General features: G+C 34.8%; 65 protein-coding genes, 5 long non-coding RNA genes and 2 pseudogenes across 131 annotated transcripts; 35 read left to right on the forward strand and 37 right to left on the reverse strand.

Moving 5' to 3' along the window:
* Positions 1 to 12,443: 12,443 nt before the first annotated feature.
* LOC135127548 (glutamate receptor ionotropic, kainate 2-like) lies at positions 12,444 to 205,775 on the forward strand. 5 transcript variants are annotated; one of them, XM_064053999.1, is made up of 16 exons: positions 12,444 to 12,514; positions 76,688 to 76,838; positions 102,633 to 102,794; positions 121,806 to 122,057; positions 123,176 to 123,351; positions 123,402 to 123,623; positions 143,308 to 143,460; positions 153,323 to 153,526; positions 170,327 to 170,530; positions 170,628 to 170,831; positions 187,320 to 187,424; positions 194,852 to 195,109; positions 200,118 to 200,315; positions 200,499 to 200,990; positions 205,068 to 205,310; positions 205,431 to 205,775. In XM_064053999.1, the coding sequence occupies exons 2-16, from the start codon at positions 76,754 to 76,756 to the stop codon at positions 205,521 to 205,523; spliced, it is 3,051 nt and encodes a 1,016-aa protein (XP_063910069.1). In that variant the 5' UTR covers positions 12,444 to 12,514; positions 76,688 to 76,753; the 3' UTR covers positions 205,524 to 205,775. The 5 variants fall into 5 exon arrangements, with proteins under 5 accessions (XP_063910069.1, XP_063910071.1, XP_063910072.1 ...); XM_064054001.1 differs by lacking the exon at positions 170,628 to 170,831; XM_064054002.1 differs by lacking the exons at positions 170,327 to 170,530; positions 194,852 to 195,109 and adding an exon at positions 194,513 to 194,767.
* LOC135127542 (inactive serine protease PAMR1-like) lies at positions 21,426 to 39,268 on the reverse strand. 5 transcript variants are annotated; one of them, XM_064053982.1, is made up of 17 exons: positions 38,850 to 39,268; positions 29,737 to 29,803; positions 29,477 to 29,676; positions 29,220 to 29,426; positions 24,108 to 24,260; positions 23,933 to 24,054; positions 23,698 to 23,880; positions 23,483 to 23,645; positions 23,231 to 23,432; positions 23,099 to 23,185; positions 22,845 to 23,041; positions 22,595 to 22,789; positions 22,391 to 22,546; positions 22,218 to 22,339; positions 22,010 to 22,171; positions 21,793 to 21,949; positions 21,426 to 21,737 (listed from the first exon to the last, which is right to left on the reverse strand). In XM_064053982.1, exons 1-17 carry the CDS (start codon positions 38,887 to 38,889, stop codon positions 21,562 to 21,564), a joined length of 2,589 nt encoding a protein of 862 aa, XP_063910052.1. In that variant the 5' UTR covers positions 38,890 to 39,268; the 3' UTR covers positions 21,426 to 21,561. The 5 variants fall into 5 exon arrangements, with proteins under 5 accessions (XP_063910052.1, XP_063910051.1, XP_063910054.1 ...); XM_064053981.1 differs by lacking the exon at positions 38,850 to 39,268 and adding an exon at positions 29,877 to 30,146; XM_064053984.1 differs by lacking the exons at positions 21,426 to 21,737; positions 21,793 to 21,949; positions 22,010 to 22,171; ... (11 more) ...; positions 29,477 to 29,676; positions 29,737 to 29,803 and adding exons at positions 34,907 to 35,255; positions 35,311 to 35,464; positions 35,523 to 35,684; ... (11 more) ...; positions 38,453 to 38,652; positions 38,713 to 38,779 and having other exon boundaries at positions 38,850 to 39,253.
* Positions 41,108 to 49,993, reverse strand: LOC135127543 (uncharacterized). Of its 4 annotated transcripts, XM_064053988.1 has the most exons (19): positions 49,865 to 49,993; positions 49,722 to 49,797; positions 49,468 to 49,667; positions 49,211 to 49,417; positions 48,994 to 49,146; positions 48,824 to 48,945; positions 48,592 to 48,774; positions 48,381 to 48,543; positions 48,131 to 48,332; positions 47,776 to 48,083; positions 47,517 to 47,726; positions 47,313 to 47,468; positions 47,147 to 47,268; positions 46,932 to 47,099; positions 46,718 to 46,874; positions 45,495 to 46,658; positions 45,224 to 45,448; positions 41,606 to 41,731; positions 41,109 to 41,550 (listed from the first exon to the last, which is right to left on the reverse strand). In XM_064053988.1, the coding sequence occupies exons 1-16, from the start codon at positions 49,950 to 49,952 to the stop codon at positions 46,477 to 46,479; spliced, it is 2,697 nt and encodes an 898-aa protein (XP_063910058.1). In that variant the 5' UTR covers positions 49,953 to 49,993; the 3' UTR covers positions 41,109 to 41,550; positions 41,606 to 41,731; positions 45,224 to 45,448; positions 45,495 to 46,476. The 4 variants fall into 4 exon arrangements, with proteins under 4 accessions (XP_063910057.1, XP_063910058.1, XP_063910059.1 ...); XM_064053987.1 differs by having other exon boundaries at positions 41,108 to 41,550; positions 45,224 to 46,658; XM_064053989.1 differs by having other exon boundaries at positions 45,287 to 46,658.
* On the reverse strand, positions 51,363 to 56,794 carry LOC135127904 (clotting factor C-like). Its single transcript, XM_064054586.1, has 12 exons — positions 56,725 to 56,794; positions 56,580 to 56,655; positions 56,324 to 56,520; positions 55,978 to 56,277; positions 55,796 to 55,927; positions 55,615 to 55,736; positions 55,381 to 55,563; positions 55,166 to 55,328; positions 54,915 to 55,116; positions 54,788 to 54,850; positions 54,486 to 54,733; positions 51,363 to 51,577 (listed from the first exon to the last, which is right to left on the reverse strand). Exons 1-11 carry the CDS (start codon positions 56,762 to 56,764, stop codon positions 54,571 to 54,573), a joined length of 1,641 nt encoding a protein of 546 aa, XP_063910656.1. The 5' UTR covers positions 56,765 to 56,794; the 3' UTR covers positions 51,363 to 51,577; positions 54,486 to 54,570.
* Positions 56,892 to 60,401, reverse strand: LOC135127544 (limulus clotting factor C-like). 4 transcript variants are annotated; one of them, XM_064053992.1, is made up of 14 exons: positions 60,320 to 60,401; positions 60,066 to 60,265; positions 59,810 to 60,016; positions 59,602 to 59,754; positions 59,430 to 59,551; positions 59,032 to 59,377; positions 58,781 to 58,982; positions 58,429 to 58,730; positions 58,166 to 58,375; positions 57,961 to 58,116; positions 57,798 to 57,916; positions 57,595 to 57,747; positions 57,388 to 57,544; positions 56,892 to 57,339 (listed from the first exon to the last, which is right to left on the reverse strand). In XM_064053992.1, exons 1-14 carry the CDS (start codon positions 60,376 to 60,378, stop codon positions 57,146 to 57,148), a joined length of 2,580 nt encoding a protein of 859 aa, XP_063910062.1. In that variant the 5' UTR covers positions 60,379 to 60,401; the 3' UTR covers positions 56,892 to 57,145. The 4 variants fall into 4 exon arrangements, with proteins under 4 accessions (XP_063910062.1, XP_063910061.1, XP_063910063.1 ...); XM_064053991.1 differs by having other exon boundaries at positions 58,429 to 58,733; XM_064053993.1 differs by lacking the exon at positions 60,320 to 60,401 and having other exon boundaries at positions 58,429 to 58,733; positions 60,072 to 60,147.
* On the forward strand, positions 100,540 to 101,021 carry LOC135128431 (uncharacterized). The gene is made up of 2 exons (XR_010280401.1): positions 100,540 to 100,762; positions 100,821 to 101,021. It is a non-coding gene; the product is annotated as an uncharacterized LOC135128431 (long non-coding RNA).
* On the forward strand, positions 160,362 to 161,501 carry LOC135127554 (cysteine-rich venom protein-like). Its single transcript, XM_064054021.1, has 3 exons — positions 160,362 to 160,904; positions 160,948 to 161,017; positions 161,068 to 161,501. The coding sequence occupies exons 1-3, from the start codon at positions 160,423 to 160,425 to the stop codon at positions 161,455 to 161,457; spliced, it is 942 nt and encodes a 313-aa protein (XP_063910091.1). The 5' UTR covers positions 160,362 to 160,422; the 3' UTR covers positions 161,458 to 161,501.
* Positions 205,776 to 206,009: 234 nt separating the features above from the next.
* Positions 206,010 to 213,611, forward strand: LOC135127552 (heparan-alpha-glucosaminide N-acetyltransferase). Of its 3 annotated transcripts, none has more exons than XM_064054018.1 (8): positions 206,010 to 206,257; positions 211,447 to 211,867; positions 211,914 to 212,064; positions 212,119 to 212,482; positions 212,530 to 212,651; positions 212,706 to 212,875; positions 212,928 to 213,114; positions 213,281 to 213,611. In XM_064054018.1, the coding sequence occupies exons 2-8, from the start codon at positions 211,459 to 211,461 to the stop codon at positions 213,582 to 213,584; spliced, it is 1,707 nt and encodes a 568-aa protein (XP_063910088.1). In that variant the 5' UTR covers positions 206,010 to 206,257; positions 211,447 to 211,458; the 3' UTR covers positions 213,585 to 213,611. The 3 variants fall into 3 exon arrangements, with proteins under 3 accessions (XP_063910088.1, XP_063910085.1, XP_063910087.1); XM_064054015.1 differs by lacking the exon at positions 206,010 to 206,257 and adding an exon at positions 206,267 to 206,378; XM_064054017.1 differs by lacking the exon at positions 206,010 to 206,257 and adding an exon at positions 206,283 to 206,382.
* LOC135127547 (E3 SUMO-protein ligase RanBP2-like) lies at positions 213,606 to 236,206 on the reverse strand. Of its 2 annotated transcripts, none has more exons than XM_064053998.1 (9): positions 236,021 to 236,206; positions 228,624 to 228,849; positions 222,950 to 228,575; positions 222,672 to 222,901; positions 215,281 to 216,402; positions 214,928 to 215,230; positions 214,465 to 214,879; positions 214,047 to 214,230; positions 213,606 to 213,992 (listed from the first exon to the last, which is right to left on the reverse strand). In XM_064053998.1, exons 1-9 carry the CDS (start codon positions 236,093 to 236,095, stop codon positions 213,786 to 213,788), a joined length of 8,388 nt encoding a protein of 2,795 aa, XP_063910068.1. In that variant the 5' UTR covers positions 236,096 to 236,206; the 3' UTR covers positions 213,606 to 213,785. The 2 variants fall into 2 exon arrangements, with proteins under 2 accessions (XP_063910068.1, XP_063910066.1); XM_064053996.1 differs by having other exon boundaries at positions 215,281 to 216,435.
* LOC135127553 (zinc finger protein 879-like) lies at positions 232,733 to 237,829 on the forward strand. Of its 2 annotated transcripts, none has more exons than XM_064054020.1 (3): positions 232,733 to 232,805; positions 236,421 to 236,678; positions 236,724 to 237,829. In XM_064054020.1, exons 2-3 carry the CDS (start codon positions 236,508 to 236,510, stop codon positions 237,807 to 237,809), a joined length of 1,257 nt encoding a protein of 418 aa, XP_063910090.1. In that variant the 5' UTR covers positions 232,733 to 232,805; positions 236,421 to 236,507; the 3' UTR covers positions 237,810 to 237,829. The 2 variants fall into 2 exon arrangements, with proteins under 2 accessions (XP_063910090.1, XP_063910089.1); XM_064054019.1 differs by lacking the exon at positions 232,733 to 232,805 and adding an exon at positions 236,263 to 236,332.
* Positions 237,830 to 237,892: 63 nt separating this feature from the next.
* LOC135127549 (serrate RNA effector molecule homolog) lies at positions 237,893 to 252,222 on the forward strand. Of its 8 annotated transcripts, XM_064054005.1 has the most exons (11): positions 237,893 to 237,991; positions 238,086 to 238,210; positions 238,260 to 238,418; positions 238,915 to 239,118; positions 239,924 to 239,990; positions 243,215 to 243,377; positions 243,433 to 244,313; positions 251,067 to 251,432; positions 251,488 to 251,963; positions 252,014 to 252,134; positions 252,192 to 252,222. In XM_064054005.1, exons 2-10 carry the CDS (start codon positions 238,089 to 238,091, stop codon positions 252,090 to 252,092), a joined length of 2,517 nt encoding a protein of 838 aa, XP_063910075.1. In that variant the 5' UTR covers positions 237,893 to 237,991; positions 238,086 to 238,088; the 3' UTR covers positions 252,093 to 252,134; positions 252,192 to 252,222. The 8 variants fall into 8 exon arrangements, with proteins under 8 accessions (XP_063910075.1, XP_063910074.1, XP_063910079.1 ...); XM_064054004.1 differs by having other exon boundaries at positions 252,014 to 252,195; XM_064054009.1 differs by having other exon boundaries at positions 238,281 to 238,418; positions 252,014 to 252,195.
* Positions 252,126 to 255,322, reverse strand: LOC135127551 (uncharacterized). Its single transcript, XM_064054014.1, has 6 exons — positions 254,344 to 255,322; positions 254,101 to 254,295; positions 253,860 to 254,050; positions 253,403 to 253,807; positions 253,172 to 253,335; positions 252,126 to 252,363 (listed from the first exon to the last, which is right to left on the reverse strand). The coding sequence occupies exons 1-6, from the start codon at positions 255,091 to 255,093 to the stop codon at positions 252,263 to 252,265; spliced, it is 1,806 nt and encodes a 601-aa protein (XP_063910084.1). The 5' UTR covers positions 255,094 to 255,322; the 3' UTR covers positions 252,126 to 252,262.
* Positions 255,323 to 255,785: 463 nt separating this feature from the next.
* Positions 255,786 to 258,707, reverse strand: LOC135127546 (uncharacterized). The gene is made up of 6 exons (XM_064053995.1): positions 257,428 to 258,707; positions 257,187 to 257,378; positions 256,941 to 257,131; positions 256,392 to 256,796; positions 256,171 to 256,334; positions 255,786 to 256,122 (listed from the first exon to the last, which is right to left on the reverse strand). Exons 1-6 carry the CDS (start codon positions 258,643 to 258,645, stop codon positions 256,034 to 256,036), a joined length of 2,259 nt encoding a protein of 752 aa, XP_063910065.1. The 5' UTR covers positions 258,646 to 258,707; the 3' UTR covers positions 255,786 to 256,033.
* Positions 258,708 to 258,931: 224 nt separating this feature from the next.
* Positions 258,932 to 261,682, forward strand: LOC135127550 (anaphase-promoting complex subunit 2). The gene is made up of 8 exons (XM_064054013.1): positions 258,932 to 259,620; positions 259,666 to 259,804; positions 259,854 to 260,016; positions 260,068 to 260,326; positions 260,379 to 260,533; positions 260,583 to 261,122; positions 261,178 to 261,416; positions 261,468 to 261,682. Exons 1-8 carry the CDS (start codon positions 259,028 to 259,030, stop codon positions 261,666 to 261,668), a joined length of 2,289 nt encoding a protein of 762 aa, XP_063910083.1. The 5' UTR covers positions 258,932 to 259,027; the 3' UTR covers positions 261,669 to 261,682.
* Positions 260,132 to 262,076, reverse strand: LOC135127555 (uncharacterized). The gene is made up of 2 exons (XR_010280243.1): positions 261,943 to 262,076; positions 260,132 to 261,734 (listed from the first exon to the last, which is right to left on the reverse strand). It is a non-coding gene; the product is annotated as an uncharacterized LOC135127555 (long non-coding RNA).
* Positions 262,077 to 262,346: 270 nt separating this feature from the next.
* On the reverse strand, positions 262,347 to 262,852 carry LOC135128264 (uncharacterized). Its single transcript, XR_010280356.1, has 2 exons — positions 262,703 to 262,852; positions 262,347 to 262,634 (listed from the first exon to the last, which is right to left on the reverse strand). It is a non-coding gene; the product is annotated as an uncharacterized LOC135128264 (long non-coding RNA).
* A 3,859-nt stretch (positions 262,853 to 266,711) lies between these two features.
* On the reverse strand, positions 266,712 to 267,773 carry LOC135127561 (natterin-3-like). Its single transcript, XM_064054027.1, has 4 exons — positions 267,682 to 267,773; positions 267,463 to 267,633; positions 266,965 to 267,308; positions 266,712 to 266,918 (listed from the first exon to the last, which is right to left on the reverse strand). The coding sequence occupies exons 1-4, from the start codon at positions 267,686 to 267,688 to the stop codon at positions 266,829 to 266,831; spliced, it is 612 nt and encodes a 203-aa protein (XP_063910097.1). The 5' UTR covers positions 267,689 to 267,773; the 3' UTR covers positions 266,712 to 266,828.
* Positions 267,774 to 267,818: 45 nt separating this feature from the next.
* Positions 267,819 to 271,057, reverse strand: LOC135127557 (vacuolar protein sorting-associated protein 16 homolog). The gene is made up of 11 exons (XM_064054024.1): positions 270,836 to 271,057; positions 270,601 to 270,790; positions 270,278 to 270,554; positions 270,104 to 270,225; positions 269,874 to 270,052; positions 269,565 to 269,817; positions 269,383 to 269,508; positions 269,202 to 269,329; positions 268,559 to 269,150; positions 268,062 to 268,513; positions 267,819 to 267,999 (listed from the first exon to the last, which is right to left on the reverse strand). Exons 1-11 carry the CDS (start codon positions 270,892 to 270,894, stop codon positions 267,858 to 267,860), a joined length of 2,520 nt encoding a protein of 839 aa, XP_063910094.1. The 5' UTR covers positions 270,895 to 271,057; the 3' UTR covers positions 267,819 to 267,857.
* Positions 271,058 to 271,309: 252 nt separating this feature from the next.
* On the forward strand, positions 271,310 to 272,802 carry LOC135127559 (zinc finger protein 142-like). Its single transcript, XM_064054025.1, has 2 exons — positions 271,310 to 271,396; positions 271,442 to 272,802. The coding sequence occupies exon 2, from the start codon at positions 271,504 to 271,506 to the stop codon at positions 272,680 to 272,682; it is 1,179 nt and encodes a 392-aa protein (XP_063910095.1). The 5' UTR covers positions 271,310 to 271,396; positions 271,442 to 271,503; the 3' UTR covers positions 272,683 to 272,802.
* A 529-nt stretch (positions 272,803 to 273,331) lies between these two features.
* Positions 273,332 to 275,475, forward strand: LOC135127560 (hypoxia-inducible factor 1-alpha inhibitor-like). The gene is made up of 5 exons (XM_064054026.1): positions 273,332 to 273,637; positions 273,723 to 273,988; positions 274,156 to 274,450; positions 274,500 to 274,670; positions 274,723 to 275,475. Exons 1-5 carry the CDS (start codon positions 273,512 to 273,514, stop codon positions 274,873 to 274,875), a joined length of 1,011 nt encoding a protein of 336 aa, XP_063910096.1. The 5' UTR covers positions 273,332 to 273,511; the 3' UTR covers positions 274,876 to 275,475.
* A 106-nt stretch (positions 275,476 to 275,581) lies between these two features.
* On the reverse strand, positions 275,582 to 287,148 carry LOC135127556 (intraflagellar transport protein 88 homolog). Of its 2 annotated transcripts, none has more exons than XM_064054023.1 (11): positions 287,078 to 287,148; positions 282,905 to 283,313; positions 282,581 to 282,855; positions 282,119 to 282,532; positions 281,689 to 282,068; positions 281,444 to 281,637; positions 281,209 to 281,395; positions 280,901 to 281,160; positions 280,494 to 280,854; positions 275,805 to 275,990; positions 275,582 to 275,756 (listed from the first exon to the last, which is right to left on the reverse strand). In XM_064054023.1, exons 2-11 carry the CDS (start codon positions 283,058 to 283,060, stop codon positions 275,635 to 275,637), a joined length of 2,535 nt encoding a protein of 844 aa, XP_063910093.1. In that variant the 5' UTR covers positions 283,061 to 283,313; positions 287,078 to 287,148; the 3' UTR covers positions 275,582 to 275,634. The 2 variants fall into 2 exon arrangements, with proteins under 2 accessions (XP_063910093.1, XP_063910092.1); XM_064054022.1 differs by having other exon boundaries at positions 275,805 to 276,005.
* Positions 284,565 to 285,497, forward strand: LOC135127905 (uncharacterized). Its single transcript, XM_064054587.1, has 3 exons — positions 284,565 to 284,774; positions 284,835 to 285,015; positions 285,068 to 285,497. Exons 1-3 carry the CDS (start codon positions 284,565 to 284,567, stop codon positions 285,439 to 285,441), a joined length of 765 nt encoding a protein of 254 aa, XP_063910657.1. The 3' UTR covers positions 285,442 to 285,497.
* LOC135127906 (putative nuclease HARBI1) lies at positions 285,534 to 287,562 on the reverse strand. The gene is made up of 2 exons (XM_064054588.1): positions 287,472 to 287,562; positions 285,534 to 286,384 (listed from the first exon to the last, which is right to left on the reverse strand). The coding sequence occupies exons 1-2, from the start codon at positions 287,560 to 287,562 to the stop codon at positions 285,534 to 285,536; spliced, it is 942 nt and encodes a 313-aa protein (XP_063910658.1).
* Positions 287,391 to 290,108, forward strand: LOC135127563 (zinc finger protein 260-like). Its single transcript, XM_064054032.1, has 6 exons — positions 287,391 to 287,766; positions 287,815 to 288,396; positions 288,444 to 289,161; positions 289,217 to 289,435; positions 289,486 to 289,631; positions 289,681 to 290,108. Exons 1-6 carry the CDS (start codon positions 287,620 to 287,622, stop codon positions 289,993 to 289,995), a joined length of 2,127 nt encoding a protein of 708 aa, XP_063910102.1. The 5' UTR covers positions 287,391 to 287,619; the 3' UTR covers positions 289,996 to 290,108.
* A 79-nt stretch (positions 290,109 to 290,187) lies between these two features.
* On the reverse strand, positions 290,188 to 670,795 carry LOC135127564 (sestrin homolog). Of its 2 annotated transcripts, none has more exons than XM_064054033.1 (10): positions 670,672 to 670,795; positions 637,113 to 637,674; positions 581,559 to 581,624; positions 505,160 to 505,189; positions 295,018 to 295,188; positions 294,049 to 294,231; positions 293,764 to 293,995; positions 293,341 to 293,677; positions 291,865 to 292,159; positions 290,188 to 291,801 (listed from the first exon to the last, which is right to left on the reverse strand). In XM_064054033.1, exons 2-10 carry the CDS (start codon positions 637,530 to 637,532, stop codon positions 291,712 to 291,714), a joined length of 1,824 nt encoding a protein of 607 aa, XP_063910103.1. In that variant the 5' UTR covers positions 637,533 to 637,674; positions 670,672 to 670,795; the 3' UTR covers positions 290,188 to 291,711. The 2 variants fall into 2 exon arrangements, with proteins under 2 accessions (XP_063910103.1, XP_063910104.1); XM_064054034.1 differs by lacking the exon at positions 670,672 to 670,795 and adding an exon at positions 670,399 to 670,536.
* Positions 303,776 to 312,572, reverse strand: LOC135127565 (uncharacterized). Its single transcript, XM_064054035.1, has 4 exons — positions 312,224 to 312,572; positions 308,041 to 308,448; positions 304,114 to 304,270; positions 303,776 to 304,047 (listed from the first exon to the last, which is right to left on the reverse strand). The coding sequence occupies exons 2-3, from the start codon at positions 308,387 to 308,389 to the stop codon at positions 304,260 to 304,262; spliced, it is 360 nt and encodes a 119-aa protein (XP_063910105.1). The 5' UTR covers positions 308,390 to 308,448; positions 312,224 to 312,572; the 3' UTR covers positions 303,776 to 304,047; positions 304,114 to 304,259.
* Positions 415,335 to 416,176, forward strand: LOC135128266 (uncharacterized). The gene is made up of 3 exons (XR_010280357.1): positions 415,335 to 415,585; positions 415,635 to 415,816; positions 415,866 to 416,176. It is a non-coding gene; the product is annotated as an uncharacterized LOC135128266 (long non-coding RNA).
* On the forward strand, positions 521,689 to 530,108 carry LOC135127562 (uncharacterized). Of its 3 annotated transcripts, none has more exons than XM_064054031.1 (3): positions 521,689 to 521,757; positions 527,275 to 527,751; positions 529,359 to 530,108. In XM_064054031.1, the coding sequence occupies exons 2-3, from the start codon at positions 527,642 to 527,644 to the stop codon at positions 529,540 to 529,542; spliced, it is 294 nt and encodes a 97-aa protein (XP_063910101.1). In that variant the 5' UTR covers positions 521,689 to 521,757; positions 527,275 to 527,641; the 3' UTR covers positions 529,543 to 530,108. The 3 variants fall into 3 exon arrangements, with proteins under 3 accessions (XP_063910101.1, XP_063910099.1, XP_063910100.1); XM_064054029.1 differs by lacking the exon at positions 521,689 to 521,757 and adding an exon at positions 522,338 to 522,536; XM_064054030.1 differs by lacking the exon at positions 521,689 to 521,757 and adding an exon at positions 524,356 to 524,458.
* Positions 583,975 to 584,983, forward strand: LOC135128267 (trypsin-1-like). Its single transcript, XM_064055167.1, has 3 exons — positions 583,975 to 584,085; positions 584,156 to 584,336; positions 584,384 to 584,983. Exons 1-3 carry the CDS (start codon positions 584,040 to 584,042, stop codon positions 584,931 to 584,933), a joined length of 777 nt encoding a protein of 258 aa, XP_063911237.1. The 5' UTR covers positions 583,975 to 584,039; the 3' UTR covers positions 584,934 to 584,983.
* On the forward strand, positions 586,151 to 587,025 carry LOC135127744 (trypsin-1-like; annotated as a pseudogene).
* On the forward strand, positions 589,955 to 590,829 carry LOC135127745 (trypsin-7-like; annotated as a pseudogene).
* On the forward strand, positions 624,899 to 625,638 carry LOC135128268 (uncharacterized). The gene is made up of 3 exons (XM_064055168.1): positions 624,899 to 625,090; positions 625,141 to 625,297; positions 625,347 to 625,638. Exons 1-3 carry the CDS (start codon positions 624,953 to 624,955, stop codon positions 625,586 to 625,588), a joined length of 537 nt encoding a protein of 178 aa, XP_063911238.1. The 5' UTR covers positions 624,899 to 624,952; the 3' UTR covers positions 625,589 to 625,638.
* On the forward strand, positions 629,297 to 631,040 carry LOC135128269 (uncharacterized integrin beta-like protein C05D9.3). Its single transcript, XM_064055170.1, has 4 exons — positions 629,297 to 630,114; positions 630,168 to 630,330; positions 630,382 to 630,554; positions 630,600 to 631,040. The coding sequence occupies exons 1-4, from the start codon at positions 629,977 to 629,979 to the stop codon at positions 630,897 to 630,899; spliced, it is 774 nt and encodes a 257-aa protein (XP_063911240.1). The 5' UTR covers positions 629,297 to 629,976; the 3' UTR covers positions 630,900 to 631,040.
* A 1,716-nt stretch (positions 670,796 to 672,511) lies between the features above and the next one.
* On the reverse strand, positions 672,512 to 673,802 carry LOC135127567 (uncharacterized). The gene is made up of 6 exons (XM_064054044.1): positions 673,642 to 673,802; positions 673,514 to 673,584; positions 673,240 to 673,422; positions 672,974 to 673,186; positions 672,716 to 672,920; positions 672,512 to 672,657 (listed from the first exon to the last, which is right to left on the reverse strand). The coding sequence occupies exons 1-6, from the start codon at positions 673,721 to 673,723 to the stop codon at positions 672,575 to 672,577; spliced, it is 837 nt and encodes a 278-aa protein (XP_063910114.1). The 5' UTR covers positions 673,724 to 673,802; the 3' UTR covers positions 672,512 to 672,574.
* Positions 673,803 to 674,048: 246 nt separating this feature from the next.
* On the reverse strand, positions 674,049 to 739,994 carry LOC135127566 (transmembrane and coiled-coil domains protein 2). Of its 7 annotated transcripts, none has more exons than XM_064054042.1 (11): positions 739,740 to 739,994; positions 739,060 to 739,231; positions 722,268 to 722,421; positions 697,174 to 697,489; positions 683,958 to 684,186; positions 683,751 to 683,878; positions 682,572 to 682,791; positions 677,504 to 677,660; positions 677,265 to 677,441; positions 677,029 to 677,210; positions 674,049 to 676,176 (listed from the first exon to the last, which is right to left on the reverse strand). In XM_064054042.1, the coding sequence occupies exons 3-11, from the start codon at positions 722,409 to 722,411 to the stop codon at positions 676,047 to 676,049; spliced, it is 1,683 nt and encodes a 560-aa protein (XP_063910112.1). In that variant the 5' UTR covers positions 722,412 to 722,421; positions 739,060 to 739,231; positions 739,740 to 739,994; the 3' UTR covers positions 674,049 to 676,046. The 7 variants fall into 7 exon arrangements, with proteins under 7 accessions (XP_063910112.1, XP_063910110.1, XP_063910108.1 ...); XM_064054039.1 differs by lacking the exons at positions 739,060 to 739,231; positions 739,740 to 739,994 and adding exons at positions 676,795 to 676,913; positions 729,988 to 730,219 and having other exon boundaries at positions 676,087 to 676,176; XM_064054040.1 differs by lacking the exon at positions 739,060 to 739,231 and having other exon boundaries at positions 739,740 to 739,993.
* Positions 739,995 to 740,395: 401 nt separating this feature from the next.
* On the forward strand, positions 740,396 to 741,654 carry LOC135127569 (probable serine hydrolase). The gene has a single exon (XM_064054050.1). It carries the CDS (start codon positions 740,609 to 740,611, stop codon positions 741,593 to 741,595), a length of 987 nt encoding a protein of 328 aa, XP_063910120.1. The 5' UTR covers positions 740,396 to 740,608; the 3' UTR covers positions 741,596 to 741,654.
* Positions 741,585 to 751,845, reverse strand: LOC135127570 (GSK3B-interacting protein). 9 transcript variants are annotated; one of them, XR_010280246.1, is made up of 4 exons: positions 751,736 to 751,845; positions 745,534 to 745,714; positions 744,002 to 744,864; positions 741,969 to 742,051 (listed from the first exon to the last, which is right to left on the reverse strand). XR_010280246.1 is itself a non-coding variant. In XM_064054051.1 (3 exons), the coding sequence occupies exons 2-3, from the start codon at positions 751,622 to 751,624 to the stop codon at positions 741,633 to 741,635; spliced, it is 495 nt and encodes a 164-aa protein (XP_063910121.1). In that variant the 5' UTR covers positions 751,625 to 751,669; positions 751,736 to 751,819; the 3' UTR covers positions 741,585 to 741,632. The 9 variants fall into 9 exon arrangements, 1 of the variants encoding a protein (XP_063910121.1); XR_010280244.1 differs by having other exon boundaries at positions 745,401 to 745,714; XR_010280247.1 differs by having other exon boundaries at positions 744,002 to 744,774; positions 745,401 to 745,714; positions 751,736 to 751,826.
* LOC135127568 (transmembrane protein 135-like) lies at positions 744,617 to 761,847 on the forward strand. Of its 4 annotated transcripts, none has more exons than XM_064054045.1 (7): positions 744,617 to 744,781; positions 760,130 to 760,260; positions 760,307 to 760,603; positions 760,651 to 760,918; positions 760,968 to 761,135; positions 761,185 to 761,492; positions 761,544 to 761,847. In XM_064054045.1, exons 1-7 carry the CDS (start codon positions 744,617 to 744,619, stop codon positions 761,647 to 761,649), a joined length of 1,443 nt encoding a protein of 480 aa, XP_063910115.1. In that variant the 3' UTR covers positions 761,650 to 761,847. The 4 variants fall into 4 exon arrangements, with proteins under 4 accessions (XP_063910115.1, XP_063910117.1, XP_063910119.1 ...); XM_064054047.1 differs by lacking the exon at positions 744,617 to 744,781 and adding an exon at positions 745,509 to 745,673; XM_064054049.1 differs by lacking the exon at positions 744,617 to 744,781 and adding an exon at positions 751,925 to 752,010.
* A 10,550-nt stretch (positions 761,848 to 772,397) lies between these two features.
* LOC135127573 (uncharacterized) lies at positions 772,398 to 774,101 on the reverse strand. The gene is made up of 5 exons (XM_064054053.1): positions 773,939 to 774,101; positions 773,183 to 773,892; positions 772,827 to 773,130; positions 772,571 to 772,773; positions 772,398 to 772,522 (listed from the first exon to the last, which is right to left on the reverse strand). Exons 1-5 carry the CDS (start codon positions 773,989 to 773,991, stop codon positions 772,443 to 772,445), a joined length of 1,350 nt encoding a protein of 449 aa, XP_063910123.1. The 5' UTR covers positions 773,992 to 774,101; the 3' UTR covers positions 772,398 to 772,442.
* A 19,001-nt stretch (positions 774,102 to 793,102) lies between these two features.
* On the forward strand, positions 793,103 to 819,837 carry LOC135127572 (uncharacterized protein). The gene is made up of 9 exons (XM_064054052.1): positions 793,103 to 793,567; positions 805,888 to 806,071; positions 810,641 to 810,899; positions 811,712 to 811,904; positions 812,293 to 812,398; positions 812,447 to 812,774; positions 818,900 to 819,075; positions 819,123 to 819,298; positions 819,345 to 819,837. Exons 1-9 carry the CDS (start codon positions 793,221 to 793,223, stop codon positions 819,502 to 819,504), a joined length of 1,929 nt encoding a protein of 642 aa, XP_063910122.1. The 5' UTR covers positions 793,103 to 793,220; the 3' UTR covers positions 819,505 to 819,837.
* A 3,295-nt stretch (positions 819,838 to 823,132) lies between these two features.
* Positions 823,133 to 826,600, forward strand: LOC135127919 (trypsin 3A1-like). The gene is made up of 6 exons (XM_064054614.1): positions 823,133 to 823,187; positions 823,250 to 823,320; positions 825,768 to 825,992; positions 826,041 to 826,154; positions 826,204 to 826,347; positions 826,397 to 826,600. The coding sequence occupies exons 1-6, from the start codon at positions 823,133 to 823,135 to the stop codon at positions 826,598 to 826,600; spliced, it is 813 nt and encodes a 270-aa protein (XP_063910684.1).
* Positions 826,601 to 830,541: 3,941 nt separating this feature from the next.
* LOC135127920 (trypsin 3A1-like) lies at positions 830,542 to 832,404 on the reverse strand. The gene is made up of 7 exons (XM_064054615.1): positions 832,353 to 832,404; positions 832,214 to 832,272; positions 831,861 to 832,160; positions 831,669 to 831,782; positions 831,473 to 831,616; positions 831,233 to 831,421; positions 830,542 to 830,601 (listed from the first exon to the last, which is right to left on the reverse strand). The coding sequence occupies exons 1-7, from the start codon at positions 832,402 to 832,404 to the stop codon at positions 830,542 to 830,544; spliced, it is 918 nt and encodes a 305-aa protein (XP_063910685.1).
* A 1,364-nt stretch (positions 832,405 to 833,768) lies between these two features.
* On the reverse strand, positions 833,769 to 835,632 carry LOC135127574 (pyrimidodiazepine synthase-like). The gene is made up of 4 exons (XM_064054054.1): positions 835,373 to 835,632; positions 835,153 to 835,323; positions 834,211 to 834,515; positions 833,769 to 834,161 (listed from the first exon to the last, which is right to left on the reverse strand). Exons 1-4 carry the CDS (start codon positions 835,395 to 835,397, stop codon positions 833,937 to 833,939), a joined length of 726 nt encoding a protein of 241 aa, XP_063910124.1. The 5' UTR covers positions 835,398 to 835,632; the 3' UTR covers positions 833,769 to 833,936.
* A 108-nt stretch (positions 835,633 to 835,740) lies between these two features.
* LOC135127575 (uncharacterized) lies at positions 835,741 to 836,890 on the reverse strand. Its single transcript, XM_064054056.1, has 4 exons — positions 836,624 to 836,890; positions 836,336 to 836,539; positions 836,050 to 836,249; positions 835,741 to 835,995 (listed from the first exon to the last, which is right to left on the reverse strand). The coding sequence occupies exons 2-4, from the start codon at positions 836,521 to 836,523 to the stop codon at positions 835,805 to 835,807; spliced, it is 579 nt and encodes a 192-aa protein (XP_063910126.1). The 5' UTR covers positions 836,524 to 836,539; positions 836,624 to 836,890; the 3' UTR covers positions 835,741 to 835,804.
* A 3,316-nt stretch (positions 836,891 to 840,206) lies between these two features.
* LOC135127576 (putative ATP-dependent RNA helicase TDRD12) lies at positions 840,207 to 844,710 on the reverse strand. Its single transcript, XM_064054057.1, has 11 exons — positions 844,310 to 844,710; positions 843,874 to 844,258; positions 843,454 to 843,823; positions 843,216 to 843,404; positions 843,014 to 843,168; positions 842,740 to 842,865; positions 842,203 to 842,692; positions 841,674 to 842,139; positions 840,957 to 841,626; positions 840,658 to 840,905; positions 840,207 to 840,607 (listed from the first exon to the last, which is right to left on the reverse strand). Exons 1-11 carry the CDS (start codon positions 844,618 to 844,620, stop codon positions 840,271 to 840,273), a joined length of 3,747 nt encoding a protein of 1,248 aa, XP_063910127.1. The 5' UTR covers positions 844,621 to 844,710; the 3' UTR covers positions 840,207 to 840,270.
* A 219-nt stretch (positions 844,711 to 844,929) lies between these two features.
* On the forward strand, positions 844,930 to 875,872 carry LOC135127587 (DNA-directed RNA polymerase III subunit RPC8). Of its 2 annotated transcripts, XM_064054074.1 has the most exons (5): positions 844,930 to 845,111; positions 845,158 to 845,341; positions 845,390 to 845,643; positions 845,695 to 845,752; positions 875,782 to 875,872. In XM_064054074.1, the coding sequence occupies exons 1-4, from the start codon at positions 845,001 to 845,003 to the stop codon at positions 845,743 to 845,745; spliced, it is 600 nt and encodes a 199-aa protein (XP_063910144.1). In that variant the 5' UTR covers positions 844,930 to 845,000; the 3' UTR covers positions 845,746 to 845,752; positions 875,782 to 875,872. The 2 variants fall into 2 exon arrangements, with proteins under 2 accessions (XP_063910144.1, XP_063910143.1); XM_064054073.1 differs by lacking the exon at positions 875,782 to 875,872 and having other exon boundaries at positions 845,695 to 845,822.
* Positions 845,812 to 865,862, reverse strand: LOC135127579 (F-box/LRR-repeat protein 16). Its single transcript, XM_064054060.1, has 6 exons — positions 864,963 to 865,862; positions 864,408 to 864,660; positions 851,522 to 851,813; positions 846,485 to 846,680; positions 846,271 to 846,419; positions 845,812 to 846,181 (listed from the first exon to the last, which is right to left on the reverse strand). Exons 1-6 carry the CDS (start codon positions 865,340 to 865,342, stop codon positions 846,033 to 846,035), a joined length of 1,419 nt encoding a protein of 472 aa, XP_063910130.1. The 5' UTR covers positions 865,343 to 865,862; the 3' UTR covers positions 845,812 to 846,032.
* Positions 865,944 to 867,375, reverse strand: LOC135127580 (2-(3-amino-3-carboxypropyl)histidine synthase subunit 1). The gene is made up of 2 exons (XM_064054061.1): positions 867,234 to 867,375; positions 865,944 to 867,180 (listed from the first exon to the last, which is right to left on the reverse strand). The coding sequence occupies exon 2, from the start codon at positions 867,178 to 867,180 to the stop codon at positions 865,969 to 865,971; it is 1,212 nt and encodes a 403-aa protein (XP_063910131.1). The 5' UTR covers positions 867,234 to 867,375; the 3' UTR covers positions 865,944 to 865,968.
* On the reverse strand, positions 867,459 to 868,880 carry LOC135127581 (actin-related protein 2/3 complex subunit 1A-B). The gene is made up of 3 exons (XM_064054062.1): positions 868,751 to 868,880; positions 868,629 to 868,701; positions 867,459 to 868,581 (listed from the first exon to the last, which is right to left on the reverse strand). Exons 2-3 carry the CDS (start codon positions 868,699 to 868,701, stop codon positions 867,527 to 867,529), a joined length of 1,128 nt encoding a protein of 375 aa, XP_063910132.1. The 5' UTR covers positions 868,751 to 868,880; the 3' UTR covers positions 867,459 to 867,526.
* Positions 868,936 to 870,410, reverse strand: LOC135127585 (pyrimidodiazepine synthase-like). Of its 7 annotated transcripts, none has more exons than XM_064054068.1 (5): positions 870,384 to 870,410; positions 869,951 to 869,997; positions 869,738 to 869,908; positions 869,353 to 869,657; positions 868,936 to 869,243 (listed from the first exon to the last, which is right to left on the reverse strand). In XM_064054068.1, exons 2-5 carry the CDS (start codon positions 869,973 to 869,975, stop codon positions 869,028 to 869,030), a joined length of 717 nt encoding a protein of 238 aa, XP_063910138.1. In that variant the 5' UTR covers positions 869,976 to 869,997; positions 870,384 to 870,410; the 3' UTR covers positions 868,936 to 869,027. The 7 variants fall into 7 exon arrangements, with proteins under 7 accessions (XP_063910138.1, XP_063910135.1, XP_063910139.1 ...); XM_064054065.1 differs by having other exon boundaries at positions 869,951 to 870,012; positions 870,384 to 870,402; XM_064054069.1 differs by having other exon boundaries at positions 870,373 to 870,392.
* Positions 870,425 to 871,417, reverse strand: LOC135127591 (pyrimidodiazepine synthase-like). Its single transcript, XM_064054077.1, has 4 exons — positions 871,307 to 871,417; positions 871,086 to 871,256; positions 870,732 to 871,036; positions 870,425 to 870,683 (listed from the first exon to the last, which is right to left on the reverse strand). Exons 1-4 carry the CDS (start codon positions 871,329 to 871,331, stop codon positions 870,459 to 870,461), a joined length of 726 nt encoding a protein of 241 aa, XP_063910147.1. The 5' UTR covers positions 871,332 to 871,417; the 3' UTR covers positions 870,425 to 870,458.
* On the reverse strand, positions 871,551 to 875,593 carry LOC135127577 (uncharacterized). The gene is made up of 16 exons (XM_064054058.1): positions 875,246 to 875,593; positions 875,059 to 875,189; positions 874,819 to 875,010; positions 874,564 to 874,771; positions 874,222 to 874,517; positions 873,993 to 874,174; positions 873,702 to 873,879; positions 873,437 to 873,638; positions 873,226 to 873,392; positions 872,991 to 873,176; positions 872,802 to 872,942; positions 872,569 to 872,751; positions 872,367 to 872,520; positions 872,209 to 872,315; positions 871,823 to 872,160; positions 871,551 to 871,772 (listed from the first exon to the last, which is right to left on the reverse strand). Exons 1-16 carry the CDS (start codon positions 875,460 to 875,462, stop codon positions 871,682 to 871,684), a joined length of 2,973 nt encoding a protein of 990 aa, XP_063910128.1. The 5' UTR covers positions 875,463 to 875,593; the 3' UTR covers positions 871,551 to 871,681.
* A 12-nt stretch (positions 875,873 to 875,884) lies between the features above and the next one.
* LOC135127586 (proteasome subunit beta type-1) lies at positions 875,885 to 876,738 on the forward strand. The gene is made up of 2 exons (XM_064054072.1): positions 875,885 to 875,991; positions 876,043 to 876,738. The coding sequence occupies exons 1-2, from the start codon at positions 875,897 to 875,899 to the stop codon at positions 876,653 to 876,655; spliced, it is 708 nt and encodes a 235-aa protein (XP_063910142.1). The 5' UTR covers positions 875,885 to 875,896; the 3' UTR covers positions 876,656 to 876,738.
* Positions 876,739 to 876,807: 69 nt separating this feature from the next.
* On the reverse strand, positions 876,808 to 878,300 carry Mbf1 (multiprotein bridging factor 1). Its single transcript, XM_064054076.1, has 3 exons — positions 877,908 to 878,300; positions 877,548 to 877,860; positions 876,808 to 877,326 (listed from the first exon to the last, which is right to left on the reverse strand). Exons 1-3 carry the CDS (start codon positions 878,029 to 878,031, stop codon positions 877,317 to 877,319), a joined length of 447 nt encoding a protein of 148 aa, XP_063910146.1. The 5' UTR covers positions 878,032 to 878,300; the 3' UTR covers positions 876,808 to 877,316.
* Positions 878,301 to 878,899: 599 nt separating this feature from the next.
* Positions 878,900 to 879,775, forward strand: LOC135127588 (N-acetyltransferase 9-like protein). Its single transcript, XM_064054075.1, has 4 exons — positions 878,900 to 879,049; positions 879,098 to 879,207; positions 879,256 to 879,312; positions 879,360 to 879,775. The coding sequence occupies exons 1-4, from the start codon at positions 878,973 to 878,975 to the stop codon at positions 879,710 to 879,712; spliced, it is 597 nt and encodes a 198-aa protein (XP_063910145.1). The 5' UTR covers positions 878,900 to 878,972; the 3' UTR covers positions 879,713 to 879,775.
* A 264-nt stretch (positions 879,776 to 880,039) lies between these two features.
* On the reverse strand, positions 880,040 to 898,902 carry LOC135127584 (activating transcription factor of chaperone). The gene is made up of 3 exons (XM_064054063.1): positions 898,757 to 898,902; positions 893,041 to 893,373; positions 880,040 to 881,174 (listed from the first exon to the last, which is right to left on the reverse strand). Exons 2-3 carry the CDS (start codon positions 893,267 to 893,269, stop codon positions 880,345 to 880,347), a joined length of 1,059 nt encoding a protein of 352 aa, XP_063910133.1. The 5' UTR covers positions 893,270 to 893,373; positions 898,757 to 898,902; the 3' UTR covers positions 880,040 to 880,344.
* A 267-nt stretch (positions 898,903 to 899,169) lies between these two features.
* Positions 899,170 to 901,620, forward strand: LOC135127578 (dynein intermediate chain 3, ciliary). The gene is made up of 6 exons (XM_064054059.1): positions 899,170 to 899,600; positions 899,649 to 899,862; positions 899,911 to 900,172; positions 900,221 to 900,869; positions 900,918 to 901,155; positions 901,203 to 901,620. Exons 1-6 carry the CDS (start codon positions 899,467 to 899,469, stop codon positions 901,584 to 901,586), a joined length of 1,881 nt encoding a protein of 626 aa, XP_063910129.1. The 5' UTR covers positions 899,170 to 899,466; the 3' UTR covers positions 901,587 to 901,620.
* A 2,636-nt stretch (positions 901,621 to 904,256) lies between these two features.
* LOC135127595 (membrane protein BRI3-like) lies at positions 904,257 to 905,030 on the forward strand. Its single transcript, XM_064054083.1, has 2 exons — positions 904,257 to 904,451; positions 904,498 to 905,030. The coding sequence occupies exons 1-2, from the start codon at positions 904,403 to 904,405 to the stop codon at positions 904,788 to 904,790; spliced, it is 342 nt and encodes a 113-aa protein (XP_063910153.1). The 5' UTR covers positions 904,257 to 904,402; the 3' UTR covers positions 904,791 to 905,030.
* A 44-nt stretch (positions 905,031 to 905,074) lies between these two features.
* LOC135127593 (ecto-NOX disulfide-thiol exchanger 2) lies at positions 905,075 to 913,655 on the reverse strand. Of its 2 annotated transcripts, none has more exons than XM_064054081.1 (8): positions 913,540 to 913,655; positions 913,147 to 913,485; positions 912,339 to 912,808; positions 912,022 to 912,213; positions 911,788 to 911,971; positions 906,906 to 907,012; positions 905,753 to 905,935; positions 905,075 to 905,705 (listed from the first exon to the last, which is right to left on the reverse strand). In XM_064054081.1, the coding sequence occupies exons 1-8, from the start codon at positions 913,568 to 913,570 to the stop codon at positions 905,172 to 905,174; spliced, it is 2,040 nt and encodes a 679-aa protein (XP_063910151.1). In that variant the 5' UTR covers positions 913,571 to 913,655; the 3' UTR covers positions 905,075 to 905,171. The 2 variants fall into 2 exon arrangements, with proteins under 2 accessions (XP_063910151.1, XP_063910149.1); XM_064054079.1 differs by having other exon boundaries at positions 912,333 to 912,808.
* Positions 913,656 to 913,857: 202 nt separating this feature from the next.
* On the forward strand, positions 913,858 to 925,527 carry LOC135127592 (AP2-associated protein kinase 1). Its single transcript, XM_064054078.1, has 10 exons — positions 913,858 to 914,218; positions 914,283 to 914,401; positions 914,451 to 914,696; positions 915,215 to 915,418; positions 915,472 to 915,604; positions 915,658 to 915,761; positions 916,122 to 916,822; positions 920,547 to 920,833; positions 920,918 to 921,046; positions 923,569 to 925,527. Exons 1-10 carry the CDS (start codon positions 914,092 to 914,094, stop codon positions 925,053 to 925,055), a joined length of 3,537 nt encoding a protein of 1,178 aa, XP_063910148.1. The 5' UTR covers positions 913,858 to 914,091; the 3' UTR covers positions 925,056 to 925,527.
* Positions 925,501 to 927,052, reverse strand: LOC135127594 (uncharacterized). Its single transcript, XM_064054082.1, has 4 exons — positions 926,942 to 927,052; positions 926,383 to 926,572; positions 926,191 to 926,335; positions 925,501 to 926,131 (listed from the first exon to the last, which is right to left on the reverse strand). The coding sequence occupies exons 2-4, from the start codon at positions 926,567 to 926,569 to the stop codon at positions 925,717 to 925,719; spliced, it is 747 nt and encodes a 248-aa protein (XP_063910152.1). The 5' UTR covers positions 926,570 to 926,572; positions 926,942 to 927,052; the 3' UTR covers positions 925,501 to 925,716.
* Positions 927,053 to 932,068: 5,016 nt separating this feature from the next.
* LOC135127599 (centrosomal protein 43-like) lies at positions 932,069 to 934,547 on the forward strand. Its single transcript, XM_064054091.1, has 4 exons — positions 932,069 to 932,404; positions 932,627 to 933,264; positions 933,316 to 933,363; positions 933,411 to 934,547. The coding sequence occupies exons 2-4, from the start codon at positions 933,184 to 933,186 to the stop codon at positions 934,386 to 934,388; spliced, it is 1,107 nt and encodes a 368-aa protein (XP_063910161.1). The 5' UTR covers positions 932,069 to 932,404; positions 932,627 to 933,183; the 3' UTR covers positions 934,389 to 934,547.
* Positions 934,548 to 934,550: 3 nt separating this feature from the next.
* LOC135127600 (mitochondrial import inner membrane translocase subunit Tim13-like) lies at positions 934,551 to 935,169 on the reverse strand. Its single transcript, XM_064054092.1, has 3 exons — positions 934,957 to 935,169; positions 934,837 to 934,905; positions 934,551 to 934,789 (listed from the first exon to the last, which is right to left on the reverse strand). Exons 1-3 carry the CDS (start codon positions 935,059 to 935,061, stop codon positions 934,691 to 934,693), a joined length of 273 nt encoding a protein of 90 aa, XP_063910162.1. The 5' UTR covers positions 935,062 to 935,169; the 3' UTR covers positions 934,551 to 934,690.
* A 251-nt stretch (positions 935,170 to 935,420) lies between these two features.
* Positions 935,421 to 939,938, forward strand: LOC135127596 (zinc finger protein on ecdysone puffs-like). 2 transcript variants are annotated; one of them, XM_064054084.1, is made up of 8 exons: positions 935,421 to 935,573; positions 935,686 to 936,053; positions 937,476 to 937,911; positions 938,191 to 938,413; positions 938,469 to 938,626; positions 938,680 to 938,915; positions 939,004 to 939,184; positions 939,233 to 939,938. In XM_064054084.1, exons 2-8 carry the CDS (start codon positions 935,697 to 935,699, stop codon positions 939,556 to 939,558), a joined length of 1,917 nt encoding a protein of 638 aa, XP_063910154.1. In that variant the 5' UTR covers positions 935,421 to 935,573; positions 935,686 to 935,696; the 3' UTR covers positions 939,559 to 939,938. The 2 variants fall into 2 exon arrangements, with proteins under 2 accessions (XP_063910154.1, XP_063910155.1); XM_064054085.1 differs by having other exon boundaries at positions 939,004 to 939,178.
* A 1,731-nt stretch (positions 939,939 to 941,669) lies between these two features.
* Positions 941,670 to 1,072,351, reverse strand: LOC135127597 (serine/threonine-protein phosphatase 2B catalytic subunit 2-like). 5 transcript variants are annotated; one of them, XM_064054087.1, is made up of 14 exons: positions 1,072,166 to 1,072,351; positions 1,012,907 to 1,013,110; positions 985,505 to 985,629; positions 979,986 to 980,097; positions 969,778 to 969,923; positions 961,988 to 962,127; positions 961,573 to 961,650; positions 952,860 to 952,953; positions 951,785 to 951,992; positions 949,066 to 949,098; positions 944,110 to 944,185; positions 943,942 to 944,039; positions 943,686 to 943,887; positions 941,670 to 943,476 (listed from the first exon to the last, which is right to left on the reverse strand). In XM_064054087.1, the coding sequence occupies exons 1-13, from the start codon at positions 1,072,212 to 1,072,214 to the stop codon at positions 943,724 to 943,726; spliced, it is 1,527 nt and encodes a 508-aa protein (XP_063910157.1). In that variant the 5' UTR covers positions 1,072,215 to 1,072,351; the 3' UTR covers positions 941,670 to 943,476; positions 943,686 to 943,723. The 5 variants fall into 5 exon arrangements, with proteins under 5 accessions (XP_063910157.1, XP_063910156.1, XP_063910159.1 ...); XM_064054086.1 differs by having other exon boundaries at positions 944,110 to 944,188; XM_064054089.1 differs by lacking the exon at positions 949,066 to 949,098 and having other exon boundaries at positions 944,110 to 944,188.
* A 15,882-nt stretch (positions 1,072,352 to 1,088,233) lies between these two features.
* LOC135127929 (uncharacterized) lies at positions 1,088,234 to 1,089,579 on the forward strand (the record flags this gene model as incomplete). Its single annotated transcript, XM_064054633.1, has 4 exons — positions 1,088,234 to 1,088,474; positions 1,088,529 to 1,088,719; positions 1,088,768 to 1,088,894; positions 1,088,940 to 1,089,579. Coding segments are annotated over 4 exons (1,092 nt in total), but the record flags the coding sequence as incomplete, so codon positions are not given.
* A 9-nt stretch (positions 1,089,580 to 1,089,588) lies between these two features.
* Positions 1,089,589 to 1,091,091, reverse strand: LOC135127602 (caspase-6-like). The gene is made up of 5 exons (XM_064054097.1): positions 1,090,867 to 1,091,091; positions 1,090,553 to 1,090,819; positions 1,090,333 to 1,090,505; positions 1,090,156 to 1,090,285; positions 1,089,589 to 1,090,053 (listed from the first exon to the last, which is right to left on the reverse strand). Exons 1-5 carry the CDS (start codon positions 1,090,991 to 1,090,993, stop codon positions 1,089,713 to 1,089,715), a joined length of 1,038 nt encoding a protein of 345 aa, XP_063910167.1. The 5' UTR covers positions 1,090,994 to 1,091,091; the 3' UTR covers positions 1,089,589 to 1,089,712.
* Positions 1,091,092 to 1,091,149: 58 nt separating this feature from the next.
* On the forward strand, positions 1,091,150 to 1,096,210 carry LOC135127601 (WW domain-binding protein 11). Of its 3 annotated transcripts, none has more exons than XM_064054094.1 (6): positions 1,091,150 to 1,091,311; positions 1,094,350 to 1,094,603; positions 1,094,656 to 1,094,781; positions 1,094,836 to 1,094,933; positions 1,094,986 to 1,095,234; positions 1,095,283 to 1,096,210. In XM_064054094.1, exons 2-6 carry the CDS (start codon positions 1,094,540 to 1,094,542, stop codon positions 1,096,117 to 1,096,119), a joined length of 1,374 nt encoding a protein of 457 aa, XP_063910164.1. In that variant the 5' UTR covers positions 1,091,150 to 1,091,311; positions 1,094,350 to 1,094,539; the 3' UTR covers positions 1,096,120 to 1,096,210. The 3 variants fall into 3 exon arrangements, with proteins under 3 accessions (XP_063910164.1, XP_063910166.1, XP_063910165.1); XM_064054096.1 differs by having other exon boundaries at positions 1,094,522 to 1,094,603; XM_064054095.1 differs by lacking the exon at positions 1,091,150 to 1,091,311 and having other exon boundaries at positions 1,094,172 to 1,094,466; positions 1,094,522 to 1,094,603.
* A 902-nt stretch (positions 1,096,211 to 1,097,112) lies between these two features.
* Positions 1,097,113 to 1,098,975, forward strand: LOC135128389 (uncharacterized). The gene is made up of 3 exons (XR_010280385.1): positions 1,097,113 to 1,097,176; positions 1,098,510 to 1,098,648; positions 1,098,807 to 1,098,975. It is a non-coding gene; the product is annotated as an uncharacterized LOC135128389 (long non-coding RNA).
* Positions 1,098,976 to 1,104,645: 5,670 nt separating this feature from the next.
* On the reverse strand, positions 1,104,646 to 1,118,680 carry LOC135127613 (arf-GAP with dual PH domain-containing protein 1-like). Its single transcript, XM_064054121.1, has 5 exons — positions 1,118,503 to 1,118,680; positions 1,106,698 to 1,106,923; positions 1,105,834 to 1,106,420; positions 1,105,594 to 1,105,785; positions 1,104,646 to 1,105,508 (listed from the first exon to the last, which is right to left on the reverse strand). The coding sequence occupies exons 1-5, from the start codon at positions 1,118,582 to 1,118,584 to the stop codon at positions 1,105,444 to 1,105,446; spliced, it is 1,152 nt and encodes a 383-aa protein (XP_063910191.1). The 5' UTR covers positions 1,118,585 to 1,118,680; the 3' UTR covers positions 1,104,646 to 1,105,443.
* A 66-nt stretch (positions 1,118,681 to 1,118,746) lies between these two features.
* LOC135127615 (thioredoxin, mitochondrial-like) lies at positions 1,118,747 to 1,119,741 on the forward strand. Its single transcript, XM_064054123.1, has 3 exons — positions 1,118,747 to 1,119,168; positions 1,119,239 to 1,119,362; positions 1,119,412 to 1,119,741. Exons 1-3 carry the CDS (start codon positions 1,118,987 to 1,118,989, stop codon positions 1,119,529 to 1,119,531), a joined length of 426 nt encoding a protein of 141 aa, XP_063910193.1. The 5' UTR covers positions 1,118,747 to 1,118,986; the 3' UTR covers positions 1,119,532 to 1,119,741.
* A 4,608-nt stretch (positions 1,119,742 to 1,124,349) lies between these two features.
* On the forward strand, positions 1,124,350 to 1,126,809 carry LOC135127606 (G patch domain-containing protein 1 homolog). Its single transcript, XM_064054105.1, has 3 exons — positions 1,124,350 to 1,124,505; positions 1,124,552 to 1,124,853; positions 1,124,900 to 1,126,809. The coding sequence occupies exons 1-3, from the start codon at positions 1,124,442 to 1,124,444 to the stop codon at positions 1,126,643 to 1,126,645; spliced, it is 2,112 nt and encodes a 703-aa protein (XP_063910175.1). The 5' UTR covers positions 1,124,350 to 1,124,441; the 3' UTR covers positions 1,126,646 to 1,126,809.
* Positions 1,126,810 to 1,153,433: the final 26,624 nt, after the last annotated feature.

Here is a 1,153,433-nt window from a genome sequence, read left to right on the forward strand (position 1 = left end):
TTCTATCGAGAAATTGAAAAGAATCTCGAAAACCCCTGCTGCTTTTTTCCGAAGCATTTGAAATTAAAAAAAATTTCGACGGCTTTTGTGTTTATTTTTTGCAGAATTCAGAGAGATCTGTGATTTTTTTGCAAGAGTTTGAAAAATCTCGAGTACGGGGTAAGATTTTAAAACAAGTTCCGGGCCTAAAGCGTTTCTTTTTTTTTTTTTGGAAGATTGAAAGAATCCCGGGATCCAATGATATTTTATTGTTGAAAGAATGTGAAAGAGTCTCGGGGGTCCTTGGTTGCTTTTTTTAGAAGAATTTGAAGGAATATTAGGAAATCCGATGTTTTTTTTTCAAGAATTTAGGGGCCCCTACGGTTTTTCTGTCTCGTAGAATTTGAGGGAATGTCGGGGGCCTTGGTGTTTTTATTTCTAAAAATTTTGAGGGAATTCTAGGGGATCCTGGGTATTTTTTTGCTAAAATTTGAAAAAAATTTGATGAATCCCTAATGTTTTTTTTTTAAAGAATTTGAAAGCATCTCCGGGGTCCTGAATGTTTTCTTTTTGGTAGAACCTGAAAGAATGTCGTGGCCTTGGTGTTTTTTTTTGTAGAATTTGAAAGAATTTAGGTGGCCTTAGTGTTTATTTTTTGAAGAATTTCGAAGAATCTAAGGGAATCTATGGTTCTTTGGAAGAAGTCGAAAGAGTCATAAGAGCCTCTAAGATTGTTGCTTGTCTGCAAGAATTTAAAAAAATCTCTCGAGCACTTAGTGTTTTTTGGAAGAATTTGAAAGAAAGTCGGGGACCTATGATGCTTAATTTTTAAAAAATTTGAAAGAATCTCGGAACATCTGTTTTTTTTTACAAAGAATTGGAAAGAATATTGGAATGCCCTGGTATTTTTCTATTCGTGGAATTTGAAAGATTGCCAGAGGCCTTGGTCTTTATTATTTGAAGAACTTGAAAGAAGCTCTGGAACCCCTGGTGTTTTTTTTTAAGAATTTCAAAGAATCTCGTAGACGTCTAGTGTTTTTCTTATAGTAACAGTTTGCGAGAATGTCAAGAGCCTTGGTATTTTGATTTCTAAAGAATTTGCGAGAATTCTTGAAGATCTCTGGTGTTTTTTTTAGCAGAATTTGAGAAAAAGTTATGAATCGCTCTTTTTTGAAGAAGTTGAAAGAATTTTGGAGGCATCTGATGTTTTTTTTTTTTTTTGTATAATTTGAAAGAATCTAAAGGGCCAATGACATTTTATTATTGACAAAATTTGGAGCCCCTGGTGTTTTTCTTTTGGTAGAATTTGGAAGAACGTCGAAGGTCTTAATGTTTATTTTTTGAAGAAGTTGAAAAAAGAAGAACATCTAATGTTTTTTGTTGACAAGAATTTGAAAGAATCTAGGTATTTTTTTTAAGAATTTGAAATAATCTCTTCGACTCTGGTATTTTTCAACAAATTTAAAATAATTTTCTGGACCTGTGGTGTTTAATTTTGGAAGAATTTTAAAGAATTTTATGACCCTTGAAGAATTTGATACAAACTCGGCAGCCAATGATTTTTTATTGTTGAACAAATTTGAAAGAATCTCAGGATCAGGAACTCCAGATTTCTTCTTTTTTTTGAAGAATTTGAAAGAAACTCGGGGATGAATAATGTTTTTTTTTAATTTGCAAGAATCTCAGAAGCATCTGGTGTTTTTTTTTGTTTTGAAGAATTGCTGGAAATTGAAAGAATGCCGGAGACTTCGGTGATCATTATTTGAAGAATTTGATAGAATTTCATTGACCCCTGATGTTTTCCCTTTGGCAGAATTTGAGAGAATGTCCAGAACTTTGGTATTTTGATTTATGAAGAATTTGAGAGAATTCTCGGAGATCCCTGGTGTTTTATGTAGTAAAATTTGAAAAAAAACTTATGAACATCTAGTGTCCATTCTTTGAAGAATTTGAAAGAATCTTAGGGTTCCTGGTGTTTTTCTTTTGATAAAATTTGGAAGAATGTCGAAGGCCTTGATGTTTATTTTATGAAGAATTTGGAAAAATCTTGGGGATCTGCGTTTTCTTTTTTTGAAGAAGAAGTTGAAAGAACTTCTAATATTTTTGTTAGCAAAAATTTGAAAGAATCTCGGGATTTTTTTTTTTTTTTGAAAGAATTTGAAATAGTTTCGTCGACTCTGGTATTTTTCAAAAAATTTAGAAGAATTTCTGGGGGATATGGTGTTTAATTTTGGTAGGATTTAAAAGAATTTTAGGAACTCTTGATGTTCTTTCTCGAAGAATTTGAAAGAAACTCGGGGCCAGTGATGTATTATTGTTGAAAAAATCTTCACCTTCACCTAGTGTTTTTTTTTTGAATAATTGAAAGAATTTCGGGGGCCCCAGGTGTTTCATTAGTGCAACTGAAAGAATCCAAATCTAAGAAGATTTTTTATAGTTGAAAGAATTTGGATCTCCTGGTGTTTTACTTTTGACAGAATTTCGAAGAATTTCGAAAGCCTTGATGTATATTTTTTTGAAAAATTTGATAGATTTTCGGTGGCCAATGATGTTTTCTTGTTAAAAGAATTAAAATTTGAAAGAATTGCGATGGTGCCTGGAATTTTTCTTTTGAAAGAATTTGAAAAATCTCGGGGGCCGTAGGTGTTCTTTCAAAAATTTTTAATAAGGTCGGGGTGACTGGTGTTTTTCTTTTGAACGAATTTCAAGAGGCCCTGATAGTTTTTTTTTTTTTTAGAAGAATTTGAAAGGACCTCGAAGTTCCCTGGTGTTTATTTCTAGAAAAATTTGAAAGAACTCTGGAGCCCCTGTTTTCTGTTCGAAAAATCTCGGGGAGCTCTAGTCCTTTTCATTTTGGAGAATTTAAGAATTTGAAGAATCTCGGGGCTCTTAGCGTTTATTTTTTAAAGAAGTTAAAAAATCTCTGAAGACACTGGTATTTGCAAGTATTTGAAAGATCCTTTTAGAAACCTGGTGTTTTTTTGTAAGAATAAATTCTTTGCATACTTTAAATAAACGTCTTTACTGTAGAAATGATGTAAAGAAATAATTAATATTCAGACGAGAATAATAAAATATAACACAAAAAATCACTGCAAACTAATTTAAATAACGGACTCATGGATTCGTGTTTCTGGAAAAATCTGTTACCTAACAGTTGCTCATAATGTAATTTCTGCGCCACTAACAACGTTTAAGATACCAGAGAACAACACATTCAAACAGACCACTAAAATTCGATAACCTGTTGTTTGTCTGCACAAATTTAACTTCAAATAGTATCTATTAACTTTGAACAAATCCCGCAGAAAACACTGCCTTATCCCGTTTAAAGTTCAGCAAACAATAATCATCGTACCGCAATTTTCTTAATTTCAAGGAGCAAAAATAACTTTGCGTCCTCCCCGCCCCAAGCAGAGTTAGCGCTCAAATACTTCCAAACTCTCCCCCCTTCCACGAAACATCAAAATTTATGTAAACAGAAAATAATTTCGAGCAAACACCCGACTCATCGCGCTCGTCTGCCGAAACCGCCCCCTCCCCCGCCCCAATAATACGAGCTAATTTGCACCTTGAACTTGAACGAATGCGAAACTTTCTCCCAACTTAATTAATTTCGGCTTTAAAGTCCAAAACAGATTCTATTAGCTGCCGATGATTTGTTAATTGAAATTTAATAAACCGTATTGTTTCAAACGGCTGCCGCCCTCAACCCCAAATATAATTACATAAATAAAGGAATCCGTAAGTTTAATTTGACTTCGATCGGGCGCTTTCATGTGGTTAACTAAATCGAGCTTAATTTAATAAGCCGTCCGCGAAAAACTTAATTGGAAGCGAAATTATGAAGCTCGGATAAGACGGAGGCTGTCGGAAAAACGCGGCCGGGGTTTGATCAAAGACATCTGCGCCATCACGTATGAGAGCATCAGGTGGTTCGCCGCCCCCGGGGCGAGCGCCGAACGGGGCGGTGGCGCCATCTGCCGGAAAAGACGCGCACTGCAGAAGAGCTTCGCCCGGAAAGCAGAGGGAGCTTTGGGAGGAATTTTGCGCGTATCGATAAGAATTACCTGAAGCGGTGCGAAAAAACTAGAGCTGCGGAAGCTCTTCGACGAACGAGATCGTATTAGAGCGAATAGAATAATTTCTTTAATTCGACGGAAACTAGTTTCGTCTTGGCGGATTTTTATTTAGTTCGGGCAACTCAAGGGAAACTTAATAAAACGCGCTTCTCTTATTTTTACTCGAATTTAAATGCGGAGCTATCTGGCGTTTTCAGGCATGAAGGATTTGTCACATATTTTTATTACTTTAGAATACTTTTATATGAATTCTTATCCAAAAGCAAAAATTTCCATATACCACTTCCGTAATAGGAGCTCGAATTTACATTTTTCTCGATTCCGGGGTTTTTACTGCTTTCACGTCAACGTCACTTTTTATTTAAATTTGAAAGAGCATCTTCGCAGTCTTCGGACGCACATTGTATCGGATAATTTCTCATCATCTCTCTTAATTTTCCTGCATTACTCTTCATCATCATTATCTCCGAGCGATAAAAATTTAATAGGGTATCAGTTTGCGAGATTAACATTAATTAAACTATGATTAAAGGAGAGGAATTCGGGCTTCGTTAACGCCGAAGTGGAAACCCGGACTCGCATTTGAAGAGTTCGATCCTAAAGTTTTTCGGCGAAGCTTTAAGTGTGTCACATATTTCTCCCCTACTCGTGCTATCATCGCCCATATATTTAATTAATGCCTCCCATTAAACGAAGATTGACGCAATCGTGTGTCCTGAAAGCGCTGCGAAAGCTCAGTACAGAGAGGCGGCAAACCCCCAAATTAATCAATCAATAATAATTAGAGCTCGAAGGTTACCACCCTTGACTCTAAAGCCCGCTCTTCCACTCTTAAATTAATGTGATAATAACCACCTTTCAGCTTTCATTTTCGGAGCAGGCTTTGACGACCTATTTGCAAAATAAATCGCTCGAAAGTTCGTCGGGCCTACGTTTTTGCGAAATTCGACCCTAATTGGCAGTGGCGGGGAGACAAAGGATGTGTAATGTTTCATTCCACTACTGGGAGAAATTTTTGATCAAAGACGAGTTTTGATTATAAAGCAATGGAATCTGCAAGGATCAGCGGAAATAACAGAGTGAATGTATTTAGAAAACGTGAAATTGTTACGAGAAAAGCAAAAATCGATAGAGAAAGAGTGATAAAAGTGACACAGAAAATAGTATTTGTGGAAGAACCTGAAAAATACTTAGAAACTTCTTGTGTTTTATTATCCTAAATATTTTGAAAGATTCTCAGAGTACCTAGTGTTTCATTTTTGGAATGCAATGATAGAATCTCATAGGTTGCTAGCGTTTGGTTTTGAAAGAATTTGTAAGAATCTCGACAACTCCACGTTTTTTTTATGAGGAATTTGAAAGAATCTTGGTGGAGTCCTGTTTCATATTTGAAGAATCTCCAGAGTCCTTTCTTTTGGTGTCTTATTTTGGAAATAATTTCAAATAATGTCAAGGTATTTGTTGCTTCACTTTAGAAATATATTGAAAGAATTTCAGGAGTCCCAGTGTTTTTTTTCTTTGAAAGAATTTGTAACAATCCCACAAAATCCGGTTGTTTTATTTTAGGAACAATTTGAAAAAAACTTGGGTGCCCTTGCTGTTTTATTTTTGAAATAATTTGATAGAATCTCAAGGGCTGTTGGTGTTAGGTTTTGAAAGAATCTCGGGAACTTCTTGTTTTATTTTAAGAGGAATTTGAAATTTTTTTTAATGAGATCCTATGTTTTATATTTAAAAAGTCCATGATGCCCTTTTTGGAACAATTTGCAAAAACTTGAGACTCTTGGTGTTTTATTTTTTAAATAATTTTAAAGAGTCTCAGATCCGTAGTGCTTCACTTTTGAAATATATTGAAGGAATCTCAGGGGTCCTAATGTTTTTTTAAAAGAATTTCAAGGACTAGTGCTTCACTTTGAACTATATTTTAAGAATCTCAGGGGTCCTGGAATTTGAAAAAATTCTCAAAATCTAGTTTTTTGGTTTAAGAAGAACTTGAAACTCCGTAGGCCCTTAATGTGTTGTATTTGAAGAATTTGAAAGAATATCAACAGTCAGATTTTACTTTTTTTAGAACAATTTGAAAGAAATTTGCAGGGTCCTGATGTTTTATTTTTGAAATAATTTGATAGAAACTCAGGTGTCCTCAGCGTTTGTTTTCGAAAGAATTTGATAGAATTTCGGGACCACTTTGTTGCTTTGTTTTAGGAATAATTTAAAAGAAACTCGGAAACCCCTTTTGGAAATAATTTGAAATACTCTCAGAGGCACCTAGCATTTTCAAATAATTTGAAAGAATCTCATAGTGTTTTATATTAACAATCCCCCGGTCCATGGTGGTTTTTTTTTGATCAATTTGAAAGAAACTCAGAAACCCTTGGTGTTTTATGAAAGACTTTGAAAGAAATTTGGGGGCCTCTGGTGTTTTATTGTTGAAATAATTTGGTAGAACCTCTGGACTTCTTGGCGTTTAATTTTGAAAACATTTGAAAGAATTTCGAAACTCCTTGTTTTATTATATGAGGAATTTGAAAGAATTTCGGTAGAATCCTAAGTTTGATGTTTGAAGAATCTCGAGAGTCCTTGGTGTTTTTATCTGGAACAATTTGAAAAAAACTCGGGCACCTTTGGTGTTTTATGAAACACTTTGAAAGAAATTTATTTGGAGACCACTGGTGTTTCATTTTTGAAATAATTTGATAAAATCTCAGGAGTTGGCGTTTGGTTTTGAAAAAATTTGAAAGAATCTCAGAACTCCTTATTGTTTTTTCTATGAAGAATTTAAAAAAAATTCGGTAGAGTCCTAAGTTTGATGTTTAAAGAATCTCGAGGGTTCTTAGTGTATTTTTTTTTTTTTGAGATAATTTGAAATAAACTTGAGGGCCTTTGGTGTTCTATTTTTGAATTAGCTCAGAGTGTCTAGTGTTTCATTTTTGAAATAATTTGGTTGAATCTCACAGGTCTCTGGCGTTTGGGTTTAAAATTATTTGAAAGATTCTCGGGAACTCTTTGTTATTTTATTTTGGGACGAATTTGGAAAGATTTTGATGGGATCCTGTGTTTTATATTTGAAGAATCTTGAGAATACAGTATTAACCTAGGAATAAAATCTCCTAGAACCCTGTTTTCTGTATTTGTAGAAATTGAAAGAATCTCAGAAATCCCTAGTGTTTTGTATGTGAAGAAACTGGAAGAATTTTGAAAATCCATGGTTTTTTTGACACCTTTGTTTTCAAAATAATTTGAAATATTGTCGAAGGGTCTTAACTTATTTTTTGTTTTGAAATAATTTGAAACCCCCGGTGTTTTGTTTTTGAAAGAATTTGGAATAACCTGGCGAACCTCCTGTTTTTTTTTACGAAGAATTGAAAAAAATCTCTAGAATCCAAGGTGTCTTTGTTTTTGGAACAATTTGAAAGAAACTCGGAAATTTTTGGTGTTTTATTTTTTAAATAATTTGAAAGAATCTCAGGGGGCTGTGGTGTTTTGTTTTTAAAATAATTTTAAACAATTTCTGAAACTTTTGATATTTTCTTTTTTGAAATAATTTGAGAAAACCTCGCGAGTTCCTGGTGTTTTGTTTTTGAAAAAATTTGATAGAATCTCGTCAGCTCTTGTTTTATTTTCCGAATAATTTGAAAGAATCTCGGAGAGCCCTGATGTTTTATGTTTGAAGAATTTGAAAGAATCTCGGTCCCTATGTGACCAAATTAAAAAAAATTTGGGAATCCATGGTCTTTTTTTGGAAGAATTTGAAATACTCGCATATTTTATTTTGAAATTCCGTGATGTCTTTGTTTTCGGAATAATTTGAACTCGGTAGCCCTTGGTGTTTTAATTTGAAGTAATTTGAAAGAATCTCAGAGGGCATTGGTGTTTTATTTTTTTAAAAATTTGAAAAAAATTCGGGAATTTCCACTGTTTTCTTTTAGCAAGAATTTGAAAATATCTCGGTGGTTCTCTTGTGTTTTATGTTTGATCTCGAGAGTACACGATGTTTTTTTTAAGGAACAATTTGAAAGAAACTCGGGGGTTCTCCATCTTTAATTTTTGAAATAATTTGAAAGAATTTCACGGGCCTTTGGTGTTTTTTTCTTGAAATAATTTGATATAGTTTGGGGACCTTGGTATTTTGTTTTTGGAAAAATTTGAACGAATTTGAAGCACCCTAATGTTTTATCTGTCGAAGAATTTGAAGGAATCTTAAGGGTCTATGATATTTTGCTCTTGGGTGGATTTGAAAGAAACTTGGAGGCCCCGTGTTGGCGGATATGTTGAAGAAATTTGAGAAAAAAAACAACGAATAAAGTGATCAATAATTAAAAATTCATGTGTCTTTGTTAGTTAATCCGCTGTACATCAGGACAACATCTCGAAAAGCATTCTGTTTTTACTGAAATTTCATAAAGACATCTGAGTTTGTCACTAATTCCCACAATCACCAAATATCCACCACTGAAATTAAACAAACTTCAACTCCTAAAAACCAACCACAAATAAAACGTTTAAATTACAACGACTTCACGTTTTTGCTTTCCGACAAGATCCACCGAAATCCCGCATCAAAACCCCACAACGCCCTCAACAACCCGCCAACTAGTCGTCGCCCCCCGCGCCGCCACTGCTAATCGCTATAAAATAAAACCCGGTCTAAACCCGCCGTCCCCAGCGCCGCAAACGGCCGAAATCGGAACCGATGGCGCGACAAAACATCAGCGAAATAACGCGACCCCGACGTCGAAGAGTCTGCAAGCTGAAGATCTCGACTTTACTGCATGTCGTAAAGCTTTTCTTTTAATTTGGGTGGATTTTCGGATTTTTTCGGCGCGTGTAAATCATTGCTGATGTATTTATTTCTTGTTCGTTTTGATTTATCGGCGCAGTGAGTAGATTGCGGCTACTTTATTTATTTTGTTGCAATTAGAGTGCGCGGCAGCTATATATTTCGGTCCGGAGCGAGGCCGTTTGTTTCCGGGGACGTGGACATAAGCGGGGCACTCTAAATTCAATTAGGGGTCGGCGGATCGAGATTTAAATTTATAATATATACAAAAAGGGGAGGAAAGTAAATATGTTCAAGTCGCCGCGGGCGCGTATCAAAATAACATTATTTCGGCGTAAACACGATTGGTTTCGCGGGAAGAAGTCACGGGACTTTATTGTAATTGAGGGCTGTGTCGGGATAAATTAGGGTTAAAAAAGGGCAACCAATTGGTTCAGATGATCGCGCGATGCGTTTAATTTCCTCTGGACAGAGTCGATCAGAGGATACTTAAACAAACTTGACAGGATGGGACGGTTGTTAATGACTTCTAATTAAAAAACTAATTTTGCTGTTAATAAAGGGCGTTATCAAAGGCTTAAATTGATTTTTCTGGCAATTTGAAAAAATCTAGAGGGTACAGTGTTTTTTGTTTTTGAATGATTTGAAAGATTCACGGGGGCTAAGGTTTAGTTTGTAAAGAAATTTGAAAAATATCACGGGTTCCTAATATTTTTTTTTTGGAAAAATTTGACCAAAACTCGGTGGCCCTAATATTTTCTTTTTTGGGAAGAAACTGAAAGAATCTCGGGAGCCGCTAGTGTTTTTTCGAAAAATATATAGAATCTAAGGGACCTTGGTGTTTTTTCACGGATCAAAAGGACTTCTAACATGTGTTTTTTGAACAATTTGAAAAAATCTTGGAAACCTCTCGTGTTTTATTGGGTTTGTAGAAAAATTTGAAAAAATGTCGGGGGCGCCTAGTGTTTTCGAATTTTCGAGAAGTTATAGAATTTCTGGGATCCATAGTGCTTTTTTTTAACAATTGTGTTTGTGTAAGAATTTGAAAAAAAATCTCGGGCACCCTAGTGTTTTATTTTTTTAAGATTTGGAAAGATTCTCAAGGGCCCCTGGTGTTTTTTTTAATTTATAAAATCTCTGGAATCCGTAGTGTTTCTTTGCACGGTTTAAAAAGATCTTTAGTTTAAAAGAATTATCTAATATTTGGTTTTTGGAAAAATTTAGAAAAACTTGGACGCTTCTCGTGTTTTATTTTTGGAAAAATTTGAAAGAATCTCAAGGAACTTTGGTTTTTTCTTTCGAAAAATTTATAGAATCTCTGGGATCCCTAGTGTTCTCTTTTTCGAAGAAATTGAAGGAATCTCTGGCACTGCTGGTGTTTTTTTTTTTCGAAAAATTCATTGAATCTTTGGGATACCTAGTGTTCTTGTTTATACAATTTGAAAAAATCTAGGGGACCCTGGTGTTTTTTCAAGAGTTTGAAAAGATCATGAGGGCTTCTATTTGATTTACAGAAGAATTTAAAAAAATCTAAGTGGTCCCTAGTGTTTTCTTTTTGGAAAATTTTGAAAGGATCCTGGGGCCCCTGCTGTTTTTTCTCCAAAAATTTTCCAAATCTCCAAGGTTCCAAAGTTTGGTTTGCGAAAAAAATGTAAGAATATCTCGGAGCCCCTAGTGTTTTATTTTTGGAAACTTAGAAAGAACCTCAAGAGTATGTGGTGTTTTTTTTTTTCAAAAATTTTATAGACTCTGGGATCCCTAGTGTTTTGTATAATAGAAAATAATCTAGAAGATCCTGATGTTTTTTCATGGATTTGAAAGAAACATAAGGGCTTCTTACGTTTGGTTTGGGGAAGAATTAAAAAAAATTGGGGGCTTTTCTTGTTTTATTTTTGGAAGAATAAAAAAGAATCTGAAGGGCCCCTGGTGGTTTTTTTTTTCTAAAATCTCTGGGATCGCTAGTATTTTTTGTAGAATAGAAAAGAATCTAGAAGACTCTGGTGCTTTTTCGGGATTTGAAAGATTCATGGGAGCTCCTAATACATGGTTTGCAGAAAATTTTGAAAAAATCTCTGGGGTCCCTAGTCTTTTCTTTTTAAAAGAATTTTATATAATTTGGAAGAATCTAAAGGACCTTGGTGTTTTTTCAAAGGTTTGTATGAAACACGAAGGCTCCTGATGTTCGGTTTGTGGAAAATTTGAGAAAATCTCGGGGGTTCCCGATGTTTTTCCAAGGATTGGAAAGAATCAAGGGGGCTCCTAATGGTTGGATGGTAGTTTCCGAAGAATTTGAAAAAATCTTGATAGTCCTAGTGTTTCTGTTTTTTTTTTTTAAGAATATAAGACAACTCTTGGTGTTTTTTTTTTTCGAAAAATTTTTTGTTTTATATAACTATGATTATTTCACTTAGATTTAACCGAACCTACCAAAAAATATTCAATGAAAATCAAAATTCATAAATTTTTGAAATAAACTAAAGTGAAATTACTATTTTCAGCTTCAAATTATTAAAAAAAAAAACACAAAAATTATTGTAAATCAAATTAAATAATTTTTTCATGGATTCTGATTTCTGCAAAAAGCCTGTCAATAACAGTTGCACATCATGTTATTTCTACGCTAAAAACAATTACAAAAATAGTGAATAACATATTCAAGCAGACCAATAGAAACTACCCCCAATTATTCAAAATTTATGTAATATTAATTAAAATTAATAATTTAGGGTTATGGGGATACAAAGCAACCCCGAAACAAGTTGTTAACAATAACAAATTTAATTAATAACTCTATTCACGGTCCGCAGAATTTTGAATTTATTAATTTTCAATAATCGATTTACGTCAGTTCAAATATTTCCATCGGTTTTACTGTTATAGCTTTTGGCATTTATTTCATAAAATAATTATTATTGTTACACAGCGTTGTTATTATCAGTATTTAGATGAAAAATTTTTTTGTCAAACGAATGCTTGCTCAAAGGAATTTAATTCCGAATTTGTCTCTTGTTTTAGATGTTAATTTTTTGTTGATTTTGACTGGAAATATTTCATCCTGCTGTGTATACAAAACTACCGAGTTTTAATAAACACAGCTCCTGCGTGCCGGGTGCTCGAGATCCTGCTTATTACTAATTTATTTGTTAACGCGCTATAGACTCGTTTGACATTTTTTTTTTAATACTTCAGGCAGGTTAAAACCTTCCCGCAATTTTTTAAACGAAAGACTCAACAGTTTCGCCCCTCAAAAAACGCCATTCCCGAATTTCCCTACACAAATCGGTTCCCGCCCCCGGGCCACAATCCAGCCCCACCGCCGGCGGCGGCTCGTCGCTATTAATTTCCTCCGAACGTTTGTTTTATTATCAGATAAAAACGCGATTTTCTCCAGCTTTCTAGGTGAAATTGTTCCGTCTCCTCCTTTTTGTATCAGATCGTATCTGGAGGAAGTTCCGGCCCGCTCCCGTCTCCCGGCTTCGAGGGGGTTTGTTTGTTTCCTTAACCTCAATCCGACGCACGTGGCCCGACGCCGACGCACTGTGGGGTGCATTCGATGCGCGTCGCGACGCCGTGTTTGTCGCGAAAACGCGCCAGTAACTTTTCGGCGGGGCGTCGCGACGCATCGGGCCGACGGCGGACGGAGCGAGGCGAGGACGACGACTACAGAATAAAGGTAAAATCTGAATACATATTAAAACGCAACATTTTTTTTTGGTAGTGTAGCAGAATTTTTTATGTCGGTTTAATTTTCGTAAAAACTGTGCTTAAAAGGAAATAAAAAGTACAATGAAAATGTACAGAAAGACTGTAAAAGCGTCGTAAAAGCTTGCTTTAGCGGAAATTAAACCACTTTGGGGTCGTCTCCTCGGAAAAATCGTTGACCTCGTCTTATTTTTTCTGTTATTTTATTCATTTTTAATTGATGACTTTTTGTTTTAATTTATTTGTCGTGTAATTTTTTTCGACCCCTCCTTGGCCTTCATTACGTAACCCCATAATCACAATACCGCATGGCCATCACGTTCTCACCCTCATCGACCTGATCGATACATCGACTCCGGAATGTAAAAGACACCCGATAAAGGGCTATCAAATGTGATGCGAAAAATTATTCAATCATAATCTTCGGCGGAACGAACATTCGGGCGGAATTCCTCCTCTCAGGACACAAAGGGACTTTTATGCGCTTTTCCATTCACATACAAATGCCCAAGTGAAATCTCCACTAATAAAACGTCTGCAAATATGTTTTCAACTCAATTTACATAATACGGGGAAAAATCCTAATAAATTCCAACATTGTTTGGAAGTGTAGTTAAAATCGATCACCGGCACTGTGCGACTTCTGCCAGACTTTTATTATAAAAGTTCCGACGAGAAAACTGTCGATGGGAAATTGGCATTTTTAGGAGACAAAAGTACTCAGCAAAAAGTGAATTACTGTATGATAATTTTAAAAAGGGGCGAAAATGTGGCGAGAGTTGGCGAGTTTGCGACTAGAGTTGGCGAAACGACTCGGACGAAGTTCTGAGATAACTTTTTTTATAAATAATGTTTTTTTATTTTATTTTAATCAGTGTTCTATATTATCTGAATTCATGTTAACGTCTCACTAAAATTTGTACAAAGTTCAGTATACACAACTCTCTTGCAAAAATTAAAAGGTAAAATAACCCCCAAGATCCCGACAAGGAGTTTTCGAAACGGTTCACAATAAAATCTAGTTTCATTTCTGTAGGGAGAATGGCCCCGTTTGCGGTCCTTTTCGGAAAAATATCCATTTTCTTTTGTATTCACAGCACTAACACAACACATTTTCATTGATATTTATTAATAATAAATTACAAATTCGCGAAAAGAACCCTAATTTTAAGCCAAACCGGAGCTCCCATGTTGCTGCCACCAGATCGGAATCTAAATTGATCACAAAGGACCGAAAAGCGTGACCTTTGGATAGGTAGCTCACGTGACAGTGACGTCATTGTATGACACAGTGAAATTGCAAAAATTATTTTTCATATTTTGACACCGGGAAATTGCACATTTTCGGGGTTAATTTAATAATGTTTAAACAAAATTATTTGTTTTTAATAATTTCGGGCTTGTAGGAAAACGCGTTTCGGTTTAGTTATGATATATTAATGTTTATCATATTTAAACATTATGAATGATTTTAACTATGTTTAAATATTGTTTAATTATGTGATGGTAATTTATAAGCAGCGTTTGTATGATTTGATTTCACTAATTAAATTAAAAGGGGACCAATGATTTTCACTTCATTTTCTTTCAGAAACGTTCTAAAACGATTCTGTGTTCTTCCAACTACCACTTATGAATTTAAAAATTAACGAAAAGTTACAACACGAGTGCATTTTATTCATATATCACTAGCAATAAATTAAAAAGATTGGCAATAAATTGTAACTTTTACACGACAGAAACAAATAAGAAGGCGGAAAAGCGAAAATTTTTCAAAAATTTAAACATTGTCGAGTAAACTAATCACGGAATCCGATAAATTAAAACTGAAATCGTTTTCGGTCCTCTTTGGAAAAATATCCACTTTCATTCGTGTTCACAGCACTAACACGACATATTTTCCCTAATATTTATTAATAATAAATTAGAAATTCGCGAAAACCCTCTACTTTTACGCCAACAGGATGCGACGATCTTGCTGCCATCAAACACAAATTAAAACTGAACACAAAGGATCGAAAAGCGTGACCTTTGGACAGGTAGCTCACGTGACAGCGACGTCATCGTACGTCACAATGACATTGCAAAAATTATTTTTCATATTTTGGCCGGGAAATTAGACATTTTTATGGATAATTTAACAATATTTAAACAAATTTATTTAATACCATCGTATTTTTAGTAAAATGGTTTCCGGTTTAATTACCATATATTCATACTTACCATATTTGGACATTATAAATAATATTAATTATGTCTAAACTTTATTTAATTGTATCGTGAAAATTTATAGCTTTGATCGATCAACTTCAATCGTTTCGCAAATTTACGCAAAATTTAAACATTATCTAGTAAACGAAACACGGAACAGGATAAATTAAAACTTTTCGGAAAAATATGTATTTTCATTCGTATTCGCAGCACTAACACAGCACATTTTCGTTAATATTTATTAATAATAAATTAGAAATTCGCGAAAAGGACGCTACGATCTTGCCGCCATCAAACCGAAATCAAAACTAAACACAGAGGACCGAAAAATGTGACCTTTGCTCAGGTAGCTCACGTGAAAGTGACGTCATCGTACGTCAGGATGAGATTGCAAAAATTATTCTTATTTAAATAGCAAGAAATTACTGTGCGAAAGTTGTTTTTAAATAAGATGTTGTTGAAAGGAAACTGTATATTAAGGAAAAAAAATCAAAGAATATAAGCCCCACCCACCCGCCCTAATCACAGTTGTGATGAATTTTTCATTCGTTGTCAGACCGAGGGGCGGAGCTTAATTGTAAAAACGATGTTTCCCAACCAAAAATTACCATTTTAAAGGTTTTATATACCGTAAACATAGGATAATTAATGTTAAGTTGGTTGCATACCTGCTTGTAATGGATTGACTTTTACTTTTAAAAACTGAACATAAAATCTAATCGAGATTTAGGATATGTCAAAGATATGGCCATTGACATTTGGCAATACTGTCTTCATGTTAAGGTATTGTAATAAGTATAAGTTTTTTAAAGAACAGAAAATTTACGTTATTGAGCTTTTTTAGACAATTTCGTCAAAAATTTTACTGTAAATGTCATCGTTGACATGGCCTACTCCTCAATTATTACGAATCTTATGTGATCTTATGTTCAGTTTTTAAAAGTCCAAATCAATCCATTGGAGGATGAATATGCAACCCAACATACATTAATTATCCTATGTCCAGAGAAAAAAAAACCTCATTGTAATGATGTTATTTGTTGTGAATATTGAAATTCTAAAAAATTGTTATATTTCATATTGTAAATTGTGGAGATGCGAGGAAGTTCTGTCGAAACAATTTTTTTGTAGGTGATCCAATTTAAAAAATAATTAACAGTAGAATTTTTTGTATTTGGAATTTAAATATTCTATGTTTTGTGTCCAGATTAGAACTTGAACAGCCATTTTTTTATTATTAATTTTTCTCCATTTTTTTTTCTCAGGAATTGAACATATTTGTATTCTTTGGACGAATTTGAGATTTTTCAACAAATAAGACATTCTTTTCAATGTCTAGTTTTTTCTAAATAATTTTATTTTATAAAGATTCCTTTTTATCATAAATTTTCTCAAGATCAGAGAAAAACTAGCGTGTGCACAAAAAATGAAGTGGTCAAATGAATCAATTTAAAACCAGATTTCGAATCTTGGGACAAGTATTTTGGGTTCTGGAATTTTCTCTAGATTGCAAGATTCTTTAACGAATAGCTAACTCTAAAATATGTTATTTTATGCAGAAGTTTCTTAACAACCTTGAAAATGTTTTTTAATTAATTGTTATCCCGGCGCATCCACCATTTTTACACTAAATTTAAAATTGATTTGATTTACTTAAAATAAATCTATCTTGTCTGAAATTTTCTCACAATTACTAATCATGGTTTATCTTCGACTTGTGTGTGTGTGCAGAGAAAAATGAAGATGTGGTATTGTAAAAAAAAACAATTATAACTATGTACATAATTGTTTTTAGTTAATGTGGCATTCAGAAATGTAAAACCGTTCTAAAATATCACGTTTATTATTACTATTACTATTGAGTCGCTTCGTCCATGCATACATACACCCCCGTTCGCCGTCCCACAGCCCCTAATTCATTTTAACAATTAGCGCCATATTACAAACAAACAATACCACAACAGGAAATTGCCAGAGTTTTGAGCCCGAATTATGCTCCACTTTGATTAAACACTGCACACTCCCCCGCGTTCAATATTTGAATAAAACGCCGGTGCTGATTAATTTTGGCACGGAATGAATACCGCGTACACTGCAAAAGGTCGCCGCCGCCGGCAAACGTCAACCCACTGACCGGAACGATATTCTTTGAGGAGGAATTTATACAAATCGTTTATTGTTTACTTGCTCCCGATAAAACGAATCGCATGATTTATTGCCGGCCAGATAAAAATGTTCATTTATTATTCATTACTCTGGCAAGGGATGTATTTTCGGGTCGGGGGCAGATCGTTGCGGATATCTAGTAAGTCGGACGAATTTTAGTTGTCGATCGATTTACGAGTTTGCAAATTTTGCAAGCTGGAGGTAATGAAACGTCGGTAACGTTGTTATGATAGGTATTAATGCAGCGGTTTAGAACCATTAGCTGGATTTTACTGGGGGCTTTAAATCCGCAGACGTGGGCTATCATGGCAAGCGTTTGAGTGGCGCTTCATGTTTTCTTGATGAAAAAAAAAAAACACAGATGCAGTGAAAAACGTGAAAAAAAAATCCGTAACTCACTTTCATCCAAAAACATCATGTTTGTGCAAGTTCGGGTCCATTTTCTGGATTCTTAACGCATACTTGCATGTTTTACAACTTCTTGAGTACACATCTTCCGAGCTCCAATAAAACCGCCGTAACCATAAAACAGAGCGCAAAACTGCAGCCAAAAACTAAAGAAGACGTATATTAGTTCGTTTCCAAACGCTCGCGAAAATATTGTAGGAAACACCGAACCGGCACTAATAAATGCCCCGTTTTCGCTGCGTTTTTTCCCTCCCCCAATTAGCGCATTATTTCGAACCCTAACGCATGACTTTTTCCTCAGCAGCTTAAAACTCGCGTACATTGTTACAAAAACAGATTGTAACACTGCCTCCGACATAATTACTCGACTACTCTCCTCTAAAGCGCTGTAAAGTGGTTTTACGGCGCTATTGTGGTTACAGCTCCGAAATGAAGTGTGTTCCTCGATGCAATTTATCTGTATTAAAACGAAAGCCTATTGTCGCTTACGGATTGAATGCTAAAAAACGCGGGATTTGTTTAGCACCTGCTGCGGGTTGAAAAATTCGCGCCGAGAAAATACGGCTTTGTTTTCCGGCAGGTGCGGACTGCGCGCTTTTCGTTATTATGTAGATGGAGAGGCGCCGAAGAGCGGCGGAGGGTGGAGGTTGTTGTCGTTGCGAAAGTTTCGGTGTCGTTTAGATATCTCGGTAAATATTGTCGATATGTTGTTGCTAAGTTGAGAAGTTGATAATAAGATTTATTGCCTGCTGTGCTCGGAGGAATCAAGTTGCGGAGTTTGCGTTCGAATAATAAGATACGGGATTTGCGTACAAATATTTATCTAGGGGGGAAAGCGACGACTGGTAGAAATCAAAAAACGGGTGAAAGTACAATCGAACAAGACTAGAATCAAAAATTATTTTTTTTTTCGATTTTCGACGGGATGTTGCGTTGTGTAGTTACGGCGTATCCAATAGTGGAAGCAATGTTGGTTTACCGGTTGTAGTGACCCGGCGGTAAATCGTTGACCTTAATTACAGTTGCAATTTTGGGGTGGTTAAATACAACCCTAATAATCTAAATTGAGCGGGCAGCAGTGTTATGTGTACATTTGCATGCGTAATTTTGACAAGAGTATTTCACGATAACGGTTATGTAATAGCGCTTTACGTTTGTGGCTTCAGGAAACTACCACTTTTTGCAGGATAATATTTTTTTTTAAGAAAAACGGGGATGAGGGTGGAGAGCAAAACAAATCGGATTTATTTATTTATCTATACTTATATAATAAAGCTGAAGCTGTTGTTTATTTGAACACGCTAATCTCAGAAACTACTGGTTCAAATTCAAAAAATCTTTTTGTGTTGGATAGTTCATGTATCATATCTACATATAGGCTATATAAAATCACGCTACGATCATTAGGAGCGAAGTAGCAATGAAAAATTCGGAAAAACGGGAAAATTATTCCTCCTTTGACAGCTTCCGTTGCTTACGCTGCTTAAACGGTTAAAGTTACGTAAAAATCATGTATGACGAAATTGTTCCCCTCTAAAAGTTCTAAAGAAAAGTCCGCGACAGCATATGCTTATCTTTTAAGGTCGATTCAGTATAACCTAAATTTGTTCTAAAATAATAATGCATTATGTATAAAATTCTCGCGTCACAGTGTTTGTAACCGAACTTCTCCGAAATGGGTAAACCGATTTGTATGAAATTTTTTGTGTCTATTCGGTAGGTCTGACAATAGGTTGTAAACTATTTTTTAAACCCCTGAGTGATAAGGGTGGCCCACCCTAAAAAATTTTTGTCTATTTTTTGGACAAAATTTTTTATTTTTATTTTTTTAAGAATTGGCATCAAAAAATACACATAACCCTAAATTTTCACCTTTCTACCACCAACCCCCATTTTTTAATCGTCTATATAATAAAAAACAATTGCTGTTCCTGTTAGTCTCGCTAAGACTCAAAAACGGCTTGACCGATTTGAAGAATTTTTTATATTACGGAGATGGTTTATAAATTAAAAAAATAAGGAAAACTTAAAAGAACAGTTAAAAAATAAAAAAATTCTAAAAATTTTGTATGGGAATCGCCACTTCGAATTAATTTCAATAGTTGGCGTTTCTGACGGACTGTCGTCTAACTGACGTGTCATACAAAACTAATTCTTCCGTGCAATTGTGAAAAGTATATTGCATTTCAAATCGTTGTTTGTTTTTCGTAAAAAAAAACGTCGTTTATTTTAAGAAAAGTCTTGGTTAAAGTGAATTTAATTACACATTGCGAAAGTTTCTTATTAATTTTGATCTGCCATTCTATTTACCTATATTCACTTTGTTGGTTTCGACAAAACCTCAAACTTTACCGTTATTCGAGGATTTAATTTGAAGTTTTCAATATTTTAAAATTCTCAAGACAAAATTTACAGATTTGATTGACTGTGAAAATAATTCTGTGTCGTTTTATGAAGTTCATTAAAATGCCGAGAAGACGACAAGCTGACATAGGTCCACGAAGTCAATCAAATGTGCGACGAACTACCTCAGGTGCAAACCGCAATGATTTATTTCATGGGTAATTCGGATATGGAAGTTGATCAGCGTTGTGCTCATAATCAACATAATCAAACATTGAAGCGAGACATTGAGTGGTATGAATAAAACTGAGTAGATACTCATATTCGAAGTACGAAGTACCTACTTCATTATTTATTACCCTTATATACCTGAGCATCTACTCTATGTACTGAGTACCTACTGGGAAACATTGTATCTCCCCGGACACAAACTGAACATCTACGCGTTTTGCGAGCACTTAATCTAGATGTGAGCATCGGCGTGGCAAATAACTGAGCTGTCTGTAAAGTAGCTTAGAAAACCAGTAGGATCGTTGTAAGAGTGAATTTTAACTAAACATGGTGACTTTCATGAATGTGAAACGTCGTCAAAAGGTGCATTCAGTTTGAAAAACACATTAGGAGCAGGAATATCGAAAACTTTTCATGTAATTAACTTTTATTTATACATAAATTGTGCAGTGCATTTTTTCTAACACTGGCCATAGAGATTCCCATCTCAAGGTGTCTACCCCATACTAACTTATATTTTGGTGACTCGATTTTTGCCTTGATGGTTGAACACTGTCACTGTTGTCCTTTTTTGTTGTATCGAGATGCTACTTGAGCATCAACTGTTACTTACTGAAGTATTAGTATCATCTAGAAAAACCAGAAATATTTTGATTTGATATTCGAGTAGATACCTCGTATTTCGAGTATGAGCATCTACTGAGTTTTATTTATATCAACCATTGTCAAAAAATTGATCGAACGTTGTTTCGACAGAACTTCCTTCGCACCAAAAGTATAATGAAACATATTCAGCATTTTCGAGTTGAGTCTTTTCTTCACACAATTTTGTGATGACCTAATCAACATTTACTATCAACACGTAGATATACCACCTTGGATTGGTGCAGTGTAATACTAAAAATAACTGTATTGTATTCCCAAAATTATCTGCGAAAATCGAGTGAGTCATTCCATCAATTTTTTGGGGGGAATAAATAAATATTCTTAACAATTTACCATGCTTACAATAACTTTAAAACGTCTGCAAGATCTCAAAGTATTCATTTTTGCAACTCTTGAGTTATTCACTAAAATAAATTGACTGATCCATATATTTTTTGAGTCACTGTAAAAGCAAATCTAAAAAATATGAATGCAGTGATAAATTACGAAAATATACTGATGATATTTTCCACATTTTAGATAGGATTTATTCGGCAAAATCTTGAGATGACGTCTTCAAGTTTTTGGGCTTGATAAACAGATATATTTTGATTGAAAACCTACCATGTCAAACAGTAACTTCAAAACGTCTGCAATATTTCAAAATTCAGTTTTGCAATTCTTGATTCAATCAATAAAATAAATTGACTCAGTGATTAATTTTTTTGAGACACCCCCTATAAGCAAAACTAAAAAATATGAATGGAATGATAAATCACAAGTATAGTCTCATCCTATTTTGGACATTTTAGATAGGATTCATTTGGCAAAATTTTGGGCTGACGTCATCAATTTTTTGGAGGGGATAAGTAAATATATTTTGAATAAAAATTTATTATGCTTATCATATGTTTAAAACATCTGCAAGATTTCAAAGCATTCGATTTTGCAGATTCAAAATTAAATTGTAGGTGAAACGGAGTTCACGGGGTCAGCTAGTTTTAAATATATCTGCTATACTCTATATGCATTTATTTTTTCTACAATAAAGTCCATGTGCTTTGAAATATCCGTGTAAACTACGACTGAGAAATTTTTGAATTGATTGTCCAATATCCAAGAAATAACGCCCACAAGATAATACGTATCGTTGTGCTCGTGCATTACACCAATTCCTTTGTATTCGTCTCCTGAAAAAAATATGGTTGATTTGCATGTTCAGGACGAACCGAATTAATTTAGAACCTTGTTGAAAATGGCGACCACACAATTTGTCTGCCGTAAAGATGTGTCCATAACGTCGTATTGAATTATCTCGGCAAGTTGACCGGGACACTGAAGAAAGTTTCTTGTCCCTTGCTTTATTCGAAAGAGTTGTGTCCTCTCTAGCCCAGAATTCGTACTATCAACATACCGCAAAAATTAGAATGTACTTATTATGTAGAAAAACTGTCGATCTCACATAAAGCTCTTGATTCTCGGAGAACTTGTAGTTATGTTCGACATCTAGACAAACAGGCCGCACATGCGACGAAAAAACAAAAGTTTTCTTTACAACTAAAATTGCAATATCAGAGTGGAACTCATTTGCTTTAAACTGTTCAGGTAGATAAGCAGCCCCCACCTAAAATTATATTTCGTTGTTGTTGTTCTTCAACAGTGAACAGTACCTTAGAATATTGAGCGTAAGTTTCACTGGTGTCATTTAATAACTTGTACATCATACCGGCACCCACAATAAAATTTTCTGCTGGACGCAGTTGTCCACTGCCATCCGTAACAAAATGCGCAACTGCAAAAATAAGTTTTTTAAGTCTTAGTGGCAATGAAAATTTAAACTTACTGGTAATCACAATTTTTTCACTTAAAAGTGATCCAGTGAATAAGAATCGATAATCAGTACGTTCAGTGAATATACCCACTTGCCAAGGATAATTTCTTGGTATCGATGCCTCATCGACAGGCGAGTTCATGCTTGAAACTGATAATTTACCGCAAACTGAAAACACCATTTCTTAAATTTCTTCTTTGTAGGTGCAACGTTTACCTGGTTGACAATGAGGCTGTTCTTTACTCCACGTACTATTACTACAAGTTCGGAAGGGTTTGGTTTCTAGTTGCAGGTCTTCATAAAATGGAGCACATCGGAACTTGGTAACGGTACCTTCGACACTTCGTCTGCACTCTTCGATTATCGTGTTATTAGTAGAGCAAGTTTTCGTATCAAACGAGGGACAGATTTCTGCAAAAATAAAACAAGAATTTCAAGGTGCAGTGTAAGTTCGCGTGGTACCTACGCGAACATTGACCAATGTCGTCTGACCATTCTCCATCGTCACAAGTTAGTTGACTGTTGCCAACTACTTTAAAATTGCTGCCACATGATATTCTTAAAATAACACCTGATGGTACTGATTGTCCTGGTTTAAATTCGTAGAACCCGTAGTAAACGCTCCAATTTCCAAACTCTGGATGTTGAGGCAAAACGCAGTGACTGTTTAGAATACAACAGTAAAGAATTTTTTCTGTGATATTTATTAGATTTGCTTACCCGGGCGGTACAATCTGAAATGTTGCTATCAATGATTCGTTTAAAGCCGGAATGGCACAACTGGCATCTATCTTGTAGGTGGCATTTCTAAAAGAGAAATTGTATGACGAGTTTCCGAGTTTGAGAACTCACGGTCTAAATCGTGCTTCTGGTTGCTGGATGAAATTGTCTAAATATTCCGAGACTTTGGTGTACAGGCTGTAGTGTTGACTGTCACAACCGCCATGTTCGGTGGTTCCTCTCGGAGAAATACTTACAATTCCGATGAGGTGATAACGATTTTCGTGCAAAGTAACTAATCCGCCACCACTGTCACCTTTGCACACCGAACGACCTACAAATAGTCACTCTTGTCATGGATTCATCACTTACAAAAATATCTACTAGAATTTATATAGCCGGCACATAGCTTATCGTCGGTGTAAAATTGTGCAACTTCTGGAGTTAATCTCTTGGTGCACTCTTCTTCGCTAACAATTGGTACTTTTAATTGTTTAAGAACCGCCGAAACGTCTTTATATTCCACAGTATAACCCCATCCACTGACCTACAGAAAACACAATAAAAGTCTCGCAAATACAGCAAACCTACGAACGTACATAAGCATCTTTGGTTCTCTCAGGGTCCGTCAGCAATTCGTGGATGCTCGTTTTCCATGCCATGCACACAGGCTGTACGTATATGGAAAGAGTGAAAGCGTTGTTTGTTACTATCAGGGCGATATCAGACCGGTAATTCTGAACAGATGCTTTGTACTGTCTCGGAACAAGTATCTTATGCACCTGAAAACAAAAATTCAACTAATATGATGCTCTTTCATAAATTAAGTAGTACCGAACAAAACTGTGCGTTTTCGTCTTCGGTGTGATTATACTCTCGATAATATTTTCCCACGCCCACTATGTACAGTTGTTCTGGGAATTGCTTGGCTTCATCGTCTGCTACACAGTGTGCCGCTGAAATTTTATCATTTCAGGGAGTTGTGTCGGTTGTGAGTATTTAATGGTACCCGTTAAGATAACTCTTTCGTTTAGTAAACTTCCTCCACAGATCAATTCTTTATCGATTACTCTGTACAGAGCTGCTTGCCAGGGATAATCTCCGACTTTTGTTTGAGAACCCGCCACGATTAAAGTGCGGTCAATGTAAGGCTTACCACACACTAGAAATACACTCAAGAAAATCAATTTTTTCTTAAACAGTAGGCGAAAAGTCAGCTATGATGAGCTACATTGCATTGTGACAAACTCGGTGCAAAGTATCAATTTTGACGTCCGTCTGTCTGTCTGTCTATCCAGCGTGCGTCTGTGTCAGTTTTTATTATAGAGATAATCTCCGAAACAATGACCGTGAAAATGATTTTTTTTTTATTAATAAATTTTCTCGTACTCTTTGAGCTTAGCGCTAGTAAGAAAGAACAGCACTAATTATTATTATTATTATTATTATTATTTAGCCATCCTAACAGATAAACCATTTATAAGGATGGGAAAGAATTAAGAAAAAAAAAAAAGAGAGAAAATCTAATTCAAAATTATAAACGCAAACTTTTAATTTGGTTGATACTGCTGTTGAATAGGTCAAAATGATTTCTGTATAAATTATAGTTACGACACATAGTGACAATAGGTGAAAACATATGTACGTTTATTCTTGAAAATTCAACGTAAAAACATTCTGGATTTCTGGTATTAAGTCTAGGTACCAAGAAAGACAATTTTCCCAATAGTACGTCTGAATCAATTTTACCATTTACAAGCTTAAAGAGAAAACATAAAGACAAAATAACACGTCTCATTTCTAACCTCTGAACTGAGAAAATGGATAGCAGTGTATCATGAGGAAAACCTCTATCCGGATAAAAACCGAATGCTCTAAAGTGGAGAAATTTTAAAAATTTGCGTTGTAAATTCTCTATTTTGAGGCAGTGCGTATTATAACCGGGAGACCAAATAGTGCAACCGTATTCTAATTTTGATCTCACAAATGCAAAATATAAACAGAGGAGAGTCTTGTTGTTCTGAAAATGCTTGCTGCTTCGAATTATGAATCCTAAAGCTCTTAGCGCTGATGCTACTATTGAATCATAATGTTCTGAAAATGATAACTTTGTATCAAAAATGATTCCCAAATCTTTAATTGTGACAAACCGTTGAAGCGCCGGGTCACTTACATGGTACATATAAATGCTATTGTTATGTTTCAATGAGAACGTCATTACACCACACTTCGAAATATTTAGAGGAAGCCCTTCTTGGAGGCACATTACTTCAATTTTTCTTAAATCAGATTGAAGTTTAAGGTGGTCTGAAAAAGATGATATATTTCTAAATACTTTCAGGTCATCAGCATATAAAAGACATTGAGAATCCAGATTAGATACTATATCATTAATGAACATAATGAAAAACAAAGGCCCAAGAATTGACCCTTGTGGAACCCCCGAGGTGACATGTATTTGATCCGAGTGGAAACCACTAAGAGTGACAGTTTGCGTTCTACCAATTAAATAGGATTTGAATAATTTGATAAATGCATTTGATATACCGAAAGAGCTTAATTTATTTAGTAGCTTAAAGTGGTCTAATCTGTCAAATGCCTTTGAGAAATCGGTATAAATACAATCAACCTGGGCTTCAGTATCAAATGATTCTGCAACAAATTGAGTGAAACAACAAAGATTAGTCTCAATAGATCTACCTCTGAAGAAGCCATGCTGTAATGGGGTAATATATGTTCTAATATGATGAACAATAGCATTATGTAATAATGTTTCAAATGCTTTAGAAAAGTTACACAGCAACGTTATGGGCCGATAATTTTCTATTTCGCTTTTGTTTCCTTTTTTGAAGACAGGAAAAACGTATGACTCTTTCCAAAGGGTAGGATATATTCCAGAACTAATCGAAAGATTAAAGATAATCATTAATGGAAAAGCGAGGACGCTTGCACAATCCTTTAATAGAAAAGACGGGATGCCGTCAGGTCCAGATGTCATTTTGTTTTTCATCTTTTGCAGAATGTGGAGAACCTCTTCTTCACTGAAAAATTTTCTAAAAACTGAGGTACAGTGATAGGAGAAAATTGCACCAGAGGGATCAGATGGGATAAAAGATTGCTGAAAAAAGTCAGCAAATGAATTAACGATGTTTATAGGACCGTTTATAATTTTATTGTTGTACGTCATCGAATTCGGTATGAGATTTTCTTGTTTAAAGCTCTTAATATACTGCCAGAAAAGGTTCGGATCAGAAGGAATATTGCTTTCGATGTTTTGCATGTATGCGATATGGGACAGTTTGATCTCATTTTTAATCTCAGCTCTTAAATTTTTGAATTTATTATAGGATTCAACATCATTACTAAGTTTATAAATAGCCCAAAGTTTCCATTTTAGCTTAAGTTTTTGAATAATGTGGCGATTAAACCATGGTGGGTACTGACGTTTTTTGAATCGTCTGCTTTTAGGAACTGACAACTCAAATATGTTGTTTAATTTGGAGTAAAAAAAGGAGCACGCAATGTCTACATCAGTAGGTACAGCTAGTAATAAAGGACCAGTCTGTGTTCAGGAGTAAGCTGTACAACTGATAAAAATCAGCTTTTCTGAAATTATAGGTTTTAAAATTGCCATTATACAAATATTTACCATGACACAACTTGAGGCAGTTTGTTTCAATTTCTAAACTCGGGTGATGGGCGTCTTCGTTAAGTAATACGTCACTAGCTTTCACAATTACACACTGCTTATCTGATAAAACTAGATCTAATAATCTATCGTAATTATTTGTAATATAATTATATTGATGATAATTAGTTAAATTTAAGAAGTAAAGAAGTGAATTAGTTTTTGAATCTTTTAATTGAGAATTTACTAAATAAGCAGAGTAACTTGGTATATTGAAGTCCCCAAGAATGATTATGTTATTACCTAGTAATGAACATAATGAGGAAAGAAGTTCAAAAAACAGTTCTACATCACCGGCACTAACTCTTGGGGCTGGAGGAACATAAACTACAATAACATTAAGAGTACCATGAGCCATGCAAATTTTTACAACCAATACATCAATTACTGGTAACGCACTAAAGTTTAAACTGTCAAGTTTATATTTGTGAGATCTTAAATTTGAATCTACAGCAAGAAGAACACCTCCTCCTCTTTCACAATCAAGAGAAGAATATTTGCGGTCACTTCTATAAATAACATAATTAGGACCGGAGATTTCAGAATTTTGAACAGTCTCACTCAAGAATGTCTCAGTAAAAGCAACTACATCATAGTGACAACTAGCAAGTGAATTGTATACATCAGTTAATTTGGTGTTAAGGCCTCTAACATTTTGATAGTAAATAAAGAGTACTTTGGAATTTTTTATGCAGATATTGCCAGAATTGTCTGACAAAAATTGATTAGAAGAACTTGAACGAGGCAAGGAAGTTACCCTGGAATCATCACGTGATTGCTATATTGGCAGTCCAAATAAATCTTGTTTTATTTTTTGGAGGACTTGCTGGTGTGCCCCGCATTTGCGATAATCCCAGGCCGCGTGGTTAACGTTAATTTCACTGTTTTTATTTTTAATGTTTAGATTATTACAATTTACACAAGTAAATGAATCTGTATCTGAATTGCAATCCTTAAGACCGTGATTACCACCACAACGAGGACAAGAAACCGTATTTTTACAATATTTCTGAGAGTGGCCAAAGGTATTACAATTATAACATCTTGTGATATCTATGGCGTCATAAATAGAACAACCGTCTAAAACAATAAGGCAATGACCTAAACTTAACGCTTTTTTATATGTTATTAAGTCAACTTCAAAAACTGCTTGAAAGACCGTATTATTTTTTTTTATTGGACTGAATTTAAGTAAATTACAGGTGGAGCTCTCATCAAATATGGATTCGTTTTGTTTTTTCATATAGGAAGATACATCTTTTGATTCTATATAATCAGGCATACCGGCGATTCGAATCCTAGGTCCTACTGATTTGACCTCACGAATTTCATAAGATGCAGATAGTTTATCTTGGGCAATTTGTTTAAAATTGCAGGAATTATCACATTTTAATAACAAACGGCCATCTTTCAATTTCTTAACTTTTCCAATGTTGACGTCTTTAAGAGGATCAACACTTTTCATAACATCAAATTTTGTTTTATTAGTAGACTGTTTATCGTCTTTTGGCTTTACTATTATCGTCTTCTGGGAATTCTTCGTAACTACATTCCGGTAAGAAGTTTTTGCATTCTGTGCATCTATATCAGCAAAATTGGTTTGTTCACAAGGTAAGATGTTATTTAATTTACCGATTTCATTGCGTAGGTTCAAGTTTTCAGTAGATAAGTCCTGAATTGTTATTTTTAGTTCATAAATGGCGTCTATTAATGGCTTTATATGTTTGGCTACAATGGTATCAATCATTTTCATAGTCTCAGGTGTTAATTTAGGATCACTGGTATTAGTTTCTGGATTGACCACATTAGGACTATCGGCAGAAACCAGAGAAATTGAACAAAATGCACAGAACCAATTATTAAGTTTACCTAGTTCTTTCAACCTATTGTTAAGAATCCTCATCAATCGTCACACAGTCGCAATGAAAATGTAATTTGCATGCTTTACATGATAAATGATTTTCAGCCCGAGTGATAGTACGGTTGCACTTAGTACATTTGATTGCCATCGCTCAAATTCAATAAACTAACAAACGTAGTGCTGATAAATCACACTATCCCCCCTACGGGGTCAGATAGCGATAGGAGTGTATTCGAAAAAACTGTTAATAAAAATTAAAGGTAATATGAAGAAAATTAGTAAAATAAAGATTTTCGAGTATAGGTCACTCACCGACCCCACCTAAGGGGGTGTCGACGTACTATGCTAAGTATCACTCAGTTCACCAATTTCCTTAAAAAACTTTAGCAAAAATCTCAGGAAATAAAGGAATTAAATGTAGCACCGTCACCGCACAAGTTAACGACACACCGCTTATCATAATCTTATGAAAACAATGGTAAACGAAATAAAACAAAAAATGAACTGATCAAGTGAAAAAGTAGGTGAGACGAAAAACCAAAAAAATACCTAACCGAGGCATACCTACATACCAGGAACACACGTCGGCAAACCGCCAACCCAACTCCCGTTGGAACACAACCTGAATGGATCTTTTTCCCCAACGACTTCATAATACGAGGCACACTGAAACTCAGCGACTGTTCCGTGGGCCGCATTTGCGCAAGAATCTAACGAAATCCTATTAATGCTGCAAGTTACTGTCATAAGCCAAGTACTGGTTAGGGTCCTGCATGTTTCTAAAAAATTTTGTCTAAAAAAACAACACTAAATTAATCGTCAATGTTACTGAAACATCTCGCGATTCTGGGTTTCCATTGTCCACGAATGCATGTTGAAGACGCTTCAGAAATATCTGGGCTGTAATCGTGTTGACAGGTCACTTCCAATACTGTTCGCGATGGTACCGTTTGTTCCGGAGTAAACTCAGAGGAATCGTGATCGTAAATCTGCCATCGGCCAAACTCGGGATGCGGGGGGAGTGTGCAGCTAGGGAAGTCGTCGATTTCGTTAGTCTGAATCCAAATCTATTACGATCAACTAACTTACGTATTGTTCTGATTTGTTGCCCTTTTGTTTCTCTTGCGTGAATACTGGGTGAGGTCAAAAGCTTTTACTAATAAAAACGTAAAAATCAAATTATTATGTCGTTGAGAAAGTATAATTTATTTTCGTCATAAGTCACTCACCCGTCGCACATAAAAGAACAATTTTTATTATAAACTCCATTCTGATGAGTCGACGTGTTTTATTTAGGTTTTCGTTCACAACTTATCTCGAGCGATAATGGGAATAGGAAGGTCAAGTTGGTTTTACCGTTTGTGTGGTGGGTTTTTCCAAATCCTTTCTTACGTATCTTCTCTTCTAGTACTATTAGCACACCAGTGGAGTTTCCACCTTGGCGCGTCCCGACAGCAAGGACGACCAGGTGGTGCTGCCACTGACCGCAGAACGGCTCAACGTAGTACCAATTTCGATACTATGTATTTACGCCGCGCCGGTTGGCGGTCAGTGGGAGTAATATGACGTAGAGTGGGGAATTTTACTCAAAAGCTAGCACCTCGTTGTTCTAACCTAGCACCAGCTAGCACCACCAATCAAAAAGCTAGCACCACCTAATTATTGAAATAAAAGCCTTTTACTTTCGGGGGGGGGGCAAGTTAACGCTAGCCCCCCGACATTATTTAATTCTCATGAAAAGTTGGTCCGAGGTAGTTTAGACCTAGCACCAGCTAGCACCATTAGTCTCATAGCTAACACCACTCTGCAAGTATTAAAAAAAAATTAAAAATAAAAAAAAAGTAGCTCCCACTTTTTTTTCTTTAATGGTAAAAATCAGGAGGTTAATAGTCTAGAGCTAGCACTCGCTGGATCCATTAAAAAAAGTGCGTTTTTATTCAATAAAGCCATGTAATAAAGGGTTATTTTCGGGGGGGGCTAAGTTAACGCTACCCCCGCAATATAATTTAAAGACAATGAAAAGCTAGCACCTAATAGTTTAGAACTAGCACCAACTAGCACCATTAGTCTTATAGCTAGCACCATTAAACAAACTAAATAAAATAATTGAAAAACCCTGAAAAAATAACTCGCATCTATAATTCCCAATCGTGGCGGGAAATAAACTATCTTTGAAAATTAATACATTACAATCATCCATTATTTATAAAAAGTCATGTTTTCTGCATTGAACAGAACTTAATATCTACATTATCTACATATTTAATTAAATTATATCACTTGCATTCAAATCGTTCTTCATTTATTTCAACACACTAAAAATTAGGCCATGATAAATGCGATCATTTAATTTTTTTCCACAGTCATACATTTGACGGACATTACGTAAATAACAAATTTGAAATAACAAGCGAGACTATAAAATTTGAGTCATTCGTAATTTATAAATCCGAGGTTAATGACGAAAACCTTTGTAAACGCTAAATTCCTAAAAAGATTTTTAAAATAATTTAAAATCCTAGAAAGTTATCAAAAATTGTGTCTAGAAGTCAAGTACAAACTATGAATTTTTACTATCCGTAATAATAATCCCTATTTTGGGGCAAGCGTCTATTCTTTAGTTTCGAAATAGACGAAATATAGTGTCTATTGGTTAAAATGCAAATTATTTTCTAACATATATCATAGTTAATATATATTAACTAACAAATTATGTGGACCAACATATTGTACAACAATGATGTGGTTCATGTAAAACCAGAAATTTATAAGGAATTATAGATTTAAAAGTCCATATTTATTAATCTAACCATTAAGTGTACATACTCACACAAATGAACTGACGTCACGTTTACCGGATATTCTTAAACAAATTTTCCACAAAAATCAAAATTATAATTAATGCGGTGTTACTGGATTTCTTCACAACGAAAACTGGAAGATGTTTGACATTTATTATGTTGCATGTTGCTTTTTTTATACATTATAGTTTTATAAAGGAATCACGAATGTTGTTTTTATAAGTGCATTTTTTTTTGTTATGCTGTACCCAGTATTTTCCTGTTTTCTTTCTATCTCTTTTTTAAATCACAAGTATTATTCAAGTGGTAACCTCTATTACATTACATGAGCAAGTTGGAACTAGTTATAATAGTATATTACATATCGAGGGTGGTAAGAAGCTAATTACGAACGAAGTTTACACACGAGCGAGCGTAGCGAGCGAGTGATGTAATATGAGTTCGTAATTAGCTTACCACCAGAGTTGTGTCATATACTTTTTCTACGATCTATAATGAAGAATCACTTTCAGAAGAATTTTTTTTGGGAAAGCAAATATTTATAGTTGCTATGGAAACTACCCAAACAGGCACGTAATATATATATATTACGTGCCTGTTCATTCATTACATGCCAGTGGGTGTAACTATGGTTTTACTATGAGGCTAGACAGTTCGTAATTCATGGATTACTATGTGGGAGTAGAAAAATTTGTATTACTTTATAACTGCCGTAAAACAAATCTAAGTTAAAGTGTGATTATTTTATCTGTTCACACCTGGATAAGTCTGAATAGGCAACACATTTTACTTTCCATAAATAACTTCCTCTTAAATTCCCTGTAGCGGTCAAATTATTTTCAACTTTTGCTAATAACGTTTTTGAATTCCGAAAAAAACCAATATGCTTTTAACTTTGGCAAAATGTGATGGAAATTTTGAGGCTGTCGTTCATCTATATGCCAGGCGATACAATTCCTTCTAACCAAACATTTATTAAACTCGAAAAAAGCTTAAGAGAAGTTGATCAATTTAAGAAAATTAAAGTTAGGCATCTTACAGTAACAATGCCAGAAAATGAAGCTGCCTTGTTTGAAATTATAGAGAAAATTCTCACGTGAGTCAAAAGCAGATCGGAAGACAAATGCAGATTACTCAGAGTTCGGTTTTTAACGTCCTGAGGGCAAACTGATTTCATCCATACCACTTCAGCCCTTCCAATTCAAAATGAAGATCATTTGCGCAAAAGGATCGTGTGGTGTCGTACAGATCTTAATTTAACATCCGAGATTCTAAATAGACTACGTAGAAATTTTGAACACAGGATAGCGCTGTGTGAAGATAGAAAAGGCGGGCAGTTTTAACCATACCACCCTATTATTAAGAAACATATTATTTATTTTCTTTTCTTTATATTCGTCAAAGGATTGAATAAATTATGTTCTATTTTGTTTGAATTTTCCATTATTAGTTGTCCGACATCTTTGTTGTCATTTATGACATAGTATGATTTTTGTGTTGTTGTTTTGTGCTGTAATTATTATTAGTTTAAAAAGATTAACAAATTGATCAAAGATGCTTCTGATGTGTATTACATGTTGCCTACATCAAAGTATTCAGGCACAGTATAGATATCTATACTGTGATTCAGGCGTGAACAGATAAAATAATGACCCTATATTTACTTAAAAGAAAAAAATGGAGTTACAGTTAAGTCGAACTTATTTTTAAATATTTACCTACAATATATGTTTTCTGGAAATTATTTATTTTATTTACTGTCCCATAGTCATAGTAGAAAAGTACCGACAGTATGCAGTGTCTGATATCCGACCCGGCATTGAGGGAGTAGATGTCTGATTACGCTCTGAAAGAAGCATGTCTTCACAATCCCTTTCTGAAAACTAATACGAACTTTAATGTTAATTAGAACCATCCATAGTTATGACTACTAGAAATAAAAAGCCGGTTTTTAAATTCACAGCTCGTTGGCTGTATCATTTTCCAATTCCGAATCACTAAACGCGCGCTGCTCACTATCTCATTAATTATATTATTATTATTAGTGATTGAAAAAAAAATCAAACACTAAGGTTGTACAGTTATTTGAGATATCGAGGAGCACCCGTTTAGAGACTCACCGTGTATATCGGCACGGAGTAGAACTAATGGAAGAATTACAGTTTCCTTGATTAAGGAGAGTCTGTTTTGACGACGACAGTTTGCACTACAAGACTACTACAGGACAATATGATGCTAATTTTACGATCTTATAAAAATATTACCGTCGCAACAACAAAGTTAGAGCTTCTTTATTACCTTACAAACTTGTAATAAAACTTGCAATAAAGGAACTATGGTTAAAGTGCTAACTCCAATAAACCACTATCGATACAAAAAACTAAATTAGTTCTTATTAAAATGAATAATGTGTTTGTTAGTAATAAGTAATGAATTTGCATTAACTTGAAAATAAGCTGCTTCTAAAGCGTGTTATTCAAACAAATATTCATTGTATAAGTGTAGTAGGGATCTACAAGGCCCACCAAACTGTTCACAAATGGTATTTTGTCCGTATACCTGAAGTATTACTAAGCGCGAAACTAAAGAATAGACGCTTGCCCCAAAATAGGGATTATTACTACGGATAGTGAAACTTCATAATTTGTACTTGACTTCTAGACACATTGTCTGTTAAGTTTCTAGGATTTTAAGTTGTTTTAATAATATTTTTAGGAATTTAGAGTTTACAAAGGTTTTCGTCATTAACCTCGGATTTATAAATTACAAATGACTTCAATTTTATAGTCTCGCTTGTTATTTCAAATTTGTTATTTACGTAATGTCAGTCAAATGTATGACTGTGGAAAAAAATTAAATGATCGCATTTATCATGGCCTAATTTTTAGTGTATTGAAATAAATGAAGAACGATTTGAACGCAAGTGATGTAATTTAATTAAATATGTAGATAATGTAGATATTAAGTTCTGTTCAATGCAGAAAACATGACTTTTTATAAGTAATGGATGATTGTAATGTATTAATTTTCAAAGATAGTTTATTTCCGGCCACGATTGGGAATTATAGATGCGAGTTATTTTTTCAGGGCTTTTCAATTATTTTATTTAGTTTGTTTAATGGTGCTAGCTATAAGACTAATGGTGCTAGTTGGTGCTAGCTCTAAACTATTAGGTGCTAGCTTTTCATTGTCTTTAAATTATATTGCAGGGCTAGCGTTAACTTGCCCCCCCCCCCGAAAGTAAAAGGCTTTTATTTCAATAATTAGGTGGTGCTAGCTTTTTGATTGGTGGTGCTAGCTGGTGCTAGGTTAGAACAACGAGGTGCTAGCTTTTGAGTAAAATTCATTAACTTGGTGGTGCCAAGTTAACGGACCCCGTAGAGTGCCTTGACGTGTTATGTCACTTTTTAAAGTGGGATCACAAAAGTTGAAAATATTTTTTTTACATATACAAGATGTTAAAGAAAAAGCTTTATTTATTTATTTTCACTCCAGACGAAACAATTACTGAAAAAGTACAGGTTTACCTCGTAATAAAGTAATAAAATGGAAAATATCCTGTCTCCAAATTCATGCAATATTTCAAAAATGAAAGGAAATAATCAACATCATAAAATACTGAATCTATCTCCTATACTCTAAATAAATTTAATTTTTTTACAATAAAGTCCATGTGCTTTGAAATATCCGTGTAAACTACGACTGAGAAATTTTTGTATTGATTGTCCAATAGCCAGGAAATAACGCCCACAAGATAATATGTATCGTTGTGTTTGTGCATTACACCAATTCCTTTGTATTCGGCATCTGAAAAAAATATGGTTGATTTTCATATTCAGGACGAACCGAGTTAATTTAGAACCTGCAAAATGGCGACCACACAATTTGTCTGCTGCAAAAATGTGTCCATATCGTTGTATTGAATTAGCTTGACAAGTTGACCGAGACACTGAAGAAATCTTCTTGTCCCTTGCTTTATTCACAAGAGTCGTGTCCTCTGTAGCCCAGAATTCATACTATCAACATACAGTAAACATTAGAATATTCGCAATGTACAAGAACTATAGATCTCACATAAAGCTCTTGATTCTCGGCGAACTTGTAGTTCTGTTCGACATCTAGACAAATAGGCCGCACATGCGACGAAAAAACAAATGTTTTCCTTAGAACCAAAATTGCAATATCGGAGTGGTACTCAAATGGTTTAAACTGGTCAGGTAGATACGCGGCCTCCACCTAAAATACTGCTTCGTTGTTATTATTCTTCAACACTAAACAGTACCTTGGAATATTGAGCGTAAGTTTCGTTGATATCATTTAATAACATGTACATCATACCAGCACCCACAATAAAATTTTCTGCTGGACCTAGCCGTCCGTTGCCATCCGTAACAAAATGTGCAACTGCAAAAACAAGTTTTTTATATCTTAGTTACAATGAAAATTTAAACTTACCAGTTATCACAATTTTTTCACTTAAAAGTGATCCGGTGAATACGAATCGACGGTTTGATTCTTCAGTGAATATACCCACTTGCCAAGGATAATTTCTTGGCATCAGTGCCTCATCGACAGTCGAGTTAATGCTTGAAATTGATAATTTTCCGCAAACTGAAACCACCATTTCTTAAATTTCTTCTTTGTAGGTGCAACGTTTACCTGGTTGACAATGAGGCTGTTCTTTACTCCACGTACTGTTACTACAAGTTCGGAAGGGTTTCGTTTCTAGTTGCGTGTCTTCATAAAATGGAGCACATCGGAACTTGGTAACGGTACCTTCGACACTTCGTCTGCACTCTTCGATTATCGTGTTATTGGTAGAGCAAATTCGCGTATCAAACGAAGGACAGATTTCTGCAAAAATAAACCAAGAAATTCAAGGTGCAGTGTAAGTTCGCGATGTACCTACTCGAACATTGACCAATGTCGTCTGACCATTCTCCATCGTCACAAGTTAGTTGACTGTTGCCAACTACTTTAAAATTGCTGGCACATGATATTCTTAAGATAACACCTGATGGTACTGATTGTCCTGGTTTAAATTCATCTAATCCGTAATAAACGTTCCAGTTTCCAAACTCTGGATGTTGAGGCAAAACGCAGTGACTGTTTAGAATAAAAGAGCAAAGAATTTTTTCTGTGATATTTATTAGATTTGCTTACCCGGGCGGTACAATCTGAAATGTTGCTATGAATGATTCGTTTAAAACTGGAATGGCACAACTGGCATCTATCTTGTAGGTGGCATTTCTAAAAGAGAAATTGTACGACGAGTTTCCGAGTTTGAGAACTCACGGTCTAAATCGTTCCTCTGGTTGGTGAATGAAATTGTCTAAATATTCCGAAACTTTGGTGTACAGGCTGTAGTGTTGACTGTCACAGCCGCCATGTTCGGTGGTTCCTCTCGGAGAAATACTTACAGTTCCGATGAGGTGATAACGATCTTCGTGCAAAGTAACTAAGCCGCCACCACTGTCACCTTTGCACACCGAACGACCTACAAATAGTCACTCTTGTCATGGATTCATTACTTACAAAATATCTACTAGAATTTATGTAGCCGGCACATATCTTATCGTCGGTGTAAAATTGTGCATCTTCTGGAGTTAATCTCTTGGTGCACTCTTCTTCGCTAACAATTGGTACTTTCAATTGTTTAAGAACCGCGGAAACGTCTTTATATTCCACAGTATAACCCCAGCCACTGACCTACAGAAAACACAAAAAAGATCTCGCAACTAAATCAAATCTACTAAGGTACATAAGCCTCTTTCGTTCTGTCAGGGTCCGTCAGCATTTCGTGGATGCTCGTTTTCCATGCCATACACACTGGCTGCACGTAAATGGAAAGAGTGAAAGCGTTGTTTGTTACTAGGAGGGCGATATCAGCCCGGAAATTCTGAACAGATGCTTTGTACTGTCTCGGAACAAATATCTTATGCACCTAAAAACAAAAATTCAACTAACTTGACGCTCTTTCATAAAGTTAAATAGTACCGAACAAAACTGGGCGTTTTTGTCTTCGGTGTGATTATATTCTCGGTAATATTTTCCCACGGCCACCATGTACAGTTGTTCTGGGTATTCCTTGCCTTCGTCGTCAGCTACACAGTGTGCCGCTGAAATTTTATCATTTTAGGGAGTTGTGTCGGTTGTGAGTATTTAATGGTACCAGTTAAGAGAACTCTTTCGTTTATTAAACTTCCTCCACAGATCAATTCTTTATCGATTACTCTGTACAGAGCTGCTTGCCAGGGATAATCTCCGACTTTTGTTTTAGAACCCGCCACGATTAAAGTGCGGTCAATGTAAGGTTTACCACACACTAGAAATACACTCAGCAAAATCAGTTTTTTATTAAACATTAGGCGAAAAGTCAGCTATGATGAGTTACACCGCATTGTGACAAACCCGCTTATTCGGTGTAAAGTTTCAATTTTGATCTTTCATGACGCCTACGCCGCGAAAACTAGGCCTTCCGTTTCCATCCGGCTGTCTGTCCGTCTGTCTGTCTGTCTGTCCAGCGTCTGTGTCAATTTTTATTAGACAGAGAATCTCCTAAACCACGATCGTGAAAACGAATTTCTTTGATGAATAAATTTTCTCGCACTCTTTGAGCTTCGCGCTAATAAGACCAGCATTAAAGAAACCACTGGTAAACGAAATAAAACAAAAAATGAGCTGATCAGGTGAAAAAGTGGTGATACGAAAAAACAAAAAAATACCTAACCGAGGCATACCTACATACCAGGAACACACGTCGGCAAACTGCCACCCCAACTCCCGTTAGAACACAACCTGAATGGATCTTTTTCCCCAACGACTTCATAATACGGAGCGCACTGAAACTCAGCGACTGTTCCGTGGACCGCATTAGCGCAAGAATCTAACGGAATCCTATTAATGCTGCAAGTTGTTGTCATAAGCCAAGTACTGGTTAGGGTCTTGCATGATTCTAAAAATTTTTGTCTAAAAAAAAACATTAAATTAATCGTCAAAGTTACTGAAACATCTCGCGATTCTGGGTTTCCATTGTCCACGAATGCATGTTGAAGACGCCTCAGAAATATCTGGACTGTAATCGTGTTGACAGGTCACTTCCAATACTGTTCGCGATGGTACCGTTTGTCCCGGAGTAAACTCAGAGGAATCGCGATCGTAAACCTGCCATCGGCCAAACTCGGGATGCGGTGGGAGTGTGCAACTGGAGAAGTCGTCGATTTTGTTAGTCTGCATTCAAACCTATTACGATCAACTAACTTACGTATTGTTCTGATCTGTTGCCCTTTTGTTTCTCTTGCGTGAATACTCGGTGAAGTCAAAAGCTTTTACTAATAAAAAGGTAAAAATCAAATTTTGTCGTTAAGAAAGTATAATTTATTTTCGTCACAAGTCACTCACCCGTCGCACAAAAAAGAACAATTTTTACTATAAACTGCATTCTGATGACGAGTTTTATTTACGTTGTCGTTCACAAGTTGTTTCAAGCGGTAATGACGATAGGAAGGTCAAGTTGGTTTCACCGTTGGGGTCGTGGGTTTTTTTGTTTATACGTATCTTCTTTTCTGGTACTAACGATTAGCACGCCAGTGGAGTTTCCACTGTGGCGCGTCCCGACAGCAAGGACGACCAGGTGGTGCTGCCACTGACCGCAGAACGGCTCAACGTAGTACCAATTTCGATACTATGTATTTACGTCGGTTGGCGGTCAGTGGGAGTAATATGACGTAGAGTGCCTTGACGTGTTATGTCATTTTTACTTCCCGAGCGTAAGCAAAGAAAGTATTGTAATCGAGTCCGTCGGCCGACTCTCTACTTTTACGTTTTCTCGATCTTTCATGACCCCTAGAAGACGAAGAAATAGGTCTCCCATTTCCGTCTGTCTGTCCGTCTGTCCGTCCGTCTGTCCGTCCGTCTGTCCGTCTGCCCCCGGATTTTATTAGACAGATAATCTCCGAAAGTACTCGACCGATTGTTGTGAAATTTTGTACTTATATTAAGAATATCATGTAGATGGTAAAACGCTAACCAAAATTTGTCTAATCATCCCCACCACTAATGCGATGACGTCACTTCAAAATTGTACATAGTAAATGGGTTTTCAATTGTATAAAATAACATAGTCCTACACATGTAGTTTACAACTTTTCACCCGAAACGTCCAGATTTTTGGAAAAAAAATCAAAATTATAAAACAACATTTTGAAATTTAATTTTTAATCTGCTAACCAGAATGCTTTGAAATGTTGCAGATGTTTTAAGGCTATAAAGAGCATCATAAATCTTTAGTCAAAAAATATTTGCTTATCCCCTCCAAAAACTTGATGACGTCAGCTCAAAAGTTTGTGGAATAAATCATATCTAAAATGTACAAAATATGATGAGTCTGTACTTGTGATCTATCACTCCATTCATATTTTTTGGATTTGCATATACAGGGTGACTCAAAAAAATTAATGAATGCGTAAATTTATTTTATTGATTTAATCAGGAACTACAAAACCGAATGCTTTGAAATCTTGCAGATGTTTTAAGGTTATAAAGAGCATAATAAATTTTTAGTCAAAATATATTTGGTTATCTTCTACAAAAAACTGATGACGTCAGCTCAAAAGTTTGCCGAATAAATCGTATCTAAAATGTACAAAATATGATGAGTCTGTACTTGTGATTTATCATTCCATTCATATTTTTGGATTTGCATATGCAGGGTGACTCAAAAAAATTAATGAAGGCGTCAATTTATTTTATCGATTTAATCAGGAATTACAAAACCTAATGCTTTGAAATCTTGGGAATATTTTAAAGTTATTATAAGCATGGTAAACTTTTGTTCAAAATGTATTTGTTCATCCCTCCTAAAAAAATTGATGACGTCACCCTTAAATTTTGCTGAATAAATCCTATCTAAAATGCAAAAAATATGATGAGTTTGTACTTGTGATTTATCATTCCATTCATATTTTTTAGATTTTCTTAAGAGGTGGTTCAAAAAAATTAATGAAGTCAATTTATTTTATTGATTAAATTAAAGGCAACACTTATTATTAGTATTACACCCCAACCAACCCAATTTGGTAGACACAAAATTTGTTAAAGGAAAAACTCGGTTGAAACATAAGGGTAGCACGCTTATTTACATCGACTTTAACATTACAGACCTGCATTTGTTTTATGCGTTCACTTGGTTCCGCGAATGTGAAATAGACATGTTTATAATCAACCAATTGTGAATTTCACCGTCAAGAATTAAAATAAAACCCAATGTTTTATATAATAAGCGGAAGTCGAAGCAATAAAACCGATGGTCGTTTTGTTTACAGTTTCTCTGTTTGACTCTCACGTATGCTGTTACGCCTGTCATCTTAAATTAAGAATGTTTATACATACACGATTTTCAGTTGCCTCTGATACGTATACGTGAGTAAATTGTTTCGTTATTTTATTGATTATTACAAATCAATATTCAAAACGACCCAATTCATTTTCCCGAAAATTTGAGAATATAATAATTTTATTCTTAGTATTACACTACATCTATCCCAACTGATATACGTGTCCTTGCAAAAATGTTGATGACGTCATCGCAATTTTTTTTTAAATTCCCACTACAAAAATGTAATGAGAAAAAAAACACAATAGGCATGCAGTCGTCAAGTTTCCGACAGCGAGGGAAGTACTGTCTAAACTCTTTAGACCAATTTTTTTTAAATGCACTGCGGTTTAATTAATTGTAATATCACAAGTGATGGATATCGCCTATATGTATATATACAAAATTTTAAAGAAAAAGCTTTATATATTTATTTTCACTCCAGACGAAACAATTACTGAAAAAGTACGGGTTTACCTCGTAATAAAGTAATAAAGTGGAAAATATCCTCAGTCTCCAAATTCATGTAATATTTCAAAAATGAAAGCAAATAATCAACATCATAAAATACTCCTATACTCTAAATGAATTTAATTTTTTTTACAATAAAGTCCATGTGCTTTGAAATATCCGTGTAAACTGCGACTGAGAAATTTTTGTATTGATTGTCCAACGTCGAGGAAATAACGCCCACAAGATAATATGTACCAATTCCTTTGTATTCGTCTCCTGAAAAAAATATGGTTGATTTGCATATTCAGGACGAACCGAGTTAATTGAGAACCTTCTTCAAAATGACGGCCATATAATGTATTGAATTAGCTCGGCAAGTTGATATAGACACTACAGATATTTTCTTGTCCCTTGCTTTATTCAAAAGAGTCGTGTTGTCTGCAGCCCAGAATTTGTACTATTATATATATATATATATGTTACAGCTAATATCCGAAATACGTTATTATGCATAATAACTAGACATTTTAGGAATTATGCGTAATAACTAAACTTGTCAGTTATTATGCGTAATAACTGAAACTTTCAGTTATTATGCATAATATCGGGAACGTTTAGGTAATATTGATAGTAACTAACAGAGGAACAGGAATTATGCATAATACCTGAAATATTAGTCATCAAGCATATTGCCTAACATGTCCAGGTGATTTCACAAAAAACGGGACAAAATGAGCAAATCAGGTTCTCATAGATCAATGAAAAGCAATGGGAATATGACGTTTATGTTACTGTAATTTGTCCCGTTTTTACTTCCCGAGCGTAAGCAAAGGAAGTATTGTAATCGAGTCCGTCGGCCGACTCTCTACTTTTACGTTTTCTCGATCTTTCATGACCCCTAGAGGACGAAGAAATAGGTCTCCCGATTCCGTCTGTCTGTCCGTCTGTTGGTCTATCCGTCTGTCTGCCGCCCCGGATTTTTATTAGACAGATAATCTCCGAAAGTACTGGACTGATTGTTGTGAAATTTTGTACTTATATTAGGAATATGATGTAGATGGTAAAACGCTAACCAAATTTTGTCTAATCAGGCCCACCACTAATGCGATGAGTCCTACACATGTAGTTTTCAGAATTGAGTTTTTACCCGAAACGTCCAGATTTTTGGAAAAAAGATCAAAATTACAAAGCAACATTTTGCAATTAAATTTTGAATCTGCAAGACCGAATGCTTTGAAATCTTGCAGACGGTTTACAGTTTAAGCATGGTAAATTTTTAGTCAAAATATATTTACTTGTCCCCTCCAAAAAATTGATGACGTCAGCTCAAAAGTTTGCCAAATAAATCCTATATAAAATGTACAAACTATGAAGAGTCTGTACTTGTGATTTATCATTCCATTCATATTTTTTTGATTTGCATATACAGGGTGACTCAAAAAATTAATGAATGTGTGAAATTATTTTATTGATTTAATCAGGAACTACAATACCGACTGCTTTCAAATCTTGAATATGTTTTACAGTTTCCATAGGCATGGTAAATTTTTAGTCAAAATGTATTTGCTCCTCCCTCCTAAAAAATGTATGACGTCTCCTGAAAATTTTGCTGAATAAATCATATTTCAAATGTACAAAATATGATGAGTCTGTATTGGATTTGCATATACAGGGTGAATCTAAAAAATTAATGAGTGCGTGAATTTATTGTATTAATTAAACCGATTATTTTGAAATCTTGGAGATGTTTTAAATTTATCATAAGTATGGTAAGATTTTTAATCAAAATATATTTGCTTTCTAAAATTGATGACGTCACCTTAAAATTTTACCGAACAAATTCTATCCTAAATGTGTAAAGAATGATAACTCTATACTTGTGATTTATCACTGCATTAATATTTTGTAGATTTGCTTATACGGGGTGTCTGAAAAAAATTAATGACTAAGTCAATTAATTTTATGGATTAAATCAAGAATTACAAAACTGAATACTTTGAAATACTATATATACTTGGCAAATTATTAATCAAAATAAATCTGTTTATTTCCCCCACAAAATTGATGACGTTATCTCAAAATTTTGCCGAATAAATTCTACCCAAAATTATGTCGATTGTAACTTACTAGTTAATTGTTTTAATCCTCTGTTTTCAGGGGACGAACTCATTCAAATCAAACTATTTCTAGGTGACATTTTTTCGATGCATAAACATAAACACTTTCAAGTTGTTTTTCTTATCGAGGATAACCTAAGGACGTTCAGTAATATAATAGAGTCCATTGGGCAATTTGTTACTTTCAAATTTTCTCGACATTTCATAACCCCTAGACAAGGCCGTAGCTAGGGGGAGGTTAGGGGATGCTCCCCTAGATTTAGACAAGTTATAATTAACCAAATGTGAATTACAGCATCCAAAAACCGAATAAAATGTAGGTAGTGTTTTATTCAATAAACGGAAATCAGAGCAATAAAAATGTCTGGTCCGTCGGCATTGTCATCCGGTTATTCCAATTCGTGGAAAACATGTTTTAGTTTAGTTTATGCTTCACCGTCACGCCTACATGTTGATAAGTGTTATGGCTATTTGTCTTAAATTACAAGTACTATACAAGATGTTCCTTTTATCTGTTCACGCCTGACAATTTTTGCATAGGCGACATATTATACACCCCAGAGACGACTTCGTTTTTAATAAGCAATCATAGGAATCACAAAAAAAATGACAAAGATGTCAATGCCAAATAATGATAAAATTTAAAAAATTAATACTTACTCAATTTTTATTTTAAAATGTCCCGCTACCAAAATGTAATACGAAAAAAACATAATAGGCGTGCAGTCGTTACGTTTCCGACAGCGAGGGAAGTACTGTCTAAACTCTTTGGACCAATTTTTTTTTTTAAATCAACTGTACATGTGATATGTAGCGGAAAGTGAGGCAGGGTGGGTAGCTTTTTTGAAAATATTATGCATAATTCCTGTTCCTCTGTTAGTTATTATCAGTATTACCTAAACGTTTCCGTTATTATGCATAATAACTGAAAATTTCAGTTATTACGCATAATTCCTAATCTTTCCGGTTATTATGCATAATAACTGACAAGTTTAGTTATTACGCATAATTCCTAAAATGTCTAGTTATTATGCATAATAACGGATTTCGGATATTAGCTGTAACATACAGGGTTAGTCACGAGAGAATTACTTCTGAAAATTATTTTTACGCAACCCAAAATACTAAAACCCTGTACCACTTGATATTATCTAAATTTAAAATGAAATGCCTAATCCATGATTGCTTTGACTTTGGCAGTGTCACTTTGACGTTAATTAGTTTTTAACATTTGTTTTCATCGTTGACTCGCCTCTAGAGCCCCATTCGATCGACGACATACAGTCAGATCAATCTGGGCTATACTGAAGCCGTAAGTGCTCTACTAATGTTGTTCGCCGCTAATGTGCATGTGTTAATTCGCCATCTCTGCGTCACCTAGAGCCTCTTCGAAGTGGAAATCTGCAACCTCTGGACTTCTTCGGCCATCCATTTACAAAAAAGTCGTAGCATCCCCCCAAAATGCCCAACATTTTCAACAGATTAGTAGTTAAATTATTTACTTACTTGTTTGAGTTTGTGTTGTAACCTTTGAATAAAATGTCGTAAAAGGAATTTTTAGAAATAATTTTCTCGTGATTAATCGGTTGCAAAAGATCAAGAGGCACACTGACAAATTTATTAGCGGCACCGGAGGAGATTTCCGACTGACTGCGGTACCACCATGGACACTCGCGTAACCTCTTTTTCCACAATTGTCAAAATGAGACTGCCAAACTCAAAGCAATCATGGATTAAGCATTTTATTTTAAATTCAGTTAGTATCAAATGGTACATGGTATTCGTATTTTGGGTTGCGTAAAAATAATTTTCAGAAGTAATTCTCTCGTGACTAACCCTGTATATACGGCAAAAATTAGAATTTATTCGGAATGTACAGGAACTATAGATTTCACATAAAGCTCTTGATTCTCGGAGAACTTGTATTTCTGTTCGACATCTAGACAAATAGGCCGCACATGCGACGAAAAAACAAACGTTTTCTTTACAACCAAAATTGCAATATCAGAGTGGTACTCATTTCCTTGATACTGTTCAGGTAGATACACGGCCTGCACCTAAAATAATACTTCGTTGTTGTTGTTCGTCAACAGTGAGCAGTACCTTAGAATATTGAGCGTAAATTTCACTAATGTCATTTAATATAACATGCTGTACATGATACCAGCACCCACCATGAAATTTTCTGCAGGAAGTGGTTGTTTTATTTAGGTTTTCGTTCACAACTTATCTCGAGCGATAATGGCAATAGAAAGGTCAAGTTGGTTTTACCGTTTGGCTCGTGGGTTTTTCCAAATTATTTCTTACGTATCTTCTCTTCTAGTACTATTACCACACCAGTGGAGTTTCCACCTTGGCGCGTGCCCGACAGCAAGGACGTGAGAAAGACGGACAATAAACTCGTGAATCCAGTATTTCCAGTTGAGACAAAATGTAGGGTCGTACCAGGTGGTGCTGCCACTGACCATAAACCGGTTGGGAATAGTACCAATTTCGATACTATTCACCAATCGGCGGTCAGTGGGAGTGGTATGGTATAAGATATGAAACTTAGAAAAATTTTCTGCAATGACCACTCTCTGGTTATCGCAACAGGTGTAATATCGGCGGCGGTGGAAACGGATTTAAATATTCTAAATATCACAATATGGCAGCTGATGAATCAAAGAATATATATTTCATGGCAGATCCTTCTCACATTTACAAAAAATTTTAGGTATGTCTTAGTAAATAACAAAATTATTATAATTCCGGACGAATTCGTTAATAAATGTGCATTATCAAGCAATGAGATTAACATAAATACATTGAGGCTTTTGTGAAATTTCAAGATAATTTCGAATAAGAATGACACCAAAATTAAGTGATCTGAACAATCTCAATCATTTTAACAAAATGAAAGTTTCTTTGGCCTGTAATGTAATAAATAAGTTTTGATGTGATATTAATACTAAAGTTTTTTAAGAAATTATTGAAATAATGATCACTAGCACGTCGGATTTCTAATCACGCTCCAACTTCAGAGGAGTCTTTACTTTTTGTATAAATTTTCAAAATGTAATATTTCCATCATTCGCAGACTATTTTACGTGTATTTGGCTATATATTTCACAATAAAATCTATATACTGTGAAACATCCGTGTAAACTATAACTGAATAATTGTAGGATTTATCATCAACGTTCCAGGACGTAACGCCCACAACATAATATCTGTCGCTTTGTTTCTGCATTACACCGCTTCCGACGTGTATGTGATATCTGTTATCTGAAAAAAAAAAAATATTTCTCGCATATTCTGCAATAATTAAAGACCTAATGTGGAACCTTCGTTCAAAAGGCGTCCGCACAATTTGTCTGACGTTAAAATGCTTTTATAACGTTCAGCCGTTTTATCTCGGCAAGCTGACAAGGACAATGAAGAAAGTTTCTTGCCCCATGCTGCATTTGAAAGAGTCGTGTTCTCGGTAGCCCAAAGTGCGTACTATTAACATAGGGCAAAAATTACAACTTATCCACAATGTAAAACTACCGATCTCACATAAAGCTCTTGATTCTCGGAATACTTGTAATTCTGTCCAACATCTAGACACACAGGGAGGACTTGCGACGAAAGAACGAAAGCTTCCTTTGCAACTAAAATTGCAATATCGTGCTGGTGGACATTTTCAATTCCTCTGTACTGTCCGAATATAAACACGGCCCGAACCTAAAATAACACTCACTTGGTTGTTATTCGTCGATAGTGACCACTACCTTTGAATATTGGGCATAAGTTTCTCTGCTGTCATTTAATAACGTGTACATCATGCCAGCAGCCAGAGTTAAATCTCTCGCAGGATATGGTTGGCCATCGGCGTCCGTAATAACATGTGCAGCTACAAGTACAAGTTTTTAAAATACAACGAAAATTTAATCTTACCAGTTAAAACAATATTTCGACTTAAAAGTGTTCCACTGGCAAAAAAATGATCTGCTGTATATTTAGCGAATAAAGCCACCTGCCAAGGATAATTTCTTGGCATTAGTACCTCATCGAGAGTCGAATTCGTGCTTGAAATTGGCAGTTTACCGCAAACTGTAACCATCATTACTAAAATGTGTCAGTTGTAGTTGCAACGTTTACCCGCTTGACAATAAGGCTGTTCTTCATCCCAAGTACCACTAGTACAAATTCGGAAAGGTCTGTTTTCTAGTTGCGGGTTTTCATAGAATGGAGAACATCGGAATTTGGCAATGGTACCTTCGACGGCTTGTGTACAGTCTTCAATTACGGCGTTGTTGTAAGAACAAGTTACTTTGGTAGTCGGTGTATCAAACAAGGAGGGACAGATTTCTGCAAAAATAAAACAAGAATTTGTAAGATAAGTTCGGGTGGTACCTACTCGTGCATTGAGTCACGTCGTCGGACCAAGTACCATTTTCACAAGTTAGTTCGTTTGGGCCAATTAGCGTAAAATTGCTGTCACATTCTATTTCCAAAGTAGTACCCGACGGTACTGATGATCTGGTTTGATGTTCATCGAATCCAAAGGGGATGATCCATTTTCCAAACCGTGGGTGCAGCGGCAAAACGCAGTGACTACTTTTAGGATAGAAGGGTGAAATCTGAATTTTTTCAGGTGTTATCGTTGGAGGTGTACCATTTGTCACTGTAATGGAACAACTATCATCTACCTTGTAGTCCGCGTTTCTAAAACAGAAATTGTATGACGAGTTTCCAAACTTTTGGGAACTCACGGTCTAAATCGTGCCTCTTGTTCGTATATAAACTTATCAATATATTCGGAAAATTTTGTGTAGAGAGTGAAATGTTGACTGTCGCAACCACCATGTGCGGTACTCCCTCTCGGAGAAATACTTACTATTCCGATAATATGGTAACGATTCTCGTACAAAGTAACCAGACCACCTCCACTGTCACCTTTACATGCCGAACTACCTACAAACTTCACTTTAGTCACGAATTCGGAACGACAAAAATATCTACTCGAATTTATATAGCCAGCACATATCTTGTCGTCGGTGAAAAACTCTAAATCTTCTGGAGATAATCTCTTGGTGCACTCTTCTTCACTAACAAGAGGTACTTTCAAGTGTTTAAGAACCGGAGAAACTTTTTTAAATTCCACAGTATAACCCCAGCCGCTGACCTACCAAAAACACAATAAAAATCTCGCAACCAAAGCAAATTTACCAACGTAAGCGTCTTTCGTTCTGTCAGGGTCTGTCAACGTTTCGTGGATGCTCTCTTGCCATACAACACACACAGGTTGCACGTTTTCGGAGAGAGTGAACGGGTTTTTTGTTACTATTAGGGCGATATCGGCGCGGTAATTCTGAAGAGATGCTTTGTACTGTCTGGGAATAAACATCTTGTGCACCTAAAAGTACAAATTTTACCCACATGTTGTTTCGAAAGTAAAATTGTACAGAACAAAATTGTGCGTCTTTGTCTTTAGAGTGATTATATTTCCGATGATATTTTCCCGCTGCCACTATGTACTTTTGTTCTGGTTGCAGATTGCCTTCATCGTCTGTTATACAATGTGCCGCTGAAAATCATACTTGAAGCCAACCACCTGGGTTGAGTATTTACTAACCCGTTACGATAACTCTTTGATTTAGTAAACTTCCTCCACACAGCAGTTCTTTATCGGTTGCTCTGTACAGAGCTACTTGCCAGGGATAATCCCCTTTTTTCGTTTCGGAGCCCCCCACGATTAAAGTGCGATCGTTGTAAGGTTTACCACACACTACAGACACAAGCAAAATTACAATTATTTAAACTGGTTGTCAGAACCAGTGACTACTACATACCTGGCACACACGTCGGCAAATTGCCAACCCAACTCCCGTTCGAACACAACCGGTATGGTTCCCTCTCCCTCGGGACCTCATAGAAGGGAGCGCACTGAAATTGTGCGACCGTTCCGTCGACCACACTACCACACGAATCTAGCGTATTGCCTCCAAGTTTGCAATTTACTCTCATAAGCGCAGTACTGTGTAATGTACTACATGTTCCTAGAATTTTCGCATAAAAAGAAACACTAAATTGATAAAATCAAAGTTACTTAAACATTTCCCGATTCTGGGTGTCCATTTTCCTCGAATGCATGTGTAAAACTCGTCGGAGCTATCTAGCGTGTAATTTTCTTGACAAGTTATTTCCAGAACTGTTCGTGGTGGTACTCTTTGTCCAGGAGACAACTCAGAAGAATCGTCGTCATAAATGTTCCATCGACCAAATTCAGGATGCGATGGAAGGATACACCTGGTCGAAAAGTCGTTAATTCAATGTAAACATAGATTTTTAGCGTGAATTTACTTGCTGTGGCGATTCTGACTTGTCGCTCGTTTGTACTTCCTGTTGCCTGAATCCTGAATGCACTCAAATGCGTCTACTACAAACGTAAGAATGCAATTTTGGTGTTACGAACGTATGGTTTATTTCTTCACAAAATAACTCACCCAACACGTAAAAAATTATAATTTTTGTAATAAACTGCATTGCGCTACAAAGATAATGGTACATAATTTGCATAGAAGCGACAGTCATTATCTACACAAAATAGTTATCGGAAAGGTCCCTCTTATCTGTTTTTTGTTACTATGACGTCTATAGAAAATATCTAAATAGAATTTCTCATTGGTAACAGGAGTGTGTAATATTTTAAAACTTGAGAAAGTTCAAAACAAATTACTTACATATTTGCGTCGCATAAATGTAAGGTAAAAAACAATTATAATTTCTCGATTTGTGTACCATACGATGCTTACTGAATGAAATATTTCGAAAGAACAAGTGCATTGCATTATTCGAGACGAAGCCTCCAATATGAAAAGAGCTATGCGATTAGCAGTATTCAAAGATTTGGATTGTGCAGTTCACAAGATGCAACTCGGTATTTTAACCATTCCACGCTTGCCCAAAAACAACTACAAAAAAATTCAGGACAGACGGAATCAACCAATCTGAGTGTTCCAAGATTGTGTAACGCGATGGAACAGTACGTTTTACATGTTTGGGCGTTTTTTAAAGGTAAAAGATGCATTAAGTCTTTACATCAATGACAGTGAAATTGACCCTATTTTACCAGAAGAGTGGAAAATTATTGTAAAATGTTGTATAGAGCTATTGACACCTTTTGAAGAACCCACACGGGAACCAAGTATCTCTCATACACTTATATCAGCTGTGATTCCATTAATTAAAATGTTTGCAAAAAAACTTGATGACTATTTAACAAGATCACAGGATTCTGATCCAGTTCGGATGGCTGTCACGACTCTGCAAACTGAGGTTTCAGCAAAATTTTCTTTGTTGGAAGAGAACAATTTATATATCATAGCCACCTACCTTACTTAGACCCTCGCTATAAACACAAGTTTTTTACACACCAGTGACCGAGGAAAAGATTAAAGACGATATTTTGAAGATCAGGACAAACATTGAGAATGACGTCTCGAACTCTCAAATATCTCCAAATTTCAAAGCAGCAAAAAAATGAGAATGGGAGATTCCCTCGTGAAAGAGGAACACCCTGGAACGTCCGGTAAAGCCAGAAAGCCATGCTTAAAAAGCGATCTTGCCATGATGTCAAGTGAAGATGAGAGTCAAGAAATATCAGAAAATGGTTGCCCTGATGCTATCCTCAAGAAGGAATTGCTCTCGTATAGCAATAAAACAAGGCTGATTATAAGTGAAAATCCACTTAAATAGTGGAGCGTTAATCGTAGCGAGTTAAAAATTTTATCTGGAATAGCACGCAGATTTTTATCGCCTCCACCAGCTAGTGTTCCTAGTGAACAGTTATTTAGTAGCGCAGGATTAATTTATTAACCTCTGCGAAATAGGCTTGAACCTAAAAATGCGGTAATATTATTTTTATTAAATACATATAATTCAACAATTTTTAAATTTTCGTACTAAAAATTTGTTTATTAAATAAAAATTAAAAAACTCGCATTGTTTTAACTGATTTCTGTACCCATACGAAGTTTCTTAAAAAAAATGTGGGATCTATATCCGCATCCGCGGATGTGAGCCTCTAAAAATGTGCATCCGCTTCCCCAGATGTCCTCCAAAAACCCGTATCCGCTTCCGCGAATGTGCTCTTCCAAAAACCCGCATCCGCATCCGCATCCACAATTGTTGAAAAATCTGTCTCCGCAATATCCATGCTGTAAACATTGAACACGACTTTAAAACCCTCAAATTGACAATGTATCTTATGAGATACATAAAACTGATTTTTTTTTGTTCTTAATTTGTAACATTTCGTTTTTAAAATCATTCATACCAATGTTTTATGTAGGTTTCATTTAAAACATATTTTTTTATTAATTTTACTTAAATGTTTAGAGTATTGTTCAACTTTCCGAAAATGTCAGTACATGCTTTTATAAAATTAACTCATTGTTTATTTCCTTGAATGTTAAGTTTAAAAAATTTTAGGATAATAGTGTTATCTAAAAGTGCTGGATAGATGGTAACCCAAGCGATTCTCAGAATCCCAACATCTGGCTGTTATCTTTTAAAAGTGTCTCAGTTAATGTGTTGCGTCACAGTTATCGCTCGAGTTTAAAAATTTTCAGCTCAAAGACAGAGACAGTTATCAAATACTTCTTCATCACAAAAATTATTTCAAAATTATACATCTTTGCCACTGATTGCCTTAAAATCTTCAGTAATAAAAAAATCGCATTTTAAAAATTTCAATACACCGTTTGTGCAAGTAGCAAAAGGTTACACTGTAAGAATCAGTAGTGTTCGGTTACATTACGTTTTTTCCTAGTGCTTGCTTCGTTTTTGTGTGTGCGATACACAGAAGTGTGCGATGTGCAGGTGCATTGTGTGAGCACTCCTACTATTTTGGTAATTAATTAATTATACACATTACTGCGACACAATATATAAATAAATAAATAAAAACAATTTCACAACCGGATGCCTATAGGGGACAGATGTACCTGATAGCATGTGCCCACCTACACATGTGAAAAACCTGAATACATTTTTATTAATCGGATTCTTTTGTCAGTAACTGATAAAACCTCGAAATGAGTATTTCAAAGGCAGACCTTCTCAACGAAATTCGTAAATTACGTGAGGATCTAAATCACAAAATTGATCAGGCTGAAATCTAGTATATTGTCCAACGTAAGTCAGCTGTTATTAAGAGAAAACGAGTACTGAAAAAATAAAATTTAGTATCTAGAAAAAGCAAACAAAAAAAAACAATGTTATCATCTCTGGATTGGAAGTAACAAATAAACGCTTACCCTCACCGGAACTAGCATCCTCTGTATGTGAGAAATTAAAGGAGTTTCTACACATTCAAAGTGGCATTTCTGATATAAATAATGATTACTTAATAGGAAAAAACCAAACCAAAAGACCGGTAATTATTGAATTTATCTCGCGTATTAAAAGATATGAAGTACTCCAAGCTCGCAAAAATTTGAAAAGCTCGAGGATTTATATAAATAACGATTTAACCACGAATGAAATTAAAGAATACAAAATTTTAAGAGCCCATCTTAGTTTGGCTAAACAAGAGAAACTGAATGCTTATATTAAAGGAAATAAGTTATATGTTAATGATAATATGTATACTGCAAATAATTTAGAAGAAACTGAACAACGAACAATTTTTGTAAAGTCAAAAAGTACTCCGCCAACACCAACAGCAGATAGAATGGTAAATATTGATGAAGTATTTGCGACTAAAAATACTTTAATTATTAAAAACAATGTCACTAACTTTTCACCTAATATAGTTACAGTTCCCACAAGCCTGATTAAGACAGATTCAAAACAAATTCAAAAAAAGATACTACGTAGTAATTCAAATAAAGGATCAAAAATGTAGTAACAGTCAAACTTATTGGTAACCTCTTAAATTGGACTCGAATATTAGGCATTTCACTTTGATTATGATTTACATTTTAAGTCACATATTTCTTGCTTACTTAAATCGGTCTACTTAAGGGTAAAATATTATATGCTTCCAGGTTTCTCCTAAACTTCAAAATTTAAAAAAAAAATTGACGGAATCATTAATTTTTCTCGGTTTTATTTTACGTCATTACTGTTTATCACCCTTGTTTGTATTCCATACATAAAAGTAAACTGCAGAAGATCCAAAATTTATGTTCTCGCTTTATATAAAAAATTTAAACGCTGTTTTAATTATTTACAATGCTGTTATATATATATATATATATAATGATATATAATGCTGTAGACCGTAACATTAACAATCTTTCAATTGCCCGATTAAAGAAATATATATTTTCCAACTTATTTAAAAAGAAAAAAAAAACAGAATTCGTAAACTATTAGGTTACTTATTAGATTATCTTATACTCTTATTAATGAATTTTGTGGTTGTTTTTCATGTAAGCTTCTTTAAATTTATAGTTGTTTTTATCTCATCATTTTCCTTTTCTCTTATAATAATTGTCTCATTTCTTAGAATTACTCTTATATTTGTGTAGTGTAAATTGTAGGTTATTTTTGTCAGAGGGTAAGTGTAAGAATAGCTATAAGCTAAACTTCGCCTCCGAGAGGTACTGTATATGTATCTGAAATAAAGACGTTTATTATTATTATTATTGTTACAGTTAAAAAACTAAGACAAAATTTTGAATAGTTTTCGAAATCTGATGTGATAAAAACCAAAAATCTCAATTTTAATGTTATGAAAACTTTATAAATAATTCGATTTACTATGAAATTTTAATGTAAGGTATAAACAGCAAATTTTAACACGAATAGAACCTAGATGACCAAGATGTACAAATTTAGTGCGATTTTAATACATACAATTTTAATGTATTTAGATCAGGTCAACATAAAAATCTAGGAGAAACTTTAATAATAATAATAGTTATCAAGATTACTTAAAATTGTGGTTGTAGCCGCGAATAATTTAAGCTGTGTTTTTAGAATCTGACAATGTATCTATCTTCTGAGATACATAGTTAAAAACAAAAAACGATTGTGTTTAAAATTAGTCTGAACGATTTTTTTACTTTGTGGCTTCCATACATGTGCAAAAATGCAGAAAGAAAAATTTTTTAATACCTCTTCTGGTTTTGCCAAGTTAAGGGTTAAAGGCATATTGTAAGAGCGCCGGATACCTACTCAAACATAGACCCATGTTGTGTGACTAAGTTCCATTTACACAAGTTATTTTGCTTTCTCTAGTTAGTTTAAATCTGTTGCCACATATTACTTTTATGGTAGTACCCGACGCTACAGATTGTCCAGGCTGGTGTTCAAAGGATGTGTTCCATTTTCCCGACCGTGAATGCTGTGGCAAAACGCATTTGCTGCGTAGAATACAAGAGTAAAGGCTTTTTTTTGTTATGTTTGAATTACTTTACCGAGGACGTCTGATGTTTGCAACTGTAGCGGAACAATTGCCGTCTATCTTGGTGTCCGCACTTCTAAAAGAGAAATGTATATGGCGATTTTCGGAATTTTAGAAATAAATGTCTTTTATGAACTCACGATCTAAATTTTGCCTCTCGTTTGTATATGAAGTTTTCCATGTATTCAGAAAATTTGGTATACAGGGTGTACTGTTGGCTGTCGCAACCGCCATGTTCGGTGGTTCCTCTCGGAGAAATACTTACAACTCCAATGACGTGATAACGATTTTCGTATAAAGTAACCAATCCGCCGCCACTGTCACCGTTGCACACCGAACTGCCTACAAATAGTACTTTTACCACGAATTCATCATAGACAAAAATATCTACTAGAATTTATATAGCCAGCACATATCTTATCGTGGGTCAAATATTCTACTTCTTCTGAAGTTAATGTCTGTGAACATTCTTCACCGGCAACAAGAGGAACTTTTAAATGTTTAAGAACTGAGGAAAGATTTTTATATTCCGTAGTATAACCCCAACCGCTCACCTACAAAAACACGAATGAAAATCTCGAAACTAAATCAAATCTACTAAGGTACATAAGCCTCTTTCGTTCTGTTAGGGTCGGTCAATATTTGGTGGATGTTCTCTTGCCATACAGTACACACAGGCTGTACGTTTACAGAAACACTGAAAGCGTTGTTTGTTACTATAAGGGCGATATCGGCGAGATACTTCAGACTAAATCCTTTGTACTCCCTCGGAATAAACATCTTATGTACCTAAAAACAAAAATTTTACTAACAACGTCCTATCGAAATGCAAAATTTTACAGAACAAAACTGTGCGTTCTTGTCATCAGGGTGATCATATTCTCGATAATATTTTCCAACGGCTACGATGTAGTTTTTTGCGGGTTTTAGTTTGCCTTGATTATTTGTTATACAATGTGCAGCTGAAATTTTATCATTTTAGCCAACGATCTTATGACTACTTATGAGTGTTTAGCGTTACCTGTTAAGATAACTCTCTCGTTTAGTAAACTTCCTCCACAGAGAAATGTTTTATCGACTTTTCTGTATAGAGCTGCTTGCCAGGGATAAGCCCCTTTCTTCGTTTCGGACCCTCTCACAATTAAAGTGCGATCTTTGTAAGGTTTACCACACACTTAACACAGAGCAAAATCAATTAGTGAAAATTTTCTCTAGACAAGAGGCAATAATGAATCCTAAAATATTGTTCCCCCACGAAACAAAAAACCAAGTAATACACTACCAATTCATACATACTGGAAACACAGGTCGGCACGTTGCCAACCCAATGCCCCTTAGAGCACAGCCTGTAGGGTTTTTTTTCCCTAGGGACTTCATAAAAAGGAGCGCACTGAAAGTGTGCCACTGTTCCGTCAATCGCATTAGCGCAAGAACTAGGCGTACTAGACCCAAACGTGCAAGTAGCCGTCATAAGAGAAGTACTTTGTATTGTGCTGCAAGTTTCTAATACGCTTTTAAGTAAAAAACCTAGTTTAACCACAAACGATACTTAGGCATTTCCCGATTCTGGGTACCCATCTTCCATGAATACATGTAGAAAACGGCTCAGAATTTTTATATACGTAACTTTTTTTACAAGTCAATTCCAAAACCGTTCGTGATGATACTTTTCCTCCAGGAGACAATTTAGAAGCATTGTCATAAATCCTCCACTTTCCAAATGTCGGATGTCGTGGAAGAATACACCTATATAGTTAAGAATTTAGTCATTGAAGGTGAACACAGATCTTTTGCAATAAACTTACAAAGGGCTACGACTACGCTTTGATGCTCTTTTGTAGCTACTGTTACCCGAATAATGGATACAGTCAAAGACGTTTACTAAAAAAAGAGAAAAAGTTTAGTTCTGATGTTGAAAAATGTGGTTTATTTCTGCCCAAAATCACTTACCCGAAATATATAAAATAAGAATTTTTATTATAAGCTGCATTCTCACCAAGTATTTTTTACCATTAACCGTGCGAGAGTATAATATCTTTTATCTCCAGATATTATAATTTTAGAAAAGGTCAAGGGTAATTGTGACATATATACAACGATTATTTATAGCATAGATAATAAATTGTATTATTACATCCAAAATAAACTACAAAGCGTTAGTTTAATCATTAAATTAGAGTGATCCGAGGCCTCCTTGAAACTTTGCTCAATAAATCTCCTCTGAAAAATGCAAAATATTTTAACCGTATGCTTGCATTTTATCGATGCACTCATAGTTTTTAGAATTACTTATACAGGGTGTCACAAAAAAAAGAATGAGGAAAGTTCTATCGAAATGGCTTTCGACCATTGTTTTTAATTTGCAACTGTATTACTCCTGTGTACGTAAAATTAACAAGTCTAACTGCTTTGAAATATCCTTGTAAACTGAAACTAAATAATCTTCTATAATTTCTGTAGCAACTTTAGGTCCTAACGCTGGCCCAGTTATCACACCCACGAGATAGTACTTGTCGTCATGTTTTCGTACTACACCCTTTCCGACGTCTAAGAAAGATTTTGTTCCTGAGAAAAAAATGTACTTATTCAGTCAATAGAAAGCTAATTAAGAACCTTTAGTCAAAGAACGAGCACACAATTGGCCTGACTCTAGATCGCTTGCATAAGACCCTGATGTATTACCTCGACAGTTTGACAGAGGGATTAAAGAAATTTGATTGCCCTCTGCCACCTCAGAAAACACGTACTCTTTAGTCGTCCAGTTCCTGTACTGTCAGAAATAATTACAATTTATTCACAGGATTAAACCCTCGGTCTTACATAGACTTCTTCATTATCCGACAATTTGTAACTCGTTCCAAAATTTAAACAAACAGGTAGTACGTGAGAAGAAAGCACGAAAGCCTTCTTTGCAATTAAAATCGCAGTGTTGTTCTGTCCTCTAAAGTGTGATGGCAAAAATATCGCTCCCGCCTAAAATGGTACCCTTTTTTATTATTAGTTAGGCGAAGCGTACCTCAGACCTCAGAAAATTGGGCATGCATTTCTCTGGGGTCATCAAAACTGTTGTACATCTTCGCAACCGCCAGAATGAAACTTTCGTTCAAATATGGACTTCCACCCAAACTCACACAATTTCTAGCTAGAAGTACTCTTTTGTGACTTTTTAAGAACATTTTCTCTTACCTGTTAACACAATCCTTTCGCTTAGAAGCGACCCACTACAAATAAATCGCTTCAGGTTGGAACTGCGATATATAGCGACGTGCCATGGATATCCTCTTGGTATCGTGGTTCCGTTATCAGACGAGTTGGTACTTGGAGCTAACACTTGCCCGCACTCTGAAACCACATTTTTGGTAACATTTGCCGTTACAGTGGCAACGTTTACCCGGTCGACACTGCGGCAGTTCTTGATTCCAGGTACCATTAGTGCAAATTCGCAACGCTCCTTTTTCTAGTCGCGGGTCTTTATAAAACGGAGCGCACTGGAATCTGGCAATAGTACCTTCGACGGCCTGTGTACAATTTTCGACTATATTGTCACTATCAGAGCAAATTACTTTCATTGCCGGAGTGCTAAACAAAGAGGGACAGAGTCCTGCAAAAATAAAACTAGTGAGGGTTTCGGAAACGTTAGCCCGAAATTGTTACTCAAGCATCGCCCGATGTTTTTTGACCATGCACCATTTTCACAAGTTAGTTGATTGTAACCCTCTACTGTGAAGTTCCTGTTACATTTAATTCTCACGGTGGTACCCGATGGTACTGATAGTCCGGGTTGTAGTTCGGAAAACCCAAAAAGGTCGGTCCATTTACCGAACTGGGGGTGGTGCGGCAATATGCAACGGTTGTTGGAAAATCTAGTGGCCGAAACGACGAACGGTACTTTTGTTGATGAAGACGTATCGTTTGAAACAGTAATGGCACAACTGTTGTGTATCTTGCGGTCCGCACTTCTAAAATAGAAATTGTCTCACGAGTCTTTTCAAATTTGGGTACTCACGGTCTAAACTGTGCTTCTAGTTCGTGTATGAACTTGTCAATATAGTCGGAAAATTTTGTGTACAGAGTGTAGTGTTGACTGTCGCAACCTCCATGTTGGGTGTCTCCTTTGGGAGAAATACTTGCGATTCCAATGACGTGGTACCGATTTTCGTACAAAGCAACCAGTCCGCCGCCACTATCACCTTTGCACACCGAACTACCTACAAATAGTACTTTCGTCACGAATTCATGACGGATAAAAATATCTACTAGAATTTATAAATCCTGCACACATCTTATCGTCTGTCAAATATTCTAAATCTCCTCCAGATAGTCTCTTGGAACAATCTTCCTCTGCAATAAGCGGCACCTTTAAATGTCTAAGAACCGACGAAAGAGTTTTATATTCCTCGGTGAAACCCCAACCACTGATGTAAGCCTCTTTCGTTCTATTGGGGTCTGTTAGCACTTCGTGGACCCTCGTTTTCCATGCAACACACACAGGCTGAACGTTCATCGAAAGAGTGAAAGCATTACTTGTTACAATAAGAGCGATATCGGCTCGATAATTTTGGAGAGACGCTTTGTACTGTCTCGGAACAAACATCTTATGCACCTGAAAACAAAAATTTAACCAACGCCACGCTCTACCACAAAGTAAGTAGTACCGAACAAAACTGGGCTTTTTTGTCGTCAGGATTATCATATTGTCGATAATATTTTCCCACTGCCACCACATAGGCTCGTTCTGGGTGCAACTTACCCTGACTGTCGGTTACACAATGTGCGGCTGAAATTTTATCAGTTCGTTTAGTGACTAGTCTGAGTGTTCAAACTTACCTGTTAAGATAACTCGTTCGTTTAGAAGAGTTCCTCCACAGAGGAATTTTTTAGTGGTTGCTCTGTATAAAGCAACTTGCCAGGGATAATCCCCTTTCTTCGTTCTGTTGCCTCTCACGATTAGAGTGCGGTCATTGTAGGGTTTACCGCATACTAAACACACAACAAAAAAAGTGAAAAAGTTAGTTATGTTAAGAAAAACGTATACCGGGGACGCAGGTGGGCATTGTACCAGACCAACTCCCGTTAGAACACACTCTGAACTGTTCTTTTTCCACTCTGATTTCATAAAAATGAGAGCACTGAAACTGTGCCAGTGTCCCGTCGACTGCGTTAGCGCAAAAATCTAGTGTGGTACCACCAAAGGTACAAGTAACTGTCATACGAGAAGTACCATGTAGAGTACTACAAGTTCCTAAAACGTTTCTAAGTAAAAGAAAATAGGGGTTAATTTCAAATGGTACTTAAACATTTCCCGATTTTGGGTGTCCAGTTTCCACGAATGCATGTGGAAGATACATCAGGGGTATCCAGCCTGTAATTTTCCTCACAAGTTACATTTAGGGTTGTCCGTGGCGGCACCTGTTGTCCAGGAGATAATTTAGAAGAACCGTCGTCGTGAATGGTCCATCGACCAAACTCAGGATACGGTGGAAGGGTACAACTGGTAAAGAAATCGTTAATTGAATGAAAATACAAAATTTTAAAATCCTATTACTTTTTCGTAAGTGGCTTACCCAACATATACAAAAAAATAATTTTTATGACGGAGCGCATTTTGACGAAGTACGTCGTCCGTATTCGGCTACAAATATATATATACTTGACAATTATCCATAATTTGCGTAAATGTGACATTTGTTATCTCTTAAATATAATTATCGAAAAGGTCAAGCTTGTTTAGGTCATTGGTTTTTCCGTATGTTTCCTTATCTGTTTTTTTCCCACGTCTACATAAATATATACATAGAAATTCCTATTACTAATCACTGCCTTCTTCTTCGGCACTTGAAAGTTCATCAGAACTTACATTTCAATAATCCAACGTCGTGGTGTGAATTTTTGACACACATGTTACCCTTTTTTTTTTTTCTTAAATTACCTAGTCTCTTATTTTTTGTCCTTTTTTTTTCTTAATATACGTAGGCTTCTTTTTACAACCAGAAACTTATAACATGCTCAAAATGGTAAATTGTTCTAGGGAAATATGGATTTTGCAATTACGCCCCGCCCCCAGTCTGACAACAAATGACAAATTCATCATAATTTCTTTGAACCACACGACCGTTAAACATATTTTCATTTTCTTGTTGCGAAAAGAAGGTTACGTATATTAAGAAAAATGGACAAAATATAGGCCCCACCCACCCGCCCTGTCTCAGACGTGATGATTCGTTTATTTGTCGTCAGTCGGAGGGCGGGGCTTAATTGCAAAGCTTGTATTTTTCTACAACAAATTATAATATAGATTTTGCAATTACACCCCTGACAATGAATGAAAAATTCATCATAACTGAGATCGAGCCGGATGGATCATGCTTAACCTTCGTTTTTTGTACTTTTTTTTTTTTGCTTAATATATAGTCGTTTTTCAATAACACGATAGTTAAACATGTTTTCAGCTTCTTGTTGGGAAAAGAAAACTGTGTATATTAAGAAAAAATGGACAAAATATAAGCCCCGCCCACCCACCCACTCTCAATTGTGATGAATTTTGTATTCATCGTGAGTCGAGAGGGGGAGCTCAGTTGCAAAATTCTAATGTCTCTACAGGAAATTACCTTGTGAAATATGTTGTTAAAAGGGTAAATTTTACTCTTTTAAAAACTTATTTCACAGAATTTTGGACCTAAGCTCCGCCCCTCGACTCATGATGAATAAAAAAATCATCACAATTGAGAAAGGGTGGGTGGGCGAGGCTTATATTTTACCCCTTATTTCTCAATATACGTAGTCTTCTTCTCACAACAAAAAACTTAAAACATATTCAAAATTATAAATTTCGGTGGGGAAATATGAATTTTTCATAACCTCCACCCCTCGGCCTAACAACGAATGAAAAATTCGTTACAATTGAGATCGGGTGGGTGGGCGGGGCTTATATTTTGCTTCTTTTTTAACATAAGTAGCTTTCTTTTCACAAGAAGAAACTTAAAACATGTTCAAAATAGCAAATTTTTGTAGGGAAATATGGATTTTGTAATTACGCTTCGTCCCTTGGTCTAACAATGAATGAATCACAATTGAGGAACGTTAACACGGTAACTAAACATGTTTTTGGTTTCTTGTAAGGAAAAGAAAACTATGTATATTAAGAAAAAAATGGACAAAATTTAAGCCCCACCCACCCACCCTCTCTCAATTGTGATGGATTTCTTATGCACCGTGAGCCGAGGGGCGGAGCTTAGTTGAAAAATCCTCATTTCTCTACAAGAAATTACCAATTTGAAATATTTTTTAAAAAGGGTCAAATTTTCTAGAGGAATATGGATTTTGCAATAAACTCCGCCCCTCTGTCTGATTACGAATGAAAAATTCAACACAACTGAGATGGTGGCGGGTGTTTTTTCTTAGTATATATAGTTTTTTTTCACATATCAATTTTATGTAGAGAAATGAGGACTTTGAAATTAAGCTCCGCCTCCCGGCTCACAACGAATAAAAAAAATCATCACGACTGAGATAGGGTGGGTGGGCGGGGCATATATTTTGCTTATTTTTCTTATGAGTAATTTCCAGACAAATCGAGATACGTTTAATCGAGATAGTTTGACATGGCCTAATTTCGAAAATTTCGACAGGAATATCCCCGTAAAAATTTTCCAAAAAATAAACATGTTTCAATCTGCCTGAAACTAAGTTTCTAGACTAATGTAGTCGAGCTGACTGCGTTTCGGATATCGATTATTAAACATTTTCACTATTTGAAAGAAAATCTTTCTTTAATCAAAATTCAAAAAACGAAATTGTGAGTTGACGGTTCATAACTTTTGAACGGACGATGAGAGTAGATCCCAGTTTGTACCATTCAATTTATTGGAGTTTTATAGTCCCATTGGTTAGTTTTCAGGTCGAAATATGTACCTGTTTAGAATCTACCATTTTCGAAAGACTTCAACATTAAAAAATTTTAAAAATATTTATATCAAAGGTTTTTCTACAATTTGATTTGACAAATCGAGGTGAGGAATCAATTATTCCACTTTGTCAAATAATCTCTGTCAGAACGTTCTAAACAAGTTGCACTTCATCACAAGAACTTTGGATTTTTACATAGTTAAGATATCAAAATTTGGAAGTGAGAAGAAAAGTGGATTTTGGATAATTGTAAAATTGTGAAACTGTTAAAATTATTCGCTGCGCAATGTGTTTCAGTATTTCGAAACAAATAAAACCCATTCTTTAGTTATTCACTACCTCCCGATTCCATTATTCCCTCTAACTAAGTCTCCGTTCGCCTTCGTTCTAAAGCAATTTTGCAACACAAGTTCGCGTACTTGGAAAACGTAATTTCGATGTATCAGCCCAGAAACCGCATCCACAATGTTATTGTCCTCACTAACAACGCATCTTCTTATTTCCCACAGGTAGGAACAGATCCACGACCGCGATCAAACAACAACAATATTAAACTTTTCCATTACCCTTTTTGCCATCGACTCGAATAAATTTTAAAAACCCTCTGCAGACAAAATAAAACCTTCAACCGTCAACATCTCCTTCCACCTGCGAAAATCCTCACCAACAACTAAGCAATCCGAGTTCAATTACAGCGGTTACAAAGCAGCAGTAAATTATTCCCAACGAAACCGCCGCTGACCCAGCACAACCTAATGTAATTCCACTCGAAATCGGCGCAAAAATTGTCTTGACAACGTCTCGGAGCGAAATTTTCATGCTTCAATTTGGCGCTTTTCACTAAGAGATAAATAATTGCGGTCGGGCTTCCGAGACATTTTCTAGTTTTACGGTTCGTTAGACGAATCAATCATTTCGTTGCACTTCGGAGTGAGTGGAACTTCTCTACTTTAGTTTCCATTAGGGGAGAATGCAGCGTAATAAAATTTTATTGAGGTGGGAAACGAAATTCATAGCTGTGTCAACAACGTCTACGCAAATGCAATTCAATTTTTTGTGTGAAACGCTAAAGTTTGTGATTTACGTTTAACGAAAGAAAACTTAATTCACACAGCGTTTCTGTGTGTGTGTTCGGAATACAAAAACTACAAAGTTTGCTTCGTTCCGGATTATTTTCAGAAATAGTGTTAACTGGAGCCGTTTCAGGTTTAATTACGGGATATATTTTAGGCGAAGAATCTCCAGCTGCACGATCTTGAGGCAAATATGCGCCAGGGTCGTTTAATAAACTTCGATTAGGGTCAGTCCATAAATTTCATTATCTTTATTTCGGCACTAAAGTTTTTATTGTCAAGTTTCAGTTCGTCTTGTTTTATGGAAAATATACAGCACGTAAATTTCAGTTTTCAACAGCCGTTACGATTTTATTGCAGATAGAAAATACTAAACATTTATTTGTGCCGTGCTGCATACAAACGTGGCACTCTGATTTAACGAAGTTTTATTGAAACGAATACGACTTGTGGATTTAAAATTCGACTGTGTAGTTTTCAGTTTAGTGTATTTTGCTTACAAATTTTCAAACAGTACTTAAGGTTACTATATTTAAAGAACACCATGAATTTTAATTGAGTTTGGTGTTTACTAAATTATTTGAAACAATTTTAAATGTTTGTGTAAAAATGGTGGATGCGCCGGGACAATTATTACTTTTAAATCAATTATTTGAATAATGAGCAATTTCTACATAAAATCGGTGGACTCTCACCGGCAATTTTCAGGCCGAAATTCTTACCACTTTAGCATCTACCGCACATATTTATCGGACGGTGTCATTTTCGAGAAACTCGAATGTTAAAAATTCAAAAAAATCAAGAGCTCTTTTTTGGGGCTGAGATTCTGATTCAGGATGTTCGAATTACACAAAGGAGTCATTTTCAGACAAATCGGAATACGTTTAATCGAGAAAGCTTAATACTTTGACCAGAATATCGCGAAAAAAAAAAGCAAAAAATGAACGTGTTTCAATCTGCCTTAAATTAAATTTGTAGATAAATTTTGCCCAATTTAGTGCGTTTTTGGCATCAGTTGTTGTAAATTTTCACCATTTTAAGCGAAATCGTTCTTTAAACAAAATTCAAAAACCAAATTCTGAGTTTCACGGTCTATAACTTTTGAATGGACAAAGAGAACATATTTCGGTTTTTGCCATTCGATTTCCTGAAGTTTTGTAGTCGCAGTCGTATATTTTGCTTTTCTTCCTTAATATACGTCGCTTTATTTTCACAAAAAAAAAAACTTCAAAATGGTATATTTTTATAGGGAAATGCGAATTTTGCAATTAAGCTCCGCCTCTGGATCTGACAACGAATAAAAAATTAATCACAATTGAAACTTGGGCGGATATAGGTGGGATATAATCTTTGGCTTTTTTCTTAAAATATAATAACTACAATTTTATTAACCACAGTTATGTTAAATATGTTAAAAACATATTTCACATGGTAATTTTTTACAGAGAAATAAGAATTTTGCAATTAAGCTCCGCCCCCCGATTCACTATGAATAAAAAATGCATTACAATTGAGATAGAGCGGGTGGGTGGGGCTTATATTTTGCCCTCTTTTCTTAATATACACAGTTTTCTCTTCGCAACCAGAATCTTAAAACATATTCAAAATGGTAAATTTTTGTAGGGAAAAAAGATTTTGCAATTACGCTCCGCCTCTTGTTCTAACAACGAATGAAAATATGTTTTCAGTTTCTTGTTGGGAAAAAAAGACTTCGTATGCTAAGAAAAAATGGACAAAATATAAGCCCCGCCCACCCACCCGTTCTCAGTTGTGATGGTTTTATTATTCATCGTCAGCCGAGGGGCGGAGCTTAATTGCCACATCCTGTGAAATAGGTTTTTAAAAGAGTAAAATTTTGTAGAGAAATGTGGATTTTGCAGTTAAACTCCACCACTCGGTCTGATTACGAATAAAAAAAATCGTCGCAATTGAACTAGGGTGGGTGGGCGGGGCTTACATTTTGTCTACTTTTTCTTAATATACTTAGTCTTCTTGTCCCTATAAGAATGAGTAAAATATAAAAGAATAAAACTTGATAGAGAAATATGGATTTTGCAATTAAACTCCCCCTTCAGTTTAACAGAGAATTAAAAATTCATCATAACTGAGATCGGGACGGATAAGTCGTGCTTAATATATAAAGTTTATAGTGTTTTCTTTCAATAACATTAAACATGTTTTCACTTTCTTGTTAGGAAAAAAAAACTTTTTATATTAAAAAAGGTTGGACAAAATTTAAGCCCCGCCCACCCACCCTCTCCTAATTGTGAAGAATTTTTTATTCATCGTGAGCCGAGAGGCGGAGCTTAGTTGCAAAATCCTGTGAAATAAGTTTTTAAAAGAGTAAAATTTTGTAGAGAAATGTGAATTTTGCAGTTAAACTCCACCACTCGGTCTAATTACGAATAAAAAGAATCATCACAATTGAACTAGGGCGGGTGGGCGGGGCTTACATTTTGCCTACTTTTTCTTAATATTCTTAGTCTTCTTGTCCCAATAAGAATGAGTAAAATATAAAACGATAAAATTTAATAGAGAAATATGGATTTTGCATTTAAACTCCCCTTTCAGTCTAACAGAGAATGCAAAATTCATCATAATTGAGATCGAGACGGATAAGTCGTGCTTAATGTATAAAGTTTATAGAGTTTTCTTTCAATAACATTAAACATATTTTCAGTTTCTTGTTGGGAAAACAAAACTTTGTATATTAAGAAAAGATGTACAAAATATAAGCCCCGCCCATCCACCCGCTCTCAATTGTCATGGTTTTTTTATTCATCGTCAGCCGAGGGGCGGAGCTTAATTGTCACATCCTGTGAAATAGGCTTTTAAAAGAGTAAAATCTTGTAGAGAAATGTGGATTTTGCAGTTAAACTCCACCACTCGGTCTGATTACGAATAAAAAAAATCATCACAATTGGGATAGGGTGGGTGGGCGGGGAATATATTTTGCCCATTTTTCTTAATATACTTAGTCTTCTTGTCCCAATAAGAATGAGTAAAATATAAAACGATAAAATTTTATAGAGAAATATGGATTTTGCAATTAAACTCCCCCTTCAGTTTAACAGAGAATTAAAAATTCATCATAACTGAGATCGGGACGGATAAGTCGTGCTTAATATATAAAGTTTATAGTGTTTTCTTTCAATAACATTAAACATGTTTTCACTTTCTTGTTAGGAAAAAAAAACTTTTTATATTAAAAAAGGTTGGACAAAATTTAAGCCCCGCCCACCCACCCTCTCCTAATTGTGATGAATTTTTTATTCATCGTGAGCCGAGAGGCGGAGCTTAGTTGCAAAATCCTGCGAAATAAGTTTTTAAAAGAGTAAAATTTTGTAGAGAAATGTGAATTTTGCAGTTAAACTCCACCACTCGGTCTAATTACGAATAAAAAGAATCATCACAATTGAACTAGGGCGGGTGGGCGGGGCTTACATTTTGCCTACTTTTTCTTAATATTCTTAGTCTTCTTGTCCCAATAAGAATGAGTAAAATATAAAACGATAAAATTTAATAGAGAAATATGGATTTTGCATTTAAACTCCCCCTTCAGTTTAACAGAGAATTAAAAATTCATCATAACTGAGATCGGGACGGATAAGTCGTGCTTAATATATAAAGTTTATAGTGTTTTCTTTCAATAACATTAAACATGTTTTCACTTTCTTGTTAGGAAAAAAAAATTTTTATATTAAAAAAGGTTGGACAAAATTTAAGCCCCGCCCACCCACCCTCTCTCAATTGTGATGAATTTTTTATTCATCGTGAGCCGAGAGGCGGAGCTTAGTTGCAAAATCTTGCGAAATAAGTTTTTAAAAGAGTAAAATTTTGTAGAGAAATGTGAATTTTGCAGTTAAACTCCACCACTCGGTCTAATTACGAATAAAAAGAATCATCACAATTGAACTAGGGTGGGTGGGCGGGGCTTACATTTTGCCTACTTTTTCTTAATATTCTTAGTCTTCTTGTCCCAATAAGAATGAGTAAAATATAAAACGATAAAATTTAATAGAGAAATATGGATTTTGCATTTAAACTCCCCTTTCAGTCTAACAGAGAATGCAAAATTCATCATAATTGAGATCGAGACGGATAAGTCGTGCTTAATGTATAAAGTTTATAGAGTTTTCTTTCAATAACATTAAACATATTTTCAGTTTCTTGTTGGGAAAACAAAACTTTGTATATTAAGAAAAGATGTACAAAATATAAGCCCCGCCCATCCACCCGCTCTCAATTGTCATGGTTTTTTTATTCATCGTCAGCCGAGGGGCGGAGCTTAATTGTCACATCCTGTGAAATAGGCTTTTAAAAGAGTAAAATCTTGTAGAGAAATGTGGATTTTGCAGTTAAACTCCACCACTCGGTCTGATTACGAATAAAAAAAATCATCACAATTGGGATAGGGTGGGTGGGCGGGGAATATATTTTGCCCATTTTTCTTAATATACTTAGTCTTCTTGTCCCAATAAGAATGAGTAAAATATAAAACGATAAAATTTTATAGAGAAATATGGATTTTGCAATTAAACTCCCCCTTCAGTTTAACAGAGAATTAAAAATTCATCATAACTGAGATCGGGACGGATAAGTCGTGCTTAATATATAAAGTTTATAGTGTTTTCTTTCAATAACATTAAACATGTTTTCACTTTCTTGTTAGGAAAAAAAAACTTTTTATATTAAAAAAGGTTGGACAAAATTTAAGCCCCGCCCACCCACCCTCTCCTAATTGTGATGAATTTTTTATTCATCGTGAGCCGAGAGGCGGAGCTTAGTTGCAAAATCCTGCGAAATAAGTTTTTAAAAGAGTAAAATTTTGTAGAGAAATGTGAATTTTGCAGTTAAACTCCACCACTCGGTCTAATTACGAAAAAAAAGAATCATCACAATTGAACTAGGGTGGGTGGGCGGGGCTTACATTTTGCCTACTTTTTCTTAATATTCTTAGTCTTCTTGTCCCAATAAGAATGAGTAAAATATAAAACGATAAAATTTAATAGAGAAATATGGATTTTGCATTTAAACTCCCCCTTCAGTTTAACAGAGAATTAAAAATTCATCATAACTGAGATCGGGACGGATAAGTCGTGCTTAATGTATAAAGTTTATAGAGTTTTCTTTCAATAACATTAAACATGTTTTCAGTTTCTTGTTGGGAAAACAAAACTTTGTATATTAAGAAAAGATGTACAAAATTTAAGCCCCGCCCACCCACCCTCTCTCAATTGTGATGAATTTTTTATTCATCGTGAGCCGAGGGGCGGAGGTTAGTTCCAAAATTCTGTGAAATAAGTTTTTAAAAGAGTAAAATTTTGTAGAGAAATATGGATTTTGAAAATAAACTCACCACTCGGTCTGCTTATGAACGAAAATCCCATCACAATTGAGATCGGGGCGTTTTTTTTTTTTCCTAAATAAGTAATTTTCTTTCAGCAACCGGATACTTAAAAACGTATTTGAGATAGCAATTTTTTGTAGAGAAATGAGGATTTTGAAATTAACATTCGCCCTCCGGCTCACGACGAATAAAAAAAATCATCACAATTAGGACAGGGTGGGTGGGCGGGGCATATATTTTGCCTTTTTTTCTTAATATACGTAGTCTTCTTTTAACAACAAGAAACTTAAGGCTTAGGGCATGTTAAAAATGCTAAATTTCTGTGGGGAAATATGGATTTAGCAATTACGCTCCGCCTCTCGGTCTAACAACGAAAAGAAAACTTTGTATATTAAGAAAAAATGCACAAAATATAAGCCCCGCCCACCCATCCTCTCTCAATTGTAATAAATTTTTTCTGCATCGTGAGCCGAGAGGCGGAGCTTAGTTGAAAAATCCTCATTTCTCTACAAAAACTACCATGTGAAATATGTTTTAAAACGAGTAAAATTTTCTAGAGGAATATGGGTTTTTGCAATAAACTCCGCCCCTCGGTCTGATTACGAATGAAAATTTCAACACAACTGAGACGGGGGCGGGTGTTTTTTCTTAGTATATATAATTTTCTTTCACATAGCAATTTTATGTATTGAAATGAGGATTTTGAAATTAAGCTACGTCCTCCGACTCGCAACGAATAAAAAAAATCATCACAATTGAGATAGGGTGGGTGGGCGGGGCATATATTTTGCTTATTTTCCTTATGAGTAATTTTCAAACAAATCGAGATACTTTTATTCGAGATAGCTTGATACGGCCTAATTCCGAAAATTTTGCCCGGAATATCTCCGGAAAATTTTCCCAAAAAATAAACATGTTTCAATCTGCCTGAAATTAACTTTCTAGGCTAATGTTGTCCAGCTGACTGCGGTTCGGGCATCGATTATTAAATATTTTCACTATTTGAAAGAAAATCTTTCTTTAATCAAAATTCAAAAAACGAAATTGGGAGTTGACGGTTCATAACTTTTGAACGGGCAATGAGAGCATATTCCGGCTTGTACCATTCGATTTATAGGAGTTTTATAGTCCCATTGGTTAGTTTTCAGGTCGAAATATGTAACTGTTTAGAAACTACGCACCCATTTATCGGACGCTGCCATTTTCGAAAGACTTCGACATTAAAAAATTTTAACAATATTTATATTAAAAGCTACAATTTTTTTGACAAATCGAGGTACGTTTAAACTCAGTTTTGTCCGTAATATTTTCAGTGTACTTAGATCATGAGATATTTGACATTTAAAGGGTAAGTAATTTCAGAGTTCCTTTCTGTTTGCTCTAAAATAGCACATTTGAAGCTTAAGATTTAGTGCATATAAAACAATTGTCAAATTTCTTTTTTGTATATTAGGCAAAACGTGATCCTATTTGAATAAAGACCAACAACAATATAAAATCGTTTGAGTCTCATCTAAAAATCTCTTTGTGTTCTTCGTGGCCTTGTAAACGACGAAATTGAGAGTGCTTTTTTATTAGCGAAGTTATCGTTTTTAGTACCTTCTGTTGACAGTGGAATTACACTAGCAGGTCAATCTTCAGACTCCCATTATTCACAACCAATAGCTCACAAAATCACCCCACCAAACCCTGAACGGAAACAGCCAACCGCTTTGCAGAAAAACACATTTTTAATAATCGGTTCTTGCAAAGATCATGATAATGGATTTCCGCCCGTTGTAATTTTTCTCATTTCTCCTTTTCATAATTGTTACAACGGAATGGAATTAAGCAGCAACGCTTCGAGCAACAACAGTATGTTTTATTTTGCGATCTGTATTATATTAGTAAACAATAAAACCCAAACATCGTCCCCGAAACCAAAGCCACACCGTAAAAACACCTCGGATAATCCCCACCGCGACACGTTTCCTCTCCAGCGAAAAAATTAGCCTCCTTCTGGTAATCCGTTTTACTGCCGGCAGTTAAACTTTATCGGGAGGTTTGTCTCCGTAAAAATTTAAGCTCCCGTCGAGCAGACAGCGACAGAATCAACATAATTCCCCCCATAAACCCGATCAGTTTCAACTTATCATTTTCGAAAGTAGTAGTTTCGGTTTCGAGACCGTGCTGATCCTTGCCAGGATTCGCTTTTTACTCGTTGCATCCTAACAAATGGCCGAAGAGAATGCGACGTGTCTTGGACGGTATCGACTTTGCGAATAAAGCGATGTTATGGCTTCTGACCCACATTTGCCTGTATGGATTGTTTTGTGGGGGTTCGACGGTTAAAGTTTTATTTTGGTGTTTGGCGGCTGTCAGCGATTGGATAATTGGAGAGTGAGGGCTCAAATGTTGCCCCATAAATGTGAAAAGCCGGACTGAAACTAATTAATCCGAAAACTGCGAGAATTATTACGATTTAACGAAACCTGTTTCAACATTTAAATTAACCAACTAAAAATAATAATCGTTTTCGAAAGTTTCAAATTCTCGGGCGTTATTTTAAGTGCAGCAAAATTCGGCTTCGCTCTCGTTAAAAGTGGCGGCTCGCTTGTTCGTTATAAAAAACTTCCAACTTCAATTTGTAGTCACTTAAAATTCTTAATTCCTATTTCACAACTTCTTCGTTAACAAGTTTAGAATACTTGATTGCGCCTCAGGAAATCTGCTTTCAAAATAAATTGCAAGTGTAATATACAACTAACGCGGAATTTTTCACGAGTAGATGGCTTGGAGACAGCGAGCCTAATTTGAAGTGAAAATGATGCATTCATCTCTGTTGAGTGAAAAGTTAAAATTGTCCTAGCAATTACACTAAAATTTACTTGTCACCAAAGTTGTTCTTTAACAAAGCATTTATTACCTGTCACAAACACGCAAAAAAGGGTTGAATATGCAGATTCCGTGCATTTGCTAATCCCTGTTTTAGCTTCATTCGCGTTTTATCTGACACTGATGCAGAGGAAACTTGCATGAGAGACGACGAACGATTTAACTTCCGATATAAATGTGTTGTATTCGGTGAAAACGTTTAATTTAGGAGTCGGAAAGAGGATGCAGAAGCTGAGGAGTAATGCACTGTGCATAAAAGAACAAATTGTGGATGAAAGTCTGGTCGGTGCATTGAGGATTTTCACCAGAAATATCTGATATTTTCTGCTTACTTTATGTCATGCGAGCGAAATGGATTGAGTCTACTTTAGGAATAAGTTTGTCGTTGAGATGTAGTTCTCAAATGAAACTGTTATTGCAGAACAAAATGTTGACTCGTGCTTGGGTTTATTAAATGGGTGATTCAGTTCTGTAATAGTTGAATGAATAATAATTTTCAAATTGTTAAAAGCAAACACGAACGCAAATCCAGTGATTGCATGTTCATCATTACTAAAATGAATTTGAAACTTCAATATTTAAATAATTATTGGTTGGTTGATAAGAGAGAAAGTAAATTGAGTTTTGTTTGAAAAGTGCTTCGTAAAATTTATTATTTTATCATCATGTTTATTACATGAGGATAATTGACGACGCAATTTATTGAAATTATAATTATAAATTTACAATAAATGTATATTTAAATAACATTGTTTTGGAATCCTCGAAATAAGTTCAGGAACCTTCAACGAAAAACATGCACATTGGTTGTAATATTTATACTATGAGGATCAATGTGCAAATTTTTCAAATTTTTGAGTGGACTACAAAAAATTCTAATGAATGAAGTTTCATTTAAACTATAATATCAAGTTTTACATGTCAAGCATCAAAGAAATGGAGTAAAACTAAAGAAAATTTTTATTCTGCATCGAATTACCATAATTTGTCGACGTTTTCAGAGAGGACCTTAGATTTTAGATTTTTTTTTTAACATACCGGGACTACTTTACTGAAAATTCGTTGAAATACAATCAAACAAATCCAGTTTTTTAGAAAGAAATTTTCGATAGAGATTATAGTCACAGTGTAAGAAAAAAGTGGCAAACTGTGGATGTGCCTAGAGTGGAAACTCAAGACGGCTTCATAAACCATAAATACAGAAGTACGTTATTCAATAAAATTCGAATAGCACTGATCACACAAAACTTTGCGGTGACGTTATCAAAAACGAAAACGTCTAGGAAACATGTTACCATAAGGTAACGGTTACTTTCATGTTCATAAGATCCGGATGTAAAAAAAAAATGAAATTCCTATTTTAAAACTTTAGAAATTTGAAAAAATTAAAAATCGCAGTGTTGGTTATTATTATTATGTGAGGATTCTGAAAATGTTTAAAGCAAAAGAAATCCAAAGTATCTTAAATTTGGAATCTTGCAGATTTAGATAAAGCTAGAAAATTTAACAATATCAAAATTTCTAAAAAATTTTCGATGGTAATTTACAAAGATCTCAGCACACTTTAAAATCGCAAAAATTCAAAAAATTTCAAATACCTAAAATTTCTGCATTTGCGAAAATTTCAAAAATAACGAATAAAAATCGACACATACTAACAATATCAAAAATTCAAAGAAGATTAACAAAAGTTGGAAAATGGCAACAAAAAAAATATCACATCAAAAAATCCTTAAATCCAAAAAACAACCAAAATCGCAATGATCTCAGAAACCAAAAACTTTATTTAAAAGCACAAAAGTTCAAAAATACAATGTCTTAAAAGTACTTATTTGGAAATCTGAAAAATTGCAAAAGATAAAAAAAATTAAAAAACCCTGAGTGAAAATTTTCAAAAAGCTTATAAAGACTCCGAAAGCCGCAAAATCACTCAAATTTTGAAAAACTATAAAAAAAAATGAAAAATTCTAAAATTAAAAAAATCTTTAAGTAATTTATAAACAGAAAAATGTCATAATCTCAAACAACAGAAAACATTAAATTGCTGTTAAAATTTTAGCAATTCGAAAAATTAAAAATCTCAATATTGTTGTTCTAAACTTTCTGAATATCTTTAAATCAACAGAAAACTAAAATACGGATATCTTGGGTTTAGAAACCCAGTAGGTTCACATAAAACTAGGAGATTTAAAAATTTCAAAGGTTCTGAAAGTTCTAACAACCCAAACAATTTTAGAAGATTTAGACTCTAAATTTTGCAAAAATTCATTCCTAAATGTTATGAAAATTAAAAAAAAACGAACGGTGCAGATGATCTAAAATTTTGACACTCACTAACATTATCAGAAATTCAAGAAGCTTAAAAAAAATCATAAAGACTTAAATTCAAAAAAATGCAAAACTCCCAAAGATCTCAAAATGTGAAAAATGTCATATAAAAAGCACAAAAAGTGCAAAAATCTAGAATATTTTCAAAATGTCTACAAAGTCCGAAAATATGGAAAATGTCACTTGGAAATTAAAAACCTGAATGTTCTAAACGAAACTTTTCAAAAAGATTGTAAAAACCTCAGGAGTTCGATTTCTCGATTAATTGGTTTTTCGACTTTTCGATTGTTTAATTTTACCAATAATCTATTTTTCGATGTTTCGATTTCTCAATTTTTTTTCAAGTTTTTGATTTTTTTAAATTTTTGATTTTTAGACTTTTCAGTTTTCCGATATTTCAGTTTTAAGATTTTTCAGTTCTTTCGTTCTACAATATTTCAATTTTTCCATTTTCCAATTTCTCAATTTTTCTATTATAATTAATTATAATATTCGGAATTTTTAATTTTTAGATTTTTCGGTTTTTCAATTTTTCAATTTTTCGATCATTCAATTCTCGAATTTGGAAATTTTCGACTTTTCGATTCTTTATGGTAATTTTTTTTAAATTTTGCGATCCGGAGCTATCCGATTTCTCAATTTTTCGACTTATTCACTTTTCGATTTTTCGATCTTTTCATATTTCGATTTCTCGATTTTTTTATTTTTCAATTTTTCGATTGTTGAATTCTCTGATTTGGAAATTTTCGACTTTCAGATTTTTTTTATGGTAACTTTCTTTAATTTTTCGACCTGGAGCTATTCGGATTCCTCAATTTTTCGAATTCTCCACTTTTCGATTTCTCGATGTTTCAATTTATCAACTTTCCGATTTTTCGATTTCTCAGTTTGACGATTTTTCAATTTTTTAAAATTTACGTATTTATATTTTTCATTTTTTCGTGTTGTCTTGTTAAAAATCCAAAAATCTAGAATGTTTTCAAAATATCTGAAAAGCCAAAAATTGTGAAAGTCCGAAAATCCCGAAAGTATGGAAAATGTCACTTGGAAATTAAAAATGTGAAAATTTTCAAAAACCCCAGACGTTCGATTTCTCGATTAATCGGTTTTTCGACTTTTCGATTGTTTGATTTTTCATTTTTCAATTTTTCGACTTTTCGATGTTTCGATTTCACGAATTTTTTCAAGTTTTTGTTTTTTTAAATTTTTTATATTTCAAATTTAAAATTTATCAGTTCTGTGGTTCTACAATATTTTAATTTTTCGATATCCCGTTTTCTCAATTTTTCCATTGCTCAGTTCTCCAATTTTGAAATTTTCGACTTTTCGATTTTTTTAATGGTGTTTCTTTTTATTTTTCAATCAATTCAAAATCGTAACATACCAAAAATATGAAAAATTAAAAGAAGTTTAAAAAAATTAAAAAAAACAACACAAAAGGATGACAAAAAATTCCCAAAAACAAAAAACCTAAAACCCACAAAAACGCAAAACTACAAATCGTCAACTATAGCAAAAAGTACAAAAAGTTGAAATAGCTAATAGGTATGATGCCTTAAAAAGATCCAGAAACTGCAGAACTACCTAAAAATCTGCATGTTCTAAACCAACATTTTCAGAAGCCTTGTAGAGAAGTCAGTATTCTCAAAAATTACAAAATTCCAAAAATCCGAAAATCTTGAATAACCATTCAAGATGTCTCCTTGTGAAAATGGAAAAGCTCCGCACTACAACACATACGATTTTTTTATTAAAGAAGAATTGACAGCATGGCACCCTGGAAATGAAAATTTTACCACAAAACATCTAAACAAATGGGAATTTATTTCTATCGGAAAAATCATAAAACTCTTGGCAACTTTTTCAATCAAAAATTGCTGGTGCAAAAAAAATATTAGAAACCTGTACGAAAACCACTATTTCTACTATTATTTTACTAAACTGATAAAAGTGCCACCGTCCAGTACATCTTCTTAGTTCCCCACATCATAATCGCAGCAACCCCTAAAAAACCAGTTGATATTTTTTCCGTTATTTTGTTTGGTTTTATCAGATCTCCCCATCGACGCGAAGAATTAACTATGGCACATTTTTCCGGAGCTCGGGCCCCCAAAACCCGTTATGTATGTTCAATGACTCTGTTGTGACGTTTTAATGAGCTAAGCGATAATTTCCGCAAATTTATAGTACCCCAGAACACGAATCTGCTGCCAAGAGATATTTATTTTTGATTTGGGGATTCTTTTCAATCGCTGCCCCGCCGCACTTCCACACGACTTCGGATGTTTTCGTCCGCCGACCGTCGCCTTTGTCGCCGGACCATTTCCATACCCCGAACCCACCAAGAAAGCTACAACAACCTCTGAAAGTGTGTCTTTTTCAGCCCTTCCCCGCCGCCACCGGTGCAATGGACGTTGACGCAGTCGGCAGAGGGTTGGCGCCATGAGCCATGCGTTGGGGCAGCTGGGGGGCCGCTCTGGGGCTCGCCGGACTGCTCGCGGTCGCTGTCGCGCTGCCCCCTGTCGTTAAAATAGGTGAGTAGAGAGATGTGCGTTAGAGCGTTGTTAAGCCTGCCGTAAAAAATCTGCAAGCTGGCGCTAGGTGGTTGCGTGTAAATTATGTGCGACGAGGAAGCCGAATTAACGGGGAATTAACGGCGAATTAACGGCAGTTGGAGAGGGAAAGCGCGCTCGTAAAAATCGCGACGGGCGAAGATTTTTATCGCTGCGACGGATAGGTGTATTAGCAAGTGTACTTTGGAGATTGTTCTGACTGATTTTGGGGGAAAAGGGGCCGTTTGCTGGCTCAGGATGATTTGGTTTAACGTTGCGCGTTTACGAGCATGTCGCAGTTGACACTGATATACAGCGACTTCCGGCTGAATTTGTTATCATCAGTATTATTATTATCAATATTAACATAAATGAGCACAGGCGGGAGCGTGTTTTGTTCACCTGAAGGTACACGCAAGAGCAACTGGTGCTGTTTATTGTTGCTTCCGTGGAGGAAGTGCTTTTGTTGTCATAAACTGAATTAGAAAATAAGGTGGAGAGTGTCCTAATTTTTTAATAGGTCAAGCCATTCGCGTGCGACCTTGATTGTGCTAGTCTTCTCATCCGAACACTCTTCATTATTAATCTAGGTAGACGTTAAAGGAATATTCTTGCAGGTACTTGATGTTTAGTTCAAGGCAGACAGAGCTGAACAATTTGATGTCTGTGCTCACTCCTGGAATAATTGTCACTCATTCTAATTAAAGCTTTTTTTATCCCATTTATTACATTACTGCGCTCGACGACAGTGGATTCAACTTTATAATCATAATTTTTATTGTTAACAATTGTTGCAAATTCTCTTGTCCTTGACTCTGATGGACGTTTCATCAACTACACTATTCCAGGGCGATAAAGTCTGTTATGTGAAAGCAACTGAAATTTCCGTTTCCCGAGTGTAAATTATTGTCAATTTTTTTATGTATGTTAGGAGTATCTTGTAGAAGCTAATATTCTAAAAAAAATAACGTCATCTCCAAATTTTACAATAGTAAATGATACTTAAGTTTTTAAAATAACGTACTGATTTCTACGCTTCAAAATTTTCGATTATTCGATTTCCCAATTTCTGGATTAATCCTTGAATTTTTGGACTTTTCAGTTACTCCATTTTTTTATTTTTCGATTTGCTTTTCCCGTTTATCGATTTCTTTTTCTATTTCCCGATTTCTGTATTTTTCAGTTTTTCAATTATTCAGTTTTTTGACTTCTCAGGTTTTTCGTTTTCCAGTGTTTCAAATTTTTTAATTTCCTGATTTTTGTATTTTCAGATGTTTCTGTTTTGGGATTTTTCAATTTATGATTTCTTAATGTTTCATTTTTTCGATTTTCAAAATCTTAGGTTTTTCGATTCCCCGATTTTTCAATTTTTAGAGTTTTCCTTTTTTGGATTTTTCGATTTCATAATTTATTGGGATTTAGAACTTTCGATTTTTCGATTGTTCAGATTCTCATTATCGACATTTTATGTTTTAGATTTTCAGTTCTTTCATTTTAATCTTTAAAATTTTTCGATTTTGGGCTATTTCGATTTCTCAATTTTTTAATTTTTCGATTTTCCAATATTTTGTCATTTCTGTTTTGGAATTGTTCAATTTCTTGATTTTTCAGTTTTTAGATTCGTCTGTTTTCCAGATTTTTCAATTTTTGATTTTTTAAATTTTGGATTTTTCGAGATCTCGATTTCGCAGCCTTCAGCTATTCGATTTTTGAATTTCAAATTTTTCAATTTTCAATATTGTAATTTTTCAATTACTTAAGGTTTTCCGATTTCTCCACTTTTCGGTCAATCAGTCCTTGGATATATCTAGTTTTCAATTTCCCGAATTTTTAAATTTTAAGGTTTTCAGTTTCGATTTCCCGATTTTTTAGTTATTCGATTTTTCAGTTTTCCGCTATTTCAGTTTTACGATTTTTCAATTTTTCGTTCGTTTAATTTTTGATTCCTCAATTATTCGATGTTTTAACTTTTGGCGTTTCTAAATTTTCTAGTTCTAGATTTTTTGATTCTTTGAGTTTGCTTTTCTCAACTTCTCGATTTTTCAGTTCTTCGGTTTTTCAAGCTTTTGATTTTTAAGTCTTTTTTTGACTTTTCGATTTCTCGATTTTTGGTTTGTCTTTTTTTCAATTTTTCGATGTTTCATTTTATGGATTTTGCAATTTACGAATTCTTCAATTTTTTCTTTGATTTTTCAATTTTTCGATGCTTCAGTTTTTGGATTTTTCAATTCCTCAATTTTTCGAGTTTTAATTTTTCGATTTCTCCATTTTTTCCTGTGTCAATTATTCGATTTTTGAGTTTTGGATTTTCCAATTTTTTGATTTTTTTCCATTTCTCGATTTTTCAATCGATATTTAAATTTTTCAATTTTTGAAATTTTTGATTTTACGGTTTCCCGATTTTCTAATTTTTCGTGGATATTTCCATTTTTCGATTTTTATAATTTTTAAATTTGAGATTTTCAGATTTTTGAGGCTTCGCTTTTTCAATTTTTCGACTTCTAAAATTTTTAATTTTTTGGTTTTTCAAATTTTCATTACTCGAATCATCAAGATTTAAAGGTTTCGATCTTTCGATTATTCAATTGTTCAATTCTTCGATTTTTCATTTTTTTTTTAATTTTATATTTTTCGATTCTACAAATTTTGCATTTTTCGACGTTTCTGCTATTCAATTCGATTCCGCGATTTTTCAATTTTTCCATTCTTTGTTTAAAAAAAAATAATTTTCAGTCTTTAAAGCTCAATTTTTTAATTCTTCGATATTTCCCTTTTATCAATTTTTCTAATTTGCGCATTTTTGAATTTTCAGTTTGTCTTTTCAATTTTTCGATTTTAGGTTTTCGATTTTAAAACTGGATGTTCCGATTTTTTGACTTCTCGACTTTTCGAGTTTTAAAATTTTTCGGCCTCTCGATTTTCACATTTCTCAATTTTTTCAAGTTTTCGATTTCTCACTTGTTCATTTTTGTTTTGGAATTTTTCAGTTTCTTGATTTTTCAGTTTTTCGATTCTTACATCTTTTGATTTTCCAATTTTTCGATGTTTCGATTTTCTAATTTTTCGGTTGCCCAATCTTTAGCCATTTCTGTGATAAAAATTTTCACTTTCTTCATTTTTCAGTTTTTTGGTTTTGGGCTTTTCGATTTTTGAATTTTAGATTATTCAATTTCTGTAGTTTTCGATTTTTCGCGTTTTCGATGTCTCGGTTTTTCGATTTTTCGACTTTTCTGGTATTCGATTCTTCAATTTTTCGATTTTTTGATGTTTCCATTCCCCGATTTGTCAATTTTTCGATTCTTTGTTTTTAAAAATATTTTTTAATTTTCAGTTTTTATTAAAGATGATTTTTTTAATTCTTCGATATCTCTCTTTTAGTAATTTTTCTAATTTTCAAATTTTTGAATTTTCACTTTTAGGTTTTCGATTTTAAGACTAAGTTTCTCGATTATCACATTTCTCAATTTTTTCAAGTTTCGATTTCTCACTTTTTCATTTTTGTTTTGGAATTTTTCAATTTGTTGATTTTTCAATTTTTCGATTCATACATCTTTTGATTTTCCAAATTTTGGATTTTTTAATTTAGCGCTGTTTCGACTTTTCGGTTTTCCGATTTTCCAATTTTTCGATGTTTCGATTTTCTAATTTTTCGGTTGCCCAATCTTTCGCCATTTCTGTTTTAAAAATTTGCACTTTCTTCATTTTTGATTTTTTCGATTCTTCAATTTTAGATTTTTCAAATTTTGAATTTTACGATTTCTCGATTTTTCAATTTTTGCGGTTTTGGGCTTTTCAATTTTTGAATTTTAGATTTTTCAATTTTTCAATATCTTAATTTTGCGATTTTTTAAAATTTTTCGATTTCCCGATCTTTCGACTATTCAGTTTCGAATTCTCGATCTTTCGATTATTATTGTATTTATGAATTTTTTCACTTTCCGATTTTTCTATTTTTCGATTAATTAATTTTTTATGCTTCAATTATTATTCGATGTTTTAATTTTTTTTAATTTTTGGTATTTCGAAATTTTCGATTTTTCGATTTCTCTATCATTTGATTTTTCGATTCTTTGATTTTACTTTTTATCGACTGTTCGATGTTTGGATTTCTGGACTTCCTGATTACTCGACTTTTGATTTTCCAATATTTCAATTCTTCAAGTTTCCAACTTTTCAAGTGTTTGATTTTTCAATTTTTGGATTATTAAATGTTCGATTTTTCGTTTTTCAAATTTTTCAGTTTTTCAATGTTTTAATTTTGAGATTTTTCAATTTTTCCGTTCGACTATATTACAAGTTTTCGAATTTTCGACTTTTAAATTTTAGTTTTCTTGATTTTTCGAATTTTTAAATGTTAGATTTTTCGACTTTGATTTTTTCGATTATTTAATGCTTGGATTTGTCGTTTTTCCATTTTTTCGATTTCTCGATTTTTTAGTTCTTCGACTTTTCTGTTATCCAATATTTCGAATTTTTTTATTTTTAGATTTTTCAGTTTCGACTTTTTGATTTTTTTTAATATAAAATTTTATCTTTTTTCAATTTGGAGCTACTCGTATTAGATTTCTTAAAATTTCGGTTTCTCCCTTTTCGATTTTTCATATTTCGATTTCTCGGTGTTTCAATTTTTTAATTTTTCGAATTTTTACATATTTCGATTTTTAATTTTTTCGTGTTGTCAATCTTCGATCGAATTATATATGTATTTTGAAATATTGTGTAGATAGTAAACCCTTAACTAAAATTTTGTCGTCACCAACAATTTGACGACATTACCTCAAAAAATTGCCTGGCAAATGCTATTTAAAATCTATAAAATAACATATTCCTGTACTTGCGGTTTATGAATCCGTTTTAAGTTTTTACCCTTCTCATCTAAAAATCAAAATTTTATTACAACTTACAGCCAAGGTCGCAGATTCGATCCTCTACCTCTTTTTTTCTTACACTGACTGGTAACAATTCTTTTTCGAAAAGACTAAAATTGTTGAAATAGTAGTTGTAACATTACGATTACATCAGATATCTTAAAATTTAAATGAACAAGAAAAGAAAACCTACCTTAAACTAATTTATTTAACTTCGGAATGCACTTCTTAGCTCTTTATTACACCATAACAATACTTTCAAAACTAATCAAAAAATAACTAAAAAATTAATAGTTTTGTGTGCCGGAATGAAATCTCATTTGTCCCTGGAGACTTGCATCCCTCTTTAAGCGTAACTCCGTCTGGTGTTGACACATCAAGTAATATTCCATTCATGAGGTGTAATGAAATTCTGGCTTTAACTTAAATGAAACTAATCTCGTGAACTTGATATTGACAGGTCATCCTTAACTATAACTGTAGCTTGTCAACAATTTATTCTCAGGTCGCAAAAAACCCCTATTTGACAGGAAAAACCTCGACGTGGTAAAAATACCGGATCTTTAAATTTAACATTAACCTGGTAACCAAAATTTTAATAAACAAAGAAATAAAAAAATTTACGCGAAGCAGTTGTTGAAAGGCAACTTTTGTTAAATTTTAAAAGCGTGCATTAATTCCAAATCCACTCTTTTTACCGAGAAGTTAACAAAGCTCCCCGCAATAAAAAACTTAAATACTTAATAAACACAAAAGCGAAATTTCGGACAAAAACTTAATGCCGGCAAAAAATTAAAAGTTCAGGCCGGTCGCCACTCGTTTAAATATACATTTAGGCTGTTATCTGCTCACATTTAAACCCTCCAGGAAATATTTCGTCGTTTAATCACTCGGTATTTGATTTTTACAAACGTGTGCCAACAATTTAACTCGAATAACGCGAACACGTTGATCTTCCAGGTTGGAGCCCGTTAGAAATTCCATCTATTTTGTAAGTCGCTTGTGGATTTCAATTCCCAATTCGATAAAAAACCCCACACACTATCAAAAGTGATGTCGATATAATTTCCGCTCAAAGTTATTTTATTTGTTGCCCGCAACCCCACTCCGACTTTTAATTTTCGGTATTACGATTTTTTCACAAAACAATCCTGCGAGCTCCTTGCTTTATTTAAATCCCCATTCCTACTTACGGAATGGCGTGTTTTTTATTTTTTATTGTCGTTGCCAGGCGAACGCGTCGAATATCAAGCGACTTTTTATACACCACTGGGCAAATTTTTATTAAAAAACATAAAAAGTCCGATATGAAAAAGTTGCCAACATCTATAAAGGGCTCTGTATGCTGATGCCGCCTAATTTGCATTTATGGATTGGGTAATTTACTAAAGGATGCAAATTTTTCGAGTCGGCAATTTTAAACCGTTAAGACGAGCCGACTTGTCATGAATTAAATCAATATTATAGCCGGGTCAGCGACTTCGGAACTTCGGAATGGAATTAGAGAAAGCGAAACAAAAATTACGAACTGAAAAGTCGCCATTGTGTATCGGGAGGAATGCGCCTCATAAATGCGAAAGTCTGCCGAATTAACGCCTCAACGGTTTTTCACGTTTGTTTGCCAAACTTTCAATTTACGATTATTATAACAAGCAATTTGGACGGAGGCACTTTTGCAACTTATAATAGAATTTTCCTACATATTCAGAATGTGTGCCGGTGGCGCTCCGATGATAATTTTCATCTACTGCTACAGAATTTAAATTATAACTTCCGGACCCTAATGAGTTGTAAATCCTAGAAACGTCACCTATTCCAGACATTAACGAAACTATTTTATGCGTGAAATATGGCTGCACTCACCTCTATAAATTATAAGTCCCTACGCTTTTAGCCAGATAAGATGATAACTAATTATTTAGCAGTGACCAGTAGTACGTTCGAGCGACATGAAGCGTAATTCGGCAAATTACAATTTGAAAGCCAAGTGCTTTGCAGAGCCATTATTAACTAATTAAACTCGCATTGGGTCGGATCTTTGTAATCTGCTAAATTAAACCAGCTTTAAAGAAAGAAAAATCACGCTGGCCCGGCGCATCCACCATTTTGTTGGATGCTTTTCAGAGCGGATTAGGTTCGCTGCTGGTAAGTAATTTATTAGAAAAACAAGATACACATCCTTAAGGGTTTATTAAATCGAATAACGTTAGGCGTAGCTTGTTGCATAGAAAATGTTATCGTTACAAGGTTAATGGCGACGTTTGTCATAAATTTAAAATTTCCATCCATTTTCATACGAGATAAGAGTTCAGTTAAATGTTATCTAAATGCATTTGAAAAACTGCGTAAAATTTTTATTACAATTGCGTAAAAACAAATAAATATTTCTTATGGAATGTAGATTTTTTTTAACTACTAATTTTTCCAAAGTTGGTACTTGCACTCTAAAAATATCGCATTTCAATGAAAAGGACGAAACAGATAGCCAAATTAATTGGAAAAGATAGGGAACTACCAACTTATGATACGATCAGGTACGGTTCACAAATTCGGACCCTTGTTATAAAATTAACGATGGTGTTCAGAATTGAAAACGTTCTATTTATAGCCTGATGTATAATTCATTTGAAACTTCTCCATCACTATGCGAAATTTTATCAATTGTAAAGTTTATAGTGGCTCAACAAAATATATTGCTATTTTTATCATGCAATTTAAACTTTAGTGCGTTCTAAGGTATTCGTTTTTTCGATAAAAATCCCCGACTTAAACAAAACATTAAAAAATTCTCGTACTTTTACAATTTTTGGACATTTCGGTTGTTGATCGCTTTTTGTGTCCTTTTTGTATTCCTTTTCATAGTTTTTCCTTTATTTCACTTTTTGTCATTTTTTATTGCTTTTTTTTGGACTCCCTTGTCACCTTTTTGTTGCTTTATTATTGCTTTTTGGTCGTTTTTTGATCAGGTCAGGTCCTTTCTTATACCCTTTTTGACTTTTTGCAGCCTTTTTTGAGTTTTTTTTTCATCTTTTTGGACCATTTTTTTATGACCTTTTTTTGTGGAGGGTTTTTTATCGATTTTTCTATCACGTTTTTCTATTGCCTTTTTTTCAATTTTTCTGTGGTTTTTTTGTTCACTTTTTCTGGGTTATTTAGTTCTCTTTTTGCCGTTTTTTTTGTATCGATTTTTCAATTTTTGTTGTTTTATTGTCCATTTTTGTCAGTTTTTGTCAGATCGAGTCAGGTCAGGTCAGATCACTCTCTTTCTCTTTTTTCTGAATTTTTTCAGGTTTTTTCTTTTTTTTTTAGACGATTTTGTCACATTTTTTTGGCTTATCTTGTGATGTTTTTTTATATCTTTTTTTGTCGACTTTTGTTTTTCTACCGCCCTTTTTGTTGTTTTTCCTGTATTTTTTTACTATTTGCTTTTCGCACTTTTTTATGGGTTAATTAGTGACCTTTTTTATTGCTTTTTGTACTTGATATTTTTTGTCCTTTCTGGACATTTTTGTATCCATTTTTGTCATTATTTAGACTCTTTTCTCTGTCCTCTTTTTTCTTTTGTCCTATTTCTTTTGGTCGTGTTTTGTCCTGTTTTAGGTCGCCTTCTTTTTTAAATTTATATCACTTCCTATGGACCTTTCCTATCCTCTACTTTTTTGTTGTCTTTTTGTATCCCTTTTTATAATTTTTTCCATTTTTTTTGTCTCTTTTTTGGCTTCATTTTATCTTTTTGTTAAGTCTTTTTTCGCCTTATCCAATGGTTTTGATTTGTAGTGTTTATTGCAAACTGTTGTATCACGTTTTCCTATCATATATTTTTTTCTTTTCCTGTGCTTTTTTATCACATTTTTTCATTTTTTTCAGTTTTTGAGTTTTTTTAAAAATTAGTTTATGGCCTTTTTTGTATCGGTTTTTTTTTGTTGGCTTCTGTGTCACGTTTTTCTGTCCCCCTTTTATTCACTTTTACTCTGTTTTCTTTTCACTTTTTATTTTTCACTGTTTCGTCGAATTTTTTTCTCGGTTATTTATTTGTCCTTTTGTCGTTTTTTTTGTACCCGTTTGCCACTTTTTGTTGTTTTATTGTCATTTTTTTGTCGTTTTTTGCTCAGATTAGGTCTTTGTTTATGATCTTTTTTTCAAATTATTTCAGGTTTTCTTGCTTTTATTTGAAATACTTTTTATCACTTTCTTGAATTTATTTCGTGATCTTTTTTGTATCTTTTTTTGTGGATTTTTGTCACGTTTTTCTACCGCCAGTTTTTGTAACATTTTTAACTTTTAATTTTTCAAATTTTTTCTGGGTTGGTCCCTCTTTCTGGACATTTTTTTTGTCATTTTTTGTGCTTTTTTCTCCATCCTCTTTTTTTCTTTTGTCCTATTTCTTTTCGTCGTGTATTGCCTCTTTTTTTGATCGCCTTTTTTAAAATTCAGATCACTTTTTATGGACCTTTTTGTTTAATTTTTTGTCGCGTTATTTTGTCGCCTGATTTTTTTTTTACCCTTTTTTGTCTCATTTTCGCTCTTTCTTCTCTTTTTTTGTGGAGCTTTGGTTTTCCTTTTTCGTTGCCTTTTTTGACTTTTTTCGCCTTATTTTATAACTTTATATTTCGCGGTTTTTTGTTGACTTTTGTGCCACATTTTTTTCCCCCATTAGGTCATCTTTTCTGTTTTAATCACTTTTTTTGTTGCTTTTTTGTTTCATTTTCTATTCCTTTGTCTTTTTTGTACCCGATTGTCACTTTTTTGGTTTCTTGTCACCTTTTTTTGGCGTTTTTTGGTCATTTTTTCGTTACATTTTTTAATGCTCTTTTTGGTTTTTCCACCAGTTCCAGTTTTTGGGGCCTATTTTTTTGCGCGTCTTTTGCCAATTTTTGTGTCCCATTTTTCTATAACCCTTTCTTCAGCACTTCTTTTCTTTTTTTTTTGTTTGCTTCCTGGTACAATTTTTTTTGTAATTTTTTCTCGTTCTTTTTTTGTCCATTTTTCTGCATATTTTTGGTGGCCTTTTTTAGCATTCCTGTCGATTTTTCATTGCCTTAGTTTTTTATGATTATTTGTAGTCTTTTTTATCATTCCTTTTTAGTATTTTTGCCGGTTTTTTTTTTGGTCGTGTTTTTTAGTTTTTTTTTGGCTTTATTTTATGATTATTTATGGCTTTTTTTTAGCCATTTTTATCGGTTTTTTGTGTATTTTTTCTGCAGCCACTTTTTTGTCGGATTTTCCCCATTTTTCTTTTTGGCACATTATTTTATCACTTTGTGCTTTTTACCTTACATCGTTTTTTAATTTGTTTCCCCCTTCTTTTCCTCTTTTTGGTCGCATTTTTTTCCTACACGTTTTCCCATCGCCTGTTCTTTATTCGTTCTTCACTCTTTCGATCCCTTTTCAATCGAATTTTTCTGTAATCTTTTTTTGTCCACATATTTTGTTGCGTTGTTTGTAATATTGTTTTCTTGCTTTTTTATTCGTTCTCTTTGGTCCCTCTTTCTGGCTTTATTAATCGTTCTTTGTCTCACTTTTTTCGAGGCATTTTTAGAGTCTCTTTCTGTCTTTATGCGCCTTATTTGTCGTTTTTTTGCTCTCTTTTGGTCTAATTTTATAATTTTTAGAAAAAAAATTGATATGTTGTTCTAGACTTGAGGGGTGAAGAAAGTTCGACCTACATAATTTTGGCAGTTTTTTAGTGTTTTTTGTCAATTTTTTTGTAGTCTTTTTATACTCTGTTTTTTGTGGAATATTTATCCTCTTTTTTTGTTTGTCCTTTTTTTGCCTTATTTCGCCTATTTTAAGTAGCGCTTTTTTGTTGTGTCGACTTGTGTATCACGATTTTCTGTAGTCCTTCCATAATCGCATTTTCTGTGTTTTTGTAGCTTTTTATGTCATTTCTTTGTTTTTGGTACCTTTTATTTCAAAATTTGACCTCTTACTTACTTTTTTCCTCTCTATTTTTCTTATTAAATTTAACTATACCTCACAAATATGTTTTTAAGGGACACTCATTTAAAACGTATACACGGGAAATTTTCTTACCTGTAGTTTAACAATTCTCAAATATCCTTAATTTAATTCATGAGAATTATCATTAAAAAAATCGCCAATTCAAATTTTATCATTTAATCTAAGAAATTCTGTTTATTTGTCTGTACCTCAGAGGCATGGGAAGTTCTGTCGAAATAACCTTGGACCGATTTCTTAATTTCGGATTTGAAAAAACTCTCTACATTTTGAAAAATATGCGTAATAATTTGGGTTGTCTAAATTGTGATTACACATTTCATGAAAAAATCCATGTTATTTTTCATTACGCGTAATTGGTCATTTAGCCAAATTATTTAATGTGTTATTTTTAAAAGGAAATGGATAGGAGAACTAATAAAAATTTAGGTGACACAAAAATAGATTATGAACATAAAAACATAAGTTTAAGGCTAATTTATTTGTACATATTTTGAGCAACACCGTGCTACGCAGACAATAAATCACCAATTATGATACAATCAAACCCACATTCATCCACACTTTTTTAGCTGAAAGTTATTAACCAGCGCATCAAAAAAAAAACTATCCCGGCGCAACGACCCCTGCTGTCGGCTATCAAACCATCTATTATTTCATCTCGCCGAAAACAAATGTTAAAATGCAAAAATTGTTGATCCAGCACGTCCGCGCTTGTTACGGCCGACACAGGCATTTTAACGTGGAAAATTTTATCTCGCAAAAACTTTTCAGCGATATGCCTAAAAAGAATCCGGCACAATAATGTCTAACGAAGCTTGAAGAGCCAGCCACCAGCCTAACCCTCGTAATGGCTAATCCACCGCCTATACCTACAAAGTCTAAATTACATTTCTGGTGTGAGCGAAACTTGCCACATTTACAATAAAAAAATTCATTTTCCGGGCCGTAACGCGCTGACAATGGAGTTAAAATGAATGCCGTGATATTTGGTTCCGGGGTTAAAGAAAGTTGTAATATCGGGGACGGAGGTGTGGACTGGAATTAAAACGGTGTATTGCGAAAAATAAAGCGGTTATAACGTGGGTTAAAGGAGAAGTTTGAGCAAAAATGCCATTACTCACCTGAGTTACGAACTCCTCTTCGTTGATGAATATTCATAGTCATTAGCGGTTTCAATAGAACTGTGTAAGTTAAACATCGCTATAATAACTTCTACTTACTCGAGAGGGCAAAATAGCCGCGAGGAGGTTGCGTTCTAGAGGGTGGTCTTTTGTGGTGGATATTGCCGGAGGTATCATGACGCGATTTTTCGCTATTCAACGACATTTATTTCTATAATTGCTCAGACTCTCGAAACACTTTATGCAAATTTTGCTCTGTGGTTAAATTGTCAAATTTCAGAGGGATGTAAAATGTTGCTTAACAAGTTTGATTCTGTTTTCCAAAAATGTAGATGTCTAAGAGTCGTCACAAAGTTAATGGCACTGATTATAATAAATTTGCAATTTTCGCTCTTTATCATATCAGATCATAAATGTTGTTATGGACGCAGTACAGAAAAACTATTAAAACTTTTACTGCAAGTGCGTTAAAACGAGCACACCCAGCGATAAAAAATACTATATAAAGCCGGTTTTGGATCGAAAATACAGTCTCGACGCCCCAAAAAAATGAGGTGAGTACCACAAACATCATCTAAGTACAACTGTTTGGAGCACTTTTAAGACTACTGATTTTTCCAGCTGAAGTTTGTGCCTTCACCGTCAATATAACGTATGTTAATGGAAATGGCGAAACCGAAAATCACCAGATTACTGATGTGGACCAGAATACAAAGGTTAAACTCGTGAGAGACAAAGCTGCCAATTTAATTGGATCAGATACGGCAAGTACGAGTTCGGAGTACGATGATAAACAGTTAAAAGATTCGAATACTCTTGGATACTATGAAATTGAAGATGGTGCCACAATCAAAGCCAAAGTAGAAAATTAGTTCAGAATTGAAAACATTCTAATTATATAACATTATAACCTCTATTATCTAAGTATATTATTAGGAAAGTAATGTTGAAGCAATAAAAAAGAATTATAGAAACCGCGGGAAAAAAGGGTCCGTTAACTTGGCACCACCAAGTTAATGAATTTTACTCAAAAGCTAGCACCTCGTTGTTCTAACCTAGCACCAGCTAGCACCACCAATCAAAAAGCTAGCACCACCTAATTATTGAAATAAAAGCCTTTTACTTTCGGGGGGGGCCAAGTTAACGCTAGCCCCCCGACATTATTTAATTCTCATGAACAGTTGGTCCGAGGTAGTTTAGACCTAGCACCAGCTAGCACCACTAGTCTCATAGCTAGCACCACTCTGCAAGTATTAAAAAAAAATTAAAAACCAAAAAAAAAGTAGCCCCCACTTTTTTTTCTTTAATGGCAAAAATCAGTAGGTTAATAGTCTAGAGCTAGCACTCGCTGGATCCATTAAAAAAAAGTGTATTTTTATTCAATAAAGCCATGTAATAAAGGTTTATTTTCGGGGGGGGGCTAAGTTAACGCTAGCCCCGCAATATAATTTAAAGACAATGAAAAGCTAGCACCTAATAGTTTAGAGCTAGCACCAACTAGCACCATTAGTCTTATAGCTAGCACCATTAAACAAACTAAATAAAATAATTGAAAAGCCCTGAAAAAATAACTCGCATCTATAATTCCCAATCGTGGCCGGAAATAAACTATCTTTGAAAATTAATACATCACAATCATCCATTACTTATAAAAAGTCATGTTTTCTGCCTTGAACAGAACTTAATATCTACATTATCTACATATTTAATTAAATTACATCACTTGCGTTCAAATCGTTCTTCATTTATTTCAACACACTAAAAATTAGGCCATGATAAATGCGATCATTTAATTTTTTCCACAGTCATACATTTGACTGACATTACGTAAATAACAAATTTGAAATAACAAGCGAGACTATAAAATTGAAGTCATTTGTAATTTATAAATCCGAGGTTAATGACCAAAACCTTTGTAAACTCTAAATTCCTAAAAATATTATTAAAATAATTTAAAATCCTAGAAACTTAACAGACAATGTGTCTAGAAGTCAAGTACAAATTATGAAGTTTTACTATCCGTAATAATAATCCGTATTTTGGGGCAAGCGTCTATTCTTTAGTTTCGCGCTTAGTAATACTTCAGGTATACGGACAAAATAGCATTTGTGAACAGTTTGGTGGGCCTTGTAGATCCCTACTACACTTATACAATGAATATTTGTTTGAATAACACGCTTTAGAAGCAGCTTATTTTCAAGTTAATGCAAATTCATTACTTATTACTAACAAACACATTATTCATTTTAATAAGAACTAATTTAGTTTTTTATATCGATAGTGGTTTATTGGAGTTAACACTTTAACCATGGTTCCTTTATTACAAATTTTATTACAAATTTGTAATAAAGAAGCTCTAACTTTGTTGTTGCGACGGTAATATTCTTATAAGATCGTAAAATTAGCATCATATTGTCCTGTAGTAATCTTGTAGTGCAAACTGTCGTCGTCAAAACGGACTCTTCTTAATCAGGGAAACTGTAATTCTTCCATTAGTTTTACTCCGTGCCGATATACACGGTGAGTCACTAAACGGGTGCTCCTCGATATCTCAAATAACTGTACAACCTTAGTGTTTGATTTTTTTCCAATCACTAATAATAACAATAATATAATTAATGAGATAGTGAGGACCGCGCGTTTAGTGATTCGGAATTGGAAAATGGTACAGCCAACGAGCTGTGAATTTAAAAACCGGCTTTTTTTTCTAGTAGTGATAACTATGGATGGTTCTAATTATCATTAAAGTTCGTATTAGTTTTCAGAAAGGGATTGTGAAGACACGCTTCTTTCAGAGCGTAGTCAGACATCTACTCCCCTCAATGCCGGGTCGGATATCCCTAATAATTACAGACACTGCATACTGTCGGTACTTTTCTACTATGACTATGGGACAGTAAATAAAATAAATAATTTCCAGAAAACATATATTGTAGCTAAATATTTAAAAATAAGTTCGACTTAACTGTAACTCCATTTTTTTCTTTTAAGTAAATATAGATATCTATACTGTGCCTGAATACTTTGATGTAGGCAACATGTAATACACATCAGAAGCATCTTTGATCAATCTGTTAATCTTTTTAAACTAATAATTACAGCACAAAACAACAACACAAAAATCATACTATGTCATAAATGAGAACAAAGATGTCGGACAACTAATAATGGAAAATTCAAACAAAATAGAACGTAATTTATTCAATCCTTTGACGAATATAGAGAAAAGAAAATAAATAATATGTTTCTTAATAATAGGGTGGTATGGTTAAAACTGCTCGCCTTTTCTATCTTCACACAGCGCTATCCTGTGTTCAAAATTTCTACGTAGTCTATTTAGAATCTCGGGTGTTAAATTAAGATCTGTACGACACCACACGATCCTTTTGCGCAAATGATCTTCATTTTGAATTGGAAGGGCTGAATGGTATGGATGAAATCAGTTTGCCCTCAGGACGTTAAAAACCGAACTCTGAGTAATCTGCATTTGTCTTCCGATCTGCTTTTGACTCACGTGAGGATTTTCTCTATAATTTCAAACAAGGCAGCTTCATTTTCTGGCATTGTTACTGTAAGATGCTTAACTTTAGTTTTCTTAAATTGATCAACTTCTCTTAAGCTTTTTTCGAGTTTAATAAATGTTTGGTTAGAAGGAATTGTATCGCCTGGCATATAGATGAACGACAGCCTCAAAATTTCCATAACATTTTGCCAAAGTTAAAAGCATATTGGTTTTTTTCGGAATTCAAAAACGTTATTAGCAAAAGTTGAAAATAATTTGACTGCTACAAGAAATTTAAGAGGAAGTTATTTATGAAAAGTAAAATGTGTTGCCTATTCAGACTTATCCAGGTGTGAACAGATAAAATAATCACACTTTAACTTAAATTTGTTTTACGGCAGCTATAAAGTAATACAAATTTACAACTAGTTCCAACTTACTCATCTAATGTAATAGAGGTTACCACTTTAATAATACTTGTGATTTAAAAAAGAGAGAGAAAGAAAATAGGAAAATACTGGGTACAGCTTAACAAAAAAAAAATGCACTTATAAAAACAACATTCGTGATTCCTTTACAAAACTATAATGTATAAAAAAAGCAACATGCAACATATTAAATGTCAAACATCTTCAAGTTTTCGTTGTGAAGAAATGCATATCCTACAAAAGGTCCAAAATAGCTGGGTTTCGACTCCCTCGGTATCCAGTAACACCGCATTAATTATAATTTTGATTTTTGTGGAAAATTTGTTTAAGAATATCCGGTAAACGTGACGTCAGTTCATTTGTGTGAGTATGTACACTTAATGGTTAGACTAATAAATATGGACTTTTTAAATCTATAATTCTTTATAAATTTCTGGTTTTACATGAACCACATCATTGTTGTACAATATGTTGGTCCACACAATTTGTTAGTTAATATATATTAACTATGAGATATGTTAGAAAATAATTTGCATTTTAACCAATAGACACTATATTTCGTCTATTTCGAAACTAAAGAATAGACGCTTGCCCCAAAATAGGGATTATTACTACGGATAGTAAAACTTCATAATTTGTACTTGACTTCTAGATACATTGTCTGTTAAGTTTCTAGGATTTTAAATTATTTTAATAATATTTTTAGGAATTTAGAGTTTACAAAGGTTTTGGTCATTAACCTCGGATTTATAAATTACAAATGACTTCAATTTTATAGTCTCGCTTGTTATTTCAAATTTGTTATTTAAGTAATGTCAGTCAAATGTATGACTGTGGAAAAAAATTAAATGATCGCATTTATCATGGCCTAATTTTTAGTGTGTTGAAATAAATGAAGAACGATTTGAACGCAAGTGATGTAATTTAATTAAATATGTAGATAATGTAGATATTAAGTTCTGTTCAATGCAGAAAACATGACTTTTTATAAGTAATGGATGATTGTAATGTATTAATTTTCAAAGATAGTTTATTTCCGGCCACGATTGGGAATTATAGATGCGAGTTATTTTTTCAGGGCTTTTCAATTATTTTATTTAGTTTGTTTAATGGTGCTAGCTATAAGACTAATGGTGCTAGCTCTAAACTATTAGGTGCTAGCTTTTCATTGTCTTTAAATTATATTGCGGGGCTAGCGTTAACTTAGCCCCCCCCGAAAATAACCCTTTATTACATGGCTTTATTGAATAAAAATACACTTTTTTTTAATGGATCCAGCGAGTGCTAGCTCTAGACTATTAACCTACTGATTTTTACCATTAAAGAAAAAAACGTGGGGGCTACTTTTTTTTTGGTTTTTAATTTTTTTTTAATACTTGCAGAGTGGTGCTAGCTATGAGACTAGTGGTGCTAGCTGGTGCTAGGTCTAAACTACCTCGGACCAACTTTTCATGAGAATTAAATAATGTCGGGGGGCTAGCGTTAACTTGCCCCCCCCCCGAAAGTAAAAGGCTTTTATTTCAATAATTAGGTGGTGCTAGCTTTTTGATTGGTGGTGCTAGCTGGTGCTAGGTTAGAACAACGAGGTGCTAGCTTTTGAGTAAAATTCATTAACTTGGTGGTGCCAAGTTAACGGACCCGGAAAAAAAACCGGTTTATTTAAAAACAAATCGTCGAGCTTCAAAACAACTAGTGAATGCCGAAACTCAGCTCGCTCGACTCGAATTAGTGCGTGTCCGAGTACACTATTCCCCCGCTAATGACAAGCTTCCGAAACACGGAAAATGGAGCCATGTCTCAAATAAATTTGTTAGAGGCGGAGGCGGCGTTTCTAACGCAATCTGCATCACAAATTCGCTTCTTTCAGTCGCAGAAACGGATACTGGGAATATGACAGCGCCGTTCCGCCACTATACGGCTCCTAAATTGGAAAAGGAGATTTGAAAAATTACGACGAGTAATTTCGTCGAGAGGAAGGACATTAATGCTGGAAGTTGGGAGGCAAGAACTAGTCGGAGACGAAATAGCGACTACCCGTGTAGACCGTATACTTAACAAGGTTTTTCTGCGAGATGACGGGCGGCCGGGGAAAAAGCGCATCTTGAACAACTTATTAAAAAACCTAGGAGATTTTTTAAAACTTGGACTTGTACCGGTGTAGTTTTATTTGAACAACGCGACTACTGAAAAACACGTTTTAGAAAAAGAAGAGTTTTGTTATTACGTTTCGCTTTCCCGCTCGCGATGTATAAAAAAAATCATGACAGTTGAAACAGGGTGGGTGGGTGGGGCTTATATTTGCTCTTTTTTCTTAATACACACAAGCAGTCATCTTTTGACAACGAGAAACTTGAAAACATGTTGAAAATGATAAACTTTTTTAAGGAAATATGGAATGGAGCCTAATTGCAAAATCCAAATTTCCTTACAAAGATTTACCAATTCCAACATATTTTTTGGTGTGGAAAAAAGACCACGTATATCAAGAAAAGAAGGGTAAAATAAGCCCCACCCGCCCACCCTATCTCAATTGTGATGATTGTTTTTATTCGTCATGGGCCGGGGCCGGGTTTAATTGCAAAATCCTTATATTTTTACAATAAATTACCATGTGAAACAAGTTCTTAAGTAGTTGAAGCTATACCGGGTGTCTGGAAAATGGAGGATTAACTCTTCAGTACGTTATGTACGAGTGTTTTGGGAGTCCAAAAAAAATAATAAAAAAATTGACAACACTGCACGCACCTAACGCGTACTTTTTGATTTCTTAGTAACGATGGTGACTGAAATCCACCTTTCGTTTCTTTCAGGACAATAACAATAACAACCAGTAGCCATTAATTGTGAATTATTATTAATAACACAAGCTGTTATTTTTCATTAACAAATTAATAAAAAATACACTTAATAAGACATTTATAAATTATAAACAAAAACAAAACCAACAAAAGAAAAATCCATTAAAGTATAACCAACTAAACACTAGAGAAGATGTTCAAAATTCCTGCCTTGTGTATATAAATAAAGGACGAAAAAGGACGAAAGGGACGAACAAAGGCGAAAAGGACGAACAAATACGAAAAAGGACGAATAGGACGAAAAACTACGAAAAAGACGCAAAAAGATGAAAAGGACGAATACGACGAAAAACTACGAAAAGGACGAAAAAGGACGAAACGGACGAATAAGACGAAAAACTACGAAAAAGTCGAAAAAGAACGAAAAGGACGAAGAAGAACGAAAAAGGACGACAAGAACGAAAAGGACGAAGAGGACGAAGACGACGAAAAGAACGAAATGGACGAGAAAGGACGAAAAGCTCAAAATTTTTCTTATTATGAATTGTTGAATTTTAATAGTTTATTGGTGTAATTTAGTGTTTGACTGGTGTAAAACTATATTTGTACTTTTTAACACCAATAAAGTATTGATTGAAAAGGACTAGAAAGGATGAAAAGGACTAAAAGGACGAAACAGGACGAAAAGAACGACAAAGACGAATAAGGACGAAACGGACTAAAAGGACTAAAAGGACTAAAAGGACGAAAAAGACGAATAAGGAAGAAAAGGACGAGAAAGGACGAAAAGGACTAAAAGGACGAGAAGGACGAAAAAGGATGAAAAGAGCGAAAAAGGGTGAAAAGGTCGAAGAAGGACGAAAAGGATGAATAAGACGAATAAGGAAGAAAAGGACGAGAAAGGACGAAAAGGACTAAAAGGACGAGAAGGACGAAAAAGGATGAAAAGAGCGAAAAAGGGTGAAAAGGTCGAAGAAGGACGAAAAGGATGAATAAGGACTAGAAGGACGAAAAAGGACTAAAAGGACGAAAAGGACGAATAAGGAAGAAAAGGACGAAAAAGGACGAAATGAGGAGAAATGACGAAAAAGGACGAACAAGCCGAAAAAGAACGAAAAAGACGAAAAAGGACGAGAAGGAGGAGAAAGGACGAAAAGGACGGAAAGGGCGCAAAGAAGTAACAGAACGCAAAATTAAGAGAAAGGACGAAAAGGACGAGAAAGGACGGAAAAGACAAAAAAGGCGAAAATGACGAAAAAGGAACTAAAAGGACGAAAAACTACGCAAAGGACGAAAAAGGACTAAAACGATGAAAAAGAACGAAAAAGACGAAAAAGGACTAAAACGATGAAAAAGAACGAAAAAGACGAAAAACTACGAAAAGGACGAAGAAGGGCGAAAATGACGAAAAAGGAACTAAAAGGACGAAAAACTACGCAAAGGACAAAAAAGGACGAAACGGACGACAAAGGACGAATAAGGAAGAAAAGGACGAAAAAGGACGAAATGAAGAGAAATGACGAAAAAGGACGAACAAGCCGAAAAAGAACGAAAAAGGCGAAAAAGGACGAGAAGGACGAGAAAGGACGAAAAGGACGGAAAGGGCGAAAAGAAGTAACAGAACGCAAAATTAAGAGAAAGGACGAAAAGGACGAGAAAGGACGGAAAAGACAAAAAAGGCGAAAATGACGAAAAAGGAACTAAAAGGACGAAAAACTACGCAAAGGACGAAAAAGGACTAAAACGATGAAAAAGAACGAAAAAGATGAAAAAGGTCTAAAACGATGAAAAAGAACGAAAAAGACGAAAAACTACGAAAAGGACGAAGAAGGGCGAAAATGACGAAAAAGGAACTAAAAGGACGAAAAACTACGCAAAGGACAAAAAAGGACGAAACGGACGACAAAGGACGAATAAGGAAGAAAAGGACGAAAAAGGACGAAATGAAGAGAAATGACGAAAAAGGACGAACAAGCCGAAAAAGAACGAAAAAGACGAAAAAGGACGAGAAGGAGGAGAAAGGACGAAAAGGACGGAAAGGGCGAAAAGAAGTAACAGAACGCAAAATTAAGAGAAAGGACGAAAAGGACGAGAAAGGACGGAAAAGACAAAAAAGGCGAAAATGACGAAAAAGGAACTAAAAGGACGAAAAACTACGCAAAGGACGAAAAAGGACTAAAACGATGAAAAAGAACGAAAAAGACGAAAAAGGACTAAAACGATGAAAAAGAACGAAAAAGACGAAAAACTACGAAAAGGACGAAGAAGGGCGAAAATGACGAAAAAGGAACTAAAAGGACGAAAAACTACGCAAAGGACAAAAAAGGACGAAACGGACGACAAAGGACGAATAAGGAAGAAAAGGACGAAAAAGGACGAAATGAAGAGAAATGACGAAAAAGGACGAACAAGCCGAAAAAGAACGAAAAAGACGAAAAAGGACGAGAAGGACGAGAAAGGACGAAAAGGACGGAAAGGGCGAAAAGAAGTAACAGAACGCAAAATTAAGAGAAAGGACGAAAAGGACGAGAAAGGACGGAAAAGACAAAAAAGGCGAAAATGACGAAAAAGGAACTAAAAGGACGAAAAACTACGCAAAGGACGAAAAAGGACTAAAACGATGAAAAAGAACGAAAAAGATGAAAAAGGTCTAAAACGATGAAAAAGAACGAAAAAGACGAAAAACTACGAAAAGGACGAAGAAGGGCGAAAATGACGAAAAAGGAACTAAAAGGACGAAAAACTACGCAAAGGACAAAAAAGGACGAAACGGACGACAAAGGACGAATAAGGAAGAAAAGGACGAAAAAGGACGAAATGAAGAGAAATGACGAAAAAGGACGAACAAGCCGAAAAAGAACGAAAAAGACGAAAAAGGACGAGAAGGAGGAGAAAGGACGAAAAGGACGGAAAGGGCGAAAAGAAGTAACAGAACGCAAAATTAAGAGAAAGGACGAAAAGGACGAGAAAGGACGGAAAAGACAAAAAAGGCGAAAATGACGAAAAAGGAACTAAAAGGACGAAAAACTACGCAAAGGACGAAAAAGGACTAAAACGATGAAAAAGAACGAAAAAGACGAAAAAGGACTAAAACGATGAAAAAGAACGAAAAAGACGAAAAACTACGAAAAGGACGAAGAAGGGCGAAAATGACGAAAAAGGAACTAAAAGGACGAAAAACTACGCAAAGGACGAAAAAGGACGAAACGGACGACAAAGGACGAAAAACTACGAAAAGGACAAAATAGGGTTAAAACGACGAAAAACTACGAAAAGGACGAAAAAGGACTAAAACGACGAAAAAGAACGAAAAGGACTTTGTTTCCAAATTTTGATCAATTTTTGTAAGTTAGTCATCAGTACTTGTTAAGATAAGATTCATTTTGGTAAATGACACACCCTCTAAAAAAAGAGAGGGTGGGTGGGCGGGGCTAGTACCTACTAAGGTAAGACTGATTTTGGCAAATGAGATACCTTCTAAAAAAAGAATGGGCGGGTGGGTGGGGCTAGTGGTTGTTAAGATAAAACTGATTTTGGCAAATGACATATGCTCTAAGAAAAGAGAGGGTGGGCGGGAGTTGCTAGTACCTGCTAAGATAAGGCTGATTTTGTGAAATGACGTATTCTCTTATTTAATTAAATGAGTTCACACACTAGAGGCTCCAAAACACTTTCAAATTCTTTTCAAACAGGAATACTTAGAACCTCAAGATTGTTTTAAAATTTTCAAAAAAAAACATGGTCCCAAAATTATCTCAAAAACAGATTAGGTCATAATTTCCCAAAAATTGAACACCAAGTCCCCCAAGATTGTTTTAAATAATTTACAAAAAAAAAATCCATCCAGATTCCTGTAAATTTATCCGAAAATAAAACACCAGGGGACCTGAATTAACTGCGAACAAAAGTAGGGTTTTGAAAATTTTTACAATTTTTAACTGCTTACTCGATTTTTGCTGATTTGTAGTTTCGCTTTATATCAGGTATACATTGTTGCCAAATGGAATTTTATCAAATTGTCACAAATGTGTTGTTTAATTGTTAAACATAGCAAAAGAACGAAATTTAAAATCATTGTAACTCCGCCAAAATGTGAGAAGGATTTTTTTACTATTTTTCCTAGACTCACCAGTTGATTGTTAACAACGTAGCGGAGAGTTAATCCGCCATTGTCCAGACACCCGGAATATATGTTAAGTAAAAAAGATAGCCAAAGATTAAACCCATACCAGCTCCGATCTTAATTGTGATGAATTTTTCATTCTTTGTCAGACCAGGAGGAGAAGCGTAACTGCAAAATTCATATTTCCTTATAAAATTTACTATTTTTAACGTGTTTTAAGTTGCTTGTTGTAGCTATGTATATTTAAGAAAAAAGAAAATATAAACCCCGCCCACCCACCCCTTGTGACGATTTTCTTTATTCGTCGTGAACAGGAGGGCGAAACTTAATTGCAAAATTCCTATTTTCCTACAAGCAATTACCATGTGAAACACATTCTTAAGTAATCGTGTTGTGTAAAGAAAACTATTTGTACTAAGTAAAAAAAGAAAACAAAAATTTTAACCCACTCCGATCTCAATTGTGATAAATTCTTGATTCGTTATCAGGCGGAGGGAACGTAACTGTAAAATCCACATTTCCTTACAAACGTTTACCAATTTGATCATGTGTTAGCTTCTTGTTGTGCAAAGAAGATTACGTATAATAAGAAAAAAGAGGTAAAATATAATAAAATATGGATTTTGCAATTAAGCTTCGTCCCTCGGTATAATTACTAATGAAAAATTCATCACAACTGAGATCGGGGTGGGTGGGTGGGGCCTAATCTTTGGATCGTTTTTTATTAATATATATAGTTGAATTATATCAAGAAATTCAATCTTACTCTTTCCTTGTATAATAAATCTTTATGAATGACTTGTTTACATACTCGTATCAAGAGGGCAAAAAACATCTGCAGTATCTAGAAAGCTTATTTATTTATAAATTTGTCAAGATATATTGACATTCGAAAAAAATTAGTAACGTATCGTTCCAAATTTCCTCTAAATTTTAAATAAATATTACAACGTCTGCTGGGAATTAAATGGAATTGTATGTCTCGACAATGAATCTAGTTCTGATCCTCTGCGATTTAGTTTTGGTTGCGATTCTTTTCTTAGCTCAAAAGAAGGAACGGTTCTTGTCTAGAGAAATGTAACGATCAAACTTCAAAAAAAAAAAAGTAAATAACTTGGAATAATTTTACCCTTACTGTGTTGGTAAATATGAACTACTTGCAGTTGTTAGTGGGATAATCAAATCAAGAGTATGCGCTGGCCTCAGGAGTTTCCACCACTTGGACGAAGTGTTACATGTGTTATACAAGTTGTGCAATCCGGTGGGATTAATTTTCGAAGAAGAAAGTTCGACCCAAATGAATTCGTTGTTTATTATTATTTCAATAAAATTCCAATAGTAGAAATAGAAATGACTCCTAAGCATACAGACTGTCCCCTTTCCCCCAATTAGTCTCCTAATGCACCCGACTGCAAAAAGCCAAGTCTAGGCGATTTGTCATCGCACCGACTGCTGCCGCTTCTACAAAATGGAAACTAATGCGAAACGTCTATCCATAAATTGAGTTTCTGGCGTGAGAATCTCGACTTGTACGTAAAACGATGACTTCTTATCGATCACGGAGCGCCACTTACCGTATTCATGCTACACTCCGCCACCTGAAAGAATATATCGCTACGTCAATTAACCCTCGATGATTCAATTAGGGAGGAAACTCTGCCGGGACCTTATAAACCGGTAATAACCAGTCACATGTCAATTAGATTGCTTGCGCGTACCGCTAAATCTGCGCATTTCTTGGCCGGGAAGATTTAATAAAGTTTACCTGAAAAGGGTCGTCCATCAAAATAATAATCTCTCGGCGAAAGGACGCATTTTTCCTAACCCTTTGGAAGGGGTGGCTTGTCGACGCGGCATCGGGGCGGCGCGCCAAGAAGATATTTATAGTCGATTATGGCTTAAAGTAGGTTTTTCGGGTTTGTTTTGTCTTTAGACAAATTATGGAGCGCTTTGGAGAGTTTATTTTGAGAATGGTTGTTTGCTGAAGTTATTTTGTATTTTTTTTTTAATTTAGTAAAAAATGACGCATTAGATTCGGGACAAGTGCGTCGAAACGTTGTGAAACCGTGAAGTCAATATTCCTCCCTCGGGAACTATTGTAAAGAAAGTGCCCTCCTAGGACTACTCTCCAGACTAATTCCAGGCAGATTACCTTATTTTAACGCGTAAACCTACAACCAATACGTTCGCCCAATTCCTAGTCTCTCTTTGTCGCATTGAAATCAATATCGCGTCTAAATTAATTTGCGGATTTCTTTACACCAAAAAAACAATAACATTAAATTTTTTTCTTCAAGCAGCAACCCAATTTATTGATCCCCCGTCCCCTATACAAACGCTAAATCCCATCAAATCGTCCCATTTTCCAAAATAAGTTTTTGTTGTGCGATTCCAGAGCGTATTAATATCGCCTCTCCGCCCATATTTTATCAAAGCGAGCGCTCACAAAACAGAGGAATCCGCGTGAATTACTGCCTCTCTGAATAAATGTTGAACGAATAGTTACATTCATTCCGACATTAAATTAGCGGGGCTCTCGCAAAGCCCGGATTAGAGGTGTCACTTAGCGAACGACCATTCGCTGAAGAAATGCGTGACGTATCGAACGCTGCCGGAAAGAAGATATACAGTCGGACATAATTGCCTTCTGTCTCAGTTACGCGGGTTTTTGGATGACAGCAGGGCGCATTTGCGAACTTAACTGCCTTTGATGGCCGTCAATCTGGTTTATCGGAGAGGGGCGATTGGGTAATTTCTTTTATTTCGAGGACGAAGAATTTTGTTAAAATATGCGGATATATATTGTCGTTTGAGGCTCGCGGAGCGGATTGATTGCAATTTTTAGATAAAATGAAATTCTGAAACGATAAAAATCCAAAGTTTCGCAGAAATTACCGCGCGTCATAGATCACACCACTTGTAACGAATAATGCCTTTCGACAGCACTCGCACTAATTGAAGGGTCGTAATTTCAGGGGCGATATTTACCGAGGACCAGAGAGACAGCGCTACAGAATTAGCTTTCAAATATGCCGTCTACAAAATCAACAAGGATAAAACCCTGCTGCCGTACACATCCCTCGTGTATGATATCCAATACGTGCCACGTGATGACAGCTTCCATGCCAGCAAGAAGGGTGAGTGGACGTAGAACAAAGTGGCGGGTTAAGTGCCGCATTTGTGAGGCACATTTACGCGATTTAGGGGATTCACTCACACCGTATGAATGTTAAGTGGTATCCGATAAGACCGACGTTTTAAAACGAGGCTGGAAATTAATTCACCTGGGCGTGGTACTTTCTGTTGTTGGCAAAAAATCGGCTTTATAAGAACGTGTCAAGCAAGTCCGGGTGATTTAAACCAGTAATTTCCCTAAGCGTTCCTCCGAATCCCCGAAAAAATTTCCAATTCTTTTACTTCAATTTAACCCGATGTTATCCTATCCGTCTTGCGTATGGCTTAATTTTTTCCAGCGTTCGGTCGGTCGGGCCACAATTGCTATCCGTTCGACTGCGCCAAAAGAAGACCATATTTTCGGCGTATTTATGCGATATTTTATCTACGAATAATAAATAAAAACCCTGACCTTCGTCGCCGGTTAGAATATTCCGGGATGCGACGCACATTCTTAAGATTAAACCTGCTCAAACAGGATTAGCCGGGAATGTTTGCGTTTAACTTTAAAGGCGAACGGTTGACGCGTGACGGTTATGGATTGACCGGGTACTATTTTACTGGTTTTCAAATGGATGCACAAACACGATTCATCTTTATGTATGTTATTCGCGAGTTTGCTTTGGGATTAGCAGTCGGTCGCTTATCCAAGGTAAATATTGATCGGCGGTTTGGATTAAGTTGTCATGAGGTTGGAAGTTGGGGAAGATTTTTTCGCCGGCTTCGAGGACTTTATTTAAGGCGATTTCGGGCTATTCGCAAATAAATTTCACACAGTGTCTAAGACAGGGGTTATCGAAGTGTCGCGAACAGTTAACGAACTTCACAAATTTGTTGCATATCTACGAACTTTGCGGAATATAGGCGAACAGCTTTAAATACAAAATAAATTTCAAAGCACAAGTTTGAGCTTTTTTTTCAGAAACTAGAACGATTTCTCACTCTTGTTTTACTGCCAGCCGTAGACGAAAACCTCAAGACCAATAATATAGTTTCAAGATTCTGTGACTTCATTTTTCAAAAAATTGTTTCAAACTCTGGAAACTACTATCATTGTTTAAGTATATTATAGTTGGACAACCTAATACAAATTTTACTTCGCCTAAATAGTGAGCTTTAGGACAAGGAATCCAGGGGGCGTGGGACAAATTTTTCGTCAACGCGCATTTTCACTACAGTGAGCCAACGTATTAGGTTTATTTTACTCTAAATCAGATGGCGCCATCAAACATTAGCAAAGGCAAACACCCTTCACTCTGCTCTTATACGAGGAGTTATCCATAAATCCATAATTAACATTGTTCCGTAAACAGTAATGTGTATAAACATATATGTACAAAATATGAAAATATACTTGACATAAAAAATATGAAGCAACGCATTGTAACGTGATAAGAAAGAATTGAATTTAAATGAATTTGACGCATATTTTTATTTGACTATATCTGAAGACTGACAGAAACTTTCCACGGGTTTTTAAACTGGTATAATTGTTTAGTTTTACAAGATTAAAGTAAAACAAGATTTTAAGTAAAATTTAGATTCGTGGTGTTACAAAAATATTAACACAAAATGAAAATATATGTTCAAAGTAAATAACAGAATGACATAAACTTTCGGCAAATAATTACAAGAGAGAAAAAAACGCATAAAGAATTTAAGAGGCATGTTTGTAATATCGAGTTGTTAAAGGCTGCTTTGAAGACTGTTTGTTTCTATGAAAAACAATTGCTGTTATCGGACATTTTGGTAGATTTTGTTCCAAAAATCCGAGATAACTAATTGTTTCTTGAACTAGTTTCCGTAACTTCTAAAATTTAAAAAGGATACGCCGTTCTGCTGTAATAAAATCTAGAATAAGGTCAAAATCACAGTAATATTACATCTGATTTTGTTAACCACATGAATGTAATTTACATTAAAATAAGTTACAGACATTGTTTGAAATGTTTATTATAGTTCGAAAACAAGATAAAATAAATAAATAAATAAATAAAATGTGCAGTTTATAAACTTCAGAATTTTAGTATAAAAATAATCATGTTTGAAGCTTTATTTTGTCTGTTCCATTTTATTGGGTGTATTGGGCACCTCTCAGGACATAATACCGACATCAGTGCACCGACCCAACGTTCTTCAACCGATGGGATGATTTATTACTTCCGTTATGCTGGCCCTACACACAGCGATTTGGTTTTCGGATTTTCGGCTAGATCTGCACAGTTAACTCTTTGCGCACTGCACACTGACAGAGTATTTTGTTCACGCGAGCATCAAAAACATTACGCCGAAAGCACTTCTTCAAGTGTTTTTTTTTTTAAGATGTCATATTTGTTAGCGTTTCCAAAATTTTCTTCTTTGCACAGGTCAACTAATTTTTCGTAAACCGCATTTTAAAATTTTTGTTATTGTATTTTTTACTTTTTAATTTTCTAAGGCATGAAAAAATCCCTTATAGGTTCACATGCAATTTTTCGTCGCCTGAGAACTTGTTTGATCTACAGACCAAAGCTCACTCAGGCCAATATCGGCTTTAAGCGATTTATCTATAAACCGATATTCGTTAGAGTTGATGTGATACAATACATCCACTACGAAGAACTAACCCATTTCGACCATTGGACTTTACAACGAATAAGTGAACAAAGTTCTTGAACATCTTAACGATTTAATACATAATGTTCCCGAATGACAAAATTTACATTTCAAATTGTATTATCAAATTACACTCTCCAAAATTTGTCACGAACAATGAAATGACGCAATCTCCAAATTTTACAAGAGTAAAATGGTAGTTTGGCCCCGTTTACGGTTTATGCATCCGTGTCGAGTTTTCACCTTAGACGTCAAGATTTTTGGAAAAAAAAAATCAACATTTTCCAATTTATAATGTTATGTATTTAAATTTTAAAAAGTAGAATAGTCCTGATCTTGTGATTTATACCTAAATACGCTATTGGGATTTTTCGACTTGTCGATTTCTCGACTTTTCAACTTTACATGTCTCAATTTTTCAATATTTCAATTTTGGGCTTTTCCGATTCCTCCATTCCTTAAATTTTCTATTTCTCGATTTTTTTATTTTTCGATTTCTCAATCTTACGATGTTTCAATGATACGATTTCTCAATTTTTGTCCTCTTCAATTTTACGGTTTTTAAATATTTCGATTTTTCAATTTTTCAAATTTTCACGTTTCTAAATTTTCAGTTTGCCGATTTCTAAAGTATTTTTTTTATTTGTCCATTTCTGGATTTCCTAAAGTTTCGATTTTTCACATCTTCAATTCCTCAATTTTTCGATTTTTTAAGATTACGATTTTTCAATTTTGCTTTTTTAGATTTTCGATTTCTCAATTTTCGAATTTTTTAATTTCTCAATTTTTTGAATATTTCTTTTAGTTATGAAATTTTTCAATATTTCAATTTTTCGACTTTTCGATTTTTGAATTGATGGATTTTTTTTTGATTTCTCGCTTTTTTCCTTTTTGGATTTTCATTTATTGTAAACTTTAGATTTTTCAATTCTGGGACTGTTTAATGCTTCGATTTCTCAATTTTTAAACTTTTCGATGTTTTAATATTTCATTTTTTAAAATTCTAGGTTTTTCGATATCTCGAGTTTTCAGTTCTTCTATATTTCAATTTTTCATTTTTCGATTTTTTGAATTTTAATTTTTGATTTTCCAGTTTTTCTTTTTTAAAATTTTTCGATTATTCAATTTTTTGATTTCTCAATTTATCGAATTCAAATGTTTCGTTGTTTTGATTGTTCGATTTCTCAATTTTTCAATTTTTAACTTTCCTTTTCGGCTTCCGACTCCTCAATTTCTCGATCCTCCGATTTTTCGATTTCTCGAAGTCTCAAGTTTTTGAATTTTTCGATGTTTCGATTTTTGGATTTCTCGGTTTTTCAATTTTTTTCTTTTGAGCTTTTCAATTTCTGGGTTTTCCAATTTTTCAATGCCTCGATTTTTCAATTTTTCAAATTGAATTGGATCTCTCGATTCTTCAATTTTGCGATATTTTAATTATTCATTGTTTTAAATTTTAGTTTTTTCGATTTCTCGATTTTTTGACTTTTCAGTTCTTCAGTATTTAAATTTTTGAATTTTTCAAATATTTGAGTTAAATTTTCAGTTTTCTGATTTCTCAATTAATCTATTTTTGATTTTCCCACTTCTCAAAGTTTCGATTTTTCAGTTCTTCAATTCTTCGATTTTTCGACTTCGCTTTATTGGTTTGTCGATTTCTCAATTTTTGGATATTTCTTTCAGTTTTGATATTTTTCAATACCTCGATTCTTTCATTTTTCGACTTCTAGATTTTTCTATTTTTTATTTTTGGATTTTCAGTTTTTTGTTTTTTATTTTAATTTCTCAATTTTTCAACTTTTTCATATTTTAATTTTTAAATTTCTAGATTTTTCAGTTTCTCGAGTTTCAAGTTCTATATTTTAATTTTTTAAATTTACGAATGTTTAAATTTTTTGAGATCTCAATTCATTGAGATTCGGATGTTTCGATGTTTTGATTATTCAATCTCGCTTTATCAATTTTTTCCATATTTAAGTTTTCGATTTTGGCCTACTTCGGTTTCTCAATTTTTTGATTTTTCGACTTCTCGATTTTTCGACTCCTCGATTTTTTTTGTCTTTTGATTTTTCGATTTCTCGATGTCTCAATTTTTGAATTTTACAATGTTTCGATTTTTCGATTTGTTGGTTTTTCGATTTTTTGCTTTTCGGTTTCTCGATTTTTCGATGTTTCGATTTTGGATTTATCCGATTTTTCAATTGTCCAATTTTTTAAATTCTCGACTTCTCGATTCGTTGGTTTTTCAGTTTTTCGATTATTAAATTTTAGATTTTTATTTTTATTTTTATTTTTGATTTTGTGATGTTTGGATTTCTCCATTTTTCAGTTTTAGGATATTTTAACTTTTCAGTGTTTTAAATTTTAGATTTTTCGATTTTTTAGTTCTTCAATATTTTTTTATTTTTCGAATTTTGACGTTTCTGAATTTTTAGTTTTTGGATTTCTCAATTAATCTATTTTTTTATATTCCCATTTTTCCACTTCCTAAAGTTTCGATTTTTAAGTTCTTCAGTTCTTCAATTTTTCGATTATTCAGGTTTTTGATTTTTCAATTTTTCGATTTTTTAAGGTTGCGATTTTTAGACTCTGATTTTTTTACTTTTTTGTTTCTCAATTTTTTAATTTCCTAATTTTTTGATATTTCGTTCAATTTTGTGATTTTTCAGTTTTTCGATTTCTCAATTTTAACTTTTCAATTTTTGAAATTATTAATTTTTTTCGATTTTTTGAGTTTTCAGTTCTCTATATTTCAATTTTTCAATTTTAGGAATTTTTAAATTTTCGATTGTCCAATTTTTTTTTATTTTTCGATTTTCCAATTTTTCGATCTTTCGATTTTTGAATTAACCGATTGTTCAATTTCTCGATTTTTAAATTTTAGATTTTCCAATTTTTATTTTTTTGATTTTTTTATGTTTCGATTTCTCGATTTTACAATTTTCCCATATTTGAATTTTTCAGTGTTTTAAATTTTCGATTTCGAGGATTTACTGTGTTACAGTAGTCATCAGTCATTACTCATCAAGAACGATTATTGCTGTGCGTTAAAATGCCTACATACTGATAAGCACGTCCATACAAGACACATTTAAGGCTGTTTTAGTATAATTTTTGCAATTCTAAATTTATTTCTTGATGTCTAAATCGTATATATTTAAATGGTGATGAATATTTTGTGATACAATCTTAGGATAAAATGCATTTTAGTTTCAAAAATAATATGTATTTAATGATTTGACTACTGTTAATAAAAAAAAATACGTAAGAAGATGTTCATATTGAATTAATTTGGTGTTCATAGTTTGATGATAATCCATGTTATTCTGGAGGCAAATTAGATGACTTGTTACTTATTAATTAAAGTAGTGGTCGTTTAATTTCGTATACCTTTAAAGTGGACGAAGGGACGCATATTTGTTAGCCATGCAATTCATGGATAATAGGTATACCGCAATAATATTAAATTTTTGTTACCTTAACCTTGAAACAGGTATGCACTACATATACATATATTACAGTAAAGTCTTCAACACGTACGTTTACTTATTTTGTGACTGCTCCCCGTACAACGTACTGATTAATACGTCCGTTTACTACCTTATCGACATCACGTGCTTACGGACTATTTTTGCCCCCTTTCGTAAGGTACCGCCACTTCATAGTGAAGCGAGTGAGATGTAAAATATATATTCATTCTTTTGTACATGGGAAAGTGATTGTCCGTATAGGTTGTCCAACTATAATATACTTAAACAATGCTACTATACTTGACTAAAACTTTTTTGAGTTTGTGAACGTACTGGAACTGAAGTCGACCATAACTAGTTCTCTTTTGATAAATCCGTTAATTTCATCCGTGGCTACGAATCTTGCACACTTACATTTAAAATATTTCTTGGTTTGAAAATATCAGCGTCTTGTAAGTACATCAAAGCTCTGCATTTAACTGGAAAACTCTTTTCAACACGATATCTTATTCCTGCGTAATAAAGAAGATTTACATATAATCAAGTCAACATAATACAAGCCTGTGACGCTGTTCCTTTGATGGAATTTATAACTTTTCAAGACAAAATCCACTTCATTTAACTAATATATTTTCTCTGCTGTTGAAAGAAATATGACAAAAATAAGACAAGATTGATAATCCTGGGAACATTTCCCATAAAAATTATCCCATTTCAAACCAGCTGGTGTTGTAAAGTAAAGTAGGTTATTGTTGCATTATTGTTGCATTATAATTTCATTTCGACATAGTTTTGTTAGCTATATTAAATTAGGTTGCTTGTCCAAATGTTTTGTAATCGCTGACTCCTCTGTATTTTGTAAGAATATGGTCAGTTGCCCTCGTTACGAGGAAGTGATAAATAGAGGAGTCAACGAAGAGACAGGGGGGAGAATGTGTGTAAGGTAGAGAAGAAGTTGCCATGTGTGATCATGGCCATGTATAAAGTTGTCATGTAAGTTTTGTTATGTGGGTAGTGAAATAAACGGGAAATCGAAATATATGTGTCTAAGTCACAACCCCTTCACAACACTGGGACAATTTTTGTTTTGATTAAAGTGGTGGAGGCGCCGGGATAAATATAAAATTTGTTAAAATACTCTAGAACAAGGTTTTACCTGCGATCGAATTTCCGCCACTTCTGATATGTTGTATCTGCTGACTACGCCTTTCCGTGCCGATTTCTCTCATAACGGTAGCAAAGACAGCAAAAGTCTCAAAATAAACCCGCGCCGTGTTAAGAAAATTGTATAGAGATGGAAGAAAACGATACCGCGACATCGTTTGATGATTTGACAGGTTAGCACACTCGCTGCGAAACATCAAAGAAACCAAAGTACGCATCCGGTAATGAATGAGGAGAAAGGAATAAGTCTGGGTGGATATTAAGTGGAGTGAAAGTCGTAATTATTTGAAAGGTGCGCTTTGAAACGAATAAGAGTCTTAATTAGATCACGATTCAATTAGCAAATGAAACAAAAGTCGAAAAGGAGCGACACTTTTTAATCAAAGTTGTATAAATAATAGAGATTTAGTGGAGGCGTTAAAGTGTGTAAAGTGTTAAGTCCTGCATGAAATTTTCATGCCTTGTAAAACTCCTCGTGAAGCTTTTACCGCGTCATAATCATAAAGAATATCGCGAACACGACTTGTGTGCACCGGAAATAATGTGCATTGGCATAAAGAGGTGAAGAAGGCGTCTAGACGGGTTTATGGAGTAGTAATTTTATCAAGCTGTTACCGCAAACACTGTGACGTATAGTGTGCATTACGCGTATTTATAACGCATTCGCAGAAGAATGTCGGCGGTAAATTTTAATAACTTTTCATAAGGTTGACGTTTTATTTGCGGTTATAAAATTCTTCACATATTTTTATAGCAAGAGCCGGCGTCTTAAGTTATCGGCTTTAAACATTTTCGTATTATGTTTTTATGGCAGTGGAGGTCGACGCAATTTATTTTTATTCTAAATAATGCGTTTCGAAATTTAATAAATCAACAGAGTCTATTAAAGGTTGTAGGATGGGTTGCAAAAGGGCCATCGCAAATTTGGGTCTATTTTCGCCGTTTGTTTTCAAGTAGTAGCAGAAAACTAATGAAAAATTGAAGCTAAAAAATTATTTCCGAAAAGGTCTAGTTTTTTCCGAAAAGTGTTATTTCATGCAAAAATGTTTTCAAAATTCTTGAACTATTTTTCTAATTAATTATTGAAAAATTAAATTGTACCAAATCGACACAAAATATGGTTATAATTCTGGAGAATTTGCTGGATTAATTTTGACATATCTCTTCATATAACAAAAATAACTGAGTTATAAAAAAAATAAGTTTGTCAAATCCGTCAGAAATCTGATTTTCAATGTTGCGCCAAATTTGGATGTTGTGTTATGCTGTTCAAACATCGAAAGATTACTCTAAGAAATGCATAATCACTTCTAAAGATGGTATGGAAAATCAGTTAACAGTCTGAATTTATTTTTATATAATTATAATCCCGGCACCTCCACCATTTTTAGGCAAGAATAAAATTGACATAATTAATTAAGAACATGTTCACTCCAGGCGGAAATTTTCTCAGGAACACTATTTTTTTGTTACGTTTTTGAGAGATCTTTTCAAACAACATGGAAGAATAAGCCATTATAAAAAAAAAATCTATTTTGTCGATTCGTTTAGAAACCAGATTTTAGTTTTGGGACAAACCTCCAAGTGTTCAAAAGTCGAGAAATTACTTCGAAAAGTGTTTAGTTTTTCTAAAATATGTTATTTAATACAGAGGTTTCTTCACAATTTTTTTAACTTTTTTCTTAATTATTTTCCCGGCGCCTCCACCATTTTTATAAAAAGTAAAATTGACTCGATCGGTTAAAAATAAGATCACTCCGATCACAAATTTTCTCAGATATTGAAAAATTCCCAAAATTGAAATGTAGAAAAACCGAGAGGTCGAAAAATTGAAAAACAAAAAAGCGGGAAATCGAAAATTCGAAATAACGCAAAATTCTAAAACTGAAACATTGAAAAAAATGGAAACATCAAAAGATCGAGAATCGAGAAATCTAAAAGTTGAGAACCCAAAAAATCGAAAAATTGGCAGTTCAAAATAGACTAAAATCGAAAAATCAAGAAATTAAACAATCAAAACATCGAAATATCGACAAATTGAAAATTTTAACAATCCAGAAATTGAATAATTTTAAAATCGAAAATCAAGAAGTCGATCAAAACATCAAACAATCGCAAAATCGAAAGATTGGGAAAAAATGCGAAATTTTAAAAAACCGAAAATTTGAATAGTCGAGGAATGAAAACATCAAATAAATGAAAAATTGAAAAATTCACAAATCCAAGATTTAACAATCCAAAAACCGGAAAATTGAAAATACACAATTTTTTAGAATAGGAAAATTGATGAATCGAGAAACCGAAAAATCGAGAAATTGGAAAATTCCAAAACTGAAATGACCAAAAATTGGGAAATACAAAAATCTAAAAATTGAAACATCTAAAAATCTAGTTGTAAAATCGAAAAACCTAAAAACCAAGAAATTAAAAAATTCAAAATTAGAAACATCCAGAAGTCAAGAAGTTGAAACATCTAAAATTGAAACATCGAAATGTTAAAAATTGAATAATTAAAAACCGAAAAATCTAAAACCGAAGAAGTCGAACATTGAAACATCGAGAGATCGAAACTTCAAAAAAACGAGAAGTCTAAAATTTCAAAATTCGAAAAATTGAAAAATAGAAATATCGGAGAAATGAAAAATCGCGAAAAATCAAGATATCGAAAAATCTGGAATTTTAAACATTGAGAAATTAAAATATCGAAAAATCGAAAGACCTACAAATTTAAAAAACAAAAAATTAATGATCCAAAGTTTAAAAGATCGAAAACATGAAAAATTGAGAAATCCAAAAATTGAAGAACCGAAAAACTGAAAAATGAAACTTTAAAAAACATTGAAAAGTCGAGGAATCAAGAAATGGGAAAATTAAAAAATTATTTATAATTAATTATTATTAATTAATCGACAAATCGGAAAACTGTTTTTTAAAAGCCCCAAAAATTTAAAAATCGAAAAATTGAAGAGTCCAAAAATTGAAAAATCGTAAAATTGGAACATCGGAAAACTGAGAAACCTAAAAATCAAGAAATCTAAAATTTGAAGAATCGATAAAACGAGTAATCGGAAAGTCTAGAAATTTAAAAAAAAACACGAACAATTGAACAAAAAACCGCAAAAACTCTAAACTAAAATATCGAAAAATTGGTAGATCGCAAGTTGAAAAATCGAGAAATCGAAAGGCCGTTAAATCGAAAATTCGAAAAATTCAGAAAAATTTAGATTTTTTGGATTTTTTTTAGGAATACGACTTTTTGTATGTTTTTGAAAAATCGCTTCATACAACAGGGAAAAACGAGCGATTCCCAAAAAAATTAAGTTAAGCAATTCGATCAGAAATCACAGTTTAATTTCGGAACAAAATTCTAAGTAACTCAAACGTCGAAAATTTGTTTAAAAAAATGTCTATATTTTCAGAATTCCGAAAGTTTGTTATTTCATCCACAAGTTTCTTCACAATTCTTGAACATTTTTTTTTATTAATTTATAAATTTTACCTAATAAGTGGGTCGAGGTATTATAAAAAAAAAAATAGTTTGTCAAATCAATCAGAAACCAGATTTTTATTTTGAGACAAATTTGCAAATGTCTTCATATTTTCTTCAAAAACCAAGACATAGGTCTATAAAATGTATAATCCCTTTTAAAAAAAACAAATTTTTTATTCGATTTTTATCCCGGCGCCTCCACCATTTTTATGCAAGAGTTAAAATTGTCCTGATCTATCAATAATAAAGTCACACATAAAACTTTTTATATGTTTTTGAGAAATCTCTTCGAACAACAAGAAAAATGAGTCATTATTAAAAATAAATCAAGTGAGTCAAATTAGTCCGAAGTCAGGTTTCAATTTTGGGAAAAATCTCTGATTGTTCAGATGTCAAAAAATTACTTCCAAAAAAGTATGTTTTTTCCAAAATATCTTATCTCATTTAAAAGTTTTTCAAACTTCTGGAACTAGTTTTTTAATTAATTATTTTTCCCACTCGTAATAAAATAATAATTTTCCAAGTTTCCTGGATTTATTTTAGACATTGCTCTTCAAACAAGCAATCAGTGATTTATTATAGAAAAAAAATAAAATTTGTCAAATCCGTCACAAACCAGATTTTGAAACCTACAACAAATTTGTTAATGTAGTATTTTTACGTTCAAATATAGAGAGATTACTCTAAGAAATGTTTAATTTCTCGTAAAATACGTTCGTTTTTACATAAGTTTCTTAACAGTGTTTGAACTAATGTTTTTATTTAATTATCCCGGCGCCTCCACCATTTTTGTAAAACTAAAATTGAATTAATTGATTAAAACTAAGGCTATTACGATCGGAAATTTTCTCAGGATTACGGATTTTTATACGTTTTTCAGAGATTTTTTCGTGCAGCAAGGAAAACAAATATGTTTAGTTTCTTTTCCAAATACGTTATTTACTTATTACATAAGTTAAATGAGAGTGTTTAAACTATTTTTTTTTTATCTAATTAATTAATATCCCGGCGCCTCCATAAATTTTATGAAAAATTAAAATTGACCTAGTCGGTTCGAAATGAGACAATTTTAATGTGATATTTTTCAGTATTACGACTTTTTACATGTTTTTGAAAAATCCCTTCGTACAGCAGAAAAACGAACCATTCCCAAAAAAAAAATAAGTTAATCAATTCGTCAAAAAGAGTTCAGTTTTGGGACAAACTTCTGAGTATTCAAACGTCGAAAAGTTATTCAAAAAAATCTAAATTTTTTTCTTAATTATGATAATCTGTTATTTCATGCGGAAATTTCTTCGCAATTCTTGAACTATTTTTTTTAATGAATTATTTTCCCGGTGCCCACCTCTTTTATACAGAAATCAAACTTCAACTAATCGACACGTAATAAAATTATAATTATCGAAAATTTCTAAAATTGGTCAGAAACCAGATTTTGATTATTGCAACAAATTTATGGGTATTGTACTTAATATTACGTTCAAATGTCGGGAGAATAGTTTAAGAAATGTATAATCTCTAATAAAATAAATACATTATGTCATGTAGAAGTTTCTTAACAGTATTTGAACAAACTTTATTTAATTATCCCGGCCCCTCCACAATTTTTATGGAAAAAATAAAATTAACCTAATCGGTTAAAAAAATAAAGCTCACTCCTATCGAAAAATGTTGGGATTGCGACACGTTGTATGTTTTTCAGAGAGCTTTTTGAACAATAAGAAACAATGACTCATTATCCAAAAAAATTAAGTTGGACAAATTTGTTACAAGCCAGATTTCAATTTCAACGCCAAAGATGTCTATTTTTTCCGCAATATGTTAATGAGTAATTAAAGAATAAGCACTTAAGAATCATCCTGTATATTTCGTCAAGATTCCTAATACGTTCTGACATTAATTTAAGTATGTAGAGCGCAAGTGTGAGTTTATTTATCTAATTACGTCAGAACGTGAGGATTTAGCCGGAATATTTTAGCAGCGCAATAAAATTAGCACCGCTAGAATTACAAGTACGTCTGCCGCTATAACCTTGATAACTTCAGCAACACCCCCCATCTAATATCGCATCCACTTAACCCCTCTCATGCATCCAGACGCACTAAAGAGATTAGCTCTTAACCAAACATGCAATAACAGGAGCAAACACATAACTGACACTAGTGCAAACAACATTCCATCCAACTTTCCCGCCTCGGCGCAAAAACGCCACCTTTCTCCCCGAACTTCGTCCATCCACAATGCGCAACCACTACATCACCATAAAAGTTAATAAAAATGCGCGCAACTAGTGTTATTCCATAAAAGTGCTAAACAGGAGAGCCGTAAAGCCGCCTCTCCGGCAGGCTTCACCTCAGTTTTATAGTTGGCCATCGGAATGGATTCCTCCAACTTTTCGCTTCATAAAAACAAACTGCATACACTCCCGAGCCCGAGATTCGCTCATCCCACGTGTAATTCTTGACTTCATAAAAACGCCGATGCTGCGCCCCCGAGGAGCCCTACGTCCCGAAACGCACCCTTGGTATTACTGTTTACAACGTAATTACGGCGAAAAAATGCCGCCACTTTTATTCCTCGCTCAAAAGCTGCTCCACTTGGAACTTTAATTGGATTTTTCGCTTGTTATATTAACGACGGGGCCGTAATTATTATTCCCGCGGACGGTCTTAGCTGGGAGACGTTCTTTGACGTTGACCAGAAAGTTTTAATTACGCACATTGTGGCGACTTGTTCGATATCCAATCGGGTTCTCAACGAGCGGGATTTACCTACCTTAATTATGGGGCAATCACGTGCCACTTCATTAAAACTTAATTAGTTTAATCTGGAGGACGGAAACGCCTTTTTGCTGTTGGCAAAAAGTGAGGAGAAAACGTAAATTGATTACGGGTTGACCGCGCTCGACGATATAAATATGGCGGGATCGAGGATTCGAAAACGCGGATCGGGGCTGAAACGATTTTCGGAGGAGCTTAGACAATTTGGAGGAAATTAGAGGCAAGCAAAGCCGGCCCTGGGATGGAATGCTTACCGGTTCATGCTTTATACACGATTTTCTTGTTAAAGAGTGAGGCTGGAATTTCATGGATAATGCGGAGATGATGCTTCAAATTTTATGTAGTTCAAAGCGTTTATACTTAATATGAATACAAAAAATTGGTTGGAGGTTGTTCCCTAACTCCTGAGTGCAACCCAACAACTCCAGCTTCTTTAAAAAATTATAAAATGTGTTTTCTGATTTTTTAATTTTACATTTTTTGAATTTTCGTTTTCCCGACATACCGTTTTTTGATTTTTTTCGTTTTCATTTTTTGACTTCTGTTTTTCAATTTTTCGATTTTTAAAATTTTTGTTTCTTCATTGTTTCGGTTGTTCGGTTTCAAAATACTTGGATTTTTTGAAAAATATTTGGTTATTTGCTTTAAATATACATATTTCATATTGTCCCCACTTGTACCGAAAAATTGAAAATTGAAAAACTGGAAAATCAAAAAAACGAGAAATCGAGAAATCAAAAATTCTAAAATTTAAAAAATCGAAAAACTGAAAAATCGAGACATCGAAAAATAGCAAAACTGAAATGGTGAGAAATTAAGAAAACGAAAAATTGAAATTTCAAAACTATCGAAAAATTTAAACATCGTGTTCCAGAAACATGAAACGATCGAGAAATCGAAAAACCGAAAAATCAATAATAGGAATTTAAAAAAAATCGATATATACAAAATTTAGAAATCTGAAAAACCAAAAATACGAAAAATCGAAAAATCTATCGGTGTAGAAATTTTAATAGTTTATTAGTTTAATTTAATGTGTTTGACTTGTGTATTTGACTTGTGTAAAACTGTATTTGTAGTTTTTAACACCAATAAAGTATTGATTGATTGATCTAAAAATCGAAGAATCGAAAACTTGAAAAATCGAGAAAATGAAAAATTCCACAAATCTCAAAAATTCGAGAAATCAAACGAAGCCGAAAATAAAAATTAAAGTGAAAAACTGAAAAATTTTAAATCTAAAAATATTGATATCTATATCGGAATAAGGAAAAACTAGAAAATTGAAAAATCGAGCAATCAGAAAAACTAAAAAAAAATTTAAAATCGAAAAATTGAGGAATCGGAAAATTGAAAAATGGAAAAATTGAAATATTCCAAAACTTGTATACCGAAAAATTGGGAAATCGAAAAATTTAAATCTTGAAACATCGAAAAATTGAAAAATTGAGAAACCGATAAATCGAAAAATAGAAACATCGAAAAATCGAAATAGTCCAAAAGCGAAAAATTGAAATTTAAAAAATTGACAAATTTTAAAGTCAAAAAAATCTATATATCAAAAAATTCAAAAACTGGAAAATCAAAAAGACAAACCGAGAAATCGAAAAATTTAAAGTTTAAAAAGTCGAAAAATTGAAAAATCTGGAGATTTTCAAAAGTGGAATGGCGAAAAATTAGGAAAACGAACAATTGAAACCTCGAAACACTGAAAAATAGAGAAATCGAAAAACCGGAAAGTCGAAAAATCAAAAATCGATATAACCTGGAATACCAAAAAAACGAATAATCGAAAATTTAAAAAACCTAAAAATCGAAAAACCGAATTGAAATTTTGAAACGCCCGAAAATCTGAAAATAGAAAAGTTGAAAAATCGAAAAACCGAAAAATCAAAAAATCGAAAACCGAGGAATCAAAAAATCGAAGCAATAACAAATCGAAACATGAAACGATCAAGAAATCGAAAAATCGAAAAATCGAGAATGCCCAAAAGCGAAAAATTAAAGTTTGAAAATTGAAAAATGTTAAGTCTAAAAGAATCGATATATCAGAAAATAGAAAAACTGGAAAATCAAAAAAAAAACGAGAAACCAAAAAAGTAAAAAAATAAATAAAAATCGGAAAATTGAAGAATCGAAAAATTGACAAATTCCAAAACTGAAAAGCCGAAAAATTGGCAAAAATTGAAATATCAAAACATCGAAAATTTGAAAAATCGAAAAACAGGGAAGTCGAAAAATTGAAACATCAAGAAATAAAAACATGAAACGATCGAGAAGTCGAAAAATCCAGAAGTCGAAAAATCAATAAATCTAAATTGCCTAAAAGTGAAAAATTTAAGTTTAAAAAATTTAAAAATTTTAAATCTAAAAAAATTGACACATCGAAAAATACAAAAACTGGAAAATCAAAAAGACGAAAAGTTGAAAAAAATACAATTTACAAAATCGTAAAATCGAAAAATATAAAATCTCAAAGTTGAAAAATCGAAAAACTGGTAAATCAATAAAAGGAAAAACCGAGAAATAGAAAAATACTAAGTTCGAATCGAAAAATTGAAAAATCGAAAAAATGAAAATCAGGAAAATCGAGAAATGGAAATATGAAACGATCGAGAAACCAAGAAGTCGAAAAGTCTAAAAATCAGAAAATCGAAATAGGCCAAAAACGAAAAATTAAAATTTGAAAAATTGAAAAGTCAAAAAATTGAAAATCGAATAATATTCTAAAACTTGAAATCTCGACAAATCGAGAAATAGAAAAATTAAAAAATAGGAAAACTGAAAAATCAATAAATTTAAAATCCGAAACATTTAAAAACAGAAAAATTGAAAACCGAAAAATAAAAAATTCTAAAATCGATACATTCCAAAACCGAAAAATTGAATACCCAAAAAATCTAAGACCGAGAAGTCTAAAAATCGGAAGATCGAGTAATCTAAACATTCAAGAATTGGAAAATTTATAATTTAAAAAGTCCAAAAATTTCGAAGGACTGTAAAACGAAAAATTGAGAAATAAAAGAATTAAAATATCGGAAGGAACCAAAAAATCTTAAGACGAAAAGTCGAACATTTGAAAAATCGGAAAACCGAAACAAAAAAATTGAAATCTCTGAAAGTTAAAAACTCGAAAAATTGAAACATTCCAAAAGTGAAATATCGGAAAATTGATAAATTGAAAGTTAAAAAAATGTAAAATCGATGAAAAATGTCAAAATCTAAAAATTGAACAATTCCAAAACTGAAACACTGAACAATTGGACAACCGAAAAGCTGAAAAATCGAGATATCAAAAAGTCCAAACATTGAAAATTTAAAAAATCTAAAAACTAACAAACAAAACCTGAAAAACAGGACAATTGAAAAATTAAAAATTGGAACAATTGAGGAAATGAAAGACTAAAAAATTGATAAATTGGGAAATAGAGACGTCAAGAATAGAAACAGAAAAGTCCAGAAATCCAGAAATATAAATATCACAAAATCCAAAAATCGAAAAGTTATGAAATCGAAAAATCGACTTATCGAGAAATCCAAAAATGGAATTAAAAATCGAAAATCTGAAAAACCATTAAATTCAAGAATCAAAAAATTGAAAAATTTCAAAACTGAAATATCGGAAAATTGAGTAATCGTGAAATTGAAAAATTTTAAAATCCTAACACTAAAATATATATCAAAAATTAAGGCATCGAAATTATACTTTTTTTGTAAAAATCTCGATTGTATTTAGGATAAAAAAAAATTGTTTCAAAAAACCAAAGAAAAATAATCTTGAAAAATTTAAACTTCCAAAAACTGAAATATCGGAAAATTGATAAATCGATGAATCAAAAATAAAAAAAATTGAAAAATTCAAGAAAAATCGAAAAGCGGCAAACTCGAGAAATCAAAAATTAAAACTTGGAAAAATTGTAGAATTGAAAGACTGAAAAATCGAAAAAGTGGGAAATAGAGACCTTAAAAATCGTAACATCGAAGAGCCGAGAAATCGAGAAGTAGTAACATCAAAAAATTCAAAAATCGAAGTCAGGAAATTGAACTGAAAAATTGAAAAATCCCAAAAGTCTAAAATCGAAAAATTGAGAAATCGAAAACTGAAAAGTCGAAAATTCGAAAATTAGAAAACGAAAAAATCAAAAATCTCTATCTAGGATAAAAAAAATAATTTAATAAAACAATAAACAAGCTTTTATAGCAATGTGAACTAACAAATAAAAATAATCTTGAAAAAATAACTTTAATGTAAAAAAAACGTGGGTGCTTGATATCAGTTGTCCCCACGCTTTTTTTTTAGTATTAAAGTTAATTTTTGAAAATTATTTTGTATTTTTTAGTTCATATTACTACAGAAGCGTGTTTAGTTTTTTTAAACAACACATTTTTTATTTAATGAAATAGTCCTCGCGTATCATTGGTTGCATACTTCCAATACATTGTTTTTCGTTAAATCTATCAAGAATACCAGATTATAATTATGAAATAATTGTATTGTGAACGGTTCTTAATACTTGTGCAATATTTTCAATCATTCCGACGTCTGGAAGTGGGTTAAAATTTAATTGAGAAGATTCCGTTACATTCATACATACATATAGGTATACAAGTAAATCGTGTAAAAATTCAACGCGGGTTCATAAACCACAAGTGGAGGAGTAAAATTTAAATAACATTTTGTTTAGCGTTTTGCAATCCACATGATATTCCTAACATACATGCAAAATTTGACAAAAATCGTTCTAGTAATTTCGGAAATTATCTGTCTTATACAAATCGACACAGACGGCGTAAACAAGATCTATATTTTTCGATATTCTAGGGATCATTAGCTTATACGTTCCGGAAGTAAAACTGATAAGAAACTTCCTCGAACTCACGTTTAAACCATTCCTTGAAATATACCCCGACATTCTACTTTATCTCGAGTGCATCAGTCAGTTTTTTAATATATGTAGTATTTTATAAAAGACAAACGCGACGTCTCGGCATTCCGACAAGTGCACATTTTTCCAACCGCCGACAAGAACCCGAAGCATCTGCATTCCCAGACAAAAAATCCTTGGCCGAACTGCCTGTGACAGCGCAGCGAAAAATTCAGAACATTACCAACAAAACCCCCGCAACTTCCTCCCTTACTTATTTATTGCCCCCAAAATCACTCCCAGCTCCTAGACCACAGGAACGCAGATTTCGCCCCGAAAAACGCGCCACCCCACCCCCTGTCGCGCTCCGCCCAGGTACACCCTAAACAGAATTAATTACGAGCAGAGGTTGGCAATCAACAGGTGTGGTTCTTTTAAGTGCGACATCGCGCTGAAATAATTTTAAATTAATAGCACCTCGGCGGACATAAATTCCGTTCCATGCCGACTCGCAAATTTAATTTAACAAGTCAGACGCGGAGGAATAAATTGGGGTGCTTATCTGTGTAGAGTACAAATTGTGGGTCGGTTTTGACGGTTCGCTTTGTTCTAGCGTGTAACCAGGTCCAGTTCGGGGTCCATGCCGTTTTCGGGCCGTCGGATCCCCTGCTGGGGGCGCACATACACTCTATTTGCGACGCCCTGGATATTCCGCACCTGGAGGCGAGGTTGGACCTCGACACGGATGTGCGGGAGTTCTCCATTAACTTACATCCGGCGCAACATCTGCTCAACACGGCCTTCCAGGATGTTATGGCGTTTCTGAATTGGACGAAAGTGGCCATCATCTACGAGGAGGACTATGGTGAGTGGGGTGGGACAAGAAATCTTTCTTTTTCTATTATTCTATTATTTTTCAACGTGAAATTTTACCTTTAAAATCCTTTATTTTCTTTTCCACTGAAAACAATTCTAAGAAAACTCCAACTGTATTTACCTGAATTGTGCCCACTTTGTGGCAACAATATTTATGAATAGCTGTTAATTTCAGCGTGAGCGTGCATACAACTGGCCTGATTTATCCCCTGTAACAAATTGCACTATCTCGGCGCCTCCGCCATCTTATACAAAAACGACTTGGCAGACTCAACCAATAGAATTAATTAGATAAGCAGAATAGACCATTAATATTTAGTCTAACCATAAAAAAACAAACTACTAGAACACACCACCAATCCCGCTGTGGCAGTTCAAAATGACTTTTTGCACTCGAAAGTCACACCGCTATAAACAACGGACCGACTTGTAAAAACTCGAACCGACTCCGGATCCTTTTGACATTTTATCTGCATACTTTAATTACTTACTTCAAGTGTAAACACGATCGTAGTTGTTTGTTTTGTTAAAGTTAGATCCCACTTTCTCGAAATTAATATTCGAAAAATTTTTGTAGCGGAGTAACTAATTTCATTAAAGAGCGTAACAAGTTTGTTATCAGGGTAAATCACCGGAGTAAATATCCTATTAAGCAGAGAAACATCCCTAATTACATGGCGGAATTAAATACTTCAACCCTTTCAACAAAATCGATGGTGGGAGGGTTGCGAGCTAACGCCGAATTTTACGCCTGCTGAGTCTCCATCAGGCAAGAAAAGACACGCCGAGAGTCAAGCCGACGAAAAAAATACTAGTTCCTATCGCACGGTGGCCCGATTCACTCCAAATTCAAAAACTCGTGTTTTTCCATAGCTGCGATTTTCCCGCTCCAACTACCCTGACCTACTTCCACCCATAAATCAACACTTCCCTTTCCATAAGGATAAAGCCCGGAAACTGTATTAGTTTCCACCGATAAGCGCTAGCCAAGAAAACTCCCTCTCGAAACACCCATTCCTCACTTTCCGATTTCTCCTCTCCATCCTGTATAATAAGTAACGAATCGAAAAAATCGCCAATTACCGTTCCGAATTCCCCAAATTCCAGGGCTCATAAAGCTGCGGGAACTCGTCCGGTCTCCGCACAACCACGACCTGGAAATCCACCTGCGTCAGGCGGATCCGGAGTCCTATCGAGCGGTCCTCAAGGAGATCAAGAGCAAGGAGATCCACAACATCGTCATCGACACGAAGCCCTCGAACATGCAGCACTTCCTCAAAGGGGTGAGTAGCGGCTAATTGGACGGTGGCGAAGTGGTTTATTGTGTGGGCAGATCCTGCAGCTGCAGATGAACGACTACAAGTACCACTATCTTTTCACCACGTTCGACATGGAGACGTTCGACCTGGAGGACTTCAAGTACAACTTCGTCAACATGACGGCGTTCCGGGTGGTGGACGTGGCGGACTTGGCGGTCCAGGAGGTGCTGAGGGACATGGCGAGGTTCCAGGCCAGCTTGGGTTCGGGGGTGCAGGCCAACGCGAGCTACATCCAGGTGAGTAAATCTTTAAGAGTTTCACTCTATTCACGATATTGAGGCATGAGGTAAAACAAAGTTCAAAAATAAAATTTATCAGATTTGCATGGAATTGAGTTTCTGGACTAACTCTGTACCGCAAAAGCCATTTCTGTCCTCAGTTTTCAAAAATTCCTTGTATTTTGGACCATATAGCATTTTTTTCGAATTCCTAAAGAGTTTCTCAAATTTGACGGGACATAACTCCAAATCGGTTTAAGATACAGCCTTCGAGTGTCGACAGTTCGATTCGTTGAAGCTTTCTGCTCTTGTCAGTAAATTTTCAAGACGTTTACTCTACCCGTTTTGTCTAGAGAGAAGGCTGGGTACGAAGGTGTCATTTTCCGAAAGAACATAAATATAGAGTTGAAGATTCAAAAATTAAAAAAAAAATCAGGATCTTTCGGAGACGTTTTTGAATCAGGATTCTTGTCCTGGAGGCCGAATTAGCGATCCAACTCATTAAAATAAAACAAAATAATTTAATCTGGTCGATTGGCTAAACTTGTCACGATATTGAAGCATGGCGTAAAATAAAATTCAAAAATGAAACTTATCAAATGTGCATGAAAGTTACTGGACTAATTCTGCACCGCAAAACTAATTTTTTTGTGTCCGCAGTTTTCGAATATTCTTTCGATTTCAAGCAATATCGCATATTTTTTTTTATTCAAAAAGTGTTTTTCAAATTTGACGGGATATAACTCCAAAACGGTTTAAGACACGGCCTTGCAGCTTAGACTATTCGATTTGCTGAAGCTTTTTATTGGTAGTGGTAAATCCTTAAGACGTTTGCTCGATCCGTTTGGTCTAGAAAAACAGATATCTGGGAAGGTGTCATTTTCCGAAAGAGTCGACCACTGAAAAATTAAGTAAAAATTCACGAATTTTCCGAAACATTTTTCGAGCCCCAATTTTTGTTGCAGAGATCCGAATTAGTAATGAAACTTATTTTTAGAAAAAACCCATTAAAGCAAAATAGTTTGATGTAATCCAAAAACTGAAATTGTCACGATATTGAGGCATGGTGTAAAATACGGTTCAAAAATGAAATTTATCAGATCTGCATGAAATTAAATTTCTAGCCTAATTCTGTACCGCAGAAACCATTTCTGTCCTCAATTCTCGAAAATTCCTTCGATTTCGAGCGAGGTGGGATTTTTTTCGAATTCAAAAAGCGTTTTTTAAATTTAAAAAAGCATAATTCCAAAACAGTTTAAGGCACGACCTTGCGATTCATACCGTTTGATTATTTGAGGTTTGTTAGTCACACTAGCAAATATTCAAAACGTTTCCTCTATCCATTTCGTCTACAGAGACCAGTTTGTAGGAAAGTGTCATTTACCGACAGGGTCCACCACTCAAAAATTCAGAAAAAAATCATTAGCTTTGGAAGACATTTTGTGAACACGGATTCTTGTTGCCGAGGTCATAATTAATGACAAAACCCATTTTCAGAAACGTAAAAGCTCAATAAAGCAAGAAGTCTATCGGTTGAAATTGTCACCATATTCAGGCATGGCGTAAATTAAAGTTAAAAAATTAAATTTATCAGATCTGCACGAAATTAAGTTTCTACACTAATTCTGCACCGCAGAAGCCATTTCTGTCCTCAGTGCTCAAAAATGTCTTCGAGTTCGAGCGATATCGCATTTTTTTCGAATTCAAAAAACGTTTTTTTAAATTTGACGGGACATAACTCCAAATCGGTTTAAGACACAGCCTTAGGGTTTAGACCATTCGATTCGCTGGAGCTTTTTAATGCCACTAGTAAATCTTCAAGACGTTCATTCTATCCGCTTTGTCTAGAGAGACAGATATATACGAAGGTGTCATTTTCCGAAAGAGCTGAACATTCAAAATTAAAAAAAAAAATCAGGAGCTCTCTGAGACGTTTTTTGAACTCGAATTCTTGTTGCGGAGGTTCGAATTAGTGCTACAATCCATTTTCAGCAATATTGTTCGGCTAAAATTGTCATGATATTGAGGCATGATGTTAAATAAGATTCAAAAATAAAATTTATCAGATCTATATGAAATTTAGTTTGTAGATTAATTCTGCCCTGTACAAAGCATTGGTGGCCTTAGTTCGTGAAAATTCATTCGATTGCGGGCAATATCACATTTTTTTCCTGATTCAAAAAGCGTTTTCCAAATTTGACGCTACATAACTTGAAAACGATTTAAAACACAACTTTACGATTCTAATCATTCGATTCGCTGAGATTTTGTAATTCTACTGGTAAATCGTCAAGACGTTTTCTCTATCCGTTTCGTCGAGAGAGATGGCTATGTAGTAACAAGTCATTTTCCGAAAAAGTCGACCACACAAAAATTAACAAAAAATTCAGGAGCCTTAGGAGACATTTTTTAAGCTCGGATTCTTATTGGCGAGGTCAGGATTAATCTTGACACAAGTTTTTAGAATCATAGAAGCCCAAAAAAGCAAGGTAATTTAATATAGTCAATCGGCTGAAATTGTCACGATATTGAGGCATGATGTAAAATAACATTCAAATTTCAATTTATCAGATCTGCATGAAATTAATTTCCTACCTCTAAACATTTCTTCGATTTCAGGCGATATCGCATTTTTTTTAACCAAATAGTGTTTTTCAAATCTGACGGAACATAACTCCAAAACGGCTTAAAACACAGCGTTGAGGTATTACTGAGAAATTTCTAAGACATTCATTATATCTGTTTCGTCTAGAGAGTCAGATATTTAGGAATGTGTCATTTTCCAAAAGAATCGACCACTCAAAAATTAAGAAAAAATTCAGGTGTCTTCAAAGACATTTTTTGAGCCCCGATTCCTGTTACGCAGGTCCAAATTAGTAATGAGACCCATTTTCCGAAACATGAAACCGCAATAAAGCAAGACAATTTAATATGATCGATTGACTAAAATTGTCACGATATTGAGGCGAAAATTCAACAATGAAATATATCAGATTTGCATGAAATTAGGTTTCTAGCTTAATTCTTGACACCAAAAACCAATTTTGTCGTCAGTTCTCGAAAATTCCTTCGATTTCGAGCGATATGTCGGGTTTTTTTTTCCAAAAAGCGTTTCTCAATTTTGACGAGATACGAGATATAACTCCAAAACAATTTAAAACACGTTCATGTGGTTTAGACCGCTCGATTCTTGAAGATTTTTACTCTTACTGGTAAATTTTCAAAACGTTCACTCTATCCCTTTCGTCTAACGAGAATGATATGTAGGAAAGTGTCATTTTCCGAAAAAGTCGGCCAGTCAAAAATTTAGAAAAAATTCAGAAGTTCGGAGACATTTTTTGAACCCGGATTCTTGTTACATAAGTCCGAATTAGTTAGGAAACTTGTTTTTAGGAACATGGAAACCCACTAAAATGAAATAATTTGATAAGGTCCAAAAGTTAAAATTTTCACGAGATTGAGGCATGGCGTAAAAAAAATTATATTCAACAATGAAACATCAGATTTCCATGAAATTAAGTTTCTAAACTAATTCCACATCACACAAATTTTCAAAATTTGACAGAACATAATTCCAAAACAGTTAAAGACACGCTGTGCGATTTAGACCGTTCGATTCGTTGGAGCTTTTGACTGGTAAATTTTAAAGACGTTTACTCTATCCGTTTCATCTAGAAAGACGGATATATAGAAATGTGTCATTTACCGAAAGAGTCGGCCACTTAAAAATTAGAAAAAAAAATCAGAAGCCTTCAGAGGCATTTTTTGAACTCGGATTCTCGACGCCGGGGTCCGAATTAGTAATGAAACCCATTTTCAGAAACATATAACCCGAACAAAACAAGATAATTTAATATGGTTAATCGGCTGAAATTGTCACGATATTGAAGCATGGTGTGAAATATGGTTCAAAAATCAAGTTTATAAACTAATTCTGCACCGCAGAAAGCATTTCTGTCCTAAATTTTCAAAAATTCCTTCGATTTTGAGCGATATCGCTGTTTTTCCGAATTCAAAAATCCCTTTCCAAATTTGGCGGGACATAACTTCAAAATGGTTTAAGACACAGCCTTGTGGTTTAGACCATTCGATTTGCTGAAGCTTTTTACTGTTAGTGGTAAATTCTTAAGACGCTTACTCTAGCCGTTGGGTCTAGAGACAAAGATATTTAGGAAGGTGCCATTTTTCGAAAGCGTCGACCACTCAAAAATTAAGTAAAAATTCAAGAGCTTTCTGAGATATTTTTTGAACCCGGATTCTTATTACGGAAATCCGAATTAGTAAGACAACCCATTTAAAGAATCAGTAAAGCTTCTCTTTTAGTTTTTTTTTTGTTAATTAATACATTTATTAGTTTTCTTTGTATAACACGATTACTTAAGAACGTATTTCACATGGTAATTTCTCGTAGAACAATAAGGATTTTTCAATTAAGCTCCGCCCCTCAGCTTAGGACGAATAAAAAAAATCATCAGAATTGAGATTGGGCGGGTGGGAGGGGCTTATATTTTGTCTTTTTGTTTTAATGTATGCAGACTTCTTTTCACAACAAGAAATTAAAAACATGTTTTTGAGGGTCGTGTTGTTCAAAGAATACCAGGTATATTAAGAAAAAAAGGCAAAATATAAACCTCGCCCACCCACCCTATCTCAATTGTGGTGATTTTTTTTTATTCTTAGAAACTTAAATATGGTTAAAATGGTAAATTTTTGTAAAGAAATATGGATTTTGCAATTAGCCTCCGCCCCTAGGTCTGGGGGTAACGAATGAAAAGTTCATTACTGTTCAGATCAGGGCAGGTATGGGTGGGGCTTATATCTTTTTCTTTAAGTTTTTTTAATGATAATCTGCATTGTATTCTTTGAAGAACACGATACTCAAAAACATGCTTTTTAATTTCTCGTCGAGAAATAAGGATTTTGCAGTTCAGCTCCGCCCCCTTGGTTCACGACGAATAAAAAATCATTACAATTCAGATGGGGCTGGTGGGCGGGGCTTATATTTTGTCTTTTTTTCTTAAGAGGTGTAGGGCTTATTTCGACAACAACAAACCTAAAACATGCCTAAAATGGTAAATTTTTCAGCGTGGATTTTGCAATTATGGAGCGGAGCCTAATTGCAAAATCGATATTTCCTTATACAAATTTTCCATTTTAAACATGTTTTAAGTTTCATGTTGTGAAAAAGAGTCTACACATATTAAAACAAAAAGGCAAAATGTAAGCCCGCCCACCCGCCCTGTCTCAAATGTGATGATTTTTTTTATTCGCCGTGAACCAAGAGGGCGGAGCTTAACTGCAAAATACTTATTTCTTCACAAGGAATTAAAAACAAGTTTTGCAGTATCGGGATGTGCAAAGAATACTGTGTATATTAAGAGAAAAAGCGAAAAATAAGACCCGCCCACCCACCCCATCTCAATTGTGATGATTTTTTTTTTATTCTTAGAAACTTAAAACGCATTTAAATTGGTAAATATTTTTGTACGGAAATATGGATTTTGCAATTAGGCTCCGCCCCTTGGTCTACCAACGAATGACAACTTCACTACTACTTAGATCAGGGCAGGTATGGGCGGGGCTTAATCTTTGGCTTTAATTTTTTCTTAATATACGATAGTCAAAAACACGTCATACATGGTAATATCTTGCAGAGAAATAATAAGGATATTGCAATTAAATTCCGCTCCTTTGGTTCTCGACGATTAAAAAAAATCATCACAATTGAGAAAGGGTGGGTGGGCGGGGCTTCTATTTTGCCTTTTTTCTTAATATACATAGTCATCTTTTCAGAACAAGAAAGTTAAACACGTTTAAAATGGTAAATGGTAGACAAATATGGAACTTGCAGCTAAGCCCCGCCGTTCGATCTGACAACGAATGAAAAATTCATCACTATTGAGAATTGAGGTCGGGGCGGATATAGGTGGGGCCTAATCTCTGGCTTTATTTTTTTCTTAATATACATAGTTTTCTTAGAATAACACGTTACTCAAAAACATGTTTTTAATTTCTCGCTCCGCCTTCTTGGCTCACGACGAATAAAAAAAAAATATCACAACTGAGATAGCGCTGGTGGGCGGGGCTACATTTTGCCTTTTTTTTTCTTAATAACTGTAGACTTATTTCGACAACAAGAAACTTAAAATATGTCTAAAATGGTAAATTTTTTTAGTAATCAATTTAAATCTTTCACTTTTCTTCTACAACCCCTTTAAATATGGCAAAACTTGAACATCAAAGTTACTATGAACGACAACTTGGCAATGGAGTTTATAAATGACAATTTTCATCTCTAAAAGCATCTTTTTTTTATTTTGTTTAAATTTTACAATTTGTTCAAACCTGTCCGAAGCAGATTTTAAAAACTGTAAAAACGAATGCAGAAAGTAATTTATCTCAATTTTCAGCAATCGATAATAATAACTTGGCCATTCACCGGATGGACCCTAGTTTAACCTCCGGAAGTAAAAATTGAAACGGCGCCATCAAATTTTGATGGGTTATAAACCAATCGACATTTTCGTACTCTACGAGCTGCGAAGCGACAAGATAGCACGAATTCCACGGTCACCAAAGCGACTTAATCCCGAAAAAAATAATAACACGTAATGGAACGTTTTTGGCGCAGTCGTTAAGATTAAATTAGCTTTAATGATATTAACGAAATATCTTCGCCACACGTGTTTTGAATTATTTAGCCTCGGCGGCCGCTTTTGTGGCACCTAGTGCGTGAGGACGCAGTCAATGAGGGCCGAACTCCTCTGATTTATGACTCCGTTCAATTTAGCCCCGGAAACGAACGTTCTTCGAGAGAAACGCTCAAGTCGCTGCCACCTTTCGCTCCACCATCATAAAACAAACGGCCCTTAGTTGGCTGTCACGGGCCATATTCGCGTTTTGCGTAGCGACTTCGGATCGCCGCTGAGGTGGCGATAAACCGTCAACATTACCCAGCCGCCTGTCGCCTATTTGTCTTCTTCTCAATTACTTTATGTCCTTTTATCTTTGTAGTTTATAACTTGACAAAACTATTTACGATGACAAGAATAAAAGTTTGGTGGTCGTGATGATCTTATTGTTCAATTGCGAGAGGACCTGGATTTAAGCCAATGCTGCCATTTAGCCGGGGCCGGCGGGCGCTGCTTACCGACGAACTTTACTGTGGGATGAGATATGAGATTCGATGCTCAGTTCTGAGAGAAAGATTGGGAAAAATATACGATTGGAGCGAATTCGGAACGGATGGAAATTACAGGGAATTGTTATGGGTGTGGGCGGGGAGACGTATCGAGAGCTGGAGGATCGGACGACGACAAGAACATTTTATTGGTTTGCAGGTTCATATTTTTAATGCGAGATATAGAAAGGGGTTTGGAGGAGCAAGAACTATGAATAACAATGGAGGCTACGGACGACTTTGGGAGAAATAACTCGTAATATACGTCGAAAAAGATGTTTTGACTAAATGGAGTTATGGGCAACAAACCCACTTCATAGAAACTACCTATTTGGTACGAGTGGTACTTATTATTATTATTAAGACCCACCACTGACCCGGAAATGACCGGCATTCAGGCAAGACTTCTATCATTACGGGTACTAAGACCAAGTAATGATATGCATTGATTAGATTAACAGAACAACTTTCGAGATTCTAGAATTACAGCATACAAATTAGTCTGCTATTATTCTCTAATCTCACCCCATCCCCAAAAGTCCAGCGTAACTACCGACCATTTATCCGCGCATCACATGAAAAGTGACCTACACTACTCTGACCTACTGGTGCTAATCTAATCTGACTGACATGATCAGACTGTTCAAGAAACTTACGAACAATATGACATGTTCCTAACAAAACAGCTTTTTGAATTTTGACAATTATTGAATCATTCAAATGCAAAGACTTTAAATTCTCAACTAAGCTATTTGGAACTACACCTACATTAGAGATAACTAGGGGTAGAATTGAAATTTTTTTAAGATTCAACATGGATTTCATTTCTATCGATAATTGTAGATATTTTGAAATCTTGGTGTCGTATGTTTGAATAATGTTGTTTGTGTTAGGAATAGCAATGTCAATGAGAATGGCTTCGTTCGTGTGTTTTTTGATAAGTATGATGTCTGGTCTGTTAGCTGTAATGTTTAAGTCTGTAAGTATTGTGCGATCCCAGTATAATTTGTATTTGTTATTTTCAAGGAATGGAGACGGAATGTAAGTGTAATAGGGTGTCGTATCTTCGATTAAGTTCATAAGTGTTGCTAATTCTTTGTGAATGATTTTGGCTGCGTTGTCGTGTCTAGCTTTGTAATCAGTTTGTGCTAGGATGCTGCAAGAAGAGATTATATGCTGGATCGTTTCAGGTTTTGCTTTGCATAGGCGACAGCAGTCGTTTTTTATGTTCGGATCTTTGATGATGTATTTTCTATAATTCTTGGTATTGATTACTTGGTCTTGAATAGCAAACACAAATCCTTCTGTTTCGGCATACAAACTTGATTTTTTTAACCAAATCAATGACATCTTCTTATTGACATGGTTTTCTTCTAAGTCTTTGTAGAATTTTCCATGTAGTTGTTTTTGTTTTAGCCCACTTATTATTTTATCTATTGTGTGGGGGGTGTGGATTTCTTCGGTGTTCGACAGATTTAAGGGTGTGTGGTTCAAATCTGCTCTTGTGATGGTGCGAAACATTTCATTTCTTTCCGCTCGTTTCAAGAAATACTTCTTCAAATCTGAGATTTGTCTCTGATATAAGTTTTCTAAGTTCTGGAAACCCCTTCCTCCATTCTGTCTTGGTAATGAGAATCTTTCAATCGACGACTTTGGGTGATGCCTTCTATACTGTGTGAAGATTTTCCTTGTTGCGATGTTTAAATTTTCAAGATCAGTTTTGGACCATTTAATGACTCCAAAAGAATATGTTAGCAGTGGAACGCAGAATGTATTTACTGCTTTCATTAAATTTTTTCCATTTAACTGTGTCTTCAATATTAATTTTAATCTCGCTACGTATTGATCTTTCAACTGTGTTTTCGTTTTGGTATTATTATTATTATTATAAGACCCACCACTGACCCGGAAATGACCGGCATTCAGGCAAGACTTCTATCATTACGGGTACTAAGACCAAGTAATGATATGCATTGATTAGATTTACAGAACAACTTTCGAGATTCTAGAATTACAGCATACAAATTAGTCTGCTATTATTCTCTAATCTCACCCCATCCCCAAAAGTCCAACGTAACTACCGACCATTTATCCGCGCATCACATGAAAAGTGACCTACACTACTCTGACCTACTGGTGCTAATCTAATCTGACTGACATGATCAGACTGTTCAAGAAACTTACGAACAATATGACATGTTCCTAACAAAACAGCTTTTTGAATTTTGACAATTATTGAATCATTCAAATGCAAAGACTTTAAATTCTCAACTAAGCTATTTGGAACTACACCTACATTAGAGATAACTAGGGGTAGAATTGAAATTTTTTTAAGATTCAACATGGATTTCATTTCTATCGATAATTGTAGATATTTTGAAATCTTGGTGTCGTATGTTTGAATAATGTTGTTTGTGTTAGGAATAGCAATGTCAATGAGAATGGCTTCGTTTGTGTGTTTTTTGATAAGTATGATGTCTGGTCTGTTAGCTGTAATGTTTAAGTCTGTAAGTATTGTACGATCCCAGTATAATTTGTATTTGTTATTTTCAAAGAACGGAGATGGAATGTAAGTGTAATAGGGTGTCGTATCTTCGATTAAATTCATAAGTGTTGCTAATTCTTTGTGAATGATTTTGGCTGCGTTGTCGTGTCTAGCTTTGTAATCAGTTTGTGCTAGGATGCTGCAAGAAGAGATTATGTGCTGGATCGTTTCAGGTTTTGCTTTGCAGAGGCGACAGCAGTCGTTTTTTATGTTCGGATCTTTGATGATGTATTTTCTATAATTCTTGGTATTGATTACTTGGTCTTGAATAGCAAACACAAATCCTTCTGTTTCGGCATACAAACTTGATTTTTTTAACCAAATCAATGACATCTTCTTATTGACATGATTTTCTTCTAAGTCTTTGTAGAATTTTCCATGTAGTTGTTTTTGTTTTAGCCCACTTATTATTTTATCTATTGTGTGGGGGGTGTGGATTTCTTCGGTGTTCGACAGATTTAAGGGTGTGTGGTTCAAATCTGCTCTTGTGATGGTGCGAAACATTTCATTTCTTTCCGCTCGTTTCAAGAAATACTTCTTCAAATCTGAGATTTGTCTCTGATATAAGTTTTCTAAGTTCTGGAAACCCCTTCCTCCATTCTGTCTTGGTAATGAGAATCTTTCAATCGACGATTTTGGGTGATGCCTTCTATACTGTGTGAAGATTTTCCTTGTTGCGATGTTTAAATTTTCAAGATCAGTTTTGGACCATTTAATGACTCCAAAAGAATATGTTAGCAGTGGAACGCAGAATGTATTTACTGCTTTCATTAAATTTTTTCCATTTAACTGTGTCTTCAATATTAATTTTAATCTCGCTACGTATTGATCTTTCAACTGTGTTTTCGTTTTGGTATGATTGATGTGGGAGGATTGACAGAAACCCAGATATTTGTATGTATCGTTTCGTTCTTGGGCTTCAATTATTTCCTTATTCTGTGTTATATGTGGTAGTTGGTGAAACACGCCTTTTCTGATTGCTTGGGTCTTACATTTCTCAATACCAAAGGACATACCGATATCACCGGAAAATTGTTCAGTCAGATTTAATAGGTTTGTTAACTGATTTTGTGTACTTGCATATATTTTTATGTCATCCATATACAGCAAGTGACTTATTCTGTTTTCTCTTTGTTTGTTAATTCTTATATTGAACCCATAATTGCAGCTGTTCAGGATATCGGAGAGGGGATTTATTGCTAAGCAGAACCATAACGGGCTAAGAGAATCGCCTTGAAAAATTCCTCTTCGGATCATTATTGGGTCTGACTGAATTGTTTGTTCATTTAAGGTTATTTGGAGGGTGGTCTTCCAAAATTCCATGGAACATTTGAGAAAAGTGCAGATTTTAGTATCAATCTTGTATAATTCCAGAATTTTGCATAGCCAGGAATGAGGGACAGAATCGTAAGCTTTCTTATAATCAATAAAAGCAGTATATATGTTTCGGTTTTCTTTTCTAGCTTGTTCACAGATGATGGAATCTATGATTAATTGCTCTTTGCAGCCAAAGGATCCTTTAATACATCCTTTCTGTTCTTCATTAATGATGTCAGAGTTAAAACAGTGTTGATATATTTTTTGTGTAATGCATGAGGTTAATATTTTATAGATTGTCGGTAAACATGTGATAGGTCTGTATTTTGATGGATTTTTTGTGTCGTTATCTTTAGGTTTTAAGTATGTTACACCATGACATAAGAATGTTGGAAAAGAGGATGGGTCAAGAAGGAACTGATTTAAGTGATGTAGTAAATGAATATGTACACAATTTAATTTTTTTATCCAAAAATTATGGATTTTGTCTGGTCCTGGTGATTTCCAGTTGTGTGTCTTATTGATGGTATTTATTAATTCGGCAAGTGTTATCTGATGATCATTCATTGGTGTAACTGTGGATAGTTTATTATATATATGATTATATATTATTATTATTATTATTATTATTATTATTAATGCATAGTGTCCACGGGTGGGGAACCCAATTACAGGACACAGAAACGTTGTACAAATATTTTAAGCATAACTTCAACTTGGCTCTGTTTGGTAGTATCTTTTAATCTGACCTAAAGTGCAGTTAAATAGATCGACTTGATTCTCGATGTCCATATAATTAACAACCATTTGAACAAGTGGAGAATTTGCTCTACTGATAGTCCGTACAGTGGGCAAATAGAAAGAATTTTTACTACGCATGTTCCCTCTGTTGATCTTAAGTGATAAATTGCAAAGTATATCAGGACACTCTTGCAGTCCTTTGACAATTTTAAATAAAGTTATTACCGAGTGCTCTCTACGTCTATTTAGCAAAGATGGAATTTTGAATCTACCCAGAAGTAGATCCTGAGGATAACTTCTCAGGGGATAAACGCCATCGACTATGTAGGACACCGTCTTAAGAAAACGTCTTTGTATTCTTTCAAGGGAAGAAATGTGGATATTATATACAGGACTCCATATGACAGAGGCGTATTCAAGACAAGATCTACAGTAAGTGAAATAGAGTAATTTCAGTGTTTCAATATCACCAAACTCCCGACCATTCCGGATGACAAAGCCTAAGGATTTGAAAGCAGACTCAGTTATTGCCTGAATATGTTGACTGAATGAAAGTTTTGAGTCGAAGACTACCCCAAGATCGCGTATAACTTCAGGCCTAGTAAGAACGGTGTTATCAATGCTGTATCTGTAAATAATGGGTTTTTCTTTTTTGGTGAATGACATGGCATAGCATTTAGTTTTATTAATCATTAAATTGTTATTCAAACACCATCTGTAAACTCTGTCAAGACATTTTTGAAGCCGAAGAGAATCATGAAATGAATTGACTACAGTATAAATCTTCAAATCATCCGCAAAGAGAAGGGAATGCACATCTATGGCATCAACAATGTCATTAATATACATATTGAAAAGCAAGGGACCCAATACGGAGCCTTGTGGAACACCTGTCTCTTGTTTGAACAGTTCTGATTTAAATCCATTGATTTTAACAAATAAATATCGACTGTCTAAATAAGAATTTAACAATGAAATTAATGAGTCTGAAAACCCAAAACATTCCAACTTTTGCATTAGGAGGCGATGGTCAATTTTATCAAATGCCTTTGATAAATCAGTATAAATGACGTCCACTTGGCATTGGTTGTCTAATGAATCACTTAAAAATTGTGTTATGGAAAGAAGATTTGACATAGTGGAGCGTCCTTTGGTAAAACCATGCTGAGTTGAGGAAATCATTTGTGATATATGATGGGACAAAATATTATGTAATACTGTTTCAAACACCTTGGCAAAATTAGAAATAATAGATATGGGCCTATAATTTTCAACATTTGATTTTTCTCCTTTTTTGTAAACAGGGCAAATTCTAGAGTACTTCCATTTATTAGGAAAAGTACATGTCTTTAAAATAAGGTTGAATATAATAGTTAATGGTATCGTGAACACATTTGCACAATCTTTCACTACAAAAGCTGGTATTTGATCAGGTCCGTTAGTCATTTTGGGTTTTAAGTTCTTAATGGCGTTATATACATTCTCTTCACTGATGTGTTTTACGCTAAGAATATTTTTATTTAGACTTGTACACTTAAGATTAACAGGTGGATTTTTGTTAGTAAAAGATTGGGCAAAGTGATTAGCAAATGCGTCAACAATATCCTTGGGATTGGAGAGGTTTGAATCTTTGTACGTCATATTCTGTGGAAAAAGGTCTGATTTTTTTTTTGGAGTTTATAAATGCCCAAAACCTCTTAGGGTCTAACTTAACACAGTAATTCATTCGTTGCAAATACAATTTATAGGCATCTTTTATTTTAGATTTCAACTGGGTTCTCAAAGTTTTAAATGTCAGATAGTCATCCGGAGATTTAGTTTTACTATACTTTTTCCAAGCAGATTTCTTTTGCTTCACTATTTTGATAATAGAACCATTGAACCAATTGGGATAATTACCTACATGAGTTACTTTCCTTGGAACATGCATTTGGAAAATCTCATCTAAGATTTGATAGAACTTAGAAACGGCTTCCTCAACAGTGTTAAAAATATTAAGAACTGACCAGTCCACTAACAAAAGTTTCTCATAGAGAATATTAAAATTACATTTACTAAAATTATAATCAGAGGCCACCGAAATTGGAAATTTCTTACGGTAATACCTTGGCATTTTGATTTCAACTGCAAGAGCAGGATGGTGGCGGTCCTCAGGTAGAAGTGGATCAAGTGCATGAGAAACAATACAGTGATTATCTTTACTAATAAGAAGAAGATCAAGAAGCCGATTGTTACTATTTAAAATATTATTGCATTGTTTCAGATCGTAAAAAGAAATAAAATTTATTATACACTGATGAGGTATAGTAGGTAACGTTATGCTTGATGTATCTCGAATAAATTCTGGACAATTAAAGTCACCAAATATAATTAGTTGAGACTCATACAAAAAAGACATAGACAACAGAAAATCAAAAAATATCACATAATCATTATTATCACATTGAGGTGGTATGTATATTACTAGAACATAGATAGTACGGGAATTAAAGTTGATTTTTATTAACAATAGATCAATAGTAGGCAGAATATCGCAGATGTTGTTGCACATAGGATTATCAATGATACTGGAAGATATAGTACGATCCACCGCTAAAAGTACTCCCCCACCCCTTACACATTTACACGCTTTGAAGTTGCGATCTTTGCGATAAACGTTGAATTTAGCTACATCTATTAATTCCTCATCCTTTATACCATTATGCAACCAAGTTTCAGATAGTGCAATTAGTTTTAAATGCGTTTCAGACATTAAGGATAAGTATAATTCCCTTGTTTTGGTGCATAAACCTCTAACATTCTGATAATAACAACACAAAAATGACGAACTGGCTGAGCAACTGGGTAAAGAATTATTCGTAAGAGATAGTTTGGTGGCAGAACTATTAATCATCTGCGAATTCTGTGATTGCTACTTAGTATCCAGTATTAAAGCCTTAAGCTTTTGAAGTTGATTTTGGTACACTGAGCAGTTGTCAATATCCCAGGCCGCATGGTTATCGGAAATATCCGGATTTTTGTCTTTGTGAGAACTACAGTGAGTACATTTTAGAGATTCAGACTGACAGTCTTTTAGCACATGAGCCCCGGCACACCTTGGACAAATAGGAGATTTTGCTGTACATTGACCTGACATATGATTAAAACCAGAGCATTTGAAGCATCGACGAACTTCAATCGCGTCCCAAACTTTACAGTAGTCATACCCGACAAGTAATTTCCCAGCATTGGTTATATTACTGTAGGAGCCTAGATCTACTTCAACGATTGCTTGCATGCGCTTATTATTATTCCGCAAAGGAAGATATTTTTTTAATACGCAGATATATTCAGTACTAAATAAAGACCTATTCTCACCCACAATGTAGTCTACCACTTCTTCATCTGGAATGCCTTTGTCTATTCCGGAAATCCTAATCCGCGGCTTTAAACTTGGCAAATTTTTCACGTTGTAGTCCGTTAATTTTTCACCAACTAAATTCTTAATTTTATTAGAGTCGGCAGTATCATTACAACTTATGATGATGCTTCCATTACGACCAGGTTTAACACAGGCCACATCAAGGTTCAATTTAACCGGATCAACTTGACTCAATAAATCTTTTTTTGTAGTAGAAATCGACTGTTTAGTATCTCCTGGTTGCAAAATAACAGTAGATTTAGATTTGCTAACAACGTTTGAATAAGAATCATTTTTTGTTGAACTTTCAGAAGGTAGAGTTTCCTTAACTTGATTTAGAATTTGATTATTATGTTCAATTTTATTTTCGATATGATTTAGACTGTAATGGAATGAGTAAGTGTCAATTCGTTAGTCAGCAAATGCTTGTCCATTGCAAGGAACTAGGTCATCAATAGTGTATAAAAGTGTAAGTGATAGCTAAAACAGGAGAGTGTTAAGTCTGGGTTTGTAGTGGTAATATGGGTAAATAAATTGATAATAAATATGTATTGGTGTTATTAACCTACCACCGTCGGGACTATTAGAGAGGACATCACATGGCGACCCTGCCAATCGGAAGAAAGAGAAAAAAAAAAGTGTGTTAATACGGCAGTACTACTGCTATTGTTAAAATGGCTAGAATAGAAGATCATCTAAGACGTTGTGAGAGCCAAAGTCAAGAGGTCGTATAGGAGAAGGAGAAACAGCGATACCATCGGAGAAGAAGATGTCTGCGTCGGAATCCCGTTCCAATGGACTCCACCAGTGTGTGATTGTGAAGTGCGGGAGTGAGAAAAAAAAAAGGCCTGTAAATAGTTTTTCTCCTAAGTGTAGTAGTGTAAATGACCAGTTTAGACGAACTCAAAAGTCTACAGATAGAAGTAAGCTTATTCAGAAGAAACTTGAAGAAGGACAATATCACAAGACGTCGGGATGTGCAGGTACTTCAATGTAAAAGTGAGAAACTCCAAGAATTGCGGCAGAAATTTATCGTTGCTAAGAATAATTTTAACAGTCAAGTGCATGTTTTAGATGTGTTAAATAAGGCAAAACGCATTGTCTCAGATATAGAAGTAAGGTTAGAAGAAGGTGAATTAATTTTAAGTAGTAGGGTAGCACGATTAGGGCAAACTGAAGCAGCTTCTGACTCGGCTGAGAGTTCTGATAGCTCCGATAGTGTTAATTCTGCGGGCGTAAATTTTAAAATGACAGAAAAATTCGATTTAAAAACAGCGGCTAGTTTGCTGCCTGTTATGGACGGTTCGGAGAGAGTTACAAAGCAATTAATCGACGGCATTGAGATGTATGATAGTATGCTGGACGATAACGGGAAAAAACTTTTAACTACTTACATTCTAAAGACGCGTTTATCGGAAAGTGCGAAAATTCGGTTGAAATCCAGCTACGCGACAAATTGTCTTTTAATCGCAGATATAAGAAATTATTTACTAACAAAAAAGTCTCCAGCGTCATTATCTGTTCAGTTGAGTAGAGCAAAACAGTACTCCAAATCTGTGGAGGAATTTGGAAGATCGATCGAGGAACTATTGGTGGACCTGACGATAACTCAGGCCGATGGCAACCGACAGGCATTAGAAATTTTAAGACAATCCAATGAAAAAATTGCTATAAACGCTTTCGCAAACGGATTAGGAAATTTTGAGTTAAGAACAGTAATAAAAGCTAGGAACTATGAAAAATTAAGTGACGCGATAAGAGGCGCGACGGATGAAGAAACACCAAAATCGGAAACATCATGTCAAATACACCGTTTACATAAACAAAATTATAATTGGAATTACAATCGCGGTAATCATACCTTCAGAGGTACAACAAATAATTTCAGAGGTAAAGCCAATAATTTTAGAGGTACAACAAGAAATTTCAGAGGTTCAACAAGTAATTTTAGAGGATCAGCAAATAACTTCAGAGGTCATGATAGAAGGTACACTAGAGATAATAGTAGGCGGAATCAATCAGCGTTTCGTATGAATGCATCAGCTGAACGAGAAGTTGAAAGAGAAAATTCGGAAAGTCAGTTTTTTCGAGTCTAAAATTGTTGACAGTGAAGCTAATGATACCATAGTGTTAAGTATGAATGCAGTGAACTTTGTGCGAGTAAATTATCGCGGGAAAGAATTAAAATTTTTGCTAGATACAGGTGCAACAGTTAGTGTAATTTTTCAAAATTCAATTGCGCAAGATGAGGTTATTGATCAAACACGGAAAATTAAAATACACGGTATTGCTGGTTCGACAGTTTCGCAAGGTTCGGTACAATTATTGCTTAGTTTTAATAATGTTGAAATGCAACAGGAATTTTTGTTGATGAGGGAGTTTGAATGTGGAATGAATGGTGTAATCGGTGCTGACTTTTTCATAAAACATGATGCAATTATCAATTACGAAAAGAATGAATTTTCCTTTTGGAGTAATGACCGGAAAATTTTTATTCCAATTGAATCGCAATGCGAATTTTATACAGAAATTCCAAGCAGATGCGAAATTATCAAATATTGTTATGTCGAGAATAATGACGACTATGTGGTCCTTCCTGATGAAATATGCGAAGGAGTTTACATAGCCGGAAGTATAGTCTGCGCTAGAGATAACTTGATACCTGTGAAAATATTAAACGTTAGAGACAGTAATGTTAAACTGAAAAATTTTCGACCGAAATTAGAGAAAGCAACCAATTATCACATTTGTGAAGCAAAAGAAACTATGCAATCGGTTTCGCGAGTTGACAAATTATTGAAGTTGTTAAAAACTGACGACTTAAATAATGAAGAAAAAATCTCTATTCAAAAAATTTGTGCCAAATATTCCGATGTATTTTTGTTAGAAGGTGATGAACTGACAGTTACTAATATTTATAAACAAAGCATAAGGTTACAAAGTAATGCGACTCCAGTTTACACTAAGCCGTATCGGTTACCACATGCACAAAAAGACGAAATACATCAACAGGTCGGTAAAATGTTAAAAGACGGAATTATCGAAGAAGCTAGGTCAGAATGGTCCGCCCCTTTGCTAATCGTACCTAAAAAATCCGCAGATAATTGTATCAAGAAATGGAGAATAGTCATTGATTATCGGAAATTAAATAAACAAATTCAAGATGAGAAATTCCCATTACTTTACAACAGATTCCTTTAAGACATCAATTTTGGAGGTTCCCTCCAAAATAAGACATTCATTACACAGATAGCGAAAATTTCCGTATTTGCACAAGATTTTAAGGTCACTCTCTTCAATTTTCAAACATTTTGCATGATCTTTATTACCACAGGCAAAGCACTTTTGAGCCTTCTCGAAGCCCTTAATGTTAATATCACATATCCTGCACGCCGGCATTTTGCAAAGTTGCAAAAACTTATCAACAGATAAGTAGCCGCTACGGTATAGAAGAAATACCGAGCGGCTAGATTAGGCAACTGGTAAAAAAATGCCAGATGCAAACAGAACTAGATTATAAGTACTGTAACCATACCATAACTCACGTGTGAGAAGTTTTGTTTACAACAATAATATAATTATTGGTAATCAACCAGGGACACAATTCACTGCACGTCCGTCCGCCAGTACACTCAACACACTCTCTATTCTCTCTACTTATGATTCTCTATCTCAAAATCCATTACAACTTCAAATTTTTTCTAACAATAGAACACTTGAGTTAAGAGTTTTAACCAGAGTTAATCAAACGAAAAACCTATCAGCTTACTTTATTTATTTTCGTAAATAAACGGAACCTTTTCATTCATAAATGCGTTTTCGCGATCTCTATTTGCTACTTGACCAAATCCCCCAAAACCCAACTCGTGGGTCACAATAGGCATGAAATCGCGAAATTAAATTTTGCGGATAGCCCTGACTCCAGAAACTCATCTTCCGAAGCGGCTTAGTAAATCCCGGCCTCAAGTCGATTTTGAATAAATAAAAAGTAGCCTCAACAAGATCACAATGATTGATTTCGGGGACGCCAAAGGAGGTGAAGCACTTTAATTTTAAATACAACCAATTAAATTAGGGTTCTCGTTCCAAAGTAAATTTACCTTAGCTTAATGGAGCATAATATTATGGTGCTCCCTGTAGCACAACCCTCCCTTCCAACCCACCCCCGCTTCAATTACCCCAAAAAATTTAATGAATCTCTAAACTCTTAATCCAAATTTTCATAACCACCCTCCTTCCGCAATCGCAAAAACCCCTCGCAATTCGTTCCAAGTGCAGCTTCGTTCTGTTACACAGACTCGCATTAATCCGACACAATGAAACCCAAATTGCGCATTACATAAATCAAATCGTTCGAAAATCGCATCTCCACTTCCCTCCATTTCTAGTTCTCCTTTTATTTAAATTTATGTCAGCACTTACGATTCTATCCGAATTTATTTTCGGTTATTCGAAACATCGGCCCGAAGATCAGAAGGACGCAATTTGCGCAAAAATAACTGAATATGTTTTATTGCAGGCGGAAGCCGCCCTGATATACGACTCTGTTTTCGTCTTCGCCATCGGCCTGCAGACCCTGGAGCAATCGCACACCCTGAGGCTGTCGAACGTCTCCTGTGACAAGGAGCAGCCCTGGGATGGGGGACTGAGCCTCATCAACTACATTAATTCGGTAGGTTATGGTTAGTAGCAAGCACGTGCGCGAAGCGCACGTAAATTTCACGCCAGCTACGCATGAAATTTTTCTAACAAAGTGCTCGCTGTTTGGACATCCTGCTTTGCGGTGATTTACATTTCCCTGAATGAATTTACGCACACTGCGTCTGGGGCGAATTGATATTAACGACATCTAGAATTACATTTGTTGTTGACATATTCACTCTGAATCCATATCAAGAAGATGAAATCAAACTCATCACGGATTCATTAACTGTTATTTTATGTAATTTAAAAACTATTTACTATGTACAATCTTGAGTGACATCATCATATTATTGGTGGGGATGATTAGACATAGGTTGGTTAGCTCGTTTTACAATCGGTCCCGTAGTTTACGAGATTATCTGTTTAACAAAAATCGGCATAGATCGCGACAGACAGACAGACAGACGGAAACGGGAAAACTATTTTTTCGTGCTCTAGGGGAATGATTTATCGAGAAAATATGAAATTAGCCAGTCACCCGACGGACTCGATTACAATACTTCCTTAGCTTACGCTCGGAAAGTAAAAAAGGCATTGACAAAACCAGATTCAAAAAACGCCAAAAAAACCGACCAAAAAAATGACTACAAAAACACAACAACAAAAGCTACAAACAATTCGAAGAAGAAAACGACATAAAAAGTAAAAAAATGGGGAAAAAAAAGGAAACGACAAAATAAGAGGAGAAAGACAGACGACAAAAATGCGACAAACAAATGGCGATAAAAAAGGATGAAAACATGGACGACAAAAGAAAGGTGATAAAGGAAAAGCCGAAAAAAATATCCAAAAAAATGGATAGGATTCGTAGACTTGAGAAAATTTTGAAGAGGGATATTGTTATTGTTGAACCAATTAAAGGCGCTTTAATTTGGAGAACAAAAATGCGATTTTCTCACTTCTTCAAAGATATAATCTGAAAAGCACAGATTCGTAATCCTGGGAGAATTTTCGATAAAACTGATCCACTTTAAACAGCCACATCGGTTTTAAATCGTTTCCCAAAATTATATATCCTCTAAGAAAATAGAGGGTGGGTGGGCGGGGCTAGTTTTCTCTAAGATATGACTGATTTGGAAAATAACATACCTTCCAAGAAAATAAATGGCGGGGGCTAGTATTTGCTAACATAAGACTGATTTTGGCAAATGATATACTCTTTAAGAAAATAGAGGGCGGTGGGCGGGGTTAGTACTTCGTAAGGTAGCACTAATTTTGGCAAATTATATACCCCTTAAGAAAATAGAAAGCGAGCTGTAGGGCTAGTATTTGCTAAGATAAAACTGATTGAATAATTCTAAATCCAAAGAGTTAAAAATCCAAGTATTCATAAAATTGAAAAGTTCAAAAGTTGATAAATAGAAAATTCGAAAAATTGGAAAATTGGACAACTAAAGAATTAAAAAAAAAATAAAAAATGGGTGTTATTATTAAAAAAAGATTGGTCAGCACAATATAAAACACGGAGAAAGCAATTAAAAATTACTTAGTTAAGAAAAATTGAAATATAAAAATGTAAAATCGTGAAAATTTCGGTTTTAATAAGCTTGTTCTTTGTGTTTAAAATTTAAAAATAAGAATCTTTGAATGGAGGATTAAAAAATTGAGAAATTGGAAAAATTTAAGAGCTAAAAATTGAAAGAAAAACCTACAAGTAGAAAAAATGAAGACATGAAAAATTGAAAAATCGATTACTTAAAATTAGGAAAAATTTAAATATCTAAAAATTGATGAAGACATGAAAAATTGGTTACCTGAAATAAGGAAAAATTTAAATATCTAAAAATTGAAAAATTGAGGAAGTGCAAAATTGAAATATCGAAAAATTGCAAATCAAAAATCTGAAAGACCGAAAAATAAAAAAATTGAAAAATAAAAAATTCCAGAAATTGTAAAATTGAAAAATTAATTATTTAAAACAGAGACCTGAAATCTGAAAACTGTAAAATCGAGAACTTAAAGAAATAAAAATTCACAATTTAAATTAATGATTACCTTGGCGCCTCCAACATTTTCATCAAAAATTGACGGAAATTTTTTCAAGATAACAAATATGTGTGCTAATTCTCACCACATTATTTGAAATAACTGAGAAAAAGCAAATATTTGCAATTAACCTAATTGGTCTAATCAAATAATCTTGTTTCCAATCTGTGCCTGACTTGTTATTTTGATCAAATATAATTCAAAGAAAGAATACAATTTCTTCCAACACATTTAATTTCAAGTATAGGCTCATTTTCCAAATCAGACATATCTTACGAAGTACTAACCCCGCCCACCCGCCCTCTATTTTCTTAAAAACTATGTCATTTGCCAAGATCAGTCTTATCTGAGAAAATACTAGCCCCGCCCACCCACCCTCTATTTACTTAGAAGGTATGTTATTTTCCAAATCAGTCATATCTTAAGTACAAGACGCTGCAAAAAAAAGAACGACGAAAAAACGGACAGAAAAAAATGCCCATATAGAAAGGGACCAAAAACAAAAAAGGGACAAACAAATGGCTTTAAAAGGCGGCAAAAAAGGCAAGAGAAAATTAGGCAAAAAAGGGCATTAAAAAAAAGACTAACTAAAGGTCCACAGAAACTACAAGAATAAACTGGAAAAAAACACGATAAAAAAAGGAACCGCAAAAAAGGGAGATAAGAAGGAGCCTAAAAAACCACCCTAATAAGCACGAATAAAAAAGTGGCATAAAAGGACGGCAACAAAAACAATTTTTTAGCTCGAAAAGCGTCAAAAAGAAGAAGAAAAGCGCCACAACAAAAGCGACAAACATAGAGGACCAAAGACGCACCAAAAAACGCCAAAAATGGCGATAGAGAAAAGAGGAGAGCAAAAAACGTGTACAAAAAATGGTTACAAAATATCCAAAGAATGAAAAGGCAACAAAAGCAGACAAGAAAAGGCAACAAAGAAAGACGACAAAAAAGTGACAAACAAATGGCATTATAAAAAGAGATCAAAAAATGCCCCAAAAACAAGAAAAAATACCAATGCAAAAAAGAGGGGACAAAAATGGTTAGAAAAAAATTTGAAAAAAAAATGGGAAAAAATTAAAAAAAATGTAATAAAGAAAGGAAATCGAGAAATACGCGACGAAAAAAGACGACATATAAAATGGGACAAATAATCAAAGAAATAGGCGATAAAAAGGGGAACTCAAAAAATGAGCTATAAAAATAAGATTAATAAAATCGGCAAAAGAATCTCATAAAAAAGCAGCAAAAAGGAGGACGATATAAAAAAGGCCAAATAAACGCATTAAAAAAAAATAGAAAAAAATGCAAAAGGAAAAAAAATTTCAAAAAAACGAACGATAAAAAAGAGAGGCCAAAAAAATTCGATAAATGAATAAGCAAAAAATGCTATTAAAAAACCGACAGTAAAAGGACAATAAACTAATGGCTACAAAGGACGACAAAAACGCCTCCAAAAAATGGTTCCAAAAAAGAGGCAAAAAAAAGAAACGGCAAAAAGGACCACAGATAAACACAACAAAGAAAAGCAACAAGAGAATGACGATGAAAAAGGGAGACCAAAAAATGCAACAAAAATAGGACCATAAAAAAACCTAAAATCGGGGGTAAATAGGAACGATCAAAAGCATAAACAAAAGACGAAAAAAAATAACTCGTAAAAAGAAGACAAAAATTACTACAGAAAACTCCACAAAAGGGCAAAAACAACGGTACAAAGTACGACAACTCAGAAAGACCACAAAAGAAGTGGCAATTAAAGGTACACAAATATGACAAAAAAGCAATAATGAACCAGAAAAAAAGGTAAAAAATGTGATAAAAAGACGAAACGTTAAAAAACAAAACAAAACAGCTGATGACGGAATAAGCCAAAAAAATCTGAATGTATTTAGAGGTATCATTACGTGATTTATTTATACGACAATTTCTTTTCTAGGCTTTGCGTCCTCTCTCATAGCTTTTCACTTTTTTTATTATCGTTTCTTGAAAAGCCAGACAACAATGAAACATAATAAAAAAAGGCGACAAAAAGGGGAAACAAAAAAATTACATTTGTTAACAACTATATTATTTTTAAGCTAGATGTTTTATATTAATTTACAAATTATTTAAATCTGGTAGAAAAATTTACAAGAGATTTTGGCTCCCAATGGAACATAAAATCGCAAAACTGGTCAAAAACACCCAAGTGCATCAAAAAAATTCACAATTTCGGGATACCTGATATTTCGTTGTTTCATAATCAAAGATCCACCATTATTTTGCAATTATTGAAAAATTCGAGAACGATATCACTCAGACCTTAATATTTGTTGTTGGTTTTTATGAGACCCCTTCTATAAGATCCGTGAAACTAATTACCTCCGTCAGCGACACCCCTAAGAAGTTTGTTTCGAGGCGCCAAGTTCGCAACCGAATACACGTTGTGGCAAGTACTCGCAACTAAATGCTAATGAGTCTAATGAATCAACAAATTTGAATGTTATGTGGTAACTCTGCGCGTAACTTGATCCTTCTGCGAATATCGCTGCGAGTTACAGCCGCTTACGAAGGTAAATCAGTTAAGAAAGCAGTTAAAGTCAATTTAACAATAGACGAAGACATGAGTAACACTTGCGACGCAGCAGCTGTGATTGATGTTCGAGGAGGCGCTGTTCCACCCAGTAATAACAACAAAGCGGCGTCGCCTCAAATCCGTGCCCTGAATCGCCAACCCCCGATCTTTAAACTTCGTCAAAGTCGAACTAATTAAGTCGACAAGTTTTTTGCCGCCGCCCCCGAATCGATCCCCGTCCCAGCCGCTTAACATAACATTTAACGCGTTCATTTTTTCACGGATTAAGTTATTAGAACGCTCCGACCCAAAAATCACTTCGACCATGCTAAACGCCGCAGAAAAAAAGAATATTGCGAGTTTTATTGCCGGCAATTAATCTTCACATCATGAAAACTTGGCCCGGGCTCTTACAGATCGCATTATACTTAGGTGTTTTATGAAGCAGAATCGACCCAAAAACATGTTTTTTCTAGCACACGTTTCGGCTTTTATTGAATTCGGGTCCTTGATTCGGAATACATTCTCTGGGTATGACACGTCTAATCAATAGTGGGACTTGGAGTTGACCCAAAAGTTCCGAGGGGAATTTTAATCGGCATAAACATGCGAATAAATTCGGCCTGAAAGGTGGTTTTTCGGAACAAATTGAGTTGTGAACAGTTACTAGTTTGGGGTCGCAAAAGTGCTCGTTGAATTAAAATTAGACACAAAAGCTGCAAAAACCCGGAGAGGAACAACCGAGACGTTGTTCAAGCGAACGCTTCGTCGTCCTTAACTTCTCTTGAATATGGTTTATGGTTAGTCCAGTTAGTCTCGGGCACCAATTTTTCACGGGGTGCGCTCAACTGGTCAGAAATTAATTCCAGGGGTCAAGAAAATTTCAACGGTGAAATAAATTTTATTTTACGTCAAAAAGTTACAAAATTTGAATCAAAAACCCTCCCTATTTTTAATAAAACACTTTTCAAATTCAAGCAAACCTTCTCTGCCCACGTCCGTGTAATTCCATTGTTTATGGCAAACTAAAATAAACACTATAACTATTATTTTCCTGTGAAGAACACCGTCGTAATAAGACCCCATTAACACAGGGTCTACGTTGTTACAAACTACTTAAGTACAGGGCAAGTTCGTACATTAATACACACTCAACCACACGTAATTCAACTCCGCAACTCCACCGAGCGTGTAATAAAATTGCTACAAGGTACTGTCTGCGATAATTCGGTCTAGTTTCAGGTGTGAAAATTCCGCCCGCTCCGGCAAATTCTTAATAAATTCCAAAGTCATTAACTGTTCGATAAGCTCGACTAATTCACCACTAACAGCAATAACTTCATCAAAACTTATTTGTACTCCGGTCGCGAACAATTTATGCCATAGTCTCCCAGTTCGCAAACACTTCAGATATTCATTGTACTTCCAGTTCGATCGCTCCGGCTAATGGTTTTGTGAGTTTAACGTCTGCAAGTCGAATTCGCAGGAAGCCCTCGCATCTTGAGGAGAGCTCGCTCCGACAGCACTTAATTTATTAACATATTAGGCGCACTACACACGCCACCAAGTAGCTCGCTCCGGCTTAATTAAGCGAAGAACAAAAAATCGGCAAAAGTATGACGCGTTTTTCGCCGAGTTAATTAACTGTCACATAACTTTCCCGACGACGTTTGTATGCTCGTCAAGAGCGTGTACGTCCGACGCATAAACAGCGCTCGAGCAACTAAATACAAATTATCATAATAACGGCTGTCAGCTAGGCAATTTAAAGGATTTAAGAGGAAGTTTGCAGCGAAATGTACGTTTTCGTGTACTATTTATCCGCTTGTTCGTCGAGATAAACTGCGGGATTTGGGGAGTGCGTGACATTTTTTGCCAACTTGGCTTAGCAGTTTTCGGGATTAAGCAACTTTTTTCACTCGGGTAGTGGAAATGGCGCGATTATCAATCTTTTCTTTATGTTTAAGCGGCAAGCGAAGCGAATTCGATTGTCTGGTACAGGGCAGAGATGATAGAGGGGAGTGTTTAAACTAAATTTCGAACAAGACGTATTAAATTGAAATTATAAAGAAAATTAAAATTTTCTCAATGTACACAGTTTTTTACTCAATTCAATTTTAAATTTTCAAACACGTAATTTAAAACAAATTTCACATTGTTTTTACAAGGATTATTTTCTTTACTTTAAGAAAAAAAAAACCAGTAGAGATTCTGAAACTTCCAAGTTCTAATTTTACTTTACAAAATACCTGAAAATCCAACTTAAAACGATTTATGAAAAAATCTGAATGTCTGATTTTTTTTAAATTTTAAAGTTTCTTTCTGGGGTTTACTTTTGAAAATTGATTATTCCATAAGATCGAAGTTTGTTACCTAAATTAGTATTTATTTAAAAATTACAACAAAATCCTGAGTTTCGGATTTGTTTTCAGTAAACCAAAGCTTGAAGCTCATAAAAACAGAAAAATAAATCTCATTTGGTGAGTTGCTTTCTTTATTTTCTACTTCTCCTGAAAAAAATGAAAAGTTTAGTGGCTGCGCCGGGAAAGCTGGAATTATTTCACCAAACTTTGGTAAAACTATAAAAACCTCTCCACACATTTCCACACATTTCCCTCCAAAAAATATTGTTGTTAATTATTATTGATTCACAATAATTGAGATATACTACTTTCCGTATTCCTGTCTCTAACATTTTTTTAATAAACAATCGTAAATGGATTCTACCAGACTATTCAGTAATAAGTTCAGCAAGACCTGATTAAAAACACAGCAACTTTTTTTATTATTTTACAAGACCACTAGTAATTTGAAAATGTGGCCTTAAAATAAACATAAAACTGTGATTCTGACAAATTTTCCAATAGAATAGACATATTTTCGGATCTATTCCAAAAATTTTAATTTTTCGTAGAAAAATGGTGGAGGCGCCGGGATAATTAATTTTAAACAATTTTATTCTGAGAGCTTCTCTGTTTGAAACCTTATTTTTTTGTAAAAAATAATATATTTCTATATGTCTGAGCAAAATAAAACAATAAACAATTACTTGAACTAAGAGAAAATAGCTGCGACTGTATCAGTTTCGTTGTTCAAATTTTTTTCCACAGAAATGATTTTTCCAGATTATTTAATAAGGTGCCCTTAAAATAAACATAGAGCTGAGAAAATTTCCGACAGAGTAAATACATTTTCGAATCGATTTAATTTTTTTTCTTTTATGGAATGTAATTGGTGGAGGCGCCGGGATAACTAAATTTAAAAATTTGTAATCGTTACCAATACTTCATGTGAAATCAGAAATAATAGATTTCTATATATTTTTAATTACTTGAACTAAGACAAATATTACCAGTAATTATCAGTTTGGTTGTTCAAATTTTGCTTTTACAGAAATTGATTTTTCTAGATTATTTGAAGTGGAACCCTTAAAATAAACATGGAGCTGTAGTTTTGAGAAAATTTCCGATGGGACACACACATTTTCTGATCGATTTTAATAATTTAAATTTTTCGTATAAAAATGGTGGAGGAGCCGGGATAACTAAATTTATCAATTTTTAATGGGAGAACTGCTACAACTACTCAGTTTGAAATTTTAATTTCATAAAAAATGATGCATTTTTCATATATTTCAGCAAAATAACATTGTAAAAATTACTTGAAGTAAAATAAATTAGCAGCACTGTATCAGTTTAGTTATTCAAAATTTTTTCAACAGAAGTAGATTTATCTGGATTATTTGAAAAGGAGCCTAAACATAGAACGGTAGTTTTGAGAACATTTCCGTCAGGATAAACCAATTGTCGCATGCACTTAAACAATTTAAATTATGTTTATTTTTGAAAAATGGTGGAGGCGCCGGGATAGCGAAATTTTACTTTTACATACACTTAGTTTGGAACCTTATTTTTAAAAGAAATAATGCCCTTCCATGTATCCCTCAATAATATAACGCTATAAACAGTTACTTAAAGTTAAAAATTATTTTTCATAAAACAACTTTGTTGTTTCATTTAAAAACTTGGCAAGAGTACAGGTGTTTTAAATCTCGTTTTTTTGTAAATGTAATTTAACTTGAAGACACTTAAGTGTGTAGTTCACCTTATAATATGTTCGAGCTTCACTGACATATCCTTCCTAAGACCCTAAATTAAACTTTGGTGGATATGGAGGGAAAATTTCAGGCTAGATTTCATCAAACTTATATTAACACACAAACTTCTCTATGCAAACTTAATTAATTAGTATTGATTACCAATAATTGTGATATATTCTTATCGTATCTGTTATTTTAAATCGAATTTTTACAACACCGTTTAATTTTATTAGAAAATCCGAAACAAATTAAAACCTCCCCAGCGCCCTCACTTCGATAACGTAAAACACGGGCTAAATCACCCCAACTACGTCTCCATCCAAGTACTCGCTAAATAAACACATTAAATAACATTTTTAATTAAACCCGAAAAATCCCTACTTCTAAATTTAAAATTAAAACACCCTAACTACTTTCCAGTAATGCAAATACTAGAATTTATTATTTTATTCATGAACTCTGGTAGCGATGGCGCCCCGTCTCCACCTCCCTCGCACCGACCCTCCCCCCACTATAAACCCCTGCGCCCTTATTCTCCCACTCTCCCGACCCGCATCGCATAGAAAATAATGACACATAAAGCCCAGATATTGATGGATTCAACCAAGTTTATTACGAATCCAGAAGCCGCAAGACAAACAAGGCGCATAAAAGCGGGACTTTTTCGCCGCAATTACAATTTAAACGACAAACGTTTTTCGAGCAAATCGATTAACGCCACTATCCGATCCAACTTTCGCCATCTCTCATCTCGGGCTTCATTTTCATTAAAGTTCTGAATGATCGCCAAGTAGCAATGACCGAAAACATTTGTCACGCCGCTTTTTGCACAAATCTAATTAATGATTTATCGCTCCGAGCGTCGATAGACGCTTTTTTCCGGAGGAGTGTCTCCGGAAACGTCCCGACGGCCGCTACATGGGAACGCTTTTAAATTCCGGCTGCCCGGAAGGAGTTTGCAACTGGACCCAAAGCGAACAACGATATTTTGGCAGGTGTGGTTTCGCCAACTTAGCACAAACTTATCCATATTAACACACATTACAGAGCTACGATAACATGCGATCCAGCACCTGGTCTTTCTCATCGAAGTGAGCAACTTTTTCCTCGCAATTAATAACAATCAAACGTGGGCTTTGTTGGCCGGTTGAAAAATTACCCCGGAGAATTAATTCAATGGCATTGTTCCAGGTGGAATTCAAAGGTCTCAGCGGTCCTATAGAATTCAAGGAAGGCCGTCGCATTCAGTTCAAGCTCGACTTACTCAAACTGAAACAGCACGCACTGGTCAAGGTCGGGGAATGGCGCCCTGGGGCAGGGGTCAACATCACCGACCGGGCAGCGTTCTTTGATCCCGGAACTATGAACGTAACGCTAGTCGTCACAACCATACTGGTAAGAGAATTCGCAACACGTAGGGGATGCAGTGCGCTCTTGCTTTGTGAATGTTATAGCTGTGCTTGTGCATGCAGGGTTGAGGGTTGCCGGAATTGATTTAGGGGTTGTAGGCTGAAAACGAAATTTTTAATTTTAAAATGTGTCTAATTTCGCTGCGTCAGCAACATCAAACTGCGCTAACTCAACGACGCACTGCAAAGATGTATTTTTCGCGCCAACCCGTATCGAAAAAGTCAAAGAGCAACACGTATTTACTTTCCATTAGCAAATCCCGCGCGTTTATGTTTACTAAACGAAAATTCCGCAGATTTAAACTTTTAACCATTTAATTACGGCAAGTCAAGCTAGCTTTCGTTCTAATGCATACAACCACATATTATATTACGTTCCATTTTCGTCATAAGCAAGAGTTCCGGCCCCAATCTCACTAAAAGCAAAGTTCTGAAAAAATCTCAGCCGTCTATAATAAGGTAATAAAAGTAGCGTCTGCAAAAAATCGCATTTATGGCGTAATATAAACCACAATGAAGACGAAATGCGATGTAGGTGGCCAACAAAAACGTAAATTTACCTCGGCCAGGGTATCAATTATGCATTTTCTCGGTCTCTCCTCGCGAGATACGCATCCACTTTAATTACGTTTTTGTGTATCTTGTTCTTTTCCGTGTTAACGTGGAATTTCAGTGCCCGAGTCTGGAAGTTGCGAATCATTTATTTACGGGATTAATCCTGTTTGTTTTTTACAAGTTTCGGAATCGGCTGCGAATTTTGCTAGCGGATGCGATATCCGAACGGTTTCCAAGAGGCGGATTTATTTTCTTGTTGGTTTTAATCGAGAAAAAGCATTACTAATAAGGAGTTTCGGTGATGTGTAGAAATCCAACGTTGTGATGAAGTGCAAGTTTTTCAAAACGTTCTGGCAGAAGTTGTGTGACATTGTGTATTATGAAATAATAATAATCAACTCTAAACTTTTGTTTCGAATCACATATTGATTCATCTCCTTTTTAGTAAATATGTTTCTGTATTTTTCTCCGTCGAATTTCTTTTTCCTTTTCCTTTTAAATTATAAAATGTTCTTCAATGTAATGTTCACAGACCTTGTAATGATTGAAAGTTAGTCTGCATGGCTTACGGCAGGAGTACAATCCAAAATAATTAAATAATTCATTGACTTTATGCTTTTTTATTATTATTATTATAATATCTCTTGTTCTTTGTGCCAAAAAAAAAGACAAATATTAATCGTGTTCTAAAGAAAACTATATATTTTGAGTAAAAAAGAAATCCGCCCCGATCTCAGTTGTGATGAATTTTTCGATTGACGTCAGACCGAGGGGCGGAGCGTAATTGCTAATTCGATATTTCCCCACAAAACATGTTGTAAGTTTCTTGTCGTAAAAGGAAGATTACGTATATTAAGAAGAAAAGGGCAAAATTTAAGCCCCGCCCACCCGCCCTATCTAAGTTGTGATGATTTTTTTATTCGTCGTGAGCCTGAAGGCGGAGCTTAATTGCATAATCCTTATATCTCTAGAAGAAATTACCATGTAAGACATGTATTTGGGTATAGTGTTGTGCAAAGACTACTATGTAACTATATAAGTAAAAATTAAAGGCAAAGATTAAGCCCCACCCATACCTGCCCAGATCTAACTAGTGTTGAAGTTTTCATTCATTGTCACACAAAGGGGCGGAGCGTAATTGCAAAATCCATATTTGTTACATGTTTTAAGTGTTTTGTTGGGAAAAGAAGAGTACGTATATTAATAAAAATAAGCCCCGCCCACCCGTCCTATCTCAATTGTAATGATTTTTTTATCCATCGTGAGTCCATATTTTCCTACAAAAAATACTATTTTGAACATATTATTATTAATGTGTTCTTTTGCAAAAACAAGGAACTGAAGACATGTTTAAAATAGTCAATTTTTGTGAAGAATAATTTTGCAATTAAGGTCCTCCGCTCGGTCTGATAACGAATGAAAAATTCACAATTGTATCGGGACTGGCGGGTCGTGCTTATTTTTTTTTTTAACTAAAAGTGTGCACCTGAAATAAGTTTTTTATTTACTGCCTTAAAAGCATTGGAAAAAAGTATATTGCAGAAATACCATTTAACTTCTTTTTAATTCTCAGATTTTACAGTTTTTTTATTTAAAAAATAACTTCACTATTTAACATGCGTAAATTATTTTCTTAAAAAAAATTATTTTGTAAATAACGCTGTTCGCTAGTGCAAATTTACGCAAAATTTGGTAAAATGTTGAATTCGATTGTTCAGACAAGCATAATAAACCAAATAAATCCATGAGTCTCAAAAACAGCTGCTTCACTCCTTACGTAAAAACATATTTAGAAAACAAAGCACAGAAAATATTTCTAGAAAGTATTATTTTACAAAAGCAAATAAAACGTATGAAAAGTAATCAAAAATATTGACTGCAGAGTGTTTTTTCTTAATTTTACAGTAAATTCTTAAATTATTGAGCTTCCTATCAATTCTTTGATGTAATGAAACGACGCAGACATAGAACTTATTTGTCTTTATTTATAAACTAAATTGTTATAATAAATAACTAGTACAACTGACTGAACAATATTAAGAGTAATCAGTGGAATGAAGAAGGGGTGGGTGGGTGGGGCTAAAGCTTGCTTATAAAAGATTCTGAATGAAAAAATTAAACTTAGCCCCGCCCGCCCACCCGTTCTCGCATTTTTTTCTTCAGAAATAAGAAATAAATGTTATAAGAAATCAATAGTACAACTGACTTAACAATATTAAGAGTAATCACTGGAATGAAGAGGGGGTGGGTGGGTGGGGCTATTGCTTGCTTATGAAAGATTATATATGGAAAAGTTAAATGGTAAATTTTTTTGAGAAACACAGGTTTCGCAATTATGCTCCGCCCCCCGGCCCACGACTAATAAAAAATATCATCAGATTTGTGACAGGGTGGGTGGGCGGGGCTTATATTTTGCCTTTTTTCGTTTCTTACTTACTTATCAGACCAGAAATGCCAAGTGCAGTTCACTTTAGGTCATTTCTTAAAAATGTATGGACAATTTAGTTCTCCTAAGGTATAGGGGAAGTTATGCTGTAGCAAATAATCAAAATTTCTTAGGAATAAAAGATTTACCAAAAGCAAAACATTCCCATAGTTTGAAGGCAAGTTGTAGTAGAAAAAAGTGCGGCATAATTATTTCCATATATCAATTCTAACTTTCTAAAGACTTCTTCATAAATATATAACATGATTTTCGTAGCGATTTTCCACTAAACGTTTAACTGAAACCTGAAAAATGGTAAATAATTTTGTTTCCCAATAATACCTACCGATTCTGGGCTAAAACATACAACTGGAGCAAATTCGCAGCATCAAGCTATTTTAGCATCACTAGTCATTTTCATTGTACTTACATACTGTTTTATTAAAAAAATATTAGGCACTATCATACTATCATTTATGACAAATCATATGTGATTCAAGCTTTACTGTCATTTGGACACTTTTCAAAAAATTTATTTTGTCAAACCATGGCCGACTAGTATAGATTATGGCCTGTCCAATCGACAAATGGAGTTTCAGATGAGGATGTAGAGAGCCATATATAAACTTTTTACCGTGCCATTAAATACGCGGGTAACTTTAAGTGTGTGTCAAATCAGCTGTTCAGGAATCAATAAATCAGTGATAAAATGAAGCAAAAAAATATGGATATCAACGAGTACAAGAAATAATAACATCCCTCGGATAGAAAATCAATCAAAAGGGAGTTAAACAAAACTATTCCTTATGAAAGCTTGCACAGCACCAGAAAACTAACAGTCTGCTTGTTGGTTTGGTACTACATTGTTCTATAAGAATATAATGTAGCTTATTTTAAAAATAAATAAATATTTAAATGCCATTTTATTCGTCTCTTCGTTTCTTACCTACAGTAAACTAAATTTTCAAACAAAGTACTTTCGAACAAAGACAAATGAAAAGCAAAAAGGGGCGTTTTCACGTACACACTTAAACTTGAGAGACATTGTTTTATTATAAATTATCTAAAATGTACATAAATAATTTTAATTTTTAAAGCATTAAAATATGAGAATCTCGTGACACTCTTACTCCCCGAACGTAAGCCAAAGGGGTATTAATCGAATCCACCGGGCGACTGGCTACTTTTATGTCTTCTCGACGTTTTATGCCTGGAATACGAAAAAATAGGTACGTCTTCCGCTTCCGTCTGTCTGTTTTATGCGTGTATTAGGATTATCGTGTAGATGGTCAAACGCTAACCAAAATTTGGCTAATCGTCCCCACCAACAATAGGATGACGCCATCTCCAAAATTAATATTAGTAATTGCTGTTTAAATTTTATAGAATAAAATACTACTACATTTGTCGGTAATGAATCCGTGTTAGTTTTCGGAATTTTTCGAATTATCAATGTTTCGGGTTTTCGATGTTCAGATTTTTCAATTTTTCGTTTCTGCAATTTCTTGATTTTTAAATTTTTTGATTTTTCAATATTTCAATTTTTCCCATTACCATTTCTTGATTTTTCGATGCTTATATTTTTCGATTTCTCGATTTTTCAATTTTCCTTATCTCAGTTTTTTGATGTTTCAATTTAATTTCCTGATTTATCGACTGATTAATCGTTTGATATTTAAGTTTTGGGATTGTTTCATTTTTCGATTTCTTAAATTATAGACTTTTCAATCGTTCGTTATCTTAGTGTTTCAGTTTTTCTTCGATTTTTGTATTTATCAATTGGTCAATTTGTTCGAATTTTTCGTTTCTTAAATTGCTCGATTTTTAAATTTTTAATTTTTTCAATATCTTAATTTCTGGGGCTTCGAAATTTGCGAATTTCCAATTTTTTTATTATTCGACTTTCAATTGCTCAATATTTTGATTTTCCCATTTCTTGATTTCTCAATATTTATACACATTTCTCGACTGCTCGATTTTTCGATTTTTTAGATTTTCAATTATTCGGTTCTTCAATTTTTTGATTTCTTAACTTATAGACTTTTAGATTTTTTTAATCTTTCGACATGTCAATTTTTCGATGATTCAGTTTGGGAATTTTCAGTTTTTCGACTAAATAATAATAATAATAATAATGATTTTATTTCCAGAGAGACAAATACATTTGTATGGAAATCGTCAGTATAGAAAATAAAACAAAAAAGAATACATTTACAAAGACATAAATCAAACTAAGAATTCATTCACTGTATACAAACACTTCTTAACTAAATAATATTTTAGCTTATTTTTAAAGAGCCGCAAATTTGTAGTAGCTGTAATTTCCATAGGTAACCTATTATACATTTCTAAACCTGATACAAACAAACAATTTTTACAAATGGTTTTTTTCTTGAATGGAACATGAAACAGATTTTTTTGTCTTGTATTTTTGTCATGGATTTCATAATTTTTCCATTTTTCAATTTTTCGACTTTTCAATTTTTCAATTTATCAGTTTGTTCGAATTTTGGGATTTTTTAGTTTCTCGATTTTTCAATTTTTCGTTTCTTCAATTTTTCATTTCTAATTTTTCTGATTTTTCATGTTTAATTTTTGGCGCTCTTAAATGTTATTGGAATTTTCGATTTTTTGATTATTCGACTTTCAATTTTTTACATTTTTCAATTTTAAATTTTTCACTTTTGGGTATTTCGGTTTTTCAGTTCTTCAATTTTTCTTCGATTTTAAATATGGTTTACTCAAAAATTCGTCAAGTACATATGCAGTGAGATCCTTCCTTGGAATAACCTAAAATAAAATGGTCATTTAAAAAATAGTAATACCTGTTCCTTTCAGTTAAACAATTTCAGAAATTAAAAAAAAGCATCCTCTGGCAAGTTACCCTTGTTAGTATTTTATTCTACTTCGATTACTCCACTAGAAAAATTTCAGTCATCACCCTTGGTCCTCTCATTCTAACTCTAAATCAGATTCACCTAGTGAAATAGTAATGAAAGGAGGAATGTCTCCATATGAAAAAATTCCCATATATTTTTTCCAGGATTCCAAAATAAGTTTTTCACAATGTCCACACACACGACAAATAAAAAAATATATTACAATTAAAATAGGGTGGGTGGGCGGGGCTTATATTTTGCTTCTTTTTTAACATACGTAGCCTTCTTTTCACAACAAGAAACTTAAAACCTGTTGTAAATAGTAAATTTTTGTAGAGAAATATTATGTATCTTTAATTACGTTCCGTCCCTTGTTCCAGCAACGAATAAATCACAATTGAGCACGATAGATAAATGTTGCCCTTTTTTTCTTAGTAGTCTTCTTTTCACAACGAGAAACTTCAAACATGTTCAAAATGGTCAATATTCGCAGGGAAATTAGGATTTTGCAATTAAACAAATCCTGCCTCCATGCGCACGGCGAATAAAAAATCATCACCATTGAGATAGGGTGGGTGGGCGGGCGGGGCTTAAATTTTGAGCAATAACTTCAGGTGTTCATTTTTGGGCGCCCCACTTCCTACTTTTCGCAAAAGGCAACCAGTTTCTGCGAAAAGTTTTATCGTTCGGTCGAATTCGAAATTCTTCCATGCGGGCCTGCAACGATTAAGTCCATTCACCATCAACTTTGACCCCATTCCGACAATAAATCTGAACCAGGAAAACTTTGTGTTCTAAACTGTAAGCCATGGCATCACGAATAGAACAGATTTTTTTGTTGAAATTCGTAAAACAGAAAACACGTAAGACAAAAACGAAAATCGGATAAAGCATAATGATGTGAACAACTCTGCTTGTCAAAAAGTGTAGGTAACTGCCAGAAAGGAGGCCCTGTACAAAGTTTCATTACGTCAAATTTGCCACATAAAAACGTAACTCTCACCCTCCTCGAATTTTCTGAAAATGTTTCCAACTCTGCCAGCTATCCTTCTAACTCTCCTCGTAAACTCCATCGACAATCAAGGATTCGACCCCAGCAAACGCGATTATTGCGACTACAAGTGCCACGAAGGCTTTCCTAACGAGGAAGTTCACATCGCCTGCAAGTGCAGCATCCTACCTGAGCGCGAGGAGATCTTCGACGAACTCATCCCCTTCCGAGAGATGGCACTGACATTGCACAACGAAATCCGCAACCGGGTGGCCTCCGGCGAGGCCCTCGCGGACACCCCCCAGCTCAAAGAGGCGTCGGATATGATGGCCTTGAGCTACGACATGGAGTTGGAGTACTACGTCCGCTGCAACCTCGGCAAGTGGGGCACCATCCCGGGGTACCACGACCACTGCGCCCACCCCAGCTACGCCCGCACCAACGGCCAGAGCATCGTCATGGACGAGGAGAGAGAAATAGACCTGCCGACTAATAAAGACATGATGAACAAATGGTAAGTTGGGTTTTTGCGTTGCGTATTCTCACCCCTGTTGCAGGTACAGCGCGGAGTACGATAAGCTGAACGACAGCTTCACCGTTAGCAACTACACCCTGACTGGAGCGCAAGTAATGGGTGGTGAGGGCGGAGATGGCTTGAGGTAACTCGCCTGTTTCAGTGGACGAAGTTCGGGCATCTGGCGGCTATGCTTTGGTCGAGGACCAACAGGGTGGGTTGCGCCAGGGGTTGGTACCCTAAGGACGTGTTGAAGTACAATTTGGCTGTGATGTGCGACTATGCCTCGACTCTGCCGGTCGAGGATGGTGCTCCGGTGATATGGAGGGAGATCTACAAAGTGGGAAAGTCGTGCTCGGCGTGCCCTGACGGACACAGTTGCAACGCGAAGTACCCGCACTTGTGCGGGGAAATTGGGCCCATCCCGAAGGACGCCCCACCGCATATACCGCCACGAGGGAAAAACGGCGGCGTGAGTGGAATAATTGCCAATGTGAAGATTGTTTTCCTGCTGCTTGTTGGTTTGGTACTACATTGTTCTATTAGAATATAATGTAGCTTATTTTCAAAAATGAATAAATCATTCGTCTCTTCGTTTCTTGCCTATTAGTGACAACTCAAAAATCGTCATGAATTTTGTGACTTTCATTTCACGACAAGAAAACTGGAAACATGTTTGTTTTGTCAACTTAAAAAATAAAAATATCAATTATTTCACATCGATTGTGTGTTCGCAGACGTTAAATATGTCACGTTGTGCACGATTACATTGAAAATAAACGTTTTATCTTTGGTTGTGGTGTTGTTGTTGTTGTTGCTAGAGCGATATTCTATTTCATTCGATAGCTTCCAAACTCAATAAACAACTTTGCGAGACCATCGTACATATCTCAATTAGTAAACTAAATTTTAAAACAAAGTACTTTCGAACAAAGACAAATCAAAAGCACAAAGGGGTGCTTTCAAGCACACGCTTGAACTTAGGAGCGACATTGATTTATTTTAACTTATCTAAAATGCAAATGAACAATTTTAATTTTTAAAGCATTAAAATATGAGTATCCCGTTACACTTTTAGCCAAAGAAGTATTGATAAGAGTCCACCGGGCGACTGGCTAATTTTATGTCTCCTCGACGTTTCATCACGCCTAGAGTACGAAAAAATACTGTTCGGATTTTTATCAGAATTTTATACGTGCATTAGGATTTTCGTGTCGATGGGAAAACGCTAACCAAAATTTGACTAATCATCCGCACTAACAATAGGATGACACCATGTCCAAAATTAACATTAGTGACTGCTATTTAAATTTTCTAAAATCAAAGACTCTTGCATTTGTCGATGCTTTGATTTCTCAACTTTTCGATTTTTCAATTTTGAGTTTCTTCAATCTTTTAATTTATATTTTTTTTGATTTTTCAATATTTTCATTTTTGGTGTTTCTAAATTTTCGAATTGTCGATTTTTTGATTATTCGACTTTCGATTTTTTGGTTTTTCGACTTTTCAATTTTTTTATTTTTCAATTTTTCGTTATTTCAGTTTTTCGATGTTTCCATTTTGGGATTTCTCCGTTTTTCGATTCTTTAATTTTTGAATTTTTCGATTTAATCTCCTGATAGATCGACTGATCAATTTTTTGATACTTAAGTTTTAGTATTCTTCAATTTTTCGATTTCTTAAATTTCAGATTTTTAGATTTTTCTCGACTACTCGATTTTTCGATTTTCACAGTTTCAATTCTTCAGTTTTTAGATATTTCAGGTTTTGGTTTTTTCGATTTTTCGACTTTTCGATTTCTCGATTCTTCAATTTTTCTTCGATTTTTGAATTTTTCGATATGATTTTCTGATATATGAACTGATCGATTTTTCAAATTTTTGTCAATTTTTCGATTCTTCAGTTTTTTGTTTTCTTAAATTATAGACTTTTAGATTTTTCAACCTTTCGATATCTCAATTTTTCGATTATTCAGTTTGGGAGATTTCAGTTTTTCGATTCTTCAATTTTTCTTCCATTTTTCATTTTTTCGATTTATCAATTAATCACTATGTTCGAATTTTGGCATTTTTCAATTTCTCGATTTTTCAATTTTTGCGTTCCTTCAATTTTTGCTATTTTTCGATAGTTTAATTTTTGGCGGTTCTAAATTTTCGAATTTTTTGATTATTCGATTTTCGATTTAAGATTTAGGATTATTCAATTTTTCGATTCTTCAATTTTTTGATTTCTTAAATTTCAGATTTTTAGATTTTTCAGTCTTTCAGTACCTCAGTTTTTCGATGATTCAATTAGTTCTCAATATATTTCTCGACTACTCGATTTTTCGACTTTTCGATTTCTCGATTTTTCCATTTTTCGTTATCTCAGTTTTTCGATATTTCAATTTTGAGATTTTTCAGTGTGTCGATTCTTCAATTCTTCTTCGATTTTTGAATTTTTCGATATAATTTTCTGATTTATGAATTGATCGATTTTTCAAATTTTTGTCAATTTTTCGATTTTTCAGTTTTTTGTTTTCTTAAATTATAGACTTTTAGATTTTTCAATCTTTCGATATCTCAGTTTTTCGATTATTCAGTTTGCGAGATTTCAGTTTTTCGATTCTTCAATTTTTCTTCCATTTTTCAATTTTTCGATTTATCAATTTTTGCGTTCCTTCAGTTTTTGCTATTTTTCGATAGTTTAATTTTTGGCGGTTCTAAATTTTCGAATTTTTTGATTATTCGACTTTCGATTTTTCTATATTTTGATTTTCCCTTTTTTGATTTTTTCATGTTTATATTTCTCGACTACTCATTTTTTCAATTTTCAGATTTTCAGTTCTTCAATTTTTCAGATTTTAGATTTTTTAATTTTTAGATTTTCAGATTTTTCGACTTTTCGAATTCTCGATTTTTCAATTTTTCCATATTTACGATGTTTCAATCTTGGGATTTTTTGGTTTTTGGATTCTTCACTTTTTGAATTTTTCGATTTAATCTACTGATTATCGACTGCTCAATTTTTTTATATTTAACATTTAGGATTATTCAATTTTTCGATTGTTCAATTTTTTGATTTCTTAAATTTCAGATTTTTAGATTTTTCATTCTTTCAATCTCAGTTTTTCGATGATTCAATTAGTTCTCAATATATTTCTCGACTACTGGATTTTTCGATTTTCAGATTTTCAATTCTTCAGTTTTTAGATAATTCAGGTTTTGGTTTTTTCGATTTTTCGACTTTTCGATTTCTCGATTTTTCCATTTTTCGTTATCTCAGTTTTTCGATATTTCAATTTTGAGATTTTTCAGTGTGTCGATTCTTCAATTCTTCTTCGATTTTTGAATTTTTCGATATAATTTTCTGATTTATGAATTGATCGATTTTTCAAATTTTTGTCAATTTTTCGATTTTTCAGTTTTTTGTTTTCTTAAATTATAGACTTTTAGATTTTTCAATCTTTCGATATCTCAGTTTTTCGATTATTCAGTTTGCGAGATTTCAGTTTTTCGATTCTTCAATTTTTCTTCCATTTTTCAATTTTTCGATTTATCAATTAATCACTATGTTCGAATTTTGGCATTTTTCAATTTCTCGATTTTTCAATTTTTGCGTTCCTTCAATTTTTGCTATTTTTAGATAGTTTAATTTTTGGCGGTTCTAAATTTTCGAATTTTTTGATTATTCGACTTTCGATTTTTCTATATTTTGATTTTCCCTTTTTTGATTTTTTTCATGTTTATATTTCTCGACTACACATTTTTTCAATTTTCAGATTTTCAGTTCTTCAATTTTTCAGATTTTAGATTTTTTAATTTTTAGATTTTCAGATTTTTCGACTTTTCGAATTCTCGATTTTTCAATTTTTCCATATTTACGATGTTTCAATCTTGGGATTTTTTGGTTTTTGGATTCTTCACTTTTTGAATTTTTCGATTTAATCTACTGATTATCGACTGTTCAATTTTTTTATATTTAAGATTTAGGATTATTCAATTTTTCGATTGTTCAATTTTTTGATTTCTTAAATTTCAGATTTTTAGATTTTTCAGTCTTTCAATCTCAGTTTGTCGATGATTCAATTAGTTCTCAATATATTTCTCGACTACTGGATTTTTCGATTTTCAGATTTTCAATTCTTCAGTTTTTAAATATTTCAGGTTTCGGTTTTTTCGATTTTTCGACTTTTCGATTTCTCGATTTTTCCATTTTTCGTTATCTCAGTTTTTCGATATTTCAATTTTGAGATTTTTCAGTGTGTCGATTCTTCAATTCTTCTTCGATTTTTGAATTTTTCGATATAATTTTCTGATTTATGAATTGATCGATTTTTCAAATTTTTGTCAATTTTTCGATTTTTCAGTTTTTTGTTTTCTTAAATTATAGACTTTTAGATTTTTCTATCTTTCGATATCTCAGTTTTTCGATTATTCAGTTTGCGAGATTTCAGTTTTTCGATTCTTCAATTTTTCTTCCATTTTTCAATTTTTCGATTTATCAATTAATCACTATGTTCGAATTTTGGCATTTTTCAATTTCTCGATTTTTCAATTTTTTCGTTCCTTTAATTTTTGCGAATTTTCGATAGTTTAATTTTTGGCGGTTCTAAATTTTCGAATTTTTTGATTATTCGACTTTCGATTTTTCTATATTTTGATTTTCCCTTTTTTGATTTTTTCATGTTTATATTTCTCAACTACTCATTTTTTCAATTTTCAGATTTTCAGTTCTTCAATTTTTCAGATTTTAGATTTTTTAATTTTTAGATTTTCAGATTTTTCGACTTTTCGAATTCTCGATTTTTCAATTTTTCCATATTTACGATGTTTCAATCTTGGGATTTTTTGGTTTTTGGATTCTTCACTTTTTGAATTTTTCGATTTAATCTACTGATTATCGACTGCTCAATTTTTTTATATTTAAGATTTAGGATTATTCAATTTTTCGATTGTTCAATTTTTTGATTTCTTAAATTTCAGATTTTTAGATTTTTCAGTCTTTCAATCTCAGTTTTTCGATTATTCAATTAGTTCTCAATATATTTCTCGACTACTGGATTTTTCGATTTTCAGGTTTTCAATTCTTCAGTTTTTAGATATTTCAGGTTTTGGTTTTTTCGATTTTTCGACTTTTCGATTTCTCGATTTTTCCATTTTTCGTTATCTCAGTTTTTCGATATTTCAATTTTGAGATTTTTCAGTGTGTCGATTCTTCAATTCTTCTTCGATTTTTGAATTTTTCGATATAATTTTCTGATTTATGAATTGATCGATTTTTCAAATTTTTGTCAATTTTTCGATTTTTCAGTTTTTTGTTTTCTTAAATTATAGACTTTTAGATTTTTCAATCTTTCGATATCTCAGTTTTTCGATTATTCAGTTTGCGAGATTTCAGTTTTTCGATTCTTCAATTTTTCTTCCATTTTTCAATTTTTCGATTTATCATTTAATCACTATGTTCGAATTTTGGCATTTTTCAATTTCTCGATTTTTCAATTTTTGCGTTCTTTCAATTTTTCCTATTTTTCGATAGTTTAATTTTTGGCGGTTCTAAATTTTCGAATTTTTTGATTATTCGATTTTCGATTTAAGATTTAGGATTATTCAATTTTTCGATTCTTCAATTTTTTGATTTCTTAAATTTCAGATTTTTAGATTTTTCAGTCTTTCAGTACATCAGTTTTTCGATGATTCAATTAGTTCTCAATATATTTCTCGACTACTCGATTTTTCGACTTTTAGATTTCTCGATTTTTCCATTTTTCGTTATTTCAGATTTTCGATATTTCAATTTTGAGATTTTTCAGTCTGTCGATTCAATTTTTCTTCGATTTTTGAATTTTTCGATTTAATTTTCTGATTTATAAATTGATCGATTTTTCAAATTTTTGAGTTTTAGAATTTTTCAATTTTTCGGTTCTTCAGTTTTTTGTTTTCTTAAATTATAGACTTTTAGATTTTTCAATCTTTCGATATCTCAGTTTTTCGATTATTCAGTTTGCGAGATTTCAGTTTTTCGATTCTTCAATTTTTCTTCCATTTTTCAATTTTTCGATTTATCAATTTTTGCGTTCCTTCAGTTTTTGCTATTTTTCGATAGTTTAATTTTTGGCGGTTCTAAATTTTCGAATTTTTTGATTATTCGACTTTCGATTTTTCTATATTTTGATTTTCCCTTTTTTGATTTTTTCGTGTTTATATTTCTCGACTACTCATTTTTTCAATTTTCAGATTTTCAGTTCTTCAATTTTTCAGATTTTAGATTTTTTAATTTTTAGATTTTCAGATTTTTCGACTTTTCGAATTCTCGATTTTTCAATTTTTCCATATTTACGATGTTTCAATCTTGGGATTTTTTGGTTTTTGGATTCTTCACTTTTTGAATTTTTCGATTTAATCTACTGATTATCGACTGTTCAATTTTTTTATATTTAAGATTTAGGATTATTCAATTTTTCGATTGTTCAATTTTTTGATTTCTTAAATTTCAGAATTTTAGATTTTTCAATCTTTCAATCTCAGTTTTTCGATGATTCAATTAGTTCTCAATATATTTCTCGACTACTGGATTTTTCGATTTTCAGATTTTCAATTCTCCAGTTTTTAGATATTTCAGGTTTTGGTTTTTTCGATTTTTCGACTTTTCGATTTCTCGATTTTTCCATTTTTCGTTATCTCAGTTTTTCGATATTTCAATTTTGAGATTTTTCAGTGTGTCGATTCTTCAATTCTTCTTCGATTTTTGAATTTTTCGATATAATTTTCTGATTTATGAATTGATCGATTTTTCAAATTTTTGTCAATTTTTCGATTTTTCAGTTTTTTGTTTTCTTAAATTATAGACTTTTAGATTTTTCAATCTTTCGATATCTCAGTTTTTCGATTATTCAGTTTGCGAGATTTCAGTTTTTCGATTCTTCAATTTTTCTTCCATTTTTCAATTTTTCGATTTATCAATTAATCACTATGTTCGAATTTTGGCATTTTTCAATTTCTCGATTTTTCAATTTTTGCGTTCCTTCAGTTTTTGCTATTTTTCGATAGTTTAATTTTTGGCGGTTTTAAATTTTCGAATTTTTTGATTATTCGACTTTCGATTTTTCTATATTTTGATTTTCCCTTTTTTGATTTTTTCATGTTTATATTTCTCGACTACTCATTTTTTCAATTTTCAGATTTTCAGTTCTTTAATTTTTCAGATTTTAGATTTTTTAATTTTTAGATTTTCAGATTTTTCGACTTTTCGAATTCTCGATTTTTCAATTTTTCCATATTTACGATGTTTCAATCTTGGGATTTTTTGGTTTTTGGATTCTTCACTTTATGAATTTTTCGATTTAATCTACTGATTATCGACTGTTCAATTTTTTTATATTTAAGATTTAGGATTATTCAATTTTTCGATTGTTCAATTTTTTGATTTCTTAAATTTCAGATTTTTAGATTTTTCAGTCTTTCAATCTCAGTTTTTCGATGATTCAATTAGTTCTCAATATATTTCTCGACTACTGGATTTTTCGATTTTCAGATTTTCAATTCTTCAGTTTTTAGATATTTCAGGTTTTGGTTTTTTCGATTTTTCGACTTTTCGATTTCTCGATTTTTCCATTTTTCGTTATCTCAGTTTTTCGATATTTCAATTTTGAGATTTTTCAGTGTGTCGATTCTTCAATTCTTCTTCGATTTTTGAATTTTTCGATATAATTTTCTGATTTATGAATTGATCGATTTTTCAAATTTTTGTCAATTTTTCGATTTTTCAGTTTTTTGTTTTCTTAAATTATAGACTTTTAGATTTTTCTATCTTTCGATATCTCAGTTTTTCGATTATTCAATTTGGGAGATCTCAGTTTTTCGATTTTCAATTTTTCTTCCATTTTTCAATTTTTCGATTTATCAATTAATCACTAAGTTCGAATTTTGGCATTTTTCAATTTCTCGATTTTTCAATTTTTTCGTTCCTTCAATTTTTGCGATTTTTCGGTAGTTTAATTTTTGGCGGTTCTAAATTTTCGAATTTTTTGATTATTCGACTTTCGATTTTTCTATATTTTGTTTTTCCCATTTTTGATTTTTTGATGTTTGTATTTCTCGACTACTCATTTTTTCAATTTTCATATTTTCAGTTCTTCAATTTTTCAGGTTTCAGATTTTTTAATTTTTAGATTTTTAGATTTTTCGACTTTTCGAATTCTCGATTTTTAATTTTTCCATATTGAGATATGGATGTTTCAATTTTGGAGTTTTTTGATTTTTTGATTCTTCACTTTTTAATTTTTCGATTTAATCTTCTGATTATCGACTGCTCAATTTTTTTATATTTAAGATTTAGGATTATTCAATTTTTCGATTCTTCAATTTTTTGATTTCTTAAATTTCAGATTTTTAGATTTTTCAGTCTTTCAATATTTTAGTTTTTCGATTATTCAATTAGTTCTCAACTTATTTCTCGACTACTCGATTTTTCGATTTTCAGACTTTCAATTCTTCAATTTTTAGATATTTCAGGTTTTGGTTTTTTCGATTTTTCGACTTTTCGATTTCTCGATTCTTCAATTTTTCTTCGATTTTTGAATTTTTCAATTTAATTTTCTGATTTATCAATTAATGAATTTTTCGATATTCGAGTTTAGGGATTTTTCAATTTTTCGATTCTTCAATTTTCTGATTTCTTAAATTCTCGAAATCTCAGTTTTTCAATGATTCGACGTTTGAATTTTCCAATTGTTCGATGTCTCAACTCCTCGCTTTTTCGATTTTCCGATTTTTCTATATTTCTGTTTTGGGATTTTTCATTTTTTCGATTTTTCAATTTTTTCACAATTCAATTTCATTTTTTTGAAATGTAAAAAAATTGGTAAATCGAAACAGTGAAACATCAAGAAAATAGAAAATCGAAAAGTCGAAAAACCACCTAGAAATCAAAACATCGAACAATTGAAAAATAGAAAAATCAAAAGAACATTAAAATAAAAAATTGACCTATCACAAAATTGAAAAATTCCGGAACTCGAGTATCGCTAAATAGAAAAATCAAAATGTCGAAAAATTTGAAAGTCGAAAAGTCGAGCAATCGAAAAATATGTAAGAAGATCGAGAAATCGAAAATTTGAAAAAGAGAGAAATCAAAAGAACGAAAAGTCGAAAAACTGAAAAAACGATTCTGAAACCACAAGTGCAGGATTATCTTATTTCCTATAATTTAAATAACATTAACTAAGGTAAAATGTGAACAGAATTTTATTAAACATCAAAAACGACTTAGGAATTGAAATTCCAAGGGACTAAATATTACACCTTTTTAATTTTTCTATTCCACGAAATTAAAAAAAAAATTGACAAGTAACCAATATTTCAGCCTATAACCCTACTCTGGCAACTTAAAAAAAAAAACCCTAGCAGACATAAACTTCCCCCCTTGCATGTGCATGCCCCCAGGACGACCCCTTCGTCATGCTGCGCCGCTCCAAGAACCTCACCGGCAACCGCCGCTTCCACGGCTTCTGTGTCGACGTCCTGGAGCGCATCTCCAGCGAGGTGGGCTTCGACTACCTCCTGGACCTCGTCCCCGACCGGAAGTACGGCGCACGCGATCCCGTCACGGGCCAGTGGAACGGGATGGTCCGGGAGCTGATGCAGCACGTAAATACTCTTCCCGATTTTCCCTGCACGTTTCCCTGCTTGGCTGTCCTGCCGGTTTGCGTAGATCCGGGTAGATTAAAGCCCCTTTTCCCGCTAGGAGCAGCCGTACGTTATGCTAAAGACGCAGGACCACCTGGTGGGCAACGAGCGCTACGAGGGCTTCTGCATCGACCTGCTGCGGGAGATCGCGTCGATGGTAGGCTTTGAATATAGGATCGAGCTTGTGCCGGACAGCAAATACGGAGTAATAGATTTGGAAACGGGCGAGTGGAATGGCATTGTCAGGCAGTTGATGGATAAGGTGGGTTCGGGGGCGGGGCGGCGCGGACACGGGTTGGGGCGGGGAAGGTTTGATTTAGTGTGGGAAAAGGGGGCGGGTGGGGAGGGGAAAGGTGCTCAGCGGTAACGGTGTGTGTGGTAATAATGAGGGGTTTTTTAACTAAATCGGTGGTGGAAAAAATAAACACAGCATCGTGATCTCGAGAATATTTCCGAGAAAAAGTATGTCTAAACGAACGTTTTTCAAAAAATTATCATTTTTTTAATTACCTTGACAAACCAAAAAATTCATAAATTTCAGTGGCGAATTTTCAAGGACTCGTTTTTTTTTTTATAAACATCTAGTTTTCTTCTTTATTTGAAGAAATGCACTGCAAATCGATGCAGTTGTGTTTTCTTGGGGAAATTTAAACTAGGAATAACACACTTTCGAACCGTCGTGTTGATCTGAATTTTTTATATGAAAGTGCAGTGAAAATCGATACAACACTCTTATTTTAAAAAAAATTAGAGTAGGAATAACAAACTGTCGAACCGATCTTTTTTATCTCACATCGTTTTTTATAAAAATGGTGGAGGCGCCGAGATAATTAAAATTTCAAGAATTTTAAAAACTCAGAATGAATTTTAAAAAACTCAGAATGAATTAAAAAAAAAAATTTCAAATGAATTTCACCAATTATTGTTTTTTTTTTTTTCATAAACATGTGATTGCCATTATCTTATTTTTTTTTTAATAAAAATGGTGGAGGTGATGAAATATTAAAATTAAAAAATATATTTATTTCAAGAATTTTTTAAAAAATCGTCAAATATTTCACGGAAATAACAACCTTCTTCATTTATTTTGAGCACGAGACCAAGAAAGTAAGCATTCATTAATTTCAACGACGAATTTTCGGATGAATTTCCTGAACTTTATTTTTTTTCGTAAACATGTAATTTTCTCTGTTATTCGAGGAAATACAGCATTGTTATCTAGAGCAAATTTAGACCAGGAATAACACACTGTCGAGCCGTTCTTGTTGATCTCAACTTTTTATATAAAAATGGTGGAGGGGCCGGGATAATTAAAATTTCAAAAAATGTAATTTCATCAGTTTTTAAAAAGTAATTTAATATTTCATTGAAAATAATTACCTGCTTCATTTATCTTGACATCGAGACCAAAAAATTAACCATTCATTACTTTCAACGGCAAATTTTCGGATGAATTTCACTAACTACATTTTCTTTTTCATAAACATCAAATTTTCTCTACACACTAGGAATTTCTTCTTTCTAAGCTCATTTTCAAACGGATCTTGTTGATCTCATTTTTTTTTTTTTTAATTGTAGAGGCACGGAGATAATTAAAATTTCAAAAATATCTACTTCAAAAATTTTTAAAAATTAATCGAATGTTTCATAGAAAATAATGACGTTCTTCAATTATCTTCACATCGAGACCAAAAAAATTAAGCGTTCATTACTTTGAACGGTAAATTTTTGGATGAATTTCACCAAGTTAAATTTTTTTCATAAACATCTAATTTTCTCTGTTCTTTGAAGAAATACAGTAAAATCGATGCAACACTTTTATCTTGAGAAAGTTAGGAGTAACACATTTTCGAGCCGTTCATGTTGATGTCGAATTTTTATATAAAAATGGTGGAGGCGCTGGGTTAATTAAAATTTGCAAAAATATTTTAAAGTAATCGAATATTTCATAAAAAATAATTATCTCCTTCATTTATCTTGACATCGAGGCCAAAAATTTTCAACGCCGAATTTTCGGATGAATTTCACGAATTTTAATTTTTTTGAGAAACATTAATTTTCTCTGTTTTTTGAGGAAATGAAGTGAAAATCTGTACATCATTTTTGTCTTGAGGAAATTTAAAGTAGGTTTTTTTCTTTCTAAGCTCACTTTCGAAGCGATCTTGTTGACCTGTTTCATTATTGTTCTTGTTGTGAAAAGATGGATATATATATTAAGATTTTTTTATTGGCCGTGAGCCAAGCGGAACATAATTGTAAAAATCCTTATTTTTCTAAGAGAAATTACCATGTGAAATATGTTCCTAAGTAATAGTGTTATACAAAGAAAATGTATTAATTAAAAAACTAAACCAACAGAGAATCCGTCTCGATCCCAATCGTGATGAATTTTTCATTAGTCGTCAAATCGAGGGGCGGGGCTTAATTGTAAAGTCTATATTCCCTTACAAAAATTTAGCATTTGAAACGTATTTTAAGTTTCTAAGAATAAAAAATCCCTACGATTGAGAGCAAATATTTTGCCTTTTTTTCTTAATATTCATAGTATTCTTTGAACAACACGATACTCAAAAACATGTTTTTAATTTCTCGTAGAGAAATAAGGATTTTGCAGTTAAGCTCCGCCTTCTTGGCCCACGACGAATAAAAAAATAATCCTAATGGAGATAGGGCGGGTGGGCGGGGTTACATTTAGCTTTTTTTGCTAAATATGAATTTCACCAATTTTAATTTTTATCAGAAACATCTAATTTTCTCTGTTATTTGAGGAAATGTAGTGAAAATCTGTACATAATTTTTGTCTTGAGGAAATTTAAAGTAGGATTTTTTTTTCTTAATAAGCTCACCTTCGAAACGATCTCGATGACTTCAATTTTTGTAATGGTGAAGGCGCCGGGATAATTGAAATTTCAAAAATATTTAATTCAAGAATTTTTAAAAACTAATCGACTGTTTCATAGAAAATAATGACATTCTTCAATTATTTTGACATTGAGAGCCCAAAATTAAGCATTCGTTATTTTCAACAACAAATCTTCGCATGATAGTAATAATTAAAATTTCAAGACTTTTAAAAACTCAGAATGAATTTTAAAAAAAAATTTCAAATGAATTTCACCATTTTTTTTTTTTCATAAACATGTGATTGCCATTATCTTATTTTTTTTTAGTAAAAATGGTGCAGGTGATGAAATATTAAAATTTAAAAAAATATATATTTGAAGAAAGAATTTTTTTTTAAATCGTCAAATATTTCACGGAAATAACAACCTTTTTCATTTATTTTGAGCACGAGACCAAAAAAGTAAGCACTGATTAATTTCAACGACGAATTTTCGGATGAATTTCCTGAACTTTATTTTTTTTCTTAAACATGTAATTTTCTCTGTTATTCGAGGAAATACAACATTGTTATCTTGAGCAAATTTAGACCTGGAATAACACATCGTCGAATCGTTCTTGTCGACCTCTAAATTTTAAGATTAAAATGGTGGAGGCGCCGGAATAATTAGAATTTAAAAAAAATTATTTCAAGAATTTTTAAAAAGTAATTGAATATTTCATTGTAAATAAATTAGTTAAACCCCAATTTCACCAACATTTATTTTTTTCATAAACATCTGATTTTCTCTGTTATTTGAAGAAATACAATGAAAATCGATGCAGCACTGTTATCTTGAGAAAGTTTAGACCCGGAATAACACACTTTCGAGCCGTTCTTGTTGATCTCAACTTTTTATATAAAAATGGTGGAGGCGCCGGGATAATTAAACTTTAAAAAAATTTATTTCAACAGTTTTTAAAAAGTAATTTAATGTTTCATAGAAAATAATTACTTGCTTCATTTATCTTGACATCGAGACCAAAAAAATTAAGCGTTCATTACTTTGAACGCTTAATTTTTGGATGAATTTCACCAAGTTAAATTTTTTTCATAAACATCTAATTTTCTCTGTTCTTTGAAGAAATACAGTAAAATCGATGCAACACTTTTATCTTGAGAAAGTTTAGACCAGGAGTAACACATTTTCGAGTCGTTCATGTTGATGTCGAATTTTTATATAAAAATGGTGGAGGCGCCGGGTTAATTAAAATTTGAAAAAAAAACCGTTTTAAAGTAATTGAATATTTCATAAAAAATAATTATCTCCTTCATTTATCTTGACATCGAGGCCAAAAACTTTCAACGCCGAATTTTCGGATGAATTTCACCAATTTTAATTTTTTTGAGAAACATTAATTTTCTCTGTTATTTGAGGAAATGAAGTGAAAATCTGTAGATGATTTTTGTCTTGAGGAAATTTAAAGTAGGTTTTTTTCTTTCTAAGCTCACTTTCGAAGCGATCTTGTTGACCTGTTTCATTTGTTCTTGTTGTGAAAAGATGGATATATATATATTAAGATTTTTTTATTCGCCGTGAGCCAAGCGTAACATAATTGTAAAATCCTTATTTTTCTAAGAGAAATTAGCATGTGATATATTTTCTTAAGTAATCGTGTTATACAAAGAAAATGTATTAATTAAAAAACAAAACCAACAGAGAATCCGTCTCGATCCCAATCGTGATGAATTTTTCATTCGTCGTCAGATCGAGGGGCGGGGCTTAATTGTAAAATGTATATTCCCTTACAAAAATTTAGCATTTGAAACGTATTTTAAGTTTCTAAGAATAAAAAATCCCTACGATTGAGAGCAAATATTTTGCCTTTTTTTCTTAATATTCATAGTATTCTTTGAACAACACGATACTCAAAAACATGTTTTTAATTTCTCGTCGAGAAATAAGGATTTTGCAGTTAAGCTCCGCCTTCTTGGCCCACGACGAATAAAAAAATAATCCCAATGGAGATAGGGCGGGTGGGCGGGGCTACATTTAGCTTTTTTTGCGAAATATGAATTTCACCAATTTTAATTTTTATCAGAAACATCTAATTTTCTCTGTTATTTGAGGAAATGTAGTGAAAATCTGTACATAATTTTTGTCTTGAGGAAATTTAAAGTAGGATTTTTTTTCTTAATAAGCTCACCTTCGAACCGATCTCGTTGACTTCAATTTTTGTAATGGTGAAGGCGCCGGGATAATTGAAATTTCAAAAATATTTAATTCAAGAATTTAAAAAACTAATCGACTGTTTCATAGAAAATAATGACATTCTTCAATTATTTTGACATTGAGAGCCCAAAATTAAGCATTCGTTATTTTCAACAACAAATCTTCGCATGATAGTAATAATTAAAATTTCAAGACTTTTAAAAACTCAGAATGAATTTTAAAAAAAAATTTCAAATGAATTTCACCATTTTTTTTTTTTTTTTCATAAACATGTGATTGCCATTATCTTATTTTTTTTTAGTAAAAATGGTGCAGGTGATGAAATATTAAAATTTAAAAAAATATATATTTCAAGAAAGAATTTTTTTAAAAATCGTCAAATATTTCACGGAAATAACAACCCTTTTTCATTTATTTTGAGCACGAGACCAAAAAAGTAAGCACTGATTAATTTCAACGACGAATTTTCGGATGAATTTCCTGAAATTTATTTTTTTTCGTAAACATGTAATTTTCTCTGTTATTCGAGGAAATACAACATTGTTATCTTGAGCAAATTTAGACCTGGAATAACACATCGTCGAATCGTTCTTGTCGACCTCTAAATTTTAAGATTAAAATGGTGGAGGCGCCGGAATAATTAGAATTAAAAAAAAAATTATTTCAAGAATTTTTAAAAAGTAATTGAATATTTCATTGTAAATAAATTAGTTAAACCCCAATTTCACCAACATTTATTTTTTTCATAAACATCTGATTTTCTCTATTATTTGAAGAAATACAATGAAAATCGATGCAGCACTGTTATCTTGAGAAAGTTTAGACCAGGAATAACACACTTTCGAGCCGTTCTTGTTGATCTCAACTTTTTATATAAAAATGGTGGAGGCGCCGGGATAATTAAAGTTTCAAATAATTTTATTTCAACGGTTTTTAAAATGTAATTTAATGTTTCATAGAAAATAATTACCTGCTTCATTTATCTTGACATCGAGACCAAAAAAATTAAGCGTTCGTTACTTTGAACGGTAAATTTTTTGATGAATTTTCACCAAGCTAAATTTTTTTCATAAACATCTAAGTTTCTCTGTTCTTTGAAAAAATACAGTAAAATCGACGCAACACTTTTATCTTGAGAAAGTTTAGACCAGGAGTAACACATTTTCGAGCCGTTCATGTTGATGTCGAATTTTTATATAAAAATGGTGGAGGCGCCGGGTTAATTAAAATTTGAAAAAAAAAACGTTTTAAAGTAATTGAATATTTCATAAAAAATAATTATCTCCTTCATTTATCTTGACATCGAGGCCAAAAACTTTCAACGCCGAATTTTCGGATGAATTTCACCAATTTTAATTTTTTTGAGAAACATTAATTTTCTCTGTTATTTGAGGAAATGAAGTGAAAATCTGTAGATGATTTTTGTTTTGAGGAAATTTAAAGTAGGATTTTTTTCTTTCTAAGCTCACTTTCGAACCAATCTTGTTGACCTCAATTTTGTTTAATGGTGGAGGCGCCGGGATAATTAAAATTTCCGAAATATTTATTTCAAGAATTTTTAAAAACTGATCGAATGTTTCATTATTGTTCTTGTTGTGAAAAGATGGATATGTATATTAAGAAAAAAAAAAGGCAAAATATGTGCCCCGCCCACCCGCCCTATCTCAATTCTGATGATTTTTCTCTTATTTTTCTAAGAGAAATTACCATGTGAAATATGTTCCTAAGTAACCGTGTTATATAAAGAAAATGTATTAATTAAAAAACAAAACCAACAGAGAATCCGTCTCGATCCCAATCGTGATGAATTTTTCATTCGTCGTCAGATCGAGGGGCGGGGCTTAATTGCAAAATCTATATTCCCTTACAAAAATTTACCATTTGAAACGTATTTTAAGTTTCTAAGAATAAAACAATCCCTACGATTGAGAGCAAATATTTTGCCTTTTTTTCTTAATATTCATTGTATTCTTTGAACAACACGACACTCAAAAACATGTTTTTAATTTCTCATAGAGAAATAAGGATTTTGCAGTTAAGCTCCACCTTCTTGGCCCACGACGAATAAAAAAAATAATCCCAATGGAGATAGGGCGGATGGGCGGGGCTACATTTAGCTTTTTTTGCTAAATATGAATTTCACCAATTTTAATTTTTATCAGAAACATCTAATTTTCTCTGTTATTTGAGGAAATGTAGTGAAAATCTGTACATAATTTTTGTCTTGAGGAAATTTAAAGTAGGATTTTTTTTCTTAATAAGCTCACCTTCGAACCGATCTCGTTGACTTCAATTTTTGTAATGGTGAAGGCACCGGGATAATTGAAATTTCAAAAATATTTAATTCAAGAATTTTTAAAAACTAATCGACTGTTTCATAGAAAATAATGACATTCTTCAATTATTTTGACATTGAGAGCCCAAAATTAAGCATTCGTTATTTTCAACAAGAAATCTTCGCATGAAAGTAATAATTAAAATTTCAAGACTTTTAAAAACTCATAGAATGAATTTAAAAAAAAATTCAAATGAATTTCACCAAATTTTTTTTTTTTCATAAACATGTGATTGCCATTATCTTATTTTTTTTTTAATAAAAATGGTGCAGGTGATGAAATATTAAAATTTAAAAAAATATATTTTTCAAGAAAGAATTTTTTTTTAAATCGTCAAATATTTCACGGAAATAACAACCTTTTTCATTTATTTTGAGCACGAGACCAAAAAAGTAAGCACTGATTAATTTCAACGACGAATTTTCGGATGAATTTCCTGAACTTTATTTTTTTTCTTAAACATGTAATTTTCTCTGTTATTCGAGGAAATACAACATTGTTATCTTGAGCAAATTTAGACCTGGAATAACACATCGTCGAATCGTTCTTGTCGACCTCTAAATTTTAAGATTAAAATGGTGGAGGCGCCGGAATAATTAGAATTAAAAAAAAATTATTTCAAGAATTTTTAAAAAGTAATTGAATATTTCATTGTAAATAAATTAGTTAAACCCCAATTTCACCAACATTTATTTTTTTCATAAACATCTGATTTTCTCTATTATTTGAAGAAATACAATGAAAATCGATGCAGCACTGTTATCTTGAGAAAGTTTAGACCAGGAATAACACACTTTCGAGCCGTTCTTGTTGATCTCAACTTTTTATATAAAAATGGTGGAGGCGCCGGGATAATTAAAGTTTCAAATAATTTTATTTCAACAGTTTTTAAAAAGTAATTTAATGTTTCATAGAAAATAATTACCTGCTTCATTTATCGTGACATCGAGACCAAAAAAATTAAGCGTTCATTACTTTGAACGGTAAATTTTTTGATGAATTTCACCAAGCTAAATTTTTTTCATAAACATCTAATTTTCTCTGTTCTTTGAAAAAATACAGTAAAATCGACTCAACACTTTTATCTTGAGAAAGTTTAGACCAGGAGTAACACATTTTCGAGCCGTTCATGTTGATGTCGAATTTTTATATAAAAATGGTGGAGGCGCCGGGATAATTAAAATTTGAAAAAAATTTTTTTAAGTAATTGAATATTTCATAAAAAATAATTATCTCCTTCATTTATCTTGACATCGAGGCCAAAAACTTTCAACGCCGAATTTTCGGATGAATTTCACTAATTTTAATTTTTTTGAGAACCATTAATTTTCTGTTATTTGAGGAAATGAATTGAAAATCTGTACATCATTTTCGTCTTGAGGAAATTTGAAGTAGGATTTTTTCTTTCTAAGCTCACTTTCGAACCGATCTTGTTGACCTGAATTTTTTTAATGTTAATATTGATCTCAAGAATTTTTAAAATCTGATCGAATGTTTCATTATTGTTCTTGTTGTGAAAAGAAGGATATGTATATTAAGAAAAAAAAAAGGCAAAATATAAGCCCCGCCCACCCGCCCTATCTCAATTCGGATGATTTTTTTATTCGCCGTGAGCCAAGGGGGCGGAGCTTAATTGTAAAATCCTTATTTTTCTAAGAGAAATTACCACGTGAAATATGTTCTTAAGTAATCGTGTTATACAAAGAAAATGTGTTAATTAAAAAACAAAACCAACCGAGAATCCGTCTCGATCCCAATTGTGATGAATTTTTCATTCGTTGTCAGATCGAGGGGCGGGGCTTAATTGAAAAATCTATATTCCCTTACAAAAATTTAGAATTTGAAACGTATTTTAGGTTTCTAAGAATAAAAAAATCCCTACGATTGAGAACAAATATTTTGCCTTTTTTTCTTAATATTCATAGTATTGTTTGAACAACGCGATACTCAAAAACATGTTTTTAATTTCTCGTAGAGAAATAAGGATTTTGCAGTTAAGCTCCGCCTTCTTGGCCCACGACGAATAAAAAAAAATCATCCCAATTGAGATAGGGCGGGTGGGCGGGGCTACATTTAGCCTTTTTTTCTAAATATGAATTTCACCAATTTTAATTTTTTTCAGAAACATCTAATTTTCTCTGTTATTTGAGAAAATGAAGTGAAAATCTGTACATCATTTTTGTCTTGAGGAAATTTAAAGTAGGATTTTTTGTCTTTCTAAGCTCTCTAACCTAAATTTTTTATGGTGGAGGCGCCGGAATAATTAAAATTTCAAAAATTTGTATTCATTTTAATTGTGAAACTAAATATGGTGAGACGCCGAGTTAATTAAACATGCAAAAAATTTCATTTCAATAATTTTGAAGAAATTCATACGTTTAATCAGTTGAAATAATATTCTTTTGTTGATTTTAATTGTTGATTTAGAAATGAAAAAGGCACTGGATTAATTAAAACTTCCAAAAAAAACTGTTTCAAGAATTTTTACAAAATTCGAACGGTTAATCGACTACTTCGGACGAGGTGATCACCTTCTTCATTTGTCTTTATTTGTCTTGCCACCCAAACCACAAAATTCAATATTTATAAATTTGAATCGCGAGTTTTCGTATAATTTCACCCACTTTTTACTCATAAATTAATAGTTTTTTCTGTTTTTGAACAAACACAGGATTTTATCAATTAGAATTTTTGATTTAAAAATGGTGGAGGCGCCGGACTACTAAAAATTTTTAACCGATTTTGTGACTTTAAAATTTTTCTTCAAAAACGGCAGTAACTGTTTTTAAAAACTTATATTTCAAGAATTTCGAAGCATTGCGTCTGAAACAAGAAATAATACACGTTTTAATCACTTCGAAGTGACCACAGATTTCAATATCTTTTCCCTTTTCAAACCAATTTCCCAACTTCAAAGTTTGCATAAAACTTTCTTTTGTTCCGCTATTTCCACAGATAACAGCGAGAATAAGCACAGATTAATAAACGACGCTTATTAAAAAATATGCCCCGAAAGCCAACTTTGTTTGCGTAATTCACAAACATTGGCAACGATTTTGAAATTTACTTTTTTTCTTTTTCAAGCCAGTCGCATCTAAAATAAATTAAAAACCAATTCGGAGAGAGCAAACTGGCGTCCGTCTGCACTATCCTTAAAAACGTGACAATTTTAATCATCCACAACTCTAGTTTGACTAACTCGAAACCCACCCTCCAATTATTCGTTTGACGGCAGACAAACGATTTTCCGAATTACTCAACAAACGGATACAATAAGGGAAAGAGCGAACTAGATCCAGACAAAGCGCAACTAAATATAAAATAACACACACACACACACCCAGCACACAAACAAAAATCCATCCCTTTCCGGCAATAGCTGGTAGCAAATTTCAAAGTAATCGCCCCTATGTAGAGGCAATACACATCTATCGATTCGTCCCAATTCCCGCCAACTTCCTCACGTTAAATTGTCTTTGTCGTCGCAAACTGTTTAACAACAAAGCTACAAATTGACGCTTTCCTTAACTACTTCTGATCATAAAGCTTTGTTTATTCAGACCGAAACAGACAAATCCGTTCGTTAGCTCATGCCGATAAATAATCCGGTTTGTGCCGAAGTGGCTGCTCATAATCCTCGGCCAATTTCTCATCGAAAAGTAAGAAAAATAAGCGCTCGAACGTCGAGTGTTCTTGAATCGGTGTTTGCATAACTCGATATGGCGTTGCTTGTCGCAGACCGATATCGCTTCCAGACGTCGTATCTTGTTTGGAGGGGAAACAGAGGCGTCAGCAATAATATTATAGTTATTATAGTTTACTCCTGAAAACAGTTCAACCGACCAAAAAAATGTGACTGAGAAATTATCATTTTTAACAACTTTAATTATAAAACAATGCCGCTTCATGGCCACAATAAACCTAACGGTTATAGCCCCCGTTGCGCCCCCGACATCCATTAAGATCGCTGAAAGCAAATACAAGAAAAAAACAGCCCCAAGCACCATAATGGCGCCAATATTCCACGCCATTAGCATTCAAATTTCAAAGTCAATTGCGCAAAATTGTCGGTTCATGAATGCGTTAATTATTTCGTTTATTCAGCTCTTAGCGTCACGTTTGCACTCGGGCGAATGAGGCGATTTCAACTATTTGGAAAATCTACGATTAAGTCATACATCGGAAGCATCTTTAATTCGCAGCTGGAGCGATTTTAAAGAAGCGATTTAAAAGTCGTGCTGCGACTCGCCAAAGCTACCTATCGATCTACGGTGCTTCCGCACGAGCAAATGTTACGGCTTAGACAGGATCTGAATGTATAAATAAATTCAATTAGGTGTGGTTTCGGCGGTGCGGCGGTTTATGTAAAAGTTAATAGATTCGGAGCTTTGTTTCCGGTAAATTATACACACTTTCAGCAGCTAAGCGTGCACCGCGTCCTGAACATCCTGATCTCGCGATATTTCTTTTTGCTAATCCTCGCAGTCTATTTGTCGAGGGGCCTTATCGCAGCGCGAATCGAATATTAATCTACCAATTAAGCTCGAAAATGCGTCTAAACCAATAACCCGGATTGAAAGCCATTAAGTTTCCATGCTCTGAACCGCTAAAATTTCGCCGTAATCGCTTACATTGCCCAAAATTAATTTCCGGTAGTCATCTTTCGACACGTGTTACATCTGTGGAGGTGGATGTTCGGCGAAAATAATAAAACTGCCGGGATTAAAGCATAAATGGTTGCTTAATGAGCGAATCAAACGGGAATCGGAGTTGGGAAATTGTGGGTCGTTTTGGAAAAAGTCGCCGTTTAAAAGATTCGTTTGTGTCTTGATTACTAAAACGTGTACGATGATTTGGAGGTGGCGGATCGAAATTCAGGAGTCAGACTTTCATTAGCCACAAGATTATTTTCAATAGGATTTAATTTTCTGAGCACGTCTTTTTTGCCGCGGAAAACTAATTCAAGTTATGCAGATTCAGAAGTCAGGTTAATTTGTTTAGTTTCTGTCTGGATTTATTTTTCCCTTACGGCGTCGAATAGGAGAGAAATGAATTTTTCTCTATGACTCCACAATTTTTACGCAAAAGTTTAAAATTCCGAAAAAGAATCTAAACCAATTTTTTTTTTTGGGACCGTGAATCTGTCCTTGTTTTTCCTATAAGTGGTCAAATAACCGAGGAATTTTTATTTTGGCGCCTCCACCATTTTTCCACTAAAATTAGAAGCTTCCTTATATACTCAAGAAGCTCGGTCTTTATTTTTACTGTAGGTCGTCAAAGAACTAAAATTTGTCTTATAATCCCCACCAGCAATGGCTTGATATTTCAAAAATTTTATACTTATACAAAGTGAATCAAAAAAATTAATGACTGAGCCAGTCCATTTTATTGACCAAATCAAAAGAAAATTTGCTCGCTGCACTCGCATTCTGAAAGTTTCTTTTTTTATTAACTTAGTGTCATAAAAACATTTGCAAATGAATGGCCATTATACCCTGAAAAAATCAACCTACAAAATGCGAGTGTAGCGAGCACGTTCAGGATGTTTCAATCTCAGAGACATTATATTGATTACAAACAATCTTCAAACACAAATTTTCAACAACAATACAATTTTTCTGAATAATTTAGCGTCTCAGAGATACCAAAGAATACTTTTCTAATTACACCTGAAACTGCTCGCTGCGCGCATTTTAGACTTTTTTTCAGATTTACTCTGATATAAGTATGCAAGAACGTGTCTCAACGAAGCTGTTTGGGTTCTGATGTAAGAATAAATCTCTAGAATTTAAAAAAGACTTTTTTAGAAAATAAAAAAATCTCTTCTAAATATTTTAGCTTCTCAGGAACACACAAGTAATTTTTAATATCGCCTAAACGTGCTCGCTGCTCCCGCAATTTTAATATTCTCTTAATTGGATAAATAAAGCATAGATTTTGTTGTAGAGAGTATTTAAAAAAATAAAAAATTTAATTTTCAATTCAAATTTACCCGATTTTTTTTAATAGCACACTATATCTTTTATTTTTCCACAGTACTATGTTTTTCATTCTATTTAGATATAGAAGAATTTATAAAAAATGCAGTAAAAAAAAATGCAGAGAGGTCCATGTGAAAAACGTAAAATATAATCTCTCTTTTTGTTATTACTGACAAATTTTTGATAAAATGACCCCTTTTATAAATTTACAAATTATCTGTAAATTAATAGTTGAAATACCCAAATTGTCGGAAGAAAGAGTTATTTTTCCTGATTTTCGGTTTTTCTTGTTTGAAAATTAAAAAAATTAAAATTCGTTTTTTCATTTTCTTTAATTTTTCAATTTTTCCATTTTTCGGTTTCATAATTTTTCGTTCTCTCAACCTGAATTTTTTCAAGTTTTCAATTTTTCGACGTCCAGATTTTTCAGTTTTTCGTTCCCTCAGTTTTTGGATATATTTTTTTATTTTTCGATTTTCAATTTCTCAATTTTTAATTTTTAGATTTTTCATTTTTTCGTTTCCTCAATTTTTAAGTTCTTAATTTTTGTTTTTCATTTTCCGGATTTTTAATTTTCATTTTCTCAATTTCGTTCCTTCATTTCCTTTTTTTTTTCAATGTTTCTTTTCGTTTGTTCAATTTTTCAATTCCTCGATTTTACAATTTTTCAAAAATTTGGTAGCTTTTAGATTTCTCAATTTTCCGATTTTCCGATTTCTTTCATTCTCCATAGGTACTTGGATTTTACAAAACATTTATTTTTTCAATTTTCCACCTTTCGATCTTTAAGTTTCCCAATTTTTAACCTTTCTTTTTTTCAATTTTTGTTTCTTGAATTTTTCAATTTCTTGATTTCCAGTTTTTAGATTTTTGAAAGTTTTCTTTTTATACTTGTTCGTTTTTCCATTTTTGATTTTTCTTCAGTTTTACAATCGTGCAATTTTTCCATTTTTATGATTCGAAAAGTGAAAAATCGGAAATTAAAAAAATCATAAAATTAAAAATCCAAAAACGAAAAAATTGGAAAAAAACGAAAAATTGCAAATCGAAGAACTTAGGAAACGAAAAATTGAACATTGAAAATCTAAAAATCGAGAAACTTAAAAGTCGAAAAAAATATTCAATCGAAAAATTGGAAAGAAGAAAAACGAATCAAATAGAAAAATACAAAAATTGTAAAATCGAAAAATTATAGAATCGTCGAAATTGAAAAGTCGACAAACTGTAACATTGCAAGATCAAAAATTGAAAAGTTAAATAGCAAGACCTTTACTAAATTAGACATGGAAAAATTGAAAATCGAATAAATAGAAAAGTTTTAAAGTACAATAAATGGAAAAGTTCTAAAATCGTAAAATTGAAAAAGCGATTTTTTTCTTTTATATTATAATTATTATTACATTTTAACATGAAAACCGAAAAACTGCAAATCGAAAAATTTTTAAAAATCCGAAAACTAAAAAATTTTACATTTAAAAAAATACTAATTATAAAATCATAACACTGAAAAATCGAAAATGTGGAAAATCGAAAAATTGCAAATCAAAGAACTTAGGAAACGAAAAATTGAGACACTGAAAATCTAAAAATCGAGAAACTTAAAGTAAAAAAAATATTGAATCAAAAAATTGAAAAGAAGAAAGAACGAATCGAATATAAAAACCTAAAAATTGTAAAATCGAAAAAATATAGAATTGTCAAAATTGTAAAGTCGAAAACTGTAACGTTGAAAGATCGAAAAATTGAAAAAATTAAATTGCGAGAAGTTACTAAATTAGAAATAGAAAAATTCTAAAATCACATTCATAAAAAGACAAATTATAAAATTATAACATAAAATAAAGAAGATAAAAAACCGAAACGAAAAATTGCAAATCGATTAATTGAAGACATGAAAATCTGAAAAATTGAAAATAGAAAACTCGTGAAGTTTCAAATCGAAAAATTGCAAAGTCAAAAAATTGAAACATCCAAATGTTGGAATATCGAACTCGAAGAGAATAGTTATAATTTTTTCTTGTCCAAAATATTGTCGGGTAAAAGATTTATTTTTCCTTGTTTTCCTTGTATCTTGAATTATGTATTTAAAATCACAACCACAAAAAAAAGTACTTAACCTGAATGGGCTCGCTATGTTCGCATTTTAAACTTCGTTATTTAGCTTAATGCAGATATAAAAGTGCAGGAAAGTGTGAATAAATAATTTAGTTTCTGAGAGAGACTGACGAGTAATTTTTAATAACATCTAAACGTGCTCGCTGACTAAATAAATAACGCACACACTTTATTGTGGCGTGAAGAACACGAAACACAGTATACAGAGTATTTAAAAAAATATATCTAACTTTTAATTCAAATTTACTCGATTATTTTAATAGAACACTATATTTTATTTATCTTACTCTGTTTTTATTTTCTTTCTAAAAGGGAAAAAAATAAAAACAACACGATGCAGTAAAAAATTCAATGTTCACTGTAAAAAATTATAAATAATTACAATTTCTTCCTTGTACCCTAAAAATTGTATTTTCCTGACTTTCTGTCTTTCTTAAAATTGTACTGACCTGACCTAATCTGCTAAAATATCGAATATTTTCCTTGCAAAATTTCTAACATAAATGTTGGAAGTAATTTTTGTGGTAATTTTCTTATTTAAGGTAGCAAGTAGAGGACGGTGGGGTAAGTTGGAGCATCTAAACGCTAGAACGCTATATTCTTTAACAAATAATTGTAGATAAGCTCCTTTCTAACTAGAATTTAAATTTCCTTATATACCTTACATCATAATTTTAGATTAACAATTCGATAAATGGAAAATTAATTAACCTATATAATTATGTGCTCGTTTAATTTTTCCATCAGAATAAGTTAAAGCGAATAACGAAAACCAACCAAGTGAAATAAAGGAGATTTTTAGAAAGAATCATTTTTTCTGCAGCAACATAAAACCGTCGCTGTATAAAGGTATATTAGGTAAAACTTTGCAAAACCAAAGATTGATGAACGAATTATAGAAAACTTGCGACATAAATTCAAACATTCACTCGTCGCAAAACATTTTTCGCTTTGCCCTTGTCTCACTCCCCTACCTCCACCACTCCCAACTTTTTCGCACTACTTCAGCAAACGTTCGCAAATTTGAAACATTAGACCTTAATCCGGCCGTGATTTATTAAAACTTTGTTTCTCCCGCGAGCGGATGAAATATCGCCGCCGTCAACATCTCTATTAATTTCCGATGTTGCTAAAAATGCACCCAACACGGTGCAGATAAATTACCCGTTTTCGAAAAACTCCAAAAATCCTGATTTATGAATTTCGTTAAATTGCCGCCATGCGCTCAGACGATGTGATTAATTGCATTATGTTTTCAACCCAGAAAGCGGATTTGGCCGTGGGATCGATGACCATAAACTACGCCAGGGAGAGCGTCATCGACTTCACGAAGCCCTTCATGAACCTGGGGATCAGCATTCTGTTTAAGGTAAGCAAATTCCCGATACGTACGTAGGTACGTCCGAATCGTCACGCTTTCATTTTTAAGGGTTTAATCGAACGGGCGTATTGGATTCCGGCATTTTTAAATCATACGCGGGTCGGTGATGAAATGTGAAGTGTTTTATTGTTCGAAACGGATTTTCCTGGCGGGAATAAATCACCAGAGTGTGAAAAAAAATGCAATGAGATGCGATGTCTTTGAAAGCCACATGTGGAAACAATCGAACAAATCGAGCTTCTTTGGAAAATTATAATATTTATTTTAAAATCGAACAATCAAAGATTGAATAATTGTAAAATAGAAAAATTGTAATGCAAGATGTTATTCTTATTGTACAATTTTGATTTTTTCCAAAAATATGGAGAGCCTTTTTTGTACTCTAGGGATCATGAAGCTTGCACAAAACATGAAAGTAGCAACTCGCCCGATGGACTACAGGAAATAAAAACCCTAACTAAAATGGATTACTTGTTTATTGTTGTTTTTAAAACGGAGCAAAAGCTGCATAAAACAAAGAAGTCGTTCCACAAAAGCACAAATAACAATCCCCCGTTTCATTGTCCTAAAACAACATTATTTCACATTTATTTACGGTCTGTTGCTACAAATTGAATAAAAACATGGCCCGGGAAGAACAGGCCCTTCCAAATATTTGACAAAAGTTCAAATAGCTTGAGAAATCCGCCGTTTATTCTCGTTATTTTCTCATAGCTACGTTGTTTCGAAAGGGATGGACTCATTCAAATGTATTTCGAGTCATGTAATATGTATTCTGGGTTGCCTATGTTTACTTAATGCTTTTCAAACGCACAATGGACGTCCTTGTTTTTCGTAGATTACACGTTGTTGGCGAACAACCGAAACACCCTCATTTTGTTGTTAAAAATAACTACACATTACGATATTTATTAGTGTTTGTGTTTGTTGAGAGAAATCCTGAATAAATATCGTCTCGGCTAGACAGATCGAAATAGTTGACTTAGTGGTGGCCTTAACAATGGTCATTGTTCGATGTTCGTGACGATGTTGAAGCCCTTCACAATCTGACTGGTTGTGCTCACCCGAGCTTCACTTACTCCATTGTCGAGTAACGTAGTTAATGGATGTTTGCACACCAGAGCGAATTCTAATACTCCTAGTTTCGAACTATGTAGTTATGTGGAATAAATAAACAAAAATAACATTTACACTTGTACGCTTTTGTTTCAACAATCAGTGCCGAAACCAGAGAATATTTAGGTATAGGCGAACCTTGTGTTAGGCGCCCCTCCTCTATACATAAAAAAGCAATTTTACAGAACAGTTTTATTTATGTTTTTTAATAAGTATGCAAAACAGATACTATGATAAAATATAAAAAAGAGAAAAAAAAATCGAGATTATACATATAGGTATATAATATCATTGTTTAAGTATTTTATAGTTGGACAACCTATACGGACAATCACTTTCCCATGTACAAAAGAATGAATATATATTTTACATCTCACTCGCTTCACTATGAAGTGGCGGTACCTTACGAAAGGGGGTAAAAATAGTCCGTAAGCACGTGATGTCGATAAGGTAGTAAACGGACGTATTAATCAGTACGTTGTACGGGGAGCAGTCACAAAATAAGTAAACGTACGTGTTGAAGACTTTACTGTAATATATGTATATGTAGTGCATACCTGTTTCAAGGTTAAGGTAACAAAAATTTAATATTATCGCGGTATACCTATTATCCATGAATTGCATGGCTAACAAATATGCGTCCCTTCGTCCACTTTAAAGGTATACGAAATTAAACGACCACTACTTTAATTAATAAGTAACAAGTCATCTAATTTGCCTCCAGAATAACATGGATTATCATCAAACTATGAACACCAAATTAATTCAATATGAACATCTTCTTACGTATTTTTTTTTATTAACAGTAGTCAAATCATTAAATACATATTATTTTTGAAACTAAAATGCATTTTATCCTAAGATTGTATCACAAAATATTCATCACCATTTAAATATATACGATTTAGACATCAAGAAATAAATTTAGAATTGCAAAAATTATACTAAAACAGCCTTAAATGTGTCTTGTATGGACGTGCTTATCAGTATGTAGGCATTTTAACGCACAGCAATAATCGTTCTTGATGAGTAATGACTGATGACTACTGTAACACAGTAAATCCTCGAAATCGAAAATTTAAAACACTGAAAAATTCAAATATGGGAAAATTGTAAAATCGAGAAATCGAAACATAAAAAAATCAAAAAAATAAAAATTTGAAAATCTAAAATTTAAAAATCGAGAAATTGAACAATCGGTTAATTCAAAAATCGAAAGATCGAAAAATTGGAAAATCGAAAAATAAAAAAAAATTGGACAATCGAAAATTTAAAAATTCCTAAAATTGAAAAATTGAAATATAGAGAACTGAAAACTCAAAAAATCGAAAAAAATTAATAATTTCAAAAATTGAAAAGTTAAAATTGAGAAATCGAAAAACTGAAAAATCACAAAATTGAACGAAATATCAAAAAATTAGGAAATTAAAAAATTGAGAAACAAAAAAGTAAAAAAATCAGAGTCTAAAAATCGCAACCTTAAAAAATCGAAAAATTGAAAAATCAAAAACCTGAATAATCGAAAAATTGAAGAACTGAAGAACTTAAAAATCGAAACTTTAGGAAGTGGAAAAATGGGAATATAAAAAAATAGATTAATTGAGAAATCCAAAAACTAAAAATTCAGAAACGTCAAAATTCGAAAAATAAAAAAATATTGAAGAACTAAAAAATCGAAAAATCTAAAATTTAAAACACTGAAAAGTTAAAATATCCTAAAACTGAAAAATGGAGAAATCCAAACATCACAAAATCAAAAATAAAAATAAAAATAAAAATCTAAAATTTAATAATCGAAAAACTGAAAAATCAACGAATCGAGAAGTCGAGAATTTAAAAAATTGGACAATTGAAAAATCGGATAAATCCAAAATCGAAACATCGAAAAATCGAGAAACCGAAAAGCAAAAAATCGAAAAACCAACAAATCGAAAAATCGAAACATTGTAAAATTCAAAAATTGAGACATCGAGAAATCGAAAAATCAAAAGACAAAAAAAATCGAGGAGTCGAAAAATCGAGAAGTCGAAAAATCAAAAAATTGAGAAACCGAAGTAGGCCAAAATCGAAAACTTAAATATGGAAAAAATTGATAAAGCGAGATTGAATAATCAAAACATCGAAACATCCGAATCTCAATGAATTGAGATCTCAAAAAATTTAAACATTCGTAAATTTAAAAAATTAAAATATAGAACTTGAAACTCGAGAAACTGAAAAATCTAGAAATTTAAAAATTAAAATATGAAAAAGTTGAAAAATTGAGAAATTAAAATAAAAAACAAAAAACTGAAAATCCAAAAATAAAAAATAGAAAAATCTAGAAGTCGAAAAATGAAAGAATCGAGGTATTGAAAAATATCAAAACTGAAAGAAATATCCAAAAATTGAGAAATCGACAAACCAATAAAGCGAAGTCGAAAAATCGAAGAATTGAAGAACTGAAAAATCGAAACTTTGAGAAGTGGGAAAATCAAAAATAGATTAATTGAGAAATCAGAAAACTGAAAATTTAACTCAAAAATTTGAAAAATTCAAAAATTTAAATACTGAAGAACTGAAAAGTCAAAAAATCGAGAAATCGAAAAAACTAAAATTTAAAACAATGAATAATTAAAATATCGCAAAATTGAAGAATCGAGAGATCCAATTCAATTTGAAAAATTGAAAAATCGAGGCATTGAAAAATTGGAAAACCCAGAAATTGAAAAGCTCAAAAGAAAAAAATTGAAAAACCGAGAAATCCAAAAATCGAAACATCGAAAAATTCAAAAACTTGAGACTTCGAGAAATCGAAAAATCGGAGGATCGAGAAATTGAGGAGTCGGAAGCCGAAAAGAAAAGTTAAAAATTGAAAAATTGAGAAATCGAACAATCAAAATAACGAAACATTTGAATTCGATAACTTGAGAAATCAAAAAATTGAATAATCGAAAAATTTTAAAAAAGAAAAACTGGAAAATCAAAAATTAAAATTCAAAAAATCGAAAAATGAAAAATTGAAATATAGAAGAACTGAAAACTCGAGATATCGAAAAACCTAGAATTTTAAAAAATGAAATATTAAAACATCGAAAAGTTTAAAAATTGAGAAATCGAAGCATTAAACAGTCCCAGAATTGAAAAATCTAAAGTTTACAATAAATGAAAATCCAAAAAGGAAAAAAGCGAGAAATCAAAAAAAAATCCATCAATTCAAAAATCGAAAAGTCGAAAAATTGAAATATTGAAAAATTTCATAACTAAAAGAAATATTCAAAAAATTGAGAAATTAAAAAATTGGAAAATTGAGAAATCGAAAATCTAAAAAAGCAAAATTGAAAAATCGTAATCTTAAAAAATCGAAAAATTGAGGAATTGAAGATGTGAAAAATCGAAACTTTAGGAAATCCAGAAATGGACAAATAAAAAAAATACTTTAGAAATCGGCAAACTGAAAATTTAGAAACGTGAAAATTTGAAAAATTGAAAAATCGAAATATTTAAAAACCGTAAAATTGAAGAGGACAAAAATTGAGAAATCGTATCATTGAAACATCGTAAGATTGAGAAATCGAAAAATAAAAAAATCGAGAAATAGAAAATTTAAGGAATGGAGGAATCGGAAAAGCCCAAAATTGAAATATTGAAAAATTGAGACATGTAAAGTTGAAAAATCGAGAAATCGACAAGTCGAAAAATCCCAATAGCGTATTTAGGTATAAATCACAAGATCAGGACTATTCTACTTTTTAAAATTTAAATACATAACATTATAAATTGGAAAATGTTGATTTTTTTTTTCCAAAAATCTTGACGTCTAAGGTGAAAACTCGACACGGATGCATAAACCGTAAACGGGGCCAAACTACCATTTTACTCTTGTAAAATTTGGAGATTGCGTCATTTCATTGTTCGTGACAAATTTTGGAGAGTGTAATTTGATAATACAATTTGAAATGTAAATTTTGTCATTCTGGAACATTATGTATTAAATCGTTAAGATGTTCAAGAACTTTGTTCACTTATTCGTTGTAAAGTCCAATGGTCGAAATGGGTTAGTTCTTCGTAGTGGATGTGTATCACATCAACTCTAACGAATATCGGTTTATAGATAAATCGCTTAAAGCCGATATTGGCCTGAGTGTGCTTTGGTTTGTAGATCAAACAAGTTCTCAGGCGACGAAAAATTGCATGTGAACCTATAAGGGATTTTTTCATGCCTTAGAAAATTAAAAAGTAAAAAATACAATAACAAAAATTTTAAAATGCGGTTTACGAAAAATTAGTTGACCTGTGCAAAGAAGAAAATTTTGGAAACGCTAACAAATATGACATCTTAAAAAAAATAACACTTGAAGAAGTGCTTTCGGCGTAATGTTTTTGATGCTCGCGTGAACAAAATACTCTATGTCAGTGTGCAGTGCGCAAAGAGTTAACTGTGCAGATCTAGCCGAAAATCCGAAAACCAAATCGCTGTGTGTAGGGCCAGCATAACGGAAGTAATAAATCATCCCATCGGTTGAAGAACGTTGGGTCGGTGCACTGATGTCGGTGTTATGTCCCGAGAGGTGCCCAATACACCCAATAAAATGGAACAGACAAAATAAAGCTTCAAACATGATTATTTTTATACTAAAATTCTGAAGTTTATAAACTGCACATTTTATTTATTTATTTATTTATTTTATCTTGTTTTCGAACTATAATAAACATTTCAAACAATGTCTGTAACTTATTTTAATGTAAATTACATTCATGTGGTTAACAAAATCAGATGTAATATTAGTGTGATTTTGACCTTATTCTAGATTTTATTACAGCAGAACGGCGTATCCTTTTTAAATTTTAGAAGTTACGGAAACTAGTTCAAGAAACAATTAGTTATCTTGGATTTTTGGAACAAAATCTAACAAAATGTCCGATAACAGCAATTGTTTTTCATAGAAACAAACAGTCTTCAAAGCAGCCTTTAACAACTCGATATTACAAACATGCCTCTTAAATTCTTTATGCGTTTTTTTCTCTCTTGTAATTATTTGCCGAAAGTTTATGTCATTCTGTTATTTACTTTGAACATATATTTTCATTTTGTGTTAATATTTTTGTAACACCACGAATCTAAATTTTACTTAAAATCTTGTTTTACTTTAATCTTGTAAAACTAAACAATTATACCAGTTTAAAAACCCGTGGAAAGTTTCTGTCAGTCTTCAGATATAGTCAAATAAAAATATGCGTCAAATTCATTTAAATTCAATTCTTTCTTATCACGTTACAACGCGTTGCTTCATATTTTTTATGTCAAGTATATTTTCATATTTTGTACATATATGTTTATACACATTACTGTTTACGGAACAATGTTAATTATGGATTTATGGATAACTCCTCGTATAAGAGCAGAGTGAAGGGTGTTTGCCTTTGCTAATGTTTGATGGCGCCATCTGATTTAGAGTAAAATAAACCTAATACGTTGGCTCACTGTAGTGAAAATGCGCGTTGACGAAAAATTTGTCCCACGCCCCCTGGATTCCTTGTCCTAAAGCTCACTATTTAGGCGAAGTAAAATTTGTATTAGGTTGTCCAACTATAATATACTTAAACAATGATAATATGTATAAATATGTAATATGTTTCTGAGTTTCCGTTCAAAATAAAAAAAGATTAATATGACATAATTCTTGGTACAACATAATTTTTGGACGAATTTGGCGCCCCTTGCCGTTGGCGCCCCTAGGCAAGGGCCTACTCGGCCTATAGCTAGTTTCGGCACTGTCAACAATAACCTTCACATTTCACAAAAGATGTTAATGATACGTAATTAGTTCTTTATTGTTTTCGTTGTTCTTCGACTAATTCCACGCAGTGAACGCACTCTTAATTTAGTTTAATTCTCCTCCGACGTGTTGTTCGTTCACCATCCGCAGCCACCACGCATACCAAGCAGCAGCGGCGTTTCATTAGTTGTTGTTGTCCAGGTCCCCACCGACAAGGAATCGGCCTTCTTCTCCTTCCTCAACCCCCTCGGCTACGACATTTGGATTTTTGTAGGGGGCGCCTTTTTCATGTCTAGCTTTACCCTGTTCACCTTAGCCAGATTCACCCCTTACGAGTGGGTCTACCCGCAGCCCTGGAAGCGGAACAATTACCTAGTAAATCAGCTCAGCATGTCCAACAGCTTCTGGTTCATCACCGGCACCCTCCTGCGCCAGACGTCGGGCGTCAACCCCCAGGTAGCCCCGCGTCGGCCGCCGCCGCTATCACCCTCCACCGCTGCCCCGGCAAGCGTTTTTGTTTTTATTTTTCCTCATTTGAAGGTGCCCACCAGCCAGCAAACGCGGCTGTTTTCGTTCATGAACCCCCTGGCGATGGACATCTGGCTGTACGTGCTGTCGGCGTACGTGCTGGTCTCCATCACCATGTTCGTGGTGGCGCGGTTCTCGCCCTACGAGTGGCACAACCCCCATCCCTGCGACATGGAGAACGAGCTCGTCGAGAACCAGTTCTCGCTGGCCAACTCGTTCTGGTTCACGATCGGGACGCTGATGCAGCAAGGCTCCGACCTCAACCCGAAGGTACCATGTTGATAAGCACTCGTGACTGCGTGCATCACAAACCACACTCCTTGGTACCCGCATGTTAAATAAGCACCTGTCCACTGCCCATTTCATCACATTCACACGTGCCGACACGAGGTGCTTATTCAACATGGTGTCTTCGGACGGCCGAGACGCTGCCGGGCTGGGTGGCGGTGGAGTGGCTTGTGATCCACGCATCATAAGTGGAGAGATTTTGAATCAAATATACGTTTTTTTTCATTATTATTATTATTTGTAATGCGCTACTTAGGTTGGATTACACTGCTTTTTCTGACTTAAAATTTACTAGTTACTACTAAAATTTTGAAAATACTTCCATTCATTTTGAGGTATTTTAAAAATTAATACTTCAGATCTATTCCGCCTGTCAAGATCTATCTGCCAGAATTGTTTATGGATTTTTAGACAACTTTACCAAGAGATCAGTTTTTCAAAAAAAAAAAACCCTTGTTTGGACTTTTTGAGTTTTTCCGAAACACCGTTGAAAATTACCAAAAAAAAATCACTTTGTTAATTGTGATCTCCAGAAGCTTTTTCCGGATTCGTTTCTCAGAAAATTCTTATAATTTTTCTAGAATCACCAAAGTAAAATATGTATGTCAAATTTTGAGATATTTTGAAAACAGGATTTTGAACTCAAATATTTCAAAAACCAATCGCGCTATCACTTTTGGATTCTTTTATCTGATAGACGCTGCATTACCAAGTGACCATGATTTTTTTCACAATTTTTAACGTTTTAGTTTTTCCGGTGTTGCGTTAAATAATTTCCACACCAAAAAGCTAGGATTGCTCCGGATTTTTCGACTTTCCCCTACAACTGTTATCCGGAAACATCAGTACTATAGATTTTTTTATTCAACTTGTCGGAATCTATCTCTCAGAATTTTTTGTGGATTTTTAGACAATTTTACTAAAATCTCAATTTTTCAAAAAAACCCTTGTTTGAAATTTTTTACTTCCTCCGAAACACCGCTGAAAATTACCAAAAAAAATTTTGTCTTACTTTTATTCTCCAGATTCTTTGTCCGGCTTCATTTCTTCCAAAATTCCTACCATTTTTCCAGAATTCCCAAACTGAAATGTGGCAAATTTTGAGATATTTTAAAAATACGATTTTGAACTCAAATATTTCAAAAACCACATTCCGTATCAGCTTTGGATTATAGTCTCTGAGAGAAGTTGCATTACTGCGTAACCGTGATTTTTTTCATAATTTTTGGCCGTCTAGTTTTCCCGGAGTTGCGTTAAATATCTTCTTTAAAAAAAAAAAAAACACCACGATTGCTACAGATTTTTCGACTTTCCTCTCCAGCTGTAATCCGGCAACATCAATACTATAGATTTTTTAATTCAGTTCGTTGTGATCTATTTCCGAGAATTTTTGTGGATTTTTAAACAACTTTGCCAAAAACTCAATTTTTCGAAAAAACCCTTGCATAAAATTTTTTGCCTTTTCTGGAACGCGGCTGAAAGTTGCCAAAAAAAAAAATTTTGTTGATTTTCACCTCCAAGAGCTTTTTATAATTTCATTTCGTCGAAAATTCCTAATATTTTTCCAGAATCGCCAAAATGAAATGTGGCAAATTTTGAGATACTATTTTAAAAAAGTAACTTTGAACTCAGATATTTCAAAAACCAATCTCGCTATCAACTTCGGATTATTTTCTCTGGTAGACGCTGCATTACTAAGTAACCATGATTTTTTTTTCACAATTTTTGACTATTCAGTTTTTTCGGTGTTGCCTTAAATAACTTCTTTACAAAAATGCTAGGATTGCTCCAGATTTTTCGATTTTCCCCTGCAATTGTTATCCGGAAACATCAATACTGTAGATTTTTTTATTCAACTTGTCAGGAATTTTTTGTGGATTTTTTGACAATTTTACTAAAATCTCAATTTTTCAAAAAACCTCTTTGAAATTTTTTACTAAAAAAAAATATTTTGTTACTTTTAACCTCCCGAATCTATTTCCGGCTTCATTTCTTCCAAAATTCTTACTGTTTTTCGAGAATTCCCAAACTGAAATGTGGCAAATTTTTACTTATTTTAAAACTACGATTTTGAACTCAAATATTTCAAAAACCAATTGCCGTATCAACTTCGGATTATTTTCCCTGTTTGACATTGAACTATTACCTAACCACGATTTTTTTCACGATTTTTGACCATCCCGTTTTTTCGGAATTGCGTTAAATATGTTTTTTGCAAAAATGTCACGGATTACTCCGGATTTATCGACTTTCCCCTGCAACAATATTCCGGGAACATCAATACTATAGATTTTTTCATTCGGGTCGTTGAAGTCTATTTCGCAGAATTTTTTGTGGATTTTTAGACAACTTTACTAAATTTTCAATTTTTCGAAAAACTTTTTGCTCTAAATTTTTGCCTTTTTCCGAAACACCGTTGAAAATTACCAAATTCATTTTGTTAATTTTGGCCTCCCGAAGCTTTTTCAGGCTTCGTTTCGTGGAAAATGACTGCAATTTCTCCAGAACTACCAAACTGAAATGTGGCAAATTTTGACATACTTTAAAAATATAATTTTGGACTCAAATATTTCAAAAACCTCTCACTGACATTTTTTTACTGCAGAACGATGACTTTTTTCACAATTTTTGGCCATCCAATTTTTCCGGTGTTGCATTAAATATGTTCTTTACAAAAATGTCACAGTTGCCCCAAATTTCTCGACTTTGCCCTGCAATTCTGATCCGGGAACATCAGTACTATAGATTTTTTTTATTTAATTCGTCGAAATCTATTTCCCTCAATTTGTTTAAGGATTTTTAGACAACTTTACCAAAAGTTTAATCTTTCGAAAAACCCTTTCTTTCAAATTTTTGACTCTTTCCGGAACACTGTTGAATATTACGAAAAAAAAATCATTTTGTTAATTTTGACCTCTCGAAGCTTTTTCCAGATTCGTTTCTTAGAAAATTCTTACCATTTTTCAGAGTCAACTTTGGATTATTTTCCCTAATAGACGTTGAACTATTGTGTAACATGTAACCACCATATTTTTCACGATTTTTAACCATTCCGTTTTTCCGGCTTTGCCTTAAATATGGTCTTTACAAAAATGCTGATTGCTCCAGATTTTTCAACTTTCCTCTACAACTGTGATTCCGGCACATCAGTGCTATAGATTTTTTTATTCAGCTCCACGAGATCTATTTCCCAGAATTTTTTGTGGATTTTTATACAGTTTTACTAAAATCTCAATTTTTCGAAATACCCTTTTTAAAATTTTTGACTTTTCGCAATACCATTAAAAATAACCAAAAAAAATTATTTTATTAATTTTGACCTTCAGAAGCAAAAATGCGGATTCGTTTCTTAGAAAATTTTTACCATTTTTCCAGAATCACCGAAGTCAAATATGTCAAATTATGGGATATTTTGAAAATAGGATTTTGACTTCAAATATTTGAGAAACCAATTGTCGTATCAACTTCGGATTATTTTTCCTGAAAAACGTTGCATTACCAAGCAACAGTGATTTTTTTCATCATTTTTGGCCATCCAGATTTCCCGGATTGTTTATTCAGTTCGTCGAGGTCTACCTCGCAGATTTTTTTGTGGATTTTAAGACAACTTTGTCAAAAGCTCAATTTTTCGAAAAACTTTTTTCTGACATTTTTGACTTTCCGGAACAGTCGAAAATTACCAAAAAGAAATCATTTTGTTAGTTTTAACCAGCAGAAGCTTTTTTCCAGATTCATGTTCTCGAAAATTCCTTATCATTTTTCCAGAATCGCCAAAATGAAATGGGGCAAATTTTGAGATACTTATTTCAAAAATTTGACTTTAAACCCGAATATCTCGAAGACAAAATTCGTAAGAACCCAGTTTTTCTGAAGTCACGCTGACAAATTGTGATTTTCCTAATTTTAAGTCACTCACTGAAAATTCTGATCTTCTTAAAAATAATGTTTTACAATGTTGCAGTTATTTAAAAAAAAATCTCTCAGCCTTGAAATCTTTTCTCAAAACTGTTACAAGTAGCACACAAAAATCTTTAACAATGTTGAACAAACATGCAACTATTTAACACAAAAAAATTAAATTTTCCGCTTCAACCACCAATTAAAAGTGGCCACGTTCCGCGCATGCGCTTTCAGTTCCCCTAAAATTTCGCGCCGCCCTCTATGATTTACTCGTTTAAACTTTCCCGACACTTCAGTTTATTACACAGCCATAATACACCATATATTTCAGTAATACGCTACGAACACCTCTCTTCTTTTCAGATTTGTAATTTCGAGAGGATTTATTATCCTCTTATAGCGTATGTAGCTGCAGTAATTCAGCGCCGGATGAAAAGTAGCGATGCATTTTAAAATAATACCTCGTAAATCTTCAAGTAATAAAATTAAATTGCGATGCCAACCGGAATGCTACAATATGCATTATAATTGGATTCGGATCTCCACTGCCTTTATTTGCCTTCCGAGATGAATTTTTAAAAACTAGAAAATGTTAAAGTCTGGTTAAATAAATGTTGCATTGCGAGTGACGCATTTTATATGTCAGTTTTAATGAAAATGTTGAAAGTTGCGAATTTTGTTTACGCTTTGTTTGTGCTGATGCTCTGGAGCGTAAATTAGTTCCATTTCGGGAGTAATTTGTTTTTAATGTTTAATTAAATGCATAAAATTTTAATCACGTTGCATTCAACACTAGATGTGAATTACTGGTTGCCTATCTGTTATAATAATAATCGAAAAATTTTCCCGACGAGTAATCATTACAACTAAAATGAGTTCAGAAGCAACAAGTTACGTTTATGCAGATGTTTTTTCCCAAAAAATATTCCCGACAACGTCGTTGTTAAAAATAACGACTCATAAAGCTCACGGAAAAATCCAACCCAAAGTAGCGGCATTACGAAATAGCAAGCAGCTCCCGTATTTCTCTTCATTAAAAACCCCCGCACGACCCCCGAGATAATGCTTATAAATACACTCCATCCATCAGGCCACATCCACCCGAATTGTCGGGGGCATCTGGTGGTTCTTCACCCTCATAATAATCTCGTCGTACACCGCCAACCTGGCGGCCTTCCTCACCGTCGAGCGCATGATAACCCCCATCGAGAACGCCGAGGATCTGGCAGGCCAGACCGAAATCCCTTACGGAACGCTCGAAAGCGGCTCAACAATGACATTTTTCAGGGTAAGTGCCCCATTTCCACCCTCCAAGCCATAAACCGCCGCCTAAATATTTAAACCCGCTCCGTCCGCACACGCAGGCATCTTGATTCCAAGACAGGCCTTTGTGCACGGATAAACATTTGTCGAAAAACCGCACCGCAAAATTTAGCTAATTTATATAATGTATTTTATATGTTACGACTAGGACTCCATGATCGAAACGTACAAGAAGATGTGGCGCTTCATGGAGAACCGCAAGCCGTCGGTGTTCGTGCCCACGTACGAAGAGGGCATCCAGAAGGTCCTCGAGGGCAATTACGCGTTCCTGATGGAGTCCACCATGCTGGACTACATCGTGCAACGTGACTGCAATTTGACCCAGATCGGCGGCCTGCTGGATTCGAAGGGTTACGGAATTGCCACCCCGATGGGGAGTCCCTGGAGAGATAAGATATCGCTGGCTATACTCGAGTTACAGGAAAAGGGAGAGATTCAGATGTTGTACGACAAATGGTGGAAGAATACGGGGGAAACGTGCAGCAGGAACGACAAGGGAAAAGAGTCGAAGGCGAATTCGCTGGGGGTTGATAACATCGGGGGCGTTTTCGTCGTGCTGCTGTGCGGGCTGGCGTTCGCCGTGATCATCGCGATCTGCGAGTTCTGCTACAACTCGAAGAAGAACGCCATCACCGAGAAGGTACCTAATCGTACGAATCGTTATTTAAATAATTTTCTGGGGAGCGGGAAGGCGCGAGATAAGCCGTTTGTTGTAAAAAACAACAATTAATAAAAGCGGGCGGCGCCGAGGCAAACAGTTTAACGAAGTTTTCGGCACGGAAGAGATAAGAATTTAATAAAGGCGACTTTTTGTCACTTTGCGTCGCAGGAAAAAGGATATCCGACTAATTTTGCGGCCCTTCATTTAACATTTAACTTGCTTCAAGGGCTTTTATCGTCTACTTGAAATTCCATCAGCAACACAACATTGATGGCGTTTTAATTTGGCCTTTAGCAAGAAAATTGCATTATGTTCTTTCTTTTGTGCGTCAAGGACGCCGGGCTCCGGCTTCGGTCGAGGATACTCGAGAATCTGGCAATCAAGGCTCTAATTAAATTTTTAGTTCGAATTACTAGCGAGCTGATGAGAAAATGGAAGACTTTTCGCCGAATTAGGGCGTGTTGGTGAGATTATTTGTTAGTCATATTTTACTTTTCGAAGCACCGTAATCGAGTCCATCGGGCGACTTGCTACTTTCGTGTTTTCTCGACGTTTCAAAACTTGGTTAATTTTTTTATAAAATTAAATACACCTGCACTTGTGGTGTATGCATCCGTGTTGACTTTTCATACAGATTTTTGGAAAAAAAATTAAAATTGTATAACAAGATTTTGGAATTTAACTTCGAAAATCCAAAACCGAATACTGCATAGTTTCTAGAATTACTTATACAGGTGACAAAAAAAATAATGAATGAGACAATTTATTTTATTAATTAAATCAAGAACGACTCACTCCATTTTCCCAAAAATTTGGGAATACGGTACTGTTATTATTAGTATTACACTGCTTCCATCCAAATTGATCTACATGTCCTTGCAAAAATGTTGATGACATCATCACAAAATTTTGTAATGGAAAAACTCACTTGAAACAAACGCGTAGCATGCTTCTTTACATTTACTCAAAATTACATAATATACCCATCTTTATTTTAACTTTTAAGGGAAAAATAAAATTCGCAAAATCAAATTTATCTCCAATTTTTTGGTATTACAATTTTTCCTTTTTCCTTTTTCTTCGATTTTACAATTTTTTGATGGCATTTCGGTTTTTTTTATTTTCTTTAATTGTTCAATTTTTCCATTTTTCACTGTTTCGGTTTCATAATCTCTCACTGTTTCAGCTTTGATTTTTTTTTATTTCTCTACTTCCAAATTTTTCGATCTTTCGTTTCTTCAATCTTTCGATTTGCAGTTTTTCAATTTTGCAATTTTTCGATGTTAGAATCTTTCAGTTATTGATTTTCAGTTTCTCAATGTTTAATTTTTCGATTTTTCGTTTTTCGTTTCCTCGATTTTTCAGGTTTTTGATTTCCAATTTTTAAATTTTTCAAAGTTTTCATTTTATACTTTTTCGTTTTTTCATTTTTGATTTTTCAGTTTCACAATTTTGCAATTTTTCGATAATACAATTTTTCGTTTTTCGATTTTTCAGTTTCTTATTTTTTAATTTTTTGATTTTTATTTTTTATTTTCTTGATTTTTGTATTTTCATTTTCTCCATTTTGTATCACAATTTTTCGTTTTTTTGTTTCCTTTATGTTTTCAATGTTTTTTTTTTCAATTTCATAATTTTTCTTTCTTCGATTTTTCTTTAATTTCCAATATTTCGATTTTTCGATTTTGCACTTTTTCATTTTGTAAATTTCTCAATTTCGAAGCATTCGATTTTTCATTTCTTCAATTTTTCAGTTTTACAATTTTACAATTTTTCGATAATACAATTTTTCCTTTTTTAATTCGATTTTTCAAATTTTCGTTTCCTCAATTTTTTAATTTCTTGATTTTTATTTTTCATTTTCCCAATTTTTGTATTTTCATTTCTTTCATTTTGTATCGCAATTTTTGGGTTTTTCATTTTCTATATTTTTTCAATGCATTTTTCGATTTTTTCATTTTTCTTTGTTCGATTTTTCAAATTTTCAATCTTTGATTTTTCAATTCCCCAATTTCTCAATTTCTAAATTTTTCAATTTTACAATTTTTGGATTACCAATTATCCGATTTCTTTAATTTTCGGTATTTCGATTTTACAAAACATTTCGTTTCCTCGATTTTGCACTTTTTCCTTTTTTAAATTTCCCAATTTTTAATCTTTCGACTTTTCGTTTCTTCAAATTTTTCAACTTCGTGATTTCAAATTTTTAGATTTTTGAAAATTTTCATTTCATACTTTTCATTTTTGATTTTTCAATTTTACAATTTTGCAATTTTTCGGATTTTTTATTCGAAAGCTAAAAATCGAAAAACTAAAATATAACAAAGAACTAAAAATAGAAAAAACTGAAAAAACGAAAAATTACAAAATCGAAAAATTGCAAACCGCAGAACTGAAGAAAGGAAAAATTGAAACATTGAAAAACTAAAAATCGAGAAATTTAAAAATCCCAGAAAATTAATGAATCGAAAAATTGGAAAGAATAAAAAAAAATAATGGAAAACCCACAAATTGTGAAATCGAAAAATTTTAGAATCGTCAAAATAAAGTAGAACTGTCGAAAAACTGTGGCGTTGAAAAATCGAAAAAATTAAAAAGCGAAAAATGGAAAAATGGAATAAATGAAAAAGTTTTAAAATCCAATAATTAATGAAATTCCTAAATTACATTACATACATAAAATGGAAAATAAAAAAATTGCAAACAAAAATTGATGAAACGAAAAATTAAAAAATCTAAAAGTCGAAAAATAAAAAAAATTAAAACCGGGAAAACTGTAAATCGATAATTTGAAAAATCCAAAAATTGAAAAATTTCATAGAAAGAAAAATTATAAAATTTGAACACTGAAAAGCCGAAATGTTGAAAAAATAAAGAAAATAAAAAACCAAAACGAAAAATTACAAATCGAAAAAGTGAAGAAATGAAAATTTGAAAAATCGAAAAATTGAAAACTTGTAAAATTGCAAATCGAAAAATTGAAGAAATGAAAAACTCAAAAACTTCAAATTGGAAAAACAAAATATAAAATCGGAGCAATGAAAAATGGGAAAATTGTAAAAATAAAGAAAATAAAAAACCGAAACAAAAAACTGCAAATCGAAAATTTGAAGAAATAAAAAACTGACGAATGGAAAAATTGAAAAAGCAGAAATCGAAGAATTGAAAAGTCGAAAATTTTAAAAGTTTTAAAATCCAATAATTGAAAAATGGAAAAAATTCTGAAATCGTGAAATTGAAAAAGTGGTTGTGATTTTTAAATTATTATTAACATTATTATTACATATTTAAAATGAAAACTAGAAGAAATTGAAAAATCATGAAAGTGAAAAATCTAAAATTGAAAAAAAAAACAAAAATTACAAAATCAAAAAATTTTAAAATTCCACAGTGAAAAAACGAAAATCGGAACATTGAAAAACCGAAAAAAGAAAATAGAAAACCGAAAGAGAAAATTGCAAATCTAAAAGTTGAAGGCTGAATGAAAAATCTAAATACTGAAAGATCTAAAAATTTGGAAAATCGAAAAACTGATAAATTTAAACATGAAAAGTGAAAAAACAAATCTGAAAATTGAAGAAAGGAAAAGTTATAAAATCGCAACATTGGAAAATCGAAAAATAAAGAAAATAAAAAACCGAAAAAATTAATTTGAAAAATTAAAAATTTCACATTGAAAAAAGAAAAATGATAAAATCAGAACATTTAAAAACAGAAACATTGAAAAAATAAGAAAAATACATGATCATTTTCCGGGTTGGAATCGTGTAAATTGAGTTTTTGAAAAAATTTAAAATGAAAAAACAAAAAATTTTAAATCGGTACATCCAAAAATCCGAAAACTGTAAAAATTAAGAAAACCGAAACCGAAACAAAAAATTGAAAAATTCTCAAGTCGGAAAATGGAAAAACTGAAAAATTTAAACCTGAAACCCCGACGAATTGCAAATCGAAAAACAAAAAATGAAAATCTGAAGAATTGAAAAATGCAACCCAAAACATTTTTTTATTTTACATTTATTACCTTACGACCTTTTACGCCCTTTGCATTTTCAGCGCTCCGCCAGCGCCCCCCACCAGTCCCTCTGCTCGGAAATGGGTGGTGAGCTCTGCTTCGCCCTGCGATGTCGCGGCTCTCGACAAAGACCAGCCCTTCGCCGACAATGCTCGAAATGTTTGCCAGGAGCAACATACGTTCCGGCCATGCTGGATATACCACCCCATCCGCCGCAGCCCCCGACCCGGGCGCCGCCCACCAACGGTCTCTCGGCACATGTTTGCCCAGAAGACACGGCCCTGGTAAGAAAGCCTTACGAAACGCCGAATTTTATTCTTTCTGCTCGGAGAAGCAATCGCGTTAATCGGTGCAGCAAACGTGGCAAAATAATTTCGGCCTGTTTAATGTTTATTTTTTTCAAGAACGCTGAATTCTTCCAGCGCGACCGTCTCATGATCCCCCTGGAGCTCCAGCACCACATCCCGCACCCCCTGCGCCAAGAAATGGACAACTAATTGCATGAAGCCAGAGTAGAGTTACGTTAGATGGACCTAGTTTGATTAATCCTAATCTTGTGCAGTTTCGGACTTCAGCCTCCTAGACGCTAAGTTGTTCTCGTAGGCACTTTAGAGGACGTTTGACGTTTCGTGCATGAAGTCGTCGATCCTCCGTCCTTTCCACGACTCCTTGCGCCAAACCTCGGGACTCAAATCCCGCTCTTCAAATATGTAAATAAGCACGTATTTTCATGTGATGAGTGTTTCAGAAATAAAGTGTATAACTGTAGTTGTTTTGTTCTCCCCACCCCCGAAGCCAATGAGCTACAACAACAACAACAACATCTCCACCTTGACTTTTCTCAACGGTGTCTCCGATTACACTGACACGGTACACTTATTAAAAGTGAAAGCAGAACACTCCTACGTAACTCCGATTCTGGTTCACCGTCACATAATAATAAAATAACTGCAACAAACACATTACGTCGCTCCGAAAACAATCAAATCGTTGGCCCTCTCCACTCTCAATTAAAGGATTTGGCTAATCCTTATTGTAATACTTCTTGTGATTGATTGATAACGCGTGTTTTGATGGCCGTTATCATAATGGCACGCCGTGATAACCGTGTGCCGAAATAAGTGCACTGTTTGGATTGACTTAAGTCGCTCGAGGGGGGATTGTAGGACGCAGTTCTGAGCAATATGGAATCTCCAGTCGGCGAAACTCTTCGCTCAGATCTACTATCTTGGTAATCTTATCGGCTCTTGATGGATAACGATACCGTGATATAAAATAACAAAAGCGCGAAATATTTTTATTGTTTTTATTAGTGCGGGTGGGTTTTTTCCTCGGTGGATGTAGCAGGTCAAGTAAGTAGGTCTAGAGTGTGGTTGTGGAATTTTTTTTAATTGTAGGAGGGTTTTTTTTTTAAGTAATGAGGTCGCTTTTGAAAATTGTGATGATGAAGTGGTGACATTCCGACTAGAAAATTCGCTAGTTTTAAAAGTGGGTTAGTTGTGGCACTTAAAACAGCTGCTGATACAAGTTCGTGTTCAATTAAAAAATTAACGTACAAGTATCTCCACGTACAATAAATTTTCGTCAATTGTCAGAAATAACATTAATAGTAATATTTATTTCATGCAGATCCGTTAGGAGTCTCATTTTCCAATACTTTTACTACCTATTTTTGTTTCTGTGACGTCACCAACTATTTACAACTAGAACCAAAACAATTTTTTTTCTTATGCTTAACAATTTTTTAAACTAAAATTTCGTTGTGTTCTTCAGATGACAATTCCAGGCTGACTTCTCTTTTAGTATCACAGCTACGGAACCACTTTCCATCAATTTCAACAAATATTATTTTATTTTATTTTAAAATTAATATCTGTACAAAACACAAAACCACAACTAATAGTATATTAAGAAAGAAGTTTCTACGTCCCTACTTTTTTCCATTTTTAAATAAAAATTGGATTTTTTTTAATCTGGGGGAATTTTGTCGCGGTTTGTATGACAAATCTCAAATCGTAATATTTGAATTTAAATCTTGTTCTGCGTACGAAAATAATTTTCGTTGTTTTGGCCTTATTTTCTTTATTATTTGGCAGTAACATTTGTAGTGACTACCAATCTTGAAAATATAAATTACACAAACTCAATTAAGCCACCGAGTGACTGTTAATATTTGTAATTTTTTGTCACGTTGGCAATATTTTCAAAATTTTATGATCGCATACTTGCTTACCAATTTGAAATTTAGGCACCAAGTCAGTACCCAGCATGGAGAAAGTTTGGTCACGTTTGGTAATGACATTTTAATAATAATAATAATAAATTGAGACGTCACTATCAGCCATGTTAATTTTAAACACAGGAAGCAATTTCAAGCAAAATTCATTGATACCATCTAAAACAGCACTTGTTGATCAGTCTGTATCTGTATTATATTCATTACCGCCAATTGTTAAGAGAAAAATTTGCTTTAGTCATCAATACCTAGTGATCAGAAATGACTGAGTCTGTTGGTAGTACTTTTTAAACAAAAATGTGAACTTTTTTAGCATTTATGTTGGCAGAACGGAAGTAACTGCGTGACAGATATGTCAGTCGTGACATGCGATAAATTTAGGTTATGTTTTGTATACATTTTGTGATTTAAAATGTCAATATTGACACCTGAGAGCAGGAAATTATAGAAAACATCATAATACCAATTTTAACTAAAAATCCAGGATCGCCAACATAGTCACTCAGCACAAAATTTGGATATTTTAACAGATAGAGAAAAAATATTTCAACATGCAAATACTCGACAATGCTGGAATATTTTTTATGAAATATTAATTATAAATAACAAAAAAAAAAAAAATGAAAATGAGGAAAGGGATAAAATAGAAAAACACCTTTTTAAATCAGGTCCTTTATTACAAGTAATTTGTTTGTATGTTGTTGCACTAATTAATTCGTAAAAAAAAAACAAAAGAACTAGAGGTGGTTGTACTTTTGACATTGCGAGTCACATCAGTCCATAAAGCAGAGCTGCCAACTGTAGTGTAAACTCGCAGCCAACTCTAATTTCCATTTTTTTTCCATCGCATAACATATAGAATCATCGGTGGAAATAATAAACGGGACACTGGAAAGTCCTACATATTTTACTTATACCGCGTGATCAGAAATGACAGAGCAGGTATGTGCTTTAAAAATAAAAATGTGAACTTTTCTTGCGTTTATGTTGGTGAAACGGAAATAAATCTGTGACGGATATGTCAATCGTGACATCCAGTATTACCAGCAGACTCAGTCATTTCTTTTTTTTTTGATATTTTATTTATTTATAAACGACAAAATTTGAGTGAAGGTGCAATATTTCGGAGTACCATATAAACATTAGGTACTTTATAAAAGTAAAATGTACTCCAAAATCGAAAATTCGCCACCTGTTGAAGTTTGATAAAAAACCCTAAATGTATATTTGACTTATTCTAAGACTGGTATTACAAAATTTGAAAGCTTCTTGCAACCAAAGTCCCTAAATTGGGATTTTGCGTGTCATGGATTGTCAATCTGAAGTTTAAAAACGGGAAAAAACTATCATTGAAAATGAAACAACCTTAAGTTATTTCACACTGGAATAAATCAGTAAAACTGACACTAGGAACGTTGCCAATTGTATTTTCTAAAGTCACTAGATAGATTAAGTACCGCAATGCTCCTCCATTTTGGGGCAAAAAAGCGGTAAATTTAAATGTTATTTATCTGAAATCTGAATTTTTCAAGGAATGCAAAAATATTTAGCCAAGAGGGCTATATACTTTGGCATATAGTGAAAATAACAGACATCAACATATTATATTATGGGAGGTAAATGCTGAGAAGGTAATTATTTTTTAAACAAACAAAAATTGGAAATTTCCAAAGTTACCAGGTTTTGGGAGACCAAGTATATAAAAAGGGCTGGGAGATACGTAATGCAACTAACAATAAACTAATTATTATTTATTATTATACACGTGCTACACACCACAGAACTCAATTTATGTGACGTAGCAGAGAATGCGTCCTTGAACCACTTCTACCAGTAAACTTTTAGTAATGTACAAAAGACACTAAAAAGCGCCACCATTTTGGGGCAAAATTGACATATCTCTCTCTAACTCATGGGCCTAATGGATTGCGGTACTTAATCTATCTAGTGACTTTAGTATTTTCGAAGAAACTGCGCTATCTATGAATTTTTTATTTCGGAGTAACGTAACAGGTCACCAAAATTAATTGAAATAGTTGGTAAACCTGAACTAGAACAATTTGGTTTATTAAGTTGTCGAAAAATATTAGATGCTAGATTTGAAATTTCAGATTTCAAACGTCAAAAAGCAGTGGCGTGGTTTTTTAGATTTCTGTTTGGAAAAAAGTTTAAGGGTCGGTATAAATTGTTTGAGCAGTTCTCTTGTTGCGCCACTGGATTAATTGCGACATAAAGTAACAAATCGAGTGTTCTGTGAACAAATCTGTCATAAGGTTGACAAACTTAACAGCTAAAACAGGTAGTACCAACTCGGTCAATTTTGATGACCCTGTGTGTTATTATAATCAAATTGTCCTATTTTTGTAGGCAAATTACACACAAAAAAATTTTAAAAACTACCATTAAGTGGTAGTTTTATGTTTTAATCGCCTTGTTTTTGTCATTTAGACGTAGTAAATGACGTAGCTTTAAAAATAATATTCAAAAGTTTCAAAACCGTTCAAACCCTCGTTAAAAATTCTATTTTTTTACATTTTTGCAAACAAAAAAGTCATTTTTTGTATTATAGCGTTCCTTACATTTATTTTATTAAATATTTTAATTAGAAAATGCTACTAAAAAGATGTCGATGACAAGACAAAATCTGTTCCTCATTAAAGATGAAGATTTCTAAACACTTTGACAAGATCTTACCTAGAATCTTAGATAAATATCTACATCGTATCATCTATTGATCGCATACTTAAACAATTTGGCACATTTTTAGACAGAAAAACGTAACTGATTGTAAATTTTAACTCGAATTTAAACATTAATTAGATAATTTTCTGTGTAGCTTTCATTAATCAGCTGGCCTGACCTGACCTGACTTGACCTGACGCAGATAACAAACGTGAATTTAATTACTTTTTTCGATTTTTATGTCGATTGTGACAAAAATACTGAAACAACACCAATTTTCTTGTTGGCACTTTGCTATTCACGACAGTGCCAAACTACACTTAAAACTCAAAGTCAGAGTTTCCAAAATTATTACTCGGAAATAGAAAAAGCGCATTTTTGTAGTCCACGAACTGTACATTCCCAAACTGGCATAAAAATAGACACTCATTAGTGCTCTAGCAATAAAGAAGTTAAATGATGAACCAATTTCATATCATGACGTTCCACAAGAAATCCCTGAAACCCTCACATAAAGTTGTCGCATTGCACAACTCCAGTTATAAAAAATGTAGGTATAAATCACTCAGATCTATACAAATTCGGATAATCACCACGTTGTAATTAACTAATAACAATAAACATCCAATATCTCTATCGCTCCATCACGCCACAGCTCCAAAATAACCACGCAAAAAAAATCGAAAATCTTCAAAGATTAAGTTGATGATGTCACCGATAACGGCCGCTTTACGCAACGAAGAACACAATAAAGATAATTCACACAGCATCTGTATGACCAGCTGTTGCTTTTGGAGCCTCTCGGGGAATCAGCGACTCTGCCCCCGAAGCCCCTTTCAGCCGCCGATCCGCATCGTCACGTAACGCGCGCAAATTCCACGTCAGATACAGACACTAAAAACGAACTCCGCTGAATATAAATACAGGAAAAATAGTAAAAACGAAAAAGTTTATTATGCCGAAAACAGATGGGCCTGGGGACGGCGAGCGTGTGGATCGCGTGTACGGTAGGTGAAAATATTTAGATTGATAGAGGATGGGAGAGGATATCTGGAGTGCCGTAATAAAAATTCTATATATATTTACGGTGTTCACGGGCAGTTAACATTAATTGCGGGTATTTACATATTACATCGGTAATGATAATATTATCGCTTTTATCGCGCGTGTGGTAATTGAAGTTTTTCAAATACGTCGATATTTTATCTGTAATTGCCACTAAGCGCCGTTCATGCCTCGGCGGTCCTACCAGCGTGACACAACCAGTAGATTACCCAGTTTATACCTATCATTACCTGCAAGGTCAAGGTCATGGAAAAATGCGAGTTAGTCATCATAAACAACGATAAAAATAAATAATTTTTTTATTCATAAAAATCCACCAGTTTATACGCACAAATGTCACGATTAATTAAAACAGAAATAGACGATTCCCGAAATAACGACACAATCTAAAGCTAATTTCAGAGCTTGTGTAATATAACAATAACAAATCCCCACAGATACCCGCAACAATGACGGACTTATCCTGGACCGAAGACTATGGCGAGAACGACTTTAACGGTTTCGACATGTCCGTGCTCAAAATGGACGAAGCCTACCTCTCCATTAACATCCCCGACCCTTCGTACACCTACAGGCTGTACAGAAAACACGTAGACTGTGTCAAGTGTCCCTTTGTCAAACTTGAACAGCTATCGCCAGACGATTCCATCCTCATCGACGGTCTCAGAGTAATCCTTAAACAGACCCCCAACAACGTATACCGAATAAGCACCCAAAATGCCGAACCTTTAGAAGCCTCAGCTGACTATACTTGCGAGTTTGGTGAAGATTTCGGCGAATTTGGCATCTACAACGTGAACGTGACCAAATCGGGGTGTGCGGTGGACGTAGTCAAGAATGCGGTTAGCACAGCGTTCCGTAAGTAACCACCCTTGTTGGAACACCTTCTAACCACCCTTTGTAGCCGTCCTCACCGTGTTTCTGATTTATTGCGCCCTGTTTCTCGTTATTTTCGGGTCGGGTTTCCTGTGGAGGAAGTTCGTCACGAAAAAAGAAAAAAAGGAGAAAGAATCAGGTGGTAAAATGAGAGTTAAGTCACTGGATACATTCAGAGGGTAAAACTATAACGAACACTCGTTAGAATCGTAGTTATAATGAATTTTATGCAGGATTAGTATTGTGATTATGATATTCGTGAATTATGGAGCCGGAGGATTCGCAGTCTTAGAACACGCCAGCTGGAACGGTCTACATTTTGCCGATTTAGTTTTCCCGTGGTTCATGTGGATAATGGGGGCTTGCGTTCCCATTTCGTTGATGTCGAGCTTCAGAAAAAAACTATCCAACACGAGCATTTTCTTCAATGTTTTAAAGCGCTCGATTAAACTCTTCTGTCTTGGCATTTTCCTGGGGGCGGGATCCACCCTCGAGTGCATGCGAATATTCGGAGTGCTGCAGCGCTTCGGAATTTGTTACCTAGTAGTCACCACGATTTGTCTCTTTCTAATGAAACGAGACCTCATCGAATCCAAAGTATAACTTACACGATAATCACGCCAAAACTAACTCAGTGGTTTCAGCACAAAATTGGTAAATTCTTCACCGACTTGCTAGTTCTTTGGAAGGGTTGGGTGGTAGTTGGGGTGATTTTTTTCATCCACTGCATGCTTTTGTTCCTCTTGACTGACGAAGGATGTCCTCAGTACGTATTTATTTTCGTTTGAAACGAAAACTCCACTCTTTAAAACTGTTTCAGGGGATATTTAGGTCCCGGAGGGTGGCACGACCACGGAAAATACTTTAATTGTACAGGAGGAGCCACGGGGTACATCGACAAGGTCATCCTAGGCAAACACATGTACCAGAACCCCACCAGCAAAGAGATTTTTCTGGGGACGCAGGCGTTTGATCCAGAAGGAATTCTGGGTATTTTTATTTCCATCAAAATTAATCCATTGCAACGAATTTCGATTTCCAGGGTGTCTCACCTCCGTCGTCCACGTCTTCATCGGGGTCCAAGCCGGAATTATCCTCTTGGTCTACAAAGAACACACTCATCGTTTGATCCGGTGGCTGACCTGGAGCGTCGTGACGGGGTTGGTTGGGGGCGGCTTGTGTGCCTTCAGCAAGGAAGACGGCGTCATCCCCATCAATAAAAACCTCTGGTATTAGCGACTATAATATTGTTTGAGAATTTTTTGTCAGGTTGGCAACCTTTTTAAAATTTTATTGTCAAAGTGACATTTATGATGTTTGCGCTTGCGCACCTAGTCGTCAAATTCACTTATTAGCATGGTCGCCAACACACAAATTTAATTATTATTACTCCAGGTCCATATCTTTCGTGCTTGTGACCTGCTGCTTCGCCTTCTTCCTTCTTTCCGTATGCTACGTCTTAATCGACCTCAAGCACTGGTGGACCGGCAAACCCTTCCTCTTCGCCGGGATGAACGCCATCCTCCTTTACTCCGGTCACGAGATGACGTACGGCCACCTGCCCATGCGCTGGGTCGTCTACTGCGGCAAGGACCACGGCACCCACCTCATCGCCTTGTTCGAGAACCTCTGGGGCACCTTCTTCTGGGTGTTCCTCTCCTACTACTGGTACACAGTCAAGTACTTCTACACGGTGTAACCCTCAAATAAAGCACCCCTCTCGTCATAGTAACATTTTATTTGCGTAAAATCTAAATCGCCCTATCATAAAATTACAATTAAAATTTATCTTAGAAGGAACAAGTTTAAAAAATAGAAAATCGCTTACAAAACCACGTACTAATGGAAATCATAGAATCCAGCTATCTACAACGGAAATTTGTCAAGCCGAAAGGACATTTCAGTGATCTAAGTCAGTCTCTTCTTCAGTCGTCCCCGGGATCTCGTCCACCACGTCGAACTCCTGCGCGTAGTTCAATCCCTCCAGGTAGTTGCAGTGGAACTCCTGGGCGGCCGCCGTGCTGCTGAAGGTGGCCTTCAAGGTCCGGTAGCGCATGTCCGTCGAGCTCCACTCCACCGCCTTCCACACGCAGTTGTTCTTCTCGATCTGCCACACAAGAATCAGCGTTTGCCGCCTCCTCCTCGACGACGACCCACTCACCTGCATCACCGTGTTCACCCCGATCAAGGTGTTGCTCACCATCTCCCCGCTATCGTTCGTAATGCAAATCCGCGCAGCGTACAGATCCGGGTCATAGTACACCTGCAGGTCCCCAAGAGTCAGCACCTTCCACTCGCCATTCATCTCCTCGCTTAGAGTACAGCGCTTCATGAACATCACCGTGCTGCAAAACAGTCTCATACAACACCGAACACGCTCACGTTTGAACCGTTCCAGGCTTCATCTGAACACTCACAATCACACAGTTTCGCCAACTTCCAAAACCAGAATCATTTTTCAGTGCTTTATTCATCAAACAAATGTATGCTAAACTAATACACATCTAAAAGTACACACTAAATATTAACAACTGAATAACCTCACAATGCTAACTGATAGTGATCAAAGGAGAACCTACCGATCATCGTCGTCATCTTCGTCTTCGTCCTCGTCGTCGTCGTCCTCTTCATACGCTTCCTTCGCCTGTTCGTCGCCGCTCACTTCCTCCACGCCGAAATTCTGGATCGACGACGGGATGAGTTTGACCTCGGCTTGCTCCTCCTTGTGGTCGCCGGCGGCCTTCTCCGACTGCACCTTCTTCACCTTCTCGATCACGTCTAACACGGTCTTGCGGAAGGTCTGCGCCAGGTCGCAATTTTTGAACTTGACGGCTAGCTTCTCCAGAGCTGAATCGTCGTCGGTGTAGTTGTAGCCAGCCCAGACCCAAGCCTGGTCGGACGTCCTCATCGGCTGGAGTTCCAAGTCCGGGATGATCAACTGATTAAGTACCACCTTGTGCACTTGTTCGCGCCTCAACAAGAACCTGTAAGTGTCTAAAACCACCTGTAACCCTCCAAAATCCACAATAAACCACCACTTACTGTTAACCGGGTGATGCAAAATCTTCATCTGCCCGACTCCTCTCTCCTTCCACTCTTTGCTATCCGTGTCGAACCTAAACAACTTCGCCCTTTCGTTGAACATGACCTCTTCATCCTCCTCTCCAGTCGACACCACTATAGCTTCCGGGAGCGGCACGATGGGGTCATAGTGAGGGTCGTACTCCTCGTCGCCCCCTTCCTGTCCCTCTTCTGCACACCTTTTGCTATCGTTGCCACCACGAGACGAAAAAACAGGGGCTCCAGCACCCAAAAAAGCGAACGGAGTTTCAGTAGTACTGGAATCTACGATCTAGTTCAGTACCCAGCCCTAACCCAACACCAAACTCACTCACCGTTATTATCCGTGACGAACGACGGCAGCGCGTCCACGGTCACTTTAGCAGCCAACGCCGCAAAAGTCACCCCGGTACTACAATCCAGAACCGCCGCATCATCCTCTTGTAAGTTCGTCGTCTTAGCTTCGGTACTCTTCGTCGCCCCGAAAGTAGGTCGAATCGGGGACTCCGCCGCCTTCGCCAACGAATCGCCGCCCCCGAATATCGTCTTACTAGCCTCAGGAGTCTTCCCGAACACCACCGGCGAACCTCCAAATATACTCCCCGTACTAGAACTACCCCCAAAGATACTTCCACCAGTCTTGAAAATCGAAGCCGTCGTAGTCACTGGAGTCTCCACCTTGTTGTTGTTACCAAAAATTGGCGCCTTGAACAACGACGCCGTCGTAGTAGGTGTGGCAAACACCGAACTCGTAGTCGTAGTAGTAACAGTACCACCAAAAATCGAAGGTGCAGTACCGAAAATCGAACCCGTGGATTTCGACCCAGCGAAAATACTCGCCGTCGTGGTAGTCGAACCGAAAATACTGGGTTTGGTGACCGAAGTGGTCGACCCGAAGATGCTCCCCGAACCGAACGCGAACGCTCCGCTCTCGCTCTTATTTTCCGGCGTCTGGAAGAAGCTCCCGGTGGATTTCGACCCAAAAATGGTACTGGTGGTCGTCGTCGGGGTCGTGAACACCTTCGGACTGTTTGTCGCAGCGAAGACGGGCGACGACGAGAAAATGCCTTCAGTGGTTTTGGTACTTAGGAGCGACGGTTTGCTGAGGAGGCTCTTCAAGGTGGTACCCGAAGTCACGGAAGCGTCGGACGCGGTTTTAAAACTCAAAATGTCGCCTCTGGGGGTGGCGAAGATTGAACTGGTGCTGGAAGAATCACTGACACAGGATAAGGAGTCGGTGCTCGAGGGTTTGGAGAGTCGGCGTTGATTGAAAAAGTCTTTGAGGTAGAGGTCGTCTTTTTTGCACTGGTCGCATTGACAGTCCGGGAGCTGTCGGTACGACAGGAACTTGGCCGGCAAACCGAGTCTGAGGGCCTCTTTTTCTTCTTCGGGGGTCACTTTGGTCTCGCTAACGAACTCGACTTCGGAGTCGTCGGTCTTTTCGTCGCTTTCTTTACCTAGAAGGGGGTCGTGAGTGGCGAACTGATGACCTGACGTAGTTTTACCAAATTAGCAGTGGCGTTGAAGTGCTATATTATGCAAGCAGACGCAAGCAATACAAATTACATCTTAGGAACTTTCACGTTGTAAAGTTTTCAAGTGCTAGGTTGGTACTTATACATCTTCTGGTGCATTTAGCGATTTTAGGACTTGGCAGATCAATCAGATTTTATTTTGATTTTAATAAAAACATTATTATTTAAATAAATTGTACTACTAACGAATATTTAATATGACAGGGACCTTTTTTTGGTAGATTGAACTTTTTTTTAAGGGCTTAGAACATGGCGAATGCGTCTGCTTGTACAATACCATTGTTTAAGTATATTATAGTTGGACAACCTAATACAAATTTTACTTCGCCTAAATAGTGAGCTTTAGGACAAGGAATCCAGGGGGCGTGGGACAAATTTTTCGTCAACGCGCATTTTCACTACAGTGAGCCAACGTATTAGGTTTATTTTACTCTAAATCAGATGGCGCCATCAAACATTAGCAAAGGCAAACACCCTTTACTCTACTCTTATACGAGGAGTTATCCATAAATCCATAATTAACATTGTTCCGTAAACAGTAATGTGTATAAACATATATGTACAAAATATGAAAATATACTTGACATAAAAAATATGAAGCAACGCGTTGTAACGTGATAAGAAAGAATTGAATTTAATTGAATTTGACGCATATTTTTATTTGACTATATCTGAAGACTGACAGAAACTTTCCAAGGGTTTTTAAACTGGTATAATTGTTTAGTTTTACAAGATTAAAGTAAAATAAGATTTTAAGTAAAATTTAGATTCGTGGTGTTACAAAAACATTAACACAAAATGAAAATATATGTTCGAAGTAAATAACAGAATGACATAAACTTTCGGCGTTAACATTACAAATAATTACAAGAGAGAAAAAAACGCATAAACAACTTAAGAGGCATGTTTGTAATATCGAGTTGTTAAAGGCTGCTTTGAAGACTGTTTGTTTCTATGAAAAACAATTGCTGTTATCGGACATTTTGGTAGATTTTGTTCCAAAAATCCGAGATAACTAATTGTTTCTTGAACTAGTTTCCGTAACTTCTAAAATTTAAAAAGGATACGCCGTTCTGCTGTAATAAAATCTAGAATAAGGTCAAAATCACACTAATATTACATCTGATTTTGTTAACCACATGAGTATAATTTACATTAAAATAAGTTACAGACATTGTTTGAAATGTTTATTATAGTTCGAAAACAAGATTAAATAAATAAATAAATAAATAAATAAATAAATAAAATGTGCAGTTTATAAACTTCAGAATTTTAGTATAAAAATAATCATGTTTGAAGCTTTATTTTGTCTGTTCCATTTTATTGGGTGTATTGGGCACCTCTCGGGACATAACACCGACATCAGTGCACCGACCCAACGTTCTTCAACCGATGGGATGATTTATTACTTCCGTTATGCTGGCCCTACACACAGCGATTTGGTTTTCGGATTTTTGGCTAGATCTGCACAGTTAACTCTTTGCGCACTGCACACTGACATAGAGTATTTTGTTCACGCGAGCATCAAAAATATTACGCCGAAAGCACTTCTTCAAGTGTTATTTTTTTTATGATGTCATATTTGTCAGCGTTTCCAAAATTTTCTTCTTTGCACAGGTCAACTAATTTTTCGTAAACCGCATTTTAAAATTTTTGTTATTGTATTTTTTACTTTTTAATTTTCTAAGGCATGAAAAAATCCCTTATAGGTTTCTATGAATTTATTAACGAAATCAACTGATAACTTGCGCGCCATTTTGTGTTAATACCAATAGTGATTATGATAATTTTATAATTATCATTTGAATGAAATTGTGTTCTTCACTTCGCGAACGACAGCAAACAATTTAAAATTACCGTTAGTCAAGCACCTGAAAATCCATCTCTCCCAAATATGTCTTTCTTGGCACGATTTGTAATCCGAAGTCTCCCTCCACATGCAATTTTTCGTCGCCTGAGAACTTGTTTGATCTACAGACCAAAGCTCACTCAGGCCAATATCGGCTTTAAGCGATTTATCTATAAACCGATATTCGTTAGAGTTGATGTGATACAATACATCCACTACGAAGAACTAACCCATTTCGACCATTGGACTTTACAACGAATAAGTGAACAAAGTTCTTGAACATCTTAACGATTTAATACATAATGTTCCCGAATGACAAAATTTACATTTCAAATTGTATTATCAAATTACACTCTCCAAAATTTGTCACGAACAATGAAATGACGCAATCTCCAAATTTTACAATAGTAAAATTGTAGTTTGGGCCCGTTTACGGTTTATGCATCCGTGTCGAGTTTTCACCTTTGACGTCAAGATTTTTTGAAAAAAAAAATCAACATTTTCCAATTTATAATGTTATGTATTTAAATTTTAAAAAGTAGAATAGTCCTGATCTTGTGATTTATACCTAAATACGCTACTGGGATTTTTCGGCTTGTCGATTTCTCGATTTTTCAACTTTAAATGTCTCAATTTTTCAATATTTCAATTTTGGGCTTTTCCGATTCCTCCATTCCTTAAATTTTCTATTTCTCGATTTTTTTTATTTTTCGATTTCTCAATCTTACGATGTTTCAATGATACGATTTCTCAATTTTTGTCCTCTTCAATTTTACGGTTTTTTCAAATTTTCAGTTTGCCGATTTCTAAAGTATTTTTTTATTTGTCCATTTCTGGATTTCCTAAAGTTTCGATTTTTCACATCTTCAATTCCTCAATTTTTCGATTTTTCAATTTTACTTTTTTAGATTTTCGATTTCTCAATTTTCCAACTTTTTAATTTCTCAATTTTTTGAATATTTCTTTCAGTTATGAAATTTTTCAATATTTCAATTTTTCGACTTTTCGATTTTTGAATTGATGGATTTTTTTTTGATTTCTCGCTTTTTTCCTTTTTGGATTTTCATTTATTGTAAACTTTAGATTTTTCAATTCTGGGACTGTTTAATGCTTCGATTTCTCAATTTTTAAACTTTTCGATGTTTTAATATTTCATTTTTTAAAATTCTAGGTTTTTCGATATCTCGAGTTTTCAGTTCTTCTATATTTCAATTTTTCATTTTTCGATTTTTTGAATTTTAATTTTTGACTTTCCAGTTTTTCTTTTTTAAAATTTTTCGATTATTCAATTTTTTAATTTCTCAATTTATCGAATTCAGATGTTTCGTTGTTTTGATTGTTCGATTTCTCAATTTTTCAATTTTTAACTTTCCTTTTCGGCTTCCGACTCCTCAATTTCTCGATCCTCCGATTTTTCGATTTCTCGAAGTCTCAGTTTTTGAATTTTTCGATGTTTCGATTTTTGGATTTCTCGGTTTTTCAATTTTTTTCTTTTGAGCTTTTCAATTTCTGGATTTTCCAATTTTTCAATGCCTCGATTTTTCAATTTTTCAAATTGAATTGGATCTCTCGATTCTTCAATTTTGCGATATTTTAATTATTCATTGTTTTAAATTTTAGTTTTTTCGATTTCTCGATTTTTTGACTTTTCAGTTCTTCAGTATTTAAATTTTTGAATTTTTCAAATTTTTGCGTTAAATTTTCAGTTTTCTGATTTCTCAATTAATCTATTTTTGATTTTTCGACTTCGCTTTATTGGTTTGTCGATTTCTCAATTTTTGGATATTTCTTTCAGTTTTGATATTTTTCAATACTTCGATTCTTTCATTTTTCGACTTCTAGATTTTTCTATTTTTTATTTTTGGATTTTCAGTTTTTTGTTTTTTATTTTAATTTCTCAATTTTTCAACTTTTTCATATTTTAATTTTTAAATTTCTAGATTTTTCAGTTTCTCGAGTTTCCAGTTCTATATTTTAATTTTTTAAATTTACGAATGTTTAGATTTTTTGAGATCTCAATTCATTGAGATTCGGATGTTTCGATGTTTTGATTATTCAATCTCGCTTTATCAATTTTTTCCATATTTAAGTTTTCGATTTTTCGATTTTGGCCTACTTCGGTTTCTCAATTTTTTGATTTTTCGACTTCTCGATTTTTCGACTCCTCGATTTTTTTTTGTCTTTTGATTTTTCGATTTCTCGATGTCTCAATTTTTGAATTTTACAATGTTTCGGTTTTTGATTTATCCGATTTTTCAATTGTCCAATTTTTTAAATTCTCGACTTCTCGATTCGTTGATTTTTCAGTTTTTCGATTATTAAATTTTAGATTTTTATTTTTATTTTTGATTTTGTGATGTTTGGATTTCTCCATTTTTCAGTTTTAGGATATTTTAACTTTTCAGTGTTTTAAATTTTAGATTTTTCGATTTTTTAGTTCTTCAATATTTTTTTATTTTTCAAATTTTGACGTTTCTGAATGTTTAGTTTTTGGATTTCTCAATTAATCTATTTTTTTTATATTCCCATTTCTCCACTTCGTAATGTTTCGATTTTTCAGTTCTTCAGTTCTTCAATTTTTCGATTATTCAGGTTTTTGATTTTTCAATTTTTCGATTTTTTAAGTTTGCGATTTTTAGACTGATTTTTTGACTTTTTTGTTTCTCAATTTTTTAATTTCCTAATTTTTTGATATTTCGTTCAATTTTGTGATTTTTCAGTTTTTCGATTTCTCAATTTTAACTTTTCAATTTTTGAAATTATTAATTTTTTTCGATTTTTTGAGTTTTCAGTTCTCTATATTTCAATTTTTCAATTTTCGGAATTTTTAAATTTTCGATTGTCCAATTTTTTTTTATTTTTCGATTTTCCAATTTTTCGATGTTTCGATTTTTGAATTAACCGATTGTTCAATTTCTCGATTTTTAAATTTTAGATTTTCCAATTTTTATTTTTTTGATTTTTTAATGTTTCGATTTCTCGATTTTACAATTTTCCCATATTTGAATTTTTCAGTGTTTTAAATTTTCGATTTCGAGGATTTACTGTGTTACAGTAGTCATCAGTCATTACTCATCAAGAACGATTATTGCTGTGCGTTAAAATGCCTACATACTGATAAGCACGTACATACAAGACACATTTAAGGCTGTTTTAGTACAATTTTTGCAATTTTAAATTTATTTCTTGATGTCTAAATCGTATATATTTAAATGGTGATGAATATTTTGTGATACAATCTTAGGATAAAATGCATTTTAGTTTCAAAAATAATATGTATTTAATGATTTGACTACTGTTAATAAAAAAAATACGTAAGAAGATGTTCATATTGAATTAATTTGGTGTTCATAGTTTGATGATAATCCATGTTATTCTGGAGGCAAATTAGATGACTTGTTACTTATTAATTAAAGTAGTGGTCGTTTAATTTCGTATACCTTTAAAGTGGACGAAGGGACGCATATTTGTTAGCCATGCAGTTCATGGATAATAGGTATACCGCGATAATATTAAATTTTTGTTACCTTAACCTTGAAACAGGTATGCACTACATATACATATATTACAGTAAAGTCTTCAACACGTACGTTTGCTTATTTTGTGACTGCTCCCCGTACAACGTACTGATTAATACGTCCGTTTACTACCTTATCGACATCACGTGCTTACGGACTATTTTTACCCCCTTTCGTAAGGTACCGCCACTTCATAGTGAAGCGAGTGAGATGTAAAATATATATTCATTCTTTTCTACATGGGAAAGTGATTGTCCGTATAGGTTGTCCAACTATAATATACTTAAACAATGACAATACGGTACTTTAGTTATTGGAAAAACTCGACTTCTACGCCACTGCTAGTTAAGTTAGTGCATGCACATATCTTTGCAATGTTAGGCATTCCTGGGATTATTTGGCGAAATAAAAACTCGTTCTCTTTGTAAACTGTGTTTATTGCTAAAGACCAAATAAAACCAACAATACCAACATCGTTAACATAGGAAACGTTGGACGATACAAGGCGAAGCACGGACGAAAAAGCGTCCCTACTTCGCCTTCTCTCGCCCGAATTAGTGTATCACATCGCAAGGTAAGTTAGACACTACTACTAAAACAGTGTTAGGAATATAAGCACCAAAAACGGTAACACATTGGCAACAAACAAAGTTACGATCACGCTTCGAATCACAATCGATAGGCACTCAGTACCTTGTTAAAATACATTAATCAGTTCGACCGTCTGCCGTAGACGTAGTAAGCCATCAAAAAAACGGTCACAGCAGCAAAAGAGATTACCACAGCGGAATGTACGTTATTGCTAAAGCCCTTTGGACTCTTACCTGTATCACTCGATGCCTCATTCAGCGCATCGTTCACAGCCTTCATGAATTCCTGAGCGACTTCCGCGTTCTTAAACCTAACGCAGAACTGCTCGTTGACCAACTCGCCTTCGGAGAAGTCGGCGGCGCAGAACAACCAAGACTTATCATCTTTAGGCAAATACTTGATCTCGGTGGTCAAAATATGGTTGAGACAAATCTTGAACACTTGCTCCCTTCGCATCAAAACCCTAAAAGCCACGCATCAACCCAAATTTAACCTCTCCGAAGACACTCACCTCAACTTCCCGGTGTCCTTGCGTCTGAGAACCTTGATGTCCCCGATACCCCTCTCCTTCCACTCCTTGTCCACGAACCGGTACAACTTCGCCCGGTGACAGTACAAAGCGTCTTCTTCCTCCTCCCCAGTCTTCACTTCCACCTTGTCGGGTAGAGGAATCACCGGTTTGAAGTAAATGTTGTCGACTTCCTCTTCCACGTAACTGGCGTCCGACTCTTCGTCTTTGGTGCCGCTACTGATTCTCCGTGGAGATCTGGGTGTGAACTCGAAGTCGTGCTTTTGTGGAGACCCGAATACGAATTTCTCCGCCCCGGGATCTTTCTTCTCGGGCGCTATCGTCACCTGGGGCTTGAAAACAAACGGAGTGTCCGGTTTCGTGGTGGAAATCGTGCTCTGGCCAAACGTGAAGGTGGCCTTGGCGCTCGCCGCTTGAGTCGTCGCCGGCGGAAAACCGAAAGTATACTTCTGGGCATCCGACCCCAAACCCTTCGGTTCTTTCTTCGGCACGCTTTCATCCTTGGGGTTATCGCAAGCCAGGCAATGCACCACGTCGCCGGTGTTCTGGACCATGCAGTGCTTGCACTCCCACGATCCCGCTTTCGGCTTGAACAAGTCGCCCCAACCCGAAACCTTCGGTTTCGGCGGCTCAGCAGACTCGACTTTAACCGGTTGGATACCGAAGTTGAACTTCAACCCACCCGTGTCTAGGTTCACGCCTTTCGGGGTCTCCTTCTTGGGGACGGTGTCGTCCTTGGGGCTCTCACACGACGCGCAATGCGTCCTCTCCGCGTCGTTGAAGATGTAGCACGTTTTACACTCCCATGACCCCTCTTTCGGTTTGAAAGCGCTCCCCCAGGAGTTCGTAACGGCGGTCATGTTAGCCACACCGAACGAGAAAGCGGCTCCTGAAGCATCTTCGCTCTTCTTCGGAAGCGAGTCGTTCTTCGGGGTTTCGCAAGCGATACAATAGTTGGCTTTGCCTTCGTTCATGACGTAACAATTCTTGCAAGACCAGCTACCCTTGACCGGTTTGAATTTATCCCCGAAACCTTGGAGCTTCGCCGGGGACTCGGTCTTCGCGTGCTTCTCGGTTTGTTTGGCCACGACGAAGTGGTTGTCGTCGAGGGTTTCCTTCGCGGTGTTGACGGCTTTGAGGAATGCGGCGGCGAGGTCGTCGGTTTTGAAACGAACACACAGAGTTTCGGGTTTGACGACTCCTTCGGAGAAGTCTTTGGCGCACCAGGTCACCGCGTTAGCGTTGTTACTCATGAGTTTGAAATCCATGTTCTTGAGGAGCTGGTGGTTGCAGCAGACTTTGAGGACTTGGTCGCGACGCATAACCAAGCGCACGATGTTGTCTCTGAGTACTTTGAATATTCCCACGCCCTTCTCCTTCCACTCTTTCGTTTCACCACTGGTGTCCAAACGTAACAGTTTGGCTTTGTGTTCGAAAAGTACTTCCGCGTTTTCTTCTCCGGTTTTCACCTCGACTAGTTCGGGGAGGGGTACTACGGGCTTGAACTCCGCCGTGGGGACGAAGTCGTCGGATTCGTCGTCGGAAGCTTTGCGCGGCTTCGTGGTACTACTAACGGTCTCGGTGGGCTTCACCGGGGTGAAGTTCGTCTGGAAAGTCGGAAAACCACCAGACTTGGTACCGCCGAACGAAAACCCAGCGAACGGACTCTCTTTCTGTGGTTCCGGTACGCTGACGCTCACCATCACCGCTTCCTGCTTCGGCTTGAACGTCGGCGTCGTCGAAAACACGAACCCTCCCAAAGTACTACCCGTGCTGGTCGCACTAACCCCGACTTTCTCTTCCCCCAAGTCTCTCTTGGCGCTCTCGAACGCCTCGACGAACTTCTTCGCCTCATCCGCCGTCTTAAACCTCACGCACAACTTCTCCAGCACCACCTCTTCGTCGGCGTAGTCGTGCGCGGCCCAAATGTACGCCCTATCGCTCTTGGCCATCGGCGTCAAAACCATCTCCTTCGTCAAGAAATGATTCGCGCAAATCTTCAACACCTGGTCCCTCCGCATCAAAATCCTCACTTTCTTCGTCTCCGGGTTCTTCAAGATCTTCAGAGTGCCGATCCCTCGCTCCTTCCACTCCTTGACTTCCGCGACGTATCGGAACAGCTTGGCGCGTTCGCAGAAGAGGACCTTCTCGCTCTCTTCGCCGGTGGTCACCGGGACTTCGTCGGGCAGCGGAATGATGGGTTTGAAATCGGGACAAGGATCGTGCTCTTCCACCGAGCTGGTGGAAACGCTGCTCTTGTTCAAAGTCTCGTTCTTGCTGGAGTTGAAGGTCTGTTCGAGGGTCTTCTCGATCTGCAGCCCCAGACTCACGTTCAAGGGGGTTTTATCCGAGACGGCGGAATACACGGGCGGTGCCACGTTGGAAAGGATGCTCTGGGTGGACACGGTGGGCGGGGGTTTGCTCAAGACCGACGGCGACGTGTTGGCGACCGCGCTCACGGGTAACGGGATCTGGTAATTGTGTGGTTGGGCCTTCGGAATGTTGCCTTTGAGGTGTTGTGGGGGAATCGTGACGGAGAGGATTGGTTGGGAGGTGGTGGTTTTGGTGGAGGGGAGTGGGTCTGAAGCTGTGATGACCACGTTGACTGGTGGTGCTTTAGTGGTGGGGGTGGTGGTAACCGCGACGCCACCTATAGTCGGGTAGACCATTTGCCCGGACCCTACTTTCGGAGTTTGGGTTAAACCCTGAGCCGCCAACAAGCCTAAGTTGGTTTGGGGCTGGGTGGTTTGCGCGTACGTCACACTAGGTTGCACTTGCGACAACGCGGCGGAAATAGCCCGGAAATCTTGGCCCGAGATACCCGGAATAGGTTGTTCGGTCCCGAATTGGAGACCACTCGTTTGGGGTAACCCTAACCCGTACCCGTAAGCCATCGGGTACATCCCCGGGTACAAAGGCGGCGGACCGTACAACGAAGTCGCGCCCGGCATCCTCTGGTAGTTCTGGTACAAATTAGAATTGTAAGCTGCCAAGTTCGAATTGAGGTTGTACTCGGCCCCGTACTCGTTCGCCAACCCGTAGATGTCCTCCTCGCTCAACTGACTCGTCTTGTTCACGTCCTTCTTCAACTCCGCGATCTCCTTCTTCATTTCGAACACCATATCCGACACGTTCTTGAAACCGTCCAAGTCATCGATGCTCGCTTTGAGTTCGCTCACGGTCTTCTTGATGTCTTTCAGGTCTTCGTAGCCGTGCTTCATGTTCTTGAGTTCGTCCACGGTCGACGTGAGGTTATTCACGACCTCTTTGAAGCTTCGCAGTTCTTCGACCAGGGTCCGGTGCGACTCCACCATGATTTTGTTGTTCTCTAGGATATGGTTAATCGCGGCGTCCTTAGACGCTGTCAGTTGTCTCAGCTGAGCATCTAACCTTTCAGGACTGGGTTTGGCTTCACGTTTGAAAAGATCCGACCTGTAAGGAGTCGAGTGATTGTGGTCGTTCCTTCCGGAGAAAACCCCGTTGAAGTAGCTCGAGTTGTGGGCCGAGTACCCAGTGACGTAGTGCTCGCCGGCGCTATCCGCAGAAGACACGTTTTCGTCGGACATGCCATCACACTCGTTCCGGTTGGTGCAGTCGGGGTCGATCCTCGACAACAACCTCTCGATTTTCTCGATTTCGGTACCCAATTGCTCGTTCAGTGGGTGCTTCTGATCGACCGAAGGCTCTCTCAGTCTATCCAGAGTCAAGTAAAGACAGTCCCGAGCTCGTGACAACAGTATAATGTATTGACTGCGCATCTCGCTCGTCACGTTTTCTTTACTCTGACTGGTCTGCTGGTCCGCGAGCTGCTTATAAATCTGCGCTTGGTAGAAACTGGCGTAGGGGTCTCTTAAAGCCTCGAATACTCGCAACGCTTTTTCATAGTCCTTCTTCTTCATGAGTTGGGTGCCGCTGAAGAGTTTCCCCGTCTCGATGTAACCACACACTTCCGTCAGCGCCATCTCTTTAGACCTATGGTCAAAGAACTTATTCGGCGGGTACGACACAGCTTGGTTGTTTTTCATCTTCTCGAGAATCGGTAGTGCGGCTTTCCAGTAGAGCTCCGCTCGGGCCTCGTTGAACTCGATCTCCGACTGCTTAGTCGCGCCTTTGGCGCGATCCGCGAACGTCTGCGCCAACACCACCAGGAGTTTCACGTCCAAACCGTTATCCACGCACCTCACCACCCTAATCCCGTCGATCAAAGTCAGCCGTTGCTGGTCAACAGCAGGGTCGTACTCGTTCTTGTACGTCTTGTAAGCCGCCGCGAAGAACTTCTTCTGATAAGCGGTACCCAGCTCGGGAGTGACAGCCGCCGGTAGCACGTTCGGCTTATCCACGTTATGATAGGACGAAATATGCCTCGAACTCTCCAAGTTGAACTTCGAACACAACGTGGCGCAGTAGATGAACGCCTGAAGATCCAACACGTTCAAGGTTTCGGCTCCGCAGTTCTTGAGGTTCTTGATCGAGTATTGCAGTCCGTCGAAGACGGTGCACTTGAAGTCGGACAGTTTATTGTTGAGACCGATCCAGATGTGGTGGTGCAACGAATCGGGATAGTTGAGTTGGGCTTCTTCGTCGTACTTGAGGAGCTCGGAGGCGTCGGGGAGTCGGATGGTGATGTCGAGGAGCTTCTGGTCGGCGAGGAAGTAGCTGGTTTTCATTTTCTGCTGTTGGTCTCGAGTGATGAAGAGCTTCTTGAATAGTTGCTCCCGCCACATCCCCATCGAGTACTGGTTGGCTTTCTCGATCACGATCGACTTTCGGTCTTTGGCGGCGGCTTGTAAGATGTGCCCGGATTGGGAGCAGCGGAAGGCGGCTTCTCGCCGCCACCGCCGGACCAAATTCCGACGATGTTCCGGGGCGTGGTTAAACCACATACTCTGGAGATCTGGAGGATGGGAGTGGTACGAAGCGAACAACAACGGGAGAGAAATATTCGCCGCTTCTTTATAATTCATGAACTCCTTCTTCGCTTGTTTGAAGACCAACGTTGCCAGATGGAAACACAACTCACTACTATAGTGGTTCAAGAATTCCTGCACCAAATACTTATCCGGGCAATCCGCCACGTTCAACGCCGCCTTCGCCAGCGTCTGGTCGAAATTAAACAACGCATTCACGTACTCCGTCGTGGGTTTAATATTATCCGTGTTCTCCTCCAGCGACAAGCTCACCAACTTATCCAGGATCGAGACCGACAGAAACCAGAACTCCCACCCGAGCGAATTCGGCAACGACACCGTCCTCTGGTACTTCACCAACACTTCGGCCACCGCTTGGTACCACGCCATGTTGTTATGAAAAATCGACAAGTCCTTGGACTCGATCTCCGCCGCGTGCTTGTAGGCCTCCTTCACCATGCGGTGGTGCATCAGGTGCTTCAGCAAGCGCACCCGCAAACTCACGTCCGTCGGACGCGTCTCCAGCTCCTTCAGAATCAAGTTCGTCACTTCTCGGGGATCGTCGTTGTTGATGGTGAGGATGCGCTGCTTGAGGTTGAAGATGGCGGGGTTGTGGGGGTCGAACGACTGCGCCATTTCGCAGAAGTAGCGGGCGCCGCTTTGGTCCATTTCGACGTCGTCGGAGGCGAGGAGTTCGCACACTGGAAGATAACGCTGTAGAGTTGAGGGGTGGATGGCGATTGGGTTACCTTTAAGCACGAGGCTGTTTTGCTTGGGGTCGAGCCGCAAGCTGGTGGTGTAAGCTTGCAAGGCGGCTTCTTTTTTTCCTTGACCCTCGAGGCATTTGGCGAGGAGGCAGTGGGCCTCGGCGGAGTTGGGGCGCGCGCTCAAGTAGGTGGAGACGTAGCGGCGGGCCTCTTCATAACGCTGGATTTTGAAATACTGTTTGGCGAACGAGAAGCAACGAAGGTTGCGCTGAAAGGGAAACGATGATTGTATAGAGTAAAATATGGAAACGAGGTAATGGTGGATTAACTGCGGGGAAGCGGCATACAAATCGATACTTTGCTGCGAGATAATTGCAGTTCGATATGTAGAAGAGTAACGAGTGGAATAATTTATACATTTATGGATAAATGGAAGACAAAAATGACTAAGCAGGTTTAAAGTCGGTTTGCTTATGACTAAATTGTTCTGTTTGCGATCCTAACTTAATTAGTTGTAATTATTTTTTTTTGCTGTTAATTCCCGTTCTCATTTACTTAGCCGTTTGATTAATAAATCGTTAATTATATTTATGGAATCTAGCACGTCCCCCCCTATAATCGTGACGTAGCCCGACAGAAATCCGCTGTCTAGTAATATGAGGGGCAACTGAAAATCGTTTATGTATAAACATTCTTAATTTAAGATGACAAGCGTAACAGCATACGTGAGAGCCAAACAGAGAAACTGTAAACAAAACGACCATCGCTTTTATTGCTTCGACTTCCGCTTATTATATAAAACATTGCGTTTTATTTTAATTCTTGACGGTGAAATTCACAATTGGTTGATTATAAACATGTCTATTTCGCATTCGCGGAACCAAGTGAGCGCATAAAACAAATGCAGGTCTGTAATGTTAAAGTCGATGTAAATAAGCGTGCTACTCTTATGTTTCAACCGAGTTTTTTCTTTAACAAATTTTGTGTCTACCAAATTGGGTTGGTTGGGGTGTAATATTAATAATAAGTGTTGCCTTTAATTTAATCAATAAAATAAATTGACTTCATTAATTTTTTTTGAACCACCTCTTAAGAAAATCTAAAAAATATGAATGGAATGATAAATCACAAGTACAAACTCATCATATTTTTTGCATTTTAGATAGGATTTATTCAGCAAAATTTAAGGGTGACGTCATCAATTTTTTTAGGAGGGATGAACAAATACATTTTGAACAAAAGTTTACCATGCTTATAATAACTTTAAAATATTCCCAAGATTTCAAAGCATTCGGTTTTGTAATTCCTGATTAAATCGATAAAATAAACTCACGCATTCATTAATTTTTTTGAGTCACCCTGCATATGCAAATCCAAAAATATGAATGGAATGATAAATCACAAGTACAGACTCATCATATTTTGTACATTTTAGATATGATTTATTCCACAAACTTTTGAGCTGACGTCATCAAGTTTTTGGAGGGGATAAGCCAATATTTTTTGACTAAAGATTTATGATGCTCTTTATAGCCTTAAAACATCTGCAACATTTCAAAGCATTCTGGTTAGCAGATTAAAAATTAAATTTCAAAATGTTGTTTTATAATTTTGATTTTTTTTCCAAAAATCTGGACGTTTCGGGTGAAAAGTCGATTCAGAGTTGTAAACTACATGTGTAGGACTATGTTATTTTATACAATTGAAAACCCATTTACTATGTACAATTTTGAAGTGACGTCATCGCATTAGTGGTGGGGATGATTAGAGAAATTTTGGTTAGCGTTTTACCATCTACATGATATTCTTAATATAAGTACAAAATTTCACAACAATCGGTCGAGTACTTTCGGAGATTATCTGTCTAATAAAATCCGGGACGGCAGACGGACAGACGGACAGACAGACGGAAATGGGAGACCTATTTCTTCGTCTTCTAGGGGTCATGAAAGATCGAGAAAACGTAAAAGTAGAGAGTCGGCCGACGGACTCGATTACAATACTTCCTTTGCTTACGCTCGGGAAGTAAAAATACTAAAACTTCCCATTAAAAAAAAAAAAGATGATAACATGGGCGTCGCCTATCACAAATTGACAATCATAACCTAACTTTAGTCGTTGCTCGTCTCAAATGTCATTTTTCTGTCTAACTTTCTTAAGGTGGAACAATAGACTACAGGCAAGTTTGAATAAGGCCCTATTTAAGATTCGTAATTAATTTATCCTATAAATGGAATTATTCCGTAAATAAATCTTTATATATTTATTCAACCAAACTCGTTACTAAAGTGGAGTAGGTCGACACAATATTATTACTATTTATCAAGAAAAAAATTTAATATGAGTAATTCTAACTACAAAATTCCCAAAAAATGACCTCATCACAAAATTTTTCCGAATGAATGTTATTGACATTTTATAAAATAACTTACACCTACACTGTGGTTTATAAATCCGCCTTGAATTCTTACCTTATTTTTCATGATATTTATTTCTGTTTTAGGGACTTAGGGCATGAAAAAGCTACAGTTTGATGTATAATACATCAATATTAGTATCATTTTATCAATGAAAAAAGAAAACAATTGTTATAACCCCTCTAGCAAGTCCCTGTCAGTTTTTCAATGTTTGCTGCCTGATAGGTAGGCAACCAATAATTCCAAATGTAAATTTGGTATGCCATCTCAAGAAAACGGCAAATTCTGGAAATTAGTATAAATTTCCAGTAGGCAGAATTCAACAGTACAAAAAGACTTTCAATTGAAATCACAATAAAAAAGAACTAAAAACTAGCTAGAAAAACTTATTTCTATGCTTAGTTTCATATTGGTGCAGACTAAATATCCAAAATAATTTAATAAACTTCTTGTACACCCCTAGTCAGTAGCTAGAGTTTGTGCAGCCCTGAAATCGATAGTCGCAATTACCAGTGGCGTACGTAACAGTCATTATATTGACAAACCTGCTCGATTACACAATCGAAATAAACAAACTTGACATTAAGCATGCATTAAAACCCCCATTTATGCAACATTCCCATAGACTGACACACTTTTCCTCCAACATTTTGCAAATACGATTTTCTCAAGCATTGTAGCCGCACTAAAAAATCGCGTAAAAGTAAACCGTGCTCGTATTCCTTTGAAAGTGAAAGTTCCCACACTGACAAACACAATTTTGCTTTAAATTTCGATGTTATCGATTCAATGTGATTCCCCTTGTCCTTCATTCGCCGGTCAATCGCCGTACAGTCTAGACGTGCACGCGGTATTTAATCTGAACAATTATGACAAAAAATACTCGCTCTAAAAACTCGCAAATCAATGATTCTTGCTTGGTGACATCATTAAGTGTAGAAAATCTCCGTGAAATCATCGAGGAAACAGTAAAAACGAGAACAAATGAGCTTGTAGAAAATATCCAGTGCCTACTTAAAGAAGTATCCGACTTAAAGGAACAAGTAAGATTATTAACGGACGTCAATGACGGTACCTTGAAACCCCGTACAGACAGGGATGAAGAATCCTTCGAGCATCTTCAGGATGATTCCTTTAAGTCGGCGATCGAAGATAAAAGTGAGGCCAATAATCAAAATACTATCATTGTATCCAACCAAAAAATCGATAAGAAAAAAAGACGATTAGAGGTGAAGATACCGGAGCGTCAGAAAAATACACAGCAGCGACAGTCTATCGTCAAGAAAAAACAAAAAAATGCAATTATTGGGAACGGGGATGCCGACTTGAATTTTGCTGGGGCAGCAAGAAGAATTTGGTTGCATCTAGGAAGAGTACGAGCTAACACCAAAGTGGAAGACGTCGACAAGTTTCTTAAAAATAAATGTCCAAATAAGGAATTTATTATCGAGTCATTATCACATGATACGCAGAGGAATGGGTCGTTTAAAATTGGGGCCGACATGGATCTCAAAGATATTCTGTATTCAGCTAACTTCTGGCCAGTGGGGATGTCTATCAGCCGATTCAATTTTTTTCGGAACAAACATCAACCCCAAACCATTTCAAACAACTAATTTCAATACGGAAAGGGGCCTGTTAAGTATGATTGAGCGTAGTCTGCTCTCAATTTTTCACATCAACATCCAGTGCCTCACCAATAAAATCGACGAAGTTACATTATTTTGTGAAAAATTTAAATTTCAAATTTTGTGTTTTTCAGAACATTGGATTGTAAATAGGGATATACTCAAGATGATAACCTTTAGTGAGTACCAACTAATATCGTTTTATTGTAGAAAAGTAAGATTGCATGGAGGAGTTTCCATATATGTTCATAAAAGCTTAACTTGCATACCCATCTGTTTAGATCCATACTGTGTCGAAATGCATGCAGAGTTCTGTGGGGTCGAGGTCCCTCGAGCTAAAACAATTATTATCACAGTTTATAGACCATCAACTTCACGTCATTTTCAAATACTCTTAGACAAACTTGAAGAAATACTAAGTTCATTAGCTACAAGAACTAATTATTTAGTTCTGATTGGTGATTTCAATAAGGACATTCTAATTAAATCGGCCGAAATTCACGCCTTACTTGATCTTGCCGAATCATTTGGACTAAAAGCTAAAATAATGGATCCTACTAGAGTTTCTAAATGGACAGCAACCGCCGTTGACAATATTATCACCGATTTGAGTGATGATTCGTGCTCGTTTGGAATATTGGAACCAGGATTATCTGATCACAGTGGTCAATATATTTGTCTTCACGCAGTCAGTAATATCGTCCGTAACAATTATTATTTTAGCAGACCAGTAAATGATATGGGTCTAAGCGAATTACGTGATCATCTCATATCCGTGGATTGGTTATCTATGCAAACCAATTGTGATGTTAACACTTTTGCTACATACCTAGTTACAACATATCAGCGATTGATCAAACTCTGTTTTCCGCTAAAAAAACGTATCATATCCAACAAATGTACCATCAGCTGGTTTAACGACGACTTGCGACGTATGAGGGATTCAATTGCTGCGATCAAAATAATTTCTGACTGTACCCAAGACCTTAGTGATAAAAAAGCGTACCAACAAGCAAGATCCCTTTATAAAAAATCCATAATGAATGCTAAACAAAACGCATACAGCTCGTACATTGCTCAGTCTGATAATATTCCCAAAGACAGCTGGCGATTTATCAACTGCTTGCGAAATAAAAATAAAAATAACTCCAGTCAGAAAAACACAAAATTTGACGCTAATGAATTTAACAGTTATTTTTCCAATATAGCTGATGAAATTCTAAAAGGGATCGACAAAACTGACGTACGTACACCGGATATTTTGTTGAATACCATGCCTAAAATTTGTAATAATTTTTTCTTAGAGCCTACATGTGATAACGAAATTTCAAATATTATCAACAACCTAAAGAACTCCAACTGCACCGACATATACGGTATCAATTCTAAAATTCTAAAAGAGACCGTGAGTTTAATATTAACGCCTCTGACTAACTTTTTTAACGAATGTCTTGGAAGTGGGGTGTTTCCTGACAGCTTGAAATTTAGCAAAATTATACCTATCCAGAAAAAGGGCGATGCGGCTCTGCTTGACAATTATAGACCCATTAGCATTATCCCAATCTTTGGCAAAGTTTTAGAAATACTAATTAAATCACGACTGACCAAATATTTTGAGAAATTTCGCGTAATCAACGAAGCACAATTTGGCTTCAGATCAGGCAAAGCAACAACGCAGGCCTTATTACGAGTTATGGAACTTGTAGTCGACGGTTTAGAAAATAGTGAAATTAATATGGTCACACTTTGCGATCTAAGCAAAGCCTTTGACTGTGTCAGTCATACCACGCTAATGACAAAACTGGAATTCTATGGTGTTAGAGGCATTCCACACAAGCTCTTTTCTTCGTATTTATCTAATAGAAAGCAATGTTCGGCAGTGAATAACATGCAATCCGCGTTTACAACAGTAAAACATGGTGTTCCGCAAGGGTCCGTTTTAGGGCCCCTGCTTTTTATTATTTATACAAACGATTTCTATAATTTTATAAACAAGAAAGCGAATTGTGTGCTATACGCCGATGATACCTCACTAATCACGTCAGATCGTTGTATTAACAGTTTACTAAACAAAGCCGAAACAGCGCAAAAATATGCAGACATCTGGTTTGCCTCTAACTCTCTAAAACTTAATAAAAATAAAACACAAGAAATCTTAATATCATCCAATAGCAACCTCGTAGGGAACTCTGACACAGTAAAATTACTAGGTTTATCAATTGATACAAACCTGTCCTGGTGTGACCATATCAAATGTCTGGCCAGTAAACTTTCCTCCACTATATTTCTTTTAAGAAAAATGAAAGAAATCGTTAATTTTGGAGCACTTAAGTCTATCTATTATGCGCTTTTCCATTCAAATATGTCTTATGCTATTGTTTTATGGGGAAACTCGCCATTATCTATTACTATATTCCGCTTACAAAAGAGGGCCCTTCGTGTGATGCTGGGTTTGGGTTGTCGCGAGCACTGTCGTCTTTTTTTTATTGAGAATAATATATTGACCCTTCCATGCATTTTTATATATTTCACGGTAATAGAAATTCACTCAAATCGTAGTGATATGATTCATCAGTATCATATTCATAAATATAATACCCGAACAGCTGATTTGGTAAGAACAAGACGTTTTAGATTGACGAAGACAAAAAATTTGTCCATTAACATATCCTTATACAATCACCTACCCCAGCGCTACAGAACTTTATGTGGCTCTGCTTTTAAAATAAAGGTAAAGAAACTTCTCCTGCGTCATGCCTTTTATAGTGCAAATGAATTCCTAGAGTATAAGTTTTAATATGTACATTGTGAGTAGTTTACATCAGTCCATGGACTGTTGTTTTTCTAGTGTTGAATCGTACTTGTACGACATTTTACTGGTTATGTTTTGTATTTTATTATATTTTTTTTGTTGGCTCTTTGACCTGTGTAAATGCTTTGTATATTGCACAAATATATCTATCTATCTATCTATCTATCGACACACCTTGACGGCAATCGGGGCTCAGAATTCGCAATATCAGACACAAAAACACAAAACCCTGATTAGCCGCTATCATCGAACCATAAAAAAATTGCGGACCTCCGCATCACTGTATCGATCTCGCGAAGCCGGCCCTGTCCACCCACGGCTCGCAAAAAGTACCACACCGAATAATCCCGCTCGAGTATTTCGAGCGGACTTTTTTTAAGGCGATCTAAAAATAATTTCCCGCCAAAGCGACTCACTGCATGTGACATTGATGTGTGAGACATTTTCCAATAATAAAACGCAATAGGATGAGTGACGGTGATCGATATGTTTAGAGCGACGGGGTCGAGGAAACACCCGGAGACGAAAATTTCGAGAAATTTCCTCGGTGCGGCGAAATGACAGCGATTTCAAAACGCTTACCTCCGTTTCGTTATTTATCTTCTTCAGGCTGTCTTCTACGTGTCTGTCGACGTCGGCTTTATTCGTGGGAAACATTGCGGTTAAAGTCCATTAAAACGTACATTTAAACAAACAATTTCACAGTTTTGGCGAGTTTTAAACCGTTAGGACACCAACTTCGTTACTAACACAAACTATGGATCACCATTTTGAACTGACGTCAGAGGAAGTGTCGTCCGGATGTCAAAAAGCGACAGGGGCGACATCTAAACCGTCAAAACACCAAACAAATATTTTTTTTAAAACAACTAGTAACAAAAAAAATAACTCCTTGTTAGTATTTCATACAAAATTCAAAAACGACATCGAATTTGTGCATAATCTACCTTTTTTTTTACTAAAATGAATTTTTTATTTTCAGTGGTGCCAATACTGATGACAGAAAAAACCAAGTGTCACCAAAAGTGACATAACCTGCAAAAATTCAAAATATTTATTTCAGAGACTAATGTTTATGATTGCACGCGCTATGGACACCGTAGACTACAACGAAGTGCAAACTCTATGCCGCGTTTGCCTTACGAAGCGCCCCAACATGACCCCTCTTACCGACGAAATTGACCATAACGAAACGTGTCTTTCGATTCTGGAAACACTGGAACAAGTCATGTCACAAAAAGTAACCACCCGCATGATTTAAACACCCATACATGCTAGTTTTCAGGTGATAATGCGCGACAAGTACCCCTCATTCATTTGCCCGTCGTGCAAAACCACCCTCAAAACGGCGCACGACTTGAACGTTCTGTTTCACAACTCAGAGGCAAGTCTGACGATTTTCTTCAACGACGTTTCACCCCCAGAAAAACCCGAAAAAACAGACGTTGAACTAATTTTCGCTGGACACAAATTTGACATTAAGGATGTAGTCATCAAGGAAGACCTAGAAGAAGACAAACAGAATTTTGACGGTTTTTTAAACAATTTAGGTACAGCAGTGACTGCAGTTTTTGTGAATAAAACAACAACAAACTTTACTACAACAGAAAAAAGCCCTGTAGATTTAAACTTAAAAAGTGACCTTGTGTGTCCCCACTGTGATATAACTTGTCTTACGAAAATTGAGCTCGTTGGTCATTTCAAACAAGCCCACTATAGACTCCTCAAGATTTGTAAAACCTGTGGTTTAAAAAAGAATGAAAATTCACGGTGTAGAAAGTGTGCGAGGAGGCAATATTTGTGCGATATTTGTGGCCACGTTAGTAACACGCTCGGTAGGGCGAAAGTACACAGACAGACCCACGCAGGAAAAACGTTCGAGTGTCACATTTGCCACAGGAAATTTTCCTACCAAATATCGTTGAACCTTCACGTGAAAAGTCATGCCAATGTCCGAAACCACTTGTGTACTCTATGTGGAAAAACCTTCTTCTACTCTAGCGCTTTAGTCTACCATATGAGAATGCACACAAACGAGCGCAGCTTCAAGTGCGAATACTGTGACAAGACTTTCTACATGAAGTCGGCGCTGAAACGCCACACCAGGATCCACACCGACGACCGACCCTACGTTTGCAATTTCTGCGACAAGGGCTTCCGCTCCAACGGCGAAAAAAGAAAGCACGAAATGATCCACACCGGAGAAAAACCCCACAAATGTCGCTTCTGCCCTAAGACTTTCACGTCGAGATACAACCAACTGGTGCACCACATGGCACACTCGGGCCCCCACGAGTGTGACCACTGCAGCCACTCTTTCATCGAAATCGAGTTTTTAAGACGCCACCTCAAAAGCAAACACAATTCGTGAAAAATTAAACCATTTCGAAAGCCGAGTTTTTGAATTGCCCGCCACTGTTGACAGACAATGTCGCCACCGCATAAAATCCCCACGCTATCTTTGACGTGTCCGCCATAGTCTAATTTCAGCTTGATAACGCAGCACCTCTTGCCGGATTATCAACAAAAACAAACTATTTTTATAACTCAAAGGTACATATTTTCGCAATTTTCTCGCTTCTTGTTTGTTTGCACGGTTATTTTATTCCGCCCGGTTTCGCAGCACTTTTTTCTTCGTTCTTTCCAGGAAATGGCAGACAGTGATGATGAGTACGACCGCAAAAGGCGCGATAAATTCAGGGGGGAGCGCGCCGAGGCCACTTACAGGGGCGCCGAGAGGGTGGCCAGGCCTCGGGACGACTGGGCGGAACGGTAAGCACTTCAGTATCTGTTTTAAATGGGCTTACTGGTATTATTATAGTGATTCTTGGTCACGACCTAGGCCCCGGGAGTACCGTGCGGGCGTGAGAGACAGAGGGTATTCGCCGAGCCTGGATCCGGCCCCCAAGCGGCTGCGCCACGATTACTACCCCGACAGTTACTACAACCATTACGCCCCGTACCACCAGAGCTCACACAGGTAGGGAACTCCACCCAAATACGGGAATGAGGAATGTGTTTTTGCATTTTAACGCTTGTAACACTCTGGCTGCAGGTAGTAGTAGGGGGCGCCACTTGGGTGACGCCTTTTTGTTAGGTTAGGTGAATCAGTTGTTAATTATGATATTTACTAAATATTAATGAACGCCACCTTCAAACGTGTACCATTTCGTAGTCATTACGTTAAAAAGAGCTTTGACAATATATAAAGTTGTAGCACAATTTTTTTTTTTTTTTTTTTTTTTCAAAAAATATCACTCGCGTAAAAATTTACTAATTTCAGTAGAGTTTCCTTGATTCCTAAAACCGAAACGGAGTAAATAATGCCGAGGTTTCGCCTAACCGAGAACTAATCCCGTTACAGAATTTATTGAGTTATGTTTTGCATGTTTGTCGCTTTTCTTTTAGAATTCGTTTGTGTTTTGTAACGTCAAATTAACAACGATTTCTAACAATGTGAACTTCTTGTTTTAAAGAGCCGGTAATTTCTTCAGAGAACCGCCTTCGTCTTCGCAAGCAGAGGGCCACCAGCCACCCATGATGTCGTTTAAAGCATTCCTTTCCACCCAGGACGATAACATTTCAGATAGGGAGGCAATAGAAAAGTACAATGACTACAAACTGGAGTTCCAAAGACAACAACTCAACGAATTTTTTGTTGCCCATAAAGACGACGAATGGTGTGTATTCTCACTTCTGTACATTCTTGTAAAATATCCTGCAGAAAAATATACTCAGAGTTTTGCCTTGAAGGTGTATGTAATGCACGCTTTTCCTTGACGATCCGAGTAAGTTGAGTTACATCCATCTTCACGCCTTAAATGGTATTTTTCAGAGTAACTAATCAACTAGTAGCTCTAACTGTACAAAATAAGGTTAAGATAGATTTAACTTTTCCCCAACATGTTACTTTAAAAAGCCTTTTTCTCTACAGCACTGATTCGAGACTTCCTGACATCTTCGTAAAATATAATTATGTGTTTTGTGTGTGAAAAACATGTGAATACACTACGTTAAAAGTAATATTGAATTGAATATAGATATGAAATGTGGAATTATTTTAAACCGTTTGAAAAGCTATGCGCGCAATGCATATGCTTTCGCGTACTTTGTTAGGGTTTAAATTGACAGGTGAGATTCACGAAGATGAAATATTATCAATTTATTATATGTACATGTATGTTTGGTGTGCTTGGATAAAACAAACACAATAATCCACAACATGACTCCCACAAGATTATTATGTTTGTGCGCGGGTGTTTGGATTCATCTATTCACTTCTTGCATCCTTGTTTTTTCTTGAGACGACGCAACTGATACGACCAAATACAATTTTTTTCGGTAACAGTTGCGTCGGCGTTAGTTTTTGACAATTCTTTTACTCATCTCATGCGAATGCGTCGGGTGAATGGACGTTTTTTTACTATGTCGTCCAACAGTTTTTATTTTTTGTGTTAGTTGATGTGTTTCGTTGTCTCTTTTTAGGTTCCGCTTGAAGTACCACCCAGAGGATTCCGTTAAAAGAAAAGAAGAACAGATGGCAGCACTGAAGGTAATTAGGCATAGATAAATAATACTACGTAAATAGAATGCAAACTCCCACTTGATTTTTGGTCTCAATAAACGCCCCCTGGTGCCTTGTGGCCGGTGCTAAAGCATGAACTACTAGATGCGTCATTGCTGCATATTTTATAATTAATATTTTATTTTTATTATCACTAATAATATTAAAAACACAGAGTAGAATAATATACAATTTATTAGTATTGTCTACGTTTTTTTGACTTTAATTTTTTTTGGTACATTATACAAGCATTTTGATATAATGCATTTTTATGTGTGGAAACTCTTGTATCGCGACCGCTTAAAATTAAATTCAAACCTTTTACAAACGTAAAAATTGTTAAATATATAATTTTATTACATATTTCACTTTCAATTAATTCCTTATGTTCACAATGAAACGAAAATTTGACATGATGAGATACTATAAACGAAATTTTGTTTTTGATGTTGTCGAAAGATGTACAATTGTTTAAAATGATTCTTGAAATATTATAAATTCTGTTAATGTTTTTTATAAAATCTAACTTACAATATTGCAATTTTCTGTTATTACAATTGTATTCTCTTATACGTATTAATTTGTAACATTGTTCGTCTTCCGAAAAATTGTTTAAAATTTGGGTTTTACAATATTCACACTTCAAATTTCTTAATGTTTTCGCAACCCAGCCAGACACATAACCAACAATACTTTTATGAAGATCTTTTTCTAAATTATATGGAAACAGTTTTGAAATGTACATATTCACGTTTAAAATTTCGTAACTCGTTTCATTTACTGAAGGTTGATTTATGTTTTTATCCACAAGTCCTTTAATATGAAATAAATCCGGTATGTTCGTTTTCTCGCAGTTTGCGCCCACTGAATTTGAACTATAAAAATTGCGTAATAATAGAGATTTGAAACTTTCCTTAAATTGGGCTGCCGTTAGATTAGTTGCTCGATTTCTTTGACTTCTGATTTTGCCAAAATAGTTTTCAATAACATCTTGATTTAAACATCTAGGTAAAAAATATTTGCACCTGCCCTGTTCTACTCAAATTGTATGTAAATCCACAAAACCTTCTAACGTTGCAATCCAGTTTTTTATACACGGAGGTACTACCATTTTTCCGGCCTCATCGACGAAATACATATCACCCAAAATTTTGATAGCTTCCTTCCAAAAATGTTTATGACCAGAAGATTTAAATACGCCCGCAGAAAATGGTTTTCCGCACCGTGGTTGAAAAGTACTGCCATTTACACTGTCGAAGAGCTTGTCAAAAAATTTTATAATTCGTGCTGTTCCCATTGCCTCCTGTGTTAAACTGCATTCGGCTCTAAAATTAAATTGTAAATGAATCTGTTAATTATTTTTAAATTTGTATTTACTAGATTTAACCAATAGCGTAATAGTCGATGCCATTGAGTGACTCAAAACTTGTGTCGCATAGCACACCTTCATCTTTTGAATTTTTTCCGGAATTACGTGGAGATCCGTAATTTTGTGTAGAGCCCGTAATTCTCCACATGTTTGATCACTGTAGTACGCATCGATTATATGTTTCCAATTTGCAACCAAAATTTCCTCGCTTGTTTTCCACACTAAATTTTTAGTAGGCAGATTGTTCCTAATACATTTAATTAAATGAGGCGTGTCATATAATGGAATAATTTCTTGATCCCCTAATAAAATTCTTCTTTTAGGTTCCATCCCTTTATGTATATAACGTTGTTTCGACTCCTTTAGCAGAGAATTTATAGCTGCTTGGTTTGGTTGGCCTTGATCACAAATTGTAACCAGAATTTTGAATCCACAATTTTGTATTTTTTCAACCAGAGTTTTTATAATAGTTGTCAATATGTAAGATTTTGTAGACGAAAAAGAAAATGCAAAGTATATTGGCTGTTGCCATTTTTTAAACACTCCGCGAATGAAAAAAACAAGAACATGATCTGCTATCTGTAAATTTTGTTCAAATCCAAAATTTTGAAATCCGAAAAATGTATCCGTGTATTTGTCACAGTCTATGTGGGGCATTATGGACATTTCATCAAAAATTAATGCACATATTCTATCTTGGTTATTTAATTTTGAAGCAGATTCTTTAAGATTGTCGAAAATTATTTTGTTTATACCAACGTCTACTGGAATTTTGTTCAACATAGACATAATTGTTTGACGTGAAGGCAGTGCAAAAATCTGTCTCATTTTTCTATAACATCTCCCAGACTGTTTATAAAACATTAATGCAAATAATTTATCTTCAGTGGTAAACCTGCGACCCTTTGGTTTGACATTTCGTCTTTTTAATTGTGATAAACAAAAATTTATAGCATCCTGACTTAAAATTTTGCTTTCTAATTTTACTTCAAATTTGGAGTATAATTTCAATCGTTGGCGATACGAAGCTACCTTAATTTTGTTTCTACGGGCTGTACGCGAAATATTCCTAGAATTTGAATGTAAATTTAGTATTCGAGAAGATTCTTGGTTTAAAGTTTCGTTTAGGGTTTCTCTGGAATTTCGAGATACTTCAGTACGAAATTTTTGAGAATCCAGTATAGAAATAGGGTTTACGGGATCATGGGTGTGTCTTTCGGAGTCGTTCATATTATCTGAAATTATTGTAAAAATTATCTATGGCATTCACTTGCACACAAATATTTACCATGCATAATTTGAATTGTAGAAATAGCAGTATTTTTAAGTTTTTGATTGGGGCCAAAATCCGTTTCTTTAAAATGTACATCGCAAAGAAAATATCCATTTTTATATATTTTCATGGGATCTAATTTGCATAAATTTGGATTCCCTGTCCGTTCCAACCAAATTTTAAAACGCTCGTTGTATTTGTATGGGTTGGGAAAACGATGGCGTTTAATAATTTTAGTGTTTAGACATTTCAAAACACTGCACAGTTTCATATTTTACGCTTTGTTATCACGTATAATCACACAAATGACACTTTTATACTGATCATAAATGACATTAGTTTTTTTTATTGTTTCTTAAAATTGGCTGTGGAAGTTGTCGCCAAGTAATTTTTGGAAAAAAAATACTTCACTGCTATCAGTGCTATCTCTTATTATGTGGCCGGTACATAAGCCTAGACACAAACCTGGGACACGCATTACAGCCGACTTTGCATTCTATTTTACGTAGTATTATTTATCTATGTAATTAGGGTTTTTTAAAAGTTTGATTTCTGTCATGTCGTTTGCAGAAAAGAGTTGAGGTTTTCTTGGACTTGATGAATAGTGGCAAACTTGCAGTTTCTGTAGATTGTGCCAAAACGAACGACTTGCTTAAATTGCTGGATACGGTCGTTATAAAACTGGAAGGTGGCACTGACGAAGATCTGGCTATACTGGAGCAGGAATATACAGGTATTTTTTAATCTGGAACAAAAATAATGTTTATTGTAAATCAATCGTACTTTAGAACTTGAAGAACGTATCAAGGAAAAAACGAAAGAGGACGTTCTTCCCGAAAAGCCCGTCGAGGAAGTCCCCCCCAAAAAAGAGGAGCCCCCTGTCGAGAAACCCAAGCCCGAGGAGCCCGAAACACAAGAGAACGGCGAAACCGACAACGCCGCCACCGAAGACGGCGAAATCGAGCCCGACAAGAAAGACGACGCGCCGCCTCCCGAAGAAGAAATCAAAGAACCCGAGAAGATGGAAGTCGAGGACGAGAAGAAAGAGCCCGAGACGATCGAGCAGCCGAAAGAGATCGAAGCCGGCGAGGTAAACGAAGAAAAAAAGGAACAGAAAGAGGATAAAAAACGCAAACGTTCGTTCTCTGGGAGTAGCAGCGGCGCCGGCTCGTCCAGCAGCGACAGCGAGAGCGAGGAGGAGAAAGAGAACAAGGAGAAGAAGGAGGAGGGCGAAGAAGAAGTCGATAGGGAGAGGGAGAGGGAGAAAGAGAAGCCGAAGGAGGAGGTGAAGGAGCAGATCGAGATGGTGGACGACGACAAGCCCGAAAAGCCGAAGTCGCTGCACAAGACGACGTCGATTTTCTTGAGGAACTTAGCGCCGACGATTACCAAGCAGGAGGTGGAGGCGGTGTGCGGGCGGTACGAGGGCTTCCTGAGGGTGGCGTTGGCCGACCCCCAGCCCGAGAGGCGCTGGCTGAGAAGGGGTTGGGTCACGTTCAAGAGGGACGCCAACATCAAGGAGATCTGTTGGAATTTGAACAACATAAGGCTGAGGGACTGCGAGCTGGGGGCCATCGTGAACAGGGATCTGAGCCGCCGGATCAGGCCCATTAATGGGATCACCGCCCACAAGCAGGTGGTGCGGTCGGACATCCGGATTTCGGCCAAGGTATAAAGTTTTTTTGTACTCTTTCATTTTTCAGGTTTTCCATTTTTCAGTGTTTCCGTGTCATTATTTTTCGTTTTTTTTTCAATTTTTGATTTTAATATTTTTCATTTTTCGATTTTTTAATTTTCGTTTTCTCGCTTTTATATCACAATTTTTCGTTTTTTCATGTCCTTTATTTTTCCAATGTTTCTTTGGATTTTATGATTTTTTTTTTAGGAAGTTCTGCCAAAACAACGTTCGACCAATTTTTTTAAGCCGAAAAATCGTGAGAGTTAACTTTTCCGATTTTTCAATTTCTGGATTTTCCGATTTTTCGACTTTTCTATTTTCATCTTTCTCGCCCTCGATTTTTCGATTTCTCTCTTTTTCAATTATTCAAATTTTCAATTCATCGCTTTTTCACTTTTCAACTATTCGTTGTCACAGGTTTTTAATTCTTCCATTTCTCAAATTTTCGATTTTTTGAATTTTCTGCTTTTTCGGTTTTCCAATTTATGCGATTTTCCGATTTCTCAATTTTTCAAACTTCCGATTTGTCGATTTCGCAATTTCTAAATTTTTCAGTTTATCAGTTTTTCGATTTTTATGTTTGTCAATCTTTCAAAAAGTCAAAAAATCGAGACATTGGAAAATCGAAAAATATAAAAAAACCAGAAAATGAAAAATAGCAAAACCTAAAAATTGAAAAATCGAGAAATTGACGTTTGTGATTTTTCAGTTTTTCGATTTTGGTTTCTCGTCCTCAATTTTTCGATTTTACACTTTTTCGATTCGTTGTTTCAGTTTTTTAATTTTTCTATTTTCTAGTTTTTCAATTGTACAAATTTTCGAGTTTTCAAGTTTCAAATCTTTCAATATCTGGAATTTTCAATTTTTTTTTGTTTCAGTTTCTTCAATTTATTCGCTGTTTCAGTTTTTTAATTTTCGTATTTTCTATCTTTTCGATTATACAAATTTTCGATTTTTCAAATTTCAAATCATTCAATTTCTCTAATTTTCAATTTTTTGATATTTCATTTCCTGGAGTTATCGATTTATTAATTCTTCGACTATTGGATCTTTCAACTTTTTAATTTTTTGGTTATACAAATTTTCGATTTTTCAATTTTTTTGATATTTCAATTTCTCGAATCTTCAGTGTTTTGATTGTTTTGTTCCTTGTGATTTTTCAACTTTTTAATTTTTTGGTTATACAAATTTTCGATTTTTCAATTTTTAGATTCCTCAATTTAATAGCTGTTTCAGTTTTTTTTATTTTTTCATGTTTCAACATTTCGATTATACAAATTTTCGATTTTTCAATTTCTAGACCTGTCAATTGCTCGAATTTTCAACTTTTGATTGTTCTGTTCCTGGACTTTTCGATTTCTTAATTTTTCGATTATTCGATGTTTGTTTTTTTTGAGTTTTCTGATTTTTCGTTTTCCAATTTATGTGACTTTTCGATTTCTCAATTTTTCAAACCTTCGATTTGTCGATTTCGCAATTTCTAAATTTTTCAATTCATCAGTTTTTCGATTTTTATGTTTGTCAATCTTTCAAAAAGTCAAAAAATCGAGACATTGGAAAATCGAAAAATATAAATAAAAAACCAGAAAATGAAAAACAGCAAAGCCTAAAAATTGAAAAATCGAGAAATTGGAATTTGTGATTTTTCAATTTTTCGATTTTGGTCTTTCTCGTCCTCAATTTTTCGATTTTACACTTTTTCGATTCGTTGTTTCAGTTTTTTAATTTTTCTATTTTCCAGTTTTTCGATTATACAAATTTTCGAGTTTTCAAGTTTCAAATTTTTCAGTATCTGGAATTTTCAGTTTTTTTATTTCAGTTCCTCGATTTATTGATTTCTTAATTTTTCGACTGTCTGATGTTTCAACTTTTCAGTTTTTCGATTTTTCAATTTTTAGATTCTTCAATTTATTCGCTGTTTCAGTTTCTTAATTTTCGTATTTTCTGTCTTTTCGATTATACAAATTTTCGATTTTTCAAATTTCAAATCTTTCAATTTCTCTAATTTTCAATTTTTTGATATTTCATTTCCTCGAGTTGTCGATTTATTAATTCTTCGACTATTGGATCTTTCAACTTTTTAATTTTTTGGTTATACAAATTTTCGATTTTTCAATTTTTTTGATATTTCAATTTCTCGAATTTTCAGTGTTTTGATTGTTTTGTTCCTTGTGATTTTTCAACTTTTTAATTTTTTGGTTATACAAATTTTCGATTTTTCAATTTTTAGATTCCTCAATTTATTAGCTGTTTCAGTTTTTTTTATTTTTTTAAGTTCCAACATTTCGATTATACAAATTTTCGATTTCAATTTCGAGACCTTTCAAGTACTCGAATTTTCAACTTTTGATTGTTCTGTTCCTGGATTTTTCGATTATTCGATCTTTCGATTTGTTGAGTTTTTTGTTTTTTCGATTTTCCAATTTATGGGACTTTCCGATTTCTCAATTTTTCAAACTTTCGATTTGTCGATTTCGCAACTTCTAAATTTTTCAATTTATCAGTTTATCGATTTTTATGTTTGTCAATCTTTCAAAAAGTCAAAAAATCGAGACATTGGAAAATCGAAAAATATAAAAAACCAGAAAATGAAAAACAGCAAAACCTAAAAATTGAAAAATCGAGAAATTGACATTTGTGATTTTTCAGTTTTTCGATTTTGGTCTTTCTCGTCCTCAATTTTTATTTTCCAGTTTTTCAATTATACAAATTTTCGAGTTTTCAAGTTTCAAATCTTTCAATATCTGGAATTTTCAATTTTTTTTTGTTTCAGTTCCTCGATTTATTGATTTCTTAATTTTTCGACTGTCTGATATTTCAACTTTTCAGTTTTTCAATTTTTAGATTCTTCGATTTATTCGCTGTTTCATTTTTTTAATTTTCGTATTTTCTATCTTTTCAATTATACAAATTTTCGATTTTTCAAATTTCAAATCATTCAATTTCTCTAATTTTCAATTTTTTGATATTTCATTTCCTCGAGTTATCGATTTATTAATTCTTCGACTATTGGATCTTTCAACTTTTTAATTTTTTGGTTATACAAATTTTCGATTTTTCAATTTTTTTTGATATTTCAATTTCTCGAATTTTCAGTGTTTTGATTGTCCTCGTGATTTTTCAACTTTTTAATTTTTTGGTTATACACATTTTCGATTTTTCAATTTTTAGATTCCTCAATTTATTAGCTGTTTCAGTTTTTTTTATTTTTTTATGTTCCAACATTTCGATTATACAAATTTTCGATTTCAATTTCTAGACCTTTCAAGTAGTCGAATTTTCAACTTTTGATTGTTCTGTTCCTGGATTTTTCGATTTTCCAATTTATGAGACTTTCCGATTTCTCAATTTTTCAAACTTTCGATTTGTCGATTTCGCAACTTCTAAATTTTTCAATTTATCAGTTTTTCGATTTTTATGTTTGTCAATCTTTCAAAAAGTCAAAAAATCGAGACATTGGAAAATCGAAAAATATAAAAAACCAGAAAATGAAAAACAGCAAAACCTAAAAATTGAAAAATCGAGAAATTGACGTTTGTGATTTTTCAGTTTTTCGATTTTGGTTTCTCGTCCTCAATTTTTCGATTTTACACTTTTTCGATTCGTTGTTTCAGTTTTTTAATTTCTCTATTTTCGAGTTTTTCAATTATACAAATTTTCGAGTTTTCAAGTTTCAAATCTTTCAATATCTGAAATTTTCAATTTTTTTGTTTCAGTTCCTCGATTTATTGATTTCTTAATTTTTCGACTGTCTGATGTTTCAACTTTTCAGTTTTTTAATTTTCGTATTTTCTATTTTTTCGATTATACAAATTTTCGATTTTTCAAATTTCAAATCATTCAATTTCTCTAATTTTCAATTTTTTGATATTTCAATTTCTCGAATCTTCAGTGTTTTGATTGTTTTGTTCCTAGTGATTTTTCAACTTTTTAATTTTTTGGTTATACAAATTTTCGATTTTTCAGTTTTTAGATTCCTCAATTTATTAGCTGTTTCAGTTTTTTTTATTTTTTTATGTTCCAACATTTCGATTATACAAATTTTCGATTTTTCAATTTCTAGACCTGTCAATTGTTCGAATTTTCAACTTTTGATTGTTCTGTTCCTGGATTTTTCGATTATTCGATGTTTGGATTTTTTGAGTTTTCTGATTTTTCGATTTTCCAATTTATGCGACTTTCCGGTTTCTCAATTTTTCAAACTTTCGATTTGTCGATTTCGCAATTTCTAAATTTTTCAATTCATCAGTTTTTCGATTTTTATGTTTGTCAATCTTTCAAAAAGTCAAAAAATCGAGACATTTGAAAATCGAAAAATATAAATAAAAAACCAGAAAATGAAAAACAGCAAAGTCTAAAAATTGAAAAATGTAGAAATTGGAATTTGTGATTTTTCAATTTTTCGATTTTGGTCTTTCTCGTCCTCAATTTTTCGATTTTACACTTTTTCGATTCGTTGTTTCAGTTTTTTAATTTTTCTATTTTCCAGTTTTTCGATTATACAAATTTTCGAGTTTTCAAGTTTCAAATTTTTCAGTATATGGAATTTTCAGTTTTTTTATTTCAGTTCCTCGATTTATTGATTTCTTAATTTTTCGACTGTCTGATGTTTCAACTTTTCAGTTTTTCAATTTTTAGATTCTTCAATTTATTCGCTGTTTCAGTTTTTTAATTTTCGTATTTTCTATCTTTTCGATTATACAAATTTTCGATTTTTCAAATTTCAAATCATTCAATTTCTCTAATTTTCAATTTTTTGATATTTCATTTCCTCGAGTTATCGATTTATTAATTGTTCGACTATTGGATCTTTCAACTTTTTAATTTTTTGGTTATACAAATTTTCGATTTTTCAATTTTTTTGATATTTCAATTTCTCGAATTTTCAGTGTTTTGATTGTTTTGTTCCTAGTGATTTTTCAACTTTTTAATTTTTTGGTTATACAAATTTTCGATTTTTCAGTTTTTAGATTCCTCAATTTATTAGCTGTTTCAGTTTTTTTTATTTTTTTATGTTCCAACATTTCGATTATACAAATTTTCGATTTTTCAATTTCTAGACCTGTCAATTGTTCGAATTTTCAACTTTTGATTGTTCTGTTCCTGGATTTTTCGATTTCTTAATTTTTCGATTATTCGATGTTTGTTTTTTTTGAGTTTTCTGATTTTTCGTTTTCCAATTTATGTGACTTTTCGATTTCTCAATTTTTCAAACCTTCGATTTGTCGATTTCGCAATTTCTAAATTTTTCAATTTATCAGTTTTTCGATTTTTATGTTTGTCAATCTTTCAAAAAGTCAAAAAATCGAGACATTGGAAAATCGAAAAATATAAATAAAAAACCAGAAAATGAAAAACAGCAAAGTCTAAAAATTGAAAAATCGAGAAATTGGAATTTGTGATTTTTCAATTTTTCGATTTTGGTCTTTCTCGTCCTCAATTTTTCGATTTTACACTTTTTCGATTCGTTGTTTCAGTTTTTTAATTTTTCTATTTTCCAGTTTTTCAATTATACAAATTTTCGAGTTTTCAAGTTTCAAATTTTTCAGTATCTGGAATTTTCAGTTTTTTTATTTCAGTTCCTCGATTTATTGATTTCTTAATTTTTCGACTGTCTGATGTTTCAACTTTTCAGTTTTTCGATTTTTCAATTTTTAGATTCTTCAATTTATTCGCTGTTTCAGTTTTTTAATTTTCGTATTTTCTATATTTTCGATTTTTCAAATTTCAAATCTTTCAATTTCTCTAATTTTCAATTTTTTTGATATTCGAGTTATCGATTTATTAATTCTTCGACTATTCGATCTTTCAACTTTATAATTTTTTGGTTATACAAATTTTCGCTTTTTCAATTTTTTTGATATTTCAATTTCTCGAATTTTCAGTGTTTTGATTGTTTTGTTCCTTGTGATTTTTCATTTTTTATTTTTTTCGGTTTATCCATTTTTCAATTTTTAGATTCCTCAATTTGTTAGCTGTTTCACAGTTTTTTTTTTTTATTTTTTATGTTCCAACATTTCCATTATACAAATTTTTGATTTTTCAATTTCTATACCTTACAATTGCTCGAATTTTCAACTTTTGATTGTTCTGTTCTTGGATTTTTCGATTTCTTAATTTTTCGATTATTCGATGTTTGGATTTTTTGAGTTTTCTGATTTTTCGTTTTCCAATTTATTCGACTTTCCAAATCGTAAAGTCGAATAAAAAAATTGAGAAATCCTCAATTTTTCAAACTTTCGATTTGTCGATTTCACAATTTCTAAATTTTTCAATTTACCAATTTTTAGATTTTTATGTTTGTCAATCTTTCAAAAAGTCGAAAAATCGAGACATTGGAAAATCGAAAAATCCAAAAAAACCAGAAAATGAAAAACAACAAAGTCTAAAAATTGAAAAATCGAGAAATTGGAATTTGTGATTTTTCAATTTTTCAGTTTTTTAGTTGAGTTTCTCTTTTTTTCGATTTTCCAATTTTTCACTTTTCGATTTCTCAATTTTTCAGTGTTTCGATTTTATCTTTCTCGTCTTCGATTTTTTGATTTGTCAAATTTCTAATTATTGAATTAAATTTTTTATTATTATTTCTTTAATTTTCAATATTTCAGGATTTCGATTTTTAAGTTTATCAAATTCTTGAGTTCCAATTTTTAGATTTTCAAAATTACAGTTTTTTGTTTTTTCATTTTTTGATTCGAAAAGTTCAAAAATCCAAAAATTGAAAATGACCTCTGTGTGTGTTAGGTGGCGCTGCATCTCGACAACAAAGTGGGGCTTTGGCTGGACGAAGACAAGAAGGAAAAACCCCAACAGACCTTCGGTCTGGTTTCGAACAACCCAGTCCTCCACAACATCACCGACTACCTCATCGAGGAAGCGAGCGCCGAAGAAGAGGAACTCCTGGGTCTGGAACCGACCGCCGAGACCCAGGATTCCGCCACCACGGTGGACCGGGACGAGAATTTGATAGCCGTACTCGACAGAATTATTTTATACCTACGTGTCGTTCACTCCGTCGACTATTACAACCACTGCGAGTATCCGAACGAAGACGAGATGCCCAACAGGTGCGGGATTTTGCACGCACGAGGCCCCCCGCCCACCACAAAAGTAAGTTTTTTCCGCACGATCGAGATAAGTTTAATCGCGACCGAAAAAATTCCAGACCGACATGACTCAGTTCATTGGCGTGCCAATCGAAGCCAAAATGGCGAGTTTCCTCCCAGAGAAGCCACGCGACGAGAACAAAAACGAGACCAAGCTGATCAACTTGTCCCTCAAGGACGTGGACACGGAAATCGACAAGTTCGTGCAAGCGAACACGCGAGAATTAGCCAAAGAAAAGTGGTTGTGCCCTCTGTCGGGAAAGAAGTTCAAAGGTCCGAACTTCGTCCGCAAGCACATCTTCAACAAACACGCCGAGAAAATCGAAGAAGTGAAGAAGGAGGTGGAGTATTTCAATAACTATCTGCGCGACCCGAAGAGGCCGATGTTGGCCGAGGCCCCCCAGCCTAAGCGGGAGGAGCCCCCGACGTACAACCACCCCTCGTACGGAGGGTCGTTCGGGGGGTACGGCCGGTTACCGCCCTACTACAACCAGGGGTATTCGCAGAGATCCAGAGGCTACACGCCACGATCGAGGTAAATATTCAGACCTTGTGGTTACATTGCGTAAAGTTGGTGAGTTGCAGGGGCGGAGGCGGAGATTTTAGGCCCGTGATTCACTACAGAGACCTGGACGCGCCCAGAGAGCCCGACGAATTTATCTAAGTTTGTTCTTTTAAGGTTCAGAGTTAAGGAGTATTCACAAAAGTAAAATTTATTTCGTAATAAGTTTAAGTTTGTAAAGGTACAATAAAGTCATTGCAGTGGATGTGGGGGTTTCCAGTTATGGAATGTATCCTGTTTTTGTGTTGATAGTTCCTTTTTCTGCAATTTCATCACGTGAGTATCTCGTTCTCGTCATTCACATGTATTTTTTTTATTTTGCGGCCTCTCATACCCCCGTTTTTTAAAATTTGTTGCAGATATTCTAAACACACTGAAAACACAATATTATCTAGTTTAGTAAAGGCCGTGTGACACGATGCTAAATTTATGACAAATTTTTGTACGAAATTTAGTTCGAAAAAATGTAACTAAATTTACAACTAAACAATATATCTCCTGTATGCCACCTTACTAAATTCTCTTGTAAATTTACCATTCGCGCATGCGTAGTGAGTGAAAATTTTCGGGAATTTAAGAAATAGTGTTGGTAATGGTGATTGGTAAGGTGCGTTTTTCAACATAACCTCTGTGACATAACCTACAATTTGTTTGTTTATTATTTACTTATTAATCATTTATAATGAATTGTGAGGAAATACTTGTTTATACAACTATTGCTGCTTCGAGTATTGTTCTAAGCTGCTATGCCTATAAAACAAATCGGAAAATTCAAAGAAGAAAACGACGTTCACTATGGAGCAGACCTTGGTTAACAAGGCGACAAGAAGGACGAGATATTTTAAACATGTTAAATACCGAGTTGTTGCCAGAAGATCCAATTGCATATCAAATTTTTTTGAGATTAACGGGTGCTCAATTTGTGGGCAAAAGAACTGTTTGGTTATGTTGATTTCATCATGGCGTCGTACCGGTTGCGCCTTATCGTACTGCACAGTTTTCGTAACAAATTTAGTCAGTATTTAGAACGTGTCCTAAATAATTTCTCACCAAAATTTGCACACAAATTTAGCATGTAAATTGTGTATGACACGGTACAATTTTTTGCACAAAATTTATCTCGCTAAAATTTGTCATAAATTTAGCATCGTGTCACACGGCCTTAAGACATAAATTAGTACCTTTTGCGTCGTTTCGTTGCTCAACCGGAACGCAATGATAAATCATGCCTTGTAGCAACTCGTGGAGACCTCGCCCTGTGAAACCTTGACCGTCTTGACCCAGCTCCTCCTGAATTAAATTCCAATCGACTGTTTTAAAATCACGTTCACCCCTCTGTACTAATCTAAAAAAAAAAATCCGTAAACGCCACTGGTTTTAGTCGAAAAGTGTCATCCAGTGTGGTGACTTACAGCCGTATGAGACTCTCTTTCACTTGCATGGTGCTTGCGTGGACTTTCACAAACAACGTCGGGTAAATCCGGCACGCCCACCCTTTCTGTAATTTGCGCACTGGGATGCGCAATCTCTCCTCTAAACGGCGCCATTCTTCAGTCGTGATTTCCCGTTTCTTCAGATGCTTCACTTTCTTCACTTGGGTGACCTCCACAGCGTGATTTATGAACTCTTGGATCCTCTCGGTGTCCCATTTAACGTCGAGGTTCCCAAAACTGGCCTCCTCCTTCAGAATGCGGGCCCGTTTTTCTATGGCGTCCTTGTTTCGGCCCAGTAAAGCCCCCAAGTCTGCGCACGGTGTCCTGCTGGACGATTTTGCCAGGTATTTGACGATTTTGGCGTCCTCTTCCGGCGTAAATCGACTAAACATGACTCATTTTTATTAACACTGTAAAAAATTTGGACGGTTTCTACCTTCCGGTTTTCTGTTGTTGCTGAGGGAATAACCGGCGAAATCTCTTGTACACTGAACACAGGAGGCGGTCGTGGAGGTTGTGGGCTAAAAATCGAGCGAAATTCAGCCTTTCCGGCAATGAAATGATTACCTGACCGTCTGGATTCACCGTGTTGTGGAAGGGTTTGGGGTCTTCAGGGAGATCGTGCATCTGTAAGCGATTTACTCAATAATTGTTTATTTTTTTGCACAATTACCCACTTTGCAAAATTCTTTCCAGTTTTTGGTAATCTGCTCATCTTCAGTCTTACTATAATAAGTCGCCGACTTAATCGGTACCCCCAGGTCCTCTATAGCCTTTTTCTGTTGTTCATTTGGTCTCATGGTTATTCGGGTTTCTATCATATGAAGAGGAGGAACCGGCCATGGAACATTTATTCTTAATTCACTAAGTTTCTACAAACCAAAAATTTGAGAAAAATGTGGTCACTTTCTATCAAATACCTTTTCTTCTGCACTATTTAATCGATTTTTTTCTTTTATTTCCTCCGCCTCTGCTTCCAACCAAGCAACCTCTTCTTTTAATCGGTCCTCATCATCTGTGTCAAAATTATAATCAGAAAAAATGACACTCCACTTTGTGTTTTCTTGCTTTTTTCGTTTTCTTTCAGTCTTCTCTTCCTTTATTTTACTTTTCTCTTCTTTTATCACTTCGTGTTCATTTTTGCGTTTCTTTTTCTTCTTTTTAGGTGCAACTAAAGCATCACTTTCACTGTCTGCAATCTGATCATCTTCATATTTTTTCTTTTTATGTTTGTGCCTTTTTGTATCTTCCTCTGAATATGCTTCAACTTGGATCTCATTATCTACATGTTTCTTCTTTTTAGAAGTAATATTTTCTTTTCTTTCCTTCTTATGTTTCTTCTTTTTTGTATTCTCTTCATGTGTTTCAAACTCAACTGGGGGCAGCTGTTCCTCAACCTCACTCTGATCGACATATTTCTTCTTTTTCTTCTTTTTTGAGGAAACTGGGGGCTGTGAGGTTTCCTCCACTATCACACTTTCCTGAGACAAGCGTTTATTTTTCTTCTGTCTTTTTGATGCCCCACTGTCTACACCTAAATCAATTTCGGCTTGTGCTTTTCTTTTCCTCTTGGTTGTATCATATTCCGAAACTAAAGAATCACCGTTCGTTTTATTTTTGACCAAATCTGTCTCAGACTGAGAAAACGACCCCCTTTTTGCATTCTTCATTTTTCAGCTGCTGATGTTGAAACACCTTTTAAAGTACGTGGGTTTCAGTCAGCCATAAATTGGTCGATTTTAAATAAAAACAATGAAAAAATAAACGTGTAAAAGTAAGGTTAGACTTTGACTTTTCGAAATCGAAATTATTTACAATCAGTGTTGCCAACCTTGCGGGAAGAAAATACCGTAAACATAGCTAAAATTTACCGTATTTTCACTCAAATTACCGTGTTCATTTTATTGTAATAATCTCAACTGACAAAAGTTTAAAAAAGAAAGTTTTTAGACACAGAGACGTATTTTAAAAACCCTGATCCCATTGGCTCAATCAAATTGACACATTGACACGTGATGCATTGCTGCCAATGTTGAAGTAAATCATAAATGAAATTACTCAATCTAATAATGAGGAAAATTATTCTCGGGATTATTAAAAACAATATCACGTTTCTTCTCAATTACCGTGTTTTCGTACATTCGTGCGGACGTGTCTGACATTTTTTAACAAATTATGGTAAAAACAGGGTAGTTACTGTGTGGTTGGCACCGATGTTTCCAATAACCAATAACAACGCTCGTAGTTAATCACATGACAATGACATTTGTGGCAAAAGTACCGACAACGGTGCAGTAACGGAAACTGATAAGAAATTTTTGACAATTACAAAAAAAACGGTAATCTTCAACAATCAAACCCTCATGACACTGTTTTATTTTTTATTTAAAGCTTCTTTTTACTATTTTATATCATCTCACTTTTAGTCTGTTGATTCTGCATAGTTTGCAACATACTTAAAAAAGAAATATTTTTTCAGCCCTAACAGAATTCGTTTTTCTCTCATGTACACAAAAAATCCTTTTTCTTCATCGCCAGCTCAAAATTAATTGCAATTTTCAAAATAAAAAAGCTCGGAGTGTTTAAAATAATCACTTATCACTTGTCTGATTATCTATTATCAATCACTTTAAACCTTTTCACTTTCTGTCCTCTAATTCCACCATTGTTACAAGCTTCTTCCAAGTATTTTAAACACACTGAAACCAAAACAATGAAACTCGAGTGGCACTCTCAAAAATCTATACCTTTCAAATTATGCCGCTTCGTCGCAGGCACGTGATAATTAATCATGGATTGCAGCATTGTATTAAGTTTCTGTCCTGTGAATCCCTCGTATTTCTTTTCCATCTCCGTTTGAATCGAATTCCAATTAATAGCCCGTAAGTCGTTTTCGCCCCTCTCTACCAACCTAAAAACAACACAAAATTCGTACATTGTCGAAAATCAACAAAAACGCTAAACTAACGTTCTTATGAGGTATTTTCTCACACGTGACGTCTTCAGTTTCCGTTTCGTGAATATTTTAGAGTAAATGGTGTGCATCCACGCGTTGCGTAGCTTCACCATAGGGATTTTCATTCTACTCTCCATCTGGCGCCACTCTTCAGTAGTGACTTCTCGAGTTTTAAGATCTGTAATCTCTTCCACTTGTGTCACCTCAACGAAATTGGTTAAGAATTCTTCAATTTTTTTCTTGTCCCATTTTATAACAGAAGTTTGAGCATTATTGAATTTTAGTACCAGTTTCTGTGCTCTTTTCTCGATCGCAGTTTTGGTTCGGTTTAAAAGTACCGCCAGATCCGAGTAGGGGGTTCTCGATGACGAACTCTGTATGTACTCAACAATTTTTTCGTCTTCTTGTGTTGTGAACCTGGCAATGCAAATTTTAATGGTAAAAAAATTATGTTGGCAACACATTCGGTTTGACAGTTGCGTCAAATAAAGTCAAATGGCGGTAATGCCAACATGATTATTTCAAAAATAAATTATGTATGTTGTATGTATTTGGTTGTACCTTCCACTTCTGATTTCCTGAGCTTGGAAGAGTCGTCGGAATCTGTTGTAGACTGAACACAGAAGTCTATTATCGAGTTTATGCGCTAAAAAGCGAACAAAGTTGATACGTTCGTTCGTGGGGAAAGTCACTTTCCTGTCAGAATTTACCAAGTTGAGGAAAGGTTTGGGATCTTCAGCGAGTTCGTGCATCTGTGAAAAAATGTTATATATAGATAATTTTCCAATTAAGGGTGAAGATGCTCACTTTACAAAATTTTTCCCAGTTGGCCCTAATCTGTACATCTTCCAGTTTAGTATAGGAGCCCGTCTTCACTTCCACCGCCAATTCTTCTATGCGCATCTTCTGTTCTTTGTTCGGTCTAACAGCCACCCTTGTTTCTACCATATGCAACGGGGGAACTCGCCAAGGTAAATTTATATGTAACTTCTTCAGCACCTGAAATTAAAATATTGAAAAAACTAGACACTTTTTACAAAAAAAAAACCTTTTCTTCCGCAGAGCTTAATCGCTTTTCCTCTTTAATTTTTTTGATTTCCGACGACAAATCCTTATCTTTTAACACCTCGTCGTCATCGCACTTAGAGACAGAAAAAAGTTTCTTAATTTTTAAACCCCGCTCCGGTGGCGATTTTTCAGCTTTAACAATCACAGCACCCCGTTTTTTATTTTTTTCTTGTTTTTTCGGTTTTTCAAAGAGTGGCGATTTTGCCAATTCCTGGGACGTGTCATCATCTGTGAAGGGTTTTTCAAATTCTTTGATAACGTCTACACCTAAATCAACAACCGAATGCAAATTTTCTTCTTCTTTAGAGTCTTTTGTGTTTTCACTCTTTACTTCATCATCGATGGGAAACAATTCTTTGATTGCGGTTAATTGGGTGGTTATTTTTGACTCTTTTTTTGACTTTTTGACCGAACCAGACGACATTAATTCTTCTTTAACGTCACTATCGTCTCCATTTGTTGTTTTATTTTTGTCTGGGGTAACAGTTTCATTTCCTTGTTGTTCATGTTCTTGAAGATGTTTCTTCTTTTTCTTCTTTTTAGGTGCATCTACCGGAGTTTTCTCAAGTTCGGAAGAATCTATTTCATTTTCACGTTTTCTTTTTTTGTGTTTTTTCTTTCTTCTATTCTCTTCTGGCTGTGTGTTATTTTCACCAGGTTGACTATCAGATGAAGAAAATGAATGATTTACTTCCCTTCCATTTAGTTTTTCTGAATTATTGTGCTTTTCTTTAACTTCAATTTCACCATTTCCCCTTTTTTGTAGTTCCCCATCTTTCTTCTTTTTGTGCTTCGTTGATACTTCGATATCAAAACTACCTCCATCTGTGGAAGTGTCCACACTTTCAGAGTCACTTTTTTTGTGCTTTTTACGTTTCCTTTTTTGTGAATTCTCTTCAGATTGTTCCTCGTTGTGTCCCTGGCTGTCTAATCTATGCTTCTTTTTGAGTTTTTCCGGTGTAGAACTCAACGAAGACCATTCTTCATCCATTGCACGTTCACCATTGAACTTCTTCTTTTTCTTCTTTTTGGGTGAAGCCACGGGAACGGCGTAACTCTGGCCACACTTCCAAGTTCCTGCCTCGAGGGCCTGTTCTCGCTCGTTCTCCAACTTTTCGTACATCCTTTTGTGTTGAAGATGCTCATAAACGTCCAAATCTCTAGTTTCGTAGTAAAACCGTCTCTCTGGAGAGTACATCACGAAATGACGAAATTCAAAACAACAAACTTGAAAAACGTGAAAATGTGAGGTTATCAACAAGACTGCAAAATTGACGAATAGAAAAGCGCAACGAGCGACACGTGACATGTGACCAGCATTGCCAACTATATAATAATTATTGATTTTGTACAATAATTGGGTATTCAATGCAATAATACAACAATTTTAAGGATTAGTTATTTACCTTGAATTCTTCAAAAAGCACTGTGCAGTCGTTTTAGTTTTCTAATATTTACAGTTTTATAAAAATGTTTTTCTTACCCAAGGTTGGTGACACTAGACGCGACACAAATCCCCAAATCATAACATAACCTAACAATTTAACCAAATTTTGCCGCAACCGATTCAAAACAAAACAATGAACAACCCCTCTTTCGACTACAAAGCCGCTTGGGCCACCATTACACAAGCCTTTCCCATTCTGCAGAGCCCCCCATCGCTGCCCGAAAGCGACTTCGAGACTGTTCCCTTTGAAGCCGTTAACACCATCAAACTCCTAAACCTGGCGGAACAAATCCAGGATTTGGTAATAACTCGGATGGAGGAGCGTTTGCGGAAAGACATCGTCCCTCAGTTCTGGTCACACTTTAAGAAAACCGACCACGATTCGGCGACCTTTCGGGAGTTCCACGACGCCGTGAAGTTTCTCTATTACAACTACATGAAGCTCGACTTGATTATGAACAAACTGATTGTGTTAAGAGAGGCGAGCAATGTGGCCAAGCCCGTGTACAACCACGCGTGTTTGCACGAAGCCTTGAAGTTGATAGTGAAAGCGGTGTTGCTGTCGCAGCTGCCGGTCGATCAACAGTGGCTGATTTTGAGTTTTTATGAAAAGGCGCTGAAAAGGCAGGACTGCGAGGAGGAGAGTTACGGGAATGAGCAGTGCTGCGGGTGTTTGCAGGAGCAGTATGTGTGTCAGTGTGTGGAGATGTTCCAGGAGACAAATAAGTAAGGATTTGGGTTTGTTGGTTGGGTTTTTAGCATGTCTTGCAGGAAGTTGGGAAAAATGGCATTGTTGGAGCCACTAGTGGGGCAGTCACTGACTGACTTGATTTATAATTATATACAGGCCCACATACAGAAAATATGTAAGGATAGTTTCGACACGTCACATTTAGAGAGTCTGGAAAAGGTTTGACAAAAAAAGACCAATAGGTTTGGTATTAAAATCTTTATTGTAGTGGCTACAATCGGTGATCATTTCCTGGCTGAAGAAAATTTATTATTATGACTGCGCCAACAGATCTGAGCGTTTTATAAATGAATTTGATCAGAAACTCATCAGTTATTTGTACAACGCATACACAAAGATCAGGATAGATCAACTATTTAATATCATAATTGGTACTTTTGTGGTTTTAATATGACAACAATGTTTGATTTTTTGGTTTCTAGAGTATCCAGACTCTCTTCCTGCTCTAGAGGATCTCAGGTTGTGTCTACCCAAAACTGACTTAAAGCCACATTTGACTAAGACGTTGCAGAAGGCGATGGAGACGAGATTGTTACATCCAGGTGTCAGTACTTCAGACGTTTTAACAGCTTATGTTGCCACAATCCGGTCCTTACGGATCCTAGACCCCTGTGGTTTGCTTTTAGAAACCATCACGCAACCCATTCATCGGTACTTGAGAAGTCGGGAAGACACCATCAGGTCACTAATCGTAATTAATTAATTAGTTTATAATTATTGTATTGTTGAATAGGTGCGTCGTGAGTAGCTTGACGGAGGAGGGCCCCAACGACCTCGCCGAGGAGCTCGTCCGTGGCGAAGCCGTCCAAGTCGACGAGAACACCCCAGTGGACGACGGCGTCGAGGACTGGGAGACCTGGACCCCGGACCCCGTGGACGGCGTCACAAGTAACTCACCCTACCTTCCACAATCCCCCTCTCACTCTCGTCGTTCCAGGCAAAACTTCAGGTCTCCCTCGCACCTCTGACATCATCTCCATGCTTGTCAACGTCTACGGGAGCAAGGAGCTCTTCGTCAACGAGTATCGCACGCTCCTGGCCGACCGGCTCCTCTCGCAGTACTCCTGCGACACCGAGAAGGAGATCCGCTACCTGGAGCTATTGAAGCTGAGGTTCGGCGACTCTCAGTTGCACTACTGCGAGGTGATGTTGAAGGACATCGCGGACTCCAAACGGATCAACCAGCACATCAAGCAAGACTTGAACTACTCAGAGGACGACATTCCGATGTCGGCGATGATCGTGTCAGCCCAGTTTTGGCCCCCGTTCAAGGACGAGAAGCTGGAGTTGCACAAGAGGCTAGCGAAACAGATGGAGAAGTACACGAGCGCGTTTGAGACTCTGAAAGGGAGTCGGACGCTGTGCTGGAAGACGCATTTGGGGATCGTCGACCTGGAGATCGAGTTGGCGGATAGGAGTTTGAGTTTGTCGGTGTCGCCGGTGCATGCGACGATTTTGATGCATTTTCAAGACCACAGTAAGTCAATTGACGACGGAAATCGAAAAATAATTATTTAAATTGTTCGATTTAGAGTCGTGGTCTTTGGATGCTTTAAGTAAAGTAATGCATGTGCCATCAACCATCTTAAGACGGAAGTTGAGCTTCTGGCAGTCACACGGAGTCATAACTGAGCGAGAACCGGATGTGTTTCACTTGCAAGAAGAACAAGAAAATAAAGAAAATAATTTACAAGATGATATAGTGGTGGAGGATTATGAGTCAGAGTCTGCTATGGCCAGTGCGCAAGACCAACGAGAAGAAGAGCTCCAGGTACCAAACAGAAATATTTTTTTGTTACTGGAGTTGATTATTTTTTTACAGACCTTCTGGTCATATATCTTGGGCATGCTGATGAACTTGGACACGCTTCCATTGGAGAGGATCCACCAGATGTTGAAGATGTTTGCCTTCCAAGGCCCCACCATCGAGTGTAATATACAAGAATTGAAAGTGTTTTTAGACAGAAAGGTGCGGGAGCACCAATTGATTTATTCAAATGGACTGTATAGGTTACCTAAATAAATGTTTGGTACATAGTTTTTGCATCCTCTTGAAATTTACGCCCTTGCAGGGGTGTTGTTTACGCCACTGGAGCGAAAGAATATGAAAAAAATGTTAGTTTTTGAGATAAATGCATCTCCGATTGTACGAACACAGATATGTAATAAGTATACGAAATTTATTTTTAAGACTGTTGTTATTTTCGAACCAAACTGTTAATATGTATTATGCATACATGATTAATTAAAAATTAAAAAAAAATCTTGTGGTGCTTTCTTTCTTTCACTGCCCTTACCTCTCGATAGAAACATTTTCCTTTTTCTTGGTAGAAATCGGTCCAAATGTCTATGCAACAAATGAATTTTTAATGAAAGTACAATCAAAACTAACGAGGCCTAAAATTTGAATTTTTCGTTCTCCTGTGAATAAATTTCGAGGAGGTCTCGAAACTGCTGATAGTTACTCCTGATTTGACGTTTGGTATAGAAACCTGTAATACCTCAAATGTCATTCGAACAATCAGACCACAGACCATTAAGCAAATAGAAAGACGTTCAAAAACCACTACGATTTAATGTGGCGATTACAGCGCTGCTCGAGCTCCTGCATGAATTAAATCCACTGATTACTAGATTATAATTACTATAGTAGTAATTTTATTTTTAATTACAATTTTAATTCTATAAAAATGAAACTAAATTCAGTAATGAAAAACATATATTTGATAACAATGACAAAATTACAAAACAACTCTCAAAGAAAAACAATGGACCTTTACAGTACATTCAGAATTACTGTTTAAATAAGTTTTATCACTTTTTAACAATAAAATGTGTTATTACAAAGTTCAATTATTAGGTAAAACCTCTCTGTTTTTCCGTAATCATTAAAACAAACCATAAAAATTCGAATACAATTTTAATGCTGACGTCACGGACCTTCCCTTTCTCATTGGCTACGAACCACACCCACTTTTTCCGTAATCACCTGAAAATATTCGTGTAAAACGTGTTGTCGGCCTCTAGGCGACTTTTTAAAAACACCCATAACCTCACTTTTTTTTATCATGTTTGAGTGGTGTAATCACATCAGTCTTCATTTACTTTATTATTACACAATGTCGTAAGTACTATACGATATATAACCATATTGGTAGATGAGATTACCTAAACTTCCAGGTTACAAAAAATGTTGCAAAAAAATGGCGGAAAGTAACGACGATCCACGATTTATCACGTGGCAGGCGAGTTTTGGGCTGCTGACGTCATGTAGGCGGAAAGTTTAAAATTATCAATATTTCATTATTTTTTTTATGGCACCCAATTGAAAATTATAAAAATTAATTATGACAGTAGAGTTATTTATTGTTGTACTTTTTAAAAATAATTAAAAAAAAATTCGCTGTAAAGGTCCATTTCATTTCGAAATACCTAAAAAAAATAATTTAATTACAAACTGCTTAAAAAAAACTCTTGAAACTACGGGTAGGTGTTAATTTTAAAACCTATTTGAATTATTAATTCTTCTACGATTATGTACTTCAAATTGTTTTTGCAGATTGGTCAATTTTTTATTTATTATTAGACGCACTGCCAAATTAATAATTTCCGTTCTTAAATCAGCAATATGAATGTCACAGTTAATCCAAGTAAAGTTAATTGTTGCTGTTATATGTTCTTTTAAATTTCTTGCAATATTTGGAACTTCTCCAAAATTATCTAAAAAGAAGACTATGGTATCGTAAATCTCAGCTAAGCATGTTACAAATTCTTTTGTAGCATATTTCAACCTTAATTTTTGATCCTGTTCTTTGTAAAGAGTGAAAATATGATGTTCTTCGGTTTTTTGTGCAATTATACAATTTTTACAGTCTTTACATGTGATAGCTTTTAATGTTTTTATTAAAAAGCCACAAACATATGTAATAGCCTGAAGATCATATAAATCTTTAAATGCAGCTCTATTAGTTGAGCTAGAATTTTCTAAATTTACCAACTCATTGATATTTTCTGTAAACTGAAAATTTGTTGGTTTTGATGACGAGGATAAAAATATTCTAAGATTATCGAGAAGTTTTCCTACATCTTCTTCACAATTCTTACCATATGCTTGATATGCTATCAAATTATTCAAAATACTTGTTTTTAACGCCGATATAAATTGAAAACACGATGGATTACTATTTCCTGAACCGTATTGTCGTATCATTGAAAATAAATTTTCTAGAGGATCCTGATTCAACATTCTTGTTCGCAAAAATTTGAATTCATTTTTTTCACACATCTGCCAAAGAAGTCTAATTCCACGAATGTTATTTAACCAACCTTCTTTAAAGGGCATAGTTGTTTTGAATTGACCACGTACTTCGTCATAAAATTTCCAACTTTCGATTTTTTTTTCCATTTTATTCCAAAAATCAAAATGACCAGATTTCTTTGTTAAAGCACATCTTAGCTTTGGATTGCAGTGGTTGTTACGCATATTAATACTAGTGGAGTTGAAACTGTCGAATAAATCATTTACGTCTTTTACAAAGAAAGCCGTTTCGATTGCTTCTGAAGGAATATTTTCTTTTGAATCTATTAGAGTTTCAAGTGCAGCTGCCATACTGGCACTAAGTGTTTTTGCTGCAATTGACACTTTCATCTTTAATAATCTATATCTGTTCACGTAAAGAAAGGGTTCTCGGATTTTATGCAAAGTTTGAAATCTTCGAGTACTATCAAATTGATAAGCTTGTCTCAAATACATAAATTTAGCTTTCTTGGTTTCATCATAATAAATCGTATATTTAAGGAGAGCATTTCTTAATGATTTCAATAAATGAGGACTATCATATAAACATACAATTTTTTTTGAATTTACCTTAAAGTATGGTTCCTTATACTCTACATTTGATTCTTGTTTTAACAAACGTAGAGCCTTTACATTCGAACTGGCCTGATCACAAACGGTGCATATGACTTTTGCGCCGGCCATATTAAGTTTGCTAATAATTTCTTTAATTATTAGTTTTAATTTTATACTTTTAATAGAGTCCTTAACAAAATAGTACGCTATTGGTTGTTTCCATCCGGAACTAATACCTTGTATCATAAATACTAACGCATGGTTAGCATAATTTTTATTTCGTCCTAAAGATCCCAAATCCTCAAAACCAATAATTTTGTCAGTAGATCTCGAATAAAGACACTTCATCAAACATAAGCTTGCATAATCGATCTCTTGGTTTCAGTTTCTCAATTCTCATTTTTAACTTATCAAATAGTTCGTCATTCACGCCACATTCAAAAGGTATATTTTTCAAAAATTTGTACAAAGTTGTTTTTGACGGAAGTCTGAAAAAATGTTTTAAAAAGCGATAACATTTTGGACCTCTTTTGTACATAGCCAAGGCAAGTATTTTATTTTCAGTTGACCATCTAGGAATTTTTTTTTTCATGTTATCTGTTAATTTGTGTGCGTATTTAAAGTGCGAAAAATAAAAGGCCAACGATGTTAACACTAGCGAAGGTATTTATTAACTGACTTAGATATGTACAATATGTGAAAACTAACTTAGTAAAAAAGGTCTCGACATCTGGACGTCGATTTGCCGTGAAACGCCGACAAAGACAAAAGGGTCCAGACTTTCAACCAGACAAGTGTCGCACCGGTACTGGGCCAGAGCGTATCTAATTCTGACATATTGCAACATTATCAAATTGGGATTTTATGAAGCTTGCACTTACAGAATTGCAATTTTCTTGTAAAATGTTAATTAGATGATTTTGGGGAGCACGTTTTAGAAGATCCAAGTTTTTTTTTGATTTACATAATTTTAAATTTAATCTGTTTATTGCCTGTTTCTGGCGTTTTGTTATTCTAAATAAAGTTTGCTCTCTAGGAGTTAAGTCGTCCACTCTTTTGCATCCTACCTTTTTCAAAACACTGGGTGAATATTTTCTTTTTTTCGGAGTATGTGATATTGTCGTGAGAGTATCACAATGGCGTTTGCGTCTTTGTGAATTTACGCTACCATCATACTCAGATTCCGGAATAGTTCCGACTAAAAAAATAAAAAATTTATAATTTTTTTGTTCACTTTTACTGGAATACCCATCACCATTAGTATTAATCACAGCTTGACTACTGCCCTTGAAAATAGTGGGAATTGCGTATTTATGAAGGTTCGTTTGTGCGGTGCTCGTAAAGTAATTTTTACTGAAATGATCTTCACAAATGTAAGCTTTTTTACAATTAACAACAATTTTTTCTGTGCAGGAGGCATTAATGGTATCTATCCACTTTTGTTTTTGAACTGGAGATTTAGGAAAAATAAAAAAATGTTTATTCTTGTTCTTGTTGATTCCTGTTGCGTATACTGACGGACAATTTGGAACTTTGCATCGATATTTATTAATAATTTTCATTTCCGTTGTATCTGAAGCAAGTAAAACTATATTAATATGACTTAAAAATAGCAGATATAATAGCCACCAAACTTACTACTGAAAACCTTTTGAAAAAATTATAATTTGGCGTTTGAATTTGAATGACGTTAAAGGAGATATTTGTTGACAGTAAACACGATCTATTACGAAATTTACACGAGTATAAGCGAATGAGTGTTTGCTCCAGCCGCTCGCGCAGCGCTAGTGTCGCTTCCTAGACTATACGATTAAATGGCAATGAACTGTCTTCCTGTTTGTTTAATGGTCTGTGTTCGAACATCAGGCGCCGTTTCTAGCTTTCGCCACCTCCTCGACGATATGTGATCCTGGTCCGAAGTCGAATATCGAAATTCGCTGGTTTTGGTATTTATTATAAACTGCGTTTTAGTGAAGAAATGAAAAAAATCACGCAACCCAAAAGACGAATGCCCACGACTTCAAGATTTTTTTAAACTTTACATCAAAAAAGTGTGTCGTTAAAGGTTGATTAATTAGTGTTGCACGAAAATCATCAAATAATAAAATTTTTTGGAAAAACTAAATATGAGCACCAAGGTATTAATCTTTATTTTACGTATGTTGTGTTGCATAATTTTTCCCTAAATATCTCCTCATTTGAAATAACTAGACATTATTATTACTAATCCATTATTCTTTATTTAAAAAGTTACACCTGCTCGATTTAAAATATTACAAACATATTACGAGACAACCACCCCCTCCCCCTCACTTCCAGTTCCTCCTCGCCCTACGGCCTCAAAATCAGCACCTCGTACTCCGAAAAACTCAGCTCCTTCCCATCGAACGGAATAAAGCAGCACTTGTAGCTCGGATGCACCTAAAACAAACTCTTCAACCACCGCTTTTCCATCCGACGACCGTACCTTCCCCAGGGTGTGCGAGCCCTCGTGCTGCACCCTGCCGATGTACAACGCCTCTCCGTCGCACGTGCGCCCGCCTTCCACCGCCCCCTCCGGAATCCGGCCCTCGCTCGCCGTCACCCAGTCGAAGCGCTGCTCGCACAACACCTGGAAGCGGTCGACGTGGTGCTCCTTCCCCGCGTAGGCGACGTAGGCGACGTTGCGGCCCGGGATGACCTTGGCCGGGATCCAGTCGTTCTTGAAGAAGGCCCGACCCACGTAGATCTGGTGGCCGTCGATGTCCTCGCCGCCGCTCAGGGCCGTGGACGGCACGCCGCCGTAGGCGAAGGTGTCCACCCAGTAGTAGGCTGGAAGTAAGACGGCTCAATTACACATTATCTTCAAAATAACGAAATTATCAATAAAAAATAAACAGTTGTAAATCTGAAGTGGGTGTTTACTATGGTATTTATTTTGAGATTGTGGATTTGATTTCGAGGTTGTGCTCTTTACAATACTTACTTTTTTTGACGTCGTTGTTCGAGGGGTGGATGGGGCGGAAAGGGACGTGGGGGGAGGATTCCGGCGGAAGGGAGAGGGGGTATGGGCGGACCCGGTAGGGGTGAGTTAGGCGGACATGTTCGGACACGTGACCGTTTGTTGATTTGTCAACGGGTTTAAAAGCACGTCTTTCTACAAAAAGCAAAACTAGCTTACTTTCACGGAACAAAAGACACTCACCTGCCATGCTTCTGTGGATTGCTACGATAAAAAGCGGGTTCAAGAGGGTGATATTTATCTAATCACGAATAAGTGTTTTGTTGAGATGTGTTAGGTTAACTCCGCCCACTTTTACGTGGGTTGAAGAAAAAACTGCGTATGTATACATGTTCTATTGATAAGCGTAGATAAACACGTTATTTTCTATTATCTAATTGCGTGATGAATGAATTCACTTTTTCGGATAAGCTGGACTGCGATGGACACTTGCTCTGTACGTACAGTAGGCTTTGGATGTCCTTTTGTTCGAACGCTATCTTCGCAGCGTCCTCCAAGCACCTACAAATAAAACGGGAGACTTATTTTTTCACGCTCTAGGAATTATGAAACGTCACACTTACTCCGCTTTAATATAATATTTGACCTTGAGATCCTCGCTGACTTTCGGCAGATATTTCAAAGCCTCCTGTTTGTTATTCTTCTCCAAGCAAATGTCAACGAAGGGGGCGTACCCGATCGGCGACTTCTTCCCCTTGGAGAACTTCTCCAACTCCCCCCAATCCTCCAAATGCGCCAGACTCTGTATCCTCAACCACCAGTACCTCTTATCCGGAATCTTATACTCATTCCGAAACTTCTCGGCCGACTTCACGTCGTTGCTCTTCAGCAGTAACAAACAAGTTTCATGTACCGACTTCCCCACGTATTTCGGTTGGCCGAGTTTCTCGTCGAGCGACCTCTGGTACCTCAGCAACTTCAAGTACTCATCACACATGGACGCATGCATATCTTTCCGCCCTTTTCTGTACGCTTCAGCTGCCGAAGTTAGCAACGAGTCCCTCATGTGCGCCTTCTACAAAACCATTATCAAGCAACGTTACCAAAATCCCCAACTCACCTTCTCGTCTAAGCTCTCCATGATGAAAGTCTGCGCCTGCGCACTAAAGTCGTCCTCTTGGATGTAAATCTCGTTCAAGGCTTGAGTGTTGTGCTCCTTACAATACTTAATGTAAAGCGACTGCGCAACCGGAAAGGCCCTAATTGTCATTTTAAAATCTCCCAACGCCATCTTCTCGCGCAGTTTTAAAATCACCATGTATACTAGATCGGTGTCTCCGCTCTCGATCGCTTTACTCAGCGCCGGGGTGTTTTCGGTCAACTCCAGCAACAACTTGACTTGTTCGCTCGCCTTCGACTCGTAATCTAGTAACTTTATGGCTAGTTTCTTGCGACCGCACTGTGAAGCAGTGCTGGCAATCTCGCTGTACGAAATTCCCGGAGTGTAGCCGAGCTTTTCAGCGATTACACGAGCGACGGTTTCCTCCTCCAGGTGCGCTTGACTGACCTTGTACTTCGCCCAGTGGACCAGAATGTGACTACTGCCTTCTTCTTCCGGCATTTGAAGATACTTGGCGATATGGAGAGCCAAATAGTACTCTTTTCGGGTGATGAGACGGTCTAGGAGGGTTTTTTGTGTGAGGTTTTGCAACCTGAAACGAAAAGTCAAACAGTGCTACCAACTTTTGCGTTTGAAAGAGTACTGTGTGAAAGTGAGAGGAATTCCGATTTTGGGGTCACGAACGGCGTTGAGGACTCTCAGGAGGCGGATCATGTTGACGTACTTTGTGGAATCCATGTCGGCGATGAAACATTTGCCGAACTGCGCCGCCTGAAATGTGTTTTATAAGTCGAGTAACTCCTCTCTATTGTAATAAAACTCACCCTTATTAACATTTTCTGTACTTCAGTGTCAAATTCATACCCCACGGCATCAATACACTGTTCCACGGCTTTCTTAAGATCTTGTTTGACAAGACAGATGTACTCGTTGGCGCGGTGACTCCGTTTCTGCAATTAGGGGATTTTTCGTACCAACGTTGGTAGTAAAAGAATAACGAACTCACCTGGTAATGTTTAGACGCTTCTAGGAGAAAACTTCCCGGATCTGTACTATTAATTCTGAATATTTTCTGCACCACATCTGGGACTTTTTGTAACAATTCATGTTGGGTATTTGACAAAATTCGAATGCCGTCTATTTCCGCAGTTAGGTACACCGAACTGTCGTAAGTGTACATCATTTTTTGGCCATGCTTGCCGACTATAAAAAGTGTGTTGTCTCTTTCCCAGTAGGCGACGACGGATTCGTTCCCGCACCTAAAATTGTTTTTAGTTGGTTGGTCATACTGACCATCTGTCATTTAATGACGTACCAGACCAATTGCTTTGGTTTGTGGATTATGTTGGTATCAGTTTCGCAGTACTTGGTGCGTAAATTGGAAGACCCCAACCATAAATAGCCCGAGTCGGTGAAAAGGGCAACGTGTCGGGCATTGAAAGACACCGCCATTTCTAAAATCGACGAATAGTTGTTGCTTATGTCCGGTTCTAACTGAAATTAGTTTCAATATTATGGTTTTTCAGGTTGGTAATAAATAGTTACCATGATGCTGGTGTGGTGCTCGTCTTGTTTCAACCGAAACAACTCCTTTTCCCTAGCTATTAATACCTCTGTGTTGTTATCCTCTGAAATCACCACCCAACTGGTCGGGTGTAAACTAGACTCTAAACGGAAACACTATCAATCTAATTTTTTTTCCAACCACTATAAACTCACTTATTAGCTCCGACAGCTGCCTCGTCTTTGGATCCTGCAGATTTTTAATCAAAAAAATCTTAAAATTGGACGTCATCACAGCCACCCCTGTTTGATTATGCGGATTCGTGAAAATCCTAGCATCAATAATCTTGGCATCCTGAATCTTCTTACTAATCTCGAACGTGTGCAAATACTGCCCGAACATATCATGCAAAACCACCCACCCGTCCTCTTGAATAAAAATCAACTTCTCGTCGTTCGACCACCCCATGCAAACAATGGGTCTCCTCGTCCACTACAAAACAACCAAAGTCACGTTGAAAAAATGACAAAACCCCAACCTTGAACGACGTAATCTGCTTGCCGGAGCCCGAAAAAATCGAAATTATGGGCTGCCCTGACCCCTGCACTTTGATGAATTTTTGCTCGTCGCGTCTGATTGCGATGGGTCCCCCGTAGGGGGCCGACGTGGCAATGAAGTTCTCTAGATTGATGTCCTGGTGCCAGCCCATTGTGTAGATTTCGAATTTTCTGAAAAAATTGGGTTACAAGGGGAAGGTACACATAACCTCGAACCTGAAGTAGAGGTCGCGGCCCAGGAGGAACCAGTCGGCGGTTAGCATCGCGGCTGACATTTTTGCGGGTTTCTGGAGCTCTTTCGGTGGAGATGTGAGTGTTTTTGTAAACAAACGCAAAAATGGGTTAGGGATGGTTTGACATTTCGAGGTTTGTTGTATTTTTTCTTGTTGGGTTGGTAGTACGAAAGTAGGAGGAGTGTAGATAAGGATAGGGTAACTGTCAAACCGAATAGAGAATGTGGCAGTGTCGCCAACATGAATTGATTATAGTTATGCAACCAATAATACACTTTATTGCATTTTTACTCATCGAGCCCACTATAGTATTCTCCGACAAATTGAAATCGAAAAATTGCAAAACGGAAAATCAAAAAAATCCAAAAATCGGAAATTCGAAAAATCAAAGTAAAAAAACTGGAAAATCGAAACGTCCTGATTAATCCAGACAACCTCTAATTCTAGAACCTTGTCGCAACCACTGGATTTGTTTACATAATTTTGTTATTTTGGTGCTCAGTTGCTTTATTATAAACCACAGTCAAATAATTGTGCGCTAAAGGTAAAGACAATCATTTTTTTACGATAAATAACAACGTAATTACAGCAAAACTTGGCGAACTTTGAGGTTAAATCAGTCCCTGTAATCTTAAAATCTCAATTCCCTCAATGGAAAACCACATCAGACGCTTCTACACGTCGCCACAATTCTTCAATTGTGAAACCATCAAACTAGAAACTTACCATTGCAAAAATTGCAATTTCGAAACCAACTTCACAATCCTTGTAAAAAAACACCTCAAAACACATAGTGACCCCAACATAGAAAACGAAAAATTCGCAATTAAGAACTACATTTGTGACAAGTGCTGCTTTCGAACCCATTGCACACTCAAATGGTTGCAACATAGTGTAAACTGTTCCGACAACAAAAACCCCCAAAAGCGTACCACTCAAGACACCAGATGGTACAAATGTTACCACTGCGACTTCAAATCAAAATACAAACACAGCTTAAAAGAACACATCTACTCCAAACACATGGGTCACCACAACATCAAGTGGTTCAACTGTGACAAGTGTCCATACAGAGCTAAACGCCGCGGAACTCTCCTCGAACACGTAAACTCGCGCCACTTGGACGATCAACAAATCACGTGGTACGAGTGCAAGCAGTGCCCCTACAAAGCCAAGAAACCCTACAACCTCAAAACCCACATAACCATGCACCATTCCAACGGGCAAAACATCAAATGGTTCGAGTGCAAACACTGCCCATACAAAGCCAAGTACCGCTACATTTTAAAAAAACACTCCATAGCGCACCACTCGACTGCTCAGGACGTGATTTGGTACGAGTGTCAACAGTGTCCATACAAAGCTAAACTGATCCACAACCTGAAAAACCACACCCGGACCCATCACGTAAACGAACAGGACATAAAGTGGTTCGAGTGCGAACAGTGCCCGTACAAGAACAAGGACCGCTCCAATTTGAGGCGGCATCGAAATGTGCACCACCTGAAGAGGATCAAGTCGTACGAGTGCAAGCAGTGCTCGTACAAAGCCACCAGGAAGGAGACTTTGAAAGACCACGTCATAGCTCGGCATCTAGACGAGAAGGACATAGACTGGTACCAGTGCAAGGAGTGCCCTTACAGGTGCAAGCAAAAGGGCAGTTTGAAGAGTCACGTGGTTGCGCGTCACATGGATGAAGAGGAGATCGAGTGGTTTGGGTGTGACCTGTGTTCGTTTAAAACCAAGCAGAAGCCGTATTTGAAGAAGCACGTGAAGGTGCGGCACGGAATTGAACAGAGTGCTAAGTTTGAGAGCAACGAAAATCCATGAATTGGTTAAACGAATGTAGATTTTTATACAGTTCAAAATGGTTTGTGATATACACCTGAGTATTGTTGATTGCCTGTAACGGAAATAAGTTGTATTAGAAAATATATTGTTGCAAAAAAAAAAAAACGTTTTTGTTGAAATTTTGAACGATGGTGATGGATCAACTAATGCCAGGACGTGATCTTTAAGTTGGCGACAGTGAATAATTCTAAACCAGTCTAATAAATTAATGTAACGTACCAAAAAACCTCTTGATAGCGCAGGGAAACTGAATTAGCTGTTCTTTTTTTTGAAAACCTGAATGGGTAACTGACAAGGCCATTTTTTGACATAAATGTCACTCTCGCCAGTACCAACCGACAAAAAGTCACTATAAATCCAAAAACAGCATCCCCTCATGATTATTATTAAAACGTCATAACCAAACTTTTTTGAGGGCTCAAACTTCAAAAGTGGCCTAATATTGCAGGGCCCGGTCCCCTAGACCCTACCAACGGCGCCGTTCCCAACTATTACTAATTTAATTTGAAATTTTTAATCTAAAATGGTCCAATAAAACCCGTTCGTATTTCCCGCCCCTCCGGCAGCCCCTCGTTCCAATCCCCGAAAAAACACCCCGTAGATGCCTACGTGACGTCGCGCTCGCGCGCAATGTGGAGGGGGGAATGTGCGAATTCGTGAATGTGTTTAATTTTAATTTTTTCGTAACTTGTTTTTTTCGCGATAAGTAGATGCTTATCAGTCGGAAAACCCTATACCTAGCCGAGCCCCTCGTTCCTTATCAGTAGTGAGCCCGTCGCTTTATGCTCCTTGCCGACACCTTCGAAAAATGGATGGAGAAGGCAACAAAAAACCGTGGGACGCGAGCCAGCTGAGGAAGTACGACCTAACCTTCGACGAAATCCCGAGACTCCACTACAAGGACCCCAAAATCGACGAGTACATCAGGGCGAACGTAAGTACGGGAGGGTGGTTTGAGGTTAGGAAAACATAACCTCGAAATCGGTGTGGGGCACTTTTGAGCGAAAGTCGGGTTATAGAAGCCGGTGGTCATCATCGAGTCCAACATCATCAAGCCGGCGCTGCAGAGGTGGACGTTGGAGTATTTGGAGAAGAACCTGGGGCAGACGGGACATACGTGCTTCGTGTCCAAAAACCACCAGTTTAAGTATTACGATGATAAGAAGATTTACGATAAGACGAACAATACCAAAGGGGTGGAGTTTACGCCACCGACGAAGAAAGTGGAGATGAGAATTGAAGACTTTATGAAGAGGGTGAAGGAGTGGAAGAAAGGGGACGATAGGTAAATATTTGTACTGATAAGCATACAACGAACACTTACTTGGAGTGTTTATTATATTTAACTGCGCAAAAAAATCTCTTATCAACAATATTGTGATTTTTACGTGAAGGTAAAATATCGTTTTATCGTTGTTTATCATTTTATTGTGTTGACGCTCCACCTTCTAGGATTTATTTACAACAATCCCTAACCACGTCGGTGGGCAACAACATAGTCGAAGACTTCGTCAAGTTCGACTGGGACTACGTCAACGGCAAGCAAGCCAAACACAACTGGGGACCACTAACATCCAACTTGTTGTTCATCGCGATGGAAGGGAATCAAACCCCTTGTCATTACGACGAACAAGAAAATTTTTTCGCGCAAGTCCAGGGTTACAAACGGTGCATTTTGTTCCCACCGAGTCAATTTGAATGTCTTTACCCTTATCCGGTGCACCACCCCCACGACAGACAGAGCATGGTAACGGCACGACCCCCCCGATTTTCAAATGTGTAAAGTTCGTCTTCAGGTGGACTTCGAGCATCCGGATAACGCCAAGTTCCCGAAATTCAAAGACGCCAAAGGTTGCGAGGCCATAGTGGGTCCCGGGGACGTCCTATACATACCCATTTACTGGTGGCACCACATCGAGTCGTTAATGCGTGGCGGTCCAACAACGACCGTGAATTTTTGGTATAAGGTGCGTTTTAATCAAATAAATTTGCGTTTGGATAAATTGTGCGTGTTGACAGGGTGGACCGAGCACGTTAGAGTATCCTTTGAAAGACCATCAGAAGGTAGCCATCTCGAGGAACGTCGAAAAAATGTTGTTAGAAGTTTTACAAGACCCCAAAGAAGTCGGACCACTACTTAGCGCGATGGTACTTGGGAGGTACACCGAATAGTCGTCGTACGTACGTTTTATTAAATTAATGACTGATTACGCAAAATTTGTTTATCGAGTGCAGTATTTGAAGAGAACGTTGCAATAGTGACTTTATTTGCCCTAAATATCTATGTAAATACGCGAACAGTACACTTCAAGTCTTTATTTAACTGTGATTGGTCTAGAACAATTGTTAAGGTTTTTGTAAATTGTTAACGAGAGTTAATGTTATAGTTAATCTCTATACTCTAAAATCAATATCAAAGACTTACCAAAATAAGTTGGACGAATTTAGTATTTTCGGCTACAATTTAGTCTTCGCACAACTTTTGCCATTTTTTCAATGTTTAATTGTTGCTATGTTGTTGTTATTTTAAGCGCAAAGAGCTTGTTTTATCCGACCTACATATTATATATCGCCTCTATATTTTATTTGGTCTTTTTTCTAAAGAAACAGCCTTATCGTGTTGAAGCGACCCGTGCAATTCATTTTACTTACAATCTGTCCTCTCCTGTCATCAAGTTGTTGTTTTTCTAGAAAAGAGAACACGATGTTTAGCTTTACGTTCTATGTCTGAAGTGAACAATTATTTTTATAAATAGACTAAATACTTCTTTACATATTCTATGAATTTTCTAAAAAACAAATATTTAAAAAATCGGTGTCTTATTTACCTTTGTTGCGACCCTTGAACGAATCGGGTGATGTCATAAAAATACACAGCTCAATCAGGGTGCTTTATTTTCGTGGACAACAATTAAAAACTACTAACAGTGACTACTCTGGTAATAAATCGTCTCCCAATTCGTCGTTTCCGAAGTCGTCGAAATCCAGAGGTTTCCCTGCTCCAGTACGAGGTCGTATCGGTTGTGGACCTAAAGGATCCGAGTAACTGGCGTCTACAAAAAAACACCGTAACAAGTGTTGGTGAAAATTTACCAAAGTACCGATCGTGGGTTGTCCGAAGCCGGAATCGGTACTACCAGCACTGTTGTGTGCGTTAATCAACCTAGAAGTTCTCAAATTGCGGTTGCTGCCGGAATTTAACGGACTCCTGAGGGGTCCATGTTCGGGAACCGGACTGAACCCAGAACCTGCTCTTGAAGACAAGCCACTATTGCTTCTGCGGGAACCTGCAGGGATCATTACTAAATACGTTTAATAAAAAACATTTAACAAGAATAATGTCACTTGGTACTCTCTCATAATAAAGTTTTTAGACGCAGCTGTAGTCAGGGTTGGCAAAATACACTTTCCACTGTAACTGAAGTACAAAATACAAAATACTTCAATTTAATGTATTTGAAATACAAATTACAAAATACATTTATGTCTTGTAGTTGAAATACAAAATACAAAATAGTATTTCAAATACTTTTAAAAATACAAAATATGTTCAGGACAGTGGCAAAAATAAAATTTTGATAGAAGCTCGTTCCTAAAAATTTTAAAGTTAACTGTCAGAATTCTTTCACTATCTTTATAAGCTGGCCCTGTATGTTATATTCCATGTCCATCTAATGTCGATTTGTCGAAAGCACGGTTGTAGAATAGATAGTAGATAGGTTTGTACACTAATGGTTTGGGATGGCGACGCTTCTTTTCGATCCCTATATCCATGGAAAGGACACATACAGCTAGCGCCTCTACCTTGTCGAGCGGAAATCATTCTAGTTATTTTGGGGATTTTCGTTTACATTGCTTTATGAACAATACAAAATTTGTAAATGACATTTGATCGGAGTCGATAAGTACGATTTCTTTTATTAATTACATCGGTTATAGACCACAGACCATTAAGCAAATAGAAAGACGTTCAAAAACCACTACGATTTAATGTGGCGATTACAGCGCTGCTCGAGCTCCTGCATGAATTAAATCCACTGATTACTAGATTATAATTACTATAGTAGTAATTTTATTTTTAATTACAATTTTAATTCTATAAAAATGAAACTAAATTCAGTAATGAAAAACATATATTTGATAACAATGACAAAATTACAAAACAACTCTCAAAGAAAAACAATTTCATTTCGAAATACCTAAAAAAAATAATTTAATTACAAACTGCTTAAAAAAAACTCTTGAAACTACGGGTAGGTGTTAATTTTAAAACCTATTTGAATTATTAATTCTTCTACGATTATGTACTTCAAATTGTTTTTGCAGATTGGTCAATTTTTTATTTATTATTAGACGCACTGCCAAATTAATAATTTCCGTTCTTAAATCAGCAATATGAATGTCACAGTTAATCCAAGTAAAGTTAATTGTTGCTGTTATATGTTCTTTTAAATTTCTTGCAATATTTGGAACTTCTCCAAAATTATCTAAAAAGAAGACTATGGTATCGTAAATCTCAGCTAAGCATGTTACAAATTCTTTTGTAGCATATTTCAACCTTAATTTTTGATCCTGTTCTTTGTAAATAGTGAAAATATGATGTTCTTCGGTTTTTTGTGCAATTATACAATTTTTACAGTCTTTACATGTGATAGCTTTTAATTTTTTTATTAAAAAGCCACAAACATATGTAATAGCCTGAAGATCATATAAATCTTTAAATGCAGCTCTATTAGTTGAGCTAGAATTTTCTAAATTTACCAACTCATTGATATTTTCTGTAAACTGAAAATTTGTTGGTTTTGATGACGAGGATAAAAATATTCTAAGATTATCGAGAAGTTTTCCTACATCTTCTTCACAATTCTTACCATATGCTTGATATGCTATCAAATTATTCAAAATAGTTGTTTTTAACGCCGATATAAATTGAAAACACGATGGATTACTATTTCCTGAACCGTATTGTCGTATCACTGAAAATAAATTTTCTAGAGGATCCTGATTCAACATTCTTGTTCGCAAAAATTTGAATTCATTTTTTTCACACATCTGCCAAAGAAGTCTAATTCCACGAATGTTATTTAACCAACCTTCTTTAAAGGGCATAGTTGTTTTGAATTGACCACGTACTTCGTCATAAAATTTCCAACTTTCGATTTTTTTTTCCATTTTATTCCAAAAATCAAAATGACCAGATTTCTTTGTTAAAGCACATCTTAACTTTGGATTGCAGTGGTTGTTACGCATATTAATACCAGTGGAGTTGAAACTGTCGAATAAATCATTTGCGTCTTTTACAAAGAAAGCCGTTTCGATTGCTTCTGGAGGAATATTTTCTTTTGAATCTATTAGAGTTTCAAGTGCAGCTGCCATACTGGCACTAAGTGTTTTTGCTGCAATTGACACTTTCATCTTTAATAATCCATATCTGTTCACGTAAAGAAAGGGTTCTCGGATTTTATGCAAAGTTTGAAATCTTCGAGTACTATCAAATTGATAAGCTTGTCTCAAATACATAAATTTAGCTTTCTTGGTTTCATCATAATAAATCGTATATTTAAGGAAAGCATTTCTTAATGATTTCAATAAATGGGGACTATCATATAAACATACAATTTTTTTTGAATTTACCTTAAAGTATGGTTCCTTATACTCTACATTTGATTCTTCTTTTAACAAACGTAGAGCCTTTACATTCGAACTGGCCTGATCACAAACGGTGCATATGACTTTTGCGCCGGCCATATTAAGTTTGCTAATAATTTCTTTAATTATTAGTTTTAATTTTATACTTTTAATAGAGTCCTTAACAAAATAGTACGCTATTGGTTGTTTCCATTCCGAACTAATACCTTGTATCATAAATACTAACGCATGGTTAGCATAATTTTTATTTCGTCCTAAAGATCCCAAATCCTCAAAACCAATAATTTTGTCAGTAGATCTCGAATAGGTTAAATTTGTAGATAAAGACACTTCATCAAACATAAGCTTGCGTAATCGATCTCTTGGTCTCAGTTTCTCAATTCTCATTTTTAACTTATCAAATAGTTCGTCATTCACGCCACATTCAAAAGGTATATTTTTCAAAAATTTGTACAAAGTTGTTTTTGACGGAAGTCTGAAAAAATGTTTTAAAAAGCGATAACATTTTGGACCTCTTTTGTACATAGCCAAGGCAAATATTTTATTTTCAGTTGACCATCTAGGAATTTTTTTTTTTCATGTTATCAAATTGGGATTTTATGAAGCTTGCACTTATAGAATTGCAATTTTCTTGTAAAATGTTAATTAGATGATTTTGGGGAGCACGTTTTAGAAGATCCAAGTTTTTTTTTGATTTACATAATTTTAAATTTAATCTGTTTATTGCCTGTTTCTGGAGTTTTGTTATTCTAAACAAAGTTTGCTCTCTAGGAGTTAAGTCGTCCACTCTTTTGCATCCTACCTTTTTCAAAACACTGGGTGAATATTTTCTTTTTTTAGGAGTATGTGATATTGTCGTGAGAGTATCACAATGGCGTTTGCGTCTTTGTGAATTTACGCTACCATCATACTCAGATTCCGGAATAGTTCCGACTAAAAAAATAAAAATTTTATAATTTTTTTGTTCACTTTTACTGGAATACCCATCACCATTAGTATTAATCACAGCTTGACTACTGTCCTTAAAAATAGTGGGAATTGCGTATTTATGAAGGTTCGTTTGTGCGGTGCTCGTAAAGTAATTTTTACTGAAATGATCTTCACAAATGTAAGCTTTTTTACAATTAACAACAATTTTTTCTGTGCAGGAGGCATTAATGGTATCTATCCACTTTTGTTTTTGAACTGGAGATTTAGGAAAAATAAAAAAATGTTTATTTTTGTTCTTGTTGATTCCTGTTGCGTATACTGACGGACAATTTGGAACTTTGCATCGATATTTATTAATAATTTTCATTTCCGTTGTATCTGAAGCAAGTAAAACTATATTAATATGACTTAAAAATAACAGATATAATAGCCACCAAACTTACTACTGAAAACCTTTTGAAAAAATTATAATTTGGCGTTTGAATTTGAATGACGTTAAAGGAGATATTTGTTGACAGTAAACACGATCTATTACGAAATTTACACGAGTATAAGCGAATGAGTGTTTGCTCCAGCCGCTCGCGCAGCGCTAGTGTCGCTTCCTAGACTATACGATTAAATGGCAATGAACTGTCTTCCTATTTGTTTAATGGTCTGTGTTATAGACAGATGCCTATAGAGTTCTGTGTCCCTAAAACGTCAAAAACCAGGCGACGCGATCGGCAATTGGCGTCGCTGACCAGGGATATGCAAATGTATGCTAGTGTATCAACCTATCTATTCTACAACCGTGGTCGAAAGTAAAACGCGTCGTTAAAAATATTGTGACATTTCTTCTAGTTAATTTTATTCCTAGTTAGAACCAAACACTGCTGCCAACATAAATTGCGAAGTCCTCAACTCTACTGTGCCTCAACCGTCATTTAATTTAAACTATGGCGCTTCTCTATGTTCTCTGTTACAACCATAGAATATCGTGTTACTTCTCGAAGTACACGAACATACACGAATTAACACGATCGCAAAACTGTTGTAATGAGCTGTAGTTTGATAAAATGTATTTGAAAATACAAGTTAAAATGTACTTGAAATACAAAATACATTTGTGTCATGTATTTGAAATACAAATTACAAAATACAATTGTATTTCAAACACTGTATTTCAATTACAAGTAGTTCAAATAGTGCCCAACCCTGGCTGTAGTACTTACTAGGTCTGCTACTGTTCACCCTCTCCCGCACCTCCTTCGCCTTCTCCAACTTCTTCAACTCCAGAATATAATCCTGTGCCTCCCTCATCCCCATGTCGTTACACAACCGAACCAAAAACCTCAAACACTCCACGTTTTCCGGAAATTGCTTGTGTATATCTTGATACAGCGTCAAAGCTCTGTGCATGTTGCCGCTTCTTCGGTGGCACCCAGCGACCATCATGTTCCATTTGGGTTCGTTGGGTTGCATCAAAGCCGCCTTTTCGAAATACACGAGCGCCTTTTCGACGACTTGCATTTCGATGTAGTACGACCCTAACCAGTTGATGACGGAGAGATTGGCAGGGTAGTACCGGAAAGACTGCAAGCCGTTGTTAAAATCGGAGTACGACCCAGACGCCACCTACCTCGATGTGATAGTGATGGGCTTGTTGCTTGTCGCCATCGTGGTCGTACAACTCGCCCATCTTTTGCAAAGCACCGGAGTCGGTGGGCACCAGACCCAGGAGTTGCTGGTACATGTCGGCGGCGGCTTCGCTGTCCCCTTTGAGTTCGAGGAGGTTGGATACTTGGTAGACGACGGTCGGGAGAAGGGCTAAAGACCCGGAGAAGCGCTGGAAACACTGGAGGGCTTCAATATAGTGGCATTGACGCTTGAGTACCAACCCTAAATCGTACTTTTAGCGGAATATATTGGACTGCATTCCATGTTTACCAAGATCGTAAATAGCTTCAAAGTGTGTTGGGTCCAACTCTAAGGCATTTTTGAAGCAGCTTATGGCTTCTTCTGGTTGAGCTTTGGCCATCAAGCAAGCTCCTAAATTTACGTAGCCGTCTGCGCTTTTAGTGGCGCTGGTTTCTACAACTTGAGCATACTTAATCGCGTTGTCAATGTCTCCTTGCTTAAAAAAAAACGATTAGAAGGAATCCAATACATGAAACTAGCCCACCAAGTAGTAAATGAAGCTCAAATTCACAGCTGCGTTGATGGCAATCACTGAATCCTTCTCGAAAGCTTTCAAAGTATCAATGGCTTCACTAAGCTGATTTTGCTTCAAGAACATAACAGCTTTATTAATCTCCAAATCGGACGCAAGTCGTGCATATTCCGAATTTTTAATCGAAGCCACGCACCAGTCATAACCTACGAAAAAAATAAAAAACACTTGAAATAGAGTGGTACTTTCGACCTCACCCATACTAAAGCTGTTTTCAATCAAAGGAGCAATTAATTTCGCCGCCGTCAAAATACAGTACTCGGCATCTTTGCATAATTTCGTTTCGTATTTGTGTAAGTCGTCGTTTTGGATTGCCATCGCGATCAGAATATCCTCTGGATTATCCTGCTCGAGGTTGTACTTTTCTTCGTCTTCTACGTCTAGCGGAACGTTCAACAACATAGAGAACGCCGTTTTCATTCTATCTCTATCTTCTAGCGCCCGACAACAGATGATCAAGTGCAAGCCGGCTCTGTGACAAGCCTGCTCGCTCATGATGTACTCCAAACTCGAAATAGCCTCCTCCCATTGACCCATTTTGATGAAAACCATCGCGATATTGTGCATGATTTTGATCCTATAATCGAAACTGTAATTTTTGGTAGTGCGTTCTCAAGTCGTACCTACCGTAAATTTTTTTGGCTTGAAGAAACTTGATCCAAAGCCATTCGGTACATCTTGACCGCCATTTGGTACTGGCCTTGCTTAAAATAAATGTTGCCCATGTTGATTTTCAGGCGATGGGCGTTCGAAAACATGCGGTTTTTGATGATCATTTGGTAGGTACTGAGGGCTTCTGTGTAGAGTTCATTTGCGGCGTATTGGTTACCGAGGGTGAATAAAACCACAAAAGTTAAATCTATGTCGTGAAGGTCCCCCAAGTCGCTCTGTTCTTGCATTTTTATTAAAATTCTCTCTTTGTTGGAGCCCTCTTTAGCTTTAGCTAGAGCTTTTCTAAAGTCGCCTTCACACTCAGCAATGCATGCTTCTTCCACCAGTTGCATGATTTTTGCCTTCTGCTGACGTATTTTCTGCTCAGGTCTAAAAATCACACTTTAGTTTTTAATTAATTACACGTAAAAAAAATACGAGTCATCCTTTTGTAACTCCAGTGGGGGTGTGGGGGCTGAAGCCGCTTGGTTCAAAGGATCAAAGGGTTTCCCGTGAGACGTATATCCAGCCCCCCGTACTGCCGTCATGGGTCTGTTAACCACATCAGTCGCAGTTCCTGGTCTAAACCCCGTCCCGGGTTTGTAGCTCGTTCCTGGTTTGAAATTCGTCGTGGGTTTGAAGCCCGTTCCCGACCTGTACCCAGTTCCAGGTTTGAAGGGGGTCTTAGGGACCGCGCTTCCCTGTCTTTGGAACTACGACTTTTTCTGTCAAAATTTTGTAATTTTCAAAAAATCTACATACCTCTGTTGTCGATCCCAAGTACATTACAGGTTTAGGTGTTGATAATCTGGCCATGTCTGCTATTCTAACACTCTTGCTTATTAGAAGATCTTCAGTGAGAGAAGACGCTGACGTGTTGTCTATGTTGATGAAATCGGGCGACTCTACCGCTGTCATTTTTTTGCTGTGTCGTTATTTATTCTTCGGGACTAAGTGTAATTGGGGGTTTCAGGACTGCCTTGTTTTAGTTATTGATTGGATTATTAGTTTAAGTTAAAAAGAGTGGAATACGTCGATAAATGAAGGTGAAGGTAAATGTTTGTTGTGATTGTTGATTGTTGGGGTTGCCTAGCAACCGCCGTTTGAAATGTGCGTATTCTTGTAAATGCATGAATAAATGTTCTCCAACGTTGTGTTGTGTTTTATTTGACTGGAAAAAATGTTTCTAAATAGATAAGAAAATATTGAAGAGATTTTAATTTTTATCCTGGCGCCTCCACCATTTTACACAAAATTTTGAGGTTATGTTAGTACATATAAATATTTGCGAGATTTTCTAGACAGAGGTAGGCCATGTAAATCTAGTAATTTAGTTGGCAACCAGTTTCGTATATGCAAAGGTCCCTAATGAAAAAGTACATTTATCATATTAAGGGCCGAATTCTGTATCTTAACCTTTTAATAAAGGATCCGTTCGTTAAAGGCTTTTCCGTAACCGTAAAGGAAATGTGAAAGTGAATCCTTTAATATCTCATTCTCTATTGCATCCCTTAAGGAGAAACTTTATGTAAAGGACGAACTGATGTTTTACGATAGTATATGCTTTGAAAAACGAACGCTTGCGATTTATCATCAAAATTAAACTGAACTTTAAAAATATTACCAAAAATTAAAAAAAATAAACCCTTTGTAAAATCATACACATTTTTGGAGGTACCAACACTTACCTCTTGTGTAACAACAAAAACACACACTGACCTGGCAACTGGTTATGGGGACCCTCGCCTTTAATGGATCTTTTGGTCGTTTATAAGTGAATACCCCTCCAAAGGAGTTGTTTTTGCATAGTTATTTATTACTTACTACTATTTGGGATGTCCTACAAGTATTTGTGTTTCCATCAAATTAGGCTTAATTAACTTTTATATGAAGATTTCGGATAATACCAAATTAATAATACTTATTAGTGGGCGAAATCAATCTTATCTTACAATACCCATTCGCCTCTTATTTTATTAGAGAGTACGTGCTAGTACGTGCCAAGATAACAATGATTTTGGCAAATTACCTACTTTCTAAGAAAAGAGAGGGTGGGTGGGCGGGGTTAGTACCTGCTAGGATAAGACTGATTTAGCAAATGACGTATCCCATAATAAATTTAATTAGATTATTATAAGAAAAGACACTAGAGGCTATTTCAAATTAATTCCAAACGGGAATACCTAGAACCTCAAAATTGTTTTAAAATCCAAGATTCACATGACGATTGTTCTGACTGATATTGGCATCTCCAAAAATAAGTAATTTATCGCCCGTCACATTGGTTTTGTACACGTCTTGTTGTAATTAAAAATTGAAATTGTAATCGTGTTGTGGAGTTTGGAGGTACGTATAAGAACTGTTTATATCAGCATAATAAGTTCCCAACCAATCACTATGTTGTAATTGCATAAAACAAGGCATGGAAAATAAAAAACGAAAAAGATCTCCAAAAACCACAGCTGAACAGTTTTCACTCTATATTGAAAAACTTGAAAATAACATTAACTTCCGGGAAAATGCCTTCCACCCAGGGGAAGACACTGACTATATTAAAAGTGTATGGCAAAATTTAACAGAACTGTTAAACAGCAGTGGGGGGCCTAAAAAAAATTACAAAGAGTGGAAAAAGGCAAGTTGATTATTTGTAATGCAATATAAAAGTAATAAGTGAAAACGTAATATATTGCAGACTTTTAGCAACTGGAAAACCAGTGTCAGAGCAAAAGCTCGAGCAATCAAAGCTAGCCAAAAAGAAACTGGTAACGACGGTGAACCTGAAGCTCCACTTACAAAATTGGAAATACGATTATTAAATGCAACTGGGAATATTGTGGTGAATGGCCTGGATATTCCTGAATTGGGGTTGGAAGGTAATCTGTCAGTCTATCTATATTTTTTAAATTATTTATAAAAATATTGCAGAGGAACCTGTGATTTCAAAAGCAACAAACACAGCATCATGTAGTTCAACCGCAATTTCTGTGATTTCAAAGCCAGCAGGCAGTGGACCACGCAGTTCAAACGCAATTCCTGTGATTTCAGAGGCAATAGAGGCTCCGTCCAATAGTTCAGATGCAATCCAAAATATACGAAAGAAAAAATGTTATAATACATTCAACAGTGCTCTTAAAAACCTTACAATGAACACGTCTCAAAATGAAGTCGAAAAAGAAAAATTGGTGGTTTTGAGACAAATAAATACGAATTTAAGTAAATTAGTCGAATTAGAAACTTTTAAGTTGAAATTAAAATATCCACAAATTAATATTGAGGAGACTGAGGATAATGTGCAATAAGGACCAAGATATATCTAGGTTTTGTTACAGTTTATTTTGTAATTCTTGTTAATAAGTTGAGAGTTAATTTTGTGTTAAATTAAAAATTGTTATTACAAAAAATTATTTTGAATAACATTGTTTCTTCTTTGTCGTCCTAGGTGCAATAATTGAACATTGAAATCAGCGTCATTAAAATCTTCTACTTCAAGTTCGTTGTGCATATCATAATCGATTTCTATTTCAATATTTCTCATTCTCATGATATTATGGAGTATACCACACGTGTAAAAAATTTTTGCTACAAATAGTGGATGGTATTTTAAAACTCTGTCCTTATGTAAACATCTCCATGCCGTTTTAAGAACTCCAATGCATCGTTCTATGCTATTTCTAGCTAAACGATGAGCATAAGTATATCGTCCTTCTGGAGTATTTGGATCTGCCCCATTAATTGGTGTCAGTAGATAAGGTGTTAACGGATATGCAGAATCCCCCAATAGCCAGGTTGTCTCATCATTGTTATTAAAGAAACGTCTTCTCAAATAAACCTGAATATCACTCAGCTGCCAAATAGCTGCATCATGCACACTTCCGGGAAAACGAGCACCCATATGCAGAATCCTTAAATTTGAATCGCATATTATCTGGCAGTTCAAACTAAAATAGCCTTTTCTGTTCATAAACACTAATCTTGGCACATCAATGTTCCCTAAAACCAAAGCTTCTCCACTAATTGGCACGTGAGTGCAGTCAATGCAGCCCACAACTCCTGGAAGTTGAAAACGTTGGAAGAATCTATTTTTTGTCACTGTGATTTCTTCCACTGTGCGTGGAAATTTGATTATGTGATGAAATTGATCTATGATTATATCAATGACTACATGGATGCTTCTGCTAACAGATGACTGAGACATTGGGCTGCGATAGTCTTGCCCAATAGAGTTTTGGTAACTACCTTGTGCTAGAAAATGTAAAGTAACGATAAATTTTATGACACTGGGTATTCTCGTCGCTCTTCCTCTGTTTATTTCTAACCGTGGTTGTAATTGTGTAAATATTTCAAAAGCAGATTCATTGGTAAGTCGGAACATTTTCTTAAAACTGTTTTCCGGAAGTTCAAATGGATTACTTGTATCTCTCAAATTTCTTCTTAATACACGAAACCGTCTTCTGAAACAATATATATACATATATATGTATATAATTTGAATCTTGTAAACAATGGAATGCATTCCAGAAGTGGTACTAACGCATATTTATATTGTAAGTAGTGTAACTTACCTTCTTCGTAATTCCTCTGCGATAAATAATCTCAAATTCTCCATTTTTTCTCTTTTATTTATTAGAAATCGTCACCATTAACTAATGACACTGACAAATAATTTGTATAAAGTGAAACTTAGGACCATCCGTTGCACAAAGGAAACGATAAAGGACTTCACCTTTATGCAACGGATCTAGAAGGCTCCTTTACGTTTTAGAGAATAGGAATATCTTTATGTAAAGGACAATCCTTTTACTAAAGTGCCTTTATACTTTACAGAATTCGGCCCTTAATAACCGTGTTGCAAGTTGCAAGTAATTTCACATTAACAGTAAAATATTTCGACTACTTATTCATGTCAACTAGAAACTAACAACAATGAATACTCACATCGAAGCTTAAATTGGCTAAAATTTAACTCCAAAGTGCTTTAGATAACCATTTCGAACACATTCGACTATTTTGACTTTAGATTTTAACAAGAACAAATTGACATAAAAATCACTAAGAATTGGCTTTGAAACACTGTCCCCAACCTCATAGTTAAAAAAATCCACCATTTTTTTGTAACTGTGTCACTTTTTGTAAAAAGTTAACACAACACAATTCCGAGATTTCTTATTTTAATCCTTCCCTGTCTAAGAAAACCAAAATTAAACTAAACATTTTGCCGCTCTTGCTGCACCCATGCGCACCATGACTGTACCCACAATCCCCCACGTTTTGACAGTTCTCCATGGTAAAGACTTTTCAGCAAATGTTGTTTTCCGATTTTAATTCTTACGCGTCGCTTTGAGCCCCTTTTCGCCCTCACCGTCATCAGCGCCCCCCGCAAAGCCCCCTTCTTCGCTCCCGGCCGCCGCCGTCCCCGTCATGTAGCCCCCGCCCCCAAAACACCTCTTCTAATTTCTCTAGATCGCTAATACACAAAAATGGCCGCAATCGACCCTTCCCGATACAGCGACTTGTGCAGACTGTGCGCCGCCACCACCACCATGATCCTCGCCGTCCACATCTTCCAGAACGACGGCATCATCGGCCAGCTGCGCAAAAAAATCGAGTCCTGCCTCTCCATCCAGGTAACCGAAAGTGAGGTTATGACGCTCTCACCACCTCTTCACCCTTAGGTGCACGAAAGCGACGACCTCCCGAAGATGGTCTGCGAGAGCTGCCTCTACAAGCTCAACCTGCTGTCGGAGTTCCGCGAGAAGAGCATCCTCACGGAGAAGATCCTGCTCGACTTGCTCAAGGACATGAACACAGGAAAGCAACAAATGGACGTGGTGGCGATGGACCACGACCTCATGATGGCGCAGAACCAGCAGCTGCTGGTCAATCACGGCATGGGCGTGGACGAGATCGACCTGGGGCAGCTGGGGCCGCGCGAGCAGCTCATCGTCGGGCACGAAATCATCTTAACGCACCAGAGCGTGGACATGAACGGGCACGCGCTGGACAACATCGATCTGAACCACCACGAGTTGAACCAGGAGATCTCGAATCACAGCCTGCCAGCGCAGGACGCCATCCTGGTGGAGAGTGAGAGCGCGAGGTTTGGCAGCGATAATTTGGATTTAATTCCGCACCAGCAGCTGCTGAGCGAGCAGTTCCGGCTGCAGCACGAGCTGCACGTGAACATGGGGGACGAGAACGCGGTGGACGAGATCGCGATGGCGGGGGGGTTGGACGGATCTGTGGTGCACTCAAAGGTAAAGAAATTTCGTGTATATTTGGTTGCATATCTATTTTATTTTAGATGGATGAAAGTATTCAGCACAACAACAGCTACCACCTTCACGACGAGAAAGAGTACCACCACAGATCCACCCGCATCGTCAACGGTCACATCAGCGACATGATTAAACTCGAATCTCCGAAGCTCGAAGACAGCAATAGCAACAATTCGCTTTTAATTGATGAGCAGCTGAGTCGCGTCGACTCCAACACGCACACTTACGTCACGGAGAACAACGTGTGCGGTGACCTCTACAAAGAAGAGGGGAACTTTGAGGTGCGCTACGAACCGAGATTCCACAAATGCGAGGTTTGTTTTGCCGTGTTTCCGAACGACGAGGTGTTGAACGTCCATAGGAAGGAGGCTCACGGGAGTACAGAGGAAGTGAAGCCGATTAAGACGAGACTGAAGCGGGCTACGTTGCCCATAAAGAGTAAAAACGAGAACGGGGAGAGCAACAGCGACGATAGCGGCGGGGATTTCGCGGAAGAGCACGAACAGACTGAAGAGGAGGAAAACGAAGAGAGTGTGGCGCCGGCGGAGACCGAGAAAAGCACGAGTAAGAAGAAAATCTGGTCGCCGAAAGTGTGCAAGGAGTGCGGGAAAGTGTACAAAACGAATTATAAGTTGAATGAACACATGAGGAAGCACACTGGGGAGAAGCCGTACAAGTGTAATAATTGCGAGAAGGAGTTTCGGTCGAAGATCGGGTTGGCGCAGCATGCGGCGAAACACACTGGTAGATTATGTCAAGTTTATCAGCCTGACCGCTCTATAATTATATTTTTTTGTAGGTAAATACGACTACGCGTGTCCCATTTGTGGGAAAGGTTTTCAATGTAAGAGCTACTTGATGGTGCACCAGAGGGTCCACTCGGACGAAAAACCGTACCCGTGTTTGACGTGCGGGCGTAATTTTAAAACAAAGCAGTCGCTTCTAGACCACACTAATAGACACTTAGGGGTAAAACCGTACACTTGCGAGATTTGCGGACGCGGCTTCATCACTAAAGGTAACCTTAACGTTATCAACACGCTCATTTCACCTCACGTTCAATTTCAGGCTTATGCAAAGCACATCAGAAAGTCCACACGGGTCTCGACAACCGGAAGTATTCTTGTAAAGTTTGCAACAAAATGTTCGTCTCTAAAAGCTACCTTCAAACCCACTTGCGAATCCACACCGGCGAAAAACCCTTCATTTGTGAGGTAAGCGATGTTTTTCGCATAGATTGTGCCTCATTTTGATCGTGTACAGGTGTGCGGGAAAGGCTTCCTCACCAAAGTAGATTTAAGAATCCACACCACGATGCACACGGGTGAAAAATCGTACGTTTGCGAGATGTGCGGCAAAGCTTTCGCTAGAAGAGACGCCTTGCGGTGTCACAGGAGGTCGCACACTGGAGAAAGACCCTACAGCTGCGACCTCTGCGGGCAAACGTTCACCCAATTCACGCCCATGGCAATACACAAACGTCTCCACACCGGCGAACGGCCATACGCTTGCGAGAGTTGCGGAAAAACTTTTGTATCCAGATCCACGATGATGTCTCACGCCAAAAAACATAGGTAGAAGCATCAATCTCAACCGTAAAAAAGACTGTCGATATTTATTATGTTGCTGTATTTTCATTTACAATTTTATATACTTTTTCTTTTATTCCGAAAATACATTTGCATTTTATTTGTGGGTGTTTGGATTCGAGCCCCCGTACGTGAAGAAAGAGTGGGATGGAGGGGGGGGGGGATAAGCAAGTGCCGCCTGTAGCATGAAACTACTTTATTTGAAAGTGGATTAATTAAATTAAAACATCTCACTAAAGGTCTATGGTTAAACATCAACAAAACTTATCGAAGGTATTCAATTGAAACAATCTAAAATCTATTACACAGTAATCACATTAAGATAAATATCACAAATTGGAGAATACCCCACAACAACGTAACTGTGACATAACGAGGATTTCATAACAGGCATTTAGGGTTGTTTCGACTGAATTTTGTGTTTCCCCGCCTAGACGAGTCCAAGTGCAAAAATATTTCTCACTGTATGTAATGACGTTATGAAATCCATATTTTACACTCTTCCAATCATAATATATTTGTACTTCTGCGTCAATTCACCTTTTTCGTAGGTATATAATAATATAATTTGAAACTTAATTTGTATAAAAACTGCAGAAGTTTGCAAGCGTTGAGGTAGGTGCGCAAGCGCGTTGCGCATCTACCGAACAATTCGTACAAACAAAGTAGGCCAATTCGCAAAGCGACGAAATCAAACGCGATATTGTTTCAAATAAATACAGAAATTGTAACATCACAGCATCGTATTATTTCTAAATATACTAATTTATGAATTTGTTCAAGTCCTAGAAACGAAACGAAACGAAAAATTAAAACACAAGTCGGATTGAAAATTTTTTCGGTTCGAAAGCAGCTAACAAACAGAAATTGATTTCAGTGAAGAAATCGACGACGGTTGGCGAAATTTGTTTGTTACCGTTACAACAACTATCGTATGGCAGTGAAAATATACTAAAATATGAATTCAATTCAAAATTATAAATTAATACTGAGATCAAGACGCGAAATTTGGGATACAAACAAGTAAAGAAAAGTGGTTTCCCCATCATTGTCGGAACGAATTACGTCATAGTGCCTACGTTACTCAAATACTAAAGCGAAAACGGAAAACCTCAGTTCAAAATAATCCAGTCAGTCGTTATAAAAATTTGAGAATATTAAAAGCCTCCTTATAGTACCGCAACGTAAAAAATTGACCAGATCCATACTTACGTTATAAAATATTGGACAATGAAAACAATATATATATATACACTGGTCGGAAGCCACGATGTTAAAAACGCATTAGAAAATTAAGAGAGCAGTGATGTATAACTTCCATAACTCAGAATTTATATTTACACAATATAAATGTTATCATATAGTATTCAAATTATTTACAAAGGTGGTCACATATTTAATATGTATGGTGCGCGACACTTTTTTCTACTCCGGATCGACGCAAATCAGTAGAAAAAAGTCAATACAAAAATATCAACACATATTATCGAGTTGAATCATTGTTCGATTGATAATATACCTACCACATTAAATATATTCAAATGATGATAAATACAGTACCACATGAAATCAATTTCTTAATATTACATAAATAACACATTTGAATCTTCAATAAAACAGACAACAATAAAACTATACTTAAAACCACAGTTTCCGTCATCTCTGCGTCGGTGCAAAACGTACAAATCCAACCAACCCACTTCGCCTAATTTGTCATGTAGCGATTCACAGTCCTCAGGGCGTAGAGCAGTTCCGCCTGCATCCTCGCCTCCAGCACCATCAGATTCACGTGGACCTGAAGAAAACAAAAACCAAACCGTCAAAATCGACTCGCCCCGAAAACCCTCTCTTCACTCACCTTCTCGCTGTGCTTGAACTCCCGCAGCACCCGGTCGTAGTCCTTCTTCGTGACGCGCTCGGGGTAACAGCAGGCGCTCTTGATGAACGTCTTCAACGACCGCTCCAGCAGGTGGTTGATCTCGCCGTAGTCGTAGTCGTCGTGGCGGATCCCCAGCAAACACTGGATGTAGTTCCAGATGGCCCGACGGAAGCGCGACGTGTCCACGTCGGTACGCCCCCCCATGGTGTAGTAGGTCAGGTTTTGTGCCGTTTTGAATTTGTCGTCGAGGAGATTACCGACGTCATTGTATAACCTGCAAGAACGATTTTTTTTAAATTTACGGGTGATACGGGCGCGAATCAAGCTGACGAAGCGTGTAAGGCGCACGATATTTTATACTTTTTTAATTGACTATCTATTTTACTGATCCCGATTCACGTAGATTTTAGGAAGAATTGTCAATTGTAATTCAAACTTGTCTGCCGTCTAGCGTTCCACCTTATTATTATTAATACGGGAAGTATTGTTCAGAAAACAACTATTACTCATTTTCCTTGTACTGGATTGAATTAATTACTCCGTATTAATATGGAAAAACAAACGTTACAAACAAACCGCGGTACTGTACTACTGTACTTGTAAATGAGAATATAATTACATTTATGTAAAACTTGTTTTGTTCTGAAGTCAACAGAATTCTTTTTCTAGCAGTGAACACAAACAATCAAATGCCTGCATATTTTTCAAGTAGCAAGTAATTTTCGAAACTATGACTATGAAATACTAGATTCAGCGAAAATTTGATCACTCTCATCAAAAATTGTTTTCCAAGTTCGTGTTTTTAAGTGGTTTTTGGTGTAAATTAAAAAAACGACGATTAGATTATTATCTAATGAGTTTTTTATTCAGTACAAAAAACAGATCCTTTTATCTTTTAATTATTAAACATAATAAAGCAAAATATCTCAAGAACAAATTGTTAGCACTTGTTGCCAAGGACAGATTTATAGTCAATATTAGAAAGTGACGTAAATATACAGGGTGTTTTGTTTACAACACAGCACCACGTCCTAATTAGTCTTCCCCTTATCTGATCATCTCGATAAACCCACCTGATAAAAGAAATGTTATAAACATGTTCAATTACTATTATCGTCTACTATCAATTAAGCACCCTATTGTTACTAATTTTAACGCAACCTTCATGGGATTTCGAGTACCATCCGAACATCGACCAACCAAACTTTCCACAGCAAATTTCTTCCCATGCCGCACCGGTGTCATTTCACAACACCACGTCATTAATCTCATCCGAAGACCGTTTCCAAAACATAATTGGAACAACAAGAACAGGTTTGGTGAGACACAAGTGGCGTCGGTGCTAATGCCAGCTCGTTAAGGCTGTTTTTCGACCGAGATAAATCCACAAAATAAATTTTGAGCAGGGGTTGTGAGTACCTGTACTATCGCGGAAATTCGTAGCTGCTGACTTACCTATTAACCAGCGAATACCCGTGGTCGTTCCACGAGTAATCCTGTACCCTAAACGTGGGGAAGTCCATTTGTTCTTCCCTCTTGGCGAAATCCTGGTAGCCGAACTTCTCGTCTTCGATGAAACAGCTGATGTCCGCGGGGGTTTCCAGCCTCTCGCCGCCCACCAGCCCCAGTTCGGCCGACTGCGTTTCGATGTTCTCGAAGCGCTTCGCCAGCTCTATGGGGGTGCACTCTTCGTTTTGCTCGGACAGCGTCTTCATGCGCTGCATTATCGTGTTGATTCCTACTTCGGGTTCCGTGGGCGACGGCGGACCAACGTGAGAAGAGTTTTTCCAGTCTGAGAACGAGACAGCGAAATTGTGATCATTGTGGTCGGATAATCAGCGATAAGAATCGTCATCCCAGCACCAGACTACGACTTACCTTCGGTTATATCGACAGTTGGTATATCTTTGGGATTAGTTTGATTCGTATTGCTGGGCCGGGCCTGGATGGGCTCTCCGGGCATGTAGTACTTGTATCCGCCGGCTTGATCCACCTCTTGATTGACGCCACAAGCGAACACAAAAGAACAAAGCGAGTGAAAATGAGTCAATATGACTATAGCGTGTATAACTTCGGCCAAAGACCAGCTATCTTTCCCCTTTGTCAATTTCTGCAACAACACGAGAGTTAAGACGGTCCACGGTCTCGTCACCGCTCACTCACCTCAATATGAGACGTATTTAACTGCCAGGGCCTATGGGCTAATATTTTATTGATATCGTAAAGATTTTTTAACTTTGGTGGTATAGAACTAAGGCCTTTGAGCCAACTGTGTTCGCCTCCTAGCAGCAGAAACTCCTGCTTCTGCAGGTTTATCAAGTAGCCGCACTGATGTCGTCCTGCGGCCTGCAACAACACAACATCGTCGGTGAATTCGTGGAATAGAGCGGGTCCGGCGCGGACCCTTGCAGAGTTTTTACGTGCATTGTCGCCGTATTAATAGAATTCAGGAAGGAACTGCTCGGGACGATATTAATAAACATCCGCTGACGAAATATGGTGCAACGTGAAAACAGAGTAACCTTGGACGGATTCCGGATGATTAATCAATCGGTATCCTAGTTTGGGGACGAAAATAGTTCATCGCACCGAAAATAGCGGTATATGGGGGTACCCATTTTTATTTAGACGTGGAATTTTATTTTTTATGCGTGTTTGCGGTCGGTAATGGGAGCAGTTGATGGCGAAGAATGTGCTAGTACGAGTGTTAACTGCGGGGAATATTAAATATTGACATTAATGATTCTATTTTTAAGCGATGTAGTGAGGAATTGTGATTGATGGCACTAGGAACCGGAGAAAAATTGTGGCGGTACGTTTAAATTTGAATCGTCTATGTATGTAGTAAAACCGTGTCAACTAGAAATTGTCGATAAGATCTCCCGGACTTTTTTTGGCAGGGTTCGGTCGTTCTTAACGACGACTGTCCTCGCTCCCGCCAAACAACAGTTGGGCCGTCCGTTGTGCCATTTGAAATGAACCAACAACTGATAAGGGCCATTTATTTGTAAAAAAGTAACAATGCTCATCTTCACTCCTGATAACCGATAACTAACCGCTCCGCCACGAGAATAATGGCTTGTTTTCAATTCGGAAGCTCGTTATCGTCGACAAACACGTCACAGAACTCACCATTATTGCGATGTAATGCCTATAATGAAATGGAAGTGGTCCATCTCCTCGTAGTATGAAATTTTGAGTCTTGAGAAAGTGGTCCAAATATGAGGTGTGATACCCCATTACCTGACTCACATGGTCCAATCTGTTGCTTTGTAGAAAGGCATCCACGAAGAGGTTGTTTGTCTGGAAGAGAAGAGAAAAATCAGGCCGGAGAGAAAAAAGGAAAAGCGATAAACCGCTACACAAATACGATTTATTACATTTATCTAACATTATGAAATAAGTTCATAATGTCAGCGTTCAGTATGCAAAACAAGCTTAGTGGATATATTAAATTTACATAATTTATGCTGTTGCATTACACCCTCGAGCAACACGTGGCTAGTTTATTACGGTGTTTACTCCAAAATCGAACTTATTATGCGTGAATTTTAGTAATTCGGTATTATTTAACACCAGGCCAATTAGAGAATTTGGAATACTTTCGAACACAACATCGCGTCCGACTTTGAAGTCCTGTTACGTCACGGGCGGCACCAACATTCCCGTCTTAGTTAGTTGACAGTGCGGTCGAACGAAATTTCGACGTGTTGAGAAATCACTTTTACTATTTTCAAGGGGAGAGAACGACAGGTTCACCTCACGGTAATTTGTTTACGAGATTTTATAATTTCTTCACGGGTAATAAATATTTAATTGTTTACGATCGAGGCAAAATTGGAATGAATAAAATATGGTTACGCTGTTTTGTAAGTGGCGAACAATTACAATTTGCATTGGTGATTAATGTCGTGTCACTGGTCGACTTTTTGCTGAGGATTTCCAACAATTATTTTTAAAATGAGGTAAACGAGTCGGTCGGTGTTTCCTGATTGCGACTAGTCGCTAAGGGGAACCGTTTTGGGTAACCGTGACCACTTTGTCAACCGAAAAATGCAATATGGGTCAGTTTGATTGCGGGCTTTTGCCTTGAATTTGTCCACACCATTTGTAAACCCGTGCATTTTAAATTTTCTGTATCCCAAAAACATTTCTAAAAACAATCGCCGAAAACCTTGAAGTCTAATCTCAAAAATCCTGACACTTCATAATCTTGAGAATTTTATCTTTCCAATAGAGCCATTTTTGCGCCGATTGGTATTTATCTTGTCACAGCTAATTGGCTTTAATCTGCATACACAAGTCGATTTTTCCGTTTCCTATATCCTGGCGCCGCAGCGCGAATCGATCATAATCGCATACGGCGAAAAGCAGCAGCCCCAGCGCACCCTTGTCGCACTCCCATCTCTCGTAAAATCGTTTCGTTAATTAAACCCGGCGACTTCGAAACCAGCACAACAACACTGTGATAACAATTAGTGCCGATTAAAATAGAACCTATACGCTGAATTAGTCACGTCGACCAAGGTTTCAAATTTTTAAACTTTCAAAACAAACAACTTGTTTATCACGCGGGATAGCAAGTAGGTGTACGTTATCATATCAGTAATTTCTTTTGTTTTTACCACTTGTAACGTTAATAACTCCGGTCGTACCATTAGCATAATGAAAAACGCCAACATTAAGTAACAATGAGGTAAACATGGCAGCCGTACTGTTTTTTACAATTCTGCTCGCGTAAACAAGCTGTCGTTTTTTCGATATTAAAATTAATGAAACGGAATTACCGGCGAAGGACCGGCCGGGATGACAAATTACGCAATCGCGACTCCTTTACCTGCAATCGCCCGAAACTCCGTCTGCGCATTATTTTCCTTAATGTACGGACAGCCTTGGGACGTGTTTGCATAATTTTTGCACACATGTGTGCGAAAGCGACTCCTCCTCGTCTTTACTGGCTTCCGGGGTGCGCCAAGGATCAAATTTAGGTCCGTTATGTTTCGTACTTTTAATCAACGATGTAGTTTTTCTCAATCTTTCGACTATACACTTATCGCATTCGCCGTCTGCACGCACCATTACACAGCAACGGCAAAAACAGCAATATAATTAATAGACAGCCGAGAAAGTTGTTTTGTGTACGCAGGAAACTGCAAATTTATTCCGGAGCGGAGTTATTTTGCAAATTAATGATTATTCGAGAAATGTGTAAATAATAATAAAGTCCGCGAATATAAATGAGCCCCGCAAAAAATAACGGTTTCCATTTTGCACCTTTTACGGTAATTGCGATTTTTTGCCTAATTACGGAGCGCGTCGAAATTTATTTCCTTTAATAATTCTCGGGATTTTCCGGACGAAGGGTCGACACATGATTCATAATATATTCAAAATTCGATCGTAAATTTAAAGGGGGAGAACAACCAGCAGGGGAAGTTGAGCCTTGTCCGGCGATATGGAATTGTTATCAATGTTGCATTAGGAGAAAACACTCTGCTTTTAAATCGTCAAAAGGCGCATTAACTCGGATGAGGGGCGGCGCGCTTTCGACTTAATTTGATAAAAGACCGGGAAACAATTTAAAACAGACGCGATTTTTGCAAGGGGCAGCTCTGGGACCTCGTCGCTTCGCCGCGTCCGCGGACGATCTGTGTATGTATACAGATCGGTCCTGAGGGAGCAGGCGATATTATTGCCCCCCGAATTCCGACGTGTCTATTGTTCGCCGGATTCCTGCAACATTGAACGAGACAAAGCCCTCATTGTGAGCAATCCTGCCACGAATTAATTGATTCCCCTTTCGCGTATTGTGCATTGTCCGAAATCTGGCCTTTTTCAGCGCCAATCTCGAAACACAAACATGAACTCGCGTTATTAAAAGTTGGCACTCGCCCGATTCTATAAAAACAACATAAAACCAGATGATCAATAAAGTGTATGTAGTTTTTTCTTCCGAACTTTTCCCTTTTACTACTGTCTGGAACAAAGCCTGGAGTGAGTCATGTGGAGCGTTCGAAAGCGGTGTCGCAGGAAAAAGAGACTGCAGTGCAGCAGGATCGAGAAAAAGCGGCGAAACACATTTCCACTTGACTCGGTGGATTTTTCAAAAACATGGACGATTTTTTCCGCGTTGCATTAATTGCAGTTTCTCCTTGGGAAAACAGGAAGCGCAGGGGCGACGAAACCGCTCGCGTCGCCTTCGTAACAAAGCCATTGTTGGTCGCTGAAAAGTCATATGGGCGACAAGAACGCGATAATTTTATCAGTGCACAGCACAAACTATTGCGGCCGGCGATTAACTCGAAAAAACTCGTTTCCTGCTGCACGATCCTGCTGAAAGGGTGAGATAACGCCGAAACCTGATGAAAATTCTTGGTGAGGAAGACGTTATGCGGAGCGCTTTTGTTTTTCATTGTTGAAAGTGGTTCTGCTAACTTTTTGAATCGTTGACCATGATTTTCCGAAAATAGCTCGTGTCTTAAAATCGGTCTTTGTGCTAATTTCGCGTGTGTAATGATTCATAATAAAAGCCCTGTTTATTTAAGGACGGGAGTCGAAGTCTTGGATGTGATTTAGTGCGGTCGTGGCGGCGGCTGCACTCCGAGTTTCAGGTGGCCTTAATTATTAGTTGAAAGCCACAAATTTACAATTAATTCGGAAACAATGGCTTAACTTGCTGATACTGCATTAGAGGAAGTAATCGAGTTGGGAAGTCTTCGGGTGAGGTCGTCGCTGGGTTCCGACGGTAACTAAGTCGACGAATTTGATTTTTCGAAGCGGTCGGTTCGGTAGTTTAAAGTCCCGGCCGAACCGAGGCCGCCGAACCGAACCACTCTCGCTCGTTCTTACTTTCCTCGGGCCCACTTTTTGCTAACCCACATGCCCACCGAAGCGTGCCACTCCGCACTAATTATTCGCGAAAACCCCCGACCAGAAAAACGCGCTGACTAAGCCCGAACGTCGACAACAACAACAAATCGCATTAAATCCCGATCAGGGCCGGCTCAACGGCCGCGTAAATTTCCTAATTGTTTAATAGTTTGATGTGGAGCGCTGCGGCCGAATTAAGACCGTAATGGCATAAAGCGTTGCGTGCCGACAAGTCCTAAATGTGCGGACTTTGCAGCTTTACACGAACTCGCGCTGCGTAATTGCCGCGAGGGCTATTAAGGCCATAACACGTGCCTCACCTGTATGTGTGCAAGGCCTTTTTGTGCTTACGCAGGACCCTCGATTACGGCCCGACCGACCTCCATCGCTCAAATAAATGCATATGCCAATAACACGCGCCGGCTCCGGAGCCTCCGGAGCCCGACTCGAAACAACGGATGACGGAGGCGTCGCGACGCGGAGGGACGCCGGTGGAAGGGGCGACGAACAACGCGAGGGTGAAATTACCGAGCTGGCAGGTGCAAACTTATTTTTAATAAAAAACAACACCGCACAAAATACATTTTTATTTTCGTAGTGTGTACAAGCAACAGGCTGACGAAAGCAAAAATCAATATCATATTCTAAGAAAATCACCTGTTTGATATTTTCCAATTTGCTCTAAATTTTGATTACTGATCCTTCACTAGTGATGTAATTTTTGATTTAGGACAAAAAATTGGTCGAAGGAAAAATCATAACAATTCGTTTCGATTTTTTTTTTAATTTCTGTAAGTAAAAATCAGTGGCCGGAAAAATCGAGATATTGTAAAATTGAAAAACGAAAAAATCGAAAATTTGAAAAATTCAATTAAAAAAATTTTAAATCGGGAAATAGAAACATCAAAAAATCGTATAATCGATGAACTGAAAAATAAAAAAACGAGAAATCGAAAAGTCAAGAAGTCGAAAAATTGAAAAATAGACAAATCGAATTAGCCCAAATTTGATAAACTGAAACATCAAAAAATTTAAAAACCAGGAAATTGAACCATTAAAAGATCGAAACATTGAAAACTCAAAAAATCGGAGATTGGGAAATCAAAGCATCAAAAAATTGAAAAATCAAAAATTCTAAAATTCGAAAAATTGAAAAACCAAAATTTTAAAAAGTCTAAAAGTTGAAAAATCCAAAAATTGAAAAATCGGGAAATCAAACACCAAAAATTTGAAAAAATTGAATTGACACTTGAGAAAAAAACTGAAGAATTGAAAAAACAAAAAAAAAAGACGGAAAATTCGAGAAATTGAGAAACTGAAAATTTAGAAACTCCAAAAATCGAAACATTGAAAATTTTGCATGTACAAGCTACCGCCAACCCACCCACTTATTTTTTTTCTTAACAAGTACTAACCCCGCCCACCCTCCCTTTAGTTTTTTAGTACTGGTAAAGTACTGCACTTTCTAAGATAAGACTGATTTTGGCAAATGATATATCTTCCAAGATAAAAGAGGGCGGGTGGGCGGGGCTAGTACTTGCTAAGATAAGAATGATTTCGGCAAAAGATATATCCTTTCGAAAAATAGCGGGTGGGTGGGCGGGGTAGTACTTGCAAGTACAAGCTACCACCAACCTACTCACTTACTTTTTAAAAGAGTATATCGTTTCCCAAAATCAGTGTATCAAGTACTATCCCGCCCACCCGCCCTCATTTTTTTAAAAAGTATAATATTTGCCAAAATCTGTCTTATCTTAACAAGTACTAGCCCCGCCCACCCACCCTCTCTTTTCTTGGAAGGTATGTCATTTGCCAAAATCAGTCGTATCTTAGGAGTGTAGTTCCCGATTTTTTGAAGTCGGGAAATCAAAACATCAAAAAATTTCAAAACTGAAATATCGAAAAATTGAAGAATTGAAACATCGAGAAATCGAAATATAAAAAGATCGAAAAATCAAAAAGTCGATTAATCGAGAAATTGAAAAATTGTGAATTCGAGAGATCCTGAAGTGGAAAATTAAATAAAAAATAAAAACGGAAAGTCGTGAATCCAGAAAGCGAAAAATCCCAAAACTGAATCTTCGAAAAATTGAAAAATCAAAATTTGAAAAATTGAGAAATCGAAAAATCGGAGAGTAAAAGTTGAAAAATCCAAAAATTGAAAAATCGGGAAATGGAAACACCGCAAATTTGAAAAAATTAAAATTTTAAAAACCAACAATTGAGAAAACGAAAACCTGAGAAGTTAAAAAACTGAAGAATTGAAAAAACGAAAAATCGGGAAATCGCCAAGTCAAGAAATCGAAACATGGAAAATTTGAGAAATCGGGAAACTAAAAATTTAAAAACTCCAAAAATTGAAAAATTTACAAGTCGAGAAATCAAAACATCAAAAAAAAATCGAAATATTGAAAATTCCACACCGGAAATATCGAAAAATTTAAAAACACCAAAAATTGAAAAATCCCAAAACTGAAACTTCGAAAAATTGAAATATGTATCGAAAAATCGAAAAGTGAAATAGTCGATAATTTAAAAAATCCAGAAATTGAAAAAACAAAAACCTGAAAAATTGAGAAATTGAAAATTGAGGAACTCCTGAAATTGAAAAATCGAAAAATTCAAGAATCGAAAATTAAGAAACCCCAAAAATTTAAAAATTGAGAAATCGAAAATTTAGAAAATCCAAAAATTGAAAAATCGGGAAGTAAAAACATCAAAAAATTGAAAAGTCGAAGAATCAAAGAATCGAAAACACGATTAATCGGGAAATCGAAAATTAAAAAAAAAAATAAAAAACGAAAAATCTGAAAACTGAAAAATCCCAGAACTGAAACTACGAAAGACTGAAAAATCTAGAAATCAATAAGTGAAAGTCGAAAATTTAAAAAATCCAAAAATTGACAAAACAAAAGCCCGAACAATTGAAAAACAGAGAACCCAAAAAATCGAAAATTTAGAAACACCAAAAATTGAAAAATTGCGAAAACGAGAAATTGAAAACTTAGAAATTCCAAAAATTTAAAAATCCAGATGACGAGAAATCAAAACATCAAAAAATTGAAGAATCGAAATATTGAAAAATTCTAAAGCTGAAATATCGAGAAATCGAAAACTCGATTAATTGAAAACTTAGAAACGCCAAAAATTGAAAAATTATGAATTCCAGAAATCGTGAAATGGGAAATTAAAAAAAATAAAAAACGGAAAAACGAAGAATCGAAAAATAAAAAATTTAAAAATATGAAAAATCTAAAAATGAAAGAATCGAAAAATTGAGAGAACGCAAATCTGAAAACCCAAAAATTTAAAAATTGAAAAACGAAAAGTCCAAGAATCGGGAAATCGAAAAATAAGAAATTTAGAGCGGACGAACAAATAAGACATACATACAGACAGACAGACAGACAGACGATCTCGATAAAGGTCCGCCAGTTTTTCGAATCTGTCAATATCACTAAATATTATCAAGTTATCAAATTGGATATCACAACCAACTCAACTAACTTCACAACTTGAAATATAAATAAATTACTAATCGTAGTAGCGTAATTTTTACTCATTTTGCCAAATGATATTTTAAACTTGTGAACTTTGTACACTGATACCTCGCCAGTACGACGCTATCAATTTTTGATACAAAACAATCAAAAAGAAGCAGAATTCTCCGAGGACAAAGGTTCTTAAGGCCAATTATCAATCAGCAGCTTCAGTCAAACTTGGCACTCGGGCACTTCGACCTTACGTAAGCTCTCTCACAATAATTTGTTTTTAAAAACCGAAGATAACGCTATCTGTTTGTAGCCGGTCCCGATTATCTGCAAATTCTTTTGTAATACTCTCTTAGCCTCCTGACGTCATTGCGCACCCCCCACCTCCCCACAAATCCACTAATTTGATTCCTTTTATCTTCGTGTTTACACCGTCGAAAGCGTTTTTGATGATGGCCAGAATACGCCTCGAAATAAAACTCGTGAGGACGATCTATTTTCGGCGGCGCTCTGCTTAATGTCATTTTTCAACGTTCCTCGGCCGAATGGAATTAGACCACCAAAATCGAATCAAACCAAAGAAAATAAGGGCGAATTTCGGGACAAACACGAGCAAAAAATTGGGTACCTAGCAACAGCGCCGTTGTTATCGTGCATCTACTTTAACAGTGTACTTTGCATGCACCATTATCACTAATGAGAGATAAGTGTTTGGATCACGACGGTTCATCATTATTGAAATCGACGGGGTAAATCCGGGTTTCAAACAAAAGAGAGAAAACAGGTAGCGGCTATTATCAGTGCTTCCTCGTGACAATTTCGGGAGGTTCTGGCTCCCGAAATATTCAGCAGGGCCGCGGTAAACAAACCAAACCCAAAAGATTCCGTCGGCTTTTCGAATTCGAGCGCTGCCAATATGCGTAATATTTTTATCAACAGCGCTTTCAGATAATTTATTTGGGTCAAACGTGTTATATAATCCAGCGGCAGCGTGTTTGTTCTCGTCGAAAGGCAATCTTCGAACTTTGAAATGGTTCAATTTTGGCTGCTTTATCGTCGGTTTTGCGCAACGCGGGTTCGCAGTTATCGAAGTGCAGAAACCGTCAGGTACTCTTCGTCGACGATGAGTTATATAACGCGGGATTCGGCGTTATCTCGGCGCGGTTGTAAACATTTCCCTCGAAAACCAGATTGTAAACCAGTCTAAGTAAATAGTGATAGTCGGCAGACAAAGAAAATTAAGAATGAAGCCGATGACTCTTTATCAAGACGTATCAGCTGACTCTGCAAGAACTTTGAACTGCTGCACTGCGCACCGGATTGGTGCAGAGGGATTCCGATTTTGCCACAAGTCACAATTGTTCGAAGGAAGAATGGCAATTCCTAGAACTCGTGTTAAAACAAAATTATCAAAATTGATAGTCCGGGCGATTGGGAAACGAGTTCTGGGAAGCCGTTCAAGCTGAATTGATAGAGTTGTTGGAAATTTTATAACTACGCGGATCGTCACACGAATTTCATACCTCTTAAGGGTGCAATCCGGCCCCCTTCGAACAAACTGTCGCCATCCCCCTCCAGCATGTTCGCCACATGTTTGCATGAATCCCGAGCACATTTTCACGTCACAACAGGGTTGCAAGTTCGAAACAGCAGGTGGCCCACAACGTCAAGTGGTTTTATCCTCGACCAATCGATACCCGAAAAGAACCCACCCTCCGGACCATTTCGCGGCGATTTGTTGCGAGGTCAAGAGGCTCCACAAGTGTCGCCGCCGCCGTCAAAAATCGCCGCCGATCGATCCCTGCAGATAATGACACGTTGCAGGCATGCAAGTCCTTGACCGATCATTAAATTATGTGTTGTTTACCTTCGTGCTTCTGGCGTTGACACATTTACAGCGGCACGTCGGATCTTCCGAGGAGCGGAATGACGAAAAGGGATGTTGTTGTTTACGGATGCGCGGAGCTGTGTCGATACTTGTTGATATGGAAAAGTCCTTGTCGGGATGAGCAATTAGCAAGGGGCTGGAGAGATGCCGGGGCTTATTAGAGGGTGCAATGGATTCGCATGGACGAAATACCTCCAGAGGTATTATTTCCGTTCAAGTTCGTATTGTTTCGTTGCCATGGATGTTAGCCGGGATTCGGGAATTTATTTTCTCTTTATTGCGATAGATTCGCTTGTTTGCGAGCGAAGGGCGAGTGGAAGTGATCGAGGGGGCGGTTATGAAAGGGGAGGCGGTTACGTTTTATATAGGAAGTATAGAAACTACATAAAAAATTATTGACGGCAGTTTCTTTAGCGGAGAAGTCGGAAATGAAAGCATAAGCGGGGTCACTACCGCATGGTAAAGATGTATCGAATAATTGTACGACCATCTGGAAATTTGGAATCGGTGGCCGTAGTATTTAGATATCCTGAGATACTTTCAATTACTTCAAAAACAAAATAGATGAAGTCTTCGAGATTCTTCGAAATGACTTCAAAAATAAACCCCAAGAGGTCCCTGAGATTCTTTCGAACTACTTCAAAAACCAGACACGAGGCGTCCCCGAGATTCTTTCAAGCCACTTCAAAAATACGAGTCTTTCAAGAGCCGGTCTAAATTTATTATTATTATTATTATTATTATTATTGAAATACGGGAACTCAACAGGTATGTAACCCATTTACCGAGATCCACAACTACCAAAAAGAAAACAAATTTAATGAAATAAATAAAACAAACAAAGAAACCCCAAACACATAGAAAGAACTAAATAGATAATTAAGATAGAGTTTGGAGATTTTTTTTAATATCAACTGGTTTGCAACAAAATATGTCAATAGTTTCTTCTACATTCAAATAGTTCAAAATTGCCAGATACAATGGCGAAGATTTTAACATATTAGTTCTAGAATGAGGGAGTTCAAAAATTCTGCCACTCCTTAAGTTGGATCTAGGCACACGTAAGTAAATTTGGCACACGAGAGCAGGACAATTAATGCCATTATTAATAATGTTTGATAGAAGAACGATACTATCCACGCTACGTCTTTTTACCAGACTTGGCATTTGAAATCTAAATAGCAAAAGATCATTTGGAAAACCTTGTACAGGATAAACACCATCCTCCAAAAATGCAATAAATTTAAGAAAACGTCGCTGCACTTTTTCTACACTGTTGATATGAATATTATAAATAGGATTCCAAACTACAAATGCATATTCAAGTCTAGACCGAACAAAACTAAAATATAACATCTTCAACGAATCTATCACCTCTATTCCTTTGGAGTTGCGAATGATAAAGCCAAGAGATTTGTACGCCGACGCAACGATACATTCAATATGCTGTATGAAATTCAACTTTAGGTCAAATGTAACTCCTAAATCTTTTATATGGTGTAGTCTTTCCAAAACGTTACTAGCTATGGAATAATCAAAATCGATAGTATTTTGTTTTCTTGAATAAGTCATGACATAACACTTACTATAGTTTAGTGGAAGATTATTATTTACAGACCAGTTACTTAATGTATCCAGATTACGTTGAAGATTAAGGCAGTCACTCCAATTTCGAATTTGATGGAAAATTTTTAGATCATCAGCATAAATTAGGCATTTCGCTGTTAAATGTAAAGTTATGTCATTAATAAACATATTAAACAATAGAGGCCCAAGAACCGAGCCTTGAGGCACACCTGAAAGTTGTTCATACCATTTAGACCGATAACCATTCAAAAAGACATACTGAGTTCTACCCAAGAGGTAAGAATTTATTAAAGTTATCAAATGATCTGAGAAACCAAAATATTTTAGTTTAATCAACATAAGGCGATGATCTATACGGTCAAACGCCCTGGAAAAATCAGTATAAATACAGTCCACCTGACCCTGTTCGTCTAACACCTCAGATAAATATTGTGTCTTCAGCACCAAATTAGTCACCGTAGACCTACCTTTCACAAAACCATGCTGACTATCTGTGATCACATTCGAAACGTGTGGATAGATTAAAATATGAAGGACATGTTCAAAAACTTTTGCCAGATTGTTAATTATTGTTATGGGTCGATAATTGGTAACATTAGATCTATCGCCATTTTTATAAATAGGAGTAATCCTCGACTGCTTCCACACATCAGGAAATGTGGATGTACGCAAGATTATGTTAAATAATATTGTCACCGGTTTTGCCAAAATTGTCGCACAATCTTTCACTAAGAATGATGGTATTAAGTCCGGTCCTGCAGTCATAGTTGGTTTCAATTTACGCATAGCTTTGAATACAATTTCTTCATCGAAGTTCTCTATATTGAGGTAGTCGATACTTGGATCATTTGAACTATTGTAATCAGAATTTTGAACAGAATTAGAGATGTTAAAAGCTGTTTTAAAGAAATCTGCAAAGGTTTCCACAATGTTCTGGGGGCTGTTTAAAGCATTTTCTTTATAAGACATCGTAGTAGGAACAGATGAAATGTTGTTTTTGGCCTTGATGAATCCCCAAAACCTTTTCGGATCGTTTTTAACATTAGCTGAGACATTATGCATGTATATCAAATAAGCATCTTTAACAAATTTTTTTATGTCCCTTCTCAGTGCTTTGAAATTTTCATGAGCAATTACACAGTTCGTTTTCTTAAATTGCAGCCAAAATTTATATTTTTGTTTGATCAGATTGATTATATTTCTATTATACCAAACTGGATAATTACCGGCAGGTTTTTTCTTTGTAGGCACACATTTGCGTAAAATTGGATGTATGGCATCATAAAACATAGTAACTGCATCATGTATATTATTTAAATTCTTAAGAAAATCAAAATTAAGTTCTGCTAGTTCTGTGTAAAGATCAATTAAATTAGCTTTTTTAAAATTAAATTCCAAAATATGATCCCCATGTTTCTGTTTTTTTGTCCTATCATTACTAACACCGAATGTAATCTCCAGTGATGGATGATAAGGATCTTCAGGAGTAACCGAATCAGTTGCCGATGTTACAGAGAGATTAAATTTCTCATCTATACCACATCATCGAGTTGTAGCCAATTCCAGAACATGGACCCCTAGAAATCTGTTCAAATTCTGGCAGCAATCGCAATTTGAGGACCTCTAGATGGATCAAGGCACACACTGACGCTAGTTTTGTTTGAAAGAAAACTGGTTGTCCTAAATTATCTTTATTATCAGTAGCAACGAGTAGTTCGAGCGAACCCAAAAGCAAGGAAACTCGAATCGAAGAAACTGGAACAGACGAGCGAAGATAGTGTCACTTGATATAAAACAAACTGCCGTAGCTACAGATCCAGAAACATACTTTCGGAAGTTGGTCTCTCGAGAACTTCGACAGCACGCCAGGAGTGTCAGACGGCACGAAAGTCTCTCCTCCGCCCCCACGCACGCCCGCATGCAAATCCCCGCCGTACATCCCATAAAATTTAAATTGACCTTAAAAAGATACGATTGTTTCTTTCTTTGTCCGCGCAATCTCTCCCATAATCTCCACGCTCCGCCGCTCTCCATTTTTAACCCGAATTTACTCTCTCCGAACAATTTAGACAAATACTTTAATGAGTTGACATTCTAATTAACGGCCCCCGTTCAATTCCAGAACGCAAACAAAGCCCGATGCCCTCCGATCCCCATTCATTCCAGACACTTTACATAATCTAATATTAAACCAACATTAAAATTTCTAACGAAGCCCCGCCGATTTATTTATTCAAGACTTATTAGCTCGCACTCTCCTTCTTGGTCGAGCCGAGGTGAGCACGGAATCGAAAGTAGCTGCGTTTCGTCATCACGTACCCGAGGAAAACTGGGCCCTTGTCCGCCGAGAGGTCACGATCGTAAATCCAGCGGCCGACCCACACGACAGGCGCCCAGAAGACTCCACCATGGTCCGCCGGGGTCGACGCACGCTGACGGCCGCTCGCGTTCCAGACCCACTTCTTTTGCGCCCTACAAACGAAATTCTCTTCGACCACAGGATCCAGGTAGAACGACCGCGACGGACACGCCCCGGTTCCTTCCGAAGGGATAGCAGAGGACCGATCGCAGCAGCTTGAGTGACCCTCGCCGATTTCGCGCCGTCCATTACCATAAGAGAAAACAACCTAGAAAAGCAACCTGAAAATTCCGAGTTTCCTCTTTCCATTTTTGCGGCTGCACCTCGAATCGGGCCGAGATAAGCGCGGCGGCAGCCGGCGATGAAAGCTGCAAAGGGACAACAACGCTCGATTAGAAACTCGCCTCGTTCGCTCATTTTTCAAGTTAATTAATAAAATAGACCTGTCGGGCTCCGCTCGGCTAAATTACCGAGAAAACGACGGTCGTTACCGCGGAGTTCGTCCGAAACTCGCGAATTCAGCTGAAAGTTGGTCGGTATTTACGGAGCAGGAAGTTGGGGCTTTCTTTAATTTTAGATCGGGAGTGTTCAGAGATGACGATTTATTGATGAGCCGAGGCGCGAATGTGCTAATTGAAGGAGTTGGCCGTGATCGATGGAACGTGCTGTGGGGTGCATCCCAGAGGTGGGTGTGAGGCGGCCTTCAATCCGGGGAAGTATCGATATTTCGACGGCATTTGTTTATTCGGCGCGGCTATTTTGAGCTTGGCAACATTTTCTTACCAGGAAGACCATCTTTCTATACTTTTAATACAATAATAATGATGATAATGACTGGATCAAACGAGGAAATGTTGATCGATTAGCTTTGTTAAAAAAAGGAACTGAAAAACCTTCTCGGGTCCAAGGTTCCGATATAATTTCTTCACTCCAGATAGCGTGCCGATAACGAGATCAAACAATCGAGACAATACCGTTCCAAAACCACAAACCGCACACCCACATGGTAAAAAAAATGGGTGGAACCGTAACGCGGCCGCAAATTCCATCGTCCCTCCAATCGTTCTGTTCTACAATTTTTCCGAGCCCTGTATTGAAACATAGCCGGCTTGATGGATACCGGGCGAAGAATTCGATTAAAGACGACGAGGAACATAAAACGGAAAATATTACCTTCTTATCATAAGCAATAAAATCAAGCGAACAAAATCAATAGGGACGGACGGACAGGCCGGAGGCTCCAAATGACCCGAGACCACTGCGCGGCCTTGAAAAGGGAACGGATTCCCGACGAGCGGTCCCGAGGGGCGGCGGCGGCGGCAAAAATCGGGGGCAGACGCACGTGTGCCGATCGCTAATTAATTGGCAAATAAATTAAGCTAATTGGGATCGCCAATTAGCAGAAGCGAAAGTATTGTGTTTCCGCAACTAGTCGTACTGGGACTCTCAAAGAAACTACAAATTCGAGGAGTCACACACGAGTCTACAACGGGGCCTATGCTATTGCGTTGACGATATACGGCGAAGCAGCAGCTCGGACGGTTGAAAGCGCTTCTTGGCGAGCGAAGTGAGTCATATTTAGGGCATGCCCGCCCTCCCGGCCCGTGTTTACTGTTTGCGTAATCGGCCTGATGGCGTTATTCGTGTATTAATCGGAAAGCTCTCCGGCCTAAAAGGCAATCGCGGTAATTAAAACCTCCCATGTTTATTTTGCTTTGAGACTCGCAAAGCCATACGTGTTCCGGCCTGACGCCGTTTAACGCGAACCGAAAACATGACAGAGTAATTTCACAAGTCATTAATGTAAATCAGTCTATTATCGGATTAAGCAGTACGAAATTGAGTCAGTTTATCCGCTGCTATTAGGCAATATATCCCTTTAAAACTAATCTCATCAGGCGGAGTCGAGTAAAACAAGATGCTATCGGCTTACGTGTATATGGCGGCGCAAGTTTCGTCGAGCCGGAACAGGATTAGTCGCCCTTAATATTAAGGGCGCTCCGAAATCGGCAAGAAAGAGCCCGTAAGCGAAAACAATACTACTGGCGACTACCCGAAAACGGATTGGCGCCCCATCTCGCACCATTCCCCGACTACTCGCACTCACCCCGCGAGAAGAAGACCTACCCTAGGTCTGCTTAAGGCGACTTTTTCGCCAACACGTAACGCAATTTCGCAAGTCGGGGTTACATCTTCGCGGGATAGTTCCACGACTTACGTCACGATTTTCGCAAAAGTAAAACTATACGAACACGGTTCGACCCGTCCTCTTTCAGAATCGCCGAAGACTTCTAAGATGTAGGTGGAAATAACGCCGCAATTGGTTTTCTGGCGGCGATCGTTACGTGTCGATTTCGGCGCAGCGTTAAATTTCACTCCGGCGTCCTTATTGCCCGGCCAGAAAGACCCATATTGCAGGAAATTCGCCGTAAATTAAGGGGCGCGGCGACCTCCACGATAAGGACGACTCGGGCGGATGCAAGGAGCATAAAAGTCGGCCTCTTCGCGATAAATTTAGAACCGTGGCGGATCAACAAACTACTACAAAGGAGAGGATGTAGTTCGTGTTCGAAATTTATGGACTGATGCAACGGGAAGGCCGATTGCCGCTGCAAACCCGATTTCGCGGCTCTTTAGTTTCTCCCGCACGTCTCGCTCGCTCCGCTGGCGTATTCGGGTCAGGTCAGGCCATCGCACGAAACGTGACAGCGCCATTGTTTCGGCGTCTTCCGCGATTCCCGTTTTTTAATGGGCGCTCGAATTGGAGCAAATGTCACGGTTGATGTGTGACCCACTTCCGTTCGGAGGCGACTCTTCGATCTCGAAATTGGCCGTGAAATCGTGCAATAATTGGTAAAATCGCGGATAATCATCGCGGATTAACTTCACAACCGGTGCATGGATGAGTGGGTCTCAAGAAGTGGATTTTTTTAGACATCACACCATCAACCGAAACCGGTTCCGAACCGCATGAAAACAAAATCGTAAATTAAACGTCTAATATTGGTGTTTTTGTCAAACGAGGAGGTTTTGTGACATTTGCATGGTAATGGGCCGGTGGAAGGATGGGGAAAGTTGGGAATGCGGCGCCGCGAAGAGCTCGAGGGTCGGGACTGAGGTCCGGCGAGCGCGGTGGTCGGTAAATGATCCCTCGAAATCTGGCATGTCGTCCGTGCAGGTCCTTACCTGTCGGTGCCGTATTAAGTGTGATATTGTTTTTGATGCGTTTGCGTCAATGGGCAACAATTAAACTGTCAAGCAATGGCGATATTTATTACCAACATAAATCAATCCGTCTTTGCAAACGTAAACACAAAATACACACACTAGTAGCGAAAACAACATCATTTCGAACCACAAAGTTAACCTTAAAAATGAAAATAAATCAGTGATGTGTAACGATCGGAGCCAACTCTGCATCAAAACGTTGTCGATCGAGCGGTATTTTAATCGAGAAAATTCAAAAGATTTACGTTGGAACGAAATACGTTTTTTGCCGTTAAACATAAAGAATGGGACACCTGTAGAACATTTAGTTTTAACTGCTAACAAGCAAAATATTATTTTTTATTGCAACACATTTTTCTTTTATGCTCAGTAAATTTTCGAACGAAAATAAGTTCGAACGGCGACGCGAGGTTTTATTTTTGGAAGGCAATTATGCAACCAACATTACACAAATTATGGGAAAAAAAAAGTTGGGTTAACATCAAACTCAACTTTGTCCACTTTTAACTCGACAACAATCAGGATTTTTTCCAAAACCACAAATTGTACATCATTTTTGTGTTCTTTCGCAATTTCGGCTCATCCGTTCCGTTACGAAAACCGCAAATAACTTAATTTTGTATCATTCTGTTTTTCGAAGTTAATGGTGAAAAAATCAAAGGACCGGTAAACATTGCAAGTCAGCTGTTTTCGGTACTTCGTAAACAGTGGTTAAGCGGCTCAACCTCAGCTCGGACTCACCCAGGTCGAAGAGTCGTGTCACAACTCACAAAAATTTACACACTCGTGCACCCATCGCGTTTCCGAGTACTTCCGCAAATCCAAAGCCGGCTCGATTTCGACAGGTTGCCGGTTGCGTCACCGAAATCGGGGTAGGCCGGGGCCATGCGCTACAACGAAGGTGGGCTAACTCACATTTTGGGGTATCTGTCCCATCGTCGTCCCTTCGTGGACGGGTCCGAGGCTGTGTTTGGCTACCGGAATTTTGCCAGTCGTCCCACCTCTCGCTCTAAACCCTTGGCTCGGAGGGTGCCTCGTATCCTCACCTCACGCAGTCATCGACACGCACATACACCGGCCACTGCTATCACTTTTCGCCAAAATTCGAGAACCGGCGCCTACTCTCAGCAGAAGGAAGAACTAGCAACTAGCGCGAGAAAAGTCGGATCACTGCATCGTAGAAAGTTCGAGTCGGTGGTGATCGGGGGAAAAAACTACTTTATTCCTAGCGTGCGTAGAGAAACTGACTGCATTTCATCAGATTCAGCGGCGAGAAGCCGGCAAGCGATGAATCCGCGGCGGTGGGGGGCGGAGGCGCGCGCTCATTGGTCGCAGACGGACCATTGTACGAGTGCTATCAGCTGATCGCTCGCATAGTAACAGCTGAGCCGGCCGCGACGGCAAAAATCGCCTTAAGGACGATTTTCGGGAGACGCGAGATATTGTGCCGCTGCAGACTGCACGGCTGTGCGTCGCGGGGTTCGCATGAAACGCGAGCAATTCGAGCGAACGCAAACTGTACCAAAAGTTCAACGAACGGAATCGCGGAAACGCTCGTTCCGAGAAAAGCGTGATGCAGCCGATACCGAAACCGAAACCAAACTTATTAGGTTTTCGCTGCTTCGATCATAGGTGTGAATTCCTCCGAGCGTCCACTATTTCGGCATCTTCTAATAATAACCTTAAACAAATTGTCGACACAAAAAACGCTGCACACGTGTACTTTATTATCTAAATATTAGGCAAGTTTACGAGGATTTTCAAGATTTCCGAATTTATAATGATTATGCAAAGAAAATAAATGGCCGGTTATAAATATGTATAAATTAATTGGCGATTTATAGACGTACTGGATGCGGCTCGCACCGGTCGTATAATTAACTGATAGTCGTCGAACTGCGAGAGAGCTGAAAATGGGATCACAGCTTCTGCATTCGTACGCTCGTTATTTTGTAATTTCTTTATAATAACACGGCTTTCTAGATCTGGTCATAAATTAGCGTTGTTCGCGTCTATGTAGAAATTTCCGAAGAGGATTTTTTCGGGTGACAGCTCGGAAAAAGGAAGTCCATACACGAAAAGTAGATTAGGCGGCTAGACCTCAATTATCTGCTCGTGTTTCATACATAAAAATAAACTCTTGAATTTTATCTAACAAAAAGGAATTAAGATTAATCTTGGCCGGGTGATGACCTACATGGCGTTGCCGTTGTTGAGCCCGACGCGAGAGTCGTGAGTGGTTTTCGCAAAGTCTCAAGTTTTTCAGATAGACGAGCACAAATAGATTTGTCGTTCTTATATTATGTTTGCAGTAGGATTAGAAAACTGACAAACAACGTCAAACGTGATTTTGGTAATCCTCTTACCCAATTTACAACCTAGATTTCCAAAAAACATAAATTATTATCTGAAATCCATGAACCCAAATTTTGAATTATATTTTCCGAGTGTTGCGCACTATATTATTCAATTGCATAAACAAACAAGCCATTTTCTTTTGTAAATTTGTATTGTTTGTAAAAATGCACTCTTATCACAACTATTTATGCATTCCAGTACTATCACAAACACTAGTCAACTTATCGAGCGCTTAATAACAAAGGACCGTCAACGATAATTTTAAACCACTTTAAAACTCCTTGAGCGTAAGCGAAGGACACATAGTAATAGAGTGGTTTCCCGTTTCCGTCAGTCTGTCTATACCAATTTTTTTTAGACACATATAATCTCCGAAATTACTGGACTGATTGTTGTCAAATTTCGTATGTATGTATATCTTTATAGAGATTAGAAACCACACTTTAATCCCCGCGAATAATCACATTCGTACTTTGTAAAATAGCGCTTCCAAAAAACACCGATCTTCTCTCGACAAAACTGAGCCACATTTTCGTTTTCCTCTAAAAAACGCAGCCCCTCGCTCCGACAACAACAAAGCCGTCCCAAACCGGTCGAAGCAGATTACGACAAGCGTTATAACGCCATAAAGTGTCTAAATAATCGCCCGTCTTCCTACTTATTCAACTGAGAACGCGGCGAAAAACAAACTTTTTCAATACAGAAAAACAACAAGTCTGTATCTAGACACCCCAGGGCCCTCATTCCTCTTCCTGTCCCATAACTGCTCCCATAATTGCATAAAATAGACTCTCCATTAATAAACCTGCTGGGCCGGACGTGTAAATATACCCAAAGCTTCTCGCCTGAGCTGCCTGTATAAATTTACCAATCCAGTTTTATCAAATAATTAATTATACGCTGTGACGTGTCGCTGTTACTTTGTTTCTAACGACCCCGGTTTATTTACTGGGAGCGTGCTCGCCAGAATGGGCTCTGTTTTTTTGGCCAACATTAGTTGTAAAGATCCACCAACTGCATGCCTATTGTGTTTTTTTTCTCATTACATTTTTGTAGTGGGAATTTAAAAAAAAATTGCGATGACGTCATCAACATTTTTGCAAGGACACGTATATCAGTTGGGATAGATGTAGTGTAAAACTAAGAATAAAACTATTATATTCTCAAATTTTCGGGAAAATGAATTGGGTCGTTTTGAATATTGATTTGTAATAATCAATAAAATAACGAAACAATTTACTCACGTATACGTTTCAGAGGCAACTGAAAATCGTGTATGTATAAACATTCTTAATTTAAGATGACAGGCGTAACACCATACGTGAGAGTCAAACAGAGAAACTGTAAACAAAACGACCATCGGTTTTATTGCTTCGACTTCCGCTTATTATATAAAACATTGGGTTTTATTTTAATTCTCGACGGTGAAATTCACAATTGGTTGATTATAAACATGTCTATTTCACATTCGCGGAACCAAGTGAGCGCATAAAACAAATGCAGGTCTGTAATGTTAAAGTCGATGTAAATAAGCGTGCTACCCTTATGTTTCAACCGAGTTTTTCCTTTAACAAATTTTGTGTCTACCAAATTCGGTTGGTTGGGGTGTAATACTAATAATAAGTGTTGCCTTTAATTTAATCAATAAAATAAATTGACTTCATTAATTTTTTTGAACCACCTCTTAAGAAAATCTAAAAAATATGAATGGAATGATAAATCACAAGTACAAACTCATCATATTTTTGCATTTTAGATATGATTTATTCAGCAAAGTTTAAGGGTGACGTCATCAATTTTTTTAGGAGGGATGAACAAATATATTTTGAACAAAAGTTTACCATGCTTATAATAACTTTAAAATATTCCCAAGATTTCAAAGCATTCGGTTTTCTAATTCCTGATTAAATCGATAAAATAAATTCACGCCTTCATTAATTTTTTTGAGTCACCCTGCATATGCAAATCCAAAAATATGATTGGAATTATAAATCACAAGTACAGACTCATCATATTTGGTACATTTTAGATACAATTTATTCGGCAAACTTCTGAGCTGACGTCATCAGTTTTTTGTAGAAGATAACCAAATATATTTTGACTAAAAATTTATTATGCTCTTTATAACCTTAAAACATCTGCAAGATTTCAAAGCATTAGGTTTTGTAGTTCCTGAGTAAATCAGTAAAATAAATTTACGCTTTCATTAATTTTTTTGAGTCACCCTGTATATGCAAATCGAAAAAATTTGAATGGAATGATAAATCACAAGAAGAGACTCACCATATTTTGTACATTTTAGATAGGATTTTTTCAGCAAAATTTTGTGGTGACATCATAAATTTTTTAGGGGGGACGACCAAATACGTTTTGATCAAAAATTTACCATGCTTATGATAATTTTAAAATATCTTCAAGATTTCGAAGCATTCGGTTTTGTAGTTCCTGAGTAAATCAGTAAAATAAATTTACGCTTTCATTTACTTTCTTGAATCACCCTGTATATGCAAATCCAAAAAATATGAATGGAGTGATAGATCACAAGTACAGACTCATCATATTTTGTACATTTTAGATATGATTTATTCGGCAAATTTTCGAGCTGACGTCATCAAGTTTTTGGATGGGATAAGCAAATATATTTTGACTAAAGATTTATGATGCTCTTTATAGCCTTAAAACATCTGCAACATTTCAAAGCATTCTGGTTAGCAGATTAAAAATTAAATTTCAAAATGTTGTTTTATAATTTTGATTTTTTTTCCAAAAATCTGGACGTTTCGGGTGAAAAGTCGATTCGGAGTTGTAAACTACATGTGTAGGACTATGTTATTTTATACAATTGAAAACCCATTTACTATGTACAATTTTGAAGTGACGTCATCGCATTAGTGGTGGGGATGATTAGACAAATTTTGGTTAGCGTTTTACCATCTACATGATATTCTTAATATAAGTACAAAATTTCACAACAATCGGTCGAGTACTTTCGGAGATTATCTGTCTAATAAAAATCCGGGACAACAGACGGACAGACGGACGGACAGACAGACGGAAATGGGAGACCTATTTCTTCGTCTTCTAGGGGTCATGAAAGATCGAGAAAACGTAAAAGTAGAGAGTCGGCCGACGGACTCGATTACATACTTCCTTTGCTTACGCTCGGGAAGTAAAAGCGCGATAAATTTGGAAAAATTTCCAGCTTTACGCCGCTGTTTACTCGATTGCCATCCGCTCGTACCTAGAGTTTGTTTGAGTCATAAAATTCAATTAACGGAAGTTAACGGAACGGATTTAATGCGTCATTAAAAAAGTTCACTTCATTACCGATTTAAACGGAAGTTTTACGGAGTCGAATGTGTCTGAATGGATTTTAGAGCTGCTGGTTCAGACGGTTTACTAAAAGTAATGTCACTTTTATGTGTCTGCGTTCTGTTTCGTTTTTGGAGTGCATGCTGTCTGCTACTTATTAAATTTTAACTTGTAGCTAGAGCCGATATTAAATTAGTGCTGCAAGACGATGACGTGGCACGCAACTTACTTCGAACTTCGAGGAGTTTGATGATAAATGGGTGCGAAAGTCTGACGGGGATTTTTCATTTTATCGGTTCGTGTGAGTTGGATACAAGTATCGAGACGAGAAGCAAAATTAGCAGTGACAGCATCGTGCGTTATCTATGCGAGATAATGCGTTTGTCGTAAATGCACTTTTATTCATCTTTGCTGATAATTTTCGATCGGTGTGATCGATACGCGAAAGTCAAGTTGGTTGAAATAAACAACATGACTGATGGTTTTTTCGTCTGCTAACTGCAAAAAATTCACTCACAGGTTAGATGCGTTCAGAGATTAAAGGGACACTCGAAGAGAGAATATCGTAAACTAGATAATGAGATAAAAAAATTCCACTTTTATTAAAAAAATACATTATTTTTAGGCGAGATCGACTCGATTGAAAATCTGTCCACCACACAATGTCGAAATTAATAAGGTAAACAACTAATAAAGTACCTGTCGATAAAATATATCCCATATGGGTAATAGTTATAATTAGACACTTGAAGAGACTCACATTGTACCCCGTCTTCTCATCCGAACACTCTTCTTCATTTAACTTGGTAGTAGTGCAACGTACTCACGTACAAAGTACGATAGATAGTTAACAAAACATTTGCAACAGTAATGTGAAATTTAAAAATGCCATTAAAGATCCACCAACTCGAAAAACACGTGCCATTAAATGAAAAATCAGGTTGACTTAAATAATGTATGTGTTTAAGTCGGCTTCCAGTCTCTTATAAGGAAATCCAGCGAGCACCAGCAAAATCAACATAATTCAAGAGTCGCTGGACCTTTAACACAAAGAAATCGTCTTAACGATGAGTTCTTCAGTCGCTTTTTGACCTTTTAAGCAGAAACTTAATGGTTCGAGGACGAGCGTCCAGGGCTTGTTCTTTCGGTTGTTAAACATCGAGCGAAGCGTTTGGAAATAAAATTCCAAAAACGGAAAACAGGTCTTCGTTGGTCGAGTACTCACTCCCACGACAAACCACACATCAAGATGGCGACTAATGCGTAAAAATAAAACCGAAAGCAAAAATTGAATGCCCCCTTATTAAAACGACAAAACCCGTACATCACGTTCAACAGACCGCAAATACTCCAATCCCAGTACCACGAAAACGAGGTCATCCCATTAAACAGCGACAATTTCAACTGATCGCATTGATAAAGCGTTTATTGTTGCTAAATATAAAATGTGTCAATTATTTAATATTCGGTGGGTATTTCACACACCCGGGCATGTTTTGGTAGCGCGTCGGGCAAAAAGTCCAACAATGCCGTCCATTACTCCTCGCCACAAACAGCAGTTAAACGCACCTTTTATTCCCCCGACCCGGCACCCCTTGACTCAGGCATTAAACGTCTTTGTCATAAAACGGCCACAAAAAACCGACGGATAAGAATGATGGTTGTTAAGTAACACATCGTCTGTTACTCGGACGACTCCACTGAACATCTGGAATTGTATTTTTGTGCGTTTAAGTACACGCTGGATGTAAACAAGCAGCTGTGGGTACGATTTTACAGACTTCGTGCGTTCGAGACACACTGTACATTCGCGTGTACACAATGATAAAATTGTATTAAAAATTTCACAGATAAGCTCTCAAAATGGTTTTTTAATTACGCCTTTTGTGATTAATGACGCTCATAAGTTACCGTCAGACCCAGGTAACTTCAATTAGGACTAATCACCATTAATTGGTTCGGCGGAATTAAGTTACACGCTCACAGCTTTTACCTCCTGATTCCTGAGCACAAGCTAACGAAGTATGGTAATCGAGTCCAACGAGAACTGCTACTTTCATGTTTTCTCCACCAATAATGTGATGATAATGGGTTTTAAATAAGACGCCTTAGCCGAAATGACCATATTTTTGGAAAAAAAATCAAAATTGTATAGTAAGATCTTGCACAAGTTTTAAACTTATTGTAAGCATGGTAAATTTTTAATCAAAATAAATATAACTTATCCCCGCTAAATTGATGACGTCGTCTCAAAATTTTGCCGAATAAACCCTATCCAAGATTCATTTTTACTTCCCGAGCGTAAGCAAAGGAAGTATTGTAATCGAGTCCGTCGGCCGACTCTCTACTTTTACGTTTTCTCGATCTTTCATGACCCCTAGAAGACGAAGAAATAGGTCTCCCATTTCCGTCTGTCTGTCCGTCCGTCTGTCCGTCTGTCCGTCTGCCGTCCCGGATTTTTATTAGACAGATAATCTCCGAAAGTACTCGACCGATTGTTGTGAAATTTTGTACTTATATTAAGAATATCATGTAGATGGTAAAACGCTAACCAAAATTTGTCTAATCATCCCCACCACTAATGCGATGACGTCACTTCAAAATTGTACATAGTAAATGGGTTTTCAATTGTATAAAATAACATAGTCCTACACATGTAGTTTACAACTCTGAATCGACTTTTCACCCGAAACGTCCAGATTTTTGGAAAAAAAATCAAAATTATAAAACAACATTTTGAAATTTAATTTTTAATCTGCTAACCAGAATGCTTTGAAATGTTGCAGATGTTTTAAGGCTATAAAGAGCATCATAAATCTTTAGTCAAAAAATATTTGCTTATCCCCTCCAAAAACTTGATGACGTCATCTCAAAAGTTTGTGGAATAAATCATATCTAAAATGTACAAAATATGATGAGTCTGTACTTGTGATGTATCACTCCATTCATATTTTTTGGATTTGCATATACAGGGTGACTCAAAAAAAATTAATGAATGCGTAAATATATTTTATTGATTTAATCAGGAACTACAAAACCGAATGCTCTGAAATCTTGCAGATGTTTTAAGGTCATAAAGAGCATAATAAATGTTTAGTCAAAATATATTTGCTTATCCCCTCCAAAAACTTGATGACGTCAGCTCGAAAGTTTGCCGAATAAATCATATCTAAAATGTACAAAATATGATGAGCCTGTACTTGTCATTTATCACTCCATTCATATTTTTTGGATTTGCATATACAGAGTGACTCAAAAAAATGAATGAATGCGTAAATATATTTTATTGATTTAATCAGGAACTACAAAACGGAATGCTCTGACATCTTGCAGATGTTTTAAGGTTATAAAGAGCATAATAAATGTTTAGTCAAAATATATTTGCTTATCCCCTCCAAAAACTTGATGACGTCAGCTCGAAAATTTGCCGAATAAATCATATCTAAAATGTACAAAATATGATAAGTCTGTACTTATGATCTATCACTCCATTCATATTTTTTGGATTTGCATATACAGGGTGATTCAAGAAAATAAATGAAAGCGTAAATTTATTTTACTGATTTACTCAGGAACTACAAAACCGAATGCTTCGAAATCTTGAAGATATTTTAAAATTATCATAAGCATGGTAAATTTTTGATCAAAACGTATTTGGTCGTCCCCCCTAAAAAATTTATGACGTCACCACAAAATTTTGCTGAATAAATCCTATCTAAAATGTACAAAATATGGTGAGTCTCTTCTTGTGATTTATCATTCCATTCAAATTTTTTCGATTTGCATATACAGGGTGACTCAAAAAAATTAATGAATGCGTAAATTTATTTTATTGATTTAATCAGGAACTACAAAACCGAATGCTTTGAAATCTTGCAGATGTTTTAAGGTTATAAAGAGCATAATAAATGTTTAGTCAAAATATATTTGGTTATCTTCTACAAAAAACTGATGACGTCAGCTCAAAAGTTTGCCGAATAAATCGTATCTAAAATGTACAAAATATGATGAGTCTGTACTTGTGATTTATCATTCCATTCATATTTTTGGATTTACATATGCAGGGTGACTCAAAAAAATTAATGAAGGCGTGAATTTATTTTATCTATTTAATCAGGAATTACAAAACCGAATGCTTTGAAATCTTGGGAATATTTTAAAGTTATTATAAGCATGATAAACTTTTGTTCAAAATGTATTTGTTCATCCCTCCTAAAAAAATTGATGACGTCACCCTTAAATTTTGCTGAATAAATCCTATCTAAAATACAAAAAATATGATGAGTTTGTACTTGTGATTTATCATTCCATTCATATTTTTTAGATTTTCTGAAGAGGTGGTTCAAAAAAATTAATGAAGTCAATTTATTTTATTGATTAAATTAAAGGCAACACTTATTATTAGTATTACACCCCAACCAACCCAATTTGGTAGACTCAAAATTTGTTAAAGGAAAAACTCGGTTGAAACATAAGGGTAGCACGCTTATTTACATCGACTTTAACATACAGCGCATTTGTTTTATGCGCTCACTTGATTCCGCGAATGTGAAATAGACATGTTTATAATCAACCAATTGTGAATTTCACCGTCAAGAATTAAAATAAAACCCAATGTTTTATATAATAAGCGGAAGTCGAAGCAATAAAACCGATGGTCGTTTTGTTTACAGTTTCTCTGTTTGACTCTCACGTATGCTGTTACGCCTGTCATCTTAAATTAAGAATGTTTATACATACACGATTTTCAGTTGCCTCTGATACGTATACGTGAGTAAATTGTTTCGTTATTTTATTGATTATTACAAATCAATATTCAAAACGACCCAATTCATTTTCCCGAAAATTTGAGAATATAATAATTTTATTCTTAGTATTACACTACATCTATCCCAACTGATATACGTGTCCTTGCAAAAATGTTGATGACGTCATCGCAATTTTTTTTTAAATTCCCACTACAAAAATGTAATGAAAAAAAAAACACAATAGGCATGCAGTCGTCAAGTTTCCGACAGCGAGGGAAGTACTGTCTAAACTCTTTAGACCAATTTTTTTATTATATAATCACAATATTTCGTTTTCTCAATTGTCCGGTTCTTGATAAATCAATTTTTCATTTTTTATTTAAATGATTACAGATTTCAAATGTGACTGTTCTTTTACAATTTTATAATTTTTCAAAAAAGCGGGATTTGTTCGACTGTGCTTCAAAGACGAGGGAAGTCCTGTCGAAACAACCTTCGACCAATTTTTCGTCTGTTTTTGTTATTGTGTAATTGCGTCAGATCGCACCATTTAAGATATTCCGTGAGTCACTATTTAATCTACTTACTATCTTATTTATCACCCGATATTTTCGCTTTTATGAAACGTCCAACCCGCAAAATTTCCACTCGAATCGACGGTAAAAATCAAGGCCGAAAAATCCGCTTTGAAAATTTAATTCAGTTGTCAAACTTGAAGTGATTAATTACATCAATACGCTAAAATCAACGGCTTCAAGGCCGAAGATGAAAGCTGAAAAGGTCTATAATTGCAGAATAAACAAAGTAAATTGGAAGATAAAATTACCTTATTGGGAGAAACGCTGGAAAAACAACACGAGCGGGATTTTCCGAATTTGAATAAACGTATTTGCGAGGTCGGCGATTTCGGCCGCAATTTAATTACGATCGTAAATATTTGGCGTGCGAGCGGCCAGTTGGGCAGCAAATGCACAGAAAATAAAGCGCCTTTTTAACACGGCTGCGTACGACATTTTAACTTTGATTTCTCGAAAGTCGCAACCAGCATCTCGATCTCGCGACTTATTTCCGTCCGTGGTTTCCCGGTCAGCGAAAAATGTGAAGGACCATCGGAACCACTTGCACCTAGAGCCGACGATAAAAATTCTTAAATAATGGTCATCTAGCGAGACAGTTTACCTCAAGGTTCACCTTGCGGCCTGAAATACGCTCTGTGTGACAGTCTGAATTACCTAATTGACCGCACTTTATATTCATTCTGGTTGCGACTTGCTAAACCATTACGAAATTTGACATTAATAGTCCTGCAGCGACCATTCACGATTTTCTACTTCCTCGTCTCCGCGAAATTTCGCATTCATAAGTCTGGTTCATTCATGGTACAGTTATCGGCCCATTTGGCGATACGAATCTGGACTCGGACCCGAATAAAACGTGGTTCCTGGTAAATCGTCGACGATTAGCGGAATCGGCGCCGATTTCTTCGAACTGGAATAGACCGCACGATCTCCATGGTTAGTTAGCACTCCGTCCACGTAAAACTCAATTTAAATTTGTACCATCGCGCTCGCAATTGGATACCATTTGTCAGCGTTAATTAAGGTCGTCAAAGTTAATTCCCATCCATGTCACACGTGTTTCGCTATCAACTCTCGCATTAACACTTTCGAAGGATTACCTAAATCTGGGCGAAGATAGCGTGCTTTTTGGCAGTACGTCTCCGGGCGATTTATGGACTAAAATTAACCCGAATTTAAATCGGGAGGATTATTTTATTATTACGTGAGGCTGGAGTTTCGACGAGCCGAAATGGACGCTCAAACACGACGAATTTATTTTTATTGTGTTGACATATGCAAAGAAGCCGTGAAAAACGATATGCTCCGGCTTTTTGTGTACTGGCGGTATTATTTTTATTAGTCATCTGTTTTAAATACCGCTTTTTGTTTTGCCTTGATACGATGATCTCATTCCAGAGGGGGCTCTCACTTTTGGGAATGTCGCGAGCCGTTCGGCGAAAAGCGAACGTCCGAGAGAAACACGTGCTCGAGGTAATCGGGCGTCCGGCGGACCCTCGGTTACCGGTTGACGTGGCCGAGTATATTGGGGAATTTAATCTCGGAGATGTTTACGCCGTTGTTGCAAACTCGCCTATCATTTGCAGATATGATTATTTTAAAGGTAATTTTTATCTAGAAGAGATTACATCGCCGGAAAAATGTCAAGTGTTTACTGCCGCCTTATCACCCCTTGGGGTAAAAGGTAACGGATTTAACAAACAAACAACAAAAAACTGTTTCGTGGCACATATTTGAAGAGGGGAAAACCGAGACAAAGCTGAAGAACTTTTGTAGTCGAGTTCATTGGGCGACTGCTGCTCTCATGTTTTCTCGACGTTTCATGACTCCTAGAGTACGAAAAAATAGGTGTCCCCTTTCCGCCCGTCTGTCGCCTGTTGTCTGCCGTCTGCATCCATTTTTATTAGATGATAAAACGCAAACCAAAATTTATCTGCTCATTCTCACTAATATTGGAGTGATGTCATCTCCAAATTTTACGATTATCAATGTTAATTAAATTTTATAAAATAACGTACTCCTCCATTTGTGGTTTATGAATCCATGTTGAGTTTTTACCTTAGGAGTCCAGATTTTTTAAGAAAAAAAAATCAAAACTGTGTAACAACAATTTACAATTTAATTTGAAATTGCAAAATTAAACGGTCCGAAATCTTGTAAATGTTGGTAAATCGTTAATGAAAATTTATCCGTTCATGCCCCCAAGAAATGGTGATCATCATTTAAATGTTAAAGTAACACAGTCCTACACTTGTGGTTTATGAAGCCGTGTTGAATTTTTGTATCTAACCATCGAGATTTTTGGAAAAAAAAATATTTTTTTTTTGTATTTTTCGTATTCTCCATTTTCCGGCCCTTCGATTTCTCGATCTTTCAACTTTCGATTGACCAATTTTTCGATATTTTAATTTTGGATTTTTTGGGTTTTTTATTTTTCAATTTAACGATTTTTCAATTTTTGATTGGAATTGATTTTTTAATTTCCCCATTTCTCGATTCCGAGACTTTTCAATGCTTTTCAATGTTTCCATTTTAAAGTCCTTGAATTCTTCAATTTTTGGATTTTCAATTTTTAATTTTTTTTAATCTTCAATTTTTCGATTTCTCAATATTTTGCTGTTCAGTTTTGGAATTTTTCAATTTTTCGATTTTCCAACTTTTCGATGTTTCGATTTTTTTATTTCTCAATTTTTCATCATTTCAGTTTTGGAATTTTTCAATTTCTCAATTTTTCAATTTTTCGATTCTTTAAAAATGTGTATTTTCGATTTTTCGGTTTTCGGAATTTTCAATTTCGATTTTAAATTTTAGATTTTTTAATTTCTTAATTTTTCGATTCTTTGATGTTTTTATTTCTAGATTTTTCAAATTTTCCTCCTATATAGAGCGCTAAAAGCCCCAACAAACTAATGAGTAACATAATTTGAAAAAAAATGGTCCAAGGTTTATTCGACAGAACTCGAAAACTTCGGAAAAAGTTTTAAAATCGAAAAACTGAAAAATCAAAATCCGAAAAGTCGAAAAATTGAAGAATTCGCATAATTGAGAAAGCAAAAACTTCGAGAAATTTAAAAATCACAAAGTCAAAAAATGTTTAATAATCCAAAAATAGACATGTCAAGCAAGTGAAATAACAAGAAATCGTAAAATCGAAAATTTTAAAAATCAAAAAGCTGAATAATAAAATTTTTAACATTCGAAAAAATGAAAAATAGAGAAATATCGAAGAACTGAAAAATCGAAAACGCCAGAAATCCAAAAATCTTTAAAAAATTGAAACATTCAATTAAAATGTTGAAAAATCGTCAAACTGAAAAATCCTGACATCGAAACATTAAAGAATCGAAAAATTGAAAAATCTAAAAACCGAGAAATTGAAAAATCTAAAAATTAAAGAATCGAAAAATTGAAAAATAGGAAAATTCAAGAGCCAAAACTTGAAAAATGTCAAAACAGAAACGACGAAAAATTGAGAAATCGAAAAATTGAAAAATCGAAACATCGAAAAACTGGAAAATTGAAAAGCTCAAAAAGTAAAAAAATCGACAAAACCGGGAAATCGAAAAGGCGATTTTTCAGTTTTTCGGTTCTTGAGTCTTTCGATGTTTTAATTTTTCAATTTTTTAAATTTTGTATTTTTAGATATTCCATTTTTCAGTTGTTCGAATTGTAATTTTTGATTTTTCAATCTTCCGATTTTGCGGTTTTTTAATGTTTTGATTGCTTGACATCTCGGATTTTCGAGTTTTAAAATTTCGATTTATAAATTTTTTGATATTTCAGTTTTGGATTTTTTTGGCTTTTGTTCTTTAATTTTTCGTTTTTTCAGTTTCTTGATTTTTCAATTTTTCAATTACTCAATTTCTCGATTTTTCAAATTTTAGATGTCTCGATTTTTCATTTTTCGATTTCTCAATTTCCAATGTTTCAGTTTTATAATTTTTCAATTTTTGAAATTTTTAAATAACAGTTTCTCGATTTGTCGAATAATGTTTTCTTTTATTTTGCCATTTTTCGATTCCTCGACTTTTCACTGTTTTCATTTTACAGTTTTTCAAATCTTGACTTTTCGAATTTTTCAATTTTTCATATTTTTGATTCTTCAATTTTACAATTTTTGGACGGTTTCTCAATCTTTTGACTTTTCAGTTTTGGAATTTTTCAATTTTTCGACTTCACCATTTTTCAATTAATCGATTTTTTAAATTTTGGATCTTTATTATTTTTGTTTAGATTTCTAGGTTTTTGAATTTTTTTATATTTTCATTTTTCAGTGTTTAAAATTTCATATTTTTGCGATATCACGAATCTTCTCGATTTTTCAGTTTTTCGAAGTTTCTAATTTTCAATTTTTCGAATTTTCGATATCTCAATTTCTAGATTTTTCAGTTCTTTACTTCAATTTAGGGGATTTTTCATTTTGTGGATTTTTCAATTTTTCGATTTATCGAGATTTCGAAATTTCAATTTTTTAATTATTCAAATTTGACTTTTTGTTTTTTCAATTTTGTCCTATTTCAAGTTCTCAATTTTTCGATTTTTCAACTTTTCGACTTCTAGGATTCCTTGATTTATCGATTTTTTGATGATTTTCGAATTTTCTATTTTCCAATTTTTCAATGTTTCGATGTCTCAATTTCTTGGTTTTTCGACTTCAATTTTTCAATTTTTAACTTTTCGTTTTTTCGATTTTGTCGTATTTTGATTTCTCAATCTTTTGATGTTTCGATTTTTCGATTTTCCAATTTCTCGTCTTTCAGTTTTGGAATTTTTCAATTTTTCGATCTTCAACTTTCCGATTTTTTAAATGTTGGACTTTGGATTTCTCCATTTCTTAGTTTTTCGACTTCAATTTTTCAATGTTTCGATCTTTTGAATTCTACATTTTTCGATTTTTCAGTTTTTCGATTGCTTGATCTTTCGATTTTTTGACTTTTCGGACTTCGATTTTTAAAAGTAATGATTTTTTCGATTTTTAAATTTGACGATTTTTCTGTTTTTCGATACTTACAAACTCAGGGGTTGATTAAATTCGCAAATGGTTAGATTTCCCATGTATGTGGTCCGACAAGACGACGCGCCGCCTCATTCTACTGTCAACATCTGGTACAACTTGGACAATTATTTTTGTAACGACCCGCAACTTTCAGCCGTGATTAGAAATAGTGAAAAACAAGTCTGTAAAAGTCAACTTTCTGTGTGAGTTGTGGGAAACCGTATCTTCGGCCATTGCAACACTCCATCTTCCCGGCCTGGATCCACCACCCTGTTTGCTTAGGCTTATCAAGCCCGTCGCAATAAACCGTAACAATATCAGTCTTCGGGAGCACACGTCCCGCCTCCGGCGCTTCCGGTTAGTTCCGGGCTCTTTTTACATAATCGCCAAGCCAAGCGTCTAATTCCCAAATCCCCATTTGCATGCCATCCCGTCAAAAAAAGGGAAACGCCGCGCCCGACTTCGGCCAGAACGATAATGAAAACGCACAAATTCGGGTTGCGTTTGATGTGTAAATTTCGAATGTCGCAAAAATGCGCGCACTCGAGATAATCCGTTTTGGCTTGTTGGAACTGTTTTCGTTGATAACCGAGGGAAGTGCAGACAAAATATCGATGTTTTATTTATTGGTGTGGCAATCTTGATAGAATTCGGAATAACATCTCGTGACGCAAAGACGTCGTAAGTGACCTCAGGCCGTTTTGAATTATCTCATTACTTAACAATTGGCATCTTAATTAGGTAAATAAAGCTCGTTTAATCCGGCTGCAGCAAAACAAACGCGGAAATCGCATTTTTGCGTCATTAATCATAAATAAAGAGAGTTTAGCTGGACAAACGCTGGCAGAAAAAATGGATTAGATGTTGTAACGCAAGTCAGGAGGCAATCTAAATTCCGCGGTTATCTAACGAAACGCGGGAAAAATGCGTCCGGAACCTAGCGCAGATTTCAAAAAAATGTTGCAAGTATCACAGTCAATAAAGAGTTGTTGTTCGGGTGATCTCGATGTAATTGACACTGCGGCGCCAGCGCGTCACACGAACGGTTCTTTTTTAGCGACCGACCGCGAAAATTGGCGCTTATGACATATTTCCCTAAGCAATCCATTCATATCATGGGGCTAACTGGTTTTGAAACGTCCAAATATTGAAACAATCCGTAAATAAAACGACAATTTATTTACACGTACTCAGCTCAGATTTTTTCTTCGTTTCGGCTACTCCTAGTTTCCTTTTTGATTAATTCAATTAGGTGATGAAATCGTGTCAACAAAAATATTTCAAACAATGGTCGGTCTAGACACCTATCAAAAAAGATTATTGTGTAAATGTTATTTTTGTTAATATATTGAGTGTAAACAGAAAAGGAGGACAGCCCACTACACAATAAAAGTAAATGTTTGTTTGCCTTTGATCAATTTATCACGCTCAACTGGATTGGATGCAAAGTAACTTTCCAGGGGCGGGGTGAACGAAAAGCAAAACAACATTCCAAAAAAAAAAATCGATTATCGGTATAATTAGCGTAATAGCGTGACCTGAGCATCTTCTCAGTGACCAGGTTTACCTCGTTAATTGTAAGTCGAAACTTCTAGAAACAACTTCATGCACACACAGTATACTTATAGCAATTTTTATGACCACCCATAATCCATTTCGGATAACCACTTGCCATTTCGCGTCCGAGATCAAATCGCTCGCTCCGAGTGAACTATCCGACTTAATTCCCCAAGATAACAATAATTTGAGATGTTGCAACCATAATGACCCGTAGAATCGGACTGCTAATCTCTGGGACACCTATATTTTCCGTGATTAATGTTCTCGATAACGGTACGCAACAATTTCGACTTTTATAGGTCATTTCATACCCACACGACCGTTTTGGGTAAAAAGCCAATTATTTTTCCCAAGTACGTCCATAACAAACGCGATTTATTGCTTCGCATCGCTCAAGAGGAGTTTGATTGAAATTCATACAGAATCGTTTCGGGGGTTCGATAACGCCTTTGTTTATTTGTCGGGGTTATCGACTGGGTTTTAAATAGTTGGCGTCCGCAGCCTGAAAGTTATTCAAGTTTTGAGCGAGACGGCGATCACTTCAGGTTTTTATTGTTATGGAATCTCGTATAAAGCGAGTGCTTACGTTTCAAGATAAACACTTAAATTATTTTCGTTGGAGATGGGTACTGGTTTTAATGAGCGCTGCGAGAGGTAGATTGGAGCTTCGGCGACCGAACCTGGACTATACAATATTTTTTAATTAACATGTTAAAAATTAAAAACCACAAATTGTAATAAAAAATTTCGCCGACTGCGTTCGAAAGTAACTCGAGCCGCGACTTCATTCGCTGCTTTCATTTAAAATTCCGATCCCTTGGCGGGGGATGGAAAGATAATAAATGCGAAACTTGGGCGATATTTTACGGCGAACCAATAAATTCGCTCGGGGCTAAACCGCGTTTTTATGCTTTTTTATTTAGAAATAGAATTTTTACAAAACGTTAATTTTATAACCGCGGCTTTGTGATCGTCAACCCCTCCGAAAATAAACTGCTTAATTTCCTCGCGCAAATATTTAAATTTCGGCAGTTTCGCGAGAATTATGTCAAGGTTCGGCCGAGTTCTTGGCCGGCTCTAGTTTACAATCCAAATTTCGACGGAATTTGCATAATCTTGCATATAATGCCGCGACGTCGGCGGTTCTCGAAAACGCCGAGATTTTCGGAATTTTACAAGCGAAAATTGAAAATGAATACTGAAGAGAAAAATGATGGGTGGGAATCACTCAGACTAGTTAATCAAGAGCGATTCATTGAAGCAGACGCGCAAATCCACATTTTATGTACCTTTAATGAGTTCAATTTCGGTCTTTCGGACGTTTTTTCAAGTTACTTCAAAAACAAGATAAAAGTTCTTCGAGATTCTTTCAAACTACTTCAAAAACCAAGACACAAGGGGTACACAAGATTCTTGAAGCAACTCCAAAATCAAAACAAAAGAGGTCGCCGAAATTCTTTCAAATTACTTCACACACCAGACACAAAACGTCCCAGAGATTCTTTCAAATTACTTCAAAAACAAAACAAGGGATCCTCGAGATTCTTTCAAAATTACTTCAAAAAACGGACAGAAAGGATCCCTGAGATTCATTCAAACTACTTCAAAAATAAACTCTAAGGGTCCTGAGATTCTTTCAGATTACTTCAGAAACAAGACCCACAAGGGGTCCCCAAGATTATTTTAAACTACTGCAAAAACCACACAAAAGGGATTCTCGAGATTGTATCAAACTAAGACGTCAAAAACCAGACACAAAGAATCCCCTAGATTCCTACAAATTACTTCAAAAACAAGACCCACAGGGGGTCCCCAAGATTCATTCAAACTACTTCAAAAACAAAACACAAAGGGACCCGAAATTTTGTCAAACCACTTTAAAAACCAAGACACAAAGGACCCCCGAGATTCCTCCAAATTACTTCAAAAATAAACCCGAAGGGATACTCGAGATTCTTTCAAAATTACTTCAAAAAACAGACAAAAAGGGTCCTCGAGATTCCTTCAAACTACTTCAAAAATAAACCCAAAGGGTCCCCAAGATTCTTTTAGATTACTTCAGAAACAAAACGCACAAGGGGTCTCCAAGATTATTTCAAACTAAGTACTCCAAAAACCAAACAAAAAGAATTCTCGAGATTCTATCAAACTAAGACTTCAAAAACCAGACACAAAGGATCCCCCGGATTCCTTCAAATTACTTCAAAAACAAGACCCAGAGGGGGTCCCCAAAATTCATTCAAACTACTTCAAAAACAAAACACAAAGGGACTCGAAATTTTGTCAAACCACTTCAAAACCCAAGACACAAAGGACCTCCGAGATTCCTCCAAATTACTTCAAAAATAAACCCGAAGGGATACTCGAAATTCTTTCAAGCTTCTTCAACAATAAAATCCACGCGGTCCTGAGATTCTTCTAAATTAATTCAAAAACGAGACCCACAGGAGCCCTCAAGATCCTTTCTTCAAAAACTAAACATAAGGAGTTCCCGAGATTCTGTCAAATCTCTTCAAAAAGAAAAAAAGAAAAAAGATCTCCGAAATTCTTTCAAAATTACTTCTAAAAACAGACAAAAGGGGTCCTCGAGATTCTATCAATTTACTTCAGAAACACGACCCACACAGGGCCCCCAAGATTTTTTCAAACTACTTTAAAAACCAAACGCAAGGGGTCCCTGAGATTCCTTCAAACTACTTTAAAAACAAGGGGTCCCCGAGATTCTGAGAAGTCAATCTAAAAACAAAACAAGAGTCCTAGAGATTACTTCAAATTACTTTAAAAAAGCGGAGACAAGTGGTCTCCGAGATTTTTTCAAACTACTTCAAAAACAAGACACAAGGGACCCCCGAGATTCCTTCAAATTACTTCAAAAATAAACCCGAAGAGATCCCCGAGAATTTGTATTACTTCAAAAAGAAAAAAAAAGGAATCCTCGAGATTCTTTCAAAATTACTTCAAAAAACACGGGGGGTCCCAAAGATTCTTTTAATTTACTTCAGAAACAAGACCCGCAGAAGGTCTCCAAAATTCTTTCAAATTAGTTCAAAAACAATACATGAGAAATCCCCGAGATTCTGTCAAAGTACTTCAAAAAGAAAACAAAATGGATCCTCGAATTTCTTTCAAAATTACTTCAAAAACTAGACACAAGTGGCTCCCGAGATTTTTCCCCTTCCTCCAGATTGTTTCAAACTACTTCAAAAATAAACCCAAAGGGGTCTTCTTTCAGATTACTTCAGAAACAAGACCCACATCGGGTGCCCAAGACTATTTCAAACTACTTCAAAAACAATATATAAGGAATCCTCGAAATTCTGTCAAGTCACTCTAAAAACAAAACAAAAGGAATCCTCTAGATTTTTTAAAAATTACTTCAAAAATCAGACATAAGGGGCCCCGAGATTCTTTCAAACTACTTCAAAAACCAGACACGAGGCGTCGTCGAGATCCTTTCAAATTACTTCAAAAACAAAACAAAATGGATGATGCCCGAGATTCTTACTTTAAAAACCAGACACAAAGGGCCCTTGAAATTCCTTCAAACAACTTCAAAAATAAGCCCCAAATGGTCCCCGAGATTCTTTCAGTCTACTTCAAAAACCAGACACCAGAGGTCGTTGAAATCCTTTCAAATTACTTCAAAAACAAGACACAAGTGGCTCCCGAGATTTTTTCAAGTTGCTTTACGTATAATACACGGAAAGATCCCCGAGATTTTTTCAAACTACTTCAAGGACAAGATATCAAGGGCAGGGGCGGATTCAAAAAAATCGCATCGATGGTATAATGAGGTGGTGCACCGTCTTGTTGCCACCAGATTTGAACAAATCGACCAAATCGAGGGGTTGTTGGCACGACGCGTTCGATTAGGACCTTTTGTTTGTATTAAGCGGTTTTAGGGGTCACCGGGGGCGGTAAAACACCAGGGGTGGTTTGCATGCCGACTTTTCGGACGGAAACTATCGCACGGAGAGTACGTTATTATCAGACCGACCGAAATGTGACACTCGTGTCTAATACTCCACAAAACAATAATGAGGTTCAATTCCCCCGAGCGAACAAACATATTTCTGTGGTTGAACTCAATTAAAGCGGACCCTAGTTTAATTAATGCCGAGTTCAAAGTATCGGGCTAGGCGAAAATCCACCTCAGGGTGGAATTAGACTCGTATGGCAATCTTGATTTCTTCAAAACGATATTTATAGAACCGGTGGCTTTGACAAGCTGCGTAAAGTGATGCTGCTAGATTTCTGGACAGAGCAATCGACGTCCAGAATAGCACTCGAGTGGTATTAATTAGCGAGAAATAAGCTTTCTTAAAAACATGACTCGGAGAAATTCGCCATTATCTCTCGAGAAACAGCGAAGAAAATCCCGTTGCGAAACTGAACGTTGAAGTTTAATTAAATAGAGACGATACATTGTTTACATAAATCAGCATGTCTGCTTGTTTATCGCGGCCATTATGTCCTTTTTCAAGTCGAGTAAACAACCACCTACGCACCACTTTATGTAAGTTTTTAATTTTGCAAAAATCTCTAAAGTCGCTTTATTACATACCCAAGTTCATATTTTAACGGTTTTGTTTACTACATTCTACACTCGTTCCGCTGTTAAAATATTTTCTGCCTCCATAATTTCGATGTTTACTGATTAAGTCATACCATCGGAAAATGGAGATTTTAATTAAAATTTTAATTGCTTTCTTCGACTTTGGGCGTTTTTACAGCTGTTTTTGTTTAATTACCGGAGCCAAGAGTCTGTACGCGTCGACCGATTTCTTGCATCCGAAGAAACGCATCCGTGGGCAATAAAGAGACAATTTATGGTTTTCCCTCGATTTTTTCCAGAAGCAACAGTTCCGCCAAAACCCATGACGTCACCGCGGAAATCATCAACTAGAACTAGATCAGCGAAAACATCCAGCACAAAGTGTCGCCTCATCCCGACGAAATTAAAACCGACCCGACACAATGGAGGAGTTCATGATTCCCGTCTTATCACTTAATGTGCAATGAAAAAAATTTATAGCTAACGTCTCCCTGATGCGGCTGTTTGCAATCGTTTTAGTGGCGTCATTAACGCCCTTATGGAAGTTTCGCTGTTTGTGGAGTGGAACAAATTGGCTTTTTATTTTTTGCAACGACTTGCGAAATTTTCTCGAGGGCCGCGTGGGAGCGTCTCCTTTATTAAATGATGGACGCCATAAAACACTCCCGTTTTTGGAGTATACAAGATATGCAGATCTGCGTCCACCCGCGCGTCGTGTTAGGTCTCGAAAGGTTAAGAAGTGAAATTGAAGGCTCTCGGAATGGGTGGTCTAGGTGGTTTTGCCGCAAGAGCGTGTTATTTTTACACTGTTCGAAAATCTGGAGTGCATCAAGGGCCCGTTCGGTTCGTCGCTCTTTAGTATACACACCGGTGATGTATTCACACGGTTTTTCGTCGAAATTTTGGTTACGTTTTCGAGTTGGCGTGTTTAGAATTCGCGAGAGCGAAAACACGATAACGACAATAATTTACTGTTAGTCAACAGTCAATTTAAATATTTACTTTAATTATTTCAAATATGCGGCTAAAGTACGTTTCGTATTTAGCGATGAAAAAGTGTTGCGTCACCCTTATTTTTCTTGCTATTTTTAAGCAAAATAGAGCCTTGTTTACGTTTTTAATACCGCAAAAATAGAGTGTTTGAATGCGATTATTTCAATGAGAAAATAATGCAAGAGATGTGCGGGGCACGAACCAGGCGTATTAGGAGAGATAAGGGTTATCGGTTTGCCGGCAAGTACGACGTTTCAAGGGAATTTGTTACGGATCAGACTTTCAAGGTTTTCCAACAAAAACAGGAATTTTTATCTTTTTATTTTGCTCCCAATGTCGGAGGGTCCTCAAAAATCAGCCGGGGCTAAAATTACCGCGAAAAGGTCGCATGGTGGAGAAAAACGTGAGCGCGGACACACGTTCATAAAAATATTAAAAGTGCAAACCTGAATTGCATCAGCGTTGCATCAGAATCATTAAAATGCAAATGTGTGGTGGTCGCTCACTTGTCGAAGACACAAATGGCCATAAAAGTTTGAAATTCTATAGCGGTGAAGCGTGTTTATTGACAGTTATTGACAAAATTTTGAATATTTTATTAATGGCTTAACTGTGATAATCGAAAATGGCAACTTTTTTCTTACATTAATCAAAAATATTTCCTTGTGAGTGTGTTGTGTTTGGTATATGTAGGAAGATGTGGAAAAACTAGCGAGGGAAGTACAGATATTATCTAAAATTTCTTTTTTTAACATCAATTTGGCAGCCAAGAAAGACCACCTGTTAAATTTTTTTTAAATATTACTCCGGAAAATTTCCATTAAATTTTGAATAAATCTCTCGCTTCTGAAGCAATAATGAAACAAGTTCGCTTTGGATACCAAGGGTACAAACTCAAGGCGGATTCATGAATCACAAGTAGCATGTTTGGGGTGATGTGAAAAATCAAAAATTTTAGAAATCAAAAAATTAAAAAAACGAAGTAAAAATACAACTTTTTTTTGACATTTCTTAGTTCACTTTTGTTTCTATAATGTTGTTCTACTTGAAATGGCTGTTTATTAATCACAAATTTGGGCTAAATTTAATTTCTAGGAACTGTGAAGCTTACAGTACGTCCAGAATGAGTTTTATGTTTGACGAATTTTCTAAGTTTATCGCCCTGTATACCATGTCAAAAAGGTCGTGGATGACAAGTCGAATTTCATTGTATTAGTCACCTCATCAATAACAATAGCTTCAAAATACCTACATCATTTCAAAGAAATTAATAATTTCAAAAATCTAAATACAACTAAAGTAAAAGTCAAAATATGGCTAAAGCATTTCTCTGACTCTTTCAAATTTAAATTTTATATTAATACATTAATTTTAATTTCATTTTTTAGAAGTCAGTATTTCTAAACGTTGACCCTGCAGTTGAAGAAAACCACCGAAGCCCCTTCTAAAAACCTTGTTGCCGGTTATCGCTCTGCAAAACATTACCCAACAAATCTTCAACACAAACAAACAAAACTAGCGATAGTACCCACAAAAATAAGCCTAAAAATGTGTCTATTTTTCGGAATCGTCGATCCTGACCTCCAGTCACTCCCAGCACTCCCAGCGATTACTTTTTTGTTCGATGATAGCCTTTCGAAACAAACACGGCCCGAAAGGAAGTGTTTACGTCGTCGTCATTTTGAAGAATTTCGAAACCACCTCGCTACCATTATTTGCACAACCTCCGAGATACCCAGTATCTCAAAGGTGAACGACAAAGGCTTTTTTCCCTCTGTCGAAACAAGGGACTGTTTATCGCGGTTTTGTGCACCTTGAATGCACCGCCTTTGTTCAAAAGTCACGCCACATGACTCATGACTAATTAAACGTTTTTATTTTCATTTCAATTATTGATAAAACCGTAGCATCGAAACCGTATCAGTAAAACAAAGACCGATTTACGGTGTCAAGGCTGCTTCGCATTGTCCTTTCGGTGTTGTCACCTCGATAACCGTAATCCCGGCTAGAAGCACACTCTTTGACTCGACGATCCGGTAAAGGTAAATCCTAACCCGTTTCTCCGAACTGTCAAGTAATTGTGACGTTCCGTCCTAAATTAATTATAGTGTGCATAGTTGGGTAACGGCCTCTTAAACTTGACTTCCTGTGTTGGTCAGCGTGATTACAATGGACCCGAACGATGTTTTAATTTAGCTCGATTAGCGTGTTTACCGCATAGATGATCTCGACGAATTAATAATTTAGAGATAAACTAGCGAATCTCCGAGGTCTGGATTCATAAACGTCTCTCATTTTCAGCTCATCTTTTATTCATCAAGACGTGTTTCGGCTCGAAGACCAATGTTTCGGCAAAGAGGAGAAATATTCAAGAGGAGACACTCCTGTCGGAATCTTTGATGTTCACAGCTCAATTTCATTGACCTTGAAACTCCATGTCCCTTTAAATCGGGGTAGAATTTCGGCGCGAAGTTCAAATTAAGCACGTTAGCATTCGCAAAAAACTTAAGATATTTTTTTGATTTATTGAGGGATAAACAATCTTGTAAACACTCTTAATACAGATAAGGGGAAGAAGATTGACTATTACTGTTTCAGAATTTAATAGGTCTTTATTTGGATAACAAGCATTACAAGTTCACAAACAAAGTTTTTTTGGTTAGGTCTTCTCTCCCACTCAGTTGCAGCCACTTCAAGGACCTTGATTATTTCATAGGCACATAATTAGTAAATTGGCAAATGCTGTTGTTCGATACTTACGTTTCATTGTTTGGAAAACGAAAGAATTTTATTGTAGAATCACATGAATAACTTTTATTTTTACACCCTTTGTAGGCGCACACTTTACCCGCTTTTTTCCGCTGACACTCCATTTTTTCCTCGGCTGTACGGCAGTGTGCAATACATCAGTAAATACAATTCATGTAAAAATTTAGGAAAACAAAACACCCGTACCGTAATGCACTTTTCGCTGGTAGTCTATTTCATAGGTCTATTTGCTTCTACTGTCACTGTCAAAATACATTGACCTGATAATTACGCGTGCTTTGGTCACGTTGCTTGTCTTCACCAATAAAAATCACTTCGAACCAGTATGATACGAATAGTGACGGCGGTACACGACAGGACTTTTAACTTGGGGTAGACTTCCTTTCTGCGTCTAGAAATGTGTTTCCTTGTTCGAGTGTCGTCTCTTGAATATTTCTCCTCTTTGGTTTCGGCTCGAAGACCAATGTTCCGGCTTGAAGTGCCAATGTTTCGTACAACCCGAATCGTAGTACCAACGTTTTTTGTAATTGTTGATACGACCATGTATGGTCTTCCGAATTGTACCTTGATATTGCTCGAAGGACCTTTGTTTGCTATAATTGAAATAATGGACAGCGTTCGGTTTTGATGTTTAATGTAGGACGGTTACAGAAGTACTAAAATTACAGTGCTATTTACAAAAGCAGGTAAAGATACCCAAAAGGGTCAGTGGCCGCTTCCGGAAATGCAACATCCCGCCGGCCTTGAAGGGTTCTTCAATATTATTCTGTACAAATAAGAACAAACCATGACAAATGAAAAAGATGAAATATACAATAGAAGTGAACACTATTCAATTGGTAAAACGCACACCTTGTTTATTGCACGCTTCACTATACCGCTAATTGTTTTCACGGAAACTACCCGCACATGCCCGTCACTGCCCGGATGGAGCTCTTGAATTCGGCCCATCTTCCACGCAAGCGGGGGCAGGTTGTCCTTCTTGAGCACAACGAGTGCTCCTGGTTGGAGTTCTTCCTTTGACGCCGCCTTCCACTTCGTGCGTTGTTGCAACTCGTTCAGATATTCTAGGGACCAGCGTCGCCAGAAATGCTGCTTAATTTGTTGAATGCGCTGCCAATGATTCAGTCGATTAGATGGAACATCGACCAAGTTTTCTTGAGGCAACGCAATTAGTGGACTCCCGATTAAGAAATGGCCAGGAGTTAGAGGTGATAGGTCGTTGGGGTCATTTGAAAGGGGTGTCAAAGGACGAGAATTCAAACATGCTTCGATTTCAGCTAATAGGGTATAAAACTGATCGTAATTCAGCAATGCGTTTTTCGTCACTCGACTAATGTGGTATTTTGCTGACTTAATACCCGCTTCCCATAAACCGCCCATATGAGGGGATCTACTTGGTATAAAATGCCAGTGAAGATTTTGCTTTTCTAATTTATTGGTTAGTTCACCGAAAGCTTGTGATTGAAATAACTTACTTAATTCGTTATTACTCCCTACAAAATTAGTTGCATTGTCCGAATACATGTTAAGAACCTTGCCACGACGGGCTACCATGCGATTAAGTGCACTCAGAAATGTTTGACTTGAACAATCGCAAACTAATTCAATGTGAATTGCCTTTGTGGCCAAACAGATAAAAAGAGCAATATATGATTTGATTGATTTTGAAGTTCGTAAAAAACCATTTTTGATAAAAATGGGACCAGCATAGTCGACTGCGCAATTGACAAATGGTCTAATTGTTTGCTGTATTCGAGCTCTAGGCAAATTACCCATCAATTGATTAAGAGAAGTAGGCTTTGCTTTAAAACACGGGACACATTGCCTTAAAACACTCCTTACGGCGTTACGCCCGCTCAAAGGCCAAAATTGTTGTCGTACAGTGGCTAGTGTGCATTGACTTCCTGCATGTTTTAGTTGCCTATGTATGTCTGTTATTATTATTTTGGTAATATGATGGTTTTTTGGGATTACATAAGGATGTTTTTGTGTTTCTTGTAAGTCAGAATTAACTAGTCTACCGCCTACTCGGATTAGACCATGGTTATCCAAAAATGGGTTTAATGAAAGTAGCTTACTTGGTTTATTAACCTGCCCGTTACTGGTTAATTGTGCAATTTCGCTAGAAAATACTTGTGTCTGAAGCAGTTTAAGTATACATCGCTTAGCATTTTCAATCTCCTCAAATGTAAGTGGTTTCGGTTTTTGCATAGGTAATCTTGCTTTGTGTTTTGGTTGATTAAGCTGGGTCTGTTTTCTCAGAGCATTATGTTTGAACCTCAAGATCCATGCTACAATAGTTATTAATTTCTTAAATGAGGAAAACCTATATAAAATTGAATAATCAGTTACACTGTGCGTTTGTGCGGCAATCAGTGTAGTTTTCCTTTCTGGAACATCGGATAAATTATATTGAGGAATTGTGGGCCAATATGAATTATGTAATTTTAAAAAATGTGGACCTTCCCACCAGAGTTGTGATTGGATTAACTGTTCAGGTAACATACCGCGTGAAACAATGTCTGCAGGGTTAAGTTCTCCAGGAACATGTGACCACTGTGCAAAATCCGTCAAATTTTGAATTTCCGACACCCTGTTAGCAATAAATGTTTTTAATTCCCTGGGTTCGTGCTTGAGCCACGCTAGTACAATAGTTGAATCAGTCCACAAGACTGTACGATTAATGGGGATATTGAAGATAGACTTAATTTTATGCATTAATTTTGACAAAATATGGGCGCCACATAGTTCCAGTCTAGGTACTGTTATTGTTCTTAAGGGTGCCACACGTGATTTGGCTGAAATAAGCCTTACTGTGACCTTATTATCGGTGTTAATTGTTCTCAGGTAAACACAACAACCATAGGCAAATTGAGATGCGTCGCAAAACCCGTGAATTTCTACCTGCATTGAGGGAATATCTGAAACTACCTTTCGGGGTACACTAAAGTGATTCAATTGCAATAACTGCTTGTATAATTCAAGCCACTTTGTTTGAATTTCGGATGGGATTGACTCATCCCAAGACAATGACAATGTCCATAAATGTTGTATAATTAGTTTTGCTATAACTAACGTGGGATTAATTAAACCTAACGGATCAAATATACCTGAAATTTGTGATAATAAATCCCGTTTGGTTAACGATTTGATATTAGATTTATGCGAGTTAACTGTAAATTTGAAAAGATCTGCCTTACTATCCCATTTGAGACCTAAAGTTCTGGTCTCTTCTTCTCGATTTAAATTTAATAATGTATTATTGTTATGGCTATTGTCTTGTACTGGCAGAACTTCATTTTTATTGGAAGCCCACTTGTATAATTTGAATCCTCCTGATTGTAGGACAGATGTCAATTGCTCTCTCAAGGTGATGGCTGCTTCCACACTTGGCGCACCACTTACTAAGTCGTCCATGTAAAAATCTTTCTTGATGCAAGATGATGCAATTGGAAATTTATCTGCATTTTCAATAGCTAGTTGATGCAAACATCTTACAGCAAGGAATGGTGCGCAAGCAGTACCATATGTGACCGTAGACAATTGATAGTGCTTTATCTCTAATTCAGGGTGTTCTCGCCATAAAATGGTTTGAAAACGGCGATCGGATGGTTCAATTAAAATTTGTCTGAACATTTTTTCAATGTCCGCAACCAAAGCCACTTGATGAGTTCTAAATCGGATCAATATGGAAAATAAATCTAATTGGATTGTTGGGCCAGTCATTAGTAATTGATTTAAATTAACCCCATTGGATGAATTTGCAGAACCGTTGAAAACCACTCGCACCTTGGTGCTAATACTTGTTTCCTTTATTACTGGATGGTGACTAAGATAAAAGCGATTTTCTTCCAGAGGGTCTGGGGTATTTATTACCTCCATGTGTCCCAGTTCAATGTATTCGGTCATAAATTTACTGTAATCATTACGAAGTTTAGGAGCTTTCACCAACCGCCTTTCCAATGAGTAAAATTTTGAAAGAGTTCCGTTGAAAGAATTACCTGGCTCCAGGTAGCAGTCTTTAAAGGGTAGTTTTACTATAAACCTACCGGAAACATCCCGTTTGAAGTTTGCCGAAAAATGATTTTCGCATAATTGTTCTTCCTTGGAAAGAGGCTTACTCATGGGTATTTCCTCAATTTGCCACAATTTAGCTACCTGAGTTTCTAATGAATTAACTGCCACATTGCACGATACCTGTTTAATCCTTTCCGGAATTTTAAGTTTACCACCGAAAACCCAACCCAGTTTTGTTTCTCGGAGGGACGGTAAATCTGTACCAAAACTTAATGAACCGGCTAAAATTAGTTCCCAAAAAACTTCGTTGCTAATTAGCAAATCGACAGGTCTAGATTTATGAAATTCAGGATCCGCCAACTGGATATTATTTGGAATTTTGAATATTTTATGCGAAAAATTGAATGGCGGGGTGTTTCTTGTGATCTGCTCTAAAATTAAGCAATTCAGCTGTGTAGTAAATGAACTAACTCTGGACTTGATTGTAACATTTACACTATTGTTAATGATTGTAGGAGATGAATTTTGAGGGTTAATTCCAGAAATTTGCACTTTTGTCGGTGAGTTATCCAATTCAAGTCTATCAGCTAAAGATTTTGTAATAAAATGTGATTCCGATCCTCCATCTAATAAGGCACGACAGAAATGATAATTATCATACTTGTCTTTTATGTATACAAGTACAGTTGATAACAGTACTTTAACATCCTTCACTTGCGAACCGAAATTTGTTAAAGTGGTGCTAGTTTGAGGTTCTACTGTAGGTTCAGTTGGATTGTCAAAATGCAGAAGCGAATTATGTTTTTCTTTACATATTTTGCAAGTATAAGAAGATCGGCAAGAATTTAAAGAATGTGATTTTAAGCAATTAACGCACAATTTTAATTTATTGATCTGTGACCGACGCTGCTTGACAGCTAATTTTAAGAATTCTTCACAATGATAAATAAAATGATTACCCTTACAGTGAGGACAACTTAATTGATACTTGTTTGCGATATGAACAGATTTGTGGTTGACGGGCCTTGTTTTTGGATTAAATTGTTGTGTTTTAAATAACTTATTGGATTCTAATGACTCCAATAATTGATACCTTTTCGTTAAAAATGCTTTCATTTGAGCCATTGTTGGCAATTCAGTTCCTACTAATGAATTTTCCCATTCTCTAGTTGTAATAAAATCGAATTTAGTTGTTACTAGATAAATTAAGATTGGGTCCCAACTTTGAACTTCTAATTTCAGTGCTTCAAGAGCTTTCAAATTTGAATTTAATTTATCTGTAAACATGCGGAGTGTGTTAGCAGAATCTTTTGTAATATTAGGTAAATTGAACAATTCACGCATGTGATTTTTGACTAAAAGATTTTTGTTTTCATAGCGTTCTTTTAATAATTCTAAAGCAACTTTATAATTTTCATTGTTGATACACAAATCGGAAATTATATTACCAGCTTCTTTTTTAAGGCATGATTTTAAATATTGTAATTTTTGGACATCACTTAATGTTTTGTTTTCGTGAATAAGTGATTCAAACGTATTATAAAAATTAGGCCACTGTGTTATTTCACCATCAAAATTTGGAATTTCTAATGTTGGTAATTTAACTTGAATATTATTAGTAGGTTGTAAATTAGGATTTGGTGATACCGATCTTTGTGAATCGGGTTGAAATTTGGAAATAAGATGTTGTGAGCGTGTGATTACTCTATAATATAAGGATTCGTATTGTTCACGGGGATCACTAAGAGGTTCTGACGAAGTGCTCTCTTCATCAGTTTGGCCAATAGAGGAATTTTCTAATGACTCGATAATTATTTGCAATTTATCTAACTCGTCTAATAAAGGCTTAATGCGTGTTAGTCTGTATTTAAGTTCTACAACATCATGTTCAGAGTTAACATTATTTAAGAAATTATCGTACCTATTGAGCTGGTTAATGATTATTTTTTGTTGATTCTTATTGTGCTGTAACTTTTCTATCATTTTGGGAGGCATATTAGCGAATAACGAAATGCAGTATTATTGATCGCGAAATCGAAATCGACACTTATCGAATTCTCGAATTATGGATTGGATAGGAAGTGAAATGATGGAGTCCACTAACCTTGACTCTGGTTCTGGAGATGGTGTTCCTCCTGCCGTCCTGCGGGATTGATTGCGGTGGTGACTCTCCGCCGAAGATGCTGTCCAAATTTGAAGTTGATTCCAACTCGGTGCAACGTGGTGGTGATCCTTTTGTAGGAATGCTGCCCACTGCTGCCGTCGCTTCCAGTTGATGATAGTGATGGAATGATGTTGATTAGCGAAATGTATTTCTGCGCGATTTGATCCAACCCGGCTCGATATGGACCAATGTTTCGGCTCGAAGACCAATGTTTCGGCTCGAAGACCAATGTTCCGGCTTGAAGTGCCAATGTTTCGTACAACCCGAATCGTAGTACCAACGTTTTTTGTAATTGTTGATACGACCATGTATGGTCTTCCGAATTGTACCTTGATATTGCTCGAAGGACCTTTGTTTGCTATAATTGAAATAATGGACAGCGTTCGGTTTTGATGTTTAATGTAGGACGGTTACAGAAGTACTAAAATTACAGTGCTATTTACAAAAGCAGGTAAAGATACCCAAAAGGGTCAGTGGCCGCTTCCGGAAATGCAACAAGACGGTTGGCCCTTTTGAAAACGCGCTTTGAGTGAAGGCTATCCCTGGTGACATTCGTGAATGGAGACCTTGCGAGGGGGAAATATTAAAAATTTAACGGGACACGGGAAGCCGCATTGGTTTTTATTGTGAGGGGGTGGCTATTTTAATTGCTGGGGACACTTATTATTTAGCACGGCGAGTTTTACAAAAAATCATTTACGCAATGAGGAGTGTGTTAATCGGTACTTTGTTGCACAACGACGAGATACTTTGTGTTCTGTTTTCGATTAAAATTAAATTTAGGACAAATTATTTAAAATTCTCATCAATCAAACAGTGACTGCAGTTATCTTTAAAATCGAGCATCGTAGTTAAATTTACCGCGATATGCTGTTTTTGCACAAAATTTATTACTTTATCAAATGCGATAATTCGTTTTAAATAGTCATAGTAGTTAAAAGGGATAAAATAAAGTCTAAGGAAAACAGATTAAGGATATGTAGATGACGAACATTACGAAATGACATGCGATAAAAAATTGCAAGATAAAGGAAACTTCTATCTATATTGATTCATATTCAGTCCACCTTTCACAATAAAGAATACGAAAATATTGGGTAATTTGTAATCGAAATTGGCTATTCTCTGAAGTTTTGTCGAAATAACGATTCAAATTTTTCCAAAAATAAAACCTCGACATTCCTTCAAAAATAAAATAACAGATTGTTCCTTGAATTTATATTATTTTGTAAATGGATTATAGCTGTAGAAGTTTCTAGAAACTTGTTAAAAAGTAGTACAAAAGTCGTCGATGAAAGCTCCTCTCAAGCTCTAAAATTATCTGCAAAATGATGCCCTAGATGAAAACGTCTATGGTCCATTCCGGGCATTTTACCAACTGCAAAATTCCAACAGATGCACATTTCGCGAATTCTTGAACCGCTTCCAAAAATCTTAAAATTTTCCGTTTTGGCAAACTTTTTCAAAAAAACCGTACTACAAAATTAAAATTTCTATACAAACTTGCCTGAGTGGAATTTGGCAACCACTAGCAGTCGTACTGGTGTCATAAAATGCGATTTTTGCGACCCGCCTTCAAGGACAAGGCACCAAACAAAAAACCATCGACAGATCGTTTCTATTTTAATGTGAAAAATTTACGACACGAGGTGGAGTAAATATCATAAGTTGTAAAAAAATAGTGCGTTGTTTATGATAGTTTATGACTTTCGGGTCAAACGAAGAAGTTTGCAATTTCGAAAAATATTTACCTATGATATTAGGCCTTATCTAGTAGATTTATTGTCTAATAACGGCTCTAGCTGTAAACACACTTATCTGCGAAAAGTATCATTGAACTTGACTTACTTATCGCGAAATTTTCTCATGTCTTCGATCGTTAGGTACATAATTGAAAATCGAAAATACACACACGTTCTAGTTATCTTATTGACAGAATAATTTTTTAATCGGTCATATTTGTTCGCATCGCGAATTCTAGAAGGTCGAATTTATAAATGCATAAATTCGATTGAGAGAAGAGAACTTTGGAATATTGAGACGGTTCAAAGGTGCGTGAGAACTCGGGACCACCCGTATTCCAGCTACCACTAATTATACAAAGACGACGTCAAAATCGTCTCCTCGACCAAATTTATTCAAAAATATGCAAATCGCGCGTAATTAAAACTCGGCTTCGACGGTTATGATAATCCACGTTCGAATTTACGACAAGTGCAATTTTTAGAAATCGTCTTGTCCGTCTGATACACTTAAAGACGATGATGTTTTTGACGAATTTGTTTACAGACATAAAAATCGAGCACAATCTCCAGAAACAATGAGTTTCGAATATCTCTTAAATCTTTTGTAATGCAGATAAATTCGCTGCCAACACGTGATAGTTCCCACTTGTTCCAGATTAAGAACGTTGTCAATCACAAAAACAAATCGTAAACACGCGTACGAGCTCCGAAAATCCGCGCCGCCACCTGTTTTGCGCCGCCTCCTGATTTATTTCGGAGCGCTTTAAACTTCTTAATAAAATCTGTTTAGCAAACATCCTCGTACGAGAAGAACGAACAATCGATTGACGGAATGCGCGTATTTTTAAGTCGAATTAATTCCTCCCTCGCGAAACACAATTTCGATATAAATCCTTATTTAATTTCAAGGTTTGTTGACATCGAGATTAGCTGCAATTTAAAAATACCGAAATGCCGTACCTTATCTTGTTTTTTGTTGTTTGAGGGGCTTCGAGCGGATGCGAAGGAAATACGAGCTAATATTATCCTGGAGTCCTTTGGACTAAATTTAAGGCTCGTGTCATTGGAGGGAATTAAATAAAAATTTAAGGCGGACCGATTTGTTTTTCTCGATCGCAATATCCGAAATCATAAATTCGGGTTCGGGCAGACGCAAATCGCTTAATGAAGGTTGCTTTCGGCCTTGACCAAGGAAACTGACGACAGTTTTGCAAACACGTGTTGCCAAATTATTTTTAGAGGCGCGATTAGTCAAAATACAAGAACAGAAGAAAATTATCGGGCGGATTTTTCTCCTTGACACTGACAAATCCGCAATCGCAACCGAGTGTCGGTTCTTAATTGACACTCTGATTTACTCCACGCTGCTGCGAAAAACTGTCTAAATTTGAAAATTATCGGTCAGCTAAAATCGTTAGTTCGAATGTGATCAGTGATCACTTTCTTTCCGTTTGGCTGCCAATACGACCAAGGAAAGTTTACAACGCATCAAGCTGTCATTCTAATTTTCGCCATAAATCTTTTTAATAAAATCGTATAAAATGAACTAATGAATTTTATCTTTTACCCACACCGCCCTCGCGGTCGTTAGATAACGTAATAACCCTCCCACAAAGCCAGTAAAATTGTCATTTACGTTTGTTAAGTTAATATGTGTTTTTTCGTCCTCCCCGAATTCCTGAGTGGGATTTTTACTTTTATTACAGACTCTAAAAACTCGATGGAATTCTTGTAATAACTCCTGGAGAATTTTTTCACTAATTAGAAATTTCTCCGCGGATTAGGAATTCCAGACGTTTCGAGGAAAAATGGGCGGGGAAGGTCTAAATTTAGACGAGTGAAGGGCGATCAAGGTAAGTGATTGTACAGGTTGTTTCACTCGGAGTTGATCTATCTTTGAAATTATACTTCTAGAATTCCACGTATTGATTTTTGTTTCTTTGGGCAACTTAAACTCCTTTTCCAGCTTTAAATTCAACAGAATTTTTTTACAAATTATACCGGGTGTCTGGAAAATGTAAAATAACTCTCCGCTACGGTCTTAACAATCAACTGGTGAGTCTGGGAAAAATAGTACAAAAATTCGTTCTCACAGTTTGGTTGAGTTATAATGATTTTAAAATTTAAAGGAATCTGGTGCTTTTTTGAGCTTTAAGTGTTTTATTTTATATGAGTTTGAAAAAGTCTTGAATGCCGTAGTGTTTTTTTTTTATTCGGAAGACTCTTGGGTACCCATGGTGTATTATTTGGGGGCCCATGGAGATTTTATTGTAAATTATTTAAAACAATTTTGGGGGGACTTTGGCATTCTGTTCTTGGAAAACTCTGACCTGACTTGTTTTTGAGTTAATTTTGGGACCCCGTTTTTTTTTTTCGAAAATTTAAAACTAAATATCTTGTGGTTCTAGGTATTCCTGTTTGGAAAGAATTTGAAGGTGCTTTGGAGCCTCTAGTGCCTTTTTTTATAATAATTTAATCCCATTTTCTAGAAGATACGTCATTTGCCAAAATCGGTCTTATCCTATCTAGTAGCTGCTTAGATAAAACTGATTTTGGCAAATAACATACCCTTTAAGAAAAGAGAGGGTGGGTGGGCGGGGTTAGTACCTACTGAAATAAGATCGCTTTTGGCAAATGACATACCTTCCAAGAAAAGAGAGGGTGGGTGGGCAGGGTTAGTACCTGCTAAGATAAGAGTGATTTTGGCAAATGACATATACACCCACCCACCCACTATCTCTTTTCTTAGAAAGTATTTCATTAGCCAAATTCAGTCTTATCTTAGCAAGTACTAGCCCCGCCCACCCACCCTACCTTCCCTTACAAGGTACCTGATTTGCCAAAATCAGTCTAATCTTGGCAGCTTTTTTGATAAAATCGAAATCTGTAAAAATATGTTTTTCGCAGTTATTCGAAAAATTGCTATGATAATGACTTTGGACTGATAATTTACTGAGAATTTTCGATGAGTAAGTACTTTTTTCGGTTCAAATAGAGGTAGTTGCAACATTTTTTTGGAAAATTTTTGGAATTTATTTTGGGGGAAAATTGCTTTAGATACTTGATTTGCAGAAAATTTTCTAGAGGTATAATAAAACATTTTTTGGAATTTTTTTGAAAACATTTTTTGGTTCTCCGTATATTTATTTATAGAATTGCTATGAAAATGACTAGATTGACAATCCACTGACAATTCGCTAGGAGTGAGTAATTCTCTGTTTCAATAGAGGAAGTTTTAATATTTTTTTGGAAAATTTTTGAAAATTATTTTTCCTTTTTCTGAGGTTATTAGAAGGGTTACTGTAAAATAACGTGTAAATTAGTGATGTGCTCAATCTATTCTATTCATATAAAGACAGTTTCACGAGGTTTTCGGCAACTTTCGAAATTTAACTAAAGAAATGTTCTTATAGATTTCGGTCCCCAGAAGCTAGCTTTGAACTCATTTCTTCGATGGCTCCTATTTCTCTCGAAGAGGCAACTGAAAGAATGATATTTTTTGGATAAAAAAATATTTTCAAACCGAATATTTTTAAATCTTGGACCAGGAATAAAAAGCCATGTTTTTGAAATCTACTTTCCAGAATTTTTTGGGAATTTTTGGCAACTTTTTCAAAAGCAACATTTCTTAAAATTTTCGAGGAATTCTGAAATTCAACGAAAGACATTTTCTTATAGATTCCGAACTTCAGACGTTAGTTTCAACCTCATTTCTTCGATAGCTCCTACCACTTTAAAAAAATCAGAATTTTTTGCAAAGATTTTGAAAATTTTTCAAATTCAGAATTTTTCCGTTTTCGCGCAATTTTGGGAGACAAAAAAATACTTCAACGTCAAAAAAGTTTGAAATTGTTATTTTACATTTTTTTTCCTTCTACCTAGGTTTTTATTAATCCCTTAACCTCAAAGTTAAAAATGAGGGAAAAAATTTTCCTAAGAAATGGAGAAATCGAAAATCCAAAATTTTAAACATCGAAAAATGAAAAATCGGAAAATCGAAGATCGAAAAACCGCGAAATCGAAAAATGGAAACATCAAAAATTTCTAAAACTGAAACTTCGAGAAATCGAAACATCAAAGGATTGAGAAATCAAAATACGACAAAATCTAAAAAACGAAAAGTTAAAAATTGAAAATGAAAGTCGAAAAACCAAAAAATGGAGATATAGAAACATTGAAAAATTGGAAAATAAAAAATCCGAAAAGCCTAGAAGTCAAAAAATCGAAAAACCTAGAAATCGAAATATCGAAATATCAAAAAATTGAGAAATCGAAAAAACCCAGAAATTGAATAATTAGAAAATCGAAATTTCGACAAATCGAGAAATCGAAAAATTGAAAAATCCAGAAAGTGAAAAATTCCCTAAATTGAAATAAAGGACTGAAAAATCTAGAAAATGAAATATTGAAAATTAGAAAAATTGAAAAATTAAAATATCGAAAAATTGAAAAATCGAGGAATAAAAAAACAAAAATTGAAAAACCGATGAATCGAAAATCTAAAATTTAAAAAACCGAAAAATGGGAAAAGCGGAAAATTCAAGAATCAAAAAACTGAAAAATCGAGAAATTGAAAAATTCCAAAACTGAAATGACGAAAAGCTGGGAAATGGAAAAATCGAAAAACTGAAAAATCGAAGAATCGAGAGATCGAAAAACCGAAATTACGCAAAATTCAAAAACTGAAACATCGATAAATAAATCGAAAAATCAAAAGATCCAGTACCAACAGATCTAGAAGTTGAAAAGCCGAAAAATCCAAAAATTGAGAGTTCGAAATAGGCTTCATTGATAAATAAAAAAAATTCTTGATTTTGAACAATCAAAAAATCGAAATATCGAAATCTCGACAAAGAGAAAAATCGAAAATCTGAAAAATCTAGAAATACAAAAATTTCCAAAATTGAAATGTTGAAAAAGTGAGAAATCCAGAAGTTGGAAAATTTTAAAAATCGAAAAATCGAGATGCCAAAAAAATCGCAAAATCGGAAGATTGAAAAATACAAAAATGTAAAATGTAAAAAACTACAAAATTGAGAAATCAAAAAATCGAAAATTAGAAATTCGGAAAACTGAAAAATCGGGAAATAGAAAATCCTAAAATTTAAGAAATTGGATAATTAAAATATTGAAAATTTGCAAAATCGGGAAATAAGATCATAAAAAAACGAAAAATTGAGAAATTCAAAAATTTTAAAATCGAAAAATTGAAAAGTTGGAAAATCGAAAATCCGAAAAACTAAGAATTCGAAAACTTCAAAATCTGAAACATTCAGAAATTGAGAAATCGAAAAATCGAGAAGTCGAAAAATAAAAAAATTGAAACATCGAAATAGGCCAAAATCGAAAAATGAAAAATTGAATAATTGAAAAAATTAAAAACCGAAAAATCTAAAATCGAAGAAATTGAAAATTGAAACATCTCGAAATCGTACGTCCAAAAACTGAGGAATCTAAAATTTAAAAATTCGAAAAATTGAAAAATAGAAATATCGAAAAATCGAGAAGAATGGTGATATCGAAAAATATAAAATTTTAAACACTGAAAAATGAAAGTATCGAAATATTCGAAAACTTAGAAATCTAAACAAAAAAAAAAAATAATAAAGATCCAAAATAATTGAGAAACCGAAAAGTGTAAAAATCGTAAAATTGAAGAATCAAAAACATTAAAAATTGAAAAATGGTAAAACTGAAAAATTGGAAATTGAGAAATCGAAAAATGAAAAATCGAGAAATATAAAATTTGAAAAATCGAGAAACTGAAAAAACGAAAAACTGAAGAACAAAAAACCGAAAAAATCCAAAACTGAAATATCAAAAAATTGATAATCGAAAGTTGGAAAATTGACAAATCGAAAATTTAAAAAATCCACAAATTGAAAATTTCCCAAAATTGAAATGTTGAAAAAGTGAGAAATCGAGAAGTCGGGAAGTTTAAAAAATCGAAAATTCGAGATGTCAAGAAATAAAAACATTAAAAACCGGCAAAATCGAAAGATTGAAAAATCGAAAATTGTAAAATTTGGAAAATCAAGAGAGAACCACGGACATATTTTTTTAATAAAATTGCGAAAGTCAAAAATTTTAAATCAAAAATAAATACATTAAAATAAAATCAACGATAACATCAATTTTTCAAGACAATAAAAAATTATCTTCAAGACACTTTACAACTACTTTTAGAACTCCACCACCAGTTTTTTAAAAAATAAGTGAAAAATTCGATTTTGTAGTTAAGACGAAAGAAAGAAACATTAATCGAGTCGTGAGATCACGAGTTAATTACTGGATTTCCAAAAAACTCACGAAGCAAGTTTAACGTGTTTGCTGCACCCCGTCCTGCTGGAAATACCCGAAATGTAACTCTTCATCGAATAAATTAATAAATGGCCATCAAATGATAATTATTTTTCTGCTAATCAGGTCATTGTTTTTTTTTTGGAATTTACCTTTAAAGTCACTACAAAACGATTTTTTACAACATTTAGGTGTGTCGGTTGCGAAAAAAGCTCCGCTCTCTCCGATCCAATTTGGCAAGCCCTTCGGTCTCCCCATTTCTGGCATCCCGTTTTCGATCGAACCGATATAACAGAATCGAATCTTTCAAATCGGCATAAACAGCATCATCTGCCAAGAGGTTACATAAACGCACAAACAGATGTAGACTGTCGTCAGCGAAAAGTGACATAAACAGACCGTTCATGGTCCATCGAGCGATTCGCAAGATGTTTTTGATTTTATGGAATTTCATAAACACGAGCACGGGCGAATCGCGGCCGTCCTCCACTAAAAGACGTAACAGCGACGGATTGTTGCGGAGGAGTTTCGAGCCAAGAATTCCTTCATCAATCACGGAATGCTAGAAATGGTATCTTAATTAAATTTCATCCATGCCTGAACGACACGGATACGACGGGACGGGCAAAAATAGAACGCCCAGGAAACTCGAGCAGAAAAGAAAAAATTGTAATCGACGAAGCGAAAAATCCCGGAGAACACGTCGCAGATAAGATATGGAAGTATTCAAATTAAAAGAATGGCCAATAAATTCATTGTTTGATACCGGCCGGCCGCCGTTGCTACCGACTCTTCGTAAATTATTAACATATTGAATAGTCGAAGACCATAATTCCTTCTGGCTCCACGAAACAAAATCACGTTTGCGGAGCCGAATACTAAATTTTATGTTTATTATAAGAGCGTGATGCATAACTTTTGCCATAAATTTTAATGAGTATCATTAATAAATAGATATTTGAATTAATGTCGTTACACGCCCACGAGCATTGTTTAAAACGCAACATTTACATTTTTATTGCTCAAAATAGCACTTGAATGTTGTGCTCTGTAAAAAGCGGCTCGAATTTCCGGGGCCAAAATTCGGCCAGAAACCTTATCGCGGAATTTATTACCAGAAATTACACATTATACGAAAAACAAAATTGGTACGGATTTGGCGTGTGGGAGATACCGGCCACCGCTATCGCCGTTTCGATACCACCGGTTTTGAAATTCCCGCCAAAATATTTTTCGAAAACCCCTGTTCCTGTTCTTACGCTTCATGCAAATCACATGTGACAGTAAAAGTGCGATGACCTCATAGTTTGCTTGAAAGGGATGAATGATTCTTAGTTTTCCAGTTTTTCGATTATTCGATTTTTAATTTTTCGAATTTTCAACTTTTCGAATAAAAAAAATTGCAAAATTGTACAATCAAAAAAGGAGTATCTTATTCTGTAAAAATAAAAACAAATTTCCTATTGTAAAGTCTAGTTACATAAACCCCGACAATACGCCAAATTGATTCCGATTATTATATTTTGAAAATGCGAGCCGCGTGACAAATTACGGTCCTGCGTAAATATTGATTAATGATCAACTTTCACGATGTACCAGTAATGAAGGCCATAAATTATTATGTCCGTAGATAAAGCTACAAATGTTAATATCAACAGCTCCTGTCGTGTCGCTTCCATCGGAAAAATGTGGGCGGAATTTCGATGGAAACGGGGCCTCGGGAGGCGAGTTGTGATTGCGTGAGGTAAGACGCTCTTCATATTTTCGTCCTTAAGATAAAGGATTAAACAGGAAATTAAACGACAGGGGCCCTAATGAGATAAGTTGGTGGCGGTGAGTTAATTTCCCTTTTTTCGTCGTTGATACTAACCCTGAGGGAGGACGATTTAGCAACCGACACAAGAAAACTTCTCACTTCTAGTTCTAGGATGGGTAAAGATCAGCACGCGCCGGCCGGTGGGATTAATGGGCTCGTAAGCCGACTTTTAATTGTGTGCATAAAAAGAGCACGAATTGGCTCGCCCAATCTGACTTGTTGATTCGATTGTGGTTTTATATCTATTTCTATAAATAGTTAAATAAACACGGGTTTGGGATCTCGTAAAGTAGGAAGTTGGCAAGGCGGTTCGGTTTTAGATTTTACAAACAGAAATATGAAAATATGACGGAAATATCGGCGAGATTTGTTTGCGCGAAGGGGATTTCGAATCGGGAAACATGCAGCGGGGGATAGTTACTCAATTAGAGTCGTTCTTTTGTGCGACTTGTTGTTCGTAATGTCATTAATGGCATAATTACGTTGTTTGTTGCTGCTGGAGGGTTCGCCTTGGAGGAGCTTACAGCTTTATAATGAGCTCGGGGGTCGCGGTTTGATTTTTTCGACGTTATTTTTCGGATTGCGTTTTCGTTGTGTTTTCTTTACTAATTGCTGGTGGTTCTGAGTGCTGGGTGTTGGGAAGAGGTTTGTTTTTGTTGTGGTTTGCAAACCTCGACCTCAATTAACTCGATTCCTTTTTATACGCGCCGATGACTTAACACGAAGGTGTCGAAATTAGACAAAAATGTCAAGATAAAATAAATCGTCAAACTTCACTTTGGTGAAATCCAGGACACCACGTTATTCGACAGGTGTTTGGTTCGTTTTTTCTTTCGTTTTGTTTACTTGAAATTTTGTGACCAAAATTTGAACTACTTCCAGAAGCTCAAAATTTTGAAAAGTTGAAATCCATCTCAATTTTTATTTTAAGATTTATTTAAAAATTAATAGAACAGAATTTTGTAAATTCATAATTTATACTTTTGATTAAGTTTAATTGTAGCGTAAACACTAGAGTATGTAAAAACAGGTCTCCGTTTCCGTCTGTCTGTCTATCCGCTATCTGTATCGATTTTTGATAATCACCTCAAAATTGGACATGACAAATGTGTTTCAAATTTTGTAAAATAAAACACTCCTACACGAGCAGTTTATGAATCCCTGTTAAGTTTTTACACGAAACATACACATTTTTGAAAAAAATTAAACCGTCCTTTTATCAAAGTGTAGCAGATTTTAAAAACCATACCCTTAGTTCAGGTCTCTCTAACAATTATTTTTAAGATCTTCTCAGAGATATCGGTGAATTATTTTTAATAACATCTGCACATGCTCGCTGCGCTCGCTTTCTAAGCGTTATTTTTACTTCCTGAGCGTAACCAACTTGCCATTTTTATGTTTTCTCGACGTTTCATGACCCTGCAATATGAAAAAATAGGGCTCCCGTTTTCATCCGTCTGTCTGCATTCTGTTCAGATTTTTAAACATCTAGAGTTTTTGAACAAAAAGAAAAAAAAATTAAAATTGCATAACCATTTTTTTCAAATTAAATTTGAAACTGCAAAACCGAATGCTCTGGAATCTTGCAAATGTTTTAAGGTTATCGTAATCGTGGTAAATCGATAATCAAAATTTATTCGTTTATCCTCTCCCAAAAAATTGATGACGTGATCTTAAAAAAATACGTAACATATTATGACTCTATGCTTGTGGTTTATCAGCACTCATTGTTTTTAGAATTACTTACTAAAATTTGCAAAATCACACTTTATACTTCTTTGAAAAATCTGGCTTTGCTGAACTGTACTTTAGGACCGAGGAAAGTTCTGTAGAAAAGTAGAAAAATAGAAAATTAAAAAAAAAACAAGAAAGCGAATAATCTAAAATTTAAAAAAACCAAATTGAAAAGTCGAATTCTTCTTGAAATGAAATGTCGAAAAAACAAAATTTCAAAAATCGAAAAGTCGAAACATCAAAATCTCGAAAAATTAAAAAATTCAAAACCGAAAATCGAAAATCCAAAGATCCATAAATCGAAATATCAAAAATATTACAAAAACTAAAAAGTGAAAAACAGAAAAAACGAAAAAATTGAAAAATCGACAAATTTAAATATCAAAAATTGAGCATTCGAAAAATTGACACTTTAAAAAATCGAGAAATTGAAAATCGAAAATGTAAAAAAGCGTGAAATCAATGAAAAATCGAAAAATTGAACAACCGAAATACTGAAAAATTCCTAAACTGAAACAGTGAAAAATTAATAAATCGATAAATTGAAAAATCAAAGAAAAATTGAAGAACCGGAAAACTGAAAAATCTCTAGACTGAAACATCAAAAAATTGAGAAATTAAAAAAATCAAGAAACTGGAACATTGAAATTTTAAAAATCGAAAAATTGAAAAATAAAAACCCTCAAAAACTGAAGAATTGAAAACCTGAATAGTGGATAAATCCAAAAGTCGAAAAATCGAAAATTTAGGAAACCTAAAAATTGAAAAACCGAAAAATGGAGAATAGAAAGAATTGAAGACTCGAAAAATTGAAAATTGTAAAACTAAAACATGTATTCTAGGAAAATTGAGACATTGAAAAACGAAAAAAATCGGGAAATCGAAAATTTGAAAATTCGAGAAGTCGAAGAATTGAAAAAACGATAATTCCCAACATTGAAATATCGAGAAATTGAAAATCGAGAAACTGAAGAATCAAAAAACCTGAAAAATCCCAAAACAGACACCTCCAAAAATTGAGAAATTAAAACGAATAAATCGAAAAACTGAAGAATGGAAATATTGAAAAATTAATAAAACCGATGAATCGAAACAGTTGAAAAATCAAAGAAAAAGAAAAATTGAAGAATCGGAAGATTGAAAAATCTCTAAACTGAAATATTAAAATCTGAGAAATTTTTAAAAATCGAAATATTAACAAATCAGAAACTTGAAAAATCGAAAAATTAAAGAATTGAAAAACTGAAAAATCGATAAATCGAGAAGCTGAAACAACGAAGAGTCGAGAAATAGGAAACTCAAAAAATCCAAAACTCGAAAAGTCGAAAATTGAGAAACGACAAAAAAATCAAAAATTGCAAAATCGAATAATTGAAAAATTGAAACATCGAGAAATCGAAATAGTCCAAAGGAAAAACTAAAAATTGAAAAATCCGTAAATCAAAAAATTGAATATTATAAAAATGGGGAATTGAACAATAAAAAATTGAAACACTGAAATCTCGATAAATCGGAAAATTGAACCGTGAAGTCGAAAATTGGAAAGATCGAGAAATTGAGAAATCGAAAAATCCAAAGTCTAAAATTTAAAAGCTCGAAAAACAAATAGCTCCGCCCTCCCACCCTTTATTTTCTTAGAGGATATGTCATTTGCCAAAATCAGTCTTATCCTAGCATGTACTAACCCCGCCCACCCGCCCTTTATGTTTTTAAATGATATTTCATTTGCCAAAATCAGTCTTATCTAAGCAAGTCTTCGGCGATTTTTTTAATTTTTGGCGTTTCTAAATTATCGATCTCTGGATTTTTCGTTTTTCCCATTTCTCAACTTCTTGTTTTTTCTGTCTTTCAGTTTTTCGAGTTTCGACTTTTCAATTCTTCAATTTTTCGACTTTTCAATGTCTGGATTTTTCAAATTTTTGATGTGTCAGTATTGGGATTTTTCAACTTTTCGATTTTCACTTTCTTAAATTTAATTTATATTGTTTTCAAATACATATTTCAATTTTCGATTTTTCGATTTTTGAATTTCTCGATTTTTCAGTTTTTTGATTTTTTAAATTTTAGATTTTTCGGTCTTAAATTTTCAATTATTCGATGTTTTCATACGTGAGTTTCTCGATTTTTCACTTTTTCATTATTTTTGGATATTTTGAATTTTACATTTTTGGATGTTTCGATTTTTCAGTTTTTCGATTTCCCAATTTTTCGACATTTCAGTTTTGGGATTTTACAAATGTCCCGATTTTTCAATTTTTCGATTTTTCAACTTGTCTGTTTTAGATTTTTTAGTTTTTCACTTTCTCGATTATTAAAACTTTTAGATTTTTTTGTTTTTCGGTTTTTCAATTTTTCGATTTCTTGATTTATCGAGATTTGACGTTTCGACTATTCGATTGTTTATTTCCCGATTTTTCAATTTATCAATTTTTCAATTTTTAATGTTTCGATTTTGGGAAATTCCTTTTCGATTTTTCGATTTCTAGATTTTTTCATGTTTCGATTTTTCGATTTTCCAATTTTTTCGTATTTCGATCCCTCAATTTTTTGATTTTTAAATTTAAAATTTTTCGATTTGTTTTTTTTTATTCTTCGGTTTTTCGTATTGTCTGTTGTCTGTGTCGATTTTTTATTTTATAGACAAGTAAACACCGAAACTACCAGACTGTCAAATTTTATATGTATTTTAGGAATATTGTGTACATAGTAAAATGTTAACCAAAATTTGTCATCATCGCCATCGACAATTTGACGACGTTACCCAAAATTTTGCATGCGAAATACTACTTGTGGTTTATGAATCCGCTTTGAGTTTTTACGCCAAGGTCACAGATTCGATCCCCTCATAGTCACTTTTTTCTTACACTGTGACTGGTATTATAGTTTTTTTTAAACCTGGACTTGTTTGATTACTATTACTTCAGAAACCTAAGACCAACTTTTCATAACTTCTTGAAAAATAATTGGTTAAATTTTACTGATTAATTTTTGATGAAAAACCTGACCTGACCTGCATCAGGTCACCGATCTGAGTGTGACTTCTTCATACTGATTTTTTTTCAACATAAGAAGTCAAAATTTTCGTTTAAGCCAAAAATTGGCAACGTATGACTGTTCCAAAACGAGGCCGCTGCAACGCACGGACTCCGCATTACATTTAGAACAAAAGTTTAGGAATTTTTCCCCTCAAAATAAAAACAAACATCGCTTTTCGCACTGTAAATTTAATAAAATTCGGAGAAAAACAAACAGTAACTACCCAGAAAATTATGTAAACTGGCTCGCGTTCAAGGTTTACAAAAAACAAAAATATGTTTTGATAATAACGTACGTACACATGAGGTCATAAATTTTTCAAATTATTAAATACACAACCGGAAAACAAATCCAATGCGGTATAAACTCACCACAATCAGCACCACCGACATACCTGCAACACAAAAAAAACATGTTAATTGCGCGAAAACGAGCAATTTAGAAGCATTAAGCAGCACATAGTAACACGCTCTAATATAAACATTTTCAACATTTTAACGAATTGTGCGAATCATTTACAGCGTTTAGCGAGCCGGCCGAAATCTTCCACAAGAAACTCCGACCAAATACGTTGCGAACGGTAATTAAAGAGCGCCGAAAGTCGCATTCGCTTTTTCGTTTGCCGTAGGTACAATAGTATTTTATTACAAAGTAAATCAATTAGTGCAAAGCAGAGCGTGAAAGCACGGATAACGATCGCTTTGCGAAATTAAAAACAGACGCGAAAAAAGTGCAGAACCTCCATAATTGCTTGGGATTTGCGTCACATGCCCACATTACTATATCGGTGTTGTGATAATTGGTAAACACTGGCACGTAGTAACAAAGAAAATTTGCACAACCAATATTTATTGCCATTAACGTTAAGGAAAAACGACGCGGACGCAAATAGAGGCAACAGCGGCAGGGTTTGCTTGCAGAGCACGACACTTTGATACACAATTCTTGTACTTCCTGAATAATAAGCAGAAAAATGGTAATCTGGGAATTCATTACGGGCCTGAAGAGTGTACGCGGGGATTAAAACAGATAAGACGGACGAGAAAAGGTTGCAGAACAACACACGAGTAGTCCATCTGTTCGGTAAACGGAGTATAAGAGCGACATCGCATCGCCCGAATCTGATTTCCCATTACCACCCCGCGATTTTTTTCTATTTGCGAACATTGAGACGTATTATGAGTTGCCTACCCTCGCCGCCTCCCTCATTTGTTCGAATAAAAATCAGATCTTTGTCGACGCCCCGATCCTCTCGAGCCTTCCAGCATAGTCGTTAATAAGGATTAAGCCCTCCCGAGACTCCCCATACAGCATGTAGACACTTAATTACCCTTATACTTTCCGCGCTACCATTATATATCCCGATGCAAAAACTCGCTCCTCGGCTTTTTCTGCTCCCTCGTTATGCAGGTCGTGATTACGGCAGGTAATTTTTCATGTCTGGCAACGCGCCGATAACCGATAAACGTCACAAAAAAATTCAGGAATAGTTTACTTTGTGTCTATTGTTGTTTTAGCGTAATTATCGCCCTGATTAATTCCCGCAGCAAACAGCAGCACTCGAAAGGCCCGGATTCCGGGTATTTTTGATCATTTGAATCGTGTAGTAATCTCGAAACGATGTCGAGTGTTTGCGAGCCGGCGAAAATCGGTTCGAAAACAATAGTGTGGCCTTGTACGTGCGAATTTATAAATGCACTTGATTTTTTTTTCGGTGAAAATAATTCTTGATGGGTTTTCAGCGGACGCATCGGCCCTGACATGAGCACATGTATCTCTAAAAAACATAAATAAAAGAGGCTATTAATGAACGTAAACATGTTTGCGTTCACTTACAGGCAGATTGTAATAACAAAGGGAAATTAGCCAAGTTGGAATGAGAGACGGCGAAAAATCGCTTTTTGCAAATTTAATTAGAGCGCTTTATCAACATGGCTCAAGGTTAACGGGAGTTGGTTAACACGACCGCCTTGGTTTGTTTGTTTGATGAAAGATAACCGAGTGTCCATTGTGGCAAAAGCAACTGAGTTTTTTGCTTAAAAATTCTTAGGTATTAAAACATCATTGGCTTGTCGCTTTAAAAAGAAAAGTAATTTCACACATCAGAAAATTTGCAACACGGACCTGGAAGTGTCGTAAAATTCCAAAGTTCGTAGCTTTTGCAAAAAAATTGTCCCATAGTATTAGACAAAACTTTTCTCGCCCTTGAAGTACAACGAATTTAATTTAAATAAATACATGAGTATGTTGTTTTATAAAAATTGAATAGCATTTATCATGCAAAATTTTGCGGTGACGTGATCAAATTGTTGGTGGGGTCGATTAGACGTTTTTTTTTAGCGTTTTACCATACACACGATATTCATGTAAAATTTGACCACAATCAGTCCGATAGTTTCGGATTTATCTGTATAATACAACAGACGAAAACGTCCAGGAAACACGAAAGTAGCCGTTCGCCGGATGGTCCCCTTTACAATACTTCCTCAGCTTACGTTCGGCATCTAAACAATTTTAGGAATTTAATGAATTTTCATGAAAATTGGTCGAAAAATATATGTATCCATTGGTTGTTGTGTACTATAACTTTATTATTATTACTATTATTATCATTTGGGACTTTTAAAATTTGTTTAGATTTACAAATTCTGTAGGTTTATATATAAAGTTGGAAAATTAAAAAAGTTCTGAAAGTTATAACTCTCCAAAAAAATTTTGAGGATCTCATTAAAAATAAAAAATTATGTACAGTACAGAAAGTCAAAATATTGTAACAATTCTCAAAATTTTAAAGAAGTTACAAAAATACAAAAAACACGAAAGTTCATAGAAATCTAAAATGTTTTAAAATATCTAGAAACCCAAAAATTGGAAAAGTTACAAAACTTTGGAGGCGGTAAGGTCTCACAAAAATTAAAAACCTGCATATTGTAAAGTCAAGATGAAAATTTTCAAAAGGCTTGTAAAGGTCTCACTCAAGTTGGAAAATGACAACTCACAAAATATCACATCAAAAAATCATTAAATCCCAAAAAAACCAAAAATCAAAAGTTCGCAAAAACTCATGAACCTCATTTAAAAGCACAAAAGTTCAAAATTATAAAATGTTTCAAACTTATCTCGACATCCTGAAAGTCTGGAAAATGTCATTAAAAATTCTGAATGTTCTAAACGAACATTTTCAAAAGGTCTAAAAACAATTACAAAAAAATGGAAAATTCGAAAATTAAAAAAATCTTTGAATAGTTTATAAATGAGAAACAGGAAACATTAAATTCCGCCTTAAAATTTTTAAATTCCATAAAATGAAAAATTCCAATATTGTCGTCAATATATGAAGGTTCTCAGTATTTTTAAATCTAAAATACGAGTATCTTAGATTTAGAAATCCTGTAGGTTTATACAAAATTAGGTTATTTATGAATTTCAAAAGTTCTAACAACCCAAACAGTTTTAGAGGATTTACAAAGATCGCAAAAATACAAGAATTGAAAATGTTAAAAGTTTAAAATTTTTTAAAAATGACAAGAGTAAAGATATCACATCACAAAAACCTTAAATAGAAAAAACCCAAAAATCGCAAGGTTCGCAAAAGCTGGAAAACGTCATCTACCACAAAAAGCACAAAAACTTCAAAAATCTAGAATGCCTTAAAAATATCTAGAAATCCAAAAATTGTAAAGTCCCGAAACCCTGGAAGTCCGCAAAATCTCACTAAAAATTATAAAACCTGAATAGTTTAGACAAAAATTTTCAAAAGCTTCAAAAATTGCAAAATCCCTCAAATGTTGAAAAACAATTACAAAAGAACCCAAGATTCGAAAATAGAAAAAAAAATCGTAAGTAGTCTATAAACACAAATGTCATAAACCTCAACCAGTAAAAAAATTGAACTGTTGTTTCATAATTTTAAAAAAATCCAAAAAATCTAAAATATCTTAGATTTTGAAATTCTGTTGGTTAAGTAAAACTAGGAAATTTAACAATTTCAATACTTCTGAAAGTTCTAACAGCTCCAAGAATCTAAATCTAACATCCAAACTTTCTAAAAGTTACGAAAATTCAAAAAATTATAGTACAAGACCCAAAAAATCGTAACAACAATTTCTAAAATTGGTCGAAGACCAAAATTATTAACTTTGTTTTTTATTATAATATCTCTTGCTAGAAAACTATGCATATAAAGAAAAAAAAGGCGACGGTTAAGCCCCTCCCACCCGGCCCGATCTCAATTGTGATGAGTTTTTCATTCGTAATCAGACTGAGAGGCGGAGTTTAATTGCAAAACCCATATTCCTCTACAAAATTTTAACCTTTTAAAACATATTTCACATGATAATTTCTTGTGGAGAAATCAGGATTTTGAAAGTAAACTTCGCCCCTCGGCTTACGTTGAATAAAAAAAAATCATCACAATCGAGACGGGGTGGGTGGGCGAGGCTTATATTTTGTCCATTTTTTCTTAATATACGAAGTCTTCTCTTCCCAACAAGAAACTGAAATGTTTTTTATTATAATATCTCTTGCTAGAAAAGTATGCATATTAAGAAAAAAAAGAAAAAAAAAGTCCTACCCCCGCCCCGATGTCAATTGTGATGAGTTTTTCATTGGTAATTAGGCAGAGGGGCGGAGTTTAATCGGTAAGTCCATATTCCTCCACAAAATTTTACCCTTTTAAAACATATTTCACATGATAATTGTGGAGAAATGAGGATTTTGCAACTAAGCTTCCCCCCTCGGCTCACGTTGAATAAAAAAAAATCATCACAATCGAGATGGGGTGGGTGGGCGGGGCTTATGTTTTGTCCATTTTTTCTTAAAATACAAAGTCTTATTTTCCCAACAAGAAACTGAAATGTTTTTTATTATAATATCTCTTGCTAGAAAAGTATGCATATTAAGAAAAAAAAAAGAAAAAAAAATTAAGTCCTACCCCCCGCCCCGATGTCCATTGTGATGAGTTTTTCATTGGTAATTAGGCAGAGGGGCGGAGTTTAATTGCAACGTCCATATTCCTCCACAAAAATTTACCCTTTTAAAACATATTTCACATGGTGATTGTGGAGAAATGAGGATTTTGCAATTAAGCTTCGCTCCTCGGTTCACATTGAATAAAAAATCATCAGAATCGAGACAGGGTGGGTGGGCGGGGCTTATATTTTGTCCATTTATTCTTAACATACGAAGTCTTCTTTTCCCAACAAGAAACTGAAATGTTTTTTTTTATAATATCTCTTGCTAGAAAACTATGCATATAAAGAAAAAAAAAAAAAAAACAAAGATTAAGCCCCACCCACCCGCCCCGATGTCAATTGTGATGAGTTTTTCATTGGTAATTAGGCAGAGGGGCGGAGTTTAATTGCAAAGTCCATATTCCTCTACAAAATTTTACCTTTTTAAAACATATTTCATTGGTAATTTCTTCTGAAGAAATGAGGATTTTGCAACTAAGCTTCGCCGCTCGATTCACGATGAATAAAAAAATCATCACAATTGAGACGGGGTGGGTGGGCGGGGCTTATATTTTGTCCATTTTTTCTTAACATACGAAGTCTTCTTTTCCCAACAAGAAACTGAAAACACGTTTAACTATCGTGTTGTTCAAAGAAAACTGTATATACGTATTATACCATCTTGAACATGTTTTAAATTTCTTGTTGTAAAAAGAAGCCAGCATATGATAAAAGCTGTTTCGAAAAATTATATAAGGTAGCCAAATGAAGACAATTTTGTTTAGGGATTTATTGCAAGGCTACGCTGAGAACTAATTAGGTGAGCTTGGTAACGGTCATTAAAAAAGGAAATATAATGTCAATTCACCTTCTACAGAATTTCTTTCAATTTCGACACAGTTAATTACATACTAAACCATTAAAAACCAACAAACGTGTTTTTCAATAAACGTTTCGTGACACGAGATTTAGATCCAGAAAAGTGAACCATCGTGGAAAGATTGTGTAGTCTAAAAGGTCGTTTTTTGGACCGACATGGTCTGATAATCAAAAGAAAATCTTTTTAAGTTTCATTTTTAAGCAACTGTGTGTCGGATATTATGACACATTGCAAAATATAAAAAAATTAGAGTTACGCTTGCCAACTATCACACACTCCGGACAACGCAAAAAGTGAATTCTCAAGAGCGAATGAAGCATGCGCCACATAAATTAAAAGAATCAAGAAACTAATGACCGCAGTAATTACAGTAATAATAATTAAAACAATACGATTAAGATTGTTCAAATAATAATGAGAGATTTATTAAGGCCACGTCTGTACAATTCTCGCCGAATGAAAAAACTGAAAAACACTAATCTGCACACCGAACCGCTCCGGTTATAAATTACACCACATTAAGGTCACCCGTATAATTATGATAATGCCCGAGATTCGTCTATCTTTCTAGCATCGCGGCCGAATCGACAATTACCGAAATTAATTACCGCCAGAATCATCCCGACGAGAAAAACAGCGCGAAAAGCGCATAAATTAAAAAAGTCTCCGATAACCGAATTGATAATTTTTGCGCCGGATAATTCATCACTCGGCCGCCAAATTAAGTGGCTGTAAAAACTATTTGAGTAATACGAGCTTGTTAGTTCCGCAAATAACAAATTGTGGCCAGTTGAGTTGAAATTTATTGCGGTTTGATGTCATTGTTTACATTTTCCGTTGTCTAAGATGCCTTAATTGCGATCCAGAAAATCGAAAGCACTTTCGGCGAAGCCGCCCCTGACGTCGAGCGCAAATGCGCGGGTAATTCAATCCCGTTTTCATCAATTTTTGAGATTTATGCGTCGGTGGGCATAAAGCGAATAAAAATGTGCCGAAATTTACATCCGCCTGTCACATTTTGGGGTTTTTATTGGAAACACATCCTTATATTTTCGTTTGGGCACGGCAATAAAATTTTTATTATTTCGAATAACCCGGTGGTAATCCGTTCCTGTTGCTGTTCTCGATTTACGGTGGTCATTAACGCCGCAGAATGTGTGTGTGTTTTTTATCTGATAAGCAATGCAAATAAGGCCGCTTTAGTAGCCTTCGTTCTATTTGCGGACATGTGATATCACTTTTACAATAATAAACATAATTGCGCCGACACGAGCGGCTCGGCCGAAACGAGAAAACTGCTCCGGACGAATATTGTCGATCAAGTTTACGGATTTTCGATTTTAATGACTTTTGAAAAATCTAATCTGTGTCTGTTTAAGTGTATGGCGGAGGTTCTAGGCCACTCTTATGGAAAATTAACATGGGAAATCGTAAAAATCGTTTTGGGCCTGCATTTCAATGTCTCTTAGAATGGCCCAGAACCCCCATCATATAATAACAAAAATTCTGTGGTGTAGGAATCCATGACAAAAAAATTGGTCTAAAGAGTTTAGACAGTACTTCCCTCGCTGTCGGAAACTTGACGACTGCATGCCTATTGTGTTTTTTCCTCATTACATTTTTGTAGTGGGAATTTAAAAAAAAATTGCGATGACGTCATCAACATTTTTGCAAGGACACGTATATCAGTTGGGATAGATGTAGTGTAATACTAAGAATAAAATTATTATATTCTCAAATTTTCGGGAAAATGAATTGGGTCGTTTTGAATATTGAATTGTAATAATCAATAAAATAACGAAACAATTTACTCACGTATACGTATCAGAGGCAACTGAAAATCGTGTATGTATAACCATTCTTAATTTAAGATGACAGCCGTAACAGCATACGTGAGAGTCAAACAGAGAAACTGTAAACAAAACGACCATCGGTTTTATTGCTTCGACTTCCGCTTATTATATAAAACATTGGGTTTTATTTTAATTCTTGACGGTGAAATTCACAATTGGTTGATTATAAACATGTCTATTTCACATTCGCGGAACCAATTGAGCGCATAAAACAAATGCAGGTCTGTAATGTTAAAGTCGATGTAAATAAGCGTGCTACCCTTATGTTTCAACCGAGTTTTTCCTTTAACAAATTTTGTGTCTACCAAATTGGGTTGGTTGGGGTGTAATACTAATAATAAGTGTTGCCTTTAAATTAATCAATAAAATAAATTGACTTCATTAATTTTTTTGAACCACCTCTTAAGAAAATCTAAAAAATATGAATGGAATGATAAATCACAAGTACAAACTCATCATATTTTTTGCATTTTAGATAGGGTTTATTCAGCAAAATTTAAGGGTGACGTCATCAATTTTTTTAGGAGGGATGAACAAATACATTTTGAACAAAAGTTTACCATGCTTATAATAACTTTAAAATATTCCCAAGATTTCAAAGCATTCGGTTTTGTAATTCCTGATTAAATCGATAAAATAAATTCACGCCTTCATTAATTTTTTTGAGTGACCCTGCGTATGCAAATCCAAAAATATGAAAGGAATGATAAATCACAAGTACAGACTCATCATATTTTGTTCATTTTAGATACGATTTATTCGGCAAACTTTTGAGCTGACGTCATCAGTTTTTTGTAGAAGATAACCAAATATATTTTGACTAAAAATTTATTATGCTCTTTATAACCTTAAAACATCTGCAAGATTTCAAAGCATTCGGTTTCGTAGTTCCTGATTAAATCAATAAAATAAATTTACGCATTCATTAATTTTTTTGAGTCACCCTGTATATGCAAATCGAAAAAATTTGAATGGAATGATAAATCACAAGAAGAGACTCACCATATTTTGTACATTTTAGATAGTATTTATTCAGCAAAATTTTGTGGTGACATCATAAATTTTTTAGGGGGGACGACCAAATACGTTTTGATCAAAAATTTACCATGCTTATGATAATTTTAAAATATCTTCAAGATTTCGATGCATTCGGTTTTGAAGTTCCTGAGTAAATCAGTAAAATAAATTTACGCTTTCATTTATTTTCTTGAATCACCCTGTATATGCAAATCCAAAAGATTGGTCTAAAGAGTTTAGACAGTACTTCCCTCGCTGTCGGAAACTTGACGACTGCATGCCTATTGTGTTTTTTTTCTCATTACATTTTTGTAGTGGGAATTTAAAAAAAAATTGCGATGACGTCATCAACATTTTTGCAAGGACACGTATATCAGTTGGGATAGATGTAGTGTAATACTAAGAATAAAATTATTATATTCTCAAATTTTCGGGAAAATGAATTGGGTCGTTTGAATATTGATTTGTAATAATCAATAAAATAACGAAACAATTTACTCACGTATACCTACGTATCAGAGGCAACTGAAAATCGTGTATGTATAAACATTGTTAATTTAAGATGACAGGCGTAACAGCATACGTGAGAGCCAAACACAGAAACTGTAAACAAAACGACCGTCGGTTTTATTGCTTCGACTTCCGCTTATTATATAAAACATTGGGTTTTATTTTAATTCTTGACGGTGAAATTCACATTTGGTTGATTATAAACATGTCTATTTCACATTCGCGGAATCAAGTGAACGCATAAAACAAATGCAGGTCTGTAATGTTAAAGTCGATGTAAATAAGCGTGCTACCCTTATGTTTCAACCGAGTTTTTCCTTTAACAAATTTTGTGTCTACCAAATTGGGTTGGTTGGGGTGTAATACTAATAATAAGTGTTGCCTTTAATTTAATCAATAAAATAAATTGACTTCATTAATTTTTTTGAACCACCTCTTAAGAAAATCTAAAAAATATGAATGGAATGATAAATCACAAGTACAAACTCATCATATTTTTTGCATTTTAGATTCAGCAAAATTTAAGGGTGACGTCATCAATTTTTTTAGGAGGGATGAACAAATACATTTTGAACAAAAGTTTACCATGCTTATAATAACTTTAAAATATTCCCAAGATTTCAAAGCATTCGGTTTTGTAATTCCTGATTAAATCGATAAAATAAATTCACGCCTTCATTAATTTTTTTGAGTCACCCTGCATATGCAAATCCAAAAATATGAATGGAATGATAAATCACAAGTACAGACTCATCATATTTTGTACATTTTAGATACGATTTATTCGGAAAACTTTTGAGCTGACGTCATCAGTTTTTTGTAGAAGATAACCAAATATATTTTGACTAAAAATTTATTATGCTCTTTATAACCTTAAAACATCTGCAAGATTTCAAAGCATTCGGTTTTGTAGTTCCTGATTAAATCAATAAAATAAATTTACGCATTCATTAATTTTTTTGAGTCACTCTGTATATTCAAATCCAAAAAATATGAATGGAGTGATAAATGACAAGTACAGGCTCATCATATTTTGTACGTTTTAGATATGATTTATTCGGCAAACTTTCGAGCTGACGTCATCAAGTTTTTGGAGGGGATAAGCAAATATATTTTGACTAAACATTTATTATGCTCTTTATGACCTTAAAACATCTGCAAGATTTCAGAGCATTCGGTTTTGTAGTTCCTGATTAAATCAATAAAATATATTTACGCATTCATTAATTTTTTTGAGTCACCCTGTATATGCAAATCCAAAAAATATTAATGGAGTGATAGTTCACAAGTACAGACTCATCATATTTTGTACATTTTAGATATGATTTATTCCACAAACTTTTGAGCTGACGTCATCAAGTTTTTGGAGGGGATAAGCAAATATTTTTTGACTAAAGATTTATGATGCTCTTTATAGCCTTAAAACATCTGCAACATTTCAAAGCATTCTGGTTAGCAGATTAAAAATTAAATTTCAAAATGTTGTTTTATAATTTTGATTTTTTTTCCAAAAATCTGGACGTTTCGGGTGAAAAGTCGATTCAGAGTTGTAAACTACATGTGTAGGACTATGTTATTTTATACAATTGAAAACCCATTTACTATGTACAATTTTGAAGTGACGTCATCGCTTTAGTGGTGGGGATGATTCGACAAATTTTGGTTAGCGTTTTACCATCTACATGATATTCTTAATATAAGTACAAAATTTCACAACAATCGGTCGAGTACTTTCGGAGATTATCTGTCTAATAAAAATCCGTGACAACAGACGGACAGACGGACAGACGGACAGACGGACGGACAGACGGACGGACAGACGGACAGACAGACGGAAATGGGAGACCTATTTCTTCGTCTTCTAGGGGTCATGAAAGATCGAGAAAACGTAAAAGTAGAGAGTCGGCCGACGGACTCGATTACAATACTTCCTTTGCTTACGCTCGGGAAGTAAAAATATGAATGGAGTGATAGATCACAAGTACAGACTGATCATATTTTGTACATTTTAGATATGATTTATTCGACAAATTTTCGAGCTGACGTCATCAAGTTTTTGGAGGGGATAAGCAAATATATTTTGACTAAACATTTATTATGCTCTTTATAACCTTAAAACATCTGCAAGATGTCAGAGCATTCCGTTTTGTAGTGCCTGATTAAATCAATAAAATATATTTACGCATTCATTAATTTTTTTGAGTTACTCTGTATATTCAAATCCAAAAAATATGAATGGAGTGATAAATGACAAGTACAGGCTCATCATATTTTGTACATTTTAGATATGATTTATTCGGCAAACTTTCGAGCTGACGTCATCAAGTTTTTGGAGGGGATAAGCAAATATATTTTGACTAAACATTTATTATGCTCTTTATGACCTTAAAACATCTGCAAGATTTCAGAGCATTCGGTTTTGTAGTTCCTGATTAAATCAATAAAATATATTTACGCATTCATTAATTTTTTTGAGTCACCCTGTATATGCAAATCCAAAAAATATGAATGGAGTGATAGATCACAAGTACAGACTCATCATATTTTGTACATTTTAGATATGATTTATTCCACAAACTTTTGAGCTGACGTCATCAAGTTTTTGGAGGGGATAAGCAAATATTTTTTGACTAAAGATTTATGATGCTCTTTATAGCCTTAAAACATCTGCAACATTTCAAAGCATTCTGGTTAGCAGATTAAAAATTAAATTTCAAAATGTTGTTTTATAATTTTGATTTTTTTTCCAAAAATCTGGACGTTTCGGGTGAAAAGTCGATTCAGAGTTGTAAACTACATGTGTAGGACTATGTTATTTTATACAATTGAAAACCCATTTACTATGTACAATTTTGAAGTGACGTCATCGCATTAGTGGTGGGGATGATTAGACAAATTTTGGTTAGCGTTTTACCATCTACATGATATTCTTAATATAAGTACAAAATTTCACAACAATCGGTCGAGTACTTTCGGAGATTATCTGTCTAATAAAAATCCGGGACGGCAGACGGACGGACGGACGGACAGACGGACGGACAGACGGACGGACAGACGGACGGACAGACGGACGGACAGACGGACGGACAGACGGACAGACGGACAGACAGACGGAAATGGGAGACCTATTTCTTCGTCTTCTAGGGGTCATGAAAGATCGAGAAAACGTAAAAGTAGAGAGTCGGCCGACGGACTCGATTACAATACTTCCTTTGCTTACGCTCGGGAAGTAAAAATAAAAAATTTCATTCAATTTTCTTCTACTCCTCGCTCCTCCATTGCACTCACCATCGTGATGTAAGAGGTCGTCGAACATTGCGTAACGCGTTCCACGAAATTTGACCTTGCTTTGCTAAATAGACCAGCGCTGGTTCGGATCTAATGTCAGTCAATTCATATTTCGGTACGTGGCCTAATTCGGGCCGCGCTATTCAAATCTTCAGGGAAAGATTCGTTATCTCTGTATTGTTGTTTAAACCGTTTCATTTTTCGCTTTGTCCGAAAAAATTTTTGATTACACAAGCCGCTAATGAGATGCACGGTCGCATACGATGGCATTGAAGTTAAAAAGCTGAGTGTAAACTGCCGAATTATTAAAATCGGGCGAATAACTCAAGAGTGCGACATTAATTGTGCGGTAGGTGTCGGTTTCGTCATTAGGCGATTTTGCGAAACGGTGTCCCAGATGGGTTTCGGTGCCGCGAGACGCCACTGCCGCACCGACCGAGATCCTCGTCCCACATGGCCATTGTTTTCATCTCTATTCGAAAAATTCGACACAGCCTTTCGCTCCTTAGTCATGCACGGTTTTAATTATCGCAAATATGCGAAACAATAACACGACGGCATAAATCTCCATAACACGTGTAATAATTAGCTCGTACGATTTTTCAGTCGAGTGCCGCCGTTAATAACGAGCACAAATGTATAATTTTCCTTATGTGGACAGGCCGCGATTAAAAGACCAAACTTTAATTATAGTATTTATTCTTATTAGTAATAGCAACCCGTTTTTTCGCTGCTCAAGGAGACGCATTTTTAAAAATTTCCACCTTGCGGATGCTGAAGGTGGGGTGTTTTCTTTGCTTTCGTTTCGAGAGTTATTTACATCGAGATTTTATTCGCGAAGTTATAAAAAGTTTTGTGACCAACTGCGAGGCGGCTGTTGACAAAGATCCGAGTGCTGTATTCATACACCTTGTTTATCTGAATAAAGTCCTGCGTTCTTATACATGAATAACTTGTAAATACGGTCATGAAAAACGTAATACCCTTGACTTTGAGCTTCGTTATTCTGGTACGCTGGCTTACAAAGTTCGACTTTTCTTCGCTTTGTGGCGTCAATAACGCTCGAAAACCATAAGGGAGGAAAGTCGAAGCCTGAAAAATCCAACACGTGTAGTTTTAAACGGAATTCGGATGAATATCTGGCGACAAGATGGTGCGCCGCCTCCCTATTTGGAGCGCGAAAAGCCCCAACAAAGCAGTGACAATTTGAAAAAATTTCGTCCAAAGTTATTTCGACAGAATTCGAAAACTTTGGAAACATTTTCAAAATCGAAAAACTGAAAAAAAGTCGAAAACTTGAAAAATTTCAAACCTTTAAAATTGGAAAAATAAAGATGTAAAAAAAAAGAAAAATCAAAATTGAAACAATAGAAAAACGGAAAAATAGAGAAATATCGAAGAACTGAAAAATCAAAAATCAAGAAATCGACAAAGCCTTAAAAAAATGAAATATTCAAATATTGAAAAGTTGAAAAATCGAAAAACTGAAAATTCGAGAAATCGAAACATCGAAAACTCTAAAATTTGAAAATCGAAAAACCGAAAAGTCGAAAAATCTAAAAACAGAAATAGAAAAATCCAAAGTTTAAAAAATGGAAAAACTGAAGAACCGAAAAACTGAAACTTCAAGAAATTGAAAAATTTTAAAATAGAAATGACTAAAAATTGTAAAATTGGAAAGCTCGAAGAATCGAAAAATCGGTAAAACCGGGAAATCGAAAGAACGATTTTTCAGTTGCTCCGTTCTTCAATATTTCGATATTATAATTATGCAATTTTGAAAATTTTAGATTTTTCGATTTTCCAGTTTTTGATGTTTCGATTCCTCTATATTTGGACTTCACGATTTTAGATTTTCCCGTTTTTCAATCTTTCGTTTCGTTTTTCGAATTTTGGATTTATCAAATTTTTAAATTTTAAATGTTTCAATTTTTTTAATTCAAAATTTTTCAATTTTTCAATTTTAAACTTTTCGATTTTGGGTTATTTCGATTTCTCAATTTCTCGATTTTTCGACTTTTCGGTTTCTTTATATTTGTTTTCAGTTTTTCGACCGAAGAATTCATAGATTGAAAAAATCCAAAACTGAAATATCGAAAAACTGTGAAATCGAAAAATTTAAAATTTAAAAAATGTTTAAAATCGAAAAACACAGATGTTAAGAAATTGAAGCATTAAGAAATAGAAAAATTGAAAAATGAAACAACTGAAAAATAAAAATTTCAACCTTCAAAAAATTTTAAAATAGAGATATCGAAGAATCAAAAAACCGATAAATCGAGAAATCGAAAAACTGAAAAATCAAGAAATTGAAAATTAGAAAAACTGAAGAATTAAAATTTAAACACTCGAAAAATTTAAACATAGAGAAATATCGAAGAACTAAAAATAAAAAAATCGAGAAATCGAAAAATCTTTAAAAAAATTGAAACATTAAAATACCGAAAACTTGAAGAATCGAGAGATCGAAACATCACAAAATCCAAAAATTTAACATTAAAAAATTGAAAAACCGAAAAGTCGAAAACCCACAATTAAAAAAAACCGAAAACTTGAAAAATTTAAAAATCGAACAACCGAAATGATGAAAAATTAAGAAATTGAAAAATTGAAAGATTGACAAAACCGGAAAATCAAAAGAACGATTTTTTAGTTTCTCGGTTCTTCAATCTTTCGATATTTTAATTTTTCAATTTTAAAAATTTTAGGTTTTCGATTTCTCGATTCTTCGATTTTTCAGTTTTCTGATGTTTCGATTTCTCTATATTTCAACTTCCCGGTTTTAGATTTTTCGGTTTTACAATTTTTTGATTTTTCGAATTCTCAATTTATCGATTTTTCAAATTTTAAATGTTTCCATTTTTTTTTTAATTAAAATTTTTCAATTTTTCAATCTTAAACTTTTCGATTTTGGGCTATTTCGATTCTCAGTTTTTCGATTTTTCGATGTCTCGATCTTTTGAAGTTTCAGTTTTTCGTCTGTAGAATCCATAAATTGAAAAAATCCAAAACTGAAACATCGAAAAACTGAAAAATCGAAACATCGGAAATTTAAAAAATGTTTAAAATCGAAAAACTGTTTAAAAAATTTAAACATTAAAATATTGAAAACTTGAAGAATCGAAAAATTAAAATCCAAAATTTAAAAAAACTAACGAAAAATTGAAGAACCAATGAACAGAAAAATCAAGAAATTGAAAAATTCAACAACAGATGTGACGAAAAATTGAGAAATCGAAAAATTGAAAAATCGACAAAACCGGAAAATCGAAAGAGCGATTTTTCAGTTTTCCGGTTCTTCAATCTTGCGATATTTTAATTTTTCGATTTTGAAAAGTTTAGATTTTCGATTTCTCGATATTTCGAATTTTCAGTTTTCTGATGTTTCGAATTCTCTATATTTCAACTTCTCGGTTTTAGATTTTTCGGTTTTTCAATTTTTCAAACTCTCGCTTTATCGATATTTTAAATTTTAAATATTTCAATTTTTTTTTTTAATTACATTTTTTTCAATTTTTCGATTTCTCTATCTTTTGATGTTTCAATTTTTCGACTGAAGAATCCATAATTTGAAAAAATCCAAAACTGAAACATCAAAGAATTAAAAAATCGAAAAACTGAAAAATCGAAAATTAAACATTTTTTTAATTCGAAAAATCGAGATGTCTAGAAATTGAAACATCAAAAAATCGTAAAATAGAAAAATAAAAAACTGAAAAATTACAATCTAAACATTACCAAAATTCAACAATAGAAAAATATCGAAGAAGTGAAAAATCGAAAAATCGCATTTTTTTTTTAAACTGAAACATTAAAATACTTGAAAAATTGAAGAACCGAAAAATTGAAAAATCTAAAATCTAAAAATCGAAAAACCGCAAAGGCGAAAATAAAAAAAAGAAATTGAAAAATTCCAAAACAGAAATGACGAAAAATCGATTTTGAAAATGTTACATTTTCAGATTTTTGAGCTTTTTTTTTAATTTTTTGATTTCTCTACATATATCTCGACTTTCCGGTTTGAGATTTTTTGGTTTTTCAATTTGACGAATTCTTGGTTTATCGATTTTTAGATTTTAAACGTTTAAGCCTTTTTTAATTTAAAATTATCAATTTTTCATTTTTAAAATCTTCGATTTTGGGCTATTTCGATTTCTCCATCTTTTGTAGTTTCAGTTTTCCGACTGAAGAATCCATAAATTGAAAAATTCCAAAACTGAAACACGGAAAAACTGAGAAATCTAAAAACTGAAAAATCGAAAATTTAAAAATCGAAAAATTAAAGCAACGAAAAACTGAAAGATCGAAAAATAAGAAAATAAAAAATAAAAAATTGAAAATCGCAACTTCATAAATCTGGAAACCGAAAAATCGATAAAAGCGGGAAATCTGAATAGCGATCATGAAAGAATAAATTTTGATTTTAGCGATTTACCGTGCTTCTGATAACGTTAAAACGTTTTAATTTCAATAAATCTTAATACCTAAGGTAAAAACTCAAAATGGGTTCATAAACAACACATGAGGAGTACGTTATTTTATAAAATTTAAATAGTATTTGATATTGTAAAACTTGAAGATGACGTCATCCTACTGTTGACGGGGATGCGCAGACAAATTTTGGTTAGCGGACGGAAACGGGGACCACGTTTTTCGTACTCTAGGGGTCATGAAACGTCGAGAAAATACGGAAGTGACCATTCGTCCGATCTTTTGCTTACGATCAGGACGTAAAAATTGTTATAAACAGGTGTATTAGCGACCATCTGGCGCTGTAATCACGCACTAGAATTACCAATCAACAATATCGACACCACCAATTGACTGATCAAGTTTCCGAATTCACAATAAACAAATCCCGTTGCTCCGAAATCACGACCCGCCCGACATCCACGAAAATATTTTTCACGCTTTTATCCCGTTGTTTTTCGCACATATTGTCCCCTACATTACGAAAATAATAGGCAGTGACGCGCAAGATTAACGCAGAAGTGTCCAAAAACACAAACATGTTGTTGGAATCCACGTGACGGTTTTCCAAAAGAGCTCGCGCAAGGAATTTATTTTCAAACTAGTGTCGTACTGAACCAAAACCAGAAAAAAATCCGAACCCGGATAAACAAATGTCGTCCCGAAACGTCATCCAATTAGCGCAAAACCGAACCTCGGTTATGCCTGACGCAGGACTGCATTTAGCTTTGGCCGGACGCCAGATTACACCCGATGAATCTATTGCAAATTAAAATACGACCGCACTTTCCAATAACTCAAATCGCCGCATACGCTTTCCCGATGATTTACTGGCGTATATCGGCCGCGATCCGTCCCGATCTGAGTCCACTCGGTTTCGCTTGGGAGGTGAACGACTGCGACAGGTGCATTGGTGCAATTTTGACGACGGATGCACTCGCGGTTTGTTTAAAAACAACAGGAAACAATTTATGCGAGCGTATGAATAAATGGACGTGTGTTGCGTGAAATTTTATGAACGTTTTCAGGTCCGATGGTGCGGTTAATAAGTGGAGTTATGGCGTTTGGCTAGACGATGGAGTACTTGTTGGGAGCTGCGGTATAAATCTCGGGGATTTTACGAGGGATTGTGCAAGTTTGTAGAGGTGTTTGTGCACTAAAAATATGTAATTGCTGGAGGATTTAGGGAGTGGGGATCTCTATTTAAAGGCAGTCTAGATTCGGATTTGCGGCTTTGTTGTATTTTCGGCGACCCATTTTGGCGTGTTGAAGCTGCCTCGTCCCTCGAGCGCACGACATTCAACAAATTTTTTAGTATTTAGCTGCTTCCAGCGCTGAGCCTCCTCGTCGACGCTGCTTCAAGATAAAGACCTAAAAATAGCCCGTCGTTGCGCAACATCTGTTCAATTGCACAATATTTGTATCTGCAGCCGATATTTCACTCGATTTTATTTTCTCTCGGCGGCAAAAAATCAACACCAGAATTCAGTTCAAACGAGATCTCGTCAAATGGATATCGAAAAGCCGACAGTTTACAAACACTCTGCGAACTCATTTGCCGCTATTTTTCCACAGTCGTGCGATCTTGGGAAACGTGGTCACTTTTAACGACGTGTTTTGACAGCCCAGACGTGGAAAAACAAACCGAGGGCGAACAAAAGTCTAAACTGACAAAAGATAAAGAGCAGAACAGCGTCGGAGCGAAATTGCGGCTAATTACTTTATGCACGAGCTGCACACACGATTTTTTCTTCCACGTAGCTCCCGAATTCCCGTTTTTCCCCCGGCCACAAATCAATTTTGTAAATATGGAAATCCGCGAGCAAGTGTCCCGAGTGTTTGCGGCAAACACGCTTCGCCGAGGTAATTTATCCCTTTCGTGACGACCGGGAAGATCCCAAGATTTGCCCGAAGACAATCCAGGGCGCTGTATTGGCGTGACGCAAATATAACGTGCGAAGGGCGCTTCCGGGACCCTTCCTATTGTTAGCGATTGTGATTGTGAATCGCAGGTGCTTGTTGGGGAGCGAAACCCCACGGACATGCTCAAGTGTGGTGGACGAGGCGAGGGCCGAGACGGTACATCGAAAGAGGCGAAAATTAGGATATCTCGCACATACGAAAACTGAACATCGCACTCCAATTATTCCGTCCGTGCGAGTTATATAAGAAAGTTTTTATGAAAGCAACACGGTGATAATTTAGCGAGTAATAACAATCGGAAATTGCAAAATTAATAAAGGACATGCAATCATTTAAAATTCAATTGACTGGCAAAATTACCAACCTCCTCGTTGGAGCAGTAATTAAATTTCACGCCTAAAGTTAATGACCAAAAAAATAAAAGTCGGCTTTTCGATTTTATCGTTTCCGGGCGTCATAGCTGGTTATTACAAGATCGCCACAAATGATTTAGTGTGCGGGGTGACTCATGGTCCGAGTACCTGGCTTCTTGTAGTAGTTGGCGTGCAAATTTTTGAGATAATCGAAAATTCAGAAATTTTAAAAATCGAAAAAATGTTAAACCGAAATATTAAAATATTGAGCAATTGAAAAATCCAGAAATCTATAACACTGAAATGTTGAAAAAATGAGAAATGGAAAACTTGAAAAACTGAGAAACTTAAAAATCGAAAAATTTTAAAACCGAAAAACCGAGATGTCAAGGAATGAAAACATTAAAAAATCGAAACATCAAAAAATACAAAAATTGAAAAACCGGAAAATTGGAGAATCGACAGACTGAAAAATCCAGAAATAAGGAAAAATTGATAAATCGAAAAATGGAAACGTCGAAAAATTGAAAAATTCAGAAATCTAAATTTCATTTTGAAAAACTGAATAATCGAAAAACAGAAATTGAAAATCCAAAAATTGAAAAATCGGAAAATGAAAGAATCGAAAAATTGGAAAATCGAACAATCGAAAAGTGGAAAAATCTAAAAATTCAGAAATTGAAATATGTATACCAAAATAGAAAAATCAAAAAATTTAAATCGAAAAATTGAAAAGTCGAAAAATCGAGAAACTAAACAAAAAATTGGAAGATCAAAATCTCGATAAATCGAGAAATGGAAAATTTAAAATTTTAAAAACTAAAATTAAAATACCGAAAAATTGAAAAATTGAGAAATCGAAACATGAAAAAATCAGAAAATTGAAAAATCCAATAAAAATCGAAAAACTGAAAAATCGAAAAATTTTAAATTTAAAAAACTCAAATTAAAATATCGAAAAAGTGAAAAATAAAAAGATCTCAATGTAATTTTGAAAACCTGAAAAATCCGAGCAACCAAAAATCCAACAAAAATTGAAAAATCGGAAAATTGAAAAACTGAACCACCAAAAAATTGGAAAATGGAAAAATCGAAAAGCCGACAAATCGAAAAATTCATCCACTGAAACATATCTCAAAATATCAAGAAGTCGGAAAAGTCGAAAAATTGAAAAATTCAGAAATTGAAATAGACCAAATTCGAAAAATTGAAATATCGAAAAATCGAGAAATTTATCAAAAAAATTAAACATTAAAATTTCGATAACTCGAGAATAAATTTAAAAAATTGAAAAATCTATAATACTGAAATGTGAAAAAAGTAAGAAGTCGACAAATTTTTTAAATCCAAAAAGCGAGATGTCGAGAAATCCAAAAACCAAAAATATTGAAAAATCGAAACATTGAAAAATCGGAATATTGAAGAATCGATAAACTGAAAATTGGAGATATTGAAAAATTCCAAACATGAAATGAATAATTGGAAAATCGCAAAATTGACTAATCGAAAAATTGAAAAACTGGAACATCGAAAAATCGAATAGACAACAAATCGAAAAATTCAAACACTGAAATATTGAAAAATCGAAACCTAAAAATATCAAGAAGTCAAAATCAACAAAAATCGATAAATCGAAAAATTGAAAAATCGAGAAATTAACCAATCAAAAAATCGGAAGATCAAAATCTGGATAAATCGAGAAATGACAAATCTAAAATTTTAACAATTGAAAAATTAAAATATCGCAAAAATTGAGAAACGGAAATATCCAAAAATCGAAAAATGGAAAAATTCAATCAAAATCGAAAAATTGAAAAACCGAGAAATCGAAAAGTCGAAAAATCGAAAACTTTAGAATCGGAAAGTTGACGAATTGAAAAATTGCAAAATTGAAACATTGAAAAGCCGAGAAACCCAAAATTATATCTATAATTTTGATATTTTTGCCAAAAATTTCGATGTCTAGAGTAAAAAATCATAATGAATTCTGAAAAGCCAACAAATCCAAAAATCCACACACTGAAACTTGAGAAATCGAAACATACAAATATCAAGAATTCGAAAAGTTGAAAAATCGCAAAATTCAAAAATTGAAATGGACCAAATTCGAAAAATCGAAAAATTGAAAAATCGACAAATCGAGAAATTAAACAATAAAAAAAATCGAAACATCAAAATCTCGAGAAATCGAAAAATCTAAAATTTTAAAATTTGAAAAATCAAAAGTTGAATTGAAAAACTGCAAAATTGAAACATTGAGAAATTGCCAAAAATTTCGATGGATAAAAATTCATCACGGATTCATAAACCACAAGTTCAGAATTATATTACTTTTAACATTTAAATAACATTTTTTCAACAAAATTGTAAAATGACATCATCAATTCCTGGAGGGCATGAACGGATAAATTTTGATGAACAATTTACCATGACTTCCCCAGCCTTAAAACGTTTGCAAGATTTCAAAGCAATCGATTTTGCAATTTTAAAGTTAAATTGTAAAAATGGTATACAATTTTGACTTTTTTTCCAAAAATCTACACGCCGAAGGTAAAAACTCAACACGGATTCATAAATCACAAATCGAGGAGTACGTTATTTTATAAAATTCAAAGAACAATTAATATTGTAAAATTCGGAGATGACGCTATTCCATTGTTGGTGGAGATTAACAAATTTTGATATTTCTAACATACATACAAAATTTTACAACAATCGGTCCGGTACTTTTGAAGATTATCCGTCCGATAAAAATCCGGACAGACGACAGACAAACAAACGGAAACTTCGAGAAAATATGAAAGTATTTAGCTTACGCTCGCGAAGTAAAAAATTAGAATAAGTTGTCAAAGTTTAGTTTGTTAATTTTATTTGAAAATTTATATGCGAGGGGCTTGGTAGGTCTGTCGAATTTTAAACACCATCCATCATTTGACTGTTTAATTAGTTATATCAGAGCATAAATTGACACAGGTGTCCGTTCAAAGTCCAAAGTACGATTAAAAAATCAATAAGTTATAAAACTGGATTAACCTCCGATAAATAAACTTGAAATATGAGTATTCAAATAACCTAACAATTATTTTTTTTGCCGTTTATCATTTCCAGCCCACTTTCCACTTAACTTCAAACCCAAAAATGATTTGTGTCGGCAAGAGAAAAATGAGATTATAACCTCGGGTGAAAATTTTGCTGCCTAACCAGACTCACAAATTATGAATAATGGTCATCCAAATACCCACAACCTCACGGCAATGAACCAAGTGATTTTATTATTACTCGCACGCAACGAAGCGATTTCGCCATTTCGAAACAAACTTACAAAATCAAGTGAAAGAACACTCTAATCGTCGTAGATCGGGTGCGCGTCTTCCGAAAAACGCGCGGCCGCGAACGCACCCCTGCGGCACCCCGACTCGCTCCCTGCGGCTAAAATTAAAGCAAGTTCGGCGAATCGCAGCTGGCCGAAATGCATCGTAAATCGCACCAAAATACGTCGTTGCACTCCGTATAAATACGCGGTGATTAATCGAGCCGGTGCAAAATACTGCGTTGTGTATTATCTGTCACATCCCTTGCCAAATTTCAGATAAGCTGACATCGTTACGATCCGGCCAACAGCCGCATTTCACAGGTGTACCTTTATTAATAGCCGCACGCCGAAAGCTATTTGAGCTTTGAGCTTTCGCCCTGCGATGGCGTCGATCAATTAACGTCCGAAAAAAAGTTGCACTTTTTGTGAAAAATTTCGCGTTTCAGGAATATTTGCATTCCCCGGATGCGCGAACTTGCATAATTCGAGTGCACGGAGCTCGTTAGAGAGTTCCAGCCGAGCGAAAACAAAAACACGCCGGCAAAAAAGAAAACAATCAACAAAGAAACGTAAGTAGAGACATTAAGAGAATTGTCGCAGCTCATTAAATTTCCCGCGAGCCGTGACCCTGAACCGAAGCTCCCCGAAGGTCAAAGCTCAAACAAACGCTTTAATTAAAACGGGAAAGCGGCTGATTTACGAGCAATTTTGGTGTATGCGCCGGGCGAGTTTTTCACCGGCGACTAATTAACTTGGCCCTTGCAAGTCCGCACGAAATAGAATGGAGTGAAGGCCGACTTTTTGGTTTCGAAATTTTCGTCTAAGTTTACGTTTGCGGGGTATTTATTTTTAAGGATTTATTTAAAGGAGGTTCGTTTTATGTTTACATTGTGAGAGTTTGTTTCGTTTTGCTATTTTATTTAGGCTGGGAGGACTTAATTTAATTTCTTTTTATATTTATTTTTGGATAATTTGTTTAAAAATTTCCAAATTATGTGCTTTTCAACAGTAGGTGGTAGACAAGTCGAGCTTTGTGTTTAATATAAGTTTTAAGTGGTTTTTTAAGGAGTAACAATTTGTATTGTCGGTACCCAGCAGTCAGAGATATTATTTTTCTCCGCCTCCTTGTTTCTGGTTTCCATAATCCCATAAACGCTTAAGGAGAATAAAGTTGACTGATAGTCGAAACCCATGCAATTTACCTCGTTATTAAAGTTATTCAAATCATATTTGTGGAATTGTTCTCAGTTTGTTGAATTTTAGAGTGAAAATTCCTCATATGTTGTACCAACCTCTGGAGTACCACAAGGGTCAAATTTCGGTCGGTTATTATTTCTTATATTCAGTAATGATCTAGCTGAACTTCTTATATATAGTCAAATTTTTCTGAATATATAATGTCAACAGTTTAGGTTTCCTGTTTCGTAGCTGTAAAGACTTCACCAGTATCCAGTGTTTAATTGCACTATACCGGGTCTCTGGAAAATGGCGGTGTCAGTACGTTATGTACGGGGGAATCCCAAAAAATTAAAAAAAAAATCTAATTTTATATAAGTAAAACTAGCAACACTGCACGCACCTAATGCGTGAATACCTCCAGCTTACTTTCTGATGGATGGGTTAGTGGGCGGGTCTAGTACTTCCTAAAATAAGATCTATTTTGGCAAATGACATACTCTCCAAGAAAAGTGAGGGCGGGTGGGCGGGGTTAAGTACCTACCAAAATAAGAACGATTTTGGTAAATGACATATCCGCTAAGAAAAGAGAGGGTGGGTGGGCGGGGCTAGTACCTGCTAAGATAAGAGTGATTTTGGCATTTGACATATCCGCTAAGAAAATAGAGGGTGGGTGGGCGGGTTTAGTACCTGGTAAAATAAGATCGATTTTGGCAGATGCGATACCCTGTAAGAAAAGAGAGGGTGGGTGGGCGGGGCAAGTACCTGCTCAGATAAGAGTGATTTTGGCAAATGAGATACTCTCTAAGAAAGGGTGGGCTTTTTGTAGCCTTTCTTTACTTTTTTATCGGCTTTTTGTCCCTTTTAGTTTCCTTTTTAATCGCTGTTTTTTGTCCCTTTTTTGCCTACTTTTATCTTGTTTTTGTCGCCGTCTTGGGTTTTTTGGTCTTTTTTGGCACCTTTTTTGTCTCATTTTTCAATCAATATATTTTTATCACGTTTTGAGATTTGAGATGTTTTTGTCACTTTTTAATCCCCTTTTTAACCACCTCACATTTTGGTTGAGTTATAATGATTTTGAAATTTAAAGGAATCTGGTGCTTTTTTGAGCTTTAAGTGTTTTATTTTATATGAATTTGAAAAAGTCTTGAGTGCCGTAGTGTTTTTTTTTGTTCGGAAGACTCCTGGGTACCCATGGTGTATTATTTGGGAGCCCATGGAGATTTTATTGCAAATTATTTAAAACAATTTTGGGGGACTTTGGCGTTCTGTTCTTGGAAAACTCTGACCTGACCTGTTTTTGAGTTAATTTTGGGACCCCGTTTTTTTTCGAAAATTTAAAACTAAATATCTTGTGGTTCTAGGTATTCCTATTTGGAAAGAATTTGAAGGTGCTTTGGAGCCTCTAGTGCCTTTTTTTATAATAATTTAATTCCATTTTCTAGAGGATACGTCATTTGCCAAAATCAGTCTTATCCTAACAGGTACTAGGCCCGCCCACCCACCCTCTCTTTTCTTAGAGGATATGTCATTTGCCAAAATCGGTCTTATCCTATCTAGTAGCTGCTAAGATAAAACCGATTTTGGCAAATAACATACCCTTTAAGAAAATAGAGGGTCGGTGGGCGGGGTTAGTACCTGGTAAAATAAGATCGATTTTGGCAGATGCGATACCCTGTAAGAAAAGAGAGGGTGGGTGGGCGGGGCAAGTACGTGCTCAGATAAGAGTGATTTTGGCAAATGAGATACTCTCTAAGAAAGGGTGGGCTTTTTGTAGCCTTTCTTTACTTTTTTATCGGCTTTTTGTCCCTTTTAGTTCCCTTTTTAATCGCTGTTTTTTGTCCCTTTTTTGCCTACTTTTATCTTGTTTTTGTCGCCGTCTTGGTTTTTTTGGTCTTTTTTGGCACCTTTTTTGTCCCATTTTTCAATCAATATATTTTTATCACGTTTTGAGATTTGAGATGTTTTTGTCACTTTTTAATCCCCTTTTTAACCACATTTTCATTTCAGTTTTATATATTTTTTCATTCCTTTTTATGTCGCGTTTTTGGAAAGCTTTTTCTTTAGATTGTTTTTAGATCATTTTTTTGGCACCTTCCCCTTTCCGTTATCCATATAGCTTTTTATCGCGTTTTTACGCCATTTTTTAGATGTTTTGAGTTCTTTTTTGCACCTTTATGACTCTTTTTTTGTATATCTTTTTTTTTGAGTTGTATTGTCACTCTTTTTATGGGTTTTTACTAGTGATCCTTTTTGTCGCCTTTTTCCGACTCTTTTACCACCTTTTTTGTAATCTTTTAGTCCCCTATTTTTATTGCCTTTTTTATATCTCCCTTTCTTGGCTTTTTTGTTATTGTTTATCCAGTTATAGGTTCACTTTGTAGCGTTTTCTTAGGAGCTTCTTTGGGAGTTTATTTTAGAACCTTTTTTGGTCGTTTTATTGGCGCTTCTTTTTGTCCCCTTTTATATTCTACATATTTTTTATCGCGTTTCTTTTGTTGTTTTTTTTGTGGGTATTTTTGTACCATTCTTATCGCCTTTTTGTAACCTTTTAGTTGTCTTGTTTAATCGCTGTTTTTTGCTCCTTTTTTGTCTTCTTTTATCTTGTTTCTATGGCCTTTTTGGGTTTTTGAAGGAAGCTTATTATAGTTTTTTTGGTCCTTTTTGGCACCGTTTTTGTTACATTTTCGAATCAATATATTTTTGTCACGTTTTTGTCGATTTTTTGTGGCCTTTGAGATTTGAGGTTTTTTTGTCACTTTTTAATCCCCTTTTTTAATTTTTTATTTCTTTTTATATCGAGTTTTGTAACCTGTTTTAGGAGTTTTTACTTCCCGAGCGTAAGCAAAGGAAGTATTGTAATCGAGTGCGTCGGCCGACTCTCTACTTTTACGTTTTCTCGATCTTTCATGACCCCTAGAAGACGAAGAAATAGGTCTCCCATTTCCGTCTGTCTGTCCGTCTGTTGTCCCGGATTTTTATTAGACAGATAATCTCCGAAAGTACTCGACCGATTGTTGTGAAATTTTGTACTTATATTAAGAATATCATGTAGATGGTAAAACGCTAACCAAAATTTGTCTAATCATCCCCACCACTAATGCGATGACGTCACTTCAAAATTGTACATAGTAAATGGGTTTTCAATTGTATAAAATAACATAGTCCTACACATGTAGTTTACAACTCTGAATCGACTTTTCACCCGAAACGTCCAGATTTTTGGAAAAAAAATCAAAATTATAAAACAACATTTTGAAATTTAATTTTTAATCTGCTAACCAGCATGCTTTGAAATGTTGCAGATGTTTTAAGGCTATAAAGAGCATCATAAATCTTTAGTCAAAATATATTTGCTTATCCCCTCCAAAAACTTGATGACGTCAGCTCGAAAGTTTGCCGAATAAATCATATCTAAAATGTACAAAATATGATCAGTCTGTACTTGTGATCTATCACTCCATTCAAATTTTTTGAATTTGCATATACAGGGTGATTCAAGAAAATAAATGAAAGCGTAAATTTATTTTACTGATTTACTCAGGAACTACAAAACCGAATGCTTCGAAATCTTGAAGACATTTTAAAATTATCATAAGCATGGTAAATTTTTGATCAAAACGTATTTGGTCGTCCCCCCTAAAAAATTTATGATGTCACCACAAAATTTTGCTGAAAAAATCCTATCTAAAATGTACAAAATATGGTGAGTCTCTTCTTGTGATTTATCATTCCATTCAAATTTTTTCGATTTGCATATACAGGGTGACTCAAAAAAATTAATGAATGCGTAAATTTATTTTATTGATTTAATCAGGAACTACAAAACCGAATGCTTTGAAATCTTGCAGATGTTTTAAGGTTATAAAGAGCATAATAAATTTTTAGTCAAAATATATTTGGTTATCTTCTACAAAAAACTGATGACGTCAGCTCAAAAGTTTGCCGAATAAATCGTATCTAAAATGTACAAAATATGATGAGTCTGTACTTGTGATTTATCATTCCAATCATATTTTTGGATTTGCATATGCAGGGTGACTCAAAAAAATTAATGAAGGCGTGAATTTATTTTATCGATTTAATCAGGAATTAGAAAACCGAATGCTTTGAAATCTTGGGAATATTTTAAAGTTATTATAAGCATGGTAAACTTTTGTTCAAAATGTATTTGTTCATCCCTCCTAAAAAAATTGATGACGTCACCCTTAAATTTTGCTGAATAAATCCTATCTAAAATGCAAAAAATATGACGAGTTTGTACTTGTGATTTATCATTCCATTCATATTTTTTAGATTTTCTTAAGAGGTGGTTCAAAAAAATTAATGAAGTCAATTTATTTTATTGATTAAATTAAAGGCAACACTTATTATTAGTATTACACCCCAACCAACCCAATTTGGTAGACACAAAATTTGTTAAAGGAAAAACTTGGTTGAAACATAAGGGTAGCATCGCTTATTTACATCGACTTTAACATTACAGACCTGCATTTGTTTTATGCGTTCACTTGATTCCGCGAATGTGAAATAGACATGTTTATAATCAACCAATTGTGAATTTCACCGTCAAGAATTAAAATAAAACCCAATGTTTTATATAATAAGCGGAAGTCGAAGCAATAAAACCGACGGTCGTTTTGTTTACAGTTTCTCTGTTTGGCTCTCGCGTATGCTGTTACGCCTGTCATCTTAAATTAAGAATGTTTATACATACACGATTTTCAGTTGCCTCTGATACGTAGGTATACGTGAGTAAATTGTTTCGTTATTTTATTGATTATTACAAATCAATATTCAAACGACCCAATTCATTTTCCCGAAAATTTGAGAATATAATAATTTTATTCTTAGTATTACACTACATCTATCCCAACTGATATACGTGTCCTTGCAAAAATGTTGATGACGTCATCGTAATTTTTTTTTAAATTCCCACTACAAAAATGTAATGAGAAAAAAAACACAATAGGCATGCAGTCGTCAAGTTTCCGACAGCGAGGGAAGTACTGTCTAAACTCTTTAGACCAATTTTTTTTAGATATTTTGGTCATGAGTGTTAAAAGCGTAGCGGAGACTTAATCTGCCATTTTCCAGACACCCGGTATACAGGTTTAGTCACATTCAACGACAATTTTTAACACATCTAGCATTTAAGGAAAATGGTTCTAGCCTCATGTAGCTTCAGGAAGCTTCCTACGGTATTTTTCAGTCAAGGTCCTTGTTCAAATAAATTAACAAAGGATAAAAATTCATTAAAAGCCAAGTTTATCCTGCCACTCGATAAAGGAACAATTTTTCGTTTGACCATTATACAACCATCCCCAATTTCGGTGCACGCGCCGGGCCAATCTCCCCCACCCCCGCCTAATTAACACCCCCTCGCCACAAAATAAAACCCACCCCGAAAAGCGCTTTTCCTTCCACCTGAATTTCCATTTTCGTCCCTTTGAATCGCGCGACCATTAATTTCGAAGGCATTCGATACGACCTGTCATGCCGATGGCTCTATTCTGTCAACAAACAAACAAAAGTCGAAATGATAAACAGCGGGAGAGGGTGATTGATAAGGAAATTGCGTTCGGGGGTTTTCTTTCGAGAATCAATGGCCATTTGGATAATGAAGGCGGTTTAATAATGCAAATGGCGGCGCGGTTGGCGACCCTGCTTTCATTTCCGGGGGCTTCGACGAGACTGATTTCATTATTCGGATACATTGAAAACTGGCGGGCCGAATACTTGAATGAGAATTGAAAATTTCGCTGCAGTTTTTTTTCTGGGAGTGGGTGAGGTGGTTTCCCGGGGGTTAATTTGATAATTGGCGAAAGGCAGGTGGTTGGCGGGTTTTATTGTGGTATCGTAGTGTGGTCGTTAATTTTTATGGGTCGTGTTAATTGTGGTTTTTGCAATAAAGTAAGTAATAAATATGAGGGTTTATGGGAGTGTGCGTGCAGTGGCGGGGGTGGGAATGGCGAAAGTTGGGGGTTTTATGGTACTTTTATTTCGTGATTAGTTTGATGTTTATGAGAGGGACGTCATTCGGGTGGCAAGAAGTAGCAAATTTTCGTGTTTTTTCTCCGACGCAGTCTTGTTATTCTTTCCAATCCGGTCGACAGATATTGCGTCTACGCCTTCCATTTATTAATTTGAAAATAATATTGTTTACTTTGGCTAGCCGCTGCTAAAGGATGTTATGCAATTTTTATAACTTCCAAGTTTACAAAACCGACGTAATGTCACAGTTCTGTTTAGTTTTTCCGTGCCAGTTACACACATTTCGAATTATCTTTTTGTATTTTCATGCATTTTTACAGCCAGAATTTGTGTATTTTTGTTTGTGCATCGGTCGTTCGAAATCCAGTTTTCTCTAGATAATTCCGGTCGTTGTTATCGCGTTGCGATTTACATAAAGAATTGTTCATTGCATGTCAATTATTATCTATTATTAGGAGCGAAATGTGAATAAAATTGACGGACTTGTAATGATGATATGACAACGAGCAGAGTTTAAACAAACAGCGGTCGGAGCTGTCACAAATATTACATAACGAAATGGAAAAAATGGTGAATGCAGCCGGAGATAAAGCGCCACGCAAAAACAACGTTCCTCGTGAAAATGTTATCAAGGATTTTATTTCGGGAGCAGATTTTTTCGCTTCCTAGAAGTTAAAATTGCAGCGATGAGTTCCATCACGCACAGACTCTGTGTTCGATTTAGCTCAAAGTTACCCGGAAAACAAGAGTAATTTTTCCAAGACACATATTTCAAATTGTTCGTGTAGCCAGTTTTAAAGTGCGGTTAAAAACTTCAGCCCTCATAGTTAGTTCACCTAATCCCGGCCAACTCCAAACTCGCAAACTTGCCCCACAAATAATAAATAACCCTTCACAACGCATCCATCGTTGTTTACGCAAACGGCAACAGTTGCCAGCCGGCAGCGTCGTCTCGGTAACTTCCAAAGTACGTGACGCTCGCTACAACTTAATCCATACGTTACCACTACTTGCGAGTTTGTTTTGTCTGAATAATGGGACTTGGAGGTGTTTACATTATCATAAATTGCTGTGCGGTTATGACTGTTTTCATTTTACTCACACACAATTCGAGGAATCCGGCGTGTCGTTAAACCAGCGCTGAGGGCCCCGATCCCGTACAAGCATCGCTTTTAGCTCCGGGAGGCTCTCTAACAACTTTCTTGATGATTAAAAGCAAAATAAGCGTAAACGTTTTATTGTTATTACCGCGCGGAATTTGCGTAAGGGGGCGCAGGTGTTAATTTTCTCAGTGGATGAAATTTTCAGCGGGAAATGGAACCGAGGCGGCGGGAGTGAGGCCGGTGTCGGCGTGGGTCCGCTGCGTTTTCCGCGAAACGAGAGTGATATACTTTCACCACTTTTTTTTAATTGTTTTTTTTTCTATCGTTTTAAAGCCTTTATGTTATTTGTAAAAGTTTCTTGTTGGATCGAGCAAAACTGAAACAGAAAATTTTAATCTTAAAGTTCGAAAACCGAAAAACATAGTGGAAAACTCTGGATTAAGATTTTTTAAATATTGTTGGAAAATAAAATTTTTAAAAATTTTTAAAAACTGCTAGTTCTGTAATTTTCGAAGGTGTTCGAGAAGAGGTAAAAAATTTCAAGTCGATAAACTAGGCTTTTGAAAAGTTGCTTAAAAATGCAGAAACATTTTTCGAAAAATTCGGTATAAAAGTAATTTTTTTTTATTTTAAAAATTGGTACATTTCATATTGATGATTCTGGATAAATAATTAAGAAAGGATATCGAAACCAACTTCTGAAGGTCAAAATCTACAAAAATCAATATCTGCAAGTAATTTTCAAAGATTAAAAAAAAGTAAAAAATCATGCAGGCGGGGAACGAAAGGTTGATCTTTTGGAAAAGATTTTCGAAATATTGTTGGAAAATCAAATTTTTTAAAAAATCTTAAAAATTGGCGATTCTGAAGAAAAGGTAAGAACTTGAAGTCGAAAATCACTTCTGGAGGTTGAATTATTTAAAACATAAAATATTTAGAACAGGTCAGGTCAGGTCAGGTTCAAAAAGTGAACTTTTGGAAAAGTTGCCAAAAATCCACAAAAAAATTCATATTGACGATTCTGGATAAATAATAGGAATCTACGAAGAGAAGACGTTGGAAATAACATCTGGGGATCGAACTCAGCAAAACGAAAAAAATATTAGAATTTTTTTTTTAATTTCAAAAACTGGCAATTCTGGTGAAAAGGGAAGAATTTAGGAAGAAATGAAGTCAAAAATAACTTTTGGAGACTGAATTATTCAAAACATAAAATATTTAGATAATTTTCGAAGTTGAGTTTTTGGAAAAATTGCCTAAAAATTGTCAAAAAATTGTGGAACATAGATCTCGACCAGCTATTTCGAAAAATAACGTATAGATGCTTCCGGACAAAGATTTTAGTAATGCATATTTAGTTTGAATTTTGAAAGTATTTTTTTTAGAAATCCCAAAATTTGACATATTTCATATTGGCGATAAATACCAGGGACAAAAAAGGTAAAAAAATCCATATGAGAGGGCAACGAATATTTAGGTTATTTTAGAAAACTGGCGCAAAAATTCTCAAAAAATTTTGGGATATAGACCATGACGACCTAATTCAAATAACAACGTGCTCATGGTCCTGGACAAATATTTTAGCAATTTGAGTTTTGAAAATTAAATTTTTAAAAATCCAAAAAATTGGTATGTGTGCTTCACATTGGCCATTCTGAATAAATAATAAGCAATAGGAATTTATTAAGAAAAGATGTAGAAAACAACTTATGGAGGTCGAACTCTCGAAGGTGCTCAAAAAAAAAATATATGGGAGGCAGTGAAAAATTGAGCATTTGGAAAAATGGTCCAAAAATCCTTAAACTCTTTCTGGTGTATAGATCGAAGCGCTAATTCCAAAAACATAACCTACTGATGACCTCGGATCAAGAATTTCAAAATATTATTTAAAAATTATTTTTTTTTAAACTTAAAGATAGGTAGAATTTACGAAGAAATTAAAGTCCAAAGTAAATTTTGCACGTTGAATTATACGAAAAAATAAAAAGTTCCATAAAAATCCACAAAAAATTCTGCGTTTCAAAAACAGAGTGCTGATAATTCCGGACAAAGATTTTAAAAATATTCAATTCAAATTTTGAAAGTCAATTTTTTCAAAAATTCTAAAAAACGGTATATTTCATATTGGCGATTTTGGATATCGAAAACAACATTTGGAGGTCGAAGTCTACAAAAATCAATCTCTTCAGGTAATTTTCGAAGGTTCCCAAAAAAATGTAAAAAATTCCATAGGGGAAGGTTTTGTAAAATTGAGATTTTGGAAAAGTTGCCGAAATCTCTTCAAAAAATCCTGGGATATAGATCTTGAGCATCTAATTCGTAAAACAAGATCTTAACGGTCTTGGACACAGATTTTTGGAACATTTAGATTGAAAATAAAGTTTTTTAAATCCCAAAAATTTAGGTTATTTTATATTCACGATTCTGAAAACATACTAAGAGGAAGTTCTGGAGGTCGAATCAAAAATTAATCTCTTCAGGTAATTTCCGAAGGTAGCCAAAAAAAAAGGTAAAAAATTGAGTATTTGGAAAAGTTGTTCAAATATCCTCAAAAAAAATTCTGAGATGCAGATATGAACAATCTAATTCGAAAAAATAGCGTGCCGATGATCCAGAATTCAGATTTTAGAAATATTGTTAGAAGTCAATTTTTTTTTTAATTTAAAAATGGGCGATTTTGGAAAAATCGTAGGAATTTAGGAAGAAATTAAGCCAAAGTAACTTCTGGAGGTCGAATTATATAAAAAAATCAAATATTTAGCTCATTTTCGAAATCTGATTTAAAATTGAACTTTTGGGAAAGTAAACCAAAAATTCTGTGATACAGGTACATTTCAATGAGGTTGAGTCAAAAAGCAGCATCTTGATGGCCCTGGACAAAGATTTTTGAACATTTAATTTGAAAATCAAGTTTATTTTTAAATTCCAAAAATTGATATATTTTATTAAATATAAATAGCAACCTACAAAAAAGGTTGTCTTAAACAAATTGTAGGGAGAATCTCTTGAGGTACTTTTCGAAGACTCTCAAAAAGACACAAAATTCCATTGGAAAAGTTCCCCAAAATCTACAAAAAATTCTAAGATTATTATCTTGTCGACGAGCTAATTCAAAAACAGCGTGTTGATGATTTGACATAAAGATTTTGGAAATATTCAGTTTGAATTTTGAAATCAAGTTTTTCAAAAATTTCAAAATTTGGTATATTTTATAGTGGCGATTTTGGATAAATAACATAATAGGAACTTATGAACAAAGAATGCCGAAAACAACTTTTGGAGGTCGCACTCATAAATTCTGAGGTAGATGATTACAGATTAAGAATTTCTAAATATTGTTTGAAAACCAAATTTTTGGAAAATCTTAAAAATTGGCAATTCTAGATAAATGATGGAAATTTACGATAAAATTAAGTCGAAAGTAACTTCTGGAGGTGGAGGTGGAGTTACGCAAAAAATAAAAATATTTAGGTCATTTTTGAAGGTGTTCAAACAGTCAAAAATTTCAGTTTTAAAAATTGAGCTTTTGAAAAAGTTGTCTAAAAATTCATAAAAGATGGTGGAATATGGATCTCGAAGAGCTAATTCGAACACCAGCGTGTTCGTGGTTCCGAATAAAAATTTTAGAAATATTCGATTTGAATTTTGAAAGTCAAATATTGGAAAAATCTCAAAAATTGACATATTCCATTTGGCGATTTTGTATAAATAACAGGAATTTATGAGGAAAAAATATCAAAAACAAGTTCTGTAGGTCGAATAAAAAATCAATCTCTTCAGGTAATTTTCGAAAGTTCTCAAAAAAAGATAAAAATTTTGATACAAAAGGTGTATTGAAAAACTGAGCTTCTGGAAAAATAGCGTCAAGATGCTTACAAAATTCTGGGATAGTGTTACTCCCATTCTTTTCAATATGTTCAAGTTACAGTATCTAGATGTTAGAGCATCTGGTGCTTGGCTCATCAACTTTTCAATTCTCACTTTACCATTTTTTTAAACTCTTTTTCTCTCTCAGCTGTGGGTGTTTGAACGTGCTTTTCAAAACGCAAAAAGCAGCAGTATCTAATTGAGGCGCTTAAATGTCCTCCGAAGCCTCGTTAACCTCACCTCCTCTCCCAACAACAGCTCCTTTATCTACCATTTGTGGTTGTTTTAATGGGTTATTTTTCTCCCCGTCTAACTGTCTCCGCGCCATAAATTCTCCATCCGCGGCCACGCTTAATCCGGTTTAATGGGCAAACTGTCAAGAAATTGCTTTCAGCTAACTGTAATCAAACTTTTTAAACTCACTTGTTTATTAGCAGCAATCGTCAGTCGTCGCTCGCGTCGTAAAACCGAATTGTTGCTTACAAACAAATAAAGCCGGCGATGGTTCCCGGATCGAAAAAAACGAAGAAATTACAAGCCGTCGATGATGCCTCGGTATCGAGTTTAAATTGAAATTAATTTGACGGCTGACGCGAGGAAGTTGTAAACAGGCTTTAAATCCCCGAAAAAGCGATCCTTCTTCTGTCTTGACGGAGCAACGTTCTGTCGATGGCCGTTTTCCTTTTCATTGGATTGGAGCTGTTCTATTAATTATTCACGAGGAGGGTACAGTGGGAGACAGTGTTGTAGTTTTATGGGTTAGACGACCGGGAATTCTATTTATGGAAAGCGAGAGAGAGTTTTCACTTATTTATTGTCGCAGGAATTGACTTATGATTCGTCTTATTTATTTATTTCTGGGGGGATTCGGCCTGCGTTATTTAACACATGTCTCTCTTCTTTGACGAAAATTAACACGGAAAGTTCGACTGAGATGATTAACAGAATGCCAGTCGAACTCCCAGCTCCGCTCGTAGGATATCGCCAGCGCTTTTTTCCTTATTAATGGGACATCTTTATAATATTATGTAAACATGTTTAGACACAGCATTAATTTTAAGTTCACTGACACCACTCTTAATAATCTGTAAATAATGTTTTTAGACACAGTTTAGTTCAAATATGGATGCAAATATTTGTCGAGCCGATTTTTCATTCAGAAGAAACGTCGTTCGTGTTAACTAACCAAAATTGAGGTACACACACGTCGCTTTTGACTCTAACTGTACTGCTAAATTGCCTCGTTGCATCATTAATTATCTTCCTGAATGCGTCGAACAAACAAAATACGAATTTCGCAACACCGAGAGTCACCTTGTCGTCGGGAGTAACACCGGCCGCGTTCTAACTCCGCCGCTTTTCGTGCCTCTCCGCAATAATCTCCTTTCACTTTTCCGTCGTGTTTCTCGCACAATTCTTAATCAACTCCCCTCGACTTAATATCTCCGGCCCCACATAAACAATCTTCCTCTCATGCACTCTCCAATTCGTCTTCACCGCAACTCGAACTTTTAATAATGTCCTATAAAAACTTCGGAAGTTGAACGAGTTCTTTTCGTTCCCTCCGGCGTTTTAATGTGTCAAGTTCACCTCAGCCTCGGCGTGGAATAATCAATGACTTCCATTACAAGCGCGCTGTAATAAGGATTCTGAGCTCATTCGAGCCATAATTAAATAAAATCGAAAGTCAGCAGGTCAAAGGGCTAGAACTTATTAATAAGTTGAACCTGACCTAGGCTCCATCGGGGCAATTGGCGCGCGCGCTCCGGGCGCAAAAAAAACCAGCGACTTTTAGCCGCACTGAACTCGAAAAAGCTCCGTAACGAGCTTAATCCATCCAACGAATTAAATCTAATTACAAAAACAAATTTATATCAATTACGCAAAGGAAATAAAAGTTGAGGCCTGTTCTCAGCGCTGCTCTGAGGAGATTTTAATTGCGATCGTGGGCAGTTCCCCGGAAGTTCAGCTCACTTCGGGTAATTTTATGGTCACTTACATAATTTTCTTGTGCGGCGCCTCAATGCATAGTTAATAAAAACCTCGTGCTTATTACGGCGATAAAAGCTTAACGTGTTGCTAACTGGAGAAAAAATGAACCCTCGAAAGCTCCTCACGTTGTGAACGCGTAATGCGAGACCAAAATTGGGCCGTACGTCAGCAAACCAATTAAGATAAGCAGCGGCGGCGGAATGCGGGAGCGGAGGGGAGCGCACAAAAATGCAAGAGTTATAGTGTTGTAAAAATTTATGTTGTGATTAAGAGACAGTGCTTAAATTTGTCGTTTTTAACGAAACTATAATTCACAAGTGTCGGTTTTTTGGTGCACGGCGGCAAATTTTCGCGTTATTTTGGGAAAACGGGTTAATGCAGGTCAAACAATGTTTTAGAATACAATTTTTTTGCTATTGTTGTGGCTAATTTCCACACTCTCATGAGAAAAGTAATCAATTCAGGTCAGGTAAGGTCAGGTCAAAGTGCATTTTTACCACTTACTTGATTGTACCTTGGGACCCTTCAAATTTTTTATTTTTAATTTAACAGTTTTGAGACTATGACGTGTTGTTTTTGGAAAAATTTGAAATGATCTTAGGGTTTTCTTTTTTTTTTGAAAATTCGAAAGAATCAATCTTGGTACTCGGGTGTTCTGTTTTTAGAAGAATTTCAAACAATTTCTTTTTTGAAAGAATGTTGGGGGGCTGATATTTTATTTTTGAAGAATTGGAAACACCTTAGAGAACTGTTGTTTTGTTTTTGGGAGAACCTGAAAAGGATCTTGGGGTTCACTGGTGTTGTATCTTTGGCATAATTTGAAAAAAATCTTTCAGGGGTCTCGTGCTTCATTTTTGAATGAATTTTGGGGGCTCTGCGGTTCTAATTTCTGAAGAATTCAAAAAAAATTGTGGGGAGGTCTGGTATTCTATTTCTGGAAGAACCTGGAAGGATTATGGCGTCTCCTGCTGTTTTATTTTTGACAGAATTTGAAAGAATCATGGAGGCTCTTAACGTCTTATTGTTGAAAGAATCTTAAAAGCTCCTGACATTTTATTAAAAAAAAATGTTGGAATTCCTTGGTGTTTTTTTTTTTGGAATATATTTGGAAGAGAATTGGGGATCTACGGTACTACGAGAGAAGCTTGTGCTTTTTTACAGATTTTGAAAGAATCTTGGGGACGTTTCTCAAAAAGAAAATATCATGAACCTTCAAGATTATTTTAAAAATTGAACACCAGGACATCCAAGATTCTTTCAAATTCTCCCAATAACAGAACACCAGACTTCCCTACCAAGTTTTTCCAATTCTTCCAGTAATAGAACATTGGAAGTCCACAAGTTTCTTTGAAAAATAAAACAGCAAGTTCGTCTTTTTTTTTCAAATACAGGAGATTAAACGTCCTCAAGGTTCTTTTCAAAAGAAAACAGGATTTCACCAAAGTTTTTTTCATGAAATGTTGGGCCTTCAAGAGTCTTTCAGAGTATTTAGAAAAACACCAGGGAATCCCAAGGTCCTTTCAGAACATTCAAAAAACAGGAAACGGGAGTTGTCAAAAGTGTTTTCAATTTTTCAAAAAGGAAATGTCACCAACCCTCAGGATTATTAAAAAAAAATTGTAAGGCTTACAAAATTCTTTCAAATTTTTCCAAACACAGAACATCAGACCTCTCCAAAAATGATCTTAATTCTTTCGGAAATAGAACATAAGAGGCTCCCAAGATTCCTTCAAGTTCTTTCAAATACACAACAGCAGGCAGTCCCAAGGTTCTTTCAGGTTTTTACAAAAATACAGTACCATGGCCGCCAAGATTCTTTCAAATCCTTCGGAAGATACTTAGAGCACCTTCTAAGATGATGAATAAACATTAGAAATCCTCAAGATTCCTACAAAATTAAGGCACCAAATTCCCTAACGATTTTTTCCATTTCTTTCAAAGATAAAAGACCAAGGGTTTCCAAGATCCTTTCAGATTCGTCCAAGAACAGGACAACAGGAGATCCCCAAGGTTTTTTCACTTACTCAAGAACGGAAAATCAGAGGCCTTCAAGATTATTTCAAAAATAAAATATCAGGAGACCCCCAAGATCTCCCAAAAACAGAACATCAGACCTCACCTCCAAATTTTTTCAATTCTTCCAGAAATAGAACATTAGATGCCCCAAGATTCCTTTAAAAATAAAATACCAGGTTCCTCAAAGAATTGTTTTTTATTTTTTCAAATACAGAACACCCAGTTTTTATCAGATTCTTCCAAAACTAGGACAACAGGATTTCCCCGAAGTTTTTTCAGTTACTCAAAAATGAAATATCAGGGGCCTTCAAGATTCTATCCGAGTATTTCAAAAATTAAACATCACGGGATCCCAAGATCCTTTCAGATTCTTCCAAAAACAGGACAACGGGAGTTGTCCAAGGTGTTTTCAATTTCTTAAAAAGGAATATCACCAGGTCTCAATATAATTTCAAAAAATAAATACCAAGGGCTACAAAATTCGTTCGGATTCTCCCAAACACAACACACCAGACTTCTCCAAAAATGTTCTTCATTCTTCCAGAAATAGAACATCAGAAGCTCCCATATTCTTTCAAAAATAAAACATCAGGTTCTTTAGTTTTTTTTTTAATTGTTTTATTTTTTTGATAAATAAACATCAGAGCAGCAAGAGTTCCGCAGAGCTTTTTCAGTTGCCCGAAAATGAAAAATCGGAGCCCTTCACGTTGTTTCAGATATTTCAAAAATAAAATACCTGGGGATCCCAAATTTTTTTCAGATTCTTTCAAAAGCACGACAACAGGGGGTTTCTAAGGTGTTTGCGATTTTTTTTGAAATAAAATAACGTACGTTTATGGCGTCGAACAATCAGCTGGACGTAAACAAAGAGCCAAAAATGTTCCAAATCGTATCCTAAAACTGCTCATTGTCGAACGCCCATAAAGTATTGTTCGGCTGTATATCCGACCTGACGACACTCTACACAAACATCAACGATCGACGTCCCCTGGATTCCATTACACGTCCTTGCGTTACGTCCAGGACGATTGGTTTCAGCAGGATAAAAACTGCAGCCGTCATTTCCAAACAAATCCGCTTTGTTTGCTGCTTGCATCCACCGGCCGAGATTCTTTCGACCCGGAAATGACACAATTTTTTTTTTTTGCTCTCTGGAAAGTCATTGTTGCACGGTAACGAGACGACGACGATTGGAATAAAAGCGCTGGAGGCAAAGAACTCTTCCTGAAAAAGCTCCAGAAATATGTCGCAGGAAAACGCAACATTTATTTAATGATTATAGGACGCGATGCAAACAACAAGAAAATTCGTATCTTCTTGTTCAGACGGCTGCGTTTATTGTAGGAGCAACCTTATGACGTGCCTCACCAACCTCACAAAGGAGCCTGACACAAACAACTCCCTGCTGTCTGCACCCAATTCCAGTACTCACTCTAGACCACCTCCATAACATATTTCCAAATAAATAATGCATCAAAGAACGCCAACAACAACAAGCGAGCGAACATGCTCTAAATCGAAATAAATTGAAGGAAACTCCGTTTCATCAATCTAAAATAGATACACCGACGAGCAAATGCACAAAGAAGTCCATTTCCTCGCCTCATCCTGCATTCCTTTTATTCGCAGAGCCCACACCGTTTCCGCATATTTAATTTGAGCGAAACCAAAGAGGGCCACAGTTTGTTACATTTCACGACAAAACCGCCGTAAATCATCGGATCCAGCAGGAGTTGTGCAACGTTCGCTGTAGCCGCGGGCTGGTTTTAATGACCGATCAAACTTCTAGGCGCTGCCGAGTCCCTAGAAATAGGAATCCGTCTCCGCATTAATTAAGCTCTCCGGGTCCATTTTTCCCGAAATGAAAATTCCAAAGCAAACAGACGCGTCCGATGGCCGCGATCGCGCCTCCGGTGTCTGCATTTCAGGTTAATTAAAGTATTTGCGGCGCTTCCCGCGCCCGAATTGAATTCATTAAAATCATAATGAAGATGATTACTCGGAAGCAAAGACGATGATCGAATTAATATCGTCGAAATTTCGCTCAGAAAAATCGAACCGGGAACGAACCGCCGCTATTTCAATTTCCTTTTAATTATGCTCTTGCCTCTGGAGAATATTACAAGCCGAGTTAAAATCAACATCGAGCGAGATCATTAATGCTTGCCGAGATTACAATGTGTAATTAAAAAGCTACTGGAAGCCGGGTCACACCAATAAAACTTTTATATACTTTCGGGGAAAGTACACGGCGATAATTTCGTTTGCGGGGAGCCGGGGCGCCGTCTTTCTTAATTAGGGGGGTTAATATCGGGAGGGCGCGGCGAGGGGCGATAAATCGAGGAGAAACCGGGGTATTCGGGGAATGTGGCGGAGCATCTCGAGGGCGCGCTGTCAAATCCCAACTAGGAGTGGATTTATGATTAACACACACAACGACAAATTTTTGAAGTTCGTCGAAGTAGAATTAAAAACAATAGTTTCGCTTTTTGTCAATTTCAGGTTCGCCCCTGGTATTTTAAGTACTTTTGAAATACTTTGAAAGACCCTAAGGGCCCCTGGTATTTCATTTCTGAGTTAAGTGAAAAAACCTGATGAAACAGTGAAACAGTCGAGAGTGACAGACGTGTTAACTTCGCTCCTCACTTATTAGTGACTTTTTGCGTAAGCATTTAATTATTATAAACTATAAAGATGCCGTCCTCGTGTAAAAAATGTAACACAGCAATTACGCCCACAGTTCCGAGTTTGAAATGTTGTATTTGTGGTGTGCATAATCATATCAAATGCTTGGATATATCAAAGGCTCAGTTTGAATTAATGAAGACCATATCAGGCTTGGACTGGAAATGTCTGGAGTGTCGTGGACTCAACTCTACTAATGCCAATGCATCCAAATGCAAATGTTGTGAAATTATCCCAGAATTAAAGATTATAATCGATAAGTTATCACAGTCCGTGGAATTATTAAAAAACCAGCTATCGCAAGTTAAAGAAACACCATCTGCTATCGAATTTGAAGAAGTCGTGCAGGAGGTCACCGACCGCCAAATTCGAAAATCCAATTTGATTATGTTTGGAGTTCCTGAACAGGCTTCTAAAATGTCCTCTGCAGACAGAAAAGTTAGTGATGAGAGCTACGTAAACAATTTCTTATTTCAATTTGGTGAAACTTCAGATATTATTTCTTCCAAATGTAATCGAATAGGCAGATTTGAACCCACTCGTGCTGCCCCACGTCCGATGAGGGTTTACCTAGAAAATGGTGAGCAAGTGGTAAAGCTTTTACGCGGGATAAGGAAAAATCGTGATATCATTAATGAAAATCAAATTTATAAAAATGTTAGAGTGTCACTGGACAAAACACCAAAACAACGTAGTTACTACAAGAAAATCAGACAAGAATTACAAGAAAGAAAAAATGGGGGTGAGGAAGGTCTTATTATAAAATATATAAGGGGAATTCCGCGTGTTATGGTAGCGAACAAACGTTCCAATGACAGAGATTCAAATAATTTAAACAAGTAAGGCCCAACTTTTCTATATCACTATATTACCAAAATGTGCGTAGTATAAGAAATAAATCAAATGAATTTTTTAATGCCACGTTAGATTTAAGTTATGACATCATCGCCATATCTGAGACTTGGTTATGTAGTTCCATCTCAAATTCTGAAATTGTTTCTTCTCACCTGTATAATATCTTTAGAAACGATCGTAATTATCAAGAGTTAAATATATCTAGAGGTGGTGGTGTCCTTTTAGCACTGCGATCTCACATAATTGCCGAAGTTGTTGACTTATCTCAATTACGTAAGAATATAGACATAATTGAAATTGTAGGATGTAAATGTTGGCTTAAAAATTCGATATTTTATGTATTTGTTGTATATTTCTCAAGAACTTCAACATGTGATGATTTGATGATATTTTGTAACTTTTTTGAGGAGTTTTTCAACAAAGAAGATAATATTTTGATCTTAGGAGACTTTAACATCCCCCAATTTATTCAAAATAATGACAATATCTTGGTACATACCCTCAATAATTTTTGTAGTTTTATGAATTTTATTCAATATAATTGTGTGAAAAACGCCTCAAACAAATTACTGGATCTTGTATTTTCCAATGTCCATTGTCGGGTTGAACATGATTGCAGTCCTGTGGTTGCGGAAGACACCCATCACCCGGCTCTTTCGATTTTGATTGACTTCACTGTTGACAACTTTAGTAACTTCCCTTCCACTAGACCAAATGGTGTAAAACTATACAATTTTAAGAGAGCTGATTATCCTTCTTTATATCAGGAATTATTAAATATAGATTGGTCCTTTCTAAATAATTGTGTTGATGTCGATAGTATGGTAGATCAATTTTATAACGCCCTATATCATATTTTTGATAAGCATGTCCCAATTTATCCAAATAAATTCAATAAGATTCAGTTTCCGCCATGGTTCAATTCTGTGATTATCAGTAACATTAAATTAAAAGGTTATTATCATAATAAATATAAGCAAACTAATGATAGCTCCTATTACGTCAAATTTAAACATTATCGTACTATTACTAAAAATCAAATATCTCTAGCTTATAAAGAATATCTGAATTCCATTCAAAATAATCTATCCCAGGACCCAAAAAAATTCTGGTCGTATGTAAAATCAATGAAAGGTCAAACACGCATACCCGGAAAAATGACTTTTAATAACGTTTCTTTAAATTCTCCAGAAGACATTGTCAACGCATTTGCCACATTTTTTCAGTCGTCCTATGTTTGTTCTCAGAATTCAACAGATTTTCCAGTGCCTTCATCTGATTATCTTTCTTTATCTATATCCAGCATTACTCACAATGACGTTTTAGTTGCTTTCAATAAAATCAAAAATTCTTTTACTGCTGGGCCTGACCAAATCCCAGGTTTTGTGATACACGATTGTAAAAATATTTTTGTTCAACCTTTATTAGCAATTTTTAATGTTGCCCTTACTACTGGTACATTCCCAAAAAAGTGGAAGACCTCTAAAGTCACACCAATCTTCAAATCAGGTAATAATGCTGAAATAGATAAATACCGTCCTATATCAATAATAAATAACTTTTCAAAAGTTTTTGAAGTTGTTCTGTATTCGTTTATCTATCCTCATGTTCGAAAATATATCTCTCCGCAGCAGCATGGATTTGTTGATGGGCGCTCAACGATAACCAATTTAGCTTGTTTTTCCCAATTTCTGACAGAAGCTATTGATAATGGGTCCCAAGTAGACGTCATTTATACAGATTTTGCGAAAGCTTTTGATCGCCTTGATCACTTAATGTTATTATCTAAACTTCAGGTATATGGTCTCTGTGGCAATATTTTCAATTTACTTCGCTCATATTTATCAGACAGATCGCAATATGTTTTTTATAATGGTCACTCTTCTCATATCTACGATGTCACATCAGGAGTTCCACAAGGAGCTAATCTTGGTCCGCTACTTTTCATTTTATTTGTGAATGATTTGCCTACCATTTTCAAGAGTCAATCATTAATATACGCAGATGATGCTAAAATATATCACATTATTAGAACAACTGAGGATGCACATCAGCTTCAAAGTGATATGAATCAATTCAACAATTGGTGTTCCTTAAATAAAATTACCCTGAATGTCACTAAATGTAAAGTCATATCATTTACTCGTAAGAAAACATTACACAAATTTGATTATTCAGTCAATAACGAAATCATACCTCGATGTAATGTCATAAAAGATCTGGGAATCACATTTGATTCAGAACTTACATTTCAATGCCATATCAACAATATTGTTGCACGTTCGTTCTCTTTACTTGGGTTTATAATAAGGCAATGTAAAAACTTCAATAATTTAAATACTATTAAGATATTATTCGAGGCATATGTTATCTCATGTTTGATGTATGGTTGTCTTATTTGGAATCCATTATAACAATGCTACATAAATGTCATTGAGTCCATTCAAAGAAAATTCATGAAATACGTATGGTTTAGAAAATACGGTACTTATCCTGATAGAGGAATTGATAATGCTTTGCTGCTAAGTGAATTCAACATGTTATCATTAGTTAGCAGAAGAGAAGTTGCCATTACTTTATTTTTCTTTAAATTAATTCATTCAAGGATTGATTGTGCCGAGTTATTGGGAAAAATTTGCTTTCATGTTCCACGCTTAAATTGCAGAAGTGATTTGCCTTTTTATGTGCCTTTAGCTCGTACAAATATTTTAATGAAATCACCTTTAAATATAATGTGTTTCCTTTTTAATAAGAACTTTAAGGCTTTGGATATCTTTTCACACAGTTTCAAACAATTCAAAATGAAGGTAATAGCTTTTTATTTTAATAGTAGTTAATTAAATTATTACACCTATTAGTTGTTGTTTCTACTAATTTGAATTTGTGTCAAATACTGTTTTTACTATTATTATTATTATTTAAAGTTGGTTTGTTATTTCTTTTGTTCTGTTATTCATTTATATATAAGCACACATACTTTTATTTAACCTTCATGGAAAGTGTAGTTTATAGTTTCGGTTTTCTGTTTTTTTTTTTTTTCTTGTCACTCTAGAATAATATTAGGTTATTAGGTTATATTCATTCATTGCTCTGTAATTGGTTCGCTTGAACTGTTGGGCAATAAACTTATTATTATTAAAACCTTGGCGAACTCCTGTTATCCTGTTTTTGGGAGAATCTGAAACAATCTTGGGATCTCTTGGTTTTTTATTTTCAAATTTCACAAAAAACTGAACCTTCTGACAGCAGAACACTCCGCCTCTTTAACCCAGCGGCGCTGTCGTCCTCCTGAAAGCTCCCCCATCTCCTCCTTGTTAACAACATTCTTGCATAAAGCCAAACTTAGTTCAGTGACAGTTTAAAATTCCCATCGTGTGCAATAGTCAAGAATCCGGCAGTCGTCAGCGCCGTCTCCCGATCCCCCGACTCCGGCTTTCAATCAGCTTCAGGCAATCTGACGAAACTATCCGCCGAAACTAAGTTTTAAAGAGAGAAGATTTACGAGTCGATGCGAAATCGGCGACATGCAGCCCAAAACGATCCCGCATTATGCGTTTTATCTCGCCGTCTTCGGCTTCGCAGACGTCTCTATATGAAGGTGCTTTTTCATAAATTCCGGCCGGAGTTGATCTAATTTCGGCCTAATCGGGTCGCTTATGGGGGTTAGTAGTGTGTGGAAAGTGCAGTCGTCGATAAAAACGTCACTTGCATGAATTATGCAGCATGCCGGAGCGATCTCTCCGCGGGCCCTTTTACGGAAGATCGCGTCGCCGCTTTAGCAAACGAAGGGGTGCAGGTGGACGTTTTCATAATTCCCGTATCAGAAGCCGAAAATGCGGCACACTTTTCCCAACTTTCCCAATAAAATTCGCTCCCGACTTCTCCTTATTGTTCGAAGTCGAGTCCGCTTGTTGCTTCCCAACAACAATATTTACTTCCTTGCGAGCTCACCTTCCGCCGATTCCGGCCAACTCTAATAACACCCGTCGCCGTCTAAATTATTAATTATCCTTTTCGCTGCGAGCGGTCCGATAAAAACATCACCTCTTGGTGTTCCGCCGCTGAAAAAGGGTCAGGCCGAGGTTCGTACGGTCGAAAATAAATTCGCGTGCAAGCGAAAGTTCATCGACTTTGCAGAAAGTTGGCAAGCGGCCAGTGCAGTTGCAGTTTTCGATTTCGCTCGCCGAGGTTCGGAATCCTGAGACGACGATTAAGAGTTATAGCTTAGACAATTTTTATGAGGGGTTTTGTGTCACGGGGGCAGAAATCCACTTTAGAGGAAAAGTTGGCGGCGTTATAGCGAGCTGAAAGAATGGTTTTCCACCACGTTTTTCTAATTCTAGCTTGGTCCTGCGTTTTTTGCCGTTTTTGGACGCATCTAATTTTCTGCCTTAAGAAAATTTTTTGCTATACATGAACACTTATAAAACATAACGAGACGTGTAATTTGAGAGCACTTGATGATAAAAGCTAGTTATAAAGCGTGCTCGGAACTTTAAAGTTAACAAAGTCTATCGATCGTGACCTTTCCGAGAAAGAAACTAAATTCGAGGTCTGTCGTCAAAAGAACAAATGTTTATTTCCTTAGCGTGATCCATTTTAGAACCCTTGTGGTCAAAGTTGGAAGATTTTTAATTAAATAGTTTTTTGATACATTTTCACTTTCTCTAAATCTCCGTCAAAGTGTTAAACTAATATTCATAGGTCATCCGGTGAAAATAAAGCTTGTAACTGTCTACTTTAAATTTTTTTCTATGGTTAAAATATGTGAGGTGAAGTCTAAATATGTGGTGAAAGTATACCTAAAATATGGTGATCTGTACCCGAAAGAGATTTTTCTGAGAAGAATAATTACATACTCGTATGTCTGATAAACAAAAAGTTAAATTTCAACTTAAAGAAAAAAATATTGTCCCATGATTGATCTTCACACTATATGTGTGTGATAATACAAAATACCACACTCGTGTTGGTGGTCGTAGGATAACGGGTCAACTCCCACCATGAAACTAATCCCAGTACCATTAAAGCTCTTATTTATTTCCCTCCGACCGGCAGCTAGTTTCGCATTATCATTACTTGTAAATTGTCAGCGTAGGTCGAGTGTTACTTCTCGATGAGCAGTGTTTAGTGAAAATTTCACCACTCTGTACATGTTTTCTCTTTTGTATTAATTTTCGAACTTTGCAGTTCTCTTTCATCGAAAACTACGAAACAAATCCGTTAAACAAAGGCCCACAACAATGAACCCGGGGTGCTGTATAATATACAAGGAGGAAGAAAAAGGTGGATATTTTTAACGTAAAACTGAAATAATGAAGTTGTGTTCGCGCAGGACGATTGATTTCAGCAGGATAAAAACTGCAGCCGTCATTCACAAACAAATCCGCTTTTGTTTACTGCTTGCATTCACCGGTCGAGATTCTTTCGACCCGGAAATGAGACTGTTTTGTGATTTTTTGCGCTGCGGAGTGGCATTGTTGCAGGGTAACGAGACGACGAGGATCTGAATAAAAGCGCTGGAAGCAAAGAACTCTTCCTGAAAAAGCTGTCGCGGAAAAGCCACATTTTAAAATCTAGAAATGCGCTTTCGAACAGAAATTCAATTTCTAATCCATGGAACGTTAATTATAATAATTTGTATAACGGCGACAATTTGCTGTTGAGAAGTATTTAAATTTTAAAATTAGGAAAACTGACGAAATTTTAGGAGCGAAAATAACACCGCCCCTCCTTGAACAGGCGCTTTTCTCATTTTCACCTTGTTTTCCCGTCTCGATTGCTCATTTGTAGCTAATTTAAAACGGCATCATTAACCGGTGCTTCCTCATCGCCGTAAATAATTCACCGTCACGTCTGTATATTCCAGACTCGTTAGACCGGAATTAAAATATTCATATTCCCCGATTGCTTATTTAAACGATTCCGTCGACAAGTTCTACGATTTCGTGCTAAAACAAAATAAAACAAAACAAAAAAACCGAAATAATAATAATAATACTAAACACCGCCGTGGCGTTCTTTCATTACCGTAGTCGTCCTCTCCCGAAAATCCCGCTTTCCGTGTCAAATAATAAATGCGAACTTAAAGAGATAAAAATAAATAATTCAGACAAGAAAATGAAACGCACAGTCCTGTAGATGAAATAATAAATTCTCGGCTGGAACGAGGAGGAGCAGAAGGCCGCGAAGAATATTAAAAGAGACATAAATAACGGCGAAAAATACAACACAAACCCAAAACCAAAGAAAATGAGTAGGTAATAAATATGAAATATTCAAATTAGGCCCTCGAGCGCTCAAGGAGGCCCTCCTTACCATACATTACACGCATGTCGGCAGGAATTACTTTCGCCGCGCCGAAATGAAGAAATTCGACTTTTGGCGGAGCGAGTTTTCCTTAAAAAAATCCGCTCCGGCGGAAATTCTCGAATTAATTCAAGCCATAAATCTCGGAGGTAACGCGTCTAATTTAAGTGTTGCGAAATAAAACAAAAAGTATTAATAACGACCCGAAACGGAACACTTTTGTTTAATGAAATTCTGCTTTTAATTAATGACTTAATTAATTATCAAAACTCCGTTTTTAAGAGAAAGTCCTTTTATTGTCATGTTTAATTTCGGAGAGTTTTTAAGGAGCGCTGACGGAATTAATTAATTTTTCCGGGAGCTGGCAGGATGTAACAAACACAGGTAGCAACGCACTTTCTTCGCGCAAAAATTAGAGCGACTCCCAATTATTATCGGACAAGGTGCGGAAGAGAATTTCGGATAACGGAGATTTTTACGCTGTTGCAACACACTGCACTAGAATGACGTCAATTGCAATCATTTATCGTCTGGGTGCATCGTCTGATGTGCCTTGACCTTCAGTGCGTTTCAGTGTTGGAGCGATTACTTTAAATTTCTTCGTAATGGACTTGTGTAATGGGAATTTCTAGGTCTTTCGATAAAGAGTCGCTTCTTTGCATTCTGTCCATAACAATAACAGCAGTCTGTAAAGAGCTTCGGGCATGTTCCACTTTATTAGCAAATTTTTACCTACACGACGTGAGCTCCCGTTTCCGTCCGTCTGTCTGTCTGTCGGTGAGTATGCTTAATTTGTTTAGAGGAAAAACTCAAAGCGGACTTGTACACCACAAGAATAATAGTTTCGGAAACCATGTGCCTAATACAGATGATACAGACAACAGACAGACGGACAGACACACAGACGGAAACGTCGAGAAATCGCTCGAGAAGTAAAAATGATGAATATGCAAACTAGAATAAAGTTCCACTTATCAGATAAGGCAAACTTTGACCATAAATGGAAGAATTGCCTCCGCAGTCGCAGGTAAAGCTCGTTTTTATAAATACTACCAATCAGTCTAGAATCCATCGCCACTTTCAGACAACCAGGCGCACCTATTTCCACTAAAACCGTCTGTTTTTCGTCGAAACCGTCTATTTTTAGTATTTATTGCTTTAATCTTATCGCACGCATGTCGATTTTTCTACCAGTTTATTTGTAAGTACTTGTCTCGCTCCTATTGATACAGTTTATCAGCGCTATTGTGTGTTCCGTAATCCCGCGTAGTAAATTTTATTGCTTGTATTAATAAGCACACTTTCATTGTTCCCAACAGAAAAACCAGGCGAGTTCTTGCCAAAATCTGTCAGCGCACGGTTTCCGCATATTTCCCCGATGATATCTCGAACAATGCAGCTTCCTAAAAATACCCGTCTTACTCACGTTGGTGACCTCCTAGTTTCGAAAAAATGCGACAATTTGGCATTTTTATTCGGCAAAAAAGCGCCCGGAAGAAAGCTCGCTTCCAATCACACAAATTTAAAAATATCGAGCGACATTTGTCACTGTTTGTTCACATGTCACCAAGAAAGATAATATTATTCGTTCCATTTCTAGAACTGTGTTGATTCATTCGAGTGACATAATATTATTAGAGTCGTCGTTTTTAATGCACTTTACTCAAAATTAAACGAACGAATTTAGTGTCCAAGGCCCAATTCCGAACTAACGCAAGAAAAATAAAATACAGAAGCGCTGTTCCATGGTAAAATTCCCTGCCGAATGGCGTAATCTCTCTCCGGAGAGCTTAAGCGACGTATCCCAAAGCTGCACCATCAATCCCACATTAAAGTCTCTCTTTAATTACCTACAAGAATCGGCGAAGAGCGATCTGGGGGATTTGGACTCTCCAGCTGAGTTATTCTAAAATTAATTGCCAACTGCGTACACTAACAGGTGATTAGTTTTTCGTGGACGGTCACATTAAGCAATTATAAACAGCGACGAACGAATTAATTAAGCGCCATCATCGATTAGTAGATACTTACAGTTTTAAATAAGTGTTAGCTTGGCAAGCGGCACTTTAGTCGCGAATTTTCCGGAAAGCCCTCTTGAATGGGTTACGTTGTGCCACAGTTGCCCGAATTAATTCGGTTTATCGGTAATCCGTAACGCTGCGGTCAATTAATCCTTGCATTATAAACATGGGAGGTGTTTCGTGTGGCGAAATTGTTGCAAGATCTCCTCCCTCAGGAGCCATTAAAATGATTTATCGTGATCATTCCGACTGATCGGGATTACGGAACGACTTTGCAGCATGTTATGTGCGCTATGAAATTTAATTATTTGCTAAAGTTGGGGATTATGAATGCGAATTCGGAGCGCTTAATGGGCGAAGTGGGGGCAACAAACAGATGTAAAATTGGTTTTTCTTTTAGCAAACGTGAGAAGGACTTCAAAGACTTTAATTACAGGCGCTGGGATTAAATTATTTTCTTTTTGTTGCGAGATGTTTCGGGACGCGGTTTTTTCCGCCGGTTTTAATTTAAGGGAGGGCTGACGGCAACTGTTCCTATTCGTTATTCGGGCTCTTTCTAGGGTTGCTAAATTACGCACAAGGTGATGGACTTGTCCCGCAACATTTTTCGATTATTCATTTGTTGTTATTATTATTGTTTTCAGCAGGATGGGGTGACAGCTCATTGTATTTTACGATCATCGCAAGCCATGCATCAACAGTTTGGCTTGATTTAGACGACAGCCACTCCCAACACCTTCGGCAAGTTTTTCCCCTACGAAATGAAAATTTATCTCCCTCAATATTAAACACCCTCCGCATCCCATCCACAATCCGGCTTCATCCCACCTTTCCATTTATATAAAGTTGCGATTTGAGGAATTCCTCCTGAATATCGAGTAGTCGAGAAGACGGAAGTAAAGTGAAGTAAACAAATCAAGGCCTGCGTCACACGAGGGTGGCAGATTTGATATAGTGCCGTCCTTGACCGCTTACACATGTACCACCGGAGCATTACATCCGCGATAGGGAAATTTATACGTCGGAACGAATAACCCCGCGTCTGGGCCGGACTGGCGGGATTTCTCCGGGTAATCGATTCCGGGGCGCGTTTTCCGGGCGGGCGGGCCCGTCCCTGCCGGCGCCCCGCACAAAGGGTTTTAATATAACGGGCAGGAAGAGGAACGGCCCGAGTTCATTTCGCCGCACGATGTCATCCGCACTGGACGATGATAAATAACATCAGGTATCCAATAGGAGTTAATTTATGTGATAAGGTATTTGCTCTTTTCAGTTGCGCCGTCCCTTTCCTGGGTTTAATCGCACAAATTGCGTGCCTCTTCAGCCACCGGGAATCCTTTTGCAAACGCACGGATTATGCGTCGGGGGTGTATATCAAAGCGGAGCGTAATTAGAACTCGTCATGCGGCGGGAGAGGGAACGGATCAAAGATTGGGGGGGGGAGCGTGAGAATAAGACGCCGCAGTTTTTTTTCCGAAATTTTGCCTTTTCGAACTCTTTCGACACACAATAACGATTTTTAACGCCGGCATTGTTGTAAACAAATTACTCAATTAGCCTTTTAGCGCTTTATTGTTTTACGTAGTTGCACAACAGGCGTAATTCGTGCCTAAAAGGGTAGAGGCCAGATAGTTACCTACTTTACGGAATTATGGGTGTGCCCCAAAATTTTATGGACTTATTGTTTCGCTTCTTTGCATTGTGCGGATCAAAAAAATTCCATTTACATATAATGGATTTCGAATTATCACACGTATGTCAACGTACGGCCGACAGCGGATTTAGCAGGGCAAGCCTCTACGCACAGTTATGCGGGGTTTTGATTTCATCTGAGATGCTAAGACGATGGAATCGGAATGGGACAAAAGAACAGGAAGTGGCCCGGTTAGGTGGAGTGCGGAGGAAAGGGACGGATTCGTGAGGTTAGAACGTGGATTTTGGCGTTGCGTAAGGCTTGAATAATGAGATGTTCCAGAAAAAAGACAGATTGTGGTAAAAGTGGCTGATAAATGTTTGTTTATTATGAGATTTAGAAAACCGACAGTTGTGTAATTGCGAATTCCGGGACGAATTTATCTGGATTTTTTTTATTTGGATATTACAATCGGCCGGAAATTAATTCCTTCTCTGAAAGAGGTAAAAAAGTTACTCCGGAACTGCCACCGTACTAATTTCAAACATTTAAAATTTTCTGCAGCAAAACCGGAAACAAAAAATTAAATTAAGTGCAGCAGAGAAGTAATTTACGAAGTCGTGCAAGGAGAGATAACTGATAATCCCATTTTTAGTAAAATCCCAGAGGCTTTGGAAGTTAATATGTCAAAAGTAGATCATCTCTTGGTTGAAATAGAACGAGAAGATTTGCGTGAATCCGAAAGCAGAGAGAATTCCATCGTTATCACCAGATGATTTAAAGAAAAGTCGAATGTTTTAGAACAGAAGCGAAACAAGAAAATTATTTTTGAGTAAATTCTTCTCTGATTTTATACAATTTCTTAATGCCAATCCAAACAGTTATATGTCACCGATTTTTCTTGCGTCTCGCCTCAGCAAATTTAATGCAAATTCCAACAAGTCGCGTCCGATTAAAATAACACTCAAAGATGACCAAGAAGTATTTATTGAGTCTAATAAAACGAAACCGGACTAATATTGAAAGTAACTCTCGCTTTAAATCAATTCTAGTTCAACTTCGAAAAATTGACAAATTGAAAAAATCCCAAAACTAAAATGTCGAATAACTGGGAAATCGAAAAGACGACAATTCGAAACATCGATAAACTGAGAAATCGACAAAAATTAAACCATCCAGAAACCGAAAATTGAAAAGTTTGAAAAATCTACAATGCGAGAAGTCGACAAATCGACAAATTAAAATAGCCCAAAATCGAAAAATTGAAAAATTTAACATTACAAAAAATAGGAAAATTGGTAAATAGAACAATCGAATAATCGAAAAGTCAAAATCCCGATAAATCGAGAACTCGAAAAATTGAAAATCTACAATTAAAAAAGCGAAATACCTACTGAAAAATCGCAAAACTCAAACATGGAAAAATTGATAAATAGAAAAACTGAAAAATTGTAGTATCGAAGACCTGGAAAATCGAAAAATTAAAGAATTAAAATACTGAAAAATCAAAAAAAAAACCGAGAAATCGAGAAACCGAAAAATCTAAAATTTAGACAAATGAAAAATTGAGGAATCAAAAAATTGAAATATTGTCAAATTGCAAAATCGCAAAACTAAAATGTCGAAAAATTGGGAAATAGAAAAACTGGAAAATCCAAACATCGGAAAAATGGAAAATCGAAAAATCAAAAACCGACAAATCAAAATACAAAACTAAAAACTGAAATACTTATTTTACATTAAAAAAAATCGAAAAATGGAAAAATCAAAAATTTATAAATCGAAAAATTAAAGAATTAAAATATTGAAAAAACAAAAAAAAGGAGAAATCGAAAAATCTAAAATCTAGGCAATTGAGAATTAGAAAATTGAAAAATCAAAACATTGAAATTTTGACCAATTGGGAAATCCCAAAACCAAAATGGCGAAAAATTAGGAAATCGAAAAACTGAAAAATCCAAACAGAAAAATCAAGAAATCGAAACATGAAGAAATGGACAAATCGAAAAGTCGGGAAGCTTAAAAAAGGAAGAATTCAAATAACCCAAAATCAAAAAATAAAAATTGAAATATTTTACATTAAATAAAATCAAAAATGGAAAAATCAAAAATTTTAAAAGTCAAAAAACCAAAAATCTAAAACCGAGAGTCCAGAAATTGAAACATTGAAAAGTCGAAAAAACGAAAAATGGGAAAACAAAAAAATCGAATAGTCGTAACGTCGAAAAATTCCAAAACTGAACTAACGAAAAACTGAAAAATCGAAAAGTCGAATAATTGAAAAATTTTAAAAATCCAGAAACCGAAATGTTAAGAAATCGAAATATCAAAAAACTGAAAAATCAAAAATTTAAAAATTCGAAGAACTGAAAAATCGAAAATTTTAAATTTAAAAAACTGAAAAATTAAAATTTCGAAAAATCCAAACACAATTGAAAATGCGAGACTGAAAAATTCCAAAAGTGAAATGAAATATTGGAAAATCGAAAAATTCAAAAACTGAAATATGGAGAAATCGAAACATCAAAATAACAAGAAGTCGAATTGAAATAGAACAAAATCAAAAATTCGCAAAATTGAAAAATCTCAAAACTAAAATATCGAAAAATTGATCAATCGAAAAATTGTAGAATGCAAAAATCGAAAAATGTCAAAACTGAAACGTCGATAAATTGAAAAACCTAGAAATCGAAGGATCCAAAAATCGCAAAGTTGAAAAATGGTGTAAGACGATTCCTGGCCAGATAGCGGCTTTAGCGCAAATTATCAACAAATATTCATTATCAATGACGGTCAAACGGCTACAGCCAATTGCAAACTACAGATTCACTCACCCCTTACATGTGACGCTCTAGTGCAGGTCCGGCCCCGCGACAATTCGGCCCCAATCACGAATATGAAAACAGACACACCTGACTTATCTGTCGCTAATGATTAAGAATGGGGTCACTCACCGGGGGGTCTCCACCCCCTAGCCCACTCCTTGTAGATCAGCGGTTCCAACTCACGGCGTCGTCTTCAGCGCGCAATCTTCTGGTGATGTAGTCGAGTTATCTGAAATCGCCCTAGCCGTACAGTTTGGGATGTACTGCCCGCCCACAGCCCCCTCAGAAGGAGCGCTGTCTTGGCCAAAATGGAGAGGACACCTCCACGTCCATACGTCACTATGTTTCCTCCAGAAACCGGGTTAATCTCCCAACCTAACCAGCAAACGTATTCTCTGTTGCATTCGGTTGCCACCACCGCCACCACCGGTCGGTCAACAGCCAGGACACCCCTTTCACGGCTTTCGCCAACCTGCCGTGTCATGAGCCAAAGGCGCCCCACCTGAGTACGCCCTCAGTGCTCAGGTACATACCATGGTATCTGCCGGAGATTTTACGCGTTCACATTACTCTCGTGGCCCCAGGTTCACCCTAACCTGCCACCTTCTCTTATCAACACCTTAACACCCAACTCTTTGGGCTTAACACTCAACCCGAGTCCGGCCCTGTCACCACACAGCTGGGCCTTCACGCCCACCGCTATTTTACACACTCTCACGGACTCTGACTAACTCGGACTAACTGCCCTCAAAATACACCCTCTGCATCTGAGATATGTGTCTTAAGTGGGGGTTAATTATTAAATCTGATTGGTTTTGTCGACTTAAAGACCTGCACTAAAAATTCCGCTTACAATGGAAATTTTAAAAAATCGAAAAGCTGAAAAGTCGAAAATTTGAGGAATTGAAAAACTGAAAACTCGGAAGTTGAAAAATCGAAACATCGAAAAGTGGAGAAATCGAAAAATCAAAAAATCGAAAAATTGATTACAGAAGAAATCGGAAACACGAAAATTTAGAAACGACAAAAATTAAAAAATCAAAATATCGAAAAATTGAGGACTCAAAAATTAAAGAATCGAAAAATTGAAAACTCGTAAAACTAGTATATCGGAAATGAGACATCGAAAAAATAATTTTTGATAACAATTTACCATACTTTGCATAACTTTCAAACGTTTGCAAAATTTCAAAACATTTTGCAATTTCAATGTTAGATTATATACAATTTTTTTCCAAAAATCTGGATACCTACGCTAAAAACGCAACACGGATTCATAAACCACAAGTGGAGGAATACGTTATTTTATAATATTTAAAGGGAAGCGAGCCATGAAACGTCGAGAAAACATGAAAGTAGGTAGTCGCCCGACGGGCTCGATTACAATACTTCATTAACTTACCCTCTAGAAGTAAAAATCTAATTTTCGGGGATCGAATTTTGACTCGACGAGGGTAGGTAAACCAGTGTCGAGGCTTCGGGCTTTTGACGGCAACATAAATTCGCATCGGCCTGACACGAAACGCCGCTAGTTTTTCGCATGAGCCTGATCTTGTAAAGCAACAGAATTAATCCTTTTAGCTAATCGTAAAACGAGAGAAAGCAGAGAGCTCGTAATCGGATGGAGCAACACAAAGTGTTGTTTATCGTAATCCGACGAGAAGCGGAAAACGATGCCCCGAAAGAGGGAAGGTGGGCGGAAAAATAATTTTTTCGGCTTGTTCGAAGCGAAAAACGCTCGTGAAAGTCCGCGGATTCTTAATTCGGCGGATCAGGCCTTGAGAGCACGTGTACGGAGTGGCTCGTTATGGATCTGTTTGTTGTTTTCGACGATAATGGTGCTATTGTTCGGCCATGGATTGAGCATTCCGAGACAGAGGGGACGCGAGATGCACTGTTGACCGATTTCGGACGCCGGGTTACGGCGAGATGAAATTGATTTCGTGTTGACGAGGTAATAAATTGCTTGATGAAAATGTGTTGTATAACGAGGTTTCAAGAGAGTATTGTTTGCGTAATAATTCTGTAATTTATTAGTAGCTGGGCCCAGCGAGGCCTTATGTAATGGAAAACAACTTGTATACTCAGGATCACGAAGCAATGCGTACACGTCATGGATGACGTAGATCCGTTACCAACACTAAATCAAAAATACGCGCCGCAATACGTGGCAATACGGATCAAAATCAATCAATTTGGGGGAAATTATATTGGTACGACTGATAGCGAAACATATGCTAAAGTTTTATCGATTTCACAAGTGTCATTGGTGTCAACTTTGGTTATGTTGTGTTAGGTATTGTTTGATTTTTCGCGTTTTTCTACTTTTCTGCTCGTGTAATCGTATCAGTTCTTTTCAGAACTATAACAGTTCTTTTTAGAACTCCAAATTAACTGTCGTATACCGTGGTACGTGTCGCTTGCTTGAACGTAAACATTCCACCATGCCGAAGCCCTTGCACAAAGATGCAAAGCAAATGGTCGCTAATTTAGTGGACTATTTTGCTAAAGAACGCGATAGCGGGGGACCTCTTTTACCACTAACAGCTGTTCAAGACGTAAGTAGGTGTATTTTATTACAATTACTAATGCAGTCACATTGTACAGAGGGTTGCTGCTGCTCTGGGTGTATGTGTGCGAACAGTGAACTCCATGGTACAACAAATAAAAACCGCAGAAGCTGTACATTCTCCCAAGAAATAGAGACCCCCGAACAAAGCAAGTGTGTGATATTAGCACTTCGGAGCAGTGTGCTATTCGAGAATGCTTATATGGAATGGTCGAAAAAAGTATGAATTTGATGCGCACGCCTTATAGATACTAACGATTATTTTACAGAAATACATGTTACACGATCGTCATTACTTGATTGCTTGAAGGAGAAACATATATTTGAAGTTTCTCTGAGCTCGTTAGGAAGAATTTTATATTCTCTATTGGGTTTCGTTATTCTCCAACAAGTGTACGAAGCGTCTTATGGAATTACATGTTATTCATGCAAGAACCAAATTCTTACGTGAATACATGGACAATCAGCAGAACCCAAATCCTTTGCCATGTGATCTTGATGAAACATGGATATTTGAAAATGGTTCGGTAGTTAGGTCCATGGCAAGACGATAGTGTCAAAAGTATCAGGACGTTCAAAATAGAAGGCAAAAGTTAGTAATGTGTCAGTTTCACGTTGGTTATTTATTCTTCTCACTATATTTTAGATATATTGTATTACATGTAGGTACAAGCAATGGATTTATTGATGAAGCAGCTCTGGTATTTTCTTCTAATACCAAAAATCCAGACTATCATGGCGAAATGAATCAACAGAATTTTCTCAAGTGGTTTCAGTTACTCATGAATCTTGAAGAACCATCACTGATTATTATAGACAATGTAAGCTATCACAGTACCCTTGCAAACAAATGTCCCAATGGTTCATGGAAAAAAGCAGAAATTCGTGAATGGCTTTAACAACATGACATAAGTTCAGATCCACAGCTGTTAAAAACGGAACTTCATCATTTGGTTGCACAGTAATGCATATACTATTCTCTATCGTTTCATTTAAAATATCATGTTTTTCAGAAATAAACATCCAAGAACGTATGTTGCCATGAATTGGGCCAACAGAATGGCCATAGACTATTGCGATTGCCGCCATATCATTGTATGTTTAACCCTATAGAAAATATTTGGGAATTACTACAAATTTTTATTCCAAACACATTGGGCATGATGGTTATGGTTAAAAAAATTCCGTGGGAATGTGGAAAGAAGCGTTAGCACATGTCACGCCCACAATGTGGAAAAATACTGTTGACCATATGAATAAAATAACACGGGAGTGGTGGGAACGGGAATTCAGATTATAGTTTTAGTGATTATGACAGTGAAGATTCTAATACTGCAGAGGGCATTCAGCCACTGTAACATGTAGGTTATTTTCCATTACCATCCTAATTGATTGTACTAGCGACATGTTCTGCTGATGTCTTTTATAATCACACTATCACTTCACTGGCCAAATATACAGATCACTGGTCAGATGAAGACGTTGTGCAACATGAATACTTATTATTATTTATAGTTTACTTTTGTATCTATTCCATGTCAATAAAGTAACTTATTCTGTAGATGTGACGTGGCCATTGTGGCATTGAAGACGGTAAGCGTATTTCTCTAACTTGAAGCCTGTCACAACTGTTCAATGCTGTCTGTTTGAGACGTATGTTGACATTCTCGTTGGTAGCTTTAAGTACAGTATGAAGCCTTGTACCACCCTCCAAGTATGTGTTTAACACCCAGTTGTCAGCAGTTTTTACCAGCAGTCAATGCAAAAATGAATGTTCTTAAAGCCAGTCATTCACGTTCCAACGCCGGGGTACGATTGTATTGGATACAACTGCTGTACAATTCTGCTAACAAGCAGCAGTACACACACGTTACGACCTTGCAGTTAAAATTTTGCGATCGTAGTGGCAACATGTCTGAAGAAAATGGACTTTTATAGCTGCTTTCACGGTTTGTATAACGTACACTGTCCACACGATCAAATTTCCATCCAATACAACACGATTGTACTACTGCAGACAGACTTGTTCACCAACCGTCCACATCCAACCGATTTGCTTGTCGCATACACAGACGTTCAAAAACACTTCAATTTCGTCATATCCTACACAATAGCACCGCGGCGTTGGAACGTGAGTGGCAGGCTTCAGTGACTAGGAACACGTGAAAGGGGTTACAGTCATGATCTTTCCTGTGCCTGAGTTTGTAATTTATAGCGTCTATGCAGCCTGCAGCATGCCCTTGTGTGCTGAAACACTGCAAGTGTAGCTTATTTCTTAACTGTTGCTTCACACTAACGGTCTTATCATGCTATAATCATAAATAGAACAAACCAAAACAATAACAAGCCGACATGTTTGTTGACAGTTTTCAAACCGATTCATTTGTATGATAAACGTGGTAGGCGCATGACGTCATACAGAGTCCGTGACGTGTACGCATTGCTTCGTGATCCTGACTATATGTGGAAAGAGGAAACTCTTGTAGCGAGTAATGAGCGTTTCTTCGGATCGTAAGCAACGATTTTATATGTCAGAGGCTACATTCTTTGAATTTTCCTTGGCTTTAGTGTGTTCTGCGGAATTGTTTTGCGCACCTCAAACGGGTTCCCTCACTTCTTCAATCCACAATGGTTTGTCGACTTGGTAAATTTCGCAAATTACAAGATACTGTTTAAAGATGGAAGCCGCTCAAAAAATGTAAGTCCTGAATTCCAGCCACAATCCTCGAATAAACACTCCTTGAATAAAAGTTCATACATTCAAAGCAAAAACCCAACAGAACGTGCTTAGTTCCTCCTCTTAAACCCTATTAGACGACAAAAATCGCTTTCGGGGGTACGTGTGCGAAATAAGTTCCAGCAATGTCTCCGTAATTTTAGATCACGAACAGCCACCGGAGGCAAATTGCGGCACATTGGTGGAAATTGGTCGCTTCCTCTGCCAAGTTTGCAGTTTCGGGGCTCAGAGTCAAGTGCCATTTTATGCCTCGATGCACAGGAGATGCACCAACTTGCATCTGAGCGGAGAAATAACCGGAAATACGTGATGCACTTTCGAGCGGAAGTCTGGTTTTAGTCGACTGCGCCAATTGAGGGAGCCATCAAACCGATTTCTGAGGATGCAAGTTGCCATTGAACTTGGTCGTTACCGTCGTGTTGTGTGTTTGTTCAGCGACAATTAATTCAAACGGGTTTTAATAAATGACTCTAGAATAAAATAATTACAGAATACTGAACACTAAGTCGTAATTTTTGCCTCGCCCAGCTTCGATTATCTCAAAACGGCCACTTATTACCAGTAATTAATTTTTTCAGCTGTTTATAAATGCACCTGATAATATCGGAAGTGCTGTTTTAAATCTTAATATTAATAATTACAGAAAGCAACACCTCCTCCACTTTTCCTTGTGTTTCTGTCGACGTTATGCAAAAACGTTGCGCAATTCTAACATTGCATCAGAAAATCAATACATCACCACCCTTCGATCCTCCGCCACTTTGCATCTGCTATGTTTTTCCGAAACTTATCGTTTCCGTGCATTTCTTGCCTAATGCCGCTTCCTGCTCCCCTTCTTCGGAAAATGAGCTGACACGATGTCGTAAGGCGAAAATTGGAACCTATTCCAAACAATATCCGTCTCGGGCAAGTCAAGTCGATTGATCGGGGTCTCAAATTTCATCATCGGAACAGTCCCGGCCCACAATTTACAATTGCATCCCTTCGGCAATCCACCGACGAAACGGCAGAGAAAAACGGAGTTTCGCATTCGAAAATGGGGACGGTTCATGAATAAGGGCCCAAATGCTTATTGGTTCGGGACGGCGAGGAATTCGGGGGTGGGGGAGCGTGTTTACATTTTATTGAAATCTATAAATTAGTGCGAATTTTGTTGTCCAAAGGCCAAATTAAATTAAAATCCGCAGCCAAAGTTTCGAAAAAGTTGAGCAGAGGAATTTTAGAATGGATAAAAACTCTCGCTGAGTTTTGAACTTCTAAAACGCTAAAGTTTCACGCGAAACGTGTAGGTTTTTGATTAAGAAAAAACTTGAGAGTTTAATTAATCATCATTAATACTCAAGTTTCTAAATGGGCGGGGCAAATATCCCGAAGCGGTGTTTAACCAGCTTAAAATCTACATGAAATATTTAAGGCGTTAAATCAGCTACATTTGTGTTATAATTTTTTTAAAATAAAGTAAAAAAAGCTAGTTGCCACGGCGAGCATCAGCATACAAGTCACACGTAATGCAAATGAATTATTTACGAGTGTGACTGCTGAATGACCAGGATCTGTTTACGATAGTCGTATTTAGAAAAAAATGGCTGTCTGTCACACGTTACAAACAACAATCAAGATTCCGCTGTTGGAGAGTGTCTGATGACCTCTCGTAAGAATCCCGAAACACCTCGAGAGATATTTTGTAATTTGGACAATTAGAATGACGCTTTCCATATTGCTAAATACCACAGGCTATCATTAAAATTAGTTCCAGCAGTCGTCGTTGCGTGTTTTGTCCTCCACAATGTGGCCAAACATGTAAGAGTTTTTTCAATTAGTCCTATACTTGTGATTTATGAATCCGCTTTGAGTTTTTACCCTTGGCAACCAAGAATCAAAATTTTATTACAACATATTATCATTGTTTAAGTATATTATAGTTGGACAACCTATACGGACAATCACTTTCCCATGTAGAAAAGAATGAATATATATTTTACATCTCACTCGCTTCACTATGAAGTGGCGGTACCTTACGAAAGGGGGTAAAAATAGTCCGTAAGCACGTGATGTCGATAAGGTAGTAAACGGACGTATTAATCAGTACGTTGTACGGGGAGCAGTCACAAAATAAGCAAACGTACGTGTTGAAGACTATACTGTAATATATGCGTCCCTTCGTCCACTTTAAAGGTATACGAAATTAAACGACCACTACTTTAATTAATAAGTAACAAGTCATCTAATTTGCCTCCAGAATAACTATGGATTATCATCAAACTATGAACACCAAATTAATTCAATATGAACATCTTCTTACGTATTTTTTTTATTAACAGTAGTCAAATCATTAAATACATATTATTTTTGAAACTAAAATGCATTTTATCCTAAGATTGTATCACAAAATATTCATCACCATTTAAATATATACGATTTAGACATCAAGAAATAAATTTAAAATTGCAAAAATTATACTAAAACAGCCTTAAATGTGTCTTGTATGTACGTGCTTATCAGTATGTAGGCATTTTAACGCACAGCAATAATCGTTCTTGATGAGTAATGACTGATGACTACTGTAACACAGTAAATCCTCGAAATCGAAAATTTAAAACACTGAAAAATTCAAATATGGGAAAATTGTAAAATCGTAAAATCGAAACATAAAAAAATCAAAAAAATTAAAATTGGAAAATCTAAAATTTAAAAATAGAGAAATTGAACAATCGGTTAATTCAAAAATCGAAACATCGAAAAATTGGAAAATCGAAAAATAAAAAAAAATTGGACAATCGAAAATTTAAAAATTCCGAAAATTGAAAAATTGAAATATCGAGAACTGAAAACTCAAAAAATCGAAAAAAATTAATAATTTCAAAAATCGAAAAGTTAAAATTGAGAAATCGAAAAACTGAAAAATCACAAAATTGAACGAAATATCAAAAAATTAGGAAATTAAAAAATTGAGAAACAAAAAAGTCAAAAAAGCAGAGTCTAAAAATCGCAAACTTAAAAAATCGAAAAATTGAAAAATCAAAAACCTGAATAATCGAAAAATTGAAGAACTGAAGAACTGAAAAATCGAAACTTTAGGAAGTGGAGAAATGGGAATATAAAAATATAGATTAATTGAGAAATCCGAAAACTAAAAATTCAGAAACGTCAAAATTTGAAAAATAAAAAAATATTGAAGAACTAAAAAATCGAAAAATCTAAAATTTAAAACACTGAAAAGTTAAAATATCCTAAAACTGAAAAATGGAGAAATCCAAACATCAAAAAATCAAAAATAAAAATAAAATTAAAAATCTGAAATTTAATAATCGAAAAACTGAAAAATCAACGAATCGAGAAGTCCAGAATTTAAAAATTGGACAATTGAAAAATCGGATAAATCAAAAATCGAAACATCGAAAAATCGAGAAACCGAAAAACAAAAAATCGAAAAACCAACAAATCGAAAAATCGAAACATTGTAAAATTCAAAAATTGAGACATCGAGAAATCGAAAAATCAAAAGACAAAAAAAATCGAGGAGTCGAAAAATCGAGAAGTCGAAAAATCAAAAAATTGAGAAACCGAAGTAGGCCAAAATCGAAAAATCGAAAACTTAAATATGGAAAAATTGATAAAGCGAGATTTCAAAACATCGAAACATCAGAATCTCAATGAATTGAGATCTCAAAAAATTTAAACATTCGTAAATTTAAAAAATTAAAATATAGAACTGGAAACTCGAGAAACTGAAAAATCTAGAAATTTAAAAATTAAAATATGAAAAAGTTGAAAAATTGAGAAATTGAAATAAAAAACAAAAAACTGAAAATCCAAAAATAAAAAATAGAAAAATCTAGAAGTCGAAAAATGAAAGAATCGAAGTATTGAAAAATATCAAAACTGAAAGAAATATCCAAAAATTGAGAAATCGACAAACCAATAAAGCGAAGTCGAAAAATCGAAGAATTGAAGAACTGAAAAATCGAAACTTTGAGAAGTGGGAAAATCAAAAATAGACTAATTGAGAAATCAGAAAACTGAAAATTTAACGCAAAAATTTGAAAAATTCAAAAATTTAAATACTGAAGAACTGAAAAGTCAAAAAATCGAGAAATCGAAAAAACTAAAATTTAAAACAATGAATAATTAAAATATCGCAAAATTTTTCAAATTGAATTGGATCTCTCGATTCTTCAGATCCAATTCAATTTGAAAAATTGAAAAATCGGGGCATTGAAAAATTGGAAAATCCAGAAATTGAAGAGCTCAAAAGAAAAAAATCGAAAAACCGGAAATCCAAAAATCGAAACATCGAAAAATTCAAAAACAGAGACTTCGAGAAATCGAAAAATCGGAGGATCGAGAAATTGAGGAGTCGGAAGCCGAAAAGGAAAGTTAAAAATTGAAAAATTGAGAAATTGAACAATCAAAACAACGAAACATCTGAATTCGATAAATCGAGAAATTAAAAAATTGAACAATCGAAAAATTTTAAAAAAGAAAAACTGGAAAATCAAAAATTAAAATTCAAAAAATCGAAAAATGAAAAATTGAAATATAGAAGAACTGAAAACTCGAGATATCGAAAAACCTAGAATTTTAAAAAATGAAATATAAAAACATCGAAAAGTTTAAAAATTGAGAAATCGAAGCATTAAACAGTCCCAGAATTGAAAAATCTAAAGTTTACAATAAATTGAAAATCCCAAAAAGGAAAAAAGCGAGAAATCAAAAAAAATCCATCAATTCAAAAATCGAAAAGTCGAAAAATTGAAATATTGAAAAATTTCATAACTGAAAGAAAGATTCAAAAAATTGAAAAATTAAAAAATTGGAAAATTGAGAAATCGAAAATCTAAAAAAGCAAAATTGAAAAATCGTAATCTTAAAAAATCGAAAAATTGAGGAATTGAAGATGTGAAAAATCGAAACTTTAGGAAATCCAGAAATGGACAAATAAAAAAAATACTTTAGAAATCGGCAAACTGAAAATTTAGAAACGTGAAAAATTGAAAAATCGAAATATTTAAAAACCGTAAAATTGAAGAGGACAAAAATTGAGAAATCGTATCATTGAAACATCGTAAGATTGAGAAATCGAAAAATAAAAAAATCGAGAAATAGAAAATTTAAGGAATGGAGGAATCGGAAAAGCCCAAAATTGGAAAATGTTGATTTTTTTTTTCCAAAAATCTTGACGTCCAAGGTGAAAACTCGACACGGATGCATAAACCGTAAACGGGGCGAAACTACAATTTTACTATTGTAAAATTTGGAGATTGCGTCATTTCATTGTTCGTGACAAATTTTGGAGAGTGTAATTTGATAATACAGTTTGAAATGTAAATTTTGTCATTCGGGAACATTATGTATTAAATCGTTAAGATGTTCAAGAACTTTGTTCACTTATTCGTTGTAAAGTCCAATGGTCGAAATGGGTTAGTTTTTCGTAGTGGATGTGTATCACATCAACTCTAACGAATATCGGTTTATAGATAAATCGCTTAAAGCCGATATTGGCCTGAGTGTACTTTGGTCTGTAAATCAAACAAGTTCTCAGGCGACGAAAAATTGCATGTGGAGGGAGACTTCGGATTACAAATTGTGCCAAGAAAGACATATTTGGGAGAGATGGATTTTCAGGTGCTTGACTAGCGGTAATTTTAAATTGTTTGCTGTCGTTCGCGAAGTGAAGAACACAATTTCATTAAAATGATAATTATAAAATTATCATAATTACTATTGGTGTTAATTAACACAAAATGGCGCGCAAGTTATCAGTTGATTTCGTTAATAAATTCATAGAAACCTATATGGGATTTTTTCATGCCTTAGAAAATTAAAAAGTAAAAAATACAATAACAAAAATTTTAAAATGCGGTTTACGAAAAATTAGTTGACCTGTGCAAAGAATAAAATTTTGGAAACGCTGACAAATATGACATCTTAAAAAAAATAACACTTGAAGAAGTGCTTTCAGCGTAATATTTTTGATGCTCGCGTGAACAAAATACTCTATGTCAGTGTGCAGTGCGCAAAGAGTTAACTGTGCAGATCTAGTCGAAAATCCGAAAACCAAATCGCTGTGTGTAGGGCCAGCATAACGGAAGTAATAAATCATCCCATCGGTTGAAGAACGTTGGGTCGGTGCACTGATGTCGGTGTTATATCCCGAGAGGGGCCCAATACACCCAATAAAATGGAACAGACAAAATAAAGCTTCAAACATAATTATTTTTATACTAAAATTCTGAAGTTTATAAACTGCACATTTTATTTATTTATTTATTTTATCTTGTTTTCGAACTATAATAAACATTTCAAACAATGTCTGTAACTTATTTTAATGTAAATTATATTCATGTGGTTAACAAATCAGATGTAATATTAGTGTGATTTTGACCTTATTCTAGAAACTAGTTCAAGAAACAATTAGTTATCTCGTATTTTTGGAACAAAATCTACCAAAATGTCCGATAACAGCAATTGTTTTTCATAGAAACAAACAGTCTTCAAAGCAGCCTTTAACAACTCGATATTACAAACATGCCTCTTAAGTTCATAATGCGTTTTTTTCTCTCTTGTAATTATTTGTAATGTTAACGCCGAAAGTTTATGTCATTCTGTTATTTACTTTGAACATATATTTTCATTTTGTGTTAATATTGTTGTAACACCACGAATCTAAATTTTACTTAAAATCTTGCTTTACTTTAATCTTGTAAAACTAAACAATTATACCAGTTTAAAAACCCTTGGAAAGTTTCTGTCAGTCTTCAGATATAGTCAAATAAAAATATGCGTCAAATTCATTTAAATTCAATTCTTTCTTATCACGTTACAACGCGTTGCTTCATATTTTTTATGTCAGGTATATTTTCATATTTTGTACATGTATGTTTATACACATTACTGTTTACGGAACAATGTTAATTATGGATTTATGGATAACTCCTCGTATAAGAGCAGAGTAAAGGGTGTTTGTCTTTGCTAATGTTTGATGGCGCCATCTGATTTAGAGTAAAATAAACCTAATACGTTGGCTCACTGTAGTGAAAATGCGCGTTGACGAAAAATTTGTCCCACGCCCCCTGGATTCCTTGTCCTAAAGCTCACTATTTAGGCGAAGTAAAATTTGTATTAGGTTGTCCAACTATAATATACTTAAACAATGATATTATACTACATAACAGCTAGTCGTTCATTGCTTCAAGTAGTTAAAGGTTTTTTTTTCACGTCAATTGCGCTCCCGTTTAAGATTTCTCGTAGATTTGATTTACTCGGACAAGGCCCACGCAATTTCGCAGGCAATAATACCAACATTCTATTATCCCATCGCCCTAGCGCATTTAATTCCAGACGGGTCGACAGCCTCTAACGAATTTGGAGCCCCGCCGTAATGATTGAACTGACAATATTCATGATAATAGGACAGGACGTTGCAGGAAATAGTTACACGTCCTCATCTATAGCGAACATACCGAACATGCCCCAAGTTGTTGGGTGCGAGGGGTTGAACATGGTGAAGTTATCGAAAGTTAATATCCTGAACATCGTGGGGTAAAGCAGTCGCTTGACAGCTAAATCACGCCAAGAAAATAACTTTAAAATATTAAAAAGCGAATTGGATTTCTCTTTTTGTGGCGAGCTCGGGCGCAATTTCCCGTCGGGGAAAAATACAAGCATTTTCGGAATTAACTTGACAATCTCCTCAGTGCCCGGCCGGCTCCGAATCGTGAAGAACCGTCCCGCTCTTTTTGCAACTAAAAAATGCCCTCGACGTCAAAGAAGCATTTTGCGGTGACATCTGTGTCGTCTGGCGTCATTAGTTCCAGTCCGCCTATCAAGGACTTGAATAACCCCATGGGAAATCAGGTAAAATCATGGCATTTCGGTACCGGCAACCACAAGTGTCCACAAATATTTTGCTCATTTCCATGTTTTAAAAAATGCATGACTTCCCCCGGGAAATTACCGAATGGCTTTTCGTTCACATACGCCGGAATTAGGCAATACGAATTTAGGAGCGTCGTGCATCGTCATCGCCTTCGACGAATTTTTCCCAATGTATTTGTCCGTTCAACGCTCCCATAATGCAGCTCGTTGCACAACGATTTACTGTTAAAAATCACCTTGAGCATGACTCTTTACTCTTTCTTTGACCCGGCATTTGTTCACCGTAGGCTTTCGTTTGCCTTTCTTTCATGTTCGACAAATTTTCGGGTTTCGGCTGATACAATTTTTACGCGGAATGCCTTTCCTTAATTCGGCCATCGCAGAGGACTTCCTGGGTTTCTTTTTTATCGCGGCGATGCGCTCTTGCGGGATCCTTTTATGCTTTGGGCTTTTATTTCCGGAATTGGGACGGTGTCCCGTAATTCAATCGACGTCAAAATAATGGTCAATCGAAGATCGTTTAGAAACTAACGTCGGACGATTATTGCGCGCATTTTCTCGGTCGAAAAGCAGGTGAAACAAATCGCTCAAGTAAATCTGGCCGCGTTAACAACTAAATTATGATTAATCGTGGAGTTGGGTACGGCGGGGTGGAACGTGGGGCTACGTTTCCTCGTAGGTGAGATGAGATGCACACCTACGAGAGTCATTAATTATACATTCGCGCTATTAATTAATTATAGACTCGTCGTTAAATTCTCTAATTGGTGATACTACTTTCCATTTGTCTATGGAGCTAAGCTCGAACAGTCGAATTTATTTAGTGCTTTAAAGATCGAATGAATTAAATCCTTTGACGGAATAATTGGAGTCGTAAACTGAGTTCCAGCTTTCTTTTACTGGCGCTGTCGGTAGTAACTGTCAAATGCGATAACGCAGAAAGCCAGTGAAAACGCGATTTTTTTTTTCGGAAACGTAATTGTCGGTTTCCGTGTGTTATTTGAAATTTAATTGGGTTAGGGTTACGACGATATATACAAAGTGTCGAAACGTTCTTGATAATCGGCGTGTATCAATTTTAAAATTAGACACCCACTTTGAAATTAAATTTCACGATATTGTTAGTCTTAAGGTACAAATAATAAACCAAATGAACCCTCTTTACCAAACTTTTTCAAATTGTTAATCCCGTGTTTTATAAAATTTCGAGAACCCGCTTATTTAAATTCCTTTTCTAGCTTGTTTGGTAAACCCACGGCTGTCAAAGTGGCACTTTATCGATTTCTCTTGACATATGTACATTACCTTTGACACTAGAAGATTTTTTACTTAAATTTTATCATCAGACTTGCAACTGGTTCCCATACAAATCGGATGAAAAAAATTCGACTAAATTTGAAAGCAAATCTAGTATGAAAAAAATTCGTTGGATGTTATTTTGACAGAACTACTTAAAAATCAGACATAAGGAGTCCCCGAGATTCTTTCAAACTACTTCAAAAATAAAACCTAAACTACTTCCGACATTCTTTTTTAAAAATACCTACTTCAAAAATAAAACACAAGGAGTCCCCTAGATTCTTTCAAATTATACTTCAAAAACAAGACCCACAGAGGGTCTTCAAGATCCTTTCCAACTACTTGAAAACCCAGACACAAGCGGTCCCCGAGATTCTTTCAAACTACTTCAAAAAACCAGACACAAGTGATCCCCAGGATTCTTTTTAGTTACTTCAAAAATAAAACCCAAGCGGTCCCTGAGATCCTTTCCAATTACTTCAAAAACCAGACAGAATGAGTCCTCCAGATTCTTTGAAACTATTTCAAAAACAAAACAGAAGGGGTCTCCGAGATTTTTTCAAATTATTTCAAACGCAAGGTCCACGGAAGTCCTAAGATTCTTACAAACTAGTTCAAGAAAAAGGAGTTCGCGAGATTCATTCAAATTATTTCAAAAAGAAGACCCACATAGACCCCCAAGACTCTTTCCAACTACTTCAAAAACAAACACACGAAGTTCCCGAGATTCTTTCAATCTACTTCTAAAACTAAACACAAACAGTCCCCGAGATTCTTTTAAACTGCTTAAAAATCAGACATAAGGAGTTCCCAAGATCCTTCCCAATTACTTCAAGAACCAGACACAAGGAGACTCTGAAATTCTTCCAACTACTTCAAAAATCACGATACAATGGACCTCCGAGATTCTTTCAAATTACTACAAAACAAGACCTACAGAGGGTCCTCAAGATCCTTTCTAAATACTTGAAAAACCAGACACAAGGGGTCCCCAAGACTCTTTCAAACTACTTCAAAAACAAAACAAAAGTGGTCATCGAGATTCTTTAAAATTACTTCAAAAACACGACCCACAGGAGTTCCAAGATTCTTTCATACTACGTCAAAAACCAGACACAAGTAGTCCCCGAGATTCTTTAAAATGACTTCAAAAACAAGACCTACAGGAGTCCCAAACTACTTCAACAACAAAACACAAGGGGTTTCCGAGATTTATTCAAATTATTTCAAAATCAAGACCCACAGGAGTTTCCAAGATCCTTTCCAACTACTTCAAAAACAGATACGAGTGGTACCCGAGATTCTTTCAAGCTACTTCGAAAAGAAAACCCAAGCGGTCCTTCAGATTCCTTTAAATTACTTAAAAAACGAGACCCACGGGGGTCCCCAAGGTCCTTTCCAATTACTTCAAAAACAAAACAGAAAAGCTCTTCCAGATTATTTCAAATTACTTCAAAAAGAAAACCCACAGGAGTCCCAACATTCGTTCAAACTACTTCACAAACAAAGCACAAGGGGTTCCCGAGATTCATTGAAATTATTTATAAAAGAAGACCCACAGGGATCCTCAAGATTCTTTGCAACTACTTCAAACACAAAAAGTTCCCAAGAAAGCTACTTTAAAAACCAGACGTAAGGGTTCCCCGAGATTCTTTTAAACCACTTCAGAAACCAGGCACACGGACTCCCCCGAGATTCTTTCAAACTACTTCAAAAACCAGACACAAGGGATCCCTGAGCTTCTTTCAAGCTACTTCAAAAATGACACGCAAGCGGCCTTTGAGATTCTTTCAAATTACTTCAAAAACAAAACCCGTACGGGATCCCAAGATTCTTTCAAACTACTTCAAAAACAAAATACAAGGGGCCTTCAAAAGTGTAATGCTAACAATAACAGTACTATATATTCCCAAATTTTTTTAAATATTGGGTGAGCTATTCTTAATTTAATTAATTAAATAAATTGGTGGCATTCATAATTGACGATTGTTTCTGTAAGTGTACAAAAATACTTCTCAACTTTTTGTAATTAATAAATTAAGAAAAAACAAGATTTCCTTAATACAAAAAATTAATCCAAGGTTATTGTCACCCCCTCAAGTAGAATCTAACAAACTCAACTTCTTCAAAAAATTATAAAATTAAACTAACCCTGATAATTTAAAAAAAAATATCTATGTACTGCTAAAGTACAGATAACCAAGTCACAGTGTAAGGGAAAAATGGATCTATCGGTGATCGAACTCCATACGCTTATGTATTTAAAGACCAGCTATTATAAAAACAACAAACAAAATCAAGGCAAATTCATAAACCACAAGTACAGGAGTATATTTTATCAAATTTAAATGGCATGTAGTAAGCAAAATTTTGAGATAACGTCACCAAATTATTGTCGGTGGAATAATTAGGCAAGTTTTGGTTAACGTTTTACGATCTCTACAATATATCCCCAACAAACATTAAAACAATCGGTCCGGCAGTTTCGGAGATTATTTGACAAATAAAAATCGACACAGATAGCAGACAATTTTGAAATTATGGCTGAATTAAAGAAATTCTCAAAATTATAAACTTGTTGAAAATCAAGAATAAAAATAGTTAAAAAACCTCAAAAACGAAGCCCTTGTTGAAAGAATCATTAAATACTTGACCAAAACGGTTCAGGTTTCACCAGAACTGAAGACAACTTTTATTTTTGTTACATAATCTGACAAATTCCATTTTGTTGAACAAAAAAAATTATAATATCTAAACAAATAATAGAAAAAGGACGACGTTGAAAGCTCTACAACAAAATTCATAATAATAATGTTCCAATGTAAATAAGAGTTATGAAGGAACGGCCGAAATGAAACACCCTGTATATTCCAAACTCAAAAAAAAGTACACTTTGTCATCTGGTGCTACTTTTAGTTACAAAAATTACTAAAATATAGAAATATAGAGAAAAATAAAATTTTCTAAAAAATGTGTAACTCTAGAATATGGCATTCTTCAAATATATATGACAATTTATTATAATTATCAATAATTTTATTCGGTCGACTGAGCCTCAAAAATTGTTTCCTTGTAATGATTCTCCCTATACATATATAAAAAACTGTAACAATGCCAGTTGTTTTCTAACAGAGTGTCTTTTTAATTTGTTTCAATTTATTTTGTCTTCTATATAGCAACATGAAATTTACATCGTGTTACTTAATAAAACCTTCAGCCAAAAAGTGGTTAGCTTTCGGTTGCCAGCGTCGTTGAAAAATGGGTTTTCACACCGACTTTACGCGAAAATTTTGCAACGTTAATTCGTTTTTGATTAAACAAAAATCGTCAAAACTCGCTCGCTCTTTCGACGGAAAGAAAAACCTCCCCCGATCACGGAACCAAACCGGCAAAACCATAATCGAAAATCCGGCTCGGAAGGCGATAAGCAAAAGCTTCTAACGAGCCGCTGCGAAAATTTATAATAGTTTTCGGCGCTGGCGGAGACTTTCCTTTCGGAAGTTCTCCGAAGAGAAATTGGCCTGCGTGAAAGACGCCCCACGCCGAACAGTCAACAATTAAATTCTGTTCTGTTGAATCCCGGGGAGCTAAATAGAAACATTGTATAGCCGGCAGAACGCGCAGCGCTCATAATGGCTCGAGGAATAATGGCCCGCCATAATACACGACGTATTTATCAATTGAATTATCTCTTACCAAAACAGGTTGACTTTAATAACTCGCTCTAATAAATATTGTCACGTAAATGAACGGCTTTGTTCGTTTCCCAGACTCGTAAGGGCAATTTCCTGCGAGGAATAATGCCGCGGGTTACGCGCGAAACTTCGCCCTTTGTCGCGATTTCGGCGGATTTTTCGACGCCAACTTACCGGCGGGGGCGGCGTACGTACCTGAAACAAAAATAGAGATTAAATTGTGAAAGGAGGGGTCGATAAATCAAAAATCGCGCACCACACCAACCGAGCACCAAATTAAAGGTAATTGCAAAAGTAAATGGGTAAACGCTAACACGACTATTAAGACCTTTGTGTCTTATTCACAACGCTGGGTTGATTTATGGTCGGAGGAGCGCTCCGCTTTGTTTACAATAAAAGCGTAAGGTGTGAACTTAAATAATCTTGTTAAGCAACGAAAGAGGTCACTATGAATTGGGTTAACTGCACGTGGCTTAAGTATTGAAATAAAACAACTATTACGTGGGTTGTGAATATTATTTGTGACTGGATTTTACTTCTATGGGTGCTTTATGTACTTAAGAGAAATCTGTTTCGTGGAGTTTCATAAATTAGACAAGTTACGAGGATTTTGTCAAGGATTTCATTAAAAAAAAAAAATGATTTGTGTCACCCTGTTGCTCAGCTCAGATTACTATCTTTGGACTTTTCGTACGAATAACCTTGCTAATTGTTTTCATAATCGGGGAAAAATACAAGTAATTTTCGAATAAACAACAACACGATTCATAATTGTCACTTCGGAGACTAGGTGTGGTAAAGCCGAATGGTTAGTAACTTCGGCTTAAACTGGTTTAAGACGTCCAATAAGGGTCATAAATACTGGTCTTAATTATCGCATGATGGTATTTTGATTTTATTTCTTAAAAGCTCACTGAATAAATATTAATATTAAGTATCTGTTGAGTTCGGAGCGAAAAACACGTCGGATACGTCGACCTGTGTCTATTTATAAATGAGCATTTCCGCTACACTCTCTACCTGTCAAGATTATTTATTACAGAAAAATTGTCCAGGTAATTTTTTCAAAAATAATACACCCAGAAACAGATCAAAATTAACTTTCAGGCGAGCGGATCTATTTATTGCGAGGTTCGGACGCTTCATTTATTTCAAAACGATGTTAGAAAGTTCATTGAAATTCGTTATGTAAATCGACTTTGTTCTGAATTCAGAAAATAAATATGCACTACAAACCGGGACTGTTTTTATTTTCGGTCGACCGAAAGTTGAAAAATTTCGAGCATTCTAATCAGTCTCGAATTGATGTACGATTAAAAATTGCCCCCTTGCTTTTTCTCCGCACGTCGCTTCCATTTCCCGAACAAAAGCTGCCTCCGACTTTGAGGCTAATCAAATCGCTAAATCCATTCCATTTATTTGCGGTAATGACACTGGCAATGAAATTAAAGCGTATCCACACATGCACGTTCGCCCCGAGTTATGCTTATACCCAAATTTCATTAAAACCTCCCCGTCCGAAATTTTTTCGATAATTAACTCCGCGCGCCAGATAAAAATTAACTGGGTCAGATATCCGAATCTTAAACGAAATGTTATGTTTATCTTTGTCACTTCCCTAATTTAATTATATCGAGGCGAGCGGAGACGCCGAGAAAAACAAATATGATTTATGAAAATGAAAACAGTTGGCGTATTTTTTGCGACGGGATCGATTTTCGAGCGTGCGGACAAAGAGCAGAATCGGAATGCGGCGGTAATTAGGTGCGGCGAAAATAGAAAAATTTGCATCGGGAAGGCGATAAGCGCAGGGTAAGTTCGTTACCCCGCGCGCGATTCTAGGTTGCGGTCATTTCCGGTGAAGGAAAAATGAGCCGGGCTCGTAAATCGCGACGATTAGACAGGTGCTCGAGCGGTGCATAAAAGGCTCGTAAAGTTGCACTAATGCACTTTGTTTTAGATGGAAATCGTTAAATCGGAGGCTCAAATTGGCGCGGGGGCGGCGGGTGAAGGGCGGTTAGAAAGCCAGATGGGCAGGAAGTTCAAAAGTCGTTCGACGTGGGAATTTGTTACACGCAATTTTATAAGAAGCCTCAAGGAATCGGGTGGTTTGAACCAGAAGTGGTATAGTCGAAATGTGCTGAAATGGTGAACCCGAAAAGTCAAAAACAATTTTTGTGAAACATCTCTCCTGACAAATTATGATTGTGGTACTAATTCCAAAATTTTTCATGTGATGCTATCTATGGATAAATGAAATCGCCCGCTTTTTCAGTGTCTCAAGATCGAAGTGCGAACTTATCCAGTCCAGAAAAGTACTTGTTTCAACCAAAAAACTCCAAGGAATCGAATGATTTAAATCGGATCCTTGATATTTGAACCATGTTGAAATGGTGAACTCGTAAACTCAAAAACTATTTTTTGTGAACCATCCCCCATGGCAAATTCCAACTGTAGTATTAATTTTGTTATTCGATAACGGAATCTAATTTGATCTTCTTGAATACGAATCCGGGTTCAGAATTGATTTAGGGAGATTTTTGATTTTTACTTCCCGAGCGTAAGCAAACGAAGTATTGTAATCGAGTCCGTCGGCCGACTCTCTACTTTTACGTTTTCTCGATCTTTCATGACCCCTAGAAGACGAAGAAATAGGTCTCCCATTCCCGTCTGTCTGTCCGTCTGTCCGTCCGTCTGTCCGTCCGTCCGTCTGTCCGTCCGTCTGTCCGTCTGTCCGTCTGCCCCCGGATTTTTATTAGACAGATAATCTCCGAAAGTACTCGACCGATTGTTGTGAAATTTTGTACTTATATTAAGAATATCATGTAGATGGTAAAACGCTAACCAAAATTTGTCTAATCATCCCCACCACTAATGCGATGACGTCACTTCAAAATTGTACATAGTAAATGGGTTTTCAATTGTATAAAATAACATAGTCCTACACATGTAGTTTACAACTCCGAATCGACTTTTCACCCGAAACGTCCAGATTTTTGGAAAAAAAATCAAAATTATAAAACAACATTTTGAAATTTAATTTTAAATCTGCTAACCAGAATGCTTTGAAATGTTGCAGATGTTTTAAGGCTATAAAGAGCATCATAAATCTTTAGTCAAAAAATATTTGCTTACCCCCTCCAAAAACTTGATGACGTCAGCTCAAAAGTTTGTGGAATAAATCATATCTAAAATGTACAAAATATGATGAGTCTGTACTTGTGATCTATCACTCCATTCATATTTTCTGGATTTGCATATACAGGGTGACTCAAAAAAATTAATGAATGCGTAAATATATTTTATTGATTTAATCAGGAACTACAAAACCGAATGCTCTGAAATCTTGCAGATCTTTTAAGGTCATAAAGAGCATAATAAATGTTTAGTCAAAATATATTTGCTTATCCCCTCCAAAAACTTGATGACGTCAGCTCGAAAGTTTGCCTAATAAATCATATCTAAAATGTACAAAATATGATGAGCCTGTACTTGTCATTTATCACTCCATTCATATTTTTTGGATTTGCATATACAGGGTGATTCAAGAAAATAAATGAAAGCGTAAATTTATTTTACTGATTTACTCAGGAACTACAAAACCGAATGCTTCGAAATCTTGAAGATATTTTAAAATTATCATAAGCATGGTAAATTTTTGATCAAAACGTATTTGGTCGTCCCCCCTAAAAAATTTATGACGTCACCACAAAATTTTGCTAAAAAAATCCTATCTAAAATGTACAAAATATGGTGAGTCTCTTCTTGTGATTTATCATTCCATTCAAATTTTTTCGATTTGCATATACAGGGTGACTCAAAAAAATTAATGAATGCGTAAATTTATTTTATTGATTTAATCAGGAACTACAAAACCAAATGCTTTGAAATCTTGCAGATGTTTTAAGGTTATAAAGAGCATAATAAATTTTTAGTCAAAATATATTTGGTTATCTTCTACAAAAAACTGATGACGTCAGCTCAAAAGTTTGCCGAATAAATCGTATCTAAAATGTACAAAATATGATGAGTCTGTACTTGTGATTTATCATTCCATTCATATTTTTGGATTTGCATATGCAGGGTGACTCAAAAAAATTAATGAAGGCGTGAATTTATTTTATCGATTTAATCAGGAATTACAAAACCGAACGCTTTGAAATCTTGGGAATATTTTAAAGTTATTATAAGCATGGTAAACTTTTGTTCAAAATGTATTTGTCACCCTTAAATTTTGCTGAATAAATCCTATCTAAAATGCAAAAAATATGATGAGTTTGTACTTGTGATTTAGCATTCCATTCATATTTTTTAGATTTTCTTAAGAGGTGGTTCTAAAAAATTAATGAAGTCAATTTATTTTATTGATTAAATTAAAGGCAACACTTATTATTAGTATTACACCCCAACCAACCCAATTTGGTAGACACAAAATTTGTTAAAGGAAAAACTCGGTTGAAACATAAGGGTAGCACGCTTATTTACATCGACTTTAACATTACAGACCTGCATTTGTTTTATGCGTTCACTTGGTTCCGCGAATGTGAAATAGACATGTTTATAATCAACCGATTGTGAATTTCACCGTCAAGAATTAAAATAAAACCCAATGTTTTATATAATAAGCGGAAGTCGAAGCAATAAAACCGATGGTCGTTTTGTTTACAGTTTCTCTGTTTGACTCTCACGTATGCTGTTACGCTTGTCATCTTAAATTAAGAATGTTTATAGATACACGATTTTCAGTTGCCTCTGATACGTATACGTGAGTAAATTGTTTCGTTATTTTATTGATTATTACAAATCAATATTCAAAACGACCCAATTCATTTTCCCGAAAATTTGAGAATATAATAATTTATTCTTAGTATTACACTACATCTATCCCAACTGATATACGTGTCCTTGCAAAAATGTTGATGACGTCATCGCAATTTTTTTTTAAATTCCCACTACAAAAATGTAATGAGACAAAAAACACAATAGGCATGCAGTCGTCAAGTTTCCGACAGCGAGGGAAGTACTGTCTAAACTCTTTAGACCAATTTTTTTGTTATTCGATAACGGAATCTAATTTGATCTTCTTGAATACGAATCCGGGTTCAGAATTGATTTAGGGAGATTTTTGATTTTTTTCACATGATGGTAATGAAATCGTTCGCTTTATGGACTAAAGCATCATTAGAGATGATTGAAGCTAAAAATAAAGAAATAATAAAGGACCCGTTTCACTTTGACCTGACCTGATCTGATCTAACTCGAGATAAATAAAATATATCCTCGTGTAAAAATTCTACAACATTAGCTTGAAAGTTTTTTAATCGAAACTTCAACTTTGGCTCGTTCTAATTGACGTATGGTTTCAGCATCATAGTGACTTTTAACAAACAATTCAACTAACCTTGGCAATCGTATCCAAGGCCAAGGTAATTTTTTCCATGGAACAACAATTTACTAGTCTGAAAATTATTAAATCATTAACGGTTGTATGCACAACAACAAAATGTGTCCAGCGTAGACGTTCTATTTCCACAATTCGTTCAAGTTTTTAATTCGTTCCACACGGCTTTATCCCGTAACGGCCCTATTCCCTCGGTTCTTGCGCGCATTTTGGCACACTTCCCCGTCGTTCCCGGCCTTGGCGCCGCCACCTACTTCTCCCATAGCGCGACTCCGCCGGTTATTGTACCCGCGGTTACGTAACGTTTTGTTTGGAATTCGACAATTACGGACGTTATGACTCAGCCCGCAAAAAATCGCAAACAAAAAAACAAATAAAGCTATCACGAACGCTCGCTCGTAATTGACGTAACGCTCTTTTAATAAATACAAAACCCCACGTCCACTATCTCGGCACGATATTTATAATTCTCGCGCAAATGATTGTTGTTTTGTCTTGCTCCTTCGACAAACTAAAACAAGCGGGCAGATAACGACTAAAAATATTCTTTAAAAACCCTTTGTTTGCACGCTCCGCACATCACGCCACTGGAAAATAAAAAACGCAAGCGTAAATTGTGCTTTACGGCGAGAACAATTACCCAAATTAAAAAAAAAGCTTCTTCCTGCTTAATTGGGTCACGGGTCTATTTTCGGCGCGGCATTATCGCGCGGGTTTTTTGTCTAATTTTAATATTGCACATGTTTTACAATAAATTATGCGTTGTTTTTCGCCGCTTTGTCGAGTACGGACGCGTTAAATATAAATAGGTTGTTATGGAAATGTGCGATAAAATAGCTAAAGACGAGCATCGGCCGTATTTTTAGCTACCGGAAAACAAACACGCGCTTTTGGACGCGGGAAAAAGTGCCCGAGTTATTACGGCCTTGCGGGTGGCACGTCATGGCGGCGAGTGGGCGAACGAGCAGAAGAGCCACTTTTGGTGGATGCGCCGGAAAAATGCTGTCCGTGAAGTGGCGCTTTTGTTGCCTTCTGCTACGAGGAAAGTTGCTGTAAAAACAACAAGAATGATATCGGCGGCAAAGAAATTTTGAGTGCTTTAACACTGACAGGACACTTACGATCAATCGTTTCAACAATCTAGGATGTTGTGATTTAAGCAAGTTATGATAGTGTTTTTGTGCTCAATTTCGTGTCAGAGATTTTTGTTCGCATTTTAACATCTTTCTGGTTCTAGACAATTTAACAATCATGAAAGTGTTAATATAAGTCACGTGTTGGAAATTCACTTATTCAGGCTTTTTCGTGGACTCGAAAAATATTTTCATACATAATCAAAATTAACAGAGAATTTACACAATCTGCGGTTTGGTCATTGTCCAAATACAAATCGGGTAAAGCGTATAATATGCGGCAGGTTTCCGTTCGAGGCCAAATTTTGAATTTTTTATATACAAAATCTGAATGGAAGCCGTTGTAATATCCGCTGATTACCGTGATGTCTTGAGGCTAACACCTGCATACGATGACTGATTGCTGCTGTACTGGAACGCTTTGCAATTTTCACCTTGTTGGTATCTAATTCATTGCTTTCACGTCTTTTTAGTCTTGCCCAAAGCCATATTCTTGTATTGCCAACACACTTTTCGCATAGTTTTCAAAAAACTCAAATCCTACCTACGAAACAAAGCTGTTCGACTCTTCCTTGCAACATTATTCTAAACACGCGTCTTTCCTTGCCTTTCCAAGCCAGTTGCACCGATGCGCCGTGAATAATATTTTCTTGAGGCAGTCAGGTGTTCTCTACCGTTTCAAAATATCAGAGTGCGAAATTCTCGACAAACACTTAAAACCGAAAAACAAACCAATGATAATCGAAACAATTTAATTTTACTCTTTGTGGAACGATTGGCGAAACTCGAACAACTTCAAAACACACTCAATTCCGCATCTCCTCCAGCCAGTTTATAAAACTTCTCCACTGTTTTCTTCATTACAATACTCCCACAGCGAAAACATCGAAACTCCCTCCCGCGTTACGATCACTTCTCGACCCTCTTTTAAATTTCTTCCACCTCCCCGAACTAATAAAGCATTTAAGGACCAACTTTTTCCAACAACTCTCCCGCAACTTCTCGCTAATTAAAGCACGACGAAGACGAGATCCGGGCATTATCGCACAATAATTGCACCCAAGGTCCGACTAACTGTGGCCGCAATAAAAAAATCGTATTGTTAAGGCGCTTTATTGGTGATTTATGTGCTTGTTGTGGCGTTATTGAACTTCTTTTTTATGGCGGCAATTTAGTGATTGACATCTTTCTTGGCTCGAAAAGCACGTATGAATTGTTTTGCATGTAATTATCGGCCCGATAATTATCTATTACGTGTAATTACGTGTTCCTGCGGGCGTCGAAGTCGCAACAGCTCGGAATTCACTTTTCTCTGCTAAATGCTAAAGTCGTATCTCACATTTCCCTCGGGGATACAACAACGATGATTTTTTCGCCGGTGTTATTTAATATTTTCACGCAATCGAAACAATTTGACCTACATTTTTGGTGTGCGCGAGTTATCGAAAAAGTCACCGGACTTATCGGACCCACATGGCTATAATAAAACGAAGAGCGAGCATTGATAACGGATTTTCTTTTTAATTAATCGGGACCTTGAACTGCAATAAATCTCGACTCTCGTTTTTTTTTTCGGATTTTCAATCCAAGGTTGCCATATTTGTCGCCGATTAGCATCGTTACCACATCAATCTTCCCATTGATTAGCTAGTCGTTTGTGCCTTGCATTCGCTCGAGACAAAAACACAATTAATGCAGCGAGTTTATAATAAATAATTAAATCGCCCGGATTTATATTCCGCCTGTGTAGGAACTGCCAGGCGCATTGCAATTTTTCATTGCCATTACAAATAGCAGGTACGCTGTCAGTTGTTTATTGTGCCTGGGCTGATTATCATAATAAATTTATTTATTTACATTGACATATCGTATTACGGTTGTGTTGCATTGCCGAGCGGAATATATAGCAGGTATCGGAGTTAATTAGTCTAGCATCATTTTTTTCGCTATCGCCAAGGCTAATAAAACAGCGATATTTCTGTGTCGACTTGCAATCTCTAATTTACAATGCATGACTGGTGCATAACTAATGCTCGTAAAACGTCGACTGTTACACATTCTTCTAAGCGAGCGTAAAAAATGCACGTGCCACCTGACGCAGATAATGCAATCTATCACCTTTATGCTAAATTAATTGCTTTTGTAACGAGTTGCATAAAATTCGCGACCGCAGGAATGCAGTTAAGTTCGTTATGAGGTACGACCGACGACTGGAAACAATACGAATTCAGTTCAAAACCGCTAAACTACGAAAAAGTAGGTCCCTCCTTTTCACCTGTTCGTAATGACCACGATAACACAAAAAGAAAAATAGTTCGTCTTAAGGTAATTCCCGTTCGCCCTAATAGAGCGTCACGTTCCAAATTCCCCGATTCGTCTCTGGCGCCCCCTAACGATAACGAACCCGGCAGTCCTTTCTGAGGCATTCGCAGGGTCAAAGAATGTTTTCGCCATTAACGCAAGATTATTAGTAGCACGAGCACGAGTTAGTCAAGTTTAAATTGCCTCAAAATCCCATGATAATTCCGCATATATAGATACACTGAAAGCCCACAATTCGCTCCACTTTCCGATACTTCGGTGCGTTCAACTAATTCGCCAACTTCCCGCGGCATATCATTAGCGTTCACCGGGTCATAAACAAAGGTGAACTTGTTTTAGTTTGTTACACAATCGGGAACCGACGACGCCGGTGCGTGAAGAGAAACACCGTGCCGATTACGCGAGTGTTGCTCGCTTAACGCGCTACTCGGCAACGCTGCGCTCGAAGAACCGATAAGATCGGGCCTATTGTATTTGAAAAGTGTTGGTTGTTCAGGTCGGGGTGCAACAAATCAAACAGGTGTCATAAAAGAATGGGATGGGAAAAATCGCGCGAGTCGGGATAGGCGCTAATTAGGGATTTTTCTATTGTATGGTGTGCAGATGTTTATTTGAATTTTATACTAATTCATTAACCTTTTGGGTCGACTGTGGAGTCAGAGATGTGTTACAAATTCTACCAAAAATAAAACACCAGAAATTCTTTCAAAGCCATCTCAAAATAAAACACTAGGAGCCCTCAAAATTCTTTCAGAACCGTTAAAAAATAAAGATCAGCAATTCCGGAGATTGTTTCAAACAACCCCCCGAGATTTTTTCAGGTCCTTACTAAAATAAAGCACTAGGAGTTCCGGAAATTCTTTCAAATGGATTCTAAAATAAAACACCAGGAGCCCTTGACATTCTTTCAAAGCCATCTTAAAAAAATTGGTCTAAAGAGTTTAGACAGTACTTCCCTCGCTGTCGGAAACTTGACGACTGCATGCCTTTTGTGTTTTTTTTCTCATTACATTTTTGTAGTGGGAATTTAAAAAAAATTGCGATGAGGTCATCAACATTTTTGCAAGGACACGTATATCAGTTGGGATAGATGTAGTGTAATACTAAGAATAAAATTATTATATTCTCAAATTTTCGGGAAAATGAATTGGGTCGTTTTGAATATTGATTTGTAATAATCAATAAAATAACGAAACAATTTACTCACGTATACGTATCAGAGGCAACTGAAAATCGTGTATGTATAAACATTATTAATTTAAGATGACAGGCGTAACAGCATACGTGAGAGTCAAACAGAGAAACTATAAACAAAACGACCATCGGTTTTATTGCTTCGACTTCCGCTTATTATATAAAACATTGGGTTTTATTTTAATTCTTGACGGTGAAATTCAGAATTGGTTGATTATAAACATGTCTATTTCACATTCGCGGAACCAAGTGAACGCATAAAACAAATGCAGGTCTGTAATGTTAAAGTCGATGTAAATAAGCGTGCTACCCTTATGTTTCAACCGAGTTTTTCCTTTAACAAATTTTGTGTCTACCAAATTGGGTTGGTTGGGGTGTAATACTAATAATAAGTGTTGCCTTTAATTTAATCAATAAAATAAATTGACTTCATTAATTTTTTAGAACCACCTCTTAAGAAAATCTAAAAAATATGAATGGAATGATAAATCACAAGTACAAACTCATCATATTTTTTGCATTTTAGATAGGATTTATTCAGCAAAATTTAAGGGTGACGTCATCAATTTTTTTAGGAGGGATGAACAAATACATTTTGAACAAAAGTTTACCATGCTTATAATAACTTTAAAATATTCCCAAGATTTCAAAGCATTCGGTTTTGTAATTCCTGATTAAATCGATAAAATAAATTCACGCCTTCATTAATTTTTTTGAGTCACCCTGCATATGCAAATCCAAAAATATGAATGGAATGATAAATCACAAGTACAGACTCATCATATTTTGTACATTTTAGATACGATTTATTCGGCAAACTTTTGAGCTGACGTCATCAGTTTTTTGTAGAAGATAACCAAATATATTTTGACTAAAAATTTATTATGCTCTTTATAACCTTAAAACATCTGCAAGATTTCAAAGCATTCGGTTTTGTAGTTCCTGATTAAATCAATAAAATAAATTTACGCATTCATTAATTTTTTTGAGTCACCCTATATATGCAAATCGAAAAAATTTGAATGGAATGATAAATCACAAGAAGAGACTCACCATATTTTGTACATTTTAGATAGGATTTTTTCAGCAAAATTTTGTGGTGACGTCATAAATTTTTTAGGGGGGACGACCAAATACATTTTGATCAAAAATTTACCATGCTTATGATAATTTTAAAATATCTTCAAGATTTCGAAGCATTCGGTTTTGTAGTTCCTGAGTAAATCAGTAAAATAAATTTACGCTTTCATTTATTTTCTTGAATCACCCTGTATATGCAAATCCAAAAAATATGAATGGAGTGATAGATCACAAGTACAGACTGATCATATTTTGTACATTTTAGATATGATTTATTCGGCAAATTTTCGAGCTGACGTCATCAAGTTTTTGGAGGGGATAAGCAAATATATTTTGACTAAACATTTATTATGCTCTTTATAACCTTAAAACATGTGCAAGATGTCAGAGCATTCCGTTTTGTAGTTCCTGATTAAATCAATAAAATATATTTACGCATTCATTAATTTTTTTGAGTCACTCTGTATATGCAAATCCAAAAAATATGAATGGAGTGATAAATGACAAGTACAGGCTCATCATATTTTGTACATTTTAGATATGATTTATTCGGCAAACTTTCGAGCTGACGTCATCACGTTTTTGGAGGGGATAAGCAAATATATTTTGACTAAACATTTATTATGCTCTTTATGACCTTAAAACATCTGCAAGATTTCAGAGCATTCGGTTTTGTAGTTCCTGATTAAATCAATAAAATATATTTACGCATTCATTAATTTTTTTGAGTCACCCTGTATATGCAAATCCAAAAAATATGAATGGAGTGATAGATCACAAGTACAGACTCATCATATTTTGTACATTTTAGATATGATTTATTCCACAAACTTTTGAGCTGACGTCATCAAGTTTTTGGAGGGGATAAGCAAATATTTTTTGACTAAAGATTTATGATGCTCTTTATAGCCTTAAAACATCTGCAACATTTCAAAGCATTCTGGTTAGCAGATTAAAAATTAAATTTCAAAATGTTGTTTTATAATTTTGATTTTTTTTCCAAAAATCTGGACGTTTCGGGTGAAAAGTCGATTCAGAGTTGTAAACTACATGTGTAGGACTATGTTATTTTATACAATTGAAAACCCATTTACTATGTACAATTTTGAAGTGACGTCATCGCATTAGTGGTGGGGATGATTAGACAAATTTTGGTTAGCGTTTTACCATCTACATGATATTCTTAATATAAGTACAAAATTTCACAACAATCGGTCGAGTACTTTCGGAGATTATCTGTCTAATAAAAATCCGGGACAACAGACGGACAGACGGACAGACGGACGGACAGACGGACAGACGGACAGACAGACGGAAATGGGAGACCTATTTCTTCGTCTTCTAGGGGTCATGAAAGATCGAGAAAACGTAAAAGTAGAGAGTCGGCCGACGGACTCGATTACAATACTTCCTTTGCTTACGCTCGGGAAGTAATAAAGCACTAGCAACCCTTGAGATTCTTTCAAAACAATTTAAAAATAAAACACCAGCAATTTCGGAGACTGCTTCAAATCTGTTCTAAAATATAACACCAGAGGCCCGCCACCGAAATTTCTTAAAATCCTTTCCAAAATAAAACACCAAGAGCCCTTGAGATTCGTTCAAACCCGTTCTAAAATCAAACATCAGGAGTTCCGGAGTTCGTTGTAAAATAAAACAGCAGAGGCCCCGAAATATGTACTTTCAAATCCTGTCTAACATAAAATATCAGGAGCCCCAGAGATTCCTTCAACGCCCTTCTAAAATATATCCAGGGGGTGCCGACATTCTTTCAAAACCGTTCTAAAATAAAACACCACGAGCCCTCGACATTCTTTCAAAGCTATTCTGGAATAAAACACTAGCAACCCTTGCGATTCTTTCAAAGTCGTTCTAATATACAATACCAGTACCCCCCGAGATTCTTTCAAATCCATACTAAAATAAAAAACCGCAACCCCCCGAGATTTTCTCGAGTCCTTACTAAAATAAAGCACTAGGAGTTCCGGAAATTCTTTCAAATAGAGTCTACTATAAAACACCAGAAGCCCCCGAGATTCTTTTAAGTTCTTTTTAAAATAAAACACCAGGAGCCCTTGAGATTATTTCAAAGCCATCTTAAAATAAAGTACTAAGCGCCCTTAAGATTCTTTCAAAACGATTTAAAAATAAAACACCAGCAACTCCGGACATAATTTCAAATCTGTTCTACAACAAAACAGCAGAGGTCTGCTCTCGAAATTCTTTTAAAGCCATTTTAAAATAAAACACTAGGAGCCCTTGAGATTCTTTCGAAGTCGTTGTAAAATAAAACACCAGGAGTTCTCGAGATTCTTTTGAAACTGTTTTCAAATGAAGCATCGGGGGAGGGGGGGGACTCTCTCAAGTCCATTCTAAAATGAAATACCAGGAGCCTTCGAGATTCTTTCAAATCCATGCTAAAATAAAACACTATGAACCCTCAAGATTCTTTTAAAACCGTTCAAAAATAAAACACCAGGAGTCTTAAAAAAATAACAAGAGCCTTCGAGATTTTTTTAAAACCATTCAAAACTCTAGGAGCCCTCGAAATTCTTTCATATCAGTTATAAAATACAATAAAATAAGAAAAACGCCAGAGATTCTTTCAAAACCTGCTAAAATAAAACCTTTGAAATTCTTTTCAAATTCATTCTAAAATAAAACACCAGCAGCCTCCGAGATTCTTTCAAAATAAACATCAGAGGTCCCACACTCTTTCAAGTTCGTTTTAAAACAAAACACCAGGAACCCTCGAGATTCCCTTAAAGCCATTTTAAAATATGTAATACACTAAGAGCTTTCGAGATTCTCTCAAGGACTTTCTAAAGTAAAACATCAGAATTCCCGAGATTCTTTTAAAACCGTTTTCAATAAAACATCAGAGGGCCTCGAGGCTCTTTCAAATTCATTCTGTAATAAAACACCAGGAGACCTCGAGATTCTTTTAACATCATTCAAAAATAAAACACAAGGAGTCCTGGAGATTTCTTCAAATCTGTTCTAAAGTGAAACACCTGAGGCCATCGAGATTTTTGCAAATCCTTTCTAAAAGAAAATAATAGGAGCCTTCGAGATTCTTTTAAAATCGTTTAAAACTCGAGCAGGCTTCAAGATTCTTTCAAAATGGTACTAAAATAAAATAAGAAAAACGCCAGACATTCTTTCAAAACCGTTCTAAAATGAAGCATCAGGGAGCTTTGAGATTCTTTCGAAATAAAACATTAGAGGTTCCAGACTCTTTCAAGTCCGTTCCAAAATAAAATATCAGGGTCCTCCCGAGACTCTTTCAAGTCCACTTTAAAATAACACCAGGAACCCTTGAGATTCTTTTAAAGCCATTTTAAAATAATACACTAAGGGCTTTCGAGATTTTTTCAAAGCCGTTCTAAAGAAAAACATCAGGAGTTCCCGAGATTCTTTTAAAACTGTTTTCAAATAAAACATCAGGAGTTCCCGAGATTCTTTTAAGTTCTTTTTAAAATAAAACACCAGGAGCCCTTGAGATTATTTCAAAGTCATCTTAAAATAAAGTACTAAGAGCCCTTAAGATTCTTTCAAAACGATTTAAAAATGAAACACCAGCAACTCCGGACATGATTTCAAATCTGTTCTACAACAAAACAGCAGAGGTCTGCTCTCGAAATTCTTTTAAAGCCATTTTAAAATAAAACACTAGGAGCCCTTGAGATTCTTTCGAAGTCGTTGTAAAATAAAACACCAGGAGTTCTCGAGATTCTTTTGAAACTGTTTTCAAATGAAGCATCGGGGGGAGGGGGGGGACTCTCTCAAGTCCATTCTAAAATGAAATACCAGGAGCCTTCGAGATTCTTTCAAATCCATGCTAAAATAAAACACTATGAACCCTCAAGATTCTTTTAAAACCGTTCAAAAATAAAACACCAGGAGTCTTAAAAAAATAACAAGAGCCTTCGAGATTTTTTTAAAACCATTCAAAACTCTAGGAGCCCTCGAAATTCTTTCATATCAGTTATAAAATACAATAAAATAAGAAAAACACCAGAGATTCTTTCAAAACCGTGCTAAAATAAAGCCTTTGAAATTCTTTCAAATTCATTCTAAAATAAAGCAGCAGTAGCCTCCGAGATTCTTTCAAAATAAACATCAGAGGTCCCACACTCTTTCAAGTTCGTTCGAAAACAAAACACCAGGAACCCTCGAGATTCCCTTAAAGCCATTTTAAAATATGTAATACACTAAGAGCTTTCGAGATAATCTCAAGGACTTTCTAAAGTAAAACATCAGAATTCCCGAGATTCTTTTAAAACCGTTTTCAATTAAACATCAGAGGGCCTCGAGGCTCTTTCAAATTCATTCTGTAATAAAACACCAGGAGCCCTCGAGATTCTTTTAACATCATTCAAAAATAAAACACCAGGAGTCCTGGAGATTTCTTCAAATCTGTTCTAAAGTGAAACACCTGAGGCCATTGAGATTTTTGCAAATCCTTTCTAAAAGAAAATAATAGGAGCCTTCGAGATTCTTTTAAAATCGTTTAAAACTCGAGCAGGCTTCAAGATTCTTTCAAAATGGTACTAAAATAAAATAAGAAAAACGCCAGACATTCTTTCAAAACCGTTCTAAAATGAAGCATCAGGGAGCTTTGAGATTCTTTCGAAATAAAACATCAGAGGTTCCAGACTCTTTCAAGTCCGTTCCAAAATAAAATATCAGGGTCCTCCCGAGACTCTTTCAAGTGCACTTTAAAATAACACCAGGAACCGTTGAGATTCTTTTAAAGCCATTTTAAAATAATACACTAAGGGCTTTCGAGATTTTTTCAAAGCCGTTCTAAAGAAAAACATCAGGAGTTCCCGAGATTCTTTTAAAACTGTTTTCAAATAAAACATCAGGAGTTCCCGAGATTCTTTTAAAACTATTCTAAAAGAAAACACTAGAGGCCCCCGGGATTTTTGCAATTATTCTTATTTTGCCAGTGTAGACAAGTACTCACAACATAGCTGTGTTATACCACGTGTTTCTTTTATTTGATGTATTAAGACATTTGCAGTAAATATTAAGAATATACAGGGTGTTTCTTTTATTTGATACAACCCCCGTAATTTTTACTTCCCGAGCGTAAGCAAAGGAAGTATTGTAATCGAGTCCGTCGGCCGACTCTCTACTTTTACGTTTTCTCGATCTTTCATGACCCCTAGAAGACGAAGAAATAGGTCTCCCATTTCCGTCTGTCTGTCCGTCTGTCCGTCTGTCCGTCTGTCCGTCTGTCCGTCTGTCCGTCTGTCCGTCTGTTGTCACGGATTTTTATTAGACAGATAATCTCCGAAAGTACTCGACCGATTGTTGTGAAATTTTGTACTTATATTAAGAATATCATGTAGATGGTAAAACGCTAACCAAAATTTGTCGAATCATCCCCACCACTAAAGCGATGACGTCACTTCAAAATTGTACATAGTAAATGGGTTTTCAATTGTATAAAATAACATAGTCCTACACATGTAGTTTACAACTCTGAATCGACTTTTCACCCGAAACGTCCAGATTTTTGGAAAAAAATCAAAATTATAAAACAACATTTTGAAATTTAATTTTTAATCTGCTAACCAGAATGCTTTGAAATGTTGCAGATGTTTTAAGGCTATAAAGAGCATCATAAATCTTTAGTCAAAAAATATTTGCTTATCCCCTCCAAAAACTTGATGACGTCAGCTCAAAAGTTTGTGGAATAAATCATATCTAAAATGTACAAAATATGATGAGTCTGTACTTGTGAACTATCACTCCATTAATATTTTTTGGATTTGCATATACAGGGTGACTCAAAAAAATTAATGAATGCGTAAATATATTTTATTGATTTAATCAGGAACTACAAAACCGAATGCTCTGAAATCTTGCAGATGTTTTAAGGTCATAAAGAGCATAATAAATGTTTAGTCAAAATATATTTGCTTATCCCCTCCAAAAACTTGATGACGTCAGCTCGAAAGTTTGCCGAATAAATCATATCTAAAATGTACAAAATATGATGAGCCTGTACTTGTCATTTATCACTCCATTCATATTTTTTGGATTTGCATATACAGAATGACTCAAAAAAATTAATGAATGCGTAAATTTATTTTATTGATTTAATCAGGAACTACAAAACCGAATGCTTTGAAATCTTGCAGATGTTTTAAGGTTATAAAGAGCATAATAAATTTTTAGTCAAAATATATTTGGTTATCTTCTACAAAAAACTGATGACGTCAGCTCAAAAGTTTTCCGAATAAATCGTATCTAAAATGTACAAAATATGATGAGTCTGTACTTGTGATTTATCATTCCATTCATATTTTTGGATTTGCATATGCAGGGTGACTCAAAAAAATTAATGAAGGCGTGAATTTATTTTATCGATTTAATCAGGAATTACAAAAGCGAATGCTTTGAAATCTTGGGAATATTTTAAAGTTATTATAAGCATGGTAAACTTTTGTTCAAAATGTATTTGTTCATCCCTCCTAAAAAAATTGATGACGTCACCCTTAAATTTTGCTGAATAAATCCTATCTAAAATGCAAAAAATATGATGAGTTTGTACTTGTGATTTATCATTCCATTCATATTTTTTAGATTTTCTTAAGAGGTGGTTCAAAAAAATTAATGAAGTCAATTTATTTTATTGATTAAATTAAAGGCAACACTTATTATTAGTATTACACCCCAACCAACCCAATTTGGTAGACACAAAATTTGTTAAAGGAAAAACTCGGTTGAAACATAAGGGTAGCACGCTTATTTACATCGACTTTAACATTACAGACCTGCATTTGTTTTATGCGTTCACTTGATTCCGCGAATGTGAAATAGACATGTTTATAATCAACCAATTGTGAATTTCACCGTCAAGAATTAAAATAAAACCCAATGTTTTATATAATAAGCGGAAGTCGAAGCAATAAAACCGACGGTCGTTTTGTTTACAGTTTCTGTGTTTGGCTCTCACGTATGCTGTTACGCCTGTCATCTTAAATTAACAATGTTTATACATACACGATTTTCAGTTTCCTCTGATACGTAGGTATACGTGAGTAAATTGTTTCGTTATTTTATTGATTATTACAAATCAATATTCAAACGACCCAATTCATTTTCCCGAAAATTTGAGAATATAATAATTTTATTCTTAGTATTACACTACATCTGTCCCAACTGATATACGTGTCCTTGCAAAAATGTTGATGACGTCATCGCAATTTTTTTTTAAATTCCCACTACAAAAATGTAATGAGAAAAAAAACACAATAGGCATGCAATCGTCAAGTTTCCGACAGCGAGGGAAGTACTGTCTAAACTCTTTAGACCAATTTTTTTATTTTAAAAAATAAACATATAATTCTTTGACCAAATTTGTACCATTTTAAAAGATCACCTATGTGAATAAATGACATGAGTGTCAATTTTTCAAGCTAATAGATTGTCATCAATTAATATGAATTTTTCGTTTATTTTATTTAATAATTTTGTAAGTATTGATTTTAGAAATATTGGTTGCCTTTGATTTTTAGAAAAAATCATTCTTTCCATTTATGAAAAAATATACCTAGTGTTCCATAAAAAAAAAAGTTGATGTCATTTCCGGTTCTACCGGAAGTGTTAATATAAATATGAGGTTGCCATCACATAGATCTTTTAAAATGATACATTTGCTCAAAGAACTACAGGTTTATCTTTAAGAATAAAAAAGTTACGGGGGTTGTATCAAATAAAAGAAACACCCTGTATATTCTTAATATTTACTGCAAATGTCTTAATACATCATTGTTATTATTATTGTTAAGATCTTAAAGTAAGCTGTGTCCCAAGATTTTTTCAAATTCTTTCACAAACAAAACACGCAGAAATCGCTTTCATTGTCATAATTTAATTTTTTGTAAATACTGTTAGCATATAGGAGTAGTTGTTTTTTTAATTTTGTAGATTATTGTTCTTCTTACAAGGTCAGCACTTTGTTCTACTTTTATGGCCTTCGCAAAATTCTTTGCGGTTATTCAAACCCCAACAGAGCAGCTCAGTCGTGTTGAAATCTGTTGGACGACTCTGGGAAAGCAACAAACCGCCTTGCTTTGATTGACAGTTTCTCATCGTGTAAAAATTAGCCATGCCATAAATTACCCAAAAATTTAAAACAACACAAGCTCGAATTTTCGTATCCCACGACCCGTGAAAGGCCAAAAAGCGTCAAAATGTGTGATTTTCGCTTATGCAAGTGGAATCTCTCCGTTTCAATTCAGTAATTCGCCGTGCACCACGGCCACTAATTCCGATGGTAAATGCAAAAAGCACAAGCGCACCTCCAAAGGTCACTTTTCCCCCCCGCTCCGTCCGTAAACAGCGGCCGGTAAGTCATTTCCTTTGTAAATATCACGTTGACAAAGTGTCCCGGATTAAAACAGGTACAAAGAGTGATTGCTCACTTTGTTTTCCTCGTTTCCTGATTTTAATCCGCGTAAAACTCGGAAGAGCATCGCAATCGCATGCCCGGAAAGTCTGTTGAAATAAAGCTCGGCGTTGCATAAGCCGGCGTGCTCCTTGTTTTCGAACACCGAGGACAAACATCTTAGCTCCTTATCTTCTTTGCATATTGTGATCTTTGTAAATACGCTTCGGATTATATTGTTTAGTGCTGGATCGTTCTAGACGTCTTATTATGTCGATGCGTTGGTCGCTTGCCACCGCAAGAAGAGAATTCCGCGGTTTGATTTACTCAAGGACTCGATTTTAACGACCGTCCAATTAGGGAAAAAATATTTATAGCGCATTGTTTACATCGAGTCGGGGACGCTTTTTTTGCACCATTAGCTCTTACTTTGATTAAATTTGAATAATTAGGTCGCGGTGGAGCGTTTTCGGACAACACAAAATACAGGAAACGCCCACCGACGTTTTTGCTCTCCGGTTTTTTTCTAATTTTTCCTTGCTCGTTAGACCAGTCAAAAATCTGATCACAATTTTCCTCCGGCTTCTTTCTCGACTACGAATCCCTCGACCCGTCGAAAGCAAGACTAACGAGCCGCAAACTAGAAAAAAAGCGGACTTGTCAATCGGCAATTGCCGCCCGAATCCTTTGGGGAAGCCACAACCCAGCTGTTGAAGTTCATAAAGTTAATTAGATCGAGATCAAAAGCGGGCGTTGTAACCGCACACCACAATTTATCGTCGCGAACAAGAAAAAATCGAACACAAAGAGCGATCAAAGCGTGGAAGTTTAATTTTAAATCGACGGAATGAAGCGATAAGGCGATGATACATTTCTTTGGCGTGAACCCCCGATGCTATCACCGCTATTAGTTTGTTTGGATAACTATCTGGAACTTAACTTCTCGTTAACAGGCAACTAGTTGTTGTGGGACGATTTTTCCCAAAAATAAATCGAATTACGAATAATTGATGACCTGTTGCAGAAACGAGGTTAAACCGTGCAATCTGACGCTGCAATATCGTTAATTGTTCCCTTGAGGCCAAGTCTAGACCAAACTAAATAATAACTGTTCGTCTGCGTTCATCGAAAATTAAAAAAAAAAGAAGAAGAAACGACCATTCAGCTTATAAAAAACTTCCGTTCTTCTTTAGCCACATTAAAAATGACACAAGTTTCCTAAAACGTTTCTCGCCTAGCCCACAGCAATCGTTTATGTAAATGAGCCCGCAAAAAATGACACACTTAGATAAACCCGAATACGTTAAGATCGAACAAGTCAGAAGCACGTTTTAAATGAGATTAGACACTAAATTATCCAATTTTTGGCTATCAGAAAACCGAGCAAAAAAAGCTACTTTCGTCTTCCTCGCACACGAGAAACGAACACGCCGGTGCCAAAGTTTATCAACAAGCCGTGATGACAACCACCGCGATTAAAGTCGCTTGTTATGGTAATCCGACCGGTCCGCATGGTCGATTAGTACGGATCGGAGGTCAGCTGATGTCCACAAATAACAATAATCGGGACACTCGAACCCGAGTTGCGCCAGCTGGACCACCTGATGACGTCACATATTTCTTGAAGGGGATGCATAATGGTTGGCAATGTTTTCGTCGTCGTACCCGTCGTGGGTGGCGATTGTGGTGTGTCGAGGCTTGTCCGTGGCATTTCGCGCCGAAAATGTTACTCTTGTTTGTTTTTCTCGAGATGCAAATCCGAAATTGGCCAAACTGGGTTAAGTGTAGGTGTGTGGTTCGGATCTGTGATGCTCGAATAGGGATCGTGCAATTAGTTGATTGTTTATAATTGTAATTTATTGCATAACACTCTTCTCTGGTATTAATTTAAAGTGATATGCATTGTGGACATGTTGTTTTGATTAATTCAAGGCTACTTGGAGCACTCGAAATAATTGCGTTCGACGATAGAAGCATGGAACAGTAGGGGGATCAATCTACATAACATATTAGCTGGGAAGTTATGCTCCGCGCTCATTATTGTCTGCTGGATGACCCAGTTTGCGAAATGGACGCTTTTCCAGACACCGGAAACCTTTTTTTTTTCAATTTCGCACTCGGTCCTCGTATCATTTATAGCGCTGATTAATCCGAAAGCCGCCCACCGCTCGTCGCGAATGGAAGAAGTTCGCCAATCGAGCTTCTCCATAAATCTTTTTTTTCTACGGCGACTTTCTACAGATGGTCGCGAGGAAGATCGGCCACTGGCATTAATTATCGCAGCACCAATACGTACTATCCAATTCCGAGTGATGAATATTGATGTCGGTGTCTCTAGGAGTCGCAACGTTTTGAGGCGTCTGCCCGTCTGTGCGGAGGAGATGCTAATGACTTGCGAAAAGTAAGTCGGCGGTACTTGAACGAGTCCGAGAAATCACTCGCGGTTCAAAAGGTTCATAAATTAAGGCGGCCGTCATTATGCAAATCGCGGTTATGTAAGGTCGACGATGCAAGAGGCGATTTGTTGTTGTTTCTGAATTAATTTGTAATCTTTCGTTGAGAAATTTTCGAGACGGAAGACTTAAGGGGAGGAAGAGTGATGGTCCTGGTGACTAAAGCGTTTTTCTCATGCCTTCCTTTTTTCTGATTCCTACTTTGTCCGGTCATATACAACAAGATCCCCTACTATCCGTAATTCTGACCTCCTGGAAATTGTAGACCATCATTGTCGATTGCTACTTAACAAATTTAAAATAATAATAATAATAATAATAAATAATAATAAATCTTTATTTCCTGCGGTATTTACACCCAGTTACAGGAAATATTGACAAATAATTGAATAATAGAGTGAGAGTGAATACATAAAGATAACAAAATAATTATAATATTGATTACAAACCAAAAAACCCTAAAAAAGAGAAAAAGAAATAAAAAACTAAAAATAAACCTATTTAACAGAAATGGTTTTCAATACAATTAGTAATGAACTTAATACAGTCACTATAAATGTCACAATAGGCGGCAATATCATTGAATAATTCGCACATTAATGCAATAGGCGATCTTACTAATACGTTGGTCCTGCTTGATTCACAATAGAATATGTTAATTTGTCTAGTATTAATCCTTGGAATTAAAAAATTGAGTTGTTCTAAAAGTAACGGACAGTCTATTTTATTATTTATAAGATGTATTAAAAATTTTATTATTATTATAATTCTCCTTAAGTGGAGAGGTAAAAAGTCAAATCTTGAGAGTAAAGCAGAATGGTCATAGCCTCTTGCTGGGTAAGTACCATCAAGTAGAAAACATAGGAATTTTAAAAAAACACGTTGGACGTGTTCAATATGTTGAATGTGAATCTGATATATTGGGAACCAAATTAAAGCTCCGTATTCAAGTTGTGATCGCACCAGAGAAAAGAATAGAGAACACAAGGTTCGTGTATAAGTAAAATCTCGGCAATTTCTGTAGATAAATCCGTACGTTCTAAAACTTTTGGATACCATCTCATGAATGTGCTCTATAAACTGAAGTTTAGTATCAAAGAGTATACCTAGATCTTTAATCCTTTCAGTTCTATTTATTAAACTGTTTTCAATTCGATAGGGAAAAATGATGTTCTCCTTTTTTCTAGAGTAGGTCATAGCAAAGCATTTATCTTTGTTTAACGACAATCTATTTTTGGAAGCCCAGTCGCATACTGAACATATATTTTGTTGTAAATGTTGGCAGTCCAATGTTGAGGTAATTTTTAAAAACAATTTAAGGTCGTCTGCAAAAAATAATTTCTGACATGAAATAACGTCTCCAAGATCACCTATAAAAAGTAGGAAAAGCAAGGGGCCGAGGTTAGAGCCTTGTGGAACACCAGAGGCGGGCTTAATAATATTCGATTTGTAATTGCGATATTTAACATATTGTTCACGATTAAATAAGTATGATTCAAAAAGTTTTAAAAGACCTTCTGAGAAACCAAATCTTTTTAATTTGTCGAGTAGTATAAAGTGATCAATTTGATCAAACGCTTTCTGAAAGTCAAAATAAATAGTATCTACTTGCTGACGATTATCAATTGCTTTGGACGTAAATTGTGTAAAGCAGGCTAAGTTTGAAATTGTGGAACGTTTCTCCATAAATCCATGTTGGTGAGGCGACAAAAACATTTTAATTGAGGAATAGATATGTTTATAAATTATAGATTCAAAAACTTTGGAAAAATTGCAAAGAAGAGAGATAGGTCTATAACATTGGTCAACAACCAAAATACTCCTTCAATAAAAATGTGTGCACTTAATGCAGTTTTTTATGTAGATTTCAAATCTGCTCTCCAAATTTTTCCATCACGTCACATTTTTGTGCTACACGTAATTTTATATCGTAAAATTGCCATTTTTCACATAAAACGTGCATCTGTACTGCCCTTATTACACGAGTTGAAAAAATCAGATTCGATGATTTAGTCAAGGTGGCATGTGTCACAATTTAAATGACATTTAGAAGTTACGTCACAATTCTCGTTGTGTGTAATTTTGCAAAATGAGTGTAATACTAAAAAAAGATCGCACTTACAATTGGTTTCACAAAAAACGGGAAAAGATGAGTAAATCAGGTGCTCATAGATCGAAAAGCAATGGGAATATGACGTTTATGTCACTTTCATTTGTCCCGTTTTTTTTTGAAATCAATTGTACATGTGTAAGAACAACCCTAATGTATTTTGTTACATCTGCGGTCAATATGCTATAAAATGTCAACGTCTGCATATATCTCATATTATTAAATTGATATATCACCAATATCTCGGTTTCGAAGTAAGGGATCAGGATAAACAATGGGAGATTATTGTTAGTTCCTGAAAAGGGAGTGTTTAACGAATTGTTACAGTCGTCAAGCAAAAAGAAAACGATTTTAAGCATCTAAAATTAATTAAAACTATTTATTCAAATCCTTATAAATAAAATTTGCTAATTATTTCATAAAAATTATTATTATTGGGCAAGGTATTATTTTTTGAAAAGTGTTAAAATCGTGTTTTTTCGTATTTCGGACTCCAATAAAAATTAAACTAGACGTGCACAAATGGCAAAAATCATTTTTATAGAAGTTTTAGGATACAAGGGACTCATTTATACCCAAAAGACAAAAAGGGTATGACTGCGATTTTTTTTTGTAGACCCGTGTAATTCTTTATTTCTGCTACATCTCCTTTTTTGTATACTGGACAGATAGTTGCTCTTTTCCAGATATTTGGGAACGTGGAAGAATTTAATATTTTATGAAATAACCGGAAGCAAGGATCTACAAAAATATGCGCCCAGTCTCGTAACAGAAAACTTGGAATGCCATCAGGTCCCATTGTAAGCGAATTTTTACAACTTTTTAAAGCAGATAAAATTTCTTTTTGTGAAATATTATTGATATTCACTAGTAGCGATGGATTGATTTCATAGTTGTTGGCAGTTGTGTTGGAATTAGAATTTTTGTAGACTCCATTAAAATAATTTGCGAAACCTTCAACAATTGTATTCGGAGTGTCGAGTTCTTCATTATTATATTTCATTAAGCCGGGGATTCTCGAATGGCCTTTTTTGTTGTTAATATACTCCCAAAACATTTTTGGATCTCTATGCAGTTTATCCTCGATATTTGACATATAATTTTTGTATGCATTCTTAATCATTATTTTTAGTTGAGATCGATGGTATTTAAAAATATTGTAATAATGTGTAGATTTATGCTTTATGTACTTGCGATGAGCTAAAGATTTATTACGAATACAATTTAGGATTTCAGTGTTAAACCAAGGAGGATAATATTTATGATGATAACTTTTGAAATGATATTTGGGGATAGTACACTCAAAAATTTCATAAATCGTTTTATAAAGTAATTCGCAAGCAGTATTGACATCAGATATATCATCAAGAAAAGACCAATCAATTTTCGAGAGGAGATCATACATTAATGGATAGTTCGCTTTTTTGAAGTTGAAAGATTTAGACTGTGAGTTCATACAAAATTCTTTAAACATTTTATCAGTTAAGGAGAATTCAACAATAAGCGCTGGGCGAAGAGGATCTTCTTTTACAACCGGATCTTCAGATTTTGTGACACTACACTGCAAGTTAGAAAAAACCAAGTCTAGAAGCCGACCCATACTATTACTTACATTATTGTACTGTGAAATATTATAGAATTCTTTAAAATTATTTAACACTAAGTTTGAATTAGTTTTAAGATTAAGGCTAAAATGACTTTTGTTTGCGTTGTTGTTGCTAAATTAGCCAGAATTTGATCTGACATGACCTGTCTTGATCTAACTTGAGCTGATCTGATTTGATCTGACCTGTAGATCAGAGAAGACAAGACCAAATCAAACCAGATCAAATCAGACCAGACCTGGCCAAAGCCAATCAAAAGTGATCAATTCTAGATAACTGATCCTGAAAGAGCCAATCCCAGAAGTTGAATACTTTAATTCTCGTGTACTCTAAAATAAACCAACCTCTGCAGGACCGTAACGGCATCACTTCATTAGCATCCCCCATAAAGTCCGCCACAATGAATGTGTATGAGACGTCGTAAAGCACGATATCAACCAATCCTTCACGATGTTAAACGATAAAAGTATGCAAAATTCCGAAAAAGCACACTTTTCCTTTTGCTCTCCCATTCCCGCAGTACTAAAACCTAATTAATCAGAGTGTCCCCGCCCCGTCCGAACGTTTTATTTCGCCAATAAAAAATTCGGACCGAAGCGAGTCAAACCGATTATAATTACATCCGCGGCGTTGTTAAGAAAATAGCATTTTCTCATTTGCGCCCTCCGCTAAAAGCATGTAAAAAATCTGGAAGCCGGAATCGAATTAAGAAAGCGATATGCTATCTCTAATTGTGTTTTTATGTCCTCGCAGCGTACGATCAATCTACCAACCCGTCCAAATGTTAACAACGCCATATTGCGATTTTTTGTTTAATTGCGTGTGCACCCATAAATCTCTCCTTTAAGGGCGTCTTTATGGTGCATAAAAATGGGCATAACGTCGCCATTTTCGAAATGATACAACTCCGCCAGCAAAACATTCATTATCACATGGTAACGAGAGTCCGGCTGTAAAACGCGCAATTTATGGGACGAAATAAATTCGTAATAGGGGATAATAACTCCACCTTGATGCGAATTCTCGCGACTAGAGAAAACAGGTTCGGAAACGGAGTCGCGCATCCACGAACCCCAGTTCCCGGACCATTTTTCCAAAAACTACCTACGAGAAAGTGATGGGCAATTGCAACTATTACGGGCGCGACTGTTCTTCTTTCCATTCGTAAATGGTCTAGAACGGTGTCGTTGAACTTGCTTCTTTGACAACAGGCAGCGGCCGAAAACGCCCCAGGACTTGCACACGCTGCGCTACTGGTATTTGCGCGACCGGACCATTGGAAATTAATATTCGCTGCAGCTGGATCGAGTCCGGCTGAGGCAGAGATCGGGTTATTGGATAACGCGAGTATGTTCTGTTCCCGAGTGCGCAATTGACATTAAACTGGATTTTCAGAATGAAGCGCAAGGACTTTGATCCCGGGACCACAAAAATGTATAAAACAACAGTTTCGAAAACAGAACCCGGATCACCGTGCTACTAAATTAAAATGTTGCTGCAAGACCGCGTGATTTATAGCACAGAATAAATTTATGCCTCATTTAATGGTTTCTAATTATGATTACTAAATAAGTAGACGTGACGTAACTGATGGAAGACTCTTGTTTTTCGCGCCGGATAACACAAGAAAAAACTGATCTACGAGCACATTAAAAACCAGCTACGGGGAACCGGTGCTTATATGAGTTTTAATGCTTTATTGCTGCATACCGTCTTCAATTTTTTGGGTGGTTTATGACACCCCTGATACATTTTTTTTGTAGCTTCCTGTATGTCTACATGGAGAAAGTTTTAATAAGTGAGAATTTTTCTAGTTTTGAAAGAACTAAAACCCTGGTGTTGTTTTTTGCCCTTTACTAGATACGATTGCAACAAGTTTGCCGAATTTTCCCCGAAACAATTACCGACTTTAAATTTAGAATAAAAAAATATGCGAGGACAAACTTGCGGCAATGGTTCAAATATGCGACGAGAAATACCGGCTAGCAAAAATTAATTCTGGAGCAAAATTTTAGCGGTTTTTCGTTCCCCGCACGAACCACACTTTAAATTTAGCTGTAAGTGAGGCTCAAAGCACGCAAGAAAATCTTGGGTTTTTCTGGTTAGTTCGACAGTCACATGATAACGTTGGAGTATATTTTAAAAACGCAAATTATAATACAGGGACTACTTTTTCGGATTACGTAAATATAAAATCTGTTTGTGTAGAGGACATAACTGAGGCAATCTCAAGATTTTTTTAATTCAATTAATCATTGCATTTTGTTACAAAAATTAGAAAACTGTCAAATGGTGTTCCGAAGTCTGGAGTACCACAAGGGTCAAATTTGGGTCCGTTATTATTTCGTATGATCATCAATGACCTACTTGGACTTTTTAAATGCGAATTATTATGTTAGATTGTCTTTCACTTTAGTCTAATATGGAAAATATTGAGCACTCATTCTCTAAATTAAGATTAATAAAAAACCAAAATTTAATAACGAATTCTAGAATGTGCAAAATTATTAATAGAATGTTGTGAAACACACTGACATGCTGCTTTGTCATTCCCCGCGAAACAAAACAAAATATCTAGGTAACATTTGTTAGACCTCAACTCCGCTTATTTCAAGTCCCGAAAATGTGTCACCTGTCACCAGAATCCCCGTTTTTGAGCACACCTCGAACTTCCCTGTAATTACATCATAACACAACAATTAAGCCGATTTCCGAATAATCACCGGTCGATCTCCCATCACCCATGAGCACATCCTGCTTCTCCGCTCATTCCCACCAATAAATCATGAAAATCTTTGCAAAAATTTGCTGTAAATAATGAACGGTTCTCCTTACACAAAAGGTCAACAGATTATTATTACAACTATTATGTGCACTGGCGGGAAGTCGCAATTTTAATTATTATCCTCCAACAATTTTAACCATCGCCATTACCGCAGGTCAATGCTACACTTCCATCGTCCTCTCTTCCATCAAAACAGATTAATCGCAATACATTTTTCTGTTTGCAGACACACGACACTACGACAATATATTAGCATATTAATATCGCCTCTCTCACCCTTTTAGGATTTTTGCCGCCGATTGTTTTTGTGTGTTTTGTTGGCAACATCTCATAATGTCAAGGCCCGAGTCTCCAGATACGCGAGTCGTGACGTATTGTTGATAAAGTTTTGAAAGTGAGTAAACAAAAAGGAATTCGCGAAAACAACGACTTCGAAAAAATGTGCGTTTGCGACCCTGCCGTTTGTCTCCGCTGAGGCGGAAGCCAAGACGGTGGTGATCTGCGGCTACGCGGCCTGAATGCTGATTTGACAGCGCTCTTTCAAAACATCTTAAGCCGCCGATCCATGAAGAGTGCGGCTCAACCCGGGGATGAATTATTATTAAATATTGCAGGCCCTTCCGGATGAACGCTCCGTACTCCCGCAATACAAAAAGTCCCCGCAATATACAAAGTTGGGCGATCTCGGAACGGCGCCTCCTTAAATCTGGGTTCGTGACTCGCCTCGGCAATAACAGATTTTCCTGGGGATCCTTTCACGCTGAGTCCATTTGGATAAAGGGCCAATTTCGAGTTTTCTAGACTTCCTAGAATATTTTTACTTAGTACTAATTATCGCTCTCAAATCATGTAGATGGTAAAACGTTAACCAAAATTACCAAATTTCGAAAAAGTCGTCTCCACTTTCTGTTTAGCAAAAGCGCCGATGAACTTTTCGCCTCCGCACCACGTCACGTATTAAATAATACGAAAATTTATTTAATCTTGTCCGTCCAGACGACAACATGTGACGCTCGTCCCAGTTATGAAACACGATAACATCTAATAATTCAGAGTGCCTAATTCCATTGTAGGTTAGCGAATTATACATTAAGTTTAATCCAGAGAGAGAGGTTGATAACCCTTGCAGGTTTGTTTATGTTTTGCGAGCGACGAGCTTGTTTTCGACGAGGGTTTTTGCCCTCAAATTTTAATTTAAATGCATCGAAAAGTGACAGCGAACATCACGCGTCACACACTGCAACGACCGCCACCTAATAAGAGGACTCGTCGACGAAATTAGGAAAACGGAGAGCCGGCGGCGGAGGCCAACAAGTCGACTTAATTTAATTGAAGGGTCATCGCTAATGCGGGCCCGATTGAATGGGCCAATAAAAAGCGAGCCGGCCGATCGGGAGTGGAAAGCGACGAGGCGATTCCTGATTTTTGGGAACGCTTTCGACTTTTTTAATCATTTTTTAGGAAATTGAAAAACAGGAAGGAATCGTATCAACCGTGACAATAAATATAAAAAACTGTTGAAAAATAACGTATATAGTTGTTCTTAAAAATGTTGTTCTCCTTGTTTTGAATGCATGCAAGGAAACAATTTTTTAACATTTTTTTGGTCTTGATTTAAATTTAAATTAATTAAAAAAAAAAACCGGTCCAAAGAACTTAAAGAGTACTTCCCTCACACTCAGAAGGGTAACCTAATGTTTGTCAGGTTATGGTGGGTCAAGTCAAGTTCGGTCAGGTCAGCTTTTTTGGTGATAATTTTTATCAAAAAGTAATCAATAAAGATAACTTATTCATAGTTTTTTAACCAACTTATATAAAAAAACCTACTTATTGTATGGATTATGATATTTGATTGAACTTCCCCTCGCTTCTGAAGTACTAATCAAGTCCAGTTTTTTGGAAAAAAAATTGATAATACCAATAAAAAAAAGTGATGCTTGCGACCTTGGCATTATTGGCATGGTAAAAACTCAAAGCGGACTCATAAACATAATTGAAAACAGTACAGGAGTGTGTTGATAAATTTTAAATAGCGTTTGCCATGCAAAATTTTGAGGTGACGTCGCCAAATTGTCGGTGGGGATGATCAGACAAATTTTGGTAAAAGTTTTACTATCTACACAATATTACTACAATACACGTAATATTTGACTTGACAGACGACACAGAGACAGACGACAGACACCATGAAAAATTTATACATTAACAAATTTAAAAATCGGGAATTTGGAACATCAACAAATCGTAAAATCGAAAAATTGAAAAGTCGAGCAATCATTAAAACGAAAAATCGAAATAGGCCAAAATTGAAACATTAAAAATAAAAAAAATCGAAAAATCGGAAAACTGAATGATCGATTATTATTATCGAAACGTCGAAATCTTAATAAATCGAGAAATCGAAAAATTAAAGTAACGAACAATTGAAGAATCGAAAAATTGAAAAACAGAAAAATCGAAGATTAAACAAATCGAAAAATTGAAAAATCAAAAACCTGAAAAATTGAAAAATCAAAAATCTGAAAAAAGAAAAACCGAAGAATCGAAAAGTCGAGAAATGGGAAAACCAAAAAATCGCATATCGATACATTGAGAAACCAAAAATTCCAAAGTTTGAAACCCCAAAAATGAATAAACTGAAAAATCGAAAAAATTGAAGAATAAAAAACAGAAGGATTAAACAAAATCTCAAAACTGAAATCTAGAAAAACTAAAAAAACGGGCACTCGAAAAGTCGAAATATCGAAAAATTGAAAAATCACAAACCTGAAAAATCTAAAAATCGTGAAATCAAAACATTGAAAAATCCAAAAACCTAAAAAATCGAAAAACTGAAATATCGAATGTAAAGAAAACGAAACATCGAAAGCTCGAGAAATCGAGAAATGGAAAAATCAAAACATCCAAAAATCGAAAAGACGAAAAATCGATGGATAAAAAAATGGAAAATTCGAAAAATTGAAGAAACAAAAAAAATTTAAAAATTCTAGAACGAAAATATCGAAAGTTGAAAAACGGAAGAACCAAAAAATTGAAAAATCGAGAAATCGAAACATGGAAAGATCGAGAATTTGAAAAGTCGAAAAATCGAAGAATTTAACAATTGACGAAAAATTAAAGAAACGGAAAATTAAATAATCCCAAAACAGAAACATTGAAAAATCGAGAAATCGAAAATTCGAATTATCGAAAAATTTTAAAATCAAAAACCTGATAAAACCTGAAAAAATTGCAAAATTGAATAATGCAGAAATAGAACCATCGATTATCCAAACGTCGAAATCTTGAGAAATCGGGAAATCGAAAAATTGAAAAATCGAAAAATTGAAAAATTAAAACCTGAAAAATTGAAAAATCAAAAATCTGAAAAAAGAAAAATTGAGGAATTGAAAAACTGAAAAGTCGAGAAATTGAAACATCGAAAACTTGAGAAATCGAGAAATGGGAAAACCAAAAAATCGAAATACCACAAATGTTCGACCTATTTTCAACAAAATTTTCGAAATTTCATAAAATTCATTTTCTTGTGGATTTCGGGCCGCAGAAGTCATATCTGCTTTCATTTCTTCGATAACTCACTTGGTTTTGCCAGAATTGTCCTTTGAAACGTACAAAAATACCCAAAATACCACCAATTTTCGACCAATTTTCAACAAAATTTTCGAAATTTTACAAAATACATTTTCTTGTAGATTTCGGGCCGTAGAAGCCATATCCGCTTTCATTTCTTCGATAACTCCCTTGGTTTTTCCAGAATCGTCCTTTGAAATGTACAAAAATACGCAAAATTCCACCAATTTTCGAACAATTTTCAACAAAATTTTCGAAATTTCACTTAATACATTTTTTTGTAGATTCAGGCCGCAGACGTCATATCCGCTTTCATTTCTTTGATAACTCCCTTGGTTTTTCCAGAATCGTCCTTTGAAATGTACAAAAATACGCAAAATTTTCGACCAATTTTCAACAAACAATTGAAAAATTAAAACCTGAAAAATTGAAAAATCAAAAATCTGAAAAAAGAAAAATTGAGGAATTGAAAAACTGAAAAGTCGAGAAATTGAAACATCGAAAACTTGACAAATCGAGAAATGGGAGAACCAAAAAATCGCAAAATCGAAAAGTTGAAAAACCAATTAATTGAGAAGTCGAAAAATTTTAAGTTGAGAAACGCCAAAAATTGAAAAATCGAAAAAATTGAAGAATTGAAAACTGGAGAATCAAACAATTGAAAACCCCCAAAACAGAAATAAAGAAAAACTGAAAAATCGGGAAATCGAAAAGTCGAAATATCGAAAAATTGAAAAATCAAAAACCTAAAAAGTTCAAAAATGGAAAAAGCAAAACCCGAAAAATCGAAAAACTGAAAAAAAAAAACTGAAAAATCAAAAGTCGAGAAATCAAAACATCGAGAAATAGAAAAGACAAAAAATCGATTAATTAAGAAATCGATTAATTGAGAAATCGAAAAATCGATAAATTGAAGAAACAAAAAAAACTTAATCCCAACAAAAGTTGAAAAATCAAAAACCTGAAAAATTGAAGAATTAAAGAACTAAAAAATCGAAATTCGAGAAATCGTGATGGCCCAAAATTGAAAAATTAAAAATTGAAAAAATGAAAATAAAAAAAATGGAAAATCCGAAAATTGAATAATCGGGAAATTGAACAATCGATTATCAAATCGTCGAAATCTTGTGAAATCGAAAAATTGAAAAATCGAACTGAAGAATCGAAAAATTGAACAATCCCCAACAGAAACATCGAACAATGGAAAATTCCAGAGATCGAAGTCGAAATTTGTAAAAATTGAAAAATCAAAGATTAAACAAATCGAAAAATTGAAAAATAAAAACCTGAAAAATCGAAAAATTGAAAAATAAAAAATCTGAAAAAAAATTGAAGAATTTTAATAATAAAATCAATACCATCTAAGGTATCAGAAATTAGCCGCTTTTTAATAACAAAAAATTGCCGAAATCGAAAAATTATAAAGTTCTGAAACGCCAAAAAATAAAAAAAATCAAAAATCGTCAAAATTGAAGAATCGAAAACTGAAGAATTCAACAATTGAAAAACCCCAAAACTGAAATATAGAAAAACTGAAAAATCGGGAAATTGAAAAGTCTAAATATCGATAAATTGAAAACTCAAAAACCTGAAAAATCGAAATACTAAAGAATTGAAAAACTGAAAAATCGAAAGTCGAGAAAGCAAAACATCGAAAGCTTGAGTAATCCAGAAATGAGAAAATCAAAAAATGGTAAACATTAAAATACCGAAAGCTGATAAATTGAAGAATCAAAAAATTGAAAAACCGAGAGATCGAAACATGAAAATATCGAGAAATTGAAAAGTCGAGATATCGAAAAATTGAACAATCGAAAAAATGGACATTTTAAAAATCCCAAAACATAATAACTGAAAAATCGAGAAATCGAAAAGACGAAATATCGAAAAGTGAAAATTCAAAAACCTATCAAAAAAGTGAGTAATAATCGAAAAATTTAAAATCGAGGAAATGAAAAATTGAAAAATATCGAAAGTTGAAAAATCGAGGAACCGAAAAATCGAAACTTGATTTAATTTCCAAAAATCTGGGATAAAAATTCAACACGAATTGATGAACCACAAGTTTCCTAACATACAAGATGAATCAGCTAACAAGGGAGATTTTGAGTAACTTTTTTATTTATGAACCTATAAAAATCGAGACAAATTCCAAATAAATGCAAATACGATAAAAAAGCAATCCACAATGCAAAATTTCATTTTCTTTTAGCGTTTAATCAATCTCATTGAAGCCCGCTATCGAAACGCCGAACTCGATTCAGCATCGATTTATCCTCATAACATGATCTCTGCCACAAACAATAACGTTTATTGCCCAAAAATGCCCCTTTTTCGTTCCACTAAAACGATTATCTCGCCCCGATAACCCACGCAGTAAAAAATAAGCGACAATTTCCTGTTATTCTCCCATTAGAAAAAAGCTGGAACCTTCCACCCCAATCCGATCAATCCATCACTTCTCCGTATTGACACGATCGCGATTACGGTATTTATAAAATTAATATTACAACTCAAAGTCGCACAAACACAGACGGAACGTCATCCGTTTATCAAATATTTGATATGCCCCGACGGAATACACATAATCAAGAATTAATAGGGTCAACACGACGTAAACGTAATAATAATGTGAAAAAGAACAACCCGAACGAATCGTAGTTATTGGACGATAACGAAATGAGTTCGGATCAATGCACTTTATCAAAAACGAAACGCGCGTTTTGTGCTGCAGGAAAAACGACGACTTCTGCCCGCCGAGATTTATGCACTCGAGCCGTATAGGGACAAAGCGAGAAAAAAGGTTTCTCTTTATTAGCAAGTCGTACAATGACCATAATCGATAAGAGAAACCTGGAGATTCCTTCACGAATGTGCAATATTTCGCCGCCGGCCGAGGTTCTCAGGCGCATAATTCGCGCGTTTTTAACTTTTCAGCCGTGGGATTTTCAGCCCGTTTCAGCCGAAAACCAAATAAATACTTACATGTAACAGAATTATATTTCCAACAAAGAACCTTATTATAATTTTTTTTATTATTTTTTAACAAGCTTCCGGGTGTAACAAAACCGCTCCCGATAATATCGCCGGAGCGGCCATTTATTCAAATTTATCGGTTCAGGATGAAGGCACTGCCGGTCATGCAGGTGGTCACGTTTTTGTTTGTATAAATTTAAATTATCAAGATTGCCAAAAATATAAAGGAAACAAAAGTGGGTCAATTGATGTAAAAAAATTCGCGAGCTGCGTCGATCCGCAACGCGATAAAAATTGCTCCTCACCTGGACTACAATTAACGGTCCGAAATTTTTAATTGCGTCCTTCGAGCGAATTTCGAAAAGCACCTGACGAAAAAATTCGGACGTGCGTCCGGAGATGGAGACGCGTTTATTTGAATATTTCATTGGGGCGAGGCGAGAAATCAGAAAAAGGAGAGATAAAACCGGCATACGCAATTACGTTCGTGGACGATGCAAGAGATAAAAGGAGGTGCAGTCGGAATTACAAAAAATTTGGCGGCGTTCTGGGACAGGGAAGTCGAACGGATCGGCTTGAAAGCGTTCCAACATTATCAAAAGTGGATTATCACCGGTGGAGGACGTGATGTTGCGCAAAATCAGGGGCGGCACGGCATGATCCAGGATTTTCGGAGATTTTTAGGTTTTACCTGCGGTCACTCTGGTGCTCCGCAGCTCCGTCTTTGTATCCGTTTTTTTTTTCTATTCACATAAATGACATTGTTGATTCTGTCAAGCTGCACGATTAAAAATGAAAGTTGAGATTTCGATGTCCGACGCCGCCGCTGCTCCCGCCAAAACGGCCGTTAATCTCCAAAGTTTTATTTTCAATCCTCTTCATCCACGCGTAGGAACTATTTATTGGAATTTTTCGCATAATCCGATTAAAATAAAACCGAAAAACCGGAAAGTTTTGGTTCGAGCGCTTGTTTAAATTTTCTTCAACCTATTTTTACGCTATTTACTTTACAGTTTAACATTACATCTTTGTATATTTATTCAGTTTTGCTTTGGCACGACCTGCAAGTTCATTGTACTTTTCCTTAGAAAGTACGCGCGACGCATTCGCCTCACGTAAAATCGCGCAAAAATCAGGAGGAATAGCGACTACGAAAACACGGAGCGATGATTTTATTGCCGGGATGTTTTGTTTCGTTTTTGACCCACTTGCGGTGTTTGTTTTTCCTTCCCGAGCGTAAACTAAGGAAAGTATTGAAAATCGAGTCGATCGGAAGATTTCATTTAATTTTATAAAATACCCCTCCACTTGTAGCTTATGAATCCGTGTTAAGTTTTCAGCTTTGTAAAAAAAATCGAAATTGTACAACATTTTACAATTTAATTTTGACGACCCTCCTAAAAACTGATGACGTGATGTCAAACTTTTTCCAAATAAATCGTATCTAAATTGTACAATTTATGATGAGTTTACACTTGTGATTTACCATAGCACTCATATTTTTTACAATTCGCAAAAAAATAAGACTGATTTTGGTAAATGAGATACCCTCTAAGTGAAGAGAGGGCAGATCGGCGGGGCTAGTACCTGCTAAAGTCAGTTATATCTTAGCAGCTACTAGCCCCGCCCACCCACCCACCCTCTCTTTTCATAGAGAGTATGTCATTTGCCAAAATCAGTTTAACTTAGCAGCTATTAGCCCCACCCACCCACCCTCTCTTTTCTTACAAGGTATCTCATTTGCCAAAATCAGTCAATCCTAACAGGTACTAACCCCGCCCACCCACCCTCTCTTTTCTTGGAAGGTATGTCATTTGCCAAAATCGATCTTATTTTAGTAGGTACTAACCCCGCCCACCCTCTCTTTTCTTAAAGGGTATTTATTTTTTAAATCAGTTTTATCTTAGCAGATACTAGATAGGATAAGACTGATTTTGGCTAATAAGGTACCCTGTAAGAAAAGAGAGGGTGGGTGGGCGGGACTAATACCTTTTAAGATAAGGCTGATTTTGGCAAATGAGATACCTTCTAAGAGAAGGGAAAGGTGGGTGGGCGGGGCTAGTACCTGATAGGATAAGACTGATTTTCACAAATGACATATTCGCCAAGAAAATAGAGGACGGGCAGCTGGGGCCTGTTAAGATACGGCTGATTTTAGCAAATGACGTATCCTCTAGAAAATGGAATTAAAGTAGTATAAGAAAAGACACTAGAGGCTTCAAAGCAAATTTTTCTAAAAAGCTAAATATCTTTTATTGTACTTCAGAGGAGAGAAAAGTTTCGTCGAAATAACTTTTGACTAATTTTTGAAATTGTTAGTATGCCAGGTTCCTTAGCATTCATTGTAATGTACATATTTTTTCAATATTCGTAACTTTTAGAAAGTTTCAGAAATTTTGAAATTGTTAAATCTCCTAGTTTTATCTAAACCTGCAGCATTTCTAAATCTAAAATATTTTAGATTTTGATTGATTTAAACATATGTATTTAGAAACCTCACAATTTTTGGGAATTTTAAAATTTTAAGCCAATAGTTTCAGGCGATTTACTGCTTAAGATTTATGACATTTCTCTGTTTATAAGCTCTTTACATTTTTTTTTGACTTTCGGCTCTTTCATTTTTTCCCAATTATTTTTCAGGATTTGAGGGATTTTGCGATTTTTGAGACTACTGAGGTTTTTGGAAATTTTCGTCAGAAATATTCAGGTTTTATAATTTTTAGTTAGGTTTTCCAGGCTTTCCGGATTTCGGGACTTACAATTTCTAAATTTCTAGATATTTTTAAATCATTCTAGATTTTTGAACTTCTTGTGTTTTTTGTGATAGATAACGTTTTTCTGCTTTTGCGATCTTTGATACTTTTGGGTTTTTTGAATTTAAGGTTTTTTTGATGTGACAGCTTTACTTTTGTCATTTTTCAATTTTTTTGAACTTCTTTGAATTTTTGACATTGTTAGTATGTGTCAAATTTAATTTGTTTAATTTTCGTAGAACTCAGAAATTTTAGATTTTTGAAATTTTTGGATTTTTGCGATCTTAGAGTCCACTGAGATTTTTATAGATTTTCTAAAATTATTGTTTGGGCTGTCAGAAATTTTAGAACTTTTGAAATGTATAAATATCCTAATTTTGTATAAACCTCCAGGATTTCTAAATTCAAGATACTCGTATTTTAGATTTTTGTTGTTTTCTCAGAAGCCTCACATATTAACAATAATATTGGAACTTTTAATAATTTGGAATTTTTTAAATTTTAAGCCAGCAATTTCATGTCTTCTGTTTGAGATTTATGACATTTCTCTGTTTAAAAACTATTTAAGGATTGTTTTTTAAATATTTGTACTGATGACGAGGTTACTTGTTTAAACTCCATATTAATGTTAATATTAAAGTAAAAAACTTTAAAGATTTTAAATAATAATTTATCAGTAACTGCTACACGTGTTTTGGTGCCCTAACAAATTATTTAAACTCTTAAAATTTTTACTTTAATATTAAGATATTTAAGGATTCTTTTAAATTTTCTTATTTTTCATTTCTGTGTGTTTTTCAAATTTGAGGGATTTTTCGATTTTTGAGACCAATAAAGCCTTTAACAGTCTTGAAAATTTTCGTCTAGGACATTAAAAGTTTTATAATTTTCAGTGAGACTTTCATGATTTCGGGACTATCGTAATTTTTGGACTTCGAGATACTTTTAAAACATTTTATATTTTTGAACTTTTGTGCTTTTAAATAAGGTTTTTTAGTTTTGTTTTTTTTTGGTTTTAAGGATTTTTCGTGTGATGTTTTTTGTTGGCATTTTCCAACTTTTTTTTGAAATCGGATCAGGCAGAAATTTTAGATAATTGAATTTTTTTGGGTTGTTCAATTTTCAGAAGTTTTGAAATTGTTAAATCTTCCACTTTTATTTAAACTTCAGGATGTCCACATCTAAGACATTTTGGATTTCTATTCATTTAAAACTATTCAGAAGATTCACATAATATAATTGGGATTTAAAAAAATATATAAATTTTAAGACAGCAGTTTCATGTTTTTTGTTCTTTGAGATTTATAACTTTGCTCTGTTTATAAACTATTTACGATAATTTTTTATTTTCAAATTTCACATTTCTTTTTTGTTTTTCAACATTTAAAGGATTTTCCGATTTTTGTGGCTAGTGAGTTCTTTTACGAGTCAAACTCTACAATATTCAGGTTTTTAATTTTTAGTGAGATCTTCCAGACTTTCAGGATTTCGAAACTTTTTGTGCATTTTGTAATTTTTTGAATTTCTTTAAAATCTTGAGATTGTTAGGTTATGATTTTTTGGATCTTCTGTCCTCTGTATAATTTTTCATTATTGTTAATGAGATCTTTGTAAATCTTCTACATTTTTTTTGGACAATTAGCACTTTCGGAACTTCTTCGAAATTTTAACTTTCCTAGCTTTATCTGCACCTACAAGAATTGTAACTCTAAAAATATTTTAGAAGTCTCAAATAATAATAAACTTATAGCACACTACAACCAATGGATACGAAAATTCATATTTTTTTTTTTACAAAACCACCATATTTTCTATGCCTTTAAAAATTACTAAGGAAGTACCGGAAAGTATTTATGGTTTATGAAACCGCCCAAAGTTTTTACCGTAAACATACACATGTTCTCCCTTTTTTTTCTTACACTGTGACTGGTATTACCTATTTTTTTTCTAACAAACTAGATTTGTTTGACTGTACTTAGAGGCGAGGGAAGGCTGTATTGTGTTAATTTACTCTCTCGAATTAATTTCGTAGCGAAAAGCGTCCCACCTGAGAATCCTCTCAGTGCCCAGCTATCTAACAATCATGACACAGAATTCAAGAAATTTCCGCGTAAAGTATGAAACGCCTGCCTTCTACGAGCCCAGTTTTTTCGTTTCAGCCATTAATTACTGCCACGACTTAAAACGAGCAGTACGCCATTTTAAGCGTCCCAGCAAAAATAAAATATCACTGTTCGAACAAATTAATTTTAATTGCGGACTTCTCGACACGGTGCATAACTCTAATTAGATGTTTTCCATACGCGCTGAATAAATTTATTCAGGTGTGTTTTACGGCAACACTCTCCGTAATTCCAGTACTGGAAAAAGAAGTTTCGACGTGGAGTTGCTGAAGCGTGCAGAAACAAAAAACCCTCAAAGTGGAATGCACTATCGTAAAATGCACATAAATCCACTTCGAGCAACGCCTATTAAAATTTTACAAGTGTCTGAAAAGCGATGCGTATCGGATCTGCTCTAGTTTATCGCGGAAAAAGAAGAATTTCCTGGAAATTTTATAGCGTCAACTAGCATTATCTATTACGATAGTCCGCTCGTGTGGCGATTTTTCGAGCTGAAAAACTTCAGTCCTGCGTTTCTTGCGTCCCAAAAATGGACCAGCGACGCAGTCAAGGTAAGCAGCCAGATCGCATTAGCATCTCGAAAGCATCCTTAACCTTGTTGACCACTGCGTGACCAGGTCGTGGCGATCCCGGAAAACGCCGAAAACTTTAATTATAACAGATTATTTTCACGGCGCCTCTGAAAATAGTGCGATACGGATGATTTCAGCTTCAGTGTTTGGCTTTCGTCGTCCTAGAATGCAGCAGGTTGCGGTTAAAAATATTCGAACTATACATCGTGTGTTGTTTGTTGTTGTAACTTCCAACCCTTCTGGTCAGCTTTGCGCAATTCGAAGCTCAACTTCCGAGGCAACTCTAATCCGGATGATTCCGCGTTATCTCGGTCCGGGAGTGAAAGGCACAATTATTTAATAGCCTCGGCGATAATTCGCATTATCTCCGATATTAACATTACGCAAACTAGGCTAATTCCGCCGTTTAAAAACCGGCAATGACCATTTAAACATAATCATGCCCGAGCAATAATTACGAATTTATCGTTGCGTGACTCACAATAATTGAAAAGTATTATCGCTGGAAAAACAACCCCGTTATGGAGATAAGGGGTTTTCGAGTAGGACGAAATTTGCATAGTTATATTAAAAAATAAGGAAAAATTCCAGGGGAGGCGATTAGATGTGCGAACGCCATTTCGGTGCCGGCACGCATTTCAAATCGGATAATGGCGTAATTCGCGTTGTCCGATCGCTGATAAGGGTTTATTTGTTTGATATGGAAATTGACAGGGAGGCGGCGAGATTGTGGTCACCGGTTTGCCACCGAACGGGACTTAATAGGCCAGGAAATTGCTTATTTGGTGCGAGCAAACAAGATTACGTAAGGCGGATTTTTTTCAGCTGCACCTTTGTTGGAGGTTTTCATGGCCAAGGCCGGGCTCGCCGGCTCGAAAAGCTCGGAATCGGTAGTCGTTCCACTAATTCCAGGCATGATTAACAGATCGAATCGGTTAACGGTCCGCATTGAGCAAAAAATCGGTCGCCAAAAAACACGATAAATCATTAATAAATATGAGGAACGAGGCAGGTTCGCGAGGTGAACCCTGTCGCACGCCGGAAGAGATAGAATTTAGGAACGACAAACGACCATCGATTCTTATCTCCTGCGACATACGTAAACGATTAGATAAAAACAAACTATTAATAATAATAATGATGATAAATAAAAATAGAAACGATGACGCCTCTATGACTTGCAGCGTACGTTTTGTGGAATTTTTAAATCACCAAATAGCGTAGGTCGTCTCTTAAAACATACAACTGGTGTTGTGGTGGGTTGGCTACAATCTCGTGTCAATCTTCTTCAAGGATCATAAGAAATGCATAATTTTTTCAATCGACTTTGGAAATTTCTTCGGTAACTGCAATCGTTTTTCTATTATCGCCCTTTGAAATAAAAATCTATGCAAATTGCGATCATTTTCCACGAAATTTTCGAAATTTAAGTAAAAAGTCTCAGAAAAAAATACACAGGATTCTTTTTTTTTATGTTAAGTTGTCGTTAGACAACAACATTCAAACAGCAGTTAAGGTCGTGGAAAAAACTTTAAATCCTGGTTTTTATCCACAAATTTTTGTCTTTGTCGCAATGAAAAAATTGACCATTTGGAAAAAATCTCATCACAATTGAGAATTGAGGTCGGGACGGGCATGGCTGGGGCCTACACTTTTGCCTACAATTTTTCGACTTTTCGATTTCTCAAAAATTAAAAAATCGAAAAATTTTAAAATGGGAAGATTAAATAGAAAAACTGATTTTTTTTTACAATTTTTCGATTTAATATTTCCATTTATGAATTTTCCGATTTTTTAATTTCTGACGCTTCCAAATTTTCGATTTCCCGATTAATCGATATTTTGATTTTTCGATTTTTCAATTTTTCAATTTTACAGGTTTTTGATTTTTCAGTTTTGACTTTTTTCAATTTTCGCTTTTTCAACCACGATTTTTCCCTTTTTTGGTATCTCGATTTTTCATTTATCGCTTTCTCAATTTTCGATTGTATCGATTTTAAGATTCTTCAATTTTTGGGTTCTTAAATTTTTTCTCGATTTTTCAAATTTTCGATATTTCACTGTTGGGATTTTTCAATATTTAATTCCTCAATTTTTCGTTATTTTGATTTTTGATATCTGTATTTTCTTGCTTTTCGAATTTTCAATTTTTAGATATTTCAGTTTTTCGTTTTTATTGTTTCGATTTCCCATTTTTTTAACTTTCAATTCTTCAATTCTTTCATGTTTTAATTTTTCAATTCTTAAAATTTTAGATTTTTAGATTTCTCGATTTTTCAGTTCTTCGATATTTTTAATTTTCAGTTTTATGATCTTTAATAATCTTCGCTTTTTGGATTTCTCAATTTTTAGATGTTTCGGTTTTCAGATTTTTTAATTTTTCATTTCAATTTTTCTTCAATTATTCAGTTTTTCTGTATTTCAGCTTTCGGATTCTCCAATATTTAATTCTTCTATTTTTTCATTTTTTCAATTTTTTAATTCTTCGATTTTGCAGTTTTTGCCTAAACTTTGGCTGATTTTTTGCCTACAATTTTTCGACTTTTCGATTTCTCAAAAATTAAAAAATCGAAAAATTTAAAAATGGGAAGATTAAATAGAAAAACTGATTTTTTTTACAATTTTTCGATTTACTCGTAATATTTCCATTTTTGAATTTTCCGATTTTTTAATTTCTGACACTTCCAAATTTTCAATTTCTGGATTAATCGATATTTTCATTTTTTGATTTTTCAATTTTTCAAGTTTTTGATTTTTCAATTTTACAGGTTTTTGATTTTTCAGTTTTGACTTTTTTAAATTTTCGCTTTTTCAACCACGATTTTTCGCTTTTTTGGTATCTCGATTTTTCATTTATCGCTTTCTCAAGTTTCGTTTGTATCGATTTTAAGATTTTTCAATTTTTCGGTTCTTAAATTTTTCCTGAATTTTTCAAATTTTCGATATTTCACTGTTGAGATTTTTCAATATATTTAATTCCTCAATTTTTTGTTATTTTGATTTTTGATATCTGTATTTTCTTGCTTTTTCGATTTTTCAATTTTTAGATATTTCAGTTTTTCGTTTTTATTGTTTCGATTTCCCATTTTTTCAACTTTCAATTCTTCAATTCTTTCATGTTTTAATTTTTCAATTTTTAAAATTTTAGATTTTTGGATTTCTCGATTTTTCAGTTCTTCGATATTTCTATTTTTCAGTTTTATGATTTTTAATAATCTTCGATTTTTCGATTTCTCAATTTTTAGATGTTTCGGTTTTGAGATTTTTTTATTTTTCTTCAATTATTCAGTTTTTCTGTATTTCAGTTTTCGGATTCTCCAATATTTAGTTCTTCTATTTTTCCATTTCTCAATTTTTTTAATTTTTCGATTTTGTAGTTTTTGGATTTTTCAAATTTTCAAATTTTCCACTTTCCGATTTCTCGATTTCTCAATTTTTAGATATTTAAGTTTTGTGTTTTTTCAGTCTTTTCGTCGATTTTCTATTTTTCAATATTTCAGTGTTGCCATTTTTCAATTTTTTTATTCTGCAAGTATTCAATTTCGCGATTTTTTTCATTTTTAGAATTTCCAATTTTCCGATATTTCAGTTTTATAATTTTTCCATTCAATCTTTCAATTTTTCAATTTTTGATTTCACGATTTTTCGATTTTTCAATTTTTCAGTTTTATGATTTTTTAAATTTTCGGTTTTTCCACTACGATTTTTAATAATGATTTTACAATTAAATTCCGTTCCTTTGACGCTCCACGATAAAAAAAAAATAATCACAATTGAAATAGGGTGGGTGGGCGGGGTTATATTTTTTTCATAATATACGTAGTCGCCCTTTGAGAACAAGAAACTTAATAAAGTAAATTCTTCTAGACAAATATGAATCTTGTACTTAAACACCGCCCCTCGATCTGACAACGAATAAAAAAATCATCACAATTGAGAATTGAGGTCGGGTCAGGTCACTAATCTTCGGCTTTATTTTTTTCTTGATAGACATAATATTCTTTGTACAACACGATACTCTAAAACATGTTTTTAATTTCTCGTAGAGAAATAAAGATTTTGCAGTTTAGCTCCGCCCCCTTGGCTCACGATGAATAAAAAAAATCATCACAATTGAGACAGGGCGGGTGGGCGGGGCTTATATTTTGCCTTTTTTTTTAATATACATAGCCATCTTTTCAGAACAAAAACTTAAAACATGGTTGAAATGGTACATTTTTGCAAGGAAATATGGATCTTGCAATTATGGGGCGGAGCTTAATTGCAAAATCGGTATTTCTTTAAACAAATTTTCCATTTTAAACATGTTTTAAGTTTCATCTTCTGAAAAGAAGTTTACACATCTTAAGACAAAAAGACAAAATTTAAAAGTATCTCTAATTCCATACAATTTTAGTAGAAATAAATAGATTTGAGTTCGACTTCAAGTGTTATTTAGAATTGTAGGCGGTCCTACATATTTTAAACTATACTCAAGCGAAATCAACCTTTCAACGAAATTCAATTTTAATAAACACCATGACATAATTTTTTAGTATTCTGGGATGGGTTTACCAGTTTGAACTTATATAAGGCGCTTCTTAACTACGGATTTATACAGAGTAAATGGTGTTATGATATTACGAGAGCTTGTAAAACTTGTTTTATGCTTTAATAAAACGACAGCGACATAAACAAACTCTAAAACGAAAATTTTTCATACAACCCGAAAACAAAAAAAGTCGAAAAATTTAAAAATCATCGCTCGTCGATTTGCTTCGGAGACACCTCATGTCGCCCGCTTTTATGGCCCCCGTGTTCATTGAATAATACATCGATGCAAAATTTTGCCAGAAACGCGATGATTTAAAGGCGATTGTTTTATTTAAGTGCCGTGTTTGCTTTGGAGAAAACGTCGTGTTTTTGGAGTTGATGGTCAAGGAGAGCCATAAACTCGCGCATGATTAGAATAAATTTAAAAATCGCCAAGGACTTCGCTTGTACGGTATCTAAGGATCGCAAATTTATTAGTGTTGGAAACAATCCGCCGATTTAAATATAATCGCCGGTTTTAGAGAATAATGCGTGATTATGCATGCTGGAAATAACTCACCATAATCGCCACACCTACGACATGATGATACGTTATTAGTCATTTTTTACTTTCTAATGGATTGGGCTCGAGTCCGATCCGCCGAGTCATCAATTTTTTGTGATGCGTTTTTTTAACTCGAGTGTGATTATGTCGCTCTGGTGTGACATGACGAAGTCGCGAAAAAGCGAAACCGGCATAGTTCGAAAAATCCGTTTTGCGGTCGAGCGACTTGAAAAAGCCTCGGCTTTCAGCCGAGGGCGATGGAATGTCGTCATGTGCCCTATTTGCGGCCATAAATCACGATTTACTGTCAATATTCACGACACTATTTGCACTTGAATGCGGTACGCTCCTGAAAAAATCTCCAGCTACTCCTTATTTCATAAATATGTATTCACGATGTGCAAGAGATTTTAACGATTTAACAATTCTTAAGATGAATGCTCGAAACGTTATGCGGAAGTTTTATGGCACGTGTGTGCATGAAGCCGATTTTGTGATCCTGTTATGAATACAAACTTACGCGTTTGTACTGTTATGAATATGTGTATTATCGGCAACACCCCACAGCACACGCTACAAAAAAGAGCACGCGAGCTGCACCGAAAAGCGCTAATGCCGGATTATGCAAATCCGGTCGAACGCTCCGAGAACTAGACGGCTTTTAATTGAAAAAAAAATTGGTCTAAAGAGTTTAGACAGTACTTCCCTCGCTGTCGGAAACTTGACGACTGCATGGCTATTGTGTTTTTTTCTCATTACATTTTTGTAGTGGGAATTTAAAAAAAATTGCGATGACGTTATCAACATTTTTGCAAGGACACGTATATCAGTTGGGATAGATGTAGTGTAATACTAAGAATAAAATTATTGTATTCCCAAATTTTCGGGAAAATGAATTGGGTCGTTTTGAATATTGATTTTTTATAATCAATAAAATAACGAAACAATTTACTCGCGTATACGGCAACTGAAAATCGTTTATGTATAAACATTCTTAATTTAAGATGACAAGCGTAACAGCATACGTGAAAGTCAAACAGAGAAACTGTAAACAAAACGACCATCGGTTTTATTGCTTCGACTTCCGCTTATTATATAAAACATTGGGTTTTATTTTAATTCTTGACGGTGAAATTCACAATTGGTTGATTATAAACATGTCTATTTCACATTCGCGGAACCAAGTGATCGCATAAAACAAATGCAGGTCTGTAATGTTAAAGTCGATGTAAATAAGCGATGCTACCCTTATGTTTCAACCGAGTTTTTCCTTTAACAAATTTTGTGTCTACCAAATTGGGTTGGTTGGGGTGTAATACTAATAATAAGTGTTGCCTTTAATTTAATCAATAAAATAAATTGACTTCATTAATTTTTTTGAACCACCTCTTTAGAAAATCTAAAAAATATGAATGGAATGATAAATCACAAGTACAAACTCATCATATTTTTTGCATTTTAGATAGGATTTATTCAGCAAAATTTAAGGGTGACGTCATCAATTTTTTTAGGAGGGATGAACAAATACATTTTGAACAAAAGTTTACCATGCTTATAATAACATTAAAATATTGCCAAGATTTCAAAGCATTCGGTTTTGTAATTCCTGATTAAATCGATAAAATAAATTCACGCCTTCATTAATTTTTTTGAGTCACACTGCATATGCAAATCCAAAAATATGAATGGAATGATAAATCACAAGTACAAACTCATCATATTTTGTACATTTTAGATACGATTTATTCGGCAAACTTTTGAGCTGACGTCATCAGTTTTTTGTAGAAGCTAACCAAATATATTTTGACTAAAAATTTATTATGCTCTTTATAACCTTAAAACATCTGCAAGATTTCAAAGCATTCGGTTTTGTAGTTCCTGATTAAATCAATAAAATTAATTTACGCATTCATTAATTTTTTTGAGTCACCCTGTATATGCAAATCGAAAAAATTTGAATGGAATGATAAATCACAAGAAGAGACTCACCATATTTTGTACATTTTAGATAGGATTTATTCAGCAAAATTTTGTGGTGACGTCATAAATTTTTTAGGGGGGACGACCAAATACATTTTGATCAAAAATTTACCATGCTTATGATAATTTAAAAATATCTTCAAGATTTCGAAGCATTCGGTTTTGTAGTTCCTGAGTAAATCAGTAAAATAAATTTACGCTTTCATTTATTTTCTTGAATCACCCTGTATATGCAAATCCAAAAAATTTGAATGGAGTGATAGATCACAAGTACAGACTGATCATATTTTGTACATTTTAGATATGATTTATTCGGCAAATTTTCGAGCTGACGTCATCAAATTTTTGGAGGGGATAAGCAAATATATTTTGACTAAACATTTATTATGCTCTTTATGACCTTAAAACATCTGCAAGATTTCAGAGCATTCGGTTTTGTAGTTCCTGATTAAATCAATAAAATATATTTACGCATTCATTAATTTTTTTGAGTCACCCTGTATATGCAAATCCAAAAAATATGAATGGAGTGATAGATCATAAGTACAGACTCATCATATTTTGTACATTTTAGATATGATTTATTCCACAAACTTTTGAGCTGACGTCATCAAGTTTTTGGAGGGGGTAAGCAAATATTTTTTGACTAAAGATTTATGATGCTCTTTATAGCCTTAAAACATCTGCAACATTTCAAAGCATTCTGGGTAGCAGATTAAAAATTAAATTTCAAAATGTTGTTTTATAATTTTGATTTTTTTTTCCAAAAATCTGGACGTTTCGGGTGAAAAGTCGATTCGGAGTTGTAAACTACATGTGTAGGACTATGTTATTTTATACAATTGAAAACCCATTTACTATGTACAATTTTGAAGTGACGTCATCGCATTAGTGGTGGGGATGATTAGACAAATTTTGGTTAGCGTTTTACCATCTACATGATATTCTTAATATAAGTACAAAATTTCACAACAATCGGTCGAGTACTTTCGGAGATTATCTGTCTAATAAAAATCCGGGGGCAGACGGACAGACGGACGGACAGACGGACAGACAGACGGAAATGGGAAACCTATTTCTTCGTCTTCTAGGGATCATGAAAGATCGAGAAAACGTAAAAGTAGAGAGTCGGCCGACGGACTCGATTACAATACTTCCTTTGCTTACGCTCGGGAAGTAAAAAATTAAGAATCGAACGAATCCGGTATCTTAGATAAATTACTATTATTATAGGTTTTATTTTGGTTTAAAGTAGGATTGTGTAAAAATCGGGGTACATGTGTTCAGCCCGGCCCCGGTTTGTAGGGCTGGCTCCGGTAACAAGCGCACTAATTAAAAATTTACGCCTGTCGTCCATTATTCGGACAATACAGGGATCCCATTTAGAAATGTGACCGACCACAATCTGTCCCCGTGTAATCTGTACTCGGACCTTCATTAATTTTCAAACAATCGCCCTAATTCGGTTCTGTCCTCGCGAGACTCGCCGGATTATCCTAACGGCTTGAATCTTTTAAGAGGCGGGATATTCTTCGGATTAATTAGCAAATGGAATTTGCGCCGGAGCGTGCGTGCCTCGTCACTTTTTCCTATCCCGCCGACTGCTCCATTTTTGCTTAACTCGGTCTAATGTTGCGTTCTCCGGGACCAATTATTTTTTATCGGGCCGACTTACGACTTCGCGAACGGCGTGAGGAAAGCAATTTTTCCGGCATTACGTCCCGGAATCAGCTGACCGAGCTATGATACTCGTAAATTGCAACCCGAAACAAGCCGTGCCAGCCATCATTTGCATCTAAATGTGGCAATTTTTCGGGAAAAGTCGAGATAAGTGCGGAAGGAAGGCGGCTTCGAGCGCTCCTCGCCTGAATTATTTACAACGTTTCGGTGTTTTGTTTTTGTCGAGGTGACCGGAATTTCGAGTCACCACGAACGCTGCACAACGTTATTTTGAATACTGCACGGATACATCGTTTTATCTGCGCTAAATGTCGGCCGTCCAATTTGGCGCGGACGTTTTTTGCTCTTGTTTGTGTACATCGGTGCACATACGCGCGATTGCCTATAATTTATTCATGGATTCGTGGAAACGTATGAAAGTTGGTCGGACAGAATGCCCATCATGTGTCCGGATTGACGGCGGAGGGAGTTTGTTGCAATTAAAAAAGTTGGGATTCTGAAAATTAATTTAAGCTGGGTTTTAACTGACAATCAGGTAGGATGTCTGGGTTGTAACCCTCGTCATAAAATCTCCCCAGGGTGAATGTCCGACTTTATTTGCAATAGGGGGATTTTTGTCCGGCGATGTAGGAGCAGAAAATGGAAAAAGTAATTACGCCGAGAAACCTTGCTATGAATAACAACATTCGCAATAATAAAGTGGAGTTGTTGCTATGGGAGGTTCGGATGTTTTTCCGAACGATGATAAAGCGGATAATTGAATGAAAATACCTGGAAATCGCGGCATAATCAGCACGCAGTCACATCGCTGCGCTTCACGATGTCAACCAAATCAGAAGAAAATCGCTTTTGAATTAAAAAGTCCTGATGTTAAAAAAGACTCACGATCTTAATTTTCTGGTGAAAATGTTATAAAGGTGACTATTTTAAATTTTGAGGCTTCTTTGTGTCCCACTCTAGAAAAAACAAATTTTTAAGAAAAAGTCACACTTTTGAGAGAACAAAGCTTGAACCTAAAATTAAAAAATAAGATCATTTAAAAAACACGATATATATCTTTGTAATTCCAGATTATTACGTCGCCAATGCAGTAAAGATTTTGTTAAAAACTAACTTAAAATTTTCATATTTGTCGTAAAATTTTTAGTTCCCGATATTTCAATTTTGGAATTCTTAAATTTTTTATTCAATTTTTCGATTTTCACTTTTTCGATTACGTACTCAATTTTTCGATATTTCAGTGTTGGGATTTTTCAGTTTCTGGATTCTTCAAATTTTCGATAATAAAAAAGAAAATCTTGGGGATCAAGTCCGAAGAATTTGAAAGAACATTGAAGATCTCTGGTATTTTAATTTTAAAAGCATTTGAAAGAATCTCTGGTCTCCCTCCTGTTCTGTTTTTGAAAAAGTTTGAAAATCAAGAGCTTCAGAAAAAATTTGTGTCTTCGAAAAAAATCTCTAGATCTTGATTGGAAACTGGAAATGGGTAGCAACAACATCTTCAAAGAGTTCCCGAGACTATTTTTCCTTTCTCATGCAACTTCTATGGCAAAAACAAAAACAAAAAAAAGTCAAATTTCTATAGGCAATTCTGGAAAAATGGCAGGAAAAATTTCGAAATTTTCGTAGATATTGAAAAATCGTGGTTTTGAAAAAGTTGTCTAAAAATCCACAAAATATCGTCCCAGGACAAAAAGGGTTTGAAAAGCAATTAAAAAAAATTGGTCGAACGTTATTTCGACAGAACTTCCCTCCCACTTGAATCAGGGTCCAACAAATCGTGCTTCTTTGAAAACTATGAAATTTTACTTTTTTGTGATAACCTCTGTGGAGTAAAAACAATATATTTAGCAAGTACTAGTCACAGTGTAAGACAAAAAAAGGTTTCATCTTCTTAAAAAAAAGGAGTCAGATCCCCGAGAAGGTTTCAAATTGGGGCTCTCGGCAAGGTTCTTTAAAAAAAGACAACCCCGAAAAGGTTTCACATTATCAAAAAAACCAGTTGGGATTCTCGAGGTTTCACAATATTAAAAAAAAAGACAGTTGGGAAGGACGAAAAAGACGAATGAGGTCGAAAAATTACGTAAAAGGACGAAAAAGGACGAAAAGGACTAAAAGAACGAAAAGGACTAAAAGGACGAAAAGAACGAGAAAGGACGAAAAGGGACAGAAAGAACGAAAATGACGACAAGGACGGAAAACGACGAAAAAGATGAAAAGAACGACAAAGGACGAAAAAGAACGAAGCGGGCTAAAAGGACGAAACAGGACGAAGAAGGACGAAAAAGGTCGAAAAAGGACGAGAAAGGACGAACAGGACGAAAAAGGACGAAAAGGGCGGAAAAGGACGAAAAAGAACGAAACGGTCTAAAAGGACGAAAAGGATGAAAAAGACGAAAAGGACGAAAAAGGACGACAAGGACGAAACGGGCTAAAAGGACGAAAAAGGATAAAAAGGACGAAAGGACGAAAAAGGACGAACCCAGAAGGGTTCACATTATTAAAAAAAAACAGTTAAAATTCCTGAGGTTTCAATTTCTTTATAAAAAAAAACACTTGGGGCCCTAGAGAAGGTTTCACATTATCAAAAAAACCAGTTGGGATTCCCGAGGTTTCAATTATTAAAAAAAAAGACACTTGGGAAGGACGAAAAAGGACGAAACGGGTTAAAAGGACGAAAAGGATGAAAAAGGACGAAAAGGACGTAAAAGAACGAAACGGGGTAGAAGGACGAAAAGGATGAAAAAGGACGAAACAGGACGAAGAAGGACCAAAAAGAACGAAAAAGGACGAGAAAGGACGAAAAAGGACGAACAGGACGAAAAAGGACGAACAGGACGAAAAAGGACGAAGAAGGATGAAAAAGGACGAAAAAGGACGAAACGGGTTAAGAGGATGAAAAACGACGAAAAGGACGAAAAAGGACGAAAAAGAACGAAACGGGCTAAAAGGACGAAAAAGGACGACAAAAGACGAAAAAGATGAAAAAGGACGAAAAGGACGAAAAATGACGACAAAGGACAAAAAGGACGAAACGGGCTAAAAGGACGAAAAGGACAAAAAAGGACGACAAAGGACGAAAAAGGACGAACCCAGAAGGGTTCACATTATTAAAAGAAACAGTTGAAATTCCTGAGGTTTCAACTTCTTTATAAAAAAAACACTTGGGGCCCTAGAGAAGGTTTCACATTTTCAAAAAAACCAGTTGGGATTTCCGAGGTTTCACATTATTAAAAAAAAGACAGTTGGGAAGGACGAAAAAGGACGAAACGGGTTAAAAGGACGGAAAAGAACGAAACGGGCTAAAAGGACGTAAAGGATGAAAAAGGACGAAAAGGACGAAAAAGAACGAAACGGGCTAAAAGGACGAAAAAGGATGAAAAAGGACGAAACAGGACGAAGAAGGACGAAAAAGAACGAAAAAGGACGAGAAAGGACGAAAAAAGACGAACAGGACGAAAAAGGACAAGGATGAAAAAGGACGAAAAAGGACGAAACGGGTTACAAGGATGAAAAAGGACGAAAAAGAACGAAACGGGCTAATAAGACGAAAAAAGGACGACAAAAGACGAAAAATATGAAAAAGGACGAAAAGGACGAAAAGTACGAAAAGGACGAAAAAGGACGGAAAGTACGAAAATGACGAAATGGACGAAAAAGGACGAAAAGGACGAGAAAGGACCGAAAAGTACGAACACGACGAAAAAGACGCCAAAGGACGAAAAGGACGAAAAAGAACGAAAAGGACGAAAAAGGACGAAGAAGGACGAAAAAGGCCGAAAAAGGACGAGAAGGACGAGAAAGGACCGAAAAGGACGAAAAAGGACGAACCCAGAAGGGTTCACATTATTAAAAAAACCAGTTGAAATTCCTGAGGATTCCACTTCTTTATAAAAAAAAAAACACTTGGGGCCCTAGATAAGGTTTCATGGGCCCTAGAGAAGGTTTCATATTATTAAAACAAGACAGTTGGACCCCCGAGAAGGTTTCACATTATTGAAAAAACCAGTTGGGATTCCCGAGGTTTCAACTTCTTTGTATATAAAAAAAAACACTTGGGGCCCTAGAGAAGGTTTCAAATTATTAAGAAGAGACAATTGGGACCCCCGGGAATATTCCACATTATTAAAAAAACCAGTTGGGAAGTTTCAACTTCTTTATATAAAAAAAAAACACTTGGGGCCCTAGAGAAGAGTTCAAATTATTAAGGAGAGACAATTGGGACCTCCGGAAAGATTTCACATTCTTCAAAAAAATGACACTTGGGGCCCCCGAGAAGGTTTCACACTTTTCAAAAAAAAAAAACACTTGGAGCCCTAGAGAAAGTTTCATATTATTAAAAAAAGACAGTTGGGACTCCCGAGAAGGTTTCACATTATTAAAAAAAAAAAACAGTTAGAATTCTCAAGGTTTCAACTTCTTTATATATATATATATATATAAAAAAAAAACAGTTGGGGCCCTAGAGAAGGTTTCACATTATTAAAAAGAGACACTTGTGACCCCCGAGAAGGTTTCGGTTTCTTTCAAAAAAACACTTGAGCCCCCCGAGGTTTCACTTTCTTAAAAAAAACACGCCGATGGGGTGCTGGAAAACATTTCAGTTAAGAACCCCGAAAACGTTTCAACTTCTTAAAAAAAAAGACGAGGCCCCCGAGGTTTCATCTTCTTCTTCTTCTTCTTAAAAAAAAAAACACTTGGGAACCCCGAGTAAGGTTCACCTTCTTTAAAAAAAGACAGTTGGGGCCCTCCAGAAGTTTTCACATTCTTTTAAAAAGAAATACAGTTGGAGGAAGGTTTCATTTTTTTTTGTGGGGACGATTAGCAAAATTTTGGTTAGCATTTAACCATCTACTTGACATTTCGAAAAAATGGTAGAAGTATCCAAGAAAAGAGGCCGATAATAACTTCTGGAGTTAAAAATGTACGACAAAACGTCTTTAGTTACGTTTATAAGATTTTAGGTTTTGAGAAAGTTGTCCAAAAATTCTCAAAAAATTCTAGTATACAGATTTTGTCTTTTTCTTGAAGATCTCGAGATTGTTTTCAGTATTTTCGGCTTATTTTTCAAATCATGACATTTTGCTCAAGAAAACGACTCCTCTGTCCCCAATGAGGTTGAAAGCCAGGTATGTGCTTAGAAAGAAGGTGGACATTTTAGAAGAACAGATCTCACTATCTTAACTGCACATTGAGAAAAACAAAATTCATCACATTTATAATCTTGCAGTGAAAATATGAGAACAGTTCTCAGGTATATATTAAAAAATTATATATTGAGAAAAAAATCTCAAATTCCACTTCCAACGACTGTTGAACGGAGTTGAGTTTTACACTGAGTACGGTCATTAACAAGTCAAATCTATTCCCAGTTGAGCTTTCTGACATAAATTAATACGTTTAAAAGTCGTTGCCTAATTTTTTGAACTTTTTTCTTAAAAAAAAGAGCAAAGCTTTGACGAAAAAAATCGTAAAATTTTTAATAAATTTCAAGACCTTTGAAAAACGTCTCAAAATATTTGGATAAAGTAAATTCTTAAATTTGAGCAAAAGTAGGCTAATCTTTGGAAATCTGTCTTTCAGTGAGACTCACAGGTGTAATAACTTTTTCTTTGATTCGATTTCGAAACTTTTCGATTTTTTTTTGGTCCCGATCTTGATAACGGCACCACGCAAAGTGCGAACCCGTATCAAGTCGAGCTTGTCGATAGGTGTTGCCGATCCCCGCAATACATCTAATACGTCTGTCGGTTTAATTGGGCGAATTGTGTGTCTAGTGTGATGTGCTAATTTTTTTGACACTTCCGTCTCAACCAATTAGCCGAATAATACGGCGTAGATTATTATCATTATCCCGATTACGATGGCTGAAACGAGAATCGGCGAAACCGATATGCCTCTTACGGGCCACATAATTTTATGCAGGTGACAGCGAGCACGATAAAATCGTATTTTCGAAAGGGATTGTATTACGCTAGAAAAAGTTAATTTGTGATGTGAATAGTATTATCTCGCATATATGGAAGTGGTCGTTTTTAGGTTATTGCTTCTTTTATCTTTTCGGGTTTTTGATTAGTTTAAATCCGAGCGGCTTAAGTGCGAAGGAAAGTGGCGAAAAAAATCAGAGCGAGCTGTTTTTTAATATTATAACGAGACCGTATCTTAATAAAAACCCGTTTACTCCTTTACAACTGCATAAAAAAGCGGAGGTAAATGATTTAACGCAAACACCTGTTGAGCGCACGACTTCGGATTACAATTACTCAAAAATCGGTCGCCGATTCGATCGATACACACCGAATGCACTCGCGACCTTTAGCCGCTCTTGCGAAACGAACTGATAAAAAGTGTCAACAGCGGACCCAAAGTCCACCACCGAGACGTCTTCGAATTTTTGCCAACTTCCAGGAAGCGCGTCGTCAACATCGTTATCTCCCTCTTGTGGATTCGCCATTAATTGACTATTATTAGAATTTACATAAACAATAATTAAGCAGGTTGTGTGTGTTTTTGCTCTCGTCATCGTTTTAATTTGTCCGTCCATTAACATACTCATTCTAGAGATTATCGACAGCGCACATCACCTGATACAGGAAACTTTGCATAGTGCAAAAGTGGAAGATAATAAACAAGTTTTTGTTCGGACGTCTTCAAACACGACCTTTTGCGAATTGATTCGAGGCGACAAGGTTGCGGAAAAGAAAAAGTGAAAATGCTGTAGAGGGAAAATTGAAACTTTTGGCACGGTTTTCAGTAACGTTGTTCGAAGAGGTAAACGTATTTGGAGCGTATTGTGTACTGGTTTATAACGATGGGTTCTTCCACAGTTTTCTTTTTTCCAAAATTTTAGAATTACTCTTGTCGGGAGGTTGAATTTTATGTCAGTTGAAAAGCCTATTTAGTAGATGTCTTTAAAAACTAGAGGACACAGAAAAACTGAAAAATCGGAAAGTTAATGATCTAAAAACATCAAAATCGAAAAATCGAAAAATATTATATGTACAGGCTGATTCAGCGTAAATGACGAGTTCGACTTGTCCCTATAGGTACCCCAAAATACTTTCTTGTGTTCCTTGATTCATAGCAGAATTTATCATGAATCCAAATTAGTATTTTTATGTCACTGTCAATTTTGAGTGTCAAAAAATGTTCTAGTGGCAACACAGCTGTACGTTCAGAAATATCCCGAACGTAGACATCCAACAAATAAAATTTTCAGAAGACTTGAAATTAAATTACGAAACATTTGGCCTGTGAGTAAACGGAAATCTTATAATACACCTTTTTTCTTAATATACGTAGTCATCTCTTTTAAGTTTTTGTTGTGAAAGGCTGACTGCCTATCTTAAGAAAAAGAGACAAAATATAAGCCCCGCCCACCCACCCTACCTCAATTGTGATGATTTTTTTTATTCGTCGTGAGTCAAGAGGGCGGAGCTTAACTGCAAGATCCTTATTTCTTTACAAGAAATTAACCCGTAAGACGTGTTTTTGAGTATCGTGTTGTTCAAGGAACACTATGTATATTAAGTAAAAATTAAAGCCAGATTGAGAGCGAGACGGATGGGTGTGGCTTATTTTTTGGATTTCTTTTTTACTTAATATTAATACATATAGTTTGCTTTGAACAACATGTTTACTGAAGAATATGTTTCATATAGCTATTTCTCATAGAAAAATAAGAATTTAGCAATTAAGCTCCGCCCCAAAACTTACGACGGATAAAAAAATCATCACAATTGAGACAGGGCGGGTGGCCGGGGCTTATATTATGCCTTTTTTTTCTTAATATACGTAGTCATCTCTTTTAGGTCATTGTTGTGAAAAGAGGACTACGTATATTAAGAAAAAGAGACAAAATATAAGCCCCTCCCACCCGCCCTGTCTCATTGAGATTATTTTTTTATTCGTCGTGAGTCAAGAGGGCGTAGCTTAATTGCAAAATCCTTACTTCTCTACAAGAAATTACCATGTAAGAAATGTTTTAAGTATCGTGTTATTCAAAAAATATTTTGTATGTTAAGTAAAAATTAAAGCCAGATTGAGATCGAGACGGATGGGTGGAGCAATTTCTCGTAGCAAAATAAGGATTTTGCAATTAAGCTGCGCCCTCTTGACTTACAACGAATAAAAAAAATCATCACAACTGAGATAGGGCGGGTGGGCGGGGCTTATATTATACTTTTTTTTTCTTAATATACGTAATCATCTCTTTTAAGTTTTTGTTGTGAAAAGATGACTACGTATATTAAGAAATAGAGACAAAATATAAGCCCCGCCCACCCACCCTATCCCAATTGTAATGATTTTTTGTATTCGTCGTGAGTCAAGAGGGCGGAGCTTAACTGCAAGGTCCTTATTTCTCTACAAGAAATTACCACCTAAGAGATGTTTTTGAGTATCGTTTTATTCAAGGAATACTATGTATGTATATTAAGTAAAAATTAAAGCCATTTTGAGATCGAGACGGGTGGGTGGGGCTAATTTTTTGGCTTTTTTTTTTATTTAATATATCTAGTTTGCTTTGAACACCATGATTATTGATTACTGAAGCATATGTTTCACATAGCAATTTCTCCTAGCAAAATAAAGATTTTGCAATTAAGCTGCGCCCTCTTGACTCACGGCTAATAAAAAAAATCATCACAATTGAGATAGGGCGGGTGGGCGGGGCTTACATTATACTTTTTTTTTCTTAATATACGTAATCATCTGTTTTAAGTTCTTGTTGTGAAAAGATGACTACGTATATTAAGAAATAGAAACTAAATATAAGCCCCGCCCACCCACCCAATCGCAATTGTGATTTTTTTTTTTATTAGTCGTGAGTCAAGAGGGCGGAGCTTAACTCCAAAATCCTTATTTCTCTACAATAAATTGCCACCTAAGAGATGTTTTTGAGTATCGTTTTGTTCAAGGAATACTATGTATGTATATTAAGTAAAAATTAAAGCCATTTTGAGATCGAGAAGGGTGGGTAGGGCTTATTTTTTGGCTTTCTTTTTTATTTAATATATCTAGTTTGCTTTGAAGACCATGATTATTGATTACTGAAGCATACGTTTCACATAGCAATTTCTCCTAGCAAAATAAGGATTTTGCAATTAAGCTGGGCCCTCTTGACTCACAACGAATAAAAAAAATCATCACAATTGAGATAGGGCGGGTGGGCGGGGCTTATATTATACTTTTTTTTCTTAATATACGTAATCATCTGTTTTAAGTTCTTGTTGTGAAAAGATGACTACGTATATTAAGAAATAGAGAAAAAGTATAAGCCCCGCCCACCCACCCAACCTCAATTGTGATGATTTTTTTATTCGTCGTGAGTCAAGAGGGCGGAGCTTAATTGCTAAATCTTTATTTCTCTACAAGCTAGATAAAGATCGAGACGGATGGGTGGGGCTTATTTTTTGGCCTTCTTTTTTACTTAATATATCTAGTTAGCTTTGAACAACATGATTATTGATTACTGAAGAATATGTTTCACATAGCAATTTCCCGAAGCAAAATAAGTATTTTGCAGTTAAGCTCCGCCCTCTTGGCTCACGACGAATAAAAAGTTCATCACAATTGAGGTAGGGTGGGTGGGCGGGGCTTATATTTTGCCTTTTTGTTCTTAATATACGTAGTCTTCCTTTCACAAGAAGAAACTTAAAACATGTTCAAAGTGGTAAAATCTAGAAAATGAAAAATCGGATAATTGAAAAATGAAAAACAACAAAATTGGAAATGTGTTGATTGAGAAATCGAAAAATTAAAAAACTGTAAAACTGAAAAATCAAGAAATTATAAAATGAGAAAATCGATAAATCGAAAAATGGAAAAATCGAGACATTCAAAAATCAAAAAATTGGTCTGACCTGATTATTTCAAAAACAGAACACCCCCAATATTCTTTAGAATCGTTATACAAGGTCTTCTCAGTTTATTTTATCGTAAAAAACAAAATATTTACGAAATTACAATAAAACCTAGATTTACATTCGCCAAGAAAAAAGTGGGTGAAATCGTTACGTTTTATTATAATTATTTTTGTTGTAATTCCGTACTTACGCACTTACTGTTTATTCCGTGCTTTAATTTAGCGTCAACAAAAATCATATCAATATGTCAATACAGTGTTCTATCCCCAACTCCCATTTTACGTTTTCCGACCAGCTGCATACTGCAGCCGCCCACATTAATTTCAGTTTCATATTCCACTGCAAAATAATAACTCTCCAACAAAATTAATAATTCCATAGTTGCAGCGATCAATTTTCATTTACACAATACCAACTCCATCCCCATTAAACTTTAACGACCCCCATTAAACAAGCGAACATCCGAAATATGAATCCCGATGACCGATCTTTCAGTTTTTGGGCCGATGAAAATTTCACTAACCTATTTTAAGTTGCACCCCGCTCATGAAAGTTTGGTCGGCGGTTTTCTGAAACCCGCCTAACCCCTTTTTTTAAGAAAACGTATCACTTTTTAAAACGGCCGATTCGTCCATTTTTCAGCGGATTTCGATCGCCCGCTGAATATTTGACCGGTGCGCCTGCCATAAATTTGGACTTTTCTCATAATTCGGCCGTAAAAAATCCACGGCTTTCTCGCCTCAACCGTTAGGGTCAATATGGGTCGAAAAATCTAATCGTTCGATTAATATGGAAAGTGGGTCTCGGCTATTTATGGAGCGATTTTACTGTCAATCGTAAAATGACAAAAATAGACATTATGGTCGATGCGTTTCCGAAAAAAGAAACGCGAGTATCAAGGTGAGGCGGAGAAAAAACGCCAAACCGGTCGGAGAATGAGCATTAAAAGCGCCGTTTTATGGCTAGGGGTTCGGATTAAAATTTTAAGGAGGTTGGACGAAAATAAGTGTTGTAGTGCTCGTTGAGCTTTTCTTGTCACGGCGCTCCGGTGATCGACGTCCCGCATACCTGTAGAAATTTTCATTACATAATTAATGCTAATTGCCTCCGACTCGTCTAAACCTCGCTGCCATCCCATCAGATATTCAATATTTGTACACAGAAGCCAGTCTACAAGATCGGAATAATAAATAAAGCCGAGCCTCTCCAGCGTTGGCCAACGCAGCCTTGAGAACGCTGCCTCCATTGTTGTGCCGAATTTTCTGAGATTGCCGCCGGAGATTGGAGAGCTTCGTTTCAACACAATGACAATGATATATGGACCGTCTTGACGTGTTTTCGTTAATTAATTTCAGGAGAACGAAATCCGTTTGTAAATTCTGCCCGAAATAATTACACTTAATGGATCGCGAAGACGTAAACACCGATCGCCAAGATGGCCGGACTCCGGGTCACTCGTCCCTCGATCCGGGGCACTGATTGCGCAAATATTTTCGCCCGGCGACGACGTCGCCGGAAAATGACCGGAGCGGAATCCGGAACTCCCGGAATCGCCGGACTCGAGGAATGTTTTTAATTGGCGATGAAGGATGCAGGCCACAACCGAGACAACCCTACAACGTAACTGGAGGTCGAATCAAATACAAAGTATTGAAAGTCCACGTTTCAGTGACTGAAAACAATTAGATACGTATTATTATTGTGAAGCTTTCTGTCGAAATATGGACAAGGTATTCATTTTAATGCATTTCCATTACTGCACGTCGTGATTGCGAGGAGTGGCAATTCAATTCCGTTTCAATTAAAACACGACGGAATGCAGAATAGTGCACGACGAGACGGTAATGTTCTGGTGGAAAAAGTACGGAAAAACTGGACTAATCGCTCGGCGAAGGGGGCGTCGAATGAACTTGACACGTTATTAACCTCGCAGTTTATTTGTCGCAGTAGCGTCGATTGACTTTAATTAATTAATCTTTTTTAAACTGCCTAATTTAGTGTTTTGTGAAAAGAGAAAAACAGATAAATAGTGCAAAGTACACTGAGATAACGTATGAGTCAACTAGCGTAAACAAAGGCAGGACCGGACGGGCGCAGGGCACCCCACGCTCCTCCCACAGATTGAATTTCTCAAAAAAAAAAATCCGACTCGTAATGCGGTACAGCAAGGTTGGCATCGTCGGGACGAGTACACCAAAAAATCGATCATAGTTCCTCAACGATCGGTTTTTTCAAAATTTGGGCTAAAATTTGACATAAAAGAAGGATAAATAGGCCTAAAAAGTAAATAAAGAAATGGAAAACATATCAATATTTTGAACCAAAATTTTTCGGACAGTTCTTCAGGAAGAAAATCAGGATTTTTAGAAAAGTCCCCATTTACAGAATAAATGGAAAAATTGTGGAGAAAATTAACAATTCTTCAAAAAGGAATATTCGTATCTTTGGAAACAACGGCAAGATCATTAAAAAAAGTTAATATCTTAAAAAAATCAAGAAGAAAGTGGAAAAGATATCCAGATTTTGAAAAAAAATCTAGAAAATTTCACCCGAAATCATTTCCCAATTGGTTTTTTTTTTGTTTATGGACAATTCTTCAAGAAGAAAGTCAGTCAGGATTTTCAAAAAAGTCTCAATTTCAAAAAGAATCAAAGGGTTTTGAAGAAAATGAACAATTCTGAAAAGAAATGTCAACAACATGAGTAATAATAAAGGTAAGATTTAAAAAAAACTTGTCAATCTCTTTAGAAAATTAACAGCTCTATAAAGAAAAATTAGTATCTTTAGAAACAAAAATAAGATCTTAAAAAAATGTCAATCTGTTAAGAAAATAAAGAAGAAAGTGGAAAGAATATCTGGATTTTAAAAAAAATCTAAAAAATTTCACCCAAAATCATTCCCCAATTGGTTCAATTTTTGTTTCTTTGTGGACAGTTCTTCAAAAATAAAATAAGTCAGGATTTTCAGAAAAGTCTCAATTTGATGAAGAAATTTAAAGATAGTGAAGAAAATGAACAATTCTGAGAAGAAATGTCTGTAGGTATTATGACAAATAAAGACAAGATCTTAAAAAAACTGTCAATCTCTTCAAAAAATAAATACGAAAGTAGAAAAGGATTCAAGATCTTGAACCAAAACTCTGAGAAATTTTATCCAAGATCGGTCGCCAGTTGGTTCAGATTTTTTGTCCATGCAGCGTTCTTTAAGAAGAAAGTCAAGATTTTTAGAAAAGTTTCTATTTAATGAACAAAAGCTATATCTTAAAAAAAAGTCAATCTGTTAAGAAAATGAAGAAGAAAATGGAAAAAAATATCTAGATTTTGAAAAAATATATAAAAGATTTCACCCAAAATCATTCCCTAATTGGTTCAAATTTTTATTTGTTTCTGGAGAGTTCTTCAAAAACAAAATAAGTCAGGATTTTCAAAAAAGTCCCAATTCGATGAAGAAATTCAAAGACTGAAAAAAATGAACAATTCAGAGAAGAAATGTCTGTATTATGACAAATAAAGATAAGATCTTAAAAAAACTGTCAATTTCTTCAAAAAATAAATAAAAAAGTAGAAATGGACTCGAGATCTTGAACCAAAACTCTGAGAAATTTCATCCAAAATCGGTCGCCAATTAGTTACGATTTTTTCTGCCTAGGTTCTACAAAAAGAATTTCAGAATTTTCAGAAAAATGCCTATTTAAAAAAGAAATCGAAAAACAATAGGCAAGATATTAAAAAAACTGTCAATCTTTTAAGAAAATAAAGAATTTTAAGAAAATAAAGAAGAAAGTGGAAATAATATTTAAATTTTGAAAAATAATCTAAAAAATTTCACCCAAAATCATTGCTCATTTGGTTCAGATTTTTTTTGTTTGTAGACAATTCTTCAAAAAAATTTTCAGAAAAGTCTCAATTTCAAAAAGAATCCAAAGATTGCGAAGAAAATGAACAAATCTGATAACAAATGCATATCATGAATAATGAAAGTAAGATCTTAGAAAAACTCATCAATTTCTTCAAAAAATATGTAAGTAAGAAAGTGAAAAAGACATCAAGATTTCGAAAAAATTCCAAAAAATTTAATCCAAAATAATTGTCAAAAATTGTTTGTCGAGAGTTCTTCAAAAAGAAAATGAGTTAAGATTTCCGAAAAAGCTCCAATTTGATGAAAAAATTTAAACACTGTGAAGAAAATGAACAATTCTGAGAAGAAATGTCAATATTATGTGTAATAAAGGTAAGATACAGATAAAAGAAAACGTTTATTTCTTCGGAAAATAATTAAAAAAGTTCTGAGAAATTTCATCCAAAAGTGTTCGCCAGTTAGTTTAATGTTGTCAGAAAAGTTCAAATTTGAAGAGAAATGGAAAGGATGAAGAAATATTAGTGTCTTTAGAAACAAAGGTAATATTATAAAAAATAAAGAAAAAAGTTGAAAAGATATTAAGTTTTTGAAAAAAATTCTAAAAAATTTGATCCAAAATTATTTTCTATATATGTAGCCAGTTCTTTAAAAAGAAAAGTCAGTCAGGATTTTCAGAAAATTCCCAATTTCAAAAAAGGATTGTAAAGAAAATGAACAAGTTTGGGAAGAAATATCAGTATCATGAATAATAAAGGCAAAAGTTTAAAAAAATGTTTATCTCTTCAGAAAATAAGTAACAAAGTGGAAAGAGATCAATTTGAACCGAAATTGTGAGAAATTTCGTCCAAAACCGGTCGCCAGTTAGTTTACGCTTTTTCTGTTTGTGGACAGTTCTCTGACAAGAAAGTCACTCAAGATTTTCAGAAAAGTTCAAATTTGAAGAAGAAAACAACAGATGAAGAAACGTTAGTATCTTTGGAAACAACGGCAAGATCTTAAAAAGTGTCAATCTCCTCAGAAAATAAATAAAAAACTGGAAAAGGATTCAGATTTTGAACCAAAATTCTGAGAAATTTCATCCAAAATCGTTCGTTCAAATATGTTTTGTTGGCAAACAGCTCTTCAAGAAAAAAGTCAGGATTTACAAAAATATCTTGAGCAACAAAGGCAAGATCCTAAAAAAAAAATCACAATATCTTAAGAAAACGTACAAAAAAAGTGACCTGACCAAAAATTTTGATAAATTTGACTTAAACAGGTCGATTTTGTTTGTTTGACAGAACAAAACTAGCTTTGACACTTGGTCATCCTCGGCGTCCGTCATTTTTAAACTCCCCCCACCATTTCACATTCAAATGTTTCTGCTTTTCGTGTCAGTTCGGCGTCAATTTTTTTCTAGAGTATTTTTTTCCGCTTCAGTTTCAAAAATAGAAGCAAACATTTCGTCTTTCCTGGCAAATGCGTTCCAGCGGTTCGGTAATTGTTATCGTTATTTTTATTGGCAATGTTCTGCTTCACAGTTCCATACAAAGCCATTGCTTTATTGAAGGACTTTATCTTGTAGTCTTTAATTTTATGACCTGGAACGTCCCCCGGATCGGCCATCGGCCAATGGTAGGATGGCTCCTCGGCTCGTAAAAGTGCCAAAGTTTCACGCACGCTTATTTAACACAAAAATATCAAAGGAAGAGGCGAAGCCAACTCCAACCTTTCGTCTTATTTTATTCGGAGCTCCCGCTGTAAAAAATCATCTACATCCGTTCTGGTGAATCGCCGTCGTTGTGAGGGTGGAAGTCATAAAGAGCACGGAAAAAGGACCAGTTTAAAGGTTATTTTTGCTAGATGGGAGTATTTGTCATTCCGGGTTATCTCGGAGGGAGATTCCCGAAATATTTCAATAACGAATTCGGAAAGCTGGAGGCCCCGACACCCGGAAGCGCGAATTTACGTAACGCTTATCTCCTTAATGTCCGGCGATAGCGGCGGCCTCAAAAACTCCAAGCAAGCCGCGAGGACATCGATCGACAGCTTCCTCTGCGACGACACAAACATTCCTTCGAAAACCCTAACCAAGACATTTTTGCCGGCATTAATTTCGGACGTAACGACCACTTTTCGCGATTTATTTCGTTTCAACCCTTTCGGATTTTTTCGCCTGCGTAATTTTACAGCACACGAGCACGAAGCCCCATAAAATCCGAAGCTCGCCGCAGACTTAACCGCGATAATTATCCAGCAAATGAACTCGCATGAAATTAGGGGCGCCATTTTGAATCCATTCCGGGCCCGGAACGGGCTGCACAAAAATTAACAAAACGGTTTTTCGCGACGTTATTGATTATTATTAATTTTTTTAAATTCCGCAGTAATGAATTCAGCAGCTTTGAAGATTATCTGCCCGACAACCGGAAACCGGAAAAAATACCAAACCAAACTAGTAAACTTGCTCTTGTATCTCGTCCTGATTACTTAAAACTTCGACCAAAAATAGCATAAATAAAACCCGAGCAGGTTTTGTCTGTTTTTGCAGTCGTTGCATTAGCATGCCATCTTGAAGCCCATCAGCAGCAACATCACCTGATATCCCCACGTTGTGCAAAAATGAAATAGAGGAAGATAACAAACAAACAAACAAGTTTCGTGGTCATGTGGAAGGAGCGTTTAATTAAACATAGTTATTCCGACAACAAATATAATCTTGTCGGATGACCTTGCTGCCTCGTGTGTGCCATCGAGTTTGCAAATTTGATACGGCAATTCCGCCATTGCATCGGCCTGCAATGGCCTTTTTTTAAATATAGCAGCGGTGACATTGCGGTCGATGTGTTTATGGTATCGATTAGCGTTTTATTTTTGTTATTGTCACTGCTGATAATTGAGCGAGAGAGCGTAAGAGCAATTAGCGAGTCTTGAGCTAACGGTTCGAATATTCATAATCCATTAAAATTTGTTTTTAATCGAAACGAGTAGATTTATACGATTTAATTAGGCATTTCGATTCGTTCATTAATATTTATTAGCCGTTCTGTCCTTCGGTTAATCACGACTGTGATTGTTACACCATTGCAGGTTTTTGTTGGTGTTCTAGGTTTTTGTCAACACGTTTCGGCCGCGGCACGTGTGATGGGCGGGCTCTAAAACATCGCTTTGAATTTTTTCCAGTACCGCTAATTCCCGCCGTTCCATGATCCCCCGCAATATTTCCAAATATTCCTCGGAAATCCCGTCTTATCCCGGTCCGAATTTTCTTTATTTTCCCAATTACGGCGCAGCGTCCTCGTCGAGATCTGGAGAGACTTCGCGAGAAAGTGAAACTCTTGGCAATAATAAAGGGACCATCGGTCCACAAGTGCCCTCACGCGGAGACGAGACGGCTCTCTACAAGACGAATGCAGGCTTTCTTATTGTCCGGATTCATCCACCTAATGATGTAAGATCCTTTCTTGTTGATTTACTTTGTTTTTTCTCTTTAAAGGCGCTTTTTGTCGACCGGTTTTATGGCTCGAGTCTTCATTGAATAATACATTGCGAGAGTGAGCTACAGACTTGCGAGGCCGAAGTGGACAAGAGAGGAAATTCTGTTTTATGGTGGAGTTTTCGAATTGGCGGACCTGATGGGCCCGGTTTCGGTCGGACACGCGACGGCTAAATGTAACGGTTAACAATGGTCGAAACGTCGGATTATATTGTTTCCGAGCGGAGTATGAAGCCTCAGACAAAAATTACCAAATAGTACGTTAAGAACAAAGTAATGTACATGACGTTATTTCATAAGTGAAAGACAGATAAATGTGTATTATATAGAAGATTTTGCTTTTTTCTCAATTTTTTAACCTAACCTGTTTATCAAAATATCGAGATCTCCTCACCAACATGGGTCAATTTTGACTATGTTTTGTTTTAATTTGGAAAAAGTAAGGTAAAAAATCTGTCATTTTTTTCTATGACTTTAAAGCGACTCTGAAGTAAAAAATCTTCAGAAAAATCAATACTTTTGAAAAAACTTCGAGACCCTGAACTCAAAAAACTATCATATTCCAATGGGTGATTCTCGAAAATTGGTACGAGTCATTTCTTCGAAAATCCCGAAATTTTCACGAGAGGGTTCAGAAAAATTTTTGTTTTGAAAAGGTTGTCCAAAAATCCACAAAAATATAGCGTTTTTATGGATTTTTTGAGATCTTTGGTTTGAAATGCAGTTTTTTTTAAGCATCATGGGGGTCTCTTGCAATTCTTTTTGGAAGGGTGTGAAAGAATCTTAGAATCCTGGTAATTTGTTTTAAGGAAAATCGGAAAGGATCTTGAAGGCCCCTAGTGTTTTATTTTTGAAATAATCAGGTCCGGTCAGGCTAAACAATGTTTGAGGTTTGTGGTGTTTTATTTTTGAGAGGATTTGATGGAACAAAGTTCACCCTCCTGTTTTGTTTTGGAAAAGTTTGAAAGAATTTAGGGGGCCATTGGTGTTTTTTTTAAGAATTTCCAACATCTTAGGAGCTTCTGGTGTTTTATTTTTAAAGAATCTTGAGGACCTCTGATTTTTCAAAGAATCTTGAGAGTCCTAGGTGTTTCGTTTCAGAATAACTTAGAAAGTCTTAGGAGACCCTGGTATTCTCTTTTTGGAAAAATTTGAAACACTCTTACCATTAATAATCCGAAGAACAATGGTCTCAAAATTCATTTTTGTTGAAACACCGAAATACTGCCTGAATTTCATTGCAACATATTTTTTTAATCTTGGGGGCTCCAGGTATTTTATTTTTGAATGAATCTGAAAGACTCTTGGAGACCCCTAGTGCTACATTTTTTAAATAATCCGGCCAGGGTAGGTCGGCAGGCTCGTGGGGTCTAATTTTCCAAAAAATTTTAAAGAATCTGGCGGTAGGTATCCAGTGTTTTATTTTTGGAAGAATTTGAAAAAATCTTGGGGCCTCTAGTGTTTTATTATTGAAGGAATCTGAAAATTCTTACATTTTGTCTTTTTGTTTTAATATGTGTAATTTTTTTTTGACAACATGAAACTTAAAACATGTTTAAAATAGAAAATTTGTATACGGAAATATCGATTTCCTTTTCCTTGCGAAAATGTACCATCTTAACCATGTTTTAAGTTTCTTGTGAAAGTATGGCCATGTATATTAAGAAAAAAATAGGCAAAATATAAGCCCCGCCCACCCACCCTGTCTCAATTGTGATTTTTTTTTTATTCGTCGTGAGTCAAGTGGACGGGGCTTAACTGCAAAATCCTTATTTCTCTAGGAGTTATTATAAAAACATGTTTTTTCAGTATCGTGTTGGTCAAAGAATGCTATGTACCTACCTATATTAAGAAAAAATTAAACCCCACCCATACTTGGTCTGATCTACATAGTAATGAAGTTTTCATTCGCTGGCAGACCTAGGAACGGAGCCTAATTGCAAAATCCACATTTACCATTTTAAACGTGTTTTAAGTTTCTAAGAATCAAAAAAACACCGCAATTGACATGGGGTGGGTGGGCGGGGTTAATATTTTGCCTTGTTTTCTTAGTATACATAAAATTCTTTGAACGACACGATATTCAAAAACATGTTTTAAATTTCTTGTAAAAAAATAAGTATTTTGCAGTTAAGCTTGGTTTACTGCGAATAAAAAAATCATCACAATTGAGACAGGGCGGGTGGGCGGGGCTACGTTTTGCCTTTGTTTTCTTAATATGTGTAGACTTATTTCGACAACAAGAAATTTAAAACATGTTTAAAATGGAAAATGTGTATACGGAAATATCGATTTTGTAAAAACATGGCTATGTATATCAAGAAAACAAGACAAATGATAAGCCCCGCCCACCCACCCTGTCTTAATTCTGATGATTTTTTTTTATTCGTCGTGAGCCGAGGGGCGGAGCTTCACTGCAAAATGCTTATTTCTCTACGAGAAATTAAAAACATGTTTTTGACTATCGCGTTGTTCAATCAAAGAATACTACGTATATTAAGAAAAAAATAAGGCCAAAGATTAGGCCCCACCCATACCCGCCTCGATCCCAATTCTCAATTGTGATGAATTTTTCATTCGTTGTCAAATCGAGGGGCGGGGCTTAATTGCAAGATCCATATTTGTCTACAAGAATTTACCATTAAACATGTTTTAAGTTTCTTGTTCTGAAAAGACGAGTACGTATGTCAAGAAAAAAGGCAAAACATAAGCCCCGCCCACCCGCCCTGTCTCAATTGTGATGATTTTTTTTAATTGTCGACAGCCAAACGACCGGTATTTAATTGCAAAATCGTTATTATTTCTCTAGAAGAAATTACCATGTAAGACTCATGTTTTTGAGTATTGTGTTATGCAAAAAATACTATGTATATTAAGAAAAAATTATAGCCAAACATTAACCCCCGCCCCCATAACTGCCCTGATCTAAATAATAGTGAAGTTTTCATTTGTTGCTAGACCTAGGGGCGGAGCCTAATTGCAAAACCCACATTTCCTTACAAAAATTTACCATTTTAAACGTGTTTAGAGTTTCTAAGAATAAAAAAATTATTGCAATTGAGATGGGGTGGGTGGGCGCGGTTAATATTTTGCCTTTTTTTCTTAATATACATAAAATTCTTTGAACACGATACTCAAAAACATGTTTTTAATTTCTTGTAAAGAAATAAGTATTTTGCAGTTAAGCTCCGCTCTCTTGGTTCACTGCGAATAAAAAAATTATCACTTGAGACAGGGTGGGTGGGCGGGCTTACATTTTGTCTTTTTGTTTTAATATGTGTAGACTTCTTTTTACAACACGAGACTTAAAACATGTTTACAATTAAATTTGATTTTTCAACACTCTCCCCCCATGAAATTTCCGCCATTTTCTCGACCACTTTCGAAAATTTTCTGCGTAATTTCTTCGAAAACTCGTAGAATAGTTCAAAATTGTCGAAATGATATGAAGGTTTAGGATTTTTAAAAATTCGATTTTCAAAGTAGATATTTCGAAAATGTTGCTCCGGGGACAAACACGCCATATTTTTCGAACCACAATGTCGAGATCCCATATCGCAGAATTTTTTTTGACATTTAGAATACTCTTCCAAACGCTCATTTTTCCTTTATGAAATTTCCAACCCTCTTCGACCATTTTTAAAAAATATACAAAACCACTTTTTTGTAGATTGTGATATCCAAAATTTTCATCGAACCAACTAAACTCTAGAGAAGATATTCAAAATTCCTGCCTTGTGCGTATAAGTAAGCTTGTAATGTTTCCAAATTTTGTTCATTTTTACTTCCCGAGCGTAAGCAAAGGAAGTATTGTAATCGAGTCCGTCGGCCGACTCTCTACTTTTACGTTTTCTCGATCTTTCATGACCCCTAGAAGACGAAGAAATAGGTCTCCCATTTCCGTCTGTCTGTCCGTCCGTCTGTCCGTCTGTTGTCCCGGATTTTTATTAGACAGATAATCTCCGAAAGTACTCGACCGATTGTTGTGAAATTTTGTACTTATGTTAAGAATATCATGTAGATGGTAAAACGCTAACCAAAATTTGTCTAATCATCCCCACCACTAATGCGATGACGTCACTTCAAAATTGTACATAGTAAATGGGTTTTCAATTGTATAAAATAACATAGTCCTACACATGTAGTTTACAACTCTGAATCGACTTTTCACCCGAAACGTCCAGATTTTTGGAAAAAAAATCAAAATTATAAAACAACATTTTGAAATTTAATTTTTAATCTGCTCACCAGAATGCTTTGAAATGTTGCAGATGTTTTAAGGCTATAAAGAGCATCATAAATCTTTAGTCAAAAAATATTTGCTTATCCCCTCCAAAAACTTGATGACGTCAACTCAAAAGTTTGTGGAATAAATCATATCTAAAATGTACAAAATATGATGAGTCTGTACTTGTGATCTATCACTCCATTCATATTTTTTGGATTTGCATATACAGGGTGACTCAAAAAAATTAATGAATGCGTAAATATATTTTATTGATTTAATCAGGAACTACAAAACCGAATGCTCTGAAATCTTGCAGATGTTTTAAGGTCATAAAGAGCATAATAAATGTTTAGTCAAAATATATTTGCTTATCCCCTCCAAAAACTTGATGACGTCAGCTCGAAAGTTTGCCGAATAAATCATATCTAAAATGTACAAAATATGATGAGCCTGTACTTGTCATTTATCACTCCATTCATATTTTTTGGATTTGCATATACAGAGTGACTCAAAAAAATTAATGAATGCGTAAATATATTTTATTGATTTAATCAGGAACTACAAAACGGAATGCTCTGACATCTTGCAGATGTTTTAAGGTTATAAAGAGCATAATAAATGTTTAGTCAAAATATATTTGCTTATCCCCTCCAAAAACTTGATGACGTCAGCTCGAAAATTTGCCGAATAAATAATATCTAAAATGTACAAAATATGATCAGTCTGTACTTGTGATCTATCACTCCATTCATATTTTTTGGATTTGCATATACAGGGTGATTCAAGAAAATAAATGAAAGCGTAAATTTATTTTACTGATTTACTCAGGAACTACAAAACCGAATGCTTCGAAATCTTGAAGATATTTTAAAATTATCATAAGCATGGTAAATTTTTTATCAAAATGTATTTGGTCGTCCCCTCTAAAAAATGTATGGTGTCACCACAAAATTTTGCTGAAAAAATCCTATCTAAAATGTACAAAATATGGTGAATCTCTTCTTGTGATTTATCATTCCATTCAAATTTTTTCGATTTGCATATACAGGGTGACTCAAAAAAATTAATGAATGCGTAAATTTATTTTATTGATTTAATCAGGAACTACAAAACCGAATGCTTTGAAATCTTGCAGATGTTTTAAGGTTATAAAGAGCATAATAAATTTTTAGTCAAAATATATTTGGTTATCTTCTACAAAAAACTGATGACGTCAGCTCAAAAGTTTGCCGAATAAATCGTATCTAAAATGTACAAAATATGATGAGTCTGTACTTGTGATTTATCATTCCATTCATATTTTTGGATTTGCATATGCAGGGTGACTCAAAAAAATTAATGAAGGCGTGAATTTATTTTATCGATTTAATCAGGAATTACAAAACCGAATGCTTTGAAATCTTGGGAATATTTTAAAGTTATTATAAGCATGGTAAACTTTTGTTCAAAATGTATTTGTTCATCCCTCCTAAAAAAATTGATGACGTCACCCTTAAATTTTGCTGAATAAATCCTATCTAAAATGCAAAAAATATGATGAGTTTGTACTTGTGATTTATCATTCCATTCATATTTTTTAGATTTTCTTAAGAGGTGGTTCAAAAAAATTAATGAAGTCAATTTATTTTATTGATTAAATTAAAGGCAACACTTATTATTAGTATTACACCCCAACCAACCCAATTTGGTAGACACAAAATTTGTTAAAGGAAAAACTCGGTTGAAACATAAGGGTAGCACGCTTATTTACATCGACTTTAACATTACAGACCTGCATTTGTTTTATGCGCTCACTTGGTTCCGCGAATGTGAAATAGACATGTTTATAATCAACCAATTGTGAATTTCACCGTCAAGAATTAAAATAATACCCAATGTTTTATATAATAAGCGGAAGTCGAAGCAATAAAACCGATGGTCGTTTTGTTTACAGTTTCTCTGTTTGACTCTCACGTATGCTGTTACGCCTGTCATCTTAAATTAAGAATGTTTATACATACACGATTTTCAGTTGCCTCTGATACGTATACGTGAGTAAATTGTTTCGTTATTTTATTGATTATTACAAATCAATATTCAAAACGACCCGATTCATTTTCCCGAAAATTTGAGAATATAATAATTTTATTCTTAGTATTACACTACATCTATCCCAACTGATATACGTGTCCTTGCAAAAATGCATCGCAATTTTTTTTTAAATTCCCACTACAAAAATGTAATGAGAAAAAAAACACAATAGGCATGCAGTCGTCAAGTTTCCGACAGCGAGGGAAGTACTGTCTAAACTCTTTAGACCAATTTTTTTGTAAAAGTTAGCCATTAGTACTGATGGCTAAGATAAACCAGATTTTGGCAAATGACATACTCTCTAAGAAAAAAGGGGATTGGTGGGCGGGGCTAATACTTGTTAGGATAAGACTGATTTGGCAAATGAGATTTCTCTAAGAAAATAGAGGGTGGGTGGGCGGGGTTAGTACCTGCTAATCTAATATCGATTTGGCAGATGACATACCCTCTAAGAAAATAGTTTTATCTTAGCAGCTGTTAGCCCCGCCCACCCACCCTCTGTTTTCTTAGAGGGTATATCATTTGCCAAAATCGACTTATTTTAGCAGGTACTAACCCCGCCCACCCGCCCGCTATTTTCTTAGATAAATCTCATTTGCCAAAATCAGTTTTACCTTGGCAGATTGTTCAAATCTTGGGACCTCTGAGCTCTGGTCTTATGTTTTTGGATGATTTTGAAATAATCCTGATGGCTCCTTATGTCTTCGCATAATAGCCTGCTATCTACGAGTTTCTTAATTATTACCGTTTTAAAAGCAAATCATTAATTTGCCCGTATTAATGCACACTGACAGTCATAATTAAACCTAGAAATTTGCTTTGAATTAATATCAAATTTTTTGACACATCTGAAACCCTCAAATTCAGTGGTGGGACGTTCGACTCGTATGACAACCAACCAGTTTTCGCTTTTTTTTTTCCTAAAGCGAGTGCAACTACTCGTCTCGATTTCCTCCACTCCGCTTACACAACCTCCATCATCCCGAGCGATTTTTCTCTTGTCCACAGCGGTCGCGCGCCCCATAAAGCAACCGGCTGCCATTAATCGAGTCGAACGCGTGGTAAAAATAGCCATTCATGTCAAACATTTTCTTAATGTTGCTTGTACACCGTTCCGTAATAGAAATTATAATCCACTCGCGAAGCTCGCTTCAAAGGGGGCTCGAATTCCGTAATAAAATTGATAAAGAAAAAGCCCGGCCGTGCACTTACTTAATCCGCTCGATGGGGGACTCACCTTTTCATTGAAAGTACCCAGGGGTGGCAACTGAAACAAATTAAACAACTTTATTAATCATGCTGATTCAATTTTAAACTTGGGCATATTCGGGTCGAACTTAATCGGCAAATTGAAATTAAGTCATTCGGCCGGGGTCAATAATTAAGCGAAATTAACTTCTCCTTGGCGGACGGAGTGTGAATTATTTACGGCGAAATCTCTCAGGAGCCGCCGGAATTGCCGAAACCGTCGCGAATCGATAATTGCCGGACGAACTGTGGACGGCCGAAATCGGGACCGGGGGTCGGGGAGATCGGTTTTTGCCAAATTGGTTAATTGGGTTATTACGGTTTAAGGAGGGTTTTTCGTCCAGTGGCATTTACATTTTTTTAGCCAACTTGAATGAATAGAATTGAATCCAAGTATCGACCCCTGCGGAACACCCATACATATTTTTTCGACATGGTTAAAGTGAACGTACTTAAGTAAGATTCTATTGAAATCCCAACAATAATAATAACTAGAAATAATATTGTTTATTGCAACACGAACGCCACAAACAAGATCCGTGCAGGTAAACAAATCGAAGGAAAAATTTTAATGCGATATTGCACCACTCCATTTAAAAATTCGCAAGTTTTCTCCATAAATCAACAGCAATAAAATCAACAGCCCGACCTTGTTCGCATCTACATTTACATTTTTTTATCTCGACGGACTTGCACAATGCCGTTCAATATTTAAACATCTCGCAACAAACACGGCAATTATTCAATTATCGAAAAGCGAAACATGGCCGGGAAAATAACAACAACGAAAACAAGACACCCACTATCGTCGATTAATGAAGGCTCGATTTAAATATTCAAGAAGCGTTATTATGACACAGTGTTGATTGCTGCAGCTAATGGGGTTAACAAAGCGGAAAATTAATTTTTATTAATTTTTGGGCAAGAACAATAACGAAAAGCCAAGAAACGGTTAGTGGACGAAAAAAACGTATGAATTTATTAGATGGCTTGATAGAATGATTATTATTATTACTGCTACTGGTATGTTAATTCCGCTACCGCATAAACAGCGCAAATTAAAATTATGCCCAAGGCAACGCTATAAAAAAGAGCAGCGAGCGCCATCGCGTAAATATTAGCCGAGTTATATAACGTATGTACACAAATAAAACTGATAGATTAAGTGCGCTGTTTGTCAGTCCATAGATGGCGGCAGGGATCATTATCATATATTTGCGTTAATGGACTCTGTAATAAATAAAAAGCGCATCCCGCTGATTTATCGAAAATATTTGGAGAAAGAAAACGCGGACCGGAGTTAATCAAGTTTTATTTGCAACGTGTGTGGCGAAATCGTTTTTGCTTTAGTGATCTAGAAATGTCGCTTAGCTACACTGACTGTGGAAAAAAAATGGTTATTTCGACTAAACTTTCCACGCCCAACAAATCCCGCTTCTTTGAAAAGCTATTAGATTTTTTTACGATTCTTGTTTCCTGATAACTTATATAAAGTAAAAACCAGACTTTCTTTTTTTTGTTTCTTCCGTTTTGAAATTTTCAAATTTTCGATTTTGGAATTTACCAATTTCGAGTTTTCAATTCTTAGTTTTTAAATTTACATTTTTTTTTGGTTTTTTATTTTCTTGATTTTTTTTAATTACATATCCCATTGTTAATGTTTAATTTTCTAATTTTTTTGTTGTCTCAAATTTTATTTTTTTAATTTTTCGTTTCTTCATTTCAGTTTTTCGATTTGCGATTTTTTAGTTTTCAAATTTTCTTCTTCCTTCAATTTTTCGATTTGAGATTTTTTAGTTTTCAATTTTTCTTCTTCCTTCAGTTTTTCGATTGAAAATTTCTGGAGTTTTCAATTTTCAATTTTTCAATTTTTCGATTCTTTAATTTTTCATATCTTCAAACTTTCGATGTTCTAATTTTATAATTTTACTTTTTCCAATACTTAATTTTTCAATTTTTGAATTTTTAGACTTTTGTATTTTTCAATTTTTCGTTTCGGTTTTTTGTTTTCTTTATTTTTTTCAATTACCTACATGTTCGATTTTTAATGTTTAGATTTTAGAATTTTTTAATTTTTTCAATTTTTCGGTTTTTCAGATTTTCGTTTTGCGATTTTTCAATTTTTACTTTTCTTGTTTCTCCAATTCTTCGATTTTGCAATTTTTTGATTTAAAATTCCTCGAGGTTCCAATTTTTAATTATTCAATTTTCCGATTCCTTAATTTTTCAGTCCTTCAAGCTTACGATTTGCAATTATTCGTTGCGGTTTTTTATTTTCTTCATTTGTACAATATTTTTCAATTTTCCCATTTTATAATTTTTTGTTTTTTCAATTTCAATTTTTTATTCAACTTTTCGAATTGCAATTTTGAGTTTTTCATTTTTTTTGTTTCTTCAATTTAACGATGTGCAACTCTTCAAGTTTTCATTCTTAAAATTTTCAGATTTTCGATATTACAACTTTTAATTTTTCGTTTCGGTTTTTTTTTCAATTTTTGGGTTTAATTTTTCAATTTTTGGATTTTTCAACGTTAAGATTTTTTACTTTTTCGTTTTGCCAGTTTCATGATTTTTTAATTTTAGTTTCCTCAATTTTTGATTTTGCAATTTTTATAGTTTTCATTTAAAAAATGATAATAATTTTAAAAAGTGTTCACTTTTTCAATCTTACGATTTTGGAATTTTTCCGACATTTTTTTTTCAAATTTTAATTTTCTAATTTTTCCATTTTCAATTTTTCATTTTTTGAAATGCTCAATTTGCGATTTTTAGTTACGGTTTTTCATCTTCTTTATTTTTATAATTTTTTTCTTTTTCAATTTCTGTTTATTCAACTTTTCGTTTCTTCAATCCTTCCATACAATTTTTCAATTTTCATTTTTCTGTTCCTTTAATTTTACCACATGCAACTCTCGAGTATCCGTATTTTAGTTTTTCGATTTTCCAACTGTTGGATGTTTCAATTTTTCGTTTCAGTTTTTCAATTTCGTTACTTTTTTCAATTTTTAGGTTACTCAATGTTCTGGTTTTATTATTTTTTGATTTGCAATTTTTCAACTTTTCGATTTTTAGATTTTTTAATTTTTCATCTTCCAATTTTAGATTTTTCAGATTCTTGATTTTTTCGACTTTTTGTTTCTTTAATTTTGGATTTGGATTTTTTTGAGTTTTCATTTTATATGTCCTAATAATAGTCATAATTTAGTTTTTTTTCCCTTTTTCAATTATACAATTTTTACATTTTTCAATTATTATTAGATTTATTTTTTTATTGGATTTTCAAATTTCCGATTTTTAATTTTTCAATCTCTCAATTATTCGATTTTATCCAATTTTTCGATTTATTAATTTTTTTAGAGTGTCAATGTAACAATTTTTTGTTTCTTCGGGTCTTTCAATTTGCAATTTTTCGATTTTGCGACTTTTCCTTTTTTTCAGTTTTTCTAGTTTTCAATTTTTAATTTTTCGATTTTTCAACTCTTCGAATTAAAAAAAGCATAAATGAAAATTTTGAAAAATCTAAAAATTGGATATCAAGAACTTGAAATTGAACAAAAGAAAAATTGAAAAACCGGAAGATTAAAAATTGAGAACGCGCAAAATGGAAAAAACGAAATATGTATTATAAAATCGAAATACGGAAAATTTGAAAAATTGAATAGGTACACGAAAAATTACAAAATCGAAAATGTTATGAAATTTTGTTTTTTTTTTCTATAGATCTGGATGTGCAGGAGTATCTTATTTTATGCAAATAAAAACAAATTTATTATTGCAAAGTCTTGAGTTGACGTCATCATGGTGGGCGAGAAAACATGAAAGTGGCAAATCGCCCAATGGACTCGATTACTACACAAAAATAAAAAATTCTAAAAATAAAGTTCAGTGGTTCTAATGTGAAAAGTGCACATTAACAATTCAAATTTAACTGCAATAATTTCCGGTCCGACAAGTGCGCCCCTGTCTTCAAGCATGCATATTTACAATATTTATACGCGACTGTACACACGGCTTGTTTGAGTTTGTCGGCTGAAATGTTGATATAATTCACAAACAGACGATTTCGCTTACTTTGAAGATGATCAGCGGAATCACGTTTCATCTGACGCGATAGTTTTCGCCGGCGCTGCATTCATGAATTTCAACATCGCCTCTGATAAGAAAAGTTGTTAGTCTGACGAAAGGGGCGGCAACGCTGGGGCGACTTGTCATTAATAATAAAACCGGGGTGGGGAAAAAAATCAACACGAACACACAACAATCCGAAAGTGATATTCCGTTCGCCGAATTAGTCTCGATCAAGGTTAAGCACTTAAGTACTTAATAATACATGCATTAACGCTAATAATTCCTCTTTACGGCGTCGCCTTTAAACGGTACAATAATTGAAGACAATTTTAGACAATTAGGAGATGATTAGATCCTCTCCGGCTCGCCAATTCGTAATAGGCCGCCGGTTTTTTCCTCCGAAATAATAGATACATCTTCTAAAAATGCAAACACCATTAATCCTCCGGCGTGGCACCGTTAAAGTCGATGCGCTCCGGCCCTGCGGGCACGAGGTAGTAAATAAGGCTGTCTGCTCAATCGAAGTCTTATCACAAATGAGCTTTTCAAAAGTTAATAATGGGCCACGATCACGACTCGAGATTTATAGAAATTCGGATTATTGGGTCGAAATAGCAAACGGCGAGAATTATCGGGGCTGGCTTCGGATAGATCGATAATTAAAAATGATTTAAGCGAGTGGGCGATATCTGTTTTAATATTGTTATTATTTTGTCAGATGCGAGTTTTGCGAGTGGGCTGGGTTTATGTGCTGTTAGTTTTGAGTTATGCGATGTTATTGATTGTGGATGGTGTGCCTGCGGTGGCGAATTTGAATAGACAAATAAAAACCGACTGCAGGGGACCGACGAGTTATTAGTATCGAAAACGCAACACACGCACCACAATTCGCTTAATAACATGGGGGAGAATGATAATTATTTTCTTTTTTAATAATAACAACAATATAATATATAATAGGGCCGCATAGGGAGCTTCTGACCCGTTGTGTGTTACCCCTCATAGTAGTAGCATTTCGAATACCACGTGGGTCCAAAATTTGGAAATCCATGTATTCTTTCCCGACACAAAATATCCAGGTATCCAGACGAGCGCAACTTTGTTGTTGTTAGTGACTGTACTTAGACAAATTTGACTCAATATCTTAAGTAGCTGAATCTAGGTGAACAAGATAAGGTCATAATTTTTAACAAAATGAACCTAAAATGGAAATTCCAAATTTTATTTTTTTTTTTTTTTATTTTAATAATTACTTTTCCAACAGGCCAAGAGGCCCAATTACAGGAAAAGGGAACATACAAAAACACCCAAATGTTTTATAGTCCGTTTCTCGAACAGATGGAGTGATCATGTGTGCTTCACGTATAAAGGAACTTAGGTGGGATGTTTGAAAATACTTCTACCAGTTCATAAAAGCGTGCTTTTGAAATAACGTCTGTACAAGGTGTTTTTGAAAAATATGCAAAAAAAAATTTGGTAAATTCGGTGATTAGTATGATGAATTTTATATGAACATTTAATCTTCTTTCGACCGCTTAAAAAGAAAACACGATTTTGACTCATACAAGCTTTCGGCTTCATTTCTTCAAAAACTCCCCAAAATCGTCCAACAAGTTTGTTAATAAAGGCGATTAATGATCGAGATATTTTAACGCGCGAGGAACGAGTTTTTATATTTTTTCTTTTTCTCAATTTGAAATTTTTCAGTTTTTGGATTTTTCAATTTTTTTTGTTTTCAATTTTTCGTTTCTTCAATTTTTGATTTGCAGGTTTTATAGTTTTCACTTTAGATATGTGATAATAATGATAATTTTTATTAGAGTTGTTCACTTTTTCGATTTTTCGTTTTTGGAATTTTTTAATTTTTCGATCTTTGAATGTTAGTTTTTGGACTTTACATTTTTCGATTTAATTCGTTCTTTGATTCATTAATTTTTTCTCGATTTTTAGTTTTTCAATGTTTCTATTTTTCGTTTCTTCAGTTCTACAGTTTTGTCAAATAAATGTTATATAAATTAAAAAAAAGTAACAGTGTACCTATGGTTTATGAATCCGTGTTGAATTTTTACCTTCGACATCGAAATTTTTGTGGAAAAATAAAACAAAATTGAATTACAATTTTTCGATTTCTTGATTTCTCGATTTTTAGTTTACTTAATTTTTCGATATTTCTGTTTTACAATTTTTCAATTTTTGCCTTCTTTAAATTTTCATTTTTACATTTCTCAATTTCTCTATTAATCAATTCTTTGATTTTTCGATTTTTCCTCTTTCCAATTTATCGATTTTTGAAGTTTCCGTTGTTCGAATTTTGGGATTTTTCAATATCTCCAATTTTTTAATTTAAAATTTTTCGCTTTTTTGATATTTCGATTTCTCGATGATTCGATTTTTAAAATTTCTGATTTTTTGAATTTTGAATATTTTGATTTATCGGTTCTTTTTAAGTTTAAATATGTATTTTGGTTTTAAATTTTCCGGGTTTTCTATTTCAGGCCATTTCTCCGATCTTTTGATGTCTCAATTTTTTAATTTCGATTTCTCGGCTTTTCCATTTTTCAATTTTTTATTTCAAGTTTTTAGATTTTTTAAATTCTCCATTTTTCGATTTTATGTTTTGTTATGCTTCGATCTCCCGATTTTAACCTTTTTAATGTGTATTCCAATTTTTCGATTTTGAAATTTTCGATTTCTTACATCTCGATTATTCGTTTTTTCGATTTTAAAATGTTTTTATTTTTCGTTCATTTTTTCGATTTCTGGATTTTTCAATTTTTCGACTTTTCAGTTTTGAGTTTTTTCAATTCCTTGTTTTATAGTATTACGATTTTTCAGTTTTTCTATTTTTAAAATTTCGCATTCTCGATTTCTGGGTTTTTCGATTTATTAAATTTAAATTTTTTGATTTCTCGATTAATCGAGTTTTTAATTTCCTCATTCACGGCTTTTCAATGTTTCGATTTTTTAGTTTTTCATTTCTTCAGTTTTTCGGTTTTTCAAGTTTTCGAATTTTTAAATTAAAAATTTTTCAATTTTTCGATTTTATTTTTTTTTACGTTCCGATTTCCCCCGATTTAATTTTTTTTTTATGCTTTTCAATCTTTGGTTTTTCTAAATTTACGTTCCGATTTCCCCCGATTTAAATTTTTTTTATGCTTTTCGATCTTTGGTTTTTCTAAATTTTCATTTTTCCATTTCTCGATTTTTCGACTTTTTAATTTTGTGTTTTTTTTTAATGTTAAATTTTTCGTTATTGTAATTTTTCCTATTTTTAAATTTTAGATATTTAGATTTTTCGACATCTTGAATTCTCGATCTTTTTTCAGTTTGAATTCCTCGGTTTTTCGATTTTCCAAATTTCGATTTTTCAATCTTTCGACTTTTAGATGTTTCAAATTTTAGTGTTTGCAAATTTCACGAGTTTTCAGTTTTTAATTTCGTTAATTTTTCGATTTGCAATTTTTCGTGTGGGTTTTTAATTTTCTTTATTTTTTCAATTTTCGGCTTTCAATTTTCCGTTTCTTCAATTTTTCATTTGCAGTTTTTCTAGTTTTCATTTTAATTATGTAACACTCCTATTAATTATAATTTTTAAAGTTGTTCACTTTTTCAGTTTTTCGTTTTTAGAATTTTTCAATTTTTCGGTGTTTGATTGTCACAGTTTTTGGACTTTGTTTTCAGGATTCTATAATTTTTCGATTTTATAATTTTTGGATTTTCCAATTTTTCAATTCGAATGGTTTTTCTTCTTTCCCATTCTTCGATTCATTATTTTTTTTTAGATTTTTAAGTTTCTCGGGTTTTAGTTTTTCATTGTTTCAATTTTCCACTTTTTCGAGTTTTTAACTTTTCGAATAAACAAAATCGAAAAATTATAAAATAGAAAAATTGTAAAACTGAAAAAGTACAAAATGAAAGCTTCGGAAAATAAAAAAATTGAAAATCAAGGACTTAAAAAATCAAAGATTGAAAATGTAAAAACTTGAATAAACAAAAAATTATAAAATCCAAAGAAACATTGAAAAAATAAAGGTAATGGAAAAATGAAAAATTGTGATATAAAATCAAGAAAATGAAAATTACAAAATCGGGAAAATGAAAATATGCAAAATCTGAAAAATATAGAGATTGAAAAATTCCTAAAATTGCGATGTTGAAAAATTGAGATATGAGAAATCGATAATTCCAAAAATGGAAAAATTGAAACACATTAAAAAATAAAAATCGGCAAATCGAAACATAAAGATTATAAAAGCGAAAAATGGAAAATTTAAAAAAACGAAAATTTAAAATATATACTAGAAAAATCTAAAGTTTTGAAAATTGAAAAACCAAGAAGTCGAAATCGAAAACTTGAGACTTCAAAATATCGAGAAATCGAAATAAGCCGAAATCGGAAAATTCAAAATTGAAATATTTACTAAAAATAAACGGAAAAATCGAAAAACTAAAAAAATCGATAAACCTAGATATGAGAAACAGAAAATTCCAAAAATCGAAAAATTGATATACAGATTAGAAAATCTAAAAAATCGAAGTTGAAAAATCGTAAAAAGAAATTCCATTCGACTTTCCGTTTTATCGATTTTGAAATTTTTTGTTTTTTAAATTTTTTCCAATTTTTTAATTTTCCGATTTTTCAATTTTTCGAAGTTTCTACTTTCCGAATAAACAAAATGGAAAAGTTATAAAATAGAAAAATTGTAAAATTGAAAACTCAAAATGAAAAAACGCAAAAGTATAAAAGGAACGCTTCGAGAAATCTAAAAACTTGAGAAATTGAAGAAACGGAAAATTCAAAATTCAAAGATTAAAAATTGAGAAACTTAAAGATCGAAAACACGAAAATTATTGTAAAATCTAAATGTTGAAAATTGAAAAATCGAGGAATTGAAAATGTGAAAAATTGAATAAACGAAAAATTGTGATATAAAATCCAGAAAATGAAAATAAAAAAATCGGAAAAATGATATAAAAAAAATGAAGAACTTGAAACAACATCATTACGCCGAATATGTTCATTGCGCTACACATAACCTCAATTTAGTTCTTAATGATTCTGTTAAGAATGGATGGCAACAACTTAACATTGAGATGAAAGAAAATGATGAGTGTGTTATAAAAAAACTTTAAAAAAGTTATGCCCCACCAGATGGTCATCGAGATTTGATTCTCTAATTGCCATTAGATATAATCTCTCAACAGTTATGAGCTGTTTGTCAAAAATTATTTTAACATCAAAAAAGAAAAGTGAAATAGAAGCTGTAGATCTTCGTAAAAAAATGGATTCATTTGAATTTGTTGCTCTATTAGTATTTCAATGCAAAATTTTAGAAAATGTCAATTTAGTCTCAAAAACTTTACAACAGTATACGTGACAATTTTGAACAAATAATGGAGGAATCAAGGAAATGTGCCGATACCCGGAAAATTAACAATTCTTTTTCAAATAGACGTATAAAAAAAGTAAAACTGTTTCATGACGAATTATGTGAAGATACCGTTTTCAAAGATTCCACTGAAAAACTTCAAACAACCGTTTTCTATCCTGCTCTTGATATTTTAAGCATTCAAATTAAAGATAGGTTTGAAAGCATGAAAAACGTCACAAACTATTTTTCTTTTTTGGAACCACAGGAAATGTTGAATAGTACAGACGAAGAATTGGGCAGCATCAAAGTTGGCAAATAAATACGAAGAAGATATTTCTAGTGGAATCTGTGGGCAAATCGTTAGTTTTAAAAACGTTGTTGGTGAAATTATTCAGCAAAAAATAATTAAAATTACAGATATTGCTAAGTTTCTGTTTATGGACAATAATTTTTTAACGAGTAGTTTACCAGATATTTGCGCTGCGTTACTTCTATTTTTAACACTTCCAGTGACTTCTTTATCGGCAGAAAGATCTTTTTCTAAATTAAAATTAATTAAATCATATTTGGGAAGCACGATAAGTCAAACACGATTAACCAACTTAGCTGTGTTGAGCCTTGAGTGTGATCGATCCCAAAAATTAGATCTCGACAGTGTCATACGCGAATGAAGCCAGTATAATCAATTAACAATTTTTAAAAATTATTATGTGTATAAATTATTATTATTTGTAAATCTGTGTTATTCGGCGCCACTACTGGTAAACCAGTAATTTCATAGTAGTTCAGTCAGGATCAGGTGCCTCAAGGTTGTTTTTTTGGAGATCTTGAAACAACAGGGTGAGTCCTTTATCCATAACCTTAATTGTTGTCAGCTGATACGTCTTCGGGTATCCACCTATCGATCACGTTCGAAAATTACCTAAACCAAAACGAGATCAGATCTGACCTGACCTGACTAGACCAATTTTGAGTTTATGTATTTTACATACCTTTCAAAAACACCCTATATCTACGTTAATTTGTTGAGTAAATTTTTCGCGTCACGTAGCTGCGAGTAGGACGCCACTGTCCCCAATTACATACCTCCAGCAATAACAATAAAGCTAACGCACAACTAAATATCCTTTTGTTTCGGCTCGCAAAGCGTCACGTCATTCCCATTTTTTAAGCCGTCCGTATTTTTATCCTCTTACTTCAACACAACATTTTTAACGATGATGTAGCACTTCCAGTCATTTACACAAGAAATCGTGTTCCAGAAACACAAATCGCGTGTAAATCTCAATGTAAATCAAACAGCGATAACGTATCAGAAAAATTTGAATTCACGTAACGACAACAAATAACTCTGCATGCCCAGAAGCAACAGTTAAATCACTTTTGGACACGTCGCCATTTTCGTACATATGTAATTATGTATACAAAGATTATATCATCGTGCTCTGGCACACACTATTTGCGTTGAAAGCAGCTGTTGCACATAATCGGAGTATCCAACAAAAACCGTACCTTCATGACTCGACATCACGAGATAGTTTGATACTCGTTCATTGTTCGCTTCTCCTCGCCCTAATCCTTGATTACTCAATTACCTTTCGCGATTCGTATCGCCGCCGGCATAAATCAATCACGAAAGATCGCGAAGGCGAGATAACGATAATGAATAACAACAATAACAATCGCATTTAAATAATTCGATGAATAATTTCAGCCAAGGCCTCGGCAACAAGTAGCCGCCGTTCAAGTCCAAGGAAAACGTATGTATATGCTTTCATTTTTGTCCGAGGCTGAAATAAAACAGGAGCTGTTGTTTTGATGACCCGTATACATAGCAGCCCCCATTGTAATCAAATCTATGTACATATCTAGACAGGTAGCAGACGTTTTTCGATTGTTATCGGCTCGTCGGTTATTGTTTAATTAATGGTTTTAGTTGAAAAGCGGCAATCAACGTCGGACGTATCATTAAAATTGAATCAAAAACTTGTGGAAATTTGTTTTCGGGTTAATCAATGGGAATTTGTTATTATAATGAGGGGCGAAAAACCGGCTCGTACTGTTATTTTAATGGACGCAGAAAGCGCCAGCTACCGTGGGCAGGTAGGTCGGTTTTGCATTTTTTTTCTTGAGAGCTCTTAATAGACCGGGTTCCACTTGGGTCTTCGAGTCACTGTAAATCAAAGCAAGCAATCTATCCGAGTACAACTTATTTTGTTTTACAAAAAAAAATGTAGCGTTTCTTTTCGAGTGTAATCTTTCGTCAGCTACCGGTTTTTGTTTCTTTCGCATTCGTGATGCCCAATTTTTCATTCGTAACGGTGGTGACGACACGATTAGACCGAAGGTGTTACAAGAGCGGACAGATGTTCGGGAACTCGGCAAGCGGAAAATCAACAATAACGTTGTTTGCTATTTACATTACACCAACCGAAAAGGTCAGTTCTGGTATAATGGGCGATTTCACGGCGCCCATTGTTGTACATGAAAGTCCGAGTAACTTGATTATGGAATTATTCAGGTTTTCACTCGTTTCTCGACGAGAACCGTGGAAAATTCGGCAAGTGGATGGGTCAGAATGATGGTCGGTGCTCGACAATTCGGTTTGGAAAATGTTGTAAAGACGATTTTTAGTGCGTGAGAAAGTCGGTTTTAATTATCAACCCCAACTGAGTTTGAGGTACCTGGGCACTGTGAGGATTCTCAGGCCTTTGACCCATGACACAACAAGTTCCGTTATCAAAAACCCCGGAATTATTATAATTCCGCTAATAAATTTGCAATTTCAAACACATTGTGTGTTGTTTTATCATTAAACAACATGTAATTGGGAATTACATGATGTTTTCAAAATAACTTTCAGTTACATGAAACGCTGGTTTCAACATGACCAAAGTCTCTACAGCGCAACATGTATAGGTAAAAATTTTAAACAGAGATAATAATCAAATTTGCCAGGTTGTTTATATTTTAAATAAGCTAACTTATTATAACACAAAGAGTTAAGTTCACTATTAAACCAATTTAAAAAAGTTTACTTAGAAATTGCGAAGATACTCACACCCACAAAAGAATTATTGTTAAACAAAGACATTTTTTTCAATAAATCATCAAAATACGGCAAGACTTCTCGGGGACTTTTGAAAATTCCTACCATTGTTCGAGTGTCGCCAACATAGGTACGGTAATTTTTATGAGTTGAATATTTCGAAAATTTGGTCTGCTATATTGCTTGAATTTTTCGTCGATTTTTAGGTAACTTTTCCAGAAGAAATATTTCACCTTTTTGAGGCACTTTCAAAACTAAATACGGACATTTTTTATCGGTTTTGACCTCAGAATTCATTTGTGGTTTTATTTATTCGAAATTTCCTCCCATTTTTCCAAAATCGCCCATGTGAGTATTCTTAAAAAAATTTATTTTCACACCGAATATTTAGAACATCTTGGTCAGGGACTAGAAACGCGGTAAATTTTTCGAGTCAATACGTCGAAATGTAAATCCTAATTTTTTTTAGGAATTTTTTGAGACTTTTTTCAAAAACTCAAATTTTTAATACATACTACCTCCTTGAAAAAATTTCAACTATTTTTTGACTAGATTCGAAAATTACCTAAAGAGTTTTTTTTTCTGTAAATGTCGGCCCCTAGTTCTTCTTCATTTCAATGAAATCTCGTACTACTTTTCCAGAATCGTTAATATGGCATGTGACAATTTTTAGGTTTTTTTTAAAAATCTAATTTTCACACCTAATATTTCGAAAATCTTGGTTTGGAACCATTGTTACACTGTTTTTTTTTGGAATCAGCTCATTGATTTTAATACATCTGGATTTTTTAGCGAGTTTTAAGCAACCTTTTCAAGAGCTTAATTTTTTAATACTACCCAAAAAAATTTTTTTGTTGATTTAGAACCACATAAGGACATAAGTTATATATTTTCGGCTTTATTTCTATTAAATTTTATACCATTATTTGGTACCATTGCTAAGATGACAACTGGTAATTTTTTTGATTTAAAAAAAAAATCAAACCAAATAAGTATTTGAAGAATGTTGATTGGGGATCCCGATCATGTTATGATTTTTGAAATCAGCTCATCGATATCTTACACATCAAAATTTTTTCGCGATTTTCAAACGAATTTTCTAAAAGGTCAATTGTTCAATATCAACACTTTTTATCTTTTGTTTTCATTTTTTTGTAAATTTCGAACTCTGCAACATCCCAGAATTTGTTGTGGGTTTTTAAACAACTTTTTCAAAAGCTCAATTTTTCAATATTGCCTCCCCCCTTATGAAAATTTCGGCCTTCTTTCGAACATCTTCGAATACTACCCTACGATTTTTTTTGTAGATTAAGCCCGCAGAAGTTATTTTTGGCTTCATTTCTTTGAAATTTCCTACTAATTTCCAAAAATTTTGATTTGGGATCATTATTACAGTGTTTTTTGGAATCACCTCGTCAAGATCTGTACACCAGAATTTTTTACCGATTTTTAAGCAACTTTTTCAGCTGCTAATTTTTTTAATATAGTGAATTTTATATCCAATTTTAACCTTATTTTGAGCACCTTCGAAAATGACCTAAAGAGATTTTTCTGCAGTTTTGGACTTCCAAAAGCCGTTTTCGGTTTCTTTTCTTCGAAAACTATTGTCAAAACTGGTGTGGTTTTTTCTAATAACGTAACCCCGCCCATACAATATTATATCGCTAAGATAAGAGTGATTTTGGCAAATGAGATACCCTCTAAGAAAAGAGAGAGCGGGTGGGCGGGGCTAGTACCTGCTAAGATAAAACAGATTTTGGCAAATGTCATACCCTCTAAAAAAAGAGACGGTGGGTGGGCGGAGCTAGTAGCTGCTAAGATAAGACTGATTTTGGCAAATGACATATCCTCTAAGAAAATTGAGAGCGGGTGGGCGGGGCTAGAACCTGATAAGATAAGAGTGATTTTTTGCAAATTAGGTACCCTCTAAGAAAAGAGAGGGTGGGTGGGCGGGGTTAGTACCTGCTAAGATAAGACTGACTTGGCAAATGAGGTATCCTTACCAAGACAGGGAGGGTGGGCGGGTTTAGTACCTGCTAAAATAAGATCTATTTTGGCAAATCACATACCCTCCTGTAATGGAATATGTAAGTTTGAATTCGTTAGTCAGCAAATGCTTGTCCATTGCAAGGAACTAGGTCATCAATAGTGTATAAAAGTGTAAGTGATAGCTAAAACAAGGAAGTGTTAAGTCTGGGTTTGTAGTGGTAATATGGGTAAATAAATGGATAATAAATATGTAGTGGTATTATTAACCAACCACCGTCGTGACTATTAGAGAGGACATCACACTCCAAAAAAATAAAGGATAGAGGGTATATCATTTGGCATAATCAGTCTTATCTTGGCATATGAAAATTCCGAACTTGTTTCGACAACCTTCGACAATTGCCCTAAAAGATTGTTTGTAAATTTCGACCCACAGAAGTCATTTTGGCCTTCATTTCTTCGAAAACTCCCTCCACTTTCCAGAATCATCGAATGAAATATCGATAATATGGTAAATTTTAGTATTAAAAAAAAGACAATCATACCTAAAACGTTGCTTCGAGATCATTAATATGCCAAATTTTTCGAATCAGCAGATCTAGATCTAAATTCCACAAGTTTTTGTATATTTTTAGACCACTTTTCAACAGGTCAATTTTTATATACCTTTTTTGAAAATTTCGACCTTTTGTGATGAAAATCAAAACGAGACCAGATCTGAACTGGCTTAACTCTACTTGACCTGATTTGGCTTCATTTGACCTGACTTAGTTATACCTCACCTGAATAAACCCGACCTAACTAGATCTGATCTAACTAAACCTGACCTGATTAGACTTGACCTGACTAGACCTGACCTAACTAAACCTGACCTGACCTGACTAGACTAGATCTGACCTGACTAAACCTGACCTGACTAGACCCGACCTAACTAGACCTGACCTCAGATACACACCACCGCTGTGCCGTCACGTCCACCTTACTTTTACAAAAAAATCCGTACCCGAATAAAAACAGCACCATTATAGAACTGACATCAAATTGCCTTTAGAAAAATCTGCCCCCACCCATTAAACATCACTTAACACATCGTTTAAAACCAGCCATCCAAGCCTTCTGGACCCTACTCGCTTCAAGTTAATTTTTCGCACCTCTCCTCCCTCGCCGCCCCCGCGCCCCATCCCCGAATCGATCAGCAGCGGCGGTCAGAGCCGGCCTAGCGTGAAACGAATCGTCCGAACGTTCCTCGCCATCTCGACGGAATAACGTTGTTCATTCAAATTACAAGCCATCGTTATTTACAAATCGGGTATTAAACTTCCCCCTCGGCTCTAAGCTCGCAAGTTAATTAGGATTTCTGCGGGCATTAGCGGCAGCGCCACTTCCCACTTTGTAGCAGCTCCAGAGGTGTTTTTCTTGGGCGAGCGGCGGCGGCGGCTTTCCGTCCCTGGTGTTTATGTACGTGTGAACGGAAGCGACCGACCCCCGCCCCGAATTACCAAAAACTCTTCGAGATGGAAGCCGAGGCAGCGGCGCTGCGACGGAAATTGTGTTAAATGCAGCCTGAAATGTTTTTTCAGATGAAAGTGGTCAATTCTACGCGGGCTGCTGGCAGTATTCCAGTTTTTCGTTTGCTTTTTAATATCGCCGGGTGGCTGCTATTTTTAGGGTAAGACGGTGGATGGCATTTTGTGATGCTATTGATCTCTTGCGGAGCCGCAAAACGTTCGTTCGGTTCGGTTTGAGGGAAATGCGGGCCGGCTTCGGCAGGTCGCGGCGGCGGAGGACGGAGGCGGGATCGGGCAGGGAGGAGGACGCGGCAGGTGGAGGTGACAAAAACCGACAAAAAATATTTCTCGAAAATCAGAACGATTCTCCCTTCGTCGAAGTTAGTTATTTTCAACACGACGAGGCTACAGCGCATTCAGCATTCAGGGAAGCTGTTTTATGATCGTAGGCTCGTTCCTCATGAAAATACCAAATCTGAAATTTTTTTGAGTCACCCGTATTTTTATATTTCTTGCAGTGACGTCCTTTCGCTTGATCATTCAATAACGGATTTGGTGAGCCAGAATAAGTTGTGTAGTTTAGTGTTAATACCACGCACAGGTACATATTGCAAAAAAATTCAAATAATAATTGCTATATAATAGACATAACAATATATAACATAATCATGCTTAATTAATTCGTCCTTAGCGTTCGATTAACTTCACTCAAACAAACACAGTCACGATCATTAGACTTTGCACCTGCAGCAATCAGTTCCATAAATTATCTTCTAAAAATACCCACCCTTCCCGTCCCCCTTACCCCATTCCGCCCCCCGCAAATGGATATTACCACTTCCGTCCACTGTTTTAACCTTCATCCCGGTCCCAAAACTTCGAGGACAATTTTCTTAATGCAACTTTATGCTAAAAGCCACTTTAGCCCAACAATATTATTTAATGACGTGTCGCTCACCCGGACACCTCGCGACAATCTACCAAATTACGTTATTCCATGTACCATGGCGACATCGGCGCGAAAAACCAGAGCGCCGACCCCGACTAATTTTCAAATTGCGGCGAACGCCAATGGCGATCAATCGGCTTTCTCTCGAAAACAAACGTTTGCGGAAATCGCAAAAACAACTCTGGAAGCTCGTCCAAACGCCTCCCGCATTCTGCAGATTCCGCCGGCGTATGTTCAGTGTCAAAGTCAACTTATTAAACGCATTAAATCGTGCGCATGTGCGACTCGGCGTGTCAATGGGTTTATCTAGTTGTGTTAATGGGAGTTTAAATGTTGTGCGCTAATTTGCTCGCGAAGAACAGGTGAAAGTTTATTTTCGATTCGTGGCGATGGAAGGCGAGGCAGGTGCATCGGGGGTGTGACCGATCCGAGTAAGTTTAAATTTAAGGCGCATTTGCGCGTTTTCGTCGCCGAAATATCAAGTCGGACGCAAATAAGAACGTGCTGGAGAAAAACTGTGCTCTGGGTTGCTGTGGCACGGTTATGATTTATCGTTTCGAATAAATAGGCGAGAGAGATGGACGAGTCGTGGTACGGTGATTGAATCGACTCATTAATGGCGGTTTTTATGGGCCGCTCGAATTTCCTATGCAATAAAATGGTAAATGGAACACGCAATTGGATCGTGCAAAATTGACGAATGCAGCAGAATGATGAAAAAAAAAAAATTAATGGGGTTATCGGGAGCGAAACGTTGCTGAGTTGAGGAAGATCGCCAGTTTTCGAAACGTAGTGATTTTTAAACTGTATTGTTTTAAACTGGAACACTTGAACTTTGTTATGAGATGGAATTTAACAAAGGCGGCGATTACAACAACGCGTGCACTTTATCGAGATAATCGGTCTATTTAGCACACAGTACGATTCCAGTGGCGGCGTCGAAATTAACGTTTCTGAGATCAGTTTTCTTTTAAAGTATGCCATTGTATGGTATGGGAGAATTTTACTTGACGATTGATCGTTTTTTCGATTTTTCAGTTTCTCGATTTTATTTTTCTTTTTCTTGATTTTTAACTTTCCAGTCTTTCGATAAAAAAAAGAAAACAATTTTTAACTGAAATTTAGAAAAATTATTAACAAGTAGATTTTGCATAAATTTCTCTAATAATTTTGAATCGAAAAATCGAAAAGTTGTAGAGTCGAAAAACTAAAAATCTAAAAATTGAAAAATCGAAATTTGTTTGCTATTGACACAGTATAGCTCCTAGTATAGTCGTCGAAATACCCAGCGTCGCCATTTCTAGTAACTCCAAGCCCAGAGAACCATTTTATCAGAACCCAGATTTAAAAGTTCAGAGCCGCACAAATACATATTTTTATTTATTTTATCGCATTGAAGAGTACTAGATTGACATCAGAAATAAATACGTTAAAACCAAGCTGAGAACACTTGTGTTTTTCCATTAATCTGTTTTACAATCAGAGGTAACAACAGTTCTAAAATTATTAACAATATTTTTAAAACTGAAGTGGCTAAAAACCATCAAACGTTATTTAAAATTCTGACGACAACAAACACAATTAATCGGACAAAACGTTTAATTAATTTCCCGCATTTCCAATATTTTATACTTAATTAACACCGCAGCAGGTCATAATTATCCCAAGACCAAGTATAAATTTGTAATTATGCATGTCGACTTTTCAATTAAAGGCCATTAACTAGTAATACCTGTTTCAACGAACCCTAATTACGCTATGAGAATTTATAGTGTCAACAAATTTTCAAAAACCAGATCTATTCCAAGAAACCCGATTTTTGAGAACATTTCTCGTCTTTTAGTTCACAGTAGCCAAATATTTTTTTTTGTATATAGCAACCTCGTCTGCAATAAACAGACCCACATTCGTTGTTTACACGACACTTTCAAAAACTCCCCATCACAATAAAACCCGCTAACAATATTTACATTTCGACTTTTTCGAATCCTGCTTGCAAGTGCCAAAAAGCTCCATCAATCCGGATAAATACGCCGAAAATAGCCGCCCGTAAATCTAAACTACGCAAATCCGACTTTCGAAATTTGACACCGCCGATGCAAAAACGCACACTTCAAAATAAATATTGGAAAAGGACGAGCTCATGGTGGGACCGTGACAGGTTTCCTGTTTGCAAAACGAGACAAATTGCATCAGACTATTTGCATTCGATAAGTAAATACATCATGTTTATTGAGTCTTTGATCGGCTGAAAGCGATTCGGCGGTGTAAAAATAGCTCGGAATAAGGTTATTTCAGTGTTAAACGTTGCTTGTCCATGTGGTTAATTGCGAGTGAATGTTTTATAAGGCAGGTAATAACAGTGTTTCATTGTCGAAGATTTACCTTTCGATTGCAATTGGTGCTTACGTGACTCGGCGGATTTTGTTTTCTGTGTTGTCGTGAATAAAAATACGGGGTGACTCAAGGAGCCGTCCGCAGGCCCGCATTAATCTCGCCTTGTGTAAATGATCTAACATCGTATGTACGTCGGATCAGCAAAGAAACTCGAACAAACAGATGTTAAACAGTCGGTCCACAGGGCGACCTTTAAACAAATAAAATTATCTCGTTGAGAAATATTTGACTTATTCTTTAATTCTGCGACATCATTATTTTTAACGATCGTTAAACATTTCTTATTATCTGGACGCCTCGAGGACTGGACGTTGACCAATCGTCGGCTTTACAGCGAACTTATTTAATTCGTCGACGCGACAACAACGCGTATCGCGTTTCCAATTTACCGCCGCACCTGAATGGAACTCGAATAAAACGTGAATAATTGAACATCAAACACACTTATTGAATGATCGTTTTTGTAATATCTCATTTGCTACGAAAATAGCGCCTCCCACACGTTTCGTCGTCGAGAAATAAGAGTTTCAGAAATATTCGCCCTTTTAACCTTTCAAAGACATCGATCGCATTGATGAATTGACAAATAGGACGACTTAGGAAAAAGGCTCTTTCTGTTCGAAACTTCTTCTTCCCACGCAGACGTTTGAGAGCCGTCAGGTTTTGTGTAAATTGTTTTGTGGAAGAAACGAGTGTTGACATTTAGATAATCCTGACAGATGATTAGTGTAAGGCTTGTTTAAAAGATGAATGGCTGAAAGAAAAGAAAACTTGTTAGAATCCAGGACGGATTGAATGATTTATTTTTTTAATGTTTGTATTCTCGTTTTTTACGATTTGTTTGCCGTTAAAATATGCGAGTGTTATCTCGGGTTTAGTCATCGGAAAAAACAAATAGTAGTTATGACAGTCCTACTGCGAAAAAATATGTATCTTGTATGTTGTACTGATAGCGTTATTTAATTAATGACATTGTGTTTTTTAAATATGAATCTACGATAATACAACTAGCATTTTTCATTTCAACGGACGATTTTTCCAAAGTTCAGTAAGTGAGTTTCGCAATTGACCATTTATGAATCTCTTCAAGGATGTAACTGACGCATGAGGACATTTTTTCCTATTTTGACGCAGTGTAAAAATTGTCAGACAAGCTAAAGGATTAATTTGAGAACATCAAATTTGCATACAAAGAAGAGAACAATGGAAAAGTAGGTACTGTTTTCAGGCAGGCTTATAATTATATATAACAATATGCTAGCAGGAGATATCTAGAAAAGAAACCGGTACCCGTAACTTTTTTCGACAGACGAGACTTTAATTCCATTAATCGATTCCTAGAATTTTCATTTCATATTACGACATTCAAAAAAACCTTCTCTGTTATGTGCTAAAATCTGTGGAAATATGGTACAAAAGCAGCAATTTCTGTTGAAGTTAAAAATAAAAATAATTAATGGACAAAAATAATACTCCCTCTGACAAAGAAGGTGCGGAATTATTGTATTCAGACTTCAGTTTTAATTTATCATTTCTTCTTTAAATGTTACGCTCGTGCTTATTAAAGTTAAATTAAATTTCATGTTTCTCCCCCTTAAAGCTCCCTTAACTCCTTGAGCTTCTCCATCTTTTTCATCCAGGTTATTTCCTTCCATTCTCCCTCACTTTTTGCTCTGATTTTTGATTTTAATAATTCTTTATTTCTTGTCTCTGGCCTTCTGCCACTTTTCTATGTGTGCCTCTGTCTCACTGTCTCTTGTTTCTGTGCGCCTCCAACTCTTGTTTTCGTGTGCCTCTGCCTCTTGATTCTATGTACCTACCTCTGTACTCTTATTTTATTGTATCTCAGTGCCTCTGAATCTCATTACTCTGTACCTGTGTGCTTCTATCTCTTGCTTCTCTATAAATCTTCCACTTGTTTACATCTACCTCTAGTTGTTATTTCTGTGTAATTTTTTTCACGCCTTTGACTTTTTTCTGTGTACCACTGACTCTCGATTTTTTTTAGTTCTGTCTGTTGTTTCTCTCTAACTCCTAGTTCTTATGTGCCTTGTTTCTATGTGCTTCTGACTCTTATTTTTTGTGCCATTTCTTATTTCTGTCAGGTTGTTTCGTGCCTCAGTGCCTCTGACTCTTATTCCGTATGCCTCTATCTCTTGTTGTCAGAGCTGTTGTCTCGTGACTCAGTGCCTCTGTCTTTTATTTGTCCAAACTTGCCTCTCATTGTCGTGTTTTTAATTCTCTTGCACTACGTGCCTTAGTCTCTTATTTTTGTGTGCCTCTGTCTCTTCTATGTGCTTCTGTGACTTACTTCTCTGAGATTCTGTCTCGTGCCTCAGTGCCTCTGTCTTTTGTTTCTCCGACTTCTGCCTCTTGTTTCCGTGTTTCTTACTCTCCTGCATCTACGGGCCTCAGCCTCTTATTTTTCTGTTTCTTTGTCGTTATTTCAGTGCCTCGAGTTTTGTTTCTCTGTACCTCTGTCTCTTATTTCTGTCTGAGCTTCTGTATCGTGTCTCAGTGCCTCTGACGCTTATGCTCTGTTACTGATCTTTCCTCTAGTTCTATTCAAAGACTTTTAACTTCTTATCATTGTACTTAAATCGCTCGCAAATACTTTCTCATTTTTTTTTTAATACGTCCCTGCGATCCGTTCTCCTAGCAACATCCGCCTGACACATCCCCTGCATGCGCCACGTCAAAATAAAGCCCCTTCACAACAAACTCGCTTAGGCAAACAAGACATCCATCCTAACCACTTCTTTTCACTTCCAGGCCCAGCCAGTGGTAAAAGAAACCCCTCGGGACCCCCTCGATCGATCCCGCCTCTTGGAAATCAAGCCAAACAAGGCGGCCAAATCAAAACAGCGAAACACCCCCGGAAAGGAAGAGGACGACGTCGGGGCGCATCCTGCGATGGCCGGCAGGCCGTGATTGCGACAGGACGAGGAAGCGAAGGACGAACCCCGATAAAAAAAATCCCGGCGAGCTGCCGTGCTAAAGAACAATAAAAACAAGTTTTTAATGAGAAAATAAAACCGACGCGAAAATTTATCGTCGCGAAAAAGCCGCTAGGTGCCGTAAATCAGTTTTGCCGGGCAGGAGCGGCGTTTTTTTATAAATCAGGCGGAGGCCGGCCGAGATGAAAGTGGTGGAGAAATTGCAGGCCGTGCCGGAGCCGGAGTGGATCCTGGACAGGACCGGGTCCGGGCCGCTGTATTGGCGGCGCGAGTCCCCGGAGTACAATTCCAGGTGAGGCGGATTTTTGACTTGATTTCTGACACTTTCGTTCAGCATTGTGTAACGCACTCCCGTCTTTAATTACTTTTCGGTCGAAGAACTCTCAGAAGTCGACATTTCGAAAACATCAATTGGATTCCCTCGTAATCAGCTTAACAACCGCCCCCTCCGAAACTTCCCAATAACGGCAACAAAAGCGCCCTTCGCGAAATATAAAAAAATGTACGGCATCGCCGGGCTCGGCATCTCCGTGACCCTTCATTCCTTTCATAAGTCTGAAATTCTTTTTCGCAACAAATTTGATATTTGGAAGGTGGCGAGGCGGCCTCGAAAAATTCCCGAGATGAAATATAAAGAATGCGAAAGTGTTGTTTTTTATGAATCCAAAACTTCCACAGCTTGATTTATACAGCCTCGTAACTATTACGCGAATGTAAATCCTCTCTCTTCAAAATGAATCATTTTTAGTGGCACGTCAAAGTTTCTATAAAAACATTACGAATAACGCCATTTCCATAAAACATAAAGATAAAATGAACGTATAAATACATTTCGGGCTAAGGAAGTCGCGATTTATGGCTACATGCATATTGATATTGGAGTAAAAATGAAATCGATAGGGCCTTCGCCGCCAGACGCGACCCAATGATAAATACGAGGGGCGTCCGAGAAACACTGCCCTACACCCTATACCAACCGGATTAATTCCTTCCAAAATTCCTACCATTTTTCCAGAATCTAAAATAAGAAATCTGACAATTTTTAGAATTAAAAAAAAGATTTCAAACCCAATATTTCGAAAATCCTTGAGATCTTATCACAGAATTTTGTGAATTTTGACTTCTTCTCGAGCAGCTTCCAAATTAATTTAAGAGATTTCTACTTCCACAAGTTATTTTCAGTTTCATTTCACCAATACACTGTTTTTCGATTCAGGATCTAGAGCTTTGGATCACGCTTTTAAACCCAGCCATATAAACAAGGAGCAAGGACTATTATCCTTGTCTCGACGACAAAAAATTATTATTATTGTTTCAATGTTGCTAATGTAGCGGCAACCTTCACTCGTACAGGGCCGTACCACCCCCAATCTTTCCCGAAGCCCCCTCGTAACAGCGGCGATAACCATTTTTTTAACAGCGCCATCGCAAAAAATTATGAGCCGTGAAAGCAAACTCCACTTTGAAGGATGTTTTTATTGCGTTTTTAAGGCCGACGAAAGCTCGGTAAGCACATTTTTTCCATATTTAACTGCTTTGATGTTTACAGAAAATGAATGAAAAACGAAAATAATGAGGAGCAGACGCTCGCGGGGCGTCCTTGCCACGAGCCGAATGCGGATTTGGGGTTTATGGAAGCAAAAACAGAACAATTATTAAAGAGTATAAGCAATAAACGAAAAACAAAAAGGGACGTGGGAGGGCGGTCCGGGACGGACCGCGTGGGCGAGGACGACTCACGATAAATACCATCGAGAAGGGACTTTTCATAATCTATAATAAAGTGGAATGTTGTCGGTCGGGAAAAAGCAATTACACTCAGTGTAACACAATGTAGCACTAATTAGGAGGGGGAGGGATGCATATAATTCTATATTACTAAGGATTAATGTTTTTCAGGGTGAAATTCCGGTTCGACGTGGAGGTGAAGGAGTTCCAGAGGAGCGCCCACGAGCTCGAGGACACCCATCAATGGACGCAGTGCGTCCACGAGTCCACCCCATTGACCGTGGGTCTGACTTGCATCATCTGCCTGGCCGTGACTGTGATACTCCCGTGGTACATCATGATCGGACCCAACTAAACTGTGATGGTGGTTGTGATATTATTATTTAGGTTTTGCACGGACAATTGTGATGCATCTCACGTAAATAAATTGAGTTGCTCTTATTTTCGTGTGTTTGAAGTGGTGTTCTTCGGAGCGTGTTTTATGTCGGATCGGGAGCTAAAATTGGAAGAAGTCTAATGATGCGGTTGAAGTAGAAGATGAAATAAGGCTTTTGGCGTACCGGCAAGAAGTATGTGAGATAAAAGAAGCTCATTTATATCGAATGTCGTAAAAAGTGCAATAACCAGATATTACCTCGTCTTTGATTTATGAAGCTCGGGAGTTGTCAATATTTGTTCTTTTTGGAGGAACGAGTTATCGGAGTGTAACGCGAAGCGACTTGGGGTGTCCGAGAAATGGAATTTACACAATGTAGAGATTGTGTAGTTCTTCGGGTATTGCTGTATTTTAAGGCGTTTTGAATTTTGATACTTTTCGCTGTATTTCGTCGTCGTAAAATTTATTCGGAGCAGTATTTACTACTTTTGTCGCTCGTAAATTATGGTTTTATTTATTGTGTAATTAAAAATATTTATATGTAAGAGTTTGCCAATGTTTGAAGTTCTTAAGTAGTTTTATGACGTAATCGACTAAGTGTACTAAAACTGTTATTATTATTTTAGCGCGACAATAAAAATTAATTGTGGAAAATAGGCCACTATTGTGCTTTAAACAGCATGCCTGATTTGTACGTGTGGTAGCTCTCGCCAAACGCTCAGGCTCCAATTTCACCACAAAAACTACCTCATGTTAACAGCCCCGTAGCTAGAAAACTTATTCAGGGGGGGGCAAGTTTGTCGACAGAGGGGGCTTCATGTAAATATTTATATTTTAATAATACACTCAGATAACTACTTTATTTTTTCTGAGTTTTTATATTTGAAAAAGCATTAAAATAATTGGAGACGTCGATTTTTTACGCTAAATTTTCGTAAAAACCTGTCGAAGTCCAAAAAATTAGTACGGTACTTGGTTAAAATGCTGGTTAAAACAGAGAATGTAGATTCACAAACAGCTGTATTGCATCCAAAAATTTGTGTAGTGGCCATATAGGTAACATCCAATTTGTTTGAGTTTATTTTTTTGCATGTTTAGTACATATTTTAAAAATCCGACTTCGAAACCAAATATTTCGAAAATTTTGGTACGGAACCATGAACTCGTCATGTTTTTTTAAACTGGTCGAGATGTGTATTTCAGAATTTTTTGTCAACTTTAACAAAAGCTCAATTTTTGGAAACCCATATAAAATTTTTGACTTTTGCCAAGCATTTTCGAAAATTACCAAAAGAATTCCTTTGTTCATCTCGATTTCTTCCAAAAATCGTTTTGGATTCAATTTTTTTGAAAATTCTTACATTTCTTGCAGAATCGACGGAAGAAAAATGGCAATTTTTGAGAACCTGTATCAAATTTTTGACTTTTTTCAAGCACGTTCGAGATTACCAAAAGGGATTCATTTATTGATTTCGATCTCCAGATGTTGTTTTTGGTTGTTTTTTCGAAAATTCGTACAATTTTTCCATAATCGCCAAAAGAAATATGGTAATTTTTGAGAAATTTTGAACATTCCAGCTCGAAACCGAGTATTTCGAAAATTTTGATCCGGAACCTTGAACCTGTCATGTTTTTTTGAGCTCGTCGAAATCTATATTTCAGAATTTTTTGTCAACTTTTACGAAAGTTCAATTTTTGAAAACCCATATAAAATTTTTGGCTTTTCCCAAGCATTTTCGAAAATTACCAAAAGAGATTCCTTTGTTAATCTCGATTTCCAGAAATCGTTTTGGATTCAATTTTTTTTGAAAATTCTTACATTTTTTCCAGAATCGACGGGAGAAATATGACAATTTTTGAGAACCTGTGTCAAACTTTTGACTTTTTTCAAGCACGTTCGAGATTACCAAAAGGGATTCATTTATTGATTTCGATCTCCAGATGTTGTTTTTGGTTGTTTTTTCGAAAATGCGTACAATTTTTCCACAATCGCCAAAAGAAATATGGTAATTTTTGAGAAATTTTGAAAATTCGAGCTCGAAACCGAGTATTTCGAAAATTTTGATCCGGAACCATGAACGTGTCATGTTTTTTTAAGCTCGTCCAAATCTATATTTCAGAATTTTTTGTCAACTTTTACGAAAGTTCAATTTTTGAAAACCCATATAAAATTTTTTACTTTTCCCAAGCATTTTCAAAAAGTATCAAAAGAGACTCCTTTGTTCATCTCAATTTCCAAAAATCGTTTTGGATTCAATTTTTTTGAAAATTCTTACAATTTTTCCAGAATCGACGGAAAAAATATGGCAATTTTTGAGAACCTGTATCAAATTTTTGACTTTTTCAAGCACGTTCGAAATTACCAAAAGGGATTCCTTTATTGATTTCGATCTCCAGATGTTGTTTTTGGTTGTTTTTTCGAAAATTCGTACAATTTTTCCATAATCGCCAAAAGAAATATGGTAATTTTTGAGAAATTTTGAAAATTCCAGCTCGAAACCGAGTATTTCGAAAATTTTGATCCAGAACCTTGAACCTGTCATGTTTTTTTAAGCTCGTCGAAATCTATATTTCAGAATTTTTTGTCAACTTTTACGAAAGTTCAATTTTTGAAAACCCATATAAAATTTTTGGCTTTTCCCAAGCATTTTCGAAAATTACCAAAAGAGATTCCTTTGTTAATCTCGATTTCCAGAAATCGTTTTGGATTCAATTTTTTTTGAAAATTCTTACATTTTTTCCAGAATCGACGGGAGAAATATGACAATTTTTGAGAACCTGTGTCAAACTTTTGACTTTTTTCAAGCACGTTCGAGATTACCAAAAGGGATTCATTTATTGATTTCGATCTCCAGATGTTGTTTTTGGTTGTTTTTTCGAAAATGCGTACAATTTTTCCACAATCGCCAAAAGAAATATGGTAATTTTTGAGAAATTTTGAAAATTCGAGCTGGAAACCGAGTATTTCGAAAATTTTGATCCGGAACCATGAACGTGTCATGTTTTTTTAAGCTCGTCCAAATCTATATTTCAGAATTTTTTGTCAACTTTTACGAAAGTTCAATTTTTGAAAACCCATATAAAATTTTTTACTTTTCCCAAGCATTTTCAAAAAGTATCAAAAGAGACTCCTTTGTTCATCTCAATTTCCAAAAATCGTTTTGGATTCAATTTTTTTGAAAATTCTTACAATTTTTCCAGAATCGACGGAAAAAATATGGCAATTTTTGAGAACCTGTATCAAATTTTTGACTTTTTCAAGCACGTTCGAAATTACCAAAAGGGATTCCTTTATTGATTTCGATCTCCAGATGTTGTTTTTGGTTGTTTTTTCGAAAATTCGTACAATTTTTCCATAATCGCCAAAAGAAATATGGTAATTTTTGAGAAATTTTGAAAATTCCAGCTCGAAACCGAGTATTTCGAAAATTTTGATCCGGAACCTTGAACCTGTCATGTTTTTTTAAGCTCGTCGAAATCTATATTTCAGAATTTTTTGTCAACTTTTACGAAAGTTCAATTTTTGAAAACCCATATAAAATTTTTGGCTTTTCCCAAGCATTTTCGAAAATTACCAAAAGAGATTCCTTTGTTCATCTCGATTTCCAGAAATCGTTTTGGATTCAATTTTTTTGAAAATTCTTACATTTTTTCCAGAATCGACGGGAGAAATATGACAATTTTTGAGAACCTGTGTCAAATTTTTGACTTTTTTCAAGCACGTTCGAGATTACCAAAAGGGATTCATTTATTGATTTCGATCTCCAGATGTTGTTTTTGGTTGTTTTTTCGAAAATGCGTACAATTTTTCCACAATCGCCAAAAGAAATATGGTAATTTTTGAGAAATTTTGAAAATTCGAGCTCGAAACCGAGTATTTCGAAAATTTTGATCCGGAACCATGAACGTGTCATGTTTTTTTAAGCTCGTCCAAATCTATATTTCAGAATTTTTTCTCAACTTTTACGAAAGTTCAATTTTTGAAAACCCATATAAAATTTTTGACTTTTCCCAAGCATTTTCAAAAAGTATCAAAAGAGACTCCTTTGTTCATCTCAATTTCCAAAAATCGTTTTGGATTCAATTTTTTTGAAAATTCTTACAATTTTTCCAGAATCGACGGAAAAAATATGGCAATTTTTGAGAACCTGTATCAAATTTTTGACTTTTTTAAGTACGTTCGAGATTACCAAAAGGGATTCCTTTATTGATTTCGATCTCCAGATGTTGTTTTTGGTTATTTTTTCGAAAATTCGTACAATTTTTCCACAATCGCCAAAAGAAATATGGTAATTTTTGAGAAATTTTGAAAATTCCAGCTCGAAACCGAGTATTTCGAAAATTTTGATCCGGAACCTTGAACCTGTCATGTTTTTTTAAGCTCGTCGAAATCTATATTTCAGAATTTTTTGTCAACTTTTACGAAAGTTCAATTTTTGAAAACCCATATAAAATTTTTGGCTTTTCCCAAGCATTTTCGAAAATTACCAAAAGAGATTGCTTTGTTCATCTCGATTTCCAGAAATCGTTTTGGATTCAATTTTTTTTGAAAATTCTTACATTTTTTCCAGAATCGACGGGAGAAATATGACAATTTTTGAGAACCTGGGTCAAATTTTTGACTTTTTTCAAGCACGTTCGAGATTACCAAAAGGGATTCCTTTATTGATTTCGATCTCCAGATGTTGTTTTTGGTTTTATTTGGTTGAAAAGTCGTAAAATTTTTCAGCAATCGCCAAACGAAATGTAATTTTTGAACTTTGAAACCGAATGTTTCGAAAATCTTGATCTGGAACCATCTAGACCTTGTGTTTTTTGATTGAGCTCGTCGAGATCAACATTTCAGATTTTTTTGTGGATTTTTAGTCAACTTCAACAAAATCTAAATTTTTGAAAATCTATAAAATATTTTTGACTTTTCCCAACCGTTTTCGAAAATTAGCAAAAGGGATCTTTATCGATTTCGATCTCCAAATGTTGTTTTTGGTTTTATTTTCTCGAAAATTTGTACAATTTTTCCAAAGCCGCCAAAAGAAATGTAATTTTTGAGAAATTTTGAAATGTCGACTTTGAAACCGAATTTTTCGAAAATCTTGGTCTGGGACCATCAAGACCTTATGTTTTTCGACTAAACTCGTCGAGATCTACATCTCGGAATTTTTTGTTGATTTTTTGTTAATTTCAACAAAAGCTCAATTTTTGAAAATCTAGAAAAAAAATTTGACTTTTCCCACGCATTTTCGAAAACTAGCAGAAGGGATCTTTTTATTGATTTCGATCTCCAAATGTTTTTTTTTTGGTTTTATCTTTTCGAAAATTCGTACAATTTGTCCAGAGCCGCCAAAAGAAATGTATTTTTTGAGAGTTTGAAATGTCGACTTTGGGAGCGAATTTTTGAAAAATCTTGGTCTGGGACCATCAAGACCTTATGTTTCTTGATTAAGCTCATCGAGATCTACATCTCAGAATTTTTTGTCGATTTTTTGTCCATTTCAATAAAAGCTCAATTTTTAGAAAATCCATATAATATTTTTGACTTTTCTCAAGTACATAGTAGGCTATGGAATAAAATGTGACATGTTCATTTTTTTATACGGTCAACATCAACGGTAGTGTGATATTGCCAAATAATATACCCTGTAAGAAAATAAAGATGGGGCGGGTGGGGCCAGTTAATATGCTTCGGCAATCGGCATTATATTGAAATTTTATTACTAATTTGAAATTTATAATGTATAAGTCTTCCAGGGGGGGCAACCACAACTGCTAGGGGGGGCTCAGCCCCCTCTTGCCCCCCCGTAGCTACGGGGCTGCATGTTAATATATATTGAAACAAAATGATGATTTAAAAAATTGTCAAAATTAATTGGTTGCATAATTTCAGCTACTTTTTAGTCAAATTGAAATGTAACAAATCAATTGTGTAGTGCTATTTGGAAAGTGACACTGTGGTATAGTGTAAATACTTTGAGAAGAACGCACCAAAACGATGTCGCAATAGACGTGAAAGCGGACAAGTCCACTTGCGAATTCCGCTGAAGGAAACTAACTATCCTAGTACTATTTTGACTTCGCCACGATCAAACATCAGAACATCCCCCCCCCCCACCCCTTGCCTCGACGAAAAATGACATGAAAAGTAGACGCGCATCTCCCCGGCGCCTTTTAAAAAGCCCTCTTGATTGATGTCTATCGGCGAAAATCATATGACTGACATAAATCCTGAACGCCGCAGTAAGTAAGTTAATAACGACCGAAAAAAAGGAAAATTAATTGCGTTTGACACGCCGTTACTCAACTACAGACGAAAAACGTCCAAAGAGGAAAAAAAGAACGACGAAATTTACACTAATTCGCCACAAACATTTTTGCGCTGAAATTACGAGAGCGCAAGCAAAACAAAACCCATACAAAAGAAACATTTTGAAAATAATCGGCGTGGATCGAGTGCACAACGTTCGATAACCTTCCATTATCCAATTACCTCGATGTAGTGCATTTCGTACAACTTTTTCTCGTCGACCATTAATAGATACCCGTCCGTTTCCAACCACCGGCTCGTATAATTGTGGATTTTTCAAATAGTACAAAAACGAACCGCACGTACCAGTTACCGACGCAATTATGCCACTATTACCGACACGACGTCGATAAATGAAGACATTTTTAATTTTCGATCGAAGGCGGCCATAAATCAGCCGGTAAACACCAGAGCCGGACTCGGCTTCAAAATCGTTACACAAAAATAATAATAACAATATTTTCCTTGTCCATGCATAAAACATAAACTCCCGTGTTCTTCCAATAAGATACCATCGAAAGTCACCGGCCCGCGAACCCATTTCCAAATAACACACAAACACGGCCCGAAATTATATTAATAAGGCCCCATTTTCATGTAAATTACATCCAATACAGTTACCGCACGTTAATTTCTCCTGTCGTTGCACAAAATGAATAGTAAATTTGTCATTTCCGGCTCAAATGTTTAATTTACAGCTAGGCTAATCACCAAAGTGGCGGAATCGCGTACCAACCGATCAACAAAAATTCCCCAAGGCGCTCACGCCGACGGTTGGCAGCACTGCCCGCACACTCGATCGCATAGCTATCCGTGCTGCGTCCGAGCCAGACTGTGTGTCGCTAGGCAGTAGGCTGAGGTGCTCATGTCAAAGTCATGGCCGACTATCTATTGTTGATCATGACGTGCGTATGCCAAGGCCAGGGATAGGCAAAAATTAGACACAGCTGTTCGATCTGCTTTAATGATGTTTTTCGACGGAAATTTAATTTATTTTCGTGTGCCAGATCACACACGGGCTGAAAGACGGTTATAGAAGCGGCGAATCTATTTTGATTTGCCGAACGAGATAATAATAATAGTAATAATAGTGAATTTATTTCCAGCGGACGATCATCTCTCTACACAGTAACACAGTATTTAAACGTTAATTATAAACTTTATAACACATCTTATTTCTGATTCTAGAGTTACCAAAATTGTCATGGAAGATATCAATAATTTTATCTCTGCAAGTAATATAATTATAGAAACGAAAACAAGATACAAGGGGACCATTGAAGTGGTTAAATGTGTTTGGAATATTTTATGAGAAACTTATCTGACGACGGCTGCTCGATCTGGGTACATTAAATTTAATTTCACTGAGTAAAGTTTGACGATAAATTTGTTCAGTTACAATCTTTTGTAAAAACACTAACTGCTACTAATTAAAGAGCTTTCATTAACAATGATAGTATAATATAATTAAATGCAACATGTGCATAAACAACATCAGACTCGAGAGATTTCTCCATAATTAGGATCTATACGTGATTTTAACATTAAATTAAATATGTGATATAATGGTGGCTTAATTCTTCTAGTTGATGATAGATGGCGTTGACAAACAAAGAGTAGCAGCTTTAATGTGAACTTTGTATGACAAAGGAGTCGTCAACGCAGGACTATTTCAAATGTCTTGCTCCACTCACTATCGGCACCGACCATCATCAAAAACCGAAACCACTTCCGACCATCCAATAAACAAGATTGACGACCGAAATTGGCCGGTCGCCATTGTCTTGGCCGACTTATCTGGCATCGAAGTCTCGAACAATGGGGTTGATGGGCATTATGGTATTTTCCGCGGCGTAACGGGACCCAGCGCCAACCGAGCGTGCAAATTTTTTGCACACACGCGTCATGTTTTCGGGCCGACAGGTTAACGTCTGCTTTTATCCGCAGATGTTGGACGAAATTCAAACAGTTTACAATTTATGTAATAAAGGTAAGCGATCATCACGAAAACAGCTGTATTTATTTTTCTCGAACCGTACGCACTAAAAATAACGGGCTTATTTCGGGGCACTTACTCGGAGCGACGTGCATTCGTGGAAAGTCGAATAATGGAGTTATTTGTGCGACTTCTTGGAAAACGAGCAGGAAAGAGGAGAGTTTTCGCCGCTAACGAACTAACTTGATCATCGCTGCAAATATCGAGGATCGTAGGCGTCCGTGGAAAGATTTCGCGTGTTTTCTAACCAACAGAAACTGAGGGTCGTTGTTCACTACATGTGTTAGCAACTGAAACCAGATTTGTCCGTACAACAAAAAAGCAGATCAGTTCGCGGATAGAAACCCATTTCGTTTAATTTATTATGATGATTAAAACAAGCCGGCTCTTGTAATCCGACACCGTTTTGTCGTTCCGGGCCAGTGCGACTCGTCTCGCGCTCCCTTTCGACCGTCTCGGCCGCCGCCCCTGCACGCATCTGACCTATTTCTCCTCTGGGAATCTTCCACAATAACAGCAATCTAGAATAATAGTGGCGTAATTAGAGGTTTTGCGACGCCGTCGTCCGTGCAAATTTCCGAGAAATTTAAATATTTAAAGGCACGTGTGCAGCAAGCAGCAGCGGCACGCCGCGGATGGCCCTTGCGGAATCGATTCGTTTTTTGCGTGACTCAAATAACAAAATTTAATTGGCGACTTCTTACGTCATAATTTATGAGATGAATTTTTCATGGGGCGGATCCGTAAGCAACAAGTCCTCCAGTGGCGGCGGAATCGACTACTTTCGACGAGAAAAAATACACGTAAAATGTACGAAATAATAGTAAAAAAAAATGTATAAAAGTCAAACAGTAGAATTCTCGCCCACCGTGAAACGTTCGACATTATTAACAGCTTTTTCTCTAATATAATAATTTAATAATCTATGTCGAAAAGTTTGCGTGTGTCACTCGGGCCATATTTTTATTTAGACGTCGCTCTTGACGGCTACTTATTGTAAAGAAGGAAATATATAGAAGTATTTTACTTATGTTCTTTCATAGTCATTCTAAAATAAAACACCATGAGCTTCCGAGATGCTTTCAAATTCTTTCATAAACAAAACTTCAGGGCTGCTCGAGATTCTTTCAAAACTTTTGTAAAAATCGTAGAAACGATTGATAGTGTGTAGACGTGTGTGAGCTGTGCTCCGTGTGTTTTTAATCTTTTTCAATAGTTACGTTGCAGGTTAATTAATATAAATTGGACAGTAGGACGTGTATGTGCACTGTTATATTATCAACAATTTTTAGGTGGATTCGCAATTAACAAATTAATGTAGCTTTTTTTGTTGGGTCTCTGTGACGCTATTGGCTCGTGTGAATATCAGTTATCGCTAGAGTTTCTTTTTTGGGTTTATTTATCTTCCTTAAACTTGTTTTTATTCACGTGGCTGAACTTTAGCTGATTAATATTACCACAGGGTACAGTGGTGTAAATTAGCACACTGATTATAATCAGTTATATTATCTGTCTAACTACCTCTTTTTAATTTTTTCTATTATTTTCTTTTTTTTTAAGATGGTTGTTTATTGTATAACTTGCAACAGTGCTATCACCCCTACAATTCCCGGAATTAAATGCAATTCCTGCACCAACCATTATCACATTAAGTGTGTTGGTATTGATAAATCCCAATACGATGCCTTCAAATCTCTAAGTGGTGCTTGTTGGAAATGTGACGATTGCCTTTCCACAAAAAGTGACACAAGACCGTGCAACTGTTGCAAATTACTACCAAGTTTATTAGATACAATAAAAAATCTTAGTGCAACTGTTGACGCATTAAAGCAACAAATAACAAATTTAACATCAAATCTACCTAAAAATGACTCTAACTATGATTACGAGAGTATGGTACAAGAGGTAACTGAACGCCAAAAACGTAAAACTAATATAATTTTATATAATATGCCTGAACAAGATCCGTCTCTAAATAATGAAACCAGAAAGAACAAAGAAGCTGAATTGGTTTCCGATTTTCTGAAATTGTTACAACATGATTCTGGCAATGAGCGTTCTTCCATCCCAGAACTAATTTCAACTCCAATTCGACTTGGCAAGTATGTTACCAATAAGATTCGACCAATCAAATTAACACTTAAAGAAGAAAAAGATGTATTCAATTTATTAGGCTTAATAAAAAGGAAACGTCGTAATATTGATGCTGTTCCGCACTTTAAATCTGTGCATGCGTCATCAGATAAAACTGATAAGCAAAGGCTGTATTATAAGGAGTTACTGAACCAGATAACAAACAGACGCGAAAAAGGTGAGCTAGATTTGTTTATTAAATACATACGTGGTGTTCCGACAATCCAGAAAAAACCTTCTTTAAACTAGGCCTGCCCAATTCTGTAAAAAAGTTCTACTTATACTACCAAAATGTTCGTAGCCTCAAAAACAAAATTGATGATTTTTTGGTTTCTTCAAGTGATTCTGATTTTGATATAATTTGTTTAACGGAAACGTGGTTAATTGACTCTATAAATAATTCTGAATTTATCTTAACAGATGTTTACAATGTGTTCAGGTCTGATCGAAATTTGATAACAAATAACGTAACTCGTGGTGGTGGTGTATTATTAGCTGTCAAAGGTAACATTTCAGTTGAAAAAATCGATACTCAAGCTTTTCAAACTAATAATCCATCTATAGATCTTGTTGGATGTAAATTAAAACTTGGTTTTCAATCTCTCTCGGTTTTTGTAATATATTTTCCTTGTACTCCGTCTTTTGACGGTTTAAATGCTGTTTGTGATTTCTTTGAGGAAGAGTTAGTGAGTCTTAATAACATAATTCTAATAGGTGACTTCAATATTCCAAATTTTAATGACATCATCCCTAATAAAACAATTCTTCGTCTACAGACATTTGCACATTTTTTAAATTTAAATCAAATAAATAATATTTTCAATTCTAATAATAAATTGTTAGATTTAGCATTTTCGAATATTCAATGGGAAGTTAGCCACTTTGATAATCCAATGGTAATAGAAGACAAGTATCACCCAGCACTATCTTTAGTTTGTACCTTCTCAGTTGATAAACCGATTAATTTTCCACGCCATGGTAATGATAACCATAATATAAGTGCCTTTAACTTTCGTAAAGCTGACTTCATCTCTCTTTACAATGATATCCTATTAACTGATTGGTCATTATTATCAACTCTTTCTTCTGTAGATCTGATGGTTGATTGTTTTTATAATATCCTGTTCAATTTATTCCGTAAACATGTACCTGTCTTTCGGTCAAAAAAGCGGCATTACCCGCCATGGTTCAATAGGGAAATAATAAATAATATTAAATTTAAATTCCGATACCTTAAGAAATACAGAGCTTCAGGTCTACATTCTTATTTACTGAAATTTAAAGAAATTAGGTCCCTTTTAAAGAAGCAAATAAATACTGCTTATAAATTGTATATTAACAACATTCAAATTAACATACATCATGATCCTAAGCAATTCTGGGGTTACATTAATGCTAAAAAAGGTAAAACTAGAATTCCAGGCCAAATGTCATTTGGTATAAACAAGTTTGAAAATCCTATGGAAATAGTAAATGCCTTTAGTGATTTCTTTAGATCCACCTATACTGAATCTGATCCGCTTGATGAATATTATTCAGCTGATACTGTAAATTCTACCTCATGTGTTGTAAATATATTTAAGATCACCGAAGATGATATAATAAAAGCCATCACAAGATTGAAACCAGGTATGACATCAGGTTCAGATCAGATTCCAAGTTTCATAATTAAGGACTGTAAGTTTCAAATTGCTAAGCCACTCCTACTAATTTTTAATAAATCCCTTGAAACAGGAGTTTTTCCTAATAAATGGAAAGAATCTAAGATCTGTCCTGTCTTCAAGTCCGGTGATGCATCTAAAATTGAAAATTATAGACCAATCTCCCTGCTTTCTAATTTTGCTAAAATTTTTGAATTAATCCTATATTCCCATATCTACCCCGAAGTGAAAAATTATATATCAAAGTATCAGCATGGTTTTTTAAATTATAGATCAACAACAACTAACCTCATAATGTTCTCACAATTTGTATCTGAAAGTTTGGAAAATCAATCACAAGTCGATGTCATCTATACGGATTTTACAAAGGCATTTGATCGTATTGACCACAATATTCTTCTTAAAAAACTTGTAAATTTTGGTTTCACTTGTAAATTATTAAACCTTTTTCGATCCTATCTTACTCTCCGTACTCAATTTGTGCAGTATAACAACTTTGTATCTTATTCTTTTATTGCTAGCTCAGGAGTTCCTCAAGGATCTATATTAGGGCCACTTCTCTTTAATTTATACATAAATGATCTACCTTCCAGCATACACTGTTCAATTTTGTTATTTGCAGATGACGCGAAAATATTTCATAATATTAACTCATTAGCAGATGCTATCTTTCTTCAAAAAAACTTAACCAGGCTCTATGAGTGGTGCATCAGCAATAAATTTAAATTGAGCCTTCCTAAATGCAAAATTATTTCATTTACTCGAAAAAACAACATTATTACTTATGATTATGAAATAGATCAAAGCATACTCCCGCGATATAACACTGTTAAAGACTTAGGTATATACTTTGATAAGGCTTTTCGATTTGATCAACATTATTTTAATATTATTTCATCCTGTAATCGGACGCTGGGTTTTATTATACGTAATAGTAAATCTTTCTATAATACTGACTGCCTCGTCGCCTTATACAGAACACTTATTTTGAGCAAGCTTGAATATGCTTCTATTGTGTGGTATTCTATATATCAAACCTACAATGTCATAATTGAAAACATCCAACGTAAATTCCTAAAATACTTATTCTTAAAATCTCATAAAGTTTATCCCCCAAGAGGATATAACCACGATCTTCTCCTAGATGAATTTAAGTTTATCCCTGTTTTAGTAAAGCGTCAAACTAATGTTCTACTTCTATTATATAAATTACTTCACTCCCAATTGGATATACCTCAAATGCTTGAAAAACTGAACTTTTTGGTCCCACGAATATATGCCAGACATCATTCAACTTTCACCTACAATATCCCCAGGACAAATATGATTGTTAGATCGCCGCTATACCTGATGTCATCTTTATATAATGAAGTTTGTAATGATGTTGACATATTTCATTTGAGATATTCAACGTTTAAAAAATGTGTTGAAACATTTTTTTTTGAAAAAGTAGGTAATATTTAGTAGTATTCATTAATTTTTGTATTAATTTAGTATTAGTTTAGCCACTAATCTATCGTTTCGTAGTTTATTTTTCTTTTTATTTAGTTCTTTTTTTACATACAATTGTTCTTTTAAGTTGTACCTGTAATTGGTGTATTTTACACTGTTGGGCAATAAAGACAGTATTATTATTATTATTATTATTATTATTATTATTAAAACACCAGGGATGTCTGAAATTCTTTGAAATTCGTTCTAAGTTAAAACATTTACATTCATATTTTCCTTTGCCTTTTGAAAACTGTCTCAATTGGAGAAGATTCTATAATTATTGATTCGTCATTGACATAGTATACAACTATTAGTTCTTTAAGAACAAAATGTGAACACACTAAGGCAAAAATAGCCTCCGTTTTTGTGGATTTTCGTGAATTCTCGCCCATAACTCTAATGAATATTCCAGACATATCGTGGAACGGCCGAAATTGTTGTCGGCTTTTTCTCTAATATAAATGGCGATAAACTATGTCGGAAAGTTCGCGTGTGTCACTCGGGCCACATTTTATTTAGACGTCACTCCTGACGGCTGTTTATTGTAAAGGAGGTAAATATATAGAAGAATTTTATTTATGTTGTGCTTTGGGCCGCATTTTTATGGAGTTCTGGCGGCGGCACGTGGACGTGAACTGGGATTTTATTAACACGAATATTTCGGGAACTTGTTCCATTTTTTGATACGATCGGAACGACTTCGCCTTTCCTGTTCAACAGATGGTGTCGTTTCGGCGATTAATCCGTCAAAGTTGTATCGCAAAAGTTTCGAATTTTTGAGGTAAGCGTTGCGAAACTTTCACGAGAAAAAAAAATCCAAAACATTCGTCTTTTCCACTGTCAATAAGATTACAAAGTAAGATAGAAAAGGCATCCGATCCGAGCTTTGATAGAAGCAGTATATCAGAAAGCCGCGCTAGGATTTTGAAAGATGACACGTCCAATAATAACGTATTACTTGACCCGCGGACCCCTTCAATTCCCACACTCTTATCTCGGACGAACATCTATCCGGTAGACAAAAAAGAGCAAACGGCTGGCATTAGCATTTTCGGCTGGCGGGAGTCGATCAGGCCCGCAATAAAACAAAGAGCCTTTCCCTTTTTGCGTGATTAATCGAGGAAAAGTTTCTTCTGTCGTCAAGAATAACCGAAATCGGTTGTGCCCGGCAGCTGCAAATTGAGAAGGACGAGTAAGTCGACGGTGAATAAACTTTGATGAAGACGTCCCATTTGATTGATGATGTAATTTATGAAGCAGAAAAAAGTGTCAATATTGTCCCAAACTATGTTAGGATGGAAACTGATAAATGTGCTTTACGGGAAACTTGTCCCAACGAATTTATTTATAGGGCGCGATTTCCCTGTCCCATTGCAACAAATTTTCCACACTCTAAGCTACAACACACCGGTCCGAGATGACAAAATCCGACGGTCTCGACTCACCTGAAACAAAAGAAAATTGTATTAGTTGTACTTTCAGCAATTAACCAACCCCAAGACAAATTTTCCTAACTTCTCCACTTCCATCCCGCCATCGATCCCGTCCCTACTTAATCACGACAACTTCTGCGGCCATCATTATCATCCCGGCAAATTTATAAGCTTGCAACTTAATCCGAAAGAAAAACAACAAATTGAAAGTTTTCAACAAAAACCCACAAAAGTTTTTCCATTACATTAAGGAAGCCTGCGAACGTTCCCCAACAAACATCATTTCTAATACCTTACGCAGTCGAAAAACTTATAAATTCACAACATGAATTCCGAAGGCTTAAATTATAATATAAACATGAAACCTCAATCCTTTCCTGAGGGAACTGCGAGCCCTCGGCACGGAGATCGGTTGGCTTCGTCTAATAATTCAATAACTCCAGAACGTTCGGATGGAACCTGTTCGAATTTGGTATGTATTTAGGAAGATTCGGGCTGGTAATGGGTAAGTGAGAGAGTGTTTGCTGGGCAAACAAAATTGAGAGGTTGCGAACACGTTCGTCTCTAGTTCCCGCTTGAGCAATTACTTTGTAGATATTATCGGATCGGCGGAGGTTAAAGAAGTTAATCATTTTTGCGCAAGTTGGAAACGTTGCTATATTCTAAAATAAAATACCCGAGTCCCTGAAATTCTTACGAATCAGTTAAAAAAAAAAGCAGGGGCCCTCGAAACAAAACACCACGAGACCGAGATTCTAGATTCATTCAAAGCAGTTCTAAAATAAAACACCAGAAGTGTCGCGAGATTCTTTCAAAACTGTATTAGAATGAAACAATAAGGGCGCCCGAGATCCTAGATTCTTCAACGCCATTCAAAAATAGAACATGAAGGGCGCCTGAGATTCTAGATTCTTCAAAGCCGCTCCAAAATCAAACATCAAAGGCCCCCGACATTCTAGATTCTTTCAAAGCCGTTCTAATATAAAACACCGGATAGGCCGAAATTCTAGATTCTTTTAAAGTCGTTCTGAAATAAAACACCAGGTGTCTCCAAGATTCTTTCGAATTCTTCCAAAAATAAAACACTAGGGTCTTCAAGATTCTTTTAAATACACACCAGTGAAGAATATACTGAATGAAGTATGTCCAGTAAGTAACAACACTAAACAACAAAAATATATAACTTTTCTTTGTTATCGGGAATGGAACTATACCGAAAATAAAAGCAGTACTGTGCCGACGTTTCGTCTATGACTTTTTCAAGGCTGTGAAAGAACAATATCGTCTTGGTGAGTCAACTTCTCTAAAAAATTATGTATTTAAAATAATGGTCAGTGGACGAAAGGTCGGAAAAAATTTGATTGTGAAAGGAGTCTATCGAAACCAAAATTTTCTCAGGATCACGAATCTGTCCTTGCTTTCCCTGTTAGTCGTCAAATAAAACCGAAATTAAATTTTATTCTGGCGCCTCCACCATTTTTTTTTACAAAATTTGAAAGTTGCTTAAATTCTCCCAGAAAGAGGTCTATCCAAACCAAAATTTTCTCAGGATCATGAATCTGTCCTTGCTTTCCCTGTAGGTCGTCAAATAAGACAGAAATTAAATTTTATTCTGGCGCCTCCACCATTTTTTTAACAAAATTTGAAAGTTGGTTAAATTCTTCCAGAAAGGGGTCTATCCAAACCAAAATTTTCTCAGGATCATGAATATGTCCTTGCTTTCCGTGTAGGTCGTCAAATAAGACAGAAATTAAATTTTATTCTGGCGCATCCACCATTTTTTCATAAAATCTAAAAGTTGGTTAAATTCCTCCAGAAAGGGGTCTATCCAAACTAAAATTTTCTCAGGATTAGGAATCTGTCCTTATTTTTCTTGTAGGTCGTCAAATAAGACAGAAATTAAATTTTATTCCAGCGCCTCCACCATTTTTTCATAAAATTTGAAAGTTGGTTAAATTCTTCCAGAAAGGAGTCTATCCAAACTAAAATTTTCTCAGGATCATGAATCTGTCCTTGCTTTCCCTGTGGGTCGTCAAATAAGACATACATTAAATTTTATTCTGGCGCCTCCACCATTTTTTCATAAAATTTGAAAGTTGGTTAAATTCTTCCAGAAAGGGGTCTATTCGAACCAAAATTTTCTCAGAATCACGAATCTGTCCTTATTTTTCTTGTAGGTCGTCAAATAAGACAGAAATTAAATTTTATTACGGCGCCTCCACCATTTTTTCATAAAATTTGAAAGTTGTTTAAATTCTTCCAGAAAGGGGTCTATCCAAACCAAAATTTTCTCAGGATCATGAATCTGTCCTTGCTTTCCCTGTAGGTCGTCAAATAAGACAGAAATTAAATTTTATTCTGGCGCCTCCACCATTTTTTCATAAAATTTGAAAGTTGGTTAAATTCTTCCAGAAAGGGGTCTATTCGAACCAAAATTTTCTCAGAATCACGAATCTGTCCTTATTTTTCTTGTAGGTCGTCAAATAAGACAGAAATTAAATTTTATTACGGCGCCTCCACCATTTTTTCATAAAATTTGAAAGTTGTTTAAATTCTTCTAGAAAGGGGTCTATCCAAACCAAAATTTTCTCAGGATCATGAATCTGTCCTCGCTTTCCCTGTAGATCGTCAAATAAGACAGAAATTAAATTTTATTCTGGCGCATCCACCATTTTTTCATAAAATTTGAACGTTGGTTAAATTCTTACAGACAGGGGTCTATCCACATCAAAATTTTCTCAGGATCACGAATCTCTCCTTATTTTTACTTCCCGAGCGTAAGCAAAGGAAGTATTGTAATCGAGTCCGTCGGCCGACTCTCTACTTTTACGTTTTCTCGATCTTTCATGACCCCTAGAAGACGAAGAAATAGGTCTCCCATTTCCGTCTGTCTGTCCGTCTGTCCGTCTGTCCGTCTGTCCGTCTGTCCGTCTGTTGTCACGGATTTTTATTAGACAGATAATCTCCGAAAGTACTCGACCGATTGTTGTGAAATTTTGTACTTATATTAAGAATATCATGTAGATGGTAAAACGCTAACCAAAATTTGTCTAATCATCCCCACCACTAATGCGATGACGTCACTTCAAAATTGTACATAGTAAATGGGTTTTCAATTGTATAAAATAACATAGTCCTACACATGTAGTTTACAACTCTGAATCGACTTTTCACCCGAAACGTCCAGATTTTTGGAAAAAAAAATCAAAATTATAAAACAACATTTTGAAATTTAATTTTTAATCTGCTAACCAGAATGCTTTGAAATGTTGCAGATGTTTTAAGGCTATAAAGAGCATCATAAATCTTTAGTCAAAAAATATTTGCTTATCCCCTCCAAAAACTTGATGACGTCAGCTCAAAAGTTTGTGGAATAAATCATATCAAAAATGTACAAAATATGATGAGTCTGTACTTGTGATCTATCACTCCATTCATATTTTTTGGATTTGCATATACAGGGTGACTCAAAAAAATTAATGAATGCGTAAATATATTTTATTGATTTAATCAGGAACTACAAAACCGAATGCTCTGAAATCTTGCAGATGTTTTAAGGTCATAAAGAGCATAATAAATGTTTAGTCAAAATATATTTGCTTATCCCCTCCAAAAACTTGATGACGTCAGCTCGAAAGTTTGCCGAATAAATCATATCTAAAATGTACAAAATATGATGAGCCTGTACTTGTCATTTATCACTCCATTCATATTTTTTGGATTTGCATATACAGGGTGACTCAAAAAAATTAATGAATGCGTAAATATATTTTATTGATTTAATCAGGAACTACAAAACGGAATGCTCTGACATCTTGCAGATGTTTTAAGGTTATAAAGAGCATAATAAATGTTTAGTCAAAATATATTTGCTTATCCCCTCCAAAAACTTGATGACGTCAGCTCGAAAGTTTGCCGAATAAACTGTAAAAATATGATGAGTCTGTACTTGTGATTTATCATTTCATTCATATTTTTGGATTTGCATATGCAGGGTGACTCAAAAAAATTACTGAAGGCGTTAATTTATTTTATCGATTTAATCAAGAATTACAAAACCGAATGCTTTGAAATCTTGGGAATATTTTAAAGTTATTATAAGCATGGTAAATTTTTGTTCAAAATGTATTTGTTCATCCCTCCTAAAAAAATTGATGACGTCACCCTTAAATTTTGCTGAATAAATCCTATCTAAAATGCAAAAAATATGATGAGTTTGTACTTGTGATTTATCATTCCATTCATATTTTTTAGATTTTCTTAAGAGGTGGTTCAAAAAAATTAATGAAGTCAATTTATTTTATTGATTAAATCAAAGGCAACACTTATTATTAGTATTACACCCCAACCAACCCAATTTGGTAGACACAAAATTTGTTATAGGAAAAACTCGGTTGAAACATAAGGGTAGCACGCTTATTTACATCGACTTTAACATTACAGACCTGCATTTGTTTTATGCGCTCACTTGGTTCCGCGAATGTGGAAAAGACATGTTCATAATCAACCAATTGTGAATTTCACCGTCAAGAATTAAAATAAAACCCAATGTTTTATATAATAAGCGGAAGTCGAAGCAATAAAACCGATGGTCGTTTTGTTTACAGTTTCTCTGTTTGACTCTCACGTATGCTGTTACGCCTGTCATCTTAAATTAAGAATGTTTATACATACACGATTTTCAGTTGCCTCTGATACGTATACGTGAGTAAACTGTTTCGTTATTTTATTGATTATTACAAATCAATATTCAAAACGACCCAATTCATTTTCCCGAAAATTTGAGAATATAATAATTTTATTCTTAGTATTACACTACATCTATCCCAACTGATATACGTGTCCTTGCAAAAATGTTGATGACGTCATCGCAATTTTTTTTAAATTCCCATACAAAAATGTAATGAGAAAAAAAACACAATAGGAATGCATTCGTCAAGTTTCCGACAGCGAGGGAAGTATTGTCTAAACTCTTTAGACCAATTTTTCTTGTAGGTCGTGAAATAAGACAGAAATTAAATTTTTTTCTGGCGCCTCCACCATTTTTTCATAAAATTTGAAAGTTGGTTAAATTCTTCCAGAAAGGGGTCTAACCAAACCAAAATTTTCTTAGGATCATGAATCTGGCCTTGCTTTCCCTGTAGGTCGTCAAATAAAACAGAAATTAAATTTTATTCTGGCGCATTCACCATTTTTTCATAAAATTTGAAAATTGGTTAAATTCGGCCAGAAAGGGGTCTATCCAAACCAAAATTCTCTCAGGATCACGAATCTGTCCTTATTATTCTTGTAGGTCGTCAAATAAGACATAAATTAATAATTATTTTGGCGCCTCCACCATTTTTTTCAGAAAATAATTTGAGGTTGGATTCGCAATTCGAATAGTGATGAAAACATTGACGGAAGTGACAGAACGAGATCTATTACACTAACTAATTTACTAATCAGTAACTAGAAGTCCGTACAACAGGAAATCCATATAAAAATAGGTCCTGTATATGTTTTCAGATACAAAATTACTTCCCGATCTGCATTTAAGCTAAAACCCGAATCGATACGTTCCGTACTAATCCTGCGTCACGATGAACAACCACTTCTTATCCTGCTGTTTCATCCCCGTATTCATCAATTGTATACTTAATCGTTGCAAGCATCCGAAAAACATTAACCGATTCCTCTCCACTATACTTTTTCATTTCGAGAAGACGTAACCTCCATTAGTTACGTGCAATTTAACAGCATTAATGTCAAGCCATGTTCTACCACACATGAGAATACGATCGCGAGAAATACAGGGTGTCCCAACGAAAATTCCCGCCCTTCGGGCTCTATTGTCCCCTCCTTCCAAATTAATTCAAAAATAAAAGCGGTCGCAACCGCTTATCCTTATCGACTCCTGCCGAACTCTCCCTCGACGACTCCCCGAAGTGGGTTATAACCTTCTTAGAAAGTCATTGCGAATATTGCATTACATAAAAAGTTGAAGAGGAAAAGCAAACGGGCGAGAAGGTCGATCTATTTGCCAGCTGTTCGAGTCGCATTCGCAATAACGAGCATTCGCACACCTACGGCTGTAATTAAATAGGAGAGATTTTCCATTAGCTGATTATTCCGAGTATTCGGCGGTTGTTCGCCGTAAAGCTAGCGACAAATTACTAATTACATATTTATGAGATCACCGAACGAAATGATATCGTTTCGTTACATAATCGTGCCGCACTTTGTTCCATTACAGTCCGCGACGACAACATCTTTTAGATTTTACCCGCTATCAAATCAGCAGCCAGCTCCGCGCTTCCGTTTCAAACAGAACGACAACGCGGAACGATTTATTAGATGTATTCACAACATATCCGCATCAGCTGTGTTTAACCTGCGATAATATTGATTCGCCAAACAAAACTATCGCCACATCTAAAATCACCACAATACTCGCACTAATATTTATCCAGCGGGTAAGCAAACGGGACGCGTCGTGTTTACGAATTTAAAAACGAACCGAACTTATTTAAACTTTTGCTGGCGTTTGTAGAAACGTCGCACACAAAGAGAAACAGAAAAACTCGGGGACGAAAGTAAAAATACGCTCCTTTTGGACAAGTTTTCCCATAAATTGAGCTTCTTACTGTTGATCGCGTTCGGTTTCGTTTTAAATAACGAGAAACAACATCTGGGGAATGTTGGGCATATTTACCGCGCTCGAAACAAAACAGTAACATCTGTAATATCTCAGACAAGTTATTTTGATTGTGTTGTTTGAAGGGTATTAGCTTTGTGGATTTCTTGCAGATTGGGTGGAAATTGCTCGAGAACTTTCAATAAACGGGGTTTTTACCTACCAACCAATCGACTCCTACTCATGTGTTTTCCGGTTTCCGTCCGACCGTCTGTCTGTCTGTCTTATTAGACCGATAACTTTCGAAACTACAAGACTGAGTGTTGTCAAATTTTGTATGTAAAAAATAAAGAAAATAAAAAATCGAAACGAAAAATTGCAAATCGATTTTTTTTCCCCGAAAGAAGGCGCCAAATGAGCTTCGAAGAACTGGGGCGTTTCGATCGCCATTCTCTCCCAGCATACGTTTCGAGCACAATGGCACCGAGTTATTGCCATATGATGAAAATAACGCAAGTTTTATTTGATTTACAGGCCATTAAATTACGATATGAACTCGTAAAATCCATTTTGCTTCATACAGGCTGTCACGAACTGTTTAACACACAATGACGTTGATAACCAAGGCAAAATCCGATGAAAAACCGTTGGAGAGTTGACGAAAAAATTCGCCCTCGTTCTTGGCCGTGAACTTGGCATCCGCCACTCGATAATTCTCCCGAATATTCCACCACTAAAATTAACCACATCGTAAATATTCAGAAAGCCGCATGCGATTCGCCGACGCTCATAATTTAATAGTCGAAATTTCTTTCGCCGCCGAATCGGGCTTTTAGCGTAATGAAATCGTCAAAAGCGGCGGAAAATGTTAATTTGTCGCTCACCTGTCGTCGGCGGCGGTTTTTTTCCATCAATATATTAATAAGTGGCTGACAAGTGATCGAACGAAAATAGCACGATTCGCTCAAGGGTGCGTCGTGGCTCCTCCGTTTTTTCGGTTTTTCACCGACGACTTGCACTCGTTCAAAGCGCTAATCGCTCAATCCCACTTTAAGCGTGTTCGTTTTAAAAGTCCACTGCTCAGCCCTAATCTCAGTTATCTAGATTAGGAAGCCCCACAACCCTAAATCTATTTTATTACGTTAGCGGCAACGACGCACTGCAAATCCTCCCCAATCCCCACATAATAATACGCGTTCCACTGTTTTAATTCGGCGTGTTTCGCTACCGCACCACCATAAACAGCCCTCCCTCCGCAAACGTGACCTCGCCGTTTAAAAATCCAGATATTTATTATACAGGGCGTTTTATTCAAATGAAGCCATCAGAAACATCCAGTATGCGAGCATCGCGTCCGAGGTTTTTTTAAATAGTTACGTTGCAGGTTAATTAATATAAATTGGACAGTAGGACGTGTATGTGCACTGTTATATTATCAACAATTTTTAGGTGGATTCGCAATTAACAAATTAATGTAGCTTTTTTTGTTGGGTCTCTGTGACGCTATTGGCTCGTGTGAATATCAGTTATCGCTAGAGTTTCTTTTTTGGGTTTATTTATCTTTCTTAAACTTGTTTTTATTCACGTGGCTGAACTTTAGCTGATTAATATTACCACAGGGTACAGTGGTGTAAATTAGCACACTGATTATAATCAGTTATATTATCTGTCTAACTACCTCTTTTTAATTTTTTCTATTATTTTCTTTTTTTTTAAGATGGTTGTTTATTGTATAACTTGCAACAGTGCTATCACCCCTACAATTCCCGGAATTAAATGCAATTCCTGCACCAACCATTATCACATTAAGTGTGTTGGTATTGATAAATCCCAATACGATGCCAAATCTCTAAGTGGTGCTTGTTGGAAATGTGACGATTGCCTTTCCACAAAAAGTGACACAAGACCGTGCAACTGTTGCAAATTACTACCAAGTTTATTAGATACAATAAAAAATCTTAGTGAAACTGTTGACGCATTAAAGCAACAAATAACAAATTTAACATCAAATCTACCTAAAAATGACTCTAACTATGATTACGAGTGTATGGTACAAGAGGTAACTGAACGCCAAAAACGTAAAACTAATATAATTTTATATAATATGCCTGAACAAGATCCGTCTCTAAATAATGAAACCAGGAAGAACAAAGAAGCTGAATTGGTTTCCGATTTTCTGAAATTGTTACAACATGATTCTGGTAATGAGCGTTCTTCCATCCCAGAACTAATTTCAACTCCAATTCGACTTGGCAAGTATGTTACCAATAAGATTCGACCAATCAAATTAACACTTAAAGAAGAAAAAGATGTATTCAATTTATTAGGCTTAATAAAAAGGAAACGTCGTAATATTGATGCTGTTCCGCACTTTAAATCTGTGCATGCGTCATCAGATAAAACTGATAAGCAAAGGCTGTATTATAAGGAGTTACTGAACCAGATAACAAACAGACGCGAAAAAGGTGAGCTAGATTTGTTTATTAAATACATACGTGGTGTTCCGACAATCCAGAAAAAACCTTCTTTAAACTAGGCCTGCCCAATTCTGTAAAAAAGTTCTACTTATACTACCAAAATGTTCGTAGCCTCAAAAACAAAATGGATGATTTTTTGGTTTCTTCAAGTGATTCTGATTTTGATATAATTTGTTTAACGGAAACGTGGTTAATTGACTCTATAAATAATTCTGAATTTATCTTAACAGATGTTTACAATGTGTTCAGGTCTGATCGAAATTTGATAATAAATAACGTAACTCGTGGTGGTGGTGTATTATTAGCTGTCAAAGGTAACATTTCAGTTGAAAAAATCGATACTCAAGCTTTTCAAACTAATAATCCATCTATAGATCTTGTTGGATGTAAATTAAAACTTGGTTTTCAATCTCTCTCGGTTTTTGTAATATATTTTCCTTGTACTCCGTCTTTTGACGGTTTAAATGCTGTTTGTGATTTCTTTGAGGAAGAGTTAGTGAGTCTTAATAACATAATTCTAATAGGTGACTTCAATATTCCAAATTTTAATTACATCATCCCTAATAAAACAATTCTTCGTCTACAGACATTTGCACATTTTTTAAATTTAAATCAAATAAATAATATTTTCAATTCTAATAATAAATTGTTAGATTTAGCATTTTCGAATATTCAATGGGAAGTTAGCCACTTTGATAATCCAATGGTAATAAAAGACAAGTATCACCCAGCACTATCTTTAGTTTGTACCTTCTCAGTTGATAAACCGATTAATTTTCCACGCCATGGTAATGATAACCATAATATAAGTGCCTTTAACTTTCGTAAAGCTGACTTCATCTCTCTTTACAATGATATCCTATTAACTGATTGGTCATTATTATCAACTCTTTCTTCTGTAGATCTGATGGTTGATTGTTTTTATAATATCCTGTTCAATTTATTCCGTAAACATGTACCTGTCTTTCGGTCAAAAAAGCGGCATTACCCGCCATGGTTCAATAGGGAAATAATAAATAATATTAAATTTAAATTCCGATACCTTAAGAAATACAGAGCTTCAGGTCTACATTCTTATTTACTGAAATTTAAAGAAATTAGGTCCCTTTTAAAGAAGCAAATAAATACTGCTTATAAATTGTATATTAACAACATTCAAATTAACATACATCATGATCCTAAGCAATTCTGGGATTACATTAATGCTAAAAAAGGTAAAACTAGAATTCCAGGCCAAATGTCATTTGGTATAAACAAGTTTGAAAATCCTATGGAAATAGTAAATGCCTTTAGTGATTTCTTTAGATTCACCTATACTGAATCTGATCCGCTTGATGAATATTATTTAGCTGATACTGTAAATTCTACCTCATGTGTTGTAAATATATTTAAGATCACGGAAGATGATATAATAAAAGCCATCACAAGATTGAAACCAGGTATGACATCAGGTTCTGATCAGATTCCAAGTTTCATAATTAAGGACTGTAAGTTTCAAATTGCTAAGCCACTCCTACTAATTTTTAATAAATCCCTTGAAACAGGAGTTTTTCCTAATAAATGGAAAGAATCTAAGATCTGTCCTGCCTTGAAGTCCGGTGATGCATCTAAAATTGAAAATTATAGACCAATCTCCCTGCTTTCTAATTTTGCTAAAATTTTTGAATTAATCCTATATTCCCATATCTACCCCGAAGTGAAAAATTATATATCAAAGTATCAGCATGGTTTTTTAAATTATAGATCAACAACAACTAACCTCATAATGTTCTCACAATTTGTATCTGAAAGTTTGGAAAATCAATCACAAGTCGATGTCATCTATACGGATTTTACAAAGGCATTTGATCGTATTGACCACAATATTCTTCTTAAAAAACTTGTAAATTTTGGTTTCACTTGTAAATTATTAAACCTTTTTCGATCCTATCTTACTCTCCGTACTCAATTTGTGCAGTATAACAACTTTGTATCTTATTCTTTTATTGCTAGCTCAGGAGTTCCTCAAGAATCTATATTAGGGCCACTTCTCTTTAATTTATACATAAATGATCTACCTTCCAGCATACACTGTTCAATTTTGTTATTTGCAGATGACGCGAAAATATTTCATAATATTAACTCATTAGCAGATGCTATCTTTCTTCAAAAAAACTTAACCAGGCTCTATGAGTGGTGCATCAGCAATAAATTTAAATTGACCCTTCCTAAATGCAAAATTATTTCATTTACTCGAAAAAACAACATTATTACTTATGATTATGAAATAGATCAAAGCATACTCCCGCGATATAACACTGTTAAAGACTTAGGTATATACTTTGATAAGGCTTTTCGATTTGATCAACATTATTTTAATATTATTTCATCCTGTAATCGGACGCTGGGTTTTATTATACGTAATAGTAAATCTTTCTATAATACTGACTGCCTCGTCGCCTTATACAGAACACTTATTTTGAGCAAGCTTGAATATGCTTCCATTGTGTGGTATTCTATATATCAAACCTACAATGTCATAATTGAAAACATCCAACGTAAATTCCTAAAATACTTATTCTTAAAATCTCATAAAGTTTATCCCCCAAGAGGATATAACCACGATCTTCTCCTAGATGAATTTAAGTTTATCCCTGTTTTAGTAAAGCGTCAAACTAATGTTCTACTTCTATTATATAAATTACTTCACTCCCAATTGGATATACCTCAAATGCTTGAAAAACTGAACTTTTTGGTCCCACGAATATATGCCAGACATCATTCAACTTTCACCTACAATATCCCCAGGACAAATATGATTGTTAGATCGCCGCTATACCTGATGTCATCTTTATATAATGAAGTTTGTAATGATGTTGACATATTTCATTTGAGATATTCAACGTTTAAAAAATGTGTTGAAAGATTTTTTTTTTTGAAAAAGTAGGTAATATTTAGTAGTATTCATTAATTTTTGTATTAATTTAGTATTAGTTTAGCCACTAATCTATCGTTTCGTAGTTTATTTTTCTTTTTATTTAGTTCTTTTTTTACATACAATTGTTCTTTTAAGTTGTACCTGTAATTGGTGTATTTTACACTGTTGGGCAATAAAGACATTATTATTATTATTATTATTAAATTATCGCCGTAATTAATTCAGGATCGATAATGACGACCTCGCAGGGTTAAAGCCGGCCGATTATTTATGCAGATCGATGGAATATTAATTCGGCGAAGACGCTTCGCGCATTAACAATAATATCTTCGTTTGTGTGCATAAAATTACGCGGAAATCTTATCTCGTTGCAAGCTTCCCGTCGGATGAATAATTTACCATTGTTGTTTAAACAAAAAGCGGATAATTATTTATTATTTAGGAGGGTTATTAAGGCGCTCATTATTCGTTCGCAGTCCTGACGGGGAATTCATTCTCCGACATCAAGCCGATCTGATTACGAAAATGAAGACATTTTTAGTCGGCGATAGGATCTTGACTGGTACATTTTTCAATGCGAGGATTACAATGGAGGAAGCAAATTACGCACTTTTATGGGGTTATACGGCGGAATTTTTAAACTGTGTTGTTAAGGGGGGCGTCTGCGCGTCCACAACTTTTGGCGCAAGCCTTAAAGGTCATACTCGAACCGGAAACAAAAGTGCACCACCGATCGATGTACCGCCGAAGCTCGAACCGAAATTACCAAACTCATCCCCGCCTAAACTGGCCCGTCGCCCCTATAAAACTTAACCCCCTTCCCGCCATTTATCACACGTACCGGGCGAAGACATGATTTGCTGCTCCCATCTTGTACAACATCAAGATGAATTATCACTTTTCGTAACGACGTCAGCCAGTTGCCTAGACAGCTCATCATTTTTGACGAGCATCAAAGAGGGGCTCCAGAACGTGGCTAATCTTCGGGTTTTCCGGTTAGAGCAACGGAATTAAATCGAAATTGCGCCACTCACCCCGCACCATTGTTTTATCGGGAATCTTTTTGTTTTCGGGACGCCACTGGTCGCAAAACCACGGGACGACTCACTATTATCTCCTAATTAAGCCAAAAACGATAAAAACGTAACGTATGCACGCCCAGATGGTCTACGCAGATTATGCGACGTATGGCTCGTAAACCTCGCCTCTTCCTCCTCGATACCAGCCAAGATAAAATCCGTCCATTAGATCCCTAATTTGCATCCTCTTTGAAACACCAACACGTTCAATTATTAACTCGTGCATTGTTTCTATTCCCGGAATTTAGCGCGCCGATGACACGACCTCACTATATTTCCATAACAATTACGCGAAAGAGAAACATCGGCGTACATTTACTCCGTCAGCGTTAAGTATGTAAGTTCGAAGGAAGTTCTAAAACAGCTGGGACCACGAAAGGGGTGGCAAGTGGAGACGACGAACAATGAGCGGCTCAAGATTTGCATGACTCATTGCATACTGGAGGAATTTTTCGCTCGATACTGCCGCCCCTCCGCATATAATCAATTAAGCGGTGTGACATGTGAACGGGGCCTAAAAGGATAAAATAAAAAATAACGGCGCCACTCGAAGATTAGATAGGGTAATTATGGAAATTAAAGGACAAAGATTCCCTGGAGTTGCGGCGATAAAAGGCGATTCGGGCGACTATTTCTGGGACCATAAAAATTCGTCCAAGGTTATTTGACAGAACTTTCCTCGCCCCTGAAGTGCAGCCCAAGTTTTACATTTTTTGTTTCTTCAGTTTAATTTTAAACTCACGTCCGTTATCAATTTTTCCCTTTCATCATCCGCTCCATTTATCAAAATCCCTCCCATGGCACTCTCTTCGGCGAAAATTACAAACTGTCGCCGTAAACTCGTCGATAAATAAAGCGCCTTTTAAATCAAACGCGAAGAAGGCGATGCCCCCGACGCCGCCCCCGCACCTTAACAAATTTCCTTGTTGTCGCATTTTCGGGGCGAAAAATGATATCCAATTCCGAATAATTCGCTGCGAGAGATCCGAAATTGCTTTGTATTCGTGGAAGATTTGTGCGTTCCGGAACGGTTCTTTAACCTATGCGGTACGCCCATCATGGGTGTACTTTTGAGGTCGTGGTGTCGGTAGCGAGTAGGCTGTAATTTAAAATGTACCGGTGCGTCTACGCTAGTTGCAATTAGGAGCGACGGGTAATTATCGGACCACGTGCAGGGGTCACCCGAAATCCGATTCGTTATTTTTGATTTTGATTCATGACGATCTTTGTTTTCTCGGTGTCATTCCTGTCACGCGTCGACGCGATCTGCCAAAACCGTCCACTTACCTTTCCCTAATGAAGCAGAAATTTGATTTGTGTCGAGATTATATTCCGGTCAGTCGAATCCGACAAATCCAGGAGTTACGAAGAGCGAAAGTGATGAATAATCCACCGAACTAACCGGATTCGTTTGTCATTTATCATCCGACTTGCTCCGATACGTAGCCGGGAATGTTAAGAATTACAAGAGCTTTAATTCGCCCGATTTAACTCAAATCGCTTCATTGTATTTTTAACTATAATTGGCGCGATTTAGCTAATTCCTTTGAAGTTGATTTAGCCGAAAGACAAGTTCATTAGGGGATAATTTGAAGGAAGTCGGTCGCGTTTCTCGGTGGAACTATTAAGGATAAAATCGGGGCGTTATTAACATTTTATGATGTGAAGCGGGGCTTCGTCAAGGCTATTGTTTTTTCAACTTTAATGAAAACGGATATTGTGTACAGCGAACGGAGTGCATTTTAATAACAATAACGCGCTAACTAATAATAATGAATAGTAATGGTGTTGATAATGTAGCATTAGTCATGGGTTTATCATCGATTTCCGTTTAAACGTAATATTTATTTTAAACTATTTAAAAATTTAGAGGCGACGTTTTCGCTATTATCGTAAAAGTACAAGTCGTTTAAATCAATGCCAGGATTTAAGTATTAATGAGACGTTTATTAATTCAGCCAAACTCCTCGCTTTCGCACAAAATTCCATCAATTTTGAATCAGTGTCGTTTCAAAGGGATCACGAAGTCGAAAAGTCGAAGAATTTTAAAAACAATTATAGGTGACCTTAATTGATTAACTTATTTTATTATAATCTTGATGATGGAAATTCCGTTGTAGGACGAATGAAAAATTTGGGTAAATTTTTGTCTTCACGGATTTATTTTTTCTTCTTGGGTGTGTATGTGCCTGACTGAGTGTCACATAATAGCCATAACCACTGTGATGTACTTAACTCCACGTTGTAAAGTACATAAAGTATGTCCAATAAGTTTGAACTCACACCAGCAATAATAAAAACAATTTTAGTGCCTAATTTTTCATTGAAAGAAGGAGCACTTTACACCAACAAACTAAATATCAACACCAAATTTTGCCATTTTATTTAACGTTTCGTACAGAGCGTTATTAATTGATTGTCCATGCTCCCATTCTATAAGATTTCCGACACCAATTTTTCCAATTACGCCCCTTGAATCCAGTAATTTCTGGAAATTATCTTGCGTTTCCTAGGAGAATTTGAGAAATACTTGTGAAAAAATGCAGGCGCCCAAAACAAAATTTAACTTATCCCCTCTTTGACGACTTACAAACAAAATAAGGAGAGATTCGTGATCCTGAGATAATTTCGGTTCGGACAGAACCTTTTCCGTGAAAATTTGAGCAACTTTCAAATTTTGTGAAAAAATGGTGGAGGCGCCAAAATAAAACTGAGTTTCTTCCTTATTTGAAGACCTACAGGAAAAATAATGAAAGATTCGTAATCCTGAGAAAATTTCAGATAAAATAGAACCTTTTCCGTGAGAATTTGCGAGACTTTCAAGTTTTGTGAAAAATGGTGGAGGCGCCAGAATAAAAATTTAATTTCCTGTGTATTTAACGACCAACAGGAAAAATAAGAACAGATTCGTGAGCCTGAGAAAATTTCGGCTCAGATAGAAACCTTTCCGGGAGAATTTGAGCAACTTTCAAATTTTATGTAAAAATGGTGGAGGCGCCATATAAAATTAAATTTCCCCCCTTATTTAACGACATATATGAAAAATAACGATAGATTCTTGATCCTGAGAAAATTTCGGTTCGGATAGAGCCGTTTCTAGAAGAATATGAGCAACCTTCAAATTTTCTGAACAAAATGGTGGAGTCGCCATAATAAAATTTAATTCCTTCCTTATTTCAGGACCTACAGGAAAAATAATGACAGATTCGTGATCCTCAGAAAATTTAGAGTCGGATAGAACCTTTTCCAGGAGAATTTGAACTAGTTTCAAATTTTCTGAAAAAACAGTGGTGGCGCCAGAATAAAATTTAATTTCTTCCTTATTAGAGGACCTACAGGAAAAATTCATGATCCTGAGAAAATTTCGGGTCAAACAGAACCTTTTCCGGGAGAATTTGAGCAACTTTCAAATTTTCTGAAAAAAGGGTGGAGGCGCCAGAATAAAATTAAATTTTCCCCCCTTATTCAACGACATATAGGAAAAATTAAGACATATTGTTGATCCTGAGAAAATTTCGGTTCGGATAGAGTCGTTTCCGGGAGAATATGGGCAACTTTCAAACTTTATGAAAAAAATGGTGGAGGCGCCAGAATAAAATTTAGTTGCTTCCTTATTTAGGGACCTAGGGGAAAAATTAAGACAAATTCGTGATCCTGAGAAAATTTCGAGCCGGATAGAACGTTCTGGGTACAACCTTTTCCAGGAGAATTTGAGCAACTTTCAAATTTTCTATAAAAACGGTGGTGGTGTCAGAATAAAATTTAATTTCTTCCTTATTTGAGGGCCTATAGGAAAAATTCATGATCATCAGAAAATTTCGGTTCGCACAGAACCTTTTCCGGGAGAATTTGAGCAACTTTCAAATTTTCTGAAAAAATGGTGGAGGTGCCAGAATAAAATTAAATTTCCCCCCGTACTTAACGACATATAGGAAAAATAAAGATAGATTCTTGATCCTGAGAAAATTTCGGTTCGGATAGAGCCGTTTTCGGGAGAATATGAGCTACTTTCAAATTTTCTGAAAAAATGGTGGAGGCGCCAGAATAAAATTTAATTCCTTCCTTATTTCAGGACCTACAAGACAAATAATGACAGATTTGTGATCCTGAGAAAATTTCGAGTCGGATAGAACCTTTTCCGGAAGAATTTAAGCAACTCTCAAATTGTATGAAAAAAAAAAGAAAAATTGAAACCCAAAAAATGATAAATCAAAATATTAAAAATCAAGAAACTGCAAAAACATAAAGAAAGAAAAAATTGAAAAATTCAACGTCGAAAATGAAAATCCGAAAAATAGCTAATTCAAAAATTGAAACTTTGAAAGTTAAAAATAAGAAAATTAAAAAATCGATAAATTGAAGAGAAAAATTATGTACAAAAATTCGCAAACGTGCAAAAACATAGCATTGAAAAAAAATTTAACAAAAAAACTAACAAATTCAAAATTCGAAAAATCCAAAAACTAAGAAATTGAAAAATGAAAAGCCAAAAAATTGAAATCGACAAATTGAAGATTCGAAAAAGTGACAAACCAAAAAATTAAAAATCGTGAAACTAAAAATCAAAAAATTGAAGAAATCAAAAATTGTTGAATTCAAGGATGAAAGAAGAAACGAAAAATTGAAAAGTCAATAAGTTGAAAAAACGGAAAATTAAAATTGAACTGAAACAACGAATTAGAAGATTCGAAAAATAGAAAACTTGTAAAATCGCAAAATTAAAGAATCAAAAAACTGAAAAAAACAGTCCAAAAATCGAAGAATTGAAAAATTTAGTATTGAAAATCCGAAAAATTTGCAAATCGAACCTTTTCCAGGAGAATTTGAGCAACTTTCAAATTTTCTGAAAAAACGGTGGTGGCGCCAGAATAAAATTTAATTTCTTCCTTAGTTGAGGACCTACAGGAAAAATTCGTGATCCTGAGAAAATTTCGGTTCAGATAGAATCCTTTCTGGGAGAATACGAGCAACCTTCAAACTAAAAAAAAAAAATGGTGGAGGCGCCACAATAAAATTTAGTTTCTTCCTTATTTAGGGACCTAGAGGAAAAATAAGACAGGTTCTTGATCCCGAAAACTTTCGGTTTGGATAGAACCTTTTGGCTAGAGCCTTTTCCGGGAGAATTTGAGTCGGATACAACCTTTTCCGGGAGAATTTGAGCAACTTTCAAATTTTCTGAAAAAATGGTGAAGGCGTCAGAATAAGGACAGATTCGTGACCCTGAGAAAATTTCGATTTGGATGGAAACTTTTCCGAGAGAACTTAGCAAATTTCAAAATTTGTAAAAATATGGTGGAGACGCTAAGATAAAGTTCAACTTCTCCCCTATTTGGCGATTTACAGAAAAAAGATAAATTCGTGATCTTGAGAAAATTTCGTTTTATTAAGAACCTTATTTTGAAAATTTTGTGAAAAAATTCCTTTCTCCCTTATTTGACCAGGTACAGGAAAAAAGGACAAATTCCTAAAAATTTTGCTTAAAAAACGTGGAGGCGCCAGAATAGAAATTAATTCCTCCCTTATTTGACCATGTACAAGAAAAACAAAAATAGGGTCGTTTGTCATTTATTGCGTTGGGTACCGTTTTGGCTAGTTTACGCCGCCCCAACCCTCTACCGACCATGAAACCGCCCCCCACATTCCGATAACCGCCCCGCGTCCGCGAACGGGCCTCGACCGTCCCGTCGCCGCCGCCGGAAGCCGCGCGCCGCCCCCGCAAGCGCGTAATTTTCCCCCCAAATAACACACTAATGTGTTTCCTTATAATTTATTTACCACTTTAATTCTGTGACAAAAGCTTGCATAATAAGCGTCACGCAGGGTTAAAAATAGCCTTCGGCTTCGCATACGCCGCGATAATGCTAGAGGTGAACCAACTAACAATGCTCGTAATTAATGAAAACCTCCCGCAATTCTGTTTGGTTTTACGCGCTGATGGATGGATTAAAACACATAAATCCTCGCTCGCACAATTCGAGTGACGCTTTCGTAATATACGACCGGTTTGCTTGTCAAAAAAGTTACAGATAAGACGGAAAATTCTGGACACGCAATAATTCAAGTTGGAAGTTCTTGAAAGTTGGGATGATGTTCGTCGGGTTTATTAAGGAGGAGTTGTGAGCGACTTATGCAGAACGAGGTGTGGGTGTCGCGTAGACAATTAGTAATGCGGTGGTCGTGGTGGAGATTGTCTAATCGCGTTTCCTGTATCCTCTTCGGCTGGGAATGTTGTTTCAGTTCAGAGGAAAAAAGTGGCTGGGAGCGGGAGCGGTCGACGGTTTACCGATTTCGACTCCCACGACGCCAGCCGTAAATTATCTTTTACGGTAATCGCTTTGTCAATTTCGTGTTGATTTTTTTATCGAGCGCCAGCGGTGACATTTAAAATTACGATTCGGTGGTAGATTATTTGTAAATATCGGGTTGCGATGAACGTGCGCAGTTGCGGGTGACATTCAAGTTTTTTTACAACGTCCAGCAACGAGAAATTAGTTTTAGCCATCGCTCATAAAGTACAATTGTAATTGTTACGTGTCAAATGAACACCGACCGTATTTCTACGAGTTCGTCTTTTATGAAAAGAAAACATTTTAAGTTTGTACAATGAATATTCAGCTTGATTGATCGCCGAATGCATGAGGAACTGTGCGAGACGTTTTCGCGTTTGTCGGGGAAAAAGTGCTTTCAACGGAGATACAAAGCCTCAAACAGAATTAAAAACCCCCGACTGGGCAAAATGCATTTCGGGTGTAATTACAAAGCTTTTAACAAGATTAAAGTTTGAAATTTTAAAATCTCTTTGTGGTTATAATTTTCGATATTACAGTGGAAAGCCACAAAAAAATTAATAAATTTACGTGATTTTAGAATATCCGAGTTTTCCTGGATTTAGTCGGGTCAGATTTGATGTTTATTCAACGTTTAATGATTTTTTCCAATCTTTTGAATTTCTAGACGAATCTACATTTTCTGAGTTTTCCAGGAAATCGTGAAATATGGGAAAACAGACTAATACCATAAAAAAATTGTTAGCTCTCGATTATTTGACGACCCAGCTTCATGGCAGAAAATTTCGCCTTTTCGTGATGATTTCAGCAACTTTCAAATTTTGTGTTAAAATGGTGAAGGTGACAGAACAAAAATTTATTTCTCTTTTAAATGACGAGCGACATCAAAAATAAAAACAGACGCGTAATCCTGAGGAAATTCCGGTTTAGACAGACATTTTTCCGGGAGGATTTGAACAAGTTTCATTTTTTTGTATAAAAATGGTGGATGCGCCAGAAACAAATACATTTCTCCCTTATTTGTGCAGCCACAGGAAAAATTTGGACAAATTCGTGAATCTGACAACATTTCGGTTTGAATAGATCCTATTCTGGGAAAATTTTAGGAACTTTCAAAATTTGTGAAAAAATGGTGGAGGCGTAAAATAATATTTTATTTAAAGCACCCAAATGACGTCATAGCGGTTCGTTAATAGCGGAAAGGGATTCTGAAATAGATCTGGTGTAATTTAGAGCGGTAATATTGGTAGCCATGACGAGAAAAGTTAGGTGAATGACAGTGGCAAATGCCAAATTAAAATTTACCGTATTTCGGGAGGCGTAAGGACTTCACTAACTCCTTCACAAGACATTTTAACCAATTTTAACTCGAATTGATTCAAATTACAGTTGTGAAAATTCGAACTTCAAATATTTCGTGGTTCGTATCAGACCAACCCATCACCAGATTTAAAAAAACGTAAATTTCAATAAAATTTTGCGAAAAAACCGTGCGCGATAGAAAAAATAAGATAAATAACTCGTTTATAAGGCCATCATCACCCTTTATATAACTCGCGGCTTCGCCGCTCGTTCTATAAACTTGGATTCGTACTTTAATATTTGCCGTTCTTTAATATACTATTAATATCTCCCTTAATTTACGACCCACAGGAAAAATGAGGACTGATTCGTGGTCCTGACACAATTTCGGTTTAAATAGAATCTTTTCAGGGAGAATTTGAGCAATTTTCGGATTCAAAAAATGGTGGGTGCGCTTGAAAAAAAAAATTCTTCCTTATTCCAGGACCCACAAAAAAAAAATAGAACAAATTCGTGATCCTGAGAAAATTTTAGTTCGGATAGAACTTTTTCTGAGAGAATCTGAGTAACTTTCAAATTTTGTGAAAAAGTAAGACCGATTTTGGCAGATGAGATACATTGTAAGAAAAGAGAGGGTGGGCGGGTGAGGTACTAGTGGCTGCTAAGATAAAACTGTTTTTAGCAGATGCTAGCTCCGCCCACCTGCCCTCTCTTTTCTTAGAGAGATCTCATTTGCCAAAATCAGTTTTATTCTAACAGGTACTAGCCCCGCCCAGCCACCCTTTGTTTTCTTGGAAGGTATGTGATTTGCCAAAATCAGTATTACCCTAGCTAGTAGCTACTAAGATAAAACTGATTTTGGCAGATGACATACCTTCCAAGAAAAGAGAGGGTGGGTGGGCGGGGCTAGTACCTCCTAAACTAAGACCGATTTTGGCAGATGAGATACCTTTAATTTGTAGACCTACAGGAAAGATAGGGACAGATTCATGATCATGAGAAAATTTCGGTTCAAATGGAACCTTTCCCGGGAGAATTTGAGCAATTTTCAAATTAATTTCCCCCCAATTTAACGACCCACAGAGAAAACAGAAAAGTAAGGGCGGATTCGTGATCTTGAGAAAATTTCATTTCGGATAGAATTTTTTTCCGTGAGAATTAGAGGAACTTTCAAATTTTGTGAAAAAATAATAGATGCGCCAGAATAGACTTAAATTTCTTCCTTATTTAAAGACCTGCAGGAAAAATAGGGATAGATTCGTGATCCTGAGAAAATTTCGGTTCAGATAGAACCTTTTCCGGTCGAATAATAGCAACTTTCAAGTTTTATGAAAAAATGGTGGAGGCGTCAGAATAAAATCTAATTTCCCTCCTAGTTAACGACCCACAGGAAAAACAGTAAAGTAAGGACAGATTCGTTATCTTGAAAAAATATCATTTCGGATACAACCTTTTCCGTGAGATTTAGAGCAAATTTCAAAAAATTTCAAAAATCAAATTTGAAAAAATGGTGGATGCGCCAGAACAAACTTAAATTTCTTCCTTATTCGACCACCTACAGGAAAAATAGGGATAGATTCGTGATCCTGAGAAAATTTCGGTTCAGATAGAACCTTTTTCGGTAGAACAACTTTTAAGTTTTCTGAAAAAATGGTGGAGGCGCCAGAATAAAATCTAATTTCTTCCTTATTTGAATACCTACAAGAAAAATAGGGATAGATTCGTAATCCTGAGAAAATTTCGGTTCAGACAGAACCTTTTCCGGTAGAAAAATAGCAACTTTCAAGATTTATGAAAAAAAGGTGGAGGCGCCAGAATAAAATTTAATTTCCCTCCTAGTTAACGACCCACAGGAAAAACAGTACAGTAAGGACAGATTCGTGATTCTGAGAAAATTGCAGTTCGAATAGAACCGTTTCCGTGAGAATTAGAGCAACTTTCAATTTTTGTGAAAAAATGGTGGATGCGCCAGAATAAACTTAAATTTCTTCTTTATTTGAAGACCTACAGGAAAAATAGGGATAGATTCATGACCCTGAGAAAATTTCGGTTCAGATAGAACCTTTTCCGGGATAATTATGGCAGCTCTCCAATTGTATGGAAAAAAAACGAATAATTGAAACCCAAAAAATGATAAATCAAAAAGTTAAAAATCAAGAAACTCAAAAATCGAAAAATTTAAGATGTATGGAAAAATTGAAGAAACAAAAAATTGAAAAATTCAACGTCGAAAATGAAAACCCAAAAAATTGCAAATTCAAAAATTGAAACTTTAAAAGTTAAAAATCAGAAAATTAAAGAATCGATAAATTGAAGAGAAAAATTATGTCTAAAAATTCGAAAACTTGCAAAAACATACCGTTGAAAAAAAATTAAATAAAAAAAATGAAAAATCCAAAAGCCGAAAAATCAAAAAAATAAGAAATTGGAAACTGAAAAGGTAAAAAATTGAAATCGATAGATTGAAGAACTGAAAAGGTGGCAAATCAAAAAATTAAAAATCGTGAAACTGAAAATCGAAAAATTGAAGAAATCAAGGAAATTGAAAAATTAATAAGTTGAAAAAACGTGAAATTAAAATTGAACTCAAACATCAAATTCGAAGATTCGAACGTTAAAAAACTTGTAGAATCACAAAATGAAAGACTAAAAAAATGAAAAAAACAGAGTCCAAAATTCCAAGAATGAAAAAATTTAATATTGAAAATCCGAAAAATTGCAAATCGAATAATTCCTAAAAGTGAAGTATTTTTCCACCTACAAGAAAAACCAGGAGAGATTCGTGCTCTTGAGGCAATTTCGGTTTAGGCAGGTGTTTTTCCGGAAGTACTTGAACAGCTTTCACTGAATAAAAAAGGTGGAGGCGCCAGAATAAAAATTAATTTTCCTCACTTATTTCATGGTACAATAAAAACTTTCTTTAGCGTATCTATCTCAAATTCTAGAACTCAGAGTTGCCGAAATTAATTCAAACTACCAAAAAGCTGCCCAATTTTTTTTTAAGATGTCTCTTATACCAAGGAAAACGTGCAAAACCGCCCCCACATGCACTCTTCAACCACCACCCATGCAATAATGCGTTTTTTGATCAACAACAGCGCCACCTAAGTGTTAACGTAGCACTTAGCTGAGCATTTCCTCTGTTTATTTCTCCTCCACGAGCGTGTTTTAATTCACGCACGAAAATAAACAAGATCCCACCCAACAACAGCCGCCGAAAATCCTCGCAGCGCGATCCAACGAAAAAACAACCCAATTAATATCTCATACGTCAGAATCTCAGTGTCTGAGGATGAAATATGCCGCAACATCTGCGCCATGTTTTTATTCGTAGCTGGATCAATCAATTTGGAAGAGACATCCGTTATTATGACAGATAACCATCCACATGACCACTGTCAAACAAACACACATAAATCAATTCTCCAGGTCTGGCGGCCGAAAACAGAGCAAAAAGACTCCGAATACAGGGTGTTCGCGAACTCACGTCCTAAAACTCGTTTGCGGAAAGGACGCTTACGTGCGCGGCATCGAGTACGTATCTGAGAACTAATAATGCATACAGAGCCGGCCTCGGCGTCATCGATCCGCCCCAACAAATTATTTTCGCGAGTTTCACTTTTCGGTTTCTTTTCCTAATTGAATCGGCGCTTTTATTATGCTAAACATCCCCTTCCACAGCCCGCCCCTAATCCATGCCGACCGATCATATTTCACGGCGAAAGCCTAAAAGTTGGCTTGTCAGCAGATATTTCTTCATTTTTCACATTTAGGGGGCGATTTAAATTAGGGTGCCGAACAAGAGTAATGGCCACCTTGTTTTACGGCCCGACGTCAACCCTAAGCCGCCTCCACTCGATAGAACCGATGATCGCTGAGTTCTGTTTTCGGGATCCGGCGAAGATTTAGAAGTTAAAGCCGATTTCCCGGAGTTAAAGAGCGGAATTTTATTAAATGCCGGATGCGAGTCTGCGGATTACAACCCGCGGGCTTAATAGACCGAAATTACCGAGTGGAGGTCGCGATTTCTTCGAATCTTTAACATTTTCCTTGCGTCGTGTTACTGTGTTAAAAGTCGTAAAAATCGCCCCCGCTGCTCGCGTGATTTTTACTATTATCACTGCGGAGTTTGATCGGTCCGAGTGATAAACGCGGTCGTTCGCTTGCACATTTTTCCTCGTTTGGAGGCAATCTCTGCCGAAATTTAAATGCCTAATTAAAATTCCCTAACGATTTCTTTATTACACCTGCGCCGCTAAAGAGAAATCTTGCAGAGCCCGCGCTCGCTGCGGGATTATGATAAAACACACGACGTAAAAAAGTTTTTACGAGGCGTAATTAAAAAGAAGCGTTTCGCTAATTTCGGTAAGTCCTAACGGTGGATGTTATCATTGCCGGCGATAAAATCGCAGCGACGAGAATTTTTACCGTTTTCCTTGTCTGGATTCGAAGCGTGTGTTTCCAAGCGCCGAAGCCGGCCCTGCCCCTCTCAATCATTCACTCCGAAACACAGGTATTGAATCCACTTACGGCAACTTTCCCTTTTACCGCATTTCCGAACTTGGCAAATTCGCTCTTTCCTAAAGCGAGATGAAAAAATATTTAATTCAAAGCAGAAAAAGCCGTATCGGCCGGGAAACTTTTCTAAACTAATCTCTCCTCGTTCGCGGCTTTGTCACTCGGATCGCGAGTTTTCCTTGCAACTTCTCGAGCGTTTATTTCAGCGTGTGGCGTTCTCCAATAAGAGTCGACCTGTTTATTAAATTTTTCGCGAATAGTTGTGGCAAGTCACGCTTTTAATTTTCAGGCGGTATCTATGTCCAATTGGAATCTAGAGCGTGATATGTAAGACGCTCTCACTTTTTGGGAGTTAGAATGACAAAAAAAATTAAAACAAAAAAGAGCAACCCAGGATGTGGCAATTTTAACGCAGATCGGGGGCCGTTTAAGCGAAATAACTCATAATAACTGATTTCCGGTATATTTGACAATCCTGCGAAAACCGTTTCCAAAAAAAAATACTTATATCTCCATTTTAATGGCGGCGTCCGCCCCGGAAAGCGCAACTACCTATTTTTAATATTCGTATTATGCCTCCGCCGGTTTGGAATAATAAAGGAAGTTTACGTTTTACAGTGTTTGCTTGCATTCAGTGCGTTAATCGTGTGTTTAATTTAAGCGAGTTTGTTCGTGAGCGTTTCGGGGCGAATTCTCATGGTTTTTGGTTCTTGTTTATTTCTCGAGGCTTGCGGTGCACGTGGCGCACATTTCGTCGCACCGAGTCCGTCCCTGCGCGCCTCTATAATGGGTGTCCTAATATCGAATTGAAAAAACGTATTGAATGGAAGGACTGAATAATAAACGTTGAAGATTTTTCACGAGAATCCCGCATGACATGTGAATATCAATAACGCACGCCTGAAAGATTCTTGACATTGGCACGGTAAAGCTCGGAGCGCTTTGGGCCCACCCAAACTCTTGACCTCCGATCAATCAAAATCCGACATCGAAAAAAGTGGAGGTTCTTGCGCCCGGTGAATAGGTATCTCGTCGCCAGGTGGCGGGTAACAGGGAAATGAATATGTTACGGTCGGATTTGCATAAGTCGAATTAGGTTAATAACGGAGAACGTTAATGCGTCGAGATGATAAAGAGCCAGTAATCGAGTTCTTGTACAATGTTGCGATGGTGATGGCCGCGCCTCGACGCGAAATGAATAAGTGACGGTTGGACTGGATGTGTTATTAAGCGAAGAAATATCTGTAATTTTGATTGGATTGTAAAGTTGATTGGATTTTAGTTTCAGTTGTATTAAACTACGTTTTTACTTCACGAGCGTATGCTAAGGAAGTATTGTAATCGAGTCCATCGGGCGACTGACTACTTTCATGTTTTCTCGACGCTTCATGGTCCCTAGAGCACGAGAAATTAGGTCCCCCGTTTCCGACTGTCAAACACCAATCAAAATTTGAAAATTCGAAAAACCGAAAACTCAAGTAATCAAAAAATCGAAAAACTGAAGAATAGAAAAATTCGAAAAATCAAAAATCGAAAAGTAGAACGACTGAAAATTCGAGTATTGAGAAACAAAAACTCGAGAAATCAAAAAATTGAAAAGTAAAAAAGTTGAGAAATCGACTTAAATGTATTTAAAAATAGAAAAATTGAAAATCGAAAATTTTAAAAATCAAAGAACTGAAAAATTTTAAAATCTAAAAATTTACAATTGAAAAATTCGCAAACTGATGTTTCGAAAAATTGCAAGACGAAAATTCGATGAAGCAAATATTCGAAAAATCGAAAAATCTAAAATCGAAAAGTAGAAAGATTGAAAATTGGAGTATTGAGAATTAAAAAATTGAAATATAGAACAATGGAGAAATTGAAAATCGAAAAGTAATAAAATTGAAAATAGTAAAAACGGGAGAATAGAAAAATTGAAAAATAGAAAATTGGAAAAAGCAAAAATCGAAAATTCGAAATACCGAAAATTTCATTAATCCAAGAATTTAAAAATCGAGAAATCAAACAATAGAAGTGGAAACAAATTTTCGAAAAACCAAAAATTCAAAAATCGAAAGATCGAAAAATCCAACATCGAAAAAATGAAAGACGAAAATTGGAAAATTGAAAAATCAAAAAGTCGAAAAATCAAAAGATCGAGAAATCGAAATAAGGGGAGTGAAGTCAAAAAATCGAAAAACTGAGAAATCGAAATAAGCCAAAAGCGAAAATTCGAAATGTTAAAAATTGAAAAACTGGAATAAAGAATTAATATTAATTTATTAATAAATAAATAATTTAAAATCAACAAAAGTCGATAAATCGAAAATTGAACAATAAAAAAATCGAAACATTGAAATCTCGAAAAATTGAAACATCGATTAGTCGTGGAATCAAAAAACTGAAATTTAGAAACGAAAAATCGAAAAACTGAAGAAAAGAAAAATTCGAAAAATCAAAAATTGAAAAGTAGAACGACTGAAAATTCGAGTATTGAGAAACAAAAACTCGAGAAATCAAAAAATTGAAAATCGAAAATTTCAAAAATCAAAGAACTGAAAAATTTTAAAATCTAAAAATTTACAATTGAAAAATTCGCAAACTGATGTTTCGAAAAATTGCAAGACGAAATTTCGATAAAGCAAATATTCGAAAAATCGAAAATTCGAAAAATCAAAAATCGAAAAGTAGAAAGATTGAAAATTGGAGTATTGAGAATTAAAAAATTGAACTATAGAAAAATGGAGAAATTGAAAATCGAAAAGTAATAAAATTGAAAATAGTAAAAAAACGGGAGAATAGAAAAATTGAAAAATAGAAAATTGGAAAAATCAAAAATCGAAAATTTGAAATACCGAAAATTTCATTAATCCAAGAATTTAAAAATCTAGAAATCAAACAATAGAAGTGGAAACAAATTTTCGAAAAACCAAAAATTCAAAAATTTAAAGATCGAAAAATCCAATATCTAAAAACTGAAAGACGAAAATTGGAAAACTGAAAAATCAAAAAGTCGAAAAATCAAAAGATCGAGAAATCGAAATAAGGGGAGTGAAGTCAAAAAATCGAAAAACTGAGAAATCGAAATAAGCCAAAAGCGAAAATTCGAAATGTTAAAAATTGAAAAACTGGAATAAAGAATTAATATTAATTTATTAATAAATAAATAATTTAAAATCAACAAAAGTCGATAAATCGAAAATTGAACAATAAAAAAATCGAAACATTGAAATCTCGAAAAATTGAAACATCGATTAGTCGTGAAATCAAAAAACTGAAATTTAGAAACGAAAAATCGAAAAACTGAAGAGTACAAAAATTCGATAAATCAAAAATTGAAAAGTAGAACGACTGAAAATTCGAGTATTGAGAAACAAAAACTCAGAAATCAAAAAATTGAAAAGTAAGCAAGTTGAGAAATCGACTTAAATGTACTTAAAAACAGAAAAATTGAAAATCGAAAATTCAAAAATCAAAGAACTGAAAAATTTTAAAATCTAAAAATTTACAATTGAAAAATTCGCAAACTGATGTTTCGAAAAATTGCAAGACGAAATTTCGATAAATAAATATTCGAAAAATCGAAAATTCGAAAAATCAAAAATCGAAAAGTAGAAAGATTGAAAATTGGAGTATTGAGAATTAAAAAATTGAACTATAGAAAAATGGAGAAATTGAAAATCGAAAAGTAATAAAATTGAAAATAGTAAAAACGGGAGAATAGAAAAATTGAAAAATAGAAAATTGGAAAAATCAAAAATCGAAAATTCGAAATACCGAAAATTTCATTAATCCAAGAATTTAAAAATCTAGAAATCAAACAATAGAAGTGGAAACAAATTTTCGAAAAACCAAAAATTCAAAAATCGAAAGATCGAAAAATCCAATATCGAAAAACTGAAAGACGAAAACTGGAAAGTTGAAAAATTAAAAAGTCGAAAAATCAAAAGATCGAGAAATCGAAATAAAGGGAGTGAAGTCAAAAAATCGAAAAACTGAGAACTCGAAAAAAGCCAAAAGCGAAAATTCGAAATGTTAAAAATTGAAAAACTGGAATAAAAAATTAATATTAATTTATTAATAAATAAATAATTTAAAATCAACGAAAATCGATAAATCGAAAATTGAACAATAAAAAAAATCGAAACATTGAAATCTCGAAAAATTGAAACATTGAAAAATCGATTAGTCGAGAAATCAAAAAACTGAAATTTAGAAACGAAAAATCGAAAAACTGAAGAATAGAAAAATTCGAAAAATCAAAAATCGAAAAGTAGAACGACTGAAAATTCGAGTATTGAGAAACAAAAACTCGAGAAATCAAAAAATTGAAAAGTAAAAAAGTTGAGAAGTCGACTTAAATGTACTTAAAAATAGAAAAATTGAAAATCGAAAATTTCAAAAATCAAAGAACTGAAAAATTTTAAAATCTAAAAATTTACAATTGAAAAATTCGCAAACTGATGTTTCGAAAAATTGCAAGACGAAATTTCGATAAAGCAAATATTCGAAAAATCGAAAATTCGAAAAATCAAAAATCGAAAAGTAGAAAGATTGAAAATTGGAGTATTGAGAATTAAAAAATTGAACTATAGAAAAATGGAGAAATTGAAAATCGAAAAGTAATAAAATTGAAAATAGTAAAAAAACGGGAGAATAGAAAAATTGAAAAATAGAAAATTGGGAAAATCAAAAATCGAAAATTCGAAATACCGAAAATTTCATTAATCCAAGAATTTAAAAATCGAGAAATCAAACAATAAAAGTGGAAACAAATTTTCGAAAAACCAAAAATTCAAAAATCTAAAAATTGAAAAATCCAATATCGAAAAACTGAAAGACGAAAATTGGAAAATTGAAAAATCAAAAAGTCGAAAAATCAAAAGATCGAGAAATCGAAATAAGGGGAGTGAAGTCAAAAAATCGAAAAACTGAGAAATCGAAATAAGCCAAAAGCGAAAATTCGAAATGTTAAAAATTGAAAAACTGGAATAAAGAATTAATATTAATTTATTAATAAATAAATAATTTAAAATCAACAAAAGTCGATAAATCGAAAATTGAACAATAAAAAAATCGAAACATTGAAATCTCGAAAAATTGAAACATCGATTAGTCGTGAAATCAAAAAACTGAAATTTAGAAACGAAAAATCGAAAAACTGAAGAATACAAAAATTCGAAAAATCAAAAATTGAAAAGTAGAACGACTGAAAATTCGAGTATTGAGAAACAAAAACTCAGAAATCAAAAAATTGAAAAGTAAAAAAGTTGAGAAATCGACTTAAATGTACTTAAAAACAGAAAAATTGAAAATCGAAAATTTCAAAAATCAAAGAACTGAAAAATTTTAAAATCTAAAAATTTACAATTGAAAAATTCGCAAACTGATGTTTCGAAAAATTGCAAGACGAAATTTCGATAAATAAATATTCGAAAAATCGAAAATTCGAAAAATCAAAAATCGAAAAGTAGAAAGATTGAAAATTGGAGTATTGAGAATTAAAAAATTGAAATATAGAAGAATGGAGAAATTGAAAATCGAAAAGTAATAAAATTGAAAATAGTAAAAACGGGAGAATAGAAAAATTGAAAAATAGAAAATTGGAAAAATCAAAAATCGAAAATTCGAAATACCGAAAATTTCATTAATCCAAGAATTTAAAAATCGAGAAATCAAACAATAGAAGTGGAAACAAATTTTCGAAAAATCAAAAATTCAAAAATCTAAAAATCGAAAAATCCAATATCGAAAAACTGAAAGACGAAAATTGGAAAATTGAAAAATCAAAAAGTCGAAAAATCAAAAGATCGAGAAATCGAAATAAGGGGAGTGAAGTCAAAAAATCGAAAAACTGAGAAATCGAAATAAGCCGAAAGCGAAAATTCGAAATGTTAAAAATTGAAAAACTGGAATAAAGAATTAATATTAATTTATTAATAAATAAATAATTTAAAATCAACAAAAGTCGATAAATCGACAATTGAACAATAAAAAAATCGAAACATTGAAATCTCGAAAAATTGAAACATCGATTAGTCGTGAAATCAAAAAACTGAAATTTAGAAACGAAAAATCGAAAAACTGAAGAATACAAAAATTCGAGTATTGAGAAACAAAAACTCAGAAACCAAAAAATTGAAAAGTAAAAAAGTTGAGAAATCGACTTAAATGTACTTAAAAACAGAAAAATTGAAAATCGAAAATTTCAAAAATCAAAGAACTGAAAAATTTTAAAATCTAAAAATTTACAATTGAAAAATTCGCAAACTGATGTTTCGAAAAATTGCAAGACGAAATTTCGATAAAGCAAATATTCGAAAAATCGAAAATTCGAAAAATCTAAAATCGAAAAGTAGAAAGATTGAAAATTGGAGTATTGAGAATTAAAAAATGAAATATAGAAGAATGGAGACATTGAAAATCGAAAAGTAATAAAATTGAAAATAGTAAAAACGGGAGAATAGAAAAATTGAAAAATAGAAAATTGGAAAAATCAAAAATCGAAAATTCGAAATACCGAAAATTCCATTAATCCAAGAATTTAAAAATCGAGAAATCAAACAATAGAAGTGGAAACAAATTTTCGAAAAACCAAAAATTCAAAAATCTAAAAATTGAAAAATCCAATATCGAAAAACTGAAAGACGAAAATTGGAAAATTGAAAAATCAAAAAGTCGAAAAATCAAAAGATCGAGAAATCGAAATAAGTGGAGTGAAGTCAAAAAATCGAAAAACTGAGAAATCGAAATAAGCCAAAAGCGAAAATTCGAAATGTTAAAAACTGAAAAACTGGAATAAAGAATTAATATTAATTTATTAATAAATAAATAATTTAAAATCAACAAAAGTCGATAAATCGAAAATTGAACAATAAAAAAATCGAAACATTGAAATCTCGAAAAATTGAAACATCGATTAGTCGAGAAATCAAAAAACTGAAATTTAGAAACGAGAAATCGAAAAACTGAAGAATAGAAAAATTCGATAAATCAAAAATTGAAAAGTAGAACGACTGAAAATTCGAGTATTGAGAAACAAAAACTCGAGAAATCAAAAAATTGAAAATCGAAAATTTCAAAAATCAAAGAACTGAAAAATTTTAAAATCTAAAAATTTACAATTGAAAAATTCGCAAACTGATGTTTCGAAAAATTGCAAGACGAAAATTCGATAAAGCAAATATTCGAAAAATCGAAAATTCGAAAAATCAAAAATCGAAAAGTAGAAAGATTGAAAATTGGAGTATTGAGAATTAAAAAATTGAACTATAGAAAAATGGAGAAATTGAAAATCGAAAAGTAATAAAACTGAAAATAGTAAAAAAACGGGAGAATAGAAAAATTGAAAAATAGAAAATTGGAAAAATCAAAAATCGAAAATTCGAAATACCGAAAATTTCATTAATCCAAGAATTTAAAAATCTAGAAATCAAACAATAGAAGTGGAAACAAATTTTCGAAAAACCAAAAATTCAAAAATCGAAAGATCGAAAAATCCAATATCGAAAAACTGAAAGACGAAAACTGGAAAATTGAAAAATCAAAAAGTCGAAAAATCAAAACGCCGAGAAACCGAAAAATTCAAAAACTGAACTGAATCGAAAAATCAAAAGATCGAGAAATAGAAATGTAGGGAGTGAAGTCAAAAAATCGAAAAACTGAGAAATCGAAATAGGCCAAAAGCGAAAATTCGAAATGTTAAAAATTGAAAAAGTGGAATAAAGAATTAATATTAATATATTAATAAATAAATAATTTAAAATCAACAAAAATCGATAAATCGAAAATTGAACAATCAAAAAATCGAAACATTGAAATCTCGAAAAATTGAAACATTGAAAAATCGATTAGTCGAGAAATCAAAAAACTGAAATTTAGAAACGAAAAATCGAAAACTCAAAAGTTTCAAAAATCGAAAAATTGAAAGACCGAAAAATCGAAATCCGGCAAGGGGATAAATCGAAAGAACGAGCAATCGAAACATTAACATATCGAAAAATTGAAGAATCAAAAAATCGAAAAATGGAAGTTGAAAGATCGGAAAACCGGGAAATCGAAAAATCAATTGAACAATAAAAAATTCGAAACAGAAATCTCGATAAATCGAGAAACTGAAAAATTGAAAAATCGAAAACTGAAAAATCGAAACATTGAAAAGCCGTGAATAAGGAAATTAAAAACTCGATTAATCGAGAAATCAAAAAATTGAAATTTAATAAATCGAAAAACTCAGAAATCGAGAATGCGAAATTTTAAAAATAGAAAAACTGAAAAATCGTAATACTATAAAACAAGGAATTGAAAAATTTCTAAACTGAAAGGACGAAAAATTAGGAAATCGAAAAACCGAAAAATCGAAACATGAAAAATCGGAAAACTAAGAAATCGAAAAATTCAAAAACTGAAACATCCAGAAATCGAAAAATTAATATACCGAGAAATCGAAAAGTCGAGAAGTTGAAAAAGCGAAAAATTGAAAACTCGATAGGCCAAAATCGAAAATCGAAAACATAACAATTGAAAAATTTAAAATTAACAAAAATCTATAAATGAAAAAACCGAAAAGTCGAAAAATCAAAAAGTCGAAAAACTGAGAAATCGAAAAATTGAAAAATCGACAAATTAATCAATCAAAAAATCATAAACCGGGAACTCGGATCGGGAAATCGAAACATCAAAAAACTGAAAAATCTTAAATCTAAAAATTTGAAAAATTGAAAAATAAGGAATATCGAAGAACTCGAAAATTGAAAAATCCAAAAATTTAAAAAACTGAAAAATTAAAACATCAACAAATTGAAAAATCCAAAATGTACAAATCGAAAATCTGAAAACAGAAATCGATAAATCAAGAAATCGAAAAGTCGAAAAACCAAAACGTCGAAATACCGAGAAATCGAAAAACTAATAAATCCAAAAATTTAAAAACCAAAAAATCCAATAATCCAAAACATTTCTAAAAACGAAAAATCTTAAATCTAAAAATTTGAAAAATAAGGAATATCGAAGAACTGAAAAATCGAAAAATCGAAAATTTTAAAAACTAAAAAATTTACAAAATCGACAAACTGAAAAATCCAAAATTTACAAATCGAAAAACTGAAAACAGAGAAATCGAAAAGTAGAAATGGGAAAATATAAAGATGTATTATTTGGCAAATCGAGAAATCAGAAAACCGAAATTTCGAAAAGTCAATAATCAAAAAATTAAGAAATCGAAAAATTGAAGAATTGAAAATTTGAAAAATCATACAACTGAAATATTGCAAACTTGAGAAATCGAAAATTTTTTAAAAAATGTAAAAAATCCCCAGATTTCAATTGGCGATTCTGGAGAAGTGGTAGGAATTTGTTTTAGACGAAATGAAAATAATTTCTGGGCATCGAGGTCTACACGAAAATTTCATTAGCTAATTTTCGAAGGTGATCGAAAAATGAGATGACGTCATCACATTTTTATAGGAATAATCAAGCAAATTATGGTTAACGCTTTATTAACTACATAGTATTTAAAATTTCACAACTTACTGATGGTAAATCAGTAGTTTCAGAGTAATAAAGACGTCAGTAGACCACAAAGAACAGATAGACGAAACGGAAGAGCTACTCTTTCATATTCTAAGACTTACGAAACTCCAAGAAATCAAAATTAAAATACATACGTATTAGCTTATGCTCCTGAAGTAAAAATAAAATTGAAATAAAAATACTTAACCAATTTTTTGTGAAACGATTAATGTCTCATCTTCTTTAAAATGGACTTCTGAGAGGCTGAGGGTTAACCTATCTATCTTATAGTTTTCTCGCGCTGTCGACTTAGCAATAAATTAATTAATATTCCACAGAACAATGCCTCTCATAACCCGACTACACGCACGCTCGCCACAAGGAAATATAAACAAACTCGTACAAGAACAGGATTTCTTCCACGTCGCTCCGCACACTCACAAGGAAATGAAAAAAACAGATAAATATCTTCTTTGTATGCAATCCCTCGGTAAACCTGTACAAAGCTATGCAAATGCACGCCGAGCTTATCGATATGATACGTTAGGAACATGTGGATTCGTAATAATTTATGTAGCGTTAAGAGAAATTATGCAAAAAAGTCAACAAAACGAAGATAGCGACTATCAACATGCAGCGCGCACAACCAAAACAATGCTGGTACATGTATGGAAGCGATAAGATATGACGACTCTATCTCGAAGGAATTTTTAAAAGGTGAGCCTTGTAAGACGAGTAACAAGATCGGAGGATCCCCTTGTCGGTGCGATTTTTTTTTTCTGTCGGCGAGATCCCGCTGCATATGCCAAAACTTGAAGGGAGAGAAAGTTTTATCATCCCGTACAAAAACCGACAGATGGGTGGAGAGACAGTGATTTATGTGCGTAATAGTTCCATTCTGATATATCGACTCGGCGAAATTACAAGTTATCTAGGATGGAGCGGGACTCGGACACGTGACGGCTTCACCATCTCCCGGCTTTTTTTCGGGAAATTTGATAGTCATATCTTAGTCCTGCGTCACTGGCTGCTAGGGAAGCGTTTTTGTCTGGTTAACCCAACGAGGAATTTTTAGATTATTTTTTTTAATATTATGTTAAAAAAAGTGTAAAACCCAAAATGTGAGGAATTGTTGTAAAAATATGATACTCTCTGACATGTTTTATTTTAGAGAAATTGAGTGAATATTTTTGGAGTCCGTCTGTCTGTCCGTCGTCGGATTGTTGACGATTTTCACCAACTCCGAAATTTCAAAATCTACCTCGACCAATTCATTTCGCCCATTCAGCCTCAAGTCGTGTACATTAGCGTTAAAAATCTGTCACCTCCGACCTCCCCCTCATTGACCCCGCGCACCGCCACACCAGCGCGAAATATACATCGCTGTCGAGCATCGACGGCAAAGCCCATTATTCATTATTAACTTTTAATCTCGGTACAAAAATGGAAATCGCGCGTTTTATTTCCACTCCGAAACGTTTGTCAAACGGGACAGGATCCGCTATATTCCTTTTGTGGCCTGGACGGATAATGCGAAAGCACAGCTGGCCGCTAACAATGGGGTTTTGCCGTGTTTTGTATGCTTAGCAGTTATGAGAACGGAGGAGTTGAAGGAGAGCCTCTCGAAGACGTGCGGGATGACCCAAAAACTACTCCTTTCGGTAGGTAGAATTTAATTCCGATTTATAGCACAAATCCAGTAAACTAAAAAAGTCGTCGCGCCAATTGCCTCTAATGAACCCGGCTCGACTTAACGTTTTTTAATCCCGTAAATTATCATCAGCGCTCCCGATATTCGTTTAATTCGAAAAACTTTAAATTAGCAATTAGGTTCGAACGAACGAAATTACGTAAAGCATAAAATCCATTTGCTCTTCAGCTGCGAGTCAAGGACTGACTGAGCTATCGAATCGGTCAACAGCACTCACCTAATTATGGGTTGCACGCACAACACCGAATCGAGCTACGAACGACTGTTATTAAAAGACCAATCATCGAGATGCAAATTTCAATAGAAACCTACTAGTGGTCGTTTTGGAATGCATAAATTTTGGCGGGTCGACGGACGAGGATTTTGCTCAAACTATTCGAGCCATCCTAATTTTTATCCTTGACAGAAACTTCTTGAGGTTCAGGCAAACTGCTGACGATTACATTGTAAAGTCTATTTGAAGGTATGTATGCATGAATATGTATAAATACGAAATTAGTAACTCTAGAAAATGCGTAAACGCAACAGTGTGGGTGCGTGGTTTTGCGTTCATTTAAAAACAATCATAGACTTACCTCTTCGGGATCGATATATGCACTCGGTCCAGATATCACAGGATAAGGTATAGGCAAACCACGGCTCTGCAACAAGAAACACTCTTTTAGCCCCATCAAAAAAGAATGGGTTAATTAAGAAACAAAACTCTCAAAAGAGTGCTGCTGTCAACTTCGTAATTAATTCGATCTAACGGGTCTCGAGAAAAAGTTGGCTAATGCATATTCTAGACGGCGATGATCTCAGAACAAGAAGAAGAACCAATTACTTACTAGCACTCGCTAATCAACGGCTGACCCGAGGCTAGAAGAAATTTAATTTGATCGAGAATAATTGTTTCCGGCCCAAAAGCGCTTATTTGTTACGGGATACTAATATTCTCTTTAAACACCGCATTAATTATTGATTATTTGATTATCTCGGAGAGGCATCGATGGGTGTCTTGCACTCTGATGAAGTCGACGCTTTCTCTCCTAGTTTAATAATAATAAATCACCCGAGAGGTTACAAATCAATCGGGAGTGGATTTTATTATAATAATTACGTCAATCTATCAGGTGTTTTTTGGCGAGTGGGTAATGGGCGGTTCGGAACCGTGGCGGCTAATTTATTAGCGATGGGGGACAGTTAGCCAAGGATATTTACATATAAATTAAGAATATTTTAAATAAAGCAACAAAATCTTTACGGCAACGAAAAAATCGACTCGAACAGAGAAAAGAAAATATTTATTGTCGATACTAATAACCTGCCGGCCAATTCTCCGAATACTTTCTTCGGGTCCGCAGACGAGGAAGTGAGTATAAAAAATTGATTTAAAAGCGCGGCTCCATTCTATATTTTCTGCGTTCGGAACGGAATTGCATCTGTCGTTGATGGTAAATCCTGATAGGTCGATAAATTGCGAACGAAAAAGCTGGACAATGGAGGAGTGGCGAAATTTGATTGCAAATATTTTTTCTAAGGAGAGCCCGAGTAATGCGAGTTGTGGCTTCGCTCAACCCCAAAATTTCGTTCGGTCAAGTTTTTTGGTTGATATCGGATTGATGATCATTGCAGTGCAGCAATGATAAAGAGATACAGGAGAGGCATATCATGACCTGATTGGATCTCGAGAGTACTCCACTTGAAATTGGACATTAGATATCTGATATGAGTTGAAGGCCTTGGTACTTGATAATACTTAGGTATAATAATAGGCCATGTTCCAGGGAAATTTTTCGACGAAAATATTTCTACCAAGGTTTCGTTTTTGAAAAAGATAAATTCTGAGGCGCGTGTTTGACAGGTGACCTTAAATTTATCTAAACACACGAAAATAATTATCACATTCGAAGCACTTACATGTAGTCTTGCACTACACTGCAAGGGTTTTCTTATAGGACGGTTCTAAAGGCCGCGCAGAATTTCTGCGAGTGTTTACTTTTGATTTTATCTCATTTTCAAATATAACAACGAACCATCAGTGTTTCACAATATATTTAAATACAAGTTTAGCTTACAATGTATCAAATGTCGCAAGGAAAAGTACTAAAAAATGCAACAATTTGTGTGTGTCAGTTTTTGAGACCATGATTTGACATTTTTGTTGTGACGATTGTTTTAATCTCGATTTCGAAACGAGAAACGATTTTCAAACGAAGCAGCGTGTTTTCGGAAATTCTAATACGCTCTTTTCGGTTTAATCAATAAAATTAATTGCTTCTTTCATCCTGTATAGACAATTCAAAAAAAAATATCATTTTTTTTATCTGAGGGCTAAATCTTTATTTGAGAGTGAATCAAAACTATCCAGGATTTTTTTGACGCAGAAGCAGAATTTTCACCTCGAGAAATATGTTTTCCGAAGACCGTAAGAAATTCATGCTTGAGTCTTACATCTAAAGCGACCAGCAATTTATGTATCAAAGCTGGGGGTCAACAGCTCCAACAATTGTAAATTCAATTAAAAATGTCATTTATCAAAATAAATCATTTTGAATCCACGAGGATGATCCTAGTTGATGTAATATAACCTATTTAGCTTTCTAAGTTCAGCTACAGATAACTTATACTTTTATGTAATTACCTGTACTTAAAAATTTTCCACATTTTCGACAATATCACGTTCCCTTCAAAAATATTACCACGTTATCTTTAATTTTTCTTAAACTTTTCCTTCCTGAGAACAGATAAACACTATCTATTTTCTATATACTTTGTATACATTATCGTAGCATGTACGTCTTGAACTTTGTCAAAAAACCGATGTTGCAACGATAACTACAACACTTCAACTCAAGTACGACTCAAAAAGGTCCTTCAGACTAAACAATCGCGAAATTGTTCCAAGATTACTGAGATAAGTTTGATTGGATTCTCTCCGAATGACCATCACACATTCGGCTAGACTATTTTGATTGTTTATCGATCATATCTGACACGCGATTCCTAACTTAGCAAAAATGCTAATCTACTAGCTATAAAAGGGACACCAAGCCACCTAAAGATCACTCGCAACCATGAAGTCTTTCATAGTAGTCGCCCTCCTAGTAGCATCAGCTTCAGGTAAGTCAAAATTCAATAAAAAAACATAATTAAAAATAATTAAAAATCACACTAATTTTTTTTTATGTAGCCACCCCGGCTTTCGTGCCGGCCAAAAACCTGCTCCCTGACGGCAGAATCGTCGGCGGTTCAGACATCGACATCTCCCAAGTACCCTGGCAAATCTCCCTCCAGTACTACGGCTCCCACATCTGCGGCGGTTCCATAATTTCGGAAAAGTGGGTCGTCACGGCCGCCCACTGCACCGACGGGTAACTAACTCACCACCAAATCCACCACTTTTTAACACCCTGTCTAGATCCAGCGAACAAGACCTCAACATCCGTGCCGGCACCTCTACCCTAGAATCCGGGGGCCAGGAAGTCGACATCGCCAAAATCCACCAAAACCCCAAATTCGACGACTACAACATCGACTGGGACATCTCCCTGCTCGAACTAGCTTCCCCCATCGATCTGAGTGGTAACGCCGCTGCGGTTAATCTCCCGGAGGCCGGCCAGACCTGGCCTGAAGGTACCGAGACTCTCGTCAGCGGCTGGGGAACCACCTCAGAAGACGCCGTTAACCTCCCGAACCAACTCCAAGGAGTCAACGTGGACATTGTCAGCTCCTCGACTTGCAACGATGCTTATGGAGACGGGAGCATCACCGACAGGATGCTGTGCGCTGGTGTCAACGGTGGCGGAAAAGACTCCTGCCAAGGAGACTCCGGCGGCCCCTTGGTCGTGGGAGATACTCTAGCCGGGATCGTCTCGTGGGGGTATGGGTGCGCAAGGGCCGGGTACCCCGGAGTCTACGGCAACGTGGCGGCGATGCGCGATTTTATCACAGACACAGCGGGAATCTGAGATGTGATGTAGATATTGTTAAGTAGAATAAAGAAGTACTAAATCTAAAATGTGTTTGTCTTAAAACGATGATGTCAAATGTGACAAGCTGGTTGCAATTTTTGAATGGTCTAACCTTGATTTTTGGACTGCTGAATTCAGCTTTATGATCTAGGTGATTATTGGTATCTCCACACAGGACGAAAATCTCAGCGAATCTTCAACAGAGGTACAAGAGCACTCCAAAAGAGAAGAAACGATAATTCCTTGGAGGAGAGTCTAAAAGCCATTCCAAAAAAGGGAAAAAACAAGAAAGGTCCTGCGAATACTAACAGATAGACAGATAATTACAGAAAAGAGGTGGTTACTCACAGAGCTACTCAGCCAAATCGTCATCAGTCGAGCTACCACTCAGCGGGTCAAGAAGAACTTCGACGAACTCTCAAAATTTAGGGAGGTATTTTCCAAACGAAAATGAAGCGAATTTTTCACAAATTCACAAAATTAAAAAAAAATAAACAGCAACAGTAACATAGCAACCGATAACAAGTGAAGTGGGAATTCATGAGGTCATAGTCCCCATTATTTTATTCACAATTGGGGGTGTTGTCAATTATTCAACACCTACCAATTTCTAAAGAAGTCGATATGTACATGAATCTACACAAATTATCATAAGTTTTTGTTATTCAGCTTTTATTTGGGTTAAAATTTGATTTTTATATGTTAAATTTTCATAGTAAATAGAATTATTTCTTGAATTTTCCTTATAACAAACAATACTGATCCCAACAATGTAGCCTTTACAGACTAGTGTTTTTAAAATTCCACCAAGAAGTGCGAGTTTTTTTATTATTGAAGATTTTAGCGTCAATCAGAGACAAAGTTGTAAACCATAAATAATTTTATATCTATCTTTATTTGTCTTTGAAGTGGCAATTTTTAAACTCGAGCAATGACAATGACCTATTTTCAAAGTAGTTTTTTTACTTTTTCATCCTGTCCTATTTTCTGCGTACTTAGTAGAGATAATTGCACCAAGCACCTGACAAATTTAAATACCAAACAATCACTGCATTGTTCGACGATTATTAGATAAGTTTGATTGAATTCTCTCCGAATGATCATCATAATTCAGCACTATTTTGATAGTTTATCGATGATATCTAAAATGCAACTTCACAAAAATGCTAATCTACTGATTATAAAAGAACCAGTTACAAGGAACACTCACAACCATGAGGTCCTTCATACTCGTCGCCCTCCTAGTGGCATCAGCTTTCAGTAAGCCAAAACTTGATTCAAAAATCACACCTATTTTTTTTTTTAATACAGCCACTCCACTTTTTCCGCCCGCTAAAAACCTCCTCCCTGATGGCAGAATCATCGGAGGCGCAAACATCGACATCTCCGAAGTACCCTGGCAGGTCTCCGTCCAGTTCTACGGCGCCCACATCTGCGGCGGTTCCATACTGTCGCAAACCTGGGTCATCACGGCCGCCCACTGCACCGACGGGTAACCACACCACCAAATTCGCACGTTTTTATTAACACTCTGTATAGAATCACCTCCAGACAGCTGACCATCCGTGCCGGCACCTCCACCCTAGAATCCGACGGCCAGGAAGTCAACGTCGCCAGAATCTACCAACACCCGGACTACGACCGCGATACCATCGACTGGGATATCTCCCTCCTCCAACTATCTGCCCTCATCGACCTCAACGCAAACGCTCTGGAGATTGTCCTCCCGCAAGCTGGAACGACGTGACCTGAAGGTACCACGACCCTTGTAACCGGCTGGGGGACGACCGAAGAAGACGGCGACGCCCTCTCTAACCATCTTCAAGCGGTTAACGTGGATATAGTCAGCCCCGCGGCTTGCAAAGCGGCTTATGGGGCCGGAAGCATCACCGAGAGGATGCTGTGCGCTGGAGTCAGCGGAGGCGGCCAGGACGCCTGCCAGGGAGACTCGGGAGGGCCCTTGGCAGTAGGGTTTTTGCTAGGCGGGATAGTTTCATGGGGATATGGGTGCGGTAGGCTCGGGTATCCCGGTGTCTATGGGAACGTGGCGGCGATGCGCGACTATATCAAAGAAACTGCAGGACTCTGAGATATCATGTAAATATTGATAAGTAGAATAAAGAAGTAGAATACTAAATCGAAAATCTTTGTCTTAAAATGATATTTTTTTAATGATCTAACCTTGATTCTTGGACTGCTGAATTCGGATTTCTAGTCTAGGTGGGGTTTGGTATCTCCAAAAACTGGACTAAAATCTCTTCGTTACTCAGCGAATCTCCAACAAACATAGAAGAGCACTCCAAAGGATAAGGAAAGATAATTCCTTGAAAGGAGACACGAACAACCATTCCAAAAAAAGGAGAAAACAAGAAAAGCAAAAAGTGGCTCGAAAAAATTATCAGACAATAAATAATTAACTCCAAACACGATAAATTTGAATATATCGTCGTTGATTCTTCAATACCTGCTATGTGCAAAATTGAAAATTGTTCAGGAAACACAATAAACTGATTACAAAAAAAAGGGAGTCCTTGTTCGTTTGGTTTAGTCACTTAACAAAATAATAATTTGCTTAAGATACATTTAGTTTACAGAAAATAACGTTTTTAGTGCAGTTGTTTATTAAAACTCATTTAATGTTGCTAATTTTCACAGAGCAGATTTTTCATAGTTCAGCTTTTGTACATGTCATTTATTTCACAATACATGTAAATTAATCTCTATTAATATAATTAACAACTTTTATTGGAAAGTATTTTATTTAAACCAAAAATACAAAAACATTAAAATAAAATAATGATAATAATACTAATAAAAATCGTTGACTTATAGATCATTTTTCGCAGATTACGTATATAAAATATTTTTGTCAATTGGTCTTCAAATAACAGAGAACTGCGGGGAAAATATTTCAAAAATCCCCAAAATTTCCAAAAAATTTGAAATTATTCCAAATGGCTTTATTTGAGAGGGAAACATTGAGTTCCTAGTTTTATGGAGTATTAATCGCAAATTTAACTTATGTAATCTTAGCCCCGCCGACTCACCCTCTATTTTCTTAAAGAGTATACCATTTCCCAAAAATTGTCTTATTTTCGCAAGTACTAGTCCCTCCCACTTTCTCTCTATTTTCTTAGGGGGTATGTTATTTGCTAAAATCAGTTTCTTTCTTAGTAAATACTAGCCCCGCCCACCCGCCCTCTTTCCTTGTAGGATATGTCATTTGCCAAAATCAGTCTTACCTAAGCAAGTACTAGGCCCGCCCACCCGCCCTGTATTTTTTCTAGGAGGTATATCATTTGCCAAACTCAGTCTTATCTTAGCAACTACTATATTATATATTGAAATGGCAAACTAAAATATTAAACAATAATTAAATAGTACTTGTAAGATAAGACTAATTTTGACAAAACACATACCTTCCAAGAAAGTAGAGGGCGGGCGGGCGGAGCTAGTACTTGCTAAGATAAGACTGATTTTGGCTAATGAGACACCCTCTAAGAAGAGAGAGGGTGGGTGGCCGGGGCTAGTATTTAATAAGATAAAACAGATTTTCGCACTTTTAACATTTTCGACTATTTTTCAACTATTTCCGAAAATCAGCGAGAAAAGTGAGAAAAATTTTTCGTAATTTCCAAAAATTTGTTGTCTGAAACAGTTAAAAGACGATCTGACCCAACGGAAAATGGTTGGCTTATAGATAATTTTTCGCAGATTACGAATCTAAAATATTTTTGACGATTTGGCGTCAAATAACTGAGAAATGCGGGGAAATGACTCCAAAAATCCCCAAAATTTCCGAAAAAATTGAAATTGTTCTAAATGGCTTTATTTGAGAGGGAAACATTGAGTTTCTAGTTTTATAGATTATTAATCGCAAATTTAACTTATGCAATCCTAGCCCCGCCCACTCACCCTCTATTTTCTTAAAAAGTATATCATTTCCCAAAAATTGTCTTATTTTAGCAAGTACTAGTCCCTCCCACTTTCTCTCTATTTTCTTAGGGGGTATGTTATTTGCTAAAATTAGTTTTTTTCTTAGCAAATCCTAGCCCCGCCCACCCGCCCTCTCTTTCCTTGTATGATATGTCATTTGCCAAAATTAGTCTTATCTTAGCAAGTACTACAATAATATTATATCTGTAGTTTTATTCAATAATGGTTCAAATAATTAATAATTTTTATCATACTTACGGTATACTTTGAATTAAAACACTGCAAAAAACTGCACTATTTTCATTAACACGTGAGGCGGGATGATTTTCCTGGATAACGTACTCATGCGCAAACTGTTATGTGCAACACACTGGCAATAATATTATAAATGTAATATCTGCTATGTGTATTATATGCACATAGCAGATATTTCGAGCGGTTGTTTGACTACCAACACATGACAGGTTTTTTCTTTTTTAATTTAAAAATAACCGCGAATTTTTAACACATAGCAGTTATTACCATTCGACGCGCTATATTTCTTACAATCAAATCATGAGCAAACCTAAAAATGGACAAAAAGTGCACATAGCAGGTATTGCAGAATCAACGACGATATGTTCCATTAGACTATACAAAAAGTTGTTCGACCATCGATCAGATGATATCAAAAGTGACTTTTCTAAGACCAAATCACATTGAAAATTTTAAAGTCAGTCAGAGGCAAAGTTGTAGATTATAGTCTAAAATAACTTTATATCTATCTTTCTCTTCGAGGTGACAATTTTTAAACTCGAGCGATGACAATGACCTATTTTCAAAGTGATTGTACTGAAAGATTAAGGTGAGGCAGTAAGTTAACTCGCCGCTTTATTACTTTTTCATCATGCCCTATTTTCTGCGTGCTTAGTAGACATGATTGCACTAAGCACGTGACGAACTTAAAAACCAAACAATCGCTGCATTGTTCTACAATTAACTAGATAAGTTTGACTGATGATATCTGAAATGCAACTTCACAAAAATGTTAATCTACTGACTATAACAGAGCCACCAAGACAATCCAAGGATCACTCACAACCATGAGGTCCTTCATACTCGTCGCCCTCTTAGCAGCTTCAGCTTCAAGTAAGCCAAAACTTGATTCAAATCATCATACCTATATACTTTTTTGTTTTGTTTTAATATAGCCACTCCACTTTTCCCGCTCGCCAAAGACCTCCTCCCTGATGGCAGGATCATCGGAGGCGGAGACATAGACATCTCCCAAGTACCCTGGCAGGTCTCCGTCCAGTTCTACGGCGCCCACATCTGCGGCGGTGCCATACTCTCGCAAACCTGGGTCATTACAGCCGCCCACTGCACCGACAGGTAACCACACCACCAAATGCGCACGTTTTTATTAACACTCTGTATAGAACCACCTCTAGACAGCTGACCATCCGTGCCGGCACCTCCATCCTAGAATCCGATGGCCAAGAAGTCAACGTCGCCACAATCTACCAACACCCGGACTATGATCGACTGGGACATTTCCCTCCTCCGACTATCTTCCGTCATCGAGCCCAGCATAAACGTCCTCCAGGCTATCCTTCCGGAAGCCGGAACGACTTGGCTTGAAGGTACCACAGGCCTCGTAAGCGGCTGGGGGACGACAGAAGAAGACGGCGACGCCCTCTCTAACCATCTCCAAGCGGTTAACGTGGACATAGTCAGCCTCTCGGCTTGCAAAGCGGCTTACGGGGCCGGAAGCATCACCGACAGGATGCTATGCGCTGGAGTTAGCGGCAGCGGCCAAGACGCCTGCCAAGGAGACTCGGGGGGACCCTTGGTAGTGGGGGTTTTGCTAGGCGGGATCGTTTCGTGGGGGTATGGGTGCGGCAGACCCGGGTATCCCGAAGTCTACGGGAACGTGGCGGCGATGCGCGACTACATCAAAGAAACTGCGGGATTATGATTGTGGGAATGTCAAATTCCACCTACTTAAATAAAGAAGACTGTTCGGATGAGAAGACGTAGCACGATTTTATGACCGTGATTGTGTCAGTCTTCTCATCCGAACACTTGGTTGCCAAATCCAAATGTCATTTTCTTTAAACACAAATACAGGTTTTTTTGGCCAAAATTAAACGTGTAATTTAAAACTGACTCCAAATTAACGGTTACCCAACTAACAAAAATAATTCGACACAGTTCCAATTTCCGTGCAACGGCAACAAAAGTCAGAATTATTATTATGCAACTACAAAGCCAGTTTTGGGGCAAACCCGAAATTACTGTTATTAAAACTACGTCCGCTAACTATCGCTATAAATAAAAAAATAATTAACACCTATAATACAACGCTGGCACGTTTGCGGGTCATGAAAATTTAAAGAGCAAGATGGCGTGTCGCCCAGGCATAATCAAGCTAATGAAATCGCATTTGTTGATTGCTGAATTTTTATTATTAGTTTGTCCGCATGCCAACACCCTCAACAGCAGTGTCCGGTGTATACGCATATGTACATAGTCTAGTTCAACCGAGCTTAATTAGCCGTCGTGCAATATCCATCACGAGCAAAACGATTAATAAGCGAAACAGGAAGAATCAAGTCCGCGGAAGCAAATTAAGCGATTTTTAATAACGGCCATTAGCGATGAAAAAGTCGTTTGGCTCCGGCCCGGGGAGGATTTTCGTGTATCGGCTCGATTTACGCTTATTTTCTTCGGGAATCAAACAAATGGAGCTGAATATTCGCAAGAATAGGAGGAATTTCCGTTGCGGTTCATTGAATGTATAAATTTACATACGAAATTGTAGACATCAATTTCGAAGCCGGTGAATTAAAACAATCGCGAGTAATGAACTGGTATTTTCAGAAGCAGGTTAGTGAAAGGATTCTAACATTTAGTCAAATGTTTATGCGCGCTTTAGACGCAGTAAAGTTGAACCGGGAACGTGGAAACTACGCCTAAAGGTGAGAGACTAGCATTTTGTGCAAAAACGGAGTTGTAAAAAGAGATTTTTTTCGAAAATGAGTTGAGATGTCTCACCCAAGGCGATTTGTTTAAAAATCGTAATTATAATCTGGCGCTACTTTCGCGGAGGCTTTCTTTATGCAAACGTAGCATCAATCACCAACAACTGTCGGCTCAACGGTTACTTAATTTCGCCGTTGCGCCCTCCAGAAACGTCAAAATCGGCGCAGTTCGGCCTCAACTTATGCGAGGTTTATGCTGGCCTCGAGTGGTGTTGCAAATCGCAAAATTGCATTTTTTGGGTTTAACGAATCAGCGTAAAAAATGAGGCAACCTGTCATTAGTCGTCTAAATTATGGGATTTTATGTCGCGTGAGTAATTTTCAAGATTAGTTCGTCCGTGGAAGGTTTATGGGTCTCGGTTATCTTACGTACTGGTTAATAATTTCCACTGCTCTCTCGCATCCCCCCGAAAAATTTAGGCCGCTGAAAACAATACCACCCCAGTAAATATCCCAGCTGCGTGGAAGAGGAATATAAATTTCTGGTTAGCAAAGCCGACAAGCCGTGTACCTAATGTTGCTAAAATAAAAAATGTTTCTTGACTTACATTATGCTAATATTTATTCCGCAGAGAGTCGACGAGGATTCTCGTGCACGATGATATGTTGCTTCGGAATAAAGTAGCAGCTGGGAAGAGCAAGCCGAAATAATAAAACCGATACACCGGGGTTAAGTCAGTTTTTGAGACATTTTCTAAATATTTAAGTCGAAGCGAAATTAGCACAGTCCGGGGCCGGACCGTCCGGCGCCCCCGATCCAAGGTACTCGTTAAGGAATTCATCAAAACGAACCGTAACGAAATAATAATTGTTGCCCTGACAAGAGCAAATGAAGATGAACAGTGGACCCCGAATTAGGTAATAGCTTGAAGAAAAATAACCGGCGCGCTGTATATTTATGAATCAATTTATTATATTTACGAGTGATCTTTTGTTAACAGGTCGTCTACTAAATTGTAGAAGCGTGAGGGCAACGTTTCCGTAATGGGTTAACCATTAAAAAAAAAGTAATTTAAATAAATAAGCGAAAGACGGTGTTTTGCGGTGAAAAAGTCGTTAAGTCGGGATGATTTAGCTCAATTTTTGCACGCTGTGATAGCGAAAAGTTCACTGGGTCCCAATTAAGCGTTCGAGCGATGAATTGTGTTTTTGTTTAAGACTTCCACACTTACGATGTTAATGTATGTTAACGGACTGATCAAAGCTGAAAAGGAGGCGACTACTCTACCGGAAAAATCGCCCGCTGAACTGAAAACGTTCTATTTTCTAACACATGACCGTTCAACACCGAAACAATAAAGTGAGAGATTTTCAGTGAAATTTTATTCCACTGTGCGTTTATCCGACCGAAATTAATTCGTCCCTCCGGATTGCCGGAATTAATTATAAAAATGTATCCTAATCAAGGTAATTGGCGCGCGGTAAACCCTTTGACCGTCGCCTCCACCAAGACGACCGTTAAAATTCTCACATTTAAGCGAAAATTACAAGGTGCGGAAAACAATGCTTGTTTACGCAGCAAAAAGCGTCGTCTTCGGCCGGTTTTCCTGCGCGGAATGGATCATTGCCTTACGTACGGGCCGTAATTACGCCTCGATTCCGTTTTAACAATCCTAACGATGAGAAAACATCGCGATTTAATGCGATTTAATTCCGACGTATAGAAAGCGGCCGTTCCGCAAGACCGTCACACTTCATTACGTTTTTCTCGGAAAAAAACGAGCGCCCAAAATGCCGCAAAACCGCACCTCGGGGCCGCTGCGGACGGCGTAATTGTGCCGTGAATTAGCATATGTTATGTGGCCGGTAAGTGAAACAGTCGAGTTGGTCACGGCGAACTTACCGCACCTCTCGAACACAGACAACAACTGCACAGTTTTTAAATCAGAATTTCTTTTTTTTTTTTTTTTGATCATTTTTCGAGCACCTTTAACAATTACCCCAAGAGAACTTCGTACATTTTAACTTCCTGAAGCCATTTTTAAATTAAATTTTTACCGCTATTCTCCAGAATCGCCAATATTATGTATGAAATTTTTAGTAATCTTAAAAAAATCGAATATTTCGAAAATCTTCCTCCTTGGACCCAGAATAAGTTCGTCTGTCTGCAATAAAATTAATAAATAGTTTCTGTCGAGACCTGTAAATTCAAGTAGGTATTTATATAGATATTTTTTCAAAAAAGAATCAAATCAATGCAACTTGACAGTTTGTGTTTTTTTTTAATAGATAGTTTATTTATTTATTTATTTATTTATTTATTTATTTATTTATTCAACGGGATACCCCTTAAGATACATACAATTAATAGTGAAACAAAAAGATTCAGAAAGACATAAAAATTAAATATAAACGCAAAAATAAATAAAAGTTAACTTTCCAAAAAAAAACAGATATAAAATAACCTAAATTTAACAAAATTTAACAAAACATATTCTCACATACAGAACAGAATATATATTCTTAACAAGTTTAGACGCAAGCTAAGAGGTTAACAAATTTCTTACTTTATTTCTAAATTTCCCTTTGGTTGTATTAAACAATAGAAATTGATCATGATTTACCAGCGGATTAGCCTCTCTCATCATACGCAATAAAGGATGATTTCCAGCTCTAGAAGAGTTGTACAATGGGACACGAAACAGAACTACGCTACGTGTGTTTCTAGAATTGGTCGGGGCCACCCAAAACATTAATTGACTCAATAAATCGGGATTGTCAATGTAACCATTGATAATCCCATGCAAAAAATTTACGTCGGCTATATTGCGCCGGTCCTCAAGAGAATTCATGCCGAGAGTACACATAATCCAAGTGTAGTCACCTTGGCGATGACTTCGATTAAATTTATATTCAATTAACCTAAAGAACTTTTTCTGAACTCTTTCCAACAAACAAGAATTAACATTGTAATAAGGCCGCCATACGGGAGAACAGTACTCAAGATGTGGGCGAACAAGGGATACATATAAAGTTTTCAAAGACCAAGGGGATAACTCTTTACAATGACGCCATATATAACCTAACATATTCATCGCTTTGTTAAAAATTAATTGATAATGAGGCTTAAAAGTAAGTCTAGAATCAAAAATGACCCCTAGATCTTTCACCTCTTCAACTCTAGAGACTGAAGAATCACCAAGATAATAATCTGCTGTAATGATCGTTTTAATTTTACCGAAAGATATAATGTTACATTTCTTTATATTGAGGGGTAGCATATTAATAATGGTCCATTCGTATAAACGTTTCAAATCCAATTGAAGATCTGAAGCATCATCATTATTTCTAATTGTCTTAAACAATTTAAGATCGTCAGCAAACATCAAAACCCTGGAGTATTTGAAGCAAGATATTATATCATTAATAAATAATAGAAACAATATTGGGCCACAATGTGAACCTTGAGGCACACCTGAAGAAACTAAAAAGGGTTCTGATAGATATTGATCAATTCTGACTTGCTGTACTCGTCCAGATAAAAATGATTTGAACCATTCCACAGTATCACTCCTAAAACCCAATTTACCCAATTTAAAGAGGAGAAGTCTATGGTTAACCCTATCGAATGCCTTGGAAAAGTCTGTATAAACAGAATCCACCTGCAGCCTTTCCGCAAAGGCATCATTCAAAAAACAATAATACTCTAATAAATTCGACAGAGTAGACCTGTTTTTGGAAAAACCATGCTGTTTATCGGACAACACATTAACTGACATCCACTGTATTTGCTTACAAATTAAAAAATCCAGCATTTTAGGAATTGCGGACTGATTGCAGACCCCCCTGTAATTAATAATTAAATCACGTTTTCCTGATTTATAGATGGGAGTTACATAACTATTTTTCCATATCTCAGGAAACTTACATTCAAGCAAAGATGATTCAAACAAAGAACACAATGGCAACGTAATCGTACAAATACACTTTTTTAACAAAAAGCTAGGAAGGCCATCAGGACCAGGACTTAATGAAGATTTCATAACTGAGATATAATCAAGGACATCCCTATTAGTTACCCTCAAACCACCATCATTTACTTCCATCTTAGGACAAAAATTGAAATTATCAGCCAAATCGTCGTTATTACCCTCATCATAAACTGATGAGAAAAAATCTGCAAACAAATTGGAAATGTCTTGACCACCTGAAGAGGATATTTCATCAAAAAACATTTCATTCGGAATACCATTACAATCCTTTTTGCTTTTAATAAACTTCCAAAAATATGTCGGATCATTCGATATACAACCATCCACCTTGCGAATATAGGAAGCATAAAGACTGTCATTAAGTTCTTTACAACGAGACCTAACAGATTTAAAGTATAAATAATCCTCAAGATTGCCAGAAACTTGAAATGCCGAATGGGCTGACTTTTTCGTTTTGTATAATTCGATTAATTCCTTATTGAACCATCTTGGGTAAGACGAACAGCCAGTTCTTAATATTTTCGTGGGAATGAAATGAGTGATGCCCGCAAAAAGTATATCATAGAATGTTAAAACTTTGTCATTTAAATTTTTGCCTTGAAAGCAAACATCCCAGTTAATGGAAGCAAGATAGTCGTTCAAAAGAGCATAATCGCCATTAGCAAAATCAAAAACTTCAACTTGTGATATCAAAATTGTCGGGGAGTTGATGTCAACGGACCAAGAATATGGGATATGATGGTGACTGTCATCAAAAATGGGATCTTCCGCTTTAAATATGTCCAACCGCTTTAAATTCGTAAATATAAGGTCAAGGAAGACATTCCTATTATTTGGGATTTGATTAACCTGATTTAAATTCAAAAAAGCATAAGTAACGTTTAACATATTATAAAGTTCTCTGGAAGAACCAGCTAAATCATTAATAACTTTATTACCATCCCAGACCAAATTAGGTAAATTGAAATCGCCGGCAATGATGTAGTGAAAATCAGGAAATTGCTCAAATATGGATTCCAAATCAGTACAATGATCGGCAAAAGTTTCAAGCGAAGACATAGGTGGAATATATACACCACCAATAATCAGCCTCAAATCGTTAATAACAATACGAACATAAATACTTTCCACATTATCACTATAAAGAACGCAGGATGAATTATATTCTTTATTAATGGCAATCAAGACCCCACCGCCTCTAGTTTTCAAAACGGACTCAAATTTTCGATCAGCACGATAAATTTTATAATTGCATAACAATAATTCAGAAACTAATATTTTGTTGCATAACCATGTTTCTGTAACAATAATGACATCATAAACACTAGCGTTTACATTCTTTGAGAACTCCTCAAGCCTAGTCCTAATACCCCCAGCATTCTGATAAAAAAAATTAAGTTTATTAACAGACCTATTTAGTTTTTTGGGCGATTGCTTTTATTTCCACTGTTCCTAATTCCAACAATTGAAGCCATGTTATTCCTGTATATCAACTTGATGTCAGTTTCGCCTCGTGATTTTCTCATATTAAAGTCATTAATTATCTCAGCATTATTGTCACGTTGTAATTTAGTTAAGTCCGGATGACAAAGAAAACGTTTATTAGTATTATTTTTATTACTCCTTAAAACACACATTACCTCATCATTATTTTCATAAGTCAGTTTCAATGGACGTATAGAATTGGGCTTAGGAGGGCCCATGCGATATAATTTTTTAGGTTGTGGTAGGTTTCCTAACGGTTCAAAAATCGAGATAATTTGACTCACATCATCGTTCACTCTAACTTCGGCAGATTGTGCTGAAGATTCGGGGATGTTATATAAAATTACATTTTTGCTACGAACATTACGATCATAAATTTCCGACACCACCTCACTGACTTTATAAGAGGAGGCTTCACTGGAGCTGCCAGTCTGGAGCGAATGAACTTCTTCCTGCAATTTCTTGACATCACTCTCAACAGTCGCAATCCTATTGTTGAATTGTTGAAATTTGTCGTCAATTAACTGCGAAATCTCAGTCAAAAGTTCAGTTCTTAATTTAACGAATTGTTTTGCGATTAATTGTTCGATCGCAGAAAGTGAAATAGGAGTTGTAGGCACCAGTAAAGAAGGAGAGCAAGCAGGACACGTCCAAGATACGTTGGTGTCCAAACTGCCAGAATCCAATCTAGAGCACTTGGTGTGACAGTATTTTTTACATGATGAACATTTAATAGATGGTGTAGAACGTGTTACCGCACCATTACATACCAAACAAAATATTGCCATGAGTGGATCAGGTAATGATAAAAAATATGGAAACAAAGACTGGGACACAGTACTTCACACCAGTAGGGCCTTTTATGGTGTCTAACATAAAACAAACAAGTTAGGCCACGGAAGGGATCAGGGAAGATGAACACTAGGTGAATGACTTCGCTGATAAGGAAAAAGAAAGAGCAAAAACTTACTCAGTGATAAGGTTGAAACCCACACTTAATTAAAAAGGCAAAATCCGGGCAAATACTCAACGCAGCAGCGTAAAACTTGCTAGAAGTTCCGCACACATAAAAGTCCTCTGACACACCAAAATTTATCTAAATAGCTGTACAAAAACCCACAATAACAGCGAAAAATTGCAGAGAACAACGAATATGTCTCACTATCTATGAAATCGTTTTTTGTTGTTTGTAGTTATACAGTTTATAAACAAATAGATATTAAAATTGCTTATCTGTACAAAAAAAGTCGGTCGAATGTAGAAAATTGGCCGTGGGCCGCTCATCTCGCTCAGCCCGCGCATCGTCTAGCTTCCGCGAGCCATCAGCCCCATAAAGACGCGCCCAATGGAGCGATGCATGAGCGGCAACCGCATCACGCGAGATAAGAATAATAAACTCCGAACCTATTGGATTGTTAACGGCCGCGAACTGAAAAACCATAATTCAATACAATCTGCAGCTTTTATGATCCGACTTTCTAATACACAATGGAAAATTAAGATCGTTATGGTGTTTACGGTAATCGAGCTTCAATCACAGATGGGCGTACCGCGCCGAGTTGAGTTATCAAAAAAATCGTCGAAGAATGGCCTCGTAATGCCACGAGTACCCGAGCTGACTATTAACTTTATAATAAGATAATGGCACGTTTATCCTTAGAGAAGAGTAAAAGGACTCCTGACAGGAGGATCGGTTACGCAAGTCTGTTATTGGCGGCGAGTGATTTGAGGCAAGAATATCAATGGTACCGTGCTACCAATTAGCGGAGCGTGATCGGTCGATCGACCATATGGCGATGGTTTACCGATTAGGTGTTCGGTGCACCCCGTGCGAGTGTGGAGTCGACTTGATCGATGGTGCTTTTCTTTCAATTTCCACGCCGTCCCGTCGTTCAATTTTTCATAATTACGTCCCTCCCGGGCCGGGACCCTCGCCGAGTTAATCCATCCGCGAAAACATCCTAAAATGATTGGTTGCGGGTTTCGCGTGACGAGCCTCACTTAGATCCATGTTTTTATGTCCATTATTTCTGTGAAATTTGTCGGTTTATCGTTAGATCTCCGAATATCGTGATAATGATAACTTAACACTCGGCAAACACTCTTTCCGCAATATAGAATTCGACACGAGAATCGATACGAGTTTTTGAGGGGCTTCGACGACCGCTCCCCCTTTTATTCCTGCTCGCGCTCCTGTATTTGTCTTTTTTATCCTGTTTAAGTGAACTGTTTTCGGCGGAGGCGCAATTTTTCACTGGAAGCACATAATGCAAACAAACTTCGATTCGATGCGGGGAAATAACGAAGTATGTTTCGAGAATGTTGGCGATTTGTTTATAAGCTTTCAAAGCTCCAACTCCTTCCTTAAACTCTTTTCTGTTGTTCAGGTTTCTTCGGCAAGAGTTTTCATAGTACTACTGCTCATCTTGCCCAAGCTTCGTTCGGTTTCTTCTAGTTGGGGAAACTTAAAGGAAGTGTTTGGGGGCTAAGTTAAACGACGCACCTTTGGATGAACTTCTTGGAGGTCGAGGTGGGTTCTGAATGGAAAGTAGATTACTTCGTCCAAGAGAGTATTTTCATCTTCATTGATGGTGTCGTTTTTAGGCTGGGCTTAAACTTGGACGATGAAGATTATCGAGGCGATCGACGTAATGCTAGCAAATGTTAAACCATTCGAAACATTTTTTTATTTATTTTTTTTTTTAATTTTTGAAATTGTAAGTCCACTTTTCAAATTTATTTAGCTTGTTATCGTACCAGGGACTTTAGATTCGTAATTAGCGGAAAATTATCTACAAATCGACACCAACTCTCAGTGGATTGAACCTATTTTAACCATTTTTGTTTTGGAAAAATTTTGAAAATTGTAAACTCCCTTTTCAAAGTCAAAAATTTTACATTGAAAATTTCGCAAAAATTTTGGAAATAAATCCCGACGAACTGATTCAAAAAACATGGCGTGTTTATGGACAAGGATGAGGAATTTCGAAACATTCAAATGGAAATTCAAGTTTTTAAAAAATTGTAAAATTGTCGTATTTGAGATTTTGGAAACACTGTATTTTTTTTAAAGATATAAGATCGAAAATAAAGTTTCGGGAAGCCAAAATCTACAAAAGAATCTCTTTCGAATTTTTTTAAAAGTGCTTGAAAAATATTAAAAAAATGTATTCTAAAAAATTAAGCTTTTGGAGAAGCTGTCTAAAAATCTACAAAAAATTCCAAAAACATGACGTTTTTATGTACAAAGGTAAGGAATTTCGAAATATTCGACTTCTAAAAAATATTAAAAATTAATTATATTTATCACTGAAGATTCTGGAAACATCGTAATTTTTTTTGAAAATATGACGTCGAAAATAAAAATTGTACAAAAAAATTGCTTTAGGCAATTTTTGAAGGTGCTCGAGAAATGGTCAAAAATTTTATTTTGGAAAACTGAACTTCGAAAAAATCGACTAAAAATCCAAAAAAAATTCTGAAATATAGATCTTTATAATCAACAAATTTTATACTATTTGCATTTTCATGAAAAATTAGTCAAATTATTTTAAAATTCACAGCTCCGCTATGCTTAAAAAGAGAGGTTTGCAATTCTCCAAAAAAATTTTTAATAAATCTTAGCAAGTACTAGTCCCACCCACCCGCCTTCTATTTTCTTAAAATGTATAATTTGCTAAAATCAGTCTTATCTTAGTAAGTACTAACCCCGCCCACCCGCCCTTATTTTCTTCAAGGATATATCATCTGCCAAAATCAGTTTTATCTTAATAAGTACTAGCCCCGCCCACGCGCTTTTATTTTGTTAAAGAGTATGCCATTTGCCAAATCAACCCTACCTTAGGAAGTACTTGTTTAGACAAGGATCACGAATTTCGAAATATTCGACTTGAAAATTCAATTTTTAATAATTCATAAAAATTTACATATTATTTTATCTAATCTTGAAAAATCGTAAAAATTTTCATGCTGGAGTATCTCAGAAAATTGAACTTTTGTAAAATGAATTGATTTACTAAAAGTCATTTTTTTTATCCAAAAAATTGGCCTACATTATTTTCTGGAAACACCGTAGAATTTTTTAAGGACTTGAATTGGAAATTAAAGAAAGTCAAAATCTATAAACAATTTTCTTTGGAATTTTTTTAAAAGTGTTTGAAGATATTCCAGAAGTGCTTTCAATAGTCGAAAATTTCATGCTGATAAATTGAGCTTTTAAAAAAGTTGCCTAAAAATTTACTAAAAATTCTGGAGTATATGCAGATCTCGACCAACTAATTCCAAAAACACGGCAGTTTTATGAACAGTCAGAAAAATAAAAAAATCGCCATGTTTCTTGTTATTGGCTCTGGGAATTTTTAAAGAAATAAAGACGAAAACAAGTCTTACGAGATTTCGAAAAAAGTCAAAGAAATCAAAATACGATAAAATCTAAAAAACAAAAAGTTAAAAATTGAAAATTAAGGTCGAAAAACCAAAAAATGGAGATATCGAAACATTGAAAAATTGGAAAATAAAAAATCCGAAAAGCCTAGAAGTCAAAAAATCGAAAAACCTAGAAATCGAAATATCAAAAAATCGAGAAATCAACAAATCCTAAAAGTCGATAAGTCGAAAAATCGAAAAATTGAGAAATCGAAATAGGACAAATCGGAAAAACGAAAAGTCAAAAAGTGAAAAATTTAAAAACCCAGAAATTGCATAATTAAAAAGTCGAAATATCGAAATCTCGACAAATCGAGAAATCAAAAAATCGAGAAAGTGAAAAATTCCCTAAATTGAAATAAAGGACTAAAAAATCTAAAAAGTGAAATATCGAAAATTTTAAAAATTGAAAAATTAAAATATCGAAAAATTGAAAAACCGAGGAATATAAACAACAAAAAATCCAAAATTTAAAAAACCGAAAAATGGGAAAAGCGGAAAATTCAAGAATCAAAAAACTGAAAAATCGAGAGATTGAAAAATTCCAAAACTGAAATGACGAAAAGCTGGGAAATCGAAAAATCGAAAAACTGAAAAATCGAAGAATCGAGAGATCGAAAAACTGAAATTACGCAAAATTCAAAAACTGAAACATCGATAAATAAATCGAAAGATCAAAAGATCCAGAACCAACAAATCTAAATGTCGAAAAGCCGAAAAACCCAAAAATTTCTTGATTTTGAACAATCAAAAAATCGAAATATCGGAATCTCGACAAAGAGAAAAGTCGAAAATCTGAAAAATCTAGAAATACAAAAATTTCCAAAATTGAAATGTTGAAAATGTGAGAAATCGAGAAGTTGGAAAATTTTAAAAATCGAAAAATCGAGATGCCAAAAAATCGCAAAATCGAAAGATTGAAAAATACAAAAATGTAAAATGTAAAAAATTAAACAATTGAAAAATCAAAAAATCAAAAATTAGAAATTCGAAGAACTGAAAAATCGGGAAATAGAAAATCCTAAAATTTAAGAAATTGGATAATTAAAATATCGAAAATTTGAAAAATCGAGAAATAAGATCGTAAAAAAAACGAAAAATTGAAAAGTTCCAAACCTGAAATGACCAAAAATTGGGAAAAAGAAAAATCGAAATATCGAAAAGTTGGAAAATCGAAAAGCCGAAAAACTAAGAATTCGAAAAATTCAAAATCTGAAACATCCAGAAATTGAGAAATCGAAAAATCGAAGTCGAAAAATCAAAAAATTGAAAAATCGAAATACGCCAAAATCGAAAAGTGAAAGTTTAGACAGAGATCAGGATTTTCGAAACATTACACTTGAAAATTCAATTTTTAATAATTCATAAAAATTGACATATTTCACATATCTAATCTGGAAAAATTGTAAAAATTTTCATGCTGGAGTATCTCAGAAAATTGAACTTTTGTAAAATGAATTGATTTACTGAAAGTCATGTTTTTTAATCCAAAAAATTGGCCTACATTATTTTCTGGAAACACCGTAGAATTTTTTAAGGACTTGAATTGAAAATTAAAAAAAGTTTCGGGAAGTCAAAATCTATAAAAAAATTTCTTTGCAAATGTTTTAAAAGTGCTTGAAGATATTTCAGAAGTGCTTTCAATAGTCGAAATATTCATGCTGATAAATTGAGGTTTTAGAAGAGTTACCTAAAAATTTTCTAAAAATTCTGGAGTGTATGCAGATCTCGACGAACTAATTCCAAAAACACGGCATTTTTATGAACAAGGATAAGGAATTTCGAAATATTCGACTCGAAAGTCCAATATCTAAAAAAATCAAAAAATCGCCATATTTCTTGTTATTGGCTTTGGGAATTTTTAAAAAAATAAAGACGAAAAAAGCCTTGCGAGATCTCGAAAAAGAGTCAGAACTTTTATGCTAGAGAATGTTGGAAGATTGAATTTTTTTGAAAAGTCGAATTGATTGAAAGTCAAATTTTTAAAAACCCTAAAAATTGCCATACATCATATTGGCTGTTTTTGAAAATAAAAAGCTTCGGAAAGTCAAAATCGACGAAATTTTTGAAAGTGCTCGAGAGACATTTAGTCAAAAATTTCATACTGAAAATCTACATTTTGGAAAAGTTGCCTAAAATTCCACAAAACAAATCGATTTGAAAGTTCAATTTTTAAAAAATTCTAAAAAGTGCCAGCTTTCATGTTTTTGAGCCTGGAAAAAAGGTCAAAATTTTCATGCTGTGGAATTTCGGCAAATTGAATTACTTGATTGACTGAAAGCCGGTATTTTTAAAAAATTTTCGGAAAAATTTTTAAAACTGTAGACTCACTTTTCACGTTTATTTGACTATTTTTGCTATTAAAAGCATTGTTGTGGTGTCATGACTTCCAAAGAGCAAGTGAAAAGTTGTTCAAATCGTTATTAAAACGCAGCGTGGGAGAATATTCTAGCAGTTTTTTGAAAAATCGTAACAATTTTTGGTCTTGATTTTTTAAAATCTTCTGAAGCAGAATTTGTGGTCCCAAACACTTTTTTGTTGAATATTTTAAGTTCTCATTTATTTTAGTTATTGCGTTTCGTACACGGCGTGCACTTGAGAATGCTCTCAGTGTCCAGATACATTCCAATAATAATAAAAATTAACTGACTCACAGTTATTTTAAAAATGGTCTAGTTTGCTTTCAGGGTGAAAATTTTCCCTCAAATTCAAAAAGTAGATTACTTCGCCCAAGAGAGTATTTCCATCTTCATTGATGGTGTCGTTTTTAGACTGGGCTTAAACTTGGACGATGAAGATTATCGAGGCGATCGACGTAATATTAGCAAATGTTAAACCATTCGAAACATTTTTTTTAATTTTTTTTTTTTTTGAAAAATTTTTGAAATTGTAAGCCCATTTTTCAAATTTATTTAGCTTGTTATCGTACCAGGGACTTTAGATTCGTAATTAGCGGAAAATTATCTACAAATCGACACCAACTCTCAGTGGATTGAACCTATTTTAACCATTTTTTTTTGGAAAAATTTTGAAAATTGTAAACTCCCTTTTCAAAGTCAAAAATTTTACACTGAAAATTTCACAAAAATTTTGGAAATAAATCTCGACGAACTGATTCAAAAAACATGGCGTGTTTATGGACAAGGATGAGGAATTTCCAAACATTCAAATGGAAATTCAAGTTTTTAAAAAATTGTAAAATTGTCGTATTTCAGATTTTGGAAACACTATTTTTTTTAAAGATATGAGATCGAAAATAAAGTTTCGGGAAGCCAAAATCTACAAAAGAATCTCTTTGGAATGTTTTTAAAAGTGCTTGAAAAGTATTAAAAAAATGTATTCTTAAAAATTAAGCTTTTGGAAAAGCTGTCTAAAAATCTACAAAAAATTCCAAAAACATGACGTTTTTATGTACAAAGGTAAGGAATTTCGAAATATTCGACTTCTAAAAAATATTAAAAATTAATTATATTTATCACTGAAGATTCTGGAAACATCGTAATTTTTTTTGAAAATATGACGTCGAAAATAAAAATTGTACAAAAAAATTGCTTTAGGCAATTTTTGAAGGTGCTCGAGAAATGGTCAAAAATTTTATTTTGGAAAACTGAACTTCGAAAAGATCGACTAAAAATCCAAAAAAAATTCTGAAATATAGATCTTTATAATCAACAAATTTTATACTATTTGCATTTTCATGAAAAAATAGTCAAATTATTTTAAAATTCACAGCTTCGCTATGCTTAAAAAGAGAGGTTTGCAATTCTCCAAAAAAAATTTTAATAAATCTTAGCAAGTACTAGTCCCACCCACCCGCCTTCTATTTTCTTAAAATGTATAATTTGCTAAAATCAGTCTTATCTTAGTAAGTACTAACCCCGCCCACCCGCCCTTATTTTCTTCAAGGATATATCATCTGCCAAAATCAGTCTTATCTTAATAAGTACTAGCCCCGCCCACGCGCTTTTATTTTGTTAGAGAGTATGCCATTTGCCAAATCAACCCTACCTTAGGAAGTACTTGTTTAGACAAGGATCACGAATTTCGAAATATTCGACTTGAAAATTCAATTTTTAATAATTCATAAAAATTTACATATTATTTTATCTAATCTTGAAAAATCGTAAAAATTTTCATGCTGGAGTATCTCAGAAAATTGGACTTTTGTAAAATGAATTGATTTACTAAAAGTCATTTTTTTTTATCCAAAAAATTGGCCTACATTATTTTCTGGAAACACCGTAGAATTTTTTAAGGACTTGAATTGGAAATTAAAAAAAGTCAAAATCTATAAATAATTTTCTTTGGAATTTTTTTAAAAGTGTTTGAAGATATTCCAGAAGTGCTTTCAATAGTCGAAAATTTCATGCTGATAAATTGAGCTTTTAAAAAAGTTGCCTAAAAATTTACTAAAAATTCTGGAGTATATGCAGATCTCGACGAACTAATTCCAAAAACACGGCAGTTTTATGAACGGCCAGAAAAATCAAAAAATCGCCATGTTTCTTGTTACTGGCTCTGGGAATTTTTAAAGAAATAAAGACGAAAACAAGTCTTGCGAGATTTCGAAAAAAGTCAAAGAAATCAAAATACGATAAAATCTAAAAAACAAAAAGTTAAAAATTGAAAATTAAAGTCGAAAAACCAAAAAATGGAGATATCGAAACATTGAAAAATTGGAAAATAAAAAATCCGAAAAGCCTAGAAGTCAAAAACTCGAAAAACCTAGAAATCGAAAAATCGAAATATCAAAAAATCGAAAAATTGAGAAATCGAAATAGGACAAATCGGAAAAACGAAAAGTCAAAAAGTGAAAAATTTAAAAACAACAAGAATCGAAAAACCCAGAAATTGAATAATTAAAAAATCGAAATATCGAAATCTCGACAAATCGAGAAATCAAAAAATCGAGAAAGTGAAAAATTCCCTAAATTGAAGTAAAGGACTAAAAAATCTAGAAAGTGAAATATCGAAAATTTGAAAAATTGAAAAATTAAAATATCGAAAAATTGAAAAACCGAGGAATATAAACAACAAAAAATCCAAAATTTAAAAAACAGAAAAATGGGAAAAGCGGAAAATTCAAGAATCAAAAAACTGAAAAATCGAGAGATTGAAAAATTCCAAAACTGAAATGACGAAAAGCTGGGAAATCGAAAAATCGAAAAACTGAAAAATCGAAGAATCGAGAGATCGAAAAACTGAAATTACGCAAAATTCAAAAACTGAAACATCGATAAATAAATCGAAAGATCAAAAGATCCAGAACCAACAAATCTAAATGTCGAAAAGCCGAAAAACCCAAAAATTTCTTGATTTTGAACAATCAAAAAATCGAAATATCGTAATCTCGACAAAGAGAAAAGTCGAAAATCTGAAAAATCTAGAAATACAAAAATTTCCAAAATTGAAATGTTGAAAATGTGAGAAATCGAGAAGTTGGAAAATTTTAAAAATCGAAAAATCGAGATGCCAAAAAATCGCAAAATCGAAAGATTGAAAAGTTGGAAAATCGAAAAGCCGAAAAACTAAGAATTCGAAAAATTCAAAATCTGAAACATCCAGAAATTGAGAAATCGAAAAATCGAAGTCGAAAAATGAAAAAATTGAAAAATCGAAATACGCCAAAATCGAAAAGTGAAAGTTTAGACAGAGATCAGGATTTTCGAAACATTACACTTGAAAATTCAATTTTTAATAATTCATAAAAATTGACATATTTCACATATCTAATCTGGAAAAATTGTAAAAATTTTCATGCTGGAGTATCTCAGAAAATTGAACTTTTGTAAAATGAATTAATTTACTGAAAGTCATGTTTTTTAATCCAAAAAATTGGCCTACATTATTTTCTGGAAACACCGTAGAATTTTTTAAGGACTTGAATTGAAAATTAAAAAAAGTTTCGGGAAGTCAAAATCTATAAAAAATTTTCTTTGCAAATGTTTTAAAAGTGCTTGAAGATATTTCAGAAGTGCTTTCAATAGTCGAAATATTCATGCTGATAAATTGAGGTTTTAGAAGAGTTACCTAAAAATTTTCTAAAAATTCTGGAGTGTATGCAGATCTCGACGAACTAATTCCAAAAACACGGCATTTTTATGAACAAGGATAAGGAATTTCGAAATATTCGACTCGAAAGTCCAATATCTAAAAAAATCAAAAAATCGCCATATTTCTTGTTATTGGCTCTGGGAATTTTTAAAAAAATAAAGACGAAAAAAGCCTTGCGAGATCTCGAAAAAGAGTCAGAACTTTTATGCTAGAGAATGTTGGAAGATTGAATTTTTTTGAAAAGTCGAATTGATTGAAAGTCAAATTTTTAAAAACCCTAAAAATTGCCATACATCATATTGGCTGTTTTTGAAAACAAAAAGCTTCGGAAAGTCAAAATCGACGAAATTTTTGAAAGTGCTCGAGAGACATTTAGTCAAAAATTTCATACTGAAAATCTACATTTTGGAAAAGTTGCCTAAAATTCCACAAAAAAAAATCGATTTGAAAGTTCAATTTTTAAAAAATTCTAAAAAGTGCCAGCTTTCATGTTTTTGAGCCTGGAAAAAAGGTCAAAATTTTCATGCTGTGGAATTTCGGCAAATTGAATTACTTGATTGACTGAAAGCCGGTATTTTTAAAAATTTTTCGGAAAAATTTTTAAAACTGTAGACTCACTTTTCACGTTTATTTGACTATTTTTGCTATTAAAAGCATTGTTGTGGTGTCATGACTTCCAAAGAGCAAGTGAAAAGTTGTTCAACTCATTATTAAAACGCAGCGTGGGAGAATATTCTAGCAGTTTTTTGAAAAATCGTAACAATTTTTGGTCTTGATTTTTTAAAATCTTCTGAAGCAGAATTTGTGGTCCCAAACACTTTTTTGTTGAATATTTTAAGTTCTCATTTATTTTAGTTATTGCGTTTCGTACACGGCGTGCACTTGAGAATGCTCTCAGTGTCCAGATACATTCCAATAATAATAAAAATTAACTGACTCACAGTTATTTTAAAAATGGTCTAGTTTGCTTTCAGGGTGAAAATTTTCCCTCAAATTCGACCGCAATTTATAAAACCCACTAAACAGAGAGCGGTCTGAACACACCTTTTCTTCGACAACAATCGTAATCCTCCTCTCATTCCCCTCTCGACACTACAATAAAACGCGCCCCTCGAAAAGTACGAAATTGTTCATATAAATTTAATTAGACATAATTAACGATGCTTTAAATGCGAATAATTTATAAACCCATTAAAATTCCTTTGTTCCAGTGCGGACTCCTGTTTGCCGAAGGATTTAATAACCTCAAACTAAACATCAAACGACCCCTTTATTTGCAGAAATTCATATTAAAATTTTTATTGGACGCCCTCGCCGGGAAAAACTATGTCATCTCTGCATCTTTACGAGCCACCGCAGACTCTAGTAGCGAATAATGGCGCAGATGAAGCGGAACGAGATAATTATTTCGGCGTTCATGAATTTATTGCCCTTTTTGCATCACCCACCTGATTTATGCACGAGAAAAATCGTGAAACAGACGCTCTTCACAACGGCCGGAATTAATGTTCTGTGGCAGAGATGAAACATAAAGTTGCCGAAGAGATAGCACAATTTCGCGTTGATAAACTAAAAGCCGGCGCTGGCAATTTTAAACGGATGGGACGCTTCAAGAAAAATCGACCTGAACCGGCGCTTTTTTGCTGTTTTACAGGGGATTTAATCCGACGTGGATGAACTTTCGGGATTTCGTTACACGGGTTTAGGGGCCGAAGACAAAGCAGTGCAGTCGCAGAACGCTCGACTAGAAAATCATTTTCAAAATAAACATAATTGTCGATGAAGCCGGCTCGAACAAACCGGTGCATTATCCTAATTATCCGCATTGTTCTAGTTCTCGGCGAAAGTCACACGCCACACATTTCAAAAGCTCGTTAATCCGGACAGCGGCGATTGAAGCGAAAGCAGCGGCCGATTCTTACAAAAACGGAAAACTTCTTGCAACATTAGCGGCCCATCAATCACCCGTATGGCAGGAAGGCCGTCCACGCTGACAGTTTTATCCACGGAATCGGGACATTCCGCGATCCCACTTCCCGCAAGATATCCTTATGAATTTTAAACGCGCCTCAATTAACCGAACCCAACAAAGCCAATCGCCGTTCGAACCCGGATTCATTAATAAAGAACGCAAAAGGATTAGTCATTTTTATTGTCCCTGCCGTGCAGCTTTATCGCGGAATGTTAATAAGTTTAATCCCTTAATGTAGCCTGCGTGCACTTTCGCCGCCATAAATTTCGCAGGAATTGACCCTAAGCCCACGCATAACATTGCCAAAAATACTCGGAGTTGGATTTTAATTAATGGCTCCGGACGAGTCGAAAGAACCCGGAAGAATTCATGTACAGTGCGATTTTCGCCGCGTTAATTATAATAATAATAATAATAATAAAAAGTTTATTGCCCAACAGTTCAAGCGAACCAATTACAGAGCAATGAATGAATATAACCTAATAACCTAATATTATTCTAGAGTGACAAGAAAAAAAAAAAAAAACAGAAAACCGAAACTATAAACTACACTTTCCATGAAGGTTAAATAAAAGTATGTGTGCTTATATATAAATGAATAACAGAACAAAAGAAATAACAAACCAACTTTAAATAATAATAATAATAGTAAAAACAGTATTTGACACAAATTCAAATTAGTAGAAACAACAACTAATAGGTGTAATAATTTAATTAACTACTATTAAAATAAAAAGCTATTACCTTCATTTTGAATTGTTTGAAACTGTGTGAAAAGATATCCAAAGCCTTAAAGTTCTTATTAAAAAGGAAACACATTATATTTAAAGGTGATTTCATTAAAATATTTGTACGAGCTAAAGGCACATAAAAAGGCAAATCACTTCTGCAATTTAAGCGTGGAACATGAAAGCAAATTTTTCCCAATAACTCGGCACAATCAATCCTTGAATGAATTAATTTAAAGAAAAATAAAGTAATGGCAACTTCTATTCTGCTAACTAATGATAACATGTTGAATTCACTTAGCAGCAAAGCATTATCAATTCCTCTATCAGGATAAGTACCGTATTTTCTAAACCATACGTATTTCATGAATTTTCTTTGAATGGACTCAATGACATTTATGTAGCATTGATATAAAGGATTCCAAATAAGACAACCATACATCAAACATGAGATAACATATGCCTCGAATAATATCTTAATAGTATTTAAATTATTGAAGTTTTTACATTGCCTTATTATAAACCCAAGTAAAGAGAACGAACGTGCAACAATATTGTTGATATGGCATTGAAATGTAAGTTCTGAATCAAATGTGATTCCCAGATCTTTTATGACATTACATCGAGGTATGATTTCGTTATTGACTGAATAATCAAATTTGTGTAATGTTTTCTTACGAGTAAATGATATGACTTTACATTTAGTGACATTCAGGGTAATTTTATTTAAGGAACACCAATTGTTGAATTGATTCATATCACTTTGAAGCTGATGTGCATCCTCAGTTGTTCTAATAATGTGATATATTTTAGCATCATCTGCGTATATTAATGATTGACTCTTGAAAATGGTAGGCAAATCATTCACAAATAAAATGAAAAGTAGCGGACCAAGATTAGCTCCTTGTGGAACTCCTGATGTGACATCGTAGATATGAGAAGAGTGACCATTATAAAAAACATATTGCGATCTGTCTGATAAATATGAGCGAAGTAAATTGAAAATATTGCCACAGAGACCATATACCTGAAGTTTAGATAATAACATTAAGTGATCAAGGCGATCAAAAGCTTTCGCAAAATCTGTATAAATGACGTCTACTTGGGACCCATTATCAATAGCTTCTGTCAGAAATTGGGAAAAACAAGCTAAATTGGTTATCGTTGAGCGCCCATCAACAAATCCATGCTGCTGCGGAGAGATATATTTTCGAACATGAGGATAGATAAACGAATACAGAACAACTTCAAAAACTTTTGAAAAGTTATTTATTATTGATATAGGACGGTATTTATCTATTTCAGCATTATTACCTGATTTGAAGATTGGTGTGACTTTAGAGGTCTTCCACTTTTTTGGGAATGTACCAGTAGTAAGGGCAACATTAAAAATTGCTAATAAAGGTTGAACAAAAATATTTTTACAATCGTGTATCACAAAACCTGGGATTTGGTCAGGCCCAGCAGTAAAAGAATTTTTGATTTTATTGAAAGCAACTAAAACGTCATTGTGAGTAATGCTGGATATAGATAAAGAAAGATAATCAGATGAAGGCACTGGAAAATCTGTTGAATTCTGAGAACAAACATAGGACGACTGAAAAAATGTGGCAAATGCGTTGACAATGTCTTCTGGAGAATTTAAAGAAACGTTATTAAAAGTCATTTTTCCGGGTATGCGTGTTTGACCTTTCATTGATTTTACATACGACCAGAATTTTTTTGGGTCCTGGGATAGATTATTTTGAATGGAATTCAGATATTCTTTATAAGCTAGAGATATTTGATTTTTAGTAATAGTACGATAATGTTTAAATTTGACGTAATAGGAGCTATCATTAGTTTGCTTATATTTATTATGATAATAACCTTTTAATTTAAAGTTACTGATAATCACAGAATTGAACCATGGCGGAAACTGAATCTTATTGAATTTATTTGGATAAATTGGGACATGCTTATCAAAAATATGATATAGGGCGTTATAAAATTGATCTACCATACTATCGACATCAACACAATTATTTAGAAAGGACCAATCTATATTTAATAATTCCTGATATAAAGAAGGATAATCAGCTCTCTTAAAATTGTATAGTTTTACACCATTTGGTCTAGTGGAAGGGAAGTTACTAAAGTTGTCAACAGTGAAGTCAATCAAAATCGAAAGAGCCGGGTGATGGGTGTCTTCCGCAACCACAGGACTGCAATCATGTTCAACCCGACAATGGACATTGGAAAATACAAGATCCAGTAATTTGTTTGAGGAGTTTTTCACACAATTATATTGAATAAAATTCATAAAACTACAAAAATTATTGAGGGTATGTACCAAGATATTGTCATTATTTTGAATAAATTGGGGGATGTTAAAGTCTCCTAAGATCAAAATATTATCTTCTTTGTTGAAAAACTCCTCAAAAAAGTTACAAAATATCATCAAATCATCACATGTTGGAGTTCTTGAGAAATATACAACAAATACATAAAATATCGAATTTTTTATTTTTAATAAATTATGTGACATTTATGGCGCACAATTGCCCGATGAAATTTTAAAATCGCCTAATTAACTTTTTTCGATCGCACGGTATTTGTGTTGAGCGGGCGTTTTACGAGAATTAAGTTTTTGCATGTTCGTCTCAAGACGCTCTGAGGAAGCTGAGGTTTAATGATGAAGACGCGCTCTTCTAATTAAAACACGAGTTAGTAAACTGAATTTAAAATCGACAAGCTACAACGATTTATCTCTTTGGTGCGAACGACGTTTTTTCTACGTTCTTGCGGGTGTACTTGGAGTTCAATAGCTTCGGTGAAATTACCGCTAATTTTCAGAGTGGAGTGAGCATTATATTCCATTAAGTACGGTGGAAGAACAGTATGCGAACTAGTGTAAGCTTCCGTGTTTGATAAACCGTGAAATTTACATTGGCTAATGAATTTCCCATCGAAAGGTGGTTATTTTGTAAATTACTAGGTGAAAAACTGTGAAATGGTAAATGAGCGATTAAACAGTGCTGGCAGGAAACGAAGTGATAACTCGTTCTAGAATTTATGTGGGAACTAATACGAGCGCATTTGCATGTGATTCTTAACTTTTTTGACATTTTTGGTTTTATTGGTATTTTTGTTCCAAATTCCAAAGAATTACACAACATTTTTATATACATATAATAAAAAACAAGCTTTTTTGACCTTGTTCTAAGATAACTACCAGTCAAAATTATAAACCAATTTTTAAGAAAATTAGTAAACAAAGCAGAAAAATTGGTCTATTAAAAGGTGCCAAAAGGATAATATGACCAAAGTTCTGCGTGACTAAAGTTCGATATAAAAACAAAACTTACAGATATAAATAATACTATGTATTTATGGTGATTACTGAAATCCTGCCAAGTCAGGTGATTTTAGAAAACACAAAAAACGAATATTACCCATTAATATTTCCGGTGTTAAGTCAACCTATTACATTAAAATGCCATAAAAGTAAAAAACCTAAAAATAAAAACGAGGAACAAGGTTTTGTACACCTTTTATATTTAATCAAGAATAGTTTGGAGAGTAGAAATGTTAGTTTTCACAAACTTTAATATGTAGATTAATTTATGGGTTGTTTTAATTATAATTCATAACATCATAACATAAAATTAAAAAACATATACATACAAAGAAAGGAATAAAAATACAGGAAAAACAACGTTAAAAATTTATATCGTTCATTGACAAATATTTCAAAAAACTAACATAATTTTGAAAAATTTTCAGCTACGAATTCAGTTAATTTCAATTATTAATCAGAATACCCCGGCCAGGTTGACAATGTTGGCACGTACCTAAAATCTCCTTCAAATACCATAATATGTATCTGGATACTGAGAGGATTCTCAAGTGCGCGCCAACTACAAAACGCAGTAACTGAAAAAACTGACAATTTAAAATGTTCACCAAAAAGGTGTTTATGAGCAGAAATGAAAGAAAATTTAAAAAACTATGCCCAAAAATCGTTACAATTTTTCAAAACGATTCAAAAAGCTACCAGTATATTATTTTCATACGTTTTAACAATGATTTTATCAACTTCTCGCTGGCTCTTTGGAAGTCATCACTCTACAACACTGCTTTTAACGCCCAGAATATTCAAATAAATGTAAAAAGTGAGTTTACGATTTTCAAAATTTTTCAAAAAAAAAAAAATGGTCAAAATTGGTTCAATCTACTGAGAATTGGTGTTAAATTCTAGATAATTTTCCGCCAATTACGTACCCGGAATCGACGTTACGACCTCTATTCTATTTGAATAAACGGGATGACTGAGTTTGTAATTTTTAAAATTTTTCTAAAAAAATTCGTAGAAGAATTTCAGAAATTCCTTCACCCTTGAGGTAAAGTCCAAAACAAAAATTTATCAAAGATGCGGGATTTACCCGTTTTTGTTTTGTCATAGCCTTTATAAAGTCAAAACCAGTCGTGTACATAACTCGGAAAAATCCAAAATCGAGAACTCAAAAAGTGAAAAAAAAAAGGAAAATTGAACTGAAGAATGTAAAAATTGAAAAACCGAAAATTTCTAAAATCTAAAAGTAGGAAGACTGAAAACTCGAAAAGTAAAAAAATTAAAAATTCGAATATCGAAAAATCGAATAGGAAAAACATTGAAAATCTAAAAACTCAAGAATGAAAAATGGAAAATTCGAAAAATTAAATTCAGAAAATTTGAAAAATCAAGAAATCAAACAGGAAACAAACTGAAAATTCGAATATGAAAAAAATCATGAATCAAATATTCGAAAAACCGAAAATTCTAAAATCAAAAAATCGAAAAATTATAAAATCCAGATTTTGAAAAATTCAACAATCGAAATGCAGAAAAAACGGAAAATCGAAAGTCGAAAAACTGAAAATTCTGAAACCGAAACATGGAAGTCAAAATTGAAAAATGGAGAAAGCGAAATTAAAAAAATTAAAAATTCGATTGAAAATTTAAAAAATCGAAAAAACAGAAAAAATCTTTGTGAAAGTCAAAGATTCGAAAATTTAACAACCCCCAAAAAGTTGGGAAAATTCTGATATCGATACATCGAAAAAAAAAGAAAAATCGAAACGTATAAAAACTGAAGAATGTAAAAACTGAAAAATCAAAAATCAAACAGTGGAAAATTAGGAAGACTGAAAATTCGAGTATCGAAAATCGAAAACTGGAGAAATCGAAAAGTAAAAATCTGAAAAATCGAAAAACTGAAAAATTCAAAATTCGAATTTCAAAAAATCGAAACGCAAGAAAATTGGGAATTCTAAAAACTGAAGATTGGACATATTGAAAAATGTAAAATTCGAAAAATCAAAAAAAGAAAATTCGAAAAACAGAAAATTTGAAAAATCCAAGAAGTAAAAAATTGAAAAATTGTGAAATCGAAAAGGAAACAAACTGAAAATTCGAATACTAAAAAATCATTAATCAAATATTCGAAAAACCGAAAATTCGAAAATTCGAAAATCTAAAAATCGAAAAATTCCAAAATCGAGATTTCGAAAAATAAAAAATTCCAAGAATCGAAATGTAGATAAAACGGAAATATCGAAAGTTGAAAAACCAAAATTCGATTGAAAAATTGAAAAATCAAAAATTTGAACGTCTAAAATTCGATGAATCAAATATTCGAAAATTCGAAAATGGAAAAAACGAAAATTCGAAAAATTGGAAAGGCGAAAACTTCAAAAATCAAGAAAATTAAAAATCGAAAAGCCAGAAAATTGAAAAATCTAAAAACTAAGGAATGGAAAAATTAAAAAAAGAAAATTCTAGATACAGAAGATTTGAAAAAGTGAAGAACTAAAAAATTGAAAAATCGAGAAATCAAAAGGGAAACAAACTGAAAATTTGAGTATTAATTAAAAAATTCCAAAATCGGGATTTCTAAAAATAGTAAAAATACAAGATATCGAAAGTTGAAAAAACGAAAGTTCTAGAAGTGAAAAATCAAAGTGGAAAAATGGAAATATTGAAAAATCAAGACATCGAATGTTTAAAATTCGATCAATCAAAGATTCGAAAAATCGAAAATTGAGAAAATGAAGAGCAAAAAAATTGAAAATTAGAATTTCGAAAAATGAACAAATCGAAAATCGAAAATTCTTTCTATAACCTTAAAAAGTCCATGATTCCAGAGCACAACTAGGTTTTGCATTTACAAAGTTAAATTGTAAAATGTTATACGATTTTAATGTTACCCCAAAAATCTTGACAAGAATTTAAATATCAAAAGCCTGAAAGATCCATAAGTGAAAAATCGAAAAACTGAAGAATTGGAAAACTGAAAAATCGGAAAATCGGGAAATCTAAACAAAGAAAAGTCGAGAAATGTGTAAATCAAAAAGGCGAAAAATCGAAAAATTGAAACGAAAAATTGAAAAATCGTAAAGGTGAAACATCAAAAAATTGGAAGTCTGAAACTGAAAAAAAAATGGACAAATCGAAAATTTGAACAATCGAGAAATTGAAGAATCAAAATATTGAAAAATCCCAAAACTGAAACACCAAAAAAACTTAAAAATCGAAGAAAAATTGAAGCATCGAAAAACAGAAACCTCACCAAATTTTAGCTATCAAAAAATTGAGAAATTAAGAAATCGGGAAATCAAAAAATCGAAAAATCAAAGTAAAGAATTCGAAAATTCAAATAAAATTGAAAAATCGATAAAAGTGATAAATCGAAAAATTGAAGAACTAGAAGACTAAAAAATCGAGAAATCGAGAAGTCGAGAAATCGAAACATTGAAAAGTCGAGAAATCGAGAAATGGGAATATCAAAAAGCCGAAAATTCGGAAAGTCAAAAAGTCAAAAAATCGATTGATCCAGATATTGAGAAATCGAAAAATTGAATAACGAAAAATTGAAAAATAGTAAATCTGAAACATCTGAAAATTGAGAAATCGAAAAACGAAAAAATCCAGAAATCGAAAATTTGGGTTATCGAGAAATTGAAGAATCGAAAATTTGAAAAATCCCAACACTGAAAATTGAGTACATAGTTGAAAAATTGAAAGCCAAGCAATTAAGTCCAAAATCGAAAATTCCAAAAATTGAGAAATCGAAAAATTGTTATATATCTCCACTTTGATTTCATTTTCAAAAATTTCGATGTCTAGGATAAAAATTCAAGAAGAATTCATAAACCACAATTTCAGGACTATGTTACTTTTTAACATTATCAATTCCTGGGAGGCGGGACGGGCCATAAACGGATAAATTTTGATTAACGATTTACCATGCTTTAGATAACCCTAAAACGTTCGCAAGATTTCAAAGCATTCGATTTTGCAATTTCAAAGTTAAATTGTAAAAAGCTATAAAATTTTGATTTTTTCCCAAAAATCTGGACTTCTAGGGTAAAAATTCAACACGGATTCATGAATCACACATGCAAGCGTATGTAATTCATTTGGGGGGGGGGGGGGGATAAACGAAAAAATTTTGATTGCCGATTTACCGTCCTTAACGACAACTTTAAAACAAGATTTCGGTTTTGCAGTTTCAAAGTTAAAATGGAATTTTCACTATATCTTCCAGTTAAGTCTCCTCGCAGAAACCGAACGAAGCTTCCACCAGGTGAGCAGTAGTACTATGAGTCTATGAAGTGTTACGAGTACCCTACTCGTTAGGTCTTAATCGAAACATCACGTATGATGTGGTATAGACAGCGGTACTTCCCTAAATGGGCACTACGAGGTTTGCCTGATGATGAACTCCCGGAATCGGTTTCCTCGTGTTTATTTTCGCCACTAGTCCACGTAGATCTCAATCCCTGCCACCATATGGCCCGAACCCATAAACCAGGAACCTCTGCGCTTTACGGCCCCTCTCCCCATTCCGCACATGCTCCCGAATTTGAATACCGCTCACTGTTTATTTTTTATCTAAAATTTTACGGCGCCACAATCAAATTTACGGCGCCGTTCCATTCCAAGACACTAAAATTCCCCCTTTAATTTTTTAATTCTTCAGCATTTTTCCGGCACGCTGATTGCATGCGCACAGTTAATTTTCGCCGAAGCAGGATTTACGGCGCGATCTGGCACTTGAGTAACGGCCGAAATAAATCGAAAAGACAATTTCTTCGCCATCAATAACGTCGCTAAACCTGCATCGCAAGCAACCGCTGAATATTCAGATATCGAGTGGCTGTAAAAGGTTGGCGAGGTTATGAATGGGGCGGAAGCGAGGCGGTTGTAAAATTGGGCTTTCAACAAATATTTTATGGTTTTTGTACTTGTTCGCACGTACGTACGCGTGTCGGGGCGTAAAAGTTCGGTTCGTATTTATTTGGTCGTAAAAGGGACGTGCAGGATGCGGGCACGAGGATTACCTAACTACATTTTTGGGAGGTTAGAAAGTGAGGCAGTGAAGGATTATTATTAATGTGGAGCGGGGCACGGTGGGGCCTTGACCGGCTAAGTGGCCATTATTCTAGTTGCGATTTTATGGCGGTTTTTGCCGGAGCTGAGCTGTTTTGCGGTGGACGGGCGATTGTTTTTGCTAATGGTATAAATTGTGCAATGGCGATGCGGTATCGGATTGATTGGACGACGGGTTTTAGTGCATGGAGAATGGAACATCCTGGTTGAAAAAATCCAAGACGAAATCAAAGTCCAACGAAGATTATAGGGGATCATTGCTTCTCGTCCAGAATAGTGGATATATTGAAGGATCCGATCCTTTCGTACACCATCGTAGAAAATTGATCCAGTTCAACAAATCTCGCTTCTTTGAAAAATAAAAAAAAATTATTTCCGATAATCCTAAATCGAAACATCAAAAAATCGTAAAATCGACCAACTGAAAAATTGAGAAATTGAAAAATTCGAAAAATTAAAACATTGAAAAACCGAAAAGTCAAGAAGTTGAAAAATCAAAAAATTAAGAAATCGAAATAGCCCGAAATCGAAAAGTAAAAAATTGAAAAATTGACATCGAAGGTCTGAAAAGTCGAAAACTGGAAAAATTACAAAATCTAAATTTTAAAAAATTGAAAAACTGAAAAATCGAGAAGTAAAAGCATCAAAAAATCGGAGAATTGAATAACTGGAAAATTTAAAATTTCAAAATCGTAAAATTGAGAAATCGAAAGAGCCCAAAATCGAAAATTTGAAAACTGAAAAATTTTGGATTTAAAAAAATGTTTAAATTTTAAAAAATGGATACCTCGAAAAATTCAGAAATCAAAAAATCGGGACCCTATACAACCGAAAGATCAAAACATCGAAATCTTGATAAATAAAGAAATCGAAAAAGTGAAAAGTCGAAAAACTGAAAAACCGAAAATTGCTAATTTTTTAAAATAGAAAAATTGAAAAACCGAAAAATCTAAAACCGAGAAGTCGAAAACCAAAAAGATCGAGAAATCGAAACAAAAAAAATTGAAAAACCAAACACCAAAAAATTCAAAAAATATATAAAATTTTAAAAATTGAAAAAATAAAATTTCGAAAAATTCAAACATCGATAAATCGAACAATTAAGAAATTGAACATTTTAAAGTGGAAAAATAGAAAAATGGAAAAATCGAAATATCGGAACATCGAAATCTCGATAAATCGAAAAATTGCAGAATCCAAATATCGAAGAATCGAAATATTTAAAATTTCTAAACTGAAATATCAAAAAATGGAAAAATTGAAGAAAAATTTAGATACCGAAAAATTGTGAAATCGAAAAGTCGGAAAATCGAGGTCGAAATATCGAAAAATGGAAAATTCAAAAACTTGAAAAATCAATAAAAGTGAAAAAACTACAAAAGTGAAGAATTGTAAAACCAAAAAATTGAAAAATCGAGCTCAAAACATCAAAAAATTGGAGAATTGAAAACTGGAAAAGCTAAAATTCCAGACTCAAAGAACAGAAAAAACGAAACGCCCAAAATCAAGAAATCGAAAATTTGAAAATTGAAAAATTTTCAATATAAAAAAATTGAAAGATGTTAAATTGTAAAAATCGATAAATCGAAAAATTCAAAAATCGAACAATCGGAAAACTGAACAATCGAAACATCGAAATCTTGATAAATCGAGAAATCAAAAAACTGAAAAATCGGAAAACTGAAAAACTGAAAATTTGCAAATTTTCTAAAATACAAAAATTGAAAAACTCAAAAATCTTAAAACCGAGAAGTCAAAAACGAAAAATCGAGAAATAGAAACAAAAAAGTTGAAAAACCTAAAACTTAGAAATTCGAAAAATTGAAATATAGAAATATTCAACAACTGAAAAATCGAAAAATATATAATTTTAAAAACTGAAAAAATAAAATATCGAAAAATTGAAACATCGCGAAATCGAAACATCGAAAAATTGGAAAATCGAAGAGCCGAAAAGGGGAAAAATTGTAACATCGCAAAATTGGAAACCGGAAACATCACATCAAGAAATCGAAAAAACAAGAATTATGGATTTCTCGATCTAAAAATTGAGATCTAGAAATAGCCCAAAATCGAAAAGTTGAAAGTTAAAAAATTGATAAACAGGGAAATTGAACAATCGAAATATCGAAACATCGAAATCTCGATAAATCCAGAAATCGAAAAATTGATGAATCGAAATATGAAAATCCCTAAACGGAAAAATCCCAAAACTGAAACATTGAAAAATTTACATTTCGAAAAATTGAGAAATCGAAAATCCGGAAAATCGAAGTCGAAAAATCGAAAAATTGAACAAAAATCAATAAAACTGAAAAGTCAAAAAATTGATGAATTGAAAAACTAAAAAATCGAGAAATCGAGAAATCGAAAATCGAGAAGTCGAAAGAGCAAAAAATTAGGAAATAGAAATAGCCCAAAAGAGAAAAGTTAAAAATTGGAAAATTGACATCGAAGAACTGAAAAATTGAGGAATCGAGAAATCGAAAAATCTAAATTTTAAAAAATTGAAAAACTAAAATATTGAAAAATTTAAAAATCAGAAATAAAAATCGAGAAATCAAAACATCAAAAAATCGAAGAAATGAGAACTGGAAAAGCTAAAATTTCAGAATCGAAGAACAAAGAAAACGAATTAGCCGAAAATCGAGAAATCGAAAATCTGAAAATCGAAAAATTTTAAATTTAAAAAAATTGAAAGATTTTAAATTCTAAAGACTCGATAAATCGAAAAACTCAGAAATCGAAAAATCGAAAAACTGAACAACGGAAAGACCGGAACATCGAAGAAATCGAAAAATCGAAAAACTGAAAAACCGAAAAGTTAATAAAATTTTTAAATTAGAAAAATTTAAAAACAGAAGAATCTAAAACCAACAAGTCGAAAAATAAAAAGACCGAGAAATCTACAAATTAAAAATTCGAAAAATTGAAAAATAGAAATATCGAAGAACTGAAAAATCGAAAAATAATTTTAAAAATTGACAAATGAAAAAATTAAAAAATCGAGAGAACGAAACAACAAATAATCGGAAGATTGAAAAACTAAAAGTATAAAAACTGAAGAATCGAAATATCGAAAAATCCCAAAACTGAAACACCAAATAACTGAAAAATCGAAGAAAAATTGAAGAATTGAAAAACTTAAAAACCCCAAAACTGACACATCGCAAAATTTAGATATCGAAAAAATGTCGAAAATCAAAGTCTTAAAGTCGAAAATTTAATAAATCGAAAAATTTAAATATCAAAAACCTGAAAATTGAAGAATTGAAAAACTGAAAAATCGAGAAGTAGAGAAATTGAAACATTGAAAAGTCGAAAAATCAAACAATCGACTGAAAAACTAAAAAATCGAAAAATTGTTAGATAATATCTAGAACTTTGTTTTTTTTTTTTCAAAAATCTCGATGTCTAGGACAAAAATTCAACAAGGATTCATAAACCACAATTTCAGGACAATGCCACTTTTAACATTTAAATAACAGTTTTTAGACAAAATCGCAAGATGACATCAATTCCTGTGGGGCGGGACGTAGTATAAACGGATAAATGTTGGTGAACAATTTAGCATGGTTTAGATAATCCTAAAACGTTCGCAAGATTTCAAAGCATTCGATTTTGAAATTTCGAAGTTAAATTGTGAAATGTTATACAATTTTGATTTTTTTTTTTTTTTTTAATAAAAATTGAGACAGACGGAAACGGGAGACCTACTTTTTCATACTCTAGGGGTCACTTTTGGAGATTATCTTACACATTCCTGGGGAAGAAATTTTTGTACAAAGTACAATTAAAATAACATTACTACACTCTTCCTTATCTACTTTTAAACGAAGAACCATGGGTTAAAGTTGTTTATAAACAAAAACGTTATCGCTCGGCATAATAAATTACGAAATTGTGGCAATTAAAACGAAAACTTGTTTAAATTAATGCGATTTGAAAGTAGTTCGAAGAAGTGGTGAAAACAATGAAGAGACTAATATTAGTGCTAACGACTTTTCTAGGAATTATGCATAGTCTTTTTTTTCTATTATAACAGCCCTACTAGCAGCCAAAAAACGACACCACATCAAAAAGGATCAACAACATCTAGAAACCTTACTTGTTTGTCAATTTGTCATCACTCATCACATACTGACATTTACAAAAATTTCGTATCGTGTCCATTCCAAATTTCTGCCAAATTATAAGTAAACAGTACAACGTCTGCTGAAACTTAAATACAATTGTATGTCTCTACAATGAACCTAGTTGTGATACTCTGCGATTTAGAAGGACCGGAAGAAACGAGTAAAGAACCGAGCCAAGACGGGACGAAAGAACAGGCCCTAAATGGGACGCAAGAACCGACCAAGTGTTATTTTTGTATACGCTCGTGTCAAAAACCCATGGAAATACAAAATTGTACCACACACGAAAGCTATACCCGCGCATGCGTAATGCAACAGATATTCTTCCGTAAATATAATAATTGTACACTTACTGTGTTAGTAATTGAACTACTTTTAGGTGGTAGGGTAGACGAAGCAAGACGCTGCGTTACCACCAGGGAATTTCACCAACAATTTTGCGTCAACAGCACCAAGGAGAAGTGTTACATATGCTATACGGATTTGTGTAATTCGGTGGGAATTTTGACAAGAGGGAGTTCGCCAAAAATGCATTCGTTGTCATATACCCTTTACGGTCTTCCTTTGGCTATTATTTTAATAAAATTTCACTACTAGAAACAAAATTATTCTTGATGTTGGGTTCATTTACGTCTAGTGTGAATGCTGAATTATAACGCTGAATCGAGGTTATGCCATTGAAAAGTGTCTAATGACTCTTTATAAGGGCCCTAAAACACCTTAAGAGATTGCTTTTAATAATCTTTGGAAACGGGAAAGTCGCTTCGGGCAATTAAGGCAACGCTTTCCCATTTTACAGAATACCATTAGACTATAATTAAAATCAGTTCCAGCACAATCGTTGCGTGTTTCATCCTTCACAATGTATCTAAATATTTAAAAGATGATACAAAATACGAACACCATCCTTGGAAACAACTAATCGATCTCCAGTTCGAATATCCGTCATTCTTTTTTTCCGCGAACGCACCATTCATAATCCTCGACATACCTGCTCGTGCAAAATTATTCACCCCAAGCCTAAACAATCCCCGGCCCCAGAAAAATGCATCAACCTCCTCGCACTTTCCCCGCTTTCAGCACGTACCGCAAACTTTGCTTATTCACGTCAAATGCGTCAATTGCACAAATATTTCCAAACCGCTCCAGCCACCCCTTCCCGGCAATGAATTTCCAGCTTGAGCCCAGCCAGAGGCCGGCGTTCGTGAAAAGAATTTATAAATAGTAACCCGAACTATTTTTTCCGAATTTCCTAAATTGTCCGCCTAAACCCAACGCCGAATTGAAAATAAAATATAAACTAAAATAATCCCAAAAAGAGGTTTTCTTTGCCAGAAAGACCCCATGTTTATTTAACAAACCTTCTGCTTCACGGATCGCCGAACTCGTATTTATGCGCCGGTTCGAACTCGAATAATTGCCGAAAAATACGGCGCTCGAGCTTTTCTGGAAATGTTGGAGGCGTTGCTACAATAAAATTTCGCGCCGAACACGGAGTGCGTTAATGGTAATAATTCGTGGAAGTTTGATGGCGCTTGACACGGTCGTGTTATAGCAGAATGAAAATGCAAATGGGGCTTATTAACATGTTCTATTCGCTATCGGGGGAACTAACGCATCGAGGAGATCGTGATCGACTTGAATATGCAGGAGAGTAATAAAATATCGAACTACGGCGAAATTCGACGGGTGTGCGCTAAATGGATGAAGACTTCCGAGTATTTACTTGCACTAGTGTGTTAAGGAAAAAACCCAGTTATTTATAAATCAATGTCACGACCTTTCCAATTATTTGTTTATCGGGCTTATTGTATGTATGGTGTTTACGCCTCCGCTCGTTTTTATATAAGAACGACCGTGAAGACACCGGTTTGAGTTTGCTTTTTGAAGTCGTGGAAACAGTGCTGTGAAGATGAGAATAATCGAGACCTTTTTGTTGTTGCTCGTTGTTTCCTATGCGAAACCTGAAGACGAGTGCAACGCCCACAATAATTCTTGCAATGATTGCATCCGCAAATTGGGATGTTCCTGGTTTGTGAAACACACCACTGTAAGTAGTTTCAACATAAAAAAAAAAATACACAATTTCGAAATTGTTAGGAACTGGACCACAGTAATTGCTTCACTAACACCAACGTTAGCAGCTACCAAGCAAGCGCCTACAACCCCGGAAGTTCAATCAATGTAATAGAAAATTTGCCCCTTGACGACAAAATTTTGGTGGCGCCACAAAAGTTATCGGCGCACCTTCGACTACGTAAGTGTTTTATTATAAAACTAACAAAAAACTACTTTGGTATTTGTAGATTCACCAGTGTTGTTTAAAGTCCGGTTTGCTTCCAAAGACGAATCTCTAGTGACTCCCCACGACCAGAACATAATTGTCCAACTGTTACGTACGAAGCCCGATTTTGTCATCGTTCATTTGGAAGCTTTACGCTGTCCACAAGATGCCAAGAATTTTCGACAAACGCTGACTCTGCCTACGACGCAAACCCAGCAAAAGGTGACCGTGGATTTGCATTTTAATTGTGAATGCCCGTTTTAATTTTTTTTGGAATGGAAGCTGACCAGAAATAAAAATAAAGTTTCAAAGCAGTTGAAGGGCGATCCCGAAAACCCCAAATTTCCCTATTTAATCCAACAGTTAAGAAGAATCGAAATATGAGCTCTGGAATTTCACACCATTTTTTGGATTCTGGTTGTCGAAATTTATTTTCCGGATTTTTTCGAGCATTTTTGGACAAGGTCGCCAAAAACACAATTTTTCAATTTCAATATAAATTTTTTTACTTTTTTCTGTGTACCTTCTAAAGTTGCCCAAATAATTTCTTTGGTTAACTTCGATCTGCAGAATTTTATGATGGTTTCATTTTTGCGAAAACACCTACCGTTTTTCCAAAATGGCCAAAATGAAAGGAGACAAAGTTGGAACTAATTTCAAAAATTTGAAGTTGAACCCGAATATTTTGAAAACGCGCTATTGTATCAACTTGGAATTATTTTCCCTAATAGACGTATCATTCCTGCGCAAAGACAATTTTTTTCAAAATTTTAGAACACCCAGGTTTCTCGGAGCGGCACTAAATGCGTTTTATGAAAATTTTGAGTTTTTTCGAGTAGCGTCGAATATTATCTGAAAAGAATTTTTGCAGATTTCGATTTCTAGATTTTATTTTTGGTCTGATTTCAAAAAAAAATTCGTAAAATTTTTTCAAAAGCTCAGTTTTTCAATTTGAAATCTGATGGAATTTTTTACTTTTTTCGAGCACCGTCGACAATTCTCTAAACGAATTTTTTACGGATTTCGACTTTCAAGATTTATTTTCAATTTCATTTCATCCAAAAATTATGTCATTTTTTCAAATCGAAAAATAAAATATAGCAATTTTTAAAATATGTACCTTATAAATTTGACTTTGAAAACGAATACCTCGAAAATGTTCGTTCAGGACCATCTACAAGCTATGTTTTTTTAATTAGTTGTTCGAGATCTATATCCCAGTATTTTTGATGGGTTTTTAGGTAACTTTTCCAAAAATCCAATTTCTCAATATGAAAGATTTTCCTTTTTCCAAGCACCTTGGGAAAATGTCTAAAAGGAGTTTTTGCAGATGTCAAGCTCCAAAATTTTCTTTGTGCTTCATTTCTTTCAAATTTCTATTATTTTTCAGGAATCCCCAAAATTAAATATGCCACTTTTTAGATTTCTTTAAAAATTTGACTTTGGAAACGGATACCTCGAAGATCTTCATCCAAGACCGGTCACATGCTGTTTTTCGAATTATCTTGTCAAAATTTTCCACGATTTTTGGTGAATTTTTAGGCAACTTTTCTAAAAGCTCAATTTTTCAAAATGAAATTTAATCAAAATTTTTAATTTTTTCAAAAAAATAATAAAAAAATTATGTTCAAACAAAACTATAATTAACAAGTAAAAAGGAAACCAAAAATTATCTCAATTGTGATGAATTATATATGGTAATTTCTTGTAGAGAAATGAGGATTTTGTAACGAAACTCCACCCGTCAGCTCACATTCATCAGAATTGAGAAGGGGTGGGTGGGCGGGGCTTATATTTGGTTCGTTTTTCTTAATACACGAAGTTTTCTTTTCCCAACAAGAAACTGACAAAATATCGTGTTGTTGAAAGAAAACTGTATATATATAAAAAAAAAATAAGCCCCACCCACCCGCCCTGATCTCAACTGTGATGAATTTTTCATTCATTGTTACACCGAAGGGCGGAGCTTAATTGCAAAATCCACATTTCCGTGCAAAAATTTGTTATTTTAAACAGGTTTTAAGTTTCTTGTAGTGAAAAAACTACTAATATTAAGGAAAAAATAACAAAATATTTGCCCCGCCCACTCACCCTGTCTCAATTGTGATGCATTTTTCATTCGTTCTCACACCGAGGGGTCAGAGCTTAACTGCAAAATTCTTATTTTTCTATAAGAAATTACCATCTGAAACACGTTCTTCAAAAATTATATTCAAAGAAAACTATAATTATCAAGTAAAAAGGAAACCAAAAATTAAGCCCCACCCACCCGCGCTAATTTCAATTGTGACGAATTTCTTATGCTAATTTCTTGTAAAGAAATGAGGATTTTGCAACTAAACTCCGCCTTTCTGCACACTATGAATTAAACATTCATCACAATTGAGAAGGGGTGGGTGGGCGGGGCTTATATTTTGTCCGTTTTTTCTTAAAACACGAAGTTTTATTTTGCCAACAAGAAAGTGAAAACATGTTTAACTATTCTGTTGTTGAAAGAAAACTCTATGTATTAAAAAAAAAACAAAAATTAAGCCCCACCCATCCGCCCCGATCTCAATTGTGATTAATTTTTCATTCATTGTTACACCGAAGGGCGGAGCTTAATTGCAAAATCCACATTTCCGTGCAAAAATTTGTTATTTTAAACAGGTTTTAAGTTTCTTGTAGTGAAAAAACTACTTATATTAAGAAAAACAAATACAAAATATATGCCCCGCCCACCCACCCTATCTCAATTGTGATGAATTTTTCATTCGGTCTCACACCGAGGGGCCAGAGCTTAACTGCAAAATTCTTATTTTTCTATAAGAAATTACCATCTGAAACACGTTCTTAAAAAATTATGTTCAAACAAAACTATAATTAACAAGTAAAAAGGAAACCAAAAATTATCTCAATTGTGATGAGTTTCATATGGTAATTTCTTGTAGAGAAATGAGGATTTTGTAACGAAACTCCACCCGTCAGCTCACAGTCATCAGAATTGAGAAGGGGTGGGTGGGCGGGGCTTATATTTAGTCCGTTTTTTCTTAATACACGAAGTTTTCTTTTTCCAACAAGAAACTGAAAACACGTTTAATTATCCTGTTGTTGAAAGAAAACTCTATATATTAAAAAAAAAAAAACAAAAATTAAGCCCTGCCCACCCGCCCGATCTCAATTGTGATTAATTTTTCATTCATTGTTAAACCGTAGGGCGGAGCTTAAGTGCAAAATTCTTATTTTTCTATAAGAAATTACCATCTGAAACACGTTTTAAGTTTCTTGTAGTGCAAAAACTCCTTATATTAAGAAAAAAATAATTTTACCGTTGAATGTTATCGACGATTTTTGAAGCATTTCGACCTCTAGAATTTATTTTTGAGAAAATTCGTACCTTTTTCAGGAATCACCAAGTGCATTTTTTTTAATAATTTAAAAATTTGGACACTAAAACTGATACATAGTATTTTATGTTTTACAATTATCCTTCCCTCGCGCTCAAGACGAATAGAAAAAAAATCATCACAATTGAGACAATTCTTAACAAATGCCTTCTTTTTACAACAAGAAACTTTAACAATATCACATTTGAGATGGGGGTGGGTGAGCGGGGGTTATCTACAATTAACCTGTTTTTTTCTTAGTATACGTACTTTTCTTTCCCGACAGGAAACTGAAAACAAGTTTAAAATGGTTTAAAACGGTAATTTTTATACAGAAATGTGGATTTCGCAATTAAGCTCCGCCTCTCAATCTGACAACGAATGAAAAATTCATCATAATTGAGATGCGAGCGGGTGTAGATAGTTTTCAACACGATGACTTAAGAGCATGTTTCACATGGTAATTTCTTGTGGAAAAATAATGATTTTTACAATTAAGCTCCGCCCCACGACGGATAGAAAAAAATCATCACAATTAAGAGAGGGTGGGTGGGCGGGGCTTGTATTTTGTATGTTATTTCTTAATATACGGGGCCTTCTTTTGGGAACAAAAAACTGAAAACATGTTCAAAATGTTCTACATTTTCGTTAAGCTCCGCCCCTCGGTCTGACGACCAATGAAAAATTCATCACAAGTAAGATTGGGACTGGTGGGTGGGGCTTAATCTTTGACTTTCTTTCTTAATATTTTTGCACAGTAAATGCGTAGTCTACAACTTCCAAAATTATATTTTCTAATCAGTTGATTGACAGGCAGATTTGCACCTTATTCCCGATATTTTCTGGTAATCTGATAGCGCTTAAGACGCTCTCTTAGTATAGGAGCGCGGTCAAAATCGATACACAACAGAGTATAAAATATCAAACTACAACGAATTTGACAGTTCGCGTCAACCCAACTCCAAGATTCTCCACTAATCACCCGCATTTGTGTATTAAGGAAAAATCCATGCCCCACTTTAAGTCATCAATGCCATCACCTTTCTAATCACCCATTGATTACGCTTAATGTACATTCATTTTCAGATCCACATTTTTTTAGACCGCCATCTGAAGCGTCAAAGCGCATCTCCTGCCCGATCAAGCAACTCCTCGCAACTAATTTATTTCGTCTCGCCTCCAACCATCTGCATCTCAAATCCAACACAAACAATAACAATAAACACGCTTAATCTCTGAACTTTAACACCGTAAACCTCGACTTAGTTCGGTCGAGCTAACCGCAGAATGTGGAACAAAATCGCAATAACCTTGTTAGTCCTGACCAAATTAAAACAGGTGCATTGTATCGACGATTGTTCATCGCTAAGAACCTGCCAGCAGTGCATGCATGCACCATCGTGCGGCTGGTACCTTCAGTATCGGGTAAGTAGCAACCAAATATAAATGTCCTCGATGAATCCAGACCCGTTGAGCAGTCGGTCAACGGTTCCGGGTGCTTCAAAAAGGACCGCCTGGACCTGGAACGAAGGGACGCAACCAAGGGCTACGTCCACCCTCCTAAAAGCAGCTTGTACGTCATAAGCAGTCGAGGGAATGAGGAGTTCGCGCCTCAGGCAGTCTTCCTGAATTTGAGACTAGGTAAACGGGAGCGCCTTTTCGAAATTTCTGGAAGCCCATTTCTCGTTTCAGGCGAGACTTTCGCCTTTCCCATAACCTTCAAACCGCAGCGCCCATCGTGGGGCAAACGGGCCGTCGAACTCCAACACAACTACCACAAACCCAGGATAAAGCTGGCGTTTTTCAGCGACTGCGGTGGTCAACACGAAGAGGCGATCGAAACCAGCAAGTGTGACAACGTCGAGGTAAAAGTCAAAACGATGTGATTTTTTGTCCACGCTTGTTTCTAGTTTGGTAAATCCGTGGAGTTTGTGGTCAAAGTCCAGCAAGTGGTTTGCGCGAAACGTCAACCCGAGAAGATCAAAACGGTAGAGATCAGCGCTGCCCCCAGTGGTGCCACCTTCCGGCTGAATTTGTACGTCCACTGCAACTGTCCTTGCGAGATGGAAGGCACGAAGGGCAATCCGGAACTACCCGAAGAAGTTCCGGGGTGTCGCGGCAGGGGCGAGTTCGTGTGCGGGGTGTGCTATTGCAACGAGGGGTGGGCGGGGGACAGTTGCGAAATTAACACGACGAACGTTATGACGTGATCAATAAATCAGTAGAAAACTATTGGTGTAGTTCCATGAAAACTCCCCCTCGTTCCGTCTGTCTGTCTGTCTAAATTTGAAATTGCACAAATTGCTCTGAAATGCACTCCGAAATAACCTTCGACGAATTTTTCTTTTCCAAAATCGCGGCGCCATAAACCCTCTGATGGCCCCTAAAATGCTAATGCGCTTTATCGCTTTTCAAAATTCTATTACAGCGAATAAAAGTTATATGGGCCATATTTTTCGAGTGCCTACCTTACAGGTTATTACGTGCCTTGATTTAGCTATAATAAATTCGGTTTTACAGCTTAAATCCGGCATCTAGCCGAAATTACAAGCAATAACTCGGTCCTAATATCTCCAAATTAATTATCCCGGCCGTCGAACGTCCTAAATCACCGAAAATGCGCGCGGGTTATTCTAAACGTTGATAATTTTCCAAAACATATTCCCGCTTTTTTATGGATCAATAAAGAAAAAAGTGTAAACACGTTATTTCGGTACGAAAGCGTTCGTTCGAAATAATGAATTATGGTCACAATTCCGGTAATATCCGGTCCTGGAGTCGACGGCGGTGGTTTGTTCACATCATTAAATATTCATAAAAGGACAATAAAATTTCTCTCGGAACTTTCCTGTGAAATTTTTAAGCGCCGCGCTGAAATGTCCATTAGCGATTTCGGCGATAAACGGGGCATTAGGAATGCGAGAGAATGTTTTGTTTTAAAGATAAATACGAAGGTGATCGTTTTGATTTATGCCGGGGGAGCGAAATATTGCCTGTATACTCTCATAATGAACCAATAAATTTCACATGAAGCTCAATCGCATTGCCTGCTGCTTTAATTAATAATTGAAGTTTTACGGTGGAAACATAAATGAGGCGATTTAAACAGGTGTCGTTTTAATTAATTACAACGTTGAGGTTGTATCTTGAGGTATGTTTATTTCCCGCTCCTCGGGCTGGAATTTAATTAGTACGTATTTCATAAATTGAATTGATAATGGCATGAGATGCACGCAGGCGGAACGAACGAATCACATTTTTTCAACTATCCCATTGTGAGATATTGATTGAGTAACGACACTGTTTTTTCGTCCCCCGACGAGAAAACTACTAAAAAGTGGCTCGATTTGCCGCCGAGATTAAAAAACGAAAACTTCGCGTGCTCGTTCCGTTTACTAAAATTTATTATTGCATGTTGAAATTATTGAATAAAAAGTTCAAAATCTCGCTACGTACTTAATTCGAATTAAAATTCAACCCCTACGATCGACTTGTAGTTCGCTTGCAGCTTTTCCGTTTCAACTTTTAACGAGTACGGAGGGTCGAGAAATGAAACTCAAAGGAATACTGCTGCAGTCGTAGATAAAAGTAAAAAGTTCCGGTGGCTTCGGCCAACTACTTGCAAGGATTCTTATTAAATCCTTAATTCCTTGTAGTCCTTTTAATCCAGCAGACAGTAAACGCCGCAATCCAGACACTGAATAAACAAAACTGGGAAAGTCGATGCTAACAAGAAAAAGCTCGTAGTGCTTATTTCATCCATACGCCACCACCAGTACAAGCGAATTTGGTCTCTAGTCAGACGTTTTAGTAAACATTTCTTTTCGTTTCAAAAGAAATCTTTTTTCAAAACCAAAATATCATGATTGCAAATTTTCTTCTAAGCTTTGTTTTCAAAAGTGTATATTGTTCCCTAAAAAAAATTTGTTTTTCGAATATGTGGCAAAATTTTAATAACTCTGACGACTTAGCAACAATAAACAATTTCTTATTTCAATTTGGTGAAACTTCAGAAATTATTTCTTCCAAATGTAATCGAATAGGCAGATTTGAACCCACTCGTGCTGCCCCACGCCCGATGAGGGTTAACCTAGAAAATGGTGAGCAAGTGGTAAAGCTTTTACGCGGGATAAGGAAAAATCGTAATATCATTAATGAAAATCAAATTTATAAAAATATTAGAGTGTCACTGGACAAAACACCAAAACAACGTAGTTACTACAAGAAAATCAGACAAGAATTACAAGAAAGAAAAAATGGGGGTGAGGAAGGTCTTATTATAAAATATATAAGGGGAATTCCGCGTGTTATGGTAGCGAACAAACGTTCCAATGACAGAGATTCAAATAATTTAAACAAGTAAGGCCCAACTTTTCTATATCACTATATTACCAAAATGTGCGTAGTATAAGAAATAAATCAAATGAATTTTTTAATGCCACGTTAGATTTAAGTTATGACATCATCGCCATATCTGAGACTTGGTTATGTAGTTCTATCTCAAATTCTGAAATTGTTTCTTCTCACCTATATAATATCTTTAGAAACGATCGTAATTATCAAGAGTTAAATATATCTAGAGGTGGTGGTGTCCTTTTAGCACTGCGATCTCACATAATTGCCGAAGTTGTTGACTTATCTCAATTACGTAATAGTATAGACATAATTGAAATTATAGGATGTAAATGTTGGCTTAAAAATTCGATATTTTATGTATTTGTTGTATATTTCTCAAGAACTCCAACATGTGATGATTTGATGGTATTTTGTAACTTTTTTGAGGAGTTTTTCAACAAAGAAGATAATATTTTGATCTTAGGAGACTTTAACATCCCCCAATTTATTCAAAATAATGACAATATCTTGGTACATACCCTCAATAATTTTTGTAGTTTTATGAATTTTATTCAATATAATTGTGTGAAAAACGCCTCAAATTACTGGATCTTGTATTTTCCAATGTCCATTGTCGGGTTGAACATGATTGCAGTCCTGTGGTTGCGGAAGACACCCATCACTCGGCTCTTTCGATTTTGATTGACTTCACTGTTGACAACTTTAGTAACTTCCCTTCCACTAGACCAAATGGTGTAAAACTGTACAATTTTAAGAGAGCTGATTATCCTTCTTTATATCAGGAATTATTAAATATAGATTGGTCCTTTCTAAATAATTGTGTTGATGTCGATAGTATGGTAGCTCAATTTTATAACGCCCTATATCATATTTTTGATAAGCATGTCCCAATTTATCCAAATAAATTCAATAAGATTCAGTTTCCGCCATGGTTCAATTCTGTGATTATCAATAACATTAAATTAAAAGGTTATTATCATAATAAATATAAGCAAACTAATGATAGCTCCTATTACGTCAAATTTAAACATTATCGTACTATTACTAAAAATCAAATATCTCTAGCTTATAAAGAATATCTGAATTCCATTCAAAATAATCTATCCCAGGACCCAAAAAAATTCTGGTCGTATGTAAAATCAATAAAAGGTCAAACACGCATACCCGGAAAAATGACTTTTAATAACGTTTCTTTAAATTCTCCAGAAGACATCGTCAACGCATTTACCACATTTTTTCAGTCGTCCTATGTTTGTTCTCAGAATTCAACAGATTTTCCAGTGCCTTCGTCTGATTATCTTTCTTTATCTATATCCAGTATTACTCACAATGACGTTTTAGTTGCTTTAAATAAAATCAAAAATTCTTTTACTGCTGGGCCTGACCAAATCCCAGGTTTTGTGATACATGATTGTAAAAATATTTTTGTTCAACCTTTATTAGCAATTTTTAATGTTGCCCTTACTACTGGTACATTCCCAAAAAAGTGGAAGACCTCTAAAGTCACACCAATCTTCAAATCAGGTAATAATGCTGAAATAGATAAATACCGTCCTATATCAATAATAAATAACTTTTCAAAAGTTTTTGAAGTTGTTCTGTATTCGTTTATCTATCCTCATGTTCGAAAATATATCTCTCCGCAGCAGCATGGATTTGTTGATGGGCGCTCAACGATAACCAATTTAGCTTGTTTTTCCCAATTTCTGACAGAAGCTATTGATAATGGGTATCAAGTAGACGTCATTTATACAGATTTTGCGAAAGCTTTTGATCGCCTTGATCACTTAATGTTATTATCTAAACTTCAGGTATATGGTCTCTGTGGCAATATTTTCAATTTACTTCACTCATATTTATCAGACAGATCGCAATATGTTTTTTATAATGGTCACTCTTCTCATATCTACGATGTCACATCAGGAGTTCCACAAGGAGCTAATCTTGGTCCGCTACTTTTCATTTTATTTGTGAATGATTTGCCTACCATTTTCAAGAGTCAGTCATTAATATACGCGGATGATGCTAAAATATATCACATTATTAGAACAACTGAGGATGCACATCAGCTTCAAAGTGATATGAATCAATTCAACAATTGGTGTTCCTTAAATAAAATTACCCTGAATGTCACTAAATGTAAAGTCATATCATTTACTCGTAAGAAAACATTACACAAATTTGATTATTCAGTAAATAATGAAATCATACCTCGATGTAATGTCATAAAAGATCTGGGAATCACATTTGATTCAGAACTTACATTTCAATGCCATATCAACAATATTGTTGCACGTTCGTTTTCTTTACTTGGGTTTATAATAAGGACATGTAAAAACTTCAATAATTTAAATACTATTAAGATATTATTCGAGGCATATGTTATCTCATGTCTGACGTATGGTTGTATAATTTGGAATCCATTATACCAATGCTACATAAATGTCATCGAGTCCATTCAAAGAAAATTCATGAAATACGTATGGTTTAGAAAATACGCTACTTATCCTGATAGAGGAATTGATAATGCTTTGCTGCTAAGTGAATTCAACATGTTATCATTAGTTAGCAGAAGAGAAGTTGCCATTACTTTATTTTTCTTTAAATTAATTCATTCAAGGATTGATTGTGCCGAGTTATTGGGAAAAATTTGCTTTCATGTTCCACGCTTAAATTGCAGAAGTGGTTTGCCTTTTTATGTACCTTTAGCTCGTACAAATATTTTAATGAAATCGCCTTTAAATATAATGTGTTTCCTTTTTAATAAGAACTTTAAGGCTTTGGATATCTTTTCACACAGTTTCAAACAATTCAAAACGAAGGTAATAGTTTTTTATTTTAATAGTAGTTAATTAAATTATTACACCTATTAGTTGTTGTTTCTACTAATTTGAATTTGTGTCAAATACTGTTTTTACTATTATTATTATTATTATTATTATTTAAAGTTGGTTTGTTATTTCTTTTGTTTTGTTATTCATTTATATATAAGCACACATTCTTTTATTTAACCTTCATGGAAAGTGTAGTTTATAGTTTCGGTTTTCTGTTTTTTTTTTTTGTCACACTCTAGAATAATATTAGGTTATTAGGTTATATTCATTCATTGCTCTGTAATTGGTTCGCTTGAACTGTTGGGCAATAAACTTATTATTATTATTATTATTATTATTATTATTAATAAAGACGTCGAAGAAATGAACTCATGAACCGGTCCAAAATCCATAATAACCCGAAAAAAGAGACAATTGGACGTCAAATAACCCAGTAACGGCGGATGGCCCGGATTTTATGGAACGTGACCCTCGATAATACTTTTTCACATAATATTCTGATAGGACGCAAGATTTAAAAATTATGGACGCTGCCCGCACGCTAGCCATAAACCCAATAGTGGCCATAACTTTTTTATTTTGATAGAGATATAAAAGTGATTTTCGAGAAGTGCGAGATATAACGAAGACACGAAGCCCGACTTCACGGTCCAGATTTAATTAATCCCCCTTATCCGACTGATTGCTCATTTAATTTAGTCGCGAGGGCGCAAAAAATCATTCTATTATCTCGAGACACAGCATGATTGATTAAAATTTTAAAACGGCTTGTTGGGGACCGCTCTATTTTTTAACGACCCACCTTGCAATAAGCCACTTTAACCTTTAACAAAATGTCCACGCCAAGTGGAAATTATAAAAAGCACTCGCTGAAAGCCTGTTATTTCGCTTTTCTTTGTTTGCTTTGACGGGAGTTATCTTCATCCGAGGAGATTCTGGGCGGTAGGATGGGAATTAATGGCTGTTGGTCGCCGCGAAAATCCGAAATTGATCGTTATTTGATGCAGTTAAATTGGATCCGAGTTAAACGGACGATATATTTGCATTTGGGGCGATTTAAAGTGGGATTAAGTGCAACCGGTGAGTGCACCGGTTCAGAATAGTGCAGCGATTAGGATAAATAAATCGCGGCTTAATGTTGCCGACACCTGTAACAGTAATTTGCGACAAAAGTGGAAAATAAATCCATAGTCAAAGCAGCTTGGACTGGTTAGAACCCTCTCCCCCTCTTACCTGCACGATTTCCAGGATATGTTGACATTTCTCCCTGACGTTGATGAAAGGACAACTAATTGATAACCTTAAAATGATAGGTAAATGTAGCGACACCAGGTCCAAATACTCCTTCGGGACGTCATTAACGGTATTCCCCACTAGATCCGAACACGCGCACCCGTTGGACGCGTTCTGCAACCTATGACCCATCCGATAGTGCTTGGGGCTGCCGACGCCGTCCAGCCACCCCTCGACCGTCTTCGATATCACGTCCAGGGCCACTTCCCGGATTTCGTTGTCGCGCGAACAGATCGGCATGCAAAACCGCGAGATCAGGTCCAGGTCGCGGAAGAGACCTTCGTAGTCGGATTCTACGTCGTGCGATCTACTTAGCTCGTTATTGTTATTTGATTTGTTAAATTCGGTTTGGACGAACATCGTTTTAAGGCAAATGAGTTAATCAAATCGGAAAAGAAAGACGCTGGGTCGAGTCGGATGGGGCTCCTGCGAGTAGGAACTGGCTAATACTAGGTAATACTGTAGATTTTGATTTGGGGGCGTCCGGGCGTGCAAGGGAGACCTGCGAACAAAAACAACAGTCAGCGAAATCGAACAGAAAACTTACTTGCTTAAATTAAGTAATTGTTTATGTACCGCTTCTTTCGAATCTTTGCCACTAGTTACAAAATGATCTTATTATATGGTCTTCCGGGATCCGGGAAGCCGTACCGGATTGTCCACTGCCTCCAGAACCTGTTCTGATAAGCTGGGGTTCATGGATTGAAGCGCCTATTTTGACATTTTTGAGGTCTAAAATTATAGTTGCGAATTTAAAATATCGCCACGTAACGTCGGTTTTGCTCCTTCGCAGGGTCCGAGAGCTCGACAATCGAATCACGGCCCTGGACCATTATCCACTTATCCCAAACTAGACTCACTACCGTCATTACGCAACATTAGCCGGTAATTATGTTTTGAAAATATTTCCCCGGAATATAACACTACAACGTCGCGCCAATTAAACCCAATCTCTCGCTTCCGAGAATCCCCGAAATGTGGTTACGTCGACTTGCATCAACAAATTTTTCGCCGTTTTATAAATGAAGCGCATTTTTATTCCCATAAGAATCCACGGCTTCACAAACGGCCGCTCATTTATCAAACGAATTAAACGATTTAATAAGAACACCGCGCCACATCCTACCTCCGAAGACATATTTTATGCCTTTCGTTTAATGATTGACTTAATAAGGCTTATTTAAAGTCGGCAATAATAATCAATCATTGTTATTATCATGAGCTCGTTACGCTGAAACGCTAAAAAGTGCAAATTGTGGCTTTGGATTTTTGTGTGCGTTTGGAGTAATTGCTTGTCGGTGTGATTGACAAGGTAGTAGCGTAATTGTGAGTTAATTACACTCGTGTTTTAATTAGCGTTACATGCTGGGTGGTATTTGTCGAAAAAATCCGTGTGAATGTGTGGCGGAGTGCTTTTGTGCTCTTTATTCAATTATGAAATACTCGAGAATAGAAAAATAACGGTCGCAGTGAAATTCTTGCAAGTATGCACACATATCTGGAAGCGCGCAGCGCAGTTATGATATAAGTGGACAGAATTCTTTAACCGTGTTTCCATCTCAGTAGTAATTTTTGCATTGAAAACGTTAGAAGAATGTTAACGAGTGATTTTTTACGAGACGTCATCGCATTTATGGTCAGCCGAATTCCGGTGATCGTTTCAAGACCCACACGAGCTCTTCCCCGAACTGATAACTCCAGCCGCCCCAGAAAGCGGCGGCATTCCAGGAAACAGTTCAATCGATCAGTGGCGCAGATTCCCGTCCGACATCAACTATGTTGCCGATTTGGGGGGAAACGGCCGAAATTAATTATTAAACTCTCGTCACAATGACAAATCATTCCGGAATTAAATCGACTTCTCGGCGTCGCGTCCCCCGCCCGAGCCGCCCCTGCCAAACTGGACGATTACGTTTTTATTTCCTTTCGATCGGCGCCGTAAATCCATCGCCATCTTTCCCTTGATAATTTCATTTTATCCGAGTGGCAATTTTCGCTCAAACTGGAACACTTTCTCCTATTTCCTTCCGAGTAATTTTTTCAATTATGTCCCATACATAAGCGCGATAATCGATTCTCGCTCCCAGGACGATTCGCCGGAAAAGTCGGGAATCGCTGGAGTGAGTTTGGGGGCGCTTTGTTTCGGGGGGAGGGGGTTGATTAATCCGGATTTTCACGACGGTTACAATTCGCCGTTGGAAAATTACGTGTTAAGTCGATATACTTGAAAAAACGAACTATTATTATGATTATTATCTTGAGGCTACTAAATACCTACGAAAAATCGTGGTAAGAAAGGCACCACACGGAAATGTTCCGCAACAAGACCGACTATTCAATCTAATGCTTTTCAAAGTTACGACTGTTTATTACTATTATTAGAAGAAAAACTACATTTCCTCATTATGCGAATACAATTATTCAAACTAAAAGACGGCTCGTTCTGTATCGTTAACTCGAATATGACCATCTTATATCACCTGTGAATAACTAGAATTAGCATTTGAGTCGTGGGTACGACTGCCGAGAGTAGTGTTAATCAAGCTTAATCAATTCCCACCTTGAAAAAAATACTGTTGTAGGTAAAAGTAACCTAATATTTCACTGCAGCAAATCAACTCGTTTGCATAAAACAAGATTTTGTTTTCTCCATTATTAACTTTGATTGCACTTTAATTTTGCTTTCCAGTCGTGAACTCTCTGGTATCGCACACCTTATACTTTGTACACATTTTTAGCCGCTTACAGTCACTAATTATACGGAGTTTCTGATAACGCCGAACTAATACCACAATTACACGGAAAACTGCTGTAACTAAGTGGTTTTTTCATTGTTCCTGATACATAATTTGCTTGGAAAAAACAAGTGGAACTAGCAGTTTTATCAGTTTGGTTTTTACGTTGACCGGACTAAAACTGAAAAATATGTCATCAGTACTGCTAAATATACTTATTCTGTATTTCAGTTAGCTGTAGCTTGATCGCGTTAAAACTGAACAAATAAAACATGTTCTAATCGAACATTGATACTGAAAAAGAACAATTTCAAGATTTAATCAAATTAAATTACGAAAAATTCTAGCTTTTTCGTCTATGAACCGGTTAGACCTGGTTTGACCAGACACATTTGACGTGATCAAATTGACCTGACCTGATCGGAAAAACCTGACTTGACCAGATAGATATGATTTCAGAGACAGACTCAATTTAAAAAGATAGACCTGAATTGACCAAACAGAACTAACTTGACCAGACAAATTTATCCTGACAAACCCAACCTGACCTGACTTAATTTAACTAATTCAAACTAATAATCCATCTATAGATCTTGTTGGATGTAAATTAAAACTTGGTTTTCAATCTCTCTCGGTTTTTGTAATATATTTTCCTTGTACTCCGTCTTTTGACGGTTTAAATGCTGTTTGTGATTTCTTTGAGGAAGAGTTAGTGAGTCTTAATAACATAATTCTAATAGGTGACTTCAATATTCCAAATTTTAATGACATCATCCCTAATAAAACAATTCTTCGTCTACAGACATTTGCACATTTTTTAAATTTAAATCAAATAAATAATATTTTCAATTCTAATAATAAATTGTTAGATTTAGCATTTTTGAATATTCAATGGGAAGTTAGCCACTTTGATAATCCAATGGTAATAGAAGACAAGTATCACCCAGCACTATCTTTAGTTTGCACCTTCTCAGTTGATAAACCGATTAATTTTCCACGCCATGGTAATGATAACCATAATATAAGTGCCTTTAACTTTCGTAAAGCTGACTTCATCTCTCTTTACAATGATATCCTATTAACTGATTGGTCATTATTATCAACTCTTTCTTCTGTAGATCTGATGGTTGATTGTTTTTATAATATCCTGTTCAATTTATTCCGTAAACATGTACCTGTCTTTCGGTCAAAAAAGCGGCATTACCCGCCATGGTTCAATAGGGAAATAATAAATAATATTAAATTTAAATTCCGATACCTTAAGAAATACAGAGCTTCAGGTCTACATTCTTATTTACTGAAATTTAAAGAAATTAGGTCCCTTTTAAAGAAGCAAATAAATACTGCTTATAAATTGTATATTAACAACATTCAAATTAACATACATCATGATCCTAAGCAATTCTGGGGTTACATTAATGCTAAAAAAGGTAAAACTAGAATTCCAGGCCAAATGTCATTTGGTATAAACAAGTTTGAAAATCCTATGGAAATAGTAAATGCCTTTAGTGATTTCTTTAGATCCACCTATACTGAATCTGATCCGCTTGATGAATATTATTTAGCTGATACTGTAAATTCTACCTCATGTGTTGTAAATATATTTAAGATCACGGAAGATGATATAATAAAAGCCATCACAAGATTGAAACCAGGTATGACATCAGGTTCAGATCAGATTCCAAGTTTCATAATTAAGGACTGTAAGTTTCAAATTGCTAAGCCACTCCTACTAATTTTTAATAAATCCCTTGAAACAGGAGTTTTTCCTAATAAATGGAAAGAATCTAAGATCTGTCCTGTCTGAAGTCCGGTGATGCATCTAAAATTGAAAATTATAGACCAATCTCCCTGCTTTCTAATTTTGCTAAAATTTTTGAATTAATCCTATATTCCCATATCTACCCCGAAGTGAAAAATTATATATCAAAGTATCAGCATGGTTTTTTAAATTATAGATCAACAACAACTAACCTCATAATGTTCTCACAATTTGTATCTGAAAGTTTGGAAAATCAATCACAAGTCGATGTCATCTATACGGATTTTACAAAGGCATTTGATCGTATTGACCACAATATTCTTCTTAAAAAACTTGTAAATTTTGGTTTCACTTGTAAATTATTAAACCTTTTTCGATCCTATCTTACTCTCCGTACTCAATTTGTGCAGTATAACAACTTTGTATCTTATTCTTTTATTGCTAGCTCAGGAGTTCCTCAAGGATCTATATTAGGGCCACTTCTCTTTAATTTATACATAAATGATCTACCTTCCAGCATACACTGTTCAATTTTGTTATTTGCAGATGACGCGAAAATATTTCATAATATTAACTCATTAGCAGATGCTATCTTTCTTCAAAAAAACTTAACCAGGCTCTATGAGTGGTGCATCAGCAATAAATTTAAATTGAGCCTTCCTAAATGCAAAATTATTTCATTTACTCGAAAAAACAACATTATTACTTATGATTATGAAATAGATCAAAGCATACTCCCGCGATATAACACTGTTAAAGACTTAGGTATATACTTTGATAAGGCTTTTCGATTTGATCAACATTATTTTAATATTATTTCATCCTGTAATCGGACGCTGGGTTTTATTATACGTAATAGTAAATCTTTCTATAATACTGACTGCCTCGTCGCCTTATACAGAACACTTATTTTGAGCAAGCTTGAATATGCTTCTATTGTGTGGTATTCTATATATCAAACCTACAATGTCATAATTGAAAACATCCAACGTAAATTCCTAAAATACTTATTCTTAAAATCTCATAAAGTTTATCCCCCAAGAGGATATAACCACGATCTTCTCCTAGATGAATTTAAGTTTATCCCTGTTTTAGTAAAGCGTCAAACTAATGTTCTACTTGTATTATATAAATTACTTCACTCCCAATTGGATATATCTCAAATGCTTGAAAAACTGAACTTTTTGGTCCCACGAATATATGCCAGGCATCATTCAACTTTCACCTACAATATCCCCAGGACAAATATGATTGTTAGATCGCCGCTATACCTGATGTCATCTTTATATAATGAAGTTTGTAATGATGTTGACATATTTCATTTGAGATATTCAACGTTTAAAAAATGTGTTGAAAGATTTTTTTTTTTGAAAAAGTAGGTAATATTTAGTAGTATTCATTAATTTTTGTATTAATTTAGTATTAGTTTAGCCACTAATCTATCGTTTCGTAGTTTATTTTTCTTTTTATTTAGTTCTTTTTTTTTTACATACAATTGTTCTTTTAAGTTGTACCTGTAATTGGTGTATTTTACACTGTTGGGCAATAAAGACATTATTATTATTATTATTATTATTATTATTATTAACTTGGCTTAACTTCACCTGGTTTGGCCTAACCTAATGTAACTTAGATAAGATAGATCTACGAATCCTTTCGAAATGTATTGTGGGTTGCGTCTATATCTATCTATGTCTACATTTGTATCTAGGGTATCGTCGAGGTTTAACAGCATCCTCTAATTTTTATTTCTCTGCAGCAGTTATTTATTACGTCGTAAGGCTACATATCGTCCAACAAAGAAAGCAATCGGTAACGAGCCCTTTTTCTCCCTTTTAAACGTAGGCGCCGAAAGAACTCCCTTTATTTCTAAATTTACTTCCGCAATGTATATTCATGTTATGACGCAAACACCTCCAGAAAATACCCACAAACACGCCCGAAAGCGTCGCTTCCAATTACAATTAAGCTCCCTCAAATTGCTGCCGTCGAAACCGCAGCGCAAAGCTTTGAAATAGCAAAAAGTTTGCGACGACTTTAAAAATACCCCCGACTTAATGTCATACTTTGCAAGAGGATATAACAGAGATACTGGAATTTTCTCCAACAAGTTACTTTTCCTATTGTTAGTGAAAATTTACGGCAAACATCGCTGCAACTGCTTCGGATTCGAGGAGGCGCTTTTGAGAAATTTCGCCTCGAGGTGGATTGTTTCGAGGATTCCGTATTGTGGCGCTTCTTTTGTTTTTGGAGACGGCGAAAGTTAAAGTCGGAATTCGTCTGATCGCCGACAAATCATAAAACGAGTTCGGATTTTAAAAACACCACGCTGAAATATGCGCAAAGTTGGCTCCGGGCCGCTATTTTCCTCCGACAGTTCCCATAGTAAACAGTCTCCGGAGATCATTTCAAAGTACTTTCTTTCGAAAGACGATAAAACATGCTACGTGCTATGTAAACTTTTTTAATTAGTTCGTCTAAGTCGGGGAACGGCGGCCTGAAAACAGGATAAAGAAACGGCAAAAGGATAACGACTTGAATCCGAGTTGAGGCAGTCGATAAATGTGATTGCGGGATTTTCAGACTTATTAAAAATTTCAGAAGCTTATCTTCTTAAATAAGCGCGGGGTTGAGCACACGTCGCCGAGGTGATGGCAGATAAGGTGAAGGTCTCGGAATTATTCGCCTGTTTTTGCGCGAAATCATTGTTTTATGTCGGCGCGAATAACATTTTCCTGCACATAAACAGGAATTTTTAAATTAAAAATCTGGGATAGAACATCAAGTACGGACTCGCGCTTTTTGCACCAGGAAATGGTTCGCTTTTATTAAAACGTTGCAGTAAAGTGTTACAGCGCACTCCTGAATGGGTTTTTAAAAAATTGGTAAAAATATTCACGAATTCGTAATTAGGTTTTTCCAGTTTTTCAATCAACCATCTCAGTTCGGCAGCACACCAACTACAAATTGCACATAATAATCGTCCCTCATCCACAAAAACTAATCAAGCTCCGCGTTCATTTCTGGCCTGCTCACAACAATTAACTCCTCCACCGCGGCGGCCGCAAGATCGCCGCCCCTCCGTCCGCCGGCCTTCTGTCAACGCAACAATTTATTATAATTAAGCCCGGAGCGAAATGCAAAAACAAAGCCTCTCGCAAAACGACAACTCCGTCATATAAAAGGCCTCTTTACGTCGACCGAACACAAAGTGGACAGACAAGCGTTCCGTATTCGGCGAGTCATAAACGCCGCCCCTTTCCTAGATTAACGTTATTCCTGTTGTTTTCCCGAATTATTTCCCTCCTGCATACTAAACCGAAATATAATTTAGAGCGCCGCATCGATTTATTTTAGTTGAGAGAAGTTTTAATGAGTTTCACTTTCGGTTACAAATGAATAAATTGCTTGCCACGAGCAGGAAGATAAAAAACAGATTTTGAAATGCTCTTCCGGTTTTCGTGGGATCGGGGAGATGTGTGTTTGATTGGGTTTAAATAAAACCGGGTAATTAAGAGCGGCGGAATGTGCGAAACCGTAAATGCGAGTAACAATAAAATAATTAGGGAGAAATTAGAAATGAATTAGACGGGAGGACGGTTAATTTGCGATTAAAACGCACCACGTGGGGTGGAATCATCCGGGGTATTAATTTAATAAATAAATCGAACGGCTTGGAATAGAACCCCTGTGTATGCTGCGTGGAAGTTATGTTCGTGGCTGGCAATACTGGCTTTGGTTACTTTCCAACTGTTGCAAGACTGTTGTTAAACAAACAGTTAGTTACGTTAATTCAGATTAGAACCAGGTTACGTCAAGTTAAAACAGGTTAAGTCAAGTCAGGTCAGATTAACCCACCACAGATCTATCGGGCTGGAACAGTCAGTCAGATTACGTCAGGCCTGTCCGTTCCAGTCGGGTGTATCTAATCAGATCAGATCGATTTGTATAAGTCAGATCTGTCTGGTTAAGTCGGTTCTGTCAAGTCATGTCAAATCGGTTTAGTCAGTCAGGTTTGTCTTGTCAAGTCAGATCTTTCATGTCAGGTCCATCTAGTCAAATCAAATCTGTCAAGTCAGGTTTTTCTGGTTACATCAGGTTTGTCTGGTCAGGTCAGATTTTTCAAGTCAGGGTAGGTCTTTCTGGTCACGTCAGGTCTGTCTGGTTAAGTCAGTCTCTGGTCAAGTTAGGTGTTTTTGATGAAGTTAGATCTATTTGGTCAAGTCAGATCTATCTGGTCAAGTCAAATCTGTTCAGCCCGGTCGATCTTGTCAAATAAGGATCATCTGGTCGAGTCATGTCCGCCTGATCAAGTCAGGTCTATTTAGTCAAGTCAGGTCTATTTGGTCACGTCAAGTCGGTCTAGTTAAATCAGATTGTTGGGTCAATCCAGGTCTATCTCGTTCGTAAACGAAAAAGCTAGAACTTTTCGTAATGTAATTTGATTAAATCTTGTAACAGTTCTTACCATATCTGTCTGGTCAAGTCAGATCTGCCTGGTCAAGTCAAGTCAGGTCTGTCTAGTTAAGTTAGATCTGTCAGGTCAATTCATTCTGTTTACGTCAGGTCTGTTTAGTCAAATCAAGTCTGTCAGGTCAAGTAAAGTTTGTCAGGTCAAGTCAAGTTTGTCAGGTCAGGTCTATTTGATTAAGTCAGATCTATTTGCTCAAGTCAGATATGTCTGCTCAAGTCAGATCTGTCTGCTCAAGCAGGTACGTCAATTCAAATCAGATCCGTCAGGCGGGGTCGGTCTAGTCAAGCCAGGTCTGTTAAATGTCAAAGACACCTAGAAAATTAATCTCGCATCTGGCGAGGTATTAGTGATTTGAGGACTTTGGGGATTTGAGGATATGAAGATTTTAGGATTTAAAGATTTTAGGATTTAAAGATTTAAGGATTTCGTAATTTGATGATTTGAGGATTCGGGGATTTGGTTCTGATTTGAAGATTTGTTTAAGAATTGGGGATTTGAGAATTTTACACTGAAATTATGGACAATGGAACCAGATAATCAACATGGCTGTTAATGTAAATTGTGAGTCATAAAATACATCTAGATCATTAATATACTAGCACCTGATGAAGATTTGGTGATTTGAGGACTCGGAATTGATTTGAGGATTTCGTAATTTGAGAATTTGAAGATTTGAGGATTTGAAGGATTGAGGATTTGAAGGATTGAGGATTTGAAGGATTGAGGATTTGAAGATTTGAGGATTTGAAGATTTAAGGATTTGAAGATTTGAGGATTTGAAGATTTGGAAATTTGGTGATTTGAGGATTTAGTAATTTGAAGATTTGAATATTTTACACTGAAATTATGGACACTGGCAGCAGATAATCAACAGGGCTGTTAATGTAAACTGTGAGTCATAAAAAACATCTAGATCATTAATATATCAGCACATGGTGAAGATTTGATGATTTCAGAATTTGTTGGTTTAAGGACTCGGAATTGATTTGAAGACTTTGAAAATTTCAAGATTTGAGCATTTGGTGATTTGAGGATTTCAAGATTCGAGAATTTGGTGATTTGAGAGTTTGAAAATTTGAGTATTTGGTGATTTGAGAATTTGAAGATTCGTGGATTTAAACATTTGACGATTTGAAGGATTGAGAATTTGAAGATTTAAAATTAGAGGAATTGAGGATTTCAAGATTTTATGATTTGAAGATTTGAGGATTTGAAGATGAGGATTTGAAGATTTGAGGATTTGACCATTTGAGGATTTAAGGATTTGAGGATTTGACAATTTAAATATTTGAAGATTTGAGCATTTGGTGATTTGAGGATTTTGAGGATTTCAAAATTCGGGAATTTGGTGATTTTAAATTTGAAGATTGTGTGATTCGAGAATTTAAAATTTCGTGTATTTAAATAAACATTTGAGAATTTGAGGAGTTCAAGATATGAGGATTTCAAGATGTGAGGATTTCAAGATTTAATGATTTGAAGATTTGAGGATTTGAAAATGAAGATATGCAGATGTGAGAATTTGAACATTGGAAGATTAGCGGATTTGGTAATTAGAGGATTTAGTGATTTGTGGATTTGATATTGATTTAAAATTCGAGCAATTGGTGATTTGAGAATTTTGAGGATTTCAAGATTCCAGAATTTGGTGATTTGAGAATTTGAAGATTCGTGGATTTGAACATTTGAAGATTCGTTGATTTGAACATTTGATGATCTGAAAATTTGAAGATTCGTGGATTTGAAAATTTGAGGATCTGAAAATTTGAAAATTTGAGGATTTGAGGACTTCAAGATTTGAGGATTTAGCAATTTGAGGATTTTAAGATTTAAGGATTTGAAGGTTTGATGATTTGAAGATTTGAAGATCTGAATTTGAGGTTTTAAAGATTTGAGGATTTAAAGATTTGAAGATTTGATAATTTGAGAACTTAAAGATTCGTGGATTTGAACATTCGAGGATTTGAAGATTTGAGAATTTGAAGATTCGAGGATTTGAGGATATTCAAGATTTGAGAATTTCAGGATTTGAGGATTTCAAAATTTGATGACTTGAAGATTGATGATTTGAAGATTTGATGATTTGAAGATTTAAAGATTTGAATATGTGGTTTTGAAGATTTGAGGATTTGTAGATTTGAGGATTTAAAGATTTGAGGATTTGAAGATTTGAAGATTCGTGGATTTGAACATTTGATGATCTAAAAATTTGAAGATTCGTGGATTTGAAGATTTGAATTTGAGGTTTTGAAGATTTGAGGATATGCAGATTTGAAGAGTTAAAAATTTGAAGATTTGAGGACTTGAGGATTTGAAGATTTGAAGAATTGACGATTTGAATAATTGAAGATTAGAGAATTTGGCGATTCGAGTATTTAGTAATTTCAGGATTCGATATTGATTTAAGATTTGAGCATTTGGTGATATGAGGATTTTTAAAATTTCAAGATTCGAGAGTTTGGTTATTTTAAAATTTTAAGAATTGAAGATTTGGTAATTTGAGAATTTAAAGATTCGTGGATTTGAATATTCGAGGATTTGAAGATTTGAGAATTTGAAGATTCGAGGATTTGAGGATATTCAAGATTTGAGGATTTCAAAATTTGATGATTTGAGGATTTGAAGATTTGATGATTTGATGATTTGAAGATTTAAAGATTTGAATTTCTGGTTTTGAAGATTTGAGGATTTGAAGATTTGAGGATTTGCAGATTTGAGGATTTAAAGATTTGAAGACTTGAGGATTTGAAGATTTGACGATTTGAATAATTGAAGATTAGAGGATTTGGCGATTCGAGTATTTAGTAATTTGAAGATTCGATATTGATTTAAGATTTGAGCATTTAGTGATTTGAAGATTTTTAGGAATTCAAGATTCGTGGATTTGAACATTCGAGGATTTGAAGGTTTGAGAATTTGAAGATTCGAGGATTTGAGGATATTCAAGATTTGAGGATTTCAGGATTTGAGGATTTCAAAATTTGATGATTTGAAGATTTGAGGATTTGAAGATGAGGATTTGAAGGTTTGAGGATTTGCAGATTTGACGATTTAAGGATTTGAATATTTGAAGATTAGAGGATTTGTTAATTTGAGGACTCGGAATTTATTTGAGGATTTTGAAGATTTCAAGATCTGAAAATTTGGTGATTTGAGAATTTTGAGGATTTGGTGATTTGCGGATTTTCAAACGTAGTAACCCCTTAAAAATATACATTCTTAAAACAAAAACATTAAGAACTCCCATGATCTTTTCAAGTTGTTGCAAAAACAAAATTCAAAGAGACCCGTCCAAAGATTTTTTCACATTAAATAGAAGACACCAGGAACCTAAAATTCTTTCAGATTCTTAAAAAATATATACCACAGTTTCCGTTCATTTTTTTTATTCCATAAAAAATAGGACACCAACAGACCCATAAATTATTTCACATTCTCCAAAAAAAGACACAATATTTTTCCGGCGATTCAATTTTTTGATCTTTCAGTTTCGCGATTTTTAATTTTTCGATTTTTCAGTTTTTCGTAATGACAATTTTCGATATTAGATTTTTCGTTTTATCGATTTTTCGATTTTTACGCTGTCTCGTCATTTCAATTTTTTGATTGGCTTTTTCGAAAAATTCGCCTTCAAGAACAAAATTTTAAAATGTTTCAGAATTTGTCACAAGTCATGAGATTTTGGAAAAGTGGTAGAAGTTTTCGAAAAAACTTCAGGAGGTCGAGGCTAACCAAAGAAATTTTTTCAACAACTTTCGAAGGAACTTGGAAAAAATTGAAAAGTTCCACACTGAAATTAAAAAATTTAGACATATTTAAAAACGTTCAATTTCACCAGAAGTGTAGAAACAAACCGAATATCCACAGAAAAAAGTCCTACGACGAACTGAAAATGAACCTTGACTTTTAAACTTCAATTACAAATATAATGTGTATTATGGTTTCATAAAAAAAATTGTTTAAGCAATTCCACAAATATTCCCGTCAGAAATCTAGTCTGTTATTAAAATACAATTATAAAAAACGTCAATAGAACCCATTTTTTCCATTGCCAAATCAGGAAATACCGCGCATACGTAACATCTAGCCCAAATCCGCACAACCCAATCCCAACTCGAATCCAAGCCGCTCGTTTCCGAACACCAGCCTCTAATTAGGCATTTTTCGAGGCGAAGAGAGAAAGAGCGATGAACGCTGCCAATATTATTTATACTTCACATTTCACCGCGTCAGTAATTGGTGAGAAATATGTTGTTAATAATTTCGTTGCGTAAACAGGACTTTTAGTGCACACTTTGCGAACACACGAAAATATGCAAATTAGTAAGTCGGTTATAAATCGACGATAAAAAGGCCGAGTTATGTGTTTAGCAAGTCCGTAATTGAATAAGCAGTAAAATTTTCAATTTTCATTTAGATAATAAACAAATTTCGTAATGTATGGCGCGGAAGGGGATTGTGGTTGTAACAAGATCTAATGATTATATATGCAGTCGGCGCAGATAGGGTCTTTTGTAACATTTACATGAAACCGTGCTAAATTCTACTTAAAGGAAATTTATGCTTTCATTATTTGCCGTCCCTGCTGCGGAATGTATTGTGTTAATTATATTGGACACGGCGAAGGGCGAAAGGGCTAATTCGGCACCCTTCGATGTATCGGACACATTTTAGGAATTTTGTCAAGATGTGAGAAAATCTCGGATAACGCCACTAAAATTATTTAATTGAGGCGAATTAGCGCAGACGATTAAGAGAAATCCGGCTGATCGGTCGAGGGCGAATTCCACTTCTGATCAACGGAAGCACCCTAAGGCTGTGTTTAAAGCGTCAAAATTTCGTTTAACCTTAACTATTCGTAATTACGGAGCAATTTGAACCCCACTGTTAACTTTTCACGATCTTGGCGTGTAAAATACGAACGTGTGGTTGCGAGTTGGCAGTTTTAATCAATAAGGAAACAAGCGTGCAATGGCCAGTGGAAATTTTAATCGTTCGATTAAAAACGTACTTCTGGTTAGGGTTTTTGCGAGTGAAAATTCCCGATGAACTCCCCGTCCGTCCTAAGCCCGAAATATATTTTACTGCTAATAAAGTCCACGCGCGTAAAACGGGTTTAAACTTCGCCGAGTTACCATACAAAGAACTGCGCCAGTAATAAATTATTTCTATTGCCATAATCCACGGTTTAGCCATTACTAACGCCGACGTTAAATAAATCTCCGACGATATCTTCTACAACAACGTGGAAGAGTGGCGGAATGTTTAGATATTCGAGTAGCTTGTCTAATCGCGGAGAGAAAATCCGCTGAATCGCCGTCGAGCGATTTTATTTTCGAATAATTTCATTACTTTCGGGACATTTCCTCGTTCGGCCGTTTAAAACCGTGCAAATGGCGGACACGTATCTAATTCCGAACGGGGCGAGGGCGAAAACGCGAACCCGAGTGCTGGTAGGACCGCGGCTCACGAACACGATTAAAAAAATTGAGTCCGAAATAGAATCACTGGTATTCGCCTAGAATGTTAAAAGTGTGATGTTAACAGTATGATATATTATAAACCTTATTATTCGAATTTTATGCAAATCCGAATTCTCGACGTGCTCACAATAAATTCAACCCAATTTAAACCAAAAATAAAAGTTCTCCTAAATCATGGGTTGATATTTACTGCTAATTTATGGATAAACCGCAATTAAAAATTCTATTCGAAAAAATATAGCTGTTATCTAACGCATTACCTTTGCAAAATAACGATTTCATCATCTCTATAATTCAATTAGATGAGGACGAACGAAGGCGTTGAAAACTTAATGTTATTAAGCATACAGCTTGCCAAGACACTTCGACATTTTAATTTTTTTTCCTAAGCGTTGCGTTACGAAGGTTAGGAAGTATTGTCATCGAGCCCATCGGCGACTGCTACTTTCATATTTTCTCGACTTTTCATGACCTCTACAGTACGAAAAAATAGGTCTCTCGTTTCCGACCAGACCGATTGTTGTCAAATTTTGTATGTATTTAGGAATATATCATCTCGATGGTAAATCGTTAACTAAAATTTATTTGATCTTCCTCATCTCCAAATTTTAGACTAGTTTGAGTTTTTACCCTACCCATCAAGATTTTTGGAAAAAAAATAAAAATTTCATAACAAGATTTTACAATCTTATTGTGAAATTACAATTGATGAGATCAGTAAATCGTTAATCAAAATTTATCCATTTGTGCACAAGTTTGTCGAATAAATGTTATTTATGTTATTATAATTTTACGAATTTTTGATTTTTCGACTCCTCGATTTTTCAACATCCGACTTCTTAACTTTTTGATTTCAGTTTTCGGATTTTTCAGCTATTTGACTCTTCAATTTTTAATTTTTCGATTCTTTGATATTTTCAATTTCTGGATTTTCTGAATTTTGACGTTCAGATTTTCCATCTCGATTTCTGAACTTTTCGGTGTTTCGATTGCGCGATGCCTCGATTTTAGGATTTTTCAGTTTTTCATTATAATTTTTCAATTTTATTTTTCAATTTTTCGATTTTTCAGGTTTTTGATGTTTCAATTTTTCTATTTTCAAATTCTCCATTTTTCGATCAAGAAATCCAGGTCAAATCGAGTCAGGTCAAGTCAGATCAGGTCAGATAATGTTAGGTCAGGTCATATCAGTCCACACCATCAGTACATCAAGTCAGCCAGGTTAAGTCAGTCCAGGCCATATTATGTCACATCAGACCATGTCAAGTCAGCTACGGCCAGGTGAAGACAAGTCATACAAAACCAGGTCAGGTCAGGTCAGGTCAAGTCAGTTCAGGCCATATCCAGTCAGGTTAGCTAAGGTCAGATTATGTCGGGTGAGATCCTGAGTTCAATCAGGTCATATCAACTCAGATCAGACCATGTCCATGATATTTTAGTTTTGGGATTTTTCAACATTTCGATTCTTAAATTTTTTTTTTTCGATTTTTTGGTTTTTCGATTTTCTTTCCACCTTTCTCGATTTTTCAATTTTCGATTCTTCAATTTTTTGACATTTTAATTTTTCGATTTGTTAAATTTTGGAATTTTGGTTCTTCTATTTGTCGATTTTTCCATCTTTCGATTTTTCGACTTCTCGGTTTTAGATTTTTCGGTTTTTCTATTTTTTCATTTTTAAAATTTTTGATTTTTCGATTTGTCAAATTTTCGGTTTTTAGAATTTTTGATTCCTTGATTTTTCAAGTTTTTAATTTTTCAATTAATCGATTTCTGGATTTATCGAGATTTTTTTGATGTTTCGATTTTTCGATTGTTCAATGTTATACTATTTTACGCTTTTTCAATTTTTTGATTTTATATTTTATGCTATTTCGATTTCTCGATTTTACGATTTTTCGACTTTTCAGCTTTTCGATTTATCGATCTTCCAATTTCGCGATGTTTCGATTTTTCGATTTTAAGATTTCCCCACTTTTTCGTCATTTCAGTTTTGGTATTTTCCAATTTCTCGGCTTTTTAGTTTTTTGATTTTTACATTTTTCGATATCTATATTTATCGAAATTTCGATGTTTCGATTTTCTTGTTGCTCAATTTCCAGATTTTTTGACGTTTCAGTTTTTTTTATTTTTGATTTTTCGCTAGTTTTAACTTTTAATTTCTCCAATTTTTCAATTTTTCGATTTTAAGCTATTCCGATTTCTAGATTTTTCAGTTTTTGAATGTTATGATTTTTCGATTTCTAGGTTTTCGATTATTCTACTTTTCGACTTTTGAATTTTTCGATTTCCCAGTTTTTCCAGATTTCAGTTTTAGAACTTTCCAATTTCTCGATTTTTCAGTATTGCAATTTTTAAAATTTAATTTTTTTTATTTTTCAATGTTTCAATTTATTGATCCTTTTAATTTTTAATTTTTCAATTTATCTATTTTTAATTTTTCGCTTTTATGCTATTTCGATTTCAATATCCGATATTTTGATTTTCCAATTTCTGGGTTTTTCGATTTTTCAACTTTTCTGCATTTCGATTTATCGATTTTCCAACTTCTCAACGTCTCGACTTTTCAATTTTCGATTTCCCATTTTTTCGAGATTTCAGTTTTAGGATTTTCCAATTTCCAAATTTTTCAGTTTTTCGATTTTTCAATTTTCGGATTGTTCGTTTTTCGACGCCCCGGTTTTTGGATTTTTTAAATTTTTCGATTTTTAGATTTCTCCGTTTTTCAAGGTTTCGATTTCTCGATTTTTCAACATTTCAATTTTGGAAATTTTTCAATTTCTGGATTTTTAAACTTTTCAATTTTACAATTTTTTAATTTTAAAATTTTTTTTCATTTTGAAAAATTTTTGATTTCTCGATATATCGACATTCCAATTTTTCGGTTTTTAAATTTTTCGGTTCTTTAATTTCCGGATCTTTTCATTATTCAATTTGATTTTTCGATAGGTCGCTATTTTGAATTTTAAATTTTCCAATTTTTCAAATTTAAGCTGCATATTTAGATTTCTCGATTTTTCAAGTTTTGGATGTTTTGATTTTCTGATTTCTAGATTATTCGATTTTTCGACTTTTCAGCTTTTTGATTTATCGATCTTCCAATTCTCGATGTTTCGACTTTTCAATTTTTCGATTTCCCAATTTTTCCAAATTTCAGTTTTGGAACTTTACAATTTCTGGATTTTTCAGTTTTGCGATTGTTCGATTATTCAATTTTTCAATTTTTCGAGTTTTTAAATTGTTTTTTTCAGTTTTTTAATGTTTTTTGCTCTTTCGATTTTACGGCTTCTCGGTTGTAGATATTTCGGTTTTTCAATTTTTTCATTTTTATAATTTTTGATTTTTCGATTGTTTAATTTCCCGATTTTTTCATTTCTTGATTTGATTTTTCGATTTGTCGCTTTTTTTAAATACTAAATTTTCCAATTTATCAATTTTTAATTTTTCGCTTTTATGCTATTTCGATTTCAATATTCGATATTTTGATTTTCCGATTTCTGGGTTTTTCGATTTTCAACTTTTCTGCTTTTCGATTTATCGATCTTCCAACTTCTCAACGTCTCGACTTTTCAATTTTTCGATTTCCCATTTTTTCGAGATTTCAGTTTTAGGATTTCCCAATTTCCAAATTTTTCGGTTTTTCGACGCCCCGGTTTTTGGATTTTTAAAATTTTTCGATTTTTAGATTTCTCCGTTTTTCAAGGTTTCGATTTCTCAATTTTTCAACATTTCAATTTTGGAATTTTTTTTCGATTTTTCCGTTTTTTTGGTTTTTAAAATTTTCTGATTTCTCGATTCATCCAAATTTAAAATGTTTCGGTTGTTTAATCTCCCGATCTTTTCATTCTTCAATTTGAATTTTTGATATGTAGCTTTTTTTAATTATAAATCTTCCAATTTTTCAATTTTTTATTTTTCGATTTCAAGCCATTTTGATCTCGGTTTTACAAGTTTCGGATGTTTTGATTTTTCGATTTCTAGGTTATTCGATTTTTCGACTTTTCGATCTTCCAATTCCCGATGTTTCGACTTTTCAATTTTTCGATTTCCCGATTTTTCCAAATTTCAGTTTTCCAACTTTAGAATTTCTTAATTTTTCAGTTTTTCGATCATTCAATTTTTCAATTTTTCGATATTTTAAATTTAATGTTTTTCAATTTTTCAATGTTTCGATTTGTTAATTTTTTGATTTTTCGGTCTTTAAAATTTTTAATTTTTCCAGTTTTAAAATTTTCGATTTCCGAATTTATCGACATTTTGATGTTTCGATTTTTTGGTTGTTTGATTTCCCGATTTTTCAATTTTTCAATTTTTTGAATTTTCGAGATAACAGTTTTTTTTTAATTTAAGATTTTCCAATTTTTCAATTTTTAATTTTTCGATTTTTCGTTATTTGTTATTTCATGTTCGATGTTTTGTTTTCCGATTTCTAGGTTTTTCGATTTTTCGACTTTTCTGCTTTGCGATTTATCCATCTTCCAATTTTTGTCGAGATTTCAGTTTTGAGATCTTTCTATTTCATAATTTTCCAGTTTTTCGATTCTTCGATTTTTAAAATTTTTACATTTTTAAATTTTTTGATTTTCCGATATTGTTTCGATTTAGCTATTTTTTAACTTTTTACTTCAATTTTTCGATTTCACGACATTCCGGTTTTTCAATTTTTTAAATATTTTTCAAGGCTTCGATTGTTCAATTTTTCATCATCAGTTTTGGGAATTTTTCAATTCCTGAATTTTTTAATTTTTCGATTTTTCAATTTTTTGATTGCTGGATGTATCGACATTCCTATTTTTCAGTTATTCGATTTTTCGAAAAATATTTTATATTTCAAATTGTGCCCCCGTGGCGCAAAGGTTGCACAGATTATTATGAAAAAAAAATCGCAAAAAATGTTTATAATTTTTCTTAAAAATCGGGATTTGTTCGGCTGCACTTCAGGGGCGAGGGAGGCTCTATGGAAATAAATTGCGGACACACTCTATAAAAATAATTTCTAAAAAATTCCCTATAAAAGCCATTACTGCCGTGCCGCCGCCCCCAGAAATCACGTGCACAAGCCGTCCGTTATCCGCGAGGCCCTTACAAGTTGACACCCCCGAAGGTGCCCCTAACACGCCGTAAACCCTCTCGCAAGCCATAAAGCCAAACAAGCCGCTATTTATGATAATAAAATCATATTACCTGAAGTATAATAGTAAAAAATGACGGTGCGACCCATCCGGCCCCATGGGAGTGCAAGCACGCGACATTTACAACCCACGAGAGCGCATTTCGCTGGGGCTGGAACGCAATGCAGTTAAAATGGATTTAATTACAGTTTTACTGCAGCCGGCTTAAAACGTGTAGGCAGCATGTAATAAAATAATTAGCCGTGTGCAGGAATTTCATGCAAATATTGATACTGCAATACAAATGGAGTTCATTGTTTTGCATACAAATGAATGGCCGATTCGAATAAAATACTGCCGCAATGGTACTCGTAGATAGTGCATTATCGGAGCGTTTGTTTGTTTGTGGTGTAAATGTTTCATTTGAATCGAGAGATTTTTTTAAATATTTATGTACGTGGTGTTACGATCCGTTGCACGAAATGGAATCTTCCAGATGATAAAGATGCACGCAATCCTGATGGTGTTTTGATTACGTAAACCGCACTTCCATGTATAATAGTTAATCAATTACAAAACCCACTCCCTGCGGTAAAAGATAATTCGATAATAATTATCCTCCACACTACCGGCGAAAGTACAGCAAAAACCATCTCACGAACTAGTGCGCCCACCGAATTTTATCACAGTAATGTGTAAAAATTATAAACCCTAATATCGTAGCGCAAAAAACGGCTCGCTCTCTCCGCGATATTTTGATCAGCGGACGATACGGTGAAAGCTAAACTGACACTAAATAGACACTTCCAAGCTTGGCAAAAAAACAAGATCGAAAAAATATTGATAATCATTCACATTTATTATTCACTCGCGTGTAATAAGCGGACCCGAAGTGGCTCGACGACGATTAAGATCACGAGATACTAAACACATTAGATGAAAAAGTCTTCCGGTCAAAGAATCCGAGTTTTTTTCGTGGACTAATTTATAGCCGCCCGTTTTTTGCGGGTATTACGCCATTATCCGTATTCTACTTCTTACGGTTTATCTAGCGACCTGTTTTCTCTGTTTTTCGAACGACAAGCTCGGGGGGGGGTTAAAATGTGCAATTTTTAAAGAAGGAGTTTTCATTGGAATTGAAAATGAGATCAGGTAAATTAATAATAGCTATTTAACGAACAAGTTTGTTAATAAAGGCGATTAATAATCGAGATATTTTAACGCGCGAGGAACGAGTTTTTATATTTTTTCTTTTTCTCAATTTGAAATTTTTCAGTTTTTGGATTTTTCAATTTTTTTTGTTTTCAATTTTTCGTTTCTTCAATTTTTGATTTGCAGGTTTTCTAGTTTTCATTTTAGATATGTAATAATAATTATAATTTTTATTAGAGTTGTTCACTTTTTCAATTTTTCGTTTTTGGAATTTTTTAATTTTTCGATCTTTGAATGTTAGTTTTTGGACTTTACATTCTTCGATTTAATTCGTTCTTTGATTCATTAATTTTTTCTCGATTTTTAGTTTTTCAATGTTTCTATTTTTCGTTTGTTCAGTTCTACAGTTTTGTCAAATAAATGTTATATAAATTTAAAAAAAGTAACAGTGTACCTATGGTTTATGAATCCGTGTTGAATTTTTATCTTCGGCATCGAAATTTTTGTGGAAAAATAAAACAAAATTGAATTACAATTTGTCGACTTCTTGATTTCTCGATTTTTAGTTTACTTAATTTTTCGATATTTCAGTTTTACAATTTTTCAAGTTTTGCCTTTTTTAAATGTTCATTTTTACATTACTCAATTTCTCTATTAATCAATTCTTTTATTTTTCGATTTTTCCTCTTTCCAATTTATCGATTTTTGAAGTTTCCGTTGTTCCAATTTTGGGATTTTTCAATATCTCCAATTTTTTTATTTAAAATTTTTCACTTTTTTAATATTTAGATTTCTCGATGTTTCGATTTTTAAAATTTCTGATTTTTTGAATTTTGAATATTTTGATTTATCGTTTTTTTTTTAAGTTTAAATATGTATTTAAGTTTTAAATTTTCCGGTTTTTCTATTTCGGGCTATTTCGATTTCTCCATTTCTCGGATCTTTTGATGTCTCAATTTTTTAATTTCGATTTCTCGGCTTTTCCGTTTTTCAGTTTTTTATTTCTTCAAGTTTTTAGATATTTAAAATTCAACATTTTTCGATTTTATGTTTTGTTATGCTTCGATCTCCCGATTTTAACCTTTTTAATGTGTATTCCAATTTTTCGATTTTGGAATTTTCGATTTCTTACATCTCGATTTTTCGTTTTTTCGATTTTAAAATGTTTTTACTTTTCGTTCTTTTTTTCGATTTCTGGATTTTTCAAGTTTTCGATTTCTCAATTTTTCAACATTTCAATTTTGAGAATGTCTCATATTTTTCAGATTTTTGATATTTTCATTCTTTTTAAATTTTGATTATATAGTATACCGGAAATCGATTTTTTGGGTTTTTCAATTTTTCGACTTTTCAGTTTTGAGATTTTTCAATTTGTCGATTTTTTAGTTTTTCATTTCTTCAGTTTTTCGGTTTTTCAAGTTTTCGAATTTTTAAATTTAAAATTTTTAAATTTTTCGATTTAATTTTTTTTTACGTTCCGATTTCCCGATTTTAATTTTTTTATGCTTATTTGTGTTTTTTTTTAATGTTAAATTTTTCGTTATTGTAATTTTTCTATTTCTTAAATTTTAGATATTTAGATTTTTCGACATCTTGAATTCTCGATCTTTTTTCAGTTTGAATTCCTCGGTTTTTCGATTTTCCAAATTTCGATTTTTCAATCTTTCGACTGTTCAGTTTTGAAAATTTTCGATTTCTCGATTTTTCAGTTTTTGATTTTCCAACTTTTAGATGTTTCAAATTTTAGAGTTTGCAAATTTCACGAGTTTTCAGTTTTTAATTTCGTCAATTTTTCGTGTAGGTTTTTAATTTTCTTTATTTTTTCAATTTTCGGCTTTCAATTTTCCGTTTCTTTAATTTTTCATTTGCAGTTTTTCTAGTTTTCATTTTAATTATGTAACACTTCTAATAATTATAATTTTTAAAGTTGTTCACTTTTTCAGTTTTTCGTTTTTGGAATTTTTCAATTTTTCGGTGTTTGAATGTCACAGCTTTTGGACTTTACAGTTTTCAAGATTCTATAATTTTTCGATTTTACAATTTTTGAATTTTCCAATTTTTCAATTCGAATCGTTTTTCTTCTTTCCCATTCTTCCATTCATCAATTTTTTTTAGATTTTTGAGTTTCTCGGTTTTTAGTTTTTCATTGTTTCAATTTTTCACTTTTTCGAGTTTTTAACTTTTCGAATAAACAAAATCGAAAAATTATAAAATAGAAAAATAGTAAAACTGAAAAAGTACAAAATAAAAGCTTCGGAAAATAAAAAAAAATGGAAATCAAGAACTTAAAAAACCAAAGATTGAAAATGTAAAATATTGAATAAACAAAAAATTATAAAATCCAAAGAAATATTGAAAAAATAAAGGTAATGGAAAAATGAAAAATTGTGATATAAAATCAAGAAAATGAAAATTACAAAATCGGGAAAATGAAAATATGGAAAATTTGAAAAATATAGAAATTGAAAAATTCCCAAAATTGCGATGTTGAAAAATTGAGATAGCCAAAAATTTAAAAAACAAGAAATCGAAAATTTTTTAAAATTGGAAAATTGAGATATGAGAAATCGAAATTCCAAAAATGGAAAAATTGAAACACATTAAAAAATAAAAATCGGGAAATCGAAACATAAAGATTATAAAAGCGAAAAATGGAAAATTTAAAAAATCGAAAATTTAAAATATATACATACTAGAAACATCTAAAATTTTGAAAATCGAAAAACCAAGAAATTGAAATCGAAAACTTGAGACTTCAAAAGATCGAGAAATCGAAATAGGCCGAAATCGGAAAATTCAAAATTGAAATATTTACTTAAAAAAAAAAATATACGGAAAAATCGAAAATCTAAAAGAATCGATAAACCTAGATATGAGAAACAGAAAATTCCAAAAATCGAAAAATTGATATACAGATTAGAAAATCTAAAAAATCGAAGTTAAAAAATCGTAAAAACAAATTCCATTCGATTTTCCGTTTTATCGATTTTGCAATTTTTTGTTTTTTCAATTTTTTGCAATTTCTTAATTTTCCGATTTTTCAATTTTTTCGAAGTTTCTACTTTCCGAATAAACAAAATGGAAAAGTTATAAAATAGAAAAATTGTAAAATTGAAAACTCAAAATGAATAAACGCAAAAGTATAAAAGGAACGCTTCAAGAAATCTAAAAACTAGAGAAATTGAAGAAACGGAAAATTCAAAAATCGAAAGATTAAAAATTGAGAAACTTAAAGATCGAAAAATTGCGGTCGAAAACACGAAAATTATTGTAAAATCTAAATGTTAAAAATTGGAAAATCGAGGAATTGAAAATGTGAAAAATTGAATAAACGAAAAATTGTGATGTAAAATCCAGAAAATGAAAATTAAAAAATCGGGAAAATGATATAAAAAAAAATGAAGAACTTGAAACAACATCATGTTCATTGCGCTACACATAACCTCAATTTAGTTCTTAATGATTCTGTTAAGAATGGATGGCAACAACTTAACATTGAGATGAAAGAAAATGATAAGTGTGTTATAAAAAAACTTTAAAAAAGTTATGCCCCACCAGATGGTCATCGAGATTTGATTCTCTAATTGCCATTAGATATAATCTCTCAACAGTTATGAGCTGTTTGTCAAAAATTATTTTAACATCAAAAAAGAAAAGTGAAATAGATGAAGGTGTAGATCTTCGTAAAAAAATGGATTCATTTGAATTTGTTGCTCTATTAGTATTTCAATGCAAAATTTTAGAAAACGTCAATTTGGTCTCAAAAACTTTACACAGTTCAAATATTACTTTAGATGAGGCTTGTAAATAATGGATGGAACATCTAAAAGACAAATTTCAAAGTATACGTTACAATTTTGAACAAATAATGGAGGAATCAAGGAAATGTCCTGATACCTGGAAAATTAACAATTCTTTTTCAAATAAACGTATAAAAAAAGTGAAACTGTTTCATGACGAATTATGTGAAGATACCGTTTTCAAAGTTCCCACTGAAAAATTTAAAACAACCGTTTTATATAATATTTTAAACACGCAAATTAAAGATAGGTTTGAAAGCATGAAAAACGTCAGAAACTATTTTTCTTTTCTGGAACCACAGGAAATGTTGAATAGTACAGCCGAAGAATTGGTGGAGGCAGCATCAAAGTTGGCAAACAAATACGAAGAAGATATTTCTAGTGCAATCTGTGGTCAAATCGTTAGTTTTAAAAACATTATTGTCGGTGAAATTATTCAGCAAAAAATAACTAAAATTACAGATATTGCTAAGTTTCTGTTTATGGACAATAATTTTTTAACGAGTAGTTTACCAGATATTTGCGCTGCGTTACTTCTATTTTTAACACTTCCAGTGACTTCTTTATCGGCAGAAATATCTTTTTCTAAATTAAAATTAATTAAATCATATTTGGGAAGCACGATAAGTCAAACACGATTAACCAACTTAGCTGTGTTGAGCATTGAGTGTGATCGATCCCAAAAATTAGATCTCGACACAGTCATACGCGAATTCATGAACTCTCGACAACGTCGAATGAAGCCAGTATAATCAATTAACAATTTTTAAAAATCATTATGTGTATAAATTATTATTATTTGTAAATCTGTGTTATTCGGCACCATTACTGGTAAACCAGTACTTTCATATTAATTTTACATCACTTTTTAAATTTGGCGTATGGGGGCGCTTACTATAAACTGCGGGGAGGCGCAGTGGAAGTTAGCTACGCCACTGCTCCTAGAATGTTTTGTGGATTAAATTAAAATGAAATTTTTATACAAAACGATAAACAAAACAAAAAGTGTATCAAATTTCCACACTTCGTCCAGTTCCAGACTATACAACTCCTTCTTAACACACCTAACTCCAAATCTGTCAAATATATACAAAAACCTCCGGTTCGAGTGAATCACGTAAACCCGATTCGTACAATAATCGAAGAAATGTCGGCCGATCGTTTTTGTCTTGACGAGATCCGCAGTGTGAAATTACTCGGAACAACGAGTCGTCGTTGCGGCGCTGGGAAGGTAATGATGTCTTTGCGTTCATCCTGTGAATGTTCCAAGGCGATAACTCAGCCATAAAAGAGAGCAGAGTCGAGAAAACGATCTGAACGCATGCAAATAAAACAGACACGATTTAAAAGATGAATGCATTTAGATGCAAGGTTGTGGGGAGCCGAGTGGTGAGGGTTTCATGGCTCTCGTAACCCCGAAAGCAAGCAAACCGTCAAGATGCGACCTTCGAACGAAATCGTAGTTGTTGATAACGGGATTTTAAAAATGTTTTTTGTGTTAAACCACACTAATTAAGATATCCCGAGTGTGTGAATAATTTAAATTGAATTGACATGGAGTTATGCAACCAATTTTACAACTAATGCGAAAACGTGTTATTTAGGATGAATATGGTTTTGGTAAACACGGCTAATCCCGTTAATTATATCTTCAAACTGTTGCGAGAATCTATTCAGAAAAAATGATTTATGGCTGCCTGGTAACAACATCTAATTTAAATATAAGTTCTAGTTCCATTATAAAATAGTTACGAAGACAATAGAATATTTTTTCGCCACCAAAAAATTTCCAGGTTTTTTGTAACAAATAAACAATGTGTTTATTTCTAGAGAAAAACGGGTTACATCACCGCTATTTAAAATATGTGGATTACACAAGATGTAGAGTAGATACGATTTTCCAAGAACATCGAAACACAAATTATTATTATTTTTTATAACTCAAATTCGATCCTAATTTCGCGATTTGAAAAAAAAATTGATTTGTTTTTAAACACTTGTGGATTACTGTGAGCTATATGTTAATTATGCCTGCAGGATGGTCCGAAAAAACACTAAATATAAGATCATCAAGGCTTGAAACCAGACTAACACACTCAACGCTAATAACAAAATTACAAGATATAATTGGCAATTAAATAGTGCGAAAATTTGAGGTATGCAATATTATAATTTTGACACCAACTAAAAATCAATAATTCGTGTAATTATAATAACGTAAAAAATCTCCAATTATTTTTTTAACTTGTGAACGTAACGTTTCAACGAAATGGTGCGCCGCCGCATTACAGACTACCAATTTTCGCAGAATCGTTATTTTTTTTTAATGAATCTATTTTAATTGAAGAAAACTCGTCCAACAAAGCAATTAGATCATGCAAGTTAGCAACGTTGGCTCGGATTAAGAGATTATTTTTGACGGAAGTCAAAGTTTGTAAACGACGGCAAAAAACTTTGAACATTGTGTGCTAAGTTAATTTTAGATCAAAAGAGAATTGTTTGAAAATCGATAGTAATTTCCATTCTACATATACAGAGTGTTTCATTTCAACTGATCGCACTATTCAAAACATTAAAATCATTAGCTTATAGCGAATCAGACGTCTTTTTAGGAACATCACAGCCGTGTTTGTGACGTTTCTGATGTGACGTTCGTTTTTAATTGGATTGCCCTTTTTTATATTTTTGAAAGTCTGTTTTATGTATACTCTAAAGAAAAGAGTGTAAGATACATATATCAAGTCAGGTTAAGTCTAATCAAGTCAGGTCTAGTCAGGTCAGGTCTAGTCAGGTCAGGTGTAGTCAGGTCAGGTTTTTGATGACATCACCTACAAATTTTGCGTAGTAAACGCTGTTTAAATTTTATAAAATAGCACAATCCTACACTTGTGGATTATGAATCCGCCCCGATGTATGTAACTAATCATGAAAAAATAAAATTCGCAAAATCAAATTTTAAAATTTTTGGAGAAAGCTGTTTTTGGACTGTACTTCAGAGGCGAAAATGAAAATTAAAATAACTCGATACAATACCAAAAACTGAATAAACGTAATTGAAACTTCCAACTTTTGATTTTTGTTGTTACTTTTAGTGTTTTGACTCCAAATAATTGAGAAACCAAAAAAATTCGTGATTTTCTGAAATATTATTTAGTTTTTATTTTTTCCAACCCAATTTTACATAAATAATTAAATATTTCTGGAAAAACTTGCCCTATTTCAATTTCTTTTTTACTTTCGAAACAATTTTGGAATTAATAAAAATTCTAAAAAAATTAAATAAAACCCAGATCAAGTCAGGTCAAATCGGGTCAGAACAAGTCACATCAGGTCATGTTAGCTCCGGTCATGTCAGTCCACACCATCAGTGCCTCAGGTCAGCCAGGTCAAGTCAGTCCAGGCATACTATGGCCTGGACTGACTTGACCTGGCTGACCTGAGCTGAACTCAGGTCAGCCAGGTCACATCAGACCATGTAAATATCAGGTCAGGTTAGCTAAGGTCAGATTATGTCGGCTGAGATCCTGAGCTAAGTCAGGTCATATCAACTCAGATCAGACCATATCAAGTTAAGTCAAATAAAGTCACAAGTTTTATCTTCTAAAATATAAAACAATCTCGTCCACGTCAAAACCAATTCTTCAGCAAAAATTTGTTCAGTTCATCAAGTTTTGTTACAACATATAGTGATTTTTAATGTTTTTCGATCTTGAATTTTTTATCGATTTATAGGTTTTTTGACTTTTCGATTTACCAATTTATCAGTTTTTCGACATTTTAGTTTTGGGATTTTTCAACATTTCGATTCTTAATTTATTTACTGTCTCGATTTTTTCTTTTCTCGATTTTCTTTCCACCTTTCTCGATTTTTCAATTTTCGATTCTTCAATTTTTAGACAATTTAATTTTTCGATTTGTTAAATTTTAGAATTGTCGATTTTTTATTTTTCAATTCGACTTGTCGGTTTTAGATTTTTCGATTTTTCAAATTTTCGGATTTTACATTTTTTTATTCCTTAATTTTCCAATTTTTCGAATTCTGGGTTTATCGAGATTTTGATGTTTCGATTTTTCAATTTTTCGATTTCCCAATTTTCTCGTCATTTCAGTTTTGGGATTTTTCAATTTCTCGGCTTCTTAGTTTTTTGATTTTTCAATTTTTCGATATCTGTATTTATCGAAATTTCGATGTTTCGATTTTTTATTGCTCAATTTCCCGATTTTTTTTACTTTTCAATTTTTTTTATTTTTGATTTTTCGCTAGTTTTAACTTTTAATTTTTCCAATTTTCCAATTTTTCGATTTTAAGCGATTTCGATTCCCAGATTTTTCAATTTTTGGATGTTTTGATTTTCCTATTTCTAGGTTTTAGATTTTCCGACTTTTCAATTTTTCGATTTCCCAATTTTTCCAGATTTCAGTTTCAGAACTTTCCAATTTCTCGATTTTTCAGTATTTCAATTTTTAATTTTGTTTTTTTGTTTTTCAATGTTTCAATTTAGATTTTCCGGTTTTAAAAATTTTTGATTTTTGGATTATTCGATTTTTCCTTTTTAAATTTTTAGATTTCTTGATTTACAGAGATTTCGATGTTGCGATTTTTCGATTGTTCAATTTCCCGATTTTTCGATTTTTTGTTTTTCGATTTATGGATTTTTTTCACTTTTAATTTTCCAATTTATCTATTTTTTTAATTTTTCGCTTTTAAGTTATTTCGATTTCAATATTCAATATTTTGATTTTCCGGTTTCTGGGTTTTTCGATTTATCGATTTTCCAACCTCTCAACGTCTCGACTTTTCAATTTTCGATTTCCCATTTTTTCGAGATTTCAGTTTTAGGATTTTCCAATTTCCAAATTTTTCAGTTTTTCAATTTTTCAATTTTCGGATTGTTCGTTTTTCAACGTCCCGGTTTTCGGATTTTTAAAATTTTTCGATTTTTACATTTCTCCGTTTTTCAAAGTTTCGATTTCTCAATTTTTCAATATTTCAATTTTGGGAATTTTTTAATTTCTGGATTTTTAGATTATTCGATTTTACGATTTTTTAATTTTTAAAAATGTTTTCATTTTGAAAAATTTTTGATATCTCGATATATCGACATCCCAATTTTTCGGTTCTTTAATTTCCGGATCTTTTCATTATTCAATTTGATTTTTCGATAGGTCGCTTTTTTTAATTTCAAATTTTCCAATTTTTCGAATTTAAGCTGCATATTTGGATTTCTCGATTTTTCAAGTTTTGGATGTTTTGATTTTCCGATTTCTAGGTTATTGGATTTTTCGATTTTTCAGCTTTTTGATTTATTGATCTTCCAATTCTTGATGTTTCGACTTTTCAATTTTTCGATTTCCCAATGTTTCCAAATTTCAGTTTTGGAACTTTACAATTTCTGGATTTTTCAGTTTTTCGATTATTCAATTTTTCAGTTTTTCGATTTTTAAAATTTTGTTTTTTCCGTTTTTCAATGTTTTTAGTTCTTTCGATTTTACGGCTTCTCGGTTATAGATATTTCGGTTTTTCAATTTTTCCATTTTTATAATTTTTGATTTTTCGATTCTTTAATTTCCCGATTTTACCATTTTTCAATTTGATTTTTCGATTTGTCGCTTTTTTAAATATTAAATTTTCCAATTTATCAATTTTTAATTTTTCGATTGTAAGCTATTTTGATTTCTCGATTTTTCGACTTTTCTATTTTTCGATTTCCCAGTTTTTCCAGATTTCAATTTTGGGAATTTTCAATTTCTCGATTTTTTAATTTTTCGATTGTTCAATTATTCAAATTGTCGATTGTATTTTTTTCAATGTTTCAGTTACTTGAGCTTTAGATTTTTTTAAATTTAAAATTTTCCAATTTTTCGTTTTTCCATTTTATGCTATTTCGATTTCTAGATTTTTCAATTTTTCGATTTATCGATCTTCCCATTTTTTTGAGATTTCGGTTTTGGAATTTCTCACTGTTTCAGTGTTTCCATTCTTCAATTTTTTTGAGTTTTCGATTTTTAATATTTTTACGTTTTTAATTTTTTCAATTTTTTGATTTTACGATTCTTTAATTTTTTTAATTCAATTTTTCGATGTCTCGATATCCCGGTTTTTCGAGTTTTTAAATTTCTCGGTTTTACAAGGTTCCGATTTTTCAATTTTTCAACATTTCAATTATGGGAATTTTTCAATTTCTGGATTTTTAAATTTTTCGATTTTTCCATTCCAATTTTCAGTTATTAGCTTTTTCGAAAACCATTTTTTCGAGTTAGTGTTTTGACTCCAAATAACTGCGAGACAAAAAAATTCGTGATTTTCTGAAATATTATTTAGTTTTTATTTTTTCCACCTCAATTTTACATAAATAATTAAATATTTCTGGAAAAACTTACCCTATTCCAATTTCTTTTTTACTTTCGAAACAACTTTGGAATTAATAAAAATTCTAAAAAAATTAAATAAAACACCAAAGTTCGGTAGAATGCCTTAAAAGATTATTATTAAATATGCCAATAAACAATCTATTAAAGAACTTTTTCGTCTTTTGAAAAACCGTCAAAAACGCTATAATTCTATTTCTGGTATCCCAAAATTCAAAAACAAATTTGGAGTTAGTTGGGAATTTTTGATGATGAAATAAAGGCAGATACACATAGAATTAGTTTTTCTACACTAAAAACCAAAAAGTAATAAAATTTGGAAAATCTACCAGTGGTACTTTTACAATATTTCAAGCCTAATTTTTAATTGTATTTTTTTAATAAATGTAGCTTATAAACGAGTATTTGGCCATGATTTCCGTAGTACTTTATAAAGTTTTCTTTGAGAAAAAAAATTGAATCCCAACACACTTATATTTTCGAAATTTTTGAAAATAAGTATCAAAACAATCAAATCCGTCAATTTATATTAAAAAACTTAATTTTTTCAATAGAAACAAAAACCTTAAAATACCCTCGAATCCCTAACTACATATGTTATAAATTACAATTTCTTCATAATTATATATACCGGGTGTCTTGAAAATGGCGGTTTTATTTTCGGATAAATTTACATTTTTGAACTTTCAGTATTTTATTTTATACGAATTTGAAAAAGCCTTGAGTGCCAAATTGTTTTTTTTTTTTTAATTCGGGAGACTCTTGAGTACCCATGGTGTATTATTTTGGGAGCCCATGGAGATTTTTTTTGAAAATTATTTAAAACAATTTTGGGGACTTTGGTATTCTATTTTGGGAAAATTCTGACCCGACCTGTTTTTGAGTTAATTTTGGAACCCCGTTTTTTATTTGAAAAATTTAAGACAACTTTTAGAAAAAATGATAAAATTTGGAAACATTACGAACTCACTTATATGGAATTTTGAATATTTTCTATAGTGGTTATTTGGTTATGCTTTAATGGCTTTTTCTTGTGTTGGTTTTATTGTCAATAATTTATAAATGTGTTATTAAATGTTCTTTTGTTTATTTATTAATGAAAAATAACATCTTATTTTATTATTGATAATGCACAACGATGAATGACTACTGGTTGTTATGGTTATTGTCCTAAAAAAAAATAAAAGGTGTAGGTATTCATGTATTAGGTGCGTGCAGTGTTGCCAATTTTACTTTTATAAAAATACATTTTTTTCGTAATCTACATCTTAAAGATTTTTTTATTTTTCCAGACACCCGGTATATTGTATTTTTTAATTGACTGTGTGAAACCTAACAGTACAAATTAGTGACATAACTTACGTTTTGTAGAATCGAACGATATTAAAAAGTTTTTGAGATGACGTCATCAACGACTTTTAACGCCAATCACGAAGTCGCTGTCAGAATATTTCGGAAGTCAAGTAAACCATTTCTGAGAAAGTCAACGTCTCAGTTCATATTTCTAAATTTTTCTCATCTCATACAAGAAATTGTAAACTAAAAGCACCGAAACCGTATTCAAAGCACATTTTTAAATTAGCACTCGCGGGTATTTAGTTTAATGATTTTCTGCGATGAGGTCATCAAGTTCCTGGAGGGGATGAATAAATAAACTGGATGGTCTGTTACGTGCAAATTTCACGTTTTACGACGTCATGAATTTTTTGGAGAAGATGTAAAGGGAATTTTTGTTACGTGTTTTACAACAATCTTAACGATATCTTACGGTGCGTTTAAAATTAACGAAATAATTTCGGTTATGCTTGAGCCACTCGTGAAAACAACTTTGCGGAGATTCTTTCTTATAAATTAAAAATGACAAGTCAGACCAACAGACGGAAACACGAAATGTGCAACTATTATGCTTCTAGACATTACTAGTCCGGACATAAAACTGCACAACTGCGATATTACGTGACGGTTTATGGTTACGTAACGTAACATATGACACCCAGTAGATCACAGGAAGTACTTTTAGTGTAGTTACAAAAATAATACCGTCGCTCGCGACCCACTCGAACCCTGGATCGCCGTCGCCGCCGACCTCGCCATTGACCCTCATTTTTCGAGCACATCCCGTCCTTATAATCGCGGATAAAACAAATCGGAGCCACCCGGTATACCCGCGACCCTCCGCCACCACCGACTTCGTCCCGCTGTCCCCAATTTCGAAAATGTCACTCCCCGAAACCGTCCCGATTTCGCCCCGGAATCTTGCCCCAATCCGTCCCGAAGCACCCCGTTCCCAGTTTGTTTTCCCAAAGCACAAATCGCCGCTTTCGGCGTTCCGGCAATACTCACCGGTCGAGCGCCTTTCGCAAGCCTGACCGAAGAAAAGCCCACAGAAGCACCTCTCGAGCACCAAACCGCCGAATCCCGCTCGATTACGCTGTCCAGACAACCGCGAAAACTAAACCAAGAGATGGCATGAAGAAAGAAACAAACCGGCCGGCTTTTTACCGTGAAACTGACAACTCGGATGGAATATTCCTACGAGGCGGCATGCGCACAGCGCTCCGCAGCCCCCTAACCTCACAAATTCGAACGGAAAAGGCCGGACCCGGCCACACTTACCGGGGACGGCGAGACGGGGCTGGGGGCGGCCGGTCCGGTCCTGCGGCGCTGCTCTGGGCCGGTTCGCACGGGAAATCACTCGAAAATAAGCGATTACTTGCACTTACATCAGAGAAGTGACAACCGGTGTTCGTTCGATACACTTTGACAATGAACTCAGCTGACTAGGGAAATTGCATTGCGCAATCGCGCCAACATAAATCCGGCCGTAACGCGAAAATTGACGTTTTTCTAGGGGGATTTTCAATTCTGGGGGGCTGTGGGGCCGGCGGCGGCGCGCACGGACCGGCCGGGGGGCTATTTTGGGACGAAAGGGGCGCGCGGGGGAGGCGGCTCGGGGCGATTATGTCATAAATCATATGGTTAGACGTCAAAATCAGCTGTTGGATTTATCAGTGCATAACTACAAGGTCTGGTCGAGAAGTCGGTGGAAAGTGACGGTCGAGCGCGGAGGTTGCACAACCTGCTGGATGCACCTGTCACTAACCACCCTTACGGACCATCGAATTTTTTTTGTTCAAAGTTGGTACTTTACATAATTTTAAAAACCTGTGGAATTTCAAAATTATAAAAAAAATGTAAAAAAAAATGTAATCCCTGACGAGTTTCTGAAGAGACAAATAACCATCTTGATCAAATAATAATTATTTTCTTTTTAAATTACTATTGTCAAAAACGTTAAATGTCAAATGGTCAGCAAGTTTGTTTGGATGGTTGATACTGGTGGTGTTATTTTTTTCACTAGTCGTCCCTACAGTGGCGGTTTTTGGGTCATTCTTTTTTTTATCAGTGTTTGACAAATAGGGAATTGTTTCTTAGATGTGTTCTATCTAGAAATCTTATCTTTTTGATATTTAATTATAAATAAAATCACTTCTGTTTCAGTACACACTTTATCACAATTTTCATATTGTTGTCCCTAAAAATTCTTATTCCAAAATTAAGCTAAATTTAAATTTTTAATGTCATAATAGAAATTTGAACGTATGATCCAAATTTGAAAAAAAATACAAACAAACTGTCTGATGTCTGATTTGTTGGCAATTCTCTACTTTGAGCCCCATCGTTCTTTGTTACCGTGCTTGAGTTATTTTGTTTTTGAAATATTTTCTGGGGGAAAATGTAAATTTATTCGGTTGCCTATACCACAAAAGAAATGTCATAATGGCCTCAACTGACAACAGAAGTAAATAAAAAAGAATGCACTTTTGTCCCTCCTGTTTTTTACAAAAAATTGTTAACTTCGGTGAAATTGTGCACTCGTCACCGAATTCGACCCTGCCTACTCTTGCCCAATACCGATTATACCTTTATTTCGTGCGATAAATGCTAGATTACGCTAATTACTACTTATTGGCAAACGCCGCAGCTAAATTAGTGGTTTAGCCGACTTTTGCGACAAAAACCTGCGTTAATTTTTTATGAGCCGTTCCACTTTCCCAACTTTGTCGGAAATTTGATTTATTTCTGGCCGTTCCGTGATGCTCTTAAATATATCATGAGCCTTATTTATTCGGATTCGATCTGAGTTGCGGATAACACAAAGTGAATAATGCGAAGTCGCAGATTTAAAAAAAATATGTCGGCATAGAAACAAGCGGAATGATTAAGTGCACCCGCTAGCGCAGGCTATATATCTACCAGGGGCGGCGTCCGAGATGAAATTATTAGCCGACGAGATTTTTTATTTATTACTGCTAATATATTATATTAGGTTTGTTTATTTTGTCAACGGGGTGTGAAACTATCAATCTTGTCAATCTATATTTTAATTACTTTCATTGTCTTTTTTACTTATTTATTGATTTTTTGAATTAGGGTAACTGCGGGGTTGACCAAGTTATTAACGTATAAAAGTAAATTTATTTTATATTCATATTTTTACACTGTTTTTACAATGAAGTTATTTGGACGGATCGGATTGTGAAACCTCGCGACATCTCGCGGTGGCGGCTTGAACTGCGCCGATTACCGCTGCACGGAAACCTGTAATTCAAAAAACATTGTCCAATACACCGAGTGGCCAAACAAAAATTCGACTCACCTTTTTCTTCCAGAAAATGTAGTCCAGCCGCCGTCGACCCCGCCGGCGACGTCACATCGTCCTTGAGCACCCCGGGATGAACCTTAGTGTCTCTCACCATTTGCGCCGCCCCCAGCACCGTCTGCGAGGCCAACCTGTACGCCAAATCCCTCGGGAGCCCCATTTTTACGCCACCGTCAGCCAGCGCTTCTATTAAAACATATATCTGAAAAAACCAATGGCGTTTACTGAATTTCAGAAACTTCAACCCCTCCTTACATACGCCGGGCCTGAGCCGCTCAAGGCTGTAACAGCGTCCAAGAAATTCTCCGTCACTTGTTCACAAGTGCCCACGGACTTCAACAACTTCTGGGTGATTTGGGCGTCTTCGGGGGTGGTGCGACTGCCTGTGACGAAGACGGAGGCGGCGTTGCGCACTAGTGCTGGGGTGTTGGGCATGACTCGAACCACGCGGGATTCGTGGGGCAGCAGCTACGTTAAAAATTTACTAGTGTGTCGATAATGTAATTGGGGGCGGCGAATACCTGCTCCAGCTGCTTTATCGTCACCCCCATCGCAATCGACAGGAACAGTTTGTCGGCTTTGACCTCCGACTTCTTGATGTCGCCCAAAGCCACCGGGACCACCGATGGCTTGACCGAGACGACGACGATGTCGGATTTTTGCACCACGGGGACGTTTTCGAACAGAGATTCGGCTCCCAGTTCCTGAATAAAAGTCAAGGTCGCTAAAAATGTTGATATTTCTTTGGTTTATCAGTGATTGCGCACTATTTTTAATACACACGATAAACGTTACCTTGAAAGCTTTGGCTGAGGCGAGATCCGAGGGGTGGCAGCTGGAGATCATAGTTTCACCCTTGGCCAGACCTGAAGGGAGTTGGTTATAGGGGCGATAAAGCGGTGATAAGATCGTCGTCTACTGACCTGCCGAAATAAATCCTTTTGCTAAAGCCTGGGCCATTTTTCCGCCTCCGATAAAGCCAATTTTTAAAAGATTGCTCGTCATTTTGGTTTCGTGGCGTAAGCACAATCATGCAGAACGAACTGTTTGTGTCAATTTTGGTATAGCAAATAAATAATATTGGGAAATGATTGGAGAGAATACTAATAATATCTTCTTATCTGTAAGTGTGCTCGATTCTGAGGTAATTTTCCATCGATTGTAAATATTGTTGTTTTTGGAGCGATATGGGATGGAAATAGGGTCGTAGCTGGTTTTTGCAAAATAATTTTGGATATTTTTGCGTAGTGTGGATTTGAAGGCGAACTTTGCCCTTAGTACTTATCAGAAATTGCAAATAAACAAGATACAAGCTGTGACAATAAAACTCTTTTGTGTAACACAGAGACTTTATTTATTTACTTTACATAAATAATGCTTAAAATATCTACATGTATGTACACCTAACTTAGGTATTGCGATGATTAAAATACTGGACGTCAACGAGTCAACGAGTAACCGGCGTGCGCGGTAACAGAATCAGTGTACGTCGACATCTCGTATTTTAAAAATTTTCACTTTCTGCCTACTATATCATCAAATTGTTACTCGCAGCTAGACTAGAAAACACATACTTCCACTACAGATTCATTAAAAATGATAAAAACGTTTAAAAAATATACCTGTGCCTGATTTAAAAAATTGCTATATACAAAATCCAAACCAATGTTACAAGTAGTACACATTTACAAACGATAAAACAACAACACTTTACAAATTCAACGTTGCATTGTTTATTACTAATTATTTTCTGTATAACAACGTTTTATAAATTCCTATTATTGAAACGTTAGCGTCAGTTGCACTTTCAAAAGGCTTATAAAAACTCTAACATCACTAAGTGGAGTAGATTATGGATGGTTTGATTGAATGCATGGTTTTACTATCTCGCAGTTGTAAAAACGTAGAGAAAACTAAATAATGCGCGACTTTGAGCATGTTCAAAGGGCACTTTCGCTGGATAAAAAGGTTTTAGGACCCTCGATGGTTAAAAGTGGCGCCGCATTCTAAAACTTTCATTGGTTAAAAAAGCGGAATGGTACATTTTCATTGGCTGGAGGCGACGAGCAAATCGCAAAACGCGTTCGCCACCCGGACCACTAATGAAGCGATTTTAGAAGTTTAATTGCATTGATTTCTCGTCTCGGGTGACGTGACAGCGTTTTGTATTTATTTAATCGAAATGAAAGCGCCCTTTTTCAGACAGGTTTGAATTTTGGCCCCATTAATTAAAATACCTAACTAAATTTTATTATATTTAACAGTATTTGGAAAAATTAACTTAAAACATTCCTTCGGTGGACAGTCCTTCGGAAACCGTTCTGTTGCAATGACGGATGGAAATTCTAGCAAATGCTCCTATTGGATGATAAAGCACATCACAATTGCGCTAACTATTGACTTTAATAAGTTATCACTTTGTTGATCAATGTACAGGCTGTTTCGTCGCTTGCCTCTTATTCTAAGTACAATGTTACACTAAGTTTTGATATTATTTGGTTATGAAAGTTGCAAAATTGTCGGCAAGCGACGAAGTTTTAGCGAGTCGGGGGTCACCCAGCAGTCTCATTTCTTGCGGACTATGACGTAACCTCGATAAGTCCACAAATGCGATCGCCCCATTTCTCGACTTACCTAGATCGCTCATGACTAAAACGAACGAACGAAAAAAGAAACGGAAACAGAAACAACTAAAACAGAAAAAATAAACCTTTATTTTAAAATGACAAAAATATAAAGATGACCTATTTAAATAATTTATAAATATAGTGAAGCCATCTAAATATGCTGAATAAATAATACAGGGTCGATACGGAAAAATATGAAATACGAAAACAAGTTTAAAAGAAGACAGTTCCTATTCTAAAATGGACGAACAATTTGCATTCATTTACATATTCGCAATTCGCTAGCTTACATTTCGATAACAAAAAACGGTTTAAAAATGCGTTCCAACATCGCCCGAATTGCAAATAAAACGCCTGTTTAGAACGCAATAGTGAATACTTAACGCCTACAGAATTGAACTAAAATCACAATCCACTGACTATTCAGTCAAGCATTGTTTGCAAAATATTTTGATTTGTGAACAGCGTTAAAGCGACTACAATCTCGGCACGAGTCGGGCGCGTCCGAGCACAAACACGTTATCACAATTTCGTGTTTGTCTCGAGGGTTTTGAATTTGGTCACAGAGTCCAAATTCCGTGTGCCCGCCTGCGTACATCTATATTGGAATAATCTCGTTTGTAATGTCTAATGTAGACGTTCATCAAATGCCATATTTTTGCAAACTAGAGAGTTCATTCGCTAAAAGGATAGGGTAAATGCTATTTGACGGGATCTAACATATCTTTCAGACGCTTCATCACGTGCGAACCGATGTCTTGTACTTCTGGCCATTGTCTTAAGATAAAAACTGTCGCTAACACTATGAACACCGTTGTAAGAATTCTCACCCTGCAAACAAATAACACCAATACTTAACGAATCGCACACTCGGGGTAATAGTTAGTGGCAAAATCGACCAGCCGGGTTAAAAACAAGCGACGACGATCCAGGCACTGGTTAAACAAACGAACAAGTGGAGCAGGACGTTTTACGGGAAAGGTTTGTTCGAACAGTTCGAAATTCCCGCCAACTGACGTCAAATTGTAGTAGGCGGGGCCAATTAGTAATTTGCGGTCAATAGGAAGCGGCACATGGTGTGCCGCATACTTCCGACAATGACAATTCCTATAAAACTCCTGCTACCAAGATACATTTTTCGAAACTTCTATGATTACTTCTAGTTTCTATTTATGTATTTTTTTACTTATTTACGTAGACGTCCAAGATTGAGGCGCCGTCGCACAGCAAGCTCGCCGGTTAAGTTCAGTTGCACGTTACCAACACAAATCCCCAAAGTTCCTGAATCTCGAGACAAAGAGTGCGAATTTTCGTCGAGATTCAGCAACTCGAAGACAACCACGCGCCAAACTCAAGCAAAAACAAGTCAGTCTGGATTTATCAAAGAATTAATATATTTAAAAAGTCTAACGTCATTTTACAAATAAAAATAAAACAAATCCCTTTTACCTATCTGTCACGTTTTGGACACTGTCCTTGTAAAAATGGAAGACCTTGCGGCACTTATCGAGTATTTTTCTGAAGATCCATCCACGATTTCAGTTACAGTTACAGTTCTATCATAATTCCTAACATGAAAAACAACAAAAATAAAAAGTGCACACCAATCAGAAGCCACAATAAATGTAAACCAAGACTGACATTGATACTCGAAAACGAAGAAAAATTTTTGCTGAAGCATACCTGGTACGGAGAAACGGCATAATGATGCCGGCTCCCGTCGCCACTAGAAGGAGGACGACCTGGAGGACAGTGAGCAGGATATTTATCAATTTGACAACGAGAGCCCTAGCATTCGAATTATCCAGTCCTTCCAGCGTCACGTACTGCTGCTGCTGGAGAGCCTGATGCTCCATTTTTTGTATCTGCAATAACCCCGTCATAAAATAAGTCACAAGTCACCCCACCACCTGCATTACTTTAGTCTGACAGTGCTCTAATATTTCGTGAATGTCCCTGAGTCGTTCTTCGCTTTGATATTGCACTTTCTCCTCCATGTCGGCCATCGCTTGCTTCAAATTCTCCACTTCGTTCTGGTGGAGCTCGGTTAAGTCGTTGATTTGCTCTTCCAGGCGCTCGGTGCGGAAGCGCTCCTCCTAACAAAAATACACACAAAATTTTAAATTCGCATCCCACCGACTGCGCCATTTACGCGTACCTGCAACGCCGCGTTCAAATACTGTATCTCCTGCGGCAGCGACTTCATCTGATCCAGCTTCTCCTTCAGCACGTCGATCTCCTCCTGTTTTGCGGTGAGTTGTTTGTAGAGTGCCTTCAGCGATTCCTGATTGGATCCGCTCTCTTGTCCTCCGAATCTGCAGCGTTACAACAGATGACAGGTTTATCAAGCGTGACAGGACCTTTCCGACGTTATTGTTTTCGGCGCGGTATCGTAATTGACGTTCTGTATCTTTTCGGGTAACGAACGGGTGTCTTTATCAATTGGAATATGGATTTGCTGGAGGCTTGCCAATTCGGAAAGCGTGCAAAGTTTATGTTCATTCATCTGTTGTTCATTAATAGTTCGGATACGAGCGTCCGGATTCGATTGAGGGGTTTATTAGCGTTTAAATTGGTACAAAAATAAAACCAATTGTAAGTTGGCCGGGAGGTTTTACGTGGAAAGTTTGATGAAACGTGTAGGTTGGAGATTTTTATGCACGAGGTCGTTCGAATAATAATCTGCTTAAAAAATTATTTTCGATTGTAAAGTGTAATCATGATACAATCAATAACGAGCGTTACGAATCAAATTTTCCGAACCTTGGGGTTTTATGAGTTTTTGAATAAATAAACGGTTTTCATTGCTGCAAAGGCCATTAAAAAACTCGACTGATAAATTTTTCCATTTCACAAATACAATGATGTTGGAACAACGTGTAATAAAAATTATCAAAAATAACAAACCTCGTTTATTTTACGTGCGGTTACAACAAATTAATTTAAAACAAACAAATAATTTCAAGCAGGTTCAGCAATTTCACGAGGATTTTTTAACAAAAGCTGCCATAGAGCTCAAAAGAAACTCATTCGCAGAACTGGAAATTATGTTTTTGTCTGAAATAATAAAAAAAGATCTCATGTAATCAGACAGATTCTGAAATAATAATTACACAAGTCCAGTTTTTTGAATTAAAAAAAAAAAATACCAGTAACAGTGTAAGAAAAAAAGTGACCATGAGAGATCGAATTTGCGACCTTGGCGCTTCAACTAGTTGAGCCAATAAGTGACTGAAGGTTTATATTTTGATTTTTTTTGCGAAAATTTGGATACCAAGGATAAAAACCTCAAAGCGGATTCATAAACCACAAGTAGTATTTCCTATGCAAACATCAAAAAATTGAAAAATCTGAAATTCAAAAACTCGGAAAATCGAAAAATAGAAGTGAAAAATTGAAAGATAGAGAAATCGAAAAATTGAAGAAACGAAAAATTGAAAAATCGAGAAATTGAAAAGTCGAAAAATTGAAGAACCGAAATATTGAAATTTCCCAAAACTGAAACATCAAAAAATGGAAAAATCGAGAAACCGAAATTGCCCAAAATCGAAAAATTAAAAATTTTAAATATCGAAAAATCGAAAAACCGATATCTAAAACAGATAAGTCAAAAAATCGAAAGATCGAGAGAAACATAAAAAACTGTAAAATCTAAAATCGAAAAATTCGGAAAATTGAAAGATAGATAAGTCAAACAACTGAGAAATTGATTAATTGGGAAATCGAACAATAAAAAAATCGAAAATTGAAAAATTGAAAAGCCCAAATATCGAAAAATGGAAAAAACCGAGGAATCGAACTCGAGAAGTAAAAAAAATCGAGAATTAGAAATTGCCCAAAATACAAAAATCAAAAATTTTAAAAATCGAGAAGTCGAAAAATCGAAAGATAGAGAAAACGAATCATCAAAAAATTTAAAAATCGAAGAAGTGAAAAAGTGAAAACTCGAGATCAAAAAACTGGTGAATTTAAAAATTGAAAAATGGAGAACAAAACATCAAAAATTCAAAAAATTTAAACAATTAATATAGGGGAAAAATAGAGAAATTAAAAATAGAAAAATCGAAAATTTTAAAAATCGAAAGGTCGAGAAAATGAAGCATCAAAAAATTGAAAAATCTAAAATTCAAAAATTCGCAAAATTGAAAGACAGAAAAGTCAAATAAGTGAGAAATTGAAAAATTTTTAAATTCGAAAAACTGAAAAATCCCAAAACTTCAATGTCGGAAATTTAGGAAATTAATTTTAAAAATCGAAAAATCACATTTTAAAAATCGAAAAATCACATTTTAAAAATCGAAAAATTGAAAAACCGAAACATCTAAACCCGAGAAACCGAAAATTCGAAAGAATCGAGAAAACAAATCAACAAAAAATTCAAAAATCCAAGAAGAAATTGAAAATAGAGAAATGAAGATGAAAAATTCAAGCAATTAACCTATGAAAAAATCGAAAAATTAAAAGTAGAAAAATAAAAATTTTAAAAATCGAAAAAGTGAAAAACCGAAACATCTAAAACCGCGAAGTCAAAAAAGAAAGATCGAGAAAATGAAACATCAAAAAATTGAAAAATCTAAAATTTCAAATCCAGAAAATTGAAAAATTGGTGAATTTAAAAATTGAGAAATCGAGAAATCAAATATCAAAAATTCCAAATAATGAAACAATTAAAATAGACAACAAAGTCGAAAATTAAAAACAGAAAAATCGAGAAAGCAACATCAAAAAATTGAAAAATTCAAAATTTAAAAATTCGCTAAATTGAAGGATTGAAAATTTAAATAAGTGATAAAGACGAGAAATCGAAAAATAAAAAAAATTGAAAAACAGAAATATCCAAAAAGTGGAAAGTTGAAAAATCAAAAAGCCGAAAAATCAAAAAATGGAAAAACCGATTAATCAAAAAGTCGGGAAGTTATAATATCGAGAAACTGAAATTGCCAAAAACCGAAAAATCAAAAATTTTAAAAATCGGAAAATCAAAAATTTTATAAATCGAAAAATTGAAAAACCGAGAAGCCGAAAAATCGAAGGAACGAGAAAACGAATCATCAAAAAATTGAAAAATGTAAAACTTCAAATATAGAAAATTGAAAAATTGAAAAATCGAAGAAGTGAAAAATTGAAAAATCGGGAAATCGAAAAATTAGAGAATTTAAAAATAGAAAAATCGAGAAATCAAACGTCAAAAATTCAAACAATTAAAATATGAAAAAGAATCGAAAAATTAAAAGTAGAAAAATAAAAAAAAATTTAATCGAAAAATTGAAAAACAGAAACAGACAAGTCAAAAAATCGAAAGATCGAGAAAATGAAACATCAAAAAATTGAAAAATCTAAAATTTAAAATTCGGAAAATTGAAAAATCAAAAAGCTGAAAAATCAAAAAATGGAAAAACCGATTAATCAAAAAGTCGGGAAGTTAAAATATCGAGAAACTCAAATTGCCAAAAACCGAAAAATCAAAAATTTTAAAAATCGGAAAATCAAAAATTTTAAAAAATCGAAAAATTGAAAAACCGAAACATCCAAAACCGAGAAGCCGAAAAATCGAAGGAACGAGAAAACGAATCATCAAAAAATTGAAAAATGTAGAACTTCAAATATAGAAAATTGAAAAATTGAAAAGTCGAAGAAGTGAAAAATTGAAAAATCGGGAAATCGAAAAATTGGAGACTTTAAAAATTGAAAAATCGAGAAATCAAACATCAAAAATTCAAACAATTAAAATATGAAAAAGAATCGAAAAAAATTAAAAGTAGAAAAATAAAAAAAAAAATCGAAAAATTGAAAAACAGAAACAGAGAAGTCAAAAAAAAATCTAAAGATCGAGAAAATGAAACATCAAAAAATTGAAAAATCTAAAATTTAAAAATTCGGAAAATTGAAAATTGAAAAATCGAAGAAATGAAAAAAAAAGTCCCAAAACTGAAATGTCGGAAAACCGGGAAATCAAAACATTGAGAAACAGAAATATCGAAAAAGTGGAAAATTGAAAAGCCGGAAAATCGATAAATCGAGAAAACGAATCATAAACAAAATGAAAAATCTAAAACTATAAATTCAGAAAATTGAAAATAGAAAAATCGAAGTGAAAAATTGAAAAATCGAAAAATCCAGAACTCAAACATCAAAAATTCCAAAAATTGAAACAATTAACATAGAAAAATACAAAATTTAAAAACTGAAAAATCGAGAAACCCAAAAATCGACAAGTCGAAAAATTGAAGAAGCGAACGTTTCTCAATTTTCGATTTTTCTATTGCCCGATTAATCGTTTTTTCCTCTTTTTGATTAACGATTTACCATGATAATGGCACGATTTCAGAGCATTCAATTTTACAGTTTCAAAGTTAAATTGCAAAATGTTAAACAATTTTGATTATTTTTCCAAAAATTTGGATGTCAATGGTAAAAGCTGAACACGGATTCATAAACCACATGTGAATAAGTATCTTATGTTATAAAATCAAAAACAAAATTACTATTTTAAATTTTGCAGATGACGTCTACCATTGGTGGAGTAATGATTAGCCAAATTTTAGTTAACGAAACAGATAGACAGACAGACAGACAGATAGACGGACAATCTGAATTAAACTCCAACAAAATCCCCAATATTCCAACCGTTCACACTCGCCGCCCCCGAGCTCGGTCCGTCCCGTGCCATCCGTCACCTTCTCTCCGAATAATCGACGATAAAAATGTGACGAATGCGAGAACGCTCGCTATTTATAAATACGCCCATCCAATCCGGAAATTTTTAAAATAGCCCAACTCTAAATCATTCACGTGCCCGCGATCTCCAATTCCGACAATTTTTAAATTCCAGGCCACAATTTTCCACAAACTCCGTCAATAATTAGGACGCACTTTCCCAAGGTCCGCGTTTGCCATATTTTCCTGACGACATTTAAATAAAAATTAATTGCTGGCAGAGGGTCAACGTCGACTACTTGTTGCGCCCGCGAAAACTTTGATCTTTCTGTTTACCTGAAAGCGATTTTTTCGAACGATAAATGTTATTACATTCAAGAGTTATTGCGATTTTATGACTGACCGATGATGTTTTTATCGCTTTCGGTGTTGGAGCCTCCTCTGGGAGGTGTATACAATTTTACGGCAATTTAAATTATGACCGGCGAATATTTACATCATAATCGGAACACCTAGACTCAGGTCCCCCAGGACCTGGGGCTGGGTGTACCACTCTACGACTACTTTACCTTCCGATGCTGTCGCTGGTCACGCTGCTGCATTCGCTTCCTTCGTCACTAGGAAACTTGGGTCGGTGTGGTTGTCCCATCGACGTTTGCGACGTTGCCGTGTGCAACGTTGCCGGCAGAGTCGCCGAACCGTGATGCACCTTTTCACCTTGGTCGCTTCCCGTACCGCCGTTTGCACCGCTACCTTCGGATCCGGTCGCTCCGGGCCCTATGTACCACGCTACGGATTATAATCATGGTGTTACAGTGCGGTGCGTAGCCATGCTTGATTATGTTGTGCGTTATTATGCGATGTCTTATTTACAGTGGTTAAGAATAATTATAATATAAATACGGAATGTAGGTCAGTTGTATGTGTGGTAGAGGTGTATTGTTTTGGGTACGACGCGGTGTCAATTCGAAACTCCGTAATTAAATTTGGAGTGGGTCCGGGATTCGTCTTCGGAGCCACTTTATTCACGAGTCTCGTTAACGACACCACGCGATCACAAAATTACAGTATGTTGTATTTAGGGGAAAAACAGCTTTCCTGCAACTGAACTACACGGTAAACATCTTTGGATAAAATGTACAGTACCCGATATAAATTAAGCAAATTTGAAAAGTTGCTTGATTCATTCGTGGTACTTGGGCCGCTATTATCCGAAGTGCGTTACAAAAATTAGTGTTTTTTATTTTACAGTGTTTACAAGACATGCACCAAAGAGCTTACTTGAACTAATATAGAAATTACGGAAAGAAAAGGGGACCAAAACACCACCTATGAAAATTCGCACCAAATTATTCGCAGCACCAACGCCCCGGCAACTTGTCCACAAAGCTTGATTTTTTTACAAAAATAAGTAAATTCAAGAACAACAACCTCATCAAACCATGCAATAAAAAAAATTAAATAAGGTTTTCCTTGATACACACTTAAATCGGACTCAAAAATACCGCGGACCTTATTTAACCTTCGCTAACGTTGCAACCAGATCTAACAATAAACAATAAAATTACCTTCAACTAATATCAACATTAATAAGGGTCAATTTCCAGTAGCATTAAACGAGAAACAAATTTAGATTTCCAAAACTACTACTCGTGTGTCTACTTAAAAAAATCAAGCAGAGTCGTCTTCTAAATCTACCCCCGAACCAAACCCACCTACTACTAATTAACCAAAAAAAAAAAACTTACTCGACAGCTGGCTGATGTTATCCGCGCTCCCGAACTTGTTTTTAATTAAGTGGGCGAACTCCCTCGGTTTCGACATGACGGATCCGCTGAATCCCGTGATCCCGTCCCGAATATTTCCTCCCACGTTCCTGAGATAAGAGAAAGCCATGATTTTCGACCAACATCGCGAGCACAACAACTGATAATGATTGTGTGCGTATGGCTTACTTTAGTCCTTGACCCATGTCGCGGAGGACCTCTCGAGGGGGCCGGTGGCTCTGCACCAGGCCGCGGGTCTCCAACTCGTGCACGCGCTTCTGGTACGTGTCGAGCTTCTTCTGCAGCTGCGATATCACCTGGGCGCTCTTTTGATTCTTTTTCTCGAAGACGGCTTTGATGCGTTGGACTTGCTGCTTGTCGGCGTTAGCTGCCAGCTTAAGGTACTCGTTGACATTGTCTGAAACGTCGAGGCGGATTCATGAACCACTAGTACACAAAAATACTAAATCCGTCCCTGCGCGTGTTTGTACTTAAAATTTTACGGTTGCATACATTAAATAAGACACCACAAACAAACAGGTAAATTTGTACGCGTTCGTGCAATTAATTTAGATTGCTTTGTAAACACGGCTTTGAAATAACAAACTTGGGAAGGCGGTGGGCGACGAAAAGCAGAGACTGCGATTAATGAAGTTTCGATCCCGGCGACAAAAATCAGACGATTCCAATTTTATTTACCTTGTTACCTCTGGTAAAAAAAGGTCAATTACTTTGCCCGATTTATTCGCCGCGCAAAAAATGGGTCGCTCCTGTTTGTTGCGCTAACCCGATTTTTGACTAATAAAATTTTCGTTTCAAGGTGACTTGAGTTACTTTTGGTTAAGAGAGAGCGCTTATCGATGATTAGAGCAGAGTGACGTAATGGCGGAAACTTTGGTTAGGAGACAAAGAAATTGTTCGATAAAATTCAAATGGTGCCCTAGATCGGGTACAACTAATGGTGAAAAATTATTTGCTTGCATGCGGACGGCGGTTATCGTTGGAGTCCGAACAATCACGCTGGGAGAGTTCTCTAATAGCACGTTTGGTGGCAACAATAGGCCGAAATGGGTTAGAGAAAACTCGGGTGTAATTCGACGCTGTTCCTTATTGCTTTTTTCAGTACACGAGAGATACACAGGAAATTAGAATTTTCATAGAAGTTTATTTTTTTTGTAATGTAAATATACAAAATTTATAAGTCAATTTGTAATTTATAAATCCATGTTGAATTTTTTTCCTGGACACCGAGATCTCTGAAAAAAATCAAAATTGAATCATAATTCAACTTTTCGCTCCTTCAATTTTTCTTTGATATTTCAATTTTTCTAATTTTCAATTCTCCATTCTTTTATTTTTCAATTTCTCAATTGTCGAATATATATTTCAGTTTTACGATTTTTCAATTTTTCGGTTTTTATAATTTTCGAGTTTTTCAATTTTTGGCATTGCTAAATTTTCAATTTTTCTATTTCCCCATTGCTTAATTTCTTCGACTTCTCAATTTTTCAGTTTTTCAATTCGTCAATTTAATGATTTTTCAGGTTTCTGATTTTTTAATTTTTCGTTTTTCTTTAATTTTTCAATTTTTGCCGTTTCTAAATTTTCGATTTTTCTACTTTTTAGATTTTTTGATTTTCCCATTTCTGGATTTCTGGACTTTTCCATGTTTCGACCTTTCGAGTTTTCAGTTTTTTAATTTTTTAATTTCATGATTTTTCAAGTTTCTGGTTTTTCAATTTCTCAATTTTTCGAAATTTCAGTTTTGAGACTTTTCGATTTTTCAATTTCAATTTTTTTTATTTTTCAAGTTTTCAATTTTCCGATACATACTTCAGTTTCACGATTTTTCAATTTTTTTGTTCTTCTGTTTTTCGATTCTGCAATCTCTCGAAGTTTAAATTTTTTGATTTTTCAATTTCTGACGTTTTTACCTTTTCGAGTTTTCGACTTTTTAGAATTTTGATTTTCCCATTTCTCGATTTCTCGACTTCTCGATGTTTCGAGTTCTCGATTTTTCAGTTTTTAAATCAACTTCATGATTATTCATTCAGGTTTTTGATTTTTTGACTTTTCAATTTTTTGACTTTTCAATTTTTTAAATTTTCAATTTCTCGATTTTTTTTCGATTCTTCAATTTTTCTTTGATTTTTCCATTTTTCGTTTATTCAATTTTTGATTTCCCGATTTAAAAATTTTTGATTTTTCAATTTTTTGGTATTTCGATTACCTATCGACTTTTCAACTTTTCAGTTAGGATTTTTCGATTTTAAAATTTTTCAATTTATTTAGGTTTTTAATTTTTTATTTTTAAATTTTTGATTTGTTTTTCCATTTCTCGAATTTTTAAATTATCTATTATCTCAATTTCTCAGTTTCTTGATCCGTCAAATTTTTGAATTTTCAAATTTTCGATTTTTCAATTTTCACACATTTTCAATTTTATGATCTTTCAATTTTTCGATTCTTCAATTTTTGCTGATTTTTAGAGTTCTCGATGTTTCGACTTCTTTATTTATCGAGTTTTCAGTTTTCCAATTCTTCAGTTTTATAATTTTTCAGGTTTCTGTTTTTTCAATTTTTGGGTTTTTTTAAATTTTTCGGTTTTTCAATTCTTGCCCTTTCTAAATTTTCGTTTTTTCTACTTTTTAGATTTTCCCATTTCTCAATTTCTGGACTTTTCCATGTAGATGTTTCGTCCTCTCGAGTTTTCAGTTTTTAATTTTTAATTTAATGATTTTTCAGGTTTCGGATTTTTCAGTTTTTTTATTTAAAAATTTAAAAAAAAGTTTTTATATCCTTCAATTTTTCGATTTTTCAATTTCAAGTTTTTTTATTTTTAAAGTTTTTAATTTTCTGATACATATTTCAGTTTTACTATTTTTCAATCTCTCGATTTTTAAATTTTTTGATTTTTCAGTTTCTGCCTTTTTGATTTTTCGACTTTTCGATGTTTCGAGTTCTCGATTTATCAATTTTTCAGTTTTTAAGTCAATTTCATGATTATTCATTCAGGTTTTTGTTTTTTGACTTTTCAATTTTTTAATTTTTCGATTCTTCAATTTTTCTTTGATTTTTCCAGGTTTTTAGTTTTTTAATTTTTAATTTTTTAGGTTTTCTATGTTTGTATATTTTGATCTTGACTTTTCAATTTCTCGATCGTAAAATAAAATCAAACTGAAACATAGAGGAATGTAAAATTTAAAAAATCGAAAACCAAAAAACCAAAAAACGAGATTTTTTTTGATTTCTCAGTTTTTCCATTTCTCGAATTTTGAATTTTTTTAATATTGCAATTTTTAATTTTTTTAGTATTTTAATTTTTCAATTTCTCGACATCCCGGTGTTTCGATTTTAAATTTTGTTCGACTTTTCGCTTTTTCCATTTCTCGATTTGTTCAAATGTTCATAGTGTAATTTTTTGATTTTTTCAAATTTTTTTTGGTTTGTCGATTTTTCGATTTTTCAATTCTTTAAATTTTAGATTTTTCGATTTTTTTATGTTCCGATTGCTCGATTTTCGACTTTTCGTATTTTGACTTTTCAGTTTTTCCATTGTTGAGGTTCCTGATTTTTCGATTTACTTCAGTTTTTAGTTTTTAAATTTTTGATTTTTCGATGTTTGGATATTTTGATCTCGACTTTTCAATTACTCGATCCTAAAAAGAAAACTCAAACATCAAGAAATGTAAAATTTTAAAAAATCAAAAATCAAAAAACCAAAAAAACGAGATTTTTTTGATTTGTTTTCCCATTTCTCGAATTTTTAAATTATTTATATCAATTTTTCAGTTTCTTGATCCGTCAAATTTTTGAATTTTCAAGTTTTTCTCAATTTTCACACACATTTTCAATTTTATGATCTTTCAATTTTTCGATTCTTCAATTTTTGCCGTTTCTAATTTCCGATTTTTAGAGTTCTCGATGTTTCGACTTCTTTATTTATCGAGTTTTCAGTTTTCCAATTCTTCAATTTTATAATTTTTTAGGTTTCTGATTTTTTAATTTTTCAATATTTGGCCTTTCTAAATTGCGATTTTTCTCCTTTTTAGATTTTCCCATTTCTCGATTTCTGGACTTTTCCACGTTTCGTCCTCTCGAGTTTTCAGTTTTTTAATTTGTTAATTTCATGATTTTTCAGGTTTCGGATTTTTCAATCTATTTCAAAATTTTCGATTTTTCGATCTCAATTTTTCGATATTTCAGATTTGGGGCTTTTCAATTTTTCAATTTCAAGTTTTTTTTATTTTTCAAGTTTTCAATTCTCCGATACATATTTCAGTTTTACGATTTTTCAGTCTCTCGATGTTTAAATTTTTTGATTTTTGAATTCTTGGCGTTTCTGCCTTTTCGGTTTTTCGACTTTTAGATGTTTCGAGTTCTCGATTTTTCAGTTTTTAAGTCAATTTCATGATTATTTATTCAGGTTTTTGTTTTTTTGACTTTTCAATTTTTTAATTTTTCAATTCTTCAATTTTTCTTTGATTTTTCCAGGTTTTTAGTTTTTAATTTTTTGGGTTTTCCATGTTTGGATATTTTGATCTCCATCGTAAAATAAAAACAAACTGAAATATCGAGAAATGTAAAATTTAAAAAATCGAAAATCAAAAAAACCAAAAATCTTTTTTGATTTCTCAGTTTTTCCATTTCTCGAATTTTAATTTTTTTATTATTTCAATTTATAATTTTTTTAGTATTTCAATTTTTCGATTTTTCGACATCCCGGTTTTTCGATTTTAAAACTTTTTCGACTTTTCGTTTTTTCCATTTCTCGATTTTTTCAAATGTTCATAGTGTAATTTTTTGATTTTTCAATTTTTTTTGGTTTGTCGATTTCTCGATTTTTCAATTCTTTAAATTTTAGATTTTTCGATTTTTTAATGTTCCGATTGATCAATTTTCCACTTTTCGGACTTTGTCTTTCGATTGTGCAGGTTCTCGATTTTTCGATTTATTTCAATTTTTTGGTTTTTCGATGTTTGGATATTTTGATTTTGACTTTTCGGCGTTTCGATTTTCTAATTTTTGGATTTTGTAATTTTTCAAATTTTCCAGTACTCGATCGTAAAATCAAAAAAAGTGAAACATCGAGAAATGTAAAATTTAAAAAATCAAAAAACCAAAAAGCGATTTTTTTCAGTTTTTTCATTTTTCGAATGTTTAAATGTTCATTTTTTGATTATACGATTTTTTGATGTTTCGATTTCCCGATTCAAGATTTCAATTTTGGGAATTTTTCAAGTTTTCCATATTTTAGATTTTTCATTTTTTTTATGATCCGATTGCTCAATCTTTGGATTTTTCGTCTTTTCGGATTTTGATTTTTCAGTTTTTCGATTTTTCCCTTTATGTGCTTTAAAAATATTTCACATTGTCCGCACTTGTACAGACCGCGTTCTCTTGGAATTTGATTTTGACTTTATCGAGGTTATCAAAAAAAAATCGCAAAAAAACATTTTTCAAAGCGGAATCTGATGAGGCGAACTTCCGAGGCCAGAGAAGTTCTTTCCAAATAACCTTTAAGCATTTTTTTCTTCATTTAATAACACCGGCGCTGACCGAGCCATTTTTGTCCACTCATTTCCTCCCTCCCCTACAATTACGGTACCGTAATAATGCGCCGGAAATTGAGCAAAATTAAATCTTTAATTAACGACACGAATAACCTTCGTGTTTTTCTGCTTTGATTGCCAATAAAACGTTTTTTCGACATCGCTCAGTGTCAAGGAGGCTGATATATCATTCAGGTCTTACGCTCGTTCCTTTGCAAGAAATTCCCAGCAGCCGCCAGAGTATGAAATAATCCGATCAAAACTTGATGCACGAAATAGGAAAAGCAAGTTTTAATGGATTTTGTGCTTTTACGGAGACGAGTTTAAAAACTAGTTGTACTGTAGCGTCGAGATGATGGATTAAAATTAAATATTTGCCGAGGAGAGTGTAAGTACGAGGGCAGGTAAAAGAGCCCGTTCTGATTGACTCTGGAGGCAGCTAAATTTATTCGCCCTAAAAATACGCCGAAAATTATCAAAACACGTAGTATTGTTTGAATTGTAAATTTCTAAGTGTGATAGGAAAGGTACAAAGTTGAATTACCATCGGAAATTCGGTTGTAAAAACTCGTAATGTGTCATTGTGTCACATCGTGACTCAGTCGAGTAATAAACCGCAATAGATAGCAAACACAGTTGGCTTCCTATAAAATCTAAGCCTTCATTTCATTTATTGCTAATAAAATATTTAATACCGCAATGTTTGAACGCCCCCTGAACCAACTCAAAAAAACTAACTGTGTCAAAAACAAACTTTTCATTTGTAATCCTGCCAACTAGTAACAAAACTTCCATCGTCTAACCTTGGACGTGGTTTCGATTGCAATACATCAAATTTAAATTTGTAACAAAAAAGCGTCATCTGAATACTTCAGGCGACGTAAATCCCGTCGCATAAAATATAAATTTGTCGCAAGATTCTTCGAACGCTTCGTTTTTTAATTGTATTTTTGTGTACGCATGGATTCGAATGAGACGGGAACATGCGTCGTTGGCATTAAACAAAGAGAAAATTACGTAAAAATAACAAAATTCTTTCGGATTTAATGACCGTTTGCGACACTCGATGGGTTTCTGATTGTGGGAAAACACGAAGGCCTCTGCGAAAATAACGTGGCGAGATCAAATAAACTTCGGGTTGTTTGTGGTCGCATTGTGCTCTAAAATAGGGTAATTAGCGTTTCGGTTTGATTGAGGGAGAGACCCGAATTGTGGGTTATATTATTTTGTGTGAAGAGCGAGGCCTTGAAAACTTTCTGGCGTCGGTAATTTACGACTTTTTTGATACATGTTGAGCATCGGATTAAAGATTTCGTTCTCAATTCTTCCAATATTATGTGTTTTTGTTTATTTTTTGTTTATTTCGTAATGTAAAAGCGGCTTAGTTGAGTGCAAAACCTGCTTTGTACAAAATGCGTCATACTAGCCAATAAAATATTCCGCCATTAAATGTGTATGTATAAAAAAAATACATATTAACTTTTTTGTTGTACACAACAAATTAAAATTATTCCGAGCAAAATGAAAAATAAATATCTGATCGAAAACAAGAGAATTTACATTTACAGTTGGCTACAATTTTTCAATTTCAGTTGGTATTTTCTCTATGTGAAGAACAAAGAAGTCCATAAACAAGAGAACAAAAAAATCCACAAAAAACGTGAAAAAAGACGACAAAAAGGGCAAAAGAGGACCCAAAAAGGTGAAAAAACAATTAAATCTGATAGTATAGGAGAGAAACTGAGAGCATTTCAGAGAATCTATGAGGACTTGAGACAATAGAGAGAATCTGATAGATTCTGAAAGATTCTGAAAGGATCTGAAAGAATCTGAAACAATATAAAAAATCTGAAAAATTAGGAGGAATCTAATACAATCCGAGAGTACTTTAGAGAATCGTAGAGAATTTCAGCGAGTCTGAGAGAATCTGAAAGAATGTGTAGCAACCTGAGAGAATCTGAGGGAATTTAAAATAATCTGAAGCAATTTGCCTGAATCTGCGACTATCGGAGAAAATCTGAGAAAATTTGAGAAGATCTGAGGAAAACTGAGATGATTTGAAAGAATCTGGGAGGATCTGACGGGATCTGAGATCATCTGAGATAACCTGAGAGAATCTGAGAAGATCTGAAAGAATGTGTAAGAACGTAAGAAAATCTGAACGAATCTAAAATAATTTGAAACAATCTGACTGAATGTGAGAGTGTCGTCGAACATCTGACAGAATCTGAGAGAATTTCTGAGAATCTGAAAGAATCTGAAAAAACAAAAAGTCGGAAAAGTCGGAAAAATCAGGAAAAATCTAACAGAATCCGAGAGTACTTAACAGAATTACAGATGATTTAGGTGAAGCTGAGGCAATCCGAAAGAACGTGTAGCAACCTGAGAGCATCTGAGCGAATCTAAAATAATCTAAAACAATCGGTCTAAATCTGCGACTATCGGAGAAAATCTGACAAAAACTAAAAAAATTTAAGAAGATCCGAGAAGATCTGAGATCATCTGAGAAGATCTGAAAGATTCTGAGAGAATCTGAGAAGTGAAAGAATCGGAGAGAATCTAAGAGAATCTGAGGGTATCTGAGAGATTCTGAAAAAATGTGTAAGAACCTAAGAAAATCTGAACGAGCCTATAATAATTTGAAACAATCTGACTGAATAGGGATCTGTAAGGATTTGGAAAAATTTGAAAAAACTTGAACGAATCTGAAAAAATTGGTCTAAAGAGTTTAGACAGTACTTCCCTCGCTGTCGGAAACTTGACGACTGCATGCCTATTGTGTTTTTTTTCTCATTACATTTTTGTAGTGGGAATTTAAAAAAAAATTGCGATGACGTCATCAACATTTTTGCAAGGACACATATCAGTTGGGATAGATGTAGTGTAATACTAAGAATAAAATTATTATATTCTCAAATTTTCGGGAAAATGAATTGGGTCGTTTTGAATATTGATTTGTAATAATCAATAAAATAACGAAACAATTTACTCACGTATACGTATCAGAGGCAACTGAAAATCGTGTATGTATAAACATTCTTAATTTAAGATGACAGGCGTAACAGCATACGTGAGAGTCAAACAGAGAAACTGTAAACAAAACGACCATCGGTTTTATTGCTTCGACTTCCGCTTATTATATAAAACATTGGGTTTTATTTTAATTCTTGACGGTGAAATTCACAATTGGTTGATTATAAACATGTCTATTTCACATTCGCGGAACCAAGTGAACGCATAAAACAAATGCAGGTCTGTAATGTTAAAGTCGATGTAAATAAGCGTGCTACCCTTATGTTTCAACCGAGTTTTTCCTTTAACAAATTTTGTGTCTACCAAATTGGGTTGGTTGGGGTGTAATACTAATAATAAGTGTTGCCTTTAATTTAATCAATAAAATAAATTGACTTCATTAATTTTTTTGAACCACCTCTTAAGAAAATCTAAAAAATATGAATGGAATGATAAATCACAAGTACAAACTCATCATATTTTTTGCATTTTAGATAGGATTTATTCAGCAAAATTTAAGGGTGACGTCATCAATTTTTTTAGGAGGGATGAACAAATACATTTTGAACAAAAGTTTACCATGCTTATAATAACTTTAAAATATTCCCAAGATTTCAAAGCATTCGGTTTTGTAATTCCTGATTAAATCGATAAAATAAATTCACGCCTTCATTCATTTTTTTGAGTCACCCTGCATATGCAAATCCAAAAATATGAATGGAATAATAAATCACAAGTACAGACTCATCATATTTTGTACATTTTAGATACGATTTATTCGGCAAACTTTTGAGCTGACGTCATCAGTTTTTTGTAGAAGATAACCAAATATATTTTGACTAAAAATTTATTATGCTCTTTATAACCTTAAAACATCTGCAAGATTTCAAAGCATTCGGTTTTGTAGTTCCTGATTAAATCAATAAAATAAATTTACGCATTCATTAATTTTTTGAGTCACCCTGTATATGCAAATCGAAAAAATTTGAATGGAATGATAAATCACAAGAAGAGACTCACCATATTTTGTACATTTTAGATAGGATTTTTTCAGCAAAATTTTGTGGTGACGTCATAAATTTTTTAGGGGGGACGACCAAATACGTTTTGATCAAAAATTTACCATGCTTATGATAATTTTAAAATGTCTTCAAGATTTCGAAGCATTCGGTTTTGTAGTTCCTGAGTAAATCAGTAAAATAAATTTACCCTTTCATTTATTTTCTTGAATCACCCTGTATATGCAAATCCAAAAAATATGAATGGAGTGATAGATCACAAGTACAGACTGATCATATTTTGTACATTTTAGATATGATTTATTCGGCAAATTTTCGAGCTGACGTCATGAAGTTTTTGGAGGGGATAAGCAAATATATTTTGACTAAACATTTATTATGCTCTTTATAACCTTAAAACATCTGCAAGATGTCAGAGCATTCCGTTTTGTAGTTCCTGATTAAATCAATAAAATATATTTACGCATTCATTAATTTTTTTGAGTCACTCTGTATATGCAAATCCAAAAAATATGGATGGAGTGATAAATGACAACTACAGACTCATCATATTTTGTACATTTTAGATATGATTTATTCGGCAAACTTTCGAGCTGACGTCATCAAGTTTTTGGAGGGGATAAGCAAATATATTTTGACTAAACATTTATTATGCTCTTTATGACCTTAAAACATCTGCAAGATTTCAGAGCATTCGGTTTTGTAGTTCCTGATTAAATCAATAAAATATATTTACGCATTCATTAATTTTTTTGAGTCACTCTGTATATGCAAATCCAAAAAATATGAATGGAGTGATAGATCACAAGTACAGACTCATCATATTTTGTACATTTTAGATATGATTTATTCCACAAACTTTTGAGCTGACGTCATCAAGTTTTTGGAGGGGATAAGCAAATATTTTTTGACTAAAGATTTATGATGCTCTTTATAGCCTTAAAACATCTGCAACATTTCAAAGCATTCTGGTTAGCAGATTAAAAATTAAATTTCAAAATGTTGTTTTATAATTTTGATTTTTTTTCCAAAAATCTGGACGTTTCGGGTGAAAAGTCGATTCAGAGTTGTAAACTACATGTGTAGGACTATGTTATTTTATACAATTGAAAACCCATTTACTATGTACAATTTTGAAGTGACGTCATCGCTTTAGTGGTGGGGATGATTAGACAAATTTTGGTTAGCGTTTTACCATCTACATGATATTCTTAATATAAGTACAAAATTTCACAACAATCGGTCGAGTACTTTCGGAGATTATCTGTCGAATAAAAATCCGGGACAACAGACGGACAGACGGACAGACGGACGGACAGACGGACAGACAGACGGAAATGGGAGACCTATTTCTTCGTCTTCTAGGGGTCATGAAAGATCGAGAAAACGTAAAAGTAGAGAGTCGGCCGACGGACTCGATTACAATACTTCCTTTGCTTACGCTCGGGAAGTAAAAATACATATTAACTTTTTTTTTTGTTGAACACAACAAATTAAAATTATTCCGAGCAAAATGAAAAATAAATATCTGATCGAAAACAAGAGGATTTACAGTTGGCTACAATTTTTCAATTTCAGTTAGTATTTTCTCTATGTGAAGAACAAAGAAGTCCATAAACAAGAGAACAAAAAACCCACAAAAAACGTGAAAAAAGACCACAAAAAAGGCAAAACAGGACCCAAAAATGTGAAAAAACAATTAAATCTGGTAGTATCGGAGAGAATCTGATAGAATCTGAGAGCATTTCAGAGAATCTATGAGGACTTGAGAGAATAGAGAGAATCTGATAGATTCTGAAAGGATCTGAAAGAATCTAAAATAATCTGAAACAATATAAAAAATCTGAAAAATTAGGAGGAATCTAATAGAATCCGAGAGTACCTCAGAGAATCATAGAGAATTTCAGCGAGTCTGAGAGAATCTGAAAAAATGTGTAGCAACCTGAGAGAACCTGAGGGAATCTAAAATAATCTGAAGCAATCTGCCTGAATCTGCGACTATCGGAGAAAATCTGAGTAAATTTGAGAAGATCTGAGGAAATCTGAGATGATTTGAAAGAATCTGGTAGGATCTGAGAAGATCTGAAAGAATGTGTAAGAACGTAAGAAAATCTGAACGAATCTAAAATAATTTGAAACAAGCTGACTGAATGTGAGTGTCGGAGAACATCTGACAGAATCTGAGAGAATTTCTGAGAATCTGAAAGAATCTAAAAAAATATAAAGTCGGAAAAGCCGGAAAAATCAGGAAAAATCCAACAGAATCCGAGAGTACTTAACAGAATTATAGAGAATTTATGTGAATCGGTGTGAATCTGCGACTATCGGAGAAAATCTGAGAAAAACTAAAAAAATTTGAGAAGATCCGAGAAGATCTGAGAGAATCTGAGACGACTTAAAAGATCTGAGAGGATTTGAGGGGATCTGAGATCATCTGAGAAGATCTGAAAGATTCTGAGAGAATCTGAGAAGTGAAAGAATCGGAGAGAATCTAAGAAAATCTGAGGGTATCTGAGAGATTCTGAAAAAGTGTGTAAGAACCTAAGAAAATCTGAACGAGCCTATAATAATTTGAAACAATCTGACTGAATATGAGAGTACCGGATAAAATCTGAGAGAGTCTGGAGTAGGGATCTGTTGGGATTTGGAAAAATTTGAAAAAACTTGAACGAATCTGAAAAATCTGAGGAAATCTAAACGGATCTGAAAGCATCTAAAAGAGTCTGAGAGAATCCGAAAAAATCTGACAGACTGAGACAATCTGTGTGAAACTGTGACATTCTGAGAGTATCGGAGAGAACATCTTCTCTGAGTTCTGAAGATGGTCGTTATCTGGACGATTTTCAATGAACGGGATTGTTGATTCAGGCTGAGAGAGAAGTCATATAAGAAATGAATGGTTGTGATAGTTGAGAGAGAAAGAATTAAGATAAAGGATTTTGATTTAGGGCAAAAACCGAAAGATTAAAGTAGAAATACTTTTGGAATCTTATTAAATCTTTGAAGAACTACGTGATTATAGGAAATAGAAAAAATTCAAAAAAACAAAATTATTATCACATTGTTACCATTTATGGAATAAATGTAAAACCAGAAATTTCGTTTATTTAACTTCACTTTTTCGACTATTAATCACTATTAAGTAAGCTTGTCTGTTTAAAAACATTGATCAAAGGTTATTTCGATCGAACTTCCCTCGCCTCTGAAGCCAACATCCCGCTTTTTTGAAAATTTTTATTTTTTTTGTTATTTTTGTTTTCTGACCTCTATAAAGTAAAAATTCAAAAAATCGAAAAATCTATAAAATAAATTAAAAATTCTTAAAACTCTTCTCATAGTATTTCCCCTCCACTTTAAAACATTCCAAACGGTATAGAACGCATATGGAACGTGAATCATCTGCCATGTTTGGGACGATTTTCATTCTCCAACGCAATAAACAACGAACATTTTACAAGAGGAGGCCAAACACCGAAGAAGTGTCCGTAGTAAAAGTTGTAGTAGAGTTGCAAACTTTCTATATTTGTACGTACTCCTTAGGCGAGCAATGGCTTGGCGTTATTAAAAATTTAGTTGGAGCACCTGATCGAACGCTCTCCAACCTCTAACTTTTTTAATAAAGCCCAACTAAAATCGCTCCTTTCGCCGAACAAATTAACAATTCACCCCTCTCTCTGGTACATCAGAAAAATTAATAAAAACCTTTTCACCGGCCCCCGTGTTTCCGCTCGCCCTTGCGGCGTTACTTTGCTTTCAAAAGCGCGATCAACGAAGCTACCGTTCCTACTAGTTGGAAATCGTACAAAAATGCAAATCTCTTACCGTCCCTCAGCTTCTGCTCCGTTTTGATAAGATCTCTCACTCTCACGATTTTATTCGATAACTGTTCAAGCGTGGCACTAATTTTAGGGTCGATGTTGTCCGTCTCGTCGTCCGGTTTGACGTGCTCGGTGCTGCCGTTCGAGAAGAGCGACGTGTAACACAGGTCCGAGGTGTCGGCCTCGGCGGCGGTTCCAGGCGTGTCGTCCAGGCCGTAGGAGTGTGCCGAGTCGTCCATTTCGGCCCTGTTGGTGTTGGCCGTCGGCGAGCGGTGTCTGGAAGGCCTGTGCGAGTGCGTCGTCACTCCTCCATCTTGGGACTGCGAGCAAACAACCAAATTACACCACGACTCCACATAATAAGACTAATTATCCGGACACTGCGATATTCATGAGATCCATCTCCGAACGTACCATTAATATTTCATTAGGGATGAGCCACTCGTAATGGTCGTAATCAGTGTCCATGGCGAGCATGGCGGATAGACAGGAATGCGATTTCGGTAAAGAGGTTAAAGTTCGCGGGCTCAGCCCATGCTGGACACTACTGGACAATTGCCCGTAAATTACCGCTTTTCCCGAAGCACTCTGGGTCAAGTAAACACGTTAGTCACATTGTTTGTGTTTGTGTCGCGTCCTCGGATAATTGAGGAATCGCCAGCGATTTGAGGATGGGTTTAGAAAATTTCCGCAAAGTTTTTCCGCGATTGAGATTTTTGCTCGGCGGACGCCAGATGTTCCTAAATTGGTTCATTTAGGTTTTAGCCAATTGTGGACGTTTAATGTTTGGCATTGGACTTGCTCTTAACCTTTAGGTGGAACTGGAAACTCGACCGATTAATTGGTGTGCGAACGTTCGACTTTTCGATCGAATTAGGAAATCTGTGGTATAGTGTGCCAAGGAATGTAGCGGTTTTACGAATTTGACTCCTTCGTTACCCTTGTTGAGGAATTACATGTAAAAAATTGTTCGAAAGTGATTTCAACAGAACTTCCCTCGCCTCTAAAGTACAGCCCAATTAATATTGCGCTTTGAAAAATTATGAAAATTGTCTGCGATTTTCGTTTTCTCTATAAAGTAAAAACCAATTGGCGTAAATGACACTCCCGCAGCTTTTTCGACTCGAAATTTTCAAATCTTCACTTTTTTGGTTTCGTCAGTTTTCAATTTTCCAACTTTGGAATTTTTCAATTTTTAGATTTTGCAATTTTTCGATTTTCAACTTTTTTATTTAATTTTTCTTCAATTTTTGATTTGCAATGTTTCTAGAATTCATTTTAAATATGCATCTAATAATAATTATAATTTAAAAATTGTTTCAATTTTTGATTTTACGATTTTAGAATTTTTCCATTTTTCAATTATTGGATTTAAGATTTTTTTCAATGTTACAGATTATCGCTTTACAATTTTGGCTTTTATGTAATTTCATCATTCGTTTTTTCTTCTTTGCAATTTTTGGATTCATTAATTTTTTTTTAATTTTATGTTTCTCGATTTTTAGTTTTCAGTGTTTCAATTCGTTTCTTCAGTTCTTCTATCTGCAATTTTTTGATTTTGCATTTTATGTTTTTTCGGATTTTTTAGTTTTTCGATCTTCAATGTTTCGGTTGTTCAATTTTTCGAATCAAAAAAATTGGTCGAAGGTTATTTCTACAGAACTTCCCTCGTCCAAAGTGCAATCTAATAAATATCAAAAATTGTTGCGAATTGAATTTTTTATACTGGAATTTTTTAATTCTTCATGTTTTTTGTTTCTTCAGTTTTTCGATTTGCAATTATTTGAGTTTTCAATTTTCATTATTTTTTCAATTTAAATTTTTTTAGTTTTTCGATTGCCGTTTTTTCATTTTTCTTGTTTCTTCTATTTTTAGGTTTTGCAATTTTTCGAATTAAAATTTCTCGAATTTTCAATTTTTAATTTTTCAATTTTCCGACTCTTTAATACATACCTACTTATTTTATTTATTCAAATTTTCGGTTTGCAAATTTTTGTTTCGGTTTTTATTTTCTGTACTTTTGCAATTTTTCGATTTTTCAATATTCCGATTTTATCATTTCTTGTTTCTTCAATTTGAACTTTTTACACTTTACGTTTATTCAGTTTTGGCATTTGCAATTTTTCAATTTTTAATTTTTTTATTCTTCAATTTCTTGTTATTCATCTTTTAAAATAATTGAATAAATTTTGCGCAATGCATTTTTTCGAGTTCGTTTTAAAATTTTTCAAAATTCCGACTTTACAACTTTTGGATGTTTCATTTTTTTTCGATTTTCATTTCAAAGTTTTTCAATTTCTCCCATTTATGTCTCTCCCTCATTTTCCCATTTATCTGTCTCTCTCATTCTACCATTCTCTCACTCTTTCCCATTCTTCCATTCTCTCACTCTCTCTCATTCTCCCATTCTCTCACTCTCTCTCATTCTCCCACTCTCTCTCACTCTCCCAATTATCATTCTCTCTCTCATTCTCCCACTTATCTCTTGGAAAATGGAAAAATTGTAAAATTGAAAAATCAAAAATGTATGATATTTGAAAACTTTGAAAACTAAGAACTTGAAACATTAAAAAACGAAAAATTTAAAAATCTAAATATTGGAAATTAAAGAAATCTGATAATTGAGGAAATCGAAAATCTGCAAAATTTAATAATTTAAAAATTGGAAAATCGAGGACTTGAAAAATCAAATATCGAAAATCTTTTTATAGTTTTTCTTTCGATTTTTTAGTTTTTGATATTTTGATTTTTGATTCCTTCAGACTTTTGATTTACAATTTTTTGTATTTTTCATTCGTTTGATTTTACAATCTTGCGTTCTTTCGATTTTTTAGTTTTTCGATTTTCAATTTTGATTTTTCAATTTTTCGAGTTGGCAATTTTCGGAATAAAAAATGGAAAAATCGCAAAATTGTAAAATTGAAAAATCAAAAATGTATAAGAAAACTTTGAAAAATCTAAAAATTGAAAACCAAGAACCTGAAAAATTAAAAAAACGAAAAATTTGAAAAATTGAGAAACTTAAAAATCGAAAAAGTGAAAAATTGAAAAAACGAAATATTGTTAAACCGAAATATTGGAAATTAAAGAAATCGGAAAATCTGATAATTGCGAAATCCAACCGAAAATAGAAATATTGGAAATTAAAGAAATCGGAAAATCTGATAATTGAGAAATCGAAAATCTGCAAAATTGAATTAAATTATTGGAAAATCGAGGAATTGAAAAATCAAAGATTGAAAATCTTTTTATAGTTTTCGATTTTTAATACTTCGATTTTTCAATTTTTGATATTTTGATTTTTCATTCCTTCAGTTTTTTGATTTACAATTTGTTGTATTTTTTTCTCTCATTCTCTGATTTATTTCTCTCTCTCTCTCTCTCTCTCTCATTCTTCCATTTATTTCTCTGCCTCTCTCATTCCCCCATTTATCTCTTGGAAAATGGAAAAATTGCAAAATTGTAAAATTGAAAACTAGAAACTTAAAACAACGAAAAATTTAAAAAGCGAAAATCGAAATATTGGAACTTAAAGAAATCGGAAAATCAGATAATTGAGAAATTGAAAATCTGCAAAACTGAATGTAATTTAAAAATTGGAAAATCGAGGAACTAAAAAATCAAAGGTTGAAAATCTTTTTAGTTTTTCGATTTTTCAGTTTTTGATATTTTGATTTTTCATTCCTTCAGTCTTTGATTTACGATTTTTTGTATTTTTCAGTCTTTCGATTTTACAATCTTCTGTTATTTCGATTTTTTGGTTTTTCGATTTTCAATTTTGATTTTTCAATTTTTCGAGTTTGCAATTTTTGGAATAAAAAATGGAAAAATTGCAAAATTGTAAAATTGAAAACTAGAAACTTAAAACAACGAAAAATTTAAAAAGCGAAAATCGAAATATTGGAACTTAAAGAAATCGGAAAATCAGATAATTGAGAAATTGAAAATCTGCAAAACTCAATGTAATTTAAAAATTGAAAATCGAGGAACTAAAAAATCAAAGGTTGAAAATCTTTTTAGTTTTTCGATTTTTCAGTTTTTGATATTTTGATTTTTCATTCCTTCAGTCTTTGATTTACGATTTTTTGTATTTTTCAGTCTTCCGATTTTACAATCTTCTGTTCTTTCGATTTTTTTTTTCGATTTTCAATTTTGATTTTTCAATTTTTCGAGTTTGCAATTTTTGGAATAAAAAATGGAAAAATTGCAAAATTGTAAAATTGAAAAATCAAAAATATATAATAAGAAAACTTAGAAAAATCTAAAAATTGAAAACCAAGAACTTGAAAAATTAAAAAAACGAAAAATTTGGAAAAATGAGAAACTTAAAAATCGAAAAAGTGAAAAATTGAAAAAACGAAATATTGTTAAACCGAAATATTGGAAATTAAAGAAATCGGAAAATCTGATAATTGAGAAATCGAAAATCTGCAAAATTGAATAATTTAAAAATTCGAAAATCCAGGAATTAAAAAATCAAAGATTGAATTTTTTTTTATAGTTTTTCGATTTTTAATACTTCGATTTTTCAGTTTTTGATACATATTTTGATTTTTCATTCCTTCAGTTTTTTTATTTACAATTTTTTTTATTTTTCCGTCTTTCGATTTTACAATCTTCCGGTCTTTCGATTTTTTAGTTTTTCGACTTTCAATTTTGATTTTTCAATTTTTCGAGTTTGCAATTTTTGGAATAAAAAATGGAAAAATTGCAAAATTGTAAAATTGAAAAATCAAAAATGTATAAGAAAACGTTGAAAAATCTAAAAATTGAAAACTAAGAACCTGAAAAATTAAAAAAACGAAAAATTTGAAAAATTGAGAAATTTAAAAATCGAAAATGTGAAAAATCGAAAAAACGAAATATGTATTGTTAAACCGAAATATTGGAAATTAAAGAAATCGAAAAATCTGATAATTGAGAAATCGAAAATCTGCAAAATTGAATAATTTAAAACTTGGAAAATGGAGGAATTGAAAAATCAAAGATTGAAAATCTTTTTATAGTTTTTCGATTTTTAATACTTCGATTTTGATTTTTCATTCCTTCGGTTTTTTGATTCACAATTTTTTGTATTTTTCAGTCTTTCGTTCTTTCGATTTTTTTGTTTTTCGATTTTCAATTTTGTTTGTTTGTTTTCAAAACTGAATAATTTAAAAATTGAAAAATCGAGGAATTAAAATCAAAGATTGAAAATTTGAAAAACTGAATAAACGAAAAATTGTGATATCAAAATTTGTCCAAAGTGGTTCACACAGAACTTCCCTCGCTCCTGAAGTACAATGACACAGCATTTTCAATTGAGTTTTAATTTTGAGTAATTAATTTTATATTTAAGAGCTGACGTCATCAATTTTTTGGAGGAGATAAGTAAATATATTTTGATAAAAAATGTAAATTGCAAAAATGTTGTTTTATAATTTTGATTTGTTTTTGATTGATAAGAAAAAACAAAAAGTAAGATTTTGAAAAACAAAAATTAAAATATCTAGAAATTGAGAAATTGTAAATTCGAAAGTTGAAAAATCAAAAATTGGAAAATTTTAAATTGAACACCAGAAAAAAACCGAAAAAAATTGAAAAATTGAAATTTTTCGATTTGCAATTAAAAATCAGAAAGCTGAAAATTAGAAATAAAGGAAATGAAAATGAAGAAATCCATAAATGAAAAATTGAAAAACCTGAAAAATCGAATTTGTTTCTTCAAATTTAATATTCTCCGAACTTTTAGACAAATACTTCGTCCAATTATAACCCTTTTAATGACCCCAAGTCGCATTCGTTGTAGGAGCGTTCGTTCAATTAGTTTGCGTAAGTTTGCAACAATAGCTTCCAATTAAATAGGGAAAGTGAGACAATTATACTGAGGTAACATAGGTAGGAGTGTCATTCCTAATCTTTTTCTCGTATTAGTCCTGCAGTTCGTTAGAACGTACTTAAGTACTTTTTTATGTCCCGAACTTTCTACATTTGTTCCACTTGGATATTGTTAGTCGCTTGTTGACGGACGTCGCCAAAGCATGCAGATTTTCTTCCGAGAACCTTCGCTTAAAGTCCTATTAATACACCGCACATCAACATTTCAGCGCCCTGAACTCTCTTCGCTGCAGTTTTGGCACCATTCGCACGACACGTTTTATTTAATGACTTCAAATGCGGAGAACACGTTACAGAAAGTCCGATGCGCAACCACCGTTATTTACGTTCAGCCGAGTGTCGCCGCTTTTCCTGCTAGCAGATCTCATTTTCCGCATTTTTCGATAAATCCCGAAACTAAGAAGATACAAATTGCGCCGACCTGGAGCATACGGCAGTCGTAATTTTTCTGCCGTTGGACGGTCAACGTCGCAGAAAAACAAGCCGAGACGATTTTTCATTTCTTTGTTCGGGTCCACTGTAATTTGTTTCAACGTAAAAACTAATGAAACGCAAACGGAACGAGGGAAAATGTTAAATGGACGAGGCGGCGAGGATGGGGGATGTCTACATGGGTTATACTAAATAGGGAGTGTAGGAAGCTTTTTACTTCCAGAGGGTAAGGAAGTGTTTTTTCGACTCATCATGACCCCGAAGAGTACGAAAAAATAGGTCTCCCGTTTTCGTCTATCAAGAACGACGCATTACAATAATACTGTTATTTTTCGAGAGCTTAAAGTCAAATAAAAATCATTATTTAAGCACTTTCTTCATGACGTAAGTTCGATAGTTGAAAAAGTCAATCAATACGTCACGCAGATTCTTCAATTAAACTCGCTACGTAGTTTCTAAAGCATTCACTTCATATCCGCCGTTCTTCAATCGAGAAAGTGCTTTTATTACATTAAACTCGTCCAATTTTTTTTCTAATTATACCATTGAGTAAAATTATGAATTGACGTCAGCGAGGATTCTACGTATAAATAGGTCTAGTTCATAATTAATTCCACGTTAATATTTAATGATACCCGGTATAATAAAAATTTCAGAATGACAGGTGACCTTCGCAGTATAAATATTTTGCAAAGATAATGCAAAAGTGTCAATGTTAAAAAGTAAGGGCAAGTAATCACCGGCGACACTATCATTAATCTAATCGTGTCTCCTGTGTACTACAAACAAAATATTGCAATTACCAAACAGCTGTGTTTATTTTTGTTACACGTTCGATAATAACCAATCCTGTTTGTAATAACACGAAAAAAAATCGAACTTTATTCATCTTTATTCAAGCGATTACTGTGTGCTATCTGACGCCGCCCCCATTAGCCCACACCTCCGAATAATCAAACTAAAACTATCTGCACATCGCCAACAGGTAGTTAGTTAATTAAAACTCAAACATTTACTGACGTCGTTTCCGTTTCCTCTTCAAAAATCGAACTTTCGAAATTTAGTGTTTATCCATCGATTTCCTCCGCCTTCGCTTTTTAATTCGCAGAAATCGCTTACGTGTTTCCGCTTTAACAAGAATTTCGTTCTTTTCGTGCTATTTACATTTGGAAGCAATCGAGGCGAAAAAGACAAATTATTTCCATTTTCCGTAGAGATGCGGGCAAAGTGGAAATAGTAAATCGATGCGCCTGGGTTATGTCGCGAGGATTGAACAGGCGAGGATTTCGGAAGGAGTTATGGGTGTAGTAAACACTCGAACGCTGTGTACACATCATAAACCAAACAGCGAAACGCGAATAATGTCGGACCGATCTGAGAATAAATACTGAACGCAGAGTGGGGCTTGGGTTTTATTTTTCCATTAAGTTGAGTTAACGTACGCAGGGGCGGTTTTTCGAAAAAAAAAAAAACGGGAAATATGGGGTTTAATTTTCCGTGTTTCGTTCGGTTTCGAGAGAGCATTGGAGGGTTCGGCGTAAAAGGATAAACACAGATTTTTATGAAGTTCGTAATAAAAATATGCTGAACTGTATTTTTGGGTGAAAGTAGCAAAAAGACGCTCTTGGATGAAAAAAAACTGATGTTATTGCGTTGTTTTATTTTGTTTTTGTCAATAAAATCCTGCAGCTATTCAAGATAACATACTTTCCAAAACAAAAATAAAACATCGAAGATTAGTTTGTATCGATCGTGACTTATCTCGGCTTAAATTATGTTAAAAATAAGTAATATGAAAACATACACAGAGATATACAATGTGTTTAAATATTGACTTCAGATTTTTGTCCAGGTCAATCAAAGCAGCAAGAAAGTTGATTTTTCTACAATAATTTAGCCCTCGGGGACATCTATAGAACTATTATAATAAAACAATCCTAATTAGCCTCACTGACGATTATTATTGATATGAGAATTTTTTCGTATTCTAGGGGCCATGAAACATCGAGAAAACCTGAAAGAAGCAGTCGTCCGACTCGATTACAATAATTTCTTAGCTTACGCTCGAGAAGTAACATATTGTAAAAAACAAAAACATAAATATGTATAATCAAACACCGAAAAATTTGAAGGTTGAAAACTCGAAAAATTGAGGACAAGAAAGACAAAAATCGAAAAAATCGGAAAATTGAAAGATCGCAAATTTCAATTTTTTTGTTTTTCAATTTGTGAATTATTGGATTTTTCGAGCTTTCAATGTCTGGATTTTTCGACTTTTTGAAAGACTGGAAAATATAAAAACTGGAAAATTAAAAGATCGGATAATCGAAAAATTAAGAAATCGATAGATCCAAAAATCGACGAACAGAACAATAAAAAAATTGAAAATTCGAGAAATTAGAAGATCTAAAAATTGAAAAATCAAAAATTTGTATAATCGAAAAATTGGGAAATGGAAATATTAAAAAACTAGTATTAATTGAACAATCGAAAAAGTGAAAAATCGCTCAATGGAAAATTTGGAAAAGAATCGAAAAGTGAAAAATAGAAAATTCGAGGTCGAGAAAGACAAAAATCGGAAGTCGAAAAATCGGAAAATCCAGAAATTGAAAAACAGCAAAAATTAAATATTGAATAATTTACAAATTAAAAAATCGCGAATTTCAATTTTTTAGTTTTGCGATTTTTCAATCCCTGGATTTTTCGACTTTAAAACAGAACTGAAAAATCGAAAAAAGCAGAAATCCTGATCTCGAAGAAAAAAAACGAAAATTCGAGAAATTGAAAATCTAAAAATTTAAAAATCGAAAAGAAAATTTGGAAAGAGAAAAAATGAAAAACCAAGTCTACGGATAATTGAAGAATCGAAAAAAAGAGAAACTGAAAAATTGAAAAGTTAAATAATTGAAACATAGAGAAATAAAAAAATGGAAAAACCGATACACAGAACAATAAAAAAATTGAAAATTTGAGATATTGCAAAACCTAAAAATTGAAAAATCAAAAATTTGTATAATCGAAAGATTAAGAAATCGATAGATCGAAAAATCGACGAACAGAACAATAAAAAAATTGAAAATTCAAGAAATTGGAAGATCTAAAAATTGAAAAATCAAACATACGTATAATCGAAAAATTGGGAAATGGAAAAATTAAAAAACTAGTATTAATTGAACAATCGAAAAAATCAAAAATCTGTCAATTGAAAATTTGAAAAAGAGAGAAACCGAAAAGTGAAAAATCGAAAATTCGAGGACGACAAAGACAAAAATCGAAAAATCCGGAAATTGAAAAACCGCAAAAATTAAAAATTGAATAATCGAAGAATTAAAAAATCGCAAATTTCAATTTTTTGATTTTTCAATTTTTTTGTTTTGCGAATGTTCAATCCCTGGACTTTTAGACTTTAAAATAGAACTGAAAAATCGAAAAAAGCAGAAATCCTGATATCGAAAAAAAAAACGAAAATTCGAGAAATTGAAAATCTAAAAATTTAAAAATCGAAAAGAGAATTTGGAAAGAGAAAAAATGTAAAACCAACTCTGCGAATAATTGAAGAATCGAAAAAAAAGAGGAACTGAAAAATTCAAAAGTTAAATAATTGAAAAATAGAGAAATAGAAAAATCGACGAACAGAACAATAAAAAAATTGAAAATTCGAGATATTGCAAAATCTAAAAATTGAAAAATCAAAAATTTGTATAATGGAAAAATTAAAAAACCGGGACAACGAATAGGTAATAGAACAATTGAAAAAGTGAAAACTCGAAAAATTGAAAATTTGAAAAACAAAAAAATCGAAAAGTGAAAAATCGAAAATTCGAGAACGAGAAAGACAAAAATCGGAATTCTAAAAATCGGAAAATCCAGAAATTGAAAAGCCGCAAAAGTTAATTGAAAAATCTAGCAAATGAAAAACCGAAAATTTCAATTTCTTGATGTTTCAATTTTTTAGTTTTGCGATTTTACAATTTCTGGATTTTTCTATTTTTTGACTTTTCGATTTTTCAACCTCGATTTTTCGACTGAAGCATCAAAAAATTGTACATCGAAAGAATAATCTACAAATTAAAAAATCGCAAATTTCAATTTTTTGATTTTTCAATTTTTTAGTTTTTCGACTTTAAAACAAAGCCGAAAAATTGAAAAAACCAGAAATCCTGATATCGAAAAAATCGAAAAATTGAAAATTTGAAAAAGAGAGAAATCAAAAAGTGAAAAATCGAAAATTCGATTACGACAAGACAAAAATCGGAACTCGAAAAAGTCGGAAATCCAGAAATTGAAAAACCGCAAAAGTTAAAAATTGAAAAATTTTTGGTTTGCGATTTTTCTATTTTTCGACTTTTCAATGTCTCGATTTTTCGACTTAAAAAAAAACTGAAAAATCAAAAAATTATACATCGAAAGACCGAAAAATCGAAAAAAGCAGAAATCGGGAAGCTGAACTATCGAAAAATTAAAAATTCGAGAAACTGAAAAACTGAAAAGTAAAAAACAAATTGAAAAATAAAGAAATAGAAAAATGGAAAAATCGAGGTTGTGAATACAAAAATTGAAAAATCTAAGTCAAAAACTGCAAAACCGAAAAATTAAAAAATTTTAAACTAGAAACTGAAAAATCAAAAAGAAAAATAAACTTGACCTGACCTACCTAAGAGAAACTTTTTCTTAGCGCATATATTATATAGAAAAAAAAAGGTATTTCGACAGAACTTCCCTTACCCCTGAAGTACAGTACAATAAAGCCAGATTTTTCGAAAAATTATAAAATCTGACTTTACGAATTTTCTTTTTTTTATGGTATAATTTAAAATAAAGATATGTATGTAACGTTAAAGTAAAACTACGGATAAATTTTGATTAACGATTTATGATGATTACGATAATCTTAAAACGTTTGCAATATTTCAAAGCATTGGTTTTGCAGTTTCAAAGTTAAATTACAAAAAGTTATTAGAGAATTTTGATTTTTTTTTTCAAAAATGTGGATATCTAGGGTGAAAACTAAACACGGAAGGTAAAAATTGAATAATTTAGCATATTTCAAATATAAAATGTGGTTTTGGGTCTAGGAAGAAGCTAATAAGGATACATACAAATATATAGGCTATTCTAAAATAAACGTCAAGTCATAATAAAAAAAAAAGTTTTTTTCTTGACGCTGTAAAAATTGCTGAGTCATCTTTGCTATACTGATTTTAAATAGTAACTCCATTTTAAGATTACAATGTCTCTATTATGATTACCATGATAACATTCATTAAAATAGCTTGACGACATTAAAAAAAACGTTGGTCTCAACTTTGTCGCATATTCGAGACAAGAAAATTGTACTTTATATGAAGACATCAGAAGTGGTTTTTCAAGCCAGCTGAACCCTCAATTAAAAAATATATATATAGAAAATCAAAGGCAATAGCAAAACAATGGACACTTAAATTGGAATCACAAAAACAAAAAGGATGATTAAAGGAAACAATTAAATTGTTCTGAATTAAATGAAACAAACTGTAGTTAAAACACAATTAGAAATAAACCTAATAAATGACAAAAAGTGTTAAAAATGAAAGTTTTAAGGAGGTTGTTAAAATAAAAATATGAGTGAATTTTTAAACCACAACTAAAGAGCGTGTTATCTTACTTTTCAAATGAACTTTATCACCACTGTTAAAATTAATTAATAAAGAAAAAGTAGCAGGAACCTAATATTATACAATAAGCTCCAGTTATGTACAAAGAAACACGTTTTTTTTTTTTTATAATCAGTGCAAAAATGCGGCACCTTGACCTTCCCAAAATTTACTTTCCACAAAATAGTTATTAATACATACGTAGTCGTAAAGGAACACCACAACGTATAATTAACCATTAAACTTGACTGTGTACGTTTTCCACCTACACTTCGCGAAACTTTCGGCAACAAGTTTAAGTTCGGCACGAAATTTGCAAAAGCCACATACCTCGACAAAAACTATATTAACCCAGTTTAAATCCCTCGCCGCAAAAACTCCACCCCTGCCTCCCCGACCCTCAACACAAGTCCGGCTTGTAGACAATCCATTATTGGATTAAATACTCACGGAAGATTACCTCACATGTAACACGCAACTGGCCACCACTCCAATCCGCGAATTCGGCCCATACCGACAAACATTTACATAATTGTTTAATTCCTCCGAAGCCAATTAACCTCTCAATTACAACCAAACCCGAGTCGAAGTTTCCAGTGCACCTCGAACGCGCTTACTTCAGAGCAGCTCTGCGAAATATCGGTAATTAGAATTACACAGCAATATCCAATGCCATTGTTCCACACAACGAAACAATATTCGCATGGCAATAACGAGGGAAGGGTTCAAGGCTCCTCTAGAAAAAGGCATGCACTAATTCGCGATAATCCACCGCAATCAAGAAATAATCAAGAGGAAACGGCACCACGTCCAGTAATGCCTCCGTTACGCAACGCACTGCCTCCTCTCGACCACCGTCTTTCATTTTTCACGTGAGAAATGATCCATCCGCGACCTTACCTCAATTATTCACCTCTTAATCGATCGCCGGCAATAATGGATGCCCGTCCATCTGTCGACTTATTGTTTAATGTCGAAACTGTGTCGTTGCACGAGCTTCGCTCGGCGAAATTAAGGTCGCAAAAGTTTTTAATTAAACAAATGGGGAGCGAGGAGTTCCTGTTATCGCGGGACGACTCATGGATGGAGGGACTAATCGGGCTAAATGCCGGTCGAAAGGTGGCGGATGATTGTGCTAAAGAGGGCGATTTCTTTTCCGCACATGTTAATTGCATTATTTATAGTGTGATCGATTAACCTTCGTTTCCTTTGCGAGCGGCCGTGACTTTGTGGGCGAAATTTATTAAAAAATCATGGGGGAATGTGGAGGGATTACGAACGAAAATTGACGATCTTTAAAGTCCATTGTTAGCAGAAAGAGACGATTTGAATATTTGCAAAGTATGTATGAAGGGACAAGGGCAGCTCAAGATCGACTCCCACACGTCGACATAAAAACCTTATTCAAAGCAAAAATATTGTAAACAAGTCTTCTTTCTCTGAGAGATTTTATCATCGCGAGACAGAATAATATGATTTTACTTTACAATTTGTGTTGTGGTGGGTTGCCTATGATCTCTGAGAATGACCTTCGAACGAGTGTACTCTAAATGGGAGTTGTAATATATTTTCTCTCGTATATAGCTAAAAAAATTACGTTATGGCACTTTTACTTAATTACACACCAAATCCCGCCTACAGCACGTCATTACGAGCCTAACAAGCCGTTAAACTTTCAAAAGAACATTCTCCACATGTCACTCCGGTAGACCCGATCCAGTTGGTGTTGAAAGAAATGTTTCTCCTTCCAACGAATTTTTTCTATTTTTCCAGAAAAAAGTGGAAATCAAACATTCAAAAGAAACATAAAAAACCGGATTATAAATATGCAAACCGTAACTTCCTTCGTGCACGAAACGCCAACCAGACTATTAAAAATGAAACTAAAAACACGGAAAACGTAGTTAAAAAATCTCTAAAATCGATACCACAAAGTGATGACCCTTGCAAGCACAACACTTAAATTAGAAACCACAAAATCGATCGTAAGGACTGTAATTGTTCGACACGAAAATAGAACGATGTGTAATTAAGTGAATATATAAATTTTGGAATTAAATTTATTTACCGATGTAGTAGAAAATTGCAAACACTGGCAAGAATAAACAAATTATTTTCTAAAAATAGCAACAAATTTTGTGTTGACTTTCCGCCTTTCTGCACTCTATTAAGTCGATTCGGTTTTTACTTCCCGAGCGTAAGCAAAGGAAGTATTGTAATCGAGTCCGTCGGCCGACTCTCTACTTTTACGTTTTCTCGATCTTTCATGACCCCTAGAAGACGAAGAAATAGGTCTCCCATTTCCGTCTGTCTGTCCGTCCGTCTGTCCGTCTGTTGTCCCGGATTTTATTAGACAGATAATCTCCGAAAGTACTCGACCGATTGTTGTGAAATTTTGTACTTATATTAAGAATATCATGTAGATGGTAAAACGCTAGCCAAAATTTGTCTAATCATCCCCACCACTAATGCGATGACGTCACTTCAAAATTGTACATAGTAAATGGGTTTTCAATTGTATAAAATAACATAGTCCTACACATGTAGTTTACAACTCTGAATCCACTTTTCACCCGAAACGTCCAGATTTTTGGAAAAAAAATCAAAATTATAAAACAACATTTTGAAATTTAATTTTTAATCTGCTAAACAGAATGCTTTGAAATGTTGCAGATGTTTTAAGGCTATAAAGAGCATCATAAATCTTTAGTCAAAAAATATTTGCTTATCCCCTCCAAAAACTTGATGACGTCAGCTCAAAAGTTTGTGGAATAAATCATATCTAAAATGTACAAAATATGATGAGTCTGTACTTGTGATCTATCACTCCATTCATATTTTTTGGATTTGCATATACAGGGTGACTCAAAAAAATTAATGAATGCGTAAATATATTTTATTGATTTAATCAGGAACTACAAAACGGAATGCTCTGAAATCTTGCAGATGTTTTAAGGTCATAAAGAGCATAATAAATGTTTAGTCAAAATATATTTGCTTATCCCCTCCAAAAACTTGATGACGTCAGCTCGAAAGTTTGCCGAATAAATCATATCTAAAATGTACAAAATATGATGAGCCTGTACTTGTCATTTATCACTCCATTCATATTTTTTGGATTTGCATATACAGAGTGACTCAAAAAAATTAATGAATGCGTAAATATATTTTATTGATTTAATCAGGAACTACAAAACGGAATGCTCTGACATCTTGCAGATGTTTTAAGGTTATAAAGAGCATAATAAATGTTTAGTCAAAATATATTTGCTTATCCCCTCCAAAAACTTGATGACGTCAGCTCGAAAATTTGCCGAATAAATCATATCTAAAATGTACAAAATATGATCAGTCTGTACTTGTGATCTATGACTCCATTCATATTTTTTGGATTTGCATATACAGGGTGATTTAAGAAAATAAATGAAAGCGTAAATTTATTTTACTGATTTACTCAGGAACTACAAAACCGAATGCTTCGAAATCTTGAAGATATTTTAAAATTATCATAAGTATGGTACATTTTTGATCAAAACGTATTTGGTCGTCCCCCCTAAAAAATTTATGATGTCACCACAAAATTTTGCTGAAAAAATCCTATCTAAAATGTGCAAAATATGGTGAGTCTCATCTTGTGATTTATCATTCCATTCAAATTTTTTCGATTTGCATATACAGGGTGACTCAAAAAAATTAATGAATGCGTAAATTTATTTTATTGATTTAATCAGGAACTACAAAACCGAATGCTTTGAAATCTTGCAGATGTTTTAAGGTTATAAAGAGCATAATAAATTTTTAGTCAAAATATATTTGGTTATCTTCTACAAAAAACTGATGACGTCAGCTCAAAAGTTTGCCGAATAAATCGTATCTAAAATGTACAAAATATGATGAGTCTGTACTTGTGATTTATCATTCCATTCATATTTTTGGATTTGCATATGCAGGGTGACTCAAAAAAATTAATGAAGGCGTGAATTTATTTTATCGATTTAATCAGGAATTACAAAACCGAATGCTTCGAAATCTTGGGAATATTTTAAAGTTATTATAAGCATGGTAAACTTTTGTTCAAAATGCATTTGTTCATCCCTCCTAAAAAAATTGATGACGTCACCCTTAAATTTTGCTGAATAAATCCTATCTAAAATGCTAAAAATATGATAAGTTTGTACTTGTGATTTATCATTCCATTCATATTTTTTAGATTTTCTTAAGAGGTGGTTCAAAAAAATTAATGAAGTCAATTTATTTTATTGATTAAATTAAAGGCAACACTTATTATTAGTATTACACCCCAACCAACCCAATTTGGTAGACAAAAAATTTGTTAAAGGAAAAACTCGGTTGAAACATAAGGGTAGCACGCTTATTTACATCGACTTTAACATTACAGACCTGCATTTGTTCACTTGGTTCCGCGAATGTGAAATAGACATGTTTATAATCAACCAATTCTGAATTTCACCATCAAGAATTAAAATAAAACCCAATGTTTTATATAATAAGCGGAAGTCGAAGCAATAAAACCGATGGTCGTTTTGTTTACAGTTTCTTTGTTTGACTCTCACGTATGCTGTTACGCTTGTCATCTTAAATTAAGAATGTTTATACATAAACGATTTTCAGTTGCCGTATACGTGAGTACATTGTTTCGTTATTTTATTGATTATAAAAAATCAATATTCAAAACGACCCAATTCATTTTCCCGAAAATTTGGGAATACAATAATTTTATTCTTTGTATTACACTACATCTATCCCAACTGATATACGTGTCCTTGCAAAAATGTTGATGACGTCATCGCAATTTTAAATTCCCACTACAAACATGTAATGAGAAAAAAACACAATAGCCATGCAGTCGTCAAGTTTCCGACAGCGAGGGAAGTACTGTCTAAACTCTTTAGACCAATTTTTGTATTCTTGCATTGTGCGTTTTATTATTACTGTGCTAAAATTGACTTGCGAAAAAACTAATTGTGGGTTTACTGTACATCGTTCCTCAAATGCGATGGATGATTCGGAGCGAGGAAGAATCAAACCATGTTTGTACAACGTTGTTTTTTTTAAACAATTACTAAGTCGGTCAGATTATATATTTAAAATTTAACACCAAATATAAACATTATTTTTATCTAATAAAGAAAAACTGTGCTATATAGACGTTGTTTAATCATTCGTCTTTCAAGATTACGAAAAAATTCTCTGTTATTTACTTAATATCTGGTTGACCGAGCTTCACTCGGCTCGTTTGGTAGTATTAGATCAGATTAGGACAGATAAATATGCGTATAGTATGCATTTTGAAGTACACGCGCTAGTTAAAAATACACATTAAAAAAGAAATTCCATAAGCAGTCTTTGTTTTAAATAGTGATGAGTGACATGTAGAGATTAAAGAATGGAAAACTGGAATTATTGCTTGACATTTTTATTAAAATCTCATTTGTTACCCAAGTTCTCTCTCTGTCGTTCTCTTTTTTTCCTAGTTCTCTCTCTCGACTCTAGAAAAAGGTCACAACCACTTTCTTACTGCCAGAATGGTTTCGCCTCTGGTGTGATTAACATACTGAGTTACCGTGCTCTTTTGCGTTATTTCTAATTTCTCAATCTCAACCCTGCTCCCGAAGATGCCACTTACGAAAGTGTGCGAAAAGTTGAGCCCAAAAACTGAAATAATACGGTCCCATCCCGGAAAACGATCACATATTGACCCTGACCGTCGAACCTCTGAAATGAATGCTTGACAACATAACCTTAACTCAACGCACTTTCGTGTGCCTTTTATCCGCTCACTGTTTAGTTTTCCGTAAATTTTGTCACCTCAGAGGGTGAATTTTAACGTCCTCTATACAGTGGAGTATGTTTCGGTACGTACAATTGAAGATAAAAAGGTACGTCAAACGTACTGTCAGACTGTCACCCAAACTTCTCTTATAAAACAATCTCGTGTTCGTGTAGTGTCATCCGATGTTACCTAGCAACGAATATAATTCACTGCCTGAAAATTGCTGAAAATGTATGAAGCTGTAATTTTCAGAAGTTAAAACTATGATGAATCGATTTCTTGACCCAAAAAAACCCCAACCTGTAAATTTCATCGAAATCGTTAGAGCCGTTTTCGAGAAACCCATTATATATATAGATATATATTTATATATATATATACAAACTTTGCTCGTTTAATAGTATAAGATTTGGTGAAAATAGTGGTTAAACACGAGTGTGAGAGAAACGGCGATATTCGATTTAACTTTAGCAAGTTCGGCATTACAATGAGGTCCGCATTTACTCCACCTCAAACCGTTTTAACTGCAGTAACTATTTCCCCGAATTATTCACAGACAACTTGTATAAATGCGGACAGGAGGCTTTACTAAATCCCACAGCACACATTTATATATAATTCAAAATCCCTTCGAAGCTCACAATCCGTCTCAATTCAGAAACAACCCTACATTTAAGCCAACCCGCCACAACATTTTTCCTATGTCAAAAATACGGAATTTTTCCCGTCAATATTTGTTTGCCGAAATGCGCGACTGACGACAGACAGACAGACGGACGGACGGAAATGGGAAAGTGGCAATTCACAAACAAATACGAACATTGCAACTCGGCCAACGCCTCGTAAACCTCCGTTCTCGTTACCCGAGCCCAAAGCCGGCAATTTCGGCGAAAAATAACCGCACCACATTTCAATAAACATTCCGGAGCCCGGCCCGACTTTCCAGTTTTAACAATTACGACGCAAACGGCGGCGACAAAGCTGCAGCATCTCACGTATTCGACTGAAGTTCCGACCACCCACCCACAAGTCGATTGTTACTAAAACCCACTATGCGGAGGCCCGGTGGCATTTTCGCAAACATACTTTATCCAGCTATTGATCCCGGAAAATTCTCGGACCTATAAACTGATCTCACTTCGATATCGACAATCCGGATTTTACGCGCCGCGATAAATAAAAAGAAAATCGTGTGTTTTTCAAAGTTACTTTTGATAAGCGGGCCATAAACGCAAAGCCCGCAGTAAAGTTAACCGGCGCAACACCGGAAAGTCCGGCGCGATTTCTCAAAAATGCGTTTCAAGTTGGGTTGTCGGCACTGGAGGAATTATTTAAATTTTGTGCTGCGTCGGATCTTCAGAAAGTCGCTTTCTGCGCTGAATACAAATCTGGAACTTCGCTCTTCGGTTCGTTGCCACTGGGCGAATTTCCGGCGACTGTTATGGTCACTTTTCGTGCAAACTAGGCATCCGGTATGGCAGACTTGACCCGGCTATGTTTCGCGGAAAGTCAACTATGACGGTGAAATTTGTTGTTGTGGAAATGCGTTCTATTGGCTCTTGAAATGGAAGACAAATGTGGCAACACATTTGTAAAAGCGTATTATTGCAAACAGGAAAAGCGAAACAATGGCGTCTGACATACGTGATGTACGGTGCAGAAGGCTTATTTTTCAGAGCGCGTTTCAGGGTAGACGTCATAAGGGACGTCGGTTTTCATGAGTCGACAAGCTGTTCGGATTTTTGCTGGAATGTCATCTCTGCAAACACAGACGGAATGATGGAGTGTAGTTTGGCTTTTTCGAGGATCAAATTTCCTTTGGGAATGTTTGGTGGATAAATATTGATGCAAAATTTTTTTGTTTTCAAGAATTTCGTGAAAAATTCCTTGGTGTTGCTGTTCTTGAAGCTAATTTTTTAACAACACTGTTACGTGATCGACTATTTCGTGATATTGGTAGCATTAAGAGGAAATCAGGAAGTCGCACATTAACAAAACGAACTCCCGAGGCTGTTGAAAATGTCCGACAAGTTATGGATGATAACCCCCATACATTTTTAAGAACGTTTTCGCAGTCTCAGAAAATTGGTCTAAAGAGTTTAGACAGTACTTCCCTCGCTGTCGGAAACTTGACGACTGCATGCCTATTGTGTTTTTTTTCTCATTACATTTTTGTAGTGGGAATTTAAAAAAAAATTGCGATGACGTCATCAACATTTTTGCAAGGACACGTATATCAGTTGGGATAGATGTAGTGTAATACTAAGAATAAAATTATTATATTCTCAAATTTTCGGGAAAATGAATTGGGTCGTTTTGAATATTGATTTGTAATAATCAATAAAATAACGAAACAATTTACTCACGTATACGTATCAGAGGCAACTGAAAATCGTGTATGTATAAACATTCTTAATTTAAGATGACAGGCGTAACAGCATACGTGAGAGTCAAACAGAGAAACTGTAAACAAAACGACCATCGGTTTTATTGCTTCGACTTCCGCTTATTATATAAAACATTGGGTTTTATTTTAATTCTTGACGGTGAAATTCACAATTGGTTGATTATAAACATGTCTATTTCACATTCGCGGAACCAAGTGAGCGCATAAAACAAATGCAGGTCTGTAATGTTAAAGTCGATGTAAATAAGCGTGCTACCCTTATGTTTCAACCGAGTTTTTCCTTTAACAAATTTTGTGTCTACCAAATTGGGTTGGTTGAGGTGTAATACTAATAATAAGTGTTGCCTTTAATTTAATCAATAAAATAAATTGACTTCATTAATTTTTTTGAACCACCTCTTAAGAAAATCTAAAAAATATTAATGGAATGATAAATCACAAGTACAAACTCATCATATTTTTTGCATTTTAGATAGCATTTATTCAGCAAAATTTAAGGGTGACGTCATCAATTTTTTTAGGAGGGATGAACAAATACATTTTGAACAAAAGTTTACCATGCTTATAATAACTTTAAAATATTCCCAAGATTTCAAAGCATTCGGTTTTGTAATTCCTGATTAAATCGATAAAATAAAATAAATTCACGCCTTCATTAATTTTTTTGAGTCACCCTGCATATGCAAATCCAAAAATATGAATGGATCATATTTTGTACATTTTAGATACGATTTATTCGGCAAACTTTTGAGCTGACGTCATCAGTTTTTTGTAGAAAATAACCAAATATATTTTGACTAAAAATTTATTATGCTCTTTATAACCTTAAAACATCTGCAAGATTTCAAAGCATTCGGTTTTGTAGTTCCTGATTAAATCAATAAAATAAATTTACGCATTCATTAATTTTTTTGAGTCACCCTGTATATGCAAATCGAAAAAATTTGAATGGAATGATAAATCACAAGAAGAGACTCACCATATTTTGTACATTTTAGATAGGATTTATTCAGCAAAATTTTGTGGTGACGTCATAAATTTTTTAGGGGGGACGACCAAATACGTTTTGATCAAAAATTTACCATGCTTATGATAATTTTAAAATATCTTCAAGATTTCGAAGCATTCGGTTTTGTAGTTCCTGAGTAAATCAGTAAAATAAATTTACGCTTTCATTTATTTTCTTGAATCACCCTGTATATGCAAATCCAAAAAATATGAATGGAGTGATAGATCACAAGTACAGACTGATCATATTTTGTACATTTTAGATATGATTTATTCGGCAAATTTTCGAGCTGACGTCATCAAGTTTTTGGAGGGGATAAGCAAATATATTTTGACTAAACATTTATTATGCTCTTTATGACCTTAAAACATCTGCAAGATCTCAGAGCATTCGGTTTTGTAGTTCCTGATTAAATCAATAAAATATATTTACGCATTCATTAATTTTTTTGAGTCACCCTGTATATGCAAATCCAAAAAATATGAATGGAGTGATAGATCACAAGTACAGACTCATCATATTTTGTACATTTTAGATATGATTTATTCCACAAACTTTTGAGCTGACGTCATCAAGTTTTTGGAGGGGATAAGCACTTGACTAAAGATTTATGATGCTCTTTACAGCCTTAAAACATCTGCAACATTTCAAAGCATTCTGGTTAGCAGATTAAAAATTAAATTTCAAAATGTTGTTTTATAATTTTGATTTTTTTTCCAAAAATCTGGACGTTTCGGGTGAAAAGTCGATTCAGAGTTGTAAACTACATGTGTAGGACTATGTTATTTTATACAATTGAAAACCCATTTACTATGTACAATTTTGAAGTGACGTCATCGCATTAGTGGTGGGGATGATTAGACAAATTTTGGTTAGCGTTTTACCATCTACATGATATTCTTAAGGTGATGTTATCGGTTTGGTTTTCAGTGAATTTACAGTAGATTTTGTTTCACAAATTCTAGACAACTAGTTGGAATCTGAACTAAATTTTTTTTTTACAATATCTTTGATATGCTATTGGTGTCCGGAACTTATAAAATTGGAGAAAAAATGACCTGTTTTGCTCTAATAAAATCGCAAATATGCTCAAAATTACACTAATATTAGGTCCGACTGTGCCGATCATAGTTATAAAATTCACATTAAAGTAAGTCATGGACATTCTTTGAAGTGTTTACTATGATATTTCAAAAAGAAAAAAAAAATTTCGATTCATAAAACTTCATAATTTTGATTTAAAACTGATCATGTTTGAAGCTTTATTTTATCCGTTCCATTTGCTGTCCCTTACTGCGGTCTCTCTCGGATCGGGGTATAACACCCACCGAACGTTCTTGGACCGATGGGATAATTTATTACTTCCGACATCTTTTCGGTGACAAATTTAATCTTTGCATAAATTTACTTCAGTGTAGTTAGCGAACTCGTGACCACTGAAATATATAAAGAGCATATTTTGAAATAGGACGAAAGTCGAAGATTCCACTTTCAAAGCCACGAAAAAGTGGAAAAAACTTTTATCAGAATTATTATGTCAAAAACCTACTAAAACTACAGACAAAAAATGCAGTTTAATAATCATTTGATTAGTTTTACTATTATTATGCTTTTATTCCCTAATTTCTGTACATATAAATATTACTGTTTTTTAGACCCGCCGCTGTTTTTATACACTTACATAAAGTGTAAGCCAATGTTACTAATATAAATTTTATTATTGTTACTTTATATAATCACCAATCCTATTGCTTCTCGGCTTTTTGTCAAAGATCAAAGTGTATTACCTGAAAGAATTTTATTTTGTTGAATAAAAGATTACCATAAACCTTATAATTAGCCGGATAACCATTCAGTATACACAGGTAGTTTCTATACCACTTTAGTTTGAACTTAGCCGATACTAACCAGCTAGGGAACCAGTTATAATTGAAATATGTAAACCAAATAATTGAAGTACTTAGTTTTAAGTAAAACAATTGGGTATATTTATAAATACGCATAAATAAAAACGAAACAAATTATTAGTCTCTAGTTTATTTTATAATTTGCATTTCATCATGACATATAGGTACGTACTGATGCAGAAATTGGTGATTTTCTCGTTGCATTTCAGTATAGGGACACACTCAGTAGAGCCATTTGGACACTTAAAATTGATTTTGTTTTACTTGCCACAAATCTTTTTAAGTGTTGCGAAAGTGATTGTTGTGTGTCCGAAAAATAACTGCATTTATAATTATTCGGCTGAGTGCTTTTTTTGTTGTAAATCAATCAGTTTCCCAATTAGATTATAATTGCTTGGACTTACTATTTGTTGTCTTAATTTTTCGATGTTCATTTTTGTACATATTCAGATTTTTATTTGTTATTAATTTCTTGTGGTCTTTTTTCGTATATGAAAATTGAACTGTTGACGAACGAAAATCGAACAATAATACACGACAAGCGGGTGCCGAACTGTTACCAGAGATTATGGGTGTCATAAATTACACCCCAGCTTTCCTGAGTTTCAACCAGCCTACCACTACTTCTCGTCTTTATTTTTCTACACGCAAACTTCTTGTGAAGGCAATAACACGGCAAAATTAAAAATCCGACAGTTTTCTTTTAGCAAACATCCCCTTAATATAAGTACAAAATTTCACAACAATCGGTCGAGTACTTTCGGAGATTATCTGTCTAATAAAAATCCGGGACGGCAGACGGACAGACGGACAGACCGACGGAAATGGGAGACCTATTTCTTCGTCTTCTAGGGGTCATGAAAGATCGAGAAAACGTAAAAGTAGAGAGTCGGCCGACGGACTCGATTACAATACTTCCTTTGCTTACGCTCGGGAAGTAAAAATTGTTAAAATGGACTTGATGTTATGAAATTATGACCAAATAGCCTCTAAACAGTCTAGAAAGCTCCAGTTTTCGAAAAACCCCACCACACTCCAAATAAATTTGCAATTTCATCCAGGCACGTGACCCCAAATCACGTGCCGAAATAAACGATTATCAAATCGCCCCTATCTAACCCCCATAAAATTAGCACCGTTATCGCTCATCCTTCCTCGTACGAAAGCACAAGCTAAACACAAACTTATCACTTCGGTCAAAGTTTCCTGATTTGAATATTTTTCGATCGCATAATCATAATTCTTGCCGAAATAGGCAAATAACACGAGATTTATCACTGATCGTGTCGTAATCCCCATGATAAAACTTTGATCCGCACTCGGATGCCATCAAAGTCGCTTTATTTCGCCTACTTTTCAATTCCCTTTCCGCATGTAAAATTTAGTCGAGATTGCAACGAAAATAACATCGCCCGGCTTTAATTCCCTTTGTGTTTATTCCGACCTTTTTTTTTCAAATTTATTCCGCTTATTTGTATCGACGGGGCTTAAATAGCATGTCGCGCAAACGAGCATTTTCTTTGTCGTTCTTAATCTACCATCGGAAGTCATCCTTGACACTTGCTTTCAGCTGAATTAGAGTTTATCCGGAGATAACGAGATTGTTTGAAGAGGAGTATTTAATGTTTCGCGATTAGCCGCTGCAGAGGGTCAAATTCCATGTTCGAGAGTTATAATTAAATTCATCGTGGACGCATTTATCCCACTGGAACGAGTAGAAATAAAAGCGGCGTGACGTCACACAACTGTGGCAATCGTGACGTCACGAAATTCGAATAAACGCGCAATTTTCGTTTAAAATGTTGCATCGATCTCGATCTCGTGCCGAATGCGACTTGGTTATTTTCGATTTAGAGCACAACATCGAACACATCGTAATACTTCGAGGTCATCACTCTCCGAGCTTTATCGTGAGGCGATTCGAAAATAAATACATTTTTGAACCTCCTCGAACGATAAGCGATGAATAATAATATTAATAATACACGTTCTGGAGATTTGCCTCTTCACGATTGTTAACAAGATTCTAGAAATCCTACCTTTCCGCTGTCGGAACCGTGACTAAGTGTTTTGGTATGATGAGGCGGATGGTGAGAGTGGTGCTCCCGAGGCCGGCATGGTGATGTACTTCTGCTCGAAGTCTTGCTTCCAGTCTGTTGGGAAGTTACGTGCAAACTGTCCATTGCACCCAATCTGGAAAAGACACGCGAGGAGTCTAATCAGAATAAAACAAGCGAAAAGGTGGAACCGGAGGGCTATAATTAATTAGTGGCGGAATAATAATTAATGGCTTTTTTTTACTTTTTGAAAAGTTCGAGAAGCATGGTTCCTTTTAGTGCTGTGACTCAAGCTTAAATTTCTAATGTCTAATGACTTATTTTTGAGATGGGGTTATTTTTGACGAGTCGCTCTCACGAGAATTTCCGTTTTATGTATGGGTGGATGGTTCATACCAAATTCCTAACAAATCGAAATAGTTATTTATGTTACAAGTGTTGAAAACGGTCCATTGCATTACGAACGGGAATACGGCGCGAGACGCAGTCGAGCGCTGTATGTAAGTGAGTAATGCAATGGAGTTTTCACGCGAGTTTCATACAATATTTTTTGCGCTGCCTTTTTGAAAAAATAACATTTTTCAATCGCTAAAAGAATAAATATTACTGAACCGAAATTATGTTGGTATTGAATTTATTACCAAATACGTCAAATACCAATCTGTCAATTTGTCCGGGCAAAATTTGGAATTTTAAAGTTGAAATGGAAAATCGTGCACGTATTCAGAAAATTGCAGATAAAGCAACTGCAAATTTGTTGCCTGCAAAATCTGCAGGTCCATATGAAGCCGAATATCAAAAATTCAACAAGTGGTGCGAAGAAAATAAAATACGCGAATTTTCTAAAACGACGCTCGTGGTTTATTTCCAAATTAAGTCGGAAATTATGAAAGCCTCCACACTGTGGACAATATATTCAGTTCTGAAAAGTCCTCTTGGCATGAAACATAATATAAATCATTCGAAATTTTATAAATTAACAGCGTTTTTAAAGCGGCGGAATGACACAAGCCCATGAAGTCTGAAATACTTACCAGTGGACACATTTTTATTTGCGGCTCCAGATCAGAGAGAATCTTGTGAATATGATTCAGCGTGAGGTTGCGAATAACGTCAAGTTTAAACGGTTTTTTTAATTAACCAGAAGTACTAACAAACAGTAATAACATAATAGTTGTCAACAACATAAACCAAACCACCGAATAGTGTCAACCGTCAAATTATTACAAATCCAAATTTTGATCAACAAATTCCCCTATTTAAGATTACAACTTAAATTGCGCTTTTTTAAAATTTCGAGCCACTTTTTGTTATAATAACTTTAGATACATGATTATCAATTAGTAGTAATTACTTTGTGATAATCAATTTATTTTTTCAAAGCTTAAATTCCTCGTTTGTATTTTGCAGCACTAGATCCTTTTTCATTGCCATTTCGACACGCCACGTGTCAACGTAAAATGTCAATTACAACTATGGCAGCGCAAAAACGTAATTACTGAGTTATCTGCTCCAAGCATAACGCGGTTTTCAAAACAGTTAAACTATGACTATATTAAACGAACTTATTCACTTGAGGAGTTCACGAGAATCTAAAATAGACTTCGTTTATTTTCACAGGCTGACGTTTCACTGATCACGGGTGATAATTAAATGTACACAAACCTCACATTTTCATCTGATGACCTGGTTTGCGTTTTTAACATTTTTTAGTGTGTGTGGATGAGTAAAGCGCGTTCCGATCTCCCGATGTTACGTAACGACGCTCGAGTTGGTTCCGTGTAACAGTACATCGATGAGTGGTGCACTTATGTTTCCGGTTGTTACGAACGCTGACGATTGCGTAACGATTTTTTGTAAAATTTTTTGCTGAAAATGAGTTACGTTTCTACGCTAACGTAATTACCTTTAAGAGTTGTCAGATGATTTAGATCTCCACGATTTACGAAAAAATCTTTGTAATTTTTGAAAACAGGGTCAAAAATTTCATTCAGAAAAATTGTGTTTTTAGGAAAAAAATTATCAAATTCTTCACGAACTGATTCGAAAAACATTTTTGTGGTCAAGATTTGCGAATTTTTTTTTTAAATCCAAAAAAATTGTAATATTTCTCGTTAGGTATTACGGTATTTCGAAAAAATTAAACCAAAACGAACGTCTGGTCATCTAAATCTATAAAAAGAACTTGTTTAGGCAATTTAAAAAGATCAAAAATTTCATATCCAGGGAGGTATTGAAAAACTGAGTTTTTGGAAAATTGGAATGTTTTTTTAATCAACGCCAAAATTAGTCTTATCCTAGCAAGTACTAGCCCCGCCCACCCGCCCTCTATTTTCTTAGAGGACATGTCATTTGCTAAAATAAGATTTATCTAAACAGGTACTAACAAATACTACACTCTGAGAAAATAACGAGCGGGTGGGAGGAGCTAGTACTTGCGAACGTAAGTCTTATTTTAGCAAATGATATATTCTCTGAAAAAACAGGGGGCGGGGCTAGTACTTGGTAAGATAAGACTAATTTTGGCAAATGACATAGCATCTAAGAAAGTAAAAGGTGGGAGGGCGGGGTTAGTACTTGCTAAGATTATTTCGGCACATGTGGATATGTTTCACCGTACTTTGCAAATATTAGCCCCGCCCACCCACCCTTTATTTTCTCAAAAAGTATGTCATTTACCAAAATCACTCTTATCTTAGCAAGTACTAGCCCCGCCCACCCGCCCTCTATTTTCTTGGAAGACATGTCATCTGCTACACTCTAATCTTATCAATGTACTGGCAACATGGTAAGAAGTTTCCAAAAAAGAGGCCATAACGAAGTTCTGGAGTTCGAAATCTATAAAAAAAACTCGTTGGACAATTTTCGAAAATGCTCAAAAAAGGTCAAAAATTTCATGCTCGGTGAAACATCGAGTTTTTGGAAAAGTTGCCCAAAAAGCTATTAAAAATTCGGAATATAGATCAACATGACCTGAGTCGAAAAATGTAAGGTTTGACGGTAATGAATAAAAATTGTCGAAATATTTGCTACGAAAATCCATTTTTTTAACCCAAAAGGAATATATTATTGTGTTATTTAAATGGACAATGCGATTTAGTTTTCTCGACAAAAAATAAAACTTTGGAACAAAAAAAAAATGAAATCAAATTAAGACATTTTAATAAATTCCAGGGCAACTTGACTGGCTTTTCTTAACATTCTCTGGATTCGAGTCGACTGAATAATCCGTTCCCGAAAGTGGCCTCCATTTAAAGCCATACGTTCCTCTGAATAGATCGCGAACGCCGCTTCGAGGTTTTTCTGGACGCCGCAACCGAGACTTTCGGTAACCCGCTCCAGGCTTTTCACCCATCATCGCCGCACATACTAGAAAAACCTCGATAAACCCATTGGCGTCGTGCCGGGACGGCGTATGGGTTTATTTCGTAACTTTGATAATAAAATGGAAAATGTGGAAGAAGTAAACATGAAGTCGAAAATAACTTCCAAAGATTGAAGTCTATGAAAAAAAATCTTTGGACAATTTTCGAAGGTGCTCGAAAAGGGGTCAAAAATTTAATATAAAGTATTGAAAAATCGAGCTTTTGGAAAAGTTCCTAAAATCTATGGAAATTCTAGGTCACAAATTTCGGTGAGCTGATTCGAAAAACATTGCATTTTCACGGTCCCTAAGCAACATCTGTGAGATATTCTCTATTACTTTAATTTTTTTAATCTTAAAAATTGATATAAATCGTATTTGCAACTCTGGCAAAATTGTAGGACTTTTCGGAGAAATAAAGCCGAAAATAACTTCTGAATATGTAAATCTATAAAAAAAAATGGCAATTTCCAAAGATGCTCCAAAAAGGTCAAAAATTTCATAGGGAGGTATTGAAAAACTGAGTTTTTGGAAAATTGGTCTAAAAATCCATTTTTTAACGCAAAACGAATGTTTTTTTTTTTAAATCAACTCTTCATGCATATAATTGCTGAGTCTAACAAATGATAAAAAAAACATTTGAACATTACTACACCAGAGTGCTACTATAATTGGCAATCCGATTTACGTTTCTCAATAGAAAATAAAATTATCAAATCAATCAAATTAAAAAAAGTAACCAAATTAACACATTTCAATGCAAGAATTCATTGCTATTAATTTATGTTTTCCACATCAACAATTTTTTGTTTTAAAAGTGGTAAATTCTTATGGTGAAATGTATTAGGAATACATGTATGTCATTTGCCAAAATTAGTCTTACCCTAGGAAGTACTAGCCCCGCCCACCCGCCCTCTATTTTGTTAGAGGACATGTCATTTGCCAAAATAAGATTTATCTTAGCAGGTACTAACAAGTACTACACTCCGAGAAAACAACGAGCGGGTGGGCGAGGCTAGTACTTGCTAACGTAAATCTTATTTTGGCAATGATATATTCTCTGAGAAAACAGGGGGCGGGTGGGCGGGGCTAGTACTTGGTAAGATAAGACTGATTTGGCAAATGACATAGCCTCTAAGAAAGTAAAGGGAGGGAGGGCGGGGTTAGTACTTGCTAAGATAAGACTTATTTCGGCAAATGTGGATATGTTTCACTGTACTTTGCAAATATTAGCCCCGCCCACCCACCCTTTATTTTTTCAAAAGGTATGTCATTTACCAATATCACTCTTATCTTAGCAAGTACTAGCCCCGCCCACCCACCCTCTATTTTCTTGGAAGACATGTCATCTGCTACACTCTAATCTTATCAAGTACTGGCAACATGGTAAGAATTTTCCAAAAACGAGGCCATAACGAAGTTCTGGAGTTTGAAATCTATAAAAAAAACTCTTTGGAAAATTTTCGAAAGTGCTCAAAAAAGGTAAAAAATTTCATACTCGGTGAAACACTGTGTTTTTGGAAAAGTTGCCCAAAAATCCATTAAAAATTCGGAATATAGATCAACATGACCTGAATCGAAAAATGTAAGGTTTTAACGGTAATGAATAAAAATTGTCGAAATATTCGCCATGAAAATCCATTTTTTTAACACAAAACGAATATATATATACCATGTGTTTCTTTTATTTGATACAACCCCTAAATTTCTTTTATTTCTAAAGATAAACATATAGCTCTTTAAGCAATTTTGTATCATTTTAAAAGATCACTTATGTGAATAAATGACGTGAGTGTCAATTTTTCAAGCTACTAGATTGTCATTAACAAATATGAATATTTCGTCTATTTTATTGAATAACTTTTTAAGTGTGATTGTAGAATATTAGTTGCTTATGACTTTTTACAAAAAATCAATCTTTCCATTTATAGAGAAATACACCTAGTGTTCCATAAAAAAAAAAAAATTGACGTCATTTCCGGTTCTACCGGAAGTTATAATAAAAATGTGAGGTTGCCATCACATTGTTCCTTTAAAATAATACAAATTTGCTCAAAGAACTATAGGTTTTTCTTAAAAATAAAAAAGTTACAGGGGTTGTATCAAATAAAAGAGACACCCTGTATAATATAGTGTTATTTTAATGGACAATGTGATTTACTTTTCCCGACAAAAAATAAAACTATGGAAAGAAAATAAAGCAAATTGAGACATTGACGCATTCAATTTATAAGTTTTAGTATATCCAATTATTTGTATTATTTAGGAGTGTCGCTTTTTTTTTCTTTTGTTATTGAAATTGTCTCTTATTTCTATTTGGATGCATAGGTTTTACCTCGATCCTTATTTTTGTATTAATAATTAATAATAATAATTAATTTTAATAAAATAATTCATTGCTATTAGCTTATGTTTTTTTGGAGCAACAATTTTTTGTTTAAGTTGATACTAAATAGTTTTTTTTTTATTAACTTACACAGCGATTATGTACAGTTTACAACTTAAAGTTGTCGCGTGCCGGTAATCCCCAGATGTTAGGAAGCAGAAGAATTCCAGGTCCGGTTACTCACGAACGTAAATAAGCATTATTTTATGAGTACAACTACCTGCTCTCAGACAAATTTGGTAAACTGTTGTGAGCCATAAATATTTATTACCACTGTACTAATGTCCGTCTCGTTATTGTCAATAAAATTTTATAGGGTAGACTGAAATTTCCAGAACTATACAACATAATTCCGGCGGAACTTGACTGGCTTTTCGCAACATTCGCTGAACTCGAGTCGACTGAATAATCCGTTCCCGAAGGTGGCCTCTATTTAAAGCCATACATTCATTTGGATGGGTCGCGAACGCCGCTTCGAGGTTTTTCTGGACGCCGCAATCGAGACTTTCATCGCCGCACATACTAGAAAAGGCTCGATAAACCCATTGGCGTCGTACCGGGGCGGCGTATGGGTTTATTTCGTAACAGTATGTTGTAGTTTTTATCTTTAGCTAGACAGTTTAATGGAGGTTCTAGGAATTTTTTACACTGTGATAATAAAATGGACAACGTTGAAGAAGTAAACATGAAGTCGAAAATAAATTCCAAAGATGAAAATCTATGAAAAAAAATCTTTGGGCAATTTTCGAAGGTGCTCGAAAAAGGGTACAAAATTTAATATTAAGTATTGAAAAATCGGGCCTTTGGAAAAGTTCCTAAAATCTATGGAAATTCTAGGTTACAAATTTCGGTGAGCTGATTCGAAAAATATTGTGTTTTCACGGTTCCTGAGCAACATTTGCGAAATATTCTCTATTATTATTATTTTTCTAATCTTAAAAATTGAGATAAATCGTATTTGCAACTCTGGCAAAATCGTAGGAAATAAAGCCGAGAATTTTGGATAATTTTCAAAGCTGTTCGAAAACGGGTCAAATTTTCATACGTATTAAGAAATTGAGATTTTGGAAAGTTGCATAAAAAATCGATTTTTTTAAATCCTAAAAATTGCGATATTTCATGTGGTGATTTTGACAAAATGGTAGGAATTTTCAAAACATGAAGCCTATTTTCGGTTTCTGGATAACGAAATCCATATAAAAAAAATCTTTGGGTAATTTTCAAGGGTGTTCGAAAAAAATCAAAAATTTTAAAGATTGAGTTTTTGGAAAAGCATTTATCAATTTCAAATAGATTCTATGAACATCTCAATTTTCAAAAATGCAAAACGAACGTTATTTTTAAAATGTCACACCAAAATTGCCACACCAGTGTTATTGCAATGGACAATGCAATTTATCTTCTCGGCAGAAAACTCAAGCTCAACTTTTTCGTAAAAATAGACACAATGACCCCAAAAAGTCTACACAGAAATATGTGTATAACGACCTTTAAACAAATAATATTTTCAATTGCTACTTAAAATCTAATGTTTCCGGTCAGCTATTCAAAGAATAGATAAACACACTTTCCTTGAAATTTTTCATACTTACCAAACAACACATTTTTAAATGACATAAAATTTGGTCAACACACGAACATTCGATCAACAGTACCCCGAACCGAATAAATGATGCACAGGTTATTCCGTGTTATCTCTGATAAAAAAAAATCACCTGAACACCTAGCGATAAGCAACGATATCATTTATGTTTACTCATACAAAGTCATTCAAAAAAAAATCGAAACGTATTAACCCACGTGGATTACACACACTCGAAACCATTTCACAACCTTTCGAATTAAAACTTGGCGAAAATAATTCGTCGCTTCACCTTTTTGCACACATTCATCCTCCAACAATGGAACAATTCGCAACTAGAGCATAAAATCAACCAAAAACCGCTACCAACCTCCAAATATCCAGAAGAGTCAGCTGCATTTCGAAGCTCCCATTCACAGCCGCACATCCACAGCACTGCTCCGTATTTACACCAAAGCAAGAATTTATGCGATTAATCACCGACGTCCAATCTTAATAAACATTGAAATCAATGTAAACTTAAAGACGATAACGCTCCCGAACGAGACTATCTCTCGAAATTGCGGCCTAAAAATACCCCGTTGCTTTATTTTCGCCGCGGATCGGGAATTTCTCCGCGTTTCGTCCTGCCGGGAAGTGCAGACGACTGATTCTCGAGCACCGCTTTCACCAAATTGACACGCCGGAGAAAAAAGTGTTATTGTTTATAATTATCGAAGGTGAAAGTCGCTTTTCGCGGATCGGATTTTCTTATCGATTAAAACAGACGTCATTATTAAAAACGGGTTTGTTTATGTTTACCTTGATGTGTGGACTAAGTACGGAGTTGTGTTCTTCCAGCGTGGGGAAAATCGCACATTTATTAAACTTATCGAGGTTTATTACTGAACTTATCGAAATTGTAAACATTTGTCTAGTTTAATCAGGTGATTTTAAGGAACGTAACGAATGGAAAACGCGGGGGAGCGTTATTAATAGTATTTGTCATCTGCAGAATTTCCTATGATTGTTTTTTATTATAAATGGCCTTTTATGTGACAGCGATACGAGGTCCGTATTTGCTTATCTGATTAATGACATTATTGTTTAATTTAGGCTCGACATGGGATGGTCATGGTGTGTGAAGGGACACTCGATTGTGTGTTAAGTTCGATTACATGGACTGGTACGATGTCGCAATGGACAGTATGCGGTCTGTTAATTTTCTTAGTAAATTTGCAAAAACGTCGCAGGACCGGTTGTCTTCGAAAAAATCAAGGTTAGTTTCATTAAAACTGGACGACCAGAAAAAAAGTAAGAAAGTTATACAAAATTTATTATAAAATGAGGCAAAAGAGATATTTCCAGCAAGATGGTGCACCATTTAGACATTGTTATTACAAAAACAAACATAGTAAGATCCTTTCTCTATTAAAATCAATAAAAACTGTCGAGAAACAAGGTAGAATAAAACAACAATTAGTTTGTTTCCAAAGCGCTGTAAGTAGCTGTTTTACCACTACTGATTCTTTTAAAGATCAGTCGTCGCTTTTTCTCCCCGCAAAATAAAAAAAGGTCACCTGAAACTTGAAGACGTTTAAAAAAATCAAAGGAATTTTCCATTTATGAAAATTACGTGATAAATATTCAACAATTAAAAATTGTGAACGAAACTTGAAGGGCCGTTAGATTTTTTTTTTTTAAAGTGAAACACTCTTGGAAGCTCCTTATGTTTTATTTTTGAACGAACTTGAAAAGTTACAGGGTTCTTGTGTTTTATTTTTCAATGTCTCTGAAATTATCTTGTTAAATATCCTTGGACGCCCCTTACGTATTTTTTTAATGTGAAATAAACGAGAAATCCTCAAATCCTGAAAATCCTCAAACGACCAAATTATCAAATACATACTTAAATCTTCAAAAACCAAATCCTATATATTTAGAGGGTCTTCTATGATTCATAATTTAATTTAACAGCCATATCGATTATCTGGTTGCAACGGCCATATTTTCACAGTATCTTTTGAGCCTTAGTGTATTCGAAAATTCTCAAATCTTCAAATCCTCAAATCAGTACCAAAACCTCAATCTTCAAAATCCTTAAATCACCAAATCCTCAAAATCTTTGATCACCAAATTTTCAAATCAATAGCAAATCCTCACCAGATGCTCATATACCGGGTGTTTGGAAAATGGCGGATTAACTCTTTCAAGATTCCCAAAAAAATAATAAAAACATTCTTCATGAAGTAGATTTTGAAAAAAACCTAATTTAATAAAAGTAAAATTGCACCTGATGCGTGAATACCTCCGGGTTACTTTCTGATTTCTTAGTAACGATAATGACTGAAATTCACCTTTTATTTTTTTTTTTAAGACAATAACCATAATAACCAGTAGTCATTAATCGTTGTACATTATTATTAAGAAAACAAGCTTTTGTTTTTCATAAATAAATAAACCAAAAAAAAGAAAACATTTAATACGACATTTTTAAATTATAACGAAGCATAACCAACTAAACACTAGAGAAGATGTTCAAAATTCCTGCCTTGTGCATATAAGTAAGCTCGTAATGTTTCCAATTTTCATAATTTTTTGTAAAAGTTTGTCATCAGTACTTGCTAAGATAAAACTGATTTTGCCAATGACATACCCTCTAAGAAAAGAGAGGGTGGGTGGGCGGGAATAGTACCTGCTAAGATAAGAGTGATTTTGGCAAATAAAATACCCCGTATGAAAAGAGAGGGTGGGTGGGCGGGGCTAGTACTTGCTAAGATAAGAGTGATCCTCAAATCTTCAAATTCCCAAAATCCTCAAATCTCCAAATTCTTAAATCACCAAATCTTCAAATCTTCAAATCTTTAAAATCCTTAAATCACTAAATCCTCACCTGTCTTAGAAAACACCTACACAATTAATATAGTTGAGGATTTGAAGATTTGAGAATTCTCGAAAGCACCCACTCCCAAAAAATACACTGAGAGTATGGCTATTGCAACATAGATAGATAATAAACCTACACCATGATTTGAGGATTTTCGGAATTTGAAACGTTGAGGATTTGGTACTGATCTCAAGATTTAGTTATTTAAGGATTTTGAGAATTTGAAGAGTTGAGAATTTTCCAAGGCACTAATGCCTAAAAGAATACAATGGAAGTATGAGCATTTGGGAAGGAATTGAAAATTTGAGGGTTTGGTGATTTGAGAATTTATTTGGTAATGATTTGAGGATTTGGTATTGATTTGAAGATGTGTTGATTTGAAGATTTTGAGAATTTGAAGATTGAGAATTTTCGAATACACAAAGGCCAAAAAATCTAGTGAAAATATAGAAATTGCAACCAGATAATCTAGATGGCTGTTAATAATTAGCTATAGATAATTAATATATAAGCATCACGTCAGGATTTGTTATTGATTTGAGAATTTGGTGATTCGATGATTTTGAAGATTTATGGACTTGAAATTTTTTTGACGATTTGGTATTGGTTTGAGGATTTGCTGATTTAAAGATTTTGAAGATTTGGGGATTCTCTCATACACGAAGGCTCAAAAAAAAAACAGTGAAAATTTGGCCATTGCTACCAGATAATTTTTTTGGTTGTTAAATGTAAATTGCGAGTCCTAGTTCGAAGACGCCTAGATCATTTATACAGGTGAGGATTTGGTGATTTCAGGATTTAAAGATTTGAGAATTTGAAGTTTTGGTGATTTAAGAATTTGGAGATTTGAGGATTTTGAGAATTTGAAGAATTGAGGATCACTCTTATCTTAGCAGGTACTAGCCCCGCTCGCCCACCCTTTCTTTTCTTACGGGGTATTTTATTTGCCAAAATCACTCTTATCTTAGCAGGTACTAGTCTTAGAAGACAACTCGCTGTCTATATTAAACAACCATCTAGATTATCTGGTTGCAATGGTCATATTTTCACAGTATTTTTTGAGCCTTAGTGTATTCGAAAATCCTCAAATCTTCAAATCCTCAAATCAGTACCAAAACCTCAATCTTCAAAATCCTTAAATCACCAAATCCTCAAAATCCTCGAATCACCAAATTTTCAAATCAATAGTAAATCCTCGCCAGATGCTCATATACCGAGTGTTTATAAAATGGGGGATTAAATCTTCAATACGTTATGTATTCAAGAGTCCCCAAAAAATAATAAAAACATTCTTTATGGCATAGATTTTGAAAAAAACGTAATTTTATAAAAGTAAAATTGGCAACACTGCACGCACCTAATGCGTGAATACCTCCGGGTTACTTTCTGATTTCTTAGTAACGATGATGACTGAAATTCAGCTTTTATTTTTTTTTAGAACAATAACCATAAAAGCCAGTAGTCATTAATCGTTGTACATTATTATTAAGAAAACAAACTTTTGTTTTTCATAAATAAATAAACCAAAAAAAAGAAAACATTTAATAGGACATTTTTAAATTATAACGAAGCATAACCAACTAAACACTAGAGAAGATGTTCAAAATTCCTGCCTTGTGCATATAAGTAAGCTCGTAATGTTTCCAATTTTCATAATTTTTTGTAAAAGTTTGTCATCAGTACTTGCTAAGTTAAAACTGATTTTGCCAATGACATACCCTCTAAGAAAAGAGAGGGTGGGTGGGCGGGGATAGTACCTGCTAAGATAAGAGTGATTTTGGCAAATAAAATACCCCGTATGAAAAGAGAGGGTGGGTGGGCGGGGCTAGTACTTGCTAAGATAAGAGTGATCCTCAAATCTTCAAATTCCCAAAATCCTCAAATCTCCAAATTCTTAAATCACCAAATCTTCAAATCTTCAAATCTTTAAAATCCTTAAATCACTAAATCCTCACCTGTCTTAGAAAACACCTACACAATTAATATAGTTGAGGATTTGAAGATTTGAGAATTCTCGAAAGCACCCACTCCCAAAAAATACACTGAGAGTATGCCTATTGCAACATAGATAGATAATAACCTACACCATGATTTGAGGATTTTAAGGATTTGGTGATTTGAGGATTTTCAGAATTTGAAACGTTGAGGATTTGGTACTGATCTCAAGATTTAGTTATTTGAGGATTTTGAGAATTTGAAGAGTTGAGAATTTTCGAAGGCAGTAATGCCTAAAAGAATACAATGGAAGTATGCGCATTTGGTAAGGAATTGAAAATTTGAGGGTTTGGTGATTTGAGAATTTATTTGGTAATGATTTGAGGATTTGGTGTTGATTTGAAGATGTGTTGATTTGAGGATTTTGAGAATTTGAAGATTGAGAATTTTCGAATACACAAAGGCCAAAAAATCTAGCGAAAATATAGCCATTGCAACCAGATAATCTAGATGGCTGTTAATAATTAGCTGTAGATAATTAATATATAAGCATCACGTCAGGATTTGTTATTGATTTGAGAATTTGGTGATTCGATGATTTTGAAGATTTATGGACTTGAAATTTTTTTGACGATTTGGTATTGGTTTGAGGATTTGCTGATTTAAAGATTTTGAAGATTTGGGGATTCTCTAATACACGAAGGCTCAAAAAAAAAAAACAGTGAAAATTTGGCCATTGCTACCAGATAATTTTTTTGGAGTTGTCTTCTAAGACTAGTACCTGCTAAGATAAGAGTGATTTTGGCAAATAAAATACCCCGTAAAAAAAGAAACGGTGGGTGGGCGGGGCTAGTACCTGCTAAGATAAGAGTGATCTTAAATTCTTCAAATTCTCAAAATCCTCAAATCTCCAAATTCTTAAATCACCAAAACTTCAAGTTCTCAAATCTTTAAAATCTTGAAATCACCAAATCCTCACCTGTATAAATGATCTAGGTGTCTTCTAACTAGGACTCGCAATTTACATTTAACAACCAAATAAATTATCTGGTAGCAATGGCCAAATTTTCACTGTATTTTTTTTGAGCCTTAGTGTATTAGAAAATCCCCAAATCTTCAAAATCTTTAAATCACCTAATCTTCAAATCAATACCAAATCGTCAAAAAAATCTTCAAGTTCTCAAATCTTCAAAATCCTCAAATCAATAGCAAATCCTCACCTGATGCTTATTTATTAATTACCTACAGCTAATTATTAACAGCCGTCTAGATTATCAGGTTGCAATGGCCATATTTTCACTATATTTTTTGGCTTTAGTGTATTCGAAAATTCTCAATATTGAAATTCTCAAAATCCTCAAATCGACACATCTTCGAATCAATACCAAATCCTCAAATCATTACCAAATAAATTCTCAAATCACCAATTCCTTACCAGATGCTCATACTTTCATTGTATTCTTTTAGGCATTAGTGCCTTCGAAAATTCTCAACTCTTCAAATTCTCAAAATCCTCACATCACCAAATCCTCAAATATTGAAATCAATACCAAATTCTCAAATCTTCAAAATTCTTAAATAACCAAATCCTCGACTCTTCAAATTCTGAAAATCCTCAAATCACCAAATCCTCAAAATCCTCAAATCATGATGTAGATTATTAATATTATCTATCAATGTTGCAATGGCCAAACTTTTAGTGTATTTTTTGGGCGCGGGTGCTTTCGAGAATTCTTAAATCTTCAAATCTTCAAACTCCTCAAATCACCAAATCCTCATATGTAGGTGTCTTCTAAGACTCGCAGTTTACATTTAACAACCATCTAGGTTATCTGGTTGCAATGGCCATATTTTCATTGTATTTCTTTGAGCCTTAGTGTATTCGAAAATCCTGAAATCTTCAACTTCTCAAAATCCTCAAATCTTCAAAATCCTTAAATTACCAAATCCTCAAATCAATACCAAATCCTCAGATCTTCAAAATCCTCGAATCGCCAAATTTTCAAATCCTCAAAATCCTCATATCACCAAATCCTTAAATCACTAAATCCTCGAATCACCAAACTCGCCAATCAATATGAAATCCTCTCCAGATGCTCATATATGTCTGCTTCGGCTGGCAATTTATATTTAACCGTCTTCTAGATTATATGGTTGCAATGACCATACGTCCACTGTATTTTTTTGAGCATTAATGCGTTCGAAAATTCTCAAATCTTCAAATATTTAAATCAATACCACATCCTAAAATCCTCAAATCTTCAAATCCTGAAAATCGTGGGGACTTCGTGTTTTATTTTTTAAAGAACTTCAAAAGATCTTGTGGGCTCCTGGTGTCTTGATTTTAAGAACGTGGAAGAATCTTTGGGACCAGTTGTGTACATATTTTTTTTTTAAAGAGTGAGAAAGAATTTTAGACACCAGTCGTAGATTTTTTTTAAATATGAAATAATTTAGGGGTCCCCTGTCGAACTTTGCATTTAAGTCCCCCCCCCCCCATTCTCACGATGAATAAAAAAATTAATCACAATTGAGTTGGGGCGGGTGGGTGGGGCTTATCCTTTGATGTTTTTTCGTAATATGCTAGTCTACTTTCAACACCAAAATACTTAAAATAAAGAGTGAATTTGAGATTAGAATTATGTTTGAAGTATCGTGTTTTTGAAAAAAGAAAACATACATTAAGAAAAAGATGTCAATGATTTAGCCCCACCCACCCACCCTATCGCAATTCTGATGAATTTTTCATTTGATGTCAGATTTAGGGGCGGAGCTTAACTGCAAAATCCATTTCTCTACAAAATAGTAAAGACATTTCAATTTTGCACTTCCTCCACATTTCACACGGTTATTTCTTGTAGAAAAATATGAACTCTACATCATTTAAGCTCCGCCCTCCGTCTCACAACGAATAAACAGATTAGTCACAATTGAGATTGGGCGGGTGGGTGGAGTTTATCCTTTGATTTTTTTTCGTAATATACTAGTCTTCTTTCAACAGTAAAATACTTAAAATATCAAAGAGTTAATTTGAGATTAGAATTTTGTTTGAGGTATCGTGTTTAAAAAAAAAACTATACATTAAGAAAAAGATGTAAATGATTAAGCAACAACAACAAAGTTATATTTAAAAAAAATGTAAAAACATCTCGGAGATCCCTGGTGTTTTTTTTTTTTTTTCGAAGAGTCTGAAAGAATCCTAGGGGTTCCTGGTGTCTCTCGTGTTTTATTTTTGAAAACATTTCAAGATGTTGAGAGCTCCTGGTGTTTCTGTTTTAAAAATGTGGAAGAATCTTTGGTGTGGCTTATTTTGCTTTTGAAAGAAATTTAAAAATCGCGGAAACTTCTAATCCTTTGCTTTTGAAAAACTTTGGCCATTTTTATTAGGTAAAAAATAATACGAAATTGTAGAATTTTTCAAAAAAAACGGAAAACCTTTCAATTCTGCTTTGTAATGTTATTGTTGTACATAATTGTAATTAGTTAATTACCTACTAATGAAGTGCTATTAACTTGGTAAAAACATTGAAAGTCATTTTTTTGAAAACCGTTGACTAATTGGGACAAAGTCTATACATATAAATCAAAAACGTGTGTCAGATCATCATTTTTTTTTCAGTCTTAACGCATTCACATAACTGAAGGTTTCACAACCTGGCTTAACAAAGACAAGTCAAAAAGCTCCAAATCACTTTACCTTGTGTGACTGAGTCATAATTAGTCACAGATAACAAACGTTTTTGGGTTACCTGCTTTGAAGAATAATTTACCAACGTAAACTCACGTTTGCTGACACAACACAACTCGTCAATGTTTCATTCCGTCCACAATTTACCATTAAACAAGTTTCGATAAAACATACAAGTTTAAAGCAACAAAATTATTTACTCATTCATTATTTTCGCAATTAATTCGAGGAACCGTAAAACAACACAAACATTTGCGAATTACAAAATTTAATAAAATTAAAAGCCTCAACGTCATCAGGTAAAATGTTTACCGCTGGCACACACCAATTCTCATGGTAATGTCAATCACTCGATTTGATAAAACGCTAATTACGACTGTCAACTCCACTATCTAATCTGTGTGATAGAAAAAGGATTTGAAAATCGTTTAAGTTAGACTTGTGTATCTTGTGTATATTCATTATGGATATTTACGGTCGTTCTAATTGATAATTTAGTCACCACGCGACCGATACTTCTTCAAAGCAAAGAGAACTCGAATATTAATGAATGCCAAAGGTCAACGAAAACTATATAGGGAACATAAAATTTGGATATCGGTCAAACGAGAATAAATAACGAGCGGTGATACAAATATGGAAAAGTGGTTGCTCCTAGGAGAAGAAATGATTTTTTTGGATTTTTTTATAATTTTTTTATTTTCGTGCAAAAATTGGCTCCACACCGGTCGTAAAACCGGAACCACAAACAAAATAACGAAAAGCCGAAACTAGTTCAAGGTACAAGACATTTTCACAAAAACAAACAAAAACTTTATAATAAGTCCGTCATTATGCGGCTTATCGTCGAGAAAATCCTCTTTCAGTGTTACGGTTCTGTTAGGTCGAACCTTACGGTTATTTTTTTATCAACTAATTTACGTTCTGTTCTAGTTTTAATTTTAGCTTCTTACCGTGTTTACGTTGAGGGCATTTAAACTCGGTGGCTTGTTTACTGTTTTTTTCGGTGCACCGATTTTCCCGACTCGTCGTTATTTTCCACACAGCGAAAATTCGGTCTATAAACTAGCAAATGTATTTGTGGTGCTTCGAACGTTATCGGCTTACATAATCGCGAAAAAATGCCTGAAAAAAACATGTAAATCGTAACATAAAAATTGCTTTAAATTTTAAAATAGTAAACACGCTTAAGTTCCAATTTATAACGACTTCTAACCAGTTACACAATGACTGGGAATTTTAAACCAGAATATATTATATTTTCATAATTACAAGGTGTTGTCTTTGGAAAGGACGAAACCAGAATTACCTAACGATGTATGCAATTACTCATAAAAGCAAAATTACGTTATTTTTGTAACCTCCACTTTTACACAAGCTTTATGATTTATTTATGTAGAGTGTTTGTTTGCGGCTTAATTAAAATTTCGGTATACAATGTTGTGAATTTCCTCGTTCCAGCGACAAAGACACCTTTAACGGCCCATTATTTTTAGCCGAAATTAAAACTGTGGGTGTTATAAATAGTCATCAGCTTCTTAATGAACCCATCACTGCATGCACCTACTTGCAAACTGGGTCCCCCTGATGGGGTCCGCCAATTACAAAACTACAAAACTGATCAATCCCTCACCTAATTAATTTTTCTTCTCATCGTATCCCTTCGAACAATGGAAATTGTTGCAAACATTCCGCCAGGGTTCACACGAAGATCGAAATATACTGTACGAGGATCACAGAAATGCAGACTCATTGATGTTACGACGAAATATTAAATACATCTCCAACAATATTAAAAATTATTCACTAGTTCGTAGAATGTCAAAAATGTGTCACTACATTATTGTTTTGTGCCGTGAAGTGAGCGCCCCACCACCGTAAACTAAGGAGCGGGTCAGGCAAGGTCAGCCAGGGCTGCCAACGCACGACTTGTTACTAGACGCATTTTTCAAAAAAAGAAACGCCTTAAACTTAAAAAATAAAAAGAAAAGCGAAACAATGACTTAAATGAGTGACGACAAGTAGAAACCCGAACAAAGAGATTTAATAGTGCGATAATGTCGAGGTCGCTGCGGCTAAACACAGTGGCTGTTCGTTACCTACGACCACCTACGACTAAAGGAGTTTGTGTGTCATTTCAAATGCAAAAACAACTACTAAAAAGTTTAAATTGATTGGAAGTTAAACAAAGATATTTGCGTCTACTTTGTAACAATCGGATTTTTTAATAAATCAAAATCTGTTTTTTGGAAAGACGTAAAGAAAGAGACGCCACTGGTTGACGCAAGTTTGAACGGACTTGCCAACTTAATTCACTCGTAACCGACATAACCTCAATAATGACAACCACTTAAAAAAACTTGAAAAACCCGTCGAAAACACAAAAAAGTATGAAAAAGTAACACGGAGTCGTCATCGTCATCGTCACCGACGCAGTTGTGTCTCACGCGTGTAATGAAGGTTAGGTGCGACAGCCCTTGAACCTTGGACTCTCAGTTGAAAATGTCCCGTTTTAGAAACCTGACGGCTTTGAGGCACTTTTCTACCAAACAACGCACCTTCAAAGAAATAAAAATTCCAGTACCGTGGGGCCACGTTGCTGGAAAATGGTGGGAGCCGTACGACAAGCGCCCCATTTTGACTCTACACGGATGGCAAGACAGTTGCGGGAGTTTCGACCGTCTGGTGCCCCTTCTTAAGGATGACGTCGGAATTGTGGCTATAGATCTACCAGGACATGGGTACTCGTCGCGACTTCCGCCTGGAATGTTCTACAACAACATGAACTACCCCATTATCATCCAGCACATCGCTAATTATCTCGAGTGGCCGAAAATTTCGCTCATGGGGCACTCGTTAGGGGCCATCAGCTCATTCATCTATACAATTATATTTCCAGAAAATGTGGATTTTCTGATTTGTATTGATGGGGTGAAACCACTGTATATGAAGAACAATGGGCCTAGGATGGCACTCGGGATTCAAGAGTTGTTGAAATATGATGAGTTAGGAAGGAGCAAAGAAGAGCCCCCCAGTTACCCGTTAGAAGTGATAAAGAAAAGAATGGCGGCTTTGAATACTCAGAGTATTAGTATTGACCACTGCCACCATATTCTGAACCGGAATATAGCCCCATCCAAAGCCGATCCCGACAAGTACTATTTTACAAGAGACCCACGCTTGAAGGCTAGGTTTATCTTCAACTGGGCACAAAAAGACATGTTAGAGGGCGCATACCGGGTTATTTGTCCCATGCTTATGATCAAGTTTACCGAAAGTGGATACTACGAAGACAAACAAAATTTCTACGAGTTGTTGGATGCATTGAAGAAAACTTCCAAAGATGCGCAATATCATTACGTCGATGGATCCCACCACACGCATTTAAATAATCCAGAGTCTGTGAAAGACTTGATCAATAATTTTTTGGAAACTTACAACATTGAAGACCGAAAAATAGGGGGTATTAAAAGTGATATTATATGTTAACGTGTTTACTAAAATATTTTTACAAGTTAATAATAAATCATAGATTTTTGTTGCTTAAATCCGTCAACTTACTTAGTAGCTCGTTTCCAAAAGACTTGTGAAAGGAGGGGCTTACATGGTCGAGTAGGCTGTATGGGGTTTCAAAAAAGTCTTCGTTTTCGTCACTCTTTTGGTTGTAACTTTTCCCAGCGACTCTGAAACCGCTTCCTGAAAGTTCTATGCAAAAATCGTTGCCTTCGATTGTTGTCAAGTTGAAATAGATTTGTTGGTCGGTTCCGTTCAGTACTGTGATGCTCTTCACGTGGTTTTCGATGTCTTTTACCACTGCAAGGGCTTCGAGTTTCCAGTTTTCGGCGTCGAGAACCTTTTCTGTCATTGTTTTGCATTTGTTTGAGAATTTGTAGGTTAGAATTTGACAATTTGTTGTGCCAAGGGTACCAACTGTTTGGTTGAAATCTAAAAAAATACCTGTCCAATAGAATTTTAGGCCTGACGGTTAACATCAAAGCAATGAAGCTATTATGATACTTCTCACCGAGTACGTAGAAGTGAAAGTTGCATGCAATCACATTGTAGACCGGCAAATGTCACGAAGCTATATCTTTTAAGTTTCTTGTTGTCGAAATAAGTCTACACATATTACGAAAAAAAGGCAAAATTTAAACCCCGCCCACCCACCCATGTCAAATGTGATGATTTTTTTATTCGTCGTGAGCCAAGGGGGTGGAGCTTAACTGCACAATCCTTATTTCGCTACGAAAAATTAAAAACATGTTTTTGAGTTTCGTGTTATTCAAACAATACTATGTATTTAAAAAAAAAAATTAAAGCCAAAGATTAAGCGCCGCCCATACCTGCCCTGATCTAAATAGCAATGAAGTTTTCATTCGTTGGTAGACTTAGAGGCGGAGCCTAATTGCAAAATCCATGTTTCCTGACAAAAATATGCAATTTTAAACTTGTTGAACAACACGATACTCAAAAACATGTTTTTAATTTCTTGTAAAGAAATAAGTATTTTGCAGTTAAGCTCCGCCCTCTTGGTTCACGACGAATAAAAAAATCATCACACTTGAGATGGGTGGGTGGGCGGGGCTTATATTTTGCCTTTTTGTTTTAATATGTGTGGACTTCTTTTCACAACATGAAACTGAAAACATGTTTAAAATGGAAAATTTGTATAAAGGCATTTGGATTTTAAAATAGGCTCCGCCTCATAATTGCAATATCCACATTTCCTTGCAAAAATGTACCATTTTAGACATGTTTTAAGTCTCTTGTTGTCGAAACAAGTCTACACATATTACGAAAAAAAAGACAAAATTTAAGCATAGTATTTTTTGAACATCATACTCAAAAACATGTTTTTAAATACCTGTAAAGAAATAACGCGAATTAAAAAAATCGTCACAATTGAGATAGGGCGGGTGGGGGGGGCTTATATTTTGCCTTTTTTTTTTCTTAATTTACATAGCCATCTTTTCACAACAAGAAACTTAAAACATGATTAAAATGGTATATTTTTGCAAGTAAATATGGATTTTTTCAATTTTCCATTTTAAACGTGTTTTTAGTTAATTGGTGTGAAAAGAAATCTACACATATTAAAACAAAAACGCAAAATGTAAGCCCCCCCCCACCCGCCCTACCTCAATCGTGATGATTTTTTCATTCGCCGAGAACCAAAGGAGCTTGGCTGCAAAATATTTATTTCTTTACAAGAAATTAAAAACATGTTTTTAAGTATCGTATTGTTCAAAGAATATTATGTATATTAAGGACAAAAGCCAAATATAAACCCCGCCCACCCACCCCATCTCAATTGTGGTGATTTTTTTTATTCTTAGAAAGCTAAAACACGTTTAAGATGGTAAATTTTTGTAAGGAAATATGGATTTTTCCTCCGTCCCCTTGGCTCACGACGAATAAAAAAATCGTCACAATTGAGATAGGGCGGATGGGCGGGGCTTATATTTTGCCTTTTTTTCTTATTTTAGATAGCCATCTTTTCATAACATGTTTAAAATGGAACATTTGTATAGGACATAATTGCAAAATCTATATTTCCTTGCAAAAATGTACCATTTTAACCATGTTTTAAGTTTCTTGTTGTGAAAAGATGGCTATGGATATTTAGAAAAAAAAAGGTAAAATATAATATTAAAGCACAGTACATATTAAATATGTAGAAGTGTGAGCAATTCTTAAATTTATGTTGGCGCTACTGGTTGTCTTATTTAAAGCTGCCGAATTGTTGGCAACAAATTCGAATAAATTACAAAATCTGCTCCCTTCACAATAATTTTCGTTGTGTTTAATTTGCTTTTTTAGTTCCAAATCTTTTTTTTTTTTTGGTTTTAAAATACAAATTTTTGGCTTTTGTTATAGGCAACCAACAATACTCACGCGCCACTTTTTATGTATGTTGCATTGTCAGGACCGTACGGTATTCTCCAACGATAGGAAGAAACTCCAAGATCAACTCAAAGTAAAAATATATTTTAAAATCTTTGTTTCAGACACAGCTCTTTAATCAAACCTTATATTGCTGACACTGTTACACCCCTGACAAGTGACACTGTTGACATAAATTAACAGTACCAACCCACGCAAACACACTAAGCTCAAACTACAACCCTTTATCCTCAAAATTGTACCACTGCCTTTAAATCAGCTATCTAAACTACGTGTTTCTTAACTTTATAACCCCCAACGCTCCTGTTCTCTTTTGCAGCCCCCGTTCCGCCTCCCGCCATCTCCCCGCCGCCGCCCCAACTAAACTTGTAAACACAAAGAACAACTCCGAATGAGGTTATCGATGCCATCAGCTGTTCTCCCGTGAAAGTGGATTCATCCGTGACTCCTGTCATTCTGCTCAAGATGTTGTGACGCAAACCCAAAATAAACTCGATTACATGTCTTCTCGAAGAGCCCTTGCGTGACCCGCGACAATAATCGAAATCCAAGTTAGATGCTCGTTCCTCGGAAACCTGTAGCAGTTTCGTGTGCGGTCGCGTGAAAATGGCCCAGATCTACAGCAAGTTCCCGCTTCCCGTAACAGGAACCATCAAAACCACCTGCATCGACTACGTGCATCCCTGGACTGACAGCTGTCTGCAGGGGATTTCCGGCCTCTACTTGTACGCTATCTTCGACTCCCTCAGGGTCTACGGCACGGTCTATGTGGTGAGTATGCATTTTTTGTTTGTTGTTGTTGTTATGTAATGGGTTTTGGGGCGTCTGGGGTCGTTGTAGGGTGGGTTTTGGGGCTGGAACGAGAAAATTAGTTGGGGATTTCGGACTGATTGGGGGAAATGAGGAATGAACAAATATTTGAGTGTGAATATTGATTCAGTTTAACAGGAAGTGACACACTTAATGATGTCTTAGTGTGTCATATTTTCGTTAATTTTTAAGATTTTTCCATTTTCTACGGGAGGTGTATTCTGGGTTGCGTTTCCAATTCTAACGGGCTCATCATTACTCTAAAATTACCTGCATGTAGGTATGACATAACGACTTTTTAATGAGAATCGCAAAGAGATAAGTTGTTCAATATTGTCAAAGTTATGCAACCAATAATACATACTTAAATCCCTTTCCTTATTTCATACTTGTCCATTTTAATAAAAAACTGCAAAACATTCCACAAATTCCAGCGGTGAAAGTTTCAAATCCAAATCTGCCGTTTTATTTTTCTATTTATATTATTTTAATGGAATTAACATTAACCCGCAATCAGCTGTTTCGTATGACCTGGTCTGATGTTCGCCATGAACCTGCTCAAGATGTGACGTAAACTAACCTTGTTTACATGTCTTCGTAAGCACAGGTAAAAGTGAAACTTCAATGGTCAATATCCAGAGTTCTATTTAGCGATTCCGTGGTCGCGGAGTGTCGTAGTGATGTGAAAATGACCCAAATTTACAGCAAGTTACCTCTTCCTGTATGGGGAACCATCGGTACCACCTGTATCGAATACGTGCATCCCTGGACGAACAGCTGCCTGCAGGCGACGTCTGGATTATATTTATGGGCACTTTTCAGTTCCTTCAGGCTTTACGGAACGGTTTATGTGGTTCGTGTTGTATTTATAAATAAAGGGTGCTTTATCCACTCCTGAAACGCGGTAAAAAAAAATTGTTTTGATAAAGTCGTTAATGATGTTAATTATTGTTTATTGACATGATTCTTGCTTTATGGCGACGGCCGTGAACGTGCACTTACTGACTAATTACGACATGACTTGTTGAAAATGGAATTAATTTAGCGTTCACTAGAAAAGTTGGTTTATATTTTGCATACAGGAAATGCCATTCATGATTTTTCTAGTACTAATGAGCAGAATTGTGTATGTTTTTATTTGACGTAAGTGAGAACAAGCAGCGCCATTTTGCCTGCTGATTATAAAATTGTTGTTAAAATGGGTTTTAATAACGAACAAGATATTCGCTAAGTAGTCGTGGAGATAATTATTGATGTTTGACAGGTTTTTGTTTGGAGAATTTTTCTAGAGGCTTCATTAAGTCTGACTTAAGTGCACAAGGTGAACTAGTTGTAAGTGCACAAAAACATGATTGCAGTTTTAAACAAGTATAATTTAATATCAGTGTTATGCAACCCATAATACACCTGTACGAATCGACTTATTTTGATTTTATTTTTAATTACATGAACGGCGTTCAATAAATTTGTACTCGTTAAAAAAAAATAAACACAATTTTCATACAATAGTTGCGTTTCGGGTGAAAGCTGTAAAATTATAACTTTATGTGTTTAGTTCGGTCGTTACTTTGGTATGCGCATTGTTTATTTAATTCTTTGTGTATATCATTAAAAACGAGCGGGTTTAATACTGGATTCCCCAAAAGTGGAGTTAAAAATTACCAGATAAAAATACTATTTTTTGCGAGCGGTCACCTTTTTGGTGAGTGCTACCGATAAAGTAACACATAATAATTTTATCTCGGCGTGTTATCGTTTATGATTTTTAATATTCATGTTAATCACGCCAGTGAGGTGTTTATCAGAATCACTAAATTTGTTATTGATCGAGATAACAGCGGTGATTTTATAAAGTGTATGTAAATTGTGGAACGGAAACTTTCTCAGCATAGTTTTGTTAGAAAGTTTTATATGCAATAAATACGCATAATTCACTTGTTTGCGAGCGCAGCGAGCACGTTCAGGTTGCTGGGGTGACTTTAGGATTCACAAACATTTATTTGATTGATAAATTGAAAAATCGAAAAATATATTTTTTTTTAAATCGAAACTATAAAAATTCGGAAAATTGAAAAATAGAAATATGGCAGAACTGAAAAATCGAAATCTCCAAAAATCTAAAATTTAAAATATCGATACATTAAAGAATCAAATTTAAAAATAGGCCAAAATTGAAAAATCGCAATAAAAATTTGAAAAATTGAAAATTTAAAATTTAAAAAAAAATTAGTAAATCGAGAAATCTAAATCTGAAAAATCGAAAAATTTAAAAACCGAAAATTTGGAAATATAAAAATATAAAAACCGGAAATTTGAAAAATTTTAGATATTGAGTCATTTAAAAAGTCGAAAAACTGAATAATTGAGGGAGCGAAACATCAAAAAATCGAATAATTGAAGAATCGAAATATTAAAAAATCAAAAACCTGAAAAATTGAAAAATCGAAAAATTGAAGGATTGAAAAACTAAAAAATGCATACATTGATAATTCGAGAAATCGAGAAAGGGACAAATAAAAAAAGTCAATTAATCGAGAAATTAAGACAGCGAAAAATTGAAAATTTATACACCCAACATTAAAAAATTGAAAACCAAAAAACTGGAAAATAAAAAATTTTAAAATACGGAAAAATAGAAATAACGTACAAATGAAAAATCGAAATATCAAAAAATCTAAAATTCAAAAAATTGAAAATATCAAATATCGATGAATTAAAGAATCTAAAAATTGAAAAATTCCAAAATGCAAGGTTTAAAAAATCCAAAAATGGAAAAATCGGAAAATTGGGAAATCGAAAAATCCAAAAACCGAAAAGTCGAAAAACCGAGGAATTGAAAAATCGAAACATCAAAAGATGGAGAAACCGAAAAGTCGAAAAATCGAGTAATTGAAAAATTGAAATAGGCCAAAATTGAAAAATTGAAATGTTATAATTTGAAAAATTGAAAATTTAAAGTTAAAACAAATCGAGAAATCGATAAAACTGGAAAATCAAAAAATTTAAAACCCGAGAATTTGAATATCAAAGATTTTAAAAATCTAAAAATTGAAAAACTGAAAAATCGAAGACTCGAAAAGTTAAGAAATCCAAAAATATAAAGTTTTAAAAATTGAATAATTAAAAAGTTGAAAAACTGAAAAATTGAGAAAGCGAAACATCAAAAAATCGGAAAAATAAAATTTCGAGTTATCAAAAAATCGAAAAGTTAAAGAATCGAAATTTTGAAAAATCCCAAAACTCACAAATCGAAAAACTGAAAAATCGGGAAATCGAAAAGTCGAGAACTCGAAAAATTGAAAAATTAAAAACCTGAAAAATTGAAAAATCGAAGAATTGAAAAATAGATGTAACGAGTAACGGAAAAATCGAAATATTGAAAAATTGAGAAAACGAAAAATCCAAAAACCGAAAAGTCGAAAAATCGAGTGATTAAAAAATTGAAATAGGCCAAAATTGCAAAATCGAAAAATTAAATTTTGAAAAATTAAAAATTAAAAAATTTTAAAAAATCGAGAAATCGAAAAACTGAAAAATCTAAAAATTTAAAACCTGAAAATTTTAAAGATCAAGTTAAAGACCGAAAATTTGAATAATCAAAAATTTTAAAAATCGAAAAATTGAGAAACTAAAAAGTCGAAAAACTGAAAAATTGAGAAACCGAAACATCAGAAAATCGAAGAATTGAACAATTTAAACATCCAAAAAATAAAATTGCGAGAAATAAAAAAATCGGGGAATCGAAATATATTAAAGAATCTCAAAACTGAAAAATCGAAAAATTGGGAAATCGAAGAAAAATTGAAAATTCCAAAACTAAAACATCAAAAAACTGAAAAATCCGGAAATCGAACAGTTGAAAAATCGAAAAATTGAAAAATCAAAACCCCTAAAAATTGAAAAGTCAAAAAATTGAAGGCTTGAAATGAAAACTTAAAAATCCCGAAAATTTAAAGTGTTAATTAATTAAAGAATCGAAAAATATTAAATTAAAAAATGTAAAATTTAAAAATCAAAAAGTTGAAAAATCCAAAATTTAAAATATCGATGAATTAAAGAATCTAAAAATAGAAGAATTCAAAAATCCAAAAATCGAAAAGTCGGAAAATTGATGAATTAAAAATCTAAAAAAATGGAAACATCGAAAAATTGGGAAATCGAAAAATCCAAAAACCGAAAAATCGAGGAATTGAAAAATCAAAACATCAAAAGATCGACAAACCGAAAAGTTGAAAAATTAAAAAATTGAAATAGGCCAAAATTAAAAAAATCGAAAAATTGGAAAACTGAAAAGTCGAACATTTAAAAAATTCAGAACTCCAAAAATCTAAAATTTTAAAAACTGAATAAGTAAAAAGTCAAAAAGTTGAGAAAACGAAACATCAAAAAATGGAAAAATTGAAAAAATAAAATTTCGAGAAACCAAAAAATCGAAAAATTGACAAATGGAAGAAAAATTGAAAAATCAAAAAATTGAAGGCTTGAAAAAGTGAAAAATCGAAACATGCAAAGTCAGGAAATCGAGAAATGAGAAAATAAAAAAATCGATTAATCGGGAAATTGAGAAATAAAAAAATTGAAAAGTCCAGAAATGAAAAATCGTAAAACTGAAACAAAAAATTGATAAGTCGAAAAATGCAAAAATCGAGAAATCGATAATTTGAAGATTCGAGAAATTGAAATATCCCAAAAGTAAAATATCAAAAAATCGAGAAATCAAAAATCGAAAAACCGAAAATTCCAAAGTCCAAAATTTAAAAAATACAAAAATTGAAAATCGAAACATCGAAAATTCGAAAAGCTGAAAAACCGAAGAATTGAAAAATCGAAACATTGAAAAATTGAAACAGGTGATTATTGAAAAATAGAAAAGTTAAACTTTCAAAAATTTAAAATTAAAAAATATAGATAAACATAGAAATCGAAAAACTGAAAAATCGAAAAATTTAAAAATGAGATAAATTTTTCGATTCGAAAAATTGAAAATGAAAAATATCGAAACTGAAAAATCGAAACATCGAAAAATTGGAAAATCTAAAAATTCAAAAACCGATAAACCGAGGAATTGAAAAATCGAAACATTGAAATAGGTCAAAATTAAAAAACACAGACATTTAAAAAAAATCGGTAAATATAAAAATCGAAAAATTTAAAAACCGAAAATTTAAAAAATCAGAACTTTAAAAATCGAAAATTTGAACAAAGATTTTAAAAATTGAAACACTAAAAAATCAAACATTTAAAAATTCGAAAAATTGAAAAATAAAAATGTCGAAGAACTGAAAAGTCGAAATATCGAAAAATCTAAAGTTTAAAACATCAAAAAATTGAAAAATCGAAACATTGAAAAATTGAAATTGGTTATAATTGAAACAGAAAAGTTAAAATTTGAAAAATTGAAAAATTTTAAAGTAAAAAAATCAATAAATTGAAAAATCGAAAAATTTTAAAAACAAAACTGTAAAAATCGAAAATTTGAATAATCAAAGATTTTAAAAATTGGAAAAATTAAAAAATCGAACGGTCGAGAAGCCGAAAATTTAAGAAAATCGAAAAGTTGAAAAATCAAAAACCTGGAAAATTGAGGGATTGAAAAATGAAAAAATCGAGAAATCGATAATTTGAAGATTCGAGAAATTGACATATTCCAAAACTGAAATATCAAAAAATTGAAAAATCGAAACATTGAAAAATTGAAATTGGTTATAATTGAAACATAGAAAAGTTAAAATTTGAAAAATTGAAAAATTTAAAAGTAAAAAAATCAATAAAATGAAAAATCGAAAAATTTTAAAAACAAAATTGTAAAAATCGAAAATTTGAATAATCAAAGATTTTAAAAATTGGAAAAAATGAAAAATCGAACGGTCGAGAAGCCGAAAATTTAAGAAAATCGAAAAGTTGAAAAATCGAAAACCTGAAAAATTGAGGGATTGAAAAATGAAAAAATCGAGAAATCGATAATTTGAAGATTCGAGAAATTGACACATTCCAAAACTGAAATATCAAAACATTGAGAAATCGAAAATTTTAATAATTTTTATATCCACGATTTTGATTTTTCTCCAAAAATCTAGATACGTAGGATAAAAATTCAACACGGTTTCATAAACCACAATTTCAGAAACCACGTTACTTTTTAACATGTATATAGCATTTATTCGACAAAATTGCAAGATAACATCGCCAATTCCTGGGGGGGCATGAACGGATAAATTTTTATTATCGAGTTACCTTGCTTCGACGTTTACAAGATTTCAAAGCATCAGATTTTCCAATTTTAAAGTAAAATTGTAAATTGTTGTTATACAATTTTGATTATGTTCTAAAAATTTGAATACTCAACACGGATTCATAAACCACAAATCCAGTAGTATGTTATTTTACAAAATTTAGATAACATTTACTATTGTATGATAACTTATTAGTACACGATATTCGTAACAAACATCTACAATATTTATATTTTTTCATAAAAAAAAAATATTGCGACTAACAAAATATCCACTCATTCACAACCGATAATAAATTATCGTCAGCTGTTTTTTTTGCGGACGACCTTTCGGTATCAAAGTCTTCGCTCTTAACAGCGACCAAAGTTCAAACGCACTTTAAACCGATCGACAAAATTTCATCCAAAACAATACACACATTGTCATTTAAATCGCCTTATCTCCAGATAATCTGACTTAAGCCCCGCCTGCGCACTCCGCGCAGCCTTTCCTTACCCTTGGTGGCAATCACTCGTTCTAATTTTAGACCTCCTGATTGTAGAAGCCTTCGAACGGCCTTAGCACTCTCCATTAGCGCCAACCGAGCCCCCGAAATGATCTATAGCCGCTTAATGGCCTGTCAGAGCCAATTAAATAAGTTACGATCTCATTAAACGATTTCACACAACCTACATACACATACCTAATCCTCGTTCCCGGCCATGATTTGCCCTAAGTTCGCGCGACTTTGCCACTTTCAGCGCGGTACTCCGACTGGGACCGGGCGAAGGCCTGCAGCTCTCGAAGGGGCTTTTATCGTTCGCTGTTTATTTAAAATCATCGTCCCGCCAATGGCGTCAGCTCCGTGTGTAAACAAAATATTGTGATAAGGAAAAGGTGAGCCCGAACTTCGACAGTGCCTCGTGGAAGGGTCAAGTGCGAGGATTCGAGTGACGCGAAAAATGGTGGCAATTTTGAGTAAGTTCCAACCCCTGGATTTCCCCTGCGGGGATTTCCACTACTGGGATCGGACGTGCGTGAATTTTCAAGTCGAGCTATGGTTTGTGGCCATCGTGGCTTCTTTTAAAATGTACTTTTCGGTGTATTTGGTGAGTATTGGGACGATTATTAAACTTATAAACTTTAGATAACTGGGTCGATGATTAGCGTATTTGTTTTAAACGAGATTGTTAAATTGTTTTATTATTATTTAGTGCCAATAAAATAATGGGGGCACAGGGTTCTAATTTATTTTACATTTTAATAAATCGCCGGATTTTATCTACGGAGTTGACTACGCAAACGTTGTCTACTTATCTTGACGTTTTGCCGTGCCTGCACGTTTTTCAAGTGATTATAAACCTGTAAAATAAATAAGATATTTCTTCGAGCTGAAAACAACGGCGTTTGCAGAACTTCAATGTGCTTGCCCCTTTCAGTAAACTTCTTTTTCTTCGTGCTAAATCCTACCTAAATTGTAATATTCTTTTGTGCGTGTGGCTTATGAATCCGCCTTTATTTTTTATATCCAACATCCAGCGTTTTGGAAAAAAAATCAAAATTGTATAACAATCTCGTGACTTGACGAGGTTTCGGAGAAATAAGTATCTGGAGGATTCACCGATCTAATACTAAATACAGTCAATTGTTTCAATCAGATTTTATATTAATGTTCAACGCAACAACGGCTTATTAGCATTCGAGCAAGGTTAATGTACGTCAAGAGATCATTATATATTATTGTTATTATTTCCAGTTTATTGTAACGATTGTTTTGGATATTGAGATTCATTGTTATTGTTTTTTTTTTTTTTGAATTTTAATGAAGTAGCTGTTGGTGACGCTGTTCAATTTGAACTTTAACACGAACACGCGACTATATAAAGTATGATAACGCTAAATTATTAGGAGATATATGGTGTTTATAATGGTCTTCTTTGTGTGTAATTTAGTTCTTGACATCGAAAGTTTTCCAACTAAATATACAAATCACTGATTAAATTTCGCAATTTAAAAAAATTAGAACGTGAATAATAGAAAAAATCCAAAGTTTGAAAAAAAAAATGGAGGTATTGTAAAAATGAAAAAAAAAAATTCAAGCAGTAAACAACTAACAAGTTGAAACTACTCAAAAAATTGAAAATTTTGTTCCCCATTTTCGTGGTACTCTTACTTGTTTATGAATCCGCGTTGAATTTTTAACCGTTCTTTTTTTGGGGTTTAATTCCATAGAAGTGATTAAGAAAGAAAAACAAAACTGCTTGGGTTTCGTTCTAATAATACATCTCTAGATAATTCGTTATCGTTTGTGAATGAGTTGAAGTTTCGTTAGTAGAATTTGTTTTCTTTATGAAAAAATATAAATATCGTAGATGTATGTTACGAATACCGTGTACGAACAAGTAATCTCCAAATTTTACAATAATAAGTATATCTTATTTAAATTGTGTAAAATAACGTGCTCCTCCATTTGTGGTTTATGAATCCGTGTTGACTTTTCACCTTCAGCATCCAGATTTTTTTTTTCAATTTCTGTTTCTCGATTGATCGATTTTTTTATTTTCTCATATCTCGGTTTCCCGACTTTTTAATGTTTCGATTTTTCAGTTTTGGAATTTTTTTAATTTTTCTTCAATTTCTCAATTTATCGATTTTTTTACTTTTAAATTTTTCAACTTTTCGGTTTTTCGGTCTTTTGATTGCTCGATTTTTGATTCCCCGATTTTTCGGCTTTTGGATTTTTCGATTTTCCAGTTTTTCGATATTTTCATTTTTCAATTTTTTGATTTTTTAAATTTTAGATTTTTCGAATTTTTAAATGTTTTCAATTTTTAAAATTGATTATCCAAATTTTCGGTTTTTAAATTTTTCGATTTCTCTATTTATCGATTTTTAATTCTAACATTTCTATTATTAAATTTTGATCTATGTATTTCAATTTTTCAATATGTATTTCGATTTTTCGGCTTTTCGGTTTCTCTTTTTATCGATTTTTTTAATTTAAAATTTTTCAATTCTCCATAATTTCAATTTTTCAATGTTTCGTTTTTTCGACTTTTCGGTTTCTCGGATTTCTCGATTTTTCTACTTTCGATATCTCAATTTTTTCATATTTCAGTTTTGGAATATTTCAATTTCTCGAATCTTCAAATTATTATCGATTTCTCGATTTTTCCATTTTTCGCTTTCTCAATTTTTCTGTTTCAGTTTTATGATTTTTCAATTTCAATTTTTCAATTTCTCGATTAACCGACTTTTTTATTTTCCCAATTCTCCATTTCTTAGTTTCCCGACTTTTCAATGTTTCGATTTTTCAGTTTTCCAATCCTTCAATTTTTAAGATTTTTGATTTTTCAGTTTTTCGATTTCTTAATTTTTCGATGTTTCAGTTTTGGAATTTTTTAAATTTTTCTTCCATTTCTCAATTTTTCGAATTTTTAAAATGTTTGGTTTTTAGTTTTTCAATTTTTAGAATCTTTAATTATTGAAATTTTCGAATTTTAAAGTTTTGATTTTTCAAATTTTCGGTTTTTAAATTTTTCGAGATCTCTATTTATCGTTTTTTTTTTTTTTACTTTAAAATTGTCAGTTCTTTCGGTCCTTTGATGGCTCGATTTTTCAATTCCTCGGTTTTTCGACTTTTGAATTTTTCGATTTTCCAGTTTTTCGATGTTTCCATTTTTCAATTTTTTAATTTTTTAAATTTTAGATTTTTCCAATTTTTAAATGTTTTCAATTTTTAAAATTATTGATTATTCAAATTTTCGGTTTTTAAAGTTGTGATTTTCCAAATTTTGATTTTTTTTATGTTTCTGTTTTTCGATTTTTGTATTTATCGATTTTTATTTTAAATGTTGGATTTTTCATATTTTCGATTTCTCTATTTATCGATTTTTTTTTTATTTTAAGTTTTTCAAATTTTAGCTGTTCTATTTTTCAATTTGGACCTATTTCAATTTTTCAATGTTTTGATTTTTCAGTTTCTCCATCTTTTGATTTTTCGATTTTTCAATGTTTGGATTTTTTAATTTTCGGTTTTTCGATTTTTAAATTTTCATTCTTTTTTAAATTTTAGATTTTTCGACTTCTCTATTTATCGACATTTTTTAATTTTAAATTTTCCAATTTTCCAAATTTGACTTGTTTAAATTTTTCAATCTTTCTTTTTTTCAACTTTTCGGTTTCTCGGTCGATTTTTCAATTCCTCTACTTTTGGATTTTTCGATTTCCCAGTTTTTGAATGTTTTAAAGTTTGAATTTTCGATTTTTCAATTCTTCGATATTTGTATTTTTCAATTTTCCGGGTTTTTAAATTTTACATTTTTCGATTTTACGATTTTATGATATTTCGATTCCTCGATCTTTCAATTTTTCGACATTTTGGATTCCGATTTTGAAGTTTTTCAATTTTTAGATTTTTTAAATTTTATATCAAAATTGTAGATCGAATCTTCTCAATTTCTCGATTTTTCGCTTTTTCTATTTTTCAGTTTTTCTGTTTCAGTTTAACGATTTTTCAATTTCAATTTTTTAATGTTGAATGTCTCAATTTTCAATTTTTCAATTTCTCGATTAATCGACTTTTGTATTTTCCATTTCTCCATTTTTTGGTTTCCCGACTTTTCAGTGTTTCGATTTTTCAGTTTTCAATCCCCCAATTTTTCAGGTTTAGATTTTCCATTCAGTTTTCCGATTTTTTTAAATTTTTGACTTCTCGACTATTCGATTTTTCGATTGTTCAGTTTTTCGATGCGTCAGTTTTTCAATTTTATAAATTTTTTCCATATCTCAATTTGTCGATTTTTCAGTTTTGGGACTTTTCAATATTTCGATTCTTCAATTTTTCGATTTTTTGATGTTTCGCCTTCACAATTTTTCAGTTTTTCGATATTTTAGTTATTCTATTTTTAAAATTTTAGATTTTCCGATTCAGTTTTTGGAATTTTTAAATGTTCGATTTTTCAGTTTTTCAAATTTTTAGATTCTTCAGTTTTTCGATTTCTCTGTTCATCGATTTGTTGTTTTATTGCAATATTTTCATCTATTTCTTGGTTTTTCCATTTTCCGGTTTTTCGATTTTTTAAATTTTTGATTTTCGAAATTTCGATTTTTCCATTTTCAATTTTAGAATTTTTGATTTTTCGACTTTCGACATTTCGTTTTTTCTATATTTTGATTCTTGGATTTTTCGATTTTCGAAAAATTTAAAACTTTAGAAATCTGAAAATCCCAAAATTCAAATAACGAAGAATAAAAATTGAAGAATCGAAGAGAAACTGAAGAATCGAAGAAAACTTGAAAAATGGAAAACCAAAAAATTGGAAAATTGAAAATTTGATATTCGAGAAACCGAAACATCGTAAAAACTTGAAATGGGAAAACCAAAATATCGAAAAGTCGAGAAGTGGAAAAATCAAATAATCAAAAAAATCGATTAATCGAAAAATCCAAAATTTAGAAACGCCAAAAACTGAAATATTGAAAAATTATAAAACCGAAATATCGGAAGAGGGCGAAATCGAAAAATAAAAAAAATCGAGAAACTGAAGAACCAAAAAATCTAAAATTTAAGAAATGAAAAAATTGACGATTCGAAAAATCGAAGAAAAAGTCAACAACCTAAAACTAAAAAATTCTAAAACTGAAAATTCAAAAAATCAAAAATTCGAAAATCTAAAAATCGAAAAATCCAAGAATCAAAAGATAAAAATTGAAATTTCGAAAATTAAAAATCTGAAAAATCGAAAAACTAGAAATTGAAATATCTCAAAATCGAGAAATTAAGATTTGAAAAATTGAAAAACTGAAAAATCAAAGAAAAAACGAGAAATCCAAAAATCAAAAATTTGAGAAATCTGAAAAACCCAAAATTCAAATATCGAAACATTGAAAAATCGAAAATTGAAAAATCTAAAAATTAGAAAATTAAAAAATTGGGGAATTAATAATCTGAAAATCGAAAAATCGAGAAAACGAAGCATCGAAGAATCGAGAAGTGGGAAAATCAAAATATCGAAAAATAGAAAAATGGAATAATTAAAAAATCGATTAATCGAAAAATCTAAAATTTAGAAAAGCCAAAAATTGAAATATTGAAAAATCTAAAAACTGAAGAATGAAATTGGAAGTTTGAGAAATCGAAAATCTAAAAATCGAAATCGAGAGAGAGAAGAGAATCAAAATATAGAAAAAATGAAATGTCGAAAGTCGAAAAATCAAAAATTCTAAAATTGAAAATGGAACAAACCGAAATTTCGAAAATGAAAAATCTGAAAAATCAAAAAACCAAGAAATAGGGAAACACCGAAATCGAGAAAATGAAAAGTCGAGAAATCGAAAAATCTGAAATTAAAATAACGAAAACTTGAGAAATGGAAAAATGGAAAATTAGAAAAATTGAAAAACCTAAAAATGTGAAATTAAAAAAAAAACGAAAAACTGCAAAATCAAAAAACTATAAATCGAGAAATCGATTACTCCAAAATTTAAAAATTGAAAAAAAATGAAGAACCGATTGGGAAATCGAAAAATTCAAAAATAGAGAAATTGAAATATCTCAAAACCGAAAAATTAAAATTTGAAAAACCGAAAAACTGAAATTTATTTTTTAATTGAAAAATATAAAATTCGAAAAACCACAAATTTGAAATATCGAAACTTTGAAAACTCGAAGAATTGGAAAATTGAAAAATCGAAATTAGGATGAATCAAACTGGGAAACCAAAAAACTAACAAATCAAAAATTCGAAGATCCGTATTTTGTAAAATCGAAATATAGAAAAGATGAAATATCGAAATCAAAAAGTCGAAAATTTAAAAATCGAAAATTCGAAAAACTGCAAACACTGAAAAATCGAGAAGGCGAGAAAAGGATAATTTCAAAAATGAAAAAATTGAAATTTAAAAAAACTAGAAAAATCGGAAAATTGAAACATCGAAAAACTGAAAAAACGAGAAATCGAAAAATCTAAAATTTAAAAATTCTGAAAATCGCAAAATTTAGATATCGAAAAATTGATAAGTCGAAGAATAATTGAAGGACCGAAGAAAAATTGGAGAGTCTAACAAAAATTGAGAAACCGAAACATCGAAAAGTCGAAAAGTGGAAAAATCAAAAAGTTGAATAATCAAAAATCGAAAATTTAGAAACGCCAAAAATTGAAATATTGAAAAATTATAAAACTGAAATTAAAGAACTGAAAAATGTAAAATTTAAGAAATCAAAAAATTGAAGATTCGAAAAATTTATCAATCGATAAATGGAAAATTGAAAAATCGAACAAAAATTGAATAACCGAAAAAGTGAAAAATCCCAAAACTCAAAATTCGAAAAACTGATATATAAAAAAACTGAAGAATTGAATTGAAAAATTGAGAAATCGATAAGTAAAAGAATCTATCCCCCAATTTTTCAGGTTTTTGATTTTCCATTCAGTTTTCCGATTTTTTTAAATTTTTGACTTCTCGACTATTCGATTTTTCGATTGTTCAGTTTTTCGATGCGTCAGTTTTTCAATTTTATAAATTTTTTCCATATCTCAATTTGTCGATTTTTCAGTTTTGGGACTTTTCAATATTTCGATTCTTCAATTTTTCGATTTTTTGATGTTTCGCCTTCACAATTTTTCAGTTTTTCGATATTTTAGTTATTCTATTTTTAAAATTTTAGATTTTCCGATTCAGTTTTTGGAATTTTTAAATGTTCGATTTTTCAGTTTTTCAAATTTTTAGATTCTTCAGTTTTTCGATTTCTCTGTTCATCGATTTGTTGTTTTATTGCAAATTTTTCAAATTTTAACTTTTCTTTTTTTCAATTTTGATCTATGTATGTCAATTTTTCGATGTTTTGAATTTTTGGATTTTTTAAATTTTAGATTTTTCTCTAAATCTCTAGATTCATCACTTAAAAAAACTGATATCTAGAATGCGAGCGCAGCGACCACGTTCAGGTTGCTGGGGTCTTTCCAACTTTGATCTCCAGAAACATTTTCAAGATTCATTTTTATCACACACTAAAAAATTGTCTCTTAATAATTTGGCTTATCATGGACACCAACGAATAATTTTTAAGTTTCACCTGAACGTGCTCGCTGCGCTCGCACTTTAATATTCTTGTAGCAAAAAAATTGTGCGACCATAAATCTGATTTGACTTTTTTTTTTCGTTCTTAATATACATACTCTTCACAATACAAGACTACGTACATATAAAAAAAGGCAGAGCTTAATTGCAGAATGCTTATTTCCACAAGAAACTACCAAATAAAACATGTTTTTAAGTATGATGTTGAAAGAAAAGTATATATTTGAGGATCCAAGCCTTACCGGATTGTCCATTGCCTCCAGAACCTGTTCTGACAAGATGGGGTTCATGGATTGAAACACAATATATTATTGCGATCATTTTTGTCAATAAAGAAATATCGGCGCAACTGAGACAGGGTGGGTGGGCGGGGCTTATGATTTGACTTTTTTCTTCTTCATATTGTGAAAGAATACACCGTGTCATTGCACCTCGCATAATTTTTGTGTTCTTGCGATTTCAATAATTGTTAACCACCAAGAAATTAAATAAATAATAAAAAAAAGTAATCTAATCTGGCTTGAGAACGCCTACATTACCAAAATATTTCTATTGTTAACCGTAGAATTCACTTTTATGAATTTGACAGATTAGCATCCTACTTGATTTCAAAACATAATTTAATAGTAAGCGGTTGTCTATTGTGTCGAAATGGTGCAAGTTGTTAGTAAACTCCAACCCATATACGTGAAATGTAACGAATTGCATTTTTGGGAAAAAAAGTGTCGCTCGTGCCCTTTAAAACTGGCTGCCATAGTGGCCGATCCTTCTTTTAAACTCTATTCTATTTTCTGTGTGGTGAGTAGGCATTGTCAAACCTAACGAGAAACACATGATTGCCAACATAATTTTCTTAACAATAAATTTCAAAGCTTGCCAGACCACTTTTTTCGATCATTATATGATACAAAGAATTGTACATAGCGGCAACACGACTGCATATCAACACGTCGCTTGTGATAACACCAGTACATAACATACATAAGGTTTCGTTGACGTTGTGTCCTTGTTTCAGTTGACGCTGTTAATGAAAGGCCGCATCCCCACGAAAGACGACTTGAAGAAAACAGTATTAGGAGTGCTCCAATCCACGGCATTCTTAAGCGGAACGGGCTTCGGCTACTCCCTCTTTCTCTGCCTGCTGAGGTAAAACCGTCCCTTTGTAGCCCACTTACTGACGCTCGCCCCCTAGGAAACTCCTCGGCAACTTCAACATCCTCTCGGTATCTTTCCTCCCGGCTTTTCTCTCCAGCGTATTCGCCATCCTCATCGAGCGACCTTCCCGAAGAACCCTCCTGTGTTTATACGTCAGCAATGTCGCCACGGAGACCCTCTGGAACATGGCGCTGTCTCGCAACATGGTCCGGAACGTCAAATACGGCGACACCGCCATCTTCGCCGTGGGCATGGCTCTTCTCCTCATGTACTACAAAGCCGGCTACCACAAAGAGACGTCCGCCAAGACCGACCCCATGTTCGGAGTGTTGAGGTTCGTTTGTATATCTTCCAGAGTAAAAAATGCTCAAAGTTTCATAGGTTTGTAGTGGGGCCTTACGAGGAGAAAGACTACAGCGCCAGGTCGAGTCAGGCTAGTAGCTTCTACCGACAGCAAGCCCAAGACATTCCAAACGTGGGGTCCTCGAGGACGAGGTCGGGGAGTTGGCAAGGGCGCTCCAAGAACCCCGTTTTCCACGTGATAAGTCAAGCTTTGCGGGTGTACAAGAAGATTATTTACAAAATTAAGTGCTGTGATAGACACCTTGCATGCCCCCATCCGTTCAGTTGTTTGTACTATACCATGCAAGTAATGGGCGTGGCCGAGTGGAGAGCTTGTTCTGATTGGTGGGTTTCAGGGCGTAGGAAAAATGTTCACTATCGGTTTAGGGATTCAAGTGACGCTGAAGTTAGTCCTTAATTTGAAGAGGGTGATGCAGTCGCCGAGGAATCTTAAGACGATTCTGTTCAAGAAGGACACGCTCAACTTGGCGGCGTTTCTGGGAGGCTTCTCCGGATTGTTTAGGGTAGGTGTATGAGGTTATTACGTTTAAAATTAATACCCCCTTTTTGCAGGCCGTTCTATGTATTTTGAGGAGAACGACTGGTAAAGACAGCCCGTCGTACGCCATCCCGGCGGGCCTAATCGCCGGAGTGGCCTTCACCAGGTACCCCGACACTACAGTAGCCTTGTACGTCCTGTGGAAAGTAGCGCAGATAACATACTTAATGGGGATTAATAAGGGAATCGTACCACGAATACCCGGCTTCACGGAATTCCTCTACTGCTTCAGTACCGCCATTCTCTTCCACGCTGCTCTCTTAGAACCGACGAATTTGAGGCCGAGTTACTGGAAGTTTTTGCATTCGATTTCGGGCGGAAGGTACTCGGATGGGCTTTTTTTTTGGTTCATGTTTAATTGTTCGAGTTTCAGGATTGCCTGCATGAATCGCGAACCGTTGGATGTTTGGGGACTAGGTACTACTGAATCTCTGGAACGCGTTTTAAAATTGACCAAGACCCAGGCGGTCTTGAAGTAGGAGAGTACTCGCGGTTGCTACGTGGACCTAGTCAAAGTGGGTGTTAGTTTCCAAGTTTTCTAAGGAATACATTAAGTCGGATATTTCGTGACTTTGTTGTTGTTTGGTATTTTATTAAGGGTAGCACCGGTTTTGGGCGAGCAACTCTTCTTTTGTTATTATATTTTCATATTTTTAATAAATGAGGTTTTTATTGTCTGGGGGAGTTTCACTGTGAAGTTATTTCAAGTTGGCAGACCTGTCATCATCGTCCCACCAAAATCAAAGATTTTGCTTATCGAGGGAGTACAAATGCTAAATGAATGGTGTAAGTTCATAAGAAGGTTGGTATAATAATAAACTGACTCTCCTGGTTATGCTTTTCAAATAAGTACGGCACAGAAAAAAATTATTCAACATTTAACGAGACACTTATGTGAAGTTTTAAAAAAATAAAAAAAATGTGAAATCAGCTTGTTGTGTATTTTGGGTTGCGTGATTCTTCCGCTTCTGTACTTAAATGACGTTTATAAACGGCCAAGCCGGCGAATTTCGATATTCGACTTCGGACCAGGATCACGTATCGTCGAGGAGGTGGCGAAAGCTTGGAACGGCGCCTGATTGTTCGAATGACAGCTGAGGTATTACAGGTTTCTGTAACAAATGTCACATACGGATCCGGAGTAATTCTCAGAGACCTCTTCGACTTTCTGTGATCCTATTAGGCGAGGCGAGAATCCACGTTGTCAGCGGTTTTAATTTTCAGACTGCAGAATACCAAAGCCAGCGAATCTCGATATTCGGCCTCGGACCAGGATCACATATCATCGAGGAGGTGGCGAAAACTAGAAACGGCGCCCGATTGTTCGAGTGACAGCTGAGGTATTACAGGTTTCTGTAATAAATATCACATTCGGATCCGGACACAGACCATTAAGCAAATAGAAAGACGTTCAAAAACCACTACGATTTAATGTGGCGATTACAGCGCTGCTCGAGCTCCTGCATGAATTAAATCCACTGATTACTAGATTATAATTACTATAGTAGTAATTTTATTTTTAATTACAATTTTAATTCTATAAAAATGAAACTAAATTCAGTAATGAAAACATATATTTGATAACAATGACAAAATTACAAAACAACTCTCAAAGAAAAACAATTTCATTTCGAAATACCTAAAAAAAATAATTTAATTACAAACTGCTTAAAAAAAACTCTTGAAACTACGGGTAGGTGTTAATTTTAAAACCTATTTGAATTATTAATTCTTCTACGATTATGTACTTCAAATTGTTTTTGCAGATTGGTCAATTTTTTATTTATTATTAGACGCACTGCCAAATTAATAATTTCCGTTCTTAAATCAGCAATATGAATGTCACAGTTAATCCAAGTAAAGTTAATTGTTGCTGTTATATGTTCTTTTAAATTTCTTGCAATATTTGGAACTTCTCCAAAATTATCTAAAAAGAAGACTATGGTATCGTAAATCTCAGCTAAGCATGTTACAAATTCTTTTGTAGCATATTTCAACCTTAATTTTTGATCCTGTTCTTTGTAAAGAGTGAAAATATACAATTTTTACAGTCTTTACATGTGATAGCTTTTAATTTTTTTATTAAAAAGCCACAAACATATATAATAGCCTGAAGATCATATAAATTTTTAAATGCAGCTCTATTAGTTGAGCTAGAATTTTCTAAATTTACCAACTCATTGATATTTTCTGTAAACTGAAAATTTGTTGGTTTTGATGACGAGGATAAAAATATTCTAAGATTATCGAGAAGTTTTCCTACATCTTCTTCACAATTCTTACCATATGCTTGATATGCTATCAAATTATTCAAAATACTTGTTTTTAACGCCGATATAAATTGAAAACACGATGGATTACTATTTCCTGAACCGTATTGTCGTATCACTGAAAATAAATTTTCTAGAGGATCCTGATTCAACATTCTTGTTCGCAAAAATTTGAATTCATTTTTTTCACACATCTGCCAAAGAAGTCTAATTCCACGAATGTTATTTAACCAACCTTCTTTAAAGGGCATAGTTGTTTTGAATTGACCACGTACTTCGTCATAAAATTTCCAACTTTCGATTTTTTTTTCCATTTTATTCCAAAAATCAAAATGACCAGATTTCTTTGTTAAAGCACATCTTAGCTTTGGATTGCAGTGGTTGTTACGCATATTAATAATACCAGTGGAGTTGAAACTGTCGAATAAATCATTTGCGTCTTTTACAAAGAAAGCCGTTTCGATTGCTTCTGAAGGAATATTTTCTTTTGAATCTATTAGAGTTTCAAGTGCAGCTGCCATACTGGCACTAAGTGTTTTTGCTGCAATTGACACTTTCATCTTTAATAATCTATATCTGTTCACGTAAAGAAAGGGTTCTCGGATTTTATGCAAAGTTTGAAATCTTCGAGTACTATCAAATTGATAAGCTTGTCTCAAATACATAAATTTAGCTTTCTTGGTTTCATCATAATAAATCGTATATTTAAGGAGAGCATTTCTTAATGATTTCAATAAATGGGGACTATCATATAAACATACAATTTTTTTTTAATTTACCTTAAAGTATGGTTCCTTATACTCTACAATTATTAGTTTTAATTTTATACTTTTAATAGAGTCCTTAACAAAATAGTACGCTATTGGTTGTTTCCATCCGGAACTAATACCTTGTATCATAAATACTAACGCATGGTTAGCATAATTTTTATTTCGTCCTAAAGATCCCAAATCCTCAAAACCAATAATTTTGTCAGTAGATCTCGAATAGGTTAAATTTGTAGATAAAGACACTTCATCAAACATAAGCTTGCATAATCGATCTCTTGGTTTCAGTTTCTCAATTCTCATTTTTAACTTATCAAATAGTTCGTCATTCACGCCACATTCAAAAGGTATATTTTTCAAAAATTTGTACAAAGTTGTTTTTGACGGAAGTCTGAAAAAATGTTTTAAAAAGCGATAACATTTTGGACCTCTTTTGTACATAGCCAAGGCAAATATTTTATTTTCAGTTGACCATCTAGGAATTTTTTTTTTCATGTTATCAAATTGGGATTTTATGAAGCTTGTAAAATGTTAATTAGATAATTTTGGGGAGCACGTTTTAGAAGATCCAAGTTTTTTTTTGATTTACATAATTTTAAATTTAATCTGTTTATTGCCTGTTTCTGGCGTTTTGTTATTCTAAATAAAGTTTGCTCTCTAGGAGTTAAGTCGTCCACTCTTTTGCATCCTACCTTTTTCAAAACACTGGGTGAATATTTTCTTTTTTTCGGAGTATGTGATATTGTCGTGAGAGTATCACAATGGCGTTTGCGTCTTTGTGAATTTACGCTACCATCATACTCAGATTCCGGAATAGTTCCGACTAAAAAAATAAAAATTTTATAATTTTTTTGTTCACTTTTACTGGAATACCCATCACCATTAGTATTAATCACAGCTTGACTACTGTCCTTAAAAATAGTGGGAATTGCGTATTTATGAAGGTTCGTTTGTGCGGTGCTCGTAAAGTAATTTTTACTGAAATGATCTTCACAAATGTAAGCTTTTTTACAATTAACAACAATTTTTTCTGTGCAGGAGGCATTAATGGTATCTATCCACTTTTGTTTTTGAACTGGAGATTTAGGAAAAATAAAAAAATGTTTATTTTTGTTCTTGTTGATTCCTGTTGCGTATACTGACGGACAATTTGGAACTTTGCATCGATATTTATTAATAATTTTCATTTCCGTTGTATCTGAAGCAAGTAAAACTATATTAATATGACTTAAAAATAGCAGATATAATAGCCACCAAACTTACTACTGAAAACCTTTTGAAAAAATTATAATTTGGCGTTTGAATTTGAATGACGTTAAAGGAGATATTTGTTGACAGTAAACACGATCTATTACGAAATTTACACGAGTATAAGCGAATGAGTGTTTGCTCCAGCCGCTCGCGCAGCGCTAGTGTCGCTTCCTAGACTATACGATTAAATGGCAATGAACTGTCTTCCTATTTGTTTAATGGTCTGTGGATCCGGAGTAATTCTCAGATACCTCCTCGATTTTCTGTGATCCTATTGGCCGAGCGAAATTAGTCGAGCGAAAATCCATGCTGTCAGCGCTAATCTATGGTGTCAGCGCTAAAGCCAGCGAACCTCGAGATTCAGCTTCGGACCAGGATCACATATCGTCGAGGAGGTGGCAGCCATCATGTGACCATAATGATAGATGACAGCTGACAGCTCTATTACAGGTTTCTGTAACAAACGTCAAATCAGGAGTAATTGTTTGCAGTTTCGAAACCTCCTCGCCTTTATGTGATCCTATTAGGCGAACGAGAATCCACGCTAAATTTCCCAATTGTGACCCGAACGAACGAACACCCCGGATTTTATTTATTAAAAAACAATACAAACAGAACAAATAATCAAATTTTATGCTGCATTAGCTTTGATTGTGCTTTTATTTACTGCTATTTTTGTAATACTTTGAGAACTTTTGAAATGGTCGACAGATCTTCCCTCGCTCCAGTGGCGTGAATAACATCCCTGCAAGGGCGTAAATTTCAAGAAGGCACAAAAACTATGTACGAAATAAATGTAGACATTTATTCAGGTAACTTATACATTTGATTTGAATTAAATCAGTTGGTCTTCCTGCACTTTTCTGTCTTAAAACACTTTCGATTCTTAGATAGTACACTCGATGGTGGGGCCTTGGAAGGCAAACATTTTCAACATCTGGTGGATCCTCTCCAAAGGAAGCGTGTTCAAGTTCATCAGCACCATTGTAGACTCCGGACTCATAATAATCCTAACTAATCAAATTTTGGTTTAACAATTTTGGACAATATGCATTGTTGGTTGCAGAACAGAATTTTGGTTGTATTACTTTTGTTCAAATTTAAAAATTAGATGAAAGTTAAAATGATCACAGATACTCGATTCAGATGTTTATTTGCTTGTTATTTAGATTAAACAGACTTGATTTTATTCTAATGTTCTAGCTCATTGATACAAAAGAAATTTATATTTATTTTTGGTTGGTAGTAACTTTGACAGAGCGCGCCAACTTCAGGTAGTTCGCGTCCATCGGATTTTTTAAAATGGTTTCTGTGCAACGTTTAATTGCGTTTTCGGTTGGATTTTTTCAAAGGACATCGGTGTTCAGGTAGGATTTTCGTTTAAACCGCTTTTGTGTAATTTAAAACTTTTTACTAACATTTTTCGTTGCGAATTTGGTTTCAATAACGAACTTTTTGATGGTATTTTTTTTCAAGATAATCCTACAAAGCCAACTATCCAAATTTTGATTTAATAATTTTGGACCATTGTGTATTGTTGGTTGCATGAACAGATTATAGTTTGTATTGTTTTGTTCAAGTTTGAATATTAAATGAGCAAAGGAGTTAAAAATGACCACATATATTCCATTTAGATTTGATATACATTTCAACAAACTTTATTTTATTCTACTGTCCTATTTTATTTAGTACGTAAGAAAACTTTATTTATTTTTGGTTGGTGGTAATTTTGACACCGAGAACTAACTTCTGACGTATCAGCTTTTTCAAAATGGTCTCAATGTTTGTAACATTTATAACTAGTACGGGGGTAATATTATTCTTCTTATTCTACCTCCATGGTGTATTGTGTTTTCAGTTGGATTTTACTCTTATAACATCGGTGTTCATGTCTTTTAGTTAAATTTACTCTCCCTGATATGATTTAAAACCCTTTACCAATATTTGTAGGGGTAATGTCTATGTAGCAAATTTGGTTTAAAAAATTAATATCGTTAAAAATTTTGCCCGTTATATTCGTATTGTGATAACCCAAACTTCCCGCCTTAAAATTTGACCTTGAAACAGTTTGAAAGGCCCGCGAAAAATTCAAAAATTCAAAGTTTGGCCTTGGCTGTGATCGTCTAACAAATAAGAACCTACGTTGTGTTTTTTTTTTTTTTGTTTTTGAAAAATGGCGGGAAGACGTTCTTTCATACAAGTGCATACACTGTCGAGAGCGCAAGAAATAATAGACAAAAATTGGTTTGGAGGGGGAGAAACGGCACCACCCTCACAGGGGGAAATACGCTGCGAAGATTTACCCCTCAGCGCAAAAACCCCCTTGGTTTTATTCCCGGACGACATTTTATTACATTTCAAACACCTTAAGATATTTGAAAGAAAACACTCGCGGATTGACAGAAAGAAAAACACTCCCGAATCGACAGAAAGAAAAACACTCGCGAATTGACAGACATACACACACGAAAAACGAACAAACGGAAATTCTGTACATCTGTTTGGAATCAATGCAAATATTGGAATATCACAAGTTTAATAAAACAAAGCAAAAACCGAATCAAGTAACTGGATGCAAGTACACAAGTTATTACAGGCGTGTGGCGGCCGATCTCTTTTCCCTTTTTAAGTTACGGCAGTTAATAGGAGCACAACAAAAGTACCCCTGGAGCGTTGTAGCATAAGCGGAGTCTGAGCTACCGGTCTGGAACTGTTCTCCCCCCGCGACGGTGATTCTATTTATCGCAAAGCCTACCCCACACGCATATCCCATGACGAACTTTGCCCTGCGGAACTAGGCCATTACGGTCGTCCAACCCGCAAAGATCTCGACTATTGGGCCAAATCGAGAAATTCACAACGTCGGCGGCCGCCCCCTGAATCTATCCAAACCTGTGGACTTGTACAGGTGGCGCGATAAATCTCGCCAGCTCGACTAGGAACCAAACCTCGCTTCTGCCACGTTTTCTGTGTCATTTAACCTCAATTCCATTTTAAAACATTCAATCAATCTCTTATAACTCTGATGTTAACAACAACTGAACAAGTGTTAAAGTTTCAAAGAGCAATAAACAACATTTAAATTCGCCATACAGTCTTGTGAAATCTTAAACAACAAATAATTCTTATGTGGGATTAAAGTTGGACATCAAATAATTTATATGATAGAAAACATTCATCAACAAAGTATTTACAAAACAAAACTTAGCAAGGATTTATGAGACGAAAGATCTGGTGTGAAATAAACTTGTACAAATAGAAATGTTATGGGAGGTTAGAACTGTAGAACATGAAATTTACGTTCAATTAAATTTATACAACAAATAAAATTACTGAGGTTAAAATTGTGAGATTAAAGAAATATTGTATGATGTGAAAATTTGCAGAGTTAACAAAATTTACATGAGATTAATTTTTGCCACACTTTATCAACGGTTCAAACAAAGAGTTTACATTATGCCAAATTATATCATGATCTAAATGATTGGTTACTTCAAAAATAATTTACTTTGAGAAGTTAAAATACTACGAACTGGTTACCCCAACAAAACACATAATAAACAAATACAAAAATATCCAATCATCGCTCCGAGGGAAAAAGCGTCTCGGTGATGTAAATCCCAAATCGTTGCGAGGAAAAAGCGTTTCGGTAACGTGAATTTTCTGTAGCGTTGGGGGCATGCCTTAATTAATTAATCAATCTGGCGTTGCGAAACATGCCCCGATGAATTAATCGTGATAACGATGATAACCACCTAAGGGGAGAAAATATCATAACCCCCCGCCAGTCCGCAGTATAATGAACTTGTTTAACTGCCGTAAATGAACTATTAGCAATCTTGTGTGAAGAATTTAGAAGTGTTATAATGTAACACTTACGTATATGCATCCAGAGACCTATTCGTAATTAAACATAAGGTGTTTTTCCTGACTAAGTGAATTTCATGAAATCTTCTAGCAAATGGTTAATTTAAATAATCCTGATTGTTAAATTGTGTTTGCACTAGCTGACTATTAAGAAAAACTAGCTTGATTGGTGAATTTACAAACAAAGAAACAGATTCACAACACGTGTTCGCGTCCGACCGGAAGTCTGCAATTTTCGATTAAAAGGGCGCAAGAATTTAACGCGCGGGTTGGGGACAACTGTATCATTATGAAAAATACGTTTGATCGTCGTTAAACAAAGGCTTCCTCCCGTTTTATTAACTACCAAACCAACTAATTTAAACCTAGCGCTTACCACGTGGTTACACTTACACGAAACACACCAGAATGACACATTCTACCGCCATGCCGCTTTTCTACCAACCCTCTAACTGAAATTACCCTAGCGCTACGTGCTGCCATCTAACCCAAAGATCATGCCACTAACTCCTAAGCGCTACGTGCATTAGACCATCCATGCATATTTGGTTGCCTATGTTTAAGGATTTCCTTTTTGTGATTGAACTCTTTTTTTTTTCAAATTAAAATTATTCAAATGTGATTTCGCGCCGTTGTCAATTAATTTCAGCGCGAAAAGTTTGATTTAAATTCGGTCACCACAGTATCCAGACTTTCTTCCTGCCTTGGAGGATCTGAGATTGTATCAATCAAGAACTGACTGAAAGCCACATTTTACTAAAACGTTGAGGACGACGATGGACACGAGATTATTGCAGTGGTAATTGAGAAGTCGAAAAGACACCATCAGGTCGTTAGTTGTAATTAATTAATTAATGAATAATTATTGTAAGATGTCAAACAGGTGCGTTGTGAGTAGCTTGACGGACGAGGGCTATACTAGTCGGCCATGGCATGACTAACATGGCCGCTTATTCAATTCAATGCTACGAATCAAGTAAAAATGGTGTTTTTTGTCCGTATCCAAATTTAGGTTGGCGACAATCGCGGCTGATTTTTCCGTATTTTAAATTTGGTCCCACGAAATTGACCAATCAAATGTGCGGAATTTAAAAAATTCAGGGCTGCCAACTTACATTTGAATGCGGGCAAATGTTACTCTATCATTTAATTGACGCTGTGAACTTATGCAACTCATAATACACATCTCAACAGGCAACCAGTAATTTACCGATCAGGCGGTCGAGAAATATCAATGAAATTGCCAAACAAATACATCGACCCCGCGCTTCTTAAATTGACTGTTCTGTGGTTGATTCCACCTATCGTGGTGAGGATTTGTGGCCAGTACTTTTTGAATAAAAACAAACTTTTCTTGCTTTTATGTTAGTATATATCTGGTGCTTCTCTGGTTTTAATATCAACAAGGTTTGATTTTTTTGGTTTCTAGAGTATCAAGACTCTCTTCCTGCTCTAGAGGATCTCAGGTACTAAAAACTGACTTGAAGCCTCAGTTTACTAAAACGATGCAGACGAGATTATTTTATCAAAGGATCAATACTTCAGACGTTTTAAGCAGACCATGTTGCCACGATGAATTCTAGATGCCTATGGTTGGCTTTTAGAGACTACTTCCCAATCCATTCATTGATGTTTGAGGAGTCGGGAAGACACCACCAGGTCACCTCTGACATCGTCTTCATGTTCGTCAACGTCTACGGTAGCAAGGAGTTCTTCGCCAACGAATACCCCACGCTCTTGGCCAAGCATCTCCTCTCACAGTACTCCTATGATACTGAGAAGGAGATATGTTAGCTGGAATTGCTGAAACTGACTTCGGCGACTCTCAGAGGTGATGAAAACATCGCGGATTCCAAACTAATGACCAGCACATCAAGCAAGACTTAAACTAGTCGAAGGACAACAATCAAATTTGGTGCTGAATTTAAAAAATTCAGTGTAGCCAACTTAAATTGATGTCGTGAACTTATGCAACTCATAATACACGTCTGAATAGGCAACCAGTAATACACACAATTGTTACATTAGAAAATGGCGGCCGCACCGATTTTGTCGGTGAAAATCAACGAAAATTCGAAATGTGCTGCTATCACATGCAACAAAAAGGTTGCGAATGGTGTAATTTGCGTTCTATGCAGTGCTGCGTACCATTCAAAATGTGCGATTGCTGCTGGAAACCCCAACGCCGACGAAACACTTGCTTTCTGGACCTGTGTTAAATGTGTGCCAAACACGGACGCAGCAAGAAGAATTGTCGATTTACTACACACAGCCACGTCTCTCTACAGGGAAAATTGTATTTACGAAAAATTGGTGAACATAATGCGAAGTAACATTGATCTAATGCGCGCGGAAGTCGTCAATGACAATGAAAACACAAAAACCAACGCCATGGAAGAATAAGAAGATGGTTCTATAAAGAAGATGAACAAAAAGAATTCAGAGATTGACGAAGGCTCCCCACAAACTGTCGGAACAAAGTGATGAAAATAACCCCCACATCAAAGAAAACGTCAGGCACAAGAGCAGCAGGCGATATCAAAGACGTTAAATCACTTATGGATTGGAGTGGCGGAGGCGGAAGTAAACGGAACGAGAAGAACTTCCCAACAAGCATGGTTGTACATTGGTTGGACGACAAAAAAATCCACCATCGAAGGACTTTTCACAGCAGGTTTCAACTATTGACGAGCTATCAAGAGGAGACTTTTAGTAGAGGATTAGGTCAAATTTTACAAAAGGCGGTTTTAACTAAAATCCTACCTGAACACCGATATCCTGTGAAAAAATCCAACCGAAAACACAATAAAACGTTCCAAAGAAACCATTTTGAAAAAGCGAATCAGCCTGAACTACCTGAAGTTGGCGCACTCTGTCAAAGTTGCTACCAACCAAAAATAAATACAATTTTGTCTAAAATTGTTAATCAAAATTTGATTAATTGGCTTAAATATAAATATCGACAAATATTATCACTGTATCATGCAAAATTGATTGCACAGTCAGCTCCAATACCTTAAATAAAAACTTATTTTTTGAAAATTGGTGGTTATGCAACTCAATATACACCTATCGTGTAACAAAGTTTATTTTTGACTTAAAAAAATGTTTTTTATGTTAAACGGTAAGTAGAGGATTTATATTTGGGTCCTGATGAGGTAAAATTCCTAAAGGCAGATTCATATACGGCGAAGTATCTACAATTTACTCATTTATGACAGAATTAAGAAAATAATACAACAAACCTTCAATTAATACCCATCGTGACTTTGTTTGTATGCTAGGTTGAATTTCCATTGTATCACCTCCTAAATTCTCTTCAATGATACCTAAATCATCAATAGTGTAAATTTTGTCACCACTCGATCTACTACATGTGTTAAAGGCTGAAACCAAACACACTGAATCTTCAATAAAACTAGTGGGAGCTTCATTATACTCCAGCACCCTGAAATAAACAAACAAATAAATAAAATTGATATTTTGTTTGAGTACTCTTACTCTTGCAGGAAATTAAGAGTAAATGGAGACAAATGCTCTAAAACTTCCGTAACAAAAGTCCTACTTTTCATACAATCACTTTGTGTCCTAAATGATAAACCACTCTGTGAATTCTGCGTCTTAAGACCACTAAAAATTTCTTTTATCCACAAACTAGCGACCTCTCTATGACTAAAACTATGTGTGCTATCAACTGTAAATTTAAACAGACTAGTCACAAAATTAGGTAATATTTCTCCTTCAAGAACAATGTTTAATAAATTCGTCCACTTATTTACAAACTGCGTTGGAATGTTTTTAGAACCTGAAAAAATAAAACACAGAAAAATTAAGCACCAACTTGCTTTAAAACTTGCCTGAGTCATCCTCTTCACATTCAGTATTCAATATCCTCAAGCTGTCTATCAACAATTTGCAAATTTTGTCAGAACTTTTCTCCCTATTAACTTTAAACTCATTTCGTAGTGCCTCATCCACCCTCTCTATTACGTCACTAACTTCACCCCTATCCCCCACAAATTTACTAACCCTCTTCATCAACCGGCGATTATTCTCGTTAATTTCGCCCCCATTCAAATGACTATGTATAAACACACAATCTTCCACTACAACACTGTCTCCTTCCTCCACCACAAAATCCACCATATTGTCACCCTGAACACCCCAATACTTCTCTTTCAACCACTCCAAACAAAACTTCAAACTCATCTCCAGCATAGACAACGACGGCACTTTATGACTGTGCGCAATATCATGCCGGATGCTCACCAGCCAATTCGGAAGCTCATTCTGCATAGCCGTCTTATAAAACGTGCCCTGCTTTTCGCTATTAGCAGCACACAAGTTCAAGAATCGGACCAGCGACGTCGAGAAAATGTGGCTGCTTTCGTAGGCGGACAACTGGCTGGTGTTTACCAGAAGCGCCTCGAGGACGATTAGGGTCCCTTCGACGCCTGCGGACAGGAGAGGGGTGCGGTGCTTCCAGATTTTCAGAATTTGCAGCGCCTTGGGCCAGTCGCGCGAGTTCTCGGAGTAAATCAAGTTGTAGACGAGCTTCCATTCAGAGCTGAAAGTTTGAGGTTAGGGTGGAACGAGACCGACATAAGACTTACATGTTGAACCAGGGGACTAGGACTTTTCCGGAGTGTTTCTGCGAAAGAGACATTTTTGCTAGTGGCTAAAATTGTACGAAAATGTTTAAATTCAAACAATTTGATAGATTGACATTTTGAGTTTTGACAGCGTGCTAGCAACAAAGTCCCTAGATTTAGTGAGATTTAGTGGAAACTGGAAAATTTAGAAGATGGATTCCTACTTGGTTAAATTACAATAGGAAAAGGCGGCGTACGTGATGATAGATGGCGCTGCCTCGATCGAATAAGACAAATTTCGACTCCTCTTCTTGTTATTTTAACAAAAAATCGACAAACAAAAATAGTAGAATTTGCGTTTATATATTTGTTTTAGTCAAACATATTGTCGCTTAAAATAATGTACAATGATGATCCTTCTTAGTAATTTGACTTGTTAAAAACTGTTGTGTAATATCTATTTCTGTGTTTGCAAGTTCGCAGTAAACACAGTGTTTATCTAGTCAATTAATGTAATGGTACAGTGATGATCTTGTATTTTTATTTATCGAACTACACAGAAATTTGTGTGGTTAAAGCTCAACAGCTTTGACTAAACCACAAAACGTTGCATAACATTCTTTACCACGCATAATAACAAGAAATTAACTACGTTTATAAAAATTTCTAATCATTTTAATATCTTATTAGAGGAGCGAATAAGTTTGCGAGTATATTGAACAGGGAGCTCGCGTGATGAGCGAGACGTTGTGTATGAAAAAGTGCGCCTTCAATTCAGCACCAATATACAAAAACTATCGTATAAGTAGTAAAATAGCACTTCCTAATAATTGTTTGTCGGTTTGTTAACTTTTTAATTATCCGTGAAAAATAAATTATCTAGCAGACGCAAAAAGTACGAAAACAGGGTCCTACATTACTGAAGTTAATAAACAACAATAAGCCAACCAGCACAATTAAACTAGTTTAGAATCAATTAGCAGTTAGCAGAAATCATCTACAGGGGAATTACGACATTGAACTAAATTTAAAAATCGTTACAAGAGTCAGTTTTTGTGGCATCGAAAAGATTTCCTTCACGTCGCATAAATAATAAATTAATAATCGTTATTGAGAAAGCCCGATTTTTAATAAAAATTTGGATTTTCACGTTTTTGCAGTTTATGACAGCTCCAATCAAATATTTAAGGTTGATTCACTTTCACGATTGCAAGGCAATGTCATAAAACCAGCGATCGATAAAATCTTACGCATCACCGATGAACGACCTCTCCACAATTTTTCAAATTTTGACGGTCGCCGGTTTATGAAAGCAATTAATAGAATCCGCGCCGAAAAAATGTGGCGTTATTGCTGGATTAATTTCCGTCTGGGGAAAAAATTTCGGAACGATAATTTCTACTAACCGCTGATTGGTTTCTTCTGCAGGAAGCGAGCTCATTTTTGTTCCGTCAAGGTTTTTAATAGCGACCCGGGGTGTCGATGTGACTAATCGCAATTTCTAAAAAGATTTTTTCTCAGCCCGGCGACCGACTAACGCTCAAGCGGTTTTCTTATTAGTTTTTTGGAACAGAAATCTGGAATTTCTGACGGCTGCTGCAAAGACAATTAGTTTCTTTAAGTAATTAAATTCTGTTAATTTGTAGTGTGCTAGCCAAGGTCCGTTCAAATGAACTGGTAAATTAATTGACCCTCAAAAAAACCGAAGAGATGGATTTACGTGAAACGAACGAAATTTTAACAATCGCGGTACAAATGCACAAGAAGGTAAACCACAAAACTATTTCGTCATTTTTATTTGAATGCATTCAATTAAAGCTGGGAATGTTCTGCATAAAATTAACGGTTTATCAATTACGGGTAAACTTGACACATTAATTAAAAGCGATTCGGATTAACAAAAAAACTAAATGTTATTTCCTTGGAGCGTTGTGGGTTCGGGGCAGTCTGCCGATAGCGTGGAAAAATACACAATTTGTTTGTTAAAACTAGGAAAAGGAGTGTGACAGGAGTGATACATCGCAGCGCACGTTTGTAATTTTAAATATTTAGAAATACTGACATTTGACCATCTGGAGAAGATTTTTTAACGTTGGCTGAAAGCGTGAAGCTTAGCAGAGGCAAAAGTCAGACATGGAAGAGTCGTATTTGTGTAATGGTGTTGAAAGTTTTATCGAACACGGCGAGAAACCTTGGATTTTAAACGCGTGTACTTTTTTTTAATTGATGCCAACATAAGCCGAAAAAATGTAAATTGATACATACGTGTTATAATCTTCACTAATTCACTAATTTCCACCAAGATTATTTTAAATTCTTTAAAAAATAAAACACCTACTCCCCTAGATTCTTTCACATTCTTTAAAAAAAGACAGATGGTGTCCTTAAGATTTTTTCAAATTCGTTTAAAAAATTAAACTAAGATTCCGAAAGATTCTTTCACCAATTTTTTAAAAGATATAATACCAGGGGATCTTAAATTATTTCACACTCTTTCAACAATAAAACACCCCCGCGTTTATAAATTATTTCACATTTGACATAAAAAGCTCCCGAGATTTTTTCATAAAAAAGTTTTGTGTAAAATGCCATATCTGTTACTTCAAAAATGGCGAAGCTACAAAAATGCAAACTTCAAAATTATTAATAAAAGAATCGAAATCTCTAAAAATATATAGCGTTCTACAAAAATATATATATCTTTGGTGTGTGATCTGTCAATGAAACATCTCGTACAGTTGATAATAACTGTAAAACTACTTACTTATAATATGTTTATAATAATTTAGTCTAAATGCGTATATAAGGCACACAAAATCGTTGGGACACTCTGTATATCGATGTTAAAAAATAACTATTTTTTATTTCATTAAAGATTATTGTTTATATTTTACAATAATAATTATAACTACACAAGCGTGACAGACAACAATGGTCAATTTTCCAGCATTGTTGAGAATAACAGAACTAGAAGTGATATTATAAACTTTATGATGTTTCCAAATGGATTTGCTAGGTTTCGTAAATTAGATTTCTCTACTTAGCCCAAAATTCAGTGCTTTTGTCTATGCTTTTTTTTCTTAGATTGACAACATATTTAAATTCGGAAAGGAAAAACCGCAAGGTTGCAAACCAGAAAAAATAAAATAACTAAAAATTAAAAAATTGTTCAAAAATCGGAAAAAAACGAACTAAAACCGAAAAATTATAACAATGAAACATCCAAAAATTTTAAGACTTTGGGAAATAGAAAATGGAAAAATTGAAAAATTGTAAAAAAAATAGAGAGAGGAAAAAACGCAAAATTGAAGGAAACATTAAAATGTCTAAAAAATTGAAGAATGGAAAATCGAAAATTTGAGGAACTGAAAAAGTAAATAATCGAAAATTGAAAAGTTGAGACACCGAGAAAATTAATAATCAAAAATGAAAAACTTAAAAATTTTAAAACTGCAAGATTAAAAAAGTAAAAAATTTAACAATCTAACACATTTCTAAAAAAAATTGTAAGATTGAAGAAACGAAAAATTGAAACCTCAAAACTTAAAAATCAAAGTACTAAAAATCGGAATACTAAACATAAAAATTAATTTATTTTGTTTAGTTTGATTTATGTAATGAACACTTCCGTAAATAAATGGTTGTTATTTAAAAATCTAAAACTTTTAATCCAGAAACTGAAAAATTAAAAATCGAAGAACTAAAAGTTGAAAAATTCCAAAGTTCCAAACCACGAAAAATTAAAAAATACTTCAAAAATCGGAAAAAATAGGAACATTGAAAAATAAAACTGCAAAACTTAAAAATTCGAAAGCAAAATCAGAAAGAAAAAACCCCAAGATTGCAAACCATCACTGATCACTAATCACTGATCACTGATCACTGATTTCGTGATTCGTGATTAGTGATTCGTGATTCGTGATTAGTGATTCGTGATTAGTGATTAGTGATTCGTGATCGTTATTCGTGATTAGTGATTAGTGATTAGTGAGTCGTGATTAGTGATTAGTGAGTCGTGATTAGTGATTCGTGATTCGTGATTCGTGATTAGTGATAATGATTAGTGATTAGTGATCCTTGATTCGTGATTAGTGATTAGTTATTAGTGATTAGTGATTCTTGATTCGTGATTAGTGATCAGTGATTCGTGATTCGTGATTCGTGATTAGTGATTAGTGATTAGCGATTAGTGATTAGTGATCAGTGATCAGTGATCAGTGATTCGTGATTCGTGATTCTTGATTCGTGATTCGTGATTAGTGATTAGTGATTCGTGATTAGTGATTAGTGATTAGCGATTCGTGATTAGCGATTCGTGATTAGCGATTCGTGATTAGCGATTCGTGATTAGCGATTCGTGATTCGTGTTTGGTGAATGGTGAATGGTGATTGGTGATTTGTGATTTGTGATTAGTGATTAGTGATTAGGGATTAGGGATTAATGATTAGTGATTAGTGATGCGTGATGCGTGATTCGTGATTCGTGATTCGTGGTTCGTGGTTCGTGATTCGTGATTCGTGAATCGTTGGTGGTGATTAGTGAGTAGTGATTAGTGATTCATGATTCGTGATTCATCATTCTTGATTCGTGATTAGTGATTAGTGATTAGTGATTCGCGATTAGTGATTAGTGATTAGTGATCACTTAATCACTTAATTACTTAATTACTCACTCACTCACTTACTCACTCACTCACTCATTCACTCACTCACTCACTTATGAGGCGGAGCCTAATTGCAAAATCAATATTTCCTTATAAAAATTTTCTATTTTAAACATGTTTTAAGTTTCATGTTCTGAAAAGAAGTCTACACATATTAAAACAAAAGACAAAATGTAAATCCCGCCCACCCGCCCTGTCTCAAATATGATGATTTTTTTTTTCGCCGTGCGCTAATGGGGCGGAGCTTAACTGCAAAATAGTTATTTCTTTACAAGAAATTAAAAACATGTTTTTGAGTACTGTATTGTTCAAAGAATACCACGTATATTAAGAAAAAAAGGCAAAATATAAACCCCGCCCACCCACCCCGTCTCAATTGTGATGATTTTTTTATTCTTAGAATCTTAAAACACATTTAAAATGGAAAATTTTCGTAAGGAATTATGGATTTTGCAATTAGGCTCCGCCCATAGGTCTGGCAACGAATGACAACTTCGTTCATAATTTTTTCTTAATATAAGTACATACGTAGTATTCTTTGGATAATACGATACTCAAAAACATGTCTCACATCGTAATTCCTTGTAGAGAAATAATAACGATTTTGCAGTTAAATTTCGCCCCTTTGACTCTCGACGATTAAACAAAATCATTACAATTGCGATAGGGCGGGTGGGCGGGGCTTCTATTTTGCCCTGATTTCTTAATATACGTAGTCGTCTTTTCAGAACAAACTTAAAATATGTTTAAAATGGTCAATTCTTGTAGGCAAATATCGATCTTGCACTTAAGGCCCGCCCCTCGATCTGACAACAAATGAAAAATTCATGGGTGGAGCCTAGTCTTTGACTTTATTTTTTTCTTAATATACACAGTATTCTTTGAACAACACGATACTCAAATCATGTTCTTAATTTCTCGTAGAGAAGTAAGGGTTTTGCAGTTAAGCTCCGCCCTATTGGCTAACGACGAATAAAAAAAATCATCACAACTGAGATAGGGTGGGTGGGCGGGGGTACATTTTGCCTTTGTTTCTTAATATCTGTAGACTTATTTCGACAGCAAGAAACTTAAAACATGTCTAAAATGGTAAATTTTTGTAATAATACTCACTCATGTCAAGATAACAACTGCAAACTGACACACTAGCATTGCTGCCAATAATTCGAGTCACAAACACAAAAGTTTGCTTCAATCATCAATAGTCTCGGTACTTGAGTTTCAAAAAAGAACTGGTGTAATTTATGTTGTCAAGGGTGGTAGTCATTTCACATCTTACTGTTAAATAATAATAAAATTTTGTTTCGGTTATATTGTTAATAATAATTAATGATTCTGTACATTTAAATTTCAAATATTGTAATCTGACATTTGTCTTACCAACCACGACAAAATTCCCCAAAATGTCAAAAATTTTATTTAAAAATTGAATGACAGGTGCCAGGTAGAAAAATAGTGTAAACTACACTTTTCAGAAGACATTCTAGCTCACTCATCCCCCTCCTAGACAAGTGGACGCATTAGCGTCTCAAAGTATTAATAAAAATCTGACATTTGTCGTGCCAACCACGACAAAATTCCCCAAAATTTAAAAATTACGAATTAAAAAAAAATCACGTCGTTTCGTAACATACACAACTAGTATCAATCGAAAAATCGCTCAACCCACTTATAAAACCCAATTTATTTAATAGCAACGTGCCGAGAAAAAACTAATGACAAATTTGGTAACGTAATCGTAATTTTTAATAACTTCATTGCCCAACCGTACGACATGGTTTATTACTTTTTGCACATTTGATTTTGGCACAGATTCTCCAGATGGGCAAGGCCACACCATATCATCTAATAAATCGACTCAACCGACCTTATTTCATTCCATTTGTCACTTTCAAATCAGAAAAATCAAAATGCGCACCTTCACGATCGCCTGAAAAAACTGCCCCAACCTTCCCAACCAAATTACCAATAATTTATAATAATTAATGTTTATTGGCTGCAGGTTCAAGGATCCCACCATCGACTGGCCCTATAAAAATACCATAATTGGCTAGCAAACGGGCTGCAATTGTATCTATTGCAGTTTCATCATCCGCAAATGAATAAATTTTATGGTCTGTCGCTCGAACCCCGATCCTTTGTAATAATAATAACACACCACTAAGAATGCGTCAGTATCCTTTGTAAGCTCACAATTAACTTGTGCAAGAGATTTTTCCCGTTAGACCGACTTAATGATATGTCACATTAAGACAATGTTAATATTAAACAAATCCGATTAACGCGTTAAACCTTTCACTCGGTTTCGTTTCATAACAGCCCGTAGCGAATAGTTTTAATTCAAATTAATTATTATAATATTAATAAGTCTAGGGGGTCAGAGCGATTGGCCTTGTGACGTGCTCCACCCGGAAGAATTGGGCTGTTTGGAGTGGAACGGGGGCTGGTTTAGACAGAAGCTGAGGAGATTGTGTAGATAATGAGATTCGTCGAAGGAAATCCCCACTAATATGGTGATTCTAGCAGCTTTTACGCATAAGAAACGAAGTTGCGGTCATTTCCGTATGACAGAGTTGATGATTAATGTTATAAGGTGATTTATTGAATACATCATTACACTGATCATAGCTTTAGTCGGACTTCAGCAACTCACATTATGTTCGAAATATAATTGTTTCTGTCGCAAAAACTACCAATTTCCGAATATTGAGTACACTTCCACAAACATTAGTTTTTTATGCGTGTATGGACAATGTCGTAATGTGACATTGCAGCCGAAAACACTGCCGGTTAATTGCCCACAACTTTTCCTTTTACTTGCAAACAAACCGCCTTCGTTCTGTGACAGACAAAATTACCATAAATCGTAAAATTTACATGACGAAAGCGTAATTTTACAAAAATATCGCAACGTTTGCATGCTCCGATCCAGCGAATTAGCTAATACATAATTTATTAAACAGACAATTGCAACAATTGCAATTTTTAATGGAAAAATGAGAAATTACTGACCTCCACGTGATGAGAATTGTTGGTAAAAGGCTCAGATAATTATTTTATCCAAGAACTCTAATTATACATGCATGCTGATAGATTGTCCTGAGCACTTTTGTAGTTAATCATTGATATTGGTAATCGACAAGTGGTTATTTCCGCATTTTGTGGTCACGTGTTTTTGACAGTTTCAAAAATCTTGAATTTATTTTTTGTCTTGATATTCTGGGTATAGTTTTTATTCCTGCTGAAAATTGATGACGTCGTCACAAAATTTCGTTACGGAAGTCTCATTTGAAACATTAGCATAGCATGCAGTAGTTTTAATATTAAAAAAAAAAAAATTCTTGAAGAAACCCCATGAATCACACTCGGAAGTGGTAACTTCCAATCCTAATCTAATCTAATTAACATGAATAACCAAATTAGATTTTCTGAAGCGGAAACAACACCGTCGCACGAATAAACGTAAGGTAATTGACTTTTTTTCTTTATAGCATTGAGACAGCGAAGATCCGGACAGCCAACATGTGTAAGGTATGACACGAGCGCTCGGATTTGAATTTGAGCAAGGTTGCCACCCGTAGGAACAATTATCCTTCGAGATTACGCTCTCAACACCGGTCGAATTTAATATTTTACACGTGTTTATGACAACGAAAATGAAGTCGTCGAGATGGAAAAATTGAGTCGCATTCGACATGGAGCTTTTGCGTGGATAAAAAAACATGGAAGGTGCTTCAGGAAATTAATTTTAACCGCAGATTTGCGCATGGTAATTATTGGAGAGTGGTGAAAAAATGTCGTCTCGGTGGGAGGGAATATTGGAGAATAATAGAGTGATAAAGCAAGGCTGAGGTATCAGAGAGACCCGGAAATCGGTGCATAGTAATATATTCAATTAACATGTTGAAAAGAGGGTCGTTAGATATTATCGCTTGTAATTGAATAGCGGTTGAGAATGTGCTTTCTCTTTGTTTCAGGGGAAAAACAGACTGGTGTGTTTATTTTTGTGACATTTACTGACGCACGCTTACAGGTTTGCATAATTATGTATGATAAAAAGAAGTTTTCACGAGTGAATAAAATCCATTATTCTCGGTGCTAAACAAGTTTTTTTTTATCACCAAGATTGTGTGCATCATTCATTTTATTTTTAGATTTATACCTACATGTATTTTTAATTTTTCATATTTTTGAACATTTTTAATGATCAAGCTTTTTAAAATTTGTATTCTCAAGAACTCAAAGAATTACTTTCATTTTTGGAAAAATAAGGGACCTATTAATATTTTTAATTATCCGTTTTTTGAAAATTTTTAAATTACATGAAAATGAAAAACAGCGTTATGAAGTAATAAAAACATATTTTTTATACATAATTTGTTTATAAATTTGTTTATTCATTTGGTCACACCAGGTCAGGTCAGGCCAGGTCGAGTTTATTATTTTTATATTTTTTTTATATTTTTTAATTTGTTTGTTTATAAAGTTACTCCATTTATAAATTTAGCTATATATAAAATTAATTTACATTTCGGTTTATAAAATGGCTTATTAATTTGTTTTTGTGTAAATTGTTTATAAGTTTGTGTATTTATAAATTTGTTTATTAATTTGTTTATGAATTTGTTTAAATAAACAAATAATCAATTTTCTTTTCTTTAATCTTTCGATTTGCAGTTTTCTTGGTTTTCACAAAATGTTCGATTCTTCCACTTTTGCATAATTTTTGTTTTGATTTTTCAGTTTTTTTTCTCTCATGGACTTTCGAGTTTTCATGTTTCAATTTAAATATTTTTTATGTGTAAAAATTTGGTTATAAATTAGTTATTTGTACATTAAACTATTCATTTGTTAATTTATTAATTTGTCCATTTATGAATTCGTTTTTGTGTAAATTGTTTATCAATTTCTTAATTATTTGTTGATTCATTAATTTGTTTCCTTATTGATTTGTATATGAATTTGCTTAAATAAACAAAACAAATAATTAAATCCATCAACGAATAAATTCGTTTATGAATTTGCATGTTTATGTTTTCGTTTATTTGAAAATTTGTATAGTAATTTGTTCATAAATTTGTTTACTTATAATTTTTTACTTATAAATTAATTTATAAATTGTTTATAAATTGGTTATTTATAAATTTATCTGTTTATATATTTTTTCTTTAAACATTTGTTTATAAATTTCTAATTATAAATTCGTTTGTTGTTGCTTCAATTTTTCAAGTTAAAATACCCCAATTTTTCGATTTTTCTACTTTCTTGATCTTTATTATTTTTCGATTATCCAATTTTTGGATTTTTTTCTTTAATCTTTCGATTTGCAGCTTTCCTGATTTTCACAAATTGTTCGATGCTTCCACCTTTGATTAATTTTTTTTTATTTTTCAGTTTTTTTTCTTATGGACTTTCGAGTTTTCATGTTTCAATTTTTGGTTTTTCAACAGTTAAATTGTACAATTTTTCAATTTTAATATTTTTCGTTTTTAAAAATTTGTTTATAAATTTATTATATGGAGTTGTACATTAAACTATCCATTTATTAATTTATTTATTAATTGTTTATAAGTTTGTTTATTTATAAATTTGTTTATTAATTTGTTAATTATTTGTTGAGTTATTGATTTGTTTCCTTATTAATTTGTTTAAATAAACAAAGCAAATAATCAAATCCATCAATGAATGAACTCGTTTATGAATTTGCTTGTTTATATATTTGTTTATTTGAAAATTTGTTTAGCAATTTGTTCATAAATTTGTTTGCTTATAATTTTTTATTTTCAAATTTGTTTATAAGTTGTTTATTTAAATATTTATTTGTTTATATATTTTTTATTTATAAATTTCTAAATTTAGTTGTTTATAAATTGGCTGTTTATAAATTCGTTTGTTGTTTCTTTAATTTTTCAAGTTAAGTGCCTCAATTTTTCGATATTTCAACTTTCTTGATTTTTTAATTTCGATTATCTAATTTTTGGATTTTTTTTCGTTAATCTTTTGATTTGCTGTTTTAATGATTTTTAAAAATTGTTCGATTCTTCCCCTTTAGAATTGTTTTTTTTTTTATTTTTCGGTTTTTTGTCTCATGCGACTTTCGAGTTTTCATATTTTAATTTTTCGGTTTTTCAACAGTTAAATTGTTACAATTTTTCAATTTTAATATTTTTCATTTGTAAAAATTTGTTTATAAATTTGTTATTTCTATGGATTTGTATATCAAACTATTTATTTATTAATTTATTTATTAATCTGTCCATTTAGTAATTTGTGTTTGTGTAAATTGTTTATAAATTTGTTTATTTATAACTTTGTTTATAAATTTCTAAATTTAGTTGTTTACAAATTTGATTAGTTATAAATTCATTTGTCGTTTCTTCAACTTTTCAAGTTAAAATGCCTCAATTTTTCAATTTTTCAACTTTCTTAATCTTTTTTATTTTTCGATTGTCCAATTTTTCACCAGTTACATTGTTACAATTTTTCAATTTTAATATGTTTGGTCTTTAAAAATTTGTTTATAAATTTGTTATTTCTGTGTATTTGTACATTAAACTATTCATTTATTAATTCATTTATTAATATGTCTATTTATCAATTTGTTTTTGTGTAAATTGTTTATAAATTCGTTTATTTTTTGTTGATTTATTAATTTGTATCCTTATTGATTTGTTTATGAATTTGTTTAAATAAACAAAACAAATAATCAAATCCATTAACGAATGAATTCGTTAATGAATTTGCTTGTTTATATATTATTTGTTTATTTGAAAATTTGTTCATAAATTTGTTTGTTTATATTTTTTTATTTATAAATTTACTTTTTATTTATAAATTTGTCTACACATTTCTGAATTTAGTTGGTTATAAATTCATTTGTTGTTCGGTTTTTCAACAGTTAAATTGTTACAATTTTTCAATTCGTTTTTAAAAATTGGTTTATAAATTTGAATATTCATAAATTCGTTTATAAATCTTTTAATTATAATTCTCTTCATTTAATTGTTTATGAATTTGTTTTTTTTACAAATTTGTTTACTCATAAAATTTGTTTATTTATAGCTCCATTTATTTGTAAATTTGTTAATAAATTTATTTGTTTATATTTTTTTATGAATTTATTTATAAATTCAACCACAAATTTCTTTATTTATGTTTTTCATTCATTAATATTGGTGGTTTATAAATTTTATTTTTATAAACTTGGTTGCTTAAAAATTTTTCCATTTGTCGATTTTTCAACCTTCAAACTTGTTTATCTTTGTTTGTTTTTTTGTTTCTCTAAATTTCAGATTATTCACTCTTCCCCTCTGCTGTTTTTACAGTTTTCCTGGTTTCCAATTTCAAATTTTTTTATCCCTCCACTTCTGAATATTTTATTTTTCGGTTATTTAGTTTTCAGATTTTTTTAATTTGTTGACATTTGTTCGTTTATAAATTTCTTTATTAGTTCATTTAAGCGTTTATTAATTTGTTTATAAATTGTTATTATTTGTTTAGTTCTTATGTGATTAATAAAATGATTATATGGTTAAAACCTTGTAGTTGTGATTTTTTAGACTTTTCCAAAAATTATTACGTTATTAATCGGAAAGCTGTGAATATTAATGAACTTAGACGATGCAGAATTTTAACAGTATGTGATATACACGATCACCAAAAAAAATTGCCAAACATTTTTTTTTATTGTTTGGGATATATTTTGAAATTTTAAACTGAAGTGAAAATTTACAATTAGAAAATTTTTGAAATTTTAATATTAAAAAAATGTTTTAGTGAATTCTGATTATTAGCCTTCAAGGATAATTTTATTCCATGTAAAAATGTTACAAAAACTCAAGAAAATTATAGATGTTAGTTTTTTTTTTATTTTGAGCCACTTCAAAACTATTTCTATCCAACAAATGAATTAATTAACATGCGAACTTGAAGGCCAAAAGTATGAAAAGCAAACTTTAATTAAGTAATTGTTTAATTTGTACGAACACAAATACTTAGCACACAATAACGATATCCTTGTAATTTCAATTGTTAACAACATACTTAACAAGAGTATAAAATTCGGCAATTAGCGCGGATTAAATCCTGAAAAAACCTCAAAGCACTGCAGCAATTAAATTTTGCATTTTGCTCTTCCCGTCCGCAGAAAAAGCGAATTTCCTGACACAATTCTCCGTTATACGAAGGCTACCGATTTATTAATATTAATAAACTCTTAAACAATAGCACGCAGCATCCCCGTTCACTACCAATTAACAATTTCACACTTTTTCATGCGACTTTAAGGCCATTAGCTTGTCGTTACACTGGCTGCTTTGATGACGATCTGTGATTAACCATAATGATTAAAAAGGATTTTTTCTTCGATCGTGCTCTACCGCACAAGGACACATTAATCTACAATTTTTTCCGAGCTGCTACAATTTATCGACTCTCCCGTTTTTCTCTTTTTCATCTTAACCTTCGCCGGAGAGGCGTTTGTTTCCGATCGTGATTCTTTCGACAGAGCGTTCAAGGCGGCGTGAAATATGGCCGCTACTCTGATCTGACTTTCCGAAATTCCGTCTAATTATCGTGGTAATTATTCATTTTGCTGGAGATTTACATGAATGTGCTGGCCTTGCATTAAAAAGGGAGCGGGAACGAGCCGACGTAAAAATGGAAATTGCACCTGATTTCAAATTGCTTGCTTACAAATTAAACGGGAAAAATCGCCTTTCCGGTACGGATCGTTTAAGAGTGTTGAGTGACGCGAATTAATTAAGATGTCATAAAAAGGCTATAAATTTTGCGTTGATTGCACGTTTCCCTGAGGTTGCTGATTTACAAGTAAAATGGAATAATGTGGCGAAAGTTGGCGAATCGTGGTCTTTCAACACGTCGTCGATTCGTTGTTGTGGATCATTTTCGGCTGGTAATGGTCATGTTGGTAATTATGGTTATAAAGAATTGTTGTTTTGGTGGAACAAATTTTACTCTTTCGGAAAACACAGTGTGCGTTCAACTTCCGCTGCGTCACAAATGGATTGTTTATTAGTGGCGAATAAATTCCCATGTTTTTTTTACTTTTCTTCATTCAGACTCTTCAAAATATTAATTTTTCCAATTTTGTTGCAAAAAAATACGTAAGCGGGAAATCCTCGACAACATCGAGCATCACGGAACTCAATTTATTGCAGTCTTATCTAATTGTCTAAACAATAACATCATAGACCGGCATTCGCGCTGTAAAAAACGTTTTTCTTTCCCACACGGAAAAAACACCAAAACAATTACACAAGATGACAAGCGACGAGAAAATTGGAGCATCTGCATGTCGGCTCCTTTAAATTCGGTGTTTGAACAGGCCTCAGGTCAAAGATCGTTCGTACAACAAAAACAGTTTCGGGAAACGTCGTCAAATATTTAAGCCGCAACTCTCTAATTGTCATTGTAATTGTAGTGACCACAACAAGCCACTGAAATAAACATTTTTTCGAGAAAAGTTGTAAAATGTATGTTTTTTCGCTACAAAATTTCGTGATAACGTCATTGTTGTCATACAATATTGATTATTATTTTTCGAAAAAATGTGGATGTCTTGGGGAAAAAATCATGGTTTCATAAAAAAAGCGTAGGAATATGTTATTTTATAAAATTTAAACAAAATTGACAGTTGAGAGACACAACAGACTACTAAAGGGGTGATGGAAGAAGCCGTTCGCCAAATATAATAAAACTGGATCCTTTTTATTTTTCGATTGTCCGTTTGATAATTAGTTAATTTGTTTTCTCGACATTTCATGATCCCTAGAGTTTGAAAGAATGGGTCTCCCCTCTCTGGCTGTCCGTTGTCTGTATTAACTTTTTTATCTTGGAAACTCCATCGTTATTAAATTTTATAACTATATGCATAAAATCATTGAGGAAAATCGTCAATATTTTCAAAATTCTACCCAAAATTTGGCTAGTACATAAATGTTACTAAATTTCATAAAATTTTTAATGCTGTATTTCATAAATTCGGAATGTGGTACTTCATTAATTTTGAATATTGCACTTTATAAAAATATTTTAAATTGCTTTTTGTCTCTTTATTGACGCCTTTTTTAACCTTGTTTCATCGGTTTTTATGGCTTTTTTTAGCGTTTTTTGTCACTTTTTTGTCATTTATGGTTGCATTTTTTGAAGTCATTTTCTGTTGTATTCTTTTATTTCTTTTTTTATCGATTTTCACACCGGCAGCTGGTGTTTTGTCGCCTTATTTAACCCTTTTTTTCATATTTTTTTGTTTTTTTTTACACTTTTTTAGAAGCTTTTTTTATCGTTATTGACTTTTTTCGGATTTTTCGCATTTTTTATTTCTTTTTCTTATGTCATTTCTTGTTCCCTTTTTTTATTGCGTTTTTCGTCAAAAAAGTTTTTCCATTTTTTTTAACATTTTTTTGTCCTTTATTTTACATTTCTTTGTAGATTTTTTAGTCAAATTTTTGCGGTTTTTGTCGGTTTTTATGCACGTTTTTTGTGATTTTTTTAATAGTTTTTTTTTGTCGCATTTCATTCGCCCTCTTTCTTAATCGTTTTTCTCGTCTTTTTTGCCTTTTTTTTTGTCGCTTTTTTGTTACCTTTTTTCACCTCTTTTTTGAAGCCTTTTTAAAATTTTTTTGTTTGAGTTTTTTTTTGTCCTTTCTTTCGTTCTCCTTTTTTTGTAGCATTTTTGAAAGCGTTTTATGGACTTTTTGGCGATGTATTTGTATTTTTTACGTTTTCTTGTAAACTGTTTTTTTTTTCGTTTTGTTGTCCTTTGTTAATTTTGTTGCATTTTTCTGTCGTCTTCTTTTTAGGCTGTTTTTTCACACTTTTTTCTTGTGTGTTTTAGCATGTTTTGCTCCATTTTTGTGGAGTTTTTCCTTTGTTTAATTCCTTTTTTGCCGTTTTTTTCGGTGTAATTTTTTGTTGCATTTTTTATCACCTTTTCGTCTGGTTTTTGTCGTCTTTTCGAACCTTTTTTAGTCGTTTTTTTGTCCGTTTTTGTTACTTTCTTAGACGCCCATTTCCGGACCCTTTCTTACTCCTTTGTTTATTGATTTTTCGCTTGGTCTTTTGTAGCGTTTTTGAACTCTTTTTTATTGTTCTGTACCTATTCTTAGAAGATCCTTTTTTGTATCTTTTTTGTCGCATATTTCGTCCCTTCTTTTGTCTATTTTTGTGGATTTTTGGTAATTTATTTGTGCCTTTTATTGCTTTGTTGTTGCCTTTTTATTTTTTTGTCTCTTTTTCTTGCGAGTTTTTCTCCTTTTCAATAACTTTTTTAAAATCTGTACGGCTTTTTTCAACCCATTTCGTTTTTTTTTTGTTTTTGGTTCCCTTTTTAAACCTTTTTCTTTGCAGATTTTTTGTCATTTCTTTCGGTTTTCTTGGTCCTCCTTTTTTGTCGCATTTTTGAAACCTTTTGTGGACTTTTTTTTTCGTTTCGCTGTCCTCTGTTTATTTTGTTGCATTTTTCTATTGTTTTCTTTTTCGACTGTTTTTTTTTGTCGCTTTTTTAACACTTTTATAGAGTTTTTTTCTTCCTTTTTTCTTCCTTTTTTGTTGCATTTTTTACTCCCTTTTTTATCACTTTTCGTCTAATTTTTGTCGCCTTTTTGAACCTGTTTTAGAAAGTTTTTTGTCCATTTTGATTACTTTTTAAGACGGCCATTTTTTGACCTTTCTTTGTTTATTGATTTTTTTCGCCTGATCTTTTGTCGCTTTTTTGAACCTTTTTTGTTGTTGTTCTATACCTTCTTGTAGAAGCCATTTTTGTTTTTTTTTTGTCTTTTTTTTTTGTTTTGTCTTTTGTGTCGAATATTTCGTCTCTTCTTTTGTCTATTTTTGTCGATTTTTGGTGTTTTATTTGTGCCTTTTATTGTTTTGTTGTTGCCTTTTTGTTCAGATTTTGAGCTTATTTTTTGTCTCTTTTTCTTGTGAATTTTTCACCCTTTTTGGTACCTTTTTTAAATTTTTCATGGAATTTTTTAACACTTTATGTCCTTCTTTTTGTGTTTTTGTCACCTCTTTTATATGCACGTTTTTTGCGCTTTGTTCAATCGTTTTTTCTGTCGCTTTTCGTTCGGTCACTTCGCATCTTTTTTTGTCACCTTTTTTTACCTCTTTTTTGGCGCCTTTTTTTAATCTTTTTCTTTTCAGTTTTTTGTCATTTCTTTCGAAGTTTTGTTAATTCCCCTTTTTTGTCGCATTTTTGAAAGTTCTTATGAACCTCTTTGGCCATTTCTTTATGCTTTCTTTTAACGTTTTCTTGTAAACCTTTTTTTTCGTTTTATTGTCCTCTGTTTATTGTGTTGCATTTTTCTGTCGTCTTCTTTTTAGACTATTTTTCTTGACACGTTTTTAACATTTGTTTCCTGTGTGTTTTTATAGAGTTTTTTCTCTTGTTTAATCAATCCATTTTTGGCGTTCTTTTTTTTTGTTGCATTTTTATTCCCTTCTTTTTCACTTTTTCATCTGGTTTTTGTAGCCTTTTTGAAACTGTTTTAGTCGGTTTTTTGTCCGTTTTTGTTGCTTTTTTTTAGATGTCCGTTTTTTGACCCTTTTTTACTCCTTTGTTTATTGGTTTTATTCGCCAGGTCTTTTGTGGCTTTTTTGAACCTTTTTTTGTTGTTGTTCTGTACATTTTTTTAGAAGCTCGGGAAGTATTGTAATCGAGTCTGTCGGCCGACTCTCCACTTTTACGTTTTCTCGACCTTTCAAGACCCCTAGAGTACGAAGCAATAGGTCTCCCGTTTCCGTCTGTCCGTCTGTTTGCTGTCCCGGATTTTTTGTGCTTTTTTTGTCTCACATTTCATCTCTTCGTTTGTATATTTTTGTGAATTGTTAGTGTTTTATTTTTGCCTTTTATCGTTTTGTTGCTGCCTTTGTGTTTTAACTTTGATCTTATTTTTTGTCCCTTTTTCTTGTGGGTTTTTCCCCCTTTTTTGTACATTTTTTAAAATAGATGTGTTTTTTTTCGTGTTTTGTCTCCTTTTTTTATATGCACGTTTTTTGCGTTTTTTGTCGCTTATTGTTCGATCCCTCTGTTGTCTTTTTTTTGTCGCATTTTATTGCCATTTTTTTTTGTCGCAATCTTTTCTTGTGTTTTTTACCTCTGTCTTCTAGTCCTTTTTTGTCACTTTTTGTCGCTTTTTAAATTTTTCTTTGGAGTTTTTTTCATTTTTTGTAGTTTTTTTATTACTCTTTTTTTGCCATATTTTTGGTCTCTCTTTATGGACCTTTTGGGGTTCTCTTTCGTTTTATAATTTTTCTTTTTTCAACTTTTTTGTCATTTTCTGTGTCCCATTTTTTGTGTTTTTTAATCATCTTTTTTGCGTTTTTCGTCCAGTTTTTCTTGTATTTTTTTGTTGTTTCTTTTGTTCTTGCTAATAAGTTAATTAGTACACCATCACAAAATTTTATTCTGACAAACTCACTTGAAACATATCTAGTGCTTTTTCAAAAACTTTTGATAAACTGTTAAATATGAAATAAAGAAAAACATTAAAGTAAATAAAACTAATATTATCCTTTTTTAATTTATGTAGTTGACAAACAGTTTATTTCCTGAATTTAAAAAAAATAACCGTTTTAATAACATACAGAACACAAATAAACGAAGCTGTAGTTTTCAGTACATTAAAAAAAAATATATGAAGGTCGTCTCACTAGGACCAGTTTTAATTTCAACCTTCTTAATTTGCTATTGTAAATATGTTTTTTAGAACTACTAGTAATAATTTTAATAATGGAATAAGGTGCAGTTGCATTATAAACAACTACATAATACATAAAAGAATTATAGTCATGTTCCACCAACAATCTGCCCATCTATAAATCTTCATAAATTAGGTCAAGCAGACGTAATTATATGAATCTTGCAAGGTTTTTAATCGTTGTTCAGGGATCCGTCCTGAAGTCACTGCTTTTTGTCACTTTTATTAATGACATAGTTTGCTCTCAGTGTCCGCCGACGACTTATTGTTCCAGTAAGCACGTACACCTAGGTGGTTTAACCAATGATAGCCGACTTTCATGAAATTTTAAAAGTACGTCTCTGTCAAGGGATTCTACCTACCACTGGTACAGTGTCGTTTAGGGCATGCTTACACAGTTATCACCGTTTTAACTTCACAGGGCAATAAATTCCAAGATAAAAACGACGTTCTGTGAACACTCATCTCATATCTATGTATGCACATAAAATTCTTACGAAGATAATGAGCATAATCAAGTTTTCCTTCTACACTTTTACTTTTTATTAATAAACCTCATACACTCAGCAGCACCACCGTTACATAAACAAAATAAAAACACCAAACCCCTTTTCGTTTCTCTATTTTCCAGCTCCTGGACTTCGTCGCACCAAACCTACGACTATCTAAATTTAACTCACTCTCTCCGCAGCAAACCGTTCCTCGCGAAAGTCCCCGCACGAATCAGCCGCTAAATATTTAACGCTTCCAGCCGACGCCGGTGGAGGGATCCGCACGTCCTTAACACTCGGTATAAAAACCTGCAAGTCTTTGACTCCGGTTTAGTCGAAATCGTCGTCGGTTGGGATTTGCCTCGTCCGGGGTTAGCCTGATCGCAAAGTGAAGTGCACGAGTGAGAGTGCCGTGAGCCCCGAAATGCCACCCCAAGAAAAAATGCCCCAGGCCTCCGGCGAGTCCGAGTGCGAGGCTCCCGTGGAGATGCAATGCACGGCCGGATTCGCCAACGGCGCCTTCGTTCCGGACCCGGAAGACAAGAGCGAGAAGCCGGCTCCGGAGGAGGCTGGCAAGGGGGCGTTCGAGTTCGACGATCTGCTGCCGCAGATAGGGGAGTTCGGGATCTACCAGAAGATCCTGTTCCTGATGATGATCCCGTTCGCCTTTTTCGTGGCGTGGGTGTACTTCACGCAGATTTTTATCACGATTGTTCCGGAGCAGCACTGGTGCTGGGTCCCTGAACTTGCCAATTTGACCATCGAGGAAAGGTGAGTTAGGGAGGAAGTGGGTCAGGAGGTTAGGACTTGCTTTCAGGAAAGAATTGATTATTTTTCGTTGGACGTATTTATTTTAATTTCAAGCCCCATTGTAACGGTGAAACGATCAACAGGGGACCACACTGGTTTAGGTGGGCCCGTGCATAATGGGCACTCAGTTATTTGATAAATTAATGGGTTGGAAAAACTTAAGTAATAGTGTAGTATTCCACGGCTTATTAAGATGTGCTTAATCAAATTCGTCATTGTTAAATTGACATGACATAAATATGTCTGGGTGTCATAAAATATTTTAAACATTTTAAACCTCATTTAACTCCAATATGGAGATCGGGCTCTGTTCTAGGTCCGATTCTTTTTTTGATTGTCGTCAACGATGTATCTGCGTACATTTCAGGGTTGTAAGTAATACATTAATAAAGTTGTGTCTGAGTCTGAGAAAACATTAAATTTTTTTGTGGGACAGGCCAGTTTCCTTGTGTAAATATTTGACTGTTGCGTAATGACAACAACTATTGCAAATTTTAACCGCAAAATGCGCGACTTCATAAAATTTTGGATGGGATTTTTTATTATAATTTTAGATATTGAATATACTTTACATACGTCGTAAAGTTTTTTTACACGTAAAATTTTTTACTGGAACATCATGTAACTAACATAAAATGAAAATTTTCGACTTGAGTTTTTCCTTACACAATGTTGTGATGACGGCATCAACATTTTTTTTTCAAGGACACGTATATCAACTTGGATTGGTGCAGTGTAATACGAAAAATAACAGTATTGTATTCCCAAAATTTTCTGAGAAAAGGGAGTGAGCCGTTCCTGATTTAATCAATAAAATAAATTGACACCTTCATTAATTTTTTTTGAGCCAGTTGTATAAGCAAATCTAAAAAATGTGAAGATTTAGGAATTTGACTCGTTACTATGGAAATTTGCAATTTAACACCTTTAAATTTCACAAGTTTTCACAAGATTAATAGGGGCAAAATCAATTTCATCTTAATAAATACTAGGCCCGCCCACCCGCCCCCTATTTTTCCAGAGGATATATCATTTGTCAAAATCAGTCTTATCTTACTAAGTACTAGCCCCGCCCACCCGCCCTCTATTTTCTTAGAGGATATGCTATTTACCAAAATCAGTCTTATCTTACTAAGCACTAGCCCCGCCCGCCCACCCCCTATTTTATCGGAGTATATGTCATTTGCCAAAATAAGACTTATGTTAGTAAGTACTACCCCCCCCACCCGTTCTTTATTTTCTGAGAGGGTAGTACTTGCTAAGATAAGTCTTATTTTGGCAAATGACATACCTTCCAAGAAAATAGGGGGTGGGTGGGCGGGGCTAGTACTTGGTAAGATAAGACTGACTTTGGCAAATGCCATACCCTCTGAGAAAATAGAGGGTGGGTGGGCGGGGCTAGTACTTGCAAATGTAAAATTTATTTTGCCAAATGACATAAATTCTGAGAAAATAGGGGGCTGGTGGGCGGGGCTAGCGCTTGCTAAGATAAGAGTGATTTTGCCCCTATTAAACTTGTAAAAACTTGTTAAATTTAAGAAGTATTAAATTGTATATTTCCAAGGTCCCCGAGATTCTTTTAAATTAGTTCAAAAATAAAACAATGGAGGAGTCGTAAGATCCTCTCAAACTATAAAAAAAACACACACACAAGGAGTTCCTGAGATTCTTTCAAATTACTTCAAAAACCAGACAAGGATCCCCAAAATTCTTTCAAATTACTTCAAGAACAAAACCCAAGAGGTCCATAAGATTCTTTTAAACTACTTCAAAAGCAAAACATCCACGATATTTTTTCAAAATACTTCAAAAACAAGCCAGGGAATCCCCGAGATTCTTTCAAACTACTTCAAAAACAAAACTAAAATGGTTCCTGAGATTCTTTCAAAATACTTCAAGAACAAAATAAAAGGAATCCTCAAGATTCCTTCAAACTACTTCAAAAACAAACTAGAAGGAGTCCCCGAGATTCTATTAAACTACTTCAACAACACCACACAAGGAACATGGAGTTGTCGAAATTCTTCTAAACTACTTCAAAATCAAAACACAAGGGGTTTTCGCATCCTTTCAAATTACTTCAAAAACAAGACGGGATCCCCAAGATTCTTTCAAACTACTTCAAAAACAAAACACAAGGGATTATCGGGATTCCTTCAAATTTTTTCAAAAACAAGTCAGTTAATCCCTGAGGTTCTTTCAAACTACCTCAAAAACAAAGTAAAAGGGGTCTCTGAGATTCTTTCAAACCACTTCAAAAACAAGATACATGGAGTCCTCGAAATTCTTCCAAACTACTTCAAAAATTGGTCGAAAGTTGTTTCGACAGAACTTCCCTCGCTCTTAAACTACAATAAAACATATCGAGCATTTTCGAGTTGAGTTTTTTCTTTACACAATGTTGTGATGGATATGGAAATTTGCAATTTAACACTTTTAAATTTGACAAGTTTTTACAAAATGAATAGGGGCAAAATCAGTTTTATCTTAATAAATACTGGGCCCGCCCACCCGCCCCCTATTTTTCCAGAGGATATATCATTTGCCAAAATCAGTCTTATCTTACCAAATACTAGCCCCGCCCACCCAGCCCATATTTTTTCAGAAGATATGTGATTTGCCAAATTCAGTCTTAACTTACTAAGTACTATCCCCGCCCACCCACTCCTTATTTTCTCAGAGTATATGTCATTTGCCAAAATAAGACTTATGTTAGTAAGTACTAGCCGCGCCCACCCGTTTTTCATTTTCTCAAAGAGTAGTACTTGCTAGTACTTGCTAAGATAACTCTTATTTTGGCAAATGACATAGCCTCTGAGATAATAGAGGGCGGGTGGGCGGGGCTAGTAGTTGGTAAGATAAAACTGACTGGCAAATACCATACCTTCCAAGAAAATAGGGGCGGGTGGGCGGGGCTAATACTTGGTAAGATAAGACTGACTTTGGCAAATACCATAGCCTCTGAGCAAACAGAAGGCGGGTGGGCGGGGCTAGTACTTGCAAAGGTAAAACTTATTTTGGCAAATGAAATAAATTCTGAGAAAATAGGGGGCGGGGGGGCGGGGCTAACGCTTGCTAAGGTAAGAGTGATTTTGCCCCTATTAAACCTGTAAAAACTTGTTAAATTTAAAAGGTGTTAAATTGTATATTTCCAAGGTCCTCGAGATTCTTTCAAAGTAGTTCAAAAATCCTCTCAAACTATAAAAAAAAACACACACACACACAAGAAGTTCCTGAGATCCTTTCAAATTACTTCAAAAACCAGACAAGGGATCCCCAAAATTCTTTCAAATTACTTCAAGAACAAAACCCAAGAGGTCCATGAGATTCTTTTAAATTACTTCAAAAGCAAAACATCCTCGATATTTTTTCAAAATACTTCAAAAACAAGCCAGGGAATCCCCGAGAGTCTTTCAAACTACTTCAAAAACAGAACACAAAGGGTCTTTGAGATTCTTTCTAATTACTTTAAAAACAAGACAAGAGGTACCCGAGAAAATTTCAAACTACTTCAAAACAAAACACAAGGGATTTTCGCATTCTTTTAAATTACTTCAAAAGCAAAACGGGATCCCCAAGATTTTTTCAAACTACTTCAAAAACAGAACACAAAGGATTCTAGAGATTTTTTCAAAAACAAGCCGGGTAATCCCTGAGGTTTTTTCAAACTACCTCAAAAACAAAATAAAAAGGGTCTCTGAGATTCTTTCAAACCACTTCAAAAACAAGACACATGGAGTCCTCGAAATTCTTCCAAACTACTTCAAAAATTGGTCGAAAGTTGTTTCGACAGAACTTCTCTCGCTCTTAAACTACAATAAAACATATCGAGCATTTTCGAGTTGAGTTTTTTCTTTACACAATGTTGTGATGACTATGGAAATTTGCAATTTAACACTTTTAAATTTGACAAGTTTTTACAAAATGAATAGGGGCAAAATCAGTTATCTTAATAAATACTAGGCCGCCCACCCGCCCCCTATTTTCCAGAGGATATATCATTTTCCAAAATCAGTCTTATCTTACCAAATACTAGCCCCGCCCACCCACCCCTTTTTTTCTCAGAGTATATGTCGTTTGCCAAAATAAGACTTATGTTAGTAAGTACTAGCCACGCCTACTCGTTTTTTATTTTCTCAGAGGGTAGTACTTGCTAGTACTTGCTAAGATAAGTCTTATTTTGGAAAATGACATATCCTCTGAGAAAATAGAGGGCGGGTGGGCGGGGCTAGTAGTTGGTAAGATAAGACTGACTTTGGCAAATGCCATACCTTCCAAGAAAATAGGGGCGGGTGGGCGGGGCTAATACTTGGTAAGATAAGACTGACTTTGGCAAATGCCATACCCTCTGAGCAAATAGAGGGCGGGTGGGCGGGGCTAGTACTTGCAAAGGTAAAACGTATTTTGGGCAAATGAAATAAATTCTGAGAAAATAGGGGGCCGGTGGGCGGGGCTAGCGCTTGCTAAGATAAGACTATTAAACATGTAAAAACTTTTTTTCAAAAACCAGACAAGGGATCCCCAAGATTCTTTCAAAATACTTCAAGAACAAAACAAAAGAGGTTCCCGAAATTCATTTAAACTACTTTAAAAGCAAAACATCCTCGAGATATTTTCAAAATACTTCAAAAACAAGCCAAGGAATCCGCGAGTTTCTTTCAGCTACTTCAAAAAGAAAACTAGAAGGGTCCCTGAGATTCTTTGAAACCACTTCAAAAAGACACATAGAGTTCTCGAAATTCTTTTAAACTACTTCAAAAACAGAACACAAGGGGTTTGCGCATTCTTTAAATGACTTCAAAAACAAGACGGGATCTCCGAAATTCTTTCAAACTACTTCAAAAACAGAACAAGGGACAAGGAGCCCCCGATTTTTTTCAGACTACTTCAAAACATAATTTAATTTGGGTGTGAAAATTGGCAAAAATCTTATATACGACCGTGAGATATGAGCGATACATAAATCGAAATTAAATTCGTCATTGTCTAATAACGACCAGAATTGTCATTATCTTCGTCTTCAAAAATTTTATGACTAAGTACCTTGTTTTATCGCAATATGTACCCGATCCAGTGGTTTTAATGGTTATGACAAAATTAGATTTTAAATTGAAAACCATAAAAAATGCAGAGCCTGTAGGATTCGTCTTTCAAGAACTAGAGCAGTGCTGACTGCCAGGATTTTTCAGCGAAACTAATGATAATGACGATATTGAAACGATGTTTGTTGTTGTAAGACGAAATAATAATGATTCAAGGAAAATTTAGCACTGTGTACGTCCATGCAAAAACCGGTGTTAATCATAGATAAGCAAATTATCTGCTTGAGGTTTCCACTATATCCGGTTTTTACTTCCCATCCTGCGTGTTTTCAAGAAATAAGCTGCCATTTAAAACTACATTTTTTGCTCATGAATGGGATAATATATGCACCTGCACTGGTAATAAAATATTCACGATAACTTGGACATTTAATTACAGTGAACTTTGACTTTCTTTGATGATGATAACATTCGCTGAACGCAAATAAAAATGGTATGACTTTAAAAAAAGTTCTCACTTGTTTCTTTCTTTTCGGTAAAGTCCATAAATTACTGATGCAAAACCACAAAGTTTCCAAATGTTGCATGTAAACAGTTCTGGAAATTTCCAGGTCATCGGACGCTGCCATCTCATGATTAATTGATTCCTTGTTTGCGAATTTCGTTACGTAAGTCGCTGTGTCTAAATCAAATAATTCGAGATGCAACAACAGCGAAAAAAGTTTTATTTTGTAACAAAAAATCCCGAACGTAAAAAAACACGAGTTTAACTGACGTCGTAAAGACGAATTCAGTCTCTCGATGCTCGTAACGTTTTGTTTAAAAACAATTCGCGCTCTGGAGGAACGTAGTCACTTTGTCAATTAACGCCCACGACCCACCTTTCAAAGAAATCGGTAAATAGTTTGAGTAAACCATCGATATGCTCTACTTACATTCAAAATCGAGGTAAGAATAAATTAATAACGATAAACATCCTCTTAATCAATGATTTTTAAGTTACAGTAACTGCACAGGATATGGTTCAGCCAAGTAGAAAGTTATTACTATAATAAAGGTCATTTTAATATGAAAAAAGCAAGTCTCCTACTACTATTGTTTTGCGCTACTAAAAATAACCCGATAAAAAGTGCGAATTTTGCAACCGATATTTCATTAGCGGTCGACACGAGACGTGTGGAACGATTTATTTAGTCGCCGAAAAACCAAAGGTTAACGCATATTTTGGTTTTTTCTCCTTTGTATAATTTACGCGCGTTTAAATATTTGGCTAAATTATGGTACACGAGTGCGGCAATTTTAGCTCATGATGCGGTTATTTACAGCTTCTAAAATTTAAAATAGCGCTAACCTATAGGTTTACCTTGGCGTTGAACTAAAAATGTGTAAGCAAATAATTATGGTTACGCAATTTTGCATACGTCTGAATAGAAATAAGACACGTTTGCGTGAAATGTGTGAGTGAAAAAGCGTAACCTAGATTGGGTTTGTTTCTTTGCGAGGAGGGAAGGAAAAAGCGCCTTTGACCCAAAAGAGGCAATTTTTTGGTTTTGTGGCTGTTTCAAATCCGAAAATAAGCAGTTCGGTGGCAATGACGATTGACGTCGTCTGGTTAAAACCACAGAAATTTGAATTGTAAATAGCCATTGGATCCATTAACCTTAGTGTAAATGTTGATCAACAAAGTTTGTTTCAAGACGAAACAGTAGTAATAACCGTGATCATAATTAAACAAAAATAAAAAAGATAGCGACCTCTCACGCAAATAGCGGCTAATTCCAGCAAAAAAGTTACTTCCTAGATGAATCACTGTCGAGTCGGATTTATGTAAGATTTGGACACACATTTTCCAAAAAAAGAAAAAAAAACCACGCAACGTTTTAATAACGCGTATTATAATACTTCACGTAATAATCTTGCATCCTCAACCGGTAATTTTTGAGAGATAAATATCAGCACTGACCCTGTATAACAAACAACAGTCAAAACATTTTTCTGCTTCTATTCCCCGATTAACGATGTATTTGTCAATAAAACTAAAATTCATTGAAAACGTGACAGGAAATCTTGATAACTGGTTACAGACAAAAACGATCCGGTGTCCACCTGAACATTATTTTGCCGTAATTATTCGTTAGTGAACTCACGGTCATAATGCAAGTTCATGGTGTCGTCTGAAAAGGATCAGACCCCAGGAAGGTCAGCTGCAAAAATAGACGATGGGTATTTTCGAACAAGTTCGATTTTTGAGCATTCCACATTACGTACTTTAAGTATACAATAAAACTAAAGAAAAATAAACTCCGTGAAATGTTTGGACATAAAACGAAACATAAACGCTTTTACCATAAAACACCTCCCAATCATTTGCTGCTGATTTGCGAATTAACACAGGAAATTAATTCCGAACAATTAAAACGTGCATTTTGTGTTACAAAACACCGTAGTTACGAGACATAAAAATTATGGCATTCTGGCGTGTAGATCAGCCATATCTTTACAAGAATTTACAATGTTTTCTTCGATACGGTTTAATGAGAAATGAGTTCTGTTTTATTGTTATCAATTAATGTAACTGTAACATTGACTCGTGATTATACCAATTAGGTACAGCAAGGAAAGGTTAGATTTATCTAACGTCGAAAAATTCTTGAAGTTCTGTGATTTTAAAACAGATTGAAAGAATCTTGGAGGCACTTTTTCAAGAAAGTTAAAGAATCTCAAGGTCCCTAGGGTCCTTTTCTTAATTTGAAAGAATCTCGAGGCACCTGTGTCTTTTTTTTATCGAATGTGAAACCATTTCAAGGTCCCTTGGGTCTTTGTGTCTTTATTTTTAAGAAAGTGGAAGAATCTCGGGTCCTCTTGGGTCTTTTTTAAAAAATGAGAAAAAATCTTAGAAAAACCTGTTGTCTTTTTAAAAAAGTGGAAGAATCTAGGGGACCAGTCGTGTCTTTATTTTAAGAATGTGAGAGAATCTTGGGGATCCCTTGTATCTTTTTTTTAAGAAAGTGAAAGAATCTCAAGGTCTCTAGAACGTTTTTAAAATGCGAAAGAATCTTGGAAATTCTTTATGCTATTTTGTTTTGAAAGAATGTGAAACCATCTCCAGGTCTTTAAAATCTGTTTTATAGAATGTGAAAGAAGCTTGGATGCTTTTCGGTTTTTGTTTTTGAGGAGTTTGAAACAATCTTGAACGCCTTTGTGTCTTTTTTTCAAGAGAATGACACAATTTTTTAAAGAATCTGAAAAAAATCTTAGTAGCTTTCTTTAAAGAATGTGAAGAAATCTTTAGTGTCATTTGTGTCTTTATTTCTAAGAAAAAGAAAGAATTTCGTGTCTTTTGTATCTTTTTAAAAATTAGAAAAAATCTTGGAGAAACTTTCGATGTTTTTTTAAAAACTAAAAAAATCTTGGGGACCCCTTGTGTCTTTTTTTAAGAAAATGAAAGAATTAGAGGTCTCTACGGTTTTTCTTAAAGAATGCGAAAGAATCTTGGTGAGTCTTTGTATCTTTTTTTAACGAATGTGAAAGAAACTTCGAGGATTTTTGTATTTTGTTTTTGAAGGAGTTTGAAACAATCTTGAAGGCCCTTGTGTCCTTTTTTTTTCAAGAAAGTGAAACAATTTTTTCAAACATCTGAAAAAATCTGGGTCCTTTGTATCTTTTTTTTAAGTAAAAAAATCTCTGCTGTTCTTGTGTCTTTTTACAAATTATAAAAAATCTTTGAGAAACTTCCGGTCTTTTTTTAAAAACTGAAAGAATCTTGGGGACTCCTTGTGTCTTTATTTTTAAGAAAGCGACAGAATGTTTGGTGCTTTTGTGTCTTTTTAAAAATTAGAAAGAATCTCGAAGAAACTGTCTGTCTCTTTTTAAGAATGTGGAAGAATCTTGTGTCTTTTTTTACGAAAATGAAAGAATCTCGAGGTCTTTAGGGTTTTTTTTAAGAATGCGAAAGAATCTTGGGAAATCTTTGTAGCTTTTTTTAAAGAATGCGAAAGAAGCTTGAAGGATTTTATATTTTCTTTTTGAAGAAGTTTGAAACGATCTTGAGGGCTGTTGTGCCCTTTTCTTTCAAGAAAATGAAACCATTTTTTCAAGCATCTGAAAAAATGTGGGAATCCGTAGTTTTTTTTTTAAAGAATGCGAAGGAATCTTTAGGACCGTTTGTGTCTTTAGTTATAAGAAAGCGAAAGAATCTCGGGTCCTTTTATATTTTTTTTAAGTAAAAGAATCTCTGGTGCTCTTGTGTCCTTTTAAAAATTAGAAAGATTCTTAAAGAAACAGTGTGACTTTTTTTAGAAAGTGAAAGAATTTTCAGACACCCCTTATGCCATTTTTTTAAGAAAAGAAAAGAATCTCGAGGTCTCTAGGGTTTTTTTTAAAGAATGCGAAAGAAGCTTGGAGGATTTTTATATTTTATTTTTGAAAGAGTTTGAAACAATCTTCAGGGGTTTTTTTTATCCTTTTTTTTTTCAAGAAAGTGAAACAATTTTTTCAAGCATCTGAAAAAATTTGGTGATCCGTAGTGTCTTTTTCAAAGAATGTGAAGGAATCTTTAGTACCATTTGCATCTTTATTTTTAATAAAGCGAGAGAATCTCTGAGGTCCTTTGTATTTTTTTAAGTCAAAGAATATCTGGTGCTCTTGTGTCTTTTTTTAAGAAACTGAAAGAATCTTGGGGACCCCTGGTCTATTTAAAAAAAAAAAAAGAAAAAATTTCGAGGTCTCTTGGCTTTTTTTAAAGAATGCGAAAGAATCTTGGGGAATCTTTGCATCTTTTATTTTAAAGAATGTGAAAGAAGCTTGAAGGATTTTTGTATTTTTTTTGAAGGACTTTGAAACGATCTTGAGGGTTCTTGTGTGTTTTTTTTTTTCAAGAAAGTGAAAGAATTTTTTCAAACGTTTGAAAAAATCTGGAGTCTGTAGTGTCTTTTTTTAAAGAATCTGAAAGAATCTTTAGGATCTTTTGTGTCTTTGTGTTTAAGAAATTGAATAAAGCTCGGGTCCCCTTCTGTCTTATTTTAAAAAATTTGAAAGAATCTTAGGAGCCCCTTGTGTCCTCTTTAAGAATGTGAAAGAATCTTATGGGCCCCTTGTGTAATTTTTTTAATTTGAAAGAATATCGAGGCACCAAGTACCTTTTTTTAAAAAAATTGAAACTGTCGCAAGGTCCCTAGGGCTTTTTTTTATAGAAAGTGAAAGAACTTCGGACACTCTAGTGTTTTGTTTTTGAAAGAGTTTGAAAGAATTTTTGGAGCTCTTTGTGAAAGAATCTTTAGGACCCTTTCTGTCTTTATTTTTAAGAAAGTGAAATAATCTAGGGGCCCCTTTTGTGTGTTTTTTTTAAGTGAAATAATCTCCGGGACCCCTTGTGTCTTTTTTTTACAAATGTGGAAGAATCTCTGGTGCTCTTGTGTCTTTTTAAAAATTAGAAAGAATCTTAGAGAAACATTCTGTCTTTTTTTAAGAAAGTGAAAGAATCTTGGGGACCCCTGGTCTATTAAAAAAAAAGAAAAAATCTCGAGGTCTCTTGGTTTTTTTTTTTTAAAGAATGCGAAAGAATCTTGGGTAATCTTTGCATCTTTTATTTTAAAGAATGTGAAAGAAGCTTGAAGGATTTTTGTATTTTTTTTTTTAAGGATTTTGAAACGATCTTGAGGGTTCTTGTGTGTTTTTTTTTTCAAGAAAGTGAAACAATTTTTTCAAACGTTTGAAAAAATCTGGAGTCTGTAGTGTCTTTTTTTAAAGAATCTGAAAGAATCTTTAGGATCTTTTGTGTCTTTGTGTTTAAGAAATTGAATAAAGCTCGGGTCCCCTTCTGTCTTATTTTAAAAAATTTGAAAGAATCTTAGGAGCCCCTTGTGTCCTCTTTAAGAATGTGAAAGAATCTTATGGGCCCCTTGTGTAATTTTTTTAATTTGAAAGAATATCGAGGCACCAAGTACCTTTTTTTAAAAAAATTGAAACTGTCGCAAGGTCCCTAGGGCTTTTTTTTATAGAAAGTGAAAGAACTTCGGACACTCTGGTGTTTTGTTTTTGAAAGAGTTTGAAAGAATTTTTGGAGCTCTTTGTGAAAGAATCTTTAGGACCCTTGCTGTCTTTATTTTTAAGAAAGCGAAATAATCTAGGGGCCCCTTTTGTGTGTTTTTTTTTTAAGTGAAATCATCTAGGGGACCCCTTCTGTCTTTTACAAATGTGGAACAATCTCTTGTGCTCTTGTGTCTTTTTGTGAAAAAAGCTTGGAAACTCTTTGTGTTTCGTTTTTGGAAGAGTCTGAAATAGTCTTGGGGACTCCTTGTGTATTTTTTAAGAATGTTAAAGAATCACGAGGAGACCTTGTTTTTTTTAAGAAACCTCGTGTCTGTTAATAAAATGCCCAAGGATTTTGGAGATTCTTTGTTTTTTTAAGGACTTGAAACCATCTCACAGTCCCAAGGGTCTTTTTTTGATAATGGAAAAAATCTGGAAGCTCTTTAATATGTAATGTGAAAAAATCTCAACAAAACAAAAATTGGCAAAATCAAATTTTACAACTGATCTAAAAAACCAAACTTATTTTGCCCGTCTGCAGGGATGAGGTAACTCCTGTCCAAATAACGTCAGACCACTTTATTTCTATCGAAGAAATTGGTCCACTAATTCAGACACTATATCTAGCCACGAAAGGAGAACGATTTCAACACAAACATGCGTCACGTGTCGAATTAAAATGATCTATGTTGATGACTGCGGTGTTGAGGTAACAGTAGCTGCTCAAACAAAACCCAGTAATGTCAATGCCGCCAACTATTCATTGCAAGAGCGGTTGTTGACTTCGTCTGCACCAAAAATCCCCAATTTCGGCCCAAATTCCCCAAAAGCGCGCTCTTCGCATTCAATAACACCCAATGCTGTAATCACGCTATCGTAACTCCCTCAATTATCAGTAATCGCCCGAGCAATTAATTTGCAGTTAATTAAAAACAGACACGAATAAAACGCTCATTGTTAGGAGTTTTAATAACATTTAATGCAGAGATCTTTTTTCTTCGCGGCAGCGGCTGCATTGTTGGGTAATTCATTAACGATGCCGTTTTCCTTGAATTTGAATTCTACGGAGTTAATTCGCAATAGTTACTCAACGAAAACTAATAGACACACTTTGGTGGTGGTTAAGGTTAGATATTTACAGCCATAAATCACAAAGTCGAGCGACACGTCCCGATTTCGGAAAGATCTGAGTTGAGATTTTGGTTTCAGGATAGCGCTGGCTATACCCAGAGGACCGGACGGAAGCCTGGAAAGGTGCCAAATGTACGACGTCAACTTCACCGACGTGGTGAAGAACCGCGTTCCTTTGAACACGTCCTGGCCGAAGACTCCCTGCAGGAGTGGCTGGGAGTACAACTACACGGAAGTTCCTTACGCGTCGATCGCCACAGAAGTAAGAAAATTAGTGAAAAAGCTATTAACAGCGCATAAATCAGGTTTTAGTTTGAAATAATAGGCACAACATAAATTGGCGTGTAATAGTTATTAATTGCCGCAATAATTTACCTCTGACGTTAATACGAAATAGTGATTACGAGACTAATTTTTTGAATTTGTCAAGTTTTTCGATTTGAAAATTCATTCATGCTTTACCGAGCCGCACGAATTGATGTTTGCGTGTCGATCGTTGGCTTTAGTAAATTAGTTTTAATTTTGACCGACAGGAAAGTCGAAATTATCAATTTTCGGCAACAAGGTTATTTTTTATTGAAGAAATTGGGTATTTTAAAGGAGGTATTGCTCGGTAAGTGGCGATAAATTTCGCAGTTGAGCTATAATTGTAGGCAAGATATGACAATGCACGATATTGTTGTGCGATTGAATGATTTATGATTCGTAAGATGGAAGGATTTTAGAAATGTTCAAAAGGCAAGGTCGCGGTGAAATTATTGCTCGGAATCAGTTGTTTCCTGTTTTTGTGGCAAAAATATTTCATTATTTTGTTTCCTTCGTTTTGAATTAAATGTATTTTTAGAAAATTGTTTAAAATTGAACGATTTTTTTTTTTGAAATCTTTGCAAATTCGAAAAATTTCTACATTTCCATGGCTGCTAGAACTCGGAAAACAAATTGAGAATGTACAAGAGATTTCTGATTTTTAGAATTTCTAGCACATACCTCTCACAAATTTTCTATTTTTCTAAAATTTTTAAAAATTCTCATATTTTTAATACTTTTAATGAGGGTTCTAGGCGTTTAAAAATTTGCTAGATTTTTTTTAAAGACTTCAGTAAATCCAGAAATCCATTTGATTTTGTTTTTATTTTAAAACAATCTTGGGGCCCTTGGTGTCTTTTTTTAATATTTACAATCTTCTTACACATTTAGAGCTTTTACGTATTTTACAGTAGCTAAATTTGTTAAGGTCTTTGATATTTCTAAAAATTTTAAACTTTGTACAAGGATTTTACGATTTCTGGAATTTCCAGGACATATTCTTTTCAAGGATTTTTTATTTTCTTAAAATTTTTGAAAATCCTCACATTTTCAAGACTTGTAAAAAGGCACCTAGAAGTTTAGAAATTTGCTAGATAGAACCAAACTGAATACATTTTCTTGTAGATTTCGAGCCCTAGAACTCACTTCCGGCCTCGATTCTTTGATAGCTGCAGCCGTTTCTCCAGAATCGACGGTTGAAATATCGAAATTTTTGAAATTTTGAAAAATTCGCATTTCGTACCGATTCTTTCGAAAATGTCGCTCACGACCATCAACAGGTTATATTTTTGGAATCGGCACGTCGGGATCTACGCCCCTGAATTTTTTCATAGATTTTAGACGACTTTTTCAAAATTGAAATTTTTCCAATGGTCCCCCCTTGTAATTTCCTTACGATTTTAACCATCACGTTTTTTTTTTAAACTTCTGTAAGTTCAGAAATCCATCTTGATTTTTTTAAACAACCAAATCTGTGTTTTCAGAAATTTTCTGATTTATATAAAAAAAATGGAACCCCTAGAGCCTTTTTTTTGTATTCAGTAATTTTTAAGATCTTTAGTTTATTGGCGTATTCTACACTACTTAAATTTGCTAAGGTCTTTGATATTTCTAAAAATTCGAAGATCTGTACAAGGATTTTATGATTTTTAGAATTTCTGACACAAACTTTTCAAGGATTTTCTATTTTTCCAAAATTTTTGAAAATTCTCATTCTTTTAAGACTACTGATGGGGCTTTTAAAAGTTTAAAAATTTAATACATTTTTAATATCTTTGCGATTTTAACCGTCATTTTTTTAAAACTAAAGTAAAGTCAGAAATATAGTTCGATTTTTAAAATATTCAAATCTCAGTAGTTTCAGAACTTTTCTGATTTTAAAATAATCTTGGAGCCCTTAGAGTTTTTTTTATAATACGTATTCTACAGTATGTAAATTTGCTAAGGTCTTCGATATTTCAAAAAAATTTTAAAATTTATTCGAGGATTTTATGATTTTTAGAATTTCCGGCACATACCTGTCAATGATTTTCTATTTTTCTAAAATTTTTGAAAATTCTCAACTTTTTAAGAGTTCTTTTCAGACGTTTAAAAATTTGCTACAATTTTAATATGTTTACTATTTTAACCGTCACTTTTTTTTCAACTTCAGTAGGATCAGAAATACATTTTTATTTTTTAAAATATCCAAGTCTCGGTTCCGAAACTTTTCTGGCTTAAAAAAAATCTTTGAGCTCTTAGGGTCTCTTTTTTTTAATATTTATCAAGTTTTTACATATTTTAAACTTTTGCTGATCCCAGAATATCTAAATTTGCTAAGGTCTTTGATATTTCTAAAAATTCGAAGTTTTGTACAAGGATTTTATGATTTTTAGAATTTCTGGCAAACAGCTTTCAAGGATTTTCTATTTTTCCAAAATTTTTGAAAATTCTCATTGTTTTAAATCCTCTGATGAGGCTTCTACAAGTTTAAAAATTGAATAAATTTTTAGTATCTTTGCGATTTTAACCGTCACTTTTTTTAAAACTAAAGTAAGTTCAGAAATCTAGTTCGATTTTTTTAAATATCCAAATCTCAGTAGTTTCAGAACTTTTTTGATTTTAAAATAATCTTGGAGCCCCTAGAGATTTTTTTTAGTATTTAGCAATGTTAAACATATTTAGAATTTCTACGTATCTAAATTTGCTGCGGTCTTTGACATTTCAAAAAAATTCTAAAATTTATTCGAGGATTTTATGATTTTTAGAATTTTCGGCACACACTGTCAATGATTTTTTGCTTTTCTAAAATTTTTGAAAATTCTCATATTGTTAAGAGTTCTTTTGAGGGTTCTAGAAGTTTAAAAATTTGCTAGTTTTTTGATATCTTCACGACTTTAACAGTCACTTTTTTTAAACTTCAGTAGGATCAGAAATGCATTTTCATTCTTTAGATATCCACGTTTCAGTAGTTCCGAAATTTTTCTGATTTACAAAAAATATTGGAGCCCTTAGTGTCTTTTTTTTTTAATATTTAGCAATTTTTGACATATTTAGAACTTTTGCGGATTCTAGGATTAGAATATTTGCTAAGGTTTTTGATATTTCTAGAAATTCGAAGGATTTTATGATTTTTAGAATTTCTGACACAAGCTTTTCAAGAATTTTCTATTTCTGAAAATTCTCATTCTTTTAAAACTTCTGAAGAGGCTTCTAGAGGTTTAAAAACTTATTTTTTAGTAGTTTGAGAACGTCTCTGATTTTAAAATAATCTTAGAGCCCTTAGACTTGTTTTAATGCCTAGCAATTATAAACATGTTTAGAATTTCTACGTATCTAAATTTGCTAAGATCTTTGACATTTCAAAAAAATTCTAAAATTTATACAAGGATTTTATGATTTTCTCTTTTCCTAAAATTTTTGAAAATTCTCATCTTTTAAGAGTTTTTATTTTAAAAACTTCAGTAAGATCAAAAATCCATCTTGATTTTTTAAAATATCCAAATTTCCGTGTTTCCGGAACTTTTCTGATTTTAAATGAATCTTGGAGCCCTTAGTGTCTCTTTTTCGAATATTTAGCAATTTTTAACATGTTTAGAAATTTTACGTCGTCTACATTAGCTAAATGTTCTAAGTTCTTTGATATTTCAAAAAATTCTAAGCTTTGTACGAGGATTTTATGATTTTTGGAATTTCCGGTACATGCCTTCTATTTTGCTAAAATGCATATTTTAAAACTGTCGTATTTTTAAGACTTCTAATGAGGCTCCTAGAAATTGAAAAATTTGCTGAATTTTTAAATTCTTTGCGATTTTCACCGTCACCTTTTTTTAAAAGTTCAGTAAGTTCAGAAATCCATCTTGATTTTTTAAAGCACACAAGTGTCTCAGTAGTTCCTGAACATTTCTTATTTTAAAAGAATCTTGGCGCCCTTAATGCCTTTTTTAATTCGAACAATTTTTTAGTAAGCAATATATTAAGAGGGAGTTTGGGTGGGTGGGCGGGGCATATCTTTACTCTTTCTCTATGTGCAAAATTCTATTCGTAGCCAGTAATTATATAGTGCGGATTCTGGGTCACTTTTTAGCGAAAAATCTTGAATTCAATGGCATATTCAAGCAGCAATTTCGTGCTCTACCTATTTTACTGCTTTACCTTAAGTTTACTCTAATATTAGTAATTTTGCTATTGTTAGACACAATTCTAACATTTCGAATAAGTTTAGTGCCTCCAATTGTTGGAATTTGTGTTCAGCAAGCCCCAGTTTAGATGAAGAATTGGAGACTTTTTAAGAGATTTTTTCTTCTCAAAAAATCTTCTAAAATATAATCTGCTAAATTACATATTCTAAATGTAGAATGTAAAAGAAAAACTTAAACGCATTATTTCTGGCAGATACCTTTCATGGATTTTCTATTTTTCTAAAATTTTTAAAAATTCCACGTTTTTCCTCGATTTCTAAACCGTAAATTTTGTGACCTTTTTCTAAGAATTAGAGATTTTTAAATGCAGTTAATTTTAAATGAAACTCCTAACCCATTTCCAGCAAAACTGGGTCTGCGAGAACTCGGCCCTCCCCCACACCGCCACCTCCATCTTCTTCTGCGGCGCCATCCTCGGCGGCCTGGTCTTCGGCTGGATCGCCGATCGCTTCGGCCGCATCCCGGCCCTCGTGGGCACCAACCTCGTGGGCTTCGTCGGCGGCATCGCCACGGCCTTCTGCAGCACCTTCGGCACCTTCTGCGTGTGCCGCTTCCTCGTGGGAATGGCTTTCGACAACTGCTTCACCATGATGTACATTCTGGGTGAGTCACCGCCGCAAAAACGAATGACACCGTTTTAATTACTTGCAAATGGCCAGATTAGATCACTAATTATAAACGTCAAAAAAATTAACTAATTAGATTATAACTGAAAAAAGAACAAACCGTGTTCGAATCATTAACCATAAAATTGGCCATTGTAATGGAATCATTCACGGGAATTACATGGTCGCTGGCTGGATTTTGAAGCAACCGCAAGATTTGATGGGTGTTTGCGTTGTGTCTTCGGTTTTTTGGGGTGGAAGCCGCGTTTAACGACACATTGAAGAGTCCTTGTGGGAGTAATCGAGGAAGTTGGTTTTGCTTAATTATTTACCATACTTGTAGATATTAATTACGTGGCCCTACCGCCTCTCATTTTTTTTAGTTTGTTGTAAAATCCTTCCGATTAAAGGTCGACTCTAATAAGTGGTAGAGCAAGCACACTTTGCCTCCTGGCTGGGATTAATCATGTAAAGGATATATCGTTTTTTCACACTAATTATACGTTAAATTAAGCGGAAGCAAGGAAAGTGGTGATTAAGTGAACGTAAACAAAATTGGAAGCTTTAGCTACCGGTTCAATGTCGAGGCAATTTTGGAAAACATCGTCTGATTTTAAGAATTCGAAAACGCGTCACAACAAGCATTAAGTCATCTGGTTAAATACCAAAGTGACTGAATAATGTAACTTAAATCCCCTCAAGCAACTAAAAATCCTCAATAACTCGACTCGATTGACACACGCCAATCAATCCGCAATTAATAGTCGATCAATCATCAGATTGCAAAACTTAGCGCTATTTATCTTGCAGTACTGGAATACGTGGGCCCCAAATGGAGAACCTTCGTCGCAAACATGTCAATCGCAATTTTCTTCACGTTTGCCGCTTCGATTTTACCATGGATCGCCTACTATCTAGCAGACTGGAGGCTTCTGTGTTACGCGACTTCGGCCCCCTTGCTTTTGGCCATCATCACACCCTGGATGGTACCAGAGTCGGCAAGGTACGGTATCGACCATTTAGCATCGTGGACGAAGAGAGAGTTGCTTCGAAGGTTACGTAGTTAAAGTATTCGTAGAAAGGCGAATTCGGTTTTTACGGCTGCATTTTTTACGTTTCGTGTGGAGTACCTTGAAAGTTTTCAATAATGTACGCGTTTTGCAAAAAAATAGAAAAGTATTAGAAGACTGAGCATAAATTTTACCGTTTCCGCTTGGATATCGGTTGGTGTTCAACGATAATTGGATTAAATTACACAACTAATTAAACGTAAATTTTGAATGTTAATGTGATGATTTTTGTCTATCGAACAACTATGTATTACGCAAGATTTAATTAAATCCGGACCTAGATCTCTTTTACAATTTTGTTTAAACCTTAATTGGTTTCAGGTGGCTGGTGTCTCAAGGAAAATTCGACAAAGCCATCGGAATCTTGAAAAAATTCCAAAGAATTAATAGGACCAAAGTGGAAGAGGAAACCTACTCGAAATTTAAAGTGAGTACTGGTCTTAGTAAGTTTCTCGTTTGACCGATTTTTTTCCAGGCCAGCTGTCTCAAAACCCAGAAGGAGGAAGAAATGGACAAGGCGTACACGGTTTTGGACTTGTTCAAGACGCCACGGTTGCGCAAAATCACTATTTTGTTGATAGTGATGTGGATGGCCATCTCGTTGGTGTTTGATGGACATGTTCGAAACGTCGGCTCTCTAGGACTCGACATCTTCCTGACTTTTACCATCGCCAGTGCCACGGAATTCCCGGCTGACACGTTCTTGACCATGGTGTTGGACGTGTGGGGCAGGAGATGGTTGGCTTGTGGGTCCATGGTTCTCAGCGGGATTTTCAGCCTTCTTGCCACGACAGTACCATATGGTATTTTTTCTCGTTTTTGTTATTATATTTTACTTCACTGAGCGTTTCATAATTCCAATAGTACGAAAAAGTAGGTCTTCCGTTTCCGTCTGTCGAATTTTTTGTTTCTTCTATTTTTCCGTTGTCTAGTTTTTGAATTTTGAGATTTTTAAATATTTCTGTTTGTTTTTTCGATTTTTCAAGTTTTTAATTTTAAATTTTCTTCAACTTGTATATATGTATTTTAATTTTTCGTTTTTTTCTATTTTTTAGTTTCTCGGTTTATCGATTTTTTAATACATTTTTTAATTTTTAAATTTTTCCATTTTTAATTTTGCCATTTTTCAATTTTTTAAATCACTACTTTGTGCTAGGTATTTGAAATTGATTGGATTTTCATTGTTCAAAATAATTTTGATTTTTTTTTTATTCTATCCATAAATTTCTTCATTTTATAACATTACAAAAAACTGAAAAATTGTTTAGGATGAGAATAAATGGATATTTTATTTTGTAAGTAAACGTCATTTTTTGTGATTTTTCTCGAACTTAGACTTGTGAATTTAATCGTGTATCGTTGAGTTGGTGCCCCCTTTTTTGAAGAGTCTGTATGGATATTTTTTTTTATTTTTTTATTTTTCGTTTTTCAGTTTTTTGTCTGATTTTTCAAGTTTTTGATTTAAAATTTTTCGTTTTTACATTTTTTGAATTTTTCAATTTTTCAGTTACTATATTTTTCAATTGTAATTACATAGATATTTAATTTTTTCAATTTTTTTTTTCGAATTTTTATTGTCTTGATTTTTATTTAACTTTCCAGCTTTTAGTTTTATTTTTCGTTTCTTCAATTTTACAATTATTTTTCAATTTTTCTATCATAAGATTTTTTAATTTTTCTATTTTTCGATTTTACGATTTGAGTTTTTCGATTGGTTCCAATACTCAATTTTTCATTTTTTTTTTTTTCATTTTTCAATAAGTAGATTTTTAATTTTTTCCGGTTATTTTCAAATATTCATTTTTCGATTATTTTGTGTTTCTACTTTTATTTCGCAATTTTTTGATCAGTTTTTGGGTTTCTTCAGTTTTTCGTTTACAGTTTTTTGTTTTAAATTTATCAATTTTTCGAATTTTCAGATTTTAAATTTTTCAATTTTTATCTTTAAATTTTTCATTTGCTCGATTTTGAATTTTTCAATTTGCGGTTTTTCTAATTTTCGAGATTGAATTTTAAATTTTTCGATTTCTCAACTTTGAATTTTCGATTTTTAAACTTATTATTTCTTCAATTCTACGATTATTTTTCGATTTGTCAATATGAGATATTTCAGTTTTTCGATTTTTAATTTTATCAATTTTCAATTAGACTTTAATTTTCAAATTTTCGATTCCATGATTTGAGTTTATCAATTTTTTGTTGTCTGAATTTTCAGATTTTTCGTTTTTCGAATTTTTATTTCATCATTTTTTCGGTTTTTCCACTTGGATATTTTATTTTTGTTTTTTGAATTTTTCAGTTTCTGGGTTCATAATTTTTCAATTTTTCGATTTTTCAGTTTTTAAATTTTGGCTTTTTTCGAATTTTGAATCACTATACATATTTTTAAATTTTTCAATTTTTCGATTTTGCGATGTCCGAAATTTGCGAGTTTTTAATTTCAAATTTTTCATTTTTACATATTTAGACGTTTTCAATTTTTCTTGTTACTATATTTTTCAATAATTAGATATTTAATTTTTTCGATTTTCCCAATTTTTTTTTTTAATATTACATTTTTTTGATTTTTTATTGTTTCGATTTTTATTTAACTTTTCGGCTTTTAGTTTTATCACTTCAATTTTTCTATTTGAAATTTTACTAGTTTTGGAATTTTCAACTTTTGATTTTTAAATTTTTCGTTTCTTCAGTTTTACAATTAATTTTCAATTTTCCAATCATAAGATCTTTTAATTTTTCTGTTCGATTTTACGATTCGAGTTTTCGATTTTTTCGTACATTCAATTTTTGAATTTTTTTTCTTTCGTTTTTTGATTTTCCATTTTTACGGTTATTTTCAAATATTCATTTTTCGATTATTTAGTGTTTCCATTTTCATTACGCAATTTTTCGAATTTTTGGTTTTCGTTTTTCGTTTTACAGATTTTGGAGTATCAAATTTATCAATTTTTCGAATTTTCAGATCCTAGACTGTTCGATTTTTCATCTTTTAATGTTTCATTTGCTCAGTTTTGAATTTTTCACTTTTTCCATTTTTAACGTTTGAATTTTTGATTTTTAAATTTATCGTTTTTTCTATTTTTCAATATGAGATTTATTAGTTTTTCAATTTTTAATTTTGCCAATTTTCAATCAGATTTTTTTAGTCTTCAATTTTTCGGCTTCACGATTTGAGTTTTTCGATTTTTTCAGGCATTCAATTTTTCGATTTCTTTTAATTCATAGTTTTTCGATTTTTTAACTTATGATTTTTCAGTCATTAGATTTTTTATTTTTTGGACTTGTAATTTCGCGATTTTTGCTTAGACTTTTTAGTATTTAATTTTTCGATTTTACGAAATGAATATTCAATTTTTCGTTTTTTCCAGATTTTTTAGTTTTTTGTTTCTTAAATTTCTGGAGTTTTTTCATTTCCAACTTTCATGTTTTATTTGTTTTTTCAATTTTCCAGTTTGTCAATTTTTTAATTTTCAAATTCTTCGTTTCTTCAATGGATTTTAAATTTTTCATTTTTTTTTTCATTTAGTGTCGATTTTTATTTTGCAATTTTTCGATTTTTAGTTTATTGTTCCTTCAATTTTTCGATTTGCTATTTTTTAAATTACAAATTTTTCAGTTTTGCCGATCTTCAACTTTTACATCTTTCAGTTTCTCGATTTTTTATTTTTCTATTTGCAATTTTTCCAGATTTCAGTATTAAATTTTTCAATTTTTCGATTTCTCAATTAGTCAATTTTTCGATTTTTTGGTTTTTTGGTTTCTTCAGTTTTTCGTTTTACAGATTTTTGAGTTTTAAATTCACCAAATTTTCGAATTTTCAGATCCTCGACTTTTCGATTTTTCATCTTTAAATTTTTCATTTGCTCAGTTTTGAATTTTTCGTTTGAATTTTACCAATTTTCAATTATATTTTTTTTTCAGAGATTCAGTTTTTCGATTTCTTTTGTTTTCTGAATTTTCAGATTTTTCTGTGTTCAGTTTTTAGTTTTTAATTCATAATTTTTCCATTTTTGAACTTGGATATTTGATTTTTTTTCAATTTTTCAGTTTCTCTGTTTTCCGATTTTTTAACTTTTGATTTTTCATCATTGGATTTTTTAATTTTTCAACTGGTAATATCGCGATTTGTCGCTTATATTTTTTTATTTTTAATTTTTCTATTTTACGAAGTAAACATTCAATTTTTCTTTTTTTTCTCGATTTTTAAATTCTTCGTTTCTTCAATTTATTTCAAATTTTTAATTTTTTCAAATTTTTTTCATTTAGTGTTTTTTTCGATTTTGAGTTTTTTGTTCCTTCAGTTTTTGGATTTTTTTATTTTTTAAATTACAAATTTTTCAGTTTTTCGGATTTTCAACTTCTACATCTTCCAGTTTCTCGATTTTTAATTTTTCTATTTGCAATTTTTCCAGATTTCAGTATTCAATTTTTCGATTTTTCAGCTTTTGAATTTTTGGCTTTTTTCGATTTTTGATTTACTATATTTTAAAATTTTTCAATTTTTCGATTTTGCGATGCCCGAAATTTTCGAGTTTTCAATTTAAAATTTGTCATTTTTACATATTCAGACGTTTTCTATTTTTCTTGTTACTATATTTTTCAATAATTAGATATTTAATTTTTTCGATTTTCCCAATTTTTTTTTTAATATTACATTTTTTTGATTTTTTATTGTTTCGATTTTTATTTAACTTTTCGGCTTTTAGTTTTATCACTTCAATTTTTCTATTTGAAATTTTACTAGTTTTGGAATTTTCAACTTTTGATTTTTAAATTTTTCGTTTCTTCAGTTTTACAATTATTTTTCAATTTTCCAATCATAAGATCTTTTAATTTTTCTGTTCGATTTTACGATTCGAGTTTTCGATTTTTTCGTACATTCAATTTATGAATTTTTTTTTCGTTTTTTAATTTTCCATTTTTCCGGTTATTTTCAAATATTCATTTTTCGATTATTTAGTGTTTCCATTTTCATTACGCAATTTTTCGAATTTTTGGTTTTCGTTTTTCGTTTTACAGATTTTGGAGTATCAAATTTATCAATTTTTCGAATTTTCAGATCCTAGACTGTTCGATTTTTCATCTTTTAATGTTTCATTTGCTCAGTTTTGAATTTTTCACTTTTTTCATTTTTAACGTTTGAATTTTTGATTTTTAAATTTATCGTTTTTTCTATTTTTCAATATGAGATTTTTTAGTTTTTCAATTTTTAATTTTGCCAGTTTTCAATCAGATTTTTTTAGTCTTCAATTTTTCGGCTTCACGATTTGAGTTTTTCGATTTTTTCAGGCATTCAATTTTTCGATTTCTTTTGGTTTCTGAATTTTCGGATTTTTCTTCAGTTTTTCGAGTTTTTTAATTCAGAGTTTTTCGATTTTTTAACTTATGATTTTTCAGTCATTAGATTTTTTATTTTTTGGACTTGTAATTTCGCGATTTTTGCTTAGACTTTTTAGTATTTAATTTTTCGATTTTACGAAATGAATATTCAATTTTTCGTTTTTTCCAGATTTTTTAGTTTTTTGTTTCTTAAATTTCTGGAGTTTTTTCATTTCCAACTTTCATGTTTTATTTGTTTTTTCAATTTTCCAGTTTGTCAATTTTTTAATTTTTAAATTCTTCGTTTCTTCAATGTATTTTAAATTTTTCTTTTTTTTTTTCATTTAGTGTCGAATTTTATTTTGCAATTTTTCGATTTTTAGTTTATTGTTCCTTCAATTTTTCGATTTGCTATTTTTTAAATTACAAATTTTTCAGTTTTGCCGATCTTCAACTTTTACATCTTTCAGTTTCTCGATTTTTAATTTTTCTATTTGCAATTTTTCCAGATTTCAGTATTAAATTTTTCAATTTTTCGATTTCTCAATTAGTCAATTTTTCGATTTTTTGGTTTTTTGGTTTCTTCAGTTTTTCGTTTTACAGATTTTTGAGTTTTAAATTCACCAAATTTTCTAATTTTCAGATCCTCGACTTTTCAATTTTTCATTTGCTCAGTTTTGAATTTTTCGTTTGAATTTTACCAATTTTCAATTATATTTTTTTTTTCAGATATTCAGTTTTTCGATTTCTTTTGTTTTCTGAATTTTCAGATTTTTCTGTGTTCAGTTTTTAGTTTTTAATTCATAATTTTTCCATTTTTGAACTTGGATATTTGATTTTTTTTTCAATTTTTCAGTTTCTCTGTTTTCCGATTTTTTAACTTTTGATTTTTCATCATTGGATTTTTTAATTTTTCAACTGGTAATATCGCGATTTGTCGCTTATATTTTTTTATTTTTAATTTTTCTTTTTTTTCTCGATTTTTAAATTCTTCGTTTCTTCAATTTATTTCAAATTTTTAATTTTTTCAAATTTTTTTCATTTAGTGTTTTTTTCGATTTTGAGTTTTTTGTTCCATCAGTTTTTCGATTTTTTTTTTTTTAATTACAAATTTTTCAGTTTTTCGAATTTTCAACTTCTACATCTTCCAGTTTCTCGATTTTTAATTTTTCTATTTGCAATTTTTCCAGATTTCAGTATTCAATTTTTCAATTTTTGAATTTTTGATTTTTTCGGTTTTTGAATCACCCTATTTTTCAATTTTTCAATTTTTCGATTTTAATTTTGTCACTTTTCAATTATGTATTAACTTTTTGAATTTTTCAATTTTTGATTCTGCGATGTGTGTTTTTCAATTTTTTCAAATACCTATTAAATTTTTGGATTCTTAATTTTTTGTTTATCCAATTTGTCGATGTGCAATTTTTTGAGTTTTAAATTTTTAAATTTTTCGAATGTTCAACTATCCAATTTTTCGATATGCAATTTCAGTGTCCAAAATAAACGCTATTTTAACTTTTAGTTTTCTCATATTTTTCAAGCTCGCAAATATAAAATACAGGGAGACTCATTAACACAGGAAAACTAAAAACTTTTTTTTTCATGGTAGGAGTCCCTTCGGCCGCCCTCGCCATAATGGGCCGCTTCGCCGTGAACATCTCCTACAACATAGGTCTCCAATACGCCGCCGAGCTCCTCCCCACAGTAGTCAGAGCCCAAGGGGTCGCCCTCATCCACATCATGGGCTACGTCGCCAGCATCCTCGCACCCTTCGTGGTCTACTTGGTACTTGTCCCCACCCCATTTTCTCGCCACTCACGCTTATTTTCCAGGCCAACGTGTCCGTGGACCTCCCCCTCCTGATTCTGGGGGTGTTGGGCGTCGTCGGCGGAATCCTAGCCCTCTTCTTGCCAGAAACCCTCGACCAAGAACTACCACAGACGTTACAAGATGGAGAGAACTTCGGAATCGGGCAAAAAATCTGGGACTTCCCTTGCATCAAGAAGAAGTGAGTATTTTTCACAGGGTGGACGTGTAATAAGTGGTTGTTTTAGGGATCCCGAGGTCGAAAGCGTCGGCGAATTCCGAAGGGCCCACTCGAGACGGTCTTCAGTCAGAGCTTCGATCCGCGGAGAGATCCGATCGAGTATGATCAACAGGGCGTCGGTCCGATCTAGGAAGTCTAGTTGTATTCCAGAAAACCAAATTGCCTAAAGTGACAGTATTCGAAGTCGTGATAATACATAAGTTTATGTATTGTAGATGGGTGTCCATCTGTTTGTCTGTGGTATTATTTTTACTAAGTATTTGTATATAATACTCACTGTAGATGTATAGTTGTTTTTTTTTTTTAATATTATTTTGTATAAATTATTATTGAAACAAGTTAGAGTTTTGAAAGAGTGCCTTTGGAGTGATGCTTGTATTGTAGGCTAGATGATGTTCAGATCTCTGTGAATTTGATCTGAAAAAATACGTTTTTTATAGTTTGATAACAAAAGTGTATTTTTAAAGTTCCTATATAATAAAACATTCAAATGCTTGTTACTTGTGTCTTTTTATGATAAAACTAGCTGACCCCGTGAACTTCGTTTCACCTACAATTTAATTTTGAATCTGCAAAATCGAATGCCTTGAAATCTTGCAGATGTTTTAAACATATGATAAGCATAATAAATTTTTATTCAAAATATATTTACTTATCCCTTCCAAAAAATTGATGACGTAAGCCCAAAATTTTGCCAAATGAATCCTATCTAAAATGTCCAAAATAGGATGAGACTATACTTGTGAATTATCATTCCATTCATATTTTTTAGTTTTGCTTATAGGGGGTGTCTCAAAAAAATTAATCACTGAGTCAATTTATTTTATTGATTGAACCAAGAATTGCAAAACTGAATTTTGAAATATTGCAGAGGTTTTGAAGTTACTGTTTGACATGGTAGGTTTTCAATCAAAATATATCTGTTTATCAAGCCCAAAAACTTGAAGACGTCATCTCAATATTTTGGCGAATAAATCCTATCTAAAATGTGGAAAATATCATCAGTATATTTTCGTAATTTATCACTGCATTCATATTTTTTAGATTTGCTTTTACAGTGACTCAAAAAAATATATGGATCAGTCAATTTATTTTAGTGAATAACTCAAGAGTTGCAAAAATGAATACTTTGAGATCTTGCAGACGTTTTAAAGTTATTGTAAGCATGGTAAATTGTTAAGAATATTTATTTATTCCCCCCCAAAAATTGATGGAATGGCTCACTCGATTTTCGCAGATAATTTTGGGAATACAATACAGTTATTTTTAGTATTACACTGCACCAATCCAAGGTGGTATATCTACGTGTTGATAGTAAATGTTGATTAGGTCATCACAAAATTGTGTGAAGAAAAGACTCAACTCGAAAATGCTGAATATGTTTCATTATACTTTTGGTGCGAAGGAAGTTCTGTCGAAACAACGTTCGATCAATTTTTTGACAATGGTTGATATAAATAAAACTCAGTAGATGCTCATACTCGAAATACGAAGTATCTACTCGAATATCAAATCAAAATATTTCTAGTTTTTCTAGATGATACTAATACTTCAGTAAGTAACAGTTGATGCTCAAGTAGCATCTCGATACAACAAAAAAGGACAACAGTGACAGTGTTCAACCAACAAGGCAAAAATCGAGTCACCAAAATATAAGTTAGTATGGGGTAGACACCTTGAGATGGGAATCTCTATGGCCAGTGTTAGTAAAAACGCACTGCACAATTTATGCATAAATAAAAGTTAATTACCTGAAAAGTTTTCGATATTCCTGCTCCTAATGTGTTTTTCAAACTGAATGCACCTTTTGACGACGTTCCACGTTCATGAAAGTCGCCATGTTTAGTTAAAATTCACTCTTACAACGATGTACTCGTTTTCTAAGCTGCTTTACAGACAGCTCAATTATTTGCCACGCCGATCCTCATTTTTAGATTAAATGCTCACAAAACGCGTAGATGTTCAATTTGTATCCGGGGAGATACAATGTTTCCAAGCAGGTACTCAGTACATAGAGTACTTCGTAATTCGAATATGAGTATCTACTCAGTTTTATTCATACCACCCAATGTCTCGCTTCAATGTTTGATTATGTTGATTTTGAGCACAACGCTGATCAACTTCCATGTCCGAATTACCCATGAAATAAATCATTGCGGTTTGCACCTGAGGTAGTTCGTCGCACATTTGATTGACTTCGTGGACCTATGTGAGGTGGTCGTCTTCTCGGCATTTTAATGAACTTCATAAAACGACACAGAATTATTTTCACAGTCAATCAAATCTGTAAATTTTGTCTTGAGAATTTTAAAATATTGAAAACTTGAAATTAAATCCTCGAATAACGGTAAAGTTTGAGGTTTTGTCGAAACCAACAAAGTGAATATAGGTAAATAGAATGCCAGATCAAAATTAATAAGAAACTTTCGCAATGTGTAATTAAATTCACTTTAACCAAGACTTTTCTTAAAATAAACGACGTTTTTTTTTTTAGGAATAAACAAAGAACGATTTGAAATGCAATATACTTTTCACAATTGCACGGAAGAATTAGTTTTGTATGACACGTCACGTGATACACGTCAGTTAGACGACAGGTTCGTCAGAAAAACCAACTATTAAAATTAATTCGAAGTGGCGATTCCCATACAAAATTTTTAGAATTTTTTTATTTTTTAACTGTTCTTTTAAGTTTTCCTTATTTTTTTTTTATTTATAAACCATCCCCGTAATATAAAAAAATGTTCAAATCGGTCAAGCCGTTTTTGAGTCTTAGCGAGACTAACAGGAACAGGAATTGATTTTTATTATATAGACGATTAAAAAATGGGGGTTGGTGGTAGAAAGGTGAAAATTTAGGGTTATGTGTATTTTTTGATGCCAATTCTTAAAAAAATAAAAATAAAAAATGTTGTCCAAAAAATAGACAAAAATTTTTTAGGGTGGGCCACCCTGATCACTTAGGGGTTTAAAAAATAGTTCACAACCTATTCTCAGAACTACCGAATATACATAAAAAATTTCTTACAAATCGGTCAACCCATTTCAGAGAAGTTCGGTTACAAACACTGTGACGCGAGAATTTTATACATAATGCATTATTATTTTAGAACAAATTTCATTACCATAAAAAAGGTTATACTGACTCGACCTTAAAAGATAGACATATGCTGTTGCGGACTTTTCTTTAGAACTTTTAGAGGGGAACAATTTCGTCATACATGATTTTTACGTAACTTTAACCGTTTAAGCAACGTAAGCAACGGAAGCTGTCAAAGGAGGAATAATTTTCCCGTTTTTCCGAATTTTTCATTGCTACTTCGCTCCTAATGATCATAGCGTGATGTTATATAGCCTATATGTATATATGACACATAGACTATCCAACACAAAAAGATTTTTTGAATTTGAACCAGTAGTTTCTGAGATTAACGTGTTCAAATAAACAAAAGCTTCAGCTTTATTATATAAGTATAGATATAAGTAGGATTTTCGAAAAAGTTAAAATAAGAAGAGTAAACCATGACTTTCGATTGATTAATCGAGAAAAATAATTGTCAGTGATAGTAATGAAGTGTTACGGATCCACCATAAACTTCAATTAAAAAGTTAGAGTGAATCGTCTTGTTAGTTTTATTTAATCAAGCAAAAAAATAATATAAATTAAATTTTAAAATCGAAATGAACTGTCGCAAAAACTGTAACCTTTTTATTGAGTATTGTTCCAATTTAGCTAAATTACTCATCGCCGTTCTTATAAAAAAGAGATTTTGGGTTTCCGAAACAGCAGTCGAGATGGTGAAAGCACTCCTAGTTTTTCTAAACGGTCTGGTGGCCCTCAGTGTTGCAAGTAAGTGTGCTTACATGGGGTTTTGATATTGAAAATGGACGATTTTTTTTCAACACTACTAGATGCCGCCCGGCGTGCCCCCTGGGGCAAATTTCTCAAAGACCAAGAGACTTCTGGTGATGTCGACTACGCTGTAAGTAGTGGCATTGCGCAAAATTTAGAACCATATTTTGTCCATTTTTTGATTTTTCAAGTGCTCGATTTTTTTACTATAATTCTACAGTTTTTACTTCCCGAGCGTAAGCAAAGGAAGTATTGTAATCGAGTCCGTCGGCCGACTCTCTACTTTTACGTTTTCTCGATCTTTCATGACCCCTAGAAGACGAAGAAATAGGTCTCCCATTTCCGTCTGTCTGTCCGTCTGTCCGTCTGTCCGTCTGTCCGTCTGTCCGTCTGTCCGTCTGTCCGTCTGTCCGTCTGTTGTCACGGATTTTTATTAGACAGATAATCTCCGAAAGTACTCGACCGATTGTTGTGAAATTTTGTACTTATATTAAGAATATCATGTAGATGGTAAAACGCTAACCAAAATTTGTCGAATCATCCCCACCACTAAAGCGATGACGTCACTTCAAAATTGTACATAGTAAATGGGTTTTCAATTGTATAAAATAACATAGTCCTACACATGTAGTTTACAACTCTGAATCGACTTTTCACCCGAAACGTCCAGATTTTTGGAAAAAAAATCAAAATTATAAAACAACATTTTGAAATTTAATTTTTAATCTGCTAACCAGAATGCTTTGAAATGTTGCAGATGTTTTAAGGCTATAAAGAGCATCATAAATCTTTAGCCAAAAAATATTTGCTTATCCCCTCCAAAAACTTGATGACGTCAGCTCAAAAGTTTGTGGAATAAATCATATCTAAAATGTACAAAATATGATGAGTCTGTACTTGTGAACTATCACTCCATTAATATTTTTTGGATTTGCATATACAGGGTGACTCAAAAAAATTAATGAATGCGTAAATATATTTTATTGATTTAATCAGGAACTACAAAACCGAATGCTCTGAAATCTTGCAGATGTTTTAAGGTCATAAAGAGCATAATAAATGTTTAGTCAAAATATATTTGCTTATCCCCTCCAAAAACTTGATGACGTCAGCTCGAAAGTTTGCCGAATAAATCATATCTAAAATGTACAAAATATGATGAGCCTGTACTTGTCATTTATCACTCCATTCATATTTTTTGGATTTGCATATACAGAGTGACTCAAAAAAATTAATGAATGCGTAAATTTATTTTATTGATTTAATCAGGAACTACAAAACCGAATGCTTTGAAATCTTGCAGATGTTTTAAGGTTATAAAGAGCATAATAAATTTTTAGTCAAAATATATTTGGTTATCTTCTACAAAAAACTGATGACGTCAGCTCAAAAGTTTTCCGAATAAATCGTATCTAAAATGTACAAAATATGATGAGTCTGTACTTGTGATTTATCATTCCATTCATATTTTTGGATTTGCATATGCAGGGTGACTCAAAAAAATTAATGAAGGCGTGAATTTATTTTATCGATTTAATCAGGAATTACAAAACCGAATGCTTTGAAATCTTGGGAATATTTTAAAGTTATTATAAGCATGGTAAACTTTTGTTCAAAATGTATTTGTTCATCCCTCCTAAAAAAATTGATGACGTCACCCTTAAATTTTGCTGAATAAATCCTATCTAAAATGCAAAAAATATGATGAGTTTGTACTTGTGATTTATCATTCCATTCATATTTTTTAGATTTTCTTAAGAGGTGGTTCAAAAAAATTAATGAAGTCAATTTATTTTATTGATTAAATTAAAGGCAACACTTATTATTAGTATTACACACCAACCAACCCAATTTGGTAGACACAAAATTTGTTAAAGGAAAAACTCGGTTGAAACATAAGGGTAGCACGCTTATTTACATCGACTTTAACATTACAGACCTGCATTTGTTTTATGCGTTCACTTGATTCCGCGAATGTGAAATAGACATGTTTATAATCAACCAATTGTGAATTTCACCGTCAAGAATTAAAATAAAACCCAATGTTTTATATAATAAGCGGAAGTCGAAGCAATAAAACCGACGGTCGTTTTGTTTACAGTTTCTGTGTTTGGCTCTCACGTATGCTGTTACGCCTGTCATCTTAAATTAACAATGTTTATACATACACGATTTTCAGTTGCCTGTGATACGTAGGTATACGTGAGTAAATTGTTTCGTTATTTTATTGATTATTACAAATCAATATTCAAACGACCCAATTCATTTTCCCGAAAATTTGAGAATATAATAATTTTATTCTTAGTATTACACTACATCTATCCCAACTGATATACGTGTCCTTGCAAAAATGTTGATGACGTCATCGCAATTTTTTTTTAAATTCCCACTACAAAAATGTAATGAGAAAAAAAACACAATAGGCATGCAGTCGTCAAGTTTCCGACAGCGAGGGAAGTACTGTCTAAACTCTTTAGACCAATTTTTCGAATTCACAATTAGGCTCAAAATTCCCCCACATTTAAAAAAATCCTATACCATAAGAAGCCTACCGGATTCTTATGGATCGATTTCTAGGTGGTTGTAAGTGTAACGCAGGCCGGGTTATGTAGCGGCTCCATTTTGAGCGAAACCTACGTCCTGACGGCAGCCCACTGCGTTCAGGACGCGCCCCCACGTCACATCACCATTCACTACGACATGGGGGCCGACATGGAGAACAGCATCAGAGTAAAAAGCGTCAAGATCCACCCCTACTACACCAAAGAACTACCCTTAAAAAACAACCTGGCAATACTAGAGGTACGCCTTGACCACACACAGACCCCTTGACCTTTTTTGACTTCGCAGCTAGAGAACTCCATTCCGCTCGGCAACGGCATCGGAGCCGTCACCCTGCCGGAGCTGTACGAGCCCACTGCTGCCAACGCCACCGCCATTTTGGCGGGCTTTGGCCATAGCCACGTAAGTCTCATTTTTGATGCTGGGAATCTACTGACTTTATCTCGGCTAGCATTTCGGGAGGATGGTGAAGAAGTTGCACGTCGGGAAGCTGAGAGTGTACCCTGACGAGGAGTGCGAAAAAATTTATGACATTGTAGACAAGGAGTACCACATTTGCGCTAGTGGACAATACGGCACGAAGGCGACCTGCAAGGTACAGGCGAGACGCTCTGGAGCACATTTTTCAAACTTTGGCTTTGTAGGGTGACCAAGGGGCACCGTTGGCTGTGAATGGGGTGCAGATTGGCTTGGTTTCGTGGGGGCCGAGCGTTTGTGGAGATCCGAATGTTACGGGTGTGTTTTCTAAACTTTCGAGTAACGTGGCGTGGATTAAATACATGATAGGAAACAAGAATGTGGAGCCTAGCTTTTATGATGACTGTGATTGCGAATGTGGCTGCCCCTAAAATTTAAATTACGAAAAATGTTGTTGTATTGAAAACATCAACAATAAATGAACACCAATATGCATTTTTTTTGTTTTTTTTTTCGCTCAAGCTAGACGACCATAAATAAATAATAACTGTCAATGTGTAAATTGACCAGCTAAATATGTAAAATTCGGTTTATGTAAATATATTTGGATTTTTCGTGTTGGCATTACACTTTATTTGACATTTATTTGGCCGTAAACGTCAAACTAACCAAAGAATTCGTTGTTGCCAACATTCCACAAATAAATTTCTACGCCTACTAGACGACAAAGAAAAGAAAATTTTAAATTTGTGGCCAACCTGACGAAAAGCTTGGTTTTGGATGTTTTACAACACGAATCGAATAATTTGCCGGTTAATTATGTCGCTTATACAATTTACTGGTAAATTTGCAATACTAGATTACTACGTACGGTGAGAGCAGAGAACATAGAGAAGCGTCATAGTTTAAATTAAATGACGGTTGAGGACTTCTCGATTTATGTTGGCAACAGTGTTTGTTTCTAACTAGGAATAAAATTAACTGCAATAGAAAAAATGTCATATAATATTTTTAACTTTTCAATTTTCAATTTACTCCTATTTATTATAAAATTTTTGGATTTTACAATTTCTCAATTTTTCAATTTCTCGGTTTTCAGTTTTTCTCTTCAATTTTACGATTTTTTAATTATTTCGATTTTTCAATTTTTGACTTTTATAAACTCTTTATTTGTCGATTTTTCAATTAATTGATTTTTCGGGTTTTTTGGTTTTTCGATTTTTCTATTTTTTCAGGTTCACTTTTTTGATTTTTCGATTTCTCAATTTTTCAATTTTTTTAATTTCTCAGTTTTCAGACATTTCAGTTTTGGGATTTTTCAGTTTACTTGTTATTCAATTTTTCGATCTTACGATTTTGCAGGTTTTTGATTTTTCAATTTTTCGATTTTTTAGATTCTCAGTTTTTGGATATTTCAGTTTCGGGATTTTTCAGTTTTTCGATTCGTCAGTTTTTCTTTCATTTTTCAGTTTTTCGATATTTCAGTTTTGGGATTTTTCAATATTTCTTTTCTTCGATTTTTCCATTTCTTACTTCTGCTGATCGATTTTTCGATTTTTTTTAAATTTTAGATTTCTCAATTTTTTGGTATTTTAATTTTTCAATACATATACAAAATTTTAGATTTTTCGATTTCTCAATTTTTCATTTCAGCTCTTCTTGAAATATTTGAAAAATGGAAATATGCATTTTTCAAATATTTCAATTTCTTAATCTTTCGATTTTTCGACTTACCGGTTTTAGATTTTCTGTTTTTCAATTGTCGTTTTTTCACATTTTCGATTTTTCAATTTTTCAAATCTGACATTTATAAACTGTCAATTTTTCAATTTTTCGATTTTTCAATTAATCGATGTTTTGATTTTCCCATTTCTTGACCTTCGCGTCTTTCGATTTTCCTGGTCTTTAGTTCTTTAATTTTTTGATTTTTCAGGTTTTTGATTTTTGAATTTTTCGATTTTTTAGGTTTCTATTTTTCGACTTCACTTTTTTGATTTTTCGATTTTTTAGGTTTCTATTTTTCGACTTCACTTTTTTGATTTTTCGATTTTTTGGTTTTTATATATTTCAGTTTTAGGATTTTTCAATATTTCAATTCTTTGGCTTTTCTGTTTTTGACTTATGGATTTTTCAATGTGTCTACCTTTTCAGTTTTTCGATTTTTCAATTTTTGAATTTTAAATTTTAGATTTTGCAATCTTTTGATATTTTAATTTTTCAGTATTTCTTAATCTTTCGATTTTTCGACTTCCTGGCTTTAGATGTTCTGCTTTTCAATTTTTCGATTTGTTAAATTTCATTCCCGATTTATCCAGATTTGATTGTTCAGGTTTTCGATTTATCAGTTTTTCAATTTTTTATTTTGGTCTATTTCGGTTTCCCAATTTTTCAACTTTCAACTTTTTGTTTTTCGATTTCTCTATTTTTCGATTTTTCGAGTTCATCACTTTTCGATTTCTCGTTCTTTTGATATTTCAATCTCTCAATTTTTTATTTTTTGAATTTTTAAGTTTTTTGATGTCTCGATTTATCGATATTTTCATTGTCAATTTCTCATTTTATAAATTATTCAATTTTTAACTTTTCTGTTTTTCGATTTTCCAGTTTTTCGATGTTTCGATTTTTCAGTTATCCGATTTTTTAAATGTGGGACTTTCGATTTCTCGATTTTTCGTTATTCGGTTTTTAAATTTTAGATTTTTGAATTTTAAATGTAAATAAAGAAATAAGTATTTTACAGTTAAGCTTCGCCGCCTTGGTTCACGGTGAATAAAAAAAATCATCAGAACTGAGATAGGGCGGGTGGGCGGTAGACTTATTTTCACAACATGAAATTTAAAACGTGTTTAAAATGGAAAATTTGTTTAAAGAAATAAAAACAAATCCATGTTTCCTTGCAAAAATGCACCATTCTAACCATGTTCTAAGTTTCTTGTTGTGAAAAAATGGCTATGTATATTAAAAACAAGCGGCAAAATATAAGCCCCGCCCACCCGCCCTATCTCAATTCTGATGATTTTTTTTATTCGTCGTAAACCGAGGGGCGAAGGTTAATTGTAAAATCCTTACTTTTCTAATTCTACCACAAATTACCATTAAGTAATCGTGTTGTACAACGAAACCTAAAACTCGGTTTATAGAAATTAAGGTCTGTTCATAGATAACGTACATGTTTTAACCAATCACGGGCTCATATTCCAAGTGTTTAATTCACTTTTCTATAAACCGGCCCTAGAAGTATTAATTAAAAAAGAAAACCAAAAGAGAAGCCCCACCCATCCGTCTCGATCTTAATCGTAATGAATTTTTCATTGGTTGTCAGACCGAGGGGAGGAGCGTAATTGCAAAATCGATATTTCTCTATACAAATTTATTGTTTTAAACGTGTTTTAAGTGTCCTGTTGTGAAAAGATACACATATTAAACAAAAGGCAACCTCAGTAATGGAAGTTCAGTAGTTTTGTAACAGTGTAGGAACTTACATGTCAACTATCAAGAAATCCCAATCACTCACCGGAACTACTGTAGTTCCAAAGGTCGTGAAGCGAATTAGCTTGTGTTATTAATCTATGATGCGCATAAGTTTTATGGACCTTGGGAATTATACAGAGTCATCAAAATTGATTGAGAGAGTTGGTAAACCTGAACTTGAATAATTTGGTTTATTAAGTTGTATAAAAATATTAGCTGTCAGATTTGAAGTTTCAAGTTTCAAATTTCAAAACTCAGTGGCGTCTTTTTTCGACTTTTTTTTGGTAAAAAGATTAGTTGTCAGATTTGAAGTTTCTAATTTTTGTCACGCCACTGAATTCATTGCCATATAACCTTAAACAAATCTGTCATAAGGTTGACAAACTTCACGACAAAAACACGGGGTACCAACTCTCTCAATCAATTTTGATGACCCTGTATAGCTGTATAACGAATTTACGCTATTAAAAGCCAGAATCAAAGCAAATAATAAATGTACAATGGAATGGTCCCCAAATTAAGTGCTTTATTAATAATCTTGTAACTGCCGTACCTAATTTATGTTCTTAAGATTGGTAGTCATTACAAATGTCACTGACAAATAAAAAATACAATAAATGTCAAAAAATTGAAAACTGTTTTTCGTAAGCAGACCGAGATTTATTCGGCAATAAATTCAGGATTCTACTTTGGGGAATTTCCCGTGTTTCAGCTAGTGAGTTTCGAAATAGAACTGGTGCAGTTTATGTTTTCAAGATTGGTAGTCACATAATTAATAAAATAAATAACTGGGGGCCGTACCAATCACGCCAAAATTCCCCAAAAGTAAAAAAATACAACTTTTATTTAAAAATAGACAAAGGTGCGAAGTAGAAAAAACAGCATCAATGAACTAATTCGTTTAGTTGAGGTTTTTTCTCCAAGACAATGACTGTTCAAACACTGCGATCTCCAACCCATACTACACCCCCATATCGTATCAGAAATCAAGGCGTAAAAAATCAATTAACCCACATGCAGAATTTCATTTTCATTTGTCCAGTCAGTCGGAATGATTGATATATTGACGAGATTTTGTCCTTTGTTGAAGTGAAGCCAGTCTGAGGATGGCTAGTCACTAACCGAAACCGGTCGTACAAATAGGTAAGTAACAAGATATCCTGCATATAAAGTTTCATGATTTTGTTGTTGCAACAAAAATAAATGTGTTCTTCTATTTTTTTTATTGATTAAAAATATCCTTTACCCCTTGGGAAATAACTCTGACGTCATGAATTGTCCGCTTCCAATATATGGTGTACATATTTATCTAGTTGACCTGGTCGTTGCTATTTTCCAAACATTTTACTTTGTACGTTCCTTATATCAGTACTAAATTGTCTCGGCTTTTTTTTTTTGGTGAGCCTTCTGTAATAATCTATAAACTTAAAAAAAAACAGTTGTACTGTTTTTGGAAAAACGGAAAACATGTAAATAAAATCACACTTTGCTTTAGGGAACTTTATGCAAATTTACAGAGAGTAAGTGACCAAAAACACAATTTTAAACACAACATTGAATCAGTGGAAGAAATTCCAAATTTTTTGATAAACCTCTTGGAAAAGCGGATTTCCACAATGATTCGTTGATGTGTCATCTCCAATCACGTGCTTTATCCACAGCACGTACGACGAAAGTTTAACAAACACACCAGGATACCCAGGAAGCCCACAAGGTTTCTTCGACCACGACACCACCCCGATTTGTACCTTCCCAAGAATCAAGGGACCCCCAGAATCCCCCTAGAACAACCAAAAATCGCACAAATCCAAAATTCGCCGCACCATTAATACTTTGCATTGCATTTTCCCCTCATCGGGCGAACCCGCGCAAATGTGATTCTCATTATTCACAGTACCATGGATTCTTTGGCAATCCTCGTCAGAGTACACCCGGATATCCACCGCCTGTAGGTCTATCACCATGCGACCAATATTCTAAAAAAAAAAAAAATAATTCTGGGTCGCACCACCCAACACCGAGACTCACAGACGTGCGCCCCCATCCAGTTAACACCGCCACCGCACCTGCGGGGGTCCTGTCATAAACTCCAGGCAAAACCACGGGTTGCACCCACCGAGAAAACACAATCGGTTGTTGAAGCTACAAATTTACAAAAACGGACTTTACTCCGTCGTAGTACGGGCGGTTTTTCAAAGAGGCGGCCGCTAGTTACAGTACCTCTAGAATTGAAAGATCGTTCTTTCTCGGGTTTTCGGGTTGGTAGTACGGGTGGATGATTACTTTTTTGACTAAAATCACGTTGGGAGCCATAGCGCCTATGGAGTTTTTTGTAGTGCCGTACTGGATGCTGAAGTTAGAAGCGGGCATCCCTCTAGAAAGAAACACTAAAAACGTCGTCACACAGTTATAGTTTACATTTAACCGAAAATCGTAGAAGCAGTGGCCCGCTGTGAGGACGAATCGGTTGTTCAAAATGGAACCGCCACACATGGACATGTGGTTTAATCGGATGACTACCTGGAATTGGGTTGGTGGCGTCTCGTGGTGTGTCAATAATGAAAAGTACTTACGGTGTGGCCGTATTGGCCTGCTGCGGCAGAAGTTCCGCCGAGAATTCGAGGCCCTACTGCTAATATATATATATAAAAAAAATAATAATAATAAGTAAATAAAACAACAAAAACAAAAATGAAACTAAATCGTACTTACATTGGGCAGCGGCCGTTGCGAGCATGCATGCAACTAACAGCTCGGTCAACATTTTGATTTAAGACACGATCATTAAATTGACTCCAGTTGTAAAGTCAGGTGTACAAAGGCGTAAAATGCATATTAGCAATTATTTCACGCAACACTTCATTTAAATCTTTTATTGTTGTGTTTCTATTAATCAATAATTGTTTAAATTGTTTATTGAAAAATTTTAGGACCGGGGCAAATTCGTCATGCTTCAGACGCAAGGGAGGTTTTTTTCACTAAATTTTCATTCTTTCGTTTGAAACAGATTTTACCACTGTCATTCACTGGACCAAAAAACACACTAAAACGGACACAAAAGGATTCATTTATATTTCACTCGAAAGAGACAATGGAGTATTAAATGTAGGTTTAAAGTACAAATTTAGTGCATAATCATAAACCAAGAAATTAGTGGATAAGCTTAAATTGATTTCGGGCAAAGGCGTAACACGTAGGTTTCAGTCGCCACCAACTTTTGTCCACGTTTTTTCAATTTCACTATAAAAGCACATTTTAATTTGAACTGCCACACAAAAAATAAAACCAACGCTCACTAAAATTTATAAGACGTTGCGCTTATACATTTGAAAGTTATTAGAGTCAAACGATTCTTGGATTTATTTCACATTCAACAATAACAATAAAATAACAAACGATTTATTGACTATATGCCTATTCACACACTATAAAAATATATGAGGTAGACCCAGCAACTAAAATTGACTCATGTTCGTGACGCCTTCTGAAAGTTGTACAACCTGGCGTTCATCAAATGTCGCAGACCAGAAACCAAAAAAAATCAAGTTTGTGGTTCCCTAAAAAAAATTTTGGTGCAGTTTTGTCGACGATGGTATATACTTAACTGTTAAAAATTGCTACATACATTGTAGATATAAATTGTGTCGTAATTTAGTGCATATTTTATGGGAATATTTCAAAATGATTAGTGTTTTCATGCCAACGGAGTTGTTTTGAATGTCATACGATAACATTATACGAGGTATATTACGGAATTCTTTGGCACAGCCTGCTACAATTCATTCAGGATGTAATTTAAGCTTACATTCGAATGCAGCTGTGATTCGTTTCAAACTGACACAATTCATAAATAATAAAACAAAAATTCTCAAAATTGCGTTTCACCTACGACACACCTCTCCAACCAAGAAAACGTAGGTGTACAAAAATCAATCAAAATCAATACAATGAGATTAAAGATAACAATGTGACCAAATTGTTATCAGTTTTACCACTTGATTGAACTGGGATAAACGAAAACTGATTGAATAATTTTTATTATTTGTAGATTTGTGTTTATTTTAATAGCAACATTTGCCTACTGCAAAATCCATGACATCAAGTCAGAAATTAACCAATACTTGGGTCTTCGTCGCAGCACATCCATACTTTATTTATTGTCAAAAGTACACTGCGTTACATAGAAACACCCTAGAATAACCCTACCGCTAAGCAAATATAAAAATGCAAAAGCAACAATAACCTTTATTAAGTATTAAATTCGAGTATGATTCAGTTCCCGACTGTGATATGTGATTACAGATTGTCGTAGTCTGGGGGCGAATTCTTCATCTTGATCTGCACGATCTTCCAGAACTTTTCCGGGCCGTGGTAAATCCCTTCGGCGGCTGGGACTTCTTTCATGGTTTTGCGCCACTTTCGCAAATGTGGGAACTGGTCGGCCTCGAAGGGCAATTGTTGGCCGAAGGCCAGAGCCACAGTCCCGGCCCTTTCGCCCCAGGGCCACAGCATGTAATCGACCTACAAAAAAAAAGCCGTGATGACTAATTAAATAAAGGGGAATGTCTACCATTCCTGGTTTGTCGCCTCCGAAGAATGGCGTTCCTCTGCAAACTAGTTCCTGTTCAAACACTTCTAGATGTGGGGCGAATTCGTTAGCCCACTCCTCTATGGGTTTGTCCTCTTGTTTTGAGATGCATCCATAGAAGAGAGCTGTGATTGGGCCTATTTTTTTGATGAGTTCTTGGTCCCGTTTTTTTGCTTCAGGGTCCTGCGGGTAAAGGGGGTTTTCTGGGTATTTTTCATCTAAATAGTCGGATATGTCGGTGCTTTCGACGAGGACTTCGGACCCGGTGTCTATGGCGGGGACTTTTCCTTAAAAAACAGGGCAACATACATATATTTTTCAAATTTATTTGATTAAAGTCTTATCGTGGAGTATCCAAAAACAGGTAGTTAAGAAAAACTTAAAGGTATGCAACCCATTATACAAGTCCAGCAACAATTTTTTCAAGTTTACTAGACCTTACAGTAAAAAGTACTAATATCTGAAGAACTATGAGTCAAACTTCTGTTTAAAGAAATCGTTTAATGGCAATTTTTACCCAAAATACCCCATTATTGCACAAAGAACGAAAATCAAGTTTGACTTGACTTTTAATATTAGGTGGGAAGTTTTTTGAACTCATAGATGGCGCCACAGCTGAAAGACTGAACTTTTGACCCTTGTCAAGCTAATTTAAGTTTGTTTAACTAGTGAAAAACCAGTCAAAATAAACATGAATTTTTCATCGTTAACACTGATTTATTTACGTTACGCCAATTTAATTGCACAAACAAGAGTTTTATTTTTATGTGGTAACTAGGGTCACCGCAGTGCGATAATATTGCCCAATTCAAACGAGTACGATAAGTTGAACTTATCGCACCACCGCAAAAATACATTATGCTAGACAACTAACTAAACTATTAATGAACATTCAAACCACACACTCTCAATTTCCACTCTTACCTTCCGGATGCACCTTAAAATACCAATCCGGCTTATTAATCAAATTGATATTGACAGTCTCAAATGGAATATTTTTGGCCCTCAAGACCAACCTAACCCTTTGCGCGTAAGGACAGTACTCCATCGAATAGAGACGCAGTTTCCCATCGACTTTGGGGGGCTGCTCGGACCCTAAAATCCACAAAACGTGAAACTAATTAAAAAAAAAGTTGACACGTACCGGTTGTCAAGTGTGGTTCAGGCATTCCGAGTTATTATAACAAACAAACCGTCGCTGTTTTCACTAACCGGTCAAACTAACAACGTGCTAAAAACGGTTGTTATTCAAGGACGCTATTTCGGCTGTTTGCAGCGAAGAAAATCGCGTTGGACGCACCGAATCGATTAGATAAAGTCGCACCTATGCCGGAAAAACACTGCCTTATTTGCCGTCTTTGTTGGGCGTGTGGAGGTGGCAAGGAATGGAGATAAAACAATAATTACTAAAAAAATGTGGAATGTTGCTAGGCCAGCTGGCCATCTTTTAAATTCGGGACGAACCAGAGAGGATCTGGGTGTAGCAAACTGCGCACAAAGAACGAGTTCAACTTCGTTTATAACTGAACTAATAACTGTATTTTCTAAATTTTTACTGTAATTATACAAAAATAGATCAGCTTCGATGCGTCTTCTTCAAAAAATGCGTCTTCAAATTCCTCATGATGGCGTCCCTTTGGAAGACCACTTCTCTTCGGCAAAACGACGACAGCACGGCTGGACACTGGTAAATTATGTTTTCTTCGCAAAAAGAGCCCTTGGAAGATGAATTTCCGTGCATAAATTTAAACTCGCTCTCTGAGTCAACTAGAAAATAGTTCTTAATGGGGTATTATTGTCTAAAAGTGACGAACTTCTTACGACAGAAAAATCCGAATAGTAGACACGTCTTGTGGACCGAATTTATCAAATAGACGTCTTTTTTGGCGTCCGCTTTTACGTTAAAATGCGCCACTGCCACGTTGTGAAGGTGTGGCCAGTGGGACAAGTACTCGGAGTACTGCGTTGAGTACTTCCAGTGGTCGTAGTTGCCGCTTTCCGTGAGAATGGTGAAGTCAGTTCTAAAAACGACAACAGAGGGCGCTAACTAGTAATTGCGCGATGCGCCATCTGTTGTTGAACAGCTAGCTCTTAAAACAACACTTACATTGTGGGGTTTAAAGTCTTCATGTTACTGAAATCGGCCACGAATTCCCACACTTCGTTCGGGTGCGTTTCCGACAAAAACACGCCCGCTTTGTGCTCGTAATTTTTTATCCGCACGGTTAAATACAGAACTAACAAGGAAATTACTATTCCCAGAGTCCGTCTGGACTTCCACTGTACTCTGGACATGTTCAAAGACTGTTTCCTGAAAAAAATACATAAAACATTGTCTGGCGAATCGAAACGACTTTATTTGAATTTAAAATTGGGTACATGGGACGCAACTCACCAGTGTAAATGCTGGAATAAATTTAGAAGTGTTTATTTATCTCCTGGAGGTTAGATAAACCAACGCAACACCCACGTCGTGAGGGACTCGGTTTTCGATTATTGGAGATCATGAAAGCTGAAAAATTGTCTGTGTGATGGGTCACTGACCTTTTGCTTACTATCACATATGGCCATACTTTTTATAAGTGTGTACATAATTTGTAAGATTTTGTTTCTACCACAAAAAAAAGAGGAGTGCATTGTAATATACAGGATGTCGCAATAAAAACCAGAAGTAAAACTCAATAGATGTCGCTCTGTAACAGCAAAAATCATAGATAAATAATACTACGTAAATAGAATGCAAACTCCCACTTGATTTTTGGTCTCAATAAACGCCCCCTGGTGCCTTGTGGCCGGTGCTAAAGCATGAACTACTAGATGCGTCATTGCTGCATATTTTATAATTAATATTTTATTTTTATTATCACTAATAATATCAAAAACACAAAGTAGAATAATATACAATTTATTAGTATTGTCTACGATTTTTTTACTTTAATTTTTTTTGGTACATTATACAAGCGTTTTGATATAATGCATTTTTATGTGTGGAAACTCTTGTATCGCGACCGCTTAAAATTAAATTCAAACCTTTTACAAACGTAAAAATTGTTAAATGTATAATTTTATTACATATTTCACTTTCAATTAATTCCTTATGTTCACAATGAAACGAAAATTTGACATGATGAGATACTATAAACGAAATTTTGTTTTTGATGTTGTCGAAAGATGTACAATTGTTTAAAACGATTCTTGAAATATTATAAATTCTGTTAATGTTTTTTATAAAATCTAACTTACAATATTGCAATTTTCTGTTATTACAATTGTATTCTCTTATACGTATTAATTTGTAACATTGTTCGTCTTCCGAAAAATTGTTTAAAATTTGGGTTTTACAATATTCACACTTCAAATTTCTTAATGTTTTCGCAACCTAGCCAGACACATAACCAACAATACTTTTATGAAGATCTTTTTCTAAATTATATGGAGACAGTTTTGAAATGTACATATTCACGTTTAAAATTTCGTAACTCGTTTCATTTACTGAAGGTTGATTTATGTTTTTATCCACAAGTCTTTTAATATGAAATAAATCCGGTATGTTCGTTTTCTCACAGTTTGCGCCCACTGAATTTGAACTATAAAAATTGCGTAATAATAGAGATTTGAAACTTTCCTTAAATTGGGCTGCCGTTAGATTAGTTGCTCGATTTCTTTGACTTCTGATTTTGCCAAAATAGTTTTCAATAACATATTGATTTAAACATCTAGGTAAAAAATATTTGCACCTGCCCTGTTCTACTAAAATTGTATGTAAATCCACAAAACCTTCTAACGTTGCAATCCAGTTTTTTATACACGGAGGTACTACCATTTTTCCGGCCTCATCGACGAAATACATATCACCCAAAATTTTGATAGCTTCCTTCCAAAAATGTTTATGACCAGAAGATTTAAATACGCCCCCAGAAAATGGTTTTCCGCACCGTGGTTGAAAAGTACTGCCATTTACACTGTCGAAGAGCTTGTCAAAAAATTTTATAATTCGTGCTGTTCCCATTGCCTCGTGTGTTAAACTGCATTCGGCTGTAAAATTAAATTGTAAATGAATCTGTTAATTATTTTTAAATTTGTATTTACTAGATTTAACCAATAGCGTAATAGTCGATGCCATTGATGAGTGACTCAAAACTTGTGTCGCTTAGCACACCTTCATCTTTTGAATTTTTTCCGGAATTACGTGGAGATCCGTAATTTTGTGTAGAGCCCGTAATTCTCCACATGTTTGATCACTGTAGTACGCATCGATTATATGTTTCCAATTTGCAACCAAAATTTCCTCGCTTGTTTTCCACACTAAATTTTTAGTAAGCAGATTGTTCCTAATACATTTAATTAAATGAGGCGTGTCATATAATGGAATAATTTCTTGATCCCCTAATAAAATTCTTCTTTTAGGTTCCATCCCTTTATGTATATAACGTTGTTTCGACTCCTTTAGCAGAGAATTTATAGCTGCTTGGTTTGGTTGGCCTTGATCACAAATTGTAACCAGAATTTTGAATCCACAATTTTGTATTTTTTCAATCAGAGTTTTTATAATAGTTGTCAATATGTAAGATTTTGTAGACGAAAAAGAAAATGCAAAGTATATTGGCTGTTGCCATTTTTTAAACACTCCGCGAATGAAAAAAACAAGAACATGATCTGCTATCTGTAAATTTTGTTCAAATCCAAAATTTTGAAATCCGAAAAATGTATCCGTATATTTGTCATAGTTTATGTGGGGCATTATGGACATTTCATCAAAAATTAATGCACATATTCTATCTTGGTTATTTAATTTTGAAGCAGATTCTTTAAGATTGTCGAAAATTATTTTGTTTATACCAACGTCTACTGGAATTTTGTTCAACATAGACATAATTGTTTGACGTGAAGGCAGTGCAAAAATCTGTCTCATTTTTCTATAACATCTCCCAGACTGTTTATAAAACATTAATGCAAATAATTTATCTTCAGTGGTAAACCTGCGACCCTTTGGTTTGACATTTCGTCTTTTTAATTGTGATAAACAAAAATTTATAGCATCCTGACTTAAAATTTTGCTTTCTAATTTTACTTCAAATTTGGAGTATAATTTCAATCGTTGGCGATACGAAGCTACCTTAATTTTGTTTCTACGGGCTGTACGCGAAATATTCCTAGAATTTGAATGTAAATTTAGTATTCGAGAAGATTCTTGGTTTAAAGTTTCGTTTAGGGTTTCTCTGGAATTTCGAGATACTTCAGTACAAAATTTTTGAGAATCCAGTATAGAAATAGGGTTTACGGGATCATGGGTGTGTCTTTCGGGGTCGTTCATATTATCTGAAATTATTGTAAAAATTATCTATGGCATTCACTTGCACACAAATATTTACCATGCATAATTTGAATTGTAGGAATGGCAGTATTTTTAAGTTTTTGATTGGGGCGAAAATCCGTTTCTTTAAAATGTACATCGCAAAGAAAATATCCATTTTTATATATTTTCGTGGGATCTAATTTGCCTAAATTTGGATTCCCTGTCCGTTCCAACCAAATTTTAAAACGCTCGTTGTATTTGTAGGGGTTGGGAAAACGATGGCGTTTAATAATTTTAGTGTTTAGACATTTCAAAACACTGCATAATAGTTTCATATTTTACGCTTTGTTATCACGTATAATCACACAAATGACACTTTTATACTAATCATAAATGACATTAGTTTTTTTATTGTTTCTTAAAATTGGCTGTGGAAGTTGTCGCCAAGTAATTTTTGGAAAAAAATACTTTACTGCTATCAGTGCTATCTCTTATTATGTGGCCGGTACATAAGCCTAGACACAAACCTGGGACACGCATTACAGCCGAGTTTGCATTCTATTTTACGTAGTATTATTTATCTATGGCAAAAATTCTTGGGGTAATTAGCGCCATCTAACATATGTCTGAAAAAACAAAGTAAGCGTCACAAATAAACTATGGCCTGAGGTTCGCCTTTAAATAAATAAGCATTTCAACGTTTATTAAAAATATGTAAAAGTAACATACTAAAAATTACATAAAACTTAATCTAAATCGGAAGAATCCTCCAGCTCCTGGTCGAAATCGCTATCCAGGTCTGAAAATTCGTGGTACATCAGCCCGTCATCTTCACCATCGCTCTCCTCGTCCGTTATATCCAGCTGAAGAAATTTCCTCTTCACTTCTTTCAACTGTGCATCCGGAATCTCGTAATGAATGTACCTCAACCTCTTCGAAGTCCCCGTCAACTGGACCCAATCCACCGCCTCCGCTTTACTCAAGAGCACCCTCACCTCTTGCCCCGACGCCCAATGCCGCTCCATCCCCACCGGTTTGTGCAGGATAAGTTTCAAGCCATACTTCTTGTCATCCAGCGTAGTACTACAAAAAAAAATATATACCAACCATCTACACAACCACCTAAAACCAACCTGAAAGTCAATATTTTCTTTCGAGTTAAGTTCACTTTGTAGTCCTCGACGCCGATAAGCTTGATTTTGAGCTTGACAGTGGTGTCAGTTTGCGACCAATAGACCTCTGGAGTTAAGTAAGGCGGCTGCTCAGTGGTCGGACTTGCGCATGCGTCGAGCGATTCGATTGGTGCCTGGTTGGTGTTGTACTCAACGGCTTGGTGCGACGGAGGCGACGTTAATTTTTGGAAGTCCGTGAAACCGAGCATCTACATATCAAAAAATAAAGAAAAAATTTCACCAATCCTATGCTATCTCACCTTAAAGAACTCTTCAGGGTCTTGAACTTCTAGGTCGAAATCGTCGTCGAGTAACTCATCCACGTCCTCTTGGACGTCGTCCACTTGAAGTTCGTCGTCCGACTCCGAATCCTCCACTTCCTGGGGTTTTGGTATCTCGAAATCGTAAATTTTGTCAAAAATTGAAATCGCGTAACCACAATCTAACAATAGTTGGTTAATCAAAACGTTTTTGTCGCTGTATCCGTCTTTCAACAACACGGAATATTTGACTTTTGTTCTAATCATATCTGAGTCATCTTTGCTTTCGTCGCTTACATACAACGAACGAAAAACGTCAGATTCTGGTTCTAGCATGTACTTGTAGAGGACATCAGTCGTTTCTTCGTCCCACTCCCCGAACGACGGACTCAACCCATACAAACGACACTGGATAGCTTGGAAAGGCAATTTCGTCAAAAACCCAGTCGGTAAAATTTTAATAGACGAAACATCGACGATTGCCTCATCACCGTAGTCGACATAAAACACCAAAACTTTGTCGTTTTCGGCATTCAAAACCTTCACTCTTGAGTAGGCTTTTCCTCGAGGGTCCGGAGCTAGATAATACTTGCCAATTTCGACCTTAAGAGTCTTGTCCGGGAATTCCGTTTCAACAGACCTTTGAATATCCTTCTCTAGATTTACAAGCCTAAACAAACCTAATTATTGTTAATTTTTAACAAACGACACACTTACAGAGGGTGAAATTTCGCCAAACGCACGTAAAACTCATCAGGTGAAACAATCGAGCTCAGAAACACCTCGTGGACGTTACCGTCCAGGAAGGCCCTCTGAGGTTCAGTGTCTTTCGTTTTGACCGGTTTTTTAGCGACCTGCCTGACGTAAGTTGGCAACACTAGATCACACCGTGTGCACAACTTATGCAAAGACGTGACTTGAGCTTTGCAGGGTTCTACCACCAGAAGGTTAATTAAGTGTCTGGTTAAATTAAATTTGACCACGTCAGTGCCGCCAACGTTAAAGATTTGCCCGACGTCGTCCAACCATAAGGTTCTGTCTAACTGTAGACAAATTGTTCCAGTTAGGAGTAGTTTCTTGTAGTTGTGATTTGCCAGAGAGGTGTGAGCGACGTAGAAAGATCTACCAGAGAAGTGTTCGTCGTGAAATGGCGGAATTAAGTTGCAGAAATATACGTCAACGACTGAAAAACATTTTTTTTTTTAATATATACACATGTAAACAAAAATTTCACTAAATCGCTCACTTTTAATACTTTCCGGTAGTTCAAACAACTTATTCTTGAATGTCTGCAACGTCAGTTCGGTTTGTAGCTTCACTTCCACTTTCTCCCTGTCAGTACTGACAACGTGACACAAAGTGTACACCTCCCCCTCTGTGGTGTAGTCGCAGTGAGCATAAAACCTCCCCACTTCGATCTTTTCCGGCCGCCTTTTCTCCTCATTTTCGGTATAGACGATCGGCTTTTTCAAATCGTCGTCGTTTATCTTCGTAGTTCGCCCCTCAAGATCCACGTGCTCGACCAATTGGACCGTGCACTGCGTAACGTCTTTCATGTTGAGTATCTTAAATCGAACTTTCCCGCTTTTGGGGAGATCGTCGGTCGTGTCGACTCCCTCCTTCACTAGATGGCGCTTCTGACATAGCGTGTTTGCGCACCTACCGAACAGCTTCAAACTCCCACAGAGATCGACGCCGAGGTCGATTTTCTCCAGCTCGCTTTTGGTGCGAAATCCCTACAAATGTGTTTAAATGGGGGACATAGTTAAGTTTAAGGACTTACGTCTGCGTAGGCTTGGTAGTTCGACGGGAAATCTTTGGTTAGGCGCCCGAGAAGGTTTAGAATTTTCGGCATTTGTTTCTCGCAAGTTTCGTCAATTAGGACGAAACTCTTGCAGCGAATTGCGTCCTGAATAATAAATGGGTTTTACTTTGTTTAAAAAGATTAATTGAAATTAGTTTGACATTACGTCAAAACTGTCAAACAATACCAACATTATTATTTTAAAAACAAATTCCATGGCTTACTTGAGTTGTTCTTGATTATGAATAAATACCTTATTTGGTTCCAAGGGGCTTTTATAATGGGTCGAAAGGGCGTTAAATCTCTTGGTGAACTTTGTCCAAGTTGTGGGGAACGAATAATGGATGAGCCACATTGCGTCATTCACGGACAGCAAAGAATCAAAGATAAAGTCAGTGCACAAAAGGACTGAAACAATTCGTCAGTTCTGGGTTTTTGTATTAAATATAACTCACCCTTATTCTGGCCACCTTTCATAAAAGACCACTCAGATTCACAGTATTGTATTTCTTCCACGCACGAATCGTCTGACAGCGCTATTGTATCAATACCTTTACGGACTAACCATTTATTAACTTCCATGATTTCCTCCTTATCACAGATAACAATAGTCCGATAAACGCTATACTCGTTTTTTAAAATTCCTGAAACAACCGTTTTTAACGAAACAAAAAGGTTAAAAATCCGACAGACCTTCCAAATATGCCAATTTTTGACTCTCCAGCAAAAATTTAACTTCAAGGTGAATATTCCCATAAAGCGCCGCCTCCAAACTATTTTCAATACAAACCAACGGAGTTTCATAAAGAGACTTCAGCAGTTTTTTTAAATCCGTTGTCCACTTGTCTGAAGCAACAATTAACTGAACTTTAACACTGTTAGGTCTGTGTTCGAGCATCTCATCAGTAACTTGTAGAATCTGATAAATAACGTCTTCACTATTTTTTAACAAAGCACTAGCGTCTTCCAACACCAGATGGCACAGTCTTTTCAAATTGAAAATTCGTCTTTTCAAACAGTGAGTCAGAGACTCAGGAATTGTTATTAAAATGTCGGTGCTATGCTGAAATTAAATTATGAAAAACGCATGATTTGAAAATATGTATAACTTACAACATTAGTGACGGGATATGTAACAATAGACACTTTTATTTTGGTTCTTGTGTTGCTGCACAACTTCCTGACTAGATCATAAATTTCCTCACACTGCTTGCTATTTGGACAGACGATAATGACCACAGGCCCCTTATGTTTGGCAAGTTCTTTATATTTCTCGTCATCTGCAGTACAAAATGAGCACACTGCAGGCAAATACGCTAGGGTTTTTCCAGATTGGTGCCCCCCTATCATGAAGACGTTCATCTGCCTGAAAAGCGCTGGCCACGCGAAAGACTGCAGTGGCACACTATACCTATAATTGAGAGTCTCCAACGAATTTTGAATATTTTTACTAAAGTAGCTCTCACTAGCTTTTTCAACAGGTTTTGGGATAACCTCACTAAAGCAAACACAAAAATTACAACTTATTAAATCAGGATTTTACCCTTACCCATGCACCAGCGTCCTAAAAGCAGTTTGTTTCTTAAATTTTGTCACTTCCTCAGGACTGTACACGTTTATTTTGGGTTTCTTCCCTGGATGTTTCTCCGAGCGCAGCAACGGCTGCAGGATTTTTTCGTGGGGGCTCTTCGCCCTAGTACCTTCGAATTTCAGCTGGTTTTCGGGGCACCAGTCAGCGCTGTTTATCCAGTGGTCGCAGGAAGGGCAGTCGCAGTGGGGCTTCACTATCATTCCTTCGTCCAGGGGGTCGGGATTGTATTTTTTGGCGTCTTTGTCAAAGGAGTCTTTTTCGGAAGCCATTGTTTGTGTTTCGCGGCGTAAAGAGAAAAACGTGGTTCAAACACGGTTTGTTTTGGTTTGGAAAATAATAAGAGGGAAATGACATTTGGCAAGGTCGACAACTCTTATCAATGCAAAAAAAAAAATCACTAAATTAGTTTTGAGAATTTTGTTAATATCTATATTTTAATCTTAAACAACTATAAGTGCAAATCGCTCTTTCTATCTGTACGTTTTTCTTCAGTTTCTAATCAAAGAAAACTAGGAAAAACAACAAAAATTCAAACTTTCGTTAGGGGGATAATTTTCATTAGGTTGGCTGAACCCATCTAACCAAAATCTAACCTACATTCCATTGATTACTTTAACCTCGCAACTTGTTTTTAAACAAAAACATTAACATGTTCATATTAGCAGAAATGAAAAATGTGACCCGGATCCCTCCCGAGCTATTTAACTTAAAACTAAACGATGCCATCGCCGGTGAACTGAACAAAAAACTAGCCAACAAGGTGAGTTCGAACCACACCACTTTCAAATTCTTTAAAAACGTCATAGATTGTGCTCAACGTGGGCCTGTGCATCGCTTTATACGACATTACGAGCCTGCAAGAGTCCTACATTTTCCCGGGTGACGGGGCCTCCCACACCAGAGTCAGCTTCAGGTACATCGTGTTTCGCCCCTTCATCGAGGAAATTCTCATCGGGAAAATCAGAAGTTGCAGCCAGGAAGGCGTCCACGGTTGTATTAATCGTCGCGTTTGATTAGTTTTAATTTTCGTGGTTACAGTGTCTTTGGGTTTTTTTGACGACATTTTAATACCTCCGAGCGCCCTGCAGCACCCTTCTACGTTTAACGAAACGGAGCAGGCGTGGGTGTGGGAGTACGACACGGGTGACGGTAACAAGCACGACCTTTTTATGGATGCCGGAGAAACGATAAGATTTCGAGTGACGGCGGAATTTTTCAATGAGACGTGCCCCACTGGAACGTTGCAGGAAACGCACGAGAAAGCCGAAAATAAAGTTCCTTATAGTTTAACGGTGCGTGAAAACGTCTAAATTGTCAAATAATTTTATTTTTAATTTTTTTAGGGTAGCATAAATGAACCAGGTTTGGGGTTGTTGTCGTGGTGGGACACCTGATGAACAGGTATTTATTGTTTTTTATTGTTGAGAGTATTATTAGTGGTAATAAAAAAAATACGGGGGTTTATAAAATATCTTTATAATTTATTTGCGAAACATAGTCTTATGTACACCACATTAACTAATTAAACCTATCATAATACCCAATCAAACGTACGAGACAAGTGACGAACAATATCAAGAAACTAAGAACGAAATGGGGAATTTTATTTGAAATCATCGAGGATCGAGTGTTATTGCACAATCTAGTATCAAATATAACAAGTGGACTGGTGGTGATTCGCTTATTCTATAACGAGGCAACGTGGAAGATGTTCTCTCAAATAGTCGAAAAGTTCTTTTGATGCCCCTGGACAATTCGTTAGTTCTAGTTCTCGCATATGCCTTAATTGAATCAGACTTGATAAACCGCTACAGGTTAATAGTGGACACCCTGAAATCACAATTATTACAACATTGATTCGTTCTGCATTATGTGCCGCCTTTTACAAAAAACACTCGTACTATTATGTCACTATATACCTGCTAATGACAATATTTGCAAGTTCCTCATTCCACATAAATGTTGAAGTCCAAAGTCCCTAATTTGTGAACACCAGCGTAGATACAGTGCAGAGAGAGATAACATTGTAGAGATGTATCCAATGCCTATATCGGTAATGTGAACGCACCTGCAAGCCGAAAAAATCATATAAACCGTTTGACTTAAGTCAAATCGACGTAAGAACCGGCTTACCGATCTAAAGTAAGCTCTTCTAATTGGTTGAGATCACACGCTATATACTCCAAGGCAGAATCGGTGATACGGGGACACCACGACAGGTCCAACGATCGCAGTTTCTGCAGATTCTCGGCGATAAGTTCGACCCCGTCGTCGGTGATCTTGCTGCATCCCGATAAGCTGAGTATCGTGAGATTCGGTAAAGAGTGAACTGGAACGAATCGATATTGAGGATTGGGGATTTATTTGCTTTTCAGGCAGTTTCAGGCCCTTATCTAAATATGTACATTTTATCCAACACAGGTTCTTAGCATAGATTAATTTCCGCACTCGTGGCGACCAATCGCAATGAAGCATAGCGGTGTCGATGTCAAACTGACGCAAATTCGGATGTTTTGCTTTGGTGTTTGTTTGTAGTTTGTGGTGTGAGCATTTTTTTATATGGAGCGATTTTTGGATTTTTCAACTTTTGAATTTTCGATTTGTCGTTTTTTCAATTTTTTTTCAGTTGCAATAATTTTCCCTGTGTTGAAAAATAAAGAAACTGAAAAAATCGGGAAATTGAAAAATTAATAATTAAAAAATGGAATCATTATAAAATCGAAGAATTATAAAACTGAAAAATCGGATAATTGTAAATTCGAAAAGTTGGAAAATGTAAAGTTCAAAAATTCAAATATTCAAAAGTGGAAGAATCGAAAAATTGAAAAATTAAAGTCGGGAAATTGAAAAATGGAATAATTCTGGAAGCGAACAATTGAAAGTTCTAAAACTGAAAACTTGAAAAATCGAATACTTCCTAAATTAAAAATTCGAAAAATCGCAAAAATGGAAATTTTAAATCTGAAATAAATAAGTAAAAAAACATAATAGTGAAAAATCAAAAGTCGAAAAATAGAAAAATCAAAAACTGAAATTTCAAAGAATTGAATAATCAAAATACTGACCAATCGAAAATACAAAAGTTGAACAATCGAATAAATGAAACATTGGAAATCGAGAAATTGAAATTAATTCAAAATTGAAAAATTGGTAAAAATCAAACATTAAAAAATGCAAATAAAGAACTGTAAAATTAAAAATCGAATAATAATTGTAAGATCGAAAAAAGTTAAATTGAAAACCCCAAAAATTTAAATTGAAAAGAGAAAATTCAAAATTCAAAACGGAAAAATTTAAAAATGAGAAATCCAGAAACTGAAATATCAATCGAAAAACCGAGGAATCTAAAAATTCGTAAATCGAAAAACTCAAAAATTAAAAGAAAAATTAAAAATGAACTCAAAACCGAAAAACTGAGATACTGAGAAATTGAAAATCGAAACATTGAGAAATCGTAAAATTGTAAAATTGAAAAATCGAAAAACTGCAGAAATGAAAAATCGAGACATTGAAAAATGAAATTTTGAAAATTAGAAACTTAAAAATTGAAACTTTGATAAATCGAAAAATTGCAAAGTTACAAAGTTAAAGTCCAGAAATTCAAAATTCGATTAATTATTCTAAACTCGAAAAACTGAAAAAACGAAAAACTGAAAACTTGAAAAATCCAAAAACTAAAAAATTGTAAAATTACGTGAAATCGTAATATCAAAAATCCTCCACAACTGAAAAAATGAAAAATCGTAAAATTGACAAATCGATAAATTTAAAAATTGAAAAATCGAATAATTGAAAAATTAAAAATTTTGAAAGTGAAAAATTAAAATCAAGAAGTTGCAAAACTGAAATCGAAATATCCAAAAATTGAAAATTCTAAAACTGAAAATTTAAACTTAAAATTAAAAATGGAAAAACTGATAAAACGATAAATTCAAAAATTCAAAAATTGAATAATTGAAAAATTAAAAATTCAGAAACCAAAAAATTGCTAAATTGTATAATTAAAATTCGAAAAATTGAAAAATCAAAAATTGAAAGTTTGAAAAATTGAAAAATTAAAAATCCAGTAACCGAATAATTGCAAAATTGTAAAATTAAAAATCGAAAAATTGAAAAATGAAATTAAAAAATCAAAAATTGAAAAATTGAGAAATTGAAAAATTGTAAAATTGAAAAATTAAAGTTGAGAAATTGAAAAATCGATTAATTACACAATTAAAAAATTGAAAAAATGAAAAATAGAAGATTGTAATACTTGAAAAATCCAAAAACTGAAAAATCGAAAAATTGATAAATTGATAAATTTCAAAACTGAAGAATCGAATAATTGACAAATTGAAATTTAAAGTTGAGAAATTAAAAAAATTGAAAAATCGAAAAATTGAAAATTGTAAAACTGAAAACCTGAAAAATCCAAAAACTGAAACATCAAAAAATTGACAAATCGATAAATTAAAAAATTGAAGAATCGAATAATTCAAATATTAAAAATTGTGAAACTGAAAAATTAAAATAAAAAAATTGCAAAACTGTGAAATCGAAAAATCCAAAAATTGAAAATTCGAAAACTGAAAATTTGAACTTCAAATTAAAATCGAAAAATTGTAAAATTGAAAATGGCAAAACTGTAAAACTGAAAAAAAAATTAAAAATACTCAAACTGAAAATTTCAAAAACTGAAAACTGAAAAATCGGAGAAGACACAAAATATTAATTAATCGATAAATTCAAAAACTGAAGAATCGAAAAATTGAAATTTGTAAAATTGTAAAATTGAAATTTAAAGTTCAGAAATTAAAAAAATTGAAAAAACGAAAAATTGAAAATTGTAAAACTAAAAACCTGAAAAATCCAAAAACTGAAACATCAAAAAATTGACAAATCGATAAATTAAAAAATTGAAGAATCGAATAATTCAAATATTAAAAATTGTGAAACTGAAAAATTAAAATCAAAAAATTGCAAAACTGTGAAATCGAAAAATCCAAAAATTGAAAATTCGAAAACTGAAAATTTGAACTTCAAATTAAAATCGAAAAATTGTAAAATTGAAAATGGCAAAACTGTAAAACTGAAAAAAAAATTAAAAATACTCAAACTGAAAATTTCAAAAACTGAAAACTGAAAAATCGGAGAAGACACAAAATATTAATTAATCGATAATTTCAAAAACTGAAGAAACGAAAAATTGAAATTTGTAAAATTGTAAAATTGAAATTTAAAGTTGAGAAATTAAAAAAATTGAAAAAACGAAAAATTGAAAATTGTAAAACTGAAAACCTGAAAAATCCAAAAACTGAAACATCAAAAAATTGACAAATCGATAAATTAAAAAATTGAAGAATCGAATAATTCAAAAATTAAAAATTGTGAAACTGAAAAATTAAAATAAAAAAATTGCGAAACTGTGAAATCGAAAAATCCAAAAATTGAAAATTCGAAAACTGAAAATCTGAACTTCAAATTAAAATCGAAAAATTGTAAAATTGAAAATGGCAAAACTGTAAAACTGAAAAAAAAAATTAAAAATACTCAAACTGAAAATTTCAAAAACTGAAAACTGAAAAATCGGAGAAGACACAAAATATTAATTAATCGATAAATTCAAAAACTGAAGAATCGAATAATTGAAAATTTGAAATTTAAAGTTGAGAAATAAAAAAAATGGAAAAAGCGAAAAATTGAAAATTGTAAAACTGAAAACCTGAAAAATCCAAAAACTGAAACATCAAAAAATTGACAAATCGATAAATTAAAAAATTGAAGAATCGAATAATTCAAAAATTAAAAATTGTGAAACTGAAAAATTAAAAATCCAAAAATTGAAAATTCTAAAACTGAAAATTTGAACTTCAAATTAAAATCGAAAAATTGTAAAATTGAAAATGGCGAAACTGTAAAACTAAAAAAAAAATCAAAAATACTGAAACTGAAAATTTCAAAAACTGAAAACTGAAAAATCGGAGAAGACACAAAATATTAATTAATCGATAAATTCAAAAACTGAAGAATCGAATAATCGAAAAATTAAAAATTCAGAAACCGAAAAATTGCAAAATTGTAAAATTAAAAATCGAAAAACTGAAAAATGAAATTAAAAAATCAAAGAAAAGTTGTAAATTTGAGAAATTGAAAAATCAGATAATTGAAAATCAGAAATTGAACATTTGAAAAATTAAAGTTGAGAAATTGAAAAATCGATTAATTCCACAATCAAAAAATTGAAAAAATGAAAAATTGAAGATTGTATTACTGAAAACCTGAAAAATCTAAAAACTGAAAAATTGATAAATAGATAAATTTAAAAATTGAAAATTCGAATAATTGAAGAATTAAAAATTGTAAAATGAAAAATTGAAATTGAGAAATAAAAAAAATCGACTAATTCTAAAATTAAAAATCGAAAAATTGAAAAATAAAATTAAAAAATCGAAAAAAAGTTGTAAATTTTCTGAACTGAAACTCGGATAATTGAAAAATCGAAAAACTGGTAAAAATTAAAGTTGAGAAATTGAAAAATCGATGAATTCCAAAATTAAAAATTTTTAAAATGAAAAATTGTAGATTGCACTGAAAACTTGAAAAATCTAAAAACTGAAAAATTGAAAAGTCCAAAAATTGAACAAATGAAAGATTGTGAAATTGAAAAATCGAAAAATTGTAAAAACAAAAATTGGAAAATTGAAAATCGGATAAATGTCAAATCAAAAACTTGCAACGCTGTAAAATTGAAAAATAAAAAAAATGAAAAAATGAAAAATTGAAAATTTAAAACTGAAAATTCAAATTTAAAATTAATTAAATCGAAAAATCGGACAATTACACTATCGAGAAACTGAAAATTTTAAAACTGAAAACTTGCAAAACTGAAAAATCAAAAGAAAAATCGGAAGTTGATTCAAAATCGAAAAATGAAAAATCCAAAAACCGAAAAATTGAAAAATCAAAATAATTGAGAAATCGAAAAATTGAAAAATTAGAAGTTCGAAAAATTGAACATCATATGAACACGATAAAAGTAACAACATTGCAATATGACCACGTGTGCGGAATTAACTATTTCTAAGACTCTTCATCGACGACAAACTAGTCCAAGACCCAACCAGTTTGCCTTCGAACCATCCGCGCTCACCCAATTTTTCTACACACCAACACATTATTTACCCTTACCTATATTTACAACCCCGTGATTAGTAATTTCCCAACAAGAGTGCAGTCTGAGTATATTGAGTGAGTTGCTTTGTTTTGGCGAGAAGTAACCCAAAGCGGCGTCTGTAACGTGATAGGCCTGGAGGGAAAACTCGTACAATGCAGGGAGCAATTGAGCGACGGCGCCTACAGCTTCGTCTGCGACATTTATGCAGTCACTCAGAGTCAGCGATACTATTCGAGGGTTGAGACAGGCCCATAATCCCGCTTCGGTTATTTCATTACATCCCGCTAGTTCGAGCTCGTAGAGCGCCTGAAACGAGAGGGAAATTAGGTGCCGGAGGTGAATAACGAAGATTGTAGTTTGGATTGGTGGCAGCGTCCGAGTTCACTTTTAGTCCCTAACTAATTGTCGACTTTGCATCACGTGACTAGAAAAATGAGATTGTCGGAAGATTCCGCCAGGTTACGTAACGCTAGAGTGGCGAAGGGGAGATTGGAGAGGTTGATTTGAATACTAGTCAAAGGGAGGGATTTTTCTTTTTAAGTAGGTCACTCTGGAATAAACATGGCAGTTATATAAACAAATTAGTAGTGAACATTTTTCTTTTCCACGTCGTAAGAAAACATGCGATTGAAGTAAATTTGATATATGTATCGTGTGAGAACTGTTAATTATGTAAAAATTTTCTTGCAAAAAAATCAATATCATTTACATATTTAACAAAGATTGTCATCGGTAATGAATGCGTATTTCATATAATGAACATTTTATGTTTTAATCGTTAACTGAAGCTAAAACGTGGAAATTTGCCCAACTGTGTACTGTTGGTTGCATACAGAGTTAAAATGAACACGTGTGCTGTGTATTGTTGGTTGCATACTACATTATTCAACGATCGAGAAATATCGTGTTAATTTGAATTTCATTTTTAAATAATCAGTATCTATGTTTCTAAATCTCTTTTAACATAATTTAGATAATGAACGTATTGTAGTTTAATTTTAAAATCAAATAAAAATGTATTTGTCTGGTCATGTATTTTTGGTTGCATACTACACGTTAAAATTATCAACGTTGATTTGTATTTTTCGTGTAAAATCAACCAAACCGTCCCTCCTTTACGACAAAACGCCGAATAAACACCAGATCGACCGTAAAGATAGTGAATCGAAATAGCGTGAAAATCAGATTCCTTTTATCTCAGCAAAATCGCGAGCAATTTCCTCCAGATTATTCTCTCGAACCGATAAGAAATTTGCCTCGCGCGGAAAAATTCGCTCCATCTTTCTGTTTACGCAATCAAAGGAGAAATTCTTCTCGATTTTTAAGCCCCCGATTCCAAATTAACCGGGGACTTTTCATTAGAATATTAAATCTCCGGGAAGCTCCGATCTTTTTAATCTTCATTTTCGCGTTGCCTTGTTTTAATTAATTTCCATCGGAATATTTGATACGTCTCGGAGTAACGAGTTAGGTAAATATACCCGTTAAGGGTAATAGCCCGCGGAAATTGAGCTGAAATCCTCCCGGCTTGATAAAATGCTTTATTACTTTGAACGGAATCGATAGACTTGAAGGTCGGTATGTGTAAGGCTTATTTTAAATATCTTGGTGCTATCGCCTAGTTGTCCTAGTTATTTTCGTCAAATCGAACTTGTAATAGCGTCTGGTGATTTTTTTGTTTTTCAATTTATAGCAGCGCGAAAACAGAATCATTTGTTTCAGCTGTGTGTTTATTGGCAGTCACGTTTGACAGGGTCGTGAAAAATGTCCATAAAAAAATAAACTTGATGTATTACCTATACACAACCGGTTCCACATTTATCTTCCGAAAAACGTGATGTGTGTTGCCTATAAGTCGGGGGTTAGTCGCATACGTGTTTTTTTTTTTTTGGCTCGAGGCAAATTCACTTCGGATGGGTTGAGCTTAACTGAATTCACAAATTACTTCATTTAATGAAGATCCCCCTCTCTTTTGGCACAAAGATGCTATAAAATATGATTATCCAAACCATTGAGATTTGAAAGGGTTGGATTACTTTGTGAAATGTGATAAGCCAGATAATTTGGGACAAATTTTGTTACAAAGGGGAAGTAAGAGTGTGTATTCTAGGGCAGTGGAGTGGAAGTTATACTTATTATGTTGCGTAATGCGGGGGTTTGACGTTTTCTTTGTACTGTATCGAGTGAAGTTTAAAAATTTTTAAAACGCGGATGAAAATGTCGAATTTCGCCTCGTTTGGAAATTAACCGGCTTCTGTTGAAATAAAATCTTTATGGTTTATTATTTGACATAAATCCGGCACGTTTCCAGTTCTTTGCACAGTATCTAATGCCTTTTCTTCTGCGGCGTTAGTTTCGTCATCGTGACATACTGCGACAGAGCAGGATAAAGCTCCTGATTTAAGGAAGGAAAAGCCGCGTTCTTTTATCCCGAGTCTTCGATTTGCCGTGGATTTATAAACAGGAATTTTAACGCAAAGAAAAATCACTAACTAAGCGATCTCGAACTCGTCTTAATTGGCTGTTTTCGGATCTAATTAACATCGACTCTGTCGGTTTAGATTACGAATGGAAGAAAAACTTCGCAAAAGGTGATCGTAAAGGTTAAAAAGCGTTGCGATGGAAACTGGAAATCGAATCTAAATTAAATGCTTCAATGATTAATATTCATTGGGAGTTTGAGTTTAGTTGTACAACATTCACAATTTGAAATTTATTTAACTTGAATTTAAGTATCATCAATCCAATCATTCAAAAATAGAAAATATTCAAAAAATAAAAAAAAACAAAATCAAAGAATTTAAGAAATCCGAAAAACTAAAAATTCCAAGAAACCCGAGAAACTCAAAAAACTCGAGATATCCAATAATTCTAAACATCAAAAAAATCGAATATGTGCGAAAAAACAAAAAATCAGAAAATTAAACAAAAAATCTAATAAACTAAACAATCCAAAAGTGGAAAATATCTAAAATATCCAAGAAATACAAGAAACCTAAGAAGATCTCGAAATCCATTATCCCAAAAAAACGAAAGTGTCAAAAAATTTAAAAAATAAAAAATCAAAGAAATTAAGTATTTCAAAGTCCAAGAAACTCGAAAAACTCAAGACATCCAATAATTCCAAAAATTGAAAATATTCAGAAAATCCAACAAATCCATAAAAATCCGAGGAATACAAAAAATCCAAGGAATGCAAGACACCCAAAAAATTCTGGAAATGCATTATTTCAAAAAATCCAAAGTATCAAAAAAAAATTTAAGAATTTAAGACATCTAAAAAGTCCAAGAAACTCAAAAAACTCAGGAAATCCAATAATCCAAAAATCGAAAATATTAAAAAAAAAAAAATAAGATCCAAGAATTTAAGAAATCAAAAAACCCGGGAAACTCGAAGAATTCGAGAAATTCAATAATTTCACACAACAAAAAGAATCGAATATGTCCCCAAAAATCAGAAAATTAAAAACAAAAAATCTGAAAAACCAAAAAATCCAAAAATGGAAAATACCTAAGAAAACAAGAAATACAAAAAACCCAAGAAAATCTCCAAATCCATTAATCAAAAAACCGAAAGTATTAAAAAATCAAAGAAACTCAAAAAAATCAGGAAATCCAATAATTCCAAAAATTGAAAATATCCAGAAAATTCAACAAATCGATAAAAGTCCTAGGACCCAAAAAATCGAAGAAATGCAAGAAACCCAAAAAATGTTGGAAATGCATTATTCCAAAAAATCTAAAGTATCAAAAAAAAAACAAAAAAATTAAGAATCTAATAAATCCAAAAAGTCCAAGAAATTCAAAAAAACTTAAGAAAACCAGTAATTCCTGAAATCGAGAATATCCAAAACATCCAAAAAAATCCGAGAAATCCGAAAATTCTAAAAACCCAAGAAATTCAGGAAATCCAATAATCCAAAAATCGAAAATGTCAAAAAAAATAGAATCAAAGCATTTAAGAAATCCAAAAACCCGATAAACTCAAAAAACTGGAGAAATCCAATAATTCCAAACATCAAGAAACGTATAATAAGTCCCTAAATATCAAGAATCAGAAAATTTAAGTAAGCATCATGAAATCAGGAAATCCAATAATTCAAAAGTCTAAAATATTCAAAAAATTAAAAAAAAAAGTGAAAATCAAAGAATTTAAGAAATTCAAAAACTACAAATTCCAAGAAACCCGAAAAACTCAAAAAACTCGAGAAATCCAATAATTCCAAACATCCAAAGGATCGAATACATATGTGGGAAAAACCAAAAATCAGAAAATGAAAAACAAAAAGTAGGAATTATTAGGAACCAGAAAAAAGAATAAAACGAGAAATCTAAAAATCCAAAAAATCCAAAATGGAAGATATCCAAAAAATCCAAGAAAGATAAGTAAAAAGAAATTCTGGAAATCCATTGTTTCAAAAAATTGAAAGTGTCAAAAATTAAAAAAAAAAACAAAAAATTAAAGAATTTAAGAATTCGAAAGTCCAAGAAACTCAAAAAACTGAAGAAATCCAATAATTCCAAAAATTTTGAATATATCCAGAAAATCCCACAAATCCATAAAAAGGCGAGGAATCAAAAAATTGAAGTAATGCAAGAAACCGAAAAAATTCTGGAAATGCATTATTCCAAAAAATCTAAGGTATCAAAAAAAAAAGAAAAAAAAATTAACAATTTAAGAACTCTAAAATGTCCAAGAAACTCAAAAAACTCAAGAAAACCAGTAATTCCTGAAATCGAAAATATTCACAAAATCCGAAACATCAAAAAAAATCCGAGGAATCCGAAAATTAAAAAAATCCAAGAAACTGAGGAAATTCGATAATCCAAAAATCGAAAATATTAAAAAAAAAGTTAAAATCAAAGAAACTGAGGAATCCAAAAACCCGAGAAACTAAAAAATCTTGAGAAATCCAATAATTCCAAACATCAAAAAAATCGAGTAAGTCCCTAAAAATCAAGAAACAGAAAATCAAAAACAAAAGTCGAGAATATTCAAAACATAAAAAAATGAAAATCTAAAAATTTAAGAAATCCGAAAAACTAAAAATTTCAAGAAACCCGAGAAACTCAAAAAACTCGAGAATTCCAATAATTTCAAACACCAAAAAATCGAACAACTCTCTAAAAATCAAAAATCAGAAAATTAAAAACGAAAAAATAGAAATTGTATAAAATGTTTAAATTTAAGTAAGCATCATGAAATCAGGAAATCCAATTATCCAAAAACCAAAAATATTAAAAAATCAAAACAAAAATTAAAATCAAAGAATTTAAGAAATCCAAAAACCCGAGACACTAAAAAAACTCGCGAAATGTAATAATTTTAAACATCAAAAAAATCGTATAAGCGCCTAAAAATCAAGAATCAAAAAATTAAAAACAAAAAAATAGAAATTGTATCAAATCTTTAAATTTAAGTAAGCATCATGAAATCAGGAAATCCAATAATTCAAAAATCGGAAATATTAAAAAAAAAATGAAAATCGAAGAATTTAAGAAATTCGAAGCATTAAAAATTCCAAGAAACTCGAGAAACTCAAAAAACTCGAGAAATCCAATTATTCCAAACATCTAAAAAATCGAATATGTGTGAAAAAACCAAAAATAGAAATTGTTAAAAATCGGAAGAAATAATTAAAAGAAAAAATCTAAAATACCAAAAAATGCAAAAATAGAAAATACCTAAATAATCCAAGAATTACAAGAAACCCAAGAAATTCTGGAAATCTATTATTTAAAAAAATCGAAAGTATCAAAAAATAAAAAAAAAACAAAAAATCAAAGAATTTAAGAATTCCAAAATCTAAAAAACTGAAGATATCCAGTTCAGAAAATTGAAAATAACCAGAAAATCCAACAAATCCATAAAAATCCGAGGAATAAAAAAATTGAAGAAATGCAAGAAACCCAAAAAATTCTGGAAATGCATTATTCCAAAAAATCGAAAATATCCACAAAATCTAAAACATCCAAAAAAATCCGAGGAATCCGGAAATTCTAAAAACCCGAGAAACTAAAAAAACTCGATAATTCCAATAATTATAAAATTTCAAAAAAATGGAATTCCCTAAAAATCAAGCATCAGCAAATTAAAAACAAAAAAATAGCAATTGTATCAAATGTATAAATTTAAGTGAGCATCATGAAATCAAGAAATCTGCGATTTGGTAAAGGTGTTCGAGAGTTTTATGTCTTGCGAGATTAAATTTTAATTGTGAAGTTTGCTTCTTTGCGGCATACAAACAAATCTTGGAGAAGGCGCTGCTTTGAATGCGTATTGATTTTTCATTCTGTGTGCGGTGGGTCGTTTTATTAATGCGATTAGAGGAATTTACAATTTATAATAGAGTCGTTTGTGGCTTACATTTGCAAAAATTAAGTAATGTTATTAAAATCGCGAACGTGCTAATTATGATAATGAGGTGGTGGCATGTTATATGTTAATAGAAACCGGGGTGTTAACGATACAAATTCGGAAGCCAAACAAGTTTCGAATTCGGTAGATGAGTTGAAAAAATATTCTCTGGCAGAGAAAAGTCCGCTTGGTTTTTCTCTCATCGATGATAACTTTGCAACGAACTAATTTAGAACATGATGAAAAGAAAAACAAGACGTCATGTCGTCGTCATAGCGACGCCAATTAAAAGAAAATGAGACTTTTGTTTTGTTCGAAAGGGCTGTAATTGCCCACTGTCATTACTTTTACGTCTAAACACGTGCATTAGGTTTATTAATATTTACATCAACCACATCCCTCATGGTTCACTCACCCCGATAACGATTATTCATTTTTTGCCGTGGCGAAACTTCAGCTAGACATTTTCTTGCGCTTTGTTTAGTAGCCACATAAAAACGTCCACGGAGATCTATAAGTCGAGCGTAAAGCGCTTAATGGCTACTTTTTGCCCACCTTGACCTTAACCTTGCATTTCGTTTCACACAATGTCGCTACAGTTTTCCACGTGTATATGCAACCAATTACACACGAAATTCAACCCACGTGAAAACATTCTATGAACGGATTTTGTGTTTTCGTTCTGCAACGTCGGATAATCGAAATTCGAAGTTGGCTTTGCCTGTCAAATTTTGGCATAAATCATGAACATGACGTTCACGGTGCATTTATGTTTACTTTGAATTTTGCTGTGTCCGCGTAATTATTAACACCCAACTACAGTTTCTTTGCTATTTTCATTATTTCTGTCTAACAATACACAAACATTGCAGAATTAGAACTATGACGACAATTATTGTGTGACCGCAAATATTAACAAATGTAAAGTTGCCGCATCTCAAAATCGCAGCTTCCCGCACGACCTTTGACAAATCCACCGCCAGGAAACCTCGTGCCGGATCATCGATCGCGATTCCCGGATTCGCTGCGACCTTTGGTTATCGCAAAAAATAACCGGAGCGAGTTTCGCTTCCGATATATGGAGACGGATGTCTCGGCGAATACCGTGACTCGAATTTTCGACGCGGAAATAAATTTCGAGTTAATTGATTTAGTGGACCTGCCAAGACGAACTTCGTTAGTTAAACGAGGATAAAGTGCGAGCTTTGAAGGTTGGTGAGGATTCGAGTCGATTCGGCGGATGTAGATTATGCGGGGACACAATGGGGCGGCGGTGGCAAATTGGTCTCTATTGGGTGCTGGAGATGCGGCGCGAATATTTATGGGTGTGCATTTGCCGGCCTAAACAGGTGATGGGTTTTTCGGGATTTGGTGGAGTGTTTAGCGGTGTGTGCAGCGAGTTTAAATTTAGTAGGTTGGAGATAACGTGTGGTAAACCGTGATGATGTAATTAAGATTAAAAAGCTTTAATGTAATACGTAGAAGAGTTTGTTATTATGTAATTTTGCGTTCTTGGCATTTTTAGGATGTTGGAATTTTTCGACGGTGTTCACGTTAGTGCCACTTGCAAGCATATTTGGCAATTTTGAGATTCTTTTGTCTATGTCATATTGACGTTTGGGACATTTTCTTCATTTTTTTAACTTTTAGATATTTTGACATTTTGTCTATTTTATACGCGTGTTTTGCCGTTTGTAACATACTTATTTTTGATATTTTGATTTTTTTGACGTTTTTCAAATTCTTGATATTTCGAAACATGTTTGACATATAGTCTATTTTTCACATTTTCAAAATTTTACCTTTTTTGTCATTTTTGACACTCCCTACATTTTTCACAGATTTGACGTTGTCAATTTCCTGACGTATTTCACGTTTTAGGAATTTTTTAATCTCAAACATTATAACAATTTTGACACATTTTTAGTGAGGTTTTTGACATTTTTGTTTTAACATTTTTCATAATTTCAGCATTTTTAGGTGTTTTGTTCTTGACAATTTCTCTGTTGGATATTTTTCGCCTTTTCCATATATTGACGCCGTTCACATTTTTACCACTTTTGACATCTTAACGTTTCTGACGTTTTTGTTATGTATTCTTTACATTCTTGAAATTATTGGCATTTTTGACAATTTGAAATTAAATGTTTAATATACTCACGTATTCTATTTAAGTTTTTCTGAAATGTTTAACACTGACCTTTTCCAGTTTTGATTTCATATCTATTTTTTTCACGTATATTGGTGGGTTTTTGGAGAAAATTTGACACTTCTAACCTTGAATTTTGACATTCTTACAAGTTCTTGATATTCTTCATGTTTATTTAATATTTTTGACATTTTGATTTTTTTTTATTCTTAATAACTATGACATGTTTGGCATTTTTAACATATCTGACATTTTTTAATTTTTCTGTAAATTATATTTCTGACAGATTTTGTCTTTGAAGCAGTTGACATCGTTCACATTTTACCATTTTTGACATTTTAACGGTTTTGGCATTTTTTGACGTAATCCGTGTTTTGGAAGTTTTTGACCGTCAAACTTTTTTTGGGGATTTTGACATTTGACACTCTTGAGTTATTTAGCGTTTTTTACATTTTTAAATAGAAACATATTTTTTTCTGAGATTTTTAACAATTTGATTTTTTTTACTTTTCTGTTGATTTTAACATCGTTCTGGCATTTTTTTGACATACTGCGTGTTTTGGATTTTTTTTAATCTCAAAGGTTTTTTTTGAGAGATTTTGATATTTGACATTCTTGAGTTATTTAGTACGTTTGATATTTTTAAATAAAAAGTTTAACATATTTGTTCTGGCATTTTCTGACGTACTCCGTCTTTTGGAAGTTTTTAACTTACAAATTTTTTTTTTTTTTCAAAAATTTAGATATTTGACATTCTTGAGTAATTTAATATTTTTGAGATTTCTAAATAAAAAATGAACATATTTGTTTATGATATTTTTGACACTGACTTTTTTGATTTTTTTTTGTCAATTTTAACATTGTTAACATCGTTCACATCTTTGCCACTCGATATTTTAACGATTCTGGCATTTTTTGACACTCTGCGTTTTGGAAATTTTTGACTGTCAATTTTTTTTTTGGAATTTTGACATTTGACACTTGAGTTATTTAGCGTTTTCTCCATTTTTAAATAGAAAATTTAACATATTTGTTCCTGACATTTTTAACACTTTGACTTTTTTATTTTTCTGTCAATTTTAAGATTGTTGACATTGTTCACATTTTTACCACTTTCAACATTTTAACGGTTCTGGCATTTTTTAACGTACTCCGTGTTTTGGAATTTTTTTATCTTAAAGGTTTTTTTTTTTGAGAGATTTAGAAATTTGACATTCTTGAGTTATTTAGTACTTTTGACATTTTTAAATAAAAAGTTTAACATACATATTTGTTTCTGAGGTTGGCTCTTTTAGTTTTTTGACTTTTTTGTCAATTTTAAGAATGTTGACGTCTTGTATTTTAACAGTTTTGTAATATTTGGAATATTTGATTTTTGATGTTTTTTTGGTCACTTTTAAAATGTTGACGTCTTATTTTTGACAATTTTGAAATATTTGGTGTGTTTGAAATATCTGATATTTTCATGTATATTTGACATATTTGGAGATGAATGCTTGACATTTTTAAACGTTTTTTTTTTGTAAAAATTTTGATATTTGACATTCTTGAGTAATTTAGCATTTTTGACTTTCGAAGTAAAAAATTTAACAATTATTTGTTTGATATTTTTAACATTTTGACTTTTTTGTTTTTTTTTTTTTATCAATTTTAACATTGTTGACATTGTTCACATTTTTGCCACTTACAACATTTTAAGGGTTCTGGGATTTTTTGACGTACTCCATGGTTTGGAAGTTTTTTAATCTCAAAAGTTTTTTTTTGAGAGATTTTGATATTTGACATTCTTGAGTTATTTAGTACTTTTAACATTTTTAAATAAAAATTTTAACATACTTATTTCTGAGATCGAGGCTTATAGTTTTTTTACTTTTTTGAAGTATTTGGTATGTTTGAATTTTTATTTTTTTTTGTCAGTTTTAAAATGTTCACGTCTTATTTTTGACAATTTTGAAATATTTGGTGTGTTTGAAATATCTGATATTTGCATGTATATTTGACATATTTAGAGATTTTTTTTAAAGAATGCTTGACATTTTTAAACCTTTTTTTTTCTTCATTGTTGATAACTATGACGTATTTGATCTTTTGAACACATCTGACACTTTTTAATTTTTTTTGTAAATTGTATTTCTGAGAGTCTCGATGTCTTTAGAGTAGTTGACATCTTTACCATTTTTGACATTTTAACGGTTCTGGACTTCGTGTTTTGGAAGTTTGTTAAACTTTTTTTGTATAGATTTTGATATTTGACTTTCTTGAGTAATTTAGCATTTTTGACTTTCTAAGTTAAAAATTTAACATAATTATTTGTTTATGATATTTTTTTTATACACTTTGACTTTTATGATTTTTTTTGTCAATTTTAACATTGTTGACATTGTTCACATTTTTACCACTTACGACATTTTAAGGGTTCTGGCATTTTTTGACGTACTCCGTGTTTTGGAAATTTTTTACTGTTAAACTTTTTTTGTAAAAATTTTGATATTTGACATTCTTGAGTAATTTAGCATTTTTGACATTTCTAAATAAAAAATTTAAGATATGTGTTTATGATATTGTTAACACTTTGACTTTTTTGATTTTTTTATCAATTTTAACATTGTTGACATCGTTCACATTTTTACCACTTTCGACATTTTAACGGTTTTGGCATTTTTTGATGTACTTTGTTTTGGAAGTTTTTTAATCCCAAAGGTTTTTTTTAAGAGATTTTGAAATTTGACATTTTTAAATAAAAAATTTAACAAATCTGTTTCTCAGATTGACTTTTTTAGTTTTTTGACTTTTTTATCAATTTTAAGAATCATGATGTCTGGTTATTTTGATAATTTTGAATTTGGTATATTGATTTTTATTTATTTCTGTATTTGTTTGGTCAGTTTTAAGATGTTGAAGTCTTATTTTTGACAATTTTGAAATATTTGATGTGTTTAAAATAGCCGACATTTTCACGTATATTTGACATATTTGAAGATTTTTTTTTAAAGAATGCTTGACATTTTTTTTTCCTTCATATTGTTGATAACTGTGACGTATTTGATGTTTTGAACATATCTGACACTTTTTAATTTTTTTCTAAATTGTATTTCTGTCAGTCTTTAGAGTAGTTGACATCTTTACCCTTTTTGACATTTTAACGGTTCTGGCATTTTTTGACGTACTTCATGTTTTGGAAGTTTTTGACTGTCAAACTTTTTTTTGTAAAAATCTTGATATTTGACTTTCTTGAGTAATTTAGCATTTTTGACATTTCTAAATAAAAAATTTAACATATTTGTTTCTGAGATTTTTAACACTTTTTTGATTTTTTCTGTCTGTTGTTCTGACTGTTGACATCTTGTTATTTTTGACAGTTTTGAAATAATTGATGTGTTTGATTTTTTTGTCTATTTTAAGAATGTTGATGTCTTGATATTTTTGACAACTTTCAAATATTTAATGTGTATGACATATCTGATGTTTTCACGTATATCCGACACATCATTCTTGGCATTTTGTTTTTAAGAATATTTGATACTTGTAACCTTGAACATTCTTACACGTTCTCGATGTTTTTTAAGTTTATATAATATTTTTGACGTTTTAATTTATTTTAACGTTTTTTTCCCTATATTGGAGATAACTATGACGTGTTTGATGCTTTAGACATATCTGACATTTTTTAATTTTTCTGCATATTATATTTCTGACAGTCTCGATGTCATGTTTTACATTTTTGACATTTTAATAATTCTGGCTTTCTTTTTACGTATTCGGCGTTTTGGAAGTTTTTGACTGTCAAACATTTTTAAATAAAAAGTTTAACATATGTTTCTTAGATTTTTAACATTTTGACATTTTCGATTTTTTCGTCATTTTTAATAATATTGACGTCTTGTTATTTTTGACGGTTTTGTTACATTTGTTGTATTTGACATATCTGACATTTTCACATATTGTTGTCAGCAGTTTTTGAGGATATTTGACACTGAATCTTAAAACTTTGGATATTTTGACACGTTCTCAATATTCTTGACGTTTATTTTTCTCGCGTTTTTAATACATACAACACTTTTGACAGTTCAGCATTTTTGACATATTGTTACTTTTTTGGCGGTTTACATTTTTTTTTATATCTCTAATACGTAAGAGATTTAACGTCTTTGATATCTTTCATATTTTTGAGATTTTGACAACGTTTGACTATATGGACCTTACAATTGTTGCCGTATTTGGTACTTTTGACCATTTTTTAAATGTTTAACGTTTTAACACAAAAAAATGTCAAAAACATCTGTAAATTGTAGTATTTTTTAAAATTTTGTCAAAAACGTGACCAAAGTGACCCAATTTCCTCTTCACCACAAATTTGTCACTTACTTGAAAGACACCCTCGCCTCCCACTCACCTGAAGGTGGTCCAACAAGCTCTCCAGCCCCCGATCCGTGATACTCGAGCACCTCAAGCTCAGCGTGTGTATGTGCTTCGACGCCAGCGGGAACGAGTTAACCAGATCAATCGCATCCTCGTCGGAAGCCCCCATCAGACACAGATTGTGGAACCCCCTCCGCAGGAGCGACGAGTACAACCGCGTCCGCTCGTTGCCCTGCGCTCCCCTCAGCTCGCGGCACTGCAGCACCGGCACCAGCCCCGTCCAGTACCTGGCGAAAAAAAAAGTCACAACCGTAAATTTTTTTCAAGTTCGGTCGATATTAAAACAATGAGAAGCAGAGAAATTGAATTAACAATTCTTATGAAATTCGTTTTTTTTTATAATTCTGAATTTAATGGAATCACTTATTAATTTGAGAAAGTGGTGAAGTCAGTAGCGTGGAGTGATGTAATAAAACAGCCTACTCCGAACCCTTATTTTTTTGGCTACAACTCTCCACCAAATGTCATCTGTTTTCCCTTGTCGCTCGTCAGAAATCGTAAAAGCGCGTTCCCCCTTGGGGCGCCGTACCTGGGGCTCCTGTACAGCACGTCCCGCCACCTGGTGCACACCCGCGCCAGCACGCAGCGCTCGCACGCACTGAAGTACATGAAGAACTTCCCGAGGAACTTCTCGTCGAGCATCAGCTGCTCCCACGAGAGGTACTGCGGCGGCGGGCGGGGACGGCGCTGTGCCGCGGCCGCCGCCGGCCCCGGCCTGGCGCGCGCCGCCAGCCGCGAGGGCTTCTCGGGGGCCGCCGCGCCCCCGCCGCAGAACACGTTGGTGACGCGCTCCATCACGCTGCCCTTGGCCGAGTGGTGCTTGCTGCCGCGGAGGCCCAGGCCGTTGATGCGCTTGGAGAGCTCCGCCGAGGCGCGCTCCACCACCCCCTGGGCCGAAATCGACGACATGGTGGTCACGAGGGCATCTTGTCGCCGCCGAGTTCGCGAGACTGCCGCCGCACGAGCGAGACTGCCGGACGCGAGCGTCGCGGTCGGAGGGGCGGGCGCGATCAATACCGACGGCCGGAGATATGCGGTGGCGGCGCACGGCGCACGTGGGACGGCGCCGGAGGCGCGAGAGCCGAACTCGTGCTCACATCGCGGATCGGAAGAAAAACCGCTAAACCAAAACGGAAAAGTACGAAATCTAGGGAGAATGCGGCTCGGGCCTTTTTCGACAGAGGGCGGCGATTTTAAAATGGCCAATCGCGACAAAATGGCGACCACCCCTAAAATATCCCTCGTGACATTAAATTGTAGTTTTATCTTCCACGTTATACAACTATTTTATTGATCGGGCAGTGGTTCTCAAACTTTTTCAAAAATGATCCCCTTCTGAAAACTTTTGTCATGCAACACTTCGCTTGGTTAGATCGAGAAAGTAACGTAATTTCTGTATGTAAAGTAGTACATTTTGAGAACCGCCGGATTAGACTATTGTTTACCCCCTCCAAAAAATTGATGACGTCATCCCAAACAACTATTACATAATGGAATAAAAAATACTTCAATCAGGACAAACATTTATTCTAAACCTAAGGACATTTTCCACAACACTTGTCAATTTTCTCTTCAGGCTTATGATTAGGCGTCCAAGGCCCCAAACTGGCGTTCGCATAAAAGTCCATGGGGTAACTCCCCTCTGCCTTATGCCATTCCACCTCCCCCAAAGTCACCGCCATCTCGTACGGAGTCAAAAACGGCTTGCTAAAAGACAGCCCCCAGTCAATCGAAAGTCGTGGACACGCGACTTGCACAAAAGCGTCTAAATTAGTAAACAAATCCAACTTTTTAGGAAATATCTCAGATAATAAAATAATAACAGCGTCTTTTTGCAGCCCTTCTAACCGACTTTTCAAGTGCTCGACGACTTTAGGGCTCCCTTGTCGCCCCAAAGTCCCCATAATCACCCCGAACGAGTTGGCGGCTTTAGCCCTTTCAATACAACCCTTCCTGTTAATTTCCATTTGGGCATGATCATAGTACTCTCTTGTGAACTTTTTATCATAGGGGTCATACCGATAAGCTTGTAATTTGGGGTTAGCAATCATCGCAGCCTCCAAATGAAACCTCCCATCCCCTAAATAAATAATTACGTCTGCACATCTGAGTTTGGGGGCAGTGCACCCTAAAATCTCACCAGGGGATAAAGGTTTGAACTGCGGGATCGACACATCATACCCCGCTTCTTTCAAATTAGCGGAGACACCCTGTAGCGTCGTGATGAACTGAATCGTACTAACAAGCCCTATTTTAGTTGAAGTTGGAAAATTCAATTTTATCGTTTCTATAAAATGTAGAGGGTCGATTTTAATATCGACGAAAATATACAAAACTTTTATTCCGCTGGTTTGGTCGATGGGGATTAAGCAACTGTGTCCATAGTGCACTAACAACTCAACCCCCAGAGCTTTCGCTGTTAAGTCATCTATGCAACAAGCGCCGTACGTCACGTCCCCCATAATCACGGAATCCGCCCCCGTGAACTCTTTAATTATATCGGCAATGGTGGTGGCAAACAGGAGAAGGCCTTCGGGCATTTGAAGGGCCACCGTTTTGGCTTGTAACTCCTTGATGCGCCAGATCGTTTTTGGGACTTCAAAGTTGTAGTTTTTCGGCAAGGATTCAATGGCTGCTTGTAGTTTTGGGTCGTGTAGGATTGAGTCAGGGATTCTTGTTATTTTTTTGGCGCTGAAAACCTTACGGGCGGGTTTAGCCCTGACTACGACAGCGGAATCTTCAGACATCTAGAAATTGGCGATTTTGAGGTTATGTGGGACTAAATTCGACACTGACTTACGGTTGCTGCGATATTGTTACTAGTTGGTGCAAATGTGGGGGCTCAAGTCATGAGAAAGGGTAAAAAAATGATAATTACATGGTAAAATAAATTTGGTGGGGTTATGTTAGCGTGACTTGTCAATTGTCAATTCGACACTGCTACCACAACAAAACTGGTGAAAAAAAATAAAAAGTTCCAATATTTAGAATCGTCAAGGGGGCACTTGCACATTAACACAATTAATTTAATCTGACAAGTATTTATTATCGAAAAACGACTGAAATCGTCAACACAATACAAAATCCTTTAACTCAAACAATCTTCAACCCTTGAATCGCCTTCTCCAGCGAATGCAAATCCCAAATAACCAACTGCCCATCCAATCCAGACGTGCTTATCTTCGTAACGCCGCCCTTCGTGCCCCCATAAACGCACACACAAGTAATAGCATTCTGATGAATGGAATCCAAATTAGTATCGGACGACTCGCTCCTCGCCTGCTTATCCAAAGAATGAAACATCCTCATCGCAGTCAACCCCCCCAGCTCCTTCTTCTGCGAATTATCCAGCTTCCCGGCAAAACTCAATTGCCCATTATCCGTCAAACTATACAAAATCGGAATACAACTGTGCCCAGCAGCCACAATCGACTTATTCGTGATCCAAGTACAACTCAAAAACGGCAAAAACTCCGTACGCAGCTTAAAAACAGCGTTCCCTTTACTGGCATCTGCAACATTAATAGTTGAGTCGTGCGCCACCCAGCAAACCTTGTTCCCATCGGGCGAAAAACTGACGCTCTGAACCCAACCGCCACCTGAGTTGGAATTGGCAAACTCCGCCAGAAGGTGCCCCAAAGGCATTTTCGAGCCCCACGGTGTGGGTTCTGGAGTCTTCTCGATATCTTTGATGTAAGCTGAAAAGACTCTCACTTTGAAATCGGTTGACCCGGCGACGAGTAGCACGTTGTTGGGGTGCCAGTCCAAAGTGGTGACTGTCGACCGGATGGGTTTTTTAATGTGTTTGGACACCCACCAGTCGTTTTCTGACTCAAAGTAGCAAACTGAGATCAAGCGGGCGCCGGAACCCACGGCGAACTTGTTTTCGTCAGGTGACCATTTCACGCAAGTGGCGGCGCGGTTTATACGCAGGAGGACCAGAGTGGGTTTCCACTTGTTGTCTTTGTCGAGAGTCCAGACGTAGGCGTTGCGGTCCGCAGCGCAGGTGACGATTCGGTTGGTGTTAGAAGCCCAGTCTATACCCATAACGCGCAAGTCGTGTTGGTTGAGGACGTCGAGCAGCTTCCATTCGGAGCCGGTGCGCTTGTAGATGTGGACTTCGTGGTTGTTGGGTGATAGGGCGATTTCTGTGGATTTGGGGGTTATACGTGGTTGGTTTTAAGGGGGTACGTACGGGTTTTGTCTTTGTTCCAGGCGTGGCACGTGATGGGGCTCACTAAAGTACCAAAGCGGTGCTGTTCAGTCATCTGAAACGTGTTTGGGTTATGCGGTGCAGCGATTGGTTTGTGGGGGTACCTTGAGGTCTCAGAATTCGCGGACTCTGGTCAGTCTACGCGAATCTCGCGACTGGTTTCAAGCAATTTTCACTGGGTGGAAATCAGGATTTTCCTGAAACCGGGTGTGGTATGGATAAGTTTGCGGTGACAAATTGATGATTTGAATTTTGACGTTTGGGTTTGAGGTTAGCAAAAGTTACTAGGTTTCGGCGGTAAATTTAATTACGTGATAACAATAACAAAAATAAACAATATTAATTAGTGAGTAACATTAATCACAAAATTTGAAGTTGGTGTTATAATTTGCTTTCCAAACTTTTAATCTTCTGCTGGACAACTTTCCAGTGTTGTTCTATATCGTTATGTGTGGCTTTACATGGGGGATCTTGTAACATGGCTTGGTACCACTTTTCTAACAGTGTAAATTTATTTTTTTCGCAGGGTAATTTCTTACCAAAAGCAACAACAATAAGATCTTTGCGTTCACCCCATGGCCACAACATGTAATCAACCTGAAACATTTGAAAAATGGTGTATTATTTTTTTCTGTTGGTGTAATTACATTCCCCTAAATATAAGTGTCACTTGTCAATTTTTAAATTGAAAATGTCCATAACCTACCATTCCCGGTTTACTCCCTCCAAAAAAAGGCGTCCCTCTGGAACCAAGTTCCGACTCAAAAACTTCCAAGTGGGGGACAAATTCCTCGACCCACTCCTCCGGCGTCTTTAAATCTTTTTTCCAAAGACATAGAAAAAACACACTCAATAAAGGATCTATCTTTTCAATTAGCTCTTGATCCCGTTTTTTGGCTTCCGGATTCGCGGGATACAAAGCCGGTTTCGGATACTTTTCTTCCAAAAAATCGGAAATCACGAGGCTCTCGATGACAATCTCTGAACCGGTATCCAGAGCAGGAACGATTCCTAAAAAGATAACGCAAACTGTGTCGTAAACAATGACGAAGCAGTTTTTTTTCGGTTATAAACATTCGGAAACCGTTTACCTTCTGGGTGTATTTTAAAATACCAGTCAGGCTTGTCCAATAAATTAATGTTGACGATGTCGTGTGGAATGTTCTTCGCATTGAGCACCAGTCGAGGTCTTTGTGCATAGGGACAGTATTCCATCGAGTAGAGACGGAGTTTTCCGTCGACCTTGGGGGGCTGCTGCGACCCTGCGTCACAAGTTAAAAAATAAACAAACAAAAATTACTCACCTGCGGCTAAATGTAACTTCGACATGTTAATTAGGAGAGTTTTGGTCCTGGAACAGAGGCGCCTAGCGGTCATGACCAAGCAAAAACCGGTTAAAAGTCTCGATTAGATAAAGAATGTTTATTGTTAACAGTCGTGCTATCATAACGTTTTAAGTGTATAATTAAAAACATAGAAAATAATTATCTTAAGTATGTGAAAAATGATAAGTAATTATGTGTTGATTGCCCGTTTTTCATAATTACATGAATAAAAAATCTTAGTCTGGATTTATTACTTTCAATTTTTGCCACTTCGTCAAAATGGAAATTATAAGCAAAATGTCAAAATGACGTTTCACGCGAAGCGATATAATAAGTTCCACTTTAAAGGTAAGCGGCAAAATCGAAAGCATTACAGACACACTATAAAGACAAATATTTACAAATGTTTTACTTGGGATGATGGGATTTAAGCGTCTGCAATAACGTACAATGTCAAACTGAACATTTATTTATATCAGACAGAAAATTATATTTTATCGTAATCTACAGACGTATTATTCAATCTAGACTGTGTAAGTTTCCAGTGCTTCTCTAGATCGTTGTACGTAGCCTTGACAGCTGCATCTTGCAACATGTCCTCGTGCCATTTACGTACCAAGGTCAGCTGGCCTTCACCTATAGGCAACTTCTGGCCCAATTTCAAGGACAGAACTCCTTTACGTTCGCTCCAAGGCCATAACATGTAGTCGACCTACACAAAAATTAATACCAAAAGAGTTGTTATTAAATAATAGCCTACCATTCCTGGCTTATCACCCCCGAGGAACTTTGTCCCTCTAGAAGCTAAAACCTTCTCGAATACGTCCAACTCAGCAACGAATGCTTTGGCCCATTCTTCCGGCGACTGGTCCTCTTTCCCCAGAAGTAACTTATAGAAGACGCTAGTCAGGGACTCGATTTTTTTGATCAGCTCCTGGTCTTCTTTCTTGGCTGCAGGATCCTTAGGGTAAAGAATAGGATTCGGGTACTTTTCGTCTAGGTAGTCGGAAATGACGAGGCTTTCGATTATAACTTCGGATCCGGTGTCTAGAGCAGGGACTTTTCCTGAAATAGATTAGTAGAAAAATGGCCAGAACAAGAGTGTGTTAGAAACCTTCTGGGTGTACTTTGAAGTACCATTCTGGTTTCGTTTTGAGGTTGATGTTGACGATGTCGTGAGGAAGATTTTTCGCTGCTAAAACCAAACGAGCGCGTTGGGCGTAGGGGCAGAATTCCATCGAATAAAGACGGAGTTTGCCGTCGACTTTGGGGGGTTGTTGAGACCCTGTATGAAAACGAAAAAATTAAATTTAGAAAAATGTATTGAAATCTCACCTGGTCCTAAATGTGCAGTCGACATGTTCGAAAATGCAAGTTCACTGTTCACTTTTTCGAATCTTGGAAGGTAAATATAGACGAGAAATCTGAATGACTGTGCACAAAATTTATTTAAAACTGATTAGATAAAGAGTTCGACACGAAAAAAGTGTACTATCTGGTGAATCATTAATTCGTTAATCGAAAAACAGTGCTTTCAGTTTCGTTATAAAAATTGTTAAATTTTACTTTAACCTTGTTATTGTTAGTTAAGTTTTGATAAAAATAAAAAGTGATGTTTATCGTTTATATTTATATAAACATCCAAAAATGCAACAAATAAACATAGAAAAACCAATATATACCAAAACAAATAAAAATTAATCCTACACACTATTTCTTTTGTTTCAAAGTGGCGGCAAATATTAAAAGAACGTCGTCATTCCTATCCTCCTTGGGCACCATTTTCGCGAAAATGTTGTACCTAAGACCCAAAACTAATTTTAGTCGTTTTTACTCTGTCAATTCACTTACGCGTCACGTCTACCAACTTCGTCCAAAAGCTTAGCAAAATGTCTCGCAAAATAAAAGAACTGGTAATTTTGTTTCTCTTTAAAGGAAAAAGTGATGGACATGTTCACCATTTTCGGCAACACATAGCGAGATTTGATTTCTTTAAGCGACGAAAATTTTCTTGCCAGTAGCTGCAACTGTTTGGATTCGACGCTACGAATATTCACGATTTTGTTTTTGGCGAGGATTTCGTTGTATATTTGGGCCAAGGTGTGGAATATCACCAACGGGAGAGCTGGATGGGACAGCGCGAGCTGGGTTATAACCTGCTGCATTATTACCCCGAACTCGGTGTAGTGCTATAACGGGCAAAGCATAATCATGAACCAAAAAAGAGTAAAATTTACCGTGTGATAGTAGCGCAATATCTTGGCAAAATATTCCACAGGAATCACATCCAAGTAAATTATATCTACGAGTTTAGCCAAATACTTTTGTCGTTCGGCCAAACCCACTAGAAATTCAAACGATAAAATTTATACCAAATTATAAATAAATTTTTTACGTTCAGTATTTTCAATAACGGACACAGCGACGAAATTCACTAGAGCTTCCTGGTGATTAATTTCGTCAATTTTAACGAAAAAAATCGAGTATCGGCGCTTGCGCTGGAGTTCTTTTTCAAAACTGGCATACAAGTCGCACAACTCTTCAAACGTCTGCAAATTAAGCGTTTTACAAGAACTAAAATAATATTTTTCGGGTACCAAGAAAGATTCAGAGTCCTTGGTATATCGTAATATTTCTAAACAACCATAGATAAAGTTTTTGCAGTTATTGTAAAGCGAACGGTTGATCTGGACGCCGTTTTCACCCATCGATGACTTTATAAATTTGCGCAAACTCCACACTAAATACCATTTGCAACAAGTTACTAAGTACTTGAGGGCCTACAATTTTTTTTTTTTAGTTTTTTGTCTGAAAATGTGTTTGCAAAGACCTTCAAAGAGTTCTTGTCCCACACTTGGAAAATATCGTCCCACTGTAAGGCACTAGTTAAGTCAAATTTTACAAAAAGGAGGGAAAGTTTCATCGAGGTTCCCCTTAAACGCGTTAATAAATTCCGGTCGAGGCTAGGACTCTGCAATTTTATTAATTGTACTAATTTTAATAAAATTACGAGACTTACCAGTTGTTCCAGATCTGCATGTAATGCAACAACATGTTTATTTTTAATATCGTCTATGAGAGCTTTCGCTAGATAGTAGTGTTTTTCGCAAAAATACCAAAACGTGGTTGTGATAACTTCCAGCAGATCTTTGTCGGTACTAACGCTGAAGAGTTCTCTTAGTAGGCCAAAAATGGCCGGGTAATACTGAAATTGTAATAAGTTGTAATGTGTAATAGTCACTTCAATTACTCACGGCCTGAATATTTTCCCGATCCTCCGAGTCGTATTTAATAAACGACAAAATTTCGACGAGCAGTTTCAGGCACGTCTTATCCGTCTGAAACTGACACATCAAATTTTCAAACACCGGAATCACGACGTTCACGATTTCCAGTCGATCGTCGGACCGCAACTCCGTAACTACAAAACTTTGCTACAAAACGTCAAACAGAGCAAAAAATTACCTTCGAACGTCGCCTGTCGCACTTTCGAAAATTTTCCAGTGAGCGAAAATCGGACATTTTCGTTCAAAATGTGCAGCAGACGAACTCTGGTTTGAAAAGTAACCTCTTCGTTTAAAAGGGTGGTTACAAATAGCTTCCAGTCCTCTAATTCTGGTATACATTGTACGCACGATTCAAGAAAAAAGGGAACACGTTCGGCGTACTAAAATGAAAATTAGGTAGCCCGGCGCATCCACCAATTTTGACTAAAGTTGAAAATAAATACCTCTTTTTTTGAATAGGCGACTTCGACTAAGTGCAATAGAAGCTGCTGAGGGTCTTCGTTTTGGTGTCGAAGGTAAACAGCCAAAAATTTTCCGGCGGCTTTAGCTAGTGTTATATTTTTCTCGAACATTCTGCCAACGATACACTGTATGTAAGTCTCTGTTAAATATTCACGGTATCTGAAAAACAGTGTAATAAAATTTGTGTTGGCGTTAACTAAATTCCCTAAATAACAACGTCAAATTTAAATTTAGTACAAGCAGTCATACCAAAATTAAAATAATATATTTACTTGTCTACGGCTTTAGTGAAAATTGTTACGGCTTTAACCGCCACGTTGGAGCTCGTGTCGATAATTCGCGTTGACACGACTTTCAAACACATTTCTATTCTCTGTTCCATCTCATTTTGAATTTCTTCGTTTGTAATTAACGCCTCACAAGTATCAAGAGCGCTACGTCGTACGATCTCATTCTAGAAAAAATAGTCAGAAAAATCGACACCCTGAAATTAACACTTACATGATCAAGCACTAGTTGCGCTAAACGTCCTAAACACCTACGTTTGAGGATAAAAATATCCGGGAACATTTCTATCCAGTGGCACATCTCCTGTGCACATTTCACTTTCAATGTGTAGCATTTATTATCAGGTATTAGTACATTTTGGTCGTAGATTATGTAAAGAAAGTCGATGAAAGTCTCAACTGCGAACTTTTTGTTGTCTTCTGGGGTTTCTACCGAGTTACCATTTTTATCACGTACGTCGTTGAAATATTTTGCGTATAAATCAACAAACGCAGTCAAAAACTTGAGTACTAGAAAATGATCGTTAGAAGAGAGTAGTACGAAGTTGGTTGTTACCTAGAACGACTCCAGTAACACGTATACAACTAAGCAAACTAAATGACATGCAATTGATGAATTCGAGTACGTGACGGGTGAAAATTCCATCAAATAAAGCCTCACTTTGGAGACTTAGTAGTACCACGTGACCCAGAAACTCGGAAATAATCCGATCTATGACGCTCCCGAAGCGGGAGATCTTCATAAACACGAATTTGCCTGTTTTCTATAAAAAATGAATGAGTTTGTGAATAGTCAAAGCGGTAATTTTACTTTTAGATCTTCTTCCATTAGTTCGGATTTCATTTTCTGCACAAACTCTTTTGAGTTTTGCTCACTAAAACTGTAAACTTTCCCGACCGATAATTTTTTGTAGCCACACAAGTCCACACACAGCTGAAGAATCAAAATAATCCCCGTCTTTTTATCGTTGCTGTACGTATTCATAAAGTCGATCGCGATACTCTACAATGAATCAGTTAGTGTAAATTCGGTACACAGCCAACGCTGTACTTCGACTTCGCCTGGCTGCTTCATTAGTTTATAGTAAAGACTTTCCGGATTCTTGGGTTGGAGCGAAGTCCAAAACCCCTCCCACTTAACTTCTCTAACTTTCGTTGCCTTTCTATGACTAGTATTCACCGCTGAAAGCAAAAACATGAATTAAAAATTGTGGAGGCTTGACCACTTTATGTACAACCATCAACCGAAGGGGTGTCACTATGCACAGACATTCCACTTTCAGTACTAATATTGCTATCCACTTCCATTGGCTCTTCTTCGTTAGCAATGGTGGAAACGCTGGGCGACAAAGACACCACCGGAGACATAGTTCTGGGGGTGCTCGTAACCTTGGATTCCTGAGACGCCCGGTCGTGGCTTGCCTTCTTCGGAATGAGCTGCATTCGCTTCTTCATGTTGATGTCTCACAAATATCAACTTGTTGCTCGTCGAAAGTTGTAATTTCTGAAAAAATCGAAAATTTTCGCGGCAAGCGTGGGGCTCAGTGCGCACAAAATTCGGTGCGCTTGTACAAAATGGCGGTCGACCAATCGTACGACGCGATTTAAGCGCGACTATTAAAATTGCAGAGAGCCAACTTAATAAATAATACGACAAAATCTAGAAATTAAAATATGACGTTCGAATTAAACAAAAAACGAAGTGTTTTACACGTAGTTGCATTATTGGGTCATAATTATTAATTTTTAGACACAAATATTTTTTTTATTTTAGTTAACATTACAAAAACCGGGATTGCAAGAAGCCAAAACCTGTTTTACCGACCGTCTTGACGTTGACGTTTGTGTTGTTTGGAATATTGCAAGTCAGTTTAAAGTTAAGCGGAATCATGTCTCTCGTGCAGCCAGAAATGCGCCCCCATTACCCAGACTACGCCACGGCGCCCACCCAGCACCACTTCAGCCCCTACGCCGACAACGGCGGGTAAGTCACCTAACCTGAAACCTCTCAATTTTTTATTTTTTTGTCTTGTAGGAGCGTGGTGGCTATCGCCGGCGACGACTTCGTCGTAATCGGGGCCGACACTCGTCTCAGCGCCGGCTTCTCCATCTACACGCGCGACCAGAACAAGCTGTTCCGTCTTTCGGACACCACAGTCCTTGGTTGTTCCGGGTGCTGGTGCGACACCCTCACTCTCACGCGGATTTTGACGGCGCGGATGCAGATGTACCAGCAGGAGCACAACAAGGTGATGACGACGCCCGCGTGCGCCCAGATGCTGTCGACGATGCTGTACTACAAGAGGTTTTTCCCGTACTACATCTCGAATATTCTCGTGGGGCTGGATAACGAGGGGAAAGGCTGCGTGTACAGTTACGACCCGATCGGGCATTGTGAGAAGGCCACGTACAGAGCGGGGGGCTCGGCTGGAGCGTTGTTGCAACCGCTGCTGGATAATCAGATCGGGTTGAAGAACATGCAGAATGTGGGGGATAGTAAGTTGAGCTTGGAGAGGGCCCTGGCGGTGCTGAAGGACGTGTTTATTTCGGCGGCGGAGAGAGATATTTTTACAGGTGATAGTATTTTGATTAATGTTATTACGAAGGATGGGATTCAGGATTACAGCTTCCAGTTGAGGAAGGATTAAGTGGAGGTTTTGTAATCATAAATTTGGAAAGTAGGCGGGTGTAGGTGCCCGGTTTTATACAAAAAATACAGTTATTAAGTATGGTTTTTAGGGTTTTTTTATCAGTCCTTTAATCGGGTTACTTAAATTAGTAAGTTAGAATATAAATTCCGTTTGGCAGAAACTCCTTTATTTAACAAACATGGAAAAGTAATGATCTACATCTACAAAATATATTCTGTAGAAGTAAAAATCTGTAAAACTTATCCCTAAATAAAATCAAATTTTACTTAAGAGGTATCCAGATGTCCATCAAAACGAATAAACTAAATACAACATAAAAACGTTAAAATTAAAAGCGATTCTTCTTAATCTACACAAGAATTAAGGTGTTAACAACGTTTTAAACGCAAGCCTGATAAACTACACAATATCGTGATATTTTAAAATAGAACTTATCTCTCTAGATGAAGAGGTTTTATGAGTACAATACCAAACAATCTTGCCTATGTTATCAACCCAAGAAAAACACCCAACGAAACGCGTTTTTAATTCCCTTATATAAATTAATAGTGCACTTAATTTTACCGCCTTGTTGACATACAGCATGAGGTTCGTCCTGCAACCATCTATTGATAACACGCCAACGATCATTCAACGTGAATCATCAATAACTCGTGAACTAGCAATCACTAAAAAAAAAAAAGAAAAACAAACATAACACCAAACTCAAACCTGTCCGTATAAATGACAAATGAAAATCCATTTAACATGTATGATTTTAATGCATGTAAAAGAACAACTGGTATGAAGGGTTCCATACAATAAATGCAGGACTCTAAATTTTACACGTACTACTTTAACCCTCAACACTTTTCAGCATTTGTATTAAAATCACCCCCAGGACACTTACTTCTTGTGCCCAGGGGGCAGAAGTGGTTTTCCGCGGTCCTTCCCCCGCAACTTCAATCCAATCACCTTCTCGATCTTTCCGATGATTACGTTGTTCGGAATCCCCCTGCCGGCCTCGTAATCCGTAATCACCTGCGGCTTCTCGTTGATTTTTGTGGCCAAATCTTTCTGACTGAGCCCCTTCGCCTGCCTCCCCTGCTGGATGATCTTACCTACATCTAACGAGATTGTTTCGTGCCTCAACTCCTCGGTCTCGCGGTCCAATTTCGCGGTGTTTTTCGTGGCCACGTGCTGCTTATTGCCCCCGGCGCCCCCTACAACAGAAACTTGCCTGGAAGGTTCTAGAAGGTTTTTTGCTTACATTTGAGCTGGGTGTCCACGGGGACTCCTTGGCGGCGGGCCGCGTTCACGGCCTGCTCGCTTTTCATCGCGGAGGCTTTGGGGGCCCGCTTCTTTAAAACTGTCACTGTGTCCCAGTCTGACATGTCTTCGGCGAGATTTATTTATTTTCTGATGGAGCAATGACAATACGAACAGGAATTTGCGGAATGGCGTGAAGTTGGCGCCGGGGGGTGATAATCACAGCTAAAGCGGGGTTAGTGAGAGTGCCTACGAATGGTTTTGCAAGATTTCGCAATCGGCGGATGGATTGAGTCGGAGACTTGTTTACGCGACGTAATTAAATATTTCCAGAGATAAAATCGTTGGGTCGTGAGTGGACGGAGGTTGGTGGCATTGCGGAGCAACTTCAAGTCACGAGCGGTGGGTGGTGGCCAGGACCGGATTTAGGAATCGTAACACCAAACGAGTTTTTTATTCAAGCAATTGTTGAGAGGTTCGAGACGGGTAAACTTCACTTTTTTTAACAGTTAATAAGATCGTGCGAAATTACACAGTGAGTTGGTCTATTTGCTCGAAATATTGCTAATTTAACAAACACAAACAAGTGCAGTTTTTTAAATTTGATTAAATAAAATAGAACTAGAACTCATGGCATCTTCATTTTTACTATTAGGAACAGTAATTTTTATCATACTACTTAAATTTGTAGTACAATTTTACAAACATCAACGAAAATGTGGAGAAAGTTCGATTAATAAATAGGTTCTACGAATAATAATTAGGAAAGAGGTTAGCACGTGGTTAGCACCGATTTATTACTAGTCCGGTTCTGCATTCCAAGTCCTAACAGAACTTCCAACAATACCATATTTTGTTAAATAAAAGCAAAACTTAATAAAATACACTCCTAATTTAATAAGCAACAACTACAACTAAAGCTGCTTGTAAGAAAAATTCTTTATTTGTCAGTTTTATTTCGCTTTGATAAATTGATAATGCTATGTTGGTTCTCCTGCGAACTGTTAGCTTGTTGTGCGCATGCGCTCATGAACTGTCAAAACAGTGAATTAACCTAACAATTAAAATGTTAATTAATAAAAACACAACAATCATCGGCCAAAAAACTATTCTAGTGCCTTATAAAGTGGAACACGTGCAAAAGTATTGTGTTACTTTTACATACGCAACTGTTTCAAAACAGTGTTGTAGATACCACAACTGGATGCAGTCTGAAGAACTTCAAAAACTCACAGCTTCAGAGCCCCTCACGTTAGACGAAGAATACCAAATGCAAAAATCGTGGATGATGGACGAAAACAGTAAAATTTAGCCCCCGTCACATTCCCGTTTATATTTATGTGTTTCAGAGTGTACTTTCATTATTCTCGATAAAGACAAATTTGAAAACACTAGGAACGAAATCGGTGAGTTGGTGCACGTTTCTTGCCTTCAGGTAACAATGGTTTTTAAGAATCCATGATCGGGGATACAAATTTATTTTTTGCAAATGCAGAAGATCGACTTTGTGCTGAGGCTGAAATAATGGTAGCAGAACCTTGGGCTAGAGGCAAAAAGTGCGGTTCAGAAGCGATGTTTTTGATGTTTCTCTACGGCGTTGAAACGTTGGGTGTGAAACAGTTCGTTGTGAAGATAGGGGATGATAATGACATAAGTATACACATGTTTAGGAACTGTGGATTTGTGGAGGTCAGCCGGAGTAGTGTCTTTAATGAAATTACTTTCAGTAAAATTGTGGATGGTGAATGGATAATGTGGTTAAAGCAGAATGTTGGAGGTTATGAAGTTGTAAGCGATTTGAAATAGTCAGATTTAACACTCCAGAAATGAAATGTTTGAATTACAAACAGTAAACAAAGATAGTTATTTTGTGGACGTTTGTATGGTACTCCTGGTAAAAAAATGTCATGAGTTTGTTGGCAATACTTTCTAAACAAAAATGTGAACTTTTTTGTGTTTATGTTGGCATGACGGAAGTCATTGTGGGACAAATATGTTAATTGTGACATGCAATAAATTTAGGTTATGTTTTGGATAGATCACGTGGTGTAATAAACAAACAGGATTACCATTACTTGCGACGAAAAGTTTACTATCCAGGCAATAAAAAAACCAGACACATTCGTGCCCACCTAAAAAATGATCCTTTATTAGTAAATTCATACATCTATACCTACAGTGTTAAAAAGAGACTTAAATGAGCAGTAATCACTTAAAAATATGGAAAAAGGGTGTCCCTAAATCAAGCACACCCTTTTTCCGCCTATTTTACGTTAACTTAAAAGTACGATACACACTTAAACATCCTTCCTACTTGACAACGATCTATCAAACATCGGAGTGATGACTATCCTATAATCAGAGAAAAAATATAAAAAAGCCTTAAAGGTAAACATAGACATAGAAAAAAGCAGTAAAAATGTTGCCAATTGTGTTTGTTAGTTGATAAGTCCCTTAGCTTTAAAGAGATCACGCATCAGCCCCTTCAAGTACTTAATCTCGCGTTGCATGTCCTTGATATCTCCTTCCAACTTCTCGTTCTTCACGGACAGCTCCTTCTCCTCGCCGAGGATGACTTCCACTTCCGCCTTTTTCTTCATCCTGTAACGCGTCGCCGCGTTCTTATTTTGCTCCTTTTTCCTGGATTTCTTATCGACGGGAGAAGTGCGCGAGTAGGGCTTGCTCCTCTTCCGGGCCGCCTTCACGGGCCCCGCGCCCTCGTAATTCTCCACGGGCTCGGGCATCCACTCGGGGTCGTCCGAGGAGCAGTCCCCGAAGTTGCTGCTGCCGCTGCTGCTGTTGCTGTTCGGCGACGAGGGGCCGCTGCTCCATTGCATGTCCTCCACGCGCGTCCGCACCAGCTCGTCCACCACGGCCAGCTCGTGGGCGATGTCGGGCTGCGGCGTGGGGGTCTGCGGGTAGTCGGGGAGCGCGGCCGGGGGCCGGTACGCGAGCACATTGGGCAGAAGAGGCTTCTCAGGTACTGGGTAGATTTGCTTATCCGCAAGGGAGGCATAAGAGGAGTGGAGAAGGGGTTCGAGGGTGGTGAGGATCTTCTGGTCGCCGGGTGGGCTCTGGGGCGGGGTGAGGGTTTCATGGGTGAATTCGACCACGTCGTAGACGGTCTCGAATTCTTTAAGGAGGAACTGGGTGTCGGGGGTACGGACGTACTCGATTTTCGAGGGGGGAGCAATGGGGACTTCTATGGCACGAGGGGGCTCCACATCTTCCAGGATTGGTAGCATCTTCTCGTCGAGAAGGAAAGGTTCTGAAACAGAAAGGGGATTAGTTGTGACGTGCGACGGGGGTCAAGTTGTTGGATTGGGGTCAATTGGACTGGACGACAACAATACGATTGGGAGCGACGTGACGTGGAGTTCGGAGACTGATTTAGATGGGGGCTCGACTTTGGCGTTTATAATTAGAAAAACATACTGAGCAAGATTTGGAAAACCCATCATCTATTGTGTCGTTAACTTTTCAAATAAAACAGGCTGTATCGAGATTTTTTGTAATTACGAACCTATATATACATAGTCGAAACCGCAGCCAATACTTCCCCTAATTATGTATCTCCGTAATTGTGTACTTCCATTTTTAAAAAAGATAGAAAATATTGAATTCTATTTCCGAAAGATCTTTTCTTAGCACTGTTAGTAGGTTTATTAATCACAATCTTGATCTTTAATATATCAAATTTTAACACCTGTATTTGCCAAGATAAATAAATACCAAGTAAACACTGACAAGTTTATAATTTTTCTGTTTTTCATGTTATTAGACAAAATTTCCATCGCCCCTGAACTACTAATCAAACAAGTCCAAGTTGATAGTTTGGTCGTTCTGGAATTTATTTGTCCAATTAACATCGACACACGATTTTTGTATCAGTAATTTTGGATTATTGGCAGCAATGTTTACATGTCAGTCCATTGTTGTTAACTTTGACAAAAGCGCGCCTAATAAATTTCATTTTGACAATCAGGTATGCCACCATAAAATTTTAATATGTTGCCAACCTGACAAACTCATCGCAATCATTAATAGCCACCAGCAAAATTCAAAATTTTGGAAACTGTCACATTTTTAAATCCTAGTTGGTCCATTTTACTACCGGTGTAATTTTGGTTGCCTAAACAAGCCAAACAGAACCGAAGTTCATGGAAAAAGTTAAAAATCAGGTTCATTTTGAACCTTGAGAATGCATTGTTTTTATCGAAGTGATCTGCATTTATTGACATAACAACAAAACATCGATATTATCTTGTAGCTATTACCGGGCGCGCTGATATTTTCAATTAAACTAAATTCGGTGTTCAAGGTAACTCACTTCATTACTTTAATTTTACAAATTTGAATTTAAGATTATTTATTGATCATCATACATGCAAATTTTTTTCTTAGTCAATCTGAATACTATTTCCTTTTCGAAAAGGTCAATGTCTATCCTAGTTCGCCGGTGACACTAAAACTACGAAATTCGTACAGATTTTAACGAGTTCTGAATGAATGCGATGAGCGAGTTTTTTTTAATGTAGCGGTTTTCAGAACATTATATAAGTTTAAGGACACCGCATTTAAAATTTTTGGAAACAACGACACAACTAAATAAGTGGAGGTGACGAAAAAAAAACTAGATTTAATGACATGTTGAATAATAGAAAGCTGTCACTTAATGATCAAACAAAAAACAAATACAAGAACGCATCGAAGAAAGTGGTATTAAAATATACAGGGTGTGCACCGGCACACGTCCTCGTTACGTCACACAGTGAAAGTATTATTGCCGTCCTTGCAGCGCATTAAAACAACACAGGAAATGTATGCAGGCACTAAACGCCAAGCATTAATCACATTATCACAAAATGTATTTATCGCTCTGGATTTATTTCTTTGTGACACGCTTATTTGTAATGTAAATGCACCAGACTGTCGATATCAAAGAAAAATACCAATTAAACGATAGACACTTGTTTACTCATTATAATTTTTTTTTAAACCTTATTCTTATTACGCTTCGAGTATTGTTTCCATGGCGTGAACTATAATGAACATATTGTGCGATTTTTGGGTGTGTCACCTGCTGGAGGTCACCCACTAGCTAATTATTCAAACAACGTGACAGAATAAAATTGATACGAAAAAAATGTGAGTGTAGTAGATAGAAAGTCGAATTTGTGTCCTAGCAGAGAAAGAGTGAAGGGACCAGCAGATGCGACGCAGTACAGACAAAAATGCGAAAAATGCCATCAACAATTTCATTACAATAGAAATAACTATTCATAATAAAATCAGTGATCGGTATCTATTTCACTTGCAAATATTTATGGCTTGCGATAAAAATTACAACCAAGGATACAAAGCAATTTAAATTAAATGCTTTATTACGCTGTTTTTTTGTTTCGATTAAAATTACCCATTTTCGAAATATTACAATATTTGAATTTTAATCGGAGAGAAACTAATGGTTAAGAAATGGGCGTGTATGAAAGTTGTTCGAACGATATTATAATCGTTACGGAATTTTTTATGGACTTTGAAAGGAAAATGTACGGCGTAACATAAATCTGTATATTTAATCCTGATTCCCGTTGCGCCCTCTAGTGACAGTCTTTACAGAAAGGGTTTGCGTGTTTGCTCTTTTGTTGTCCTACGACTTCGCAACTTCACGCTTTTTGATTTTTCATTTTTTGCTACGATTAAAATCATTATCGACATGCAATACTAAATTTAACTCCTTTCCGATTTGTGCATAATTGAATATTTTTAGCCTTATCTCCGTCCAGCGAAAACATCGAAAACCGGATTATTTCCCGTATCAGTCACATTTTTCTAAAATAATTGTTTAAGTAAGTCTCAACTCTGACCCGTCCCGATTAGATAGTCGGAACGAGGCTGCTTTATCTCCATTTCTGTGCCGAAAAATCGAAAACGAAAGGTGGACTCGACGTCGGCTCGGTCTATGCAAAGTATGCGCACTCTTGGCAAACACTTTTTAATTAATTCCTTAAGCAAGACTAATAATAATAAATTAATCGCGACTAAGTTGTTGTTACGGCGACCAGATTACCTCGATTCGGCCGTGCGTAACGACAAACGCCCAACATTCACAAAGACATTGAAAACGCTCAACGTGACCCTTCGGTCTTCATTTTTTGGACGAAAAAGGGGCCTCGTTCCATATATATCTGTTTAATGGAGTGTCGTAAATAGGTCGGTAGATAACGTTGTTTTCTAAGCGGAAACGAAATATGTTTATTCATCGTTCAATAGGTTCTCGACTTTTTTGAGATAATTGTTTTAATCCTTAATTAAACGATGCTGAGCAATGCTGGAAAATTCCGAGGGGCTATTGTGTCTAAACACTCGAGTTGAGTGCAGTGGGAAGACTACGAGTGTACTACAGAGAATGTTAATTTCGTCGGGAGTGATTTGAATGAGTGATTGGGTTTGCCTTATGTGGGCAACGACCAGATTGATACAAGCCGATTACAAAATATGTATTCGTTTATTTTTAAGAAATATGTTAATGGGTGCTGAGTTTTACTGAGCTATTTTTGCTCTGTGTTTGCGTTTTCGCAATAACTATGAAAAATTACGTATTTGTTTAAAATTAAAACCAGTTGGTTTTTGTTGTGATAACCATAATATTCCATGTGTGATTTGTGGTTTAGGCATTTACACTGCATTTTTCACTTGAGGAAGTCTGTTTTCATGCGGTAACACCAGTTTTACATTTTTCTTTTGAATTAGATACTTAAAAAAAAATAAATTTGTGGTTGGTGTTATCAAAATTATGTCATCACCTTTTTGAATAACAACTTAGTTTTTCTATGCATTTTCCATTGTCGTCTGTATTAATTTTCATTAGACACAATCTCTCATAACTACTGGATCGATTGTTGTCAAATTTTCTGTGTATATTACGACCTTCATTTTCCATTTTTTAGTTTCTTAATTTTTAATCTTTCGATTTTTCAATTTTTTGTTTCTTCAATTCTTCAAGTTCTTGATTTCCAATTTTTAGATTTTTCAAAGTTTTCATTCTATACTCTTTCGTTTCCTCAATTCTACAATTTTGTCATTTTTTTGGTTCGAAGTTGAAAATTCGAAAAACTAAAAAATCGGAAGATTGCAAACTGAAGAAATGAAGAAACAAAAAGTCGACACATACAAAAAATTGAAAAACTGAAAACAGAAAAATTGAAACATTTCACATTGAAAAATGTATACAGGATCTTCCTTTAAAACCACAGTTTAAAAAATTTGGAAAAACAAAAAACTTACTTCATATTTTTTCCACAACCCACTAACACAAAATTTCGAAATTTTAGCCATACCATCAGCGGCAAAGAACCCTCCTAAACCATAAAAATATTTCATGAATGAATCCGTTTACTCGATCTCACATTCGTACTCGTCTATCGCAATCTACATCTACATTGTCGTATTCAGAAAGTAATTACCTACTTATCTGGCGCACTTAACTCAAAATCCCCTATAATGAAAATAAATAACATGATCTAGCACAATTTTAACAAGATCTACATGTCTCACTCGATTTTTTTTTTCGCTCGAGTGCAATTTGACTTTAAGCGCGCCTCTTTCTGACGAAATTTATCGGAGTTGTTAGCCTTTACAAAAATAGAGATTGACGTTAGACGTTTGAGGGCTTCGTCGAGATTTTCGGAGATAAGACAACGATGGACAATAAAAAAACACGATTCATGATTTTCATACCGTGCGATTTGCAATGCAAGGGCAACGAGTGCGGATATACCAGTGACCTACCGACATTGCGTTTATTTAAAGACGGATAATTAGCAGTTGTCGTTTCTTCGGGCGTTTTACTGAAAGTTAAAAACACGACTTTCGCAGCTTGTTAGCGGGACGATAATTGGTCGAGTCAGTGGCTTTTTCACTGATTCTTCGAACGAATATGGGTATTCCACGGGTCAAGTGCCTCGAGTTGTAAAAAATAAATATTACTAACTTTTGGAAACATAAAAAAATAACAACGAATTAATGGTGCAATAAAAAACTGTTAAAATTGGCGTCTTATTAAGCAAACAAACCGTGACATGTGTTGCCAGATTAGAATATTTGTCACTTTCACTTGATTGCGATCTAAATAATATCGGCGCTTTTTCAAAATTCGGCGAATGATGCAACAACATAAATCACGACCAAAATATCAGATTTCGATTTTTTTTAGAATATTTTGTCGGCAAACACCCATTAAGATGATGTATTTCCATTACAAATAGCAATTATGTTGATCGGTGGAGGTCACTGATTATCAAAAACGAAAGTTCCAATGGTATGCAATTTAGTAGCGAGACGCTGTTATAAGTGTAAAAAATGCTAATAATATATCAAGAGTGGCGGTTGGTCACGATTTATAATGTTCTTCCTATTATGCGATTTTTGGAGTTCAGCAAGGATCTCACCTTAGACCTGCCAATTTTTGGTTTTTCATAAATGATTAGAAGTTAAATAATGGTCACGATATTTTATCTAAAAGAAAGAAAGAAAATAATATTGATGGGAAATCGTCCAGGTCCAAGAGTAATTAATATATCTCCTGGTACATTTAGTGACAGTACATATTTAGAATGCATAAAAATTTATAACTCTGTTTGTGTTTTTTTAAACAGCTCTCTGAATCATTTGTTGACATCAGGTGTTCCTGTGAGAAAATGGTGACTTGAAATTTCTGGAATTAACATTATAAACAACAATCTAGGAAAAAAGCGAATTAATAACTTTTCTTTTTTGTACATTATTTCTTACAACTTGATAATGATTACCAACTTTTTCATTTCCATATTCGTAATTACAGCCATATCATTTTTTTTTTAATTACAATCGTGAATACATTCAGCCGAAAACGCAGCCAACATTGCCGCCACCTAGCTGACGTCGTCCTAAACCACCCAACTACATGGAATTAAAAGACATTGGGTGAATCGAATCAATTGATTTAAAAAAATCTATAAATGACTATATTGTTGGCATTATATACAGGGTGATTCACGAGCAATAATGAGCCGGAAAAAATTTTTGATGCAGAGCTTATAGATTCAAAATTCTAATTTTAATAAATTGTACTATAATCGATTGACACAGCAACATGTAATAAGTTTTTCTATAGTTTTTTTCTGAAAGAGATTTGAAAACGAAAATGGTTATGAATGTCTGGAATCAAGTTTCTCTTTAATAATTAAAAACGTTTCTTACAATTTTGCTACGTCTTTGGAAATTTCGTGTTTCGTAGTAAAATTTCCATTTCCGATAATTATTAAGTCAACGTGGAAAAAATATCATTACAATATTCAAAATGGTAACGAATTTAAAAGTGATAAATTTCGAAACGTGTTTTTGATAAGAAAACAAACACCGAATAACCTGGTCTCGATAATCGTAATTTTTTGGGAACGTGTCCAAATATAATCACATTAACCTGCTCCACTCTACACGGAATAACCCATACGACTCATCATAATTGTTTTATTCTCAGAAGCCAGTTTTGTTTTACTATAGAGAAGCAAGCCGCATTCTTAATCCTGTTTGTACAAACCGGACAACTTGATAGTGATAATAAGCAACAAGTTTTAGACCACGACATATGTTATCAGTACCACATTAAAATATTTACAACTTTCACTCGATTAGAGTGTCATTTTTTGAAAATTTCATATCTCCTAGTGACATAACAACGCAACTCATAACCAAATTCGCACTCAAGCAGGTATTTTCCCCCCCATCACGTTGATGCATCTCCCCCAGCTCCAACCTACCATAGCAAACAGCCATTACGCTGATTGGCAGAGGTCACCAACTATCAAACACAGAAAGTCAACAATTCCAATGGCAGTGGAAGAGTAAAAAAGACAGAGACAGAAAGAGAGAGAAAACGTCGGCGTCGTCAAGGGACTTTTCGGCACTCCGGTGCTAATTCAACGTCTCTTCACCAACTTCTGTGAGTTGAACACAATTTCCCGGTTCCACGTGTAATGGTAGCTGCACTTCATGCTACGCACGCCACTGATCATTTGTACGAAAAATCATCAGGAGTCGGCCGCCTTTAGTACACTTTTCCCGAACTCGAATGCGTGCGAAAAATGGGGCACGGTTGGGTTGGAATTCGGAATGCTGCGGTTCGGCGAAAACGACGTCTACTCGACGGAATGGAGCGGATTTGACTGGCGAAGTGGTGACTGGTCGTCCCTCAAGTATCCCCACCAGGAGACGTGGACACCATGTGATCGCCGACGATGTGATAACGAGGCGATTTTTGTTCGAGATGCGGAAAACGGTGGAAACGGAGTCCGAAGAACGGACACGGGTTTCCCGACTGAGGGAAATCGACGCGATGGAGGATTTATAGAGAGAGGAGGGGGCAAAGATCAGTGTTGCGCTTTTTTTAGATAGCGGACTGGCCTTAATGATAACGTCGGGGTACGAAATTTTATGGAGAGGATGTTTATGTTTATTCCAGATTGTTTTCTTCGACGAGTGACCGCTCGACCCCTCAAAAACAGATTCCTATTTCTTGGTTCGTTGACTACTTTTATTCAGGTTATTGTTCATAGAAATCTTCTAAAGAAAAGATGTCATCAAAAGAAGCTGAAAATTCCTGCAAGAATGGAGTTCCAGGAATTTCAACTACAACTGTGGAAGTCCTCCAAATTCAATTCGTTATCAAGAATCAAATTTAAAATTGGCTATCGAAAACAAAATCCACTAATTATTAAGAAAACTCTCAAAAAAACGAAAAATAACCAGAAAACTCTGGCTCGTGGTATGAGGACGTCTTTAAAAAGTTAAACTGCTTGTTATATTTTTAGATAATCTAACAATCAAATTGTACTGATGATATACATCTGGATAAGTATCAAAATGATGATAAACGATTGATTATCGGTTAGAACAGTTAGAACTAGATCACAATGATTGTTGAAGAATGTTTCTCTAGAAAAACCAACAGTGAAATGACTCCAAATTTTACAATAGTAGATGTTATTTAAATTTTATAAAATAACGTACACTTGTGGTTTATGAATACAAATTTTCGGGAAAAAAATCAAAATTGTAAAACAACCTTTCGATTTTTCAATTTCTGGAATTCTCGTCTTTCAATTTTCGATTTCTCAGTTTTTCGTATCAGTTTTGGGATTTCTTATTTCTCGATTTTGGATTATTCGATTTCTCAATTCTTCGAGTTTCAGTTTTTTGATTTATAAATTTTTTTCAATGTTCGACTTTTCGATTTTTTTTTTGATTTTTCATTTTTCGATTTTTCTATTCATCAAGTTTTCGACATTTCAGTTTTTGAAGTTTTCAAAATTTGGTCCTAATTTTCCGATATTTAAAATTTTCGATTTTTTGCTGTTTCGATTTTTGTCGACGGTTCGATCTTCAGTTTTTCAATTCAATTTTTCAGGTTTTTGAAATCTCAATTTTTTTAAATTTTCGATTTTTTCGATTTCTTATTTTGCAACTAAAACATGAATCCGTTTTAGGATTTTTCAATCCCCCGATTATTCAATTTTTTACAATTTTTCTATTCATCAAGTTTTCGACATTTCAGATTTTGAATTTTCGATTTTTGAATTTTTGGCGTTGTTCGATTTCTCGTTGTTTCGATTTTCAGTTTTTCAATTCAATTTTTCAAGTTTTTGAATTTCTTTTTTTTAATGTTCGACTTTTTCGATTTCTTATTTTGTAACTAAAACATGATTCAGTTTTGGGATTTTTCAACCCCGATTATTCAATTTTTTCCTATTTTTCTATTCATTAAGTTTTCGACATTTCAGTTTTTGAATTTTTCAAAATTTGGAGCCAATTTTCCGATATTTAAAACTTTAGAATTTTCGATTTTTTGATGTTACGATTTTTTAATTTTTGGCGTTGTTCGATTTGTCGACGTTTCGATTTTCAGTTTTTCCATTCAATTTTTCAGGTTTTTGAAATTTAAGTTTTTTTATATTTTCGACTTTTTCGATTTCTTATTTTGCAACTAAAACATGAATCCGTTTTGGGATTTTTCAATCCCCGGTTATTCAATTTTTTCCGATTTTTCTATTCATCAAGTTTTCAACATTTCAGTTTTTGAATTTTTCAAAATTTGGAGCCAATTTTCCGATATTTAAAATTTTAGAATTTTCGATTTTTTGCTGTTTCGATTTTTGAATTTTTGGCGTTGTTCGATTTGTCGTCGTTTCGATTTTCAGTTTTTCAATTCAATTTTTCAGGTTTTTGAAATTTCATTTTTTTTTTAATTTTCGACTTTTTCGATTTCTTATTTTGTAACTAAAACATGAATCAGTTTTGGGATTTTTCAATTCTCCGATTATTCAATTTTTTCCGATTTTTCTATTCAAGTTTTTGACATTTCAGTTTTTAAATTTTTCAAAATTTGGACCCAATTTTCCGATATTCAAAACTTTAGAATTTTCGATTTTTTGCTGTTTCGATTATCAAATTTTGGGTTTTTCAATTTTTCGATTTTTGAATTTTTGGCGTTGTTCGACTTCTCGAACTTTCGATTTTCAATTTTTCAATTCTTTAATTTTTCAGGTTTTTGAAATTTCTTTTTTTTTTAATTTTCGACTTTTTCGATTTCTTATTTTGTAACTAAAACATGAATCAGTTTTGTGATTATTCACTCCCCCGATTTTTTGAATTTAAAATTTTTTCATGTTTCCATACCACGATCTTTCGATTTATCGGATTTCCATTTTTCGTTTTTTAAAATCTTTGATTTTTCGATTTTTCAATTTTTAAAATTTTGTGATTTCTCATTTTATCGACATTCCAATCTTTCACTTATCCTATTGTTCGATTTTTCAATTAAGTTCATTTAGGGCTTTTTTAAAAGCAGTTCACACCTGTTAAAATTTTTCATTGCACCGTATAATAATTATAAAGTGACTATTTATGCTTAGACTTATCTTGTTCTTCTTAATAATCGTAAAATATCAGTGACACTTTTTTTTATTTTAAATGTATAGTCTCCGAAATACTACAAGGTTATATGGCAAGCAAATAAGGCAAACCCACAGTTGTAAATCTTTGCGACTGTTTAAGCGGATTGTAGTATTTCAGAGACTATATATCTTGAGACAAATTGGTCCAAGTTTATTTTGACAGAACTTCCCTCGCTCGTGAAGTACCTCACAAAACATTTGCTTTTACGAAGTTTTACTTAGTTTATAATAAGCTCTGTAAGATATAGATAATACCAGTCACAGTGTAAGAAAAAAAAGTGATCCCTGAGAAATCATATAAATATGTACAAATTTGGATTTTTTTGCGAAATTTTGATGCCTAGGGTAAACGATCAAGGCGGGTCCATAACCTACAAGTACAGGAATATGTATTTTATAAAATTTAAATAGCGTTTGCTACGCAAAGTTTTAATTTTAGTTTAAATGTGCTTTAAACTTTATCTCCAATAAATCATCAAAAACAATAGAACTCAAGTTTGTTGTTGGTTTATTTTTATTCGGATTTTAAGACACCAAAACAATAAATCATCCACAAAAGTAAATGTTTATCGTTCTTTTAACAACTTTTATAGCTTTAACACTTTGCGACTCGAAACATGTTATTATTATTGCAATTCTAGTTATTATCATACGAAATTATTGTTTTCTATTATCTTTTTAATGTACACAAATGGGTTCTACATGCAAATAAACACATACATATTCATAATAGCCCTATTAATAATCAAGAATTTATTAAATACTCAGTGGACAATTCACATTGATTTTTATTAGTCCGTCCGTCATTACTTAACACAACAGAACCCAGCAACAAAAATTAAAATCGTCAATATTCCCCACCGAAAAAGATTAAAAAATTCGTTACATTTTTACAGCGCGTGCTAATCGCTTCTCCTTCAGATTACACCTATTTATAATCTGCAAACACAGAATGTCTCGCGGAAAGTCCAGCCGTTTCTAGGGAATCGACGATAAAGTGTAATAAACAACTAAATTAGCAGCGATAAACGCAAATTATCGGTAGCCGAGGTCTTGTTTTCGATTACTAATTGAAATGCTTTACGTGAATCCGCTTACTGATAAAAACTGCCCAGAAGTGACAATAAACGACAAATCTGCCAATAACGCAAAAACCGGCTGTTATCAACGTAAAATTCACTGATGTGTCATTAAGTGCGCTGATTGCAGTAGCAGGGTTGCAAACGAGCAAGGTTACGGATTTATCTAGAAAGCCTTGTGGTTGTGGCAACAAGTCGTATCAGGACCTTGAGCGATAATCTACAGACGAAAAAATTTTTTTCACACCACATGATGCTGGGTGGATTTTGAATGTTTCTGCTCAGGAAGCGGATTTCAAGGTTTCTGGATATCAATAAAACACAAAATAGCGTCTTAAACACGCAAAATATTATTGCTGCAAGAGCCTAGTTATTACTCAATACTTTATTCCGTCAATAAGTCAATCAAAGCATCTGACTTTATTGTTTATTTGTGAATTTGTAAGCATCAAAATATTTAATCATACGAGTTTCATGCGGACGGGTGGAAAAAAACGACCAATCAAAATCAAACACAGGTGTTAATAACTCCTTTCCATTTGTGTATTTCTTGTGGATGCAAAAGAAAAAAATACGAAGCAGAACTTTACGCTCTAATAGACGCAATAGTTGAAATTTCTCTGCTCACGTAAAATATTACAACAAAGATAAAGAAATGTGCTGAGATATCTCACTTCTTCAAGCTAAGCTTCCATTTAAGCCAGTATAAATAGATTTATATTTATTTGTTGCTGCAAAAGGTTGACTCTACATACGAGAGAGTGTATTGTTGGTTGCATAACAATCGACGCAGAGCATTAATCTTCAATTGATCAACTTTAATGCTACTCTGACATTAAAACTTAATACCAAGGTGCAACCGCAATTACCGTTTTTGCAATTTTTCGAATCAATTAAAATACCATAATAAACAATTTACAGTAATAAACAGAAAGCAATTTCCCCTTGTCAGATAAGGTAAATCCCCACTTCCGCACCTCTTGAAATCTAGCGCGCAGAATGACTCTGACTTTAATTCCACTCGAGATAACTCTCTTTCCCTCACGAACTTTTCCATACTAACCTTCCTTGATGAGTTCATCTAGGTTGATCAAACTCTCCAAGTTTTCCAGCATGAGAGAAGCGACCTCTGCCTTGGTCTCGCAAGGGACTAAATCATCTTCAAATTTAATGCAGTCATCGTGTTCGGGGGATGTTTGATAGAACGTGTCTTCGGAGAGCCATGCCACCTCGTCAGTGTTGAGAGGTGACAGCGGCTCCTCCTTCCATGATATAAACGGCGCACAACTCATGGTGGTTGTGTGGTGCGCTGCTTAGGGTTGGTGGGGAAAGGTTGTTTAAGTAAGCTTCTTGTGCCGATATGGATCCGGCGAGCGGGGAAAGCGCCATGGTGGCTCTGGAAACGAAAAAAATTTTGTTTGAGAAAGTTTGGACAAGATACTTAAGTCATTGCAGACAGGAAGTGGTTATCTGCAGACAATAAAAATATTCATATTAGATAACGTTAATTAATTGGCGAGCACGGGCCAGGGAGTGGCTTGAGTGATTGTAAAAAAGAAAAACACTCTGACTGAGATAAAGTCACAAATGTTCACCTGAAATGTACTTAAGTTTTATCACTACGTATATTTTTGTACACAGTCATGAAATGATGTAAGAAATATTTATAAACAGTCAAGCGAGTTTATTGTTTCCAAAGGTGATTAGTATTATTTAGATCTGATTGTAGTAAATAATGCGTTCAATTTTTTGAAGTTGTACTATAAGTGAAAAAAATTCAAGTCGTTCACACTGGTAATTAAGCAATAGATCAAAGTTCAACAATCAGCCACTTAGTTCTATGACGCTCAAACACAAGTGATACGAAAAAATTATTTTTATAAGAGACAATGTAATGTTTCGTAGGCTTTGTTTTGAACAAAAATCCCATAACAACAGTGTTCATCATTAATAAAGATTTATCTACTAAATATTTTGAGTTGACATTATCAAATTTTTGGCGAGAATAAATATTAAATCTGATATACACAAGTTAATCATGGCATTACGACACTTTTGAGATAAGCTTCATGCACTAATTTTGTGAGACATCCACTTCTAAAAACAGTACTTATGTATGTACTTCTTAAAAATTACAAAGTAGTAACATGGTAAACCATAAACAATTCAATCAAAAATTAATTACGTCATTCATAGATAACACAGTTCCTAAACTGGGTAACGAAAAAAAATTGGTCTAAAGAGTTTAGACAGTACTTCCCTCGCTGTCGGAAACTTGACGACTGCATGCCTATTGTGTTTTTTTTCTCATTACATTTTTGTAGTGGGAATTTAAAAAAAAATTGCGATGACGTCATCAACATTTTTGCAAGGACACGTATATCAGTTGGGATAGATGTAGTGTAATACTAAGAATAAAATTATTATATTCTCAAATTTTCGGGAAAATGAATTGGGTCGTTTTGAATATTGATTTGTAATAATCAATAAAATAACGAAACAATTTACTCACGTATACCTACGTATCAGAGGCAACTGAAAATCGTGTATGTATAAACATTCTTAATTTAAGATGACAGGCGTAACAGCATACGTGAGAGTCAAACAGAGAAACTGTAAACAAAACGACCATCGGTTTTATTGCTTCGACTTCCGCTTATTATATAAAACATTGGGTTTTATTTTAATTCTTGACGGTGAAATTCACAATTGGTTGATTATAAACATGTCTATTTCACATTCGCGGAACCAAGTGAGCGCATAAAACAAATGCAGGTCTGTAATGTTAAAGTCGATGTAAATAAGCGTGCTACCCTTATGTTTCAACCGAGTTTTTCCTTTAACAAATTTTGTGTCTACCAAATTGGGTTGGTTGGGGTGTAATACTAATAATAAGTGTTGCCTTTAATTTAATCAATAAAATAAATTGACTTCATTAATTTTTTTGAACCACCTCTTAAGAAAATCTAAAAAATATGAATGGAATGATAAATCCCAAGTACAAACTCATCATATTTTTTGCATTTTAGATAGGATTTATTCAGCAAAATTTAAGGGTGACGTCATCAATTTTTTTAGGAGGGATGAACAAATACATTTTGAACAAAGGTTTACCATGCTTATAATAACTTTAAAATATTCCCAAGATTTCAAAGCATTCGGTTTTCTAATTCCTGATTAAATCGATAAAATAAATTCACACCTTCATTAATTTTTTTGAGTCACCCTGCATATGCAAATCCAAAAATATGATTGGAATGATAAATCACAAGTACAGACTCATCATATTTTGTACATTTTAGATACGATTTATTCGGCAAACTTTTGAGCTGACGTCATCAGTTTTTTGTAGAAGATAACCAAATATATTTTGACTAAAAATTTATTATGCTCTTTATAACCTTAAAACATCTGCAAGATTTCAAAGCATTCGGTTTTGTAGTTCCTGATTAAATCAATAAAATAAATTTACGCATTCATTAATTTTTTTGAGTCACCCTGTATATGCAAATCGAAAAAATTTGAATGGAATGATAAATCACAAGAAGAGACTCACCATATTTTGCACATTTTAGATTGGATTTTTTCAGCAAAATTTTGTGGTGACATCATAAATTTTTTAGGGGGGACGACCAAATACGTTTTGATCAAAAATTTACCATGCTTATGATAATTTTAAAATATCTTCAAGATTTCGAAGCATTCGGTTTTGTAGTTCCTGAGTAAATCAGTAAAATAAATTTACGCTTTCATTTATTTTCTTGAATCACCCTGTATATGCAAATCCAAAAAATATGAATGGAGTGATAGATCACAAGTACAGACTGATCATATTTTGTACATTTTAGATATGATTTATTCGGCAAATTTTCGAGCTGACGTCATCAAGTTTTTGGAGGGGATAAGCAAATATATTTTGACTAAACATTTATTATGCTCTTTGTAACCTTAAAACATCTGCAAGATGTCAGAGCATTCCGTTTTGTAGTTCCTGATTAAATCAATAAAATAATTTACGCATTCATTAATTTTTTTGAGTCACTCTGTATATGCAAATCCAAAAAATATGAATGGAGTGATAAATGACAAGTACAGGCTCAGCATATTTTGTACATTTTAGATATGATTTATTCGGCAAACTTTCGAGCTGACGTCATCAAGTTTTTGGAGGGGATAAGCAAATATATTTTGACTAAACATTTATTATGCTCTTTATGACCTTAAAACATCTGCAAGATTTCAGAGCATTCGGTTTTGTAGTTCCTGATTAAATCAATAAAATATATTTACGCATTCATTAATTTTTTTGAGTCACCCTGTATATGCAAATCCAAAAAATATGAATGGAGTGATAGATCACAAGTACAGACTCATCATATTTTGTACATTTTAGATATGATTTATTCCACAAACTTTTGAGCTGACGTCATCAAGTTTTTGGAGGGGATAAGCAAATATTTTTTGACTAAAGATTTATGATGCTCTTTATAGCCTTAAAACATCTGCAACATTTCAAAGCATTCTGGTTAGCAGATTAAAAATTAAATTTCAAAATGTTGTTTTATAATTTTGATTTTTTTTCCAAAAATCTGGACGTTTCGGGTGAAAAGTCGATTCAGAGTTGTAAACTACACGTGTAGGACTATGTTATTTTATACAATTGAAAACCCATTTACTATGTACAATTTTGAAGTGACGTCATCGCATAAGTGGTGGGGATGATTAGACAAATTTTGGTTAGCGTTTTACCATCTACATGATATTCTTAATATAAGTACAAAATTTCACAACAATCGGTCGAGTACTTTCGGAGATTATCTGTCTAATAAAAATTCGGGACAACAGACGGACAGACGGACGGACAGACAGACGGAAATGGGAGACCTATTTCTTCGTCTTCTAGGGGTCATGAAAGATCGAGAAAACGTAAAAGTAGAGAGTCGGCCGACGGACTCGATTACAATACTTCCTTTGCTTACGCTCGGGAAGTAAAAACGAAAAGTTAATTGCATAGATTTTTTGCTACACCTTAATGAACTTTCCATTGACCTCTAAATGAAAATTTGCATTGTTACCAGTGCAGTTTTAAGGTAGTTAAAATATATTAAAACAATCAAACTCCAGAAATTTCACAAGAAACTTCTGCGAAATTGTGTGAGGTACTAACACAGATTTAGGGATTACAAAACATTTAACTAATATTTACTTATTCATCTTTCCCAGAAATTTAATAACGTCACCACAAATAAAAATCTACAAAAACATATTGAATAACACCGTGACAGGCGGTTCATAAAATGAAACAAAAAGTTAATAAGCGTGAACTCATTTACTTGACCAACATTCACCCAATTGCTTAGAAATTTTTGAACCTAGTCACGTGATGTCTGGATTGTATTTGTTATGCTTGTCAAACGAAGAAAGTATCAACATTTTTTTTCTAAATAAAATGCATGCCTGAATGCAAACGAATGTGACATCCCGCCAATTTTAACCATTGAATAATTTAAATTTTATTCTACAGATTTGAATCTTTGCCAAGTGGGCTATTTACGTACGTAATAACAAACAAACAACACGAACACGTTTTACGCTGTTTGGCAACAAAACTTATTCAGACTGGAAACGTGCTATCTAAAATAAACAAAAAGATTTTTTTTTAAACTTCTAACATTTTTATATATTTTACTTTATATGTAGTATTAAGAATTGTAATTTTCAAAATTCGTGGTTTTTTGGCCATGACTGACAGTAGTACCACCTAAAACTGAACAGGCACCGCCAACTCTAATTCATGTTATTTTCGATCACACCTTTGTTTTTTTTTTCTTCCACTTGGCAACTTGCCGCCACGTAACATCGGGCCACACTTTACAAAAAATATTTATTATTTATATAAAACTTTTTATTGCCAAATTGAAAAAAATAAAAAAAAATAGTCCACTCTTATCCAGAAAAATCGTGAATAGCCTCATTTCTCCACGTTTATAGATTTTTATTTTAACAGCAAATTACAAGGTGTGTTTGTATTACTGGATTGCATCAATAATTACTAAGTTCGAGCCCTGTAATTAGCCTCGTTTCCAAACAACCAATGTGAAAACTTCCAATCCGTTATTAGTATTACTTATTACTTATTAGCAACCAAAAATGAGCAATTTTTTGCGACCTTTCACCCAACGGTACTTCTCACTATTCGACTTCCTGGACTTGATAGCCCCCGGCATAACTTCTACAGTGTGTATCAGACTCATTATCTCGCCATAATAAAACATCAAAACAATTGCCGCCGCTACACCGTTTGTATAATAAATAGCGTTCTAAATCCATCGATTATTCCAACCGCGGTAGATAAAGAGAAACGCTTCGACTAGTCACGAATCCCTAATAAACCAGTAGCATTTGCGAAACTGACAACTTTTACCCAGACATAACTAACCGTGTGTAAACCGGGCCGCTACAACCAAAAAAATTGACAATTGACAATTTAATAACATGTGAGGGGGCGTGTCCACCACTAAGTAGCACAGATGGCCGTGAATATATGTCACCACCAATCAAGATGCCAACTTTAATAACCACAATCACCATATGTCAATGCCAATCACTTATCCAATTCAAGCAATTAGTTAATGAGCGCCAAACCGGGCGATTTCGCGAAATCGGCGCGACCAAATCAATGACGACACCGACAATATGGTGAAATCATCGCCTTGACGGGGCATCGGCACTTTACACAACCACACACACCAAAACTTGACTAAAAATGCAATACTCACTGCATTTTGATATGATGTGGCGGCACACTTGCGTGTGCAAGAACTTTTGGTGCTAGACCGACATCTTGCCAATGTGTGGAGCTGAGGAGAAAACAAATACACTTTACGAATCCATTGATGAGAAAGTAATGGCGGGCGGTCGGGTTTGCGGAAGCGGAAAACGTGCGCAGACGACGCGATGGGGAGTGCGCATGCGCGCAGCGATGGCGGGGCGGTTACGTCAGATTTGAATTGCGTAATGACGTAAAATGCGAAGATACGGTGTTATCGAGAAACAGACCACGATGGGTGGGAGTACACTGGTGCGAAGCGTGATATAATTGTCTTGATTGTTAATTCTGTTATATTATTAACAATAAATTTAAAAAAAATGGACATTTTTGGAAAAATATCCACTTTGCTTCGTGTTCACAACACAAACATTTTCACTAATATTTATTAACAATATATTAAAAATTCCGTGCTACTTTTAAGCCAAATTGGAGTCCGATGTTGCTGACACCAAACCCGAAATCAAAACTAAACACAATGAACCGAAAAACGTGGTAGAATATTTCAATTTAAATTGGTGTATTGTTGGCTGCCTATCTACCATTTTGGTTTTCATCATTCTTTAAACAACCCCCAACACCCCAAAATTACCATAGCAACATTGACAAATCTGGCAAACTCTCACAACTCCCATCATACATCAAACCCATCCCCCCATAATGGACACCATCACCTTCGCATACCAAAAAAAAAGAAGCGAATTCGGTAAGCAATGTATGTTTTCGGACAAAGGGCCCGACCTCATCGACAACTACCCCTCGAACCCGAAGCTGATCCGCAATTACATCCTCAAGTAACCGTCACCACCTTCGTCACGCCTCCACTAACCCCCACGTTGCAGAGACCCAATCGGCCGAGCCACACAATGCGCCCCCGTGCAAGCCGAGCACTACCTCAATACCACGAGAGCGGAGTACTCCAACGCCATTATGAACCACATAGAAGGAGGGTGGCCGAAGGACGTCAACACGGCCGACGAAGAGCAGACCAAGAGGTACAGGCGAAAGGTGGAGAAGGACGAGGCGTTTCACCACACCGTGATGCAGCTGTGTAGGGTAAGACAAGGGTGGAGGACGATTTGGGGGTGATTGGGGTTGTCGTAGAACATGGAGAACTGTATTCTGCAAAACAACGCCATAAACATCTACCAGCAGTACTTCTCGGACGTGGAACCGACACCTCTGGTGGAGCGCAGCTCGGCAAGGACGGTGAACGTGTACCAGGATCAGAGCACTCCGACTAGACCCGTGACGCATATTTCTTGGTCGCCGGACAACCAAACCAAATTGGCGGTTTCGCACTGTAATCTAACTTTTCAGGCGGTGGTGCCGAATCAAACAAATTACTCATATATCTGGGAAGTCGGTAATTATAAACAAAAATTGTTAATTAAATTTTGATAATTGTTTCCAGAGAACCCAAATTTGCCTCTACACACCCTTCGCCCGGAACACCCAATCGTGTGTTTAGAGTACAACCAAAAGGACCCGAACTCCCTCGTCAGCGGAATGTTCAACGGCCAAGTAGCCGTCTGGGACATGCGAAAAGGGCACGAACCCGTCGAACTCAGCGTCATCGAAAACAGTTACCGAGATCCAGTCCACAACGTCCTCTGGATAAACTCCAAGTCCGGTACCGAGTTCTTCGGGTCTTCCACAGATGGTCAAGTCAAGTGGTGGGACACCCGGAAATTGTCAGAACCAACGGAAACCCTCATCATAGATTTGTCCAAAGAAGAACAAACAATGGCCAATGCTCTAGGTGCGTCGTGTCTGGAGTACGAACCAACCATCCCCACGCGGTTCATGGTAGGAACAGAACAAGGAAAAGTAATTTCTTGCAATCGAAAGGGTAAAACTCCACAAGAGAAAATGGTCGGGAAGTTTTCGGCCCATTATGGACCCGTTTTGGCCCTCCAAAGAAACCCGGCTTTCTTAAAAAATTTCCTCACCGTTGGAGACTGGACGGCGCGAATTTGGTCCGAAGACTGTAAAGAGAGCTCCATCATGTGGACGAGCTTCCACAAAGCTCTGCTCACAGACGGTGCTTGGAGTCCCACGAGGTAGAAAAACTAATTTCTTGTCCCTAAAACCAACTCTGGAAATTTCAGACTGTCTGTATTTTTTACCACACGCAGCGACGGCATCCTCGACGTCTGGGACATCCTCCAGCAGCAAAAGCAAGCTTGTCTGGGCGTCAAAGTCTGCGACGAAGCCCTCCGTTGCATCCGCACCCACGACGCCGGCCGCCTCGTCGCAGTAGGCAACCAAAAAGGCACCACCTATTTGGTGGAATTCAGCGAAAACTTATCAATGTCGAACAAAAACGACAAAATGCTACTGACAGCGGTAAAACTGTGACGGGTCCTTCCGCTTAAAAAATTCACGTTTTTCAGATGTTCGAGCGCGAAAGCAAACGCGAGAAGATCCTGGAAGCACGCAACCGAGAAATCCGGCTGAAACTGAAAGCCAGAAGCGGCGTTGCGTTAGTTGAAGAACCGACACAGGAAGCAGCGGAAGGAGAGGAGGAACCGGGTGAAGAAATACCAGTGGATGCGTTCTTCGACAGCAGTGTTAAGCAAGCAGAGGCGGAGTTTTATCTTTGCATCGAGGCGGAAACGGCGCCACCGCCAGAAGAGTTTCCGGAGGAGCCGGAGATGATAGCGGAAATAGACGAGGAGCCGGTGGAGCCGCCGCCGCCGGAGCCCCCCGTCGAACCCGCTCCGCCGAAGAAAGAGAAGAAGGGGAAAGAAAAGGGGGGGAAGAAGAAGAAGAAGTAGTTTATATTTTTACTGTATTTTAAACGTTACTAGAGACGCCAATAAATTTATCTAATAGTTGAAAGTACGTCACCAGGGCTATGAAAGTCTCAGCTGATTCCATAAGAAATACCGTCGCCTGCGTTGACACATTTTGCTGAGGGCGCTAGTTATCCTTCGTTGACAGTTGACCAATTTGAATGTACAGAAGAAATTGTTGGTTTATGATGTTCCGTGTAGGTTTAGGATTGTTGGTGAAGTTTTTCATTGATTATTATTGATTGATGAAAATGGTTTCGGTTAATCAGTTACACACCTTCGTACACCTCTCTCTTACACCTTTGTTAAACTGGGGAACTGCATGGCTTTTTAGCCTGCATCTACCCACAGAATCGTAGAAAAAATATTTTTTATTAAAATGAAGAATACAGACTTTTGGCCTCTCCGAAGGAGGTTCAAAGTTTTCTTAAATGAAATTAACGTTCATTGTTACGTTATATCAAGAATTTTATTTATTTTTTAATAGTTAAAGAATGCAAACCTTTCAAATTTTCCCCAAGAGTGATACTTTTTATCCACGCAGAAAACCTCTGCTTCTGCGTTGGAAACTCGTGGTAGGTAACATTTGAATCACTGTTTGAACAGGATGGTATACAACAATGCATTTGAATCGTATTTTATTAGTTCAAAATTACGAAAATTACATATACAAACAAATGTGTCAAATTCAAATTTGAACTGTCATTCAAGGATAACTAGCGCCCTCAGAAGGAAAATGGCGTCGAAAGTAACTACTGGATTATCTGTCAAAGGTGGCTATTCGGCAGGCTTTATCAGCGCAACTGTCAACGCAGGCGACGAGAAATACATGGGGAGCTTACGGAACGACATAAAGAGGTCACTAGCGTCACTAAAGGTGCTCCGACCTTGAAGAACACAGTTTCTTTTTCATTTTAAGGTTTTTGGTGAACGTTTTGTCTGGTTTTGTCAACAAGAAATGTCATATTAATTACGGGATCATACGGGATGTTGGGTTATAAGGTTAAAAACAAACGTAAAATTTATTTTAACAAAGTAATAGATACTTACGATACATGTAAAAAATACTAGAAAATTCCAGGCTAAAGAGGTCAACAAACTGCAGGTTAAACGAAATAGTTTAATTTTCGATGTGTGCGTGTTTGAGCGGTCCAAGATTTATTTTTAAATTTTAGTGTGTAAAAAATTCTAACTAATAAAAACTGAAACGAGGTAATCAAGAGGAAAGTCTTTGCAGGGGTGGTGGAATGGTATTTTTGTATGGTTCGTTTTTTAGCCGCAAACCAGTTAACGACTACGGTGCATAAATTGGGAAAAACTCATAAAATGTATTACCCATCGGAGTATAAACTGCAAAATGTTTAGGTGGTATCATTAAATCGCCAAAAATCACATCTTCATTGAAGACTTTAAAATGTCACTCAATTAAAACAGGATGTACCACTTCGTAAGAATGTGCAAAGTTCACAACAAACTTCGCAGAAGTGGTGGTGTAAGAATTTTCGTATTAATGAGTATCCACAAACATACCATAAACAGTTGTGTTTCCGGTAACTCACATCACTTAATGATTGTTGAAGAGGCTGGAATACAGGGGAGATGTGTAGTGGAAGTTTGTTTAAAAGAACACCTTAGCAAATTTTTCATTTCAAATAAAATAGTGTTTCACAGTTGGTTCTTGCATATTTATCGAAATAATCTGTAGATAATTATTTTACGAAACGTTCTTTGGAATTCTAATGGTGTGGGATTTATACAATTCCCAAATTGACGGTTCACAGAGCCAAACAAATTGTCAAACAGTACTGATTTAGTTGCAGCAACCTTTTAGTGAAAATTGTGAACAAATTGTATTCTGTGAAAACTATTAAAAGTAATAAGCAAAATGTTTATGTTCCTGAAGTGGTTTTTTATTTTTTTGTGAGTGGTTTAAAAATATTAAGAGTGAATTAAAAATTTTGCAATTCACTTGGGGATATTAACAACTTATTTGTCAGACTTGTTAAGGATTTAATAAACGCAGTTTAAAACGTCAAAATTGAATAAAAATGTTTTGCTTGAATATATTAATAATTTATAAGAAAGAAAAAAATGGCCAATGTCGCTAATACATGCCACCCATTTTTATTTATGTGTACAATTATTAGTATGTATTATATGAATCACATAGGAATGCTACGAAATATTTGAATCTTCGTGTTTCCCGGGAACGGGCTCCCAAGGTCACACCCGTTCCGCAAATATTGCTGAAGTTTCGTTACTGATCTACTGTGACGTCACTCACTGGACGTTATACATCAAACTGTAGTGTAGTGATTTTAAAGGGGAGTATTAGTGGAAAATTAGTGATACAGTTCTTACCAGAGTTTTTAATAACGACGAACAGTTATTGAAAAAGGTGGGTTTGAATTCAAAACGGTTTGAATCGTTAGTTCAGGGTCTTGCCGCTAGGAGCGCGATGATATTTAACCTTACAGACCGAACAGCCAAGTAAAAATTTTTGGGAAGAATTGCTGGTTAGATATAATTCAAATTTGCCTGTCGTCTAGTGTTCTACGGTACCATTTAATCAAAATTTCCATATCTTATTAATTAATTAACTATATAACAAACGCTAATATTAGTTACAGGAACCTGTAATAGTTGACGTTCTGTCAACAACGTCAGTTGTCAAAAATATGACTCGAGTATAATATTTTATCGTTATCGTTTAATATACATTATTTATAAACTCTTGTTGATAAAATTACAAAATCGTACAAAACAAGACATTCTAGCTTTGACCTCGTATTAAAATCATGAACAAAGAACCGCCTCCGCCGTACTCTGCGACTGCCCCCTATCCAGGTAAAACGCCAATGTTTACACAATTTTTCGTAACACGTTTCCGCAGGTGTTCATCAGCCCCCTCCGCAACAGTACAACTATCATCCCCCACCTCCGCCATTCCAGCAGTACGCACCATGCCCCCCTTCGTATGGAGCCACAGCTCAGACCACGATTATCGTCCCGGAAACCGAGGTTATAATCGTGGGGGCTTGTCCGGCGTGCCGGATCGGGGTTCTCGAAGATGATTTTACATGCTTAGGGTTACTGTGCGCAATTTTATTCTTTCCGGCTGGAATATTGTGCTGCTTGTTGCTTAAAGAGAAGAGGTGCGGGAATTGTGGGGCGAGATTTGGGTAAATATAAATAATGTATAATATACCAGTGTGTGATGTTTTAAGCTATGTATGCCAAAAAAGAAAAGATTTTATTATGATAAAACTTTATTTGTTTATACAATAAGAGAATGTGTGAGGGATGAGTGTCACCGTAGTTCAAATGGGATTTTATTTTCACGTATATCAAGTTACCAAATCTAGTTTAGAAGAAATGTTATATTTATGTATGTTTTCGACAATAAATGGTTATGATCAAATGGAACTGGACGTTTATGTTACTCAAGGGTAAATAATAAAACACGTTGAAACATCGCCATAACACTAGTTTATTTGCTATAAATAAATAAATTCATACTGGGCAAGTTCCACTCGGATCAAAATCACGCTCCACGTGGATAAAATCCTAACTACTAACGTTATTAGGGTTCGAGGAATTGTACGCGTTGAATATCCACCTCCGTTCGATGTTGGCCCCAATCCCGACCAACTCTTGTTTAAAAACCGTCGGAAACCTATTCATCAACGTTTCGATGTCCGCGGGCCTCAAATTCGTCTCCAACTTGCTAACATACGACCAAATGTAATCCAAACCGGCGCCAAACGGATGCACGTTCAAAAACGCCGAAATGATACCAACCAACTTCGCATCGCATTCGTTGATCCTCTGAATATCCGGAGAGGACTCCGACGTCGTCGTACTTTCGGCCTGATTGCTCTCACTATCGTCGAGCGTTATCACATCTTTATCACAAGACTGCTTAGTCTCCAATTGTTTGATTTTAAGTTGAAGCTCTTTGACTCGTGCCTCTTCGTCAGTTTGTCTCCGTTTCGCTTCAATGAGCTGCTGCTGCATTCCCTGTAGGGTTTGCTGCAGCATCTTGAACTGCTTGTCTTTGTCGTCCAAGTCCTTCTTGTAGTCGACTTTTAACACTTCCACCTGGAACCTCAAACATCAGATAGACGTAAAAATCGTTCTCTGATTACCTCGTTCTTGTACGCTTCCATCTGACAGCGCAGGCTCTCGTTCTCGTCCTTCAGATTGTTCCTCTCCTCCGCCCCCGCCTCGCTCCGGTGCTTCTTCTTCGGCGGTTCGTCTTCGTCCGAGACGTCCATTTCGTCGTCGGCTTTGTCGGTGGCGGGTTCATCCAACTGTACGTTTTTGATTTCCTATAAACACATCGGTCGTTATTTTCTGGGGGAGGAGCGCTCGGGGGGCAAACTACGTACACAAAACAAAATTATGCAATTTCAAACAGAAAACTGTAGACTTATACAGTGCATTTTCACAAAGATTTTAGAGACGAGAGCATGGTGGTGGAAAGGACAACTTTGGTTTTACGTTTTGATTAACTTACCATGGGGTGTTTGAAAATGCCATATCCGGATCGGAAAACTACTTTGGAGGAATGCACTAACCTTTGCGAATTTACCGGGTTTCTACGATTTTTATTTCGTGGGTTCGGGGTGGTTTTTTGAGTTATGAAAGAACGAAGTTACTGACAAAGCTGGGTTCTGGTCAATTCAAACGATATTCGGTTAGTTATTTGTGATCGTCGACCGCCGCCCCCACATCTGTGTCAGCAAACAAACCGCTTCCAAAATTACGAATTCATCTCGACCTCGTACACATTTTTACCTGTTCCTGAAAAAACTGAATGCAAGTCTGCAATTTTGATAGAACCTCTCTCGAACGACCGCCTACAATCTCTACTCGTATTTCGTCGCCGCCTCCTGTACCTACCGCAAAATGCGTCCAAAGTTTAAGACCCGGTTCCTGGCCATACTATGTACAAAATTCGATCTCACCTACGCTCCACCCTCCAGTCGCGAAACCAAAATTGCCCCATCCACCGCATCGAAACCGTCCAATGAGAAATCAGGAAAAAATGAATGATTCGGCTGGTCCTCCTCGTTCGTTGGTTCGGTTCTCTTTCGAACTTACCTGGACTTACCTTCGCAAAACAACAAAAATTTTTACGAATCTCGCGATCATAACACAATCGACATTAGTAGGAAAAACAAGAAACTATATCCTATTTGCATGCAAACCTTGGACGAGACAAAACGGTTAGGCGGCGGCTTAGTGCGCGACGCAGCGCCCGGAAACCGGCTCTGTGAGGTCCAAGGTGGTACGTACCATAGACAGCTTTTTCCAAGTCTCAATATTCTTTCTTTGAGCTTTGGTGAAATGGTCCCAAACCTTCTTGTGACAGGCCGCCACGAACAATCGCTCAATTTGACTGACTAACAGGCACACGCAAATATAAATTAAACCACAGAACCATGATGACCATACTAAAGTTACATTATACTGTATCCAGACGTCCGATTGACCCAGGTATACAGGGGGGATCTTCTAGGCTCGGAGCGGGTACAGTATATGAGATATGATACTTTACCATTGGTACAAAACATTGCATGTGCGTGATTAAATCGGTTTGGTCTTGCAAATCCCTGTGTTACAGGAGCCGAGAGGCTCCGGAGACATGTAATTTAATCACATCGTAACAATATTTGCTAACGACCAGCAATTTAGCGATTACAACTAGATTTTGGTTAATGGTAAGAATGTACACATAAATATGTCTACTACAATAAACTTTCCTTATACAGTCCTATAGCCACAATACATGACATATCTTTAATTATCTTTTTTTTTTAACAACCACTATGTATATGACCATAGACTAGGGCTTCTTTAGCTGCAGTAGCTGAAAAATCTACATATATGTATACTTCAGTTCTTATATTTATTTTTTGGGACACCTAAACAATTAATTTTAAAAAATATAAAAATTTGGCTCAAGCGTAAGGATGTATAATTTTGGAGTTATGTCCCGTTGAATTTGAAAAACGCGATCAAATATCTCCGCAGCCCCCTGAATTTTTTAGTAATTTTTGAGCGATCCGTACTCATGTTGGAGTATTATTTAATAAAATTCAATAAAGAAATACTGTGAATTTAAAATACACAAAATTGGTTGAAGGTTATTTCGACAGAACTTCCATCGCCCTTAAAGTGCAGTCCAGAGGCGTAAATAATCGAAAAATTGGAATCTCGGAATCCGAAAAGTCGAAAGATCGAGCAATCAAACATTAAAAAATCGAAAAACGGAAAAGTCCAGAAATTGAAAAATTACTAAAATTGAAATGTTGAAAAACTGAGAAGTCGAAAACTTGAGAAACCTTGAAATCTAAAATAGCGAAAAAATGTTTTTAAATCAAAAAATGTAAGATTTTAAAATTCGAAAAAACAAAAAATCGAAAAATTGAAAAACCGCGAAATGAAAGAATTCCAAGATTGAAATAATGAAAAAAAAAAACTGAGAAATCCAAAAACTGAAAAATTTGAACATCGAAAAATTGAAAAATCAAAAAGTCAAAAACTTGAAAAATTGAGAAATCGAAACATAAAAAAAACATGAAAAATTGAAAACACTGAAAACTAGAAAAAAATCGAAAAACCGGGAAATCCAAAATCTAAAAAAATTAAAAAATTGAAAAATCGAGAAACTAAAATGACGAAAAATTGTGAATTGCAACATTAAAATATTATAAAATTGAAAAATTGAGAAATCGAAAAATCAAAAAATCGAAAACCGAAAAATTGAAACATCAAGAAATCGAAACATAAAAAAAATGAAAATTCGAAAACCCTGAAATTTAAAAATCGAAAAATCAAAAAAATTGAAAAACCCCAAAACTGAAGTGACCAAAAATTGGGAAAGCGAAACATTGAAAAATCGGAAAATGTGAAATTTAAAGAATCGAAAAATTTAAGAATGAAAAACTGAAAACCCAAGAAATTAAAAAATTCCAGAACTGAAATAACGAATTTGGGAAATCAAAAAATTGAAAAATCGGAAAACTAAAGAATCAAAAAACTGAAAAATTTGGAAACCGAAAAACTCCAAAACTGAAATGACGAATAATTGGGAAAACGAAAAATTGAAAAATAGTAACATCAAAAAATAGGAAAATTGAAAAGCCAAACAGCGGAAAAAACGAAAAACTGAGAAATCGAATAATCAAAAAATTGGGAAATCAAAAGGGTCCAAAATCCGAAATAGAAAAATTTTAAATTAAAAAAAAAACAATAAATCGCTGTTTAAAATTAAAAAAATTGAAAAATTAAAATTTCGAAAAATTTAGCAATCTAACTTTCAAAAATAAAAAGCCGATAAGTCGAAAAATTGAAACACTGAAACATCGAGAAATCGAATAGTCGAAAAATGGAAAAATTGAGAAATGGAAAACTTAAAAAACCGGAAAATCTAAAATTCGAACAGTGAAAAAAATTTTTAAATAGAAAAATGTAAAATTTTAAAAATCGAAAAATTGAAAAATCTGAAACTTAAAAATTCAAAAACTGAAATAACAAAAAACTGGGAAATCGAAAAACTGAAAAATCGGAATATCTAAAAATTGAAATCGACAAGCCGAAAAGTTGAAAAATCTAGGAATAAATCGAAACGCTGCAAAATAGAAAAAAAAAAAAAAATCGAAAAACCGAGAAATCGAAAAATCCAAAATTTGAAAAATAGGAAAATTGAATAAAAAAACTGAAAAATCGAGAAACTGAAATGACGAAAAATTGAGAAAGCGAAAAATTGAAAAATCGGGAAATTAAAAATCGAATCGAAAAATTCGAAAAATCGAGAAATCGAAAAATGTAAAATTAAAAAAATTGAAACATTAAATCGAAAAATTGAAAAATCGAGAAATCGAAACATCAAAAAATCGAAAAACTCAAAAATTTAGAACTTTAAAATCGAAAAATTGAGGAATTGAAAAGCTGAAAAACCCGAGAAATTTAAAAAATCCAAAACTGAACAAAAACATGAAAAATTGAAAACCCTGAAATTTAAAAATCGAAACGCCGAAAAGTAGAAAAAAAAATTGAAAAACCGAGAAATCGAAAAATTGAAGAATCAAAAAACTGAAATGACGAAAATTTAAAAAATAGGAACATCGAAAAATCGAAAAGCCGAAAAGTCGAAAAACCGGGAAATCGAAAAATCAAAAAATTGAGAAATCGAAACGGCTCAAAATCGGAAAGAGAAAAATTGAAAATTTTAAAATTTAATAAAAAAACAACGCTAAATCGAAAAATCCAAAATTTGAAAAATAGGAAAATTGAATTAAAAAACTGAAAAATCGAGAAACCGAGAAATCGAAAAATCCAAAATTTGAAAAATAGGAAAATTGAATAAAAAAACTGAAAAATTGAGAAACTGAAATGACGAAAAATTGAGAAACCGAAAAATTGAAAAATCGGGAAATTAAAAATCGAATCAAAAAATTGAAAATACGAGAAATGTGAAATTTAAAAAATCGAAAAATTCGAAAAATCGAGAAATCGAAAAATGCAAAATGAAAAAAATTGAAACATTAAATCGTAAAATTGAAAAATCGAGAAATCGAAACATCAAAAAATCGAAAAACTGAAAAATTTAGAACTTTAAAATCGAAAAATTGAGGAATTGAAAAACTGAAAAACCGAGAAATTTAAAAAATCCAAAACTGAAATAATGAAGTTGGGAAATCGAAAAATTCTATTTCCCAATCGAAAAATTGAAAATCGAAAAGCTGAAAAGTTGAAAAATCGAGAAACCGAAACATCCAAAAAATGGAAAATTGAAAACCAAGAAATTGAAAATTTTCAAAACTGAAATAACGAAGTTGGGAAATCGAAAAATTCTATTTAAACATCAAAAACATGAAAAATTGAAAACCCTTAAATTTAAAAATCGAAACGCCGAAAAATAGAAAAAAAAAAAAATGAAAAACCCAGAAATCGAAAAATCCAAAATTTAAAAAAATCAAGAACTTGAAAAATCGGAAAATTGAAGAATCAAAAAACTGACAAATCGAGAAACTGAACAACTCCAAAACTGAAATGACGAAAATTTAAAAAATTGGAACATCGAAAAATCGAAAAGCCGAAAAACCGGGAAATCGAAAAATCAAAAAATTGAGAAATCGAAACGGCTCAAAATCGGAAAGAGAAAAATTGAAAATTTTAAAATTAAAAAAAAACGCTAAATCGAAAAATCTAAAATTTAAAAATTGAAAAATTGAAAAGTTGAAAAACTGAAATATGTATCGAAAAATGGAAAAATTCAGAAATTTAAAAGACAACAACTGAAAGAAAAATTGAAAAACTGAAAAATCGAAAAATTTAAAAACCAAAAAGTTGAAAAATCGCAAAATCAAACATTTTATAATTCGAAAAATGTATTTATTTTTTATTGTATTTTATTTTATTTTATTTAATTACGTCCCCCAACAGGCACGGAGGCCCAATTACAGGGGAACGGGACTTTCAAATTGAAAAATCTAAAACCGAGAAGTTGGTAAAAAGTAAAGAGGGTTTCATAAACCACAGTATTTTATAAAATTTACTATGACGGAGAGAAAGAAACGGGTGACCAATTTTTTCGTACTCTTGGAGCCACGAAACGTGCAGAAAACTTGAAAGTAGTCAATCATCCTTGATTAAATCAAAACAAAGATGGTGAAAATGTGTGGCAGATTTGACTACAATCAGTTGTTTTTGAGTTCCTTTGAATTTTTTTTAGGTTCAAAAGTATCATTCTGGCGTAATTTTCAAAATTACCTAACTTGAATTTAAAAATTTTTAACGCCATATTTTTCAGCTTTTTAATAAAATCAAGACATATAAATCCCAGTATTCAATATAAAAAAATCAAAACTTAACGACTTCAAAACTTCAAAATTCCTAATTTGCCGTCTCCAGAATAATTTTTTTCGAAATCTTTTCAACTTTTGCAACCAACTAATTTTAATTTCAACTTCTAACCACGAGAAATAGTTTTTCAGAGCTACTCAAGTAGCCAAAAAAGCCACCTTCTAGTAGACACATTTACCAACTTCCTATACACCAATGATTAACTGTGCAGTACACCTTCGTAACGAAGTGTCGCACAAATCCCTGATCTATTCGTATACTTACTAAAACTTGCTGAATTTGACTAAGTAAAAAAAATCCTACTTACATTGCAATAAAATCCCCTGCATTCGCCCTTTCATTATTTCTTTCGCCTTCTTCAGTTCTTCCTCGTACTGAGACTTCTCGTTGAGCAACCTTCTAACGTGCGAATTCGTCGACTGAATCATCGAATAAAAATTATTCGCGTTCCGCTTATTGCAATCGCCGCGCTCCAACCACGTGATAACCACCTTTAATAACATTAATTACCAGAGAATCTCCAAAACAATTGACGTCCTACCAGCACAGCTTTCGTAAAAGTATCGTCTTGTTTGATTTTCTCAGCTATTGCTATGGCCTCATGGTCGGTGTAATGGACGACGGGAGGCGGCGACGGGGGCCTTAATCGCTCCTCCTCCATTCTCTCCCGGTGTCTTTGCTCTCTCTGCAGTTGCCGCTGTCGACATTCCCACTCGTATTGGTCGTCTCTGGCCTTCAGAGAAATAAAAACGCATCAAAAGTTACGTAACCTAACCTTCCATGTACGACATTTGACAAAATGACTTAAAGTGATTGCTAACTTGACTTAACTTAAAACTTAACTTTCCTTACCCTTACCTGGGCGTAATCCACATGCAGCCGCCCCGTGTTCGGCGTATCGCTGTTCGACCCGATTCTGATCCTGTACCCCGATAGGAAAATGGCGGCGTCCACCGACGCCTCGTACACGAACCGAATGTGGCAAAAATTCTTCTTGCTCAGTCTTAGCGTGGTGATCTCGCCGCACCTCTCGAACACCTCGGTGATGATCTCCTCGGTCATGTTCTCGGGGAGGCCGCCCACGAAGACGGTCCTGCACCCCGGCGGCCGCTCCCGCGTCGTGGGCGGCGGCGCGTTGGGGTTGGGCGGGAACAGCGTGCACGACTTGCAGTGGATGATCTCCTTCACCGGGTTGATGAGCATGTTGGGGTCGGGGGTCATCATGTTGGGGTCGGGGGCCATCATGGGCGGCATCATGCCGTAGTTGTTCATCGAGATCATGTTCGGGTCCATGATCATGTTCATGCCCACCATGGGGTAGCCCATACCTGGAGGGGTCAACGCGCGGTCAGATTGCAGCAGGTGTGGGTAAACAGACACACTTTTGGTGTATTGTTGGTTGCATGTACACACTAACTTAGTCATAATTCGATTTCTACATAACATTACCATAACTATGTGACATTCATAACATGTATATCACCACTTGGAATTTTATCACGGTTAATTAAAATACCACAATAACGAGAAAAAAATGGGTTTTTGAAGGCTATATGCTAATTAATGTACATAGAAACTAAACATTTCATGAAAACAACTCCCTAGATTTGCTAAATAATAATGTTCTTGTTTATAATTTATAACATCCCACATACTACCGACTCACCCATCATTCCGCCCCACATGTTGGGTCCCAGTCCAGACCCGTTCTGGATGGGGATGACGTCCTGCGAGCTGGACATGTTCGAGTCCGAGTCGTCCCTCGACTTCTCCGTGTCCCTCCTGTCCCTGTCCCTTCTGTCCACCCGACGCCTATCCCTCTTGTCCGTGGGGCTCAAACTGGCGTCATCCTTGTCGTCCCCGGACCTCGCCATCGGCGTCTTATTCTTGTTCATGTTAAACTCCAAAGGCGAATCGTTCAGACCAGCTGAAAAAATCGTGAATTCGCTGGGGTCTGATGGCACAAAAGCTGATTGTCCTCCAGCGGGCATTATGGCCCCATTGCCTTAAAATAAATTAAAAGTCGGTGAAAAAATATTTCGGTAGCTTCGAGAAATACCTAGGGCTTGATTGTTGAACTGGAAAGTCATTTTTATATATTTTGGGTGAAAAAATCCCACAACACACAAGCCATTTTTTATCGACCTGACAAAAATAGACGAGTGGCGAGGATAGCCGGAGATTGTCGAGCGGCGTACGTGTCAGATTGTGCAACTTCGTTAAAAAATGTAAACTTATTTAATACAAATATAAACAAAACGTGATTCAGTTGTAGCGACAATGACGATGCGTAGTGTAAGTGGGTGTCTTGTCGGTTGTTGATTTTTTGTTTTGTTTGAAGTGCGACAGTTGGTGAAGTGTGGCAATGGCGTAAAGCCATCGACTGTCAATTGTCGTGTCAGTTGTCAGACTAACGTCATTTTCTTAAACGTCACTAACACTACTATGCGGACAATTATTTTAATCAATTAATAAAAATAGTTTATTTCATAAAGTAATAAATTGGAAGTAAATTGCGTGAACCGTGTCGAACCGTTAAATTGATGAGGTGTAAACATTCATTAAGAAGAAAACTCAATGTGTCATAATTTCCAATTAAGTGTCAATCACAATGAAAAAACTCTTTTCTAAAATCGAAACTAAAATAGAAACCACTTCGAGGGAAGTAAATAATTATGTAGGTAAAGTCTTCACGGTGGGGCGTCAGACGGTAACGGTGGAGGACATTCTGGCAGAAGGTAATTGATAGAGGGCTCATACGCCCCCTTTCTGATCAATAACTCACCCATTCCCTCCATTTAGGTGGTTTTGCAATAGTATACTTAGTCAGGAGCAATAATGGGACACGCTACGCACTCAAACGCATGTACGTCAATAACGAACAAGATCTCAATGTTGCGAAACGTGAAATTCAAATAGCCGTAAGTCCGCTTTATTTAGTCCGGAATTGTTCTATGATCGCCATTCCAGAGCAGTCTCAGTGGCCACAAGAACATCATCGGCTACGTGGACTCCAGTCTGACGGCGACAGGGGGCGGCGTGTACGAAGTCCTGTTGCTCATGCCTTATTGTCAAGAAAACGTCTTTGGTCTTATGAAGCAGCGTGGCAAAGCGAATTTTACGGAACACGAAGTTCTGACTATTTTCTGTGATACATGTGAGGCCGTGTCACGATTACATCATTGCAAAACTCCAATAATTCATCGTGATTTAAAGGTCAGTCTGGTTTAGAGTTATTAGTGGTTTTATGAGATTAAGGTTGGCATAAATGAATGAGCGCTGAGGGGATTGAGAAAATGTATGTACTCATCTCGCCCACGAAGCTGATGACGTCATCTCCTGAAATGCTACTAATTAACACTTATTTTTGTGTTACCTTTTTCTAGTTAAATTTTTCATGTTTTTGTTTCTTCAGTTTTTCGATTTTTCAACTTTTGGTTGTTTCAGTTTTTAAATTTTGCAATTTTTCCTTTTACCCTTTCACGAGTTTTCAATTTTGAATTAATTTTTCAATTTTTTTCATTTCCATTTTTTTTTTTGTTTTTTCAACTTTACAGTTTTGACCATTCTATAATTTTAAAATTTTTACAATTTTCAAATCGATTGTTTTTTTAAAAAAACGAGACGTATGTAAACATAATGTTGACTTTGAAAAATCTAAAAATTGGAAATCAAAAATTTGAAAACCTGAAGAAAGGAAAAATTGGAAAAACGAAAGATGTCTCTCCTTCCAGGTAGAAAATATTTTGGTAGGCGAAAATGGTAACTACGTGATATGTGATTTTGGGTCAGCCACAGCGAAGGTGTTGAACCCCGCCGACAAGGGGGTCGCTTGCGTCGAAGAAGAGATCAAAAAATACACGACTTTGAGCTACAGGTCTCCGGAAATGGTGGACATGTACTGTGGCAAACCGATAACTACGAAAGCTGATATTTGGGTATGTCGCGCGTTGTGTATTTCCGTGTGGGGGTTTACATGGTGGTGTTCCAGGCCCTTGGCTGTTTATTGTATAGGTTATGCTTTTTTACTTTGCCGTTTGGGGAGAGTACGCTCGCGATTCAGAGCGGAAATTTTAGTATTCCTGATAATTCGAAGTATTCGAAGGGTTTGCACCAGCTGATGCGTAAGTCTCATTGTTATTTATGATATCCCTGTGTAAATAAAAGTGTTTGTTAGGTTATATGTTGGAGCCAGATCCTGATAAGAGGCCCGACATTTTTCAAGTCAGTTGCGTCGCATTCCAGTTGCTGTCGAAGGATAATCCTGTGAAGAACCTAATGGTGAGGAAAATAAACAATTATTGAGTAGTTGTCGATCGTGAACGATAAATCAAGGTGGCGGACGCAAGTGTCAACAGTGTCAAAGCTTGCGCGGTCCTCCAGTCCACGAAATTGTCGTCGAAATTTTGGAAATTAATTGTGTGATTTGGACATTATCAAATCGCATTAATTTGTTATGTGAATTTAATCACAAAAAGAATTGTCGGCCATTTTTATTTAAATAACACGCAAGATTGGACACGTCGACTAATTTATTTATTAATCACCCAAAAAAAGGTTGGCAACAAATGTCAACAGTGTCAAACCTGTCAAAGTTTTAAACTCTTCCAGTTTACTAATTCGCTTGAAAAATGCTTGCAGAAGTCGCCACTCCCCACCCTGGACGAGCTCCCCGTGCCGCCCTTCGAGTCCGAGCTCAAGAAGGCCCAAGTCAAGGTGTACAACAAGGCGCCCGCAGCCCCCGTGGTCGAAGGCACCAGTGTGATGCCCCGCCAGCGGCCCAAAGGCAGCTCGACGACCCCTCTCAACCTGAACAACATCCCTCTGACCCTCAGCCCCAGCCCCACAACTAGTAAGAAATCCCAGAGTCCCGTAGCCCAACCTAATTTCCAGAGCAACGTCACGTACCCTTCCGGTTTTCAGAGCGCCGCGACCGCGGCGCCAGACTACCAGCCGTCGTTTTTCCCGCCTACCAATCCAGAGCCGGCCAACAAGCAACAGCTAGATTCCCTGTTCCAGTCTTCCATTTATCCTGATCCGTTCCGAGATGACGGCGCCGCGGAGTCACCCACGAACGCGGGCGCCGGCGACGGTGCTAACGGGAACAAGCAGGAGGGATTCGCGGTGCAGGGGGCGGCGGCGGCGGCGGCTGTGATTTCGCCGGTGTCGCCGGAGAATCCGCTGTTCGGGTCGGGGAATCTGAGCCAGATGGGCGGCCAGCCGACGGGGATGACGGAGTCGAGTAACTACGTGGGGGCCACGATGACGCCGCCGTCTACGCCTACGTTGGCGGTGCCGAAGGGGCATCGGCGGAATATGAGCGACACGACGGCTTTTAACAAGTAGGTTTTTTAAATATTTTTATTTCCCGAGTGTAAGTTATTGAAGTATTAGAATCGAATCCATGGGGCGACTGGCTAGTTTTATGTTTTCTCGACGTTTCATGACCTCTAGAGTATGAAAAATAGGTCTCCCGTTTCCGTCTGTTTGTCTGTCTACCTGTCAAATTTTTATTAGGCGGATAATAATCTCCGAAACTATTGGACGGATCGTTGTCAAATTTTATACGCCTATTGGAATTATCGTGTAGATGGTAAAAACTAACCAAAATTTGCCTAATCATCCCCATCAATAATCTGATGACGTCATTTCCAAAATTAACGTTAGTAACTATTATTATTATTGCTCCTGCACTTGTGGTTTTGAATCCGTGTTGAGATTTAAAAAAAAAAACGAAAGTGTACACATTCTGGTGTCCTAAATTTTTCGAATTTTCAATTTTTCGGCTTTTTGATGTTTCGATTTATCGATTTTCTAATTTTCAAACTTCTCGTTTTTAAATTTGTTTAATTTTTCGGATTTTTCAATTTTTGGATTCTTACATTTCTCGATTATTCAAATTTTAGATTTTTAGATTTTATTTTCCCATTTTTCAATTAGTCGATTCAATTTTTCGTTTTTTAAATTTTTTGAGTTTTCAGTATTTCGGTTTTTGACGTTTCTAAATTTTCGATTTTTTGATATTTTGATTTTCCCGTTTCTCAATTTTTAGATTTTCAATTCTTCATTTTTTTAATTTTTCGAATTCTCGATTTTTCTTTCAATGATTTAGTTTTGCGATTTTTTAGTTTTTCATCTTAAATTTTTTCTTCTATTTTTCAATTTTTCGATTTCTCGATTGATTAACTTTTTGACTTTGAAATTTTAAATTTTTTGATTTCTTATTTTTTTATTGATTTTTCAGTTTTTTCGATTTATGAATTTTTCGTTTTTTATATTATGCATTTTTCAATTTTTCTTTTTTTAAATTTTTCGATTTTTGAATTCCCCAATTTTATATTAAACTTCTCGTTTTTCAATTTTTCGATATTTCATTTTTGGAGTTTTTCAATTTTTGAAGTTTTTACATTTTTTTGGAGTTTTTCAATTTTTGGATTCTTCAATTTCTGGATTATTCAAATTTTCGATTTTTAATTTTTTTGATTTTGCAATATTTATTGTTGGCATTTCTAAATTTTCGATTTTTTGAATATTCGACTTTTCGATTTTTTGATATTTTGATTTTCCCATTTCTCAATTTTTTGGTTGTTCAGGTATTTAATTTTTCAATTTTTAGAATTTGCAATTTTTCGACTTTTCGATTTCTCGATTTTTCAATGTTTCAGTTTTGGGATTTTTCAGTTTTCGATTTTTCAATTTTTTGATTTATCGATTGGACAATTTTTTGACTTCTTAAATTTTAGATTTTTCGATTTCTAGTTTTTTTCAGGATTTAGATTTTTCAATGTTTTTTTTTTAATTTTGCATTTTTCAATTTTTAAATTTTTCGGTTTTTAAATTTTTCGGTTTTTCAACTCCTCAATAATTTTTGAATTTTTCGATTTTTGGATTCTTCAATTTCTCGATTGATCAAATTTTCGATTTTTCGATTTTTCTATTTTTCGAGTTTTAAATTTTTTTATTTTTCAAAATTTCAATTTTTGGCGTTTCTAAATTTTAGATTTTTAGATTTTTTGATTATTCGACGTTTCGATTTTTTGATTTTCCCATTTCTCAATGTTTCGATTTTCAGATTTTTTAATTTTTTTGGATTGTTCAGGTTTTAAATTTTTCAATTTTTTGGAATTTGCGGATTTTTCGACTGCTCCAGTTTTGGAATTTTTCAGTTTTTCGATTCTTCAATTTTCCTTTGACTTTTCGATTTATCGATATAAAAATTTTAAAATTTTCGATATATCGTTTTTCTTTTTATTTTTCAATTTATCAAAATTTCAATGTTTCGATTTTTTCTTAAATTTAAATTTTTTAATTTTTCAAATTTTAATTTCGAATTTGGGCTATTTCGATTTCTTGATGTTTTAATTTTCTAATTGTTCGGTGTTTGGATTTCTCGGTTTTTCTATTTTTGGACTTTTAAGTTTTTCGATTTTTCGACTTTCCCATTTTTTGATGTTTCGATTTCTTGTTTTTTTGATTTTTCACTTTTGCTTTTTTTTAATCTTACATTTTTCGATTTTACGATTTTTTAATATTGAAATTCATATTTCAATTTTTCGAATTTTCCATTTCTCGTTTTAGTACTTTGCGATTTCTAAACTTTTCAACACGTCAATTTTGAAAATTTTTCTACATCTGGATTTTTCAATTTTTCGATATTGTAATTCTGGATTTTTTGGTTCATCGATGTCTCGGTTTTTCGATTTTTCGACATTTGATATTTCGTTTTTTCTATATTTTGATTCCTTGGATTTTTTGTGAATTTGTTTCCCTTTTGATTTCTCGATTTTTCAAACTTTCGTTAATTGATTTTTTGAATTTTCGATTTTTCAGTTTTTCCATTCTTCAGTTTTCGATTTTTCGACTTTCCGAAAGATTTTTCGATTTTCGAACTTTTGATTTTTTAATATATTCCAATTTTTAGATTTTTTGCTTTTTTAATTTCCCGTTTTTCCAATTTTTGATTTTTCGGAGTTGTTATTTGCGCCAAATTTTTCAAAGAAGCGGGATTCATTGGGCTTTACCTCAAGGGTGAAGGAAGTTCCGTCTAAATAAGCTTCTACCAATTTTTTTTTTTTCATTTATTTAAATTAATTGCTTACAATTGCAATTCTACGTAATTTTTTAAATATCATAATTTTTTGTAGTGAGAAACAAAAATTTATTATTACGTATATTTAATATTTTCATTTTTATTTCCCAATTTAGAGAGTACATTATTGGTCGTCAATTTGATTGATTAGAGGTACACGAAGCAATCATTTTTATGCAACTCCAGAATAAAGTTACTCCTACGTAAATCATTTTTATAGGCACCAATATTTCATAATGGAATTGATCTTTTAGCTTATTAAACTTCATGGTCAAAAATATCGGATTGCAATTAATGATTGAAGTAAATTTTTGTGTTGGCAATTCTGAATTATTGACAGCTATACTAATATGTCAGTTCATAATTGTCAATTTCGACATGAGTACGCCTCACAAACGCGTTGATTGGTTGAAATGATGGCAGCTCTAACTGACTGTCATAAATGTCAAATGCCATCATAAAATTTTAAATATGTTGCCAACCTAACAAAAAAATCACAAACACAAGTATATAACGGGACGAGCTGTTTCGGGGAAGTCCTTCGGTCGAGAACACCACTCGCTCCACTAATAAAATCTTTCCAATCGAAATAAAATCCCCTGATCATCTTTCATTGGCATAATTCGCAGCCATCTGTTTTTTCTCCTCGATAAAAACCTCGTCACGTTAATTATTTCCCCACCAGACGCCACCCATTATCTTGCACAAAACCCAGCACTCCACCTGCCAGCACCCTTCACCTTGACCCATTGATCGAAATCCCGTCGTTATTTATTTCATCAATTGCACAATAACCCACCCTTCTCGAATGCGAACACCGCGACAAGATCCTTCCTCGCTCCCCTCCCCTCTCATTGTCTTCGCCACACTTCCTCCTCAAACCGTGCCAATTCTCGCAAAGGGACAAAACCAGTCCCTACAATGTACCTTCCACTTCGAACGCTCAACAGTCGTATGAGTGATAATCCGACTTTCAGAGTGTACGCGTCCGAGACGTCCCAGTTCCTCGCCCCGTACGAGTCCTCCATGAAGTCGCGCAGCAGCGACTCGCCGGTGCAGGAAGTGACGGCCCGCGGGCCCATGGTGCCCCCCGGGGTGTCGGCGTCCACCGCCGACGTCAACCACCCCATCGCCCCGGACAGCAGGTCGCTGTCTGCGGACGTGGCCGACTGGAATCCGTTCGAGGAGCCCCCGTTCAGCCAGATGACGGAGGACCACATCTTCGGGGAGGAGTTCGACAAGATCCGGAGGGGGAGCCAGAGTAGTGAGTACAACGATGTCGTCACTAAAACTACACATATTTTTTCGACGATAGACTTCCATTTGACGTTTTGGTTTTTTTTCGCAGGTATTCAAGGTGTCAAGTCTAGGGAAAGTCTGGTTATGTCTGTGTCTGAAGATCCGTTCGGCTGTGCTCCGTTCAGTCTTCCAGTTAGGTCACGTGATCGAGTTAACAAGACTCACCTTCAGTTCTCAGGTAACCAATCCTAACAAAACAAACCAAGTATAATAGTTTTACGAAAGCCTGTACAATGTAATTATCGCTGTTGAATGGGCCAAGTAGTAGGTGTTTCGAGATTTAACAAAAAAAGATACAGTTTTTTGGATTATCAATTAGCGAAGTTAGGTAGTTAATAGGGTTAGGGTTAGGCGTCACTAGTCTACCTACTAACTTTGAAGTGTGAAGATTTTTTGAGTAATTTGATTAGATTATTTATTGCTGGCACAAAAATTGGGTCGAGGTGGCTACAAATTAACTATATGTAAAATTTTTTTCGCTGTGGAAAAAATTCTTTCTAAAAACCCAACACTGTGCACTGTTTAGCGGTTGAGGTTTATTTATTGCTTAGAAAGCAAAAATAGTCGAAGCGCCATCTGTTGGTTGTGTGCAATAACTGCGACTTATTTTTACTGTGGATAATTTTATTTATTTATTTTATTTTAAGTATAACTCAACATTTTAATTTTATCAGGTGTGACTTGTCTTAATTCTTTTTTTAGATGTCGTACTGAGACATCTAGCAGTTTTTTTTTTATATAAAAAACGTGAATCAGAATTTACCGTGAAAACTTCAGTTGGCACTTCTGTTTCAAACTTGGCCTACTAGATCTGTAGCATTTATGTCGAATTTCATGGTTATTGGTGAAATTGATTCTGCTAACCTCAAAAATAATGAAATTTTATGAAATTAGAAAGAACATGATATATTATTTAACGTAATTGAAATAACAAAGTGTAAAAATACGAACAAAACTAATGAATTTGATCTAAATCAATCTCAAAACATGTTGAAAGATTGTCAACTAAAATTTCGACTTAAAGTAGGCTCCAAGCTCAATACTTTTTTCAAAAACATTTATCAGTTTGTAATACTCAATTTTCTAGCCAAAATACGAACAAACATGTTTTAAACTTAGTAACAATAATTATACAAAGCGTTTTAAGTTTATCAAGTTTAGTTTTAATTTTTTTAACGAAAGTGCAATATTACAGTCGACGTTTTAGGTAACGGTTGCAACTTTGACGTTTTTGTGTATCCGGTCCAACAGGTGGCGCTCGAAGTGGATCTTGTTGTCAAGATCTTTAATATCCACTCATTGTACAACCAGAAAAATTTCGTTAAGTCCTCCATTTTTTGTGATATCACTAACCCAACGACATAATCTTGTGTTGCGTGGACCAATTGTTTCATTTCGTTTTACTTTCATGACTGTAGTAAGTATATTGAGTCGTCCATGTGCAATAGACAGTTTACTGTACTTAAAGGTAATTAGGAAAAGTATAGCTAAATTTTTTATCATTCCAAGAGAAGAAATCGAAAAAAAAACTGAAAAAAGACATTTTCCTAGTCAGTAATTTCGTTGTATGTAATGTTTGAGAAAAAAAAACTATGTTGTGATCATCAAAAACAGTTGCTCGCTTTTAGTTTTAGAGTTTACGTTTATCTGCTTGAAACTACACAAGCTTTGCATGTGTGAACTAGAACAATGGTTGTCGCGAAGACGACAGAAAAAGAACTTTTTCAACACTATTTTTCTAAGACAGACGTCTGGTGTATAGTGTTTTTGTGTGTCGTCACAAGGTGGCGCGATTAGTAAATGTCATTAAATTATTAGTACAAGTATTTTATTTATTACATATCAAACTGTTTAGAAGGCATACTTTCTCCGACTATGATATATATGCTCACTTTATGAAGAGATTATTTTAGCGATTTAGTGTGATTTTATCAAGAAAGAAAGAATGCTGAGTGACAAATAGTGTTGAAATTTCGGTTTTTGCGACCAGGTTGTGTAGTTGAGCGACCTTTGGTGGCAGAAGCCGCCTGTGATACTTTAGTCGTATATGAAAAAGTAAAATCGGCGCATTTAGGGATTTTGTTTTTTCATAGTGCACCCTAGATTTTAATTTTTGACAATTTTGAGGCGATAATTTTGGAACAGCATTTTTAGAAGTACGTGTCTTATCCTTTTTTTCTTGATATTAATTTAACTTAGACTTAGTTACTTCTTTCATCAGTGATCGTTCCTCCTATTTTCTGCTCATCATAATTTTATCGTTACAATATAAATTTTATCGTATGTGTAAATAACTATAAATACTATGCTGGATATTTGTTAATGTGATTGTCTTTACTAACTAGAACAACTTACATAACAATTCTTGTACAGCTATTGTATTTTATGCAGCAATAAAGTTGCTTTATGTTATTTCTTTCTCTTTATTTCCCTCCACAAGTAATGGCTTTCCTCGAAAGTCCTTACTTGGTGCCTCTCTAAAAATGGCTGTTCCAGAATGGTGGTGGGATAACATGTAATAACATCTCGACATTCAAAATTCCGAACGCTATTTCGGCAGCGGAAGCCCACTATCACTTCATGACAGCCATAACAGAGCCCCAGCAGTAGCCTGCTGTAAATAGCGTCGTTGGAAGTCGGCTTGTTACGATCGCGTCGGACCGCTCCGACACTGATCAAACCCATGCTACTCTTTTCCAGTTCTGCCGGTTTACAAGCAAAAAATCAAAGAAGACGACGAAGCCTTCCCCTACTCCCCCCAGCACCAGCAGACCTCGTCGGAGGGCGAAGCGCCCCTCATCAAGTCCGACGGCGAGCCCGAGGTCATGTCGCCGCCGTACGTCAAGGCGCCCCTGGAGGACCGCTCCAAGTACGAGAAGCTCACCCAGAGCAACTACGTCAGCTCGGAGAGCAGCGACGACGACAAGACGAAGAAGAAGCGCAAGATCACCATCCCGGAGAAGCTCCAGTCGGTGTACAAGACCGTGGAGCTCCCGATCAAGTTCCGCGCCGAAAAGAAGAAGCGCAGGCGCGCCGCCGACTCGGTGGACATCGACTCCGACGACTCCATCGGCTCGGCGAGCGACCTGCGGGTGGACGAGGAGCACGAGCACGCCAAGGGGGACGCCGTCAGCGAGACGGTGAGCGAGAGCATCAAGACGTGCGGCTCGTCGGCGTACCACGCGGAGTGCGAGAGCATGGCGACGCACGAGGACGACGCCTCGAGCAGGATGATCCGGGCGAAGCTGCGCGAGGAGGCGAAGAAGAACGCCATCCAGGACGAGGACATGCTGTTCGGGCACAAATACGGCGAGAAGCCGCTGTTATTGGACGACGAGCTGGACTCGGACTGCGAGGTGAAGGTGAAGTTCAACCAATGGAAGCGGGTGAGCAAGGAGACGGATTTGTGGATACCGCCGTCGAGCAGCTTCGAGGACGACAACGACGTGTTCGCGATGGCGCCGTTCAGCAAGCCGCGCCCGAAAGAGGAGGAGCCGGAGGCGGAGCTTAGCGACAAGACGAACTTGAACCCGTTTTTAGACTCGGACTTCGACCAGCAAACGAACTACGCCACGGTCACCGTCAACTCCAACTTCATCAACATCGAAATTCCGTCAGACGCGAAGGACGAGTTCTTCAACGTGACGAGGTTCGAGTCGAACTTCGCCGAAGTGGAGCCGTACTTCAACGATACCAAAGAGGTGATTTACGAGAACGTGAACATCGAGGAGAAACCCCAGACGAACTATTTATTCCCCGAGAACGATTTCCAGATGTTCGGGTTTCCGACTGCTTCCAACCCAGACTTTAATAGTTACAGTCTGGACAGGAAAGGTAAAGTGGAGTCGGCGGACGTGGTGTACAAGTCCAAGAAAGACAAGAAGAAGGACGGGAAGTCTAAGTATCACTTGATCGACGAGAGCGTCTCCGACGAGAGTCCGAGTATCAACTTTCCGAGGAATACGAAGATCGTGAAGCCCGCTTCGTACAAGAAAGCAACCGGGAAGATTAAAGCTGTGAAAAATAAGGCGAAACAAGTGGGTTTTAGTAACATGAGCTTCGAGGATTTTTCTTCCGACGATCGCGAGGAGGTCGAACATGCTGTGATGCCGTTTGAGGTGCTCCGGAGTCCGGAGCAGGAGGATAAGAGGTTTGGGGGTAAGAGGATAGGAAATCCGTTTTCTTGAGGGTCGAAGTCGAAATCGGCGTACGAAATTATTTAAGTGAGAGGGTTTTCTGAACTTTTAATTCTCGGTTTATCTATTTATTGTGTTATTTGTGTTGTGCGGTTGGCACCACCGGTGATTTGTTACCAACCTTGTGTTTACCGTGGTTGTTAGAAAGGCAGCTCCTGGTCAGCTATATATAAAAGAATGATTTTTTTCTGGTGAAAAGACTGGTTAAAGGCACTTCGTCGAGATTAGTAACCTAGAGTGAGTCCCTTAAGGCTGAGAACATAAGTCGCGTCAAATAGGTGCCTTGTAAGAATCAAAATTTGCAAATTACAAAACTAGCAATCCGTTGATAATAAGCCAAAGTTTAACAACACCGTATTTCCTACATATAGCGAGTCAATTATAACGCTTTTATTGTGACATGTAGGTTTGTTTTGTAGCGTAAGAGAGGAACTAGTTGATGTTAAAAAGAGTATTTATTTATAAAAAACTGTATACACTGTTCGTATATAAAACATTCCATTTATTTATATATGTAGTATTTAAACATTAATTGCACTTTTGTAACTTATATTTTCTAAATGCATACAATAAATTTGTTGTCTAAATGGCTCTCTTTACGAACTTTGTACTCTGGTCATGTCGCTTGAACTCTCGTCGCGTAGTAAACCCCTTAAGCGGGACTCCGCGCATTCCTGATGTTGAAAAACGCCGAAACCCCGAAAAGCACCCACGCAAAACCCGCCGCGATTATCCCGATAATCAAGTCCGCCCCTGTGAAAATGAAACCGTCTCTGGTCCCGTAACCACTACTCGGCTGCATGTAGTCCATAAAGTCGAAAATGCTCTGACAAGACAGGCGATTGTGGATCACGGGAATAGCGGTCCCGTGGACCCCCAGCATCTTCTCCAGCACCTTCCTGTACTGGTTGCACGTGGTGTAGTAACCGTCCACGAAAATGGCGAAGTGGATTAAAGCATAGAGCGTGAAAATCGACGTAAGTACGGCAAGAGTGACCCAAAACGACTTGGGGAGGGGGTGGGTGTCGTCCACCTGAATAGCGCGCATTTGCACCATTTCGCCAGCCCTGGAATAAGTCGTGAAATGTGTAACTAAATCTAGGGACTTTTGAGAAATTATACTTACTCATTTTTGCTCATTATCGTTCTGGTCTTGACGAACCGCGCACTAAACAACACCCGGTAACCGTGGAAGGAGGCCATGGAAATGGTGAACAGGAGGTAGAAAAGGGGGCCGAAGGTGACCCAAATGCATGGCGCGGTACTGCCACCTACAACAAAGTTTGTTTTTTGGGGTGGCATTAGTGGATCGTTTTACCTAAAAATTTGGATGGGGTGTATTGGCCATACAAAATACAGCTGCAGTTTTTCCCGTTGACGCACTGGTCGAGGGTGAGTTTCCAGTGGCCCCACGCGATGCCGGTGGTTATGCTTGCGACAGCCCCCAGTACTGTGCAAACGCAGTATGTTATCAAGAGGCGCTTTTCTGATAAAACTTGGCTCATTTTCTGGAAAGGAGTCAAAAATTTAGCCACAATTACTAGATTATGCAGTTATTGATTGAATAAATGATGTGTTGTCAGTAGACGTATCCTAGAGTCGCTTTTACACAATCGATACGTTATCATTCGCTAACATGTTTGTTTTTCTTTTTTATTTCACTTGTTTTCAGTTACACGCGTCCGTTATCACTCTTTCTAAATACTAGATACAGAATACAGATAAACTAAGTAACGGAAACGCGATAACAGGTGAGTTTAAAGGCGTTGTTCCACCGAATGTGTGGACTTTTAAGCCTGCCGGACCTTCCGTTCATGTAAATGCGCCTTCAGGATCACTGATTTATAACGTATTTGAAGTCAAATATCGATACTCACCGTCAAAATTTTGTAAAATTGTTGTTTACAAACAAAACAACGCACTGTAAACACCCCACCTGTTGGCTCCCACTACTCACCTGGTTGTCGAATGTCGACGCACCTGAGAGGTGACTAAGGATGTACAAACATTTTTGTTACTATTTATTTAATTGTAGCAATAATTTTTGTTGGCTTGTTTCCGGTTTCGTACGTTTTCTAACTCGGGTGTTTGTCTTACAAAAGGTAAGTTTTACTTGTTGCAGGAATGATTAAAGTTAATTAAAATAATTTGGGTTTGTGGCATGGACACTCCTACTTGACCTGTCCGTGGATAGGCAACCAACATTACAGGAGCGCGTTTTTGCTGACTACATTAATATGTCTGGTACACGAAATTTAATAAACAAAACTTTTCTTCTCAAGAACTGAAGTACTTAAAAAGAAAAGAAAAACTGTGATTTTGGTCTAGAGAAAAATATTTAATTGAAATTTTAGCACATGATAATGTAAAGTGAATATTTTTAGTTAATAATGAAATCCTTGTCTGTTTGTCTACTTCATTATTTTATATTAAAATCCGGGTCGTCGCAGTCGGAAAAATAAAGCGCTGACGAGCGTAGATCTTGAGTCTCCTAGTAGAATTACACACAATCGAGGAGGTGTCGAAACCTGCCGTCCTCCGCTCCTTTACCTTCTCGGCGATCTGTGACCCTGGTCCGCAGCAGAATATCGAGGTTCACCGGCTTGGTATACACTTCATTTTTTAAAGGAGCCGAAAAATCACGCAACGCAAAAAATACATCAAGGATCTGTTCTTGGTCCAACAGTTTTCTTAGTTTACATGCAAAATGAAGCCAAAAATAAGAATTTTTTGTAGATATTTAACCCTTGTAGGGTCGGTACTACACACACTGCAACGAGTCCCCTCTTCTGCACATTGACAAAACGAGAAAATTTATCGCACGTGGTTGAGGCGACGGTTTTAGCTTTCATTATGGAATGTGAACGCCACTGAGGCGAAATATAGTCGACGTAAAGCGATCGACACATAATGTGGTATTTTTGGACGAAATGGGCCGTTGTTTTCGCCGGACCTCAAGTGTCGAAAATTTTCTCCCTTCTGTAAATCCTCAATTTTTAATGTGTGACGAAAAAACACTATTGGTATGCGAACTTTACCAGGGCCGATGGTCCAATTACTGTCATTGGCGGACTCCTGTCACACCATCTTTCTCCAGTGCATCGTTGCCATTACCTTGTTTTTGTCTTTGTTGTAACTAAGCAAATCGCGATTGTGTTCTGTTCTTTTCTAACGGTCGCTGTGACCCAGTCAAATGCAACTTTTTTTGCTTCATGCCATTTCGAACCATTTCCCCAACATTTTAATAAATCACTTTAACACAAACAGAAGTGATAAGCATGCAAAGTAATTATGACCAATTTTATTGTATAATTAGGTAAAGAGAGTCTAATGTCCTTGCCTCTGTATACACACTACCAGAATTAGATAAACGGTCATTAAAATGTCGCGAAATACTCTTAAATCATATAATTCATATGATATATTATATGATCTAAGGAAATATTGCATTTCTCCTAACCTTGGAATTGCGCGTTGGTGAAATGGTTCGTAAATGGCATGATGCAACCACCTAATTTGCATTTGATCAGGCCACGATGACCGTTAAAAAAGGACAACGTATGCACAAATTTGCGGTTAGAACAAAGACAAGAAGAGGTAATAAAACAGAGTGGCAGAAATCGGTCGTTCTTACTTTTATTGTTACCGCAAAATGGTCCCGTACATCTTTTGATAAAGCTATGACCCTCGGTGGTGACGTCATCGATAGAGTTTTAATGAACAGCCTGTACTAAACGAAATATGAAAATCATAAACATTTATTCACACTCATTAACTTGTAACAATTGGTGCATTTTCAGTTATTTTTTTCGTGAGGAAAAAACATTTTCATTTTGATTTGTAATATAAATCCAGTGAGGAATGCTAGTGAAATCAATGGAACATTTTTAAAATAACAAAAAAAAAAAAAAAGAATTGTCCAACTCACTAAAATACTCTGGAAGCATGTAACAACATAAATTTTAAGCAAGATTTCTATTTGGCGAAATATTGACATGAACAAAAAATTTCACTCTAAGCACTCCTGTAATTTCGCAGATTATCTACTTAATAAAAACCCCAACACAAGCGGAAAAGAGGACCGACTTTTTCATATTTTACTTCCTAGAATAGTCTGCCTATTTTGTCAAATCAATTTGATTCCAGAATATTTCTTACTAATTTTGCTTCACTTTTTAAATATTAAAAAACACTTCCAAACCGGGAAAATACCAAAGAATCCTTCCCGTTTTTTTGGCTCTCGTTTGGAGATTCGTCGAAACGAACTCACCCGATTGCGCCCCTCCCTCACAGATAGTTTCTTAAATAGAGCTCATCTGAAGGGCGCCAAAACAAATGCTCGTTGCGCTGATTACGTGTGGATCCACCGGTAAACTTTAGTTTGTGTTATAAAGTTCTTCAGTTTTTACATTTGAATTATACACTCATCAGTTGTTTCCCGGGGAGAAAAAAACACCACTTTGTGTATGAGGAAAAACTACTGTGTAGAAATACAACTACCCCCTGTGATGGTATAAAACACTTCCGTTTTTTGTCTCCATGTAGGTAAGTACAATTTTTTGTTTGTTGGTGAAAATTTACGCGTGTTTAACACGTGGTTACGTAACGCCGACGAGGGTGTGTTGTGCCATGGGTGCCCGTACCAGCAGTGGTTGAAAGGACGCGTGGCACAAAGTTAACTTATTTTATTTACGTTAATGTGCTGCCAAATGCTCAAAAATCCTGCTTCTTCAGGTTGTGATTCCGGGAGGAAGTGGGTGATGGCAACGCCTTTTCCGTTTTTCGTTGGGAGGCGGTTGTTGAGCACTAGCGCCACCAAAGGACGCGTTAAGGGCAACCTGTGGCGACAGGAATCGCAGCAGGAACCGTAACCACTACGAAAACTGTACGTATTTTATTTTTCGCTGGTAGCAACGGCAGAGAGGCTTCTGGTAACGTAATAGAACTTAAGGCAAAAAAAATCTAACGACCATCTATGCGGTTGACGAACAATTATTTTCTCTGATGGTGCTTAGCAAATTTTATTTGATTAATGTAAATTTGCCATATGTTGCCTATTCCGGTGCGATCGTTCGAGATATCGCTCAACCAAATAAAATTGTCATGAAAAAAACTGATAACACGCTGAAATCATCCTGAAACTATAAATTTATGGTTTCAGCTGGGATTATGTGTCGCGAAAGTTATTAAAACTGACTGAATTTGTCGTTTTGAAGACCGGCTTACAATATTTTCTAAAATAATTTATTAAAGTTGAACCACATGCTCTTTTGGCAACTTGTGTTAACATGTGTACCTACTGTGATACCACTTATCACGTTTTCCTCGTCTTTATTTTTAATATTATTACCACATGAGTGTAATTAATTATAGACCAATAAAAAGTTCAGTGGTTTGTCTCTATCAGGGAGAAGGAAGTAATTTTAGCTTTCCTGTATGTAACTGCTGAACAAAACCAATTTTTTAAAGTAGGTAGATACAATGCTATGTGTCCTCTGTGGTTAATCTTGTTTTTTTATACGTATTTAGGTAATTTTTGTCTAGCACTTTGTGCACGGACTTAATTCTTTTTATTTCCAATTTCCAGAATTAATTTTTCCAACCTACCCCTAATTTTCTCCATTTTGTTTTGGAGGATGAACCTGCAGAACATAATAATCTATTGTGGAGTGTCAACACTTCCATTGGTTGGTATTCTCGCAAGAACTGGTTTGGGCGGGATTTGCTCTTTCTAAAACCCATAATAAATGGGTCGTTCCGTACACTGTTTACCATGTACAAACAGCATATTTTTTATTAGAAAGTCGTCTTCTTTGCAGTCCTGAATAAATTTAAAATATCTTGCAAATATTTTTTCTTCGCGAGTCCATCAGGCGAGTGGCTACTTTAATGTTGGGCACCAAAGGAGCGCAGATTTTTTTTTTATTAAAACTGTCTCACTCTCATCGAGATTAATTTCATTTTTATGCATGTAAAAATTAAAACTGGTATTTTAAATCCACACGGAGACGTTTATTTTGTGGATTTTAAATCGTGGATTCACCGAGGAGATGGGATGAAATTTCCAAGGTTCATATTATTATTTTTTTACCCAGAAATTTGAATTTTTTCTGGTATCCAATTTCATTCGTCCGGATGTAGATGCACCGAGGTTAAATAATATTATATTTTTTTTATAAGTTCTTCAACTTCCTGACGGAAATACTGAACTACATTTTTTTATATATTTGTATTAATTTATTTATTTTTGTACAATAATCTCTGTGTATACATAAAATTTACTTGTTTAAACTAGATAATGACACTACTGGAAGCGCAAATATTAAAACATGAGATTCAGCAGAGTCTAAAAATAAAGTCAAATCATGTTTGACTAATTTCTTCCATAAGGCCAGAACGCGCTGAAAGCTGATAAATCACTGCTATCGAGTCAAACGTGTGTTGTTGACTTGTGGCGCTTTTTTCCATTTTTCTTCAATTTTCCCACCAAAGATGGTGGCTTGTCTTTGTTCTAACGTCGCATCTCGTAATAGTGCCTCCCTATTTATTAAACAAAACCAAATCTCGCTGGGTTTGATATAACCCATTAACTTGGGTCAAAGTTGAGGTACGGGCCTGAGAATGGCTTGTGTTTTCCTAACAAATAAAACACTTATTTTGAGATTTTAGGTTATGTTAAAGTTTTACCTAATCCTACGTTTGTGGTGCTATAATTTTGGGAATAAATGCTTCCCTTCAAAACTGCCATTTTTCACTGGCAGGCAAATTATTGTTGCACTGTTTTTCCTGAAATTTATTATTATTATTAATAAAACCCCGAATGAATAAATGACATTTGAGCATTGGTGACATTTGGGACATTTAACTTTAGGACGTGATCCCCAAACGCCACATTTCGCAAAATAACCCAAATTAAACCAACATTTTCATAAACCCCCAATATATACACCTTCTGAAAGCACTTCTAGTGCTTGCATAAGCAAAAACCTCCGTTTCGTTGCAGAAACCGCACTTACGTCGTCAATTTCAAACTTCCCGCCCCGAATTTTGACATTTCGAACCCTTGACGCTTGTGCAAGCCGCTAACGACAAATTTTAATTGTTAATAACAAATATTATCGCTGAGCTTGTGCGTGCCCGAAGGCGCTACTTTTGATGAGCTCCCGCCAAGATTTACCAGAAATTAGACGTTCCGTAAGCAGTAGTCAGTCCAAATTTAAAATGCAGACGAAAGTCCAGGAGAGTTCGTCGTCGCTGGTCGGAAAATTCCAGCCCCATCAGGAGGAACTTCAGCTGCTGGGGGAGCTGGCTGGCATTCACATGGACTCGAAAGTCTTTAGGTATTTTTTTTATAATCCATAATTGGCCACGTGTCAGTGGTTGTCAAAATGTTTCGGCGCTAGAGGGTGCTGATCACGTAAAATTAAAAAATGTGACAATGGGGTCTTTTTTTTATACATTTTTCTTTCACATTCTTTTCTTCCACGAAATAAAATGATGTATTTTTTTTTAGTGGCGATTTTTCGCCTTTTTTAAATTATTTTATATTGTGTTATTTCCAGAATTCTGGTGGAGTTCCTCAACATGGGAGTAGACGCGAACACAATTTTTGCCGTTTTGAAGAGCATCAGACGACCGTCTACCAGACAAAGTCGCAGCTCTCTCTCGCACGTGTCGTCTCACTCATAGAATCTCCTCTTAACCTCACACAGTACTTAATTAATGTGATGTATTTTTAAGACTTGTTTTTATTTTTATATTTTATGAAATCTCAGTTTATAATAAACTTTCTCAACTCGAATTGTTTGGTGGTCACTGCTTCCCGGAGTGGGGATGACAGGTGACAGGTGACATAATTGTTTTCAAGATGAGGGTTGAAGGACGGTTAAAACGCAAAATTTTGATTTCGATTTTTTTCTGTTTCTAAACCAGTTTTCGTTGTTTTCCCCAATGAAACTTCCCAATTTTGCTCACTCCGACCAGTGCTGTGACAACCGTTTCGCAATAAAACTTGCAAGTAAACAAATGACAAGAAGCTCAATAAAAACAAACCCTCATTAGTTTTATCAGTTGCTGGCTCAACCAGATTAGCGACGACAATTTGCCGTAGTTTGCGAAAATGTCCGTGGAAGAGGAAGTGGAACTGCGAGACCTCGTAGCCCAGACTTTGGAACTGAACGGCTGCCTCCCCAAAATTAGGGTAATTTAAATTAACTGATCGTGGAGATGAATCACGTGGTTTGTTTTGTAGGCGCAACTCAGAGCCAGCCTTTTTCTCGCTTTGGATGAAGACTCAAAGGTAAAGTCAAAATTAGTATGAAAACACCCTCAAACTCTGTGTTTTAGATAAGTAAACAACAACCCCTCCTCAACACAAAAATCAAACCATATCTAGAATCTCCAGAAGGCCAATTAATGTTTTGTTTAGTTCGCGAGTTTCTTGAGTACTTTGACCTTGACTTTACTGCTTCTGTTTATGATCCTGAATCATACGTAGGAAGTTTCTACAAGTATGAAGGCCGCCAGAAAGTCATTGATGATTTGGGTCTGCAGTCTGAGGACCTCACGGGCCCCGTTTTGTTCCACATAGTGAAAATTGCTCAATTAAAATCAAAAACTCTGAAAATTAATTTAACTAATATTAACGGCGACCAGGAGTCCAATCTGTCCAGTTCTGCATCTTCAGTTCAAGAGCAAGTGAATGGACACAGCGCGGATAGTGACAGTCCCGTGAAAAACGACCTTAATTCCACTTACGTGCTCAAAAAAGAAAATGGAGAGGTTGAAGACAACCCTGTGTACTCCGCCCACGTGAAAAAGAACGAAAACGATGACACCTTCAACGGTACAAGTTCCATAGAAGAAGAGTCCGTCAGTGCTAACGGTGACGTCTCTCACAAATCAACCAGTAATGACGAGGAAGCGTCAACCACCCCCGAACAAGAAAGCAGTCCTGAATCAAAATCAAAATCCGAAGACAAAACAAAGAAATTAAAAAAACTCGAACTCCCTCCATTGCAGCTAAGTAAACCCCGAGGCAGCGACTTATTGCCATCTCTGTACAAAAAATCTAAAGAGTATGACTTTGAAATTAAGGATGATTATGAAGAGGACTTCATGTCTGGGAGTGAAATTGAACTCTCTCAGAGTAGGATTGATTCCCCGAAGCCTCTCTTTGAGGAGCTACAACAGTGTTCAGAACACACAACGAACGGGACTAGCACCTCCAAGAAAAAAACTCCAGACAATAAGTATAGTAATTCCACAAACATTGAAACGAATTTAAGTGTGGATGAGACTTCATCCCACAACTTGGACACTTAGTGTACTTAAAACTTGCTCACTTGTACTTACGTTTGCATAACCCCTGCGTGGTTGTGGCTTTTTCTCACTAACTAGTTTCTTATTTAGGTTAAGGTTTTGTACTTAATTAAAATGTGCCTTGCGATTGTGATTTGATTAAATAAAAAGAATCAAAATCGAGCGTCGCTTTACTTGAGAATTCATTTTTATTAACGGGTTTAGTGGCTACAAAATAATAAAACCGTTGCAGTCCATATTTACAGATCATGAACTTTGCACCACCGTAACAAACAATCTACAACTCCGCTACAAACTGGAATAGTCTACATGTTAGTTCTTTCTCGTTGAATTCGCATACTGTAGGCTTTCGACACCAAATTCCACGAATCCATGTACCTGTCCATACACATCGCGACACATTTCTGGAAGACAATTTTTAAATCGAGCGAGTGTTTTATGAAAGACGAACCTGCTCCGAGCTGTCTAACGACGTCCCTGGTTTGTTTATGCACTTTTTAAAGCACTTCTCCGTCATTTTCTGAAAGCAAAGTGTTTAAATGCGGGTTCGTTATGTAAAATGTGAGTGTACAGTTAATAGTTCTTGGGCGTTTGCGACCGCTATTTGTTGTTTGACTTGATCCATTAACTCATCCTTTTGCGCTCCGGATAGACTGTTGAGTGATGAGGAGTCCATTATTTGTAATTTGGCTGCTTAATTTTAAAATTTTTTGACTTTTACAACTTTAGTTTTGAGGTTAGGAGAGGTTATGTTAGGTTAGCGGCGCGGAGAAAGAGACAGACGACGTAAGTGTGATAAAGAAGGCGATAGAAGCGTGGTAGTGACTGAAGTGTCGCTTTTTAAAAGTTTTATTTTATCTCGAGTGTTATTATCGTTTTGGTCGGACTAAAGGACATTTAAGCATAATCAAAATTAAATAAATTAAACAGAGTCCGGATGATGTAAAAAAATCTACCCTTGATAGTTTTCAAATGTTATGTTGGTAGTGGCGGAAGTCGTCGCCGGAAGTCGGTGCGCGACTGCGCACTGCGGCCTTCTCCAGCGCGTCAGCGTCACGTCGCCATTTTGCGGTTTGTGATTTCGCCAAAGCGGTGTAAACTCACGACTCCTCAAAATATCTTAAATCGGCCGTTCGAAGCGCTAATCGTTTGTGAAATCGTTCAGTGCGCCTTCGTCGATCGCCACAGGTAAGATTTTTGTGCGTTTTCGCGTTTTCCGAGCGACTGTTTGCGTATGGAAGACGGCGTCTTCTACAGCTGCCATTCCGTTTTCTAATTTTTTCTTATTGCAATTATCTAGTTGAAATAATCATGGCTAATAGAAGACTTGGTGGTGGAATGGGCGGACCTCAAAGAGGCAATCGCTCGTTTTCTTCGCATCAACCGTTTCAAGGGAACAATGTTAGCCCTTGGCAAGGGAACATGCCTTCTAATAATTCGTTGAACCAATCGGGGGGCTTGCTCGGCCAGTTGGCGGCAAACCCTCAGCAACTTGCTCTAGCTTTAACCAACTTACTGCAACCTCAACAGCAGCAAATGAACAATCCGCCATCATTACTTTCTTTGAATACGTCTCCTGCTTTTTCTCATCAAGATAGCCGTGATTCCTTTAATCGGTTTGGTAACAGGGGCCGGTCTGATTTCAGACGAAACGAGCCTTACAATAAGGTATGCACTTTATTTATTTTTCTCTCTCCGGACAGACTCTCTCTAACGATTCGCTAAGAATGCTTTCGTTCTTTTAGTTATCGAGACTGATGACAGGTTGACGCTCATCTCGCACGTAGAGGGTTTCTCTGACCCCGTGTTGCCTCAAGTGTTGTAGCTTCACCCATCTCTCTAGTCCGAATTTTAAACAATTGAGGCAGCAAACGTCACTTAAAATCACTAAAGTCACCTTCTGTGTTGACCGTTTTAATTTCCCTTTATTTATTAAGTAATTCAATGTAATTCGGCTGCTAAATTCCAGACCGACTTCACGCTAAACATAACAAGAGTCTCCTCGAACTCCTAGTGTTGAAAATATTAAATAGCTTTGTAATGTTATAGGAGGCATTTCGGCCCACTAGGTGGCGCTAGCCTCGTTAGTTTCCAGTTTTTGCCACTAGGTGTCGATTAAATTTGCTCAAATAGCATGTTCATAAAAAATATCAAATCAGTAGTCGTCATAAGTATTTAGTTTTTCGCACAGTAGTGACTTTATGAGCTGGAGTAACATCTTCTGTTTTTTCTGGCCATAATTAGAAATCTAAACGTTTGTGTTTCATTTCTTATGCAATGTCGAGAGAAGGAAAGCGTGCACAATTTATATATCAATTTTGGTCACTGAAAATAAACGTACACTTGTAATGGCCTGTTGTAATTTTTGCCACTAGATGTCAACCGTCTGTAAAGTTTCACGTTATTGAATCATATTAGCCTTACTAATACGACATCAAATATCTTTTATCATAGAATATGGGTTTTTTGATTAACATTTTTAGTTTTCTAATATCCTTTTTTCAGAATCGAGTCCATCGGGCGACTTACACTTTCATGTTTTCTCGACGTTTCATAACCTCTTAGAGGGCGAAAAAAGTGGTTTCCCAATTTCCGTTTCTTTCTCTCTGTCTATTAGTTGAAGAAACGAAACACTGAAAAAAATAAAATTGAAAAAAAAAAACAAAAATGTAAAACCGAAACGAAAAATTGCAAAATTCAAACCTTCGGCCAATTTTTTTGTATTTCCGCTAAAATAAGGACTTACCACAACGCGAGACGTTTGGCAGATCGTCATAGTATTTTTTTTTTTCATACATATTCTATAAAACAGTGTCATGCATTTTTTCCTAACGCATATTGCGTCTGCGCAGTTTATCCCTTTCAAGTTACGTCGACTCGTACGTACGTAGTAAAGTTAATATGATTCATAACTCAAGAAAACTCCTATTGCGATAATAAAAACGACGAAATGTCCTCCTGAGTCTCTAAAACTATGCAAAAACACGTCAAACACTCCTCACTCATTTTATAGTGGTCACAACCCTCTCCGCTCCTTTTATTTCTTTCATTTATAATTTACTTCCCCCTTAACCCAATTCAAATCACCAGAACCGCAATGGTGGCTGGCGGCAATTGGACTCGAATAAAAACCTCGGCCCGAATCGCCCTCGCCCCAATTTCCAGCAACGCGATAACCGCAAACGCTCGCCAATCAAACCCAAGTTCATCAAAGACGTCAAAGATGACAAGCGCAAAATCGAGAAAAAAGACGAAAAAACTAAAGACGACAAGATAGACACCATCGACCTGTCGACGGAGGACATCAGAGACGACGACGGGGAGGAGACGAAGAGAGGGTGGAAAGAGGAGAAGAAGGGCGACGAGAAGAAGGACGATGACGGGCAAGACGATGGCGAAGACGACAAGAAGGAGGAAGCGAGGGATTTGGACGGGAAGTACTACGGCGTCCCGCAGAAGTTCTTGCACTGTTTCGTGTGCAGCAAGGACATGTGGGACGGGGAGTCGTTCGAGAAGCACATCAGAGGTAACATTTATCCGTGTTCACGCTGGTTTTGTGTGTGCCGTTTACCCACGCATGCTCGAAAGTGTGTTCGTTTCCCATTTCGCTTTTTCCCCCATTGTTGAATTATTTTTAATTGCGATTAAATGAATGCGTGCTTGGTGAAGGTGGTGTGTGCACTTTTAATTTTATGTTCACTGCAGGGTGTAATTTGTGTGGTAGTTGTAAGAAATGTAAGGTAGGTGGTGATCCCCACTTAAAAATTTTGTTTGTTTCTCGGCTGATTCGGTTGGTTTTTGGCAGGTCGCGCCCACAAGCAGATGCTTACGAGCCTCGAGGAAAGTTTCCACATCACTGTGAACATACTGAGGGAGAACATGCGCTTGGCCGAAGAGAAGAAAGTTATCGAACTGAACCGTATGCGACGTCTCAGTAAGAACAAATTTAATCGTAAATTCCAAGAGCCGGAGAGTCACTGCAACATGTGCGATTTGAAATTCTTGGGGAAAATAATCACGCATCGCAAGTGAGTAATCGGTGATTAAAAGTGGGCGGTGCTTAACGCGGTGGTATTTTGATAGAACTGAAGGTCATCAGCGTTTGAAGCGTTTCTTGCACCCCAACTGCGACATTTGTGGGAAGGAGTTCCCATCACGTATGGACTGGGTTGACCATCGGTTGACACCGGAACATTTAAGACAGCTTAACGAGACCTTGGAAGGAAAAGTAGGGGAAGAAGGTATTATTTGACTTTTTCTATGTGCGGTTTTGTGACACGGTATATATATTTAGATGGCGAAATTATCGAGGAGGATCTGGAGATGGATCTCGAGCCCGTCTTAGAAGAAACAATGGAATTGGAGGATGAACATCCCATTCTCGAATTAACCGATGAATTAAACAACTTGCAGAATCGTATTCCCGCTTTCAGAAAAAATCGTCCCATTGGCAGTCAAAGCTTGAAACCTTTCAACGGTTTCATGTGTGACATTTGCAATAGGAGTTTCGAGAACGACGAGTTTGCTCAGGTATGTTGTGTGCAGGCGTGCGTAAATGGGTTTTATCGCTCTAGGGTTGTAATGGTTACAAATACGCTATAATGTTTTTCTTGTCCAGGCACATTTAAGAACCGAAGGCCACTATTACACCTTCGTCGAAGCCGTTAAACAAAAGTTCAAGAAACAACAAGAAGAATCCGCCAAGGAGGCCGAGTACAAGAAGCGCAAGCGTGACGAAGAAGAAACCGTCGAGAAAGAGGAAACGAACGAAGAGACTCAAAACGGCAACGACGGTACGAGTAAGATGTCGATACTTTTGTAACCAATCACTCCAACGCGATTTTTAGACATGTACGATCCTGAAGAAGCGTGTAACGAGGAGGAAGAGGCGGCTAAAGAGCCCGAGGAAGAGGAAGAGGAGGAAGAGCAGCCTGCCGAGAAAGAGCCGGAACAACCGGCTCCGGCCGCCACTCCCGCTCCCGCTGCTGAGCCCAAGAAAGAAGAGCCCGTGCAACAAACTCCACCCCAACAGCAGCCTGCAGCACAACCGCAGCAGCAGCAGCCACAAACGCAACAAAACACGAACGCGTCGCCGCGTACGCGTCGTTCTGCTGTTGGTGGCGCCGTAAAAAACGGGGCAGGACCTAAAAGCAAGAAGGCACGTAAGCAGTAGACGTAACGGTTCTGCTAAGACACAAAAAGTCGGATGGTTTTATGTGGCGAGGTCGAAATGTTGGCACTTGGTTGAGTTGCAAACATTTTTTACTGACGAGTGTCGCTTAATTTAATTGTAGCCAACTAAAAGTGAAGTAAAGTGACACTTTTGCAAAATTATTACATTAAAACACTAAAAGTTGGCAATGTTTTGATTTCGTCAGATAAAATCGGGATCATTTAATTTTTTCCAACCGCTGGAAAGAGCGGTATGTGGTTGTCTTGTAAGGTTATTTGATTTTTTTTATATATTTTGACATAGCAATAGTGTAGGTTATATTATATATGATGTGTATGTATTAAGTGAATTAGTGTAATAATAAATTCATTTAGCTCGTACGTTTGTAGATTTTTTGGATCCTTTGTCGCAAAAAATTATTTTATTTGAGTAATGTGTATAGTACTTCTAGCTATGATTACATAATATGTAATAATTTACTTTAAAACTATTTTTTGTATTGGCGTCACATGAGGAAATGGCATTTGTGTGTCTCCTTGAACAACAGAGGCGGTTTTAGGGAGTTGCAAAACCGGAACTTCCAACTATTTACAATGAGCAACCTTCAAAATTGGTTTAATTTAAAAAAGTGGACACTAGATTTATAGAAATTTTTTCTTCAAACATGTTTATAATTTGTAAACAGTGTCACAAACTGTGTATGTTGTGTATTGTAATTTTTAATATATAGACAATTTATTAGTAGTGAAAAAACCAGCTTTTAGTTCTGGATTAACCCATGGGAAGTTTTGCAATAGTTATTTTCGTGTCTAATTTAATGTTCTCTTGGTGTTTTACAACTCATTAAATAGAAAACTGCAGCTTTTCCATTTTATTGAGCAGATAACCTCTGAACTCCTGCACCCCAATTATTGTGAATAGAAGACTAACTGTAACGTGCGTACTTACCTGAGTGGGTGGGGTTGTCGGAGTGGCAAATTAAAGAAAGAGAGAGATAGATAGAGAGTCGTTTTTCAATTATGTATATTTAATAAGAACACAAATCAAAATATCCATTACAATTGAAATGTAGAATAATCGTAACATTACAATAAACGAACCAAGATGTTTGACAGAAGTAAAATAACTTAAATTCAGTAACGCAAGGCGATCACAGATAAACAACTGCCAAATGTAACATGCAGAACTTTAGAAGTTTGTCCATCTTAAATTGCACATTTCGATTGATATGAATTATATCAACGCATTGTAATATGTATATAATGTATATTCAATTATTTAAAAACATTCAGCTAATTCTAGACGTACTGGAAATGCACACTCACCACAAAACACCACCCTTGCTTGCTTGCATTAGAATAAGACGCCGAATCGATCGAATCGAACGAAAATCGCAACAATCCATGTCACTCCGGTGCTCCATGAGATCAACAAACGAATTTCTTGAGTATTTACTGGATGTTTATACACGAGCGTGTCAAGAAGGTGGCATTTTCCCCAAAAAATGTCAAGTTCCAGTACTGAGATTAATATTAAAACGGCCACCGAAAGTGGCGCGGTGATAGTACTAAAGTATTAAAAGTCTAACATCCCAATACTTCAGTGCATTATTATATATAATCATAATAATAATAAGTTAGGAAGTATGAAGGCATATAGATAGTTTAATATTATACAATTTTTAAAGTTTATTTTCAAAAAAATGCATCACAATCTGACATTTTGCATGGCCGGTCCAAACCGCGCAGCCCGAGGACATGGAAAATGTCAAACTCGAATACCAAAAAGCTATTCAAAATTAAGGATAGCTATCACAAATAATCAGCTTACTTATCGCTTGGACAGGCCAAGCCGTTGGAGGTTGCTCAACATTTACAATGGTATGTAACCGAAATTTAGCCCGGTCTCGATGGCCGCACCAGCGTTATTCTGCGTCAAGTAAAATTTATCCTACGTAATAACACCATAAAAAATACGTAACGTTGCTGCGCATCGAAACCTCAACACAACGATAACCACCAAAATATCGGCAAAGTATCAGTCAAAACAACTAAGGTCGATCTACACATTTAGAAACTGTTTACTTAAAAGTATATTTAGCGCGTGCCCACTAACCACTTGAACAATCGTCGCGTTTTTTTTTTTTAACTTTCTAATAAGTCATTAGAAAAATGTCATTTTATTGCTTCGTCATACCACATTCTGTTCGACCCGAACAGACTTTTAATAACGACAGTAAACCGTCTACTACACTAACTTTAACAAAGTTTCAACTTAAATTAGACTTTTATAAACAACACAATATAATAATTGTATGTACAGGTGAGAGGTAGTGAATGAAATGACTAGTTAACAATTTCGTTAGATGACAAAGTGATTAGCAACACACACCACTAAATATAGTTTTAATAACCGATTAATTAAAACGATGCCCCAAACTTTGATACATTCGCTAGGAGGAGAGTATGACAGTGACGACGAGAGTCGGTATATTTATTTTTATTATACGACGATTTATTCCCAAGGACACACAACACACGAATAGAAGGAAGGGCCCTTCAGTCACGTGATCGTGATCGTTCCGCCCTACGAACCAACAGTTTTCATAAAAATTCAACGAATACAATTTAAGCAACAGCGTAGTTACATTTGTATAAAAGTTAAGGGACGCCATATTAAATTTTGATATCATTCTAAGTTATCCGATAGTTGGTTGAGATATTACCTAATAATTAACTATACCATATTATGTATATAATATATTATAGAGTAAATTTACAGAATTCAATAAGATTAATAGGTATTACAACTTAACACGCTGGCACACCACAACAGAAGTTCGAACGAACATTCACGCCAACTCTTTGTCTGAGGAAGAAAGCATTGAAGTGCTGGAGATTCGTAACAACGAGGTCTCAGGTTGCGAAGGTCGGATTGTTTGCTCGGGATCTGCATACATCAATCACATTTGTACACGTATTATTTTTATATACACAATTTTTTCGTTAACTGAAACGTCTCGCTCAGACAGAGAGGAAAAGTTAATATTAAACATTTAATAGTATAACACAATTTGTACAATCAAAAAATAAGTACAGCTCGTAGCAAAGATGTGTGTGTATTTTGTTGTGTTAATATTAAAATCAAACACTTTCTATAATATTAATAGAGAGATAAATGTACTTATTTCGCACAATGAAATCCTCAACTCAGCACATGAGTCATTAAATATGTATATTATATATAGCAATATCTTTTAAATTAACACATAGTGATCATGATGATTTCTGATGGGTTGATTGATGAGGATGAGGATGAGGTGTGGCGACAGGTGGGTATGGCACGCTTATATCACTCAACACGTGCGACCAGCTACTCCTAGCCCGCCATTTCACACTGCTGACCGATATACGATTTCATTTTTTTCACATTTTTTTTTCTTTTTAATTCTTGTACGTAGTAGTAACAGAGTGATAACTATCATCATTTTCATGTTTATCATTATACTTATTATTTTTTTTTTATATCACTACTTACTCTACTGGTTATACAACGAATTTATGACGTCAAGTTTACATTTATAATATAATAATATTAAAATAATAAATATGTGGGTTGTCTAGAGGACCCAACGGTGCTACGATTATTCAAAACCCAGTAGATATGGAATGTAGTTAGATGATAATAACACCGGACGATTGTCCTCAAGCGAGAATAGCGGTAGAGCAGTGTGCAAGAGCGAGGCACGAATAGCAGAAATTACAGATAGAGAGAGGAAGCAGACCAGCTACTTGTTCAATAAGATGTGAACGAGCCTGTCGTCCCAATGAAAAAATGTGTCTATAGTCTAATAAAGATGTTACATGTAGTAGAGGTGAGCGCCACTGCAGGGTACCCAATGGTTCTTGTTGCGCATACCTGAAAAAACAACCATCAGAAACGCACTCCCTTCCTCGGCTCATTTAATACTTCCACAACCGCGAACTGTATCTGTACAAAAATTATGAGTAAAACTGGGGGCTGGGAGCGAACTGTCAATTTGACAACAATCGAGCCAGTAGTTAAGTAAGGTTAAGAAAAAAGTTCGAACCCAGGTCCCCACCGGCTACACAATTAAAGCTCGTCACCTGCAGGCGGCCAATGTGATGTCCTATTTAAGTGTAGCTCACGAGTGTGCATTACTCTGGGTGTGATTATGGTCCTGTGGCGTCTCTTCCGCCGGCGACGGCGGCGCATCTTTCCTCGGCGGCATGCGTTCATTGATGGCGTCTAAACCTTTGGCTTCCGCGAAGCTCGTTATCTTGTGGTTAGGAGAGAACCCTTGCAACGCTGCACAAAAAAATCGAATTTCGTCGATTTACAACCTTAGGGTTGAAAACTCACCATTCTTGAGGCTGGTCTTGCCTCCGGACAGCGCCCCGAGGGGCAGAGCGCCCGTTGGCGTGAGACCCTTGAGTTGGAGAACCGACTCGCTCTCCTCCCTACAACAAAATAATCGTTGATTAGTATACGAAACAACAACAGCCTTGAGGTGATTGCTGTTTCTATTACCTTAGCACGGAGAATACTCGAGCCATTTTACCGATTGCCCTGATTTTGTTACGTATTACTTCTTTCCTCAGGTTAGCTGCTGTACCTATAAGACAACGATTCGGTCAATAGTGTGCCGAACTAGGGGCTAACTACGAACAGGGTAGCTATGTCACCTAAACACTTACTACTCTAGTGGGGTTACGGGGGTGTGAATATGTTATGCGAGTTTTGTTCAAACATATGAGGGAAAACAAATCAAAATAAAATAAGGAATCAGTGGCTCATATTTACCTCTGATCAAGTTTGATTCTAATTTATGGATGGTAGTATGTACCGAATTATGATCGGATTGATGGTGACATGCAACGATCAGCATTCAGAGCTTAGTAAATAAGGAAGCTTGTTGAAAATTATGTTGTTTAGTGGGATGTGGTTAAACCCCTGAATTAGTACCAGCAGCGGCTTTAGTCTTATTTTAAATTACGTCAAGTACATGTGCAAAATTTCAACTTAAATGTGATAGTGTTCTTGACTTGTTGCAAGAGGTCGCGTTTAAAATTTAAAATCCGACTCAACGGACGGTTTTGTGCTTAAGGGTAATTTTTTGATGGGGGCGAAAGCAAAAACAATTTGGATGTGACAAGACGTTTGAGGTTGAAGGGTTTTGTGACAAAATTTTAACTTTAGAAACAAATTAAATTTTAAGGAAAAACTATTCGTTATACATTTTTTTTCCTTCACTTTTTCCATTTTTTTTAAATAAAAAAAAAAATCCCCCGGAATCCTTCATATTTTGTCAAGTTGTTCAAGTGTTCGTGGAATTTTTAATATTATAATTATTTTTTCAAGCTATTGATTGCTAACTTTATGTTTAATACTTGTGATCTTTCTGAAATTTCTATTCTTTTCTTATGATCTTTAGGTCCACAGTGCTATGGAAAAAAAAAACGAAATTGCGCATCTCTTGATTTGCATTTTTTTGAGAATCTTGAGAAAAATCTTCAAATTTTGAAATATAAATTTTACGATATACTAAGAGATTTACTATTGTATTTATTTTTTCAAAATCTACATCTTCCAAGCCAAAATGTTGATATGTAAGTATTTCGAAAGTCCTCGAACTTTCCAAAGCCTTTGAGATTATAATTTTTTTGTGTGAGGACATCTTGGCTTTACATTTGTTAATCTTCTTTGTCTGTTATTGCTTTTTTTGAAATCTCAACTCTTCTTAAAATCGTCGTTTTTTTGAGATTCCACAAAAAAATTCAAAAAGTCTGACAAATTTTCTGATTTAACTAAAGGACGTACATTCTTTGATATTTTAACTCATTTTCTTTCGTATGTTAGAAGTTTGTTTTTATTTTATTTTTTAGTAATGGTTTTTTTTCTATATTATTTTTGAGCTTTGAAACTATTTCTATTGTTTTTTTAAATCTTAATTATTTTTAAAACCGTCTGTTTTATTTTGAGATTCTAGGCGAAAAAAAACTTTTCAAGGAGTCTGACAAAATGTTTTGATTTTAATAAAAAAATTGAATTTTTGAGATTTTATACCTGTTTTTATTTTATTTTTTAATACAGTGTCTTTCCTATATTATTTTTGAGCTTTTAAAATATTTCTATTGCATTATTTAATATCTCATCTCTTCTTAAAATCGTTGTTTTTTTGACATTCTACGAAAAACATACAATTTTCAAAAGACTTACAAAATTTCAGATTTTAACAAAAATATGTAGATTTTTGAGATTTTATCGCATTTTATTCTGCAGATTAGAAATTTGTTGTTTTTATTTTAATGACTAATAGTGTTTTTACTGTATTATTTTTGAGCTTTTAAACTTCTCGTTTCTTCTTAAAATCGCCTCAAAAATTTCAAAAAATCTGGCAAAATTGCTGAATATCATAACAAAGTAGATTTTTGAGATTTTAATCCCATTTTCTTCTTATATTAGAAATCGGCTTTTATTTATTTTTTAATACTGTGTTTATCTCCATTCCTTTTTTAAAAATCTTAACTCTTAGTAAAACCGTTTTGGTTTTTCATTTTCTAGGAAAAAAGAAATTTTTCAAAAAGTCCACTGATTTTAATACAAAATTTAGATTTTTGAGATTTATTTCCTTTTCTTCTGTATTTTAGAAGCATTTTTTTTAACACATGGCTGACAAAACGTTCGACTTTAATAAAAAAATGTAGATCTTTGAGATTTTATTTTCTTCTGTATTATTTCTAATACCTTATTTAAAATCTCAACTCTTTTTAAAATCGTCGTTTTATTGGAAATTTTAGGAAACAAAATTAAATTTTCAAAAAGTTGTCAAAATTTCTGTAAAAAATGTGGACTTTTGATATTTTATCGCATTTTATTCTGTTGTTTTTATTTTAATTTTTAATAGTATTTTTACTGTATTATTTTTGAGCTTTTAAACTATTTCAGTTGCTTTATTTAAACATAAAAAAATCAAACAGCCTCACAAAATTTCTGGTTTTAATAAAAATATGTAGATTTTTGGGCTTTTATCCCATTTTCTTCTGGATACTAGAAATAGTATGTTTTTATTTTTAATAATATATTTTTTTTTATTGTATTATATCTGAGCTTTTTATATGCCATTATTTAATATCTCACCTTTTCTTAAAATCGTTGTATTCATTCTATTCATTTCATTTTCGTCTGTATTTTAGAAGCCTTTTTTATTTTATTTTTTTAACAGTGTTATTTCCATTGCTTTCTTTCAAATCTCGGCTCTTTCTAAAATCGTCTTGTTTTTTTTGAGATTCCAGGAAAAAAAACTTTTCAAAAAGGCTGACAAAACGTCTGACTTTAATAAAAAATGTAGATTTTTGAGATTTTATTTTCTTCTGTATTAATTCTATTGCTTTATTTAAAATTTAAACTCTTCTTAAAATCGGCGTTTTTTTGAAAATCTAGGAAAAAAAACCCAAAATTTTCAAAAACTTGTCAAAATTTCTGATTTTAATAAAAAAAAATGTAGATTTTTGAGATTTTATCGCATTTTATTCTGTTCTTTCTATTTTCATTTTTAATAGTGCTTTTACTGTATTATTTTTGAGCTTTTAAACTATTTCAGTTCCTTTGTTTAAAATCTAACTTGTCTTGATATTTCAAGAAAAAAATAAAATTTTAAGAAAGCCTGGCAAAATTTCCGATTTTAATAAAAATATAGATTTTTAAGATTGTATCCCATTTTCTTCTGTGTATTAGAAATAATCTGTTTTTATTGTGATTTTAAGACAAAAAGTGTCCTTTATTTTGTCAATTTATTTTTCCATTGCTTTTTTAAAAATATGTTTTTCTTTGTTAATACAGTGTTTTTTAATTGTATTATTTTGCTTTTAAACTAAAAATAAAAACACGAGGGATTATGAAAGTACTTATGTTGAATTTTTCTTTCCAAAATCAGAAATCAACAAACTCGATTTAAACTTGTAAATCAGACTATAGACAACGCTGTAATTTAATTTTTTTTGGAGTTGGTGAAATTTCAACGAATTAAAAATTCGCATTAAAATACTCAAAAAAATTCACTGACGATACAAAAAAGGGACGCCGATCGATTATATATACAATAATCGTTAGACCAATCTGTTTGCACAAAGAAATTGAGTGAAAGCTTTTTTACAACTTTCCGGTTTTTGCGGTTAAATTAGATTTGCTATTTTACCTCGCAGTCGAACCGAGTTTCGTATTCGTTATTAATAATGAAAAGCACACAATAAAGGCGGCGTAACCTTCCAGCATTGAAAAATATTTTGCATTATACTGTACATCTTTCTCTTCCGACCCCCAATCCAAAAAGTTTGTTTTCGGATTCGTTTAAATCGGTTTGCGGCTGCTTCAGGGGTTCACCACACTCGCACCGTTTCAATAAGCATGTCGTGATTGTGCTTATTTACAACAGGAGGGTGATAATTTTCAGCAGCGACGTCAACGTTAACAACCTAACGGCAACTGCAACTTACCAAAAGATGCAGATGTTGATCGGCACCACGGATGAAGAAATCGACAGCAAATGGGCAGTGGCGCAAAGTGTAGTAGCGAGCGTAGAGTTATAGAAAAAAACAAAACAAACGGTGCATGTAGAAAATTATAGCGTCAAACATACAGAACAAATAACAAAAAAACGATAATTTTGCTTCATTCGTCAAAACCACGGCCTGCGGATACGCGGAAGCGCTCTTTCGGTATCCACAAGGTCACAAAAACTAAAAAAATCGTATATCCAAAGAAAACAAAAAAAGTGTTATTCAAAAACCAGCCAAAAGGTACTCAATTTATTCAAAAGCTGAAAATTAAAACTAAGCAAAATCCGCCAAAAAACAAACAAAGCGAGAAAATGTAATTAAGAGACATCGTTAAATCGTAAAAAGACAAAACAATAAGGAGATTAAAATACAAAAATTTACGATAGTCTATCTCGTTTCGTGAAACTCTTCTTATTTTTGCTATTAGAGAGAGTATTAATAATGCCAAATATTTAAGTTACATATTCATCAAAAATATGCAACATGCATCTACATCTATTCTTGCTACGTCTAACGAAAATCCAGATATTTAAGGAAACAAAGTCAACATAAACTAATCTACCAATGGGATGAAGATAATTTCAAACGAAACAGAACAACAAATCAAATCAAGAGAGAATGAATAAACGTGGTCAGGGTGGTTAGTGTGTTCGGCATAAAAAAACAACCAAAATAAGAAAAGTTAATTTTGTCACTTTTGTACTGAATGTTGTGTATTTGAGATGTTGCAAAAACAAGCCGTTTGGGAACAATGCCTATTCACACGACGGAGACGAGGCGGGAGAGTGCGCCGCCAGGTGGCGTTCCAGTCAATAAGAATTGTTCCACAAAAAACTGGCAAAAACGCGATTAATTTTGTTCAAAATGATCGTTAATGCAGTGTTATTTTAACTCCTCTGTTCAAGCTGCTTGTTCTGTGATAACTTACCAGGTTTTTTAATAACAATTTTTGCCTGTTTCGCTGTGTGGGCGCGATTCCAAGGCGAATATAGACAAATAGTGAAAAATAGAAGTGTCAGAATAGAAGAAAAAATATAAGCAATACGAGTGCATGGATTCACTTAGTGAAAATAATATACTTAAGAGAGAATTTCGAGATCGAGTGCCGGAGACTTATGCAGTGCTTTTAGAAGTAATCTGTCATATCAAAAAATTTTCAAGTTCAAGTTCGTGGGACAAGATGCTACTTGGGGTCATAAACAACTAAATGGTAACATCGAGACTGTAGAAGTATCGGAAACTAGGGGTATTTACATCAAGATATTTGGCAGTATTACGCTTGTTTGAACAACTTTTACTTTATAAATTCATCCTGTAGGTGTATAGGCAGCACACATGACCGACACAAAGTTGATCAAACACTAATAACACCAAAAGACGCTCGATTGACTGACTTATGAGGGGTCCTTACTCGATTATTGACGATTACTCTGCGATAATCAAACCATTCGTTGCCGATTCACTGTCGCGACCTGCTAACGACTTGGCAACAACGAACGGACAGTTATCGTATTCATTATTATTATGCTTATGCTTAGTAAATTAGCCGACCGTCAGTTTACTCTATTTATTACATTACGAAAAAACGAAAATTTAGCTTTAACCAAACAAAAGTCAACGAAAAACTAAAAAACACGTACTATTCAGGCAGACTAATTTTAAGTACTACAAATTTAAAGCAAATCATTGTTGGGAATAAAAACTGAACCTTACCATCTGTAAAATCCAAGTAGCATTGAAAAATAACAAAAGGTATTTTTTTGAATCATTTGGTTGAACGAAAATAATAAGCGTGTAAGAACTATCAAACAAAGCTAACTATCTAAATTTTAGTGGGTTTTAAGAATCACCTCATAATGTTCTCGTGTATGGAGAAAAGTGATCTGTTGTTTGGGCCGGCGGAGATGAAGCGTGCGACGTTTGTCGTCTTGAATTTTATTTCGGAATTCTGTTTATTTAGCTCTTTAGGTAACATGTCGACGTATTTTTTTATTACAACATTCAATAAGAGACCTGTAAAGATTTCAAATCCCAGAGACAACTGTAATAAGACATCTAAACTTGGTCCACCTTTGGGAATCTTCAAAACAAAAATTTGAACATATTTTGGGTTGTGCTTCTAAGAATTTAAAATTTTCCAGTTTTTAATTTTTCGTCTCAAAATTATTCACTTCCATTTTTCAATTTTTCGTTTCTTCAATTTTACAATTTTAAAACTTCCTGATTTTTCAATTTATCAATTTTTTATTTATCTACATAATTTTCAAATTTTCGAGTTTACAGTTTTTGAATTTTTTCATTTTTGATTTCTCAATTTATTTTAACTCTTAATTTTATAATTTTACGTTTTTTAAATCAAGGATTTTTCAATTTTTAAATATTTAGATTTTTCCTTTTTTAAATTTCTGGACCATTCGATTTTTCAACTTTAAAATTTTTCAAGTTTTCGATTCTTCAATTTTACAATTTAAATTTAATATTTTGATTTGTCTTTTTTTTTTAATTCTGAAGTTACAAAGTTTTAATTTTTCGAACTTTCTGGTTTACATATTTTCAATTTGGCAATTTTTAGAATTTTCCATTTCTTTTTTTAATTTTTCAAATTTTCTAGTTTTCAATTTTGAAGTTCTTAATTTTTGATTTTTCCATCTTTCAGATTTCCGTTTCTTCAATTTTTAGATTTCGATTTCTAATTTTATAATTTTTCGTTTTTTCAAACGTTGGATTTTTCAATTTTTAAATATTTTGATTTTTCGGCACTTCAACCTTTTTTAGGTATTGCAATTTTTGATTTTTTCAATTTAAAATATTTTAATAATTTGTCGCAAAAAGTGAACTCAGTAACTTGACACTCTTTCTGAATTCTTTCCAAACACTTTAAAGGAAATTAGTGCGCAAGATACAGACATTATCATAAAAATAAATAAATAATTCTTTGTTCTATTGGAACTTGTTATGACCATAAAATAAAACATTCTACATCAAATTGGCTTTGAAATTTTGCGAATTTTGCCGCTTCGTTGTGATGATTGTTTAGTACTCTTCGCCTGTCACAAGTGTCAATCCTAACCCAACTTTCTTAAAGTTTTTCGGTGAATTTGCGGCTTGAAAGGTTGGCAACCAGTAATTCAGCCGCAATGATAAATTCGCAACGTATCTCAAAGAGGCGGCAAATTCTTATAAAAAAAATATTATTTAAATTGTACGTAGTACACCATTGAATGATTTTAAATTTCTTTTAACCCATTTATGTTTAGTTGTCTCTAGGAGCGACAAGCGTCACCCGCCTCCGCACGCATCACCTCTCCGCCACACTTCACAGGAATCTTCGGATCGGCCGTACACAACTCACTCATTTCTGCTTCTCGTATCGATCCCCAACCCAAATATTCCTGTTTACTCCCTTCGGATTGCTTTTCAGCCCAATAACATTGTCCCGAAAGATGCTGTTAAATATTTCGCCAGTTTATGCCCCAAAAACTTCTCAAAGCTATGAAATGAAATTTTCTCGACGAAAGCATCTCCAAGCGGACGCTTTCGGGTTCGACCACATGTATCATGACCTGATCTACTTTAGTCTTGTGTAAGCACGACACGTATTATACACGTCCAATTCCGAACGACAAACAACAGATGGAATGACATACCTTCTTCTAGTGCGTCGTCTCCGTCCGAGACGAGCTCGTCGTCGGAGCAGATGTTGAGGACGTTGACGAGCATCTCCGTCACTTTTTCACCTACGAAAGGAAGCGACCACGTGAACACATCCATGAAGTTTGGTAGCCAGTAAGGGTGCGCCGAACAATTAAATTGGCGAATGTTCATTACGTTATTTTCGTATTTTAGTACGGCTGCCTGGAAAACAGAAAAAAATTGTAACGGTTACAATGTGCCGGTGGAGATTGTTCGCTTATTCGGGCGATTCGGGCGTAAGCCGCAACAGCCATTATCCGCGCAAGCTGATTGTTCGAATTTTGCGGGTGCCGCCTGTCCCGCATTATGCGGTTTCCTGAACCCGACCGCAGCTTAACGGATTTCGCTCGGCTAACAAATCCGGTGGAACGGCCGTGCTCGTGCCACTTGCACGTGCATCGTCACCTGTCGCCCGGAAACAAAGCGCCGCTTACTAGCACATCGGACGCCTTTATAAAAGTCCCGAAATGGGGGAAATTGTGCCAATAAACGGCGACGCTCCGACAGGAAAATAATAAACTAGGACATAGGGTACGGAACGCAATTGATTTGGAATTTACGAGCGGACTTTCCATGTTCTGTCCATTCGCCTGCTACCGTTTTGCCGATTGCTTTTATTGGACGGCGGAATTAATCATCGGCAAATGGCGGCGCGCATACCAATTAGCGCGGACGCAACTTGGTTGCGGTGGCGGGGATAACAAGCTCATAGGTAAAACCAAAACCGAGCTCGTTTTTGCCGCGTGACGTCACGAATGGGCTGTCCACCGCGCACTTTAAAACCGTTCCTTTCGATGCACCTTCTTCGCGTAATCACAACCTCTGCGAATCAAACTTTTCAATTAAATTTTTCACCCGTACGATTCGAAACTCATTAATTTTCGTTTTTTCAGCGACCAACCGATTCACTTGAAATTTTCAATCCGCTCAATTGCTGCCGAATTTTCCACAGTCGAACGGCTCCAGTTAATTACGCCGAATAAATTAAACGCTCACAATGACGGATTTTTCCGGCATTTTCCAGCTTACCTTATTGTTATACACGTCCAAGTAATTGGGTGCCGAGAAGATTGTGATAAGGGAAGGGAAGCCTGTTGTCTGACTTTTCCTATACATTCGATACCTGCAACAAAAGGTGGTTCATTGAGGAAAAAAAAACACACTAGTAGTACTACGTGTAACCATTTTATTTTTCTTTTATGTTCCGTATTATTTTATTTCTGTAATCGAGTGACTCTAGCCGTTGAAATAAAATATACTAACATGTAGCGAGATTTCCCGAGGATTTTCCTCCGAGAAATATATTTCGTTCTCCGCTTATTCATACGAGAAAACTACTTTAGTGCGCTCATCCTATAATAACCGAATCGCGAACCTTTTTCCTTGCCGTTCGCCCTCTAAATTTTGTCCTTTGATGAAACTTCAACAAAGGATTTACGCAGATTCGATGCATCTTTTGAGAACTCCGAAGCGGAAACGAAAGATGGAAATTCGCCAGTGTTTCGCGTTTACTTAAAAAATTGGTCTAAAGAGTTTAGACAGTACTTCCCTCGCTGTCGGAAACTTGACGACTGCATGCCTATTGTGTTTTTTTTCTCATTACATTTTTGTAGTGGGAATTTAAAAAAAAATTGCGATGACGTCATCAACATTTTTGCAAGGACACGTATATCAGTTGGGATAGATGTAGTGTAATACTAAGAATAAAATTATTATATTCTCAAATTTTCGGGAAAATGAATTGGGTCGTTTGAATATTGATTTGTAATAATCAATAAAATAACGAAACAATTTACTCACGTATACCTACGTATCAGAGTCAACTGAAAATCGTGTATGTATAAACATTCTTAATTTAAGATGACAGGCGTAACACCATACGTGAGAGTCAAACAGAGAAACTGTAAACAAAACGACCGTCGGTTTTATTGCTTCGACTTCCGCTTATTATACAAAACATTGGGTTTTATTTTAATTCTTGACGGTGAAATTCACAATTGGTTGATTATAAACATGTCTATTTCACATTCGCGTAATCAAGTGAACGCATAAAACAAATGCAGGTCTGTAATGTTAAAGTCAATGTAAATAAGCGTGCTACCCTTATGTTTCAACCGAGTTTTTCCTTTAACAAATTTTGTGTCTACCAAATTGGGTTGGTTGGGGTGTAATACTAGTAATAAGTGTTGCCTTTAATTTAATCAATAAAATAAATTGACTTCATTAATTTTTTTGAACCACCTCTTAAGAAAATCTAAAAAATATGAATGGAATGATAAATCACAAGTACAAACTCATCATATTTTTTGCATTTTAGATAGGATTTATTCAGCAAAATTTAAGGGTGACGTCATCAATTTTTTTAGGAGGGATGAACAAATACATTTTGAACAAAAGTTTACCATGCTTATAATAACTTTAAAATATTCCCAAGATTTCAAAGCATTCGGTTTTGTAATTCCTGATTAAATCGATAAAATAAATTCACGCCTTCATTAATTTTTTTGAGTCACCCTGCATATGCGAATCCAAAAATATGAATGGAATGATAAATCACAAGTACAGACTCATCATATTTTGTACATTTTAGATACGATTTATTCGGCAAACTTTTGAGCTGACGTCATCAGTTTTTTGTAGAAGATAACCAAATATATTTTGACTAAAAATTTATTATGCTCTTTATAACCTTAAAACATCTGCAAGATTTCAAAGCATTCGGTTTTGTAGTTCCTGATTAAATCAATAAAATAAATTTACGCATTCATTAATTTTTTTGAGTCACCCTGTATATGCAAGTCGAAAAAATTTGAATGGAATGATAAATCACAAGAAGAGACTCACCATATTTTGTACATTTTAGATAGGATTTTTTCAGCAAAATTTTGTGGTGACATCATAAATTTTTTAGGGGGGACGACCAAATACGTTTTGATCAAAAATTTACCATGCTTATGATAATTTTAAAATGTCTTCACGATTTCGAAGCATTCGGTTTTGTAGTTCCTGAGTAAATCAGTAAAATAAATTTACGCTTTCATTTATTTTCTTGAATCACCCTGTATATGCAAATCCAAAAAATATGAATGGAGTGATAGATCACAAGTACAGACTGATCATATTTTGTACATTTTAGATATGATTTATTCGGCAAATTTTCGAGCTGACGTCATCAAGTTTTTGGAGGGGATAAGCAAATATATTTTGACTAAACATTTATTATGCCCTTTATAACCTTAAAACATCTGCAAGATGTCAGAGCATTCCGTTTTGTAGTTCCTGATTAAATCAATAAAATATATTTACGCATTCATTAATTTTTTTGAGTCACTCTGTATATGCAAATCCAAAAAATATGAATGGAGTGATAAATGACAAGTACAGGCTCATCATATTTTGTACATTTTAGATATGATTTATTCGGCAAACTTTCGAGCTGACGTCATCAAGTTTTTGGAGGGGATAAGCAAATATATTTTGACTAAACATTTATTATGCTCTTTATGACCTTAAAACATCTGCAAGATTTCAGAGCATTCGGTTTTGTAATCCCTGATTAAATCGATAAAATAAATTCACGCCTTCATTAATTTTTTTGAGTCACCCTGTATATGCAAATCCAAAAAATATGAATGGAGTGATAGATCACAAGTACAGGCTCATCATATTTTGTACATTTTAGATATCATTTATTCCACAAACTTTTGAGCTGACGTCATCAAGTTTTTGGAGGGGATAAGCAAATATTTTTTGACTAAAGATTTATGATGCTCTTTATAGTCTTAAAACATCTGCAACATTTCAAAGCATTCTGGTTAGCAGATTAAAAATTAAATTTCAAAATGTTGTTTTATAATTTTGATTTTTTTTCCAAAAATCTGGACGTTTCGGGTGAAAAGTCGATTCAGAGTTGTAAACTACATGTGTAGGACTATGTTATTTTATACAATTGAAAACCCATTTACTATGTACAATTTTGAAGTGACGTCATCGCATTAGTGGTGGGGATGATTAGACAAATTTTGGTTAGCGTTTTACCATCTACATGATATTCTTAATATAAGAACAAAATTTCACAACAATCGGTCGAGTACTTTCGGAGATTATCTGTCTAATAAAAATCCGGGACAACAGACGGACAGACGGACAGACGGACGGAAATGGGAGACCTATTTCTTCGTCTTCTAGGGGTCATGAAAGATCGAGAAAACGTAAAAGTAGAGAGTCGGCCGACGGACTCGATTACAATACTTCCTTTGCTTACGCTCGGGAAGTAAAAATCTGTCCCGAAACTGCCAACACCCGTATCGATTAAATCGGACGCAAATCCCAGCTTCCCGCACCCCGAAACCTCGTACAAACACGAATATAATCTTCGCGTTTTTGCTAATCCGCGCACTTTATACGCATTTAAATTAAAAAATTCCCCTCAAAGCGAAAAAAGGCGCGACGCCTGCGTCATTAAAATTGTTCAAACATCGTAAAAGTGTTTAACTTGGCAGAAAGGACGGATAAAAATGCCGAAATCGTGCCGACCTGCTGGGGATCGGGTCGCGAAATAAAAGAGAGGAACAAAAGAGCTACAATTGACGGCGCTACCCGACGAAATTAAAAGCGAGCTATTCAATCAAAACTTTAACGGAACTTGTTGGGGAGTTATTCCGGTTTAAACAACAAATTACGGCTGCTTGTAATTGCGAGAATTACGCGAAGTTTGTTCTTTATTTTTGTTTGGCGGCGGAGCCGGGAAGGGGAGGAATCTGTTTTGATCGTGGAGAAGATGTCCAAGTTTTCGTTTTTTGTTTGCGTTATCGCCGGGTCCGATACGGTGTCTGTCGAGCGTACGAGTTAATTAATTCACTGTCGACTTCTACTATCATTAGGAGAACTAATTACGTCCTGACCTTTTCGATCGCACTTAATTAGCGCATATCGAGTTTTATCGGCGTCTGGGGATCTGTGTTTTCAGACGAAGGAAAACATTTCCGTATTTATGTATATGTTGGCGATACGCGTTTTTGATTTATCCCTAAAAGCATAGGCAACACATTATGCAATACTCACTCAGAGCAACATGTTACTGAGTTTTTAATTGTACCAGCAAAATGGTTATAAACAACGTAATTTAACGACTTTCGCTGATTTCGTTGTCTGTTTGGTATCCCGGCCATGTTTCATCGACTTCAGCAGGAAACATCCTGCATCACGATTACCCTCGTAACCTATAAGGATGTCCTTTCTAATAACAGAAGCGAAAACGTGCCCGGGCTGCTAACAAGAAGGGCGGAAAATACAACTAAACTGGTAGCAATTAGGAAGCGGTTCTGATTTTCATTATTTTAAAATAAAAATTCATCAAATTTTTGCTATATCATTTGAAAAGATACGCAATATCGTGCGATCTACAAGCCAAATCCACACTGTTAATTCTTTTGTCACTCCTTCGGTTCATTTTTTAATGTTAAATGGAACTATATCTCTTTTATAAAGCAAGAAATTTCGCCGCAAGCTATCAACGTGACAAACTGATTCTCCATCAATAAATGGAACTATTAAAAGTTTGTCAAAGTTAGATAGAGAACGGGAGACCGACATTTTCGTATTATCCGGGCTGTGAAACCAAGTCATTCGTTAAAAGACCCCTATTCTAGTAACCCGCTCAAGAAGTAAAAATACCTAGAATAGTGGCTACACCGAGAGTTTTTAGGGTTGTTTTGTCACTATTATCGGAACTAACCACGATTTGATAACCCGTTGTTAATTATCCTTGTGTCGACACTATAATTAATTTATAACGGGGTTAACTAGGTAAACAATGCAATATTAGTTGGGCATAGATACGTGTCAAGCTCTAAGCCATTCATCATAATTGCTCTGTCGCCGCTGTGGGCTACCAGACTGAAACTGTCTTTAACTAATTATTTTTTTATCTCGGAAATAACTTCGCAAAGTTCTGAACTAATCGTAATGAGTGGAATAATCCAACTGCAGCGTCTGTCAAATCAGACTACCGCGAGATATCGTCTTAATTCGACTTCGACTAAAACTTCACAATATTTGATTTTATAACGAGATTTCGCCGCTGCAAATACAGATGTCGCTTACACGTACGCGAGCCGCTCGGTCTGCTAAAGCTCGTTTTCGCTTTACATCCCCGCTAAATTAAGTTTAAAATACATATTCCACATACGAAATTGGAAGGTGTGCTTAATGTTGTGTGAAACTAAATGTGACGTAGATTCTGATACCCGAAGCTGTATGAATTTAAATTTCAGATTTATAGCTATTACTTTATACAGTTGTTGGGGCTAACAATAATTTGATTTAGTAGGGCCTATTCATATTAAATGTCACCGTGGCGAACAACAGCAGTGTAAATTTTTGATAACGCGATTATCAATAAATTTATTTGCGCACGTGCTGACCTTTAAAAACACCCTGCGAATACAAAAGGGAGCCACTCGTGACATAATTTCAAGTATTTGTGAAGTAGTGGCGCCACCTAGCGGCGAATAGAACAAATAAATCAACTTAACGGCGACTTTTTCAATAAGGCGGAAAAAGTATCCGCCCTTAAGTTTTTGCTCTAGTAATAATTGTCCTCCCTAACCCCGTCGTATCCTTTAACGGGCAATATACGGTTATAGACTTTCCCCAACCGCTTCATTTTCAGTTTACCGTGAAGGTTCCGGGCCGCCGCCCACTTTCTCCTGGGCCCTTCTGACATAAAAAATCTCTCGAACACAACCAACTTTTAAACAAAACCCAACTTTTCCTCGCCTTTCATTAACTTCCCATCCGCGAAACACCAAAATGATAAACAACGTAAAGAAAAATTAAAACCATCCCCCTTTCCACCGACTTTCACGAGCTTTTGTTAACGCCGACCCGTTCCACCCAGATACGTATTTACATTTCCCTTACATTTAAATCATCTCGTGCGGTATTGTATTTTGCGGCATCTTTTTATAGTGCTCGATATCCAATTCCGTCCGTTTCGGCCAAATAAAAGCCGGGATTACAGGGGGTAAAAATCCCAGATCTAAAAATAACGTGCCGTGATGGCCGGAACATGTCCCAGCGTGGCAAGTTCTCTTAACTGGGAGTAAGTTTGGGGCAAGTTTGCGCTAAGTTCATGTTGGCGGCGAATTCGGCAAAGGGAGGGTCGGCACGTACGGATCCGCTCCCAGCTGACCCCGGGGAGGCCCTAGTTGGCGGCTATCCGAGTCGATCGCCGCCTCCGAGTGATGCACGGGCGGCCTTCCCGATTTATTGGACGGGGGCAGCGGCGACGGCCAGCCGGTGATGGAATTGAAATTAGAAATTACGTGCGCGATGTTCAATGTTGATCATTACAGGAGGTGCGATACACAAAAACGGTGGACGAACAAGTGAGAAAAAAAATCAAAAAGATGATCTACTAGAAGTTGATAACGCTCTGGGAACACAAGAGGTCGTTTGCTGTTTTTAAACATTAATAAGTCAAACACAATCTAAATTATTTTAACGACATGAATTTGATGCAGACACGCTATTTTACGGTCAAGGATCGCTTGATTACAAGTTTGCTTGATCAGACAACACAATAATACATTTTTTTAAAGAAAAATTAAGTACTTGATTATATGTAAAGTGGGTGTTTTAGATTAGTTCTGATACCCAATGTCGTGTTAGTTGCATGCATGATCCAACGGATTAATGCCATTGTCATTCTTCCGATCCAGTTTTTAAGTTTTTTTTTTTTTTTGTAAAATACGAAACTTACTGCAAGTTAACACTGTTTTGTTTGAAATTAACTTAATTAAACAATGGTATCACAAGATCGTGAGAATATTCATGCTTTGATTAAATTGTTCGGCACTTCAACTATAACTGTTGGCTCTAAATATTTACCGTTGCATTTTAGTCTGCAAACAAATGTAAACATGACAACACGCACCTGCATTCACTTTAGCGGAAGCTCACCGAATTAACAATTAGTACGAACTGTCGTTTGCCTTATCATTTATGCACATGAAACTTGTTTACATTGTCCTAAAAATAGTTCCAGCAGTCCAACGTCGAAAGCAAACTCGACCGAAATGACAAATTCGAGAGATAATAAATCATTATTTTTCCCCGTTTTCACGATTCCCCGTAAACCTTGTCCAGCTTTCTGTAATTCCGATAAGACCGTTCATAAAATATGCATAAGCCACGTGTACATAATAGAGGCGGGTTTAAAAATTGGCGCGATAATATGCTAATTATATAGGGCTTAAAGGGTGGGTACACATTGCATGCACTGCTGCGATTTTGTGCAAGATTAACTTTAATCTCTGCATTCAGAATGCAGTCGATTACCCAGACGGCGTTGCATAAACACCACGTAAAAATTCCAAATCACCTCGAGACTGGACGAACCCTCAGGAAAAATTTCCGGTTATCTTTCATTTGAAGCTGCTCCGTATTTGCTCCGCTCTAGTTCTCAGCAAATATACAGCAAGTACCCGAACTGCAGCCAAACCCTCCGGGCTCTTCACTTCGCTGCATAACATTACACAGGTCAGCTCACAGCAACAGAATATCTGCGTAAAAAGCCCGCTTTTAACCATCTCATAAAGTGTTCGGCTGTATCATGACAACAACACTTAGAGCGTTTATAATTAATGCACCACGCCGCCATTACGGTCCACTTAGCCGAAGAAGCTTTCGACGAAAAAGGAACTAGACGCATTATTATGAATTTTGTCCAAACCTAACAATAGATGATTAGGTCAATTTTGCTCAGTAAGAACCGCTCAAAATAATATGTTTTTGCGTTTTTTTTTTCTTCCCGATTTACGTCACGCAGCGAACAAATGTGTGCAGCGATACAAAATACCAACTCTCCCAATAAATAATTCATAGATTTCAATTAAAGTCACTACGCCCCGTTGACTATTCATAAAATACAATGTATTCAATATCCCGCAAAAGTGCAGAATGGCAGAAATATGATGCATACATTACATAAATTAAAACTTGAGGCCGCTCGCAAAACAAACAAAAAACAAGGCATACAATACATAATGCAGACACAATAATGCATTTTTTTAAAGAAAGATTAAGGGTTTTCGATTTTCTTGCCTAAATCGTTCTAATACCCAATGTCGTGGCAGCTGCACGCAGAGTTCGTAGGGTTTATGCCCTTGTCATCGCGCAACAATATCAAACATAGTTTTTTATAAATTCATCACGGCCCGTTGACTATTTACCAAATATTCGATTCTAAAATGCGACGTTAATTTCCACCGGTTCTGTGGAAAATCGCAAAAACCTGGGTCCGCTCGCAAAACATCTAAAAAATTCCCCCATAATACCTCCTTTAGAAATATTTCAATGGAAAGCTGTTTAAAACGAAAATCGATTCATGCTCCCAAATTGAATAATCCGACACATTTTCCCCGTCCCGGCCGCATCATAAACTTTATGAAATATTATTGCTGTCATCTTCGTTATTAATAGCATATTGTGTACATGTACGCGATCTTGATACTGTATTGACTTTTCATTATAATCCGGCCCCGAAGCTTTAATTAATGAAAATTTCTTTACTTTTAAAAAGATTAGAGAAGTGTGAGTAGAGAGAAAAGCTTCTTGTAACTCCATAATTATCGTTAATTACCGGTTTACCTGGGTATTCTTGAAGGAGCGAGCGCTCGAAAAATTGTTATGAAAACTTACGTGTGGCGCACGAAAATCGATCATAAAGAATACTCACCCCGCATCTTGTGCTTCGTGTGCTCTAATTATTGATAGAAGGTTATTATTTTGAAGGAAGTCGCAACAGGCAGCGTAGCTGAAACAGAAAAGCCACATCACAAATTCACACTGTATCGAACTCGGAATAATTCAATTCAACGGACAATTTTCGCAACGGCAACAATTCATTGAAACCATCACGCTCGGGTTAAATTTCTATGAAAGTAAACACAATTCGAGCCACGGCCTTTGTACATTCTGAATGAAACTGAATAAACTTGTGCGAAAAGTTGGAAGCGGTCTTGACGTTTATGATCTACCTCTAGACTTAGTTTAACTGACAACAAATTAAATTGTGAGGGATATAATAACGTAAAAGTCGAAACTTCGGTGTAAGGCCGGGCATGCAATTTAACACTCACAGTAATACGAACCTGTAGAAATATGAGCAACCCCTCACGGAATTATGAGAGAAATGTTCTGCGTTGTTTTCATTACCAAAGTCTTCTAAGGGATCCGACCAAAGAAGGTCACACATGGGTCCGAAAGCGGGTGGTTCTTTAAATCTGTCTAACTGTGAACAAAACGCTACATTATTATCGATAATCGAGCTATCAAAACACACAAAATAGTATATTAAAGAACGAGCTTCATAAGGCAAATCGTCGTTGATTCTGCAATACCTGCTATGTGCACTTTTTGTCCATTTTTAGGTTTGCTCATGATTTGATTGTAAGAAATATAGCGCGTCGAATGGTAATAACAGTATTAAAAATTAGCGGTTATTTTTAAATTAGAAAAGAAAAAACCTGTCATGTGTTGGTAGTCAAACAACCGCTCGAAATATCTGCTATGTGCATATAATACACACAGCATTTGCTAGTATTTGCTAAGAAAAAAACTGAATTTAGCAAATAACATACCCCCTAAGAAAATAGAGAGAAAGTGGGAGAGACTAGTACTTGCTAAAATAAGACAATTTTTGGGAAATGATAGACTTTTTAAGAAAATAGAGGGTGAGTGGGCGGGGCTAGGATTGCATAAGTTAAATTTGCGATTATTAATCTATAAAACTAGAAACTCAATGCTTCCCTCTCAAATAAAGCCATTTAGAACAATTTCAATTTTTTTGGAAATTTTGGGGATTTTTGGAGTCATTTCCCCGCATTTCTCAGTTATTTGACGACAAATCGGCAAAAATATTTTAGATTCGTAATCTGCGAAAAATTATCTATAAGCCAACTATTTTCCGTTGGGTCAGATCGTCTTTTAACTGTTTCAGACAAAAAATTTTTGGAAATTAAGAAAAATTTTTCTCACTTTTCTCGCTGATGTTCGGAAATAGTTGAAAAATAGTCGAAAATGTTAAAAGTGGGAAAATCTGTTTTATCTTATTAAATACTAGCCCCGCCCACACACCCTCTCTCTTCTTAGAGGGTGTCTCATTAGCCAAAATCAGTCTTATCTTAGCAAGTACTAGCTCCGCCCACCCGCCCTCTACTTTCTTGGAAGGTATGTGTTTTGTCAAAATTAATCTTATCTTACAAGTACTATTTAATTATTGTTTAATATTTTATTTTGCCATTTCAATATATAATATAGTAGTTGCTAAGATAAGACTGATTTTGGCAAATGATATACCTCCTAGAAAAAATACAGGGCGGGTGGGCGGGCCTAGTACTTGCTTAGGTAAGACTGATTTTGGCAAATGACATATCCTACAAGGAAAGAGAGGGCGGGTGGACGGGGCTAGTATTTGCTAAGAAAGAAACTGATTTTAGCAAATAACATACCCCCTAAGAAAATGGAGAGAAAGTGGGAGGGACTAGTACTTGCGAAAATAAGACAATTTTTGGGAAATGATATACTCTTTAAGAAAATAGAGGGTGAGTCGGCGGGGCTAGGATTGCATAAGTTAAATTTGCGATTAATACTCTATAAAACTAGAAACTCAATGTTTCCCTCTCAAATAAAGCCATTTGGAACAATTTCAAATTTTTTGGAAATTTTGGGGATTTTTGAAATATTTTCCCCGCAGTTCTCAGTTATTTGAAGACAAATTGACAAAAATATTTTATATACGTAATCTGCGAAAAATTATAAGTCAACGATTTTTATTAGTATTATTATTATTATTTTATTTTAATGTTTTTGTATTTTTGGTTTAAATAAAATAACTTTCCAATAAAAGTTGTTAATTATATTAATAGAGTTTAATTTACATGTATTGTGAAATAAATGACATGTAAATACAAAAGCTGAGCTATGAAAAATCTGCTATGTGAAAATTAGCAACATTAAATAAGTTTTAATAAACAATTGCACTAAAAACGTTATTTTCTGTAAACTAAATGTATCTTAAGCAAATTATTATTTTGTTAAGTGACTAAACCAAACGAACACGGACTCCCTTTTTTTTTGTAAGCAGTTTATTGTGTTTCCTGAACAATTTTCAATTTTGCACATAGCAGGTATTGAAGAATCAACGACGAAATATTGAGGCACGAATCTAAGTTTATAGAACGAGCGGCGAAGCCGCGAGTTATATAAAGGATGAGTGCTTCAATGGCCTTATGAACGAGTTATTTATACTATTTTTTCTACCGCACACGTTTTTTCCCAAAATTTAATTGAAATTTGCATTTTTTTTAATCTGGGGACTTTTGTCGTGGTTGGTGATGGGTTGGTCTGACACTAACCACGAAATATTTGAGGTTCGAATTTTCACAACAACAAATGTAATTCTAATCAATTCGAGTTTTTGTAATTTAAAATTGGTTTAAATGTCTTGCGAAGAAGTTACGCGTCCGGAAAAGTGGGAAATTTTAAGTTTAGATTTGCCACTGACATTCACCTGACACATCTCGTCATGGCTACCAATCTTACCGATCTAAATTACACCAGATCTATTAAAGAACGCCTTTCCGCTATGAACGAACTGCTGTGACGTCATTTGCGTGCGTTAATAGCTCTATTAGAAAACCAAAAAACGTGGGCGGTAGAAAAAAATAATTTTAGAAAGTCGTTAATAAAAACGCCGAAAAAAGTGTTGCCACGAATTGACCTCTGTGATATCACAACAGTAATTGCCACCTCGAGCAGTCCGTGACTTCAAAACCGCTCAAATCAAACCTGTTATTTTTACATTACGCCGCATCCTCGCCTGCTTTCTTCTAATAACAAAATCTAAAAAAGAAAAACCCATCCGTTTGAAGTCGAACAAGAATCCGAACAGTCGGTCCTCTAAATTGCATTAATTAAATTTCCGAATCGCTCCGGCCCCAGAAACGGACAATTTGATGCAGTGCGGTTTGCAAGCTTAATTAAGCACATAAAACCTCGGTAACCGTTAAATCCCGGCGAAATCCGAGCCTGCAAGAACAAAACATTCAGTCTTTACGCATATTAAACCGGCACGGTTTATCCATTCGACTCGTCCAGAACGCCAAATTTGCATTACTGTCAGCGTGTGTGCAAAAGAAATTTCTACAAAACCAACTTTATTAGGATACTTCGATTAGAAACGACTCCGGAAGAGAAACTTTTCTCGTTTTGTCTGCAGCACGCTGTTTCGAAAATTGCTTCTTAAATTATAGCGTCCGATATGAATTAAGCCTACGAATCCGCTTATAAGGAATGCAATTTCTCGAGGTAACTTTCCTCGTCGCGCGGCTAAATATGGCAGCGATCGCACTTTCTCGAAATACATAAAGAAAACAAATAATGCACAGTCGGTGCGATTATGATAATATTCTCTTTATTGACTGGTGCATATGGCGGGTTTAATTAGATTAGTGTGCAGTGTAGTCGATAAAAATGCGCTTTTTTATTCCAGGTACAAAGCGTGCCGGTCTCTAATTACGGGCTTTCGCCTTGTCAATTAACCTTTGGTCAAACTAGTCCTTTAGCCCGACCGTAATTAGGGATTCTGACGGGCTGTGCTGGGAATTTCATGGAAATAGTTTCTCTCTCTGTAGGCCAATCTTGTATTCGGGAGAACAATGGATTTTTTGTTAACTCATCAGCGCAGACGAAAGTGGAAGCAATCTGGGGGGATTCGGATTTAGCTCTAATTGTTTGTCGGAGTGGCTCGGAATGCTGATTTTTTAATATCGAAAACTTTGAGAGGACTGTCACGAAGTACAACTTAATTAAAAGAGGTTTTTCGTTTTGGGTGTTTAGCGCAACTTGTTTCACAATGGGGATGAATGGTGGAGTTCGACATTTTTTTAAATACCAAAACACAAAATTCTTTTCAATTATTTCAAAAATTAAAACACCAAGTTCTTCCGTATTTTTCTCGTAACAAACCCTCTATTCCTTTTAAAATCTCAAGGATACGCCTATTTTCGAGCCGCACTCCTTTGACCCGACTTTCACAATGCCTCATCGTCCCCAAGCTCGAAAACGAAAATCCCTTTGAGAAACCGTTTCTTTCTTTTATCGTTTTCCGAATTGGCGACGCCGCCCAAACAAAAATGAAAAGCGACGACGCAAAAACAAAAACAATAAAACTAGCGCTCCTTTGTATAAACACCGAGCTCCTTCCCGAGCCCGAAACTTCGTTTCTCTATTTACTCTCTTCGTTAAACAACCAGCTACACTTATTCCATTTCGGCTGCCTCTAATCTATGCTAATTTCCTAAAACACGAACACCCTCGCCGCGGACTTTTTAATTCGTTTAAGCGCAATATCCAGCTCCGTACGCAACTTTTTTAAATAATGAAGTGCCCGTTCCGAACCTCCGAAAATCTCATTAGCTAATAGGGTGTCGTCAGACGGAGCATCAAAACGGTGTTAATAATTTACGCTAGTGTCTTGGAATATTTAAAATGGGCGAGAGGGTGCAGATACGGACCATATGAATAATTCAACTCCATCAGGAACGACAGAGTTCCTTCTACTCCTAAACAGGATCCTTGGAGACTCACGTTAAATATTAATGTTCGAACTTGAAGAGAGCATAACGCGGCCGCCGAGCTAAAAAACCCATACTCGTAATTAGCTACGGATAAATATTGAATATTGGAAAGGTTGGTAATTCTGTTTTCGTATCTGTTCACTCTGTATCAACATTGTATACTTTTTGAGAATATTAGCCGAAAATGACGACGCTGATTGAATATAAATGAGACGGGAGATTTCTGTGAGTTTTTCATTACCTCGTGATTAAGGACAATCAAACGCTTGGCGCTGCGAAGATTGTTCGTAAATACGAGGAAATTTGCTATTGATTGCTTTTTAACTTCTGCGATAGGCAATTTTTAGTACGACAATTCCAAAAGGCTTTTAAACTCCTCATACAATAATTTTTGGGTGCGTGTACTATAAATACTAATACTGTGTGGCAAACTTTGGACATATAAATTTCATGGAATACGTAATAAAGCAGGTTCTTCGTTAGCAGTGCAATGTGTGAAGACAGTTTGATGATTTATGCATCAAGTTATTAAAGTGTTTAACGAGCTGCAACAAAACTAATTTTTTAAAATTACAAAATTACGTCCACACAAGAATATTTAGTCGCATCACCTAGTTTCGGAGATAATTGCTTTGTTTGAGTTTAAATAATTATTATTAATAAATAAAATATCCCCATCCACTCTTTCAAAAATAGAACACTGGTCATCTTCCAAAAATAATACTATTGACCTCTCGAGAATTTTTCAGTTGTTTTTTTGAATAAAACACCAGAGATTCTCGACACTCTTTCAAATTCTTCTAAACACTAAATTACTAGAGGACCGAGGTACAACAACGGCTTCCCAAGATTCTTTCAAAAACAAAATACAATGGTCCTCGAGGATGTTTAAAATTTTTTTTTGAAAATAGAAACACCAAGATTCCTTCAAACTCTTTCAAATTCAAAATACTACGGGTTTCCAAGGTTATTTCAATTTTTTTCACAAACGAAAAGGATTTTGATTTTTTAAAATAAAACACAAGGGTTCTACCAAAAAGAAAACACTAGATTTTCTCAATTTTTTCAAAATTATTTCCAAAAACAATTTTGGAATTCATACAAAAATGTAAGAAGCTTCACATCATAATTTTAATTATTAATTAACTTTGAAGTCTACATTTTTTGGAAGGTGTGGCCGAAGAGAAAACGATGTGTAAAACTCTCAATTAAACTAATTTTTGGAAGCTTGTACTGTAATAATGATCGCAAGTGTGCGTTTTGTGGTTCGGTGGTGGCAAAAAGCGATGCTCTGTCGCAAACTTTTGGTCATATAAATTTCATGGAATGGCTAATGGGCTAGCGGCGTAATGTGGAAGATAGTTTGATGTTTTATGCATGAACTCATTAAAGTGTTCCACGAGATGCAACAGAACTAATTTTTGAAAATTAGACCATCACGTCAGAATATATAACCACGTCGCCTTGTTTCAGAGATAATTAATTGCAAATGTAGAAGAGTTAAAAAAATGTGACTCACGGCAGCACGTAAATATTTAAAAAAACGATAAAAGATTTCTTTTTTCTTTTAATCTCCCGCCAGCAGAAATAATTAGGAGTTTACATGCAGGCAGTTTTGTGCACTGTGCACGGCACAAAAGAAGTTATTGATAGTAAAGAGCGCCGTTCTGGTTGCAAATTGAATTTTAAATCAGTTTCCTACCGGTAATAAAAGCAGCACGCCTGAATATGAAAGCAAAGAAGTAATGTATTCGTATATTAAATGTAAATTAGTACATAGAGAAAAAAAAAACACTCTCTCAAAACAGAATGCTTTTTCGTATTCTCTCGTCTCTCGTTTGCCGCTTTTCGCAAAAAGTGCCCGAAATCCCACGGGGCAATAATTGGTTACATTCTGGGCGACTATTGATCGTCTCGTACAAATCTAACAAGTTGGAATTGCGTGTCACGTCATTCATGACCGTATTAAATATTCATTTTGGGGTACAGTTGGGACGGCGAATCAAAAACTTCCAACTTTGATTCTAGTTAAGCTAATACGCTGCAACTTCCAATTTGATCAATTTACGTCCGAGCAGCAGGAAGTTCGACGGGAAACACGAGCCAAGCGGAAAAGTTTTATTTTCGGCGAAAATGTGCTCAAGCAACTTTACTTTTTCAAGACTTGAATTACGCAACACATGAAGAAAATACTTGTGTTCACTATGGAATATTGAAAACGTCTAGGAGCGTTTTCGAAGTCTTAAACAACCATTAGTGGATGTAATCACGAAGTTAGAAAGACGTGGATGTTCTTCCCCTGAGCATACAGAGTTCACTACAATTATTAGTGAAGCCAATATTAGAGACTGCGGAATCTCAAAGATTTGGTCCTAGTTTTCTGCAAAAAATTCGGAAAGTCTAATCGGTAATTTTTCCTATTAATTTCAACTGATAGCTAGTGCAGCCATAAACCAAAATGAATTTAGTACTACATTTACAAGTGTACCACTACAAGGAAAAAAACCTCGAGCATAAACAAGATCCCTAAACGATGCTAGCACATTGCCTTCTCCTTTTCCGGCCCCTTTTAATTCCCATCCAAACAAATAAATCCCCGGTGTTGACGCATCCAATAAAGCAAATTTGGCGGATGCGCCGGGTTATACATGCTCTGGAACGCGATACGTCGGAAATCCCGTACGATACGCGCAATTTATCCTTCTTCGAAAAGTCAAATTATTTACTTTAGAGTCGGCTCTCTTCTTCTCCTTCAACTTGAACTATTGGCCATGTTTTGAGGCATGAAGTGAATTATCGAACATTTCCTCTTTCCCTTACGTGTTTTCGCTCCAGCGAGGAACTTACGAAACGTTCGCTTCATGGATTTTCTAATGGATGAGAAGGGATTCTCATAAAACATGATTACGCTAATAGGTTCGCATTTGTTACCGGGACTTTCGAGCTAAATACGTCGGAATGGGACGCCCGCAAAAACGGCCGAGGCGTCGGCCGAGGAGATCGGTCAAATTTTTCTCGTACCAACTTCATCTAGTGCGGCCAATTACGCGAACAAGAGCAATTTGACGAATAATTCTCGTCGGAAACGTCGATTTTTTTCATTTCGGCGCCGAGACCGGCTCTGACACGCCTAATCCGGCTCAGCATGAGCAATAATAAATGAGCCGTGACCCTTCATAAAGCCGATGCGATATTAATTCGAGCGAGGTTGCGATTTCCTCAATTTCGGCGAGGCGTTATCTGGATTTCCATAATGGAATTTCGGGTGAGATAGGTGCGAACGTGTCGAAGTTGGATCTTACCTTTCGAATGTCGTCTAAATTATGTATTTCTGGTGATAATCCGCCGTGGACGCAGAGGAACTGTTGGTTCATCAGCGCCGCGAGGGGCAGACAGTCGAACGCCTCCATGCATGCATCGTAGACTCGTTCTGAATATTTTATCTTACCTGGAACAAGAATTAGAAAAGGTGTTAATGAAGGGTTTTCCACGTATTAAATTCATAGCTGGGTACGCAAGTGCGCAATTCACTTCTATATTATTAGTTATGTGAATAAAGAAAACGTGGGTTGGTTCCCTTCGGCGAAAACAAGCAAGAAAAGTTATTTTCTTGAAGAAAACAGCCGCAAAATCCAGCGGGGCAACAACATTTAATAAATAATCAAGTCGTTTCATTCGTTTTAATGAAACAACAACGGAGTAAATAACTTGAGTTGAACATACTTATATTATAAAAACGAAGCAATCTGTGGAGGAACGTCGTAATAATGAGATATTTATTCCGTTTTTAATATATATAACATAGCAACATTTTGTTTCGACGAATGGAGAAAATTGCCCTCTGTGCTGTATAATTCTTACTTTATGTCGTAACAGTCGAGCTCTTTGTTGAGAAATACCAACAAATAAAAAAACGCCATTACTGACGTACAATGAAGTCAAATGATTGAAAGAACAACAATACATCTCTAACAAAATGGTGCACCATCGCAGGGAGAAGATTATCAATTTTCACAAAAAATAATACGTATATTGGCAGAAATGCAGTACAACCATTAATATTTCAAATATACTTGTACAATTTTCTCTTCATACAACCAGAAAGGTTACGAATATTCTCGTCCTTGGTTCGTTATTATGAATACAGTACAGTCATGTTTTTAATATAGCAGAAAATCCCAACAAGCTGACACTTTACGACCCAAATTATGTAACAACTCAGTCTTACATTTCAGGCGTCGGCAATAAAATTTCAGCGTTTAAAAGCCTGAAAATCTGCGGAAAATTCGTCTTCAAGAAAGAAAAGCTAGCAGATAATACGGGAAAGCACTCTCACATCAAATCATACTAATTATTTTCAATGTTCAGGACGAACTGAGTATCATCGAAGACAACATTGCTTAGATTCTACGACAAAGTGCCCCCGAAAGGTCATACAGTGGCTAAATTCATTAAAAAATTGTTTTTTTTTTCTTTTTTCTAACAAAACGCAGTCCGTACAAGTGCGGACAATATGAAATACGTATTGTTACGAAATAAACCCATACGCTGCCTCGATACGACGCCTATGGGTTTTTTCGAGACGTTTCTAGTATCTACGGCGATGATGGATGACTCATCATCAGTGACGGTTCGCTAAAGAAACGCCTGGAGTGGGTTGCCGGAAGTTTTGATTTCGGGGTTCAGAAAAACCTCGAAGCGGCGTTCGCGAACCATCCAGAGGAATGTATGAGTTTAAATAGAGGTGACCTTCGGGAACGAGGCAGTCTCAGTCAACGGGTCCAGTAATGACGGGAGTTTAGTCTAGTCAAATTCATTCTAGTCGGAATTATTGTGTACATAATCGTTGTTTAATTAGTGGTGTAGTTTTGTATTACTGTGAAATAAATTGTTGAGTTTTACCCACGCCGATTTTAAATCACCGATGAACGTAACAGTATATTTAAAAGCCAACGGGAAAAAATGCTTTTAAAAAATCGTAAAATTCAAAAATAGAAAAACAGGGAAACGGACATCGAGACATTTCAAAAATTGAAATATCGAAAAACCGAAAAATTCAAATGCAAAAAGTCAAAAATTGAAACATCGGAAAATCGACAAATGAAAAAATATCAAAAGTGAAATGTTGAAAAATTAAAAAACTGAAACAGAAAAATTGAAATATGGAAAAATCAAGAAGTTGAAATAAACTAAAACGAAAAATTAAAATTTGAAAAACTAAAAAATTGAAAAATCGAGAAATAAAGAATCGAAAAATCAAAACGTCGAACTCTCCACAAATTGAAAAATCGCGAAGTTGAACATTAAAAAAAAGAAAAATGGAAAATTCACGATTTCTAACAACTGAAAAACAAAATCGACGAACTGAAAAATGGAGAAAACTTAGAAAAGCCAAAAACTAAAAATCTGAAAAATGGAAAAATTTTAAAATCGCAAAATTGAGGAATAAAAAAATTGTAAAACTGAATTATCGGAAAATTGAAAAACAAAAAAAAAGACAAAAAAATTTGAAAAATCTAGAAATTACGGAATTGAGAAATCCTAAAGCTAAAATATTGAAAAATGTGACTACTAAGAAATCGAAAAATTGAAAAACTAAAAAATATATTGAAAAAATCCCAAAAGTGAAATATCGAAAATTTTATAAATCGAAAAGTGTGAAAATGAAGAAATGGAAAAATTGAAAAATGGAAAAACTGAGAAATTCAAAAAACGAGAAATTGAAACAGAAAAATCGAAATATGAAAAGATCAAGAGATCAAAATAGTCTAAACAAAAAATTAAAAAATCGAGAAATTAAAAACAGAAAAATCGAAACATCGAACTCTCGATAAATTGAGAAATTGAAAAATTCAAAAATTACGAATTCCAAAAAGCCAAATTTGAAAAACCGAGAGCCTGAAAAATCGAAAGATCAAGAAATCGACATCAAAAAATTGAAAAATGTAAAATAAAAAAATTCTAAAAATTGAAAAACGGAAAAATCGAGAAACGCCAAAAACTGAAAATTTGAAAAGTGGAAAAATTTTAAAATCGAAAATTTGAGGAATAAAAAAATCGTAAAATTGAAATATCGGTAAATCGAGAAACTGAAAAACAAAAAAGTGAGACATCGAAAACTAAAATATTGAAAAACTGAGCAATCGAAAAATTGAAAATCGAAAATTACGAGAATAAAAAAAAACTGAAAAATCCCAAAAATGAAACATTGAAAAACTGAAAAATCGAAAAATGTAAAATTTAAAAATTGGAAACTGAAAAATCGAAAAATATAAATTGAAAAATCCCAAAACTGTAATGTCGAAAAATCCAAAAATTAATGGAATAATTGAAAATTTGAAAAATTGAAACATCAAAAAATCGAAAAATTGAAAAATGGAAATATTGAAAAATCCTAAAACTGAAATATCGAAAATTTAATAAATTGGTAAATCGAAAAATTTGAAAATCACTACAAACTGACATATCCAAAAATTGGGAAATCGAAAAATCGAAAATCGAAAAACCCAAAATTTAAAAAATCAAAAAAATTAAAAATCGCAAAAACTGAAGAATTGAAAAACTGAAAAATCGATTAATCGAAAAATCGATTCATCCAAAAATCTAGAATTTAAAAATCAACAAATTTAAGAATAAACAAAAATCGTAAAACTGGGGCATCGGAAAATCGAGTAATCGAAAAATAAAAAAAAATGAGAAATCGAGAAATTGAAGAATTGAATAATTCCAGAACTAAAATATTTAAAAACTGAGTAATCGAAAAATTGAAGAATCAAAAAACTGAAAATCCCAAAACTGAAATATAGAGTAAATTGAGAAATCGCAAATTGTTGTTCTATCGAATATTCTCGTGCGACTTCCGCTTACGTTTGTAAAAAATGTTGTTATACAATTTTGACAGACAGACGGAAACAAAACTTATTTCTTCGTACTCTATGGGTCATGAAACGTCGAGTAAACATGAAAGTAGCCAGTCCTCCAATGGACTCGATCACAATACTTCCTTAGCTAGCGCTCGGGAAGTAAAAATGAGGAACTGGAGTAGTTCCAACTTGAAAATCCCACCAAATCCATATTAATTTAGCGTCCGTGCAACCAATTGAAATCGGTCGAATACATTATATTCCTGGATTATCTGTACAGTGAAACTACAAAATAGAAACGCCACCGCCCCTACTTGACTTTTTCCCTCCCAACCAAGTCCAAGGTGAGATAATTCAGCAACCATTCCGAGCTCAACAAGTGTCAATAAGTGAAACTGCGTTGCGTTTTGTGCCCTCCGTAAACGATGTTTCACGGGATGTTAATTTGCGACGGACAAATCAGCTCGGTCGGATCGAATCTCGCTCCAATCATGCGATAATTAATTATTGCGGGAAGATAATTGCTGCTGATTAATCGAAGGGGTGCCTGATTAAGGCGGCGACAAAAAAAATTCAATTTCGCGCTTTTTTGACAGATAATAATCGCCGAACTACCGAACCAATTACTTTGAAAAGAAAATTGCGTTTGACTTCCAGCATTCGGCGCGCGTGGGCCGAACGAAAACGTGACAGCGGCTCGAAAATTCGTTAATAATTTCGCATTCGTTATGCACACATCCTCCGCTCCGAGTTTAATACGCTCTGTTAGTACAGAGCGAAACAATATTTATCGGCGCGATATTTACGAATGCGGACACCTGAGGCATGAGTTCGATCCGAGGGAGCTTATAAAAATGTATATTGCGGAGTGTATAAAGAAAGCATGCACGGAGGAGACGGAAACGGGCACGAATAATTTAATTTCTGCAAACGTGGCTTCCTCGCGCATTAATGGACGACGACAGGCTACGGTTTGGCGGAAAATATTAAGAGACCGTATCTCGTTTACCGAACAGATGGACTAGGCGAATGCAAAAACTACTCGTCGGAAATTTGAATTTATGGCGGCTCCGGATTATAAATACTAATACTGCGCCATGCATCTGAATAAAACACAAACATGATGGCGGCTAAAAATTGCACACTCGATAAATCAGCGTTAGCGAGGGCGACATCAATCTAAATAAAACATCGATATGGAATCGAACCGGCACGCATACAGAATCGGAACAGTGCGAAAGACATTTAACGGATGTTGAGCACCGATACGCGATTCTTCCTTTGATATTCAGGAGATTCCGGCCACCATAATGGCGCATTATTGCGGCGGACTCCTTTGTGCCCCACTATCCGTAGTGTTTTCTTTGTTGGGAGGCGGCGCTGGTATTTATTCGGGCTAGTCCATGTCTATTGTACAAATTACTCGATGGAGAAGTGGTCGAAAAGTTCCAATCGGAACCCTCGATAGCGGCCGGCGAAAGTGGGAATTCGTTGAGAGGTTTCGCTGCGGGGGGTGAAAACGTGTGTAGGGTGTGAAGGGTATTCCACCTCAATTGGTACGTCCTAATTTATGTTCACACACAGTATTTAAGTCTGGAAACAAAACGGATCGCCAATAGGGAAGAATAATAAGATACAGATAGCTGGGGGACAGCGCCTCTCGGACCTCTAGAATGGACTTTCTTAAAGTGCCAAAATTGGCGCACAGACTTAATCTAGATTCTTAAAACAGATTTTAACGCTGTTGCTTTTTTCGTCTTTTTACTTCCCGAGCGTAAGCAAAGGAAGTATTGTAATCGAGTCCGTCGGCCGACTCTCTACTTTTACGTTTTCTCGATCTTTCATGACCCCTAGAAGACGAAGAAATAGGTCTCCCATTTCCGTCTGTCTGTCTGTCTGTCCGTCTGTCCGTCCGTCTGTCCGTCTGTTGTCCCGGATTTTTATTAGACAGATAATCTCCGAAAGTACTCGACCGATTGTTGTGAAATTTTGTACTTATATTAAGAATATCATGTAGATGGTAAAACGCTAACCAAAATTTGTCGAATCATCCCCACCACTAAAGCGATGACGTCACTTCAAAATTGTACATAGTAAATGGGTTTTCAATTGTATAAAATAACATAGTCCTACACATGTAGTTTACAACTCTGAATCGACTTTTCACCCGAAACGTCCAGATTTTTGGAAAAAAAATCAAAATTATAAAACAACATTTTGAAATTTAATTTTTAATTTGCTAACCAGAATGCTTTGAAATGTTGCAGATGTTTTAAGGCTATAAAGAGCATCATAAATCTTTAGTCAAAAAATATTTGCTTATCCCCTCCAAAAACTTGATGACGTCAGCTCAAAAGTTTGTGGAATAAATCATATCTAAAATGTACAAAATATGATGAGTCTGTACTTGTGATCTATCACTCCATTCATATTTTTTGGATTTGCATATACAGGGTGACTCAAAAAAATTAATGAATGCGTAAATATATTTTATTGATTTAATCAGGAACTACAAAACCGAATGCTCTGAAATCTTGCAGATGTTTTAAGGTCATAAAGAGCATAATAAATGTTTAGTCAAAATATATTTGCTTATCCCCTCCAAAAACTTGATGACGTCAGCTCGAAAGTTTGCCGAATAAATCATATCTAAAATGTACAAAATATGATGAGCCTGTACTTGTCATTTATCACTCCATTCATATTTTTTGGATTTGCATATACAGAGTGACTCAAAAAAAATAATGAATGCGCAAATATATTTTATTGATTTAATCAGGAACTACAAAACGGAATGCTCTGACATCTTGCAGATGTTTTAAGGTTATAAAGAGCATAATAAATGTTTAGTCAAAATATATTTGCTTATCCCCTCCAAAAACTTGATGACGTCAGCTCGAAAATTTGCCGAATAAATCATATCTAAAATGCACAAAATATGATCAGTCTGTACTTGTGATCTATCACTCCATTCATATTTTTTGGATTTGCATATACAGGGTGATTCAAGAAAATAAATGAAAGCGTAAATTTATTTTACTGATTTACTCAGGAACTACAAAACCGAATGCTTCGAAATCTTGAAGTTATTTTAAAATTATCATAAGCATGGTAAATGTTTGATCAAAATGTATTTGGTCGTCCCCCCTAAAAAATTTATGACGTCACCCCAAAATTTTGCTGAAAAAATGCCATCTTCAATGTGTAAAGTATGATGAGTCCATACTTGTGATTTATCATTGCATTAAAATTTTTAATATTTGCTTATACAGGGTGTCTGAAAAAAATTAATGACGGAGTGAATTGATTTTGCAAAACTGAATACTTAGAAATCTTGACGTTTTGAAGTTATTGTAAGCGTGGTAACTGTTTAATCAAAATGTATCTCTTTATCAACCCCAAAAAAAATTCATTACGTCTTCTCACAATTTTACTGAATAAAGTATATGATCTGACTACACTTGTAACTAATCATTGCATTCAAATTTTTTAATTTGCTTATACAGGGTGACTCAAAAAAAGAAATGAATCAGTCACTTTATTTTAGTGAATAAATCAAGAATTGCTAAACTGAATATTTTGAAATCTTGCAGATGGTTAAAATTGATTGTGAGCATGGTAGATTGTTAATGAAAATATATCTGTTTATTCCCCCGAAAAAATTCATGACGTCATCTACAATTTTTGCCAAAAAAGTTTAACTCAAAATGTGCAAAATATGATGAGTTTTAACATAAGCAACTGTGGCCTGTGGTTTAGTGGAGGTGGAGTGTGCAGTGCAATTAGAAGTTCCGGTAACAGATCCCGGCACTTCCAACTTTTTTCGCCCATCAAATCAAGAACAGCACTTCCGATTTTCGCAACAATAATGTTATAATATTTATTTATTTGTTATTGTGTGTTCGTGAATAAGCACCATAAATAGCAAATGTTGAAATTTTTTTTTGTGATCGGAAGAATATCTCTTAATCATTTTATATATTGTCAATACATGATTAACTTCGACTGTTAATGTTTATACATCGAGAGAAGCAGAGAAAAAGTACATACGCATTTGCTTCAGTTACGCCACTGACCGTGTCATTTCTTTATCGCACGTTGAGACATAGTTTATATAAACAAACTCCCAGCCATAGCAAAAAGCGGAAGTTGGAAACGACGAGCGGCGCGGGAGGAATCACTTGTTTGGGTGGCGAGACGAAACAGTTGCGATTGCGAAATGCGAAGCCAATTCGAAAAAAACTGTTGAAGAGTGAATGTCATTGAGGATATATATCTCCAAATTTTAAAAATTGGACCAAGTTACAATAATTGTTGCCTGGTAAGTGCAGATATTTTGGATTTGCATATACGGGGTGATTCAAGAAAATAAATGAAAGCGTAAATTTATTTTACTGATTTACTCAGGAACTACAAAACCGAATGCTTCGAAATCTTGAAGATATTTTAAAATTATCATAAGCATGGTAAATTTTTGATCAAAACGTATTTGGTCGTCCCCCCTAAAAAATTTATGACGTCACCACAAAATTTTGCTGAATAAATCCTATCTAAAATGTACAAAATATGGTGAGTCTCTTCTTGTAATTTGTCATTCCATTCAAATTTTTTCGATTTGCATAAACAGGGTGACTCAAAAAAATTAATGAAGGCGTGAATTTATTTTATCGATTTAATCAGGAATTACAAAACCGAATGCTTTGAAATCTTGGGAATATTCTAAAGTTATTATAAGCATGGTAAACTTTTGTTCAAAATGTATTTGTTCATCCCTCCTAAAAAAATTGATGACGTCACCCTTAAATTTTGCTGAATAAATCCTATCTAAAATGCAAAAAATATGATGAGTTTGTACTTGTGATTTATCATTCCATTCATATTTTTTAGATTTTCTTAAGAGGTGGTTCAAAAAAATTAATGAAGTCAATTTATTTTATTGATTAAATTAAAGGCAACACTTATTATTAGTATTACACCCCAACCAACCCAATTTGGTAGACAAAAAATTTGTTAAAGGAAAAACTCGGTTGAAACATAAGGGTAGCATGCTTATTTACATTGACTTTAACATTACAGACCTGCATTTGTTTTATGCGTTCACTTGGTTCCGCGAATGTGAAATAGACATGTTTATAATCAACCAATTGTGAATTTCACCGTCAAGAATTAAAATAAAACCCAATGTTTTATATAATAAGCGGAAGTCGAAGCAATAAAACCGATGGTCGTTTTGTTTACAGTTTCTCTGTTTGACTCTCAAGTATGCTGTTACGCCTGTCATCTTAAATTAAGAATGTTTATACATACACGATTTTCAGCTGCCTGGGATACGTATACGTGAGTAAATTGTTTCGTTATTTTATTGATTATTACAAATCAATATTCAAAACGACCCAATTCATTTTCCTGAAAATTTGAGAATATAATAATTTTATTCTTAGTATTACACTACATCTATCCCAAACTGATATACGTGTCCTTGCAAAAATGTTGATGACGTCATCGCATTTTTTTTTTAAATTCCCACTACAAAAATGTAATGAGAAAAAGCACAATAGGCATGCAGTCGTCAAGTTTCCGACAGCGAGGGAAGTACTGTCTAAACTCTTTAGACCAATTTTTATTTTCTGCTGCAGTGTGTAGTTTCCGAGTTGTAGTCGATCGATTCGCTATAGCCCAGTGTATCAATACAATAATGTTCGTTTTCTTTTTACACGAGAAATAGATAGAAGCTATTAGGGACAAAGAGCTGAATCAGTAGGAAAATCGGGCCAACGGATGTGATTTGTTGGGAAATGTGAAGGTTTTCGGACAAATTCATGTTTGCTTTTGGATTAGATAGTTGATAAACATCGCGATGTGGAAATGTGGGTGGCAGCATACGTGGTACGAAAATGATCATGAAGTTGATCGATGTCGAAATTTTACAGGTCCTTGCACTACTCCTTAATCGTTATAGGCATCATAAATTTACAAACATGCAATGAACAGTTCCCATATCGATTGTATTCGCACTATAAATATAATGACACGTGTATCTACAAGCACTGATTGGATATTTCCACTGTACGTCATAATTCAGGCGTTAAATTAATAAAACGTCAGTTTATAAAAACAAACCAACCTTAAGCTATTTAAAAATATGACTTTGTTTTGAAATTTCTGCGACACTGATGATGTACGAGCCGCCTACTTTTGATTTCATTCAAAAAAAGTATATATTTTAAGTCACAAAAACTTGCGTAATTAACTGAACGTTAGACGTTTAAACAGTAGCGGCGCGAGGCAATCAATTCCCACCACAGACCCAGGCCAATAAAAATCAATACACTATAAAATAATAAATGGTAAACATGCAGCTATAAAACCCGGCCGAATTTAAATAATAAATCCAAACAACACAAACAATTACAGTACAAGCAAACGTAGTCTCGAGCGTGTGTGCCGTAATTAGGTCCCCCTGCGGGCCCTTTAATTGCTACGCCACTGGACGCAAAGCAATCACCCAAGCGCACGCGAACACTTCGACGAAACACACAGTTCGACAAAACCATGCACAAAAATCAAGACAGAACAACAAAAATCGATTTCGACACAGAAAGATATAATGCACACAATAAAAAGCTTGTTTAGAAAAAATTACTTACATTCTTGTTTAAAAGTGAAATATTCTGTAAGGTGGCGACACTCATGGTTACCACGAAGAAGGAAAAGGGTTGTTGGATAGCACAACTTCAGGGCCCACAGGTACAACACGCACTGCCAACAAAATTAATTACGAAATTAGAGATTTTTAAGCACAGAAATATAACACAAAAGCATCAATACAATGTTCGGTACTAGTTGTACACAGAGTCCAGGAGCCATCGATCACCAGTTTTGTATCGATTTAGAATTTTATTTATCTTCTCAAGATGAGAAATTTTGTCGAGTAACACGATAGTGGTATAGTGTTCATTTCCTGCAAAAATCGATGACGTCATTTCAAGAGTAATTAATCCCAGTATGACCTATTATTGTTCAAAAGTGGACTTTCTTCTATATTTCTCTGTCGTTTGAAAATACGCCGAATAACCTCGTTTAACCCCTTCGACGGCTCGTCCACCAGTTCTTACCTCCTCTCCTCGTTGAAAATCGCCCCGAAATAACACACTGTATTTATAAATAGTGGGATCGAAATAAGATCGCCGAAGCATGCATTTGCCGTATACCGAATCCCCTTATCCCCTTTTTCAGCTCGACCAGCTATAAAAATAAATAGTTCAAGTCCTTCGGATATCGAGCGATCCGCACACCCTTTAAAAACAGAAACGACCTTGCGGTATCGACGTTCCCGAATCTGTTACGAATTTGTCCATTCGCATGGCCAAAGTTTTATAAATAACGTTGAATAATACAACGGATGCGTAAAGGAGAAAGGGAATTTTGTAAAACTGGGAAAGGGTGGAGGACGCGTTAAATAATAGAGCAAAGGCTGTGATTATGCTGCGGTGACCCGGCGCATCCACCATTCGCATCACCTTTCGAAATAATAAATATTTGTGGAAGTTTTTTATTGCGACTCCGATTAAATTCAGGGCTCGGCGTTCGGTTTTCCTTTTTTCGGCTTTTCGGCACTCCGCCACTTAACGGTGTTTTAGTTGTGCCGATAAGCTCGTAATTTTCTTCGGTACTGTTGACCCTCTTCGAAATGGCTTTCTGCTGTCAGACTAACAAAGTAAGAAATCCGGACTTGTCCGATAAGCGGGTCTATTGATTTTAATTCGAATGTTGGCGTTTTCACGCAACGTAATGCGCGCCGAATGCTGCAGATGATGGTTTCATGCCGCCGCCGCCACCGCCATGGCGGCGGCTGCATTGTATCGGCACCCTGTTGCATCGAGTTCACAGTCGAGTTACTCTTCCGGCTTTCTTCACCTTCGGGAGTGGTTAAATGAACAAAAAAGTTTATATCGAATATCCGATTTTCATTATTATTTTTTGAAGACGTTGAAAGAATCTTGGGGGTCCTTGGTGTACTTGTTTTTTGAAGAAGTTGAAATAATCTTGGGAGACTTTTATTTTATGAGGTTTCTGCTGTTTTCTTTTACATATATGTATATTGGAGATACCCCGACTATGATTGTTATTTTAGCTCTTTAATCACCATAAACACAACAAATAACAATAAACAACAACATGCCGACAGTCGCCAATTCCCACACCGCAAGATTTTTTTTAAACGCCATTTACACACGTTCGATTCGTAAAACCGCTTTATCTTTGCAGTGCGTCAAACAAGAACGCAAACCGTGACGTCTATTTGAATTGTCCGATCATTCGATCCCGCGTGCCATCTCTCAAAAAACTGCAACTTGACTTTAAAATCCGGCGAGTCCGATCCCGAAATCTCGTTCCGCTTGATTCCAATTTGATAAAGAGCCTTTTACGTTTGTACGTATCAGAACAAACGCTTGAACTCCGCACAGCCAGCGGCGATTTCGGAGCAACATTTCCATTTTCATAAAGTACAGATCCGCAGCAAACGATCTCATCCTCCATCTCCACGCCAGAATCCAAACAGTCGTAAACCAGGCAAAAGCGAAATTCGCCGCTGAAATAATGCGGCGACCATGTTACGGGAGAATTTTTTCATTAAATTGCTCCAATAATATATGTGGCGACATTCTAGAATTTTTACCGATGGATCGATACAGCCGTCTACTTCCATACGTATAAAAATTCCGCTTTATCCAATACCGCGTGATTGCATTTTTTACTTCTAGATTGCGTAGTGCTCGACCAGACCAATAAAGCGGACGACTTTAGACGTAACGACGACATAAAATTTTCATTTTATGCGATACGAGGTGCCCTCGAAACGTTTCCTGCTATAATTCGCCCGTTCCGACAAATTTTAATGAGTTCATTGTGTACGGCTATTTTGAAATTTTAGAAGGCTGAGCTGTTGCGTTCGATAAATCTCCACAAAGAGCTGCAAACTGCATTTTGGCGCGCTCGTGTTTCTCTATCGCTGAAATGAGCTTACTGCATTGTGCCGCGATGCCAAAACGACGAATCCCGTTTCAAAGTTCTCCAGATTATTTTGCCATTGTGAAGCTATTTTCTAGCCTGGATGGCGCTTTATATTCCGCAATGCGAAATCTGCCTGGTTTTTCTTGTATAATATGACTTTTCTAGTCCTTACGATACAATTTTTAACTTGTTTTTATTGGTCAGTTTATTTATTTTAGCAAAATTTTGCGTATATAAATCCGCTCCTCAATAAAACAGCCACCTCGTTTAATAATTTTGGAGCATTCCAGTACCTAATTGGATTAAATCTTTATCGGAAGCGGAAAGTTTTATTCTGATGCATAATTTAGAGAATAACTTTTAGGTAGGAAGTCGATAAAGCGAGTGGATCCATTTTTCAGCGGGCAATTGTGGAGTCAATTTGATGATAAGAAAAATCGATAATACGTTGACACTCCATAGACTTTCATTTTCTTTGCGTTCAATAATAAACAAAAAATGTAAAAAAAAGTATACAGTGTTTCGCGTTGTGTACACGTATACGGACAGAGCGAGATTACAATCGACGTTTAAAACACACCTGATTCCAAAATCGATTCTCCCGAACAATCTATAAATCAGCTAGCGGCTCTGCGCTTCTCTATTTCTATTTCAGAACTTCCAACATTCATACGGAAACTAGATACTGGAAGAAGTGTATTCGATTTAATAGCTCGTGTGGGTATACGACCCAACAACTGCCTACTCATCACCAATATCCAATAAAGTTCATTAGATAGTTAACACCATGACAGAGATCAAAGCAACTTTTAAATTAATCGTCGTGTTTAGCTCAATACAGACATTAATTTCTGTGTAAATAAATAAATCAATAAATTGTGAAAGGAATTACACTGCCCACACGCAGGATGCCATAATGGTGCGAAATGCTCGAATAATAACTAAATAAACCCATGCCAAACCCCAAACCCACTCGATGAAGTCAGACTTGAACAACAAAAACGCCATGGATTTTCATCGCAACGACCAATTAAAATTTTCATTTTGAAGTGTACAATTTTTTATCATATTTACTGGTTGTTGTGGTCGCCGTTCGTGCAAGAGCAAAACTGTTTGCTTTTTTCTGCTGAAAAATACCATCGAAAAGAGGAAATTGCGTTTGGCAGGATGTAACGTTCGCAAAGCAGAAATAGCGACTCCCTTTGGCTATGATTTAGCTGTTGCTGTTGGATAAACTGTTTTAATGAGAAGGCATATTGTGACATTTGCTGAACTAAACCTACAATTATGAATTAATGGAAAATAGTGGAATCGAAAAAAAATTGATGCAGAGTGGACGTTCTATCTTTCAGGTTATTCAACAACATAATTCTGTGTTATAATCGCCAGTCGCTAAATACTGAAGTCGTTCTGTTCAAATTCACTGTTTTAGAACTCGAGCTATACGAAAATTTTATCCCACTGCTAAACTAGTTTTGTACAACATTAATTTAACTAATAGCCTTAATTAGAAATACAGATAAACCATTTTCCGCACACTTAATTAAGTTGGATTTAATTAATGAATGCCATTATATATATGTATAAAAAACATACACACAATGTCGTTATCCGACACGAAATAATCAGCAACCTCGCAAAAACAAAAACTTTAAGAACTCAAAAAACCGCAATAAATCACAAAAGCACAGCGCACCACGACGCCAAGATTCTTTTGCGAGCCACGTATTACATGAGCATTTTATAATTAACTCGACGCCCCGAACCCCCTCCCCCTCGTCCTCCCGACGTGACTGATGGAATTTCTCCCGTGTGAATTATTTATCTCCCCCAAGCCCGCCCCAAGTAATTCTCGAATATGGAATAATGCAAGCAGAAAATTCGTACATTCATTAAAACGCTAAAATGCCGCCGTCACCGGAGCACCTGTTTCAAAGACATTCCCCACAAAAGCCCCTAAATTTCTGCTGCAAGTTTCCCGGCGGAGCCTCGAGCCGGGTACTAAATTCTCCCGGAAAAACGCTGGGCTCCGGTCTTAAAAGTTTTTACTATTTTAGACTAATAAGCGCCATTAGTGGCGCGCGAAAGGCGACCATAAACGACCGGAAAAAAAAAGCGCCTGAAAAATATAAATTATTCTACAACCTCAGCTTGAAACAGGTGGATCGCTTAATTGCAAATTTGCTTGATCAGGCAATGCAATAACACTCTTTTTCCTAAGAAAAATTATGGTGCCGCCTGATTAATAATGATACGCAATGTCGTGGTAGTTACAAGCTAAATCTACAGGGTTTATGCCCTTGTCGCTCCTGCGGCCCAATTTTTAATTTTGAACCACATTGCAATTTTAATCTTTAGTTGCATGATTAGACGAATTTTGATTGGAAGATTAGCCGTCCCAAAGAGACGTAAAGACAAGCAGGCGGAATTGGAAGACTTACTTTTACATATCCTAGGAGATATGAAACGTGGAGAACGATGAAATAAATTTATGGCGAATTTTAAACCTTCTATTGTACGTAATTATGATATAAATGAAAGAGAAACGTACAAATTGGTATTAAAATCATTTATCATGCGGCCACGTAAACAAAAAAAGAAATGTAATTCATTCAGTGCTTTCCAATTGTCGAACAAAAAATTTTTATTTTTCATTCAGCTTATCAACGCCTGACAAAAAAATGACGCTTTTTTAACAAATATGTTTTGAAATGTATGTATCCAGACAACACGTGGGATGGTAAGAAATTAATTCGGTTTAGAAAATTTTTCCTGGAGTTTTAAAATTGGGGTTAGGTCTGAACCCTCTGTGAATGCATCACATAAATCGTCTGCGAACTTTCCCGTTGCACTTGGGAGTCGTTTTTTTGTATTTAAACCAGTTTTTCAGTCAGGACTAGATTAAGCGACGTGCAGGAGACTTTCCTCTTAATGTTTTAAATTAAAATTTCCCTGTTTATTATCGTTGCAATGACGACGTCGATAAAGTTTGTTATTGATTGGCAGTAGCGCCAACATTTCAGTTTTATTATGATTGTTCGTTTTGAGCTGCAATAACGCTTTTTACCACTAATAAAAGCCGTTTTTCGATTGCTCCTGTTGAAATCGGGGCGCGACGCAATCACACAAAACGAAAACGTTAAATGCTTACCTCTATACTAAAATATCCTCTATCAACATAATCACCGAGAAAAAGGTACTTTGTACTAGCGGGTGGTCCCCCTACTTCGAATAATTTCATAAGGTCATAAAATTGACCGTGTATATCTCCACATACTGAAACAAAAGAAAACATGTTAGCACAATACACAATAGAACAAATGGTAGTCGGCTTGCGGTGAAAAAAGCGACGATTTTGGAGTATTAAAAGTCGCTTCGTCCACCACTCGCCGAATTTTTCGCTTAAGCTACGTCGAAATCTGGAATCGTGAGTTCAATTCCCAGCACGCGGAGACAACGCGCACGATTTTTTAAAACGGACGAGACCGTAGGGTTGTAAATCGTGGAGGAGCAAAGAATACAAAGCTGCAGAGTTTATAAAGCAAATAAATATTAAACATGTCGGCTTATATTACGAAAGAAATATGGAGCTTACTCTGGGGATTAACAGAGGAAACGTTTTCTTTCCTAGAGGAAATGCGGAAAACTGCGCTTTTTAAGTTTAATTGGAACGGCAGAGATGAATGGGGAGGACGGTGGGTGCCTGAATGGATATATTTATTGCTTTTCAAAGGGTTTTCACTAGAACGATCGCAGATGTTCCGCTAACGATTTATTTCTTTCCTCCACCTGTGTACTTTTTCACATTATGAGAGCTCGAGTAAATACCAAGACATACAGTGGTCATGTCTTTAGGAGGACGTCTGCTAACATTAATGCAATTGTCGGTAATTGCAGGCACCTACTGAGCAATGTAATTTATTTACTTCAACACCTGTCCAACTCTTGGGTCGATATAATTATGGGAGGTCGAGGGAGAAAATGACAGATATTCAGTGCTGCGTGGGTGTAATTTCACTGCCAGTGAATCTGAAGTCATCTATCATTCCGAAATTCCAGACCTAACAGGTTAAAACGGTTTGTCAGGATGAATATTAAATGTTAACCAAAGGAATGCAAACTGCATTAACTTAAAAACTATCGCACACAAATTCCAAAAGTATAACATCTGGGGTTGCTCAAGGGTCGCCCTCGCACCGCTATTATTCACGCGACTGACAAATGACATTCGAAACTACGTATCGCGCAAAAAATCGCATCCATGGTCGTTATGGACTTTCCAAAAAGCCCCCACCATCAGAAATAGCCTTAAGGTCAGGGCTGCGTCATCCCAATTAATCGGAACCACCATTACGTACATCACAATAGCCCGGTTTGTTTTTATACCTCCTGCCAACAGACAACGTCCGAAATTAGCATGGCGATGGCTTATATTAGCCTCTGACTAACCGAATCACATGAACTCTCTCACTTATAAAATAGAAAATAATAAATAACGAAAAACGCTACATTCCTCATTCCTGTTAGGCGATAATCGCTCCCGTACGTTCGTGCATAAAATTATATCACGAGTCGTTCCGTGATTAAGCGCAATTTAATTTTAAAATTTTCAGGAAATAATCAACATAGATTTTAATCGTTGCAGGAGTAGCTCTCATGCTTGCCGTTTCGCCATGAACGCCGTTTTTACAAGGAGGTAATTATGTGCGCAAAAAGGAAAAGAAAGGCTGGATGAGGTTTGTAATTGAAGGCGGAAATTTTCAAACCTTCGGGCGTTTTTCATCGTTTAAAGTGCACCGATAATTAAAAGCTGCCAATTTGAGTTAGCAATGAAAATAATAAACTAATAACACAAGTTACTCGAAAAATTAACAGAGTGGATTGTGATTTGTGGCAAGTTGATAACACGAAAGCGCACCATTTGTCAACGTCATATAAACAGTTTAAGCAAATGAATTCTGAGGATAAAACCAACAAGGAAAGTGTGAGATAGTGGTGGAAGGACGAAACGCAAGAACCCTTCACGGTTTTTCGTAAATTTGCTAATTTTACCGATAGATAACGGCCATATTTTATCGCTAAACTTCCACTCCATCTACGGTGCCTGATTTTGTGTAATTGGTAGGTAGGCACTTTATGTTTTCATTATCTAGTTTACTCGTTCCAAGTGTAACGAGATATTAAAATAGATTAAACACTATTTACATAAAACGCTACTTCTAAAAAACGTATTATTATGTTTAATTATAGATTCGTGAATAAGCTTTCTGGGTTTTATCCTGTTTTATTGGGTTTTTTCAGGAAACGAGACACAGAACTCACAACGGGTTTTGTTTGTAAACTTGGATCGCTCCTTTGCGAATGTTTGCTGCGTGCTGTGATTTATTGATTTTTTCGAACCTGCTTGCTTTTATTAGGGTGTAGGTTGTGGACGAGTGCTAGTTTTTTAGGATCAGAATTTGACGTTTTAACAATGTTACACAAATTCTAATTTTTTTTGTATTCATAGTACATATTAAATTTCTGAAAACCTAAACACGAAACACAAATAAAAAAATTCGCCACCGACAAATTCCAAACTACTGAATGAAGTTGTTTCCAGCAAAAACTCACCTACAACTAGCAGCAATTTAGCCGAGAATGATAAACGATTTTCTCGTTCTTGCTTTCATCATTTGAATTAATTAAATTAGTAACAAATTGTTTTAGCCTGATGAGCTCCGAAGAAACCATTATCAAATAGGGCATAAATTACGCGCGAACACAGCCGCCAGGAGAAAAAGAGGGCGGCTGAACGTGGCGTAGGCAGAATTTCGAACAAAATTAAATAATAAATTTAATTAGTCCAGGCTGTGTAGATAGCACACTGCTAAAGCCGGATTAATAATAATACGTGTAGCCGAATAAGCAAAAAATTAACAATATTATTTGCGGGGAATAAATTCAAATAGAGCGTTATAATAAACGTAAATCATGAGTGTGAAGTAGATCATCGAAGAAAATCAGAAACAATGAAGGAGATATCGGAGCCCTGGACAACACCACTACTATTTTTTGCTATTTCTTAATCTACTTATTTCGACCGGTTTTTACAGGAAAATTCAAACAATTCAGTGAACAAAAACTACATTACACCGTAGGGTTCGGCCAGCGTTTCATAAAAGCAAAAACCAACACACCAAAACCAATTTCGCGTAAAATTTTAACCACGACTGCCGCTCGGAAAGGTCGTTCCCGACGCAATATCAAAACATTTTTTCTAAAGTTTTAAAAAATACACGAGCCATGATGCAAAATGTCATAGTTGACTGTCGACCGAGCTCTCTGCAGCTCCGTTTGCATTGCAAATGTCCCAATCGAGGCCCGATTTGGATTTTAAAGGCCAAATGTTACGCCGGCTCCGAAATCCCCGAAATCTCTCCTTTATGCCGAACAAAGCCCGCTTCTGAAGCTAATTTTATTTTAATTTTATTTTGTCAGTAAAAGCCTTTCTTAATTACTCCAAATCAATACTTAACCCGAAAGCTTTTTTGCGGTGAAATTCGTTCCGAACTTCATTTGAATACGAACGTAACGCAATTATGAGATCGGGGATTATTCCGACATGGTGGCGACTAATGAAGGGTGTCGATAACAGAAAATTCGACGAAAATCCTGCGTTGACGAAATTGTTATTTTCGCTTTGTTGGGCAACTAGTGCGCAACTAAATTAAATTGCCGTTAACGATCTCTTTGTGTCGTACGGGTTCTCGAGGACTCGGGAGGCGTTTCGCAAGGGTAATTTAATCAGGGCGCGAAATGCCACTCCGACAATTACATTCTTTTTCGACAAAGAAAATCAGAAACGGTTTCCAAACGGACGACATTCTTTTTTTTTATATAAAACACTGACATTATCTCTCATAACACTGCCAAAAGACGACAGACAGACGGAAACGGCAGACCTACTTGGCTTGGAAAGCAGCAATAACAAAAATAATCTTCTTTAAGCCATCAGTGTATTAAGTTTTAACGAGTACTGTTAAACTTACCTATTTCGGATTTTTTTAAATATTGTGGACACTGAAAACAACGGAAACATGTCAATGCTTAAAATCAGAACGACAAGAACACTTCAATTAGTGACTCAAAACAAAAACAAAAAAAAAAAAAAGAAAGGAAAAAAAGAACAAAAATCTGTTTCTGTGCAGATTTCAATTTATAATGTCCCAAATATCGTCAATATCATATAAAATGGGTTCAAGTAGAGATGTTGAACGTTAACACTGCTCTCCCCACTTCTTTGTAGTCTTATTTAAAGTGGGAGAAATGGGCGTGGCATGCACCGTCCCGTATATAAAGTTCCGTCTGCCTCACATCTCAGCTATTCACCGTCCAGACGGCTGGTCAAAATAAAATAAATAAATCAATTTAACTAGAACTTCGGATCCAACTCAATTTCCGGCAGCAAACTTCTTTTTTTTAAATTAAACAATTTTTCCCCAAACCTGCTGAAACTTTGCGGCACCTGCATTCGCAAATTAACCCAGACTCAATTACCCCGATGGAATTATTACACTTTTTCCAAACTAATTAAAAATAAACTCCGCCCCCATTAATTTTAACTTAGCGGCGTTTAAGGTGATTTATTAAGTACGACACTAAGTTAATTAATGTTATCCCGAGAAAGCCATCCGAATTTCCGTCGAATTAAACTTATTGTGTCGCGGCCGACCCCAGAAACGGGGGAATTTCAAGAAGAGCCACCCGGAACGAGGGGAACTCCCCCGAGGAGGCCGCAGGATGATGCTCGAAAATGGCTACTTGGCTTTAATATCCAATACGGCAAGTGACGCCGAGTGGGCCGAAGAGATGCCGGCTGTTTGGACTCTGGAGTACTCTTTTCTCGTCCGGAAAGAGGGATTCTATTTTCGGATAAACATCAACCAGGAGAGTTTTAGTTTTGCGTTTCAATCAGCGGTCACTCGGTGTTAAATCACCCCTATACAAAGACGACACGCCAGGTCAATACACACATTCATTTTCATAGTTTCCTTTTTTGCGAGAGTTTCATTCGTTACAGCCGCTCTCTTGATCAATAAGCGAGAAAAAAGTACAAAAGAAACTTTTATTAAATCATTCATACTTAAGTTTTATAACCAGTAGCAGTTATATTAAGGGTCGTAAAATATAGATAGCGCCGCTATCGCTTCAATACCAACTGTCAATAACGAGTTATAAAATGCACTTGCCGGGATGTTCCGATTGTTGTGCAGGGAAGATCGTAGTTTTATGGCGAAAATAAGTCATAAAATAACAATTGTCGTTTCATGCGCTGTCTTATTGTACGAAGGAACAGTGTTTTATTGAAACGGAAGCGCTCAAGATGTTATTAAAGTTTGAAAGATGTTGGAAACAGTGTAATAAGAAACCTCTACAATACGTGTTCTCGTGTCGACTTTTTTTGCTAAATGTTTGATCAGTCGCAGTCGTTGATTTTTCGTATGTTTGTTGAAAGCTTGGCTTCTCGAATACCGACACAAATAATAGCTTGCACGTATCTGTTGTTGTTTTTTTTTCAAATATTTGTGGTAGTCTCATTATTTAGAACTGTTTTACCGTTCTTAATGTTTTTCTGTAATTTTTTAAATGTTGTTATTGTCAAATGTTTTCTATTTTTAATTATTTTATTTGGCCAACTAAACTCACTCGAGTACTTACACAATTAATTGAGGTCACTTAGAATTAAAATTGGAGTATACTGACTGTCCGTTATTATTATGGAGCGGAACACCAACTTACACGTTGAAAAAGCGTAACGCTCGATGCGCCTACTGAAAATAAAGAACCAATTTTACAGTCGTGCTATTGTGCCGTCCAACCCTTAATAATCACGTTTTAGAATTTTAAGTGGATACAAAATTGCGTCCTGAGTATAAATGGCCTGACAAACCAAATATGTGTTTCACTGATTTAATCAAGGTGCCACCAGCTAAGTGATTAATTTAATTAAACGATGGATACTAGTTAGATTCAGAGAAAATATTACTGTGGACAGCAACCCCTACTAAAATCCAGGTCATGCCGCCCTTCCAGCGGCTCCCTTCCCAAAACTAAAAAATCATTTAGTCCAAGTAATGTTTCGCATCGGTTCTGTCGAAAGAATGAAACGAGTTCATGCCTTGTTAGCCGCCGTTTGCGCGAAATGATTAATGTCCCCAGGAGCGAGGGACTCGTTTACCAAAACTCAGACTTATTACATTTTTATATTCGTGTCACATACGCTATTTATTTATGGCCTTACGGCAGGTAATATATTTAAATTTGGAATAACAACGGCGCCTATTATGCGACCGACTTACCTATTAACATCCAGTTAACGTTTTTGAGATTCCCCAAAAGATAAATCAATATCGCATTAGAGCGCGAAAATTGTGATTTATGGCTTTCGTACGGACACTTTTATTTGAATGGATTTATTTATACTCGAGCCGAATCATTTCTTAAATTAAAACTAGATTTGCTGGCTCGCTGCGAATTTTGGGCGGCGATTTAATAAACTGATAACGATAATCTGTCGTTGATTAATTGCCGAATTGATAAACAGCTTAATGCAGGCACTGTCGGTATTGATGCAGTACGCTTGATTTATTGACTGCTGCCCGATTTAATTAAATTTTTCACAAAAATATATTTTTTTCAACGGCTTAACCGCTTTTCCGCAAATCGTGCTGACCTACTTCACTTCGAGTGTTCATTTTTGCTCTAAATGGGCATTCGCGTGATTTTTCTGCATATTACGTGAGAATTTAGAGAACGTGTGTCGAGATAACAAAATAATTAATTTCAATAAGCCAGCTATTGTCGTTAAATTGTGAATATGAGCAAATTTTGATAACGCGCCCGAATTTGTTCATCACGCCTCGGAGAATTAATTGGACTTCGCTTAATAAACGCCAGGCATTAAACTGAAAATTTAATTAATGTGTTAAAGTTTATAAAAATGGCATTTCGTGCGGTAAAAGTTGGGTTTAAGAACAAGTTGTTTCGTATACCTGGTGGTTACTACAGAATTTAGTCCAGTCAAGTCAAACTACTGTAGTTGTTATTCGTTGTGAATCGGAAACGAGTAGTCGGGCTCGTTCCCATCTAAAATAAAAAAACTATCTCTGTACGAGCATAAATCTTCGGCGTTCTACAGAACTCTCCACCCCTTATCTTGCTCGTCGACCATCATTTGTAAACCAGACTAGACTGATGAGAATAGCCGCTTTACAAATTGCTCTAGTTTCCTTTTCGCAAAAAAGTTAACTGCAATAAAAACTGGAAATTTATTTTAAACTGGAAAGTAGGTTACACTCCGACACCCATATTGTTTAGCGAGTGACATATCGAGATAACTAAATCGTTACAGCTACGTACCTCATCTAACCAATTTGTTCGCCGGAGTCCCAAAATCCGGCTGTTAGATTTGACACTCGTGACATATGTTTGACACGCTTCTGCGATGAATTAGTAACGTGTACAAGCGGTTTTATGATAATGTTGTTATTATTTGAAAATTATTAATGCGGGATTTCGGGGACGATAAGCTGCCAATCACTGGATTAGACCGAGACAAGTACTCGTTGTTTGTGTTATCCGGAACGAAAAAATCGAACGTCGCAGACTCGACGTCGGCTTTTCGTTTGATGGAAACTCGTCGATTCGCAGTAAAACCGCACGCGGTTTAGTTTTGTCCGTCCGGTGTCTTATCTCCTAATTTTTTTATTGACGGACGTCACGCTGCGCACTTTATTAAGTCGACAGGGAAAAATCGCAGACGTTGGAGGTAATTTTTCGCGAAGATCGTCAAACAAGCGTTTCAAAGAGGGCCTAAACTTTTATGAAACTCCCGGATCTCCGAGGAGCTATTGTCAAAATGAGGTAGAGAAACTTGGCTTTCTATGGCTTGTAAAAGTTTTTAAGAGAATGGGCAGAATTTCTGAAAAACGTTTCAGTGTTTGCAGTGTTCATGATTAACCAGTTGTGTAACTGAATTCAGCAGGGTTCATATTAGTATATAAATGTTTAAATAGTGGCCCGCTTCCAGTGAATATAAACGCGGATAATGTAAAGATACTCCACGTCGAATTACTGTTTGCTTAATTTGCATCAAACGTTCAGGAATATTGAAGGCACTTTAAAATGTCAAGTGCCAAGTTAATTAACAATATGTCGTATGTTAAATACAATCTATGATGAATGAGGATGTCATAATTTAATCAAGTTTTCACATGAAGTAAGCCACGTTTGGATCAAACTGGGCTTTCTCGATTTGTATCAATAACCAGTGCCTAATAAATTCATTCGCATTCGTACTAGCGTGTTGACCAGTTCACTTAAGTTTGTTTCCGTGTGTTATTGTTTACGATTTAAAAAAATAAATTTAAAAACCACCCCCTTTTGATGTGTGCATGTTACGCTACTGACTGACAGTCCGTTGTCAGATTCTGATGACTCACCATGTTGAACTTAAAATAATCCATCTCTAACAACCCTTGTCCTTCAACACTAGATAACAGCAATCTGACTCTCAAGTGTTTATTTACATACATACATCGAAAGCAAGGATTTTAAATAAGTAGACAGGATTGCTCGATCGCTATACCTTGTGTATACATATATCGCCCCACTCCTACCTAATCGTCCGTAGTGACGTAGCACGCAGACCTCTGAGTCGGAAGTTTGTCGCTCGACAACAGTGTTTAAACGCGTTTAAACGAGTACTGCTATGATATTTCACTGCATTACTTTAATTAATACTGAACTACAGTTGTTTTAATTTGTATTTTCTTTGTGCAATCATTTGGCTGTACATTTTGCTGGTTAGAAAAAATTCTTTATTAGGTAAATCGTGATTTTTATTCATTTTTTATTTGTTTGAAACAACAGACACAATATTATTGATTTGAAATCTGTTTGAAAATGAATCTACAAAATTCAGTTTATATTTTATGATATGATTAAAAAATACGTAGTTTGTTTTAATAGGGTCCCTACTCAACTTAAGGATAATTTCAAAATGCCGGGAATGCGATGCGCCGTATTCGGTTGCAATAATAGTTTGATTGAGACGAAAAAAAAGGCCTAAAAGTTATATATCACAGATTTCCTCAGGGAAACAATTTGACTTCTTCTACAATTAGAAATGAGTGGATTCGACGATGTAAAAGGGCCGACAAGATGAATCCTAACACTAGCGTAATTTGTTCTACTCATTTTACGCAGCAAGACTATGAACGAGATCTGCAAAATGAATTACTAGGTTTTAAACCAAGCTTATCTGCAGAAAATAATCGTAAACATAATGCTCTTCCAGTTTTAAATTTACCAAGTCTGCATAAAGGTACACAAGAACATGGAGACCCTAGTTTTTCCTCTGACCGTGCAAACAGATATAAAAAGAGAGAAAAAAAAGGAAGAGGTTGAAAATATTTTAGCGGAACACAAAATACAAGAATCAAAAACTGACATTGAAGAAACTGCAATCCCGGACCGAACTTTTCCCACGGAATTTTTTTCTCAGCCTTCCACATCACACAACAAAGAAGACGATAAGTTATTGCATCAATATAACAACCTAAAAGTTAAATATGAACGCATGGAAGAAAAATATAAACAAAAAATAAAACTATTGAACTCGCAAGTGCAGTACTATAAGAAAAAATTGGTCTAAAGAGTTTAGACAGTACTTCCCTCGCTGTCGGAAACTTGACGACTGCATGCCTATTGTGTTTTTTTTCTCATTACATTTTTGTAGTGGGAATTTAAAAAAAAAAATGCGATGACGTCATCAACATTTTTGCAAGGACACGTATATCAGTTGGGATAGATGTAGTGTAATACTAAGAATAAAATTATTATATTCTCAAATTTTCGGGAAAATGAATTGAGTCGTTTGAATATTGATTTGTAATAATCAATAAAATAACGAAACAATTTACTCACGTATACCTACGTATCAGAGGCAACTGAAAATCGTGTATGTATAAACATTGTTAATTTAAGATGACAGGCGTAACAGCATACGTGAGAGCCAAACACAGAAACTGTAAACAAAACGACCGTCGGTTTTATTGCTTCGACTTCCGCTTATTATATAAAACATTGGGTTTTATTTTAATTCTTGACGGTGAAATTCACAATTGGTTGATTATAAACATGTCTATTTCACATTCGCGGAATCAAGTGAACGCATAAAACAAATGCAGGTCTGTAATGTTAAAGTCGATGTAAATAAGCGTGCTACCCTTATGTTTCAACCGAGTTTTTCCTTTAACAAATTTTGTGTCTACCAAATTGGGTTGGTTGGGGTGTAATACTAATAATAAGTGTTGCCTTTAATTTAATCAATAAAATAAATTGACTTCACTAATTTTTTTGAACCACCTCTTAAGAAAATCTAAAAAATATGAATGGAATGATAAATCACAAGTAGAAACTCATCATATTTTTTGCATTTTAGATAGGATTTATTCAGCAAAATTTAAGGGTGACGTCATCAATTTTTTTAGGAGGGATGAACAAATACATTTTGAACAAAAGTTTACCATGCTTATAATAACTTTAAAATATTCCCAAGATTTCAAAGCATTCGGTTTTGTAATTCCTGATTAAATCGATAAAATAAATTCACGCCTTCATTAATTTTTTTGAGTCACCCTGCATATGCAAATCCAAAAATATGAATGGAATGATAAATCACAAGTACAGACTCATCATATTTTGTACATTTTAGATACGATTTATTCGGAAAACTTTTGAGCTGACGTCATCAGTTTTTTGTAGAAGATAACCAAATATATTTTGACTAAAAATTTATTATGCTCTTTATAACCTTAAAACATCTGCAAGATTTCAAAGCATTCGGTTTTGTAGTTCCTGATTAAATCAATAAAATAAATTTACGCATTCATTAATTTTTTTGAGTCACTCTGTATATGCAAATCCAAAAAATATGAATGGAGTGATAAATGACAAGTACAGGCTCATCATATTTTGTACATTTTAGATATGATTTATTCGGTAAACTTTCGAGCTGACGTCATCAAGTTTTTGGAGGGGATAAGCAAATATATTTTGACTAAACATTTATTATGCTCTTTATGACCTTAAAACATCTGCAAGATTTCAGAGCATTCGGTTTTGTAGTTCCTGATTAAATCAATAAAATATATTTACGCATTCATTAATTTTTTTGAGTCACCCTGTATATGCAAATCCAAAAAATATTAATGGAGTGATAGTTCACAAGTACAGACTCATCATATTTTGTACATTTTAGATATGATTTATTCCACAAACTTTTGAGCTGACGTCATCAAGTTTTTGGAGGGGATAAGCAAATATTTTTTGACTAAAGATTTATGATGCTCTTTATAGCCTTAAAACATCTGCAACATTTCAAAGCATTCTGGTTAGCAGATTAAAAATTAAATTTCAAAATGTTGTTTTATAATTTTGATTTTTTTTCCAAAAATCTGGACGTTTCGGGTGAAAAGTCGATTCAGAGTTGTAAACTACATGTGTAGGACTATGTTATTTTATACAATTGAAAACCCATTTACTATGTACAATTTTGAAGTGACGTCATCGCTTTAGTGGTGGGGATGATTCGACAAATTTTGGTTAGCGTTTTACCATCTACATGATATTCTTAATATAAGTACAAAATTTCACAACAATCGGTCGAGTACTTTCGGAGATTATCTGTCTAATAAAAATCCGTGACAACAGACGGACAGACGGACAGACGGACAGACGGACAGACGGACAGACGGACAGACGGACAGACGGACAGACAGACGGAAATGGGAGACCTATTTCTTCGTCTTCTAGGGGTCATGAAAGATCGAGAAAACGTAAAAGTAGAGAGTCGGCCGACGGACTCGATTACAATACTTCCTTTGCTTACGCTCGGGAAGTAAAAAAGTTTAAAAATCTCCTTAAGCAGTTGCGGTAACCATCATATAAAGGCCAAAAAATCCGAAGCAGAAGATGTTTTGAAGAAAATATTAACGCAGAATCAAGTTGCTCTATTGTCAAACAAGAAAAAACGAGTTAATTGGACATCCAATGAAATTTCAGCTGCTTTTACCCTAAGGTATTATAGCAAGAAAGCATACGTATACGTAAAAAATACATTAAACTATCCCCTACCTGGTTTATCAACATTAAGAAGATGGGCTTTAAAAATAAGTTTGGATGAAGGAATATTAAAAGAAATTTTACGGTTTTTATCTTTAGCTGGTGAAAAGATGTCTGATTTTGAGAAAACGGTTGTGCTGGCATTTGATGAAGTCAAAGTTAAATCTTTATATGAATACAACGTCGCTTCAGATAAAATAATTGGTCCATATAGCCAATTACAAGTCGTTATGGCTCGCGGATTATTTTCCAAATGGAAGCAGCCTGTGTTTATTGGTTTTGATCAAAGAATTACTAAAGAGATACTTTTAAATATAGTTACAGAACTTTATAAAATACACTACAACGTTGTGGGATGTGTTAGCGACTGTGGCAGCAGTAATGTGGGGCTTTGGAAGCAGTTGGGCGTCGATATTAATAATACGTCATTTAAGCATCCTCAAACAAATAAAAATATTTATATGTTTGCAGATGCACCGCATTTGTTAAAATTGATCCGCAACTGGTTATTAGACACAGGTTTCAAGTTAGATGAAAATATTATCATCAATAAGAAACCATTAGAGAGCTTAGTGGAGTATACAGACAAAGAAGTTAATGTTTGTTATAAACTTACTGTGAAACATGTAAGAGCTGAAAAAACCGAGAGACAAAAAGTTCGTCTAGCAGCACAGTTATTATCTAATACCGTGGCAGAAGCTTTAAAAAGATACAGGCCAGGAGAAGATCCAGAATTGGCCGAAAATACAGCGGAATTTATAAAAATTGTCAACCTATGGTTTGACATATTTAACAGTTATACGTCAACGGCTAATATTCCCACAAAATCGGCATATGGAACTCATTTACAAGAACAAGATGAAAGTCTAGATAAAATGTACAACACAACAAAAAATATGCGTGCACTTGGAAAGAACACCCTGCAAACTTTTCAAAAAGGAATTTTGATGCCTATAAAGTCACTTAAGCAACTTTTTTTGGAACTGAAATCTACCTATGGCAGTTTAAAATATATTTGCACACACAAACTAAACCAAGATTGTCTAGAAAACTTTTTTTTTCAAATAAGAAGTCGAGGACCAGACGAACATCCAACACCCAACGCTGCCATTCAAAGGATGCGGTTAATAATTTTGGGCAAAAATCCAGGCATTTTGGACAGTCAAGTAAACACACACGATGTAGTTCCAGAGGAATATATATCGGCTAGTGTTCTAAAAAATGCCAATATCGATATATCCGATGCATTAGTCGAAGAATTACAAAACGAATCGACCCAGAATAGCAGCAGTTCATTTTCTTCAAATGCATCGTCTTCATCGGAACTGAATACAACTGACGTTAGTAGAAGTTGTCCTGAAGTAACTAACGATGCTTTGGAATATATCGCGGGCTATCTTGCAAAAAAATTTAGAAACACGAATCCTACACTCGGTGATTTCACTTATAAGAAAAAGCAAGAGAGTTATCAGTTACCGTCTTGGGTCCAACAGTTATCATATGGTGGTCTTATACAGCCTACAAGAGAATGGCATACTAAGATTAAAAAGTGGAACATTTATTTTGAGCAGCACCATGGTGATGCATTAAAAAAGTGTTCAGGAATAATTGAAAAATTAACCACAAAAATAAACCGAAGGGAAACGACGATTACCAGGGATATCATTAGGGCATTTTGCAAATTAAGAACGATAATACGAATGAACTATATGAACATTAAACTTATTGAGAAAAGGAGTCGCAAAAGAGCAAGTCAATCAAGTCAATCTGCTCAAAATACGGATACAGAACGAAAAAAACGCAGGAAACTAAATAAACTTACAAAATAATATGAGTACTTTATTTGCCAAGGTATTCAGGTTTCAAAGATTAATCACAGTTACTCATACAAAACAAAACTAATATAAATATACGTATTTTAGAGTGAGATTTACAACTCTGTTCCATTTTACCTAGGTAATGTTGCTTTACTTTACTATTACACTATTAGTTTTAGCCCCCAAATAAACGCATTTTACAAATCTATAAACTACATACCTTGGATAAAAAAAATGGACTTTTTATAGCGTTATTCACTCGGTTATTCACGACTAGTGGAGAATCAGATTATGAAACTGAATTGTTTAAAGTTATACTTTTCATAGGCACTTATTTAGTACTTTTTTTTACCCCACTACGTAATACTGTTATATCTACTGTTTACGTGCTGCTTCAGTTCGATATTGTTCGTCAATAATAATTCTCTGAATTGTCTTAAAAGATTACCATATTTAGAAGCTAGTAATTAAATCATTTTTTGTATCCTCGTATGGTAATATTGAAGTAGATATTGTTACCCGTTCAATAGTTAAAAAAATCACATTTTTTAGTCTTATTCTCACCTCTACATTAAATGGTAGACGAATAAAATTAATGCTCCGCTAGCGAGCCGGTCGGCATTAGGTCGGCATGTGACGTCATCCAGTCACGCCGCTGAGGCAGAATAATTCGACGGATCGAGCAATCCTGTCTACTTATTTAAAATCCTTGCATGGAAAGAATGTCACGCAGAAATTAGTTTGATTTGAATGAGTTTGTCTTCTCGAACAAATTGTTCTGAATACTTGAAACTGATACATTTTGCTAACTTTGACATCTCCACAAAAAATTGATGACGTCATACAAAAAAATGTATTAAGGAGATTCAACTCGACATTAAAAATTCAAGCTCTGAGACTCGGTACGTTCAAGAACCTGCCAACTTGCGCGAATTAATCGCACCCTTCCACTTCATTTCCTGAACATGTAGGGAGTTAGTAGCAGCATTTATCACATCAACTAGTAGGTCGCGTGCGAGTGTACTTTTCGCGGGCCGACCAGCACGTGCTGGTCCGTCACGACACGACACCGAGACAACCTCTTGCCCGTTTGCTACACCTAGAGCATTCAGTCAATAATAAAGGGTATAAATTATTCCGAGGTACAATTATTCGCTACGGCAGCGAGAGCAATCCCGACTAATTATCCCTGCCTTGCCGAGAGGCGAAATTACACATTCAAGAACGTCGGTACACGGCATCAAAACTTAACGCAGGAGCTAATTGCACACTTTGTGGCGGCGAGAGGCGGCTTGAAATGGCGCCGAGTTAAATACACCGAGCATACAACGCGGCGTCCGTCGCGGACGCGCGATTACACCGATCGTGTAACGAAAACGTATACATATTTTGGGAGCGCCCTCGGCTGGGAGTTTTTCAGACACTTCATGTTTGGTCCTTGGAGTCCTTGCCGATGTGTATCTTTCGCATGAGTTTGAATTAAGGAGAAGGTTTAATGGGAGTTGCTGCGACAGTTTGAGTGAAGTTATAAAGGCAAATCAAATTTCGTATTTGCATTTGTCTAATAAAGCAGCAGTGAAGACGAAGCTTTACGTGTTAGGAGATTATTAAATGCAGAATAGTACCTAGGTGTTTATAGTAAGTTGTTAAGATTCTGTTTGATGTGCGAGGGTGCGTAGCCGGGTGTAATGTTTTTGTTCTGGATCAGTTAATTAGATCAACATTTTGTGAACAAAAGGAGGGTGCCAAGGGGGATTATAGTTGCCGCTGGCTAGACTTAAGAAAATTGCTTCTAATCCCTGTGACATAGCGAACTAACAGAGAAAATTTATAAAAATCGTCGAATCAGAACAAGAACCGGTGTAACTCAACCCTCGCACTACTTTCCCTCATCGCGTTCGCCGCCCCCGCCCACATGTCGCAGGCCCCCGGATTCCTCGGGCGCCCCGGCTCCAATTAATTCCTTTTATGCCCTCGATTTTGGCTCGCATTCAGACGCGTCCATCTGAAGCAAAGCAAAGGCGCGAATAAGTCTGCAGTATTAAACGACCGTGACCGAATATCATCGTCGCAGCGGGGCCGCCGCCCCCACAAGGCCGCGACGGGGGCGGTTCGGCCGGAGCGTGCAATACGTTGCCGCCATCGATCCGTTTACTACCGCTCTAAGTAGAAGGCCGCTAGAGGTGAGAATGGCCAATTGCGGACGAATATCAACTAGTTCTGGCAGATCGCCAACTCGTAAGAACTCTTCATTAAAGGTCCCGCTTTTTGCCGCTAATTAAACGAGACCGAACGGGTTTGTTTGTTCGAGACGAAAGGGGCGCTGTTAAGTTGTCGGTACGGTCGTTGCTGGAATCGCTAGTGCGACGATAATTCAGAAATGTAACAGTGGCGCTATGGCGTTAAGAGTTGAAACAGATGCTTTGATGAAGTTTTTCGGGCGTTGTTTTGGGACGAGGCGGCGATGGAGGTTTATGGCGTGGCGAGAGGTTGGAAATAAATGGAGAAATATACAGGTGTTCCACTTATGTCGTGTCTCAAAAACAGAACACTCTGTATGGAAGAACAAAGAAGCTTGACGATGTTTTGTTGTTTTGAACTCTTGAAAAGGGGAGCTTCAGATGTTTGCGAATAAACAAATTAAAGCACGAATATTAAAATACTGTTGACAAAAAATATTAAATCTGAGACTGTTATTTCCGTTACAATAGGAGAAGCAGGTAATTATGTTTCATTCGAAATACTTATTATTACAGTTTAATGTAATTGAAGTAGGGAGTAAATAAATAATTAATGAAAGACTAAAGAAAAAGACAAGCTTTACTGACATTCATTGAACTTTGAATTTAAAAAAGGTTAGTAGTGTTGCTACAATGTTAGAATTATCAGTCATTTTTTATTTCGTAGATAAAACGTCATCCGCTTTATCACATAAACCTCGGGTAAATAAACGTGACAGTGACGTTAATGGTACAACGTAATGCACACTGATAAGTGTAAATCATCGGACATAAGAAAACTATTAATAAAAAAAATTGGTCAAAGGTTATTTCGATAGAACTCCCTCTTGAAATCCCGCTTCTTAGAAAAATTATATATTTTTTTGCATTTTGGAATCGAAACATCAAAAAAATCGTAAAATTGAAAAACTGAAAAATTTTAAACTTAAAAATAAAAAAATTGAAGAATCGAAAAACTGAAAACCGAGCAATTAAAAAATACAAAACTGAAATAATAAAGTTGAGAAATAGAAAAATTGAAAAGTCGAAAAACCGAAAAGTTAAAAAATCGAGAAATAGAAACATCAAAAAATTGAAACATTGAAAACCGTAAAACTAAAAATCGAAAAATTAAGAAAAATCGAAACGCCGGAAATGTAGAAAAAAAAATCGAAAAATACAAAATTTAAAAAAAAATCAAAAAATTGAAAAATCGGAAAACTGAAGAATCAAAAAACTGAAAAATCGACAAACTGAAAAATCGGGAAAACAAAAGATGGAATAGTGAAAAAATTTTTTAAATCCAAATGTCAAGAAATGAAATCGAAAAATTGAAAAAACGAAAAATGTGAAATAAAAAATCGAAAAATTCGAAAAATCGAGAAATAGAAATACCTAAAACAAAACAAAAAAAAATGAAACATTAAAAGATCGTAAAACTGAAAAATCGAGAAATCGAAACATCAAAAAATTGGGAAATCAAAAAATTGAAGAATCTAAAACTTCAAAATCGAAAAATTGTAGAATCGAAAAACTGAAAAATCGAGAAATTAAAAAATTCCAAAACTGAAAAACGAAGTTAGGAAATCGAAAAATTGAAAAATCGAAAAGCTGAAAAGTTGAAAAATCGGGAAATCGAAACATCAAAAAAATGAAAAATTGGAACCCTGAAATTTATAAAAATCGAAAAATTAAAAAATCGAAACGTCGGAATAAGTAAAAAAAAATCTAAAAACCGAGAAATCGAAAAATCCAAACTTTAAAAACATCAAAAAATAGAAAAATCGGAAAAATGAAGAATCAAAAAACTGAAAAATCGAGCAACTGAAATGAAGAAAAATTGGGAAAGCGAAAAATTGAAAAATCGGGAAATCTAAAAATCGAATTGTGAAAAAACTTTAAAATCGAAAAATGTAAAATTTAAAAGATCGAAAATTGAAAAATCGATTAACAGAAAAATAAAAAAACGAGAAATCAAGAAATTAAAGAATCGAAAAACTAAAGAATTGAAAAATTGACAAATTAGAAAATCCCCAAACCGAAATTTTGAAAAATTGAAAAATCAAAACATCAAGAAATTGAAAAACGAAAAATCGCGAAATCGAAACATCGAAAAATTGAAACACCTAGAAATTCAAAATTTGAAACATGAAAAACAGAAAAATCGAAATAGCGCAAATTTCATAATTCGAAACATCGAAAAATGTAAAATTTAAAAAATCGAAAAATGAAAAATCGACAAATTGGAAGATCCCAATATTTTATTTATTATTATTATTATTATCGAAAAATTGGAAAAACTTGAAAGTTGAAAAATAGAAAAATCGGAAAATTGAACAACTGAACATTCGAAAACATCCAAATCTCAATAAGTCGAGAAATCGAAAAACTGAAAAACTGAAAATTCGAAAAATTGAGTCAAAAAAATCTACAATTTAAAAAAATCGAGAAATTAAGAAATCCAGAGTCGAAAACTTGAAATTTTCAAGAATCGAAAAATTGAAGCACCAAAAAATTGAACAATTAAAAAATCGAAAAAATGAAAAAAACGATAAATTGGGACGACAAAAACCTGAAAAATTGAAAAATTGGAAAAATGAGAAATCGAAAAATTAAAAAATCGAGAAATTGAAATACCTAAAACAAAACAAAAAAAAATGAAACATTAAAAGATCGTAAAACTGAAAAATCGAGAAATCGAAACATCAAAAAATTGGGAAATCAAAAAATTGAAGAATCTAAAACTTCAAAATCGAAAAATTGTAGAATCGAAAAACTGAAAAATCGAGAAATTAAAAAATTCCACAACTGAGAAACGAAGTTAGGAAATCGAAAAATTGAAAAATCGAAAAGCTGAAAAGTTGAAAAATCGGAAAATCGAAACATCAAAAAAATGAAAAATTGGAACCCTGAAATTTATAAAAATCGAAAAATTGAAAAATCGAAACGTCGGAAAAAGTAAAAAAAAATCTAAAAACCGAAAAATCGAAAAATCCAAACTTTAAAACCATCAAAAAATAGAAAAATCGGAAAAATGAAGAATCAAAAAACTGAAAAATCGAGAAACTGAAATGGAAGAAAAATTGGGAAAGCGGAAAATTGAAAAATCGGGAAATCTAAAAATCGAATTGTGAAAAAACTTCAAGAAATCAAGAAATTAAAGAATCGAAAAACTAAACAATCGAAAAATAAAAAATCGACAAATTAGAAAATCCCAAAACCGAAACTTTGAAAAATTGAAAAATCAAAACATCAAGAAATTGGAAAAACGAAAAATCGAGAAATCGAAACATCGAAAAATTGAAACACCGAGAAATTCAAAATTTGAACATGAAAAACAGAAACATCGAAAAATGAAAAATCGACAAATTGGAAGATCCCAAAAGAAATTTTGAAAAATTGAGAAGACGAAAAATTAAAAAATCAGAACATCGAAAAATTGGAAAAACTTGAAAGTTGAAAAATAGAAAAATCGGAAAATTGAACAACTGAACATTCGAAACATTCAAATCTGGATAAGTCGAGAAATCGAAAAACTGAAAATTCGAAAAATTGAGTAAAAAAAATCTACTTCTACAATTTAAAAAAGTCGAGAAATTAAGAAATCCAGAGTCGAAAACTTGAAATTTTGAAGAATCGAAAAATTGAAGCACCAAAAAATTGAACAATTAAAAAACCGAAAAAATGAAAAATTTATAATTTGAAAATTGAAATTAATCGAAAAAAAACTGAAAAATTAAAAAAATGAAAAAATCGAAAAATTGGGACGACAAAAACCTGAAAAAATGAAAAATCGAAAAATGAGAAACCGAAAAATTAAAAAATCGAGAAATTGAAGAAGCGAAAAATTGTAGAATCAACAAACCGAAATATAGTAAAATTGAGTAATCGAAAAATTGAAGAATTAAAAAAGTGAAAAATTCCGCAACACCGAAAAATGGAGAAATGCAAAAATTGTTATAAATTTAGTTTTTCTTTTCAAAAAATCTCGATGTATAAGAGAAAAATTCAACACGGGTGCATAAACTACAAGTTCAGGACTGTTGTTTTTTAACATTTAAATAACACTTATTTTCCAATTTATTCCAATAAAATTATAATTATAATAATATTATCAATGGGGAGGGATGATGGTCATAAACTTAATTAACGATTTAACAAACTTAAAACGTTTTATGTAAGATTTCAAAGCATTCGGCTTTGCAGTTTCAAAGTTAAATTGTAAAATGTTCTGAAATTTTGATTCTTTTTCCAAAAATCTGGATGCCAAGGGTACAAACTCAGCACGGATTCTTAAACCACAGTTGGAAACGAGGGACTTATTTTATCGTACTCTAGGGGTAACCAGTTGTCCGATGGACTCGCTTACAATACTTCCTTAGCTTACACACCATAAGTAAGTAATAAATGTAACTTTTTTGAAGGAATTATGTCACGATTAGTGCTGCATTGTACAAATAAAAATAATGATAGATTGTGAGCCATAAAAGCCCGAATTGAAATTAATTTCGCTTGAATGTCGGTTGGATAAATTGATCTAAAAGTGTATCAATGTTTTATGTCGGTGTAAGTTTAGAAAAACTGCCAATGTTCCATAAATCACAGCAGAGAGAACGGAAACGTTATTGATGTTTACAATTTCTGGTTGCCGTCAACGTAAATTCATGTGATAAAACACAAAAAGGCCTTTAACGTATAAATAAGGAAAGTGGTTGTGAGTGTAACATTATTTATAACCAGAGACGACACTGCTTCAATTATTTATCGGTAAATGTTGAATCAATCACCCAGTCGACACCAGCATCAGAATCTAATTTCAACCGTTGTTAAAACGACCAAGTCGGATGCAATATAATTTTCGTCCAAAGTTTTAAAAATAGTTTCTTCTCGCAGCTTTCCCCTTTTTTTGTTTGATTTATTTATGATTTCAAGTTTTTCACATAATTATTTTAGAATGCCTTGTACAAATATAGAAGTAATGGTTTATTAATAAACCGTTAATTAATAGAATAAAATAAAGAAACGTCTCGGACTTTCTTTCAATATTTCGTCGAATAGCGTACATTTTAAAACTTGTTGCCCTCTGCCACTAAAAGTGGTCGGAGTGGCGGCGGCCGAGCCTTCGATCTAATGACCTACTTCGTGGACTGTTTCACCTGTTACGGATCCACAGTGTTTGTTTTATTCGCCCATCGATCTGTTAAGTGGAACGAATTCCTGATATTAAGCTCTTCTTTTATTCGGGATTTATGTGCGCACCACTAAAATATACCGTGTTGACACTCGAGGAGTACACGAGTGGCGAAACGGAGCTCTCAGGTCTGATAAATGGCGCAAAATACTCGGAAACATATTTCGTTGTCCATTACATGAAAATCGTATCAGAAAAACCGAAAATTTGTGTTGTGTTGAAGCGCAATTATCGCCAGGAAAACTTCAAGCAACCCCTATAAATTTGCTTACATAACCGCGAGTATTTCGGGTCGAAAGTTTTTATCGTGCCAACTTCCGTCTTTAATAAGCGGCGAGCAACAAAACCGTCACAATTTATTCTAGTGCCATGTCGTACAGTTAAAGCTCTCGGCTCAGCTCGAAGTAATGCAAATGTCGTGTCGGGAAAGCTAACGCTGGAGTGTTAAAGGCGAAATTACAAACTCTATTACCTTAAACGGTGCAACCGAACGATTCCCTGACAAAGGGCCACTCTGTACGTACCTGCAACAACAAGAGGCAAACCTAAAAAATCCACACACAAGATTTCGCGCAAATCTTTCAAATTTTAGAAAAATAACATACAACTGTACTTGTGGTTTATGGATCCGCCTTGATTTGAATTAAAAGTTAAACTAAATGGTGGTCATTGAAAAACAAAAGGCAGACTCTTATAAATAAAACTCTCAATTGACCAGGCCCTTAAAGAACGCCAGAATAACGTGAGTAAGATTTATTAGACAGGGGTGCGTACCCTTGAAAACGAAAATGGATATATCCCAGTAGATTTATTCAAGAACGAGCAGAAAACAAAGTTTGAAAAAAGGTGACCTTTAAACAGCAGCGTCAGGTAAAATTGAGCCGTATTGGGATAAAATATGGTTCACTCTCGAGAGAAAAATTGGACGTACATATTGCGAAAAACACGATTTTTCGTTCGACACAGCTCTTTCGGGTCGACTGTTTAAATAACAATCATAACACTTTTTCATTTTTGCCAGTTTCGTGCACTAGACTTGGCGTTAAATTTTTGTTTATTTTTGTTCATTTATGGCCTGTTTGTTTTAAGTACCGGCATTTATTATTATTAGTTTGCTTACGGTATTGTTTCCATGGAGAGCTACTTTTTGCGTAATAATAATAAAACTACGGTACAAAGAGTGCAATAATAATAACACTTTATCCGTAAGAGCGACTTTCAGCAAGTGCAGTTACATCGTGGAAATAATTATATAGGGCGTTTATCGTCGGAATGTAATCAATATTGTATCATAAATGTAATATCAGTTTGCAAATTGGCGTTAAGTGCTAAAAAAAAATGCTCGATCAAGAAATCGAAGTATCAAAAAACTGAAAAATCTAAAATTTAAGTTCGAAAAATTGAAAAAAGTAATATCGAAGAATAGAAAACCAAGAAATCGAAAAATCTAAAGTTTTAAAAATTGAAAAATCAAAATATCGAAAAACTGAAGAAATAAAAAATTGAAAAACCAATGAAATCGAAACATTAAAAAATAGAAAAATTGTAAAATCGAAAAATCAAGGATTTCAAAACGAAAAAATAAAAAATTTGACAATTATCGGCCCAGTACTTTCGGAGATTATCTGTCTAATAAAAATCGGGATGGCAGAGGGATCGACAGACGGAAATGGGAGACCTATTTCTTCGTACTCTAGGGGTCATGAAACGTCGAAAAAACATGAAAATACGCTGGGGAATTGAAAATCCAAGTATAGTTCCAGTCTAAAACAACGTTTGGAAGGTTTCAATACCTCGTCTTACGACATTTATTAATAGCCCATTTCATTGTTAAATAATTCTAAATTTCTGTTTTCCGTTGGGGTTTTATGTCCTAGTGCTGTGCCGACTTTTATTTGAGCAGCGGTGCGCAAATTCAGGATTCTGTAATATTCGAATTTCTATTTTGTATGTCTATTAAAATTGAAATTAATCGAAATATCCGGCATTTTAATGCAGCGAATAAATGTTCCGAGTTTATAGAGTTTGGAAATATGCACAGCATTAGCGTGTAATTTCAAACAGGAATAATAATAACTGTCACCGTCCATAAAGCCCGGACACAACGTGTATGAAATTATTTCTAGATTCGAACGTGATATTTTCGGCCAAGTTTCCCGTACCCCACGACCCATTAGCCGGATTTATGCAGTTTTTCGCTTCCTGGGACTATATTAACTCCGTAATGTTAATGCGCTATTGTATTTCAGTCCCCGCCCCCGATGCCTTTAATAAAATATCAGCCATTTCCAGCTTCACACATTTGGGTAATGAACCTCTTTAATGTTTCGGTGCCATCTTTATTAATAGCATTCCTAATTAATAAACGGCTGCGAGTTGACATTTATGTTAGCGAAACGTTCTCTCCTAACATAAAAACGCTACTACGTGACGAGTTCCGATGAAAATTACAACATGGTTTATTGCTAACGAGCTCCGTCGAAGCCGTATTTATCGAGAGGGAGAGCATCCGAGGGTCAAAAAGTTCTTAATAGGTCTTTGTGCTGGAAGTTTCGATGCTGGTAGCTTGTGTACCAAGTTTTTTTGTCGGAGAAGTTATCGAGGGGAATTTGCATAATTAAAGCCTATGTCAAATGGCTTTCATTATGAGGAGTTTTTTTTCGTGTTTATGCGCAACTTTTTGTGCTTTTGAACTTCGGAAAAACAAGCTAAATATTTTCTTTTGTAGCGCAAAGAGAGCTAAACCTTAATATTAATTACGGACGATTCTTGATTAAAGTTGGCAGCTAGGGGTTGAAAGGAGCTGAAATAGAGTTTATTATTAAACTTTGAAAGTTCAAGCACGGAAAAGTATTTGTTTGGGAAAAAGCTTCAGAATTTTCCGCAACTTAACCCAATTATCAAACCACATTCAGCGCCAATCAATGAATGATAACATTTTTCCCCATTGCTTGCTCCACACCAGCATTGTGTACTCTCGATATCGACCATAGTAACGAACAATGTATTCTTTATCAGCATAGTAGCTCAACAGTCAACAATGACATTGACCTCACGAATAAACAACAACAAGGTTTATTATTGTTTTTATCAGAGCTCGCGGCGAGGTTTTGACGTACATTCATCCACTTTTTTCGACAAATAACGCAACGCCAAAATTAACATCCGAAAAGTGGTTTTCTTCGTCGAGTTCTTACATTTTACATTGTAGCATAAACAATTTATTGCACTCAATCGATATACGAAATGTGCAAAACCTTTTATCAGCATTGCAAAACGCGGGCAATATATTTTTACGATTGCAGTTCCTTTCCCACTGGACGAACCCTCGTTCGGGGTTTTATGACACCTGCATCGTTAATATTTTCCCTTATGTGGGCTTTAATAAAAGCGCGATATCACAGGAAGTGGGGTTTTGATGCGTCCTTACACTCATTAAAAATTGGTCAGAGTTGTTTCGACAAATCCCGTTCCTTTGAAAAATTATAAAAAAAAGAGTGCGTCGACCCAGGGACGCATGGTTGGAGTTTTAACTCTGTGTTGTCAATTTATATAAATTGAATAAGTATACGCGGCGAAGTCATTAATTTTCTCTTAACAAATAATAAAAACCAAAAATATGTTGCATTTGTATTTAATTTTTCAAAATTTTCGATTGTTCAATTTATCTCGATTTTTCGTCAAGACTTCGATTTTTCGATTTTTTTCTGGCTGTCTGGGGTGAAAATTCAACACGGATTCATACACCACAAGGGCAATTTCCTGACGCTTTCACTCAAAAAGTAGGTAATAAAAGGTGCCAAAATACGAATGGAAAACCTACTTTTTCATATATCAGAAATGATGAAACGCCTCGGAATAATGAAAAATTATCCACTCGTCAAACGAACCCTACCGCATGCTACAGGAAGTACAAATTGGCCTCTTTTAAAGACAGCAGAAAAAATTAAAACAAAACGAACTGGCGCTAATTAAAAAAAAGCTCCACACATAAATGCGTCAAGCCCCTGCCACCCTGCGCCCTTTTTCCTCCAATCCAGCCCTTTGCGGCATTCATTAACTCCCAAAACACTTGTAATTACATCCCATCTGTTGTCCCTCCTGCAAATGCACACACAACTTCCACATTCCTGCAACCCCGTTGTAGTCCTCGCCAATGGAATTCCTCCCCGATCCGATCCCCTCAATCCCAACCTCGGCTTATTTAATCTCCACTTGCAGCTGCACTTCGCGTACAAACGCCACCCCTAAAGATTCAATAACACCTTCGCCAACAGCCCGCTTTCAGTTTAATTTCCTGAAATGGACTCGTTTAATTACCGCACGTTGAGGGGATTTTGCGGCAGAACTTGGCGTTTGTTTAAATATTCAATATTTGCGACACTTATTTGAATATTATGCCGACGTTGCGGTAATGGGGCGTTTTTATGGCGGCTTTTCGTTTGTTATGGTTTTGCGGGCGTTTGGGTAGCGGAGCGTGGCGGCGGACACAGTTTGTGGTTAAAAGGTGTTAATTAGTTTGTAAATAATGGACTCGGGTATCAGGTTTAATTAGAATAACTGGATTTCATTAGGGACGTCTTTGTTGGAAATATTTATTTGTGTGGAAATAATTGAATTTGGGGCCGATTTGGAGAAATGCGCTAAAACTATGTCGTCAACATTCGGTTACGGGAGCTTTAATTGAATAAATCATGTTTGTTGCGTGCACGTGTAAACACGAGTGTAGCGTGTGGGTGGGAAGCCGGTGGTGGGCTTACATCGCCTGTCGGCAATTAAAATAGTCATTTCGAATTGTGAAAGCGTATTACCGGTTGAGGGTAATAATAATAACACATAAGGTCCGAGCACCTTTGCTATTAAACCTGTTGCTAGATCCTTCGCGAGCAACTTAATGACTCATAATCAGAATGGAGTGGTTCCGGGAGCCAATATATACCCACAACTATTCATAATTTTCGCAGTGATATTGCGTCGCTAACTCCAAAGTTTTGTTCTTATTTTTCTCACAATACTGACTAAACTCTTAATTTCTTAAATTATTTTTAAATTAAAATAAAAACCGAAATCCGAAACGTCGAAAAACACCAAAAATTAAAATATCGAACAATTGAAAAAGTCCCATAATTGAAATGTTGAAAAATTGAGAAATTGGGAACTCGAAAAAGCGAGAAATCTATAAACCAAGATGTTAACTTGTATCTTTCGTGAGAAAATACCAAGGCGCCATCCTGTATATCGAGTGAGTTTCGCCCGAAGTGACATTCCAATTTCCATCTAAATTATGTACCCAACATATCTATAATAACACGTCCTGACACGACGACAATTACGCTTACAGTTACCATAACCACAACCACCCCATCCCGCGCCCAATTACAACCCCTCCCGAACACCTAACTACCGCCTCGCAAGCCGTAAACATAAAAATTGAAGACGCGCCGCACACTTAGAAACAACCCGAATGCGATAAATCACCCCCTTATCATCCATCATCCTTCCAGCAGATAACGAAACCATACGTCGAACGCTTACGTAAAGCACAACGCGCCGAAATTGTGTCTCGAATAATGGTGGATGCGCCGGTTCCACAGCACCAAATTGTCTTGAATAATGCATTGAGCCGTCCTCCTAATTACCTCGTTTGCTGTTATTGCCCGAAGACGTCTCCAAATTGCCGTGAAATGCACCGCAAGAAGTGAAACGTTACAATATGAAAATATTTACAGCCCAGAGCGGCGGATTCAGGTCAAACGATCGGCTATTTGTCAAGGTTGAAGCGAGTTCCAGGGACGGATTTAAGTGGAGTCGTAAATAATTGGAGCGCTGGATGTGTTGTTTAGTGGAGCTCGAGGGCTAGAGAACAGCGGAGCTGTCAAATTATATTCTTCTATCGGCTGACGTCGCGTTTTATTTTGTCTAGCGAAGTTTCTGGTCACCGAATTGACTATGGATTATTATATATCGAATAAATGAAAAAAATGCTGGAAGCCCGAAAAGACGGCGGCGAGGACGCGGTTCTCCACCCCCTTTCCGCATGTCCAAGTCGCTCGATTCGATTAACTAGCAATCAATCAAAAGCTGTAACACTTGTACGAGTAATAATTCCGTCTAGTCAAACCGCATTAGTGCCGATATCTTATTTATGTAGGACTGACCTGTGACGGGAGCTTCTATATCTATCATCGTCTTTTCGGCGCGTAGGAGTTGTGCGCCTTCATTGATGATTCTGAGAGCTGCTGCTTCATCGATTCGGCCCTCCAATATAAAGTGCTGCTTTAACACGTCCGGCCGCGGTTTTGCCGTCCTCTGGTCGAACACTTCGGCCACTGTCAACTTATGACTCGGTGGAAAGGGTACAGCTGCAAAAGAAAAAAATTATCCATTGAGAAGCCACATAACTAATCGCGTTAAAAGCCGCTCTTGAGCAAGCAATTCAAATTAAAACTTGAACAAGAAGAAAACAAAAATAATTGGTCTAAAGAGTTTAGACAGTACTTCCCTCGCTGTCGGAAACTTGACGACTGCATGCCTATTGTGTTTTTTTTCTCATTACATTTTTGTAGTGGGAATTTAAAAAAAAATGCGATGACGTCATCAACATTTTTGCAAGGACACGTATATCAGTTGGGATAGATGTAGTGTAATACTAAGAATAAAATTATTATATTTTCAAATTTTCGGGAAAATGAATTGGGTCGTTTTGAATATTGATTTGTAATAATCAATAAAATAACGAAACAATTTACTCACGTATACGTATCAGAGGCAACTGAAAATCGTGTATGTATAAACATTCTTAATTTAAGATGACAGGCGTAACAGCATACGTGAGAGTCAAACAGAGAAACTGTAAACAAAACGACCATCGGTTTTATTGCTTCGACTTCCGCTTATTATATAAAATATTGGGTTTTATTTTAATTCTTGACGGTGAAATTCACAATTGGTTGATTATAAACATGTCTATTTCACATTCGCGGAACCAAGTGAACGCATAAAACAAATGCAGGTCTGTAATGTTAAAGTCGATGTAAATAAGCGTACTACCCTTATGTTTCAACCGAGTTTTTCCTTTAACAAATTTTGTGTCTACCAAATTGGGTTGGTTGGGGTGTAATACTAATAATAAGTGTTGCCTTTAATTTAATCAATAAAATAAATTGACTTCATTAATTTTTTTGAACCACCTCTTAAGAAAATCTAAAAAATATGAATGGAATGATAAATCACAAGTACAAACTCATCATATTTTTTGCATTTTAGATAGGATTTATTCAGCAAAATTTAAGGGTGACGTCATCAATTTTTTTAGGAGGGATGAACAAATACATTTTGAACAAAAGTTTACCATGCTTATAATAACTTTAAAATATACCCAAGATTTCAAAGCATTCGGTTTTGTAATTCCTGATTAAATCGATAAAATAAATTCACGCCTTCATTAATTTTTTTGAGTCACCCTGCATATGCAAATCCAAAAATATGAATGGAATGATAAATCACAAGTACAGACTCATCATATTTTGTACATTTTAGATACGATTTATTCGGCAAACTTTTGAGCTGACGTCATCAGTTTTTTGTAGAAGATAACCAAATATATTTTGACTAAAAATTTATTATGCTCTTTATAACCTTAAAACATCTGCAAGATTTCAAAGCATTCGGTTTTGTAGTTCCTGATTAAATCAATAAAATAAACTTACGCATTCATTAATTTTTTTGAGTCACCCTGTATATGCAAATCGAAAAAATTTGAATGGAATGATAAATCACAAGAAGAGACTCACCATATTTTGTTCATTTTAGATAGGATTTATTCAGCAAAATTTTGTGGTGACGTCATCAATTTTTTAGGGGGGACGACCAAATACGTTTTGATAAAAAATTTACCATGTTTATGATAATTTTAAAATATCTTCAAGATTTCGAAGCAATCGGTTTTGTAGTTCCTGAGTAAATCAGTAAAATAAATTTACGCTTTCATTTATTTTCTTGAATCACCCTGTATATGCAAATCCAAAAAATATGAATGGAGTGATAGATCACAAGTACAGACTGATCATATTTTGTACATTTTAGATATGATTTATTCGGCAAATTTTCGAGCTGACGTCATCAAGTTTTTGGAGGGGATAAGCAAATATATTTTGACTAAACATTTATTATGCTCTTTATAACCTTAAAACATCTGCAAGATGTCAGAGCATTCCGTTTTGTAGTTCCTGATTAAATCAATAAAATATATTTACGCATTCATTAATTTTTTTGAGTCACTCTGTATATGCAAATCCAAAAAATATGAATGGAGTGATAAATGACAAGTACAGGCTCATCATATTTTGTACATTTTAGATATGATTTATTCGGCAAACTTTCGAGCTGACGTCATCAAGTTTTTGGAGGGGATAAGCAAATATATTTTGACTAAACATTTATTATGCTCTTTATGACCTTAAAACATCTGCAAGATTTCAGAGCATTCGGTTTTGTAGTTCCTGATTAAATCAATAAAATATATTCACGCATTCATTAATTTTTTTGAGTCACCCTGTATATGCAAATCCAAAAAATATGAATGGAGTGATAGATCACAAGTACAGACTCATCATATTTTGTACATTTTAGATATGATTTATTCCACAAACTTTTGAGCTGACGTCATCAAGTTTTTGGAGGGGATAAGCAAATATTTTTTGACTAAAGATTTATGATGCTCTTTATAGCCTTAAAACATCTGCAACATTTCAAAGCATTCTGGTTAGCAGATTAAAAATTAAATTTCAAAATGTTGTTTTATAATTTTGATTTTTTTTCCAAAAATCTGGACGTTTCGGGTGAAAAGTCGATTCAGAGTTGTAAACTACATGTGTAGGACTATGTTATTTTATACAATTGAAAACCCATTTACTATGTACAATTTTGAAGTGATGTCATCGCATTAGTGGTGGGGATGATTAGACAAATTTTGGTTAGCGTTTTACCATCTACATGATATTCTTAATATCGGTCGAGTACTTTCGGAGATTATCTGTCTAATAAAAATCCGGGGGCAGACGGACAGACGGACGGACAGACGGACAGACAGACGGAAATGGGAGACCTATTTCTTCGTCTTCTAGGGGTCATGAAAGATCGAGAAAACGTAAAAGTAGAGAGTCGGCCGACGGACTCGATTACAATACTTCCTTTGCTTACACTCGGGAAGTAAAAATTGTCGACAGAACTTCCCTCGTGAAAACTCAAGACGGATTCATACACCACAAATACAGGAGCATCTTATTTTGTAAAATTAAAAAAAAAAAATATTTGACTCGATTTCTATTAATAACCAGGTCGGTAATTGCAGTTACCTACACACTTTGTATTTAAAATTATTATTATTATTATTATTATTATTATTATTGAGAGAAAGCTTGCGACAAGGTTCGACGAGCAATAACTTCGTTGATGGGCGGCGAGACGACACAGCTTGCAATTTATTGCTAATTAATCTGTAATTGGCAAGTTGAGCTCTAAAGTTCGATAGACTGGGAAGTCGGGAAGTTCGTTGGGGAAAACAGAAGCTTCTAACTCGCGCACTAAAAATAGTTGCGAAGAACTATCCCCCTGATTGTTATTATTAGCATATTCTCCAACTTCATCCAATGAAAAATAACCCGCGATAGAAAAATTCTTTGAATAATTCCCGAGTGACCTTACAAAGGTTGAACAAAAAAATTAAAAGGAGGTTCTAATCGCGTGATTTCTGGCTATAATCTGCAGGAGCCCAGATTATAAATCTTCTGTAAAATAATCCAAACAATCTTATACACAAAGTTTAATAAGGACGGCACGATCTGAAACCTCTCTCTCTCTAGAAATCCTCACGACTCGGGTTTAATAAGGATGAAATGTCTAAAATATCATGTGCCGTGAAATAAACCTTCCAGCTATGTAGGTACACGTCATATACACCCCGCGAAAACCTGCACAGCTAAATTAAATACCCCACGAACTCCGACCTTTCAAATCGTGATGAAAAATTCAATTTTTACCTTTGACTCAAAACAAAATCTTGTTCGGGAAGGTGTTTTAACCACAAAACAAACCAGCGAAAATCCCCGAAGAGCGAAATATTTGCACGGTGCCGGGGTAGTGTGTGAGGTCACAATTAATTCAGTTAGGTGGCCATATTGCGAAAAGCTTTCATACAAAAATGAAATTAATTAATAGCGAATGATGAAATTAAAACTGCTTCCGACTTTGTTCGAATTGCCATAAAACAATTTTGAAAAATTACATTCAACACAGAAAAATATCTGTCACATAGAATTAATTTAAATTGTACGTAAGCTTCCCAATTAGAGTTAATTCAATTTAACGCCAAAAAACCCATTCCCAATTAGAATAATAGCAGCAAGTAGGTGCATAATGTCACGTTAATCACATCATAAGCCCCGTCCTTTTATGACCTGTTAATTATGATTTAATGCTTCCGGTTTTCCACGCGATAAGTAACTAATTTATCACGCCATTAAACATATCAACAATGATAAGAATAACAATTATAAGTGTGTGCAATTTCTCTTCCTAGATTTCTACTCGAGCAGCACTCGAATTAATATTTTCTAATAAACGCACACAATAAGCTTTAAAAAATTGCACTACCGTGTGAACAATAGGTCGTACAACGGTTTCAATGGTCAAAATAAATCGCCTTAATAAAACGTCGAAAACAAATACTTCTCGTTGAAAACCCCTTGGTTATCGTCATAATTTCTTTCTCTTCGTTCGCAATCCACCGAACGCAAAATCACAGCCTTATCTCTCCCATCCCTCCCCATGCCATGATATTTTGCCGTTAAACATAAAGCCACCCATAAAAGAACATGTCATCATCGTGATTCGTATGCAAATTCGCGTTTTCTTGATAGGATCACTTTATGTATTAATTCGACAGTCCCTCGAAGGAAATAAGTCAATTTCACGGAGCTTTCCCTAGTCAAGGGCAGAATCCGGAAAAACGCCGCCTCGTATCCCGAAAACTCACTCCGGGGAGCAACCTGGACTTTCCTTTCGCGTGCATTTCGTCCCGATTTTCCTCAGACCTACTTTTAACTTTCTTGACGAAAAAAGCGTTTCTGCGTTCCTTAGAAATGGGCGTTTTATGGATGCTGGTAATGTGTGTGTCGAAAACTTCGCGATTTATGTGACATTGCAAAAACTGATAACTTTAATCGTAAGTTGACTAGCACATAACCGTTACAAGAAGCACTAACTAGTTTTCGGTCAGTGATCGTCCGATAAAACGTAACCGCAGCCGTAATTCTGCAACGTGCCGGTTAATCTCGCCGTTATAGATCTTTATAGATCTCTAAACAGACGCCCCCAAGTGAATTTTCAATCTCATCGGTGCGTCGAAGGTCGCCTCGAGCGGATCTCGAAATTGTTGGACCAACAATTCCCACTTCAAATCAGTAATAACGAGAGCCCTTATCGATGTTAAGACCGAGCGTCGTCGTAAAAGTCGTCTTTCAAAACTTTTCAAGCTTTATTTGCGGCGATAAAGTCGAAAAATAGTCGAGTCGGATTCGATCGTTCGCGGAAATTCTTGGCAGGTTTTGATGCGAACGTGATGAATCAGGAATGAGATTTTTACTTCCTGGGCGTAAACTAGTTAGGTATGTAGTTCCTTGAATCGCACTCGTGGTTTGTAGTGTGCAGTTTCCAAAGCGACACTCTAGTAAAATAAATTTCGTTGATCAAGTTGCTAATTAATAAGAGAACGTCGTTAAAGATTTTAATTACTTTAATTATTTTAATTAATCCGTCATTATTTACAAACAACCAGGTACGAGTAATTACTAAAATTGTATAGCAGACGCAAATAAAGCCAGAGAAATTTTTTTATTATATATTATATTACTAGAATTTTGTGAATATAAATCCGCTCTCTAATTACAACTACTCCGACTAGTTGCGTTATGACGAGATGTTTGTTGGCGAAAAATAAACATGGGAAACAACAGCGACCCCGGTAACACAGTCATTAATTAAAAGTCACCCACTTAATTAAAATTCCTTAAGAGAAAATCGCGAAAAATACCATTAATATTCTCCGTACACAAACAAAGTAATAGTAGTAACAGATCACGTCATTCCTACTGTTGAAATCATTCAACCTAAAACAATAGCGACTTAATGACGTTCTGAATATAAATATTTAATCAGATTAAATTTGGCGTGTTCATTTTCACCGGCTAATCATATGCGGAATAAAAATAGAAACGTTGTCTACAACCAAGATTATTAATGTTCTTGTCGCTACTCTTGTAATAATTGCTCACCAAAAAACGGCGCCCCGTCTATTAATAGCCCCGGATACATGACACCCGAGAAAAAAAAATATTTATGCAACTTTAAAAAGTATAAATTATCATAATCTCTATTTAAATACCCACACAACCTATTTACTTAATTCGTCAGCCGACTTTAACCGGATTTGGGAAAATCTCCTCATTCGCATGCAACACTCGACCTAAAACCACAATAAACAATTTTAAAGTAAATCAGACGCAGCATCCATTCATTAACGAACACAATTCCGATCCGCCAATCACCGCATGCATGCATTTCTGCAATAACCATCAATCTGAATTGAACGAGATGAACGCAAACACGCCACAGCGTAATTGAGTGTATATGGTAGCGACAGTACTGTTTTGCCGTGCTCTGTAGTTTTGTGGTTATTTGAAAAGAAATTGGCGTTCAATTTTTGTAAAGTTGGTCTTATTCGCAAGATCTTTACGTGGTCTTTTTGACTACATAAGTGGTTCGTCACTGGTGTAATCCCTCTTCACAGAAGGGCCGTTGTAAGTTACGATTTACTGCAATTATCTTATCGTGGCTTGTTTTTACCTCTCACCTTTGTCTAATCAGTGAATTCCCCTTCCGTGGTCCGACTGTCTCGTGTACTAAGTCACCTTGAAAGACCCCAAGGTGCATTTAATTGTGTCCCTGTGGTTGTTCCTCTAATTTTTTGAGAATCTGCCGATATGCCTGCCTCTTGCTTTCATTGTGAAGGCGCTGTAACACCTACCACCCCGTCACTTAAATGTAATGGAGCTTGTAAAAAGCACTTCCACGTAAACTGTTTGAATTTACCCGAACCCGATCTTGTAAAATTTACTGTTAATAAGGATCCATGGAGCTGTTCTAAATGCTTAATAATGACTAACATTACCTCAGCACCTATTACTTTTGCCCAAATGGAACAACTTATGAAAAATCAATTAGATGTACTTAAAGCAGAATTTTTCAATAAAATAGATGACTATTTTGGTAAACTGGATAATAGAGTTTCTGCCGTTGAAAATGATGTCAAATTGTTGAGGAATGAATTAGATACTTTTAAAAACTCTGGGACGTGCAATGTCGATAGCGTTATAGAAGAAATTGAAGATCGTAAGCAAAGAGCATCTAACATCTTATTATTCAACATTAAAGAATCGTCAGCAACAAACGTCGCCGAAAGAGTTGCCGATGACTTTAAAAAAGTTGAAGCCATTTTATCACCTTTAGGAGCATTTCCTAATCCTAAAACAATTGTTCGACTTGGAGTTTCTAAAGATAATCATAATCGTCCAATGAAAATTATTTACAACAATGAAAACGATGCAAAAGAAGTATTAAAGTCCAACAAAAATAACAAAAACCGAAATAACCATTTTTGTCCGGACTTGACGGAAAGACAAAGGAAGCATATAAATGCAGTTAAGAAAGAATTGCAAGACAGGCTTTCGAAAGGAGAAGACTTGGCTTTGAGATATAAACATAACACTCCTTATATAATTAAACGTAATTCTTCTAAAAATGTCCCAAAAAACTAATAAACTGTTACTATCATAATGTTGGGGGAATAAGATCTAAATTAGAGGAATTTTCAATTAATGTCAATAGTTGTGTTTATGATGTCGTAATAATTATAGAATCTTGGTTATGTGAAAAAATACAAAATGAGGAGTTAATGTTACATAATTTTAATATTTACCGTGCAGATCGCAACGAAATTACTAGTGCCAAATCTCGAGGAGGTGGAGTATTGATAGCCATTAACAAATGTTTGAATTCTTCGATTGTATATATTGGTGAGGTTGTTGAAAGTCTTTATGTTTCTCTGAAATTGAACGGTTCAGCTTTCATCATAGCGGGTGTCTATATTCCTCCGAATTCGCACATTAGTGCATATGAATCACATTGTAATGATATGGAAATAGTGTCAGAAAAATTTCCCGATCATAAATTCATAGTTACAGGTGACTTTAATTTACCTGATATTAAATGGACCCAAAACGGTGTTGAAGGACATGGGCATACTGTTCTTAATCAAGACTGCTACGATGTTGTACTTAGTACTTATTCATTTTTAAATTTAACTCAAGTTAATCTAATTCCGAATAATCGAAATACTTTTCTCGATCTAATCTTTACAAGTGTAACTGAAATGAAAATTTACCCTGCAATTGATCCACTAGTAGGGGATAGTATACATCATATTCCTTATTCGTGGTCGATCTGCACCGCTTCAAATCCATCTCTTGAAATAGAATACACTGTATTCGACTTTGCAAATGGTAATTACTTTCTATTTAATGATTATTTAGCTTCTGTGTGTTGGAATACATGCTTTGAAGGTTATGAGCTTGATGAAATGATAGCGATATTTTATGATATTATATATGAAGGTTTAGAAGTTTATATTCCAAAAAAGGTTATAAAAATAAAATCTTCCAAATACCCTCAATGGTTCAGTTCTGAACTGAAAACACTGTGCTACGAAAAAAGGAAAGCACACGCTATATTTAAACAATCGAATGAACTTCAAGATTACGTTTATTTTAAGAGTTTGAGATCAAAATGTAAACTACTATCGAAAAGTCTTTATAGATCGTATGTGGATACTGTCAGCGTTTCCATTATTAACAATCCTAATGTCTTTTGGAAATTTATTCGAGAAAGGAAAGTCCCTAACAATATTCCAGAAGAAATGTCTTATTTAAATAGAGTGGTGAATGGTGGTAAAGAAGTTGCCAATTTGTTCGCAGAATTTTTCTCATCGGTCTATATGGTTAATGATTCTTCTAAGATAATTGATAGTCAATTTAAAGATGAAGTTATTGATACGGGTTTTATAATAACGATTAAGGATATATTTAACACTATTTCTTCGTTGAATGACTCTACAAATGCTGGACCAGACGGTTTAAGCAATGTATTCTTAAAAAAGTGTATATGTACTTTATCAATACCACTATTTATGTTATTCAGCAAGTCCTTGGATACTGGTGTATTTCCTGATGTTTGGAAACTGAGTTATGTTAAACCTATTTTTAAATCTGGTCAAAGGAACAAAGTTGACAACTATAGAGGTGTTTCCAATCAATCGGTTATCCCTAAAATTTTCGATTCCATCATAGCTAAGCAGTTACAGTGGGCAGTTTCAAAATTACTTACTAATCAACAGCATGGTTTTTGTAAAAATAAGTCAACATTATCCAACCTTTTGGAATATTATTCGTTTCTCAATGAATCATTTGCGAATAAATGTCAAGTGGACGCTGTTTATACAGATTTCGCAAAAGCATTTGATCGAGTGGATCACAATGTATTAATTTCAAAGCTTAATAGACTTGGTTTTAGAGAATATTCCATAAAATGGGTTAAATCGTTTCTTACTAATAGGTGGCAACAGGTTAAAATTGGCAACCACATTTCTGATTATTTTGAAGTTACATCTGGAGTACCCCAGGGCTCACATTGTGGTCCAATTTTATTTCTTCTTTTTATAAATGACTTGAGTTATTGTATTAAATCTTCAAAATTTCTATTCTATGCAGATGATCTAAAGATATATAAACAAGTTTCATCCATAACTGATTGTCAGGAATTACAAAAGGATTTAAATAATATATATGAATGGTGTGAAACAAATTTTTTAAAACTGAATTTAAATAAATGTCATAAAATTACATTTTCTAACAAAAAAAATATGATCGATTATGATTATTATATTGGGAAAAGTTTGCTCAAGCCTGTTAGTGAAATTAGAGATCTCGGCATACTTTTTGATAATAAACTCTCTTTCAAAAGTCATTATCGATACATATTTAACAAGGCTCTGCAGATGTGGGGATTGATTTGGCGCCATTGCAAGGATATGAGCTCTCATGCACTTAAAGTGCTATATTGCTCTCTCGTGCGTTCTGTTCTGGAATATGCTTCTTCAGTTTGGCATCCAACATGCGACACTCATATTTCATTGTTAGAGCGTGTTCAAAAAAAGTTTTTGAGGTCTATTGAATTTAAAGAACATCATCTACATCAACAAGGTGAATATGAATGGGTCATGAGCTTCCTCAATATTAAATCCTTGGAGATACGTAGAGATATAACGGATTTATGTGTTCTTCACGCCATTATTAACAACCATATAGATAGTAATGACTTATTAGCCAAACTAATGTTTAGGGTTCCAAATAAAAACTGCAGAACTACTAGATCTTGTAAAATTTTCAGAATTAACAAAGCATCTACTAATATGTCAACTAACCACCCATTGCGAAGAATGATGAAACAAGCAAACGAACTATCTAATTTTGTAAAATTTGATATTTTTAACTCAAACCTTGTTGTATTTAAGAGAATGATAAATAATCTTGTATAATTCGGATAATTTAAAATTGTTTCTTTTTGTGTTTATTGTATGATCATTGTTATAAAGATAATTAATTAAGTTAATCATATACCTTATGTATTTGTAAGTTTAATTTTCTTACTTTTTGTAATTGGAGTTATTCCGTAATAAACTAATAATAATAATAATAATAATAATAATAATTAATTTAGTATCGGCGGGCCGCAAATCAGGTGCTCGAAATTTTTTCAAAATTGTAGGTTTGTATTTTTGGGAGAAAATTTATTCGCAAAAGTCCTTGCACAAAACAAAACACGTCAAATATTATTAAAATTTATTGCCGATAAATCAGGCCGGATGCAGAAACGTATAATAGCCACGAACCATCGGCTATTAATTGCGCGAGTCTTGGCTTTCCTTTACGGCCATTCCGTACTAGAATTTAGCACCGGCGAATGGAGTATAAAGTTCTTTGGAGGGTTAAAGTGAACTTTTAATTCGAGAGAGATTGGAGGTGAAATGAAATCTGGGGAAAAATTAAAGAGTTAGAGGTACAGCTCGTAAAATGGTGCAACGACTTGTTTTATTGGTTGGAGAAGAGGCAGCACAACACAAAAATTTCTCCCTCACCACTGACTTGTGTAAAATTACGAAATCTAACATTCAAAATAACTTGAAAAAACAATGATTTATTATTAGTGGTTGTTAAACAATGTCATGGGTCGACGAATGACGCTAACACTGCTGCAAAAATTCTATTTTATTACAAACAATCGCACCTGGACGCCCAATTACTGTGGAAAAATTTGGCGAGTATTCTAGAAAGTTAGACAAAGATTGCGTTGAATTTTATCATTGTTTAAGTATATTATAGTTGGACAACCTATACGGACAATCACTTTCCCATGTAGAAAAGAATGAATATATATTTTACATCTCACTCGCTTCACTATGAAGTGGCGGTACCTTACGAAAGGGGGTAAAAATAGTCCGTAAGCACGTGATGTCGATAAGGTAGTAAACCGACGTATTAATCAGTACGTTGTACGGGGAGCAGTCACAAAATAAGTAGACGTACGTGTTGAAGACTTTACTGTAATATATGTATATGTAGTGCATACCTGTTTCAAGGTTAAGGTAACAAAAATTTAATATTATCGCGGTATACCTATTATCCATGAACTGCATGGCTAACAAATATGCGTCCCTTCGTCCACATTAAAGGTATACGAAATTAAACGACCACTACTTTAATTAATAAGTAACAAGTCATCTAATTTGCCTCCAGAATAACATGGATTATCATCAAACTATGAACACCAAATTAATTCAATATGAACATCTTCTTACGTATTTTTTTTTATTAACAGTAGTCAAATCATTAAATACATATTATTTTTGAAACTAAAATGCATTTTATCCTAAGATTGTATCACAAAATATTCATCACCATTTAAATATATACGATTTAGACATCAAGAAATAAATTTAAAATTGCAAAAATTATACTAAAACAGCCTTAAATGTGTCTTGTATGTACGTGCTTATCAGTATGTAGGCATTTTAACGCACAGCAATAATCGTTCTTGATGAGTAATGACTGATGACTACTGTAACACAGTAAATCCTCGAAATCGAAAATTTAAAACACTGAAAAATTCAAATATGGGAAAATTGTAAAATCGAGAAATCGAAACATAAAAAAATCAAAAAAATAAAAATTGGAAAATCTAAAATCTAAAAATCGAGAAATTGAACAATCGGTTAATTCAAAAATCGAAAGATCAAAAAATTGGAAAATCGAAAAATAAAAAAAAATTGGACAATCGAAAATTTAAAAATTCCGAAAATTGAAAAATTGAAATATAGAGAACTGAAAACTCAAAAAATCGAAAAAAATTAATAATTTCAAAAATTGAAAAGTTAAAATTGAGAAATCGAAAAACTGAAAAATCACAAAATTGAACGAAATATCACAAAATTAGGAAATTAAAAAATTGAGAAACAAAAAAGTCAAAAAAGCAGAGTCTAAAAATCGCAAACTTAAAAAATCGAAAAATTGAAAAATCAAAAACCTGAATAATCGAAAAATTGAAGAACTGAAGAACTGAAAAATCGAAACTTTAGGAAGTGGAAAAATGGGAATATAAAAAAATAGATTAATTGAGAAATCCAAAAACTAAAAATTCAGAAACGTCAAAATTTGAAAAATAAAAAAATATTGAAGAACTAAAAAATCGAAAAATCTAAAATTTAAAACACTGAAAAGTTAAAATATCCTAAAACTGAAAAATGGAGAAATCCAAACATCAAAAAATCAAAAATTAAAATAAAAATAAAAATCTAAAATTTAATAATCGAAAAACTGAAAAATCAACGAATCGAGAAGTCGAGAATTTAAAAAATTGGACAATTGAAAAATCGGATAAATCAAAAATCGAAACATCGAAAAATCGAGAAACCGAAAAGCAAAAAATCGAAAAACCAACAAATCGAAAAATCGAAACATTGTAAAATTCAAAAATTGAGACATCGAGAAATCGAAAAATCAAAAGACAAAAAAAATCGAGGAGTCGAAAAATCGAGAAGTCGAAAAATCAAAAAATTAAGAAACCGAAGTAGGCCAAAATCGAAAAATCGAAAACTTAAATATGGAAAAAATTGATAAAGCGAGATTGAATAATCAAAACATCGAAACATCCGAATCTCAATGAATTGAGATCTCAAAAAATTTCAACATTCGTAAATTTAAAAAATTAAAATATAGAACTGGAAACTCGAGAAACTGAAAAATCTAGAAATTTAAAAATTAAAATATGAAAAAGTTGAAAAATTGAGAAACTAAAATAAAAAACAAAAAACTGAAAATCCAAAAATAAAAAATAGAAAAATCTAGAAGTCGAAAAATGAAAGAATAGAAGTATTGAAAAATATCAAAACTGAAAGAAATATCCAAAAATTGAGAAATCGACAAACCAATAAAGCGAAGTCGAAAAATCGAAGAATTGAAGAACTGAAAAATCGAAACTTTGAGAAGTGGGAAAATCAAAATTAGATTAATTGAGAAATCAGAAAACTGAAAATTTAACGCAAAAATTTGAAAAATTCAAAAATTTAAATACTGAAGAACTGAAAAGTCAAAAAATCGAGAAATCGAAAAAACTAAAATTTAAAACAATGAATAATTAAAATATCGCAAAATTGAAGAATCGAGAGATCCAATTCAATTTGAAAAATTGAAAAATCGAGGCATTGAAAAATTGGAAAATCCAGAAATTGAAAAGCTCAAAAGAAAAAAATTGAAAAATCGAGAAATCCAAAAATCGAAACATCGAAAAATTCAAAAACTGAGACTTCGAGAAATCGAAAAATCGGAGGATCGAGAAATTGAGGAGTCGGAAGCCGAAAAGGAAAGTTAAAAATTGAAAAATTGAGAAATCGAACAATCAAAACAACGAAACATCTGAATTCGATAAATTGAGAAATTAAAAAATTGAATAATCGAAAAATTTTAAAAAAGAAAAACTGGAAAATCAAAAATTAAAATTCAAAAAATCGAAAAATGAAAAATTGAAATATAGAAGAACTGGAAACTCGAGATATCGAAAAACCTAGAATTTTAAAAAATGAAATATTAAAACATCGAAAAGTTTAAAAATTGAGAAATCGAAGCATTAAACAGTCCCAGAATGGAAAAATCTAAAGTTAACAATAAATGAAAATCCAAAAAGGAAAAAGCGAGAAATCAAAAAAAATCCATCAATTCAAAAATCGAAAAGTCGAAAAATTGAAATATTGAAAAATTTCATAACTGAAAGAAATATTAAAAAAATTGAGAAATTAAAAAATTGGAAAATTGAGAAATCGAAAATCTAAAAAAGCAAAATTGAAAAATCGTAATCTTAAAAAATCGAAAAATTGAGGAATTGAAGATGTGAAAAATCGAAACTTTAGGAAATCCAGAAATGGACAAATAAAAAAAATACTTTAGAAATCGGCAAACTGAAAATTTAGAAACGTGAAAATTTGAAAAATTGAAAAATCGAAATATTTAAAAACCGTAAAATTGAAGAGGACAAAAATTGAGAAATCGTATCATTGAAACATCGTAAGATTGAGAAATCGAAAAATAAAAAAATCGAGAAATAGAAAATTTAAGGAATGGGGGAATCGGAAAAGCCCAAAATTGAAATATTGAAAAATTGAGACATTTAAAGTTGAGAAATCGAGAAATCGACAAGCCGAAAAATTCCAATAGCGTATTTAGGTATAAATCACAAGATCAGGACTATTCTACTTTTTAAAATTTAAATACATAACATTATAAATTGGAAAATGTTGATTTTTTTTTTCCAAAAATCTTGACGTCTAAGGTGAAAACTCGACACGGATGCATAAACCGTAAACGGGGCCAAACTACAATTTTACTATTGTAAAATTTGGACATTGCGTCATTTCATTGTTCATTGTTCGAGACAAATTTTGGAGGGTGTAATTTGATAATACAATTTGAAATGTAAATTTTGTCATTCGGGAACATTATGTATTAAATCGTTAAGATGTTCAAGAACTTTGTTCACTTATTCGTTGTAAAGTCCAATGGTCGAAATGGGTTAGTTCTTCGTAGTGGATGTGTATCAGATCAACTCTAACGAATATCGGTTTATAGATAAATCGCTTAAAGCCGATATTGGCCTGAGTGTGCTTTGGTTTGTAGATCAAACAAGTTCTCAGGCGACGAAAAATTGCATGTGGAGGGAGACTTCGGATTACAAATCGTGTCAAGAAAGACATATTTGGGAGAGATGGATTTTCAGGTGCTTGACTAGCGGTAATTTTAAATTGTTTGCTGTCGTTCGCGAAGTGAAGAACACAATTTCATTAAAATGATAATTATAAAATTATCATAATCACTACTGGTATTAATTAACACAAAATGGCGCGCAAGTTATGAGTTGATTTCGTTAATAAATTCATAGAAACCTATAAGGGATTTTTTCATGCCTTAGAAAATTAAAAAGTAAAAAATAAAATAACAAAAATTTTAAAATGCGGTTTACGAAAAATTAGTTGACCTGTGCAAAGAAGAAAATTTTGGAAACGCTGACAAATATGACATCTTAAAAAAAATAACACTTGAAGAAGTGCTTTCGGCGTAATGTTTTTGATGCTCGCGTGAACAAAATACTCTATGTCAGTGTGCAGTGCGCAAAGAGTTAACTGTGCAGATCTAGCCGAAAATCCGAAAACCAAATCGCTGTGTGTAGGGCCAGCATAACGGAAGTAATAAATCATCCCATCGGTTGAAGAACGTTGGGTCGGTGCACTGATGTCGGTGTTATATCCCGAGAGGGGCCCAGTACACCCAATAAAATGGAACAGACAAAATAAAGCTTCAAACATGAGTATTTTTATACTAAAATTCTGAAGTTTATAAACTGCACATTTTTTTAATTTATTTATTTATTTAATCTTGTTTTCGAACTATAATAAACATTTCAAACAATGTCTGTAACTTATTTTAATGTAAATTATATTCATGTGGTTAACAAAATCAGATGTAATATTAGTGTGATTTTGACCTTATTCTAGATTTTATTACAGCAGAACGGCGTATCCGTTTTAAATTTTAGAAGTTACGGAAACTAGTTCAAGAAACAATTAGTTATCTCGGATTTTTGGAACAAAATCTACCAAAATGTCCGATAACAGCAATTGTTTTTCATAGAAACAAACAGTCTTCAAAGCAGCCTTTAACAACTCGATATTACAAACATGCCTCTTAAGTTGTTTATGCGTTTTTTTCTCTCTTGTAATTATTTGTAATGTTAACGCCGAAAGTTTATGTCATTCTGTTACTTACTTTGAACATATATTTTCATTTTGTGTAAATATTTTTGTAACACCACGAATCTAAATTTTACTTAAAACCTTATTTTACTTTAATCTTGTAAAACTAAACAATTATACCAGTTTAAAAACCCTTGGAAAGTTTCTGTCAGTCTTCAGATATAGTCAAATAAAAATATGCGTCAAATTCATTTAAATTCAATTCTTTCTTATCACGTTACAACGCGTTGCTTCATATTTTTTATGTCAAGTATATTTTCATATTTTGTACATATATGTTTATACACATTACTGTTTACGGAACAATGTTAATTATGGATTTATGGATAACTCCTCGTATAAGAGCAGAGTAAAGGGTGTTTGCCTTTGCTAATGTTTGATGGCGCCATCTGATTTAGAGTAAAATAAACCTAATACGTTGGCTCACTGTAGTGAAAATGCGCGTTGACGAAAAATTTGTCCCACGCCCCCTGGATTCCTTGTCCTAAAGCTCACTATTTAGGCGAAGTAAAATTTGTATTAGGTTGTCCAACTATAATATACTTAAACAATGATTTTATGGTTAGTGTAAAGTAATGGCAAAAATTCGAATAAAGCGGCACATAAATGAATTTCATAAACCACTAGATGTAAATCATTTATTGACATACACAGGTGTGTAAAAAGTGTCTAACAAATCCAGTTTTTTAAAAACGATGCGAATTTAGTGTAGAACAGTGAAAATGTACATCAAGAAGTGAACGTCCTTAAAGACGCAACACTCAATTAACTCATTCTTTTTCTCCTGAGAAGACCCACAACAACAGCTCACACAAATTAGCTAATCCAATATTACGGACCTCATTAACAGGACGTCGGAATCGCAAACAAAGTAGTTCCTATTCTCTGCGACAATCGAGTACGAAAAAATTACGTTAATTGTGCTAAAGATAAGAGTCCACAAAACACGGCGTGCGAAAAACTGAAATAAACACGGATACAAAAACCCATCCATTAAACCCATTTTCTAAAATTAAATCAAATCTGAATACTTTAATGGACACGTTAACTCATACACAAACAATGACTTTTCCAACCTTTTTGATGTTGTCGAAGTTGTAACCGCCGCATTTCCCGGACCTTATTCAATGTTTTCAAGGAAGTCGCCAACTCAAAACGGTGTGTGTTCATCGAATTAGAGACGATCCGAGAGCGTGAAGTTGCTCATTATTTAAAAAACAATCACGATTTAAGGTTTTTTCCTCTTTGTACCAAAACAATATCTCCAGGTGTTAATGATTTCAACAATGTAGATGACAAAGTTAATTTCTTGAGTAAAGGTGTCCTTGAACTCGCTGAGACGCTTCAGTAAACAAAACATCTACTTTCCACTATTTATAAGTTGAAAATTATGTTTCAACAAAAATAAGGCTGCTTAAAAGGCTGCAGAAACGCGTGGAAAGTATTCTCTGGATATAAGAAACTATGTAAATGTGGCCATTAAGCATGAAGGATGGTGTTATATGAAATTTATGTCGGAAAAAACAAACGTAATTTAAAGCACTTTAAAAAATTTGCCCAAATGGGCGCTTGTAATTCATGAAGATTCCGACCAATCTCCACATACAATAAATAACATAAGTTTTTGTCGGAATAATTTGCATAATAAGATCAAGACGTTCAGTTTAAAAAAAAATAAAGAACCAGGATATTTTTAGACTACGAAAAAATTGCCGTAGGAGTAATTTATCGTTTCCCTCCGGTAATGTATTCATTATTTTTTTTTTCAGTTGTGGCTGAAACTTCAGAACTCTTGATCAATTCAAAACGAACGCCTACCGAACGAATTTTGGATCAAGTGAACAAAAGCTTTTTCTTTCCATAAATTTCATTGTATTCACATTTTCTTCTTTGATCCTCAAATAATCATTTCCTTTGTACATCGCCACCTGAGTTTGATGATTTCGAAAACTCGATACCCTTCAGCAAGCCGCGGTAAATTTGACTGTAACTGCTAACTGTTTTATGGGTTGCATAACCTACAAATGGCACATCTAACCTTTACGTTCGAAAACCATTTGCATCTAAATTAGTACTCGGGAAAAGTTGGTCGGCATTTCTGTAATTTTTTGACTTCGACCCAGCATTAATAAAAAATGTTCTAACAAGTCGAAGACTCGCCTCGTATCGGAAATTGGCGGTTCGAACAAATTACAGAAACTTGTTTCTGGTTTCTTGTCACAAAAAACCCGAATGCTACTTGTTGTGACACCGCATAAATTATAGTGTAACAAATTGGAATAATTTCATTTGCGATAATCCGTGACGGAAGTCGTGCTTAAGTGGTCTTTAAGTGTCTGGAAGGAATAAACAACGTCTGGGGTGTCCTAATCGGGGCAATACACCAGACAAAGTACGACCAATTACCGAGATGAATCACTCGACTGACAGAGCCGACACCCTGTATATTTACCTACTACTGTAGTGCAGAAAAAACGACTGCTTATTTTTTATTTTATTTATACTTATACAAAAACAGGCCAAACCTGTTTTTTTTTTAAATCATGAAGTGGATGATGGCATACATTATAATTATTACTGATAACAATCGCAATAAAGCAAAAGCAGACCTGTCGGAATATGCGTAAAAAAATAAATTATTACGATAAAAACAAGACATACTCGAAAACATTTTGATTTAGAGTAGGCTCTAATTAGTTTAAAAATCTACACGTAAGTAGTTTCCCGTAAAGTGCGAACACGCCATTTTCCGTGCTGGATCCGGTAATTCGCCGCCGAAAAATAAAGCCATTAGTTTAATTCGCTAATAGAAATAAAATGACTTACTCGAAAAAATTTAAAATTCAAATGAAATACGTTTTATGGGAGTACTTCCACATGAAATTCGCCTGTAGGATTGCACTACACGCAAGTAGTGGAAACTTTCATAAAACAACAAATTGATTCATAAATAATGTCTGGAAACGCAGCAGCCTTATTAATAGCGCGAACAAATTGCCACTTCGCTCCATTAAATCGCATCTTGTCGCACCTCGAGCTTTTTATCTCGCGATTAATAAATAATTATTTTAAAATTTATGGTTTGCCTAGTTTCGTTGTTTAAGGTAAACCGCCGCAGGTATGAGGTTAGCTAGACAGTTTGCGATAATTAATGTGCGACATGAACAAGAAACGTAGTAGTTTTTTGTTTCAAGTTGCGATGATAAATGACGTAATTATTTAACATTAAATAACGCGTTATTACGGTTTCACAACGTGCCGATTTTAGAGATACGACATTTAATTAATACGATGGAGGATATTATTCGCGATAAATTGAAGACACGGTTGGTTTAGGAATGCGCCCTTTTGCGATATTCAAATGCGGATAATTTGCCGGTCGACGTGAAAAATTAGACGCGAGGCGTTTTGTCAGTGTCATAATGGGATACTTTGAAAGCTATTAGTGTCGGAGCGAACGAATGTGCTCAGGTTACAATTGATTAGTTAATTTAAGTGCGGGTTTTCGCTAAAAATAATCAGCTTGGATTACGGCTTCGACCGATAGCTTTGCGAAGTATCCTCATTGCTGTAAACAAAGAATCCCTGAGGAATCACCGAAGTTACAATTTTATTCAAACACATTTGTACCAAATTCCGAAAACATGTTCAACCGTGTCTGAACTCACTTAGATCTATAATTTATATTTCCAGTTATACCGAGTGTTCCGTTATTACATCGCACTCAAATTTTCCTCGAGATACGTGAGCTTATAAATTCGCCGTTTCGCCGCTTCTACAAATGGAAGTCTGCAATTTTGTAGAAAACTTCAAAGTTATTTTACCCTACCAGACATATAAAAACTCAAACAGCACACATCTTATTTACATAACACCATTAAATTTGCAAGTAGCTCTGTTTCCAACGTACTTTAAATAAATTTGTTTTCTATATTTGGTTTATCATAGTTTCTCCAGACGGTTTTTTCGGGTGGTCGGGATCGAATTCAGTTATTTTCCCCGACACGAGTTTTTTTTTTAAATAATTTTTGGACAATCGGTTTTTCGGAATCGCGCTAAATAAACCCAAACCAAATTTTTCAAAAGCCCAATTTATGCAAATTTCGACTTTTTTCGAGCACCTTAGAAAATTACTCAAAAAGCTTTCGACTTGCACAAATTATTTTCCGTCTTATTTCTTCGAAACCTACTACCATTTTTCCAGAATCGACCATTATAATGAAAAGTTTTAGGACTAAAAAAAAAAAGAAACAACAAACAAACAATGTTTCTCGAATCAGTACGAGATCCATATCTCAGGATTTTTGTGGATTTTCAGACACATTTTTCAGAAGCTCAATTTATCAAAACAAAACTTTCTTAATACTTCTCCTCTTTTCGACTTTTTTTCAACCTCCTTCGCAAATTATCCAAAGAAATTTTTTTGTATATTTCGACTTTCAGAAGTTAATTTCCGCCTCATTTTACCATTTTTTCCCGATCTTTAAATATGGCAATTTCTAAAATTTTGAAAAATTACAATTTCAAACTAATTAGTTCGAAAATCTTGTTCCGGAACCATAAACATGTTATATTTTTTGAATCAGCACGTCGAGATCAACGTATAAGAATTTTTGTGGATTTTTTAACAACTTTTTCAAAACCTAAATTTTTTTGAAATATTGACACCATTTTTTTCAAAATCTTTCTAGTTTTTCTGAAATCGCACTAAATAAGTCCTCAACAAAAATGCTTGCTTCGGAATTCCGACCATCAATACGCTGTTTTTCAATTCAATTCGTCGAAATCTATCTTCCAGAATTCGTAGGCAGTTTCCTCTAAAGGTCAATTTTTTTATTCTTTTCTTCAAAGAAATTTTTGAACTTTTGCCAAGCACCATCAAAAATTACTAAAAACAATTTCTTTAGAGGCTTTAGAAAACCAGAAATTTTTGATGGCTTTATTTTTCCAAAAATTCCTTCGATTTTTACAAAATCGCCAAAATAAAGTGTGACCATTTTGAATGTTTTGAATATTTCGAAAACCAGTCGCTGTTTCAACCTAGGATTTTATTCCCCAATAGACAGATATGGTTTTTCTTGATTTTGGCCACCCAGTTTTTCCAGAATCACACTAAATTGTACATTTTCAGGCAATTTCGCCGAAAGCTCAATTCTTCAAGTCTTTCCCTCGATGAAATTTTTGGCTTTTTTTCCAACACCATCAAACGTAAATGAAAACAATTCCTTTAGTCAATTTACACCACCAGGCAGAAGTTTTTGAGGGCTCTATTTTTTCGAAAATTCCTATCATTTTTCCAGAACCACAAGATATTTTAAAAATTTAACTTTGAATTTCCGTTTAAATACGACTTTTTTCGTAATTTTCGACCACACAGATTTCCCGAATCAAGTTTTATGATGTATGTATAAAAAAAAAAATTGTTAGATTGTGCCGTTAATAAGTAGCCTAAAAAAAAAACTAACTACCTACTAACAGCTGTAAATTATTCTTAATTTTTAATATTAATTAATTCTAAAAAAGCTAAGCCTACATAGGTGCTGCAATTAGCTAATGGTGGAAAATTACTCATTTTCCCGCGGAGTACTGAAAAAACATTTTAACATAATGTGATAAAATTCAGGATCTGCAAATTTATTTAAAAATTCCACACCTGTTTTTTTTTTCATGCATACGTTCTTTTAACAAATGGAAAAATAGATGACGTACCAAACGAAAAAACGTATCACGGAGTAAACAATTTATGTTGTAAAGACGTTCATTCCAACTTTTAATCAAAAACTCGTTTCCATTTATCCGAAATTTAATTACACCAAACTCTTTTATAATACTATTTACAACTTTATCCAAGTAAGTGAGTTTCAACCCTCGTCAACTAGCGTACAGGGTACATTATTTGCCATTATTTCTCCTCACACTGGCAAAGCTTTTAGTTAATAAAAATGCACTCGGGAACCACTCCTCCCTAGCTGAGAAAGCTGCATGAAAAATCAACAGTTTACCGAGTAAACAGAAACATAAGTTTTCTGGTGTCTGTTTGTCAACAAGCAGCGAAATTAGCCTTCCTCTTCCCCGTTTACACACTATTTTCTCCACAATCCTACAACTGCAAAAACTAAATCCACACACTTTATTTTTCACAAACCGGAACCGCCCCCAACACCGGCCATAAATATGTCATAAAACCATGAATGAAGCCCAACTTATCCGACTAATCAATAACCGAACGCAAATTTTATCTTCAAAGGATAAGCTCTGCGTTTCGTCTCAGTGAGCTGGAACTGCTCTTACTTGATATTAAAATATCATTTTCAGGCATGAAATCCAATTAACTCCTAACTGGCTCGCGAAGCTGGAAACGTAAGAAGAGAATTTTCGCCTATCGATGAGTAATGTTCCCGTCTATTTCGACGGAACCGCAAACTTGGAACAAAAATCCGATGCACGCTATAAATATAATTGAATTGTAAAACACCGAATCCAATTTATTCGAGCACACTGTTTTGCGAATAATGCCAACAAAACGTTGCGCGATCACTCTTTTCAGTTACGAACAGCACGACAAATGGATTGAGCAACGCATTGATATTTATTTTAGATAAATGTTGCACAGCGCTTAATTCATGCCAAAAATTGTGTAACGCCGAGATTACCACGCTCGATTATTCGTGACAGGTGTTAATTAAATGGTTTACAAGAAACTGGGCGAAGTTTTTTTACGGCAGAAGATAACGGAATGTGTGCCAATGAGAGAATAAAATTTTTCTGATTCGAGGATTGGGAAATTTTGCGTAATATTTCGGCCCGTTATCAGAAATATTATCTGCATAGCTGCGAGGTTAATTAGGATTTTATGCAAAGATTATGAGACGAGAGCGAGGAGAGAGAAAACCTGCAGCGCTTTTTTATTTTGGTAATTTAAGTTTAGTGCTCGGATTTCACCGGTTCGGGGTTCTAGATAGACGGTTTTTATTGAAGTTTTTCAAATCTCGACCTTTGGTTGGAGATGTTTTACACTTTTTAGGGGTTGAGGGCAGTGTCGGATCTATAACTGATTTCTTTTGATACGCTGACGTTAGTAGATTTCGACTTTGGATACAAAAATTTTGTCAGAATTATCATCCTATGTCGACGAAGGTTGCTAAAGACTTAAACGAGTCCAGTAGGTCACACTGAGTCAGTATACAATTATCACCTCGGAGTTAATGAAACGTCTATTTATGAAAATAAACGAACATTATTCAATTTGAAAAATAGACACAGAACTTTTGCACTGAAAATTCTCTAATACAAAAACCTAAAAATTGAAGATCAAGAAGTTAAAAAAATGAAAAAACGAAAAATTCAAAAATTGAGAAACTGAATAATCGAAAAACTGAAAGGAGATAAACGAATAAGTTTTGATTAATGATTTGCCACGATTTTAAAATTTTGACGAGACACTAAAAATGTTCAAAAATAAAATTTGGGTTTTAAAACATTAAATCGCGATTTTAAGGTTTGTCGAGATAATTTATTTATTTTACTATTAAATATTTTCTGCATCGAATCGGTGTTCCTGAATATAAAATGAGAAATCAAAAACCACATATGAGGTCACCACCACATATATGTAATGTTCCAGCAGAACTTTTTTAAATTTTCAAATTTAAAACTAATTAACAACGTTTTTTATTACTACAACGTGAAAGTAGGCATTTCAACCGCTCCTAAAATTAATTCAAAAGCAAGAAAGTGAAAAACTTTGTTGTATTATTATTCTGTATCGCTTTGTTGCTTTGTCGCCCACTTGGCATAGAACCACCCATGAACTCCACTCTCAAATTCCCTTTTGGACCTATTTCGAGCCGACCTTGCCGCTCGTTGGCGAAAATTTCGGTGATTCACAACCACTCTGTTTGATCTCGTAGCGCTTATTTCTGGCAAAACCATAAATTATTAGGTGTTTTGCTTTTTGAAAATATTTCTGTTGCTAGTGGGATTTTTTGTTTCGGTTTTTTCCCACGTACCCGCGATTTCAGGAGCCATAATAATTGTCAACATTCGGTAGGGATAAATCGTTTATTTTGAAAACAGAATAACACGAAAACCCGAAATAGACCTGGCTCGATCGCAAAAACCGTTTCGGTCGGACGCAATTATTTTCTATTGATCGATCAGATTTTGACTACTTGTTGGAACAGGAGGATGAATTTTTAAACGGATTTTCGCTCGTTTATTTTTTATTAACTAGAAAGTTTTGGAATTTCGTAATTGGGGGATTTATTATTTGTGTTGTGTGTGGCTAATTGGATCCCGTTTAGTCAGGTGGATACAGATATGGGGTTTACGGGATTAATATTGATGGTGGCCGGATAAAGGACACAGGGGTTAAATTCTATTTTATGCATAATTTATAATAATATGGATTGAAATTTTGCAAAGCCTGCGTCAACCGAGTTATTTATATTATAATTATAGGAGTACGACACAAACAAGGGCATGGTACGTACTATAAAATGCCGCTGATAACACGCTGTTGTCAAAGACAGATTTTATTTTTAAACTTTTTGTGAAGTTTGAACTACGCCTAAAATTTCTGGTAGGTATTACTAGTAAGCGAAAAAAAAAACCCATTTACCTTAAACAAACAGGGTCGCATGGTCGTTTCAAACCTTGTGGCCACTCACCTGCAACAAAAATATTAAATAATAACACATGCTTAATATTTATCGTGTTTTTAAAAGCCATAAATATATAAAAGGTCATTCCGCGTCCCTAGCATCAATTATACAATTCATACACCACATAATTATAAACTCGTCACAAACAATATTTTACAAACACATAAATATAAATTAATTTCCCTAATAGTGCTTTTTCAACGTCACCCACTTATTTCCGACGTCACTACGTAATCCGCGCTCTTTTAACTAAAAAAACAGAAAAACCCATTCTGGGTATATTATTAACACCTTCCTGTCAGAATCAATAAGCGCTAACCCCGTTTTTCCCAGGGCGAGTATCTCGCAGCTCTCAATTTATCAAAGGGAAAAAACGAGTTATCTCTACAAAGAAAAATGTCGATATTTATTCGATACGGTAAATATGTGTTCCATTTAGACGCAACGTTTTGCTGAATCTTTAAGTGTTCGTGTTCCGTTCTGTTTACTTTAATGAAAATTTTATCCCGTCAGAGGGTGAAATACTGGCGTTGCGCAAACAAGGGGGCTTCTTCTATAGCAAAGACAGATTTTTGGAAAATTCCGCTCGAGTATTAAATTTTTACGGCAGCCGCAAACGGCCAGCTTTAAAAATCACAATGGAGAGTTTAAATTTTTCCGGGTTTTGAAAGAATGCCAGTTATTTGGGAGGTCGGACGTGGTGTGAAACATAAGAAGAGTGGCGTACCAACTTTACGACGCGAAAAAAATGCTGCTGACAAGGAGAGACCCCGATGTGTGATAATTTATAAAAACGGTACACGGAGAGAAGGAGACCGACGAAGTAGTCTGGGAAAATAGACTTTATGTTTACGTGTCTACTGGTCTTTAAAATTCGAAATGACTTAAAAAAATGGGTTTGTTTATAGTAGTTGTAAAACAAGGTCATGGGTCAACGAATGACGGCAACATTGCTTGAAGGTTCTTTGCACAGCCAGATATTACGGCGATAACAGGACCAAGAATTCTATTTTATTAATTATTACACCTGGACGCGCAACTACCGTGGAAAAATTTGGCCGGCTTTCTAGAAAGTTAGCCAAAGACTGTGTTGAGCTTTACGGTTAGATTTACATGCCAAGCTCCGTGCATAAAATTTCAGTTCACGGAAAATATTAATATGAATGCACTTTTGCCAATTGGATCATCAGTCCAGGAAGCACCAGAAGCAAGAAATAAATTTCGAGAATGTCCCAGAAAATTTGTCAAACGACAACAAATCCAGAGGTTTTCAACAGTTTGCTTGTGCGTATGTGTCAAGAATAAGTCAGTTCCTATTCTCTGCAACAAGCGCGTACGAAAAAAGTTACGTTAATTGTGCTAAATATAAGCGTCCACAAAAAACGACGTGCAAAAGAGTGAAATAAACATGGATACAAAAACTCATCAACCACATCCATTTTCTAAAATTAAGTCAAATCTGTGTACTTTAATGGAGACGCTAACTCATTAAGTCATTATATAAACGACGACTCTTCCGAGGATAAACCTCAGCTGACGATGAATTCGTTACTGTTTCCAAGAAGGAGACGCAAAATTAACCATCCCAATCCCGGAAGGAAACAGTACTTAATAATAATAATAATAATAATAATAATAATAATAATAATCAATGCATATCATTACTTGGTCTTAGTACCCGTAATGATAGAAGTCTTGCCTGAATGCCGGTCATTTCCGGGTCAGTGGTGGGTCTTAAATAAATCTTTATTTCCTACGGTATTTACACCCAGTTACAGGAAATATTGACAAATAATTGATTAATAGAGTGAGAGTGAATACATAAAGATAACAAAATAATTATAATATTGATTACAAACCAAAAACCCTAAAAAAGAGAAAAAGAAATAAAAAACTAAAAATAAACCTATTTAACAGAAATGGTTTTTAATACAATTAGTAATGAGCTTAATACAGTCACTATAAATGTCACAATAGGCGGCAATATCATTGAATAATTCGCACATTAATGCAATAGGCGATCTTACTAATACGTTGGTCCTGCTTGATTCACAATAGAATATGTTAATTTGTCTAGTATTAATCCTTGGAATTAAAAAATTGAGTTGTTCTAAAAGTAACGGACAGTCTATTTAAGACCCACCACTGACCCGGAAATGACCGGCATTCAGGCAAGACTTCTATCATTACGGGTACTAAGACCAAGTAATGATATGCATTGATTAGATTAACAGAACAACTTTCGAGATTCTAGAATTACAGCATACAAATTAGTCTGCTATTATTCTCTAATCTCACCCCATCCCCAAAAGTCTAGCGTAACTACCGACCATTTATCCGCGCATCACTTGAAAATTGACCTACACTACTCTGACCTACTGGTGCTAACCTAATCTGACTAACATGATCAGACTGTTCAAGAAACTTACGAACAATATGACATGTTCCTAACAAAACAGCTTTTTGAATTTTGATAATTATTGAATCATTCAAATGCAAAGACTTTAAATTCTCAACTAAGCTATTTGGAACTACACCTACATTAGAGATAACTAGAGGTACAATTGAAATTTTTTTAAGATTCAACATGGATTTCATTTCTATCGATAACTGTAGATATTTTGAAATCTTGGTGTGGTATGTTTGAATAATGTTGTTTGTGTTGGGAACAGCAATGTCAATGAGAATGGCTTCGTTCGTGTGTTTCTTGATAAGTATGATGTCTGGTCTGTTAGCTGTAATGTTTAAGTCTGTAAGTATTGTGCGATCCCAGTATAATTTGTATTTGTTATTTTCAAGGAACGGAGATGGAATGTAAGTGTAATACGGTGTCGTATCTTCGATTAAGTTCATAAGTGTTGCTAATTCTTTGTGGATGATTTTGGCGACGTTGTCGTGTCTAGCTTTGTAGTCAGTTTGTGCTAGGATGCTGCAAGAAGAGATTATGTGCTGGATCGTTTCAGGTTTTGCTTTGCAGAGGCGACAGCAGTCGTTTTTTATGTTCGGATCTTTGATGATGTATTTTTTGTAATTCTTGGTATTGATTACTTGGTCTTGAATAGCAAACACAAATCCTTCTGTTTCGGCATACAAACCTGATTTTTTTAACCAAATCAATGACATCTTCTTATTGATATGAGTTTCTTCTAAGTCTTTGTAGAATTTTCCATGTAGTTGTTTTTGTTTTAGCCCACTTATTATTTTATCTATTGTGTGGGGGGTGTGGATTTCTTCGGTGTTCGACAGATTTAAGGGTGTGTGGTTCAAATCTGCTCTTGTGATGGTGCGAAACATTTCATTTCTTTCCGCTCGTTTCAAGAAATACTTCTTCAAATCTGAGATTTGTCTCTGACATAAGTTTTCTAGGTTCTGGAAACCCCTTCCTCCATTCTGTCTTGGTAATGAGAATCTTTCAATCGACGATTTTGGATGATGCCTTCTATACTGTGTGAAGATTTTCCTTGTTGCGATGTTTAAATTTTCAAGATCAGTTTTGGACCATTTAATGACTCCAAAAGAATATGTTAGTAGTGGAACGCAGAATGTATTTACTGCTTTCATTAAATTTTTTCCATTTAACTGTGTCTTCAATATTAATTTCAATCTCGCTAGGTATTGATCTTTCAACTGTGTTTTCGTTTTGGTATGATTGATGTGTGATGATTGACAGAAACCCAGATATTTGTATGTATCGTTTCGTTCTTGTGCTTCGATTATTTCGTTATTCTGGGTTATATGTGGTACTTGGTGTTGGACGCCTTTTCTGATTGCTTGGGTCTTACATTTCTCAATACCAAAAGACATACCAATATCACCGGAAAATTGTTCAGTCAGATTTAATAGGTTTGTTAACTGATTTTGTGTACTTGCATATATTTTTATGTCATCCATATACAGCAAGTGACTTATTCTGTTTTCTCTTTGTTTGTTAATTCTTATATTGAACCCATAATTGCAACTGTTCAGGATATCGGAGAGGGGATTTATTGCTAAGCAGAACCATAACGGACTAAGAGAATCGCCTTGAAAAATTCCTCTTCGGATCATTATTGGATCTGACTGAATTGTTTGTTCATTTAAGGTTATTTGAAGGGTGGTCTTCCAAAATTCCATGGAACATTTTAGAAAAGTGCAGATTTTAGTATCAATTTTGTATAATTCCAGAATTTTGCATAGCCAGGAATGAGGGACAGAATCGTAAGCTTTCTTATAATCAATAAAAGCAGTATATATGTTTCGGTTTTCTTTTCTAGCTTGTTCACAGATGATGGAATCTATGATTAATTGCTCTTTGCAACCAAAGGATCCTTTAATACATCCTTTCTGTTCTTCATTAATGATGTTAGAGTTAAAACAGTGTTGATAGATTTTTTGTGTAATGCATGAGGTTAATATTTTATAGATTGTTGGTAAACATGTGATAGGTCTGTATTTTGATGGATTTTTTGTGTCGTTATCTTTAGGTTTTAAGTATGTTACACCATGACATAAGAATGTTGGAAAGGAGGATGGGTCAAGAAGGAACTGATTTAAGTGATTTAGTAAATGAATATGTACACAATTAAATTTTTTTATCCAAAAATTATGGATTTTGTCTGGTCCTGGTGATTTCCAGTTGTGTGTCTTATTGATGGTATTTATTAATTCGGCAAGTGTTATCTGATGATCATTCATTGGTGTAACTGTGGATAGTTTATGGGATATATGAGGAATCCATTTGGTAGATTGGTTAAATTCAAATTCTTCAGACCAAAGTTTTGACCAAAATGTTGTTACATCCTGTGAACTTGGAAGTTCACCGGATAATTGAGTTTTGTTTGAATTAGTTAAATGTTGATAGAATAGTTTTTCGTTGTTTAAAAATTTAGTGTTATGAATTTTTATTATTTATAAGGTGTATTAAAAATGTTATTATTATTATAATTCTCCTTAAGTAGAGAGGTAAAAAGTCAAATCTTGAGAGTAAAGCAGAATGGTCATAGCTTCTTGCTGGGTAAGTACCATCAAGTAGAAAACATAGGAATTTTAAAAAAACACGTTGGACGTGTTCAATATGTTGAATGTGAATCTGATATATTGGGAACCAAATTAAAGCTCCGTATTCAAGTTGTGATCGCACCAGAGAAAAGAATAGAGAACACAAGGCTCGTGTATAAGTAAAATCTCGGCAATTTCTGTAGATAAATCCGTACGTTCTAAAACTTTTGGATACCATCTCATGAATGTGCTCTATAAACTGAAGTTTAGTATCAAAGAGTATACCTAGATCTTTAATCCTTTCAGTTCTATTTATTAAACTGTTTTCAATTCGATAGGGAAAAATGATGTTCTCCTTTTTTCTAGAGTAGGTCATAGCAAAGCATTTATCTTTGTTTAACGACAATCTATTTTTGGAAGCCCAGTCGCATACTGAACATATATTTTGTTGTAAATGTTGGCAGTCCAATGTTGAGGTAATTTTTAAAAACAATTTAAGGTCGTCTGCAAAAAATAATTTCTGACATGAAATAACGTCTCCAAGATCATCTATAAAAAGTAGGAAAAGCAAGGGGCCGAGGTTAGAGCCTTGTGGAACACCAGAGGCGGGCTTAATAATATTCGATTTGTAATTGCGATATTTAACATATTGTTCACGATTAAATAAGTATGATTCAAAAAGTTTTAAAAGACCTTCTGAGAAACCAAATCTTTTTAATTTGTCGAGTAGTATAAAGTGATCAATTTGATCAAACGCTTTCTGAAAGTCAAAATAAATAGTATCTACTTGCTGACGATTATCAATTGCTTTGGACGTAAATTGTGTAAAGCAGGCCAAGTTTGAAATTGTGGAACGTTTCTCCATAAATCCATGTTGGTGAGGCGACAAAAACATTTTAATTGAGGAATAGATATGTTTATAAATTATAGATTCAAAAACTTTGGAAAAATTGCAAAGAAGAGAGATAGGTCTATAATTATTTATTTCTGCTACATCTCCTTTTTTGTATACTGGACAGATAGTTGCTCTTTTCCAGATATTTGGGAACGTGGAAGAATTTAATATTTTATGAAATAACCGGAAGCAAGGATCTACAAAAATATGCGCACAGTCTCGTAACAGAAAACTTGGAATGCCATCAGGTCCCATTGTAAGCGAATTTTTACAACTTTTTAAAGCAGATAAAATTTCTTTTTGTGAAATATTATTGATATTCACTAGTAGCGATGGATTGATTTCATAGTTGTTGGCAGTTGTGTTGGAATTAGAATTTTTTTCACTAGCAGCCTGGACGCATGCAAATGTCGACTCATTTAGTGGTAGCAAATTCAACTTTTGCTACCACGGGTTCAAAAAGAAAAATTGAGGTTATGTACGCAATGTTTGATGTGATTATTTCTTAAAAAATGAACAAATGTGTGCTACAAACATTACTTGAGTATACGCATGGTAGTTGGTAGACAGTAGAAGATAAAATGATTAACTCAGCGACAAGTATAAACGGTTTTCTTTGTGTTGAAGATTTAGATCAAGTTTGATTAGAAATCAAAACAAAATCACGTTGCGTCAAAAAATTGAACGTTTATTTTTCAGTTTATTGTCTTATGGTTTCTACTAGTGAAAAAAATAGTATATTAACCACGGTTGCAAAGCCACTTCTAGACCTCGCACTTAGAGCCCTCGACGCTGCGCGTCTCGGGTTCTAATTTGCGCTCGGTCTAGAATGCTTGGCTCTGCAACCTTGGTTAATAATATACTATTTTTCACTAGCAGCCTGGACGCATGCAAATGTCGACTCATTTAGTGGTAGCAAATTCAACTTTTGCTACCACCGGTTCAAAAAGAAAAATTGAGGTTATGTACGCAATGTTTGATGTTATTATTTCTTAAAAAATGAACAAATGTGTGCTACAAACATTACTTGAGTATACCCATGGTAGTTGGTAGACGGTAGAAGATAAAATTATTAACTCAGCGACAAGTATAAACGGTTTTCTTTGTGTTGAAGATTTATATTAAGTTTGATTAGAAATCAAAACAAAATCATGTTGCGTCAAAAAATTGAACGTTTATTTTTCAGTTTATTGTCTTATTGTTTCTACTAGTGAAAAAAATAGTATATTAACCACGGTTGCAAAGCCACTTCTAGACCTCGCACTTAGAGCCCTCGACGCTGCGCGTCTCGGGTTCTAATTTGCGCTCGGTCTAGAATGCTTGGCTCTGCAACCTTGGCTAATAATATACTATTTGTAGACTCCATTAAAATAATTTGCGAAACCTTCAACAATTGTATTCGGACTGTCGAGTTCTTCATTATTATATTTCATTAAGCCGGGGATTCTCGAATGGCCTTTTTTGTTGTTAATATGCTCCCAAAACTTTTTTGGATCTCTATGCAGTTTATCCTCGATATTTGACATATAATTTTTGTATGCATTCTTAATCATTATTTTTAGTTGAGATCGATGATATTTAAAAATATTGTAATAATGTGTAGATTTATGCTTTATGTACTTGCGATGAGCTAAAGATTTATTACGAATACAATTTAGGATTTCAGTGTTAAACCAAGGAGGATAATATTTATGATGATAACTTTTGAAATGATATTTGGGGATAGTATACTCAAAAATTTCATAAATCGTTTTATAAAGTAATTCGCAAGCAGTACTGACATCAGATATATCATCAAGAAAAGACCAATCAATTTTCGAGAGGAGATCATACATTAATGGATAGTTCGCTTTTTTGAAGTTGAAAGATTTAGACTGTGAGTTCATACAAAATTCTTTAAACATTTTATCAGTTAAGAAGAATTCAACAAAAAGCGCTGGGTGAAGAGGATCTTCTTTTACAACCGGATCTTCAGATTTTGTGACACTACACTGCAAGTTAGAAAAAACCAAGTCTAGAAGCCGACCCATACTATTACTTACATTATTGTACTGTGAAATATTATAGAATTCTTTAAAATTATTTAACACTAAGTCTGAATTAGTTTTAAGATTAAGGCTAAAATCAGGCGTATTAAAGTCACCCAGAATTATTAATTTTTCATTCTGTATAAAATCTAGATTTATGAATGTTTCAAAAAATAACTCAAATTCTGCTAGAGTAATTGATGGTGGTATATATAAAACAAATATTAGTAATTTTTGACTAAATTTACCGGTGATTTTAACACCTACAATATCTACAATAGGAACCAAGCTTGTAATAGACGAAAGATCTAACTTCGTAGAGTTATATTGATTACTGACTGCTAAAAGTACACCACCACCTTTGGACAAACCAAGTTCAGCTAAATTACGATCATTACGATGTACAACAAAATTATGTGGGAAAAGTTCATTGTCAAAAATATCTGACTTTAACCAAGTTTCAGAAACAGCTATAAAATCAAAATAATTGGATGATACAGAATTAAAAAATTCAACAGATTTAGAACATAAACCTCTAACATTCTGATAATAGCACTGTAAGAATTTACCATCATAACTGAGTGAGCAAGCTAGTTTAAAGTCACTATTTTTGGTGTGCCATTAATATATTTAATTTTTAAATTTGCTTCACCACGACTAATTCTATTTGTCAATTCTTGCTTCACAGATTTATAATACGCAATCTGCTTAGGCGTTTTGTCATAATTCATTGAAATATTTTTGTAAAGATCTATCTTGCGTAGATTTTGAAATTTTCTGACAATCATATGAGCGTCGGATTCGGATTTAAGAGTGATTCTGATAGGCCTTGGACGTAGATTTACAAGATTGCGTCTACCGATTCTATGGACATTCAATTCATTAGGTTGAACTGGTAAATTTAGTTGTTCAAGGATCTGATGAATGAATAAGCGATCTTGTTCAATTTGCTCGTCAATCGACTTTGTACTTCTTTGGTATTGCCGAAGTTGTAACCGCCACATTTCACAACCATAGACCTTATTCAATTTTTGGCACCACGGAAGTCACGTGGACCTCAATTCAAAACGGTGTATCGTTCAAGGTAACAGTTCCTGAATCTTTAAGTAACTCTGTTACGTCTCCAAGTTTTTAATCAGAAGGTGTTGCACCAAATAAAAGAAGAACAAGAAGACACCACACGAAATCAAGTGTCTCCAAAATATCTAAATGTAAAGATAGAAGAATCGCGAGCCTAAATAAAACAAATGTTTGCGATTGAGTTCAAGTACTAATCTGTATGTAAACAAGCAGAAAGGAAATATTACAATTGGACTGTCAATATCAGGTCGCTTAAGGCTGTACGGACACGTTTAAACCTTAAAGCAACAAATTATCCTAAGATTTCGGGGAGGTGTTAATGATTTCAACAATGTGGACGACGAAATTAATTTCTTGAGCAACCTATCCTTGAACTCTAACCGCCACACGTCGCTGAAACAATTCAGCAAACAAACAACTACCTTTCATTACTTATAATCTAACTAGCTGACCACGTGAACTTCGTTTCATCTACAATTTAATTTTGAATCTGCAAAATCAAATGCTTTGAAATCTTGCAGATGTTTTAAACATATGATAAGCATAATAAATTTTTATTCAAAATATATTTACTTATCCCCTCCAAAAAATTGATGACGTCAGCCCAAAATTTTGCCAAATGAATCCTATCTAAAATGTCTAAAATAGGATGAGACTATACTTGTGATTTATCATTCCATTCATATTTTTTAGTTTTGCTTATAGGGGGTGTCTCAAAAAAATTAATCACTGAGTCAATTTATTTTATTGATTGAATCAAGAATTGCAAAACTGAATTTTGAAATATTGCAGAGGTTTTGAAGTTACTGTTTGACATGGTAGGTTTTCAATCAAAATATATCTGTTTATCAAGCTCAAAAACTTGAAGACGTCATCTCAAGATTTTGCCGAATAAATCCTATCTAAAGTGTGGAAACTATCATCAGTATATTTTCGTAATTTATCATTGCATTTATATTTTTTAGATTTGCTTTTACAGTGACTCAAAAAAATATATGGATCAGTCAATTTATTTTAGTGAATAACTCAAGAGTTGCAAAAATGAATACTTTAAGATCTTGCAGACGTTTTAAAGTTATTGTAAGCATAGTAAATTGTTAAGAATATTTATTTATTGCCCCCAAAAAATTGATGGAATGGCTCACTCGATTTTCGCAAATAATTTTAGGAATACAATACAAATATTTTTAGTATTACACTGCACCAATCCAAGGTCATATACGTGTTGATCGTAAATGTTGATTAGGTCATCACAAAATTGTGTGAAGAAAAGACTCAACTCGAAAATGCTGAATATGTTTCATTATACTTTTGGTGCGAAGGAAGTTCTGTCGATACAACGTTCGATCAATTTTTTGACGATGGTTGATATAAATAAAACTCAGTAGATGCTCGTACTTGAAATACGAAGTATCTACTCGAATATCAAATCAAAATATTTCTAGTTTTTCTAGATGATATTAATACTTCAGTAGGTAATAGTTGATGCTCAAGTAGCATCTCGATACAACAAAAAAGGACAACAGTGACAGTGTTCAACCATCAAAGCAAAAATCGAGTCACCAAAATATAAGTTAGTATGGGGTAGACACCTTGAGATGGGAATCTCTATGGCCAGTGTTAGAAAAAACGCACTGCACAATTTATGCATAAATAAAAGTTAATTACCTGAAAAGTTTTCGATATTCCTGCTCCTAATGTGTTTTTCAAACTGAATGCACCTTTTGACGACGTTCCACGTTCATGAAAGTCGCCATGTTTAGTTAACATTCACTCTTACAACGATCCTACTCGTTTTCTAAGCTGCTTTACAGACAGCTCAGTTATTTGCCACGCCGATCCTCATTTTTAGATTAAATGCTCACAAAACGCGTAGATGTTCAATTTGTGTCCGGAGAGATACAATGTTTCCAAGTAGGTACTCAGTACATAGAGTAGAAGCTCAGGTATATAAGAGTAATAATGAAGTAGGTACTTCGTACTTCGAATATTAGTTTCTACTCAGTTTTATTCATACCACCCAATGTCTCGCTTTAATGTTTGATTATGTTGATTATGAGCATAACGCTGATCAACTTCCATATCCGAATTACCCATGAAATAAATCATTGCGGTTTGCACCTGAGGTAATTCGTCGCACATTTGATTGACTTTGTGGACCTATGTGAGGTTGTCTTCTTCTCGGCATTTTAATAAACTTCATAAAACGACATAGAATTATTTTCACAGTCAATCAAATCTGTAAATTTTGTCTTGAGAATTTTATAATATTGAAAACATCAAATTAAATCCTCGAATAACGGTAAAGTTTGAGGTTTTGTCAAAACCAACAAAGTGAATATAGGTAAATAGAATGGCAGATCAAAATTAATAAGAAACTTTCGCAATGTGTAATTAAATTCACTTTAATCAAGACTTTTATTAAAATAAACGACGTTTTTTTTTTACGAAAAAACAAAGAACGATTTGAAATGCAATATAGTTTTCACAATTGCACGGAAGAATTAGTTTTGTATGACACGTCAGTTAGACGACAGGTCCGTCAGAAACTAATCTACTATTGAAATTAATTCGAAGTGGCGATTCCCATACAAAATTTTTAGAATTTTTTAATTTTTTAACTGTTCTTTTAAATTTTCCTTATTTTTTTTATTTATGAACCATCCCCGTAATATAAAAAATTCTTCAAATCGGTCAAGCCGTTTTTGAGTCTTAGCGAGACTAACAGGAACAGCAATTGATTTTTATTATATAAACGATTAAAAAATGGGGGTTGGTGGTAGAAAGGTGGAAATTTAGGGTTATGTATATTTTTTGATGCCAATTCTTAAAAAAATAAAAATAAAAAAATTTGTCCAAAAAATAGACAAAAATTTTTTGGGGTGGGCCACCCTTATCCCTTAGGGGTTTAAAAAATAGTTTACAACCTATTCTCAGACCTACCGAATATACATAAAAAATTTCATACAAATCGGTCAACCCATTTCGGAGAAGTTCGGTTACAAACACTGTGACGCGAGAATTTTATACATAATGCATTATTATTTTAGAACAAATTTCATTACCATAAAAAAGGTTATACTGACTCGACCTTAAAAGATAGACAAATGCTGTCGCGGACTTTTCTTTAGAACTTTTAGAGGGGAACAATTTCGTCATACATGATTTTTACGTAACTTTAACCGTTTAAGCAGCGTAAGCAACGGAAGCTGTCAAAGGAGGTATAATTTTCCCGTTTTTCCGAATTTTTCATTGCTACTTCGCTCCTAATGGTCGTAGCGTGATGTTGTATAGCTTATATGTAGATATGATACATGGACTATCCAACACAAAAAGATTTTTTGAATTTGAACCAGTAGTTTCTGAGATTAACGTGTTCAAATAAACAAAAGCTTCAGCTTTATTATATAAGTATAGATTATAAGTTATTTTGTTTTAACAATCCAGTCGAACTCTCGGTATCTTCCAAAAATACAAAATGTGGTGTTCTGCAAGGTAGCAACCTACATCTTCTCCTATTCTGTTAACATATACACGATCTGTGCCCGTTCAAAAATACACGCGTCGACAACCCCAACCACACCCTCCCGCTCCGTAACAAGCCCTCAAGCAGTCACTCACTGCAGCCTGTTGCATTCCCAGTTTTCCATATTCTTACGAAACGCCAAGACTCAAGAATATCCCCTGTTTAATGTCAGCAGTCGCTTTAAATCCTCCAATAACATCCTCTCCAACTGACAGCCGTGCTTTGATTTTCTCGCTGTTATTCTCAACAAGCAGTCTTCCTCCCGAGACATAATCCGGAGCGACGGCTTTCTTTGAACTCTTTATCATTCCCGCAGATCGATCCCTTTTTCTGATCTCCGCCTGTCCATCCACATTACCGAAACACCAGCACTTTCTCTTTGTTACATACTCCCAAAAAAGCGTCCCTTCCACTCGCTGAAAAGGGTATCGTCTGCTGAAAGCGCTGTCGCACATTGATCCGAAGAAGCGAGCAGCCACTTGTGAATGCTAGTCAGAATCGGATCCTCCCTTCGAGTCCTGACGCTTCGACCGGGAAGTTCGTTGCAGGGGAGCGTCGATTTTACTCACCAGGAGGACTTTTTTTTGTTCGAAGTACAGCGGATTAAATTGTCGCTTATTCTTGAAATTGTGTATTACGTTTGCTGGCAAGCGGCCAAACTCCGTTTACAATTGAAATTTTGCTGCAGTTTTGATTCAACACGGATTTAAAGTCTATACAGAGTGGCCCGTTCAAGCTCACAGCTCTAGTTGGAAAAGCAAAATAACAATAAAATTTCGCTTGATAACAAACATTAATACTAATGATGTGTTTATGTCGAATTGATTCAAAACTAATTAATTTCGTTATCCAGCGAAATTCGCGCTATCAATCTAGGGAAACCGCTACCTATTTCCTTTGATTAGTCTCGAAAATCCCTCCTCGAACCGAAAAGCGCGTTTCCGTCACAACAAAGTGGGTAGAAATATGTCGGATTCGTATTTTTATTACCGGATGGAAGCTTTGTTGATGCGAACGCAGTTATAGTCTGCTATTTTTACATGCGTGCCGCCCACTCCCTATCATTGTGTTCATGTCAAATGTCGCTTATGCTTTGTGGAAGATCGGAGATCTATAAATTCTCGCGGTTTCACGCCGACGGAGATATACGGGAGAGGTGTATTACGGTTACATTAGTTTCGTGTTACGTGATACGGGTCTGTAACGCATACGTCGCGATACGAGACGAGTTATGGGAGAATTAATTCCGAGACACCTGTTACGAGGCTCTGGTTCGCTTTGTGCTCGGGCTGCGAAGGTTATTTCGGATTAGGAGCAGCGGATCTGAAAAAGTGCGGACGGCGAATTTAGAACCTGATACGAGCGACCTTATTAAAATTTACTTGAACTCATTGGTACTTCCGAAGTTATTTTTTACAAATCACCAAAGCATGCTGGGAACTTTCGCCAGATCTTGCAAAAAGTTCCTCAATGTGGCCGGTTTTATTAGTTGCAGCGGAAGCCATTACGGCATTGCGGCTTTAATCTAGATTCTTAAAACTGATTATAACGCTGTTGCTTTGTTCGTCTTTTTATTTTCTGCTGCAGTGTGGAGTTTCCGAGTTGTAACCGATCGATTCGTTATAGCCCAGTGTATCAATACAATAATGTCCGTTTTCTTTTTACACGAGAAATTGATGGAAGCTATTTGGGAAAAAGAGCTGAATCGTAGGAAAATCGGGCCAACGGATGCGATTTGTTGCGAGATGTGAAGGTTTTTGGACAAATTCATGTTTGCTTTCGGATTAGATAGTTGATAAACGTCAGTATGTGGAAATGTGGGTGGCATCATATGCGGTACGAAAATTATCACACTCGAATTTTTGCCACTACTATGCACTAAATAGATCGATGTGTTCATTTTGACGTTTCATCTATTTGAGTCCTATTACATTTTGCGGACATTTTCCAAGCACCAGTCATCGTACAATCGCACGCAAATGTTTTGAGCCTATGGGCGGATCATTTTTGCCGATCGTCACCGAAGGAGGCGGTCCAAATCGTCCAAGGGCAGAATTTGTAGGTAGGCTCAAACTACAACGAAATTTACGTGTTGACCAAATTCTTACTCTGAATTAGTTTTAATTTTATAAATACCCTATCTAAAATGTTCAGAATATGATGAGTCTATACTTGTGATTTACCATTCCATTTATATTTTTTGGATTTGTTTATACATACAGGGTGACTCAAAAAAAATAATGACTGAGTCAATTTATTTTATTGAAGAAATCAAGAATTGCAAAACTGAATACTTTGAAATCTTGTCAATTAGTTGGAACCTGAGCCCAATTTTTTTTGCAATACCTGTGATGTACCTACTATTAGTTTCCGTAAGTTATAAAATTACAAAAAAAAAACCTATTCTGCTCTAATAAAATCGAGAATATGCTCAAAATCACACTAATATTAGGTCTAATTGTGCCAACCATAGTTATAAAATTCATATTAAAATAAGTCACGGACATTTTTTGAAGTGTACTACATTTCAAAAAACAAAAAAAATGTTCAGTTTATAAACTTCATAAATTTGGTTTAAAGTTTATCAATCATGTTTGACTTTATCCGTTTCATTTGTTATCCTTTACTGCGGTCTCTCTTGAGTCGAGTGTAACACCGGACCGAACGTTCTTCGACCGACATCTTTTCGGTGACAAATTTAATCTTCGCATACTTCAGCGTAGTTAGTGAACTCGTTGTGACCACTGAAATATACAAAGAGTAAATTTTGAAATGGAACAAAAGTCGAAGAATACTTTCAAAGCCACGATCAAAATGTATTTGCTTATCTTCGCCAAAAAATGCATGACGTCATCGTAAAATTTGATATGATACCTGTGATTTATCATTGCAGTAATATTTTTTAGATTTACTTATACAGCCTGTCTCAAAAAAAGATCACTTCGATTTTCGATTTTTCGTTTTTTCGACCAACCATTTCATCGAATTAGATTTTCCAGTTTCAATTTTTCTATCAACTTTTCGATTTTATTACTTTCAAATTTTCTGATTTTTCAAATTTGCGGTATTTTGAATTTTCGAGTTTTTAGTTTTTTCGTTTTTCGATTTTTTAATTTTTCGTTTTTTTGATTTTTCGATGTTTCGATTTTTTGATTTGCCATTCTTTCAATTTTCGATTTTTCGTTTTTCCATTTTTAGATTTCTGGATTTTTCTGTTCGTCGGTTTTTAGATTTTGCAATTTTTTGGCATTTTTCGATTATATTTTACTTTCCGATTTTTTTGATTTTTGAATTCTCGATTTTACGTTTTTAATTCTTCTATTCTCGAGTTTTCGATTTTCCATTAATCATTAAATTTTATTTCTCGACCTTCGATTTTTCAACTTTCGATTATTCGATATTCCATTTTCTGATTTTACGATTTTTCGATTTTCGTTTTTCCGCTTTTGTGGTTTTTCGATTTTTCTGTTTGTTTCAGTTTTTATGGTTCTGAAATTTGTTTTATTTTTCCATTTTTCGATTATTTTACTTTCCGATAGTTTGATTTTTGAATTTTCGGTTTTTCCATTTTTCGATTTGGGATTTTTCAATTTTTCGGTTTTTTAATTTTTCGTATTTTGATTTTCGATTTTTCAGATTTGTGGATTTGTGTCCGTTTTTTCGATTTTTAGAATATCGATTAATCGAATTTTCGATTTTTGAGCATTTCGATTTTTCGATTATCATTTTTACGATTTTTCAAAATGTCGATATTCGAGTTTTCGATTTTCCATTTTTCAAATTTTCAATTTTTAATTTTGCTTTTTGCGATTTTAGAATTTTCCCTTCTTCAGCTTTTAGATTTCAATTTTGTTACTTTCCGATTTTCTACTTTTCGATTTTTTTATTTTTTTTCGATCGTCGTTTTTTCGATTTTCATTTTTCCGATTTTTTAATTTTTCAATTTTTAGGCCTTGCAATTTTTTTACTTTTCGTTTTTTCGAGTATTTGTTTCATCGAATTTTCGATTTTTCCATTTTCCGATTTTCGATTTTTCGATTTTCCATTTTTAGATATTTTGCGATTTTTTTTTATTTTTCGATTTTTCCGTTCGTCAATTTTGAGACTTTGCAATTTTTACTTTTCCACTTTTCTATTATTTTAGTTTCGGATTATTCGATTTTTGAATTTTCGTTTTTTTTTTCATTTTTCGATTTCCGATTTTTTAATTTTTTGTTTTTCGGTTTTTTAATTTGTCGATTCTCGATATTCCGATTTTCGATTTTGATTTTCCAATCTTCGATTTTTCAATTTCCAGTTTTCGATTTTCCACTTTTTGATTTTACGATTTTTCGATTTTTCTGTTCGTCAGTTTTTAGGCTTTGCAATTTGTTTACTTTTCGATTTTTCGATTATTTTACTTTCCAATTTTTTGATTTTTGAATTGTCGACTTTTAGAGTTTTCAATATTATGAAATTTTGAATTTTCGGTTTTCCTATTTTTCGATTTTTGATTTTTCCATTTTTCGGTTTTTTGATTTTTCAATTCTCGTTTTTTCAATCTTGCAAATTTTCGATTTTTCAGATTTGTGAATTTCCAGTTTTTCGATCGACCTACGTATTAGATTCATTGAATTTTCGATTTTCGGTTTTTCCATTTTTAAATTTTTGATTTTCCAGTTTTGTATTTTCAGATTTTCTGTTTTTCGCATATCTGATTTATCAAATTTTCGGTTTTTCGACTTTTCGATTTTTCGATTGTTCAGTTTTCCATTTTTCAGCTTTTAGACTTCAATTTTTTTACTTTTCGATTTTCCAAATTTTCGAGTTTCAATTTTCAGATTTTTGATTTTTCGATTTTCTTTTTAAATCTTTGAATTTTTCGGTTTTGATTTTTCGAATTTTTGATTTTTAATTTTTCCATTCTTCGGTTTTTAGACTTCAATTTTCTTTCTTTTAAATTTTTCGATATTCTATTTTCCGCTTTTCAGAATTTTCGATTTTCAGTTTTCAGACTTTCGATCATTAGAATTTTGGATTTTTCAGTTTTATGATTTTTCGATTTTTAGAAAATTTGAGTAGTCAAATTTTCGATTTTTCAATTCATCGATTTTTCTATGTTCAATTGTTCAATATAAATTTTGCGATTTTCAATTTGTCCATTGTCGATTTTTAGAATTTTCGGTTTTTCAGTTTTTCTATTCTCAACTGTTAGACTTCAATTTTGTTACTTCCCGATTTTTTGGTTTTCGATTTTCCAATTTTCAGAATTTCCAAGTTTCTTTATTCAGATTTTCGATTTTCCACTTTTTCGATTCTAGATTTTTCGAATTTTTGTTTTTCCAATTTTTTGCTTTTTAGATTTTCTGTTTGTTTCAGTTTTTAGGCTTTGCAATTTTTTTAATTTTCAATACTACAAATTTTTGACTTTTCGATTTTTTGGTTATCCCGTTTTTCAATTTTCGATTTTTCGATTTTTGAGGTTTGTGAATTTCCACTTTTCGATCGACCTAGGTATTTGATTCATTGAGTTTTCGATTTTTTGATTAGCCATTTTTAGATTTTCGATTTTTACGATTTGTATTTTTCGATTTTCTGTTTTTTGCATTAGTGAATTTCAGTTTTTCCGATTTTTGATTTTGCGCATATTTGATTAATCAAATTTTCGAAAAAGTTACCATGCTTACAAAAACTTCAAAACATTACAATATTTCAAAGTATTCAGTTTTGCTATTCTTGATTTCTTCAATAAAATAAATTGACTCAGTCATTAACTTTTTTGAGACACCCTGGATAATCAAATCTAAAAAATATTAATGCAGTGATAAATCACAAGTATAAAAACTCATCATATTTTATACATTTAAGATAGGATTTATTCTGCAAAATTTTGAGGTGACGTCATAAATCTTTTAGAGGGGATAAGCAAATATATTTTAATTAAATCATGTTTATCATGACTTTAAAACATCTGCAAGATTTCAAATTATTCGATTATTCATTATTTTATGGGAACAACTACCTGCTAAATCTTCTCCGACAAATTCGAGAGAACTGGTGTGAGCCATAAATATTTCTTACCAAATGTAAATTTCGTTGTAGTTTGACTGCCCATTCACAATGGACATAAGACATAAGAACAAGCGCATAACATAATTTACGTTTTTGGTCTGTGTCTGGCTTATGCTTATCTACGTTCACAGTGGACAGAGTGAACTCTGTAAGAATTGTTAAACTGCGCAAACGCAGAACGGAATAACTCCCGGCCAAACATAGAAACGGCTAACCTCAAACTGAGTCAAAAAAAATATCTAACCTACAATTTCATACGATATTCGAACTTGACAACTCGCAGTACAGAACAGACTCGCAGTGTGAAGCTTTGATTATAATTTATATAATATAATCAAATGTGTGAAGTGCCAAGTACCAACTGTCAAAGGGAATTCAATAGCAGCATTCAAAAGTCCCTAGATTTTAACATAATTTTGACATAATTCGTGCACAAAGTTGAACTTATTTCAACTTTGTGTACGCACACAAGGATTACATAAAACGTTCATAAGCATAAGAATTACGTTCGTCCACTGTGAACAGGGGTACACGTTTTCCATCGTTTCAACTTTACGTATTTATGTAAGCTTTATGTACTTGTTATGCCTTATGTCCATTGTGAATGGGCAGTGAGCCTACCTACAAATTCTGCCCTTGAAGGATTTGGACCACCTTCTTCGGTGAGGGCAGGCAAAAACGATCCGCCCATAAGCTCAAAACATTTGCGTGCGATTGTACGACCAACGACACCAGACAACACACCAGAGCACCTCGCCGCCGCTCGTTTTTCCTTAATCTTATCCTCGTCGGCATAAAACCGCCTCCCAGACACCGATAATTTTTAATGCCGGCCAACGTAACCACGTCCATAGTTCAAGGTATGCGATTGTTGACCCTAGACAAATATAGCGACCATTACGGCTTGTTTGAAGCCGCATACTCTCGCAAGTCTAGCAAAAGCAATGTTACGTATTGCACGTACCGAAATAGCCGAAGTGGAGCTTTGAGATACAATATATCACGGGCGCGTTTGTTCTCGTTTGTATAGAACACGAAACTCGATGTATACAAAGTGTTTGTTGACCGATTGTTCTTTGAAGCCGCTGTCACAGTGTAATGAACGCGCTGCGAATTTCGAATTTCGCCGTGGATTTTCGTGGGCCGCGTATTCTTTTGACACAGATCCGAACAACGTAGATTTCGCAAGTTCATTTTGAATTATTAATAGTTGTTGTATAGCACCTCGTGCCACGCGACTCCTACGTCCGACCGAGTGCCAGGTGGTATGAAATGTTAATGTTTGGGATTTTTGGCAGCGAGCTGCGAGTACTGACCTTTACTTTTGTCGTGCCGGAGAGAAAACTGGAGACCGGATTCAATTCAAACGGGGTTTTTTCGTTCCAATTATTTTTTCCGACTTTGTTCAAACTTCGGGCGTTTTAATTCCCATTTCGGCCTAATCCGCCCGGGCGTTATTAAACTCCGTTTAAAAAGCAATTTTATTGTAAACCATTTTCCTAACGTCGAATTCCCATCGATTCGTCCCCGCCCAACAACTCCTAAACCGTGTTAACATTTACCCGCGACTCGTTATCCTGCCGATATGTCTTCATTATTTTTGCATGGCGGTACTCGCACGTAAACTTTCCGTTTTAATTAGGGCGCTGGGTGCGACTCGATTAATAATGCAGCGTTTAACGCTTTTTAATTTGGCTAATTAGCAACGGCCACGACGATTTTATTCCGGCAATCGCTTAATTCGGTTGACGGGATCAAAGGCTTCGAACCGGAAGTTTATTTTGCGATCCCGAGAACCAACATCGATGAGTTTGTCTATGCTCGGGGCGACGCCGCTGATGAATGGAGAAAATCAAGGAGAAAACACATATTTGTCAAAGCGGCAAGCTCGGAATTGGATGAGGCGGCGGCTGGCTTCGGGGGCGGCTGGCGATGGAGAGCAGAGGAAAGGCACGGAAGCTGGAGGAAGTGCACCGGTATTTTTACTTCCTGAGCGTAAGCTAAGGAAGTACAGTAAGCGAGTCCATGGAGCGACTTGTCACTTTTATGTTTTCTCGACGTTTCATGACCCCTAGATTACGAAAAGTGGTTCCCTGTTCCCGTCTGTCTGTTGTCTGTCTATCTGTCTGTCTGTCCGTTACCCGATCGATTGTTGTTAAATTTTGTATGTATCATCATCCAAAATTTACAAGAGTAAATTTATTCTTAATTTTATGAAATAAGAAAATCCTGCACCTGTAGTGTATGAATCCGTATTTTCCCAGGACATCCAGATTTTCGGAAAAAAAAAAATCAAAATTGTATAACAGTATTTATTAAAAAATTAAAATTTATTGTAAAGTCTCAAAACTGTAACATCGAAAGATCGAAAAATTGAAAAATGAAATATCGGGAAATTGAAAAATTAAAAATCGAAAAATTCAAAAATCTACGAGTTGAAAAATTGACAACCGAATACATAATTGCGAATCGAAAAAATTGAAAGATCCAAAAAAATTAAAAATTTCACATTGAAAATGACAAATTATAAAACCAGAACATTGAAAAACCGAAAAATTGAAAAAATAAAAAAAATCAAAATCCGAAACAAAAAATTACAAATCGAAAAATTGCAAAATCGAAAAATTGAAAACTCGTGATATTGCGAATCGAACAATTGCAAAGTCTAAAAACTGGAACATCCAACAATTAGAAAATCGAAAAACTGAAGAAACGAAAAACTGAAAAAATTAAAATTGGAAAAACAAAGAATTATAAAATCGGAAAATAGAAAAATTAAAAAAAATATAAAAATAAAGAAAATAAAAAACCGAAACAAGAAATTGCAAATCGAAAATTTGAAGAAATGAAAAACGCATGAATCGAAAAATTGAAAAATCCAATAAATGAAAAAGTTGTAAAATCCATTAAATGAAAAATCAAAATTCGGAAAATGGAAAAAGTGAAAAATTAAAAGATATGTTACTATTAGGTATATATGTATGTATTTAAAATGAAAACTAGAAAAATTGCAAATCAAAAACTGAAGAAACGAAAAATTGATAAATAGAGAAACTGAAAAATCTGAAATTAAAAAAAAACAAAAATTAAAAAAGTTGAAAAATTGAGAAGCCAAAAATTGCAAATCCAAAAACTGAAAAGTTCCACATCGAAAGAAAAATTAAAAACTTAGAACACTGTAAAACTGAAAAATTGAAAAAATAAAAAATATAAAAAATCAAATCGAAAAAATGCAAATTGAAAAATTGAAGAAATAAAAAATTGAAAACTTGAAAAATTGCAAAATCTAGTTAATAATTAAAACCTCCAAAAGTTGGAACATCGAAAAACTGCAACATTTTAAAATGTATGACGTAAAACTGAAGAAACAAAAAAATGAAAAATTGAAAATGGCGATTAAAAAAATCGAAGAAACAAACAATTGAATAAAATAAAAAGCAAAAAATAATAAAATCGTAACAGAAAAATCTAAAAATTATAAAAATATAGAAAATAAAAAACCGAGACGAAAAATTGCAAATCGAAAAACTGAAAAATTAAAAACTCGACAAAACTCAAATTAAAAAATTGCAAAAGCTAAAAATTGAAAAGTAAAGAAAATGAAAATCTTAAGCGAAAAATTGCAAAGTCTAAAAATCAACAAACACCCAACAGTTAGAAAATCGAAAAACTGAAGAAACGAAAAATTGAAAGAATTAAAACTGGAAAAATAAAAAATTATAAAATCGGAACATAGAAAAATAAAAAAATTATAAAAATAAAGAAAATAAAAAACTGAAACGAGAAATTGCAAATTGAAAATTTGAAGAAATGAAGAACGGGTGAATTGAAAAATTGAAAAATCCAATAAATGAAAAAATTGTAAAATCCATTACATGAAAAAAAAAAAATCAAAATTCGGAAAATGAAAAAAGTGAAAAATTAAAAGATATATTACTTTTTGTACATATGTATTTAAAATGAAAACTAGAAAAATTGCAAATCAAAAATTGAAGAAACGAAAAATTGATGAATAGAGAAACTGAAAAATCTGAAAATTAAAAAATCCTAAAAGTTGAAAAATTGACGATCTAAAAATTGCAAATCCAAAAACTGAAAAGTTCCACATTGAATGAAAAATTAAAAAATTAGAACACTGTAAAACTGAAAAATTGAAAAAATAAAAAATATATAAAACCAAATCAAAAAATTGCAAATTGAAAAATTGAAGAGATGAAAAATTGAAAAAATAAAAAATTGAAACATCCAAAAGTTGGAACATCGAAAAACGAAACATTTTAAAATGTATGGCCTAAAACTGAAGAAACAAAAAAAAGAAAAATTGAAAATGGCGATTCAAAAAATTGGAAAAATAAAAAACAAAAAATAATAAAATCGAAACAGAAAAATCGAAAGATTATAAAAATAAAGAAAATATAAAAATGAGACGAAAAATTGCAAATCGAAAAATTGAAAAATTGGCAAACCAAGGGAAAAATGAAAAACTGAAGAATTGGAAATTCGAATCAAAAAAGCTGTGTTATTTACGCTACAAGGACGACGGAAGTTCTGTCGAAATAACAGTGGACCAATTTTTCGTTGCAAAATTGGCAACATTGTCTCGCTTCAAAAATGTATCAGAAATACACCCGAACGTAATCTACGAAGCCACATTCCAAGCAACCGTCTGTTGTCCCCAGATACCACCACTTATCAGCAAAAGTTCCTAAAACCTCTCCACGAATAATAAAAAAACCTCCCTACAAAATTACCTCGAAGCGTGGAATAACAATGAAAACTACCACCGAGAATAATACAGACTTTATCGCACCATTAGACCTCATCGACCTAAAATTTAACGCTTCCCACTACCGCCAACCGTAAAAGCAAAAACCGTGCAATTATAAAAAAAACCGCGTCATAACGAGCAACAATCGAACCCTCGACAATAAACGCAGACAAACAAAACTTTTTAAATGCAAATTTACATTAACGGTTAAGTAAGTTTAGATGTCAGAAACTGCAAACACACGAACACGCTTAAAATAAGCACCGAGAGTGTAATTAACATCATTACAACACTTGCATTATTCAATTTCATGTTAAGTTGTCACAAATCGGATTTGGATTCGGGATGGGCTCTAAATTTTCCTGCGTGAAAAATCGAAAGTACTCATTTGGAGGTAATTAATATTCTAACTGTTTTAAATACCGATTGACAGGTTTGCCAAGCGCTCATTAACCGATAACCTGAATAATTATAATTAAGTTTTTAATGCTTCGTAATTTAGAAACATCCAATAAAAGGCAGTAAATTTAAATATTTACCGCGGTCACACTAATAACAATTAAGATAAAACAAATATTTTTGATTGCCGTCGTAAAATCGCCGCGTACCGCCTCAGATGGAAGATTATGCATATAACTCGTGTCATGGAAAACAAACAAGCTATATTTCCAAATCAAATATTACTGTACCTGTGCAAATAGCAAGGACCTTTTCGTAATTGTTGTTACCTTGACGCCGCGCGACCTCCTTTTAGAAAATATTATTCACAGAGGAAATATTTTCCATCTTTCCCAAGTTCCAGGTCACGCTCTGAAATCTACTTCGCCAAAATCGACATTTATCCCCTCCGGAAAGTCGATGACGTCATCCGAACGCACCAGAGACGTACTGTTAAAATTTCACTCTATGTATTGTTTCTAACAATTATAAAAATGGTTCGTACGCCCCTGGCACTCGCTGTATAAATAACCGAAACTAGCGTTTTTCTAAAAGTGGCGTGCTCTATTCGACGGAAAATCGACTTCACGCTAGATTTCCGCACACAACAGGTAACCTATACCGCTCCGTTGACCAACCTTAATTATAAAAAAATATCAGTGAAGTACACGTAACGTGTACGTTGTTAATTAATCAATAACCAACACGGCTCGAGCCCAGTATGCAAACGATACGGATCTACATGGAACGGACTAATCAAATTGCCGTGATTAAAACATCGGGGTGTGTCTGGGTCCGTAATCACTTCTTAATTTCGCCCACGGAAATCCGATCGAACGCAGTTCGGCCGCTGTGAATCGGGCTTCGTAGGCGCGCCGGTGTGAGTCGGGGTTGGGCGATAGTGAGGTTATGTTAACACGCAGCCACTAGATACAAGTAAAATATTTATTTTAAATTTGGCTTTGCCGCCGATCCATCATTCTTGCCCGCCATTCGAGATCAAAAGTTAGTTTAACCGCACTAGCGGTCTAATTAATTTCCGTAAATAATTTAGAACGGGCGTAATGGGGGAAGGATTGACATTGACAAAACTTATGACGTAACGCGGATTCGTTCCGCGTTTCGCTCTCCAGGTACCTGGTCTATTTACGGCTTTCAAAATCTGCAATAAATTAGTACCAACCTAAATTAAAATTAGCACAGTGATAAATAGCCGGCTTTAAACAACGCATAGATTTATTGATACTTAAAATTCTCTATTTACTTTCATTGCCTCCACTATATCAAAATTATTTGTTTACATATACGTGATAAAGATAAAAACAGAGGAGTTGTGGATGCTAAAAATAACCACTTATCTTATAGATAGAACTGATTAATCATAAAAGAATGAACAAAATATGTTAAGGTAGGTAATTTCGGGCCGACTTTCGGTTCTTGGATGTAGAGAGCGCATGCGCCGACGCTCGAATGTTGGCGCCAAAACCTACCCACGCTGGACACTAAATCGCGCTCAAAGCGAAAATTCTCAAAGCCGTGTTGTTGTTTTATTGCGACATAAATCTCATAAAGGTATTTCCGAATAGTTCATTCACATTTTTAGAAAATCGGGCTCTTAAGTGTGTTAAAGTTTTAAAATTGGCACGGACCTCTTCCTGTTCGGATAAATAAACAAAGCTATTATAGATGTATTCATATCTAAAGATCTTTATTTTTGTTTAGAGCGCTATTAATACCGGTATTCTTCGAGTCACCACGGAGCTAAGACGCCTTCGGAATTTCCGGCCTTCGGTAACAATTTTTTCAGAAAATGTTAAACCGATTTTGGTGTGCCAACACAACACTAATGGATTCGTAAAAGTGAAAAACGCCTAAATTGTCAACTAAAAATTTCAAAATTTGGAGCACGCGCAGCGAGCGAGGCGAGTTTAATATATGGGTAAATAGAATTGCGTAACGAGCGAGACGTGGTTGGAGAGGAGTGCAAAAGTTAATAGGTGATAAAAAGCAGGAAAACAAACTTGTAATCTCTTACAGATAAAATTTAAGAGTTTGGAAGACAAGATTTTCCAATTTTTTAATTTGCAATTTTGCGTTTCGGTTTATTTTCTTTATTTTTTCCAATTGTTGGATTTTTAAGTGTTTCGATTTTATAATTTTTTATTTTTTCAGTTTTCCAATTTTTTAATATTTTCCGAAATTTTAGTTTTTCGATTTTTCAATTTTTCACTTTTCGAATCATAAAATGGAAAATTGTAAAATCTAAAAATTGGAAATAAAGAACTAAAAAACAGAAGAAACGAAAAATTGAAAAATCGTAAGATCAAAAATTGAGAAACTTGAGAATCGAAATTGCAACACCGAAAAAACGAAATGTTGAGAATTAAACAAATCAGAAAATCGAGAAATAAAAATTGCAAAATTTAAAAATTAAAAAACCGAGGAATTGAAAATCAAATAATTGAAAATTTGAAAAATTGAATGCACGAAAAATTATAAAATCAAAAGAAACATTAAAATTCAAGGAAATGAAAAACGAAAAATTGTGATATGTATTAAAAAATTGGTCGAACATAAATAAATCAAGATTTTTCGAAAAATTGATTTTGCGAATTTTATTTTTTATGATAACCCTTATAAGTTAATAAATTGCATATTTCAGAGAGAATGTTTGCAGAGCATTCAATTTTGCAGTTTCAAAATTGAATTACAAAATGTTATACGATTTTAATTTTTTTTTTCCAAAAATCCAGGAGTAACTTGTTTTATAAAAATAAAAACAAAATTACTATTGTAAATTTTGGAGATGAGGTTACCAAATTGTTGGTGGGGATGATTAATAAATTTGTGGTTGGCGTTTTACGATCTATATGATAGTCCTAATATACATACAAAATTTGGCAACAATCGGTCCAGTAGTTTCGAAGACAGACAAACAGACAGACAGACAGACAGACGGTACTCTAGAGGTCATGAAGCGTGGAAAAAAACATGAAAGTGACAATTCCCCGATGGACCCGCTTACTCTCAGGAAGTAAAATGTAACGAAAACAAAAATTTACTTAAGAAAATTTTAAGATAATTAAACGAAAGTAGCCAAGGTTTTCTGTAAGTAGTGATAACGGTGAAACAATGCTATATTTAATAGTAGCAATCAATGTACTGACCTTCGGTAAATCTAATCAGAGCGCTAAAAATTACAACAATGGGAAAAATTGCGTCAAACGATTAGACACATTTTTGAGAGAAAATTATTAGATTATTATATCCACAAGTAGCTTTCAAAAGAAACAAAAAATATAATCGTTGTTAAAGCTTGAAAACTTGCTCCAAAAATTTCACTTTTTTTATCCACTTTTCAGTTTTAAATCTTCACATAAAAACCCTGTATACGAAGTTAAAATCGATCCTTCCAAAAAACACTGATGTAAACATAAACCAATACATTTTATACATTCATTCATAAAAAAACAAATGCCATCAGTCTGACGTCACGCCACATTAACTCGATCAAAACTTTGTCGGCCGCACTTTGTTGATGTTATCGATCACATTCGCATTTTTTTTCTCCCCCGAGACGCTCACTAATTATTCAAAGCCCCCCGACCATTATTATTGCGTACATCCCCTCCGCATCGATTTCAGATTTAAACAGGGTTATCGAATTAGAATAACAATAAGGAAATTACAGGACACGACAACCCCCAACCCCCCACAAAAGCGAATTATGACGTCCGACGACAAAGATACGAAATTTACGCTCTACACGAATTTACTTTTATAAAGCAATTAAATCATTGACTTGAAGCTTCCGACTTGTGTCAGAAGCTCTCCCATTCTCTCCTCCCCCCTTAGAGATTTCTTTTATTGATGGCTTTCTTTATTCCTTCCTTCCTGCTTTTTATGTAGCGTTTGTGAGCTCGGTAACGTGTCGTGTGAATTTCGTTATTTTTTCCTTTTTATGTTCCGTGCTGCGGAGTGGTTTTAAGCGTCTCCGCAGCAATCGCGAGGATTTATTTTGCGGCTGAAACCGCCATTATGGCTTCAATTGTCATCGAGTAGGTGAACTTCGGGCGTGACGTCACGGTGCGTGCGCGCGTTTTTAATCTCGAAAACCGACGAAATCCGTGATTTAGCTCTTCTGCCTCGCCCTGAACGCCCATTTATTTATTCACCTTAAGTCGGCTACTGTACAATGCTGCTTCTAAATTTACTGTCTGGAGATATTTTGGGGAATCGTAAACCCACACCTTGCTGCTCTAAACAATGAGCTTGTAAACCGTCTTTTTCTCTCGTAACACGGAAATTTTTTTGTTTGTGTTCGAATTCTACAAACAATACTGGCTTCAAGGTGTTTGGATGTTGATAATGTCGGTACCCACGCGAATTTTATCTTTGATATAAATGCACCGTTTAGAACTCGATTTGGCGTGTGATTGACTCAAGGTGACATAGTGTTTGGGAAATTTTATTGAAACTGAATGGATGGAACTGGGCCGACGTTAATATTTTGTTATGAACGGATGGGTATTGGAGTTTGCTTATTGTAATTAATTTTGTAAGATGTAAACATTGGTTTTGTGCGTAATTTAATAGAAAGATAATTTGTGTGGTGACGAACAACCGTTGAACTGAATATGGTGGAGTTATCGATTAAGCGATAAATCTTCACCATAAAAGAACTGAGTTAGTCAAGGAGGGTGCTATTCTTTTCAGAGTTCTAGATGATTTTGTTTTATTGAGGAAATAAGAGTAAAAGAAAACCCTTGAAAGTGGATAACTTGTTGATTTTTCTTTCCTCAAAAAATTTCTTCTAAATTTCCTGTTCTCACCTCATCAAAACGTTGTAAAATTTCGCTCCACGTGTTGGACTTGACTTTGTTTTCGAATCTCGTTGCTGCATGACCTGGATTCTTATCTTTTTGTTTTTCACTTCCTCTAGCACGTATCCATTTCAGGTGATGAAAATTCTTTCAGTCGTTTTAGTCCAACGACACTTTTTGTTGTCCTCTTCAAATCTTTCATTAATGTTCAAGTGTGAGTTTTGGTTAATGAAATAAGAAATCGTCACGTTAATGTCGTCCTACCGTGAAGCCGACACATTACTTTAAATCATATAAGAAACCCGATATTTTTCCTTGCCAACCACGTTATGAAATTTAACTTCCTCTCTAGATGTTCGAAATGATCTTGGAGTTCGCCCAAATTAATTTTCGTAACACTTTAGAACTAATAATCTGAGTATTCTTTCGTATTATGCAAAAATTGGACAAAACTGTATCAGAAGATTTTATTGAGTATTAGAATCACACGGAGCACAGATATGATTATTTACAATTCAGAGAAAATATCGATTTATATTTACTTATTCAACATGATACAGCATAAAAGTGTAGAGTGACGGTTTTAGTGCTCCTATATCAACACACCAATTTCATAAGGCGAAAAAATAATATATTAAGTTGAAAATACCGAGCTACTGAAAACTTACACACAAAAAATGTAATTATCAGGAAAATTTTCGACGATCTTGCCAAATTCTGCGTTCCAGCCGAATAAAGAAAAAATTCCACGGACTCTAGAATCTCGAGTTTTTATTTGGCAAGAAAATTCAAACAAACATAAATATCTCCAACTATTCGTAGGAGTCAAGTAGACTAACTTATGTTTTTGCGAAGATTTGCTAATTTACTGTAAACAACATTTCAAAACTCCTTGTGTTCCGTATGGAAAGATTTGTTGACAAAGTTACCGCCACAAAAACACTCGAAAGACTCATGGTCCGTCTGGGCACAGTTTCAAAAATCCTGTATACCATTAAAACAAACTACCAATCCAAGATTTATAGTTCCGTATGTGAAAAATCACGAAGATGAGTAGAAAGCAACGACGAAATCTGCAGTGATGTGTTGAAAGAATGGGGCGACGAGAAGTTTTAGTGGCAGAGTTTGTACAACGAAGCACGAAGTTGCAGTCCCCTGGCTGGGTTTAGCTTGAATATTAGATACCCAAGCCTCCCATAAATATAAACTATGACTAGATATCTCCAAATATGTAAAAGCGGTGGTGTTTCTCAAACAAAAATGACGATACCGACTGAAGAACTTATAGCAGTGTCAATTTCAATGGAATTTAATTTAAGCCTTTAGAAGTTTACGGAAAAGTGGTCTTCAGATCCTTAGATCACTCCCACGCTATTTTCAACACAACTGAAATGGTGTGGGGGTTTTGTAAATCCTACTATAACAAGTGCACTTTTCGTCTTTCATCCAAAAATAGGGTCGAAAATTTATAGCTTGAGACTGTTTCCAAATGTGCTCCAGAGATGTGGCAAAATTTTAGTAAACACAGTACAGACTTATTTTGACCGACTGGAAAAAACTAATGCGAAATTAGTGATGTAGAATTAGGTTTGGACATTGTTAGTGCGTTAAACTACACACCCATTATATATGTTGACTAGCTGACCCCGTGAACTCCGTTTCACCTACAATTTAATTTTGAATCTGCAAAATCGAATGCTTTGAAATCTTGCAGATGTTTTAAACATATGATAAGCATAATAAATTTGTATTCAAAATATATTTACTTATCCCCTCCAAAAAATTGATGACGTCAGCCCAAAATTTTGCCAAATGAATCCTATCTAAAATGTCCAAAATAGGATGAGACTATACTTGTGATTTATCATTCCATTCATATTTTTTAGTTTTGCTTATAGGGGGTGTCTCAAAAAAATTAATCACTGAGTCAATTTATTTTATTGATTGAATCAAGAATTGCAAAACTGAATTTTGAAATATTGCAGACGTTTTGAAGTTACTGTTTGACATGGTGGGTTTTCAATCAAAATATATCTGTTTATCAAGCCCAAAAACTTGAAGACGTCATCTCAAGATTTTGCCGAATAAATCCTATCTAAAAGTGGAAAATATCATCAGTATATTTTCGTAATTTATCACTGCATTCATATTTTTTAGATTTGTTTTTACAGTGACTCAAAAAAATATATGGATCAGTCAATTTATTTTAGTGAATAACTCAAGAGTTGCAAAAATGAATACTTTGAGATCTTGCAGACGTTTTAAAGTTATTGTAAGCATGGTAAATTGTTAAGAATATTTATTTATTCCCCCCAAAAAATTGATGGAATGGCTCACTCGATTTTCGCAGATAATTTTGGGAATACAATACAGTTATTTTTAGTATTACACTGCACCAATCCAAGGTGGTATATCTACGTGTTGATAGTAAATGTTGATTAGGTCATCACAAAATTGTGTGAAGAAAAGACTCAACTCGAAAATGCTGAATATGTTTCAGTATACTTTTTGTGCGAAGGAAGTTCTGTGGAAACAACGTTCGATCAATTTTTTGACAATGGTTGATATAAATAAAACTCAGTAGATGCTCATACTCGAAATACGAAGTATCTACTCGAATATCAAATCAAAATATTTCTAGTTTTTCTAGATGATACTAATACTTCAGTAAGTAACAGTTGATGCTCAAGTAGCATCTCGATACAACAAAAAAGGACAACAGTGACAGTGTTCAACCATCAAGGCAAAAATCGAGTCACCAAAATATAAGTTAGTATGGGGTAGACACCTTGAGATGGGAATCTCTATGGCCAGTGTTAGAAAAAATGCACTGCACAATTTATGAATAAATAAAAGTTAATTACATGAAAAGTTTTCGATATTCCTGCTCCTAATGTGTTTTTCAAACTGAATGCACCTTTTGACGACGTTTCACATTCATGAAAGTCACCATGTTTAGTTAAAATTCACTCTTACAACGATCCTACTGGTTTTCTAAGCTACTTTACAGACAGCTCAGTTATTTGCCACGCCGATGCTCACATCTAGATTAAATGCTCGCAAAACGCGTAGATGTTCAGTTTGTGTCCGGGGAGATACAATGTTTCCCAGTAGGTACTCAGTACATAGAGTAGATGCTCAGGTATATAAGAGTAATAAATAATGAAGTAGGTACTTCGTACTTCGAATATGAGTATCTACTCAGTTTTATTCATACCACCCAATGTCTCGCTTCAATGTTTGATTATGTTGATTATGAGCATAACGCTGATCAACTTCCATATCCGAATTACCCATGAAATAAATCAATGCGGTTTGCACCTGAGGTAGTTCGTCGCACATTTGATTCGTGGACCTATGTGAGGTTCTCGTCTTCTCGGCATTTTAATGAACTTCATAAAACGACACAGAATTATTTTCACAGTCAATCAAATCTGTAAATTTTGTCTTGAGAATTTTAAAATATTGAAAACTTCAAATTAAATCCTCGAATAACGGTAAAGTTTGAGGTTTTGTCAAAACCAACAAAGTGAATATAGGTAAACAGATTGGCAGATCAAAATGAATAAGAAACTTCCGCAATATGTAATTAAATTTAACCAAGACTTTTCTTAAAATAAACGACGTTTCTTTTTTAAGAAAAAACAAAGAACGATTTCAAATGCAATATATGTACTTTTCGCAATCACACGGAAGAATTAGTTTTGTATGACACGTCAGTTAGACGACAGATCCATCAGAGACGCCAACTATTGACAGTAATTCGAAGTGGCGATTCCCATCCAAAATGTTTAGAATTTTTTAATTTTTTACTGTTCTTTTAAGTTATCCTTATTTTTTTTATTTATAAAGCATCCCCGTAATATAAAAAATGTTTCAAATCGGTCAAGCCGTTTTTGAGTCTTAGCGTGACTAATAGGAACAGCAATTGATTTTTATTTTATAGATGATTAATAAATGGGGGTTGGTGGTAGAAAGGTGAAAATTTAGGGTTGTGTGTATTTTTTGATGTCAAATCTTAAAAAAATAAAAATAAAAAAATTTGTCAAAAAAATAGAAAAAAATTTTTTAGGGTGGGCCACCCTTATCACTTAGGGGTTTAAAAAATAGTTTACAACCTATTGTCAGACCTACCGAATAGACATAAAAAATTTCATACAAATCGGTCTACCCATTTCGGAGAAGTTCGGTTACAAACATTGTGACGCGAGAATTTTATACATAATGCATTATTATTTTGGAACAAATTTCATTACCATAAAAAAGGTTCTACTGACTCGACCTTAAAAGATAGACATATGCTGTCGCGGACTTTTCTTTAGAACTTTTAGAAGGGAACAATTTCGTTATACATGATTTTTACGTAACTTTAACCGTTTAAGCAGCGTAAGCAACGGAAGCTGTCAAAGGAGGAATAATTATCCCGTTTTTCCGAATTTTTCATTGCTACTTCGCTCCTAATGATCGTAGCGTGATTTTATATAGCCTATATGTAGATATGATACATGGACTATCCAACACAAAAAGATTTTTTGAATTTGAACCAGTAGTTTCTGAGATTAGCGTGTTCAAATAAACAACAGCTTCAGCTTTATTATATAAGTATAGAAGTATAGATGTAGAAAGTTTTCCTTCATACAAAACGCTATTGACGGATAGAAGGCAGAATTTTCAGAATCTGAGTTAATTGTAAATTGTGCATATTTTGACAAAAATTTGTGCATACAAATCCGCCCTTTACAAAAAAAAGTCCTGAATAGACTATAGAATATTGCATTACCGGCACGAACAACATATACTAGATTTACTAGAATTGGCTCTCAAATTTGTCAGCAAGCAATGCTATAGTTTTAGTAACTAAAAAATATATATTAAGGTTAGTAGCAGTCTTTGGGCGGTTGCAATACCTCAACCAAAGGATACACTGTCATTACTCCTACACCCTTTTCGCCCCAGTTTTCGTCTTTTACCCATAGAACTCAGTTTCAAGCTGAAACAGCGACACGTCCGTCCCCGTCTTCGAAAGTTCCGTAAATGCAGAAATAACCCGCAAACCACCCAAACACATTTCAAGGCCCCCATCTGTGCAACGACACCGCTGCACTCTCAGCCGGCTCAAAAACAAATACATTTATTATCTAACCAGCGCAGCGCGACCACGCCACGGCATCGCCCGGACCAGATTGAGATTGAGACATAACCATTATGACACCTTCGCCATAAATCACGGGCCTACTCCGAGTCCCAGCGCCCAGTCCGCCCAAGTCAGCCCGAGTAAATAAATAAATAAATAAATATGAAGCGTCGCAGGAGCGTGTGACGACGAGACCGATTGAAACCCCGCTCCTGGTCCGACAGTGTCGTCGCGGCGCCCCGTCAAAAGTCCCTGGTGTTGTTGCCGCGGTGTAAACATTTAAATAGACGCAGCCAAATCAGGACCACCGCCGCAGCGTGGCCAGCCCGACCCTGGGCGGCTGGCAGCGGCGTATCTGGTGGTGTTCCAGCGGCGGCGGTGACGGCGGCGGCCTCCTCCACGTTAAAACTGTCACAATATTAGCGAAATCAATAGTCATGGCGCCTAGAAAATCAATCCCGCGAACGAAATGCGCGAGCGGTCAGTTCAAGCGACAACATCACTGACCTTGTATCATACGTTGCGTGGTCGACAGCTTCTGGTTGTTCGAAGACATCTCTTCAAGTAATTTTATACACTTTAAACTATAAACATCGGATTTTCCTCGCACAATAATACACTCACCGTAACACAGCTCTATATTCTACTCAAGATGGGGCGACGAGCGCGGCCCAGCCAGAGCTCTCAGCTGTGCGCACGTCGCTCGCGTCGGATCATTGCTGCTGTGCCGACGGCGGGCGGCGAGAGAGCGGGGGCGGGATCTGGCGGCGCGCGGCGGAACGACGGCGGGCCGCCAGCAGGAAGCGACGGGGCTAGCAGGAGAAGTCGAGCGAGTCGAAGCAACACCGACAGGTGGCGCCACGGCGAAAACTCTGACATAGATAAATAATACTACGTAAATAGAATGCAAACTCCCATTTGATTTTTGGTCTCAATAAAAATAAACGCCCCCTGGTGCCTTGTGGCCGGTGCTAAAGCATGAACTACTAGATGCGTCATTGCTGCATATTTTATAATTAATATTTTATTTTTATTATCACTAATAATATCAAAAACACAAAGTAGAATAATATACAATTTATTAGTATTGTCTACGATTTTTTGACTTTAATTTTTTTTGGTACATTATACAAGCGTTTTGATATAATGCATTTTTATGTGTGGAAACTCTTGTATCGCGACCGCTTAAAATTAAATTCAAACCTTTTACAAACGTAAAAATTGTTAAATATATAATTTTATTACATATTTCACTTTCAACTAATTCCTTATGTTCACAATGAAACGAAAATTTGACATGATGAGATACTATAAACGAAATTTTGTTTTTGATGTTGTCGAAAGATGTACAATTGTTTAAAACGATTCTTGAAATATTATAAATTCTGTTAATGTTTTTTATAAAATCTAACTTACAATATTGCAATTTTCTGTTATTACAATTGTATTCTCTTATACGTATTAATTTGTAACATTGTTCGTCTTCCGAAAAATTGTTTAAAATTTGGGTTTTACAATATTCACACTTCAAATTTCTTAATGTTTTCGCAACCCAGCCAGACACATAACCAACAATACTTTTATGAAGATCTTTTTCTAAATTATATGGAGACAGTTTTGAAATGTACATATTCACGTTTAAAATTTCGTAACTCGTTTCATTTACTGAAGGTTGATTTATGTTTTTATCCACAAGTCTTTTAATATGAAATAAATCCGGTATGTTCGTTTTCTCACAGTTTGCGCCCACTGAATTTGAACTATAAAAATTGCATAATAATAGAGATTTGAAACTTTCCTTAAATTGGGCTGCCGTTAGATTAGTTGCTCGATTTCTTTGACTTCTGATTTTGCCAAAATAGTTTTCAATAACATCTTGATTTAAACATCTAGGTAAAAAATATTTGCACCTGCCCTGTTCTACTAAAATTGTATGTAAATCCACAAAACCTTCTAACGTTGCAATCCAGTTTTTTATACACGGAGGTACTACCATTTTTCCGGCCTCATCGACGAAATACATATCACCCAAAATTTTGATAGCTTCCTTCCAAAAATGTTTATGACCGGAAGATTTAAATACGCCCCCAGAAAATGGTTTTCCGCACCGTGGTTGAAAAGTACTGCCATTTACACTGTCGAAGAGCTTGTCAAAAAATTTTATAATTCGTGCTGTTCCCATTGCCTCGTGTGTTAAACTGCATTCGGCTGTAAAATTAAATTGTAAATGAATCAGTTAATTATTTTTAAATTTGTATTTACTAGATTTAACCAATAGCGTAATAGTCGATGCCATTGAGTGACTCAAAACTTGTGTCGCATAGCACACCTTCATCTTTTGAATTTTTTCCGGAATTACGTGGAGATCCGTAATTTTGTGTAGAGCCCGTAATTCTCCACATGTTTGATCACTGTAGTACGCATCGATTATATGTTTCCAATTTGCAACCAAAATTTCTTCGCTTGTTGTCCACACTAAATTTTTAGTAAGCAGATTGTTCCTAATACATTTAATTAAATGAGGCGTGTCATATAAGGGAATAATTTCTTGATCCCCTAATAAAATTCTTCTTTTAGGTTCCATCCCTTTATGTATATAACGTTGTTTCGACTCCTTTAGCAGAGAATTTATAGCTGCTTGGTTTGGTTGGCCTTGATCACAAATTGTAACCAGAATTTTGAATCCACAATTTTGTATTTTTTCAACCAGAGTTTTTATAATAGTTGTCAATATGTAAGATTTTGTAGACGAAAAAGAAAATGCAAAGTATATTGGCTGTTGCCATTTTTTAAACACTCCGCGAATGAAAAAAACAAGAACATGATCTGCTATCTGTAAATTTTGTTCAAATCCAAAATTTTGAAATCCGAAAAATGTATCCGTATATTTGTCATAGTCTATGTGGGGCATTATGGACATTTCATCAAAAATTAATGCACATATTCTATCTTGGTTATTTAATTTTGAAGCAGATTCTTTAAGATTGTCGAAAATTATTTTGTTTATACCAACGTCTACTGGAATTTTGTTCAACATAGACATAATTGTTTGACGTGAAGGCAGTGCAAAAATCTGTCTCATTTTTCTATAACATCTCCCAGACTGTTTATAAAACATTAATGCAAATAGTTTGGTTTGACATTTCGTCTTTTTAATTGTGATAAACAAAAATTTATAGCATCCTGACTTAAAATTTTGCTTTCTAATTTTACTTCAAATTTGGAGTATAATTTCAATCGTTGGCGATACGAAGCTACCTTAATTTTGTTTCTACGGGCTGTACGCGAAATATTCCTAGAATTTGAATGTAAATTTAGTATTCGAGAAGATTCTTGGTTTAAAGTTTCGTTTAGGGTTTCTCTCGAATTTCGAGATACTTCAGTACAAAATTTTTGAGAATCCAGTATAGAAATAGGGTTTACGGGATCATGGGTGTGTCTTTCGGGGTCGTTCATATTATCTGAAATTATTGTAAAAATTATCTATGGCATTCACTTGCACACAAATATTTACCATGCATAATTTGAATTGTAGGAATGGCAGTATTTTTAAGTTTTTGATTGGGGCCAAAATCCGTTTCTTTAAAATGTACATCGCAAAGAAAATATCCATTTTTATATATTTTCGTGGGATCTAATTTGCCTAAATTTGGATTCCCTGTCCGTTCCAACCAAATTTTAAAACGCTCGTTGTATTTGTAGGGGTTGGGAAAACGATGGCGTTTAATAATTTTAGTGTTTAGACATTTCAAAACACTGCATAGTTTCATATTTTACGCTTTGTTATCACGTATAATCACACAAATGACACTTTTATACTAATCATAAATGACATTAGTTTTTTTATTGTTTCTTAAAATTGGCTGTGGAAGTTGTCGCCAAGTAATTTTTGGAAAAAAATACTTTACTGCTATCAGTGCTATCTCTTATTATATGGCCGGTACATAAGCCTAGACACAAACCTGGGACACGCATTACAGCCGAGTTTGCATTCTATTTTACGTAGTATTATTTATCTATGAACTCTGAAATGTTTTAAAACTGAACCGCTTCGCATCATGCTTTTCCTTTAGTTACCCGTCCGTTGCAGATCTTAAAAATAATACACTTCGGTGTCTTCCACGCTCCATTATTACAGCCGTCTTCATTGGTGAACGGCTTGTCCTCTGCTCCAAAAACAATTTGTCGTTACTCGTAATTAATTTTATTCCTTCAACACAGAATTTCATCACGACATCATCCAGGCACAACAAGAACTCAACAAACTGTTTAATTTTTTTTTGCGCTGCCATAGTTGTAATTGACATTTTACGTTGACACGTGGCGTGTCGCAATGGCAATGAAAAAGAAAAATACAAACGAGGAATTTAAGCTTTAAAAATATAAATTGATTATCACAAAGTAATTACTATTAATTGATAATCATGTATCTAAAGTTATTATAACAAAAAGTGGCTCGAAATTTAAAAAAAGTGCAATTTAAGTTGTAATCTTAAATAGGGGAATTTGTTGATCAAAATTTGGATTTGTAGTAATTTGACAGTTGACACTATTCGGTGGTTTGGTTTACGTTGTTGACGACTATTATGTTATTACTGTTTGTTAGTAGTTCTTGTTAATTAAAAAAACCGTTCAAACTTGACGTTATTCGCAACCTCACGCTGAATCATAATCACAAGATTCTCTCTGATCTGGAGCCGTAAATAAAAATGTTTCCACTGGTAAGTATTTCAGACTTCTTGGGCTTGTGGCATTCTGCCGCTTTAAAAACGCTGTTAATTTATAAAATTTCGAATCATTTATGTTATGTTTGATGCCAAGAGTACTTTTCAGAACTGAATATATTGTCCACAGTGTGGATCTTTCATAATTTCCGACTTAATTTGGAAATAAACCAAGAGCGTCGTTTCAGATAATTCGCGTATTTTATTTTCTTCGCACCACTTGATGAATTTTTGATATTCGGCTTGATATGGGTTTGTGGATTTTGCAGTCAACAAATTTGCAGTTGCTTTATCTGCAATTTTCTGAATACGTGCACGAATTTCCATTTCAACTTTGAAATTCAAAGTCTAGCCCGGACAGATTGACAGATTGGTATTTGATGTATTTGGTAATAAATTCAATACCAATATAATTTCGGTTCAGTAATATTTATTCTTTTAGCGATTGAAAAATGTTATTTTTTCAAAAAGGCAGCGCAAAAAATATTGTATGATACTCGTGTGAAAACTCACTTACATACAGCGCTCGACTGCGTCTCGCGCCGTATTCCCGTTCGTTATGCAATGGACCGTTTTCAACACTTGTAACATAAATAACTATTCAATTTTAATTCTGATTTTACTCCCAATATTTCGAAAACATTGCCCGGTGGACCTAAACACCTAATCTGCCCGTCAAAATCTATACCCTGAATTTTTTCAGAATTTTTTGAGAACCTTTCGGCAATTTGGTATATAGATTCAGTGCAATTTACCGACCAATTTTCCACCAATTTTCATGAAAATTTTCGAAATTTTGCAAAATAAATTTTCTTGTAGATTTCGGGCCGTAGAAGTCATTTCCGCAAACATTTCTTCGATAACTCGATTGGTTTTCCCAGAATCGCCCTTTGAAATATAGATTCAATGCAATTTACCGACTAATTTTCCACCAATTTTCATGAAAATTTTCGAAATTTTACAAAATAAATTTTCTTGTAGATTTCGGGCCGTAGAAGTCATTTCCGCAAACATTTCTTCGATAACTCGATTGGTTTTCCCAGAATCGCCCTTTGAAATATAGATTCAATGCAATTTACCGACCAATTTTCCACCAATTTTGATGAAAATTTTCGAAATTGTACAAAATAAATTTTCTTGTAGATTTCGGGCCGTAGAAGTCATTTCCGCAAACATTTCTTCGATAACTCGATTGGTTTTCCCAGAATCGCCTTTTGAAATATAGATTTAATGCAATTTACCGACCAATTTTCCACCAATTTTCATGAAAATTTTCGAAATTTTACAAAATAAATTTTCTTGTAGATTTCGGGCCGTAGAAGTCACTTCCGCAAACATTTCTTCGATAACTCGATTGGTTTTCCCAGAATCGCCGGTTGAAATATAGATTCAATGCAATTTACCGACCAATTTTCCATCAATTTTCATGAAAATTTTCGAAATTTTACAAAATAAATTTTCTTGTAGATTTCGGGCCGTAGAAGTCATTTCCGCAAAAATTTCTTCGATAACTTGATTGGTTTTCCCAGAATCGCCCTTTGAAATATAGATTCAATGCAATTTACCGACCAATTTTCCATCAATTTTCATGAAAATTTTCGAAATTTTACAAAATAAATTTTCTTGTAGATTTCGGGCCGTAGAAGTCATTTCCGCAAACATTTCTTCGATAACTCGATTGGTTTTCCCAGAATCGCCTTTTGAAATATAGATTTAATGCAACTTACCGACCAATTTTCCACCAATTTTCATGAAAATTTTCGAAATTTTACAAAATAAATTTTCTTGTAGATTTCGGGCCGTAGAAGTCACTTCCGCAAACATTTCTTCGATAACTCGATTGGTTTTCCCAATTCGGAATCTTGCGACTCTGCAAGATTCCGATTCCGAATTGGCTTTTGACGTATCTCTTCAAATAAGCGAGAAAAATGCAAATTTGTGTGTCCCCCTTTTTTTTTAATTTTTCAAAATTGGTCCGTTTTCGACCGTGTTGGGTGTCATTTCACGCGGAACTTCTTCAGGATTGCGATTCCGTATTCGCTTTTGACGTATCTCTTCAAATAAGCGAGAAAAATGCAAATTTGTGAGCCCCCCTTTTTTTTAATTTTTCAAAATTGGTCCGTTTTCGACCGTGTTGGGTTTCATTTCACGCGGAATTTTCTCAGGATTGCGATTCCGTATTCGCTTTTGACGTATCTCTTCAAATAAGCGAGAAAAATGCAAATTTGTGTGCCCCCCTTTACTTTTAATTTTTCAAAATTGGTCCGTTTTCGACCGTGTTGGATGTCATTTCACGCGGAATTTCCTCAGGATTACGATTCCGTATTCGCTTTTGACGTATCTCTTCAAATAAGCGAGAAAAATGCAAATTTGTGTGCCCCCCTTTTTTTTTTAATTTTTCAAAATTGGTCCGATTTCGACCGTGTTGGGTTTCATTTCACGCGGAATTTCCTCAGGATTACGATTCCGTATTCGCTTTTGACGTATCTCTTCAAATAAGCGAGAAAAAATGCAAATTTGAGTGCCCCCCTTTTTTTTTAATTTTTCAAAATTGGTCCGTTTTCGACCGTGTTGGGTATCATTTCACGCGGAATTTCCTCAGGATTACGATTCCGTATTCGCTTTTGACATATCTCTTCAAATAAGCGAGAAAAATGCAAATTTGTGTGCCCCCCTTTTTTTTTTAATTTTTCAAAATTGGTCCGTTTTCGACCGTGTCGGGTATCATTTCACGCGGAATTACCTCAGGATTACGATTCCGTATTCGCTTTTGACGTATCTCTTCAAATAAACGAGAAAAATGCAAATATGTGTACCCCCCCTTTTTTTTAATTTTCAAAATTGTTCCGATTTCGACCGTGTTGGATTTCATTTCACGCGGAATTTCCTCAGGATTACGATTCCGTATTCGCTTTTGACGTATCTCTTCAAATAAGCGAGAAAAATGCAAATTTGTGTGCCCCCCTTTTTTTTTAATTTTTCAAAATTGGTCCGTTTTCGACCGTGTTGGGTATCATTTCACGCGGAATTACCTCAGGATTACGATTCCGTATTCGCTTTTGACGTATCTCTTCAAATAAACGAGAAAAATGCAAATATGTGTACCCCCCCTTTTTTTTAATTTTTAAAATTGTTCCGATTTCGACCGTGTTGGATTTCATTTCACGCGGAATTTCCTCAGGATTACGATTCCGTATTCGCTTTTGACGTATCTCTTCAAATAAGCGAGAAAAATGCAAATTTGTGTGCCCCCCTTTTTTTTTTAATTTTTCAAAATTGGTCCGTTTTCGACCGTGTTGGGTTTCATTTCACGCGGAATTTCCTCAAGATTACGATTCCGTATACGCTTTTGACGTATCTCTTCAAATAAGCGAGAAAAATGCAAATTTGTGTGCCCCCCTTTTTTTTTTAATTTTTTAAAATTGGTCCGTTTTCGACCGTGTTGGGTATCATTTCACGCGGAATTTCCTCAGGATTACGATTCCGTATTCGCTTTTGACGTATCTCTTCAAATAAGCGAGAAAAATGCAAATTTGTGTGCCCCCCTTTTTTTCTAATTTTTCAAAATTGGTCTGTTTTCGACCGTGTTGGGTATCATTTCACGCGGAATTTCCTCAGGATCACGATTCCGTATTCGCTTTTGACATATCTCTTCAAATAAGCGAGAAAAATGCAAATTTGTGGCCCCCCCCCTTTTTTTTTTAATTTTTCAAAATTGGTACGTTTTCGACCGTGTTGGGTTTCATTTCACGCGGAATTTCCTCAAGATTACGATTCCGTATTCGCTTTTGACGTATCTCTTCAAATAAGCGAGAAAAATGCAAATTTGTGTGCCCCCTTTTTTTTTAATTTTTCAAAATTGGTCCGTTTTCGACCGTGTTGGGTTTCATTTCACGCGGAATTTCCTCAAGATTACGATTCCGTATTCGCTTTTGACGTATCTCTTCAAATAAGCGAGAAAAAATTCAAATTTGAGTGCCCCCCTTTTTTTTTAATTTTTCAAAATTGGTCCTTTTTCGACCGTGTTGGGTTTCATTTCACGCGGAATTTCCTCAGGATTACGATTCCGTATTCGCTTTTGACGTATCTCTTCAAATAAGCGAGAAAAATGCAAATTTGGGGGCCCCCTTTTTTTTTAATTTTTCAAAATTGGTCCGTTTTCGACCGTGTTGGGTTTCATTTCACGCGGAATTTGCTCAGGATTACGATTCCGTATTCGCTTTTGACGTATCTCTTCAAATAAGCGAGAAAAATGCAAATTTGTGTGCCCCCCTTTTTTTTTTAATTTTTCAAAATTGGTCCGATTTCGACCGTGTTGGGTTTCATTTCACGCGGAATTTCCTCAGGATTACGATTCCGTATTCGCTTTTGACGTATCTCTTCAAATAAGCGAGAAAAATGCAAATTTGTGTGCCCCCTTTTTTTTTAATTTTTCAAAATTGGTCCGTTTTCGACCGTGTTGGGTTTCATTTCACGCGGAATTTCCTCAAGATTACGATTCCGTATTCGCTTTTGACGTATCTCTTCAAATAAGCGAGAAAAAATTCAAATTTGAGTGCCCCCCTTTTTTTTTAATTTTTCAAAATTGGTCCTTTTTCGACCGTGTTGGGTTTCATTTCACGCGGAATTTCCTCAGGATTACGATTCCGTATTCGCTTTTGACGTATCTCTTCAAATAAGCGAGAAAAATGCAAATTTGGGGGCCCCCTTTTTTTTTAATTTTTCAAAATTGGTCCGTTTTCGACCGTGTTGGGTTTCATTTCACGCGGAATTTGCTCAGGATTACGATTCCGTATTCGCTTTTGACGTATCTCTTCAAATAAGCGAGAAAAATGCAAATTTGTGTGCCCCCCTTTTTTTTTTAATTTTTCAAAATTGGTCCGATTTCGACCGTGTTGGGTTTCATTTCACGCGGAATTTCCTCAGGATTACGATTCCGTATTCGCTTTTGACGTATCTCTTCAAATAAGCGAGAAAAAATGCAAATTTGAGTGCCCCCCTTTTTTTTTAATTTTTCAAAATTGGTCCGTTTTCGACCGTGTTGGGTATCATTTCACGCGGAATTTCCTCAGGATTACGATTCCGTATTCGCTTTTGACATATCTCTTCAAATAAGCGAGAAAAATGCAAATTTGTGTGCCCCCCTTTTTTTTTTAATTTTTCAAAATTGGTCCGTTTTCGACCGTGTCGGGTATCATTTTACGCGGAATTACCTCAGGATTACGATTCCGTATTCGCTTTTGACGTATCTCTTCAAATAAACGAGAAAAATGCAAATATGTGTACCCCCCCTTTTTTTTAATTTTCAAAATTGTTCCGATTTCGACCGTGTTGGACTTCATTTCACGCGGAATTTCCTCAGGATTACGATTCCGTATTCGCTTTTGACGTATCTCTTCAAATAAGCGAGAAAAATGCAAATTTGTGTGCCCCCCTTTTTTTTTAATTTTTCAAAATTGGTCCGTTTTCGACCGTGTTGGGTATCATTTCACGCGGAATTACCTCAGGATTACGATTCCGTATTCGCTTTTGACGTATCTCTTCAAATAAACGAGAAAAATGCAAATATGTGTACCCCCCCTTTTTTTTAATTTTCAAAATTGTTCCGATTTCGACCGTGTTGCATTTCATTTCACGCGGAATTTCCTCAGGATTACGATTCCGTATTCGCTTTTGACGTATCTCTTCAAATAAGCGAGAAAAATGCAAATTTGTGTGCCCCCCTTTTTTTTTTAATTTTTCAAAATTGGTCCGTTTTCGACCGTGTTGGGTTTCATTTCACGCGGAATTACCTCAAGATTACGATTCCGTATACGCTTTTGACGTATCTCTTCAAATAAGCGAGAAAAATGCAAATTTGTGTGCCCCCCTTTTTTTTTTTAATTTTTTAAAATTGGTCCGTTTTCGACCGTGTTGGGTATCATTTCACGCGGAATTTCCTCAGGATTACGATTCCGTATTCGCTTTTGACGTATCTCTTCAAATAAGCGAGAAAAATGCAAATTTGTGTGCCCCCCTTTTTTTCTAATTTTTCAAAATTGGTCTGTTTTCGACCGTGTTGGGTATCATTTCACGCGGAATTTCCTCAGGATCACGATTCCGTATTCGCTTTTGACATATCTCTTCAAATAAGCGAGAAAAATGCAAATTTGTGGGCCCCCCCCTTTTTTTTTTTAATTTTTCAAAATTGGTCCGTTTTCGACCGTGTTGGGTTTCATTTCACGCGGAATTTCCTCAAGATTACGATTCCGTATTCGCTTTTGACGTATCTCTTCAAATAAGCGAGAAAAATGCAAATTTGTGTGCCCCCCTTTTTTTTTAATTTTTCAAAATTGGTCCGTTTTCGACCGTGTTGGGTTTCATTTCACGCGGAATTTCCTCAAGATTACGATTCCGTATTCGCTTTTGACGTATCTCTTCAAATAAGCGAGAAAAAATGCAAATTTGAGTACCCCCTTTTTTTTAATTTTTCAAAATTGGTCCGTTTTCGACCGTGTTGGGTATCATTTCACGCGGAATTTCCTCAGGATTACGATTCCGTATTCGCTTTTGACGTATCTCTTCAAATAAACGAGAAAAAAGCAAATATGTGTACCCCCCTTTTTTTTTAATTTTCAAAATTGTTCCAATTTCGACCGTGTTGGATTTCATTTCACGCGGAATTTCCTCAGGATTACGATTCCGTATTCGCTTTTGACGTATCTCTTCAAATAAGCGAGAAAAATGCAAATTTGTGTGCCCCCCTTTTTTTTTTAATTTTTCAAAATTGGTCCGTTTTCGACCGTGTTGGGTATCATTTCACGCGGAATTTCCTCAGGATTACGATTCCGTATTCGCTTTTGACGTATCTCTTCAAATAAGCGAGAAAAATGCAAATTTGTGTGCCCCCCTTTTTTTCTAATTTTTCAAAATTGGTCTGTTTTCGACCGTGTTGGGTATCATTTCACGCGGAATTTCCTCAGGATCACGATTCCGTATTCGCTTTTGACATATCTCTTCAAATAAGCGAGAAAAATGCAAATTTGTGGGCCCCCCCCTTTTTTTTTTAATTTTTCAAAATTGGTACGTTTTCGACCGTGTTGGGTTTCATTTCACGCGGAATTTCCTCAAGATTACGATTCCGTATTCGCTTTTGACGTATCTCTTCAAATAAGCGAGAAAAATGCAAATTTGTGTGCCCCCTTTTTTTTTAATTTTTCAAAATTGGTCCGTTTTCGACCGTGTTGGGTTTCATTTCACGCGGAATTTCCTCAAGATTACGATTCCGTATTCGCTTTTGACGTATCTCTTCAAATAAGCGAGAAAAAATTCAAATTTGAGTGCCCCCCTTTTTTTTTAATTTTTCAAAATTGGTCCTTTTTCGACCGTGTTGGGTTTCATTTCACGCGGAATTTCCTCAGGATTACGATTCCGTATTCGCTTTTGACGTATCTCTTCAAATAAGCGAGAAAAATGCAAATTTGGGGGCCCCCTTTTTTTTTAATTTTTCAAAATTGGTCCGTTTTCGACCGTGTTGGGTTTCATTTCACGCGGAATTTGCTCAGGATTACGATTCCGTATTCGCTTTTGACGTATCTCTTCAAATAAGCGAGAAAAATGCAAATTTGTGTGCCCCCCTTTTTTTTTTTATTTTTCAAAATTGGTCCGATTTCGACCGTGTTGGGTTTCATTTCACGCGGAATTTCCTCAGGATTACGATTCCGTATTCGCTTTTGACGTATCTCTTCAAATAAGCGAGAAAAAATGCAAATTTGAGTGCCCCCCTTTTTTTTTAATTTTTCAAAATTGGTCCGTTTTCGACCGTGTTGGGTATCATTTCACGCGGAATTTCCTCAGGATTACGATTCCGTATTCGCTTTTGACATATCTCTTCAAATAAGCGAGAAAAATGCAAATTTGTGTGCCCCCCTTTTTTTTTTAATTTTTCAAAATTGGTCCGTTTTCGACCGTGTCGGGTATCATTTCACGCGGAATTACCTCAGGATTACGATTCCGTATTCGCTTTTGACGTATCTCTTCAAATAAACGAGAAAAATGCAAATATGTGTACCCCCCCTTTTTTTTAATTTTCAAAATTGTTCCGATTTCGACCGTGTTGGATTTCATTTCACGCGGAATTTCCTCAGGATTACGATTCCGTATTCGCTTTTGACGTATCTCTTCAAATAAGCGAGAAAAATGCAAATTTGTGTGCCCCCCTTTTTTTTTAATTTTTCAAAATTGGTCCGTTTTCGACCGTGTTGGGTATCATTTCACGCGGAATTACCTCAGGATTACGATTCCGTATTCGCTTTTGACGTATCTCTTCAAATAAACGAGAAAAATGCAAATATGTGTAGCCCCCCTTTTTTTTAATTTTCAAAATTGTTCCGATTTCGACCGTGTTGCATTTCATTTCACGCGGAATTTCCTCAGGATTACGATTCCGTATTCGCTTTTGACGTATCTCTTCAAATAAGCGAGAAAAATGCAAATTTGTGTGCCCCCCTTTTTTTTTTAATTTTTCAAAATTGGTCCGTTTTCGACCGTGTTGGGTTTCATTTCACGCGGAATTACCTCAAGATTACGATTCCGTATACGCTTTTGACGTATCTCTTCAAATAAGCGAGAAAAATGCAAATTTGTGTGCCCCCCTTTTTTTTTTTAATTTTTTAAAATTGGTCCGTTTTCGACCGTGTTGGGTATCATTTCACGCGGAATTTCCTCAGGATTACGATTCCGTATTCGCTTTTGACGTATCTCTTCAAATAAGCGAGAAAAATGCAAATTTGTGTGCCCCCCTTTTTTTCTAATTTTTCAAAATTGGTCTGTTTTCGACCGTGTTGGGTATCATTTCACGCGGAATTTCCTCAGGATCACGATTCCGTATTCGCTTTTGACATATCTCTTCAAATAAGCGAGAAAAATGCAAATTTGTGGGCCCCCCCCTTTTTTTTTTTAATTTTTCAAAATTGGTCCGTTTTCGACCGTGTTGGGTTTCATTTCACGCGGAATTTCCTCAAGATTACGATTCCGTATTCGCTTTTGACGTATCTCTTCAAATAAGCGAGAAAAATGCAAATTTGTGTGCCCCCCTTTTTTTTTAATTTTTCAAAATTGGTCCGTTTTCGACCGTGTTGGGTTTCATTTCACGCGGAATTTCCTCAAGATTACGATTCCGTATTCGCTTTTGACGTATCTCTTCAAATAAGCGAGAAAAAATGCAAATTTGAGTACCCCCTTTTTTTTTAATTTTTCAAAATTGGTCCGTTTTCGACCGTGTTGGGTATCATTTCACGCGGAATTTCCTCAGGATTACGATTCCGTATTCGCTTTTGACGTATCTCTTCAAATAAACGAGAAAAAAGCAAATATGTGTACCCCCCTTTTTTTTTAATTTTCAAAATTGTTCCAATTTCGACCGTGTTGGATTTCATTTCACGCGGAATTTCCTCAGGATTACGATTCCGTATTCGCTTTTGACGTATCTCTTCAAATAAGCGAGAAAAATGCAAATTTGTGTGCCCCCCCTTTTTTTTTTAATTTTTCAAAATTGGTCCGTTTTCGACCGTGTTGGGTTTCATTTCACGCGGAATTTCCTCAGGATTACGATTCCGTATTCGCTTTTGACGTATCTCTTCAAATAAGCGAGAAAAATGCAAATTTGTGTGCCCCCCTTTATTTATAATTTTTCAAAATTGGTCCGTTTTCGACCGTGTTGGGTGTCATTTCACGCGGAACTTCCTCAGGATTGCGATTCCGTATTCGCTTTTGACGTATCTCTTCAAATAAGCGAGAAAAATGCAAATTTGCGTGCCCCCCTTTATTTTTTATTTTTCAAAATTGGTCCGTTTTCGACCGTGTTGGGTTTCATTTCACGCGGAATTTCCTCAGGATTACGATTCCGTATTCGCTTTTGACGTATCTCTTCAAATAAACGAGAAAAAAGCAAATTTGTGTGCCCCCTTTTTTTTAATTTTCAAAATTGGTCCGATTTCGACCGTGTTGGGTATCATTTCACGCGGAATTTCCGCAGGATGACGATTCCGTATTCGCTTTTGACGTATCTCTTCAAATAAGCGAGAAAAATGCAAATTTGTGTGCCCCCCTTTTTTTTTCAAATTTTTCAAAATTGGTCCGTTTTCGACCGTGTTGGGTGTCATTTCACGCGGAATTTCTTCAGGATTGCGATTCCGTATTCGCTTTTGACGTATCTCTTCAAATAAGCGAGAAAAATGCAAATTTGTGTGCCCCCCTTTATTTTTAATTTTTCAAAATTGGTCCGTTTTCGACCGTGTTGGGTTTCATTTCACGCGGAATTTCCTCAGGATTGCGATTCCGTATTCGCTTTTGACGTATCTCTTCAAATAAGCGAGAAAAATGCAAATTTGTGTGCCCCCCTTTATTTTTTATTTTTCAAAATTGGTCCGTTTTCGACCGTGTTGGGTGTCATTTCACGCGGAATTTCCTCAGGATTGCGATTCCGTATTCGCTTTTGACGTATCTCTTCAAATAAGCGAGAAAAATGCAAATTTGTGTGCCCCCCTTTATTTATAATTTTTCAAAATTGGTCCGTTTTCGACCGTGTTGGGTGTCATTTCACGCGGAACTTCCTCAGGATTGCGATTCCGTATTCGCTTTTGACGTATCTCTTCAAATAAGCGAGAAAAATGCAAATTTGCGTGCCCCCCTTTATTTTTTATTTTTCAAAATTGGTCCGTTTTCGACCGTGTTGGGTTTCATTTCACGCGGAATTTCCTCAGGATTACGATTCCGTATTCGCTTTTGACGTATCTCTTCAAATAAGCGAGAAAAATGCAAATTTGTGTGCCCCCCTTTATTTTTAATTTTTCAAAATTGGTCCGTTTTCGACCGTGTTGGGTGTCATTTCACGCGGAATTTTCTCAGGATTGCGATTCCGTATTCGCTTTTGACGTATCTCTTCAAATAAGCGAGAAAAATGCAAATTTGTGTGCCCCCCTTTATTTTTAATTTTTCAAAATTGGTCCGTTTTCGACCGTGTTGGGTGTCATTTCACGCGGAATTTCCTCAGGATTGCGATTCCGTATTCGCCCTTGACGTATCTCTTCAAATAAGCGAGAAAAATTTGTTTGTCCCCTTTTTTTTCTGCGGCCCGAAATCTACTAGAAAATTTATTTAGTGAAATTTCGAAAATTTCGTTGAAAATTGGTCGAAAATTGGTGGTATTTTGCATATTTTTGCGTATTTCAAAGGACGATTCTGGAAAAACCAATGGATTTATCGAAGAACTGAAAGCGGATATGACTTATGATCACTTTGCGCTTCCACTACCTTCGTTAAATCTGTAATTAATGTAGTTATTAGCTGAGGTGGTACGGTTTCAAAAAAGTAAATTATTTTAAGCGGTTATCCATAGTCAATTCATCAAACCAGTAAAAATCTAGACTACAAACTAAAAAATTAGGTACTCGACAATCGTAGTGTGGAACTTTAAACCTTGATAATGCACATGCACTTATACATTTTTAATAATTGCGCAACACGCGTATTTGTTCCATATCAGCAATATTTGATAAGTAAGATATTTCCTTGCGAAACAAAAACGTTAATAAATAAAGCAAACAAAATTCAATCTTAATTGAAATATTCAAACATGATAGTACCAAACTAGCCAAAACAGCAATCGTTATCTAGCGGCCAATTTCGAATTTTTATCTTATCTGAATCCCAATACTTCAGTCCCGATATGATACACACCGATCAGACAAAACAATCGAGTCCTTGTCATTGTGTCCCATTTAATAAAACTCTTTCTAGATTCCAAGTCTAATTAAACCAACACCATGGAAAGTGACGCATCGGGCGTGGCTTCCACAACCACTAAACGAAAAAATCCTTCATTGCTATAGAAGAAGACATCATCGTGAAACCCTCCACCGAGCTGATTCCCGACGAATACGAACACTCCACAAACCAGAGCGTTCTATTCCACGTTTTCGCCGCACCCCTAGTAACACCACTAGCCGAAGAACTGCTAAAGAGCGTCCGCCTCATCAACTATGACGTGGACACCAAACGCAACCTTCACGACTTGAACAAACCCAACGAGTTTTGGACTCACCTCGAAGCGAGTAAGTACCGAATTTGTTTGATCAAACTTATAATAAGTACCACAAACAATCCAGTTAGAAAAGAAGCACCCAATAAAAGCGCCTTGATTCTGTTCTTCATTGGGTACTACGGCAAGGAGAACGGCACTCTCCTCATATCGGAGGAAGACTTCTCGAAAAACGTCCACGTGAAACAAGTGTGGAATTTTTTCTCCGGCAACAACTGCCCCGAGTTGAAACACAAGCCGAAAATTTTCGTGTTTTGTGTAAGTTGCACTCCAATCAAAGCAACTATTTTTTATTTGGGGTTTTAGATGTCTTCGCAGCCTCGTGGTGGAGCCGTGCAAACCGACTCCATGAGGCACCGTACCATGAAATTCGACAAAGTGTACGACTTCCCAGCTGAATCAGACATGTTAATCGTGTATAAGAAAGTCGCTGGTAAGTATAGAGGGTGTGTGGGCTTATGTGTACACAAAATTGTAGAGGTTGACCTGGTGGACATTTTTCTGGACGAACTCTGCAACAACATCGTCTACCATAGCAAGAAGTACGACTTCATAGATCTCATTAGTTACATCCACAACAACCGCAGGTCGGTTCCTCTTGTGATTTCGACTTTAACTCGAAAGTTCTATTTGACGCCGAACGACCAAAGAGACCACTATTTGTCGGTTGTGGAGAATCAGATGAGTCTGGAGGAGATGTTGCAGAAAATACACGACGATGTCCAGAAGCTTCAGGACGCCCAGAAGAAGAAGAAGGAGAAGAAGTTTAGTTTCAGTTTTAAGAAGAAGAGCGAAGACAAGCCTAAGGTGGTCAAGAGGGAGGATAAGCCGATTGTGGAAAGTCCTAGAACGTCGGTGAAAACGGACGGTCCCAGTAGTCCTAAAGCGTCCATGGCTGGTCCCAGTCCCGTTCATAGATTAAGCGGGGGCTCGAATTCCGGACGACGATCCAGGAACCCCTCCCTTTCAGAAGTGACCTTCCAAAAACGAAAACCCATTTGGAAAATATGACAACACGAATAGTTTGTTCTAATTTTTATTTATTTCTTAATCTCAAACAAAAAGTGTGAGTGGCTGATTTGTTAAAAATAAAAACATTTAAATGGTTGATAAAATTATCAATGAAGTGTTATTCCTGGAAGTTTATTAGGTCGATCTATGTAACAGATGGCAGATACCACACAATACAATGACTTTTGTCAGAAAAATTAATTTCACTAAACAATAAATAAATAAATTCGCATTTTCCTTTTATTTTCCCCGTTTGTCCTTCTCTTGTAACAGACTGTTGACTTTCCTTTCCAACTCTTTAACCTTTTGGGTTAGATTGTCCTGGTTCTGCAAGAGTTGCAACCATACGTTTCGCTCCTTGGTTCTGTTCAAATAAAACTTCCGCCTTAACGTGGACACAAAAACTGGCATCTGCTTCTTAATGATGTCCCCTTCGTTGTGGTAGTAGTTTCTACACAGACATTTCGTCGTCCTCATGATCAAAGACACCACGTCGTCGCGTCGACCATAAGCCAGAAAATTCTTACACAACTCCTGGATAAACCAAGTGCCGTTTTGTGGGTCTCTGAAAGAGACGTTTCCTGGAAAAAGTACTTACTTAGTTAATGCATTTTGCTATCAGCGATATTAATAGATTTTATCGATATGGTGCATATTGCAGGTATTAAAAACGGAGTTTGTACCTTCGGTGGTGGAATAAACTATGAGCATATCAGGCCCTATGTAGTCCGATTGGAAAGTGCTATCATCAACTAGGTCGATTTTGTCGTTCGTGTCTTCAGAAACCGTGGAAAAATTGTCACCTTTGCAAGCCTACAAAGTTCAGACTGTGAAATCTGGAAAACCCAGCCAAAACCTACCTGGAAGACGAACATTTTAGGTTTGCCTTCTAGTTGTGGACACTTGCTGAATTCTTCCCACAAGTTATGGGTTTGTAACGAACAGTCATGGGCGTGCAACATGTTAAAATTATCACCGTGGGTCAGAAAAAACACGATCAGGCTATTAAATCTGGACAGATCTTCGCATACAACTAAAACGAGACTGAAATATCAACGTTTCGTGAATATCGAAACTTACTGGCTTTCACCGTTTCCAAAATTTCGTCTCTAGTGTAATCTGTAAATATACACTTGTCGTTGATGTTGAAGCCCAGTCGACTCACACAGTTGATAATTTCGTTGACGTCTCTCCTGCTGCCTCGTCTGTACGATTTGTCATCGAACGCCTCCTGGTTGAAAATAAGAACTAAACCCGGCTCTGTGCCGCTCCTCTGGTACTCGAAAGGTGCTAGCGGGAGCTGATGTCTCTCAGTGAATTGTTCAGACTCCGCTTCCAAGCTTTTAACTACAATAAAAAAAGTTAAGTTGATAATTGCGCCAAGTTGCACTTACTCAGGGTGATTTTCTCGATATGCTTTATTTCGTAAGTTGGTGTCAGCAAAGTTTTTTTTTCAGGGTTGAAGGGGTCCCCTTTTGGGGGCTCCAACGTCACGGAAAAGGCTTTCGCGTCTGTTTGCATTGTCACTTGGGTGTGCTAAGATCTCTTCAAAGTTGTGTGGTACGATTTGTAACAACAAAGACATACTGCATTAAATTAAATGAAATAATCTCATCGATAAGCATGCGTGTTTATTGAGGCTTCGATAAAATCATTCTTATCTAAGCAGAAACTCATCGAAAATGTGCTGTGGCGAATACTTGAAACTGAGTCAAGATGAAGGGTCGTTTCGGATATGGAAAACATCGCGATTTTTGACGATATCTCACAAAAATTAGGACACGTTTTATTCGTTGGTTTTGACTCAAGTCGGACGGTTGTAAATTCGACCAATCAAAGGCGAGTCCGAAGTAGTAACTAAGGTAGCTGGATGTGTAATCGTTGATATATCGGTTATTTGTGTTTAGAGATAAGTGTTTTTTTATCTAGAAGGAAAACTGGATTCTCGTTATGTTTAATATTTGTTCTATGAATTTAGATAAGGTGATTTTGTGTACAGCAATTCTGTTTGATTTAACGGTTTCTCGACTTTTTGTTCATTTATAACTTTATTTACATATCAACGAAGTTTAAATTAGGCGCCATTTGTTGCCCAAAATGCAACCAGGAATTTTTCCTAAACTCGACATGAGCTGAAATTAGTACAAGGGATCGACAAGTACGGGGCATGGGTCATAAAACCATTGTAACATAATTTTGAAGAGTATTGCAATTTATGACAGAATAATAGAATAATCATAAATTAGAAAAATCAGCGGAGAACGCTAATAATTACTTTAGAGTAGACTGTAGGGCTCCTCAGAAAGGTTTTTGCCTGAACTAACCACTCAAATCGTGTTGAATTCAAACCCATTTTTTTCAATAATTGTTCATTTTTGTTCAAACTTTTTCGTCCTATTTTGTAGTTTTTCGTCCTTATTATCCTTTTTCGTCCTTATTATTCTTTTTCGTCTTTTTCCGTCCTTTTTGTCCTAGTTCGTCCTTTTTCATCATAGTTACTCCCGCCGGAGTTTCATAGTTGCTTCCATCGGAGAGTCATAGTTACTCCCGCTGGAAAATCATAGTTACTCCCCCGAAAATCCCTTTTTACCCTTTTTATCCTTTTTCGTCTTTTTTCGTCTTTCGTCCTTTTTCTTCCTTTTTTCGTCCTTTTTCGTCCTATTTCGTCCTTATCTTCGTTTTTCGTACTTTTTCGTCCTTATTATCCTTTTTCGTCCTTTTTCGTCCGTTTTCGTCCTTCCCCGTCCTTTTTCGTCCTTTTCCGTCCTTTGTCGTCCTTTTCGTCCTCTTTCGTCATTTTTCGTCCTTTTTCGTCCGTTTTGTTCTTTTTCATGCTTTTTCGTCCTTTTCGTCCTTTTTCGTACTTTGCGTCCTTTTTCGTCCTTTGTTTGTCCTTATTCGTCCTTTTTCGTCCTTTTCGTCCTTTTCGTCCTTTATCCTCCTTTTTTTGTCCTTCTTCGTCCTTTACGTCTTTTTCATCATTTTTCGTCCTTTTTCGTCTTGTTTCGTTCTTTTTTTGACTTTCTAACTTTTTCGTTCTTTTTCGTCCTCGTTCGTCCTTTTTCGTCATAGTTACTACCACCGGATTCATAGTTACTTCCATCGGAGATCATAGTTACTCCAACCAAAGAATCATAGTTATTCCCCCAAAAATCCTTTTTACTTTTTTTATCCTTTTTCGTCCTTTTTCGTGCTTTTTCGTTCTATCTTGTCCTTTTTCGTCCTTATTATCCTTTTTCGTTTTTTTCCGGCCGTTTTCGACCTTTTTCGTCCTTTTTCGTCGTTTTCGTCCCTTTTCGTCATTTTTCGTCCCCTTTCATCCTTTGTCGTTCTTTATCGTCCTTTTCGTTTTTTTTCGTATTTCTCGTCCTTTTTCGTCCTTTTTTGTCCTTTTCGTCCTTTTTCTTCCTTTTTTTCGTCCGTTGTCTTCATTTTTCGTCCTGTTTCGTCCTTTTTCGTCTTTAGTCCTTTTTCGACCTTTTTCGTCCTTTTTCGTCCTTGTTCGTCCTTTTTCGTCATAATTACTCCCACCGGAAATTCATAGTTACTCCCAGCGGAGAGTCCTAGTTACTCCCGCTGGAGAATCATAGTAACTCCCACCGAAGAATCATAGTTACTCCCCCCAAAATCCTTTTTACCCTTTTTATCCTTTTTCGTCCTCTTCGTCCTTTTTCGTCCTTTTTCGTCCCTTTCGTCTTTCTTCGTCCTTTTTCATCTTTTTTCGTCCTTTTTCGTTCTTCGTCCGTTTTCGTCCTTTTTCGTCCTTTTTCGTCCTTTTCGTCCTTTTTCGTGTTTTTTCGTCCTATCTCGTCCTTTTTCGTCCTTATTATCCTTTTTCGTTTTTTTTCGTCCGTTTTACGACCTTTTTCGTCCTTTTTCGTCGTTTTCGTCTCTTTTCGTCATTTTTCGTCCTTTTTCATCCTTTGTCGTCCTTTTTCGTACTTCTCGTCCTTTTTTGTCCTTATTCGTCCTTTTCGTCCTTTTTCATCCTTTCCGACCTTTTTCGTCCTTATTCGTCCTTTTCGTCCTTTTTCTTCCTTTTTTCGTCCTTGTTCGTCCTTTTTCGTCATAGTTACTCCCGCCGGAGATTCATAGTTACCCCCAGCAGAGAGTCCTAGTTACTCCCGCTGGAGAATCATAGTAACTCCCACCGAAGAATCATAGTTACTCCCCCCAAAATCCTTTTTACCCTTTTTATCCTTTTTCGTCCTCTTCGTCCTTTTTCGTCCTCTTTCGTCCTTTTTCGTTCTTATTATCCTTTTTCGTCCTTTTTACCCTTTTTATCCTTTTTCGTCATCTTCGTCTTTTTTCGTCCTCTTCGTCCTTTTTCGTCCTTTTTCGTCCTATTTCGTCCTTATTATCCTTTTTCATCCTTTTCATCCTTCTTCGTCCTTTTTAGTCTTTTTTCGTCCTTTTTCGTCCTTCGTCCGTTTTCGTCCGTTTTCGTCCTTGTTCGTCCTATTTCGTCCTTTTTTGTCCTTTTTCGTCCTTTTTCGTCCTCTTTGTCCTTTTTCGTCCTTTTTCGTCCTTGTTATTCTTTTTCGTCCCTTTCGTCCTTCTTCGTCCTTTTTCGTCCTTTTTCGTCGTTTTTCGTCCTTATTATCCTTTTTTGGTCAGTTTTCGTCCTAATTTTCCACCAATGCTCCTATTAAAATCTTTCGACGTATTTTGAACTAATTTATGGTATATTTTGATTTTAATAAATTGGACTACGACCAAATATTTAATATGACTCATGAGGCAAAACAGAAGACAATGGTGATTTTTTTACGATATGTGTCTGTCACATCTATTTTAACATCATGACATTGTAGAAAAAAGGAAAAAGTTGTTATACCCTCCTCCAGCGATTCCCCTTAATGGTGGCTAAATTTTAGGTGCGGCCGTAAAAAATTTGGAGACGGACCTGTGTCCTTCTGGTGACTTCTAGTTTCAACTAGGGAATTTCAGGCGAACTCCACAAACTTGCTTTGACAATTCAGCGTTTGACATTTGTCAGTTGTTGTAGTTAGAATTTTTATTACTTATTATTAATTTTCCAATTTAAAGCCATTCAAACCACGCAAAATGGGGCGCCGCTCCATAAATACCACGAAAAGTGGCAAATACATGAACCCCACCGACCAAGCTCGTAAGTCCGCCGCTTCGAGGTTATGTTATTATTTATAATCGTTAAATTTAAGGCAAAGAAGCTCGGAAACAGGAATTAAAGAAGAACAAAAAGCAGAGACAGATGGTGCGGGCGGCGGTCCTCAAGGGTAAAGATCCACAGCAAATTTTAGAGGAAATGGAGAAGATCGACCAAATGGGTATGTCACAGTCACGCTCTAAACAATTCGTGATAATTTTCACCATCATTTTAGAATACAACGTAAATCAACCATCCCCATTGAACGAAAAAGTTTTAAAAGACAAACGGAAAAAGCTCAGAGATACTTTGGATCGGGTCCTTAGTATGTACGTAAGTGTTGCCATAATTGCTTGTAACTGTGACGCGACGTGCGTTTTTCCAGTACAAAGATGACCCCGACAAGTGGGCCGACTTGAAGCGCCGCCAAACCGACTACGAACACAAACGCAACCAACTAGTCGCCTTCTACGAGTCAGTCAAGAGCGCCCAGCAAGTCCAAGTCGACGAAATCCCGCTCCCGCAGCTCCCCCAGCAGCCCGCTAACGCCCCCTCGCAAATCCCACTCCCCACCGAACGCAAACAAGAACACACCATCTACTCCATCGCCACAGCTCTAAAACTTCAAGCCCTCGTAAGTCGCCCCACTTTTGCCCCAATCGTGCTAATGTGACCTCCGTAGGGCCAACCCGTCCGTGAGCCCCCCGGCTGCCCGCCCGGCCCGCCCCCCGACATCACCGACGACGGCGAAGTCGACGACTTCGTCCCTCGCTCCGACGACGACAAAGAGGACGCCTCCGACGACCCCTCCGACCCCGACGCCTCCAAGCCCACTTCTCTCCAACAAAAAATGGTCGCTCTGTCCGGCCAGAACGTCGACGACTTCATGAAGGAGATGGAAGTGGTGCAGAAGAAGCTCGAAGGGGGCAAGGACGAGGAACCGCGGCCGAAGATCGTGTCGCACCCAGAGCCTCTGATGCCCCCGGGGACCGACATGCCGATGCAGCCCCCGCAGGCGCTCAACCAGGGCCCGTTGCTGTTCCCGGCGCCTGGGTTGCGTTTGCCGCCAGGGCCGCCGCCCGGCCGGCCGCTGATGCCGCCGGGGCCGCCCCCGGGTCTCCCGCCGCCGCGCATGCCCATCCGAATGCCGCCGGCGCCGCCGAGGATGATCCGTCTGCCGGGGCCGCCGCCGCTGGGTGGGGCGCCGAATCTGCCGATTGGGACGCCGAATGTGCTGTCGGCGGCGCCTCAGCTGATTAATAGGGTGGAGTCGACGAAGCAGGGGGCGACGATTACGGCGAAGCCGCAGATCAGGAATTTGAGCGCGGATGTGACGCGGTTCGTGCCGTCGGCGTTGAGGGTGAAGAGGGAGGATAAGAAGCAGAAGCCAAATACGAGGGCGCTGGTGCACGAGTTGAAGCAGAAAGAGTTTAATTTGCACCAGAGTACGCACCCGCAGCAGCACACGAAGGACGACGCTTACAAGCAGTTTATGGAGGAGATGCAGACACTGCTGTGAGGGGCGGAGAAGATTCTAGGTTATTTATGTTGTATATATCGAATTTGTAGGAGCGCTAAGAGTGAAATAATGATCTTTATTTAAGGAGTTTTTTTTTGGGTTTGTGTGTTGTAAGCCTTATTTTCGTGTTCTGAAAGACACATTTGTCGTTTCTTTGAGTAATTCCCCATTCGAACAGGGTAAAGTAGCAGAAATAACGAATAATTCTGCAAAGCCAATTAACTAAATTTATAATTACCAATTTTTTTCAATGCGTGTATTGTTGGTTGCATAAACATATTTAGTTTGTATTATTTTTGTTCAAATTTGAAAATTAGATGAGACTTGAAATGACTACAGATATTCGATTTAGATGTTTGTACTTATTATTTACATTTAAACAGACTTTATTTTACAAAAGAAAATTGTATTTATTTTTGGTTGATAGTAACTTTGACAGAGCGCGCCAACTTCAGGTAGTTCAGGTCCATCAGCCTTTTCAAAATGGTTTCCATATGGTTTCTTTGCAATGTTTTATTGTGTTTTCGGTTGGATTTTTTCACAGGACGTCGATGTGCAGGTAGGATTTTAGTTGAAACCGCCGTTTGTGTAATTTAAAACTTTTTTCTAAAATTTGTCATAGCGAATTTGGTTTCAACAATGAAATTTATGATGGTTTTTCTCTCAAAATAATTCGACAAAGCCAACTAATAAAATTTTGATTTGACAATTTTGGCCAACGTGTATTGTTGGTTGCATAGACAGAATTTAGGATACTGTGATTTAGGTTATAGGTTATAACTATTATTTTTGTTCAAATTCGAAAATTAGATGAACGTTAAAATGACCACAGATATTCGATTTAGATGTTTATTTACAATTAAACAGACTTCATTTTATTCGAGTGTTCTATTCCATTTGATACAAAAGAAAATTGTATTTATTTTTGGTTGGTAGTAACTTTGACAAAGCGCGCCAACTTCAGGTAGTTCAGGCCAATTCGCTTTTTCAAAATGGTTTCTTTGGAACGTTTTATTGTGGTTTCGGTTGGATTTTTTCACAGGATATCGGTGTTCAGGTAGGATTTTAGTTAAAACCGCCTTTTGTGTTCGTTGCGAATTTGGTTTCAACAACGAAATTTCTAATGGTATTTTTGTTTCTTCAAAATAATTCGGCAAAGCCAACTAATCAAATTTTGGTTTAACAATTTTGGACAATCTGCATTGTTGGTTGCAGAACAGAATTTTGGTTGTATGTATTACTTTTGTTCAAATTTAAAAATTAGATGAAAGTTAAAATAATCACAGATACTTGATTCAGATGTTTATTTGTTTGTTATTTAGATTAAACAGACTTGATTTTATTCTAATGTTCTAGCTGGTTCTAGCTCATTGATACAAAAGAAATTTATATTTATTTTTGGTTGGTAGTAACTTTGACAGAGCGCGCCAACTTCAGGTAGTTCGCGTCCATCGGATTTTTTAAAATGGTTTCTGTGCAACGTTTAATTGCGTTTTCGGTTGGATTTTTTCACAGGACATCGGTGTTCAGGTAGGATTTTCGTTTAAACCGCTTTTGTGTAATTTAAAACTTTTTACTAACATTTTTCGTTGCGAATTTGGTTTCAATAACGAACTTTCTGATGGGATTTTTTTCAAGATAATCCGACAAAGCCAACTATCCAAATTTTTATTTAATAATTTTGGACCATTGTGTATTGTTGGTTGGATGAACAGATTATAGTTTGTATTGTTTTGTTCAAGTTTGAATATTAAATGAGCAAAGGAGTTAAAAATGACCACATATATTACATTTAGATTTGATATACATTTCAACAAACTTTATTTTATTCTACTGTCCTATTTTATTTAGTACGTAAGAAAATTTTATTTATTTTTGGTTGGTGGTAATTTTGACACCGAGAACTAACTCTGACCTATCAGCTTTTTCAAAATGGTCTCAATGTTTGTAAGATTTATAGTACGGGGGTAATATTATTTTTCTTATTCTACCTCCATGGTGTATTGTGTTTTCAGTTGGATTTTACTCTTATAACATCGGTGTTCATGTCTTTTAGTTAAATTTACTCTCCCTGATATGATATTTAAAGCCCTTTACCAATATTTTTAGGGATAATGTCGATGTAGCAAATTTGGTTTAAAAAATTAATATCGTTAAAAATTTTGCCCGTTATATTCGTATGATAGAAATTTAAAATTTAAGTGGTAACCTTGACATATTCAAAATGTGAAATTTTTGCCGTGTGGGTCATACTCTAGTTTTTGGAATTTTTACCAGTGAAAATGTCTGTTAATTTGGTTGCCTATACTTGACACACTAAAAACCAACTTCAAATTGGAATACAAAGTATATTTTACCTGGTTTTACATGTTAATTATAATGTTTTCCAGAATGGTAGCACAAGTGACGACTTAACACCCCGAAAACTCTCAGTTTGATACAAATTTCCCAGGGTTTTGCCCAGCTAGGATCATTAGAATGTTGTGTCATCGACAAGACATCCTAAACATAAGCGGCAAATTTTCGTCGGTAAGTTATTGGAGATATTTTATACTTAATTTTTTTGTTTTGTAATTAAAAAACATCTAATTAATTACATGATCGTGATGGTATGTTTAATAGTAACCTAATCTGAGGAAAAAACTTTGGGATGTCATATACTTACTCCACTTTTCGTTTTATTCTAGATGGTCCCACAGACAAATCTGATTTACAGCAAGCTCCAAGAGTCAACATTGTACATCTCCTGTGTCATTAATATTATTGCAATTGTTATCACATTTCACAACTATATTCTACCTAAATTGCTTGTTCTTGCTGGGAAAATATATTTTCTAGTTCCAGATGATGCGGCTTTAAAAGGTGAGATGTTCTTGATTTTTATATTGTTTTCTAATTAATATAATAAATAAAAAGATATATTTTTACTGCATTCTATTACCTTAACATTTTCAGTTCTGTTTTTATTCTTTTAATGTCCACAGTGTGTTGTTTACAGCTTCACTGCAAACTACGACAGAAGTGCTGCTTTCGCGTCTTTCGTACACTAATGATTCAAATCAGCCTCGCCACTTCTACTTACAACTTTAAATTTCGTTGGTGAAATTGTGGTTTGTTTAACGATACGCTTAGAACATTCATTTTTCAAACTAAAAACGAACAGAAAGTATTTATTCGATTTCAAAAAGTAAATCTAACTTGAAGTATGTTTTATACAAATTTTTTGTTGCAGCTGGTACAAATGAAGAATTCATCTGTGATGGGAGTTTTCAAGTTCCAAGATTTTCTTCTTTCTGGTATTTACTATCATTAATTTTTTAAACATTAGACGTTTAGTTAGTAAAGTCAGGTTAAACACAAATTTAGTATAAAAATTTAAATTTCGCACTTGGTTAAAATGTGTCTCTAATTTTATATGGTGTTGTTTATTATTTTTTTAAATGTTAGTTTAAATAGGATACCTACTGCAATAGCGTACCTACTAATTTTCGATGTTATAATTGTTGGTGGCGTCCTTAAATTTCCAGAGAAAATAAAGTTTTGTTATTTTAAAGAAGAGGAGATTCATCGCTATCTATCGTAGCAGAAGCAGAAGCCTTTAATTGGTAAGTTTTTTTATTCCATTTTATGTGTTTTGTTGTTATGTTTTTGTAATTTATTAATTTTTATTCAAAGTATCTCATTTTCGTTTGTCATATGCGTGTAATTTTGCCAATAAATCAAGAATTTAAAACTTGATACATCCAAAACCATCAAATATTGATTTTACAGTTCTGCTCGTGTTGTAAATTGAAAATTTGTTTTATTTGAGAGGCGGTGTTTTGACGTTGCAATTTTCACTTAACAAACAATAAAGTAATCGATAAATTGTTCAAGCTAACCTTTCTAATTGTCAAAACGTGATTTACTCGCAGATATAGAGTACAAGAAAAATATTAAAATGTGATTTATGTGTTGCCTATTTTTAGTAATATTCCTAGTAATTTTTTAAATTAACTTGGAAACCTTTAAAATTTTATATTGGCATACTTGATAATTATTAATCGAATTTAAAAATTGACAGTCGCGTTATTTTCAAACAATTCAATTTTCCATAGTTACCGGAGCAAACTATGGAAAATGACTATAATTTCTATGACTGTAATTTCAAGTAAAATTTCTAGAGATCCCAAAGTTGTTCATTTTCAGGATTTTCAGCAAGAGGAAGTAAAACGTTGTACGCGGCTCGCTTGCAACTAGCCTTTACTGGGGCTCACCGGATTACAGGACTCGCTCCTACGTCGCTCGCCCTGCAAACATTCCGGCTCGCCCGTAAAGGTTAATTTACTAAGCTTGCCACGTAAATAACTATTACATCCCCTTAAAATTTATTTAGAAGATCTTGTGGGAAATCCTTGAAAACAACATTTTTGGATCACTTCAGGAAGGAGCCATCCGTATCTTGCGAACTATTGCCATTTTAAAATAAATGTTTAACTACACAACAGATTACTACAACAATACCAGTAGCCGTAACTAAAGATTGTTACAATCACAGCTATCGGCATAAAATTTGAATTTTTTGGTTCCCTGTCTAATAAATTAAATTCCGGATTCTACTACTAAGGCGCAGACAAATTTTCGCTCTCCTAATAGGATCACAGAAAGTCGAGGCGGTCTTTGAGAATTACTCCTGCTCCGAGTTTGACATTTGTTACAGAAACCTGTAATACCTCAGCTGTCACTCGAGCGATCAGGCGCCGTTTCTAGCTTTCGCCACCTCCTCGACGATATGTGATCCTGGTCCGAGGTCGAATATCAAGATTCGTTTGCTTGGTATTTTCTGGGTCTTCAGTCAGTCCGAAAATTAAGCGCAGACAACGTGGAGTTTCGCCTATCCTAATAGGATCATAGAAAGTCGAGGAGGTGTCCGAGAATTACTCCGGATCCGAATTTGACATTTGTTACAGTAAACCTGTAATACATTAACTGTCACTTGTACAATTTGGCGCCTGTTGTTGGCTTTCGCCACCTCCTCGAAGATATGTGATCCTGGTCCGAAGCCGAATCTCGAAATTTGCTGCTTTGGTATTAAATTCTGGGTCAATCAGTCCGAAAATTAAGCGCTGACAACGTAGATTTTCGCCTTGCCTAACAGGATCACAGAAAGTCGAGGAGGTCTCTGAGAATTACTCCCGATCCGGGTTTGACATTTGTTACAGAAACCTGTAATACCTCAACTGTCACTCGAACAATCAGGCGCGCTGTCACTACTTTTCGCCACCTTCTCGACGATATGTGATCCTGGTACGAAGCCGAATATCGAGGTTCCCGGCTTGGCATAAATAAAATTAATTTGAGCGGAACAATCACGCAACCCAAAAAACACAAGCCGACTTCACAATTTTAAAAAATAAAAGCAGTTATTTTTTCGTGTATATTGTGTTGCATAACTTTTTCCGTTCCTTTAAAAATTGGTCTAAAGAGTTTAGACAGTATTTCACTGTGTCCCGGCGATCCAGCGCGTCCCCACCTATAATCGTGACGTAGCCCGACAAAAATCCGCTGTCTAAATAGTAGTAATATGAAAGGCAACTGAAAATCGTTTATGAATAAACATTCTTAATTTAAGATGACAAGCGTAACAGCATACGTGAGAGTCAAACAGAGAAACTGTAAACAAAACGACCATCGGTTTTATTGCTTCGACTTCCGCTTATTATATAAAACATTGGGTTTTATTTTAATTCTTGACGGTGAAATTCACAATTGGTTGATTATAAACATGTCTATTTCACATTCGCGGAACCAAGTGAGCGCATAAAACAAATGCAGGTCTGTAATGTTAAAGTCGATGTAAATAAGCGTGCTACCCTTATGTTTCAACCGAGTTTTTCCTTTAACAAATTTTGTGTCTACCAAATTGGGTTGGTTGGGGTGTAATACTAATAATAAGTGTTGCCTTTAATTTAGTCAATAAAATAAATTGACTTCATTAATTTTTTTGAACCACCTCTTAAGAAAATCTAAAAAATATGAATGGAATGATAAATCACAAGTACAAACTCATCATATTTTTTGCATTTTAGATAGGATTTATTCAGCAAAATTTAAGGGTGACGTCATCAATTTTTTTAGGAGGGATGAACAAATACATTTTGAACAAAAGTTTACCATGCTTATAATAACTTTAAAATATTCCCAAGATTTCAAAGCATTCAGTTTTGTAATTCCTGATTAAATCGATAAAATAAATTCACGCCTTCATTAATTTTTTTGAGTCACCCTGCATATGCAAATCCAAAAATATGAATGGAATGATAAATCACAAGTACAGACTCATCATATTTTGTACATTTTAGATACGATTTATTCGGCAAACTTTTGAACTGACGTCATCAGTTTTTTGTAGAAGATAACCAAATATATTTTGACTAAAAATTTATTATGCTCTTTATAGCCTTAAAACATCTGCAAGATTTCAAAGCATTCGGTTGTGTAGTTCCTGATTAAATCAATAAAATAAATTTACGCATTAATTAATTTTTTTGTCACCCTGTATATGCAAATCGAAAAAATTTGAATGGAATGACAAATCACAAGAAAAGACTCACCATATTTTGTACATTTTAGATAGGATTTATTCAGCAAAATTTTGTGGTGACGTCATAAATTTTTTAGGGGGGACGACCAAATACGTTTTGATCAAAAATTTACCATGCTTATGATAATTTTAAAATATCTTCAAGATTTCGAAGCATTCGGTTTTGTAGTTCCTGAGTAAATCAGTAAAATAAATTCACGCTTTCATTTATTTTCTTGAATCACCCTGTATATGCAAATCCAAAAAATATGAATAGAGTGATAGATCACAAGTACAGACTGATCATATTTTGTACATTTTAGATATGATTTATTCGACAAATTTTCGAGCTGACGTCATCAAGTTTTTGGAGGGGATAAGCAAATATATTTTGACCAAACATTTATTATGCTCTTTATAACCTTAAAACATCTGCAAGATGTCAGAGCATTTCGTTTTGTAGTTCCTGATTAAATCAATAAAATATAATTACGCATTCATTAATTTTTTTGAGTCACTCTGTATATGCAAATCCAAAAAATATGAACGGAGTGATAAATAACAAGTACAGACTCATCATATTTTGTACATTTTAGATATGATTTATTCCACAAACTTTTGAGCTGACGTCATCAAGTTTTTGGAGGGGATAAGCAAATATTTTTTGACTAAAGATTTATGATGCTCTTTATAGCCTTAAAACATCTGCAACATTTCAAAGCATTCTGGTTAGCAGATTAAAAATTAAATTTCAAAATGTTGTTTTATAATTTTGATTTTTTTTTCCAAAAATCTGGACGTTTCGGGTGAAAAGTCAATTCAGAGTTGTAAACTACATGTGTAGGACTATGTTATTTTATACAATTGAAAACCCATTTACTATGTACAATTTTGAAGTGACGTCATCGCATTATTGGTGGGGATGATTAGACAAATTTTGGTCAGTGTTTTACCATCTACATGATATTCTTAATATAAGTACAAAATTTCACAACAATCGGTCGAGTACTTTCGGAGATTATCTGTCTAATAAAAATCCGGGACAACAGATGGACAGACGGACGGACAGACAGACAGACAGACGGAAATGGGAGACCTATTTCTTCGTCTTCTAGGGGTCATGAAAGATCGAGAAAACGTAAAAGTAGAGAGTCGGCCGACGGACTCGATTACAATACTTCCTTTGCTTACGCTCGGGAAGTAAAAATCAAAAAATTAAAATATCCAAAACTTGAAAAATTCCCAAACTCGAAATGTTGAAAAAGTGAGAAATTAAAAACCTGAAGAATCAAGAAATCGAAAAAACCGAGGTGTCTAGAAATCCAAAATTCAAAAAATCAAAAAACTGACATATTTAAAAAATTAAGAAAAAACGCAAAAGTCTGAATTCTGAAACATCGAAAAATGCAAAATTAAAAAATTGAAAACTCGAAAAACTGAAAAATAAAAAAAACGAGAAATTTAAAAAATCCAAAAATTGAACAATCGAAAAATTGAAAAATCAAAAAATTTAAAAATCCTAAACTCGAAAAATCGATCTATCGAAATAACCCAAAATCAAAAAACCGAAATATTAAAAATTGAAGAATTTTAATAAAATCGATAAATCGATAAATAAAAAAATCGAAGTCAGGAAACTGAACAATCGAAAAATAGAAACATGAAAATCTCGAAAATGGAGAAATCAAAAAACTGAAAAAAAAAAATTGAAGACGGACAGACGGACAGACAGATGGAAATGGGAGACCTATTTCTTCGTCTTCTAGGGGTCATGAAAGATCGAGAAAACGTAAAAGTAGAGAGTCGGCCGACGACTCGATTACAATACTTCCTTTGCTTACGCTCGGGAAGTAAAAAATGAAACAAATTCGATGACGGAGCTGCTGGCACTCCTGGATTTTTAATTTGGTTTATTTATACGAGTGTTTTGTGGTTTTCAATACTCCAGATAATAAATAAAACAGTTTTCGCAGTGTATATCTTATATTTGGCAAATGGGTAATACAAACAATGGTACCTATCACTGTAAATATTTAGCTTATAATAAAGGTACAGGAGCAAGAGTCAAACGAACAACTCCAACACTAGCAAAATTATATATTTTTATATAAAAGTATTGCTGGAATTGTGCCTATGTAAAATAACACGAAATTAAAGCGTTCTTCTCCCAAAAACTAAAATAATAAAAAAGCGGCTGATCCTCGCTCCCCGAACTTAAATTTTTGGAATATAAAATAAAACTAGTCAACAAAAGGCGGAGATGGCACTGGACCCCCTCGACTTCCTAGTCTGGTTCGTGATTAAAACAATGGCAGTGAGACATGGTTACAGCTACGCAAAAACCTCACATACACCACAAAGAAACATTCTGACACCGAAAAAATACTAAAAAGGAATTATATATAAATATTACGAAGATGAGGGTGCACCGAACCATCGCCGCCTCCCCCGACACTCTTGTACAGATCATAAACAAAGTAACTACAGATAACGTTATTGCTTGACAGTTGTTTAAAGAAACTTGAGATCATCGTCTGCTTTTCCAGAGAGAGCTTTCAGATACTACATTGTTCAAGACAGTGTTCTTTTATTTATATACAAATTACTTTCACTTCACTTCACGTCGTAATATAAAATAGTTACCTGTACTTTGAGATGAGTATTAATGAATGACGAATGGATAAATGTTTGTATTGTATAATAAATACAGGACTAGGCATGGTGATGATGAATGAAAGTTATATGTATTTGATATGTAATGACTACCTCGGGGAGAATCGGCTTATCGAGTTCGTGTTCGCCCTCTTCCGGACCAGCCGAGCGCCCACTGAAACAAAAAAATCGGTCAATAATTGTATTCGAGAAACGGGACCTACTCTTTCCCATTCTACAAAATAAACCAAGATATTTACCTGTTGCGTCCTGGTGCGTCAACGGCCGCTCTAATACTCTCTCGATGACCTCGATCCAGTCGTCCCTCTCGGACTCAGTCTGAGCAGATAAGTTGTACACCCTGTCGGGCGTCGTGAGCGCGAACGAGAACCCCTGGTCCTTCACCCCCGCCGACACCCCTATTCGAATGCTGTATCCGTCCAGCGCGTGCCCTGCAACCCCAAAAGTGTCGCCTCAGCCAACCCCTCGCCGCCACTCACCCAAGAAGATCTCGCCCTTCGGGTGCGCGTCCAGCGGCTCGTCGTGGTACATCAGCTTGCGGTTGTCCAGCGTGAACCAGCGCTTCTTGAAGCCGTCGCTCGTGCGCGGGCCCGTCTTCCACAGCCAGCCCTCCTTGGCGAAGTCCTCGGTGAGGAAGCCGAGCAGGTCGGCCTCGTTCGCCGACGGGTACGCCACCTGGAGGCGGTGCAGCTTGGCGCACCGGATCGCCATGTACCAGTTGGTGATGACCTCGCCGTCCTCGTGGTACACGTAGATGTGGCGGGTGGTGCCGTACTTGAGGAACGTGAGCTGCAGGGACGTGGCGTACTCCATCTTCTCGGGGGCGAACACCACGTTGAGTTCGGACACCTCGAGGACGGCCTTCGGGTACTTGTTCTCGCGGACGAAGTACTTGAGGGTGTTCTCGGCCTCGGATAATACGAACTTGCGGGAGTGGTACTTGCTGTCCTCTTTGCCGCGTTTCATGAGGAAGCCCTCCATGTAGCCGCTGATGTAGGTCTGGCGCTGGGGGTGGCAGAACTCCTCTCTTTGGTATTTAGCGCGGATCCACTGCTCGATGAGGATTCTGAAACCACAAGAATGTAGTTTTTTTTTTTTTTAATTTCACCCTAACAATTTTTATTGTTTAACTTGAAGATAAGATATACTTTTATCGATTTATATAACAAGAAAAGCGTTCCAAGAAACACAGAAATAAACTTTTCAAACACAGCTGGCGTTCCCGAGAAAATATAAATTGTTATCGTGAGCTTCCTCTGAACGATTATCACTTTATTGCACATTTTTAGGTTTCTCAGAAAATGAATGTCACAATGGTTTCGTTTTATTTCGACGGTACTTACTGCGGATCGTTTTCTTTCGGGCGTCTGTAGCAGGGAGGTACACGTTCCTCGTATTTCAGTTTTGATTTAATGTTGCCTACTTCCTTCATTCGTTCCACTTGGGAGTCTTCCCAACGGTCGAGTTTCAGGTGTTTTACTTTGCTTATGTGGACGCCCATGCTCCTGTGGACGCCTGAGCACCGGGTGCAGATGAAGATGCCGAGGTTGTACGAAGCCCATTCTGGATCTGGAATTTTCGGGAAACTTATATAAAAAATTTGTATAGATTTTTATTTATTTCTAAGAGATTCAACATGTAACTTCTTTCAAATATAAAACACTCAGGGTTCCTGAGATTGTAACAATGTATGTCCAAAATAAAACATTAAGGGTTACTGAGGATCCTTAAAAAATAAAACAACATCGGCCTTATTTAAAAAATAAAACACTAGCACTTTCCAAGGTTATTTAAAATTTTGTCAAATATAAAAGACTACGAATAAAACAACAACATCGGCCTTATTTCAAAAATAAAACACTAGCGCCTTCCAAGGCTATTTAGAATTTTGTCAAATATTAAACACAACGAATTCCTGAGAAACTTTCAAAAATAAAACACTACGAGTACCCGAAAATCTTTGTTAAATAAAACACCAACAGCCGCCAAAATTATTTCAATTTTTTTGAAATATAAAACACGAAGAGTTTCCATGAATCTTTAAAAAATAAAAAACATCCACAGCCTCCAAGATTATTTAAAATTTTGTCAAATATAAAACACTACGAATTCCTGCGAATCTTTCAAAAATAAAACACCAGCAGCCTGCAAGGTTATTTCAATTTTATTCACATACATATAAAACACTACCAGTTCCCGAGCATTTTTGTTAAATAAAACACCAGCAGCCGCCAAAATTATTCCATTTTTTTTTTTCAAATATAAAACACGAAGAGTTCCCCAGAATTTTTCAAAACCAAAACACAAGCAGCCCCCAAGATTGTTTCATTTTTTTTATTTTTTTTTAATACAGAACATTCAAAAGTTTCCGAGATTGTTTCAAAAATAAAACACCAAAGGACACCGAGATTCTTTCAAAAATGAAACACCAGCAGCCTCCAAGATTATTTCAATTTTTTCCATACATAAAACACGAACGATCTTCCAGATTGTAATAATGTATTTCAAAAATAAAATGTCACCCCCCCCCCAGATTCTTTCAAAAATAAAACACCAAAAGTCCCCGAAATAATGTCAAAAATAAAACACGAGTTCCCGACATTCTTTCAAAAATAAAAAAACCAGCAGCCCCAAGAATGCTTCATGTTTTTTCTTTATAAAAAACTATGAGTTCTGACCTGACCTGACATTTCTTCAATTTCTTTCAAATATAAAACATCAAGGATTTCCGAGATTCTTTAAAAATAAAATACCAAAAGTGCCTAGGATTTTTTGAAAAATGGAACACCAGTAGCACCCAAAATGATTTAAATTTTTTTCAAATATAAAACACTACAAATTCCCGCGAATCTTTCAAAAATAAACAACCAACAGCTCCGAAGATTCTTTCAATTTCTTAAAGAAACAGACCAGGGGTTCCCAAGATTCTTTCAAATTATTCTAAAAATAAAACACCAAGGGTTCCCTAAAGTATTTCAAAACGAAACAGCAGGAAATCCCGAGATTTTTCCAAAAATAAAACACTCGAAGCCGTCGAAATTATTTCAAATTTCTCGAAAAATAAAACACCAGGAGCCCCCAAGATTGTACCAATTTCTTTCAGATATAAAATTCTAAGAGTTCTCGAGTATCTTTCAAAAATCAAACACCAGCTGCCCTGAAGATTGTTTCAATTTGTTTCAAAAATCATGCACCGGAGGCTCAAGAGATTTTTCCACATATAAAACATGAAAAGTCCTCGAGATTCTTAAAAAAATAAAACAATACCAGCAGCCAAGACTAAGTCAATTTTGTTCAAAATTAAAACACCAACAACTCCGAAAATTGTTTCAATTTCTTAAAAAACAAAAAAAGGGGCAAGAGGTTCCCGACATTCTTTCAAATTTATTAGTTACGGTAGCGCTCTGGCGTTTACGTTCTTACGGTTGCGTTTTTAAGTTTACGTCCTTGCGGTTGCGTTCTTACGTTTACGTCTTGGTGGTTGCATGCTTACGTTTACGTTTTACAGTTCTAGTTCCAGTTTCACTGATAAATAGGAGAATGAGAGAGAGAGTGATAAATGGGAGAATGAGAAATTGATAAATCGGAGAATCCGAGAGTGATAAATCAAGCATGAGAAAGAAACCGATAAATGGGAGAATGAGAGAGAGTGTGATAAATGGAAGAATGAGAGAGAGTATCATAAATGGGAGAATGAGAGAGAGTGATAAATGGGAGAATGAGAGAGGGTGTGATAAATGGGAGAATGAAAGAGAGAGTGATAAATGGAAGAATGAGAAATAGATAAATTCGAGAATCAGAGAGAGTGTTAAATAAAGCATGAGAAAGAAACCGATTAAAGGGAGAATGAGAGATGTTGAAAAATGGGAGAATGGGAGACAGTGTGATAAATAGGAGAATAAGATAGAGTGATAAATGGGAGAATGAGAGATAGAGTGATAAATGAGAGAATGTGTGATAAATGGGAGAATGAGAGAGAGTGTGATAAATGGGAGAATGAGAGAGAGAGAGTGATAAATGGGAGAATGAGAGAGAGTGTAATAAATGGGAGAATGAGAGAGAATGATAAATGGAAGAATGAGAGAGAGTGATAAATGGGAGAATGAGAGAGTGTGATAAATGGGAGAATGAGAAAGAGTGTGATACATGGGAGAATGAGAGTGATAAATTGGAGAATGAGAGAGAGAGAGTGATAAATGGGAAAATGAGAGAGAGTGTGATAAATGGGAGAATAAGAAAGAGTGTGATAAATGGAAGAATGAGAGAGAGTATCATAAATGGGAGAATGAGAGAGAGTGATAAATGGGAGAATGAGAGAGAGAGAGTGATAAATGGAAGAATGAGAAATAGATAAATTGGAGAATCAGAGAGAGTGTTAAATAAAGCATGAGAAAGAAACCGATTAAAGGGAGAATGAGAGATATTGAAAAATGGGAGAATGGGAGACAGTGTGATAAATAGGAGAATAAGAGAGAGTGATAAATGGGAGAATGAGAGATAGAGTGATAAATGAGAGAATGTGTGATAAATGGGAGAATGAGAGAGAGTGTAATAAATGGGAGAATGAGAAATTGATAAATTGGAGAATCAGAGAGTGATAAATCAAGTATGAGAAAGAAACCAATTAATGGGAGAATAAGAGTGAGTGTGATAAATGGGAGAATGAGAGAGAGTGGGAGAATGGGAGAATGAGAGAGACAGATAAATGGGGGAATGAGAGAGACAGATAAATGGGAGAATGAGAAAGAGTGTGATACATGGGAGAATGAGAGAGAGAGTGATAAATGGGAGAAAGAGAGAGTGTGATAAATGGGAGAATGTGAGAGAGAGTGTGATAAATGGAAGAATGAGAGAGAGTGTGATACATGGGAAAATGAGAGTGATAAATTGGAGAATGAGAGAGAGAGTGATAAATGGCAGAATGAGAGAGAGTGTGATAAATGGGAGAATGAGAGAGAGAGTGATAAATGGGAGAAAGAGAGAGTGTGATAAATGGGAGAATGAGAGAGAGAGAGAGAGTGATAAATGGGAGAATGAGAGAGAGAGAGTGATAAATGGTAGAATGTGAGAGTGTGATACATGGGAGAATGAGAGAGAGTGATAAATGGGAGAATGAGAGAGTGTGATAAATGGGAGAATGAGAGAGAGTGTGATACATGGGAGAGTGAAAGAGAGTGTGATAAATGGTAGAATGTGAGAGTGTGATACATGGGAGAATGAGAGAGAGAGTGATAAATGGGAGAATGAGGGAGAGTGTGATAAATGGGAGAATGAGAGAGAGTGATAAATGGGAGAATGAGAGAGTGTGATAAATGGGAGAATGAGAGAGAGTATCATAAATGGGAGAATGAGAGAGAGTGATAAATGGGAGAATGAGAGAGAGAGAGTGATAAATGGAAGAATGAGAAATAGATAAATTGGAGAATCAGAGAGAGTGTTAAATAAAGCATGAGAAAGAAACCGATTAAAGGGAGAATGAGAGATATTGATAAATGGGAGAATGAGGGAGAGTGTGATAAATGGGAGAATGAGAGAGAGTGATAAATGGGAGAATGAGAGAGTGTGATAAATGGGAGAATGAGAGAGAGTGTGATACATGGGAGAGTGAAAGAGAGTGTGATAAATGGGAGAATGAGAGAGTGATAAATGGGAGAATGAGAGTGTGATAAATGGGTGAATGAGAGAGAGAGTGATAAATGGGAGAATGAGAAATTGATAAGAGAGTGATAAATCAAGCATGAGAAAGAAACCAATAAATGGGAGAATGAGAGATGTTGAAAAATGGGAGGATGAGAGACAGAGTGATGAATGGAGAATGAGAGAGTTTGATAAATGTGAGAATGGGAGAGAGATTGATATAAGGGAGAATGAGAGAGATTGATAAATTGGAGAATGAGAGAGAGTGATAAATGGGAGAATGAGAGCGAGAGAGTGATAAATGGGAGAATGAGAGAGAGTGATAAATGGGAGAATGAGAGAGTGTGATAAATGGGAGAATGCGAGAGAGTGTGATACATGGGAGAATGAGAGAGAGAGTGATAAATGGGAGAATGAGAGAGAGAGAGAGTGTGATAAATGGGAGAATGAGAGAGAGAGAGAGTGATAAATGGGAGAATGAGAGAGAGAGTGATAAATGGGAGAATGAGAGAGAGTGATAAATGGGAAAATGAGAAATTGGTAAATTGGAGAATCAGAGAGTGATAAATCAAGCATGAGAAAGAAACCCATAAATGGGAGACTGAGAGAGAGTGTGATAAATGGGAGAATGAGAGAGAGAGTGATAAATGGGAGAATGAGCGAGTGTGTGATAAATGGGAGAATGAGAGAGTGTGTGATAAATGGGAGAATGAGAGAGAGTGTAATAAATGGGAGAATGAGAGAGTGTGATAAATGGAAGAATGAGAGAGAGTGATAAATGGGAGAATGAGAGCGAGAGAGTGATAAATGGGAGAATGAGAGAGAGTGATAAATGGGAGAATGAGATAGAGAGTGATAAATATGAGAATGAGAGAGAGTGATAAAAGGGAGAATGAGAGAGAGAGTGATAAATGGGAGAATGATATAGAGAGTGATAAATAAGAGAATGAGAGAGAGTGATAAAGGGGAGAATGAGAGAGAGAGAGAGAGATAAATGGGAGAATGAGAGTGATGAATGGGAGAATGAGAGTGGGTGATAAATGGGAGAATGAGAGAGTGATAAATGGGAGAATGAGAGAGAGTGATAAATGGGAGAATGAGAGGGAATAATAAATGGGAGAATGAGAGAGAGTGTTAAATGGGACAATGAGAGAGAGAGTGATAAAAGGGGTGAATGAGAGAGAGAGAGAGTGATAAATGGGAAAATCAGAGAGAGTGATAAAGGGGAGAATCATAGAGAGAGTGATAAAGGGGAAAATCATAGAGAGAGTGATAAATATGAGAATGAGAGAGAGTGATAAAAGGGAGAATGAGAGAGAGAGAGTGATAAATGGGAGAATGAGAGAGAGAAAGTGATAAATGGGAGAATGAGAGTTCTTACGTTTACGTTTGTACGTTTACATTCTTGCGTTTACTTTTTACGGTTGCGTTCTTACGTTTACGTTCTTACGGTTGCGTTTTTGCGGTTACGTTCTTATTTTTTTACTATTTTATTAAATCAGAAGAAAAAGCGTCCGTCAAAACATACATATTTTAGAATTTTTTAAATATTTTTTCTTTGTGACGTCATTAATTTTTTTGAGGGGGTAAATAAAATCTTGTTAATTTTCAGTGAACACTAGAACAGTAAAACGTGGCGTTTTATTTGAATTTTAAAACAAGTCCATTGCTAAAACAGGATGATCCAAAAAAATCTGAAATTTTCAACTGAGAAATTGTTTATCATTTTTTTTCCGTTCTTTAGTGGTTTCTCAATAACGCACTATCGAGGTTATAGGTGCCATTTTGATCACCCTGTATATTAAAATATCGTGTCGTTGATGTGTTGCAATTTTAAAAATTGCCCAAATAGAGATTTTTTGTCAAATTGTGAGCGCACTTCTAAGAGATTAAAAAATCACCCAAACACCCACGTCGAAATCACGTCTTTATCACCCCAGTTTCCTAGAAAGCCGGTGTCACGCCTGACATTCGATAAATCAATGTTATTTCTGCGAACAACAAACAACAAATGGAATATTTCGAGGCGCTTTTTCAAAATAATCCTTATCGAAACACCCGACAAAATTTTTCTGCGCCTTTTATCGTCTCTTGCAAAACATTATTTTATTTTCGTATCCGCTAAATTCCACAACACCGTGCGAATTATCCCATACCGAGAGCGTCGCCCCTGGTCATAGACACCAGGCAATTTTAACCAAAACAACAATCTAGACCGGATAAAGAGGAGTCAATTCCAGTGGCGGCAATCGCGCTCTTATCAGTTATCGCCGAACATCCCTTGATTACTCCTCGAGTGACTCTCATTAATACACTTTTTAAGTCGTGCCCGGAAGCCCTACCACTTTTGGCTTCGTTTAAACTCCTACGGGCGTCAAAGTGACGTCAATCGCGGTAATTTCGCTAAAACGCGTTTTCTTTAAACGCACGATCGGTCATTAAAACCGTAATTGCGGCGAAAGCGGTCCGAAAATCGAACTGGTGTGTGCGTTTTTTCCCACATTATTAAGGAATGAATGACAGATGTGTGTCAAAGAGAAGTCAAGGTATTGACTCCTACTCTCGCGGTACGAGAACGAGGTCGCTTTTGGGTCTAGGCTTTGTTTTTACCAATCGAAATAAACCGTTTAAACAAAAACAACATTCCAGGCGGACAAAAACAATGATTGACACAAATATTTTGATTTATTATGGCTTGTGAACGATTTTTGGCAAATTTTGAAAAGTCTGTTTTGAAGCGGTTATTTTGCAGAGCGATTCTAGGTCTATGGGGTCAGTGGTTCGTAAATATTTTCGACTAGTTAGAAGGCGGGATTTCATCATTTTCTCGTTAAATAATAACAACAATGTTGTATTATTTATAACATGGTTAATTAATAATAACGATCGATTGATAAAAGTGAGGAGAGAGGAAACTTTCAAGTGCTAAAGATCGACACTTTAACAAAAAAATTGGCGGAAGGTTTTTAAAATCGAAAACTTAAATAAAATACCGAAAACTTGAAAAATCAAAAAATTGAAATAATAAGAAACTCGGAAAATCGAAACATCAGAAAATTCTAAAATCAAAAAACCGAAATATCAAAATGTGTAAAATTTAACAAATCGAGAAACCAAAAAACTGAAAAAACAGAAAAACGAGATATGGGAAATTGGAAAATCTAAAATTTAAAAAATTCCGGAAATTGAAGAATCGAAAAACTCAAAAATCCCAAAACTGAAATACAGAAAAGGTGAGAAATCGAAAGTTGAAAAATTGAGACATCAAAAAGCCGAAAAAGCAAAAAATTCGACAAAGCGAAATATGGAAAAATTAATAAATCGATAAATCCAAAATGTGAACAATCAAAGAAAAATGGAAAAATCCAAAAACCCGAAAAATCGAAAAATTAAATAAATATCGAAAACTTGAAAGTCAAAAAACTGGCACATCGAAATGTGTACAATTTAAAAAATCCAAAAATCAAAAAATTGAAATCAAAAAACGAAAAATGAAGAAATCGAAAAATCTAAAATTTAAAAAATCGAAAAGTTACAGACTTCAGAAATTGAAAAATCCTAAAATCAAAACAACGAAAAATTTTAAAAATCGCAAAATCGAAAAAGCGAAAATTAATCGACAAATCGATAAACCGAAACACCTAAAATTTAAAAAATCAAAAAATTAAAATATCCAAAACTTGAAAAATTCCCAAACTCGAAATGTTGAAAAAGTGAGAAATTAAAAACCTGAAGAATCGAGAAATCGAAAAAACCAAGGTGTCTAGAAATCCAAAATTCAAAAAACCAAAAAAATGAAATATTTAAAAAATTAAGAAAAAACGCAAAGGTCTGAATTCTGAAACATCGAAAAATGTAAAATTTAAAAAATCGAAAACTCGAAAAACTGAAAAATAAAAAAAAAACGAGAAATTTAAATATCTGGAATTTAAAAAATCCAAAAATTGAACAATGGAAAAATTGAAAAATCAAAAAATTTAAAAATGCTGAACTCGAAAAATCGAAAAGACGGTAAGTCGAAAACTCGAAAAAAACAAAAATACAAAACATTGAAAAATCGATATATCGAAATAACCCAAAATCAAAAAACCGAAATATTAAAAATTGAAGAATTTTAATAAAATCGATAAATCGATAAATAAAAAAAAATCAAAGTCAGGAAACTGAACAATCGAAAAATAGAAACATCAAAATCTCGAAAATGAAGAAATCAAAAAACTGAAAATAAAAAAAAAATGAAAAATCAAAAATTTTTAAAAATCGAAAAATTGAAAAACCGAAATAAGGAAATCCGAAAAGTTAAACAATTGAAAAATCTGAAAGTTAACGAATTGAAAAATCGCTAAATCCAGAATCGACAAACCGAAATGTGTAAAATTTAAAAAAAATTAAAAATTAAATAAAATGTCGAAAGATTGGGGAATCAAAAACTTGAAAAATCAAAAAATTGAAATAATAAGAAACTCGGGAAATCGAAACATCAAAAAATCCAAAAAACCGAAACATCGAAATGTGTAAAATTTAAAAAATCGAAAAACCAAAAAACTGAGAAATTAAAAAAAAAAACGCAAAATGGAGAAATCGGAAAATTCAAAATATCGAAAAATTGAAGAATCGAAAATTTGCAGACTTGAGAAAGTGAAAAATCCCAAAATCGAAACATAGAAAAATGTCGACATTCGAAATAGCTCAAAATCAAAAAAACCGGATTATTAAAAATGAAAAATGCATATGAAACCGATAAACCGAAACACCAAGACCTCGAAAATGGCGAAATCGAAAAACTGGCAATAAAAAAAAATTGAAAAATCGAAAAATCTAAAACCGAAAAGTCGAAAAATTAATAAATCGGAATATGAAAAATTAAAATATCGCAAAATTGAAAAATAGAGAAATGGAAACATCAAAAAGTTGAAAAATTAAAAAATCGATAAATCGAAAAATTTAAAAATCAAAGAAAACTGAAATACGTAGAGATAAATTGAAGAATCCAAAAACTGAAAAATCCGGAAATTGAAGAATCGAAAAACCGAAAAATTCCAAAATTGAAATACAAAAAATGTGAGAAATCGAAAGTTGGAAAATCGAGATACCAAAAAGCCGAAAAATCAAAAATTCCAAGAGTTAAAAAAATCGAAACAAGAAATCGAGAAATCGAAAAGTTTAAAAACGAAATAGTGAAAAATTCCTCAACTGAAATATAGAAAAACCAACAAATCGATAAATCCAAAACTTGAAAAATCAAAGAAAAATTGGAAAATCCAAAAACCCGAAAAAATGGGAAATCGAAAATTGAAAATTTAAAAACGCCAAAAATCGAAAAATCAAATAAAATATCGAAAACTTAAAAAATTCCCAAAATTGAAACTTTAAAAAATTGAGGAATAAAAAACTTGAAAATCAAAAAATCGAAAAACCAAAACACTGAAAAATCAAAAAAACGAGAAATGGAAAAATCAAAAAATCTAAATTTAAAAAACCGAAAAATTGATGACTTGAAAATTGCAAAACTTAGAAATTGAAAAATCCCAAAATCCAAACATTAAAAATTTGAAAAATCGAAAAACCGAGAAATCGAAATGTGTAGTCCAAAGTCGAAAAGTTGAAAAATTAAAAATGAAAAATTTAAAAAAAACCGGAAAATTGAAAAATTCAAAAATCGGGAAACTGAACAATCGAAAAATCGAAATCGGTAAATCGAGAAATCGATAAACGAAGTATCTAAAATTTAAAAACTCGAAAACTTGGAAAAAATCACAAAATTGAAACGTTGAAAAACAGAGAAATCAAAAACTTGAATCGAAAAATCGAAAAAACCGGCATGTCCGCAAATCGAAAAATCAAAAAACTGAAATTTTATAAAATTTTAAAAATGCAATAAAAAATTTAAAAACTGAGAAATAGAAACATCAAAGCCTGAAACCACTAAAAGTGTAAAATTTTAAAATCGAAACATCGAAAAATTGGAAAATCGAAAAGATGAAAAGTTGAAAAATCGGAAAAAACAAGAAATCGAAAAGTCGAAATATCGAAATAGCCCAAAATCGAAAAACCGAAATATTAAAAATTGAAAAATTTAAATAAAACCGATAAATCAAGAAATTAAAAAAAAATCGAAAAATCAGGAAATCGCCCAATCGAAAAATGGAAACATCAAGATCGAGGAATCGAAAAACTGAAAATAAAAAAAAATTGAAAAATCGAAAAATCTAAAACCGAAAACTGAATAATCGAAAATTGAAAAATCGAGAAATGGAAAAATCAAAAAATTGAAAAATCCCTAAATTGAAATATTGACAAATTAATAAATCGATAAAGCGAAAAATTTTATAATAAAAAAAAATTGAAAAAATCGTAAAACTGAAATACGTTTCGGAAAATTGAGAAATTGAAGATTCCAAAAATTGAAAAATCCCAAAACTGAAACAATAAAAAATTGAAAAATCCGGAAATTGAGGAATCGAATAACTGAAAAATCCCAAAACTGAAATATGAAAAAACTGAGAAAACAAAAGTTGAAAAATCGGAGAGCCGAAAATTCGAAAAAGTAAAAAATCGAGCCCTATTTTTCGTACTATATGGGTCATGAAGTATCGAGAAAACATGCAAGTAGCGAGTCGCCCGATGGACTCGATTACAATACTTCTGTAGCTTATGCTCGGGAAACAAAAAGGGCTTTGTTGATTTTTTTCATCTCTCCACTCCAATTTTTCGCTTTTCCCTGTACTTGTATACTATACACGATCCACTAACGTGAAAACAATAGTTTCTAAAATGTTAATGTTAATAAAAAAATCGGTATAAAGAATTTATACAATACTTCCTTCACACTTAGAGCGATGACCTGATGTTTGCCAAGTCAAGGCGAGTCAAGTCAAGTTCGGTCAGGTCAGACTTCTTTGAAATTTAATGTTAAAAAAAACATGTTGGCAACACCACAGCATTCGTTGTTTAGTTTGACATCATCATTTAAAAATAAATTTCACGGCTTACTAAACGACTTTTTTCCTCAATCATGTAATACGTTCATTTTCAAACCGCATACATATAAACAAGTAAAAAAAAAATGAAAGGGCATCAAAAAACCCCCTTCATTTTTTTGGAAACTGCTGTCTCCAAACAATACAAAAAAAAAAAACTGTCTCGCTACGATTACAACTAGAAGACAAATTCCTCAACCGTTTTTTCACGCCGCCGCCCCCCAACAATCCCCGCGTTAACGGTCCATCCGTCTACCGCATTCTTATTTAATTTCCTCCTCGGTGCCCCACTTAAGCGCCGCTTGTTGATTCACCAAACCCGTCAATTCGCCCCGACCGCCGCCAAAACAGCGGCCGCCGCCACGCCGCCCCCGGTCTCTCGGGGCCCGCCACACCGCCCCCGGCCGCCGGGCCCCCGCTCTGATCGATAGCGGCGCCGAACGCGACCATCGCATCCGTTCAATCGGTTTGTTTACAAGTTATTAGCCATGGCATGGTCAAACATGGCACATTTCCCGGAATCCTACTCACTTTTGCTGCCGCAGTCCGCACAAGAATTGTTCCCGGGCACTTTTAGCAACTCCAGCAGCACCTTCTCGTTTCTATCGACCATAATTCGACCGAAAATACGCAAAAGCCGACACTATTACACTTTTCGAACACACAACCTATTTAACTGATGTCGTCGTGTCGTCCATTTTTACTGTTGTTTTGACATGTTTGACAGTTGCGGCCGTGACGTCACGTTTGACGTAACGGGGCCGATTTTTCCGCGACGGTTTCGTCCACCGTGCGTTTTTCCATTCGGGTCTGTTTAATTGTTTACGTTTTGTTGTATCATTTTGTTTTTATCGCGGGGTTTTCGGAGTTGTTGCGTGTGTGACGCGCGGGGTGTGGATTTTGCGTTGTATGGATTTTGAGCGGCCTGTCACCTGTCATTCCATCATTCTAGTCGCATTTATCATAAATAAGTTTCGAAGAAAGGTTACAGGGTTGGAAAATTCTAGTGTACAACATGAATACTGTAGTGAGTCAGGGCGTCCTTAGAAGCTTGACGAAAGGCAGCGCCGGTTGGAATTTAGCCAGGTTGAGTTTGACCAGTGTTCGACATGGGTCCTTCAAGGTCCAAGATGACAAGGATTTTCTGGAAAAGGTCGAGAATAGCAAGGAACCAGTGATTGTGGATTTTTTCGCGACGTGAGTTCTTCGCTTTCGCGTGGAAGTTTCCCACTGTCATTGCTTTGTTTCGACGGATTGCCTGTTTTAGTTGGTGTGGACCATGCAAGGCTTTGGAGCCCCGTTTGGAGAGCATTATGGCCAAAAGACACGGCAAGATCACGCTCGCGAAGGTCGATATTGACTCTATGGGGGAGTTGGCAGCCAAATATGAGGTTAAAGTCAGTTGGAGTCGCAATAGCTAGTAATTGAGCGCAATTGTAGGTTAGCACAATTCCCGCCTTAGTGGTTTTCCGGAATGGGAAGGTCCAGGAGCGGCTGACGGGTCTCCAAGACGAAGATAAGTTGAGTCTGTGGGTGGACAAAGTCCTTCAAACGAAGTAGACGCATCAGATGTATTTAGAGGTTGAAAAATTTATTAATAAATTTTGTTGTGTTGTTAAGGTGTTACTTAGATCTAAAAGGTGGCGAAATTGTGAGTTTTACTTTTAAATGTGATAAAGTATTTATTTTTGGCTTTTTTATGACCTTGGAATTTGATTATCGCTAACAATGTAGCTGTTTATTTGAGCAAATAAAACTGATAAAAGTTGAGTCATTTTTGGTAATTCGCAAAGTACGTTGCTGGTGTATTGTGTGTTGCCTATGTGGACACGAAGTGGATTTTTATAGCTATAAGAGAGTTTAACTCTGGTTTAACTAAGTATAACCTGTTTACAATAACTCAGCAAATAATAGAGAAAATGTGCATCTATATACCGGGTAACTATCAATGACTTTAGCAAATTTTTATGTTGGCAGACATGCCAGAATGTCCGTTCAGAGTTGTCAGTTTTGACATAAACGCACCTAACAAACCTGTTGATTGGTTGAAACTTGACAGACTTGGTGTCATAAATGTGTCACTCAGTCTTTAGAAATATTTAACAAATTGTTGATGAAAAATAATTCAATTTGATATGACCTGACTTGGTTAGACCCGATTCTTACACCCTACCACCTTTAGTGGAATATTTGTATAAATGAAAATAACACATCACATTTTGCCTTATTTTTTTCTTAGTATACATGGCCATCTTTTCACAACAAGAACTTAAAATATGATTAAAATGGTACATTTTTGCAAAGAAATATGGATTTTGGAATTAAAGGGCGGAGCCTAATTGCAAAATCGATATCTCCTTATACAAATTTTCCATTTTAGACATGTTTTAAGTTTCTTGTTGGGCAAAAAATTCTACACATATTAAAACAAAAAGGCAAAATATAACCCCGCCCACCCGCCCAATCTCCATTGTGATGATTTTTTTATTCGCCGTGAATCAAGGGGGCGGAGCTTAACTGCAAAATACTTATTTCTTTACAAGAAATTGAAAACATGTTTTTGAGTGTCGTGTTGTTCAAAGAATACTATGCATATTAAGAAAAAAAGCAAAATATAAACCCCGCCCACCCACCCCATCTCAATTGTGATGATTTTTTTATTCTTAGAAACTTAAATCACGTTTAAAATGGTAAATTTTTGTAAGGAAATGTGGATTTTGGAATTAGGCTCCGCTCCTTTGGCTCTCGACGATTAAAAAAAAATGATCACAATCGAGATAGGGCAGGTGGGCGGGGCTTATATTTTGTTTTTTTTTCTTAATATACGTAGTCGTCTTTTCAGAACAAGAAACTTAAAACATGTTTTAAATGGTAAATTCTTCTAGACAAATATGGATCTTGCAGTTAAGCCCCGCCCTTCGATCTGACAACTAATGAAAAATTCATCACAATTGAGAATTGAAATCGGGGCGGGTATAATATTTTCAGTTTCTTCTTGGGAAAAGAAGACTTTGTATATTAAGAGAACTGGACAAAATATAGGCCCCGCCCACCCACCCATTCTCAATTATGATTAATGTTTTATTCATCGTGAGCTGAAGGGCGGAGTTTAGTTGCAAAATCCTCATTCCTCTAGACGAAATTATGATATGAAATTTATCGCAATTGACACAGGGGTGGGTGGGTGGGGCTTAATCTTTTTTTTTTTTTTGTTTTAATGTATAGAGTTTTCTCTCAATAACAGGATAATTAAACATGGTTTCAGTTTCTTCTTGGGAAAAGAAGGCTTTGTATATTAAGAAAACTGGACAAAATATAGGCCCCGCCCACCCACCCCTTTTCAATTGTGATTAATGTTTTATTTACCGTGAGCCGAAGGGCGGAGTTTAGTTGCAAAATCCTCATTCCTCTAGACGAAATTATGATCTGAAATTTATCGCAATTGAGACAGGGGTGGGTGGGTGGGGCTTAATCTTTGTTTTTTGTTAATGTATAGAGTTTTCTCTCAACAACTAGATAATTAAACATTTTTCGGTTTCTTGTTGGGAAAAGAAGGCTTTGTATATTAAGAAAAATGGACAAAATATAGGCCCCGCCCACCCACCCCTTCTCAATTGTGATTAATGTTTTATTCATCGTGAGCTGAAGGGCGGAGTTTAGTTGCAAAATCCCCATTCCTCTACGCGAAATTATCATATGAAATTCATCACAATTGAGACAGGGGTGGGTGGGTGGGGCTTAATTTTTTTTTTTTTTTAATGTATAGAGTTTTCTCTCAATAACAGGATAATTAAACATGGTTTTAGTTTCTTCTTGGAAAAAGAAGGCTTTGTATATTAAGAAAAATGGACAAAATATAGGCCCCGCCCACCCACCCATTCTCAATTATGATTAATGTTTTATTCATCGTGAGCTGAAGGGCTGAGTTTAGTTGCAAAATCCTCATTCCTCTAGACGAAATTATGATCTGAAATTTATCGCAATTGAGACAGGGGTGGGTGGGTGGGGCTTAATCTTTGTTTTTTGTTAATGTATAGAGTTTTCTCTCAATAACAGGATAATTAAACATGGTTTTAGTTTCTTCTTGGAAAAAGAAGGCTTTGTATATTAAGAAAACTGGACAAAATATAGGCCCCGCCCACCCACCCCTTCTCAATTGTGATTAATGTTTTATTTATCGTGAGCCGAAGGGCGGAGTTTAGTTGCAAAATCCTCATTCCTCTAGACGAAATTATGATCTGAAATTTATCGCCATTGAGACAGGGGTGGGTGGGTGGGGCTTAATCTTTGTTTTTTGTTAATGTATAGAGTTTTCTCTCAACAACTAGATAATTAAACATTTTTCGGTTTCTTGTTGGGAAAAGAAGACTTTGCATATTAAGAAAAATGGACAAAATATAGGCCCCGCCCACCCACCCCTTCTCAATTGTGATTAATGTTTTATTCATCGTGAGCTGAAGGGCGGAGTTTAGTTGCAAAATCCCCATTCCTCTACGCGAAATTATCATATGAAATTCATCACAATTGAGACAGGGGTGGGTGGGTGGGGCTTAATTTTTTTTTTTGTTTTAATGTATAGAGTTTTCTCTCAATAACAGGATAATTAAACATGGTTTCAGTTTCTTCTTGGGAAAAGAAGGCTTTGTATATTAAGAAAAATGGACAAAATATAGGCCCCGTCCACCAACCCATTCTCAATTGTGATTAATGTTTTATTTATTGTGAGCTGAAGGGCGGAGTTTAGTTGCAAAATCCTCATTCCTCTAGACGAAATTATGACATGAAATTTATCGCAATTGAGACAGGGATGGGTGGGTGGGGCTTAATCTTTTTTTTTTGTTTTAATGTATAGAGTTTTCTCTCAATAACCGGATAATTAAACATGGTTTCAGGTTCTTCTTGGGAAAAGAAGGCTTTGTATATTAAGAAAAATGGACAAAATATAGGCCCCGCCCACCCACCCATTCTCAATTGTGATTAATGTTTTATTCCTCGTGAGCTGAAGGGCGGAGTTTAGTTGCAAAATTCTCATTCCTCTACACGAAATTATCATATGAAATTCATCACAATTGAGACAGGGGTGGGTGGGTGGGCCTAATCTTTGTTTTTATTTTAATGTATAGAGCTTTCTCTTAACAATAGGATAATTAAACATGTTTTCAGTTTCTTGTTGGGAAAATAAGACTTCGTATATTAAGAAAAATTGGATAAAATATAGGCCCCGCCCACCCACCCCTTCTCAACTGTGATTAATGTTTTATTCATCGTGAGCTGAAGAGCGGAGTTTAGTTGCAAAATCTTCATTCCTCTACACGAAATTATGATATGAAATTCATCACAATTAAGACAGGGGTGGGTGGGTGGGGCTTAATCTTTTTTTGTTTTAATGTATAGTTTTCTCTCAATAACAGATAATTAAACATGGTTTCAGTTTCTTCTTGGGAAAAGAAGGCTTTGTATATTAAGAAAAATGGACAAAATATAGGCCCCGCCCACCCACCCTTTCTCAACTGTGATGAATGTGAGCTGAAAAGCGGAGTTTAGTTGCAAAATCCTCATTCCTCTACACGAAATTATGATATGAAATTCATCACAATTGAGACAGGGGTGGGTGGGTGGGGCTTAATCTTTTTTTGTTTTAATGTATAGTTTTCTCTCAATAACAGGATAATTAAACATGGTTTCAGTTTCTTCTTGGAAAAAGAAGACTTTGTATATTATGAAAAATGGACAAAATATAGGCCCCGCCCACCCACCCTTTCTCAATTGTGATGAATGTGAGCTGAAGGGCGGAGTTTAGTTGCAAAACTCTCATTCCTCTACACGAAATTATCATATGAAATTCATGACAATTGAGACACGGGTGGGTGGGTGGGGCTAAACCTTTTTTTTTTGTTTTAATGTATAAAGTTTTCTCTCAACAACAGGATAATTAAACACGTTTTTAGTTTCTTGTTGGAAAAATAAGACTTCGTCAAAACATTACCGCAGTCTTTAATTTTTGGGATAACAATGTTCTTCATGGCTTTTCTTGGTTATTCAATTTGCTTTTCTCGCAGAAAGTCAAAGTGGTTTAAATCAGAACCGCTATGAGTTAAAGCGCTACGTCAACGTGCTACCAACTGCGTTCAGCGTAAAGGACTAGATGGCAGCTCTACCAACTAGACTTTTTATCGAGTAGAATTAGATGTTGATTTTTCCAGCATAGCTTTAGTGCAAGTATTTAAGTGTGAATTTAGTATCAGTTGTATTTTTTGTATTTTAATTAGTGTATTATGTGTTGCCTATACAGCAACCCAAATACATATACGCCGCCTCTTTGAAATATGCACCAACACGACACCTTGTGTGCCGCTTACTCTCAATGAGGACGCCACCGCCAAATGTCATAACACAAAAGTAAGGTTATGCCCCGTTCATTCCACGACGAAACAATTTCCATCCACAAACTTTAATCAACTAACAACACCATGTCCGATTCAGAAGAAGAAAACTTCTGTTATTTCGGAAAACCCCTTGAGCCCTACGACGAAGGTAACTCGTACGCCCCCCTAAACCCGTCACTAACCTGTTTTTGTAGATGCCTTCCCCAAGAAAAAACCCATTTCCGTGGAAGACCAAATCGCCACCGACGCCCAAGGCCGACGCCGCTTCCATGGCGCCTTCACCGGCGGCTTTTCGGCGGGCTTCTTCAACACGGTGGGCTCCCTCGAGGGCTGGACGCCGCGCGAGTTCAAGAGCACCAGGAGCGACAAGGCTCAAAGCAAAGCGCAGAGACCCGAGGACTTCATGGACGACGAGGACATGGGGGAGTTCGGGATCGCGCCCCAGACGGTTCGAGCCACCAGCGATTATTCGACGAGCAAAAAGCGCAAGAAGCAGGTGGGTGACGACGATTTTGGTTTATGACGTGACCGAGTTTGGGTAGGTTTTCAGTGATGGTCCCATTCCCGGTGAGCCGGTCCTGCACTCGCTGTTGACCAGTGGCAACGAAACCATCGGGTACCTGTTATTAAAAAACATAGGTTTGAAAAATCGGGCGCACGCTCAAGTGGAGGATTTAGCTCGCGAGGACAAAGTGTACGGGTGCGAGATGCCGAAGACTTACGAAATCTCACGAGACGATGACGTCATCCAGTATCCCATTCCGGATATATACCGGGAGTTTTTGCAGAAACCCAAAGACAACTCGTTTGGGTTGGGGTACGTGGGTTTGGACAAAACCCACGTGAATTTATTCCAGAGTTCGAAGCTCGTGATTAGGGACCGCAACAAAAAGAAAGTGTCTATTTCGGGACAAGCGTTTGGGGTGGGGGCTTTCGAGGACGATGATGAAGACATCTACGTCAAAGACGACATGACCAAGTACGATTTCGAGTTGACGAGCGAGAAAGCGTCCCAGAAGGAGCTCCTGTCAAAGAAAGAAAAAACAATTTTTGACGATTTTATCCACGGGAAGCAACCTCTCGCTCTGAAAGAAAATTTTCCACCCCCGACTATCCCTCATAGTTTCACCGGAAAACACAAAGTGAAAAGGTCGCGGTTCGAGCCTCTCCCGGAACCGGAAACTCCGGAGAGGAAGGACATGAACCCAGAAATCCGCGCTCGGTATTTGGGTGAAGAAACCACGCCAGTCGTGACAGTCACCAACACGACCGTAGAAAAAATCAAGGAAGAACCCGAGCCTAGTCCGAAAAAGTCGTTTGATTTGTTCGCGGTGTCGTCGAGCAATCTCGTTTTCGATCGTTTCGTGGCGGCGTCCACACCCGAAGATCCGTCGAACATACTCGAGGTCGTGCCACCGACTGAGACCGAGCATGGAACGCAGGAGATGCGTGACGCCGCAAGGATGAAAATGTTCGGACCTTTGACTCGGATTTCCGTAGATTGGCAGCCCTGCACCCTTTTGTGTAAACGGTTTAACGTCCCGGAGCCCCACTGCGAATTAAACGAGTCAAAGAATCGCAAAAGAACCAAGAATCTGATATTCGAGTACGAGAAGTTTTCAGATGTTTCGTTGGATTTTAAGCCCGGATTGTCTACAAAGCAAGAGGAGGAGGTAGAAACTGAAACGAGTAACACAGTGACGGAAGGTACGACGGAAGAAACGCAAGAGAAAAGCGACAAAGAAGAAACGACAAAAGTGGAAGAAAGTGTGAACGAAACACCCAAAGACATAACCGAGAAGATCGACGTCAATAAAAACCTCGATTTGTTTAAAGCGGTATTTTTGAGTAGTAGCGAGTCCGAAGACGAGGAAGAAAACGAAAAGGAGAAAGTTGAAAAGAGTACAGAGATGAAGAGTAGCGTGCTTTCGGATTCGTTGTTGCCGAGGATTAAACCCATCAAAGAAGGAATTTTATCAAATATGGATTTTTCGATTTTTGAACCAAGCAACGGACGTGGAGAGAAAGCAGAGGACATACAGACGGAAAATAGTACAAATAGTGAGCCACAAAAGGGCGAGCTTTCATACGGGCCTGCATTGCCCACTAATTTAGCTAGTAGTAGTAGTGGTGCTCTAAGTAAGTCGCTACCTAAGTACAAAAATGACGACAGTGATGAGTGGGTGGAAAAGTCTGGGGACGACAAAAAGAGCAAACACAAAAAGAAGCACAAGAAGGAACACAAGAAGAGCTCACATAAAAAGAAACATAAACATAAAGATAGATGACGGTAGTTTTCCAATTTTAATTATTAGGAATTATTTTTTAATTTTGTGCTTACACGGAGTGTCTTCGTTTGAATAAGCACCTAGTATGTCTGTGTGAGGTATTTAATAGGAACTCTGTGATATTTGTTCATACCTAAGTTGAATAAAGATGTGTTTGAAGTCAACAGTTTATTACGATTGTTTGAAAATTCCCGCCTTTTTGTGTTTAGAAAGCTTTGGTAGGTGGCAGCACGGTGCTTTATGGTCTATTGGCCACTGCGACGGCAATTCATTTTTGTTTTATTTAACGATTGTTAGGCAACCAGTAAAACGTTCTTTTTCGAAAATCAGCGACAATATGGCGGTTTTTAGATTTTAAAATATCTTAACTGAAACAATTTTTAGAATTTTAAAATAATTTCGAAAATCTTAGTCCCGAATTTTTTCTGGATTTTTAGATAACTTGGCTAAAACTCAATTTTTCAAAAATATTAAACTTTTAATTTTTTTCAACACGTCGAAAATTATCACAGGCAAAATAAAATACAGTATTTTTGAGACATTTTAAAAATTTAAGCCCCAATATTTCTAAATTATTTTGATGTTCATATGCATTCATCCAAAATTGTCACAAGAGTTTTTTTAATTTATTTCGACTTCCGAAGGTTTTTTCGTCTTTATTTCTTTAAACATTTTTACCAATTTTCCACAATCACCAAATATACTAATGGAATTTTTAAAATTTATCGATAAGTATCATAAGAGCTTTTTATGTTAATTTCCACCTCCAGAATGTTTTTTTATTTTTATTTCTTCAAAATCTCTGCTAATTTTCAGGTAAGTGAATTTTTGAAATTTCTCAAAATCTCATTTTGGAACCGAATATTTTCAAAATATTGGGTCGGCATCATCAAGAAGTTATATTTTTCGATTCAACTCGTCGATATCTACATCCCAAAATTTTTTTGTGGATTTTTTGATAATATTAATTAACGCCCAATTTTTCAAAAATACGAAATTTTTTACCTTTTCCAGACTCTCTTTTTATTTTGATTTCGAGCTTCGAAGTTATTTTCTGGCTGAATTTTTTCAAAAATTCCCTTGTTTTCGCCTCCATTTCTCCAAAAAGTCCTACCATTTTTTCAAGATAGTCAAATTAATAATGAGATTCTTAAAAATTCCAATTCGAAAGCAAATATTTGGAAAATTTGGCCCAAACCATGATTTCAAATCCAGAGGTTTTTTATAACCTTATTTCTTTAAAAATTGCACTATTTTTTCAGAACAGGCAAAATAAAATATGGCATTTTTGAGACATTTTAAAAATTTAAATTTGAACCCGAATATTTTTAAATTATTTTGATATTCATACGCATTCATTAGGCTTTTTCGTCGTCATTTCTTCAAATTTTCTTAACAATTTGCCAGAATTACCAAAATGTAATAAGGGAATTTTTTGGATTTCTCAAACTGTCAATTTGAAGCCGAATATTTTCAAAATCTTGATCAGGCATCACCAAGGAGTTATATTTTTTGATTCAACTCATTGAAATCTATATACCACATTTTTTTGTAGATTATTACTTTAAGCTCAATTTTTCAAAAGTATGAAATTTTTTACTTTTTCCCGAGCATCGTCAAAAATTAACAAAAAATTCTGGTGTTGATTTCGACCTTCATAAGTTGTTTTCAGGCTGAATTTCTTCAAAAATTCCCACTATTTCTCCAGAATAGTGAAAATAATAATGATAATTTTTGAGATTCTTAAAAACTCCAGTTTGAAACTGAATCTTTCGAAAACCTTGACCCAAAATCATCAGCAAGTTATGTTTTTCGATTGAATTCATGGAGATCTGCATCCTAAAATTTTTTGTGGATTTTTAGACAACTTTGCTAATTATTCAATTTTTCAAAAGAATTACATTTTTGACCTTTTTCAGAGCCTTCATCGAAAACTATCACAAGATATTTTCATGTTGATTTCGACCTCCAGAATGTTTTCTATCTTTATTTTTTCAAACATTTCCACTAATTTTCCAATAAATGAATTTTTTGAATTTCTCAAAATCTTATTTTGAAACCGAATATTTTCAAAATCTTGGTTCGGCATAATCAAGAAGATATATTTTTCAATTGAACTCGTCGATATCTACATCCCAGAATTTTTTGTGCATTTTTTGACAATCTTAATTAAAACCTAATTTTTCAAAAATATGAAATTTTTGACCTTTTCCAGACCATCTTCTCATGTTTATTTCTAGCTTCGAAGTTATTTTCTGGCCGAATTTCTTCAAAAATTCCCTTGTTTTCGCCTTCATTTCTCCAAAAAGTCCTACCATTTTTCCAGGATGGTCAAAATAATAAGACATTCTTAAAAATTCCAATTCGAAAGCGAATATTTGGAAAACTTGGCCCAAACCATGATTTCATATTCAGATATTTTTTATAACTTTATTTCTTTAAAAATTGCACTATTTTTTCAGAACACACAAAATAAGATATGGCATTTTTGAGACATTTTAAAAATTTAAATTTGAACCCGAATAATTCTAAATTATTTTGATATTCATACGCATTCATCCATAATTATCATAAGAGTTTTTTTAGTTTATTTCAACCTCCTTCGTCTTCATTTCTTCAAACATTGTTACCAATTTTCCAGAATTACCAAAATATAATAAGGAAATTTTTAGAATATCTCAAAATCTCAATCTGAAGCCGAATATTTTCAAAAACTTGATCAGGCATCACCAAGGAATTATATTTTTTAATTCAACTCATTGAATGTATATCCCGCAATTTTTTGTAGATTTTTTGATAAATTACTCAAAGCTCAATTTTTCAAAACTATGAAATTTTTGACTTTTTCCCGAGCATCGTCAAAAATTAGCAAAAAATTCTGGTGTTGATTTCGACCTTCATAAGTTGTTTTCAGGCTGAATTTCTTCAAAAATTCCCACTATTTCTCCAGAATAGTGAAAATAATAAGGATCATTTTTGAGATTCTTAAAAACTCCAGTTTGAAACCGAATTTTTCGAAAAGCTTGACCCAAAATCATCAGCAAGTTATGTTTTTCGATTGAATTCATGGAGATCTACATCCTAAAATTTTTTGTGGATTTTTAGACAACTTTGCTAATTATTCAATTTTTCAAAAGAATTACATTTTTGACCTTTTTCAGAGCCTTCATCGAAAATTATCACAAGACCTTTTCATTTTGATTTCGACCTCCAGAATGTTTTTTATCTTTATTTTTTCAAATATTTCCACTAATTTTCCAATAAGTGAATTTTTTGAATTTCTCAAAATCTTATTTTGAAACCGAATATTTTCAAAATCTTGGTTCGGCATAATCAAGAAGATATATTTTTCGACTGAACTCGTCGATATGTACATCCCAGAATTTTTTGTGGATTTTTTGACAATATTAATTAAAACCTAATTTTTCAAAAATATGAAATTTTTGACTTTTTCCAGACCATCTTCTCATGTTTATTTCGAGCTTCGAAGTTATTTTCTGGCCGAGTTTCTTCAAAAATTCCCTTGTTTTCGCCTTCATTTCTCCGAAAAGTCCTACCATTTTTCCAGGATGGTCAAAATAATAAGACATTCTTAAAAATTCCAATTCGAAAGCGAATATTTGGAAAACTTGGCCCAAACCATGATTTCATATTCAGATATTTTTTATAACTTTATTTCTTTAAAAATTGCACTATTTTTTCAGAACACACAAAATAAAATATGGCATTTTTGCGACATTTTAAAAATTTAAATTTGAACCCGAATAATTCTAAATTATTTTGATATTCATACGCATTCATCCAAAATTATCATCAGAGTTTTTTTTAGTTTATTTCAACCTCCTTCGTCTTCATTTCTTCAAACATTTTTACCAATTTTCCAGAATTACCAAAATATAATAAGGAAATTTTTAGAATATCTCAAAATCTCAATCTGAAGCCGAATATTTTCAAAAACTTGATCAGGCATCACCAAGGAATTATATTTTTTAATTCAACTCATTGAATGTATATCCCAGATTTTTTGTAGATTTTTTGATAAATTACTCAAAGCTCAATTTTTCAAAACTATGAAATTTTTGACTTTTTCCCGAGCATCGGCAAAAATTAGCAAAAAATTCTGGTGTTGATTTCGACCTTCATAAGTTGTTTTCAGGCTGAATTTCTTCAAAAATTCCCACTATTTCTCCAGAATAGTGAAAATAATAAGGATAATTTTCGAGATTCTTAAAAACTCCAGTTTGAAACCGAATTTTTCGAAAAGCTTGACCCAAAATCATCAGCAAGTTATGTTTTTCGATTGAATTCATGGAGATCTACATCCTAAAATTTTTTGTGGATTTTTAGACAACTTTGCTAATTATTCAATTTTTCAAAAGAATTACATTTTTGACCTTTTTCAGAGCCTTCATCGAAAATTATCACAAGACCTTTTCATGTTGATTTCGACCTCCAGAATGTTTTTTATCTTGATTTTTTCAAACATTTCCACTAATTTTCCAATAAGTGAATTTTTTGAATTTCTCGAAATCTTATTTTGAAACCGAATATTTTTAAAATATTGGTTCGGCATCATCAAGAAGTTATATTTTTCGATTCAACTCGTCGATATCTACATCCCAGAATTTTTTGTGGATTTTTTGACAACATTAATTAACGCCCAATTTTTCAAAAGCATGAAATTTTTGACCTTTCCCAGACCATCTTTTTATTTGATTTCGAACTTCGAAGTTATTTTCTGGCTGAATTTTTTCAAAAATTCCCTTGTTTTCCCCTCCATTTCACCAAAAAGTCGTACCATTTTTCCAGGATGGTCAACATAATAAGAGATTCTTAAAAATTCCAATTCGAAAGCAAATATTTGGAAAATTTGGCCCAACTATGATTTCAAATCCAGAGGTTTTTTTTAACCTTATTTCTTTAAAAATTTGCACTATTTTTTCAGAACGGGCAAAATAAAACATGAGACATTTTAAAAATTTAAATTTGAACCCGAATATTTTTAAATTGTTTTGATATTCATACGCATTCATCAGGTTTTTTCGTCGTCATTTCTTCAAATTTTCTTACCAATTTGCCAGAATTACCAAAATGTAATAAGGGAATTTTTTGGAATTTTCAAAATCTCGATTTGAAGCCGAATATTTTCAAAATCTTGATCAGGCATCACCAAGGAGTTATATATTTTGATTCAACTCATTGAGATCTATATACCACAATTTTTTCTGGATTATTACTTTAAGCTCAATTTTTCAAAAGTATAAAATTTTTGACTTTTTCCCGAGCATCGTCAAAAATTAGTAAAAGATCCTTATGTTGTTTTCGACCTTCAGAAGTTGTTTTTAGGCTGAATTTCTTCAAAAATGCCCATTATTTCTCCAGAATGGCCAAAATAATTAATGATAACTTTTGAGATTCTTAAAAACTATAGTTTAAAACCGAATTTTTCGAAAAGCTTCACCCAAAATCATCAGCAAGTTATGTTTTTCGATTCAGTTCGTGGAGATCTACATCCTAAAATTTTTGTGGATTTTAACACAACTTTGCTAATTATTCAATTTTTCAAAAAAATTAAATTTTTGACTTTTTCCAGAGCATTCATCGATAAGTATCACAAGAGCTTTTTATGTTAATTTTCACCACCAGAATGTTTTTTTTGTTTTCATTTCTTCAGAATTTCTACTAATTTTCAGATAAGTGAATTTTTGGAATTTCTCAAAATCTCATTTTGAAACCGAATATTTTAAAATATTGGTTCGGCATCATCAAGAAGTTATATTTTTCGATTAAACTCGTCGAGATCTACATCGCAGAATTTTTTGGTGAATTTTTTGACGACATTAATTAACGCCCAATTTTTCAAAAATATGAAATCTTTGACCTTTTCCAGGCCATCTTCTTACGTTTATTTCGAGCTTCGAAGTTATTTTCTGACTGAATTTCTTCAAAAATTCCCTTGTTTTCCCCTCCATTTCTCCAAAAAGTCCTACCATTTTTCCAAAATAGTCAAATTAATAATGAGATTCTTAAAAATTCCAATTCGAAAGCAAATATTTGGAAAATTTGGCCCAAACCATGATTTCAAATCCAGAGATTTTTTATAACCTAATTTCTTTAAAAATTGCACCATTGTTCAGAATAGACAAAATAAAAGATAGTATTTTTGAGACATTTTAAAAATTTAAATTTGAACCCGAATAATTCTAAATTATTTTGATATTCATACGCATTCATCCAAAATTATCATAAGAGTTTTTTTTTAGTTTATTTCAACCTCCGAAGATTTTTTTCGTCTTCATTTCTTCAAACATTTTTAGCAATTTTCCAGAATTACCAAAATATAATAAGGAAATTTTTAGAATATCTCAAAATCTCAATCTGAAGCTGAATATTTTCAAAAACTTGATCAGGCATCACCAAGGAATTATATTTTTTAATTCAACTCATTGAGATGTATATCCCAGAATTTTTTGTAGATTTTTTGATAAATTACTCAAAGCTCAATTTTTCAAAAGTATGAAATTTTTTATTTTTTCCCGATCATCGTCAAAAATTAGCAAAAAATTCTGGTGTTGTTTCGACCTTCATAAGTTGTTTTCATGCTGAATTTCTTCAAAAATTCCCACTATTTCTCCAGAATAGTGAAAATAATAAGGATAATTTTTGAGATTCTTAAAAACTCCAGTTTGAAACAGAATTTTTCGAAAACGTTGAACCAAAATCATCAGCAAGTTATGTTTTTCCATTCAGTTCGTGGAGATCTACATCATAAATTTTTTTGTGGAATTTTAGACAACTTTTCTAATTATTCAATTTTTCAAAAGAATGAAATTTTTGACCATCGAAAATTATCACAAGAGCTTTTAATGTTAATCTCCACCTCCAGAATGTTTTTTTTTATTGTCATTTCTTCAAAATTTCTACTAATTTTCCAGTAAGTGAATTTTTGGAATTTCTCAAATTTTCATTTTGGAACCGAATATTTTCAAAATCTTGGTTCGCCATCATCAAGAAGTTATATTTTTCGATTCAACTCGTCGATATCTACATCCCAGAATTTTTTGTGGATTTTTTGACAACATTAATTAACGCCCAATTTTTCAAAAATGTGAAATTTTTGACCTTTTCCAGACCATCTTCTTATGTTTATTTCGAGCTTCGAAGTTATTTTCTGGCTGAATTATTTCAAAAATCCCCTTGTTTTCGCCTCCATTTCTCCAAAAAGTCGTACCATTTTTGCAGGATGGTCAACATAATAAAAGATTCTTAAAAATTCCAATTCGAAAGCGAATATTTGGAAAATTTGGCTCAAACCATGATTTCAAAACCAGAGATTTTTTATAACCTTATTTCTTTAAAAATTGCACTATTTTTTGAAAACAGGCAAAATAAAATATGGCATTTTTGAGACATTTTAAAAATTTAAATTTGAACCCGAATATTTTTAAATTATTTTGATATTCATACGCATTCATCAGGTTTTTTCGTCGTCATTTCTTCAAATTTTCTTACCTCTTTGCCAAAATTACCAAAACCTAATAAGGGAATTTTTTGGATTTCTCAAAATCTCAATTTGAAGCCGAATATTTTCAAAATCTTGATCAGGCATCACCAAGCATTTATATTTTTTGATTCAACTCATTGAAATCTATATACCACATTTTTTTGTAGATTATTACTTTAAGCTCAATTTTTCAAAAGTATGAAATTTTTGACTTTTTCCCGAACATCGTCAAAAATTAGTAAAAGATCCTTATGTTGTTTTCAACCTTCAGAAGTTGTTTTTAGGCTGAATTTCTTCAAAAATGCCCATTATTTCTCCAGAATGGTCAAAATAATAATGATAATGTTTGAGATTCTTAAAAACTCCAGTTTGAAACCGAATTTTTCGAAAACTTTGACCCAGAATCATCAACAAGTTATGTTTTTCGATTCAGTTAGTGGAGATCTACATCCTAAAATTTTTTGTGGATTTTAAGACAACTTTGCTAATTATTCAATTTTTCAAAAGAATTAAATTTTTGACCTTTTTCAAGGCATTCATCGATAAGTATCACAAGAGCTTTTTATGTTAATTTCCACCTCCAGAATGTTTTTTTGTTTTCATTGCTTCAAAATTTCTACTAATTTTCCAGTAAGTGAATTTCTCAAAATCTCATTTTGAAAGCGAATATTTTCAAAATATTGGTTCTGCATCATCGAGAAGTTATATTTTTTAATTAAACTCGTCGAGATCTACATCCCAATTTTTCAAAAGTATGAAATTTTTGACCTTTTCCAGACCATCTTATTTGATTTCGAGCTTCGAAGTTATTTTCTGGCTGAATTTCTTCAAAGATTCCCTTGTTTTCGCCTCAATTTCTCCAAAAAGTCATACCATTTTTCCAAGATGGTCAACATAATAAGAGATTCTTAAAAATTCCAATTCGAAAGCGAATATTTGGAAAATTTGGCCCAAACCATGATTTCATATTCAGAGATTTTTTATAACCTTATTTCTTTAAAAATTGCACTATTTTTTTCAAAACAGGCAAAATAAAATATGGCATTTTTGAGACATTTTAAAAATTTAAATTTGAACCCGAATGATTCTAAATTATTTTGATATTCATAACTTTCATCCAAAATTATCATAAGGCTATTTTATAGAATTTCGCAAAATCTCAATTTGAAGCCCAATATTTTCAAAATCTTGATCAGGCATCACCAAGGACTTATATGTTTTTATTTAACTCATCGAAATCTATATCCCACAATTTTTTGTACATTTTTTGATAACATTAATTTAAAGTTCAATTTTTCAAAATATGAAATTTTTGACTTTTTCCCGAGCATCCTCAAAAATTAGCAAAATATCCTTATGTTGTTTTCGACCTTCAGAAGTTGTTTTCAGGCTGAATTTCTTCAAAAATGCCCATTATTTCTCCAGAATGGTCAAAATAATAATGAGAATTTTTGACATTCTTAAAAACTCCAATTTGAAACCGAATTTTTCGAAAACCTTAACCCAAAATCATCAATGTTTTTCGATTCAGTTCGTGGAGATCTACATCCTAAAATTCTTTGTGAATTTTTAGACAACTTCGCTAATTATTAATATTTTATTATTACTATTATTATTAAATTTTTCAAAAGAATTAAATTTTTGACATGTTTCAGAGCATGCATCGATAAGTATCACGAGAGCTTTTCATGTTGATTTCGACCTCCAGAATGTTTTTATCTTTATTTTTTCAAACATTTCCACTAATTTTCCAATAAGTGAATTTTTTGAATTTCTCAAAATCTTATTTTGAAATCGAATATTTTCAACATCTTGGTTCAGCATCATCAAGAAGTTGTATTTTTCGATTCAACTCGTCGAGATCTACATCCCAGAATTTTTTGTGGATTTTTTGACAACATTAGTTAAAGCCCAATTTTTCAAAAGTATGAAATTTTTGGCCTTTTCCAGACCATCTTCTCATGTTTATTTCGAGCTTCGAAGTTATTTTCTGGCCGAATTTCTTCAAAAATTCCCTTGTTTTCCCCTCCATTTCTCCAAAAAGTCCTACCAATTTTTCCAGGATGGTCAAAATAATAAGACATTCTTAAAAATTCCAATTCGAAAGCGAATATTTGGAAAACTTGGCCCAAACCATGATTTCATATTCAGATATTTTTTATAACTTTATTTCTTTAAAAATTGCACTATTTTTTCAGAACACACAAAATAAAATATGGCATTTTTGAGACATTTTAAAAATTTAAATTTGAACCCGAATAATTCTAAATTATTTTGATATTCATACGCATTCATCCAAAATTATCACAAGACTTTTTTTTAGTTTATTTCAACCTCCTTCGTCTTCATTTCTTCAAACATTTTTACCAATTTTCCAGAATTACCAAAATATAATAAGGAAATTTTTAGAATATCTCAAAATCTCAATCTGAAGCCGAATATTTTCAAAAACTTGATCAGGCATCACCAAGGAATTATATTTTTTAATTCAACTCATTGAATGTATATCCCGCAATTTTTTGTAGATTTTTTGATAAATTACTCAAAGCTCAATTTTTCAAAACTATGAAATTTTTGACTTTTTCCCGAGCATCGTCAAAAATTAACAAAAAATTCTGGTGTTGATTTCGACCTTCATAAGTTGTTTTCAGGCTGAATTTCTTCAAAAATTCCCACTATTTCTCCAGAATAGTGAAAATAATAAGGATCATTTTTGAGATTCTTAAAAACTCCAGTTTGAAACTGAATCTTTCGAAAAGCTTGACCCAAAATCATCAGCAAGTTATGTTTTTCGATTCAGTTCGTGGAGATCTACATCCTAAAATTTTTTGTGGATTTTTAGACAACTTTGCAATTATTCAATTTTTCAAAAGAATTACATTTTTGACCTTTTTCAGAGCCTTCATCGAAAAATATCACAAGATATTTTCATGTTGATTTCGACCTCCAGAATGTTTTCTATCTTTATTTTTTCAAACATTTCCACTAATTTTCCAATAAATGAATTTTTTGAATTTCTCAAAATCTTATTTTGAAACCGAATATTTTCAAAATCTTGGTTCGGCATAATCAAGAAGATATATTTTTCAATTGAACTCGTCGATATCTACATCCCAGAATTTTTTGTGCATTTTTTGACAATATTAATTAAAACCTAATTTTTCAAAAATATGAAATTTTTGACCTTTTCCAGACCATCTTCTTATGCTTATTTCGAACTTCGAAGTTATTTCTTGACTGAATTTCTTCAAAAAGTCCTACCATTTTTCCAAGATGGTCAAAATAATAATGAGATTCTTAAAAATTCCAATTCGAAAGCGAATATTTGGAAAATTTGGCTCAAACCATGATTTCAAATCCAGAGATTTTTTATAACCTTATTTCTTTAAAAATTGCACTATTTTTCAGAATAGACAAAATAAAATATAGTATTTTTTAAGCATTTTAAAAATTTAAAGCTGAACCCGAATGTTTCTAAATTATTTTCATATTCATACGCATTCATCCAAAATTATCACGAGAGTTTTTTTAGTTTATTTCTTCAAACATTTTTACCAATTTTCCAGAATTACCAAAATAAAATAACGAAATTTTTAAAATTTCTCAAATCTCAATCTGAAGCCGAATATTTTCAAAATCTTGATCAGTCATCACCAAGGAGTTATATTTTTTGATTCAACTTATCGAGACGTATATCCCAGAATTTTTTGTAGATTTTTTGATAACATTACTCAAAACTCAATTTTTCAAAAATACGATATTTAGGTTAATTTCGACCTCCAGAATGTTTTTTATTCTTCATTTCTTCAAATATTTCTAATAATTTTCCAGAATCAGTGAAATAAAATAAGTAAGTGAATTTTTGGAATTTCTCAAAATTTCACTTTGAAACCGAATATTTTCAAAATCTCGGTTCGGCAAAATAAAATATGATATTTCTGAAACATTTAAAAATTCAAATTTGAACGCGAATATCTCTAAATTATTTTGATATTCATACGTTTATAACTACAAATTTATTAGTCATTTACGTAGTGAGTTGTATTGTTGGTTGCATAATCAAACTGAAATATTTTGACAATATTCGGACACTTATTAACAGTATTAATGAAAATTTCATTAGATTATTTTAAATGCGTTAAATATACATTTAGAGTATACCTTCTTTCATAAAAAGTAAATAAAATAAACTTCACAACAAAATTACCCTACATAAATAACCTAGAAAAAATCGCTTGCGTTTTACTAGTATAAATTAACGCGTAAAAAATAGTATTTTATTAAGTGGAAACAATAGCACATTTTTCATTGTTCATTAAACGTTACGTAACAACGTAAACAACGCCTAGCTGCAGGCTTTTCTAAATAATGCTGCATACATTAATGCAAGTGTCTTCAATAATATATCATTACAAAATTACGTCCGAGAGTTGTTATTCATTAAGATTACAGACGCCACGTTTTATTGCTTGATTAGAAAAAAAGATTCAATTTCTGCGACCTTGCAGCAACCAGCTTCGATTCCTCTACTTATTGTAAATTTTAATTCGAACGTAGCTGCATATCTAATGACTTCTGGCGATAATTAACATTTCAAGTACTTGGAAAAAATTTCTCGTGGACATCCCGAAAACTGCATTGAAAGTAATTTTCGCGGAACACTTGACGCTATCGTGAAAAGCTAATCAGAAAATAAGTGTCACGTGTGAAAGTAGTTCTCATGCACTTTGCATAATAATCTAAAATAAACAGATACTGTGATTATTTCGTTAGGTGTGTAGATTTAATCAATGTTTGAATATTACCTCAGTGTATTTATTTTAAAACTATTTTTATCGAACAACCCTTCCACCACCTTTGCGTTCGTTGCATCATAAAAACCATTTCTCTGTTATAAGGTCCTTGACTCGTCAACAATGTAGGTACATCCCGAGAATACATTACCCAGTCTTACTGTTAGTTTTGCCATTGTTCGCTACTATCAATATTCCGGGAAAAAACCCAGGTAAACTATATTGCCACCTTTAAAGAAGCGAACCCTTGTTACCGACAACAATAGGTGTCGGAACAAGCTATAAAAATAAAAATTCGGCCGGTTCTCCGCTTTCAAGAAGCGCCAGCAAGTCCAGCAACAATCAGGTTGAAATTTCCGATTGAAGACCGAGCATTAAAGCAAACATAAGTAATGTATTTGTGTTTTGATTAGATAATCATCACCACATGCTCCTCAAAAAAAATTTACAAGCAAGGCTAGTTGTGTTCAAACACAAACACATTTACTGCAATACAGGAAGTTCGATGGTAAATCGACAAACCTGCACGAATTTGAAAAAAAAAGTCACTGACGTCAATGAGATAACGATTTTCAAAAAGAGGTGTTGACACACTCTTGCAGGCTTTTACAGATAAAGTTATCGGTTCTTATTGGATTAGTGTGCTTTCTACTAACTAATTAATGAGGAAGTGGCGAAAAGTGAGTCACTTTTGGTTGCTTCTGGATGTTTTTGTTTGACACTGCGGACAGTGTGGTTTTTGAGCAGGAATTCGGCAGTAGTTACAATATTATGCAACGTAGAAGAGATTTTTTTGTTGGAGTAACACGACAGGAAAATTTATGATGTCGTTAAATTTTATCGAGATCAAAATCTAGATTTCACGTGTTGAGGTTTGAGTGGTGTTTCCTAAATGGCAATTAGGAGAAATTACAAATTGGTCTACCAGGAGGGACGATGCGATGATTGGTGGAGAGTGAAATTTTGGATGGAAATAAAAACTTTTTTTTGGGTGATTTGTTTGTGTTTTTATTTTTGTTCTGAATTGCAAAATTCGCTGCAAAAGCAGAACTTCTAATTAAGTTTTGAAATAATTCCAGTTTCTGTTTAGATTTCTGTGTAATTAGGTTTTTGTTTTATTTGTTTATAATAACCGACTTGAGTGTTGTTTATAATTGCTTAATTTGCATAGAAATTTCACTTCCAGTCAAATGTGGATTCATGTTGTTTTATAGAATGTGCGAAATATGGAACTACATAGTGCGCTTAATTAATTATTATATGAATTAATGGTTTGATGGTGACAATTTTTTTGTGTTAAGGAAACTACCGTTCAAAATTTGGACTTTTACTTCCTGAGCAGAATCCAATAAGTGCAATAAAAACTTCATCGATAGATAATTCTTCACTAAAAACTCTATTTTTCAAAATTATGAAACTTTAATAAATTTAATCTTTTCCCCAGCATCGTCGAAAATTAAAGATTCTTATGTTAATTTCGACCTCCAGAAGTTCTTTTTGGCATTTTTTTTTTCATTTCTCAAACCTTTTCTTCAGAATAGTGAAAATAATAATGGTCGTTTTGGGGATTTTTCAAAATTTCAATTTGAAAGCGAACATTTCAAAAATCTTGATCCCGAATCACTGAAAGTTATATTTTTTTATTCAGCTGATCGAGATCCACATCCTGAAATTTTTGGAAAAACTGGAAAATTCTAAAATTGTATAAATGAATAATCAAAACGTCGAGAAATTTAAAAATCAAAAATTGTGGAATCAAAATGATTAAAAACGAAAACTTTGAAAAATTGAAAAATCGAATATTGGGAAACTGATAATTTTGAAACACGAAACATTAAAATATCTAGAGATCCGAAAAATTGAAAAACCAAAAATATAAGAAATTGAAAAATTAAAAATCGAGAAATTTAAAATCAAAAATTGTACAATCGAAATAATGAAAAATTGAAATCTTGAAAAATTTCGACTTGCAGAAGTTGTTTTCAGCTTCATTTCCTCAAAAATTGCTACCATTTTTCCAAAATTGTCAAAATAGTATAATGGCAATTTTTGGAATTTTTGAAAATGTCGATTTGAAACCGATTTTTTTTAAATCGTGTTCCAGATGCATCAACAAGTTGTATTATTTGATTCAGCTCCTCAAGATCTATATTCCAGATTTTTTTTGTGATTTTAGCCAACTTCACTAAAACTATTTTTCAAAATTATGAAAATTTTGATCTTTTCCTCAGCATCGTTGAAAATAATCAAAAAAGATTCTTCTGTTATTTTCGACCTCCAGAAGTTGTTTTTGCATTAGTTTTTCATTTCTCATATATTCCTTCAGAATGGTCAAAATAACAATGGCAGTTTTTGGGATTTTTCAAAATTTCACTTTGAAAGCGAACATTTCAAAAATCTTGATTCGAAATCACTGAAAGTTATATTTTTTGATTCAGCTGGTCGAGAAATTTTTGGAAAAACTGGTAAATTCTAAAATTGTATAACTGATGAAAATTGGAAACCTTGAAAAATTAAAAAATCGAGAATAGGAAATTGAAAAATTTGAAACGTTAAAATATCTATAGATCCGAAAAACTGAAAATCCAAAAAAATAAAAAATTGAAAAATTAAAAATCGAGAAATTCAAAAATCAAAAATTGTAGAATCGAAATAATGAAAAATGGAATTCTTGAAAAATTTACACTTGCAAAAGTTCTTTTCGGCTTCATTCCTTCAAAAAATTCTACCATTTTTCCAAAATCGTCAAAATAATATAATGGCAATTTTTGGAAATGACGATTTGGAACCGAATTTTTTAAATCGTGTTCCGGAACCATCAACAAGTTGTGTTTTTCGATTCAGCTCCTCGAGATCTATGTTTTGGAATTTTTTAGGGTTTTTTTGACAACTTCACTAAAAACTCTATTTTTCAAAATTATGAAATCTTTGATCTTTTCCACAGCATCGTCGAAAATTAACAAGAAAGATTCTTATGTTAATTTCGACCTCCAGAAGTTGTTTTTAGCATTAGTTTTTCATTTCTCAAATAATTTCTTCAGAATGGTCAAAATAACAATGGTAGTTTTTGGGATTTTTCAAAATTTCACTTTGAAAACGAACATTTCGAAAATCTTGATCCCGAATCACTGAAAGTTATATTTTTAGATTCAGCTGGAAAATTCTAAAATTGTAAAACTAAAAAATCAAAAGGTCGAGAAATTCAAAAACCAAAATTGTAGAATCGAAATGATAAAAAAATGGAAACCTTAAAAAATTGAAAAATCGAAAATTGGTAAATTGAAAAATTTGAAACACGAAACATTAAAATATCTAGAGATCCGAAAAAGTGAAAAACCAAAAAAGTAAGAAATTGAAGAATTAAAAATCGAGAAATTCAAAAATCAAAAATTGTAGAATCGAAATAATGAAAAATTAAAACCTTGAAAAATTTCGACTTGCAGAAGTTGTTTTCAGCTTCATTTCTTCAAAAATTCCTACCATTTTTCCAAAATCGTCAAAATAATATAATGGCAATTTTTGGAGTTTTTGAAAATGTCGATTTGAAACCGAATTTTTTTAAATCGTGTTCCGGAACCCTCAACAAGTTGTGTTTTTCGATTCAACTCTTCTATATTCCTGAATTTTTTGGGTTTTTTTGACAACTCCATTAAAAACTCTATTTTTCAAAATTACGAAATTTTTGATCTTTTCCACATCAGGATCGCCAAAAATTAACAAGAAAGATTCTTATGTTAATTTCGACCTCCAGAAGTTGTTTTTATCATCAGTTTTTCATTTCTCAAGTCATATCTTCAGAATGGTCAAAATAACAGTGACAGTTTTTGGGATTTTTCAAAATTTCACTTTGAAAGCGAACATTTCGAAAATCTTGATCCCAAATCACTAAAAGCTATATTTATTTATTCAGCTGGTCGAAGTTTACATCTTGAAATTTTTCGAGAAACCGGAAAATTCTAAAATTGTAAAACTGAAAATTCAAAAAATCGCGAAATTCAAAAGTCAAAAATTGTAGAAATGAAATGATGAAAAATGAAAACATTGAAAATTGAAAAATTGAAAATTGGGAAGTTGAAAATGTTGAAACACGAAACACTAAAATATCTAGAGATCCAAAAAACTGGCAAAACCAAAAAAATAAGAAATTCAATAATTGAAAAATTTACACTTGCAAAAGTTGTTTTCGGTTTCATTTCTTCAAAAAATCCTACCATTTTTCCAAAATCGTCAAAATAATATAATGGCAATTTTTGGAAATTTTGAAAATGACGATTTGGAACCGAATTTTTTTAAATCGTGTTTCTGAACCATCAACAAGTTATGTTTTTCGATTCAGCTCTCAAGATCTATATTCCAGAATTTTTTGTTTTTTTTTTAACAACTCCATTAAAAACTCTATTTTTCAAAATTATGAAATTTTTGATCTTATCCACAAAATCGTCAAAAATTAACAAGAAAGATTCTTCTGTTAATTTCGACCTCCAGAAGTTGTTTTTAGCATTAGTTTTTCATTTCTCAAATCATTTCTTCAGAATGGTCAAAATAACAATGGCAGTTTTTGGGATTTTTCAAAATTTCACTTTGAAAACGAACATTTCGAAAATCTTGATCCCGAATCACTGAAAGTTATATTTTTAGATTCAGCTGGAAAATTCTAAAATTGTAAAACTAAAAAATCAAAACGTCGAGAAATTCAAAAATCAAAAATTGTAGAATCGAAATGATAAAAAATGGAAACCCTAAAAAATTGAAAAATCGAAAATTGGTAAATTGAAAAATTTGAAACACGAAACATTAAAATATCTAGAGATCCGAAAAAGTGAAAAACCAAAAAAATAAGAAATTGAAGAATTAAAAATCAAGAAATTCAAAAATCAAAAATTGTAGAATCGAAATAATGAAAAATGGAATTCTTGAAAAATTTACACTTGCAAAAGTTCTTTTCGGCTTCATTTCTTCAAAAAATCCTACCATTTTTCCAAAATCGTCAAAATAATATAATGGCAATTTTTGGAAATTTTGAAAATGACGATTTGGAACCGAATTTTTTAAATCGTGTTCCGGAACCATCAACAAGTTGTGTTTTTCGAGTCAACTCTTCGAGATCTATATTCCTGAATTTTTTGGATTTTTTTGACAACTCCACTAAAAATTCTATTTTTCAAAATTATGAAATTTTTGATTTTTTCCACAGGATCGTCAAAAATTAACAAGAAAGATTCTTATGTTAATTTCGACCTCCAGAAGTTGTTTTTAGCATTAGTTTTTCATTTCTCAAATAATTTCTTCAGAATGGTCAAAATAACAATGGTAGTTTTTGGGATTTTTCAAAATTTCACTTTGAAAACGAACATTTCGAAAATCTTGATCCCGAATCACTGAAAGTTATATTTTTAGATTCAGCTGGAAAATTCTAAAATTGTAAAACTAAAAAATCAAAAGGTCGAGAAATTCAAAAACCAAAATTGTAGAATCGAAATGATAAAAAAATGGAAACCTTAAAAAATTGAAAAATCGAAAATTGGTAAATTGAAAAATTTGAAACACGAAACATTAAAATATCTAGAGATCCGAAAAAGTGAAAAACCAAAAAAGTAAGAAATTGAAGAATTAAAAATCGAGAAATTCATAAATCAAAAATTGTAGAATCGAAATAATGAAAAATTAAAACCTTGAAAAATTTCGACTTGCAGAAGTTGTTTTCAGCTTCATTTCTTCAAAAATTCCTACCATTTTTCCAAAATCGTCAAAATAATATAATGGCAATTTTTGGAGTTTTTGAAAATGTCGATTTGAAACCGAATTTTTTTAAATCGTGTTCCGGAACCCTCAACAAGTTGTGTTTTTCGATTCAACTCTTCTATATTCCTGAATTTTTTGGGTATTTTTGACAACTCCATTAAAAACTCTATTTTTCAAAATTACGAAATTTTTTATCTTTTCCACAGGATCGTCAAAAATTAACAAGAAAGATTCTTATGTTAATTTCGACCTCCAGAAGTTGTTTTTAGCATTAGTTTTTCATTTCTCAAGCAATTTCTTCAGAATGGTCAAAATAACAATAGCAGTTTTTGGGATTTTTCAAAATTTCACTTTGAAAGCGAACATTTTGATAATCTTGATCCCAAATCACTGAAAGCTATATATTTATTCAGCTCGTTGAAGTCTAGATCCTGAAATTTTTGAGAAACTGGAAAATTCTAAAATTGTAAAACTGAAAAATCAAAAAATCGCGAAATTCAAAAGTCAAAAATTATAGAAATGAAATGATGAAAAATCAAAAAACCTTGAAAAAACGAAAAATCGAAAATTGTGAAGTTAAAAATTTTGAAACACGAAATATTAAAATATCCAGAGATCCGAAAAATTGAAAAACCAAGAAAATAAGAAATTGAAAAATTAAAAATCAAGAAATTCAAAAATCAAAAATTGTAGAATCGAAATAATGAAAAATGGAAATCTCGAAAAATTTCGATTGGCAGAAGTTGTTTTCAGCTTCATTTCTTCAAAAATTCCTTCCATTTTTCCAAAATCGTCGAAGTGGCAATTTTTGGAATTTTTGATTTTTTTAAAACGTGTTCCGGAACCATAAAAAATTATGTTTTTTGATTCAGCTCCTTGAGATCTATTTCTTCAGAATAGTCAAAATAATAATTTTAGTTTCAGAGATTTTTCAAAATTTCGCTTTGAAAGTTATATTTTCACATTCAGCTGGTCGAGGTCTACATCCTAAAATTTTCGAAAAACTGGAAAATTCCAAAGTCAAGAAATTCAAAAATCAAAAATTGTAGAATCAAAATGAAGAAAAATGGAAAAACCAAAAAAATAAAAAATCGAGAAATTGAAACATTGAAAATTGGGAGACTGAAACCAAAATGGCAAAATGGTAAAATTGGAAAGTCGGAAAATTGACGACTTGAAAAATCGTAAAATTACGAAATTACAGATTGAAAAATTTGAAAATCAAAAAATGAAAAATCGAAAAATCGAGGAATCGAAAAAGTAAAAATCAAAAAACTGAAAAATTCACAAATTAAACTGTTTACAACTAAAACTTTCAAAACTAAATTTTTCCTTTAATTTTTCGAATTTGCAATTCTCCGGTCTTTAAATTGTACACTTTCAATTTTTCAGTTTTTCAATTGTTTCCATTTTTTCATGTTTTCAATTTTTCCTCCAGAAGTTTTGAGGATTTTCCAAAATCCCATTTTGAAAGCGAATATTTCGAAAATCCCGAATCAACGACATCGACTGAAAAATTTAAAAATTGAAATATTTAGAAATCGAAAAATTGAAAAACCAAATAAGAGAGAAATTGAAATTTGCAAATCGTGAGATTAAAATATCGAAAAATTACAAAATTGTAAAATAGAAGAGCCGCAAAATTGTAAAATCGAAAAATGATTAAAAAAAATTTAACGTTTCGGTTTTTTCCAGATCTACAATTTTTCCATTTAACTCGATTTTTCAATAACAAATTTTTGACCTTTCCGAAGCACCATAAAAAATAAATAAAACAGATTCTTATGTTGATTTCGACCTCCAAAAGTGTTTTACGATTTGATTCCTTCTCTAATTGCTACAATTTTTCCAGAATCGCCAAAAAGTGACAATTTTTGGAATTCAAAAAATTACAATTTGAAACCATATTTTTTCGAACATTTCGAAAATCTTGGTCTGAAATTTTCCTGAAGTTATATTTTTTTATGTTGATTTCGACCTCCAGAAGTTGTTTTCATCATTACTCAAATCATTTCTTCAAAACAGTCAAAATAATAATGGCAGTTTTTGGTATTTTTTTAAATTTCACTCTGAAAGCGGATATTACGAAAACCACCAACATTGTTTTAGTGATTTCCACACAGGACTGATTGTGCTTCAGGGACAAGGAAAGTTCAGCCTCAAACAGTCATCACCGCACAATTCCTTTGTGCGCTTAGCGCACGATCGAAGTGAAATATTACAATTAGGTCGCATAAGGAAACGATAACCTACAACTCAAGGCTCTGCATGAAAATGGAAGAATTAAAACAATAGAAACCCATCTTGTTGCCTCATCGCCTACTTCAGACGCAAAAATGGGATTCCGCTTTGCTATAAATTACGAGTTGTTGGAGAAACTGGGGCCATAAATATCGATTTCTACTTACATTCACCCAGTATACACAGCGAACCACAAAACAAGTTCTCAAATTTATGATTCAGATAATTACGAAAAAACAACTTTACTTTGTTGCATGTAATTCGCATCAGCACGGCATTAACGGAACCTGTCAAGACATAATCCACGACCTTGAAATTTCCTACCTGTATTCTTTGACAAAATTATTTCTAAAAACGGCCCCAACTCCGTCATTTAACACCTCACAAAACGCAAGATAATAGCGACAAGAGAAAGCGACCTTCCTGTATAGGATAACCCCTAATTTCGATAAACGGCCCACTGAGAAGCAATTTTTTTTCCGAAGAAATTACAGAATGCAAAATGCAAGTGACATTTCGGAAATTTGGGGTCACGAGTGCCCTCGGGGGCACGCACCGCAAATTATGCCCACCCTGGGAAACGGCTTTTTGTGGCCGCGCTCGAAAGCAAGCACGCCATGACATAAATGCATCTCCGAAAAAATGCAGCCAATTAAAAGTCTTCATTTTTTTGTCCGCCCAAAGTAAAGGTTGCATTCCAAAACAGGAAATTCATTTTTGGCGAGAATCTCGCCGGCTGTGACCTAGCACGTTCGTTGACCTACAACGCTTCATGAAAGAAAATTTTTGAGTAATTACGTCATTACTCGAGTGACATTCTAAATAATTACTCATTTTATTTTAATAATCGCCATTAGAACATATTCCGTGGAAGTGGGTGGGTTGGTTTGCAAATGAATTCTTGGGAAGTGAAAGAATACCGGTGGCTGGCGGACAGTGGCGGAGGATTCGAAGGAATTGTGGAATTCTCTGTGGGAGATTATTTGACTAGCTATTTTAATTCGAACGGTTTTATTTAAAGAAGCAGATTTCGAAAAATTGCTGGATTTACCTATTTCTGTGGCCGCAGGAATTTTTCAAGAATCGATTATGGTTCTATTTTTATTTTCAATTGGATATTTTAAATTATGTGTTACGGTTGTTTTTAAATGTTTTATTTAAGTAGTTTGTTATTATTTATTACCGTCGGTGGCGGTTCCGTATATCTGGTTGCCTAACTCACTACAGTTTGAGTTTTGCGATTTTTTAATTTTTCGTTTCTTTAGTTTTATGATTTTTCAGTTTTTATTTCTTCATTTTTTCAAATTTCAAAATTTAAATTTTCAATTTTTGAATTTTTAATAATAATTTTATAATATTAATTTTGGTGGTATTTTTAGGGGGTTGTGAAATTTTTCCATTTATCGAAAAAGAGAAAAGTAAAAAAAAAGAAAATTCAAAAATTTTATATTGAAAAATCTGAAAATGAAAAATTTGGAAAATTACAAAGTTGCAAAAGTCGAAAAAAATAATTTTTGCAAAGTCGTAAAACTAAAGAACAAATAAAAAATTCAAAAATCCCAAAATTCAAACATTCAAAATTTGAAAATTTTTCGTTTCTTTAGTTTTACGATTTTGCAACATTTCGGTTTCTCAATATATAACTTACATCTTTTATTCAGTTTCTGGATTTTTGAATTTTTTAGTTTTACAAAATTTCGATTTTGCGGTTTTAGGATATTGCAAATTTTCGATTTTTTATTTTTATAATTTTTCGGATTTTGAACTGTCAAAATTAGAATTTTTCGTTTCCACAATTTTGCAGTTTTTCGAATTCTCAATATTCAGTTTTTAATTTTCGGATTTTTCATTTTTTCGATTATTCGTTTTTCGATTTTTCATTTTTTTTTAGATTCCTCAATTTTTGTTTCTTCAATTTTCCAAGTTTCAAAATTTCAATTTTCAATATTTGAATTTTTGATAATAAAAATAAATTTTTCATTTTCAATTCTCAGGATTTGAATTTTTCGTTTCTATTTTGGAATTTTTCGATTTTTCTCCCATTTATCAATATTTCTCTCATTTTCCTATTTATCACTCTCTGTCCCATTCTACTGTAAAAACCTAAACGTAAAAACGTAAACGTAAAAACATTGACGTAAGAACTATTTTGCCCGAAATTAATTCGTCTTATTCTCCTGTTTATCTTTATCTTTCTCTCTCTCTCTCTCTCTCTCTCTCTCTCTCTCTCTCTCTCTCTCTCTCATTCTCCCATTTATCTCTCTCTCATTCTCCCATTTATCACTCTCTCATTCTCTCATTTATCACTCTCTCTCATTCTCCCATTTATCATTCTCTCTCATTCTCCCATTTATAACTCTCTCATCCTCCCATTTATCATTCTCTCTCATTCTCTTATTTATCACTCTCTCTCATTCTTCCATTTATCACTCTCTCTCTTATTCTCCCATTTATCACTCTCTCTCATTCCCCATTTATCACTCTTGCTTTCATTCTCCCATTTATCACTCTCTCTCTCATTCTCCCATTTATCACCCTCTCTCATTCTCCAATTTATCACTCTCTCATTCTCCCATTTATCACTCTCTCTCATTCTCCCATTTATCACTCTCTCTCATTCTCCCATTTATCACTCTCTCACTCTTATTCTCCCATTTATCACCCTCTCTCTGTCATTCTCCCATTAATCACTCTCTCTCATTCTCTTATTTATCACTCTCTCTTTCATTCCCATTTATCACTCTTTCTCTCATTCTCCCATTTATCACTCTCTCATTCTCCGATTTATCACTCTCTCTTATTCTCTCCTTTATTACTCTCTCTCATTCTCCCATTTATCACTCTCTCTCATTCTTCCCTTTATCACTCTCTCTCTTTCTCTCATTCTCCCATTTATCACTCTCTCTCATTCTCCCATTTATCACTCTCTTTCATTCTCTTATTTATCACTCTCTCTTTTCGCTCTCTCCTTTATCACTCTTTCTCTCATTCTCTCTCTCTTTTGACTGAGACTGAGACTGACACTGAGACTGGGACCCAAACTGAGACAGAAACACAAACGCAAACGCAAACGCAAACGCAAACGCAAACGCAAACGTAAACCGAAGCTCTTGTTCTCTTTCTCTCATTCTCCCATTTATCAATATCTCTCCTTCTTCAATATATAGGTTTTTCTGTCATTCTCCCATTTATCAATCTCTCTCATTCTCCCATTTATCGCTTTCTCTCTCATTCTCCGATTTATCACTCTCTGTCTCATTCTCCCATTTCACTGAGACTGAGACTGAGACTGAGACACTTAACCGAAATTAATTCGCCTCATTTTCCTGTTTATCACTCTCTCTCTCTCTCTCTCTCTCATTCTCCTGTCAATCACTCTCTGTCTCATTCTCCCATTTATCAATCTTTCTCATTGTCCCATATATCACTCTTTCTCTCATTCTCCCATTTATCAATCTCTCTTATTCTCCCATATATCGCTCTTTCTCTCATTCTACTATATATCAATCTCTCACGCCTTGCGATTTGTGAATTTTTCAATTTTTCGATTTTTCGAAAAAACGGCGCGTTATTAAAAAATTCAAAAATCGAAAAATCGAAATATTGATCATTTAAATTTGGAATCTCGAAAAACTTACATTTAAAAATTAAAAAATTTGAAATTGAAAAATCTGAAACTGAAAAATTGGAAAATTACGAAGTCGCAAAAATCGAAAAACCAAAGGCTGGAAACATCAATAAATCGAAAAAACATCGATTTTTGCGACTTCGTAATTTTCCAATTTTTCAATTTTTCGAAAAAACGGCGCGTTATTAAAAAATTCAAAAGTCGAAAAATTGAAATATCGATAATTTAAATTTGGAATCTCGAAAAACTTACATTTAAAAATAAAAAAATTTGAAATTGAAAATTCTGAAACTGAAAAATTGGAAAATTACGAAGTCGCAAAAATCGAAAAAAAGAAATTTTCTTTTTACAGTTTTTTGATTTTTCAATTTTAGATTTTCCAATTTTTGAATTTATAGATTTTTTAAAGAAATATATGAATGTGATATTCAAAATTGTAGAAACAAAAAAAATGGTGGAAACAAAAAATTTAAAATTCGAAAAATTAAAAAATTCAAAAGTTGAAAAATCGAAATATTGAAAATTTAAATTTGGAATCTCGAAGAACTGAACAAACGAAAATTTGAAAAACTGAAAAGAAAAAAACTGAAAATCTAAATATTGAAAAATCGAAAAAGTGCAAAATCTTTAAATAAAAAAAAATAATAATAAGTAATAATAATAATGATAAATTTAAAACCTCGAAAAATACTGGAAAATTACGAAGTGGCAAAAATGGAAAAATCAAAGAATGAAAACATCAAAAAACCGAAAAAAAGAATTTTTGTTTTATAAAATTGAACTTGCAAAATCGTAAAACTGAAGAACTATGAAAAATTGAAAAATGAGGAAATCAAAATTCGAGAAACTGAAAAATGGGAAAATTGAAAAGACTAAAAATTAAAAACATCGCAATGAAAAATCGAATGCCGAAAAACTAAAAAATCGAAAAATTGCAAAATTGTAAAATTGGAAGAAACGAAAAATATAAATTTTGAAAATTCGAAAAACTTAAATTCAAAAACTCGAACAGTTGAAGAAACGAAAAACTCAAAAATCGAAATATTGGAGATTTAAATTTGATAATTGAAAAATTTAAAGAAAAGAAAACTAGAAAATCAGTAAATTAAAATTCGAGAAGGTCGGGAAATTCAAACAACTAAAAATTAATATATATATATCGAAATGAAAAATCAAAAAACTGCAAATCTGTAAAATTGGAAAATAAAAAAATTCGAATACTCGAAAAATTGAAGATTAGAAAAATTAAAAATCTAAATATGTATTGAGAAATCGAAGTCTTAATAAAGGCCAAATTTAACTTTAAAAATACGAAATACTGAAAAAGTTGAATTTGAAAACTCGAAAAGTTGAGGCCACGAAAAATACAAGATCGTGATAAATGGAGAATGAGAGAGAGTGATAAATGGGAGAATGAGAGAGAGAGAGAGAGAGAGAGAGATATTCACCCATTTCTCACTCTCTCTCAATCTCCCTTTTATCATTCTCTCCCTCATTCTCCCGAAAAAATGGGAGAATGATAAACAGGAGAATGAGACGAATTAATTTCGGGTACGTTCGGGTTTAAGCTCGGATTTACGTTCGGGTTTAAGTTCTTACGGTTGCGTTCTTACGTAGGGGTAAGAGTTTAAAAATCGAAAAATTCAAAAATTGGGAAATCATAACTTAAAAAAATTGTAACATCGAAAAATTAAAATTTGACAAACTGAAAAAAACTGAAAAATCGTAAAATTGTAAAATTACAAATCGATAGATTAGATTTTCGATATTTAATACTGTATGTCAAAGGACAACTAAACTAGATTTATTTTATATGATAAGTTGAAGGATTTCAAACAACAGCTTTAAACATCTCAACAAAAACGAAATTTAATAAGAAAAGGACAAACGTTACGAAATTTCTTTTGCTTCAATTAGGTACAGATTAGAAACGCATTACGTTGAACACGCATTGTTGCAGAATAATTAAAAAAAAGTATTAAAGACGCGTATGAAAAACAAATCATTCGGGAAAAAGGCCACGGACAATGACAAATAATTTTATGATACAAGAAAAAAAAACGTGAATAAGACATTTAGGTAACGTTACTTCTAATTGCGCAATAATAAATCGATCGCTAACACATCTCGATATGTCAGTGTTGCGGCATTAAAAAAAGTGGTCAAAGGCACCCACGAGACTGGCAAATTTTTAAAAATCCCGTGAGTGTAAATTTGCAAAATTAATTCAAACTAGTGCCCCTAAACCCGCCCATGCCGCCGCCATTGCGAAAGCAATCAGGACATTGACGAATTTGCTACCGCTATCGCAAATCTGAAACATAATGCGATAACATAATTAATCTTAATTACTAATCCTCGTCAATCGCCTCTCGAAAGGTCACTAGAAAGCAGTCCGTTTTTCTTTCCTTACCGGACTGCGTAAGTCCCCCGGGGCCAGCACCGATATTAAAGAAATTGTAACCTATGCGTCGAATAAAGGTAAAAGTGTGCAAATATTTCAAGGTAGGTTGGATATCGCAACAGAAAAATGCACAAGAGTGCACAATTAAGGCGGCGTTCGTTGCATAAGAACTTTTTCGTTCCACATACCGTGCACCGGCCCATTAATAACCCAGAAACCGACCGATCTAGCTGCAACAAACAGACAACTTCTGAAATTTTTAACAGCTCGCAAAATTGTACAGAATCGAAAAACTGGTCCGCAGACAAATGCCACGTTCTCGGCTATTAAATCAGAGGAAATTTACCGAATTCGAATTGGTGGCATTCTTGGATAATTAAAACCGTTGGTCGCGGAAAAAATCGTGACGCGAGCCGCGGTGAAAGTGATTTAGTGCGCCTAAAATGCCATATTTGCCACGGGAGTGTGATAAAGTG

Source organism: Zophobas morio, unplaced genomic scaffold (assembly GCF_036711695.1).
Source record: "Zophobas morio isolate AGI-343-1 ecotype UQ-CSIRO unplaced genomic scaffold, CSIRO_AGI_Zmor_V1 ptg000012l, whole genome shotgun sequence".
Lineage (NCBI taxonomy): Eukaryota > Metazoa > Arthropoda > Insecta > Coleoptera > Tenebrionidae > Zophobas > Zophobas morio.

Bases quoted from the DNA above. Each gene is read 5' to 3' on its own strand.
- LOC135127542 (XM_064053982.1), bottom strand. From the start codon at position 38,889: ATGCAGTTTATAGTAAAAATTGTTCTTTTTTGTGCGACGG. The intron at 23,881-23,932 runs GTACTACTTAAT...TTTTGTTTTCAG, and splicing joins AAAACGCACAGTTTTGTTCG to GTGCATAAGATACTTGTTCC. The intron at 23,433-23,482 runs GTAGATATTTTT...GACTATTTGTAG, and splicing joins TGCCGGCTATATAAATTCTA to GTCGTTCGGTGTGCAAAGGT.
- LOC135127543 (XM_064053987.1), bottom strand. From the start codon at position 49,952: ATGACTGTCGCTTCTATGCAAATTATGTACCATTATCTTTGTAGCGCA. The intron at 48,775-48,823 runs GTACAATTTTAC...TTGTACTTTTAG, and splicing joins AAGACGCACAATTTTGTTCT to GTGCACAAGATGTTTATTCC. The intron at 48,544-48,591 runs GTTGGTAAATTT...TGTTTTTGGTAG, and splicing joins ACAGAACGAAAGACGCTTAC to GTCAGCGGCTGGGGTTATAC.
- LOC135127904 (XM_064054586.1), bottom strand. From the start codon at position 56,764: ATGCAGCTTATAATAAAAATTCTTATTTTATATATTTCGG. The intron at 55,737-55,795 runs GTAACGCTAAAC...ATAAAATTTCAG, and splicing joins CGAGAGAGTTATCTTAACAG to CTGCACATTGTATAACAAAT. The intron at 55,329-55,380 runs GTACCTTAGTAG...GTGTTTTTGTAG, and splicing joins ACAGAACGAAAGAGGCTTAT to GTGAGCGGTTGGGGTTATAC.
- LOC135127544 (XM_064053991.1), bottom strand. From the start codon at position 60,378: ATGCGCTCCGTCATAAAAATTATTTTTTTGTATATGTTGGGTAAGCCA. The intron at 59,755-59,809 runs GTATACGTTTTT...TTGTGTGTTTAG, and splicing joins AATGCCCACCTGCGTCCCCG to TATGCGGTAAACCCTACAAT. The intron at 57,917-57,960 runs GTAAGAGAAAAT...GAGTACTTCTAG, and splicing joins CGAAAGGATTGTGTTAACAG to CTAGAAATTGTGTGAGTTTG.
- LOC135127548 (XM_064053999.1), top strand. From the start codon at position 76,754: ATGCGTTGGGGCAGCTGGGGGGCCGCTCTGGGGCTCGCCGGACTGCTC. The intron at 122,058-123,175 runs GTGAGTGGGGTG...CCCAAATTCCAG, and splicing joins CATCTACGAGGAGGACTATG to GGCTCATAAAGCTGCGGGAA. The intron at 123,352-123,401 runs GTGAGTAGCGGC...TTGTGTGGGCAG, and splicing joins TGCAGCACTTCCTCAAAGGG to ATCCTGCAGCTGCAGATGAA.
- LOC135127554 (XM_064054021.1), top strand. From the start codon at position 160,423: ATGTTTCCAACTCTGCCAGCTATCCTTCTAACTCTCCTCGTAAACTCC. The intron at 160,905-160,947 runs GTAAGTTGGGTT...CCCCTGTTGCAG, and splicing joins AAAGACATGATGAACAAATG to GTACAGCGCGGAGTACGATA. The intron at 161,018-161,067 runs GTAATGGGTGGT...CGCCTGTTTCAG, and splicing joins ACACCCTGACTGGAGCGCAA to TGGACGAAGTTCGGGCATCT.
- LOC135127552 (XM_064054018.1), top strand. From the start codon at position 211,459: ATGACGGACTTATCCTGGACCGAAGACTATGGCGAGAACGACTTTAAC. The intron at 212,065-212,118 runs GTAAAACTATAA...AATTTTATGCAG, and splicing joins TCACTGGATACATTCAGAGG to GATTAGTATTGTGATTATGA. The intron at 212,876-212,927 runs GTATTTTTATTT...TTCGATTTCCAG, and splicing joins TGATCCAGAAGGAATTCTGG to GGTGTCTCACCTCCGTCGTC.
- LOC135127547 (XM_064053996.1), bottom strand. From the start codon at position 236,095: ATGTTTCCCACGAATAAAGCCGACGTCGACAGACACGTAGAAGACAGC. The intron at 228,850-236,020 runs GTAAGCGTTTTG...TTTCCCTTTCAG, and splicing joins AGATAAATAACGAAACGGAG to CGCAACCTTCGTTGCTTCTC. The intron at 213,993-214,046 runs GTGAGTGGGTCG...CTTGTGTGGCAG, and splicing joins GGGTGAACACGGTGATGCAG to ATCGAGAAGAACAACTGCGT.
- LOC135127553 (XM_064054020.1), top strand. From the start codon at position 236,508: ATGTTTATGATTGCACGCGCTATGGACACCGTAGACTACAACGAAGTG. The intron at 236,679-236,723 runs GTAACCACCCGC...GCTAGTTTTCAG, and splicing joins AACAAGTCATGTCACAAAAA to GTGATAATGCGCGACAAGTA.
- LOC135127549 (XM_064054005.1), top strand. From the start codon at position 238,089: ATGGCAGACAGTGATGATGAGTACGACCGCAAAAGGCGCGATAAATTC. The intron at 239,119-239,923 runs GTGTGTATTCTC...GTCTCTTTTTAG, and splicing joins GCCCATAAAGACGACGAATG to GTTCCGCTTGAAGTACCACC. The intron at 239,991-243,214 runs GTAATTAGGCAT...TGTCGTTTGCAG, and splicing joins AACAGATGGCAGCACTGAAG to AAAAGAGTTGAGGTTTTCTT.
- LOC135127551 (XM_064054014.1), bottom strand. From the start codon at position 255,093: ATGAAGAATGCAAAAAGGGGGTCGTTTTCTCAGTCTGAGACAGATTTG. The intron at 253,808-253,859 runs GTAGAAACCGTC...AGTCATGTTTAG, and splicing joins CAACAACAGAAAACCGGAAG to TCGATTTACGCCGGAAGAGG. The intron at 253,336-253,402 runs GTAAGTCACCAC...TTTTTTTTTTAG, and splicing joins AAAGAGAGTCTCATACGGCT to ATTAGTACAGAGGGGTGAAC.
- LOC135127546 (XM_064053995.1), bottom strand. From the start codon at position 258,645: ATGTACTCTCCAGAGAGACGGTTTTACTACGAAACTAGAGATTTGGAC. The intron at 257,379-257,427 runs GTTTTTTTTTTG...TTTTAATTTCAG, and splicing joins TAAGCTCTGCGGAAGAAAAG to GTGCTGAAGAAGTTACATAT. The intron at 256,123-256,170 runs GTATAGATTTTT...TTTTGGTTTCAG, and splicing joins GAAGCGGCATAATTTGAAAG to TGTGTTTAAAATACTTGGAA.
- LOC135127550 (XM_064054013.1), top strand. From the start codon at position 259,028: ATGAACAACCCCTCTTTCGACTACAAAGCCGCTTGGGCCACCATTACA. The intron at 259,805-259,853 runs GTTTGACAAAAA...TCTTTATTGTAG, and splicing joins ATTTAGAGAGTCTGGAAAAG to TGGCTACAATCGGTGATCAT. The intron at 261,417-261,467 runs GTACCAAACAGA...ATTTTTTTACAG, and splicing joins AACGAGAAGAAGAGCTCCAG to ACCTTCTGGTCATATATCTT.
- LOC135127561 (XM_064054027.1), bottom strand. The intron at 267,309-267,462 runs GTAAGTATTGTA...TCTTACTTCCAG, and splicing joins GAACAACGACGTCAAAAAAA to CCTACTACTGGGTGGACACC. The intron at 266,919-266,964 runs GTACGGTCGTCG...AGTTTGTTTTAG, and splicing joins GCTCGCACACCCTGGGGAAG to GTGCATCCGAGCTACAAGTG.
- LOC135127557 (XM_064054024.1), bottom strand. From the start codon at position 270,894: ATGTCAGCCGCGATGCTAACCGCCGACTGGTTCCTCCTGGGCCGCGAC. The intron at 270,053-270,103 runs GTAACTATTTAT...AACTAATTTCAG, and splicing joins AGCACCACACCAGCATCATG to TTAGAACCGGACATAAGCAA. The intron at 268,000-268,061 runs GTAAGTGTGACG...TTTTATTTGTAG, and splicing joins AAATATTATATTAAAGCGGA to GTGCTTGGAGGACGCTGCGA.
- LOC135127559 (XM_064054025.1), top strand. From the start codon at position 271,504: ATGGAAAACCACATCAGACGCTTCTACACGTCGCCACAATTCTTCAAT.
- LOC135127560 (XM_064054026.1), top strand. From the start codon at position 273,512: ATGGATGGAGAAGGCAACAAAAAACCGTGGGACGCGAGCCAGCTGAGG. The intron at 273,638-273,722 runs GTAAGTACGGGA...GTCGGGTTATAG, and splicing joins ACGAGTACATCAGGGCGAAC to AAGCCGGTGGTCATCATCGA. The intron at 274,451-274,499 runs GTAACGGCACGA...GTTCGTCTTCAG, and splicing joins CCCACGACAGACAGAGCATG to GTGGACTTCGAGCATCCGGA.
- LOC135127556 (XM_064054022.1), bottom strand. From the start codon at position 283,060: ATGACAGCGGTAGAGTCGCCCGATTTCATCAACATAGACAACACGTCA. The intron at 281,638-281,688 runs GTGAGGTCGAAA...TTTTTTTCGTAG, and splicing joins TGAAAACAGCTTTAGTATGG to GTTATGACTGGTGCGTGGCT. The intron at 281,161-281,208 runs GTAAACATGGAA...AGTACGATTTAG, and splicing joins TGAAGCTATTTACGATCTTG to GGTTGGTACTCAAGCGTCAA.
- LOC135127905 (XM_064054587.1), top strand. From the start codon at position 284,565: ATGGAAAATAAAAAACGAAAAAGATCTCCAAAAACCACAGCTGAACAG. The intron at 284,775-284,834 runs GCAAGTTGATTA...AATATATTGCAG, and splicing joins ATTACAAAGAGTGGAAAAAG to ACTTTTAGCAACTGGAAAAC. The intron at 285,016-285,067 runs GTAATCTGTCAG...AAAATATTGCAG, and splicing joins TCCTGAATTGGGGTTGGAAG to AGGAACCTGTGATTTCAAAA.
- LOC135127906 (XM_064054588.1), bottom strand. From the start codon at position 287,562: ATGACGGGGACGGCGGCGGCCGGGAGCGAAGAAGGGGGCTTTGCGGGG. The intron at 286,385-287,471 runs GTAAGAATTAAA...TACATTTTCTAG, and splicing joins AAAGGGGCTCAAAGCGACGC to CACAAGGTAGTTACCAAAAC.
- LOC135127563 (XM_064054032.1), top strand. From the start codon at position 287,620: ATGGCCGCAATCGACCCTTCCCGATACAGCGACTTGTGCAGACTGTGC. The intron at 289,436-289,485 runs GTAACCTTAACG...GTTCAATTTCAG, and splicing joins ACGCGGCTTCATCACTAAAG to GCTTATGCAAAGCACATCAG. The intron at 289,632-289,680 runs GTAAGCGATGTT...GATCGTGTACAG, and splicing joins AAAAACCCTTCATTTGTGAG to GTGTGCGGGAAAGGCTTCCT.
- LOC135127565 (XM_064054035.1), bottom strand. From the start codon at position 308,389: ATGGAAAGAGGAAACTCGGAATTTTCAGGTTGCTTTTCTAGGTTGTTT.
- LOC135127562 (XM_064054031.1), top strand. From the start codon at position 527,642: ATGAAAGTGGTGGAGAAATTGCAGGCCGTGCCGGAGCCGGAGTGGATC. The intron at 527,752-529,358 runs GTGAGGCGGATT...AATGTTTTTCAG, and splicing joins TCCCCGGAGTACAATTCCAG to GGTGAAATTCCGGTTCGACG.
- LOC135128267 (XM_064055167.1), top strand. From the start codon at position 584,040: ATGAAGTCTTTCATAGTAGTCGCCCTCCTAGTAGCATCAGCTTCAG. The intron at 584,086-584,155 runs GTAAGTCAAAAT...TTTTTTATGTAG, and splicing joins CCTAGTAGCATCAGCTTCAG to CCACCCCGGCTTTCGTGCCG. The intron at 584,337-584,383 runs GTAACTAACTCA...CACCCTGTCTAG, and splicing joins GCCGCCCACTGCACCGACGG to ATCCAGCGAACAAGACCTCA.
- LOC135128268 (XM_064055168.1), top strand. From the start codon at position 624,953: ATGAGAATAATCGAGACCTTTTTGTTGTTGCTCGTTGTTTCCTATGCG. The intron at 625,091-625,140 runs GTAAGTAGTTTC...CGAAATTGTTAG, and splicing joins GGTTTGTGAAACACACCACT to GAACTGGACCACAGTAATTG. The intron at 625,298-625,346 runs GTAAGTGTTTTA...TGGTATTTGTAG, and splicing joins ATCGGCGCACCTTCGACTAC to ATTCACCAGTGTTGTTTAAA.
- LOC135128269 (XM_064055170.1), top strand. From the start codon at position 629,977: ATGTGGAACAAAATCGCAATAACCTTGTTAGTCCTGACCAAATTAAAA. The intron at 630,115-630,167 runs GTAAGTAGCAAC...CCCGTTGAGCAG, and splicing joins GCTGGTACCTTCAGTATCGG to TCGGTCAACGGTTCCGGGTG. The intron at 630,331-630,381 runs GTAAACGGGAGC...TTCTCGTTTCAG, and splicing joins CTTCCTGAATTTGAGACTAG to GCGAGACTTTCGCCTTTCCC.
- LOC135127564 (XM_064054033.1), bottom strand. From the start codon at position 637,532: ATGTTCGTCCAAACCGAATTTAACAAATCAAATAACAATAACGAGCTA. The intron at 295,189-505,159 runs GTGAGTCCCCCA...CTTCTCTTCCAG, and splicing joins TGGGTACTTTCAATGAAAAG to ACAAACAACCTCTTCGTGGA. The intron at 292,160-293,340 runs GTAAGTCAGCAG...TCGTTCTTGCAG, and splicing joins GGGTATTCGCTGGTTAATAG to GTTATACAATGACGTCGGTA.
- LOC135127567 (XM_064054044.1), bottom strand. From the start codon at position 673,723: ATGACGAGCAATCTTTTAAAAATTGGCTTTATCGGAGGCGGAAAAATG. The intron at 673,585-673,641 runs GTCAGTAGACGA...AACTCCCTTCAG, and splicing joins AAAAGGATTTATTTCGGCAG to GTCTGGCCAAGGGTGAAACT. The intron at 672,921-672,973 runs GTAAGGAGGGGT...TGGTTTTTTCAG, and splicing joins GCGGCTCAGGCCCGGCGTAT to ATATATGTTTTAATAGAAGC.
- LOC135127566 (XM_064054037.1), bottom strand. From the start codon at position 730,016: ATGCAGCTGACTCTTCTGGATATTTGGAG. The intron at 697,490-722,267 runs GTAGGATTTCTA...GTTTGCTCGCAG, and splicing joins ACGGTTCCGACAGCGGAAAG to TCCCAAGATGGAGGAGTGAC. The intron at 682,792-683,750 runs GTAAGTTTTTTT...TATAATCCGTAG, and splicing joins TAACATCAGCCAGCTGTCGA to CGTGGTACATAGGGCCCGGA.
- LOC135127569 (XM_064054050.1), top strand. From the start codon at position 740,609: ATGTCCCGTTTTAGAAACCTGACGGCTTTGAGGCACTTTTCTACCAAA.
- LOC135127568 (XM_064054045.1), top strand. From the start codon at position 744,617: ATGGCCCAGATCTACAGCAAGTTCCCGCTTCCCGTAACAGGAACCATC. The intron at 760,604-760,650 runs GTTCGTTTGTAT...AAAGTTTCATAG, and splicing joins CCCATGTTCGGAGTGTTGAG to GTTTGTAGTGGGGCCTTACG. The intron at 761,136-761,184 runs GTAGGTGTATGA...CCCTTTTTGCAG, and splicing joins GCTTCTCCGGATTGTTTAGG to GCCGTTCTATGTATTTTGAG.
- LOC135127570 (XM_064054051.1), bottom strand. From the start codon at position 751,624: ATGGAGAGTGCTAAGGCCGTTCGAAGGCTTCTACAATCAGGAGGTCTA. The intron at 742,052-751,548 runs GTAAGGAAAGGC...GTATTTTTTTAG, and splicing joins ACGAGTGATTGCCACCAAGG to ATTTCAACCAAACAGTTGGT.
- LOC135127573 (XM_064054053.1), bottom strand. From the start codon at position 773,991: ATGTCTCTTTCGCAGAAACACTCCGGAAAAGTCCTAGTCCCCTGGTTC. The intron at 773,131-773,182 runs GCAAGTTTTAAA...TTATTTTTTCAG, and splicing joins ATGTGAAGAGGATGACTCAG to GTTCTAAAAACATTCCAACG. The intron at 772,774-772,826 runs GTAAGAGTACTC...TGTTTATTTCAG, and splicing joins ACTCTTAATTTCCTGCAAGA to GGTGCTGGAGTATAATGAAG.
- LOC135127572 (XM_064054052.1), top strand. From the start codon at position 793,221: ATGCCACCCCAAGAAAAAATGCCCCAGGCCTCCGGCGAGTCCGAGTGC. The intron at 793,568-805,887 runs GTGAGTTAGGGA...TTTTGGTTTCAG, and splicing joins AATTTGACCATCGAGGAAAG to GATAGCGCTGGCTATACCCA. The intron at 819,299-819,344 runs GTGAGTATTTTT...TGGTTGTTTTAG, and splicing joins TTCCCTTGCATCAAGAAGAA to GGATCCCGAGGTCGAAAGCG.
- LOC135127919 (XM_064054614.1), top strand. From the start codon at position 823,133: ATGGTGAAAGCACTCCTAGTTTTTCTAAACGGTCTGGTGGCCCTCAGT. The intron at 823,188-823,249 runs GTAAGTGTGCTT...CAACACTACTAG, and splicing joins GGTGGCCCTCAGTGTTGCAA to ATGCCGCCCGGCGTGCCCCC. The intron at 826,155-826,203 runs GTAAGTCTCATT...TATCTCGGCTAG, and splicing joins CGGGCTTTGGCCATAGCCAC to CATTTCGGGAGGATGGTGAA.
- LOC135127920 (XM_064054615.1), bottom strand. From the start codon at position 832,404: ATGTTGACCGAGCTGTTAGTTGCATGCATGCTCGCAACGGCCGCTGCC. The intron at 832,161-832,213 runs GTAAGTACTTTT...ACCCAATTCCAG, and splicing joins CAGGCCAATACGGCCACACC to GTAGTCATCCGATTAAACCA. The intron at 831,617-831,668 runs GTGAGTCTCGGT...TTTTTTTTTTAG, and splicing joins CTGGATGGGGGCGCACGTCT to AATATTGGTCGCATGGTGAT.
- LOC135127574 (XM_064054054.1), bottom strand. From the start codon at position 835,397: ATGCCTGAACCACACTTGACAACCG. The intron at 835,324-835,372 runs GTACGTGTCAAC...TGTGGATTTTAG, and splicing joins TGAACCACACTTGACAACCG to GGTCCGAGCAGCCCCCCAAA. The intron at 834,516-835,152 runs GTAAGAGTGGAA...CTGTTTTTTAAG, and splicing joins TTTTAAGGTGCATCCGGAAG to GAAAAGTCCCCGCCATAGAC.
- LOC135127575 (XM_064054056.1), bottom strand. From the start codon at position 836,523: ATGTCCAGAGTACAGTGGAAGTCCAGACGGACTCTGGGAATAGTAATT. The intron at 836,250-836,335 runs GTAAGTGTTGTT...TGTCGTTTTTAG, and splicing joins AAGACTTTAAACCCCACAAT to AACTGACTTCACCATTCTCA. The intron at 835,996-836,049 runs GTAAGAAGTTCG...ACTATTTTCTAG, and splicing joins ACTATTCGGATTTTTCTGTC to TTGACTCAGAGAGCGAGTTT.
- LOC135127576 (XM_064054057.1), bottom strand. From the start codon at position 844,620: ATGGCTTCCGAAAAAGACTCCTTTGACAAAGACGCCAAAAAATACAAT. The intron at 843,169-843,215 runs GTGAGTTATATT...GAATTGTTTCAG, and splicing joins GAAAGGTGGCCAGAATAAGG to TCCTTTTGTGCACTGACTTT. The intron at 841,627-841,673 runs GTAAGTGTGTCG...AGGTTTGTTTAG, and splicing joins TTGGCGAAATTTCACCCTCT to GCTTGTAAATCTAGAGAAGG.
- LOC135127587 (XM_064054074.1), top strand. From the start codon at position 845,001: ATGTTCATATTAGCAGAAATGAAAAATGTGACCCGGATCCCTCCCGAG. The intron at 845,342-845,389 runs GTTGTATTAATC...TCGTGGTTACAG, and splicing joins CAGCCAGGAAGGCGTCCACG to TGTCTTTGGGTTTTTTTGAC. The intron at 845,644-845,694 runs GTGCGTGAAAAC...TAATTTTTTTAG, and splicing joins AAGTTCCTTATAGTTTAACG to GGTAGCATAAATGAACCAGG.
- LOC135127579 (XM_064054060.1), bottom strand. From the start codon at position 865,342: ATGTCGTCGATTTCGGCCCAGGGGGTGGTGGAGCGCGCCTCGGCGGAG. The intron at 864,661-864,962 runs GTACGGCGCCCC...TTTTTTCGCCAG, and splicing joins GTGCTGTACAGGAGCCCCAG to GTACTGGACGGGGCTGGTGC. The intron at 846,182-846,270 runs GTATATAGTGAC...TTGTGATTTCAG, and splicing joins GCAAATATTGTCATTAGCAG to GGTGTCCACTATTAACCTGT.
- LOC135127580 (XM_064054061.1), bottom strand. From the start codon at position 867,180: ATGTCTGAAGATTCCGCTGTCGTAGTCAGGGCTAAACCCGCCCGTAAG.
- LOC135127581 (XM_064054062.1), bottom strand. From the start codon at position 868,701: ATGACTGAACAGCACCGCTTTGGTACTTTAGTGAGCCCCATCACGTGC. The intron at 868,582-868,628 runs GTACGTACCCCC...CCAAATCCACAG, and splicing joins CTGGAACAAAGACAAAACCC to AAATCGCCCTATCACCCAAC.
- LOC135127585 (XM_064054064.1), bottom strand. From the start codon at position 870,023: ATGACCGCTAGGCGCCTCTGTTCCAGGACCAAAACTCTCCTAATTAAC. The intron at 869,909-869,950 runs GTGAGTAATTTT...CTTGTGACGCAG, and splicing joins GAAGTTACATTTAGCCGCAG to GGTCGCAGCAGCCCCCCAAG. The intron at 869,658-869,737 runs GTAAACGGTTTC...TTATCTTTTTAG, and splicing joins TTTTAAAATACACCCAGAAG to GAATCGTTCCTGCTCTGGAT.
- LOC135127591 (XM_064054077.1), bottom strand. From the start codon at position 871,331: ATGTCGACTGCACATTTAGGACCAG. The intron at 871,257-871,306 runs GTGAGATTTCAA...GTTTTCATACAG, and splicing joins GACTGCACATTTAGGACCAG to GGTCTCAACAACCCCCCAAA. The intron at 871,037-871,085 runs GTTTCTAACACA...AATCTATTTCAG, and splicing joins CTTCAAAGTACACCCAGAAG to GAAAAGTCCCTGCTCTAGAC.
- LOC135127577 (XM_064054058.1), bottom strand. From the start codon at position 875,462: ATGAAGAAGCGAATGCAGCTCATTCCGAAGAAGGCAAGCCACGACCGG. The intron at 873,393-873,436 runs GTAATTTTTTGC...AAAGTTTTGTAG, and splicing joins GCGACAGGCGACGTTCGAAG to TTACGGAGTTGCGGTCCGAC. The intron at 872,316-872,366 runs GTAAAAAATTTA...TTGAATTTCTAG, and splicing joins CGTTATTGAAAATACTGAAC to TGGGTTTGGCCGAACGACAA.
- LOC135127586 (XM_064054072.1), top strand. From the start codon at position 875,897: ATGTCTCTCGTGCAGCCAGAAATGCGCCCCCATTACCCAGACTACGCC. The intron at 875,992-876,042 runs GTAAGTCACCTA...TTTGTCTTGTAG, and splicing joins CCCTACGCCGACAACGGCGG to GAGCGTGGTGGCTATCGCCG.
- Mbf1 (XM_064054076.1), bottom strand. From the start codon at position 878,031: ATGTCAGACTGGGACACAGTGACAGTTTTAAAGAAGCGGGCCCCCAAA. The intron at 877,861-877,907 runs GTAAGCAAAAAA...TTTCTGTTGTAG, and splicing joins CGTGGACACCCAGCTCAAAT to GGGGCGCCGGGGGCAATAAG.
- LOC135127588 (XM_064054075.1), top strand. From the start codon at position 878,973: ATGTTAATTAATAAAAACACAACAATCATCGGCCAAAAAACTATTCTA. The intron at 879,208-879,255 runs GTAAAATTTAGC...TATGTGTTTCAG, and splicing joins GTGGATGATGGACGAAAACA to AGTGTACTTTCATTATTCTC. The intron at 879,313-879,359 runs GTGAGTTGGTGC...ATGGTTTTTAAG, and splicing joins AAACACTAGGAACGAAATCG to AATCCATGATCGGGGATACA.
- LOC135127584 (XM_064054063.1), bottom strand. From the start codon at position 893,269: ATGAGTTGTGCGCCGTTTATATCATGGAAGGAGGAGCCGCTGTCACCT. The intron at 881,175-893,040 runs GTTAGTATGGAA...TTTCTGTTTCAG, and splicing joins AGATGAACTCATCAAGGAAG to AACCTTTCCTTCTCGACGAG.
- LOC135127578 (XM_064054059.1), top strand. From the start codon at position 899,467: ATGGACACCATCACCTTCGCATACCAAAAAAAAAGAAGCGAATTCGGT. The intron at 899,601-899,648 runs GTAACCGTCACC...CCCACGTTGCAG, and splicing joins ATCCGCAATTACATCCTCAA to AGACCCAATCGGCCGAGCCA. The intron at 901,156-901,202 runs GTAAAACTGTGA...CACGTTTTTCAG, and splicing joins ACAAAATGCTACTGACAGCG to ATGTTCGAGCGCGAAAGCAA.
- LOC135127595 (XM_064054083.1), top strand. From the start codon at position 904,403: ATGAACAAAGAACCGCCTCCGCCGTACTCTGCGACTGCCCCCTATCCA. The intron at 904,452-904,497 runs GTAAAACGCCAA...ACGTTTCCGCAG, and splicing joins TGCGACTGCCCCCTATCCAG to GTGTTCATCAGCCCCCTCCG.
- LOC135127593 (XM_064054079.1), bottom strand. From the start codon at position 913,570: ATGACTTTCCAGTTCAACAATCAAGCCCTAG. The intron at 912,214-912,332 runs GTAAGGAAAGTT...ATTTCTCTGAAG, and splicing joins TGGATTACGCCCAGGTAAGG to GCCAGAGACGACCAATACGA. The intron at 907,013-911,787 runs GTAAGTAGGATT...TGTGCCTGTTAG, and splicing joins GCAGGGGATTTTATTGCAAT to TCAGTCAAATTGAGCGATTG.
- LOC135127592 (XM_064054078.1), top strand. From the start codon at position 914,092: ATGAAAAAACTCTTTTCTAAAATCGAAACTAAAATAGAAACCACTTCG. The intron at 914,697-915,214 runs GTCAGTCTGGTT...CTCTCCTTCCAG, and splicing joins TAATTCATCGTGATTTAAAG to GTAGAAAATATTTTGGTAGG. The intron at 916,823-920,546 runs GTAGGTTTTTTA...TCCGACTTTCAG, and splicing joins GACACGACGGCTTTTAACAA to AGTGTACGCGTCCGAGACGT.
- LOC135127594 (XM_064054082.1), bottom strand. From the start codon at position 926,569: ATGAGCCAAGTTTTATCAGAAAAGCGCCTCTTGATAACATACTGCGTT. The intron at 926,336-926,382 runs GTAAAACGATCC...ACTTTGTTGTAG, and splicing joins CACCCCATCCAAATTTTTAG to GTGGCAGTACCGCGCCATGC. The intron at 926,132-926,190 runs GTAAGTATAATT...GACTTATTCCAG, and splicing joins ACGATAATGAGCAAAAATGA to GGCTGGCGAAATGGTGCAAA.
- LOC135127599 (XM_064054091.1), top strand. From the start codon at position 933,184: ATGTCCGTGGAAGAGGAAGTGGAACTGCGAGACCTCGTAGCCCAGACT. The intron at 933,265-933,315 runs GTAATTTAAATT...TTTGTTTTGTAG, and splicing joins GCTGCCTCCCCAAAATTAGG to GCGCAACTCAGAGCCAGCCT. The intron at 933,364-933,410 runs GTAAAGTCAAAA...TCTGTGTTTTAG, and splicing joins CTTTGGATGAAGACTCAAAG to ATAAGTAAACAACAACCCCT.
- LOC135127600 (XM_064054092.1), bottom strand. From the start codon at position 935,061: ATGGACTCCTCATCACTCAACAGTCTATCCGGAGCGCAAAAGGATGAG. The intron at 934,906-934,956 runs GTACACTCACAT...CTTTGCTTTCAG, and splicing joins ACGCCCAAGAACTATTAACT to AAAATGACGGAGAAGTGCTT. The intron at 934,790-934,836 runs GTTCGTCTTTCA...ATTGTCTTCCAG, and splicing joins CGTTAGACAGCTCGGAGCAG to AAATGTGTCGCGATGTGTAT.
- LOC135127596 (XM_064054084.1), top strand. From the start codon at position 935,697: ATGGCTAATAGAAGACTTGGTGGTGGAATGGGCGGACCTCAAAGAGGC. The intron at 938,414-938,468 runs GTGAGTAATCGG...GTATTTTGATAG, and splicing joins AAAATAATCACGCATCGCAA to AACTGAAGGTCATCAGCGTT. The intron at 938,627-938,679 runs GTATTATTTGAC...ATATATATTTAG, and splicing joins AGGAAAAGTAGGGGAAGAAG to ATGGCGAAATTATCGAGGAG.
- LOC135127597 (XM_064054086.1), bottom strand. From the start codon at position 1,072,214: ATGTCTTCGAACAACCAGAAGCTGTCGACCACGCAACGTATGATACAA. The intron at 962,128-969,777 runs GTAAGATCCAAC...TTTTGTTCACAG, and splicing joins ATTTAGACGACATTCGAAAG to TTAGACAGATTTAAAGAACC. The intron at 944,040-944,109 runs GTAATAGAAACA...ATTTTGTTGTAG, and splicing joins CGAGTATTCTCCGTGCTAAG to GGAGGAGAGCGAGTCGGTTC.
- LOC135127602 (XM_064054097.1), bottom strand. From the start codon at position 1,090,993: ATGCAAACAGACGCGAAAGCCTTTTCCGTGACGTTGGAGCCCCCAAAA. The intron at 1,090,820-1,090,866 runs GTAAGTGCAACT...TTTTTATTGTAG, and splicing joins TATCGAGAAAATCACCCTGA to TTAAAAGCTTGGAAGCGGAG. The intron at 1,090,286-1,090,332 runs GTAGGTTTTGGC...TGAACTTTGTAG, and splicing joins CTAAAATGTTCGTCTTCCAG to GCTTGCAAAGGTGACAATTT.
- LOC135127601 (XM_064054094.1), top strand. From the start codon at position 1,094,540: ATGGGGCGCCGCTCCATAAATACCACGAAAAGTGGCAAATACATGAAC. The intron at 1,094,604-1,094,655 runs GTAAGTCCGCCG...GTTAAATTTAAG, and splicing joins GAACCCCACCGACCAAGCTC to GCAAAGAAGCTCGGAAACAG. The intron at 1,094,934-1,094,985 runs GTAAGTGTTGCC...GCGTTTTTCCAG, and splicing joins ATCGGGTCCTTAGTATGTAC to TACAAAGATGACCCCGACAA.
- LOC135127613 (XM_064054121.1), bottom strand. From the start codon at position 1,118,584: ATGGTCGATAGAAACGAGAAGGTGCTGCTGGAGTTGCTAAAAGTGCCC. The intron at 1,105,786-1,105,833 runs GTGAGTGGCGGC...TTGGGGTTGCAG, and splicing joins GAAGGGCGAGATCTTCTTGG to GGCACGCGCTGGACGGATAC. The intron at 1,105,509-1,105,593 runs GTAAATATCTTG...TTTTTGTTTCAG, and splicing joins GACGCACCAGGACGCAACAG to TGGGCGCTCGGCTGGTCCGG.
- LOC135127615 (XM_064054123.1), top strand. From the start codon at position 1,118,987: ATGAATACTGTAGTGAGTCAGGGCGTCCTTAGAAGCTTGACGAAAGGC. The intron at 1,119,169-1,119,238 runs GTGAGTTCTTCG...TGCCTGTTTTAG, and splicing joins ATTGTGGATTTTTTCGCGAC to TTGGTGTGGACCATGCAAGG. The intron at 1,119,363-1,119,411 runs GTTAAAGTCAGT...GCGCAATTGTAG, and splicing joins AGTTGGCAGCCAAATATGAG to GTTAGCACAATTCCCGCCTT.
- LOC135127606 (XM_064054105.1), top strand. From the start codon at position 1,124,442: ATGTCCGATTCAGAAGAAGAAAACTTCTGTTATTTCGGAAAACCCCTT. The intron at 1,124,506-1,124,551 runs GTAACTCGTACG...CTGTTTTTGTAG, and splicing joins CCTTGAGCCCTACGACGAAG to ATGCCTTCCCCAAGAAAAAA. The intron at 1,124,854-1,124,899 runs GTGGGTGACGAC...GAGTTTGGGTAG, and splicing joins GCAAAAAGCGCAAGAAGCAG to GTTTTCAGTGATGGTCCCAT.